This window comes from Balaenoptera musculus, chromosome 9 (assembly GCF_009873245.2).
Source record: "Balaenoptera musculus isolate JJ_BM4_2016_0621 chromosome 9, mBalMus1.pri.v3, whole genome shotgun sequence".
In the NCBI taxonomy this organism is placed as follows: Eukaryota; Metazoa; Chordata; class Mammalia; order Artiodactyla; family Balaenopteridae; genus Balaenoptera; species Balaenoptera musculus.
Window position 1 is genome coordinate 53,458,453 of NC_045793.1, and position 1,036,050 is coordinate 54,494,502.

Below are 1,036,050 nucleotides of genomic sequence, written 5' to 3' on the forward strand. Positions count from 1 at the left end.
ACTTAACCTTCTTACCCAGCTGAGATTTCATGTACTACTATGATCATTTTCTTGCAAAAGCACCCTGATTCCCTTGGCCATCTCTTTGTCCACTTTCCTTGCCTGGCAAACATCAGCCCTGGTTTCACCCAACTAACCGCCCACTGTGCACCTCCAAGCAGCTAAAACGTTGCTGGATAAAATCCAACAGTTTTTGCCGGCTAGAGTCATTTCAAAACCATGACCATACGTGGCAAGGGCACACTAACTTGAGTGCCATCCTACTATACCTGCCAAACATATTCAATTTCTAACTCTCTGAAATGACGCCTTAAACCTCAAAGTCCCTTCCTGCCCCCGTCACTCACGTGATATGATCTCACTCTAATTCCAAGAGTCCATCATATTCATACTTGACTCTGCCACATCTCTTTGCCCCTCTCTAAGGCCATTCCCTCCAGATATACTCTGGTTCCCACTTCATGCTACCTTGCTGAAGATTTCACTCCTCTAACTATCCTCTTCTTTCTCCCAGTCATCACTTTCTCTCTCTCCACTGGCTCATATCTGACAACATTCAGGTAATGACTTAATACACCGACCTTGAGCATTTGTTCTTTTCTCAGGATGTTTGCATGTTGTAGTTTCTATCACTTCTGCTTGGAAAGGTCTTTTCTCAGATCTACAAACGACGGGCTCATTATTCTGGTCTCAGCTCAGCTTCTTAACCTTTGAGGATGTTCTCAGCTCAAAGTAGCTCTCCCTTCCACCACCTTTCAGGCAGGCAGAGTATGTCACATTACACAATTTTATTTTCTTCATGGTACATACTATTTTATTTTTTAATCACTGTGTTTATGTATTTCTTTTCCCCCTGGGGTAAAGAGGGTGGGGACTGCCTCTTCTTCATTACTGTCTTACTGTGTTACTGGAGAACAGTGCCTGGCACAGAATAGATGCGAGATAAATACTGGCTGATGGATCGACTGACACACAAGACATTGTTCCCCAGCAACGCTCACTAAAAGATGTATTACTGTATTTATTCCTTCAAACAAACCTATTTCTGGAAGGCTAGTGAATAATAATAAGAATATAAACACCACTACTAATAAAAATGCTTATCTAGCACTCTCTATGTGCCAGATACTCTTCTGGATACTTTCCAAATATTAACTTATTTAAATCTCACAACTCCCCTCTGAAACAGGTACAACTATTAGCCCCATTTTACAAATGGGGAAACTGAGGTACCGAGTGCACCAGCACAATTAAGTGCTGTCCAAACTCAGGTTTTATTGTCGCTTCAGTGGGAAAAATATTGAGCAGTGTTTATCTAATATGAATCCCTTCAGATAATCACATCTGTAGGTGGCCATTTTCATAAGAAGGAACTGCCATTTAGTATAAAGTATTAGGAAATCTTGTAGCTACCACTGATCACTGATTACACACTAGGAACAGACTATGTTTTATGGGAGATACCAAAGAAGAATAAAACAAGGTCCTTTCTAGAAAGACTGGGGTAATCTATTTAGTAAGTCTAAGGACTGTACATCTACAAAGAACTGTATAATATCATTAAACAAAATGAACAAATTGATAAAATACACCTTTGCATGCATACTTCTAATTTTTAGATGATAACATGCTTTCTGTTTTGAAGACATGGAAAATATTTATTAAGTTAGATATGTGGATAAAGGCCACATCACCATACCTTGGCACCAACTTCCCAAATCTTAGGATATATAAAGAGTGTTGGATCTAAAAAAATTTTCATATTTGGACATCAGACAGTCTCCCCTCTTTGAACACTATGACTGCCAGTATTAGCTGGTTTACCTAGTTCAGATACTACTTTTCTTTGTACTACATTGAGTCTTTTTTCCCACTAATTTCGGACTTTATGTAAACATAAAAACTTTGGGTTAGTAAAGTTGGCTACGTACCACTAGATGAACTATGAACTTTTTTTTTTAAACTCACAGAGAGGTAATTTAAGGACCAATATAGACAGCATATCTTAAACAATCCAGTCATAACTCCTGCTTGGGTTGGGTGATACTCAGCCTATTTCACTGAAGAATTGAGAACATCCTTAGGCAACAGTGACTAAGGGGCCATGTCTCTTCATCCTGTTTTTATATCCTACACTGGCCCACACCCTCCAGGGCCAGCCTGTGTACAGCTCATTTCAGAGATGATTGCCAGGAGTTCCTGGTTTGTGTCTATAATTTCCCAAAGTTAAGTCCCTAAAATATCTTAACGTTCCGTCTAAACTACACAGTCTGCACTAACTCTATTTCAATTCTGTAGACCCATATCCTCCCTGTGTTTACTGCACACATCTGCAATCCTAGGAATTTATGATGTGTAGTTTTTTAAAAAAATATAGAAGTATCCACTAATACTTGCTGTAAGGAAAAAAATGCTTTATGTTTTGTATTGCCTCTGATCATCTTTTATCAAAAGCCTCTGTATCTAGAATGTGTGGAATTTTAGGCTTCTTCCGTGTAGTAGATTGAATTGTTCCTCCCACCCCAAGAGATATATCCCAGTCCTCACTCCCGGTATCTGTGAATGTGACCTTATTTGGAAATAGGGTCTTTGTGGATGTAGTTAGTTAAGGATCTTGAGAGGAGATCATTCTGGATTTAGGGTGGGCTCTAAATCTAATAACTGGTGTCCTTATAGGAGAAAGGAGAGATTAGAGACACAAAGACACAGAGAGGAGAAAGGCAGGTGAAGACAGAAGTAGATAGTAGTTATGCGGTCCCAAGCCAAGGAAAGCCAAAGGTTGCTGGCAGCCATGGAACGTGAGAGGGACACGGAACAGATTCTCCCTCAGAGCCTCCAGAGGGAGCGAACCCTGCCAACACCTTGATTTTGTTCTTCTGGCCTCTGGAAGTGTGAAGGAATAAATTTCTGTTGTTTTAAGCCACCAGTTTTGTGGTACTTTGTTACGGCAGCTCTAGGAAACTAATACATTTGGTTTTAGGTGGGCAAATAATAAATTCAGGCTTGGGTAATGCCATGAAGATCCTTGCCTGTTATTGATTATTGCTTCCTTTATGGTTCTTGTCTCATATGTCTCATATATCATCAAATGCCCACTTTGGCTCTAGTACCTGGGTTTAGGGGCTGTTTCTCCCAACCTTTACAGTAAAGACAACCCAATACTAGCAACAGTCAACCTACCAACTAAACAAAAAAATGCTGTACTTCTGTGGTTTTGCTTTTCATATGCTTTTATTAGAAAATTCCAATGATTATATTTTTATTAATATTTTAATGAACAATGCCTAACTTAGAATTTTGGTGAATTAAGTCTTTCTTCTGGTAGAATTTTAATCTAAATATTGCAGAGAGAAAGGTACTTTAGCAACGTGATCTTAGATACTTACGATTATCATTTGCACATTATGGATTTTCAGGATCCTTCTTCAGGGCCCTTCTGGGAGCCAGGCTAGTGGTAAAGTGGATTTCTTGGACCTTGCTTCTCAGAGTGTGTCAGCGATTCTCCACATCCATGTATGTACTTTAATCTTTCCCATGCATGCCGGCAGCCTTCACAGTTCTATGTCTGCCCTCTCTGATCGCTCAGCGAAGTCTTAGTAGTTGTAGGATTTAAAAACTTAATTTAGTTAATAATCACAGTTGGTGAATACCAATTGTATTTGTACTATTTTTTTTTAATTTTTGAATTTTATTTAATTTATTTTTTTATACAGCAGGTCCTTATTAGTCATCCATTTTATACACATCAGTGTATACATGTCAATCCCAATCTCCCAATTCATCACACCACCACCACCACCCCCCCGCTGCTTTCCCCGCTTGGTGTCCATACGTTTGTTCTCTACATCTGTGTCTCAACTTCTGCCCTGCAAACCGGTTCATCTGTACCATTTTTCTGGGTTCCACATATATGCGTTAATATACGATATTTGTTTTTCTCTTTCTGACTTACTTCATTCTGTATGACAGTCTCTAGATCCATCCACGTCTCAACAAATGACCCAGTTTCGTTCCTTTTTATGGCTGAGTAATAGTCCATTGTATTTATGTACCACATCTTCCTTATCCATTCGTCTGTCGATGGGCATTTAGGTTGCTTCCATGGCCTGGCTATTGTAAATAGTGCTGCAATGAACATTGGAGTGCATGTGTCTTTTTGAATTATGGTTTTCTCTGGGTATATGCCCAGTAGTGGGATTGCTGGATCATATGGTAATTCTATTTTTAGTTTTTTAAGGAACCTCCATACTGTCCTCCATAGTGGCTGTATCAATTTACATTCCCACCAACAGTGCAAGAGGGTTCCCTTTTCACCACACCCTCTCCAGCTTTTGTTGTTTGTAGATTTTCTGATGATGCCCATTCTGACTGGTGTGAGGTGATACCTCACGGTAGTTTTGATTTGCATGTCTCTAATAATTAGTGATGTTGAGCAGCTTTTCATGTGCTTCTTGGCCATCTGTATGTCTTCTTTGGAGAAATGTCTATTTAGGTCTTCTGCCCATTTTTGGATTGGGTTGTTTGTTTTTTTAATATTGACCTGCATGAGCTGTTTATATATTTTGGAGATTAATCCTTTGTCCGTTGTATTTGTACTATTTGTAAAAGGGACAGCCAGGGGTTCTTAACCCTGATTCTATAATTTTAGGTTCATAGCAAACCTGCTTTATTTATAGTAAGCTCAAACTGAAACTTAGAATTTCTTTCAATTATGAATTTAGGCTCCAAACCATGGAGCCAGGGAATGCTACATTGTGTTACTATATACCTGTGATTCTGTCACAGTAGAAATCATTAATATTTTTGCATTTCCTTACACATTATAGTATTTCTGAAATGTTGTTCATGCTAATTACTATATTGGAATTATAGTAGTTATTAGCTCCATCAACAATGCTGTTATTTAATATATTAATAAAGAAGTTGTATAGTACCATATCACATTTTCTTTTAATATTTTGATAGTTGTGTTTCAATTGCTTTTCAATTGTAATTCGATTTCTGTTGCTTTTGTAAACCTGCTTCGTTTTAAGCATTTACAAATTTTCTTCTGGGAGGAGTTCATAGGCTTCACCAGACTGTAAAAGAGACATCAATGGCACAGAAAATTTTAAGAACCCCTGCATTAGCTCTTAGAAAGAAAGACAACTGAGGTCTGAGGTCACTAAATCATTTGCTTCCTCAGAAAACTGGGTTATTTAGCATATTTCCTTTGAGGACATAGACATATAGCAGTAAGTAATATTCCAATTTTCCAAAAATGATCCAAGCACTTGTTCTCTTTAATTACTTTACATTTTATTTACATTTTGCGTAACAACATGTTTGTTTTGCTTGCTATAATATTTGGGCAAGTTTGATTAGGTTTTCTGCCCCGGGGGAGTAGGTTATAATCATCAGTCGTTGCCAGTGCTCAGTTTTGATCTGGAACATGTGAGAATCTTTACCCTGCCTTACTCATAGACCTTATTTGACGTGTCAGTGGAAATGGGAAGCGTGCTACCCTTGGAATGTTAGTGCTGGGGGCGCCAATTCATTTCACAGGAAAACAGTGACATTAGAGAAAGGTCGTGTGAAAACAAGGGTGATGGAATTTCCTTTATGAAGATGAAAATGCTCTCTGTTTATATTACTTTGCCTTTTTTTTTTCATTTACAAATCCAATATTTATTTTATTTTCTTATGTACAAAAAGTAAACTCCAAATGAACATAAAAAGCAATAAAATCCTTTCGGCTAAACTGACTTTAATTGCCCATTATCTTATTGTCACAATTAATCATATAAACACTATACGGACTATCACCACAGTGTCACATTTGTTATACAGAAGGAATGTGATATTTGGCTAGTTAAGAATGTTAAGTAGAGAGAAATAGATCATAAAGCAACTGGGGGAGTAGGGTGGTGGTCAAAGGATTCTGAGATCATCACTCTATTAAAAGAAGTGATCTAGGAACTTCCCTTGTTCTGCTGGTGATATAGCTTTGGGGTGTATAGGTGTGGCTGAATGACCTTGGATATGACATGTAATTACATTCCTCTTCTCTGATGTTCAAGACAAGCAAGCTTATTGTTGTTTTTGGTTCTCCTTAGGGTGAAGGACTACAGAATGCTCTCTCTTCTGAACCAATTAAAAAAAAAAAATCAGTAACAAAAATACGTATGCATATATTCACACATACGTTTTTTTCCACATCTTTATTGGAGTATAATTGCTTTACAATGTTGTGTTAGTTACAACAAAGTGAATCAGCTATATGTATACATATATCCCCATATCCCATTTGAGTAGCAGATTCATTAATTCATCTGATAGACATTTATTTGTTGAGTGCCAATTATCTGCTCAGCCTCTGCTACGGACCATGATGTCAGTGCTGGCATCATCTCTCTCCTGCGACGTTGCAGAGAGAGTGCAAGACATCGTGCTCACTTGGCTATATTTCTCTCTAAATCACATTTTCTTCTTCAAGAACACATCGGTGTTTTTTTTCCCTTCCGGGATCTTTTTTTTTAATTTTGATTTTTCTAGTTTTACTGAGATGTAATTGACACACATCACTGTATAAGTTTAAGGTGTACAGCATAATGATTTGAATTACATGCATCATGAAATGATGACCACAATAGGTTTAGTGAAAACCCATCATCTCATATAGATACAACATTAAAAAATAGAAAAAAAAGTTTTTTCCTTGTGATAAGAGCTCTTAAGATTTAGTCTCTTCACAGCTTTCTCTTTTCAACTTTCAGTGTTAATTATCTTTATCATATTGTACATTACATCCCTATTACATATTTACCTTATAACTGGAAACTGTACCTTTTGACTGCCTTCATCTAATTCCCCTCCCTACACCCCCTGCCTCTGGTAACCACAAATCTGATCTCTTTTTCTATGAGTTTGTTTGTTTGTTTGTTTTTGAAGTATAGTTAACCTACAGCACTGTAATTGACCTGGTACACAACATAGTGATTCGATATTCCTATACATTTCAAAATGATCACCATGGTAAGTCTAGTTACCATGTGTCATTATACAAAGATGTTACATAATTATTGACTATATTATCCACACTGTACATTTCATACCTGTGACATTTATTTTGTAACTGAAGGTGTGTACTTCTTAATCTCCCTCACCTGTTTCTCTCCTCCCCTCAACTCTGTACCCTCTGGCCACCACCTATTTATTCTCTGTATCTATGACTCTGCTTCTGTTTAGTTATGGTTGCTCATTCATTTTGTTTTGTAGATTCCATATATAAGTGAAGTCATATTTGTCTATCCCTGTCTGACTTATTTCACTTAGCATAATACCCTCTAGGTCTATCCATGCTGTTGCAAATGGCAAGATTTAATTATTTTTTATGGCTGATTAATATACTATTGTATATATATACCACATCTTCTTTATCCATTCATCTATTGATGGACGTTTAGGTTGCTTAGGTCTTAGCTGCTGTAAATAATATTGCAGTGAACTTAGGGGTGCATATATCCTTTCACATTAATGTTTTTGTTTTTTTCGGGTGAATACCCAGAAGTGAAGTTGCTGGATCATATGGTAGTTGTATTTTTAATTCTTTGATGAATCTCCACACTGTTTTCCATAGTGGCTGCACCAATTTACATTCCCATCAATGGTGCACAAGGGTTCCCTTTTCTCCACGTCCTCACCAACACTTGTTATTTGTTGTCTTTTTGATAATAGGCATCCTGACAGGTGTGAGGTGATATCTAATTGTGGCTTTGATTTACATTTCTGTGATGATTAGTGATGTTGAACATCTTTTTGTGTGCCTGTTGGCCATCTGTATGTCTTCTTTGAAAAAATGACTATTCAGGTCCTCTTCTCACTTTTATTTTATTTTATTTTTTTTTTGATGTTGAGTGGTATGAGTTCTTTGTATATTTTAGATATTAATCCCTTGTTGGATATATCATTTGCAAATATCTTCTCCCATTCAGTAGGCAACCTTTTCGTTTTGCTGATAGTTTCCTTCACTCTGCGAAAGGTTTTTAGTTTGATGTAGTCCCATTTGTTTGTTTTTGCTTTTGTTTCCCTGGCCTAAGGAGACGTATCCAAAAAAATATTGTTAAGACTGATGTCAAAGAGCATATGGCCTATGTTTTCTTCTAGAAGTTTAATGGTTTCAGGTTTTACATTTAAGTCTTTAATCCATTTTGAGTTTATTTTTGTATATGGTGTGAGAAAGTGGTTTTAAATAAGATGAAAGGACTAAGGGCTAAGAATACAGCTATGTCTCCCAGGCCTGAGATGGGGATGGCAAAGCCACTGGGTACTCTCTTTGTGTCTGTCCCTTGCTTCTCTTTGTGCTTCTCCTTCATCCTTCTCTCTGCCAACCCTTCTCCAACATTTGTTCTCAGGGAGGAATGTAGCCCTTCAGAGCTTCTAAATTTACATACTTTATTTCCTGGCATGTGGAGAGAAAAACTCTCCTTATCTTGGTGTCAATTTCCAAAGTCTTCCTTTAGAGAATCTGATTTTCTGGCTTGGTTCTATGTATACTTGAGGCCAATTAACTAGGGCTTGGGTGGGGGTGTTATATGGTACAACATGGCTGGGTACACCTATGAGGGTAATGGGGAGGACAGTTCTCAGAGAAAAGAGAGGGGGGTAATAATTCATGGGTTGAGAGGAGGTTCCAAAGTGGGTTCAGTCAGAACTGGGACTCCATTTTGGGATAACAAGCTGGCTTGTCCACTTACTAGGCATGTGGCCTGGGGCAAGTCACTAAACTTGACTAATATTTCACAGGGTTACTGGGGAATCAAATGAGACAATAATCTTAAAAAATGCTGTGTAAATAGTAAAGAACTATGCAATAGATATTTATTACTATTGTTGACATCCTTGGTCAGTACTATAAGATGCCTGTAAGAACCTGGGAATGAGGGAATTAAAATTTTTCTCTTTATAAATGAATTGTAAAATTAGACCTTGTAAAGGGCAGGATGTTTCCAAGGCCAATAAGACTAGACTCTCATATTCTGGAATATATTAATTTACCTAATGGGTGAATGTATCAATCATTTGGGGGTGAGTCAGACTGAAATCTTGATTGTTTGGTGGTAGATTCAATTAGTCATCCTTTCAATGTCATTTCCTCTGAGAACTCTTTCACTATTGAATCAGCAGTAGTCTCTTCTTCTAAACTCCTGTATAATTTGTTCAACTCCTTGCCCAACTATCGTCCTGGAAAATTTCTTTAGCAGGCTTGGTTTGACAGAAAGACAAAGCATAGATACCCTTTGAGCAAATCAAACACATTTTATCTATATTAGCAGTGCGGTACAAAGTGCAGTTAGGATAAATGGTGGCAAGATAAGCATCATCATCTGGTACAAAGATGCAGGTCTCTGAGCGCCCCCATCTAACCAGGGATTATATGATTGTGAGTGCAGACTGCACGTGTTTCTGGAAGTGTACCTTGTCCCTTTCCTTGCCCAGTGTTTATGCAGAAGGCTGGAGAAGGCCTACACACTGTCTAATCTGGATCTGTGCAGATCCTCCCTCACTTGGTCCAGGTACACCTCATCAGGCTCAGTGTTGTCTAATGCAGAATGGGATTGAAGCAGTGCATGCAGTCCTCATCCATTACCCTCAGGCTCTTCAGCTGATGCAACCACGTTCCTAAACTCAGGGTTATAGAAGCAGATTAGGCATCAGTTCCCCAGAATTCTTTGCATTCATTCTAGGAAGCTCTTAGATAATTTAAAGGGTGTAACGTAGAAGCCTTAGAACATTTAAAAAAACATGTAGCCTTGCAATATTCATTTGTGTGTTATCTCCTCTCCTAGATTATAAACTTATTGAAAAGAGACTATAATTTATTTTTATAAAAATTACATATTTTATATAAATTTTTATTTATAAAAACATAGCACAAACCCTTGTGTATACGTGCACCAAACATTTTTTTATTATCAAATGAATCTTCATTATCCAGAACATGGATACCTAGTTACTCTTTCTATCTTTCCTGTTTTCTGGAAATTCCTACTTGTCTTTTAAAAAACTTAGGCTGCATAAAAAGAAACGAAGTTGAGTTATTTGTAGTGAGGTGGATGGACCTAGAGACTGTCATACAGAGTGAAGTAAGTCAGAAAGAGAAAAACAAATACCGTTTGCTAACACATATATATGGAATCAAAAAATGGTTCTGAGGAACCTAGGGGCAGGACAGGAATAAAGACTCAGACGTAGAGAATGGACTTGAGGACACGGGGAGGGGGAAGGGTAAGCTGGGATGAAGTGACAGAGTGGCATGGACATATATACACTACCAAATGTAAAATAGCTAGTGGGAAGCAGCTGCATAGCACAGGGAGATCAGCTCAGTGCTTTGTGACCACCTAGAGGGGTGGGATAGGGAGGGTGAGAAGGAGACACAAGAGGGAGGGGTTATGGGGATATATGTATACATATAGCTGATTCACTTTGTTATAAAGCAGAAACTAACACACATTGTAAAGCAATTATACTCCAATAAAGATGTTAAAAAAAAAAAAAACTTAGGCTGTTTATCACCTTCTCTGGGGCATCTCCCTGAATTCTCCAAGAAGTTAGTGACTCCACTCCCATGTCCCCAATAACATTTTGATCATAGCTCTATAAGCACTGTTTCCACTGTGTTGTAATTACATATCCTCCACTAGAGTGTGAGTTTATCTAGGACTTGCACGATGATTCATTCATTTTTGTGTTCTTTTCAAGCAGCTAAAGCTAGAATCATTTCATCATAAAGGTTTATCGAAAGAACGAATCCCTAGGATCTCTCTCCCCTCTGAGTGCTTGGTATTGTAATGGAACCCACAGGTGGATGTGGTTAGCAGGTCCTCTAATACAGAAAAGCAACATAACATACTAGGCAAAAATGTGACCTCCAGAATTAGATTGCTTAGGTTGAATTCTGAATCTGGTACTTACTAGCTGTTTGACTTGGGTCAAGTTACTTACCTTCTTTGTACCTCAGCCTTTTTTCTGTAAAGAGGAATGTTAATAGTACCTACCCCATTAAGTTGTTGTATTAAATGGGATAATATTTGTAAGGTGCTTAGAGAAATACCTGGCTCATAATAGGTTCTCAGTAAACATTATCTATTGTTGTTAGAAAAATTTTCAATATATGGCCACTGAATTTGGTAAATTAGGGAATGGGAAAAGAATGGGATGAAGTATTTTGCCCTATTGTAATAATGATTTTACTTGTTTTTTTTCTTCCATTGATTTCCCATATTTTCCCCCCTTTTTCCTTTTTTTTCTATTCCCATTCCCTTTCTTCTTCTTACATGGTAGGAAGTGTTAGTAGTAATCAAAGTCATGATTGGGAGTTGAAAAAGCAACAGTTTTTGGAAGTCACTAGATTGAGCAGAGTAGACTGTGATAATAACAAGAGTGTGATATATATAAGTCATTTGGAAAGATTTCCTGGATGTGGGCCTAAAAGGTTTCAGGGGGACTATTGAAAGATGAAAGGAATGTGAATTGGCCAATGTATGAAATGCATTCGATATCCTCCACCCTTCTTAGCTATTTAACAGCTCTTTGTTTAATGCAAAAAAATGCCACTAACATTTTGGGTGAGCTATACTTCCTTGTTTATAGATTTAGGACTTCAAGGGTCCAAGATTGAGATTTCCTTATTTTTAAAGGGACTTATACTTGAAAGTGTGCATGTATAAATCTTCATCTTTTGTCCATTATATAAATTTCAAAATCTCTTTTGCCAAGTTTAAAAAAATCTTGCTGTTGATATAATTTGCTCGTTGGTAGTTGTATGAAATATGATCTGTTTGTATTGTTTGTCCTTGAAATTCTAGTTATGTTTGACTATCTCCCTTCAACTCCTTGTAGTGTAGTAGTTGTATACTACACAACATAACAGGACTACAGAATTTTTGCTTGGAAACTTTGACCTGTTGTTTTTGTCTAGAAATTCCTTTTAGTTGAGATGAGGATGGTGCCACAAAATATGCTTTACTTAAGGCCTTTAGCTTAAGCAGAACTGTTTATTGAAAAACAGGTATTTGTACAGTCAGCCTTAAATTTTAAGTGTGTTTCCTTCAATCCCTTCAATAATACTCTCTTTCCTATATAACCAATTATTTGGGGAAATCAGGAGGGGTGGGCTGGGGCACAGGAGTACTGTCAAGCCATTATGTTTGAATGAGGTAGATTTCAAGATAAGAATTAAGACTGAGATGTTAAATGCATTATTCAAGCACTGTGAAAAAAGCCTAAATGTAAAAGATTTTAAAAGTGAATCTTACATGAAGTGAATTTGTTCTTAGTAAGGAGAATGTTTGGTTTGGGTATTAACAGGAGTGTGAGAGAGAAGCCTATATACTACAGTAATTGGAAACTACAACAAAGCTATCCACAAATGACTAGAAATGGATCCTGATTACACATTAACCACAAAGGTGAAGCTTGAGTGGCTTATAAGGCCATCAAAATTCAACAGTAAGAGCATATGCTTATTCAAAGCATTCTTTTATTTAAGATGCTGGACAGATGCCGGACAGATGCCTCGCAAGGTCAATGAGAAGCACATATGTTTAATGAACGGCTCCCCTGGCTTTCTTCAAGCCCTCATTTAAAGGAGGCACCCAAATCAAATGTCCTTGTTGTCTTTTCAAGGTGTAGCCAAGCAGAAATTTTGAACAAGTCCTCTATTTTCATACTTTTTAGAACAGCATATTTATACAATTCTTTGAATATATTTTTATTACTTTTGACTGCTCAATTTGAGTAAGTCAGTGGGTTTCTGACCCAGAGCTTAAGTTACTATGTCAATTCTGGCATCAGGAAAAATATCAGGCTATTTGTGGATACATGTTTATTAGGGAGAACTTTTTCAGTCGGGTGGTGTATGTGTGGAAACTTTTAAGTAAATAAGAGATTAAGAGGGATATTTCCGTTTCCTCTGGTTATCCCCCACAACCACAGAAATTAGTAAGTGGTGATGGATGACATTTAGATTTAAAGATCTAAATAACTAGCTAAATTTTACTCGACTAACAACTATAAAATGTAACGCTTGCTTGTATTTTTTCTTTTTTTAGTAATGAGGGGGTGAGTTGGGAGGATTGTCTAAATGTGTAATCTGAATTTGAAAGAACTTCTATTTAATACTTTAAAAATTATTTTTTATTCGTGGTAAAATACACATCACATGAAATTTACTATCTTAACCATGTTTCAGTGCACAGGTTAGCAGCATTAAGTATATTTACATTGTGCAATCCCAGTCATCACCTTTTTAGAACTCTCATTTAATACTGTTTTGTGAAGTGAAAGTCTCACATCTCGAATTCAATCCACCAAGTATGGAAACCAAGGAGTAGAGCTACTTTATAAGAAATGTATCATGACTAAGGTAGAATGTAGTGATATACAATTGATATGAGTAGAAAAAGATGAGAGAGCAAGTGGACCATGGTTCAAGTGATTTTGTGGTGGGAGACAATGACCATTGATCTAAAAATATACTCCATCTGGCCTTGTTCCTGCAAAATTTCCATCCCTTAAACCTTGCTATGTGTTTAATTGTCCAGGATTCAACTAGATGCTGTATTGAGCGCTGCTCTGGCCACAAATTGGATGTAAGGGCAGGGACATCATTTCTATTCTGGGGCTGGGAAGAAGCTCTTTACAGCCCTCCAGGGGTTTGATGACCCCCTTCTTGCTGCAATCTCATGCCTCTCACATTCACAACTGGAGAACTTGGGGTCAGAGGGACCGTCCTTATTTTCCCAGGAAGGAGCAATCATTCCCCACGTCCTGCATGTTCAGAGAAGCACTGAGAAGGATGAATAGCTGATGTCAGGACTAGAGATCAGGGTATTCTGATCTAGTTGGGAATTTTTGAGAAGATCTAGAAAAAAGACTCCTGTTTCCCTTTGTACTAAAGGAGAGCTTAACCCTGGTACTACGGGGCAGGAGTGGGCCGAAGAGTGGCCAGAAATGGGAAGGGCACATATTTTTCCCATGAAATTATCTCATGGAAAGGATTGGTTATACAGTATTTTTTCAAACATTAGGTCATGAACCATTAATGATGGTGAAATCAGTAGAAGGTTTCTACCGATATTTTAATAAACTGAAATAAAAGACAGTAGAGAATATCACGAGTGCTGCTTCATGAAACAGTTTTTAGGTATATATGTGCAAATATGTTTATGTGTGGGTGTGGATGTGGGTATTATAAATGGATGTCTGTGTGCAATGGAGAAGTTATTTCTTACCAAGGAGTCAAAGAGAAAAGTTTGGATCTACTGAAGTCAGAACTGCTTGCTCCTAATTTTTACAGAGCTTAATCTCCTCAAGGTATTAACTAACATCTGGGTGCAATTAAATCGTATCTGTAAACTCTTTCCAGCTTACTTCTGTTTTCAAATAATTCTTGTGAACTGACGTTCATGGAGTACTAGTCAGGTGGAAATGGTAATTCACTACTAAAAATAGTTAATATTCATCATATTGCCCAGTATTGTTCTAAGAGTGTTATTTGTATTGATCCTTACTACAATTCTTTGGGATAGGAAACATTATCATCTTCATTTTACACATAAAAGAATGGAGGCACGGCGAGCTTTAGTGAATTGTCCAAGCTGCATGGCTGGTTTGTGGCAAGCCAGAATTCCAAGTATCTAATTTCAGAGTCCATGACCTTGGCCACTACACTATACTACATTTCACTATATCAAACAGAAATATATTATAAACCAAAAAAAAGTTATGTTTCTAACATCAGATTGTGGATTTGAGGTTTCAGTGACCCCTGATTCAAAGTGATTGAAATAATGTTATCACCACTCTTCTCTGATAACTCCATTTCAGAATCTATTTGCCAAGGACTTGCTCCTAACTCATTGGTGTGATGCAAAGATACCGTGTAACACTGTCTAAAACTAGGCTAGCTTAGAATTCTTCCTCTCTGTGTGAAGAACAGTATCTGTGAACACTGAGTAGTGATTGTTGAACAAGTTGCCTATTTGTTCAAATTCTATTAGACATTTCCAACTGGTAGATGGCTGCTTAAAGGAGCCCAAGGGCATCTATGCCATTGTTTTACCCATGAATCAAGTAAGGGCTATTGAATGCTACTTTTCAGGCATTTTATGGTCTCATGAATTTTTAAAAAAAAACAAAACTTTAGAATTAGAAATGAACTTCAATTATTAGGATAATTGAAGCTCTCCACTCTAGATGGTTTGAATCACTTTGAAGGATAAATATATACTGTTTGTATCATTCAGAGACAAGGTCTCTTTATTATTCTGAGGACTTACTATTTCCGGGTGTGCCAGAAAACTCCCATTTGGAAGCTATACTACTGCCACCAGTGACTAGTACCCTGGCAGAAAATGATAGTTTATGAACTTCTGATTCCTGGTATGTTGCTTCAGCTCCCTTTCTCACCAGAGAGTAGAAAATATACCAGGTAAAACTGCCGAGAAATACTGATTGTTTTTGATACCATGACAATAGGATGGGAGCATGTACGTGTGTGTGTGTGTGTGTGTGTGTGTGTGTGCATGTGTGTGTGTGTGTGTGTGTGTGTATTGGGGAGCCTGCAAGCTTGGTCAGGGTAGGGAGAAATTAAACAAAGGAAGTTACATTTGAAGGATAAATATATTCATAGATTTGTAGATATAGTGATTTTATAAGCCCTTTAATACAAATAAATTTTTAATGTGATTATGTAGACCAAAATTTTCAAATCGTTTTGTTTCACAAACTCTTTATGTGGTGATTGTATGAATCTAGCAACATAACTCTTTAAATACTTATCACCATACCTCAAAAATTAGAAGTGATTAATATCTTAAATGCTGTTAAAACTTATTCTGTTTATGCCACCTCACAAGGAGCACTGTTTACCAAAAGTACAGTCTTCTATTCTTGATTATTTATTCCACCAGCATCTTTTTCTAGAGAACTTTTGCATTTGCTTGACATACAACTTTGGGACTATTAATATTACTTTGGCTTCCCATTGTGGCACTCTGACACTGCTTCATTGTAAGAGTGGTTGTTATTTATTATCATTTCAGAGTGGCAAGATAGAACTATATCTCTAAGAGGTAGCACACAAATTATTCTCTGTCGTTGCAATGAACAAATGCTTTTGTTTCCAATCTTCTGCTGCACACAATGTGCATTTCCTTTATCATACAGTTTAAAAATACACAGCTAGCGGGAACCTGCTGTATAGCGCAGGGAGCTCAGCTCGGTGCTCTGTGATGACCTAGATGGGTGGGATGGGGCGGGGGAGGGAGGTCCAAGAGGGAGGGGATATATGTATACATATAGCTGATTCACTTCGTTGTACAGCAGAAACTAACACAACATTGTAAGGCTACTGTACCCCAATTAAAAAAAATACATAGCACTTTTTTTTTTTTTTTAAATGTGAAATTATTTTAATGTATTTATTTTATTTTTTTTTATTTTTGGCTGTGTTGGGTCTTCGTTTCTGTGCGAAGGCTTTCTCTAGTTGTGGCAAGCAGGGGTCACTCCTCATCGCGGTGCGCGGGCCTCTCACTATCGCGGCCTCTCTTGTTGCGGAGCACAGGCTCCAGACGCGCAGGCTCAGTAGCTGTGGCGCACGGGCCCAGTTGCTCCGTGGCATGTGGGATCTTCCCAGACCAGGGCTCGAACCCGTGTCCCCTGCATTAGCAGGCGGACTCTCAACCACTGCGCCACCAGGGAAGCCCCCATAGCACTTTTTAATAAAAGGCAATATACATTCATTGTAGCTGATTTTTGGAGTAAGGGTATAGAGGCAATAAATAAAAATTATGTGTAATTAAAATACTTAGGAACAACCACTAATAATGTTTGGTATATTTCCTTCCAGATTTTTTCTTTGAGTAAATGTTAGAGTAAAAATGTACATTTATTTTTCAAATAAGTTGACATTACAGTGTAAAATAGAATACATTTTAAAGCTTAAAACTATATTGTAGTTACTTTTCAAAACCTCTAAATATTTTAACATCTCATTAATGGCTTCATTATATCTCCTTGCATGGATGTTCATGGCTTATTTTTTTTTATTAATTTTTATTGGAGTATGGTTGCTTTATAATGTTGTGTTAGCCTCCACTGCACAACAAAACGAATCAGCCATACACATACAGATATCCCCTCCCTTTTGGACTTCCCTCCCATTTAGGTGACCACAGTGCACTAGGTAGAGTTCCCTGTGCTATACAACGTGTTTCCATCAGTTGTCCATTTTATACATAGTATCAATAATGTATATGTGTCAATCCCAGTCTCCCAATTCCTCCCACCCCACCCCTTTCCCCCTTGGTATCCATACATTTGTTCTCTACGTCTGTCTCTGTTTCTGCTTTGGAAATAAGATCATCTATACCAATTTTCTAGATTCCACATATATGCGTTATTGTACGATACTTGCTTTTCTCTTTCTGACTTATTTCACTCTGTGTGACACTCTCTAGGTCCATCCATGTCTCTACAAATGACCCAATTTCATTTCTTTTTATGGCTGAGTAATATTCCATTGTATATATGTGCCACATCTTCTTTATCCATTCGTCTGTTGATGAACACTTAGGTTGTTTCCATGTCCTGGCTATTGTAAGTAGAGCTGCTAGCTCACAGCTTATTTTACTCAGCCCCTTTCATTAGACATTTATGTTATTTCCAAATTTTCATGATTATGATTACACACAATGCCAACATCTTTGTAAGTGGACTTTTCTGCATATCTATGATTATTATCTTAGTCTACATTCCCAGAAATCAAAGATCAAAGAGAAGTATATTTTTGAGGCTTTTGATATATTTTTCTCTTGAAGAGATCATACCTATTTTCACTCTCTAAGAGCCCATTTTTATATTTTTGTTGCTTTTGGCAACATGAATTTTATATTCAATGGTCAACTAGTATGATACCCAACGACTAAGTAAGGATTGATCAATCTTTCTATCTATCTATCTATCTATCTATCATCTATCTATCTATCTATCTACCTACCTACCTACTTACCTAAGAAAGTAACATAAGGACACATATATGTCATCTATGTATCCTCACATATTGTACTTTATAAAAGAAAACTGATATTTAAATTCATCTCTCTGGGACACTTTCTCATCCAAGCCCCTTGTAACCTGGTCCTGCACCCATGCCCGGTGGGTTTGGTAAGAATGGCAGGGAAAGGACCTGTCATTCTGTGGCTGTATCCCAGCCATATTTGTTTAGGGTTCATTTGTAACGCAATTCATCATCGCTGTATAAGCCAGAATGACAGTTGTCCTACTTGCTTCGGCCCGCTTTAAAGAAGTTTAGGAAACTCCAACAAAATTTATTTTGTGAGACAATAAATTTAATCTATAAAAACTTGATTTTCCCTTTGAACCCAAGGGAAACTATTTTGCAGGTAGAGTGAGACTATGGAACAAACAGAGGTGAAGATGCACAATTTTGGCTAGATTTCAAAACTACAAGAGAATGTGCCTAGTTCATGTATGCAGAATTATTCGAAAAGCTGTTTAGCAAGAAGGAAAAGACCTGTAGGAGAAGCCTTGCAATTTTCAGAGCAGATGTTTCAACAGTTAGCTAGTCGGACATCCTTTTGCCTCTTTCCCAAGTCTTGTTTCTCCTCCTGCACCCCAACCTGGGATTGCCCTGGTCAGTACTCATTGCCACCTTGCTCTGGTTGCGGCCATTAAAGCCAGCCGGCTCTCTACCTCACAGAGGCCCTCCACCTTCCTCAAGCCTCAAGACACTCATCACCTGGTCCCATGGCAGGTATGTGCTGAAGTGACATCAGAAGGAGGGCTGCTCCCTTGTTGGGCCTCGGCCTACTGTCTCCTCCAGGGGTATATGTCTGCTGTCCTTGTCCAACACAGGACATGAGGGACTGAAGCAAGGTCATTTTTAACCCTGCACATACACTCTTGACACTCTGCCTCCAAATGGAAATATCTCGGTGCTTAGATTTTAACTGCTTATTTATTCATCCAACTAATAAATATAAACTGAGAACTTTCTATGGGTCAGATACTTCTAAGTGGTATGGACTCCACGTTGAACAAAAATAAACAAATTCATGACCATAATGGAGATTACAATCTAGTAGGGATGACAGATAATTAACAAATAGGCAGCGGTTTATCATGTGATGTTAGGCAGTGACAAGTGCTATGAAGAATAATTAAGTGGCATATGAGGCTAAAGGGAGAGAAAGGCTACCTTTCTGGATAGGAGGTCAGAGAAGGTCTTTCTGAAGAGATGGCATTTCAGCAGAGACCTGAAGGAAGAGTGAGAATAAGCCATGTAGATATCTGTAGGACATATAGGTGTCCTGCTAGGGGAAACTGCAAGTGCAAAGGCCCTGAGTGGGAGTGTGCTTGAGAAGCACAAAGCGGCCAGTGTGTATGGATGGAGTAAGTAAAGGGGTGGGTAGGAGGAGGTGAGGTCCGAGATAGCCAAGGGTCAGTTAAGGTAGGTAATGTAGGGTCCAGCCAGTGTACAGGCTGCATTTATTTGAAGTGTGATAGGAAGCTAGTGGAGGGTTTTGAGAAAGAAGTGATGTCACCTATTAACCTTCTGTTGCTCTTCCGGAGTTTTCTAATTCTGCTTGTATGGTCTTGTTCTACGGCGTTGCGACAGGAGGATATTTTTTCAAATTCCCTTTTGCTTTTGTCACCATCACCATGTGGGAGACAGTTTACACAGATAGATGCTGTCTCTCTGCCAAAGGCATAATTAAAATGTCTGGGGCTTTATGTAAAACGTTACAGAGGACCTGGAGTAGTGAAGTTTCTTTGGACTTCAAAGAACAGAATCCAACGCAGATTACTTCAGGAAACTTCATCAGACAGTGATGGTGTATCTTTCAGAATCCAAGGAAGAGGTCCATCTGTGCCTTGGGAAGCAGGGCTGTTCCAGGGGTCTTCGCAGCAGCCATCTGTGGCCCCTTTTCTGCAGTTTCACATAACTGAGGCCAGCAGTTTCTGGGTGCCTTTGTTTAAAAGTCCAAGTTATTGGGAGAGAGAATTTGATTGGTTCAGCCTGACTCAGCCATCCTCTTCCGAATCAATGAATTCTAGTCACGGGGACAATGGCAGCGGAAATAAAACAGCTCTGAGAAGACCCACGTGGGTGAGGGGCATGGTTCCCAAAGACAATGCTGGACAGACAGCTTTCCAGTGGTCTGTGACTGCTCGGTGGGGTGGGGGGGGGGAGCACTCAGACGCTTGGTTTATGCACTCTGACGGAGGCAGAGCCCTAAAGCAGGGGCTTCTGAGTAGTAGCCATGTGTCTGCTCTCTTCCTCTATGAGGAGCTGATATCCTGGGCAATTTGGTTGCCAAGTCCTTGATAGGAAGGGCCACTTTTATCCCCTTTTGTACCTCCTTGAACAAAATAAAGGGCAGAGGATATTTTTGGTGTTAAATTTTGCTTCGGGGCCCTGTTCTTTATGATCCTGAAGCTGCCCCACAGCTCTCTACGATTACACGTCCTGTTTTACATTCTTAAAAGATTTGCTGATAACTTGGCAGACAGGTATAGTTTTATTGTGAAGAAATTTTCGCCCACTCTCACATGAACTGCTGTGCCACGAACATGGAATTTGGAGTCAGGAAACTATATTAAGTCCGGTTCCTGGGAAACTCTGAGATGGAGATTTGTGAGCAGGAGGTTTATCGGGGAATGTTCTGGAAATCAGCACCTGTGAGGGGTGAGGGAAGCAAGACTGGGCAAAAGGAGAAGGTGAACTGTGATGGCATGACAACAGAGACTCCAGCCCTTCCTACAGGGATCTCTGGAGCTAGGGTGGACCTCCAGCATTATCTGCAAGGGAGACAAGGGAAGCAGGCCTCTGTACCTGGCAGTGACCAGGATGGGGAGGGGGCTTACCTTGTGGGAGACAGCTACCTTTGGTCCCGAGAGGAACGTGAGCTCCCAGCCACCGATCCTGGAAGCAGCTGGGAAACGAGTGCTTTGCTCAGAATGTGCAGGCTGGGGACGAAGGGCGTCTGGTTGGTCCATCATAGCATTTACTCCAAAGACTTAAATTTCAATTCTGCTCTACCATACTGGCCTGTGAGGCCTTGAGAAAAGCCCCTAATTTCTTTGAGTCATCATGTCCTCATTAAAAAAAAAAAATGGACCCAACCAAACCAAATAAACAAACCTCATTCTAAAAATGGCATGAAATAAAGAGTGTTGTGAGCACTTTGGAGGATGCTTTCACGTAGGTTGTATTGTTTAATTCTCTCTGCAAGTCCATGACATAATCTATTTTAGGACAACTATACTGATAAAGAGACAGATCCTGAGAGAGATGAAAGTAGTTTGCTTGAATTTGTACAGAAAAGGCGTACCGAAAATGCAGTCTCGTGTCTTCTGAACGTAAATCCTTATTTTGGCTAATTCACTCAGCAACAGAAATAACATTAATAATACTAATACTAGTAATGACAAATAACGCCTAACCTATATGGTTGTTATGAGGATTGAATGAAAGAAGCGTAAATCATAAGAGGGACATCCCTGGCGGTTCAGTGGTTGAGACTTCGCCTTCCAATGCAGGGTGTGAGGGTTCGATCCCTGGTTGGGGAGTTAAGATCCCACATGCCTCCGGCCAAAAAACCGAAACATAAAACAGAAGCAATATTGTAACAAATTCAATAAAGAGTTTAAAAATAGTTCACATCAAAAAAATCTTTTAAAAAATTGTAAGTTGCAGAAAAAAGTGAGTCAATATTACTGTCCTTCAAAATTGTTTTTCCCATCAGTAAGAGATGGGCATGGTCTAATACATCCTGAAAAGAGGAGGGAAGCCTTACACAGGATCCTAGAAAATCTCTCCTAGCCAACCTCTAAAAGGCACAGGGCATCATGTTGTTTCCAAGTTTCTTTAATTGATATTTTGACTCTGCTTGTTCACTCTTTGAGAGCTTAAAAAATTCAGCTCACATATTCTGAGCTGCAGTGTACTCTCTGAGGGTTATGCTGTAGGGTAAGGGAATGACAGAAATGTTGTCCTTCAGAGATAAAAATAAGACCAATCAGTGACAGTCATGGGAACCCCTGTTCTGGAGGGAGAAGGACATTAGAGGAGCTTAGAGGAGGCTAGGAGGTACTGGGAGTCGGGGCCAGATTGTCAAGGTGACTCACAGCACAGATGTCAGCTGAGGTTTTGAACTTTATCTGCTTTGACTTTCAGGACCCATTTTTAAAAAGTGAGGAAGTCATGGAAAAGAACCGGTCTGTGGTATCTCTACCAACATGAAAAAACAAATGCAACTCTATATGTAAGGCTTCTTTTCCCATTGACACATGAAGTGTTTTACATGACACACAAAAGCCAAAGGAAAATAAGTTGTTTTGAGCACACACATGGTCACAGATATATTTAAAATCCCTTTGTAAATGATTGATATTCATGAACCTTAATACAAACTCAACAGCCCATTTAAAGTGAAGTTGAAATAGAGTGTCTCCACATTATTGTGAAAGCCCACTTTACCCTCATCTCATAATTACCTTTCTAAAAAAATTGCATGTTTGGTTTGAATTTTTACATATTCTTCTTTCTTGGAAAATAATCAAAAGTTACTACTAACATGTACTATTTGAACAAAAGTATTACTCCTGAACCATAAGGTCTAAAGTTCTGGGTTTTCTCATGTTTATTTCCCCTCTCTGGCTTCATTTAGTAAATTCCAGTTTCCCCAATGTAGCAAGTTCAATAGAGGTCAATGGCTTCTCATGTCACTAGTTTGTTTACTTTTTATCTCCACTTGACCTAGATTAAAAAGTCAAGCCTTTCTGGCAGGAGAAGTAATTTGAAAAAGTACTGTAATGTTTCCAGGATGGTTAACATGAATAGGAAGATTCTATCTGTAATTATAGGCAGATCGAGTAAGTCCAAAATTGTTAGTTTGTTTAATCAGAGTTTCACGGCGTGGCTTCAATGGCGATATGAAAACATGTCTATTAGGGTTATGTTTCTTATCACTCTGTGAGCCATAGTCAATGTAAATGACTGATTTAATTATGCTTTAGTAGTATAGACTTGGCTAAAGTTTTGGGTGTGATCTGGCATCCTACATCAAATTGTAAAACAATACAGTTATATGTGTAACAGCTAAAGACAATTCTTGTGAATTGTAGCAGAGAAGAAAAAACAGTAAAATCTTGAACATGTTTATTTTCCCCTTTTGTTCCCAAGGCTATTACTGTCTTTTTTTTTTTTTCTTAACATCTTTATTGCAGTATAGTTGCTTTACCATGTTGTGTTAGTTTCTGCTTTATAACAAAGTGAATCAGCTATATGCATATGTATATCCCCATATCCCCTCCCTCTTGTGTCTCCCTCACACCCTCCCTATCCCACCCCTCTAGGTGGTCGCAAAGCACCAAGCTGATCTCCCTGTGCAGCTGCTTCCCACTAGCTATCTATTTTACATTTGGTAGTGTATATATGTCAATGCTACCCTCTCACTTTGTCCCAGTTTATCCTTACCCCTCCCCGTGTCAAGTCCATCCTCTATGTCTACATCTTTATTCCTGTCCTGGCCCTAAGTTCTTCAGAACCATTTATATTTTTAGATTCCATATATATGTGTTAGCATACAGCATTTGTTTTTCTCTTTCTGACTTACTTCACTCTGTATGACAGACTGAAGGTCCATCCACTTCACTACAAATAACTCAATTTCATTTCTTTTTATGGCTGAGTAATATTCCATTGTATAAATGTGCCACATCTTCTTTATCCATTCATCTGTCAATGGACACTTAGGTTGCTTCCATGTCCTGGCTATTGTAAATAGAGCTGCAATGAACATTGTGGTACATGACTCTTTGAATTATGGTTTTCTCAGGGTATATGCCCAACGGTGGGATTGCTGGGTCGTATGGTAGTTCTATTTTTAGTTTTTCAAGGAACCTCCATACTGTTCTCCATAGTGGCTGTATCACTTTACATTTCCACCAGCAGTGCAAGAGGGCTCCCTTTTCTCCACACCCTCTCCAGCATTTATTGTTTGTAGATTTTTTGATGATGTCCATTCTGACTGGTGTGAGGTGATACCTCATTGTAGTTTTGATTTTCATTTCTCTAATGATTAGTGATGTTGAGCATCCTTTCATGTGTTTGTGGGCAATCTGTATATCTACTTTGGAGAAATGTCTAGTTAGGTCTTCTGCCCATATTTGGATTGGGTTGTTAGTTTTTTTGATATTGAGCTGCATGAGCTGCTTGTATATTTTAGAAATTAATCCTTTGTCAGTTGCTTCATTTGCAAATGTTTTCTCCCATTCTGAGAGTTGTCTTTTCCTCTTGTTCATGGTTTCCTTTGCTGTGCAAAAGCTTTGAAGTTTCATTAGGTTCCATATGTTTATTTTTGTTTTTATTTCCATTTCTCTAGGAGGTGGGTCAGAAAGGATCTTGCTGTGATTTATGTCATAGAGTGTTCTGTCTTTGTTTTCCTCTAAGAGTTTTATAGTGTCTGGCCTTACATTTAAGTCTTTAGTCCATTTTGAGTTTATTTTTGTGTATGCTGTTAGGAAGTGTTCTAATTTTATTCTTTTACATGTAGCTGTCCAGTTTTCCCAGCACCACTTATTGAAGAGGCTGCCTTTTCTCCATTGTATATTCTTGCCTCCTTTATCGAAGATAAGGTGACCATATGTGCGTGGGTTAATCGCTGGGCTTTCTATCCTGTTCCATTGATCTATATTTCTGTGTTTGTGCCAGTACCATACTGTCTTGATTACTGTAGCTTTGTAGTATAGTCTGAAGTCAGGGAGCCTGATTCCTCCAACTCTGTTTTTCTTTCTAAAGATTGCTTTGGCTCTTCGGGGTCTTTTGTGTTTCCATACAAATTATAAAAGTTTTTGTTCTAGTTCTGTGAAAAATGACATTGGTAGTTTGACAGGGATTGCATTGAATCTATAGATTGCTTTGGGCAGTGTTGTCATTTTCACAATGTTGATTCTTCCAATCCAAGAACATGGTATATCTCTCCATCTGATCGTATCATTTTAATTTCTTTCATCAGTGTCTTATAGTTTTCTGCATACAGGCCTTTTGTCTCCTTAGGTAGGTTTATTCCTAGGTATTTTATTCTTTTTATTGCAATGGTAAATGGGAGTGTTTCCTTAATTTCCCTTTCAGATTTTTCATCATTAGTGTATAGGAATTCAAGAGATTTCTGTGCATTAATTTTGTATCCTGCTACTTTACCAAATTCATTGATTAGCTCCAGTAGTTTTCTGGTAGCATCTTTAGTATTCTCTATGTATAGCATCATGTCATCTGCAAACAGTGACAGTTTTATTTCTTCTTTTCTGATTTGGATTCCTTTTATTTCTTTTTCTTCTCTGATTGCTGTGGCTAAAACTTCCAAAACTATGTTGAATAATAGTGGTGAGAGTGGGCTTCCTTGTCTTCTTCCTGATTTCAGAGGAAATGGTTTCAGTTTTTCACCACTGAAAACGATTTTGGCTGTGGGTTTGTCATATATGGCCTTTATTATGTTGAAGTAGGTTCCCTCTATGCCTACTTTCTGGAGAGTTTTTATCATAAATGGGTGTTGAATTTTGTCAAAAGCTTTTTCTGCACCTATTGAGATGATCATATGGTTTTTATCCTTCAGTTTGTTAATATGGTGTATCACATTGATTGATATGTGTATATTGCGTTCCTGGGATAAATCCCACTTGATCATGGTGTATGATCCTTTTAATGTGCTGTTGGATTCTGTTTGCTAGTATTTTGTTGAGGATTTTTGTATATATGTTCATCAGAGATGTTGGCCTGTAGTTTTCTATTTTGTGACATCTTTGTCTGGTTTTTGTATCAGGGTGATGGTGGCCTCATGAATGAGTTTGGGAGTGTTCCTCCCTCTGCTTTATTTTGGAAGAGTTTGAGAAGGATAGGTGTTAGCTGTTCTCGAAATGTTTGGTAGAATTCACCTGTGAAGCCATCTGGTCCTGGACTTCTGTTTGTTGGAAGATTTTTAATCACACTTTTAACTTCAGTGCTTGTGATTGGTTTGTTTATATTTTCTATTTCTTCCTGATTCAGTCTCAGAAGGTTGTGCTTTTCTAAGAATTTGTCTGTTTCTTACAGGTTGCCCATTTTATTGGCATATAGTTGCTTATATTAATCCCTAATGGTTCTTTGTATTTCTGCAATGTCAGTTGTTACTTCTCCTCTTTCATTTCTAATTCTGTTGATTTGAGTCTTCTCCCTTTTTTTCTTGATGAGTCTGGCTAGTGGTTTATCAATTTTGCTTATCTTCTCAAAGAACCAGCTTTTAGATTTATTGATCTTTGCTATTGTTTCCTTCATTTCTTTTTCATTTATTTCTGATCGGATTTATGATTTCTTTCCTTCTGCTAACTTTGAGGTTTTTTTGTTCTTCTTTCTCAAATGGCTTTAGGTGTAAGTTTAGGTTGTTTATTTGAGATTTTTCTTGTTTCTTGAGGTAGGATTGTATTGTTATAAACTTCCCTCTTAGAACTGCTTTTGCTGCATCCCATAGGTTTTGGGGTGTTGTGTTTTCATTGTCAATTGTTTCTAGGTATTTTTTGATTTCCTGTTTGATTCCTTCAGTGATCTCTTGGTTTTTTAGTAGTGTATAGTTTAGCATCCATGTGTTTGAATTTTTTACAGTTTGTTTCCTGTAATTGATATCTAGTCTCATAACGTTGTGGTTGGAAAAGATACTTGATATGATTTCAATCTTCTTAAATTTAGGAAGGCTTGATTTTTGACCCAAGATATGGTCTATCCTGGAGAATGTTTCATGGACACTTGAGAAGAAAGTGTATTCTGTTGTTTTTGCATGGAATGTCCTATAAATATCAATTAAGTCCATCTTGTCTAATGTGTCATTTAAAACTTGTGTTTCCTTATATATTTTCATTTTGGATGAACTGGCCATTGGTGAAAGTGGGGTGTTAAAGTCCCCTACTATGATTGTGTTACTGTCGATTTCCCCTTTTATGGCTGTTAGCACTTGCTTTATGTATTGAGGTGCTCCTATGTTGGGTGCATAAATATTTACAATTGTTACATCTTCTTCTTGGATTGATCCCTTGATCATTATGTAGTGTCCTTCTTTGTCTCTTGTAATAGTCTTTATTTTAAAGTATGTTTTGTCTGATATGAGAATTGCTTCTACAGCTTTCTTTTGATTTCCATTTGCCTGGAATATCTTTTTCCATCCCCTCACTTTCAGTCTGTATGTGTCCCTAGGTCTGAAGTGGGTCTCTTTTAGACAGCATATATATGGGTCTTGTTTTTGTATCCATTCAGCCAGTCTATGTCTTTTTGTTGGAGCATTTAATCCATTTACCCTCTGGAGTGTGGGGTTTGTTTTTGTAGGTCTTTTCCTTCTCTTGTGTTTCCTGCCTAGAGAAGTTCCTTTAGCATTTGTTGTAAAGCTGGTTTGGTAGTGCTGAATTCTCTTAACTTTTGCTTTTCTGTAAAGGTTTTAGTTTCTCCATTAAATCTGAATGAGATCCTTGCTGGGTAGAGTAATCTTGGTTGTAGTTTTTTTCCGTTTCATCACTTTAAATATGTTCTGCCTCTCCATTCTGGCTTGCAGAGTTTCTGCTGAAAGATCAGCTGTTAACCTTATGGGGATTCCCTTGTATGTTATTTGTTGCCCTTCCCTTGCTGCTTTTAATATTTTTTCTTTGTATTTAATTTTTGATAGTTTGATTAAATGTGTCTTGGCATGTTTCTCTTTTGGGTTTATCCTGTATGGTACTCTCTGTGCTTCCTGGACTTGATTGACTATTTCCCTTCCCATGTTAGGGAAGCTTTTGACTATAATCTCTTCTAATATTTTCTCAGACCTTTTCTTTTTCTCTTCTTCTTCTGGGACCCCTATAATTCGAATGTTGGTGCATTTAATGTTGTCCAGAGGTCTCTGAGACTGTCCTCAATTCTTTTCATTCCTTTTTCTTTTTTCTGCTCCCTGGCAGTTATTTCCACTATTTTATCTTCCAGCTCACTTCTCCGTTCTTCTGCCTCAGTTATTCTGCTATTGATTCCTTCTAGAGTATTTTTAATTTCAGTAATTGTGTTGTTCATCACTGTTTGTTTGCTCTTTACTTCTTCCAGATCCTTGTTAAATGTTTCTTGTATTTTCTCCTTTCTTCTTCTGAGATTTTGGATCATCTTTATTATCGTAACTCTTCTTTATCAGGTAGGTTGCCTATCTCGTCTTCATTTATTTGGTCTTGTAGGTTTTTACCTTGCTCCTTCATCTCTAACTTATATTTTTGTCATTTCATTTTTTTCTTTTCTTTTTTTTTTTTTGATGTGTGGTGCTGTATTCCTGTTTTACCGGTTGTTTGGCTTGAGGTGTCCAGCACTGGAGTTTGCAGACAGTTGGATAGAGCCTGGTCTTGGTGCTGAGATGAGGACCTGCGGGAGGCCTCACTCCGATTGATATTCCCTGGCATCTGAGGTTCTCTGTTAGTCCAGTGGTTTGGACTCAGAGCTCCCACAACAGGAGTTTGGGCCTGACCTCCAGCCTGGGAACCAAGATCCTGCAAGCTTCATGGCATGGCTTAAAAAAAAAAAGGAAAGAAAGAAAGAGAAAAAGGAGCAGTACAATATCAAAGAAAAAAAACAAAATAAAATTAGAAAGATTAAAAATATATTAGGAAAAATAAAACTGTAATTGAAACAACTGCAACAAGGTAAAGTAAAAAAAACAGAAAAAACCAAAAAACAGAAAAAGTTTGAAAAAAAGGGGCTGGGGAACAAGCCAAAAGGAGAGAACAATAACAAAGTAAAAAGAATAAAATAAAATTAGAAAAATAAAAGATTTACTAAGAAAAATAAAAATATAAAAGGGTCAACAACAATGAATCAATAAAGTAAAACAGCCCCAATCTAAAAGAGGGAAAAAAAAAAGGAAATAAAAAAAGCCTTGGCAATGGGGGCAGAGTTTAGGCAGGGAGTGGAACTTAGGCAGGGGCGGGGTTTAGGGTAGGGTGGGACCTAGGCGGGTGAGGGGGTGACGTTTGAGCGTAGGTCGGGGCCTCTGCTTAGGACCTGTGCAGAAGGGGAGAGGCAGCACTTGGAACGGTGGGCCTCTGGAGTGTGGGGTTCCAGAGTTTGGAGGTAGGGCCCTGAGTGAGGGTGTGTGAGCAGGGTTTAGGCCCAGCCCATTGGAGGAGGTCAGGCCCTGGTGGGGGTGTAGGGGAGGGCCTTGTGCTCTGCGCAGCAGGAAGGAGGCTCCGAGGGCAGAGGATTAGGCCCGGGAGACCAACAGGCTCCCCGGTGCCTAAGTGGACAGGGAAAGCACTGGCTGCATTCCCTTCTGTTCTTTCGTGCCCCTACCCCCCTTCTCCCCCAGGGTCTCCTCCATCCCCACTGGACCCCTAACTGTGCGTGGGTCCCACTGGGTGTAGGAATTCCTTCCCTCTTCCAGCCAACCCTCAGGGGTGCCCTCCCAGATGTCTGGCCTTTACTTTTGCTCCCACCTTCCCTCCCTCCCACTCCCTCAGGACCTGCGCAGCTGGAGGGAGGCCTCGGTGGGCAGAGGATCAGGCCTGGGATCTCAGCATGTTCCTGGGGGCCCAAGTGGGCAGGGGAAACCTGGCCATGCTCCCTTTTGATCCTCTGCCCTCCCATTGGTTCCCCAATTTCCCCCTTTGGACATGGGATCCCTTCCCCTCCCCCAGCTGCCCCTCAGGGGTGCCAGTCCCATCCCACCTCCACTTCTCTTCCCCCTTCACTCCCCCCACACCCCATGTCCTACCTGGTTGCTGGCATTTCCTCCCGTCCCCTTAGGTGTCTTTGGTCCCCCACCGAGCCTGGTTAGGTGCCCTAGTTGTGAGGAGACGCGAATTCCGAATTCTCCTAGTACGCCATCTTGACTCGGCCCCCCCCTATTATTGACTTAAAAAAATTTGTTTTATTGGATTATAGTTGATTTACAATGTTGTGTTAATTTCAGATTTACAGCAAAGTGAATCACTTATACATATACATATATCCACTGTTTTTTTTTTTTTTTGATTCTTTTCCTGTATAGGCCATTACAGTGTGTTGAGTAGAGTTCCCTGTGCTACACAGCAGGTTCTTATTAGTTATCTATTTTATATATAATAGTTTGTATATGTCAGTCCCAATCTCGCAATTTATCCCTCCCCCCCTTCTCCCCTGCTAACCATAAGTTTGTTTTCTACATCTGTGACTCTACTTCTGTTTTGTAAATAAGTTCATTTGTACCCTTTTTTTTTAATATTCCGTATATAAGTGTTATCATATGACATTTGTCTTTCTGTGTCTGACTTACTTCATTCAGTATGACAATCTCTAGGTCCATCCATGCTGCTGCAAATGGCATTATTTTATTCTTTTTTATGACTGAGTAATATTCCATTGTATACATGTAACACATCTTCTTTATCCATTCCTCTGTTGATGGACATTTAGGTTGTTTCCATGTCCTGCCTATTGTAAATAGTGCTGCAGTGAACATTGGGGTACATGTGTCTTTTTGAATTATGGGTATATGCCCAGAAGTGGGATTGCTGGGTCATATGGTAGTTCTATTTTTAGTTTTTTAAGGAACCTCCATACTGTTCTCCATAGTGGCTGTATCAATCTACATTCCCACCAACAGTGCAAGAGGGTTCCCTTTTCTCCACACCCTCTCCAGCACTTATTGTTTGTAGATTTTTTTTAACATCTTTTTTGAAGTATAATTGCTTTACAATGGTGTGTTAGTTTCTGCTTTATAACAAAGTGAATCAGTTATACATATACATATGTTCCCATATCTCTTCCCTCTTGCATCTCCCTCCCTCCCACCCTCCCCATCCCACCCTTCTAGGTGGTCACAAAGCATCAAGCTGATCTCCCTGTGCTATGCGGTTGCTTCCCACTAGCTATCTATTTTACCTTTGGTAGTGTATATATGTCTATGACACTCTCTCACCCTGTCACATCTCACGCCTCCCCCTCCCCATATCCTCAAGTCCATTCTCTAGTAGGTCTGTGTATTTATTCCCGTCTTGCCACTAGGTTCTTCATGACCTTTATTTTCCCTTAGATTCCATATATATGTGTTAGTATACTGTATTTGTTTTTCTCTTTCTGACTTACTTCACTCTGTATGACAGACTCTAACTCCATCCACCTCACTACAAATACCTCCATTTCATTTCTTTTTATGGCTGAGTAATATTCCATTGTATATATGTGCCACATCTTCTTTATCCATTCATGGACACTTTGGTTGCTTCCATGTCCTGGCTATTGTAAATAGAGCTGCAATGAACATTTTGGTACATGACTCTTTTTGAATTATGGATTTCTCAGGGTATATGCCCAGTAGTGGGATTGCTGGGTCGTATGGTAGTTCTATTTTTAGTTTTTTAAGGAACCTCCATACTGTTCTCCATAGTGGCTGTATCAATTTACATTCCCACCAACAGTGCAAGAGGGTTCCCTTTTCTCCACACCCTCTCCAGCACTTACTGTTTGTAGATTTTTTGATAGTGGACATTCTGACTGGTGTGAGGTGATACCTCACTGTAGTTTTGATTTGCATTTCTCTAATAATTAGAAATGTTGAACATCTTTTCATTTGCTTTTTGGCCATCTGTATATATTCTTTGGAGAAATATCTATTTAGATCTTCCATCCATTTTTTGATTGGGTTATTTGGTTTTATTGATGTTGAGCTGTATGAGTTGTTTGTATATATTGGAGATTAATCCCTTGTCTGTTGTTTTGTTTGCAAATATTTTCTCCCATTCTGAGAAATATTTGCAAATATTTCTTCACATTGTTTTGTTTGTGGTTTCCTTTGCTGTGCAAAAACTTTTAAATTTAAGTAGATCCCATTTGTTTATTTTTGTTTTTATTTTCATTAATTTAGGAGGGGGATCAAAAAAGATCTTGCTGCAATTTATGCCAAAGAGTGTTCTGCCTATGTTTTCCTCTAAGAGTATTATAGTGTCCAGCCTTATGTTTAGGTCTTTAATCCATTTTGAGTTTGTTTTTGTGTATGGTGTTAGGGTGTGTTCTAATTTCATTCTTTTACATGTAGCTGTCCAGTTTTCCCAGCATCAACTATTGAAAAGACTGTTTTTTCTCCATTGTATGTTCTTGCCTTCTTTGTCATACATTAGATGACCATAGGTGCATGGATTTATCTCTGGGCTTTCTATCCTGTTCCACTGATTTATATTTCTGTTTTTGTGCCAGTACCACACTGTTTTGATTACTGTAACTTTGTAATATAGTCTGGAGTTAGGGAGCCTTATTCCACCACCTTCGTTTTTCTTTTTCAAGATTGCTTTGGCTATTTGGGGTCTTTTGTGTTTCCATACAAATTGTAACAATTTTTTTCTTCCAATTCTGTGGAAAATGCCCATGGTAATGTGATAGGGATTGCATTGAATCTGTAGATTGCTTTGGGTAGTTTAGTCATTTTTACAATATTGATTTTTCCAGTCGAAGACCATGGTATATCTCTCCAACTGTTTCTATCATCTTTGATTTCTTTCATCAGTGTCTTATAGTTTTCTGAGTACAGGTCTTTTGCCTCCTTAGGTAGGTTTATTCCTAGGTATTTTATTCTTTTTATTGCAATGGTGAATGAGTTTGTTTCCTTAATTTCTCTTTCTGATCTTTCATTGTTAATGTATAGGAATTCAAGAGATTTCTGTGTGTTAATTTTTTATCCTGCAACTTTATCAAACTCGTTGATGAGCTTCAGTAGTTTTCTGGTGACATCTTTAGGATTTTCTACTTATAGTATCATGTCATCTGCAAACAGTGACAGTTTTACTTCTTCTTTTTCAATTTGGATTCCTATTATTGTCTTCTGACTCAGAATTGTGAAGAAATGAAAGTGCCTCCTAGTGTACAATGCTAAGCCCATTAAACTCAACCCATTAACAAATGCAGTCACATTTTCACTTTCTAAAATATTGGAGTCAAGATATACTTAAAACAACAATTAACCTTAGGAATGGATATGATAGCAGCATCCTTCCTGTGTGTGCTCTAGCCAGAATTCCTAATTTAATCTGAGAAATGTAAATACAGTTATCCCTCTTATAACAGAGGATCAAGGTTATCTCAACCTCGGCACTATTGACATTTGGGGCCAGAGGTTCTTTGTGGGGGCTGCCCTGTACATTGTAGGATGTTTAGTAGCATCCTTGGCCTCTACCCAGTAGATGTTGATCACGCCACCAACCTACCTGCTTCCCCCGCTATGACAATTAAAAATGTCTCCAGACATAGCCAAGTGTCCCAGGGGTGGGGGAAGGGGCAAATTACCCTAGTGGAGAACCCATACACTAAAGACTTTCCTGGGTTTCATGGTTAAGTTTGGTATTACAATTTAAAGCAAATTTTACCTATGGAAAATACTTGAAAGATCCATAGTCTTTTCTAGGAAGATTAAAAAAAGGAACTATATCATACATCTGGCAGACATTGGCCAGTAAAAATGTCTACTTGTGAACTTTCCAGTGCTGTAATTTAGTCAGACATTTAGAGGAGTAGGGATTTCAAGGCATTTCTGTTTTCAAGCCCACAGAATTCAATGGCATGTTTTTAAAATTATGGTTAAAGTAACTGAAGTGTAAATTGTGTAATTCTCATATTGACTTCATTTCAAAAAAGAAAATAACATTTAGATTTAGAGAGAAACAAGCTGTCTACAGCTTTGGGAAATCTCTAGGTAGGTCTAACTATGCCAAAGTCCATGGGAATAAAATTAGGCCTTTTCTCAGTGATGTTGCCATGGAGAATCGTGTTTTCATCCTTCTGTCCACATGATTTTCTAATTTATAGTGTGCACATATAGGATTGAGAGTACCAGTATTGTTAATATTCTCCTGTCAACAACTCTTCCTGTACACTCTTTTGTTTTTCCTTTTATGTTTTTTAAGCTTATTTATATTTCTATAGAGTTAAATAAAAATTGATTCACAATACATTGGCTTTAGGATTTATAACAATTGGCCTTACCATTAGACTTTTATGCATATATGAGAGTGTGTATACATGGGTTCCCGGGAGGACCCCCATTTTGCCTGCCTTTTTATGTCCATTTATAAGCCTCTCCCTTACCATGTCTTCTACCTACAGCAGGTATGTTGTCCATAGGAAAAGGTATTTTCAAGATCTTTCAGTTTAAACTCAGCCAGATCCAGATTCTGCATCAAAATGCATTGTAGAAGTCAGAATACCCCTAAATTACAAAAGCTCAGTCATCCTCCTCTCTTCTGTCAATCTCAGGTAAGATGTGCATGCAGTGGTCTGGCTTTTGGGGACTGACTGCTCTGGCCCTTCAGGGTGCCCATTTAGTGCCACAGCTGCTTGCCTGCCCAAGACTCCCTGTAGGGCTGCCCCACAGCAAGTCTGAGACCCTGACAAATTCTCTACTAAGTATGTTAGGCTGTGCAGTTTATTTTCTCCCATCACCTTCAACACCACCACCCCCTTTCTTAAAGTTGAAGACAATTCAAATTTTTCAAAGCTTAAAGGAAACAGTGTAAATCTTACATTTGACTCTTGTCCCTCATCTGCCCATTTCCTATCTTCCTCCAGCCACAGGTAACCACTGTTGTCAGTTACTTATGTGTCCTTCCAGAATTAATAAAAACAAAACAATTTTATTCAAGCACATACCAGTATCGCCTTTCTTCTCTTTCTTACACAAAAGAGAAGATGCCATACATTAAAGTTTACTGAGATTAAAGTTTTACTGAGCTCTGCCCACCAGAGCAATGCCCAGCTCTACCCAGCACCAGTCCCTTCCATCAGGAAGCTTGCACAAGCCTCTTAGATAGCCTCATCCACCAGAGGGCAGACAACAGAAGCAAGAAGAACCATAATTCTGCAGCCCGTGGAATGAAAACCACATTCACAGAAAGAAAGACAAAATGAAAAGGTAGAGGACTATATACCAGATGAAGGAAGAAGATAAAACCCCAGAAAAACAACTAAATGAAGTGGAGATAGGCAACCTTCCAGAAAAAAGAATTCGGAATAATGATAGTGATGACCCAGGACCTTGGAAAAAGAATGGAGTCAAAGATTGAGAAGATGCAAGAAATGTTTAACAAAGATTTGGAAGAATTAACGATGAGACACCTAGAGGAACTGGAGAACAAACAAACAGAAATGAACAATACAATAACTGAAATGAAAAATACACTAGAAGGAATCAATAGCAGAATAACTGAGGCAGAAGAACGGATAAATGACCTGGAAGACAGAATGGTGGAATTCACTACCGTGGAGCAGAATGAAGAAAAAAGAATGAAAAGAAATGAAGACAGATTAAGAGAACTCTGGGACAACGTTAAACGCACCAACATTCGCATTATTTGGGTCCCAGAAGGAGAAGAGAGAGAGAAAGGACCCGAAAAAATCTTTGAAGAGATTATAGTCGAAAACTTCCCTAACATGAGAAAGGAAATAGCCACCCAAGTCCAGGAAGCTCAGAGAGTACCAGGCAGGATAAACCCAAGGAGAAACTTGCCAAGACACATAGTAATCAAATTCACAAAAATAAAAGACAAAGAAAAATGATTGAAAGCAACAAGGGAAAAATGACAACATACAAGGAAACTCCCATAAGGTTAACAGCTGATTTATCAGCAGAAACTCTACAAGCCAGAAGGGAGTGGCACGATATATTTAAAGTGATGAATGGGAAGAAGCTACAACCAAGTACACTCTAGCCAGCAAGGATCTCATTCAGATTTGACGGAGAAATTAAAACCTTTACAGACAAGCAAAAGCTAAGAGAATTCAGCACCTCCAAACCAGCTTTACAACAAATGCCAAAAAACTTCTCTAAGTGGGAAACACAGAGAAGAAAAAACAAACCCGAAACAACTAAGAAAATAGTAATAGGAACATACATATCAATAATTACCTTAAATATGAATGGATTAAATGCTCCAACCAAAACACACAGACTGGCTGAATTGATACAAAAAAAAGACCCATATATGTGCTGTCTACAAGAGACCCACTTCAGACCTAGGGACACATACAGACTGAAAGTGAGGGGATGGAAAAAGATATTCCATGCAAATGGAAATCAAAAGAAAGCTGGAGTAGCAATACTCATATCAGATAAAATAGACTTTAAAATAAAGAGTGTTACAAGAGACAAGGAAGGACACTACATAATGATCAAGGGATCAATCCAAGAAGAAGATATAACAATTATAAATATATATGCACCCAACATAGGAACACCTCAACACATAAGGCAAATGCTAACAGCTAAAAAAGAGGAAATCGACAGTAACACAGTAATAGTGGGGGTATTTAACACCTCACTTACACCAATGGACAGATCATCCAGACAGAAAATTAATAAGGAAACACAAGCTTTAAGTGACACAATAGACCAGGTGGATTTAATTGATATTTATAGGACATTCCATCTGAAAACAGCAGAGTACACTTTCTTCTCAAGTGCACACGGAACATTCTCCAGGATAGATCACATCTTGGGTCACAGATCAAGCAAGCCTCAGTAAATTTGAGAAAATTGAAATCATATCAAGCAACTGTTCTGACCACAATGCTATGAGACTAGGAATCAATTACAGGGAAAAAAACGTAAAAAACACAAACACATGGAGGCTAAACAATATGTTACTAAAAAGCAAGAGATCACAGAAAAAAAGAGGAAATCAAAAAATAACTAGAGAAAAATGAAAATGAAAACACGACGATCCAAAACCTATGGGATGCAACAAAAGCAGTTCTAAGAGGGAAGTTTATAGCAATACAAGCCTACCCCAAGAAACGAGAAAAATCTCAAATACACAATCTAACCTTACACCTAAGGGAACTAGAGAAAGAAGAAGAAAGAAAACCCAAAGTTAGAAGAAGGAAAGAAATCATAAAGATCAGAGCAGAAATAAATGAAATAGAAACAAAGAAAAGAATAGGAAAGATCAGTAAAACTAAAAGCTGGTTCTTTGAGAAGATAAAGAAAATTGATAAACCATTAGCCAGACTCATCAAGAAAAAGAGAGAGGACTCAATTCAATAAAATTAGAAATGAAAAAGGAGAAGTAACAACTGACACCACAGAAATACATAGCATCATAAGAGACTACTAGAAGCACCTCTTTGCCAATAAAATGGACAACCTGGAAGAAACGGACAAATTATTAGAAAGGTATAACCTTCCAAGACTGAACCAGGAAGAAATAGAAAGTGAACAGACCAATCACAAGTAATGAAATTGAAACTGTGATTAAAAATCTTCCAAGAAACAAAATTCCAGGCCAGATGGCTTCAGAGGTGAATTCTATCAAACATTTAGAGAAGAGCTAACACCCATTCTTCTCAAACTATTCCAAAAAAATTGCAGAGGAAGGAACACTCCCAAACTCATTCTACGAGGCCACCATTACCCTGATGCCAGAACCAGACAGAGATACTATATAAAAAGAAAATTACAGATCAATATCACTGATGAATATAGATGCGAAAGTCCTCAACAAACTACTAGCAAACAGTATCCAACAACACCTTAAAAGGATCATACACCATGATCAAGTGGGATTTATCCCAGGGATTCAAGGATTCTTCAATATACACAAATCAATTAATGTGATAACACCATATTAATAAATTGAAGAATAAAAACCATATGATCATCTCAATAGATGCAGAAAAAGCTTTTGACAAAATTCAACACCAATTTATGTTAAAAACTCTCCAGAAAGTGGGCATAGAGGGAACCTACCTCAACATCATAAAGGCCATATTTGACAAACCCACAGCAAACATCATTCTCAGTGGTGTAAACTTAAAGCATTTCCTCTAAGATCAGGAACAAAACAAGGATGTCCACTGTCACCACTATTATTCAACATAGTTTTGGAAGTCCTAGCCACAGCAATCAGGGAAGCAAAAGAAATAAAAGGCATACAAATTGGAAAAGAAGATGTGAAAACTGTCACTGTTTGCAGATGACATGATACTATACATAGAGAATCCTAAAGATGCCACCAGAAAACTTCTAGAGCTAATCAATGAATTTGGTAAAGTAGCAGGATACAAAATTAATGCACAGAAATCTCTTGCATTCCTGTACACTAACAACAAAAGATCAGAAAGAGAAATTAAGGAAACAGTCCCTTTCAGCATTGCAACCAAAAGAATAAAATACCTAGGAATAAACCTACCTAAGGAGGTAAAAGACCTGTACCCAGAAAACTTTCAGACACTGATGAAAGAAGTCAAAGGTGACACAAACAGTTGGAGAGATATACCATGTTCTTGGATTGGAAGAATCAATATTGTGAAAATGACTATACTACCCAAAGCAATCTACAGATTCAATGCAATCCCTATCAAGTTACAAATGGCATTTTTTACAGAACTGGAACAAAAAATCTTAAAATTTACATGGAGACACAAAAGACGCTGAATAGCCAAAGCAATCTTGAGGGAAAAAAATGGAGCTGGAGGAATCAGACTCCCTGACTTCAGACTATACTACAAAGCTTCAGTAATCAAGACAGTATGGTACTGGCGCAGAAACAGAAATATAGATCAATGGAACAGGATAGAAAGCCCAGAGATAAACCCACACATCTATGGTCAACTAATCTATGACAAGGAGGCAAGGATATACAATGGAGAAAAGACAGTCTCTTCAATAAGTGGTGCTGGGAAAACTGGACAGCTACATGTAAAAGAATGAAATTAGAACACTCCCTAACACCATACACAAAAATTAACTCAAAATGGATTAAAGACCTAAACATAAGCCTGGACACTCTAAAAACTCTTAGAGGAAAACATAGGAAGAACACTCTTTGACATAAATCACAGAAAGATCCTTTTTGACCCACCTCCTAGAGTAATGGAAATAAAAACAAAAATAAATGGGACCTAATGAAACTTAAAAGCTTTTGCACAGCAAAGGAAACTATAAACAAGATGAAAAGGCAACCCTCAGAATGGGAGAAAATATTTGCAAGCGAAGCAATGGACAAAGGATTAATCTCCAAAATATATAAACAGCTCATGTAGCTCAATATTAAAAAAAAAAAACCCAATCAAAAAATGGGCAGAAGACCTAAATAGACATCTCTCCAAAGAAGACATACAGATGGCCAAGATGCACATGAAAAGCTGCTCAACATCACTAATTATTAGAGAAATGCAAATCAAAACTACAATGAGGTATCACCTCACACCAGTTAGAATGGGCATCATCAGAAAATCTACAAACCACAAATGCTGGAGAGGGTGTGGAGAAAGGGAACCCTCTTGCACTGTTGGTGGGAATGTAAATTGATACAGCCACTATGGAGAACAGTATGGAGGTTCCTTAAAAAACTAAAAATAGAATTACCATATGACCCAGCAATCCCACTACTGGGCATATACCCAGAGAAAACCATAATTCAAAAAGACACATGCACTCCAATGTTCATTGCAGCACTATTTACAATAGCCAGGTCATGGAAGCAACCTAAATGTCCATCAACAGACGAATGGATAAAGAAGATGTGGCACATATATACAATGGAGTATTACTCAGCCATAAGAAGGAATGACATTGGTTCATTTGTAGAGATGTGGATGGACCTAGAGACTGTCATACAGAGTGAAATAAGTCAGAAAGAGAAAAACAAATATGGTATATTAACGCATATATGTGGAATCTAGAAAAATGGTACAGATGAACCAGTTTGCAAGGCTGAAATAGAGGCACAGATACAGAGAACAATCGTATGGACACCAAGGGGGTGGGGGGGGAAGTGGAGGAAGGGTGGTGGTGGTGCGATGAATTAGGAGATTGCGATTGACATATATATACTAATATGTATATAATAGATAACTAATAAGAACGTGCTGGATAAAAAATAAATAAAATTCAAAAAAATTTTAATTATTATTTATTTATTTATTTGACTGTGTCGGGTCTTAGTTTTGGCACACAGGATCTTCATCGCAGCATGTGGGATCTTTTGTTGTGGCGTACGGGCTACTCACTTGTTGTGGTGTGCAGGTTTTCTCTTCTCTAGTGGTGGTGCAAAGGCTCCAGAGCACATAGGCTCTGTAGTTTGCGGCATGCAGGCTCTCTAGTTGAACCGTGCGAACTCAGTAGTTGTGGCATGTCGGCTTGTCCCCTGCATTGGAGGGTGGATTCTTTACTCCTGGATCACCAGGGAAGTCCTTTACTCTTTGTTTTAGCTGCAAATATTATTCATTATATGAATGTTCAATAATTTATTTAATTATTCCCTTATAGATGGACACTTGCATTGGTTCCATTCTTTCACTATCACATTGGTAGTTAAGAACATTTAACCATTATTTTTTGCACAAATGCAAGTATATATGTAGGATAAATTCACAAAGTGAAATTGCAGCCTCCAGGAGTATGTGCAGTTCTTATTTTGATAGATATTGGGAAACAGTCTTCCATAGGGATAATCTTAGCAGCAACGTATGAGAGTGCCTATTTCCTCACAGCCTGGGCAACAGAGTATTAACACAATTTTAAATTCTACCAATGTGATAGATAAAATTGGGATAGTTTAAATTCACATTTCTGTTTTTATGAATGAGGCTGAGATCTATGGCATAGTCTTGATTGGGTGGACCTTTTGAATTCCTGTTGGACTGTGCCCCTTGAACTCTCATAATTTTATGCAATGTGAAGTCATATGGGGGCTGCTCAGAAGGTAGGACCCTCCAGCTCTGTGTCTGGATGTCAAGGTTGACACAACTCAGAGAATGTGCTTAAGTGTGTTTCACTATTTCTCTTAGAATGAGCCCATTATTTATCTGTCAAATTACTGAATTTCATAACTACTAATTTGTATTTTCTTCTGATAGTTTATATATTCTAAGACTAGCAGTTTTATTAAATCACTTGTCTTTATCTGTGATGACAAACACTGTCAATTTCCTGTGTAGGTGCTCTGGAATTATGACAAAAGGTTAATGATTTTTCATTATGGCAAATCTGACATTCTCCCTCCATTTCCATCACGTGAAGGGCAAAATAATGGAGGGGTTTCTTTTCAAAAATTGTCCTCTGGGTATCATCTTTTCCATTTCATTCTCTTCTATACAGGTGGATGTAGAAGATGCCACCAGGTGAGTGCCTTCATATAGGCATTCAACATTCAGCCAGTATTTATTGAGTACCTAGTATATGCCAGGCACTGTTATAGGCACTTACTATGATCTGTTACAGCCCAGCAAAGACAGACATTGTGTATTCATCAAGTTTACTGCATTGTGTGTGAGTAGGAAGGACTATGCATGGACAGCACATATTGCACTGTCTATCAAAAGATCAAGACTAGCAATCGGGACACCAAGTTCTATTCTTGGATTTGCCCTTATCTTCCTGTGAGTATTGGGCAAGTTCTTTCGTCTCTATGGGCCCCAGATTTCTCATCTGTGAAAAATGTAATGTTGACTAGAATAGATGATATTTACATCCCTTCTAGTTTTAACATTCTAAGATCATATTGCCCATATGCTACTTTTACAATTTAAAAAATACCGAAGAATCCACATTTATATACTAAGAAGAATAATTGTGCCCCCACTCTCATTGGTGGATACCCCTCCAAGTATTCATAATTATTCCTTTTCCATCTGGAAAATATCTGGAGGTAGCAGGACATATATTTTCCACAGGAATATATTAGAGCTTGTATGTAAACATTTGCATTAAAAAATCTCTCAGGACATTAACTATTCAACATTTATGACATATTTTTTGTTGAAGTATTTCTGAGTGAATAAAATGTCACGAAATATAAATCTCAGCAAAAATCTTTAACAGTAGACAGACTCTGGAGAAGCCAGAAGTACTCAGAACATGGATATCAGAAACAGACATTGTGATGTTGGCCTGTGCTCTGTAGGACCATCTCACCCCTCACTCTGGAAGGATCTGGCTCCACTGGAACGGAAGATATTGTAGTCTAACTCTTCATCTAGAACCACGCTACTTGCCTATGAACCTGGAAGCAGTGGATTCATTTTTGAAAGATGCTTGAAAACATCCCACAATATCATTTCATCGTCACCCTTACCTCTGCTTTTTCCATACCCACCTCTCTTCTCTCTTATATTCACCCTGGGATATTCCTCAGGTTAAACAATTTCATCTGACATGGCAGCAGGTTAAACTGTACACTCAGTTTTAAAATGTATCCTATTTCAATGATTTTCAATCCAATTTTAAACAAGTTAAAGAATTTCATTGTTTATCTTTAATGCAAAATACTTAATGATATTAACTTATCACTTGTCACTTTGGATAAACAATTAGTATCTCTTTATTATCTTCAAGTTAACATGATTTAGTGGAAAAACAATGGATTTTTGGAGTCTTGTTTTAAATGCCAGTTTCATCAATTACTGGTTGTAATTTACCAGCTTTATAATTTATATGAACTTAAGATTTTTTTTTCTCAGATGATGATACTAATAACTTTCAAATTATTATGAGCTTAGAAATAATATATAAACATACAAAACTATCTAAACACAGTAGAACTCAAATAAATGTTAGTTGTTTTATCATTATCATTATCAGCATTATTACGGCTTATCAGATAAGATATCCGCTAGCAATTTTTCCTCTAAATTTTTCACATAAGACAAAGATTAGGAAATTAGGTCTTGCTGTTTTTATTTCTTATTGGTATTTGAGAAAAATTTATTTCTTATTGCTATTTGAAAACATCTAGCAACTTATATGATGAACATTCAAATATCAGATATTCAAAGAGAGATGAATCACTGCTCACGTAATTGGTAATTGATCACTGTGTATAGAAAGCAGTGTGTTTACTCCTAAAATGCCAACAATAGAGCTCTTTAATGAGCTATTTTTCTCATGATTGCTGTTCGCAAATTCATTATCATGAAAATATCAACATCATATTTTATTTAATGCAATTGGCCTTTCTTAAGTTTGGAGACTTAACGAAGAAAGCAACTCTGTATTTAGAGGAGAAAAGAAGACTGAAATGCCGTAAAGGAGTGATCCAAACAGGGGCACAAGGATGCATTTCAGAATTCAGCCTGGCCTTCCAGGGACACAGCAGCACTGCAGAGCCGAGCCTCTAGATGGCGAAGGAACACCGCGGAGTCGGCGTGGGCTTTGCACCGCCCAGCGGCGGTAGAGCTCAGGGCCCGGTGATTTAACAGCCGGCACGCTGACCGGTCACGATAGCAATACCAATTCACCAAGTTATTAATTATGCTCTCAACATAAAGGCCCAACTCATATTTTCAGGCCACTGTGTACCTCCGCCTTAAAAAAAAAAATTGCTGAAATATAAGAGCGCGCGATGTGTGATACAGCAACGCATCTTTTTTCTAAAAGGAAAGCGTTTTTAGGAGGTTGGCCTTTCATTGTTTTAGGTGCAGTGACCTTTTTGGAGGGGAAGTGCGAGACCCTCAGAGAGCCGCCTGAGAACGGAGTGGTTTTGGTCCAGACCGAGAACTCCACACGGTGGGTGTGGGTTTGATTCCCCGCTCCTCCACTTGCTGTGTGTACTTGTCTAAGGCATGGACTCTCTCTGAGCTTTGGTTTGTGGTCTGGAGATAGATAACAAGGGCACCTACAGCATCAGGTGGTTGTAAAGAGTAAAAAGCTTGGCACAGAGCTTGGCACGTGGTAAGTGCCCCATAAATGGCAGAATTGGAGCCTGATGAGGTACTCGTACGAGTTGGATTGGTTTAATCAAGTTGATCAATCCACATCATGGGAAAGTGAGACATCACTAGAATCTGAAGCAGTGATCAGGCATCCTATCAGCTTTTTATACCTTGCTATTTAAATGAAAGAATGTGCCGACTTCTCTATTTCTGGCTGACAGAATGTCTTGGAGGGAGGAGGGGTGGCCACAAAGTTCTGACAGGAAGTTCAGGGTACGCTTAAGCACACCACCCCGACGTAGCTTTTCACTAGAATTCTGGTGCTTCTTAAAAATCAGCGTAAACAATCATGTCAAGAGCTGATTTTCAGAAAGGAGAGGGAAGAGGAAGTGTGTTTTTCCTGATGCCTGGAACACAGAGCCTTATGCTACCAGATTCTGGTTAAAGTTGGTGCCCTCAAGAAGCATCTACCAAATGAATCATAGAGAAGTCACAGAAAGTGATATTTTGAATGGTTTTCCTGTAACAATTGAAAGACAGTGTATTACAGCTATGTAAATGTAGGAGGTTAGGAAAAAATATGACACGTTAAACAAGTAAAATTGCAGCAAGGGGTGAGAAGCAATCTTTTTTTAAATCCCACTGTCCTCATCTTTTTATATTTTGGCCTAATCTTTTCATTCTCAATGAACTTTCAGCCGTAAATTACCAGTGATGGTAATTTAAAAATAAAAATCACTAAAAAATAGTGATGCCAGAAGTTAAAGGAGGTAGAGCTTTAAATACTTTCCTAGGTACCCACAGATCCATTTACCTGAAAATAAGTGGAAAAAATAGGCACTTCTGGTTTTTATGCAGAAACAACAGCAGATCTAAATGCCAATATTTAACTTACACCCTCTTCACCGTGCCCCAGAGAATCATGAAACAGGGAAATGTGTTCTGCAGGCCTCCCAGAGCCCGCATCCCTGGGCAGCGGTGTGTGGCCGCAAGCCAGTCCTGCTCCTGTCCTCACTGCTCTGCTAAACTGGCCGCTACCCTGCCCTTTCCCTCCTCACCTCCCGAGGCCAGTGGACCTGAAGCAGGGGCCCCTCCTTGCAAAGCAGAAGTTCCAATTCATGCCTAAGCCAATGAGGTCTTCTCAGTGCTCTTTGGAAAGTTACACATAATGGAAACAATCCCTGTGTACTTAGGTTTTGCTACATAAAACCTAACTACATAGGCTTCCATAGATTCTGCTCTAATCATGGTTTAAATTTGTTCTTTCCGCTTGCACTTATTTTGTGCCTATTACATGCCAGGTCCTGTGCTATATGCTGTACAGACACGTGATAGAGTAGGACGTGGTCCCTGCTCTCAGGTGTTAATGGGAGAAACAAGCAGGGAAAGACAAAGAAGGCATTACACTGCCGGCACACCTGGTATGTGATTAGCCTACTGCTTTTCTGGAGTCGTTGTCTTTGGGAACTGGGGTGGTGGGTGATGAATTAATTGTGCAGGTGGTGAGCTGGTGTGAGGGCAGAAAAGGGAAGAGATCTCGACCTTACACATTATGTCAGGATTATCTCAGCATTACGTATCACAGAGCAACCGTTCCATCACAAAATGTGGCGAGTTGGGCCCTGTATATTATAATCTACTTTATTAGGGAATTACTTTCACAGATGTAGGGGCAATCTGTAGTATTCAGGATGACTCAGAATGATGATTTTTTTTCTTTGCCAAACGGTGTCTCTCTCTGTTGGAAACACCCATCGCTCTATGCACAGTGAGCTTCCTGAAATCTGAGACAAGGCCGTAAGGAAAGAGATAAAATTATAATTATTTTATTCAACTGAAAGGAGGAAGAGGGGAATTGGTTAGGATTTGGAGATGTTAGGTCTCTTGATTTCTTGTATGAATACCTAGTGTATGAGATTATGGAACAAACTCTGGGATAACTCGAATTGACAGCCTTGAAATAACAGATATATACATAGGTTTAATTGTCCTTTATTTTTTTAATTTAATTTTTATTTTATATTATAGTTGATTTACAATGTTGTGTTAGTTTCAGGTATACAGCAAAGTGATGGTTTAATTGTCTTTTAATGGCACAATCTTAAGATAAAAGCCAATATTGGTACAATGTTTGGAAGTAGGCTTTTGGTATAAGGTCATTTTCAAATGTGAGGGTTTTTTTGCCATTCCTTTTCTCATAGGTAATCATAATTTTACTGTACACATCAATACTACTGCACTGTGTCATTCAGGTTTCTTTGAATGAAATAGTAACACTAACAAGATGCAAGCTACCATCTAGAACATAAGCGAGAACTGGAATCATTAGGTTACCATAGGCACATGAATAAATGGGGACCATCCGTCTTTCTTACAGAAACCCAGAGGTTGACTGTTTGGATGTTGAGAGCAATTGAATATGATTAATATGTGTGTATGTGTATGTGTGTGTTTGTGTATTCCAAAATTTATAATGTATTTCTGCCATCTTTATTAAAAGTCTTTAAAATGTAAAAATATGAAGAAACACATATTCGTCTGAAACATGAAGCAATCCCCCAGGAAAACCTTTCAAAACTTCATCTTAACACCCAGGAAGTGTCAAGTCATTCGTCATGTATAATTAATACATCCCTTCTTCCCTTTCCTCCCTGAGCACAGACTAGTAAATAACACCGTTTTCAACAATTTGTTTCCATGTGTGGACAGATGTATCGCTTAATTTGTCAATTCTGAAAATTTATTTATTCTCCATTTTTGTTCTAGGATGCAAACATATACATACCTGCTACTTCAAATATGGAATAAAAATCTTAATTTTGTTATGTTAAAAAACAGCATTGTTTGTGTACTGCCTTTGCATTTGATTTATCAAAGCATCACAGTATTTGAGTAAGGTGAGATAGTTTTATGAAATGCAGAAAAGTCTAGTTGCAGAAAGTCATGGGACTAATATAAGCATAGTCTATTCAACTATATATATGTGCAGAGGCTACTGGTCAATGATTTCCCTCCTCCAGGATGGTTTTTGAATTAGAAATAAATTTTAACATTTAGTATGTTAAAAGATCATGCAGAGTATATGCTCAATTAATACATAGTTATTTAAAGTTTATTTTGGGTTATCTTCCTTTAGGGGAAGTAGGTTTTGCATAGCTAATCCGCAAATATTTGTTTTAGCGTCTTACTGTGTGGTTAGAAGTTTAATTATCAGTGGTTTTATTGAAATGTATGAGAATTCAAACCTTTATATCCAATGATCTAGTCGTATAACCTAAAACTAACTCAGCTGGGTTTTCTCAATCCATGTGGAAATTTGATACTGTCATTTCTTAGAGAAATAAAAATCACCAGACTAAGGAAAACTCTATCTTTTACCCCTTTCACCAGGTAGGATGGTGATAAAATATTTTAGTTTCAAACAATAAGCAAAAGAACACAAATACAAATACAGCAGAAGAGTAATTGGCAAATGATTGTAATAATTTATTTATTTAATCATGGCAATGAAAGTAAAACATTCTCACATTGTTAACCATTTTTCCATGAATAATTAAAAGGTAGCTATATTATTATTATTTTTTAAACATCTTTATTGGAGTATAATTGCTTTACAATGGTGTGTTAGTTTCTGCTTTATAACAAAGTGAATCAGTTACACATATACATATGTTCCCATATCTCTTCCCTCTTGCATCTCCCTCCCTCCCACCCTCCCTATCCCACCCCTCTAGGTGGTCACAAAGCACCGAGCTGATCTCCCTGTGCTATGCGGTTGCTTCCCACTAGCTATCTATTTTACCTTTGGTAGTGTATATATGTCTATGCCACTCTCTCACCCTGTCACATCTTACCCCTCCCCCTCCCCATATCCTCAAGTCCATTCTCTAGTAGGTCTGTGTCTTTATTCCCGTCTTGCCACTAGGTTCTTCATGACCTTTATTTTCCCTTAGATTCCATATATATGTGTTAGCATACTGTATTTGTTTTTCTCTTTCTCACTTACTTCACTCTGTATGACAGACTCCAGGTCCATCCACCTCACTACAAATACCTCCATTTCATTTCTTTTTATGGCTGAGTAATATTCCATTTTATATATGTGCCACATCTTCTTTATCCATTCATCCAATGATGGACACTTAGGTTGCTTCCATGTCCTGGCTATTGTAAATAGAGCTGCAATGAACATTTTGGTACATGACTCTTTTTGAATTATGGTTTTCTCAGGGTATATGCCCAGTAGTGGGATTGCTGGGTCATATGGTAGTTCTATCTTTAGTTTTTTAAGGAACCTCCATACTGTTCTCCATAGTGGCTGTATCAATTTACATTCCCACCAACAGTGCAAGAGGGTTCCCTTTTCTCCACACCCTCTCCAGCATTTATTGTTTCTAGATTTTTTGATGATGGCCATTCTGACCAGTGTGAGATGATATCTCATTGTAGTTTTGATTTGCATTTCTCTAATGATTAATGATGTTGAGCATTCTTTCATGTGTCTGTTGGCAATCTGTATATCTTCTTTGGAGAAATGTCTATTTAGGTCTTCTGCCCATTTTTGGATTGGGTTGTTTGTTTTTTTGTTATTGAGCTGCATGAGCTGCTTGTAAATCTTGGAGATTAATCCTTTGTCAGTTGCTTCATTTGCAAATATTTTCTCCCATTCTGAGGGTTGTCTTTTGGTCTTGTTTATGGTTTCCTTTGCTCTGCAAAAGCTTTTAAGTTTCATTAGGTCCCATTTGTTTATTTGTGTTTTTATTTCCATTTCTCTAGGAGCTGGGTCTAAAAGGATCTTGCTGTGATTTATGTCATAGAGTGTTCTGCCTATGTTTTCCTCTAAGAGTTTGAAAGTGACTGGCCTTACACTTAGGTCTTTAATCCATTTTGAGTTTATTTTTGTGTATGGTGTCAGGGAGTGTTCTAATTTCATACTTTTACATGTATCTTTCCAATTTTCCCAGCACCACTTATTGAAGAGCATGTCTTTTCTCCACTGTATATGCTTGCCTCCTTTATCGAAGATAAGGTGACCATATGTGCATGGGTTTATCTCTGGGCTTTCTATCCTGTTCCATTGATCTATATTTCTGTTTTTGTGCCAGTACCAAACTGTCTTGATTATTGTAGCTTTGTAATATAGTCTGAAGTCAGGGAGCCTGATTCCTCCAGCTCCATTTTTCATTCTCAATATTGCTTTGGCTATTCGGGGTCTTTTGTGTTTCCATACAAATTGTGAAATTTTTTGTTCTAGTTCTGTGAAAAATGCCAGTGGTAGTTTGATAGGGATTGCATTGAATCTGTAGATTGCTTTGGGTAGTAGAGTCATTTTCACAATATTGATTCTTCCAATCCAAGAACATGGTATATCTCTCCATCTATTTGTATCATCTTTGATTTCTTTCATCAGTGTCTTATAATTTTCTGCATACAGGTCTTTTGTCTCCTTAGGTAGGTTTATTCCTAGATATTTTATTCTTTTTGTTGCAATGGTAAATGGGAGTGTTTTCTTAATTTCACTTTCAAATTTTTCATCATTAGTGTATAGAAATGCAAGAGATTTCTGTGCATTAATTTTGTATCCTGCTACTTTACCAAATTCATTGATTAGCTCTAGGAGTTTTCTGGTAGCATCTTTAGGATTCTCTATGTATAGTATCATGTCATCTGCAAACAGTGACAGCTTTACTTCTCTTTTCTGATTTGGATTCCTTTTATTTCTTTTTATTCTCTGATTGCTGTGGCTAACACTTCCAAAACAATGTTGAATAATAGTGGTGAGAGTGGGCAACCTTGTCTTGTTCCTGATCTTAGTGGAAATGGTTTCAGTTTTTCACCATTGAGGACAATGTGGGCTCTGGGTTTGTCATATATGGCCTTTATTATGTTGAGGAAAGTTCCCTCTATGCCTACTTTCTGCAGGGCTCTTATCATAAATGGGTGTTGAATTTTGTTGAAAGCTTTCTCTGCATCTATTGAGATGATCCTATGGTTTTTCTCCTTCAATTTGTTAATATGATGTATCACGTTGATTGATTTGCGTATATTCAAGAATCCTTGCATTCCTGGGATAAACCCCACTTGATCATGGTGTATGATCCTTTTAATGTGCTGTTGGATTCTGTTTGCTAGTATGTTGTTGAGGATTTTTGCATCTATGTTCATCAGTGATATTGGCCTGTAGTTTTCTTTCTTTGTGACATCTTTGCCTGGTTTTGGTATCAGGGTGATGGTGGCCTCGTAGAATGAGTTTGGGACTGTTCCTCCCTCTGCAATATTTTGGAAGAGTTTGAGAAGGATAGGTGTTAGCTCTTCTCTAAATGTTTGATGGAATTCGCCTGTGAAGCCATCTGGTCCTGGGCTTTTGTTTGTTGGAAGATTTTTAATCACAGTTTCAATTTCAGTGTTTGTGATTGGTCTGTTCATATTTTCTATTTCTTCCTGGTTCAGTCTCGGCAGGTTGTGCATTTCTAAGAATCTGTCCATTTCTTCCAGGTTGTCCATTTTATTGGCATAGAGTTGCTTGTAGTAATCTCTCATGATCGTTTGTATTTCTGCAGTGTCAGTGGTTACTTCTCCTTTTTCATTGCTAATTCTATTGATTTGAGTCTTCTCCCTTTTTCTCTTGATGAGTCTGGCTAATGGTTTATCAATTTTGTTTATCTTCTCAAAGAACCAGCTTTTAGTTTCATTGATTTTTGCTATTGGTTCCTTCATTTCTTTTTCATTTATTTCTGATCTGATCTTTATGATTTCTTTCCTTCTGCTAGCTTTGGGGTTTTTTTGTTCTTCTTTCTCTAATTGCTTTAGGTGCAAGGTTAGGTTGTTTATTCGAGATGTTTCCTGTTTCTTGATGTAGGCTTGTATTGCTATAAACTTCCCTCTTAGCACTGCTTTTGCTGCATCCCATAGGTTTTGGGTCGTCGTGTCTCCACTGTCATTTGTTTCTAGGTATTTTTTGATTTCCCCTTTGATTTCTTCAGTGATCACTTCGTTATTAAGTATTGTATTGTGTAGCCTCCATGTGTTTGTATTTTTTACAGATCTTTTCCTGTAATTGATATCTAGTCTCATAGCGTTGTTGTCAGAAAAGACACTTGATACGATTTCAATTTTCTTAAATTTACCAAGGCTTGATTTGTGACCCAAGATATGATCTATCCTGGAGAATGCTCCATGAGCACTTGAGAAAAATGTGTATTCTGTTGTTTTTGGGTGGAATGTCCTATAAATATCAATTAAGTCCATCTTGTTTAATATATCATTTAAAGCTTGTGTTTCCTTATTTATTTTCATTTTGGATGATCTGTCCATTGGTGAAAGTGGGGTGTTAAAGTCCCCTACTATGATTGTGTTGCTGTCGATTTCCCCTTTTATGGCTGTTAGTATTTGCCTTATGTATTGAGGTGCTCCTATGTTGGGTGCATAAATATTTACAATTGTTATACCTTCCTCTTGGATCGATCCCTTGATCATTATATAGTATCCTTCTTTGTCTCTTGTAATAGTCTTTATTTTAAAGTCTATTTTGTCTGATATGAGAATTGCTACTCCAGCTTTCTTTTGATTTCCATTTGCATGGAATATCTTTTTCCATCCCCTCACTTTCAGTCTGTATGTGTCTCTAGGTCTGAAGTGGGTCTCTTGTAGACAGCATATATATGGGTCTTGCTTTTGTATCCATTCAGCCAGTCTGTGTATTTTGGTGGGAGCATTTAATCCATTTACATTCAAGGTAATTATCGATATGTATGTTGCTATTCCCATTTTCTTAAATGTTTTGGGTTTGTTATTGTAGGTGTTTTCCTTCTCTTGTGTTTCTTGCCTAGAGAAGTTCCCTTAGCATTTGTTGTAAAGCTGGTTTGGTGGTGCTGAACTCTCTCAGCTTTTGCTTGTCTGTAAAGGTTTTAATTTCTCCATCACATCTGAATGAGATCCTTGCTGGGTAGTGTAATCTTGGTTGTAGGTTTTTCTCCTTCATCACTTAAAGTATATCCTGCCACTCCCTTCTGGCTTGCAGAGTTTCTGCTGAAAGATCAGATGTTAACCTTATGGGGATTCCCTTGTGTGTTATATGTTGTTTTTCCCTTGCTGCTTTTAATATGTTTTCTTTATATTTAATTTTTGACAGTTTGATTAATATGTGTCTTGGCGTGTTTCTCCTTGGGTTTATCCTGTATGGGACTCTCTGTGCTTCCAGGACTTGATTAACTATTTCCTTTCCCATATTAGGGAAGTTTTCAACTATAATCTCTTCAAATATTTTCTCAGTCCCTTTCCTTTTCCTCTTCTTCTTCTGGGACCCCTATAATTCGAATGTTGGTGCGTTTAATGTTGTCCCAGAGGTGTCTGAGACTGTCCTCAGTTCTTTTCATTCTTTTTTCTTTATTCTGCTCTGCAGTAGTTATTTCCACTATTTCATCTTCCAGGTCACTTATCCGTTCTTCTGCCTCAGTTATTCTGCTATTGATCCCATCTAGAGTATTTTTAATTTCATTTATTGTGTTTTGCATCGTTGCTTGGTTCCTCTTTAGTTCTTGTACATCCTTGTTAAATGTTTCTTGCATTTTGTCTATTCTATTTCCAAGATTTTGGATCATCTTTACTATCATTATTCTGAATTCTTTTTCAGGTAGACTGCCTAATTCCTCTTCATTTGTTAGGTCTGGTGTGTTTTGACCCTGCTCCTTCAACTGCTGTGTGGTTTTTTGTCTTCTCATTTTGCTTATCTTACTGTGTTTGGGGTCTCCTTTTCACAGGCTGCAGGTTCGTAGTTCCCATTGTTTTGGGTATCTGTCCCCAGTGGCTAAGGTTGGTTCAGTGGGTTGTGTAGGCTTCCTGGTGGAGGGGACTAGTGCCTGTGTTCTGGTGGATGAGGTTGGATCTTGTCTTTCTGGTGGGCATGTCCACGTCTGGTGGTGTGTTTTGGGGTGTCTGTGGCCTTATTATGATTTTAGGCAGCCTCTCTGCTAATGGATGGGGCTGTGTTCCTGTCTTGCTAGTTGTTTGGCATAGGGTGTCCAGCACTGTAGCTTGCTGGTCGTTGAGTGAAGCTGGGTCTTGATGTTGAGATGGACATCTCTGAGAGATTTTCGCCATTTGGTATTACGTGGAGCTGGGAGGTCTCTTGTGGACCAGTGTCCTGAAGTTGGCTCTCCCACCTCAGAGGCACAGCCCTGATGCCTGGCTGGAGCACCAAGAGCCTTTCATCCACACGGCTCAGAGTAAAAGGGAGAAAAAATAGAAAGAAAGAAAGAAAGAGGATAAAATAAAATGAAATAAAATAAAGCTATTATAAAGCAAAGCTATACAGACAAAATCTCACCCAGAAGCATACACATATACACTCACAAAAAAAGGAAAAGGGGAAAAATTAATATATCCTGCTCCCAAAGTCCACCTCCTGAATTTGGGAGGATTCGTTGTCTATTCAGGTATTCAACAGATGCGGGCACATCAAGTTGTTTGTGGAGTTTTAATCCGCTGCTCCTGAGGCTGCTGGGAGAGATTTCCCTTTCTCTTCTTTGTTCGCACAGCTCCCGGGGTTCAGCTTTGGATTTCGACCCGCCTCTGCGTGTAGGTCGCCTGAGGGCGTCTGTTCCCTGCTCAGACAGAACGGGGTTAAAGGAGCAGCTGCTTCGGGGGCTGTGGCTCACTCAGGCCGGGGGGAGGGAGCGGTACGGAGGAGGCGGGGCAAGCCTGCGGCGGCAGAGGCGTCATGACGTTGCAGCAGCCCGAGGCGCGCTGTGCGTTCTCCTGGGGAAGTTGTCCCCGGATCACGGGAGCCTGGCCGTGGCGGACTGCACCGGCTCCCGGGAGGGGCGGTGTGGAGAGTGACCTGTGCTTGCACACAGGCTTTCTGGTGGCGGCAGCAGCAGCCTTAGTGGCTCGCGCCTGTCTCTGGAGTTCGTTTAGGCGGCGCTCTGAATCCCCTCTCCTCGCACACCAGGAAACAAAGAGGGAAGAAAAAGTCTCTTGTCTCTTTGGCAGCTCCAGACTTTTTCCCGGACTCCCTCCCGGACAGCTGTGGCGCACTAGCCCCTTCAGGCTGTGTTCACGCCGCCAACCCCAGTCCTCTCCCTGCGATCCGACTGAAGCCCGAGCCTCAGCTCCCAGCCCCGCCCGCCCCGGCGGGTGAGCAGACAAGCCTCTCGGGCTGGTGAGTGCTGGTCGGCGCCGAGCCTCCGTGCGGGAATCTCTCCGCTTTGCCCTCCGCACCCCTGTGGCTGCGCTCTCCCCCGTGGCTCCGAAGCTTCCCCCCTCCACCACCTGCAGTCTCCGTCCGCGAAGGGGCTTCCTAGTGTGTGGAAACCTTTCCTCCTTCACGGCTCCCTCCCACTGGTGCAGGTCCCGTCCCTATTCTTTTGTCTCTGTTATTTCTTTTTTCTTTTGCCCTACCCAAGTACGTGGGGAGTTTCTTGCCTTTTGGGAGGTCTGACGTCTTCTGCCAGCGTTCAGTGGGTGTTCTGTAGGAGCAGTTCCCCGTGTAGATGTATTTCTACTGTATCTGTGGGAAGGAAGGTGATCTCCGCGTCTTACTCCTCCGCCATCTTGCCCTATCCCAGCTATATTATTTTTAAAGTTCTTCTCAGTCTTCAGGACAAATGAACAATAAAAGATAGTAGGGAACTAAAGCAGTTATTTGAGTTACTCTCTCAAAAATTCTAACTAGTTACATATGTGCTACATAATTGAAGCCAAGACAGATATTTTAATTGAAATAGATAAATAATTCCTTTGGATTACTAATATGATTAACATTTATCTGTATCTGAAAAAGCATACTAATTTTCAATGTTATGTTTTCTATTAACTTCAGAAAAGCTCTCTTCTTTTTAGAGAAGGTTGTAAATTAAATTCAGTGTCTTTTTTATCCTTAAAACACATCTGCAGGCCATCCAGGTGACAAGCATTATCAGCTACACGTTGCTGAGAGATGAAATTGGATTTTATAAGCTGCCTTGAAAATTATGACATGTTGAGCTCCTTGCTTTAGTGGAAGCTCGGCTCACACACTACTGAGTTGAATGGATCTTTATCTTGTCTGTTGGGTGAGTAACTCCTTTTCCTTGAAACTCTCCTTGATATCCTCAGAATCACAAAATACAAGAGAGTTCTACTTGTGGGAGGTGAGAAGCTCTTTGGTGTTAGGGGCTAAAGGAAGTTCATCCGTACACTTCTCTGTTCTTTAGACCCACGTAGAGGGATTGTGCTCACTCCTGGGGTTCTACTCAAACTGACACTTCCAACCAAAAGGTTAGTTAAGGACAAAGATAGAAATGCTGAAGTCTCATAAAATATAAAGAAATTACGTTGGTATGCATTGGTTTTATAGCTCCAGGAACTATAGGAACACAGATAATACATAATTACTCAAAGGATGACATTTTTGGAAAAAAACTTGGTCTCTGACCTGCATAGTCCTGTCCAGTACTATAATCCTTGATTCAGAAGACCCCCTTGTCTTCCTTTCCAAATGGCCATCTTTGATTTTTCTGCAAGTGGGAAAATTCCAGTTGTGTTCTCATTGGATGTCTCAATGAATTTATGAGACCCCGATTTTCTGGCAGGGAGTAAAAGAATGCATGCAGTTTGGTTTTTCTCTTTTGAGTCATTCCCTTTGGAGGTCTTGCTTAGAAGTTGCTCACTATTAATTTCAGCTGTGGCCCCGTGTGAGCTTCTGGCCTCCAGTATCCATTAGGATACTTGCCCTTTATTCACAAAGAACCCTAGTTCTGAAATGATGTGAACTCTTCTTTTTCCCCTTCTTTTGAATATATATATCTTTAAATGTACAAGTGTCAGCTCCTACATTTTCATAACTTCTGAATGGATTTCATAGAGGATACATGCCCAGCAAGTCTGTGACCCCAATTTATTCCTCATTCTCTGTTCTGTACTCATACTTTACTGATGAAAAAGAAAATAATGCTATGACTTGATAGCTCGCTGCATTTAGGAATCTCAGATATATGGATGAGGTAAGGTCCTAAGGAAAAGTTGCATAAACTGGAGTCATAAAAAAAGCACACTGCCGAGACTGTCTTTGAAAATGTGTACCATGGAATAAAGGGGCTGATTTTGCCATGGCAGTAAAATTGCAGTAGGTCAGCTCCTGCAGCTTTGATTGCTGCTTAGAAGTTCAGAATTCAGATGTTATGAAAATGCAGGAGCTATCACGTGTGCATTTAAAAGACATATTTTAAAGGAAAAAAAGAGTTCAGATCACTATTGAATCCCTACTTGCACAAAATGTAACATTCTCTTATTTATATTTCAAATTGGGCTTTCTGTAACATTGGCACACAAGAAATTGAAAACCATGGAAATTGCATAATTTAATATTAGGGCTTTTTTACTTGCCAAGAATAGGACCAATTCTTATTAAATACAACAGCTAAATGTTACATTATATAATGCCATACCTCACACAATAAACCAATTTCAACTTAAGAAATTAGTTTTGCATAAGCCTGGCTATTAGTATCAGCTGCCAGGGGACTGACGTGTTCATTATTTGTATTCTCCCTTGTTGAGGTTTTACTGTAGTGGGATTTCTGTACATGAGTTCTTGAGAGAGTACGTAAAATAGTGAAAGGCTGAACATTTCTCTGAGAGGCTTGAGGACTGCAGAATTCCACCCTGACCTCAGTGGAGTGCTCACAGAGGTCAGCAACGATATTTTGGGGAAGCAGACACGATTGCTTCCTCACCTAGGCTAACTACTGAAAAACCAGGAACTTTCCCCACTAAAGAAATACTTTGAGAGGTAAGTAAGAAACAAACAAGCAGACTATTTATCTTTAATGTTCCCCCTGGAGAATGGCTGCTTTTTAAAAAAATATTGCGTGCCCAGGAGAGAATTACTCAGTAGCAATCTGCCTCTTGACTGAATTCTACCTATTTTGCTCACTGTTTCATTTAAAACAAGCTTTTAATTTGCTGTTTTCTTTTTAAAATATTGCTATCTGTTGATGTTACCATGGTAGCCATGCTTTGGCAACCAAGCATGAGTGCTGCCCAAAGAGTAGTCAAAAACCAGAGAGTAAAACAGTAATAACATAGTGAAACTGCCCGCATTCTCACCTGTGGAACCTCCGTACAACTAGCTGGTAATGAAAAGATGGAGAAATGGAGGGTGTAACCTTGAGTGGAGACAAGTGAAAGGAAAAGGGTTTAAAAAAATGGTGCCCACTGAAAGCTCATGTCTTTGAAGTAATCATGGCATTTTTTTAAAGTTTAACTGGAAGTAATCAGAAAATCTATGCTTGGTGTGGTGGGCACAGGCAATTTAGAAAGCAATTCCAGTAGACCACCTAAAGAACTGGCTAGGTTGGGAATGGGGGTGGCTGAGGAGGAGAGAGAATCGCCCAGACCATGGTGTGGATAAGGTAGTTTGGACAGACGCCTTTCCCAACTCAATTGTAAGGCCATCATCTAATGGTAGAATGTGCGCGCGCACACACGCGCAAGTTTGTGTGTGTGTGTGTGTGTGTGCATGTACACGCACATGGGTGCCTGTAGGGAGTGTTTCTCTAGTTGAGTCTAAACTGGGCTTCAAAATCTGGCTGTGTTTGACAGAGAGTTGGTGTCCCCTTTCCTCTCCAGCAAATATTTGTATGTGAGCGTGATTCAGAAGTGATTTAACTAAAAAGTTTGTAAGCCATTTTTTTTTAGTGCAAGGACTCTTGAGAGAAGGCTAGAGGCTCATGGTTGTTATTTCTTAAGTAGAGCTCTCTAGTAGAAGGTCTGTTTACCTCCTGTGTATCCCTTGAATCCGTTTTCTTCTCTCTGTTCCCGCTGATAGTGCTTTTAGTTTTGATTCTTATCACCTTTGTCCTGATGGCAGTTGCTCTTCAGCATTTTCTCCCTAGAATCCATCCTTCTATCGTTTGTTGGCAAAGGGATTGTACTATAATTCTGGATTGATCACAACACTGTCTTACTTAAAATCTTGTAATGAATTCTGGCCACCTTTAGGAGCAAATCCTCACCTTGTGCTTCATGATAAGTACCTGCCTACTTCTGGCCTCGTTCGTCAGTTGACCTCCTCTCCTCATCACTTGCCCTACACCGTTAACGAATCTCCTTCTAGTTCCTGAATCCAGCTGATTTCATGCCTTGCCTTGCCTTCTCTGTGTGCCTGGAACCCTGCCTTTTCCCCCCCCTTTCCAACCCACCCTTCCCTCCAACTAACAAGAAGGGAGCAGTTAAGAAAGGAAACTGATTAGCCAGTTGGCTTTATAACTCTGTTTTGAAATGGTAAGTGGTCAGAAAATATTTTCTGACTCATTTTCCAGATCAGTTTATACAAAGAACTTTATGCTCTCTCTCAATTTTGTTAGGAAATTCAGTTCCATTTATTAAAGTACATTGAGATTTATTGATAAGGCTTTGTTCTTCTAATAATGACTATTATTTGCATGAAGCAGTGTAAAATACTAATATTTCTGAGAACAGTCCACATTTGGTTTTGCAATATTTTAAAAATCTGGTCAAACTAGGAAACTCTGGTCAAATTTCACTAATTGGCAACAACAGCAGCAACACTAATCTTCATCTTGTGGTTCTAGCAGAGGCATCCACAGTGAGCTAGTTGGGGGCAATATAGCTGTGAGGAGAATGACCAGATTCTCTCAGTTATTTGGGGGCTATTCATATCATAAGAGTGTATACTGGACAGTATCTGGGTATCCCTTCCTTATGAATTTAGAGAAAACTAGATGATTGACCATTCATTGATAACAGGTCAGTGCTGATGTTTCAAAAAGTCTAAATTAGTGACTTAGTCTGGAGAAATGGGATGTTGAAAATGGAGAGAACCTGTCTTGAAGTAGCTCCTAACCTTGGGTAAGTCCCCTTACCCTTCAGCCTAAAGCATTGCTTCTCAAACTTTCGTGTACATCAGAATCACCTGGAGGGCTTGGTCAACCATGGCTGGGTCCCATCCTCAGAGTTTCTGAATTAGTAGGTTTGGGGTGGGGCCTGAGAATGTGCATTTCTAACAAAGTCCCAGGTGGTACTGATGCTGCTGGTCTGGGGCTAGACTTTGAGAATCGTTGGGCTATAGAGTATAAAAGTGCCTGCATTCTACTCCATTAATTAAGGGCATAATTATAAACATGCCACTGCTCTTTGAGGTATAGTCACTTTTGTAAAATGTAGGTAGGAAATGGTTACAACACACAATTTGAAAAGAGAACTAACATAGTTTGTTAGTCTCAACAAAATTATTTAATACCTTTTCCCTAGAGAGAAACAAATACTCAGAAGAGTAAAAGCAAGAGAGAGTTGTATCAAAAGCTCCCAGCAAGACTTGAGTTTAGGCAGCACACGGGAGGTAGTTTAAAAAACACATGCACACATACTCGTACCGCTTTTTAATCCAGTATATTGCTGCCTCTTAATTGGCTGATAAATAAGCAACAGTAGACTTAAGCAGTATCAAATTATAGTAGACACCGCTGTGTGAGTCTCAAAATAGCTGAGAATTACATTTAATTATAGTAATAGAAAAGGAAGACTATTTTTGCTTGTTGGGGGAAATAAAAATATCACGTGTACTAATATCCAGCACATTCTTTTTTATCCGTCTCAGTTATTCCTCGTGCAATAACACTAACAAGAATCAAACCCATTTTCTTTTGCAGTTCACTTTTTCATAATGGGACAAGTGATAATAGAATGAAGCAACATTAGTATTTTTTTTCAAAAGCAATGGTTAGGCTCTGAGATGAGTACATATTCAACACAATCTCATGCTCGTTCTGTCACTTCCATTTGCAATACTGTAAAATTATTTTTAATTTCCATATGATCATCCTTTGTATTATCTGTCCTCACACAAAGATTAAAATATGATTTGATATGGCAAGAACATCTACCAGTATATTTTCAACTCTAGGGGTGGGATACTAAACCTTTTCTAGATAAGTCTCAGTTATCCAGAAAATGCAATTAATCACAGCAACTCATTCCTTGAGATTTTGGTATCCATAAGATGCTTCATAGATGAAAATGAAATTAGTGGTCCCCAGTGCTTTTGAGTTATTTTCTAAATCTGGTAGTAGATTATGCTGAGATGCCCAAAGCAGCTATGTCCACAGAGCAATTTGACATATAGATCAAATACATAAATATAGTTTTATTAGCTTAGTATTCTAACCAACAGATAATTATATATATTCTAAATTCTGAAAAGAAGTATCATTCATATAGGAAGTGAATTAAGAAACAAAATAGTTACTTTTATTATTCCCTTTTATAATATTTACAATTTATATATAATGCGGTCATATAGAAATTAAACCAACAGTATCTCAAATAATAAAAGCAATAAAAGGAGCATATTCAGTAGTATTGAAATCCGTATTATCATAGTGAATGTTCTGAGATTTATAAGATTAACTGTGTCATCACCAGATTTAGGGAGTGATTTAGATCATTGAAGTTTTTGGAAATCATTTTAGTGAGGAGAGTTCCCATTATCTTATTGCAACCACACAACTTACAGGAGCATCGTGAGAGCATTCACTTCAGCTCAAAACATATGAGTTTATTAGCCTAGAAATTCAGACCTCCTGACTCATCTACAATATGTATTTGAGTGAGTTGCTGTTATGAATTCAACCTTTTGGAACTTGCCACCTCTCTTCTCAGTTTCAGTGTTAGACTCTTCTGTTGCTTACTTCTCATCATAATTAATTAATTTATAAATAATGTATACCTCATCTTCTCCCAAGAAAGGATTTAAGGAGGCTGCACTTCACTAGGAAACTACCATAGGTGTATAATGAGGTGGAGTTCAGTATCCTCTGCGTTCTCTCTTGGTGGCTGGAAGGTCACGCCTCCTTGTCTGGGAAAGTAGTGCACCACAGCCTCCTTTGCCAGAGCCCCTCTTCCTCCCACTCTGCCTGGCTCGCTTTGGGGGGGGGGTGGGTGGGCTGATTGTCCTTGTCCTAGCCATCAGGGACACAGACCAGGTTCAGATTCTGTTTCTTCCACATACTAGCCTTGTGGTCTGGGGCAAGGTACTTCATCTCTGAACCCATATTCTATCCTTACAACAGGGATAATAATTGCAGTTATCTTACAGGGTTGTTCAGAGGATTGATGAGTTATTATGCATAGAATCTTAGAAAAATGCCTGGCAGGTAGCAAGCACCACTGGAGTGCTAGCCATTGGTATTCCACACCCTTCTGTTCTCAGCTAAGATGCTGTTTCTTCAAAGAGGCTTCCCCGAGACAACACCTCAAGCCAATGCTGTATGACCGCAGGAGCCTGCACTTTTCCTTATGATTCTCATCATCATTTGCTGTTGGTGTTGAAGGCACCATGAAGCTGTAAGCTCCAGACAGGCTAGAATCTGTCTGGCTCAACACTCTCTCTCTGACGTCTGGGACAGTGCCCAGCACAAAGCAGTCACGCGGTTACCGTGGAGCATGTAAACATGCTAACGGAGATGAGATTACAAGTAATTATTTTGTTAGTTCTGCAAATTTTTATTTTCTAATTTTTAACAATTAATATTTGTTTTCTTTATGTAATAGTAAAAGAAAGTAAAATTCTGTTATACCACCCTTATTGTGCTACTGTCAGTCACTTCAGTAAGGCAGCAAAGGGGCTGTAGGACGGAATTCATGTTACTGACCTCAGGTTCAGCTGCTCACCACTCAGAAGCCGATACTCAGGAGACGGGTGTTGATTGGAAAAGGGAAGGTTGCTTTATTCAGGAGGCCAGCAACCTGGGGAGAAGGCAGACTCATGTCCCAGAATCAACTTTGAAGATTCTGCTTGGTCATGAAAGTTCTTAAAGGGAAAAAGGTGAAGTATTTCAGTTAATCATTGAGGAAGGGGGTCGGACTCGTGTCATCTCGCACAGTGTGCAGGCTTGTTTACTCCTTGTGATCTTTCTTTAAGTGGTATCCTGTTGACACCGCCTGCTCGTGAGATTACTAAAGGGGAAGCTGGCCAAAAGATCTAGGCATCTGTTAATTACGTATTCTTCATTTCTACTTCTTTAATCTAAGGAAAGAATCAATAGTTTAGGCAAGGCATTGTGTGATCAAAAGATTTGAAAGGTGTGCTTGGGATGGAGGTTAGTTAAGCATGGGGGCACCTGGTGTAAAGATTAGTTAAAATATAGCTTTACTAAAGTGACAAGACAAAAGGCCTCCTGCAGAGAGCTGCTTATATTCACTTTTTTTTTTTTTTTTTTTTGTGGAACTTTGAAGTAGATTAGCGGTTCTCAATTGGGGGTGATTTTGTCTGCTAGGAGACATTTGGAAATGTTTGGAGACATTTTTTGGTTGTCTCAACTGAGAAGGTGCTATTGGTATCTAGTGTGTAGAGGCCGAGAATGCTTCTAAACATCCTGCGATGCACAGGACAGCTTCTTCCCTTAATGAAAACCATCCAGTCTGAAATGTTAATAGTGCCAAGTTTAAGAAACCTTCACGTAGATGGATGGCGACGTCTACAAAAAGTGAGCTTGTGTAACTTTCAAAATTGGTTGAGCTGCTAAGTAATAGAACATCAGAATTTTGAAAATTAATAAAATTGATTGTAATTTTTTTTTTAAATTGGCAGTTTGTATTTGCTTTGTGGTATGATTTGCTGGTAATTAAGTAGCAATGAGTATTTAATGTAGTATATTCACCAATATCGTCTGTGTCAGTAGAGAACTTTATAGTGTGCTATATGGGTTTTTCCCTTTACATCCAATTGAAGTGGTTTGAAAAGAAAAGTGTCAACTGACTGCTTGTTTACACACTTCTAAATGCCCAATTTGACAGAGTGTTTTTTAAGAGAGCAGTTTATGAGTCACTTTAGCTAAAACTGTTGGGCATTGCATACAAATAACCATATTGCTTACAGATTGTTGTTTTATAGCTCTGGACTAATAAAACAGAAGTAAGGTAGGGCTCTTTAATGTTTATGGAGCTTGGTCTATTTGAATTTGAGTTTAACATCTGGGAGCGTATCAGCCAGGACGGGCTAGGTTATGCTGCAGTAAGAACATCTCAGTGGCTTAACCCAACAAAGGTTTATTTCTTCTTTGGAGTCCACTGTGCATCTGCATGAATCTCCCAGACAATTGTCCCTGTTTGACAACTCATGCTTCCAGGCTGAGGAAGGTGCCATCATCTTGGAACATACGGCCTTATTAGTCATGTGGCAGGGAAGATAGAACATAGGAAATTGCAGGTTAAATCTTTAGAGTTTTCACCTGGAATGGACATAGGTGACTTCCAGTCACATTTTCTTGACCCAGCAAATTACATGGGCAGATTTAGGCAGTTGGGGCAGTTTAATCCTCCCATGTGGCATTGGAGAAGGAGAAATTCCTGACTGTGAGCTGTCCTAACTAGCTTTCGTATTTGTTTACCTTTATATGTGGTTATTCAGGATGGTTATTAAGAAGGTATTTGCTAAGTGCACAGATGCCATATCTCACACCAAATTATTCTAATTTCATTACGCTCATTTGGGGTCTGTATTTATATTTCACTTAATGTATTTGTAATTTGCTTCTAAATGTTTGGGCTTCTAAATGAGAGTCTGTACCAGATGCTACAGTCTCTGGTTTCTCAAATGGGCTAACACATTCCATAGGGTATTGAATGCTAAAGGATAAAGATGGTGGCCTTTGCATTTTACATAATGGTAAGTAATCACAACATAATTTTTGTGGTGAAACAAAAACAAACACACCTCAGAATACCAAAAAAATGATGAATTTTTAAGAGAAAATGTAAGACCTCAGTGAAATTTTATGCTGAAGCAGGTTGCTTATAGCTATGTCTCAGAGGAACGTATGTACTTTCCTCTGCAACAAAGATTACTTCACTGGGCAGGGTTAAGAAACACTGCTTGTGCACCTACTTTGTTATTCAACTTTGATTTGGATATTTCCTTAGTCGTCTTCATTTTGGTAGAAATGATCATATCATGTTTTTGACAGTGGAGCTCCTTCAGGAGCCCATTGTTTTATTCATCATGAAAATGAGGTTTTCTTTTGCAAAGAGGAATTCAGAATTTCTATTCTGTGTCCTACTAGTAGTTAGGTAGGAGAAACTGGATAATAAAATCGACCATTGTGTTTGTTATTCTAGACCACCTCATGGAACTGTGGGAAGATACTGAACTATACCCACTTTTCCTCATTTTACCAAGTGATTCTGTCTGTTTATGGTCCATACTACCTATAGCTATTTGAGTCTGTATTCATTCATTCATCAGACAACTTGAGAGCATCTACTGTGTGTGACTGGCATTGCGCTAGGTGCTGAGGATTAGGACAAGATGAGTAAGACAGTTCTTACCCTCAGAGACATTGTGTCTGGGACATAATGGCTGCAGGGGTTGTGAAAATCTCTCATTCAGTTCACGTATATTTATTGAGCACTGGTATGTGACAGGCACCCAATACTACAGCGAATAAGAAGCAGTAGAGTGTAGTGTGTAAGAGCCAGACAGCCTGGAATCAGATTACATTGTGGGGCTTCATGGAAGCTCTTTAACCACCTTATGCCCCAGTTTCCTCATATGTAAAATTGGGGTGATGCAAAATTTACTGATGTTATAGAATTCTTAGGAAGATCCTATGAGTTGGTATATATAAATCACTATGTAACTTTTAGCTCCTACTATTATTCGTCACATTTTTTCCCTCATGCTTTACTCCCTCCTCAAATCTATATTCTTTCCCATCTCTCCTTTTCATTCCCTTAGACCAAGCAGTCCCAGTAATGAATCATTAATTTGAATATTGTAGTTTATCAGTAACCTGTTAAAAATACTGCCTGTTAAAAAAACAGTGAAAAAAATATAGCTCTAGCATTTTCTATAACCCTTTCTTTTGTTTGTTTCTTTGTAGTCATGAAAAAAGCCATTGCAAATCACATTCTTCAACGGACTTAACCAGGTAAGATGTTTGATCCAAGGGCAAGACGACCCCAATCAGAAGTTGTGTTTTGCAGGAGCCTCTTCCACTTTGCCAGATGCTGAAAGTCTGGAATGTCTCCTGTCTGCCCCCATTACCAGGGCCGTATGCTTGTTCCACGAGCATAGGTGGGCCTTCATCAGGGGGGCACACAGTTGTCAACAACCTGCGGGGCTACCTTGGCAGCAGGGCAGCCAGTACCGGCTACTTAAGAATTTTATACTGCCTTATGAAGTGCTCCACCAGTGTGGTTTAACTTTGCAAAGAAATAGGTGTGGAGAGAACTCAGTGGAGACCCATTCTTTGTCAGCATTTGCATTTTATAGGAAGCATACATATACGTTTCCCATTTCTATAGTAATATGGCTTTAATCTTAACGAATGCCATTTTGGTGGTTCTCTTCAGAGAGTGGAATTAACATTCACATGTGAACAGAAAATGTTAAAGTATTATTAGTCTTCGGAGGGTTTTGCTTCTGGCTATGCAGTTTTAGAGATTTCATCTTGGTTAAGGGGAAGCAAAATACCACCATTTCTGCTTGTTAGAAGGAAACTCTCCAAGGTTTCTGTCTATTTCAGGCCAGGGTTTTGATTTTTCAAAGCAGAAAAAATGTTTTTTCCTGGACCCTGAATATAACCTGAAGTCAAAAATCAATTGAAAAGCCAGCAAAAAAATTGGCCATGAGTGCTGTTAGAATCCTTTATTGGTAACAGTTTTCTGGTTATTACTGACACATTTCTTAATTAACTGCCTAGGTCGTTAATATAGTTCTGTGTAATTTAAGAAACTCTAATTTTTTGGTGCTTATATCTTGCCTCGCTCCACAAAGAGTGTAAGTTGACAAACCCCATTTTGTGCTGATGAGAACTTGGCTTTAAGAGTCATATAAAAGAATGGGTTTGAGAATACTGTTTAATTTCATGCCTTTGCTGCCGGTCTTTTCTCTAAAATATGGAGCCCTTCTTGCTCAGCTACTCTCCAAGCCGTGATCGTTTTACCTTACATAGAGATTCTTGCTTATCAGATAAACATGTGCATAGTAGCCCAGATTTTGGTTATATAGTAGTCAGTATGGGGGTGTGAAACTTAACTCTTGTTAGTGTAACTTCACTTACACACATAGACACACACCTGCCTTTCAAGTGTAAAATTTATCTTATAGAATCTAGGTTTTCATCTTGCATACTTTTGTACTTAAAAACAAAGTATAACATTCCAAATCCTAAGGTGGTGTTCTGTCATAATAAAGACAGCCTTCTCACTAAAAGAATATTTATCAAGGGCCTTATTGAACGATGCGGTTATCTTTTTAAATCCTCCCAAGGGCTCTACAAGGTAGATATTGTTATCCCCATGCAACGGATAAGCTAACTGAAGGTCTGAGATGTTAAAGGACTTGGCTAATGTCACGGCTTTTAAGTGGTAAAGCTGGGATGGATTCAGTCACGGCAAGCTCTAAAGGCAGCATTGAATTTCAGAGTGGTCCTTGGACCAGCTGCCTCAGTGTCTCCTGGGAGTGTATTAAAATGCAGAATCCTGGGCCCCAATATCATGGGATCTGAATCTGTATTTTAAGATAATCAGGTGACTTATATTCATATGAAAATTTGAGAAGGGGTGTATGTTTCTTAAAAAATAACTTCCGGGCAGTTAACTATCAGACATTGAAAGCATTCTATTTAAGACCCTTTTCATCTTTGGGCCTTTGTGATTTTTACCTAGTTAAAGATTAGATTACAGTTCATTATCCTTCAGCTGTTTTGCTTCTGTATCTGGCTTTGAGCTAGTCTGACAAGGGTGATGTGTCATGCTGGCTTCTGTGACATTTCTTAGTGATCTGTTTTGGTGGTATTATTGTTAGTTAAAATGACCTTGTGACTATAAAACAAGAAAAATTGATTCTGTCCTAACTGCTTGATCTTTCCATGTATTCAGGTAATCTTCTTGTCACATTCCTCGCCAGACTTACCTTTGCTTATTTAATTCTTGAAAAAGGTTGACTTTTTCCTTGTCTAGTAGTTCAAATCATTAGAAGTGACTTGCAATGATAAAACCTACTTAAAACAGGCAAGATAAAAGGAAACATTATAGAAACAAGTTTAAGAAGCTAAAACATACTTATATTAAATGAATATGAAATGAATTAGTTGCTGCCGTTGAAAACTGAATTTAATTCTCCTCTTTCGGGCAGTGAAGTCAAACAGGGAAGTGTAAGAGGCTGCCAAGCTCTCAAAGTAGGATGAATAGAATCATTCATGTTCATCTGGAGAGAAACACATTTTCCTGCAACTGAGTACTAAGAGGAATATATTAGGTGTCTCTTTGTATAAAAGGTCATAATGTAACATGACGTATAATGTCATATTTTTTGAAAAAGAAAATGAAAAGAATTTTAAAAATATACCTTTCTTATGTTAGTCTTCAATAAATGCTAAGGTCATGAAATTTAGATTTTGTGAAGTGATTTTGGGGAGGGAATGAAAACAGTATGATGATAGTATATTGTTTCTTGATGATTAAACAGTTGAATACAGTGACAAGAGCTTGAGAACTTTATCTAAATGTGTAATTTAACATGACCTTTGGACTGAGCCTTCCTCTTGCATTAGATATATCTGAAGTGGGCTTTTTTGGCAATCAATTCTGGATTTTCAGATGAGTGTGTAAAGTAATAAAATGTTCTGCTATTGGCTCAAGGAGGCTTAGAATACGAGGCATGTCGGCGGGAATGTTGACATCCCGTTGTGAAAAGCATTTTTCTTTTCTTTGTGGGAACTCTCACTGTTGCAAACCTCTTCTGATTAGATAATGGAGGAGACCAGTTTTTTGAGAGCATGTAGGTTAGTCGGCAACCCTGTAACGAAAGAAGCAAATCTCAAGTATCTTTCCCAGAATTGTTACGGATGATTATTAAAGACTATGGCTACATGAATATATATATTGGGTTGACCAAAAAGTTTGTTCAGGTTTGTCCATAAGATATGTTATGTAAGATGTTATATATTTTGCTGAAAGCAGATTTTTTTTTAAATGAAAAATCCAGTGAACCATGTTTGGATCATTCAACATTAAACCATTTTGAGGCTCAGTTTTGTTCCAGTTTCTCTCTAAACAGTGGAATAATTATTGAACAAAGCATGACTCAAATCTCAAGGTGTTCTCAAACTGGTAAGGGAATAAAATGCTCTTAACCTTTATATAAGTAGAAATAATATTTTATACGTTTATATTACGAATAAGGATACAGCCCTAAAAAAACTGGTTGATATTTTACCCCAGAATCATTGGAAATACTTGCTAAAAGTGCAGAAAGATAATTCATGTGAGTACCAAAATCTCCATTTTAAACAAAACCCCGAGGTGATTCAGATGCAGGAGTCTTTGGTGGACACTTTGAGAAATAATGGATGAGAATGGTAACCTTATGTTTAATGGAATGACTGGGCATTTTGGGTACTTGGAGACCCAGTTAAAGTGTAATGACTAAGGTCATCTGTAAAGACTGATCTTAATAATCACCTTACAATTTTATTTGAAGCAGGTTATCCATGTTAATCTCCAGGCATGAAATGTAATGATCTGTTTTATTATTGTTAATTTATGCTCAAGCTTCCTTTTACTCTTCTTTTTAACCAACATAACAATTATATAGGCTAACTATTTGCCTCAGGGAGATGCTGTAATAGGACTAATTAAATATTTAATATTTTAAAGGACTTAAACAACCTTGTAAGTAATACGTTAAGAGGAGATAAAATCATGATGTTCCCTTTAGTTGGAGGAAAGTTAATGAAGCCCTGGGATCAGGCATCCCTTTAATGCCCATGTCTTGTATCTGTCCGGAGGCAGGAGAGCATAATGGTTAAATTAATGGCTTTGTAACTCATGGCAGATTTTCTACTTCCTATCTGTGAGGCCTAAAGCAAATTTCTTAGCCTTTGTAAGCCAATTTCTTTTTTGTCACCTATAGCGTGGTAATATGAATACCGTCTACCTTTCTGGATTGTTGTGATGGCATATAATATATGTGTCCAATAAAAGAAAGTGGTTTTTATTAATATGAATTAATCTCATAGACTACAGATTTACCAAATTTGAGACTTATAGATTTCTCTTTTTAAACTAGAAATGTGGCTAGGATTTTGGAAATGGATATGCATTTTTAGAACTGATCTCAAATCTGGAATGGAGAAAGAGTAACAGGAGAGAGATAAGTAGGAGGAGGAGTAGGAGAAAATACCCCTAAATGCAACCTCAAACATGGGCTAAAAACAAAGAGCAATTTCTGTGCAGAGGATGGAGACTTATTGTAGATATGTATAGTCGGTACAAAAATGCCCTCACTGGGGCTTCCCTGGTGGCATAGTGGTTGAGAATCTGCCTGCCAACGCAAGGGACACGGGTTCGATCCCTGGTCTGGGAAGATCCCACATGCCGCGGAGCAACTAAGCCAGTGTGCCACAACTGCTGAGCCTGTCCTCTAGAGCCCACGAGCCACAACTACTGAGCCTGCGTGCTGCAACTACTGAAGCCCGCGCGCCCATGCTCCACAACAGGAGAGGCCACCACAATGAGAAGCCCACGCACCACAACGAAGAGTAGTCCCACTTGCCACAACTAGAGAGAGCCCGCGTGCAGCAACAAAGACGCAATGCAGCCAAAAATAAATAAATACAATAAATAAATTTTTAAAAAAATGCCCTCACTGATGTGGACAAATCACAGAATCATCAAATGTCAGTGTATAGAGATCATATAGGATATGATTCATTTTCTAGGTCACAGGTTAGTAAATGAATCTAAATTCATAGAATGTTTTCATCATGATTTTTTTTTAATGGCATCTTATTTTTTCAAAGTTCACACAGAAAAAGGAACTAGACAAACCAAGATCTAGAAAAGTTTTCCTTTTGACAACTAAATCAGAATTAATTGAATAAGCGTTTAAAATACATAAACAGGTACATATAACGTTTTCTGAAAGCTTGTTCTCTGATTTATTAGATCTTTTTTTGAAGGTTTTTCCTTTACAACTAAAGATGTTCTGTGAACTCCTTTCTAAAGGAAAGTCTGAATGTAAAATTTGCCCATGTGGTTTTTCCTGATGATATGAATTGCAAAATTTGGGGAGGCCCAAATAATGAGATTTCATTGTACATTCCAAGTCCCCCAGCCTTGTAATTAGCTTCATATTCTATAGACAAAGGAAGCCATGTTCCCAACTCTGTTCATTCATTCAACAAATATGATTGCTGCTGTGTGCTAGGTCATTAGAAAAGAGAATGGCGCTTAAATTGTCTCAACAATTATGTATTTTTTCTGGTCTTCTTAATGTACCATCACTAAGAATTCTTGATTAATTCTTAAAAATTTATTAGCTACATATAGGTTTCATGAGAACTTACTGCAAAATCAGGGTGAGGTTCCACTTACCTTTCATCCAGGACAGGTACAGTTGATCCATATTGTTCATGGGTTCCATTTTTGTGACTTCTCCTATTCACTAGAATTTCTCTGTAACCCTAAAATCAGCTCATGGCAGTTTTTTTCTTTTTCTCTGATGGAACTGTCCTGTATCTTTTTTTTAATACTTTTATTTTATATTTTTATTTTTTTATTAAATTTTATTGAAGTATAGTTGATTTACAATGTTGTGTTAGTTTCAGGTGTACAGCAAAGTGATTCAATCATTGAGTAGAGTTCCCCATGCTATACAGTAGGTCCTTGTTGGTTATCTATTTAATATATAGTAGTGTGTGTATTTTAATCCCAAGCTCCTAATTTAACTCTCCCCCATGTTTCCACTCTGGTAACCATAAGTTTGTTTTCAAAATCTGTGAGTCTGTTTCTGTTTTGTAAATAAGTTCATTTATGTCTTTTTTTAAAATTAGAGTCCACATATGAGTGATATCATATGCTATTTGTCTTTCTCCCTCTGACTTACTTCACTTAGTATGATAATCTCTAGGTCCATTCATGCTGCTGCAAATGGCATTATTTCATTCTTTTTTTAATGGCTGAGTAATATTCCATTGTATATATGTACCACATCTTTATCCATTCCTCTGTCATGGCAGTTTTGAGGTCATCATGGACATGTGGGTGAAGAATTTGAGTTGACCCATGTACACGGTCCCAGCTGGGGTTAAACAAGGCTGATGCTCTGCTCTCTTGATTCAGCTCTCCTAAGGTAAACACACGTCCTTGACTTGGTCTGTTTAGTGCCATGGTTATTGCATTCTCCAACTTTTTGTTGGTGATTTAAAATGGACTCTAAGCTTAGTGCTGAATGGCTGTCAGGTGTTTCTGTGCAGAAGAAGCCTTTAATGTGCCTTATGGAGAGAATATGTGGGGTAAAATTCATGCAGCTATGTTGGCCATGATTTCTACATTAATGAGTCAACAGTATACATTTAAAAAGGCATCTTTAAAACTGAAACAGACATAAAACAGAGTTTTGTATTGGTTGGTTGATGAAAATACTGTGATCAGAGGCTTGCAGGAATCTAACCCTCTATTTCTCCTGGGAGCATCCAGTGTTTCAGGGTTTTCAGTGACTTGATAGAATATAGTTACCATGAACAAAGAGAACCAATTGTATTTGCCTTTTTTGAGGAGTTTGAGGAATGCTTGTTCACCAATTATCCCTTTTAATGGAAGCCGAGACCATGATTCTTTCTGACCCGTAAGCAACTAGTAAGTAAATACAGAGGGATGGAAAAATGAAAATTATACATAAGGCTCAACCATAATTTTTGTTTCTTTCCTTATAAACTGAAAACATAGACAAGCCTGCTGCTCATGAACAACAAAATGAACCTAGAGGGTTTTGAAGCCTAGAAAAAAGTTTGTAACTTGATGGAAATCTCTTAGTGGGTAGAGATTTATCTGTCCTGTTGGTTACTTTATCACCTGTGCCCAGCACAGTTGCTAACACACAAGGAGTGCTCAAGGTGTGTTTTAGAAAATAAGTTAGACATAAATTGACACTACAAGTAGTTTTGACAGTGATTTGATAGGGCAAAAATTTAGTGATAAAAATAAAAGTTGGAGTAATACAAGAAGCATTTATCTGATGGAGACTAGAAGTCAGGAGACAAAGCCTTTTAGGGTTGGCTGGGAGAACCATCTCTGTCACTGGGCCGGGGCAATGACAGCATGTATGTCCCCAGATCTACCTTACTGGGCTTTGTCATTAATTCTCTGTGTGATCTGGGTTAAGTGGTTCTGCTTCTTTGGGTCTTGGTTTCTAATTATTACCTCGATAATCAACTTGATTGTAAGACCACAGAAAAAGTCACTTACAAACTTTTGCAAATATATGTAAGAGCTGAGAATATAGTTAGATGTGAATTCTGAGGGTCTATACTGGAGAGAAAAAGGAGAAACTCAATTTAAATTGAACTGAATTTGTTTCTATGAATTAAGTGTACTATCTTGAGCAGCTTGGGGTGATCTAACCTGTTTGCTTGTTCGCTGATGGAAACCTGTGTGGCCTACCCTGAATGTAGCTGATGGACAAAATTCCTTTGCAAAATATAAAGAAAAGAATCCAAAATCTTGGGAATATAGGAACACGGAAGTGGATTTATCACTAGCAACTGCTCAGCTTCCATACTATGACCTTCAAGTAGCCTCAATTTGATATTGATTTAATAACAACTTTTGGAATAAGAAAAAAAAAAGGAAGAAAAAAGGAGGAAATGAACTCTAGAATGATAGACCTAATATTTCTTCTTGTATTGTATTACAACCAGAATTTGAATCTAGACCAGGTAAACAACCATCAATCTAAATAAAAAAATTTTAAAAATCATTTTGGCCAGCCACAGTCATACCCAGCACTCCAATAAGCTACTACTCTCTGATGTCAGTATTTGGGATTATGATCTTTTTAAAGCACTTCTAGGATTACAATAAAGCATATCAAAAAGTACCTGGTATTTCTTGGTGTTTGTATTTAGATAACTTATGGTTTCACTTTTTTAATGGAACTATGTCTTCTTGGACATCAAATATCACTTGAAAGTCAACTGGAAGCTTTTGCTAAATAAATGATCAGTGCTTTGTGACAGGCTTTCACCACACATAAACTAGACAGACATTCCAACAACTCCTAGCTTAGAATAACTTTTCTACAATTACCTTTTTTCCTCAAAGATTTATACTAGAGTAATTTTTAGAAAGCATTTTAAGGAACAGCAAAAGATGCAATGCCATAAAAAATTCAATCATACGCTACCCCCCTCCCAAATAAAACCAACAACAACGTCAATTGAAGTGACAGTTGGATAAACAGATACTGTAGGTGCCTGGCAGTGACAATTATTCTTCTGCATGGATACAATCAAGTTTTTTTAATAATAAAAATATAAAAATTCCAGATTTCAGAAATCATAAAATGTGCATCTTATAAATGGCAAGCATAAGGTATATCATTGTCTTACTTAACCCTCATAACAAACCTATAATATGGTATTACCATATCCTCTCCTTTTAAAATTAGATTAGGAAGTGAGTCTAAGGCTAAAAGATGTGAAATAACTTTACCAAGGTCACAAAGCTAATACATTATGGGGCTGAGTTTCCAATGACCTAATGCCCAAGCTTGCAACCACTTTTGTATACTTTCTCTCAACTACAAGCTAAGGAAGCAGACTTGGTGATCTTTTCCTGCTCAGAAATACTATGCTTTTCATTTATATTCACTTTTGTTATTTATCAATATATGTACAAACATTGTAACATTTCTATAACCACTCTGCAATTCTCTTTTGTATTCTGCTCTTTTTTTACTTAACCTTATTAAGAAACAAAACTCCCAAATAAGTTGTCTTATTTTTCCTAATTTTTTTGAAAAAATACATATCTAGAAATAAGTCCAACTGAATTTGAAAATAATATTCTTTCAATATGTCCTGGTATGATCTTTATTTTCCTGTAAATGGTTAAACATGGAAGAAAGAATCATCAAATGTTAAAGGGCTTCAGCATGGTAGTGGAACTGCCTACCTGTGGCAGATATGGTGCTTGACTCTCTCAATGTCTGTTTTGGTTTACCTGCTGTGCACTTTCCTGTCCTGCAGAGGCTGGTAGGCTAAATACTTCATTTCCCAGATGCCCTTGCAGCTGGAAGTCCCCATGTGGTTTAGGTTCTGCCAATCAGGAGCGCCTGCAGGAGACTGGAATTTGGAAATGCAACACCACAGTCTTGGTGACAGCTTATTATTTCTCAGATTATGGCTAATTATGGTGTGATCCTGGGCACAGCTTCCTGGTTACATCAGTGGTAATAGACTCTTTGGCAGGGCAATTTTTTGGCAGTGTTTTGGGCGTCACTCCTCCTCCTTAAACCCTTCTAAAAATGTTGTAAGGCCCTAATATGCAGCATTAAATCCATTCTTAGATGTAAAGGTGCTAGAATGGCTTTGTTCTATGCAGTTGAGTCCTGATTAAGATGACTTCTCTCACTTCTGACTTTTAGATTTTTTTTCTCCATCCTTATAAACTGTAAGATTTGGGATAATTTTGGAGTAATAGTTTTTTGGGTTTTTTTTAAAAAATCAAATAGGAGTCATATACTAAAATAATGGAAATTTCCCTTTCTTTCTGGATCTACTCAAGATAGGAATAAACTGCTCTCCTTAGGAAACAAACTTAAGATGAATAAAAATCCAGGATACTGAAGGCCCTGAAGTTTAATTTCATAAATGTTTTTACTTTTCCTAATTTTTTTACCTTAAACCTCTGATTTGTGTACTTATAGCTGGGCTCAACTAATTTCATAAGACTTGCTGTAGGTTAGTAAAGCTAAACAGAAGACTTCCATTCATTATTAAGTTATCTACATGAACTTACTGAAGAAATAGAGTAAATTTTTCTAGTTCTTTAGTAGACTCAGGAATTGTTGTCTGGACACTAGAAGTGATTTAAAAAATTATTATTTAGCATACTATTGTGGAATATTGACAGGTTAGTACCTGTCAAACATTGTAAAGAAATGGTTATATTGTTAATCCCAACATGTCATATACAAAATGATTTTAATCTATTCCTTTATTTTTTTACTGTTCGAATGACAGAACTAAAATATACAGGGTAACCACGAGAGACCTAATTGTTTTGATGACATTTAGGGTCCTATTATTGTTAGACTCAAACATTTTTATTATCTTAGTATCAAAAATTCTATCTAAATTTACATATGTATTGGCAATTATAATGATATTAAATCAATTGAAAATTGGCCTTCAGCTCCATTGTTATACTTCAACACATCCATTGATTGAAAAAAGTCAGCGTCCCTTTAAATATGTCACTGTTAACATTTAGCAATGAGCATTTGCAGCCTTATTGTGTTTTCTCTATAAATGCCTTCCTTGTAGCACCTAAGACATGGCTTTATACAGACTCAAAGTCAAGTTGTCTTAAAAGAGATATTCAGTAATGGGTTGATTATGGGTCAGAGCTTCTGAGCAGTTCAATTTTAGTTTTCAGTTGGAAATTTCCTTTTCAAATCTCTAAAACTGCTTCGTCTATAGACGTAGGTAATCAAAGGTAAGGAAGTCTTTATAATCTGTGGAGTACTGTGAGCCATGGGGGTGCTCTGCGTCTTCCTTCTATTCTGTCCTCAATGGTCAGGACTTTTCTATTTCTTACATCAATGTTTCTATACTGTCTGTCCTAGACTTCCTGGAATGGTTTTGGTCAGTTTCAAATTCTTTTCATTCGGTAATTGACACTTCTTATCAGGACACCCGAACAGAACCTACCTAGGCTCCCTCCTTTGCTCTGTCCAGTTTGCTCCCTCAGTCCCCACAAAGAGACCTAATATTAACTCAGGCACACATTTTGTTGTTGTTTAAACATGATCTATATACCATGCTACAGGTAACATTTAATCAAGCTTGTATACTCCCCTTTTGTTGGGCATGTGAAATGTGTCCAGCTTTTCACTACTATGAATAGTTGTAAAAAGTCTTAACTTTTTCTTTTAGGTTAATTCTTTTGTCCATATTCCCCAAGTGGAATTAACAAGTTAATGGGCAGGAAGCATTTCATTCACTCATTCCTTCATCAAATATTTATTCATTTCCCAATATATACCAGAAATTGTGCCTGCTGCTGGGCATATGATGGTGATTATTAAAAGATAATAAAGATATCGTTTCTGCTCCTAATTTTACAGGTCTTGTCACAGATGCCTGATTGCTCTCCAGAAAGAGTGAGCAATTTGCAGAACCCCCAACCTTTCTCATTCCCTCCAATCTTTCTAATGTTAGTTTTTAAATTTTATTTCCTTTTTTATTTTTGCTAGTTTAATAATTGTGTCATGACACCTTAAAATTATTTTGATTTGCATTTGTTTGATTATTTTCAGGTGAAGATGTGCTTTTCTTTAAAAATCATCAATTCATCTTTTCTCTTTGTTTTAATAGGATAATTGATTAATTAATTTCCCTTTTATTAAAGAGGAATTTCTATTTTTCTCTGTTCTCCTGGGCTACTATTCTGAATTTTATATAGACAGTAACCAGACACAGTAGAAGAGTGAAGTTTCACAATTCTAATAAATACTCTTCTTGGAATAGAACATAGAATGAATTTAAAGATCATTAAAGTAATCATAATACAGTTGGCTTAAATGATTAAAAAAACCCATGAGATCAAATAACATTTTTGCTTATCCATAAATATATTCACTCTAATTTTATGACAATATAGCTAGAAGAAGAAGAGCATAATGAGATAATTAATGAGTCCTTTAGGAAACAAAGCTAAATTAAACCCATTTTTATTTACTTCAAGAAATCTTAAAGCAAAAATTATCTTTATCAAATCATCATTGAATAGGTTTCTTCTTCAGGAGCCTACAGACACTGTGAATTAAAAAACCTCTTAGTCTGATAGTAACATAAACAGGTTTCCCGACCTATTAATAACAATTTCACAGCCACAGCACTCACATAACTACTAAGCAACTTTAAATTGTGGGGTCAGCAGAGACAGCCCAGCATTAGAGCATGTCTACCCTGCCTGGCTTTAGTGAGTCAGTGCCTTTCTTTCCTACAGCTTCCAAGTCTTCCCTAGGCTTCCTCCCTGTTGGAGTTCTGGACCCCTAGACCTCCTCTTTCATGAGTTCTCCTCCAGTAGGTTTTGACTTGCATTCTAAGGGAAAAGATCGAATACGAAAATCCTTTGGGGGAGCAAAACAACATACACAAACAAGCAACAAAAACAAAACTCACAAAACTCAGATCAGAGTAGAAGCTCATCCGTTTTTGATTTTGTTTTTTTTAGTTTTAGAAACAGGCAACATAGTGTTTCAGCAGATTACTTCATTTCTCCCTCTGAGTTTCTCTCTCTGCCAATTTTCAGATTTCCTCATCCAATCTCCTGCTCTCCAGTACCCAAACACAGACACACACATCACAGTTGATGATGTGATGGGCTGACATTGATGAAATCTTCAAAAAGAAGTTCTTAGGTTGAGCCACATGGGATTACTGATATTATCTCATTGTTTAACCCAATACCAAGGCCAACTGTGTATCTTTCTTTAGTAGGAATCCTCCTGAGTATATAAATGCTAATGGGGAGCAGGAAAGCAATGTGATAGAATCAAACAGAAACCATTGCCTGTCACCACCCAGGTTGATAGTGTGAAATACACAAAAAGTCAAACAAATCAAAATATATTATAAAGCAGACTTTTTCATTTGTACCTTGGGCATGAATAGAAGCAATTATTTTCCCTTCTGGTTACTAGAATGCTGGTGCTTCAGAGTAATGAATAGGTCCTTTTATTCTGTTTACTCATTCATTACTTTAGAAGCATTTATTGAGTGATGACTGCTGGACCCAGATTATGCTAGGCTCCCTGAGGAATACAAAAGGTGTCACGATTTCTTTCTGCCAGTGAAGTTCTAGTTGAGAAGCCCAAGACAGAAATCATGGAATAGTTTGAGAAAGATTCCAAGGCAAGCATATGATAGTAAAGAGCCGGATGAATTCCCAGGTGTGGTAGGAATTCAAAGTAAGAGAAAGCATAGGTGATCAGGCCCGGGAAGACTTCCAGGGAAAGAAGAGTTTTAAGCAAGGAAGCTATGCCAGGTACCCTGCTCAGCGTTAAGCACATGTTAGGAACTGGTTTAGAAAAGAGAGTGTGTGTTTAGGCTTGTGCAGAAGGCTAGTCTGCCCTTTCGTTAGTACACTGATGTTTCCATTTGCTGTACAGTCCCCTAGATACTTTGATTCCATGATGCTTCTCTGGATGGTTGATCATTGAACGCTTTCTGATTCCATAATTGATCTGCCTAGCATTGTCAGTAAGTTTTCTGGTGGGTAAAGTTAAAGACAAAAAAATGTTAATCGTATTTTTCAGGACTTTGTGCCAGATTTTTCAGAATGTGTAGAAAAAAAATACTGAAATTTAGCCAAGAAACTACTAAAATTTTCCCTACACACCCAATATTCATGATTCCCACCAAAAAGAGATTGTTTTTTCGAATCCCTACTATCTGGGAGAGAAATTACAAGGCCTAGTCATTTAGCTACTGGGTAAGAGATCAACTCACAAAACATAGTAAAATCATGCAGTAAATCAAGGAGATATTTAGGGCAGTGCTTTGCACTGAAGAGTGAAAACAAATAAGGTTAAGCAAGGGTCTCCTCCCCTAGATTTTTTTTTTTTTTCTTTTACATAATTGCTTTGGATTTAAGAGAAAAATAAGAGAAAAACTGAAAACAGTGAAGATACACCATGGCATGGGAAATTGCTGGAAGGGGAGCAGGGAAAGGTTGAAAACTAGTGGAAAACTGGGATTAAAGAATGTGTCTTTTTTTCCCCAAAAAAACAACATCTATCAATCTATTAAATATCTTCTTTGTGCCCAATGCTATAATAAGCACTTTTTTTTTTCTTTTTAATTTTTGAATTTTATTTTATTTATTTTTTTATACAGCAGGTTGTTATTAGTCATCCATTTTATACACATCAGTGTATACACGTCAACCCCAATCGCCCAATTCATCACACCACCACCCCCACCCCCCGCCGCTTTCCCCCCTTGGTGTCCATACGTTTCTTCTCTACATCTGTGTCTCAGTTTCTGCCCTGCAGACCGGTTAATCTGTACCATTTTTCTAGGTTCCACATATATGCGTTAATATACGATATTTGTTTTTCTCTTTCTGACTTACTTCACTCTGTATGACAGTCTCTAGGTCCATCCACGTATCTACAAATGACCCAATTTCATTCTTTTTATGGCTGAGTAATAGTCCATTGTATATATGTGCCACATCTTCTTTATCCATTCATCTGTCGATGGGCATTTAGGTTGCTTCCATGGCCTGGCTATTGTAAATAGTGCTGAAATGAACATTGGGGTGCATGTGTCTTTTTGAATTATGGTTTTCTCTGGGTATATGCCCAGTAGTGGGATTGCTGGATCATATGGTAATTCTATTTTTAGTTTTTAAGGAACCTCCATACTGTTCTCCATAGTGGCTGTATCAATTTACATTCCCACCAGCAGTGCAAGAGGGTTCCCTTTTCTCCACGCCCTCTCCAGCATTTGTTGTTTGTAGATTTTCTGATGATGCCCATTCTAACTGGTGTGAGGTGATACCTCATTGTAGTTTTGATTTGCATTTCTCTAATAATTAGTGATGTTGAGCATCTTTTCATGTGCTTCTTGGCCATCTGTATGTCTTCTCTGGAGAAGTGTCTATTTAGGTCTTCGGCCCATTTTTGGATTGGGTTGTTTGTTTCTTTTAACATTGAGCTGCATGAGCTGTTTATATATATTGGAGATTAATCCTTTGCCCGTTGATTCATTTGCAAATATTTTCTCCCATTCTGAGGGTTGTCTTTTCGTCTTGTTTATGGCTTCCTTTGCTATGCAAAAGCTTTGAAGTTTCATTAGGTCCCATTTGTTTATTTTTGTATTTATTTCCATTACTCTAGGAGGTGTATCAAAACAGATCTTGCTGTGACTTTTGTCAAAAAGTGTTCTTCCTATGTTTTCCTCTAAGAGTTTTATAGTGTCCGGTCTTACATTTAGGTCTCGAATCCATTTTGAGTTTATTTTTGTGTATGGTGTTAAGGAGTGTTCTAATTTCATTCTTTTACATGTAGCTCTCCAGTTTTCCCAGCACCACTTAGTGAAGAGACTGTCTTTTCTCCATTGTATATCCTTGCCTCCTTTGTCATAGATTAGTTGACCATAGGTGCGTGGGTTTATCTCTGGGCTTTCTATCTTGTTCCATTGATCTATGTTTCTGTTTTTGTGCCAGTACCATATTGTCTTGATTACTGAAGCTTTGTAGTATAGTCTGAAGTCAGGGAGTCTGATTCCTCCAGCTCCATTTTTCTCCCTCAAGACTGCTTTGGCTATTCGTGGTCTTTTGTGTCTCCATACAAATTTTAAGATGATTTGTTTTAGTTCCGTAAAAAATGCCATTGGTAATTTGATAAGGATTGCATTGAATCTGTAGATTGCTTTGGGTAGTATAGTCATTTTCACAATATTGATTCTTCCAATCCAAGAACATGGTATATCTCTCCACTTGTTTGTATCATCTTTAACTTCTTTCATCAGTGTCTTATAGTTTTCTGCATACAGTCTTTTGTCTTCCTAGGTAGGTTTATTCCTAGGTATTTTATTCCTTTTGTTGCAATGGTAAATGGGAGTGTTTCCTTAATTTCTCTTTCAGATTTTTCATCATTAGTGTATAGGAATGCAACAGATTTCTGTGCATTAAATTTGTATCCTGCAACTTTACCAAATTCATTGCTTAGCTCTAGTAGCTTTCTGGTGGCATCTTTAGGATTCTCTATGTATAGTCTCATGTCATCTGCAAACAGTGACAGTTTCACTTCTTCTTTTCCAATTTTATTGCTTTTATTTCTTTTTCTTCTCTGATTGCCGTGGCTAGGACCTCCAAAACTATGTTGAATAATAGTGGTGAGAGTGGACATCCTTCTCTTGTTCCTGATCTTAGAGGAAATGCTTTCAGTTTTTCACCATTGAGAATGATGTTTCCTGTGGGTTTGTCATATATGGCCTTTATGATGTTGAGGTAGGTTCCCTCTATGCCCACTTTCTGGGGAGTTTTTATCATAAATGCGTGTTGAATTTTGTCAAAAGCTTTTTCTGCATCTATTGAGATGATCATATGGTTTTTCTTCTTCAACTTGTTAACATGGTGTATCATATTGACTGATTTTCGTATATTGAAGAATCCTTGCATCCCTGGGATAAATCCCACTTGATCATGGTGTATGAGCCTTTTAATGTGTTGTTGGATTCTGTTGGCTAGTATTTTGTTGAGGATTTTTTTTCATCTATATTCATCAGTGATATTGGTCTGTAACTTTCTTCTTTTGTAGTATCTTTGTCTGGTTTTGGTATCAGGGTGATGGTGGCCTCATAGAATGAGTTTGGGAGTGTTCCTTCCTCTGCAATTTTTTGGAAGAGTTTGAGAAGGATGGTTGTTAGCTCTTCTCTAAATGTTTGATAGAATTCACCTGTGAAGCCATCTGGTCCTGGACTTTTGTTTGTTGGAAGATTTTTAATCACAGTTTCAATTTCATTACTTGTGATTGGTCTGTTCATATTTTCTGTTTCTTCCTGGTTCAGTCTTGGAAGGTTATACCTTTCTAAGAATTTGTCCATTTCTTCCAGGTTGTCCATTTTATTGGCAAAGAGGTGCTTGTAGTAGTCTCTTAGGATGCTTTGTATTTCTGCAGTGTCTGTTATTTCTTCTCCTTTTTCATTTCTAATTTTATTGATCTGAGTCCTCTCCCTCTTTTTCTTGATGAGTCTGGCTAATGGTTTATCAATTTTGTTTATCTTCTCAAAGAACCAGCTTTTAGTTTTATTAATCTTTCCTATTGTTTTCTTTGTTTCTATTTGATTTATTTCTGCTCTGATCTTTATGAATTCTTTCCTTCTTCTAACTTTGGGTTTTGTTTGTTCTTCTTTCTCTAGTTCCTTTAGGTGTAAGGTTAGATTGTGTATTTGAGATTTTTCTCGTTTCTTGGGGTAGGCTTGTATAGCTATAAACTTCCCTCTTAGAACTGCTTTTGCTGCATCCCATAGGTTTTGGAGCATCGTATTTTTATTGTCATTTGTCTCTAGGTATTTTTTGATTACCTCTTTGATTTCTTCAGTGATCTCTTGGTTATTTAGTAACGTTTTGTTTAGCCTCCATGTGTTTGTGTTTTTTACGTTATTTCCCCTGTAATTCATTTCTAATCTCATAGCATTGTGGTCAGAAAAGATGCTTGATATGATTTCAGTTTTCTTCAATTTACTGAGGCTTGATATGTGACCCAAGATGTGATCTATCCTGGAGAATGTTCCGTGCGCACTTGAGAAGAGAGTGTAATCTGCTGTTTTTGGATGGAATGTCCTATAAATATCAATTAAATCTATCTGGTCTATTGTGTCATTTAAAGCTTCTGTTTCCTTATTTATTTGCATTTTGGATGATCTGTCCATTGGTGTAAGTGAGGTGTTAAAGTTCCCCACTATTATTGTGTTACTGTTGATTTTCTCTTTTATAGCTGTTAGCAGTTGCCTTATGTATTGAGGTGCTCCTATGTTGGGTGCATATATATTTATAATTGTTATATCTTCTTCTTGGATTGATCCCTTGATCATTATGTAGTGTCCTTCCTTGTCTCTTGTAACACTGTTTATTTTAAAGTCTATTTTATCTGATATGATATTGCTAATCCAGCTTTCTTTTGATTTCCATTTGCATGGAATATCTTTTTCCATCCCCTCACTTTCAGTCTGTATGTGTCCCTAGGTCTGAAGTGGGTCTCCTGTAGACAGCATACATATGAGTCTTGTTTTTGTATCCATTCAGCCAGTCTGTGTCTTTTGGTTGAAACATTTAATCCATTCACGTTTAAGGTAATTATCGATATGTATGTTCCTATGGCCATGTTCTTAATTGTTTTGGGTTTGTTTGTGTAGGTCCTTTTCTTTTGTGTTTCCCACTTAGAGAAGTTCCTTTAGCATTTGTTGTAGAGCTGGTTTGGTGGTGCTGAATTCTCTTAGCTTTTGCTTGTCTGTAAAGCTTTTGATGTCTCCATCGAATCTGAATGAGATTCTTGCTGGGTAGAGTAATCTTGGTTGTAGGTTCTTCTCTTTCATCACTTTAAGTATATCATGCCACTCCTTTCTGGCTTGTAGAGTTTCTGCTGAGAAATCAGCTGTTTACCTTATGGGAGTTCCCTTGTATGTTATTTGTCTTTTTTCCCTTGCTGCTTTCAATAATTTTTCTTTGTCTTTAATATTTGCCAATTTGATTGCTATGTGTCTCGGTGTGTTTCTCCTTGGGTTTATCCTGTATGGGACTCGCTGTGCTTCCTGGACTTGGGTGGCTATTTCCTTTCCCATGTTAGGGAAGTTTTCGACTATAATCTCTTCAAATATTTTCTCTGGTCCTTTCTCACTCTGTTCTCCTTCTGGGACCCCTATAATGCGAGTGTTGTTGCATTTAATGTTGTCCCATATGTGTCTTAGGCTGTCTTCATTTCTTTTCATTCTTTTTTCTTTATTCTGTTCCGCAGCAGTGAATTCCACCATTCTGTCTTCCAGGTCACTTATCCGTTCTTCTGCCTCAGTTATTCTGCTATTGATTCCTTGAAGTGTAGTTTTCATTTCAGTTATTGTATTGTTCGTCTCTTTTTTTTTTATTCTTTAATTTTTATAGGTCTTTGTTAAACATTTCTTGCATCTTCTCGATCTTTGCCTTTATTCTTTTTCCGAGGTCCTGGATCATCTTCACTATCATTATTCTGAATTCTTTTTCTGGAAGGTTGCCTATCTCCACTTCAGTTAGTTGTTTTTTTTGAGGTTTTATCTTGTTCCTTCATCTGGTACATAGCCCTCTGCCTTTTCATCTTGTCCTTATTTCTCTGAACGTGGTTTTTGTTCCACAGGCTGCAGGATTGTAGTTCTTCTTGCTTCTCTGTCCTCCCCTAGATTTTTAAAAAATGAATCATTGGACCTCATTATAGTTTGTGATGAACACAAATTTTATACAAATTTTGGAAGAGGGGAAAAACAAGTATGACCTTCAAATTTTTATATCATCTTTTAAAGTATATGACTTGTCAAGATCGGACAGACCAAACTACTTAATTGACAGTTCCATAAAATGGGCATACTGTTGTATTCTGATGTACAGAACATCTCTAAATATTTATAGAGAGCGGAAAAAGATAACGATACTTATAGGTTTTAAAAACATGAAATGGACTCAGTTACCATGATGATTAGAAGCAGTCAGATAGGAAGAAAACGTTTATCATTTGCTATTCATTTTCCATATAATTTAATCTCTAAGGTGTTTATTCTTAGCCCATATACAAAAATACATTTTCATTTACGGTCTCCAACAGGGTAGAGATGGAAATTATTTAATTCAAGATCTCTGGATTACTTGTAAATCATTGGTATGCTGATCAATGGTTTGCTCTCAGCTGAGAATGAAAGTTCCTAGAATTGAAATCTGGGCATCACCCCTCCTGTCTTTCCATTTTCGGGTTTGTGTCAGCTTCAATTCTTCCTAACTGTAGCAGAGAACACCTGAAACCTTGAAGCATCTAATAGTTTGGTGAGACTTATTAAAATGTCTAAACCCACCTAAAAAAGCCAAAGTATTACATAAGTTGGCACTTTATATGCTCTCTTATGTCTTCTCAAAGTGTTTCATGCATATAAATGTGCCCTTCCAAACTGCCAGGCTCCTGGGGGGCAGAGATTTTTGTCTTATGTTTCTTTTTCCTTACCTTCCTCCTTCAACCCATCAATGTGGCCTTTGCTTGTCCTACCCTTTTCCATAACCTCTCCTTAATTCAGAAAATAGAGATCATTCTTAATATTTACTGTTAAATTCCTGGTGAATTTAATTCAAAATTACACTGACTAGGGAGAGAAAAAACTTATGGCAACCAATTCAGTACATCTGTACTTTGTGGTTTATTCATTGTGCATTTGCATTTTATGGACCTCTTTACCTCATGGGGAAGAAGAGCTACCAACAGAAGGATAGAGCTGAGGAATATTAGGACTTGTAGCTGGAGGCTGCCCCTAAACCTTTGTGCCAAGGATTTTGCAGACAAGTGAGACAGGATCCTGAGGGAGCAATTTCAGGGCAGAGAGAGGCAAAACGAATCCCATTCAGGTGAACAGAGAAATGCTTATTCTTTAAGACATAAGTCGAAGGGAGAGGAGGTATAAGGGGCTACAGACCTCTGAAGGAAAGAAATAGTTATAGACTCCTGGGAAGAGATATTGTTGGAAATTTTGAAGTCTAAAGTACTAATCGAGGGCATTGTATTTCTTCCTCTGGGGAAAAAGAGTCCTCGGGGTTCAATTCATTTGTTTTGGACTAATAACAACAAAAAAAAAAGCTTCTGGCTCTACCCAGTGATTTTAAATATGAACAAAACATATCCAAGGAGGGAAAAGCAGGCTACAGTATGTGACCACCATTGTACTAAAGAACATTAAATTACAAATCAATGAGTGACTTGAAAGAAGATTAAAATTTGTGTTTGTTAGTCTATTTTTAAGCCTTTCTTTTATAAGGCTAGGAAAGAAGGTTATATAAAGTTTAGCCAGCTTTTGGTAAGATAATCTAAATGCACCTTTTCCACCTTCTGTTCTCAGATTTGGCAGCAAAAAATTGTTCCGATCACTGTTTCTGGAAGTATAATTACTTTGTCAAAAGAAAATATAATTAGAACTGATATTTTAAAATGTACCATAGTTGTATTTAAAGATTTAATAATTTGCTAACGTATGAAATGTTCTGTTAATTTAGCAACAACCAACAGTACTGGAGTCAGGAAATGATCAGACAGTTTTTCTCTTTCCTGTGTTAAAAATACCATCTCTTCTACTCTTTTGTCTATTCAAAGAGATATAGTCAGCCGGTGGATTGAATTAAATGCTTGACACAGCTTTGTGGGCATCAGGACCATTTATTTCCTCTGTTCTACTGTACTTTTTCACACGTCTCATACCATTTACTGCAGCAGCATGACAACAAAAGTACCTCTAGATTCCAACACATCCTTTCTGGTCACTTCATTTGTAACCCCAATCAGCATAAGTCTGTTTCTTGTTCTTGTTCCTCATCCCTGCCCTGGAAACTGTGGAAATCCCCTCCTTCTTTCTACTATTCTCATTTATCACTTAAAAAAAAGATTTCTTCTATTTGGCAACAATTTGATCATTTGAATTCCCCCCGAATGGTGAGTTCTTGTCGTGTTGCCCACATGCTGATTTGGATCAATAAATCAAAGCTCTTGGAATACAATATTTCTTATGAATAAAGGGACTCCTTTTCCACCAACTATAAAACTGCCCACAGGCGTACCTCAGAGATATTGCAGGTTTGCTTCTGGAGCACTGCAGTAAAACAAATATCAAAATGAGTCACATGAATTTTTTTCATTTCCTCGTGCATATGAAAGTTATGTTTACACTATACTGTAGCCTAGTAAGTGTGCAATACCATTATGTCTAAAAAAAAACCAATGTACATACTTCAATTAAAAAATACTTTATTGCTAAAAAATGCTAACCATCCTCTGAGTTTTCAGTGAGTCATAATAGTTACATCTGATCACAGATCACCATAACAAATATAATAATAATGAAAAGGTTTGAAACATTGCCACAAACGTTCAATTTGTAAAAAACAAAATATTGAAGTGCAAAAAAACAAAGGGCAATAAAATGAAGTATGCCTGTAAAATATTGAGTTTCAGAAAGACACAGAGATACCAAGTATTAGAGTGGGTAGAAAAATTAAGTGAATCTATTATTTTTCATTCCCATCAGCTAAAGTTAGAATTGTCAAAGCCAAACGAAATAGATGACTTGTTCCTTTTTTTCTACTGAGGGCACTCTTCCTACTACGTACTTTCCTACTTTCTGGGACCTTGGTATTGAGATGTGGGTCTAGGTCTGAGAACGTGTGCTGTTTGGACATAATTTAGAAGACTGTAAAGAGTGGAGGTCCTGGAGTCAGATGCCCTGACCTTGGGTCCCAACTCCCCCGTAGAACCTTTGGTGAGTTATTTACCCTCTCTGAACTTCAGTTTCCTTACCTGGAAAGCAAGAGTAATGGTAGTACCTGCCTTTTTCAGTTGTTGTGAGGCATTTAGAGTGGTTAGCTAATACTATTATCATGCTGGATTAAATACTATCTAGCCAAATATTTTATTTTTTATTTAAAAAAATTTTTTTAAAAAAAGTCTGTATTGAATTTGTTACAATGTTGCTTCTGTTTTATCTAGCCAAATATTTTAAACAAATTATGAGCTAAGATGGCTCCTCTGGGACTGGAATATTTTCTCCTGGTATTTAACTTCTAATTAACTGACAGTGACCCTTAGTTAAAATCACATACATTTCTAGTTAATTTTTTTTCTCTCCTCTCCCTTCAACCAATTTCTAATTGAAGTGAATCCTGCAATGATCATTTTCCAGTTTTACATTTGAAGTAAAAATCTGTATATAAATTTTATGAATTGTGGAAATTAATAAACAGAAACCTCAATTAAAATAAAGTTAGAATGCCAGAGGGGGAGCTCTCATACCCTTCGATGATAGCAGAGCCCAAAAGGAAGAAGAAAGACTTCCTCTCATTGTCTAGTAAGAGCTCAGCCAATGAGAGACTGTCACAACTCAGCCAAACAAAAACAAAAACAAAAACAGGCCACTGTACTTCAAACTCTCAATTCCTCCAATGGACACTTTGTTTACGACAGCCGTCCCAAATTCCTTTCCCCTCTTTAAAGAGTTCTCCTCTCCTTGTGGCATGGGGATTTGAATGTGACTCGACATGGTTGCAGACCCCAAACTGCAATTTTTTGCTGATCCTGAGTAAACCATTTTTGCAGCAGAAGTAACTGGCAGTCTATTTGTTTAAGGTCAATGGGATAAAATATAATTTTCTCATTACTGAGTTTTGTCGTGTGGTCTGAATTTCTAGTTGAAGAGAGAATAACTGGAAGAGCACAAAAATACATTTGAGAAATATAAATTTCAATATCTCACTCTGACTAGGCCTTTCTTTCACATGATCTGATATTGATTTGCAGAAAGGAAATGGATGGAAAAAAGAACTGTAATCAATTTAGATAATTAAAATAGTTGAGCAGAAGAAGGAAATTTAATATTGCTCCATTTGCAATGCAGTAATAAATTCTCATTTGTGACATACACTGTTTAGCATGAAATTGATAAAGAATAGGGCTTTCTTCTTATAATAGCATTTAAGCCATTTATTGACTATACTGCTCATGTCTTTCAGGTTAAAAATAGTTTTAATTGCCAAAAAGTTTGTTTTCTATCAAATTATAACGACATAGGTAAATTTATGAATAACTAATTTTTAAGTATTATCGGATGATACTAGGTCTTTGAGAGTCTGAATTATTTTCATTTGATACTCTAAATACAAATATTCTAACCAGGTAAAACTGTAGAAACTGGACTTTTACTTTTTAAGTGAGGAGTTCAAAGACTAGGGCTTCAAAAATGAATGAAAATGCTTTCCTATAAAACTGTTAGTTTCCAAATAATGCAGGCCATTGAATTGGCTATGTAGATGGCCTTGAAACATAACAGCATGAAGATGAGTGTTTGGATGTAATCTTTTTCTGAAAAGTTAAAAAATGTTCTTTTAGAATGTTCTTAAAGAGTTACTTTTTGGAAAGGTTAAAGAATGTTTATAGAAGTGGGTTTGGCCTAGCACCTTTAATTTTGGCTAAATATACAGTGATTTTAGTCATAGAGTATACAAGCTAGAATCATAAAGTGTTAAAAAAAAAAAAAAGAAAAAGAAAAAGCCAAAGAAGCAAAGGATGGCTTTATGTTTGACCATTCTGACCGTTGACAGAACTGCATGGACTCTGTCATTTTTATGGGACTAACTAAATACTCATTGTTGACTAAAGGGAAGTGGCACATTGGTAAACATTCCAGGACCAAAGGGTTATTAATAATATTGTCTGGTTTGAATTCCCAGAGGAAACATGAAACTGATTTTCTTTATTTGAATCTGCAGCCTTAAGCTGAAGAGATGTGGCCTGCTACAGTGTATAATGCTATGTTTGCCTTAGAGCACAATGTGACTGTCATTAAAAACTGTATGCTACATCTCCTTGGGAAAATGAGTTGTATAATTCCTTAAGGAGTCTCTGAAAGCAGTGGGCTGTGGTGTCTGAGATGGTGGGGTAGGAAGACCCTGAGCTTACCTCCTTTCATGGGCACACCAAAATTACAGCTATTTACAGAGCAACTGTCCCTGAGAATGACCTGAAGACTAGCAGAAAAGACTTTCTGCCAGTAAAGATATATAAAGGAGGAATCACAATGAAATAGGTAGGAGGGATGGAGACGCAGGATAGTTAAGACCCATGCCCCCAGGAAGGTTACCCACAAATGGGAGGATAATCACAATTATAGAGGTTCTCCCCACGGAGCGAGGAGTTCAAGGACCCCAGTGCGGGGTCCTGCAACAGGAAGACATGCCCCCAGAATGTCTGGCTTTTAAAACTAGCAGAACTTGTGTATGGGAGAGCTGGAGGGCTGTAGAAAACAGACTCCACTCTTAAGGGCTCACACAAAATCTCACATGCTCTGAGACCAAGTGCAGAGGAAATAATTTGGAAGGAGCTTGGTTCAGACCCACCTGCTGATCTTGGAGAGCCTCCTAGAGAGGCAGGAGGCGAGTGGGATTCTCCTGGGGACCTAGATGCTGGTAGCAGCCATGTGGGGGCGCTTGTTCTACCAGGAAGACGCTGGTGCTGGCAAGCGTCATCTTGGAGTCCTCATCTAGTGAATTAGTGCCAGGGTCTTAGCTACCCACCGTCTGGTCAGCACCAGTCCCAAGGTCCCTCAGGTGATGCAGCCAGCCACCCTAGAATGTGGTCTCACCCACCAGAGAGGTGGTACCAGCCCTGGGACCACCTGGGTCTCACAGCCACCTGTGCTGGGACCCGGCCTCACCAACCAGCGGGCCCACAGAATTTGCCTACCACCAGGCATCACCACTGGCCATGCTGGATGCTGCCTTACCTACGAGCACACCTAAGCCACCATTTGAGGCAGGGCCTGGCAGCCAACTGGGCTGGGGCCCAGCATGCCTACTGGTGCACTGATAGTAACTGGTCCTGCCATAACAAAAGGGCCCACACAGCCCACGTGGGGGCACCCCTAGATCATATAGCGCTGGTGACCAGAGAAGAGTGTGCTGCTGGGCCTATAGGACATCTCCTACATAAGGCCGCTTCTCCAAGATTGGGAAACATAACTGATACAGCTAATACACAGAAATGAAAACAGAATTAGGCAAAATGAGACAGAGGAATGTGTTCCAGCTGAAGGAGCAAGACGAAGAACTAAGTGAACTGGAGTTTCAAAATCCTAGAAGAACTAAGTGAAGTGGAGATAAGCAATCTACCTGCCAAAGAGTTCAAGGTGATAATTACAAAGATGCTTAATAAACTTGGGAGAAGAATGGTTGAATACAGTGAGAAGTTTAACAAGGAGTTAGAAAATATAAAGAAGAACCAAATGGAGCTGAAGAATACAATAACTGAAATAAAAAATACACTAGAAGGACTCAACAGTAGATTATATGATACAGAGGAACTTGAAGACAGCATAGTGCAAATTACCCAAGCTGAAGAGAAAAAGAAAAAAAAATTTTTTTTAAATGAAGATAGCTTAAGAGACCTCTGGGACAATATCAAGCATACTAATATTTCTCCCAGAAGGAGAAAAGAGAAAAAAGAAGCAGAGAACTTATTTGAAGTGATAATAGCCAAAAACTTCCCTCACCTGGAAAATAGACATCCAGGTCCAGGAAGCACAGAGAGTCCCAAACAAGATGAACTCAAGGAGATCCACATGAAGACACATGGCAAAAATTAAAGATAAAGAAGGAATGTTAAATGCACCAAGGGACAAGCAAGAGGTTACTTATGAAGGAAGTCCCGTAGATTATGAGCTAACTTTCATCAGAAACTTTGCAGGCCAGAAGGGAGTGGCATGATATATTTAAAGTGATGAAAGGAAAAACCTATAACCAAGAATTGTCTAGCCAGCAAGTCTTATCATTCAGATTTGAAGGACAGATAAACAGTGTAGCAGACAAGCAAAAGCTAAAAGAGTTCTGCACCACTAAACTGGCTTTACAAAAAATGTTAAAGGGACCTCTCTAAGTGGAAAAGAAAAGACCACACTAGAAATATGAAAATTATAAAAGGAAAAATCTCATTGGTAAATGCAAACATACAGTAAAGGTAGTAGATCAACCACTTATAAAGCTAGTAGGAAGATTAAAAGACAAAAGTAGTAAAATCATCTACATCCACAATAAGTAGGTAAGGGATACACAAAACCAAAAGATGTAAAATATGAAGTCAAAGATATTAAACATGCGTGGGGGGAGTAAAAATTCAGAGTTGCTAGAATGCATTTGAACTTAAGATGTCATCAACTTAAAATAATCATCTATCTATATCTATTTATCTATCTATCTATCTATCTATCTATCTATCTATCTATCTATCTATCTATCTAGCATTTTATATAAACTTCCTGGTAACTATAAACCAGAAGTATATAATCGACACACACAAAAAAGGAAAATGGAATTCAAACATAATACTAAAGATCGTTATCAAATCACAAGGGAAGAGAGCAAAAGAAGAAGCGAACAAACAAGAACTACAAAACCAACCAGAAAACAATGAACAAAATGGGGAATCTAAAAAAAATGATACAAATGAACTTAATTACAAAAGAGAAACAGACTCACAGACTTAGAGAACAAATTCATGGTTATGAGGGGGAAGAGTGAGGGGGAGGGATAGTTAGGGGGTTTGGGATTGACTTGTACATACTGCTATATTTGAAATGGATAACCAACAAGGACCTACTATATAGCACAGAGAACTCTGCTCAATATTATGTAACAACCTAAATGGGAAAAGAATTTGAAAAAGAATAGATACATGTATAACTGAATCACTTTGCTGTACACCTGAAATCAATGCAACATTATTAATCAACTGTACTCCAATATAAAATAAAAAGTTAAAAAAAATAGTGTTGGGAAAACTGAAAAGCTGCATGCAAAAGAATTAACCTGGACCACTTTCTCACACTATACACAAAAATAAAGTAAAAATGGATTAAAAACTCAAATGTAAGATGTCAAACCACAAAACTCCTAGAAGAAAACATAGGATGTATACTTTTTGACATTAGTCTTAGCAGATATTTCTTTTGGATCTGTCCTCTCAGTCAAGGGGGAAACAAAAGCAAAAATAAACAAACCCCTTCCCTCTGGCAACCATCTGTTTGTTCTCTATATCTGTGGTCAGTGAAATAGGTGAGGCAGATCAAGAGGTACAAACTTTTAGTTACGGAAAAAATGAGTCTTAGGGATGAAATGTACAGCATGGAGAATATAGTCAATAATACTGTAATAACTTTGTATGGTAACAGGTGGTATCTAGACTGATTGTGATGATCATTTTGTCGTGTATAGAAATACTGAATCACTATGTTATGCACCTGGAAATGACATAGTGTTGTAGTTCATTTATACTTCAATAAAAAAGTATTTGTTTACTAAAAATTAATAAATTTAAACTAATAAAAGCAGTGGGTTGTATATCATAGTAATTCAGAATGATAGTATTCCTTTCAGTTTTGTTCAAGTTTGGTTAATATATTTTGGGGCCATACACTGTGCCAAGCACTTTGCTAGGCAGTTGGGGCTATAAAAATTAATATAACTCAGTCCAGTCCTGAAGGAATTAATAATACATGGGTGGCATGGACTCCTAAAAAACAAAACCAAACAATCAAATTAAAATCACAAACTAAAAACACCAAATATAATGCGAGTTACTAGATTGAAGTGCAACTTAAATAAAAAGGCTTCACTTCATTTAGGATGGATTTTTTTTTTTTTCAGGAGGAGGAAGGAAAAGGTTTTCCCAGTTGAGAAATATGATGTGTCAAGGCATAGAGTTATGACAGTTCATACTGCAATTAGGTAACTGTGTGTGGTCCAGCTTGTGGTAAATTATAACATAGTTTGTTCAACACTTCTGATAAACTCCAAGAGCTTGGTTCTCTTCTTTAACTGTCTTTCTACTTTATTTCTTATGAGTAGTGCAGTACCACTTGTACCGCTCTCTGAATATCTATTTAAAAGATACAGAATTATAATCACTGAATACTGAATTAAAAACTGATCCATGGTGTCACCCACTTTTTTTTGCTGGAATGCACCATTTGACTTTATAAATGTTGCAACATTTATTAAAGATCTTGGAGTTGGATGGAAGTGCTGTTTATTGTCTAGTCAAAGAACCTCTCTTGAGGATTGATTATACTGTTGAATTAGAGATTACGTCAGAGCTTTACTTTGAAGCATTGAGTAAAAAGTAGATCTAACTGTACTCACAGATGGCTTCACCTTGGAGGTTGAACTTTTAATCTGTGTAATTTTTAAATACCATGGTTCTCAGATTACAGAAATACCTGTATTGTATTTTTCAGAGTAGGTTTTTGACAAACATTTGTGGAAAGAAGGAAGAGATGTATGAGGACACCACATTTCCCTTGGGTCAGATAAAGTCATAAATATCTGCTTAGACTGTTTACATTTTACACTGGAGATAAATGTCATGATCCTTGGAGTCTCTATTCCAGAATAATAAAATAACCTCCCTGGCAGAACGCAAAATCCAACACTAAACTCCAGTCTAGAGTGTGGGATAGAGAGAGTTAACTGTTTAGATAGGAAAGTTTTTAAAAGAGCTGTTAGAAGTAGTTTGTGGTGTAGTCCAATAATTGTTGATTATAAAAGTCACTAGCTTTTAGTTTCTGCTTGTGGTTTTAATTAGTTTTAATGAATGTGAATCGTGCAGTCCTCTACTGCCCTGCTCAAGTTCATTACTCACTAGGTTGTCTGCAGTTGGTTGTTTCGGGATTATCTATCATGCTTAGGAAGAAGGGGTCTTGTTACACAGCTTCAAGGAAGGAGAGTTTTCTTCCCCGGGGAAAGAAATTCAGTCTACACAGAGCATTTGACTTCAGTGTTTAGCTTGTATGTGTGACCCCACAGAAGGCGTGGGAAGACTCACAGATGCCAGGTGGGCATAGACCCTGGATTTCATGTATAAAGTGAACCCCAGAAATGCCTTTTGTGATATTTGCCTTATTGGTATAGTATATCAATATTTATTATTGATTATACTGATGAAATTGGATCTCATTAAAAAAGCTGGGGGGAAGATTTAAGGCTTAAACTCAATGTACCATATCGTGGAAACATTTTACAGGTGAAAGTAAGTTCCTTTAGTTTCATGATTTTCAAGTCTGGTTGTACTTTTGAATCATTGGGAGAGTTTTAAAAAATCCTAAATCCAGGTTTCACCCCGAATCAATTAAGTAAGAACTTCTAGGTTTACTGATTCTATAGTTCTGGGATTGGGAACTTTCCTTCTCTTTCTCTAATTTTTGTTTGGAAATAATTTAAATCTTACAGAAAGGTGATAGAACTCAATTATACTCTTTGTCTACATTTAACAATTTTTAACATTTTGCCACATTTGCTTTATTGTTTCCTCTCTCTATGTATCTTGATATTTTTTCTGAACTATTTGAAAGTATGTTTTTTTTGATAATTTTATTTTTTTTAACTTTTTAAAAATTATAGATTTTCCCCAGGATTATTGAGATATTATTGATATGTAACATAGGTAAGTTTAAGGTGTACAACCTGATGATTTGACATATGTATATACTGTGAAATGATTCCAACAATAAAGTTTACTGACACCTCTATCCCGTCACATCATTACCATTTTTTCTTTTTTGTGGTACTCACATTTAAGACTAACCTTCTTAACAACTTTCATGTATATAATACAGTATTGTTAATTATAGTCACCATGCTGTATATTAGCTCATTAGAACTTATTGATATTAATCTTACAGCTGGAAGTTTGTGCACTTTAACCAACATCTCCCATTTTTCCCACCACCCAGCCTCTGCCAACCACTGTTCTACTCTCTAATTCTATGAGTTTGGCTTTTTTATAGATTCCACTTATATGAGAACATACAGTATTTGTCCTTCTCTGACTTATTTCACTTAGCATAATGCCCTCGAGCTCCATCCATGTTGCTGCAAAAGGCAGGATTTCCTTCTTCTTTATGGCTGAATAATATTCCATTGTGTATATACATACATATATCTTTTTTTCATTATAAATTTATTTATTTACTTATTTTTGGCTGCGTTGGGTCTTCGTTGCTGCGCGTGGGCTTTCTCTAGTTGCGGCGAGCAGGGGCTACTCTTCGTTGCGGTGTGCGGGCTTCTCATTGCGGTGGCTTCTCTTGTTGTGGAGCACGGGCTCTAGGCGCGCACGCTTCAGTAGTTGTGGCCTGTGGGCTCAGTAGTTGTGGCTCACGGGCTCTAGAGCACAGGCTCAGTAGCTGTGGCACACGGGCTTAGTTGCTCCGCAGCATGTGGGATCTTCCCAGACCAGGGCTCGAACCCGTGTCCCCTGCACTGGCAGGCGGATTCTTAACCACTGCACCCCCAGGGAAGCCCGACGCATTTATATCTTTATCCATTCATCCACTGGTGGACACCTGGTGCAATTCATGCATTGTATCCATGTCTTGGCTATTGTGAATAATGCTGCAATGCACATGGGGGTGCAGATATCTTTTCAAGATATTGATTCCATTTTTTTCATCATATACCCAGAAGTGGGATTGATGGATCATATGGTAGTATTTTTAATTTTTTGAGGCTCCTCCATATTGTTTTCCATAGTGGCAGCACCAATTTATATCTCCATCAGCAGTGCATGAAGATTTCCTTTTCTCCACATTCTCACCAACACTTGTTATTTCTTGTCTTTTTGATAATAGCTATTCTGACAGGTGTGAGGTGATATATTGTCATTTGATTTGCATCTTCCTGATGATTGGTGATGTTGAGCATCTTTTCATATGCCTGTTAGCCATCTGTATATCTTCTTTGGAACTATGTCTATTCAAATCTTCTGCCCATTTTTGAGTTGGATTATTTGTTTTTTGCTATCAATTTGTATGAGTTCTTTATATATTTTGGATATTAATCCCTTATACGATATATGGTTTATAAATATTTTCTCCAGTTTGGTAGGTTGCCTTTTTATTTTGTTGATGGTTTCCTTTGCTGTACAGAAGCTTTTTAGTTTCATGTGTCCCACTGTTTTATTTTTGCTTTTGTTGCCTTTGCTTTTGGTGTCAAATCTAAAACATTATCACAAACCCCAGTGTCTAGGAGCTTATCCCTTAAGTATTCTTCTAGGAGTTTTATGTTTTCAGGTCTTACATTCAAGTTTTTAATCCATTTTAAGTTGATTTTTGTGTATGGTGTAAGATAGTGGTCTAATTTTATTCTTTTGCATGTGGCTGTCCAATTTCCCAGCACCGTTTATTGAAGAGACTGTCCTTTTGCCATTGTATATTCTTGGCTCCTTTGTCATAATTTAATTGACCATGTATGTGTGGTTGATTTCTGGGCTGTCTGTTTTGCTCCATTGATCTATGTGTCTGTTTTTATGCCAATACCATACTATTCTGATTACTATAGCTTTGAAGTCAGGGAGTGAGCCGCCTCCACCTTTGTTCTTCACTCTCAAGATCGCTTGGCTATTTGGGGTCTTTTGTCATTCTGTAAAAATGTTATGATTGTTTGTTTTATTTCTGTTGTAAATATCTTTGTAATTTTGATAGGGATTGCATTTAATCTGTAAATAGCTTTTGGGTAATACAGACAATTTATCAACATGCTTATTTCTTCTTAGTCCTGAGTAGTATTACATTTTCTGGGTGTTCTACAGTTTATTTATCCATTTACTTACTGAAGGACATCTTGGTTGCTTCCAAGTTTTGGCAGTTATGAATAAAGCTGCTATAAACATCTGTGTGCAGGTTTTTGTTGTATTTATTTTGATGATAAAATTATCCTAGATTTGACTGGAGTCCCATCAAGCTGGCTGTAACTTCTGGTAAATATCATAATTTTTTCAGTACTTTTTTTTTCCTGGCATAAGAAGGTGTTCCAGATGCATTTTGGATTCCAGCCTTGGGATTCAGCCATTTTTCCAAGGACTCATGGTTCTTTTTAGTGGGAGAAGTTATTTGGAAACCAAGACATGGGTGATATTACATCCTTTTAACAAAGTCAAGAATTAGAACAAGCGTGGTGATGTGTGATTATGGGAGCACATATTCTGAAAACTAGATTGTTTATTTTGAAGTAAAGTTTGCTCACCGATTGCTGAAACCAAGAAGAATACATTTCATTAAGGAAATAAATAGTTAGATCTTACAGTTGATTTTTAGTTTTAAAAGAAAGCATTATTAGAGTCAAGAAAAGGAAACTGAAATTTTATAATCTGTGATTTTCTTACCAGTAAGCAGTGTTATTTTTGTTACAAGAAACTGTCATAGCCACATGGGAACACCCACATTTCTCCCTGTTGGGGATTGATATGTGTGGAAGCCCTGACCCCCAATATGATGGTATTGGAGAAGGGACATTAGGGAAGTAATTAGCATTAGATGAGGTCACAAAAGGTGAAGCCCTCATGATGGGATTAGGGGCTTTAAAAAAAGAGGAAGAGAGAGATTACTTTCTCTCCAACATGGGAGGACACAGAGGAGAGGCTGGAAGCCAGAAAGAGAGCTCTCGTCAGGAACTGAATTGGTTGGTACCTTGATCTTGGGCTTCCCAGCCTCCAGAACTGTGAGAAATAAATGTCTGTTGCTTGAGCCAACCAGACTATGATATTTTGTTATAGCAACCTAAGCAGGCTAATACACCCCTGTAGTCACATATGGGATGCAAACTCGTATTCAGAAACTGCTTTATTAATTTATCATAAGATATCTTAACAGAGGGCTAGAAATACTTGAAGTCCTGTTCTTGATGAATTCTCCCTCTACCAGCAGAGTTACATGGAAAATCAGTTCTTAATCAGACAGTGATCGGATGACCATGGAATTAGAACAGGAGGCATTAGATGAATTGAATGTTAAATAGATGGCTTGATGATGGTGTTAAAAAATCCAAGGGGAAGTTTTCTCTCCTCAGCCGTTTTCAGCTCAGTTGATCATCTCCTTTATTTTTTGAGCCATACCTCTCTTTGCTCCTAAAACATCACACATTCCCTGTTTTCCTCCCATCTCTCTGTACCTTCCCAGTCTCCTTGGATAGCGATCTTTCATTGGCCTCAATATATTGTTGTAAGCAAAACATGTGTTTTCACCTGAACATGTCTTGAATGTTCCTGCCTTTGTACTTTTCTCATGGTCCTCTTCTTTTCCTCAAATGTTCACCTTCCTCCTTTCCATTCCAGCAAACCAACTACCTTTAAGAATCAGCTCAAGTTATCCCTCCATTGTCAAATCTCTCTAAAGGAGTAAATTTGTTTTTAAATCTCCTGTAACTTAACTTTTAGACTGGGGAACAGTTATGGGAAATCAGTGAACTGAATGTATTACAAATACGTGTAACAACATGGATGAAACTTGGAAATAAGTTTGGAAAAATAAGTACATGTGATGCAATACTGTTTTCATGGAGCTCAGAAACATGTATATTTACATAAATTTGATAAATACATTTACATATATATGGTAAAACCATAATAAGAAAGATAGGAACTCTAAGCATACAGTTTAGCACAGTGATTTCTTCACTATGGATCTGAGGATAGGATCTAGATGTAGCAAGCAGGTGGAGGCAGTGGTGAAGGTTATGGTGTCGTTAAGTTGGTGTGGGAATTCACAGATACTCATTTGATGATTATGCTTATAACTTACAATGCTACATATATTCTTGAATAAGCATCAAATATTACCAAGTGAAACGTGAAAAAGTTTTATTTGCTACTTATCAGTTACAATATTCATTCAAAACTTAATAAATTGCACTTTATTTAAAAATTCTGCTGCCTAAGTTAATGAGGCATCACCTGGGTAGACTGGCTAGAGGTCCAGACAAGGGCTACTGGGGCACAGACCACTTTAAAAGGGAGCATCGTATAGGGCTTAAAGACACAGGATGGGGAGCCAGACTCTGCCACTCACCAGCTGTGTGATCATAAGCAAGTTCCTCATTTTCCTCATCTGTAAAATGGGGCTAATAATAATTCCTACTGTATAGGGCTGTTGTGAGGGTAAAATATATTGATGTATATAAATTGCTTAGAGAATGTCTGGCATATGGTAAGAATGAGTTAAATGATAGCTATTTTTATTTGTTGGGGAAGTTATAGGTGTGTGGTGCTCAGCTGTGAACGAGGTGAACACAGTCAGAGTATCATGGTGATAGGTGTAAATCAACCCAGCTTGCATGGGAAGATGTATAAACCCTATGGCTAACTTACTAGTACTCAAGGAGTGATAACTTTTTCCAATGATAGAATGCCTGTGTCTCTTAATCCAGATCATCTATTTTCCTGGTATTGAGGGACCTAGAAAATTCAATTTTATTATCAAATGAATACTTGAGGTCATGGCTTCAGAGAAAAAGGGAAGTATTTATTCCAGGCCAGTGTAAGGCTTGATAAATCAATTCCCACCACCCAGCTAGCTGGATATGCTCCTCTTGGTCACATGCAGAGTATTCCACACCTGGAAAGTGCTGGGAAACGGTGTTCGCTTGGGGTCTTAGAGTTTCTTCAAGTCTCATTTTTCCTTCCACGTTTGTGTTGACTATCTGTCTTCTATTTAGTCTTTTTCCTGAAAGGTTAGAATGCAGTTGGTTAGTTTCAGTTCAGCAAAATGTAATCACAGAGTTCTTTTTCCCTGAGGGGGTTAACTGTTTCTCTGTGTTTGAGTTTGGGGTGTTTCTAATCTCTTTAATTACACATTTACGGACATTCTTTTCAGCATTCTTCTAACCACAGGCAAAGCAAGGCCCACCTGTTTTGTGGAAGGGGCACGTGTGCTGGGGCCTTGGGCCTGAGCAAACATTCTGTAAAGGGTACGCTTGTTGCTCCTGGTCCCAGAACTCCATTTTCCATCCGACCTTTTCAGGAAGTTCTAAAAGATGACATGGAGAAAGCAGACGCAGTTGGAGAGAAAGAGAAAAGAAGGTAGATTTTAAATAGATGCAAAGAACAGGACCAGAGAGGTGAGTGAGCTACAACTTCTCAGTTATAGGATTTCATTGATTTCAGGGAGGAAAAAAAGGGATAATCCCTCCTCCCCCCCAAAAAAGGGATAATCCCTCCTCCCAAATTTCTTTCTGCTTTTTGGATAACCTTTTCTAAATAGTTCTATTTTCAAGGAAATAAATTCCCTTTTTTCCCTCTGGGAAAATGAGGGAGTCTGTATCCCTTGTCCCCAAATCATTCCTGATGCTACTTTACGAAAATAACAGCAACAACAACAACAAACTATTACATGTGAATTTTACTGGCAGACTCATGGCAGTAACTTATTAACAAGTTTTCAGGAGCTATTTCACTATTTCCTCATGAATGGTTTACAAGGACCATGGGAGGAAAGTAATAAGGAGACTCTTAGGACAAGGAAATGGGGTCAATGTTATAGGAGCCCCCAAAGTGCTCCTGGAAAGTCATCAAGACCTGGGAACCTTCATCCTGCTGTTGGCTGATCAAGAGGTCCTCCCCTGGGAGAAGGGAGAGGGACGGACTGTTTATGGTGTGACCCAGGAGATGCTAAAAGGACTGTCGGAAAATAACTTCGTCACAGGCTCGACATGGAGCTGTCAGTTTCCACCATTGGAATGACTCATCATGGTCTCCAGAAAAACCTCTGTTAGACATAAATATTATCTTTGAGGCAGTAGCACATTAGTAAATGCCAGCTTGAGAATAGCGTGCCCAGTAGCTGTACGTTGGAAGGGACCGGGGTGTGAGCAAGGTTGGCAGATTGTGTAGGAAGGTTTGGAAGATGGAGTGAAGTGAGCAGGGAGCAGTAGCTTTCCACTGACCCCACCTCAGCAGAGGACCTTGGATTCTGAGCAGCTGATGAAGGTGGGGAGGTGGGGGTCCCAACTCTGTGTCAGGTGAGACAACTCTTTGCTCTGTAGCCCTTGACTTTGCTTGTATTTAAACGATATTGCATGAGCTAGCCAAATCCTAGATATTTGTGCAGAGCAGACCATCACTGAACTTCAAAAGGACATTTTTTTTTTAAGTTTTCTAAATTCTACTTGGCAGTTGTTTTCATCTCCTGGGAAGAAAGCATAATCTTTAGCCTGGTTACATTAAACTAGCTACACTTGGATGGCGTTCTAAGTCAATTAGGCTGCTTCATTTCAACAAGGCCTTTCTCCCGTTTAGAGGTGTTATCGCACAGTCAAGATTACATATTTTTCTGATCCATGGCTTGACAGATCCTGAGTGTTTCTCTTTAGTTTCAGAAAAATAGGAAAGGCTCTCACTGAAGACATCCCAAGTGGTCTTCTGGTCTACAATCTTTTAAATTGGAATGGAGCCTACTGATTTCCAAACGAGCCATATGGTTTTCTCTTTTTTGGGAAGAGATGTCTTTCATTATCTTAAAATTGATCATTTTATGAGTATGTGCATTATCTAAGTATCTACAAGTTTGTAGGAGTTTCTGTTTTTGTTGTTGTTTTGTTGTTAATTGTATAAGACCCAGCCATTACCAGGTGAATTGTTAGTATTTCACTTTCTATGACTCCAGGATTTAGTTCCTGCAGGATTGATAGTATTGTATTTACAGTGATGTACTGTGTCCAAAAAGTAATATATCTCCACATGACTTAAGGGACTTGATATTTGACCTAAAATTATGATCACGTACAGCTCTGAAGCTATTTACAAAAAAGCTGAAACAATAATTTCATTGAATACAGTACATTTTCTTCTCAAAGAAATTGATTTTACATGAATTCCCTTCATCTATTCCACCCTGCTGGGCCCGGCTGCTTGCTGTGAGACACAGCTAAATAGGAAGGAGGCTGTTGTTATTTGATGGCAAATTAATTCAACAATTTCAACAAACATTTATCGAATGCATACTATATGCCAAATATAATGCTACATGCTAGGCATACAAAGAGGAATCAGATATAGTCCTTGCTTCCAAGAAGTTCACTGTTGAGTGAGGCCAGAGAAATGTTTATAATGAAGCACAGCGTAATGTGGTATGTGCTGTCTTAGTGACGATCCACAGGGCACACAGGGAAGGAAACGATCTGTTTTCTTGGGTGACATCTCCACGGGACTGTGGCTCCTAGCAGGTGGAAATCACAGAATGGATGTTTCAGGCAGAGGCAAAAAATAAGAACAGCATTCTGTAAACTCTAGGACACCTGCTGGGTATCTGGCTACAGTGGGCCTTTGAATCTGGGCTAGGAAGAGAGATGAGGCTTTAAACCCTCCCTAAAATTTGTATAAAACTAACATTTATATAATGTCTTATAAGAGACAAAGTAATTTCCCATGAATTAGGTTATTTATGCCTCACAAAAAAGCCTGTGCGGGGCTTCCCTGGTGGCGCAGTGGTTGAGAATCTGCCTGCTAATGCAGGGGACACGGGTTCGAGCCCTGGTCTGGGAAGATCCCACATGCCGCGGAGCAACTAGACCCGTGAGCCACAACTACTGAGCCTGCGCGTCTGGAGCCTGTGCTCCGCAACGAGAGAGGCCACGATAGTGAGAGGCCCGCGCACCGCGATGAAGAGTGGCCCCCGCTTGCCACAACTAGAGAAAGCCCTAGCACAGAAACGAAGACCCAACATAGCAATCAAGCAATAAATCAATCAATAAAACTTAAAAAAAAAAAAAAAAAAGCCTGTGCGATAAGAATTACAGAAGTTCCTCTGCTTACAAACTTCCATTTATGAACTTTTCCTAATCCAAATGGAGCTACTCTGCAGAGTAAAGGCACAGCAATTTGATTTCTACCAACAGATGGTGATGGCAGTTGTTCACTATCTTTGTAGCTGCTCTGGGTCTCTGTAGTCGCTCATGGTCAATTGTAGGTGTTGTCTTTGTGCTTAGTTTTGAGTATTTCGCAAGTATTATTAACCACAGTATGTGGATTAAGTGCAAAGGCAGAGATAATATGGTCAATGTCTGTTAAGGTAAGTGTAGCAGATGCCTCTGGTGACCCTGTCATGTTCCCTTGGTCCACTTAATTTTTTTTAATTGAGGTATAGTCAATTTACAATATTATATTAGTTTCAGGTGAACAATACAGTGACTCAAAATTTTTATAGATTATGCTCCCTTTAAAGTTATTATACAATATTGGCTATATTCCATGTGCTGTACAATATATCCTTGTAGCTTATTTATTTTATACATAGTAGTTTGTACCTCCCAATCTCCTACCCCTATCTTGCCCCTCCCTCCTTCCCTCTCCCCACAGGTAACAAGTAGTTTGTTCTCTATATCTAGTAGTCTGTTTCTGTTTCATTATATTTATTCGTTTGTTTTATTTTTTTAGATTCCACATATAAATGATAACAGAGTATTTGTCTTTCTCTGTCTGACTGTTTCACTTAGCATAATACCCTCCAGGTCCATCTGTGTTGTTGTAAATGACAGAATTTCCTTCTTTTTATGGCTCATATATACTATATCTTCTTTTGTGTAGTGGAGAAGCTCTGTGGTCTTTGCAGTAAGTCATGCTTTCCAGTGACCATCTCAGAAGGGAGTCAGGGGTGGTCATCCAGGGACCACCATGTTAGAACTTGGTGCATATCAAGCTTTGCTTCTGGCCCACAGTCATCCACTGCTGCTCTCCTGAACCACCATTAGTAAAACTTTAAAATGAAAAAAGACTTCTTAGTTTATATAAGCAAATCAGTGTTTGGAGAATTTCCCAAGAAGCCTAATGTGGGGGAGAAACTCCAAAGTTAGAGTAATTAGAAATAGTCCTTCCTCTCCTTCACTCTCCCTCTAGCTTATACATGACCAAAGACACCGCATGTCAGAATCCACACAAAAAAACACCCCCCCACACACACACCATCACAACACACACACACACCATTATAACACACATGCATGCATTTGCACACAGCCGTGGTGAGAACAATGACAGAACGCCACTAAAAATATCTTTCTGCAATGTCTATCAACAGGTGAATGGATAAACAAATTGTGGCACAGCATATACTGGAATACCACTAGGCAACAAAAAGGAATAAACTGTGGATACAAACTATGGACAAAAACATGGATGAATCTCAACAATATTATGCTGAGTAAAAGTAGCCACACTTAAGCATATGTGCTACCCGAGTCCCTTTATAGTAGTCCCCTGTTATCCATGGGGGATGCATTCCAAGACCCCCAGTGGATGCCTGAAACTGTGGATAGTTCTGAACCCCATATATTCTATGTTTTTCCCTATATTAGTTGGCATGTATTATAGCAGTGGTCCCCAGTCTTTTTGGCACCAGGGACCAGTTTCGTGGAAGACAGTTTTTCCACGGATGGGTGGTGGTGGGGGGATGGTTCAGGCGGCCGTGCGAGCGATGGCGAGCGGCAGATGAAGCTTCGCTCGCTTGCCACTCGCCTTTTGCTATGAGGCCCGGTTTCTAACCGCGGTAGTGGTCCGCGGTCCGGGAGTTGGGGACCCCTGTATTATAGCATATACAGCGTGGATATGCTACACAGAGGGTTGATTCACGTCCTGGGCGAGAAAGAGCAGGATGGCGTGAGATTTCATTACTACTCAGGATGGTGCACAATTTAAAATTTATGAATTGTGTATTTCTGGAATTTTCCATGTATTATTTTTGGACCCCCAGTTGACCACCGATAACTGAAACTACAGAAGGCGAAACTTTGGATAAGGAGGAACTACTGTGTATGAAATTCTAGAACAGGGGAAACTAATTTACAGCAATAGTGGATTAGTCGTGGTTTGGGGCTGGGGATTGGGGGATTGAATGCAAAGAAGTATGAGGGAACTTTTGGTGGGGTGGAAATGTTCCATATCCGGGTTGGGGTGTTGATTAGTTGATCACATGGTTGTACACATTTATCAAAACTTAGAGAACTCGTACACATAAAATAGATGCATGTTATTGAATGTAAGTTATACCTTAATAAAGTTAATCTAAGTAAGAAAACAGAAAAGATCTTTTGTGCCCCTTTTGACTTGGATGTTCTGGCTAAATGATATTGTGTGCAGCTCAAATATTTAATGTTCTGAAGTACTATTGCCCTATATATTGTAAGTTATTGGTATAATAACGTAAAATGTTAGAATACAGTAACAATAGGTTTAATCATGCTCCCAAATTAGAAAACTTCATACATGTAAATTCTAAGTTTGAATTGTCGAAAAATTTTGAATATAGTAGCTTCTAAAACTTTCTCAAAATATAGTTTGTCATAGGCTTAAAAACACCCATGATTTGGGGAATGTAAATAGTGGCCCACTCGTGACATTTTAAAGGCACTTCTAGTCATTTTGCCTGCAGGAGAGATGGGTATACACACATTTTCAAATGTTTTTTCATGTGTCTCAACTCCTAATGTTGTTTGTTGTAATAAGGGAAAAGAATGTGGCTGTCAAGCCATTCATCTCTCTGGGTACCAATGTGTTCTTAATAGCAGGTTGAGTGCAGACCATTCCAAAACAAAGGAGGTCCACAAATTAGGTATAGGATGTATCTCCTGTTACATATAAAACTGTCAGCTCAATTCAAGTAACCATGAGGCATAAAATGTGATCTGGTATAAAAACTATCAAAACCCAGGCACTCAGTAGACATTTCTGTTTCAGGTAGAACTTCAGGATCTTGAAATAAATGTAAAACTAGATGAGTTCAAGCCTTGTCTCAACTCAGCCCAATAAAAAAAATGTAATTAGTTAAGTGTGTCATATCCCATTGTGCCTGGGGGAACTGAATGGAATAGCTTGGAAAGTTATAAAAGAAGTTGAAGACTCAGTTCCTTCTTGGGCTGTGGTTTAAAGATAAAATTAAAAAGAAGAGATGTTTGACATCTACTATTAAGCGTTATGTTTGACATTGGAAATCCAGGGTGGGTAAAGGTACTGCTGAAGTTCATTTTCACTGAGTGCTAGAGATCTGACCTGGCAACTGAGTGGATCCAAAGGGTGGAGGCTGCTTCATATGTTCTACCACTGCCTGATTTTCCCCAGCACCTTAGCTTTGAGCCTGGGGTTCTGGTTCCACTCATCACTTCCCCTGTCTTCTTCCCTTCCTACCCAGCCCCACTGCCGTGACATCTGGTAGAATGGTGACATTTGTAAGTGTCATTAGAACAAGTCAGACGTTTCTTGTTTACATAGATGTTCCCAGTGACAAGAAAAGTATCTGACACATAACAGTCATGAAATACATATATGTTGAATGAGTGATTGGTGAGAACTACAAGCGAACAAGTGTGTTTCCTAGCTCCAAAGTAACTCACACCATAGGAAACAGTCCAGACATGCAGGAGGGTGGGCAGTGGCAGAGGTGAGGGCGATGTGGAGAAGCTGGGGAGACTAAACTAGATACAAGACCAGACTAGGTAAGAGCAGAAAGCAGGTACTAGAGAGGCTGAAGTTACATTTTAAATTCCTAAACTTCTGTCATAGAGGAATGCTACCATGAGAGAAGTTTTTTTTTTTTTTCTTCTTTCTTTTCTGAATGGACGACTTGCCAGAGAGAATAAACAATAACTATGTGCATCTATTGTCTCCCCATATGCACACCCCACTTATAGAAGAGTTCACTTTATTTTCAAGGAAGGTAAATGTTAGAGTTTTCAAAGAGTGGTCAATCAGAGTGTCCTGCTGTCCATTGCCATGAAGTACATAAAATATGAATATTTACTTCATGATTTATCGCTAAAATTTGTCAGTAAGTACAAGCCTACATTTCAGTGATGTTACTTACACTGACAACCTAATGTGAAGAAAGCAATTGTACTACAATTCTTTAGATGCCTTCAACTCTAATAGGATCGTTATTGAATACACAATATTGTGTAGAAATTGATGACATATTCTGTCTGTTCTGTGAATCTTTGTTCTAATAGAGCTTCCATGTAGCAGACTCTGGTCAGTGACCTTGGTGGAAAGCTCTGGTTCTATATGTACACATACTGAGTATGTAGATATGGCCCATTTGTTTCATGCCAGATCAGTTCTCTGTCCAATTTAGGTTGGCCTGCCATTATGGAGTTTCAGGTGCATAGATTTGATATACCCATTTTAACATGCATACATTATTTTTTTCAGTATAGAAATAGACATTACATATATTTCCAGTAGTGTTGTACACAGTTGGTACCTAGTATCTTATTTTGAAATTGTGTGATGAGAACCATACATTTATGGAAATATGGCTGTGTTTTTAAACTGAACAATTAGGTAACACAAATTGCAGATGATGTGTAAGAAATAACTCACTGTAACTGAATATGTCAATATGTCATTATGCAATTATATGGTACCTTATGTACCAATCAATTAACAATACAGCCAACTAGTACATCATATAGGACATAAATACTACATTTGGACCAGACAATAACCAGGTAGGAGCCTTGTGAAACATGGCATGCGTTCATTAATGTTTAAAATGAAACAACCTTTCTATTATGCTATCTCTCACTGAAATCAACATGAAAGAGGTAGTTTGTTTTCATTTTTTATCTAGCTAGTATATTTAAGGATATTTAGTATTTGAAATTTTAATATTTCTTAAAAATCCAGCTGTATTAACCAGTGGGATAGATCTGATGATCAATTGCACAACTATTAAGCAGACTGAGATAATTGATCAGTGGCTTCAAAATATTTTATTTTCTTCCAAAATACTCCTTTTGTCTAGTAGTGTTACCCTTTCTTCTCACCATGTGCTATTACAAGTTCCCTTTACTCAGCTGACATTGTCACATTCTCATTCTGGTAAAATGACCAGCTTCTCTTTAAGGCAGAATATAACAATTCAGACTTGCTCATTTCCCTGTCTTTAAATTCTCTGATTTTCCTCAGCATTTTCTTTGCTATTTATGAAGTGTCTTCAGCAATCTATTCTTTGTATGGAATTTCTCCAAGTATGAGGATCTTTTCAGAATGAGATATTTGCATTTGAAACCCTAGATTATTCCTTTAGAATATATTTAATTAATACAGCACACACACACACACACACACACACACACACATACACACATTTTCTTGCTCAAGGTCCAGTGTAGGAATTAAATGTGTATGAATGTTAGAAAGTTCAACAGAATGCAGTGGTAGAACGATACATGTGTTAAAAAGGGAGCAAACTAAGAGGCACTGGTCTGAAAATAAACTTGGGATCTATTCTTAACTCACTTCAGTACTTTCGCCCATTAAAGAAAGCCCATTGGACTGCGGGTAGTGCAGACAAGAGGAGCATCAGGACCTTTCAGAGCCCGGATAAATCAAAATCTGCAAAGAACAGAGGCAATAGCATTTTATAGGTGCTAGGATCAAAAGCTTTCTCCTTCAGGGAAAAATTGCTCTATTATTTTCCATTTCTAGCCTTGGGGTTAGAATTCAGATTGATTCTCCCATGAGTGTAGTCTGGCTAGAGCCTTCTGCAAAAAAGGATTTCACTTACCTGATTCCTTTATGTAACTTTGGGTCTCTAGTGGTGGCTTAAAAATTTAGGACCTCAGTGGAGCAATTGCAGAAACATCCCTGGGATGTACAATTGTCTATTAGAGTATTTTATTTTTCAGCCCCCTGAACATATAGATTTATGGGCTATTATGGAAAATTCTTGAAATGAAAAGTGTGTCTGTGTGTGAGAGAGAGACGGAGAGAGAGAGAGAGAACAGTAAATAATCACCTATGAAAATATAAGTACTTGGCGTTTAATTCCACATGTGTCCGTATCTCTGTTTACACTGAGTCAATGATCAAAATCATGACTAATACAACTGCTGTAAACTCCATATATTTACTCATTAGCGACAAAGTTCCTTTGCAGCCTATATCATACCTTTGTGTGTGTGACTTCAAATATGTTTCCTTAAAGTTAGCAAAATATGAACACAGTTACTGTCTCCTCGCTAAGATCATACATTCAAATATTAGGCTTCTACGTTAAGAACTTCCATAGTACGTTTTCTCCTTTTCTTAATTACAAGGTATCAGACTACCAGGGAAGGAATCTCTTCCTTTTAGAATCTCCTGGATGTAAATGCAAGGGATGCTCGTGCAGAGCACACAGTGCATTTTTCATCTGAGTGTTTAGAAGAGGATCCTGTAATCAACAAGATTCGAACCAAGCCCTTATAATTGAAAAGGAACTTAAAAATGACTATAACTCAATTCAAGGTCCAAAAGTAGCAGCACAGTCTATAGCTCAGAAATGGAGGAATTGACCAAGTAAGATGTTCCAATTATACCCTCTCTAGATGAGGTCAAAATATATCTGGTGGGTATGTATGGATGTGCCATTTAGTTAGTTTTTTCCAAGTGACAGGCACTGTGTTATATTCTGTGAAGTGTATCGTGACCTCCATTTTATAGTGAAGGAAATAATCCTAGAGGTCTGAAGTGATTTGTCCAATAACCAATAGCTTATAAGTGACAAAGAAGTAGGTTTCAATCTTGATCTGCATAGTTCCAGACTTGTGCTCATAACTGCTTTACTTCTACAGACCATAGTAGTTTAAAGTTTGTTAGTAGCTTGCTGATGCAGAAATATCCTCACCTGTCTGCGGAATAACAGACTGGGTCTGTTATTCTGAAGGCAATAATGGGCGTGAAAAATCTGTGTGGTTATTTTTACAGGCTCTATAATAACTTTAGATTGACCATATTATAGTTGATTTAATCAATATATTCTCTCAAGTAAAGTAAAAATAGCTTCTCAGCTAGGTTTCTTGGAAAGTTGCAAAATTTAAACCTAAAAAGAAGACCTTAAAGATTATCTGGCCAGATCCTCTCATTTTATAGAGGAAAAGATTTCAGAGTTTTTGTTTGGTCATAACATATGTGAGATTGCCTGAGAGTCTGCTGCTGTGGGTTTGTATGTCTCTGTTGGAGGTGAGAAGGAGGTTGTCATATTCATTGGGAGAAAATATAATTGTGTTGCATCTGAGAGCCTCCCATCCAAAGGAAATGGAAATCTATAGTCTGTCAGAGGAATTAACATGAGTCTGCTTCTTCATTTATGTTGAGGCAGTCAAAATCATGACTGAATTAATTTTCTGTAAACTTCATATGCTTACTTAATAGAGCCAGTATATTTGCAGCCTGTATTACACCTTTTTGTATGTGAATTTAATTTCATCATCTTATTCTAGCTCACTATTTTCCAATTTCTTCAAGTATGAGAATCACTTTTTTAAAAAAATCAAAACACTATTGGAATTTCCATACGATAGTAATAGTATTTTTAGCATTCACTAATTGAGAAAATATACAATTTCAAAAAGTTACTTTTAATTCAATAACCCTTTTAAATACATGTATATTTCATGAATGTCAAAAGCATCTCCATACATGTGAATGATAGTAGTACATATATGTAAGGGAACTATTTATTCAGTATATAGACATTATCTGATGTGCACATGGATTTTTTTAGATTGCCAGAATACCACTTCATTCATTCGTTTATTCATTCATCACATTAACTTTTCATTTAAAATGTATTGACAGAGCACGCACTACATGCTAAGCACTGTATAAAGCAGTAGGTATACAGAGGCAGCCAAACAGGCTGGTTCCTGACTTCTTAGAGTTCTGAGTATGACATGTGCAATGGAGGAAGTTTACATGGTACCAGAAGGGCATTAGTCATGGCGCTCTGCCTAGTTTGGGGGTCAGGGAGTACTTCTTGAATCAGTGACTCACCTGGTCCTTGAAGGATCTGCAGGTTTAGGGAGGTTGTAGGAGCGTAGCCACAGTGCGAAGAGAGCCATTGGCTGCAGACTTGGCTGCAGTCCAGAGCTGTTTCCTATGGAGTAATAGAAGCACATATTACAATCTCATTATTCTCCATGGAATGAATCATGTGGAATAATTGAGACCGGGTTAAAATGTCTAGCAAGGCCCTAGTGAAGGCATGGGGTTATCAGCGTAGAGGACTTACATGGGAAATTCTTACAATGGGGGCCTCAATATGGATTCTTTCAGAGTCTCTGAGCCCAAGGCCCATCATGTGGCTGAGTCTGTCCCGCAGGTAAAGGCTAGCCTTCCCTCCAGACACCTGGTAGGATTCCCATGTAGTCATCTATTTAATAAACAAATCTTTATTAAGTGCCTCCTATGTGCTAAGCACTCTTCTGGGCACTGGGCATATATAAAAACCCCTGTCCTAAAAGTTTCTATTTTAGTGGGTAGGAAGAAAGAGATAAATATGAGGCATATAAGATGGTGATAAGTATTATGAAGATAAAGCATATTAAGCAGAAGGGAAAACTCCAGGTGGGGGTGGAGAGGGATACTATTAAGTAGAAAGTGTGCAGGTTAGGAATCTCTGACCAAATGACGTTTCAACTGGAGAGAGTAAGCAAGTCCCTTTGCTGCCTGGGGGCAGAGTCCGCACTTCCCTCTCCCTATCAAGTCAGGGAGAATAATATGACCCCTCTATTTCTATTCTAAAGGCCTACCCTCTAAGGTCACATTTTCTGCCCATGATTTGCTGCATCTTAGGATGACTGACAGTGTTAATATTTACTGCATTCAAGAGAAATCTGAAGGGAGGAACTAGTATGTGAAGGTCTTTTGACCCTGTCTAGCTTCTAACAAATCTCTCAGTTTGGTCCACTGGTTTCAAATGGTTGCTGACGCCTATAATAAATTATTATAACCTTTGCTACTTTAAGGACAATTTTTGGACCTCACAGTGTGGTTTTATTTTATCTTTTTCAATGTTACAGTCCCCTAAGAATAAGGTGGAACAAATAGAGCATACATGTTAGTCATTAGGGTCTGCTCAAAAACGAAATTTCTCTCACTCTGGGATATAGTAGGATTGTTTTTCTCTGCCAGTTTGAACTTAGCCTTGGCCATGTGACTTCATTTGGACAGTAAAATGTGAGCTGAAGTGATTGATGTGTGTAACTTCCATGAAGAAGCTTCAAGAGCCGTTGTATAATTCACCATGTTTTTTCCCTGCCTCTGAGATCATGGAAACGATGTGTTGAGAGAACAGTCTTCTGTTAGCTGGCTTCCTGAGTGATAGTGTTGAGTAGAGATCCCTGGCTTATATATGATAGAGTGGGCAATTAATAAACCTTGTTGCTTTAAAGCCTCTAGATTTTGGTGTGCTTTTCTTGTTTTTGTTGCCCTAGTTTGCCTTAGCTTATCCTGACTGATTCAATAGGGCAAGGAGGGAGTGTTTTTAGTCCCACGCACAAGGCTAAGAGTAGTCAGTTTGGCATTTACCTGTAAAAGGTTCCATCTGAGCTAGGAGCAGTATTATCCGTGGAAAAACGAGAGATGAAAGTGTAGCTAGGAAAGAACTGGAGGTGAAGTCCAGGAGCAATTGGATCTTACATCAAGCTGAAGACCCTGAAATAGTATCAATGATCTTTACTGCAAAGACAGGGAAACAAATGGAGTGACTCTTAGGATGCTAATAAGGTCAGGCATTTAAGAAACAATAGGCCTCTGGCAGAAGATTTCTTTTTACAGTATCTGCAGTATCCTGCTAGAATTGGGTGGCAGCTAAAACCACCGTTGAGCAATGGACAAGTGCATTCCTTTCTAATAGAACCCATGCCTTGATATGGGATGGTTTGTTGAGTACTTTACATTTGCTCTTCCAGAAGCACTCTATATCCTTCTCTATGCTACTCTCTTGGCAGGGAATATGACCTCTATGAGTTGCCTTGATCTTTGGCTTTTAATTAAGTTTGGGCAATGGGAGGCCCCATCAGATGATCAAGGATGAAAGGAGAATGAAGCAGCTGTCCTTGGTCTGCTGGCTCTATCCCTGCAAAGTTTCTGTGGGTTGGTTGTAACCCTCTACCCAAAGTCACAGCTCCTGACTGTGACCCTCTCCAGACAGACATTGTCTCAGCGTGCTGGAACTCCTCCCTCTTGTCATTGCTCTGGTTGAAGTGTAATAGCAGCAGCCTGCTGTTTCTGGCTTGGGACACTGCACCTTTCCTTGCTGGTTGCCCTAAGCCTTGCCCACACTTTTGTAAATGGCTGCTTTAATGAACTGCCCTTCATGACTCCATTTGAGAGTGTCATCTGTTACCTACCAGCGATCTGACTAGTAGAGGCACCTGTTTTCTTATTCTCCTCTACTTTTTTCTGTTTCTCTACCTTCTCCAGTGCCATCATCAGGGCAGTCCTTGACTTCATGTTTGAGACACTTACGATTCTCAGAGTCATCATTTATTCTGTGGACTGTCATGGTCTTCATAGGACTCCCTGGGTTCTGTCTGGATATCATAAAATTTGTGAGGTTGGAATGCCAATTACGCCCTTACTGGGATCCTTACCATTTTTAAAATTTTCATTTATAGTTTTAAACACCTAAGTAAAAAGTAGTCATTGTAGAAAAAATTTCAAATTTTTCTACAGGTAATGATAGCTAGTAATTGCCAACATTTATGGGTAGTGCATATTATATGTTGGGTACTATTTTAGGTGTTGTGCATGTATTAACTAAAAAAACCCTGAAATACTGTGTACAGAGGCACAAAGAATTTTGTTGTACATCCTTTGATTTTTCTTATGTAATACTGCATAATTGTTTTTAACAAAAAAGAGATCCCATTATGTATGTTATTTTGTAATCTAGTTTTTCACGTAGAATACGTGTGAACATTTCTCTAGGCCAATATAATCCACATCATCACTTTTAATAGAAGTGAAATTTTGCATTTTATATTGTATTTATATATTCTGCTATTGTTGGACATATGAAGTTATTTCCAGTTTTTCGCTATTATGAACAAAGTGGTGATGACCATCCTTGTAGATAAATCTTTGCCACATTTCTTATTATATCTTTAGGATAAATTCCAGTGCCTGGAATTACTGGGTGAAAGAATATGAACATTCTAAGACTTTTGTAAATATTACTAAAGAACCCTATCGAGAGCTGTATCAATTTCTCCTTACATAAATACTCTAATAGTGTTTCTACATAACCTACCCAAAAAGGTTCTCATTGTTAATGTTGATCTTTCTCAATACAAGTTTGAAAAGTATCTCATAGCATTTCTTTAATTGCTAGTGAGACTGAGAATATTTTAAAATGTTAATTGTTATTTATATGTTATTTCTCATTTTGTGAAATGTCTCAATGCCCTTTACCTGATTTCTACTAGAGTGTTTGGCTTCTTATTATTGAATTTTAATGTATTTATTTTTATTATTATTTTTTTTAATTAATTTATTTATTTATGGCTGCATTGGGTCTTCGTTTCTGTGCGAGGGCTTTCTCTTGTTGCGGCAAGTGGGGGCCACTCTTCATCGCGGTGCGCGGGCCTCTCACTATCGCGGCCTCTCTTGTTGCGGAGCACAGGCTCCAGACGCGCAGGCTCAGTAGTTGTGGCTCACGGGCCTAGTTGCTCCGCGGCATGTGGGATCTTCCCAGACCAGGGCTCGAACCCGTGTCCCCTGCATTGGCAGGCAGATTCTCAACCACTGCGCCACCAGGGAAGCCCCTAATGTATTTATTTTAATCAAAGTTACATATGCACGTAGTTTAAGGAATCACTAAATGCATAGTTTAAGAAGACAGTAGTCCTGGGAATTTTCTGATGATCCAATGGTTGGGCTTGGAGCTTTCACTGCCATAGCCCAGGTTAAATCCCTGGTCTATCCTGCAGGCTTCACGGCCAAAAAAATTAATAATAATAAAATAAAAAAGACAGTAGTCCCATTTCTCCTGCCCTCCATTCATTTCCTCTTCCCCAGAGGCAACCCCTTTCCATACTTTGAGTTGATTCTTCTGGCATTTATCTCTATATCTCTAAAACACTCTAGCTAATTGATCTTCCACTATGGAATATGAACATGAAGCTCTTTTTCCCCATTATTTCCCCAGCATGCATGTGCTCATCTCTCCATTCTCATACTATATTTACACCATCATTTTGGTTAACTCAGTATTCATTGTTTGTATTATTATGAGTATGTATTTTTAGAGATAAGCCATGTTAAACTATGATTAATTTCCTTTCTGGCACAATTTTTTGTTTCTCCTGGGTTAAAACCTTTTTTTTTTGAAAACCAACTTGTCTTTTTTCTTTGTTTGCTTAGTTTCAATAGCTGAACTTCAAATTGTCTTCCAAGTTCCTAATCTCATTTCTATTAGGTTTTCTGTCAAATTCACCCTCCTTTCTTTGCCAGAGTTGTAACTACTCCGGTACGGACTGGTGGTCTTCTATACCTGGAACACAGATGGTGTCCCGGGATCTCCCTTTATTCTCAGCTATATGATTTCTTTCCTGTTTCTTTGGTAATGCATTTCCTGTGTCCTGTACCTCAGACGTTCCTCTTTTTGTGTTGACTCCCTCTCATTCTTTGTACCTTCCAGGTTCATGGGGTTAAAATTTTAGATTTTAAAGTCTGATAATGTCTTTATTTCTACATACACACCCAACTGGATTTTGGGCTGGATAGAGAATTCTAGGTTGTAAATAACTTTTCCTCAAGAATTTTGAAGCATTGCTTCCATTTTCAAATCTGAAGGTATTTTCTTTCCTGATCATTTGACTGTGATCTGCTTTTCCTCTCTGGACACTTGGGAGATCTCCTTTTAGTGTCCAGTGTTTTGAAATTTTACAATGATATGCCTTGGTGAAAATCTATTTTCATGCAGTGCTGAAAACTTGATGGGTCCTTCTAATTTGGACACACATTCTTCAGTTCTGAGTACTCTGAACAGCTTCTTTAATAGTTTTTCCCTATGTGTTTTTAGATCTCTTCCAGTTGAACTCTTCAAATTTATCTTCCAATTATTCTAATGAGTTTTTTTAAAAACATGTTATTACATTTTAAATGTAAACCTTTTTCTCTTTTGTTATTCACCAAATTTTTCTATGTGTATGGCATCCTGTTCTCATTTATAGTCCTGGGGATTGATTATCTAGGAGTAATACAGTTACTGGCCATTGCCAGTGAGACTTGGGTTTTCTTTGGCAGTTTGGTTCCCTCAGAAACCTAGTAGGCTTCTAGTCTAGTTGCTTCCAGTAGATTTAAGTGTGAGGAACTACAACAAATCTGTTTAAGTTTGAAGCTTGAGAACTTTTGGCTTCTGTGTTTTGAACACCCTCATTAGCTTAATGGCTGCTGCTTTGCAGAAATCTGAAATAACCTCTTGGGTAGAATGACTGACCTTACTGTGGGCTGAGACCTTTTTTTTCCTGCCAAAGAACTTTTAATGGAATGTGCTTAAGAAAGCCCAGGGTCACCAACTTCATTTTTTGTCAAGGTTGCTACCTTACAACTTGTAAGAATTTCAATATGGGGTACAGAAGTAATTGACTTTTTTACCCTTAAAGAATCCTTACTGGGGACTCTCAGTCAATATAGATTGCTTGCTGAAGGCAGAGTGTATCTCAGTAATGTTGTATTACTTTCCACTTGTGCAAGCAGAACGGCTTTCTCTAGTCTGAGTTTATCCTTTTTGCTGTTGTTGTTGTTTTTGTAGGAATTGGCTGAAAATTGCAAGAACTAACCATCATTTCCCACATTCTGAAAAGTCCCATTTTAAAACCACATCCTGTGTTGAACTCCTGGTTTGTGTTCCAGAATGGGTCACACATGTTCTGCCTCCACCTGACAAATGTCTCTACATTGCAGCCCGGAATGTCTGGGTATTTGATATTTGGTTGTTATCACCACCTCTCAGGCAACTCTATGTTTTAGGTTCTGTTGCGTGCAGTACTCTGCTTTTGGGCTCCAAATTCTATCTGAATCAGCTATTAATTTCTTTACCTGTTAGTAACAGAAAGCAAAATTAAGGGTGGTTTAAGCAGGTAAGGGTTTTTTTGTTTTCTGTTTTCACATAATGTGTCTGGGTATTGATAGTGCAGTTGCTCAAAGACATCCTCAGCATTCCAGGCTCCTTCTGTCTTCTGGACTTGCCATCCTTAATGTGTGTTTTTCACTCTTGTGGTTGTGAGTTGGCTGCTGTGCCTTTAACCTTTTAGGGAGAAGGGGAAAGACAAATACAGGCCACCTGCTTTTTTACCTATGAGAAAGCTTTCCTGAAAGCCCTACTCAGCAACTTCTGCTTATAGCTTACTGGCTTGCCGTAGGTCACATGATCCCCACTTGCCCAATCCCTGGATGGGACAGGTGTGCTGTGGATGGAAGCTAGGTTAGTCAACCCATAGTGTCAGCACAGATGTTGTGCCTGAGTTATTGGGACATTTGTCTTAGCCCTCGGCCTGTCTGTGCTGACCTTTTATTTCAACTCTCTTGGATGTGATCTCTCTCCTGACCAAGATCCAGTCTGAGTCTACACAGACTAGTGAGCTTTTCAGACTTCTAGTTCAATTGTGCAGAGCTGTCTGGCCTTCTTCCTTCTGTAGGTGGACTTCCCTTCTGCCCTGAATCAGCCTCATTTTCTCTCTATCCATATTCTCCTGTCTCTGCTTTGTTCAGTCAGACCCTATTTATAGAAAGTTTCTTATTCAGTGCTTTAAACTATAATGCATTCATTCATTTAAATGAACTCTAAAGATTTTACAGTGTGGTAAAGTTTTCCAACCTTAAGCAAAATATTCAATGCAAATTTTAAAAGCAGTTAAAAATACTTCAAGGCATGTAAATAGATCTATATTTAATTTCTGGTTCTATTAGAGGGAAGATTGACAGTAAGAAAATCCCTTATCAACTTACCTGATCATATATAAATTTGGCTTTAATGAGAATGCAGGGGTCTCTATTTTCACATTATCATTGTCATTCTCATGTTGATCTTTCCTTGTCCTCTAATTTCTGTCTCTATTAGCGCCCAAAGTCACCTGGACACAGAATTCAGAACCTCTTCAAGTTTCTCTCAGTCATAAGAAAGCATGAATAAGCATAGTAGATTTTACTGAAGGAGACAAGAGGAAGGAGGGGATTTATATCTTGCACCTCACAGAAAACAACTTAATATCCATTTTAAACAAAGTCCTTTCTTAGTGGTTCTGCCATGGGAAGTCTCTCTTTGACCATTTCCCAGTAAGTGCTCCACTTTTATGCAACCTCTTCTTTCCTGCTGGATTCTAACCTCTGCCCTCCTTCACCTCACACCTTTTGCCTTCTGTTATATGGAGCAATTCAGTTCTGACCTGACTCCCACATGGAAAGTTGTACACACAAGCTCAGAAAGGGGCTTATTAAAGCAAAGCTCTGTTCTCTCCTTAGAAGACAGATAAAGTTGCTTTAAGGGAAAAAAAAATGTTTTTTGTTACAATATAATCCAGTAATTCTCACACTAGACTTCAATCAGGAGAACTAGAAATGTATTTTGTGGAATTTGATTATTTCAAATGAGTTGTTATATTTTTGAGAGACCTGCTGGTCCATAGACCATTTTGGCTAGATAGTCTTTGAAATTTTTATTCCAGATAGACCACAAAGGTAGAGTAAGAAGTTGGTACTAAAAGGGTAGAACTCCTCTGTTTCTCTAGATATTTATCAATACATCTTTATGCATTATGACTGAGAGTCTTGACTGTCCGCTTTTATAATAGAATCCCTGATTCTTTCTTGCAGCTAGGTGTAGACTTTTGAGTAATTTCTCTCCAGTGGGATGTTATCAGAGTGCTGTGTGAAATTTACAAGAAGTATCTTTCTTTGTCCATTTCTATTTATTGCTGGTTGGGATATGGATATGATGTCTGGAGCCCAAGAATTCATCTTGGATGATGAAGGGGAAGCATGTGTGTGGATGGCAGAGGAGTAAGACAGAAGGAGCCTGATATCCTGGAACGCCAAGTTAGCTCTTGGATGCTTATCTCCAAAAATTTGTTTATGTGAAAAAGAAACAAACTCCGTCTTGTTTAGGCCACTCTATTTTGTGCATTCTGTAACATGCAACAAAACCCATTTCTAATTACATATGTATATTTGATTGCAAGGATTTGATATATAATCAAAGAGTTGTCACTTTGTAGCTAGACTGACCTCTAAAGACATGCTTTCCAAAAGGAGTAACTATATACTGCAATATGTGCGAGATACATTGGGATATAGGAGGTAAATATTACAGCATTTCGGTTTAAAAAAATCTAACAATAATGTAATAATAAAGAAGTTAAGGGTTACTCACATTTAATTAATGAATTGACTGCAGTATCTTGACTCCCTCTGGATGTTGGACAATCATGTAGCCCAAGGGAAATTCTACAACTTGGAAGGTTTGGTGGTCACAGTCTCCATTCTTGGTTTCTTTTTAGCATATTGCAACATTCAGCATTTTACTTGCACTAATTAAGAAGAGTTACAAATCATATTCTCTAGTTTTAACTAAACTAACCCTAACAAGATGGCTAAATGACTGAATAATATTTCAGGAAAGAAACTATAGATTGAAGATAATGCTAACACAAATGAACACCAAGAAGATGACAGTTTCCCTGTTCTATGATTTGAGGTCTCTTTTTGACTACATTACGGGATGATTGCATCACCCCTATTTTACTTCACTAAGACATTATTATTATTTTTTAGTATGAGGAAAATAGTACTGTTAATAAACACAGTAAACCTCTCAAAAATATTGTTTATTCATATTAATTTTTCATTTATAATTTCTATTTTTGTATCTGTTTATAGTATACATAGTATGAGTAAAGTAACATGTAATTTTATACATAAATATATATATATGGGGTGAGGTATTCTTTTTCCTGATGGGGTGAATTTTTCAAAAGTTCATTTTTTTAAGTTTGAAGAAACTGAAAAGCTAAAAATCTGTATTTCCAAATCCTCTGTGACTGAGATTTCAAAAGACGAAGTGAAGGATGGACCGCCTTCCTGCAGTTAAGTCAGGCTGTTTCTGAGCTAAAATTGTGATAACTCCATGACTAGCTTGAAAGAAGATTATGATAAACAAATTTTGTTTCTTCTCTCTTCTAGTGTCCCAGCAGGTCTGGCCTGAGGCCCTGAATGAAAGGAAATATGGAACTAGGGATAATAGTAGAAATAACCAATGTCTACCAGTGAAACTTATCATAATTCTTGAACCATCTTTCCTGGATCAGGCTCACATACTGACACTGTGCAGTGAAGTCAGCTCATTTCAGCTCATTGGATATGTGGGATCACTGTTTGTAGGGAAAATATTTCCTGATATTAAAATTGAGAAATTCTCAAAGTGTTGAAAAAATACAGCTACTCTTTTCACCAAGAGCTGAGGTTGTAGGCAATACGTCCTTTGTTTTTGCTACCATGACAATAATTTCTTGGTATAAATTTCTTTCAGTCTAAGGCTAAGAATACTCATCAACAGAATTTCAGAAGATTTGGATCTGACTAGGGTAAATGCCAGAAATGTCTGCTGTTACACTGAAATGCAGAAAAATATCATTTTCCAGAAAGGCTGAGCACTCGTTTCTTTGCCCCCAAGAATGAGATTCAAAGTAGAATCCAAGGTATAAGATATTTAGAGTGATGCACAGTGAAACCCTTGTGGATGAATTTTTCGTCAACCTTTCTGTCTGTCCTTTGTCACTCTGATATTGACTAAATGGTATGAGTGACTGGTACTTGATCCTTGCTGGGATTTTCTGAGGAGCTTTATAAAATATGTTTCTGAGCTGTTCATCTGTGGGACAAAGAGGGGAGTATTTATCTATCAGTTCCCATTCACCCATTTGTCAAGGGTGGTCCCTAGGGTCTTAACTTCCGAGATGTGCATGATGTGTGCCAGGCTGGTTACTGATGGCATCTCATGCTGCATTGGAGAAGCCATGGGGTAGGAAGCAATACAGGTATACCCCACAGACACCAGGTGAAGGGCTGTCAGGTGGTACCTGCACTCAGCTGGTTGAACCTCCATTGAACTCATTATTGCAGGAGGGGCTGGAGTAAGAGGTGGACCAAGAGGATATGAAGTGGTGCACAAGTGACGTCTATTCTAATAGAATAGAATAGAATTCTATTCTAATAGGTAACAGAAATACTATAGATTTATGGAAAAGCCAGCAGTCACAGGGTGAAGAAAATATTCCTAAAGATCCCTGATGATTAAGATGAGGTAAACTAGTATTGTGGGTGATTTCTGGTAATAATATGGTTCATTTGAATAGTAATTAGCAGTTCATGGTTTTTGAAAACATCTCATTTAATCCTTAAAACTCTGAGGGGTGTGCATTTTTAATTAATAGGAGGAAATGGAGGCTCAGAGATGATTAAATCACTTGCTCAAGGCTCCACAGTGAATTTTGTTGCTGCTCAGTACTTAGTGGAAGCTTGGTGAGGGAAATATTGATGCTGTACTGCCTGAGGTAAATATACTCTACCTGTCCCTCCAGGTGAGGCGTTTCAAACTAGTGTGAGTTACAGGGACCAGGCAGGCAGAGTTGATGACTGAGGTGGCAGAGAGGGGACAATGGCTAACAGGATAGCTGCTCTTCAGTTTCCAGTGACCCCCTCAAGTTGGAATGGGCTGCCAGTGGGGCTAGACCTACTAAATAAAATCAAACACACACTGGAATTGGATCTTATTTGAAACTCCCAATTTAAATGTGGGAAAAATAATAATAACAATAACAACAACAACAATAATAATAATACAACCCCAATGAAAATACATCTATGGGCTGGATGTAGCCTATTTTCTGCCCATTTGTGACCTCCTCTCCAGAAACTTTAAGCCCCCATCATGGGACTGGTCGTAACACGTCATTTATTCTTTTTTGTAGAATTGGTTTTACAGCATTGTGCTTTTGGGACATTGTACTTTCGCCTTACGTTGAGGTCCATGAGGTCCATGATAAGAAACTCATTCTTGCATTTATTCTAAGGCTATTTGGAGGACATTATTCACTGCGTTGGTCCTTGTTATAAAAGCCCAGTGGGAAAAATTTCTCTCTGGACTCAGTGCTAGTAATAGTTGCACTTCTCATGAATAACTTTGTTTAAGTCTTATGGACTCTGTAAATTATGTAACTGAGCATGCTTTTTCACTTGTCTTGCTTGCCAGAAGGTTTGGAACCAAATTTGTGGCCCATAATAACAAAAGATTAAGGTAATAGTGACACATTATTTGCATGCTGATCTGACAGTGAATTTTATTTCATTTCCTACTTTTATTTTATCTTTGCTCCACTTTACTTATTCTTGAAAATAACCTTGTATTGAATGCATTTTAAAGGGGCTACACACACACCACAGGGTATAAATGGTATATATCTAGTAAAGGTTAGAATCCGAATTTAAACTCAGAGCTGCAATTCTAAGTCCAGCCTTCTCTCCTTTATGACACAATTTACTCTTGCTTTCGGACTCCGAAACTAAAAGTAGTTGGGTTGGAAGGGATGTGTAGTTGGTTATTTCAGTACAGTGCAATGCTTTTCTTTTTAAAAAAAACATGCTTCTTGGTGTATAAATATGTGTGCATGTGTGTGTGCATGCGGACATGTGGGATGCTGTGAGGTTTGAAGGGGTGAAGGGGTTGCTTGAAATTGATAACCCTTCTATACATTCACAGCAGGGCTGCAAAAAATTTGACTCTGAGCTTAATGAAAATTAACATCTTCCTTCTGTCAATTTCAGGCCATTTAGATTTATTTGGATAGAAATTGTGTTCATGAGAAAGCTCTGAATGTGTGTGTGTGTGTGTGTGTGTGTGTGTGTGTGTGTGTTACATCTGGCTGTGTATACTCTGTTTGCCTGGAACCAGAGGTAATGCTTAGGGGACGGCAAGATGACAATGGCAAAATCAGCTCAGGCCAGGGAGATTGTACAGCTGAAATAAAGAAAAGCATGTATTCTGCTCACCTACTATCCCTTAGGGGTCACTAAAGAAGGTTAAGACACCACATTTCGTCTCACACACTCCTTCAGTCCTAAAGTTTCTGAAAACTCATTGCGAAGCTTCAAAGGAACACCAAAATTGTCCCTGCCTAGCCCATTATTGTATTATTAACTCATCATCCAAAAACCTATTCGATTTCTTACTCTCCTTTACCTTTGGGCATTTAATTTATCTAAAACTGTATAGAGCTATGCAAGCTTTCCAGAGGTCATTAGTTTAGCCTTCTGCTACCAAGCAAGACTGCGTTTTTCAGCATTTCCACAGTAGTAGATTTTATAACCTCCTTTGGAAACACCTTTGGGCATTTAATCAGTTCTTGCCTTCTACTTAGCCTTCATCCCTCCAGCTGTATCTTGAACACAGTTCTTTCTAAGTGACAAAGACAAAAAAATCAATGATCTAGTCCAGTGTTTCTAAAACTTTGTATCAGAATAACCCAAGTTGCTTGCTAAAATGCATATTCCCAGGGCACCAGCGTCAGAGGGATAGATTAAAAGAGTCTTGGGTAGCATCAAGGAATCTGTAATGTTCTAAAGCACTGGAGGCAGGCTGCTGTTCCATGCTTTAGGAAGCATTATTTTATGCCTTCAACCAGTGAGCCTCAGACTTTGGAATAGGGTTTGTTAATTTTAAATTTATTGCCTAGCCATCTTCCTGGAGAACCAGATTTTATGGATCAGATATTGGACCTGGGAATTCAGAGAAACTCTTGATGATGTTCACCAGTGTTTGAGATGTATATCATTAGGTCACCTCTAATTGTCTCCATAAATTTAAAGTTATTTAGTTTCTCTTCGCTTAAAGTCAAAACTTCAGTGTGTTACATATTATATTTAATATTTCAGAGATATTCACACAATATTAAGTAAGGTATAAGTATGCATATGTCATAGGTGTTGTCATCCTGGAGCAAAATTTCTTTTTATAGATACTAAGAAAGTCATATTGTTCACTTACAGGGGTAATTTTGTGTAATAGGTTAAAAACAAACCCAAAACCATACAGGAAAGTAGGGAGAATTACATAACAAATACCTAGATACCTAGTACCTGGATTTAACAAGTGTTGCCATGTTACTGTACTTAATTCATATTTCTTTTACTTTTAATAAAATGTTATAGATAAAATTGAAGCATCCTTTGGATCCTAACCTCTTCAATTTCCATTCCCCCTGTCATGTTCTTGTAAGTAAATCTTAATCCATATGTATATTATTCTTCCTTAGGCTACATTTCCAGAAATCTAACTGATGAGCCAGACATACAAAGATTTAAGATCTTGACAAAATTGCTCCAAAGAAAGAATGTACCAGTTTGTATGATTGCTGTTTTATATATATATATAGGGTTGCTCTTTTCTGTTAGGCCATTGCCAAACTGGGGATTTGTCATTAACAATAATTCCTAATTTTATAGGTGTAGGTAGTATATTATTGTTTGACTTTGAATTTTTATTATTATTATTGAGTTTACACATTTATGATACATTTTTAAATTTAGTTTTTTTGAATATAGTAATACATTCACATTGTTCAAAACCCAGAAAGTATTAACAGGGATATAGTGAAAAGTCTCTCTTCCATCCTCAATAGCCAATCCCCTCAAAAGTAACTATTACTTTTGGTAAATTTGTCTGCTTCCAGAGTTTCTGTATGCATATTTGAATATAACATGGATATTTCACTAGACTTCCATCCCTTTTTCCCCTTGACACACCAAAGTTAGCATATTTATTCACTGTTCTGTATATTGATTTTTTCCCCACATAACAGTATAGCTTGCAGATGTTTCTACAATGGTATACAGAAAAGTCGCATTTATTTTTTCCTGCTGCATACTATTCCATTATACACCTGTACCATACTTTATTTAACCAGCCCCTATTGGTAGATATTTGGATTGTTTCCTTACTTTTCCTATTACACATGGCTTTTACATGAGTTACTTCAAATATGTGGCAGTGAATTTGTCAGGTCAAAGGGTAAATTCATTTGTAATTTGATAGATATTGTCTTATTGTCCTCCTTAGGTGTTGTACCAATTTACTTCACTCAAGAAATGCATGGAGTTCCTATTTCTTCACAGTCTTACTGAGGTGTGATCAAACTTTTGAAATTTTGCCAAACTGATAAGTGAAAAAGTTTTCTAAGTGTATTTCTATCCTAATTTTCTATTATTTTAAGTGAACTGAGAATCTTTTTTTATATGTTTGAGAGCCATTATTTTTATGTGAACTCTCTGTTCATATCTTTTGGCAATTATTATATTGAGTTTTTCTTTTCCTTACCAATTCTAAGACTCTTTTATGTATTAGGGAGGTTATTCTCTGTCTCTAATATGACTTGAAAATTATTTTTCTGGTTTTTCAGTTGTCTTTTGATTTTACTTATAATTTTTATCTCCAAAAGTATTAAAAAATTTTTTTGAGTAATTAAATTTATCTATGACTCAAAATCCAAAATGTACATGAAAATCTACCTTATCGCATGTAGGTTCTGGATTTTGAGTCATAGATGAAATGACCTTACAACATAATTCTCCCATGTCTTCTCTTGCTACTTTTATCACTTCATTGAAAAAATATTTAAATCTTTGTTCCATGTGCAATTTACCCTAGTGTGAGGTAGGAATTACATATTGAACTTTATTTTTCCACATGGCTACTGAATTGTCCCAACACTTTCTTGATTAATCTCTTTTCTCCACTGGCATGAGACTCCATCTTTATCATATAGTGAATTACCATAGGTATTTGGGTCTATTCTGGATTTCCTTTTCTATATCACTGGTCTATTCATGTCTCACTACAATACTGATTTGATTATTGGTATTTAATAAAATGTTTTAATATCTGATAATACTAATCCCCCTTTGATCTTTTTTTTTCAGTTTTTTCCTGACTATTTTATTTGATTATTTTTCTATATGAACTTAAAGATCTACCCATCTAGTTAAAAAAAACTAACTTTTAGGGATTGTTAAATTTATATATTTCTTTAAGGAGAATTAAGATTATGAGTCTTCCTTCTCAAGAACATAGTATATTTTTCCATTTGTTCCTGTCTTCTTTTGTGTCTTTTTGTAGCATTTTAAGGTTTTTTTCATAATAGTCTTGTTCATTTCTTACATTTATTCATTGGTATTTTATCTTTTTCAATGCTATTCCATATGGAATCACTTATTCCATTTTGTTTTCCACCTGGTTGTTATTTTCACTTATGAAAATATATATTTCCTTATCTGCTGTGAAGATTATAGTTATCTATTGAATTTTAAATTATAATAACAATTTTTATATTCACAGAATTTCTATTTAGTTATTAAAGCTCAGCTGGAGCTTTTTTCATAGTTTCTAGTTATTGTTTTAGTTTCTTAATACTTCTAAATAGTTTATTTTATGGTCTTTTTCAGCTCTCAGGGGCCAACTTCTCAGGGGAATCTGTTTTGTCCCTCAGGGCACTACCTTTTCTTAGGAGATTTAAAATTTTTGCTCTGAGTTCCTCTTCAACTGAGCGACTTTTCCCCACAGGAGTCCCTTGAGATCTTGGTTGTGAAAATATTCCTAGAGTACTTTTGTGGCTGCTTCCTCCAGAGCCTTAACATTTTCAGTGGTTGTGGAGAGGTCTGTATCTTAATTTCTTGTCGTCAGGATGCCTTACCTTGTGATTACTGTAGATTGAGACCCTGCCTGCTTGGGGTTTGATGTCTCATGAGTTGACTTTGATCCCCCCTTAGAGCCCTGGACATATGGCAAACTTACGTGCTTTTTCCCCAGGCTTTTCAGGTTTTTTTGTTTTTGTTTTTAATGGAAGCAACAGCTCTTCAACACTCTGTAATTTGCAGAGGGCTCCATTTCAGCCTTTCTGCTGACTGCAGGCAGAGGCCAAGCCAGTCTTCTGTTCCAGAGGGACTGTTAACACTCCATGCTCTCAGGTGCCGTGGGCCTATGTCTTCTTTAAAGAATCTTAGGACTGATAAGGCAAGGCTGTCCAAACAAATTTAAATGAATAAGAATGTAACACTGGGAAATATTGGAAAAGAATAGTAGTGTGAACGTGGAGAAATTTCTTCCCTTTCTTATAGGGAAGCATTGGAGAGAAAGGCTGTAGTGCTTTTTTCCCAAATGAATGCCTCAGGGTTAATGTCAATTTGTGTCCTTGCCTTAAGTAAAGGTTGATAAGGTCTGCATTTTCTTTTCTCACCTTCATTCCTTTTTATGTCAGAAGTTAATTATCCAGTCTCTGTAATTATTAGCAGCACACAGAGTCTCAGGGCCTGCAAGAGGTTCAGAATTACATATGGGCTTTTATTTAGCAGTTTACACAGTATGGGCTTTGAGCCAATTTGAGAAACACTGGAAGCCATTATCATCTATCTGTAAAATGCTTTGCCCGTGTGTTTGCTGCCCTCAGAACAGTGGGTTACAAGAAAGCCACAAAGTACTGGTGAAATAATTGGGCATGCAGTTCTGGGCATTTTGTAGACAGCCATTCGCTAGCTGCACATCCATTGTGTGCTTTTTGGCTTTTTTCTTTTGAGAAGTCAGGCAAGTTTTTCTTTTGTTCTGGAGAATCACTATCCTATTCCAGCTAATCATTCCCTTCAGAAGATTTCTTTGCCATAATCCAATCTTCCCAGAAGACAATTTGATTTTATTCCAAGTCTATGAGTGCCACATCCTTGTTGGCTGGGTCAGTCATTTCAGAGTGATATAGAGGGTTTTTCTTTCTTTCTTTTCATTGAGTCTAGGGATTGAGGAACTGGATTTCATCCAACAGTTGACTTTCTTCACTGTTCTTTCTCTTCTTTCTATCTCAGCATTTTCCCCCGCCCCCAACCCTGTAGATATTCATACTAGAAGTTATCCAAGCCTTTGGAAATACTGTTTTTTTGCCTTTTATAGTCTTTGGTAGACTGTTTCTATCTTTTTTGTGAACTGCTGTTTGGCTATGAAGAAAATTCTTTTAAATTATTTCAGTCTCTTCACAGTGATATAAGATTATATCATATTTCACTAGGTAAAAGACAACAACACTATGCCTTCTTAGAAAATAAACAGTATCACACACCAATCAACAAGGCACCACTGGAAACCTCCAATTCATGAGTGAGTGGAATAATGAGGGGAGGCTGGAGTTTTGTTGCATTCCCAGACCTCACATACCCTACTGGACTCAACTGCACATTTGGCTGCAGATTCTAAGAGTAAACCATACTGTTGTGTTGTTATATGGAAAGAAACACATAAGTTACAAAGGAAACACATAAGCCTCAGGGATGCTTTGCCCAGAGCATGTGAGCCAATTTTGTGGCCAGACTTAGCATAAATTGAGATTTGCCACCAGACCCAGAAATCTGCCTTTGGTGTTCCTAAGTTAATACCATTTTCCCTCAAGACAAAAGACATGCCACCTAGAATGGGGCCTCGGATGCAGAACTGGTTAGAAATGAGAAAGTCCTTCTTTCTAATGACAGAGATTCCATTTGCACTGCACGCTGATTGCAAGAGCAGTTTTGTGGGGCTCTCAGGCGTCACTAGGGATATATTTGCAGGAGAATGTGATGAGGATGGCAAAGCGGTACCTCATGTCTCCCTGGGCTTCTTGCACAGATGTGCTGATTTAACTCAAGGATACGCTGAAAAGACATTTCTCTGCTTGGAGTACAGCTTACAGAGAGAAGCACTCTTGCGGTCCATAAGAATGAGGAGATGACTATTTGAACCCAGAGCATTTATTCCCCACTGGAATAAATTATCTCAAGATTTGATAATTATAATTGTTGTGGTTGGGCTGAAAGTAGGCCTCTCTCTTCCCAGGCTGACTGGGTAAAATGGTCTCTTGGTTGATGTGAGCATTACAGGTGTGAATTTGCTGACACGGTTGGTCCACGTGGTATTTCAGGAGAGGTGGGCACTGTGTCCGGCCTGTGGGATGGCAGATAATTGGCTACGTGTAGGGGCAGATAAGCAATGACGTACTTTAAACACCCACTTGCCTCGTCCCCTCCCTCTTGCAGAGAATTGTGGGATAACTTGCTCTAAAGTAACTCCTATCGTAAAAGAAAACATATTCTCTCGGCATGGGCAGGGCCTATAGTAACATGATGATTTTATATACTACTTTTCCTAAGCAAATTCTGGTTTTATCAAATGAACAAACTGGCAGTACAAAACTCTTCTAATTTTTCTCTTACCTTAATCTCCCATAAAAGGCATTCAAACAGCTTGAATGAACAGGTTCCATTTTATGGCAGGTTTTCTGCTTCATTCAAATAGAGTCCACTTTCAGTGCACTTTGTTATGAACATACAATGCTGTTATTTCTAGGGCGCATTGTTTAGGAATTGACAGGTATATGAAAGATATATGAATCCTTCCACTAGGGGAAGTTTGTTGCTTCAGGAAAGGAGTTTTGGTTTTCAAGAATTAGACACACTATTAAAATACCTGTAAATTACGGTGAAATATTACACTTGGCTGGCTACCTTCTCACCAGTCTAGCTTCATTCAGCCAGCTTTTCAGCACCTCAAAACACTTCACAATTTGGCTACAGCTGTTTGAGAAACTTGCCGGCCCTGAGTGTGACATTATTTTCTCCTTATTTACTATTTTGTCTCTGATGCAGAGCCCTTAAATTTAAGGGCCCTAAAGCATCTTTTAGAAACAACAATGAAAACAAAATCAAAATAGAATTCAGTTTATGAAAGCATTCCAACTCACTCGTACAGGTTGAATCCATGTTTCCACTTATCTTTTCACCAACGTGACCAGTCCCTCTGGTCATTGAACAGAGCTTTACTAAGCACTCAGTGCTAAGCACTGGCAAGAATGCAGACTTTTACCAAAATCTGTATTTCCTCCCCTGAGTGTGGCCCTCCCACCAAATAATCCTATTGTTTCCCATACTACTGGTTGTGAGAACTTCTTTGAATTTATTTCGTAAGTACTTCCTTTTTCTCCCATCTGTAGGTGACCCTTTTCCTCCGTGGTGGGAACATAGGTGCATGGGTGGTACCGGGGGAGGGGAGTAGGGAAAGAAGCTGTCAGTTCATTCTGTGTGGGAAAAGAACAGTTTAAGCTTCCTTGAGTAGTGTAGCACGGGTTCTCTGTAATTCTCAGTTTTTCCATTTTGGAAACATCTTTTCTAAAGTGGAACCACACTGGCTTTAATCCATTTCATACATTTAGAGTTTTACTGAAATAGAACGGCAAGTAAGGGTATGTAGTTTGGATTCGTGTATAACAGTGCTCAAGTCTGGGCTCACCAGTTACAATCTATGTATCTTTGAACAAATTCCATTATCTCTCTGAGCTCAGTTTTTTCATTGTAAAATAAGGCTGATAATCGTAGCAAACCTATTACATTGTTTTGAAGATTAAATTGAATACTAAATGTGTACTGTCTGTTACAGAGTAGTTCCCTTTCTTTTTTTTTTTTAAATATAATAAATCTGCCAGGAGACTAGTATCTCTATTCTAAATTCTGCATTCAATTCTTGACATCACAACATCAGATGTTAAATTGGCAAAAGTGAAGGAAATTTAAAAGAAAGGGAGTGGAAGCAATTGATGTCATAAGATTTATTTACACAAGTAATAAGGATAGATGTATTTTTGTATAAACCATGTGGAGAACACACTTCTGCAAAGAATTCAAATATAAAAGCATTTTAAATTTAATCTTTAAGTTAATTTATCAAAATGCTTATGCTTTTACTCAAGGATTTTGAAGTCTTTACCCACGTTTTCAGTAAGTTTTCAGAATCCCATGAGGAAGGTATTATCTCTAAATTGTGGATGGGAGAAAAAAAGATACACAGAGATAATGTCATGGGAGCAAAGTCACACAATGGATGAGGAGCAGAGACTAGTGCTGGCTCTGTCCAGGCCTTCACTGTTTTGGTCCAGGAGCCTGAATGTACAAGGTCACCAGTAACTATTCAGGAATGTAACACATGCCACCTTGGGTCTCCTTCGCAGAATCTGTTCAAATAGGAGGGATTAATCAACCAGTGACCTGCCACTTTCACTGACCTATGTCCAGCATAACCTCCATGCTTGGTGGCTCTAATCCTTCTTTTGTCCCATTCCCTTCATTGTACTCACTTGTACTCTCCAAACCACAACTCTGGTTTAATCCAACTCTCTAATTTCTCCAGGCCACCGCCCTTATGACTTCAGAAAAATACATAATGAGGCTGACTAGTCTCCTTAAATTCTTGACCTTGAACCTCATCTGGGCTCTGAGTGCCCACCGACAATCATTCCAAACTTTCCCTATTCTGCTCTGCTTGACAGCTAGTTTACTCTTTCCTCCTCCCCAAGCTTCAACACTTTCATTGCCTTCATTTTCACAGAGAAAATTTGGGCATTGGAAGAGCATTTCCACAGCTTCTCATGACATTTACTTTCAAAGGCCTCTAGGGTCTGCACCCACATACTCTGCTGTCCTAGCTGTGACCATGGGTGGGTGTCTGTACCCCTATCTCAGCCACTGGGTCCCATCTTCTCTCAGCTACTCAAGGATGTTCTCCAGAAATTCTCCCCTCCCTCTCTGACGTCATTAGGGTTTTGTTTGTTTGTTTGTTTTACTGGTCTACTGGGTCATTACCATCAGCATTCAAACATGTGGCTGTTTTTATCTTACTAAAAACAAAAAACCAAAACAAAACCAAAAACAAGCAAGAAAACAACTCTTCTTTGACTTCACTTCTTCCATCTCTTGTTGCCCAGTTTCTTTGCAGCAAAACTCTTTGAAGCAGAGTGGTCTAAACTCAGTTTCCAATTTCTCTCCTCCCATCTCTTTTCAATTTGGCTTTTATCCCCCTACTGTCCTCAAACTGCTCTTGTCTGGGTCACTGATGTCTTCCTTATTGCTAAATATAGTGGTCACTTCTCAGTGCTTATCTTAGTTCTGCAGCAATGGACACATTGCTCTCTCTTCTAAGAGACTTTCTTCCACTGGCTTCTAGGGTACCATGCCCTCTGTTTTCTTTCTACATCATTGGCTACTCCTTCTCAGGTGCCTTTGCTCGTTCCTTCTCATCTCCCAGACCTCTTAACATTGGCGCGCCCAGGGCAGACTCCTTGGATGCTCTATTTGTGATCTCATACAATCTTGTGGCTTAAATGAACAAACAAATAAAAAATAACTCCCAAATTCACATCATCCCATCAGATCTCTCTTACTGCCTCCAAAGTGATATTTTTGATTATTTTCTGCTTAGATGTCTAATAGATATTTCAAATTTAATGTCTCTAAAACTGAGCTTCTGAATCCACCTCTTAAAAAACCCTGCTCTCCTCATTTTAGGTGACAGCAAATCCATCTTTCCAACTGCTCAGGCCCAGACCAGAGAAGTCATCTTTCACTCTTCTTTCTCTCATACCCCACATCCAGTTTATCAGAAAATACTGTTAGTTCTTTCTGCAGTGTACCTCCAGATATGCCAGAATTTGGCCACTTCTCACCACCTTGACTACTCTCACTGGTCCAGGGCTCTGTCACCTCCCCTCTTACTGGATAGCCTTGTCACATGGGCCTCCTGCTTCTGCCCATATCCCTCTGCCCATCCCCACTGCTTTACTGTTTACTCAAAATATAGCATCCAGAGTGAGCCTTTTTAATGTGTTAGTCATATTATGTCACTTTTCTACTCAAAATCTAGCAGTAGATGCCACTTGGGATAAAACCCCGTCCTTACACTGTTGTACAAAGCCTTTCATAGTCAGACCCCATGCCCCTCTCCATCCTATTACTGTGCCTCATGTCCACTCCACCCGGGCAGCACAGCCCTCCTTGCTTCTTCAAACTTGTCAAGCATGCTTCTGTCCTAGGACTTTTGTACATCTCTCAGGAACCTTCTTCCCCAGATGTGTACATGGCTCACCACTTAACTTCATTTAATCCTTTGCTCAAATATCAGCTTCTCCATGGAGTCCAACCTGACTGTCTGATTTAAAATTGCAGCACGTACCATCTGCACATTCCTGAGTCCCTTTGCAATACTGGATATTTTTCTATAGTCCTAGTCACCTCCTGATATCTGTTGTATGATTTGCTTATTTATTATGTCTATTGTTTCTTGTCTTTATCCTTCCAGAATTCAAGCTCCCCAAGGGCTAGAATCTCCGGCTTTTTCCACTGATATATCCCGAGTAAGTACAGTTGTATCAGGCAAAAAGTGGATGCTCGAAACACATTTGCTGAATGAATAAATGATTTTAGGAACCCTGCTGCCCTAGGGATGCAGTTATAGACAGGGTTGGCATTGGAATATTTTGGGGTTCGTGGTTTTCTATTCCTGGGCTGACATTATTCTTTGTTGGAAAGAGTCAGGATATTCTGTGGGGCACTATTGTGGAACCCTGACCCAGTATGGATTTCACTTGGAGGACTCCAAAATTCTTTTTTCCTAAGATTTTACAAAAGTATCCCACGTGTTTAGCACATTATCTGGTACATTGACGAATGAAGGAAAAAAGCTCCAGACTTTATCTAGACTTTGCATTCCTGTAAAATAATATGAGTTCTAGAAAATACTTCCTGGAGAGCAGGGAACCAGCTGGGTCCCCTTTGTGGCCAGCTCCTTGGACCTCGTGGCCACTTGGCATATACTGCGGCATTGGAAATCTATTGGATTATGCAATGATTGTTAAATAGTTCATGCTGAGGTGGAAACAACACAAGCTTGAAGTCAGACAGATGTAGGATCAGGTCGGATCCTAGACTTAACGCTCCAAGCCTCTTTTTCTTTACTATAAGGTCATTGCAAGGTTCAAATGAGATAGTGTAATGTTGCCAGCTCAGGGCAGGCACGGAGCAGGACCACTAAGGGTGAATTTTCTTTCCCTGGAAAAGAACTCTCTGCGTTAACTCCTGTTATTTTCTGGGCATCACAAAGGAATTTACCTTGCCTCAATATATGAACATACACCAAAGAGATTAATTTATGAACTGGAAGAAACAGAACAAAGGACTTCTTGCTTCTCTTTTATTAACTCTGAATGCCTCAGACTTACAATAGAAATTACAAGACTACAGCAGTTTTCCAGGGAATATCAATGAAAAGACCGCAAATCATCAATTCTGGAGATAAAAGAACTCAGTAGCCATTTAAATTTCCACTAAGAATATGTGATTGTGAACATTTATTGAGAACCTACTGTGAGCAGTATTAGGTGTCTTGTAGAACTGAACACAGAAGAGATGTTAACGTGCTTTAAATAGCACTCGGTGAAATATTTCTATCAAGACTACTGAAGTGCTTCTGAGGGACTTTCTCAGAGATTGTTAGGCACACTTTAGAGGATGCTGTTAGGAAGCTTTTAGGGGAATTGTGCAAATGCATAGTCAGCTTAAAGCTGTTAAACACATTAATTAAAGCCAATTATTCTCGTGTGGTGGCCATAGTTTCAACTGAAAATGACTCCACTACATCTGTTTCCTTCAGGCACAACTTTAGTCTTCATTTGAGAGAGTGGGTAGGAGATCAAGGATTTAAAAAAAAATCCTTAGGGATGGTAAGAAATTCAATTCCTATGTAGTCCTCTAAAAATCACCTACCCATTTAGTGCTACAATTAATTCACCTGTGAAATAGAAATAGTAACAATGCAAACAAGAATTATTTTCCTGGAACTTCTAATCGAAGTTCTCCAAAATTGAAGTGGGCTGAAAATGGCTATGGAAATTATAACACAATGTAATGACTGAGGAAGCTCCATTTCATTAGAAGGCTAAGTATAGATTGAACCAGTGCTTGTTCCTGTTTCCCTGAAGTTGTTGCTGCTTACACCAGGAAGATAACACTTTGGTAGCCAGTGTGAGTAATACCAGCTTTGAACTGAATTTGTCTAGTCTTCTATACTGAGTTATTTTCAGCCATTCAGAAAAATATACAAATGTCATACTTCTAATGATGCAAAACCAGTTTGGACTATTGGAACAATTTTAATTTATTTTCAAATAATTGCAACTAAACAACTGCTGCTTTCTAAGTATTAACTAGGTTGACATAAGCGATGACTTTAAGATACACTTTATTTTTTAAATTAAAAAAAACTTTTAACATCTTTATTGCTTTACAATGGTGTGTTAGTTTCTGCTTTATAACAAAGTGAATCAGCTATACGTATACATATATCCCCATATCTCCTCCCTCTTGTGTCTGCCTCCCACCCTCCCTATCCCACCCCTCTAGGTGGTCACAAAGCACCGAGCTGATCTCCCTGTGCTGTGTGGCTGCTTCCCACTAGCTATAAGATACACTTTAAATGTGCGGCAATAATTAAGTTACATATATAATTTGGTATGTCCTCATCAACAGCTAGGTGAAAAACCAGAACACAAAATTGAAAATAAAACATGATCTTAATTATGCAAAGATATTTACATACTTCACATTTTCTTTATGTGTGTATGCAATAGAAAAATATTGGAAGTAGACATGGCAAATGTTAACAGTGGTCATCTCTAGGTGATGAGATTACTGGTGTTCTTCTGTTTTCTTCTTTGTATTTTCAACGCTTTCTGGGTTCCAGTGAAAATCTATGAGTCTGATAGCAGTAGAAGAAAGCCATTAAAATTGTGCTTAGATGTACTTTGCACAGGGCCAGGGGCATAGAACAGTAAATGCTGAGTGAATGAATGGGTCGATCAGGAAAGCTGATGAGCTTTACCAATTCTTTGGCAGCTTTGTCCATCTTTCTTGTAGGATGAGAGTAAAATGTCACATCACGAAGGTTTCGTTACAAAATAAATGATGACGTGTTATAAATCACTACCATAAATAATAAGCATGGACTAATCAAGTCCCTTTTGTGATGAGACGGCCCTAATTGCTTTTAATTTCATGCTTTCCCTTACCATACTTGCTAATTCTTAAATTTGTATATCCAGTGTTCTCTCAGTCACTAGCATAAATTGGCGATGTTCTACTGTAGGCAAATCAGTTGGCTGAAAAAGTCAGTTATGTGGAAAATACTGTAAATAACCTTTTTCAACTCAATTAAACAATTTTGGCGTGATACCCCAGGCTTTAAGGAACAAGTAATTCACTACAGCAGTTAAAAACCTCTGGGTCCAATCCAGAAAACCTTATACAGACAAAATTCTCATTTTCGTCAGCACTAATCTTATACTCCCAAGAGTATCAGGATAAGGCCAGAGATGAAATCCTATGTGGACAAAAGAAGAGGATATGAGCTAACATTTACTGAATGCTACATTCACTATCATTATTCTTAGTTTCCAAAGTAAAAATGGCGTTGGATATACACACTACTATATATAAAATAGATAACCAACAAGGACCTACTGTATAGCACAGGGAACTATACTCAATATTTTTTAATAACCTATAAGGGAAAAGAATCTGAAAAGGTATACATGTGTGTGTGTTTGTGTGTGTGTGTGTGTGTGTGTGTATATCAGTGGTTTTCAGTGGGCAATGGTCCCCTCTGTGGGATATTTGACAATGTCTGGAGGCATTTTTGGTTGTCACGTGTGTGTGGGTTGCTACTGGCATCTAGTGGGTAAAGGCCAGGGTTGCTGCTAAACATCCTACAATGCACAGTACAGTTCCTCACAACAAGAATTATCTGGCCCCAAATGTCAGTCATGCTGAGAGTGAGAAAATCTGATGTGAATCAGTGGTTCTCAGAATGTGGTCCCCAGACCAGCACTATCAGCATCAGCTGGGAACTTGTCAGACACGTACACTCTCAAAGCCTCACCTTGGGCCTCCTATTCAGAGTGGGCCCAGCAGCTGTAATTTAACAAACACTCCGGGGGATTCTGATACATGCTAATGTTCAAGAGCCACTGACATGGATATTTCCATCTTCTTCTTTTTCAGCCACTTTAAAAAATGTGCTTTAAAAAATTCTTGCTTTCTGTTCAACCTTTGTCTTTGACCAGTAGCTAAAGTCTGAAATCAAGACCCTTCACAGACTCCAATTTCTTCTACCCTCAAGAACCTTCTTGTCTGGTGGCCTCTCTCTAGTTCTCTGTCCCAAAGAAACCCCCTTCCCAGGAACAAGCTTCTCTTCTCTTGCATTGTTCTAAAATACTGACAACAGCCAGTCCTGTGCTTTGGTCTCCCACAACTGGTCCGCCACACAGCTTGTCTAAAGCTAGAGCTTTGTCCTCCAGTGAGTCAGTGCTAGTAAGTGGAGGTTTCAAGCAGTTGCTCAACATGTGGCATCAAAGGGCTTTTGAGGTTAGCACTCTGGGTCTTCTTTAGTTTTGAACCTGTTACACCCATTTTTTCAGGAGTTTGGGGCGGTATCCCTGTTCTCAGTCTGTCTCCTCACACCCGCCAAATCATTTACACTTGGGGTTTCGCTCAAAACTAAAATCCACCCTGTGAAATGACTCACAGTGCACATCTCAGGTGATGGGGAGTTAACATGGGCTTCTTCATGTACGAACAAGTGCACCACCTTTTCTTCCTGCCTGTAGTACAAGAAATGGAACTTCCAAAATTGTGAGACCAAGAGCTGAATTTTATAACTTATACCTTTTGGTAACTTGAGAAGGACCTTTAGTCCTTAAGAAATACTAGTTAGGAAGGCGTTTGATTTGCCAATCTGTCCTTTCTCCGTCATGCATTTAAACTCTTATTTCAGTGAAGGAAAAAACCAGCTTTTGTATGAGCTTTTATGATGGAGTGGAGAAATGCAAATCTTATAATTAAGAACTCAGTCTTCATTATTAGCCTGCAAATCGTACAATAAAATAAATCTGGCAGACATGGCCAAATGTTCTTACTCGATTAATTTGGAAATATATTCATCTGTTGTGGGCTGCTATTGAAGCTGGCAGTTTTGCTTTTCTTCATCTCTATTAAGGTTTCTGGCAAGTGGTGCTGCCAAAGGCGGTGAGAACCTGAACAGGGCAATTGTCGCAAATGTGGAGGAGAGGTGGACCATGTCACCACCTGGAGTTTTCTTCCTGAATCACCCCCTTCATTTCCATGAGTGGTGGAGACTTCTACTGATCATAAGGCTTTTCGACCAGGTGATGGCCACAGAGCCACAATGAAGGAAGCATTAACATACATCCCACATTGAAGGTAAACTTGTGTTCCGACCTGCCACCTTGTCTCCTCACATCTCATTCAGTGTCATTCTTCCAGAATGGAGCGGTAGGCATGCTCTTCATGGCCCTAGACTCCTTTCTTTTTCTTGGTGTCAAAAAAGGAGGGGTTGGGATCCGAATTTATTCTGTCAGCTTTTATCTAGTTTATTGACATAAATTTGGATGGCCTCTCTCTCTCTCTCTCTCTCTCTCTTTTTAAGTAGGCAGGGGTTTTTTCCCCTTAAAAATAGCCCCAGTGTAGCTTCGTATGCTCTGAGATAGCAGAACCTGTTTCTGCTCTTTATAAAGTGGTGAGGTTGCTGGGTTTCTTAAAGATGATCAATAAAATACATGCAGACAGATTCCTTCAGAGCAGTGATCACCCATCGGAACAGACAATTTAGGGATGACATTAATCTAGCAGCCTTGTTTTGTGTGTGTGTTTGCAAGGAGAAAGCAGTTTTTAATTCCCTAAATCTGTGTTTTGGGGGGAGGGGTCAGTGTGGGTGGTGATAGTCCTTGTTGAGGGCATGTGTGTATCCCTGACTGCAGTAGACAGTCTGGGGGTGGCATGGACTCAAGGAAGGAATAGGTGTTTCAGAGTAAGAAACAGTGGGTTGCTGGGGTGAAATCCTTCAGGCATTTATCAAATGCTTTCTAGGTCAGGCTTCCCTTTTTGGAACCCCTACCTTAAACACTTTATGTCCTCAGCCATCAGTCATTTCTCAATGCCACTGCTAATTACTTTCCAAACAGGCCCTTTCCAGAAGAGCTGCCTATCTGTACTCTGCCACTGTCATGCTTATCAGAGAATTCAAGGTTCTGTTTCATGAGCACCGGTAAATATAAGATACATTAATGTACCAGCATAAAATTTAGTTTCCACTCCTAAAACCTCTAGAAAGAAATAGAAGGGATATGGGGCACATCTCTTGCTCTGTTAATATGATTTTACACCATGCCTGTCACATTGCTGGAATGCAATAGTTTGTATCTTGAATGAATGAGTATGCAAGCAAAGATGAATTTGGACTCCATTAGAAAAGCTAATATGGTTACCAAGAACCAAAAGAAACAAAAGGTGCTCTTACTGGTCACTTAAACCATTCCTTTCTCTTGAAATGAAATTGTACATAATTTACTTCAGGTACAATATGAAAGAGAACTTTACAGTTGCCTTGTTCAACTGAGTTATCCATCCCAAACAGGACAACTTGCCCAAACTAATGTAGTGACTCTGCTCCCCAACAATAGGCTCGAGCTTGTTCTACTTCTAGACTGTTGCTTAAGGATACAGAGGGGCAGTTACCCAGGTTAGATGAGAATACTGATGGTAGGCAGATTTCAACTCAGTATCTTGGGGGGAAAATAGAAGAGTAAGAGCCACATCTGACAGCCAAGAGAGCTGATATAGGTGGGGATAAATGTTACCCGACCTTCTAAATTCTGCATTGCTCCCTTCATATCTCTCTTCTGGAGAGTTTCTCTCCCCTTTGATGGGTCCCTTCATCATTGTTTTCAAAGCTAAACACCTTCCATTCTTTTCTAGTAGTTGGTAGATGTTTAGATTGTCTAACTTTCTAAACTGACTGACCTATTCCCTTATTAGCTGGATACCTCGAAGAGCTTGATAAATAGATGGCTTGGCAAAATACGAGATTTGGGGTTTTTAAAAGGTCCCTGCCAGATCAATTTATCAGGTCAATTTCAACTCCTTATCTTGCTGAACATCATGCTTATTGCCATCTCAGAGGGAGAGGTGCTAGCACATACTGCTTAAATTCACACTCAGTTTGCTTGAGTTTGGATCCTCCTTCCATCACTTTCTAGCTGTGTGACCTTAGGCAAGTTACTTAACTCTTCTGTGCATCAGTTTCTCCATTTGTAAAATGGGGTTAATAACACTATATTTAAATTGGATAACCAACAAGGACCTACTGTATAGCACAGGGAACTCTGCTCAATGTTATGTGGCAGCCTGGATGGGAGGGGAGTTTGGGGGAGAATGGATACATGTATATGTATGGCTGAGTCCCTTTGCTGTGCACCTGAAACTATGACAATATTGTTAATCAGCTGTACTCCAATGTAAAATAAAAAGTTAAAAAAAATAGCTCAATATCAAAAAAACAAACAACCCAATCCAAAAATGGGCAGAAGACCTAAACAGACATTTCTCCAAAGAAGATATACAGATTGCCAACAAACACATGAAAGAATGCTCAACATCATTCATCATTAGAGAAATGCAAATCAAAACTACAATGAGATATCATCTCACACCGGTCTGAATGGCCATCATCAAAAAATCTACAAACAATAAATGCTGGAGAGGGTGTGGAGAAAAGGGAACCCTCTTGCACTGTAGGTGGGAATGTAAGTTGATACAGCCACTATGGAGAACAGTATGGAGGTTCCTTAAAAAACTAAAAATAGAACTACCATACGACCCAGCAATCCCACTACTGGGCATATACCCTGAGAAAACCATAATTCAAAAAGAGTCATGTACCAAAATGTTCATTGCAGCTCTATTTACAATAACCAGGACATGGAAGCAGCCTAAGTGTCCATCAACAGATGAATGGATAAAGAAGATGTGGCACATATATGCAATGGAATATTACTCAGCCATAAAAAGAAACGAAATTGAGTTATTTGTAGTGAGGTGGATGGACCTCGAGTCTGTCATACAGAGTGAAGTAAGTCAGAAAGAGAAAAACAAATATGCTAACACATATATATGGAATCTAAGGAAAAAAAAAATGGTCATGAAGAACCTAGTGGCAGGACGGGAATAAAGACACAGACCTACTAGAGAATGGACTTGAGGATATGGGGAGTGGGAAGGGTAAGCTGTGACAAAGTGACAGAGTGGAATGGACATATATACACTACCAAACGTAAAATAGATAGCTATTGGGAAGCAGCCGCATAGCACAGGGAGATCAGATCGGTGCTTTGTGACCACCTAGAGGGGTGGGATAGGGAGGGTGGGAGGGAGGGAGATGCAAGAGGGAAGAGATATGGGAACATATGTATATGTATAACTGATTCACTTTGTTATAAAGCAGAAAGTAACACACCATTGTAAAGCAATTATACTCCAATAAAGATGTTAAAAAAAATAATATTAATTGGGGACTTCCCTGGTGGCGCAGTGATTGAGAATCTGCCTGCTAATGCAGGGGACATGGGTTTGAACCCTGGCCCGGGAGGATCCCACATGCCACAAAGCAACTGAGCCCGTGTGCCACAACTGCTGAGCTACAACTACTGTGCTCTAGAGCCTGCAAGCCACAACTACTGAGCCCACATGCCACAACTACTGAAGCCTGTGCGCCTAGAGCCCATGCTCCTCAACAAGAGAAGCCACCGCACCACAACAAAGAGTAGCCCCCGCTCGCTGCAACTAGAGAAAGCCCGTGTGCAGCAACGAAGAACCAACGCAGCCAAAAATAAATAAATAAAAAATAAATTAATTAAAAAAAAATAGTACCATTATCAGCATATAATTGTACTAAATGGGTCGATATGTGTAACACTCTTAGAACAGTCCCTGGCATATAGTAAGCACTTGGAAAATGTTTTTATTGTCCTTGTGTCCGTCTCCCTGTAGCATTAAGATGGTTCCCAAACAGAGAAAGACGTGGCTTCTTGTGGCAGCCATGACTGCCTCTGCATGGCATTATAGGTTCTAACAGGGAAGGAGAGAAGCAGGGCTTAAAGACACTCCCCTGGAGGGAACTGTGAGGGAAGGAAACTTTAGTTGACATAGTTTGCTTCTTTCTTTTCCCATTTTTATATTGATGGCTAGCATATTTCTAGGGAAATTAAACATTTTTTATCAGTGCAATTTGGGTACCTTTATTCTACCTAATCCATTTTTAGGAATGGGTGACAGTAAGATAATGCCTGACAGGTGCAGATTTATTTTTCTCATGACACGAGAAGTCTAGAGTATTGATTAATTGCTCAGTGGCTGAGGGTTTTTATGGTTGTGACTCTAATTCTTGTGGCCTTGTCTTCATATTTGTTACTTTACTGTCTGTCCCCTCCCATCTGAGAAAACCAAAGCTTTCCCAGAACTACCTCCATCCCCAGCCTACCTAATATCCAGGAACTTTCTACTAAGGTCTCATTGGCTAGAAACGGGGCACCCCACAAGCTCTAACTGCAAAGGAGGCTGGGAGAGTGGGGACAGGGTTGTCAGAATAGGTCTAAACAGATCGTGATTCACTGCTTGGAATTAGACACTGACTGTGCATTCTCAGAAATCTGTTTGCAAAGGAAGCGGGGGACAAAGATGGGCAGTGGCTGGGCCATTAGCAATGTCTTCTAAATCAGCATCCATTTTACTGTTCTTGCCTGTCTCAGTGGTAAGCACTTTTATTTGAAATATCTTAATTATTGATCAAGACAAATTTATAAGTAGGTATCTCATCTTGTAGTTGAGAAAAATGAGGAAGCTAATAGGTGATGGGGACATGATTCCAACTCAGGCCCTCTGATGTCATGCTGGTACTCTCACCTACTTTTCCATAGTGATTATATTAGAGCTAGAGACAAAGTGATTACCTGGCACCTCCTGAGAAAATGAAACATGATTTGTCAGACTTATTACTAGAGAGAAGACTCCGGAGTTTTCTACATGCGAGTCCTGAGCTGAGATTTACTTGTCACAACAAGTGACCCAGAATTTCCATGAAGCACAGCCTCTCTTCTGAGCCCCGAGACACTTTCATCTCTGTACCCATTTCAGGAATTCTATCTTGATCTTTTGTATCCTTCTGCCTGGGATCGCCCTTTTCTGTCAATTTACGGGCAAGTCCCAGGAAAGTGTAACTCCTATAGTGTGGGTGACCCTGGCCATTTCTTGACTGTGTCAATTACCCTTTTGTAATGAAATCTTTTCAAGAAACACACACAATAAGTGTGCCTCCCTTCAGTGTTGGGAGGAGTTCACAGCTCACCCAGGATGCTGTTGCATGTTTTGCACTCGGATGATGCTTACATTTGGCTTGAGGCCCATCAGCTCTGGCCTGTGTGTCTAGCTGTACAGCGGCAGAGAGTGTTGGTACTGTGCTCACGTGTAAAGGGAGTTTAGCAGGACTCTCACAGAGGAAATCTAGAAGCCTCTAGAGAAATGCTAGGGCATTCATTTTTTCACCTCTGCTTTTTGGCTCTGGCGCACCTGGGCACACTGCGGTTAGCACAGTAAAATGTGGCGCTCTCACACCTGTCTGTTGGTATTGGGGAAGAAGACATTCTTCCCCTTTAATCCCCCCAATATCAACACATACTCTTAGCAGTGGTCCTTCTCCTTTCCAACCTTCAACACAGAAATGAAAAGACATTCCGTGTACCTGACACATCATTGGCATTTCAGTGTAAGTGTTATCTGGTCTCCTCATAACCTTTCAGAATCTGAGACAGGTTTGGAGACCTTAGCACCACCCTCTAGAGCAGAGGTCAGCAAACTTTTTCTATAAAGGGCCAGATAGTCAATATTTTAGACTTTACGACCTGTCAAAAATACTCAACGCCATCTATAATATGTAAATAAATGAGCATGGCTATGTTCCAATAAAACTTTATTTGTGGACTCTGAAATTTGAATGCCACATAATTTTCACATCCTAGAATCTTCTTCTTTTATTTTTTCCAACTATTTAAAAATGAAAAAACCTCCTTATCTTATGGATTGTCAGAAAAAATTTGGACTATGGGCTGTAGTTTGTTGAGCCCCGCTTTAAAGCACCTCTGTCTAATAGAATATTCTGTGATGATGGAAATGCTGTATAATATCAAACACTTGAAATATGGCTAATGCAACTGAGGAGCTGAATTTTTAATTCTAATTCACTGAAATTGAAATCTGATTTTAAAGAGCCACCTGTGACTAGTAGCTATTGTATTGGACAGATCTAAAGCTCTGCTGTTTATCGGAACAAGATTCAAAATTCCCAGTTTTTGTATCTTTTAGATTAGAATTTTAACTTCCTGGAAGAAAAAGTCTGACTAGCCTAGTTAGGGAAAAATCACATAATGTAAAAGACACTTGGCTTCTAGGAGTTCCCCTATTGGTTGGGGTCAAGAGGGGGGTGGTTCCTGCAGAAGAGAGCCTGAATATACAACACAACAGGGGTTTGCTACAATTTCCTGAAGTCCTGCATTTCAAAAAGAGGTCTCTAATGGAAAGGAAAGGAATGACTTCAGAATGACACACTGTTGGTAGAATCAGTGCGGGAGAGAGATTTTCTGGCCGTACCTCATTTCAGCTCCCCTTATTTCATACTGCAGTGTTGACTTGTGTAACCCCAGGCCTGTTAGAAAATATAACTGTCATTTTAAAAGATGCTATTTGTGTAGTCGGTCAACAAGCATTATCAAGCATCTGCTATGTTCTAGGCACAGTGCTAGGTGCCTTCACAAACTGTTTCAGATTTATTCTTCATCTCATGAACGTTCTCACACAAAATGCTGTTTTATAAAGAAGTAAATGAAATTAAATGACCTTATCATGAAAATAGTATGGATTATTATTCTGTTACAGAGGGCATTTCAAAACTATATTATGAAAAAGTTAAGACTCGAGCCTTATGTCAACGTCTGAAACTCTGAAAAAGTTTATTAACATTCAGAGCTTTGTCTTTACAAATTAATGGCATGTTTACCAGCTTAAGCTGCTAGTCATTCTTACCTGCTATTGGGAACCCCTTACCATCTCTGGAACGTCCTTATTTGTGTATGATGGGTGTGTGGAGATGGGGATACTAATTCTGAATGAGAAATCGGGTAAGGCACCGCTGACATTTCATTTAAGACTTAAGTGGTAGCAAGGTGCAAGTTAGGAAGGTTTTGGAGTAGAGATTTCTAGGAACAGCAATTGTAGAAGCTCTAAAGCAGAAATGAGCTTTCTTTGTTAAAGGAAAAGAAGGTGGCCAGAGGGACTTGGAGTATAATGTAGCAGGAGGACACTGAGAGGTGAATTCTGAGGACGGGCAATGGTCAGATCATGACACAAGGCATGTTAAGCACAGACCCGGGAAGGTATCTCATATTAGCATACGGTAGACATAAGTGACATCACTGACTCTGAAGACTCAGGACTGTTAGTTTATGGCTGAGTTGAAGGTGAGGGATCAGCCTTCATGAATGGACATGCATCCAATTGAAATAGAAAATAGGTTTATAGAATCATGTCCCCAGTCTCCTTTAAGGTATCACAGACCAAGTAGTTCAGAATGAAATGTCTCTTACTGAATGCAGCAGAGGGATCTGATTGTCCAGAAACCTCTCACTATGTGTGAATAGGAATGCTGGTAAATTGAAGGACTCAGATGACCAAGAGAAACTAGCATATCAAATCACAGAAGATGTAGAGCTAGGATATCTGACACAATTTGCTCTGAACAGATATCAACAAAAATGCTAAAGAACTAGAAAGTAAAACAACAACAAACAAATCAAAACAAATGAACAAACCTATTAACTCCCTAGAGCCCCAAAGAAGCTGAATATGCCACTTGGTCTGTAGTCTGATTGCTGGAGCCTGGCACAGCAAACCAAAGGTTTGAATCAGAATTTGTAGAGGTGCCATAACAACAGTGTTTTAAATTTCTATGAATGAAAGAAAAAATAGGATTCCATGATAGAGATAATTCACTTATTTCATTATTAATGTTTGGAAATATACCTATGAACAAGGAATTTACAAGGTAGTGTTTTCCATGGAGGACATTGAAACCATTTTGAACACATTTATTTGTGGTGGTAAAGTGGGGATGACAATTATTACTGAAAATGCAGGCATCCGTGACTGTGGAGACAGAATGTGACTCTAAGGAACCTGTTCAAATCCATCAACCCAGTCATACAGGCCACTGGTTTGAGGTTTCTGCCCAGTTTTTGAACATTGGCACAAAGGTGGTGTGATGTCACCATCAAATGTAACTTAGTTCATTATAGCTATCAAAGTTATTAGAAATCACACTTTAGAGAATATAGACTTGGTGTTACAAAAAATGTTTTTTAATTTATGAAGACACAAAATTTTTATTGCTAACAGTAACAGTGGCTTAATAGTATATAATACAGAAAAGTACTATAATCCCCAGAAAATTTTATCAGGATTTTAAGGCCTTTTTATGGTTATTTGTGGAAAGATAAGGCAACAATGCATATTTTCTGAGAACTTTAAATATAAAGCTTAAGAATTCCCAAGTTTTAAGTTGTTAATGAGGTCAGTTAGATATTTTGTGTATCTGATTCATCCCAACCATTCTACTTTACTTTTAACCATTGAAGAAGCTTCTTGATGACATGAGATGAGCATAAAAGTGGTAAAGGAAGGGGTTGCAAAGGCAGTGAACGTGGGCTTGTAGTGTGGGTGTGGGGAGACGCGATCCATTTTCCAGACTCCGTTGTATCTTTCTATTTCAAAGATATAATTGGAAATTAAAAAATAAGCCACTATACTTAACTCAAGCACAAATGGTGACTGTGGCCCAGGGATAAGATGTGATTTTATTGTATAAATATTAACTATCATTCTCTTTCTAGCGAGGCTATTTCACTGTACCTGCTTAGCTGTATAATTTCTTGTAAGTTTCAAAATAAAACAAAAAATAAACCCCCCCAAAAACCCCACTTCAGTTCTGCTTCTCCTAATTAAATTATATCTTAAATTACATCTTTGCAGCTGAGTAGTCACCAGCCAGTGCCTTCGGCCCTAGACGGTGTAGCTTAAGAGGACCATTTCTACTGGCATTGCGATATTGATCAGCCTTGCTGCCTCCCATCAGATACACGTGGCCTTTTCTGGTAAGCCCAGTTCTCATATATCTCTGAGTCCCAAAGGCAAGCCAGGGATGAAAAGTCATTTTTCTGCAGTAAGGCAGAATGAAGCCCTACATAGAAATACCTACTCTAACTTCTTTTAAAAAGCTCTTACTTGACTATAAAATAACTCAGTTTTAGAAAATGCTCTTTTCCTATTCACACAATCTTAGGCGCTTTCTTTTAGCACCATGCACATAATAGTAGAAGTAAAGTATGAACGGTGAAAATACCACCCGAGAAATGAATTATGGTTAAAATAACTGTTGAAGGAGAGCGAAGGTGATTTGAAGCCCACGCAGTTCTAACCCTCTGCTTCCCGCTAAAGGAGGATTCTGCCAGGAACACCATATGATATAATCAGGGGGGAGGGAGGCTTTCCACAGACTGCTGAGCACTTATATTCTGGTAACCAGGTCATGTCCTATCCTATTCCTGTAATCTTTTTTGACAAACAAGAAGAAATTTTCTTCACCATTTGGACATCAGAGAAGTCTGATGCCCCCAATATTGACTTTTTAATGTAATTGCAATCTTATTTGATGGAATTTCGAACAAATGGGAGTAACAGTCCTGGATGTCAATTCGAATATATGCCCATTAAAAGACTTGGTGATGCAAATACACGTACACACGTACAAATACTCTTTTGGAATGGAATGAAGTGATTCTGATGGTTTTAGATTCTTCTTTAGAAAGATCATCAATTATTTAAGTTTTTTTTTTTTTTTTTTTTTTTTTATTATTTAAGTTTTGAATGCAGCCCTCCAGGGGAGAATGTAATCTATAAGTGGCTGAGATTTTCAATTATACCTAGTCATTTGTCAAATGTTTACTTCACTTAGCATGAATGTTTATTGATAATTTTTATAATCTCTAGGTTACGATGTCTGATCTTTTTGATCACTTTTTTCTTTTAATATTTATACCTTCAGATATAATTAGTGATTGCTCATCAATTAAAAAAGCTACTTAATAGCCTTTAAATATGCATTTGTAAATGTCCTTGGCTGGTTTGAATGTCTTTGTGTGTGTGTGTGTGTGTGTGTGTGTGTGTGTGTGTGAAGTTCTTCCTAAATAGCCACAATACAAGAATAAAGCATTTAAGACTGGCTTAAATATACAAACTGTTCAGTTCAAACCTATGTAAATTATCTTGGGTTCAATTATGTTTATTCCATCTGTTTTTATCATCTGTTGTTACAATACTTTATCATTTCTACATGGTATTAAAATGTAAATGAATCGAGAGGAAACACATCTGTGGACGGTTAGTTAATAAAACTACATTTGGCAAGTGAGCTGTCATAATAATTAATTAAATTTCACTGCCCATGTATGCTTGTAATTGTATATTTAGTGTTTATTTGCATAATCACATAATGGGATCTATATGATTCATGCTTTGTTGAGCATAATCTGTATACACAAATTACCACTTCGAAACTTGAGTTGCTTATAAAGATATCATGAAGACATTTGGCTTTTTTCAGGAAATGATGTATAGGAAATAAGAAAAAAACATTTTTTTTCTTTTTTTCTTGAATTTTATTTTATTTATTTTTATACAGCAGGTTCTTATTAGTTATTTATTTTATCCATATTAGTGTATACATGTCAATCCCAATCTCCCAGTTCATCCCACCACCCACCCCTCCCCCCTGCTTTCCTCCCTTGGTGTCCATACATTTGTTCTCTGCATCTGTGTCTCTATTTCTGCCTTGCAAACCGGTTCATCTGTACCATTTTTCTAGATTCCACATATATGTGTTAATATACAATATTTGTTTTTCTCTTTCTGACTTACTCTGTATGACAGTAAGTTACATATTCTTAAAGTTCAGCAAAGTAACAGATTGAAAAGACAATTCAGGTTACAGACAAGTCCTGGCTTTGTTCTTTGAAATCCTGCTTTTAAAAGTGCAGTGATATTGTATTTAGTAGTTTTTGATCAGGGAAAGATTTGCTCTTTTGAAGAGGTGGTGTGAGCAGGTTAGATTAGGTATTGTTCTGAGCCAGGTTATATGTTTAGGACCCCACATATAATAATTTTTGATTCAGTAATATTCCAGTTAGTCTAATCCCACAAATAATTGATTTAATTTTTCAAAATGGAGCCTAGATAGTTGTTTTAGGACCATATCCTGGGGCAAAATCGTGCATACTGGCCTTAAACTCTTAGATGTATACAATTTACAACATTTGCTGAAGGTGACAGGGGACACTTTTCAGGAGTGACATACTGTAGACAGCAGGCTCTACACACAATCTGTTTTGAGCAATGACCACCTCCACCTCCTCAAAACCCAGTCCTCTCCAGTTGCCCTGTGTTGAGCTGATCAAAATAACGCACAGCAAGTTTTGAGTGGCAAAGGCTTAACCTCTCAGGTTTATCTGTGTATTGAAAATGAAGCTTGTAATCCAATGAGATTTTAAAGATGTCAATCTGCTCTAACCACTCCCATGCCTGCTACCATTTCCTGCTCCCCTCAATGCATCAAGTTCAAGTTTAAAGTTCTCAGTGCATTTAGCATTGCCTGTCAGGTCCTTCATCATCTGATCGTCTTGGCTTTCCTCTTCCGCCTTCCTCATCTCTCACAGTTGTCCGTCTATGACTTAAGAACTGAATTGCCAAGAAACCTCAGGTGAGCACAGGTTGAGTATTATTTTTTAAAAATTGAGAAAATGGTGCCAGAGACTAGACTGTTTCAGTCTCACAATTATATTCTTCCCTCTGCTAACGCCAGATTAAGGAGTAGGTCAGTTGGGTGGCTGTTCCAGGTACCAGTCACTTGAAGATGCTAAAATGTGATTGGAACACATGAGAAATATGGAACCAGTTAACTCATGTATCTAAGGGCCATACCTTTAATAACTGGACAAAATTAAAAAGTCTCCCTTATTCTGCCAAAGGAGATTGTGCCCTTGATTGAAAATAAAAACACAGCACATCACAGGTGCTCCGCACTGGTTTATCCACTGAGCACTCTTCCAATGGGCAGAGCAGATTTAAGCTGCAAGTTGAAGAGCTAGGGCAGGCCGCCACCCCAGAGAACAACCGGATGCACAGTTAACTGAAATTCCAAAGGAATTCAAACGTTACTAATCATTAAGAATGAGCGGGTTTGTTTTGGTATTTACATTTTAAACTCTTTTTGGAAAATATATGCTCCCTCCTCAAAAAAAAATTCTTCTCAAAAATTTAAGAAAAACCTGCCCATAGAACAAAATCTATAGAAAAGATGGAAATACTTTGTTGCCCTGGAAATAAAAGAAAAAAACATAAACATTTTAAACATATTTTGAAAAAGCCTAATTGGGAAAAAACCCTCTGTAATTCATGACATTTTCAAATAAGTTAAAATGCTATATCACATCAGTGCATTTAACAATTACTTATTTTGAACATAAGGAAGAGACGTGATTTTGATTAAAATAACATGTTTCTCCCTGTCTCTGCGAAACACTGAACCCTCAGTTTCCTTCTGTGTCTCCTCGTCAGCAGGAACAGTTCCTCCTCTCCTACGTAGCCTTCTCTCTTTTTAAAACTTTTAATTCTGAATTAATTTCAGACTTACAAAAACTTGCAAAAATAGTACAAAGAGTTCCTCATACACTTCACCCAGCTTCTCTGTGAATAATGCTCCTGACGGTACACCATTGGTAGACGCATGGATGACTTACTCAGCCTAAAGTTATCCCACACAAGAGCATATCTGACCAAGGAAATCATTTCACAGCAGAAGTGAGCCTGTGGGCCACAGAATCCTCTAGTTATAATTTACCCTGTAACCCAGAAAAAGTTGGCTTCATAGAACAATGGAGTGGCCTACTGAAAACTCACTGTGGCTCCAGCTGGGATATGATGCCCTGCAAATTGGTGATTCTGTCCTACAAGATGCCATGCATGCTTTGAATTGGCAGCTAATATAGAATGTTCTTTCTCCCATAGCCGAATCCAAGGGGTAGGAGTAGGAGTGATTCCTCTCACTGTTATAGCTAATAATTCCTCCCTTCCCCACAACTCTGGTCTGTAATGACTTTTGATTTCATTCCCACAACCTTGATTTCAGATGTTTCAGAAGTTTTTGTTACTAGGGGAGAAGGCTTCAATAGGGGTATGGAGGGGTGGCATAAAGATGGTTTTCTTGTGTTGAATTGGAGTTGAAATTACCACTTGGCCACATTGGGCTCTTCATGTCACTGAACCAGTAGATCGAAAAAGAGGTTACTAGCCTGGCTGAGAAGACTGATTCCAGTTGACAAGCTAAAGTTGGATTGCTCTTACAATGGAGATGCCTGGGACCCAGAGTATTCACTGGGCACTTAGGACTTTCACATAGAATAAAAAAAGTTAATGTGAGACCAGAACAATCCAGTAAAGCCTGGACCACTAAAGGCTGAGCTTCTTCAGAGAAGAATGTGTAGGTCACTCCGCCAGGCAGAGAATCTCTACCGCCAAGGTGTTGGCTAAGGGCAAAGGGAACATGGAATGGATGGTAGAAGAAGGATGTGTTAAAATAGTAACAATCACTCATGATCAGTTACTAGAAGGAAGACCAGAGAAGATATGTGTATTTTGTATATATGTGTGTGTATTCATATGTATAATGAATACGAGTTCTGTGTATATTGAGAAAGAAGAAAAGCAGCCTCCCTCATATGGTAACTGGTCTGCTGCTCATAGCTAGCTCAAATTATTCTCCTGTTGGATATAAACAATTTCACAGAACATCAATATCAGACAAGGTCAGCCTGAGACCACAATGAAGTGAGACAAAAGCAAGGCCACTGAGCCAGCCACAAACAACCAAACATCCTCTTCTCCCAGATAGTAAGAGTGACTGCTGCTGCTTTTTCAGTTTCAGATTTGTTCTCGTTCTAGTTTACCCCCCATTATAGATAAGGTTTATTGAGTTACCCCATCATAGACGGCTTTCTGACAGCACTCAATCTAAGGGGAACCCCCACTTCCTCAGCGCATCCTCAAATCACCCAGCTAAAGCCAGAGTCCTACCCTGTAACAGGTTATTTTTCACACCATCTTACCAAGTCAGCTCTTGGTTCCCATGGCATGTGTTCTCCCTCGATGCAGTAGGTAATAAACCCAACTTGTTCAACTCGTTCAACTCGTTCAACTGATGGTCTTTGGCTGAAGGACACTAACAATATTAACTGCTCATTTCTCTTTTCTACTTTTCCCTTGCTCTACTATTTCATATAAGAAGTGTGCTCCTTAATTTCACAAGTAGTTTTTAGGTTACAGAATACCCTGGTAGGATTTTGAGTGAGTTAGATGAGAAATTCACACAGATGGGACATTCTCTCCCTTTTTGAAGGAGAAGGTGAGAGTATGTTAGTTTGTATGAAGGATCTTTGCATCACGATAGGCAGATACAAGTAGCTCCTGTTGCATGAAGGGTAGAGAGTGAAGATGGATGCTGAGGAGCAAACAGGATAAACTGTGTAAACATCTGGTGCTTTACTACCAGATGGCGCCCCCTTTCTTCCTCTACACTGCTCTGTTTCGGGGGGGCCTGATCGCTATAACCCACACTGCCCAGGCTTCCTTTCCCACTGGCTTCTGGTTGGGCTTGGCTGAAGGGAGGGCTGCCAGGACATTGGCAAGCAGGAGTTTAGAAGAAGCTGGTGGTGCTTCTAGTGATGTTCAAGACAGTGGCTACATCTTTGTGGTCCTGGATCCAGTTATACACACTACTATATATAAAATAGATAACCAACAAGGACCTACTGTATAGCATAGGGAACTATACTCAATATCTTGTAATAACCTATAATGTAAGAGAATGTAAAAAAAGAATACGTACATAAAATAATATATATATATATATATATATATAACTGAATCACTTTGCTGTACACTTGAAACTAACACAACATTGTACATCAAGTATATTTCAATAAAAATTCAAAAAAATGGTGTTAATACCTGTGGACATTCACATCCTAATAAGGCCACCAATGACATTGCTTAAAAAAAAAGAAAAAAAAGAAAGCCACTCCCTCCTAGTCACTTCTGCCTGGTTCCAGCTCACACATGGAGGCCTTCTCAACTTGGTTCTGATAACACCATCTACTCTTATCTGCTCACTTGCCCTTAAATGGTAACAATTTCCTACTGTTGTCATTTTCTGGTTACCTCATCTTTCCTTGTTTTCATCTCTTCTCACATCTCTGTACGTAGTTATCTGTACTAAATTTCCTCTCTTGGGATACCTGGATTGAATTATGTTTTCCTCATCTTACCCAAAATGGTACACTCTGTAAGCTTAATTTATAGATTCCTTTCAAACATCTGTATAGAAAATAGATGATGAGTCTTGGCACTGGTTATTTTGATAAAATTACATTTTCCGAAATGGGACAGCTTAATTCTAAGAAGCTCAAAGTGATTTTGATTTTTGATAACCAAATCCTGTGCAAACACAAACCACAAAAAGTAGACACAAACCCATCTGTTTCTCCACATTCTTGCTTTATTTTCCTTCGTTATATGCAGTTTCACTAACACTTGTAAATATATGAACCAATTAAGTGAAAACATTCTTAATAGTCATTTTCTAATTGTTTGAGATTATAAAATAGACATAACATGACAGGGGTAGGGAGGTTAAAATGAAGCATAAATCTTAATGATTCTTCTGTCCCCAGAAACTGGTAAAAGCATATGAACTTCTCTTTCTGATGCACATCTGCCCTGGCTTTAGCTAGAGTTATACACAGATCTAGCTGGAGAAGAGGATCTTAATTTTTTATTCTCTCAGTGGGTACCTGTCTGGATCTTCTCTCTCAAGGCTAAACGATACTCCAAGGTGCTTTCAAGATCAGAATTGAGTAAGTCTCAAACGCTCGATATGTCTGTAGGAGACTTCTGGGGTAGGTCATCATCTTTGCAAATTGCCTCATACCTAAGCAAGGGGAAATAAAATCTAAGTGTAAAACAATACAATTAACAAAACACTTGATGTCTCTAAACTTGGTACAATTTATCATTGGAGTTGTGTTGATTCATCTTTTTTGTTGATATTTTTTCTTGGCTGCTACAATTATAGTCATATCTGGAAGGTTTTTTTAAACAATATTTAAATTGTGAAGAAATAATTCATTTTAGAATAAGAGTGTCAGTCATTGGTGGGCATTCTGCTTGGCTTCGGTAAAACCAAAACGCAGAGTTCTGCTTCCTCTGTGCTAACTAACATGCTGCAGAGAGCTTGATGTTTCCCACTGGCTCAGGGAAGAGTCCTTACCCATCTTTGAGGCTCAGGGGAATTTTGTTTCTCTTTTGGTTTTTCACTATATATTCAGCAAATGGGCCCCTTGTGGCCTGAAAGAATTAATGCACTGCCTTAACTGTCCAAATTACCTTTGGGGAGTGACTTAGAACTGTGGCAAATCTGGCTCCATGTCTTTGAAGAGCTTTGAGCAAGTCGGATGAAAGCAATCGCCAAGAAGCAAGTAGAAATGTATGCTATTTATTGAAGTGTTGAATATGTTTATTAGATGAGCCTATTAGCCACAGGGGACATTTCAAAATTTTAGCAAGTAAACATCCAAACCAGATTAGGGTTGTTCATCCCTCTCTTCACATACTTGAGCACAGAAGTCATTTTATAGACTGACTCTTCTGTTGATTCAGGAAAGGTTTCTTCTCTCCCTTTTCTGTTGTTAAAGAGGCAGGAAAGCTCATAGAGCTCAGTAATGTCAAGGAATCAGCGTGAAGGAATGGAGATTTCCACTGTGTATACGGTACACACACAAGTCCAGGGCTTGAGGCGTCAAACCACAAGTCATTTTAGAATTTGGATAAAGATTAAAAATATAACCTGGTAATGTGTTTTGATTCATACCTATTTTGCTATGTCTGAGCCATTTCCCTTTTTTTCTGCCAATCTAAATATCACCTACTTCTGAATGCCCAGTTCAGATCTCCCCTTCCTCCAGTGGGAGTTTTTCACCAACAGTTTAATCTATAAAGATCTCCTTCCTTTGAAATCTTATAGTTCCTATCGACTGTATCACTCTGAGGCAAAGTATAAGGTATTTAAGCTCAATCGATATTAATGAAATGAATCAATCAGAAACTTAAAATCTTTTATTACCTTGCATTGTGTTGGAAAATCACATCACTTGCATGTTATTTGCATTTTCTCTTTGCATTTGCATTAAGATTTATTTCCCTTTCCAGACTATAAACTCACTGAAGACAGGGATTAGGTTTTATATCATTTGGGTATTATTCACAAAGCCTCCTGCAGTCCTCAGGTTATATATATACACCTATTTATTAGTTATTGATGACCCCTGTCATGACTTTTTATGGTTGGCCTAGGGCACTTTGAGATGATTCCGGTACTCTTCTCCAGGGGTGGTCCTCGATCAGGTGGCAAGTGATTCAGCACCTAGAAGCCTGGGTGATTACCTTGTTAATTTCCCATGAAAAAGGCTCATTTCTTAGCACTGATCTGATCTATATTTCTTCAGACATAATGTTGCTCCTCTGAGTTTGGTGGGTCATAATTTGCCATTATGTTGTCACTTTGAAGGATGTAGTATCTCAGACATTCCATTTTTGGTAAAAAATTTTGTTTTAATATGATTTTTTTGCCCCATAGAGCAGAGCTTCTAAGTGATTTAAAGCAGGTTCACAACCTTTATCTGAAGAAACATTTTGATTTCTCTCCTTACATCTGCCCTTAGAAATTATGAAAGTTCAGAATTGGAAATAGGCTGTGTAATTTGCTCAAAGGCTGCTGTGAGGCTTGCTACTGCAGGTTTCTGGAAATTTAAATAAATGAAGATGGTACTAATATTTTCAGAAAGAGCTTCTTTGTTAAATGGCTCAGTATTGATAAAAGCTTTTTCATATGGAACAACAGGGCCTGCTGAGATCTCAGAGTTCTATTGTGATTTTGAAGGGAACAAAAGCAAGAAAATAGTCTTTAAAGGTCTTCTTGAATCTAGCCAATAAAGCACAAACAGGACTCAGTGCCTTCTGTGTGCTCCTATGCTAGGTCCTGGGATAAATGACAGGCTCTGCTTACAAGAAACTCATAATCTAATGCAGGAGACAGAATATACTTAATAGCATGTGAAAAACTGCAGTAATGAATGCATGTAGAAGATACAGAGATTGCATAGATCAGGGGATGATTATTTCTCCTCTGAGTTACCAGAAGGCAGGTGACAGTAAAGCTTTTTGCAAGCAGGTTTTGAACTGGATTTTGAAGTTGGAATAAGAATTATCCAGACAGAACACAGGAGTGTGTATGTGGGTTGTTTGGGGCAGGACACGGGAAGGTGAGCATTCCAGGAGAGGCAACATCCTCTATAGATAACAGGAGATGCCAGATGACATGGGCATGTAAACGATGTGGTGCTCTTGAGATGCTGTAACTGTTCAGAATTGCTGGAGCAAGTGTGAGAAAGGAGTAGCAGAAGATAAGTCTGTAAAGTTAGTCCATCCATCTACAATCATGATGGGCTTGTGATGCTGAGGAATTTGGAATTTGGTCTTTAAGGGATTGGAATCCATGGAAATACTAGAACAGGAAAGAGACATGATCAGATTATCATTTTAGAAATTTCTCCTGTGTGTTCAGGAGGTTTGTGAAGGGACTCAAATAAAAGCAGGGAGCCGTAAAAGGGACTCTACAGAAGTTTATGCAGGAAAGGAACACCCACTATACGTCCATTTATAGAAAATTTAAAATTGTTTATTAGTTTTTGACACTGTTCTTTATGGTGGAAATTCATATTTGCTGGAAAGGAAGATTAATTTCATATTAGCAGAGATGTTTCTTTATTCTCAAATCTATCTTACCAATTATTACTTAGGTATCATCCTTTAACCTGTGTGTGGACTTAAGTTTTAAGGTCAGCTTTACAGATTCATATATGATAATAACAAATATATTTTTAGTTAATAAAATTTAAAATATTTTAATTAAATTGATTACTGAACATTTATTCTTGTGTATCTGACTATGGGAATCTCTAAAATCCCAGCACTATTTTATTTTCTTAGATTAAAATAACATTTAAAAATAACTAGACCAGGCCAAATTTAAAATTTTAGATTTTCAAACATTCAGAAAATGTTGAGAAGTAATTGCCTTCTGTCAATGGAAATATATTTAAAAACTAAGTCTGTGAATGGCATTTAAGGACTTTGGTAAATTATGAAAACTTTCATCTAGTACCAGAGATATTACACCCATTTAGGATACTCACAAGTGGTTCATATATACAGTAGTCCAGAGAAGACTTTATCTTTCTGGTGTAAGTTATTTAAAATTTGTATGAAACTAGACTCTTACTCCTCTTACACATTATTAGCACATTTTAGAAGCATAAGTAGCCTAGGTAATGATTTAAAAATCTTTTGTACTTATTTCAATACCCCTTATCAAATAATTCATGGAATGAAATTTTATTAAGTGGTACTGATGTATCAGAATATATATCACATTCAATTCCACTTATATCAGTGGTAAAAATATTCACCAACATATACAAAGTAGAGTATAATTGATAGGTTTCTAGACTTTCTATTTTAAAGCACATCAAAGACTTAAGCATTATGGGCAGTTTTCTTCCAACCCATAACGCATGAAAAAACAAATGTAGCAAATTATAGCAAACATTCATATAGGAGTTATGTGTCTGGCACATTTCAAGTGTTTACCAATATTGACTCATTTGAATCAGCTGGTATGTTAGTCTATAAATTATGCCATCATGTATAGGATTCGTGTCCCAATAGTTGTCAAAGGCAATAATTATTGTCAAGGAAAGTCTCAGTGGTGTCCAAGGAATAATACTGAAGACTCCTGAATAGTTCAAATTATGTTTATGACCAATATGGCCTACTTCTCAAACTTAGAGAGTACACATATAGTCACTCCTCTTATGGTCAAAAATACTTTGTTGACTCCCAGACTTCATGTTGGCAGGGACCACACTCTCCTTTGCCAAATTATCCAAGGAAACTGGGAACTTACTTAATCACGGTGTCACTGTTGATGCTGAGTTTGTACATCCCATGGACACTTGTCCATTATAGCCTAGGCCCAAACCTGCAGGCAGCTGTGGTTCCTCTAGGGAGGAAACTTGAACTCCACTCCTCCATCCCTCCACCCCTCCCCCACAAGTGATAAGCACCACCAAAGGGTGTATATACTAGGCTTCCCAGGGCACCAACTCTTTAGTTTACATGCTCAGCCATTTTTCCTCATTATTCCCAATCTCCCCACCAAGCTGGCTGAACCCTAAAGGTCTTCCAGCATTAGAAATGCACTGTTAAGAAAGCAACTCTCCCCCCTGTACTCTTAGTATGAATCCAGTGTCATCAGCCTTGATGGTCATGTTATTTTGGGGGTTCCATAACCATACCCTGATACCAGAGTGTGATCAGGATTATCTTACATATCCTGAAAAAATTTCCCTGGTTTCAAATTTCAGAGAGTAGAAATTAGGCTTTAAGCACTATTTATTTATTTATTTATTTATCATATGATTTTTTTTATTGAATGAAAGTTTCTCTAAATTCTGTAGCGCTCTACAATTTTCAGAAAGTTTCACATGCGTGATTTCATATAATCCTGTAATAACCCTTTTTTTTCCCCCTTCCCCTGTATTGCCCTTCCCCTCTTCCCTCTCCCCACTGGTAACACCTAGTTTGTTCTCTATATCTGTGAGTCTGCTTCTTTTTTGTTTTATTCACTAGTTTGTTGTATTTTTTAGATTCTACATATGAAGAATACGTACAGTTTTTGTCTTTCTATGTCTGACTTATTTCACTTAGCATAGTGTCCTCCAAGTCCATCCAAGTTGCTTCAAATGGCAAAGTTTAATCCATTTTTATGGCAGAGTAGAATTCCATAGTATATATATACCATATCTTCTTTATCCATTCATCTGTTGATGGACACTTAGGTTGCTTCCATACCTTGACAATTGTAAATAATGCTGTTATGTACATTGAGGTGCATGTATCTTTTCGAATTAGTGTTTTTGTTTTTTTGGATTATACTCAGGAGTGGAATTGCTGGTTTATATGGTAGTTCTATTTTTAGTGTTTTGAGAAACCTCCATAATGTTTTCCACAGTGGTTGCACCAATTTGGATTCTCACCAAAAGTGTAGGAGGGTTCCCTTTTCTCCACATTCTTGCCAACATTTGTTATTTGTGTTCTTTTTGATTATAGCCATTCTGACAGGTGTGAGGTGATATCTCATTGTGGCTTTTGATTTGCATTTTCCTGATGATTAGCAATGCTGAACATCTTTTCATGTGCCTGTTGGCCACCTGCATTTCCTCTTTGGAAGAAAAAGTTCTGCTCATTTTAAGTGGGTTATTTGTTTATTTGATGTTGAGTTGTATGAGCTGTTCAACAAATTATCAGAAAGAGAAATTAATTCCATTTAACATTGCATCAAAAAGAATGAAATACCTAGGAATAAACCTACCTAAGGAGGTAAAAGACCTGGGAAAACTATAAGACACTGATGAAAGAAGTTAAAGACAACACAAAGAGATGGGAAGATATACCATGTTCTTGGATTGGAAGAATCAACATTGTGAAAATGACCATACTACCCAAGGCAATCTACAGATTCAATGCAATCCCTATCAAATTACCAGTGGTATTTTTCACAGAACTAGAACAAATAATTCTAAAATTTGTGGAAACACAAAAGACCCTGAATAGCCAAAACAAGAACAGAGCTGGAGGAATCACCCTGACTTCAGACTATACTGCAAAGCAGTATGGTTCTGGCACAAAAACAGAAACAGAGATCAACGGAACAGAGTAGAGAGCCCAGAAATAAACCCATGCACTTATGGCCAATTAATATATGACAAAGGAGGCAAAAATATACAGTGAAGGAAAACCAGTCTCTTCAATAAATGGTGCTGGGGAAAATGGACAGCTAGCTGTAAAAGAATGAAATTAGAACGTTCTCTAACCCCATATACAAAAATAAACTTAAAATGGATTAAAGCCCTAAGTGTAAGACCGGATACTATAAAATTCCTAGAAGAAATCATAGGCAGAACACTCTTTGACTTAAATCACAGAAATATTTTTTTGTATTCATCTTCTAAAGCAAAGGAAATAAAAGGAAAAATAAACAAATGGGACCTAATTAAACTTAAAAGCTTTTGCACAACAAAGGAAACAACTGACAAAATGAAAATACAACCTACTGAATGGGAAAAAATATTTAAAAATGATTTGACCAGTAGGGGGTTTAAATATGCTTTTAATTCTAAAATATGCTTTTTTCCCACAAATTGACTTTATTTTGCCTTATCGATAAACTCTGAGTACAAGAGTTGCAAGTAGTAGCATCCCTCAACCACAGCTTAATTCAGAACAGTAGGTGTGTGTTTAACTCTAAATTTCTATAAGTATATACACTCCTTAAATGATAAAGAATACAACTTTTCTTATTAAATATAATCAAACCAAACCACATTGCACAATGTCACACCAAATCAAACTAAAACACAGACAAAAAACAAAACAGAACAAAATATCCCAAACTATATGAAGCTACATGCATATAAAAATGGTTGTATGAATTTCTTTGGTTGCTCATCTTATTTTGATTTAAATATATTCTGTGTCTTCCTGAGCTGGACTTGAATTCAAAATCCATAATCCAAGTAGGGCATACAATTTCCTTTGTAAATGACAGTTTGAGCCTATACTACTTAGGAATGAAGATTAAGCCTTCTGTAAAACATTTTAAGCCCTGCAATATCCTCCACTCTCATTCCTCTTCTTTTAGAGAAAGATAATAAAAATAGAGAGGGAGAGGGCAAGGGTGTGTGTGTGTGTGTGTGTGTATTTCTTAATTCTTGGGTCAAAGGATGGAGTAGCTACAAAAACTATAGAACAATTTTGAAGGTGAGGCGATTTTCAAGGTAAAAGTGGCTCACAAAGTGATCTTACTGAGTTGGTTTGTATAAAGTTTTTATATACCTGGATATTGAGATTTATAAAAGAAGAAATACATATTTGGTTTTTATCCTGTTTCTGACACAGAGTTCTTAAAACCCTTCGAGTTTCCTAAGTGATGAGAGCAACAAAGGTCTTTTATATGTGAATAAGGTAACTTTTAGGAAGCACCTAAGAATTGGGGCTGGTTGCCAGGAGAGCCAACCACGTGATTGTGATTGGAGGGCTGGAACTTTCAGTCCCACTCCCCAACTTCTGGGAAAGCAAGAGGTGCTGGAGGTTGAGTTCAGTCACCAATGGCCAATTATTTAGTCAATCAGGCTCCATAAAACCCCCAAAGGACAAGGTTCAGAGAGCTTTCAGGTAGGTGAACATGTAAAGATTTGAGGAGAGTGGTGTGCCTGGAGAGGGCTTAGAAGCTCCACACCTTTTCCCCATATCTTGTGCTATGCATTTCTTCCATCAGGCTCTTCCTGAGTTATATCTATTTATAATAAATTGGTGTTCTAGTAAGTAAAATGTTTCTCTGAGTTCTGTGAGCCACTTGAGCAAATTAATCCAACTTGAGGAAGGGGTCGTAGGAACCTTTGATTTATATTCAGTTGGTCAGAAGCACAGGTAACAACCTAGATTCATGACTGACGTCTGCAGTGGGAGGGGTGGCAGTCTTGTAGGACTGAACTCTTAACCTGTGGGATCTGATGCTACCTCTGGGTAGATAGTGTCAGAATTGAGTTGAGTTATAGGACACCCAACTGGTGTCCAGAGCATTGCTTATTGGTGTGGGGAACACTACCCCCCCCACTGGAAATTGAGTCTCAGAACACCCTAGTGTACCCTCAAAAGGCCATCATTTGACATATGAAATGAAAGCCAGGAGCCTAGATTTTGAGACTCAGCTGTTAGGCTTTATCCTAAATGCAATGGAGTGCTGATAGAGCTTTAAGGAGAGTGATATGATCAGATTTGCTTTTTATTTTATTTTTATTCTGGAGAATGGATTGGGCAAGAGGGAATATCAGATGATCGGTTAGGAGGCCATTTCAATTGTGCAGATAACAGATGGTGGTGGTCTTATGGTGGGTGATGAAGTCTAAAGGACAGTCTTTCTGATAGTTTTTCCTGATTTCATCCATTCAGAAGATTAGCTCATGGCACCAAACCTGAAATATCATGTGTAATTTTTAGTTCAGGGAGAAAGAACACATGGTTTTCATTGCTATTCTTCAAAGGGTTGAGGAAAGACAAGTTGAGGAGAAACGTATTTTGGGAGAGGTATATAGCTGTCACATCACTGCTGAAAGGTCTTCAGACAAGTAAATGAATGTACTCCTGTGACATGTTTCAAGTTTTAATTTACATGATTTCCTGATGGAAGGAGAGTTGATTAGAAATAGATTTCTATCAAAATCACATTTATTATATTGACATAACATTTTAGTCATTATCGTTTATTAATTACATAGCTGGGACTCAAAAGATGACTGTTGACTAAAAACAAATTATTATAATTTTGGTGTCTCACACATTAGTGCACAGATATTGTGGTCCTGTAGCTCAGTCAATTACTATGGAAAACTGGTTTGCTCTATGAATTAGTAAAAATCTGGGGAGGAAATGAACAGGCAGTTTTGAAGCTTAATGCACTGGGTAAAGGATTTTCAGATACTTTGAAGCTCAATACACTAAGTAAAGGATTGTTAGTTACTTAGACTTATAGCTGAAATTTTAGAATATCCTCTTCCCAAAAGATCAGAGAAACATAGGTATGTTACCATGATGAGGGTTTTTAAAAAGTAGAATCTGGCTCTTGAGGCTAGGAAATTCTAAAAATAGAATTGTGACTGGACAATCTTCATTCATTCAAATGAGAAAAAAAGGGGAGAGGATATATTCTTAAAAGTGTTTTCCGATGATAAAAGTTAGAAATTTTGAAATTTGGAGACTACAGAAAAGTGTATAGTGAAGTATTAAAAAATATTACTGATTATCCTACTAAACGAAGATGGATTACTTTCTAGCTATCTTTCTAGGGCTTTTTTTTTTCTACCTGAAATTACATGTTATACATATATGAGAACATACTAAAATTTTGTTTTCTTGCTTTTAAAAGACATATTATTATATAAAACACATTTTACCATATTATTAGAAAGTCAATAAAAATGCCTCTTTTGGATAGCATATGAAACTATCAAATTAATGTGTTCTTTTTAATTTTTTTAACCTTTAATGGTCATTTTCAAATACATAGAAATAGAGAAAATAGCATAATGGATTTCCAAGTTTTGGCAGTTTACCACATTTAGATAATCTTGCTTCACTGATCCCAATGATATTTTTTTAAGTGGAGTGTTTCCTTTTTAAATTGGAATACTTAAAATTCCAGATGTAATTTCACTTGTAATAGTTCCAAATGTATATCTGATAAATTTAAAAATATAACTAGAATGGCATTTTCACATCTAAAATAGGTAGCAGTAATTTCCTAATTTACCCAATACGCAGTTTATATTCAAATATTTCCAATTGACTCAATAAATATCTTTTTGATAGTTGACTTGTTTAAATAGAAGCCAAACACTGCATTTAGTTGTCATGTTTATTAAATCTCATTTAATTTCTAATAAGCTTCCAGCCCCCCACTTCTAATATCATGTATTTGTCCCCTAGTGTGTTCCACATTGTTGATTTGACTGACTGATTCTTCATGATTTGTTTTACTTCTTCTCACCCCTGTATTTCTTGTAAATGCATAGTTATATCTAGAGACTTGATTGGAGTCAGGCTCAATTTCTTTTTATCAAAAATATGTCATAGTTTGTGATGTTTACTCCTTATTGCATTGCATCAAAGGCCCATATCATCTGGTTGCCCACATTTAGTGATGTTGAGGTAGATCAGGTGTTGTCAGCCCACTAGAACTCCCCTCACCCTTATTTATAATCATTTAACATCCATTGATGAGGATTGACTAGATCCATAACTTCATTAGGGCTTTGCAAAATGGTAATTTTCGAATTCTACCTCCCCTTTTGCATTTAAGATCCACAAAGAACTTTCCCTCATTAACAATTTGGCTACTTCAAAAGATTGTACAGGTAAAACCTGATTCTTTCTCTTTATTTCTCACTTTTCCGGATAAAGAGTTGGTGCCTGAACAATCTCCAAGGGCGACCAAAGAGGTGTTTTGCTTTTTAAATTTCATGGTGAATGAATGCATTTTCATATGACAGTTTTTATTCTTTTTGATAATCCAATTGCCCATCTTTTGTCAGTGGGAATCCCTTTAGATTAGTTCCTGTGTCCCTTTGACATGACCCTGTTTATATTGGATGTCTTCCTTGCTTTCTGGCACAAAGAAAAATATTCCCAGCTCTTGTGAATTTCTTGTCCCAGAAGTGGGAGCAGTGGTTTCTCCTTATTACCCTGGTACCAATTAAGGGAAAATCATATCAAACTCTAGAACTTTTATAAGACATTGTCTTACTTTAAAACTTTTAATTTTATAAAGATTTCCAGGGTTAACATCTTTTGCAGAAAACTTTCTTAATTTCTGATAATTTTGTAAGAATAAATTTTAAGAATTACTGTCATAGAGCATCATTGTTTTAATGCTGTTGTTTCGTATTGCCAAATTGTCCCTGAAAAGGTTATACCAATTTGTATTTCTACCAGCAGTATTTAGAAGTTATTCTATACTCCTGTCAATTTGCTATTATCCTTAACAAAAAGCAGTAGAAGGAAATGGTTTTTTAAAAAATTTTCTTTGTCTTTAGTTATTAGTGAGGATGAACTTTTAATTTTTGAATTCAGGGGCAAGTTTTTGAGTTTATTGCACTCTGTGAATCGTGGCACATTCCTATTATGCATGCATGCAAGACTGCTATATATCCAGCTGTCTACCACCCGTCCATCTACCTCTTATCTATCGTTACCTATCCATTCACCCATCATTTATCTATATCTACTTATGTATTGATTCCTATGTATTTCATGCTTCATTCTCATTCTCTTGGTGTTGCATGTAAGTATTTTATTATATTTCATGTATAACTTTTGACTCAGAACTTTTCTTGTAAAATGTGTATTGTTTTGTTTATATGTATTTTAATTTATATTAATCATATTATGTTATATATATCATTCTTTTTCCTGTTTTTTCCTATTAACCATTAAGTTCTAGGATCTATTTTTGTTGTTATTTGTATAGCAAATCCTTTGCTCTGACAACTGCAAAATTCTCCATGGTGTGCCACATTTTGCCCATTTCTTATTTCCTATGGTGGACTTCCAGGGAGCCTTCAATATTTCACCATCAAAAATATTTCCATATGGACCTTTTTGAAAATTTCCCTGGAATTTCTGACTGTTTTATGCAGTAGTTAATTTGATTAAATAAGATCGTGGGATTTATTTCTATAAGCAGTAGAAAAATTTTTCTATATATGCACATCCTCATCAACATTTGGTGTTCTAATTTTGCAGACTAAAACACGTATTGTCTCATTGATTTAATTTGCATTTCTTCAAATATCAATGATTTTTGGCATCCTGTAATATGCTTGCTAAATTTATGTATGCATCTGTGCATTTCTAATTCCCTAATCATATCTATGGAGATTTTTGGAAGATGATCATTATTTTCCCAATTACTCTCCAGCCCTATCACAATCAATGTTGGGGTTATTATTCATATATTCTCTTTTCCTATTCTTTGATCTCAGCTTTAAAAAAAGCAATCACTTTATTAAGGCATTGATAAGCCCTGATTTCCACCTCTCTTGCAGCCTCTTCTGGATTGTTCTCTTTTATTTGAATACTTATTGCAAAAATATTTTCAGTGTCGGCTTTTGGTGGTACATTTTTTGAGGGAATATACCTGGACTTATTTTTATTTAGCTCTTATATATTTTTTTTCACTTTTACATTTAAATGATACTGTGCTAAATAGAAAATTGTAGGTTTCAACTTCTTATAGCATTTAAAAATATATTTCTCAGTTGTGTTTTTGCATAGAGAGAACTCTGATGGCAAGTTTGTTTCTCTGTAAAAGATTTGCTATTACTTTTTTTTTTTAACATCTTTATTGGAGTATAATTGCTTTACAATGGTGTGTTAGTTTCTGCTTTATAACAAAGTGAATCAGCTATACATAAACATATATCCCCATATCTCCTCCCTCTTGCATGTCCCTCCCAACATCCCTATCCCACCCCTCTAGGTGGTCACAAAGCACTGAGCTGATCTCCCTGTGCTATGTGGCTGCTTCCCACTAGCTATCTATTTTACATTTGGTAGTGTATATATGTCCGTGCCACTCTCTCACTTTGTCTCAGCTTACCCTTCCCCCCTCCCTGTGTCCTCAAGTCCATTCTCTAGTAGGTCTGCGTCTTTATTCCCGTCTTGCCCCTAGGTTCTTCATGACCTTTTTTTTTTTTTTTGGATTCCATATATATGTGTTAGCATACGATATTTGTTTTTCTCTTTCTGACTTACTTCACTCTGAATGACAGACTCTAGGTCCATCCACCTCACTACAAATAACTCAATTTCGTTTCTTTTTATGGCTGAGTAATATTCCATTGTATATATGTGCCACATCTTCTTTATCCATTCATCTGTTGATGGACACTTAGGCTGCTTCCATGTCCTGGCTATTGTAAATAGAGCTGCAATGAACATTTTGGTAGAGGTCTCTTTTTGAATTATGGTTTTCTCAGGGTATATGCCCAGTAGTGGGATTGCTGGGTCGTATGGTAGTTCTACTTTTAGTTTTTTAAGGAACCTCCATACTGTTCTCCATAGTGGCTGTATCAATTTACATTCCACCAACAGTGTAGGATGATTCCCTTTTCTCCACACCCTCTCCAGCATTTATTGTTTGTAATTTTTTGATGATGGCCATTCTGACTGGTGTGAGGTGATACCTCACTGTAGTTTTGATTTGCATTTCTCAAACGGTTAGTGATGTTGAGCATTCTTTCATGTGTTTGTTGGCAATCTGTATATCTTCTTTGGAGAAATGCCTATTTAGGTCTTCTGCCCATTTTTGGATTGGGTTGTTTGTTTTTTTGATATTGAGCTGCATGAGCTGCTTGTAAACTTTGGAGATTAATCCTTTGTCAGTTGCTTCGTTTGCAAATATTTTGTCCCATTCTGAGGGTTGTCTTTTCGTCTTGTTTATGGTTTCCTTTGCTGTGCAAAAGCTTTTAAGTTTCATTAGGTCCCATTTGTTTATTTTTGTTTTTATTTCCATTTCTCTAGGAGGTGGGTCAAAAAGGATCTTGCTGTGATTTATGTCATAGGGTGTTCTGCCTAAGTTTTCCTCTAAGGGTTTTATAGTGTCTGGCCTTACATTTAGGTCTTTAATCCATTTTGAGTTTATTTTTGTGTATGGTGTTAGGGAGTGTTCTAATTTCATTCTTTTACATGTAGCTGTCCAGTTTTCCCAGCACCACTTATTGAAGAGGCTGTCTTTTCTCCATTGTATATTCTTGCCTTCTTTGTCAAAGATAAGGTGACCATATGTGTGTGGGTTTAACTCTGGGCTTTCTATCCTGTTCCATTGATCTATATTTCTGTTTTTCTGCCAATATCATACTGTCTTAACTACTGTAGCTTTGTAGTATAGCCTGAAGTCAGGGAGCCTGATTCCTCCGGCTCCATTTTTGTTTCTCAAGATTGCTTTGGCTATTTGGGGTCTTTTGTGTTTCCGTACAAATTGTGAAAATTTTTGTTTTAGTTCTGTGAAAAATGCCATTTGTAGTTTGATAGGGATTGCACTGAATCTGTAGATTGCTTTGAGTAGTATAGTCATTTTTGCAATGTTGATTCTTCCAATCCAAGAACATGGTATGTCTCTCCATCTGTTTGTATCATCTTTAGTTTCTTTCATCAGGGTCTTATAGTTTTTTGCATAGAGGTCTTTTGTCTCCTTAGGTAGGTTTATTCCTTGGCATTTGATTCTTTTTGTTGCAGTGGTAAATGAGAGTGTTTCCTTAATTTCTCTTTCAGATTTTTCATCATTAGTGTATAAGAATGCAAGAGATTTCTGTGCATTAATTTTGTATCCTGCTACTTTACCAAATTCATTGATTAGCTCTAGTAGTTTTCTGGTAGCATCTTTAGGATTCTCTATGTAAAGTATCATGTCATCTGCAAACAGTGACAGCGTTACTTCTTTTAAGATTTGGATTCCTTTTATTTCTTTTTCTTCTCTGGCTGCTGTGGCTAAAACTTCCAAATCTATGTTGGATAATAGTGGTGAGAATGGACAACCTTGTCTTGTTCCTGATCTTAGAAGAAATGGTTTCAGTTTTTCACCATTGAGAACGATTTTGCCTACTTACTGGAGGGTTTTTATCATAAATGGCTGTTGATTTTTCTCAAAAGCTTTTTCTACATCTATTGAGATGATCATATCGTTTTTCTTCTTCAATTTGTTAATATAATTTAACGCATTGATTGATCTGTGTATATTGAAGAATCCTTGCATTCCTGGGATAAACCCCACTTGATCATGGTGTATGATCCTTTTAATGTGCTGTTGGAGTCTGTTTACTAGTATTTTGTCGAGGATTTTTGCATCTATGTTCATCAGTGATATTGGCCTGTAGTTTTCTTTCTTTGTGACATCTTTTTCTGGTTTTGGTATCAGGGTGATGGTGACCTCATAGAATGAGTTTGGGAGTCTTCCTCCCTCTGCTATGTTTTGGAAGAGTTTGAGAAGCATAGGTGTTAGCTCTTCTCTAAATGTTTGATAGCATTCGCCTGTGAAGCCATCTGGTCCTGGGCTTTTGTTTGTTGGAAGATTTTTCATCACAGTCTCAATTTCAGTGCTTGTGATTGGTTTGTTTATATTTTCTCTTTCTTCCTGCTTCAGTCTTGGAAGGTTGTGCTTTTCTAAGAATGTGTCCATTTCTTCCAGTTTGTCCATTTTATTGGCATGTAGTTGCTTGCAGTAATCTCTCATGATCCTTTGTATTTGTGCAGTGTCAGTTTTTACTTCTCCTTTTTAATTTCTAGTTCTGTTGATTTGAGTCTTCTCCCTTTTTTTCTTGATGAGTCTGGCTAATGGATTATCAATTTTGTTTATCTTCTCAAAGAACCGCTTTTAGTTTATTGAACTTTGCTATCATTTCCTTCATTTCTTTTTCATTTATTTCTGATCTGATCTTTATGACTTCTTTCCTTCTGCTACCTTTGGGTTTTTTTTTTTTTCTTTCTCTAATTGCTTTTGGTGTAAGGTTAAGTTGTTTATTTGAGATGTTTCTTGTTTCTTGAGATAGGATTGTATTGCTATAAACTTCTCTCTTAGAATGGCTTTTGCTGCATCCCATAGGTTTTGGGGCATCGTGTTTTCATTGTCATTTGTTTCTACATATTTTTTGATTTCCTCTTTGATTTCTTCACCGATCTCTTGGTTATTTAGTAGTGTATTCTTTAGCCTCCATGTGTTTGTATTTTTTACAGATTTTTTTCCTGTAATTGATATCTAGTCTCATAGCCTTGTGTTTGGAAAAGATACTTGATACGATTTCAATTTTCTTAAATTTACCAAGGCTTGATTTGTGAGCCAAGATATGATCTATCCTGGAGAATGTTCCATGAGCACTTGAGAAGAAAGTGTAGTCTGTTGTTTTTGGGTGGAATGTCCTATAAATATCAATTAAGTCCATTTTGTTTAATGTATCATTTAAAGCTTGTGTTTCCTTATTTATTTTCATTTTGAATGATCTGTCCATTGGTGAAAGTGGGGTGTTAAAGTCCCCTACTATGATTGTGTTACTGTCGATTTCCCCTTTTATGGCTGTTAGCATTTGCCTTATGTATTGAGGTGCTCCTATGTTGGATGCATAAATATTTAGAATTGTTATATTTTCTTCTAGGATTGACCCCTTGATCATTATGTAGTGTCCTTCTTTGTCTCTTGTAATAGTCTTTGTTTTAAAGTCTATTTTGTCTGATATGAGAAATGCTACTCCAGCTTTCTTTTGATTTCCCTTTGCATGGAATATCTTTTTCCATCCCCTCCCTTTCAGTCTGTATCCTTAAGTCTGAAGTGGGTCCCTTGTAGACAGCATATATACGAGTGTTGTTTTTGTACCCATTCAGCCAGTCTGTGTCTTTTGGTTGGAGCATTTAATCTATTTACATTTAAGGTAGTTATCAATATGTATGTTCCTATTACCATTTTCTTAGTTGTTTTGGGTTTTTTATTATAGGTGTTTTCCTTCTCTTGTGTTTTCTGGCTAGAGAAGTTCCTTTAGCATTTGTGGTAAAGCTGGTTTGGTGGTGCTGAATTCTCTTAGCTTTTGCTTGTCTGTAAAGTTTTCAATTTCTCTGTCGAATCTGAGTGAGATCCTTGCTGGGTAGAATAATCTTAGTTGTAGATTTTTCCCTTTCATCACTTTAACTATGTCCTGCCACTCCCTTCTGGCTTGCAGAGTTTCTGCTAAATGATCAGCTGTCAACCTTATGGGGATTCCCTTGTATGTTATTTATTGTTTTTCCCTTGCTGCTTTTAACATTTTTCTTTGCATTTAATTTTTGATAGTTTGATTAATATGTGTCTTGGCATGTTTCTCCTTAGATTCATCCTCTATGGTGGTCTCTGTGCTTCCTGGACTTGATTGACGATTTCCTTTCCCATATTAGGGAAGTTTTCAACTATAATCTCTTCAATATTTTCCCAGTCCCTCTCTTTTTCTCTTCTTCCTCTGGGACCCCTATAATTCGAATGTTGGTGCATTTAATGTTGTCCCAGAGGTCTGTGAGACTGTCCTCAATTCTTTTCATTCTTTTTTCCTTATTCTGCTCTGCAGTAGTTATTTCCACTATTTTATCTTTCAGGTCACTTATCTGTTCCTCTGCCTCAGGTATTCTGTTATTGATTCCTTCTAGAGAATTTTTAATTTCATTTATTGTGTTGTTCATCATGCTTTGTTTGGTCTTTAGTTCTTCTAGGTCCTTGCTAAACGTTTCTTGTATTTTCTGCATTCTATTTCCAGTATTTTGGATCATCTTTACTATCATTACTCTGAATTCTTTTTCAGGCACATTGCCTATTTCCTCTTCATATCTTTGGTCTGGTGTGTTTTTACCTTGCTCCTTCATCTGCTGTGTGTTTCTCTGTCTTCTCATTTTGCTTAACTTACTGTGTTTGGGGTCTCCTTTTCACAGGCTGCAGGTTCATAGTTCCTGTTGTTTTTGGTGTCTGCCCCCAGTGGCTAAGGTTGGTTCAGTGGGTTGTGTAGAATTCCTGGTGGAGGGGACTGGTGCCTGTGTTCTGGTGGATGATGGTGGATCTTGTCTTTCTGGTGGGCAGGACTGCATCCAATGGTGTTTTTTGGGGTGTCCGTGACCTTATTATGATTTTTAGGCAGCCTCTCTGCTAATGGGTGGGCTTGTGTTGCTGTCTTGCTAGTTGTTTGGCATAGGGTGTCCAGCTTGCAGCTTGTCATGTGGAGCTGGGTCTTAGCATTGAGATGGAGATGTCTGGGAGAGCTTTTGCCATTTGATATTACGTGAAGCCGTGAGGTCTCTGGTGGACCAATGTCCTGATCTCGGCTCTCCCATCTCAGAGTCACAGGCCTGACACCCGGCCCGAGCACCAAGACCCTGGCAGCCTCACAGCTCAGATGAAAAGAGAGAATAAAAGAAAGAAAGAAAAAAATAAATAAATAAAATAAAGTTATTAAAATAAAAAATAAAAAAATAAGTATTAAAAATAAAAAAAATTTAAAAGTAATTAAAAAACAAAGAAACAAAAAAATGGACAGACAGAATTGTAGGACAATTGGTAAAAGCAAAGCTATACAGACAAAATCACAAAAAAGCATACACATACACACTCACAAAAAGAGAAAAAGGAAAAAAATATATATATCTATACATTAAAAAAAAGAAAGAGAGCAACCAAATCAATAAAAAAATCTACCAATGATAATAAACTCTAAATACTTAACTAAGATAAACATAAAATCAGAAACAAATTAGATGCATAAAGCAAACTCCAAATCTACAGTTGCTCCCAAAGTCCACTGCCTCAATTTTGGGATGATTCATTGTCTATTCAGGTATTCCAGAGATGCAGGGTACATCAAGTTGATTGTGGAGATGTAATCCACTGCTCCTAAGGCAGCTGGGAGAAATTTCCCTTTCTCTTCTTTGTTTGCACAGGTTCAGCTTTGCAATTGGACCCGCCTCTGTGTGTAGGTCACCTGAGGACGTCTGTTCCCACTCAGACAGTATGGCGTTAAAGGAGCGGCTGATTAGGAGGCTCTGGCTCACTCCGACCAGGTGGAAGGAGGGGTATGGAATGCGGGGTGACCCCGTGGCGGCAGAGGCCGGCGTGACGTTGCACCAGCCTGAGGCGCGCTGTGTGTTCTCCCGGGGAAGTTGTCCCTGGATCAGGGGACCCTGGCGGTGGCGGGCTGCACAGGCTCCTGGGAGGGGAGGTGTGGATAGTGACCTGTGCTTGCACACAGGCTTCTTGGTGGCTGCAGCAGCAGACTTAGCATTTCATGCCCGTTACTGGTGTCCGCGCTGATAGCCGTGGCTCATGCCCATCTCTGGAACTTGTTTAGGCAGTGCTCTGAATCCCCTCTCCTCGCACACCACGAAACAATGGTCTCTTGCCTCTTAGGCAGTTCCAAGCTTTTTCCGGACTCCCTCCCGGCTAGCTGTGGTGCACTAGCCCCCTTCAGGCTGTGTTCATGCAGCCAACCCCAGTCCTCTCCCTGGGCTCTGCAGAGCCTCAGCTCCCAGCCCCCATCTGCCCCAGTGGGTGAGCAGATGAACCTTTCAAGCTGGTGAGTGTGGTTGGCACCGATCCTCTGTGTGGGAATCTCTCCGCTTTGCCCTCTGTACCCCTGTTGCTGTGCTCTCCTCCATGGCTCGAAAGCTTCTCCCCTGCCACCTACCATCTCAGCCAGTGAAGGGGCTTCCTAGTGTGTGGAAACTTTTCCTCCTTCACAGCTCCCTCCCAGAGTTGCAGGTCCCATCCCTATTCTTTTGTCTCTGTTTTTTCTTTTTTCTTTTGCCCTCCCCAGGTACGTGGGGATTTTCTTGCCTTTTGGGAAGTCTGAGGTCTTCTGCCGGTGTTCAGTAGGTGTTCTGTAGGAGTTGTTCCACATGTAGATGTATTTCTGATGTATTTGTGAGGAGGAAGGTGATCTCCACGTCTTACTCCTCCACCATCTTGAAGGTCTCTCCAGATCTGCTATTTCTATCTGGAAGCATTTAGAGTTGTATCATTGCCTTTGTTAGTCTTACATTCACTATATGTCTTTGTAGGATTTTTACTTGTCTCTCACTCTCTGAGCCTTTTCTGTCCACAGCCTTTTATTTAAATTTTTGTGACTCTTTGTTTAGCTCCTTAATACATTTTAAAGCTTATGTTATGTTTTTGATCTAATTTTTTGAATAAATTCAGTTGACACATTTTATCTAGTTTTTAAAAATTCCATTGGGATCCTTATTTTGTGAACCCATTGTCACTTGGGGGATGAGCTACTTTGTTTAGTAATGTGAGTTGAGAAAGGGCTGAATACAGGCTTCCAAGTGTTTGCCTATCTGGTGAACTTAAGGGGTGGAAGGAATGAACCCCAGTGCAGAGAGCCTCAGGTACAAAAGATCCAGTCTTGATTACTCCCGTTTTCCTCCTGTATATCGTCTCTCTTCTGCCTTTTCTAAAGCCTTAAGGAGAACGGCATAAGGAGGTTGCCTCCCTAAGTTGTAACTCGCCAGCCCTGGGTGATTGGACAGGGAGGGATGTAAAAGCAAATGTCTGGGGGCAGCTGCTTAATGGGCACCTGTTTATATAAGCCACATACCCCAATGGGGCTTTTGCTCCTTGGACCATCTGCACTGGCATCTGAAAAGTTGCCATTGATTTTTATGGTGAAGACATAGGAAATGATGATCCCAAACACATGGAGGAGAGGCCAGAGCAGTATTTACAAAGTTATTCTAACATATCCTGTCACTGGTCCTCCAACTGTCCTCTGTCCCAAGCTTCAGGCAACTACCTCCCCTCAACACATCTTTTAAATCAGCTTTAGTATCACTATGGAAAAGTTAGTTTCTGAAATACATTTTCCTTCTCACTTCTATAGTTATTCCAGGGTTAATTTTATAGAGGGAGCCAGAAGCCCCATGTTAAGTTGCCATATGGGCAGAAACCAGAAGTTCCTACTATGTTGAGTAAATATTTTTTTCACAGACTGATGTCCTATTTTACAAAGCATCTGTTCCTTTTTTTTGCCCACTTATCCTTTGGGGTCTTTATTTTTTAAAATTGATTTTATGAGCTATTTATGTATTATGGATATCATTATATTTCCTGCTATTTTAATACAATTTTTTTTAAATGGTACAACCACTTTATTTATTTATTTATGGCTGTTTTGGGTCTTCATTGCTGCATGTGAGCTTTCTCTAGTTGTGGTGAGTGGGGCCTACTCTTCGTTGCGGTGCACAGGCTTCTCATTGCAGTGGCTTCCCTCATTGCAGAGCACGGGCTCTAGGCGCTCAGGCTTCAGTAGTTGTGGCATGTGGGCTCTAGAGCACAGGTTCAGTAGTTGTGGCACATGGCCTTAGTTGCTCTGTGGCAAATGGGATCTTCCCAGACCAGGGATCGAACACGTGGCCCCTGCATTGGCAGGCAGATTCTTAATCACTGCGCCACCAGGGAAGTTCAATAGAAATATTTTTAATGTAGATATTGAAATAAGGATATTTTCTCATTTTTTTTTGCTTTCCTTTTATGTGCTGTTAGTGAATAAAATAAATTTTATATTTTCAATACAGGTAATTATATCTACCATGTCCATTGAGATGTCCTTCATTACTTTTAAGCTTAGAAAGTTCTAGGGATCAGAGGAGGTCAAGGATAGGAAAATTTTAAATCACTTAAATATATAGGATATATATGTGTGTGAACATCCTGATAAACATAAAGTAAAGAAAAAATCATGTCCAATAAATGTAAAAGGCATATGCATCAATGACTAGTAATATGGAGAAAAATGCTCAGACAAAATTGAGGCTTATATAAGTTGTTTAAAATATATATAAAACAAATCTTTTAAGACATTCTTTGGAATAAGGAAATCCCAGGATCCAGGAACCAGGATCCAAGAGTCTTGAGTTTTAAAGGCATTTGAAACTTTCTAAAGGATAAACTTACATGTTATTTAGCCTCTTTGAGTCTGAACTTAAAAAACCTTTTAAATGATGATGATAATATAATTGAAAATGCATAGTTTTAACATTTTAAGCATTTTAAATTTAATAAAAACTTTATATATTAATCAATGGTAATAATGTTAATAATAAAAGTAACAAGAAGGGAAATGACCAACTGTAAGAAAATAAGAGAGAGTTAGTGGGCTGTTAAATTTTGTGTTCACCTTCTAAGAAGGATTATATAATATCCAGAAAGAATATAACCCCCCTCCCCAGCCAAATGATCTCACTTCACTAATGTAAGAAAATGGTAGAATAATACTTAGGTGTTTTCTTTTTTTTAATTTATTTTTCTATTGAAGTATAGTTGATTTACAAACATTGGTTGATTTCTGCTGTACAGCAAAGTGATTCAGTTATACACATTATATACATTCTTTTTTGTATTCTTTTCCATTATGGTTTATCCTAGGATATTGAATATAGTTCCCTGTGCTATACAGTAGGACCTTGTTGTTTATTCATTCTATATGTAATAGTTTGCATCTACAACCCCAAACTCTCAGTCCATTCCTCTGAACCCCCCTCCCCCTTGGCAACCATAAGTCTGTTCTCTATGTCCGTGAGTCTGTTTCTGTTTCATAGACAGGTTCATTTGTACCATAGTTTAGATTCCACATATAAGTGATATCATATGATATTTGTCTTTCTCTTTCTGCCTTACTTCACTTGTTTGATAATCTCTAGCTGTATCCATGTTGCTGTAAATGGCATTATTTCATTCTTTTTTTTATGGCTAAGTAGCATGCTGTTGTATATATGTACCACATCTTCTTTATCCATTCATCTATCGATGGGCATTTAGGTTGTTTCCATGTCTTGGCAATTGTGAATAGTGCTGCAGTGAACATAAGGGTGCATGTATCTTTTTGGATTATAGTTTTGTCCAGATATATGCCCAGGAGTGGGATTGCAGGATCATATGATAATTCTAATTTTAGTTTTCTGAGGAACCTCTGTATTGTTTTCCATAGTGGCTGCACCAACTTACCTTCCCATCAACAGTGTAGGAGTGTTCCTTTTTCTCCACACCCTCTCCAACATTTGTTATTCGTAGACTTCTTAATGATGGCCATTCTGACAGGTGTGAGGTGGTACCTAGGTGTTTTCAATGATTCCAGGCTCAGACATCATATTTAAATCCTTCCACCTATTTTCCATTGCAACATCCAGGAGTGATGAAATGCACACACACAATATACCAGTGAACGTCTATGGACATTGATTAAACTCTTCAGTGGTTAATAAAGTAGATCAAAGGTCAACACTATTGTGTTGGTTAACCAAGACATAAGTTCAGCTGTAGGTAACAGAAACTAAAAAAACAGTGGCTAAATTGAGATAATTTCATTTTCTCAGACATGTAACTATTTTTAGGTAGGTGTTTACCAGCTGATATGGCGGCTATGTTCCGGAGACCTACACTCCTTCCGTCGTTTTTATTTTCTCTGAAATATAATTGACATATAACTTTGAGTAAGTTTAAGGTATACACTGTGATAATTTGATGCATTTATATTTTGCAGTGTGATTACCACCATAGCGTTTCCTAACAACTCCATCCCATCACATAATTATCATTTCTTTTTTCTGTTGAGAACATTTATCATCTGGTCTCTCAGCAACCTTGAAATATATAGTACAGTATTGTTGACTACAATCACAATGCTGTGCATTAGATCTCCAGAACTTGTTCATCTTCTATCTGTAAGTTTGTCCATTCTATCTGTCCATTCTACTCTCTGTTTCTGTCCATTCTACTGTCCATTCTACTCTCTTCTATGAGTTTGACCTTTCTTAGATTCCACATATTAGTGATATACAGTATTTGTCTTTCTCTGTCTGACTTATCTCACTTAACATAATGCCCTCAAGTTTCATCCATGTTGTCATATCTGTATCTGTATCTATATCATCTATATCTATATCTGTATCTGCCTCATGTCTTCTTTATCCATTCATTTGTTGACAATGCTTAGGTTGTTTCCATGTCTTGGCTATTGTGAATAATGGTGCAATAAACATTGGAGTGCAGATATATTTTCAGTATCCTGTTATCATTGACTCTTTCCATTTAAATGCTGTGCTAGAATGCTGCCATCATCTGTCCAATATGGCTCACCCCCATGATTATACTCTAAGCAGCAGGATGGAAGAAAGCAAAGAAAAAGAACATGCCCCTCCCTTTAAGAATATAATCCAGAAATTGCACACTTGCTTTCTCTTACCTCTCAGTGGCAGACCTTAGTCAAAGGTCTATTTTTGCTACAAATTTAATGGGGAATTTAGTCTTTATTCTGCACAAATATTGAGCTAAACATAATACTCTGAGAGTGAAGCAGAGGATGGATATTAAGGGGAGTATCAGCAACCTCAGCATATTGGTTCTTTGGGCATTAGACTGCTTTCCTACTCAAATCCAAATTTGTATATTTTCCTTTGATTTGGAATTGGTTGTCTATTATGTTGTCTTAAATTCTTAATAATTACAGATGTATAACCAGAACATGAATTCCTGGCAAGTTTTGAATTAACATTTAAAGAAATACAAAGTGATCACTCAGATTCTACTTTATAAACCCATCAAGATTGATTCACTATCAATAAAACCTTTGAGATTAATGAATAGTAAGAAAAGAATCATTGGATAGAAGGAGAAAAGTACAATCTAATAAAACATACTAATTCCATTATGCATTTTAAGAATGAATATTTATTAAGCACCTACTATATTTCAGATATTCAGACAGGTCTAGACACTGTCATTAAAATGGTGAGACCAAGCCACCTTGGTCCCTGCCAACAAGAAAGGGAGCATGGAGTTACTCAGATCATCACACAAATAAGTGTGATTGGAGCTGAGGTAATTGCTGTGAAGAAAGTTAAATGGTGCCAGGAGAACATACACTAGGGGCATGTACCCAGTGGAAGAGATCAAGGGAGTGATAATTTAGCTGTGAGCTGAAGGATGAATTGTCTCTGAAAAGAGATCTAGTTCTCATAGAAGCAAGAAGTCCAAAAGATCCCTCCTTCTCCCTTCTTCATTCTCTCCTTCCCTCTCCCTTCTTTCCCCTCCCCTTCTTCCTTGTCTGTCCACCTTATCCCCTTTCCCCCTCCATTTTCTTTTCCTTCCATCTTCCCATTTTCCTTCTTTCTCCTTCCCTCCTTTCTCCTTCCCTCCTTTCTTCTCTGTTTCCTCCCTCCCTTCCTCCTGCCCTTCCTACCTTCCTTCCTTCCTCCCTTCCTTCCCTCCTTCTCCTCTTTACATAGATTGTATCCATCTCTGCTTATTTCTCTAACTGGGTCATGCCACTGTTCTGAAGATAGCTTGGCTCCAAGTCCAGGTTTTGTAAATAGCCTATGTGCAAGTTAAGGTTCCATAGAGATTTTTAAGAAACTAGGGCAGGGGTACCAGTAAGAGATGGGGTGAAATTTACACATGATGAATCATTTGCCAAATAAGTCTACTTTCTTTCTTTCTTTTTTTTTTTTTTTCCACAGTCCAGGTCTTTTATTTTCTTTACACCCATCATGCCATGAATTCATAGGGAATGGGCTCCAACAGTTCAGGCTCCTTTCCATTGGTTCTCACGAAGTCTGCTTCTCTGGGTGGAGCAGGCTGGCGCTTCAGCTGAACCCAAGTACCTTTCTCTTTGGCTTCCTTCTTTTAGTGATCATTTTCCTTCACCCGTTTCAGGAAGCTATCTCGGCTCTTAGAGTGCTTAATATGCTCGATACGCACATTAATTCTCTTGGCAAGAATCTTGCCCGTAACTTGTTTGTTTACAATGATGCCAACAGCATGCTGGGTAACATTGTAGACTCTCCCAGTTTTGCCATGGTAACATTTGTGGGGCATTCCTTTTTGAACAGTGCCCATTCCCTTGATATCTACAATATCACCTTTCTTGTAGATTCGCATGTATGTGGCCAAAGGAACAACTCCATGTTTTCTAAAAGGCCTAGAGAACATGTAGCGGGTGCCCCTCCTCTTTCCCTTTGTGTTGGTCATTTTGGCGAATTACTGGAAGATGGCGGTTCCGGCCGAAAAGGAGTCTACTTTCTTTACTCTAGCTGAGTTTGACTGTGTTTTGGCCACTCTTACAGTAATGGAGAAAAATCCTTGATCTTGCCGTTGAACGCCTCTGGGTCTCTTAAAATTTAAAACTTAGTCCTTCTTTGATGAATTCAGTCTCTCTTGGGTCAATGATCAGTTTCTTAGCACCTCTGCCCTCTGTCGTTTTTACATCCCTCCCTCTGCTTCCTGGCCAGTATCTCCTCACTACCACTACTGTCACCACCATAGCCCTGCCTCCTGCCAACATTCAGGACCAGAAGGAAGCTTATAGAACATCATAGTGATGGGGAGTGTGGTTCACTGGCTCCTGCTGACCTCTGGTTGAGGCGTAGCTCCTCTTGACAGCTCTTTGGTTGTTGATTTATCTCCTTGCTGTCTTTGCTCCTGACTTATCTGTGGCTGCTGTAACTTGTAGTCTCCTTTCTCAGCATAGGCAGTCCCTGGTAATTGCTCCCATGGAGACTGGCCACCATCTCTCTATTATGTCTATCCCCTGCCCTCAACCTCTCACTAGTACCACAGAGTCCCAGAGATTCCTTTTTTGATTCCTGGTTTGGGAAGTTGATGCTGTGTCTTTCTGCTGGAAGATCACGATCTTGCATCTTCAGCTATCTTCTGAATCTACCAGTAAGACAAAAAGGAATTTCTGGATTCTCTAAATGCCAAACACAGACTGAGCAGAAACAGGGAGCTATTTCAAGTCCATTCACCTGGCCCCTCCCCTCAGTCATTTCTATTCTTATCACTCAGGCACCATGTTCAACATGGTACCATGACAACCTCAGAGCTCCTCTGAAAGGCATGCAGTCTTTGGAGATTGTGAACAAGCAGTAACTCATTTATTCTGGAAATCTACTGAACTATTTGCATGTTTTTACAGTCACAACTTCTCCCATCTCCCCCAGTCTCCCTGTTTGACTTTGGGGCTTCCTTGGAGGGTTATATAAAGAAGGCTTCCATCTTCCCCTCAGACTTCTTTTTTTTCCTTTTCTCTTTCTGTCAGGCAAGGGTAGTCCTAAGTCATTTCCTTCTGCTTCCCAAGATGGTATTTGCCCTCCACCTGCCTATGGAAATAAGTACTAAAGTCATATCTGTCTTAATAGCAGAAGAGCTGCAGAGAAAAATTCAAATTACACAGGGAAAAATACCATCAGGGAATATCTTAAAGTGTATCACCCTGCTGTAGGGTGGAGGGACAGATATTCCAGACAGAAGGAACAGTTTGTAGAGAGTCTCTGAGGTGGGAAGGAGCAAGGCCACTTTGGAGGGAATGGGGGGGGGCAGTGGGGGTCCTAGGAGATGGGGCTGGAGGCGTTGCTGACCAGATGATGAAGAGCCTCCTAGACCATGTGAAAGAGGTTTTGTCGAAAATGTTTATATCCAGGTAAGGAACCTGGCTGTGTTTTTTTCTGATTTCCCAAAAAGCACAAACAAACAGCAGCAAAAAAAAAAAAAAATCATTCCTCTTCTAGGCATCCTGTTGCATTTTATTTCAGCCTATGATCTGATACCTTTCATGCTTCCATGCAGTAAGTGCAGAATAGATGATGACACAGAAACCCATGGATAATCAGCCCAGGGTGAACATAAGGGGATTTATGGGGTGGGGGTTATTGTGCTAGAGATGTGTTACTCTTTTCTGTTCATTTCTGCTGTCACCATTGCTAGTTGTGGCAAAGAGAAAAGAGGAAACAAATTCCAGGTCTAGACTGCACCAGGGTCTTATAGGCCTGCTGGTCATCTTGGTGACAGTTTTAGAATCTGATTATGGTCTCTGTAGACAGCAGAAAGGAGAAGATTGAAAACGTCAAGGAAACATTTCAAAGCAGCATGTGCAGTCTGAGTTGTGGACCTTTCCTTCAGGTCAACGTGACCAAGAACTACACCGCCTGTCACATTACAGTTTACTGTTATCATCCAGGAAAGAGACAGGATGGAGGTTTGGGTAGAGCTATTTGTTCAGGTGTGTTTGCAACACTTGTTGTTTATCTTGCACTCTTTGGAATAACATGCCACCTCAGCCTAAACTCAGCATTTGTTATTTTCAGTGTTAGAATGCACTTAATCTTTTTTTAGTGAGAAGAGATTTTGGAGAGCAGCCTAATGAGATTTCTTGTCAACAGTTTTTGTTTCCTGAGTTTTATAAGGTGGTTAGTGTGACTTTGGAGAGCAGATTAAAATTGTTTGAAATTGCGAGAAGAGAAAGTAATCCTTCACTTAATCAGGACAAATCAAAATGAAAGAGAAAGAAAGAAAAGGAAAAAGGTCATACTTTCAAGTTTTCAAATATATGTCTTCTGAAAACTAGTAATTTCCACAGTTGAGTCGAGACATCTGATCTAATTCCAGCTTCAATACTAATGATCCTTATGGCTTTGGACAAATCCTTTGATATGCTGGTGGCTCAACTTTTGGAAATTAAAAAAAAAAATTTGCATAGATGAGATACTATCTTATTTTCCTCTTACGTCTTACTGTGCTGTAATAGTTCATTTTGACAGGACCATTGTGTGCCCAGACATGTCGTCAAACATTCTCCTTAGTATGTCTGTGAGGGTATTCTAGATGAGATTAACATTTGACTCAGTAGACTGAGTAAAGCAGATTGCCCTCCCTAACGTGGGTGGGCCTCATCCCATCACTTGAAGGCCTGAGTAGAACAAAAAAGACTGACTCTCCTGTGAATAAGAAGGAATTTCCTCCTGCCTGACCACCTTGAGCTGGAACATTGGATTTTTATTCCTGCCTTCTAACTCAGGTGGAAACATTGGCTCTTCCTGGGTTTCCAGTCTGCAGACCTATGGACTTGGGAACTACACCATCATCTCTCCTGGGTCTCCAGCTTCCCGTCTGCAGATCTTGGGACTTGTCAGCCTCCATAACTGCATGAGCCAATTCCTTATAATAAATGTTTATATATATATATATATATATATATAAATATATATATATATATATATTTATATATATATATATATACACACACACACACATATATACACATATATATATATTCACACACACACATATATATATATATATATATATATATATATATATATATATATATATATATATATTCTGTTTCTCTGGAGAACTCTAATACACATGCTGATGAGTTTTTTAGCAGCTATTCTGGAAAATGAAGACAAACTCCTCACTGGCACCATGGGCCTGCTCCTATAAACCAGTTTTATGTTTGCTTCTCAGAATGTATATCTTTTCATTCTGAGAGGAAAGGATGTTGAAGAAATGTATTGCTCATTGACTTTTGCTGTGTGGCACACATCTCTAATTCCCTTGAACCACTTCTGAACGTAAATGAAATAAACACAATCAAAGGATCAGATTTTTCATAATTAACAAGTCTTTGGTATAAAATTAGAGATCAAATATTTTGTCTTCCCTTAATCTTCTGTCATTTTACTTATTTGCCATTCACTTTTACTGCCTTGAGGCTATTCCTGGCTGACTCAGCCTCGTCTCAGGAAGGAACCACTCATCTGGAATCTGGCCAGGGGCACAGCTTGGCTTCCAAAGCCTCTTTCATCTTTCCAGGAAGCTGCCAACTCACGTCTTAGTTTGCATTTCTGGAGAACATCAGTAGGAACATGGGCCTAAGCACTCATGTAGAAGATGTTGGGGAGCATATAATACACTTCGGTGCTAAAATTATAATGAAAAATATACCAGCACTTTATTTAGATTCAGTTTCTTATGGAAATTCTCCCAGATTTAAAATTCTGTACTGATGGCTTAATGTCTAGTTGATAATTGAACATTTTTCTATAAACAAATAGGTAACTTGTTATTAAAATATAACAACAGAGAATAAACTTCTTGTTTAATTAGGAGACTTAGCTGATTTTCCCCTCCAAAATCCTAAAATTAAGGCTTTCCATGTCTACCTTTATGTCTTGAACATCTGAAAAATAAGCATAAATACTGAGAATTTTATCATTGATATTTCATGAAAAATCATGTGAAATGCTCTTAGAGATATGGGGCAGGTCTACACCAGAAAATAAAACAAAGATTTGTGGGAATTATCTAGACATTTTAAGCAAAACGTGCATTTTTATTTTAGTATTACTTTAAGACCCTTCTAGCACTTATATGCTATTCATTCCCTTGCTGTTTTTGAATTTTAGTAACTGATTTATATCTATACCTTATTTTGTTAGTATAGACAAGTATAGTCATGAATACAGAGGTAATTTCAAGTACTAAATGAAGATTTTTATAATATAATCAAAATGTTTTTACCATAGTCCCTATAACACACTGGTGTTTTTACAAATGAATTTACACGCTTATTTAGAAATGTGCTTCACCGGAAAAATAGTATAGTATTCATTGCTAGCAAAAAACTGAAAAATGGAACTAAAATCATGATAATTGAAAACCTAAATCTGAAGGTGAAAAGCTTCAAGGCTAAGCTGTGTTTTGCTGCAAATGTAGGCGAATTATAGGCTTGTTCTTATAATTCAGGTGTAAAAGCCAGAAGGTATTTGAAGCTGAGCAACATCAAGAATTAACATGCTTAGAATTAAATTGCAATAAGAGAAATTCAAAGGAAATTATTGTCATTGGTATACAAATTGTCTTTCTAGAATACTGTTTGTCATTTTTCTTACCCATATTTATTACTCATATTTATTCTTGTATAAGGTCACTTTTTTAACCCCTTAAAAAGTATAAAGTCCCTATGTAATATATATTTATTACATTTATATATTTATTACATATACATGTATACCTTTTTAAGGGGTTAAAAAGGTGATCTATCTATCTATCTATCTATCTATCTATCTATCTATCTATCTATCTATCTATCATCTATCTATTGAGAGAAAAGAGGGGAGGAGGAAGGAGGGAGGGAGAAAATTAGGAAAGACAGAGGGGAAAGGAGGATCACAGAACCTGGAGTAAATATCCTTGTGTTGGACTAAGCTGTTCTAGAAAAGTTTTTCACATAGACATGTCTTTCTGGTCAGAATAGGGTTATTATTCTGCTTGTCAGTTCAGTCATGATTATTTCTCCTCTTCTATGCCAATCAAATAAATTTCCTTTCATTTGCAGGTTATATCAGGAAATCAATATTGTTAGTAAACTGAGTCTGATAAGAGCCTTAGATTCATAATTAACTTTCTTCCAATGAACACATCATTGTCAAATTTCTCCTGGCTGGTGCATAGGAAAGACATGAATTATACTATGGAACTGTTATACTATGCAACTGTTATGTCACTTTGCTGGTCTCATGCATTCAATCAGCTCTTCTGCTCATTACACAATTAACAATTCACTGCAGTGCTGCCAAGATTGTAATGATATTTTCCAACAGTGCAAAACACACCAGGAAGTTAGATTTTTTTTTGTTTTAATTATTTTTTTTCCCACTGTAGATCAACAACGACTTAGTCTTTAAGACACAGACCAGGGCGTCCTTCTCTGGAAAGCCTCCTTTGGTGCCCTCAGCTGTTCTCTCATATCCCCTGTGCTTTCTTTTAACATAGCAAATATTGTATTATAATGATAATGTTAATTTTCTATATCCCCAACTAGATTTTCAGCAAGTCAAGATTTAGTGGTCCTTATCTCTAAATATTCAGTATCTGGTATATAAATAGGGACTCAAATATTTGCTGAATGAACAAATCACTAGGCAAATGTATAGAAATTTTCACTTCCTTGAGTCCATTTCATTCTAGGAATTCACCAGGTAGAAAAAGAGGAAGAGCCATATCCGGCAAATCGTACAGTATGGACAGAGAGGGGATAGGTGAAGAGCTTGGTGTATTTGGGGGACAGCACAGAGTTTAATAGGGGCCTAGCACTATGTGTACTGGTAGAGACGAGGGAACAACTGTTTGTTCTTCGAGACAGTGCTCAAATATTCTCTCTTTGGAAAGGACTCATCAGACCTTTTTCCTTTTCTTTCACCCCAACCAGAATTTACTACTCTTTTTTTTGCCATTACTTTATAATGTTCATATTTCCATTCTACTATTGTACTTTAAATATTTTATTGCAAGTGTTTACTTGCCCATCTTCCTTGCTTCAGCTCTTGGCGGAATAGTGGAGAGAACCCGGAATTTGCAGTTTGACATATTTTGGTTGAAATCCTGACTTTGCTACTTAACTGGGTAATTAATGATAAACAGTCACTTAGTTTCCTTGAACCCTAGTTTCTTTGTCAGTAAAATGTGGAAAATAGTACAAACTCCACAGCAGTGTCATGATCACGTATATTAGGTGCATGACAGATACTCGATCAATTATATTTCCCTTTCTCTTTCACCTTCCCTGAAGACAAGAATCATGTTTTATTAATTTACTCCTAGCAGGTAAATTCCCTGACACCTAGGGGATGTTTAATAGATGCTGTTGAATGAATAAAGTATGTGTTTATTTAAATGTTTAATATAAATGTGTGTGTGTGTGTGTAAGAGTAGATATTCAGGAACTTTATTTGTAACTTATAACTTCTAAATTTAGTATTTCAGGGCATATACTACTACAGTAGTTCCCATATCTATCTACTCTACCATCCTGGCCAAATTTCAGGCCAGCCTGAATTTATCTGTGGAAGATGGGAGGAACGTTCTAGGCATTCCACTTGCTCAGGGTACTCCTATAGGAAAAGCTGGGGAGATAATCATGCATGATTTAGCACAGCTACCAAGTACGAATCATTTATCAGCCTACCAAAATTTATGTCTTCCCTTCCCTGAGGAGGTGCACAGACAGTTAAATAAATCGAATCGGTGTTGTTTGTTACTGGTCTATTATAAATCATCGAGTGAGTGCATATTATTAGCTAGGTTGCTTTAACGTGCCATCCTCTTTGCATTCCCAAGCATAATTGCTGATTAAAGATTGCTTCCAGGGAGGCTCAGCTTTTCTTTTTGGCGACACGTGCACATGAACATCTTATGTCATTTCTATAAATATTAACCATCAGCAAGGTTGGATGAGGTGCAAGGCAAGGTCTATGGATGACTCAGTCTCTTTCAACTTTTCATTTCACTCTGGTATTTGGAGTTGGTTGGGCTTGCTTTTCCTCTCTTCCTTCTGCTTTTCTCCTCCTACTCTTTTCCTGCCCTTCTTCTCTTCTCCTCACCTCCCACTCTCCTCCGTTTTTTAATTGGCCCAAGAGCTGACCCAGTGACACAGACTGCAAGACTGCCTGCCTACATCAAGAATGTGATGAAGGCAGATAAACTTTTTACCCTGGAAATCCCATTTTGGCTGATTGCTGCCTGTTGGGAAAGGTGGCTCCTCCTGCTACTCATTTGGAGAGTCCAATTACTTTGAAAACTTCCGTGTTTTAGTGAAAGAAAGTGGAGAAATGAGATTAACGTGGTTACGAGGGGATGACTTCTGCTAAGTAATTTATCTGTTATCCTAACTGAGCTCTCAGTATTCAATTATTATTGGTGGGGGGTGTGTAACCTAGTTGAATTTTCTAACTTTTTACAGTTACATTAATAGGAGTAGGTTTTACTGCAGAAAACTGTTAATTCCCAGGTGAATTTTATCTTATGTCATTTGATGGTATTCTTAAGTTTTTTCAAATTAAATGTAGAATAATTTTACTCACACAGGACACTTTCTTACAGTTCCTTTCTCATATTTGCTTTGTGCCAAATTCTTTTTCCACATTAATGCACAGCCATCAAGAGGTACACGTTCTGTGATCTCTCCTCATCCTTCAGGGTGTCTCAGGATTTGTTTTTCGACGCTCTTCAGTGTGTGGTACTCAACAGAGTCAAGGTATAATCTAAAGAAAACTATGCATTAAAGTCTTAATTTTCATTAAATAATGGAAGAGTCTAAAGGTTGTATTGAAGAATTTTTTTCCCAGTACAGGTGAAAAGGATACTTCAGACTGACTTAATGCCTGGTATTTAATAAATAGCAAGCACATTTATAAGATTTACAGAAGCATATTCAGATATTAAAATAATTTCTCTAGGTGTGCTGCAAAGCTGATGCGTATTAAGGAAAAGTCAAGTGCTTAAAGTGTTTGTGTGTTACAGGAGTGAGGTATTTTTCTGGGTTTCTTGCCCCTCCCATTTTGGAAGGCAGGCTTTACTTCAGCTGAGCTTGTCAAAGCCGATAGCCTGGCACTCTGCCTCTGGCACTGAACTCAATTCAGCCTTTTAAGAGAAAAATGAAAAACATCAACATTCTGTGTTTACACTTTGCCAATTGTTGTACATTAAAAAATCCCTTTTTGATGTTTTATATTTAAGCAATGTATTTACACTGGCATTTTCTTTTCACTAGTCAACAAAGTGTAATTGAAATGCAGCTAACTATACTATGTGCTTAGGAATTCATCCCACTATCTTTGATATAGTTCTACATGTGCTAATGCCATTATTCTTTTTTCAAGTAAACACTAGGTTGAATTAAAGCATATTCTATAAAATGGATACTCCTTTACAGTAGAGAAATTATATTCCATTTCTTTATATGTTTTCTTATATTAGAAACAGTGACATTAACAAGGGGAAACAAATGATATACTTAATATTCAGTTATGTCTATGAACTGGCATTCTTTCCACTGTGTTAGTTTAAGTAATATACAGGCACAAAGAATGGAGAATATTATTATTCCTCCCTGCTATGGACTGAATTGTGTGCCCACTGCCCCCCCCCCCAATAATTCATATGTTGAACTCTGAACTCCGAGTACCTCTGAAGGTGAGTGTATTTAGAGATGGGGGTCTTCAAAGAGGTAATTAAGGTTATGTGGGGTCATATGAGTGGGCTCTAATTTGATTGGTGTCCTTATGAGAAATGGAAGACACATGGGATGCATGCAGAGAGGAAAGGCTTACATTGCCGTGAGGACACAGTTAGAAGGTGGCCACCTGCAAGCCAAGGAGAGAGGCCTCAAAAGGAACCAAACCTGCAACACCTTGCCCTTGGACTTCTAGTCTCCAGACCTGTGAGAAAATAAATTTCTGTTGTTCAAGCCATTCAATCTGTAGTATTTTGTTAGGGCAGCTGAGCAAACAAATGCACTGTCTGATATTCCTTTGAGGAAGCCTGATGGTACTTATTCTTCCTGAAGGAGAGACAGAGAGAGAGAGGGGGAGAGAGAGGAGAGGAAGTAGAAGAAGAAGAAGGGAGTGAGGAGGAAGAAGAAGCTGCAGCAACAAAGAGGAGGATAGAAGAAGAAAACATATGGGATGGTTTATAGAAGCAGTGTAGAGGATATGTCACAGTATTATTCTCTCAGAACAAAAGGGCAAAAAATAACAGTTAACGGTGAGAGAGTTTTAAATGCATCAGGATTTGTGCTAAACACTGTATGTGCATTAACTCATATAATCCCCCAAATCCTATCAAAAAGTATTATCATTATTTTTGTTCTAGTTCTGTGAAAAATGCCTCTGGTATTTTGATAGGGATTGCATTGAATCTGTAGATTGCCTTAGCTAGTATGGTCATTTTAACAATATTCATTCTTCCAATCCAAGAACATCAGTTTGTGTTGCCTTTAATTTCTTTCACCAGTGTCTTATAGTTTTCTGAGTACAGGTCTTTTGCCTCTTTAGGTAGGTTTATTCCTAGGTATTTTATTCTTTCTGATGCTATGGTAAATGGGATTGTTTCCTTAATTTCTCTGTCTGATATATATGATATATATATATCTGATATATATAAGATATGTATATACACAATAGAATACTACTCAACCATAGAAAAGAATGAAGTTTTGCCATTTGCAGCAACATGGATGGACTTGGAGGGTATTATGCTAAGTGAAATAAATCAGACAGAAAAAGACAAATACTGTATATATCACTTACATGTGGAAGCTAAAAAAATACAACAAACTAGTATATATAACAAAAAAGAAACAGACTCACAGATATAGAGAACAAACTAGTGTTTACCAGTGGCGGGCGGGCATATAGGGGTGGGGAAGTGGGAGATACAAACTATTGGGTGTCAGATAGGCTACAAGGATGTATTGTATAATATGGAGAATATAGCTACTATTTTGTAATAACTGTAAGTGGAGTGTAACCTTTAAAGATGGTATAAAAATTAAAAATTAAAAAAAGAAAGAAAAAAAGGTATTCTCATTAACCCTATTAGTCTTATTTTATAGATAGGGAAACTAGGGTTTATTGAAATTAAATAATTTTGCCAAGGTCACATATATAGGCAAAAGAGAGGTGGGATTTGAGCAGAGGTCTTTCTGATACCACAGCTGATGCTTCTAGACGCTATACACTGTATTCCCTTTTTTTGGAAATAAAAGCCCTCAGAACAGTGAAATTGTGTTTTTCACATTTTCTCTCCAAGCACCAAGCTGGCATTTTCAAGTCTATCATATTTGGCACAATCCAATTTAGTAAACATTCTTTAAGTATCTAAATGGGAAGGAAGAAGACACTCGAAGCAAAAATTCAATAGTAGTAGAACTGATGGTGAGTGCAGTAATCCAAGAATGTGGAAGGTAGAGAGGAAGAAATGACACAATTTCCCAGGGGTTTGTGGTAGTGCTGATGATGATAGTAAAATGATTTGCCATTTTAGTTTTTCTTCTTTAAATATTTTTATGGTCTCTTATATTTTTTAAATGTATTACGCCATATCCTTGTTATCATTTTGATGTGCAGAAACAATACTGATTGATCCAGAATTGAAATTCCTTCAGAGGCTTTGCATTTAAGCAATACATTAATATCACCATTATTTTCATTGGCTGTATTTTTGAACAATTATTTTATTTCCTAGATATTTGGCCCTCTCTGAACTCGTTCAGTAACTTGGCTACCTGTTTCAGAAATGATATTAATGTTGATATAAAAACATCACATGGCCAATATAGACATATTTTATTTACAGATATGATTGGCTCTCAGCAGTTTCAACAACCTCACATGCTTCTCTACTACTGTCAGGTGATCAGCCTATGCCTCTCCTTCCTTCAATCACCAGAGTATCCAACATCATGGTCTCCCCATCCCTTCTACATGGTTTCTGATCAGATTTCTGCCCCCACAGCTGTCCTATACCAGCCTCATCAGAAGTCACCAGTGACTCTTACCCACCAATCACCTCACCTTTTCTCATCCTCCTCTTCTTTGATTGGTCTCTGCTCAACATAAGACCTTTCTCAAAATGCTCTATTCCTGGATTCCATGACATGGCCTTTCTTGGTTTCCCCTGTTGTTCTCTGAAAGGCTCCCATAATCTTTCAGGAACTCCTCTTACCTTCACTCCTTAGTGACAAGGCTTTTCACATCTTTTTCCTTGAGGATTTCATTCATGCCTGGGACTTGAACTCTCATCTCTCTAAGGTTGACTTCCAATGTCATCTACTCTTCTAAGCTTAAAATCTCTCAATTAAACTTTACTCATATTTCTTAATACCTCCCTTTCTCTCTTGTTATATAACACCACATCTAAAACCAAACAGATCTCAAATACTCTTTTAAGGACATATCTATTTCCATTTTTAAAAAAGACCTCATTTTTCCAGTCATCCAAATTCAAACTTTTATCATGGCTCTAAATCTTCCTCTTTCAACTGCAATACCAGTTGCTAGTTCTGCCTGTAGACTCTATTCCACGAGGTTTCTCACATCCATTAGTTAGGAATTTAGACTTTAGAGCCAGAATGCCAAGTTTTAATCCTGGCTCTTCCAATGAAATTCTGTCATTTTGGCAATAACTTTATTTCTTGTGATTATATTCCTTCTTCTGTAAAATGGGATACTAATAAGGGAGTTGCAATCATGACTGAATGTGTTAACATATGTAAAGTATTTCAAGTAGTGCTAGTACAGTAATCACTATGTAACATAAATTTGCTCTTCCCCTTCTCCTCATGGTCACCATCATCACCATCACCATCATCTCCTTTCTATTTTTAGATCCATCCTGTTTCAGGTTCTCATTATGTCTTGTTTTGTCCCTGATAGATCTCTCTAACTGGTTTCTCCCATCCTCAATCCTTCCTTATTCTACTCCATTCCATAACATATTTTGAAACCACCATTGCAGAAGCAAGACCAGATCATTATGGCCCTGTCTGGAAAAACATTCAGTAGTTCTGCAGTTAATCATTTGTGTGATGTCAGCAAGTCACTGAACCTCTCTGGCTTTAGTTTTTTCATCTCTACCACGAGCGGTAGGGCTGAATGCTCGCCGCAAAAAGATTGATTCTATAACTTTGATTGCCCATCGCCTGTACAGTGCAACACATATCCCTAATCATGACATTCAAAGATTTTCCTGCTTTGGCTCCAAACCGCATTCCAGGCATTATCTCATTCTTTTTTTTGTGACTAACCAGCCAGAATGAAATATAGTATTTGTTATTTTCTAAAAACATCTGGTGCTGTCCCACCTCCATGAATATAATTGTGACTTTCTCTCTGCCTGGAATGTCCTTTCTTCTTTATTTACCTTACAAAATTCTGACCTTTTTCCCATGTTCAGTTCAATGCCACTGCTTTCATAAATCTGCCCCACAGATAAATCCCCACACATAATTACAATTCCTTTCTCCTTCATAATCGTATATGACTAGATAGTATTACATACTTGTTTATCTGTCTTTCCTCCCTTAATTGTAATTTCCTTGTGATTTAGGGACCCACTTTTGTTTGATTGCCTTCCCTGTCCTCACACCTGGCATATGCACTGTGCTTGCCTCATAGGCTCTCCGTGGATATTTATAAAACAAATATGTTGGACACCTAGTGTCAGCACTTTATGTGGCTCACCAGAAACTTACTGAAATGCAGGGGACACAGTATTGCTATATAAGGATCCTATGATGGAAGAAGAATCGTCACTGTAATATAGCCATGGAGAACCCCAAGTTGTATCACCCCGTAGATGGTCCTAGGCCATACAGAGAGACCTTTTTCTCAATGGCAGTGATTTGTGAGCCTGTTTTGATTTAGCTTTTTCAGATGACTTCATATTCTTCTGTGTTCAGCTATTGGATTATTCTCTTCTCTCCACTTCCGTGAGGACAAGTGCTGTGTCTTAAATAATATATGGGAAATTATTGAAATGTGAGCTTCTTATTCACAATGGCATCCGTAGGGCCTGGCAAAGGGTGGGTTCTTCATGTGTCTTTGGGCGGGGAGCCGTAAGATCACGCCTTGTGGGTGGTGCATGACAGGCCCGTCTGAAGCTTGCATTCAATAGCCAAATTCATCTATGCCAAGGCTTAGCACATGGAGGCAGTAGAATCAGGGTCAACCAGTAAGACAAACTGCATAGTCTCTGAATAAATAACGCTAAGCTGAGTGACGCTAATCTCTATTTTATTTAGAGGTTTCCTAAAATATATATATTTTAAACAGGTGTCTGGTGTTTTTTTCTGGTCACTGAATTTCCAGAGACTTTTTAAGTTATCGGGATTAAAATAGTGCTGTCCTTTGATTTAACATCCGTGCATTACTTAGATGAGTCTGGTGTTATCTGTAATCTATTGCCATCTGTCCTTTGAAAATTAATTGCTCTTCCCAATTCTAATGCAAAATCTCCATAAACACAGAGAGGGCCACTGGATTATCTAGAATTAAAATTCTACTTATTAACCCAAATTCTCTTGATGACCACATAGAGCTAGCCCACAGTGTAATTGCCAATTTTCTATATGGTGGAGAAAGAGTCATAGTAAAAGAAACTTAAATAACTTGGCCGAGTTTGTATAGCAAACTAAGAACAAGGATAGGAATAGATGTTGAACAATGATGCAATGTCTGCAAACCCCTATTTCCTCTGCTACTCTTGAACGTCTCTTTAGGGCCATGAGTAACTTTACCCCTGCTATTGTGTTTGGCAAAAATAGAATGATGCATAAAGGTTTTGGCTTGTGAAGTTATCATCTCAGTCACATTCAAAGTTCTACTGTGTCTTATTTAGTCTCATACCATGTTGGATTACTATATTTAAATTATAAAAAAATAACGAAGTGACCCTGCTATCACATTTAGTTAGTGTATGCATTTGGAGACAAGGGTTTCCTAATGAAATTTAAGAAATATAGTTGGTATAGAAATATGAGTAGTCCTCAAAGCCAAAAGCATTAACATGAAGGGAGGTTCAAAGTTCAGCTGACTTCTGAAGATCTTTGTTTCAATTCATTATGTAAGCATACTTTTCACTACTTTGCATGTGTTATTTTTGAGTTTTATGACCAGCTTAAAAAAAAAAAAATTTTATGCTACAACACCAATCTTTTAACAAGTGCCTTGAGATCTGGAATTTTTCCAAAGAATTTGGTTTGCATTTTTGCATCTACAAAAGCCCCATGCACAAAACTCATTTGTCATTTAAGTATATAGATCAACAATCCTCTCCTGAAATTTCCCTGGTAAACAGCTCCCAAACCAGTAAATTTGTGAGAGAGTGCAGCAGAGAATCATACCTATTAATAGAGTATACAGCAGAAGAACGGTGGTAAAGTCCAGATGGCAGCACCCATAAATCATACAGTGTCATCAATGCCACGTTACTCATGTAAAATGGATGGGTGTTTGTTCCAATTAGCCCAACATTCATTCAGTGTAATGCTGCTGCTGCTGAAAGAGTATAGTGCATGCTAAGTATTAAGTACTCTGGGTATCTGGTAAGTGTGTCTGATTATGCCACATCATCTTTCATGGCCCCTTATTATTTGTTCTATTAAATAATGGCCCCAGTTTTAACCCTTTCGGCCAACCACCTCATTCCAATACAATTTTTGACTTTTTCATGGCTATGTTGTCTTTCTTGTTACTTATTTAAATGGTTTCCTCCTACTTCTCCCACATAGTTGGCTATCAATTTCTTCTTCATACATTCAAAATACCACTGAAAGATCATTTCTTCCAGGAAACCAACCCCCAAGTCACCTTGTAAGTCAGAACTCAGATTGAGTGAAACTCCCTAACAGATTCAGCTGTATGGAATCTTTGGAGAGATAAATTCATTCACCAACTATGCATTGAACATTTAAAATATGCTACAGCTATGCTCATTTCTATGGGGAATATAAATACTCAAAGGTCTCTGCTTTTTTTTTTTTTTTTTAAGAAATTCACGTTCTTTTATTTATTTATTTATTTATTTATTTATTTATGACTGTGTTGAGTCTTCGTTTCTGTGCGAGGGCTTTCTCCAGTTGCGGCAAGTGGGGACCACTCTTCATCGCGGTGCGCGGGCCTCTCACCATCGCGGCCTCTCTTGTTGTGGAGCACAGGCTCCAGTCGCGCAGGCTCAGTAATTGTGGCTCACGGGCCCAGTTGCTCCGTGGCATGTGGGATCTTCCCAGACCAGGGCTCGAACCCGTGTCCCCTGCATTGGCAGGCAGATTCTCAACCAGTGCGCCACCAGGGAAGCCCGGTCTCTGCTTTTTAAACTTTGCCATAATGAGTTGTGATAAATATTAGGAATGAAGAAATGTGTATTTAGCTAGAAGGATGAAAAGGGAGAGTAGTAGTGTAATATTTTCTTTGGAGTTTACTCTCAAAGGCCTAAATATGGGTAATGACAACCAGCATTATCAGGAGCAAGGCATACAATGGAGTCCTTTTCCATTACATAAATACTGAATTTACTCTTCACAAAAGAATGGGGGATTCTTCAAAAACTTGGTCGTGTATTTCAGAATTTAAATTTATAATACACTTTACCCCATATCAACAAATGAAGGAAATGGGGGAAGGAATTAATGAAAATAACAAAATGAGATAAAGAAATATGGTAACAAAAAAAATAGAGTGAGCATAACCTCTTCTTGAGTTTTCAAAGATGCAAATGATCACCAAAGCCACATGAAAATTGCTTTCAGCTTTTAAGATTCTAAAGAAATAAGAAATTCAAAGCCCTGGAAGATGGAACAGAACATTAGTAAATTTTAAAAAATGAAGTATTATTTTAAGAGAAGGGCAGTTGAAATGAAGCAGTCTTTAAACTGCTTTTTAAACTGCTTTTATTTTTTCTACTTTATTTCTAAAAATTTGAGACAGATAAGGAAAATAAATTAAAATAATAATTTATATTTGATTTCCTTTCCTAGACTCGGAGCACTAAGGACTTTCCAATGGAAAGGTTATGCTTTCTCAATAATGTTTCAATTGCATTATTAGGGTTTACAGTACAGTATGGGCGGTAGCTTCCTTGCAAAGTCAGTATTCTTGCTGACAAGTACACTGAGTTAAAACAACAGGAGCCAAAGAGCTTATTCAGAGTTGTTAACATTTCAAAAGGATAATGTAGTATCATTACTTAATCTTCGTGCTTGACGCGCATTAGCTGTAGAAAACCTACTAATCAGAACAGCGCCATCATCTGGTGAGGTGTTCGAACAGGATTGTATTACATCGGAGAAACTTCCTTTTTGTTTTGTTCAAGTCCTGACTTTGCCAGTTTCCGTTCAGAGAAATGAAGCATTTTCATGAATATAACATCGTTTGGTTAAAGATACCACAGTAAGTCCATGTTTAACCCTGAAATGATAGCCAAATATGATTCTTTCAGATAATGGTGGGTTGAACCATAAGACACTGCTCATGTTTGGCCATTTTTGACTTAGAAATGGCATGTTCATATGGTTTAACCCATCAATAGGTAATATTTATTAAGTGCTTACCACTGCCACACTCTTTTCTAACCCATGTTACACGTATCAGTCATCTTCTTCGTAACATCCTTTCAAGTTGGGTACTATTGCTAGTCTCCATTTCATAGATGAGAAAATTGAGACACAGAGAGGTTAAGCTGCTTGCTCAGTGTTCCCAGTGACTAGGAAGGCAACCGTGAAATTCACTCACATTGTATCTGTGAAGAAAAAGTTTTGAACAAATTAATGACTGGAGAGACTGTTGATAGGATTTTAGAAAAGTCACTCTTGTTCCATTCTATCATGTGACAGTTGGACCTCTCCATACCTCAGTTTTCTTCTTTTTTTTTGTAAATTCAAAAAAATTTGTAAAACTTTTAACATCTTTATTGGACTTTAATTGCTTTACAGTGTTGTGTTAGTTTCTGCTGTATAACAAAGTGAATCAGCTATATGTATACATATATCCCCATATACCCTCCCTCTTGTATATCCCTCCCACCCTCCCTATCCCACCCCTCTGGGTGGTCACAAAGCACCGAGCTGATCTCCCTGTGCCATGAGGCTGCTTCCCACTAGCTATCTAGTTTACATTTGTTAGTGTATATATGTCAAGGCTACTCTCTCACTTCGTCCCAGCTTACCCCCCACAAACACTGTGTCCTCAAGTCCATTCTCTATGTCTACATCTTTATTCCTGTCCTACCCATAGGTTTGTCAGAACCATTTTTCTTTTTTTAGATTCCATATATATGTGTTAGCATATGGTATTTGTTTTTCTCTTTCTGACTTACTTCACTCTGTTTGACAGACTCTAGGTCCATTCACCTCACTACAAGTAACTCAATTTTGTTTCCTTTTATGGCTGAGTAATATTCCACTGTATATATATGCCACATCTTCTTTATCCATTCCTCTGTTGACGGGCGCTTACATTGCTTCCATGTCCTGGCTATTGTAAATAGAGTTGCAATGAACACTGTGGCACATGACTCTTTGAATTATGGTTCTCTCAGGGTATATGCCCAGTAGTGGGATTGCTGGGTCATGTGGTAGTTCTATTTGTAGTTTTTTTAAGGAACCTCCATACTGTTATCCATAGTGGATTTATAAATTTACATTCCCACCAACAGTGCAAGAGGGTTCCCTTTTCTCCACACCCTCTCCAGCATTTATTGTTTGTAGATTTTTGATGATGGCCATTCTGACCAGTGTGAGGTGATACCTCACTGTGGTTTTGATTTGCATTTCTCTAATGATTAGTGATGTTGAGCATCCTTTCATGTGTTTGTTGGCAATCTGTATATCTTCTTTGGAGAAATGTCTATTTAGGTCTTCTGCCCACATTTGGATTGGGTTGTTTGTTTTCTTGATATTGAGCTGCATGAGCTGCTTGTATATTTTGGAGATTAATCCTTTGTCAGTTGCTTCGTTTGCAAATATTTTCTCCCACTCTGAGGGCTGTCTTTTCATCTTGTTTATGGTTTCCTTTGCTGTGCAAAAGCTTTTAAGTTTCATTAGGTCCCATTTGTTAACTTTTGTTTTTATTTCCATTTCCCTAGGAAGTGGGTCAAAAAGGGTCCTGCTGTGATTTATGTCATAGAAATCAAGAAACATATGCCTATGTTTTCCTCTAAGAGTTTTATAGTGTCTGGCCTTACATTTAGATCTTTAATCCATTTTGAGTTTATTTTTGTGTTTGATGTTAGGAAGTGTTCTAATTTCATTCTTTTACATGTAGCTGTCCAGTTTTCCCAGCACCACTTATTGAAGAGGCTGTCTTTTCTCCATTGTATATTCTCGCCTCCTTTATCAAAGATAAAGTGACCATATGTGTGTGGCTTTATCCCTGGGCTTTCTATGCTGTTCCATTCATCTATATTTCTGTTTTTGTGCCGGTACCATACTGTCTTGATTACTGTAGCTTTGTAGTATAGCCTGAAGTCAGGGAGCCTGATTCCTCCAGCTCAGTTTTTGTTTCCCAAGATTGCTTTGGCTATTCGGGTTCTTTTGTGTTTCTGTACAAATTGTATAATTTTTTGTTCTAGTTCTGTGAAAAATGCCATTGGTAGTTTGATAGGGATTGCATTGAATCTGCAGATTGCTTTGGGTACTATAGTCATTTTCACAATGTTGATTCTTCCAATCCAAGAACATGATATATCTCTCCATCTATTTGTATCTTCTTTAATTTCTTTCATCAGTGTCTTATAGTTTTCTGCATACAGGTCTTTGGTCTCCTTAGGTAGGTTTATTCCTAGGTATTTTATTCTTTATGTTGCAGTGGTAAATGTGAGTGTTTCCTGAATTTCTCTTTCAGATTTTTCATCGTCAGTGTATAAGAATGCAAGAGATTTCTGTGCATTAATTTTGTATCCTGCTACTTTACCAAATTCATTGATTAGCTCTAGTAGTTTTCTGGTAGCATCTTTAGGATTCTCTATGTGTATTATCATGTCATCTGCAAACAGTGACAGTTTTACTACTTCTTTTCCGATTTGGATTCCTTTTATTTCTTTTTCTTCTCTGATTGCCGTGGCTAAAACTTCCAAAACTGTGTAGAATAATAGTGGTGAGAGGGGGCAACCTTGTCTTGTTCCTGATCTTACAGGAAATGGTTACAGTTTTTCACCATTGAGAACGATGTTGGCTGTGGGTTTGTCATATATGGTCTATGTTATGTTGAGGTAAGTTTCCTCTGTGCCCACTTTCTGGAGAGTTTTTATCATAAATGGATGTTGAATTTTCTCAAAAGCTTTTTCTGCATCTATTGAGATTATCATATGGTATTCTCCTTCAATTTGTTAATATGGTGTATCACATTGATTGATTTGTGTATGTTGAAGAATCCTTGCATTCCTGGGATAAACCCCACTTGATCATGGTGTGTGATCTTTTTAATGTGCTGTTGGATTCTCCTTGCTAATATTTGGTTGAGGATTTTTGCATCTATGTTCATCAGTGATATTGGCCTGTAGTTTTCTTTTTTTGTGATATCTTTGTCTGGTTTTGGTATCAGGGTGATGATGGCCTCGTAGAATGAGTTTGGGAGTGTTCCTCCCTCTGCCATATTTTGGAAGAATTTGAGAAAGATGGGCGTTAACTCTTCTCTAAATGTTTGATAGAATCCACCTGTGAAGTCATCTGGTCCTGGGCTTGTTTGTTGGAAGATTTTTAATCACAGTTTCAATTTCAGTGCTTGTGATTGGTCTGTTCATATTTTCTATTTCTTCCTGGTTCGGTCTTGGAAGTTTGTACTTTTCTAAGAATTTATCCATTACTTCCAGGTTGTCTATTTTATTGGCATATAGTTGCTTGTAGTAGTCTCTCATAATCCTTTGTATTTCTGCAGTGTCAGTTTTTACTTCTCCTTTTTCATTTCTAATTCTATTGATTTGAGTCTTCTCCCTTTTTTTCTTGGTGAGTCTGGCTAATGGTTTATCAATTTTGTTTATCTTCTCAAAGAACCAGCTTTTAGTTTTATTGATCTTTGCTGTTGTTTCCTTCATTTCTTTTTCATTTAGTTCTGATCTGATGATTATGATTTCTTTCCTTCTGCTAACTTTGGGTTTTGTTTATTCTTCTTTCTCTAATTGCTTTAGGTGTAAGGTTAGGTTGTTTATTTGAGATTTTTCCTGTTTCTTGAGGTAGGATTGTATTGCTATAAACTTCCCTCTTAGAACTGCTTTTGCTGCATCCCATAGGTTTTTGGTCGTCGTATTGTCATTGTCATTTGTTTCTAGGTAGTTTTCGATTTGCTCTTTGATTTCTTCAGTGATCTCATGGTTATTTAGTAGCATATTGTTTAACTTCCATGTGCTTGTATCTTTTACAGTTTTTTTCCTATAACTGATATCTAGTCTCATAGCACTGTGGTCGGAAAAGTTACTTGTTATGGTTTCAATTTTTGTAAATTTACCGAAGCTTGATATGTGACCCAAGATGTGATCTATCCTGGAGAATGTTCCATGTGCACTTAAGAAGAAAGTGTATTTGTTTTTTTTGGATGGAATGTCCTATAAATATCAATGAAGTCCATCTGGTCTAATGTATCATTTAAAGCTTCTGTTTCCTTATTTATTTTCATTTTGAATGATCTTTCTATTGGTGAAAGTGGGGTGTTAAAGGCCCTTACTATTATTGTATTACTGTCGATTTCCCCTTTTATGGCTGTTAGTATTCACCTTATGTATTGAGGTGCTCCTATGTTGGGTGCATAGATATGTACAATTGTTATATCTTCTTCTTGGATTGATCCCTGCATCATTATGTAGTGTCCTTCTTTGTCTCTTGTAATAGTCTTTATTTTAAAGTCTATTTTGTCTGTTATGAGAATTGTTACTCCAGCTTTCTTTTGATTTCCATTTGCATGGAATATCTTTTTCCATCCCCTCACTTTCAGTCTGTATGTGTCCCTAGGTCTGAAGTGCGTCTCTTGTAGACAGCATATGTACAAGTCTTGTTTTTGTATCCATTCAACCAGTCTTTGTCTTTTGGTTGGAGCATTTAATCCATTTACGTTTAAGGTAATTATTGATATGTATGTTTCTACTACCATTTTCTTAATTGTTTTGGTTTTGTTTTTGTATGTCTTTTCCTTTTCTTGTGTTTCCCACCTAGAGAAGTTCCTTTAGCATTTGTTGTAAAGCTGGTTTGGTGGTGCTGAATTCTCTTAGCTTTTGTTTGTCTCTAAAGGTTTTAATTTCTCCATCTAATCTGAATGAAATCCTTGCTTTGTAGAGTAATCTTAGTTGTAGTTTTTTCCCTTTCATCACTTTAAATATGTCCTGCCCCTCCCTTCTGGCTTGCAGAGTTTTTGCTGAAAAAGCAGCTGTTAACCTTATGGGGATTCCCTTGTATGTTATTTGTTGCTTTTCCCTTGCTGCTTTTAATATTTTTCTTTGCATTTAATTTTTGGTAGTTTGATTAATATGTGTCTTGGTATGTTTCTTCTTGGATTTATCCTGTATGGGACTCGCTGTGCTTCCTTGACTTGATTGACTATTTCCATTCCCATGATAGGGAAGTTTTTGACTACAGTCACTTCAAATATTTTCTCAGACCCTTTCTTTTTCTCTTCTTCTTCTGGGACCCCTATAAATCGAATGTTGGTACATTTAATTTTGTCCCAGAGATCTGTGAGACTGTCCTCAATTTTTTTCATTTTTCTTCTTTATTTTGCTCTGTGGCACTTATTTCCACTATTCTGTCTTCTAGGTCACTTATCCATTCTTCTTCCTCAAGTATTCTGCTACTGATTCCTTCTAGTGTATTTTTATTTTCATTTATTGTGTTGTTCATCCTTGTTTGTTTGTGCTTTAGTTGTTCTAGGTCCTTCTAAAATATTTCTTGTATTTTCTCCATTCTTTTCCGAGATTTTGGATCATCTTTTCTGTCGTTGCTCTGAATTGTTTTTCAGGTAGACTGCCTGTTTCCTGTTCATTTGTTTGGTCTGGTGTGTTTTTACCCTGCTCCTTCATCTGCTGCCTATTTCTCTGTCTTCTTATTTTGTTTAACTTAACTGTGTTTGCGGTCTCCGTTTTGCAGGCTGCAAGTTCATAGTTCCTCTTATTTTTGGTGTCTTCCCCCAGTGGGTGAAGTTGGTTCAGTGGCTTGTGTAGGCTTCCTGGTGGTGGGGGGGACTGGTGCCTGTGTTCTGGTGGGTGGGGCTGGATCTTGTCCTTCTGGTGGGCAGGGCCGCATCCAGTGGTGTGTTTTGGGGTGTCTCTGAACTTAGTATGACTTTAGGCAGCCTCTCTGCTAACGGGTGGGGTTGTGTTCCTGTCTTCCTAGTTGTTTGGCGTGAGGCATCCAGCATTGGAGCTTGCTGGCTATTGAGTGGAGCTGGGTCTTAGTGTTGAGACTGAGATCTCTGGGAGAGCTCTTGCCAATTAATATTATGTGGGGCCAGGAGGTCTCTGGTGGTCCAGTGTCCTGGACTTGGATCTCCCACATTGGAGGCTCAGGCCCAACCCCCGGCTGGAGCACCAAGACTCTGCCACCACACAGCTCAGAAGAAAAGGAAGAAAAGAAAAATGAACAGATAGAACCCAAAAACAAATGGTAAAAGCAAAACTAAACAGGCAAAATCACACAAAGTAACATACAAACCCACACACTGAGAAAAAGAAAACAAGCAAGGAAACAAAAACAAAACAAAACAAAAAGCTAAAAAAAAACCCAGAGAAAATGAACAGACAGAACCCTAGGACAAATGATAAACGGAAACATAAACAGACAAAATCACAGAAAGAAACATACACACACACTCACAAAAAGAGAAAAAAGGAAAAGAGAAAAGCAAGAGAGCAACCAAACCAATAAACAAATCCACCATTGACAACAAGCACTAAAAACTAAACTAAGATAAACATAAAACCAAAAACAAATCAGACAAAGAAAGCAAACCCCAAGTCTACAGTTGTTCCCAAAGTCCACTGCCTCAATTTTGCGAACATTCATTGTCTATTCAAGTATTCTACAGAGGCAGCGTTTATCAAGTTGACTGTGGGGATTTAATCCGCTGCTCCTGAGGCTGCACTGAGAAATTTCCCTTTCTCTTCTTTGTTCTCACAGCTCCTGGGGTTCAGCTTTGGTTTTAGCCCCGCCTCTGCATGTAGGTCACCCTCAGGCATCTGTTCCCTGCCCCAACAGGTGGGAGTTAAAGCAGCGGCTGAATAGGGGTCTCTTGCCCACTCAGGCTGGGGAGAGGGAGGAGTGCAGTAGTCATAATTGAAATGTAGGGTGAGCCTGCAGCAGCAGGGTCCAACATGACATTGCAACAGCCTGAGGTGCACTGTGTGTTCTCCTGGGGAAGTTGTCCCTGGATCACGGGACCCTGGCAGTGGCGTGCTGCACAGGCTCCTAGGGGGGTGCGGGTAGTGACCTGCGCTTGCACACAGGATTTGTGGTGGCAGCGGTGGTAGTGTTAGTGGTCCATGGCTGTCTCTGGTGTCTGAGCTGATAGCCGCAGCTTGCGCCCATCTCTGGAGCTCGCTTAGGCGGTGCTCTGCCATCTGTGGGCACATGGAGCAGGAAGCCCCACTCCTCACACACCCAGAAACAGTGGTCTCTTGCCACTTACGCAGTTCCAGACTTTTTCCTGGACTCCCTCCTGGCTAGCTGTGGCGCACTAGCCCCCTTCAGACTGTGTTCAAGCAGCCAACCCCAGTCCTCTCCCTGCGATGTGACCGAAGCCGGAGCCTCAGCTCCCAGCCCCCACCCGCCCCAGTGGGTGAGCAGACAAGTGTCTCAGGCTGGTGAGTGCTGGTCAGCTCTGATCCTCTTTGCGGGAATCTCTCCACTTTGCCCTCTGCACCCCTGTTGCTGCGCTCTCCTCCATGGCTCCGAAGCTTCCCCCCCAGCCAGCCCCTGTCTCCACTAGTGCAGGGGCTTCCTAGTGTGTGGAAACTTTTCCTCCTTCACAGCTCCCTCCCAGAGGTGCCAGTCCCATTCCTATTCTTTTGTCTCTCTTTTTTCTTTTTTCTTTTGCCCTACCCAGGTACGTGAGGATTTTCTTGCCTTTTGGGAAGTCTGAGGTCTTCTGCCAGCATTCAGTAGGTGTTCTGTAGGAGTTGTTCCACATGTAGATTTTTTTTGATGTATTTGTGGGAAGGAAGGTGATCTCCACATCTTACTCCTCCACCATCTTGAAAGTCTCCTCAGTTTTCTTCTTTATAATGGGAATAATATTATCCCTACCTCCTATGTGGTAGTAGGGAGCAAGTATTTTCACACCCTGTTGTTTCTTTCTGTATCATCCCTGTTATCTGCAGACAGGCCATATTCTCACACATCAGTCCTTTAAGTAACAAAGGTAGTGTTTGAATCTCCCATCTGTCATACCATTAGTTTGGTTTTCAATTGATTCATAACTTAGGCATGGAAAAGGTTTTTGTTCCCCTCAAATCCCTGACAAATAGGGTTGATAAGAGGGCTAAATAAGAAAAATGTATACAGAAAGTTTACAAAGTAGACTTTGGTAGTTATTAAGCCCTTATTACATTTACTGTTATTACTTAAATATAACCCCTGTAGCAAATTCATACTTTAAAATTCCTCTAAGGTCTTTAAGTTGCAAATTGCCCTTAAGACTAAAGTTAATAAAACTTTATTTTAAAAACATACTCTACAATTCAGATCTTTTGCTTTTACTAATTTGAAATATTTCACTAAAACATAGTGAGGTTTAAGTATATCATATTTCATCTAATCCAAAATGCCAACAATAGTAGCATATATGTTTATTTTATATGTCATTAAGAAAGAAAAATGCTTCTAATTAATTCTAAGATGAAATAGATTAAAGACACATCACAATAGTAGAGGTTTAAATATGCAAAAAAATGTCTTAGAGTTGATGAAATGTGGTAATAAAATCGATGAGTCTGATTTTTCCCTTCACCCATGAGTTGGGATAATTTGAGATTAAATCACAGAGGCAGCAGGCAAGGCCATCCATATTTCTGAGCTGTATTAATGATTTCCCAGATCTTCCTGGCAGTACCAATAGTCTTCTGTTTCAAATGGGCCAAATCTGGGAAATTAATATGGACTGTACATTCCACAAAAATGTCCCTTGATCATGGACATCAACTATGTCCTGAAACGAAAACAGTATTAAGTTGCTGAATTGCAATCCATATTCAAATTCTGCTGTTTTTCTAAGGCACTAGCAAGTCAAAACTGTTTTTTTTTGAACATTCAAAATGTACTCATGGATGTGTATGAGTGACAGTTTGCTGAACTGGCTTGAAACAGAACATTTAGTTTACAAAAACTACTTAATGCAAAGCTAAAACATTAAAATAAACTCTGCAAAGCACCTCACGTATGTCAGTATTTCTTTTGATTTGAATCAGTGTTTCTAAGAATGAGAGATTTAAAGAAACCAAAATGAATGTATACACTTTATGCAAAAATATCACCAGGAATATTTACAATTTTAGTAATGTATCGTATCTTTCTGCTTTCCATTTTCAAAGCCATTAAAAAGAGAAAGAGTGAATATAAAATTCCCCTCAGCAAAGCTTTTTTCTTCAACTACTGTTTCTTTTTCTTTTAACAGTATTCTACAGCCCCATGGGCATGTTTATTCATGTGTCTCATCGATTCATGTGTATACTATACTCATTTATATCTGGTGCACAGTTGGTAGTATAAAATACGGGTTTGTGGAATAAGACCCTTGATTTGAAATAGCTGGCCAATAAAACTAAGCTATTAGATTAACAAGTCATTGCCTTAAAGGGAGGAATCAACACAAGGTTGATTTTCAGTCTGTTTATCTCTTCCTCACCAGATGAGAGAAAAGAGTGACTTGGTGTTTACATAGTTCTTTGGTCTGTCTGGAAAGATTTGTGTTCTTTGCTAATGTGCTGGGAGCAGTTCAAGCTTATAGTCTTCTGACTATCCATTCTATGTCCTTTCAATATTTTGCGGGCTACTATATGATGAGGCTCACCCAGAACGGCAGTAAACAAATACATATTTTATAGCAATCCACTAGTACTCTAGTTTCCTGATAATTTCCATCCTTCAAGGCCAATGACCAAGATACAGGATATTTTCTGCTTCTATGTGCAAAATGTTTTCTGTCTGTGGGCCAGTTCCGGGTCATAGGTTTCTTGAGCAATACAGGTTACAGAATATTTCAGGATATTTAGGACAATACCTTATCAAGGAGCCATTTAAAAAGAGTGTGGCAGATTTTAAAAGGATGTTTTTTCAGTGGACTCTTTTAAATTTGAGGTTTAAAAAAATTGTTACTGATTGAGTGCTAATAGGGAGAGCTTGGACTTGGTCAATATTTTCCCACCTCTTGGGCAGTGGCAGGAAACAAGTAAAGATATGGAAGTTAATTCATTTCCTTATCTCTTTCGATCTTTCAGAAGCCTGGATCCCTGATGTACTTTGCCTATTGACAGAATGGTAACAATTGTATTGATTTTGATTTTGTTGTTTGCTTTACCTCCTATATTATAGAGACTTACTGCACTAACTATGGGCTGCCAGTGAGCCATCTGAAATGGGCTGAGACTCAAACTGTCCATGGGAATTGGAGGCTTAAACCCAGGCCCTCACGGGTTCTATTTGTAAGAGACAGGACTTATCAACCACACTACTACTTCTAGAGCCTATTTCTCACCTGCTCTCTGTGCGAAGGGTTGCAGAGAGTGTTTAGGGGGTGTTAGAGTGGATGGCAATCTTACTGGGCACCTGCTAAGGTCAGGTTACACCACAGTTCATCCATTACTCCTGATTCAGAGACCTCCGTTTTAATGTCCTCACTCAATTACTTACTCGCAGCTGAAAAGCACAGAGAGCACTGAGGCAGGGCCTCCAAAGTTTGATGCTTATTTCTTTGACTAGGCACTTTACTTCAGCATGGAAGAAGAACTGATTTGAACAAATGTTTTGCCCTGATTCCCTTGTTAAAGAAACAAATATCTAGAGCAAATACGTAAATTCCTTGTAACCACCCCCCTCTCCAAAAACCAAATGCCAAAAAACCCAGCATAGAAAAATGACTAAGCAATAGACAGGCTCACTTTAAATCTGAAGAAATGGTTATTTGAAGTAATAGTAAGGTGCTCTCAACCATGTTCTATGGAGTTTAGCACACTTCAGTTATCCCATGTCCTCTTAAAAGATATGACCTATCAGAGATATGGAATTGCTCCCTAGATGGGTTGTTTCAGAACTTATAGGAAGAATATCTGCTTTAGAATCATTCCAATGTGGATTTGAATCCCAGCTTTGCCACTTGTTAGCTGTGTGAACTTAGGTAAATTACGTCTTATCTCTGAGCTACGAGTCCCTCTTTTATCAAACTGGCATTGTAATATCACCCTGCACAGCTATTGTGAGGGAAAAGTAAGATTATATTAAATACTTACAGCTGTTCCTAGAACAGCATAGATATACTAGCAATGCTCTCCTGGCCTGACTCCCTCAGGATGAATTCAAGGTCCTGAGAATTTCCTTGCTGATGGTATGTTTATGTGAGGCAGATATTTCTTAACTATATTATACTGTTAGACTCCCAAACTTTTTCCCCCATTTTCTGTCTCTTTCTGGTTTTTTTGGTTCTCTTTTCTGGACAGCCTTATTCAGCCTCATGTCTTTGATGATCACACCTGTGCAGAAGACCAGTGATTATCTACCTTCAGCCCTGATCTTTCTTGACAGCCCTCGGCCCCCATTTCTAATTGCCTGTGGACACCTCACATTTGCTATCCTGTCAGCACTCCTAAGTAGGAGCGCCAAACTGAACCAATAACTTTTCCTTTCAGACCTGTGCCACTTTCTCCTTGGCTTTATGTCAGTTTAACCAACTAGCCTGGGAAGCTTGGGTTTATAGTTGATTCTTCTGTCTGCCCCTGTCCTTGACAGTCCAGCAGTCAGAAAGTCACATGGAACCCACTCCTGGAAATTTCTCACTTCCATCCTGTCCTGTCAATTTCCTCAGCTGTCACCATGCCTCAGGTCTTGTCACGTTCTACCATCATTGTGGGGGAGGACTTTTCACTGATTTCCCTGACCCTTCTCTTTTCCCTTTTTGATCCATCCTTCACTCAGCTCTGAGAGTTGTCACAGTCTCAAGACTGTCATTTCCTTCTTAGAAAGCTTCCCTATTACTTTTAGATTACAGTCTAAAACATCAGTGTGGTAGTCACGTTTATGTCCCAATTTGGCCCAGACCTACTTTTTATTTTAAATAAATATTTTTTAAATTTAATATAAAACATTTGAAACATGCAGGCAAGTACAAAGATTATATAACGGAAACTAATATACCAGTCACTTAGAATTAGCATTTGTTGATATTTTCCAAGTTTCCTTCATATTTTTGTTCTATTTACATATTTTAAAATAAAATCTAAAACCCTACCTCCTCATCTTCTTCCACTCTGTCCTTGTTATCTATCTACCTTATTTCCCCCTTCCTTTCTCATATTTCATGTTCTTGGTGGTTGTGATGAAAGAGGGCTGGTATTTGGGGTATGAGAGAAGATCTCTTAAAGTAGGGCTTCTAAGGAGGTGATCTGAGCAGACGTGACTTCTCTCAGGGTAATATCTCCATGTTACATCACTGACATGTGAGGAATAGGCAGCATAACAAAGTGATTTCTAATCATGGCTACGACGCTCGCAAGCAAGGTACTCAACTTCTGTAAAACCGAGTTTTCTCATATGTACAGTGAGTGTCACCATACCTACCTCAAGGATCATTGTGAAGGTTACCTGAGATAATGTACATGAAGTACCCAGATCAGAGCCTGGCATCGATATGTCAGGAATATGACAATATGTCCATTGAGGAATTGGAATGGACCATAATGGACTAAATGATACAGGCCTGTTCTTTCCTTGCAGGAGCAATGCAGCCTGAATGTACAAGAGCTGTAAAAGTGGCCCCAGGGATTTTTAGGGGGTTATCATGAAATATGGAATGTGTGCATTTGGTTTGAACTTGAAGCTGGCAAATACTAAAGTAACCAACTCCTCCTCCCTTTAGCCTGACCCTCTCCACCAGCCTCTGTGTCAGCCCGGGGTTAAAGTGCATAACCTTGTGTCAAGGTATTCATTGCTAAATGTCCCCAGGGAAACTACAATGTGGTTGTTTCATTAAAGGCCTTGCCTCCTGCTACGAAAACCATTTCATGTCCCCCATTTCATCCCATTTATGTTTGTATTTGGGCTAAGAAATAGTTAAATGGGTTTCTAACATATCTTTGACTTGAGTCATGTTTTTTTTTTTTTTTTTTTAAATTATTATTTATTTATTTACTTATGGCTATGTTGGGTCTTCGTTTCTGTGCGAGGGCTTTCTCTAGTTGTGGCAAGCGGGGGCCACTCTTCATCGCGGTGCGCGGGCTTCTCACTATCGCGGCCTCTCTTGTTGCGGAGCACAGGCCCCAGACGCGCAGGCTCAGTAATTGTGGCTCACGGGCCCAGTTGCTCCGCGGCATGTGGGATTTTCCCAGACCAGGGCTCGAACCCGTGTCCCCTGCATTGGCAGGCAGATTCTCAACCACTGTGCCACCAGGGAAGCCCTTGAGTCATGTTTAAGTGACTTCCTGAAATAAGAAATCAATGTTACATCTGTCACAGAAGCAAAAAAGAAATCCTACATATGTGAATGATTATATTCCTTGCCCAAGGCGTGAGTTCCCCAGTGCTTCAGAAAAGGCCATCAATCCCTGCAATATCCCTGACTACTGCATGTTACATCCAGGTCTTAGAGTTACAGAGAGATATGTAGACTTGGTGACAGACAGAAAGTGGGTTGGCTATAGATCTGGGGAAGTTCTTGTGCCTTGCTTATTCCTGCTGTTCATCTTGTGCTCCTGAAGCCTGGCACTGTAACACCGCTACCTGCTGACAGGAGCTGAGTAACTTGCGTATGGCTGAAACATATGTCCTGTTGAGAAACCTCTCATCTTTGACTATTGGTTAAAGCCCTTCATGGATAACATAATATCCCATTTAATATAGGAACTAGGAACAACACTTTCTTGTTCTGATATTGAAACTAAGTCTTATATGAAGTCTCATATGAACAAACATCAAAACATTGTTACATGAAAACCCAACATTTTGCATTTAAAGAAAGAATGATGTAAGTGTTTCTCATGCCTTAGGAAATTTTGAAAAATGTATTGACAAGGGCAATTCCCAAGTAACAGTTTACTAACTCTGAAAATTCAGAGGACAGAGAGCTTAGGAAAGGACAGAAATCATGGCTGGATTCTTCATATTTGCCTACCATTGAGAGTAATTTAGGTTGAGGAAATACATTTCCATAATTCACATACATTAGTGAATGAATGAATTCAATTTTTATTGAATAATTTTCATCAAGGATCTATACCCATGAAAGCTGGGTTGGAAAACATGGGTTGATGTAATCATTGCTTATACTGAAGGGAGGAAATGTGGTTGAGTAGGTTGAATGTAGGGAGTGTTGAAACAGTACTTATTTAAGCTTTCAAACTGGGAATAATGAATCAACTATTAAAATTTGAAGGTGGCACAGCATTATGGATTAGCTATACTTCCATAAAAAAATATAAATTTTTAAATAATTTATTAGTTGATTCTTTTGTTGTTAACTTCTATATCTCTAAATAATATGCTTATATTGCTATGTTATTGTTTTAAAAATTTTAGGCTTTATCTTTTGATTTTCCACTAAGGATTTAGCTCTCTGTTGCCAAATTCTCCCGTTTTGCCACTACTCACATACACATCTCCATTTCCTCCAGTGTCCCATTTTATTTTTATCATTGTTTTGGTTATATTAATATTCATGTTTATCTTCCTAAAATATGCAAATTATTTAGGATGGAGCCATGTAGTAAACTGTAAATATCCTATTTCTTGCTTAATTGAAGATTAGTTATATTGTTTTTGATGAATCTAAAAATATATTTGTTACTAATACAACCTCACCTATTCTCTGGTGTTAGTAATTCTATTGTTTTTGCTTGATTTTTGGAAAAGGTATTTATCAATAATTTTATCTCAAAATCTCTTCCAGATATCTAAATCTCTTTTCAAGGTGTTCATTCCCTTCAGTTATTATATCAGTTATATCTGTTTTTCTCAGAGCATTCTGACTTGCTTCTACCTAGACTGGTTGCCCTCTATAGATACAGTTGAATTTCTGAGATATTTCATGTCTGAAAATGACATCACTTTATCCTCACATTTGACTGATAGTTTGGATGGATATACAATTCTAGGTTGGACAACCTTTTCCCTCATGTTGTTGAAATCTTTTATTTTCAAGTATCTAGAGTTGCTGTTGAGAAATCTTAGGACATAATTTTTGACATTTTACAGCCCTTTTCCCCCCTTCCTGTAGGCTTGTAGTGTCTTTCCTTTATCACTAGTGTTCTAAATGTTCTTTGGTCTCTTTTTGAGTCAATGATCTGTTTACTCAGTTTGTTCCATTTAGTATGAAAACTCATGTCTTTCAGTTATAGAGAATTTTCTAAAATTATTTCTTTGATGATTTCTGCTTCATTTTTTCTGTTTTCTATAACTATTACTATTTCAGATATTAGACTTCCTTAATTGGTCCTCTATTTTTAAAATTTTTCCCCTGTCCTATTTTTAATTACTTTGTGCTTTGCTATATTTATCAACTTCATCTTCCAACATTCTCCAACTGGGTTTTCACTTTCTGCTATCATATTTTAAATGTCCAAGTGTTTTTTTTTTCCAGAATGTTTCTTTTTATAGCATTCTGTTCTTGTTCATGAATGCAAGATCTTTTCTTACCCACTGGAAAATATATTATTGAAGTTTTTTTGAAGTTTATCTCTACGCACAGTCTTTGCTATCTTTATGTTGTTTATTTCTGCAGGTTGTTTTAATCCTTGTCTTTCAGAGTAGAGATTTTATATCAGTATCTGGTGATGCTTGATTATATGTTCATATATAATTATGGGACATTTAAAAACATAATAGTTGCTCTATTCTCATGGACTAGGCTGGGCAATTGTGGAGTTCCCCATAGGATGATTCTACTCTTACCACTTGCTTAAGAAATTCCTGCTATCAGTGTCTTTGTGTCTCTTCTCTGGTCTTGTTGGATTCTCCAGGTGGCTTTCTAAATTCTTACCTGAAGAGTTCTGGGAGCCAAATTGGAGAGGAAAATTAGGAGCCTGATTATCCAGGATATTAATCTTTCCTTAATTTCCTTGTTTACCCTTATATACTGTAAAGTGCTACCAGCTTTATTTATTTATTTATTTATTTCACATCTTAAGTGAGACTCTATGATTTATGCAAACCCCTGATGCTCTGCCAGGGCTGGAGTGGGGCTGCCACCTGGTTGCATGGAGTGGGCAGATGGGATCTGGAAGTCCCAATGGTTCTCTAACAGATTTTTCAACATTTGTTCCTATTTCTGGCTATCATTACCTCTACTATCATACCCATTTCAAGTTTTGCTGTGTACGCCCATTTCTTTTATTTTAACATCTTTAGTGGAGTATAATTGCTTTACAATGGTGTGTTAGTTTCTGCTTTATAACAAAGTGAATCAGCTATACATATACATATATCCCCATATCTCCTCCCTCTTGCATCTCCCTCCCACCTCCCTACCCCACCCCTCTAGGTGGTCACAAAGCACCAAGCTGATCTCCAAATGTACACCCATTTCTTTATAGTTTACTCCACTGTCAGTTTAGGATTCAGTTTTCTCTGATTTGCTAAATCAATAAACATTTCTCCAGCAGATTTTTAATGTATACGTATATGTAATTATGTGTGTGTATATATATATATATATATATATATATATATACACACACATACACACATATCAATCTAATTGATATATATATCAATATATGCAGACATATATATACATATATAATTAGATTGATAACAGTGTCAGTCCTGGTTCCAGCAGGGATTAGATGGGATACTCAAATTAGAACATTTCGAGTAGAGTTTAATAAAGAGCTCTCATATTCCCAGACATGAGAAGAACATAGATATACCAAAAAGGATCAGGGAGCATGCTGGAGTTAGTAACAAGAAGATTTTACCAATCCTAGGCCTCAAGGTCTGAAGAGAGGGCATGATTACCTGTACCTGGAGGTAGAGACAGCTGTATAAGGAGAGGGCTGCTTGACAGGAATGGGTTTAGGTTGGATAGATACAGCCAGCTCATGGCAACCCTGCAGGAGGGAACCAGGGGAATAAGTACTGTGACCAATTCCATTTCCTCCTGCCATCTCTTGATGGTGCTCACGTTTGGTCAAGTCCACGAGAAAATGTTAATGCCCCTGATCCAGGTCAGTGAGTCCTCTCCCCCACTCCTACCTGCACAGAACAAAGTGAAAAAGAAGAGAGATGGATCTGGAGAGGGAAATGAAAGCTAATCCTAATTGACTCTGTGATTACATTGTCGACATCATTTATTTTAAGAAAAGGTGAAGTTGAAGGGATTTAAACTGTATACAATTGAGTGGTAAGGAATAACTAAAGAATGTTATTCAAGACATTAGGAAAAACATAAAATGAAGTAGGTATTAGGTTTAATTATATACTTTACCTCTTTGTGATCTCACAAAAATGATGAATTTGACTCACCAAGTTATATACATATATTTAATGTGATTTGATTCTTGCGGCTTCTGGACAAAATTGCTCCCAATTGGATTTCACCCCAGTATCTTTTGTGTTTACATTTCACAAAGATGACTTGCAATTACTGTTTCATGAATGGCACCTATAGAATAAATGCTATTCACGTGCTTTTGCATTTCAAAATGATATGGTGGAACTTTTTCCACTCAAAAACTCCAGTGAATATAGCAATTAATCTTGAAGTTCTATTTCAAAACTAATCAAAGTAGACTTCCTGATTTCAAATTCAGGTTCAAAGGCAAAGCAAGGATCTTTTCAAGTAACCTTGGTTTTAGTGAAAGTCTTTCTGAGGGACCTAATTATAAATAGAATATTTTCTTATTATGTTTCTCCCTTTTCTTCTAATCCTAAAAAGACCCCACAAATTTTGAACATGATGTTAATTACACACAAAAGAGTTCAAAAGTTTAAAAAATTGAAGGGAGAAGTTCTTCTAGAAGGTATTCAATGCATTAAAACAGAAATAGAAACTTTTTTCTCCCAATATGATTGGTCACTGAAGCCATTTCCGTGCATCCGGAATAAATTAAACAAGATAACTAGATATACCATCCTAATACAAGTGTAAAGACTCACATATTACAAAGTCAGAGATTATATGATTATATGTAAAAGAATCAAACAGCAAAATATGGACTTTTGAGAAATTTTCTCTACACCGAAGTCAATATCAATAAAACGGAAGTGTACTTATGTCTATGTGTGTGACATTTATAAGTAATGACCTGCTGTTTTCCAAAACAGTAACTCTAATAGTTGGTAGGCATATAACTTTTATGTCTCTGAACATCCATGGGAGATTAAGAAGTCTGTGACACAGTCAGCTATGACAAGGAAAACTGGGTGTTTCTCAGATGGCAGAAATGGCCTGCAGTTTTTCTCCCTGAATACGGGAATGAACAACGCAAGCCTGTGTAGTAGTGTGCCTGGGAAATTAAACATTTTTCAAATGTAAGAGGTCAGATCCCTCTCGGCCTCACCTAACCATTTGAATACTTTTCCCTGAGTCTAGTCCTTGCCCTTCTCTTTGCTTTTCACACGTGCAGCTAAGGGGTGCTAGTACATGCACACCAGCAAAGTGTTGTATGAGGGTAGCCAATGTGTAAAGTGGGAGTGCTAGAAAGAGCAAAATGTTAACACACAGCTAATGCCCAGTTAAGAATACAGGGTATAGGAAGCCACAGATCATCTGTGGTCAGAACAGGTTAGCTGCTACAAGTTGGATAACAAAAAACAAAATAACCTTTGGTACATCATGAGACCAGAATCTCGATGTTACGGGTTTAAGTGTGACTCCCCGAAATCCATATGTTGAAGTCCTAACTTCTGGTTTCTCAGAATGTGACCCTATTTGAAAATAAGATCACTGCCAGTTAGCTAAGGTGCTTCCTCAGCAAAGATCCCAAAGTTTACTACATAAACAGGTTCAGTGAAAAGGAAACCTCAATACTCATCATGTCTCTTTTTATTAACTTTTACAGAATCCAAAAGAAGGAATTTTAGGAGGCAGAGGTGCATGAAATTAAGCCTTCTTTGTATCTAAACCCTATCAGTTGTCCTGTCTTAATTTTTCAAAACTTTGTTGGTTTCTCAGAAGGATTAAGATGGGAGCCTAACAAAGCCCCAAGATCTCATTTTACAGATTTAGACCTTAAAACATCTGGACGTCTGATTTTCCAATGCTCAGCATCTATTCCCCCTTGCTTTGCTAACAGCATGCCAGTTGTACCCTGGAAAAGGATCCCTCCCTCATCCTGCTTGGTCTTAGTGGATGGTCAAGGGAAGGACCACATCTCCTTCCCTGGCTAGGGTTTATACATGTGATTGAGGCTAAAAGAATCAGATTCATTCTTCTGGGAATCTTAGCCTTGTCACAAGGACAGAAAACATTTGGAATCAGTCCATTTTGGTGGTGGTGCCCTGAAGAAACTCCTTTTGTTAATGGCTAGAAGAGGTCCCAAACTACCTGCCCCTGTTTTTCCCAACATCTTAACTTTTTCTTGGGATTCTGTGAGATACTCAGTATCCGTCTAGTGAATACAATTTTCTTAAGTTAATAAGGGTTGTTTTCAGTTGCATTTAGTCAGAGATCCTTAACTCATTCAGCCTACCATCCTTTTCTAGTGTTACAGTTTTCTAGTATTCTGACACTGGTATTTCCAGGGATGATAATAGTCATAGGGAATTTAAATTACTCATTTGATAATTACTGTTTTGGAGATTTTTTTTTTCTCTCTGAAGCATCTAAATAGGCATTTTATAAATTGATCCTGGATCATTAAGTGGTTAAATTTTGCAGGGGAGTACAATAATTGGGAAACCATCCAGGGTTTTAAGTTTTGTGTGGGGGGATTTTTTTTATTTTAAAGGGCTTCTCAGTAATGTATATTGTTTCCCAATTCCTTTGTATATTGTCCTTGAAGAGTAAGATTAAAACTAGAGGGAATGTTTTCAGTTCCCTGAAAATATAAATTGCTGGAGGAAAAGGGAAGGACATTCATGGTAGCATACATAGCACTATATAAATGATAATTAATGTTTTTGAAAATGCTTTTTATCATTCAAGTGGAAGATTAGTTTGTTTATGTATTATTTGTCACAATGAGAGTAAAGAAAAGCATCCTGAATTTCAGCAACAAAAATGCAAGTTCTAAGATTATATAACAAAAACAGAAAAGTCTATTTTAGTTCCTAATCCTTATAACACTCAGTTTAATAATTGTAAATATATAAAATATTTCTGATTATTCTGGTAATAATTCTAAAAATGCATGTAACTTTGACAAGAATGTATAATTATAAGGTTTCTACTTATTGGAAATTACCCAAAGATTAATTAGAAGTCAAGATTGTTTTCCAAATAAACAAAAAAGTCTGTATTTTTTCTAAATAAGGAGATAATTTAAAAAACTCAAGATAGTTGGTTTGTATAAACAATTCTAAAATTTCAGACTTTTCTTGTTAATTAAAACTATAAACAATTTTATGTTTACAGATAAATTTTAAAGTTTTCACTAAAGAAGACTAAAACAACAATATTTTAATATGACTACACTTGAATTTGTGATTTCGATTACTTCCAGTTTATCCTACATCTGCCCAAAAATTATATGTACGTGTGTATATATAACACACACACATACATACACATACAATTGTGTTCAATTAAATAAATACATTAAATATTTTTTCCTTTAAAATAGATGTAAAATGCTCTGCATTTACAGTCAAAAAATCTGATAATGATGTTCATTTCTGCTACTTACTACCCTTGTAGCTGTTGCCTAATACAGTCTTGAAAATGTCCCTTAGTTTCTCTGGACCTCGGTTTTATCTGTTAAATATGGTGTCCAAATGATTGTTTTGCTTGCTTATATCAGTCATATAGCGTAGGTTATGTTGCGCTAACAAATGACCTACAAATCTCAGTGGCTTTAATGAACATTTAAAATGTTTTTCTCACTTAAGCCAAACATCTAACAAAGATTGGCAGGAGATGGTGGGGTTGTTCTTGTCACTCGGGGACCCAAGCTTACAGAGCGTATTGAATGATGGCTGTCTCTATGCCAGAAGAAAAAGAGAGGGCTCAAGAAATTTACATTGCCAGCTAAGTGCTCTAGTCTGGAGATGACAAATGTCACTTGCATATTCAACTCATTGGCTGGTCACATGGTCCCATCAACCCCAGGGGGGCCAGAAAATGCCATTCTATTCGAATGAGAGAGACAGATATTTTGTCAACAGTACTAATGGCTACCATATCACTTCATAGCATTCTTGGGCTTTGTAAATAAAAGTTCCCTGTAAAATATGAAGTAATATTTATACTCACGTCTTTTGACTGCAAAGCCCCTCTTTTTTCCACCATACCAGATTGCTGTTAAACTTCATTGCCATCCTTTTGATCTTTCATTTAATTAGCACATATTTATTGAGTGCTTATAAAATGCTGATCACTGTGCTAGGGGTACAGATGTGAATAGGGCAGTCTTTGTCCTCAAGGCATCTGAAATTCAGTGGAGAAAAAGAAAACAGAACTCTGCTACCATGAGATTAGTTCTATGTTTGTCACAGAGAAGAGGATGAGCGCTTCTGCTGGGGTAGACTGAAAATAGCATATATGAAATGGGCTCTAGGTCATGATGAGGCTTGTGGGGTTCTAAAATCACCGAGTTTTCCTATCACATCATCTTTGCCCCAATCTACTTAAAAGGGTGACACCTAAGCCAGCCATTAAAAAAAAAAAAGAAACCAAAGAAGACCATGTGCTGGTTCTGTCAAATGAACAAGATAATTGTTTTGCTGCATGGCCACAGTTATTGGGCACCTTTAAAACCAAGTTTAGATAACTTATTTTTAAGCTGCTTTTCCCTAAAAACAGACGCTTGCTTCAAATAGAAAAGCAAGTCACAGTTCTGAGAAATCCATCTGTTTACCTTTAGCAGTACTTGATTTTAAAAAGGCACATTTAAAATTCTTTCACCTTTACGTATTTTAAAAAATTAGGCCTGAGTCCTTTAAAGAAGAAACCTCTTGCTTTTTTCTAAGTCATTTCAGCTGAAACAGGAAGGGCAAGTAGGTAATAAAACCCGAGAATGGTGTCTTTTAGAAAAATTAAGAGCGTGACAGAAACTGCTTTGGTCAGTGGCATTTAATTCAGTTCAACAAACATCTATTATAGGTAAGCCTTCAAGAGATTTACCAACTCGTGGGGGAGACAGACAAACAAAAATAATCTATATTATAAGTTAGAATGGAAGCGGGGCACATACGTGTAGTGAAAAAACATCAGGGCCACAGAAAAAGGAGTGATGATTCTGCTCACTCTGATAATGTTTCTGATAATGCTTTACAGAGCTCTAATCTACGCTGGGCCTGGAACAATGAATAGGATTTCAAAAGCAGGAAGGGAGGAAGAGAGTGGAGGTGGGACTGGGGTAAGAGCATGAGACTGTAGTCAAAATATGAGGGAAAAGCATAGTGACAAGAAAATGCATATGCCCTATTTGGGCAATGGCAAGCAGTCTACAATGATAGGGCATTTTGGGGTGTGTGTGTGTGTGTGTGTGTGTGTGTGTGTGTGTGTGTGTGTGTGTATGTAATAGGAAGTAAGTACAGCAGAGCAGATTGAGGCTAGCTCATGAAGAGCCCTGAACATCATGCTAAGGTGTTCAGAGTTCATTCTTTTTTGTTTTTTTTCAAGTCCTCTTTAATGGAATAGATTGTTCCAAAACAAATTTTGAAATATATTAATTTTAAAAGGTTTCACTCACATCTTTAATCTTGAATACTATATAAAATTTTAAAAAATCAGATAGAATTTAGTAAGAATATATTATAAACTGGTGATATATTAGAATTGAAATTTTATATTATGATATTTCTTTTTTTTAAACGATTTTTTAAAAAATTTATATTGGAGTATAGTTGATTTACAATATTGTATTAGTTTCAGGGGTACAGCAAAGTGAATCAGTTATTCATATACATATATCCACTCTTTTTTTTTAGATTCTTTTCCCATATAGGCCATTACAGAGTACTGAGTAGAGTTCCCTAGGCTATACAGCAGGTTCTTAATAGTTATCTATTTTATATATAGTAATGTGTATATGTCAGTGCTAATCTCCCAATTTATCCCTTTCCCCCATCCCCTGGTAGCCAAAAGTTTCTTTTCTACATCTGTGACTCTACTTCTGTTTTGTAAATAAGTTCATTTGTACCCTTTTTTTAGGATTCCACATATGTGATATCATATGATATTAGTCTTTCTGTGTCTGACTTACCTTACCTAGCATGACAATCTCTAGGTCCATCCATGTTGCTGCAAATGGCATTATTTTGTTTGTTTTTACGACTAATATTCCATTGTATATATGTACCACATCTTTATCCATTCCTCTGTTGATGGACATTTAGCTCGCTTCTATGTCCTAGCTATTGTAAATAGTGCTGCAGTGAACAGTGGGGTACATGTATCTTTTTGAATTCTGGATTTCTCCAGGTATATGACCAGGAGTGGGATTGTTGGGTCATATGGTAGTTCTATTTTTAGATTTTTAGGGAACCTCCATACTGTTCTCCATAGTGGCTGTACCAATTTACATTCCCACCAACAGTGCAGGACGGTTCCCTTTTCTCCACAACCTCTCCGGCATTTATTGTTTATAGATTTTTTGATGATGGCCATTTTGACCCGTGTGAGGTGATACCTCATTGTAGTTTTGATTTGCATTTCTCTAATAATTAGTGGTGTTGAGCATCTTTTCATGTGCTTCTTGGCCATCTGTATGTCTTCTTTGGAGAAATGTCTATTATATTTTGCCCATTTTTTTGATTTGATTGGGTTATTTGTTTTTTTGATATTGAGCTGCATGAGTTGTTTGTATATTTTGGAGGTTAATCCCTTGTCGGTTGCTTCATTTGCAAATATTTTCTCCCATTCTGAGGGTTGTCTTTTTGTTTTGTTTATGGTTTCCTTTGCTACTTTAAAGAATGAAATCTAGCTGCCCTAAGAGGGTGTCATGTTGGAGAATAGCATGTCCAAACTTGTGCTTTACAAATATAGTTCTTTTATTTTTAATTTTTTTAGTAAAAATTGTATATATTTGAGGTGTACATGATGTTTTGATCTACATATACATAGTGAAGTGATGTTACAGTCAAGGTAATTAGTATATCCATCTCAACATAATTATCTTTTGTGTGTGTGTGGTGATAGCACCTGAAATCTACTCTCTTAGCAAATTTCCAGAATATGATACAGTATTATTAACTATGGTCACCATGCTGTACATCAGATCTCTAGACTTATTCCTCCTGTGTAACTGCAACTTTGTACCCTTTGACCAGCCTCTCCCCATTTCCTCCATCTCCCTGCCATGCTAACCATGGTTCTATTCTCTTGAATCTGAGTGAAGAATGATGTGGTTAGACCATGTGGAAGACCAGCTAGGAGATCCAGGGATGAGAAGCTGAGAAGCAAAACCAGAGCAGAGGTAATGGAGAGGAATGACTGTAGAATACTGTGGAAGTGGCCTTGATTGGCCTTGGCGACTGACTGCATATGGAGAGTGAGGGAGAGGCCAGAGTTGGAGGGAGACCTGCTGCTCTAACTTGGGCCATGTCCAAATCTTCTTAGCTTTTTAAAGTTACATTCCCTTCTCTTAGGAGTTGCTCAATTACTCCCATAGATGCCGGGGATTTCCCTGGTCTCTTCTTTAGTTTTCCCCTTTTACATTCATTCATATTGTTGGACTGACTGGTGCCAGATCCATCAGTTTGAGTCTGGGTTTTGACTCACTGCCCCCACCTTTGGAAGTGATATACACACAGGAATAGAAAGCATAAAAGTAATTCTATTGCAAGGACAGTGTCCACTGATCTTTTCTTATTCCTCATTAGGGATAGTGTCACTGCATCCAAACTTAGGCAGTCTTTTCTCTTCATTCTTAGGTAAGAAGAAGAAATATAGTTGTTTTAAATAATTCAATAAAGAGAATGTATGGTCAAGTAATAACAAAACTCAGAAAGGGATTTAAAGTTAAAACCTACTCCTACCACTTCTTGCCAAGCTGGGGCCTGCTTTGCAATGGCTGCTGGCAGCTTCACTCCTAGCATTATTTCTCATTCTTTAATTTGGCAGACCTTAGAGGGGGGAGGAGAGATAAGGGAGATGCAAAAGTTGCTACTTCTTTGCTACCATTATAGCATGAATGTGCTCTCTCTGAGCCTGACAGATGGATTAAAGCTGATTCTCTTGTTAGCACATTTGTGGGGTCTTTGAAGACCCTGGCATATCCAGAGGGCCTCACCTATAGTGCCTTGATGCAGCTCAAAGTTTCCCTATTTCAGTGAGTCAGTTACTTCCTCTGCAGTTCTCAGCAATTCCTTGGTCCTTCTTGAGCATTTATCTGCTGAGGGCTTATCACAAGTGGTCCTTATATATAACTCACATATTGGCTGACCCTCATCTGATGCATGGAAAGCATGAGCATGTTTTTAGCCCAGACAGGCTCTAGGAAAGCACATTTATCCTAATTCGGCAGCGTGGTGCTTCTAAACCGGCTATCCAGCCCGTCTCAACATCCAATTGCCCAAGTTGGAGTCAAGCAGTAGGTACATCTCCACAAATACTGAGGACACATCGAAGTCTGAGTGACCCCTGGGAACTCCCTCTCACCAGTCTGAGATGAGGACCAGGCTTCTGCTGCTTACCCAACTGCCCCTCCAGAGATGGGACTCTGCTACAAGGGTAGAAATCCACTAAGGTACCTTCCACACCAAAATGCTCTCTACTCCTGCTCTTATGCCTATTTTTTTTTAAATTTATTTATTTTTTTTTATTTTTGGGTGTGTTGGGTCTTCGTTTCTGTGCGAGGGCTTTCTCTAGTTACGGCAAGCGGGGGCCACTCTTCATCGCGGTGCGCGGGCCTCTTACTGTCGCGGCCTCTTTTGTTGCGGAGCACAGGCTCCAGACACGCAGGCTCAGTAGTTGTGGCTCACGGGCCTAGTTGCTCCGCGGCATGTGGAATCTTCCCAGACCAGGGCTCGAACCCGTGTCCCCTGCATTGGCAGGCAGATTCTCAACCACTGCGCCACCAGGGAAGCCCTTATGCCTATTTTTTAACCTTCAAAACGGCTGAGATATTTGAGAGAATCATGGAATCAATGATTAACTCAATATTTTGAAACATTTCATATAGTATAGCGCCCCCTTTTTAATGCAGCATTTATTACATTTTGATATTTCGGTTGAAATTTCCAACTTAACGTAACTTTCAGTCACTATCCATTTGATTTTTGAGCCTGTTTTCACCTTGGAGCCCACCCTACTGTATTCAGTCCCCTGTTGCTCCATGACTTCCAGCTGCTTTAGTTTCAAATCCAGCTGTGAAGGCTTCTGGTATCCACATCTTCTCCAGAGTCATGGGTCGCTGGTTTGGCTGGTGGGGAGATGGGCAAGTGAAGGGATTAGAGCAGCGTGTCTCATTACTAGCAACATCTGGGGACAGATAATCCTTTTTTGTGGGCACCGTCCTGTGCACTGTAGGATACTTTGTAGCATCAGTGGCCCTACCCACTAGATGCCAGTAGAACCTGGCAACCAAAAATGTCTCCAGACATTGGCAAATGTAAAATTCCCTATAGTTGAGAACCAGTGAAATAGAGAGGAGCAAGTTTAAGTTTTGCTTTTTGTTGGGGAAAGTGATGAATTTGGTTTTTTATGTTATGAGAGGAGCTATTTAACAGTTATAGAACAGTTATTAAACATCTGGAGTTATTTAACAGTCTACTAGAAATTGAGTTCTTGCATTCATGAGCAAAGTCAAGGTTCGACTTGTGATTTGGGAATCATCTGTACACAGCTGATACCTGCACACTTGGGTGTGGAAGCACTCACCCTGTGGGATGAGGAGAGAGAAGGGCCAAAGAACAATCACTGAAAAACATCTCTGTTTAAGGCATGAACCACTGTCATTAGAGATAGGAGTAGGACCAGAAAGGCTCGGTGGGGCAATCAGAAAAGGAGAGAATGTTTTAAAAAGGAGAGGCTGGCAAGAGGTGTTCAGGGATGCTGCTCTGTTCTAAGCCACCCAGACTGGGGCCCACACGGGACACATAGATGTTCTGGGCTGGTCCTTAGTCCTGTTAAATGTGTGGAAGGCTCAGTATGGGGTCTGATATGCTGAGGGTCTAAATAATTTTAAGGTAATTCATCATACACAATAGCAACATGAAAACTCTCTGACATCAAGGAGTTCTTTTTTTTTTTTTTTTTTAACAATAAATGTCTTAGATGTCCATGATGGCACAATACGTGTTGTTCAGAACAGGATCCATGAGGTCCGTCTGTGGAATAGCATCATCTGATGTATCATTCCCTCAAATGGAATTATTGACAAACTAATTTGTCTGTTTCAAAAGTAAGGATAAGAAGACTTTAGACTATCTTAGATTTTGTAAGGTAACAGACAACTCAAAGTGGAACAATATACCACACAAAGACTATACACAATAAGAAAGGAGTAAGATAGGTTATGGTTGCTTTAGACCAATGGTTCTCAACCTTTTGGTGTTAAGACCGCCTTATACTCGTTTTTGTTTTGTTTGGTTTTTTGTTTGTTTTTTTGGCCACACTGCATGGCATGCGGGATCTTAGTTCACCCCACCAGGTATTGAACCCATTTCCCCTGCAGTGGAAGCACAGAGTCTTAACCACTGGACCTCCAGGGAAGTCCCGCTTTATACTATAATAATAGACCCATTGCTTATTAACATAAAGAACATATGTTTATTAAAAGGAACTGTAATTTTCAAAACATATGTGTAAAATCATACAGTACTTTTCTTTCTCTGACTTGTTTCACGTAGCATAATACCTTCAAGGTCTGTCCACATTGTTGCAAATGTAAGGTTACATCTTTTTCTATGAGTGAGTAGTGGAGTTAATAATCAATCATGCCTATTGATGAAGCCTCCATAAAAATCCCAAAAGAATAAGGTTAGGAGAGCTTCTGAGTTGGTGAACACATCTGCATATTGAGAGGGTGTTCTACAGCTTGAAAATTTTTCTAATTCAGGGCTTCAGGGGCATATAAATCATGAGTTCTCCAATCACATAGACAGGTTTGTGCACCAGTCAACTCCCATGATATCTTACCTGGCAATTCCCAACAACACTGAAAGCTCTGGGATAGATTCATAATATACAGTGAATTTATCCTTTGTACAGTGGTTGATCAAAGCAGGATATTTTGGCCCCAACGTTTTAACCACAAGAGCGTTTGACTACACTGACTTCTATTGAGATGACATTCAGTCAGCATCAGAGAAAATTAGAACTCAGCCTAAAGTAATAGGAAGTACACAGAAGCACTGGTTTAGAAGTTCCAGACCCATAGTCGGCGTTCAATGAATAGTCATTGTTGTGTATGTAATGTATATTGAGTAACAAGTCAAATGTACATAAGACATTTTTCAGTGAATGTTGGAGCACCTTTTTTTTTAAGGATATGGCATTTTAAATGATTCTTTTAATTCAATAATGGAAAACAGATTATTCTGGCAAAGTATATTGCTTCTCTAGAATGAAATGGCTACTCCTGAGGCAAAGAGGTGAAATTAGATATACACAACTATTATTTTACAGTCTTGACCAGATCCACTGTGTTTGGTGGCTGCAGTTTTCCTCTTTATACTGAAGACTTTCTTTATGCCTTAAACTTTTTATTCATACATAACATAGTTAACTTCTCTCTCATGAGTAAAAGAACTGTTGCTAATATTTTTTTAATCTTAAATTTTAAGGAAAATCACTTCACTATATATTTATGAATAAAATGGATTGTTTTAATGCTCAACTTACAGAATATATTTCATACTTGGTTCATAATTGGTGTTCTCTTGGCATATTGATACTGTCCATTTTGGGGAATGGACAATTCTATAAGCAATTCCCATTTGCAAATATTAACACTTTCTTTATCTTTCCCTTGGCACCATAAACATAAATATATTCAGTGTCCATGCTGGAGTATTAAGGTCCATGATGGAAGTGTACGTGTACAGACAATGTCATGAATTATTCAAATAGAATAGAAGGAATGATGAGCTAATGTATAACTTTGGAGAAATTTTACTCAGTAAGCATTGGTTGATCGCCAAGAACGTTGTAAAGACGGGTTTCTGTGGCTTTAAATACTCTGCATCCAAACCTCAGAGTGTTCAAAATTATGACATGAGATGAATACAAATATTCCATTTACCAGCAATTTAGCTACTCTTCTGGTAAAATAATAGTGAACAAGTTAGGACCAACCTAGGACTTATGTAGAACATTAGAATTATAGCTAGAACATGATAACCTACAATGCTGGATTTGTAAAGGAGTTATCTGTCTCTCTTCATTTCCACGTAGGCAGGTCTGGTAAAAAGAAGGATTGTATATTGAGTAATCTCTCAAGCTGAAAGAAAAGAGTGGGATCCCTTGTCTCTTACTGAGGATGGGGCATAAAGTAGGCACAAATCACATAGGACATAATAAAAACAGCAATATCAAATGCTAAGTCAGCGCTACCTTGTGGGAGAAGAAACAGTTGCTGAAGCTGCCATACTTGAATTCTGGCTGCACATTTACTAGCTGCGTAACTTTGGATGAGTTACTTAGACTATACAAATCCCTCAGCTTTTAATTTCCTAAGGCAGAGATGAGATTATTGTGAATATTAGATAAGACAATGCATATAAAATGATTAAAATGTATCTAAATCATTTAGATACTAGAGGCTTAACAAATAGTCTCCATTATGAGAAAGATGAGAAGACAAAGTATTCCTACATTTTTGCTAAAGATATAGCAATAACTCAGTTTCAGTTTTTTCGTTCAAGTGACTTATAATTCATTAGGTTCAGGTAAGCTTAAATTTTTTTTTTTTTTTTTTTTTTTAGGATAGAAGAAAACATTTATTTTCTAAATGTGTCCCTGTTGTTATACTTTTACATGTGCAAGATTTAGAAATAACCCAAGGGCACTAAGGGTTGAAAAAAATAAAAGCATATGGCATTTACGTCTACAACTTTTTAATCCTCTGTTTAATCATCTTAATTGTTTTAAAACATTTTATGTTAGGTTTATTGACTGACTAATGGGTGGCTAGCTCCACTAAATTTTTAAAAAATTAAAAATACAAGAGACTGCACAACAGGAACGATAAGATTTACCTAAGGGTTTAGGGGAAAGGAGGTCTTCATCAAAATGGTAATGCTTAAACTGAGTGTTGAAGACTGGATAAAATGTTTATTAAACAGGCTCTAGAGCTAAGGAAGGGAGGATGTGAGGGTGGCAATCCAGGTAGAAGGAGCAAATTCAAGGAACAGTAGTTTTGCTGGATCATGAAGTATGAAAGGATGGCTTAGTGAAAGGTAAGGATGACAAGTTACGCAGGGATCAGATCATGTAGGGTTTTACATTTTATGTTGAGAAGTATGAACTTCATCCTGTAGGCACAAGGAAGTCATTGGAGGACTTCAGTTAGATGAGTGACATGATCATATTTCACCCGAAAATATAATGTTAGTGGCAATATGACATGTATATTAGGGACAAGAATAGAGACAGAGAGACTAGTTAGAAGTTTAATCTAGCTGTCCAGCTGAGTTAAATGACTGCCTAAATTAATTTTTTAGAGTATGGTGTTTAAGGGAAATAGTCAAGTAGTAGCATTGGCAGATTTTGGTCACTGTTTGAAATATGGTGCTGAAGGAGAGAAGGAGTTTAAGTATTTAAGATCACTGTTATTGAATAAGAGAAGTAAGAGTTTTGAGGGGAAAGAGGGAATTAATTGTGTCAAATGTTAAGAAGATGTCAGGTAAAATGAGAACCAAAAAGAATTAATTAGAATTTTTAACTAGGTTTCACACATACATGTATGTTGTATATGGATGAAGGTCTGGGAGGATTAGTGGCAATTATTATAATAGCTGCTTTGGGGCTGTAAGAATATGGAAATAGCTTACTTCCTACGTTCCTAATGAATTATAATTATACTTGAAAAATGGACAAACACGAGGAATAAAAAAAGAGAGCAAATAAATTAATGTGTTTTTTTTCTTTGCTTTATTTGTTTGTGTTAAAAGCACTGCAGTTACGAGTGACTGACTATCTCACATGGTAAAACTAGTGTGTTTCAGATTTGGGTCAATTTAGGCCCCAAATTATCTCAGATAAATAGAAATTGACTTACTGCATGCTCACTGCATGACATTTTATCAGAGGTTTCATGAGGGCCACATCAAAACTTAATTTTTGAAATTATTTAATGAGAATTAAAAAATAGTATAACTAAACCTTTGAGGACTTAAAAATATAGGAGTATGTTTACAATTTTCCATTAATATGGCACTACAATTACACATTTAATGCAAGGGAGGAAAGGTTATTGGGGATATTTGCCTGAGATGTTTCAGGGCCATAGTGGGCCATTGGGGACCAGTACGAGCGAACAGGAGACAAGGCTGTGGGGAAAGAGAGGTGATTGTTCTGAGGAACAGAGTGTGGAGTCTCGGTGAGTAGAAGGTGATAGCTGGAGGGGGACACCAGATGGAGAGGGCTGGGGTTTGGATATGTTTTTAACCTGGTAAAGAGCCGAGTGTATTTCCAGGCTGTGTAGAAGGAGCAGGGAAAGAGGGGCATTTGAAAATACAGCAGAGATGGGGGTCGGGGGTCCAGGACGGAACAGAGTCCTTGTTCCAGAGGCAATGGGAGGGAGGGCAGATGAGATCGAGCTCACAGGTGCAGGGACTGGCCTCAAAGAAGACCAAAGGACACTTCAGCTTTTGAGACTTGAAAGAAGGAGCGAAGTGAGATCCTGATATTTGTCATCCAGAGGGCAGGAAGTGGAAGGCTATTCTTCCTGACAGCTTCAATTTCTCTGTGAAACAGAAACAAGGGCATCAGCAGAGGAGAGCTGGAGAGAGGGAGGGGTTGGGGTGGTGCTTGAGAAGGGGAAAACTCTGTGTATGGCTTTTGTGAGGACGGGGGAGGTCTGGCCAGGGAAGGATGAACGGTTTTGCATGGGTCCCACCTGCATGCTTGTGCGATTTTCTGCAGCCCCATTCAGCAGTCTCCCATCTTCCGGTATAGATGGAAAATAGAACGCCCAGATCTGTATTCTGTCTTCTTTTGTACACTTTAAGGTACATTTTAACGATTGAGCGTGAAGCATTTCAATCAGCTCATTTAAAAAGAATCATTTAATTGCCATCTTTGCTGAAGGAGATGCAGTTAGGCCTTAGGCGACTGATGTTATTTTTCTGACCTAGCTGTTTCTGAACACGTCTGGGGCTTAAAATAAGTGTCCTCTTGTCTCTCTCATTATCTTATAAATGACATAATTCCTGCTAGTTAACTGAATAACAGAATTTTTCCTCTCATTTTTACTACTTCACTGCTCTTTGCCTTGTTCATCTGCCACAACTCATGTTTAAATAGCTCTACTTCCTGTATGTGACTTCACACAGGAAAAAAACAGAACAAAACAAAAATACCAAACCCAGCATATTTGGGTGAATCTCATTCAGTTTGAAATCACATTCTTATTGTCTTTCAAACTCTCACTATCTGTAAGGAGACTGCAAAACAGGTTTAGAGTGGGGACCAGCAGACTATGGTCTGTGTGGCAGTTCCAGCCTGCTGCCTGGATTCTGTATACTTGGCCCATGAGCTGAGGATGAATTTTGCATTTTGAGTGGTTGAAAAAAAATCAAAAGTAGGGTAATATTTCGTGATCTGTGAAAATCATATGCAATTCAAATTTGAGTGTCCATGAATAAAGTTTTATTATGACATATCACGCTCATTAATTTATACATCATCTATGGCTGGCTTCTTTACAATGTCAGAATTGAGAGGTTGCTACAGAGATCTGTATTGCCTGAAAAACCTAAAATATTCACTATTTAGCCTTTTACAAAAGAGTTTGCTGACCCCTGGTTTAGAGGTGGTCTCTGCATATATTGTGTTACCATACGTTCAGCCTTTTTTTCTTCTTCCTCTTTAGTGGACTTAAATTATTTAAAGGGACAAAGTTTTGACACTATACATTTAATTCTTTTTGATAGACTAATATGTTTGATAAACTGTTTTATGGTACAGACATTGCCTCTGTCATTAATGTTTTCAGTTGATCTTTATTAAATCCCTACTAGCCTCTTATATTCACAGACACTATGAATATAATTCTGGGTAAGATGAATATGTATAGTATATTATTATATAGTATATTACTCGGCTCTGGAGTCAGACAGCCTCAGTTCAAATTTCTTGCTGTGTAAAATTAGATAAGCTATTTGGGTTTCTTTATCTGTAAGGTGGGATATTACCCATACTTACCTCAGAGTTCTCTTGTGTTGAAAGCAATTAAAGAAGACAATTTAGTATAACTGGGCCACTTTGCTGTACAGCAGAAACTAATACAACATTGTAAATCAACTATACTTCAGTTAAAGAAAAAGGCAATTCAGGTGATACAAACTTTATTCAGCACTTCATGAAGTGGGCAGTCTCTTTTTTCAAGGGTCCAGAGAACTGCAAAATGGAACAGAAGGCAGGAAAATTTTATAGAATAAAGAATAAGGAACAAGGAAGAGAAAAATAGAGAATGAATAAGAAACAAGGAAATAAGTATTGAGCTGAGTTGGCTCAGCGTTTGGGGATTGGCTGAGTGGATATGCTCTGTTTCGGATCAAGTAGAGCATTGGCAGCGACAGGAAAGTTACCTAAGTTTTAGTTTGCTGATGTGGCACCCTGGACAGGAGCATTCCATCTTGGCCCTAGAAATTTATTTCAACACTTGTGACTCTCTAATGAGATAATTCGTATAGTAAAGTATCTGGAACACAGTAAGCACTCAAGGTTGTTGTTGTTCTTATTAGGCTGTAATAATTTCTATGATGAGGGAGGAACCTCGTGCTATGGAAACCAGGAGGTCAGCTGAAACGTCTTGGGGTGCTTCAACTTGCGCTCAGAAACCTGGTGGGAGACACTCAACTTCTTTGAATGCTCAGAACACTGGATTCCTAGCCACTGCCAGGGGGTCCAGCACTTTTGGCCAGGTCACAGTGCTTTCTGCTTTGAAGTTGGCTTCCTGCTTTGAGGGCTCAGTAGTCTTCGTGATAAAATCTCCTAGAACTCAATGACAATCATATACCAGTTTCCGTGGTTGGTAGAAATCCTTTAGAAGGAGCATTTCTTTGCTGGTATAAATTCTTATTCTCACAAACCTGCATTGTTAATAAGAACTGTGCATTTAATTTATGGGCCCCCTTGCAGATGAGCTTTATAAGATGCCCACCTGCCTTATTCTAGTACTCTTCGTTGATAACCACACGACGGGGAAATAATTAGACCCACTGCAAATGTGCTCTAAAAACTCCCATTCTTGTTGCTACTGCAACTGACTCTGGTTTCATAAATTAGTTAAAATTAGAAAGAAACAGGTAAGGAAAGTACAAAGGAAGATACAACTAGGAAGTAGAATTAGTGGGAAATACAGGTAGAATTCTGTCTGTTAAAAATCATACCCAAGGTCTGAAAGCATCTTGACGAGGACACTGTCCCTACAAATGGAGAACCTCTGCCTTCTGCAAAATGTCTAAGTAGCTGATTTGAAATGGTGACCAAGTTCAAGGCTGATTTTACTTGGACTGTGGCAACCTCAATTATGCAGAGACTCAGAAAATATTTCCATGAGTGGGGTTTGGTCCAAATATTTCTGGTAACAACATAGTCATACATTTTACTTTGAATAAGCAAGTCTGTCCTTACCTCTTTTTGAATTATTTATTGTATTTTGACAACGGAATCAACACAGTGGAGTGCCTAAGGGGGATTAGTTTTGGAAAGAAAACTTGTTGGAATCTTGCTATCACATAAGTTGGGTGATCTTGGCAAGTCTTGTTTCGTTTTTGTTTTTGTTTTGTTTTTCTTATTATTATAAGGTGGGATAATAAGACCCATCTCACAGGATATTGTGTGGTGTATATGAGTAAATATGTGTGAAGTTCCTGGCATATCTTAAGCATTACCTAAATTGTAGCCATTATCATTATTAGAAATGATGCCTCTTTGCCTCAGATTCAAAGCGAAGATACAGTCATTCTGTCAACCTCTTTTATTCAGAACCATTTATCCTGGAATAATTTTCTCTAACATATCAATGCAAACTACCACTTAACTGTGTTTTAAAATGGATTTTTAGCAACAGCATTCTATCACAAAATTTGCTTTTCAGACAAAAAAGAAGCTTATGTCCTCATTAAACACTAATTTACAGAATGAGAAAATCCATTTAAATGAACAAGAAACAGATCCTCTTGGTACTTAGCTGATAGCTTGGTAGAAATTTAAAGAGGTAATTTTTAAAGATTATAACTAGAAAAGTAACAGTGGTTTTTAGGCGCTGGTTTAGTTACTTGGAGTACAACCACATTAGGTTGAGAAATGATGTTTCTGATGAGGAAAGAGCCCAGAAGGATCGATGGTGATTAATAATAAAGCATGTGGCTGTTACCGTTTTTCTTCACTGTACAAAAACATGTATTTCACAGGACAGGAATGGGAAGCTGGCCATAGTTAAACATTTATATAGATTTATTTTTATGCCTGACTCCATGGATGGCCCTAGCAATGTAATTTGTGGCAGAGGAATATAATATAGTACATCCGTGAAAATGAGACGTTCACGGGGTCTAAGGCCACAGCCTCAGGTGAAAGGCTTAATAAAAACTCATGAAGAATTCTAAGTAAAATATAAAATAGTTTCTCTCTAAATTATAAAGCACCTTTTCCCCTCTAAGGTTTATATAATTGCTGTTCTTTAGGAAAATGGTAAAACATGTATATCACAGATTTCTTCTGAAAACAATATTTACCACTAAAAATTCATATAGAAATCAGCAAATATTAGTGGAGTGCTTATTCTATGTCAAGCACTGTTCTTGTGAACAAAATTGATAATGAACAGAGCAGGCAGGAATCTCTTCCCTTGAGGAGCTTACCTTCTTGTGGTCAGAGGCAGACAGTTATATTAATGTGTACGTACGCGTGTGTGTATACATGTGTGTATGTATATGTATGTATGCTTAAATAGTGATAAGAACTATTAAGAGAAACTAAATAAGGAAGGAGTATGTGAAGGGAGGGGGTGCAGTTTAAAATAGGGTCTGGGAAAGCTTCACACTGAGAAGGTGACATTTGAGCAAAGGTTAGAAGACAATAAGGAAATGCACACAGGGATTTCTGCAGGACGAGCCTTGCAGGCCGTATGGTCATGTAGTGCAAAGGCCCTGAGGTGGCAGTGACGCCGGCACTTTGTTGCATGCCAGGTCGGCTGGTGAGGCTGGAGTGTGTAATAGAAGATGAAATCAGGGTGGTCATAGTTGGGAAAATTAGATTATGGGGACTCATAGTTCTCTAATGACTTTCATTTTTACCCTTGGTGAGAGTGGGAATCATTGATCTCGTGAGTGAAATACTCTATCATATTTTAAAAGAACTGCTCTGGTTGCTGGGTGAATCATGGACCGTAAGGAGCAAGAAAGGAAGCGTTTGGGGCAGTTAAGAGGCTTTTGTATATTTTAGGTGAGATATGATGGCAGCTTGGACCTGGATGGTAGTAGTGGAGGTGCAGGAGAAGGTTGAATTCTGGATATATTTTAAAATAGAACCAATGGGATTTGCTAATAGATGGCATATGAAGTATACAGTTTTTCCCCTTGGGTATTTGAAGGGTGGGGTTACCAACTACGGAGGGGAAGATAATGGAGGAACAAATTTTGGAGTGGAGTCAGTAGTTCAGTTTTACAATAATAATTTGAAATATCAATAGTATCCAGCTGAGTTGGTAGTTGGGTATAGGAGTCTAGATTTGAAGGGAGAAATCCGTGCTGGGCTTTTAGATATATAGAATGGAAGTTTCAGGCACCTAGATGGTATTGAAAGTCTCTGGTGAGATTACTAGAGGAATAATGTTTGATAGAAGAGAAGGTCCAAGAGCCATTCCCTGGGGCAGTCCTAAAATTCGAGTAGTGTTTCTCAACTTTAGCTGCACATTGGAATTACCTGGAGACCTTTAAAAATACCCCTAATGGGGGATCTCACCCCTAATGGTTCAGATTTAATTGTGCCAGTCAGGGAGCAGCCCGAGTGCCATGGAAGTTACATCCCATCACATTTGCTGTACTTATCCTCGTCATTAGAAGCAAGTCATGAGTTCCAGTCCGCACTTAAGGGGAGGGGATTACATAAAGGCATGAACATAAGGAGGTGGGGATCACTAGGGCCATCCTTCAAAGCTGTCTATCACAGTAGTTATAAGTTTATCTTAGTGCATATTTGAAAAAGACTCACTTTTCCCACTTAAACCATAGTGATAACATTTTCTTTATAAATAAATAAAATTATTTATTATTAATTGAATTAATAATAAACAATTAATAAATAATTATTACTGAATTGAATAACAGAAAAATTCAGGAAATAATAATAGAGGTAATGCAAAAATTCAAGACAGTAGTAGAAAATATATACAGTTGGGAAATGATGTATTTAAATAGGTGACATTCTGTGTGTTAACATTATCTGCTACTTTCTACTACTGATATTAATGTTCCCTTGGCTGTTATAGAAAAGAGAATCATAAGCCACTAGGCTCTGCCTGTCAGTAACTTCTAAAAAGTATAATTCAAAAATATTCTATAGGAACCATCAAAAATGACATTTGAAAACTAAGAGGCAATAATCTATGTATAGAATCTTTATTTTGCTGAAACTCAGGAATGGTGAACTGCTGTAGCAGCAATTATAGCAGTTGTAGAATTAAAGAGTGAAATCCTCCTTCCTTCTCAGGCAGCTGCAAAGTTTGAATATTAATTATCATCTTACGTCTGGCCCAAATAAAGCATTCAGTAACACAATGAAATTGAAGACATATGCTCATGGGAAATTTTATAGAGCAATTTCAAAATAGATACTCAGGGCTTTTGCCAGTATTATCATTATTATGAGATTTTTCCTGCTTTTGAGTGTCATAGAGGGCCAACCATCTTATTCCTCTTGCATATTCCTCAATAGAACATTATCCCATGAAAACAGATTTAAGATTATGAACTGAAATCTGAAACATTTAGGCTGAGCAGTGAGGAAGAAAAGGAAAGCACTGGTAAGTGCCTGTCATTAGTAAAAATTTTAGTCTTGTTTCTTTCACTACAGCCTGGAGTGAGGCTCTTATAAACCCACAGAGCATGCTCTGCACCGGAGGATGTCTGAGTCATGGAGAGAGTCTAGTCTGAGAGCCAGGAACCATGTGTGTAGGGTTCTGGTCCTGGATCTTTGAATAGAGATGACCATCTATGTAACTAGTTTATGGATTGAAGAGAAAGTTTATGGATCTAAGACACCTTTTCTTTCTTATTTCATGGATTCTCCTAACCCTCTTCTCCAGCAGATTGTGGCACAAGTGTGTTTTCAAATGAGACTTGTTCTCTAACTGTGAAAGACTAGCAGCCAGTCTTATATTGGACAAAATTTTTAAACTAGGAAATTGAAAATTACATCTGTACTAACTACCCTTGTCCTTTTACCAACAGTCTTAGCCAATTGTGAATCACACCACCATCACCCCTTTATAAAAGCCAGAAACTGAAGGGTCTCCAATCATTTCTCTCATGCTTTATATCAAATCTGTAACTGAATTCTGTAGGCTTTATTTCCTAAATATCTTTAAAATCTCTTCATTTTTCTCTGTCTTTACTATAAATAACCAATTTTGAGCTACCATCACTTATTTACTTGGATCGTTGCAATAAGGAAGTGAATGTTGTAATTTCTTAAGTCATGATTTTATGGGCATCAGAAAAGGCCTTGAAATTAGACCTGTTAGACTTTCACATGATTGCCATGGAATAAGAAATGGTTAGATTTTGGAAACCACCTTGTTGAGTCTGTCATTTAAAAATTAGGAAACTAGGGCCCCAGTGGAAAAGTCTCGTCAAAAGTTATATAGTTATTTAGTGTCAAAGCCACAGATAGCTGTTCTTCAGAGTCCCAACCCCACATGCCCAGGTGAAGCTTGGTAGGGGGTTGGGGTGTGGGGGAGGAGAGGCAGACTATCATATTGATTAGTAACATAGGGTTTGGAATAGGGAGGCCTGACCTTGACCCTTGGTGTTGCCACTTACTAACGCTATGGTCTTGGGTGATTTTCTAAATCTCTCTGGTCTGTTTCTTCTCTAGTATCTTCTCTTCAGGTATGCCATTCCTCCTCACCTTCTTCACAGGATTATTTTAAGTATCCAGTGCTACAACTAAGGAAAGTACCTGGCATGGTGTTTGATGCCCACTAAGCATTCAGTACGTCCTGAAGTCATACTTCTCTCTTGTTTAAAATTCAAAAAGTTTAAGATATTAAAATGAAGTTTTTTCAAATTGTGATCAAAATATTACACTGTTTTCTAAAGTTTCACAGCTGGAAGGATCTTAAACCAAGCATCTTAATTCTACAAATGAAGAAACTGAGATCTAGATAAGTGAGATCATGTGTCCAAGTTTACATAGTTAATTGATGATGTGATGTGAACAGGAGAGGCTCCAGGTCTACTGAGATCCCTTAGGAAGATACATGCCTACATTTCCCTCTTCCCTTGATCAATCTTATCAATGACTTGACATGCACAATCAGAATTTACTTTGAACTCTGCCAAGGAATCCTTTTGCATGATGCAGATAACAAGTATCTTTGTAGCAGTTTGACAAAGTATAAATGACTTCTTCTAAATGTGAGTAGCATTGGTAATCAGTAGGCCATATCCCCTTCCAGCTACTTTTCACCCATGCCTGGGAAAAAAAAAATATTTAAATTTCCCTTGGAGACATTCTTAAATTATATTTTATTAATTAGTGTCCACTTAAATTTGAATCCATACCCAGGAAAACTAGTTTTGCTCTTAAGTAACACCAATACGTAATGATAATAATAAAACAATAATATATAAAAAGTGCTTACATTTATTGGCTTATATATTGCCTTATATATACCTTCCAGAATACTTCATTAATCAATTTTTTTTTGATGACAACATGGAGCTCAGTCATTTTCATAATATTCTGAACTGATGATGAAAACATTCACATTCAAAAGTATGTACTGAGTACTAATTACTGATGATACCAACAAGACTGAAGTATAAATAAACTTTCACTGTGTACTATGTCAACAAACTTAGAAAGGTTATCTAGCTTCTGCAGGGAGTTAAATGAAATTTCCTTCAATCCATTTCATCTTTAAAATATTGTGAATATTTATTTTACCACCTGTATAAAATAAGACATAAACTCAAAGTAAATTGGGGACTAACATTTAACAACCAGAGATGATGATTTTGCATTCTTTAGACAGATTTCATTTCATATTTTAAAACATACATGAAAATTCATACTGTACATGAAATAGACATTTATATAATAATGTATGTGTGATAGAAGGGGAAAAATTACATGGGAATCTGGGCAATATGCCTAGACCAGAGATCACTTTCTGAAAGGAGAATAACAAAATTTCTATGAGCTCAAAGCTTTTCCATAAAATAGTCATAAAATAAAATTTGATTGATTCTCCAAGAAGTGGTTAGCAGATGAGTGAAAAGCAGGTTTACTAAAATGGTAACTGCACAAAATACTTTTGGCTGCCATTTAATTACAATTACATTCAACTTAAAAAGTATCCTCATAAAATACATTTTTTTCCTAATGAATATTTGTTAATATACATTTTTTCCTTTCTAAATAGGGTGACCATAAAATTTATAACCCACAGAGACAAGCATAAACCAGGACTGTCCTGGGCAAACCACAGTATACGATAATCCTGTCTCTGTTATGAATGTAACCAGTTAGAATAATGCATAGGGTTGACAAACATGGGTGAAGTTTATTTTTGGTGTCTTCCTCTTTCCCTTTCTTCACACTGTTCACCTATTCTGATGCTTTCTTTTTCACTTTGCTCCAGGCTCTTTTGACACTCCTCCCGTCCAGCCGTCTCTAGGTAGTGTTCCACATGCCACTGTTGTTCTCTTCAGGTGAAAGCCGCCATGGTCCCCCCATGCTCAGTTTTCAGCTATGTACTGGAATCTGATCCAGTCAACCAATTCATACTATGTATAAATCATAACTTGGTCCAGAGGAAAAGCACATTAAAAAAAAAAATTAAACAGCTCTGGGTTTGAATTGTGTTTCCCTACTCTGGCTGTGTGGCTCTGGACAAGTTTATAAGCTCTCCAAACTGTCTCTAGAAATTTCTGGACGGTACCTATTTATGGGATTAAAGCAGTGTGTCCAGTTAGAATGGGGTGAACTCTGCTAGATGCCCAACTGGGACAGCTAAAAACAGAACAACTCTCCTTTCCTACCTTTTGCTTCTTTGCTTGGAGACAGATGTAGTTCTCCAGGATCTGAGATACAGAGGAAGACATTGTCTGAGTGTAATTCTTACATTTTTAAATATTAATACTTGGCTTGACTATGGTCATCAGGTGCCAAGATGTTGAGTTAAATGTAGATTGTTGAAACTCACCAGAAGACAGAAAAGGATCTCCTAGGGAATTCCCGAGCCTAAGATACAGGATTGGATTATGACGGAAAGATAAAGCAGGTGTTTTTTTCCTTTTTTAAATGATTCTTCAGAATATTTATTCAGAGTTTTTTCCTTTTTTTGCTCCATTGCCCCAAAGATATCAAGACATTAATAAAATCTATAGTGTTGTATGGAACACTAATTTCTAAGTTATCATAGAACTTAAGGGGCTACTGTTACTAAAGTCATGACCTTGGCACCTAAAATAATACCTAATTAAAAAAAGTTTCTCAAGAATTACATTAGATAATGCCAGTACCAAGTACATAACTAGTTGCTTAAACATAGATTTTCTTCCTCTAGCAACTCCCTATTTTTTACATCCTGTCTGAGTTTGCATTTCAAAAGAAAGATACTGGAAAATAATCTAACAAGTCTTACAGTGTTTAATGAAGGACATTTCTGAGGGTCTGACAGGTTTTGGGGAGATACTTTTGGGCCTAGGGAGGAAAAACTGCCTTTTTGCTACCAAACCTTCTATTATGAAAAGTTTTTAAAATATACAGAAAAGATGAAAGGATTGTACAGTCTCTACCTAGATTCTACAATTAATATTTTGCTATGTTTGCTTAATCACATATCTCTCCATCTATCCTTATCTCTATCCGCCCATCAGTCTGTCTTGGTTTTTGAACGAATTTCAAGTGAGTTGCAGGCATCTGTACATTTCGCCCTGGACACTTCAGCATGCATGTAATTAACTGATTCTACACTTATGTTTCCATTTTTAAGGTAAATTTTACCCACAGGGAAATGCGTACATCTTAAGGGTAGCACTTGACGAGATTTAACAGATGCATAGACATGTGTAATCCAAACCCCTATCAAGATATTGAATATTACCGTGAATCCAGAACTTTTCTTTCTAAGTTAATACCTACTTCTACCCTTCATACTCAGTATGTAGCCATTATGATGATGTTTTTCAGCATTGATTAGTTTTTTTTTATAGAACTCCATATAAATGAATGTATATTATCTGTACTCTTTGGTGTCTGAAACTCATCCATGTTGTTGTGAGTATCAGCAGTTCAGTCTTTATTGCCAATAATAAAGAATTGCCTTTTAGGAGCCCCTTTAATTATAACTCAAAGACAATATATTTCTCTGTTCAAGGGTAAAGACAATCCACAGTATCTTTTAAACAAAATGGGAAAGATGTTATAGGCAGATTTTTATCTGAATTCCCCTATATTAAGATCTTCTATTTCAGGGTGTTTTTCTTAGTTGTTCCCTTAGGAATTCGACTTCTCCTTGTCCTTGTTACAATAAGAATTTGTTCCTGCGGTAAAGAACTTGATTATTTCATGGAGTTGAAAATGGATGGCCATCCTTACTTATTATTTTTCTTTGCCCCCTGAATATACTTATCACGTACAGACAGCTGTGGCAGTACACAGGGTGGAGAAGAGGAGAAAACTCAACATGTACGCCTGTTTGCTTCTGTCATTAAGTTGACGTGGTAGTGTTGGAAGTATCGTCTCTTGATTGCACAAATTTTTTCATTAGTTCCAGTTCTAAACCACGGAAAGCTTTATGTAAAGAAAGCTTGACAAAGACCATGTTTTGCAATTGACACTCATTGGGTATGGATAAATCTATGGCAGGAGTGGAAAAGAGAGATAAGCAACCAATTACCACTGTCATTCCAAGGATATGAAATTGGCTCTAGTTAAGGCCTAAAGCCACTATTAAAAATATGTGCATGTGTGAAAAATTAAAGGAACGTTGTTGAGATGATTAACAAATGAAATAAAATGAAAAGAAACTCTAAAATCTGTTTCATGAAAGCCCATAGAAGCAATATAAATATTTTACCCAATAATGTCAATGCTAGAGCAAATTGCCTACACTTCAAGGCAAAACTGGGGTGGAGGAGGGAAATAAAAAGGTAAAAAAAATGCTGCAAGAAATTGTCTTAATCTCTCTGGCATAATTTTTATCAAAACTTCTCCTTTACAAATAAAAGAAAACCAAACCAAACCTCCATATCCCTGCATCTACGTTTTTTGTTGTGTTTTTGTTTTTTCTGTTCCCTATCTTTGGGTGAAGTTATGTTCTTTTTAAAAATTTTCAGAATGTTTCAGAGAGATACTTTTAAAAATACAATAAAAATAAATTACTAGAAAAATGAAACATAAAAATTAAAAAATACAAGTCCAGAGGGTTGTTTTTTTAGATTAAAAAAATTTTTATCATGGTAATTAAAAAAAGTAGAAAACGAAAAGCATATAAAATGCCATGTATACATCACCCAGCTACAATTATCAACATTTTGCAATGTTATTTCCTCTATCCTTCCACTTCTTTTTCTAAATTATTTTAAAAACAAATACCAGGTACCATAAATTCTTCAGAGCATATTCTAATGGCTAGTGACTTTTTTCATAAATACATTGCCATTATCATAAATAATGATATCAACAATACCATCTAATGATCAGTCCATGTTCAATTTGCCACTTATCTAAAACATGTCTTTTTACAATTTGTTTAAATCAGAATCTAAACAAGGTCCAAATATTGCACTTGCTTAATGTTTATATAAATTTTTTTTTCCTCTCTGGCAGTTTCTGCATCCCTTTTTTCCCCTTGCCATTTATTTGTTGAAAAAGAAAGTAGGTCTGGAAGACTTTTTCACATTCCGGATTTGATTTTTATTAGATTAAACGGATATAAAAATCAGTCTATCAATAGCTGTGAAAGCTTACAAACACATCCTTTGAGTTCCTCTGCTTGTCATGCTGTGGACCAGTAACTGACCGTCACGGACAGTAGTGCTGACTTAATAAAGGCAAGCGTTACTGTGTTTTGAAGGTTAATACGCCAAAAGAAAGAGACGAACGTGAACAAATCTATTCTTATGTTTTAATTCATATTTTATTGAGGTAACCTTGGTTTATAACATTGTATGGGTTTCATGTGTACAACATTATATTTGCCCTTCCATATAGCCTGCATCCTGCTCACCACCAAAAATTTAGTTTCTCCCCATCACCATACAGTTGATCCCCTTTACCCACATCACCCTCCCCCCCACAGTTCATTCTTTTTTTCCCTTTTTTAAAGAAAATTTTTATTGGAGTATGGTTGATTTACAATGTTGTGTTAGTTTCAGGTGTACAGCACAGTGAACCAATAAGGACCCACAGTTCATTCTTTAGAAAAACATTTACCCTTCCATTTACAGCTCCTAGACAGTTTACTGGTTGTTAGTAGCTTCTGTATCATAAGTTGATAAAGTGTTTAATTTCATAGGATAAATTTACACTTAACATTTTAAAACAAGCCAATATTTTCAATAAAGCAGAGTTCTTAATACAGAGTTATAATCTGAAAAATGACTGCCCTTCATAATAGGACTATAAAAAGTACCATAATCAATGAATTTGTTAATAGACATTCTCTTACAGATACGGTTAGTTTGATTTTCCTAAATATGTAGTCTGTTAGGAAAAATATGGAGGGTGTATCCTCTCCCTTTTCATCCCCTCCCTGCCCTACTTCCTGTTGCTTGATACATTTTGTCCAGTTCCCCCTCTTTCAGGCTTCAATTGCCATAAATACACCATGGCTTTTATGTAACTCCAAAGCAGCAGAGGGCGCTCATAGTATTTTCACTATTACCTGACAAAAATAAATTCCTTTGTTGTTCGTAAGACACTTATCAAAAAGATAAAGTGCACATACTTCCAAAGCAGTGCTAACTTATCTGTAATTCTACAAAGACTTATCTTCACACCAGAAGTGTTAAAACAGACAGAAACTCTATCACTTCAAAAAGTGCCAAATTAGAAATTTAGCTTTTGGGTTCAGAGCACAGAGCATTTACGCCCACCAAATTCACAGTGCCGAACAGTTTCATAACTTTCATTTTTAATAAAGTTGTTTCAAAAATGCATGTTAATTTTTTACATCTTGAATGTATGATTTATTGTACTTAACTGGCTGTATAATGAGATTTTGCATGAAGATTGATTAGTATATTGCTAGGTCAATCAGTATCATAAAAGGTTAAGAGTGAAAATATTAAAACCTGAATTAGCAGTTAAAACAGTGGAGCAGTGAGATGATAGAGGAAACAGCTGCTGTGTTTATTATAGTTTTGTCAGTCTATGTTTATGATAGTATTGGATGACATCATAAACAGTTCATAAATTATGTACATTCCCAGCTTATTTCTTCTTGCAATATCATAAACAATGGCTCTTTTACAATCACTGCACCTCTGTGTGTTTAAGGGGCCTTGCTGGGGGTAGTACTGTTTTTAGCAGAAACTCATTACATTGCAGACATTTCTGGAATTGGATATAAAAGCAAAGAAAAACCCTGGAGCAGAGATACCCAGCAAGAAGGAAAAGTAGCAGAGAAAATTACTAGAAACAAGATCCCGACTAGCCAGAAGTCAATGGACACTGTACTCTTCCTGGCCTTGAGAAATGATGTGGTTGAAATAGACTGATATAGAGCCACAGAGAGTGGCTTATCTGTTTATTTTGTTTATGTCTGTCTCTCCCCACTGGAGTGTAAAAAAATCCATGGACATGGATTTTTGTCTTTTTTATTTGTCACCAAATCCTCAGTGTTTGGCATATAGTACTCATTCAATATAGTAAATATTTGTTGAACGAATGAATGAATGAATGAATGCCTTGTCCTTCTGAATGGATGGGTGGGAGGGACATCCCGTCCACCTCAGGGACTAGTAGACCACCACGAAACACTGCAAGGGGACTTGGCTATGGTAGCCTTTTACATTATATCCTCTCTTCAAACAATAGCAGTTTAAACATTTTTCGTTAACTCAAGAAATATCATTTTAGTCAAGAGAGACTACCAAAAAGTACTTTAAATAACCAGTGGGTCCACTGGGCCCTATCTGTATCTGAGGGGGAAACTTAGGTTAGTAACAATACAGTTTTGTTTTGTTTGTCTCTTTGTTTTATTTAGGTTTTCATTTTCATAAACAATCCACCCCTCACTTAACCAAGATAAAATGAATAATGAGAACATGTTGATGTGTTCTTGAGAGAACATCAGGACTGGGCACAGTGTGGTGCAGCACAGGGTTATTTAGCCTTCCCAAATGGCTCTACATCAGGCAGACAGTGAGTGAAGATTTGGAGTCAGCAAAAGCACTTGAGGACAGTAACAGTGATATTGGGCAGGACCTCAGTGTTTCATGTTGTTACCAAATGCAAGTGAGGCCAAACAAACCGAAACGTCTGAGTTTGGAGCAGAGAAATTTTTATTGCAGGGCCATGAAGGAGATTGGGTAGCTCATGCCCCCCCCCCAAAACCCTGAACTCCCCAAAGGGTTTCAGCAAAGCATTTTTAAAGGCAAGGTGAGGGAGAGGCGTGGTTGACTGTTGCAAACTTCTTGGTGTAGGAATCCTTTGTTCTTGCAGCTGTCCACGTAGCTCAGGTCACGATGTTCCTGTAAACTTTCAGCAAGACAAATGTTCTTCTCTGTTCTGCAACTTTTTATCTCTATATGAATGAAAAAGTGTTATACCCTTAAAGGTCAGAGCCTTGAGAATGGGCTATCCTGTATATATCATGCTATAGGCAACATTCTTAACTCGAAGCAGTAGCGATAGAATACAAAGGTTAAAGTAAAAGAAACAGATCTAATATGGAGTCAGATTTGTTCTTCCCTATTACAATATGGTTACACAGGTCTTTTGATATTCCGATATTCTTCAGTCACAGCAGTTGCTGAAGGAGAGCTGTTAAGCGCAGGGGAGTAATAAGCAAGTCTTGTTCTGGACATCCACCGCACAACAAGGTGGCACAAAACAACTAAGAATATCTAACTTTCTAATTTCTGAATGATATGGAAAATACGATGAAATCCGTCCAGGAATAAGTGACCGTATTACGTGATTGACAGAATGGAAAATAGGCTAAAAGTTAATGTGATTTCCTTAGTGGGATTTCAGATTTAAAATATGAATACCTCTTTGGGTAGAAATATGGAGGTCATGACTCTACCATGAACTTAGATATTTTTTCGTGTTTATTTCATGTTTAATATCGAGTATGTTAGTGTATAACCTGTAATTCTGTACATCTCTGTGTATACAGGTCAGTTTCAGATCATTTCCAGAACACACACACATATCACACACACACGCACACAAATAAAATGAATAGGTTCAATCAAATTAACAAAATTTAATTCACACACTAAATTCCTATTGTTCAGTAAGGAGCATGGTTACAAACAGTCCAAATTCATCCTGGATTATAGGTAAACAAAAGCTACTTTAAAATACTCCGTCTTTTCATTCAAAATAATGGATGTTTTTATTCACATCTTCTGTTACACATCTGAATTAGTGTTTGTAGTTTTCTTCATAATGGTCTATATTTTGTTTGTGTTGTTTGGTGATTGACATGTTTTTCATCATGGTTTCTCTTTGTTTTTATATAAGGAAGATATTGATTTTTGCATACAGATGTTGTGGCCAGTCACTTTTGTGGATAGCTCATATGAGTTCTAATTATTTTAATATATTCTCTTGGGATTTTTATATAAACAGTCATATTATGTGCCAAAAATAATAAATTTGACTAATTTCTAATGCTATGTCATTTCCCCTTGCCCCATGGTTTTTTAGTGGTGGCCGTGTGATTTAGCCATGGCTGTGTGTTTCTACCTGGGAATGTAAATCTTGTGGAAGGAAAGCAAAGGGAAAGACAGAGGAGAGGTTATTTCCTGTAGCTGCAGAGGGCTTGAGAGCCCAGTGGTATAATGATGACTGTCTGATGACACTGGGGGCCTCCTGAACAGATCATTTCTATAAAAGGATCTGAGCTTTCTCCCTTCCTTAATTTCCTTCCAAAGGATCCTGACTGGGGGGTGTGGGTGGGGACTGGAGTAGAGGATGGAGATGCAATAAAGGCAGAATTTAGAAAATGATGATTAAATTTGGAGCAGCAAAGGATGTTCGGATTAGCTCAGTAGTAGGGAATAGATTAGAATGACCGGTCAGAGAAGATTAGAGACAGCTTTAGATTATGAATCTTAGACTAAGAAAATAGCCTATGGGCTTTATGAGCATATGGTGATTTTTCATAGAAGTGTGAGTTAAAAATTACTTTTAACAGACTGTGAAAATAGAACTTACCTTAATTTCAGTGGAAGTTTAGAATAATTGAACAGGGGTCAAATACCTACTTTGGGTCCTGCAGGACTGCCTACTGCAGAACATGCTAACAGATCGGAAATGTGCTGCTACCAGTGTTGTGAATGCCCAGTTCCATTTTTTAAATGTGTGGGAGTGAAAATACTAGAGGAAGAGAGTTTCTTGGGACAGGGGTGTCTGTGCATTATATGTCCACCTGTCCCCTACCATGGGGGAGAGCTAGGGACTGTGTCCTGGGAACTGCAGTCAGCAGTCCTAGTAGAGGAACTTTGAAAAACCAATAAAAGTGCTTCCCAAGTGAGAAATGAATCAAAATGAAACAGTACTTGTGCATGCATTACATCCAGAAGAAGGAACACCTCTAATAGCATGTGATACTACACTGCTTATCTCTAATTACCTTTTATTCGTGGTCCTGGTTCTTGAGGTGTCAGACAACCAGGAATAGAGAAGGTGAAAGAGGAGTAGAGAAGAAGCAAAAATGTCCCCATCTGCCATTGCAGGCTTAAGTCTGATGCAGATGCTATCAGGGGCAGGGGGATGGGGGAAGGAGGGGGAAGGTTTTTAAATTGTATTGAACCAGATTGAGGCAGTTTGTCACTAAAGGGCCTTAGAAATTTGGGGGGATCTGCCTGCGACTTGTGGCGGACTCAGGGAAAGAATTAGTTCGTGAGCATATTTGAAGGTAGAGTGGGAGAAAAAATGAAGGTGTTCTCTGCTTATATCCTATTGAGTCCAGAGGATTCAATGAAATATTTACATATTGTTGTATGAGGGGAAAGTTTACTATGAGGAGACATGGGAAATAAGAAAATCAGGATATAATAACAACTAGCTAGGAATGAGTTTTTTAAATCCTAAAGCTGGCAGTGGCAACAGAAAGAACTGGACAGATGTGAGAGAGATTTAAAGGGTACATTATTGTATTTTTTTTTTTTTTGATGATGGCTAATTGAATTGAACAAGAAAATAGAAGATTAAAAGATTGCTTTGAAGTTTCAAGCCTGGAATAATGGTGGTACTATTTACAGAAAGAGAGTAATCAAAAGGGGCTCATTATTGAGCAAATAAGGAATAAAAGGGAAAAAAGGAATGTGTTTTGGAAAATGAAACTAAATAATAAAAAGGGGAATATTCGAAGGTCTTTGAAATCAGAACAATGTAGGAGCAGGTCAGTCTTCATAGAAGACTAGTGATAGAAGATAGTGATAAAGGGAAATCGTTTACCACAGAACTTGTAACATCTCTGACACTATCTACAAATCCCGAATAACAACAACAACTATAATAATAATTTATGTCATTGATGCTTGGGGGAATACTAATAGAATTATTGAGGGCTTAGTATGTGCCATGTACTATGGAAGTGCTTTAAATGCATCACCTTATTTAGTTCATATAACAGCATTCTTAGGTTTATAGCATTATTATACTTACTTTAAAGAGAAGGAATAGGAGAATTACTGAGTTTAAGGAACTTGCTGAAGTCTTTTATTTATCATTATTTAAATATCCTGGTACTGATGATATCCAAAAGGGATTATCAGATATAGAAATGATCCATTTCCCAAATAAATCAACAGATAAGGAAATAACCTCCCATGTATAGAATTTCAGTCACAATGATGACTAGTAATTGACTAACATTTTCTACCCTTATGCTCTGTTTGCTTCTATTGTTGGAAATTCGAAAATTTCCTTTTTATTACTTGCTTTTTAAAAATAGTATATTGTGATTTTGGTTCTCATGTTCTGATTTATTGTTTTTCATGCAGCTATTGTTTTCTCTAAACTTGTCGCCCCATTTCCTTTTTCTCAAATATAAGCTTTTTATTTTAGAACAGTTTTAAATATATAGAATTATTGGGAAGATAGTACAGAGAGCTCCAGTAGACCGCATATCTACCTTCCTCTACTGTGAATTTCACACATTTGTATGGTACATTTGTTACAATTAATGAACAAATATTGATACATTATTATTAACTAAAGTCCATACTTCATTCACATTTCCTTAGTTTTTCCCTAATGTCCTTTTTTTTTGTTCAGAAGGACCCAGTATATTATTTATATTGCATTTAGTTGTCATGTCTCCTTGGGGTCCTCTAGACTGTGACAATTTCTCAGGTGTTTCTTGTTTTGGATGACCTTGACAGTTCTGTATGGATAGGTATTTTTTTTGAATGTTTCTGAATTTAGGTAATTTAGGTAATACAATATCCTTCAGTGGCTAAGCTCACAAATGTTTGTGATATTTGTCTGATATTTATCTCATGACTAGACTGGTGTTATGGTTTCTCGGGGATAAGAACACAAAGGCAAAGTGCCATTTTCATCATATCATATCAAGGGGCTATCAGTTTGACATCACTTTGATGTTGCTCTTGATCCCCTGGTTGAGGTAGTGTTTGTCAAATTTCTCCACTGTAAAGTTACCCTTTTATTTACTGTTTTCCATATTTATTCTTTGGGAGAATGTCACTAGGTGCCGCCCATTAATGTAATGGGGAGTTATGCTCCTCCCTCCTTGAGAGCAGAGAATCTATATAAATTGTTTGGAATTCTTTTCCATGAAAGATTTGTCTCTTCTCCCCAGTTTTTAAAAAATAATTCCATCATTTATTTATATCACTGTGGACTGATGGATATTCATTACTGCACCTTATTCTCCCACTCCCTTCAGTGAGATTTCATACATTTGTAACGCATTTAGATTCTTTTGTCATACTAATATACTAGTCTGCATTCCATACTAACATCTACCAACATCTTAAGTGATTTTTAAAAAAATTTACATACATTAAGGTTTACTTTTTGTTTTGTAATGTTCTATGAGTTTTGTTTAATATCTTATATTGACCACTGCAGTATCATAAAGATACTGCCCTAAACTATACTGCTTCACTGACCTAAAAAATCCTTTGTGCTTCCCTTGTTCAACCCTTCCCAGCATGTTATTTTTCTATATCAGTTACCTCAGTTCTTTGAAAAAAATTCAGGACGTATAATTAATTTATCTTTATATGAGTGTGTGTGTGTGTAATACACATGCACACATATGTAGGTATATGTGTACACAGTTAACAAATTGGTTGCACCTTCTTAATAATGTAGGAATCACTGTAACTTCACCGCTAACTATGAACAGAAAGTGATATTCCCACTTACGAAGTTATCAAAGTGTCAAGAATATTGGTACCATCATCACATGATGAAGTATGTTTGTGAGCTTAACCACTGAAGGATATTGTATTACCTAATCTGTGTCACAAATCTGGTGAAAAACCTTCCGATTGGAAAAGTTTAATGATATCATTCTGTTTATTCCAAGGGATTGATGCTGAGTCATAGAAAAACAGACATCAAACACATATGTTTTTTTCATGTCCCCCCAAAGGCTTCATTCTCATGCCATTATTGTTTAGTATTTATTAACAATTATCTAATTGTCTTCAGGTGTTATAAATGAGACCCTAGGGCTAAAGATAGATAATTCAAGAACATGATCAATTTGCAACATGTAGGAAGAACTAAAGTGCAAATGGAAATTATTCAGGACCTATCAGTATATAACTAAAATGATGCTCAGTAATTGCCTGGTCAATTTGCCAAAATTGGTCTCTGGATCTTCTACACTGCTGCCCAGAATACAAATATGCTGCACTTCTTATTCTTTTAAAAAGCCAAGGATAACCTTAGTCATGTATTTAGTATCACCTTTTCATTATCTTTAAGAAGAAACTGATGAAGCGGGCTAAAGTTTCCTTGGGAGAAGTTCACATGGGATTTGTAAAAGTGCTCTGGGCTACTCCTTATTACTGGGCACCAGTGAGAAACAAGTTTTTCATTGAATGTTGAAAAACTGTGTACTTAAATCTGGTTCTGCCACTTTCTAGCTATGTTACTTGGGGCAAGTCATTTAATGCTCTAGTTTTATCAGTAACATTGAAATAATAATACCTAGCTCGTAGAACTATTTATCTATTTATTCATACAGTCAATAGATATTTGTTGCATGCCTCCTGTATGTCAGATGTGTTTTGATAGGCCCTGGAAATACAGAAAGGATCAAGAAACGTAGTTTCCTATCTTCATGAAGCTTTTATCCTGGTTAAGAAAATAGACATTGTACAAATAATCAATTGCCTTTGTGAAAAATATTACATAGAATAGATGTATAGCATATTATGAGTTTTATGTTGTGAGGAACACACAATTTAACATACAAAAATACATAATTTGTTGTACATATTTGGTGCTCAAAAGATGTGAATACCATCTACCATTACCATTTAGGTATTCATTTATTGAGCTTGCAGTTATTGGCATCTTCTACATGGTAGTGGAATGTGTATGAGCAGGCACCATGTGTGTTTGTTACAATTTATGAACCTACATTGATATATTATAATCACCCAATGTCCATAGCTTACCTTAGGCTTCACTCCTGGTGTTGTATGTGATGTGGGTTTAGATAAATGTATAATGACATATAGCCATCATTATAGTATCATACAGATTATTTTCATTACCCTAAAAATCCTCTGTGTTCCATTTATTCATCTCTACCCTCCAACTCAGCTCCTGGCAGTCTTTTTACTGTCTTCATATTTTTGCATTTCCAGAATGTCATTTTATTGAAATCATACAATATATAGACTTTTAAGATTGGCTTCTTTTACTCAGTAATATGCATTTACAATTCCACCATGTCTTTTCATGGCTGGATAGCTCACTTATTTTTAGTGCTAAATGATATTCCATTTTCTGGATGTAGCACAGTTTATGTTATAGTTTTCCCATAGATACTCTTGGGTTTTCTATGCAGACAATTTTATCTTCTGTGAAAAATGACAATTTTTGTTTCTTTCCAATTTTTATTACTTGATTTCATTTTTTTCTTACTTTATCACATTGATTAAAACTTTAAAAATCACATATCAAATTTTGTAATCATGATTATACCAGAAGAGTCAAAGGGTTTAGTATAATTGGTCTAATATTATCTGGTTTAATGTGTTTTAGAGGGAGAAATGATTTTTCAGTAGGTTTTTTCATCTTTTTATTATTTTATTTAATTATTCTTGAATCAGTTTTTATAATTTATATTTTTTTCCAGAAGTTGTTTATTTCATTTGTTTTCAATTCTTGACAAATCATTATCATATTACTTCTAATTTCTATATTATGTACCCATTTTCCTTTCTAACATTCTTTATTAATGCCTTTTTTTCTTGAACAGTACTTGTAGAGATTTGTTACTTTTTAAAATTTTCTCTAAGAAACTTCCTTTGGTTTTATCAATATTCTCTATTCCTTTGTTTTTATATCATTAATAATATCTTTTATATTTGATCATTTTTTTCTTCTATTTTATTTATATATGCAATATCTTTTAGATTCTTAAAATTAGCTCGGCTTCCAAAAATATATCCCTGTGCTATTGCAGAACTGATGATTTTATTCACCATCATCCCCAGGTAGAGTTCCGGCTCCTTATCCAGGTACGCAAACCTGATCTTTCCCATCTCTAGTCTCATGCTTTGCCCTTCCAAATTGTTTTAGTTCTCCACAGGCCTCATGCCCTTCCTTCTACCTGTAATTTTGGTCACCTTTTCCTTTCCCGACCAATCCTACAAACCCTTCAGGATTGATCTTAGGTATTCTCACTAAACCCTGGTTTGGACTAAGGGCTCCACCTGTCCTGTGCACCATTGCACCTTGTGAATCTTTTCATTAAACCATTTAGTGTTAGAATTGAGTTGGTCTCTTCATTTCTGTATCTTCCCAAGTATGCCCCAACTACTCCAGGATAAGAGTCTTGTCTTAATTCATTTTAAAATAGATGTTTTATTTTGAAATAATGCCAGATTTATAGAAAAGTTACAAAGATAGCACAGAGAATCCCTGTAAAATCCCCACCTGATTTCAGTTTCTGTAGTGCTATCGTCTGTGATTTAGTTTCTCTAGTGCTATCATCTGTATTCGTCAAATCTAAGAAACCAACATTGACACATTAACTAAACTTCAAACTTTATTTGGATTTCACCAGATTTTTCATTAATTTCCTTCTGTTCCAGGATCCAATCCAGGATATCACATTTCATTTAGTTGTCATATCTCCTTAGCCTTTGGGGATCTATGACAATTTATCAGTCTTGTTTTGTTTATTCAGTTTTATAACCCAGCAACTAAGTGATCTAAACTGATAACTTAGAAAATAGACAATGAATTATTCTGGTTTTGATAGTTCTGCTCTCTCATTTTGCTATTTGCTCAGTTCTGATTTTTCTAACTGCTGCTAAAAATTTGCTGCTTTATGCTGTGTACAGATTTCTGGCCACTAGTTCCAGCTAGCTTTACCTTTGGGCTTTATGCTAGTTACTTCTGGCTCATAGACCTTTCCCATTTCTTTTGGGCCCACAGAAATTTCTTGGATGGCTTGGATGAAAAGGTTGCATACATATGGTTAAAGGTTACAGAACTGAGAAGCTACAGTGTTTCGTATTCACTGACTGCTCAATATGACACCAAGGGGTAAGGTGAGATCCCACAATTCTTTGGAGCTCTAGCATTGTAAATGCAATACGCTTCACGTCCATAAGACCAGAGGATATCAGACCCTCCTCAGTATTTAGTACCATCGGCTCCTCGCTGGCTACAGAAGGGGATAGCGTGCTAGGGAGCATCTGTTACATACAACAAACCTCTCTTTGGAGTAAACCTCCGATGTATGTACTCTGACCTTAATCGGATCAAGCAGCAGTGAGAATGTGCCCCAGGGCTGTGTATATGGCACTGGCACCAATAATTCACTACTTGGAACAGCATAAAGTGGTAAGATGAAGAATTCTGGAAATATCTGTCTGCAGTTCTGTAGCTTTAGGCTTAAATTGTTCACTCACCTAAAGTCTCTCCTTGAGCCCCATGAATGATAACTTTGACCTAACAGACATGCTTTTTGACAAAGAATTTTTGTTTGGATGCTTAACTTGTATTCCCTTGAAGTCTTCAATGATACATAAGCCTGCCCTAAAAGCAACGAGTGAAAAAATTACTTGGTCTAACTGGATACAGAAAGTAATTTTATAAATTTACTAACAATATCCCAATAGACTTTTCATATTATCCCCTTTATAACCCTTGGACAAAAATACAATTTAGATAAATTACAGCTTTGGTAATACCTGCAGCTGAGAAATACAATAACGAAGATTATCGAGTTTTTCATGAATGTCATCCCCAAAGAGTTACAGCCAAATTATTTAGCACCTATGGGGAAAAATAAAACTCAGGATTGCATTTATATGTAATTTTATTTGTCCTGAGGCCAACCTGACTACAGAGGAGCAAAGGCTGATGTAGGGCACAAAGCTTTTGCTCAAGATACATGTTGGACTTTTGTACGATACCTGTCAACACAGTAATTGGTACATGCGTAATTCCCTAAAAATTATATAATTACATAGGATACAAATTTAAAGCCAAATCTGGAAACCTTGGCCATCAACATAAGACCGATAATTCACTACTGGCTCTGTCGGAAAAGCAATTGTTTAATTCTTTTGTTCATCTTGCTAAATGTGTACACAGCAGTCCTGATCTGCCAGCACCTGTTCACAGAACCCTCTATAGTTGGGTGACTAGTCTAGAGACTTGCACAAAGTAAGTGGGTGATCAAAAGACACTTGTTGATTGAATACATGATGGTGAATTTAATTAATATGATAAGTTTAATGGAGCAGTCCAATGCCTTCCTGGACTCCAAGAATTATCTTAAACTTGAGACTGACTTTGAGGGGAACAAAATGGTTACGCTTCATAAAAGTAGAGTAGACTTTAGGTGCCAAATGAGTTTTCAGCTTTTGTTTTTGGGATAGGGGAATATTAGGTGAGCCAGTAGTACTAAACAAGATAGGTCATTCTCCATTCCCACAGAATCTCTCCCAACCCAGTCTTTTATGAACTCTCACAGGACCCCTGTAAATCGCTTCTTCATGTCTTTCCTTTACCTTAGAGAATGTTGCCTCGTTAACTCTTTTTTAAGCACAACTCAGATCATTTCAGAGCTGCATGAGGAAAATTTTTAACAGCTTTGTTGAGGTGTAATTAATATGAAACATACTATACATATTTAAAGTGGGCAATTTGAGGAGTTTCGACATCTGGATACACCTGCAGATCCTTCACCAGGGTGTGGATATTGAGCATAACCACTACCTCCATCAGCTTCCTCGTTCCCCCTTATAATCCCTTCCTTCAGCCCTTCCCACCCACCCCTTCCACACCACCTCCATCCCCAGGCAACCACTGACCTTCTTTCTGTCACTGTAGATTAGTTTGCATTTCATAGAGTTTTATATAAATGGAATCACACAGTATATACTCTTTTTTGTCTGGCTATGTTCACTCACCATAATTATATCAAAGTGTAGCAGAGAAGAACAAACCTGACTCCATATTGGATCTATTCCTTTAGCTCTAACCCTTGTGCTTTGTTGCCTGTGTGTAGTCACGCTGGCTTTGTGCCTTGTAAAGGAATGTTGCCTCTATCCTGAAACACACATGCTAACGCATTCTCAAGGTTCTGACCTTTAAAGGTATAACACTTATTTGCAGAACAGAAAATAACACTTGTCTTGTTGGAGGTTTATAGGAACATTGTGTCCAGACCTACACTGACAGCTGCAAGAGCAAAGGATTCCTACACCAAAAAGTTTGCAACAGCCAGCCACATCCCATCACCTTTTAGTATAAAAGAAGCCTGAATTCTGACTTGAGTAAAATGGTTCTTTGGGACACTAGTCCACCATCTTCTCAGTCTGCTGGCTTTCCAGAGAAAGTCCCTATTTCTTTCCCCAACAAATCATAACTCCATTTATTGGCCCGTCCTGCAGTGAGCGGTATGAGCTTGGACTCTCTAACAAAGGTTCATCCAATAGCCTATTCCTTTGTATTGCTGAGTAGTATTCTATTCTATGAATAAACCTCAGTCTGTTTATCTGCTTACCTGTTGATGGATATTTGGGATATTTTGAGTTTTGGCTTATATTAATAAAGTTGTTCTGAATAAGTTACCAGACTTTGTATGGGCACGTTCTTTCATTTCTTCTAGTTACTTCACAGCCTCATCATCACTTTGTATGATAAAAATTTTTTAATTTAAGAAATTCGAGGACAACTGGCCTTGTAGTGAGTAGGATGCATCCAGTCCCCAGGGTGATGGCGGGGACTCATTGCTGGACCCCCAGGCCCATGGCTTCCTCCCCATCCACCTGCTGCCCATTTCTTGGCCCAGGCCTAGGGCGGGGACCCAGGACTTGGGCAACTTTTTCCCCCATAGTCCCTGGGCCAGGGATGACCACCGGGGAGGGGAAGCGTTCCTTTGCAACACTCCTCCTGACCCATGATGGACCAGCTCAGGCACTAGAATTCGCTTTGAAGTTTCACTGATGGCTGACCTCAGCAGGCAAGCATATTTAGAATTTTTCACCACCCGAAAGACGTCCCTCCTGCATCACTTTCTGTCAGTCCTTTTGTGCATGGAGAAATTTTACTTTTTTATTTCCACTGCTACAATGAAGAAACATCAGTAAATTAGAGGAATAAAAATAAAGTAATATTTTAAAAAAGAAATTCTAATCAGTATGTAGTAGCATCTGATTGTATTAATGACTAATGATATTGAATATATATTTATGTGCTTATGTCATGTATTTTCTTTGGTGTCCTGTCCATTCAAACCTTATATCTTGTATGGTAGACTATCTATTCAAAAATTTTGCCCATTTTTCTTTCATTTTAAGGGTTATTTATACATTCAAGGTACAAGTCTTTTATTAGATATATGATTTGCAAATATTTTCTCCCAGTTGGCAGCTCATCTTTTAACCACTTTAACAGTGTCTTTCAAATAGCAGAAGTACAGAATTTTGATGAAGTTCACAAAGATTTTCTCTTATGTTTCTTTCTAGAAGTTTTATAGTTTAATTTTTGTGTGTGTGTAGTAAAAAACACCTATCATGAGATCTACTCCCTTAACAAATTTTTAGGTGTTCAAGTACAGTATTGGTAACTGAAAGCACAGTGTTGTACAGCAGATCTCTGGACCTCTTTCTTCTTACATGACTGAAACTCTATACTATTCAACAATATTCTGTTTTCCCTTCTTCCAGACCCTGTCAAATGTTACCAAATGCCAGTTTGTGTGCCTGAGGCACAGGAAGACCAAACAACCCAAAACGTTGGAGTTTGGAGCAGAAAAAGGATTATTGCAGGGCCATACAAGGAGAACAGGTGGCTCGTGCTCAGAAAACCTGGAACTCCCCGAAGGGGTTCAGCAAAGCATTTTTAAAGGCAAGGTGAAGGAGGGGCATCCCAGGGTATGTGATCAGTTCGTGCACAATTCTGATTGGTTTTTGTTCAGGGTGGTGTCACAGGTGTTAACATTATCAGTCCTTAAGTGTCAGAGGTCTGGGGGCTATGTGCTCATGATCATCAAGTAGTTAATTTCTTCCATTTGGTGGTGGGCTTTAGCATCTGAAAAACTCAGGAAATATGCATGAGATACTATTATCTGCTTACTCCAGAGAGAAGCTACAACAGAGGATATAGGGGAAGGGGGTCTGTCTCAGGAAGGCCCCCTTGGGTCCTGCTCGGTTACACAACCACCATTCTACTTTCTGCTTCTCTGAGTCTGACGACTTCAGATGTCTCATGTAAGTGGAATCATGCAGTATTTGTCCTTTGACTGTATTATTTTACTTAGTATAATGTCCTGAAGGTTCTTTCATGTTGTAGCATGTGTCAGGATTTCCTTCTTTTCAAAATTCCATTGCATGTGTATACCACATTTGTGTCATCCATTGATGGACATTCAGGGTGTGCTGCAGTGAACATGGGAGTGAAAATATCTTTTAAAATCCTATTTTCAATTTTTCTGGGTATATACCCAGAAATGGGATTGCTGGATCATATAGTAGTTCTATTTTTAATTTTTGGAGGAACTTCCCTGCTGTTTTCCATAGTGGCTGCACCATTTTACATTCCCACCAACAGTGTATGTGTTTTAATTTATCCACATCCTCATCAACACTCGTTGTTTTCTTTTTTTTGGAATAATGGCTGTCATAACAGGTGTGAGGTGATAGCTCATTGTGGTTTTGATTTGCATTTTCCTGATGATTAGTAATGTTAAGCATCTTTTCATCTACCTGTTGGCTATTTGTATGTCTTCTGTGGAGAAATGTCTTTTCAGGTCCCTTCTCATTTTTTAACCAAGTTATTTGTTTTTTTGCTATTGAGTGGTAGGGGTTCCTCATATATTTTGGATATTAACCTCTTATCAAATAGATGGCTTGCAAAAAATTCTCCCACTCCATAAATTGTTTTCACTCTGCTGATTATTTCCTTCATGTGCAGAAGCCTTCTAGTTTGATGTAACCCCACTTGCCAATTTTTTGCTTTTGTTGCCTGTGCTTTTGATGTCATATCCAAGAAATCATTGCCAAGACCAGTGTTACGAAGATTTCCCCTTATGTTTCCTTCTAGGAGTTTTATAGTTTCAGGTTTTATATGTAAGTCTTCAATCCATTTTGAGTTGATTTTTGTGTATGACGTAAGATAAGGATCCAATTTCATTCTTTTGCATGAGGATATCCAGTTTTCTCACTGCCATTTATTGTAGAGACTGTCCTTTCTCCATTGTGTAGTGTGGCAGCCTTGTTTGATTGTATACATGCGTGTTTATTTCTGTGATCTCTAATCTATCTTTATTCCATTGGTCTATATGTCTGCCTTTATGCCAATACCATAGTATTTTGATTATTGAAGATTTATAATATGTTTTGAAGTCAGGAAGTGTGAGGCCTCTAGCTTTATTCTTCTTGATCAAGATTATTTTGGCTATTCTGGGCTCTTTGTGGTTCCATATGAATTTTAGGATTTTTTTTTCTATTGTGCAAAACATGCCATTGTAATTTTGATAAGCATTACATTAAATTTGTGGATTGCTTTGGGTAGTATGGACATTTAAACACTGTTAAGTCTTTCAATTCATAAACATGAGCTGTCTCTCCATTTTTTAATGTCCTTTAAAATTTCTTTCAGCAATGTTTTCTAGTTTTCAGTGTACAAGTCTTATACCTTCTTGGTTAACTCTCTTCATGAGCATTTTATTCTTTTTCATGCTATTTGAAATGGGAATGTTTTCTTTTTTTTTTTTCTTTTTTAAAATTGAAGTATAGTTAATTACAATGTTGTGTTATTTTCAAGTGTACAGCAAAGTGATGCAGATATATATATATATACACACACACATATATATATATTCTTTTTCAGATTCTTTTCCATTATAGATTATTATAAGACATTGAGTATAGTTCCCTGTGTTATACAGTAAGTCCTTATTGTTTACTTATTTTATATATAGTAGTGTGTATATGTTAATCCCCACCTCCTAATTTATCCCTCCCCCTCACCTTTCCCCTTCGGTAACCATAAGTTTGTTTCCTAAGTCTGTAGGTTTGTTTCTGTTTTGTACATAAGTTCATTTGTATTATTTTTTTCGATTTCACATATAAGTGATATCATATGATATGTTTCTTTCTCTGTCAAGGTTGAGAAACATAACCAACCTACCACATACATAAAAATACAAATAGCAATTTAGACAAAATGAGGTGACAGAGGAATATGTTTCAGAGGAAGCAACAAGCTAAAAACCCAGAAGAACTAAGTGACTTGGAGATAGGCAATCTCCCTGGGTATGTTTTCTTAATTTCCTTTTTGAATTGTTCATTGTTAAGTTTATAGAAACACAACTGATTTTTGTATATTGTTTTTGCATCCTGCAAATTTGCTGAATTTGTTTATTAGTTTATAACTCTTTTTAAACTATATGAAAGAGATCAGATAAAATCATCAAAAAGGTAAATCTCTTTCTTGCTTGGAACCTTGAGAAAAACATAAATTGGATAATTTTTATAGGGACATCGAACAATATAATGGGAGGTGTCTTCAGTAGCAGTTTTATCAAAAGTTTCTTCATAGAGCCCGTTATTATATCAGCCCTCAATAAAAGCTGAGGACATAATGCTAAATCATAGTACTGTAAAGACATTTCTGATTGCTTGATTTCCAATTATGACATGAACTGGAGGAAAACGTGACAGTGTGACTTCCTTGTGTCCAGGACTGATAGGCTTATTTCTGAAGTCCACATTGCAGGGATAGAAAAAAAAAAAAAGAACTTTATAATAAGTTGTGAAATTATAGTCAAATACTAAAAATAAGTGTATTTTCCACTTTCTATAGTATAATACTAAATATAATTACTACTATATTAGCCTAAAATAAATGTCTTATTGATTTATATGAATTTTTGAGGAACTTTGTGTAGAAGTCCATCTCAGTTAAAGGAGAAGCTCTTAGTCTTAAAAATCTTAATTATAACCACAAGGTAGCAAAAATCTTTAAACAACTTACCATTTTGGAAACTCTTGTAACTTAAATTGTGAAACTCTCAATTTCTACTTTATATCTTTTAAAAAGGAGACCTGATTAAGAATCTTTATATAAAGCACTTTAGACAAAACTTCTTAAATGAGGTGTAAACAGTAAAGTAAACAGGAAGGTAAGCTATCACTGCAATAAGGAAACAAAATGAAACGTGTGTAAAAGTGTTAATAAGAATACAACAGGCTTCTACAACACTCAGGAGAGAGATGGGGGCTTATATATAGTCTTTTTCTTTTTAAATAAATGAAGAGAGGAATAGAATGTAGGATAATCAAAATGGCTGGGACACAGCTCTTTAAAAATAGGTTTTCAATTTGCACAACTGAAGGAATAACATTATTTTCTCTAAAGGCTCATGAGGAAATACAAGTAATAAAGCAGCAGGCAAAATAAAATAGAAAATATGAATGAAACAGAATGGTTTGCGTTTGGGATACTGAAATCAACCAGCTTGATTTAATAAATTATTTGTGGGAAGCCAAACAGAACTTGGAAACAACAGTATTATTTTAAAAAAACCAATTCATTTTATAACAAAAAAAGCAAAGATTTACGTAGTGAATTCTACCTCAGTATTTATTACTGACTAAATCTGAGTAAAAGAAGAGGGAAGGGATGCTGATGCTTTTTATGGGAAAATTAAAAATGATAATGATTAGTGGTGATACTTTGTCCCACTTTTCAACATAACTCATAAGCATGATCGTTGTGATCACATGCTCCTATATGGTCTGCAAAATCTAAAATATTAACTACCTGGCCCTTTATGGAAAAAGTTTTCTAATGCTTAGACTGATAGCAGTTGAATTATCTTCCACCTGGTTGTTCCATTTGCAAGAGATATGGAATAAAAACCGTTAGTAGAAATGATTGTACGTACTTGACAATATTGGAGTCTCATACACATTTGTCATGACAATGAGCAACTTAGTAGTAGGAAAATGTCTTTTTAAGGGTTTGTTGCTGAAAGAGTATAAATTCCTCTTGTTTGATAGTTTGATTTCCAAAATTCAATGAAGAGAAATAGTATTTTTTTCTTCTTTCCCAGTGATCTCAAAATAATTTTCAACCATTAATTAAGCCCTATTGCAAATATTATCCCTATTTTACAAATACAAAAATTAGAGCAGTGAGAACTCAAATTACTTCTTTAGAATCATGTGGTAAAATGATAGAGGAATTGGGAACAAAACTGTTCTCCCAAGTCAGTATTTTATCCCTTTGATTAAAATTCTCCAGCTCCAGCACAGGGTTTAAATGCTTTTAGAAATGTTTCCATTTCTTTTTTTTTTTTTTCGCCTCTTGGGATAAGAGTAAGAAGAATACTCACCTGGGTCGTTGTGACTATTTCAGCCATTACAATCAAACAAACCTGCAAAAGAAAACTTGACCAACACCTCATTCACATTCTTAATCATCCCTAGAATGTGAGAGTCAGGTGAGGACCAAGTAAAACAAAACATACAGTTTCAGAGGAAATTGGAATTATTTGCCGTGGAATAAAGAAGGAATTTAATGAGGCTTAAAATGCGCTAAAACTGCTCTTTCATTCCTTTCGGAAGTGTCAGTACATTGGTTGAAGCCAAGAAAACATCAAAGTATACTGAGTTGTTGGGCAAGGAGACATGGTTTCATAATTTTCATTTCATTCTGCAAGAGTAGAATCACCAAATCACTAAGATGCGAGAAAGAAGAGCCTGAAGGATTATGCCTCTTCTTGAGACTGAAGCAATTACCTCTCAATATCTGAAATTCTGCTTCTTTGTCAAAGCACGGTTCAAAGGCTGAGTCCTCCATGAAGTTTGCTCCTGCTTTGGAAGGCTTATCACACCTTCCTCTATGCTCTCTTCCAATTCTGTTGAACCTCTATCACAGGGGTTCTGAGTGTGGCCCCGGGACCAAGCAACATGCGTATCACCTGGAAACTTGTTAGAAATGCAAATTCTCAGACTCCTCACAGGCTTTCTGAGTCAGAAACTCAAGGGGTGGGACTCAGCAGTCTATTTGTTAACAAGTCCTCCAGGTGCTCCCAATGCCCACTAAAATTTGAGAACCATGGCTTTCACAACTTGTATTTCATTTGTGTTTTGTTGTAGCTTGCAACAGTTCCTCCAAGGGCTCTCCAAGGCTGCAGGTATGTCCATTTATTTATTTTTTTAGTCTCGAATTCCTCGTATTGCTAAGACCATAGAGTTCACAGTATTTTGCATTCAGTATTCACTCAATGAATGTTTGCTGTTAAATTGATATCACACTTTGTTTGGTGTTTCAGTATATCACATTAGTTGTATTTATAAAATATATACTACTGGATCATTTTCCTGGGAAAATAGCATAGTACTTGAGGTAATAATATTGCATATTTTCTCTGATCAGATGAACCCTAAAAAAATAAAACGAATGTAGGTTTTCAAAGTTTGGTGTTCCTTGTACTATTCTCAGAGAAGGTTCCTTAGTGATTCTGCTATGTGCTTCTTATCCTCTTGGTGAAAGTGTAATGATTAATTGCAAGCTTTGAAATCAGATCAGATAGGACTTGTATCCCAGCTCTGCTACTTTTTCTCTGGGCTTATTCCAGTTACTTAACCTTTTTTATGCTTGAGTTTCTATCTGAAAAACAGGGTATCATGCTCATTTTGTTAAGTTGTTATGAGGTTTAAAAATACTGTCACATGTCAAGCAATCAATAAACATTTGCTGTTATTTAATTACTGGTTTTATTATTATCAACTTGAGGAAAGAACAAATATACATTTTCTACAGTGAATAGTCATAGCATGCTCAACTGATTATTCTGAAAGTACTGCATAATTGCTTTACTATGAAAGAACATAATATTTCTACACTAGGGAAAAAATGTCTGGACAGTGGTTTATTCTCTAAATTGTCCAATTGATGAAATTACTTTTTTCTAAAGAACTGAGTTGTTACAAATGCCCTTAAAAGAGACAACATGCTGTTTGAGAAAGAACAGTAGACTTGAAATCAGAAGGCCTGGGTTTGAGTGCTAGTTCACTTCTGGTTATGGTTAGGATTTGAATTCAGGAGGCAAATCAAGGTGCAAGTTACTTAGCAAATCTGAACTTCAATTTTCCACCTCCATAAAATAAAAGCAATAATAATTTGTAAACTAGTTAATTTCATAGAGTTGCTAAAAGAAATCATAAACATAAAAGTTGTTTATAAAATGTAAAGCAGTACATAAATACAAGGTACAAAAACACATTGCTATCGCTATTATTATAGTTATTATAAAATCGAGGTTCTCCACTGCTCATTATTTGCTAGTCTCCTGTATTATATGGACATGGTTTGCTGTTGGAGTGCCAACTGAGAGCAAATTGAGTAATATTCTTTCTTAAATTTATTTTTTTAATTTAATTATTTTATATTGGAGTATAGTTGATTTACAGTGTTGTGTTAGTTTCAGGTGTATAGCAAAGTGATTCAGTTATACATATACATATATCCACTCTTTTTCAGGTTCTTTTCCCATATAGGTTATTATAGAATATTGAGTAGAGTTCCCTGTGCTATACAGTAGGTCTGTATAGCAGACCTATTGTTGATTATCTATTTTATATATAGTAGTGTGTATATGTTCTATTGTCTAGAACTTATTGTTGATTATTTTATATATAGTAGTGTGTATATGTCCTATTGTCTAGAACATATTGTTGATTATCTATTTTGTATATGGTAGTGTGTATATGTTCATCCCAAACTCCTAATGTATCCCTTTCCACCACGTTCTTGTTGATGTAGTCATATCCCCTAAGAATGGGGTTCAGAACACTGAAACATTTCACATGTGCTAATAAAACACTATTGGACGCAAATGACTTCTGCTCTGACAGCTGACCCTGCTTGGATTTAAATTGGTGTCCGTGAGGCGTGTGGCATTGCACTGTATCATTCAGGGCTATCGGATTCTCTGCCTTTGAAGAGAAAACGTATTTTCTGGCTTACTGTCACTACAGTCCTAGTTAATCAGTTCCCTGGTGCTTCTCTTTTATGACTCCAGGCTGTGCAGTAGTTCTGCCGCAAAACTACATTCTCACAGGGCTTTTGATTTTATTTGAAGTTTTCGTGCTTATGCTTGAGTTTTCTATTTCTTAATATTCATGAGTGGCCCCACAAACTTGATGGCAGTTTTAGAATCAGCCAAGAAATCCCCCAGGATATCTGATCTGGCTGTTTTTATAAAAGAACAACCACCACCAACCCCTCTCCTTTGCTTACTCTGGAGATTCAATCAACAGAACCATAAGACGCATGCCTAAAGTTTGGAGCTTCTCTTGCTTTTTAGATTGAGGGTTAGAGATAGATCCAATGTAGCCACTGGATATACTTAGTGTGATATATACATCAAGGGAAGTTTCTCTAGAAAGGTAGACAGAAGGATTAGCTTGGCTCCCTAGGGTATAAGACCTTGATAAAGAGTGATCTCAGCCATTGAGAATCCAGCTCGGGGTTGAAGTAAATTCCAAAACCCAATTGGGATGGAGTGTCTTGACCTGGATACTAAGGAATGAAGAGAACATAGGCTATGCCCACAGGGATAATACAGTATGTGAAATACAGAAAGGCATGAGAGGACAAATGAAAGTAATATTAATATAACCATGTAGTATATTACGTTTCTTCTGTATACTTCTCTGTATCTTCCAAATTTTATGTGGTGGACGTGTATTATTTTTGTCAACAGGACAAATGTGCTGTGAGATATCTGAGGAAATAGTGTAACTTCTTACAAGCTTCTTTCCTTCTCCATTCTTGTATTTCCAGAGGCTAGTATAGTGCCTGGAATGTTGTAGGCACTCAATAAATATTTGCTGAATGGAAGAATTAATTCACCTTAAAAAAACGTTGCAGAGAACTATGTCTCATATGACCATGAATATATTAAAAAGAAAAATATAACGAAATGAATAACATTACAATATGTATGAAGTCATTGGATGGTTTTGGTCACATGAGTGATATAACGTGAATAATATTTTACAAAAAGATCACTTTGGATACTGTGTGTGCAGAAGTGACCTTTGGGGAAAAAAGCAGAAATGTTTGACCAGTTAGAAAGCTATTCTATATGATAAGAGTGAACCGAAGTGTTTGGTAAGGAATGGCTGCTGTTAATTGTATTTTGGCATAGCACTACAGTTCTTGTTAGCAGATTGGACATAGGCTGTGGGCAACAGAGTGGTAAAAAATGACTCCAGGTTTTTCAGCGTGAGCTGCAGGAGCAATGATGTATCGTTTCCTGAGAAGGAGAACAGTGGCGGGGAGGATGTCTGGGGGGAAGGGGAGAGTACATAATTCTCTTCTGGTCATAATACATGTGAATTTCCCGTTATATATAAAAAGATGCTCAGTTAATACGAATCTTATTTATTTATACAAATCTATATGGTTTAGGAGAGAAATCAGAGCTGAAGATATAATTTGTGTGTTGTACTGTCATTAAATATCTATACACTAACCATGGGACAAGGTGATTCTGCAGATATATATATGTGTATACACACACACACACACACACACACACACACACATACATACGTATATACATAAAGTGGGGGGAGAGAGGAGGAGGGAAGGAGGGAGGGGAGGGGAAGGGAGGGGAAGAGAGGGAGAATGATGCAGGTGGGTGAGAGGTTAAATGCAGGAGCAGTATCCTGAAAGAGCAAAAAAGGATAGGATCCAGGGGCTGAGAAAAATGTTTGGATTTACAAAAGATTCAAGACAGTACCTTTTATAAGCATGGGAGAGAAAGGAGAGTATTGACACACACATGTAGGGAGGCCAATAGGCAGATTAGGTGATTAGAAGATTGTCTAACCGAGAGGGAGTGAGGAGTGAAGGGAGTGTATCTGCAGTTTGGATAAAGAGAAGGTCTGAAATAATATCTTAGCATGTGGGAGGACCAACTGACTGTGACTAGACACATGCTGAGGGTCTACTTGAGATTTGTGCTTAAAAATATTAGGTGAAATCAGTCAGCAAGGTTCAGTGCTTTTCCTTAACAATTCTCAGATGCTCAGGTGCAGGTGTGGAATTAAATAGTTGGATTTAACCAGGGCTTACATTCTGTAAAATGAGTATGATGGAGTGAGTACAAGAGAATGGAGGGGATACGAAGAGGAGTGATTTACAATTATAGTGAACACCCTACTTTACTGTATAATGTGAAAATTTCTCATGTTGATCAATATTCTTATAATATTATAAGAATATATCCACATCAATTTATAAGATATCCAAAGCATCCCATCAATGCATAATCATTCTTTGATGTCTATCAATATCGACGACGTCTTCTTTTTGTAGTAGAGCTCTTTGCACCTTCAAACATGTAAACAATGCTATGAAAAAGTGGAGGTTGCTTTTTCCTGTGCTTATTTCAATAAAAGTGAATGAACTCTATTGCCGGGTACCAGGAACCTTTTCTCTACAATCAGTTTGACCAATGATTTTCAAAATTGCTTTGTTCTTGAGTCCGAACGTACCACTTTCTCTCCTTCAGTCCAGAATTTGGCCCTGCGAAAAATCCAGAAGGATGTGCTGAGAGGGAACACATTGAGAAAAATGCTGTTCTTGTCTCGGGAAGGAATCCTGGCCCCTCATGGGACCCAACAGCGTTCCCTTTGGGTTTGGGCTTGTGGCTGGGCCTACCTCTCAGCCTTCTCTTTTCAGCTGCAATGAATGCTCTGGTCCAGCTGCCACAGGAAAGCACATTTTACTAGAGAAAATCAAATCCTTGACAATCGACAAGAAGATTCACAACCCCGGCAACTGATGATAGGATAACGTGTGGCCGACTTCATAAAATGGCTGCAGTCAGACAAAAATGTGCCGACTGTTAGGAAATGAAATGTAATAAACCATCTACAAAAATAGATTTAGAACACCATAATGTAAGGAGAAACAGGAAGCCACGAAGGGAAAGTGGCAGGGCCGTTAGAAAGCTGAGTATTCAAGCTCTCAATTAGACTCGGCTGCGGTCGATGTTCTCCAGGTTAGTGGTACGAACTGTTTAAGGACTGTTCAAGTTGACTCAGTTTTATTTAGGGGCCTTTTTTTCCTTCTTATAGCAGTATACTGTTGTAAAGAAGGATTCTAACATTTCAGAAGTGCCCTTTTCCCTTTATAGCTAAACTTGAACTCCTCTTAGTGTCTGCTTGAAGCTTTGGGAGGTGTACTAACTCTTTTACGTCACTAAGCAAACATTTAATTAATTAGTATTGTTGAACCCAGGTGAAAGAGCCACGAATATGTGTTGATCAAATGGAGGTCGAGCTGTAGGGTTTCGGTTCTCTCTAAAGTGTCCAGGGATGTGGACAATCCCCATGTTTGTGTGACATTTGTCCTGGACAACAGAGATGGTCCTGTTGGGACAAGTCAGTCTTCTGTTTGCCTACTGCCACAGCGTGACATTTCACAGCGTGAAGGTGGGTATTTTTGCATAAAGAAGGCAATAAACAAGCAGAGGAACGAGGGAGCTCTTCTTAATCTCCCTCTGCAGCCCAAGTAAAGTGAATTGTAAAAGCCTGACTTGGAGCCACAGTGTTTTGAATGTAAAGACAAGGCCCAAATGTTCTGAATTTACTCCTAGGGAGCGCTCAATCCAGCTGACTGTAGCATAAGGAATTTAATAAAGTAAAAGCAAGTTATCTAGTCAGACCTCCTGCTGCTTATTTATTATCAAAATGAAAATAGGCTTAATTTGGTGTTATTGTAATCAAATTCATTACAATATCCAAACATGTTTTATGCTTTTCCCCCCTTGGATATTATATTGCCACTGATTGTATGGATGGGAAGGAGGTAAAATGCTCTCTTGTTGAACGCAGATTTACTAATTCTCGACACTGAGATATTGTTCAACAAACTTCACAGACGGCAATTTGTAAAAGGGTCTTTTCAAATGGAAATATGATGGTTAAACTGAGTTCTCTTATTTAATAAAGAGTTTACTAGATGATTTTATATACAAGCTTGTTATTAACCCAACATAAGGAGTTGTTTTTCATGAACTCATTGTAAGTGCGAAAGATTAAATTTGTAATTATCAAACAGTTGCTATGAGCCCTGGTCTGCTAGGAGCTATGTGGGCTTCCTCACATGATAGGAGTGTGCTCTCTGCCCATGAGGCTGGTCAACTAGACAAAGGAAGCACGTCAGAAACTGAGCCTTAAAGAATACAGAGGACAATAGAAGTGTCAGTCATGAGAGTTCAGAGAGTGAATTCAAGCTATTCCTTTGCTTGAATTCGTATTATATTACCCCTTAAATAGAGAATTTAAGTTTTCCAACTTCCTATATGGTGATTTCTCATATCTCTCATTTGCTTTTTTGAAGATTGTGATGCGCTGGGTTTCATTAAGAATAGGTGAAGAAAGATCATTAATTCAGGATAATCAGGCTGGCTCATCGGAATGTACTAAAGGTAACAAGCTGATGCTTGTAGAAAACTTGTGTTTAACATACAATATAGAAATAGGAAGTGATATGTATATGCTGTATTCTAAACTTCCCAAATGATGATAGAATAGGCTGTTGGCTAAAAATGTTAAGCATGAAAAGGGTGATGATATATTGCCAGATAGAAAATTGCTTGTAATGCATAATACAAACCATCAGTCAATACAGGGAAGACTTCCACAACTGAGAAAATGGGTGGGATATGCTTATAGACAAAGGGGCAAGGCACACCATCTGTCTACAGAATGACGTTGATTGCCTCGATTCCCGATTGTTAATTTATGTATCAAGTAATGACCAATTGAGGGAAGAGCAACTCCAAAGTGGAACAGAGACACAGACCACAGCCAGTTCAGAAGTCTGTGAGGAGGCGTCTTAACTTCTCTGGTCCTTGTCTAGGTGCCGTGGGTTGACAGTTGTTTGGACTTGCCATATTTTGTTTGTGTGTTGTGGGTTAGGATAGGACATTTCTCCTTTGAGTCAATAATTAGAATAAAAAGATCATATGACATCTTCCTCTCCTTCTTCTCAGCCCTTGATTTGTGTTGGGGAGTTGTTATTCTCCCAGTCAATAGTGTGTGGTACCCTCCTTCTAGAGGAGCCTGACTTTGCCTTTGTTCTTAGCTCTTAAGTAGTCTTGGGATATAAGTATTAGTTATTTACCCGAGATAGGACTTTGGAAATTCAAACCGAACACAGTATTTTAGGATTTATATTCATGGAGAAAGAAGTGACCACAGAGTAGAACTGATGAGGAGAATAGAATATTGTCTCTCAGTGAAGATAAAGCATGGTCAAGTTATCAGTAACCCATGGAGTATTTGAGTATGAAATAGGAATAATATCTCCTTCTAATTCACCCTCAGAGCACTGCTATCTAACTGCAAGCCCTAAGCATACTGATGGAAGGGACTGCTAGCAGAGTAGCTTCAAAAGCGAGATGGGAAAATGTTCTCAGTAGTTAGTAATAATAATTCCTTATATCTCAATGGAACTCTAAAATTTAAAGTAAGCTTCCACATATGCTATTTTATTTGATCATCAGTACAACCCCTGAACTGTGAAATAAATCCAAATGGTAGGAAAAGTGCACCCATCCACTATTCCCTCAAACAGCTCATGATCTGTATGAGACATATTATCAGTCCATATTATATTGGACATCAATAACTCATTCATTGCTTTTCTAAATCAATACCAATATCTGTGGCACTGTATTTTATTAGATTAGGATGGCCACATACAGACATACTCTTCTAGAAACCAAGGACTGAAGATAGAAATTAAATTACACAGGACCACAAAGCAATTAGAAAGTGAGCTGAAATTAGAACTCAAAATTCTTACTCTTATTCTAATGCTGACAAGGAAGATGGTCTCTGCTAATTATTTAATAAAGAGGAAGTCTGAGCTTCTATATATATACCTATATATATAGAGACATATATATATGTCTTTCTCTATATATGTTTGTGATGGTCACTGGCCACATACTTCTCAATTCAATATTTAACTACGCAGTAGCATATGATACTTAATTTAAAATTATCATTAACTTGCCAGTCAGCATGTGGCATTCTTCTTTTCTCACTTTAGATCACTTCATTCTGAAAGGATAAAAAAAGACCAGAGGCAGCAGTAAGACTTAACTGGACACATTTTCAAGTCAACGATGCATTGGATTTCAACATTTTTGTCTTGTAATCACAAGTTTGTACTAGCACTTTAAATGTAAGGATATTAGCTGAATGGCATAGGGAAGATAAATTGTCCTCAGGTGCCCTTGCTGGCATTACAAAGGAGTTATTTTAGAAAGAACTTTTTATATCAAAGCCTTTTCAAAGAGCTAGTTCAGGGAACCATTTGGTATTTACAAAAACTAGTATTTCTAAAACTGCAAGGCTCACATTCTATTAAAAAGAATTCTCACTTCTCAAAAATTTAAAGAACCCCTAGAATGCTAAATGCAAAGCTCTTTTAAATAGATGAAACGGACCAGCAGTGGAGAAAAAGCTGCAGCATGATCCAGTGGAAAGCAGTGGTCACAAGCTCTGGCTCTATCACTCTCTAGGTGTGTGACCTTGAGAAGGAAATAATGTTTCGACCTCAGTTTCCTCATCAGAGATCAAATGAGGTTGGACTGTACCACATGCAAACACCATTTCTGTTTTAATAACCTATGGTCATAAAACCTGTATTTTATAGTATTATGTATTTGGATTTGACTCCCTCACCAGCCTCACCAAATAAGGTTGTTTTAGCATTTCTACCCAGATTTCACTGAACATGTTTCTTCTCCTTTTTCCCAACAGACCTCAGCCTTTTGAAAAGTTCACCCGTGTATTTCTGGAGGTTCCTGGGGGCGTCTTGCATATACTTATGAATAAATCTCAGTCTGCCCAGCGGCCAGAGCTCCTCGCCGAGCCTCTGTCAGGGGCACTCAGCTCCACCACACCCACCAAAGCTTTGCTACTGCTCTGCTGGCCAATAGCCACCTTATCCAGACGCTGTCCCCTGGGACTCCCGAACTGTAGACCTTTGAGATGCAAACACTGTGCTGTATTTCCCACAGTCTCACTGCATCAGAACCAGTTTAGAAATGCATTTGCCTCCTGGCTTCAGCTCCAGTCATGGGACTGAACTGTGGATAAAGGCTGGAACGTCTTTATTTTCCTTAGTCACAGAACGCACACAGAAATCTCCTCCTCACCAATCCCTTTTCCTCTTAAGCAAATCATCAGCGTCTAGATTCCTGAGAGGTTGTGGACCCCACAAAAGCCATCTCAATTTCGGCCAAGTCAAGACTTCTCTTTTACTGTACATTCACAAATACTTGTTGGTGAGAATTAATATTTTAGAATGGTGCAGAACACCTCCTGCAACAATTAGCTGCAGTCTTTTTAATAAAAGGGGGGGGGCAGTTAGCACGAGGACACGTGCCTTCAGATTAGAAGTGTCTTCTTGGAGCACATTGATTTTCCTATTAAAAGGTCTTTCATCGAATGTTTACTCTTAGGACACTAAATTGTCTGAGTGATATGGGTTGCCACCATCAAGTAGATATTCATAATTGTGACTTTAAAAAGAGGAGGTAATACTGATATTGGTATTGATTTAGAAAGGCAATGAATATTATTAATGTCCAATATATTGATAATATGGACTGATACTGTCTCATACATACTAGGAGGTGTTTTAGGTAAGCAAGGAATAGTGGGTGCACTTTTCCTATCATTTATATTTATTTTACAGTTCAGAGGTTGTATTCACAGTCAAATAAAATAGTGTATGTGGGAGTTTACTTCAAATTTTAGAGTTCCGTTGAGATATAAGGAGTTATTATTATTTTTATTATTAACCACTGAGAAACTGTTCCCATCTAGCTTATGAGGCTACTCTATTAGCCATCCCTTCCATCAGTATGGCTTAGTGGAAAGAGTTTGGGATTTGCAGTCAGACATGTGGGATCAAATCTTGACTGCACCACTCACTGTATAGCAGAGCAAGTTATTTACAGTCTGGAGCAATTTTCTCAGCTATTAAATGGAGATAATAATGCATAACTTGTAGAGCTTCTCTGAAGATTAAATGAGCCAATATATGTAGAGTACTTGATACATTAAGCCTTAACATATGTCACATCTGAAGGAGCTCTTTTCCATAATGATTGGTTTCTTCTAGATTGTCACTACCTCTTAGGATACAGGGAGTGCAAAATGTTACTGTGTGACATTTATTGTGAAAGTAGATTTACTTCTCTGGTCTTTAGTTAGCTTAATGGAAAAATATGAAGTTTGGCTCCAAATGATTTCTAAAGTCCCCTGGAGCTCTAAAATTAGTGATTCCGTAATTTTTAAATGTTTCATTCATTAGTTAAATAATATTACCTTTTCTCTTTGATACCTGTCAAATTCACTTTAAAAACTATTATCACACTTCATTTATTTCCTAATAAATTTCTGACAGCATGAATTAGACATTCAAGGATTCTGCTGAGTTTTGTTAAATTAAGCCTACATAATGCTAAGTGGGATCTGAAGAAATAAAATCTTGTATTATGGTTATCACACATATTATTTAGTGAGGGATCATATGGAGTTTCCAGATGGTACTTATTTTTAGTGGGAGGTGATAATTAGCTTAATTCTATCTATCAGGCAATGCACTATATGTCCTTTCCTCACTTATTTTCATTGCTCTATGTATGCAAAAAACCAACTGACTAAAATCAATAATTTTCTTTTTTGTTGAATATAGTTGGTGTACATGTTATGTTAGTTTCAGGTGTACAACGTAGTGATGCAACATTTAAATGCATTAAAGATGATCACCACAATAAGTGTAGTAACCATCTGTCCCCATACAAAGTTATTACAGTTTAGTGACCGTATTTCTTATGGTGTATATTACATCCCTGTGACTTATTTATTTTATAACTGGAAGTTTATATCTCTTAATCCCCTTTACCTATTCTGCCTAATTCCCCAGCCCTCTGGGGAGTTCTCTGTATCTGTATGTTTTCATTTTGTTTTGTTTTGTTTTATTTTTTAGATTCCACATATAAGTGAAATTGTAGGGTATTTTTCTTTGTCTGACTTCTTTCACTTAGCATGATATACCCTCTAGATCCATCAATGTTGTCACAAATGACAAAATTTCATTGTTTATGGCTGAGTAATATTCCATCGTGTGTGTGTATATCTATATCTGTAGACACCAGTTCTATATCCATTCATCTATCAATGGATACCTAGGTTGCTTCCATATCTTGGCTATTATAAATAATGCTGCAATGAATATAGGGGTGCACATATCTTTTCGAATTAGTGTTTTTGTTTTCTTCAGAAAAATATCCAGAAGTTGAATTGCTGGATCATATGGTAGTTCTGTTTTTAATGTTTTGAGGAATCTCCATACTGTTTTCCATAGTGACTGTACCAATTTACATTCTGACAAATAGTGTATTAGGGTTCCTTTTTCTCCACATCCTCACCAGCACTTGTTATTTGTCCTTTATTTGATGATAGCCATTCTGACAGATATGAGGTTAAATCTCATTGTGGTTTTGATTTGCATTTCCCTGATGATTTATGATGTTGAGTATATTTTCACATATGTGTTGGCCATCTGTGTATCTTCTTTGGAAAAATGTCTTTTCAGGTCTTCTGCCCATTTTTAAATCAGATTGTTTCTTTTTTTGATATTGAGTTGTATGAATTCTTTATGTATTTTGGATATTAACCTTTGGATATTCACCTTATTAAATATACTGTTTACAAATGTATTCTCCCGCTTAGTTGGCTACCTTTTTGTTTTGCTGTACAAAATCTTTTTAATTTGTTGTACTCCCATGTGTATTTTTTTGCTTTTGTTTCCCTTACCTGAGGAGATATATCCAAAAAAATATTGCTAAGACTAATGTGAAAGAGCATATGTCTATGTTTTCTTTTGTCTATGTTTTCTTTTAGGAGTTTGATGGTTTTGAGTCTTACATTTAACTCTTTAATCTATTTTGAGTTTATTTTTGTATATGGTGGGAAAGAGTGGTCCAGATTCATTCTTTCTCATGTAGCTGTCCGGTTTTCCCAACACCATTTAATGAAAAGGTTTTCTTTTTCCCATTTTATGTTCTTGCCTCCTTTTTCATAGGTTAATTGACCATATAAGCATGGGTTTATTTCTGGCTCTCTACTCTGTTCCATTGATCTGTTTGTCTGTTTTGTGCCAGTATCATACTGTTTTGATTACTGTGGCTTTGTAGTATAATTTGAAATCAGGAGGTGTGATACCTCCAGCTTTGTTTTTCTTTCTCAACTTTGCTGTGGCGAATTGGGGTCATTTGTGTTTCCATAAAAATTTTATAATTATTTATTTTAGTTCTTTAAAATATACCATCGGTATTTTGATAGGGATTGCATTGAATCTGTAGATTGCCTTGGGTAATATGTATATTTTAATAATGTTAATTCTTCCAATCCATGAGCATGGTATAGCTTTCCAATCATTTGTGTCATCGTAAATTTATTTCATCAATGCCTTATAGGTTTCAGAGTATAGGTCTTTCACCTCTTAGGTTAGATTTATTCCTAGGTATTTTATTCTTTTTAATGCAACTATAAATGGGATTGTCTTCTAATTTCACTTTCCGGTAGTTTGTTATTAGTGTATAGAAATGCAACAGATTTCTGTTAATTTTTTTATCCTGTGATTTTGCTGAATTCATTGATTAGTTCTGAAAGGTTTTTTTTAATGGAATCATTACTGTTTTCTATATATAGTATTATGCAATCTGCAAAAAGTGACAATTTTACTTCTTCTTTGCCAATTTGGATTCCTTCTATTTCTTTTTCTTGTCTGATTGCTGTGGTTAGGACTTCCAGTACTATGATGAATAAAAGTGGTGAGAGTGGACATCCTTGTTTTGTCCTGACCTTAGAGGAAATGCTTTCAGCTTTTTACCATTGAGTATGATGTTGGCTGTGGATTTGTAATATATGACATTTGTTATGTTGAGGTATGTTCCCTTCATACCCATTTTGTTGAGAGGTTTTATTGTAAATGGATGGTAAATTTTGTCAAAAGCTTCTTCTGCACCTACTGAGATGATTATATGATTTTTATTCTTCATTTTGTTAATATGGTGTATCACACTAATTGATTTGCAAATATTGAACTGTACTTGCATCCTTGAGATAAATTCCGCTTCATCATATTGTATGATCCTGTTAATGTTTTGTTGAATTCATATTGCTAATATTTTGTTGAGGATGTTGTTGTTCATCAGTGATATTGGCCTGTAATTTTCTTTTTGTGTGTGTGTCATCTTTTTCTGGTTTTGGTGTCAGGGTGATGCTGGCCTCTTAGAGTTCAGAAACCTTCTGGAATAGTTTGAGAAGAATAGGTATTAACTCTTTTTTAAATGTTTGGTAGAATTTACCTGTGAAGCTGTCTGGTCCTGGACTTTTGTTTGTTGGGAGTGTTTTGTTTTGTATTGTTTTTAATTACTGATTCAGTTTCATTACTGGGAATATATCTGTTCATATTTTCTATTTCTTCCTGATTCAGTCTTGGAAGATTGTATGTTTCTAGGAATTTGTCAGTTTCTTCTAGGTTGTCCAGTTTGTTGGTGTATAATTATTCACAGCAATCTCTTATGGTCCTTTGTGTTTCTGTGGTGTCAGTGGTAAGTTCTCCTCTTTCATTTCTGATTTGTTTATTTGGGTTCTCTCTCTTTTTTTTCTTGATGAGTCTGGCTAAAGGTTTATCAATTTTGTTTATCTTTTCAAAGAACCAACACTTAGTTTCATTGATCTTTTATATTATCTTTTTAGTCTCTATTTTATTTATTCCCTCTCTGATCTTTATTATTTCCTTCCTTCTGCTTTGTTTTTCTATATATAGTTCCTGGAAAAATTTCTGGTCACACTGTGTCTTTTGATTGAAACATTTAGTCCAGTTACATTTAAAGTAATTATTGAAAGGTATGTACTATTGTCCTTTTGTTAATATCTTCTGGTTGTCTTCGTAGTTCTTCTATTTTCTTCTTCTTTTGCTCTTTTCCCTTGTCATTTGATGATTGTCTTTAGGTGTAAGGTAAGGTTTTTATCTGAGATTTTTCTAGTTTCCTGTGGTAGAGTTGTATCACTCTAAATGTCCTTCTTAGAACTGCCTCTGCTGCATGCCGTAGATTTTAAGTGTCATGTTTCCATTTTCATTTGTCTCCAGGTATTTTTTGATTTCCTCTTTGATTTCTTCAATGACCCACTGGTTGTTTAGTAGCATATTGTTTATCCTCCACGTGTTTGTGTTTTTTTCAGTTCTTTTCTTGTAGTTTACTCCTAGTTAATAGCATTGTGTGCAGAAAAGATGCTTTATTTGATTTCAGTCTTCTTAAGTTTATTGAGACTTGTTTTGTATCCTAGCATGTGATCTGTTCTGGAGAACATTCCATGTTCTTTTGAAAAGAATGTGTATTCTGCTGTTTTAGGATGGAATGTTCTGTCACTGTCTTTTAAGTACATCTATTCTAATGTGTCATTTAAGCCCTGTGTTTCCTCATTGATTTTCTGTCTGGATTATCTGTCCATTGATGTAAGTGGGATATTAAAGTCCCTACTATTATTGTATTACTGTCAGTCTCTCCCTTTATGTTTGTTAATATTTGCTTTATGTATTTAGGTGCTCCTGTGTTATGTGCATATATATATTTACAAGTGTTATATCTTCTTGTTGGATAAACCCCTTTATCATTATATAATGCCTTTCTTTGTTTCTTTTTAGTCTCTGTTTGGAAATCTATTTTGTTTGACATAAGTAATGCTACCTGGTTTTCGTTTCATCTCCATTTGCATGGAATACGTTATTCCATCCTTTCATTTTCAGTTTGTGTATGTCTTTAGATCTGAATTGCAGGCAGCATGTATATGGGTCTTGTTTTTGTATCCATTCAGCCACTCTGTGTGTTTTGGAGTATTTAGTTCATTTACATTTAAAGTAATTATTGATAGGTACATACTTATGGCCTTTTTTGTTATTGTTTTCTGTTTGTTTTTTGTAGTTCTTCTCTTACTCTCTTCCCTTGTGATTTTATCTATCTTTGGTGTTATGTTTGGATTCCTTTCTCTTTATTTTTTGTGCATATATTGTAGGTTTTTGATTTGTGGTTACCATGAAGTTCACATAAAACAGCCTGTACATATCAGTGTCTCTTTTAAGTTAATTATCTCTTAAGTTCGAATGCATTCTAACAGCCCTACATTTTTACTTCCCCCAACATTTTCTGGTTTTGACGTCATATTTTACATCCTTTTATTTTGTGTATCCCTTAACTACTTACTGTAGATATAGATGATTTTACTAGTTTTGTCTTTTAACCTTCCTACTAGCTTTATAAGTTGTTTATCTACTAGCTTTATTGTATGTTTGCCTTTACCAATGAGATATTTCCTTTCCTAATTTTTATATTTCTAATTGTGACCTTTTCTTTTTCTCTTAAAGACATCCCTTTAACATTTATTGTAAAGTTGGTTTACTGGTGCTGAATTATTTTAGCTTTTCTTGTTGGTAAAACTATCTCACCTTCAAATGAGAATGATAGTCTTACCAGGCAGAGTATTCTTGGGTTTTTCCTTTCAGCATTTTGAATGTATCTGGCCTGCAACGTTTCTGTTGAAAAGGCAGCTGACAGTCTTATGGGATTTCACTTGTTTGTAACTAGTTGCTTTTCCCTTGTTGATTTTAAGTTTCTCTCTTTATCTTTAATTTTTTACATTTTTATTATAATATGTCGTGGTGTGGATCTCTTTGATTTCACCTTGCTTGACACTCTCTGTGCTTTGTGGACCTGAATGTCTGTTTCCTTCCCCAGGTTAGGGAATTTTCAACCATTATTTCTTCAGATAAGTTCTCTGCCCTTTTCTCTCTCTCTTCTCTTCTGGTACCTCTATAATGCTAATGTTAGCGTGCTTGATATTGTCTCAGAGGTCCCATAAACTATCTTCAATTTTTAAAATTCTTTTTCTTTTTCCTGTTTAGCTTGGGTGATTTCCAGTACTCTATCTTCCAAATTGTTGATCCATTTTTCTGTATCATCTAATCTACTGTTGAGTCCTCCTAGTGCATTTTTCATTTTAGTTATTGTATTTTTCAGCTCTGATTGGCTTTTTAAATATTTTCTAACTCTTTATTGAAATTCTCACTGTGTTCATCATTCTTCTTCTGAGTTTGATGAGCACAGTAAAATGAGATCTCAAAAATGGCGGCCACCATTTTTTGTCCCCAGGGGGAATTCCCAGCTGCCTTCTGCCTCACTGGGAGGCTCTCCAAGATCAGCAAGTGAGTCTGACCCAGGTGCCTTTTAAACTACTGCATTTGTGTGGGATTTGGAGTATGTGAGGTTTTGTGTGTGCCCCTTAAGAGTGGAGTCTCTGTTTCCTTTACTCCTCTGGCTCTCCCAAATGTAAGCTCTGTTGGTTTTCAAAGATGACGGTTCTGGGTTCTCATCCTCCCTCTGTAGGATCCCTGGACTGGGGACCCCAATGTGGAGCTCAGACCCCTCACTCCTCAGGGAGGACCTTTGTGGTTGTGATATCCCCTCTATTTATAGATCACCAAACCAGGGGTGTGGGTCCTGACTAGATGGCATCTTGGCCCCTCCTACCCATCTTGTTGTGGCTCCTTAATAGCTTTAGCTGTGGAAAATCCTTTCTGCTAGGCTTCAGGTCCTTCTCACAGATAGTTGCTCTGTAAGTAGTTGTAATTTTGGTGTACCTGTGGGAGGAGGTGATTTCAGGATCTTCCTACTCCACCATCTTGATGCTGCTGCTCAATCATTTTCTGTGTGTCAGTTGAGTTTAGTTGTGCCAGAAGAGTTTAATTTTGGAAGAGTGAAAGGTGACAAAACAGCTTTGACAGCATAAGTTTAATAGATAGACATTTTTGTGGAATAGAGCCACAAATCAATCCCCTTACAAATCTGTACTACTGCAAAACTAGCTAATGCTATGATCTTCCACTCCATTTTAAAATGTTGAACACAGTTAATTCCATCACTGTAGTCCATTATTATGTGAGTATGCAATTTTTGGGTACCTGTTTTCCAAAGAAAATGTTTAAAATTTTTTGGACAATTTTTTCAACTTGCTTTTCTCTTTTGAAAACATAGTCATCATATGTTTCCTTTGTGTTCTTTCCAGAGTTGACCTTTTTCAATAACTTTTTTCCTTACTATTTCTTCAGAACTCAATGTTTGCTTTTTATTTTTCTATTCAAAATCAAGACCCATGGACTTTCCTTAAAAATAATACATTTCATTCTTAGTAATATCTTTACATATTTAGCTATATACATTTACATTAAAACACTAAAACCTAAGAGTGAGGAGTTAGTAGTTTGAATGATTTTTTAAAACTTATCATGATTACTGCATTGACTGTTTATATGCCATATGAATGAAAATGGAGCAGCAGCAATGAACCCAACATATCTCTGAACTGGTGAGATCTAGTATTTTGGCTGCAAAATTGTCACTTTATGCATTTGTAAAGGGCACTCACTTCTCACTTGAATATTCTTTTTTTATTGCTGTTTTTCTATCACTAGATGGTTACTTAGTGCAGGTATCTGGCACATGGTTTCTAGTATTTCAGTGTATATAGTATCAATAGATTCATTATAAACACCTGTGCCAGTATTCCTACTGCAAACTCCAAGTATCTCATATTCTTCATAAAATTTATACACTGATTCTGTATTTGCTTTTCACTATCTAAATGCAAGAGATCATTGATTAAAACACACATTTTCAAATTTTTTATTAAAGAATGAAATGAAATAATTTTATTAAAGAATAAGAATAATAAGAATTATATCATTTTCTTTACAGAAAATTAGAAAAATCAGAAAGTAGGTAAAAATAAAAGTCATTCATCTATACCCTTATGTCTCTAATGTAGCCACTATTAGTATTTACACTTGAGCAATGTGATTTGTTGGCTTTTAATTAGTAAGGTGCTTTCTTCTCTATTATTTTGAAAGTGAATTGTTTAAATGCATTATATATGCTCTTGGCATTTCTGAATGACAAGTATTTAGACAGGCAAGAATTAACCTTAGTCTAAATTTCATGTGAGAATCTGAGACTGAATACCATTCATTGGAATATAAAATAATTGACAAAAAAATAACATAATTTTATCTTGTAGAAATTAAGTAGAAGAAAAAGTATAATATATAGAGATTGAAACAGATGAAAATATTGTGACATTTGGGAAACATCCAAATCCAAGAATTTTATAACTCTTTCAAAGATACATGCTGACCTATTCAGAAGAGAAGATATCCTGATCCACAACCCAAATATCATGAATTCCCTTTTCATGTCCTCAAGCACTAAAGAGGAGCAATACTCATGTTAATATAAATTTTCTTTGCTGTCTTCCAAAACTTTATTACCTTTCCATCCTTGACCAAATTATATTAGACAAACAGTAATTATTTTGCCTGTACGTTTACTTATCTCCTAGTTTTGAGCAGAGAGAATGCGTAGTCATAAATGGAAGAATAGAGAACAAAAGGTATGAAAAGGAAACAAACAGAGAGTAGTTATTTGTGTCACAAAAGCATTCATTAAAAATCACTTTAAAAAGTCTTACCTTTTTTTTCTAAAAAAGCATGGTTTAATTTAATCACAAAACTTTAAAAACTAATAAAATGAGGGATATTGGATTAGAAATTATAGTACATTTCCTTTATAATCTATCTGGTGGGCTTATTCGAGAAATATTTATTGAGTACATCTTTTATAACACACTTTTTAAGCAAATATACTTGCCCTATTTGGGGAGGCATTGTTTAATACTAACCATATCAATATTACTGACAAGGAGCTATGGTGAGTTTTGCAGTAAGACTTGTTTTAACAATTGTTCCGGATTTTTTTTCTTATGGCATGGGATTTAGCACTGAGCCAAGAGCTAAATGGATTCTGAATTAATATTATTTTTTTAGAAGATATTATGATCCTACCCCACAGCTGAAGAAATTATCTAGGAAAGTAACAGTGTCTAATATGTGCTAGGAAAATATTACTTTATATTCTGTTTTTGGTTATCTTACTTTGGGGGGTTAGAAAGAAAAAATTGACAATGATCAGTCTGTGTAAGGGATTTCTTAAGTTTTCTATCCCTTGGACAAGATAGAAAAGACAGTATTAATATTTAAATAGCAAGCATATTTTGGAGAGAGACCTTCAAGGTGGCAGAGGATTAAGACGTGGAGATCACCTTCCTCCCCACAGATATGTCAAAAATACATCTATATGTGGAACAACTCCTAGAGAACACCTACTGAACGCTGGCAGAAGATGTCAGACTTGCCAAAAGGCAAGAAAATCCCCACGTACCTGGGGAGGGCAAAAGAAAAAAGAAAAAACAGAGACAAAAGAATAGGGACAAGACCTGCACCTCTGGGAGGGAGCTGTGAAGGAGGAAAAGTTTCCACACACTAGGGAGCCCCTTCACTGGCGGGGATGGGGGCGGTGGGCAGGGGGGAAGCTTTGAAGCCACGGAGGAGAGAGCAGCAACAGGGGTGCAGGGGCAAAGTGGAGAGATTCCTGCACAGAGGATCAGTGCCGACCAGCACTCACGAACCTGAGACACTTGTCTGCTCACCCGCTGGGGCGAGTGGGGGCTGGGAGCTGCGGCTCAGGCTTCGGAGGTCAGACCCCAGCGAGAGGACTGGGGTTGGCTGTGTGAAGACAGCCTGAAGGGGGCTAGTGTGCCACAGCTAGCCAGGAGGGAGTCCAGGAAAAAGTCTGGACCTGCATAAGAGGCAAAAGACCATGGTTTCAGGGTGTGCGAGGAGAGGGGATTCCTTCCGTGTGTGCCCATAGAAGGCAGAGCACTGCCTAAGTGAGCTCCAGAGATGGGCTCAAGCTGCAGCCATCAGCTTGGACCACAGAGACGGGCATGTACCAGTAATGCTTCCACCACTGCCACCAAGAATCCTGTATGCAAGCACAGGCCACTACCCACACCCCTCCAGGAGCCTGTGAAGCACACTACTGCCAGGGTCCCATGATCCAGGGACAAATTCCCCAGGAGAACACACGATGCACCTCAGGCTGTTGCAATGTTACACTGTTGCCGCAGGCTCACCCCGCATTCCAATTATGACTACCGTACCCCTCCCTCTCCCCAGTCTGAGTGAACAAGAGAACCCTAATCAGCTGCTGCTTTAACCCCCTCCTGTCTGGATGGGGAACAGATGCCTGAGGGCAGCCTACACACAGAGGCAGGCCCAAAACCAAAGCTGAAACCCAGGAGCTGTGTGAACAAAGAAGAGAAAGGGTAATTTCTCTGTGCAGCCTCAGGAGCAGCAGATTAAATCCCCACAATCAACTTGATAAAACCTCCATCTGTGGAATACCTGAATAGACAACAGATGTTCCCAAAATTCAGGGGGTGGACTGTGGGAGCAACTGTAGACTTGGGGTTTGCTTTCTGTGTCTGATTTGTTTCTGGCTTTATGTTTATCTTAGTTTAGTTTTTAGTGCTTGATATCATTGGTGGATTTGTTTATTGGTTTGGTTGCTCTCTTCCTTTTTTTTTATATTTTATTTTTTTAATTAAAAAATTTTTTTTCCTTTTTTCTCTTTTTGTGAGTGTGTATGTGTATGTTTCTTTGTGTGATTTTGTCTGTTTAGGTTTGCTTTTACCATTTGTCCTAGGGTTCTGTCTGTTTGGTGTTTTTCTTTTTTTTTTCTTCCTTTTCTTCTGAGCCAAGTGGCTGGCAGGGTCTTGGTGCTCCGGCCGGGCGTCAGACCTGAGCCTGCAAGGTAGGAGAGCCGAGTCCAGGATATTGGACCACCAGAGATCTCCCGGCCCCATGTAACATCAATCAGCAAGAGCTCTCCCAGAGATCTCCATCTCAACACTAAGACCCAGCTCCACCCAACGGCCAGCAAGCTCCACTGCTGAATGCCTCATGCCAACAACTAGCAAGACAGGAACACAAACACACCTATTAGCAGGGAGGCTGCCTAAGGTTATACTAACTTCAAAGAAAACCCAAGACACATCAATAGATGCAACCCTGCCCACTAGAAAGACAAGATCCAGCCCCACCCACCAAAACACAGGCACCAGTCCCCCCACCACCAGGAAGCCTACACAAGCCACTGAACCAACTTCACCCACTGGGGGCAGACACCAAAAATAAGAGGAACTGCAAATTTGCAGCCTGCAAAAAGGAGACCCCAAACACAGTAAGTTAAACAAATGAGAAGACAGAAAAATATGCAGCAGAAGAAGGAGCAAGGTAAAAACCCATCAGACCAAACAAATGAAGAGGAAATAGGCAGTCTACCTGAAAAAGAATTCAGAAGAATGATAGTAAAGATGATCCAAAATCTCAGAAAAGAATGGAGAAAATACAAGAAATGTTTAACAAGGACCTAGAAGAACTAAATAGCAAACAAACAATGATGAACAACACAATACATGAGATTAAAAATACTCTAGAAGGAATCAATAGCAGAATAACGAGACAGAAGAACGGATAAGTGACCTGGAAGATAAAATAGTGGAAATAACTGCCACAGAGCAGAATAAAGAAAAAAGAATGAAAAGAATTGAGGACAGTCTCAGAGACCTCTGAGAAAACATTAAACACACCAATATTCGAATTATAGGGCACCCAGAAGAAGAGAAAAAGAAAGGGACTGAGAAAATATTTGAAGAGATTATGGTTGAAAATTTCCCTAATATGGGAAAGTAAATAAGACCAGGAAGCGCAGAGAGTCCCATACAGGATAAATCCAAGGAGAAACACGCCAAGACACATATTAATCAAACAATCATAAATTAAATGCAAAGAAAAAATAGTAAAAGCAGCAAGGGAAAAAGAACAAATAACATACAGGGGAATCCCCATAAGGTTAACAGCTGACCTTTTGGTAGAAACTCTGCAAGCCAGAAGGGAGTGGCAGGACATATTTAAAGTGATGAAAAGGAAAAACCTACAACCAAGATTCCTCTACCCAGCAAAGATCTCATTCAGATTCAATGGAAAAATTAAAACCTTTACAGACAAGCAAAAGCTAAGAGAATTCAGCACCACCAAACCAGCTTTACAACAAATGCTAAAGGAACATCTCTAGGCAGAAAACACAAGAGAAGGAAAAGACCTACAATAACAAACCCAAAACAACTAAGAAAATGGTAATAGGAACATACATATCGATATTACCTTAAATGTAAATGGATTAAATGTTCCCACCAAAAGACATAGACTGGCTGAATGGATACAAAAACAAGACCCATATGTATGCTGTCTACACGTGACCCACTTCAGATCTAGAGACACATACAGACTGAAAGTGAGGGGATGGAAAAAGATATTCCATGCAAATGGAAATCAAAAGAAAGCTGGAGTAGCAATTCTCATATCAGACAAAATAGACTTTAAAATAAAGACTATTACAAGAGACAAAGAAGGACACTATATAATGATCAAGGGATCGATCCAAGAGGAAGGTATAACAATTGTAAATATTTATGCACCCAACATAGGAGCACTTCAATACATAAGGCAAATACTAACAGCCATAAAAGGGGAAATCAACAGTAACACAGTCATAGTAGGGGACTTTAACACCCCACTTTCACCAATGGACAGATCATCCAAAATGAAAATAAATAAGGAAACACAAGCTTTAAATGATACATTAGACCAGATGGACTTAATTGATAGTTATAGGACATTCCATCCAAAAACAACAGAATACACTTTCTTCTTAAGTGCACATGGAACATTCTCCAGGATAGATCATATCTTGGGTCACATATCAAGCTTCGGTAAGTGTACGAAAAGTGAAATCATAACAAGTGTCTTTTCTGACCACAGCACTATGAGACTAGATATCAGTTATAGGGAAAAAACTGTAAAAATTACAAGCACATGGAAGTTAAACAATATGCTACTAAAGAGCCATGAGATCACCGAAGATATCAAAGAGCAAATCGAAAAATACCTAGAAACAAACGACAATGAAAATGCGACGACCCAAAACCTATTGGATGCAGCAAAAGCAGTTCTAAGAGGGAAGTTTATAGCAATACAATCCTACCTCAAGAAACAGGAAAAATCTCAAATAAACAACCTAACCTTACACATAAAGCAATTAGAGGAAGAAGAAGAAACAAAACCCAAAGATAGCAGAAGGAAAGAAATCATAAAAACCAGATCAGAAATAAATGAAAAAGAAATGAAGGAAACAACAGCAATGATCAATAAAACTAAACACTGGTTGTTTGAGAAGATAAACAAAATTGATAAACCATTAGCCAGACTCACCAAGAAAAAAAAGGGAGAAGACTCAAATCAATAGAATTAGAAATGAAAAAGGAGATGTAAAAACTGACACTGCAGAAATACAAAGGATTATGAGAGACTACTACAGGCAACTATATGCCAATAAAATGGACAACCTGGAAGTAATGGACAAATTCTTAGAAAAGTACAAACTTCCAAGACTGAACCAGGAAGGAATAGAAAATATGAACAGACCAATCACAAGCACTGAAATTGAAACTGTGATTAAAAATCTGCCAACAAACAAAAGCCCAGGACCAGATGGCTTCACAGGTGAATTCTATCAAACATTTAGAGAAGAGCTAACACCTATCCTTCTCAAATTCTTCCAAAATATGGTAGAGGGAGGAACACTCCCAAACTCATTCTACGAGGCCATCATCACCCTGATACCAAAAACAGACAAAGATACCACACACACACACAAAAAACTACAGGCCAATATCACTGATGAACATAGATGCAAAAATCCTCAACAAAATATTAGCAAACAGAATCCAACAGCACATTAAAAGGATCATACACCATGATCAAGTGGGGTTTATCCCAGGAATGCAAGGATTCTTCAACATACACAAATCAATAACTGTGATACACCATATTAACAAATTGAAGGATAAAACCATATGATAATCTCAATAGATGCAGGAAAAGCTTCTGAGAAAATTCAACACCGATTTATGATAAAAACTCTACAGAAAGTGGGCTTAGAGGGAACTTACATCAACATAATATAGGCCATATATGACAAACCCGCAGCCAACATCGTTCTCAATGGTGAAAAACTGAAACCATTTCCTCCAAGATCAGGAACAAGACAAGGTTACTCCCTCTCACCACTGTTACTCAACATAGTTCTGGAAGTTTTAGCCACAACAATCAGTGAAGAAAAAGAAATAAAAGGAATCCAAATTGGAAATGAGGTAGTAAAACTGTCACTCTTTGCAGATGACATGATAATACACATAGAGGATCCTAAAGATGCTCCCAGAAAACTACTAGAGCTAATCAATGAAGTTGGTAAAGTAACAGGATACAAAATTAATGCATAGAAAATATTTTGCATTCCTATACAATAACGGTGAAAAATCTGAAAGAGAAATTAAGGAAATACTTCCATTTACCATTGCAACCAAAAGAATAAAATACCTAGGAAAACCTACCTAAGGAGACAAAAGACCTGCAGGCAGAAAACTATAAGACACAGATGAAAGAATTTAAAGATGATACAAACAGATGGAGAGATATACCATGTTCTTGGATTGGAAGAACCAACATTGTGAAAATGACTATAGTACCCAAAGCAATCTACAGATTCAATGAAATCCCTGTCAAACTACCAATGGCATTTTTTACAGTACTAGAACAAAAAGTTTCACAATTTGTATGGAAACACGAAAGACCCCGAATAGCCAATGCAATCTTGAGAAAGAAAAACGGAGCTGGAGGAATCAGGCTCCCTAACTTCAGACTTTACTACAAAGCTACAGTAATCAAGACAGTGTGTTACTGGTAGAAAAACAGAACTATAGATCAGTGGAACAGCATAGAAAGCCCGGAGATAAACCCACACACATATGGTCACCTTATCTTTGATAAAGGAGGCAAGAATATACAATGGAGAAAAGACAGCCTGTTCAGTAAGTGATGCTGTGAAAACTGGACAGCTACATGTAAAAGAATGAAATTAAAACAGTTCCTAACACCATATGCAAAAATAAACTCAAAATGGGTTAAAGACCTAAATGTAAGGCCAGACCCTATAAAACTCTTAGAGGAATACTTAGGCAAAACACTCTATGACATAAATCACAGCAAGATCCTTTTTGACTCACCTCCAGATAAATGGAAATAAAAACAAAAATAAACAAATGGGACCTAATGAAACTTCAAAGCTTTTGCAAAGCAAAGGAAACCATAAACAAGATGAAAAGAGAACCCTCAGAATGGGAGAAAATATTTGCAAAGGAAGCAATTGACAAAGGATTATTCTCCAAAATATTCAAACAGCTCATGCAGCTCAATATCAAAGAAACAAACATCCCAATCCAAAAATGGGCCGAAGACCTAAATAAACATTTCTCCAAGAAGATATACAGATTGCCAACAAACACATGAGAGGATGCTCAACATCACTAATCATTAGAGAATGCAAGTCAAAACCACAATGAGGTATCACCTCACACTGGTCAGAATGACCATCATCAAAAAATCTACAAACAATAAATGCTGGAGAGGGTGTGGAGAAAAGGGAACTCTCTTGCACTGTTGGTGGGAATATAAATTGATACAGCCACTATGGAGAACAGTATGGAGATTCCTTTAAAAACTAAAAATAGAACTACCATGTGACCCAACAATCCCGCTACTGGGTATATACCCTGAGAAAATCATAATTCCGAAAGAGACATGTACCACAATGTTCATTGCAGCAGTAGTTACAATAGCCAGGACGTGGAAGCAAGCTAAGTGTCCATGGACAGATGAATGGATAAAGAAGATGTAGCACATATATACAGTGGAATATTACTCAGTCAAAAAAAGAAATGAAATTGAGTTATTTGTAGTGAGGTAGATGGACCTAGAGTCTGTCATACAGAGTGAAAAGTCAGAAAGAGAAAAACAAATACCGCATGCTAACACATATATATGGAATCTAAGAAAAAAAATGGTTCTGATTAACTTAGGGGCAGGAAAGGAATCAAGGTGCAGAGGTAGAGAACGGAATTGTGGACATGAGGGGAAAGGGTAAGCTGGGATGAATTGAGAGAGTAACATTGACATATATACACTACCAAATGTCAAATAGATAGCGTGTGGGAAGCAGCCACATAGCACAGGGAGATCAGCTCGGTGCTTTGTGACCACCTAGAGGGGTGGGATAGGGAGCGTGGGAGGGAGACATAAGAGCGAGGAGATATGGGGATATATGTATATGTATAGCTGATTCACTTTGTTATACAGCAGAAACTAACACACCATTGTAAAGCAATTATACTCCAATAAAGATGTTAAAAATTTTTTTAAATAAAAAAATAAAGAAATAGTAAGCATATTTTGTATCAAAATGTGTTCAGGATATAAAGATAACTTTATGCTGGTTCTAATTATCCCAGCCAAAGAATGTTCTCATTTATTAAATCTGTCTCTTTAAGTCATCAAAAACGTTTTTGAACCAGTAGGTGTTAGAAGGAAATACATGAATGCGCAATAAGCACTTCATCTGCTGCTTCTGAGGTAGCAATATTGGATTGAGAGGCTGGTTGAGAAGCTAATTTTGCTTTTATATATGGAGTTTTGAGGGGTTGTTATAAAAGTCAGCTGTCTTCGGCATTACATTTATTCCATTAGGGTGATTTGTTATGAATGAACTTGACTCTTGCTTAAGGATTAGAAAAATTAATCTTTGTGCCAAGGATGAGCCATTGACATCACTTCCACTCAAAGTCACCACTTTCCCTCAGAGAGCATGCTCCGGCTCATTAGCTTTCCTTAGAATGTGACCAGGCATGAGAGAAGGTGAAAGGGAGTTGTGGTGGGGGAGCAAGGACTGAGAAATTGATGTGCTACCATTTCTCTCTTTCCCTTTCCATGCACAGACCCAGTAAATGGACATCTAAGCCTCCATTTAAAAAATGTGCTTAGATCACTTGATCCCTGTAGAAGGACTGTGAAAACTAAACCAGGCAATGAGTTGTTGAAATTGGTTAATAAGCCATTTTGTAACAGCCAGATGTATTGTTGTGATCATTTCACAATGTATAGAAATACCAAACCATTATACTGAATACCTGAAACGAATACAATGTTACATGTCAATTATATCTCAGAAAAATCTCTCTCCACTCTAAGTGAATTTAAATGGGATTTCATTTTGTTGTTGTTGCTTAATAACCCCAAATAACCTAAAACATTTGAAGTTGGTAAGCATTTTTGAAACATTCTGAAGCCACTTGACTATACCAATTTTTATACATCATTAGAGAGGTTTGTATATAAATTTGATAATTGCCACAGAACTTGTTCTCTGTTTAAACTGACATTTTAAAAACTTTTTATTATGGAAAAACTTAAACATACACAAAAGTATAGAGGTTAGCATAATTTTAACATATAAAATATAGACTTTATGTGCTCGCTTCGTTCTATAGGGCAGTCAAACAAGACATAATGGTTGTCCTTAAGTAGCTTAATTCTGCAAAGGAGACCAAAAAAAAAAAAAAAAAAAAAATCAATGACTATGGTGCCACACAGTACAAAGTGTTACGATCTATCTATCTATCTGTCTGTCTGTCTGTCTGTCTATCTATCTATCTATCTGTCAGTCATTTATCATCATCTATCTGTATCTCCTTAGAACTATAGACAGAATCCTACTGGATTGGTTTAGAAAAGGGCTTCTGGAAGAAGGAGACACTAGTAAGGGGATCTAGTGAGATCAGTAACAGGGAGACGGATGCACTTTTCCATGATGCCATGAGTGCATGTGCCAGGGCTCATGAACACTTGAAGCTACAAATATTACACAAAACAAGAATTCTAAGTGAGTTTGGGAGAATGTCAGGAGCTGAAACAGAGAGGTAGTTAGAAGACCAGATTCTGGAGGACTATTGGTTATAAAAATTCCAAATTTTGTCCTTAAAGCTATAGGAGACACTGAAATCCTTTTTTAATCCTTATTGGCTTTATACCAATAGACACTGAGTACAGAAATTTTCAGTCTTAGGTGGTTTTAGTTGTTGATTCATTACATCATAGAAACGATAATCATCTATTTGGTATGTGTTATTGGGTGTTTGGTGTTCTTCAAATATTTAAACCAAACTTTGGACTACTAATTATATTTCTCTCTGTGTTTCGATCACTTCTGAGCTCAGGAGCTTTGAATCTGTCAGTGGTGCGTGGGGTTCTAGTGAGTGAGAACTACCTTTTTAGGAAAAGGTAGAAAATAAGTATCTAGAAGGTTGCTGTGAATGGCAGTGTGCTGACAAAAATGCTTGAAACCTCCATATTCATTTCTTTAAGAAGTGAAGTTCAAGTGCTTCCGCAATGGTTTTCTAATAGCAGAAGCATGTAGTTCTCTGTAGAATCTCAGGTGTTGTAGCAGTCTGTGTCAATCTTACATTAAAATGAAGGAAAAGAAAAAAAACCGTCACCAATTAAAAAATTAACCTATATTCTGCTCTAACATAATTAACATGTAGGAAATTATTGTACACTTTGACTTAAATATGAAAAAGTATCCTAAATGAAGAGACAGTTTTTATCTTTGTTAGGAATAAAACTTAAAAGGTAAAAGAGCAAACTGCTGCTTTTGGAACCCTTCTGCAGACTGATTAAAATAACAGGGTATTCATGAATATTTTCTACATACTTTTATCTGATTAAGTTGTGTTGCTTTTTATTGATCCGCCTAGTTTATTTGGTTGAAAATAACAAAATAGCACTTTGGAAGCAAACACACAGAACACTGTATGTTATAATGAATTTAAAACATCAAAATTTACAGACAATCCATAATATGCATACAGATTACTGTGAATTTACACACACACACACACACACACACACACACACGTCCTATAAATATATGTACATAATATTGAATGTTTTCTTTTTTAAGCACTTGTTAATTTTTTCCTAACGTGTGTGTTTGAACTCTTAGTAATTTATTCAGCTGCATTTGATAAATGACTCATGAAGTTACTCACATTTTTTATCATTCTGATATAGCAGTACAATACTGCTCTAGGTTAATTTACTATATCCAGTAATCTTGAGTAGAACAAAGACTCCTGGCAAACAAATATTTTAGGCTGATTTCCATTTCTATGTAACCTACTCTGCTTTTGAATAGTCATTATATAAGAGATTATAATACACTAACCTCAGTGGAGGAAATGGGGAAATTTTGCAATAAAAATATGATGTTTGCAAAGCTTTTTCAATTTGAAAAGTTGTTTTATCCAGTATTTTATAGCACTTTTTAGTTCATTATTTTAAAATATTTTAAGTAAAAAGTAACTTCCATTTATTGAGTACCTGTGTTGAAATCCCTTCTGCACCACTTATTAGCTGTATGAACTTGGGCAAATTTTGTAACATCTGTATATATCAATTCCAGCATCTGTAAATAGGGGATAATCATACTAATGACTTCCTAGGTTTTGTGAAGATTATATAAATTAATACATGTAAAAAAATTTAAAGTAATCATTGATGGGTAACAAACAGTATTTATTATATTGTCGTTGTTATTTTACATGGAGGTTAAGTAACTAAGTTTCTGTATCTTGTAAGTGTTAGGACAAGTTAGTTGCATCTGATTCCAAATTCATGTAAGTTCAATATATAATATCTCTTTGAATTTTCTGCAAGCTGTAATGTTATCACCCTTTCCCCTTGCTTCCCTGGTTTTAAATATCCTACTGAACTTCCAAGGATTCACATCTCCTATTAAGGTTTGTCTAAACATCTCATCCTATAAAGCTCCTTCTTTGTAGGCATCTTATCTTTTTGACGTATCTTCTCAACAAGAATGTATTAATGTCAGAGAGATTTGTAACTTACCCAGTCCCTTGCAGAGTATGTGTTTGGTTGATAATTCTTTCTATTTCTTCCTCTTCATTATCATTCCATAAATGATACACTAGATTACCTGGATCATAGAAAGACTGAGTGAATCATTATCCAAATTATCTAACTCTTTCCAATATGTCACCTTTGTTAGCCATAACTCACCCATCCTTCCATAGGTCTTTATATTCAGCTTTTCTTTTTTAGAACCTTTCTGTACCTTAGCAGCTAAAGTTATATTGGAAGGATTACTGAAAAAAAAAAAAAAAGTGCTACAAATGATATGCATTGGTCTTTTCCTAAATCACCTATCTGTTCTAGAAAAATTCAAATTTGATTGGCACAATTTTCTCCTTTAAGAAAAAAGCAGCTTTCAAATAGGGAACGTGAAAGCTTCATCCTACTGAGTATCATTACAGAACTGTGGCCCAGAACTGAAGCTTCCTATAATTCTAAGAAAGCTTAATTAGATGTTCTAACCTACAGTGATAATGAGAGAGCTGAGTCTTTTGTGATACTCAAAGTGACAGTTTTTTGTTTTTGTTTTTAATTTAAGTATTTTGACAAAGCAAGATTTATGCATTCAGAGATTAATTTATACATTGAGATAGATTTTGATTCATAGATCAAAATATAGAAAGAAAATTCAACTTATTATTATTATAGTGTATTTTTAGTGAAATTTTAGTAGACTTTTAGCATTTCAAGGAATGACCTTCCTGAATGGAATCAGATGATTGTTTTATCTTTCCATTTTTGGGGTATAAAATTTTGGATTATTCATGATGAATGAAGATGATAACAAAGCACTTTGCCTTTCAGACAAATGTGTAGAGAATCTGCCTGCTTCTGTAAATAGTTTGTGACCCTCCAAACAGTGAAATACCAAAATAACAGTTTGGAGTGACCTCTCCACAGAATGTGTTGGAGGCCAAGTGGAGGGAAGTCATCTCTGTTTTGACCAAAAAAAAAGAAAAAAAATCTCCCTTGTGAATGTCAGCACCTTTGGAGACACTGGGACAGCCAGGAATCAGAAAGCTGAAAGCAAGAATCCAAGAGTTTTGGTGCATTTTACTTACTTTAATTCTAAAGAATGGCATGCTTTTTACACAGTTGTGATGTATTAAAAATCTATTCCCTTTTACTCCACGCTTCTCTGTACACCTCAGTATACCTCCATGGCAATTTTCCATCCTGTATCCAATTTTATAGTCTTTCCTAAAAGTAGACTGCCTTTTATAGAATCAGGATACCTATGACCTGTGTTCTGACTTGGCACTTATAGATGGGCTATCCATGGCAAGTATTTTGACCTCTTCCAGTGTTCCATTTCCTAATCTGTAGATGAGGCTTCTGAATTAGATAACATCAGGTACCTTCAAACTTCCAGATTCTATTTTTTTTTATCACATTTGATCAGTCTTTCAACATTTCCCCTTCCCTGTTTCCCTCCCTTCCTTACTTCCCTCCTTCCTTTTGATGTCAGAACAATTCCTGGAACCAAACATACAATGCCTCTGCCTTTATGGAGCTTATATTGATCATAAGTTGAAGCAGAATAGGTATATGGCTACCTAATGGGGGTGGCGGTAAGATCAGTGCAATACCCCAGAGTAGGTGTGTAGTCTGGCAAAAGACACACCAACTATGTCTCATTAACCATATGTTCTAAGGAAATAAAATTGACTGTTCCTACTTGATTTAATTAATTAAGCTCCACCTAATTTGGAGGAAAACTTAAAAATTCCAATCTGAATCAACCAGATACCCATTTTATTGCCACATACTCATTTTATTACCTTATTTTCTGAGCTGAGCATCTCCCTTCTTGAACACGGGGAAGCTTAAGAAAATGATGCTATTATAACACTAAATGTATGTGTTGTGAAAGTTGTTCCAATCTTTCTTCAAATAAGATGGGTTGATTTAGTAAATATATAAGAAAAGAGATATTTAAAAAATTGGGGGAGACTATTGGATCCTGGCTTAATGCTTGCACTAATTCCTGATGTTACAGAACATCACTGAATTCTACTGGTAAGGTGAGATATTGAGGGTAAGGGAATAAATGAAAATGAGCTAAATATGCCTAAGGAGACAATCAATAGGGCATAAAACTCCAGAATTTCCCCAGTTCCTGATTGTATAATTATATAGGTGTGCTGGAGCCAGCTTGTATTTACTTACAGAGCCGCTTGTGTACATCTCTTTCCAACTCCGCAGTTCAGTGACATCATATTGCTAGCTCGAACTTGGCCATGGTGAAAGTGTTTATGGAAATTAGCAAATGCTATAAATCAAGACATTTCCCCCCAGAATGCTGTTGTTAACAATTTACCAGTGCGCCAGTGCGTGGCAAATAGCAAATCCCTATACTGGTTCCCTTTAATTTTTAATACGAGTTATTATGTTGGGAAGGCAAAGTGGAAGTTCGGGGTATTGCTATAGGGGAAAGAATTCTGGTTAAGTTGCAGGATATAAACTGGAAATTGTGTGCTGATGGGGAGGAAGTACATGTGCATGGGAGAGTTTAGATCTTATTAGGCAGTGACATTTTTGGATTAAGGAAACAAAGGTGTATGTGTGTGTGGGGTGTGTGTGTGTGTGTACATGTGTTGAGAGCCAAGTAAAAAAGAACATAATGGATTTAAGTAGAGATGGGGACTTTCCTGGTGGTCCAGTGGTTAGGGCTCTGTGCTTCCAGTGCAGGGGGCACAGGTTTGATCCCTGGTTGGGGAACTAATATCCTGCAAGCCGTGGCACAGCCAAAAAAAAAAAAACAAAACTAGAGTGACTCTTCATGTGCACAGTGATGCCCCCTTGACTGTTACCAAGCCTTGTTTCTGGCCATGACTAATTAATTCTAGGACAGATACCAGGACCACATTTGAATTTATTGTCACTGGGATTGGAATTTGAGCCAAGATATCTGGAATATGGAGGTCATAAAACTCTGTAATCTATGGCAGGGTGACATTGTGTTCCAGGAGGGTGATAATGCAATCTTGGCCCCGCTGAGCTTGGCTTATTCCACCCCTAGTAAGAACATGGATGACATTTTTACCCCCCTCTCTGCCTTGTTCACTAGAATTATCAGCCTGGTAAAGTGTTTTTCAAAGAATCTAGGACTTTCATCACCATGTTGTTCTTTTTTTCTTTTCTTTTTTTTTTATTTTTTAAAATCTTTATTGGAGTATAATTGCTTTACAATGGTGTGTTAGTTTCTGCTTTATAACAAAGTAAATCAATTATACACATACATATGTCCCCATATCTCTTCCCTCTTGCGTCTCCCTCCCTCCCACCCTCCCTGTCCCACGCTTCTAGGTGGTCACAAAGCACCGAGCTGATCTCCCTGTGCTATGCGGCTGCTTCCCACTAGCTATCTATTTTACATTTGGTAGTGTATATATGTCCATGCCACTCTCTCACTTTGTTCCAGCTTACCCTTCCCCCTCTGCATATCCTCAAGTCCATTCACTACTAGGTCTGTGTCTTTATTCCCATCTTGCCCCTAGGTTCTTCATGACCTTTTTTTTTTTTTTTCCTTAGATTCCATATATATGTGTTAGCATATGGTATTTGTTTTTCTCTTTCTGACTTACTTCACTCTGTATAACAGACTCTAGATCCATCCACCTCACTACAAATAACTCAATTTCGTTTCCTTTTATGGCTGAGTAATATTCCATTGTATATATGTGCCACATCTTTATCCATTCATCTGTAGATGGACACTTAGGTTGCTTCCATGTCCTGGCTATTGTAAATAGAGCTGCAATGAACATTTTGGTACATGACTCTTTTTGAATTATGGTTTTCTCAGGGTATATGCCAAGTAGTGGGATTGCTGGGTCATATGGTAGTTCTATTTTTAGTTTTTTAAGGAACCTCCATACTGTTCTCCATAGTGGCTGTATCAATTTACATTCCCACCAACAGTGCAAGAGGGTTCCCTTTTCTCCACACCCTCTTCAGCATTTATTGTTTGTAGATTTTTTCATGATGGCCATTCTGACCGGTGTGAGACGATATCTTATTGTAGTTTTGATTTGCATTTCTCTAATGATTAATGATGTTGAGCATACTTTCATGTGTTTGTTGGCAATCTGTATATCTACTTTGGAGAAATGTCTAGTTAGGTCTTCTGCCCATTTTTGGATTGGGATGTTTGTTTTTTTGGTATTGAGTTGCATGAGCTGCTTGTAAATTTTAGAGATTAATCCTTTGTCAGTTGCTTCATTTGCAAATATTTTCTCCCATTCTGAGGGTTGTCTTTTCGTCTTGTTTATGGTTTCTTTTTCTGTGCAAAATCTTTTAAGTTTCATTAGGTCCCATTTGTTTATTTTTGCTTTTATTTCCATTTCTCTAGGAAGTGGGTCAAAGAGGATCTTGCTGTGATTTATGTCATAGAGTGTTCTGCCTATATTTTCCTCTAAGTGTTTGATAGTGTCTGGCCTTACATTTAGGTATTTAATCCATTTTGAGTTTAGTTTTGTGTATGGTGTTAGGGGGTGTTCTAATTTCATACTTTTACATGTACCTCTCCAGTTTTCCCAGCACCACTTATGGAAGAGGCTGTCTTTTCTCCATTGTATATTCATGCCTCCTTTATCAATGATAAGGTGACCATATGTGCATGGGTTAATCTCTGGGCTTTCTATCCTTCCATTGATCTATATTTCTGTTTTTGTGCCAGTACCCTACTGTCTTGATTACTGTAACTTTGTAGTATAGTCTGAAGTCAGGGAGCCTGATTCCTCCAGCTCTGGTTTTCTTTCTCAATATTGCTTTGGCTATTCAGGGTGTTTCGTGTTTCCATACAAATTGTGAAATTTTTTGTTCTAAGTCTGTGAAAAATGCCAGTGGTAGTTTGACAGGGATTGCATGGAATCTGTAGATTGCTTTGGGGAGTAGAGTCATTTTCACAATGTTGATTTTTCCAATCCAAGAACATGGTATATCTCTCCATCTATTTGTATCATCTTTAATTTCTTTCATCAGGGTCTTATAATTTTCTGCATACAAGTCTTTTGTCTCCTTAGGTAGGTTTATCCCTAGATATTTTATTCTTTTTGTTGCAATGGTAAATGGGAGTGTTTTCTTAATTTCACTCTCAGATTTTTCATCATTAGTGTATAGGAATGCTAGAGATTTCTGTGCATTAATTTTGTATCCTGCAACTTTACCGAATTCATTGATTAGCTCTAGTAGTTTTCTGGTAGCATCTTTAGGATTCTCTATGTATAGTATCATGTCATCTGCAAACAGTGACAGCTTTACTTCTTCTTTTCCGATTTGGATTCCTTTTATTTCTTTTTCTTCTCTGACTGCCATGGCTAAAGCTTCCAAAACTATGTTGAATAATAGTGGTGAGAGTGGGCAACCTTGTCTTGTTCCTGGTCTTAGCGGAAATGGTTTCAGTTTTTCACCATTGAGGACAACGTTTGCTGTGGGTTTGTCATATATGGCCTTTATTATGTTGAGGTAAGTTCCCTCTATGCCTACTTTCTGGAGGGTTTTTATCATAAATGTGTGTTGAATTTTGTCGAAAGCTTTCTCTGCATCTATTGAGATGATCATATGGTTTTTCTCCTTCAATTTGTTAATATGATGTATCACGTTGATTGATATGCGTATATTGAAGAATCCTTGCATTCCTGGGATAAACCCCACTTGATCGTGGTGTATGATCCTTTTAATGTGCTGTTGGATTCTGTCTGCTAGTATTTTATTGAGGATTTTTGCATCTATGTTCATCAGTGATATTGGCCTGGAGTTTTCTTTCTTTGTGACATCTTTGTCTGGTTTTGGTATCAGCGTGGTGGTGGCCTTGTAGAATGAGTTTGGGAGTGTCCTCCCTGTGCTCTATTTTGGAAGAGTTTGAGAAGGACAGGTGTTAGCTCTTCTGTAAATGTTTGATAGAATTCACCTGTGAAGCCATCTGGTCCTGGGCTTTTGTTTGTTGGAAGATTTTTAATCACAGTTTCAATTTCAGTGTTTGTGATTTGTCTGTTCATATTTTCTATTTCTTCCTGGTTCAGTCTCGGAACGTTGTGCCTTTCTAAGGATTTGTCCATTTCTTCCAGGTTGTCCATTTTATTGGCATAGAGTTGCTTGTAGTAATCTCTCATGATCCTTTGTATTTCTGCAGTGTCAGTTTTTACTTCTCCTTTTTCATTTCTAATTCTATTGATTTGAGTCTTCGCCCTTCTTTCCTTGATGAGTCTTCCTAAAGGTTTGTCAATTTTGTTTATCTTCTCAAAGAACCACCTTTTAGTTTTATAGATCTTTGGTGTTGTTTCCATCTTTTCTTTTTCATTTATTTCTGATCTGATCTTTATGATTTCTTTCCTTCTGCTAACTTTGGGGGTTTTTTTGTTCTTCTTTCTCTAATTGCTTTAGGTGTAAGGTTAGGTTGTTTATTTGAGATGTTTCTTTTTTCTTAAGGTAGGACTGTATTGCTATGAACTTCCCTCTTGGAACTGCTTTTGCTGCATCCCATAGGTTTTGGGTCATCGTGTTTTCATTGTCATTTGTTTCTAGGTATTTTGGATTTCCTCTTTGATTTCTTCAGTGATCTCTTGGGTATTTAGTAGTGTAATGTGTAGCATCCATGTGTTTATATTTTTCACAGGTTTTTTCCTATAATTGATATCTAATCTCATAGTGTTGTGGTTGGAAAAAATACTTGATGCGATTTCAATTTTCTTAAATTTACCCAGGCTTGATTTGTGACCCAAGATATGATCCATCCTGGAGAATGTTCCATGAGCACTTGAGAAGAATGTGTATTCTGTTGTTTTTGGATGGAATGTCCTATAACTATCAATTAAGTCCATCTTGTTTAATGTATCATTTAAAGCTTGTTTTTCCTTATTTATTTTCATTTTGGATGATCTGTCCATTGGTGAAAGTGGGGTGTTAAAGTCCCCTACTATGACTGTGTTACTGTTGATTTCCCCTTTTATTGCTGTTGGTATTTGCCTTATGTATTGAGGTGCTCCTATGTTGGGTGCATAAATATTTACAATTTTTATATCTTGTTTTTGTATTGATCCCTTGATCATTATGTAGTGTCCTTCTTTGTCTCTTGTAATAGTCTTTATTTTAAAGTCTATTTTGTCTGATATGAGAATTGCCACTCCAGATTTCTTTTGATTTCCATTTGCATGGAATATCTTTTTCCATCCCCTCACTTTCAGTCTGTATGTGTCCCTAGGTCTGAAGTGGGTCTCTTGTAGACAGCATATATACGGGTCTTTTTTCTGTATCCATTCAGCCAGTCTATGTCTTTCGGTGGGAGCATTTAATCCATTTACATTTAAGGTAATTATCGATATGTATGTTCCTATTACCATTTTCTTAATTGTTTTGGGTTTGTTATTATAGGTCTTTTCCTTCTCTTGTGTTTCCTGCCTAGAGAAGTTCCTGTAGCATTTGTTGTAAAGCTGGCTTCGTGGTGCTGAATTCTCTTAGATTTTGCTTGTCTGTAAAGGTTTTAATTTCTCCATCAAATCTGAATGAGATCCTTGCTGGGTAGATTAATCTTGGTTGTAGGTTTTTTCCCTTTCATCACTTTAAATATGTCCTGCCACTCCCTTCTGGCTTGCAGAGTTTCTGCTGAAAGATCAACTGTTAACCTTATGGGGATTCCCTTCTGTGTTATTTGTTGTTTTTCCCTTGGTGCTTTTAAAATTTTTTCTTTGTATTTAATTTTTGATAGTTTGATTAATATGTGTCTTGGCATGTTTCTCCTTGAATTTATCCTCTATAGGACTCTCTGTGCTTCCTCGACTTGATTAACTATTTCCTTTCCCATATTAGGGAAGTTTTCAACTATAATCTCTTCAAATATTTTCTCAGTCCCTTTCTTTTTCTCTTCTTCTTCTGTGATCCCTATAATTCGAAAGTTGGTGCATTTAATGTTTACCCAGAGGTCTCTGAGGCTGTCCTCAATTCTTTTCATTCTTTTTTCTTTATTCTGCTCTACAGTAGTTATTTCAACTATTTTATCTTCCAGGTCACTTATCCGTTCTTCTGCCTCAGTTATTCTGCTATTGATCCCTTCTAGAGAATTTTTAATTTCATTTATTGTGTTATTCATCACTGTTTGTTTGCTCTTTAGTTCTTCTAAGTCCTTGTTAAACGTTTCTTGTATTTTCTGTATTCTATTTCCAAGATTTTGTATCACCTTTACTATCATTATTCTGAATTCTTTTCATGTAGACTGCCTATTTCTTCGTCATTTGTTAGGTCTGGTGGGTTTTTACCTTGCTCCTTCATCTGCTGTGTGTTACTCTGTTTTCTCATTTTGCTTAACTTACTGTGTTTGGGGTCTCCTTTTCGCAGGCTTCAGGTTCGTAGTTCCCATTGTTTTTGGTGTCTGTCCCCAGTGGGTAAAGTTGGTTCAGTGGGTTGTGTAGGCTTCCTGGTGGAGGGGACTAGTGCCTATGTTCTGGTGGATGAGGCTGGATCTTGTCTTTCTGGTGGGCAGGTCCATGTCTGGTGGTGTGTTTTGGGGTGTCTGTGGACTTATTATGATTTTAGGCAGCTTCTCTGCTAATGGATGGGGTTGTCTTCCTGTCTTGCTAGATGTTTGGCATAGGGTGTCCAGCACTGTAGCTTGCTGGTCGTTGAGTGAAGCTGGGTCTTGGCGTTGAGATTGAGATCTCTGGGAGATTTTCGCCGTTTGATATTATGTGGAGCTGGGAGGTCTCTTGTGGACCAGTGTCCTGAAGTTGGCTCTCCCACCTCAGAGGCACAGCCCTGATGCCTGGCTGGAGCACCAAGAGCCTTTCATCCACATGGCTCAGAATAAAAGCAAGAAAAAATAGAAAGAAATAAAATAAAATAAAATAAAGTTATTAAAATAAAAAATAATTATTAAGAAAAAATTTTTAAAAATTAAAAAAAAAACAAAAAAATCCCAGACTGACAGAACCCTAGGACAAATGGTAAAAGCAAAGCTATACAGACAAAATCTCACACAGAAGCGTACACATACACACTCACAAAAAGAGAAAAAGGGAAAAAAATATATATATCTTTGCCCCCAAAGTCCACCTCCTCAATTTGGGGTGATTCGTTGTCTATTCAGGTATTCTAGAGATGCAGGGTACATCAAGTTGATTGTGGAGATTTAATCAGGTGCTCCTGAGGCTGCTGGGAGAGATTTCCCTTTCTCTTCTTTGTTCGCACAGCTCCTGGGGTTTAGCTTTGGATTTGGACCCGCCTCTGCGTGTAGGTTGCCTGAGGGCGACTGTTCTTCGCTCACACAGGACGGGGTTAAAGGAGCAGCTGCTTTGGGGGCTCTGGCTCACTCAGGCCGGGGGGAGGGAAGGGTACGGATGCGGGGCGAGCCTGCAGCGGCAGAGGCTGGTGTGACTTTGCACCAGCCTGAGGCGCGCCGTGCGTTCTCCCGGGGAAGTTGTCCCTGGATCGCGGGACCCTGGCAGTGGCGGGCTGCACAGGCTCCCAGGAGGAGAGGTGTGGATAGTGACCTGTTCTTGCACACAGGCTTCTTGGTGGCGGCAGCAGCAGCCTTAGCGTCCCATGCCCGTCTCTGGGGTCCGCGCTGATCGCCACGGCTTGCGCCCGTCTCTGGAGCTCCTTTAAGTGGCGCTGTTAATCTCCCTTCCTCGCACACCAGGAAGCAAAGAGGCAAGAAAAAGTCTCTTGCCTCTTCGGTAGTTCCAGACCTTTTCCTGGACTCCCTCCCGGCTAGCCGTGGTGCACTAGCCCCTTCAGGCTGTGTTCACGCCGCCAACCTCAGTCCTCTCCCTGGGGTCTGACCTCCGAAGCCCGAGCCTCAGCTCCCAGCCCCGCCCGCCCCGGCGGGTGAACAGACAAGCCTCTCGGGCTGGTGAGTGCTGCTCGGCGCCGAGCCTCTGTGCGGAAATCTCTCCGCTTTGCCCTCCGCACCCCTGTGGCTGCGCTCTCCTCCGTGGCTCCGAAGCTTCCCCCCTCCACTACCCGCAGTCTCCGCCTGCGAAGGGGCTTCCTAGTGTGTGGAAACCTTTCCTCCTTCACAGCTCCCTCCCACTGGTGCAGGTCCCGTCCCTATTCTTTTGTCTCTGTTTTTTCTTTTTTTCTTTTTCCCTACCCAGATATCTGGGGAGTTGCTTACCTTTTGGGAGGTCTGAGGTCTGGCAGCGTTCAGTAGGTGTTCTGTAGGAGTTGTTCCACGTGTAGATGTATTTCTGATGTGTTTGTGGAGAGGAAGGTGATCTCCGCGTCTTACTCTTCCGCCATCATGAAGCTCCTCTCCACCACTTTGTTCTTAATTGAAAAGTAGAGTGAACAGTTGTCTGAACCCTGGCAATGAACTCAGTGAGGGGATGTATGGGTGAAAAGTACAGGATGGATCCAATCTAACATTACTGTCTCCTGCGGTCTTTGAATTCTTTCTTTGACATCCAACTAAGGGGTTTCTGGCTTTTTAATATTCCATATCATGGGTCACCTTTTAATCTAGTTTTGCTTTGACTAAACAAACAACTTGTTGGAATCATAGTTAGCTGCCTGCAAGCTGTTGAATTCCAAATTGCTATGTGTTCACCAATAGCAAATAATTAAGCCTTATCCAAAATCATACTCCTCTGCTCCTTATGATTGAAAGCCCTCAAAAAACTCATCTCCAAATTCCCATTTTTTTATGATATAAAATTTTAAAGCCATGAAATCTTTTCTGGGTATAATTCTTTTATTCTCTACTCTGATATTTTAAATTAAGTTGTTGGGGAAGTTAAGATGCTACAAATGTTAGAATTGAGTAAGTTATTAGATCTGTACAGCAAGAAAGACACAATGGGAATATTTTAGAACAGTTTTACGGGATGGGGTTCTCCAAATCCTATGAATGCTCCTAGATGTCTTTATTTCATTGATCAGGATTCCCTAATTTTCTATCAATATCATATATTTTATAAAGACATTAGTGATACTATAAATTTAACTAATATTTTTAGTTAAGCTTCCCATGGAATCAATTTCTATATTTGACTTTTAGCAGCTTCAGCTCTATGGCTACAAGAGATATAATTTTGTTTTTGTTTTTAGTTGTTTTTTTTTTTTAGCATGGTAACATATAGGAACTAAGTATCAATCCCAGCCTTGAGGTAGGATTGTCAAGATTTGCTTTTAGGGTTCTCTCACTTTAAGTTACTCTATGCTATTAGTTGTAGTAAAGATCCTGTCATAACCCTGGGAGTTTTCATTCTTTGTTGTTTCTCTAGTAACCAGAGTTACCAACTTAATTGACTAATTCACCACTTTGTACATGGGCTGGCACTTTCCTATCCTGGAAAATGGGCAAGTATCTCAACGCTTTTGCTTTACAACAACCTGATGACAAATTCCCAAAAGATGAATTTCTCTGAGACTCTATGGACCTTTCCCTACTCCTAGTTTCCAATTCTGTATTTGTTGGAGTGTTTGTGGTTGTAAGCAGTAGACAAAATTGTGATAGTGCCTGCCACAGACCTGCCATCATTACATGGTTATGTTGCATAGAATGTTAACACAAAAATATACATTTTCATTACTTTACAATCTGCAGAGATGGCATTGGAGGCATAATACAAAATTATACATAAAACTTGGGTATTAGGATGTAGATGACCTGGCTTGCTGAATTATTTCTCAGTCACAAAAGATTATTATCTTATAATTTTAGGGCCATAAGGTTGATGGTATAAGAGGTCTGTAAGCCTGTAGTAAGCCTTCTTATGGCTTCCCATGACCTGTTAGGATCTAGGGCCTGAGTAGGAGAATACCATCTCCACCAACCTAAATATATTGTCCATGACAAACTGGAGAGTATCGAGAAGCAACACTCACCCTAAAGCGTCTTCCTTTGTGCTTCCTACATGTTCCCTTGAGAATGTACATTCTGTATTTTTTAAATTGTACCTTCTCTAAGAAAAATATGAGAATTCTTTTTCTCCAAGCCTCCAACCTAACCTTTTAGAAGATTGAGTCACAAACTTTGGTTAATATGAGGGAAAAAAAAAACGTTTCTTAGAAGGAAAGTGGTACAGTTTACAAAGCTAAATAGCTGGATAATTAAGTCTCAGGAAGGACAGAAAATCCAACTCAAATTGCCTTAAACAATGAAAAGATTCATTGGCTAATAGGGCTGCTATAGTGTTGGTTTGACCAAAACTTTCACCAAGAAATTAGCTTCTTTCTTTCTCTCCCCCTGACTTTTATATCCTTCTAAAGTTGACTCCTTTCGTAGTATCATAGGACTGAAACCATAGGCTCCTAAGGCTACATTCTTCCTTGTTTATATTGAGAGTGAGAGATTGAGTGTTTCTGTGTGTGTGAGGGAGAGAGAGAGAGAGAGAGAGAGAGAGAGAGAGGTTTCAGTCATTGCATAAAAGTCCCAATCTTTACTGTGATTGGACTAATTTAGCTCTTGTTCGTTCATGGAAAGCCATATACTAACTAGCTGGCTTAGGCATTGATTTCCCGGTAAATGATGAAAATCAGCTCTCTGAAAAAAAAAAATGTAACCATGTACATATGTACATAAGTTTATTATAAATTTTACTCGTGTAAAGGATGTTTAGCAAACAATTTGTGAATAATGAGTATACAGTACTTTTCAATGTAAATTCCATATGGCCAATTAATTTTCACATAATACTTGTGTTAACTTTTGCCAGACTCTTGTATCTCTAGCCAGCCTATGGTTGCAATCCAGTCATGATTTGAAAATGTTCTAGCTGTTGGGAAACCTCATTGATTCATTCATTGATGATGTTAATTGTTTGCTCATTTGGACAATACTTTTCAAATACTGTAGGAATATATATCATTTGGCTATCAATGTGATGTCACTGACTACACAGTTGGGAAAAGGTATGCAGTTGCACACCATTATATAGAATTTCCACCCTGCACAGTAAATGTGAATAATCTCAAGAACATGGATGCTAATAAAGTATAGTAAAATCATACAAAATAATTAGAAATTGATATATTTTGCATATTTATTATCTTTTCATATAATTTAAATGAGTTTATATAATTTTTAATAATGGCACTGTTAGTAAGTGACTTGCATATTTGCAAGAAATTTAGCAACTGGCTCTCAGGAGCTGGTATGAGCCAGCTCTAGCACACCCGAAGCTGAGGTCCAGGTTACACATCCCTAATCTAAAAGTGGTGGCATGGGGATGGATTATGCTGTTGGTTTCAACTGTTGGCTTCAGCAATTTAGGACAGATCTCGAACTAGGGATCAGATAGTACCATTCACACTACATGAATGGGGCCTTTGGTTACTGTTAGGGCTGGGGAAGGGACGGTGAATGTTAGAAAGGTAACTACAAATTTCTGCCACCAATAGGAACCTGAGCCTGCTGGGGTCTGCAGCAGCAGGAACTTGGGGTCTTTCGCTATAGTGCTGCCCTGGCATGACTCAGCTACTTCACTTTACAATTCTGTGTGTCTTTTCCCAACCTTCTAATTCTTGGGGAAAAGAATAGGTTTGGTCCAGCTTAGATCACCAGGAGTCAACATTTCCTCTGACTAAAATGGCTAGACACAATTGAAGTAGGCAAAATGACTCTAATGTATACTACATAAAATATAATTGTCTCATTTTAATTCTCACAGTTGATAATAGATTACAAATTTAAACAAATGAAATCTCAAAATATTACATTTTGGGGCATCGTATAACTGCATCATGAGTAAGAATTTCAGGGACTTTGTATAGCCCTTGCTCTTAGATTTACAAAGTTTAAAAAAAAAAAGAAGAAGAAATGAATAACAATCTGATTGCTTATGATTGTGTATTAATTGAATTAGGTTTGGTTGCAGGTAACAGAAAATCTCACACAGCAGTGGTTTTTAATAAAAATAAGAAGTTTCTTTCTTTCCTAAGAGTCTAGAAGTAGTTGAAAAATGCTGTGACACTGCAGAGTCTGAAAACCACATGATTTTCCTTTTTGCTCTGCAAAGACCTCAGTTCCCAAGATAACCTCATGGAATGAGATGACTGCTTCAGTTCTAATATTTATCCTCATTCCATCCTGTAGAAGAAAGAACATATTCTAGAAGTTTTATATTTGCCTCTGTTCACATTTCATTAGTCAGAATGTAGAGGGCTACTTTGTATTGCTGCAAGATATGCTGAGAAATGTAGCGTCTGTTCTAGGACACCATGGTCCATCAAACTATTGAGGAGAAACAGATATCAAAGACCAAGCAGATACTGAGAGAAAAATAGCCATTTCTGCCACAAAATTCTGCTAACCTCTTCTTTATAAACAACCTGTTTTTTTCCCATTGTTAAAACCAATCTTACTATCAAGCATCTGGCTCCTGAAAAATCTCTGTTGATACAATGTTTCCCTACTTAAGATATTTTTCATATTATCTTAATTTGCTGAAAGCACAATTAGGCCCCCAATACTATTACTTTAGAAAAATACACAGGGTTTTACATTTTTACATAAATATTATACATAAAAAGGAAATTTTATATTACAGTCATAAATGGAAAATCCATCATCACTTCCCATAACTAGAAAGTAACCATACACATACATTAAGTGTAAGTAATGTTAGGCCTCTGGCTTATCCAGATGCTAGTTTTACTCTATGAAGTGGAGTGAGTCTAAACAATTCCTTCTTTATTTTATGCAGATTTAATTCATTCAATTCTTTTTTTCTCCTATTCTTCCTTTTCTTTCCTTTTTTAATGTTACACAATGGTTTTAATTTTCTTTTAAAATATACTTAACATGTATTTAAATGTAAATAATATATATGTGTATTAAAAGGAGAAAATATTTATAAAGACCTCCCTGAACTGAACCCACCACACGATCTAAGTACTGCAACATCGCCAATAACTTTCAACTCCCATGTGCTCCTCCCCTCCCATTACTCTGCCACTCCCACAGGGGAACCACTTGCTGAATTTTATGTTTATCTTTCTATGAATTCTTGTGGTTCATCACATATTTATGTATTCCTAAATAATCAGTTATTTAATTTTCTTGTTTTTAGTTTTATTAAATGTAGTACTTTTCACTCAAGTTATTGTTCATTTTACTGGCTCACCCATTGTTTTTCCTTTGCAAACTTGAAAAAATAGTAATATACTTGCATGTTTGTGTCATGGGAAAAACATAGGGACTATAGTCAAAACAAAAGACAGATTTTTGAGCTGAATTTCTGTAGCAATATGCATTTGCTTAAAGATTTTTCAAAGATATCTGGCTGTGTTATATATAGGTATTTAAAAATAAACTATCAATGTGGGTTAGGTTTAGTGATTTTAAGCCAGTATTTACATCAGTCTTAATAAAATGAATGAAGCAAATAGGCATTGGGTCTTATTTCACTATTATCTATTTTTTCATATAATAATTTAACAAATTAAAGCCATATTTTTTTGGTATATTAATAGAATAATATTCTCTTTATATGTTTTATAAACACACTGGACATTATTGAAAAGAAGGGATATTTGGACCATCCTAAGGAAACTCCACGAGTGGAAGGGACTGTTTGTAGTATATATAAGATGAAAAGGAAATCTGTATTTGAGTAGTAGATATACATTCATTCATTCATTTACCCATCATGTAATTATGCATCATTGATATACTGATACTCTAATCTGTGTGTACAGGGTGAACAAAACACACACATGGATCTCTGGAAATTTAATGATAGACCCTAAACAGGTTAACCAACAAAGAAATAGTTGCTTATAAATTGTGATTTAGAGCTGTGAAGAAAATAAGTAGCTAGCTATACAAGGTGGAATATTATCAGTAAAATCAATGGTAGAAATTAATTTCCCTAAGAGGTAAAATAAATATATCTGGGAAAGCTTCCTGGAGAGGTTTTGTTGGGCTAATAGAATTTATAAAGATTAATAAACTGGAGATAAGCTTAGAAAGGGAATTTAAATATATAGAAAACATAAGAAAAATCAGATATCCAAAAATGTGGGATTTGTTCAGAGAGTATTATACAATCCTGTTGGTTGAAGTTAAGAGTGTGTGAGTAGTAATAGGAATAATCTAACACTTAAACAGCATGTACTCTGTTCCGAGCACTGTTCTAGGTAGTTATCTTCATTCATTTACTCTGCACAGCCACGATTTCAGGTAGATTCTTTTATTTTCCCCATTTTCAGATGAGGAAATTGAGGCATGCAGTGGATAACTAAGTTGCTTACATTCACAGAGCTCTGATTTTAGAAGGTCTGACTCTGGGGTCTAACCTTAACCCTTAGACTATATTACTTTAAAATTGGAAAGTTGACTCTCTGAGGGAGGGCCTTGATGGTTATACTCAATAATTTAGGCTTTATTCTGTAGGCAGTGGGGAGCTACTGAAGACTTTGAGTAGAGGTAGATGGACTTGTGTTTGGGGGATATTGGCCTTGTATTTCTGGGCAGGGCAGATAATTAAATAGACCAAGAATGAAGTATTATGTGGGGGGTTAGTAGAAATGATGCAAAGAAAGTCAGTGTGAACCTTGACTGAATAATGAATAAAGCCTTGGAGAGGTTCTCTGAGACTGTAGTTTTCTTATCTATAGTGCATATTCAGAGTAGAAGGAAATGTTGACTATTCTTTGGCCATGAGGTTTATGTATTGATTATTGATCCTCTCTGCAATAGGAGGGTGAATTCAGGAAGGAGACAGGAATGTTTATTAAGCATCTACTTTGTGCCTAGAATCAACTTTGGTTCATATTGTTTCTAATCCTAACAATAGAATCATATGAATTAGGATTTCTCATTGAATTTTGTGCATCCTGCAGGTGAGGAGAGCTTGACTAATTTTTGAATGGTTTTGTCAGCACATGGTAGAACTGGAATTTGGAGTCAAGTCCTTTCTTTCCTGTACACTACATAACACTGATGGTCGTGCTCCGCTCAGAAGGTAAATTTGCCAGTCACATAGCTTCCAAAGGCTTGGACATGTGCTCATCTTTAAAAATGTTCTGAAATAAATATTCCTTTGAAATAGTCTTCTCTGAGACTACCTTGGCTTTAGATCTAAAGAACAACAGATTGAAGCATGATTAAAGAAATCTTATTTCTGAGGTACTCACATAATTACCTTATATGCACAAATCCGAAGACCTCTTCATTGAGAAGAAGAAGATGCTAAATGTTTCCTGAGATTCCCAAGCCTTCTTGTTTCGTGGAGTTGTCAGTGTCTCAGTCATGTCATCACCATGTCCTAAGGCCAAAAGAAAGACTTAACAGTTCCACTTATTAAACGGTGAAGTCCAAATAATTCAATAAACATTCATGTCCTAATAATGTATTAGATGTTTGAAGAAAATAACACATATAAATTACAAAAAAATATATTTGATGTTTAGATAAGCACAGTTACTTACTAGTGGAGATATCTAAGCACAATTACTTACTAGTGGAGATATCTAAGCTTATCTCCAGTTTATTAATCTTTACAAATTCTTACTATTGGGGGAGCTTCAAGATGGCAGAAGAGTAAGACGTGGAGATCACCTTCCTCCCCACAGACACATCAGAAATACATCTACATGTGGAACAACTCCTACAGAACACCTACTGAACGCTGGCAGAAGACCTCAGACCTCCCAAAAGGCAAGAAACTCCCCATGTATCTGGGTGGGACAAAAGAAAAAAGATAAAACAGAGACAAAAGAATAGGGATGAGACCTGCGCAAATGGGAGGGAGCTGTGAAGGAGGAAAGGTTTCCACACACTAGGAAGCCCCTTCGCGGGCGGAGACTATGGGTGGCGGAGCGGGGACGCTTTGGAGCCACGGAGGAGAGCGCAGCAACAGGGGTGCGGAGGGCAAAGTGGAGAGATTCCCGCACAGAGGATCGGTACTGACCAGCACTCACCAGCCCAAGAGACTTGTCTGCTCACCTGCCGGGGCGGGCAGGGGCTGGGAGCTGAGGCTCGGACTTCGGAGCTTGGACCCCAGGGAGAGGACTGCGTTGGCTGCATGAACACAGCCTGAAGGGGGCTAGGGCACCACGGCTAGCTGGGAGGGAGTCAAGGAAAACGTCTGGAGCTTGTTATCATTAGTGGATTTGTTTTTTGGCTTGGTTGCTCTCTTCTTTCTTTCATTTTTTTTTTATTACTTAAAAAAATTTTTTTTAATAATTATTTTTTATTTTAATAACTTTATTTTATTTTATCTTTTTCATTTTTTCATTTTTTTCTCCTTTTTATTCTGAGCTGTGTGGATGAGAGGCTCTTGATGCTCCACCCAGGCATCAGGGCTGTGCCTCTGAGGTGGGAGAGCCAAGTTCAGCACATTGGTCCACCAGAGACCCCCCAGCTCCATGTAACATCAAACGGTGAAAATCTCCCAGAGATCTCCATCTCAATGCCACAATGAAGCACCTCTAAACGACCAGCAAGCTTCAGTGCTGGACACCCTATGCCAAACATCTAGCAAGACAGGAACACAGCCCCACCCATTAATAGAGAGGCTGCCTCAAATCATAATAAGGTCACAGACACCCCAAAACACACCACAAGATGTGGACCTGCCCACCAGAAAGACAAGATCCAGCCTCATCCACCAGAACATGGGCATGAGTCCCCTGCACCAGGAAGCCTACACAACCCACTGAACCAAACTTACCCACTGGGGGCAGACACCAAAAACAATGGGAACTATGAACCTGCAGCCTGCGAAAAGGAGACCCCAAACACAGTAAGTTAAGCAAAATGAGAAAACAGAGTAACACACAGCAAATGAAGGAGCAAGGTAAAAACCCACCAGACCTAACAAATGAAGAGGAAATAGGCAGTCTACCAGAAAAAGAATTCAGAATAATGGTAGTAAAGATGATCCAAAATCTTGGAAATACAATGGAGAAAATACAAGAAACGTTTAACAAGGACCCAGAAGAACTAAAGAGCAAACAAACAATGATGAACAAAGCAATAAATGAAATTAAAAATTCTCTAGAAGGGATCAATAGCAGAATAACTGAGGCAGAAGAAAGGATAAGTGACCTGGATGATAAAATAGTTGAAATAACTACTGCAGAGCAGAATAAAGAAAAAAGAATGAAAAGAATTGAGGACAATCTCAGAGACCTCTGTGACAACATTAAATGCACCAACATTCGAATTATAGGGGTCCCAGAAGAAGAAGAGTAAAAGAAAGGGACTGAGAAAATATTTGAAGAGATTATAGTTGAAAATTTCCCTAATATGGGAAAGGAAATAGTTAATCAAGTCGAGGAAGTACAGAGAGTCCTATAGAGGATAAATCCAAGGAGAAACACACCAAGACACATATTAATCAAATGATCAAAAATTAAATACAAAGAAAAAATATTAAGAAGCAAGGGAAAAACAACAAATAACATACAAGGGAATCCCCATAAGGTTGACAGCTGAACTTTCAGCAGAAACTCTGCAAGCCAGAAGGGAGTGGCAGGACATATTTAAAGTGATGAAAGGGAAAAACCTACAACCAAGATTACTCTACCCAGCAAGGGTCTCATTCAGATTCAATGGAGAAATTAAAACCTTTACACACAAGCAAAAGCTAAGGGAATTCAGCACCACTAAACCAGCTTTACAACACATGCTAAAGGAACTTCTCTAGGCAGGAAACACAAGAGAAAGAAAGACCTACAATAACAAACCCAAAACAAGAAAATGGTAATAGGAACATACATATCAATAATTACCTTAAATGTAAGTGGATTAAATGCTCCCACCAAAAGACATAGACTGGCTGAATGGATACAAAAGAAGACCCATATATATGCTGTCTACACGTGACGCACTTCAGACCTAGGGACACATACAGAATGAAAGTGAGGGGATGGAAAAAGATATTCCATGCAAATGGAAATCAAAAGAAAGCTAGAGTGGCAATTCTCATATCAGACAAAATAGACTTTAAAACAAAGACTATTACAAGACACAAAGAAGGAACTACATAATGATCAAGGGATCAATCCAAGAAGAAGATATAACAATTGTAACTATTTATGCACCCAACATAGGAGCACCTCAACACAAAATGCAAATACTAAGAGCCATAAAATGGGAAATAGACAGTAACACAATCATAGTAGGGAATTTAACACCCCACTTTCACCAATGGACAGATCATCCAAAATGAAAATAAATGAGGAAACTCAAGTTTTAAATGACACATTAAACGAGATGGACTTAATTGATATTTATAGGCCATTCCATCCAAAAACAACAGAATACACTTTTTTCTCAAGTGCTCATGAAATATTCTTCAGTATAGATCATATCTTGGGTCACAAGCCTTGGTAAATTTAAGAAAATTGAAATCGTATCAAGTATCTTTTCTGACCACAATGCTATGAGACTAGATATCAAGTACAGGAAAAAATCTGTAAAAAATACAAACACATGGAGGCTAAACAATACACTACTTAATAACCAAGAGATCACTGAAGAAATCAAAGAGGAAATCAAAAAATACCTGGAAACAAATGACAATGAAAACATGACGACCCAAAACCTATGGGATGCAGCAAAAGAAGTTCCAAGAGGGAAGTTTATAGCAATACAATCCTACCTTAAGAAACAAGAAACATCTCAAATAAACAACCTAATCTTACACCTAAAAAAGTTTGAGAAAGAAGAACAAAAAACCCCCAAAGTTAGCAGAAGGAAAGAGATCATAAAGCTCACATCAGAAATAAATGAAAAAGAAATGAAGGAAACGATAGCAAAGATCAATAACACTAAAAGTTTGAGAAGATAAACAAAATTGATAAACCATTATCCAGACTCATCAAGAAAAAAAGGGAGAAGACTCATATCAATAGAATTAGAAATGAAAAAGAAGTAACAACTGACACTGCAGAAATACAAAGGATCATGAGAGATTACTACAAGCAACTCTATGCCAATAAAATGGACAACCTGGAAGAAATGGAAAAGAAGAAGTGAAACTGTCACTGTTTGCAGATGACATGATACTATACATAGAGAATCCTAAAGATGCTACCAGAAAACTACTAGAGCTAATCAATGAATTTGGTAAAGTAGCAGGATACAAAATTAATGCACAGAAATCTCTTGCATTCCTATGTGCTATTGATGAAAAATCTGAAAGTGAAATTAGGAAAACACTCCAATTTACCATTGCAACAAAAGAATAAAATACCTAGGAATAAACCTACGAAAGGAAATGAAAGACCTGTATGCAGAAAACTATAAGACACACATGAAAGAAATTAAAACGATACGATCAGATGGAGAGATATACCATGTTCCTGGATTGGAAGAATCAACATTGTGAAAATGACTATATTACCCAAAGCAATCTACAGATTCCATGCAATCCCTATGAAACTACCACTGGCACTTTTCACAGAACTAGAACAAAAAATTTCACAATTTGTATGGAAACACAAAGACCCCGAATAGCCAAAGCAATCTTGAGAAAGCAAACCGGAGCTGGAGGAATCAGGCTCCCTGACTTCAGACTATTCCACAAAGCTACAGTAATCAATACAGTATGGTACTGGCACAAAAACAGAAGTATAGATCAATGGAACAGGATAGATAGCCCAGAGATAAACCCATGCACATATGGTCACCTTATCTTTAATAAAGGAGGCAAGAATATACAATAGAGAAAAGACAGCCTCTTCAATAAGTCATGCTGGGAAAGCTGGACAGCTTCATGTAAAAGAATGAAATTAGAACACTCCCTAACCCCATACACAAAAATAAACTCAAAATGGATTAAAGTCCTAAATGTAAGGCCAGACACTCTAAAACTCTTAGAGGAAAACATAAGCAGAACACTCTATGACATAAATCACAGCAAGATCCTTTTTGACCCACCTCCTAGAGAAATGGAAATAAAAACAAAAATAAACAAATGGGACCTAATGAAACTTAAAAGCTTCTGCAGAGCAAAGGAAAGCATAAACAAGATGAAAAGACAACCCTCAGAATGGGAGAAAATATTTGCAAAGGAAGCAACTGACAAAGCATTAATCTCCAAAATTTTCAAGCAGCTCATGCAGGTCAATATCAAAAAAACAACCCAATCCAAAAATGGGCTGAGACCTAAATCAACATTCCTCCAAAGAAGATATACAGATTGCCAACAAACACATGAAAGAATGCTCAACATCATTTATCATTAGAGAAATGCAAATCAAAACTACAATGCGACATCATCTCACACCAGTCAGAATGGCCATCATAAAAAAATCTACAAACAATAAATGCTGGAGAGGGTGTGGAGAAAAGGGAATCCTCTTGCACTGTTGGTGGGCATGTAAATTGATACAGGCACTATGGAGAACAGTATGGAGGTTCCTTAAAAAACTAAAACTAGAACTATCATACAACCCAGCAATCCCACTACTGGGCATATACCCTGAGAAAACCATAAATCAAAAAGAGTCATGTACCACAATGTTCATTGCAGCTCTCTTTACAGTAGCCAGGACATGGAAGCAACCTAAGTGTCCATCAACAGATGAATGGATAAAGAAGATGTGGCACATATATACAATGGAATATTACTCAGCCATAAAACGAAACGAAATTGAGTTATTTGTAGTGAGGTGGATGGACCTTGAGTCTGTCATTACAGAGTGAAGTAAGTCAGAAAGAGAACAAAAAATACTGTATGCTAACACATATATGGAATCTAAAAAAAAAAAAAGACATGAAGAACCTAGGGGCAAGATGGGAATAAGGATGCAGACCTACTAGAGAATGGACTTGAGGATGCAGGGAAGGGGAGGGGTAAGCTGGGACGAGGTGTGAGAGTGGCATGGACATGTATACACTACCAAATGTAAGATGGATAGGTAGTGGGAAGCAACCGCATAGCACAGGGAGATCAGCTCGGTGCTTTGTGACCACCTAGAGGGGTGGGATAGGGAGGGTGGGAGGGAGGGAGACACAAGAGGGAGGATATATGTGGATGTATGTATATGTATAACTAATTCACTTTGTTTTAAAGTAGAAACTAACACACCATTGTAAAGCAATTATACTCCAATAAAGATGTTAAAAAAAAAAATCTTACTGTGCATCAGTTGAGGACTGCACAACCCCTCAGATTTTGGAACCAAACTAGATACCACTAGGACCCTCATTTTACCTGTTCCACATTGATTTTTGCTTGTACTTACTTTTCCTCACAGCAATCACTGAAAATCCAGCTATGCAAAGATATGCCATTGAGAGGAATTTAGCACAATCTACTTCTAAAACAACTTCCTCAAGCTAGTTGTTTGCAGTTATCTGACAGATATCGAGTTTCACTTTGTTACCCTTAAAATTTAACATATTCCATAGTGCCTGGTGAATTTGCTGTGACATCCCAGGGCACAGTTGCAGTTTGGGAAACATGGGTACATATTATTTGACCCATATCAAGAATTTTGACCTGAACACATTACAATTTGCATTCAAGCATAATTCAAAACATGTTTTTCAAACCTCATGTTTCTATTCCAAATACAGATTATTTGATAGATGCATCCAGTTGCTGGAAAAAAAAAAGCATGGATTTGAAGTCATATTGTTTTATTATTAACCAGCAATTTGTCTCTGAGCAAGTTACTTAACATCTGTTAGCCTTTTTGTTTTTAAATCTTTTAAGTTGGAAATAATAATAATAAGTATTTCTTATGGTGGTTGTCAAAGTTTGTGTAAATATTGTTTCTGAAATACCTAGCACAATACTTGGCACCTTTTGGGCTTCAGTGAATGTCGCTTTCCTTCTTCCTTCCTCTACAAAGAGAGATTGTCTCATAAAATTGACCATGTTTCTTTCCTACATAACACATATTGAAAATGAGAAATCCTTCTGTAAAGGCTGTGAAGGGCAATGATTTTTAAATTAGCAAAAGGAGGCTAACGTAGATGAGATCAGATGTTTAATTCTGGAGAATTCGTGCTGCCAGAACCATTAACAATCTCCTTTCCAGGAACAATTATCTCAGCAGCAAAGTAACTACTGAGTGATACAGAAGCAAGAAGTAGTCAAGCAAAAGACAGATGAATCAAGAAAGGATGAACAGACAGGTGTTCTATAACAAAATATGTTTCATATGCTTCTAAAACATAAGTTCTATGGAATAGTATTCTTCCTGGATTTTTCCTTTATGTTAAGAGTGCCATTGATCAGCATTCTCATTGAGCTGAATAATTCCTAATACCTAATTTTCTGTGTTTATGTCATGGCTGATTGTGGCTGAGAGAGATTGAACCCCTGGATTCCCTTGCCCCTTCCACTAATCTTTCTCCTGGATCAGCCACGTGCAGTTGGGAAAACTATTTCTACTGGAGAAAAATCTCTCACTCATTCAGCATTCCTCAGAGCTACATCAGATCATTAACAAGGATTTTCTCAATTAACTACTAAATCAGCAATTAAGGCTTAAGAGATATCTACTTCAAATAAAAGGGTTATTGATTTTAATTCAGTCACATCTTATAATTATGGATATTAGTCCCACAATCTTTAACTGTAAAATACTACTCTTCTCACCTGTTAAACATGGCAAAAGGAGGAAAAGTTCAATGATTTCAAGCGGAAAAATGGTCACGAATTAGGAATGAGATTGTACAGTATAGCACTACATTAAAAAGAAAAGTCTGTATGCTTTACAACATAATTTTAAAATGACTTAGAATTTATATTTAGGCTTAGTTAAAACTCATCAGGCATGTAACACATGAGCACATTCATTGAAGGACCATATACAATTACAGTAATGAGAAGGCAACATGATACATGAACAGTTAAAGCTATATATACTCTCGCTTGTACAGATCAGTGCATATGCCAAATCATGTTTTCATTAACATATTACATGGAAATGTAATTTGTTAAAAATAATAATGGGAGAGTGGTAAGAGTAGAGTACAGTAACCTAATGAATTCTTTAACATTTAAATTTGTTAAAATAAAAATTTAGAATGTTTTCTATCAGGATATGCTCATTTTAGTCTATGAGAATATGTAAAGTCTCATAAAAAATAGAAAAAAATCCTGCAGCCCACCACCTTTCTCTCTTTTACCAGATGGCAAGATTTTCTTTAGCATTCTTTCATGTTTGTCAAAGCTCCAGCTATCAGCCATGTGTTAAGTTTTGGCAACCTGGAAAACACAGTACTGATTCTAGTGGACATTGTTACAATTATGCACAAAAATTTTCCTTGCCCAAGACCAATTCTATTTAGGCTTTGTTTAAATTAGTAATCCCAAACTTCATGCTAACTTATATGAGTGACAGCAGACTTTTCACAAAAGGATAGTTTCTGTTTATATCTTTATCAAATGCTACTCCTTCTAAACTACCTTTTCATGATTGCAAATTAGAAGTATTTTTTCCTGTCCTAAACAGGTTCACAAGTGTCAAAGCAAAAATTGTTAAATAATTAAGGAAGACTGTATTCAATATTTTATTTATTGCAATAGAGAAGGCCAGACTAAAGTCTGAACTCAATTCCACTGAAACAAAGGGTAGGAAGATTTTTAAGCACTGGTGTGAGAGGGAGAACACCGGCCATCTGTGTTGGCTAATTGGTTTTATTTGAAAGAAAACTAAACCTTCTCGTGTCTTTGTGATAGGAAGTAGTTTCACAACTTGGAGTAAGGCGTCCACTGAAGCTAGGCTCTTATCCCCCCACAGAGATTGGGAGATTGCACTACTATATCTTCCTTGATTGACTTATCAAAGAGATAGCTTCTAGGTCTGGAGAAAGACAGTCCTGGGTTGTAAAACTGACAAGCTTTTAAAAAAATTTACACCACAAAGGGACAGAGAAAGAATTTGCAGTTACAAGTTTTTTTAAAGTAAATGCTGCAAGAAAAGGGATATCAAGGGCCTGGAGTCAGGAGTAAGCTGTCTAAAGTTTAATCAAGCTGACAGGATCTTTAAGTCCATCTTGATCACAAGTATTACTGGGAGTTACTTGTGAGAACTGATGTGAATGATGAAAACCTCATAATAACGGCACATGGTTGGACGGATTTCAAAATTTAGTAGCTAACATATTCCAGTGTTTATTCCTCCCAGAGTCAATTATGGTTATGATGATGTACTCATTCAACACATTTTCGAAATCATTATGAAACCCATTCAGAAGGTGATAGTTTATTTTGTGTCCATTTGTATAAGTCATACTGCTCCTTGCTTCTCACTCTTTCATATAAATGTGTAAGATTGAAACTCCAGAACCTGTTGTTATTTCCCCTGAAGCCATGACCTTTCTATGGATTTAACTGATTTTCGCATTTGAAGAAGCAGGTTATATAGTAAGATTCTGATCATAGCCATGTGTCAAACACGTGATAGTGTTTATAGTTTCAAAAGTACTTTCTCATTCATTTTTCATTTGATCCACACGACAACATCTTGAAGCAGAGGGGGACAGATATTATGACCCAATTTTTATAAGAGACAAAATTGAGGTTCCCAGAAGTTAAGCAACTTGTCCAAGGTCACATAGACAGCAATTAGTAGAGCTAGCATCTACTTTTATATCCAGCTTTTGATATAAATTCTTCTCAAATGCTACTACTGCCCTAATCCTCTACTTGTAACTCAGCCAAAGTGAGATTTTTTTGAGGCACATGTATTGTTTTTTTTTTGGTCGGGTGGCCTTTGAACAAATCTGTCTTATTATTGAAGAGACATTGTCCAAATAAGTGAGCCAACATTGGATGAATAATGTTGTCATTCCTGTCTTTTGGGTGTTCCTCCTAATTTCTGTGTACTTGCTTTTTCAAATACTCATGAAATATTAAGATAATCAAAAAGGACATTTGATTTCTTTATTTATTCTTATTACTTGTAAATGGGTAGGCAGTCTTATATTTCTTGTACATCCATACATACACATTTATTTTTATCAGCAAAACTTTAGTTTTGTATGCTTCTCAAATTATTCCTTGATTTCTAATGTTTACAAAATATTATTTCATCATTAACACTTTCATAGTTTATGTTAGAGTTAATTTCCTTATTTGGGGGCCAAAGCTATGATTCTCAAAGTGTGCTCCATTATGTATCCTCTGGGAATAAAGTGCAGAATACAAATAGTGAATGAGAATCAATGGGAGTGGGTACAAAGAATCTCCATTTAAAGAAGGTTCCAGAGGATTCTGTGTACATTGTGGTTTAAGATACACTGGCTTTGATTTTTTAATACTCCCAACCATACATCTTGATCAATCTATTTTTTTATTCTTATGAAAATCCTCACGAAAAACAAGTCTATCAGTGCTACTACCACTATAACTTACTAAATAACAATAATGCCAGTGATTTCATAGTACCTATATTTCAAAATATTTTAATCTTCTTGTTAAATCCTTATGACCACATTGTATGAGGAAAGAAAATAACTTCCTCAGAAAACTTTCCAAATGAAAATCAAAGTCAAAACTAAAATTGTAGGCACAGAAGAGAGTTATTCCGTGGAAAGTGTTTTCTTCATCTTTACTGTGTTAATCTGCCCTGAAATGAATTATGTTTGTCTCCCAAATCCTTAGAGCCCATCATTTTCATGGTAGACACTTATGTCTTATAGTAGACCTTTGACACTCCATTTTGGGCTTTGGTTAATTATTTGAATTACTATTGGTACTTGATATAGCCCAACCAGAATTTTAAAGTAAGAAACATAAGGAAGAAATTATGGGTAGATTTATATCTTTTTCAAAAGGCTTTTATAACATTTAGAATGTTCCAAAGGTAGAATTTACTGGCATGGGAGGTAGAGAACTCCCTGGTAACTAAATAATGGAAACTGAAACTGTATAGAAAATATAATGGAAGGAATCAATGTACTGGTTGAAAAAAACAGATTATTTGATCTATAAGGCCCTTTTTAATTCTCCTCTTAATCTCAAAGTATTTAGATTTGCCATCTGTCCAGCCAGAGCTACTACTGCTTTCCCATTTACTTATTATTCCTTGAATGCTAGTTGTAAATTTACTTGTATTTCTCATTTTTGTGCGGCTAAATCTGTGAGATTATGTTAAATGAAGTATTATGCCTTGAATGTCTTTGTCCTGAACATATGCAAAACAAAAATTGAAATTCTTCTATTTTCCCAATTAATATACAGTTTAATCAGGTCTCATTATTGGTAGGTAATGTAAAACCATAGGAACTTTGAAGGTCTTTAGGTTCCTCACAGAAAATTTATACCTGAAAGTATCATTGATATATTTCTGTATACAAAGTTCTCTCCAATAATTTGCCAGTGATTAGTTTTTTTCAATCTGTCAGAAGGTTTTAAATTGAGTTTTTAATATATTATTTTGTCAAACATTTTTTGGACAATTTGGTTGAATATTAATGATGGTAAAAATATACTCAAAAAGTTAAAAATTCAGTCAATTGTCTGGTTACATTGTCCTTCTAATGAGAAGGACCCTGGAATTTCCAAACATTCACGTAAGCACACCCTTTATTTTCCCATACAGTTGTACTGCATGAAAAAGCTCTCAAAAGATTGGAAAGGAACAGGTCTTCCTTTCTCTCTCTCCTTCTGTCTCTCTCCTTCTCTTGTTAAGATTGTACTTTTCCTTTACTAGCCATTTTTGACAGATAAAAATCATTTGGCATATTTTCAAGATGTTTTGTATCATTTACTCTAGGCATAGCCTTTTCCCTTTGAGAAGTTTTCTGAAGAGAACATTTGACAGCTACTTTAAAAAATGATTGAATGATATTCTCAATATTTACCTATTGCTCATTTTATATTTTTGCCTAACAAAGAAATGCATTGAAGGCAGGCTAACTTACAGTTCAAAAGAAACTCTAAAAGAAACAATTGCTTTGGCACAAAAACTGGTTTTTACTTCCTGAATTAATTGATTTTGGAATCAGCAAATTGGAGCTGTAATTCTAAGTTCTAAGAAATAATGCACATACATTACACAGAGGATCTTGTCCTGAACCTTGCAGCTAATGAAATACAAAATTAAAAAGAATGCAGCTTTGGAAAATGTTTTAAAGGTGGTATTGTAGTCTAATTCTTTTTGCGATAATTTTTTTTTTTTTTTTTTTTTTTTTTTTTTACCTGTTAGGCTGAGGAGAATGTGTTTGATTTTGGAAGTGTCACTGTGATAGAATAAAACTGCCTTAGAAGAGAGGTGATTGTCAAGGGCAAGCAAGTACTAATGCACTAGCTAGTTCTAAACACAGAGTATTTGTATCATCTATGAAGTGGTGGAGAAATTTCCATGGTACTCTAGTAAATATTTTATATGAGTCACCATACTTTATAACTTGTAAGTGATTTTTATTGTTAAACTATATACCGTTTATTCCTAATTTGTCAGAAAATTTGTGGCAAGCTCTTTAAAAAAATTTTTATGGTAGTATAATTGCTTTACAATGTTGTGTTAGTTTCTGCTGTACAGTGAAGTGAATCAGCTATATGTATACATATATCCCCTCCCTCCCCCACAACCATCCAACCCATCTAGGTCATCAGAGAGTGCTGAGCTGAGCTCCCTGTGCTATACGGCAGGTTCCCACTAGCTATCTGTTTCACACATGGTAGTGTGTTTATGTCAAACCTAATCTCCCAATTCATCCCACCTTCCCCTTCCCCCCTGTGTCCACACGTCTGTTCTCTACATCTGTGTTTCTATTCCTGCTCTGAAAATATGTTCATCTGCACCATTTTTCTAGATTCCACATATATGCGTTAATATAGATATTTGTTTTTCTTTTTCTGACTTACTTCACTCTGTATGACAGACTCTAGGTCCATCCACATCTCTACAACTGACCCAGTTTCATTTCTTTTTATGGCTGAGTAATATTCCATTATATATATGTACCACATCTTCTTTATCTATTCATCTGTTGATGGACATTTAGGTTGTTTCCATTTCTGGCTACTGTAAATACTGCTGCAATAAACATTGGGGAACATGTGCCTTTTGAATTATGGTTTTCTCAGGGTATATGCCTAGTAGTGGGATTGCTGGGTCATATGGTAGTTCTATTTTTAGTTTTTGGGGGAACCTCCATACTGTTCTCCATAGTGGCTCTATCAATTTACATTCCCACCAACAGTGCAAGAGGGTTCCCTTCTCTCTGCAGCCTCTCCAGAATTTATTGTTTGTAGATTTTTTGATGATGGCCATTCTGACCTGCGTGAGGTGACACCTCACTGTAGTTTTGATTTGCATTTCTGTAATGATTAACGATGTTGAGCATCCTTTCATGTGTTTGTGGGCAATCTGTATGTCTTCTTTGGAGAAATGTCTATTTAGGTCTTCTGCCCATTTTTGGATTGGGTTGTTTGTTTTTTTGATATTGAGTTTCATGAGCTGCTTGTATATTTTGGAGATTAATCCTTTGTCAGTTGCTTCTTTTGCAAATATTTTCTCCCATTCTGAGGGCTGTCTTTTTGTCTTGTTTATGGTTTCCTTTGCTGTGCAAAAGCTTTTAAGTTAATATAGTGTATCACATTGATTTATTTGTATATATTGAAGAATCCTTGCATCCCTGGGGTAAATCCCACTTGATCATGGTGTATGATCTTTTTAATGTGTTGTTGGATTCTGTTTGCTAGTATTTTGTTGAGGATTTTTGCGTGTATGTTCATCAGTGATATTGGTCTGTAATTTTCTTTTTTTGTGATATGTTTGTCTGGTTTTGGTATCAGGGTGATGGTGGCCTTGTAGAATGAGTTTGGGAGTGTTCCTCCCTCTGCAATTTTTTGGAAGAGTTTGAAAAGGATAGGTATTTACTCTTCTCTCAATGTTTGATAGAATTCCCCTGTGAAGCCATCTGGTCCTGGGCCTTTGTTTGTTGGAAGATTTTTAATTACAGTTTCAGTTTCATTACCTGTGATTGGTCTGTTTATATTTTCTAATTCTTCCTGTTCAGTCTTGGAAAGTTGCACCTTTCCAAGAATTTGCCCATTTCTTCCAGGTTGTCCATTTTACTGGCATAGAATTGCTTGTAGTAGTCTCTTATGATGCTTTGTATTTCTGTGGTGTCCATTGTAACGTTTCCTTTTTCATTTCTAATTTTATTGATTTGAATCCTCTCCCTCTTTTTCTTGATGAGTCTGGCTAATGGTTTATTAATTTTGTTTATCTTCTCAAAGAACCAGCTTTCAGTTTTATTGATTTTGCTATTATTTTCTTCGTTTCTGTTTCATTTATTTCTGCTCTGATCTTTATGATTTATTTTCTTCTACTAACTTTGGTTTTCCTTTGTTCTTCTTTTTCTAGTTACTTTAGGTGTAAGGTAAGATTGCTCATTTGAGATTTTTCTTGTTTCCTTGAGGTGAACTTGAATTGCTATAAACTTCCCTCTTAGAAGTGCTTTTGCTGCGTCTCATAGGTTTTGGATCATTGTGTTTTCATTGTCATTTGTTTCTAGGTTTTTAAAATTTCTTCTTTGATTTCTTCAGTGTCTTGGTTATTTAGCAGCACACTGTTTAGCCTCCATGTGTTATCGTTTTTTACAGTTTTTTTCCTGTAATTGATTTCTCATTGCATAGCATTGTTGTCAGAAAAGATGCTGGATACAATTTAAATTTTCTTAAATTTTCCAAGATTTGATTTGTGACCCAAGATGTGATCTATCCTGGAGAACGTTCCGTGTGCACTGGAGAAGAAAGTGTATTCTGCCACTTTCGGGTGGAATGTCCTATAAGTATCAGTTAAGTCTGTCTGGTCTGTTGTGGCATTTAAAGCTTGTGTTTCCTTATTTATTTTCTGTCTGGATGATCTATTGGTGTAAGTGGGGTGTTCAAGTCCCCCACTATTATTGTGTTACTGTCAATTTCCCTTTTTATGGCTGTTAGCTTTTGCCTTTCGTGTTGTAGTGCTCCTGTGTTGCGTGCATAAATATTTATAATTGTTATGTTTTCTTCTTGGATTGATCCCTTGATCATTATGTAATGATCCTTATCTCTTGTAACTTATTTTGAAGTCCATTTTATCTGATATGAGTATTGCTGCTCTAGCTTTTTTGTGATTTCCAATTGCATGGAGTATCTTTTTCCATCCCCTCACTTTCAGTCTGTATGTGTCCCTAGGTCTGAAGTGGGTCTCCTGTAGACAGCATATATACAGATCTTGTTTTTGCATCCATTCAGCCAGTCTGTGTCTTTTGCATGGAGCATTTATTCCATTTACATTCAAGGTGATTATTGATATGTATGTTCCTATTACCATTTTGTTAATCGATTTGGGTTTGTTTTTGTGGGTCTTTTTCTTCTGTTGTGTTTCTTGACTAAAGAAGTTCCTTTTGCATTTGTTGTAGAGCTGGTTTGGTGGTGCTGAATTCTCTTAGCTTTTGCTTGTCCATATAGCTTTTGATTTCTCCATTGAATCTGAATGAGATCCTTGCTGGGTAGAGTAATCTTGGTTATAGATTTTCCCCTTTCATCACTTTAATTATATTCTGCCACTCCCTTCTGGCCTGCAGGATTTCTGCTGAAAAATAAGCTGATAACCTTATGGGGATTCCCTTGTATGTTATTTGTTGCCCTTCCCTTGCTGCTTTTAATATTTTTTTCTTTGAATTTAATTTTTGTTAGTTTGATTGATATATGTGTCTTGGTGTGTTTCTCCTAGGGTTTATCCTGTATGGTGCTCTCTGTGCTTCCTGGACTTGATTGACTATTTCCTTTCCCCTGTTAGGGAAGTTTGTGACTTTAATCTCTTCTAATATTTTCTCAGACCCTTTCTCGTTCTCTTCTTCTTCTGGGACCCCTATAATTCGAATGTTGGTGTGTTTAATGCTGTCCCAGAGGTCTCTGATACTATCTTCAATTATTTTCATTCTTTTTTCTTTATTCTGCTCCTTGGCAGTTATTTCCACCATTCTATCTTCCAGCTCACTTCTTCACTCTTCAGCCTCAGTTATTCTACTATTGATTCCTTCTAGTGTATTTTTCATTTCAGTTATTGTGTTGTTTATCACTGTTTGTTTGTTCTTTAGTTCTTCTAGGTCTTTGTTAAACATTTCTTGTATTTTCTTAATCCATGCCTCCATTCTGTTTCCGAGATTTTGGATCATCTTTTTACTATCATTACTCTGAATTCTTTTTCAGGTAGGTTGCCTATTTCCTCTTCATTTATTTGGTCTTGTAGGTTTTTACCTTGCTCCTTCTTCTGTAACATACTTCTTTTTCATCTCATTTTTTTTGATGGGTGGGGCTTTATTTCCATCTTCCTGGTTATTTGGCCTGAGGCATCTTGCATTGGAATTTGCAGGCAGTTGGGTAGAGCCGGGTCTTGGTGCCCAGATGAGGACCTCTGGGAGACCTCACTCTTATTAACATTCCCTTGGGTCTGAGGTTCTCTGTTAGTCCAGTGGTTTGGACTTGGTGCTCCCACCACAGGAGCTCAGGCCTGACCCCCGGCCTGGGAACCAAGATTCCGCAAGCCACATGCATGGCAAAAGAAAAGAGAAAAAAGAAAAGAAAAGAAAAAGAAAGAAGCAGTGTAATAACAAGGATAAAAAATAAAATAAAATTAGAAAAGTAAAAAATACATTAGGAAAAATAAAAATATAAGTGAAACAACTACAGCAAGGGAAAATAGAACCACAACAGAAAAAAGAAAAGAAAAAAAAGGAAGAAGCCAAAAGGAACAGAACAATAACAAAGTATAAAATAAAATTAGAAAAATAAAATGTTTATTAGAAAAAATAAAGATATAAATAAAATCAACACCAACAGGTAAAAAAGGTTGGAAAAGGCCTTGGCTGTGGGGGATGGCACTTAGGCTGGGGGTGGAACTTAGGTGGGGTGGGGCCTAGGCAGGGATGATGTTTAAGCATGGGGCAGGGCCTAGGCTCAGGACCTGTGTGATGGGGAAAGGCAGCACAGCGGAGGGAGGCCTTTGAGTGCCTTCGGAGATAAGTCGGTCTGGGAGTGTGGCATGTAGAGGTAAGGCTCTGGGTGAGGGTATGGGGGCAGGGCTTAGGCTCAGCACGGCCAGAGGGAATCTCCAAGGTCAAAGGATCAGACCCGGCATCTCAGCAGGCTCCCCAGGTCCCACGTTGGCAGGGGAAATGCTGGCCACATTCCCTTCTGATCCTCTGCCCTCAGGATGGTCTCTCCTGTTTCCCCTCTGGACGTGGGAACCCCTCCCCTCCCCCAGCTGCCCTTCAGGAACACTGGTTCCATCCCACCTCCACTTCTCCTCCCCCCTTGCTCCCCACCACATCCTACCCAGTCGCTGGGGGATTCCTCCCATTCTGTTAGATGTCCATGATCTCCTCCAGTGCCTGGTAGGTGCCCTAGTTGGGAAGAGATGTGAACTCCACATCCTCCTGGTCCACCATCTTCTCTGGCATGTTTTAAAGTCAGGTGTTCGGAATTCAGAATGAAATTTTCTGTAGAAATTACATTATACATGATGGTTAAATCTTTAGGCCGGTTCATAATATGTCAGAGAGATCTGTATAATTCAGCCAGTTATCAAAAAAAATCTAGCTTCTATCCACCAACTTCCCTTAAGGGCAATGGTTTAGATGTTTCACTTAGTCTTACAGAAATACATCTGCCTCCTGCAGTAGGGTCCTGAATTGTCTTTGTGTTCTGCCTTTCCACTTGAAAGACAAGAGAATAGGATAGCAAGGTGGCTGAAGATGTATTAAAAGGAAATGAGTGAGAGAGAATAATAGAGGATACAAAATGGAAGAGGAGGAAAATGTTCTTGGAGTTACATTACCCGAATAACTAAGTACTGATTAGGTAATGGCAGCTCGGCTTCTATTCCAACCATTGTTCATGGCATTTAAAGGTTCAGACTGTTGGAACAGGAGAAATTGTGCTAGGCTGTCCTGCGTGGTAGCTACCAGACAAATATGGCTATCTAAATTTGAATTAATTTAAATGCAGTTAAAATGCGTTTCCTCAGTTGTGCTAGCCACATTTCAAATACTCACTAGCTGCATGAGTTTTGTGACTACCATATTGGGACAAGAGAGATACAGAACGTTTCCATCATCATAGACATTTCTACTAGACAGAGCTGCTCTAAAGGAAGGGTTGGCAAACTTTTTCCATAGGGCCATAGAGAAAATATTCTAGGTTTAGTGGCCGTGCATGGTCTATGTCTCATATTTTTTATAACCTTTTAAAAATATAAAAACCATTCTTAGCTCATGGATTGTACAATAATTCGCTGCAGGCTGAACACAGTTGATTTCTGCCACTCTAGAGCATCTCATTCCTTTCTTCTGATAGACACAGGACAGGAGGTCAGAAGTAGATTCATGAATAAAAACTTTTGCTCCATCCTAAGATAGGTATTTATACCTCAGGTTGAAACTTCAGCAAGAACTTTTGCCTCTACTAAGGAACATGATTTAGTCTGTAGAGTTTCTCTGCTGTACTCTGGTGAGCAGGGTCATATCCTTTATTTCAATGATCCTAGATGATGGAACTTGAGAAAATGTGTTACAATATTATAATATGATTGCTCTGGAAGCATCAGTCTTTTCATACATGGCAATTTTATATCAATAAATTACTGAAAATATGTATTGATGAAATGTTTCTATGCTCTGATGCAATCTCATTGTAATTAGTCTAAAAAATTCCTCTAAATGTTTAAAAAAGTGGTACAGTAAAATCTCTTATACGGTATTTAGGTTCCTTTAAACAATCTTATTGATATTTACAGTGATGATTGAAGTTCATGTAAATTTTTTGCATCATGAAAATGTGATCATCTATTTTTTTATTATTACTTTTTAAAATATTTGATTTTATATTTCTCCTTTAGTCATCACCATTTGTAATAGTAACTTAGGGTTTTAAATTTTCACTTGCTTTAAAAACAGGAAAGTAAAATTTAGGAGTATTATTTAAAATATTTATGCCTGCAATTTAACAAGATTTGTTGAATATTAACTATGTGCCAAGCACTATGCCAAGCACTGTGGGTACAAAAATCAATTATATAATTCCTGATCTCAAGGAACTCGCATGTAGCAGGAAGGCAGGCACATAAATCTGTAAAACGGTATATGAAATGCTATATAATTTCAAGAAAAAGATGTGGAAACCTGGAGCAAAGAGCTATATTAGAGTAATGTCTCTAAAACCTTCAGAAGAGAAGAGGCATCTCTTTTGGGCTTTTATGGATTTATGGATGAATGAGATTTTTTGGAAGTGAGAGAGAGAGCCAAGGCATGCTGTATAAAACAAATAGCATGACTACATATATGCATCTCTCTCTCTCTCTCTCTCTCTCTCACACACACACACACACACACAGAGACACTTGGAATAAGTACTCAGAGAAAGGAGGGGAGTATAGTTTGGCTTGAGTAGAAGTTGTGAGTGTAGGATGGTAACATATGTGTCTAGATTTATGGTTAATCTGTGTAGCTTGCTAAAGGTATTGAATGCTATAATAAAATAGGCAATGAGGTGAATTTAAGCATAGTCTTAACCTTAGTCAGAAATATGATTCTGCCAGCAGGGTATAAAATGGATTGGATAAAATAATTAAAGTAGGGAGATGCCCTAGGAAGCTCTTTCTATAGTTAGGGGAAACAGTATTGAGAACATAAAGTTAAACAAATACTACCACAATAGAGGGGGTTAGTAGGATTCTCCAGTATTTAGGAATAAACTTGAGCAGAATTTGATCAGTTGGTTTGGGGTAAGGAAGAAATTTAAAAAATGACTCCACATTTTATAGCTTGCTGTCCAAGTCAGCTTTGTAACTGTTAAAGGAGACAGGAAACATGGAAAAGAATAGGTTTTAAGAGTGGAAATAGAGATTTTAGTTTGGTGAGGCTGATTTTGAAGAACCAATGGATCATATAGACAGAAATGTCTAATAGTAGTATAGTTATTGGTTCAGAACAAAAAAAACATTAAATTTCCATATGATTATCACCTCATCAACACATTGTTTGTGAAGTGTTAAGTACTGTATTAAGTGTTTATCATTCACTGTGTAGTTTATTCCTCACAAAAAGCTTGTAGGGGGCACTATTATTATACTCATTTTAGAAATGAGACAGATTTGCTTATTTCTGCCAGGATTATCTTTTCTCCTCTTATATGATTCAGAAAAATGAGACAATATGTTTGAAAACATCTAACAATGCTTGGTTCACAGTTGAAACTCAACCCATTCAGATAGTAGAATATAGTAGTTAAGAGCATGAGTTCTGGAATCAGACTATGGTTTCAAAATGCACTCCTGTACCAAAAGCAGACAAAGACATTATAAGAGAGGAAAACTACAGACCAATATCTCCTGTGAACTTACATGCAAACATCCCCAACAAAGTATTAGCAAATCAAATCCAACAATGTATAAACAGAATTATACATCACAACCGAGTGGATTTATCCTAGGTATGCAAGGCTGCTTCAAAATTCCAAAATCGATTAATATAACTCATCATATTAATAGGCTAATAGAGAAAAAACATAATTACATCAATAGATGTATAAAAAGTATTTAAAAGGAGTCTAACACCCATTCATGACAAAAAATTCTCAGCAAATGAGGAAGATAGGAAAACTTCTTCAACTTGATAACATCCACAAAAACCCTACACCTAACATCATATTTAAATGATGAGAAACTAAAAACCTTCTCCCTAAGATCAGGAACAAGGCAACGACGTCCCTTCTCACTACTCCTATTCAACATTGTAGTGGAAGTCCTAGCTAATGCAATAAGACAAGAAGAGGAACTAAAAATTATACAGAATGGGAAGGAAGCCATAATGTTGTCTCTGTTTATAGATGACATTTTTACATAAAAAAATCCCGAAGAACCAAGAAAACAACTCCTTGCACTAATAAGAAATTATAACAAAGTCACAGGATACAAGGTTAATATTAAAAAATTGTTTCCTGTATACCAGCAGTGAACAACTGTATTTGAAATTAAAAAGACAATACTGTTAATATGGAAATAAAAACACAGCACCATTTGTGTTTCAAAAAATGAAATACTTAGGTATAAATCTAACAAAATTCATACTACATCTATATGAGAAAAACTAGAAAACTCTGATGAAGGAAATCAAAGGAGATATAAATAAATGGAGAGATATTCCATGTTCATGCATAGGAAGATTCAATATTGTTAAGATGTCTGTTCTTCATAACTTTATCTATAGATCCAATGCAATGCCAGTTAAAATCCCAGCAAAATATTTTGTGAATAATGACAAACTGATTTGAAAGTTTATAATGAAGTGCAAAAGATCCAAAATAACCAAAACAGTATTGAAGAATAGAGTTGAAAGACTGACAGTCTCTGACTTACTTATCATACTTACTATAGAACTACAGTAAACAAGATTGTGTGGTAATGGTGAAACAATAGACAAATAGATCAGTGGAACAGAATAGAGAGCCCAGAAATAGACCCACAAAAATTGGTAAACTTATATTTGACAAAGAAACTAAGGCAATGAAAAAAATCTAACAGCCAGTCATGACAAAAACTCAGTGGAGATAGGATAATCTTTCCAAGAAATGGTGCTGGAACTACTGGACATCACATGCAAAAATAAGTAAATAAAAATAATCCTACACTTTTAACAAAAGTTTACTAAAAGTGGATCAGAGACCTAAATGTAAAACACAAAACTATAAAACTTCTAGAAGATAACAAAGGAGAAAATCTAGGTGACCTTGGGTTTAGTGATGACTTTTTATATATAAACCAAAATCATGATCTAAGAAAGAAAAGAATAAGTTGGACTTCATTAAAGATAAAAGCTTCTGCTCTGTGAAAGTCCCTGTTAAAACAATTAAAATACAAGCCATAGACTTGGAGAAAATCTTTGCAAAACACATATCTCATAAAGTATTGTCTCTAAAATATACAAGGAACACTTAAAAACTCAATAAGAAGAAAACAAACAACCCAATTTAAAAATGGGGAAACAATGTGAATAGACAACTCTGCAAAGAAGATATATAGATGGCAAATAAGCATATAAAAAGATGTTCAACATAATATCTCATCAGGGAATTGCAAATTTAAACAGCAAGATACCTCTGTACACCAATTAGAACGACTAAAATCCAAGACACTGACAACACCAAATGCTCGTGAGGATGTGGAGCAATAGGAACTCTCACTCATTGCTGGTGGGAATGCAAAATGGTACAGACATTTTGAAAGTCAGTTTGGCATTTATTTTTAAAATTAAGCATAGTCTTACATTATGATCCAGCAATTGCCCTTATTGTGTATTGATTTGCATTGCCCCAGAAAGATACGTTGAAATCCTAACTCTCAGTCCTTCACATTGTGATCTTGTTTGGAAACACAGTCTTTAGAAAGTTTATTAAGTTAAAATTAGGTCATTAAATTGGGCCCTAATCCAACATGATTGGTGTCCTTATAAAACAGGGAAATTTGAACACAGAGACAGATATCACAGCAAAGACGAAGTGATGACACAGAGGAAAACACCACATGAAGAAGGCAGAGATTGGAGTAAAGCATCTACAAGCCCAGGAACACCAACGATTGCCAGCACATCACCAGAACCTAGAGAGCAGCATGAAACAGATTCTTCCTTACAGCTCTCAGAAGGAACCCATACTGCTGACATCTTAATTTCAGACTTCTAGCCTCCAGAACTGTGAGACAATAAATTTCTGTTGTTTTTAAGCACCCAGTTTGTGGTACTTTTTTCAGCCACCCAGGAAACTAATACAGAGCTGCTGGGTAATTACTCAAATGAATCGAAAACTTAAGTCCATGCAAAAAACTGTGTATGAATGTTTATAGCAGCTTTACCCATAATCTCCAAAATTTGGGAAAATCCAAGATGTCCTTCATTTGTTGAATGAATAAATAAACTTTGATGTATCTAAGCAAAGGGATAAAAAATTAGCTATCAAGCCATGAAGAGACATGGAAGAACTTTAAATGCATAGTTGCTAAGTGAAAGAAACCAGTCTGAAAAGACTGCATTCTGTATGATTCCAATGATATGACACTCTGCAAAAGGCACAGCTATAGAGACAGTAAATGATCAGTGATTGCTAGGGATTCGGCAAGAGGGAAGAAAGGATGAAAAGTGGAGCACAGGTAATTTTTAGGGAAGTGAAACTATTGTCTGATACTATTATGGTGAATATATGACATGCATTTGTCAAAACCCATGAAACGCTGTAACACAAAGTGAACCCTAATGTAAGCTATGATTTTATTAATGACAGTGTGTCATCATGTAACAAATGTACCATAATAACAAAGTATTAATAATAGGGGAAACTGTGTGCAGGAGGGTGGGGAGGGGGAAAAGAGAGTATATGGGAATTCTCTATACTTTCTGCTCAATTTTCTGTAAACCTTAAACTGCTCTAAAAACTGGTCTGTTAATTAAGAAAAATACACTTTAACCTTTAGTAGTTGTGAGGCCTTGAAATGGTTTAACTTCTCTGTGCCTCAGTTTTCTCTTCTGAAAAAGGGCCAATAACAGAACTACTTTATAGAGTTGTTGTGAAAATTAAACGTGATAAGACATGTAAATCACTTAGTACAGTGCCTTGTACTTAGCAGGTAGTCAAGCGTGTTCTAATTAAAGAGAAGTCAGAGTTTCATAGATGTCACATACTTGTATTTGTTTTTGAAATAGAAGTTTTTGCCTTAGCTAGACACTAGCCTGTTAGAAATTTAATATATACATTTGCATAGAGTTTAATTGCATTACATTTCACATTGAGCTTGTGACTGGTACATAGTGTTGAGACAGTCATCTTAAATGAAAGAATCCTGTAATATGTGTTTTCCAACAAGGGCGAAGGACCTTATGCAGCTTCTTGGCCTTATGCAGCAGATGCAAACATTGCATGAAATTTACCAAGTGGAGTTTCTATGACAGATAACTGTGGACACATTTTAAATGCTTCATCCTTTGTGCTCTATTAAAACCATCCTGTTCAGACAAATAAGAATTTAGAGCCATATTAGTGCACATATGAGACCTTTAGGGACATTTAATAATGGCTTATCTCTTCTTATTTTATTAGAAATCTTGCCTTTATTAGCAGGTGAGGTTGAAAATCAGCTTCATGTTGTCTAACTCAATTTTCAAGCCCTAGCAACATAAACCTTATAGGCTGGCAGCGGTATTTGTAAATTAAAGATTGCTTTAATCTTCAGTGACAGAGATTCATGAAATATTGCTTTAAATTTGTGCTTCATGTGGTAAAGCAAATTGAATTTATTTTATAGACAAAAGCAACTTGAAGAAACCCATAGATTACTTTGGCCACTGAAGGGTATAAATTATGTCGAACTAAATTTTGTCAGTGCTGTGTTTGAGCTATTTAGATAAAACATGTTTGTGACATTTATTGCAAAATGATACCTTCTTCTAGACTCCTGCATTCTCTGGAGTTGAGTATAGAATGAATCATTATGGGAATTAGTAATCCTTCTCTTGACAGGAATTGCATTATCCAAGGATATGAAAATTTGAATGTATTTTTCTAAGTAAATTATTATGAAAAAGTATCCAAACCTATTATGATGAATTTGAGGCAAGCCAAAACATTATACAACCCACATGCATAATTTCTAGCCAAATTCACTGCCATTATTTAGGATTTTTAATGTACATTCATTCCCACAGGGTGTAATCCCACGTACAGGCAAGGTAAGTAAATCACTCTGATGGTGGTACTTGTTTGTTTGAAGTAAAGCAGTTCTTACAGAGCGTGAAGCTTTCTAGTGGACACCCCACCACCAGTGTTGGTGTTCTTGTTATTATTTCTCTCAAGAAAGAGCAAAAAGCCATCCATTATGAACAAAGCTTTGCACTAGAAAGAAAAATATATATATGTTTTAAGACTCCAAGGACCAAAACGTTTATTGGGCAGAAGAGGCTAATGTGTATATGTGTATAAACATTAAAACATAGACAACCAACCACAGGGCTCAACAACTGGGGAGGAGTGAAAGATGAAGCATGCGTAGATGGTTTAAAAAACTCTATAACTGTATCCAGAAAAATTATTATTTGGTAATATTTATAATCAAATTAGTGTAAGACTCAAATTTATTTATATAGCAAATGCCACTGAACAGCCTTTCAATTTAATAATTTAATTATGAATTATATTGGCTGCCATTAATTGGGAAGGAGATAATAAGTCTTTGATTAACAGTTGTTCATCTTTTTCTTGCCAAAAATGTTCCTCTAGACAAACGTATCCCAAAACATTGCAACTTATATTTATGTTACTTATATTGAACCATAGTGGCCATGACATGCATAACATGTAGCCCTCTCTCCTACCGTTATGTACTGCTCCACACAAAGGAAGAATCACAACAGTTGGTGGGCTTCTCTGAATATTAAAGTTAACATATTTCATATCTGAAGAGGCTCTTTCAACCCATTTACTGAGTAAACTTCAGATTTTGCAAGGAGCCCAGAACAAGAGAAGGATCTGCAATAGGTCGAGGTTTCAGGGCAACCTGCTTTGACCCAATAGATCCAACTGCACTTAAAGGATAGAAAGGGACAATGCATGGAGCCTCTGCTTCATCCCAAAGAGACCATAATGCAGACTCCTAGGGTTTTGGAGTAAGTTTCTCCTGTGTGCTATGTTCTGTGGCCAAAAAGAGGCATGATAATAGATTCCATACCAGAACAGGACTACCGTGTTTCCAGGTCAGTGAAGAGTGTTTTGTTGTTAGTTTGGATGATATCTCGATATTCCAATGGTAAATAGAACAATATCTCCAATTCTGGAACTGTATTGGGGTGTATCCACAGTTGGATAGGCAATGCTTCTGCAAATCAGAGGTCCCTGGCTACCCTTTTGGACCAGTCACTTAATGAGCTTAATCTTGTAGGGAGAGGCTATAGTTTTGTTTTGTTTTTTTTAGCATCTTTATTGGAGTGTAATTGCTTTACAATGGTGTGTAGTTTCTGCTTTACAACAAAGTGAATCAGGTATACCTATATCTCTCAACAAAGTGAATCAGGTATACCTATATCTCAGGTATACCTATATCTCTTCCCTCTTGCGTCTCCCTCGCACCCTCCCTATCCCACCCCTCTAGGTGGTCACAAACCGCTGAGCTGATCTCCCTGTGCTATGTAGCTGCTTCCCACTAGCTATCTATGTAAAAAAAAAAAAAAAAAAGTTATGAAGAACCTAGGGGCAGGACAGGAATAAAGATGCAGACATAGAGAATGGACTTCAGGACATGGGGAGGGAGAAGGGTAAGCTGGGACGAAGTGAGAGAGTGGCATGGACTTATATATACTACCAAATGTAGAATAGAGACTATAGTTTTGAAATCCCTTTTCTCTTCATTTCTGGGAAGTTCTGAGCCCTCTCCTTATATACCTTGTATCTTAGGTTTTAAGCAGTTGGTTCAATTCCACCCACTCTTTTGAAAGTTGAAGGAAGCCCCCATTCCCACCTCCCAGTACTTTATTTTATTAATCTATTTTATTTTATTTTTAATTTAACTTATTTATTTCACATAAATTAAGGTTGGGAACACCATCAATCTCATCATATTTGGCTTCTTTATCTACAAGCCATTATACAGCCTTGCAAGAGGGAGATTCCTTAGAAGGGTCTATTGAGTGATTCTGCCAGGTTACTTGGTACCCTTGGGTATTACCTGTCTTTCTGGGAGGAGGGATAGTCAACCAGGCCATGCATTTTAGGCCATTTCTATCTTTATTTCCTTTTACATAGAACACGTAGCACCCTAGCAACACAATCCTGTCTTGGACTACTGTACTTAGTTTCAGAGGAAGGTGAAAGATGAAAGATGAAAGAATAAGAGCATCGTTCCTCTCATATAGCTTAGCAAATTGTAACTTCATTGCCTACTCCTCTTCATGGAGCCTGCTTATTTCTGGGAAACTCCCTTCAAGACCATTAATAGCAACAAAAGAATGTTATCCTTGGTCTCTGGTTCAGGATGCAGTCAACACAGGAGATAAGTGACAAATTAGTGACCTGCAATTCGAATCATTATCATTGATGAACTCTACTACTCCCAGAAGAGTACTTTCTGAACCTCCCTTTGATATGTTTTTGATCTTTAGTCCCTAGGATCCCTTTGAAGGCTGTGATGGGTTTGGCTTTCTGCACCAAACTGTCAGACAAATGAGGACAAGTAACCCAAGAACACACACATCAGGCATGGAATGATGTTTATATTGAGAAACTTCTGATATAGGAGGACTAGTGGATTTGTAGTTCCTCCTGTAAAGGCAATGGAGAAGCACATAGGAATATAAGGCATCTAGATCATGATGAGAGCTAGTCCCCGGCTGAAGAAGCATCATCACGTGACCTGGACCATGAGCTGAGGATTGAAGTCACAGCTCTATAATGTGATAGAACTTTGTCCAGCAGCACTGCTCTGCCACAGTAGGAGAGCACAAGCCCCTCTCCTATGATCAGGGACTGGGATCTATGCTTTGCAATTGTAGATATATGACAGAACAAATCACTGGCTTCCAACCCTGATCCACCACTGCCTCAGCACTCTCACATAATTGAATTCCTTACTGCTTCTCTGTACCTCTTTTCTATGGAGCAGTTGGAGTTTCCAGCTAGTCTTGCTCTGCATTTACCCAACACTCTCAGGAAGACCAGCCTGCAGGGAATCAGCCTGGGAAATTTAATTCTTCTTACCTTTCATTTAGAATCTCTGAAGGGAAATGCTGAGAAAAATTATGTGATTTGAAAGTAACAACAGAACAAACTTTGGAGATGACATATTCACCTGGTAGATGAATCCTTTGTAAAAAATAACAGCATATTGAAATACTGCAAAGCTTTGTATGTTGATGGTGCAGCAGCGATGTGGAAGGTTTACACATTAAGTTCAATTCGAAAACTCTGAAATTGAAGTATTACATTTTTCTATTCACAGAGAATCTCCGATATGTAAAGATTTGCCTGGAGTTCTGAAATCCACATTAAATAATGCTGTCAAAATGATGAATCTATTAAAATTCAAGCCTCAACATTCCAATTCTATTTTCAGTTTTATTTAAAGAAATAGGATCAGAACACCACATTCTACTGCTTCATACTGAAATATGCCCATTATAAAAAGCAAGAAAATTGTGAAGAGTTTGTGAATTAAAAGAACTGGTGCGTATGTGTGTGTGTGTGGGTGATGAGTGCATCTGTGTGATTATCACTTAGGAGATATTATTGAAGGAGAGTTATTGGGTTTCAAGAATGACTTACCTAATGAAAATTTTGGAACATTCAAATACAGTTACAGAAAAGTACAAAGATTATATATATATTATTTGCATATGTATACTGAAAAGGTTTGTGGATTCACAGTCAAAATTCAGCTTCGGAAAAATGAAGTTTAAAATGCTTCCTAATAGGGAGAAAGCCCTTTGGGAGGCTGTGGCCAGGCTCCGCCACCCAGCACGTGCCCCTTTACCAGCTACTTCACCTTTGCCAATTTGACTTTCTACAAAGTGCGCACCGGACCGGTGGGTGAGCTGCACCTGTGCCAGTTCGGGCCCCACGTGGAGGCACTGGTGCCCCTTGCCTTCCGCACATTGGCGCTGCACCACCTGCGCAGCTACGTCTTCCAGCTGCATGTGGCCTGCGAGTTTCTGTGTGCGCTGCCACTGGGTGACTCCTGGCTGTCCCTTGAGACCCAGCATGGGCAGTTCATCAACTTCTACCCCTTGGACCACCACGGGCTGTTCCCGGCTTCTATGTGCTGGGCCTCAACACGTACTGGGTTTTGCAGCTGTCGCAGAAGCCGATATTCAAGACCCAGTGACCCTGGGCTCTGTTCAGAGCCTCCCCTTCTCACGCCTAGCAGTTTTCCAACCTAGTTCTGCAAGCCATGGGGCTGACAGGGTCTTGGTGCTCCGGCTGGGTGTCAGGCTTGAGCCTCTGAGATGGGAGAGTCGAGTTCAGGACATTGGATCAGCAGAGACTTCCTGGCCCCAATTAATATCAATCGGCGAGAGCTCTCCCAGAGATCTCCGTCTCAACGCTAAGACCCAGCGCCACTCAACGACCAGCAAGCTCCAGTGCTGGACACCCTATGCCAAACAACTAGCAACACAAGAACACAACCCCACCCATTAGCAGAGAGGCTGCCTAAAATCATAATAAGATCACAGAAACCCCATAACACACCACCAGATGTGGTCTTTCACACCAGAAAGACAAGATCCAGCCTCATCCACCAGAACACAGGCACCAACCCCTCCACCAGGAAGCCTACACAACCCACTGAACCAACCTTATGCACTGGGGGCAGACACCAAAAACAATGGGAACTACAAACCTGCAGCCTGTGCAAAGGAGAACCCAAGCACAGTAAGTTAAGCAAAATGAGAACACAGAGAAATATGCAGCAGATGAAGGAGCAAGGTAAAAATCCACCAAACCAAACAAATGAAGAGGAAATAGGCAGTCTACATGAAAAAGAATTCAGAGTAATGATAGTAAAGATGATCCAAAATCTTGGAAATAGAATGGAGAAAATAAATAGACATTTAAAAACGACCTAGAAGAACTAAACAGCAAACAAACAATGGTGAACAACAGAATAAATGAAATTAAAAATTCTCTAGAATGAATCAATAGCAGAATAATTGAGGCAGAAGAAGGGATAAGTGACCTGGAAGATAAAATAGTGGAAATAACTACCGCAGAGCAGAATAAAGAAAAAAGATTGAAAAGAATTGAGGACAGTCTCAGAGACCTCTGGGACAACATTAAATGCACCAACATTCGAATTATCGGATCCCAGAAGAAGAAGAGAAAAAGAAAGGAACTGAGAAAATATTTGAAGAGATTATAGTTGAAAACTTACCAAACATGGGAAAGGAAAGGGTCAATCAAGTCCAGGAAGTACAGAGAGTCCCATACGGGATAAATCCAAGGAGAAACAAGCCAAGAAACATATTAATCAAACTATCAAAAATTAAATACAAGAAAAAATACTGAAAGCAGCAAGGGAAGAGCAACAAATAATATACAGGGGAGTCCCCATAAGGTTAAAAGCTGATCTTTCAGCAGAAACTCTGCAAGCCAGAAGGGAGTGGCAGGACATAGTTAAAGTGATGAAAAGGAAAAACCTACAACCAAGATTACTCTACCCAGCAAGGATCTCATTCAGATTTGATGTGGGAAATTAAAACCTTTACAAACAAGCAAAAGCTAAGAGAATTCAGTACCACCAAACCAGCTTTACAACAAATGCTAAAGGAACTACTCTAGGCAGGAAACACAAGAGAAGGAAAAGACCTACAAAAACAAACCCAAAACAATTAAGAAAATGGTAATAGGAACATACATATCGATAATTACCTTAAATGTAAATGGATTAAATGCTCCAGCCAAAAGACATAGACTGGCTGCATAGATACAAAAACAAGACCCGTATATATGCTGTCTACAAGAGACCCACTTCAGACCTAGGGACACATACAGACTGAAAGTGAGGGGATGGAAAAAGATATTCCATGCAAATGGAAATCAAAAGAAAGCTGGAGTAACAATTCTCATAACAGACAAAATAGACTTTAAAATAAAGACTATTACAAGAGACAAAGAAGAACACTACATAATGATCAAGGGATCAATCCTAGAAGAAGATATAAGAATTGTAAATATTTATTCACCCAACATAGGAGCACCTCAATAAATCAGGCAAATGCTAACAGCCATAAAATGGGAAATTGACAGCAACACAATCATAGTAGGGAACTTTAACACCCCACTTTCACCAATGGACAGATTATCCAAAGTGAAAATAAATAAGGAAACACAAGTTTTAAATGACACATTAAACCAGATGGTCTTACTTGATATTTATAGGACATTCCATCCAATAACAACAGAATACACTTCCTTCTCAAGTGCTCATGGAACATTCTTCAGGATATATCATATCTTGGGTCACAAATCAAGCCTTGGTAAATTTAAGAAAATTGAAATCATATCAACTATCTTTTCTGACCACAGTGCTATGAGACTAGATATCAATTACAGGGAAGAAAACTGTAAAAAATGCAAACACATGGAGGCTAAATGACACACTACTAAATAACTAAGAGTGCACTGAAGAAATCAAAATGGAAATCAAAATATAGCTAGAAACAAATGACAATGAAAACACGACGACCGAAATCCTATGGGATGCAGAAAAAGCAGTTGTAAGAGGGAAGCTTATACCAATACAATCTTACCTCAAACATCTCAAATAAACAACCTAAACTTACACCTAAAGCAATTAGAGAAAGAAGAACAAAAAACCCCAGAGTTAGCAGAAGGAAAGCAATCATAAAGCTCAGATCAGAAATAAATGAAAAAAAAATGAAGGAAACAAGAGCAAAGATCAATAAAACTAAAAGCTGGTTGTTTGAGAAGATAAATGAAATTGATAAACCATTAGCCAGACTCATCAAGAAAAAAAGGGAGAAGACTCAGATCAATAGAATTAGAAATGAAGAAGGAGAAGTAACAACTGACACTGCAGAAATACAGAGGCTAATGAGAGATTACTACACGCAACTATATGCCAATAAAATGGACAACCTGGAAGGAATGGACAAATTCTTAGAAAAGCACAACCTTCTGAGACTGAACCAGGAAGAAATAGAAAATATAAACACACCAATCATAAGCACTGAAATTGAAACTGCGATTAAAAATCTACCAACAAAAAAAAGCCCAGGACCAGACAGCTTCACAGGCGAATTCTATCAAACATTTAGAGAGGAGCTAACACCTATCCTTCTCAAACTCTTCCAAAATGTAGCAGAGGGAGGAACACTCCCAAACTCATTCTATGAGGCCACCATCACCATGATACCGAAACCAGACAAAGATGTCACAAAGAAAGAAAACTCCAGACCAATATCACTGATGAACATAGATGTAAAAATCCTCAGCAAAATACTAGCAAACAGAATCCAACAGCACATTAAAAGGATCATACACCATGATCAAGTGGGGTTTATCCCAGGAATGCAAGGATTCTTCAAAATATGCAAATCAATCAATGTGATACACCATATTAACAAATTGAAGAATAAAAACCATATGATCATTTCAATAGATGCAGAGAAAGCTTTCGACAAAATTCAACACCCATTTATGATAACAAATCTCCAGAAAGTAGGCATAGAGGGAACTTACCTCAACATAATAAAGGCTATATATGACAAACCCACAGCCAACATTGTTCTCAATGGTGAAAACCTGGAACCATTTCCACTAAGATCAGGAACAAGATAAGGTTGCCCACTCTCACCACTATTATTCAACATAGTTTTGGAAGTTTTAGCCACAACAATCAGAGAAGAAAAAGAAATAAAAGAAATCCATATCAGAAAAGAAGAAGTAAAACTGTCACTGTTTGCAGATGACATGATAGTATACGTAGAGAATCCTGAAGATGCTGCCAGAAAACTTCTAGAGCTGATCAATGAATTTGGTAAAGTAGCAGGATACAAAATTAATGCACAGAAATCTCTTGCATTCCTATACACTAACAATGAAAGATCAGAAAGAGAAATCAAGGACACACTCCCATTTACCATAGCAACAAAAAGAATAAAATACATAGGAATAAACCTACCTAGGAGACAACAGACTGGAATGCAGAAAACTATAAAACACTGATGAAAGTAATTAAAGATGATACAAACAGATGGAGAGATAGAACCATGTTCTTGTATTGGAACAATCAACATTGTGTAAATGACTATGCTACCTAAAGTAATCTACAGATTCAATGCAATCCCTATCAAACTACCAATGGCATTTTTCACAGAACCAGAACAAAAATTTCACAATTTGTATGGAAACACAAAAGACCCCGAATAGCCAAAGCAATCTTGAGAACGAGAAATGGAGCTGGAGGAATCAGGCTCCCTAACTTCAGACTATACTACAAAGCTACAGTAGTCAAGACACTATGGTACTGGTACAAAAACAGAAATATAGATCAACGGAACAGGATAGTAAGCCCAGAGATTAACCCACGCACAGATGGTTACCTTATCTTTGATAAAGGAGGCAAAAATATACAATGGAGAAAAGACAGGCTGTTCAATAAGTTGTGCTGGAAAACTGGACAGCTACATGTAAAAGAATGATATTAGAACACTCCCTAAACCCATACACAAAAATAAACTCAAAATGGATTAAAGTCCTAAATGTAAGGCCAGACACTATAAAACTCTTAGAAGAAAACATACGCACAACACTCTATGACATAAATCACAGCAAGATTCTCTTTGACCCACCTCCTAGAGAAATGGAAATAAAAACAAAAATAAACAAATGGGACCTAATGAATCTTAAAAGCTTTTGCACAGCAAAGGAAACCATAAACAAGATGAAAAGACAATCCTCAGGATGGGAGAAAATATTTGCAAACAAAGCCACTGACAAAGAATTAGTATCCAAAATATACAAGCAGCTCATGCAGCACAATATCAAGAAAACAAACAACCCAATCCAAAAATGGACAGAAGACCTAAATAGACATTTCTCCAAAGAAGATATACACATTGCCAACAAACACATGACAGGATGCTCAACATCACTGACCATTAGAGAAATGCAATGAGGTATTACCTCACACCTGTCAGAATGGACTTCATCAAAAAGTCTGCAAACAATAAATGCTGGAGAGGGTGTGGAGAAAAGCGAACCCTCTTGTACTGTTGGTGGGAATATATATTGATACAGCCACTATGGAGAACAGTATGGAGGTTCCTTTTAAAACTAAAAATAGAACTACCATATGACCCAGCAATCCCACTACTGGGCATATACCCTGAGATAACCATATTTCAAAAAGAGTCATGTATCACGATGTTCATTGCAGCATTATTTACAATAGCCAGGACATGGAAGCAACCTAAGTATCCATCAAAGATGAATGGATAAAGAAGATGTGGCCCATATATACAATGGAATATTACTCAGCCATAAAAAGAAATGAAATTGAGTTATTTGTAGTGAGGTGGATGGACCTAGAGACTGTCATACAGAGTGAAGTAAGTCAGAAAGAGAAAAAAAATACTGTATGCTAACACATATATATGGAATCTAAAATAAGAAAAAAAAGGTTCTGAAGAACCTAGGCACAGGACAGGAGTAAAGACGCACACATAGAGAATGGACTTAAGGACACGGGGAGTGGCAAGGGTAAGCTGGGACGAAGTGAGAGAGTGGCATTGACATATATACACTACCACATGTAAAATAGCTAGCTAGTGGGAAGCATCCGCATAGCACAGGGAGATCAGCTCGATGCTTTGTGACCACCTAGAGGGGTGGGATAGGGAGGGGGGGAGGGAGACGCAAGAGGGAGGGGATATGGGGATATATGTGTATGTGTACCTGATTCACTTTGTTATACAGCAGAAACTTACACAACATTGTAAAGCAATTATACTCCACTAAAGATGTTAAAAAAAAAAATCTTCCTAATAATATTTAATTTGGGTTAGAATTTGAACCTTAAAGACAAAATATTAAAATTTATAGAGAAAGATCTATGTAAACTACAGGGAAAATTTCAATATTACATGTATTTTATTAATACCTATTTTTTGAGATATAATTGACATAAATGTATAAGTTTAAGGTGTGCGTATTGATTTGATACATTTATGTATTTGCAGTATGTTAACTACCATAACATTAGCTTACATCTCTTTTTTTAAATTAATTTATTTATTTATGGCTGTGTTGGGTCCTCACTTCTGTGCAAGGGCTTTCTCTAGTTGTGGCAAGTGGGGGCCACTCTTCATCACGGTGCGCGGGCCTCTCACTATCGCGGCCTCTCTTGTTGCGGAGCACAGGCTCCAGAGGCGCAGGCTCAGTAGTTGTGGCTCACGGGCCTAGTTGCTCCACGGCATGTGGGATCTTCCCAGACTAGGGCTCGAACCCGTGTCCCCTGCGTTGGCAGGCAGATTCTCAACCACTGCGCCACCAGGGAAGCCCTAGCTTACATCTCTTATTATGTCACATAATTAGCATTTATTTTTTGTGGTGAGAACCTTTAAGATCTAGTCTCTTAGCAACTTAGAAGTATATAATACCTTATTGTTGACTATAATCACTGTGTTGTGCTTTATCCCTCCAGAACTTACTCATCTTCTAGTTGCTAGTTTGTACTCTTTGACCAACATCTCCTCCATTTTCCCATCCCCCAGCCCTTGGTAATCACCATTCTACTTTTGGTTTCTAAGAGTTCAGCTTTTTTTCTTTTAGATTCCACCTGTCAGTGATATCATACAGTGTTTGTCTTTCCCTGTGTGACTACTTTCACTGAGCATAATGCCCTCAAGGCCCATCCATGTTGTTGCAAATGTTAGAATTTAACTTCTTTCTCATGGTTGAATAATATTACATATATATACACACACACACACACACACACACACACACACACACACACATAGATACAATGTATATATCTGTATCTGTATCTATATCCATTCCACATCTTTATCTGTTCATTTCTTGACAGATAATTAGGTTGTTTCCATATGTTAGCTATTGTGAATAATGATGCAATGAACATAGGCGTACAGATATCTTTTCAATAATCTTGTCTGCATTTCCTTTGGATATACCCAGAAGTAGGATTGATGAATCATATGGTAATTTTATTTTTAATTTTTTGAGAAACCCTATGCTGTTTTCCATAGTGGCTGCACCAATTTACACTCCTGCTAACAGTGTGTTGATACAAGGGTTCCCTTTTCTCCACATCCTCACCAACACTTATCTCTTGTTTTCTTGATGATAGCCATAAAGACGCAGATGTAGAGAATGGACTTGAGGACACGGAGAGGGGGAAGGGTAAGCTAGGATGAAGTGAGACAGTGGCATGGACTTATATATACTACCAAATGTAAAATAGATAGCTAGTGGGAAGCAGCCGCATAGCACAGGGAGATGAACTCAGTGGTTTGTGACCACCTAGAGGGGTGGGATAGGGAGGGAGGGAGGGAGGGAGATGCAAGAGGGAAGAGATATGGGGATATATGTATATGTATAGCTGATTCACTTTGTTATAAAGCAGAAACTAACACACCATTGTAAAGCAATTATACTCCAATAAAGATGTTAAAAAAAAAAGGTGTGAGGTGATACCTCATTGTGGTTTTGATGTGTATTTCCCTGATAATTAGTGATGTTGAGCATCTTTTCATGTATCCCGGCCATTTGGATATCTGCTCTGGAAAGTTGTCTATTTAGATCTTCTCCGCATTTTGTAATCAGATTGTTTGTTTTGTTGTTGTTGTTATTGAGTTGTATGTGTTATTTATATAACTAAAATAGAAGACCTTATACCTTAAAACTATGAGAAAGCATAGGGACGAAGCTCCTTGATGTTGGTTTTGGCAATGATTTTTTTAGATATGACAACAAAATCACAAGCAACAGAGACAAAAATCAAGCAGGACTACATCAAACTAAAAAACTTCTTCACAGCAAAGGAAACAGTTAGCAAAGTGAAAAGGCAACATACAGAATGGAAGAAAATATTTGCAAACTGTATCAAACAGAGGGTTAATATCCAAATTACATGAATACTTAAAAAATTTTAGAATAGTTTTAGATTTACAGAAAACTTATGGAATAGTACAAAGAATTTTTTTATACCTCACACCCAGTTTCCCCTATTTAATAACATCTCAAGTTAATATGCTATATTTGGCACAATTTATGAACCAGTATTATAATTATTATTAATTAAAGTCCATTCTTTGTTCAGACTTCCTTACTTTTTACCCCAAGTACTTTTTCTGTTCCAGGATCTCATCCAGGGTACCACATTGCATTTAGTCATCAAGTCTCCTTAGGTCCTCTTGGCTATGAAAGTTTCTTAGGCTTCCCTTATTTTTGAAGGTGTTGACAGTTTTGAGGATTACTATTCAGATATTTTGTAGAATCTTTCTTAATCAGTTTCATCGCATGTTTTTCTCATGATTAGACCAGGGTCGTGGGTTTTAGAAGGAAAACCATGGAGGTAAAGTGCTGTTCTCATCACATCAAGGGTACATATTATCAACATGACTTTTCATTGCTGATGTTAACTTTGATCCCCTGGTTGAGGTAGTGCTTGTCAAATTTCTTCAAGTTACTTTTACCCCCTCTTTCCATAATGTACTCTCCAGAAGGAAGTCACTGTGTAGTCCACACTTAAGGAGTAGGGGATTATGCTCCAGCTGCTTGAGCGGACAGTATCTGTGTCAGTTATTTGGATTTATCTACATAAACTATTCTCCCCCATTTATTTCTTTCTTCAATCATTTATTTTTATTATTATAGACTCATTGATACTTATTTAACACTTTGGCATATAATCCAACACTGGTAGTATTACTATTGGTAATAGTACTTTATTTATTTATAGCAAAAATTGTTCCATCTTCAGTTATGAAGAGCTCTTTCACTTGGCTCCCATGTTACTACTGGCATACCCTCATTATTATATTTTCCTTCCTAACCCATGGATTTACATATATCTATATCTATTTCTGTAGGTACCTATCTTTATATTAGGTTAAACAGGAGTTTATACTAATGTCTCCAACTCTAATCTAATATTACATGGACCATTCTAGCCTTCATCCTTGTTTATCTGTAACCTTGCATTCCAAAATTGAGAAACCTGGATCCCACCATCTGCCATTCATTTGCTTAATTGTTAAATATAATTTTTTAAAACATCTTTATTGGAGTATAATTGCTTTACAATGGTGCATTAGTTTCTGCTTTATAACAAAGTGAATCAGCTATGCATATACATATATCCCCATATCTCCTCCCTCTTGGGTCTCCCTCCCATCCTCCCTATCCCACCCCTCTAGGTGGTCACAAAGTACTGAGCTGATCTCCCTGTGCTATGCAGCTGCTTCCCACTAGCTATCTATTTTACATTTGGTAGTGTATATATGTCCCTGCCACCCTCACTTTATCCCAGCTTACCCTTTCCCCTCCCCGTATCCTCAAGTCCATTCTCTACATCTGCGTCTTTATTCCTGTCCTGCCCCTAGGTTCTTCAGAACCTTTTTTTTTTTTTTTTTAGATTCCATATATATGTGTTAGCATACGGTATTTATTTTTGTCTTTCTGACTTACTTCACTCCGTATGACAGACTCTAGGTCCATCCACCTCACTACAAATAACTCAATTTCGTTTCTTTTTATGGCTAGAGTTGATTTTTAAGTCTCACAAAAAAATCATGTAAGAGGCAGGCTCTTCTTACTCTGGCAACTTTGATCAGGAAGGATTGGCCATAATGAACCAAGAGGATAATATCATGTGGATGCAAGAGCTCTTAACTTTATTGCTTCTCTTACTGAGGTCTTTCCATCATATTCCAGAAACATTCTAGTCTTAGCTCTGCCATGTCTCCTCCTGGCTTCCCAGAGGGAGGCTGTGCTTCCATCCTCCTGGACGGGCCTTGAGCAGTTTACTTGCACTCATCTTGTCCAACAGTACAAGGCAGGCAATGGCCAGCCTTTTGATTGATTGATTGATTGAGTCATTCATTCATTTATTCATTCATTTATCCATTTCTAATAACTGAAGGACTGGAAATAAAATTTGCATACTCATTTTGAAATGAGTTCAAGACACTGCACTTAAAATTCATTTAGTTTCAAATATTCAGGTTCATTAAGAGTATGAGGGCAAGTGATCAGCAACAGGCCTTCCACACAACTCTTTGAAAACCTCTCTTCCTTTCAGTGCTAATAAGAGTGTGGGTTTTAGAAACAACAGCAGGCAAACAAGCCCAAATGGTTAGAAACAAAGATTAGAATCTCATAAATGCTTGGGTTGACCCCGTGACATTTCTAACTGTCTATTTATTGTGCTATACATTAGCCAGCTTAAGTGGACTTATTAGTAACAAGCTCATGCACGATCACATTGAGTGTATGAAGCTATTAGGGTTGCCGGATCATTTACATGCAGCAAATGCAGCAGGAGGTTCTCATACACCGCTTTCTACCTTTAATTGGAATTTTGTATTGAAAGTTCCTCTGTGAAGGAAATATTTAGCTTCAGTTGGACAGACAAAAGAAAATCATGCCAATGCCATTTTTATCCTTATGCTCTGTTCAACTCATTCATTTATTTATTCCACAAATATTGATATAAAATTTAAAATAATCTTCTGTATATATATATAATACACATAAACTTAATATATGTTTAAATTTATATGTATAGATAAACTTAACTATATATACATATGTATAAACTTAATATAAAGGAAGTATTGTAAAGGAGTGTCTATGGATGCATTTTTTAAATAAATGATATTGAGAAAGCTTGCTCCAGAGAAACTCAAGGTAAATTTTCACATCATACCATATGCTAATTTCCAGATAAATTAAAGACCTAAGTGTAAAATTTTAAATCATAGAATACTGGAGAAAATATAGAAGCATAAAGTAATGGATAAAATTTTAAAGCTAAATTGATAGGTTTGACAATATACATTTAAAAAAATTCTGTACATTACAAACATAATACAGAATAGTAATGAACAAATGATGTAACTAATTAGAGAAATAGTTTCAATAAATATGTGAAGAGTTAATCTCAATGTATATAAATAACACTTACAAATGAATAAGTAATGATCAAGGACTTAAATAGACTAATTACAAAAGGAATGAAAATGGTCAAGAAATTGAAAGCTATTCAATATCATTTATAATCAAAGAAATAAGTGGGATATTATCACTTTTCCCCCACATTGTTAAACATTTGAAATATACAATATTGAATTTTACTTTCTTCACATTCACAGCTAACATTTATATGTACTAAATATTTGCTAGGCACTGTTCTAAGCACTTTGTATATAGTTGCCCAATGTAATTCTCATGATACACCTGTGAGCTTGGTACCATTATTATCTCCTTTTTATAGATAGGAAAATCGAGGCTCTAAGATATTACATAAGTTTCCAAAAGTCACAAAGCTAGTAAGTGGTGACCAGGAACTAGAATGTGTGCGTTCTAGCTTTGGCTTTTTTTTTTTTTAAACATCTTTATTGGAGTATAATTGCTTTACAATGGTGTGTTAGTTTCTGCTGTATAACAAAGTGAATCAGCTATACATATACATATATCCCAATATCTCCTCCCTCTTGCGTCTCCTTCCCACCCTCCCTATCCCACCCCTCTAGGTGGTCACAAAGCACCAAGCTGATCTCCCTGTGCTATGTGGCTGCTTCCCACTAGCTATCTATTTTACATTTGGTGGTGTATATATGTCCATGCCACTCTCTCACTCCATCCCAGCTTACCCTTCTCCCTCCCTGTGTCCTCAAGTCCATTCTCTATGTCTGTCTGCGTCTTTATTCCTGACCCGCCCCTAGATTCTTCATAATCTTTTTTTTTTCTTTTAGATTCCATATATATGTGTTAGCATACGGTATTTGTTTTTCTCTTTCTGACTTTTGACTCTCAGCCCCTCCTACTCCCTTGCCTCTCAACTCTCAGTAAGGACAAAGTGAGTCAGACTCCACGTGTGCTCATCAAATTGTATATTGATGGATCAGTTCTGGAAAACAGTTGTATGGAAGCACACACACATATACACACGTATTAGTTTCCAGGAACTTTAGTTACATAACACAAAGAAAAACCTAATATTAGGCATTGAAATCAGAGCATAAAATTTTCTGTATAGTATGACACTCACATGGGGATGTTAGCCATGGATGACATGGGGAAATAAGTTTCTAAGTGATGTTTTTAAAGCATACTTTTCTATGTTTTAAAATTTTCCTAAAATGATTTGTATAACCTTTTAGTCCAAAATCTCTGTAAAATCCTATTCAAATGTTAAAATAAAAAATAGTAACACATGGGTCTCCTTAAACCTTAGAGAGGTTGCAGGTTAGACTCACTGACTACAAAACAGGGTGATCTCATCAATATTTATCCTTTGTTTACTTGCCCACTTAAGTAGGCTAAAAATAAGGAAAAGCCCTAAGCCCGTATCAGTTACATTTGACTCACTAATTCAAAAAATACTAACCATGGGCATTCTATGTGCTAGGCATTCTTCTCAGGATATTGTAGCAAACAAAAATATACCTAGTTTCTGCACTTGGTGGCATTTTCATTCCAGTAGGGAGAGAGAAACAATAAACAATCAAATATGTGGTAAACAAAGAAGAAGAAAGCAATAATCGGACTAGAGATTTACGGGGGATGCTATTTTTATAGGTTGGTTAGAAAAAGACATCTGCATTAAGTAATATTTATGCAAAGACAAAAAGAAATAAGAGAAGAAGGTATTTAGGGAAGAGCATTCCACGCAGAGGGAACAGTAAACATGAAACCCTGGGGTGGGATTGTGCTTAGTTTGCTGGGGGACAGCAAGGAGGTGATATGGAACATGTGAATTTGGAATGAGGAATGGGGAGGAGGTTGGAGACAAATGCAGTCTAAGTAGGGCTTTGTAGGGCATTGTTAGAACTTTGCATTACATTCTCAATGAGTGTAGGTTTTGACCAGTGGAGTGAAAAGTTCTAACTTAATTTCTCAAGGCTCATTCTGAATGTTGGGTGGCGAAGAGATGCTTGGAAGGCAAGGATGGAGGCAGGAAGGCCAGTGAGAAGACTGTTGCCATAACCCACATGTGAGATAACTGGAACTCGAGCTAGGTTCATACATAGCAGTGGAGAGTGTGAGACACAATCCAGTTTGGGATAGATTGTGAAGGTAGACCTGATAATATTCTCTAATGGAGTGGATGTTAGGTATAAAGAAAGAGGGAAGTAAAAAATGACTCTAGAGTAAGAGAAAAAAGAGCAAAGTCAATTTTACTTAAATGATACAATACTTCTTCTTGCTCTTCCACATCAGAATCCTGCCCCCTTTTAGTCCTGCCACTTTCTGGGCAACATGGGAAAGTGCCTCCCCTCTGTGATTCCCCAACATCCTAAGTTATCTTTTTGACCAATCCATGAGCCTCTTGGAGAGGGATATTGTGCTACTGTTATTTCTATCTTCAATACCTAGTACAATGCCTGGCATGTAGTAGGTAGTCCATGTAATATTTGTTGAATGAATATGCTACTTGCTTAAATGAGTGATTAATTAGATGAATAAATAATTATTGGATCTTCTGTATAATTCATTATGATGTTTTACTCTTTTTTCCAGGGTGGACTCAAATTAATAAAGTAATTGTATTTATGTGTTTATTAAGGTTTCTTTCATTCTAGGGAGTCTTGAGTTTAGTTTTTCAAGTTGTTTTCCTAAATTACATATACTAAGCAACATGTAATTATTAAACTGGTCTCCAGATCCCCTGGCAAAGGTCCCAGAACCACAAGCTGGGCCCAAATCAAAATACTAATTCACTTTAGAGAGGCAGGGAGCCTGTCCAGTGGGGATGACTAAGATGTTATATATCCTGAGTGCTGGGAGCTTCATAAATATTTCTGACAGCTTGATTTGAAAACTTGAGAGCTATTTTTAACTTTTATTTCTTTTTTTTTACCAGCCATAAAACCTACCAATTCTTCCTTTATAGAAAAATTTCCATTTCTTCATTCTCGTGTATCTAGGCAATTATAACTTCAAGCCCAGATTACTGTGATTTTCTTCTAACTGACATCAGCTGTGATATCAGCCCTTCTTCCTAATTCCTTCCTACATATCACTTTCTACTTATTTTTTCCAAACCTCAGGATTCATTGGATCATTCCTCTTCGAAAGAACTTAAGATCTCCCCTTCAGTCAGGGGATATTGACCAGGTTCCTCAGCCTGATTTTCTAGGTGTCTTCAATTCTGACCAGTATTTATGGAATGACTCCCTGTGCAAGACACTTCTCTATATCACCTTACCTCTCTTCTCCAACTGTATTGCTCACGCTCCCCTGTTCTAGGTAGAGAGACCTCTTTGCCGTTTCCCTTCTCTGCACTGCAACTATATGATTACCATTTCTGTCTTTGATCTGATATCTCTGCCTTTTGAGCAGACTTTCAAACTCCTTTATGTCAATCTGAAAGCTGAATAACCTTTCAGACTGTATCCCTGCACACCACCAGCCATCTCAGCCTATCCTCCCCAACCCAGCTCTCCTGAAGAAATTATGTACTGCATGCATTTCAAACCTTTAAAAATGGTATTGTATTGTAAAGTTCCTACAATTTTCATATGAGTTTTCTATTTCACTAGACTGTAAGTGCCTTGAAGGCAGAGGATACATATCTTCTTTCTATTCCCAATTTTTTCATCACCTCACATAGTTTAGTATACTGTGAATTGTTAATAAGTGTGTATTGCCTTGATTTGATTTAAGAAGTATCATAGTAGATGTTAAACATCTTTTATATCAAATTCTGTGTAACCTTATTTTACATACAATTGAAAACTAGCCTGGCTCTACAAAGGAATAAGGTATAAAAAAAGCTTTTTGATAGTTACTTTTTTGGAGGTCCATCATCCTCAACTTTTAGTCTCCTGGCTTATGTGTTGACAACTATTTTTAATATGATTAGTATTATTGTAATATAGTCTTTGACTAAATTCTGCTCTCAAGGAACAGGTTTGTGTATTACAGGATTCGGGATTGGCAGCCACTACTACCCAAGCCTTCACCTTGTGACCACAATATCTATTTTTATTGAGCTTCTTGTCAAAGATTTAATCTTAGTCTGTGACCTCAAGTATTAAGAACCAAGCTTTATAAATTATATAAAAATGCACTGATGATATCTTGTCCATTTATGACTTCTATTATGATTATTTGCAGAGTCAGTATAGCTTGGTAATGGCGAAACAGAGATTTTGGAGTCAGTCAGACTGGAAGTAAAATCCCAGATTCACTTTTATTTACTCTAGGAACAGGCGATATTGTTTCTCTAGTCCTCTGTTTTCTTTTCTGTACAATAGTACGGATAATAATACTAACTACTTTATAGAATTGTAATGAGACATGCATGTAAGGCATATAAAACAGTGCTTGACACTTGGGAATCCACAATAAATTTTAGGAATTTTTATCATCATCTTTATTATTGTTATTAAGGTACAACATGGTTTCATTTAGTCAAAGACTATATTACAATAATACTAATCATATTAAAAATAGTTGTCAACCCATAAGCCAGGAAAATAAAAATTGAGGATGATGAAGCTCCAAAAAAGTAACTATCAAAAAGCTTTTTTAATACTTTATTCCTTTGTAGAGCCAGCCTAGTTTTCAAAATTGTATGTAAAATAAGGTAGAATAGAAACCACAAGTTCATCCTGTCAGTAATAAGATACAAGAGTTGATTAAAAATAAACCAAAGAATTAGAGAATAGAAGTAACAAACAATAAAAATTAGAAAAATTGGGGGTCATTTTGTATACGTAACCTAGCATATTATGAAATAAAATCCTGAGGATATCATTTATTGTACCAAAATACTATAACTGATATATCAAATTACCATAAATTATCAAAAAAGGTAAAATTATTTACGATAAACACTGTTTAAGAAAATAAAGAAAAGAGAATAGATATTTCTGCCAAATAGAATAAGAATATTTTATTAACTTGGGCAACATATAGCACATCCAGCTAAAACTGTGACATTGAGCACAGAAAGTTATATCACCTCCTCCTGAAATACCACTAAAATAATAATAATGGCATTTTTAAATGGGTATAACACTCTTGGACAAAAAGTTGGGAAAGAAGAGAGGAGAAAGTAACAAAACCTTATTAAATGGAAAGCAGATAGATGAGTGGTAATGACCTAGCAAACCCAAGAAAGTTGAATTCTATGTCAGTTGTGGTGAAGATAACTGACTTGCAAATAAAATTTCTCCAAAGGCTCTGGTTTTAGTTACTTCTTGTTATCAACCTGCTACCTCTAGTTGTAGAGGTGAAGGAGGGACTAAAATCAAAATAATTAGTCAAAAGACTCTGATAAACAGATACACAAGAGCCCTTCTCCCATTCCGTCCAACTGGGTAACTAGTCGTCTCCCACTCTATGACAAGAGAGTAGTTTTATTCTCTTGAGATGGTAAAACTAAGGATGCTGCATCGTCCAAGTGAGACCTCCAAATATTTCCTCTACTCCAGTTCAGAGCATTGGCAAATGTGGCCAATTCTCCTATGCTGATGTGGGTCAGCCAAAAGGAAAGTACCCCTGTAAATGATCAGGTTGATTACCTCACAGAAAATTCCATGGGCAACAAACACAAGGACCCAATCAGCTTTCTAGTGCTTCAAAATTGAACATGAAAGAAAGAGATAATTAACAACAGCAGTAGCTTTGAAGAAGCAATTTCAGGGAGGAAAGGAACACTTCTGCCCCATTATTATTATGTGCAGAGAGATAAAAGTTGATAAGCGTCCATGAATAAGACCCTGGTGAAATTAAAAAAAAAAAAAGAAAGGAATTATCCAGAGAACAAAAAGTGCTCTTGGATATTAAAAATATGCAGTAAAAACTAAAACTTCAATAAAATAATTACAAGGTAAAGTTGAACAATTCTCCCAGACAGTAATTTTTTATATTAAAATAAGAGATGAAAAATAGAAAAGCATTATAAAGAGAACTATAAAGAAACCAGAAACTATTCCAGGAAGTCCAGCATGTATGAAATAGGAGTTCAAGAAAGGGTGGGGAAAAGAAATGGAGGAAAGGACATCATTTAAAAAATTGATTCAAGTAAATTTTCTAGAACAGGAATATAAGATTCCAGAATTTTCTATCAACTTCCTTACTGAATGGATGATGACCACAACTAAATGCATCACTGATATTCCTGAACAGTGAGGAAAAAAAGATCTTGCAACTTTCCAGAGAGAAAAATCAACTTAATACAAAGTATTAAGCATAAGGATGGCATTGGATGTCTTAGAAGCATAGTTGGAAACCAAAAAACATTGGAGAATGCCTTCAGAATCCTAAGGAAAAGAGTTTCTCAGGAGACTATTAAAGGATGTGCTCCACAAAAAAAGAGGGTAAAACCAAGAAAGAGAAAAAAAGGGGTCTGTAAAATAGGAACTGCAACCCAAGCAAAAAGAGGAGAAAATCTCCAGGTTGATGGTGAAGGGAGATTCTGTCTTAGATTGGATTCCCTCAAAGCAGAGCCTACAAGGACTTGGGTATGGTTTTTGTGGGGGACAACCTCAGGTATCAGGAGTAAGGGAAGGGGTAAGTGAGACAAAGAAAGAGGAAAAGCTAATATAAGAATGCCTTTATTAAGGTCACATTGTAAGCAACCATAGCTCAATTCCAGAGGACTTATCTGAGAAGCATCTATAATGGCCCTCAGAATTGTTCTCTTGCAGGAGAGGAGGCTGTAACAGTAATCCAGTGGCTATCATTCCAGTTGTTCAGTGTTAGCCATGGAAGGTTAACTCCTCAATTCTAGGCCACATTTGGGTGTAGGCTAAGGCACTGAGTTAGAGCGCAGAAAGACATTCAAAGAGAGCATGAGATGGGATGGTGCCAAGTAGAAGATAAGCCTTAGATCACAGGGCACAGTCTACCCCAGTTTAGCTGAAATCAGAGAAGTGGAGAGAATTTGAAGTGAGACAGCAGAGGTGGATGCTGTAGATCCCTAGGGTTCAGGGCTGCAGAGCTCTTATCTGAGATTGTAGCAAGTCATAATTCTTCAGAAGAGTTCTTCAAGAAGATTAACTGGGTAGATTATCTTGACTTTTTAACATAACTGAAGACACAACAGGTGAGAGAGGGTGGGCTTAGAATATTTACTTCTAGATTAGATCTGTAAGTAAATAGAAAACTAAGTAACAGGAAAAAAATTATTAATTCCAAGGAAGACTATTATTGGGCATTAAAGGATAACAGGCATAATCTGTTACATGCCTCAACAGTATCATTTACATGGTAGTAACAGTATACATACTGAATAGTGAGCTAACTAAAATGATCATATAACTACATGGAGAGTTGTGGGTACTGGGAGTATTCATTTAGGGGCGAATGAAAGAGTGAGGTGCCAATAGTAGTGACTAAAATCTTGTAAGTTAAAAGTAGCAATATTAGAACAGGCAGTCCTAGAATAACTCAGTGGTGGGGGCGGGGGGATGTTAGAGGTACTGATCCTCCACACAGTTGAAAATCACGTATAACTCATGGTCGGTCCCCCTGCATCCTTGATTTCCCTGCATCCTTTCCGGATTCAGCCAACTGTGGATCCCGTAAACCCCTGTTGTTTAAGAGTCAACTGTATATCATTTAGAAATATGAAATACATCAGGAAGTGATGTGAATATTTTCATGTTTCTGCATGGTCAAGGCTTTCTGAACAATGGAAATTAACATGCTATAAAGATAGAGAATGCTTTTTTCCCCAGACTGCTCTTCATGCCCTTAAGGGTGTAAACACTTGTCCTTCATCTTGGATCCGTCTTCTCCCATTAAAGGCCAATTAGGGTAACAAAACCTTTATTTCCCCCAGAGCCAAGAACCTACATTTGAGGGTAGATACCTTCCCCTGTTTTCCAAAGAGAGGTTCTTTGTCTCTGTCACTGTCTCTCTCTTGCTGGAGGGGAGGAGGAGTGAATGTGACAGCTCCTGTATCTCCCAATTTCATAATTTCTGGAATTAGAGATACAGACACCCACCCCACCTCCACATAAAGCAAAGTGATATCTTCCATCATCTTGTCGCCCTGTGGATGAAAATGGAATGTGGAGAACAGAGGCAAGATATTCTGTAGGAAAATAATAGATCTGCCTCTGATACAGAAACCTAATGTTTACTGTTAGGATAAAATAAATGCATATAGATATAAAAACTTATAAGAATCATCCAAAACAATTGGATGATTTCAAGATTGGTTAACAGAGGTGGAGTCCGGCAGCAACCTGCTGTTCTTACTACAAGCCTTGTGTATCTCTTTCACTCTTGAAAGTATGTGTGTAATTTTGATAATAGTGAACTTTGAGTTGAAATTTTAAATGATCACCTATAAACCTCATTATCACAAAAGAAGGGTAACTATTTAACATTATCTAATCAATTATATTGACCTTAAAATCTGCACTTGTACAATGTTTACATAGCAGTTTGATTTTTTTTTTTTACTGAATTGTTTGCTATGTCTTACTGAGAATGAATTAACCTGCATTACATACTTGTGGTTCAACACATGAATTCAAGAGCTTTATGGTTAAAGGAGCTAGCTTCATGCCATAATTATTTAAGTATGGACACAAATAGCCTTCAAAGAGCGCCTTGGGATTTTTTCATTTTCACTGGGTCAATACCTTTCCTCTCCAGGACCTTTTGCTGCAAATGTAATTGCAGTTTATCAAGGCAGTTAGTCATACACAAAGGATTTCTGAGATGCCAGTTTGAGAAGGTCTGCACAGTGTTTTCCTAGCTGCTATCAGCTATATAACTTGGTGACACAAAGGTTTTATTCTCGTTGCACATTTTTTTTTCTTAACTTTGAACAGTACTTCTTTGTGTATCACAGTTATCTGAATAGCTTTTGTTGAAAAATAGATGAAAATGGTCCAAAGAACTGTTAATACATTTTGATATTAACATGAAATCTGCCACTTCAAAGATGGAGATTGCTAAATAATGAGTAATGTGAATTTCCAAAATTTGCTGCAGGTCTAAAGTTATTACGTATACAGAACTTATTGCTTCTTGCATAAATGCTATTTTTTTCTGTAACTGAGATGTTTTATAGACTTTATTTGGGGGAGTCTTGAAGACTAAAGTTTTGGAAAGTTTCCTTCAGTGATATATCATTTTCTCTGCATAATTTAATATTACTTTTAAAATTGATATTCCTATTTAGTAGCTTAGTTGCCACTAAAATTATTCTGAGAAAAATTCATTTTAAAAAATAATATCATCATTACCATGATTTATTTGTCGGGTGGAGAGTAGAGATAATAGCTAGAGGGGATAGTGGAATAAAGTAACTTTCAAAAATAATTTTTTTTTTGTTTTGGGGGTAATTTAAGACTTACAGAAAAATTGCATAGAGAGCAGAGACTTGTGTTGACTGAAAAAAAGTGCACAGCATGAGACCTGTGATTTTCAGTTTTATTTGGGGAACCTACTGAGGACTATAGCCTGGGTGACAGCTTCTCAAATAGCTCTGAGAAACTGCTCCCAAAAGACAGGGGGAAAGGTCAGTACCTATGTGATTTTGGAGAAGGGGTACATGCAATCAAGCATACATCTCAGTAGAAGGTTCCTGCTAATCACGAGGAACTCAGTTAATGATTTTAGAGCTTTTCTTATATGGGAAGATGCAGGAATCCAGGTTCATAAAAAAATTTCTCCTGAAGTATTTCTAACTATCTAAGGGTATGTTTGTCTGTTTTCCCAGAGCACAGAGTGCCCCATCCTGATCTTTGCCCTGAATTCCTTTCCGGGTGTATTGTACGTCAGTGACTGCTGTGGCTAATGGCTTCATTCTTGTAGAACTGGATGGTGGGCCACATTCTTTGTTTTACAGTTGCTACATACCCCCTCATCCTGTTTCAGTTTCCCCTAATGTTAATAGCTTATATTGCCTTGTACTTTTGTCAAAACTAAGAAACTGGTATTGGTATTTTACTGTTAAGTAAATACTTCATTTTATTTGGATTTTGCCAGTTTTCCCGTTAATGCTTTTTTTTTTTTTCTCTTCCAGAATCCAATCTAGTCTAACACACACCGTTTAGTAATCTTGTCTCCTTAGTCTCCTCTGGACTTTAATAATTTCTCGGTCATTGCTATATTTGATGGCCCTGACAATTTTGAAGAGTGCTGGTCAAGTATTTTGTAGAGTTTCCTTCAATTTAGATTTGTCTGATATATTTCTCATGATTAGATGGGGGTTATGTACTTTCAGAAAGAATACTGTAGAAATGATGTGCCTTTTCATCACTTTGTATCGGGGTACATGATCTCCACATGACATCATTGGTCATGTTAACCTTGATTACTTGGTTAAGGTAGTGTTTGCTAGGTTTTTGCACTGTAAAGTTACTATTTTTCCCTTTCCAGATTCTATTCTTTGGGAATGAGTCACTAAGTCCAGTGCATACTCATTGGAATTGGGAGTGGGAGAATTAAACTCCACCTTTAATAAGACAAATTTTTCTCTTTTCCTCCTATTTATTTATTCAACCAGTTATGCATTTATTTATTTAATAAATACAGACTCATGTATATTTATTTTATAATTTAGATTATAATCCAATACTACATTTTCCCCCCACCTTTGGCTATTAAGAGCTCTTTCAAGATTTGCTCTTGTGTCTCCTTGACGTGGCCCTATGGAATTATTTTTGAGCACTTTCTTACTTTTTGATACTTCAAGATACCCCAGGCTCTTGTTGTGTTTTTACTGTTCAACCCTACACTCATCCAAGGAGCTCTGGTTTTTCGAAATGGAGGATGGGACTAGAAACCAAGATCTGGGCACTGATTTTTTATATATGGGAGACTTGTACATTTGGTTAAGGGAGAAAAGTTCTAGTGGAGGAGACTAAAATAATAAAAGAGAACGTTACAACTGAAGAGATAAATAGTTGGTAATAGGAATTAACAGACAGCACAAATAGGTAGACATTAAGTAAAAGGCACACCCATGTCTCTGATATTTAAGGGAAGAATGAGAGTGAGTCAGATATAGCTTGAAATGGAATTGATGGCAAGAAAAAAAGCACATATGAGGTTTCCTTTTATTTATGTTATTTTATCACTTCATTTCATTTCAGAAGTAAGGTTACCATCCAGAACCACTGGTGTTGAATATGGGGTTGAAGACTTGACTTGATTAGAAAGGATTTTGAACAGTTGATGGAATGAACAGCAGATGACCTCTTAGAGGTAAGTAAAATTATGCTAAATAGCAGGGGTAGTGTCCATCTGAAGTTAGAAGAGCTAGCAGTGAGTCAAATCAGTTTCTTGTTTCTCCAGTAATGCTCTGTAGAATGAAAGAAAAAGAAGGAAAAGGTGAAATTACTTGCCCAGTAATGGTGTGATTTTGGTAATGACAGATAATAAGTATGTGTAAGCACAGTGAAATGTTTCCCAAAACAGAATTTTAAAACATTGTCACTGTTACATTTTCAGGATTTTGCATGCTGGTTTACATCCCCTTGGTAGCTTGAAATCGGTCCTGATGGGAGTGTTTATATCATGCATTGGAAAACACAAACTATCAGGCCTTTTATTTCCCCAGAGATGGTTGTTAAATACATAGCAAAACACCACTGCTTCTTCTCTTGTCATCCTACTTTTAGAGAAGGTTATCTGTATCTTTTGCTCAGTTTTGCCAACCTAAAGAAAACACTAAGGCAGAGCCATGGTATTCCCATGGAACAAATGGGCAATTTAACTTAATATCCCTCTCAGGTGGAGGTGGATGGACTTGTTTGTAAATCAGTATGTGCTTAGAGGGCCAGATGGAATAAGCCTTGGGGGAAGAAGAAGGGAAAACTCAGGATCTGGGCAGATCACACTTCTATAGCCCCAAGTTCAGTGGTCATAGTCCTGAACTTTCGGCAGATATTTGGGGTGAAGATAAAAATTGAGGCTCAAGTGCCTTGCAGTGGGTCTAAGTGGCAAGTGGGAAGCAGTCCTGTGTGAACGTGACAAGACTCATGTGTTCCTTGTGTGAAAGGAGCACTTCCCTGGGAGTAAAAGTGATATCGTCTCATATGGTATCATACAATATGAGGGTGTTTGAAGAGGATGAAAGTATGAGGTTTTGAGGGCATGAGATTAGGATGGAGGGACAGCCAATTGGGAGGAGAGATGGTTTCCGTGGCAACGATTTAAGCAGCCCCACAATACTCTACAACCTGAAGGACCCCATGCTTGGTTTAATGATTTACTATTGCCATTTTGACATTCTTAATAATTTTATATGTGTATTTGTTATGACCAGGGTTCTTGGCCTCCTTAATCAATAGAAATTGATCAGAGGCCAGAGAAGAAATTCAGGCAAGGCTTTACTGGGGCCCCTGCTGCAGCAGGGGTGGGTGAGAACAAACAACAGGTTCTCTTGCTTGCTCCCTCCCCAAGGGGGGCTGAGCTTGTTCCTTATATGGAGTGAGGGTAGAGGTGTGTCCAGGGGTCTGGTCAGAGGTGTGGCTTAGGTGCTTTGCCCACCCCTTAGGCGGTGTTGTGTGCAGGGGGCATGCGCAGTACCCTGCTTTTGCTCCCGTTCCCTGCTTTAGCTCTAGGCTCTTCAATAGTGGCTTTTGCTCCAGGCTCTTCAAGAGTTGGGGTTTTTTGTCTCTTTGTATCTTTTGTCCAGAATTTGCCCTAACTGCATGCATGCATGCACGCAGTTATTTTTAGTCCCATATAGTTTCTTTGTATTTTGTTGCTTGAGGAGAAGTGTGTCCACGTGCAAGCATTGCAGCACTTCAGCAAAGGGTCCCAGCCTGTCTCATATTTATGATTTGTAAGAGAATGATGGGAGCATGCATGTGAGGAGAGGAGATATACACAATATAGCATATCTAATGTTCCTTGCATCTCCATTCACATGTAGAGTTCACTGTGCCCAATGAACACAGAATTCCATGGGTAAACAATGTTTGGGAGTTCAGCAAGACTCAAAGGGAGTACAAAAGCAATCATGTTACTTTTTTTTCTTAACACTTTATTGGAGTATAATTGCTTTACACTGTTGTGTTAGTTTCTGCTGTATAACAAAGTGGTTCAGCTATACGTAAATTCATATCCCAATGTCCCCTCCCTCTTGCCTCTCCCTCCCATCCTCCCTATCCCACCCCTCTAGGTGGTCACAAAGTACTGAGCTGCTCTCCCTGTGCTATGCAGCTGCTTCCCACTAGCTATCTATTTTACATTTGGTAGTGTATGTATGTCCATGCAAATCTCTCACTTCGTCCGGGCTTACCCTTCCCCTTCCCCGTGTCCTTAAGTCCACTCTCTACATCTGTATCTTTATTCCTGTCCTGCTCCTAGGTTCTTCAGAACCATTCATTTTTTAGATTCCATATATATGTGTTAGCATACGGTATGTGTTTTTGTCTTTCTGACTTACTTCACTCTGTTTGACAGACTCTAGGTCCATCCAACTCACTACAAATGAACCAATTTCGTTCCTTTTTATGGCTGAGTAATATTCCATTGTATATATGTGTCACATCTTCTTTATCCATTTATCTGTCAATGGACACTTAGGTTGCTTCCATGTCCTAGCTATTGCAAATAGTGCTACAATGAACATTGTGGTACATGAGTCTTTTTGAGTTATGTCTTTTTCAGGGTATATGCCCAGTATTGGGATTGCTGGGTCATATGGTAGTTCTATTTTTAGTTTTTTAAGGAACCTCCATACTGTTCTCCATAGTGGCTGTATCAATTGACATTCCCACCAACAGTGTAAGAGGGTTTCCTTTTCTCCACACCCTCTCCAGCATTTATTGTTTGTAGATTTTTGATGATGGCCATTCTGACTGGTGTGAGGTGATACCTCATTGTAGTTTAGATTTGCATTTCTCTAATGATTAGTGATGTTGAGTATCCTTTCATGTGTTTGTTGGCAATCTGTATATCTTCTTTGGAGAAATGTCTATTTAGGTCTTCTGCCCATTTTTGGATTGGGTTGTTTGTTTTCTTGATATTGAGCTGCATGAGCTGCCTGTATATTTTGGAGATTAATCCTTTGTCAGTTGCTTCAATTGCAAATATCTTCTCCCATTCTGAGGGTTATCTTTTCATCTTGTTTATGGTTTCCTTTGCTGTGCAAAAGCTTTTAAGTTTCATTAGGTCCCATTGGTTTATTTTTGTTTTTATTTCCATTTCTCTAGAAGGTGGGTCAAAAAGGATCTTGCTGTGATTTATGTCATAGAGTGTTCTGCCTAAGCTTTTCTCTAAGAGTTTCATAGTGTCTGGCCTTACATTTAGGTCTTTACTCCATTTTGAGTTTATTTTTAATCCATTTTGAGTTTATTTTTCTGTATGGGGTTAGGGAGTGTTCTAATTTCATTATTTTACATGTAGCTGTCCAGTTTTTCCAGCACAACTTATTGAAGAGGCTGTCTTTTCTCCATTGTATATTCTTGCCTCCTTTATTAAGGATAAAGTGGCCATATGTGCATGGGTTTATCTCTGGGCTTTCTATCCTGTTCCATTGATCTATATTTCTGTTTTTGTGCCAGTACCATACTGTCTTGATGACTGCAGCTTTGTAGTATAGTCTGAAGTCAGGGAGCCTGATTCCTCCAGTTCCATTTTTCTTTCTTAAGATTGATTTGGCTATTCGGGGTCTTTTGTGTTTCCATACAAATTGTGAAATTTTTTGTTCTAGTTCTGTGAAAAATGCCATTGGTAGTTTGATAGGGATTGCATTGAATCTGTAGATTGCTTTGGGTAGTATAGTTATTTACACAATGTTGATTCTTCCAATCCAAGAACATGGTATATCTCTCCATCTGTTTGTATCATCTTTAATTTCTTTTATCAGTGTCTTATAGTTTTCTACCTACAGGTCTTTTGTCTCCTTAGGTAAGTTTATTCCTAGATATTTTATTCTTTTTGTTGCAGTGGTAAACGGGAGTGTTTTCTTAATTTCACTTTCAGATTTTTCATCATTAGTGTATAGGATTGCTATAGATTTCTGTGCATTAATTTTATATCCTGCTCCTTTACCAAATTCATTGATTAGCTCTAGTAGTTTTCTGGTAGCATCTTCAGGATTCTCTACTTATAGTATCATGTCATCTGCAAACAGTGACAGTTTTACTTCTTCTTTTCTGATTTGGATTCCTTTTATTTCTTTGTCTTCTCTGATTTCTGTGGCTAAAACTTCCAAAACTATGTTGAATAATAGTCGTGAGAGTGGGTAACCTTCTCTTGTTCCTGATCTTGGTGGAAATGGTTTCAGTGTTTCACCATTGAGGACGATGTTGGCTGTTGGTTTGTCATATATAGCCTTTATTATGTTGAGGTGAGTTCCCTCTATGTCTACTTTCTGGAGAGTTTTTATCATGATGTGTTGAATTTTGTCAAAAGTTTTTTCTGCATCTATTGAGATGATCATATGTTTTTTATCCTTCAATTTATTAATATGGTGTATCACATTGATTGATTTGCATATATTGAAGAATCCTTGCATTCCTGGGATAAACCCCAGTTGATCATGGTGTATGATCCTTTTAATGCACTGTTGGATTCTGTTTGCTAGTATATTGTTGAGGATCTTTGCATCTATGTTCATCAGTGATATTGGCCTGGAGTTTTCTTTCTCTGTGACATCTTTGTCTGGTCTTGGCATCCGGGTGATGGTGGCCTCGTTGAATGAGTTTGGAGGTTTTCCTCCCTCTGCTATATTTTGGAAGAGTTTGAGAAGGATAGGTGTTAGCTCTTTTGTAAATGTTTGATAGAGATCGCCTCTGAAGCCATTTGGTCCTGGGCTTTTGTTTGTTGGAAGATTTTTAATCACAGTTTCAATTTCAGTGATTGTGTTTGGTCTGTTTATATTTTCTATTTCTTCCTGGTTCAGTCTCAGAAGGTTGTGCTTTTCTAAGAATTTGTCCATTTCTTCCAGATTGTCCATTTTATTGGCATATAGTTGCTTGTAGTAATCTCTTATGAGCTTCTGTATTTCTGCAGTGTCAGTTGTTACTCTCCTTTTTCATTGCTAACTCTGTTGATTTGAGTCTTCTCCCTTTTTTTCTAGATGAGTCTGCCTAATGGTTTATCAATTTTGTTTGTCTTCTCAAAAAACAAACAAAATTGATTTTGTTTTTGATTATTGATCTTTGCTCTTGTTTCCTTCATTTCTTTTTCATTTATTTCTGATCTGAGCTTTATGATTTCTTTCCTTCTGCTAACTTTGGGGGTTTTTTTGTTCTTCTTTCTCTAATTGCTTTAGGTGTAAGGTTAGGTTGTTTATTTGAGATGTTTCCTGTTTCTTCAGGTAGGATTTTATTGCTATAAACTTCCCTCTTAGAACTGCTTTTGCTGCATCCAATTTTTTTGCATCATCGTGTTTTCATTGTCATTTGTTTCTAGGTATTTTTTATTTCCTCTTTGATTTCTTCAGTGATTTCTTGGTTATTTAGTAGTGTATCATTTAGCCTTCATGTGTTTGTGTTTTTTATAGTTTTTTTTCCTGTAATTGATATCTAGTCTCATAGCATTGTGGTCAGAAAAGATACTTAATGCAATTTCAATTTTCTTAAATTTACCAAGGCTTGATTTGTGTCCCAAGATATGATCTATCCTAGAGAATGCTCCATGAGCACTTGAGAAGAAAGTGTATTCTGTTGTTTTTGGATGGAATGTCCTATAAATATCAATTAAGTCCATCTCGTTTAATGTGTCATTTAAAACTTGAGTTTCCTTATTTATTTTCATTTTGGATGATCTTTCCATTCGTGAAAGTGGAGTGATAAAGTCCCCTACTATTATTTTGTTACCGTCGATTTCCCCTTTTTTGACTGTTAGCATCTGCCTTATGTATTGAGGTACTCCTATGTTGGGTGAATAAATATTTACAATTGTTATATCTTTTTCTTGGATTGATCCCTTGATCATTACATACTGTCCTTCTTTGTCCCTTGTAATAGTCTTTATTTTAAAGTCTATTTTATCTGATATGAGAATTGCTACTCCAGCTTTGTTTTGATTTCCATTTTCATGGAATATCTTTTTCCATCCCCTCACTTTCAGGCTGTATGTGTCCCTAGGTCTGAAGTGGGTCTCCTGTAGATAGCATATATATGGGTCTTGTTTTTGTATCCATTCAGCCAGTCTGTGTCTTTTGGTTGGATCATTTAATCCATTTACATTGCAGGTAATTATCGATATGTATGTTCCTATTACCATTTTCTTAAATGTTTTGGCTTTGTTATTGTAGGTTTTTTCCTTCTCTTGTGTTTCCTGCCTAGAGAAGTTCCTTTAGCATTTGTTGTTAAGCTGGTTTGGTGGTGCTGAATTCTCTTAACTTTTGCTTCTCTGTAAAGGTTTTAATTTCTCCATCAAATCTCAATGAGATCCTTCCTGGGTAGAGTAATCTTGGTTGTAGTTTTTTTCCTTTCATCACTTTAAATATGTCCTGCCACTCCCTTCTGGCTTGCAGAGTTTCTGATGAAAGATCAGCTGTTAACTCTATGGGGATTCCCTTATATGTTATTTGTTGCTTTTCCCTTTCTGCTTTCAGTATTTTTTCTTTCTATTTAATTTTTAATAGTTTGATTAATATGTGTCTTGGCATGTTTGTCCTTGGATTTATCCTGTGTGGGACTCTGTGCTTCCTGTACTTGACTGGCTATTTCTTTTCCCATGTTAGGGAAGTTTTCAACTTTAATCTCTTCAAATATTTTTTCAGTACCTTTCTTTTTCTCTTCTTCTTCTGGGATCCCTATAATCCAAATGTTGGCACATTTAATGTTGTCCCAGAAGTCTCTGACACTGTCCTCAGTTCTTTTCATTCTTTTTTCTTTATTCTGCTCTGTGGTAATTATTTCCACTATTGTATCTTTCAGGTCACTTATCCATTCTTCTGCCTCAGTTAGTCTGCTATTGATTCCTTCAAGAGAATTTTTAATCTCATTTATTTTGTTGTTCATCATTGTTTGTTTGCTCTTTAGTTCTTCTAGGCCCTTGTTAAATGTTTCTGGTATTTTCTCCATTCTATTTCCAAAATTTTGGATCATCTTTACTATCATTACTCCGAATTGTTTTTCAGGTAGACTGCCTATTCGTAGTTGTTTTTGGTGTCTACCCCCAGTGGGTAAGTTGGTTCAGTGGGTTGTGTAGGCTTCCTGGTGGAGGGGACTGATGCCTGTGTTCTGTTGCATGAGGTTGGGTCTTGTGTTTCTGGTGGGCAGGACTGCGTCAGGTGGTGTGTTTTGGGGTTTCTGTGAACTTATTATGATTTTAGGCGGCCTCTCTGCTAATGGCTGAGGTTTTGTTCCTTTCTTGCTCGTTGTTTGACATGGGGTGTTCAGCACTGGAGCTTGCTGGTCGTTGAGTGGAGCTGGGTCTTAGCGTTGAGATGGAGATCTCTGGGAGAGCTCTCACCGATTGTTATTACTTGGGGCCGGGAGGTCTCTCGTGGTCCAATGTCCTGAACTCGGGTCTCCCATCCCAGAGGCTTAGGCCTGACACCTGGCCAGAGCACCAAGACCTTGTCAGCCACAGAGCTCAGAAGAAAAGGGAGAAAAAAAAAGAAAGACACAGAATATAATAGAACAGAATAGAATAGAGTAGAGTAGAATAGAATAGAATAGAAGTTATTAAAATAAAAAGTATATTATTAAAATAAAAAAATAAAAGAAGTAATAAAAAAAGAAGAGAGCAACCAAACCAATAAACAAATCCACCAATGATAACAAGTGCTAAAAAGTAAACTAAGGTAAACATAAAAATCAGAAACTAGTTAGTTGCCTACAGCAAACCCCAAGTAGGTGTTCAGTAGGTGTTCTGTAGAAGTTGTTCCACATGTAGATGTATTTTTGATGTATTTGTGGGGAGGAAGATGGTCTCCACGTTTTACTCCTCTGCCATCTTGAAGGTCCTCTACCTGATCTTTTTGATAATAGCCATTCTAATGCTGTTGAGGTGATATACCTTATGAGGTAATATACCTCATTGTGGTTTTGATTTGCTTTAATGAGGTAATTTACCTCATTGTCATTTTGATTTGCATTTTTGCATTAATCATCATTAATTTGATGATTAATGATGCAGGTCTTTTCATGTACCTGTTAGCCATCTGTATGTCTTCTTTGGAAAAACATCTATTCTGATCTTCTGCTCATTGTTTAATTGGATTGTTGTTGTTGTTGTTGTTTTTGCTATTGAGTTGTATTTTTTCTTTTCAATATTGTTTTGGCTATTTGAGGTCCCTTGAGACTTCATATGAATTTTATGATGGGTTTTGCAGTTTTTGCAAAATATATCATTGGTATTTTGATAGGGATTGCGTTGAATCTGTAGATTGCTTTGCATAATATTGCTATCTTAATATTAAGTATTCTAATCTATGAATACAGGATGTGTTTCCATTTATTTATATTTTTTAAAATTTCTTTTGGAAGTGTTTTGTAGTTTTCATTGCATAAGTCTTTCACCTCCTTGGTTAATTCCTAAACATTTAATTTTTTGATGCTACTATAAATGGAATTATTTTTGTATTTTCCTTTTCAGCTTGTTCATTGTTGGTGTATATAAATGCAACTGAGTTGCATTTGTTGTGTGTTGACTTTGTAATCCTGCTACTTTTCTGAATTTAATTTTTAGTACATATAAGATCATATTTTATGAATAGAGAAAATTTTATTTCTCCCTTTCCAATTCGTATACTTTTTATTTCTCTTTCTTGCATAGTTATTCTAGATAGACCTTCCAGTGCTCTGTTGAGTAGAAGTGATGCAAGTGAAAAGTTTCAGTCTTTCATCATTTAATTTGATGTTTTCTGTGAGTTTTTCATGTATGTTGTGAGCTTTTATTATGTTGAGGTAATTTCCTTTTATTCCTAGTTTGTTGAGTGATTTTATCATGAAAGGATATTGAATTTTGCCAAATGCTTTTCTGTATCAGTTGAGATAATCATGTTTTTTCCCCTTCATTCTGTTAGTATGGTGTATTACATTGATAGATTTGTTTGTCAAGCCATCCTTACATTCCAGATACAAACCCCAGTTGATCATGATGCACAATTCTTTTATTATGTTGCTGAATTTGGTTTGCTAGTACTTGATTAAGAATTTTTGTATCAGTGTTCAAAAGGAATATTGGTCTGTTGTTTTCTTTTTCTGTAGTGTCTTTGTATGGCTTTGGTATCAGGATAATGCTAGCCTTCATAAAATGAGTTTAGGAAGTGTTCTTTCCTATTCAATTTTGAAAAAGTTTGATAACAGTTGGTTTTAATTCTTCTATAAGTATTTGGTAGAATTTACCAGCAAAGTCATCTGGCCTAAGACATTTCTTTGTCAGAAGATTTTGATTACGTATTCAACCGCTTACTAGTTATACTAGTCTATTTAGATGTGTTATTTCTTCATGATTTAGTCTTGGTAGGTTTTCTATTTCCAGAAATCTGTCAGTTTCATCAAGTTTATCCAATATGTTGGCACACAGCTGTTCATAGTACTCAATTATAATCCTTTTTATTTCTATAGAATCAGTGAAAATGTTTCCACTTTCATTTCTGATTTTAGTAATTTGAGTCTTCTCTTTTTTTCTTAGCCCATCTTGCCAAAAGTTTTATTGATCTTTTCAAAGAACCAACTTTTGGTTCCATTGATTCTCTCTATTGTTTTTTATTCTCTGTTTTGTTTATCTGAATTCTAATCCTTATTATTTCCTTCTTTCATCTAGCTTTGGGTTTAGTTTGTTCTTTCTCTAGTTTCTCAAGTGGTAGAGTTAGGTTGTTAATTTGAGATATTTCTTGTTTTTTAATATCTGCATTTACAGGTTTACATTTCCCCGTTACCATCATTTTCACTGTTTCAAAGGTTTTGGTATGTTATGTTGTCATTTCCATTTTTTTCCAGTTTTACTTTTGGTACTGATTTCTAACTTCATTTGTTTGGTCAGAGAAGATACGTTCCCCGATATTTATCTTTTAAAATCTATTGAGATGTAATCTGTGGCTTAATATATGGTCTATCCTGGAAAATGTCCCTTGTTCCATTGAGATGAATGTGTATCCTGTCGTTGTTGGGTAGAGTATCCTGTATATGTCTTTTAGGTCTAACTGGTTTATTACATTATTTAAATCCTTATTTCCTTTCTTAATTTCTGTCTTCTGTTGTATCCATTTTTGAGAGTGATGTATTGAGGTCTCCAACTATTATTGTAGAGTTGTCTATTTCTTCCTTTAGTTCTATCAGTTTTTGCTTCATATATTTTGCTAGTCTATTATTAGTTGTGTAAGTAATTGTAATTTTTATATCTTCTTGCTGTGGTGGAACTAATAATATATACTATCCTTCTTTGTCTCGTCACTGCTTTTGATTTAAAGTATTTTATCTCCTATTAGTATAGCTACCCCTGCTCCCTTTTGATTTCTCTTTGCTTGGAATATAATTCTCCATCCTTTCACTTTCAATCTATTTGTGTCTTTAGGAGTAAAGTGAGTCTTGTAAACCTTATATAGTTGGATCATGTGTTTTTATTCATTCTGCCAGTTGCTGTCTTTTGATTGGAGAGTGTAATCCATTTTATTTAAAGTAATTACTGATAAGGAGGGTTTTACTTCTGTCAATTTTCTATTTGTTTTTCATACACCTTATAGATTTTTTTGTTTCTCATTTTGTGCATTACTGTCTTCTTTTTTGTTTAATTGAATTTTTTTTTTTGGTAGTGAAACATTTAAATTCTTATTTTCTTTTGTATATATTCTGTAGTTGTTTTCTTTGTGGCTACCATGAATATTACATTTAACATCCTAAAGTTATAACACCCTAAATTGAATTTATAGAACCTTAACTTAAATAAAATACAGAAACTCTGTTCCTTTACAGCTCCATGCCCATCCCTTTCAGTTGTCGATATCACAAAATTATATCTTTATAAATTGTGTACCCCAAAACATAAACTAATAATTATTTTAAAGGCATTAGTTTTTAAAATTATGTAGAAAACAACATGTGGAGTTACAAACTGAAGTTATAGTAATACTAGTTTTGGACTAATTTGAAAAATGTATATTAATCTCTTAAATCATGTAGAAAACAAAAAGTAGAGTTACAAATCATTGTTACAATATTAGTAGCTTTTGTAATTGCCTATTTTTTACCTTTATTGAGGTCTTTATTTTTTCATATGGCTTCAGTTATTGTCTAGCATCCTTTTATTTCACCTTGCTGGACTCTCTCAAACATTTCTTAAAAGGCAGGTCTAGTGGTAATGGATTCCTTCAGCTTTTGTTTATCTGGAAATGTCTTAATTTTACCTTCCCTCTCAAAGCGTAGTTTTTCAGGATATAGTATTCTTAGTTGAAAGGTTTTTATTTTTTTTGGTTTTTTTGTTTGTTTGTTTTGTTTCTCTTTTAGCATTTTGAACATATCAGCCATTGTCTTCCAAACGCCAAAGTTTCTGATGAGAAATCTGTTGACAGTCTAATTGAGGATAACTTATGTGTGCTCATCCTGGCTCCCATAAGCTGTGTGCTGGCTTATTTAGGAACATGTGCACAGCTACCTGACACTGGCATTGGGGCGGATTTGAGTAGATGCTACTGTGTTAAGAGCTGAAATTAACTGTAGTTTCCTATTCAAGCCTTCCCTTGAAAGTTGCAAGCCTTCAATAGACACTAGGGTTCCAAAATAGTTATATCAGACAGATTCTGCAAGTGCAATTTTGTTGTCTATTTGGGGAGACAGATTCCTGGTGCTTCCTACTTTACCATCTTTCCAGAATCCTCTCCCATTTGGTTCTCTTTGATAGCTTTTTATTTCTTCTCCAAGGTTTGATTTTCTTTTCTCATCGTGATCATGTTTTTATTGAGCATAGTTATAAGTTATTTTACACCTTCTTATAATTTCAGTACCTGATTCTTCTTGGGATGAGCCTCAGTTGACTTTTTTTCTAGGATCTTGTTTACACATTCCTGATTCTTCATGAGTCAAGTAATTTTTAATTGTGTCCTGTGCATCATGGATTTTATGTTGTGGAGTCTCTGGATTTTGTTATATTTCTCAGAACTGTGTTGGTGATTTGTTTTAGTAGGTCATTCATTTGGTTGGAGTCAAATTACAAACTCTGCCTCTTAGCTGGCAGCTTAAATATCAGTTCAGTTATTTTATCTTTAGCTGTAAATATTTGAGTTTTCCCAGTACATGTGTAGTTCAGGGGTCAGCCAAGTATATGAACAGGGTATATAAGCAGAATTTTGGGCTCACAACTATGACTTTCTTACTTCGTTGAATTCACCTTTACTTTTGAATGTCTGTGATTTCCCTGAAATTTTCTCTCATCTTCTGGTATAGAAAGGCTGTGGGTTTTCTATTGACATTTTAGCCACTTTTGTGGTGCCAACTTCAGTTTGCCATCAGTATAAAAGCTATAGTAACTGAAAACTTACTTTATCCTGGTTCATTCTGGTCCTGTGGAAACTTAGCTATTATGGAAGCCAGTTTTTGCAGTATTTTCTAAAATTTTATGGACTTTAAAAATATTTTAATATCGTAATTTAGAGCTTTATAATATTACTTCATTTTATATTCAAATGCTGAATATTTCATGATGATTAAATCTTTCCAAAGACTCCTTCAAACACTTTCCAAAATTGAATTTTTCCAAATTATATTCAGATACTGATAGAATGATTTTACAACTACCAAAATAGAATGTTTTTCACTTTAGGCATTTAAATTAACCAACTATATGATTAAACTCAATTAGGATGCTGAATATTGTGAAGCAAACTAAAAGTTTATGAAGAAGGTATTTCAGTATTCAAAAGGCTTCAGTGGGAATTTTATCTCTGTAAAGACCGATGATTTGTGATCTAGGTTGGTAGTGACCTTAGAAAAAAAACAAGGGAATAAATTATTGTGTCAAAATTACCTTTATAGGTAATGTTTTTGATGTCAGAGGGCAATCTCTGCTTCCCTTTCTTCTTATAATTGTATCAGTTTCTCACTGTTAAAGAATTCCTCATCCCAAGCTACTCTATTATGTCTGGAATTTGTAGAAAGGTCAGTGAGTCTCAGGAGTTGTGATTACTTTTTCTAGCTGACATTTATTGATCTCATTACCTTCATGCTCATATTTCAAAAACTTTTTTTCATTCTGTTACCATTTCAAAGATGACAGAAATGCTGCAGTACTCACTGTATTAGAACTGTATGTAATTAAAATCTGTACTGTGTTTCATCACAATTTCACTGTCAGAACCACAGCATGTATTATTTATAAATAAGATTGTAATAATTAGAATACACAATGTGCATAAAATCAAGGCTGAACATATAACATATATTTTATTTCTTTTCAAAGAAATGAATGTTGTAAAATCTTTGGGCATAAACCTTTTGCTAGTGCTGAATGGTTCACTTGATTCTCACCTCTGCCTATACTTAGTTTTAAATGACTACTTTCAGAAAAGTTTACACTTTTACATAAGCAGTTATGTCCTATAAAAATCCTAAAAACAAGGGGTAATAAAGAGATGTGAATAGAGGTGATTAAGTAAAATTAGACATAAACATCTTTCAAATCTCCTTACTAAGACTGATTCGTAAATAGATATATTTATCAAATAAATATATATCTATTTCTAAATAGTTAAGTCCACAGTTCTAGCCCAATTTAATTTGTTACATCAAAAAACATTTAAAGGGATTGTGAAAATTTTTGTAAGTTATACTTAGATAAGGAGTAATAGGAGTATATATGTAAGAATAGCCCTATCTTTTGTCTGTTTAAACCACAATTATAGTTAGGGAATCTGTCCTTCCTATTTGCCAAAGTCCATTCAACCAGAAAGATTTAAGGAGTCTCTCTATGAGAATCAAAAATAGACCCAGGGCATTCAGCTGTCATGATGAATCAGAAATCTAATTTATGAAGTATTTTCTAGAGGATGTTTTAGGTTGATTAATTAACAAATGGCTCTAACTTACAGATGCTAATAAATTGTAGTTGATTGTTATGACTGAAACCACTATTGAATAGGTCTGCCATTGTTTACTATGTAATCTTAGCTGTTTTTGCTACAGACTTGACTCCTATTAATTCATTTCTGAGAATCACTAATTTCTTTATTCTTCCTCCTAACTTGAGGGATAATGTTTGGAGAAGCATGGTCTGCCTCTCAGTGCCATGCATGGTTTTGAGGGATCTATTAAGACCCTTAATCTAGAATTTTATCCATGTTTTTTAAATTTGCAGTTTCTTGCTTTACTCGTATCTGTATGATGATCACTGACCCACTGTATTTGTCTGGCAAATGCCAACCTTAAAGTTTGCCAAAAACAAAGATATAGTAATTTTGACTTCAAGGCAAACGCCAACCTTAAAGTTTGCCCAAAACAAAGATATAGTAATTTTTGAGCCAATTAGGCTAAAAAAAAATTTCTGGATTGAAGACTCTGCTAGCCTTAATAGAATATGCTAAATCCGGGAAATAAGTGTTTTCATGGACCATTTTATAATATATGGATAATATATGTAGAGTTGAGAGGTTCTCTTTATAATAATTGAATTCATCTAGGTGGGCCATAAACTAGTTAAAAAAAGAAAAGTGGTCTATTTTAATGATACCCATGAATTCAGATGTTGGAGGCCACATCTCTTCTTGTCATCACCAAGAAGCTTTTTGTATGAGTATCGTTATGGTTAAAGCTGATTATATGAAATCAAATCAACATATTTACTGAATAGTACATTGGTTAGGTACCATGCTACCTTTAGTAGAAAATAGGAGAAAGGTTCTGGTACCAAGTACTGGGTTAGTCAGTTACGAGTGTTATTTTATTTGTTCCCAGCAGCATAGAAAAGTGTATTAGTTCCATTTTATAGCTGATGAAATAGGTTCTTGGTTAGTAAGTAGAACAGAAATGATTAGATCCCGGGAATGCCAAAATCTAAAGCCCCTTGCGCTATGGTAATACCTTCAAACTTCTTTGCTCACATAGCCTTTGAATGAATTGTGAAAAATATGCTACTCATGTAGGTTTAAGTAGGTAGCTAAAAATTTTAGTTGAAATTTTCAATAGTCATAAAAATACAATTTGACCTATTATAAACTTTCACATAAAAATTAATCTCCAGATCACTCTCTTAAAAATGTGTCTAATTAAACCTAAGTACCACAATGATTTGATGCTCTCAATCATTTATTTTTTAAAAGTACACAGAGATTATTTTTATGTTTGTAGTTTTACATAATACCTTTTTCTCCTAGATCTCTGAGTTTCATTCTACAACCTTCAAAAAATTTTATCTTGAAGTAGTATTTTTATGCTTGACATCTTTTATTGATCATCCTATTATACTTCTCTGTAATGAAAATATGTATAATTCAAACTTATTTTTTAAAATTTCCTATAATCATAAGGCTCTAACGTACTAAGAAATATCTTTATAATTAATCTGTCAATACAATTTTTATTAGTTCTAATGTGATCAGAACAATATACATACATTAAAAGACTGATAATTATTAAATATGAACATTAAGATTTATTGGTCATACATTTCTAAATGAGAAAGATGAAACTTTTTCAACTCTTCTATCTATGGATGAATATTAAGAATCGTTAGAATAAGGTAGAGTTCAATCAAGTATGTTGGTTTTAGTTTCTGCTTTTATGAATGTAATTGCTGAGAATCCATTTCACATAATTAAGTGGATGGGAGTAGAAGTATCAATGTTATTCAATTTTTTTGAAGTTTTTATAGACATATGCCAAAAGGCACTAAAATTGTTTTTAATAATATGTTACTGATTTGACTGGACATGCCTTCAATTTTGTTGAAAGAATTTAAATCCAACTGACTTGCAAAACAAGTTGTTAAAACAGGCATTAAAGTCATTCACTTGGTCAACATCAACACCAGTATTTCAATCAAACTGAACTTTCATTTGATGCCTGGGATAGTTTTATTGGCTAGGGTCAGACTTCACAGCAAGATTCTGGATAGTGAGAGAGAATCTTTTCTTGGGTAAAGTAGGATTATGAAAGGGTTATGAAAGGGGAGTTGGGAATAAAGAATCGGCAAAACCTATTCTTCCTCAGATCATTATTGGAAGAGTCCACATAGAAGCTAAAGATATGAAAAGCATCAATGTTTCTTTGGAAACTAACCACCCTTTGGAAAGTCTTTGTGTATCCTCTGGTATATTTATATCCAACCAGTATGAAAACCATAGCTCCATGCCACACTGTGGAAATTGCAGTCTAATTAAAAAGAGTGAACAGGTATTTAATTTCAATAAAACAATACAAATTTTAATAAAAGTAGTTCAAGTCCACAGTAAAACAAATGTCACAAGATTGTTTCAGATTAATTGCAGTCACACCGCATGTATTTTTTCATTCCATAATTTGTCAATAATGTTCATGCAAACACTGACATTATATATAAGCCAGCATGTAGTACAAAATTGAGTCAAAGAGATCTAACATTCTTTTTATAGTTTAAACACTCAAGTTTTTATATATCTTATCAAATAAAGGTAAAAGAGCAAGAAATTTGTGTCCCTTCAGGCTCTCACCCCAAGGTTGCCCTTGAACTAAGGGCAGAACTGAAATTAGGCAAAAGTTATCAGCAATAATCCCCATCCATACTGTTTCTCATCTGTTCTTGCTGCCACCAACCACCATGCTCCCTTAAACATATAAACTCTGTGAGCCCCATCTGAGCTTGACAAAGATGTATTACAAACTCTCACAAACATCTTTCTGTCAAATCCTTCATTCTCATGTTTGACTTTATGTGTTTTATGTAGCAGACACATAGAAGTGCATGGCTGTTATAGCTATAGGGTAGATAATAACCCTTCAGTCAGTGTAAACAATCCTTGTTGCCCCTGCAATTTTTAAAAATCTACTCTGTTAATGTTGACACTTCTGCTTTCTTCTTCTTCTTTTTACTTTGGCAAACTTTTATTTATTGTTATATTTTTAATATTTCTGCAGCATCTTGCTTTAGATATATTTCTTCTAGGCATAATATATTCCTTTAAACCAAATCAGATGAATCAGTTTCTTTTGCTGAGTGAATTTAAATGAATTATATTCATTGATATAACTGAGATGCCTGTTGTATTAGTTTTCTAGTGCTGAGTAAAGAATAACTACAAACATAGTGGCTTCAAATAATACCAATTTATGATCGTACAGAGCTGTAGGTCATAAATCCAGGCACAGAGAGACTAGGTTCTCAGCTGGTTGTGTTTTCCTCTGAAGCTCAGGTTCTTCCTCCAAACTGATTCAAGTTGTTGGCAGATTTCAGTTCCTTGATGCATGCCCGCTAGAGAGTCACTCTCATGCTCTCAAGTCCATGCCACGTGACCCCTCTATCTTCAAAGTCAGCAATGGAGAACTTCCTGCACATCAATTCTGTGTTCCAGAATTTGAATCTCTTTTCCAGGAAGAGGCTCACCTAACTTATCCTCACCTATGCTCAGGCCTACTAAGGATAATCTCCCTTTCTTAAGGTCAACTGTACAAGTAGCATAACCTAATCACAAGAGTGACTGTTCCATAATATTCACAAAGCCTGCCTACCCTTCACAGAGGGGATTATACAGAAGTGTGCAGGAAAGTGCAGAAATTTTGGGACCATTTTGGAATAGTGCCTACCATACTTGACTTTACTTTTATAATCTTACTTTATAATTTATTTGGGCCTTAAAATTTTTTTTCTAAAAATTTTTAAAAGACTATTTTTTAGAGCAGTTTTAGGTTTATAACAAAATTGATAGGTAGGTACAGAGATTGCTGGAAAAAAAATCCTGCACGCACACATTCATAGTCTCCCCTATTATCAACATCACTCATCAGAATAGTACTTTTTTTTTTTACCAAAAATAAACATAACGAATTTTTCTTTGTGAACAAACCTTAAATTATAGAAGTAGTTTGGGTAATGATTAAGATTATGGTGGTCAAGGGCATAGCTCTGAAGCCGTCACTTAGATTGAGATCACACTTCCTATTCTATGTAATTCGGGGCAAGTTACTTACCTTCTCTTTGCCTCAGTGTCTCATCTGTGTAATGGGAACAATATTACCTACTCCCCAGGGCAATTTTGATGATTAAGTGACTTAATTTGTACAAGGAACACAGGGTCCAGGAGAACAGCATTCAGTAAGTGTTAGCTATTAGTATTTCTCTTTCACAGTTACATGGAAGATACTTATCCTGTTATAAAACCTACTAGATTTCCACTATATGTTGAAACTATATTTCTCTAATCACATATAATATCTACTTCTATGTAATATCTAATGATGAGTTTAGGAAGTATTTGCTGTTATGCATGTCCTAGTCTTTATTAACATTCTATTTAATGTCAGGCCTCTATGATAAGTTAACAGAAAATTGAAGAAAGTGAAGAAGCCTGCAACGTTGGTTTATGTGGAAAGGAGATTCATAGGCAAAGTGAACACAGGCTCCTGGGATGAGCAAGGGTCAGATGTGTTCTAGAAAATAGAAAATATGCCAGTGTGACTAGAGGTAAACAAGATGGAGTGGTTAAGAGTTGAGATCAGAGAGAGATCTTTTTTGGGCTAGATGGTGAGGGCATGGACTTTGGCTTTTATTCTGAGGATGCTGGAAAGCCATGGGAGGTTTCTAAGCTGAGGCAGGACATGATCTGACTTTGTTTTAAAAGGATGGCTAAGGCTCCTTTGTGAAGAACAGACTGCACGGAGACAAAGGTGGAAGGAGAGAGTGCCCGTACTTGAAGTGGATGTTGATAGTGACTTGGACCAGGGTGGTAGCCATGGAAGTAATTAGAGTTAGATTACCTCAAATTATTAGATTATGGATATATTTTGAAGAAAGAGTTGAGAGTATTTATTGTTGGTTGCATGTAGTTATAAGGAAAAGAGAGAACTCAATTACGCCTCCAGTGTTTTGATCTGAACATCTGGAAAAAATGGAATTACCATTTACTGAGATGTGGAACCATGGGAAGAAATGCTATGGGGGAGATCAAGAATTCACTTTTAAATATGTTAAATTAAAGATGCTTCTTACTTATGTAGCTGGAGAGGTTAAGTAAGCTACTTGAATATATTAATTTAGAGTTCAGGAGTGAGGTTTAGCTTTGAGACACAAGTGAGGAATTTTCAGTAGATTGAGAGTATTTGAAGACGTGAGTTTGTGTAAGATGATTTAGGAAGTGGATGTAGATCAAGATGAGAAGATTGCAAGGACAGAGCCCTAGGGCATGCCAATCCTCTGCACAGTGATACAAAAGAGGAAGAAAGGGAACAACCACAGGAGTTATTTCTTTGGGTAGTCCACAAGGGATGGCATCCAGTGAGTGAGTAGAACAACTGAGTTTAGATAAGAACTTTGTCAGTTCACTCATTCCAACAAGGGAGAACGCAGGGTCTAGTGCTTGGCATAAGAATTTTGCCTGGGTCAGTATAACATGGAGAGAGAACATTTTTTTTTTCTAGTGTAAAATATTATCTTCTTAGGCATAGTAATTAGGACAATAATAGACCCCTATTCCTTTCACAGGAACTGGAAGGAAATCAAAAGAGAGATAAAGCTCCTTGCTTTGAGTGGAGAGGGCTCAGCAGTGGCTAGAAGCTAAGGGGAAGGGTCCCAGAGAAGGAAGACAGGGTAAGGGCTGTACCACTGTCAAAAAGCAGGAAGGCTGAGTGCACTTATCTTGTTTAATAGTACTTTAAAACTCAAATAAAGAACACCTCAAGGCTTCCCTCAGAAAAGTCAAATGTCCAACATGGTTTCAAGATTGTCATGCACTTGTCTGGGATTGTCATCTCATACCAGGGGCCAAACAGTGTACCTATGAAATTAGATTAGAAATATTTAATTTTATTATTAAATATGGGTGATCATGGATAGGTCCACCCACCCTTACTCCAAAGTAAAAGAAAAGAAGTATGGTTTCTTGGACAGGAGGCATGTATTTGGAAAATATTATACTCAAATTAGAGTAAAATTACTGGTACTAAACACCAAACAGAAATATTCATAACTATCTCTTATTGCAAAAATGCAAATAATTTATTGATGAGCTGTTAGAATTTTTTTAAGTGTAACAAGACAAAAATATCTAAACACATCCAACTAAAGAGGCTAAACAATCAATCTTAACAAGACAGATCCAACTTAACAAACTATACAATTTTGACAGACTCTACTGGAATATATTAAACTTTATTTATGTGTTTATAAGACTGCCTTTGTGGACATTTCCTCCACCTGACCCCAAATTACACATCATTACACATTGAAGAGAATTTTCAGAGGAAAAAAATGAAAAATGGTTGATAATTTATGAAAAGAAATACAATTTGAAATAAAATGAGACATCATATTTGAGTTAACAAATTAGCAAAAATTAACAATATTGATCTTATTATTTTTTGGAGAGAATATGGAGAAAAGATACTCTCATTTATTCTTGGCTAGAGTTTAAATTGACACAGCATTTTTGAAGAGCCATGTGGCAATATATGTTAAAGTTGTAAAGTGTCATCAATTCAATTTCTAGGAATTTATCCACACAGAACACTCCCACAAGTGTGCAAAGATTAGTGTTTAGGTAAATTCAGTGGAGCATTGTTTGTACCAGGGAACAATGGAAAGAGCTTAAATATTTATCAATATAGGATTTAATAAATAAGTCATGATGCATCCTATAACCTCTAGGCAACAGTTAAAGAATATTTATTAATTTAGAAAAAAGTCCAACATATGCAGTTATATTTTCCATTTAAAATATAGAAGAGTAGTGATTAAACTGGAGGGTGGGCATGGTGGAGACAATCTGTCTTGAGTGCAGGCAATGTGGGCAATAAAAATGATAGAGAATTTCAGCACAGTAATAAAACCAACTACAAGTGGTCTGCCTTTTATTGTTACCATGAACTGGTAGTTTACACAATATAAATAAAAAAATGCCCCTCCCTCTGGGGTAGGTCACTCCCATTGCACACTTGGACCCCTGCCCTTGATTGGCTACTGCTGAAGATGAGAAGATGGGTGAGTAAGAGATGAGGAGTGGAGGGGAGAGGGGAAAGAATGCTAATAAGTAGTAAATTTGGGCATGGCCCTGAGTGTTTCAAATGTGGAATCGTAATGTAAGTTTTTGCTGTATTATGAAGAATCTTATATGCTGTGACATGGGATTTAGCAAACAGAGTCTTTGTCAATAAAGTTTTATTGCAACACAGACACGTTTATTCTTTTATGCTTGTCTAGGTTGCTTTCCTCCTACAGTAACAGGGTTGAGTAGTTGCAACAGAAACTGTTTAAGACCTGAAAAGCCTAAAATATTAAGCATCTGACCATTTACAGAAAAAGCTTATGGACCCCTGCTATAAGTAATGGAATATTTTAATTCTATTCAAGAACAATTATTTCCTATTAGGTTTGAATTACTTTACTCAATTATTGAATTAGATGTTAATGGCTATTTTGGTCACCAGCAATTTCTTTCACATTTAATAAATGTTTCGTATGAATTTCTAGTTTACATATTTCAGCATTTTTGTGCGATTTATGAGCAATCTATGGAAAAGTTGTCAGCCTTTTAACTAAATAACTGAGACTTTTCTATTCAGTAAGTAGTCCTTATTTATAGAGCCATGTTTGAATGCTGGGGGTTTTGTGTCTCCTGACTCTTTAGAAGTAATATAATAAATATTTTATTTAATAAAATATGAAGGTAAAATAAAAAGTATTTTATTTCTGCCCCTTTCCATAAATATATATAGAAGGCATGATTACCAAGTTGCTACCTAGTTTTGGTGAATATGTCTTACCTGTCCCCGCAATTAAGTGCTCATTAAGTTCCAGGAACAGACCTACTGTGTTTATTCAAAACTACATGACCTACTTTAAATTATAGAATCATCCCCTGAAAGAAGTCCAAGTGATTTACACAGGGCCACATTTTAACATATAGTTTAGGTTGTGCTCTCACTTGAAAGTCCATTATTTTTTTATGAACCTGCCCCGTACCCTCAATGGTTTACAGGTATCCTCCATATCTTTCTTAACAGAATGTTTGCCAGTAGCAGCTGTTCTATAAACTTGAATCAGTTGAATTGTGTGTTTTCTTCTGATCTCACATTGAAGTGTTTGTTGAATAGAGTGATAGGAAACCAAAGCTCCCAGAATACAAGGAAAAAGAGATTGTTGTTATTCGGTAGCATGTTTTCAGAGAAGACCAGGTCTCTAGAGTTTTACCAAACCTGCCCTGGAGTTAGGCCTGTCCAGTCCTAATCAACTTTTCCCGCTGGAGATTCGTTTCATTATTCGATCTTATAAATGGCACATCACAATATTAGTCATTTTTTTTTCCTTTTAAAATCATTGCCTTCCTCTGATTTAGTCATTTTACCATTAACTACTGAGCACTTCGCATGCATGAGACGCTTTTCTAGCCACACGGGAGTATTAAACTAGACAAAATCTCTGTCCTCAGAGGAGCTTATGTTCTACATTCAAATGTAGATATTCTTGTTCATATTCGCTCTCCCTTTTCCACCCCCGCTCCTGCTCATGTCTTCAAATTTTATCACTACTAAACTAAACCTTTTGCCATGGGATTCTTAGTAAAATGGCAGGCTGAATGCTTATCAATTCTCCACTTCCCAATTGTTTCTTTGTTGAAGGAGGCAGCAAGAATACTCTGTCATTCCCAGAGAGGCTCGGCCTTTGCACACCTGTGATTTCCCTGGGGGAAAGTAATGCCCACCTGCCCATGCCGAGTCCTGGCAGGGTAGGCTCTGTCCTGCTGACCTTCAGGACCTGCAGGAAAGTTAAAAGCTGAGAGAGGGCTGCCTCTTAAACTTAAGAAGACTGGAAAGAGTCTCAGTAGTTGATATCTGGTCTGCAGTTTTGTTTTGCAATCATTTTGAGTGTTGTTTTTGTTGACCTGAAACAAATAGACTGCCAGATGTTTCTCTAGCATAGATGGGTTTAGTCAGGAGCAGCAGAGAATTGTACTTGGGAGTCTGCAAGCATGGCGAGCTATGTGCAAGTCCCAGCAGGGCTAGGGAAGGAGAAAGCTTTTATAGAGAGGAAAAGGAAGTTGTGAGAACAAAAAACAAAAAACAAAAGGTTTGTGGCTTTTCATTGGCTGAGTCCTTGCCAGGAAAGAAGAGATTTCTTCTTCCTGTTGGGCTCTGTTACTATGGCAGGGTGTGCGAGCGCCCCCTTCTGGTCTCCCAAGTCTATTTAATTGAGATTTCTGTTCACTTGTTTTTACATTTCTAAATTATATACCCCAGCAAAAGATGTATGGAAAAAAATGAGAGAAGAATAGCAACATCAGGCGATAAAGTGGATGGTTTATAAAGTAGCAAGCACATATATGTAAAATACAACCTCAAAGAGTACGTGTAAAGAAATAAACTAACAGATGCAGTGTAGTTGAAAGAAGCTATCTGTGGAGAAATCAAGCAATGACTTGAGCAGGCACATTGGAAAAATAACTGAATTTGAATGAGATTTAGAGGGATCAGTTTAATGAGGAATTATGTTTAGCTGAACAGAAACTAAGAAGATAATTTGAATGGAGCTGAACTAAATTTCATGACAGATGTTCGTGTGGTTTGTACACATACCTTGAACTTGTACAAAATTGTGGTGTTGGTATTTACCAAAAACTTTCCTACTTTGGGCTGAAATTTAAAATAATTTCAACAATTTGCTTCATTCTAAATATTTGATCCAAATTATGCTTTTCATACTTTTTAGAATACAAATCAACTAAAGCAGATTTTGCTCATATAAATCACACACACACATATATATGTAATGAGATTTTGCATAGTCTAAATAAAAATTGCCTTTTCTTATACACTCACAAATAAAAGAGATTTGATCACTGTTTTGGAAATGTCCACCAAATAATAAAATCTTCTCTGGGGACGTTATTAATAGGCCAATCTGATGAATAGGAAAAGACACATTGAAATGCAGAACATGTTCTTCTTGAAAAGATTGATGTATTAAATATTTATACAAGCACATTAAATTGGCAAGTGTATGAAAACATTATTACGTATTCATCACCTTCACATCTCACCTTTTTGAAAAGAACTTCTTTCCTATAAAACTAAAATGGATGACTATAAGTTTTCTAAAGTCACATTTTTCAAATTTCATAACATGGACTAGTTTGTTTTTCAGAGTTTATATTAATTCACGTAAGTAACAAAATGAATGTTGGGACTAGAAAAGACTCCTTGTATTTATTCAAAATACAAGGAGTCAAGTACCGTTTCATCCTCAGCCTTTCTCCGTAACCCTGCCCTGGAGCCTCTTCATATAAAAGTTGCTCCCCAAGAGTGAATATTCACTTTGAGGAATAAATGAGCTCTTTTAGGTCATGGAGTCATTTAGCAAACAACTGGTTCTGTGGCAAACCTAAATGTCAAAAGGGAATTTATGTATTTCCAAAGTACCTAACTTCTCCTAGAGTGTAATAAGTCCAAAATTTTATGGTCTTTGGAAAGTGTTACTTAAATTAAAATTTAAATTGACTACACTTCTCATTAAAAGCTAGAAAGTTGAAATGATTTTTATAGAGGCTCTAAAAATATTCATGTTTAATATAAACTGCCGTATTCTGCTGATATAGTGTTCTGTATTCTAAGCTTGCTTGCTTTCTTCTCCATTTCTACCTCTTTTTCCAGCTGACCCCAGTGCTTATTTGATTTTTACTCCACTTCTATTACTATTTTACTCCTATAGCATCCAACTTTTTCATCCCTCTGCCCATTTCCACAAGCTTCTCTTACTTTACTGTTCCCTTCTGCTTGCATCCCTTTCCTTTTTCACCTTTCTCCCCCTCTTTGATGTTTTAAAGACTGCCACTTTAATTTGTTATCTTTCCTCACTTTGAGTCCTCACCATCTCTGTGTTTTGATAGTTTATTCTTGGTAACAACCTAGGGTGGGGTAGTAAGTCATTGGTGTTGGCTCTATTTAATTTAACTTGCCTATTCCTACCATACATCATAGTAAAAAATAATCTATATTGTAACATGGAAGAGATGGAGGAGGAGGAGAAAGAAAAAGGTCAGAGTGTGGCTCTAGTTGGCTAATTTTAAAAGAAACTTGGAGTTTAAGGCTGGCTGAAATTGACCTCTTCTGTAATCCACACCTCTCTTCATCTGTGTGTGGCCATTCTGTAGCCATTTTTCCTTTACTATCCAAACACACTCACTGCAGCCCCATCCTATGTGCTGTATAAAATGTCCCCTGCCTCCTCCAAATCTCTGAACATTTTCAGGTTTTTGTTCACTGCTCATTACTATTCCCATGCTCCTGCTGAAGGCTGGATTCCTTCTCTGTTTTTCCCCTTTCCTGCACTGCTTTCTCTTCCCCGTCCTGTCTCTCCATAGGCATGAAATGCAAACCATGCTCACTCGATCCCTAAAGCACCATTTTTTAAGAAAATCAAAAACTCATGTACTGAAGAATGGGGGCTAAAGGATAGTGATTAAGCTCAGGACAGCACAGAACAGATAGTAGCATCAAAGTAAAACTAAGTTGTGTAGTTTGACAGCTGCCTCGTCATGCCCACCTCGGTCCTGCTTGCCATTTTGTGCCAGATTATTTTCTCCCAAGAGATTGTTTCCCACATCCTCCTCTTCCCCCCATTCAGGGACCTCCAACCATGTTCTCCTGTGGTCAGGAAAATATTCTATATTCTTGCTACTTTATTATGCAGAGTGATTTATTTCATTTTGTATAACCACTGTATTTATTTCCCATGGCTGCTGTACCAGTTTACCACAAGCTGTGTGGCTTAAAACAACAGAAATTGATTGTCTCACAGCTCTTGAGGTCAGAAGTCTGAAATCAAGGTGTCAGCAAGGCCATGCTCCCTCTGAGGCTCTAGAGGAGATTCCTTGCCTTGCCCCTTCCCAGCTTCTGGTGGTGCCAGGCATTCTTTGGTTTGTGGCTGCATCACCAATTTCTGTCTCCTTCTTCGCATGACCTCCTCTTCTCTGTCTCTTATAAGGATACTTGTCACTGGAGCCGCTAGAGTGGACTCACTAGAGTCCACTTGAGTAATCCAAAACGGTTTCATCTCAGGATCCTTAAGTGAATTACATCTGCAAAGACACTTTTTCCAAATAAGGTAACCTTCACAGGTTCCGGGAATTAGGGCAGGGGCATATCTTTCGGGGAGCCATCACTCAGCCCATTACACAGTCTATCTAAGCAGACTCTGGTTTTCTCAACCTTCACAGGTTCCAGGAATTAGGGTAGGGGCATATCTTTCGGGGAGCCATCACTCAGCCCATTACACAGTCTATCTAAGCAGACTCTGGTTTTCTCAACCTTCACAACAAGAGACAGACAAAATTTCCCCATTTAATTTAAAGAAGAAAAAGTAATTCTGTCCCTCAGCATAATTCTATAGTCCTTCTAGGGCTCTTAGAGTGAATTACTGTTAGATTTTAAGTGATGTTTGTCTTCTCATGAGAAGACTCCAACCTGTTAAAAATGGTTAAAATGACATAACAGTTTAAAATATGGGAAAATTATTTATAATATCAAAAACTTAAATAAAATTTGTATATATTTATACAAATGCCTTTATAATTTATGTTTGTGTATGTGTTTGTGTATATACATGTATTTGTAAAAGTACGTTTGTAATCATTATGTACTACAGCTGTGTATTGTGCTTAATCTTAACAAATGATAAATCTTTTCAATATTTTAACGTATTTTTTAATTTACTATTTTTATTTTTTAATTTTAGTTAATTAGGACATATATAATCATTATAGGAACTATAAATAAACAGAAAAATTAATCACTTGAAATTCTACCACAAAAAAATATAACCAATTTTGGGACACATACATCCTTATTTTTCTCAAGAAATTATGTCCACATAAATCCATACCTGTAATAGGTATATGAGTCTATACCTGTAACAACATCTACATTTATTTATAATTTTGATTCTAACAAACTTGAATCATACAATACTGTTCTATACCAGATTTTTTCATTTCTCCAGTTAATGTTATGTTACACTTTTAATTTTAAATTGTTTTATAATAGTATCATTATTCCATATATAACATATATGTATATATAGTACATCATTGTTTTGATGCTCCGTAAATTATTATCATTAGAGATTATTTTCACTATTAAAATGAACACTGTTAATAAATATACTTTGTTTATTACATCTTTATAAATGTGTATAATTATTCCTTTAGGATTGTGTATAATCTTTATAAATGTATATAATTATTTCTTTAGGATTAATTCTCATAGATGAATTTGTTGGGTCATAAAGTGTGTGGTATGTTGTGGCAGAGACCGCTAGTCAGTCACCTATCCAAATTTCTATTCTTCTTTGCCTCCTGAGTAGTACCAGGAATTTCATTTCCCAGCCTCACTTGCAGTTGGGTGTGACTGAGTTCTAGCCAATGGAATAGAAGAGTGTGTCTCTTTTATGCCATCTGTGGGTTAAGGTTATTAACAAGCAGATGTACTTCCTCCAGGTCCTCTTCCCCTAGGCTGCCTGTAAACAGCAGAGGAAGAGGTTTGAAGGACAGAAGAAAGCTGTGCCCCTTAGCCACTATGTGGAGGGAGCTATCCTTTCACTGGACCAGGAATATCTACCTCAGGGGTTAGTCGATGGAAAAATAAACTTCTGTCGTTTTTGAGCCGTTACATTCTTAGGGTCTTTTAACAATTACTGTTCTATGCTAAGTAATACACTTGGTTTTAGAAGTTTTGATACGTACTGTTAAGTTGCATTTCTCAGTCTAAGCAGTGGGGTTATCCCTGCTGCTTTTCAACCAAGATTACACTCAAATGTTTATGATTAATTTTAATATTTACTAGAAAAGGCCTGCCAACACTTTCTAGAGATTCTCCTACATTTATTCTTGCACATGACTATTATAATCATGTTGCCAATTTTCCTAAAAAGTCTTAGGGCAGATTGTTAAGGCTGCAGCTGATGCAAAACTATTAACTCTATCATTCTTTCATCATTAAACCTTATATAGTCTTCTAATTATTGATTGTTATGTTGCTGTGATAAAATGTTTTCTACATATAGATTTCCAGAGGTAGATTATTTCCTTGTATCAATTTCCAGAAATGCGGGAATTCGGAAAAATGGTAGGACTAAATCTACAATTTTTCATATGGGTTGTAGTTTGTCTTTTATAAGGAATATGTAAAGACAGTCTCATCAGAGTAAGACAATTTGGCCCCTAAGTCATTATCATTGTGTTTTGATATTAATATTAATTTTTTAAATATAAAGAAAAAATTTTACCTCAAGGTTAATTTAATTGCATTTCTTGAGTATCAAAATTGAACTTTAAATGAGGTTCAAATGGTTTAAATTCCTTTAATGTAAATTATTATCTTTGTCCACTTATTTTTTGGAGTCTTGATTTGAATAAAGTTTACATATTATTGATGGATTATCCTTCTGGTGATCTGTATTTAATTAAAGCTTCTTTGATTTGTTTCTACTTAATTCAACAATTCATCAGGAACTTAGATTCATATAAGGTGTGTGACCTGTGTATCTAAATTAATTTATCCACAAATTGCTAATTAATTATTGTCATTTATTAATTAACTAATATTCCCTTCTCTGTTACTTCCATGTGTTACCTATGTCAAATAAAATTTTTTGTTATAAAGTTTCTTTCAGACATTTTTACTATGTTCTATTCTCTTTATACTTATCTTTGTTCTAGAGCATAAAGTTCTGATTGTTGGTGTTTTAAAAAGTGACTTGATGCCTGATAGAATTGGCCTCAGTTATGCTACTAAAAATATTTTTGAGTATCTCTCTTATTATATTTTTGCATTTTAAAAAAGGTTTGTTTAATGGCAAGAAAACAATTGGGAACTATCTTAAAGGGCATCATACAAACTCCACAAAGCAACTTATGTAAAAGTATCTTTTAAAAACTGATAGAGGTGGACCTTCAAGATGGCGGAGGACTAAGACGTGGAGATCACCTTCCTCCCCACAAATACATCAGAAATACATCTACATGTGGAACAACTCCTACAGAACACCTACTGAACGCTGGCAGAAGACCTCAGACTTCCCCAAAGGCAAGAAAATCCCCACGTACCTGGGTAGGGCAAAAGCAAAAAGAAAAAACAGAGGCAAAAAATAGGGACAGGACCCGCACCTCTGGGAGGGAGCTGTGAAGGAGGAAAAGCTTCCACACACTAGGAAGCCCCTTCACTGGGGGAGATGGGGGGTAGGTGGGGGGGAACATTGGAGCCACGGAGGACAGCGCGGCAACAGGAGTGCAAAGGGCAAAGTGGAGAGATTCCTGCATAGAGGATCTGTGCCAACCAGCACTCACCAGCCTGAGAGGCTTGTCTGCTCACCCACTGGGGCAGGTGGGGGCTGGGAGCTGAGGCTTGGGCTTCGGAGGTCAGATCCCAGGGAGAGGACTGGGGTTGGCTGTGTGAACACAGCCTGAAGAGGGCTAGTGCACCACAGCTAGCTGGGAGGGAGTCCGGGGAAAACTCTGGACCTGCCTAAGAGGCAAGAGACCATTGTTTCAGGGTGCGCAAGGAGAGGGGATTCCTTCCCTGTCTGCCCACAGAAGTCAGAGCACCACCAAAATGAGCTCCAGAGATGGGCGTGAGCCACGGCTACCAACTTGGACACCAGAGACGGGCATGAAATGCTAACACTGCTGCTGCAGCCACCAAGAAGCCTGTGTGCAAGCACAGGTCACTATCCACAGCCCCCCAGGAGCCTGTGATCCAGGGACAACTTCCGCAGGAGAACACACAGCGCACCTCAGGCTGTTGCAAATTCATGCTGGCCTCTGCCGCCACAGGCTCGCCACACATTCCAATTATAACTACTGTACTCCTCGCTCCCCCCAGCATCAGTGAGCCAGAGCCCCCTAATCAGCCACTGCTTTAACCCCGTCCTGTCTGGGACAGAACAGAGGCCTAAGGGCAATGTACACGCAGAGGTGAGGCCAAAACCAAAGCTGAACCCCAGGAGCTGTGCGAATAAAGAAGAGAAAGGGAAATTTCTCCATGCAGCCTCAAGAGCAGCGGATTAAATCCCCAAAATCAACTTGATATACCCTGCATCTGTGGAATACTTGAATAGACAATGAGTCCACCCAAAATTGAGGTGGTGGACTTTGGGAGCAACTACTTGGGGTTTGCTGTCTGCGACTGATTTGTTTCTGATTTTTATGTTTATCTTAGTTTCCTTTTTTACGCTTGTCATCATTGGTGGATTTGTTTATTGGTTTAGTTGCTCTCTTCTTTTTTTAAAATTATTATTTTTCTTCTATTTTAATATATTTTTATTCTGCCTTTCTTTCAAACCTTTTGTCTGAGCCATGTGGCTAACAGGGTCTTGATGCTCAGGCCTGGTTTCAAGCCTGAGCCTCTGAGGTGGGAGAGATGAGTTCAGGACGTTTGACTTCCAGAGACCTCCCGGCCCCACGTAATATCAGTCGGTGAGAGCTCTGCCAGAGATCTCCATCTCAATGCTAAGACCCAGCTCCACCAAACGGCCAGCAACCTCCTGTGCTGGACACCCCATACCAAACAACTAGCAAAACAGGAACACAACCCCAACCAAGCAGAGAGGCTGCCTAAAATCATACTAAGTTCACAGACACCCCAAAACACACTACCAGACGCAGCCCTGCCCACTAGAAAGACAAGATCCATGCCAACCCACCAGAACACAGGCACCAGTCCCCTCCACAAGGAAGCCTACACAAGTCACTGAACCAACCTTACCCACTGGGGGGAGGCAAAAAAAACAATAGGAACTACAAACCTGCAGCCTGTGAAAAGGAGACCCCAACACAGTAAGTTAAGCAAAATGACAAGACAGAGAAATATGCAGCAGATGAAGCAGCAAGGTAAAAACCCACCAGACCAAACAAATGAAGAGGAAATAGGCAGTCTACCTGAAAAACAATTCAGAGTAATGCTAGTAAAGATGATCAAAAATCTTGGAAATAGAATGGAGAAAATACCAGAAACGTTTAACAGGGACCTAGAAGAACTAAAGAACAAACAAACAATGATGAAAAACATAATAAATGAAATTAAAAATTCTCTAGAAGGAATCAATAGCAGAATAATTGAGGCAGAAGAAGGGATAAGTCACCTGGAAGATAAAATAGTGGAAATAGCTACCGCAAAGCAGAATAAAGAAAAAAGAATGAAAAGAATTGAGGACAGTCTCAGAGACCAATGGGAAAACATTAAATGCAGCAACATTTGAATTATAGCGGTCCCAGAAGAAGAAGAGATAAAGGAAAGGGACTGAGAAAATATTTGAAGAGATGATAGTTGGGTAGTCACGGTACTGAGGCAACTGGAGAGTGAGCTGCATTGCCGTGTGGATGACAGGCTCTTGGTGCTCCACCCAGGCATCAGGGCTGTGCCTCTGAGGTGAGAGAGCCAAGTTCAGGACATTGGTCCACCAGAAACCTCCCAGCTCCACGTAATATCAAATGGCGAAAATCTCCCAGAGATCTCCATCTCAATGCCAAGTTCCAGCTCCACTCAATGACCAGCAAGCTACAGTGCTGGACACCCTATGCCAAACTAGCAAGACAGGAACACAACCCCACCCATTAGCAGAGAGGCTGCCTAAAATCATAATAAGGTCACAGACACCCCAAAACACACCACAAGACGTGGACCTGCCCACCAGAAAGACAAGATCCAGCCTCATCCACCAGAACACAGGCACTAGTCCCCTCCACCAGGAAGCCTACACAACCCACTGAACCAAACTTACCCAATGGGGGAAGACATCAAAAACAACGGGAACTACGAACCTGCAGCCTGCGAAAAGGAGACCCCAAACACAGTAAGTTAAGCAAAATGAGAAGACACAGAAACACACAGCAGATGAAGGAGCAAGGTAAAAACGCTAACAAATGAAGAGGAAATAGGCAGTCTACCTGAAAAAGAACTCAGAGTAATGATAGTAAAGATGATCCAAAATCTTGGAAACACAATTCAGAAAATACAAGAAATGTTTAACAAGGACCTAGAAGAACTAAAGCACAAACAATGATGAACAACACAATAAATGAGATTAATAATACTCTAGAAGGAATCAATAGCAGAATAACTGAGACAGAAGAACGGATAAGTGACCTGGAAGATAAAATAGTGGAAATAACTGCCACAGAGCAGAATAAAGAAAAAAGAATGAAAAGAATTGAGGACAGTTTCAGAGACATCTGGGACAACATTAAATGCACCAACATTCGAATTATAGGGGTCCCAGAAGAAGAAGAGAAAAAGAAAGGGACTGAGAAAATATTTGAAGAGATTATAGTTGAAAACTTCCATAATATGGGAAAGGAAATAGTTAATCAAGTTCAACAAACAAAGAGAGTCCCATACAGGATAAATCCAAGGAGAAACACACCAAGACACATATTAATCAAACTACCAAAAATTAAATACAAAGAAAAAATATTAAAAGCAGCAAGGGAAAAACAACAAATAACATACAAGGGAACCCCCATCAGGTTAAAAGCTGATCTTTCAGCAGAAACTCTGCAAGCCAGAAGGGAGTGGCAGGACATATTTAAAGTGATGAAAGGGAAAAACCTACGACCAAGATTACTCTACCCAGCAAGGATCTCATTCATATTTGACAGAAAAATTAAAACCTTTACACACAAGCAAAAGCTAAGAGAATTCAGCACCACCAAACCAGCTTTACAACAAATGCTAAAGGAAATTCTCTAGGCAGGAAACACAAGAGAAGGAAAAGACTTAAAATAACAAACCCAAAACAATTAAGAAAATAGTAAAAGGAACATACATATCGATAATTACCTTAAATGTAAATGGATTAAATGCTTCAACCAAAAGACATAGACTGACTGAATGGATACAAAAACAAGACCCATATATATGCTGTCTACAAGAGACCCACTTCAGACCTAGGGACACATACAGACTGAAAGTGAGGGGATGGAAAAAGATATTCCATGGAAAAGGCAATCAAAAGAAAGCTGGAGTAGCAATTCTCATATCCGACAAAATAGACTTTAAAATAAAGACTATTACAAGAGACGAAGAAGGACACTATATAATGATCAAGGGATCAATCCAAGAAGAAGATATAACAATTGTAAATATTTATGCACCCAACATAGGAGCACCTCAATACATAAGGCAAATACTAACAGCCATAAAAGGGGAAATCGACAGTAACACAATCATAGTAGGGGACTTTAACACCCCACTTTCACCAGTGGACAGATCATCCAAAATGAAAATAAATAAGGAAACACAAGCTTTAAATGATACTTTAAACAAGATGGACTTAATTGATATTTACAGGCCATTCCATCCAAAAACAACAGAATTCACATACTTCTCAAGTGCTCATGCAATATTCTCCTGGATAGATCATATCTTGGGTCACAAGTCAAGCCTTGGTAAATTTAAGAAAATTGAAATCGTATCAAGTACCTTTTCTGACCACAACGCTATCAGACTAGATATCAATTACAGAAAAAAAAATCTGTAAAAAATACAAACACTTGGAGGCTAAACAATACACTAGTTAATAACCAAGAGATCACTGAATAAATCAAAGAGGAAATCAAAAAATACCTAGAAACAAATGACAATGAAAACACGATGACCCAAAACCTATGGGATGCAGCAAAAGAAGTTCTAAGAAGGAAGTTTATAGCAATGCAATCCTACCTTAAGAAAGAAGAAACATCTCAAATAAACAACCTAACCTTACACCTAAAGCAATTAGAGAAAGAAGAACAAAAAAACCCCCAAAGTTAGCAGAAGGAAAGAAATCATGAAGCTCACATCAGAAATAAATGAGAAAGAAATGAAGGAAATGATAGCAAAGATCAATATAACTAAAAGCTGGTTCTTTGAGAAGATAAAATTGATAAACCATTTGCCAGACTCATCAAGAAAAAGTAGAAGACTCAAATCAATAGAGTTAGAAATGAAAAGGAGAAGTAACTATTGACAGTGCAGAAATACAAAGGATTATGAGAGATTGCTACAAGCAACTCTATGCCAATAAAATGGACAACGTGGAAGAAATGGACAAATTCTTAAAAATGCACAATCTTGGGCTTCCCTGGTGGCGCAGTGGTTAAGAATCCGCCTGCCAATGCAGGGGACACGGGTTCGTGCCCCGGTCTGGGAAGATCCCACATGCCGCGGAGCGGCTAGGCCCGTGAGCCACAACTACTGAGCCTGCACGTCTGGAGCCTGTGCTCCGCAACGGGAGAGGCCGCGACAGTGAGAGACCCGCGCACCGCGATGAAGAGTGGCCCCCGCTCTCCGCAACTAGAGAAAGCCCTCTCACAGAAACGAAGACCCAACACAGCCAAAAATAAATTAATTAATTAAAAAAAAAATGCACAATCTTCCAAGACTGAACCAGGAAGAAATAGAAACTATGAACAGACCAATCACAAGCACTGAAATTGAAACTGTGATTAAAAATCTTCCAACAAACAAAAGCCCAGTACCAGGTGGCTTCACAGGCGAATTCCATCAAACCTTTAGAGAAGAGCTAACACCTATCCTTCTCAAACTCTTCCAAAGTATAGCAGAGGGAAGAACACGCCCAAACTCATTTTACGAGGCCACCATCACCCTGATACCAAAACCAGACAAAGATGTCACAAAAAAAGAAACCTACAGAACACTATCACTGATGAACATAGATGCAAAAATCCTCAGCAAAATACTAGCAAACAGAATCCAACAGCACATTAAAAGGATCATACACCATGATCAAGTGGGTTTATCCCAGGAATGCAAGGATTCTTCAATATACGCAAATCAATCAAAGTGATACACCATATTAATAAATTGAAGGAGAAAAACCATATAATCATCTCAATAGATGCAGAGAAAGCTTTTGACAAAATTCAACACCCATTTATGATAAAAACCCTGCAGAAATTAGGCATAGAGGGAACTTACCTCAACATAATAAAGTCCATATATGACATACCCACAGCCAACATCATGTTCATTGGTGAAAAACTGAAACCATTACCACTAAGATCAGGCACAGGACAAGGTTGCCTACTCCCACCACTTTTATTCAACATAGTTTTGGAAGTTTTAGCCACAGCAATCAGAGAAGAAAAAGGAATAAAAGGAATCCAAATTGGAAAAGAAGAAGTAAAGCTGTCACTGTTTGCAGAGGACATGATACTATACATAGAGAATCCTAAAGATGCTACCAGAAAACTACTAGAGCTAATCAGTGAATTTGGTAAAGTTGCAGGATACAAAATTAATGCACAGAAATCTCTTGCATTCCTATACACTAATGATGAAAAATCTGAAAGTGAAATTAAGAAAACACTCCCATTTACCATTGCAACAAAAAGAATAAAATACCTGGGAATAAATCTACCTAAGGAGACAAAAGACCTGTATGCAGAAAATTATAAGACACTGATGAAAGAAATTAAAGATGATACAAATAGATGGAGAGATATACCACGTTCTTGGATTGGAAGAATCAACATTGTGAAAATGACTATACTACCCAAAGCAGTCTACAGATTTAATGCAATCCCTATTAAACTACCACTGGCATTTTTCACAGAACTAGAACAAAAAATTTCACAATTTGTGTGGAAACACAAAAGACCCTGAATGGCCAAAGTAATCTTGAGAAAGAAAAACGGAGCTGGAGGAATCAGGCTCTCAGACTTCAGACTATACTACAAAGCTACAGTAATCAAGACAGTATGGTACTGGCACAAAAACAGACAGATAGATCAATGGAACAGGATAGAAAGCCCAGAGATAAACCCACGCACATATGGTCACCTTATCTTTGACATAGGAGGCAAGAATATACAATGGATTAAAAACAGACTCTTCAATAACTGGTGCGGGGAAAACTGGACAGCTACATGTAAAAGAATGAAATTAGAACACTCCCTAACAGCATACACAAAAATAAACTCAAAATGATTAAAGACCTAAATATATGGCCAGACACTATCAAACTCTTAGAGGAAAACTTAGGTAGAACACTCTATGACATAAATCACAGCAAGATCCTTTCTGACCCATCTAGAGAAATGGAAATAAAAACAAAAATGAACAAATGGGACCTAATGAAACTTACAAGCTTTTGCACAGCAAAGGAAACCCTAAACAAGAGAATAAGGCAACCCTCAGGATGGGAGAAAATATTTGCAAACCAAGCAACTGACAAAGGATTAATCCCCAAAGTACACAAGCAGCTCATGCAGCTCAGTATCAAAAAAACCAACAACCCAATTCAAAAATGGGCAGAAGACCTAAATAGACATTTCTCCAAAGAAGATATACAGATTGCCAACAAACTCATGAAAGGATGCTCAACATCACCCATCATTAGAGAAATGCAAATCAAAACTACACTGAGGTATCACCTTAGAAAGGTCAGATGGCCATTATCAAAAAATCTAGAAACAATAAATGCTGGACAGGGTGTGGTGAAAAGGGAACCCTCCTGCACTGTTGGTGGGAATGTAAATTGATACAGCCACTATGGAGAACAGTATGGAGGTTCCTTAAAAAGCTAAAAATAGAACTACCATATGACCCAGCAATCCCACTACTGGGCATATACCCTGAGAAAACCATAATTCCAAAAAGAGTCATTTACCACAATGTTCATTGCAGCATTATTTACCATAGCCAGGAGATGGAAGCAACCTAAGTGTCCATCGACAGATGAATGGATAAAGAAGATATGGCAGATATATACAATGGAATATTACTCAGCCATAAAAAGGAACGAAATTGGGTCATTTGTAGAGACGTGGATGGACGTAGAGACTCATGCAGAGTGAAGTAAGTCAGAAAGAGATAAACAAATATTGTATGGTAACACATATACATGGAATCAAAAAAGAAATGATTCTGATGAACCTAGGGTCAGGACAGGAATAAAGATGCAGACGTAGAGAATAGAATTAAGGACACGGGGAAGGGGAAGTGTAAGCTGGGAAGAAGTGAGAGAATAGCATTGACATATATACACTACCAAATATAAAATAGCTAGTGGGAAGCAGGTGCATCGCACAGGGAGATCAGCAGGTGGGAGGGAGATGCAAGAGGGAAGAGATATGGGGATATATGTATACATATAGCTGAGTCACTTTGTTATACAGCAGTAACTAACACAACATTGTAAAGCACTTATACTCCAATAAAGATGTTAAAAAAAAACAAAACTGATAGTCAGTAGGTCACTCTTTCCATTATAGAGGTATCGTAAAATATTCAGGGAGTATTTTGTGTAAAAGCAAGTATATTGTTTATTGAGGTGTAATTGAGATAACATAATATTAGTTTCATGTATACAAGTAATGATTCAATATTTGTATATATTGCAAAATGATCCCAACAATAATTCTAGTTAACATCCGTCACCATATATAGTTACAAAATTTTTTTTCTTGTGATGAGAACTTTCAAGATCCACTTTCCTAGCTCCTTTCAAATATGCATTATAGTATCATTAAGTAGAGTCACTGTGCTGGACCTTACATCCCTATGAACTTATTCATTTATAACTAGAAATTTGTACCTTTGACCCTCTTCACCTCTTCTCCCCCCACCCCACCTCAGGCAACCACTAATCTGTTTTCTATATCCATGATGTCATCTTTGTTTTGTTTTGTTTTTTTACAAAAACATGATCTCATCTTTGTTTTGTTTTGTTTTAAAAGCAGTTTTTTAATGAGAACTGAGAAGTATGTTATTATTTGTTGCTTAAAATAATATTAAAATAATTAATACTATATGAAGGACTCTCTTTTATTTTAAAATTCAAATATACATGTAAGTTGCAGAGATTTTTGCCTTACTTGAAATGTCACTAGTTGCATGCCCATCATCCGTGATAACTGCATTGTTCTCACATTCTGCATTTCCTTTAATACGGTAGTCTAGAAACCTACAAAAAGATGAGATACAATGTCTTACAAAGTTCAAGCGTTAAAAATGAAATGTTCAGTATTGCAGGAAATCAGGAAATGAAGGTTTCTGTGTGGGGAATGGAACTCTATTTATATCTGGAGGTTAATTAGATATTATGCCTTATTTATAACCAATATAGTCTGATTTGTAATGAAAGTATTTTATGAAAAAATATTTAAATTTTCATTAAGACTTTTTGTGTTGGCAGTTTGCCTGTGCAGTTGATTTGCATGAAGTGTGATTAATGATAACTAAAGAAACAGGCTAAACAGGTAGAAGGAGATGAAAAATTACCCTAATAAAAGAACATTTTGTAGGATAACCATTTCAACAACAAAAAAACCTCGATTCTTTGAAATTTTGTGACATAAAACAACTATGTGAAATGTTAATAAAGATAAACTTATAAGCCAGTGTTTACTAGTTTGATTTGTTTACCCCAGGCATGAGTTTTCTAGGATAAAGTCTCAGAGTTCCACTTCTTTCTAGAAACTGCACAAGGTCACAAGGGAAATAACCAGTTCAACACAATTTGACAGCACAAATGGAAACATTACAAACCAATTCATCTATAAATAGTTGAAAATGTTAAAATAAGCATAGTAAAAACTGAAGTTTTCTGGTATATTATTATTTTACTGCTAGATTACATTCTCTGTTTCCTTTCCTTTGAAAGCAGGGACACCTTTGAGAAGGCCAGATCCATTTTACAGCTCATATGGGACTTTTTATGTTGCTAATGGCATAGATGTTTGTATATACCTTCCATAAAATATAAGATATAAGAGCCCTGGGTCACCTGATATGAATGACTAATATATAAATTTATATTTGAAACACAATATAATAACTAGTTAATATAAAATAGTATTAATAAAATTATGGAACTTATATATGGAATGAATGCATTGTAGGACTCATTTATTTCAACTATGGTTCTTGACAAAGGTGTAGTGGCTCAATACAATCTTTATTCTGGCTGAGTGACTATGGATTTTTTATAATTATGGGAAGAAAACTGTGCCATATTCTGCATTCTTACTTGTAATAAAGGTGGGCTTCATGGGCATGTGACCTATGTGGTTGCACAGGGTCCCCTGCTGTAAAGAAACTCACACTTGGTTTAATGTTCTGGTATTGCTTTTCTGAAATTCTTAATAATATTTGAACAAGAGGTCTCGCCTTTTCATTTTGCGCTGGGCCCTGCAAATTATGTAGCTCTTCTGCCTGTAACCAAATACTATAGCCAAGACTCCCTTGTATTAAATTATCAGTTACCTTTAATGCAAAACTTCAGTCCTCTGCAAAAATATATGGTTTTTTTTCTCCCATACTTTTGTGTCCTTAAGGTTCAAAAAGAGAAATTATCAAGGGTGAGACCAGCATGGTTTTCCTGCCAGTGACTTTTGATTTTCGACTACAACTCTTGCAGTTTTCTTCCTCTTAGAAAATATGTGAATGCTGTTGCAACTGCAAGCTATATTACATAACCTCAAATGTTCTCCCACCAACAAGAAAAATACAATAAATTCCCTTATATACTTCGCCTAGATTCAGTGATTATTAACTTTACAGACTCTTTGCTTTCTCTCTATATATATTCATACACACACATTTTTCTTCTGAATCAGTTGAAAGTAAGGTACAGACGTTTTGACATTTCACACCTAAATAATTAGCTTGCATCTCCGAAAAACATTCTCCTGCATAGCCTCGGTACCACCCAAGACATTTAAACTTGATACAATAATATTATCTAATATTATTCCGATTCAAATTTCTCTAATTATCTCTAAAAATCCTGTATAGATTTTCTTAAACCTAGCATCCAATCCAGAATCATACATTATGTTTGGTTCTCATGCCTCTAATTTAGTAAAAACATCCATATTTGCTAATGTTCCTCCAGAGGATTTTCCGCTTGATGAAAGTAGGAGCCCGTGGCTTATCCTTCTTTGATCATCCAAGGAGGCTGAATGATATAGGATGCTGTAAAGAGTCTAGGCTTTGATTCAGATGCACATGAATTCTAGCTCTACCACTTAGCTCTGTGACCTTAGATACAGTCTTTAAATTCTCTGAGCTTCAGTTATATTACCCACATTAAAGCAATTGGTGCGGAGATGAGATGGCATAATGAATATAAAGTACCTGGCATGTGGACGACACTCCATAAATATTTCCTCTTTCCATCCTTCCGTCAGTTTATGCTGATAGTGAGATTTTGGTATTGTTTCTTTTTTTCAATATGCAGTGGGGGATTGAGAAGAAGAAAAAAAGGAAATTTTCTGTCTGCTCGTCTTAAGAACCTACATGTCTTGTACCATCTCCAAAGTGATGAGAACAGATTTGATAACATTTCAAGTATACTAAGATTCATTTTAAATTTGAAGAGTATATACAATCAGGTTGTATTTTAGAAGTGTGGCACTGGGAAATCAGGAACAGTCAAGTCTGGAAAAGGCACTTTGTGTTTAAATGAATGGTTCCTGCCCTTGAGTGTGACAGGGCCATGTTCCAGGAAAAGCAGAAGAGGGTCTCAGCTACAGTGAATTACAGTGCCGTCCATCCTTCCAGACTCTACCGGGATTCTGAGCACCAGTAGATATGATGGTGGCAGTATTTCTTGGCATTTGCTGGCAGCAAGGCTCTCTTCTTTCTCCACAGTGTTGTCAAATTAGCGCCATAGCTTTGGGAAACAGTGAAATGAGAACAACAAAATGCTAGGTAAGCAGCAGGGACTCCTGTTTCCCTTTCTTTGATTCTGTCATCTGAAGTCTTTTTCCACCTCCCGTGCTTCAGGGACTCTTCTTTGAGGAGAGGGAGGAGTGTGGAATGGGATTGGGTGCTCTGCAGTTGGAGATTTTTGGATAGGTTGTGTTTGATTGGTTGTGTATCTCAATTATTGTGGGGAGGCTTTGTCTTTCTCTTGATGACTCAGGACAACATCAGTCAGTATCAGTAGTTTCTCTATGATGTAGTTTTCATTAATCCAGATTACTGAACTGAATTTTTTTGTTGTTTTTTTACTTGAAGGCATATCTTGGAAAATACTTTTTAACTAATTCCATGAGGTCAGATTCATTTCATATCCTTTGCCCTGTATTGTCATAGTTCACAGGATGAATTTAGCTGTATGACTTGCTGATGTCTTTTTGCAAAATTAGTTATTGTATCTAAGTCTGAGGGAACCTTATCCTAAATTGTTTTCTTGACTTTGATTAAATCATCATCACTGTCTTTGTTATTTGATCTACTAGGAGGCAATGCTCAAAATATTACACCTTGTGCTTTAAGGGAGACAGGGCCCTTTAGTCACTCTCAACCCAGTTTTAAACTCCCTTGGGTTCATTTCAGGGGGAAATATCACTATCTTAATGATTTTAACATGTTGCAGAAAAAGAATGCTTTCTCATCCTCCCTCCTCACCTTCCTTCCTCTCGTCTTTTCTTCCCCTCTTTTTTTTTTTTCTTTCTGGCTATCTCTCTTTCTTGGAATGCCTTAAGCATAAATGGAACTTCATCCCTGAAAGTTTGTATTTAGTCATACAATCATAATAATTAATTTTAATGAAAGAATCACAATATATCTGTGGTCTCTTTTACATATACTTCTTTTTTTTTTAAAGATATAATTTACTATATATGATATTTCCTTTTCCTCTATGATTCAGTGTTTTCTGTACAAATAAAATTTAAAACCATAAGCAATAATTGAGCTAAGCATAAAGTAGTTTACAATAGAAAGCTAGAAGAATGAAAACCAGTCAAGGTACTGTTCCTATACTTTTTTTAAAATTTAGTGTGAAATATATTGTATACTCAGAAATATATAAAATATATCTTTTACATATACTTCTGATAAAGTTAGCAAACTCATACCTGCTTCCCTCCCTGGCTCTGTGGTAGTCCAGGGCAGCAGGGTCCTAGATTTCTGGTCTTCTAGCTCTGTCCCGCCACAGGAAGATGGCCTATGTCGCCTATGTTAAGTGGAGCCCACATTAAGGAGGGCTCAGATTGAGGGTGAAGGCCTTCACCTGCTTCATGGTGGTTCCGAGTTGGGAGTGAGCATGATGCACACTTTCCTGAAGAGCGCACAATATCCGAGTTCATTGCCTAACCCCATCTCCACATCAGGTCCAACATGTTTCCTGGGAAAATGGTAACCATGCTCTGTTCATAAGCCTCATGTGAATCCACTTTCCACCAGCGATAAAGGTGAATAAAGAGAACCCAGAATGCTACCCAGTCACTGGGGACCACAGCACTGGTTTGGACTGTTAACTCTGCACATGGACCAGAAAAGTACATGGGATTTTAAGCTCACCTCCTTTACTGGTATCAAATGATGACCAGGGTACTGATCTTTCGTCCCTCTGCTTGTGCAGGAGATGGCATGAATGAATGAGTGAATGAATTAGCGAACTAACTTAGATTGGTCACAGGAAGAAAGCCCTAAGAAACAAAATAAACAAAAAAATTCACCAGCATGCCAGGCAGTGGGAGACCAGCTCTATCTCCAATTTGTGTGACTTGAATATTTTTAAGCTTCCTTGGGTTCTAGTTTCTTCATCTGTAAAATGAAAGACTTAACTTTTTAAAAATATACTTTAAAATTTGATTTTGTAACATATATTAAGGAATGTGCAGATCATATGATGAATATTATCTGCCCCCCAGAATCAACCTCTGCTCCGCCTCCTCTACTACTTTTAGTGGTTACTAACTACCTTTAGTGGTTACTAAAGGTAAACACTAACCTGACTTCCAACATCATAAATTAGTTTTTGAATTTCATATAAATAGAATTATACATTATATACTTCTTTGTTTCTGGCTGTTTTTGTTCAGCCGGATGTCCGTGAGATCCATCCATTTTCTTTTGTGTAGCAGTTTGCTTGATTTTATTGCTATATGATATTTCACTGTATGAGTGCACCACAATTTTTATCCATTCTACAGTTGATGAACATTTGACTTGTTTCCATTTGGGGGCTATTATGACTAATTCTTCAATAAACATCTTGTATGTGTATTTTGTTGATCACATACATATACATGTGGCATGGAATTGCTGGGTCATAGGTTAATGTGAATACTCAGTTCTAGGAGATGTTACCAGCACTTTTCTAGAATCGTTGTGCTAATTTCAGTACATAATATGTTGATGTTTCAATTATACCTTATCCTTGCTAATATTTGGTACTGTGAGTATCATTCATTTTAGCTATGTTGGTGGATGTGTATTAGTATCTCATTGAATCTTCAGTTTACAACTCAAATAATTTTTATACACAAATTCACATACACATAATACTTCCCAGATCAAGATATAGAGAACTGACAAGACTCAGGAAGGCTCTCATATTCATTGCCAGGCAGTGTACCCCACCTAGGACATAGCCACTGTTCTGACTTCCATCATCATAGATTAGTTCTGCCTGTTCTTGAGTTTTATATAAATAGAATCATGAAGTTTCTACTCATTTATCTCTCAATTCTTTTGCTCATTTTCAGGCCAGTTATATTAATCAATGTTATTACACATATCAGTCACTTTTCCTTTTCTATTGCTACGTAATACTCTGTTTAATATGTTACATTTTATTAACCACTCTTTTGCTAATGGACATTTGCTTTGTTCTAATTTTCTGCTAGGAATAAAGCACCTACAAATATTCCTGTATGTGTCTTCTGTAGACATAAGTACTCATTTCTCTTTGGTATTTACCTAGGAATAAGATTGCTGGGCCATAGTATAACTATAAATTTAGCTTTAGTACATATTGCCAAACAGTTTCCCAAATTGTTTTTTCCAATTTAAACTCCCACCAGTGATATAAGATAATGCCAGATCCTCACCACAATTTTACGCTTTGGCTTTCTAAATTTTAGACATTCTGGAGGGTGTGTAGTGCTGCTTCAATTTACATTTCTCTGATGAGTAATTAATTGAGCATCTTATGGTTATTGACTGTGTCAATATCTTCCTTGGTCGAGTTTCACGGAAGTCCCTCTCTTACTTTTTAATTCTTTATAGTGATTTGTAGTTCTTTATATATTCTAGATGTAAATTCTTTATTGTGTCTCTATGTTGTCTGTTTCTTCTCCCAGGGCAACTCGCCTTTTCACTCATAATATTGTGTTTTTGTTGAAAACTCCCACAGTATTAAAAATACACTCTGTTAGTTACCAGTATTTAAATACTAGGTTATTTTGTATAAAAATACTGATTTATTATTTTTCTTAAATTACTACAAGGATTCTGCAACATTCTTCTTGAAATCTCATTTACCTGAGACTCTCAGTAGCTGCCCACATGAGATGCCCACCATGGTCCCTGTTGTTTCCTACACCAGCATAATTCACAGGTTCACATTCCCAGCCCAGTGTGGCCCCCAGTATGGAACCCTGGTCTAAGATCTTCTCCATTTTAAAGTCTGAGTTCTGCTAACCAGACCTCTTTTGCCTTGATGGACTTAAACAGTTTAAGGGATAAGAAATGTCACTTTGGGGTGTCATGCACTTAAGAGTGCCAAATCTCTGGCCAACAAATAATAAAGACTTCAGTTCAGTGAGTACATAGTTTCTACAATAGTTAATTTTCCAAGAATCAGGCTATAAAGCATGCCATTTGGGAGGAGAAGTTAAGAGTTCAAATGGTGTTTAATAATAGTGGAATTATTTTAGTTTAAATAGAGGAAATAGTGGAATTTGACCAAATGTTTCTTAGGATGCAGACCTAAAAAACCTATGCAAACTAAAACTAATAAAAACCAAATTTCAGAGTTTCTTATATATGTATGTGTACACACAAATGCATGTGATAATACAGAAATAAATGAACTGTGCTATTAGCAGGTTAAAATAGAAAACACCTATTCATTCACTTCCCAAATGTCAAATAAGAACGTCTGCATTGGCAAGGTATTGTTTTAGGTGTTAGGACCAGAGAAGTGGACAAAATGGAGACATTCTCTGCTTTCATAGTTGTCATTCAAGAATGAGAAATAGTCAATACATAAATACACAAAAAATATTAAAATATCTAATAGTTTAAAGTGCTAGAAAATAGATTCTTGTAGTAATCAAAAAAAGGGTGGTATTGGTGAAAGAATAGACAATGAGATTAATGGCATAGAATAGAGAGCCCAGAAATAAATATACCCCCACCCCCAAATCCAGCCAATCAATTTTTGACAAAGGAGCAAAGCTAATTCAATAGAAAAAGAACAGTTTTTTCAACAAATGTTGCTGGAACAAATGGACATCAACTCACACACACACACACACACACACAAATCTAGACACAGACCTTATACTTTTCATAAAAATTAACTCAAGGTGGATCATGGGCCTAAATGTAAAATGTAAAACCATAAAACTCCTAGAAAATAGCATAGAAGAAAATCTAGGAGACCTTAGGTTTGGTGGTGACTTTTTAGGTGCAGCAAGGGAAGCACAAGCCATGAAAGAAAAAAATAATAAATTGGACTATATTAGAATTAAAAACTTCTGCTCTGCAAACGACATTGTTAATAAATAAAAAGACAAGCCACATATTGGGAGAAAATACTTGCAAAACACACATTTGATGATGAAGGACTGGTATATAAACTATACAAATAATTCTTAAAACTTAATGAGAAAATAAATAACCCAATTATAAAATGAACAATTGATATGAACATACACCTCACCAAAGAAGAAACACAGATGGCAAATAAACATATGAAAGATGCTCAACGGCATTTGTCATTAGGGAATTGCAAATTAAAACAGCAATGAAATACCACTACACACCTTTTAGAATGGCTAAAATCCAAAACACTGACAACACCAAATGCAGTGCTGTGGACCAACAGAAACTATCATTCATTGCTGGTGGGAGTGCTAGATGGTACAGCCACTCTGGAAGACAGTTTGATAGTTTCTTATAAAACTAAATATAAGATAGAGGTATTTATCCAAATGAGTTGAAAGCTAATGTCCACACAGAAATCTGCTCATGGATGTTTACAGCAAATTTATTCATAATTGCCAACACTTGGAAGCAACCATGACGCCTTTCAGCCGATGAATGGATAAACACACTGTGGTACATCTACACAATGTGTATTAGTTTCCTACAGCTGGCTGTAACAAAGTACCACAAATTGGATTGTTTCAACAACATAAATTAATTGTTACACAATTCTGGAGGCTAGAAGTTTGAAAACAAGGTGTTGGCAGGATTGGTTTCTTCTAAGGGCTGTGAGAATCTCTTCCATGTCTCTCCTAGCTGTGTGCTGTCAATCCTTTGCATTCCTTGGCTTGTGGCAGCATACTTCCAATCTTCACATGGTGTTCTCTGTGCCTCTGTCCCTGTGTCTAAATTTCCCCCCTTTATAAGAACACAGTCATACTGGATTAGGGCTCACTCTACTGACCACATCCTAACTTGATCATCTGCAGAGAACCTATTTCCAAATAAGGTCATATTCGAAAGGGGTTAGTACTTCAATATTTGGGGGGACATGTGGGGCATAATTCAACATAATGGTTAAACTATAACAATAGTTATTATTATTAGTTATTATATTAAAGTATATATAAGTATATATATTATATTATTATATAGTCCAACAATAAAAATGAATGAGGTATCGAGCCGCTGAGAGACATGAAGAACATTTAAAATGCATATTGCGAAATGAAAGAAGCCAATCTGAAAAAGTGGTATACTGTATAGTTCCAACTGTATGACATTCTTGAAAGGGCAAAAAAGGGAGACAGTAAAAAGATTGTTGCTTGCTAGGGATTCAGAGGGGTAAAAGGAGGGATGAATAGGTAGAGCACAGGTGATTTTTAGAGCAGTGAAACTATTCTGTATGAAACTGTAATGGTAGATATATGTCATTTTACATTTTTCAAAACTTGTAGAACATACAACACCAAGAGTGAACCCTTATGTAAACTATGGACTTTAGTTAATAATATGTATCAATATTAATTCATCAATTGTAACAAATGTACCACACAAAAGCAAGACATCAATAGTAGGGAAAATTGGGGGGAAGAGGGGGGAGGGAAAACATGGGAGCTCTATACTTTCTGCTCAGTTTTTTGGTAAACCTATGATATGAAACCATCAGATGGTTTAATAGGGACATATTAAGATATGTTTAAAAAATATCACTCTGGCTGTTAGATATAGAGAATAAATTGTATATGGAGGCAACATTGGAAGCAGGGAGATTAGCTAAGAGGATACAGCAATAGTTCAAGCAAGAGGTAATGCTGGTTTGGGCTAAGGTGGGACAGTGGATATGAGGATATGGGGATCAATTTGGGATGTGTTGATAAAGAGAGGGTTTCTCATGATATCAATCCTCTGGTACTCAGCCATGAATCTGGAATCATGTGGAAATGTCAGATTGGTTATAGGCTGAAATCCATGCCCTTTGCCACTCACATCCCCTTCTGTGGAATGAGAACTCATCAGATCAGATATTGCTTTAAATAAACAGGCCTTGTAAAATTGCACATGATTTTTGCTTTTCATATTTGTTGTAATAGGATTTGACTTGTATCTAAAACAAGATAGGCTTTAACATAGGCTTAAAGTGTTTAACTTTTCTTTCACTTTTTCTGAAAATTTTATATTACTGGAGTTTGGAAGAAAGTCTCTGCTTTAATAAAGAAGTTAATACAACTGATGAACTTTGTATTTATAGCAACTCTGCAAATAAAAACACACATTTCTGTTATTTAGATTGGGCAAACTAAATCTGAAATATAGGCCAGCAATGATGGAAAATTGTTACATACAATGACATCAGTCACAATCTGGCAAGGAAAAGAAGGGAATTGTTCTTCTTTTGTTTGTTTTAAAAACTATTCTTAAAATCAGCTGAGAGTAACAAACGTGCCATTTTTTTTTCTCAATATTTTAAGATGGGTGGCAAAAAAAAATTAGAAGGCAAAGAAGAGAACAACCATAATTGATTTTAAAACATGGCAAAGTAACAGAATTCGCATCATTGTTTTCTAATGAACAAGGACCTCAAAAATTAAATAATTTTTAGAAATTAGAAAAACTTTAAGAATTTAGGAAAATTACTCTAGCCTTTGAAACCTTACTGTAAAAGGGATTGCTGTGTTTCCTATGGGAAAACTCAAATCCACATGGGATAATAGTCAAATGAACAAGATCATCAAGATAGCTAACAGATAATTTGAATAACAAAATAATAATAGGATGGTATATTTGAATTGTATGATTTACTTAAGTCAGTCCTTTCTCTTTAGAAAAGCATACCTAATTCTTTAAAATAACCAAGCATTATTAGGAATCATATTCACTTGAAGAAGGCAGAGTGTCCTTGGAACTGTTATTCACAGCATGTGACATCATTCATTTTTCTAGTCCATTCAAGGATGTTTACACTTAGGTCCTCAATGCTGTTTGCTACTTACATTTATGAAGAGTGAGACAGTAATTATAGACTGAGCCACACTATCTCCTTTTAAAATTCCGCTTTTCTGGGGCAAGGATTTCACCTGATTTTGAAATTCATTCTTTGCAAATACATTGTTTCCTTTGCATAGAATATATCTAAATGTCTGTATATGAGTAATATTACTTACTCTCAGCTTCATGAAACATTTTGCAACTCTAAGCTGAATAAACACAGCATTGTTAAACACATCCAGCATCTTTGTAGAAAGGAAAAGGTGGGTATGTTGTATCTATTGTTTCTGCTCTTTTAATTTCAAAAGTTCTTACCAAGATAGTTACAAAGTAAACAATTCCTACGAAATTTACATCGCACTATCTCAGTCTCAGTGATTTTCAATTCAAAATTTGCAAGAAATTGGCACTTTCACCTTATATACTAAGACACTTTCTGGTATGTAAACACTTTAAAAAACACTTGAAAAGGACAATCTAAAACCTTTAAAATATTAAGGATATAAGCTATTGTAATAATGTAAACAAAGAGTCAAGCCTTTATTGGGTAGTTACAAAAGTTGTATTCATTGGACTATTTTTTGCTTAACAGTTTTATGAGTTGCCTGAATAGGAGAATTCTAATTACGTGCTTTCTATTACTGGTTTCTGTCATTTGTGAGAGGTCCTCAATGTCAACCAGGATGCAAATGGGGATTGTGTTAGAAGAGAAAACTGGGAAAAGGGCTGAAATTAATTCCAGTGCTAAAGCAAAAGAAGGGAGGTGACCTTTCATCTTCTCCCAGCACAGACCAGGTGAGGGGGGTGAGAGAGGTTACACCCAGCCCTGTTAAGGTCAGCTGTGGGGTGGAGGAGAGGGCGTACTGTCTCCTGACTCTGGAAGGGCTTCCTTCTCCTTTCAGAGCACATTTCTGCACGTCTTTAATTCTCAGTGCAGCTCACTCCCTGGTGGCTTTATTTGCAGTAAATGATATAAAGTCCATTTAAAGAAACACTTCTGAAGGGTGACTGTTGGGGGTTGTGAAGACACAAATGTCCTATATAGACCAAAAATATCTGCCTCTTGAAGGAAACAGAAAGACTTGTAAGCGAATGTTTATAACCCTGGAGATAGATGATAAAAGGATAGATAGATGATAGAAAAAAAGATAGGCACAAGCATACATGTTTCATTTTATTCCTTATACAAGTTTTCTATCTAAAACTTGCTTCCTCCTCCGTCCACTACCCACTCTAGCGCGTCTAATCTGTCTGCCCTATTTGGGGCTGCACAGCACACCTTTACAGCCCGCTGGGGAGCTGTTGCTTCCGCCTGCGGCGCCGTCAGCCGGAGGGCGGAAGAAATGCTGAAGGCGAGCCGGCAGTGACAGTAGAGAGAAGGCTCTCCTCCCGCTCACCTCCACCGCGCCCTCCAATCATCCCGCCCGCCGCAGCACAGTGCAAAGTTGGCCCAGAGACCGGGTGGAGGGACCAGGGGGCCGCCAGGGCGGCTGATGGCGGGATGCTGGGGCTTCGCGTCCCGCAGCCCTGAGAGCCTCCAGCCGCCGCCGCCGCCGCCGAAGCTGTCACCTCCACGCCGAGCCACGGGCGTACCCCTCACCTCCCGGGTGGCTCCGAGCCGTCGCGCTAACAGCTCCCACTCACAAGTCTCCGCGTCCCCAGTTCTCAGCTCTCAGCCCAGCCTGCCCCGTCGCCTCCCCCGCCCCCGCCCCCTCCCCCTCCCCCTCCCCGCCACTGCAGCGGGGGCAGCGATCTGGCGCTCCAAGGACCCCCAGCCACTCTCCCCGCACAGGCTGCTGCTGCTGATTCGCGGCGCCGCAGGGCCGGGGACGCCCGGGCCAGACGCTGGGCGCCTGAGCATCTCCTGCGCGCGCACTGGGTGAGGAGGCGGGGGCGGGAGGGAAAGAGAGGAGGAGTTGCCGATTCCCTAGCGGACCCAGGAAGTTGTCCTTAAAATTATATACATCGCCGTCCGCGGTTGAGCAGCCACCTGGCCAGAGCAGCATGTGGACTGGCTCGCCGGGTCCCCTAAGTGCTCTGTGGCCGCCGCTGCCGCCGCCGTCAGAGCAGCTGCTGCCGGCAGCGGGAGCCCGGCGCTGGGCGAGGAGCGGGGACGCGCGGCTGCAGCGTCGCCTGCTTACTGCCGGCCGCTTCTTCTCCGGAGCTGGCCGTCACTGTTGCTGCTGAAAAACCAGCCCGCATTTCCACGGCTGGTCGCCTGGTGAGGAGTTGAGACTCTACACCTCCCGCCCGGAACCCACATGGCTTGTTACCTGGTCATCAGTTCGAGACATCTCAGCAACGGGCACTACCGGGGCATTAAAGGAGTCTTCAGAGGGCCCCTCTGCAAGAACGGATCTCCCTCTCTGGTAACCTGCGCACACACGCACACAACACACACACACGTTCAAAATCAATATAAACAGAAAGAGATATTGTCCTGGCACAACGAGGGGGTGATGGATAAGCTACCTTGCCCATAGGTATATTGTGTCTGTTTAGACAGTTTATTGACAGACTGTTACACAGTGAGGGGTGTGTGTTTACATGTGTATTTTCAACACAGTCATTAGCATCTATAGTGCTAGGTGTGCGAATATTTACTGAATGCAGTTAAGTGCAGGCTTGTGAAGGTAGCTCCTGTGTGCTGTGTCAAGTTATGAATCTGCTGATTTGGTCAGTATAGAAAGTTTGAGTGGCACTTTATAACCATACTTCATGAAGTCATCAGTTGGGATTAGTTTAATAATGCTGCATATACTTTATAAGAAAATAAACTCTAAACATTTTGCATCAGGGTCCGGGCAAAAGGAAAAGTGTTGGATCTCGATATGATGAAATCTAATGCTTCACTATGTAGGTTCTTCAGGGAAAGCCAAAGAGTTCTTTGTGAAAATATGAATTAGGCAGTTTTTTGTACTATATACAGATGTATTGATGTGCAAATTTGAGTGACTGCTATTTAACTTAGTAAACTATTCAATTTAGTTTACTATTTGATTTAAGTATCTTTTGTTAAATGATTTTGACCGGAATCTATGACTTCAATATATTGTCAGTTCATCCCTTAGTACATACTATAAATCATTTTTTTAAAGAATTTAAATGTGTTTCAAGAAAAAAAAAGTCATGATTTAGTTTTTAAAGTTTTGGATTTTTAGTAAGTGACTAAGGGTCTAAACTTAAAGAACGATTTTTCTAGTGTAAGGTGAAAAACTAGTACTTTAAGTCTGTATGATATAAAGAGGGAAAATTGAAGTTGTCTGATTTTTATTTATTCATTTTTCGGTTCTTTCCATCATGGTTTAATGTTTCATTAGCATGAATTATTCAAAACTGCAATATATTATAAAAACCTGTGATTAAGGGCTATATGTGATTTGCATGAAAAATCTGAAATCAGAAAGTGCAGGTACCCAGAGATATCACTAGGACTCCTAATTGTGACAAACTATTGCTTCACATGCTTTCATGCACTGTACAAAGTAGGTCATTGCAGACCCCCTGCAACTATTTAGTATTGAATCAAAAGTGTAAGATGGAATATACTGTTTGTATTGGCATTTACAATTAAATTCACAGGGTTAGAAGCGTCTTGAAGGGTTTTAGATGCATAAAGCCCACATTCAATCTTTCTGAGCAGCTGGTCTGAATCTTTCCTATTTTTAAAGATTCTCAGGATCAGAATTCCACAGTCTCAGCAAACCACCTTAATGTTTAACAACCCATGCTGTCAGAATCTTCCTTAGAGCAGTCTTAAATTCTTCAAATTTTTCTGTAAGCTCATTTCATCTTGAAACCCTAGAATGTTCCATCTTTCTCATAGATATTTTGCCACCCTTTGATAAGCTCTGTGGCTGTCTTCTCAAACCCTCTCTGGTTGTGGAAATCTGAATTGGGTAGTGTGTTACAGGGTATGTGCCTTAATCATTCACAGTGTAAAGGGAGAATTACTTCATAGTTCTTACATTGTTTAGTTCCATTTAAGTTAGAATATGGTGTTAATCTTCCAAAATCTGTAGGGTTTGCGGAGGGAATTTCTGTCACAAGGTCAAAAAGTGTCCTGCCTCCCTCCCACCCCGCACCCCTGCCGCCCCATTATGTCCCTTCATCTCCCAGGAGCCTGAGTGACCCCATAGGGACTGGACATATGAATGTGGATGTAAGAAGACAGCCCGTAACCCACATGGCCCTGCTGGCTGACCAGAGGCTCACACCCACAGGACGCTATTCTTATTCATTATTGGGCTGGTTTTCACTAGAATACTGATTCGTTTACTTTTACCTAGGTTCCACACTTTGATTCACTGGGCTGTTCTCTCCAATGTTTACACATTTGACTGTACTTAAATTACATTTGCATCATTTAAAAATATCTGAATTAGTCTGTGTAGGTATTTCCTAAACCTGATTTATTTTGTCTTCTTTTACATTTTGCTATGGAATTCGAATGACTTTTTCAAGGTTTGAAAAGTTTCTCACATGAGATGAGCAGTATGTGAAAATTGATGTTCATTCATTCTCTGTCACGGGCAGGTTGTTAAGTCAGAAATGCATTCACATTGCATAACATTTAGTCTTTCACCCTAAATTGAAATAGGTCACTATCTTCTGGACCGTAGACCCTTGAGAATTTAGGTAATAGTTTCCTGGTCCAGATGAGTTTATATTTGCCTTCTTCATTAATGAGTTGCGAAGCATAAGACTGAAAGCTGGTTATACGTCATTTTTTTTTATATTCAGAAATACACGCCCCCCCAAGTTACTTTCAGGTTAACATAAGTTTATTGATTTTTTTTATCAGTACAAATATTAAACTCACAGATCCATAGTATACAGTCATTCATTTTTTATTAAAACATATAGCTACTCTGACAGTAATTTTTATCCAAACTTAGTTCCCAGAATGGTCTCAGATTGGCCTCTATGTCAATGACTTAGTTATTTCCAGTCACTGAAACTCAGTTTATCTGAGATTATGGATTGGGGTATGACTCATTGATTTAACTCATTTTCACTAAGTTCTACAATGATTTCAACTTTGGTTCTTACTTTTTCAATCTGAGTGTTCTGCCTATTTTAATCCATACTTTTCTGCTTTAGTAGAGCTGTTTAAAAGTAGCGCATAACACAATTATTGAATAAGACTATTCTGTAACTTTGTTATAGAATGGAGAAAAACCACACTTCCTGTTTCCTATAATGAGTTTCTTCTTTGGTAGTTCTGATATAAATACACCTGGGTAATATGAATTTAACATGTCAGTGTCTTATACATATAATTCTTCAGTTATATATTTAAAGCAGTTGTATAATTTGTCATGTTCAAATCACGTCTGTAGAATCTGAACACGTGATATTAAACTAACAGTAAAAAAGGGAATGATTATATTTATATACACTTTTATTTCAAAGGATTTCATTTAGAAAACATTGAATCATTATATGGAACTCTTGTAGTAAATACTCAATGGGATACTTGAGAAATAAATAAAACATTTTTTTCCCAAACAGTTTTCACGGATCAGTAAACTGAAAATCCTAGAGTGAAATGCAGTTCCTATCTTCAAAGTGAAAACATGCAAATGTCTTATCTATTGCATCTCTCTTCTTTTTGGTGACTTGGTATGAAGAAAATAGTTTATTGCTTTTCATCCTAATTAGGATGTGAATAATTGATTTGAGATAGTTTATGTTACTTTAAATCCAGGGATAGATTAAAGAAAAGTGACAGAGAGTATTGCATAGTGCTTATTGGTAAGTTTTCAATTTTAGAAAGTAAATTTACACCCTCCCACATTTTAGGATATTTATCCCCCACCATATTCCAAATCTATAATATGAATGAATGATGACTTTAAAAATCATACACACATGCGCACGTATTTACACATAGATAGAGATGTAGATACATTGTTACCAGTGCTCAAGTATAGGAAGTTACCTATATATTACGTTATAATCTTTACTGTCAGATATGTTAAAGGTAAAACTTTCTTACAATCCAGGAACTTAAAAGTTCTTCTACCACCATGTTTGAATTCAATTAAACAAGTAATATCCTCTTGTAGTGTCAAAAATATATTTGAATAGATTCTTAGTTATCTTGAGTAATGTAAAATATCGTCTCAAATTTAGAGACAAGTTTGGTTTGTTATAGTTTATTTAATCTGTGTGTGGTCAATATTAAGACTATCATTCAGGATATGTAGTGATTAAATGTTAATGATAATCATAGTTTTATATTTTATCTGTGGTACATGGTTAGCTTATTAGAGTGATACTTCTTAAGAAGTGCTTATTCCTGGGAACACTATAGATAGACACCAGGAATATCTGTTTCTGGGATTGTCTGTTGTCTTCCTCTGAAATATTTGATGTGAAGGAAATTCTTGGGATTTTCATCTCAGCAACAGATCAGGGTCCTTGGATGTTGTTGTTTACTTGTTATTTTGTTTTGTTTAGTGATCTTATTCTAAGTTATATATCTGACTAAATTACCTAATTGAAGGAGGTGGCATACAAACAAACAAGCATTTTAGATGGACTAAAAAATTCTATAAAGTTCTCTTTTAAAAATTATCAGTGTATATGTATAACTGCAAGAAGTTCTAGAAAAGATTAATTACCTTGAGGATGCATCTATTCAGAGAATCCCTTATGAGGAAATGAGTGCAGTTACAACCTTGCTCTTTTTTCTAATGCCTATAATAATTGCATGTATTTCCCTTATGCTTAATAAGTACATGTTAAACACATCCAAAAATGTTCTCAAACTGACGCACTTTTCATGTACCAAATATGATTATGAAGACATGCTCTCCCGTAGAGAAGTCACCTGCCTCCTCTTCTTTAATTCATGAATACATATACTGACTTTTATGTTTAAACTTCCAGATGTTTTCGTAAAGAAGACTCAGTTACAATTCTTACAATGCATGTTTTCTTTATGTCAAGTATTGTATTAAGCAGTCCCCTGTCCTCTAGTTGCCTTTTCAACCCATTTCTTCTCTCCCCCAACTAACTGATTTCAGAAACTTGTAGTTGGCATTATGCTTTCCAAAATAAGTCTCAACTTTCTAGGACTTAATTTATGTTTCTGTAACTTCAGAAGGTTTTCATGATAAGAAGAGTCCAGTAAGTATTTGAGTGCTATAATGTGTGACATTATTAGCTCATACTACATTTATTTCACAATTAAAATTTGACGGGTCAGTCTCTTGATTTGTTTCTTTTAGACTTAACAATTAAGAGAAACTCTATTTTAGGTTTCTGCCCTATATTTTGGAAACAAAATAAAACGTATTTTCATCATGTGTAGGCTAAACGGGGATGGTATTTAGCATAGAACTTAATCATTTGTAGTTTTTTAAAAAAACTTAGCCTTAGTTGTAACTGTGAAATCTTTGTTATATAATGTATATGCACTAAGATACATACTTTCCATGTGTTAAATATTAATAGGGTTTGAGATGTCAGTAGGATTAAGGCTGTACTGGGAGCAAAGATCAAGAAGAGTAATATATATTTTGAATAACTTTATGAAGTGCATTTCAGTATGAATTTGGTTTGTCAAAATACACATTGGCAGAATAATTCTTTAGTACATATGTACATATTTTGTAGAAAATAATTTGAATCAAAATTGAAATAAAAATGCTACTCTGTTTGAAAATGTCTTCTGGTTTTAACAAATATAGTGTTCCAGGTAATTCCTATAAAATGACGGGTGGCAGCCTTTTGTAGATAGATTTTGTAAATCAGGCTTACTTAGTGGATAAGGTCTAGAGAGAGAAATTAAATATTTGATATGTTCTCATGAAGTGTAGAGTTATGATGATAATAGGAATATATAAATCACTGAGTTCCAGAGTCACTCTTGCATTGGAAATACTTATTGGACATGAAAAGAAACTGTGGAAAGATGAATTACATCATAGTTAGACAGCATTCTCAGTTGTAACTAAGACATTGTTAGCTTATTGAAGACAAAAAATGCAAAGGAATATTATACAGTATTTAAAATGGAAAGGGATTTTAAAAATATTCACTAATGATCCTACTTTTCCTGAAATGGACCCCTGATAACATGCATTGAACTAAATGCTTCTTTCATTCAAATTTGATACCTAAAATTTAAATATTAACTTCTAAAAAACTGATAGTGTAATTTTCCTTCACATATAAAGAAAGCTATATAGCTAACTATATTTCCTTTCTTCTTTGGCTGTTGGGAAACCCAGAGACAAATGTGTGCTTCACAAGTGATGGGGATTGATGTTGGCCTTCAAAGCAGCATGATGTCCTCACCCCCACTCATTTCCTATTCCTGGTCTAGCTCTTATTTTAATTTTATTTTCCATGACTTTCATTCTTTTAAATTTATATTTATTGTTTTAATGTATAAAGTTTATTTTAGCTGACTTAGGTCTGTTGTGAAAGCAAGCAGGCTATAAATAAATAATAAAATGTAGACCCTCCAACTATAGGGAAGACCCTCAGGATTTTAGACTGGACAGTCTTGAGCGTGATTCCTGGAGAGTATTCATTTTGTTCATTTGTCGCAAGTATAATTAGGGCTGTCAATTTTTCATTTTGAGAATTGGCAAATTCCTTTTGGCAAGTTTGATTTCACTTTTGTGTGGGTGTAAGAGGCAGGATATAGTTTATTTTGAAACGCGTACTGCCGATTTATTTTGTTTTGTTTTTCTGAACAATCTTTTCCCTTCCCGTTATTCTTCTTGCCATTGATCCTTATTCCTTTCATTAGCATGGTTACCATTTTTTTCCAACATCTTTTTTGGTTCCTGTATAAATGCTGGCATATACTTCGAACTCCAGAGGCATAGGCCCCTGCAAATGGTGAGAACCACCCCATTCTGTCTGCTGCCCCACCCAAGCATGCAGGTTCCTTCTCTGTCCACCATCCACACATAACTTTCATTTCTAGCTCAGAATTTAGAGCTTCCCCCATATCTCCATTCAGAACCCACCTCCTACCATTGTTTTTCCCCTGCCCTCTTTTCCACAGCTATTACACAGCACTTCATTTGTCTCATGTTACCTCCCAGCGACAGAAAAATACCATCAACTTCCCCGCACATATGTCCTTTTCAGATCTCCATTTTGCTCTGAATAATTATATTCCCTAACATGTTCCTTGACAAGAACAGGTGATATGCATTTCCTCTTTGTGAATGATATAAATACCATATTCTAAAGAGAAAATAACTATTGAACCCCTTATTGAATGATGGAGGGGATGGAGGAGGCTCACTGAAATCTGACCCTCCCTGTTGATTTGCTTTATCTAAATGTGAAGTCAAGAGACAAAGAGGTGTACACATTACATATTTTCTTATTATCTGAACATGTTCATAGACCTTGGGTGGTATCTAAGAGTCTTCATGATCTAGCCCCTAATATTTTTAAAATACCTACGTCTTCAGCTTTAACTCTTTTCTTCCACCTGATCCTATGGTCCAGCCATACTGAGCTACTCAAAGCTCTTGACTATGATGGGTGTTTATAGACCTTTATGTCATTGCCCATGCTGTTCTGTCTGCTACAAATCTTCTTTTTGCCATCATTTTTTGGGACATGTCTTATATATTCTTTCAGACTTAATTAAAGAGTTGGGTCCTCATGTGAGTCTACACGAAGTTCCCTTATCTCGTGGGTCAAGTGCTTCTTTTTCAGGCTCTAGTCACATCCATTGCTTGCCTTGATAATCACTGAATTGTGTTTGTTTATTGGTCTCCATTTCGCCATGAGATCTGAGATCCTTGGGGTCATGTTTGCCATTGTCCTTATATCCCCAGAGCTAAGGACAGCTTCTGGTTTATTATTGATTTCAATAGAAAACAAAAGGATTTCAATAGAAATTTAACTGGTATAAACATGTTCCCTTTGGTCCTGCTGGTAGCTCCAAGAAGAAAACTTTTCCTTAGAGAATTTTTTTCCCAAGTAGTTAGTCAGAATCTTTTAGAATGCAAACTGTTCTACTGGATTGAGTGGCCACTGTTTTCATGGTGATCCTTCTTACTTTCAATTCTACCAAGATCCTTTGGTCAGTTGCCTCAAGTATGATTTAATACTTCCTATTATTCCCAATTGCAGAGTGCTTTATTCCATGTAACCGTTTCTGAACATCTTTTGTTAAAGGCCACAAGAGGCTGAAGATTGGCTATATATAAATGGATGAAATTCATACCTGAGTTAGTCGAGCCATATTTTTCATTGGCACATATTTAATAGCTTCTTTGAAACGAATTACAAGTTAGGAACTTGACCATTCCCTTCCTATTTAGGAGTGTGTCGTAAGGAAGAAAAATAGTGGTTCACACACCATTTCTCCCTTCCTCACTCTCATTTTTCTTTCTTTTGAAAAACAGACAGTAATTTCCTGGTCACTGGCCACTGTAGCCCTTGAGAAAGCACCATCCTGGAGCAGCTACAGGGTGGTTATTGCATAATTGCCAACCCTCTCCAACTTATCAGTCACACACTTTCCAGCAAGGCTTTGCTAGTACTTTTTTTGTCTTGGATTAGTCAGGATGTGGTCACTGTTCACAAAAGAAGCTTGGACTTCTTCTGAACAATGAATTTTAGCTAAAATACCCAGCCATCTCCAGTGGACATACAGAAAGATAGTAATAGCCTCCAGAGTGGAGAGAATCAGGTCTTTTGTATGGTCAGTTTCTTTTGCTACAGTTGTTAACAAATATTTGACTTCTTTGTCTTATTTAGTGGATATAAACATTGGAAGGAATCTTAGCAATCTGGTTTAGCCTCCGCCTGTATATATTTTAATATATCATTGTGATAGGAGAATAATGACTTCCCAAAGATGTCCACATTATAATCCTCAACACCCTTGACTCTGTTAACTTACATAGCAAGAGGGACTGTACAGATGTGTCTAAATTAGGGCGTTGAGAAGGTTTTCCTGGGTTATGCAGGTGAGCTCAGTGGAATCACAAGGGCCTTTGTAAGAGGGAGGCAGAAGTGTCAGAGCCAGAGAGAGAGCTTTGAGATGCTATGCTGCTGGCTTTTGAAGATAAAGGAAGGGGCCACAAGCCAAGGAATGCTTATGACCTCTTGAAGCTAGAAAAGGCAAGTAAATCAATTTTCCCATAGAGCCTCCAGAGAAATCACAGCCGTGCTAACACCTTGATTTTAGCTTAGTAAGACTTCTGACTTAACGGACTATAAGATAATAAATTTATTGTCTTTTAAGCCAGAAAGTTTGTGGTAATTTGTTAGAGAAGCCATAGGAAACGAACACAGCTACTCTTAACATGGGTGAACATTTCCAGTGGTAGGGGACCTCTCTGCTCACCAACGTGATTGATCCTCTAGTGAGACTAGTATAATTAACGCTATGTCTCCTCTGCCCTCCCCAAATGTCTCTGCCTCCTTCCATTTACTCACTGGTCCTCAGTGTGCCCTTTGGAAGCAAGAGGATAGATCTACAACCTCTTCAGTGTTAACATCCTTTCAACTATTCAGAGAGAGTTGGTGATTTTTCATTAAAGGACTGAAAAATTTGTGAGAACTAACTAACCTTCTTCCATGTACATCACTTGCTTTATTTTCTTATATATTAATTGAACTTTGTGCAACTCAAAATGCTTGATTACACTTTTTACTGTGATAGATGTTTTGAAATACAATATACTGATGTTTCTTATATTCTTGAAAGGTGGTAAACTCAATAAAATATTATCATATATTTAGACAAATATCATCCACACTTTCAAATCATGTCAACTTTTTCCAGATAGTTCCCTTTTACACTGTATACATCATTTATACAGAAGATAAACTTAAGAACACAAAACCAGATCATTTTAAAGGCACATTTTAATGCTATCTTTCTTAGTTTGTTTAGTCTTTGATTTAGATACCTGAAAATTTCCTAGGGGACAAAAAAAAAAATTAGTTATAAATAAAAAGTGATGGGATGAGTTGAAATAATAATTATAATTTCATGAAATCTTCACCATTTCCTATTCTAGACATAGTGGTATCTAAATGGAAAGTTATTTTTTAACTTTTGTACTGAAGAATAATATAATATATAAATTGTCACAAATAATAAGTGTACAGCTTTTTAATGCCTCAGATGTAGTATAGAATATTACAACTTCCTGGTAGCCCCAGGTGTGCCCCTTACCAAGCACCACCCAACCCAAAGGCAACTATTTTCCTAACGCCAGATTATAAACTGCCTTGTTTTTTAAAAAATGATATTAAAAAGAGATGTAGTAAAAAACATATATACTTGCAGCTCAACTGACAGCAAGGCCCTCTTTTCGGGTGGGGATAGGTAACTAGACAATGTTTCCTCTGCTTAGTGTCCTACTTCACTTTGACTGACCACAGCTAACTTAACTAGTTGAAACAAATGAACGAAAGAAGATAATTACATTTACGTCCCTTTTACTTTCCTGTTTATGATGATGATATACTTTTTCTTTATGATCTAGTGTTCTTGAACCAGGCTTCTTATTACTTGACTTCAATAAATCCATAGGCAGCTAAAATTGGATCATTTTTGTTTTTCACAGCATGTAATAAAATCTGAATTTCTTGTAATTATTTTCCCTGTTGTAAAATCACCATTTCTTTTGTAACTTTAAATAAGAGTGCTTTATAAATATATAATTATCTCCAAAAAAAAAAAAAAAAAGAATACTGATTCGGTAAGTATGAATGGATTTATGCTAATACAGCACAGGGATTATATCCAAGGTGACATTTGTGAAGTATTTCATTATCTTTCCCTTAATAGTACATGTTGAAATTCAAAGATCTGACCATCATGTAGATTTTGATATCTCTTGAGAGTCGTTAGGAATGGCTCTGTTGAGTTTTCGTTATTTGAGGGGAGATGTGAATTATGTATTTAGTGGCAAAATAGTAAATGATTAAAGGAAAGAAACCTCTAGCTTGGAATTCTCATAAAAAATGAAAGTTATGTGCAAATGATATGTAAACTTTATTGCAAAAGTTGTTATAATTTCACACACATGCACAAGGGTAAAATACAAGTTTGTGTTACTATGGAAACGGGATTATTGCCAAGGAGATTATAGATAAAACCCAAACAATGCTTTATTAATCAATCCTAAATTAAATGAATATAAATATGTTTAAAGAACTGATCGTGTATTTTCAATCAAATGCAATGCTCATCTTCCAATATCCATATGCTACATGGTATGAGTTCAAGAGTTCTGCATGATGTTGCTGGAAGAAGTTTTAGTGACGATCACTGATGATTTGCTTTCTTATCATTATAGAAGGAAGATTTGTGAAATTACGTTATAAAGGAAAAGTAATAAACTGCAATAAATTTTCCTTTATGTGTTCCTTCTAACAGTGTCACTTTGCTGTAAATTTTTAAAAAAATCACACTCAGTTCTGTCCTCTGTGATCATCAGAATAGACTCCACCCCTGAAAGTGATAGAGAAAATCAGTTTTCCACAAGGAATAGAATAGGTGAGAAAGCATAACTGGAGAAAAATTATAATTGGCATAAACATATTCATAGGGAGTGGTCTTACGTGGACTTATATAGTATATAAGCATCACTTAATCTGCAGATCCTAGAATTAGATCCAGTAGACGGTAACTGGAATACAACTTCTGATCTACTTGTGTGACGAAAATTTGGGAACATAAAGTTTTAAATTCTTCATTAAGTCATGAATATAAGGCTAGCTCTAAGATTCCGTTTCTGACTGTGATAAGCACTGGGTGTGATGAAATATGGGAGGAATCTTCAACCTCACAATTTCTTACCAGTCTGTTTGGAAACAAGTCACTAATGTTTGACCAGTGGTTTTCATGTTGTTGTTGTTGTTTTATTTTTTCATGTATTCTTTGTTCAAAGGAAATCTTAGGAGCCAGGCAAAATAGATGGAACCTTTGGCTAAAGGTGGGGGAGAGAAGCTCTTGGATAGTGAAAGCCTCCTCCTTTTCCTCTGTATCTGGGCAAGGATGCTGGGCAGGGAAGACATATCTGGGCATAAGCCCTGGAGCTTTATGATTTGAATACCACTTAGATGGACCATGAAGGGTAAGTATCCGCTGTTTCCAAAACATAATTAAAATGCATGCATCTTATGCAGAGTAACTCAATTAACTATTTGACACATTGCCAGTTAATTCCACCACTAGACATTGATTAAATATTACTTTCACTCTAAGTTTGCAATTTTTATAAGAAACATTAAGGTGACTTTGGGATTTCAGAACACCTTCATGAATAAGCTCGAGGAAGCTCAAGTTTTTTCCTGAGCTGAGTCCCTGAGGAGACTTTAAATAGAGTCGATGGGAAATAGCCAACGTGTGGGACAGAAATCTAGATAGAGGAGCCTGGTCTGGGAGAAGCCTAAGATTTCTAGAATTAAAAACAGAAGAACATTTCAATTGAGGAGTCAAAGTCATTCATTCACTTATTCATTCAATCATATTTAACAAGTATTGTAAGTGTCTGCTATTTGCCCAACCATTATTGGCCATGTAGCAAAACTGAAAGATAAATCACATTATGGGAAAAGAAGATATATTTTTCATGCACCAAATACTCCTGGGGAGTAGTTCTACCTACCAGCTTTGGTAAGTGACCAGACTCCTTTGGATAAAGCAGAAGAAAGAAGGTGAGGGGGGGCATCTGAAGTGGATGAACAGAGAATGTGGTTCAGTTGGCCCATGGCACTGAGCACTTAGGTCAGAGTTTAAAAGTAATTTTGACCTAGACAATCCTAAACTTTTATCTCTAGGTTTTATCATTTTGTCCTTTTGTTTTGTTTTCTTTTGGATCTTAGTAAATTTTCTTTTTTTGGAACTTCGGCTGACCAAGGAAATGACAGCAATTGAAGTCAGGGTTCCTGTAATCCTGCTGACGTTATTGTGGGATGTAGCCTACAAGGCTAGCACTGAAAGTCTAATCAGCTGAGGGATGAAGGGATGTGGTAGACGTAGTCCCTAGAAGAGAGAAAGCATCAGAGCACTAGACAGGGTTTCGTGTGGTGGTGTGAGGGCCTGAGTGCCTCCCTTTCCCTTGAGGATCTGTATGTGGGGGAGGCATGGTTGGCCACCCCCATAGAGAAGGGCTTGTCTCTATTCTTTGGAGAATCTTCTTTTTTTTTTTAAATTTATTTATTTGTTAATTTATTAATTTTTTGGCTGCGTTGGGTCTTTGTTGCTGTGTGCGGGCTTTCTCTAGTTGTGGCAAGCGGGCACTACTCTTCATTGCGGTGTGTGGGCTTCTCATTGTGGTGGCTTCTCTTGTTGCGGAGCACAGGCTCTAGGTGTGCAGGCTTCAGTAGTTGCAGCACGCGGGCTCAGTAGTTGTGGCTCATGGGCTCTAGAGCACAGGCTCAGTAGTTGTGGCACACGGGCTTAGTTGCTCCGCGGCATATGGGATCTTCCTGGACCAGGGCTTGAACCCGTGTCCCCTGCATTGGCAGGCGGATTCTTAACCACTGCGCCACCAGGGAAGTCCAGAATCTTCTCTTCTTAGTGGCCGATGCCAGACATTTCAATTTAGATGCTGCTAAATGCAAATATACATAAGAAATGTCTCTTCATCGTGCTACTGATTTACTCTTTGATGTGAATAAAGAACCTGGAAAAGATTCTTCTCATAACGTAATACCTCAGGTGTTAGGTCCCTAAAAGAAAAGGAAGGAGACCACTGAGGAAATGAAAGCCTAGGAAGGGAGCAGTGAAGATGAGTCTTACTTCGAAGTTCTGCTTTGGAAGGGCTTTAGGGGCTCCTAGAGAGTGGAGACTACCAAGAGGAAGTCCCCAAGAGAACGAGGAGGACCTATAGGGTCCTGGTTGGAAGGGCTCTATGCTATCCTGCTTGGAAGATATACACACCTGTCACCCTGGGTTCCCAGTGGAAAATTCTCAGGGCAATTATAACTCTGCCTTGAAGCTGATGGAGTTCAGATCCTAAGTTTTCACAAATCATTTGGGGCCCTTACTACATGTTGGGCACTGTCCAAGGTGCTGATGATAGTGAGGTAAACACAATCGACCTGGTATCTCTCCCAGTGGAGACTACAGACAGAGAATGAAGATAGGCAGTAAACAGATGTTTATTTCACAATACCCCTAGTTATAAATATACAAGTTCTTTTGAATAAAAAGTAACTGATTCTAAAGAGGGATAACCCTCCTAGTGCTAGGACCATGGCAAAATTCCCAGAGTAAGTGATGGCTAATTTGAGACATGAAGAATGAATGGGAGTTATCCTGACACAGAGCCCTAAGGCAGGACCCAGAGAAAGACTCCCAGCCTGGGATTTGCATGTGGGCTGAGGGGCTGAGAGGGTGCAAGACATGGCAGGACTGGCAGGTAAGGGTCAACCACGTCTGCTCCTGTAGGCTATGTAACAAGGAAATAAGGAAACCGTCTCAGGTAGAAATATGGCTTTCAATCTTAGTACAGAACTAAACAGTCTGTGGTCCTGGCATGAGTACTTCTAATTACTTCCTGTGGGTTGTGCCACATGAGATAGGAGGAAACCATGGCTTTTTCTGCTGTTGTTACAAAGAAAAATCAGACATGATTTATAAAAAAAAAAAAAAAAAGAAATGATTTATAAACAAGAAAATAAGAGTACTGGAGTTGAATCATCATTAATCTTAGTTTCCTGTGTAAGTCCATTAAAACTAGGCAGTATAAAGAGAGAAGAATTGAGAATTAACTTTATAGATCTACACACAAGAATGATATTATGATTTAAGTTTCACTCAAATACTCCTCTTTGATGTTTTAGGGTAATCTGGGGGTGGTCTGGCCGAATGAGGGTTTTCTTGCTTTAAGGGTAGATAACATTTGTATCCAGAAAGCAAAAGAAAATGGAGGGTTCTTACAATGTTTTGAATCAATTATAAAAACTCATTTTGTCTTTGTTAGGGAAATTTTATCAGAAGGTATTAGACACCATTAATATAATAACATTGAAGACCCAAGGTAATATTCACTTCTTTAGATGAGGTACCTCTCTGGATCTCTGAAATGCCACTAAAAATGTGTCCCTTCTAGTGTTGCATGGTGACAAAGGTTGCATGTTTTTATATCTAATTAAAAATTTAAAATAAAAATACCATGATGTGAGTAGGGTTTTACGGTGTTGTCTATGTACATATTTTGCCTTGTTTTATGCATTTACTCCTCCCACCCCTACACTTTTAAGGTGAGAGCATGGATATTTTCCCTTCATATGTTAAGTATAGAGAAGTGGTTAAGCATATAGATTTGAGTTGGACTGAACTGGTTTGACCTCTGACTGCAGCTCTAACTGGTTGTATGACTACTTCAGCACTAAGAGCCACAGCTTGTTCATTGGTGGTGCTACTCGCCTTATGGGGCCATTGGAAGATGTGAATGAGCAAATGGGTGCTCAGTGCTTAGAAAAGTTTCTGGTGCATAGTAAGCATGAAATGAAGACAGCCGATGGTTACTCCTGCAGCACGTGGATTGTTCTGTTACGAACAGGTTTCCTTGACCCCTTAAAGTGTTCTAAGCACCTACTGTGAACTTAGCACTCATATCAGATTGTTGAAACTGTTGCTGCTTTGGATGGTACTTTAAGATGGCTCTTTACCGTAGTTGTGTTTTCTTGGAAGACAAGTACAGGCGTGGGGGCCGGTTAGCTTTCTGTTTAACGCAGCACTTGCAAAGAGAAACCCCAGGTTTTCACAACTTTCACAATGAAAATGCTCAGTGTGCCCTACTTTCCTGATACAGCTTTAATTCAAGACAAGGATACATTTCAAGTGGCTTTTCCATTTGTCCTGTTTTTGTCAAAGCGAATTGAGTTAAGCAGATAAATTGTTTTTATGATCTTGCTGCCATGTGGAAGGAATTTTTCTCTTCCTTTCCATACAGATAGATATTTAATCTAAAACTACTAACTCTGTGATGATAAGCATTCACCCTACTGTTTTTAAATATCTTTATTTCACTGCCTTTGAAAATTCTAATGAACCAATCCTGTATTTTTCTCTCCCCAATAACAACCTGCTTTAATAGTAAAACATTTGAAGTGAGGACATATTAGGTAACTGAGGGTTGTATATGTTACACCTATGTTCACATTATGAGCAAATATGAAGGTCCACGTGTAGGTATAAGCTTTTGTGCACATACATTCTGCTCAGAAAATATTCAGTCATTTTGTTTCATTTGCCACTTCATGATGCAAAAAAGCATTTGTATCAGTGTCTAGTCAGTATAACAGAAACCATTCTCAGCTTTTCAAACAGAGGGAAGCAAGGCAAGGAATTGTTTACAAATGTGTTGAAAAGGCTGAGGGAGAGAAAAGGGGAAGATGCTATTACCCAGAGATTAGTAACTGCAGGAAATCACTGCGGCCTCTAGGGTTGGAGGAGCAAAGGAGAAAGTGGTACCTAAAGCCCACAAGCCTTACTCTGGTGGTGTTGCTGCTTCTGCCACCACCTTCCCGCTGCTCTGCAGTCATCCAACAGCTTGCAGCCCCACTGGGGCTGGTGGATTTGCTGCCCGAGTGGCTGGTGCCTACAACTGTAGGCTGCTGGCGCCGCTGTGCTGCTACTGCAGAGGCCAGCAGTTGTCTGGTGCTGCCGCCACGAGCACCAGAACCCGTGAGCGCTAAGTGCCAAGGTGGCTGGACAAGCCGAAGAAGGAAAATCATGGCTTTCTTTCTCTTTCCTAACTTCCACTCTGACACCAGTCTTCCCATTGGCAGACCTAACCAGAAACCAGCTGGCAAGGAGCTCTGGGATGCACAGTTGATGGGTTCCAGTCCCCAGGGAGAGAGGAAGGATGAGGATAGAACTGATTGCCAACAGAGAAATACCGAGCACTGCAGTTACACCGCTTTCTTCAAGATTGCAGAAAGTAAGAGGGAGAGGCATTAAATAATAGAGGAAATTATGTTTTACCTGTTATATAGAAATCCAAAGGATATTTATGTTCAACCCAGACCTTATGGATATTAGGTTCCTATTGCTGCTGTAACAAATTACCACAAACTTAGTGGCTTCAAACAACACACATTTATTCTTCTTCAGTTCTGTAGGTCAGAATTCCCACAGAGGTCTCGCTGGGCTAAAATCAAGGCATAGATAGGGCTGCTTCCTTTCAGGAGGATTTAAAGGAGAGCCCATTTCTTTGTCTCTTCCAGCTTCTAGAATTTGCCTGTGTTCGTTGGCTCATGGCTTCCCATCTCTATGTTCAAAGCCAGCAGGTTCTTCTCCTGCTGCCATCTCTCTGATTCTCTGTAGCTGGAAAAAAACTCTGTACTTTAAAGGACTTATGGGATTAGATTGGGCCCACCTGGATAATTCAGGCTCCTCTCCTCATCTCAAGGTCCTTAGTTTTAATCACATCTGCAAAGTCCCTTTTGACATGTAAGACAGTATTCACAGGTTCTGAGAATTAGATCGTGGGCATCTATGGGGACCATTATTCTGTTTACCACAACTCAGAATTTTGGATTCATAGACATCTGTGGTTATTCACTGGTTATTATCTCCCATAGACATCTCAAACACATAATATCCAAAACTAAATTAATCTTCCACCAAGTGCATGCTTTCTTAGTTAGCGACATCATCTTCATTTAACAGTCTAGGCTTGAATCTTGAGACTATTTTTCTTTAATTCCTCATCAGATTGGTAAATCTGCTCATTTTAACTCCTAAATATTTCTCCAATCTACCCCTTCCCTCTAACTTTCCTACCACTCCTACCTCCTGGAATGCAAGCATTTTCCATTTTCCTGAAAATAAAATAATCCTTGATTAACTGTATGGCATTTATACTAGCTGGTGGAGCTACCCCATGTTGTCTGCTCCAATGGAATTTACAGCCTAGAATGGAAAACACACATTAAACAAATAAACCTGTATGATATATGTTCTAGAAGAGGAGCTTTTTCATCTTTCTGATTATGATTCATTTTTCAAAAATTTTGTGAATATTCTAGAGAAAGGCCATCAAGTTGGCTGATTTAAATTCAATCAATAGTAAGTACTCTTGGTATATGTATGTTGCTTCCCCTGATTCTGGAGGATAGAGAGGGAAAATAAGACTGCTAAATTACATGTCATATATGGCAACTTAGTTACTTGTAGTAAAATCAAGCTAGAATGGCCTTAAGAGCTCACCTTCATCTGTTGTTGTTTAAATGGGGTTAAACTAATGATTTGAGGCCTCTACACTGGACTTAAAGAATCACAATGCCTTGGGTGGGGCCTGGATGTGCAGTTTAAACAAGCAGCCCACGAGTTTGTTGTACACATTAACATTGTAGAATTATTGAACCAATGTGAACTTACCAATACTCCTTGGATTTACTTGGATTTAGAACTTCAGAGCCCAGAGCTGAGGAAGGTTTTATGACTTGCTCACTCTCCTCTCCTTTCTTCACTGGTAATTCCTATGGGAATCCCCTGTGATGCTTGCTTGGAGTTCAGACACCTCTCAAATGCCCAGTTCACAATGGTAGTAACAGGTAGAGAGCACTCATTCTACATCAGATATACTGTGCCCAAACAAGCCTTTCACATATTGTCTCATTTAATTCTTAAAACAATCTTAAGATTCCATCTGCTACTGAGGGGCAGAGAGCTGTGGTTGGACCCAGGACCTTCAGAAGCCAAAGCTCAGGTGTGAAACCACTTGACTGAGAATTGATTATTCTCTCTCTATGCCCCCATGACAATTTTCACTTTCATTTATTACAACAGAATGACATTTTAATTGTTGACTCACATACTTGTTTCTCTTTCGTTGAGTCTCCTGGCAGTAGGACCTGTCTCTTCTTTATCCAGGTAAATGACAGCACCTGGATGCCACAGAGTCTGGGGCTTAGTAGGCATTCAGTAAAACTCTATCTCCTTGGTCATTCTTTTACACATTCATTCAACCTTAGTTGATTAGAATGGGTCAAAATGAAAATATTAACTGAAAAGTAAAATTCGAGTATCTACACATATGGCAAATTTAAATAAAAATTTGACAAAATATTCATTTGTACAGCGATGTGTAGGTATAATTAACAAATGTTCAGATTTTAGTAAGGAACTAATGGTGCAAACTCTTGTTATTGGCAGTTACACAAAACTATAAAGCACTTTCCAGGAACCCAAAGACACTAACAATGCATAATAATTAAAAAGTGAGGCACTTTTTTAAAATTTTATCTCACATAAATTGCAAATAACATTATAATTTTTCAAGATGAAAACCCCAAGTTATCTCTGTCCATAGGAGAAAATTAAAATGTGTATATTGCTTCCATTATTATTATGTACTTTTTCTTACTTTGTCATATACTAATTTTGCTCATAGGTGTGAATATTAAACATCAATTTATGTATGTCAGGTGACAAGGCACAGTGGGGTTATTACCTTTTTCCTTCGGGTACATATGATTAAGCAACCAATTTTTTGTTAGAAACGTATAATGGAAACAAAAACCCATAAAACCAACATAAGTCCATCTTCATCTTGTTAGAATTTGAGCTCTTTAAAATAATAATTTAAAAATTCCTTCATAAATATATTAAGCCACTTAATTACAATGGTGGGTGATTTTTTAAATGTTCACATTATTATTGAAGAATATAAATTGGGTATTCACAACACATATTAATAAAAGTTAATTAACTGATCAGGGTCCAATTGTCAGAGTTGGTATTTGAACATTTATCAAAGGGTAGCTCAGATTCTTTCCCCGGATATTAAGAACAGCAGCAAAAGCCTGCTGGAGCACTTACTCTGTGCTTACCCTGCTAGGAGATTGTCTAGAATATCTCTAGACTACTGGATCCTTGCTGTGGAAGCATTATGTATCAACAATTTGACTAATTGGCCCAACATTCCTGAGGTCTCCCAAGGCTGTTGGTCAGAATTCAAACCATCTCATGCCCTTGTCACAAAGCTTACTGTCCTAACTGCATTATGGAAACGGCAAACTTGCAGAGCACACTCTGAACTCTGATGAATTCAACAAACACTTACTGAGCTGCTGGTTATTTTCATGTGTATTTTATCTCATTGAATATTTGGGTGCTCATTCAATTTATAGGTGACCAAACAGAGGCCCAGAGAGGTTAAATAACTTTCTCAAGGTCACAGTCAGCCAGCAGAACATAGGAGATTTGAACATGAATCTTCTAATGTGAAACTGAGAACTCTTTGCACTGTGTGAGTAGGTTGCTCTGACAAATATTTGTCGGGCTGCTAAGGAATTATTTGCTTCAGGAGGGAAAAAGATACCTACCCCTGCCAAACCACTTTAACTGACTTAAGCAAAAGAGAAGAAATTATTGGAAGGATTCAGGTGTAGAAAATGCCACCAGGCCTCAGCCAGGGCTGGGAAATGGAATCAGGAGCTGAAGTGATTCTATCTCTCCACTATTCCCAGGCAACTCATGTCTGCTTCTTACTTCAGCTTCATCATTTGCTGTCTTATATATGGGCTTTCTCTGCTCCCGGTAGATAGTACTAATCCAGTCTGTATGCTGTGTGTGTGCGTGTAATAGAGCAGGAGAGAGATTAGGAGGAAGGGAGGGTGACAGGGTCACACAGTTGTGACCCACACCCGGAGCTTCTCAGATGGGAGTCAGAGTAGGGCTGAGGGAGGACATAATTGGTAGAGAAATGATCTGCATTATTTATACGAAGCCTTTCTTGTACTACACTGTTAAACTTTGATAGTTAAATCCCTGGTTCTCACACTTCATTGGGAGCAGTTTTACAAATCTTATTTGGTTTCTCTAGTTTGGGTTTATATATATATACATATATATATATATACACTGATCTCTCTTGTCATCTATCTACCTATCTATCTATCTATGTCTGTAATTATATTCCAAAAATGCACATAATTCTATTTATGCAAGCATTTTCTTCCTATTAATCAACTGAGAGTCAGCTTCATTAAAGAGATATTTTGGTGTCTTTTAAAAATGCAAAAGGGAAAACATTGTCTTACTGTCATTCATAAACTAATTACTTGTGCTTATACAACTGTCATTTGGTTAATATTAGCAAGAAGAACCAGGTAGTGCCAGAGATAAGAAATGGCACTTCTGTTAGTAGAACACGCCAACCTTAAGCTGTGGGTTTCCAGCTCCTCTGATGTAATAAAATACTCTGAGTAAACATCTTTAGCAACAGACATGGGTGAGTGGTCCTCCTAAGAATTATCCTCCAAAGCAGTTTTTATGGACAAGAGAACTCTTGAGGAAAACATCACACTCTTTTTAACTTAATATTATATGAAAGCCCTAAACTTTCACTTTCTAAAATCTTCTGCTACTTATACAAGAAGGTCAAAAGTGAAAACGTCAAACCTATAATTACCTTCCTCTGTATGTGGTGAAAGGAATACAGGAACTGCTGAAATTATCCCTTTATAAAAATCATCTTTCTAAAAAAAGTAAGTACTGAGTACATTCTTGGATGACGTCCTGGTTTTTAACCAGGACGTTGGATGTTTTTTAAACATCCAAGGTAAGAACTTTGTTTCTTACAAATCATCACTGAGCTGTTCACTCTTCAGAATTCAACTCAATAATCATGTGGCTAATATGTCAAACTTTAAAAACCTTCATGTTGTTTGTGCTTTGTAAGACCGTAGAAAGTAGTATTTAGTAGTTTGTGGATTTGGGGATATATTCTGTACCAAGAATAAGGCAGTAGAGCTGTAGTCTTGATTTCACCAGAATAAGATAGGTGTGGACAACGTCTAGTTCTTGCTTTATTATCAATCAGTGCTGTGCTTTGTTAAGTCCCTACTTGCTCATTTTCCTTACTGAGGGACTAGGCAGGAATAGACAATATCTAAACCTCCTTCTAGTTCTAGTATTCATGCGCTTTCTTTTTTTTATAATTTTTAAAAAATTTTTTGGGTTTTCTCTGATTTTTTTAAATTGAAGTATAGTTGATTTACAATGTTGTGTTAGTTTCAGGTGTACATCAAAGTAATTCAGTTATACATATATATATATATATTTTTTTTTCACATTCTTTTTCCTTATAGGTTATTACAAATTATTGAGTATAGTTCCCTGTGCTATACAGTAGGTCCTTGTTGGTTGTCTATTTTATATATAGTAGTCACGTGCTTTCTTAACCTATAGTATATTAAAGAGATAATTAATAGTCATGCTTCTTAACAAACAGTAAATTTTTTTGGCGGGGCGGGTAACGCCGTGTGGCTTGTGCGATCTCAGCTCCCAGACCAGGGATTGAACCCAGGCCACAGCAGTGAAAGCCCAGAATCCTAACCACTAGGCCACCAGGGAACTCTCAACAAACAGTAAATTTTTAAAAGAGGTGCTGATCATTGTTGAAGGTGGGTGATGGGTATATGGGTTTGTTTTACTACTCTCTTTACTTTTGTGAAGGAAACTTTTTAGAGAGACAGAGAAAGAGGGCCATAGCTGTAGAAATCAGTGTCAATAATGAGGAAGTGCTGCAAGGAGTAGATGAAACATCTGTATCCTAAAAATCATGGTATGTTAGTTTATTTTCATGAGTCACCTAAACATGAAAGGTGATAGAAGCAATAGGATGTAGTAGGAAGCAGAAATAGAGAAATTGGAAAACCTTGCAAGTCCCCTTGAGTCATTTCAGTTGAAATGATTTATCATTTTGTTGTGAATGCCATATGAGATGTACTTAGAGTCAAGTTTAATGAATATACATTACAGAGATAAATGGTTCATGAATTCACCATCATTTTGGATTATGCATTATTGCTCTTTAAAATCATTAGTTTGGAAAATTGAGATTCGATTGTAATTTGCAATTTCCTAGCATGCCCTGACTGGGCAAAAAAGGAAGCAATTTGGAGAAGGGCCAGATTTCAGAGCAAAATTTACAGATGCAAAGTGCTTGATCCATAAAGTAGATAAAACACATAATCTGCAATCAACTGTAAAATTTGACAATGGAAATTGTTGTTGAACCCAAGTTCATGTGCCCAACGCACAGTGAGGCCAAACAAGCTGTAATGTCTGAGTTTGGAGCAAAGTTTATTAGTCAAGGAGGTGCCAATCTGGAAGATGGGAGACCTAGACTCATCTCAAATCCATCTTGCTGGCTGCCCAGGGTGTAAGATTTTTAAAGGAAAAAGGGGAAGAGTGGTCTCTGTGATCCCAGATTTCAGGTAAGATCTCAGCTGTAGACTTTTTGGTGCAACCTTATGACTTCCTTTGTCCCCAGTGGTCATGATTATTCTATATGGTCCTAGTCTGGTCTGGTGATTCTTTAACTTTCCTCTAGGAGAGAGCAGAAACAGTAGATGAGGCATTTTATTATTAGTTTAGGGCCTATGTAATGGTTCAGGTTCAAGTTCTCAGTTGACCCTTCCTGTGTTATCAATTTTTACGTCCTCTTGGGGCCAGTTGGTTGAAGCCACAGGACGTTAATCTTAACAGTTTGGGGTCATAAATCAAGGTATTGGCTTAAGCTAACATCATGGAAAAGATTATGTTGGGCTTGCTTTTCTTTTGTTTCTGCATTCCCTCACATAACTGTTTGAATCTGCTCTTTGGAACTCAGGGAAGGTCTATGAGACTAAAGCCTTTTTCTATAAACAAAAAGCCATATGTACCTGGGAGGGTCTCTTAGGGTCCTGCTCGGTTTCAATCCCCCCTTTTCTTTGATACTCATCAATTTTGAGGGGAACAGGTGTGGGACAAGAAAGGGAATAGGGGTTAATCATAAACTCGGCAGGGGAATTCGATTTTAGGGGGGACTCAGTTTCAGAAATACGATAGAATAACCCAAAGTTTGAGCTGTAACATCAGAACACACACATATTCTAAAGTCACTTTCTGGGCTTCCCTGGTGGCGCAGTGGTTAAGAATCTGCCTACCAATGCAGGGGATACGGGTTTGAGCCCTGGTCCGGGAAGATCCCACCTGCCGCGGAGCAACTAAGCCCTGTGCCCCACAACTACTGAGCCTGCGCTCTAGAGCCCGTGGTGCACAACAAGAGACGCCACTGCAACGAGAAGCCTACACACCACAAACGAAGAGTAGCCCCTGCTCGCTGCATCTAGAGAAAGCCCGCATGCAATAACAAAGACCCAACGCAGCCAAAAATAAATAAAAATAAATAAGTAAATAAAAAAGTACTTTAGAAAAAAAAAAAAAAAAGTACTTTAGCAGTAGTTTAAAAAAAAATAGTCACTTTCTGTGCAACTAGGTTTCTTCTAGAGATTAATGCAATTATTTATGTAACCCAGATGTTTATTGAGCAAACTTTCTTTTCCAGAACTTTACAGTCACTTGAGGACCTTTACGGTACAAGACCATATCTTTGCCATTTGAAACTGGGTAGAGCTCTTTTCCCCTTGGGCCACATAAAAGGACAGATTCCTTCCTTGAAACCAGAATAAACCAGTGGTCTTCCTTTTTAATAAAAATTTTAGAGTCTTAAAAGGGAATTTTACATGCCCCAGTTGACCCTGCAAATTCACTAACGACTCAGCACCCAAGCTTTTAGAAATGTTGTGTGTACTTGGTCTATTTTCTCACCCAACACTCACTCTTCAGCCTGCTGCATCCTGCTTTTGCCTCCACTACACTATGTAACTCACTCCAAGTCACCAAAGACTTCCTTGTCATAAAATATACTTTTTAGTCCTTTTCTTACTTGACTTTGAGGCAGCAGTTGATGCTGATGAGTACTTTCTTCTTTAGGAAATGTTCTTTTCCATGACACTGCCCTCTTCTTTGGTCTGCTTCTGGGCAATTTAAATGATGACATCTTAGACTTCTTTGTGGGTCCATGTTCTTCTGCCCTTTGCATTCCTCGGGGTTTTGAAGTAGGCTCTCTTCCCTTCCACTCCATATACTCGTGCCAGGTGATAGCATTACTCCTGAAGGCTATCATTATCTAGGGTGATTTTCAAGTCACCATCTCTACGCCAGACCCATCTTCTGAGCTTCAGGACACTATATCTACTTCTCTTTTTGAGAGTTTAACATTGATGTTTCTCATAAACCTCAAATTCCGCATGTTCAAAATGGAAAACTTCATCTCACTCCCTGTGTAACTCCAGCTTGCTGCTCTTCCAGTATTGTTGTCTCAGGGCACAGCACCACCGCCTGCCAATTGTTCTGTCCTTGACCCTTTTCTCTTCTTCACACTTTCTGCTTTCAATCAAACACCAAGATATCTGAACTATCTCTTGATTTTTGCCATCCCTTCTATTCTTGTTGCCATGATTTTTGCACAGACTTCCTATCTTCTCTTTCCCTGATTACTGTAATAGCCTCCTAAATAGCGTACCTATCCTGTCTAGTTACCTAGTTCTCTTTCAGTCTCTTCTCTCAGTTCAAAATGGTCCTACAATGCATGTCTAGTCAGGGCACTTCTCTGATTAAAACACGTCTGTGTCCTGTTTCACTTGAGAAGTCATGGTACTTATGTAACTTGAAGTGTCTGCATAATCTGGTCCCAGGCCTAACTACTATCCAGTCTCATCTCTTATGATTTCCCTCTGTATTTCAGGTCCTGCCTTATTGAAATTCTTTCTGTTCTTCTAGCACAGTACGGCTCTTCTTGCCTTTAGGTTTTAGAACATCCCTCTGCTAGGGTGTATATATATATATATACACACACACATATATACATATATATATACTTATGTATATATATATGTATATATATATCTCCTCTGCCAGAAACACTCCCCTCCTACTCCTTGCCTTTTATTTGGCTCACCTCTATTTAACTTTCAGAAATCCTTGTGTCTTTCTCCCCTCAGAGACTTCCCCTAATCCTCTAAACTAGGTAAAGTTAGGAAACCATTGCAATTTGTATATCCACAATGATAACAATTATCATAATTGTTTCATTTTCTTTTATGTGTCTGGGGTAGAGGGAGACAGAGACTGCATACTCTCTAAGGTAGAAATGATGTTTATTTGCACCCCTGAGCCCCCATGCCTGACAAAGTGCCTGACACAGTTTTTCAGTTCACACTTGCTGAATGACAAAATGCAGAGAGAGAGAATAAAATTCGATGTATGAGAAAAGCAAGAGGCAAGTCATTTCAGTATAATGCCAAAGGACACATTTTCACCTAAATTTTTATTGCAAATGGAATGAATGATGTACCAATGGATTTGGAAGGGGGCCCTATGGAACCGTTTATATGTTTATGGCTTACCTGGCTTCTAACACATGACTGTACCTATAGAACTCAATCAATAATTATTGAATTAAATGTTTTGAATGACTTTTATTTGACTAAGGGAAGGAATTAAGCTTAATAAGTGCTGTTGATTTTATTTTTGGCTCCACTGAATACAGATGTAAGATTCAGGGGAGCTGTGGTGGTGAATATTAGACTCAGGGTAATGTTTGGGATAATTTCTCCTTCAGCTTATTTTTTTAAATTGATCAAACTGTTTTCTTTCACTTTTCTTTCCTAGAAGTTACTTACTTATATGGGAAAATATATATTAGTACTTAGCCATTTCAACAAAGTATGAGATTTAATATAATGCGTATGCTCTAAAGCTCATTCAAAGATACTGATAATGGAAATATCAAACAAAGATTGTTCCAATCTGATGTAGCTATAATATGTCAGTAATTAAAAGGACAATATTTTCCTACAAACTCCATACTCCTTGTATATTTTCTACCTCAGGAATGGTACCATCTTGTTGAAAAAGCTAGAAAACTAATATATTCGACACTTTTCTCTCTCTCATAACCCATTTTCCTTTACCTCCTGATTATGTCTCAAACTGGTCCCCTAGATCTATTTCTACCGTCGTTAATCTAGTTCAAGCTATTATCATCTCCTGCCAGAAGACTTGTGACAACTTACTAGGGAACCTATCTGCACCAGCGTGTCCCCTGCCAGCCCATTCTCCACTCAGCAACCAAACCAATCTGATTATGCTGTGCTTAAAATCTTCAGTGGCTTCTCATCAGCCTTATAGAAAAATGCCCCCCTCTTCACTGTTTCTTCTGACACAGTGCTACCAAACTCGATATTTAGATGTCATGATCTCGTATATCAATTCCTGGCTTTTCAGTTTCTCATCCATCTTTTCACTGAAATGGATGCAACCAAGATAGTTTTTTTTAAAGGAAAGTGTTGGTATTTCCTTACAAATACTCTCCAATAGGGTAGATTAGTCATCCATTCAGACATTAGGCTACACAATTTTAATAAAAAAATACCTAATCCTACCCTCTGACTGCCTGACTATGCGTTAACATAGTCTTTCCTTTTGGCCACGTTTTTGGTAAGTTCAAGGGCTCATGGGCTTCTTTTATGATGCTTGTAGATTCCACGACGTAGATGAGTAGAGACCCCCAAAGGAATACATCATTTGTTCAAGGGCACATAATGAGAGTACGTAACAAAGGTCAGTCATTTCGCTTCAATGTTCTTTTCACTTTATTCATTTAGATTTTGGCTGGAATAGGGTATGTGTTCAAGAATTGTCACTGTGTAGGATAGAAAGTGAAGAATCAAAGAATTAAAATGTTAAAAGGTGTGAAGTTTTTATCTGTGGTAAAATACACCTCTTGTTGAGTACTCTAATATTTTTGCTTTCCAAAGGCAAAGTAGCCTATAAACTGGGAAGAGAGGGAGGAGAAAGGTGAGACTTGAGTCAGAGAGATCCCTGAGAGGAGGAGATCATTACATTAGTGTGCATTTTGGTAAAATGTAAATATGTTCAATACTAAGACATTTGTTTCTTCCTTCATAAATCAAGGCTTTATATTTAATGCATTGTTTTAAAAATAGTGTCCTTAAAAATGGCTTAGTATTTTAAAAACAGATCAGAAATGTGAACTACGTAATTAAAATGGAATCAAATTTACACTTTTATAACCTAAGCAAATATAGAAAATAAATTTTAGTCTTATCAAGCATATATCTCAAAGAACAGATAACTATGGCTAGTGAAACAAGGACTTAAAGAACATAAAAAGAAAGCACCTTTAAATATGGAATAAAGGTTGTATACCTTATAAGTAGCTTATTCAGAAAGAGTATTTTTAATCCAGTGAATTGGGAATGAGCTCCTGTACTTGGTTCAGCGAGTAGTATTATATAAATGCAAAAGTTCGACTGAATCACTCCCAGAATATATTCCTGGTATCCTTCCAAATTCGGGTGGAAGAAATTATTACGTGGGTAGAACTGAAGATTTCAGAGAAGGTGCAACCATTATATTTTGACTTGCTATTTTAGAGAGCTTCAGAGACAATGGCCAAACCCTGATCAGTCAGATATGAATATTTTAATGCATTGAAATTTCACAACCATTTTGAAAAAGTAAAATTAACCTTATGGAGAAATTCTTGCAGCTATTTTAAATGACTCATTTTAAAAATGAGGCACTAAAGATACAAATACCAAAAAATTCCCATGGTAATTGCTTACAAGTTGCTGGGAAATAAGTATAAAAATAAACAGCACCAATAAGACAGAAGACTTGCTAGATTGTGGTTGAGGACCATGTACGATAAGGACAGAAAAGGGTGTCTTGAGTTTGCCAGGCTTCACAGAGGAAATAAGATTTGATCGATAAGGAGAATCTTTTTTTTTTTTTCCTATCACAATAGCTTTATTTATTTATTTATTTAAACATCTTTATTGGAGTATAATTGTTTTACACAATGGTGTGTTAGTTTCTGCTTTATAACAAAGTGAATCAGCTATAAATATGCATATATCCCCATATCTCCTCCCTCTTGCGTCTCCCTCCCACCCTCCCTATCCCACCCCTCTAGGTGGTCACAAAGCACCTAGCTGATCTCCCTGTGCTATGTGGCTGCTTTGAACTAGCTATCTATTTTATTTATGTATTTATTTATTTATTTATTTATTTTTATTTTTTAATTTACTGGAGTATAGTTGATTTACAATGTTGTGTTAGTTTCAGGTGTACAGCAAAGTGAATCAGTTATAGATATACATCTATCCAACATTTTTAGCAAATTAAAAAAAAATGATAATATTAGGAGAAATTGGGGGCTTCCTCCTTTTTCTTTTCTTTTTTTTTTTTACTTTTGAAGAAGAATATTCTTTTATTTTCTCTTCTTGTGCCAATGTTCTTCTCTTTTTTTTAATTTAATTTTTAAATTTTATTTATTAATTTATACAGCAGGTTCTTATTAGTCATCAACTTTATACACATCAGTGTATACATGTCAATCCCAATCTCCCAATTCATCACACCACCACCCCCACCCCCGCGGCTTTCCTGCTTGGTGTCCATACGTCTGTTCTCTACATCTGTGTCTCAGTTTCTGCCCTGCAAACCTGTTCATCTGTACCATTTTTCTAGGTTCCATATATATGCGTTAATATAGGATATTTGTTTTTCTCTTTCTAACTTACTTCACTCTGTATGAAGGTCTCTAGATCCATCCATGTCTCAACAAATGACCCAGTTTCGTTCCTTTTTATGGCTGAGTAATATTCCATTGTATATATGTACCACATCTTCTTTACCCATTCGTCTGTCGATGGGCATTTAGGTTGCTTCCATGACTTGACTATTATAAATAGTGCTGCAATGAACATTGGGGTGCATGTGTCCTTTTGAATTATGGTTTTCTCTAGGTATATGCCCAGTAGTGGGATTGCTGGATCATATGGTAATTCTATTTTTAGTTTTTTAAGGAACCTCCATACTGTTCTCCACAGTGGCTGTATCAATTTACATTCCCACCAACAGTGCAAGAGGGTTCCCTTTTCTCCACACCCTCTCCACCATTTCTTGTTTGTAGATTTTCTGATGATGCCCATTCTAACTGGTGTGAGGAGATACCTCACTGTAGTTTTGATTTGCATTTCTCTAATAATTAGCGATGTTGAGCATCTTTTCATGTGCTTCGTGGCCATCTGTATGTCTTCTTTGGAGAAATGTCTATTTAGGTCTTCTGCCCATTTTTGGATTGGGTTGTTTGTTTTTTTAATATTGAGCTGCATGAGCTGTTTATATATTTTGGAGATTAATCCCTTGTCCATTGATTCGTTTGCAAATATTTTCTCCCATTCTGAGGGTAGTCTTTTCATCTTGTTTATGGTTTCCTTTGCTGTGCAAGAGCTTTGAAGTTTCATTAGGTCCCATTTGTTTGTTTTTGTTTTTATTTCCATTACTCTAGGAGGTGGATCAAAACAGATCTTGCTGTGATTTATGTCAAAGAGTGTTCCTCCTATGTTTTCCTCTAAGAGTTTTATAGTGCCCGGTCTTACATTTAGGTCTTTAATCCATTTTGAGTTTATTTTTATGTATGGTGTTAGGGAGTGTTCTAATTTCATTCTTTTACATGTAGCTGTCCAGTTTTCCCAGCACCACTTATTGAAGAGACTGTCTTTTCTCCATTGTATATCCTTGCCTCCTTTGTCATAGATTAGTTGACCATAGGTGTGTGATTTTATCTCTGGGCTTTCTATCTTTTTCCATTGATCTATGTTTCTGTTTTTGTGCCAATACCATATTGTCCTGATTACTGTAGCTTTGTAGTATAGTCTGAAGTCAGGGAGTCTGATTCCTCCAGCTCCGTTTTTTTCCGTCAAGACTGCTTTGGCTATTTGGGGTCTTTTGTGTCTCCATACAAATTTTAAGATTTTTTGTTCTCGTTCCGTAAAAATGCCACTGATAATTTGATAGGGATTGCATTGAATCTGTAGATTGCTTTGGGTAGTATAGTCATCTGTTGGTATCATCTTTAATTTCTTTCATCAGTGTCTTATAGTTTTCTGCATACAGGTCTTTTGTCTCCCTAGGTAGGTTTATTCCTAGGTATGTTATTCTTTTTGTTGCAATGGTTAATTGGAGTGTTTCCTTAATTTCTCTTTCAGATTTTTCATCATTAGTGTATAGGAATGCAAGAGATTTCTGTGCATTAATTTTGTCTCCTGCAACTTTACCAAATTCATTGATTAGCTCTAGTAGCTTTCTGGTGGCTTTAGGATTCTCTATGTATAATATCATGTCATCTGCAAACAGTGACAGTTTTACTTCTTTTCCAATTTGTATTCCTTTTATATCTTTTTCACCTCTGATTGCCGTGGCTAAGGCTTCCAAAACCATGTTGAAAAATAGTGGTGAGAGTGGGCAACCTTGTCTTGTTCCTGATCTTAGTTGAAACGGTTTCAGTTTTTCACCAATGAACACGATGTTGGCTGTGGGTTTGTCATATATGGCCTTTATTATGTTGAGGAAAGTTCCCTCTATGCCTACTTTCTGCAGGGCTTTTATCATAAATGGGTGTTGAATTCTGTCAAAAGCTTTCTCTGCATCTATTGAGATGATCATATGGTTTTTCTCCTTCAATTTGTTAATATGGTGTATCACGTTGATTGATTTGCGTATATTGAAGAATCCTTGCATTCCTGGAATAAACCCCACTTGATCATGGTGTATGATCCTTTTAATGTGCTGTTGGATTCTGTTTGCTAGGATTTTGTTGAGAATTTTTGCATCTATGTTCATCAGTGATATTGGCCTGTAGTTTTCTTTCTTTGTGACATCTTTGTCTGGTTTTGGTATCAGGGTGATGGTGGCCTCGTAGAATGAGTTGGGGAGTGTTCCTCCCTCTGCAATGTTTTGGAAGAGTTTGAGAAGGATAGGTGTTAGCTCTTCTCTAAATGTTTGATAGAATTCGCCTGTGAAGCCATCTGGTCCTGGGCTTTTGTTTGTTGGAAGACTTTTAATCACAGTTTCAATCTCAGTGTTTGTGATTGGTCTGTTCATATTTTCTATTTCTTCCTGGTTCAGTCTCAGCAGGTTGTGCATTTCTAAGAATCTGTCCATTTCTTCCAGGTTGTCCATTTTATTGGCATAGAGTTGCTTGTAGTAATGTCTCATGATTGTTTGTATTTCTGCAGTGTCAGTTGTTATTTCTCCTTTTTCATTTCTAATTCTATTGATTTGAGTCTTCTCTCTTTTTTTCTTGATGAGTCTGCCTAAAAATTTATCAATTTTGTTTATCTTATCAAAGAACCAGCCTTTAGTTTTATTGATCTTTGCTATTGTTTTCTTTGTTTCTAATTCATTTATTTCTGCTCTGATCTTTATGGTTTCTTTCCTTCTGCTAAATTTTTGTTCTGTTTGTTCTTCTTTCTCAAGTTCCTTTAGGTGTAAGGTTTGATTGTTTATTTGAGATTTTTCTTGTTTCTTGAGGTAAGCTTGTATAGCTATAAACTTCCCTCTTAGAACTGCTTTTGCTGCATCCCATAGGTTTTGGATCATCGTGTTTTCATTGTCATTTGTCTCTAGGTATTTTTTTAATTTCCTCTTTGATTTCTTCAGTGATCTCTTGGTTATTTAATAACATATTGTTTAGCCTCCATGTGTTTGAGTTTTTATGCTTTTTTCTCTGTAATTCATTTCTAATCTCATAACATTGTTGTCAGAAAAGATACTTGATATGATTTCAATTTTCTTAAATTTACTGAGGCTTGATTTGTGAACCAAGATGTGATCTATCCTGGAGAATGTTCCGTGCACACTTGAGAAGTGTAATCTGCTGTTTTTGGATGGAATGTCCTGTAAATATCAATTAAATCTATGTGGTCTATTGTGTCATTTAAAGCTTGTGTTTCCTTATTAATTTTCTGTTTGGTTGATCTGTCCATTGGTGTAAGTGAGGTGTTAAAGTCCTCCACTGTTATTGCGTTACTGTCAGTTTCCTCTTTTATAGCTGTTAGCAGTTGCCTTATGTATTGAGGTGCTCCTATGTTGGGTGCATATATATTTATAATTGTTATATCTTCTTCTTGGATTGATCCCTTGATCATTATGTAGTGTCCTTCCTTGTCTCTTGTAACATTCTTTATTTTAAAGTCTCTTTTATCTGATATGAGTATTGCTACTCCAGCTTTCTTTTGATTTCCATTTGCATGGAATATCTTTTTCCATCCCCTCACTTTCAGTCTGTATGTGTCCCTAGGTCTGAAATGGGTCTCTTGTAGACAGCATATATATGGGTCTGTTTTTATATCCATTCAGCAAGCCTGTGTCTTTTGGTTGGAGCATTTAATCCATTCACGTTTAAGGTAATTATCGATATGTATGTTCCTATGACCATATTCTTAATTGTTTTGGGTTTGTTTTTGTAGGTCCTTTTCTTCTCTTGTGTGTCCCACTTAGAGAAGTTCCTTTAGCATTTGTTGTAGAGCTGGTTTGGTGGTGCTGAATTCTCTTAGCTTTTGCTTGTATGTAAAGCTTTTGATTTCTCCATCGAATCTGAATGAGATCCTTGCTGGGTAGAGTAATGTTGGTTGTAGGTTCTTCCCTTTCATCACTTTAAGTATATCATGCCACTCCCTTCTGGCTTGCAGAGTTTCTGCTGAGAAATCAGCTGTTCACCTTATGGGAGTTCCCTTGTCTGTTGTTTGTCGTTTTACCCTTGCTGCTGTCAATAATTTTTCTTTGTCTTTTATTTTTGCCAATTTGATTACTATGTGTCTCGGTGTGTTTCTCCTTGGGTTTATCCTGTATGGGGCTCGCTGTGCTTCCTGGACTTGGGTGGCTATTTCCTTTCCTATGTTAGGGAAGTTTTCGACTACAGTCTCTTCAAATATTTTCTCTGGTCCTTTCTCTCTCTCTTCTCCTTCTGGGACCCGTATAGTGTAAATGTTGTTGCATTTAATGTTGTCCCAGAGGTCTCTTAGACTGTCTTCATTTCTTTTCATTCTTTTTTCTTTATTCTGTTCCGCAGCAGTGAATTCCACCATTCTGTCTTCCAGGTCACTTATCCGTTCTTTTGCCTCAGTTATTCTGCTATTGATTCCTTCTACTGTAGTTTTCATTTCAGTTATTGTATTGTTCATCTCTGTTTGTTTGTTCTTTAATTCTTCTAGATGTTTGTTAAACATTTCTTGCATCTTCTCAATCTTTGCCTCCATTCTTTTTCTGAGGTCCTGGATCATCTTCACTATCATTATTCTGAATTCTTTTTCAAGAACGTTGCCTATCTCCACTCCATTTAGTTGTTTTTCTGGGGTTTTATCTTGTTCCTTCATCTGGTACATAGCCCTCTGCCTTTTCATCTTGTCTGTCTTTCTGTGAATGTGGTTTTTGTTCCACAGCCTGCACGATTGTATTTCTTCTTGCTTCTGCTGTCTGCCCTCTGGTGGATGAGGCTATCTAAGAGGGTTGTGCAAGTTTCCTGATGGGGAGGGACTGGTGGTGGGTAGAGCTGACTGTTGCTCTGGTGGGCAGAGCTCAGTAAAACTTTAATCTGCTTGAATGCTGATGGGTGGGGCTGGTTTCTCTCCCTGTTGGTTGTTTGGCCTGAGGCAACCCAACACTGGAGACTACCTGGGCTCTTTGGTGTGGCTAATGGCAGACTTTGGGAGGGCTCACACCAAAAACTTTCTGGGAAAGTGCTTCCCAGAAATTATGCTGCCAGTGTCCTTGTCCCCACGGTGAGCCACAGCCACCCCCCGCCTCTGCAGGAGACCCTCCAACGCTAGCAGGTAGGTCTGGTTCAGTCTCCCCTGGGGTCACTGCTCCTTCCCCTGGGTCCCGATGTGCACTACTACTTTGTGTGTGTCCTCCAAGAGTCGAGTCTCTGTTTCCTCCAGTCCTGTCGAAGTCCTGCAATCAATTCCCACTAGGCTTCAAAGTCTGATTCTCTCAGAATTCCTCCTCCCATTGCTGGACCCCCAGGTTGGGAAGCCTGACATGGGGCTCAGAACCTTCACTCCAGTTGGTGGATTTCTGTAGTATAAGTGTTCTCCAGTCTGTGAGTGACCCACCCAGCAGTTATGGGATTTGATTTTACTGTGCTTGCGCCCCTCCTACCATCTCATTGTGGTTTCTCCTTTGTCTTTGGATGTGGGGTATCTTTTTTGGTGAGTTCCAGTGTCTTCCTGTTGATGATTGTCCAGCAGCTAGTTGTGATTCTGGTGTTCTCACAAGAGGGAGTGAGAGCACATCCTTCTACTCTGCCGTCTTGGTTCAGGGCCCTTGGTAAGGAGAATCTTGCTAAGAGAAATGAGGAAGGAAGTTAAAAGCAAAACGCATGAAAATATTGGGAAACCATTAGAGAACAAAGTGTGAGAAAGGGAATGATGAGTACAGATGAGGGTGGGTAGCTTAGTAAGCAAGAATCAGAGAATCAAGGCTTTGCAGATCATGATAGAACTTCGCTTTTTATCCGGAAGATGAAATGAAAGCCACTGAAGAATTTTGATTAGAGGAATAACATTTATTAGTGTTTACTGTATGCTAGGATCTTGACACCATTATTTAATACAGTGTCCATAACCAGTCTTATAATGTAGATAATGTTAATCACACTCATTTCGTAGATGAGGAAACTGAGGTGCAGAAGGATACAGAAACAAATTACAGCTCTACAAACTTTCAGAACCAGGTTTCAATACAGCAGTTTGATACCATAGGTGGCTCTCTTACATCTTTTGCTATATTGCCTTTAACTTTGATAGAAATATTACATAGACTAGAAAGACAGAGAGGCGGAAGAGAAGGTTAGAGTGAGGGAGATCCCTAAGAATGGCACAAAAACAAGGCCAGACACTGGAAACACTTACTCTGGAAAATGGGTGGGGCTTGGATTGATTGGCTGTCAGTGAAATAAAAAGGAAGGGAGGAAATTAGGACATCGTTCAAGTTCTGACTTGGCAACTGTGTGGAGAGTGGTCCATTTTACAGCAATGGGGAGTGCAGTTGAGGGAGCAGGTTAAAGGAATAGTAGAGGCAAGGAATGATTTGTTCTATCCAGAACTCATGCAGATGGAGGTGCCTGTGAAAATCCAGTCGGATGTCTCGAAAAGGCATTATGTGAGGACTGGAGCACAGAATGTGTTTGGCGTAGTATTGAAGAGAGCACTTAGAGTTAAATCCAGACCCCAACCATGACTACAGTTAACTATTTAAAGTGATGAAGTGGAAATAGGGGACTAGTATTACCAACTCTTGCTTTTACTGTTGGCAAAGCACTTAATGTCTTTTTCTGCAAAACAGTGCGGCTGAGGGGGCAGGCAGGTAGAACAGACATTTGACAGGTACCTTTGGGGCTTCTCTTTATATTTTCTTAAAAACTATGCTCTGTATTTATTGTATAAGTCATATCAGCAGGTAATCTGGAAATTTACATAATTGACCACAAGGGGGAGAACTCTAATTCTACATTAAGTCACTTACTAACGACATGAAATATTCTAAAAGTACTTGCTATATTCAGTTGTTGTTAAGCTGTCCCATTTCCACTTCCTCATGGAAGCTGGGGGAATTCTGTGCTAGAGATAGGTTTCACTGAATTGAAATGCTGTTTTGTCATGCTAAAGTTATGATAAAGTCACTAAATGTAAGAATCTATTTGTACTAAGCATTGATTCTCCAGGAAGGAATCCAGATGCTTCTTTAATTAAAATGAAGACAGTACAAATTTTAAAATTCACCCCGGGAGGGTTTTTTCCCTCCAAATAACATTATTTCAGTTGTCTTCAAGAAAACTATAACCTTCCTGGAAGTCCTTGGTTACACTGAAACAGGAATAAGATTGTCAGCATGTCAGTCTATTGTAGAAGATATCGGTATCAAAACAAAAGGATGGGAATGGTGCTGGCCATGCCACTTAAATGTTGTATGTTCCTCAAATATATATGAGTATGTGTTATATGGTCATTGTTATATGAACAGTGAATGTTGTATGTTCAGTATTTAAATGCTCATTTTCTATTTGGTTTAACTTCTGTGCTCTGGTTTTATATAAAGTTTCATTGTAAGAAAACTATAACCCTCATTGGGGTGAGAATTACCTTTTGAGGCTTCCTAACGTTTGAGTCACATTTTTGGACTTGATCAAATTAAATTACATTTGTAAGGTATGAATATAGTATTTCTGCATTTTATCTATATACCAAAACAGACACAGCTAAATGAGTGTTGTCCCCTTTAAAGATGTGATATTGGTGAGCTCTGTAATGTAATAATGCAACTGTTACTGGAAACATATCTGTATTTCCCCTTAGAGGCAGTGCCACACTCTTTTAATATGTTCAGTGACAGCAGATCTTCCTTTGAGAGTGAGTACAATATATAAAAATAAACATTTCTATGAACGAAGTTTGAATATTACGGTCACCAATCAAATTGCAATATATATTATTTGGGGTTCAAAAAACTAGATGTAACTAAAATATTTTAACTCCCTTTGATTTATAAACCTCCTTAATTTATCTTCCATTAATGAGTCACAAAATGTTTTTAGCAATGATGCTGTCACTGAAATAAATATAAACTCTCCTAAGGTGACTACTTGCATTTGAATAAACTCATTCTAGAGTGTCATTTAAATAAATAAATAAATAAATAAGTAGTTTATTTATGCTCACTTTGTGCTTATTTTCCAATTATTTGCACAATTCATGCTTCAGGAATCTTTTAAATGTAAAGTAACAGTCTGCTAAGTAAATCAGTGTTTTCATTTAGATATTTTCTATAACTTCTTCCAAAAATGACTGAGGTTTTTTATGTTTTTCTTTGGCCAATGAATTAATTTTCTATCAGTATTTCTCACACCAGAAAGTATTATAGACCAATAGATGTTCTATGCTAGGCAGTGTGGAGGACACACCTCTTACTTCTGCTTGTATATCCAGTGACCACCACAGTGCTTGGTGCCCTGGTAAATATTTACTGGTAGATATTTAGAAAATACTAGTTGCATAGATGAATGAATAAATAAATGATATGTACATATATCAATAAAATGTACATACAAAATTATTCTTGTTATATATTAGTGTTCCAGACTGCTGCATAAACATTCACCCAAAACTTAGTAGCTTGAATCAACAACAGTAATTTTTGCTGTTCACAGATCTGCAATTTAGACAGGGCTCAGTGGGAACAGCTCGTATGTACTCTACTCCTCCTCCACATGGTGTCAGCTGGTCTGGCTTGAAATCCAGGGTTGGCTGGGAGGCTAGAGCCTGGAGTCACCTGAAGGTTCACTCAGTCACATGTCTAGTGGTGATACTGGCTGTTGCCTGGGACTTCGGCTGGGGGTGTCATCTGGAAACCTGCTTGGATTGCTCATAGCATATTGTCTAGGTTCCATTCAAGTGATCAAGGCAAAGTGCAAGGCATTTTTATGACCTTGGAGGTCACATTGGATCACTTCTGTTGTAGTGTTCATCTAGGCAGTCACAAAGAAAGGTCCGCCTGATTTCAAGGGGAGGGTATTTAGAACCCACCATGTGATGGGAGGTGTGTTGAGGTCACATTGTAAGAAGAGCATGTGGGATGGGATATATTGCAGTGGCCATTTTTGGAGAATATAATGTGCCATACTTTTATATACTCAAATATGTAGTTTTACTTGTAAACTACTTCTATTCATTTTAACGTTAGAAAATATTGTTCCTAAACAAAATTTACCCCGTTAAATGGAGTCCATCTGGTCCAATAAACATTTTTGGTTCATTTTCTCCTTCCTGCTTTTGCTCATCTCTGTTCTCTTAAATATGCTCATCTGCCCTCCCAAACCTCTTCCTCACATACATTCAAAGACTGACTGAGGCTTACACTCTTTCTCTTTCTTTTTTCCTTCCTTCCTTCCTTCCCTTCTTTCTATTTATTTCCTCTTCTTCTTCTTCTTTTTTTTTTTTTTGGTGGCCTGGAAAGCATTAACTCAACTCCACTCACTTTGTCACTAAACATTTACTATCAATGGGTGCCTTTTCACAGTTCAAAGAGTAAATAGCACATTGCTGAATATTAGGCGTTTGATATTTATCAAACTGATAAAATGTTTGTAAATTATATACTCTTTCTTAACTGGAAGAATTTTAATATTCTCTAAAATATCCTTAATGTTACTAAATTTAAATGAATGGAACTTCAAGTCAGCTTAAAGTGAAAAATGTCATTCTTTTTCTAAAACTATATTATTACTAAATTAAAAAATAGGAATGGTCTTTCCTGAAATTTGATTCTGATATGGAACAAATTATGATATTATCTACATATGACAAATTTGAGGTGCATACTGAGATGGCTTTTCCCCCCCAGAGAGACTGAAAATCAAATAAGCAATGAGAAATGAAGTTAAAATGATATAACAGTATTTCTTCTATTCAATCCAAAGTTTATTTCATGGCATATTGAAGCAATTTCGGATAAATATCACTGAAGTAGTAAAACATTAATGTTTCTTAATTGCTTGAACAAACTAGAAAAATTTAAATAGTGCGAAAAAAGCATTAATCTTGGATAAAGGAAGGGAGAGACCAACTTGAAATAGGTCATATAGAATTTGCATATAATTAATTGCTTTCTAGGAATTAAATTGAAAAAATAACCAATTTGTTTATCTTACATAGACTCATTTAGAAGTAGGTTTCCCAAGTGAGGAGGGATCATGTCTTCTCTGGACCCTGACATATCCCTGTCATTTGGCAAGTGTCTGTCCTGTGAAAGGTGCTCAATAAATGAATTTGCATGAAAGAATACAATTGCAATGCTTTCTGACAGTGTATTTTCTAGTCACTTCAAAAAGCTATTGTGTTCTTTAGCTTTATAATGGCCTCAGTATTCTTGATTATATCATCCAGAATATGTGAGCCTTGGTACTACTTTCAAAGTTTAGGTTTTGTTTTCTGATTTCAGGGACCATACATAGCGAGATTACTCCCTCACTTTGCTCTTACAGTCTTCCCTGCATATTGTGACTATAATAATGATCATATCATACATCATATCATGCATCATATTTACTTTTACACATATTTGCCTCCAAGCTTAGGCTGCAAGCAACTGAAGCATTGTATATTTCCCCGAAATTTTGCACTCTCAGAACATAATACTGCGTGGTGACAGCTGCTCATTGATGGTTGAAAGAATGAATGAGAATCTGAATCAAGTGTTTATCCTTTTTCATCTCTACTTTTCATTAAAAATTAAGTCATTTCATCAAAATGATGTTAACCTTAAGAACTTATTATGACCTTATTAAACCCCTTCATTATTGAAAATAATGTGTTGATCTTAATATCAGACCAGATACATTTTCAAGTTTAGCTCAACATACTCTGTAAAGATTAGTCTATTACCTTTGTGTAGATGGCTGTGTTGTTTCTTTCCTTTTTTAAAGAGAAAAGTAACTTTCGAAGTATTTTCCTTTTATTTAAGTAGCATACATTCCTTAAGAGATTTGACCACACTGACCACATCCTCTCTCTTCATCCTAGAAGTGGGAAGGAGTGGGCCATACCACCTCAGAATCCAAGGTGACGTGTATGGGTTTATTATACATGTTTATGAAAGTTTCTGGGTCCATTAATTCTGCAGCATTGCATACGTACTTTATTATTTGTTCTGGAAGGAGTAATTCGGGTGCAACTTGGTGCAAATTATCACCTGGTCCTTTAGTGCCCACTTTCACAGTCTTAAAAAGATGGAGTGCTAGTTTATGGGTTTGGATGAGAAATTCTGTCATGACCTCTTGTAGGGATAGCGACTGTGTCACATCATCAAGATACATAACTGGCGCTTTTATTACTGAAACATGCCATTGCATAAAGAGCCTTGTTTGTATATTGTGGGATGTGACTATAATTTTCATTCCTTGGATAAAAAATTCTGTTTCATCCTTTTCATGGCTAAGATAATCCAAAAGAATTTGGTAAAGAGTACTATTGGAGGACTCCAGGATATGCACAATGGAAGTCGGATATATGAGCAATAATCCTGTCACTGCTTCTCCTAGGTGACGTTTCAAAATTGACTGAAACAATTGTTCATAGTATTCAACAATATCTTTTTTTTCTATGTTTGCTGTTACCCTGGCCACTAGGAACATCCTATGAAGAAGGAATTTCTTTAGTTGTAGTTTTTGCTTTTCTTCCTGAAAATGCAAGTAATTACTACGTGGAACTTGTGGCATTAGAAGACAGTCCAGTGGAAAATTCTTTTTGTTGGTCTTTCGGGTATGGGCTGAGAAAGACATGATGAGTCCTATTTATTCTTCTAGATGATTCCAGTTTTTAGCTTATTACAATATTTACATCATCAGGCTACCTCTTCGGTGATGAACTCTTATTTTTGTTTCTTCAGGCAAAAAAAAAAAAAAAAAGTTTACTCAGTTGATCAAATGCTTTCCAGTGTTATCAATAAACAATGTCTTTGAAATTAAAGAGAATGTTGAAACAAGAATCAAATTATAGAGTTTTGTTTTAAAGTTTACAATGAAATAACACATCCTAGGGAAAAAAACTCTCCAATAAACTGGGGGGTAGGGAGAAGATAGAACTTACTCTAGAAGAAGTTCGCTATGTTGTTGTTTACATTATTATTTTCTTTTTTGATTTATAGGATTTTTTTTCTCACTGCCCATCCTTGAATCATACACACACCAACACACACACAAAGAGGAATGTATCTGCTGATACTCACTGACAGTAGCATTGATATTACATTAAAATGTCTTTTCATTTATGTAATGATGAATGCAGATTGTCCTTTTTTGGTCAAATTTTTTTTAAAAAGGTATTTTTATGATAATTCCCCAATTTCTTTTATAAATTTAACTGGTCAATAAATTTTTTAAAAATCTGGGGATCTCTTAACTACTAATTGACTTATTTTACCTTTACTCAGTACTCTAAAAGTTAATAGTATTGCTTGGATAATTACAGTAAACTTTTGAAGTAACTAGTTTTGGTTCTTTTTTATTTAACTCCTATCAGTAAACCTCAGAAATGGCTCTTTTTTCTTTCTTTCCTTTTTTTTTTTTTTTTTTTGGTTGTTGCTGTAGGGGTCAGATGAAAAATTCTGTTACTTTTACCTTAGTCTTCTCCTTCTTCTTCCCTGCAGGTCAACTTAACGTTTCTTTCTTTCTTCAAGTGCTTCTTCCTCTGTCCTCGAGGTCCTGCTTGTCCTCCATCACTCTTCCAACTGCCAGTGTCTTGGGTGCTCTCAGCTGTCCCGTATTCTATTCTGGTTTCCATAGTGCCCGGGGGGGAATCAGAATGTCCGTGCTGTTAAAGGGCCAGAGCGCAGTGGCAACTCTGATAACTGGTGGACCTGGATATCTTCCTAGACATATTCATTTCTTTTTTCTTTTGGTCCACAATTTATAGAAGAGGAAACCAAAGCATGGATTAGTACCTTGCACACAATTCAAATATGCTCTCGACAACCTCCTTAACTGTCTACTGAGGGTAAAGAGGTATTTTATGCACTAATTAAAGACTATAAGAACACATACCAGATTCTGTGTAATGGTGACTGTTATAAGAACATTCTTCTATAGGGTTTGGTTTTCTTAATTTAATGTAAATTTAAGTTACTTTTTATTTTATTTTAATTTTTATTTTTTAATTAATTTTTCTTTTTGGCCGCACCACCCGGAATGTGGGATCATAGTTCCCTGACCAGGGATGAACCTGCACCCCTTGCATTGGAAGCGCTAAGTATTAACCACTGGACCACCAGGGAAGTCCCTTAAGTTACTTTTTAGAATAAAAATTAACAATATATCTTAAAATTGCATTCACATGAGCTCTAAACCACAATTTTAAAACAAAGTTAGAAAACACACTTATTCAATTAAAAAAATTAAACCTTAGATTAGGTTTCCTCCTCCCCCCAAAGGTTTGTGTTATCCAAACTAATGATCTGGTTTTAATAAGATGCAGTGATAAATTGTCCCAGAAAGTGGAGGCTAAGAGGTGATTTAATATTCCTTAATTGTGTGGTACATAAAAATTGGCTATAATTCCTCACTGTGGTTCACTTCGTCACCCCCTGAAACAATACAGTCTTTCCCAAGGTGCACAGAAACTTGTCATTACCCAGTCTGGAGATAGTTCTCACCCTCATTCCTACTGCTTTGCAGAATGTAATTATGTTGACAGCTTCCTTTATAGCCATCTCCACTCCCTTGGTTTCTATGAGTCTGTACTTTTCTGAATTCCTCCCCAAATCTTGATTTGTGGTCAAGCCCAATTCCTTCTCACACCCACCTCTGGGCAACACTGAGGCTCTGTAATCATCACACAGCTCCTCTGAGTCACTTTATCTCCTTGGCCAATTTGCTTAGCACCATCTATGTTTCTGGTTTGTGAGTTCAGGTGGGTGGTCCGTGATACCATGCTTTTCTACAGATAGAATGATTGACATTGCTGATTGACCATGGAATCTTTCCTGCTGAGTCCAGCTGTAGACTTGGACTGCTTCTCAATCTAAGGCTCAAGACAGATACAACTGACTTGCTGGGGTTGACAAAGAAGAAAAAAAACTGAGTTGCCATTCCAGTATTTTTTTTCTGTACAGATGACTCCCAACTTGTAATCTTATTTACAACTCTTCTCCTTGGATGTACCTCTACCCTTTCAAATTAAAAAATGCCAACATTTTAACTATTGTTTTCTTTATATTTTCCTTTACAAATATCCCAATTTGTGACTCATTTCACATTTTTCTCTCATCTCCTAGGCCAACATTCTTGGTCTTGTCTTTTCATGTTTCCTAAAAGTTACCTCCCAACTTTATTCTGTTGCTAAGTCCTTTTACTCACTTTGAAATGTGTCTTGATTACCACTGCCTCCTTCATAATCCTAGCTCTTTATTTGGATTATAGTAGGAGTCTTCTACCCTCAATGTTTTCTAGTCTTTTCTACCTCACCTATCCAGCCAAGAGCATGAAACTGTAAGACCTTATGATATGTCTGCTTCATAAACTTCAGAAGATACTAATTTTATGAAGTCTTTCTTGTTTATTTCCCTTCCATAGAATTCTGGGAGAGGGAGCTTCTGCCTTTACCAGGTCCAGAGTGATTTCTGGCACTTACTTCCAATCCACAATTATGGATTATAACAGAGAAAATGGGGACATGCAACTGCAGGGTTTATTACTTAACACTGGCATTGATCAATGTCAGTGGGAGAATTTATAGGGCATTGCTACCCAGAAGCTCCTTTTGAACACACAAACTTAAATTAACCTTTTATACATAGTTAAGATTCTTCTTCTTCATGATACCATTCTTAACTAAAGCACAACTTTTCTACTTTTTTTGCCCCTATGAAAAGGAGCTCAATTGTGATTTTTCTCCCCATGTGTGCTTTGTGTTTTCCTTTTCTTTCATATATCTTGGTTCTTCCAATATAAACCTGATAGAAAAATGATAATCTTTCAACATTATAATTTCCCATGTAAACCACATTAAATATCACTAAACCATCCCTTCTTCAATAGAGTGATAATCTCGTTTTTGGTGTTGGTTTAAAACATATAAGAAGCTGATGTTGACAATTTCGTATGGTTCGACCTAAAACATTTAGATACAACGGTTTTTAGCACCATAGATAATAGTTTGGTCTACGTTTTCCCAGTGTACTTTTCCATTTCTTGATGCATTTTTAATTACTGGGTAGCTTCTTCCAAATTTTAGTTTCATTGTCACATGGCGATCTGAAACATTTAAAGGCAACTAACCTTGTTTCCTTGCCTTTCATCAGTCATATTTTTAAGTGTCAAGAGAAAAATTTTGAGCAGATAGGAATAGAAAAAACACAGTTTGGTCTGTTTTTGATTGATTGGTATATGTAATTATAATTGTAGACTCTCCTTTTAATGGACACTTAGCATTTGAGTTTCCAGGTGCCACAGTCCTTGTGTTTCATCTATTAAGGGTCAGCTATTTGCCCTCATGTGGTGACTCAAGTGGAAGAACTCTTCTATCTATCCAATGGGATGAAAAGACTTCAGTGTTTCTCCTCCCAGAGAGATCTGTTTAGAGTAGATATTCAAGTTCAAACAACTAACAAGTGGCAGAACCTGAACTGACATTCATTATGCTGAGGAGGCCTCTTCCAATTATTCTATCTATCCATTGTTGTTACCCAACTTATCTCACAGAAACACACAACATATATTTGTATTTCAGTTCAAGCAGTGCACCTTAATATTCGCTATATACTTTACGCTCTGGTTTTATTATCTGGAGCCAAATGTTTCTGAAAAAACAATCTCCCAGTGTCCTTTTGTCTTTGTAAGGCAGAAGGAACAGATTAAAAAGATTAAATACCACTAATTGATTATTTACCATGCATCTTCTACTAGATGTTTTTACACTTATTAATCTTTACAACAAGCCTATAAGGTAGATAGAAATTTTGCCAACAATTTATAATAGAGGAAACTAAAGTTATTGGGGTACATAGGTACCTTGCACACAATTCAAAAATGCTCTCAACAAACTCCCTACTCTGTCTACCTAGGGTAAGGAGAAGATGAATTGTTCCCTCTGTCTATTCATGATCACAGGGTCATTCTTTGCTCCTCTATGACATGACAATTCTTCTGGAAAGGGAGGATAGCATATGGTTTGGAGAAAGTAAATTGAAAGGAGAATTCCTACATTATACCTGTGATCCAATAAAATTGATGTACTGTCTTTAACTTCCCATTCATTTCAGATTTATCTACACTTTTGATATGCCAGGTGATATCATAGGCACTTTAAGAAACACAAACATGAAAAACACCTGGTCCCTAATTTTAGGAGTTTAGAGTCCAGTAGGAGTGTGAGACGTCCATGAAAAAACAATAAATACCACGCAAATGTTGTTCAGTGCTTTAGAAACACTGAGGTAGAAAGGGTGGCTGGGATTTCTTAGAAACTTTAACGAGAGAGTTCATATTTGGGCATGGCCTTCAGGGAAACAGATTTGGGGAGTGGCTTTGTGAATGTTTCTTGAATTCATTACTTTAGAATATCAGGACGTGCATTAACTGAACTTGATTTCTACCTGGAATATCAGATCACACTCTAACCTTTCACTTGTCCTCGTGTACTAGAAAAACAGAAAACTCTAAATCCCGTCCGCTATCTTTCTTTGTGTTTTGACATATCTAAATAATTAGTGTAAGAGAATTAATGGTCTAAATAAATGGCTAATAACTTGGGTAGAACCTTTCACTAAGCATATACATAAACTATTTTTTCTATTATTATTTTTAAATTGAAGTATAGTTGATTTATAATAGTTCAGTTACACATAAACTATTAAGTAGACAACATATACTTGATTTAGCAGAGCGAACCAGAGTGAGCTTCATTACCAGATCACTAGATATTTTAAGACTTATAAAAAAAGAAAACTAGATTACCTTCTCCAGCATTGTCTCTCTTTGCCAAAGCATTATGGAACAGTGTTTGGTAATTATTTATCAAGGAGAATGCAGGCTAGAAATGCTTTGTTATTTAGCATAAACATTTAACATATGTCTACTCTTTGTAGAAAAATATGCCAGACACTGTGGAGACATTCTTGTGAATCAGATATTGTATCTGCACATGAAAAATTCAATTCTCTTAGTGGAGCTTAAAGTCTCCACAACTATGTTTAATACAGGGCTGGAGAGAAGAAATACTATAATAAAGACATAAACAATGAACACTGAAAACATAAATGCCAGAACAATTAAATTGTGGCTGGAAGAATAAGCAAAGCTGGGCATAAAAAAAAGATGTGCTTTGTATGTCTGAGTGTGTGTAGGGAGTGGCAGTGGGGCAGAGAGGGGGATCAGGGAAGGTACAAACAAACTAAGCTTGAAGCATAAAGGGCAGAGGACATACATTCACTTCATTAAGAAAATGACAATAGTCTGGTTTGGCTAGAGTGTAGTTCTCATACCACAGAATCTGCAGGTTTGTTAAATTGCCAATTCCTGGTCTCTAGCCCTAAAAGGTGTGAGTTAGTACGCTTAAAGTGAGGTCCAAGAACGTGCCTTTTTGACATGTTCTCCCAGTGGCTTTCTCTATTTCGCTTTAAGGCAGAATGGGCTGGCTTGTGGTGATTTAAACCTTGGCTATTAGAATCATCTGGTGGAGAACTTTTTAAAAAGCCAGCTCCTGGTTCTTATTTAATTAGTGTGGAATGGAACTCTATATATTTGCGAAAGCCTCTCCAGGTGATTCTAAGTGTAGCCTGGAGGAGAACTGCTGGCTTAGACTCGAGGGTGAGCAAAGGAGAGAAGTGGAAGAGAAGAAAAAAGGAAGCTGCAGCCAGTGTTTGGAGGATCCGGACGCCATGCTCAGAGGTTAGAATTTTACTCTGTGTGTTGGAGGGAGTCACGGATTCTTTGAGCCCCTATAATCGTAACTGTGTTTTAGAAAGTTGCCTGTGAAGAACAGAGGAATTAGAGGTGAGGGATGCTGGGGGTAGCCAGAGCACTTTTAAGAATTCTGTAGTTGGTGAATGAGTGCCCTTACTCTCTGCCAGTCAAAAAGTAAGTTAGTTCAGCTTTTCTGGAAAGTAATTTGACGATACGGATCACAAGCTTAAAAATCTGATACTCTGAGTGTGTTTCGTGTTTGGTAATTGCAATCATTGTTGCTTTTGTTGTGGTCATCCTTTTACAATGCTTGGCGTCAGTTTATGTATCTCTCGTAAAAATAAAATACAGTGTGTGTGAAAAAAAAAAACATCTCATACTCTAAGTAATGTGTCTTCCAGGTACATGTCATAAAGAAATAAAATTATTGACAAAGATTTTAATGTAAAGATGGTTATTATAGGAATTAAAAGAGAACTTTGAAAAATTGAATAGATGTATTAATTATGGATTACTATGGTGCCTTGAAACCATTTCTGAAGAATATTTTAAATGCAGGGAAAAAGTAAATAATATAATACACAAAATTATATGTAGCATGTGATTCTAATTTTATTTTAAAAAGTATAGAAACCAGAGTAGAGAGAAATCTAGCCAAATGTTAAAACTGGTGGAATTTGGTGATGATATTTGTTTTGTATATTCCAAATATTCTAAGCCTGTCTACATTATTGTTTTGTTCCAAAGAAGAAATTAACAGTAAAAAACCCCAATAAGGCTGTGGTGATGGTTTGATAAAAGGTAATGCACATGTTGTTCTGTTTGTGAGTCTGGGACAGGCTAGCTTAACAGCCTCCTGATGGGTAGAATTTGTAAAATGGCAGATCCTGAATCAGGTTCAACAAGGGGTGTCTGGGCTTAATGACTGAGAGTCAAGATAAGAAGGCACAGAGATGAAAGATGGAGCGGTTATCAAGATGCAGTGCAGGAGCCTCAGTCCAGAAAAACCTTACGTGACATGAGATCTTTATATAACTAGCCTAAGGCATACTACCGAGAGAAGGGTTGGTCTTTAAAGATTTTAGCCCAGTTGGACAGTTAGAATCTGAACTAAAGCAGTTGCTGAGATTGAGGAAGATATGCAAGTCATCACCAAGCTATTCATGACTTAATCAACTGGATGTGGGAGGCGAGAGATGCAAGGATTTAAAGATGACTCTGTGGGCTTGAATGTCAGTAACTGAGAGGTCTACGTTTTTGGGTTCTTTTTTTTTTTTAAATACAGATGGAGGATAGAGGAGAAAGCCCAGATTTTGGAGGAAAAATAGTTTGTATGTATTATGTTGAAGTAGAGTTGCCATAGAAACATGCAGGTATAAATGCAATTAGAGTCTGGAGAACTGGAGAAATCTGGATTGTGATGCAAATTTGATAGTCATCTGCGTTGAGGGAAGAGTTGAAACCATGGGAACCAATGTGATTGTAAGACAATGAAAGGAAAGGAGACAGTGGAGGTGGAGAAGAGTACCGTGCAAACCTAATTCTAAGAAGTGGGCAAATGGGACCCAATGAAAGAGTTTCAAAACATCAGAGGTGGAGAACAAAGAAAACACAGGGCCTTGAAGGTCAATATTGGAGAGAGGTTTAAAAGTGGATGGTAGTGATAAAATTCTAAAGAGAGGTCAAAAAGCTTGAGGACTGAGGTGACCTTCTAATGTTGGCAATTATAAGTTTCCTGGAGGCTTAAAAAAATAGATTCAGTAAAATGGCTGAGAGAAACCAGTTTGCAGTTGATCAGTGAATCTATGTAGAATAAGTGGTCAAATAGTAGACCACTCTTCAAAACATTTGGTGATAAAGAATGAAAGTACTTTGATAGTAAATTACAGAGGAGGAAGATTATAGGGTAATTATGCTTCAATGATCCTAGGTTTTTCTCTGTTAAAAACTAGCATGCTGTGTTTTTCTAAATTGCTGTTGTGTCCAGGCATGAAGGTGGAGTCTGAGAATGGAATGCATTTATACACTTTGAAAATATCTTAAGATCATCGCTTCTATACAGATGTTGGAGACTGCTAATAACACTAAACTCTGAGTTATGTTTACTTTTCCTCCTTTATCAGATTTATTTTCTGGTTCTTTGGCAGATGGATGGGCTCTAAAGATGTATGGCTTACTAACACACTTGTTATGTGCTTTATGTCATGTGACATCAACACAACAAATCTTAGTTTTTCAAAAATCTCTCAGTAATGGAAAAGTTACTTTCTATACACAAAGATAATTATGATTGGAGTAATCTTTATATTTTCAGTACAAGTATCTACTCTGGTCCATATAATATACTAGAACATATCATCAGTAGACTAATATCTATTTTGGTGTTTGCTTTTGGTTTAACTTTGATCAGTGTGCTGTGGGGAGTGGAGAAAAGTGAACTAATAAAAGTTTGGAGTTGGGAGGGAACTTAGCACCACTGACAACAAATTCCTCTTACTGTTAAGGAAGACATGGCACAAAGAGGCTAATTAATAATATGGCGCTCCAGTTGCTTATCTTATAGCAAGTTTGACAAAAACACATATACGTGAAATACCAAAAGAGGGAGGTGATATTTCTTACTAGAGTACTTTTCAGGAAATATGATAGATGTTTCAATGAGTAAAGTGGTGCTAGAGCTATTCAAAAAATAGTTATAGGAATCTGAATTTTGCAATGTTCAATAGAGAACCTTTAAATGTTTTGACCCAGGGAAGTAATATGATGGGTGCCACATTTAATGGTATTAATAATTGTATTTGAGATGTTTGGAAAGGCATGATTTTAGAGTCAGAAATACCTGCTAAAATATCGTTGTATTCCATATATATAATGAGGATTTAGGCTAGAATGAAACTTTTAAAAGCATTTCTTTTTAAAGGAAGAGTATTATTAATCCAAGTCTAAGTAACCATGTAATTTTAATTTTATGTAACCAGAGAAGCAATGTAGTAAAAACAACATAGTGAAATATTTTAAAAAATTATCTGTGTCCTAGACATCCGAATAGATTTTCATTAATTTAGCCAGCAAGCCTTTAATCATCCTGCAACCTTTCCAACCTATGCTGAATTCAAAGCTCTTTTGCTCATTCTAATTCAGGAAAATTCCATATTTCTTCAGAAACTACACCCACTAACACTGGCAATTTGGGACATTTCAGAGCCTCATGGGATACTAAATATCATTGGTTTAATATATGTAATTATAAGGAGCAATCACTTTATTTTTGAAGTGAGTTACAGATAATGAAAGTATACTAGGGTGACTACTTTACTTGGGAGGACAAATTCCCAGGATCTTAAGTAACATGACAGTGGGGGCAGTGTAGGCATCTGGTCCTCTGTCATCATTTCTCAGTGCTAGCATCTGCTGGAGATGCATGAATGCCTCTCTGGTCCATGCCTCAGCTGTTACTCTAGTTCCTTGTTTCTATGACAGGGACCTCTCAGCATATATTGCCACTGTTGACCTCAAAGAAAAACCATTTCAATACGGATACTTATCCCAGGAGGGATCCTAGGCAAAACTACACTGGACTCGGTGTGTCTTTGTGTGCTGAAATATTGATAATTATTTTGTGCCTCTTTTAGCCTCGAGAAGTTCTAAGCATTACATTTTGAAAGATATTGGCTGAAATAACTAGAAGGTCTAAACTCCTAACCCAGTGATCTAGTTAATAGAAATAATTATGATTTCCATGTGAATATTTTGTATTCTTGTAAAACTTTTAAATTTTCAATTGCCTAAGCCACTTTTGTTCAGTTGTGATATACTCAGAAAAATCCAACCATCGATACAAGATGCCTAAAAGCATAACTATAAAGGCAAAATTCTCAGAATCATATAGTAAGTTTAAGGGTCAAATATTAAGGTCATTTGGATCTCCCACTCCTTAGGATTTTCAGCTCTTTTGGCCAAACAGCTTGAGTATTTGTTGCACTTGCTGTTGCACTAGTCTGGCCTAGTCATTGCCTGACAGGTTAAATCTCTATCTATTCCACAAAATATTGTACCTAATTACTATGGAGCCGTATTCAATGTCTATCTCGTGTGTGTGTGTGTAAATTTTCAGTAATAAGACAGCACTACAGTAAAAAGAAAGCATACTTTTAAACTTCAACTCTTGACTAAAGGCCTACTATGGATTCGGGCTCACAGGATTGTGGGAAGTGATATTTAATGAGTTTCCAGATGTGGAGGTGAATGGTGTGGCTTGTTTGCAGTATCTCATCCTTAGCTGTAGAATTTGCCTCCAATGATATATTTAAGAACCAGGCTAGTCTTATATTTTTTATAAAGTCATTCTCTAAGACCTATGCCTCATAAAAGGAAGAAAATTGTTCTATTGTATTGAAAAACAATACTGGCCTAGTGCATATCCTTTTTGCCTTTAAGAAACTGTGAATTAAAAAATAGTCAATAGCTTTTTTGACTGAAGACAACTTTACGCTTAGAACTTATACTTTTAAAAAGTGGATCTTTAGAAAAAATAAAATCTTTTCAGGGAAAACTAAAGCATACTCATGCTCTACAAAACTTTAAAAATATGTTATCAGGTTGTGATTGCTGTTTTCTATTTGACTTATTAATTTGCTTTAAGTGGCATAATTTTACTATCATCCTTTATAGTTAAGCCATTTTTATACGGTGAAATAAAAAGGTGGGCAATGAAAGGAGCAAAAGTAAGATTATGTTACGAAAAGTTAAATTAAAGAAGAAGAGATTTGTATTGGTAGGGTGATGGTAAAGTGAAATAAAGTTCAACCACAGCATACAGGGAGCTAGATTAAATCTCGAATGCTTTGTGTTACGTGAGTAGAAAAGAGCCATCCCTCTGAATACCTGATAACGTCTGAATGGAGAGAGTGTTGCCACAGCAGTATCTGGGAAATACAATACAATCAGGGTATCTGAAGCCAGAATCTATTTATCTTAAATTACTCATTTTTCTGAGTAGGCCTGTGATAATCCTGGTGCTGGATGCCAATGTCTTTTTATTCACGGCACAGATACAACTGGAGCTCTCCTAGACTGGTGAGAACCATACAATATGAAGGATTTCAGCTGTAACTCTTCTGTAAGTTTATGGACTGCTTTTTTGATTTTTTGGCATTCTTTTGGCATTGAGACTCAGTCAATAATTGTTTCTAAAATGAGCACATTTAGAGCACGAGTGAGCACAATTAAGTCTATTTTACCTTTCTGCCTTCGGGAGAGTATAAACAGGGTGTTCTATATAGGAGGCGGCAGCATTGTTTCTCCTTCGCTATTAAATTCTATAGTCAAGTTGGCGTTTCTATAACTGGAGTGAAAAAGACTCCATGAAGGTGCTGAGCTCTCTGGGTGTTGGGACTCTGCTGTCAGTGGGAGCTATAGGGCGAGGGGCACCATGTTGGCTATGATACAGCTAACTTCCTATGCCCACGTGACACCACACTGCAGGCCAAGCAATTGAGCTTGCACTTTAATTCACTCTCTCTTCCAGAAAGTAGACCGGAGAAGTGGTCTGATTCTTTTAAAATAAATAAATAATAAAATTTTAAGAAGTAGAACTTATTTCCTAAGCTTTGTCAGTTAAGTGTTAGATTATCAACTTGCCTGGGGTAGAAGGTAGGGTAGCAAAAAGACAGTGAAGTTTCTTTGCCCCCAAACTGAACGGTTTACCAGTGATCTAACAATCTTCTCACTCCTGCTTTCTCTCCAAAATACATGTGCAGATATACATGTTCATCCGGAGAAAGACTTTAGACATTGTGACTGCTAGCTGTAAGAGAGATCTAAAATTCAGTCAAATGTTGTGGAATATACGTATATGTAGGAATTGTGGTCCTAATGGAAAGAAAGAATCTAAAAATAATTCAGAACTGAATGAAGCAGTGTCTCAACATTGTTGGATTTAATTAAATGGCATAGTTAGGATGAAAGTTAATCTAACTTAAAAATTTGGGAAGGGTATGAGTAAATCTGGAATATGGGCTATGTCACTTTCAACGTTTTGAACTGAACCCTCACTAAGTTACAAAGTCTCTGTTATAGACTATGAATAGGTCTCAAGGTGACCCTTAATGGCACTGACCAAAATCCAGTCAGCAGCTTGGTTAAAATCTCCAACCAACATACAGCTTCAGTTGGCTGAGAAGGTAACCTCAAAACTATTTTTACTGATATCCATTCCTTCATGGATAAAGAGCTTTTAACCTTGGAAGATTTATAATTTACAGTAGAAATATTTAGCATAGTTAAATGTTTAGCAGCAATATTTTTGTGTTAAGAAGAGATCTGTGCGTACTTGATATTTAAGGATTTCTAGTGTGTAAGAGAATTTGCCCCACCAAGTAACAGCCTAGCCTTTTGATTCTATCTTAAAATGTGTAATAGAATAAATTATTTAGATTTTTTTGATTGATTCACTTTAAGTTGAAATCTTAACAAGTTACTGTAGTATTGGATCATTTAAGATTTTATATATGTATCTATAACCTATCCATCTATTTATCTACCTATCTATTCAGTTTGTCAGACAGACAATTTTTAAAGGGATAGCTTTTAAAACAAGAATTATTTTTAAAACTTGGACCAGTTATCACTCAAAATCTTCTTATAAGTTACTATTAAAATATTTTAGACTAATAATTTGTAAATTGATCTAAAAACTTAAGGGTGAGTTAGGCTTTTAAATTTGCACCTTGAATAACTTTAATATTAAGCTTTCAAACCAAAGGAAACCTCGGAATGGTCTCTTCTATGCATAAAATCTTCTCTCAAGGACACAGAAACACTATTGACAACATTGATTTGTCTTCTCCCTTATGAGAATGTGAAGAGATAGCAGTCAGTACTTTCAGTTAGTTCAGAGTGAATGCCTCCTGCCCAGGTGTCCTCAGCCTCTCAGCTGTGTTGCTTCTTCTAACAGTGGAAGGTTGCCATCACTAATAATGATGATTAGTGCCCCCTCTCAGAGACCAAGGTAAAGCAGTACAAACGAAACTGAGAAGCGGCTCAGATGCGTTCTGGCCGGGTTTCCACTCCTTTATTATTTTATATGACCAGGTCATATACATTTCTTATAGAAAATTTGGAAAACAAAGGAAAGGAACAAGAAGATCATATTTACCTGAACATCACAATTCAAGAAATTAACAATTATGCATATTCTGTGATTCTCTTTTGCAGTTGCAGCTGTGTGTAGTTATGTGTTTAGTTTCACATATAATGAGTTTTACTTAACATACATCACTGATGTTGTTACACACACACACACATACACATACATACATTTTTCACCCCGTGTTATTATGGCTTTCTACTTTGCTTTTACCACTTAGTAACATATTATGAATGCCTTTTAGTGTTAATAAAACATAAATAAATACAAAAGTACATTAAAAGTATATTTTAAAAAACCTGTGTAAAAGTATATAAAGGCATACACAATGTGTTAATAAAACATAAAGCAATAAAATTATGTTTAATGGCTACATAGATTCCAATGTACAGATGCTTTTATTAACAAATCCTCTACTCTTGAGCATTTTAAATTGTCTAATTCTTTGTTAAAATAACACTAAATGAACATCTTTGAATCTTCATTTTTGTTAATTCACTTCATAATTTCATTAAGATAATTCCAGATGTGAAATATCTGGAGGAATGATTATATATTTTGTAAGGGTTTAGAATCATACTGTCAAACTCCCCTCCAGAAATATGAACCAGTTACTGCCCAGCTATTTCTCTAAAGAGCCCTAGTTTCTTTTAGTTGAGAATGATGTTTAGAAATTAGTATCTGGGCCCTAGGTCTACTAGTTGCTGTTGAAATGAAACTGATCCCAAGTCCTCCTCAGTGGACAGCACACACACACACACACACACACACACACACACACACACACACCACAACACACACACACACACACACACACACACACACACACACACACACACACACACACACACACACACACACACACACACACACACACACACACACACACACACACACACACACACACACACACACACACACTCTCTCTCTCTCTCTCTCTCTCTCTCTCTCTCTCTCTCTCTCTCTCTCTCTCTCTCTGTCTCTCTCTCTCTCTCTCCCTCTCTCTCTCTCTCTCTCTCCCTCTCTCTCTCTCTCTCGCTCTCTCTCTCTCTCTCTCTCTCTCCCTCTCCCTTTCTCTCTCTCTCCCCCTCTCTCTCTCTCCCTCTCCCTCCCTCTCCTCCTCTCTCTCCCTCTCTCCCTCTCTCCCTCTCTCCCTCTCTCCCTCTCTCCCTCTCTCCCTCTCTCCCTCTCTCCCTCTCTCCCTCTCTCCCTCTCTCCCTCTCTCTCTCCCTCCCTCCCTCCCTCTCTCTCTCTCTCTTAAATTGATATTTCTATATATATATTGAAAATCATTTGTTCATGCTGATTGACACCTGCAATTCCAATTCATCACCACAGGATAGTGTTCTAGTTTTCTTTCCATATTTGTAACTCCTTTCTTTTTAACAGCAAGATGCCTGTTGCCTTCTCCTCATGTGATTGCTTATTCACCACACCTGAACTCCATCCTTCCTTAACAAGCTGCCCCACCCAGTGGCTTTGTGACTGAATTATCCATGAAGGGGAAGAAAGGAAAGGGAAAGGGTAAAGAGAAGATATTAGGGCCATTTTTTTCTGTTTAAAACCTTTTTTATTTGTAATTGTATTTGTAAAAATAAACTTTTATTTTAGAATAGTTTTAGGTTTACAAAAATATTGCAAATATAGTACAGAGAATTCTGGTTGACCCCACACCCATCTTACCTGTTGTTAAGATCTTACAATAGTATATTTGTCACAACTAATGAACTGACGTTGACAGATTTTTATCAGATATAGTCCATACATGATTAACATTTCTAGTAACATTTTTAAAGGGAAAAAATAATTTTATTCCCGTGTTTTCAATTTACCCTTTATTTTCACTGCAATTTTCCCCACTAGACTCAATTTTTATTCAGATAGAGAGCACTGAAATTGCTGGTGTGGTAGGAATTCCTAGGAGATCATCCTCCTTATTTATAGATTTTCTGGGGGTTTGCTGCAGCAACCTGTTATCTGTAACCCAGCGTGCTTTTTTTTTTTTTTTTTTACTAGACAGATAATCTTATGAGGTAAGGTCTGCAAAGTGCCTGGCACAGTGCCCAGGCCATGTTATTTATCAGGCACCAAGTACACAGCATTAGGGGGCTATGGGTTTTTCAGTGGCCTGCAAAAATAGGTTTGAGACCAAGAAAAAAAAACTATTCCCTGGAAATTATGAAAAAAGGCAAACTCTAAATGAATAGATGTTTTATTAAATGTCTGTGAAGTATAACATTATTGTCAACTTCATGAGTTGTTAAATGTAGTATTCACAAAAATGTCATATTTGAAAACAATTTGTAGGCTAGATTCTCCACAAAATGATTGCTGAGAAATCAGAGCTTATTCTAGTTAAATGAACAACTTGTAGTCAATAATTTCAAAAGCAAAGTGATAATAGTAATTATGTCTAATATTTTTCCCAGCTGAAATTATTTTAATATGGGATCAGAATGAATTTTAATATGCTTGTTAGAATACCTGCGATGATCATAAAAATTTCCCACCTAGCATGTAGTGAGTGACCAGCAAATGTTACTTCTCTTTCCTGGTCTTTCTCTATTTGAATGAATACTTTACACCATGGGAAATAATGACTTGATAATGTAGAAAATACACTCAGTGGCAAATTCCAACAGATTTGGCGGTTTTAATTCATTTTGAGGAATATAGTAGAAGTAGGATATAGTGAGAAGAAACCCAGACTTGTAGGCTGAAGTGTTGGCTGACTTTCTGCTCTGCCACTTACTTGCTCCTAAATATCAGGGTGCTGCATGCTGTCTGACTTTCGATTGCATCATCTGTAAAATACTAATTGCACCTGTGTATCTACACTGAAGTAATGCTTCCGAAATCACTTAGTGAATGGTCACGTCTATCAAAATGTTAAACGAAATTACCGACCATGATTCTTATTGTTGGTACCACTATGGTGTTTATTTAGATATATGTCAGAAACAATAAGGTTGACATAATCAGAATATTTTAGGCTCGTCCCATAGTTTTTAATGTCAGTTTTTACAAAGTACAGATTCTGTAAGTAAACAGCAGCAGGAGATATTAGAGTGCTTGACTGTATTCTCTCCATTGCCCATTGTAATTCCCTATGAAAGTACTTCCCCACTTTCTCTGTCTCCTTGATTTATTCTTGGTTCCAATGAAGAGTAGGATGCCTGACGCATTTTAGGACCATCACCCGATGATAGTTTTCATCAACTTCTACCTGCTGTATTAGATGATACACACTCACCTAGAATGCATTCTCCTTACTGATTTGTCCCAGAGACACAACAATGCTTTGGCTATACACTTTCTCATAGGTTTTAGAAATCTATGAGGATGGAAAAAATCTATTAAAATTTCCCCCCTGAACAATTATATGAAGAGCATGAATTTTTAGGTAGCAAGTCATTATAAAAATCTATAAATTAAAAAAGGCCTATTCACCAATAAGTTTAGCAAAATTGTTCTAAGACTAAAAGAAATTACGATTTTCCTGTTTAATTGACAGCCTGGCATTTATCGAAGATTCCTCAAAATGGTTGATACCTATGTTTTGGGATCAACCATTTCTAAGCTCAAGAAACTGCTCCTGGTTTTGCTCAGGAAGTACAGTTTGTCTTGTTACGCTTTTTAAAAGTAACTTTTGAAGATCCTCTAGACATTTTTCATCAGTTTTCTGAACTTAGTGTCATTTTAAATTGTAATGAAAGCTCTATCCCAAATGTTGTATGGAATAAATACTTTTATGCCACTTCTTTCTTTAGCAGTACAGGCATGACCTGAAATGAGAAAAGCTCTTCTTTTAGTTCCAAACTAACTTAAGAACTCTAAGGTGGACATACAGATTCATAATTGGTGATACCTGTCACAGGATAGAGGCAGTCCATACTTTATTATATAATACATTCTTAACAAATAGGTTTGAGAAATCAAATGTCTGAAAAACAAACAAAACACTTGATTTTTTTGTAATGGAGCGGGCGTGGTGTTCCATTTTTGGAAAGCTAAAAATTAGCACTGTTTTGTTCAATGCCATCCCTGCAGGCAATCCAGTGGGTGGGTGTGAACCTTCACAGGCACAAGGGGAAGCAACAGCAGAATGGAATCCTGTCGGCTCCCTCCTAAAAACCAGGGATATCAATCTGTGAACCTCCCTCTCACAGAACTCCTGCTTCTGTCTGATCTCTTCCAGGGGGCCTTGATCAGAATGTTGGGTGGCTTTCAGTCTTTAAAATCTCCTAGCCTGGTTGCTCACAGTGTTCTGGAGTGCCGCTAAGGCAGAAGGGAGCGGGGCATATAACCCACACTTGTGCATGGGGCCCCGGGGTGAGGAGACACCCCAGCTGCCCTCCACAGGAGCCTTCTCTTCTTAGTGCCCCTCTCATCGCCTGGAGTTGAATTAGGACTGAGGGGAAAGAAAGGGTTTGGAAGGAAAGGGGAGACTCAATGGCATAAGGGGGTAATTCTAGCTGTGGATGATGAAAATGCATTAACAGACAACTTGAGGTGTCCTCTAGTGCTAGGAATCTGCCTAGGACTCCTCAGCATGGAAGAGACAGCGGGATAGAAGAGAATGTGGCTCTTTTGTGGTGAACATGGACACAAAGCATTTGGAGTGTTTCGCTTGGCCGGTGCTGCTACAAATAATAGTCTACAAATGCCACCGTCACATCATGAAGGCTGACCTCCCTTCCCTTGCCCAAATCTCCATGGGTTTTCTCTAAATCACTCACAATCACTTCTAGTGGGAAATTCTGAATTTGGCCTCTGAAAGGTGGTTTAGGGCATGGATTTATAATACACAGAAGTATCTATTGTGTAAATGTCAAGAACGACCTTTGTAATGTGAGTTTACAAAGAAACTACAGTAAAACCATAATTCCCTGGTCACGATAAATCCTGGCCAACAAGTCCAGGTCCAGTGGGCATTGCTAAGTGTTCATACTAATCCCAAGACTGCAATTTGTATTTGTTGAAATCTTACTTCAAGTGAAAGAATTACTTTTAAATAATGACCAGATAAAAAGAATCTATTTGTGACTTAACTCAATACTCTTAGTTTTTCTGTGTTTTTGTTTTTGTTTTTTTTCTAATAGATCTTTATTGGAGTATAATTGCTTCACAATACTGTGTTAGTTTCTGTTGCACAACAAAGCGATTCAGCCATATGCATACACATGTCCCCATATCCCCTCCCTTTGAGCCTCCCTCCCATCCTCCCTATCCCACCCCTCTAGGTCATCGCAAAGCACCGAGCCGATCTCCCTGTGCTGTGCTGCTACTTCCCACCAGCCAACTATTTTACATTCGGTAGTGCGTATATGTTGATGCTACTCTCACTTCGCCCCAGCTTCGCTCTCCCACCCCATGTCCTCAAGTCCATTCTCTATGCTTAACCTCTTTATTCCTGCCCTACAACTAGGTTCATCAGTACCATTTTTTTTTTAGATTCAATATATATGCATTAGCATACGGTATTTGTTTTACTCTTTCTGACTTACTTCACTCTGTATGACAGACTCTAAGTCCATCCACCTCACTGCAAATAACTCAATTTCATTTCTTTTTATGGTTGAGTAATATTCCATTGTATATATGTGCCACATCTTCTTTATCCATTCATCTGTCGATGGACACTTAGGTTGCTTCCATGTCCTGGCTATTGTAAATAGAGCTGCAATGAACATTGTGGTGCATGTCTATTTTTGAATTATGGTTTTCTCAGGGTATATGCCCAGTAATGGGATTGCTGGGTCATATGGTTGTTCTATTATTAGTTTTTCAAGGAACCTCCATATTGTTTTCAATAGTGGTTGTATCAATTTACATTCCCACCAACAGTGCAGGAGGGTTCCCTTTTCACCACACCCTTTTCATCATTTATTGTTTCTAGCTTTTTTGATAATGGCCATTCTGAGTGGTGTGAGGTGGTACCTCATTGTAGTTTTGATTTACATTTCTCTAATAATTAGTGATGTTGAGCATCTTTTCACATACCTCTTGGCCATCTGTATGTCTTCCTTGGTAAAATGTCTGTTTAGGGCTTCCACCCATTTTTTAACTGGATTGTTTGTTTTTTTAATATTGAGCTCCATGAGCTGTTTGTATATTTTGGAGATGAATCCTTTGTCTGTTGTTTCATTTGCAAATATTTTCTCCTATTCTGAGGGTTGTCATTTTGTCATGTTTATGGTTTCCTTTGCTGTGCAAAAGCTTTTAAGTTTATTTAAGTCCCATTTGTTTATTTTTGTTTTTATTTCTGTTACTCTAGGAGGTGGGTCAAAAAAGATCTTGCTGTGTTTTATGTCAAAGAGTGTTTTTACTATGTTTTCATCTAACAGTTTTATAGTGTCTGGTCTTACATTTAAGTCTTTAATCCATTTGGAGTTTATTTTTGTGTATGGTGTTAGGTAGAGTTCTAATTTCTTTCTTTTACATGTAGCTGTCCAGTTTTCCCAGCACCAGTTATTGAAGAGGCTGTCTTTTCTCCATTGTATGTTCTTGCCTCCTTTGTCATAAATTAGGTGACCATATGTGGGTGGGTTTATCTCTGGGCATTCTATCCTGTACCACTGATCAATATTTCTGTTCTTGTGCCAGTACCATACTGTCTTGATTACTGTAGCATTGTGGTATAGTTTGAAGTCGGGGGGCCTGATTCCTCCAACTCCGTTTTTCTTTCTCAAGATTGTTTTGGCTATTCGGGGTCTTTTGTGTTACCATACGAATTGTAAAAATTTTTGTTCAAATTCTGTGAAGAATGCCATTGGTAGTTTGATAGGGATTTCATTGAATCTGTAGATTGCTTTGGGTACTATAGTCATTTTCACAATGTTGATTCTTCCAATCCAAGAACATGGTATATTTCTCCATCTGTTTATGTTATCTCTGATTTATTTCATCAGTGTTTTATAGTTTTCTGAGTACAAGTGTTTCGCCTCCTTAGGCAGGTTTATTCCTAGGTATTTTAACTTTTTGTTGCAATGGTAAATGGGAGTTTTTCCTTAATTTCTCTTTCTGGTTTTTCGTTGTTGGTGTATAGGAATGCCAGAGATTTCTGTGCATTAATTTTGTATGCTGCAACCTTACCAAATTCATTGATTAGTTCTAGTAGTTTTCTGGTGGCATCTTTCGGATTTTCTAGGTATAGTGTCATGTCATCTGCAAACAGTGACAGTTTTACTTCTTCTTTTCCAATTTGTATTCCTTTTACTTGTTTTTCTTCTCTGATTGCTGTAGCTAGGACTTCCAAAATTATGTTGAATAATAGTGGTGAGAGTGGACATCCTTTCCTTTTCCTGATCTTAGTGAAAGTGCTTTCAGTTTTTCACCATTGAGTGTGAAATCAATGCTTGGTGTGGGTTTGTCATATATGGCCTTTATTATGTTGAGGTAGATTCCCTCTATGCCCATTTTCTGGAGAGTTTTTATCATAAATCGGTGTTGAATTTTTTCAAAAGCTTTTTCTGCATCTATTGAGATGATCATATAATTTTTATTCCATAATTGGTTAATGTGGTGTATCACATTGATTGATTTGCATATATTGAAGAATCTTTGCTCCCTGACATAAATCCCACTTGATCATGGTGTATGATCCATTTGTGCTCTTGGATTCTGTTTGCTAGTATTTTGTTCAGGATTTTTGCATCTATGTTCATCAGTGATATTGATCTGTAATTTTCCTTTTTTGTGATATCTTTTTCTGGTTTTGGTATCAGGGTTATGGTGGCTTTGTAGAATGAATTTGTGGGTGTTTCTCCCTCTGCAGTTTTTTCGAAGAGTTTGAGAAGGATCAGTGTTAGCTCTCCTCTAAGTGTTTGATAGAATTCACCTGTGAAGCCATCTGGTCCTGGACTTTTGATTGTTGGAAGATTTTTAATTACAGTTTCAATTTCATTCCTTGTGATAGGTCTGTTTATATTTTCTAATTCTTCCTGTTAAGTCGTGGAAAATTGTACCTTTCCAAGAATTTGTCCATTTCTTCGTGGTTGTCCATTTTATTGGCATATAGTTGTTTGTAGTAATCTCTTATACTTCTTTGTATATCTGCAGTGTCAGTTGTGATTTCTCCTTTTTCATTTCTAATTTTATTGATTTGCATCCTCTCCCTTTTTTTCTTGGTGAGTCTAGCTAAGGGTTTATCAATTTTGTTTATCCTCTCAAAGAACCAGCTTTTAGTTTTATTGATTTTGGTATTGTTTTCTTCATTTCTATTTCATTTATTTCTGCTCTGATCTTTATGATTTCTTTCCTTCTGTTGACTTTGGGTTTTCTTTGTTCTTCTTTCTCTAGTTGTTTTAAGTGTAGGGTTAGATTGTTTATTTGAGATTTTTCTTGTGTCTTGAGGTGAGATTTTATTGCTATAAACTTCCTTCTTAGAACTGCTTTTGCTATGTCCCATAGGTTTTGGGAAGTTTTGTTTTCGTTGTCATTTGTTTCTATGTATTTTTTATTTTTTCTTTGATTTCTTCACTGATCTCTTGGTTATTTACTAGGGCACTGTTTAGACTCCATGTATTTGTGTTTTTTACAGTTTTTTTCCTGTAATTGATTTCCAGTCTCATAGCGTTTTGGTCAGAAAAGATGCTTGATACAATTTCAATTTTCTTAAATTTTCTGAGGCTTGATTTGTGACCCAAGATGTGATCTCTCCTGGAGAATGTTCCATGTGCACTTGAGAAGAAAGTATATTCTGCCACTTTTGGGTGGAATGTTCTATAAATATCAATTAGATCTATCTGGTCTATTGTGTCATTTAAAGCTTGTGTTTCCTTATTTATATTCTGTTTGGTTGATCTGTCCATTGGTGTAAGTGGGGTGTTAAAGTCCCCTACTATTGTGTTACTGTCGATTTCTCCTTTCATGGTTGTTAGCATTTGCCTTATGTATTGAGGTGCTCCTATGTTGGGTGCATAAACATTTATAATTGTTATGTCCTCTTCTTGGATTGATCCTTTGCTCATTATGTAGTGTCCTACCTTATCTCTTGTAACAGTCTTTATTTTAAAGTCTATTTTATCTGATGTGGGTATTGCTACCCAGCTTTCTTTTGATTTCCATTTGCATGGAATATCTTTTTCCATCCCTTCACTTTCAGTCTGTATGTATCCCTAGGCCTGAAGTGGGTCTCTTGTAGATAGCATATATATGGGTCTTGTTTTTATATCCATTCAGCCACCTGTGTCTTTTGGTTGGGGCATTTACTCCATTTACATTTAAGGTTATTATCAATATTTATGTTCTTATTACCATTTTCTTAATTGCTTTGGGTTTGTTTTTGTGGGTCTTTTTCTTCTCTTGTGTTTCCTGCTTAAAGAAGTTCCTTTAGCATTTGTTGTAAAGCTGGTTTGGTGGTGTTGAATTCTCTTAACTTTTGCTTGTCTGAAAAGCTTTTTACTTCTCCATCAAATTTGAATGAGATTCTTGCTGGGTAGAGTAATCTTGGTTGTAGGTTTTTCTCTTTCATCACTTTAAGTATATCCTGCCACTCCCTTCTGGCATGCAGAGTTTCCACTGAAATATCAGCTTATAACCTTATGGGGATTCCTTTGTATGTTATTTTTTGTTTTTCCCTTGCTGCTTTTAATATTTTTTCCTTGAATTTAATTTTTGTTATTTTGATTAATATGTGTCTTGGTGTGTTTATCCTAGGGTTTATCCTGTGTGGGACTCTCTGTGCTTCCTGGACTTGGGTGACTATTTCCTTTCCCATGTTAGGGAAGTTTTCCACTGTAATCTCTTCAAATATTTTCTCAGACCCTTTCTTTTCCTCTTCTTGTTCTGGGACCCCTATAATTCGAATGTTGGTGTGTTTAGTGTTGTCCAAGAGGTCTCTGAGATTGTCTTCAGTTCTTTTCATTCTATTTTTCTTTATTCTGCTCCTCGGCAGTTATTTCCACCATTTTATCTTCCAGCTCAATTATTCATTCTTCTGCCTCCGTTATTCGGTTATTGATTCTTTCTAGTGTATTTTTCATTTCAGTTATTGTATTGTTCATCTCTGTTTGTTCTTTAGTTCTTCTAGATCTTTGTTAAACATTTCTTATATTTTCTCAACCCGTGCTTCCATTCTATTTCCGAGATTCTGGATCATCTTTACTATCATTACTCTGAATTCTTTTTCGGGTAGAGTGCCTATTTCCTCTTCATTTATTTGGTCTTGTATGTTTTTACCTTGCTCCTTCATCTGTAACATATTTTTTTGCCATCTCTTTTTTTGTTGTTTTATAAGTGGGATTGTGTTCCTTTTTTACTGGTTGTTTGCCCTGAGGCTTCCAATACTGGAGTTTGTATGCTATTGGATAGAGCTGGGTCTTGGTGCTGAGGTGAGGACCTCTGTGAGACCTCACTCCGATGAATATTTCCTGGGGTCTGAGGTTCTCTGTTAGTTCAGTGGTTTGATCTCGGAGCTCCCACCACAGGAGCTTCCTCCCAACCCTGGGATCACGAACCAAGATCCTGCAAGCCGTGTGGGGTGAAAAAAAAAAAAAAAAAAGAGAACAGTAGCAAAGTAAAAAATAAAATTAGACTAGGAAAGTAACAGATATATTAGAAAGAATGTAAAAATAAAAATATAGATGAATCAACAACCGGAAGGTACATCAGTAACACAAAAGTGAAAAAAGAAGAGGAGGGGAAAGAAAAAAAAAAGGGGGAGGGGGGAAGGCCTTGGCTGTGGAGGGCAGGCCCTAAGCAAGGGCGAGGTTTGGGCATTGGGCAGGACCAATGCTTAGGACCCTCAGGACTGGAAAAGGCCCTGGGGGCTGTGGGGGGGTGGGGTGGGGTGGGGCTTAGGCTCAAGGAACAGAAGCAGCCCAGGCGTGCCCCCCACCCCTGGTCTCAGAAGGCAGGGGACCTCACCTGGGAGCCCAGCAGGCTTCCTGGGCTCGAGTGGGCAGGGCAAATGCCCTCCTCTCCTCTCCTGCTCCTCTGGTCTGGGGTCTGGGAGGGCCCCTCCCGCCTGCCTCTCCTCATCTCCCCTGCCTCCCTCCTATGCCCCCAGGACCAGTGTGGTCTGGGGAGGGGGGCCTTGGATGGCAGGGGACTGGCCTGGGAGCTCAGCAGGCTCCTCGTCATTTTCCTGTTTTTCTGTTGTCTGTTTTTTGTTTTGAACAACCATAAACAGCGTTCATAAATCTGCGTTTCCAACACAGATTTATTTTAAATTTTGAAATATGTCTCTTGTATATGAACATGGGAATGAGGAAAAGATAGTATTGCCAAAGCAATATTAGCAAGTATTGTGAAGGGGTAGGAGCTTCAAACACAGTGACAATTACTTAGTAGTGACTCTTATCTCTAAACAATATCCTTTAGTTATATACAAGGTTATCAGGTACTTGCAGAAATTTAGAATTGCAACCTCATAACCAACCCTCATGTGTAATTCTAAAAGAGAAATACCAAAGTCACACATTTTTTCTGGAAAATGTTGGTTTCTTTTCTTTAAAAATTTATTTCTAACTAATATTATTTTTATCAAAACCAAAGAAAATACCCCACAGTTCTTAAAGAAAACGTCTATTTTCTTGCCAGTTGGGAAAAATAAGTTATTATAGCACATGTATTGTAACATAATCCACCCTATTACATATACACAGCATTTAGATCACAGGTCTACTGCTGATTTTAGTATGCCACAATTTATACTATTGGTGCTTTATTTGAGGCGCTCATATCATGAGAAGGCTTACTGGAGCATCACTGGCTTTTGGAAACATTCTTTTCTATTATGGTAATGCAATAGTTTGCTACAGATGGAAAACCAAAATTTTCTCTATAGTATGGTGATAGTATGAACTATCCAATATTTGGATATTGATTGATATCCAAATCCAGCTGCAACACTATTTAGAAAGACTATGTGAATATAAGACCAACTAATGATATTACATTTATTCATTTTGTTTTACCATAGTGATATTCTAAGCAGAGTTCTCAAGGCAATGGAACTATGCAGAAAAAGTCTTTTATTGTTGTGAGTTGAGATTTTTGGTTGTTTTTTTGTTTTTGTTTTTCTAAAGCAGATTTTACAGATTTTTTAAAAAATTTTATTTTATATTGGAGTATAGTTGATTAACAATGTTGTGTTAGTTTCAGGCATACAGCAAAGTGATTCAGTTATATATATACATGTATCTATTCTTTTTCATGTTTTTTTTTTCCCATTTAGGTTATGACAGAGTATTGAGCAGAGTCCCCTGTGCTATGCAGTCGGTCCTTGTTGGTTATCTATTTTAAATGTAGCAGTGTGTACATGTCAATCCCAAACTCACAATCAAGTTGAGACTTTTGAAACAGCCTCAGTTTCATGAAAATTCTTTTTGCAAAAGTGAAACATCAAAAACAAGCTTATTTTTATGGGAACAACAACAAAAGAGGCACTAAACGTTGATCAGATAGCCTCATGATAGTCTATCCACAAGTAATCCTGATTTGTTTGTCTGGTCATTTTCTCTGCTTAAAGTTCATTAACATTATTGCCACCTCTGTTTATAGTTATCGCTAAATGCAGCCCACAGGCCAGCTGGTGATGAGGGGAAGCCCTTTTATCCTAGAATGTTTAATTATCTCTTTCAGCCTGGGAAAGTATGAGCAAAAAGATAGTGAGCTTTAGTGTGAGAACAATTGAACGAAGTTCTATTTAGTCTGATGCTTTTCCTCAGTTGTAAAATTGATCCTCTTAATCAATACTGTAGAGACAAAAAGAGGTAATCCCACAGAGGAGCGGGGTGGAAAATGATAAAATTCAATGAGGCTTAACAGTAGCACCACAATTTTTAAGTGACATAAATTCCAAGAATAGCTCTGTTCATGACTACTTTTAAATACAAGTAAAGGGCTTCCCTGGTGGCGTAGTGGTTGAGAATCTGCCTGCTAATGCAGGGGACACGGGTTCGAGCCCTGGTCTGGGAAGATCCCACATGCCACGGAGCAGCTGGGCCCGTGAGCCACAACTACTGGAGCCTGTGCCCCGCAACGGGAGGGGCCGCGATAGTGAAAGGCCCGCGCACCGCGATGAAGAGCGGTCCCCGCACCGCGATGAAGAGTGGCCCCCACTTGCCGCAACTAGAGAAAGCCCTTGCACGAACCAAAGACCCAGCACAGCCAAAAATAAATAAATAAAACCCTACTACCAATTAAAAAAAAAAAAAAATTCAGGCACTATATTAAAAAAAAAAAATACAAGTAAAATAAGCAAACAAAATATGAATGATTTTCCCTTTTAATTTAGTCACCTCCTTGGTTCTGTCTCTTAAGTAATCAAGGGTCATCTAAACAAGCATTCACTTGGTAGAAAGAATTGTGTAAGAGTTGACAAGGTACATTGTTAGAATTACCTGTATGAGTCTACGTATAAAAGTTCAATAAAAACACAGTACGTGTACACGTTAGGGCTGGCATCAAAGTGCAAAGCACTGAAAATGAAACCCTCAAAAGCCATCTCCATGATGGCTATTACACAGTTTCAGCCTGCCCGGGGCAGTGGGTCCTTCCAGGGGATGTAAGAATTTGAAGTCTATCCATATTGGAGGTTTGTAGATATACTGACATGTTTGGCAAATTCAGTATCCCCTGACTAAAGCCCCAAGGATGGGACAAAGAAGTTTCTAAGAGCCAGAGGTCACCATGAGAACGTTAGGAGTTGGCAGGGGTCACCAGACTTAGGATCAGGGCCTGAATGCTGGGTGTGAAGGGAATGGGGAGGAGAGTCTGATGAGGAACGGCATTGGTTTCCAGTGCAGTGAGCTGAATACACTTGGCCACAACCCTTCTCAGTCCCCAGACAGCATGAACTTCTGGCAAACTGGAAAGCGCTAGATGGATAGGATAGCGTCCGCTCTTGGGGCCGATCCACTTGCTGATGGCTGGACAGTGGAAGAGGAGGATGTTTCTTTACTGGTCTGAGATAATGATGAGATGAAAAGATGTGGAAACCAGAAAACTGAGAGAGGCATTAAGTCCCCAGGGGCAACAGAAGCCAAGGGTTCCCACAGTGGTGACCCCAGAAAGAATGGGCAGCAGCCTTAATGCCTGAAAGGGAGAGGGGAGTGAAGCAGCTGCAGCTGAGAGACCACTGTGCTGACTCTGATTCTGTGGTTTGGTTTATGCATGATAACCTTCTCCCCAAGCCCCGTTATTCTGAGAGAATTTGAACAGACAAAGAAAGAAGCTTGAGTGTCTTGGTAAATGAAGACTACCAATTCGGTAGAAAACTACTGGTAGGGACCAAATTTTGTCTAGCACCTTCAAATTAATTTTGTTTAAACACCACTTCTTGACCTGTTCCTGGCCCCTTGCTTTATCTTTTGCCTGCTTCTTTGCAGTCTCCTATAAGCCTGATGTTGAATACAGCCCCTTTTGCATTTTCATTGGCTTTCTGGCTCTGTTCTTAATTTTTAGATTACGTCTGAACCCTATCCCAGAATTCAATTTAAATTTGTCCTATCGTTTTGGTGGGTGGATTTGCCAAAATAATATGAGCCAGAGTTTTACAATCAGCAGTAATGATTAAATAGGTCTATGAAGGAAGCTTAGGACAAATGGCTCGTGGATTATAAGAGTTTTTAGTGAAGAAGGCAAGATTAATCAACTGTAACCGTATAACTGAAGGCAAATCCAACACTCAAGGTTTTTACAGAGGTCTTAGAAACTCGCAGGCCTAAAAGGCAATGAAAGATTAGAGTTTTCTGGTACCTCTTTGTCCTCGTCTAGTTCTATATTCAAAGGGTTACCATTTTAAAAAAGCAGTTGGAAGGATGGATTAGGGACAGTAGGATGAGCTGAGTGGGATCCTGTGAGAGATGCTCCTGGGCAGAAGTGAAGATACTGATCTCATTTTCCAGAAACACATTTCTCAGAATGTCAGGTACGTGATGGGCAGAGCTCCAGGCGCGACAGTGATAATACCACAGTTTATGTCCTATGGAATTTCTCTCAGTCATCTCCAACAATCAACAGAGGAAGAAAAGACTGCAAGAGAAAGAAATGACTTTAATTTATGGAAGCCAAAGACCACAGGGTACTAGCCTCTGAGCATCTGGTGTGTGGAGGGCCGGAGGTACCAACCAGATACACTGGGACGCCAGGGGAACTCTCAGATTACAACCCAGGTGCTCCCTGCCCTGTCACTCTATCCCTGACTTCTTTACACATGTGATGGCCTGCAGATGCCTGGTCTCCATGGGGTGATGAAGTCAAACGAAGTATTCTATTCTATAGTACAGAATAGCCTATTGCATCCCAGGAGACCTGACCGCTAACCTTGACTTATCCACTGACTTTAAGTCACTCTTTTCCTCTGGCCCTCAGTTTCCTCATATTTTTTAGAAGAATTTGAGTCTAGGTGATTTCTGACATTTCTTCCAAAACTGTGGATCTTTCACTTTATCTTTTGAGAAAAATCTTGCTGAGTGCCATTCTGTGCCTACATGATGATGCCTCTGTCTTAAGCCCTTCTTATGTCTCAACCAAGGTCCACCAGGTTCTGTTTGACTCAGTGTCCTCTTTGAATCAACACTGGCCTGGTCCATTCCTGCCTCATCTAAGACAGAACAACGTAGGATGAAGAGCATTTATTTTATATGTGTATGCCCATTTGGAGAATTCAGTTTCGAACTACAAAGTCAGCAAATATTTTGTTGTGGGCAAGTCAGCTTGTTTTTTAATAGAACAGGAAGGTTTCTCATAAAAGATGATTCAAAATTCCTGCAAGCCTTAATGATCTATGCACTTAAAGTCATCATAAATGAACTATGTGAAAAAATACTTGAAAATGAATGATACAGTATTATCAGGAAACACTAATCTCAGTGCTCATACTTAAATTCAATGAGTTTAATACTTCTATTTCTTTTTCTACAACTGATTTTATGTATTTGATTAGAGGAAGTAGTTTGTAACATTTCAAAACCTTTTAATTCACACAATATCCTCTCAATAACGGTAACAAATTTTGATTTTGCAAACTGCTTCTAAGCAAGTCACTTAACCTCACTGGACCTCCTTTTCCTCATCTGTAAATTGAAGAGGTTGAAATGGCTAATCTTGAAGGTACCTTGAAGTTTGCAAATGTTATGATCTGCTGTTGCTTCTCATTTATTGTACACAGTGAGAACAACTATTTTAGCAGCCAGGCACAAGAGAAAATCTAGTGATAATGGCTTCAACAGGGGTCTAATTAGGGCTTTTAGATATGAATTCAACTTATGCTTAGGTCTTTCCATGAGACTTGGTTGGATGGTGGCTTTAAGGAATATTACTAAGCTTGGGTGAATTCCAGTCCACCTTTATTTCATGGATCCAATATTTTTGCTTTACAATGGAGTCATACTAACTTATTGTTATAAGTTCACAGTGTAGAAAGACTTTGACAATGGGGAATATTTTTTCAAAGGGAGAATGCTGAATATATTTTGCATAGGGTTACATAATTTTAGAGACAGAAGGGATCCTGGAAAATTTATGCTGACTTACTTGTATAGGAGTAATGCTAAAAATAAGGCAATATATGGACCTGATTCATTAATTGGAAGATTTTATATGGAGAATTTTGTAGCAGAAAGGAGTATTTGAGGACTAAATAATAAAAGTGAATTTGTTTCCAAGATAAAACAATTGTCCCCATCATTCTTGACTGATGTCATGTAGAGAAATAAGCAGCAAAACTGAAAACAATTTTGAAAATTGTGTAGATTAATATTTTAAATATCATATGCTGTGAACATTAGGTCTGTAAAACCCCATTGCTCAAAAATGGGCATTGTATTCAAATAAATTGGGGAAACAAAATTAAGTCATATTTTAACTATAGAATTTTTAGGAGCCTTAGTATTCTAGTTTGTGTTATATACTGTTAGTCTCCAAGAGAGGGATACAGTACACAGTTCTGTTGAATAAATGTTTGAATCAGGGAACCTTTAAGAATTTAGATATAGATTAAAATATAACTTAATAATTATAAAGAGAGGGTATTAGTATAAAATTTTAAATTCTACTATGTGTTATAAAACATTCAGCTTAAAAATATTAGTGGTTTGAGTTACTTGTGCAAATGTGAGTGTCTGTTTGTTAACTAACAATCACTTGGGCAAATATTTAGAACAACTTTTGTGACAATGCCACTTGCCTTTGATGTTCTGATCTGTCTCCCAGAGTTACATTTTCAGTTTTCCCTCTCTTCTGAGCTTTAGGTACACTTTTTAACTTACACTCGGGCCCTCAACAGTGAAAGCGCGGAGTCCTAACCACTGGGCCACCAGGGAATTCCCTTAACTTCTTAGTATCTGAACTGAATATGACCCAACCTAGATTCTTCATCCATTGCCCACCTTCCTCTTCATGCACCTTCTTCTTCTTTTTTTTTAAATATTTATTTATTTATTTGGCTGTGCTGGGTCTTAGTTGTGGCACACGGGATCTTGATTGTAGCATGCAGACTCTTAGTTGTGGCATGCATGTGGGATCTAGTTCCCTGACCAGGGACGGAACCTGCGCCTCCTGCATTGGGAGCACGGAGTCTTAACCACTGGACCACCAGGAAAGTCCCCTTCATGAACCTTCTTCAGCATGGCACATCTCATTAAACATAATGCACTTTGTCCTGTATGTCAGAAATCTGGGGGCCATTCTTCCCACTGATTACTACCAAATAATTACTAAATCCTGTTAATTTGACCTTCTAAGGCTCTCTTGAATCCATCCCATTCTTTCTGTCTCTGCTGCCAACAAGTTTAGATTAAGGTACTGACCTCCTTCCTATGCACAAGTGTAATAGCCTCCTAATTATCTCTCCAGTATACTTTTCCAAGTTCTTTTTCTTATTGTCATATTGATAAACACTTGAAACACAAATGCCATCATACCTCTCCCTCGCTCAAAATAAGTTAGTTTGAAGAATAGGATTTTTCTATAATAAAATCATAGAAAAATGGGTAACAGTTCTGGCAGGTTTTCAAAAAAAAATAACACAAAGTGACACAGTCTTGAAGAGGATCCAGTGTTCATTTTGACAATTTCCTGAAACCTGAAGAACTCTAGTTTTTCTTTATTGTTGGTCAGTGAGTTTCCTAAGATATCATCAAATTTAGGGAAAAATTTTAGGCAGAATTTAGGGGGCAAAAATAACATTAAATTATCTAACATTAACTATTCTGTAGTAATAGGAGTGCCCTGTGTTCTCATTACTGCTCCACCAGATAATTCCGTCCTTCCTCAGCTACTGAACTGTTATGAGGATAGAGAGAGGAAGAAGAGGAGGTAATTGTTTTGCTGGGCTACTCTATTATCCTTTATCTATTATCACGTATCTATTGTGGAGATTAGCTGTCTTGTTTTGTTTTGTTTTTTTAAATCATCTATGAGGTCACTGTGAGGGCTCTGTTGACCAGACCATAGTGCTGAATCCCTTCGACCAAAGCCACATGGACCCAAGCCTGTTCTCTAGTTAAATATCAATCATTATTTTAGGAATGCCTCCTTGGTGAGACATCCCTTCCGGCGGCAATGAATCATAAAGCGCAAAGAAGACAGTTAAAGGAGTAACTAGTGAATCTGCATGGTCCTCTTAAAGGGCAATGAATCATAAAGCGCAAAGAAGACAGTTAAAGGAGTAACTAGTGAATATGCATGATCCTCTTAAAGGGAAAGTGAAAAACTCATTTTAACCAGATATGAGATTAAACTTCACAATTGATAATTTAAATGATTTCCCTTACTGAGGAAGCCAAGGAAGTTTCATATAACAAAATGAGCTAATCTCTCATAGTATGTTTTAACTAAAAAAAAATAAAGTGAGCAAGTTGGTAATGTGTTATTTTAATGGCTTATGTGACTTTTATTCATGAGTTCCCCGAAGACTTTTTGTAACCTGGAAGCAGTCATTTGTTTGTGAAAATGTTAAAGAGTTAAGATGTTTATTGTTTCATGTAATATCCTCTTTGAGATGAAAATTTAAAAGTTGTGTTATTTATTTAATCTTAAGTTGTGCTATAATATTTTTCTCTGAATATGTTATTGCACTAATGATTCTGATAGTATCATTAATTATGCTGTTGATTGTAATCATCTTGATTATCCTTACATCTTTTAAGGTTAATTTTTCACATGTTAAAGGCATTTCTTTCTTTTTTTTTTTTTTTTTCCTGGTTGCGCTGGGTCTGAGTTGTGGCTGGCGGGCTCCTTAGTTGTGGCATGCGAACTCTTAGTTGCGGTATGCATGTGGGATCTAGTTCCCTGACCAGGGACCAAACCTGGGCCCCTGAATTGGGAACCCGGAGTCTTAACCGCTGCACCACCACAGAAGTCCCTTAAAGGCATTTCTAAACCATGTATTTCTGTTGTTTGAAGAAAGTTAAGTTGCTATTTCATCTCTGATTTATGATTCTATAATCTCTCATGTGTCCACTGACATTTTGGCACAATGCTGCACTGGCATGATTTGCTTAATGAGTGTGATGTAATGGGGCTAAGAGGGAAAGAAAAAATACTGCAGGTACTTCTGGAGGATTTCTTAAAACCAGCTCAAGCCTGATTATTAAAAAGGAATTAGACTGAAGCTTGTATTGCCAAAGGGCATTAGGGAACTCACATTATGTAATTAATGTGTTTATGCTGATCAAATTAACCAGAGCACAGAGTAATCCGTAATAGGGATGAAAAGTTATATTTTTTAAAAAGCTTGTCAAATTGAATGAGGCATAACAGGTTTTCTCTGAAGTAGTGTTTTGGCCATCAAAGTCAGTTATATGTTATCTTATATGTAAATTTAATTTCCTTCTGGAAATTCTAACAAGAATTGCAAGCTCTGATTTGTCTAAAAATAATATGTATCAGTGGTTTATTATAGATTGTATAATATACTCTATAATATAAATTGTATAATTGTAGAAAAATAAGTAAAAAGCAGATGCAAATGTCTTGTCTAGCTTACTTACTGCTCTCAGGCAGGTAAAGTCATAGCCACAGCACTTACTGGATTTTTTCCTATTATTTTAATAAAAATTTCTTCCTATTACAGAAATGTTCAAGTTAGAAATTTTAGAAAATATAGAAATACCCACCCATGTACACACACACACACGTGCACACACACACACACAAATACAAATCATTTAAAATTCAGTTTCTTAAAGATAACAATTTTTTCTCCTATCCTTTTGTTTAGTTTGAAGTGTATGTTTCAACCTTTTGGGATCCTACATGCATGCCTTTTTATCTTTCCTTTTAAACTCAATATGTTAACATTTCTTTACATCTTTAAAAAAGTTTTATTTTGGAATGATTTTAGAGTTACATGAAAGTTGTAAAAATAGTACTTTTTCTATGTACTCTGTACCCAGCTTCCCCCAGTGATAACATTTTATATAACCAGAGTACAATGATCAAAAGCTGGAATTGACCTTGGTACAATACTGTTGACTAAAGATCTCATTCGGATTTTGCTAGTTTTTACACACACTCTTTGTGTATGTTTTGTGAAATTTTATCTTCAGTGTAGCTTCTATTTGCATTTCTTTTATGGTAAATGAAGTAAATATCTTTTCGTAAGGTTAAACATCATTTTTACAGTTTTTATGTGAATTGTCTGTTCATGTATTTTGCCCATATTTCTGATTTTCAGATGACTCACCTCAAATTTTAAGAGTTATTAAAATGGTAGGGAATTCGCTCTTTATTTTTGATATATGTTGCAAGTATTTTACCCAGTTTGTTGTTTGTGTTTTGACTAATAACAGCTTTATTGAAATGTAGTTTACATACCATATGGTTCACCCATTTAAAGTGCATAAATCAGTATTTTTTAGTGTATTCATGGAGTTGTGCAACCATCACCACAATTAATTTTAGAACATTTTTATCACCCCCCCCCCCAAAAAAAAACATGGCCATTAGCAGTCTCTCTCAATTTCCTCCCCAAAACTCCCAGCCTTACCCAACCACCAACTTTCCTTCTGGCATTAAAGATTTGCCTATTCTGGAAATTCCTCCTTGATTCTTTAATTAATCTTGTACAATACGGTGTTTTCAAATGGCTGCCTTGTATCCCATGGTAGTCTTGCTTCAATATTTATTTAAGGCATCAATGATTATTAAATATTTAGATCATATTCCAAATTTTCACATTAAAAATGATACATTAAATTAACATCCTAATGGATTTCTGTTCATGTCCTAAAGATAAATTTTAAGAAATCAAATTGTTTGGTTAAAGTGTAGGCACACTTTTAATGCTTTTGTCACATTTTGCCCCGTAATTTTGAAAGATATTTCCAGTTTAAACTCTTTTCAGTAGTGGATGATAGTCCTTTAACCTTTACCAAAAACTAGAATTAGAGATAAAAAAAAAAAAAGTATCTTATTTGAAAGGTGCTTCTAACTCTTTGATTAACAGGGATTCTAAACTTTTCTTCCCCACATTTATTGGATATTTGTATTTTTCTCATGATGGAATGCCTGTTCACGCTCTTTGCCCCTTTAAAATTGAAATGATTGCCTCTTATTGATCCCAAAGAGTTGTTCATATGTAAAATAACAGATTTTCTGTTATGTATGTTGCCAATTTCTCTCTGCACTAGTTGCCTCTCTTTTAATTTTGTTTTTGCTCTTTATGTTGTATAGATCGTAAAATATTTATAATTATCTTTATCAATCTTTCTATACCTGAAGAAGTGTTTTTCTAATTCTTTGATTCATTCTCTTTTACCCATTAATATATGTGGAACTTACTGACTTGCCATGAATATTAGGTGGAACTCTGTTTCTCCAATTAATTAACCAATTTTGCCATATGTGTTTTGTAGAAGGCAATGGTCATGCATTTCAGCCCAAATATGCACTATTCCTACTTGGAAAACACATCAGTGAAAATTGTTTCGGGTCTTCCCATCCCATAAACACTGAAATTTATCTTATACATTTGCTACTGCTTAAAGTTATTGAAATCATTACATCACTAAACATTTACTAATTTAGGATCTCATATATTTTTGTTTTTCCTTTTGGCTCCCAGTCTATAATTAGAACACAGATCATCTTGGTCCCACAAAAAATCAAGAGAAGGATTAGTACTAAAAATAGTGTTGATTGTCATTTTCTAAATCAGTCATCTTAAGTGTTACTGACTTTAGTCATTGCTGTTTGAAATTTACCCAGCACATCTCCCCACCTGCTTTTCACCTGTGGGGAAAGCAAAGCAAAACAATATGGACCAAAAAAAAAAAAAAAAATCAACCTTCTCCTACCATCTTGTCCTTAGGAGCAGATCTGATAGCCAAACTGAAGAAGCAGAGCTGTTCTACATCTGGTCTAGCCATTTATTTCTTTTCTTTTTTTAAAAAAAATTTATTTTATTGTAGTAAGAACACTTAACATGAGAGCTACACACTTAACAGAACTTTAAAGTGTATAGCCATGGACTCTGAGGGATTTAAGCTGGACTGTCAGTTTGAAAATATCTCAGTATCATTAGTATTGTGAGTCTTTTTAGTGCTAATCTCAATTCATATCCGATGCTTTTATTTAACCGGATATAAATTTAGACTCGGGTAATGCAAATTTTGAAATTTAAAATTCCTATCCTTTTTTCAGTGTTTCCTTTCTGCTTTCTTTTGCTCACCTATCTTCCTCTTCTTAAGAAAATATTTTATTGGTGATGTGAAATGAATCCTTTTCAAGGATTTCAAGGAAAAAAAATATTTACCTCTGTAATTAGAGTTAACCACCTTTTAAAAAAATAATTAATTATTTTATTTTTGGCTGCGTTGCGTCTTCGTTGCTGCACGCGGGCTTTCTCTAGTTGCAGTGATTGGGGGGCTACTGTTCATTGAGGTGCGCGGGCTTCTCATTGTGGTGGCTTGTTGTGGAGCACGGGCTCTAGGCGCACAGGCTTCAGTAGTTGTGGCGTGTGGGCTCAGTAGTTGTGGCTTGTGGGCTCTAGAGTGCAGGCTCAGTAGTTGTGGCGCTCGGGCTTAGTTGCTCTGTGCCATGTGGGATCTTCCTGGATCAGGGCTCGAACCTGTGACACCCTTGCATTGGCAGGCAGATTCTTAACCACTGCACCACCAGGGAAGTCCCGCCACCTGTTTTTTTTTTTTTTTAAGTATTATTATTATTATTATTATTATTACTATTATTTTTATTTTTATTTTTATGGCTGTGTTGGGTCTTCGTTTCTGTGCGAGGGCTTTCTCTAGTTGTGGCAAGCGGGGGCCACTCTTCATCGCGGTGCGCGGGCCTCTCACTGTCGCGGCCTCTCTTGTTGCGGAGCACAGGCTCCAGACGTGCAGGCTCAGTAATTGTGGCTCACGGGCCCAGTTGCTCCGCGGCATGTGGGATCTTCCCAGACCAGGGCTCGAACCCGTGTCCCCTGCATTGGCAGGCAGACTCCCAACCACTGCGCCACCAGGGAAGCCCGCGCCACCAGGGAAGCCTCCGCCACCTGTTTTTTAACATTAGAAGATTTGGCAATGCAATCTTACCTTTGTCATTTACAATCCCTGGGATTTCAAGGCAATTACTTAACCTTTCTGATCCTATTTTCCTAATCAATAAAATGGATTGAAAACAGCTAATCTTTTAAGGTGGCAGTGAGGATTAACTGAGGTACTTCAGTTAAATTATAAGAAAAATTAGGTGATTACTTGTGCCTGGGATGTTGCTAGGGTATTACGATATTAAAATGAGGAAGGTAAGAACTTAGCCCTTAAGAAATTTTAGGACAAATAAAGAATATAGAAAGATAGTCTGAGGGTTTGAAAAAGACTGGTTCTAAGAGGCCAATGTAGTTTCAATTTCATTATTTCTGCTAATAATATAATGAAAAAAGTCTCTTGCCATCCTATTTGAATGTCTGTTTTTTGAATGAAGAACTTTAATTCTCTTGATCTAATGTGGGAAGGCCAAGCTTCTCAAATAGCCTGTGCTGTTTATAAAATAACTCCCCCCCCAAAAAAGTTTAAGAATAGCTGATTCTGCACTTGTGAGTTTATCTCACTTGGGTAAGGAAACTGAGAACCAGAGATTTGAGGTGACTTTCTCAGGGTTTAGTGATAAGAACAGGGCTAGGTTCAGGTTCCCATTTGTTTTATATATTATAACACATTTCCAGTTACACCAAAATCGCTGAATTTTTTTTTTCTGTCAGAAACACTATTAAGATAATGAGGTCATACTTTTTCAGGTAAATAATACAATTTTTAAAAATTACAGAGAAAGGTCTTCTCCATGAATAGGGCTAATTTTCAGCATTTGTTTACTTTTTAATACATACCAGTGAACTCTAGTCATTTGAAGTATAGATTCAAATGGGAGGCTATAATCAGAAATAATTTGAACTCCACATATTAGAGATACCTTGAGAGTAAGTGGCAGTTCTGTGTAAAAAAACAGTCTTTGTTGTTAAGAAAAATTATGCACAAAAATTCTCTTTATAACTATTTTTTAACCAAATGCAATTGTAATAACATAAAAATGACAGAGGAATATAGCCTATATTGTGATCTAGTCTAAAGATTTATACTACCAAAGCAATATACAGATTCAATTAAATCCCTATCATTATTCCAATGGCATTTTTTCACAGAAATAGAATGAACATTCCTAAAATTTGTATGAAACCATGAAAGACCCCGAATAGCCAAAGCAGTGTTGGGAAAGAAGAGCAATGCTGGAGGCATGATGCTCTCTGATTTCAAACTATATAATTAAAACAATATGTTGTTGGCATAAAAACAGACACATAGATCAATAGACCACAGTAGATAGCCCAGAAGTAAATCCATGCATGTATATTAATTGATTTACAACAAAGGAGCCAAGAATATACAATGGGGAAATTATAGTCTCTTCAATAAATGGTGTTGGGAAAACTAGACAGCCATATGCAAAAGAATGAAACTGGATCACTATCTTACACCATACACAAAAATAAACTGAAGCCATAAAACTCTTAGGAAACACATAGGCTGTAAGTGCCTTAACATCAGTCCTGGACATGATTTTTTTTTGGATTTGACACCAAAAGCAAAAATAAATGAGACTATAACAAACTAAAAAGCTTCTGCATAGCAAAGGAAACCATCAACAAAATGAAAAGGCAACCTACGAATGAGAAAAGGTATTTGCAAATCATATATCTGATAAGAGGCTAATATCTAAAATATATGAAGAACTCATAGGACTCAAAGCAAAAAACCAAACAATTCAATTTAAAAATGGGTAAAAGACCTGAATGTATTTTTTTCCCAAGAAGATATGGAGATCGCAACCAGGCACGTAAAAAGATGCTCTACATCATTCATCATCAAGGAAATGCAAATCAAGACCACAATGAGGTATCATCTCACTCCTTTTAGAATGGCTATTATCAAAAAGACTAAAAATAAAAAAATATTTAAGAGAATGTGGAGAAAGGGCACCCTCCTGTACTGTTGATGGAATTGTAAATTGGTATAGCCACCATGAAAAAGAAGTCTGGAGGTTCCTCAAAAAAATGAAAATAGAACTACCATATGATCCAGCAATTCCTCTTCTGGGTATTTGTCTGAAGAAAACAAAAACACTAATTCGAAAAGATATATACAGCCCCATGTTCATTACATCATTATTTACAATAGCCAAGGTATGAAAACAAAGTATCATCAGTGGATGAATGGGTAAGGAAACTGTGATTGATATATACATATATAATATTATATATAATATTCCATTATATATGAAATATTATTCGGCCATAAAAAAGAATAAAATCTTGCCATTGTGACAACATGGATGGACCTCGAGAGCATTATACTAAGTGAAATAACTCAGAAAGAGAAAGACAAATACCATATAATCTCTCTTATATGTGGAATCTAAAGAAAAAAGGAAAATAAACTTATGGATACAGAGAACAGATTAGTGGTTGCCAGAGGCATGGGGTGAAGGTTGGGAGAAATGGGTGAACTGTTTTTGTTTTTTTTTAGTTTGAATAAATTGAAATAAAAATTATTAAATTGTACTGCAATAAAGTAGAATTAACAAAAGATTAAGTTGAAATTTGACATCAGATTCACTGTTTACCAAATAGTTTAGTTTTCCTTATTCAGTCTCTTAGCTCCTTATAATTTGGGTTACTAGAAATGTAGCCCTTGGGAATAAAAACAAATAATAATTCTTTGAAAAATGTATAATGACATATTTACTTGCAAAATAGAACAATATACGATGAAAGTTTTTATATCTATGGAAGGCACCTGCTTTCCACGGGGTTGAGCAGCAGCATTTTGTACACAGTGCTACCCAGATAGGAGTCCATATGGCGTTGTTCTGGGTTCCTGTCATGACTTAAGGGAAACTTTCATAATGTCCAGAGTCCTCGATGTCTTGAGAATGAAGGAGGAGGATGTCCTCAAATTCCTTGCAGCAGGAACCCACTGAGCTGGCACTGACCTTGACTTCCAAATAAAACAGTACATCTACAAAAGGAAAAGTGATGGCATCTTACATCACAAATCTGAAGAGAACCTGGAAGAAGCTTCTGCTGGCAACACATGCCGTGTTGCCAGGGAAAACCTGGCTATCCTCCAGGAATACTGACCAGAGAGCTGGGCCGATGTTTGCTGCTGCCACTAGAGGTACTCGTATTGCTGGCTGTTTCACTTCTGGAACCTTCACTCACCAGATCCAGGCAGCCTTCTGGGAGCTGCTACTTCAGGTGGTTACTGATCTCAGGGCAGATCACCAGCCTCTCACAGGAGCGTCTTATGCTAACCTGCCCACCACTGCTCTATGTAACACAGATTCTCCTCTGCAGTTTGTGGACATTGCCATCCCAGGCAGCAAAAAGGGAGCTCACTCAGTGGGTCTGAGGTGGTGGGTGCTGACCCAGGAAGTTCTGCACACACACCTGCGTTACCATCTCCAAAGTAACATCCGTGGGAGGTCACACCGCATCTCTAGTTCTACAGAGACCCTGGAGACATTGAAAAGGAAGAGCAAGCCGCTGCTGAAAAGGCTGTGACCAAGGAGGAATTGTTCAGGGTGAATGGACTGTTCCAGCTCCTGAGTTAACTGCTACTCAGCTGAGGTTGCAGAGGCGTCTGGAGATGCAGGTGTCCTGGGGCCTGGTCAGCAGTCTCTCTAGAAGATGGGGGCGCTCAGCCCACCACTGAAGACTGGTCTGCACTCCCACTGTTCAGGCCACTGAATGGGTGGGAACAAGCCTGAGTGGCCTGAAGCTGTTTGTCCACACGTTTAAACAGAAAATGCAGATAAGGTTGACAGAAAATGTTTCTTTAAAAAAAAGAAAAAGGAAGTCATGCACATGGAGAAAAAACACCCCTGGACTTTCCGTGTCCTCTCACTCCTGAACAGAACTACAGTGCTCATTTGTCTTAGTCAATTGATTTTTATATTCCTTTAAAATCGGAGGTGTTAACAGAAGCAGCTACATCTTCTCACATGTACCACCTCATGCCAAGATTTTGATTTTTAATCCCAATCACAAAAAAAGGGAACTGGAGTGTCTTAGAGAAGATTTTATTCTACTCTAGGACAGAGAGGGTTCTGAATGGGCAGAAAACTTTCTATTATTGCCAATAGTAGGAAAGTTTTAAAAAACATATCAGGACTATTAGAAAATAGACGAAGAATCAGCTGAAGGAGGCTGTCATCAGCTTAGAGAAGAAAATATAGGCTTGAAATCATAAATAACGGAAATAATTCAGGTCTATTAAAGGCCATGAGTTCACAATGGACTCAAAGAAAAAGTGAGAATAAAATATGCGATGGGGTAGTTGTAATGCCAAAAAAAAAAAAGATAATCTTTTTTTATCTAGATTGGTAGATGGTTGGTTTTTATTGATTTTAATAAGTTTTTATTGATTTTAATAGTTTTAATACATGTGTACATGTACTGTACATGTACATCTATCTGTTTCAACATTTAAGTATAAGTATATATAAGTATGTATGTATTATATTATGTATATATGTATAGTTATTACTGATAAGCAAGATAACAACGTATGCCTACAAGAGGAAGCCAATATAAATATATTGAGTTTACTTTTTCCTGCATATGCAGATAATATGTGTGTGTCTGTGTGTATGTGTGTCTGTATAATCAGAATCTATAAAAGAGAATGAAGAGAACTAATTTTGAGTAGACAAATATTCTCCATAACAGTAGGAATTCTGCCAAGAACTCTACAAGATAGGACGTTGTAGCAGATGCCTATTTACCAAATAATTCCAGCACATGATAACTAGGTAGAGAGATTGTCCATCAGTTGATCAACTCTGGTGGTCATACACATTAACTAGTTAACATCCTGTTTCAGGATGATAATTTAGCCAGATGTTCTAAAGGGAAGAATTACTGTGTCAGATTCTAACCTTCATTTTCTAATAGATAAAATGGCTGGATGGGGCTTCCCTGGTGGCGCAGTGGTTGAGAATCTGCCTGCCAATGCAGGGGACACGGGTTCGAGCCCTGGTCTGGGAAGATCCCACATGCCGCGGAGCAACTGGGCCCGTGAGCCACAACTACTGAGCCTGCGCGTCTGGAGCCTGTGCTCCGCAACAAGAGAGGCCGCGATAGTGAGAGGCCCGCGCACCGCGATGAAGAGTGGCCCCCGCTTGCCACAACTAGAGAAAGCCCTCGCACAGGAATTAAGACCCAACACAGCAAAAATAAATAAATAAATAATTAATTAATTAAAGGTGCTAATAAAAAAAAAATGGCTGGATGAGCATTCTTTTTTCAAAAAGTTTTTATTGAAGTATAGGTGATTTACAATGTGTTAGTTTCTGGCGTACAGCAAAGGGATTCAGTATAAACACACACACACACACACACATATATATATATACACACACACACATAAATATTCTTTTTCACTTTCTTTTCCATTATGGTTTCTTACAGGATATTGAATATAGTTCCCTGTGCTACACAGTAAGACCTTGTTGTTTATCTATTTTATATATAGCAGTTTGTATCTGCTAATCCCAAACTCCTAATTTATCCCTCCCTGACCCCCTTTCCCCTTTGGTAACCATAAGTTTGTTCTCTATGTCTGTGAGTCTGTTTCTGTTTTGTAAATAAGTTCATTTGTGTTATATTTTAGATTCCACATATGAGTGATATCATATGGTATGTGTTGTCTCTTTCTGACTTACTTCACTTAGTATGATAATCTTTAGGTCCATCCGTATTGCTGCAGTGGCATTATTTCATTCTGGAGGAGCATTCTAATGATTTTAAATTACAGATAAAGCCAACAGAAGTTTTTAATCTTAATGAAAGATTTGTATAGGTAACTATACAAAGATAATGACTTAGGTAATACTGACCATTTAAAAGTAAATAACAGTGCTTTCTGGAAATTATGGGAAGGGATTGGACTTGTCCTATGATGCAACAAATCAAATCATCTAAGGTATGCCAAGAATCACTCGATCCTTAAGCCAGAACCAGCAATGGCATTTAACCTGAGGTAGAATTCTTTCTATTTTGAAGTGGTCAAATTTATTGTTAATCTAGCAAGTTTCCAAAATAAATATCTAGTTAAAAAGCTAACCCTTAAGAGTAGGAATAATAATAATAATAATTAATAATAATATAATGACAACATGAATAAATGAATAAATACATAAACAAATTAAAAATAAATATATTGCTGATCCGGACCCTAATGAACTCTTGAGGGAGACCCTCTAAAGATTTCCAGGGCTCTCTCTTTGTGTAGTTCACTCTTCTTTCCTGTGAACACTTAGACACTTGTGTTCTCAGTCTCCTCAACTCAGAGAGTTCATCAGCGCTGCCTCATTCCCTCTCTTTGGGTCATGACCTGGACACTCTCTCAAAGGAATGAATTAGGACACTTGTAGGACTGGCTTCATTCGTTTCCCATCTGTCAAAGATCAATGCTTTTTTGGCTGACACCCAGTGTCTTTGAAAGCATTTGATTCATACATTTTGTCTGTATTTTTGGTTGTTGCAAGGGGGAGGATCAGTTCTGTCCCTGTCAGTACATCTTGTCCAGAAGCGAGAGAGCACGTCTGTTTAATATTTTGTGTGATGAATTGAGAAGTATACAAAAAGCATTTTGCTGCATATTGAACTATGATGGTTTTCTTAAGAAAAAGCACTTGTCCATTTGAGTTGAGAGCTGAACAACCTCCTTCTTTCCATGGAACACAATTTTTAGTTGAAAGATTAACTGACAGACAAAGTATGTTGTTTTTTTTTTATAGTTGAGTATTTGGCACAGATTTACTTAAAAATAAAAGAAGTCATCTTGTCACTTCAAAGGCAATCGACTGATAGTATTTGTTGCCAATGATGAAATTCAAGCTTTCAAGAGAAAATTAGAATTTGGGAAAAATTGTGTTAGCCACTGTGAGCTTGAGAGCTGCCCAATCCTTACAGAGTTTTCTGATAACGATGGTGGAGATATTAACAAATATATTTTTATAAAATATGTTAATATTTGAAAGAATGGCATAACTCAGTGAACCAATATTTTTCAAGTGATCAATGTAGAAAATCATTAGAAAGTAAAAGACCAATCAAAGTGCAAAATAGACCATTCAATGTAACAGAGTAACAATGTTCATTGATTTGGTTTCAGATTGCACATTGCAATGAAGTTTTAGTAGACAACCACTTATCAAATTTTGGTGTAAGTATCAAGAGGAATATCCAAAGTTTTCTGAAAAGTCTATTAAAATACTCCTCTTATTTCCAACTACATATCTGTGTGAGTCTGGATTTTCTTCAAATACTTCTATCAAAAGAACATGCTGCAACACACTGAATTCAGAAGCAAATATGAGAATCTAATGTCTGACTTCATAGAAGTCAGGTAAAGAGCTGTGCGAGGGTGTAAAATACCGCCACTCTTCTCATTATTTCTTGGGAGAAAATATAGTTATTTCCTACTAAAATATATTATTTACCTTAACCTATTTATTATTATTTTAAAATTAATGTTTTAATTTTCAACTTTAATTTCTTACGTGGTAAATCTTGATACACATAACCAACTTAAACAAAACATCTTGGGATTCTCAATAAAGGGATTCAGAGGCCAAAAAGTTTGAGAACTGCTTCTCTAATCATTGTGATATTTTTAGATGTAACTAATATTTTCAAACACTGACCGTATGCCTGGTGTTATCAAAGTTCTGCTAATATACTCTTGACTCACAATAGGACAATGAGATAAATATCATAGATAAATATTATGATAACCTTCTTTTTATAGATGTGGAAAATGAGGCACAATTTCCCCAAAGTCATACAGCTATTAAGTGGAAGAAATCAGAATTTGGATACAGGTGATATGGTTCCATAGTCTGTACTCTGAAACATCATGCTGTATTTCTATGCTATGTGCTGTCTAAATCTTACAGTGCTTTCAGTACTTAAAGGAATTTTTATTAGAAGTATTTTAAATCAAATATTTATAGTGTTTTATTAAGTTTATAGTCAATTTTTAAATGTTGGAGATAATTTGCCAAATTCATAACTTTTAATTTATTTTTGTGTCAGTAGTGAGTAAACGTTGAGGAATATTGATTGTTTAATGCCTAAAGAACGTTCATTGTTTATTGGAGTTTTAAGACTTATATGTTGAATGTTAAACCGAGTTAGAGGGAGTAGTAAGGGCTCCTCTCCATATACAAAAGCTGAAGTACTGAGAACAAGCACCATCTGGATACCAGACATAATTGTGAAAATGATGACAAATCACATAAGAGCCTTGAGCTGTACTTGAATTCAGCATGTAGCAACCCTGTGATTTGTACATCTTTTTTATTTGAGGATGATGATAGTACTTGACAGTGACAGGAGAATTTACTAAAGGCTCACAGATATTTTTGCTAGCAATTCCAGGCAAGGGTCATTCTATTCATATTCTAATTTTCTTAATTGGTTAAGATTTATAAGACTTGGGTATCTCTTGATTTACACTCACTTATAAAACTAAGATACAGAAAATCAAATTAAGAATATTCCCAATAAAGCACCAAATGAATTCTTTGTTCTTAAGGGATTCATGTGGAAGTATTAGGAAGTGAAATACCACAATGTCTACAACTTAGTTTCAAATGGTAGAGGAAATCAAACCAAATCGAAACAAAACACCAACCCATTGTGTGTGTGTGTGTACTTAGGAGGAAAACTTGTGCAGAGAGTTGAGTAATGTGCTCAAGGTTGCACACTAGTAAGTGGCAGATCAGAGATTTGAAGTCAGGCCAACCATCTCATTCCCTGAAAGCTATTAACATCTCTAGCCTTCTTAGCCTCAAGGAAAAACATTGAAATAATTAGATCCATTGATAAGCCTGTCCACAACACTAGATCCAGAGCAACTGGGCCATTCGGTGTCATCCTGCAACAGTTGAGACAAGAGTATGGGGAAAGAATATTCTTTGGAGTACTATAAAATGGGGATTGACTCTTTCACTGGCCACTTTAGCAGCTTCATATGGGGGAGGTTCTTCAACCCTTGTGCACCTCATTTCTTCATCTGAAAATAAAAATAGACATAATAATCTCCACCTTATATGATAGCAGGAGGATTGAATTAATAATCTATACACAGCACATGGCATATAATAAGCATTCATTATATGTCATCTTGCTCCTTATACTGGGGACTATTTTTACTTTGGCTACAAGTAGTCTTTTTCCACTAGAAGAGAGCTCTTAAAAAAGACAATTGTCCTTGAAATTTCTCTAAGTGCTGGTCATGTGTTGGCCGCTTTACGGTGAAAACCAAATCATTTTAGATGATCCTTAGAGAAGTGTAATACAAATTGATATCCACATAGGAGACATGCTTTAGAGAAAAATATTCCTACAGGCTAGTACTACATTCTGGCACAGAAACAGCATCCTTGCAGCCTTCTGTGGACACAGGGGTGATTTTTAGCCCCATTCATGGCAAAGCTATGTTTTGACCCCAGCTCTGCAATCAGTTGTTCCTATAACGTGTTTCCTTCCTGATGATCATTGTCATTAGGGTAATTTATTTGATTGGCAGCTTTTTCTTTTCTTATGGCCAAGTTCTCTGCTTATAAATATTCCCCATCTGGATAAATATATTCTGAATGGAACTCTTCATGGAAGAGTAATAATATACAGTTTTGTTTATACAACATGTATTTATAAAATAAAAATGCCTTGTATTTTATTTATTTTCAGAGTGGCACCAGATAATCTTGTTAGTTTTGAAAATGTTAATCCTTATGAATAATTCTCCTTAAACTGGGAATACTGTAATCATGTGTTAGAATTGATCAGACTCAGTAACTAGGATTCCTAAATTATTTAACTTGGTTCTATTTAATGGACATTAACTCATTCCCATCAAATTAAATTATCTTCCATGGGTTAGTTTTAAACTGAAATGAGACTGAACTGAAAAAATTAACTAAGAAGTCACTGGACTGGATGGAGGGAGAGCCAAAAGTTAGTATTTTTATAGTTGTGTTTAGGGAGGAGGGGACAAGTGTATGGGGTATGATGAAAGGCTTTCTTAGTGAGTCAGAAAACAGCTCAGGGTAGATATGGACCTATAAATATACTTGCTGATTAAAATAAAATTGTTTGAGATTAAAATGCTTTCATAAGTCCCAATAGTGGAAAGGTTATGCATCAAACTACATAAACTGAATAGTCATTGACTTCTAAGGAATAGAATATTTGAGTGGGCAATTATACTGTCCTAGTTAAGAAAGTTCACAAAGAGTAAAACTAGAGATTCACAATATACTTATCTACTATATATTTTTTTAACTCCACACCTAGGTGTGAAATGATCATTTAATATTCATTGTGTAGTAAAGAATTTGGCCTTGCCCAAAGAAATATCTGGTTTTTGCCCTAGGCTTCTCAGAGGTCATCTATTTAACACCTGGTAGGAGCATCTTGTTTAGAGTAGGGGCTGGCTACACTGGATCTTGTGGTGAGGTCATCCACACCCAATAGCTTTAGGGTGGGGGCTGGCCCCAGCATAAAGACCAACAGTGTGACCTAGGGTGGTGACTTTGGCTCATGTGGTATCAGTTGAGCTAGAGACTGGGTTCAGCCGTGTGAGCAATCAACCAATGTTGCCTATGTATTAAAGCCTCAATGAAAACTAAAGACACAGAAGCTTGGTTGAGCTTCCTTATTTTCAGTACTCTATGCCCATTGTTACATGTCAGTTCTAGGAAAGGAGAATGGAAGCTTCATGTTGGAATCCTCCTAGACTCTGCTCTATGTGTCTCTTCCTTTGACTGCTTGCAATTTTTATCTTTTCCCTATAATAAACAGTAACCATAAATATAAGTTTTCAGGGAGTCCTATGAAAATTATTGAATCTGAGGGTGGTTTTAGGAATCCCCCTGAACTTGCATTTGGTGTCAGAAATTGGGGCAGCATTGGAGACTGTACTCTCATACTTCACAGTTTGACTATTTCTAGGCATTCTTAATAAACATTATAAGCATTGTTAAATCCTGAATTGCCTTCTGAATTTTTTCAGCCTAAATTATATTTAGTGCAGTTATTTTGGGAATGTTCTATTTCTTAGGAAGAGATAAACACTCAAGTAATAGTATTTATTGATTACCTACTATCCATGTCTAGTTGATATGTATGATTGTTTTATTACTCCAGATATTTCTTTGATAGGGATATGTCATAGTTTCAGCCACGCTCCACATTCTGAATACACTAACCAATATAAACAGTACACTCTTTCATTTAGTGATACACCATAAATATTTGGGTAGAATAGTCACATCCTATTCCAAATCCATCTCAATTTTTGTATTTTTACCATGGGGCAAATCAAACGTGGGTTTGGCACTTTTTCCCAGTCTGATTTTCCCTAAGATTGTCTTAAGACCTAAGAATAGTAAGACTAATTATTTTGTTGTGTCCTCATCACTTGTACAAATTCATTGAACCAGCTGAGTGAGTTGGTTCCATTTGATTAGTTCCCGCTCGTTTGGCTTCAGCTACGGTCAGTTGTTGGGAAGTGAGCCTACAGAGACCAGCTGTGCCATGAAGTGGAGCACTGCCAACTCTGTTGAGGGAACACACATTCCATCACAGTTTTACCTTAAATCTATTATTAATAAAACCTTGCACTGCGGGCTTCAGCCTGCAGCAGACATTTATGAACAGGTCAGAAAATGAGGAATGGGAATTGAAACACGGAGCCTTTGACAACAGCTGCATAAATGGTAGCACTATAGTTACCGAATTGCTAAAAATCAGTTAAGAAAGGTGGCCACCTGATCTCCCTGTGCATAATCTATTTAAGTAGGTAGTCTGTTTCTGAAATCAAATGTTTCTGGACTCTGAGACTTTTTAACAGGATGCCGTTTTACTTAGAAAGTATAATCCAGAGATTTCATGGGCCCATCACAAGTTAAAAACATATATAAGAAATAATTGCACTGCTTTGCACCAATTATCCAATCTCTAATGCAAGTTTAATAGGGAAACTCATCTGGTACTCTTTCAAAATGTAATACAGTTTTTGCAAATTAGTCTTGAAACCTCTTGAGTATTTTATAATTTTTATTTTACATGCTCACTAACAGAAATAATCTGTATTGAATGATTCTGCAATACAGAAGAAAAATCTTCCATTGAAATGTGTCTGTACTTATAATTTTTATAATCCTTAAAACATTAGAATTAAGGATTTTGATTCTACATTTTAAGAAATAACTAATCTGGCATATGCAATAAATTTTGCTATGATTCTTCAATAGGAGAACTGTTTAAAAGTAGATGAAGAATGCTCTGAAGCAGAAAGAATCTTTTGAAAAATAGTCCAGTAAGGGACCTTTCATAATTATATTTTTAGTGTCATTGATACCACTATTTATAATAATGCCAACATTCACTTAGTTATCATTGAATTCTAGAACCTTATACTTAGTAACTCACTTATTCCTCATATAATATAATAAATTTATTAATATTCTCATTTTATAGCTGACAAAATTTAAACCCAGATGCTTTTAGTAACTTGAGCAAGTAGATCTATGGGGCATCAAAATTAAAAATTCACTGATTTCTGGAGAATGGTTTTTCTGTGATGTGACTATAAATCATTTGTTGAATGAGGAGAATAAATGAATAATGAGTGAGCAAATGAAGTCAATGTCAAACTCATTCTATCTTACATCTAAATCACAATAGTGATTTAAAAAATTTTTTGGCTGTTTTAGAAACATTTTTTATATAAAAAGAAGATTCCTATTGATGCCATTAATCCACTTAGGCATAAAAAAGCAAAGAAACTGTTTAACAACGCAAGTTAACATCACAAGTTAATATCACACTTACAATTGCATCAATTTTAAAAATCCAGTTTTTTATGAAAACTTTCAATTATATGGAAAAATGTAGATTATAAAATAACTTCCATATACCCATTACCTTGATTTAACAAATGTCAACATTTTGCCACATTCTCTTTTTTCATTTTCTTGCTGAATAATTTTAAGTTGCAGATATAACATCTCAAACCTAAACATTTTTGTATCAACTCTAAAAAGGGACATTTTCTACCATTAAAGCATCAGAGAGTATCATTAATGCACCTAACAAAGTTAAGGAAAGTTCCTTAAAGTAATTTAATATCCATTACATTTTAAAATTTGACCCATTAACCAAAAATGTTTTATAAAGTTCATTTGTTTAAACAAATTGGTTAAGGTAAAGCATTGTTTTTAGTTGTTGTGTTTCTTTGATCTCATTAGACTCAGCACCCTTTCTTCCCTACCCTCTGCCCATCGTTTTTTTGACATTGACTTACTGATGAACAGGTCCCACCTATTTGTCTAATTGCTTCCTCCACCTGATAGTGTCATCTAACTTGTTCCTCTACTCCTTTCATTATCTACCTGGAAGCAAGAAGTTAGATTTAGCAGCTTGGTTATAATCATGTTATTGGATCTTATGAAGAAGCCCTCATAGTTGATGCTGTAGACCCATTCCATTCTATCTGGATGCATACAAAGTCTGCTTGTCCCAGGATTCATTTTGCTGAGAGTGATCTGTGGGTTCAGGTGGTAACATTCTGGATCCTCTATGGTAGATTGTACTTTACCCTTCCTCATCTGGATCTTGCTGTGCAAAATACAGCTGGAGGCTATATGTTTTTAGTTTTGAGTTTCATGCTAATTGCTCTAAGTTATACACATATTCATTCTATTTTACATTTTCCTTTGCTTGACATATAATTCTGGTATTTATAATAGGAAACATGAGGAGTTCATCCTTGAATGTTTATGGCCATATTCTAATTTGATAAGACTTCAAAAAATATGAAACTGTTCATAATGTTTGTGGTTTGCAAGCTGGAAATTCCCTCAGTAAAGAAGAACCGTCAGAGAAATCCTATTCTGTAGGTTTATTTTTGAAGGGACCTCGTTTCCTCCATTTTTATCATTCCACAAGGCAAGCAGTGCAGGGTTTGCTTCTGGAAAACTTACGAGGCAAGTTGTTGATGCTTTAGTGAGGCAAGTGGTCATTCAGTGGAAAATTCTACTAGCAAATGGTTCTTTCTTCAGCCAGATCAGGTCACCTCCCTCATCATGTATTTTTTGTTGGACTTCTGATTCTATGTAAAATTTTACTTAAGGTTGAATGGTATAAACAGGACAAATAAAAGCATGCACATATGCATGTAACAACATGCATTACACAAAAAAGGACCACTTCCTGTCCATGTAGATCTTAGTACATGGTGTAGGGGCCCGAGAATCACTCAGATGGCATCACCCCCAAGGAAGAAGCTGGCAATCCTGATCACTGCAGCATTCTCAAGACGAGGGGCTATAGAAAGCCATGTACATTTTGCTAGTGTAACCCATAGGCATGGCCCATAAAATATTTTTCTCATTTTTCAAATGAGACTGTCTATTTCAAGTCATTGGCTTTTGCTCAGGCTTGTTTTTTTCTCTCGTGGGACTGTTCTTCCTCCTTTTTCTACCATGACAACTCTTAATTGTCTTTCAGATGCAGTATACAAGTCTTCTCATCTCTAAAGCCTTCTCTGAGCCTCTCTTCTAGCTTCTTAGTACAAAACTTAGCAATTTGCAAATGATCTGTTGGTGTTACTCTTTTCTCTGTAAACTGAGAGGCCTCAGAGTTAGGTACCATGTCCTTTTCATCTCTGCTAGTGCCTAGAGTCATGTAAATAATAAATACTATGTGTTTAATGAATGAATGAAAAAAATTGTAAGCCTCTGTAATACTGGAAAAGAGGTAAAGAGGAAAAAGGAGAGTAGTAATCAATATAGTGGTCTGAGATCTGATTTAAGTCTCTGGCTTTGGAATATCACCAACTTCCGGTGCAGAAAGGCACCAGTGGTCAAAGATACGCTGACACTGGCATAACATTGTACATTAAGCCGAACATTTGATTTAACTATTTATGACATTAACTTAATGTCCATAAGTCTTGATGTCCAGTAACCCCCTTATTGTTTTAAACTCTCAAATGAGCATCCTTTGGAGTATGATATACTGGAGCTGAGTCTAATGCATTTTGTATTCATAAAACCTCCCACAGAGTCACTAGTAAGTATTAGATATGCTTATTGAGCTGAGCAGAAATAACTGTCTGCCAAAAAATGATAATCACGAAAGAAGGATCCCAAGAAGAGACCAGAAAGTTTCCAGCTTTCTGAAAGTTTATGGATCCTCCACAAAGGAGAGGAACCAAGATTGTGGGATAAGAGGCTCCAAAAGACAAATGTCATCTGGTATTTCCTCAGTGTCTTCCGGGATGTGCTAGTCAGAATCTGTGAGCCGACATTTATCCACATACTCACTTTAGATTCCTTGGAGTTTGGGGCTGTCCAGTATTACCTGGGAGTAGCATAACCAGGGATTGGAGCTCACCTATTCACAACACTTCTTTCCCGAGGCACAAGGAGGAACAGGAAGGATGGAGGTTCATTTCCTCTTTAGTTTCACATTCTGTTCAGTGGGATGATGAAAAAGCAAATGGGGTGTGTGTGTGTGTGTGTGTGTGTGTGTGTGTGTATGTGTATATATATATTTCATATGTATGACATATGTAGACATATGTGAACTACACACACACACACACACACACACAATTATTTAAGGATATGCCACTAACAAATGTTGCCCAAGAAACTTAGAAGAAAATAGAAAATGATGGCAAAGAAACTGGAAACAATCCTTCAATTTTTGGCAAAGATTATAACAAAAGTAATATTTTAAATTTGAAAATGGATATAGAATGCTTGAAGATGCTTTTAGTCTATAGTAGAGTTTATTAAATTTAGCAAAATGACCTATATTTTAGAAAACACAAAATGGTATTTATATATATATAAGTGAAGTGAAAAAGTAAAGCAGAGAAAACTTCAGCAAAATTCTATCCATTGTAATATTATTCAGACTCATTCTTGTGAGTTAAGATTTTTCTGTTATGTTAATATCCAAACAAAAATATTTGTTTGCACAAAAACTGTGTTTTATTAAGAAATAAAATGTTTCTTTCCTTTAATAAAATTTTTCTATTTTATAAAAAGATATATAAGCTTTGAAGCTTAATTTTTAAACCATTTCTTTTTTTAGACACTTTTTTTAAGCTTTTTTAAAATTTATTTATTTTTTATTGAAGTATAGTCGTTGTACAACATTATGTAAGTTACAGTTGTACAAAATAGTGATTCACAATTTTTAAAGGTTATACTCCTGTTATAGTTATTATAAAATATTGGCTATATTCCCTGTGTTGTACAATATATCCTTGTACAACAAATAAAATAAAACAATTTTACATCTACCACTGTTATTAAAATCATAAAATAAATAGTAAGGGCTTTGAATACGGTTGAAATAATGTGTGTACAGTTTGTGTGATCAGGAGAATCAGAAAAGATAATATTGAATGTTTTCTTCAATAACTGGTACATACATGCCAGGCATGAGCCTACAGGAATGGTTTGGATTCACGTTATCTTCACATTCCTTTAAGTGAGGTGGATCTTAAGAAAATAAATTACGAGGAAGTGTAATGAGTGCAGCAGTGGGAAAATGCACATGATCTGCATGTGTAGTAGCAATGAGAAGAGAAAGATAAATTCTGCCTAGGGACCTGGTTATGCTTCATCAAGGCAGTGACACCTAAACTATTGTGGTGGTTGTTGTGGTAGTCATGGTAGTTTTTTGGTAGTTGCTTTATTTCTTTGTTGGTTTGTTTTCTAAGTGTGAATACAATTCTTCAAGTTTTCACTTATAGGAATATAAAGGAGAGAATAAATCACGCTGATAGAGGCATGGGCACATGAATCAGCATATAGTGTTTGGGGAATTATTACTAATTTGGTATGGCTGGAGCAGTGGTTCTCCATCAGGAGTCATTTTTGCCCGCACTAGAACGTTTGACAATGGCTGGAGACATTTTTGGCTCTAATGTGGTCAGGGGTAATGTAGCATTTAGTGGGAAGAGGACAGTGGTTCTACTAAACATCCTACAATATGGACAGGACATGCCCAACAACAAAGAATTACCTAGCCCAAAATGTCAGAGATGCCAACCTTGAGAAGGCCTTGGCTACAGCATGAAAACTGAGGTGATAAGAGAAGGAGAAATAGAAGGAGAAAAGGCAGATAGTGTCTATTTTATGGGGAAGGTGGGGTGGCTTTGAATATCAACCTCAGGAGTAAATGAATAGCATGAGTATTATCAGTGACAAAGAAACAAAAAGATAAGGAGAGATGCAGGTCCAAACATACAACTGCTCAGGTATGCATGGAACAGATCTAGGGAGAGCATTACCTAGGTTACAGTGCATATTGTTTCCCCTGGAGTTGTGCAAGGCACGACCTCCACAACCAGTTGTCGTGAAGAAACCTACTTACAGGTATAAATTAAGAAGAAACTGTGAAAGCTGAAATAATGGTACAGTAGATTTAGGTTTCTTCAATGTTTTATGTGAAAAGTTTTTTAAAAAACAAGTTGGTGTCTAATTTTAGAGATTATAGCATAATTAGTCAAAAGGATTGGGAACAGCATGTAGATGGGTACAAAATGGGGAGTCTTGGGAACGAGAGGTCAAGAATTACGTCATAGAAAAGTCTGGTTTAAATGGAGGGGGTGGGGACTCTCCTGACAGTCCAGTGGTTCAGACTGTGCTTCCACTGCAGTGGGCATGGGTTCGATCCTTGTTTGGGGAAACTAAGATCTCTCATGCTGCTCCGCGCAGCCAAAAAATAAAATTAAAAAAGTAAATAAAAATAAAGTTAGTTTCTAAATAAATAAATAAATAAATAAATGGAGGGGGTAGTATGGGAATTACTGAGCTATGAGATAGAAAAACAACATTATTTTATGGAGGGCTTTGGATGCTTGTTGTTGGAAGTTTAGGCTTGATGCAGAGAGTTAGCAAGAGTCCTTGTAAGTTCCTGAATATGAAAGAGATGAATGAAAATGGCCTTTGAGTAATATTGTTTTTCCAGCCCTGTGTTAGACAGATCATAGCATGAAAAAAATGAGGCATGTGACAGGGTGATCAGCTAGGAGACTATTGAAGTTCTGCCCTCAATTTACAAACAAAATACTGCTCACTGCCACCCGTAAAATATCCTTTCGTATACATGAAACGTGCTGTTAAGTTTCAATTTTCTTGGGTATGTACACTTACTTAGTCTTTTAGCCTTTCCTCTTCGGGCACATTTCCCAACATTTCAGTGATTTATTTTGCTCTTGCCTCTTTAGTCTCTCCAATTGTGTTTTTTCCACATCTCACTTCATTTATGATCACGATTCAGATGGAACAGTGTATTCTAATAAAGCTCAGATCTAAACTTATCAGAAGGAAATGATATTCAAAAGGGGACATTTGATATATATATATATTTTTTTTTTTTTAAGGAATTGAAGATTTAAAAAAGGAAGCATATATTCAATCTAACATTTTATATTTTTTCATAAATACTGATGAGGTAACAAGATGTGAATAACTGATTAACAAGTGTGAGAATAAAGAAAGGTAGTATGTTAAAGATTATTTCTTACAAATATAAGCTTTAGTCTTCACTCAGAGCCATTGCAATTAAAGTAAAACATTTTAAAAATAATAATTGAAGTTAAAGCAAGGTTATTTTAAACCTGTAGAGTTCTCTTCATATTCTTGACTAGTGAAAAGAATCTGACATCCTCTTGTCTTCCATTATAAATATAATAAAAATTCACCAGCAAAATACTTGAGTGTAAATCAATGCAGAGATTTTTCCCAAGCTCAAGACAGATTAAATGATGAAAAAGGAAGAGATTTCCACATCAGACAACAGACTGGATTTACCCATCTGAAACAAGTTAAAAAAGAAAAAAAACAGTCAAAATATTTTTAACAATGACTCTCAAAACATTTTACATCAGACAATGAAGACAGAGTTCCCTATGAGGTGGAAGAAAAAAAGAAAGGTGAGCTGTGTACCATATGAATGTCCTAGTTTACTGCCTGGAGAAATTTTCTAGGCACAACACAAGAATCCAAGAAGAGCTTGGCAGTTTTCCTGAGTTAAGAAGATAGAGCTGGGAGTCCAGTGAAGCCAAGATGGCTCAAGTATACAGGACAGAGATACACAGAAAACCCTGGAGATCTGCATAGGGTCCCTTGTGATTATTCAGTAGAGTTTTTGTCAGTTCAAATATATGTGAAAACTACATGAGACTTGGAAGACAATCACCTAAAATGATTAGAAAGAATATCTGGGAATAGTGCCTATTCCCATCAGCCAGAGTGGAAAAACTTGTAAGTCACAGGGAAGAGTACTCAGAATCGTCTTGCCTCTGTATAAAATTTATCACAACAAAATGCCTAAGAAGCTTAAAAACAAGACCCAAAAGAGTCAAACTATTTTTAAGGAAGTTAACCATGCCACAAACAAGGATCAAGAATATTTATAGGAATAAGAAATATTCAGTGCCCAGTAAATTAAAATCCACAATGAATGGTATCCAAACAAAAATTACAAGCCATGCAAAAAAGCAGAAATAATATGAGATAAATAAATTAATCAAAACTAACCCAGAAGTGACACAGATGATAGAATTAGTAAAATGTTATTGAGCATTTGTTATAACTATATTCCATATGTTCAAGAAGCTAGAGGAAAAGTTGAACATGCTAAATAGAGTTATTAAAGATACAAAGTGGACTTTTAAAGATGAAAAACTACAGTGTCTAAGAAAATATATCTAGATCTAGAGCTAGATATATATAGTGTTGGAATTAACAGCAGATTAGACATTGCAGAAAAGATTAATGAACCTGAAAATAGGAATAGAAAATATCCAATGGGAAACACAGAAAAAAAAATAAAGACTAAAAAAATAGAAGTAGAGCATTAATGTTGAACAACTTCAAGTATCCTAATATATGCATAATTGAAGTGCCTGAGGAGGGGTTAGGGGCATAAAAATCTCACAAGAGATAAGACCTGGATATTTTCTAAATTTGATGAAAATATAAACCCACATATACAAGAACCTCAATAAACACAAGAAACATGAAGAAAAATACACCAAATCATATTACAATCAAATTGCTTAAAACTAGTGATAAGAAAGAAAATCTTGAGTTGCTGACATAGAAAGATATGTTATGAAACAGAGGAACAAAGATAATGATGACAGCAGATTTCTTTGAAAACAATGCAAATTAAAAGACAATAGAGCAACATCTTTAAAATAGTGAAATAACAAAACCATAACCTAGAATTCTTTACCTGGTAAATATATCTTTTAAAAACTAAGGTGTAATAAGACTTTTTCAGACATACAAAAGTGAAAAGAATTCACTACCAGCAGACCCACACTACAAGAAAAAAAAATATTACCAGTTGGAAATCTGGATCTGCACAAAGGAATTAAGATCATTGAAATGATAACTCTGTGAGTAAATAGAAAGAGAATTTTTTCTCATTATTTAAATCCCTTTATAAATAACAGTTGAAAGCAACACTAATAATAATGCATCATGGAGTTTATAATACATGCAGAAGTGAAGTGTGTAAAAACGACAGTACAAAGTTTTGAAGGGGAGAAATGGACGCATATTGTACAGTTCTTATACGGTATGTGAAGTAGTATAAGGTCTCTTGATAGTAGGCTGTTAAATTAAGGATGCATACTATAAACCTCAAATAATCAGTAATATGCACAAAAAAAGAATTGTTGCTAAGGAGATAAAATAGAATTACAAAAAATTCTCAATCTGAAAGGCAGAAAAAGAGGAAAAAAGGAACAAAGAAGAGTTGGAATAAATAGAAAAAAATATATAGTAAGATGGTAGTTGAAAACCCAATCATATAAATAATACATTAAATACAAAGTTAAAAAAATGTAAGGCAAACATTGTCAGGTTGGATAAGAAAAAATCAACTTTATGCTGCCTATAAAAAGCCCACTTTAAAAGTAAAGACACACATAGGTTAAAAGTAAAAGAATGGATAATAAAGTAAAAGGATGATAATAAATGTACTTTACCCATACTAATCAGTGAAAGGCTCCATCGGGTGTGTGGACTGTGGGCAGGCATTGAGCTCCTATAGGTTGGCTTTGTCTGCATCTCGTAACTGACCTGTATTCCTATCACGGTGCATTTTTTAGCAGTTTCCTAAGTAACTTAGAGAATGTGCTAGGTTGTGGTACAAAGGCCACTAGGTAATTTCTGCATACATTTATCTCTTACCTGCCTATATACTGTGAGCACTGAAAAAAACCAGGGTTTAAAAGTCTTGTAAAAAAATATACTTTTTCATAATTTTCAGAGCATATTTGACTCTATGAAATGTGAAAGGAAAGAAGCAGAAGCCAATTAATAGATAATTAATAGATAACCACTTTACCCCATTGGTGTCCATACGTTTGTTCTCTACATCTGTGTCTCAATTTCTGCCCTGCAAACCAGATCATCTGTACCATTTTTCTAGGTTCCACATATATCCATTAACATACGATATTTGTTTTTCTCTTTCTGACTTATTTCACTCTGTATGACAGTCCCTAGATCCATCCACGTCTCTACAAATGACTCAATTTCATTCCTTTTAATGGCTGAGTAATATTCCATTGTATATATGTCCCACATCTTCTTTATCCATTCGTCTGTCGATGGGCATTTAGGTTGCTTCCGTGTCCTGGCTATTGTAAATAGTGCTGCAATGAACATTGGGGTGCATGTGTGTTTTTGAATTATGGTTTTCTCTGGGTATATGCCCAGTAGTGGGATTGCTGGATCATATGGTAATTCTATTTTTAGTTTTTTAAGGAACCTCCATACTGTTCTCCATAGTGGCTGTATCAATTTACATTCCCACCAACAGCGCAAGAGGGTTCCCTTTTCTCCACACCCTCTCCAGCATTTGTTGTTTGTAGATTTTCTGATGATACCCATTGTAACTGGTGTGAGGTGACACCTCGTAGTTTTGATTTGCATTTCTCTAATAATTAGTGCTGTTGAGCAGCTTTTCATGTGCTTCTTGGCCATCTGTATGTCTTCTTTGGAGAAATGTCTATTTAGGTCTTCTGCCCATTTTTTGATTAGGTGGTTTGTTTTTTTAAAAATTGAGCTGCATGAGCTGTTTATATATTTTGGAGATTAATCCTTTGTCCATTGATTCGTTTGCAAATATTTTCTCCCATTCTGAGGGCTGTCTTTTCATCTTGTTTGTAGTTTCCTTTGCAGTGCAAAAGCTTTTAAGTTTCATTAGGTCCCATTTGTTTATTTTTGTTTTTATTTCCATTTCTCTAGGAGGTGGATCAAAAAAGATCTTGCTGTGATTTATGTCAAAGAGTGTTCTTCCTATGTTTTCCTCTAAGAGTTTTATAGTGTCCAGTCTTATATTTAGGTCTCTAATCCATTTTGAGTTTATTTTTGTGTATGGTGTTAGGGAGTATTCTAATTTCATTCTTTTACACGTAGCTGTCCAGTTTTTCCAGCACCACTTATTGAAGAGACTGTCTTTTCTCCATTGTATATCCTTGCCTTCATTGTCATAGATTAGTTGACCATAGGTGTGTGGGTTTATCTCTGGGCTTTCTATCCTATTCCATTGATCTATATATCTGTTTTTGTGCCAGTACCATATTGTCTTGATTACTGTAGCTTTGTAGTATAGTTTGAAGTCAGGGAGTCTGACTCCTCTAGTTCCGTTTTTTTCCCTCAAGACCACTTTGGCTATTCGGGGTCTTTTTTGTCTCCATACACATTTTAAGATTTTTTGTTCTAGTTCTGTAAAAAATGCCATTGGTAATTTAATAGGGATTGCATTGAATCTGTAGATTGCTTTGGGTAGTATAGTCATTTTCCCATTTATGATAAAAACTCTCCAGAAGGTGGGCATAGAGGGAACCTACCTCAACATCATAAAGGCCATGTATGACAAACCCGCAGCAAGCGTCATTCTCAATGGTGAAAAACTGAAAGCATTTCCTCTAAGATCAGGAACAAGACAAGGATGTCCACTCTCACCACTATTATTCAACATAGTTTTGGAAGTCCTAACCATGGCAATCAGAGAAGAAAAAGAAATAAAAGGAATACAAATTGGAAAAGAAGAAGTAAAACTGTCACTTTTTGCAGATGACATGATACTATACATAGAGAATCCTAAAGATGCCACCAGAAAACTGCTAGAGGTAATCAATAATTTGGTAAAGTTGCAGGATACAAAATGCACAGAAATCTCTTGCATTCCTATACACTCATGATGAAAAATCTGAAAGAGAAATTAAGGAAACACTCCCATTTACCGTTGCAACAAAAAGAATAAAATACCTAGGAATAAACCTACCTAGGAAGACAAAAGACCTCTATGCAGAAAACTGTAAGACACTGATGAAAGGAATTAAAGATGATACAAACAGATGGAGAGATATACCATGTTCTTGGATTGGAAGAATCAGTATTGTGAAAATGACTATACCGCCTACTGTTCTTTTTTGATCTTCTACATGGGCAGCTAAAGTTGCAAGAGGAAAATCCTAAAATTGTGCAACAAATTTATGGTTTCCATAAATGGGTCCTCCAACCTAATAATAATAATAATTACATTTATTTATTTTTACTCTAAGCCAGGCAACGTGCTAGCCTCTTAACAGGAGTTACCTTGTTTAAACCTCAAATAACTCTGATTAATTAACTATTTTACTATTTGATGTATGCCAAACAAATGTTTAAGTAAAGTTTTCATTTATCCCAGTTTCACACTTAGGAAATACTGGGACCCACCCTTAAAATTGGGAAATTTGATTCCAGAAGCTGTGCTCTTAAGTAGTACATTTCTTTACCTATAATTATCTGTTCTTCCTGATCCATATTTTCTCTAATTCATAAATAGCAAAGGAGATCTAAATACTCCCCCCCTCCTCACATTAGAATGATCTCTGGCCTTTTCTAGATGGGTCTTCCCCACTTAAGTTCCCTTTTTCAAAGTTTTCTCTTGAGTATATAACCTCTTGTGGCAGTAAGAGTTAAATTTGATAAATTTTTGATCCTTTCTTGCAAAAGATAGAAAGTAAGTTTAGCAAAAACAAAAAAAGAATATAAATCAAAACTAAGAACTCACACAACTTGAAGTCAAGGAATAGAGATGGGGTTATAATTCCTTCGCTGGATTAAGGCTGACCATTTATTATACAGTTTTTAATAGTTAAGATGAGACAGAGAGAATAGGACATGTAACTGAATTTGATGAATATTTTATAGTAGATGAAAGATACAGAAAATATTCAATAAACGCTGCCAGATTGTATGGTCCCTGAAGTGCTAGGGCACGATGAATACAATGAAGGGCTTTGAGGCAAGTATAGACCTGGTAAGAAAATCATTGACAGGGACTTCCTTGGTGGTCCAGTGGTTAAGAATTCGCCTTCCAATGCAAGGGACACGGGTTTGATCCCTGGTCTGGGAACTGAGATCCCACATGCCGTGGGGCAACTAAGCCCATGAGCCACCACTAAATAGCGAGCCCATGTGTCACAACTAGAGAGCCCGTGTGCCACAACTAAGACCCGAGGCAGTCAAAAATAAAATAAATATTTTAAAAAAAAAGAAAATCATTGACTGTAATACCATAATGAATTATATTTATATTAAAATAGATTAACAATGTTATTATTAATGTTAATGTTTCATAAAGAGTTTTAGAAGTGTTATGGCATAGAAAAATGCAGTGATATTCCAAAGAATAATGACTTTGAAAAAGAACTATTAGCATTATGCATTTAGGAAAACACATCAGCAGCAACTGTGGACTTGGTGATGCCAGTATTTTCCAGCTTTATTCTGTTTTTCTGGTTCTACAGCTGTAAGGTGGACATATTTTCAATAGTGTTTTCAAGAAATAAAACAGCTTGGGATAGAGATTATTAGTGGGGAGACTTATAAACATTTCCTGACTGTCTAGGGATAGATATATAAATGAACAGTCTTATGAAAGCATTAAAAATAGTATTGTCATTTCAGTATATATTTTGCTTAGCAGTGGACCTCTTTGTCCAGTGAGCAGGTAGACTTCATTGGGTTTATTTTCAGGCAACACTCTTCATCAATAAGAGGAAGGAAAATGTAGGAATGTTATATCAAGAGCTCTGTGTGTGTGCGTGTGTGTGTGTGTATGTAGTATGTTTCTGTATAGGTCATATGGGGGGGGGGATGTTTTACCTGTAAGTATTTACAAAACAACTCAATTTAATGACTTACCAAAATCAATGAATTAAACACAAAAATTGGATCAGGCCATTTTTTCATGTGTTTTGCAAAAGTTAACATAAGCCATATGTTAATAAAAGGGCTCAACTTTTCTCTAACTGGTAATATTATCAGGCATTGTATAATTATAGTTAATTCAATCTATTTTATGAGTAGACATGATGTAGCAAAATTTTATTTGGGGAATAAGAATAAATGTCCTCTTCTCTTTGATGTTCTCTCCTACTAGTTTGAAAAACCTCTTGGCACCATAATTTACAGACACATAAATAATGTATTTTGGTTTAGACCTTATAATTTAGATCTGACGATTTGAAAAGTAGTTTGTCAGTCATCAGACCACTAAGGTTAAAATATTTTCCACAAGCAACTATATGCAACTAAGATCCTGAGGGAACATTGCATATGTATCCATACATGCCCATGTAAATATAGTTTTATTTAGATGTAAAATGATATCTAGTAAGTAAACTAAGATTATATGATGGATATTTGAATAATCAGATCAAGAAAATGTGCTTATAGTCGAGTATTTTCTAAAATTTATTACAATCATTTTGAAATAACCAAATGAATATAAATTTCATAGTCTACCTCAAAAAGAATAAAGTTATCACAGAACTAAGTGTGTAAATTTCTCTATTGAGAAAATCAGTAATTTATAAATATTTAAAATTATAGAAAAATGTGAGATTAATTTTTGATGTTTACAAACTCTCTGAATTATATCATCTTATGTCCATATTTCTTTTCAAATCTGGTTACGTGGACTTCTTTAGATATGATTAACTCTACTTTGTTACTATTCGGAAAATCAAAGTTTATCAGATCTGATCTGACAGAAAATTCTCTTGCTCAGTGAGATCTGGCTTTAGATTATTACAGTAGAAGATATTCTGGAGGATAATGCTGTATTTGACCACATTTGTTTGAGCAAATACAAAAAAGATATAGAATTAAGCTTACACTTATACATGTGGAATTTAACATATTTAATGTTTTAAATGTTTTTGCTTAACATTGGAATATACTTGCTACTTCCTCTAAAGTACTACAGGTGATGTATTTATTGTTGATATAAAAAGTGAATTAAAATGGGCTTTATTGAATATTTTTATACATACCCTGGTGGGTAGCAAAACCATGTTTAGATATCTTTGGCTTCAGTAAATTTTTTATTTTTCATGTTCAGAAATAAATAATCTCCTTAATTGGATCAAAGCAAGTTACCCAAATTTCATGTGAACTCTTTCTCAATAGGATATTGAGTTATGAGAATCTAAGGTTCGTATTTATAGGCCTGTGTCTGAAGTAATTGGATTGCTTTTGCAAAGAATTATGTTAACAAAAGAAAAATGAAAAGAGTGAGAAAAAAAAAACTCCATTCATGTAAGTAGGAAGACACAAATGAAAGAAGTGAGTTAGTCACTACATTAACTAATGAGATGTAAAGAAATCAGAATATTTAATTTGTTTAAAACAGTGGACCCTCAAGACTTTTTCTGGTCTTTAGCTGGCATCTTCAAATGCCAATTTAAAAAAATAGCAGCAGAACTTTGATTACATTATATTGTTTTGGGTAACACACTTTAATGTTTTTATTCCATATTCAAAATGAGCTATTCATTCCTGGCAAAAATAAAACTTGAGCAAAGTCTATCACAGAATCACACTAGTTAATCACACTAAATTCCTGTCCAGGTTGCTGACTGCTTTGTATTAAAGTATGAGTCTTTAACTTATTTCCTTATTTGGAGTTTTATTATTTTTTTTCAACAACTATATATTAATCTACCACAGTGTTGCAGACATTGCTTTAAGTGCCAGAGAACACAAAGATGAGTGAGATGTGATCTGTCCCCATGGGAATCTTAGTCTACTACAGCAGAAATCCTGTACATGAAAAACATGGACTTTTAACACAAATTGTTACTATTTAAAGCACTAGTTAAATACCAGACTACAACTAAATGATCTCATTAGCTCCGTTAACATTTCCATAGTGTGAGTGGATACAGAATGCCATGGAGTCAGAGAAAAAGTTGGGGCCAGGAGGCTTCAGAAAGGAGAGAGTAGTGCACTAGAGAGAGAACTTTTTCTGCTAAGGAAAGACATTTAAGTCAGATTATGGAAGGGCATGGAGGCTGGAAACTGAATGCTGCAAATACCAGTTAATATCGAATTGCAAGGTGTTTAGTATATGATACTCAGGATTTTGGGCTCTATGCTTAGCAGAAGTGGGAAGCAACTACATATTTTTCTTTGCATGGGTGTTACTGATCTATTAGGTCTACCTGTCAAGTTTTCTGCTGTGGTCCCCAAAATCTTTGATACCCACAGTCTTTAGCATATTTTCACTGCAATAACTATCGTTTTTATATCTTAAATCTGTACTCATTCTTTACATTATCAGCAGACTTTCAAATAAAAGATCTCATTTTATTCTCATCAGAATCTTAGGTAGGTAGAATACACTTTATATCCATTTCGGAAAAGGGAGAACAAAAACAGAGTGCCCCAGTAACCAGCATAATATGCCTTGGGTATTTATCAATAGAAAAAGTCTCGAATCAGGAGAACAAGAAAGAGATTCAGCAAAGTGTTTTGGGGGAGAGTCGGTGGTGTGTTAGGGAAGGATAGATGAGAGTAGAGACAACTTGTAATCACTGCTGCACCTCCCATCAGCCAGCCTCACTCAAAAACGTACAACATTGCTTCTATGACAAACTACTATCTGGCATCGTTGGGGAGTAGGATGTTTTACAAAATCGAATATTCTGTTTAATGTAACATTTAGATCGAATTATGTGCTTTCAAATAAGTGGATAAAAGACATGTAATATATAAAATTATGCAGCTCATATTTTAAGCATTCTTTGATCATTCAAAATTTACTTTAGGGTTACTCAGTCCTTCTAGATCTTCATAAACTAAAAAAAAAAAAAAAAATCTTCATAGATTCAAAGCACCATGTCTGGCACTGGGAATGCAAAGAAGACAAAGATGAAAGGCCCTTAGGGAGCTCACCATTGAGCCAATGACGCAGTCTTTCCATTGATTAGAGAACATCTAATTATTCACGACAAGGTGAACAACAGACCTAAGAATAGTGATGGAAAACACAAGAGGACAGAAGGGAACATTAAACCCAAGGAACGTAGAAAACAATGCCATGAATTGTAGCTATCACTATAGATATGCAGAAATTGAAAGTCATAGAATATTCTGGGTGATAATTTGTGCCATGGGTCTTAAAATCATCCCTTCATAGATTACTTGTTATATTACTTCTTCTTCTTCTTAGTAATTTGAAAATGAAAATTTCAATTTATGAAAGGTTAAAAGGCTTGTGTTATTTTTATGAAATACATAATCACCATGTCATGTTTGTGTGGCCCTGACTAGGACAAGAGAGTAATTTCCCAATCAGAAAAGATTTCATTATTTTATTTTTATCCTATTATCATTTTTATCCTTTTATCACGAGTTCATTTTTGTAAACTGACTTCTCCCCTTGTACTCAGCAGGTGCCAACTATAAAAGCAGATTGTGTTGTTCTTGATTCTTGGATGTTTATACTGTGATTTTATTTTTAACTCTGTCCTCCTTGACAGTTATATCATTCACTCCTGTGCACTGCTTTTCACTTTGCCCTCACCTTTGTCTCACTCTGAGAATCCACCATCTCACACTTGAATGAATGCAGTGGTTTCACCCATCACGCTACCTCTCACTGTGGTCAAAGGAATCTTTCTGAATGATAAATCTGATCATATCACCCCCCTTCATAACACACCTCATTGGCCTTGTAGGATCAGAACCTCTAATATGCTACAAGTCCCTTCAGTGACCTGATCCCTGCCGCTCTCTCCAGCTTCATCTCCTGCCACCTTTCCCTTGCTTACTGTGCCTCAGCCAGACTCACCTGCTTCAGGTCCAGGAATGCGTTCTGTGGCTCCCTGTCTCAGGGCTTTCACATGCTGTTTCCTCTCCTTGGAATGCTCTGATACTCTGCCCCTCTGCTCCCCACCTCTTGACTCCCTTAATGCTTATATATCCTGTTAGCAGCTCAAAAAGCCCTTCCTCAGGGAACCCCTTCCTTGTCTTTCAGAAAAGGCTGGATACCTTTCTGCCTTTGCCGTGCCCATTCACGGCCTGAATCTCAATTTGTAATTATTTGATCATTTTAAAATAATTTCATTCATCCATTAGCAAGTATTTACTAGACACTTACTATGTTCCAGACACTGGAATTATATTGAAGAGAAAGTGGGACAAGCTCTCTTTTTTCACTGGGCTTATATTTAATGCAATTTCACATTGTCCTGGTTGCTATACCTAAAATAAAACAAGGTGATTTGGTAGAAAGTGATGTGAGTAGATGTGGTAGGGTTAGGCTACAGAACTTCCGAGCAAAGGGAAAGGCCAATGCAAATGTCTGGCTTGGCAGTTGGAAGAAGAGGCAGGTTAGTGTGGCAGATTTAATTCAAACTGGCCAACGTGTGCCTGTCTCCTTCACTAGATTGCAGTGTCTGAAGCGTGGGCCCCGGCTCCTTTATCTCTGAGGCTTCTTGTACTGAATCACATTTTAAAACTTGGCTCAGCACTTACCTCCTTTGGGGGAATTTTGTGTCCCCCCCCCCCCATCCTGCTTCCTGGCCATCCCTGCCACATAGACACACACCTACAGTCACCCTGAATAGACTGCTCTCCATTTGTAATTCCATGCTACTGCATTCATACTTTTTCCTTAACAGGAAGAATACTTTCATGTACTCATTTGTTTTAATACCTCTCTCCCTTCTATCAGTGTCTTGAGGGTATGGATTCATTCTGATTCATTTAAATATTTCAAACGGCTGGCTTAAATGCTTGGCATAATAAGCTAATAAGCATTCAACACATTTTTATTTTGCAATGACTAAGACAATGAATGTGTACATGCCTATCTCTGCTATGGACTCTATTTTAGTCTTGCTTGAGGTTTCCTGGAAATCAGAATCTGAGGTAAGACTTAAATGGTAATGTGGTTATTGAGATATGCAGTCTCAGGGCCTGGGAAGCGGGCAGTGAGACAGGCAGAATGTGAGACAAATACGAGATGATGTTATACAGTTGGTTCCCAGGGAGACCAACTAGATGCTTGGCCATGTGAGATAGCTCCAGGTGCGCTGTACAGAAAATTCACCCCTGGGGGCCATTCAAAAGAGAGAGTGGGGAGGGAACTGATCTGTTGGCGTTGTCCTTCCTCTTGTTTCCCATTAGGCAATGTACTGATGTTAACACCCCTGGACCACCTGGCCTCTCCGGTGGCCTCTGGGGAAGCTAGATCCCATGCTTGTGTTTCATCTGAGATGCAATGGGAAGACCCAGAGCTCTGGTGTTGGTCTCAGGCAGTGGGCGCATGTGGGTGCACTCACAGTTCGTTGCTGCACTGACAGCTGTGATGGGGCAAATGGCCAAGGACCTGAGACGCAGGTGAAGCTGAGAGACTCGGAGAAGGTGCAAAATCAGTGATTAATGAAATCATCAAACTTTATTTCCTCCTAGGCTCCTTCTTTTCAGTCCGTAAGAACATTTAAATCAACCTAAAAAATCAACAACAGAAATAAAAAGAAACAAACTCCTGTGACCCTAAATTCTCCTTCATTTCTCTACCCCCTTTTTCTTTCTCTTTTCTGTCCAAACTTACGTCTAGCCTCTCTGTGTCTCACACTTGACACACCACATGGGGCCAGAACTCAGCTGCCTTTATAGCTCTATGTCCTCTCTGCTCTTACATGGCTTCACTCTCTTTGATCCTGCTGTCACATCTACCTTGAATGGCCTTTTCTGCTTCTTTCTCTCTTTGTGACTCAGTCTAGATGGCATTTTGCCAGGGACACTTTGCTGACCCTTTCCCCAGCTCAGAGCGTTGTGCTTCTCTTAATAATCGTGACATCCTGCCCTTACCCAAATCATAATACTTATCACATTGGTCTAATATGGTATATTTTATACATCCTCCTAAAATATTGTAAGATTGAACTCTCTCACTTTTTTCACTCATATTTATATACTAATTGTTTGATTCAATGTCTGGTTCATATTGGGCAGTAAATAAATGGTTAAACAAAGCTACACTAGTTGGACTAAATGGTCCAAAAATCTTGGTGAGCAATATAGATCTTATTATCTTACCTACTTTAACCTGGGAAAAAAAGGCCAGTAAATATTTCTGTTTTCACCTAAACACTAATAAAGTAAACTCAGACTTTAGTTGTTATAATAAAAAATAATATTCTAAAAATCTATTGAAGCAATATTTATCTGTGATAGAGTTTTAAAAAATGGGCCTGGTCAATTATTTCCCTTTCTGTGTATGTTGCTTTCCCATCAGGAGGTAGTGTCTATTCCCTCTCCCGTTAAATTTAGGCTGGGTTTATGACTTGTTTTGATCAACAAAATGTGGAAGAAGTGACTGTAAGAAGATTAATGGCTTTCATTTTCACCTTGGGGGCATTAGGCTGCGATATAAGTGGTATATCTACCCTGATACCATGATACTGTCAGGAAGACCAAACTAGTCATGTGGAGGAAATGATGCCATGTGAGGGAATACTGAGGCACCAGATATATAAGTGAAGCCCTTCTGTATTTCTTAGCCCAGCCCAGCAGCCAAGTAAAATGCATCCAAGAGTGTAATGCCAGCCACTGCCACCTGGAGCAGAATAACCACTCAGCTGAGCTCTTTGAACCAACAGAAATAACAAATCATTGCTTTAATCCATAAAAGTTGGGTGGTTTGTTGCACATCAATGGATTACTGAATTACCAGGTTGAGCTTTGCATTTCCTTTAAAAATGTATCTTGACTTGATAACTTAGTACCAAAAAGGTTGATTGTTGATAATGACCCTAGCTTTGAGGACAGTCAAACATGATCATTCGGTTTACAAGAGTCCATTGAATGTTTATGTGGGTAGAACCTTACAGAGTGCGCTATGAGATGGACCCAACAGAACTGTGCACCTTGCCCAGTGGTAATAAACACACAGTAGACCCTCATTAGTTGAATAATGAGTACAGAAGACATATGAGAAAAGAGCAACTGGTAAGGATACTCTAAATAAAGGAAAAGCATTGACGTAGTTAAGAATAAACTTACTAACTGGAAATCATATGACTCCCTAGCAATTTGTCCAATATAATGTAGTAATGACAATAACCATAAGGAAATGTATTTGTGTGGAGTCCTTATATGTGCCTAGCAAATAGCCTCTCATTTAATACTCAGAGCAATCATATAAGATAGTTACTATGATTAAATCAACTTTACAACTGATGAAACTGAAATATAGAGAAGTTAAGTAACTTGTGCCAAGCCATACAACAAGAGTTAAAGTCTGACTGAAAAGTTGTCTGACACCAGAGCCTTCACTGTTAACTAATAACTGTAGTAATATGTAATTTTTGGTTGTATAGTCATTTATATTATAGATATGTATATATATAATATAACATATAAAATGTATATAGAATCATAAACCTATGTATTCATATATAAGTATATATATATATAATTTATCTTAGTAAGTATACTGCCATTCTGAAATGTTTTGGAACGTTGAGGTAGTGATTAGCCTTGGTAAATGGCATCCCTTTACTGATAGCCTGACCACACCACCCCTCCCCTCCTTCCATCCCTTACCTGGAGGTTGTCATTAGAATAAACTTCTCAAGTCCCACCTACTGCTCATTGGTCAACCTATGAGCCAAATTGGCCATGTGTATCTATTATTAAAGAGTGAAAATCTGATGATAGGACAGAATAAAGACATTTTGAATATAGTGAAATCTGTTATTTGCTCATTGCTACTACCCCAATTAATTATTATCCTCTAGTTTTCCAAGTAGGAAAAATTCTTTTTACCTACGAAGTCGACTTTAACCCTTCAGGCAGATACCCATGTAAACATACCAAATGCTATTCCATCTGTCAGCTCTTTGCCATCAGCAGTTATTTGACTCACACCATGGCCAACCCCTGCCAGCTTCAAATTGCTGACTGCCTTTATTGATGTTTTCAGGACCCAAAACCTTTTATTCATGTTCCCCATTTATCTCAGATGCTTTACAGCATATCTAAAGAGAGGAAAACATATTGGGTCAAATTCAGAACTATCTTTGAACTCAGTGGTTGAATCTGCTAAGCCAAATCTAGATTTCAGCCAGCAAAGTAGCTTTGAAATGCTGGTTTGAAAAAACTCAAAAGCTTTCTTAGATGCCAGTTCCTTGTGAGAGAAAAAGAAGGAAATCTCATTTTAATGATTTAAGTCTAGTTATATCACAAGTACAACATATTTATTTTATTTTATTTTTCTTTTAGTAGTGTTAGAAGAATTACCTATTGAAGATGCTTTGCTGTATACACATATTTAGCCTGTTTTCCTTTTTTAAATACAACCCTATCACATATTAGAGAAGCAATGCATTTGTAAAAATCACATGCTTTCATCTTAGAGGATGTCTTGGTAATAAAATAATTCTTAAACAGAATTATGAGGCAAAAGCATATTAAGATGTTCATACTGGCTTTTAAGTATTTTTTAAAGCTTTTCATCATAATTCCTTGGAGAATAGGTCTGGCATCAGCCACAAAATGCGACATTTGTTTTTGAGGCACTTTCACCTTTCTTCCAGTTCCTTTTTTTCCCCCACCAGGAAAACCCATCCTGGGACCCGTCCCTCAGTGTTTGAGCTCACAGCAATAACCCATCACTGTTAAAGTCAATAGTTTTTACTGTGGGCAAAACTAAGAAGTTATTAATCAGCCCTTTTTTGGTCTGTATGACAGTTTTCAGCATTCCGCATTTCTCGTTACCTCATCTTCCTTCAGGGTTAGAAAACTTCCTCTTTCCTTCAACACCCCATAAGACAAGGAAAACAGATATTGAGGATCATTTATTTTTTCATTGTCTAATCATAAGCCAAAACAAATAGCCTTTAAACCAGATATGTACTTTACCAAAACTTGTTAAGTTCTAAGTTCTAATTGTGGCAATATAAGGTCTTAGCCTCTCTTAAACATATTTTTGGGTATTAGAAAATGCGTGGGGAAGTGTTTTGAGGATAAAGCACTCCTGGAATTGCATGTTTAACCTAAGGGTAGGTCTGAAGTTATTACTGATGTGGAGACTGGAAGTATGTTGTGGGGGAGGCAACGCCACCCCCCACCATGTCTTTCTTAAGAGAACAGGTAAGTCACAGGGTCACAAAGCTTTTCCTGTTACTTATTTGTCCCCTGGCTTTGAGGACTGCATCAAGCAGAGTTCAATCACATATAGATAATTGAAACCAGCCTAGCAATTTTAAGAAAAATGGTTTAAAAGTAGGGAAATACACAATTATAAAGTAGTTGGAAAGGCTGAATGACCAGGCACTAGGTTGGCCAACATAACGTCAGTATAGAACTGTCTCTCCATGGATGCTGATAATTGTCACCAACAGAAAGGTAGGCAACTGGAAAATGACCACTTCCTATTGGTCTTAACTGAGATTCAGAGATCAGGAAACTGCCTTGTCATCTTGTTAAAGCTACATCAGCTGAAAATAGATGTGTTAAAGCCATTGCCTCCAGCTGAAAATGGATGTGTCAAAACCATTGCCTCCATCCCCAAACTTAATTCAAATCCAAATAAAAATCTTACCAATGATTGTGAGAACCTGTCACTTTCAGAGATCTAGCTGCAAGGGAGTCTTGACAATGTAGATTTTTAGCTTTCTATACTCTGTAGTACAGAAAGATATTGGAAAAGATGCCAAAGGGAGTCAATCTTGATGTTTTGTTCAAAATTCAAGTGCTTAAGAACCATTTTTGTCTCCCCAGTTTAAACAGTTACACATGGCAAAAGAAAGCATTACATACATAAACAAAACATTCCTGATTCGTTTGTTGTAAACGAGGACATTTTGAGGAGGGCCTTTGTTTATTTTTAAGACTTCTTTTGTTTATATTTATTACTGATGTTAATTAGATATTAATATCTAATATGTTTTCTATAAGGAAGAATATTAACTGTTAATAAGATTCAGTAATGATATAGTAATTTAATATCATTTGCTTCTCACTGTCTAATTCCATATTAATTTCAAAAAATATCTTATGAAAGGACTGGTAATTCTAGATCACTTCTGCAAGGTCAGGCGAACAATATAAACTGATTTTTTTAATACACCCAGGAACCATTGAGGAATAAATAATTTATATATGGACTTGCCTCCTGCAGTGAGGTAAAGGTGCCTGGGAAATAAAACATGCTATTTTTCATTCTCACTGAGGTGATTAAAGAAGATCAAGTATGGTAATTTGAACCATCTCTGTGAACTTTAATGAACTATGCAAATACAAAGAAATCTTAACTGAGGCCTATGGTGGGCAGATGAGAAGCCTCCTAGGTCCAGTGCAACTTATGGGGGAAGAGGGAAAAACTTATTATAGTAGAGAAGTAAAAGTGCAATTTACTGTAGTAAATGAAAGCAATATAAAAATCCTAAAGATGGTAAAGGAAACAGTCATCCCTTGGTATCCGTGGCTTCCACATCTACAGATACAGAGGGAGGTCTGACTGTATTACACCATTTTTTATAAGGGAATTGAGCATCTGTGAATTTTGGTATCCCTGGGGGTTCCTGAAACCAATCCTCCACAGATACCAAGTGACAACTGTATGCTTTTTAAATTTTTTAATTCATCAATAGTAGTTAAAAGGTAATATAAAATGCATGAATGGTATATAAGAGAAAAATTATGCTATGCCATTGAACCTGAAGAAAATGCAAATATATAAAATAAGACATAAGTAAAATATATATTTAAACTTCATTAAACAATATGATTCTACTTTTAGGATTTTTTTCAGTTACAAATTTCAAAATTACCTTCTGAGAATACCCTGCCTAATTGAAAACTAAAAGTGAAAACGGAAGAAAAATAAATAGTATGTAAATAGTATGTAGAAGATTTTTTGGCTTACAAAATGTACATAATGGGTTTCCATGGTGAACAATCTCCACAGTCAAATATAATTAAGTTTTGTTGTTGTTGTTTGTTTGTTTAGGAAACAAAATGTAGCATTTCTTAAGTGTCTTATGGAAACTCAACTTGGAATTTTGCATGCCATCTTTATTGAAACACTAAAAAATAGGTAAACACATTGAATTAAGATCCAGAGAGTTTAAGTAGGCAGAGTCAAACACTGTATTATCTTGATAACAAGTAGTGGATCTAGGCAAAACTGAACTGATGCTTTAAAATCTATGATCTTTCCACCATGCTACCTGAAAATTCCTACTAGGAGGAATTGATCTTCATGTTGGCTGATGAAAATCATTTCCCCTTATCTTCCGCAAGTCCATCTCTTTTTCTTCTTTCCAGTTTACCATGACAGATCAAGCTTAGCTTATCTAACAACTTCTTTGACTCAAGGCTTTATCACTCTATCCAGTCTTTGCCGACCTGCCAGATAGATCCCTGCTTTCTCTGGAACAGGTCTCTTGACTGACTCTTTCCTGTCACATTATATCTAAACTTCTCTTTACAAACCCTCTACAATGTGGTGCATAAACTTAGCTGAATTTATGTCACTACTCCTTCTCAATGCACCCTCGCCCCTCAAATGAGTCTAGGCTTCTTGAATTCAAATGAACCAGTGATGCTTATCCCAGTGTCTATGCCTTTGATAATAATTATCATCCCCTAAACCGACATATCTGTCTCTCTGACATTTATCCAGTGACCAAATCCTAGGCATTTCTGGTGAGCCCAGGCCAAACCTTACCTTCTCTATCAATGAGTTCTCTGACCACTGGATCTATAATCCACTGACCTCCTCACTGCTCTACTCTCTTGTTGCACTTAGCAGAATTCTATCTTATATTATTTGCTATTAAATTCGTGTTTTTAATCATCTCTCCTACAAGAGGCTGTAAGCATCTTGAAAACATGGAGCATGGTTTCTTCTTTTTCTTAATTACTTGCTATGCCTAGCACATCAGCCAATTTCCAGGCGATATCAGTAAGGTACTTTAGCTCTAATGAAATCTTTAAAACAGAATATAAATAATCTAGAAATGATAGTAAAAGATACACCATTTAAAAAGTATTTAAAATGGAATGTGGAATAAATGTTGATTACAGTGGAATGTTGGAGATATGCATTAAAAAAAATAAATAGTTTAGACAGAAAATATCATGAGTTTCACCTTGAAAACATCATCTGAGGTAGTACAGGGAGTTCTAAAGAGGACATTTGGGAAAATATAATATTGAAACAAAACCAAATGACTAATGAAATTCTGTGTGGATATTGACCGATAAGAACTAGGAGGTACTTAAATGTTTCTGAATTTAGTGATTTAAATCACTCTCTTTTCCAATTAATCTTTTGCTTGTACCATCTTCTAAATATACCACTTAATTTCCTATTTCCATATCTTGACATATGCGAGTGTGCCATAATACTTTATCCTTCTCTACCGGTTCCAATAGTACTCATGCTTCAAGTCATCGAGACCAAAGGCTACTCTGTTGGCTCTATACAGGCAATGGTCTGCTAGGGTGGTGGAAAGGGGGATGGAAAAGTGTTGGCAGATTCCTAAGATGTTTGGGAAGTGGAATAGAAAGGATTAAGAGGTTAAGCACAGGGGTTTAGGGAGCAGGGGATAGCAAAGATGCCTTCCAAGTGTCTGGCTTTTATAGCAGATTGGATGTTAGTGCCATTTACTGATATAAAAGTCCTTGAAGGGATTATATTTGAAGAGAAACAATGGCATTTGTTCTGGACATGTACAATTTAAGGTGCCCATGGTCTGTCTTATCCATGTAGTCTCAACAAAGGTGATATCATCCCCAAAGGGGATGAAAATTGTTTCTTGAATGGTGAAAAATGTCTTACTTTTTTATGCACAAAACACAGAAAGGCACAGAGTACACAAACAGATAGTATATAATGGTATTAAAATTGCATAGGGGTTAAGTAGGAAAAAAAGTCTATAAGACTCTTTGGGAAAGGTGCATAATGGAAAAAAAGATTGAAGGTGTTGAGGTGGCATGGAGCTCTGATATTGGATCTGGGAGATCTATCTATCCATCTATCTATCTATCTATCTATCTATCTATCTATCTATCTATCTATCTGAGTCAGTGTACAAACCAGAATTGAAGGCATCTGTATAGATGAGCTCACCAGGTCCAGTGATTTCCAACCCTGACTTCACACTGAGATCATTTGGAGAGGTTTGTTTAAAAAACTTCCTGGGCCTCATCCTGTGGAAATACCACTTTTCATGTCTTCTGAGTTAAGTCTAAAACATAGTTAGGGTTAAAAGCTGCTGACCATGGGAGAGGTGTGTATAATGAATAAGCGTTCTGTGACTAAGCCTTGTGGAGTTAGCTCCCAAAGAGGGTAATTCAGAACACCAACGAATATGATATTTTCCTAGCAGAGGCATGAAAAAATTCTAATAAGAGACTGAATTTTACAGTTTCTGATTATGCAGAGAACTGTAGAATATCATAATAATGTTCATTGGATTTAATGCGTGGAGATCATTGGTTTTTGTAAAGCTGTTTTGGGGAAGCAAATGGGGAGTTGAAGAAGATTAGAGTGAGCTGAAGAGGGAATTGAGACTGGAGACAATGAATACAGACAACTCTTGCAAATTGAGATACTCTTTGTAACATAATAAATTATAGGGAATATCCTAATAGAAGATTAATATTTGCTTAGCTTGAGGCAGTACCATCAGGAAGGCGCTGTCCTTCCTTTCTTACACATTCTGGTTCTCAGCTTCTATACAGCAGGGGAAGTGAACGAATCAGGGAGAATGACTGACTGATATACCCTATAGTATGCTACAGATAGAACATAGGAAGAGGCAGGACTTTAGAAGAGGAGAGGCACTGTGGAGCAGAGGGGTTAACATGTCTTAGGAGTAGGGGACGAAAAGAAAGTGGAAATGAGGATGTGGATTCTGCAGCCGTGGTCTCTGCCCATGACCACGTGGCTATTCTTCAGCAGATGGTAATTGCCTATGAAGTTTCATTACATTTAATGACCAAATCTTAGTGATGGAGTACATGCTTAAGTCAAGGAAGTCACTCTCATATTTTCTCATAAAAAATAGGCTTTCCACAAATATTTTCACTTATCACAAGAATCTCCAAACCCCATGAGGGAGTAAAATCGTTTAAAAGTTGCTGAAATTCCACTGGGCTGATAAACTACATCTACTTAAGAACATAATCTCATCCTTGAGTGTATTGAGTGATACAATTTTTCCCTTGGAAGAACAAAACAAAGATGTTTTTAGACATGCTGGGAACTAAAAAACTAAGTAGCATTTTGAGAAAGCTACTTCAAAATATACCCCAGCAGAATAAGGAAAGAGAGAAAGAAAAGAAAACCAAGCAAACAAACCAAGGAAAATGAAGACAAGAACTAGTGAGGTTCTTTCCCTAAATGCAAAAGTATCTTCTAGAGTGAAATTATATATTGGAAGGTAGATTTAAACTTTTGATAGGTGTTAATTATCTCTCACGATTATTGTACACAATTTCACTCCCTCCAGTCGTTTATGAGATTGCATCACATTTTCACATGCTAGACAAACCTAACAACTAGAGATATTTAAGTGTGTGAAAATACATTAGATAACTATTTTGTTTGCTTGAAATTAATTTTAAGTGAGATTAAGCGTTTATTTCTATATAGGTTGTCTAGTTTGTATTTTTTCCCTGAAATGGCATATTTCATTATAATCCTTTGTCTAACTTCTGTTGGATTGTCCTTTGCTTATTGATATGTAAAAACATTTGTAAATAAAGAAAAATCACGTGGTAAAATATGTATTTCAAACTCTTTTTAAAAGGTTGCTTTGTTCTTTTCATTGTAGTTTTTTAAAATTTAATGTTAGGTTTGTTTTTGCCTTTTCAAAATTAAAATATTGTGCACCCTATTACAACAAGTGTGGTAGAGCAACATAAGAGCAGACACTAGGTAGAAGCAGCTTATATATATGGGCCAAATTAAGAAAGGACATTATAATTATATTTTGGTTAAATGTGATGAAGAACCTTGGTTGGAAATTTATCCATTTTTAATATGGTGATTAGAAATTTTGCTCCTTTTGTAATCCTTACATGTATTAATATTGTAGTGTTCTAATATTTACTACATTAATTTAATGGTCAGTGAGCATTATTTTAATTGAAATTTCCTTGAACATTAAAACATTTAGTTAGGGAGATTAATAGAAGCAAATTAACATTATTTGGTTAAAGACTTATATTACCATTATCTAACTGTTGAACAAAGGACATCTCATAACTGTTTTCTCTCATTGTAAAATGGGTATATTGAACTTGCCATTTTTAAAATAGTACTTTAAATATAAAAGAATATCTTTATAATGACTAGGGTATCATAGAGATATTTCAAATTATACCAGCAGGCACAAAATGATTCTTAATGGAGTATAGGCTATTTATAGAAAGGAATGAATGGATTATAAAGAGAATTTAGAATAAGCTATTTTTCATACAACAACCTTTTGCCATACAAATAATATTTTTTAAACAGTGAAAACCTATGTCTGAATAAGGATATCATTCTGTAATTATGAATGGACCATGAGAATATATTGCCTGTTTAGGCTTATGGGAACTGTGGTCCTGCATATTTTCTCTACCAGGTACCTGGCATATGGTAGCTTCTCCATCAGTATTTGTTAGAATCTAAATTTAGCCAATCTTACCACTTTCATAAAGAAAGTTGTTGAGTCCAAGGCATCTGAACATGTTTCAGAATATTTATTGATTATTGAGAGAACATATTAAAATGGTTTATGTTGAGATAGCTTCAAGATGGCGGAGGAGTAAGACGTGGAGATCACCTTCCTCCCCACAAATACACCAAAAATACATCTACATGAGGAACAGCTCCTACAGTACACCTACTGAACGCTGGCAGAAGACCTCAGACTTCCCAAAAGGCAAGAAACTCCCCATATACCTGGGTAGAGCAAAAGAAAAAACAGACACAAAAGAATAGGGATGGGACCTGCACCTCTGGGAGGGAGCTGGGAAGGAGGAAAATTTCCACACACTAGGAAACCTCTTCACTGGTGGAGACGGCAGCGGGGCGGCAGGGGGGAAGCTTTGAAGCTATGGAGGAAAGCACAGCAACAGGGTTGCAGAGGACAAAGCGCAGAGATTCCCACACAGAGGATTGCTGCCGACCAACACTCACCAGCCTGAGAGGCTTGTCTGCTCACCCGCCGGGGTGGGCAGGGGCTGGGAGCTGAGGCTTGGGCTTCAGAGGTCAGATCCCAGGGAGAGGACTGGGGTTGGCTTCATGAACACAGCCTGAAGGGGGCTAGTGCACCACAGCTACCCGGGAGGGAGTCCGGGAAAAAGTCTGGACCTGCCTAAGAGGCAAGAGACCATTGTTTCAGGGTGCGTGAAGAGAAGGAATGTAGAGCACTGCCTAAATGAGACCCAGAGATGGGCACGAGCCATGGCTATCAGTACAGACCCCAGAGATGGGCGTGAAATGCTCAGGCTGCTGCTGCAGCCACCAAGAAGCCTGTGTGCAAACACAGGTCACTATCCACACCTCCCCTTCCGGGAGCCTGTGCAGCCCACCACTGCCAGGGTCCTGTGATCCAGGGACAACTTCCTTGGGAGAACACACGTCGTGTCTCAGGCTGTTGCAAAATCATGGCGGCCTGTGCTGCCACAGGCTCGCCCCACATTCATACCCCTCCCTCCCCCTGGCCTGAGTGAGCCAGAGCCCCCTAATCAGCTGCAACTTTAACCCAGTCCTGTCTGGGTGGGGAGCAGACGCCCTCAGGGGACCTACACGCAGAGGCAGGGCCAAACCCAAAGCTGAACCCCAGGAGCTGTGGAAGAGAAACAGAAATCTCACCATGCAGCCTCAGGAACAGCAGATTAAATCTCCACAATCAAATTAATGTACCCTGCATCTGTGTAATACCTGAATAGACAACGAATCATCCCAAAATTGAGGCGGTGGGCTTTGGGAGCAACTGTAGACTTAGGGTTTGCTTTCTGCATCTAATTTGTTTCTGGTTTTATGTTTATCTTACTTTAGTATTTAGAGCTTATTATAATTGGTAGATTTGTTTATTGATTTGGTTGCTCTCTTCCTTTTATTTTTTGTTTTCTTTTATATATCTATTTTTCCTTTTTCTCCTTTTTTGAGTGTGTATGTGTATGCTTCTTTGTGTGATTTTGTCTGTATAGCTTTGCTTTTAGAATTTGTCCTAGGGTTCTGTCTGTCCGTTTTTTTGTTTTTTTTGTTTTTTTTTTTTTAGTATAGTTTTTAGCACTTGTTATCATTGGTGGATTTGTTTTCTGGGTTGGTTGCTCTCTTCCTTCTTTCTTTCTTGTTTTTTATTACTTTTTTATTTTTAATAATTTATTTTTTATTTTAATAACTTTATTTTATTTTATTGTTCTTTCTTTTTTTTTTTTCTCCCTTTTCATCTGAGCCGTGTAGCTGACAGGGTCTTGGTGCTCTGGCCGGGTGTCAGGCCTGAGCCTCTGAGGTGGGAGAGCCAAGATCAGGATATTGGTCCACCAGAGACCTCCTGGCCCCACACAATATCAAATGGCGAAAGCTCTCCCAGAGATTTCCATCTCAATGCTAAGACCCAGCTCCACTCAACGACGAGCAAGTTACAGTGCTGGACACCCCATGCCAAACAACTAGCAAGACAGGAACACAACCCCACCTGTTAGCAGAGAGGCTGCCTACAATAATAATAATTTGACAGACACCCCAAAACACATCACTGGACGTGGTCCTGCCCACCAGAAAGACAAGATCCAGCCTCATCCACCAGAACACAGGCATCAGTCCCCTCCACCAGGAAGCCTATGCAACCCACCAAACCAACCTTAGCCACTGGGGACAGACACCAAAAACAACAGGAACCTGCAGCCTGCATAAAGGAGACCCCAAACACAGTAAGTTAAGCAAAATGAGAAGACAGAGAAATACACAGCAGATGAAGGAGCAGGATAAACCCCACCAGACCAAACAAATGAAGAGGAAATAGGCAGTCTACCTGAAAAAGAATTCAGAGAAATGATAGTAAAGATGATCCAAAATTTTGGAAATAGAATGGAGCAAAAACCAGAAACCTTTAGCAAGGACCTAGAAGAACCAAAGAGCAAACAAACAATGATGAACAACACAATAAATGAGATTAAAAATTCTCTAGAAGGAATCAATAGCAAAATAACTGAGGCAGAAAAGCGGATAAATGACTTGGAAGATAAAATAGTGGAAATAACTACCACAGAGCAGAATAAACAAAAAAGAGTGAAAAGAATTGAGGACAGTCTCAGAGACCTCTGGGACAACATTAAATGCATGAACATTCAAAATATAGGGGTCCCAGAAGAAGAAGAGAAAAAGAAAGGGACTGAGAAATATTTGAAGTAATTATAGTTGAAAACTTCCCTAATATAGGACAGGAAATAGTCAATCAAGTCCAGGAAGCACAGAGGGTCCCATACAGGATAAATCCAAGGAGAAACATGCCAAGACACATATTAAACAAACTATCAAATATTAAATACAAAAAAAAAATTAAAAGCAGCAAGGGAAAAGCAGCAAATAACATAGACGGGAATCCCCATAAGGTTAACAGCTGATCTTTCAGCAGAAACTCTGCAAGCCAGAAGGGAGTGGCAGGACATATTTAAAGTGATGAAAGGGAGAAAACTACAACCAAGATTAATCTACCCAGCAAGGATCACATTCAGATTTGATGGAGAAATTAAAACCTTTACAGACAAGCAAAAGCTAAGAGAATTCAGCACCACGAAGCCAGCTTTACAACAAATGCTAAAGGAACTTCTCTAGGTGGGAAACACAAAAAAGGTAAACACCTGCAATAACAAACCCAAAACAACTAAGAAAATGATAATAGGAACACACATATCGATAACTACCTTAAATGTAAATGGATTAAATGCTCCCACCAAAAGACATAGACTGGCAGAATGGATACAAAAACAAGACCCGTATATATGCTGTCTACAAGAGACCCACTTCAGACCTAGGGACACATACAGACTGAAAGTGAGGGAATGAAAAGAGATATTCCATGGAAATGGAAATCAAAAGAAAGCTGGAGTAGCAGTTCTCATATCAGACAAAACAGACTTTAAAATAAAGACTATTACAAGAGAAAAAGAAGGACACTACATAATGATCAAGGGATCAATCCAAGAAGAAGATATAAGAATTGTAAATATTTATGCACCTAACGTAGGAGCACCTCAATACATAAGGCAACTGCTAACAGCCATAAAAGGGGAAACTGACAGTAACACAGTCATAGTAGGGGACTTTAACACCGCACTTTCACCAATGCACAGATCATCCAAAATGAAAATAAATAAGGAAACAGAAGCTTTAAATGATACATTAAACAAGATGGACTTAATTGATATTTATAGGACATTCCATCCAAAACAACGGAATACACTTTCTTCTCAAGTGCTCATGGAAAATTCTCCAGGATAGATCATATCATGGGTCACAAATCAAGCCTTAGTAAATTTAAGAAAACTGAAATCATATCAAGTATTTTTTCCGACCACAACACTATGAGATTAGATATCAATTATAGGAAAAAATCGGTGAAAAATACAAACACATGGATGCTACACAATACACTACTAAATACCCAAGAGCTCACTGAGGAAATCAAAGAGGAAATCCAAAAATACCTAGAAACAAATGACAATGAAAACACGATGACCCAAAACCACTGGGAGGCAGCAAAAGCAGTTTTAAGAAGGAAGTTTATAACAATACAATCCTACCTCAAAAAACAAGAAATATCTCAAATAAACAACCTAACCTTACACCTAAAGCAATTAGAGAAAGAAGAACAAAAAACCTCCAAAGTTAGTAGAACGAAATAAATCATAAAGATCAGATCAGAAACAAATGAAAAATAAATGAAACAATAGCAAAGATCAGTAAAACTAAAAGCTGCTTCTTTGAGAAGATAAACAAAATTGATAAACCACTAGCCAGAATCATCAAGAAAAAAAGGGAGAACACTCAAGTCAATAGAATTAGAAATGATAAAGTAGAAGTAACAACTGACACTGAACAAATACAAAGGATCATGAGAGATTACTGCAAACAACTATATGCTAATAAAGTGGACAACCTGGAAGAAATGGACAAATTCTTAGAATAGCACAACCTTCTGAGATTGAACCAGGAAGAAATAGAAAATATAAACAGACCAATCACAAGCACTGAAATTGAAACTGTGGTTAAAAATCCTCCAACAAACAAAAGCCCAGGACCAGATGGCTTTACAGGTGAATTCTCTCAAACATTTAGGGAGGAGCTAACACCTATCCTTCTCAAACTCTTCCAAAATATAGCAGAGGGAGGAACACTCCCAAACTCATTCTACGAGGCCACAATCACACTGATACCAAAACCAGACAAAGGTGTCACAAAGAAAGAAAACTACAGACCAATATCACTGATAAACATAGATGCAAAAATCCTCAACAAAATACTAGCAAACAGAATCCAATAGCACATTGAAAGGATCATACACCATGATCAAGTGGGGTTTATTCCAGGAATGCAAGGATTCTTCATTATACACAAATCAATCAATGTGATACACCATATTAACAAATTGAAGGAGAAAAACCATATTATCATCTCAATAGATGCAGGAAAAGCTTTTGACAAAATTCAACACCCATGTATGATAAAAACCCTCCAGAAAGTAGGCATAGAGGGAAATTACCTCAACATAATAAAGGCCATATATGACAAACCCACAGCCAACATCATTCTCGATGGTGAAAAACTGAAACCATTTCCTCTAAGATCAGGAACAAGAAAGGGTTATCCATTCTTACCACTATTATTCAACATAGTTTTGGAAGTTTTAGCCATAGCAATCAGAGAAGAAAAAGAAAGAAAAGGAATCCAAATCAGAAAAGAAGAAGTAAAGCTGTCACTGTTTGCAGAAGACATGATACTATACATAGAGAATCCTAAAGATGCTACCAGAAAACTACTAGAGCTAATCAATGAATTTGGTAAAGTAGCAGGATACAAAATTAATGCACAGAAATCTCTTGCATCCCTATACACTAATGATGAAAAATCTGAAAGAGAAATTAAGGAAACACTCCCATTTAGCATTGCAACAAAAGGAATCAAATGCCTGAGAATAAACCTACCTAAGGAGACAAAAGACCTGTATGCGGAAAACTATAAGACACTAATGAAGGAAGTTAAAGTTGATACAAACAGATGGAGAGATATACTATGTTCTTGGATTGGAAAAATCAACATTGTGAAAATGACTATACTACCCAAAGCAATCTACAGATTCAATGCAATCCCTATCAAACTACCCATGGCATTTTTCACAGAACTAGAACAAAAAATTTCACAATTTGTTTGGAAACACAAAAGACCCTGAATAGCCAATGCAATCTTGAGAAAGAAAAACGGAGCTGGAGGAATCAGGCTCCTGGACTTCAGACTGACCCAATTTCTAGTGAAATAGAAATAAAACCAAAAATAAACAAATGGCACCTAATGAAACTTAGAAGCTTTTCACAGCAAAGGAAACCATAAACCAGACGAAAACACAACCCTCAGATTGGGAGAAAATATTTGCAAATGAAGCAACTGGCAAAGGATTAATCTCCAAAATTTACAAGAAGCTCATTCAGCTCAATATCAAAAAAACAAACAACCCAATCCAAAAATGGGCAGAAGACCTAAATAGACATTTCTCCAAAGAAGATATACAGATTGCCAACAAACATATGAAAGGATGCTCACCATCATCAATCATTAGAGAAATGGAAATCAAAACTATATTGAGGTAGCTATCACCTCACACCAGTCAGAATGGCCATCATGAAAAAACCTACAAACAATAAATGCTGGAGAGGGTGTGGAGAAGAGGAAGCCCTCTTGTGCTGCTGGTGGGAAGATAAATTGATACAGCCACTATGGAGAACAGTATGGAGGTTCCTTAAAAAACTAAAAATAGAACTACCATACAACCCAGCAATCCCACTCCTGGGCATATACCCTGAGAAAACCATAATTCAAAAAGAGTCATGTACCACAATGTTCATTGCAGCTCTATTTACAATAGCCAGGACATGGAAGCAACCTAAGTGTCCATCGACAGATGAATGGATAAAGAAGATGTGGCACTTATATACAATGCAATATAACTCAGCCATAAAAAGAAACGAAATTGAGTTATTTGTAGTGAGGTGGATGGACCTAGAGACTCTCATACAGAGTGAAGTAAGTCAGAAAGAGTAAAACAAATACCGTATGCTAACACATATATATGGAATCTTAAAAAAAAAAAAAAAAGTGGTTCTGATGAACCTAGGGCCATGACAGGAATAAAGATTCAGACGTAGAGAATGGACTTGAGGACACGGGGAGGGGGAAGGGTACGCTGGGAGAAAGTGAGAGTGGCATGGACATATATACACTACCAAATGTAAAGTAGATAGCTAGTGGGAAGCAGCTGCATAGCACAGGGAGATCAGCTCAGTGCTTTGTGTCCACCTAGAGAGGTGGGATAGGGAGGGTGGGAGGGAGACGCAAGAGGGAGGAGATACGGGGATATATGTATACGTATAGCTGATTCACTTTGTTGTAAAGCAGAAACTAGCACACCCATGTAAAGCAATTATATTCCAATAAATATGTTAAAAAATATATATATATATACACACACATATATATATAGGGAATGAAGGAATGAAAAAAAAATCACAGAACAGTATTGTGTACTTTAGTTATAAACACACTGGAAAATATTTGGAAGGATACACACAAATGGATTTCAGTGATTAATTTTGCAATCAGAGAAAAAGTCAAGAATGAGTCATGTTTTACTTCATACACTTCTCTGTGATTCTACTCTTTTATAATGAGCATATTCATATGTTATTTGTGTATTTGCAAAATAATAATATGGGGGAAAACAGAACCTGGTGATTTGGGGAATAAGAGGGACAGATGAGTTCAAGATTATTTCAAGGTTTCATTTACAGGTGAATTGACCTGAAACTTCAGGGACGAGACAGAACCCATTGCTCTCATTGGTGTAGACCACCTATTTGAAGCAAGAAGACCCCTGGGCGTAGTGTGAGTTAAGTTTTTGTAGTCAAAGGGAACATAGTCCCCTAAAGTGTTTTGGGAGCTCTTAAGAAATATTGTTTTATTGTAGTCAGATTGAATATAACCTTACTGGCTATTATCAAAGAAGTATTAGTACATTGAAGAAAGGAAGATAAAATAGGTTGAAAATACAGTAAGCTCCAGCAGAAATAAGCAAGGCAGTGTCTATTAGGAAATTATCAGGAGGCTCTGTGCCAGCCTGTGAGATGGGTGAGAAAAAGCTTCCTTTCAGAGCTGCAGTGAGACAATTCTCTTTTGAAGCAGAAAATGGGCTAAACGACTTTCTTTGATCTAATGGCTTGTTGTAAAACGCTAAAGCATTATAGAAGTATGCAGCCTAGAAAGGAATCTTTCCCCTTATCCCTGTTTCTAACTCCACTCCCCTTCCCATGAATCACTACTGTTACAGTTCAGTATAAATGCATCTAGACAGTCTCCTGAGCATGCAGGCTCACATATTTGCGCACATACACATGCAGAAACAAACACACGCACGACATATTTGCAGGTGCTTTGTGATCACCTAGAGGGGTGGGATAGGGAGGGTGGGAGGGAGGGAGATGCAAGAGGGAAGAGATATGGGAACAAATGTATATGTATAACTGATTCACTTTGTTATATAGCAGAAACTAATACACCATTGTAAAGCAATTATACTCCAATAAAGATGTTAAAAAAAAAATGTATGTATAATGGGACTTCACTATCATATTGTCGTTGATAGGAAGTTGAAACACTTCCAGCCCATCCTAGCTCCCCTCTTTAGTGGAGCCTTTCTCTGCGTTTCTTAATGGGACTCTGCATGGTTTTTCTGTAGAGAAGGACTGAAATGTAAGTCTTCTATATTTTCACTGAAATAGTCTGGAGAGTGGTGTAGGGGCATCAGGAATGTCACTGAAGGGAAGAGATGATGCGAATTTAGCAGAAATGAAGTGCAAAGTTTTTGATTCTGGTAGTTTGTAGCATAGTAATTTTAAGAATTTGGATTCCACAAATTTGAGTTTGAATAAGGGTTTCACACTAATTATATGACCTTGGGAAAATTACTCAACCATTTAAAACCTCAGTTACCTCATTTGAAAAATAAGAATATAATGGTGCCTATCTTGTAAGATGGTTTGGAGGACTTAACTGGCTTGCAAAATGCTTATCACATTGAAGGCATGTGGTTGACTGCTCAGTTGAGTTACACTTTATCATATTCCCGTTACAGGGTCGCTTTTGAGCATCCATACTTCTAATCTATCTGATAACTGCTTTTTTTAAAGATTTGACTCGCTTTTATTTTTGATTCTGGGCTTATGCTCGTTATCTCTTTTCAATCTATCATCTCTGTTTAACAGGCCAAGTCTCCTACATGGCATTTTGGAAATGAACCAAGAAAAAACCCAAGTGTTTCACACACAGCTTCTTGGGCTTTCCTTAAATTGAGTTACGGCTGATCATTTCTTGCCTTTTTTAAAAAACCATCATCTTTCGGTTTCTTTAATGGCATAACTTTCCAAGTTGGCTTTTGGTGTCAAAGAGTTAAGAGTTCCCTTGTGTTTGGACCTGTGCAGATTTGGTTGCTTTTGTGCTTGTTGTCACTAGCTAACTCTTGACTCTATCAGCCCATGGAGGATTGCCATCTATTAATTTGGTATTAATTCAGATTATGCCTTAAAAAAAATGGTTTATGTTACAAATGCTTTCCTTTTTAATTCATCCTATTGCCTGGGGAGTGCAGTTGTAGGGCACTTCATGGTAAGGCAAAAAGAAAAAGAAAAAAAATTAGTAAACTTGGATATTTCTTTTTCCAAAATTATCATAATGGATTTGCAACTTTCCATGATATATTTATTCTGGTCATTTTTGAAGATATTGGTTTTGACAACAGGTAATTGAAATTACTACCTTACTGTGCACATCTTAGGTTGTAGGGACTATGCGTGATTAGTAGCTGCTTACCAAATGTATGTCGAATAGCCACGTAAATGAACTACTATAAAGTGCCTCATCTTAGAAAGAAGGATTCAAAAAAATCATCCATCAAAGAAAAACATTAACATTGTTTTAAAAGAGCATATATACACTACCAAATGTAAAATAGATAGCTAGTAGGAAGCAGTCACATAGCACAGGGAGATCAGCTCAGTGCTTTGTGACCAGCTAGAAGGATGGTATAGGGAAGGTGGGAGGGAGGGAGACGCAAGAGGGAAGAGATATGGGGACATATGTATATGTGTAACTGATTCACTTTGTTATAAAGCAGAAACTAACACACCATTGTAAAGCAATTATACTCCAATAAAAATGTTTAAAAAACTAAACAAAAAATAAAAGAGTTCTTTAGTAGAAAAAAATACCTGATGTAGAAATTAAAATATTTTTGTTTCGGTAAAACAGAAACAAAGCCATAACTCTTAATCCTTTCTCCCTTTCACACAGAACAAGCCTCTGTTCGAGGAAACAACAAAAGTTTCAGTGCTCGGCATCAGCTCAGGAGCGCTTCTTTCTTCCCTTGGCATTTAAGATTGTCTATAGGTGGACAGTCTTCATTTCAAAAATTAATACTGGTACAATTCTTCATTAAAATATGTCCTCAAAATAATTTTTCAAACGGCTGCTTTTTCTAGAAAAGCAGATGGGAATTTTAAAAAAATTACACTTGAAGGAAAACATGGTAGAGAAAGAGGGAGAAAAAATATTTAGCTAGGAACCATTCTCAAATTTCTATGTCTAGGACTATCATGAGGAAGTTGTTTAAAATGATTATTTCCAGACCCTATGGCCAGAGATTCTAATCTAGTCAGGGTTGGCTCTAGGAAACTACAGGGATTGCATCTATCCCACTTTGAGAAACATTGAAAAAGAATCTTCTTTCTCTCTCTTCCATGTAGTTGGAATTAGAGACTTCCTGTTTCCTCTTCATGTGTGTACAACTGGACCTGATTTCCAGGACACCCTTACATAAGGTTTGGCCATTTAACTGAATTGTAGCCAATAGAATGTGAGTAGAAGACAATTATCAGTCCTGGCTCATAAATGTTCAACACACTTGTCCAAACTCTTTTCCCTTTCCAGGCTAGCTTACATGGAGGTGGCCACCCCAGGGACCCTGAAAGTCAACTAAAAATGTTCAGAACCAAGAATTTTCTTCTAAGTCAGTGGTTCTCCAACTCCAGCACACTTACACATCATCTTGTGTGCTTATTACATCTTTAGATTCTCAAATCCCACCACCAAAGATTTTAGTTCAGTAGGTCACGAGGAGGTACTCGGGAATCTGCATTTTAAACAATCACCAGGTGACTTTGATATGTGTGATTCTGAGTCTATGCTTTGAGAAATACTGAATGTGTGTAGGTGTGTGTGTTTAAGGAATATTTAGTGTTAATGTTTGTTATCAATTATATATCACCTATTGAACTATACCTGTATCTACACTGATTTATGTTTACCTTAGAAGAAAGTAGCATTATGAGTTACAGAGAAAGGAAAGGGGATCTCAAGAAATCATGTAGTTCAGTTCAGATCCTAATGAAGACAGATGTCTAATCTTCCTCTTTCTTAGCCACTTTATCTCAAACTAAATAATATCAGCTATTTCAACCATTCCCTTAAGGTACTATTTTATATCTCCATAATCATTTCTTTTGATTTTTTTCTGAATCCTCTCCCTATCCTTTACCTCCTTTAAAACATAGAGCAAAATACAACATCCTGATAAACGTTAACATGCAGAATATTACAGAAATATAATTACTGGGTTTTACATAAATGTGCTTTATTTATATCATATATTTTAAACACAGAGAATATTATTCAGTTTCCTAAATATATGAGACTTTCAAATGTGACGTGCATGCACCTTATTTATTTACATGCCTGAGTTATTTCTGCATCTTTAAAAAAATAACTTTCAGTTTTTTCTCTTTAAATTTAAAAAACGAACTACGATTCTATATACATCTGTATGGCCTTGACTTCCCTCTAGTGGTTTCCTATCTGCATGTTGAGGAATTATTATACATTCAGGCAAACAGCTTGGCACTTTATAGAAATTTAATATTTGAAATAGCCATTTATGCTTCATACTATATGAAAGATGAAGAAACAAAGTTTAGATGTAATACCATACTTGCCCAATATCATTCATCTAGTAAATTGCATTGCAATTTAACATTCTTTCCTATTCGTCTACAAAATATTAAAGCTTGTGAGACAATCTTTTATAATTAACAGCTTTCTTTTTTATTGTTATTAATTAATTAATTTTTTAATGAGGATGCAACCTGTCAACAAGTAGCACCAAAAGGCATTCTTTTTTTTTTCCTTTTTTTCTTTGGCATCTCATTTTCTTTATTTTTATTTTTTTATGCAGCAGGTCCTTATTACTTATCTATTTTATACATATTAGTGTATACATGTCAATCCCAATCTCCCAGTTCATCCCCCCCCCCCACTGCTTTCCCCCCTTAGGGTCCATACGTTTGTTCTCTACATCTGTGTCTCTATTGCTGCCTTGCAAACTGGTTCATCTGTACCATTTTTTCTAGATTCCACATATATGTGTTAATATACAGTAGTTTTTTTTTTTTCTGACTTACTTCACTCCATATGACAGTCTCTAGGTCCATCCATGTCTCTACAAATGACCCAATTTCGTTCCTTTTTATGGCTGAGTAATATTCCATTGTATATATGTACCACATCTTCTTTATCCATTCATCTGTTGATGGGCCATTAGGTTGCTTCCATGACCTGGCTATTGTAAATAGTGTTGCAGTGAACACTGGGGTGCATGTGTCTTTTTGAATTATGGTTTTCTCTGGGTATATGCCCAGTAGTGGGATTGCTGGGTCATATGGTAATTCTATTTTTAGTTTTTTAAGGAACCTCCATACTGTTCACCATAGTGGCTGTATCAATTTACATTCCCACCAACTGTGCAAGAGTTTTCCCTTTTCTCCACACCCTCTCCAGCATTTGTGGTTTGTAGATTTTCTGATGTAATTAACAGCTTTCTATAGATACTTCTTATTTTACTGTGAAATGAATTTTCATCAGAATGCCGTTGCTGTTGAGTGGAAGTTGCCGAACCAGCAGTCTACAATTATGTATATTAGTCTTATCCATTGAATCACGGTGCACACATTTGCTTCTGAGAGGGATACTACTAATAATTTTCTCTTAATGCTTTTCCACTTTGAGCTCCAAGTTGTCCTGAATACATTACCACACTAAATCCTCCCATCAACCAATGCAAAAAAGAAAGCACTTCAAAGCATATATAATTTTATCTCTTCTTCAAATGCAGTGTTCGATTTCTAGTCACCCCATATTTAGTGATTCTTATTTTTGAGTGAAATCCAGAGTTTATGTTTGTGTACTCAGGATCCTACTGTCAACGTGAAAATAGCTGGAGATCATGTTACATTACCTGCCATCTTTCTCAGGATGGGAATTTTCTATTTTGGATGAAAATTGTCTTTTGTTTTTCTTCAGTAGGGTATTGAACTGTTCATGTTTTAAAATCTAAATCTCTAAATGAGATCGCTAGCTTGCATTTACTATGCTAATTCATCTTTTCTCATAAAACAATACAGGTTTTTTTCTCTGTGCTGGTGCTGTTTCAGTGAGGTATTGATCTAATTTTGGTTGAACAATACAATATTGCTAAAAATCTGGTTAAAAAGAAGACCACATCAAATATAATTCAGTACAACTTTGTACCATTTCCTATTAGAGAATTTGTGTTTCCCCTTTGAATAGTCTATCTTTCCTAAGTTGGACAGTATTCAAAATGCAGAAGTACAAAAAGCAACTATGGGCAATTTTATAGCATACTAAATATGGGCAATCTATTGAAAAGAATAAGTCTATTAGGAATTATATCTCTTGTCTGCCTCTTTCAGAAATTAGATTTTTAATTTTCATAAACTTTCTTTAGATTACTTACTAGAATATCTAAATTTTCATAGTTAAACCTGTAACATATAAAAGCCTGTTTACACCTGATGAAACATTGTAACGAAATTGGAAATTAATCCCCATATGTTGTGTGCAATAAAATGATGCATTATTAATTATATTAGCACTCAGGTCACTAAGAAAGTAAAATGTTCTTTATTGAATTTCCAAGTTAACCTTTCGCTCTGAAATTTATTACTGAAGAAAGTATTTAGATGGGAGTCTAAATGTAATGGTCTTGTAGCTGTCTTTTTTGTTTAGGAACTTCAGGCACTTTGTTAATTTTCCATTAACCACAAATACAGGCATATCTTAAATTTGAACATAAAGTATTAAAAATATTTAGAGGATGAGTTAATCCAGAACAACAGAAAATCTATTATAGGCTGTTAACACAAATAAAGCAGTTAAAACATGCATTTATTCCAAAATGACAGCTAAAATTTGGAAGGTTTTTTTGGGGCCGGTGGTAGGGTCAGCAGTGATATTTTCCTTGGAGTTTCCCTGTTGGGAGAGAAAGGAGATTTGTAAGTGTAGGTAGGTAGGTGTGGGTGTTAGAGACCCTGCTTGCCAACAGATATTTGGTGCTCTGGGCTGCTTGGTCAATTAACCCAGGTATTTGCCATTGTCTTTCCTATGAAAACCCAGGTGTTCATGGGAATTGCCCTCTCCTTTGATAGTTAAATGCATTTTGGTTTGAACTACACTCAGTGGAGGCCCCCCACTCCTTCTAATATCTCAGAGAACTCTTGAGAATCTTAAGGTCCTCCCAGTCTCTTCTGACTAGAGTTTTCTCCTTGTACTTGTCTCACTTACCTTGTCTCTTCTGTGACTCTTGTTTCTTGTCCAAGTAAATTCAGCAAAGGAGCATGACTCCTTCGTTTGAACTGCCCCTCACCTCCTCACACAAGACATGCTTTTTCATTATTAAACAGTCTTATGTTTAGAGTCTGAGGTCACCACAGTCTTTCCATTGACCCTTTTTTTTTTTTTAGTGTCAATTGCCCTCCTTCCCCCACTTGATGTCACATTCTTTCTCTTCCTCTTACCTTGCTGTGCTCTCCTCATCTGTCAATCCTCTCTGATTCTAATCAGAGATGTTTAGCTCTCTCTTTGTTTATTTTTCCCAAACTCTATCCGGCAAACCATAACTTTTAAACTCAGCAAAAGATAGTTTGCCCAATAAAAGTCAATCTGCTGCTCTGGAAAGAAATATTGCCTATCCCTTAGTAGAAGAATAAGTCACTTATATTAGTTGTGTTAACTGGCAGTAGTTAAATTACTTGGGTATGGCTCTCTGTTCTACTTTCAGGAAATTTAAACTAATCTATAAGATGGGTATTACATTTGCTCTCATGGGTTTGTAGCACAAGTCAAATGAACATATACTCACACAAAGCCTAGCACAGCCCCTGGCACAGAAGTATTGCTCAGTAAATGAGAGTTCCCTTCCCTTTCCCTTACGTAGGTGACTCCTCTCTACCTTCTGCTTCTCAGTCTTCTACCTCCTGGCTCCCCATTTTGCTGCTAAGTGTTCCCACATGATTCTCTGACCCATGAAGGCACAGATATCGTATATGATCCTGTTTTACCTCTTTGCTTATGAACCTCCACTGTTTACCTGTAAATACGGAGTCCAAATTTCTTATTATGGACTTGAAAATCTCTCATGCATAAATTCCATTTTATTTACATCTTTATTTATCTTTTCTCTTCCCCTGCACACAGCTTACTCTGTAGCCACAGTGTACTATCTGCTGATCCTGGAATGTGTTATACACACTGTTATGTCTCTGGGCTGCTGCTATTTATGCCATTTCTGTCTTTTCTCTCAGTCACTTACTCATCACCTTCAAAGGGCACCTCCCAACTGTAGCTTTCCTTAAGACCCGGGAGCATATTAACTGCTGCTCTATCTGAGTTTCCAGAAGAACTCGTTACTTACAGTGCTCACTATACTGGGTTTTATTTACTTAATTGTTTATCTCTTTATCTACAGTCCCTTCATGTGCCATCTCTATTAAGCTATGAAATATGTTTTAGTCATCCCTTTAGCTTGACACTGAACTTCATAGAATCATATTCTACTATCACTGTTATTATACTGACATTGTAACCTGGGACAAACAGTAAGCCATGATTTAATAAAGTTCCTTGCACCTGTTCCCGTGATGAGCCTTCTATTCTGCAGGACTGAGGAAAATTATAATCCTATTTCTAGTGTCTCTGCTTCCTTTTGTCATTGCCTTCCCATCCCAGGTAGTATTGGAAGCTCCTGCTCTTCTGGGCTCATTGGAGAATAAACTGCTTTAATTATGTTTCACAAAGTAGGAAGTATTCTCAAGTATAATGTAAGACACATACCATATAATTAAATGATCAAACTACTCATAGTACCCTATTTTTTACCAACCTTTAAATGTCTTTATCTCAAAATCATTTGAGTGTTTTGTAAACGATTATGCTCACGATATGTAAATATTATGGTACCAGACAAAATATTTGAACTCTCCTTACTATTGCCATTTCACATCCCACCTAGACACTGAAACTAAAAAAATCAAAGGTCAGCATATGCACCAGATCCTAAGTCTGTCTTATCCTAATATCTTTTCACCCACAGAGGAGCATGGTCTGTACCAGCTCCAGGCCCCACTTCTGAGGTTCCTTGGAACCTCATTCATTCCTTGGAATCCCCTGTTGTTTCTTGCCATTAGTAGATAGCACCATCATTATACCACCCCTTAAGAAACTCGAGTGTTCCATAAATCCCAGTTTGTGAATATTGATCATAATTATATCACACCAAGTTTATGTTTTAAAGAGCATTAAGATAAGCTCTATATGTATTCTTTATAAAAAAAAGTACAGATTTGTATTCACCTCACACACACCCTCTTCCCCTTTCTCCTCACTATAATCTTCCCAGAGCCACAAAAACACACATACAGCATTAATATTAAGTTCATATATACATATATATGCATATTCTTTTAAAAATACAGGAAAATATTAGATACAGATATATTTGAGATGATATTTTAATCAAAAATATGAAAAATTTCAGCACTGATGCATACATATTGTCACATTTTCTTTAACAGTTCTATAGTAGGCCTATTGAAGGACACCGTATTATCTAAATAATATTTAAAAATTCATTTTATGATATTCTATTAATGATAAAATGAATTAGCATTGCCAGTGATTTATATATTAGTGATAATTTTATTCTTTGTTTTCTATATTTATATATACTGTGTCCATAATTTAGCTCTGAAAGATGATCAATGCTAGAAACTGTAGCAGCAACTAACATTTGAAACATTTTATTTTAAATAGAAAAAATATTTAAAAATCAATGAAAAAACCAGTCATATATACCATATGGAAAAACTGACATATTTTTCTGTTGCTGCTGCTGTTTGAATGTTTTGTAATGAAAAAGATTTTGTTGTTTTGGCCACACTATACTATTTCACTTACAAATTATAGTATTATGGAGAGGTTGGTTATTGATCCCTGACCATGTCTTTAATTGAAGTGAGAAGGAGAATGCTACTAAAATATTATGAAAATTATTCATTGGAACTTATTATTATAAACTTTAAAAAAATTAAACTTTACAGTGACAGTAGGTTATTTGAATTAGGAGTAATTTCAGAAATTTCACAGTAACACTTTCACACAGGTACAAAAGTATTCTTCACAAATAATTACCATATTTTTGTCTCAATTTTTCTGTATTATTTTCTTAATTTTAACTTAGAATGTTAAAATTATTGGTATGTGTGATAGTATATAAATTTTGTTTTCATTATTTTTATAACTGATTAATTTAAATTACATATTTTTCAAATAATAACCTTTGCAGGTAAAATGCTAACCACATAATCACCTTTCATTTTTTTACATTATATTAACAATAAGTCCAATTAGTTGAGGGAATAAACTTTTATATTTTTGCTGCAATTCTTAGTCAAATAATAGACTTTAACTTATAATGGTATGGAAATGTGTTATATATTTCAATAATCTAGTACAAAATTGGTAATTTACCGTAGTTTTTTAGTTGACTTTTTCTTTGTGAAAACTATAAGTACAAAGAAGCTGTGGAGGATTTAAAGAACCTCATAGGAGCAAGTGTCTGATTTACAGAAGCCCATAATCTAGAAGGGGAGACAAAGAACCTTTACATGAAAAGTTACTAAAAAGTGCTACGTGGTGTTTTTCCCATAATGTTTTTCCAGTTAAAATAGTGACATTCATAACATCTGATTGCTAAAGAGTTTTCCATATAGCTCATTTAAATCCACAATTGAGAATTCACTGTAATATTCAATCTCAAATTGTTTTTCAGCATCTGTAAAAGGTCCATTTGTAGAATAGATAGATAGATAGATAGATAGATGTAGATACTGCTTATTTCAGGGACATGCTAACAATAAATTTATCTAATTTTCCATGCCATTTCACTATTTTAAAGCAAATCATCAGAATGTTCCATCCCCTGCCCACAGTGAGTTGAATTCTTATAAGAATGCTCGAAGTGAATGTTGATTTCAAATATTATGATGGACACTGACAATAAAAATTAGAAATAGCCATGTCATTACTGTTTCTGCCATTTTATAAGGCTATCAGAAGCTATAGTCTGTTAAGTTCTTCAAAGTGTCTCATCACATAAAGATTCATGTGACACATGACTTTTCAGGCTAAAGGCCAAGAAAAGGATGTGTCTGAGCATTTTTTCTTGTCATGTTTCTTTATGTCTATTGCCCTTTGGTGGCCACACTTTTAAGTTGGGTTATATCAAGTTGAACACACTATTTTAATAGGTATTCTTTGGGTCAGTTCCTAGTATGTTAATTTACTTTCTACTATGTGGCTTTTGATATTTTGGAGATATTTTAATGATTGTATAGTTTATATACTGTTTTTTTTTTAAACTGGAAGTAGCCAAGATATGTATTTAACAAATATATGTATCTCATTTTAGAATTAATATTAAAAAGGTTTATACAGTAATGGGTTCATCAATACAAAATTAAATCTAAGAAGTAGATAATCAGGTAATATGGATGACAAATGTTTAGATTAAACCACTTCAGACAAGCATACCCCAAAATGACTGATGACATTTTAAATACCCTTTAACATTCTTGGCTTAGGTGGTGAGAAAGCAGCTATATTCCTCAGAGGACAGAAACTATAATAAAATAGTAATTCATATGGTAAGCAACTACTGGAACTGACATTTACCCAGGAGGTATCTTTTGAGAGCTGCTGACCTAGATGCTAGAATGTAATGACCAAAGTTCTTGAGGGATATGAAGCAAAACCTGGAACCTAAGCAAATAGGTCAAATCTGAAACCAGCACTAAAACTCCATATAAACCCCACAAAGGGCAACCTCCTCTGCAAATAAACTAGTTAAAAGATTGCTTTGACAAGGAAAACAATGAGAGAAGTAGAAAAAAAAAGTTTTTCCTAAGAATTTCTGACCACAATTCTACATCTAAATAAGTTAGGGGCTAGAAGTAACAATACCTATATAGTTAAAGAAAAAAACCCCACTATTCTGTTTGATTAATCCCCAATTAGTGTTCCCACTAATGTGTGTTGCCAGGGACAAAGTGACAAAGAGATAGAAGATATGAAAGTTTAAGAGATTTATAGGGGAAAGAGTTAACATTTCAGAGGGAGACTAAAGAAAAAATTGAATTTTGAAAGAAATAATGACTCAATTTCCAGAATTAATGAATGATGATACTTTACCTGTATGAGAAGCCCAGTGAATCCCAAGGAGAATAAATTTTTTAAGTCTACAATAAAACAAATGCCAGTGAAGCTGTAGAACTTATAAAGGAATCAGAGGGAAAAGATGTTTCATAGAAAGGATTAACACTTAAAATGACAATGACTTTCCAACAAAAATAACAGGAGGCAGAAGACAAAGAATGAGAAAAATTTGCTATCAAGCTAGAGATATACTCCCAACAAAACTAGTTTTTCATGAATGAAAGTGATATTAAGATCTTTATACAGACACAAACTGCTTATGGATAAAGCTAAAAAATTGTCACTTCCTAAAGTACCACGTAATGTCTGCACTTCAGGAATAAAGAAAATTATCTGAGAAGCAAGACTTAAGATGCTAGAAAAAAATAGAGATCAAGGAAATTAGAAAAAATATGTAAATCTAAATAAACACTGATTGTATCAAACAATAATAAAATGAAAGCATTTAAGTTATTAGTAGGATAGTTGGGTATAACACATTATAGGGATTTTTGTTGGTAAGAAAGATGGTAAAGGCAAGATTAACTTTAGATTTCGGCGTGTTAAATTTGCACATTAAAATGTCTAGGGTAAATACTAAAAACAGAAAATGATTGAATAACTATAAAACCATTAGAGGGGAAGAAAATGGAATAGAAAGGAGTTTAAAACCTCAGCTAACCAAAAGAAGGCCAAAAGTTTAAAAAAAGAAATCACTTAGATAAATGAGGCCAAATATAAAGTTAAAAAAAATGCAGTTGTACTTAACTAAATCAATGATTTCAGTAAAGGTAAAAGGAACACATAATTCAGGTAAAAGTCAGAGATGATCAGATTGGATTAAAAACACATGTGGATGTTGTAATAGACACAAATAATGCATAAGGACAAAAAAGTCTGAATAAACGTGTAGAAATGATATAATAGTCAAATAATAAAACATGTGTAACTATTATTAATATAAGGCAAAATAGACTTTAAAGTCTTTGTTAGGAATAAATACATACTGATTAAAATTTCAGTTCACTGGGAAGGGAGAAGAATCATAAATGTGTACGTCCTACTAAAGCAGCCTCAAACATACTTAAAATAAAAATGGATATATCTATCATAAGTGGGGGAACAGAATTAATAAAAGTTATCAAAGTTATCACATATAAGGGTAACATGAAAAAGTCAATTATATTTCTATATCATTCAGTATTCAATATTAAATACTTATTGAAAAACTCTTACATGCCAGGCACTCCTGTGAGTGGTGAGGATATATTGACAAACAATAGAGAAAACAGTCCCTGACTTTGAGAACCCTATATCTTACTGGGGGATGGGGGAAGAAAAGTAAGTACATTAGTTGAGGAAAATTGAAAAAAGTAAAAAAGGCACTATTTACAATGACAGCAAAAAGTCACCATGTCTAGGAATAAATCTACATGTGCGTGACTTGTATATAAATATTATGTGTCTTAAATAAGTGGAAAACTGGAAATAACTCAAATGTCCTCAATAACAAAAGGGATAGATAAATGGTATTGTATTTTATGCATGGGAATTTTATACAGTGGGATAAATATGGGGTAATGAAAAGGAAGGACCTACGGTTATATGCACCAACCTATATGACTCTGCAAAGTATGTTTAAGCCAAAAAATAGTCATAGAAGATTATACACAATATGATCCCATTTACATTTTGAAAAGAAGCAACTACATAATATATTATGTATCGTTGTTGTAAAACTATGGAAATCTACTAGATTTTTATTAGAATTACTGAAATTCAAAGATCTGATAATACCAGTTGCTGGTGAGAATGCAAAGAGCATGAACTCTCATTCATGACTGGTGGGAATACAAAATAGTACAGCCAATTTGGAAGACAGTTTGACGTTTTCTTACAAAGCTAAACACAGTCTGACCATATGATCCAGCTGTCATGCTCCTAGAAATTTACCTAATAAATTTGAAAACTTATGTTCACACAGAAACCTTCAGGCAAATGTTTATAGAAGCTTTATTCATAATTGCCCCAAACTGGAGGGCATCAAGATGTCCTTCAATAGGTGAATGGATAAACTGTGGTACATCCATATAATAGAATATTATTCAATGATAAAAAGAAATGAGCTATCAAGCCACACAAAGACATGGAGAAACCTTAAATGCATATTGCTTAGTGAAAGTAACCCATCTGATGAGACTACATGCTTATGATTTCAACCAGGTGATATTTTGGAGAAGGCAAAATTTTAGAGATAGAAAACAGATCAATGGTTGTCAGGGATTTGGAGAGGGGGGAGATTGAATACGTGAAGCACAGGGATTTTTTTTTAGGACTGTGGAGCTATTCTTCATGATAATAAACTGGTAGATATGTGCTACTACTATATTTTTAAAAACTTCTAGAACTACATAGCACAAAGAGTGAACCTTACTGCATGCACATTTAAAATCAATTAAGAGATTACAGTATTCATGTCAGAATGCAGAATGATGAAAGGGTATAAGTGTATTAAAATGTGTATAAAACAACCTCATTGAAGTGGGGGATTAAGGTTTGTTTAGCTTCATTTTACTTTCTTTGAACTGTTGTAATTTAGGAAATTATGGGAGACAAGACTAAAGATAAAAGGAACTGTACATAAATACTATACTCTAGTTGATAAAGTTGTTTCCAAAGGAGTTTAATTCTGAAACCATTATACTTATATATGAAGGTTGAACAAATAACGTAAATGGATGGCAGATGGTGGAAGCCAGGTTTCTCAGTGTTGAAGTGGGAAGTTGCAGATAAAAAAGGGGGAAGGCTGGAATGAACCTTGTGAAAATGGATTAGAGTTGAAGGCATCAGTATGACTTTGTATTTAGCTTAATATAGACACAGATGTATACGTAGAGAAATATTTATAGATATGTGTTAATGTACACATGGGTTAGTGTACAGAATTAAGTCCCTAGCTCTGTCCTCTGAGAGGACCTAGAAGCTGAAGAGCACATCCAGCCCCGACATCTTGGTTTCTGATATCATTCTCCAATAAAAGAAACTAGAGCTCCTTGAAGAAATGCCTGATTCTAGGGCTGGAAATAATCAAGATGAGCCTAGAGCATCTTGTAGTGCTAGAAAATAAGGAAGTGCTCCATAAACAAAACGATGGGGTGTGTTGAAAGGATAAAGGAACCAACTGCAAAAGCTCCCTGTGGCCAAAGCTGAAACAATTTGAGCAACAAAATAAACTACATTGGATTATAATCAGAAGTATAGAATGACTATCTAGAGTCTGTACTGATATAAATAAATGAATAATTAAATGGGGGAGAATAGACAAGTTTTCCTTGTAGAATGCCAAATAATTTATGTAGAAACGATTCCATCAAAAAGGTGGATCATAACACCCCACTCCTTATGTGTGGGCTTCACATTGTAATTTCATTCCAGAGTAGGAGATTTATAGGGTAAAGGGTAGAGAGAGTAAGTACAATGGAGAAACTTGACAAACACTACCTCAGGGGATGAAGCTTAACATCATTAGTGATACGTCGTGTTGACAGAATGTACCCTTAACATGATGTGCTGAGAGAATGCTTTATCACTGTGGTCTTGCCGACCCCCTCCCCACAAACCCACTACCCTAGTCTAACCATGAGAAAGACAGCTGAGGAAATCCAAATAAAGTATGGAGTTTAGTTTATAATAATTATAAGATTGAGTCATTTGTTGTGTCAGATAGATGATGCTAATGTAAGATGCTAATAATATGGAAAATTGGGTGTGGGGTATATGGGAACTCTGTACTATCTCTGCACCTCTTCTGTACATTTAAACTATTCTAAAATAAAAAGCTTATTAAAACGGCACAGAAAATCAAAGGAATATTGAAAGCAAAATTCAGGATAGTGTTTGTCTCCGGCAGGGAAAAAGGAGAGGAGTGAGGCATGTGGGAGACTTCATGAAGATGGGTACTATTTTATTAAGTAGGTGATACTTATATTTTATTATTCTTAATATTCACGTATACTTCACAAACCCTTTTGTATGTATATTTTACAACTTTCAAAAAGGAACGTTTACCTGAAGACAAGTGGTACAGAGATGGAAGAAATTTTAAGGGTAGGCTACTCAGAGAGGTTTTTCTGAGAGGTGATACTTACTCAATTGGCCAATGAATTTAATTAGAATGCTATAGTTATAACTGATTTGGATTGGAAGTTGGAGTATGAAACAGCAATTATATGATGTGCCCAGTACTTTTATAAGAGGAAAATTAGAAAGGTCATCTTTCCAATGTGAGAAATTTATTTGGCAGGGCATTTGAAAGGGTATGCTCCGAGAATTATGCATATTAACTCTCTTTATAAAAGCAAATAATAATGCCCAAAGTGATAATAATAGCTATACTTTATTTATGCCTATTATGAGCTCAGTCACAAACTGACTGCTTTTCAATTCCTGTTGAAGGCTGTGCATAGAGAATTGATAATCTAGAGAGATGTTCAATAAACTTTTATTGCTATTGTTAGTACTAATTTTATGATTACTCATATTCTGCCAGCCACTGTACGTACATTGTGGTAGGCTGGATAATGAAAGATATCCATGCACTAATGCTCAGAACCTGTGAATATATTGTGTTACATGGCATAAGGGACTTTGCAGATGAGATCAAATGCAGGATCTTAAAATGGGGAGATCATCCCGGATTATATGGGTGGGTCCACTGTAATCACCTGGATGGTCATAAGGGGGATGCAGGATGAGTCAGAAAAAGGAGATGTGAGCATGGAATCAGAGGTTGAAGTGATGTGCTTTGAAGACTGAGGAAGGGTCCATGAATGCAGGCATACAAGCAACTTCTACAAGCTGGAAAAGACAAGATAACAGATTCTCTCCTTAAGCTTCCAGAAGGAGCACAGCCCTCCAAATCTGACACTGATTTTGGGCTTCTGTTGTCCAAAAATTTAAGAAACTATATTTTTGCTGTTTTATACCACTGAGTTTCTGGTAACTTGTCATAGTGACAATAGGGAACTAATACATTATGTTATGAAATCTGACAAGAAGTCTAAATTGGGACTCAGATTCCTCAGTTTATAGATGAAGATTTAGTTTCAGCAAAATTAAGGAATGTGTTCAGCTTCTCTTGCCACAGCTGAGATTTGAACCCAGGATCCTCCTCCTCTGAGTCTATATTCTTTCAGCCCTTCCACCAGCATAGTGCCAAGGCCCTGGAGCTAAGCTGCCTCAGCTGGAATCCTACTTTATTATTTCCAAGGCAGAGTTACTTAACATCTTCAGAAGGAATCATAACTCCATTTTGCCTAAGACTCTTCCTCAACAAAATGGTAGAATAACGGTACTTAACCTGCAGTTTTGTCATAGAAAGTAAAGGAAATAATCTAAGTATTTAGCAACACATCTTCATATCTACCTAAATAGTCTGGAGTCCTTTTTAACCAAATATGTCCACAATTTAATTTATTATCCAAACCTCTCAAACCTGCCCCACCTCCTATATAATCTCTGAATTCTTATAGCTTCATCACCCACCTTTTTTTTTTCCACCTTATCTTCTCTTCTGACCTCCAGCTAGAAACCTTGTCGTCTGTGACTTCCCCTTCTGCTGTACACACATTCTGGAAATCTAGTTGTTCACATGTAAAATACTTCACTTGGAATCCAAGTATGGACATCACATCTCATTTATACGGTCAACTGTCTTCCCCTCTCCCCTCCCCAACAATCAATTGTAGAAGCCTCTCCTGCTGTTATTACCACTATTTCTAGGATCTCCACCTTCAGGCCTTAACCTTCCCTTAGAAATTGTTAAAGAATTCCAAAAACTGATTCCATTCAAAGAAAGTCACTTTTTCTTCCAAGTGCTAGATGAAGCTTCACACTGCCCTTGATGTTGCTGCTAAAGAGAGGCCCGGGGGCTTGTTTACTCTGCAGTGATGTCACTGCTGGTCCAGGTCCAAGCACAGGCCACAGGTGCCCGTGGGCTACTGCTCCGTGGTTGTGGCTCCCTTGGTTCACGTCATCATGCTCAAATATTGTTTCCTAGAACCGTACACCCGGGCCAGGTTGGTGGTTCCTGAATGCATGCAATCTTTTTTTTGTAAATTACTATAGTTCTCTTTTTTTAAAAAAATTTATTGGAGTTTTTGATTTACAATGTAGTGTTAGTTTCAGGTGTGCAGCAAAGTGAATCAGTTATACATATAAATATATCCACTCCTTTTTAGATTCTTTTGCAATCTGAAGCATAGTCTTTTCCAGAACCAACCAAAACCCAACTTTTTAGTTCCAGTTCTGAGCCCAAGTCAACAACACAGACACACATCCCCGCTCAACAAAACTCACCAATTTACAGTAAGTTCCATTCTGGGGCCCTTTCTTTCCTTCAGACATCTTCCTGGTTCATATTGATATAGTTTCTAATATTTGAGCAGTGTGAGAAGAAAAGATTAATATTTTGTTCATAAAATATTGACAGTTTTATTCCAAAAAAGTCTGGGCTCTTCATATATGGTATTTAAGTTTTTTCTCACACTCTCATGTACACCAAGAGATACGGGAAAGGAACAGCTAAAATAACTCAAGGAAATGATCCTATCAGAACTTTCTGAGGACGATGAATACCTAGTCATCTTATGTAACCTCCCATAATAAGAAAAATCTGCTCCAAATTACAGACACCTCCATATATAGACATTCAGATGGCGTAATTTCCACAACTGTGTCTCACTAGTCATTCTATTTCACCTTGTCACTGGATTACATAGTTCTCACCTCTCTCAAAGCTGACCTCTCCTGTTCATATTCAATGTCTTAGTCTTCATTCAAGCCTACATCACTTTTCGATTGAGACATGGCCTCAGCTCCTAACTAGTCTTCTCATCTCCAGACTCTCCCCTTTTTAGTCTGTCCACTACTTTGACATTTCTCTTCAAGACAGAAATAATGGATTATTTTATCTTTTGCTTAAAAACCTTTTAAAAAAAATTTCTCATTACTTACGGGATCCATTTCAATGTAATTCAACAAATTTCAGTATAAAGTCTACTAGAAATGGGCTACAACCTACCTTTCCAGTCTGAACTCCCAGCACTACCACCCTTAGTTACCCAAATCTTCTATATACTATACATAAAAGCCATTGGTCCAAAGTATGTGCATTCTATAGACACCCATTTTTTAAAAGGAGAAAAAAAACTGTAAGTCCTTACTTTCTACATTGCTAGCTTACATATTTATATGATTTAGTTAACATATGGCTTTCATATGTAGATTAAAATGAATTCAGGTTGAAACACTGAGATTTATGTGACATAAAGTATTATGAATCTGGTGTTTCTCAAAATTTAAACTTCATGAATAGTACAATGAAATAATGAGCTTGTTTTCTAAGGCTATGTTTAACATTGTAGGTTGAGAATTCCAATTTCTTTTGAGGTTACAGCAAGATAATAGGTTTTAAAAATTGGTTTTAGGGCAACAAAGTTAGCTGGCACACGCACTTTACGTGTAATGATTTGGATTTCTTTTGATTCATGCAATAGAGCAGCAAGAGAGTCGGTGAGTAAACACAGATATAGACTGAACACACACTGAATAGATTTACTGTACTATAGAAAGTAGCCTAGGAAATAACTCAAAGTGCCTTCTCTGTGGAATTATTTATTCACCCAAGTAACACGGCAGGGATTTTAAAGAACTGATTGTGTTAGTCTTCAGAGAGAAGGAAATTACTTCAAATTCATTCATTAAAAATAAGTTAAAATAAAGAAAATAGATTCTCAGAGTAAATGTGGCACTAATTAATTGAGCTTTGTTCTCTTATGAAACATTTATGTCTCATTATAAACTCTGAATATCTCAGAGAGAAAACTTTGTTTTCCTATAAAATATAAGCTATTTAAATATTAGTGACTTGAATGAGAAAGATTGATAAAGTCACTCATGTTAAAATTAATGAATGTGTAGTAAAATTTTAAAAACAATATGTTATTCCATTTGAGGAGGCTTAGTTGGGACAATAAATGGCAAAATATAGGTATTAATATTTTCATTGCCCCCAGGAATCAGACCAGAAATTGTTATTCTTAAAGTGAAAAATGCAGATAAGCCAAACTCTGTTTTGACTATAAGCTTCTAGTAGTTCCCTCTCCACCAGAATTTTTAAGTGAGGAACAAATAAATAGAAAATTGAATAACTACAAATTAGAGTTTATCCATCTAGGTGCCTTGCTCATCTTTAGATGGTAGTATTCATTGACAGAAAAATGGCGAAATGGCTGGCTGCAGTAAGAAGGAAAACCAGAAGCTAGGAAGCTAGCTGGATAAGTCACATGCTGGATAATCAAACCTGAATTCAGGTCATGATAGATAGTCTAGAATGCCTAATAAATAATGCAAACAAAAATGTGAAGAATATGTAGTTTTGATATTTCAGTCTTATTTAAGGAATATGGCTAGAAAAGTCAGGGCAGCTATGAAAAACACTACAGTATTAGGTCAGTTCAAATAGTATGCCTGGAAAATAGAACCAATAGTGTGGACATTGTGGATTTTTATTTTATCAGGGCTTTTGTGCATCTTTTGTGCCTCTACTTCTCACTTTATCTGATCACTTTGTTTTGTTTTTTTTTAAATTAATTTTTATTGGAGTATAGTTGATTTACAATGTTGTGTTAGTTTCTGCTGTACCTCAAAGTGAATCAGTTATCCATATACATGTAACCACTCTTTTTTAGATTCTTTTCCCATATAGGTCATTACAGAGCACTGAGTAGAGTTCCCTGTGCTCTACAGTAGGTCCTTATTAGTTGTCTATTTTATATAATAGTATATATAGTGTATATCTGTCAATCCCAATCTCCCAACTTATCCCTCCTCCCCCTTCCCCCCTGGTAACCATAAGTTTGTTTTCTACATCTGTGACTCTATTTCTGTTTTGTAAATAAGTTCATTTGTACCATTGTTTTAGATTCCACATATAAGCAATATCATATGATTATCTGATCACTTTGGCTTAATCCTGCTCATTTCTTACCAAAATACTGGCCCTGCCTCCCACCCTGCACACCCCAGTGAAGCCTTGTTTGAATTTTCGAAGTGCAGTTGTTAGCTCACTGGTGTATGTCTTGACATATCATGTTGGCATTGTGAACTCATCTTTATGTCCCTTTTACACAGTCTGGACATTTTAGACTTGCAAGAAATGTGTAAGTATTTATTGAATCAGTGAATGCAGTTACGGATTAATATTCTTGGAGATAAATTAGTAGAGAAAATCTATGCTCTTAGTGGCACTCTGAGATGGACATGGAGAAGCTTATCAGGTGTAGAAAAAAAATGTTCACTCCCTGTACCATATCCTCTGGGCAGGCTGGCTACTCTCTAGTAGTAGCAGGAAGCAGGGAGAGTGACAGATTGTGGCCACAGTCACTAGTGACATAAACCAGCAGACAGAAAACACCTCGAGAGGGAGGCTTGCTGTTTCTCAGCCCAGGGGTTTCTTGACACAGGTGTCTGGACAAGGGCAGTGCTGTCGATGTGCATCTATGAGCACCTAGTTTATTCACTATAGTCACCACCTCGTCGCAGGAAAAATGACACACCAAGTAGTGCAGAAACTCAAGGCTCAATGCAGACCTTCTCTGCAGAATCCTAATTACTGTCCTTTCCAGAAATTCTTCCCAAACTCCACTTTCCCACTTTCTTGCAAACAAACACCTCTGAAAATGTCTAATTTTATTGGCTCAGTTCCATATCTTTCTGCCAACAAAACACAAAAATAAACATACTAGTAGCTAACATGGATGATCACAGGCACATCCTTACACGTGTTAGATTAACAACATATTTCAATCCTTTTTTTAAATCCTATCACTCTCTCCCATATGTTGGTTTAATCCTCAAAATTTAGTACTATCCATAATATGGTGATGTTTTGACAAACTATAAAAGAATCATTGAACGTAATTCTATAAGAAATTGTATAAAGTTTACTACATGTTTAGTGCATAAAGTATAAAACTGTTCAATTTTTTTTTGTCTGAGACTTCTAGTAAGAATACATTTTATTCTTTTCCATTATTGTTTATCACAAGATATTGACTATAGTTCCCTGTGCAATACAGTAGGACCTTGTTGTTTATCTATCCTATATATACTAGTTTGCATCTGCTAATCCTAAACTCCCAATCCTTCCCTCTCCCACCCTTGCCTTGGCAACCACAAGCCTGTGAAAAAGAACACATACATGTATAACTGAATCACTTTGCTGTGTAGCATAAATTAACACAGTATTGTAAATCTTCAATAAAATTTTAAAAAGAATACATTTTATATTTCAAATTATACATATTTCTACCTACATACATATTATATTTTTTATGTAATTAAAATTACTTCAGGTAATGTTTAACCTGAATGTACAATCAAATAAAGCCAAATTAACATAGAATCATTTTATTATAATTTAACTACAATCTAGAAAATATACCATTTTAAACAATTAAAAATATTTCCTATGAACCACTAAATTGATTTTGTGACCCTCTAGTAGGTGATGGACTATAGTTAAAAAAAAAAAAAAAAAAAAAGGAAGAAGAAAAACCACACACAGTGCATTATAATGCTTTATAATGGAAGTACTTCACCTTGTTATTCAGTTTTTGAAGAAACCAATTAAAAACCAGTTGTTTCCTCCCTCTTAGAATATGTATATTTAATACTAAGTAAATTGGAAAGAATCAAATGATATTTTACCTGTTTACTATGTAAATTGGAGTTTTGTGTTTCAGCTAAGACTAGGTTCTGTGAATACCAATATATTCAGTAAAAAAAAAAAAAATTAGTATGTGTACTAATCATTCTCAGAATTAATTTTATTATGAAACCATTCATTTCTGTTCAAATTGGTTGATATTACATGTTTCATTGTTACTATAAGTTTTATAGTCCAATAACTGAGCTCACTTAGATCGACAGATAAAAATTCTTCTCCATCAAGAAATCTGATAACTTTTCTTCCCATTTGTCGGTATTGGCTAGTAATGATTTTTATATCCCTATTTAGGAATTAGTATATTATGACTAATATGCACATCTACCTGAAGAATAAGAGGTATTTTATCAGTAAAGAACTGAAAAAAATATTTTTAAAAACAAAGATCAAAGGAGGGCAACATAGAGTTTGTGAGAAGACTGCCAAAGCAGAGGTGATTAAAGGTCGATGGAGTGGAAAGAAAAGAAATCAGAAGAGGTCTTCTAGTTTCCATGGACCTCCTAGAAATTCTTCCCTCCATTAGTTGAGCCAGCTCACACATTAAAAGGCATTTGGATGCTCTGCTAACTGAAACCTGGGCTATCTCACTCAAGGTCTTCCTTATCTGTAAAAAGAAAGGGAAAGGGAAAAGAGAATTTTTGGAGAAGGGAGAGAAAGAGAGAAGTATAGGAAGCATGGAGCAGAATATATGAAAACAAAAAGATAGAGGGTGAAAGTTGAGACATAGAAGGCGGAAAACAAAGGGCATTTGACTTAGAATTTCAAAGTAATTCAAAGTATCTGGGCAAAGCCTATTCACAATGTATATGGGATTCTAGAAGCTCTTGTGCAAATTGACTCCCGCTGGGGTGCAGAGGAAAGTACCCAGACATTAGTGATAGACACACCTGGAACTGGGTCTAGTTGTGTAACCTTAAGTAGGTTAACCAATTCTGAAGTACAGTGGTCTCGTGTAAAGGGAGGTTAAAAATACTCAGTGTGTACCTTTAATGCAGAGATTCCATACAGACATAAATCACTTGGCATGTCACGCCCTCACAAATGTGAGTCCCCCTTCCCTTGAGGGGATTTTGTTAGATCTTTGTTGGTATGTTGGAGTGGACCCATAAATTTCCATTTTTATAGTCTGATAATGGAACTCATTCAGATATGTGTGGGTAATAGAGTGTTCTAGTTAAGTGTTACTTAGATAACATGGATACACAGCAGTTGTCTCAATCATGTGCTCAACCTTGACTACTTATTTTTATCCCAATAGAGCGTCGTTTTGCAAGTTGCTTAGAACTTCATCAAAATTTAAAACTAAATAAAAGCAGACAGAGTAATTTTTCTAATTACTACTGGTTACCATTTTAACTGTTCCCCTTCTGTGCTGTAAAAATGTATTGCTGTTATGATGCATGAAGTAAAGTTTGCTCTCAGACAATCTGGCAATAATATAATTTTATAAAGTTTTAAAAAATGCAAAAATAGCTGCCTGCACAGGATTTGTGCTCCTGACGGTAGGGCCATACCGAGCCATGATACTTCTGTTCAATTTAATACTATATAATTCTGAGGATGTATATGGAGACGGCAGTGATATCCCAGGTGGGTAGAAGGATAACGATATAGAAAAAGTTGTATTTCTTCATAGAGTTTTGTCCTCATGTTTCCTTTATTCCTCCTACTCAACCAAAACATCCATTCCAATACGTCTGCTGAATCTGTTTTTTCTTATGTCACAAGTGGATTTTTTCCCTGGTTTAAATAAAATGGGAAAAAATGTCATTCTACATACATTAAGTCACATCAGTCACTTACTCCTCAGAGTAGCGAAATAAATCAAATTCCTTTGTGAGAGCCAAGCTCAAAGGTGAGTAAGTAGCGAGAACATAAGAAGGTAGAGCTCTCATGAGAAGCGGTACAACTAAAACAAGAAAATGATGCAGAACAGGGAGACTTGGTGGGAGATGGGGTATTGTGTCATTGAGACAAATTTAAATGAGTACAGTTAATCCATCAAAATATACTACTTCAATAACAAAATATATATTTCATACATATGAAATATGTATAATCTAAATTCTAAAATAGGACATATTAATATTATTACATAGCATCATATAGAGATTTGATAAAAGAAAAATTTCATGAGACAGATAATTACATGTGATGATAACATAGAAAAAAAAATTTCAAGGTGCTAACCACTTCAGTGTGCGAGCTCTTTTCTCTGCTGTTTGTTCCATGGCATAGTCTATTCACATAGAAGCAGATTATCCTTTACAAATGAATGTCAAATCCTATTGCTCCTCCTCACTGGTTTCCCATTTCAATGAGAGTAAAAGCGCACATTCTTATAATGTTGCCAGGTTTGATTCAGTCTGGCCCTTGCCTCTGACCTAATTTTCTATCTCCTTCCTTCATTCTGTTTCTGCCACTCTGGCCTTCTTGGAGTTTCTGGAACACACCAGACCTACTCCTGCCACTTTGCTGTGTCTTTTGTCTGAAATCCACTTCCCCCATGCATCCTCATGGCTGATGTTCTCATCTCCTTCCTGTCTTCACTCCATGAGGCCATTCCTGAGCAAGAAATGTAAATAGAAAACTCCTTTGCTTCATTTGTTTTCCATAGCATTTAACACCTTCTGACATGTTATGTGCCTTACTGTCTGATGTTTTGTCCAGTGCTATATGACTATCATCTAGAACAAGTCTGGCATACAGTAGGAATTCCATAAATAGTTGGTGAATAAATGGAATAAGTGAAAGAATGAGCATGGCATTCTACATTTCTTTATTGTCATGCTTTCTTTGAACACATAAGGATCACCTATATGTTTATAAACATTTATATCCACCTAATCACCATGAATGTGTCAACATACAACACATAGAACAATACTTTTAAATGCTTGACTATAAATAAAGGCCTCTTACTGACATTAAAACCAACGCATTTATAAATAACTGAAAAGCTTGCACAAAATGATCCATGGGGCTTCCCTGGTGGCGCAGTGGTTGAGAATCTGCCTGCTAATGCAGGGGACACGGGTTCGAGCCCTGGTCTGGGAAGATCCCACATGCCACGGAGCAACTAGGCCCGTGAGCCACAACTACTGAGCCTGCGTGTCTGGAGCCTGTGCTCTGCAACAAGAGAGGCCGAGGTAGTGAGAGGCCCACGCACCGCGATGAAGAGTGGCCCCCACTTGCCACAACTAGAGAAAGCCCTCGCACAGAAACAAAGACCCAACACAGCCATAAATAAATAAATAAATAAATAAATAAAATTAAAAAAAAAAAATGATCCATGATATCTATATATATATTTTTTTTGAAACTTACACGATAATAAATATTCAGGTATCTGGTCAACTTTCCTTACCTTTAGTTTTGAGTACATTTTTATTTAGATCATTTTATTTGATTCTTGGATTAGAAATCATTACACATGATGAACCATTCAGGTACCTTAAATATATATATTTAAATGGAAATGAATAAAGATGTGGGTATTGCATTTCTATTAGACTTTACTGACTTTAAAAAAGGATGTTGAACAAAATATATTCGAAGATTTATATAAGCCAGAATACTTAAGAAATAGTTTGAAATTAAAAGACTATTACAAATGGAGAAATTTTTTCATTTTCATCTATGAACTTCATGATAATAAATTTGAGTTAAATTTGGTGATTCCGAGAGCATTTGTTAAGCACCTGGCGTGCACCAGGCATTGTGTTAAATGTTGGGAAAAAAAGAAAAATCCCCTTGTTATTGAGACGTGAGTAATATACTCCCTTTCCAGCTTTAGACAGTTATATGAGCTAGTGATTACAATACTATATAAAAAGTATTGATACAATGTCTTTTGTACTTTAGATGGTCATCAAATATTTCTGTTCTCCTTATTAAATTAATGCTAATAATTTTAAGTGCAAAAGAGATTAGCTGTATTATCAGGTTGATCCATGGGGAAAAACTTCATATAAATTTGTCCCACTTTTTGTTTATATTCAAGGCAAACAAAGGAAAAATATATGTTTAAAATAATTATTCTATAAGATGGCTCAAAAAAGTAATTTAATGATAAATATTTCTAGAGGTTTGTGACCTATTTTCAATTTATCATATGTATATTCTGTTTTCCTTTCCTTTTTTCAAGTTGTTAGTGGCTTTTTTCTACCTTTATCCAGACTAATCTCTTGGTACTCAAAAGGTATAATCATATTGAATTGAGTTTTTTCTTCAACAGAAATAAAATGGAAATTTTATGAATGAGCTACCTTTTAATATAATTCATTAGAATCAGAGCTCAACATTTTATCCCTTTTCAATATTTTTTCAACATTAACATTTCAATATAAAATCAAAGAAATAATCATTTAGGACCAAGTACATTAATTCAATTTACTTGTCTGAAGGGAAGTTGTATAAACCCAAGGCTTAAAGAAATTATTTTCTATTCAGTGTATTGACAATTCATTTCTCATTTAATTACTGATATATTTCCAGGAGTTTTTAATAGTCACTTTCTATAGAATTCACCAAATCTTGGAATTAGTGTTTGCTTTTCATTCCATAAAATGTATAACATTACCAGCATAAATCAAGCCTGCAAATAAGAAATAGCAAAAGCAGCTTTAATATTTGCATTCCAGTCTCCTTAATCATGGCTTTAGGATTAACTAGGAGAAGATCTTTGCAATTATCTTGATAATTATTTTTCTCTTCTTCTTATCCATCTACATATTTATTGGTGTTAAAATGGTTATATAGACTTGTTGGGGTGGAGGCAGAGCTATTCTGGGTTAGATTTGGTTCAAAGATAAATTTTCAGGGGATAAAATTGGAAGCTACAAGCCTTAAATAAATTGGCCACTCAGTACATGTTTGTTGAATTGAGTTAGGTTGCAAAAATTCAGACTTTGAATTCACATAGTTTTTCTAGTATTGTTGGAGTAATCATAATGAATACATAGAGATATGTTTTATTCTGGTAGTTTAATATGTTTCTAAAGACTAAAGTACCTTATTTTTAAGCCTATGTTCTCATTGCAATTCTAGAGAAGCTTCATAAAATGTGATCAGAACACACAATCATTTAGTTAATGGGCCAAAGCCACCCAAAGCAGGGGATAATAAAAAATATATATATATATGCGTAACTGAGCTATTTTAACATTAATCGTAACTGGATGAATATTTCTACATTCATAATTAGATCTGAGGTCTTGCTCTTGAATTTGGGAGGTCCACAGAGAGTTTCATGGCTAAGCCACATGCTCATACATTATATAAAATATTCAATTTTGATTTCTTTAAACTAGAGTGGGATAAAGGTCTCTGAGAAGGCGTCTTAAGATATAATTCTAAGTTTTTATTATTTTCAAAAAGATATCATAATTGTTTAACCCAAATCTATTTTGACAAGTTTTTTAGTAACATACCTTTGTAGAACCCTCCCAAAGCATTCAAATTAATACCACAGCACTATAACTCCTTTTCTCAGTCTACTATATATTATTACTTTTTAATTTAATTTTATAAATACAATAAAAGAATAAATGGTAAATAATTTGGGGAAATAGAGACTACTGATTTTGGATGAAAACAACTTACATGATTAGAGCAGAAATAAGTGGGCATTAGTCAATAAAAATACCGTTTGTCTTCCTTCAGTAAATTGCATTAAATAGAGGCATTTTGATGTTGAGTAAAAGTTAATGTGGTCAGTCCATTAAGGGAAGGGTGATTAATGTTTTCCAAGAGCTTACGTAAAAAAATGTACTAGAGAAAAAATAATTTCCTGCCTCTTTTCTACTTTAAAAATCATCAGTTCTGAAAGTAAATTTATTTAAATACTCTGTCTTGTAAAAGAAAATATATTGTAATGCATGAGAGCACGGCTACGTTCTTTTAAAATATGGAGATGTATTTATGTCTGAGTTTCAGTCAAAGCAAGAAATAAAAGCAGTAAATCCCAAGGCGACATTTGCTATCTTTCAACACAAAACAATGTGAATTTTCTGTTCCAAAGGTGGAATACTAGTTTGTGATTTTAAAAGAATCATTTTTTTGTATATTAATAAACTACTACTATAAAAATAATAATAACAACAAAAGCCAACACTACTATAGCATTACTATGTACCAAGAATTAATTTAATCCTTCAAATAATTCTTGGAGTGAGGTGCAGTTATTAATGTCCATGTTATAGGTGATGAAGTTGAGGCACAGACAGATTAATTACTTAGCCCAAAGTTATAAGGCCTTGAACCTTGTAAGAGGTAGAGACGGCATGTAAAACCAGGCAGCCTTGGCTCCAGAGTCCACGCCTGTACCACTTTTTTTTACGAAACGTGAAACCAAATCCCATGTGCTTGAATTTTAGCCTTCAATTCTCCCCTGACAAACCCATGTATTCACTAACAAGGTCAGTTTTAATCACCTATTAAATAAATCCATGTTAACTGACTTCATTCAATCAGAAAAATCAGTCTGTTCAATCAAACAGCTGGTTTAAATATAATTTTTTTAACTGCATCGACCATATGACTAAATTGGCCGGGCCTACACGCAAAAACTGCCGAACTGTGAATTAGGAGCTTAGGAACAAAGAACCTTGGTGAGATTCCTAGTTAGTCAATTAATATTTACTGAATGCCCTCTTTGGGAGGGTAAGAAAAGATATATAAGATGTTTTGTTCTGGGTGCAAAAGTAATTGCAGTCTGGTGGGAATCTTATAGTCTTGAACTCCAAAACTTTGAAATTGATGCTTGACTGATGATACTATTCTGAAATCATTATGATAGTTTACAGGCCTTTTTTTTTTTTTTTTTTTTGCCGCGTCAGGTCTTCATTGCAGCGCGCGGGCTTTCTCTAGTTGTGGCGAGCAGGGGCTACTCTTCATTGTGGTGCGCAGGTTTCTCACTGCGGTGGCTTCTCATTGTGGAGCACGGGCTCTAGGCGTGCGGGCTTCAGTAGTTGTGGCTTGCGAGCTCTAGAGCGCAGGCTCAGTATTTGTGGCTCACGGGCTTAGTTGTTCCGCGGCATGTGGGATCTTCCCAGACCAGGGCTCCAACCCCTGTCCCCTGCATTGGCAGGTGTATTCTTAACCACTGCGCCACCAGGGAAGTCCCTGCAGACCATATTTTTAAAGATCTTTTCTGTAGTCTAAGTGTAGTGGATATATGTGTTATACTCTGGTTGGCTCTCTAGTGTTTTGGGTCCTGTTTTTCTTCTGAATTATACTTATTTCAAGAAAAATAATTAATGCCTGCATTTTATAATTTGAAAAAAAATCACAGCTTTTCTTTCACAGATGGCTAAAAACAATCATATTAAACTTTGGCAAGCACATCTTTTATTACCTGAATAAATGTTGCTGAAAATGTGTTTGAAACAGATTAAAAACACTTCTACCTTTGTTCATGTAGTCATCTATCATTTTCAGAAAATATCCGTTAGAACTCAAGAGAATCTTCAAGGCTTTCTAAAAATATTTTATTGGAGTATAGTTGGTTTACTTTGTGTTAGTTTCAGGAGAACAGCAAAGTGATTCAGTTATACATACCCATATAGTCATTCTTTTCTCATATAGGTTATCACAGAATATTGAGTAGACTTCCCTGTGCTAAGGCTTTTTTCAAAAATATATATGTTGGCCAAGTTTTTCTTTTTATGCTGACTTATACTTTGCCAATCCTCCCCCCTCTCAATTGACTTTATAGAAGACTTTTGAGAAGAGGGGGAACATTTCACCTACTATGAACATCATATGATTATTTATAAAGATGTGTTCACTATCCATTCAAAGGTGGCATGATGTGATGAGAATAATACCAGCTCAGGAGTGGGGAATCTGTCCCATCCTCCATCAGCCGCTCTCTTACAGTTCAATAAGGAGCAATTCTGCTTATCTCTGAACATTTGTATTTATTTATCTAAAAAATGATGGGATCAGGCCAGATAAAGTGTAAAATTTTATCATTTTTGAAGTATTTATTGAGACATATAACACTGCAGATAGGGGAAATTCAAAGATTTAATATGACAAGTATCCTGACCGCAAAAAGATTACCATTCAGTGAAAGTAGATGAGAAAAGAGAATCAATATTTATTTTTAAGAAGTTACGAATTGAAACAAATGGCAGATATTGGTTGCAAAATAAAGCCAAACATTCTCAGGACAGTTGGAGAACCGAAACCAAATTGTTCCCTCCCTGTATTTTCTTCAATTGTAGATTTTGCTCTTAGGAAGATGACCATGATTAAAAAGTCATTGGATGAAAAAGTATCTTTTCTTCTCTACATGAAAATAACAAGAGTGAAGAATACGCTTTCTTTGACTCGGGTGGATTATTATATTCAAATTGCTAAGTATTTTCCAAACCTGATAGAGAAGATAGCGATGTTAGAGCCAATTTACTAGAGTGCTTTTCATTTTGTATCAATAAGCACTGAAAAGGCAGAAAATGGCAGGGTAGGACATAAAGAAGGTGATTTTCTTTGCCTTCCTCTTCTTCCTCCTTCTCCTTAAATTACAGAGCAGACGTCATTTTATTTCCTAGTAAATATTCCAATACCACAGTTAGCTTATGTTTTATTATAAAGTCATTCACCAATTCTCTTGTTCAACTTTTCCTAATTCAGGAGATTTTACATTGCACAGGCTTGGAGTTTGCTTGATTGCCTTGTTAACGCTCTTATTCCCTAGCAATCAATTTAGTTTGATTGATATTTTTTATGCAGCCTAGTAAATTCCCTTCACTTGAATTTCATTTACAGTTTTTTCCCTACTTCCTAGCAATCAATTTGACTTGATTGCTATTTACTTCCTGACCTGTTGATATTGCAAAATTGCTTAAGTGCACTAATTACCTTCATGTCCACATGCAAATTGGGTTTTCTCCACATATTTTACATTTCTATTGTTAAATGGCTTTGTGTAAACAATTGCGTCTTTAATGCAGCTTTGTACGTTTGCTGTCAGGTGGACAATAGTTGGAATTTATAATTGCTTATTTCTAACTTGGAATGTAAAAAACATATTACATTATCATGAGATATATTATACCTATTATTTTACAAAAATCTCCACTAGATTAAAAAACATAACCAGGGGAAAGACTGAATTGGTAGATACAGAAAGACTGTGGAGACAGCCTCAGGCTATCTTAGAACACAGCAGGCATACCCTGCACATCAGGTCTCTCTCTAACCATTGTGAATTTTTAAAAAATAAAGTAGGTCACTAAAAATGGTCTCTGTTTCTGAAAGTAATTTCAGACAGCACTGATAAACTGAATAAGTTCTTCAGTATTCCAGAGAGTCTGAAACAAAGATCCCTCAATTTAAGTTGCATCAAGGTGAAGTAGAAGCTTCTTTGGAATATCATATTTCTAATAGTTCTCTGAGAAATGTGGTTTTATGTCTGCTATTAAAGCAATGCTTTGCTTAATTCCACGAACTGTCATACTCACTTAAATAAAGATTTTAACACTCAAATAACCCTAGAGTATCTTTAAAACATGGAAAATTAGTTCTCCAAACGGCCTATTCAGTGTCTGGTAAATAGTAGATGCTCATTCAAGGTAGAGAAACTGCTCTTGGATCTATTTTATAACCTAAGAATTTCAAACTGTGAATCTTTATGCCTTCCTTCTTTTTATTTAAGTAAGACTACGTTTCATCTGCTCTCTACCTTAAGCAGACTGTTGTATAATCCTACCATTGGCTCAGTATTTGTGGAGACTAGGTCCAGTGCAAGTGTGATTGAAGAATCAAAAGGAAAGATGTTCTGCAAAATGAGATCAGTGTCTCTCTACATCTGGTAGTCCTATCAGCTGTGAAAACTCACAATATTCCTTCAGCAGTGCTTTCTGCATGCCTGAGTCTTCCAGGTATCATTAGAGTTAAAAAGTTTCAAATCTAGAAGAGTAATAAACACTGTGTTGCTGAAATAACTTTGGAATAAAAGCAATAGTTTAATTGGCATTTATATAAAGTGCGAGAGTGGTTGCATGAAGGTCAGATAATCATGGAAAATTTAGAGGATGTAATTTATGGTCTTAATCCTGGCTTGAAGAAATTTATGGATACTTTAGTATAAAAGGAGAAAACAGCAAAATAATATCAGGATGACAGTTTATCTGGAGGCAGAGAGGTTAAAATGGGCACTCGAGCCTAAGTGAGAGGAAATTACATAGTATGAAAGGACACTTGCAGAAAAGTTCAAAATCATAGCCTAAGGAGAATTTTACCTTCATACACAATACAAAGATGCTATTGGGGAAAGAAAAATTTCCCCTTACCCTTTCTAGGTTCTTCTGGCTGGTCTAAGAATTAAATTGATGTGAGACAGATTAACAGAATAAAAAACAAATTTAATTATGCACGTGTGGGGCATCAGAACATGAGAGTGTTCAAAGACAGTCAGGTAAAATGAGGAATATATGTCATCCTAGACTAAGGAGAAGGAGGTGGGGGTTTGAGACTTCAGAGGGAAGGAAGGCAAGTCACAGGGAGATGAAAAAGAGCAAATGCTTAGTAAACACATGTTTGTAGGGCAATGATGGGGCACAGAAAGGAATTTTAAGAAACAGACCTTCCTAGATTCTTCCCTGTCTACCATATCCCGCCTATATTATACTATAGTTAACTATGGTGATAGCACCCTTCCTATAACAGGTCCTGTATCTAAATTGTTTTAGGCAGTTGGGAAGGTCAAAGGTTCTTTCTGAGTCTTTTGGGCCTTGATTGTTTTAAGCTTGAAATAATCCACATGCCAAAGAGATACATTTTAGGGTGGCAGATTTTGCTCTTCTAAAATGCCTTTGATTTTTCTGACACGATAAGCTTTTAGCATCTGAATATTTCTTACTTTGTTCACCCCTTTGAAGAAGGCCTTCTGCCTATATTTTACCATTCAAATTCTATTTCTTGTTTAAGGCACAATACAAATGTATCTGCCTCTCTGTGTGTGTGTGTGTGTGTGTGTATGTATATACATGCTTAATAATATATATATATACACACACACACTTAATAAATTATAAGGCTACACCACCCCAGAGTGTATATCTCTTATGGTCCACTCACTTAACAATTAATCTGTTACTGTTTCAAGGCAGACTTTTATTTTTGCTGTTATTTTTAATTGAGTATAGGTTATGTACAAAAGAAAACAAAAATCTTTGCTGTTGTGTTTCATAGTTTGTTCTTTTGTGTTACTAAGTAATATTTATTGTATGAATATAAAAAATTTACTTATCCATTTTTCTATCACACATCTGTGTTATTTCCAATTAGAAGATGATTGGTGTATGTTAACTTTGTAAGAAACCACGAAAAGAGTTCTCCAGGGGGTTGTACTATTTTGCAGTCCCACCAGAAACGTGTGAGAATTCCAGTTGCTCCACATCCTTGTCAACATTTATTGTTGCTGGTCTTTTTGATTTTAGCCATGTTAACAGTTGTGAAAGAGCATTGTTTTATTGTAGTTGCAATTTGCATCTCCCTGATGACTAATTATGTTGAATTCTCTCACATATGCTTTCTAATCATTGGTATATCTTCTCTTGTGAAGTGTGTATTCAAGTCTTCAGTCTGTTTTTCGTTGGGTTGCTTGTTTTTTCATTGTCGATTTTTAAGATATCTTCATACATTCTGGATACAATCTTATGTCAGATATATATATATATATATATACACCGAATATATTTTTCCCAATCTGTGGCATACCTCTTCGTTTTCTTAAGTTTCTTAATGTTGTTTTCTGGTGATCAGACATTTTAAATTTTGATCAAGTACAGTGTACCAGTGTTTTCCTTTTATGGTTACTACTTTGTGTGTATGGCTTAAAGCAGTGGTCCTCAACCTTTTTGGCACCAGGGACTGGTTTCGTGGAAGACAATTTTTCCACAGACCGGGGGTCGGGGGGTGGATATGATGGCTCAGGCAGTAATGCAAGCGATGGGGAGCGGCAGGTGAAGCTTCACTCACTCGCCTGCCGCTCACCTCTGCTGAGCGGCCTGGTTTCTAACAGGCCACAGACTGGTACCGGTCCATGGCCAGGGGGTTGGGGACCCCTGGCTTAAAGGACCTTTGCTGACACACAGGCCACAAATACATTCTCCTATGTATTCTTCTGGAAGTGTTATAGTTTTAAACTTCACATTTTGTCACATAGCCATCTCAGATTAATTTTTGTGTATGGAATGAGATAAAAATCAAAGTTCATTTATCTCCATTAAGACTTATGAGGTTTTTTTTTAGCAAAATTTGTTAATAAGCTCTTCATTCTTTGTATCAGTCAATTTTTTTTCACATGAAAGCCTTATCTTCTTAACTCAGTTGTAAGTCTATTGAGAACTGAGGTTGTTCTTTCATATTTCTTTTTTCTTCATGGTATAGATTTCCATTGGAGTTTTTTGCTTTTTTAAAAATAAAAGTTGTGTTTGATGTGATGATTCTAAATTATTACTATTATTATTATTATTATTAGGCTTAAAGTGCTTAGTTTTACTTACCTAGATCCATTTATTAAAATGAGTCACAACTTGTAATAGGAGTTGCAGATGAAACAAAAGGAGAAAACTATAAAAAAGGAAAGATCAGTATTTATTAGATGCTTTCTCTCGAAACTATTAGAATAACCTTTTGGAATTAGATTGGTCTTAATATTTTCAAAACATTAGATGAGGATTTTTGCACTATTAACAGCTTAGGTAGTTTTTTGTTCAATGAAGACAGCATTCTTTTTTTTACTTACACAAAATAAGTGGCTTCACAAGCACACAGCGGTATCTGATGGAGTTACCTCAGTGCTTTGCATGTATTTGCATTTATTTAACTTCCATTGTGCTGTATGATTCCTTGAGAGATGAGATTGGAATGTAAAGAGTAATGAAATCATTGAAATATTTAGAAAAATATTATACCTCTCTTTATGAAAAAGATGCAGGTGTAACATATTTAGGAAAATGTATTACTTAAATTCATTACTTCTGCCAGTTTCTGGAAATGGTACAAAAAGCAGTATCATTTCTATTCTTAAGAAGCTTAGAATCTGATGAATTTTTTAAGTATCATCTGTACTCTTAAGCAGTATATTGTCTTTTCGTCTACATGACACAAATGGACTTGCTGATGAAATCATTTAGTTAACTGTCAAAATGGTAATAATTTCTAGCAAAAATAGTAAAAGATAACCTGCTTTCCAAGAAGGCTGACTTTACTTTGTGAATGCCTGAGGATGGCTAAGAGGCTATGGCTGTTAAAGTGTCAGGCTGTAAATAGAGCGTACTGAGCAAAGTTGCCATGGGAAATTTTCAGACTTTTCCAAAAAGGGAAACTAAACCAAAAGCACTGATTGTAGTTGAGGTCTGGGCCTCTGTGGGAAAAAGTCTTATTTATTCCCATTGAATGTGCCTAAGGGGCTGCTAGATGCTAGGTGGGTTTGTGGGCAGATGTTCTGCCTGTTTCTCTACAACTTCCCTTACACTAGTTCCACTTTAAATTTAGGACTTCAGATAACTAAGGGTGACAAATTAAAGTTTGAAACTGAAAATGAAGCTCCTCTTATGCAAACTTTGGCTTCACTTTTATTCCAATCAAAAAAAATTGAAAATCTAAAATCCCTTAGACAGAGGACTTCATAGGACTTTTCATACTAGAAGGGTCCATGTCTGGCACAGCCTCCCAATTTTCCTTAGGTTTTTTTTCTTTTTCTTCACTCTTTTTCAATAATACCCCTGCTAATTCCTCTAATTACAAATGACGTAAGTGTGGCCTCAAAAGGTTTTCTTTCCTGGGGACAAATGACCAACACCAGACATGGAACACCAATCTTTTGACCCTAAGCAGGGCCTGATCTGTCTGCGAGATACATTAGAGACTGAACCACCAACACAGTAATTAGTAGAATCTCTCACACAAATAATGGCCAACCTTAAAAAAAAAAAAAAAAAGCCAGTTATTTTATTAGTAAAGTGAACTTATTCAGGAGTAGCAGAGAAATGCAACTCAAGACAAGTCAACTATGGAGAACCATAGGCAAGTCCTAAGAATACCGGAAAGGGTGTGGCTTTTGCAGAGGAAAGGAGGAAACTGGGGAGGACTGTCGAGCCTCTTCATTGGCTGCAGGTGGTGGGCAGGTTGTTGTTTCTGGGTCAGAAGGAAATCTTTCCTCCTGCTGGGGTCTGTAAGCTGCGGTGGGTGATACTTGCCTGAGAACTCTCCCTTGAGGGCTTCCCGACTCCATTTTAAATGCGGTTTCCTTTATTCCTTTTCACACCGAAAGTGTTCCATTTTGATTTCTTTGCACAATTCGCTAATACATGTTTTAATGGTTATGTTTCATTGTAATCATATAGAAATCACTGAGACTCATTAATAGATAAATAAAAAATGGAAACAGTCCACTGCAAATTGAATATGTGGAATATTTGAATTTGAATATTTTCAAATTGAATTGAAAACCCACCTAGCATCTAGCAGCCCCTTAGGTACATTCAATGGGAATCAATAAGACGTTAATTTGTCAAAAGATATTGTTGACAAATGGATTATATTTTAACTTAAATGTGATTTTTATTTTGGTATACATCTTTGGTTTGTTAACCAATTTAAGTTGCAGAAGAAAATATAAATATAGGGATTTATTAGCATACACAATATTACATTCTTATGATAAAAATTCTTTACTCTAAGTTAGAATTTAAAATGTTTCCAATCGGGAACCTTATTTCTAAGTTGTATATAGATTTAGATTTAACCCAATCCAGTATTTAAAAACTGGAATGACCTATAGCACATTCTCTCTCTTTACCTTCTTTTAGCAAGCAGTTATTATTTATTGATCTACTAAGAAGAGTTGGATTAGATATATATATACTGTATGTATACTTTTAGGTAGCTGGGCACCATTTTCATAATATTAATCAAGTATTACAAGAAAATAAGTTGCTTATCTTTAATGGGAATTTCTACTACCACTGATTTTTATTTTAATAGTACAATTACCTAACAATACAAACATTTTCCAGATACATGTCCTTACACGATACACTGCCAATAATTTTACCTGCTCTGATTGGCAGTGTTGGTTCGTGAATCCTCAATTCCCAAAGTGCATATTGTCACAAACAGAATCAACGACATATTAAAACTATCTCTGGTTATGCATGAAATGCTCTCGGACAAATGTTCCCAATAGAGATTCTGTTCCACCTTATCTAGAAAATTAAAAATGAGTACACATGATGAACAAATTACATAGCTGAATTTAGTTGCTGAGATAGCCTATGCTTTTATAAATGGAAGGAAGATTAATGGAAGAAAATTATATTAGGTATCTACTTATGAATTTTTTAATTTTCAGAAAGAGATTTTTCATTTCATATTTACCTTTTATGTTTTAGAGCCTTACAGAAATTGAACCATAAAGTGTAGGTTAGTGGACACTGAATTATTTTCAGTAGCTAGAACTTAATAATATGATCCCCCCAAAAGCTAGGAAATATTTAAATATAGTGTTATATTAGAAATAGAGAAGAATTGGAAGGATATGAATACAGTTATTTAATGGCAGTAGTTAAGATTCATTCCCCAAAATTAAATAGACACTTGCTGAAATTGTACATTCATCAGAAAAATATGAGTACTGTAATAATGCCTATAATGTAATGTTTAAAACTATATATTAAAAATGTTATGAAGGAATTTGTGCCCTATAGTATAAAAGGTTTAGTTAATCAGTGGTATCAAAAATACTTCAAATGGCTCCAATGACAATTATTTGGAATGTATACATTTAAGATTATAAATCATCTTATACATATTTTGTAAAGAAAGCAAAATATCTCAGTCGACTTAAAAACCATATTGGTCGTTTAAAATGAAAACTCTTTTGGGAGAAGTTCTTGAGCTGTATTGACTTCTAAGACCCTTTTGACTTTGTTAGGAAGAATACGGGAGGCCATGGAGTTTATGTGTTTCATTATTTATTTCAAAATTATGTATAGAACTGGATCCCAGGTTCTTTATGTGTAGGTTGTGTCACATGTGGAGTCAAGATATAGACAGCTCAGATTTGAACAGTTTGAACTCACCTAGTAAATGTGAATGAATGATAATCAGTAATTCTCATAAACACTTAAGGATTTCTTATGTAAAATAATGTTCATAAGGTGTTTTCTGAGAGTCTTGTACATTATAACCTGTCATAATGATATTGGTAATGAAAGCAATGCCTGTGGTTGTAATTGGCCATAATTGCCCCACTGTATTGTGTTGCTACTGAACTACTTTGGAGATTCCATGCACCTTGGAAGACTTAGTTTGACAAAGAAAACTTAAAGATTATGTCTTTGACTCAATAGAATAAGATATAAACATCATGTGCTGCTGACTTTTTTCCCACTATTTAGAAATCTGAAGGAATACCTACTTAATATATACAAGTTAGATTATATCATATTTCTCTGTGGGTTTTATTACTGTCACAATAGCATTGAAATGTTATAATTATAGAGTCCTTTATTTAGTAACATTTTAATCTGTTGCATTATAAAACAGAATACTCTATAGTTTCAGACAGATATTATATTATAAATCACCAACATCTACTCAAAATTTAAGAAAATTATGCAGTTTGGTTTTGGAAGGAACATAATATCACTCGTATTAAGGCTATGTGTACATTTATGAGTTTCAATAATATAGTTTTTAGTGTTTTTAGTAAAAGATAATTTGTTCAAATATGCAGGGCTAGGCTCTCCAACTGACAGAACTAGCTGAAATATAATGTGCTTTAAAAAATTAATATTTAAATGATCTGAATACACTGACTGCAGTAGTGGTAAAGCTGTTGTTGGAATCTGCTAAAATGTTGATATTTGTGCAAAGGCTGTGGTTGTACATGTTGAAAATAATAAAGAATATAAAGATTCTACAGAAAATACAGCTGAACATTTTTGTTCTGGATGTTTTACAGTTGTGTACAACATTTTGGTCTGACATATTATTTGATTTAAGTGGTAATAAGAGAGATTCCACAGCTTCCTCTTTTTAAAGTGTATCTTTGGAATCAAGAGACCAAGGTTCTGTTCTCAGAATAAAGTGACACCCATTATACAACCCTCATATAAACTCAACTATTTCTTTAGTAAAACAATGATTATAAGATATTTTCTGAGAATCTTGCAAATTGCATCAAGATTGCCAGGCTAACTATGATGACTAAGTACTAAATTTTGATGATATAATACAAAAAGATGTGTGGAGGCATGGGTAGTTTCTGGCCACGTGGTTCTGGAAGATTGCTCTGAAAACCCGTTGCCATTTCTTCCATTTTATTTTTTAATTGGAAGAAAGTTGTGAGCAAATTGAAGGAAATCCAGAGAAGTTGTGAAGATTTGAGTTATTCAGAATACATAGCTGAATCAGGAAATGTGGAGTCAATAACCGAAAGAGAGGAAAGTACCATTTAAAGAAAGAAATGATTAATTTGAGATTTATCTAGAAATAATAAAAATAAATTAAGGAATATGTGGACATTATTATCAGCAAAAGCTACCTTAGTAATGAAACTTGAGTAATAAAAGAGAGTGATTTCTTATGGAAAGATAATAGAATTTCTCTTCACTTCGAGCATTTTGAAACTCAGAAAGATAAACCATCAGCAGCGGTGCTAATGTCATCCAGAAAAAACAAGATAAGCAGCTAGGGAATCTCAGTTTTAGTTTCACAGATCAATAAATCCTATTAAAGTAACATGAGAATTCATTGCCCTGTGCTTGTAAGGAAGTATAAAATTTTCAAATTATTGCAATATTTGAATTACATAAGCTGTTGAATTAGCAGTTTTTTGGGGTTCAATTCAGTTATGATTAGGAGATTTTAGATTTCTTATTATCAAGTCAAAATTCAGGAGCAGCCCTGTCTGGTTCATTTAAGGGACATCTTTTGCATTAAATTTCATGATGATTCTTTGCATGAGTTATTGCTCTATCTGCTGAGCAGAGTTGAGAAATAAGTGTCTTATTTCTCTAGAATTTTACTTTAATTGTAAACATTTACAGAAAATGTATACATTACAATAAAATTGTACAATAAGATTTAAAATTTCACCATGGAAAATGATTTGTAGAGAAACATTCATGCCTCTTCATATTCAGAAATTAATGTAATTAATTGTACTGCTCTCAAACATTATGTAATAGTTTCTCAAATGGGACTAGACTGGTTGTATATATTCATAAATCGAGATGAATTTTTATTTTGGTAAAATGCTCTATGGCTTCAATGCCTAAGGCTAGTGAGAAAATATAGAGTCTTCCCAATTCTGTGGTAAAATGAGTGTTTCCCAGTGAGCTTGGATGTATGCACATCTATTTTTGTAGTGAATTCTCTGACTATATTTCTTATATACAGAGTGGAAAGCATTTGAAACCCTTCAAAGGAATATATGGGATTCAGCAAAAGGCAACAGAAAGGATGACAATTTTTAGTTGACTTGGGCTAGGAAAATCAAGTTAGTTAAGTAATGCTTTATTTTGGGGAGGGAATTTACATTGCTCAGCTTTCAATCCTGAATCATTTTATTTATTATTTCTGGATATGTTATGTTTCACTTTAGAGCTTCATGTTTAAATATAACTGTAGAAGTAGCATAAGCTGTATTTCTAGATCCTTCTTTTTGTGCTTGGAGAGTCTTGGATAGATCTTATTCTTATAAATTGTTGATGTTTTTAAGGCAAACTTGTTCACTAAGAAGTGTAGTGAAAATAAAAGAAAATCTTAAAATAATTGGGATTTAGTTATTGGGTAATATGAAACATTCATTCATTGGAATAGAGAAGAAAGGTAATTTTAATGATGCATGGGAAAATGGAAATCAGGCTCAATCGTTAACCAGAAAAAGATGTACTCTGGACCAAAGGAGTACTGATAGCCCATATATTGAGAAGGATGGTATTCTTTTTTATCAATATATTTTTAATTGAAGTATTGTTGATTTACAATGTTGCGTTAACTTCTGCTATACAGCAAAGTGATTCAGTTATACATATATATACATTTTTAATATTCTTTTCCATTATGGTTTATCATAGGATATTGAATATAGTTCTCTGTGCTATACAGTAGGACCTTGTTGTTTATTCATTCTATATATAAAAGCTTACATCTACTAACCCTAACCTCCCACTCCATCCCTCCCCCAACCCCTTCCCCCTTCCCCCTTGGCAACCACCAGTCTGTTCTCTATGTCTGTGATTGTGTTTTTATTTTGTAGATAGGTTCATTTGCGTCATATTTTAGATTCCACATGTAAGTGATATCATATGGTATTTGTCTTTCTCTTTCTAACTTACTTCACTTAGTATAATAATCTCTAGTTGCACCCATGTTGCTGCAAATGACATTATTTCATTCTTTTTTATGGCTGAGTAGTATTCCCTTGTATATATATACCACATCTTCTTTATGAGAAGGATAGTATTCTTAAAGCAAGACATTTTAACATCCATTGGGTCCCTTTCAAAGGAAGCACTCTCTAATGCAACATTAAAATTTTGCTAAGGAAAATGAGTTCTATTTTTTAAAGACTTGTTATATTGGCTCACAAGTAGCTATATTTTAATATCTGTGATCCCAGAATTTTCAAATTGAATGAAAGTAGTTTCAGTCTAGTTTATTTCCTGTGGTCACATAGATCTGATCCTAGATTGACTCAGAATCTATGATCCAGGTACACTTCATCATAGCACTACTAAAACTGCAAAAATAATAGATTTCCCTACTGTAATAATTCTGATTAACAGCCTAAATTCTGAGAAAAGCCTGATTCTGAATGTCAGTCATGACCTCCTATATCCTAATCATTACACAGATCAGTAGAGAAGAAAAATAGTTGAATTTGTACTCAGACATGTGTTAAGTACAGAACCCACCAGAGGTGAAGGTCTGTCCTTTAAAGCAGTTCAAAAGAGACAACAGCCAAGAGCTCTGAGCCTGCGTATTATGAGGTAGTCTTGGCAGATGTAGAAAGAAGAACTTTAGGTAAATACAATTCAAGCATAGTTAAGGATCACCAAAATACAACCAGATTAAGTACTGAAGTTAGTACAGAAGGTTTAAAAAAAACTCTTTAAAATGTAGAACTATTTTTAAAAATCAGCGTAAGTCAGGACCCTCCTTAATAATTGTCTGGTAATTTAGAAAGTGTTGTCTATAAAAGCATATTGTTATTCAAAAGGAAATTAACTCTTGGTTTTATATTCTTAATTTAACATAATTGGAATCATGTTAGAGATTTTTACTACTAATATAACATTACTACTAACATTCATCTGGTAACTTTCAAGGTAGAGGTGCCATCTCACTATTACCAAGTTTTGGTCTGGTGAGGGCAGGCAGTGTTCCATGGGGCTGAGTGACAAATGAGCTAGATTGCAGTTCATTGTGACAATTGAACCAAAAGTTTATTTTCAGATATAGTATTCAATAGACTCTAGCAATAAATGCATTTATATAACTGTAATTTTATTTACCTTGTACTATTCTAAAAAGTATTCAACGCAGTTTGCAAAACTGTGCCCTCTAAATGAGAAAAGTAAATCCATGAAAAAATCTAGGAGAGACAGGAATGTGGTTACAACAATTAAAACGAAGCAAGGAGTTTAAGTTAGCAAGCAAAATGCATGTTGTGACAGTGCTTACCCTTGCTGGAGATGAGAGTTTAATTTGACTCTTGGTTCTCCAGGGAACAATGGCAGTAAGAAACAGGATCGGTTGTTTTCCTCTACCCACTTGATAAAAACAAACAAGTTGTCTAGAAATACTGAAACATAGATATTTCTCTTATGAGCCTAGTAAAAAGGAAACTATAATTTTACCAAAGTTTAAGTAACATTTTTTAGGAAATATGGTACATGTGTTCAGATATGCAAAGATCAAATCACTCCCGATTCTACATATAAAGTAAAAGTAAAATAGTGTAACTCCACATTTTTTAGGAAATATTTTAATCCTTTCCCTCAATATAACATAATAAATATTTATATTGTGTTTCTTACTACAAATCTTAGCAAATTATATAAAGATGGTGTTTATAACCTATTTCCTATAGGACAGGCACAGTCAAGAGTTTAGTTGAAATCAAATTTGTTAATACCAATTTACCTGAAGATCTTCATGAGTAAAATATATTTTATAAACACATGTAGAGTAGAATAAACCCCCATGTTAGTAAATGATTTTTTCCATAAATGGATTATACAAATCTCAAATCTAGACTTAGAAGTAAGCTTATTGAATCCTCTAATTCATTTGCTCTTAGGCCTCATTCATCCTCAGAATATTATGGGGTATTAGAAAATTTCAGACTCTACCACAATCTATTGAGTCTGAATCTACTTGGGGAGAAGTGTGTGTAGGTGTTGTATCCAGGAGGTGGAAGGTGGAAAGAAAAAACTGGAAAATTGAACCTTAATAGGAATCACTAGGGGATTTTGATGATGATTTAAATATATAGGAAGCAATGTACTGAAAAACCATTTTATAGATACAGAAAATTATTAAACCATTCATCTATGTGCATATTATTGAACAATTCAATGTAGATATATAATCATCTAAGAATAATTAAAAATAGATATTGTCCTTATCTGCTAAGACTCTGTAACCTAAAGACATGGGATGTGTAAATATTTGCATGACAATTCAAGTCAACAGAGAATATATTGTCAAAGTCAGTGGTGTAATTAGCAAGATATATAGCAAGAGCTATAATATCATGAGAAAAGCCCTGCTTTGAAAATTGTTATCATAGCTCATAGAATTTTTCTGGAAATATGTGTCCTCCTGGATGAGAAAACTGAATTAGATTTTCTCCAAGATCCTTTTGGCTCTACAATGTTAAGAGTCATATCATTTCAGAGAAGGGTGGTGTGAGGTGGAAGGATGTGTAGGTGGCACTTGAGGCCTGGTAAATGGATAAAGTAAGGATAAACAGAGAGAGAAACAGAGCTGGTGGAAGAGGAAGAGTGAGTTAACACGAAGAATGGGGTGGTCAAGTTAAGTATTAAGATTTATGAATAAATTCTAAGATATAAGCAATTTAGAGACATGGGTGAATCCAGGAGGCCTCTGGGACTCCCAGCTTAGCTCTCAAGGTCCTGCCTTCTCACATCAAATGCACCTTCTGGCCCAGAATAATAGAAGAGGTGTCTATACGAGGCGTGTAGGTGACCTCACTCAGTAGGGAGTGTTTTAGATGATAAAACATCTCCATTTTACACACAAATAATTATATAGCTTATCTGACATTTTTAGGGAGCCATACTCCATAAATCCATAGATTCTAGGTTTGTTTCCTAGAAGATATCCAGAAATCCCAAACCACAGACCAGCTACTCAAAGAGTTTCATAGATTAGGACTCTCTTACTATCAAGAGCCTTTGTTTCATGGGAACCTGCCTTCTTTCATTCTCACAGGCGTCCCCAATAACAGGTAAAGAAACAGATCACACACTAGCTGCTAAAGCCTTTCTTCCCAGAGAACAAGATGTAAATTTAGGAATAAACATGATGTAGCAAGATGACAGTGAAAGTATAATTTGGAGATAAGGCTATATTTTAATATTAACAACATTTTAAAATTTGTTTGAGGTTCGTTTCCACTGATATATAATTAACTGATCTTCACTGAGTAAAGAAGGGTTTACGGTAAAGTTTTCAAAAATGCAAACCGTTCTGAAAAAATACATTTTATTCAAAGTTGACCCTTATGTTCAGAATCCATGCTTAGATGATGCCTTCTGGGAATAGTCTGTAGTGAGAAAGAAATGGCAGGAGATTATGATAGATCTTCCAGATCAACAGATTTCAGAATTTCCCCACCCTGTGCATTTTCCTCTCCTGCTTCTGTCTGTCTGTATGTTAAGATTAATACCCAAAGTAAAGCATGACATGCGCATTTAGAACTCATTTTATCACTATTATTCTTTACCACTGGTAAAGCTTATCAACACCTGTTACTGGGGGCTGTCATATTTCTCAGTTAGATGGAATGATTTAAAAATGTTTTTTTTATCAAATATAAACTAAGAGACATCCCCTGTCCCTTTAACTTTATGCAGTGGTCATCTGAACTCAAAATTTTTAAATAAATTTAGCACTTGAAGTTTTACTTTTTATGAATTACGGTCAGATTAATGTTTACTAGACTGCTGTAGACCTAACATTATTATGAAGAGATGGCCAGCAAGTTGATATCTGTATAATTCATATGTACACACATATTTTTATAAAATGACATTTATGTACCAAAGATTCTCAAATCTTACAAAAATTAGTACTTAGAACTAAAGGCTAATTATAGACACATTAATATTTTTATTTGCCTCATGGATAAATGTATTGTATAGTTGGTAAAGGGTGTACCATTTGATCTTTACAACCACCATTGTGACAGCAATCAATCTATGATATAATTTTTTTTAACATCTTTATTGGAGTATAATTGCTTTACAGTGGTGTGTTAGTTTCTGCTTTATAACAAAGTGATCAGCTATACATAAACATACGTCCCCATATCTCTTCCCTCTTGCGTCTCCCTCCCTTCCAGCCTCCCTATCCCACCCCTCTAGGTGGTCACAAAGCACCGAGCTGATCTCCCTGTGCTCTGCGGCTGCTTCCCACTAGCTATCTATTTTACATTTGGTAGTGTATATATGTCCATGCTGCTCTCTCACTTTGCCCCAGCTTACCCTTCCCCCTCCCCATGTCCTCAAGTCCATTCTCTAGTAGGTCTGCATCTTTATTCCTGTCCTGCCCCTAGGTCCTTCATGACCTTGTTTTTCTTTTTTTTTTTCAGATTCCATATATATGTATTAGCATACGGAATTTGTTTTCTCTTTCTGACTTACTTCACTCTCTATGACAAACTCTACCTCCATCCACCTCACTACAAATAACTCAATTTCATTTCTTTTATGGCTGAGTAATATTCCATTGTATATATGTACCACATCTTCTTTATCCATTCATCTGTTGATGGACACTTAGGTTGCTTCCATGTCCTGGCTATTGTAAATAGAGCTGCCGTGAATATTGTGGTACATGACTCTTTTTGAATTATGGTTTTCTCAGGGTATATGTCCAGTAGTGGGATTGCTGGGTCGTATGGTAGTTCTATTTTTAGTTTTTTAAGGAAACTGCATACTGTTCTCCATAGTGGCTGTATCAATTTACATTCCCACCAACAGTGCAAGACGGTTCCCTTTTCTCCACACCCTCTCCAGCATTTATTGTTTGAAGATTTTTTGATGATGGCCATTCTGACTGGTGTGAGATGATATCTCACTGTAGTTTTGATTTGCATTTCTCTAATGATTAATGACGTTGAGCATTCTTTCATGTGTTTGTTGGCAATCTGTATATCTTCTTTGGAGAAATGTCTATTTAAGTCTTCTGCCCATTTTAGGATTGGGTTGTTTGTTTTTTTGCTATTGAGCTGCATGGGTTGCTTGTAAATTCTGGAGATTAATCCTTTGTCAGTTGCTTCATTTGCAAATATTTTCTCCCATCCTTAGGGTTGTCTTATTGTCTTGTTTATGGTTTCCTTTGCTGTGCAAAAGCTTTTAAGTTTCTTTAGGTCCCATTTGTTTATTTTTGTTTTTATTTCCATTTCTCTAGGAGGTGTGTCAAAAAGGATCTTGCTGTGATTTATGTCATAGTGTTCTGCCTATGTTTTCCTCTAAGAGTTTTATAGTGTCTGGCCTTAACATTTAGGTCTTTAATCCATTTTGAGTTTATTCTTGTGTATGTTGTTAGAGGGTGTTTTAATTTCATTCTTTTACATGCAGCTGTCAAGTTTTCCCAGCACCACTTATGGAAGAGGTTGTCTTTTCTCCATTGTATATTCTTGCCTCCTTTATTAAAGATAAGGTGACCATATGTGTGTGGGTTTATCTCTGGGCTTTCTATCCTGTTCCATTGATCTATATTTCTGTTTTTGTGCCAGTACCATACTGTCTTGATTACTGTAGCTTTGTAGTATAGTCTGAAGTCAGGGAGCCTGATTCCTCCAGCTCCATTTTTCTTTCTCAAGATTGCTTTGGCTATTCGGGGTCTTCTGTGTTTCCATACAAATTGTGAAATTTTTTGTTCTAGTTCTGTGAAAAATGCCACTGGTAATTTGATAGGGATTGCATTGAATCTGTAGATTGCTTTGGGTAGTAGAGTCATTTTCACAATGTTGATTCTTCCAATCCAAGAACATGGTATATCTCTCCATCTATTTGTATCATCTTTAATTTCTTTCATCAGTGTCTTATAGTTTTCTGCATACAGGCCTTTTGTCTCCTTAGGTAGGTTTATTCCTAGGTATTTTATTCTTTTTCTTGCAAGGGTAAATGGGAGTGTTTCTTGTTAATTTCACTTTCAGATTTTCATCATTTGATTTTCATAATGGTAAGGGATTAGTTTAAAAAGGTCAAAACTAAATCTGCATTTAGTCTTTGTTTTGCAATTATACTTTAGCTTTGGAGGAAAAAATAATTCAATTTATGGCCTTCTAATAAATTAGACAGATACAAGTTATTCATCTTATGTTTCTATAATTGGAAAGAAAGAAGCAATTGGGTATCAATGAAGGACATATAAAGCTATATGATTTTAAACCACATCCAATTCTACTAATAGATTAAGTACTTATTGTGGACAAAATAACTCAGAGAGAAGCATTTTATATTCCATATCTTCCCTGTCTCTCATCATTTTATGTTCTTAATTATAAGGCTCGGCATATTAGATTCTCATCACTGATAGCTGAAAACAAAGATCAGATGGAGGCAGTCTTTCTGTTATGGTATCATGGGTGACAGGAGTTGGCTCTGATCATAAAGATATCTGAGAGAGAGTGTTCATTACTGAGTTTATTTGTACTTAAGAGCCAGTACAGAATTCTATAATGTTGTTTTGGGAGTCTGTGCCATAGGACTGCCTCATGATAATTTCCCGTCAGTGGATAAAGATTCCCATCAAGTCCCTTTCCATTTTAAAATCTGCTTATTGGTCAGTTTTATTTTTAAAATTAAATTCACACTGCTCACTTCTGGACAGTTGTCTTCCAATCTTTCTGCTGTTGGAATAAATGGAAAAGTCTGTAATGTCTCCCCCTCCTCTTTTTTATTTATATGATTAAGGTTGCATTTATCAAAGGCAAAGTAACTCATTTAACTTGTTCAAAGTAGTCAATTCACTGACATGTTCAACCTAGTTATGTGGTGCTGTGGAGACAAAAATATGGCTGAAAGATTTCCCTTCTCAAATCTCTTCAAAGGATATGATTTAGTGCAAAGGTCACTTGAATACATGTTTTTCTCTTAAAAAATAATAGTAATTAATTCTATCACCTTTCCTCATTTTCCTTCTGAGGTAATGATTATTATCAACACCATATATATCTTTTCACACCTTACTCTGTCCTTATACAAACTTATAGAAATAAGTATAGACACAGATAAAGGTAGGGTATCTTTATTTTACAAAAACAGGTAAGTTTGCTTTCTATGTTTAAGATATCATAGCTATTTCTCCAGGTCCACAGAAATAATTTAAAACTCATTTTAAATAGTTGTATAGTATTTGCTATGTTGAATGTACTATGATTTATGCAGTCATTCTCCTAGCGGTACACATTTATGTTGTTTCTAGTTGTTTTTTTTTTCTCTGCTACTACAAATAATATTTCAGTGTACCTTTCTAACCGGCACACTTTTCACTTTAGGGTAGATTTCTAAGAATTGAGTTGCTGAGCCAGAGGATGTATGTACTTTTAAAAGATAATGCTGGGTTGTCTTCAAAAATGGGTAGAGCAAGTTTGTACTTTTCTCATCAACTTATAGGTACTCTTGATGTATATAAACATCAACCATTTATGTGTTGCATGTTTGGCAATTATTTTTTCCTTGTAAGTTATTTCAAAATAAGGCACCACCTACCTCTGTCACATCGTGTCTTACCTCTTTACCTCCAACTTATATCTGCAGCCACCCTGATTTCCTGAGTATTCTCCAAGCAACCAAACATTTGCACCCTCTAAACCCTCTACCTACAAAGCTCTTCCATGAGAGGTTCACGTGGCTCCCTCATTTTCTTCAGGAGTGAAATAACACTACTCTAGCTCTGATTTCATGCTCAGCTTTATTTTTATTCATAGAAATAACATTTCTCGTTACTACATATTACATATCTACCATTTTGTTCATGATCTCCTCTGTGATACAACAGTCTCCATAAGAACAGGAATGTCTTTGTTTTGTCCACTCCTGTGCCCACAACAACTAAAACTGCCTTACATACAGTAAATACTTTAGATTTGATGAGTAAATTATTTACTTGTATTTTCACCTTAATTCATGGTGCCTAGAATGTTAACAAATCACTGAAATCTTTCAAGTAACTTGTAATAAAATTTTTGACCTAGGACTATGTCGTGGGTGTAAATTTGTGTAAAGGAAAAGGAAGGGTGTAAAGGAAGTGTAAAACACTTCCTTTTCCAAAACTTGTGTTTAGTAATATAGGCACTGCTTAGTATTCGTTCCCAATGATCTGCCAATGAATTATTATTTATTTACTACTCCTGAGTCTCACACCAGTAAAGTTTTTGACAATAATTATGTAGGTAAGCATATGTACCATTCTATTCTAGAGCCTCTGCCACCAGTGAGGAGATTGGTGCTTCCTACCTATTGTGGCCTGAATCATGTCCTTCCTAAGTCCGTATGGTCAAGTTCTAACTCTCAGCACCTCAGATTGTGACCCTATTTGAAGATAAGGTTTTTAAAGAGGTGATTAAGTTAAAGTTGGGCTCTAACCCATACTGACTGGTGTCCTTACAAGAAGAGGAAATTTGTATACACATAGCGACATCAGGAATGTGTGCTCTCAGAGGAAGGGCTATCTGAGGCCATAATGAGATGATGACCATCTGCAAGGCAAGGAGAGAGACCTCAGGAAAAACCAAAAGTGCTTGATTTTGAACTTCCAGCCTCCAGAACGATAAGCGCATGACTTTCTATTGTTTAAGTCACCCAGTCTGTGCCATTTTGTTGTGGCAGCCCTAGCAGACTGATACACTACCACATTCCTGCTCTTCCACTGGACATAAACCATATGTCTGGGGGAATATATGAGCCTCATCCTCAGTGACTCTGAGTTTTCTGTGATATCTATGTCCAAGGAGGCTTAGTCCTTCCTAAGTATGCCCTGTTGTGAGGGCAGCTGTAGCATCTGACGACAGCATAGCCTTCACGGGGTCATGAATAAAAGGAAAAGTGTATGGTTCATTTAGTCTCTAGTGATGCAGCCAGGGATCCTTACCTACAATTTGGTTTAATGTTTTGGTTAGTACATAATAAATGGAAGATATGGTATAATGCCTAATTAAAATGTTATTTCTGAGGGAGAAAAATGACCATTCTGGATGCAACACGTACTTGAGTACTGGATTGCCTCTATTTTATTGTAACTGGAGCTGGCCCATATATGAAGGATACTAGGAATTTAAAGAAACAAGGATAATAGAAAAGAGAAAAATGTCATTTCTGGATGCCCTTCTCAAAGAAGCTGAGGAAACCAATCTGGCTGCAGCAGCTGGCCCCTGCAGGAGCAGCTGGGCCATGGAATGCATAGAATAGAAAGGATGGGATAAGTTAGCTAAGAGCAGTCAGGGGTCAGTGGCAAGGGTTCTGATCCAGCAGACAAGGCAAGGCATGACAGAAGAGAGAGCCCTGGAAGTAGAAAAGACTGAAATCAGAGTAAGTGGCTAGGTTATGATTCTAAGTGATTTTTACAATTGTGGCATGTTCCCTATGAGGCACAGTCAAATCGGAGGCAGGAGATGGAAAATCTGGGCTGGATGCTAAGGGACCCACCTTGTAGACTAGAGTTGGGTCTCGGCAAGAAATGGGTTTTCTGGGCCAAAAACTTAAAACAGAAACCTCATTCTTTAGACCAGGTTATCACAGCAGGCAGCAAATAGGAAATAGATTATATCAGTATGTGGCAGTTTAGAATTCATGACTGCATTCCAGACAGCAAGCTGAAGCACCTGGTAAACCTTTTAATGCAGACATGGCTTGAGGAAAAAGGTGGCAACCATCTGTGGTTTCAATGAGAAGGTCTGGGGAAGCTGAGGCAGACATTTAATCTGCTTTCTTCTTTTTTATTCTTTAATTTAATTTAATTAATTTATTTATTTTTAAACATCTTTATTGGAGTATAATTGCTTTACAATGGTGTGTTACTTTCTGCTTTATAACAAAGTGAATCACCTATACATATACATATATCCCCATATCTCTTCCCTCTTGCATCTCCCTCCCTCCCACCCTCCCTATCCCACCCCTCTAGGTGGTCACAAAGCACCCAGCTGATCTCCCTCTGCTATGCAGCTGCTTCCCACTAGCTATCATTTTTACATTTGGTAGTGTATATATGTCCATGCCACTCTCTCACTTTGTCCCAGCTTACCCTTCCCCCCCCACCCCATGTCCTCAAGTCCATTCTCTAGTAGGTCTGCATCTTTATTCTCGTCCTGCCCCTAGGTCCTTCATGACCTTTTTTTTTTTTTTTTTTTAGATTCCATATATATGTGTTAGCATACGGTATTTGTTTTTCTCTTTCTGACTTACTTCACTCTGTATGACAGACTCTAGGTCCATCCACCTCACTACAAATAACTCAATTTTGTTTCTTTTTATGGCTGAGTAATATTCCACTGTATATATGTGCCACATCTTCTTTATCCATTCATCTGTTGATGGACACTTAGGTTGCTTCCATGTCCTGGCTATTGTAAATAGAGCTGCAATGAACATTGTGGTACATGACTCTTTTTGAATTATGGTTTTCTCAGGGTATATGCCCAGTAGTGGGATTGCTGGGTCATATGATAGTTCTATTTTTAGTTTTTTAAGGAACCTCCATACTGTTCTCCATAGTGACTGTATCAATTTACATTCCCACCAACAGTGCAAGAGTGTTCCCTTTTCTCCACACCCTCTCCAGCATTTATTGTTTGTAGATTTTTTTATGATGGCCATTCTGACTGGTGTGAGATGATATCTCACTGTAAGTTTTGATTTGCATTTCTGTAATGATTATGATGTTTGAGCATTCTTTCATGTGTTTGTTGGCAATCTGTATATCTTCTTTGGAGAAATGTCTTTTTAGGTCTTCTTTTGTCGAACATGAAAGGAATTGTCCAATCGTATGATTTCTTTACAAAGCCCCAAATGGAGGTGGAAGGAGTAATATCATATCCCACGGTTGTTAGCTAGCGTTTCCTAATCCATCTTTCCCCCATCTACATTGACACATACATGATATTAGCTACTGGGTTATTCTCTTAATTCCTGTTCAGAATAACCTGTGACACCAATCTAAGATAACACCAACTTGCATTTATATATTGAATAGAACTTGTGTTTTTTGCTAAATGTTTTGTATCTATGACTTCATTATTTTTAAACACGCTGCTTTATTCTGATGTCTTAGGGTCTGCTAAATTACAGATCAGGGCTAGATATTTGCCAGGAAAAAAAGAGAGAAACAGCGCTCTGCAGTTTGTTACACAAGTGCAGGTCTCCTCAAAATAATTAAAATGTGAGTGGCAGCTCATGCATTCTGGGGATTTAGTGAACAGGAACTAGGTCCTTCAAGATCTTGTTGGAAATGTTCCTCTACTCCCAGGTGTGCCCTGATCATAAAAGCAGTGCCAAAATGGACAGATTTGGGGTTTTTTTTAGAATTTTTAGAACCTATAATTCAGATATGGTAAGTCAGAGCCAATTTTCAAAACTGCCTCATTGAAGACAATCATTGGAGCAGCCGTGAGGGAGTGAATACTCATTCTGTAGCGTCAAATGCTGTTAAAGACTTTGATTAAATTAGATATAGAAATAACAACGTTTTTTAAAAAGAGTATCAGAAAATCAGATGCATTTTTGAGAAAAGCAGAGTCATCTTAGTAAGGAACAAATGGCTATTGCTTGTACTAGAAAACAATATTGTGATTTAAACTGAGGGATTTTTATTTCAATGCTTTCAACATGTGATGAGAGGCATCACTTTGTGGGGGGACAAGGACACCTTGCTCACTTGGAGTCATAGTTTAAGCATGCAGAGACAGCTGCTTGGATCCATGACCCTATGTATTTCTCATCTTATAGGCAGCCTGAAAATTGGCCTTATCTTATCCCAGTCCTTGAGACAAGTCTTGTCACAGGGGACAAGTTCATTGACTGCAGAATTTCTCTGACTCCTTTTCTCCTGTTCCCTCCCCCTTCTCCCCTCTCCCTTCTCCCTTCTCCCCGGGTCTCTTTCTGATCTAGACATCACAGTTTCCAGTAATTAGTTTCTAGCCTTTTCCCAAGTGATCACCACTTCACTTTCAAACATGCATATGTCCTGGTAACTTTTGCCCCTTTGTCAGTTTCACAATCATATCCTCATTACCTCCTCATTTACAGTAATAAGAAGTGTACCTTGTCTGAACCTTGCCCTTGAATTAACATACATTTAAATTTTTGCTCTACATGCTTGATTCTTCTCATGACTGAATTATTTTGTGAATCATTCTTCCACAAGCCAATATTTTCTCTTCCGGAACCTCAATTTATCCATGACTGTATCCCTAATACTGCCTGCGAAACCTCATCAGCGTTATCATTGCCCATCTTTACATTTCCAAGCTGCTAGGTCCACTCCGGCTGCAATACATGGTGCAGTCATTAGAATTCTTGTGGAAATTTAGCTAATGAGTCCTATCTGCCTCTTCATTGTTGTAGAGTGGTCTTAAATTTTGATACCTTCCTTTAGATTTACACAATCTATTGTCTGTCCCAGAATCACTGACCCTTGACTTTATGCCTATGTTTAGAGAATTTCTTGAGCTTCTTGCACTGATCTTCTCCATTCTGAGCCATCCTGCTTCCACCTGAGCTCTAATTATGAAAGCATATTCCGAATAAATGATACTAGGAAAAACAATCTTTGACTTATAAAGTAGCATTATACAGTGTAAGTATTTTTAGCTACCAGCTGTGCAGGCAATAAGTAAGAGACTTTTTGAAGTGCTAAAAATATTTGGGATGTGTCAAGTGGGAGTTGGCAAATACCCTGGGGTGAGAAAAGCCCTAGATAAGATACATCTGGCACACATTTTTAGGATGCCCTATTTTTAGTCTGTATTTTGATTTCTGAAGAGATCCATGGGTGTTTCCCTAAAAAAGAAGCAAAAATGACAGAACTGCCTTTAGTGAACAAGGTAATCTCTGAAGTTTTCTCTCTCCCTTCCCTCTGCCCTTCAAATTAAAATTGTCATGATGCCTGACTTTAGTCTTGAATCATAGATAATCAGAAGCTTTTGGATGAAAATTGATATACAATATCCAATTATGAGTGATAAAACACAGATTGTAACATTAAAGTTTTTTGGTTACAGCTCTGAATGTTATCAATGCCGTCATTGTTTTCCTAGTTATTTTTATTGACTAATTGTTACAAACCTTCCAGCAAATCCTTTTCGGTTCCGTTCACATCTGACACATATTTTGTACAATATATTCAATTGAATTCTTACCGTAAGTAGTTCAGCGAATAAAGAATGAAATCCAAGGAAAAATAAAATTTTGTGATAACTTAATTTTTTTGTTCTAGTCCTAATATTACCAGTTCTCAGCATATTTCCTGACTTCTATTCTCAACTTGAATATAGCATTGAGTCCCTAGGTAATGTCCTTTTATCATATTCAAAACTCAGGCTGAAAATTGTCTGTGGCCATCAGTAAAAATTCAACACCCCAAACCTCCTAATAGTTATGGAAATGGGGGAGGGTGAGAAGGAGGGTGTGAGTGTGCTCCTGTATAGAGGTGGGGTAGCCAGTGAAGATTTCTTAGTGAATTCTACTTTTTACTGTATACTTAGGGTCCTGGAAAAAGAAAAAAAATGATTAATTTGTGGGTTAAGAAGTGTCTCAAACTTACGCACTTACCATAAATTTTGTTAATTAACAGATTTTTAGCTAAAGGTGAGTATTGATCATCAACAGGTCTTTATCCACTTATCGCCTCTGACTTCCGTTCATGCTATGGATTATGGAACCATTGCTTTCTTGTCAGCTCTGTGTCACATCTTCTACAGTTTGTATAAAGGACACTTGATGTTCAGGACTTTCTTAAAAAATCTGCCACTTTCTCCATGTACATGAAATTCTCATTCTCTCTTTGTGATAGTGTTGGGTTGCTGTAAATATTTCCGGATTCTACTTGTCAAGAAAGTGTATTATTTGACAAAATAGCTCTATTTTGGAAACAATCTATTTGAGGGATTCTATTGCAATTCTCTCATAACTATAGTGGCGATTTTTAAGTATTTTCAAGATATAATAATTTTGTGATTTATCTTTTCTCAGTGATTTAAATTTATGAAAAAATCAACTTATTCACAGTTATCATAAATCTATCCTTAGTATATTTATGTCTGCAAAACCATTTCAAGCTTTTGATGATCCAAGATTTTTTTCTCCAATTTAAAAAAATGCATTTAATTTAAATTCTCTTTAAAGAAAGAAGGTTCAGGAAAATGTATGTTTGGGTTATAGTCAGTGTAGTTGTGGAGTACCCATGTAAAAATTTACAGAAATCTTAAATTTCTCATATTTATTATTCTCTACAGAACTTAAAATGTTCATAAAACCAAAATGTTAGGTTTCAGAACTCACTAGGAGATAAATTGTAGTTGTAGCAACATTTAATATTACTTATTTTTTTTAAAGTTTCTATTTTGGTATTTTGTCATAATGTCTCAAGTTTTAAATCACATTTAAAAATGCAGTGAGAAGAGAAATTTACTTGAGTGTCTGCTGGGACACAGCTGTCAGCAATATTGACATTTGATAAGTGTACTCTAACATCTTTGAGAAGAGAAGGAAAGTGTTTCTGTTTCAGATTTCATCACAAATAGCCAACTAACCTTGTGACAGTGTAAAAGGCAACCTGTTTGATCCTCTCTAAGACAGAGAGATTGCTGGCAAGAAAAGTATATCTTAAAAAAGTCATATTTTCTACTTGAACAAGTATCTAAATATAAATCTGAGACTTGCTCCAAAACAAGTCTCAGATTGTATTTGAAAAGTGCTTCAATTCATGTCCCTTGAATTAACTTTATGACTCATGTATTGAACTTTATTACCCTTAAAGAGAATTATTGCATGTGTATGCATGGGTGAATTAAGACACTATGTTTCGTGATAGTTGTTGAGAGAAAGAGTGTTAATGGCTTGGTGTGCTGACCTTTTCTGGACTGTTGAAGAGAGTATTCACCAGGAAAGGGAAAACTTTTGATGCTTCTGGCATTAATGATTCATCAAATAAATTAAGGGTTATACTATCTTCTTCTTACCACCACCCAGAATCAGAGAGGTGTTCCTCTATTTTATAACTATACCTATTAGATTATACTGCAAGTGCTGAAATAATATCGAGAGTTATCCAAGGCTTTTTCCCTACAAGAAAATGTCCTTCCTTCCATCAGTAGATAATACAGTCCAGCCATCACTGGCCATTATATTGGCTTTCTCTTCTTGATCAATAGATTAAGAATTGAACCATAACATTTATAAATCTATGGTTTCTACATACCTGTCTACTTTGTCACTGGCTCAGCGGAATTTGGTGTATGTGTTTTGCCTCAGTAAGTCAGTTTATTGGTGCTCTTGTTGTAAGAATTGCATTTACAGGATAAACTTCCCTCGGAAAAATGCTTCTTGCCGTTAAAAAAAGACTTAAAGTTACTCATAAAATAATTCTAATTTTAGCCTACAAGATCTAAATTTAGGCATGAAGGCCATAAAATCAAATCCATGGTTAATTCATGCATGATAATTCAGAGAAGTAAATAATTTGTATTTATATTTGAGACAAGTTCAGTGTTTCAGCACAAGATTTTATGTGTCTCTAAAAGTGGGATTGCTGTTACTGTTTCTTGAATTCACTAGAGTCTACGGTTTAACTGTTGTGCAAGGCTGCTTACTTTATCATTTAGATAATGATATAGGCAGAGCATAAAGGAATGCCATCCCACCATCATAGAAAGAAATTTTATGAATATTTAATACTATGTTAAATGTCAATACATATTTTCCTCTTGAAAACAAAGATGAGGAGAGGGCTCCCTCATGTAATCTGGCATAAGCTTCTTAATAGATGTGATTGCAGTTTTAATTTTATAAGTATTTATTATATGATTTTCTGTATTCTGTATCTGATTATAAGCTCCACATAATCAAGAGTTGAATTGAGTTTTGCTCATCATCATCCCTAAACTTTTTAACTTGTCTGGAATCTAGTTAATGCTCAGTAAATATCTGTTGAATGAATTAGTGAGTGAATAAAAGGAAGAGTAATCCAATATTTAAACAACTTCAAAACACTTTGCCATACTTGATCAATTGAACCATGTGAAAAAAAGATTAGACTCTGATTAATGTTAATTTATTTCCAGAACTATTGATGCTTCCCAGAAAGAAAAGGGAAAAAACAAATACGTATGCATTCACTCTAACACTCCATTTTTGTATTATTTTCATTGATTTTTATTAGAATATAGTTGATTTACAATGTTGTGTTTGTTTCTGCTGTACAACAAAGGGAATCAATTATCTATATCTATATCTATATCTAATCTCCACTCTTTTTTAGATTCTTTTCCCATATAGGTCATTACAGAGTATTGAGGTGAGTTCCCTGTGCTACACAGTAGGTTCTTATTAGTTATCTATTTTATATATGGTAGTGTGTATACGTCAATCCCAATCTCCCAATTTATCCCTCCCCTACCCCTTTCCCCCTTGGTAACCATGTTTGTTTTCTACATCTGTGATTCTATTTCTGTTTTGTAGGTAAGTTTATTTGTACCATTTTTTTAGATTTCCACATATAAGTGATATCATAGGATATTTGTCTTTCTCTATCTGACTTCATTCAGTATGACAATCTCTATGTTCCTCCATGTTGCTGCAAATGGCATTATTTCATTCATTTTTATGGCTGAGTAATATTCCATTGTATATATGTACCACATCTTCTTTATCCATTCATCCATTGATGGATATTTAGGTTGCTTCCATGTCCTGGCTATTATACAGTAAATAGTGCTGCACTGAACAGTGGGGTGCCTGTATCTTTTCAAATTATGGTTTTCTCCAGATATGTGCCCAAAAGCCTTTACACAGCAAAGGAAACCATAAACAAAATGAAATGGCAACCCATAGTATGGGAGAAAATATGTGTAAATGAAGCAACCAACAAGAGATTAATCTCCAAAATATGCAAACAGCTCATGTAGCTCAATATCAAAAAACAAACAACCCAATCAAAAAATGGGCAGAAGATCTGAATAGACATTTCTCTAAAGAAGACATGCAGATGGCCAAAAAGCACATGAAAAGATGCTCAACATCACTAATTATTAGAGGAATTCAAATCAAAACTACAATGAGGTATCACCTCACACTAGTCAGAATGGACATCATCAAAAAATCTACAAACAATAAATATTGGAGAAAGTGTGGAGAAAAGGAAACCCTCCTACACTGTTGGTGGGAATGTAAATTGGTACAGCCACTATGGAGAACAGTATGGAGATTCCTTTAAAAACTAAAAATAGAGCTACCATATGATTGTATGTTTTTATTATATATATTTTATGAAAATTATTTTAAAATTTGTTCTTTTCTATATGGAAGTTGATTCAACTAATTATGATTACAAGACTTTAATCCTCCTGAGAGTTTGAACTTTCTTCCTCCCTCCCTCCCTCCCTCTCTCTTTCTCTTTCTTTTTTTTTTTAATTTAAACATCTTTATTTAAGTATAATTGCCTTACAATGGTGTGTTAGCTTCTGCTTTATAACAAAGTGAATCAGTTATACATATACAATATGTTCCCATTTCTCTTCCCTCTTGCATCTCCCTCCCTCCCACCCTCCCCATCCCACCCCTCTAGGTGGTCACAAAGCACCGAGCTGATCTCCCTGTGCTATGCGGCTGCTTCCCACGAGTTATCTATTTTACATTTGGTAGTGTATATATGTCCATGACACTCTCTTACCCTGTCACATCTCACCCCACCCCCTCCCCATATCCTCAAGTCCATTCTCTAGTAGGTCTGTGTCTTTATTCCCGTCTTGCCACTAGGTTCTTCATTGCCTTTTTTTTTTTTTCCTTAGATTCCGTATATATGTGTTAGCATACTGTATTTGTTTTTCTCTTTCTGACTTACTTCACTCTGTATGACAGACTCTAACTCCATCCACCTCATTACAAATACCTCCATTTCATTTCTTTTTATGGCTGAGTAATATTCCATTGTATATATGTGCCACATCTCTTTATCCATTCATCTGTCGATGGACATTTAGGTTGCTTCCATGTCCTGGCTATTGTAAATAGAGCTGCAATGAACATTTTGGTACATGACTCTTTTTGACCTATGGTTTTCTCAGGGTATATGCCCAGTATTGGGATTGCTGGGTCGTATGGTAGTTCTATTTTTAGTTTTTTAAGGAACCTCCATACTGTTCTCCATAGTGGCTGTATCAATTTACATTCCCACCAACAGTGCAAGAGGGTTCCCTTTCCTCCACACCCTCTCCAGCATTTATTGTTTCTAGATTTTTTGATGATGGCCATTCTGACCGGTGTGAGATGATATCTCATTGTAGTTTTGATTTGCATTTCTCTAATGATTAATGATGTTGAGCATTCTTTCATGTGTCTGTAGGCCATCTGTATATCTTCTTTGGAGAAATGTCTATTTAGGTCTTCTGGCATTTTGGATTGGGTTGTTCGTTTTTTTGTTATTGAGCTGCATGAGCTGCTTGTAAATCTTGGAGATTAATCCTTTGTCAGTTGCTTCATTTGCAAATATTTTCTCTCATTCTGAGGGTTGTCTTTTGGTCTTGTTTATGGTTTCCTTTGCTGTGCAAAAGCTTTTAAGTTTCATTAGGTCCCATTTGTTTATTTGTGTTCTTATTTCCATTTCTCTGGGAGCTGGGTCAAAAGAATCTTGCTGTGATGTATGTCATAGAGTGTTCTGCCTATGTTTCCTCTAAGAGTTTGATAGTGTCTGCCCTTACACTTAGGTCTTTAATCCATTTTGAGTTTATTTTTGTGCATGGTGTCAGGGAGTGTTCTAATTTCATACTTTTACATGTACCTGTCCAATTTTCCCAGCACCACTTATTGAAGAGGCTGTCTTTTCTCCACTGTATATGCTTGCCTCCTTATCAAAGATAAGGTGACCATATGTGTGTGGGTTTATCTCTGGGCTTTCTATCCTGTTCCATTGATCTATATTTCTGTTTTTGTGCCAGTACCAAACTGTCTTGATTACTGAAGCTTTGTAATATAGTCTGAAGTCAGGGAGCCTGATTCCCCCAGCTCCATTTTTCGTTCTCAAGATTGCTTTGGCTATTCGGGGTCTTTTGTGTTTCCATACAAATTGTGAAATTTTTTGTTCTAGTTCTGTGAAAAATGCCAGTGGTAGTTTGATAGGGATTGCATTGAATCTGTAGATTGCTTTGGGTAGTAGAGTCATTTTCACAATGTTGATTCTTCCAATCCAGGAACATGGTATATCTCTCCATCTATTTGTATCATCTTTAATTTCTTTCATCAGTGTCTTATAATTTTCTGCATACAGGTCTTTTGTCTCCTTAGGTAGGTTTATTCCTAGATATTTTATTCTTTTTGTTGCAATGGTAAATGGGAGTGTTTTCTTAATTTCACTTTCAGATTTCTCGTCATTAGTGTATAGAAATGCAAGAGATTTCTGTGCATTAATTTTGTATCCTGCTACTTTACCAAATTCATTGATTAGCTCTAGGAGTTTTCTGGTAGCATCTTTAGGATTCTCTATGTATAGTATCATGTCATCTGCAAATAGTGACAGCTTTACTTCTTCTTTTCCGATTTGGATTCCTTTTATTTCTTTGTCTTCTCTGATTGCTGTGGCTAACACTTCCAAAACTATGTTGAATAATAGTGGTGAGAGTGGGCAACCTTGTCTTGTTCCTGATCTTAGTGGAAATGGTTCAGTTTTTCACCATTGAGGACAATGTTGGCTGTGGGTTTGTCATATATGGCCTTTATTATGTTGAGGAAAGTTCCCTCTATGCCTACTTTCTGCAGGGCTTTTATCATAAATGGGTGTTGAATTTTGTCGAAAGCTTTCTCTGCATCTATTGAGATGATCATATGGTTTTTCTCCTTCAATTTGTTAATATGGTGTATCACATTGATTGATTTGTGTATATTGAAGAATCCTTGCATTCCTGGGATAAACCCCACTTGATCATGGTGTATGATCCTTTTAATGTGCTGTTGGATTCTGTTTGCTAGTATTTTGTTGAGGATTTTTGCATCTATGTTCATCAGTGACATTGGCCTGTAGTTTTCTTTCTTTGTGACATCTTTGTCTGGTTTTGGTATCAGGGTGATGGTGGCCTCGTAGAATGAGTTTGGGAGTGTTCCTCCCTCTGCAATATTTTGGAAGAGTTTGAGAAGGATAGGTGTTAGCTCTTCTCTAAATGTTTGATAGAATTCACCTGTGAAGCCATCTGGTCCTGGGCTTTTGTTTGTTGGAAGGTTTTTAATCACAGTTTCAATTTCAGTGCTTGTGATTGGTCTGTTCATATTTTCTATTTCTTCCTGGTTCAGTCTCGGCAGTTTGTGCATTTCTAAGAATCTGTCCATTTCTTCCAGGTTGTCCATTTTATTGGCATAGGGTTGCTTGTAGTAATCTCTCATGATCGTTTGTATTTCTGCAGTGTCAGTGGTTACTTCTCCTTTTTCATTTCTAATTCTATTGATCTGAGTCTTCTCTCTTTTTCTCTTGATGAGTCTGGCTAATGGTTTATCAATTTTGTTTATCTTCTCAAAGAACCAGCTTTTAGTTTCATTGATTTTTGCTATTGTTTCCTTCATTTCTTTTTCATTCATTTCTGACCTGATCTTTATAATTTCTTTCCTTCTGCTGGCTTTGGGTTTTTTTTGTTCTTCTTTCTCTAATTGCTTTAGGTGCAAGGTTAGGTTGTTTATTCGAGATGTTTCCTGTTTCTTGAGGTAGGCTTGTATTGCTGTAAACTTCCCTCTTAGCACTGCTTTTGCTGCGTCCCATAGGCTTTGGGTCGTCGTATCTCCATTGTCATTTGTTTCTAGGTATTTTTTGATTTCCCCTTTGATTTCTTCAGTAATCACTTCGTTATTAAGTAATGTATTGTGTAGCCTCCATGTGTTTGTATTTTTTACAGATCTTTTCCTGTAATTGATATCTAGTCTCATAGCGTTGTGGTCGGAAAAGATACTTGATACGATTTCAATTTTCTTAAATTTACCAAGGCTTGATTTGTGACCCAAGATATGATCTATCCTGGAGAATGTTCCATGAGCACTTGAGAAAAATGTGTATTCTGTTGTTTTTGGGTGGAATGTCCTATAAATATCAATTAAGTCCATCTTGTTTAATGTATCATTTAAAGCTTGTGTTTCCTTATTTATTTTCATTTTGGATGATCTGTCTATTGGTGAAAGTGGGGTGTTAAAGTCCCCTAATATGATTGTGTTGCTGTCAATTTCCCCTTTTATGGCTGTTAGTATTTGCCTTATGTATTGAGGTGCTCCTATGTTGGGTGCATAAATATTTACAATTGTTATACCTTTCTCGTGGATCGATCCCTTGATCATTATATAGTGTCCTTCTTTGTCTCTTGTAATAGTCTTTATTTTAAAGTCTATTTTGTCTGATATGAGAATTGCTACTCCAGCTTTCTTTTGATTTCCATTTGCATGGAATATCTTTTTCCATCCCCTCACTTTCAGTCTGTATGTGTCTCTAGGTCTGAAGTGGGTCTCTTGTAGACAGCATATATATGGGTCTTGTTTTTGTATCCATTCAGCCAGCCTGTGTCTTTTGGTGGGAGCATTTAATCCATTTACATTCAAGGTAATTATCGATATGTATGTTGCTATTCCCATTTTCTTAAATGTTTTGGGTTTGTTATTGTAGGTGTTTTCCTTCTCTTGTGTTTCTTGCCTAGAGAAGTTCCTTTAGCATTTGTTGTAAAGCTGGTTTGGTGGTGCTGAACTCTCTCAGCTTTTGCTTGTCTGTAAAGGTTTTAATTTCTCCATCACATCTGAATGAGATCCTTGCTGGGTAGAGTAATCTTGGTTGTAGGTTTTTCTCCTTCATGACTTTAAGTATATCCTGCCACTCCCTTCTGGCTTGCAGAGTTTCTGCTGAAAGATCAGATGTTAACCTTATGGGGATTCCCTTGTGTGTTATTTGTTGTTTTTCCCTTGCTGCTTTAATATGTTTTCCTTATATTTAATTTTTGACAGTTTGATTAATATGTGTCTTGGCGTGTTTCTCCTTGGGTTTATCCTGTATGGGACTCTCTGTGCTTCCAGGACTTGATTAACTATTTCCTTTCCCATATTAGGGAAGTTTTCAACTATAATCTCTTCAAATATTTTCTCAGTCCCTTTCTTTTCCTCTTCTTCTTCTGGGACCCCTATAATTCGAATGTTGGTGCGTTTAATGTTATCCCAGAGGTCTCTGAGACTGTCCTCAGTTCTTTTCATTCTTTTTTCTTTATCCTGCTCTGCAGTAGTTATTTCCACCATTTTATCTTCCAGGTCACTTATCCTTTTTTCTGCCTCAGGTATTCTGGTATTGATCCCATCTAGAGTATTTTTAATTTCATTTATTGTGTTTTTCATCATTGCTTGGTTCCTCTTTAGTTCTTCTACGTCCTTGTTAAATGTTTCTTGCATTTTGTCTATTCTATTTCCAAGATTTTGGATCATCCTTACTATCATTATTCTGAATTCTTTTTCAGGTAGACTACCTATTTCCTCTTCATTTGTTAAGTCTGGTGTGTTTTGACCCTGCTCCTTCATCTGCTGTCTGTTTTTCTGTCATCTCATTTTGCTTATCTTACTGTGTTTGGGGTCTCCTTTTCACAGGCTGCAGGTTTGTAGTTCCTGTTGTTTTTGGTATCTGTCCCCAGTGGCTAAGGTTGGTTCAGTGGGTTGTGTAGGCTTCCTGGTGGAGGGAACTAGTGCCTGAGCTCTGATGGATGAGGCTGGATCTTGCCTTTCTGGTGGGCACGTCCACGTCTGGTGGTGTAATTTGGGGTGTCTGTGGCCTTATTATGATTTTAGGCAGCCTCTCTGCTAATGGATGGGGCTGTGTTCCTGTCTTGCTAGTTGTTTGGCATAGGGTGTCCAGCACTGTAGCTTGCTGGTCGTTGAGTGAAGCTGGGTCTTGATGTTGAGATGGAGATCTCTGAGAGATTTTTGCCGTTTGGTATTACGTGGAGCTGGGAGGTCTCTTGTGGACCAGTGTCCTGAAGTTGGCTCTCCCACCTCAGAGGCACAGCCCTGATGCCTGGCTGGAGCACCAAGAGCCTTTCGTCCACATGGCTCAGAGTAAAGGGAGAAAAAATAGAAAGAAAGAAAGAAAGAGGCTATAATATAGTGAAGTAAAATAAAGCTATTATAAAGCAAAGCTATACAGACAAAATCTCACCCAGAAGCATATACATATACACTCACAAAAAAAAGGAAAAGGGGAAAAATTAATATATCCTGCTCCCAAAGTCCACCTCCTGAATTTGGGATGATTCGTTGTCTATTCAGGTATTCAACAGATGCAGGCACATCAGGTTGTTTGTGGAGTTTTAATCTGCTGCTTCTGAGGCTGCTGGGAGAGATTTCCCCTTCTCTTCCCTGTTCGCACAGCTCCTGGGGTTCAGCTTTGGATTTGGACCCGCCTCTGCGTGTAGGTTGCCTGAGGGCGTCTATTCCCCGCCCAGACAGGACGGGGTTAAAGGAGCAGCTGCTTGGGCGGCTCTGGCTCACCCAGGCCGCGGGGAGGGAGGGGTACAGAGGAGGCGGGGCAAGCCTGCGGCGGCCGAGGCCAGCGTGACGTTGCACCAGCCTGAGGCGCGCAGTGCGTTCTCCCGGGGAAGTTGTCCCCAGATCACGGGACCCTGGCAGTGGCGGGCTGCACAGGCAACTGGGAGGGGCGGTGTGGAGAGTGACCTGTGCTCGCACACAGGCTTTTTGGAGGCGGCAGCAGCGGCCCCAGCGTCTCACGCCCGTCTCTGGGGTCCGCGCTGATCGCCGCGGCTCGCGCCAGTCTCTGGAGTTCGTTTAGGCGGCGCTCTGAATCCCCTCTCCTTGCGCGCAGCGAAACAAAGAGGCAAGAAAAAGTCTCTTGCCTCTTCGGCAGCTGCAGACTTTTTCCCGGTCTCCCTCCCAGCCAGCTGTGGTGCGCCAACCCCTTCAGGCTGTGTTCACGCCGCCAACCCCAGTCCTCTCCCTGCGATCCGACCAAAGCCTGAGCCTCAGCTCCCAGCCCCGCCCGCCCCGGCGGGGGAGCAGACAAGCCTCTCGGGCTGGTGAGTGCTGGTCGGCACCGCTCCTCCGTGTGGGAACCTCTCCGCTTTGCCCTCCGCACCCCTGTGGCTGCGCTCTCCTCCGTGGCTCCGAAGCTTCCCCCCTCTGCCCCCCGCAGTCTCTGCCCGCGAAGGGGCTTCCTAGTGCGTGGAAACCTTTCCTCCTTCACGGCTCCCTCCCACTGGTGCAGGTGCCGTCCCTATTCTTTTGTCTCTGTTATTTCTTTTTTCTTTTGCCCTACCCAAGTACTGGGGGAGTTTCTTGCCTTTTTGGAGGTCGGACGTTTTCTGCCAGCGTTCAGTGGGTGTTCTGTAGGAGCAGTTCCACGTGTAGATGTATTTCTACTGTATCTGTGGGAAGGAAGGTGATCTCCGCGTCTTACTCTTCCGCCATCTTCTCTCCTCCCCCCTCTCTTTCTCTTTCTTTTCTTCCTCCCTCCTTCCCTCCCTCCCTTCCTTCCTTCCTTCCTTTCTTCCTTTCATAACATCTACCTGTGGACCTAGAATTCTATCATTGAAATAATCTTGGAAAGTGACTGCCTCATTTTAAAGATGAAAATTTAAGAGCGGTCATATTCCCAGTATCACACTGTTATTTCAGTAGCAGAATAAAAGCTTCAAAAATAGCTAATGACTCCTAATTTATGTCCAATATATTTATGCTAGGCTGGGAAATATAGCCACAAAAATATTCATAAATGACATAGAAGTAATTAGATCTATGTATTTATAGACATGGATATATTGGAGTGATTAGGAGAATTCCCACAAACAGGAGACTAAGTTGATGCAAATAAGGCTGACTTCCTGCCACAAATACAGAGAAATAGTGGAAATATTATAAGAGCAGCAAAAAAAAATTTTTTTTATCCACACAGGTGAGTTTGAAAGGATGTAAGATTCCCCAAAGGCCAAAAATAAACGGAAAAATTAAAAAGAGAATGACATGCAGAGGCCCATTCTGTAATGATCCACTAGAATTCTGTGATATAGTCCACAGGGACTGTGGGCTAGAGGTCTAATGCCCATTTCTAGATAAAGAAATGCTTCATCTCAAACAGTGAACTAGAACTTAGATCTGCACATTTAAGAAAGAGTCTGAGATTGTTCTCTGTTCTCAAGGAGTAAGAAAACTCTACTCACTGACCTGTAAAACAGTAAGGAAGCTGTTTAATCCAGTGGTTTGAATCACTGTGGGGGAGTATCACTGATAGTCAGTCAAAATCCCAGTTGCCCTATGCCTGGATGAAGGGTTTGAAGTTATATTAACTACAGAGTGCAGGAATCTACAGGATAAGAAATGTAAAAATAGGGCCAGGATAACTGATACTATTTAAGCACTAGACAAAAACAAGTCTTAAACTTCCTTGTAATGGCATTTTCATAGTGTAGGGCACATGAAACTTCTATACATAAATAATGTAATATAACTAGTAAGATGTCTAAAAGAAAAAATAAAGAAAATGAGTAAGAACCAATGGTCAAAGAGATAGTGGTCAATAATGTTTTCAGAAACGAAAAGTCAATATGCATCTTCATATTGAAGAATCACAGTGAGTCTCAAACTGCATAATCCAAAGCCCCACTTAAATTTAACTACAGAATACTAAAACAAAGGGATAAAACCTAAATCTTTGAGGGGAAGAGAGAGAGAGAGAAAATAAAAACATAGCAAACCACACCTGGTTATCTAAAAAGGAATAATGCCAGTGGTAGTTTGATAGGGATTGCATTGAATCTGTAGATTGCTTTGGGTAGTATAGTCATTTTCACAATGTTGATTCTTCCAATCCAAGAACATGGTATACCTCTCCATCTATTTGTATCATTTTAAATTTCTTTTATCAGTGTCTTATAATTTTCTGCATACAGGTCTTTTGTCTCCTTAGGTAGGATTATTCCTAGATATTTTATTCTTTTTGTTGCTGTGGTAAATGGGAGTGTTTTCTTAATTTCACTTTCAGATTTTTCATCATTAGTGTATAGGAATGCAAGAGATTTCTGTGCATTAATTTTGTATCCTGCTACTTTACCAAATTCATTGATTAGCTCTAGTAGTTTTCTGGTAGCATCTTTAGGATTCTCTATGTATAGTATGTCATCTGCAACTTCTTCTTTTCCGATTTGGATTCTTTTTATTTCTTTTTCTTCTCTGATTGCTGTGGCTAAAACTTCCAAAACTATGTTGAATAATAGTGGTGAGAGTGGGCAACCTTGTCTTGTTCCTGATCTTAGTGGAAATGGAGGGAGGGAGACGCAAGAGGGAAGAGATATGGGGACGTATGTGTATGTATGACTGATTCACTTTGTTATACAGCAGAAACTAACACACCATTGTAAAGCAATTATACTCCAATAAAGATGTTAAAAAAATAAAAAATAAAAAAATTAAAATAAAGAGGAATAATGATTGGAGCAGAAGCAGAAGTCTCATCAGCAAAACAGTAGGAAAAAAAATACAAAGTGCTGAGAGAAAATAATTGACTCAGAGTTTATATCAGCATATTAACAAGCAACCCAATTAAAAAATGGGCAAAAACCCTGGACACTTCACCAAAGAAGCTACAGAGAGGACAAGGAAGCATATGAAAAAGAGCGCAACATCATATGTCAGTAGAAAGGTGCCAATTAAAGCAACGAGATATCACTATATTTCCGTTAGAATGGCCAAAATGCAGAACACTGACTACACCAAATATTGATGAGGAAGTGGAGCAAGAGGAACTCTGATTTATTGCTGGTGGGAATGCAAAATGGTACAGTCACTATGAAAGACAGCTTGGCAGTTTCTTACAAAACTTTACATATTCTTACCATACAATCCATCAATCATGCTACTTGGTATTTGTCAAAATGAATTGGAAACTTAGGTCCACATAAAAACTACACACAGGTTTTTTGCCCAGACTTGGAAGTATTCAAGACGTCCTTCAGTAGATGAATGGATAAATAAACTGTGGTACACCCAGATAACAGAATATTATTTGAAGTTAAAAAGAAATGAACTATCAAGCCATGAAAAACATGGAGGAAACTTCAATGTGTATTACTATGTAAAGGAAGCCAATCTGAAAAGGCTATACATACTGTATGATTCTAACTATATGACATTCTAGAAAAGGCAAAAATATGGAGACAGGTAAAAAGGTCAGTGGTTGCCAAGGATTAGGGGGGAGTGAGGGATGAATGGTTATAGCATAGAAAATGTTTAGGGCAGTGAAATTATTCTGTGTGATTCTGTAATGGTAGATACATGTCCTTATACATTTGTCAAAACCCAGAGATGATACAATACCAAGAATGAACTCTAATGTAAACACTGGACTTTTCATGATAATGATGTGTCAATGTAGATTCATCAGTTGTAACAAATATATCCTCTAGTACAGGATATTGATAATGATGGAGGCTGTGATTATGTGGGGGCTCAATTTTGCTGTGAACCTAAAACTCCTCTAAAAAAAATAAAATCTATTAAAAGATAGAGCATATCAACAAGCAAGTAAAATAGAAAATTTGGGAATAAGACCTGAAAAAAAAGACTTGAAATTTAAGTATAAAATAGGCAACATAACTGTAGATTTAATAGTAGTTTTCAAAAGTATGGAAAACTCATTCTGATAAGGTAAAAATTAGATGAAATACTCATGAAAACTGACTCATGAACAAATAAAGAACCTTCTATTTCTATAAGCATTAAGGAGAATACATCACTGCATAGATGTATAATACTTTTTTATCACAAAAAATGTTACAAGAAGAAAAAGAAAGGAAAATCCCTAACTATTTATGGTTACTTTAATCTTGATAGCAGAAGCAGATTAATAGCATTTTGAGAAAGAAAAAACAAATACCATTTGTGATAATAGACATAAAAATCCTAAATAAGTATAACCAGCTAAACCCAACAATTTATGTTAATATCCATACAACGGTGTTTAACAATAAAACATTATGACCAAGTAGAGTTGTTTTTTTTTTGTCCCCAAAATGCACGTGTAGAATGCCACTTTCAGACATTCTACTCCCTTCTTCCCTGAAACTCCCAATTTTGATTCTCCTGATACTAAATTATGTCAGTGAATTTCCTTTATTTCTCAAAGACTTTTACTCTTGGCCTCCTGTCATTCTCTCTGAAGATACTCTTTTCTGAATTCTTAGATACATGGACATGTAGATGGTGCTTTCAATACCCCTGACTGCTCAGATTCCCTTAACCTGCTCTCCTCAAGTGATCTTAACTTCTCTCCTGTATCATCCATTCACTTCTATGGTCACATCCAAAGTTTTTCATTATCAGTAACTTAACTCCACAACAATTTTGTGTTATGTAACTCAATTTCTGATCTAGTTTTTTTTTCCCCACCCCCACCCCCCCAGCATGCTTCCTCTATTACCATCTACAGATATGCTGGCAACAAATTCTCTTAGTTTCCCTTCATCTGAGAATGTATTTATTTCCCCTTCATCTTGAAGAACATTCTTGTGGGATAAACAACTCTGGGTGAAAATATTTTTCTTTCAGCATTTGAAAACTTTCATGCTACTTCCATGGTTTCTGCTGAGAAATCCATTGTTGTTTGACTGTTGTCTTTTTATATGTAATGAGTCATTTTTCTCTCACTGCTCCTAAGATTTTTCTTTGTTTTTAGTTTTCGGAGTTTGAATATGATACATTTTGGTATTTGGCCCCTTTGGTTCATTCAGCTTACTGAGTCTTTGGCTTATGTCTTTGTCAAAATTGAAAAGTTTTTATCCATTATTTTGAATACTTTTTCATCCCTCTTTCTCATCTCCTTCCAGGATTCTGGTGACATAAATTTAGATCTTTTGTTACAGTCCCTCAGCTCCTGAGGTTTTTTCCTTTCTTCTCTCTCTCTCTTTTTTAGTATGTTTTCTCTCTGTTCAAATTTGGTGATTTCTATTGTTCTACCTTCCAGTTGAGTGGTTCTTTCCTCTCTTCCCTCCATTCTGCTGTTGAGCCCCTACAATGACTTCTAAATTTTTGGTTATCATATTTTTGAGTTCTAAAATTTCTTTTTAATTCTTTTTCATATCTTCAGTTCCCTTGCTGAAACTTTCTATTTTTTGTTTGTTTTAAGCATGCTCATAATTGCTTTTTGAAGTATGTTTTGGGGGTTTTTTTTGATGACTGCTTTTAAATTTTGAAAATAATTCTAACATCTTTGTCATTTTAATGATGTCATCTGTTGATTGTCCATTTTCATTCAGTTTGAGATCTTCCTGGTTTTAGTAAAACAATTGATTTTCAAATGAAACCTGGACATTTTTGGTATTACATTATGAGACTCTGGATTTTGTTTAAACCTCATATTTTGGCTAGTTTTCTCTGCCACCACTCTGGCAGGGATGAAGTTGTTGCTACCTTATTACTACCCGGTGGGAATAGAAGCCCTGGTTCCTAAATTGGCCTCCAGTGACTCCTGGGATGGGGGTCCCTCATCACTGCTGGGCAGCGGTGAGAGTTCTGGCTCCCCACTTGGCCTCCTTGACATCACTCCAGAGGAAGCATAAGGAAAGGGCACCTCTTTGCCTCCTTATTACTTTGTGAGGGATGGAAGTCCAGGCTTCCCTCTGCACTGACACTGGGGTCGGGGGGGGGGCGATGGTGGAGCCTGGTTGAAAGTCCCAACTGTCTATTTGGCCTTTTCTGACACCACCTTAGTGGAGGGGTTGGGGTGCCCTCTTATAGGCTGAAGAGTGTCGAAGTTTAGGTTTTTCACTCTGCCTTTGCTGGTAGGGCATTTGTGTGACCAAAGGTTTTTCCTTAGATTTGGCTGAAGTAGAGAAATTATTGTATAAGATTTCCATCTTGGTACCCTGCCCCTGTCTCATTTTTACTTCTTTTGCTTGAAAGAACCAGCTTGTGTTGTGGCTTTTTGTTTGCACCCATTGGCGTTTCTGAGTCACCAGCTTCTTCAGCTCCAAGTCTGGAATATATGAGGCAAAACAAACAAACAAAAAACAGGTAACTCATCTTCACATCATTCCTTGGGTCCTGAGGTCATTTGTCAGTGTGTTTCTTATCTCTACCTTTCAGAGTCTCCTTATGTTTATTTTATATAGAGTGTCTTAGGTATTTACTTGTAATTAACTGGGAGATGCTCTTCTGTTTTCTTGGAAGTAGAAGTCTTCTTTCCCACTTACTGAGAAAATTGAAGTAATCCAAAGAGAACCTCTAAAAACTCCCACAAACTATTCATCCATCTATGATTATTTTTGCTTGCATACTCTTCTCCCTCATCCTAGACTTATTATGTGCTCTTGTCTAAAATAATCCCCCCAACTCTGCATTAGATCCCTTCTAATTTTGCCTACACCAAGTTATTGCTTCAGCAGTTCCTTATGTTTCTTTCATTATCAACTTTTCATTTTCTACTAGATCTTTTTTTTCCACTTTCCATTTTCTACTAGACCATTACCTTCAACCTTTTCTTGACTCAAGTTCCCTTGTCAGATAAACGTTTTGCAGCAAGTGGATAGTTGACAATAGTGTGTTGGAGATTTCATGCAATGAAATGCTGTAGAGCAGCTAAATACAATTGACTACATTTACATACAACAATTTAGAAATTTTAAGTGAAAAAAATTAATTCACAAAATACTTGTATGATTTACTCTGTTTCTCTGTACATTTAATATCCCCCAAAGGTGGCTATACATGTGTGCATGTATATGTATGTATATCTATATAAAATAGTTTACAGAAATATATATTTATATATTAAATATTATAATATATATTATATATATATACAGTAAAAGCAGAAATACATTTGAATAGTAGTTACTTTTACCTTTTTAGTGGGATGAGAAGAAATGGAGTGGAGATGGTCTGGAAAGCTATAAAAAATGGGCTTTTGCTGTCATCACAATACTTAATTTCTTTAAAAAATCTTGAGCAAAGTGTTAACATTTGTTAAATCTGTGTAGGGTAGATTTTGGAGTTTGGCATATATTTGAAAATTTCCATAATTAAACAATTAAAATGTGTTTACTCATGTGTATACAAATGTCTTCAAATCCATTGTGAAATAGTAATAAAGTAGTGTTAATATGGATATTAGCAACTTCTGTATGTTTTCATTTCTAGGTAAATAGTTCACATCAACAATCATGCATTCAGACCTCGTATTTAAGTAGATATTACTTTTATGTCTCTCACTCTGGACTTCCATAATATTCTATTTATTTCTGTACTGTCTTATCAACGTTTTGAAATGATCTTTGTGTTTCTGCCTCTGCATCGACTCTATTCATCTTATTCTTCATTGTACTATCATTGGCTAACACTTTGCCAGTTGCACAGATGGTGCTCAGTAGAACATGGCCCAAATTAGCCAATAGTGCTCTGATACTTTTCCTGACATGTTGAAGACCATGTAGGAGTTTTCTTTAAAAATAGTAACCTAATTTCACTGTGGGATGTGTTAGGGAAAAGGTAAGTAGAGATTGAAGTAGAGTGGAGTGGAGTGAGAGAGACTGTGTTTTGGGATAGTTGTTTGAATTTTATTTTCCTTTTTTTGTTACTGAATTATTGTGGGTCTTTGTCTATCTTACCCACTGATGTATCTTTTCATCCTGGAAAAAAAGCCTAGTGTAATCAAGGTGCTTAATTAAAACTTTGAATGAATGTATGAATAAACAGTGAATTACAGGAGACAAAAGACCAACGGTACTGAGACTAGACCAAGTGCTAATATTTAGTGAAAACGTAAAGAGGTCTTTTCTAGTCTTGAGTTCTTATATATGAATGTATATTGGTTCTTCTTGACATCTTTTTCTTAAACATTTCCCTTCTCCTTTAAGTGCTTTTTTCATTGTCTTTTTTATAATCAACACTGCATATCTTATGGCACCGCCTATAGCAGGCCTCATTTTTAGGGGCAATATTAAGGTGCATTGATTTGGAGTCATGTAACAACATTTAGATGCAATAAGTTTCATTAGTGGCACTCTTTCCCAAAGACCAGAATGACAGTTGTATGCATGAGTGTGTGGGTGTGACCTGTCATACATGCAGATGCATTTAACCATTATGTTTCCCAGCTGTAAACAATCATCATAGAAAATCCTTAATAATTTTAATAGAGCAAATTATAAAGAGGCAAAAGCTTCTCCCTGTCTGTTTTCACTTAGCTTTACTAAATACTGAATATCAAAAATAATTTATCAGGATTTAATAGATTTTTGTGGTTTCAGAAAGGATATTTCTCTATTTTAATTGAAGTTCAAAACAATTTCTCTATTTTAATTGAAGTTCAAAACAATCTCTATCGGAGCCCCTTACCCAACAGCAGTTCCCTCCACCCCTCTCTGGGCCCAGAAAATAGAGATGTATAAACTACAGGAGTGTGATTACCAGCATCGGTATTGAGAGAGCGAGAAAATATATTTTCTCCCTGAGACCATGCCTCTTCATCCTGAGTCAAGAGCATTAATGTCCATGTTTTCAAAGTCAAAAAGTGGGCTAAGAAATTGCACAGAGTGTTTATCTAATAGCAAACATATTTTAGGAAAGATAGCAAGAATATTCTAGAATATTCTAGACCACACAGTCTTTCAATACAACTTTGTTTCAGTGTTTGGTTTGTTTCTGTATCAATGGGACTTTTATTCATGCCCAAATCAGTCAGTATTTGCTGTGTTTCAGTGTATCATAAGGAACAGAGAAAAATAGGACATATTGTCCCTGTCACTCGGAATGCTGTGAGTCCTCGCTATTAAGAATTTATATTTCTGATGATTCTTTATTTATAAGCTACTGCCTAAGATCTTTGATACACTTTTTTTTTTTTTTTTAAAGAAGACTTAAAGAGTCTTGGCGTTTGAAGAGAGCCTTAAAGGACGTTTAATCTAACCATCATCTAGAACATGCCTTTTACACTACACGATTCTCTTATAGTCCCTTTTACGGATTCCATGTTGCACACACTAAAGGCTCTAACAGAAGCCGAAAAGAAAATGTCTATTTAATATTGCTTAAACCAAGAGTTCCCAATATTTTTTGACCACAAGATTTTTTTCTTTGCTACAGCTATTAAAATGTGGTTTAAGAAACACACCACAATGTCCTCTGTAGGCAATGCACTACACTTGGACTGTTAGCAAGTACTTCCTTATACTGAAATACTTTTCTTTGTAATTTCTGACTACATAGATCCATACAACAGTGAATTGACTATAAACTGAAAAGTTTTGAGCTTTAATTTCTCCTTTATAGGAAAACCAGTGCATAGCTTTTTGATTGCTTTCTTGGTCTGGTTTATTGAGTTATGATAAAATAAAATTTACCCTTTTTAGGGTACATTTCAATGCATTTTGGCAAATGTAAACAGTGTTACCACTGCTACAATCAAGATATAGATTATCCCCATGACTCCAAAGAGTTCCCTTTGGCTCCTGTGTTGTCAGTCTCCTCCCTACTCCCAGCCTTTGGGAAAAAGATCTAATTTCTGCCACTATAATTCTGAATTTTCTAGAATGTCATATAAATTGAATCATACAATTATATACCACTCTGTATCTGACTTCTTTCACTTAGCAAATACTTTTGAGATTTATCCATATCACTGTTTGTAGCAGTATTTTGTTTCTTTTTATGACAGAGTAGTATTCTGATATGTGATGTATCAGTATTTATCCATTCACCATTTGTTGGACATGTAGGTTGTTTCCAGTTTGGGGCCATTATGCACAAAGCAGCTATTAACATTTACAAATAAATTTATGTTGAAAATGTTTCATGTTACTTGAGTAAAAGCCTAGGAGAGATATTGCTGGATTTTGGTGGGTAAATGTTTAACTTTATACAAAATATCCCAAGTGTCTTCCAAAGTGGGCTGTATTATTTTGCAATCCCACCAGCAACATTTGAGAGTTCAGATTTCTCCAAATTCTTGCCTTGCAGGACTTCGAATTGTCATTAAACAAAAGAAAACAAAACAAAACAAAACAAAAACAGTGTTAGCCATTCTGTTAGTAGGTGTATAGAGGTATCACAATATAATTTTTGTTTGCATTTTCCTAGTGAATAATGATGTTGAGTGCCTTTTTATATGTTTATTGGGATATTATTATTTCTATGAGGTGTTCAAATATTCTGCCTATTTTTATCATTTTTTGTCTTGTAATTATTGTTACAAGATTAATTTATCTATTCTGCACACAAGTCTTTATAATATACATGTTTACATACACTTTGTTCCTGTCTGTAGGTGTCTTTTAATTTTTTAAGTGTGTCTTACAAACAGCAAACTTTTTTTTGTTTTGTTTTACTTGTTTTTAATTTTGATGAAGTCCTCTATACCAATTTTTATTTTATTTATTTATTTATGTTATTCTTTTTTTTTTAACATCTTTATTGGAGTATAATTACTTTACAATGGTGTGTTAGTCTCTGCTTCACAACAAAGTGAATCAGCTATACATATACATATGTTCCCATATCTCCTCCCTCTTGCGTCTCCCTCCCTCCCATCCTCCCCATCCCACCCCTCCAGGTGGTCACAAAGCACCGAGCTGATCTCCCTGTGCCATGCGGCTGCTTCCCACTAGCTATCTATTCCACGTTTGGTAGTGTATATATGTACATGCCACTCTCACACTTTGTCAGAGCTTACCCTTCCCCCTCCCCATATCCTCAAGTCCATTCTCTGGTAGGTCTGTGTCTTTATTCCCATCTTGCCCCAGGTTCTTCATGACCATTTTTTTTTCCTTAGATTCCATATATATGTGTTAGCATACAATATTTGTTTTACTCTTTCTGACTTACATCACTCTGTATGACAGACAGATGGATGATCTGTCCATTGGTGAAAGTGGGGTTTTAAAGTCCCCTACTATGATTGTGTTACTGTCGATTTCCCCTTTTATGGCTGTTAGTATTTGCCTTATGTATTGAGGTGCTCCTATGTTGGGTGCATAAATATTTACAATTGTTATATCTTCTTCTTGGATTGATCCCTTGATCATTATGTAGTGTCCTTCTTTGTCTCTTGTAATAGTCTTTATTTTAAAGTCTATTGTGTCTGATATGAGAATTGCTACTCCAGCTTTCTTTTGATTTCCATTTGCATGGAATATCTTTTTCCATCCCCTCACTTTCAGGCTGTATGTGTCCCTAGGTCTGACGTGGGTCTCTTGTAGACAGCATATATACGGGTCTTGTTTTTGTATCCATTCAGCCAATCTATGTCTTTTGGTGGGAGCATTTAATCCATTTACTTTTAAGGTAATTATCAATATGTATCTTCCTATTATTATTTTCTTAATTGTTTTGGGTTTGTTATTGTAGGTCTTTTCCTTCTCTTGTATTTCCTGCCTAGAGAAGTTCCTTTAGCATTTGTTGTAAAGTTGGTTTGGTGGTGCTGAATTCTCTTAGCTTTTGCTTGTCTGTAAAGGTTTTAATTTCTCTGTCAAATCTGAATGAGATCCTTGTTGGGTAGAGTAATCTTGCTTGTAGGTTTTTCTCCTTCATCACTTTAAATATGTCCTGCCACTCCCTTCTGGCTTGCAGAGTTTCTGCTGAAAAATCAGCTGTTAACCTTATGGGGATTCCCTTATGTGTTATTTGTTGTTTTTCCTTTGCTGCTTTTAATATTTTTTCTTTGTATTTAATTTTTGATAGTTTGATTAATATGTGTGTTAGTGTGTTTCTCCTTGGATTTATCCTGTATGGGACTCTCTGTGCTTCCTGGACTTGATTAACTATTTCCTTTCCCATATTAAGTAAGTTTTCAACTATAATCTCTTCAAATATTTTCTCAGTCCCTTTCTTTTTCTCTTCTTCTTCTGGGACCCCTATAATTCAAATGTTGGTGTCTTTAATGTTGTCCCAGAGGTCTCTGAGACTGTCCTCAATTCTTTTCATTCTTTTTTCTTTATTCTGCTCTGCAGTAGTTATTTCCACTATTTCATCTTCCAGGTCACTTATCCGTTCTTCTGCCTCAGTTATTCTGGTATTGATGCCTTCTAGAGAATTTTTAATCTCATTTATTGTGTTGTTCATCACTGTTTGTTTGCTCTTTAGTTCTTCTTGGTCCTTGTTAAACGTTTCTTGTATTTTCTCTATTCTATTTCCAAGATTTTGGAACATCTTTACTATCATTATTCTGAATTCTTTTAAAGGTAGACTGCCTATTTCCTCTTCATTTGTTAGGTCTGGTGGGTTTTTGCCTTGCTCCTTCATCTGCTGTGTGTTTTTCTGTCTTCTCATTTTGCTTAACTTACTGTGTTTGGGGTCTCTTTTTCGTAGGCTGCAGGTTTGTAGTTCCCGTTGCTTTTGGTGTCTCTCCCCAGTGGCTAAGGTTGGTTCAGTGGGTTGTGTAGGCTTCCTGGTAGAGGGGGCTAGTACCTGTGTTCTGGTGGATGAGGCTGGATCTTGTCTTTCTGGTGGGCAGGTCCAGGTCTGGTGGTGTGTTTTGGGGTGTCTGTGGCCTTATTATGATTTTAGGCAGCCTCTCTTCTAATGGGTGGTGTTGTGTTCCTGTGTTGCTAGTTGTTTGGCGTAGCGTGTCCAGCACTCTAGCTTGCTGGTCGGTGAGTGGAGCTGGGTTTTGGCCTTGAGATGGAGATGTCTGGGAGATTTTCACTGTTTGATATTATGTTGAGCTGGGAGGTCTCTTGTGGACCAGTGTCCTAAACTTGGCTCTCCCACCTCAGAGGCACAGCCCTGACACCTGGCTGGAGCACCAAGAGCCTTTCATTCACCTGGCTCAGAATAAAACGGAGAAAAAATAGAAAGAAAGAAGGTAAAATAAAACAAAATAAAGTAGAATAAAATAAAGTTATTAAAATAAAAAATAATTATTAAGAAAAAATTTAAAAGAAAAAAAACGGACAGACAGCACCCTAGGACAAATGGTAAAAGCAAAACTATACAGACAAAATCACACATAGAAGCATACACATACACACTCACAAAAAGAGGAAAAGGGGAAAATATATGTATATCTTTGCTCCCAAAGTCCACCCCCTCAATTTGGGATGATTCGTTGTCTATTCAGGTATTCCACAGATGCAGGTACATCAGGTTGATTGTGGAGATTTAATCCTCTGCTCCTGAGGCTGCTGGGAGAAATTTCCCTTTCTCTTCTTTGTTCGCACAGCCCCCGGGTTTCAGCTTTGGATTTGGCCCCACCTCTGCGTGTAGGTCACCTGAGGGCGTCTGTTCTTCGCTCAGACAGGACGGGGTTAAAGGAGCAGCTGCTTCGGGGGCTCTGGCTCACTCAGGCCGGGGGGAGGGAGCGGTACGGAGGAGGCGGGGCGAGCCTGCAGCGGCAGAGGCGTCGTGACGTTGCAGCAGCCTGAGGCGCGCCATGCGTTCTCCTGGGGAAGTTGTCCCCGGATCACGGGAGCCTGGCCGTGGCGGGCTGCACAGGCTCCCGGGAGGGGAGGTGTGGAGAGTGACCTGTGCTTGCACACAGGCTTCTTGGTGGCGGCAGCAGCAGCCTTAGCGTCTCATGCCCGTCTCTGGGGTCCGCGCTGATAGCTGCCTCTCGCGCCCGTCTCTGGAGCTCCTTTAAGTGGTGCTCTTAATCTCCTCTCCTCGCGCACCAGGAAACAAAGAGGCAAGAAAAAGTCTCTTGCCTCTTCGGCAGCTCCAGACCTTTTCCCAGACTCCCTCCCGGCTAGCTGTGGCACACTAGCCCCTTCAGGCTGTGTTCACGCCGCCAACCCCAGTCCTCTCCCTGGGATCCGACCTCCGAAGCCCGAGCCTCAGCTCCCAGCTCCCGCCCGCCCCGGCAGCTGAGCAGACAAGCCTCTCGGGCTGGTGAGTGCTGGTCGGCACCGATCCTCCATGCGGGAATCTCTCCCCTTTGCCCCCCGCACCCCTGTGGCTGCGCTCTCCTCTGTGGCTCCGAAGCTTCCCCCCTCCGCCCCCTGCAGTCTCCGCCCGCGAAGGGGCTTCCTAGTGTGTGGAAACCTTTCCTCCTTCATGGCTCCCTCCCACTGGCGCAGGTCCCAACCCTATTCTTTTGTCTCTGTTTTTTCTTTTTCTTTTGCCCTACCCAGGTATGTGGGGAGTTTGTTGCCTTTTGGGAGGTCTGAGGTCTTCTGCCAGCGTTCAGTAGGTGTTCTGTAGGAGCTGTTCCACATGTAGATGTATTTCTGATGTATCTGTGGGGAGGAAGGTGGTCTCCGCGTCTTTCTCTTCCGCCATCTTGAAGCTTCTCCCAATTTTTATTTTAGATTTGTACTTTCTGAATCCTGTATCACAAATCTTTACTTAACTGTAGATCAGATATGTTTTCTCCTATTTTTTTTCTCTAGAATTTCATAGATTTAAATTTTACATTTTGATCTCTGAATCATTTGAATTTTTTTTTTTAATTAATTTTGTATATTATGTGAAATATGAATCAAGAAGGCCTTGGTAACTTTTATTGAAAATTAATTAGTCATATAAATATGGATTTATTTTTAGATTTTGTATTCTGTTCTACTGATATCCCCATCCACCGTTACACTGATATCACACTGATATTAGGTAATGTGAGTCATCCGAAGTTGTTGTTCTTTTTTAAAATTGTTTGGCTATTCTTGTTCAGGGTTTCTCAATTGTGGAATTATTGGCATTTTGCACTAGATAATTCTTGGTTGTGCAGGTTGTCCTGGGCATTGTAGGATGTTTAGCAGCATTTCCTGCCCCTTTCCACCAGATGTTAGTAGCAGCTCCCCTAGCTGTGACTTCCAATGCAGGGTTGCATAGTAATTGTGAATGTACACAATTCTTGCTTTGTTTCTGACCTTAGGGGTAAAGAGTTTAGTTTCTGTTCATTATGTGACATTTAGCTGCAAGGTTTTTGTTGTTGTTTGTTTTAAGATAGATGATCGTTAGCAACTTGAAGAGGTTTTGAAGCCAGCTAAAACTCTAGCTTGCTGAAAGTTTTAGCTCAGAGGTGAATGTTGTGTTTTGTTAAATGTTTTTTCTGCATGTACTCTATTCTGCATCTGTTGAGACTATGGTGTTGCTGTTTTAGTCTCTTAGTAAGGTAAATAACATTCATTAATTTTGAATATCAATTCAATGTTACATTCTTTGGAAGATTCATTTGGTCATGGTATATTATTCCTTTTTATATATTGCTGGATTTTATTTGTTTATATTTTAAGGATCTTTTGAGTCTATATTCTTTATGGATTTTGACCTATAGTTTTCTTTTATAGTAATATCCTTGTCTGATTTTGTTATTTGAGTAATACTAGCATCATAGATTGAGTCAGTCTTTTCTCTTCACATTTCTGTAACAGATTGTGTAGAATTGGTACTATTTCTTCCTCAAGTTTTTCTTTAGAATTCACCAGTAAAGCCCTCTGGATTGGAGCTTTCTTTATAAAAGGCTTTCAACTATATTTTAAATTATCTACAGATATTTTCAGTTTATTTATTTGTTTCTGAGTGAGCTTTTGTCATTCAAATAATTTATCCATTTTACATAGCTGTCAAAATTATTGGTAGAAATTCACTCATAATATTTATTTATTATAATTTTCTGTATCATCAGTGACAACTACCTTTTATTCTTGGTATTGGTAATTTTTTGCTCAGTATAACTAGAAGTTTGTTAGTTTTATTGATTTTTCTTTAAAGATTCAGTTTTTGTTTCATTGATTTTTCTCTACTACAATTTTCATTGTTTTCTACCTTTATCTTTATTATTTTTTCCTTCTGTTTGCTTTGGATTTAATTTGTTCTTCTTCATCTAGTTTCTTAATGTGAAATCTTTGATTATTACTTTGACCCTTACTTATTTTTTCCAAGATAAAAACATTTAATGCTATAAATTTTCCTCTAAGAATTGCTTTGTAATGCATCTCAGAAATTTTGATAAGTTGTGTTTTAATTTTCATTCAATTAAATAAGTTCTAATGTTCCTTTTGATATCCATTTGACCAATGGCTATATAGCCATGTTATTGATTGCTAATGTAATTCATTTCCAATATGAGAAAACATTCTGTGTGATTATTTTCTATTTGTTTTGCAATCTCAACTTTCTTATGAGCTTAATAATAGTTATGATTTTGCAAATCACACTACTTTTTCTTACAGCTTTCTAAATCTTAAGCAGAAGCAGAACTCCTCAGTTTTAAAAATAATTACTAACAATGCATATTTCTATAAATAGAGACAATACATCTGCATATTACTAGTACAGTTTTTTTTACATTGTATCTGTGGTAGTAAAAATATTTCCATATTGTCTGTTTAATCCTTACCTATAAATTGTCTCCTCCATCAAATAATTTTCAAAAAGAAATTTTGAAAAACAAACCATTCAATAAAGTAGATAACCAGAGTTTCTTTTAAATTACAAAGCTTAAAATGTTTTCTATCCAACTGTTTATTATCTCATTTTGTATTGAAAGTCTAAATAGCAATCACATAACTTTGAGTGTATGGAAACACAGGTAGAATTCATTATTTCTCCCCAGTGGCTGACATGTACACTGTAGCCTTATAGAATATTTTGGACTCAATGCCCTCTCCTTCCATTCATAAATCTCTGTGCTATGGATAAGCCTCTGTAAACCAACAGAAGTTTAGTCAAAGTAGTAAGAAAATTATATTTTGTGTGTATGAAAAACACACATTTTTTTCTCTTAATGTCTTTGTAGGTTTTAAGAAATTGCTAGCCATATTTGAAGACATATTTGTTATAATGGTCAAATTAGATTATGTATATGAAATTATATTTTGAGCTATAAGATGAGAGTAATAAATGTAAATGAGAGAGTAAATAAATATTAGTAATATGGTTTATGGATGCAGTATATAATCCATAAATACTTTTTGAATTGGCAGTGCTTTTAGGGATGCATAAAATTTCCATAGAAACTTCAAAGCCTTAAGAAAAAAGGAAAGCAAGTTATGTTTTGCTGCTATAATTTTATTCTAGTTACTATTACATAAAATACTCTGGAAAAAATTACCAAGCAATTAGGAAAGTGTTGCTCTTGTGAGATTAGGAGTGTCATCTTTTAAATGCCATCCAACAAATGTACAAAGTGCCTAACAAATGTTTATGCTTTGCAGGAATTTGTGCAAGTTCTGTTGAATAATAAATATCTGAAGAACTCCAATATGGCAAAAAGATTTCAGTGTTTCTGAAGTGTCTAGTACCACATATAGCAAAGATGGTGCTTCTTTCCTGTGTTAGTGCTCAGTCTTTGCTGTGCCAGCATTAATCCTTCCTCTGTCTTCTTGCAAACATTTTCGAATAGAAAACTAAAGAAAAAACTTAGTTATACACTCATCATATGTTTCACTATTTAGTATTAAGATGAAACCTTTGGTCAGTAATCATGCTAATTTTGATTTGAACTAGGAAATGAATTTGAATCCTACCCTATTAAAAGGGCAACAGATTTTATAAACAAACACACACAATCTATATGTGTATATTAATACATATTATGTATAGCCTCTAGTATTATCTTTTGTCATCAATTCAGTCATGATAAAAATAATGTCTTTTGTTGATAGTCTTTCAAAAATATTTGAAAATTTTAAGATGCACTTACTTTCTGTGACAAATTATTTTTACATTCAAAAAATTCAGGATAGCTTTCTTATTACAAAAGGTTTCTTAGGAAATATAGAACTATATATACCTGGACACAGGAGATTGGCATTTGGGGATAGGCTAAATGACTGTCAGGTTGGCTAAATGACTCACCAACTGCACTCAACTCAAACATTTTTAAAAATACTAATTAATGCAAATGTAGGTAAGTCCTTCACTCTTTAACATATTTCTGAATAACTTCTAAAAAGACAAGTTAAAACAAATGATGAAGCTCCAAATTTAAAATATATAAACACTAAAAATAAAAAAAAAAAAGGATTCCTTATCCAAGGGTAAATTTCTCCTTATTTATATCTGTACCCAGCTGGCAGTGGGTGGTATCTCATTCCTGGAAATTCCTATCTTGAAAAGCAAATGCTTATGGGAATATTCAATTAGCTATGAGCAATGGCGTCTCCAGCTCTGAAATGTCATTTTGAGAAGTCCCTGAGTGCAGGGGAGAAAAAGGGGCTGTGCTTTGGCAGACTCTGTAGTGCTCAGTTCTCTCATTGATGGGTTTTTGTGAGTCCTAATGGCTTCGTTGCCCACGCTGTATACAGCAGCCTGATGTGACTGGGCTTATGCCATATCCGCACTGATAGAATTATTGTCATTAGTATCGTAAATATGCATGCATTCTCCGTTTTCTCTGGATCTGTTTGGAGTTTATAGAGGAGCCGACTCTTGGTGAAGCTTCAAACTGATGACCATGCCATTTTTATTTTTAAAGCCAGAGCAATGTATTAATAACCAGACTTGGGACCGAGTTGGAGAAATAGGAAGGACATATTAAAATGATGTGGTTCAGAACAAAATGAATTAGGTATTTGTATGTGCAGTTTTGGTTTGTGATATTCTTTATCTCATTTGTTACAATCTCTTCTTATGTTTTAGTATTTTGGTGTTGCTGATTTTAATGGCATCCCCAGGCTTTCATAGATCTAATAATAAACCAGGTTAAAGAAGGGGAAAGGCTTCCACTATTGATTGATTTTTAAACAGCTTTTATTCTTGATTACCAAAAGTAAAATATTGTCATACTAGGGATCTTGAAAAACACTGGAGTGAGAAACCCCAAACAAAACTACCTACAACCACTTGTTCCCGCAGACATTTTTGATATTCTGGATCTGTTTGTCTTTCCCAACTTAAGGAACACTGTGGCAACAAAGTTGGGTTTCTAAGTATAAGGACTTGAACTCTCTCCATAGGTTTGTGTCGGGCCATGTCCTCACACAGTGAGTAAATAAAGGAAAGCGTGGCAGATACATTAAGAATATACCATTTGTGGTTGATTTGCAGGTGATATCTCTGAACACAGGCAATGAGAGGCATCCTGTTAAGCTATGAAATAGGCTGTGTTGGTACATTGTCCCTGGACCTTAGTTCTTGGAGGTGTCTTCTTGCTTGTACATGCTTCTGATGCCCCTGGCAACATTTGTCTCCTGGTCCCCTGTTCCAAGCCTTCCCACTGCCACATGTTGACTCTGCACTGGTGTCAGGATTGAGTCACCTGTCCAACCTCCCAGGCTTATAACTTCTTCCCTGATTTTTCTTCATTCTTATCTTGGACCTTAGATTACCTACAAAGCCCTACATGATTTGGCTCCAGGCTTCCACTCCAAATTCCTCTCCTATCATCCTCCCTTTTGCTCAGTGAGAGTCAGTTGTATATTCCTTCTTTCTGTTTTGTCCCTTGAACATGTCAAGCGCATTCCTGACTCAGGGCTCTGGACTGAGTTAACACATCTGGAATGCTCATGTCCTTGGTCTTTACTGGTTCTGAGCCCAGATGTCACCTCTCAGATAGGTCTTCCTTGACCACCTTCTCCAAGTAACTGGTTCATCAACACCTTCACTTTTATTCATCCTGTTAAAAAAAAACTCCTTTAAATTGAAGAATAGTTGATTTACAATGTTGTGTTAGCTTCAGGTATTCAGTGATTCAGGTATATATATATTCTTTTTCAGATTCTTTTTCATTATAGGTTATTGTAAGATACTGAATATATTGATAGTTCCCAGTGCTATACAGTAAGCCCTTGTTCTTTATTTATTTTATATATAGTAGAGTGTATCTGTTAATCCCAAACTCCTAATTTATCCCTCCCTACCCCAAGCTCCTCTAAAAACAGAGTTACCATATGATCCAGCAAACCCACTCCTGGGCATATATCCAGAAAAGATAAAAACTCTAATTCAGAAAGATACGTGCACTCCAGTGTTCATATTGGCACTATTTACGATAGCCAAGACATGGAAGCAGCCTAAGTGTCCATTGACGGACGAATGGATAAAGAAGACGTGGCATATATATATATATATATATATATAACTCAGCCATTAAAAAGAATGAAATAATGCTGTTTGCCACAACATGAATGGAACTAGAGATTATTATATTAAATGAAGTCAGACAGAGAAAGACAAATATTATATATCACTTACGTGTGAAATCTAAGAAAATGATACAAATGAACTTATTTACAAAACAGAAATAGACTCACAGACATGGAAGACAAACTTATGGATCCCATTTTTTTAATAGCACACATTGTTTAAAATTGCCTTGTGACTTATGAATTTATTGCCTGTCTTGATTCTCGCCCAATGTCACCTGCTTGTTCTCACATTAGAATTTAAGCTCCATGTAAATAGGGAGTTTGTTTTACTCACCTCTGTGGTTCTCTTGTTTAGATGAGTCTAGCACAGAGGAAGTACCTGATAATTAAATGCTGAATGAATGTTTCTTATTAGAGCCTGGTTATCCCATAGGATGAGTGTGATTTTCAGACAAATTCCAGATCATGGAATCTCAAGAGTCTTTTTACACTCCCTTGGGATAGTGGGGGCCTCACCCTCAAAAACAAAAAGTCTGTCCACCTTCCCCAAAGAAAATGAGCAATAATTTTCATTCCGTCCTTATGTAAATATATGCTATACTACAGCATGATTTTTAATGACTGTGTTATATTTTCTCCTATGGATATAAAACATTTTAAATCACCAATCCCTTATTTTTGACCATTTGCTTTTTTTTTTTCATTCTTCTCCAATAAATTTTATTCAACCAACCCTCCTCAGTTTTCTCCTAATCACTAGTAAATGCTGACCTTCCCTTTGTCTCTTTGGAATTGCCTATGGTTCACCATAGTTTACATTTTTCTTTTTCTTTTTTTTTTTTTCTGATGACCTTGGGTGTTTGTTTGTTTTTTTTAACATCTTTATTGGAATACAATTGCCCCACAATGGTGCATTAGTTTCTGCTTTAAAACAAAGTGAATCAGCTATATGTATATGCATATCCCCATATCTCCTCCCTCTTACGTCCCCCTCCCACCCTCCCACCCTCCCTATACCACCCCTCTAGGTGATCACAAAGCACCGAGCTGATCTCCCTGTGCCATGAGGCTGCTTCCCACTAGCTGTCTACTTTATATTTCATAGTATATATCAGTCCATGCCACTTTCTCACTTCATCCAAGTTTACCCTACCCTCTCCCCGTGTACTCAAGTCCATTCTCTACATCTGTGTCCCTCCCTATTCCTGTCCTGCCCCTAAGTTCTTCAGAAACATTTTGGTTGTTTTTTTTTAAGATTCCATATATACGTGTTAGCATATGGTATTTCTTTTTCTCTTTCTGATTTACTTCACTCTGTATGACAGTCTCTAGGTCCATCCACCCCACTACAAATAATTCAATTTCGTTTCTTTTTATGGCTGAGTAATATTCCATTGTATATATGTGCCACATCTTCTTTATCCATTCATCTGTCAATGGACACTTAGGTTGCTCCCATGTCCTGGCTATTGTAAATAGAGCTGCAGTGAACATTGTGGTACATGACTCTTTTTGAATTATGGTTTTCTCAGTGTATATGCCCAGTAGTGGGATTGCTGGGTCGTATGGTAGTTCTATTTTTAGTTTTGTAAGGAACCTCCATACTCTTCTCCATAGTGGCTGTATCAACTTACATTCCCACCAACAGTGCAAGAAGTTTCCCTTTTCTCCACACCCTCTCCAGCATTTATTGTTTGTAGATAATGATGCTGGCCATTGATGATGGCCATTATGACTGGTGTGAGGTGATACCTCATTGTAGTTTTGAGTTGCATTTCTCTAATGATTAGTGATGTTGAGCATCCTTTCATGTGTTTGTGAGCAATCTGTATATCTTCTTTGGAGAAATGTCTATTTAAGTCTTCTGCCCATTTTTGGATTGGGTTGTTTGTTTTTTTGATATTGGGCTGCATGAGCTGCTTGTAAATTCTGGAGATTAATCCTTTGCAGTTGCTTCATTTGCAAATATTTTCTCCCATTCTGAGGGTTGTCTTTTCGTCTTCTTTATGGTTTCCTTTGCTGTGCAAAAGCTTTTAAGTTTCATTAGGTCCCATTTGTTTATTTTGGTTTTATTTCCATTTCTCTAGGAGGTGGGTCAAAAAGGATATTGCTGTGATTTTTGTCATAGAGTGTTCTGCCTAACTTTTCCTCTAAGAGTTTTATAGTGTCTGGCCTTACATTTAGTTCTTTAACCCATTTTGAGTTTATTTTTGTGTATGGTGTTAGGGAGTGTTCTAATTTCATTCTTTTACCTGTAGCTGTCCAGTTTTCCAAGCACCTCTTATTGAAGAGTCTGTCTTTTCTGCATTGTATATTCTTTCCTCCTTTTACAAAGATAAGGTGACCATATGTGCATGGGTTTATCTCTGAGCTTTCTATCCTGTTCCATTGATCTATATTTCTGTTTTTGTGCCAGTACCATACTGTCTTGATTACTGTAGCTTTGAAGTATAGTCTGAAGTCAGGGAGCCTGATTCATCCAGCTCCGTTTTTCTTTCTCAAGATTGTGTTGGCTATTCGGGATCTTTTTGTTTCCATACAAATTGTGAAATATTTTGTTTTAGTTCTGTGATACATGCCATTCATAGTTTGGTAGGGATTGCAATGAAGCTTTAGATTGCTTGGGTAATATAGTCATTTTCACAATGTTGATTCTTCCAATCCAAGAACATGGTATATCTCTCCATCTGTTTGAATCATCTTTAATTTCTTTCATCAGTGTCTTATAGTTTTCTGACTACAGGTCTTTTGTCCCCTTAGGTAGGTATATTCCTCGGTATTTTATTCTTTTGGTTGCAATGGTAAATGGGAGTGTTTCCCTAATTTCTCTTTCAGAGTTTTCATCATTAGTGTACCCGAATGCAAGAGATTTCTGTGCATTAATTTTGTATCCTGCTACCTTACCAGATTCATTGATTAGCTATAGTAGTTTTCTGGTAGCATCTTTACTATTCTCTATGTATAGTATCATGTCATCTACAAACAGTGACAGCCTTACTTCTTCTTTTCCAACTTGGATTCCTTTTGTTTCTTTTTCTTCTCTGATTGCTATGGCTAAAACTTCCAAAACTATGTTGAATAAGAGTGGTGAGAGTGGGAAACCTTGTCTTGTTCCTGATCTTAGTGGAAACGGTTTCACTTTTTCACAATTGAGAATGATGTTGGCCGTGGGTTTGTTATATATGGCCTTTATTAGGTTGAGGTAAGTTCCCTCTCTGCCTACTTTCTGGAGGGTTTTTATCATAAATTGGTGTTGAATTTTGTCAAAAGCTTTTTCTGCATCTTTTGGGATGATCATATGGTTTTTCTTCTTCAATTTGTTAATATGGTGTATCACATTGATTGATTTTCGTATATTGAAGAATCCTTGCATTCCTGGGATAAACCCCACTTGATCATGGTATATGATCTTTTTAATGTGCTGTTGGATTCTGTTTGCTGGTATTTTGTTGAGGATTTTTGCTTCTATGTTCATCAGTGATATTGGTCTGTAGTTTTCTTTCTTTGTGACATCTTTGTCTGGTTTTTGTATCAGGGTGATGGTGGCCTCGTAGAATGAGTTTGGGAGTGTTTCTCCCTCTGCTATATTTTGGAAGAGTTTTAGAAAGATAGGTCTTAGCTCTTCTCTAAATGTTTGGTAGAATTTGCCTGTGAAGCCATCTGGTCCTGGGCTTTTGTTTGTTGGACATTTTTCATCAAAGTCTCAATTTCAGAGCTTGTGATTGGTCTGTTTATATTTTCTATTTCTTCCTGGTTCAGTCTTGGAAGTTTGTGCTTTTCTAAGAATTTTTCCATTTCTTCCAGGTTGTCCATTTTATTGGCATAGAGTTGCTTGTAGTAATCTCTCATTATCCTTTTTATTTCTGCAGTGTCAGTTGTTACTTCTCCTTTTCATTTCTAATTCTGTTGATTTTAGTCTTTTCCCTTTTTTTCTTGATTAGTCTGGCTAATGGTTTATCAATTTTGTTTATCTTCTCAAACAACCAGCTTTTAGTTTTATTGATCTTTGTTATTGTTTTCTTCATTTCTTTTTCATTTATTTCTGATGTTATGTTTATGATTTCTTTCTTTCTGCTAACTTTTCGGTTATTTTTTTCTTCTTTCTCTAATTGCTTTAGTTGTAAGGTTAGGTTGTTTATTTGAGATGTTTCTTGTTTCTAGAGGTAGGATTGTATTGCTATAAACTTCCCTCTTAAAACTGCTTTTGCTTCATCCCATAGGTTTTGGGTCATCATGTTTTCATTGTCATTTGTTTTTAGGTATTTTTTTGATTTCCTCTTTGATTTCTTCAGTGATCTCTTGGTTATTTAGTAGCATATTCTTCAGCCTCCATGTGCTTGTTTTTTTTTGCAGATTTTTTTCCTGTGATTGATATCTAGTCTCATAGTGTTGTGGTCAGAAAAGATACTTGATACAATTTCAATTTGCTTAAATTTTCCAAGGCTTGATTTGTGAAGAAAGATATGATCTATCCTGGAGAATGTTCCATGAACACTTGAGAAGAAATTGTGTTCTGTTGTTTTTGGATGGAATGTCCTATAAATATCAATTAAGTCCATCTTGTTTAATGTATCATTGAAAGCTTATGTTTCCTTATTTGTTTTCATTTTAGATGATATGTCCATTGGTGAAAGTGGGGTGTTATAGTCCCCTACTATAATTGTGTTACTCTTGATTTCCCCTTTTATGGCTGTTAGCATTTTCCTTATGTATTGAGGTACTCCTGTGTTCGGTGCATAAATATTTACAATTGTTATTTCTTCTTCTTGGGTTGATCCCTTGATAATTATGCAGTGTCCTTCTTTGTCTCTTGTAATAGTCTTTATTTTAAAGTCTGTTTTGTGGGATATGAGAATTGCTACTCCAGCTTTCTTTTGATTTCCATTTGCATGGAATATCTTTTTCCATCCCCTCACTTTCAGGCTGTATGTGTCCCTAGGTCTGAAGTGGGTCTCTTGTAGACAGCATATATACAGGTTTTGTTTTTGTATCCATTCAGCCAATCTATGTCTTTTGGTTGGAGCATTTAATCCATTTACATTTAAGGTAGTTATCTATATGTATGTTCCTTTTACCATTTTCTTAATTGTGTTGGGTTTGTTATTGTAGGTGTTTTCCTTCTCTTGTGTTTCCTGCCTAGAGAAGTTCCTTTAACATTTGTTGTAAAGCTGGTTTGGTGGTGCTGTATTCTCTTAGCTTTTGCTTGTCTGTAAAGATTTTAATTTCTCCATTGAATCTGAATGAGATCCTTGCTGGGTAGAGTAATCTTGGTTGTAGTTTTTTCCCTTTCATCACTTTAAATATGTGCTGCCACTTCCTTCTGGGTTGCAGAGTTTCTTCCCTTGTATGTTATTCACTGTTTTTCCCTTGCTGCTTTTAATATTTTTTCTTTGTACTTAATTTTTGATAGTTTGATTAATATGTTTCTTGGCGTGTTTCTCCTTAGGTTTATCCAGTTTGGGACTCTCTGTGCTTCCTGGACTTCATTGACTGTTTCCTTTCCCATATTAGGGAAGTTTTCAACTATAATCTCTTCAAATATTTTCTCAGTCCCTTTCTTTTTATCTTCTTTTTCTAGGACCCCTATAATTTGAATGTTAGTGCATTTAATGTTGTCCCAGAGGTCTCTGAGACCGTCCTCAATTTTCTTCATTCTTATTTCTTTATTCTGCTCTGCAGTAGTTATTTCCACTATTTCATCTTCCAGGTCACTTATCCATTCTTCTGCCTCCGTTATTCTGCTATTGATTCCTTCCAGAGAATTTTTAATTTCATTTATTGTGTTGTTCATCAGTGTTTGTTTGCTCTTTAGTTCTTCTAGGTCTTTGTTAAACGTTTCAAGTATTTTCTCCATTGTATGTCCAAGATTTTGGATCATGTTTACTATCTTTCCTTTGAATTCTTTTTCAGGTAGACTGCCTATTTCCTCTTCATTTGTTTGGTCTGGTGTGTTTTTGCCTTGCTCCTCCATCTGCTGTGTGTTTCTCTGTCTTCTCATTTTGCTTAACTCACTGTGTTTGGGGTCTCCTTTTCGCAGGCTGCAGGTTCGTAGTTTCCGTTGTTTCTGGTGTCTGTCCCCTATCAGTAAGGTTGGTTCGGTTGGTTGTGTAGGCTTCCTGGTGGAGGGGACTAGTGCCTGTGTTCTGGTGGATGAGGCTGGATCTTGTCTTTCTGGTGAGCAGGTCCACGTCTGGTGGTGTGTTTTGTGGTGTCTGTGACCTTATTATGATTTTAGGCAGCTTCTCTGCTAATGGGTGAGCTTGTGCTCCTGTCTTGCTAGTTGTTTGGCATAGGGTTTCCAACACTGTAGCTTGCTGGTCATTGAGTGGAGTTGGGTGTTAGCGTTGAGATGGAGATCTCTGGGAGAGCTTTCAGCATTTGATATTATGTGGAGCCAGGAGGTCTCTATTGGACCAATGTCCTGAACTCGGCTCTCCCACCTCAGAGGCACAGACCTGACAGCTGGCCAGAGCACCAAGACCCTGTCAGCCACACGGCTCAGAAGAAAAGGGAGAAAAAAAGAAAGAAAGAAAAATAATAAAATCAAATAAAGTTATTAAAATAAAAAATAAAAAGATGATTGAAACCAAAAAATTTAAAATAATTGTAAAAAGAAAAATAAAGAAAGAAGAGAGCAACCAAACCAAATAACAAATCCACCAATGATAACAAGCGCTAAAAACTATATTAAAAGAAAGAAAGAAAAAACGGACAGATAGAGCCATAGGACAAATGGTAAAAGCAAAGCTATACAGACAAAATCACACAAAGAAGCATACACATACACACTCACAAAAAGAGAAAAAGGAAAAAAAATATATATATATATATATAAAGAAAAGAGGAAGAGAGCAACCAAATCAATAAAGAAATCTACCAATGATAATAAACTCTAAATATTAAACTATGATAAACATAAAACCAGAAATAAATTAGATGCAGAAAGCAAACCCCATGTCTGCAGTTGCTCCCAAAGTCCACCGCCTGAATTTTGGGATGATTTGTTGTCTATTCAGGTATTCCAGTGGTGCAGCCTACATCAAGTTGATTGTGGAGATTTAATCCACTGCTCCTGAGGCTGCTGGGAGAGATTTCCCTTTCTCTTCTTTGTTCGCACAGCTCCTGGGGTTCAGCTTTGGATTTAGCCCCGCCTCTGCATGTAGTTCATCTGAGGGCATCTGTTCTTTGCTCAGACAGGAAGGGGTTAAAGTAACAGCTAATTAGGGGGCTCTGGCTCACTCAGACAGGGGAGAGGGAGGGGTATGGAATGTGGGGCGACCCTTCCGCGGCAGAGGCCAGCGTGACGTTGCACCAGCCTGAGGCGTGCCGTGCGTTCTCCTGGGGAAGTTGTCCCTGGATCACGGGACCCTGGCAGTGGCGGGCTGCACAGGCTCCCAGGAGGGAAGGTGTGGATAGTGACCTGTGCTCGCACACAGGCTTCTTGGTGGCGGCAGCAACAGCCTTAGCATTTCATGCCCGTCTCTGAGGTCCACGCTGATAGCCGCGGCTGGCACCCATCTCTGGAGCTCATTTATGCGGCACTGTTAATCCCCTCTCCTCGTGCACCAGGAAACAAAGAGGCAAGAAAAAGTCTCTTGCCCTTTCGGCAGCTCCAGACTTTTTCCCGGACTCCCTCCCAGCTAGCTGTGGTGCACTAACCCCTTCAGGCTGTGTTCATGCCGCCAACCCCAGTCCTCTCCCTGGGATCCGACCAAAGCCCGAACCTCAGCTCCCAGCTCCCACCCGTCCCGGCGGGTGAGCAGACAAGCCTCTCGGGCTGGTGAGTGCTGGTCAGCACTGATCCTCTGTGGGGGAATCTCTCCACTTTGCCCTCCGCACTCCTGTGGCTGCGCTCTCCTCCATGGCTCTGAAGCTTCCCCCCCACCACCCGCAGTCTCCACCCACGAAGGGACTTCTAGTGTGTGGAAACTTTTCCTCCTTCACAGCTCCCTCCCAGAGGGGCAGGTCCCATCCCTATTCTTTTGTCTATGTTTTTTCTTTTTTCTTTTGCCCTACCCAGGTGCGTGGGGATTTTCTTGCCTTTTGGGAAGTCTTAGGTCTTCTGCCAGCATTCAGTAGGTGTTCTGTAGGAGTTGTTCCACGTGTTGATGTATTTCTGATGTATTTGTGGGGAGGAAGGTGATCTCCACATCTTACTCCTCCACCATCTTGAAGCTCCTGATCATTTGGTTTTTATCTTCTATCTTTTCTGTATTGTGAGTGTCACCTCCATAGATATCTTTGTAAATATATCTTGAGTACAATTCTGATTATTTCCTTGAGTACAATTCTGATTATTTCCTTCAGCTACATTCCTTGAAATTAAATTGCTGTATTAAAATGTATTCCCCTCCTTGAATATTTTCCATACTATTATATGAAAATGTAACTCTACATATTTGTGGTTGAGACATTTATAAGAAAAAAATAGATGTTTTCAGAAAAGTTTAGAATTCTTGAATCCACTCGTTTAACTTTCTAGTTTTAATTTCAGTTTAACTGCATTATTAAAGTGAATAAAGATTGATTTTTTTTTCCAGAAGAAGAGCCAGAGAAAAGTAATTTGTCTGTCTCACTCTAGGGCCAGTTCAGCCAAAATACGACTGTGAACGCTTTCAAGTTGTCACTCTTCCTTTATCTTATTTACTATGTTACTCTTTAAATAAATGAAGTTCAGAAGACACTAGGCTCAAAATATACCAGAAAGCACTAGTATCCATATTGCTCATAGTTTTAGTAAATAGAATCCTTTAAGCTTACTTAGAGAGATGTGACTCTCTTTCCTTAAAAGTTAAACTTTATATTTTCTCTCAAAGGATTACAGTTCCTTGTTATAAGAGCCCTTTCTAAAGCAGGTGGGGTTTTTTTGTGGTTTTTTACATTTGGCATGAACAAAGATATGTAATACACTTGCTGACCTGCGAAAAACACCATTCATATTGTACTCCAGAAATGTCTCACTTAAGAAGGAATGAAGACGTATAATATTTGGCATTTGTGGTCATACTCTTACCACACAATTTAGCAATCATACTCCTAGCTATTTATCAAATTTAGTTGAAAACTTCTGTCCACACAGAAACCTACACAAAAATTAATAGCAGTTCTATTCATAATTGTCAAAACATGGAAACAAGTAAGATTTACTTAAATAAGTGAACGGATAAAAAACTGTGTTGCATGCCTACAATGAAATACTACTCAGTGATAAAAACAACTGAGCTGTCAAGCCACCAAAAGACATAGAGGAACTATAAGTGCATATTACTAAGTGAAAGAAGCCTATCTGTAATGGCTCCTTACTGTGTAATACCAACTGTATGACCTTCGGGAAAAGGCAAAACTATGGAGACAATAGGAAGATCAGTGGTTGCCAGGGGCTTAGAGGGAGAGAGGGAGGGACGAATAGGTGGAACACAAGGGATTTTTAGTCTGGTGAAATTTTGAAGATACTCTAATTGTTGATACTTGACATTATACATTTGTGAAAATGCACAGACTTGTAAAACACAGATATCAAGCCTTTTGTAAACTATGGACTTTAGTTATAATAAGTGATTGATATTGCCTTGTTAATTGTAACAAACGTACCACTAAGGCAATATGTTCATCATGGGGGAAACTGTGTGCAGGGAAAGAGTGATAAATGGAAACATTCAGTGCTACCCTCAGTATTTTTCTGTAAATCTAAAACTGTTCTAAAAATGAAGTCTATTAATTAAAAAAAAAAATCAAAAGTGGCTTTTTCCTCCTATATCTATCTCTTCAATATGGTCTAGTGACAGGTTATACCTAATTTGTTTTTTAGTTTATGTTTTTGTTTTTTTGGATAGAACTATTTCATCAATTTGATATTACAAACTCTCTGACATAGGCTTTCTTAATTAGGTGATTGTATCAGTCAATCATTTTTTTCACTGTCGGGCTCTCTCTTGGTCTTCTGGAGCCCTGTATTAAAGCCTCAAAGTGATTATCCAAATCATTGTCTTTGTTTGCTTGTTAGTTTGGACTTATATTTCTGTGGCACAGCTGTATTAGTTACGGTTTTGTCTGAAAAATGGTAGAGAGAATGTTGAGTCTGTAAAACCTTTCATTCTAGGATGCAGCATAGTCTATATTATCTGATCTGATGTTAAAGGGAAATATAATGTCTATAAGTCTACGTTCTAGCTTTCTTTCAAATCAGTCAAAGTATGTCAATGACCTCGCTGTTATCATCTTGCCTATAAAGTTTAAATTAATAACATAACAGTAACAATTTTCATGATACTCTATTTCCATATTATAAAAAATTAGCTGTATATCTACAAGCAAAGAAAGGGACAATATCTTGAATTTTAGAGAAATTTCTTCCATCTAAATATTTAATTTTCTAAGCTAAATTAATCTGAAAGCAGAGTAAATGGCTCTCAAGTGGGCTACCTGTAACTTGGATATAGTTTTTTAATGTGATGGACAGAGGAAGAGAAGGAAAACTATTAAATGTAGTTGATTTCACTTCCCTCTGTAATTCATTATGAACATGTTCATATACAATTGATGCCACCCTGTACACGTTATTCCATACTATGGAAATCATATTGGTAAGACCCCATGCCATTCAGTGTTTCTCTAATATTATCTATAAATGCTAACACAGGCACTGTGTTCCCTCTGTTGCACCTGCTTTTCTCGTGTCATGAAAGTTCAATTTAGATACAGCAAACTGTGTGTCCTTATTCATGCTGCAATAATTCGAGCAGCTTCTTTTCTTCCTTAGTGGATGAATCGTGCCTGAGAGTTCTGATATTCTATCTCATGTTGATGAGCAAATTCCTTTAGAACACCGTGAATGGCAAGTGCGTGAAAGCTCAATAATAGGACTTCGAAACTGTCACCTTGCGTTTTCTCAGCTCTGACTCAGCACCAATGTTGTGTATTTACAGAAGGAAGTCTATTTGAAGTAGGAAGCTTCTAGTCCCTTTTGTGCTTTATGTATCCTTTCTCTTCAGTTAGATCAGTGTTTGTCCAGAAGACCAATTTTTGTGGTATAATAATTGAACACGCTCAAAGCTTTTGTTCATTGAGCTATCCTAAATCTTGCTTTCTTCCAATTTAATAATTAAGAAACCTTTGACTAACAACAACTACATCATAATTTGTTCGGAGAACAGTAGTTTTGGCATCAGTGTCTGCTTATTTATAGGCAGAATAAAGAAGCTAAAGTTAATTTATGTAGATTTCCTCAAGCACAATTATACACTGATAGAGCATTACTGTGTGAATAGTACCTGAAGAGTAGTATGTGTGTGTTTCTTTAATGTAGAAGTTATCAAACATATTAATTAAGTAAATAAGTATTCAACGTCTGTAGTAACTAGATAAAAATTAGTTTATGGTATTCTTATATAACATGTGAAAGACAATTGTGGTTATATTTTTTAAGATTTTTGGATCATTCTCACTCTTGGATGGAATTTGGCTTTTCATCAGATGGGATTTTGAGAAAAAAATCTATTATTTTGAACAAAAATTTTCTAGCATAATATTGATAGAGAAATTCAACTCCAAACTACAATTTCATTGAGTTATTAAATTTTTTTCTTCTCTAGATCTCTAAATTTTCTTCTTGGTCTTAACTGTTTAAAAAGAATTTCTCTAAGCACAGAAATATACCTAAAAGGAAATTATAATTGGTAACTTACTTGTAAAGTATTGAGCTAGTCTCTGCATTCATATAAATACATATATGAGTGTGTGCATATATATACACACATACATATATACACACACATATATAAATGTATATATACAGAGAGAGAGATAGAGAGAGGGAACTGCTTATATTCTGTATTTATAGATGTACTCAATTTGGAATGGAAAAACAGCTGACAACATTTTCTTAAAGGCAGATTATGTTCCACAACAGTGAACGATGACATCAGATCATGGCATCCTAGACTTCTTAGCCGCAAAAATAAGATACCAACCCAAAGGCAGGAACCATGAATATTTATCATGGATAACACTAGCTAAACATTTGAAGCCCATTGAATCCAGACTTTCCCTTAGAAATTCAGTTGACTATGACAGTTGGTAATTTGTCTTCATATGTCTTTATTTCTCTCGCATGAATATTTTATTTTGTAAATTGAATGGATCCAAACACCAGCAATAAGACTCCACCCTGCCCTCAGAATGCTCATGATCTACTGTGGTGGAGGGAGCAGGAAACAGACCTGCATGGTGTAGTGTGACTTCAGCTCTGCCTGAAGCTAATGTCCGAACACGGGCAGTATTGTCTAGCCTGGAAAGGAAGTGGAGGAGTCATGGGAAACTTCTTGGAGGGAGATAATCTGACATATTGAGGCATGAGCAGGGAGGAAAATAGGAGACTACAAGGAAGAAACGTAGAAATGGGGAGTGACGAGAAATGTCAGGGAACAGTCTCTTAGGTGACCCTAAGATAAGAGCAAGCTTAAAAAATACAGACTACTGTTAGCTTTCTTAGAGATCTTTTTGTTCAAAATACTACCTTTTTGATTTTTTAAAGTATCTTCTCTTACGGTCATGAAGTCAAGTTATCTTTTTCCTTTCTGAGATGTAGCACTGACTCCTATGAGCTTTGTGAAAATATATTCAGCTGAAAAACTACCTACATAATATAAGTTATATGCCTGAGTGAATTTCATCTCCTTCAGACAAACTGTAGTTTTTTTTAACAATAAATAGCTATTAAAAAAAGAAGAAAAATACATCATTTAACTGGCTGTCAGTTTTCTATTTGGATAAAAGCAAACCAAAATTTTGCTACTTCTTTCCTTTCTGAATTCACCAGTGATTTTGTCATTTACAAGTAGCCTTAGATAATTAAGATTTATTAAATATAATACCTCTGAATAGATAGTAACTACGGAGAGTTTTAGTGTGTGAAATATATTTTAGACATTAAAGAATTGAGTGTGAGTCAACCCCCCACCTGCATCCTATCACATGTGCTCTAAGGCACAAATAAGGAGAAAAGGCCCAGTTCTACTTCAAAGAGCTTTGTCCTGAAATTTAACTTGTCTATTACAGTGCAAAGGAAAGTTTTTTAAATGAAGACTAATAATATTTAAACATTTATAGATATATTAAAAAACACTGTCAGAGTAGTTAGTGCCTTATGATTTTAAATGGACAGTATATATCTTCTTTGGTTGTGTGGGACCATCCTTCACTGATTTTTAAAGTGGTCGTTTGCTGGTCTTCTCCAATTATGTCTCATAGGCTGTGTGGTTTGTAAATGTTCACATGCTGGATGAAGGTTTATTTTTGTCCTGAACTTGACTTTGAGGTAACCACAAGGGACAGCATCTTTGGTGATGTCTTTTTTTTCTACATGACTATTTCGTTTTTGAGTTTTCAACCGTGGGTAGCCCTGAATGCAGCAGTGACCACTTTATAGCTTTTAAAATGGAAAAAAAAAAAAAATCAATCACTGGTTTGTAAAGCACTGAGCTGAAATGAAATTCTTCAAGAGCTCGAGTATTCAGTTTATCCCATATCTTCTCACAGAATTTGCCCTCATGGACATGAGGTTAAAAAAAGTAGATCTCAGTGGTTCATAATTAATGTCAGGGAACTATGATCCTGGCATGACACAAACTATATCACCAATAGAAAAAGGTAAAGAAAAATGATGATTGCTCAGCAATGTACACCAGAGGATGAAAGGGAAAGGCATTTTAAATTAATGGTCCTAAAGCCTTGATGCTGCCCTGCCAGATTCCATCAATCTTTTCTGAGTTGTATCTTCTATGAAAAGGGGACCTCACAGTCACTTAGGGAACACCAGACAGCAAATTTTTCAAAAGAAGGTGGCTTTTAAATTTTACTTTAGAATTTTCTCTATAGTCCATAAGCTTTTAGTGTGGAATTTGATTAAAACACACTCTGCTTGGCATGGACTAATATATACTACAAAAGGTAAAATAGATAGCTAGTGGGAAGTAGCTGTATAGCACAGGGAGATCAGCTGGGTGCTTTGTGACCACCTAGAGGGGTGGGATAGGGAGGGTGGGAGGGAGACACAAGAGAGAGGAGATATGGGGATATATGTATATGCATAGCTGATTCACTTTGTTATAAAGCAGAAACTAATACACCATTGTAAAGCAATTATACTCCAATAAAGATGTTTTAAAAAAAACACATACTCTGCTGCCTGGAAAACCTTTTCCTTATAAAACGTTGTCTAGTTTTATTGTCAAAATGGTATCCAACTGCAATATCTTTAATTGCCTTGAAGAAACTTGTAGTTAAAATTCATTGTCCTGAGGCTTTTATAGACCTGAAATGCATTGTCTCTGTACTCACTTCCTTAAGGAACAGGAAGTTGGCCTTTGTAGCATTTGAATAGAGCATTTTTCGTACTGGTAAATTGTGATCTCTCTTCTTTACATAGCATCTGTAGGGCTCTTCTCTCCACTCAATATTACTATCTAATGCTTCAGTTTATGTAGCAAGCAGATGGCCAGAAGAGGATATGTAGCTGTATCAAAATGACGGTAGAACATCACTATTCAGGTACCTGGAAAGGAAGCGTAATGAGGGCTGTGATCTGATTTGAACTTTCTCCTCACTGAGCTCAGTATTGCTCCATTTTAGGTCATTTTTCTAAAGGCACAGAAGGAATAGTGCCTAGGAGAATGGCCGGGCATCAATACTTAAGAGGAAGCATAGTTCATGACTGTTCTATTTTACAAATTGTGTCTAAGTTTTGAGCTAATTATGAAAATATATACAATATTTTTTAAAAATTATTTCATTTATAGATGTGTGCAGTTAACAAAAGTGGCTCTGTGGCATTACCTGCTTTTCAGAGAAGAGTGTTGAATACACATATATATGAATATATATATATACACACCACATATACACATATATATAATTTCATACATACATGCACATATATATGCATATATTTGGATAGTTCACATATAGAGAGACCATGATTTGCCTAAGCATTCATTGCAGTTCAGAGAGAACTCTTGGGTGAAAGTGTTCTGTTTGAGACATTGATTTTATGGGATATGAAGATTTGTAACATGCAGGGTATCAATTCCAGGAAGGAATGTAAACACTTGAACTCTTAAATGTTAAAGGAGAGAAGCAATATAACAGGTAGATGTGTTTTTCTTGACAAGACCACATCTTCATTCTACCTTTATTTCATTGTGGTATAATCACAAATTTCACCTTGATTTAGCACTTGGTTTCCTTACAGGAATAACTTTTTTTTTTCTTATATCATGGGCTGAAATTATGTGTTCAGATGACTTGGAGACAGTATAGATCAAGGAGATTCCCTATTGCTTTTCTATCTGATTGGGATGCTGGAATCAATGGAATTTCCTAACACCGTTAAACAAAAATAGTTCTGCATGAATCTATATAAGTCCACACATAGAGTGGATGTATGAGTAGAAGCTATTTTCTGCTCTTAGAAGAAAACTGAATATTCTTGTTGAATATTCTTCTACAAGAAAGTTTAACCTTGAAAGGGAGAAATGAGAGACGGCAAACCACATATGAGGATTGCCATTTTCCCCTCAATGTTTGGCTATCACAAATATGTCTGAGCTATAAAGAGATGAGAAACTTGAAAACAGATGGCCCATCTGTTTCTGTCTATATGAATTGTAGAGCATTTGAAAGAAATGTCAATCACATTAATTGAAATCTAAGAGTACTCTACCATTCCATAAGTTTGTCCTTATAAGCAGTGTGTGAATCGCTGCCATATCTTTTCCTTATTCCATTGAATTGAGAGTATTTGCTGCTTATTAGGATAATTTTGATATTTAATAACGTGTCATTTATCTTTAAGTAATACAAAGCAAACAGGGATTGATCAGGCAATTAACTAGAATCATGTGACTTTTCTCAAATGATCATTATAAGTGAATAATCCCAAATGAAGCACAATTATGAAGTAGCAGAACTGGGTGGAAGATCACAAATTTGGAGGCAAAAATCCTGAGTTTAAATTATCTTAAGTTATTTTAATTTCTGTGTTACCTTCTGTTAAGTGGGAATTGAGGAATTCATATATATATATGTAATAAACCTCTTACAGGGAAGGAAGTCTTTCATAAATTATTTTGCATAGATTAAACCCTGATGACAACTTTGCAATAATCCAAATCTCTCCACCATCTTCTTTAGAGATTTCTTGTTAATATCATATATAACAATAGCTAGTATTATATGTATATGTACATATTTTACATATATATACTTATATATAATATAAATGGTGCTATGTATAATTTTATTGGATATATGTTTTTATAATTTTATGTATGTTCCATAAAACTTCCAGGTTTTTGGGGGGGGAGGGGGAGAGAACAGGCATAATGATTAACTAAAATAATTCTAACATTCTTCCATAACTACTATAAACATATAAACAATCAGAACTGTACACCAGCACCACAAGGGGAGCTGGCTGAAAGACCAAGATGCCCAGACCTCACTTTTTGAAATTATTTTGGAGGGTTTGGGATAAAGCTAAACATCATCTGTATTTTTAAAAGGACTCACCCTGGAAATTCTCACTTGCTTTCTCTAGTTAATATTTATATACAGGAGTGAAACCTCAGCATTTCTGTATTAGGAAATTACCCCCTGATATATGTTATTATTGTAACCCGTAAGTAGAATAAATGAGACAAGATGGGTTTATTTATTTCCCTTTCTGTCCTTCTAAACTCATGCCAAGGGGCTATCTTTTCCTAACTGTGTGTGAATTTTTGGTAGTTGGTCTCCATGACTTTTAGAGTCATTTTCAAATAACATAAGTCATCTGGTCACACCACACTACGAGTAACTCTCAGTTCAATATTAGTATTTCCAGACAGGTGTAATACGGTAAATATCTCTAAATGAGCTTCTGTCAGAGTTAAAAGTCTCTCCCCTTACTCCAGCACAGCTTTGGTGATTAAACTGCTGTTGTTGCAGATCAGAGAAGCCTGCCACCCACAGAATCCAGCATTCTGGATTTTTCAGGTGTAAGTCAGCCTTAGTCCACGGTGTCCTCCAAAGCTGAGGTAGGAGACACTTATCAAGCTTCTAAATGGTTAACTTGGAACGTCTTTCATTTGACTTACATATAATTTACAGAATAACATGTAAATTTTTCAGCTTCAGTAGTGTAAAAGGAAAGGTGTAGCTAATAGATTTGGAGGGGAGAATTGAGGAGAAGCAGGTAAGGGAAAGGCATCATTATGTATAAATGTCTAAGGTTGATGATATAAGAGGCAGAGATTTGAGAATACAGTTTAAATTTCAAAGGTAGCCAATAGTGTTACTAATAAAAATTTTTGAGGAGACAGGAGAGAGCAGTTGATGAGTGATATAAATGGACATGTTCTTATCTTTCAGGGTGGGGAGTCATAAATAATGACTAGAATCGATTATCCAAGAAAACCGCGTATAAAGAGGATAGATAGAAAAGTTAACAACAGAAATTTTAAAATATTCTACAAACACCCTCACCCTAAAGTGTAAGAGTGTGGCACAATATTGCGGCCCTTCTCTAATACTAACTTCACTGGAGTTAATAAAAGCATTTAAAAATAATAATATGAATTTATTATTCAGACATTTCTAAAATAAATTCATTGGGCAAGTCCTTTCTAGATATACTGGAAATTTAATAATAAAAATTGTCAACCTTAATTTTTTTACCAGTAATAATTATCAAAAAATGATGTTAGATACTTATCATGCTAATGATATTTAGTAAGGCAATAATTAAGTTGCTGGGGACCTTACCTTATGTTGAAATTTACTAATATCATTATGCTTTTTTAAGCAGTGTTTTGTTAAAACAGCAAGGAGGCTCTCAGTGGTCAAAAATCAGTGCACAAATTGTACCTTCCATGATGCAAAAAAATCCTGACTCCTCGTTTCCTTCTTTAAGTGAATCTTCTTTGCTCCTGTCACTAATTTGTATCCTTTTTTCTTTTCTGTAAATGTGAATGCTCTCCAATATTCTCAGTTCTTTGCTCTCCTATTATCTGGTTATTTCTCTCCATTTTCACAGTTTTATGCACTACGATGTTTTGCTGCTTCATATCTTCCCTTACCTGCAAGATTGTTTAGTTTTGACAGATATGCTAAGTATGAGGATAACACAGTGTCTGGAGCTTGGTGCCTACAGTGAATGGGGTTGCCTAGAATGGGCGAGGTTATGAACGAACAAATGAATGAATTTATAGAAAAGAAAGATGTATAAGTTGCTCTAAAATATAAGGAGATTCTTCAAACAGAATGTTGCTCCATAACATTTAATTACAACAGTAATTACTCCATAGCATTTAATTACTGATAAAGACTCAACTGTTCCTAATCAAGAGCGGTAACCAGAAGCACGGTGCTACCTTGGTAGTTGACTATATCCTGTTTACACCCTTAATCCATACAACGTGTGCTAGGTTTGATTTCTAAATATACACAATTTTCTTGGACATATAACTTTTTCACATATATATTTGTTATTAAATATACATTTTAGAACTTTACAATTCTATTGTCTTACATACAGAGTGTTTATGTTAACCCTTTATCAGATCAAGTATTTCCTTTTTCACTGTCAAGTAGAAATTGGGTTTTTGTTAAAGTAGCCGATCTTTCTCTAACTTCCTTCAGTTACGTTAAAAAGTGTCTATCTCTTGCTTTGATGGATCAAAGAACCTATCACCCCATCAAAATAAAACCTATTTGCTCCTGATTACATTTGGTTCACAGTGACACGAAATTCATTTTCCATGAGGACTCCGTTACTGAAGCTTCATTTAGTTACCAGTAATGAAGATTCTGACTGTCTTAGTCACCCTCTTATTATTATAGCAATGTGTAGCATTTAAAAGTGAGTGGCTTGATGTTAAATTCAATTTTATAAAACATCAAGGTACATTTACTTTGCCCTGTATAAGAAACTGATGAGTATGCAAGATGAGGTTAATGCAATGGGTAAAAGAAATCAATTCCATGTCTCAACTAATAGCCTTAATAGTTTAACAAACCACATAAAAGTTTGCTTTTAAATGGACACTTAGGCTAATTTGACAGCATGCTTGCCATTAGGCAACAATTACTGTCATTAGAGTGACATTTTTTCTTTTATCCCTAATCAAATCTAGGAAAAAACAAGAGGGAGGAAGAAAGGAGGACAAACTGTTTACTTCTAACATTAAATTCTGGTGCCTGTGAGTCAAACTCATTATGTTTATATAGCTGAAGCAACCAATAAATTTTCACAGCCAGTACTTTGCACCTGAAACACTTTGTGTGTGTGTGTTTTTTTAACATCTTTATTGGAGTATAACTGCTTTACAATGGTGTGTTAGTTTCTGTTGTACAACAAAGTGAATCAGCTATACGTATACATATTTCCCCATATCCCCTCCCTCTTGCGTCTCCCTCGCACCCTCCCTATCCCACCCCTCTAGGTGGTCACAAAGCACCGAGCTGATCTCCCTGTGCTATGCAGCTGCTTCCCACTAGCTATCTATTTTACATTTGGTAGTGTATATATGTCAGTGCTCTCTCTGTCTGTGTCTTTATTTCTGTCCTGCCCCTAGGTTCTTCAGACCCTTTTTTTTTTTTAGATTCCATATATATGTGTTAGCATATGGTATTTGTTTTTCTCTTTCTAACTTACCTCACTCTGTATGACATCGTTTCCAATTTCTCCAGGCAGTGTTAATTGTTCCAATCTCTGTGTTAAAATAGCCCATTATTCAACTCTTGGTTGCAATACCTCACATTTTTTTGTGGGAATTATGTATTTACTTGTCAGATTCTTTTCCTAATTGTCAGTCAGCTTCCAGAGGTCAGGAAATTGTGTTTCACTCATATTTCCCCCCAGGCTCCAACATAGTTCCTGCCTGGCGGAGCATCCGCGCTTAATAGTAATAGAGTATGATTGAAAAAAAATCCCCTCTTCATTATCATTTTTTCGTAAAGACACATTTAACCAGAAAATATAACATTCTTTTGAAAAATAGAAGAGGGTTCTTATCTAAGAGGATACTTTTAGATCAACATTTAATCATCTTTGGAACTCATTGTCACTTCAACAAATATTTTGTTAGAACTGATAATGTCAACAATATTTGGAGACTGCTGAGGCTGATAAAAAAAAAAAAAATCAGAACTCTAAGGTTTCTATAATTCTCCTTCCTAGTAGTATACCTGACTCTAAATCGAAAGGGGAAGCTGTGTTGGGGAAAGGTGACATATTTGAGTCAATATAGTATTATGAGTGATAATTAGACTTGCAGATTGAATTGCTACAGACTTCTAGGCTAACTAGGCCTTATTATGGATATTAAACTGTGTTACTATACTTACTTCATAATTTTTAAGAGGTAAATTCTCATATATTCCAAAGCCAATGCCTGGCATATAGATATCCCCCAGAGATTAATGAAACTATTGATTGAATATGGAACTAACTATTGGTATTTTAATGCTTTTCTCCTGAAGAAAATTCGGCCACTCTTTACTGCCACAATAGTTGCTTCTCACATATGTCACTTTCAAGCATTCATTGAAATAATGAAGAGGGGTTTTCTGTACATATTGTAATCCATCATGTCCTTTAAGCAATGTAAGTTTATCTTTAGGGAGGGACCCTGTATCCTTGTGAACAGTGTTTAGTGCATGATAGATAACGCCGGGTCAGCTCACTTCAGAGCTCATAAGTTCTGAAATAATAGGAAATATTTTGATTTGAAATAATAGGAATCAAAAACCACAAGAAATATGTTCAGAGAAAACAGGTCAATAATGGTATATTATATATCTTTTTTTAAACCTGCAGGTTGATATGTTTCCATCAAAACCCAACATGCATCAGTAAAACCTACAAACCTATTTAATTGTGCTTTTTAATTTCCTAACAGGCAATGTTCCCTTGTAGAGCACTTTAAAATGGATTTTTTTTTCTTTTGTAAGAAAAATGTTATTGACTCAAAGATACAAAATAAATGCAGATATGCTGTTAACAGGAGACTTCAAAGTTAATAATTTTAACAGACTTTCATGCTATTGTGACCTACTCTCTTGATCTTGGGAGAAAATGTGTATTTTATTGACTATTCATGATGCCATGATAAAGTTCAGTGTTACTTCTAGGATCCAGCTTTAGTTTGTAATTGACTAAATGATCAGTGGTTTCCCTTTTCATCTAGCCTTTGCTTATTTGAAGAAAAGAGGTGCAGATAATGCATATAGGACTTTATACAATGCTTAGTCTTTGTATTAAACAAACAGGACTCACAAGATGCCATTATGACATTGACACAACTATCCTTTTATCCCCCACAGCCCCTTCTCCTGTTCCTGTAAGAAAACAGTGCCAAATTCATGACTTTTCTGAACTTTCTTAGAAATTATAAAGCCCTGGATTTACTTTAGGTCACAATCGTAGTACACTTCTGAAGTATGAATATCTAATTTCTGACCGTAATCCAAAGGCAAATGATTAATATCAGAGTGTCTCCCCTCCTGACATGGGGCTTCCTGCAGTGGGAGTGGCTGCCTGGTCCTTCTCTCTCCTTCAGCTCCTCCCACCTGCTAACAGTCCTTACAGATGCTTCCCAGTTTGCAATGCAGGGGTTCAGGGCTATTTCTTAGTTGACCTCTCTGGGTGTGTAAAAATATTAAAAATACTAAGCACAAATATATAATAATGCATATTTTATACATATGGAAACATGTATCATATATACATAAAATATAAAATATTTTATATAAAAAAATTTTATAATATTTAAAATACTCAAGCTGATTCTTTCCCTCATGCGTGCTATCATAGACTTGTAAGAGCCTCCTGTGCAGTGCCCTTCCAGCTGCAGCTCCCAGACTGGCACTGGTGCTCTTTTTTGTTTGTTTCTGTTACTGAGTAGAGTTTCCTGTGCTATATACAGTAGGTCCTTGGTGGTATCTATTTTATATAAAGTAGTGTATATGTGTCAATCCCAAACTCCTAATTTATCCCTTCACCCACTTTCCTCTTTGGAAACCATAAGTTTATTTTCTGTGTCTGGGGATCTATCTTTGTTTTGTAATAAATAAGTTCATTTGTATCTTTTTTTTTTTAACATCTTTATTGGAGTATAATTGCTTTACAAGGGTGTGTTAGTTTCTGCTTTATAACAAAGTGAATCAGCTATACATATACATATATCCCCATATCTCCTCCCTCTTGCGTCTCCCTCCCTCCCACCCTCCCTATCCCACCCCTCTAGGTGGTCACAAAGATCACCGAGCTGATCTCCCTGTGCTATGCGGCTGCTTCCCACTAGCTATCTATTTTACGTTTGGTAGTGTATATATGTCCATGCCACTCTCTCACTTCGTCCCAGCTTACCCTTCCCCCTCCCCATATCCCCAAGTCCATTCTCTAGTAGGTCTGCCTCTTTATTCCCGTCCTGTCCCTAGGTTCTTCATGACCATTTTTTTACTTCATTTGTATCTTATTTTTTTTAGATTCCACATATAAGCAATGTCATATGATATTTGTCTTTCTCTGTCTGGCTGGGGCTCTTTGTTTACAGGCTATCCTCCACCAGCCCACAATTTTCTCCGCTGCATTAAACCCAGGCTGTGGCTGTGAAATCCTCTTGTACCTTTCACGTCATCCTCTTGGTCAGGACTAAAAAAGTTTTGAGGTTGGGTTTCTTTCCTGCAGCCTTCACATTTGGACCACAGGAAATCCACAGGCATCCATTTACCCATCTTAAAAGGGAATTTGCTCCCAGACACAGCACAACCCACTTTGGCTCCCCTGCCAGAGTAACTCACTGCCATCATTCCTACTACCCAGGTATCATGGGCGGGAACTTGATGACAGATCACTGAGTCCACCAAACTCTAGGAGAACTACCTCAAACTCTTCAAGTGGCCCTCTTAAAGTCCCTCTTGCTAAGCTTTAGGTGAAAGAAGTAACACTCTAGCATGCCTTGAGGGGGGATGGGACTTGCAGCTCTTTCTCCAATAATCTGTCTTATAAAACTCTCCCTACCCTCCTTCAGATTCTAGATCTGTGGTTCTCAACCCTGGAGGTTGAGCACCACTGCTCAGTCCTTTGTCACTTCAAGTGTCATTTGGACCAACTGCATCCACATTACTGGGAGATTGTAGAAATGAAACAGCTCAGGCCCCTATTGAATCAAAGTCCTCATGTAACAAGATCCCCAAGTGATGTGTATCCACCTCAGTATTTGAGAAATGTGCTCTTTTAAGACTAGTGGTGCTCAAACTTTAGTGGATATCCTAATCAACTGGAGAGCTTGTTAAAACACAGAATGCTAGGTCCCACCTCCAGAGTTTCTTATTCAGTAGATCTGGGATAGTTCTGAGAATTTGCACTTCTAGCCACGTTCCCAGGTGATGCTGATGTTGCTAGTCTAGGAATCACACTTTGAGAACCACTGTGTTTATACCTACGCTGTCTAATACTACAGCCTTAGTCACGTGGTGTTATCAAGCACTTGAATTGTGCATTGAGATGCGCTATAAATATAGAATACACACCTGATTTCAGATTTAGTATTTAAAAATGCAACATATCACATTTATTATTTTTATGTTGATTGCATGTTGAAATGCTATTATTTAATGAGTTAAATAAATTATATTATTAAATTATTTTCACCATTTTCTTTTTTTTAAATATACATATATATTTTTAAAATAAATCTATGCAGGTATTTATTTATTTATTTATTTATTTATTTATTTATGGCTGTGTTGGGTCTTCGTTTCTGTGCGAGGGCTTTCTCTAGTTGCGGCAAGCGGGGGCCACTCTTCATCGCGGTGCACGGGCCTCTCACTATCGCGGCCTCTCTTGTTGCGGAGCACAGGCTCCAGACGTGCAGGCTCAGTAGTTGTGGCTCACGGGCCCAGTTGCTCCACGGCATGTGGGATCTTCCCAGACCAGGGCTCGAACCCGTGTCCCCTGCATTGGCAGGCAGATTCTCAACCACTGCGCCACCAGGGAAGCCCTATTTTCACCATTTTTATGTTTACTATGCTTCGTGTGACTACTGGAAACTTTCAAATTACATATATGGCTCACCTTGTATTTCTATTGACCAGCGCTCTTTATTTTGATCTCCCTCTGACTAAGGGGTTTCTGAGCGATTTCTGAAACTGATTCTTTGTCACCTCGATTGCAAATTTATTATTTGGTGGTGCCTCTTCCTTTGGTATGCCATATCTAACAAATCTCAGCACCTCAGGGAAAATTACAGTTTTAACATTTTGGGTTCCACATATAATAGCTTGTTTAATTCTCATAAAAATCCATGAACAGGCTATTTTTATCTGCTTCTTTTCAAATGAGAAACCTAAGAAATAACTTACTGAAGTTCCTCTACCAGCAAGTGAAATCCAAGGATAGGCTTGTCTGACTTTCAAGCCCACACTTTTCCACTTTACTGTGCAGCCTCCACTCTGGGACAGCAATATGTGAAAATTTGTTCTTATGAATTATTTGGAAACTATCTGCTCAAGTTTCTACAAGTTGAAATCTGTAGGAGTTTTACATAAGAGTAAATATTGTCCTGTTTATTGAATAAGGCAATCATTTCTTCTTAATGAAGCAGTGTAATTCTTCATGTTGCAAACGTCGGTACTTTTAAATGCATTGTCACACTTTAATTGCTTTTTGCTGATAGGCCAATTCAGTTCTGGTCTTAGACTCAGACACCATTAGCTATGTTGTATCATTGTTTTTTTATAGTTAACATTTAATTATAACACATTCATTCTATACAACTGGACTCTACCTTTGGCAATTTCTTCTATATTTGTGCCAGACTTCTGAGAAGCCCTTTTTCTCTCTGACTTCATGAATGGTCCAAACAAATGTAATGATGCAAAGCGATAGGTTGGATCAATGGAAAAAATCCTCGACTATTACATTCCAAGTTAGCTCTCTGGAGCTAAATGACTCAAGCCATTTGATGTACCTCTGTGTGATGTTTCTATAATAAGTAGACTGTATCTTCCTCCTCTAAATTCTTATAACCTTTCTTTAATGCTTCTAATTACATCACTTAAAACACTTTATTGAAATTGTCTATTGCATGTTCATCTCTCTGATTAGAAGATGATTCTCTTGAGGACAGGGATTAAATATGTATGTGTGTGTATATATATATATATATATATATATATATATACACATACATATATTATATATATACATTATATATATGAACATGTATGCATGCAGTGAATGGTCTGCCTTGAACTTAACCCAATGTTGAAATGGTTTTTAAATCTATAAGAGAAATCCTTTACCTCCATTCATAGTTTTCACTTGACTGTGAAGATGAGTACCAAGAGTTAAAGTTTTATAATATTAAACTTTTCATTTGGGGGAGGTCAGAATATCTCTATTTTTAAAGTTCTATAGTCTGTAGTAGTGGTTTATAAGTATATGGATGAATGGACTAACATTTTTCAAAAAATATTGAAAATCAGATTTTTATATTGCTATGCAAAACCACTAAACATTTGTGTTTGTTTAACAACAACAAAAAAAATCCACTATCTCACTCATTTTCTGAAGAAGTTTATTTTTAAAGAATGTAATCTAAAATAAAAAACAATTTTTGAAAATATAAATTTATTTATTTAACATCTTTATTGGAGTATAATTGCTTTACAATGGTGTGTTAGTTTCTGCTGTATAACAAAGTGAATCGGCTATATGCATACATATATCCCCATATCCCCTCCCTCTTGCGTCTCCCTCCCAACCTCCCTATCCCACCCCTCTAGGTGGTCACAAAGCACCGAGCTGATCTCCCTGTGCTATGCAGCTGCTTCCCACTAGCTATCTGTTTTACATTTGGTAGTGTATATATGTCCATGCCACTCTCTCACTTCGTCCCAGCTTACTCTTCCCCTTCCCCGTGTCCTCAAGTCCATTCTCTACGTCTGCATCTTTATTCCTGTCCTGCCTCTATGTTCTTCAGAACGATTTTTAAAAAAAATTTCCATATATATGTGTTAGCATACCGTATTTGTTTTTCTCTTTCTGACTTACTTCATTCTGTATGACAGACTCTAGGTCCATCCACCTCACTACAAATAACTCAATTTCATTTCTTTTTATGGCTGAGTAATATTCCATTGTATATATGTGCCACATCTTCTTTATCCATTCATCTGTCGATGGGCACTTAGGTTGTTTCCATGTCCTGGCTATTGTAAATAGTGCTGCAATGAACATTATGGTACATGACTCTTTTTGAATTATGGTTTATTTTTATTTAAAAATTTAATACACTACTCTCATCATGCTCTATCTTCCATGCACTCTACTTGGCACTGGCCATGGACTAGGAGAGGGCAGCTTCTGTGAGATGCGCACCATAGTGTAGACGTATGAAGGGTGGTGAGGGGAATCTAGTGACACCCCCTTGTTTGCAGGGCCTTCTGTACACAACACACAGCAGAAGCTCCTCTGTGATCGGTTCATGTGTCTGAGTTAGTTAACCTTGCATCTTTGGCTTAGTAGGACTGTCATTACAGAAAAAGTAAGTAGCACAAAAATTCATGCTCTAAAAAAGTTATGTCCTGTTTTAATGGTAAGATGTGAATCAACATGCCTTACGTATAGGGCAAGGATCAGAAATACTAGAAGATTGTAACAGGCACAGGAACCACAGACCCTTTGGCATTATAAAAACATTCTGTGCCCACCATGGGTGATTTACTGATTCTTACTTGTTGACAAACTGATTGCATACATGCCAAAATGAATTGCAAGCAGACGTAAATTCATATGTAAACAAAACCATTATGGAGGATACATTTTCTGCTAACAGGAACCAATTAACCCAAGTATTCCTTCAACATAATGCATCCTGTGCCTCAAATATCCCCACATAACTGGAAATATATTTTCCAATAATTTATTTCTTTGGATGGGTCCTCCATTTATAAAATGCTAACAGGGCATATGCAAGTTCTGGCAAACAAAGACTCTGATAGTCATAAAATACATTAATGTAATATTAAAGCAGTAGAGCCAAGACAGACTGCCGAATTGTTTAAATTCCTTCTCCCTTTTCCTAGTCCCTATTCCAATAGTAACTATTTTCCAACATCCTCATTTATTTCTTCTCATATCTCCAATCTCTTTAAAGAAACATGGAGCTAATGACAACTAATGATTTGTGATTCACCTTATTTTTAGTAATTGTGGAATTTCCTTCCTGCCCCACAGCACAAATAATCTGTTTTTAGAAAATAATACCAGTCTGTTTTCTTGCTTTTGCTGTGTTTAGCTTCTTATCGGAAGGAATAAAACCAAATTCCAGCCCAAAGTGCTTAATGCTTACTGCCTACACAAATGATGAGCATTTCACTCTACCTAATATACTTAAGAACCATGTATCCAGTAGAAAGAAACTCCAAGGATCCCAGTACATAAACAAATTCCAGTCCTCTTTCACCTTGCCCTGCTCTGTAGCTTGCTTTGTTCCCTGTTGCTGACATCTTACATCCTATAATACTTTTCTTTGTTTGCTCCCTACCCTTTGTTTCCCTTTTACTTGATATATCTCCTCTGGCATTCACCTCTGACTCACCTTAGACACCAACCTGCATTTGCCCTCATCACAGTCTACCTCTGGAGCTGGATATCTATCTTTTCTTCTACCCCAAAACCTAATTCTAGACCTTGAGACCATATGTCAGGCCTATTTCATCCTACAAAAGAAAAGTGGGCTCAAAACTAAACAAAGATGAACTACTTACTAAATAGTTAAGCTTTTTTTTTAGTGGTACCTTATTTCCAAGTAAATCATTTTTTAAAATAATGGTGATAATTCCTTAACTTGAAACAATTTGAGTCATTCCTTTTCTTGGAGTCTGTTATGCTAAATCCTCTATCAAATAGCTCTATGTAGTACAGCTTGGGGTTTTTTTTTCCCATGCTTTTCCATAAGATTGGTTATTTACATGACCCTCAAATGTTTGACTGTTTCACTTGTATGTCATTTTCTTCCTTACAATAAGCGTCTGTAACTCTTTCAAAACATCCTTCAGCTCAAGCTCCTTCAATAAGCAATCAAGCATATCCTTATGACAGCAGCCATATGGCCTCACCTATTTCAGAGTGCACATGCAGGAGCTTGATTTGTATAGAATTTATATTGTTACGTTGTTCTAAGGAGAATTTTCAAATATAAGGTTTATCTCCCCAACTGGACTCCAAGCACAAGAAAGAAATCAACTGTGTCCATATATCTTTGTGTTGCTTGAAAACCTAACACATTTCTGATAGGAACATAATAAACATCAACAGCCTGGCTTTGTAAGGAATCATTAGTGTCCCTTTTCATACTTCAAGTTTATTATGAGAACACATTTCTTATTAGTGTATCAAACAAAACTTGTCTGTAGCCTAAAGAGTAAGAACACACTAAAATCTTTTTACCACCCATAAAAAAGAAAAAGAGAAAATCTCTCTATATCATGAGAGTATGGATGCAAATGACAAACAAATGAGATGGGGAATGAAAATAAAATATCACCAGAGAGAGATCAAAGCTTTATTTGTTCTTTTGAAAATGTAGAGATTTGGATGTTCTGCCTGAATTGCCTGAATCGTTTGTCAACAAGAGAGAGATTTGCTGCTTTCTTTTGCATCGAATGATACTTGACATGGGAGCATGTTTTTTAAATACCATTGTCAAATAGGCAATGAACATTATGCATTCACTGATGTGTGTATAGCATAAATGCTTAATTATAACAATAGTTATTGCAAAACTTTATATAATAAGAGAAGGAGCAGAGATCAAACAAGGGGAGTAGAGAGTCCACAACTAATATTTAAGAGGAATTATGTCAATTATAGGGAATTATTTTATTACCATTTCCAGTATTCTTGAAAAATAACAATAACAAGTTGATGTGGATCTTGATGTGGAAACTTTAGAAAGATTGATTGATTGATTGATTAAATCCTCTTAAATATGTGATTTTTGCAACCACAGAAAATAAGAATGACACAAAGGAGAATATCTCTGTAGGAAGAAGGAAAGTTGATATAAGAGCACAACTAAAGGAATTTAGGGAAGAGAGAGAAGAGACACTTTAACACTGATTCACACAACAAGGATTAATGTTGCTTTATCTCTATATACACATGAGTAGACCTTCCATTAAATCAGTGATTTCCACCTTTAACTGTACCTTAAAACATCCTGGGGAACTTTTACAAAATACTGATGCCTAGGTCCCACCCTCAGAGATTCTGACTCAACTATAAGTTTCCCAGGTATGACTGTGTCTTCATTGTATCCAACCATTGCAATGGGTAATTTTAAAGGAAACTTTACTTTGTTCATATCAAGAGTGAGTACACCTCAACCTACATTGCCCATGAATAAGATGACTAACCATTGGACCCATCTTGGCCTCTTTGCATTAGTGCCTCTTCATCAGGGACACAGAAAACCTGTGAAAATCATTCCCAACCTAAACTTTGATTTCTCTCAGGGGATAGTTTGAGCCATGGCTCTGGTTGCTCCACCCAAGGGCCACCATATGTTCAGGCTTGGAGTAGCCATGCAAGAATGGTAAAGCATGCAATTTGTCCTCTCCTCTGATGTTTTTAGAATATGTCCACAGCTGTAGTCAGATGCTTCCAGTGACCATTTGCTTAGTGATATCTATAGATAACCTATAACTTTGCTCTTTTGTGGGGAGAAATCAAAGCAGCATTGATATGAGCCATCTGAAAATTAAAAAAACAAAACAAAACATTAATTAGTGCTTGCTTCGAAAGCACATATACTAAAATTGGAATGGTACAGACAGAAAAGACTAGCATGGCCCCTGTACAAGGATGATATGCAAATTTGTGAAGCGTTCCCTATTTTTATCAACAGATGATTGGCTTAAGAAGATGTGGTATACATATACAATGGACTATTACTCAGCCATAGAAAAGAATGGAATATTGCCACTTGCAGCAACATGGATAGACCTGGAAAGTATTATATTTAGTGATGTAAGTCAGACAAAGACAAATATTATATGATATTACTTATATGTGGGATCTCAAAAATAATACAGATGAATCTATATACAAAACAGAAACACACAGACATAGAAAACAAACTTGTGGTTACCAAAGGGGAAAGGGAGGGGAGGGGTAAATGAGGAGTATGGGATTAATAAAGTACTATACATAAAATAGATAAGCAACAAGGACTTACTGTGTAGCACAGGGAACTGTATTAAATATCGTGTAATAACCTATAATGGAGAAGAATCTGAAAAAAAAATAACTGAATGTCTTTGTTGTACACCTGAAACTAACATAATATTGTAAATCAACTCCAATTAAAAAAACCCCACTAATTAATGAAGTAGCATCGTGAATATATGCAGCCTAGAGCCCTAGTCAAGACAATCACTGGAAAACCTAAAGCTGGTCACGTGACCCAAGAGTCGGTCAGGAGTGCTAAATATCAGGGCTTTTTGCTTCAGTATTCCACACTGGCAGGCTCACATATGATATGGCCACAGTCCACGAGTCACATTCCATGAGGGCCTCTCATTCAGTAGCCTGAAACATGGAGCTAAACATAGAAAATGCTTTAGATAATGTTTCCAAAGTGAGAGGGAAAAAATGAGAATACTGACATTTCTCTCTCTTTACCTTTATTTCCATCTTCTGCCTCACTCTCCCACAATCCTCAGGGATCATAAAGCTTTGGTTATTCTTTTACTTCCTCTGTGTCAGCTCCTCCTTCTTTCTATTCCAGTTTCAGGGTTAAATTTGAGGATGGACAGTATGGGAAAAAAGTCCATCATAAAATCTAGCCATTGATGTTGTAAGTGGTGCTAAAGAGTCCTTAATTTCTTTCTCTCTTCCAAAAGTTTGGTTTTAAGCAGAATATATTGCTTAAAAATTATATTTTGAATATTAGTGGTTAAATAATAACTCTCTTTTCCCCTCTCTTTACAATGCTTTGTAATAGCCCTAATCCTCTCTCTGTCACCTGTCTTTTCTTAGACTTTGGACTTATTTAAGGTCCCATCAAGGTTTAAACAATCTACAGTTCTATACTACTTCCCTATGCTCTCTTAGCAAATTGACACAATTTTGGTGACTTAAAACAACACGCAATTATTATCTCTTAGTTCTGTAGATCCCTAATCAGGGTGAGCTCAACTGGGTGCTCTGCTCAGGGTTTCACAAAGTGTCAGCACTGCTGGACCCTTACCTAGAGGCTCTGGGAAATAATCTGCTTCCAAGCTCATTCAAGTAGGTGGCAGAATTCACTTCCTTGTGGTTGTAGGACTTAAGCCTGTGTTCTTGCAGCCTGTTGGTCAGGAACTGCTCTCAGTATCTAGAGGCCGCTCTCAGGTCCTTATCTTGTGGCCCCATCTATCTCAGTAATCGATAAATTCTCTAACTCTGTCTTCTGCTACCAGTCGGAGAAAACCTCTCTGTCTTGTAATGGCACATGGGATTGTTTTAGACTCAGCTGGGTAATCTCCTTTTTCATTCACTCAAAGTCATCTGATTAGTAACTTTAATTACATCTCCAAATTCCCTTTTGCCACGTAAGGTAACATAATCAAATGTGTGGTATCTCATCGTATTCACAGTCCCAGGGATTAGGGAACAGAATCTTGGTGGGTTATCTTTAGAATTCTGCCCAAAACAGTTCCTTATTTTAAATCAGAAAACTGAACCTTGGGGCTTGTATAACTCTATTGTTTACAATAGCCTTAAGAATGCTTCTCAGAGGTCATAGAAGCTGTGAGAAGATTATTCCAGGGATGAAATAGTATTTATACTTTTTAAACTTCTATTGTGAAAATAATGATAATTTTTTTGTTGATGTTGTTGTAGAGGCCACATGATTTATTAAAAGAAGATGGCACAACATAAAGAGATGCCTGAACTACAGGCATACCTTGGAGATATTGTAGATTTGGTTCCAGACCACCACAGTAAAGAGAGTCACATGAATTTCTGGTTTCCTAGTGCCTATAAAAGTTACTTTTACACTATACTGTAATCTGTGAAGTGTGCAATAGCATTATGTCTTAAAAAAACAATGGACAAACCTTAATTAGAAATACTTTATTGCTAAAAAATACCATAATCCGAGCCTTCGGTTGGTCATAGTATTTTTGCAATAGTAACATCAAAAAATTGATCACAGATCATTATAACAAATATAATAATAATGAAAAATTTTGAAATATTACCGGAATTACCAAAACATGATACAAAGACATGAAGTAAGCAAATGCTGTTGGAAAAAATGGTGCAGATGGACTTGCTTGATGCAGGGTTGCCACAAACCTTCAATTTGTAAAAATCACAATATCTGCAAAGTGCAGTAAGGCAAAGCCTAATAAAACAAGGTATGCCTGTAAAATTTAGTTTATAAATATTTAGCTTTTTGGTATTCTTTACACATGTGCTTTTTTTCATCATGAAATCTGGTGTTTAATTCTGATGCTTTCAAAGTATAGAAAACATATTGCCTTCATTTTTACTAAATATTATTATTGCCATTAGCAAGAAGGTATGAAAGAAGTAACACTACTTTCTTTGCATACGGTTGTTATTTCATTATTCTACAAATCATTTGAATCACCTTCTCCTAAAAATGTTGAAATTCAGAAAATATGAGGCAGATTATGTTAGCCTTACCAAATCCTTGATGATCAGAGTAGTATTTTGCAAAGCGAGGATGAGACTAGGTTGATACTTGACAACAAAAAAAGTTAAGTGAAAGAAAAATAAAAATAAAAGTTGATTAAATTCAGAACAAGTAAAATGAAATATTACCTTTTTATTAGCTACTTGGCCTGTATAATTTAATGAACAAGAAAAGTCAGTGATTCAAAAAGAGTTGTTACTACTTGCATTAAAGATATGGCAGAATTGCTGTCCTCTCCCAAGTATTCCTCAAAGCTTATTGTTCAACTCCCCCCAAAAAGTGCCAACAAGGCCATCAGAAATAAGCATCTGCTCATTTCAAACATGTAAAACTCATTTACATGCTAGAATATCTATGTAATACATACATGGAGATATAGGGTCTCACTAGTGGGTTTTGAGAAAAGCAATACCATTATTGGAGCAAGGCTTCATTTCATTCATTTAAAAAATGTGTACTTGATTTTATTCTTATAAAGCTAATTAGTGTTTGTTCTGGGCAGTGGTGAAAAATAGAAAGTTTGAAAGGAAACAAGTGATCATCCAGGCTCACTCTCAAAAGCTTTCACTGTCAATATAATATTAGATGTGTTTGTTCCAGCTTTCTTTCTAAGATTTTTCATAGCTTTAATCATATATATATAGTGATTTATTCACTTAATATTACAATTTCTTCATAAAATCAGTTTTGTCTCATTGATTCATCTTACATAAATTTTGTCATAAATAATATTCTCTTATACTTGATTTTCGCTATGCTTGAGTTAATGTCTTTAAATTTGAGTGATTTAATCCTTTCATCATATGCTAACTCTTCCCCCATTAATTTCTTTTATTCAACTGATTTCTGCCTAATGCACTCAATTGTAGAAAATTTTGAAATAAAATTCAGTAGCAGTATTATTATAAGAAAGTATTTTTCCCTGTTTCTATAGCAGCTCTGTCATAACCATTAAGCATGCAGAAATGATAGTGATGCATTTATGTATTTTTGACACATTACAACATGTAAGTGAAATTGTTTTTTTAAGCTATTTCATGACATTTACCATTAATTTTACTCTAGATATCTAATTCCAAAAATTGACCAATTCGTAGAGAAAATTTAGGATATTGGTTTAGCCAAAGTCATCAAAAACCTAGAAAATTTTAAAAGGCCTAAAAGCTCATAAACCTTCTGTCTCCCCATCCAAAGTTACTGTTTCTAAATATTTATTTTATTGATGAAACAGAGTTTGAAATAGAATTGCAATGTAAACCAATCATGAGCAACAAGAGTGGGGAAAAAGTAGCAGTCATACTGTTGTTACAAGGTGGCCTGCTCTGCAAGGGTGTGTCTCCAAAGATTGCTAGCAGGAGTTCCAAAATCTTTAAAAATAAATTAAGTTTTTTAACCCAAGTGTCTGGAAGAGATGTGGAAGTGAGCATTTTACCACGTTGCACACAGCCACACTTTGTAAAAACTATTCAAATTTTGGCCCCAAATTTTCCTTCATCTTGGCCGCTGCCCAATTTCCTCTGTCTTTTAAAAATATATCTCCCTACTTTCCCAGACTTTCTAGGTTATTTTCTGTTTCCAGAAGTATCATCATGTCCCTTCTCATAGGAGTCCATCTCTCCCTTCTCTGTCCTACTTCATTCTCTAATTTTGATTCTAATCAGCTCAACAAAAGCCTGACTGGACAAAGAAGAAAAGAGCCTTTCTCCTTATAGGCAGTGGATCTGATTGGGCACATCTGCTTTTAGGTGCAGTGAAATGAGGTTCCCTCACACCCTGTCTCCTCCTTTGCGCACACACACACACACAGACACACACACACACACAACTAAACTCTCTCAGTAGCACTCAGACAATATAGATGGAATACCCCCATCTCTGGCACATACACACAGACATGCCTAAGTTTGTGATGGATGAGGACAGTAGCTATAGAAAGTAGAGCACAGATTCAGATATATCTTCGGGTCTACATACCCTGGAGAGGGCACCAAGCCTCATTCCTCATCTTGATCCTTGAGTCAGCTCTGTTTGTGATACAGGGATGGTCTTGTGGAATTATATTGGAAAAACTTCACTGGGCCCCCAAATTGCTATGGGAGAGTCTAAAAACTGTACCTGCCCTGAGCTCTAAGAAAATAAATAGGTTTTCTGTCTCCCTTGCTTACATTTGGTATTTTCGGAGTTGCCTTATGGCTCTGTAAATATCAAAATACCACATGAGGCATTGAAGGGATACTCGTATTAGTTCCACTTCACTGGTATAAAAATTTATTCATTCATTAACTCAACAAATACTTATTGAGTTCCTATTATTTTCCAGACACTCTTTTAATTTCTGGAAATACTGCAACAAACAAAATACATGAAACTGTCTACTCTCAATGACCATACATTACAGTATGGAGAAACAAACAATAAGCAAACTACTTGTTAGGTGGTATACTAGTCTGAGCAAATGCTGTTAAAGTCCATAAAAAAGAATGAAATAATGCCATTTGCAGCAACATGGATAGACCTAGATATAATCATACTAAGTGAAGTAAGCCAGACAGATAAAGACAAATACCATATGATATCGCTTATATGTGGAATCTAAAAAAGAGTGATGCAAATGAACTTATTTACAAAACAGAAACAGACCCACAGACATAGAAAACAAACTTATGGTTACCAAAGAGGGAAAAGGGGGGATAAACTAGGAGTTTGGGATTAATATATACACACTACTATATATAAAATAGATAACCACCAAACACCTACTGTATAGCACAGGGAACTATACTCAATATAAAGGAAAAGAACCTGACAAAAAATAGATACATATGTATGTATAACTGAATCACTTTACTGTACACCTGAAACTAACACAATATTGTAAATCAACTATACTTCAATAAAAATAAATTTTATGAAAACTAACCAAAAACAAAATCCAAAAGCTGGCTCAATTTCTTAGTAAGACCCAAGGCTTACCTAATGCCAATAGTAATAGCTGACAGTAATATAGCTTCTACCTCATAAAGGCACTGCTCCATATATTTTACACATATAAACTGATTTAATCTTCATGGTCACCCTAAATAGAAGATGCTAGGATTATTCACATTTTATAGCTAGAAGAACTGCAATAACACAGAGATTAATTAATTTACCCCCAAATTTTGCCAGGATAAAGGCAAAGCCAAGATTTAAACCCAAGAAGTCTATTTCCAGAAACCATTCCTGAAAGCATCTTGATATTGAGGGCAACATACTCCAAACTGTTGCGACATGCTGTAAATATACCACATTGGGGAGTGAAGTCTATATGTGTGGCTTATCTTAAAGCTAGCATTTCCAAAGGTCATTCATAAACCTGTTATGGTTCATGGAAAAATCTTCATGGCAAAAAGAGAAAGTTAATGACAATTCATAATTGTTTCATAAAGTTAATTTAGATAATAATAAATGAATCTCTTAGGATCAAGAATCCTTTGGGAATTAGATATAAAAAAACTATTATTTTTAATTTATTTTATTGAAGTATAGTTGATTTACAATGTTGTGTTAATTTCTGCTGTACAGCAAGTGATTCCGTTATACATATATATACATTCATTTCATATTCTTGTCTATCATGGTTTATCACAGGATGTTGAATATAGTTCCCTGTGCTATACAGTAAGACCTTATTTTTTATCTATTCTTTTTTGTTAATTTTTATTGGAGTATAGTTGCTTAACAATGTTGTGTTAGTTTCTAATGTACAGCAAAGTGAATCAGCTATACGTATACCTACATCCTCTCTTTTTTGGATTTCCTTCCCATTTAGGTCACCACAGAGTAGAGTTCCCTGAGCTATAGAGTAGGTTCTCATTAGTTATCTATTTTATACATAGTATCAGTAGTGTATATATGTCGATCCCAGTCTTCAAATTCATCCCACCCTCCTTTCCCCACTTGGTGTCCATTCGTTTGTTCTCTATATCTGTGTCTCTATTTCTGCTTTGCAAAAAAGATCATCTGTACCATTTTTCTAGATTCCACATATACACATTAATATATGATATTTGTTTTTCTCTTCCTGATTTACTTAACTCTACCAGAGAAAACCATAATTCAAAAAGAGTCATGTACCACAATGTTCACTGCAGCACTATTTACAATAGCCAGGACATGGAAACAACCTAAATGTCCATCAGCAGAGGAATGGATAAAGAAGATGCGGCACATATACACAATGGAATATTACTCAGCCATAAAAAGGAATGAAATTGGGTCATTTGTAGAGATGTGGATGGACCTAGATATAAAGGAAACTTTTTAAAAATCTGCTTTGGGAAATATTGGCCTTGTACACCATTGGTATTCAGTTTTGTTTTTTTAAATAATAGAAATATTTATTTAATAAAAATCTTAAACAGAAGCCCTATATGTAAAATTAAATAAAAATCAGCAGCTGAAGAGCTGCACTGACTGAAGCAAGGCCAGCAGAAGTGCACATCTCAGAGCTTACTCCGCGGCTCTCTGCCCCTGTTATTTTGGCAGCCCCTGAGGTGCTTCCTCTGTACTCCTAAGTCTTTGTATACCATAGTTTGTCAAAAGACCATTACAGTTTTCCAAAATAGGTAATGCTTTGTTCTACATTTAATTTCACTGGTCTAATATAAGCTTCAATGGCCAAGTGTGAGCAATGTCTAAACCTGATAGGATGGGGCCCTGCTAGTTTCTAGCACCACAGGGATGGTCTGATCTCTTCAGACCTCCCAGGTATCCCAGCCTCAGGGCAATAGGTCACTCGGTGGCTCTAGATGCATGGTTTCCAAGTTTTCTAAATCTTCTCTTCCCCACAGTTTTCTCCATATTTAGTATTTAGTGCATTTCTCATACTACTCACAGTTACCTACCAACAAAAATGAGCTTGTCAAAGAATTGTTACATATAAAATCATTTCTCAAATGTTTAAAGCTTGCATTCCCCCAAGACAAAAACCAATTTGTGTTTCAAGATCTTGCAGAATCCATCCCCAGCCCAGTCTCATTGCTGTTTTGTCTCTCCCATGTCTTCTGCGTGAGATTTATTACTTTTTTCATGATTCCCACTCATGTCCATCTCTGTCAGGCCTTCATGCCATCCATCCTGCTATCTCAATTCTTTCTAGAATCCATTGCCCATCTTTATTTCTCCAGACTCCTATTCATCCTTTGAGTTTTCTACTCAGAATGGTATTTATAATTTCCCAAGACAGTAATATAGGAATCTTTTCTTAACACTACTGATACCATAGAACATTGTATTCTACTTTATCAGTATTCCTGTCTGTCTCTTACGTTAGACTGCTCACATGTTCTTGCTTGTCTAGTATCTTTCTCAGTTCCCATAACAGATTAGAACTAATTAAAGTTTTAGTAAATTAATCAATGCATTTTTCATAACTTTTATTATGTTTGTTTCAATGTATCTACAAAGCCTCAAAAATATCTGAAAACATAGGTTTGATTTAAAAAGCATACAATATTTGTTGGCATGGAAGTTTTCAAATGATAAGCTAAATGTTGAAATTTTCTCTTGGATACTTTTAATTTTACTAGTGTAGACTTTGGCTGCTTTTTTGTTAGCTAAAAGCTTCAACTAAGATATTATTGTATTTATTCAGATGGTGTTTGACTCAAAGTGTACACTTCAGGAGTCTTCCGTAGAAATGTTCCTATCTTTAACACCATCCTTCAAGAATAATGATTCTATTTAGAGATCTTCCCCGCTTTATTGGTTCATCACATATTTATTTGTTGCTACAGTTTCTTAAAAACACTCAAATTGTTTTTGCTTTGTTTTAGTCACATTCATTTATTTTTATCACATTCATTAGTATAATAAAGTTTACATATGAGATGAATATAAAAACTTATCCTCTTCATCAGTTTCCTGCAGATCCATTTTGCATAGAGAAGAAACAAATTATAAAAATTAACTCCAGGCTATATGCCAGCTTCCAGATTGAAATCAATTAACATAGATGAAGAAACAACTGATGGTCTGGACTAGATTGTTTGATTTTGTTGTTGCTAATGTCATTTGTTTTGTTTTGTTTTCTGGAAGAAAAATGAATGCTAAGTGATGACTAGTCCTTCAAGAGCTTCAAATTTCCAGAGATCCTGGCATATCACCTGCTTTTCTATTGCTACGGTCCTATTCTCCCTGTACCCACAAGTGTGTAAACAACATGAGAAATAATGAGAGGGAGGATAGAGGGGTCATAGAAGGAAGGTCCTTGATTTGCACATGGGAAAATAGATGAGCAAAGATGAAATTAAGTGGTTAGAAAATTGAACCTTTGTTATAAAATATTATTATAAGTAGTTATGAAATTTAAGTCACACATGAAATACACTATAGTAATAGAGCATATACTACACATACTATCTAACTGGCAAGGAAGGTTTTAATTTTATCAAATTATATCCCAAGGAGATCCCTAGGAAAACTTTATGAGTAGAAATCACAACTAAAATAATCCATGATGTTGTTCCAATATCATAAAAACATGCATCTGACTGAAGATTGATTTTGTACAAAGAAACAGCCCATTGCACATTTCCTCCCTTAGACAATTCTCTCCCTAAATTACAAACACACCCACCTCCAGTTGGACTGATGGTGCCAACTCCAGGCTGGAGCCTGGTTTGGCGATTCCTTGGGCCTTTGTCCCACTTTCTTTCTTCCCTCTCAGGGAGATCCAGTATAGGCTGTCTTCACCTCATTTCTTCTGCTGGTACTTCTTATAGTTATGAAGGTACATCTTTGATAATCTTTTCTTATAAGTACACATAAATTCTTTGTAACAACTCTCTACCCTTTCTGTTTTCCATTTTCTGGCAGGTATCTTGGGAAATCACTTCCAGTATAAAATATTATAAAAACACCTGAATTATGAATGAAAGCTAAGACTACTTTTTGTGCAAATCATGTTACTAATGTACTCATTACATGTTCCTCCAGACTTTTCTTCTTACCATATACTCTGTCTTGATTAATGACACCATCAGATGCCCATTTTAACTTCCCCATCTCTCAAACCAGTAAAGGGGAAATCATAGAGGTTCATTCCTCCCTCACCCCAATGATAACAACTAGTAATTGAGACCAAGTGTCTATCTCTTTATCATCCCTCATATCTGAACACTCTTCCTGTTCCTCAAGAGTATTGGATTATTAACTTACTTCTCTTGTTTTCACCATTTCAATATTTTCCTAACTGATCCTGACTCTTTTGTTACCCCTTTCTTACCCATCCTTAAGATTGTCATCAGAGTAATGTTTTTAAGTCAAAAAGGAGATCATGCCATGCCTTTGCATACAATTCTTCATTAGCTTCCCATTCCCCTAAACTTAAATCCCATCTTCTTGGCATGGCACATGAAGCCTGCTATAATTAAGTTTCTGCTTGCCTGTCCAGGCTCATTAAAATCCACTCTACATCACACTCTGTGTATTCCAGCAATCTCAGAAGTCACCATGCTGGTTTCTCTGCAGCTGTTTTCTCTGCATTTAATGGACTTCTTACTCTCAACCCTTGCTTTCTTTGCCTAAGCAACTATATTCTAAGATTAATACAACACTACTTCTCATTTAATTGTTCTAATGTTGCCCTTTGTACTTACTAATGTTACTTTCTATTATTTTTTATTGCAAATATATACCCTTACATTTGTATTCTGAGTTAAATAGGCCTTTGTGAGCTAGCCTAGAAATCATACCATTATTTGTAAAGTGTTTCAAAACAAAAGCCACAAGTTCCAAATGACTGACTGGAAAGCAAACATTTGGAACATAACCTATTTGTAATTTTGGTCCCAGTGGTTATATCACCAAATGAGGTAACAAGATCAAACCTCAGAGGAAGATTTATTTGTTGTTAAAACATATGGTGCTGGTGATGTAGGCATGAGAGAATAAAGGAAGGTATATCTCTATTTAACTTCTTAAATTAAATGTTAAATGCTATTTACACACAATAAAAATTCTGGAAACAACAGAATTTGGCTCTAAATTTAAATGAAGTAGTAGGGAATTGAACCATTAAATAAATAATGGATGGCAAATGGTAGAGCCAGGTTTCTTACTGTTGGAGTGGGAGAATATAGATAAGTAAGGGGAGAAGTATGTTTAGGGGAGAATTATACACACACACACATGCACACACACACATATGTACATAGGTTAGTATACATATGTATATTATCTTGCTTTGTCATCTGAGAGGGCCTAGAAGGCAATGACACCCCAGTAGCACAGAGCACACTTAGCACCCATATCTTGGTTTCTAGCATCATTCTCCAATAAAAGAAATCAAGGATCATTAGAGAAATGCCTGATGGCCTGATTCTAGGGCTGGGCAGTGAATATACAAGATATCCTGGAGCATCTATAACAAGATAGATGCTAGAAAACAAGGAAGTGCTCAAAAACCAAAAAAAAACATTGATAGTTGTATGTCAAAGAGACACAGGAGTCAAGTGAAATAGGTACCAATATCCAAAGCTAGAATAATTTGAGCAAAAAAATATATAAAGAATATATAAAGTAGTATTGGATTATAACCCAAAGTATAAAATAAATATCCATGAGTCCATGATGATATAAATAAGTGATTGAATAAAGAAAGAAATGAGAGCATAGACAAATCTCTTGTGCAATAGAATCCCAAATAATTTATGTAGATATTCAGTCCTCTAGGAAGGGGAACATAACTGCCTACTCCTTAAGTCCAGGCTGTGCATCGTGACTTTTTCCAAAGAGTATAATATGGAAAGGAGGGAAAAAAGAGTAAATTTACAGTAGAGAAACCTGACAGACCCTTTAGCCAGGTGAGAAAGTTTAACCTTAGCAGTGATAAATTATGCTGATAATATATACCTTTGCTATGATGTAATAAGGATGGCTGTTAACCTCTGTGGTCTTCTTCCCCAAACCCCATAACACTAACCTGATCATGGGGAAACCAGACAATTCCCAACTGAGAGACATTCTGCAAAATACCTGGCCAATATGCAAAATTGTCAGGGTCATCTAAAACAAGGAAAAGTCTGAGAAACTGTTACAGCATAGAGGACCTAAGAAAATACGATGACTAAATGTAATGTGGTATCCTGGATGAGATCCTGGAACAGAAAAGGGCATTCAGTAAAAACTAAGAAAATACGAATAAGCTGTGAACTCCAGTAGATCATATGTATCAATATTGGTTTATTAATTTTTACAAATGTATCATACCAACATGATGTTGATAATAGAAGAGATAGGGAAAGTCTCTTGACTACAAATTGTGTGCATTTTCAAAGAAAATATCTTGTACCTCTCTCCTGTATTTTCTGCATAGAAATAGTGACCTTGTATAGTGTTTTTGCATAAAGGAACTTGTATCAGATGTAAACCTTTCATCCTTTGGGAAAAACGTTGCATTAATTTCAGCTGACCCATCCCACTGCTGGTGTTCACACCCAGAACGTTCTCTTATGTCGTTCTTGTTCACTGGCTATTGACTGCAATTCTCTCTCATATTTAATGCTCTTGGAGTATCCTTCTGACACATTTTAGTGAACAGACACCATTATCTATCTCCCTCAGTGTTTTTTTAATCGCCTATTAACATTACCTTTACCATGCCTATCTGAACCAATACATTGTGCTTTTGGATTATAGCTCTGAATGGGAGGTTCTGAATAATACAGTGTAAATATAACAATTTAAATTTAGTAGTGTTTGAACTTTTTCCAATATAGAGAGTCTGGTTATCACAGGCTATTTACTTTAAAGCAATAATATGGCTCTTTTTTTCTTATTATTTATATTATTTACAACATAGAATGACAAAGAACAAAATGAATCAATACTCTATTAAGTAGCAAAACTGTGTGAATGGCCTCAAGGGGAATTTGAAAATCTTGACATAATGAGATATAAAATAAAATTGATTGATAGAGAGCCAGGACTGAGGCCCTCACTACCATGACATTTAGGTTGGAAGATACCTGTAGAGTGCTTCCATCTGACTCAACAGATGGGCATGGTAAAAGGTGTGCGCACATGGTGTGTGCATGTGTGTTTATATAAGCTAGACCTGCTGTAGCATATTGAATGCAATTCTTTATTAGAAGTGTTCTGTATAACTTTTTATAAGCAATATATGTTTTATTGATACACATTTGGAATGCTTAAAGTGTGAGCTGGGGGTCACCATCCCAAACTAGATTTGGGAGATACACTGAGGACCAATTAATCCACCATTAAATTAACATCATTTTTTATTTCTATCATCACTTATTTATTTAAAGTAGTCACCTTATTCTGTGGTTATCATTACATCCAGTTAATAAGAGGTGTGATTGAATTTCACACATATGTTAATTTCACAAGTCTTATTTTCTTAGCTGTGGCTCAGCCTCATTAAGTCCTTCAAAGAAAATTATAACATTTCTTTGAAAGGCATGGAGTTTTATTTAAACTACAACACTACCTGATCTTTTTTTAATGAAAGAACAACAGAATCCTTATTAAGGAGGTTGCTGGAAGTTGTTTTTTGTTTTTAGATATTAACTAAAGTTCTATTTCTAAGCATAATGGTAATTCCAAATGTTTACATGTGACATACATCCCTAGAAACTTTGAGTAAAATATTTGTATGACATCAACATCTGTTTTATCTTCAGGAGTGTCATTTCTGTTGGCAGGAACAGCCACCCAGATGCTTGAAAGAATCACCTACGTAGAAAAAGTGTTAGGCTATATCTACATTACAGACTTTTGCTTTAATTCATTTAAATTGTTCACAGACTGATTCTTTCAGCCATTGCTTAATTAATTCCTCCTGCGAAAACACTTCCTATCCTACTGCATCTCTCAAAATTTGACCCATCCTTCAAGACTTAGAGTAAATGCTATTTGCCATTAAGTTGATCCTAATCCTCTCAAATATGTATGATGTCTCATCCTTCAGAATGCTGGTAACCTTTTAATATTATCTTTTTGAGATTTTTTTATATTCTGCCTTGAATGACAGTTGTTTCTGTACATGTCTTGGTACCAATACCCCCTTTTAGCCTGTCTCTCCTGGAGAGGACTGTCTGCCCCTTTATCGTCCTTAGCCTCACCTGGCACAGGCCACTACGTCCTCCAGGTAAGGTCACTGACCACCACCTTATATTTCCACCCTGTTCTGTAAACTTGTGCTCTTCCTACTCACATCCCTGCTCTGCCCCTCGGTCTGTCTTCTCTAGTCCTCCTGCTTTGAGCATCTATTATTTCTAGTATTCTCCCTGTCCAACTAAGCCTAGCTAGTCTTCTACTCATTTCCTATCCATAAACCTCAGAGCTTCTGGGGAGGATACGCTAATCCCACAGGGTTTTGAAGAAAATGGGGAAGTGGAATTTGCCCTTCAAAATGGAAGCATATGGGTGCCAGCTCCAAGTATGCATGCATGAAGAAAGATGGAAGACAGGCTGGATGCAAATATGCACAGAAAAGAATATTCCATAGACTGGAATCACAACGGGTGAGAGAGATCATCCTCAGGAGATAAGAAGAGCAGAGGAGGGCTTCCCTGGTGGTGCAGTGGTTGAGAGTCTGCCTGCCAATGCAAGGGACACGGGTTCGAGCCCTGGTCTGGGAAGATCCCACACGCCGCGGAGCAACTGGGCCCGTGAGCCACAACTACTGAGCCTGCATGTCTGGAGCCTGTGCTCCGCAAGAAGAGAGGCCGCGACAGTGAGAGGCCCGCGCACCGCGATGAAGAGTGGCCCCCGCTCGCCACAACTAGAGAAAGCCCTCGCACAGAAACGAAGACCCAACACAGCCAAAAAAAAAAAAAAATTAATTAATTAAAAAAAAAAAAAGAGTAGAGGAGTAGATGTTATTTCCAAATTTACGTAATCTTAAAAAGTACCTTGCCCACTTGTTAAAAATGTAGATTCAGGAGACCCACCCTAAGCCAAGCAAATCATAGTTCCTTGAGGAAGGGGTCTAGAAATCTGATTTTAAGAAGTTCCAGAGTGATCCTTAAGATTGGTTAATATTGAGAAACCCTGGATAAAGTGATGGTAAGGTCACAGAGACATAAAACGTCAAGAGAACCAGCAAGCAGGAACAATGGCCTTCCTCATCCCACAATATGGGGTAATTGGGCTAAAAGCAGGGGCGCAGAGCAGAGTCCTAATGCACAGAGTGCTGTGGCTTCCTGAATGAGCCTGCATTAACTCTGCTGGCTGCAAATACTTCTCAGTAAAGTATGAGTAAAAAGGCTTTTACAATAAGACTACCAAGATTTTGTTAAATATGTTTAACCATTAAGGAAAATGTGGGAAACTGACATGTTTTCTTCTTCTGAAGCAATCATTCACTATTAGTATTTAACCATAAATTTACTTTATTCTCTTTTCTGTTCTTAGTTTCTCAACCTATGGCAGGGGACTTGAAAACATTATTTGAACGACATATGGAGAAATCACAAGATTTCCATTAGTTTTAGAACAAAGCCAATAATTTATGTTTTAGAGACGATCAGTTTATTTTAAGAGAATCATCCTAGACTGTTCCTTACTGATAAAACTGAAACAAGCACAATTTAACTAAAAGTTTTTTATAAAAATAATATATATTTCATAATATTGGTACTAAAATGTCCCATACCAATGGCATGTAAAGTTGCTGTCCCTATTTTAACCTAAAGCCTAGCACTGGAGGAGAATAATAACATTCACTTATTCATCGTGTTTTATTGATTTTTTTCAATTGGATTTATAATCTGGACTACTGAAAGAGAAAAGTGTGGACAAGGGCAATTCATAATTAAAGAATTTTTCATAACTTGTTTTGTAGGATCTACTGATTTGATTATTACTTCTCCAATAAAGAATTCTATTTCTCATTCAGTGCACACAAAGTTAATTGTAATCAAATCACTTTTATTGCCTTATGCTTAATATAGTTGATATTTTTCTTAGTAAAAAATGAATAGCTGTTTGAAATTAAAAATAGCATTTTTTGGAGAATGGGGGATGAATGAATCAGTATATCAAAATGTTTTCCTTTTCATATAAAGCTTATTTAATTTTTAACACTTAATTCAAAAAGCTTACAAAGGGATAAGCAGAAGGGAAATTTGGCTGTGTATATTATGACAGTCACTTACTAAAAAACCATTTATTTCCAGATATTTTCTTTAGGCACATAATTAACATTCAACTTAGTCTAATCCCTTTGAAAGTTTGTTAACAGCTATATTCTTTGTTTCATCTCTCAGTGATATGTAACAATAAAATATCTTTTTTTAACTCAATGCATAAATGAGAAATCCCTTGATTATTCAATACTTTCATCATTTCCTTGAGTAAAAGTGAGAAATATGTTATTTGCTAAGAAAGAATTCAAGGTTCTAGAAGACTTTTGGAATGGCACTATCTTTTAACACAATCCTGTTGTCCCAAGAAGACTCAAAAGGGTATCAGGGTCTGCAAAAATTGTTATTAAATATCTTTTCACCTATTCTGTCCTAATTCAAGATATTTTCTTTTTTTCCATGAGACTTTTTAAAGCTTTTATTTTATATTGGAGTATAGTTGATTAACAATGTTGTGTTAGTTTCAGGTGTCCAGCAAAGTGATTCAGTATACATATACATGTATCTATTCTTTTTCAAATTCTTTTCCCATTTAGGTTATTACAGAATATTGAGCAGAGTTTCCTGTGCTATACAGTAGGTTTTTGTTGGTTATCTATTTTAACTACAGCATGTCAATCCCAAACTCCCAATCTGTTCCTCCCCTGCCACCCCACCTTTCCCCCCTGGTAACCATAAGTTCATTTTCTAAGTCAGTCAGTCTGTTTCTGTTTTGTAAATAAGTTCATTTGTATCTTTTTTTTTTTTTTTTTAGATTCCACATATAAGCAATATCATATGATATTTGTCTTTTTCTGTCTGACTTACTTCACTTAGTGTGATAATCTCCAGGTCCATCCATGTTGCTGCAAATGGCAATATTTCATTCTTTTTGATGGCTGAGTAATATTCCATTGTGTATATGTATGTACCACATCATCTTTATCTGTTCCTCTGTCAATGGAAATTTGGTTGCTTCCGTGTCTTGGCTATTGTCAACAGCACTGCACTGAACACTGGGGTGCATGTATCCTTTCGAACCATGTTATTTTCCAGATATATGCCCACGAGTGGGATTACTGGATCATATGGTAGTTCTATTTTTAGTTTTTTAAGGAACCTCAATACTATTCTCCATAGTGACTGTACCAATTTACATTCCCACCAACAGTGTAGGACGGTTCCCTTTTCTCCACACCCTCTCCAGCATGTATTGTTTGTAGACTTTTTGATATGGTCATTCTGACTGGTGTGAAGTGATATCTCATTGTAGTTTTGATTTGCATTTCTCTAATAATTTGCGATGTTGAACATCTTTTCATGTCCTTCTTGGCCATCTGTATGCCTTCTTTGGAGAAATATACATGACATGAACAAAAAAGGTACGTTTTCTGGATGGTGGTGAAGGTTATCTAAATTCAAAATATACTTGTCTTAAGTTGTAGTTTCAAGAAATATAGTTTTATATTCTATAATACATATAGGTATCTGACTAGAGGAAAGATGCATTATTAACATAGATTTTACCTTTAGGCAAGATAATTGTGATTATGATTGATTCATATTTCATGTAGAACAACTGTACATCATTAAGCAATGGATTGTAGAAGAATAATGTGAATTTGATTATTTCAGTAGATCAGTGTTTTGATCACATTGTTTTGTAAGGTGATCCCAAGATAGATCCCCAATTTCCTGATGAAATTCTAAATGAACCTTTAAATTCTGAAAAGAAAAACAGCATCAAAAGTTATCCACTCCAATAACTTTACTGGTTTCCCGTTCATCTTGTGGACAGACTTTTTGGGAAAGAATTTCATACTTCCTGCCTTCCCTTGCTCAAGTCTCATTCACACCTCAACCCACTAGTGTGCTAAACCAGGTTTTGGTGGTGACAAAAGTTAGCTCTTAATTTGCAAAATCCAGTAGATCCTTTGTGGTCTCAACCCCCCTTGTCTACTGTAGCATTACTGCTGCTGACTCAGGTCTTCTTGAAGCATTCTCTTCTTTTGTGTACATAATATTATTTCCCTTGATCCTATTTTGTCTGCTCAGTACTCTCCAGGGTTCTAGTCAAGATTCTCCTCTCTTCTTATTTTATAATCCTCTTTGTAAAAAAAAATTTTTTATTGTAGTATAGTTGATTTATACTTGTGTTAGTTTCAAGTGTACAGCAAATTGTATAATCCTCTTCTTATACAATCTCACATATGGCCATGGTCTGTATGCCAGTGACCCCTAAAACTCCACCACCAGGCTCCAAACTCTTTCCTACATTCTTGACATTTCATTTCCATCCACTTCCTGGATATAACATCCAGGTATTTCAAGTACCAGATGACCCAAATAAATGTGTTACATTTCCACACAGGCACACTCTTTCTACTCCTGAATAATCCGTGTCTCTTTAAGGGCATTACCATCCATCCGCGTCTTCAAGAATACCCATTATGTTCTTTCAGACTCCTCCTCCCTACCACCACATTAGATTTGTCATCAATTCCAGTTTATTCTTACTCCAAAATATCTCAGGGTATAAAGTCGGCTAAGAGTCGGGATAAAATAAAGGTCAGTGAGCATTTGCAGTAGTGGTGGAAAAGGAAAAGGAGGGGACAGATTAGACACAATTCTCTTCCTATCCCACCATCCCCCCCTTGATTAAAATTCAAGTATGTCTCCATATTTCTTACTGGATAATATTCAAAACTGCTAACAAGGCATGATCATATCCAATTCTTTTCCTAAATGCCCTACATTTTTTCCCCTGTTGAATGACCTTTTATCCATGAGTATATCTTTCACTTCCATACTGCTGTGCCTTTATTCATTCCGTTTTCTTCTCCTGCAATGTCTTTCTCTTTTATTTTCTTCTGGAAACTCCTTCATGTCTCCACCAATTCTTTCCCTGGAGCCTCCTGTGACAGCCCACAGTACCATTCCCTCCTCTGTGCTTCCAGGACTTTTGTATGTCTCCTGTGGCCCCTTCTTCACTAGACAAAGCTTACTTCCCCATATGTCTGTCTGCAAGTTTTGACCTCTTCAAGGATGGAGACTGTTAGACACTTAGCACATATTCACCCAGAAAACAGACACTGAAATGATAAGTAAGTGAATGATTTCTTTAAAGAATATTCACATTAGTTATCTGTAGGGGAAGTTAATTGATTCTTCAAATTCTTTTTATATCAATAATGGCCAAACCAAATTTTCTCATGTTTAGTCACAGTTACCTATTTTTCCTACTTCTTGTAGCATAAACTGAGTATAGCATTTGGTGTTCCCTTAGTCACATAGATCATAACAAATGGTAAAGGCTCAATAAAGAAAACTTCACTGGGAATCTGGTTGTTGTCATAAGGGGGACTACATGCTTCTATTCAGTGCAGGCTATTAGCTCTGTAATGCTAACAGTGTAAAAGCATTTGCTCGTTCAGTCAACACATGTTTACTGAAAACCTGAAACAGCTACAATATGCACAATATAAATTAAAGAAGGATGATTTATCTTGTAAAAGATCATTCCTAGTTTTTAGTCATTAAGTTCTATACAGGGAGCAATCTTCTATTGCTAACACAGTAACTGAATGAGTAAAGAGCAAGACTTCATAGTTACTGGCTCCTGGAGCACTTTACAGGACTCTGTGGGCAATTCTCTTCTCCTTTGGTCTTTTGAAGATCCTCTCTGTGAATCCAGTCATTTAAATCCAACTCTATAACACTCCTGGGAAGGGAGGGCAAATAGGAGAGAAATGCCCTTCAAACAGAAGCTCACACACTCTGGAGATACCTGAGAAAGAAAAGAAAGGAGATAAATGCCTACTTCTCTGCTCTACCTAAGCCCATTTAAATGAAATGGGAAGAGAGCATCATTATTACTTGACATTCTACAAGGATGAATCGTTTCCCACTTTCCTTTGTAAATGTGATGGAAGCAGCAAGGGGCTGATTGTGATGAGAAAGATGGATGGTCAACAACCCAGAGGATTTCAGTTCCAGAATCTCAGCAAGCCCAGGCCCAGCTTGCTGTGACCTTAGGCAAGTCACTTCTCTTCTCTAGGATCTGAAGGTACTCACAGTCTCTTTGCATAATGACGCAATGCATATGGTGTCCCAGAAAACACATCCCTACTCTTGTGAATTCCATTTGCCAGCTAATTCCAAGAAAGATTAGCAGGTGTACCATGAAACATCAGGGGACAATTTCTACACTGACGCAAAGAAGTGGTAGTTTAAAGCGGCCATTTCATTTGTAGACAAAGAGAAGATAAAAGCTTTTTACTCAAAAGTACTGTTACTAACTGTTGTTCTTTAGATAAAGGATTTGCTGTGTCACCAGGCACAATGGGCAACTTCTTTGGATGCAAACTAGGATTTTTAAATGTAAAAATTTTATAATATATGTAAATTTAAAGCACTTCTAAGCAACTATCGTATAAATGATTTTTGAGTGTAAGGTATAGATAGGGCCATACTATTTAAGTGCTTGATTTAGTTAAGCTAGAAAGTAAACATAGAAAGATTAAATGAGCTTCACAGTGAACAACAGTTTACAAATCTTATTTCAGAAATTCATATGCAAAATCTAATACCTTATAACTTGTATATTTTTTCCACAGTAATATGTTTGCATTTCTCTCGCTTTCCATATTATTGAGCACTTACTATGTTCAGGTCCGGTGTTAAGTACTTTACGTGCATTGTGCATTATCTCATTTAATTATAACATAAACCAATTGAGTAGGTACAATTTTTGTGAAAACACTTTGTAGATGACAAAAGTGATGATACAAAAGATGAAGTCCCTTGTTATAAATACTCGTGAAGGTACTGGAATCCAGAACTATTTCCCTCCAAGTGCCATGTTCTTAACGTTGTGTTGACCCTGCCTTTCATGGACCTGAAAGCCCTTGTGTGATATCCAGGGAGCCAAATCAACTGCAGCCTTCTCACCTCATGTTGGAGGATATCTTCAAGCTAGCTCTGTGAACAATAAACAATTGGCTGTGAAAAAAGGAAAATGAGCCAAATGTGTTGGGGACAATATAGTCATAAAAAAGGTAGAGGGGAATGAGGCCAACAACTGTTAAAAAATCAACTGATCACGCTGCTTTCTACATCAGCACAGCTGGAGTCCCTGCTGAGTTAGAAGTCAACTCAGTTCTTAAATGTGAATTCGGTCAAATTCTGAAGGAGCCTTCAGTAGTGATTTGAGGCATAGTTATTACACAAGGTCACCGATTACAATTGTTTTCACACTGCTATCCTGTACTTTTTCCACAATCCTTACCAATTTTCAGAGGCCAGGGTTGGAGTAAATAGATGTCCCACCAGATGCATTTCAATTTCACTTGCAGAGTAACAGTTAACTGTTTCTTATCTGGGAAAGTTCTTCTAGACTATAAAAGCACAGAAAGGGTATATATAATTTGTTCTCAGGTTCCTTAACTTCTTTAGGATGCAGCGATGTAGCAGAGTTCTCCAAAGGAGAAACAGCCATGGTTGAATATGGGAATAAGTCACTGCAGAGCAAGCCCAGACATTTGATTTTAAAAAGCCCATAATACCTTTAGTTGTTTTGCTGGACATCGTGCAGATATTTTGGAAGAGTACGCTTCACTTTGCCAGGTTCAAAATGCTCAGTGGCATAATTTGTGATCTGGAACTTGCTGAGATGCATGTTAGAGCTGAGATGAATTGGCAGAGAGAAGATACTGGCAACACTTTTAGATGCAATTCCGAGAAACTAAAGAGCTATGTGACCAGTATACAGAATGACTTTCGATCATAGTGTTTTAGTACCAGACTGAGTCATTTAGCATCAACTCCCTCAATTTATCAGTGAAGAAACTAAGGCTCAAAGAAGTGACTTGCCTGAAGTCAAATGAGTGTCAGGATCAGAATGGAATCTAAATTTTCAGATTCAAAGCCGAGTACTATATTGAGCTTCTTGTCTCATGCTGTCTCATATTAATCTACCTCTGTCTCACAAATTTAATGCAATTATTCAACTTATAAATAGTGTTCTGTTTTCATAGCCAGGATATAAACCATGTGGATGAAAACCCATTCATTAATGGTGCCAATTCAGTTATATCAATTATGTTTAAACATGTGGTAGAGTCCACTCTGACTACCCTGTGAATACCAGTCTCAGAAGGAACAATTTTGTGTGGCCATTCTGAAAACGGAGTTTCATGCATAAATTTGTATGTTCAGTTTATCAAATAACTAACAAGATGAGAGGGATTTTGCAACATCACGTGAAAATCAAATTCTGAATAATTTTTTAAAAAGGACATTAAAACAATTCAAAATGTGTTTTCATGGTAGGCAAGGATTGGTAGATTTGGCTTTGGTAATATCTGTTTAGAGATTTTTAAGTGTATCAGGGAAAGCAAATCAATGAAAATTAAGTGATCTATAAATAACACTTAACTGTCATTAATTGAAACAGTTGATATAAAACCGACCTATTTAGGAAAGGGTGATTTTTTTGTTTGTTTCTCTTATGAATTTCATTATATATTTTCAGAAGAATACTTTTTAAACTTTGAGCTCCCATGAATAATTTAGTCATTTTAATATGAAGTGTGATCATAAAATTAAGGAAATGCATATAGAACAGTTGAATTACACAAGGAATGCAAGTTTATATTATGAAGCTGTGGGCCTTGTTGATTTAAATAGTTTCTGGTTTTTTTTTTGTATCATTGTTGCAAGATTATTTTGTATCATGTTAGGCTATAATTGTGTTATTCATAGGAATGAATTGTATAATCATAGTGCGGTGATGGCATTCAGGTAACCATGACTACTACTATTGTTCCATCAATTTTTGCTTTATGCAGCAGTGAATATTTTTAGTTGTTCTATTATTTGTTCTTGTAAAATTTGGAACCTAAATTATAAGTCACTTCTATTTTTTAAAAATCTTGCATAATTTTATATAGTGTTTCCTCCTTTTAGATACTTAGGTATGGAATACCAAAAAGGAAGCTTGGGCAAGAGTCTTCTAATTTAAACAATAAATGTCTGTCAGGGAGGCCACTGTCTTCCTCATTTCCCAGGGTATAATATTTACATTTCTTAAAATTTCTTTCTAGCCTTTCTCTTGCTATAATCATTAGTTTCCTGCTATTCTTTATTATGAGAGTCCTAAAAACCTTCCCTTATAGCCCATTCACAAACACCAGGCCTGCACCACTCATACCTGGGTTATTGAAATACCCTTCTGACTGGGCTTCACACCATTCTCAACATTATTTGTGACTTCATGTCTTCCCACTAACCCCTTCTGCCTGATTGCATTCCTCCTGATTCCATTCCAAAGCAGCATCTTTTCTATTACAAAAAGTTTTCCAAAACTGGGCATTTCTCCTAATGTCAGAGATTGTGGAGCTTGATGTGAATATAAAATGAATTATTCTTTAAGTAGGGGGCATTATTGGTTTTATGGGGTCTCCCACTGGCTGGGTACAAAGCTCTGAGTGGCAGGGTACTTGGAGGCTTTGTAGTGTACATCACAGATTTTTTTGTTGTCTTTCTTTTGATAGTTATGAATTTGTTGTAAGCAAAATTACAAGGTCAAGGGTGATCATACAGTTGAAATACTTCTGAGTGTGTAGACTGAAGTGCAAATAAACTATTGCTGTTAATTTAGATGAGCCAATTTATTTTTCTCAGTTAACAACAAAATACTCAAGAAGATAAATAAAACCCTTCATTAGTGAGATTTTCTACTGAGGAAAACTTAGTTATTGCAGATGTAAAATACTCTATGCCTGATATGAAAACTCCTCATAAATTCTAGAGCCACTAGTGCAATCTGAAAGCAGTGTTATGATCAAAGGAATAGAGTCCAATAATCAAAAGTTATATCAAATAGTTCAAAGTCTTTACTTGCAGGTCTTAAAAAGTGTGAAGTGTTTCAAAACATAACACTAATAAAATTCTCCTTTTTCCCCACAATCTCTTACGTTGCAGACCTGCAGCACTCCTCAGAAACCCACCCCTCCAACCAGCTTTTTTTTTCGTTTTCTGCCCCAGATTTTTTAATATGTAAATACACCCGACAGTTCTCCACAAGGCAGAATTCTTCTTCTTTAATTTAGGGAACAAAGAGAAAACTGGACTAGATATTCTCTTTGGCAGGATGAAAGCAGACAATTCTGAGCAATTTCGAGTTGATTGTTTTCAGTCACGAAAGTAAATGTTTTTGTAACTAGATTTTTGAAAGACAATTTTATAAGAACATATACATGATGGTATAGTAGAACAGACTGTGCTGGAATTTGGCGACAAATCCTTTGGATTTCAAGGGGGTTCAAGGCAAGAGAACTTGGTGCTACATAAAATAATGATTTTTTTTTTTATCACTACACAGTCTTTTCCTCATCTCCCAGATTACAACCCAGAGAGGTTTCATTGTTTTTTTTTTTTTCTTTTTTCCTTTATTCATCATTAGACCAATATTTCTTCTCTGCTTAATTCCCTGTATCTGAGATGCCTTTTCTCATGGATAGGAGTCTCATACAATTCATTCTTAAGACACTTTATATTTTATCTGGTCACACATATAAACGTATCCAGCAGAATGTACAAAAATTTTATATAAATCAAGTTTGAAACCTATTCATTTTGGTCATTGTGAAGGACCAATATTTTGCTTATCTGATTTTCACTCTTATGTGGAATAATACTTGGGAAAATACAACAAAACTTTATTAAAATAATTAGTAATTCTTTTATTTATAATAATAATATAACAAAAATTACATGCGGTTGGGTGCCATGACCATATCAAAATTTTCTGTTACATTCAATGTCTGTACTTATCTCATGTAAGATAAGAGTGAGATAAGAGGGAACAAAAAGTTCTAAAAACACTTCTCTGACCCGCAAGCTCCACAAGGGGGCGCCTTTGTCAGGAGAGGCTTCTCAGCTTTTTGACTCACCTGAGCTCCTCTGTAAATGTAGATCTTCGGACCTTTTTTTTTTTTTTTTGCTTGACCACATATATTATTTCTTATGCACTAACAGTGTCACCACAGGCTATTAAACACTTTTTTGCAACTGATAGAATGTGCCCTTCTTAATAACCGGGGCAGCCCTCCCCAGGGCCGGTGGCTTGGCCGGCAGCGTAAGCAGGTGTCTACCTCCACTGCCTTCTGGCTGAGGGCCTCTGTGCCAAACGCGATTTTCACCATTAGATGCAACAGCTCTCATCTGGTTGCTCCTTTTGATTTCATTCCAAGTCCCTTTAATTCCTTCTCAGTCTTCGCAAAAGGGAGCGGGGAGCTTGGCAGTCTTCCGAGGAAGAAGTGGCTCATAGTGGATGGAGCATGATTTTTTTAAAGTAGGATTTTATACAGATCTGAAAGAGGCATCCCATAATCTACTATCTATGCTAAGTGAGCCTCCATCTCTTAATTACACTTTACAAAATGTAAAAGGCATTTTACAAAATATCTCTTGCTGTTAACCTAATTTATGTTTATATTTAGTCAAGTTCACAAGGTTGGGGTGGGTATTGGGTTAGGTTTACCAGGTTCAGGAAATTCTTAAGAGGAAGTCAGTCTTTGAATGTGTTATATAAAGCTATCCATGATACAATTTAAAAAATATATGTATGTATATATATATATATATGTTTTTTTAAAATAAAAATATTGTAATGCTTTTAAAAATTTCAGGGACAGATGAATATTTAAAAGCTTTAAAATATTTAGAAAGAGCAGTTGTATAGAAGCAAATATATTAAAAAGAGACTCAGATATTACGACCTGCTAAAAAGAGAAATTTAAAGAATATAGGCAGTCAGGGATGTTGAATTAAGTTTGCTAATACATGTAAAACTAGTTAATTACCTGCAGAGCAATAAAATGTCATGTTTTCTAGAGAAGGGAAATCAGTTGTATCTTAAATGAAATTCATTTGCATTGCTATGGACAGTAATCTTTGCATGACAATCAGTTCCGTACAGATTAACTTCAACTTCTACTAGTCTAGTTAATAGAAAATTAATTAAATGTACCTATCTCTATTGAATAAGAATTTCTCATTAGTTTCCCATCTCTCCTGCTCTCCACATTCTCACCTGTACCACATGACCTTACCCTCTACTTAAGAAGAAATATTGAGAACACCTGGCATACTTTCCCTCCTGTATTTCTACCTCCTACTTACAACGGGCCTCGCAGAATTCCACTCAGCCTAAGAGGAAAAGTTTTCTCCCTCTTTCAAGGAAATCCTTTTACTCTTTTCATTCCCATCTCTTTGAGTCTATCCCAGGTGTAGCCTCTCATTTATAAGTATTTTCAACTTTCCTCTTCCAATGACTCTTTCCTTTTTACCTATGTTGAGGTTTCTCTCATATTACACATTTTTACCGAGCTCAGCTACCTTTCTTACTGTGAAGACTTTCATATGCCTGATGAACTCCTGGTGATGAGTCCCCATCATCTCTGCTTCCACAAGGTAATCGTTTATTTCATTATTAAACTTTGGGAGTTTGCGGTTCGCCTTTGCTTGCCATGTTACCAAAAAATCCTTTCTCAAACCTTATCTTCTAGTGTCGGCATTCTTTCACAATCCTGTAGTATCGGCATCTTGATTTTCAGCTTTCTTTCTTACACCTGCGATTCATCATTCTCCTGAACCTCTGCCTTTTCCTTGCCACTCTCTTTGCCTGGCTATTACAGCATTTATTGTAAAGACTCTACCCTTGATTCTTGATCCCTCTCTAAATATGAGCCACACTCATAATTTCATTGTTTTAACTCTTGAGCCAAAAATATAACTCCAGGTTGAACCTCTCAAATTCCAGTCACATAATTCCAATTGCTTACAAAAGATAAATATTTCTCATGGCAAGCTTAATATATCTGAAACTGAAAACACTTTCTGTCTTCACAAATGGAGTTCCTTTTGGACCAAACTAGTTTCAAAGAGTATTAACACATTTTTCCAAATCTCATGGGAAGACTTTCATTTAATTCCGTATACACAATGTTACTGAATCTTATCAGTGTTCTTGAATGTTATTTCCCAAATTTGTCCTCAGCTTCAAATCCATCACCAAATCCTTATATTAGTATTATATTTATTGTTTTTGTGTATACACTTATTTTACTTCCCTACTAGATTATAAGCCACCTAAACAAAAGGATTGTATCTCTTTTTCTTGAACAGGTCAAGTAATTAATGAATAATTAAACATATTAATACATTGCATAACTTTATAATTTGCAAAACACGTTATTTATTTTCTAATGTACTCTAATGGCTGAGGCTCAGAGAGGTCAAGGGGTATTGCTCAAGGTTTCAAAGCCTGTAAGAGAGAGAACAGGAAATTGTGTTGCTGAATTTGCATTCAGTGCTTCTTCATAACAATATTCATCAACTTCTTAGTCATCTAGAATGATATAACTTAGAAAAAAATTAAACCCATATTTAACTGTTAATCTAAAACTGTCGTTACTAATTCTTTCTTAGTGTAGAAATTCTCTCTTTCTCTTTTTCTCTCAGCATTTAGGTAACATGAGAATTCCTGGGGTGGCACGGAGGGTTCTTGGAGTAGAAAAAGATTTGAAAATTGAGAAGCTTCTCTACTAAATGGGCAACATTTGCTTACTGAAAATAGTCTCCACAGAAGCATTTAATAGGATCTTTTCACTCCACTCTGGAAAAGCAAAGTTTCGTGAAGTGTTATTTGCTTCGTTTTCCCACCCAGAACAGTGATATCCTTGCTGTAAAGAATTATTTTTACATCTTATAAAACTCTCTCTTTTAAGGGCTGCAATTCTCATCCACCATTAGGGAACTAAAGTTATTGTGCGTTTCAAACCAGAGTCTACAGCTGTTGAAAGGTCATGTAAAATTTACAGCTTTTTAAATCCCACTTTGGAACATGTTTCTTCTATAAAATGTTAGATTTTGATTGCTAAGCTTCTTCACAGGATAAGTCCAGGATGTTCTGTTGTACAGAGATAATTTATTATTGGGCAAAAGGTTTTGATAGAGCAAAAATGTAGTTACCTCAGTATTGTGTCCTGATAGTAATAAGATTTTATCAGAGAAAGGTGATTTTAAATTAGTCATGCTCCTGAGAGCAATTAAGAGAGAAGAAACAGGTGGGAATTAGAAAGCTCGTACTCACTATTAAAAAAGCTCTAGCTGGTGAATTGTTTACTTAAAAATGAAGCATTGAATCTACCAGCGTGATCTCTCATTTTCTCATGATGGTGGACAGCTGTCATCTGTGCCCTGCGAGGGCTGTATTTATGTGGAACATACCTTCCTTTCTGCACTTAAATCTAAGAGTCTTAATTGTCAGGCTGTATCTTAGGTTTTTGTTGTTGTTCTGTTTTAAATTTATTTTTTCTTAAAATTCCAAGTTTTTGATGAAACTCTAATTTAAATATCTTTGCTTGTCTGTGCTGTCAGTGATTACTGAAGGGCCTATAGGGACGTGGGACAGTGTTTTCTATAACTTCCTAAAGGGAAGATTTCTTGATCAGGAGTGCCTCCTTTGGAAAGAAGCTTGAGGGTTGCTTCCCTAATTCTTAGATAAGGGCACGATATCACAGAAATACTCAACTATTCTTAACATCCACTTTTTGCTCATCAGTGAAAGAGAAGAACATGGGATACCACATGTGAGTAAAGCAAGGCAAAATTAAATAGAAGAAAACAGAGGCTAGATGGAGAAAGAAACTAGAAGGGGAATCTAGTGTTTTAAATAAAAATAACCCACTTTCATCCACATTAATCCATGAAACAGATCTCACATACTCTAAGAAAAAAATTGAACTGGATGGATAAATAAACATAGCAAAAGAACTGACTTCCACAAATTTTTGTCATCAAGGCAAATGAGAGAAGTTAGCCATATCCACACATCAGACTTCCAAATCCGTAAATATCAAATGTCTATCACAAAAAGAATCATACAAGAATTTGATAAGAACATTTGCTCCTTCATTTACTGGTGTTCCTTTGCCAGTTCTACCACTTTCTTTAATAGTTGAATAGGTGGGTGGTAGCTACCTTAGGTGTTTTTTCAAATGCAATTTCCAACAGTGAACAGCATAGTATGAACTTCCCCTGTGATTCTGTCTTTCTCACTAGTGAACTTGATTGGCTCAGTTTGTTCAAACACCCAACTGAGGAAACTAAAGCCCTGTGTTAATAAGTCCCTAGTGGGAAAATATGTTGGGATGATAGACATCTTTCCTCACTGAACATAGTGGTCAGTATGTCTTGACACAAACAGATTATCATTCCTCTGCTTCAAGGAAAATAACCTCAAGAATTCTGCTTTGTTGATGATGCAGAAATGAAATAAGATCATACATGAAGTTCAGTTAAACTAATACTTAAGAAGGTGATATTGATTAATTGATTTACAATGATTAATTGATATACATTGATTAATTCATCTCTACTAAGCATTTCAAGGGACTTGGACATTTCACCAAATTGAGTAATTTCCCATTTGGCATGCAGTTTTGTGCAAGTCTCAATGTCTTCTCAAAGTAGTAGGTAAAGAAAAATCCGTTTGTTCACACCAACAGCATTCAAGATTAACATAGATTTGCATGAAAATGCATGGAAAATCAGTCCATGGAGAAGTAGTGTCCTGTACAGTGCTTTTTCATTAATTCTCTTGTCTGACCATTCTTGACTCCCACTTTAGCTGCTCCTTCCTTTTAGGCCTCAGCTCATGTACCTAGAATTTTCTTGACTATAGCACAGCATCACTCTTGCCTCAATGTTCATCTCACTTTTTCCCATGGAATAGGAAGTTCTAAATGGAGAATGAAGTATAATGAAACTAAGCTGATGTAGGATTCTTAACTTTGCCAAATTGTAGGCAAGACTCTGACAAGTGGAAGGTGTCTGGGGCTGCACTTTGACCCTCACTATATGTCTTCTTTCACCCCATGACATGTCTTTAGCTGCTTCATATTTTACATTAAAATAAGGAAGACTTCTTTGCCAAGCAGGTGTGATTTTGCAGAGTTCTCGAGTCTAATAATATCCCATTGAGTAGATGAGATGTAACTTAGCCCTCATGAAACTAGACTATGAATAACCATTCATTTGTAGTTGAGAGAAAGCAGGCATAATTTCTTCTTCTGATAGAGCCTATCCCATACTTTCCTTTGCAATGTTAGATAGTCATTTATTTTGGGTGACAATATGTAGGGTGGGGAGGTATATTTCATTGCTTAACTCTTGCTCATTGATTATTATGGCATCTTAGCCTCTCCCTCCTGAATAAACAATTTAGCCCACTAACTTATGGATACCCTTCCTTTTACATATCATAACACCTGCAGATGATAATATTTGTTTAACACATTGGGGTAAAAATGTGACTGTCCCTAGGGCTCTGTCCACTCCAAAGTCTGGACAAACACTACCTTCACACATGCTTAGCTGTTCGTTTATAACCAGTGGCATAGTTATTAGGTGGTTCTGTAACTATCTCTGTTCTGGGACTTGCTGAGAAAGCTATTACTTTCTTTATAAACAGTTTCCAGGATCCTCTCAGAGAAGGGTCTCACTCTTTTTTCTGATGAGTAACTAGGACAGTGTTCATTCCTTTGGGTGGTCCTGATTAGTATCACTTCCCCTGTGCCTGCATCATCTACACAGCCATCAGCTCTCATTCTTCCAGTCAGATATCCTGGTATTAAAGATTCTCACATGTTAATACTAATGGAGAATCATCCTGGGGCTAGTCTTCTGCCTCAATTATAATTACCTCAGAATAGAAGAAATAAAACAAATGAAAAACCAAACAAAACAAAATACCCAAACAGCAGGTAGAATAGGAAAATGTTCACCCCATTCTGCAACTCTTCTTCTTTTCCTTTTAAACCCAATCTTCCTATCAAGTTCATAGCAGGAGTTCAGAGATAGTTTTGAGGTTGTAAGAGCACGTGTAAGGAGCACAGTACACTCTCTTTGACAGTAGTATAGAGGATGACAACATAGCTGGAATTGGGTAAAATACACAACATTTATTCCCAGAAACCTTGACTTGTGCTGCCTCAAGTTTCTCCCCGGTTTGTTTCAAAATACATGCAATGTTGGTACCTTCCCAAGTCGGTTGTTGCATAGCCTTTTATGCATTCCAGCTCTTATCAACCCTGGGCTCAGAGACAGACATACTGAGTTATACCTGAAGTTGTTACTATTTCCTGCAATGTAAATAAAAAACAATCACAAAGAAATGTCTGAGAGAACTGGGATTTCCTTGAAAGCACTAATAACCAGAAGCATTGCCTTAGCCAGGATTTGAAAAAAAACTGATTTGCTTTAGCTTGAATCTCAAAATATCCACTAATCGCAGGTTTCTTTGGCCTCTGCATTGCAGGATCCATTTACAGTTGTCTTTCAAAGGAACCCCTAAAGGCTTGATGGCAGGAGAAGTTAGGACATAATCTGAGCTTTGGGGTTTTTTCTTGGGAAAAAAATTTTTTTTCTCTCAGGTCTTTGCACCATGCCCAGGAATGGCTATCCAGCACCAAAATGCATTGGTGATTAATGCTAACAGGCCTTAAGGTATATACATATATGAACCCTACCAATTAAGAAGTGTATCTTAACAGAAACATATGGTGCCCATTTCAGGCCTGTAGGGAAGGGGAAGGGATGAAATCTTTCAAGTAGCTGGTTATGCCTATTCCTATAGGGATAGTCACACAACCCACTATAATGGTATATGATTTGCCCACTTTTACTACTTCTCAAGTCTTCTTTACTTTCCTTCTCAGTGCTTACTATACAATTTAAAGTAGTGATCTAACGATTAGCCTTAAACATTTTCTTGATTTTCAAGTACTCATAAACTGAGTTTGAACTAATAGAACTCAGAGATGTTTTAAACTTGCAGAGTCAACTCAGTCATGGCAATAGAGATAGACTTTTTGCTTTTAAATGAAATTTAAGTGGGTGGATGTTGTGCTTGGTGAGTGATATAGGTCTTGTTATTTGTAATTAGTTAAAATCTAAATATAAAATTAATCGTTACAGTTTCAGTCCTTGGCTTGTCATTTGTCATGAAACCAACGGGCTACAAAGTAATTCAGGCAACCTCTCTACTAATTAAAGTATGTACTAAAAGTGCATGTGATATTATTTGCATATTCAAGATGCCATGTCTGGAGACCATTCCAGAATTAAATATAATTTTATTTAATGCATTATATAGAATATCAACCTGCTTTGAGATTATTCACATGTTTAATAAGACAAATTGTACTCTTTCTTGGGGCAGTTTCAAACTACTGCTATAAGGTGGGAATCATATTCATTGCTCTGTTTCCTCATAGTTTATTAAAATGAAATTTCCTTATTTTTTACCTTTCAAAAGCAATTATACATATATACATATACATATATATGTACCACATTTTCTTTACCCATTCATTTGTTGATCGACATATAGGTCGTTTCCATATCTTGGCTATTGTGAATAATGCTGCAATGAATGTGGGTGTGCAGCTGTCTCTTTGAGGTCCTGATTTCAACTCTTTTTGGATATATATCTAGAAGTGGGATTACTTGATCATACAGTAGTTCTATTTTTAATTTTTTGAGGATCCTTCACACTGTTTTCCATAGAGGCTGCACCATTTAGTAATCCCACCAACAGTGCATGAGGGTTCCAGTCTCTCCATATCCTGGCTGACACTTGTTATTTTCTGGTTTTTTTGCTTTTGAATAATGGCCATCCTAACATATAAAATGATGTCTCATTGTGGTTGTGATTTGCATTTCCCAGATGATTAGTGATGTTGAGTATCTTTTCATGTACCTGTTGTTCATTTGTATATCTTCTGAGTCCTTTTTCCATTTATAAATCAGGTTATTTGTTTGTTTATTGTTTTGCTATTGAGCTGTAGGAGTTCCTTGATATTGATACATGGTTTACAAATATTCCTCCCATTCTTTAGTTTGCCTTTTCACTCTGTTGATTGAGCTTTTTGGTTTGATGTATTCCCACTTGTCTAATTTTGCTTTTGTAGATTGTGCTTTTAGTGTTATATCCAAGAAATCGTTGCCAAGCCCAATGTTATAAAAATTTTCACGTATATTTTCTTCTAGGAGTTTTATAATTCCAGGTCTTACATTTAAATCTTTAGTACACTTTGAGTTTATTTTTGTGCATAGTTTAAGATAAGGGTCAGTTTCATTCTTTTGCCTGTGGGTGTCTAGTTTTCCCAACCCTACTTCTTGAAGAAACTGCCCTTTCCCCATTGTGTACTCTTGGTACCCTTCTGTTCCATTCATCTATATGTCTGGTTTTATGCCAATACTGTACTATTTTAATTACTATAACTTTGTAATATCTTTCAAAATCAGGGAGCATGATGCCTCCAGCTTTGTTCTTCCTTCTTTAAGGTTGCTTTGGCTATTCAGGGTCTTTTGTGGTTCCATATGACTTTTACAATTGTTTTTTCTATTTTTGTAAAAATGCCATTGGTCTTTTTATAAGGATTGCACTGAGCCTGTAGATCACTTCCGGTAGTGTAGTCGTCTTAACAATATTAAGTATTCCAATCCGTGAACATGAAATGTCTTCCCATTTGTTTGTGACTTCTCTAATTTCTTTCATCAATAATTTGCAATTTTCACCTCCTTGATTAAGTTTATTCCTAAGTATTTTAATATTTTAAATGGGTTTGTGTTCTTAATTTCCTTTTCAGGTAGTTCATCATTAGTATATAGAAATGCAACTGATTTTTGTATGTTAATTTTATATCTTGCAACTTTACTATATTCATGTATTCTAATAGGTGTGTGTGTGTGTGTGTGTGTGTGTGTGTGTGGAGTCTTTAGGATTTTCCACTTCTAAGATCATGTCATCTGATATATCAATATTTGAAGCATCAATAAGGAAGAAAGAGTTCACAAGTGAAATAAAGAAAAGATGACTAGAAAGGCAGGAAGAAAATAATGATAAATTAAGAGAATTCATGGGATACAAAGTTTCAAAGAGTTGACAGATCAAATAACATAAAGTGTTGACTGAGAAGTGTCCATTGGTTTGTGTAAAAAGCAAATCGCTGTTGGCTTATATGTTAGTGATAGAGATTAACATGTTTAAATGCCAGAGGAAAGGAGCCAGAAAAGAGAAATATTTGAAGATACAGAGAATAGAAAGAAGAATCTTTACAGCTAGCTCTCTGAGGATATTGGATGGGATAACATTCTGCACAAAGGTGGATGGATTGACCTTAACATAGGAGAGGGATTTCTTCTGTTGCAGTAAAGTAAAATATAAGCAAAAATGTAGTTAGGGTTGTAAGTTTAGAGCCTATAAATGAAAAAAGGAACCAACCTTAGATTTCTCAGTACTTCTTCCTGCCTTGCAGCAGGCTAAGTAAAATTTTGTAATTTTGGCATTCAGTCGCTAAAACTACAAATTCATTTATGAGGGTACAATAGCCAAAGTAAGGAATATTAAGCGTATTGCTCTCTTTTTTCCTTTTCTTTTTTTCTTTTTGGTTAGATATAGGAAGAGAGGACCTCTTCTAGATGATTCTGCATTGGTGTGTGTGAAACTTAAATGCAGAAACAGAGACTGTTGTCTAAGAAGCTGTTCTTAGAACATGTCACTTTTTCGCATGGCAAGATCATTTCCCTAGGGATTGGTTTATGGCAGATGCAAATGTTAATCTCATCTCTGAGAGAGTCAGATATCTCTCTAGCCTAATGGCCCTACCTGTCTCACTTGACACCCTCAGTGTTCTGCTTCTTGTTATAGGAAAGATTCAGCAGTTAGTCAGCTCCTTATTTGGCCTGTCTGAAAATATGGAAGGCTTATCAGACTTGTCAATTGGTTAATCCTCTGACTTTTTACCTCTGGAATTTGTTTATTCTCATTTGTCTAACAGAGATCTTTCTTTACATATTTACTGAACCCATGATTCCTGGGCTCATCGTGTTTATCCAGCATGGGAACTTTGTCATATTTAGTTTAACACATGATTAATTATATAATGGTTTGTTATATGCTACTTTAAAAAATACCAATATATAACATAAATCACACAGAGGGGGTGAGTATTTTCTACAATAATCTTAACCCAAACATTTTCAGGAATTTGAGGTGATTACAAACAGTAACTTGATTAACTCCCATGAAGTAGAAAGCAGAGCCATGTACTAAGAGTGAGCAGGAAGTAGGGTATTTGTTGGTTTCAGTATGATGGGAAAGCATGAAATGACATTGGAGAGAACACTCTAGCAAGAAAAATAGGATTGCTGGAAAACTTCAGAAGCCATTTGAGTTTGGACACCATGGAGATATAGTGACCTGATTGACTGCATGCAGTTGTCAAATGTGCAGTGTTGTTGGTGCATTTATGGTGCTATCTCTGTGGCTTTGAATGCCCTTGCTACTATTAATTTATTAAGAGAAACCTGATCCTTTAAGAATCAACTCATATGCTTCATTCTCTGTGAGGCCTTTCCTAATTTTCAAGCAAGAAATGCCACACAATAAGCATTTCATAAATCTTTGTTAGAAAGATTAAAATTATGCTTCCTTTGTGCTTACTCTTCTATGGTGATTTTCTTAAGTTCTTTGTGCTTCAGTTTCTCTACCCGTCAAACATGGATAATAACAATGCCTATTTATTAGGGCTGTTTTCTGGGTTAAATGAGTTCACACATATAAAGAACCTGAAGCAGTGCCTGGCACAATTTAACTGCTCAATTGAAATTACTCATATATATATTACTATTTATCAATGCTATTGTTATTAGTATACTTAATTGTATTTCCATCATTTATGTACATGAATTGATCTTATATTGGACTGTATATCACCCATCAAAGTTGTCTTTATGTTTTCAAGAGCTAAGTATGGGCTTAACAAGTGTAACAGCTCTATGTCAAGTGCTTGTTGAACAAATGAATGACAGTGGATGAGATAATAAATACATTTTTTTGGAAAAGCTGATATTAACAGAGGAAGGATATCCTGAGATGAAATATGCAGTACAAGGAAAGAAATATACAGGCTTTGGAATCATACTGAGTTTCTAGCTGGCTGATCTTGAGCAGGTTGCTGAATTTCCCTGAGCTTCCAGTTGTTCATTTGCAAAATGAATATAATGGTACTCAACTTGTGGAGTTGTGGTGATGATTATACATACTTTCACTAAAGACGTAAATGTTTGGTTATTACTCTTATCACTACCACAGGTTTCATCACTGAGGTCACTGTTTTCATCCTCATGTCCCTTTTAACTTTCAATTGTTAGACTTAAACTATTATGACAAAACACCTTAGTAATAGTAATTTTTCAACTTCCTAAAACGTAACTTTCATTTTCATTACCTTCTCCAACCAGTAACATAAATATCTTGAGTGGTGGAAGTTGGAGTGATGGGTGCTGCCTAAGAATTTCAGGTGGTGCGATGTTAGTAATATTCTGATGTTTGCCTAAATAACAGGAGCAGCAATTCTGTACGAAAAGACAAGGCTCAATTTTGACACAAAATCTGATATACGAAGAGACTTATTTTGGGAACAAAACAACTAAAAACACCAGGGTTGTGCTTAAGTTACCAGCTGCAGGCATTAGTCATGACTGAGTTACAAAAGAGTTAATTAAGTTCTTTGGATGAAGGAGGTGCAGGAGGAAGTCAAACACAGTTTTCTGATGAGATGAGTCACTGTGATCATATCAGGAAATAGCACAGGGATTGAAAAAAGCTCTGACTCCTAGTTGGATGCTATATTGCAAGATCAGCCTCTCTAAAAAGCCACACACCAATAGGAAGCTCAGAGAAAAATAGTTTAGTACTGTGTAAAACCTCATTAATACATAAGCAGTTTGAATTTTCCGATTACATTTTTAAATTGTATTTTCAAGGGCCAGAGGAAAGTGAACCAGTTCTTAGATTCTTAACATTGGTGGAAGTGAGTGAGGGTTGGGTATCGGGAGTCGTGTTCCCCATCTTGAATCAAGGTGTTAGAGAGTATATTTATTTAGTAATTAACATGTATGTCTGTTTATGACAAAACAAGCTTAAAAATAAGTAAAACCATTAATACTTCTTTCAGCCTCATGGTTTACTACCTTGTTCTTATTTTTCTCCTTATCCCTCACTCACTGGTCTTATGTTCTATGATTCTAACCTTAAATATCCACCCCTTTTGGTCCAGCTTCATTTCTCAATTAAATTTTTTAAAAAGTGGTTTCCATTTCCCTGTGTTTGTCCTGAATTATTTTCCACAATATATGAAAAATATCATTCTCAAACCCAAATCAGTCACATCACTTCTATTCAGTTTCTCCCCTGGGTTCCCACATTCACTTAACATTAATGGCCCTTAATAAGGAGATGTAACCTTGACCACCACTCCGGTCTTACTGACTTGTGGTTTCTTCCTCTGACATTATGCTTCATTTACAGTTGTCGCTGTTTAATATATGTACCTTTTGTATATATTCTTGCTGATGTTCCTTTGTATATACTGTGAGCCTTTCCTGGAATGTCCTTCCTTTGGCCTTTATCACTTGTCAAATGCTGGTTCTTCCTTCAAAACCCTGCTGAATTATTTCTTCCACTGTTAAACTCTCCCTGACTGTGTCTCACATAGGCTGGGATATTCACTCTTGCCCCTGTGCCACCATGCACAAAGTTCTCCTATGGTTGTCTCACTGTCTCTTCCCATCATAGGTTTATATATCTACCTTCACCACTGGACACTGACTACTTAAGAGCACAGCACATTCAAATTCTTCTCTTTAATTTTTAAAAGGCTTGACACAGGGTAGAAGATAAACAAAATTTTGTTGAACTTAATTCACAAATTATATAATCTAGATAATGAAAAACTTCATCAACAACATAGTATAAATGGGAGCATAAACAGTGCATCCAATTTTGCCCTGGAGTCCTAATGTTTTCACAGCTTTCGTGAAGGGACAGTCTCCTTCAAAGATATTAGTAACATTGTTTTTTAAACTGGAAGAAAGTCAAGGAGAGGTAGGAGATAAATGCAGTAATCCTGCATACTGATATGCTGATACTCTTAATGGAACTGAAGTCTAACAAGGAAGGGAATAAAAAAGAAAGTCGTTTTAGGACAAGGCAGTTGAAACACCTACTGAATGCTGGCAGAAGACCTCAGACTTCCCAAAAGATGCCTGAGGGTGACCAACATGCAGAGGTGGGGCCAAAACCAAAGCTGAACCACAGGAGATGTGCAAACAAAGAAGAGAAAGGGAAATCTCTCTCAGCAGCCTCGGGAGCAGTGGATTAAATCCCCAAAATCAACTTGATGTACCCTGCGTCTGAGGAATACCTGAATAGACAACGAATCATCCCAAAATAGAGGTGGTGGAATTTGGGAGCAACTGTAGACTTGGGGTTTGCTGTCTCAGACTGATTTGTTTCTGAGTTTTATATTTATCTTAGTATAGTTTATAGCACTTGTTATCATTCGGGGATTTGATTATTGGTTTGGTTGCTCTCTTATTATTATTTTTATTTTCATCATATTTTAAAATTTTATTTTAATAATTTTTTAAATTTTTTAAAATTTATTTATTTATTTTTATTTTTCCTTCTTTTTTTTCTCCCCTTTCTTCTCAGCCATGTGGCTGACAGAATCCTAGTGCTCCGGCCTGGTGTCAGGCCTGAGCCTCTGAGGTGGGAGAGCCGAGTTCAGGACATGGGACCGCCAGAGACCTCCCAGCCCCATGTAATATCAATCAGTGAAAACTCTCCCAGAGATCTGTATCTCAACACTAAGACCCAGCTCCACGCAATGCCCAGCAAGCTCCAGTGCTGGACACCCTATGCCAAACAACTAGCAAGACAGGAACACATCCCACCCATTAGCAGAGAGGCAGCCTAAAATCATACTAAGTTCACAGACACCCCAAAACACACCACCAGATGCAGTCCTGCCAACCAGAAAGACAAGATGCAGGCCTACCCACCAGAACAGAGGCACCAGTGCCCTCCACCGGGAAGCCTACACAAGCCACTGAACTGACCTTACCACTGGGGGCAGACACCAAAAAAAGGGAACTATGAACCTGCAGCCTGTGAAAAGGAGACCCCCAAAACAGTAAGTTAAACAAAATGAGAAGACAGAGAAATATGCAGCAGATGAAGGAGCAAGGCAAAAAGCCACCAAACCAAACAAATGAAGAGGAGATGGGCAGTCTACCTGAAAAAGAATTCAGAGTAATTATAGTAAAGACGATCCAAAATCTTGAAAATAGAATGAAGAAAATACAAGAAAAGATTAACAAGGACCTAGAAGAACTAAAGAGCAAAACAAACAATGATGAGCAACACAATAAATGAAATTAAAAATTATCTAGAAGGCATCAATACCAGAAAAACTGAGGCAGAAGAACAGATAAGTGACCTGGAAGATAAAATCGTGGAAATAACTACCACAGAGCAGAATAAAGAAAAAAGAATGAAAGGAATTGAGGACAGTCTCAGAGACCTCTAGGACAACATTAAATGCAACAACATTCAAATTATAGGGGCCCAAGAAGAAGAAGAGAAAAAGAAAGGGACTGAGAAAATACTGGAAGAGATTTTAGATGAAAACTTCCCTAACATGGGAAAGGAAATAGTCAATCAAGTCCAGGAAGCACAGAGAGTCCCATGCAGGATAAATCCAAGGAGAAACACACTGACACATATTAATCAAACTATCAAAAATTAAATACAAAGAAAAAATATTAAAAGCAGAAAGGGAAAAGCAATAAATAACATACATGGGAATCCCCATAAGGTTAACAGCAGATATTTCAACAGAAACTCTGCAAGCCAGAAGGGAGTGGCAGGACATATTTAAAGTGATGAAAGGGAAAAAACTACAAACAAGATTACTCTACCCAGCAAGGATCTCATTCAGATTTGATGGAGAAATTAAAATCTTTACAGAAAGCAAAAGTTAAGAGAATTCAGCAACACCAAAACAGCTTTACAACAAATGCTATAGGAACTTCTCTAGGCAGGAAACACAAGAGAAGGAAAAGACCTACAAAAACAAACCCAAAACAGTTAAGAAAATAGTAATAGGAACATACATATTGATAACTACCTTAAATGTAAATGGATTAATGCTCCAACCAAAAGACATAGGCTGGCTGAATGGATACAAAAACAAGACCTATATATATGCTGTCTACAGGAGACCCACTTCGGACCTAGGGACACATACAGACTGAAAGTGAGGGGATGGAAAAAGATATTCCATGCAAATGGAAATCAAAAGAAAGCTGGGGTAGCAATTCTCGTATCAGACAAAATAGACTTTAAAATAAAGACTATTACAAGAGACAAGGACACTAAATAATGATCAAGGGATCAATCCAAGAAGAAGATATAACAATTGTAAATATTTATGCACCCTATATAGGAGCACCTCAATACATAAGGCAAATGCTAACAGCCATAAAAAGGGAAATCAACAGTAACACAATCATAGTAGGGGACTTTAACACCCCACTTTCACCAATGGACAGATCATCCAAAATGAAAATAAATAAGGAAACACAAGCTTTAAATGACACATTAAACAAGATGGACTAAATTGATATTTATAGGACATTCCATCTGAAAACGGCAGATTATACTTTCTTCTCAAGTGCTCATGGAACATTCTCCAGGATAGATCATATCTTGGGTCATAAAGCAAGCCTTGATAAATTTAAGAAAATTGAAATTATATCAAATATCTTTTCCGGCAACAACACTATGAGACTAGATATCAATTACAGGAAAAAACTGTAAAAAATACAAACACATGGAGGCTAAACAATACACTACTAAATAACCAAGAGATCATTGAAGAAATCAAAGAGGAAATCCAAAAATACCTAGAAACAAATGACAATGGAAATACGACAAGCCAACACCCCTGGGATGCAGCAAAAGCAGTTCTAAGAGGGAAGTTTATAGCAAAACAATCGTACCTCAAGAAACAAGAAAAATCTCACATAAACAACCTAAACTTACACCTAAACCAATTAGAGAAAGAAGAACAAAAAAAAACCCAAAGTTAGCAGAAGGAAAGAAATCATAAAGATCAGATCAGAAATAAATGAAAAAGAAAAGAAGGAAATGATAACAATGATTAATAAAACTAAAAGCTGGTTCTTTGAGAAGATAAACAAAATTAATAAACCATTAGCCAGACTCATCAAGAAAAAAAGGGAGAAGACTCCAATCAACAGAATTAGAAATGAAAAAGAAGTAACAACTGACACTGCAGAAATACAAAGAATCATGAGAGATTACTACAAGTAACTATATGCCAATAAAATGGACAACCTGGAAGAAATGGACAAATACTTAGAAATGCACAACATTCTGAGACTGAACCAGGAAGAAATAGAAAATATGAACAGACCAATCACAAGCACTGAAATTGAACTGTCATTAAAAATCTTTCAACAAAAGCCCAGGACCAGATGGCTTCACAGGCAAATTCTATCAAATATTTAAAGAGCTAACACCTATCCTTCTCAAACTCTTCCAAAATATAGCAGAGGGAGGAACACTCCCAAACACATTCTACGAGGCCACCATCACCCTGAAACCAAAACCAGAAAAAGATGTCACAAAGAAAGAAAACTACAGGCCAATATCACTGATGAACATAGAAGCAAAAATCCTCAACAAAATACTAGCAAACAGAATCCAATAGCACATTAAAAGGATCATACACCATGATCAAGTGGGGTTTATCCCAGGAATGCAAGGATTCTTCAGTATATGCAAGTCAATCAATGTGATACACCATATTAACAAATTGAAGAAGAAAAACCATATGATCATCTCATTAGATGCAGAAATAGCTTTTGACAAAATTCAACACCCATTTTTGAAAAAAAAATCTCCAGAAAGTAAGCATAGAGGGAACCTACCTCAACATAATAAAGGCCATATATGACAAACCCACAGCCAACATCATTCTCAATGGTGAAAAAGTGAAACCATTTCCTCTAAGATCAGAAACAAGAAAGGTTGCCCACTCTCACCACTATTATTCAACATAGTTTTGGAAGTTTTAGCCACAGCAATCAGAGAAGAAAAAGAAATAAAAGAAATCCAAATAGGAAAAGAGGAAGTAGAACTGTCACTGTTTGCAGATGACATGATACTGTACATAGAGAATCCTAAAGACGCTACCAGAAAACTACTAGAGTTAATCAGTGAATTTGGTAAAGTAGCAGAATACAAAATTAATGCACAGAAATCTCTTGCATTCCTATACACTAATGATGAAAAATCTGAAAGAAAAATTAAGGAAACACTCCCATTTACCACTGCAGCAAAAAGAATAAAATACTTAGGAATAAACCTACCTAAGGAGACAAAAGATCTGTATGCAGAAAACTATAAGACACTGCTGAAAGAAATTAAGGACGATACAAACAGATGGAGAGATATAACATGTTCTTGGATTGGAAGAATCAACATTGTGAAAATGACTATACTACCCAAAGCAATCTACAGACTCAGTGCAATCCCTATCAAACTACTAATGGCATTTTTCACAGAACTAGAACAAAAAATTTCACAATTTGTATGGAAACACAAAAGACCCCGAATAGCCAAAGGAATCTTGAGAAAGAAAAACAGAGTTGGAAGAATCAGGCTCCCGGACTTCAGACTATACTACATAGCTGCAGTCATCAAGAAAGTATGGTACTGCTACAAAAGCAGAAACATAGATCAATGGAATGGGATAGAAAGCCCAGAGATAAACCCACGCATATATGGTCACCTTACCTTTGATAAAGGAGGCAAGAACATACAATGGAGAAAAGACAGCCTGTTCAGTAAGTGGTGCTGGGAAAACTGGACAGCTACATGTAAAAGAATGAAATTAGAACACTTCCTAACTGCATACACAAAAATAAACTCAAAATGGGTTAAAGACCTAAATATAAGGCCAGACACTATAAAACTCTAGAGGAAAACATAGGCAGAACACTCTATGACATAAATCACAGCAAGATCCTTTTTGACCCACCTCCTAGAGAAATGGAAATAAAAACAAAAATAAACAAATGGGACCTATGAAACCTAAAACCTTTGCCCAGCAAAGGACACCATAAACAACATGAAAAGACAACCCTCAGAATGGGAGAAAATATTTGCAAATGAAGCAACTGAAAAAGGATTAATCTCCAACATATACAAACAGCTCATGCAGCTCAATATCAAAAAAACAAACAGCTCAATCCACAAATGTGCTTCCATGGTTGCACAGTGGTTAAGAATCAGCCTGCCAATGCAGGGGACACAGGTTCGAGCCCTGGTCCGGGAAGATGCCACATGCTGCAGAGCAGCTAAGCCCGTGCACCACAACTACTGAGCCTGCACTCTAGAGCCCATGCACCTAGAGCCTGTGCTCTGCAACAAGAGAAGCCACCGCAATGAGAAGCCCGCGCACTGCAACGAAGAGTAGCCCCTGCTCACCGCTGCTAGAGAAAACCTGCACGCAGCAATGAAGACCAAACGCAGCCAAAAATAAATAAATAAATTTTTAAAAAAATAAACATTTCTCCAAAGAAGACATGCAGATGGCTAAGAGGCACATGAAAAGCTGGTCAACATCACTAATTATTAGAGAAATGCAAATCAAAACTACAGTGAGGTATCACCTCACACCAGTAAGAATGGGCATCATCAGAAAATCTACAAACAACAAATGCTGGAGAGGGTGTGGAGAAAAGGGAACCCTTTTGCACTGTTTGTGGGAATGTAAATTGATACAGCCACTATGGAGAACAGTAGGGAGGTTCCTTAAAAAACTAAAAATAGTACTACCATATGACCCAGCAATCCCACTACTGGGCTTACACCCTAAGAAAACCATAATTCAAAAATAGTCATGTAGCACAATATTCATTGCAGCACTATTTGTAATAGCCAGGACATGGTAGCAACCTAAGTGTCCATCGACAGATGAATGGATAAAGAAGATGTGGCACATATATACAATGGAATATTACTCAGCCATAAAAAGAAACGAAATTGAGTTATTTGTAGTGAGGTGGATGGACCTAGAGTCTGTCATACAGAGTGAAGTAAAAACAAATACTGTATGCTAACACATATATATGAAAAAAAAAAAAAAAAAAAAGGTTCTGATGAACCTAGGGGCAGGACAGGAATAAAGTCACAGACGTAGAGAATGGACTTGAGGACACGGGGAGGGGGAAGGGTAAGCTGGGATGAAGTGAGAGAGTGGCATGGACATATATACACTACCAAATGTAAAATAGATAGCTAGTGGGAAATACCTGTTTAGCACAGGGAGATCACCTCGGTGCTTTGTGACTACCTAGAGGAGTGCGATAGGGAATGTGAGAGGGAGATGCAAGAGGGAGGGGATATGGGGATATGTGTATACATATAGCTGATTCACTTTGTTATACAGCAGAAACTAACAAAACATTGTAAAGCAATTATACTCCAGTAAAGATGTTAAAAAACAAACCAAAAAAGAGTGCATCCTATATGTTTTTGTTGCTTTGCCATTAAAATTTATAGGATTTAGAAAAGGCAGATGTTCTCTATGGACTTTTGTTTTCCCCATATTTACAGAAACAGTTGAATAGATAATAGGCAAGTCCCTTTTCAGCAAAATTATATTTTAAGCCTATATTGAGACCACTGTAATTAACTGAATAAACTCTTTTGATGTCTCTTAAAATATCTGCATGACCTTATTTTTCAGACAATTTATATCATATCATGCAAGTTTCATATTCCAGAGGCTAGTCAGTTACTTCCTAGAAAGGACTGTTGAAGGTGAGTTTATATCTTTAAGTGAAAGGTAACCTTTTCAAAAGTCAATGTGGTTCCAAAGCTGAGAATTCATTTCATATTGGCCAGTGTTTTAATATTTCTACACTAGTATATATTTTTTTCCTGATACAACCTGTTCAGTGACTTGGAGGCAAATACTCTGTGGTCTCCTTTGTTTGCAAGCTTTGATTTTTGGTGTATGGATAATATATTAGCTACGTTTCAGGCCAAGTTCACACAAGCCATTTTACTTTGAGTTGAAATAAACCTCAAGCTATTAAATATGATAGGACTAGCTAATCTTGCAACATTTTCAGGAGGCTGATTCTTTTTCCTCAATTTTTATGTCATAGTGATATGAGTATTTCAAAGAAAGCCAGAAATGATATCAAATTTTTGTGGTTTCAGTTGTGGGAAATGTATGCCCTGAAAGTTTTTTATTATACATTCCAGGGACCTGAAGAGAGTGTGTTGGGGGGTTGGGGTGTGTGAGAGAGAGAAGGAGGGAGAGAGAAGGAGGGAGAGAGAGGGTGAAAGGGAGGCGATAAAGAGAATGTATTAAGGGGAAAAACTTAGACTCAATAAATATTTAAGTATTTCTGGGGAAAATTTGACTAGGTTTTAAAGTAAATGTTAAATGTTAGGAACTAATACATAGGAAATAAGAGTAATGAGGTTTTCATTTTAAGTGAGGCAGACAGTATACTTACCTTTCTTTATCTTAGCTTCAGAATATTTTTAAAATTTTGAGATCAGCCTTACTTTAATAAGGCCGTTTACATTTAAAGAGATGTCATATTCAGAAACATGATAATATACATAAAGCTGGGTGTTAGAAGCACTGCAAATACATACGTGGTCAGCGAGGCTTGGGACTTTACAAGTTGAGCAGCCTGGAGTATGAATGTCAGTCTGAAAATAGGAGGGGCATCAATGAGTAGAAGGTAGATGTGAAACTGTTAGAATTCCCAAACAAGACCTACCTGGGAATGCAGAACCCTTTACCTTAGTGGAAAACAAATATATTTCCTTTTAAGTTCAAGGTGAAGTTGAAAACATGAATTTATAAAACTTCTATTTGTGTGTTTTTTCCATAAAGAAAAAAAATGCCATCTTAGATAAATGACATAATTAAAAAGACTGAAAAAGAAATATCAATCCAAAGACTGGTTATGGTTAGCCTTTAGAATATAACTAGGAAATAATGAGAAGTTTATTAATTGGCAGATGAGAGGTACTTGGTTTTGAGCCTTCAAATTTTCCAACCATAACATTTACGAGATTCACCACTAGCTAGTTAAGGAATTAATTATGAACATCATTCACGACATAATTTTTAATTTTATTTATCACTAGTATAGCATCAGCATTTACAAGTATGTGTTTCATTATTTTTTTAAACACAAAACATATTAAAATATGTTGTAATAAATAAATTTTGAAGTATAATCTCTTCCTACATATTCAGATTTATGGTATTATTTGGCATTGAATAGCAGCTAAATAAGTTCAAAATCATTTTATGTCTAATCCACTCAGAAAATATCTATGGAGTACTGCATGTATTAGTTCTTGTGGAGGTTGGAGATAATAGATTAATAAAATGCAGTCTCTGCCCTATAATCAAATAGAAAAGGTTTTAAGAAAACTATTGTTAATTATATCAAATCACATCCACTAAGCCCAATGTAGTATGCTTGAATATGATTTTTCCTCTCTGTTCAATATAATTTATTATAAAAATGAAATTTAAATGTTCCTGCATAATTTATGCATTATTTGCTGTTCTCATTCTATAAGAAATTCTGAGCTGATAGTTTATCACTCTCTAACTTTTCTATTGAGGAAATGGTAGAGACTGAATTTCTACAATTGTACATTGTGCATTCACATATCACCATAAACAGTTACATTTGGAGATGAGATTTTATGTGCATAAACATTTTGGAGAAATACAATGGTGAAAGCAGTATTTCAAAAGACAGGATTTTTTTTAAATGCTTTAAACCAGATATCACTTATTTTTTTGTTACACAGTCTATTTGGAAAAGACCCACCTGCTCAAAAAGAAAGAGCAAACATGATTACTGTTGTAATTATTCAGAGGGGATGCTATGTGAGCAGGAATATCACAGGCAATTCAATAAAAAAAAACAAGTCTTGGTGGTTTCTATCACTAGCAATGAATAGGGTTTAATTTCATTTCATTATAGTTCAAAAGCCTCCCGAGGGTGTAATTCTGACTTCTTGCCATGGGAGCCAGTTGTGTTATTAGAATAACAAGATGGTGTGCTTTTTAATCACCTACGTTGGCTTTTTATTTTGAAGATAGTGGAGCATTTGTGTGCGTATGTTTCACACTTGATGGAAGAGATGAGTTGAGTGAGACATAAATGTTTAGAATTAAAGCCTGGGAGCAAAGTATGCGTTCTGGGCAAAGCTCTAAGTGACAAGCTTTTTTAAATTATTTACTTATTTATTTATTTATTTATGGCTGTGTTGGGTCTTCGTTTCTGTGCGAGGGCTTTCTCTAGTTGTGGCAAGCGGGGGCCACTCTTCATCGCGGTGCGCGGGCCTCTCACTATCGCGGCCTCTCCTGTTGCGGAGCACAGGCTCCAGATGCGCAGGCTCAGTAGTTGTGGCTCACGGGCCTAGTTGCTCCGCAGCATGTGGGATCTTCCCAGACCAGGGCTCGAACCCGTGTCTCCTGCATTGGCAGGCAGATTCTCAACCACTGCGCCACCAGGGAAGCCCAAAGTGGCAGGCTTTTGATGAATGTTTCTTACCCTCAGGCAATTTCTTGATCAATTAACAATAAATTAGGCTTCCAGACATTACTTAGCTGGCATGGTCCTATTTCAAAAATGTAATGAACAAAAGAAAAGGTTTAGCAGATGCTAAAATCTATGAAGACACTGATTCAAGCATAATGGACACATTCAACTGTGGTATTTGTGTTAGTACATTGGACCTACAACATATGGGAAAAACAACACACTGGGAAATTTGCAGTCATTCAAATATATATGATTTACTTGTTATTTATGGTTTGCAACTCTTTTCCTCTCTACATTTGTTTGATGTGGATTATAAAAGTAAACACAGGATTCTAGTTAAAAGGAACAGAACAAAACACAGTATGAGGCACCTACAATGCTCACAGCAGTTAAGCACTCAGTGTTAACTCTGAATTTCCTGGAAACCAAAGCAGAAAGTGACCTATATTGGGATATATAGTTCTTAGATTTCCTGGGTTGATATTTTGACTCATCCACTTAATAGCTATAAGTAAACTATTTACTTTCTCTCTCCGTCTCTAATCCTCAAGTATAAGAGGGGATAATAATAGTACCTACATCATGGGGCTTTTGTGAGAATTGCAGCTATTGTTACATGTCAGACACTTAAAAGAGTGCTGTGTACATACCGAATGCTCAGTATAGTTCAATAAATATTAGCAATGAATATTAATAGTGTTAGTATTATCTGATCAATGAGAGTATGTTCATTTATATAGGGAGTTTCTTCCTCCTTTTCCCTCCCCCAATAATTACATTCAAAAAAGCACACAGGGCCAGGATAAACTAAGAGGAAATTGGTTAATATAATACACCCCTTATTTAAGTGTGACATTCAAAAAGACACATGAATATATTCTACAAAAGTACATTTCTTTTATCAACTCTCCCCAGAAACCGAGACCTTAACATTAATGCATAATGCAGAAAAAGCTTTGTTATGGCAAAGTGCCGAAACAGTATGGTGTGGACACCTGATTTCCTGGTAATCTACTACAGGAGTAAAGCTTTGAGAACTTGGGGTGCTGAACACATGATGCCGCCCCTTCCAATCACTACGAGTCTGAAGTAGCCTATGCTTGGCTGGAGTCACTTCCAAGCTGAATTCTGTTAAGTGAAGAGGCACTATTCTGTCTAATGACTAATGTGAGGTCTACATGCTTAAGTTATCAGACATTGAAGAGCCAGACTTGGCATGCTGCTGTGAAGATGTGGAAACCAAAATTGTTTTCTTGCTACAAGGTTTATCTACTTTCTCACATCAGTGAGTCTTTGGAATGCCTGTAGGTATAACTGATATTTTCCTGCAAAATGAGCTTTAAATCTCTTTAATTACTTGCCACATTACATGGATGAGAAAATTTTAACCTAAAGAAAATTTAAGGACAGGTGTTATCAATAAATCACCCTAACCCCCTCCCAAAAACAGAAAAAAAGAAATTTGCATGAGTCCTATGAACAAAGTCCATATTACTGTAGAACTATTTTCAAATTGGCCTGCCAGAATGAATTGGCTCTTAAAAACACCAGGAGGAAGTCAAACTGACCAGTTAAGTCAGTTAGGTACAGGCCACCTAAAAGGTTGAGAAAGTTCTCTGAATAGTATAATTTTAGTGTTGACATTGTTCTATGATGCCAGATTGTTGATTTGAGTTGTATTTTACCAGCATATAATAAATGCCATCATACTAGAAAAAGCTGTTGATTGTGCTGTTTTTGGTAACTGAACTGAATCAATTTAACACATGTATCAAAATATAAATTTAAAGTTAAATATAAATTTAAAGTTATGGTGTGTGCATCTAGAACATAGAAGTGATATTAAGTTTTAAAGTTAAGATTCAGAGTTATTTTTTAAGTAAACTATTCCTGCCAGTGGAGTCAAAGCATGATAAAAGATCAAAGAAGGCTGAGAAATTAGTTACACTTTTTCTAGTTCAGCTCAACTATAGACAGTAGCAAGTACTGGTAAAGAACACACATTCTGGCTATGGATTCAGAGAAGGAGTTGGACTTTAGTCTCAGTTTTAATATTTGCTTGCCATGTACTTGCTGTATATAGAAATGAGAATATTTCTGAAAGTTCTGCTTGAAGTTCTTTAACTTTGGAAGATGAAAAAAGCCTGTTTGAGGAGTTTCATGAGGATTTTTCTAGAGAGTATTGTTAAAGTTGTCTCACTTTGGGTAAGATGTAGGACATGCCTACTTGGTATTGATTGAGATAGTGAGAATGATTTGCCTTAAAATGTTTACAAAATGAGATTTTTCACTACTGACACTGAGCCATATTAAAGGATTTGGATTCCTAATGATTTCTAAACTTTGTTTTCTTATATAATTAGGTTACAATCTCTCTAAGTCTTAGGGAAAAAAGTTCCAATGTGAAATGAGCTCTAATTTCAGCTATAATAATTGACACCAGTGTAGAGCTGGTCCCACTCAGAAGGATAGGATAGAAATGTGTTCTACTTATCAAGTACTCCATCCCCTCTAAGATAATCAAGGGAATCACTGATGACATTGAAATCTAGAGGAGTTTGTGAATGAGTTTTATCCTCTTCTGCTTCTTAGGCAAAATTAGCTCAAAACACTTTTTTTTTTTCATAGACCAGAATATATGATATTTGTATTGTGGAAATATGAGGTGGAAGCAGATTTTTAAAATCTGGATGAGAGGTAACAAAATACTGTATGTAATATGTACACAATACAATTTTAATTAGCAATTCAATCTTTGCTAATAAAATATGAGAGTATATTCATTTCTGTGCTTCATTACATAAAATATGCCTGTTTTACTGACTTCTTGCGCAGGAATTGTATGTGTAAAACTAATATGAAAATCAAGGATAGCTGTGAAGTAAATCAAAGTCAAAATACTGAAAGAAGACACTTGAGATACTCCTTTAAGAAAAACAAAATGATTTCTAAATCAACTCATGGTTGTCTGACGTTCCTCCTGATTAATGCCAGGGTGCTCTGAGGCATGCTAATAGCATAAACAAGGAAACATTTAATTTCTTGACATAAAATGAGGGTCATTTTAAAGATATGCATGCCCCACGGGACTTCCCTGGTGGTTCAGTGGTTAAGACTTCACCTTCCAATGCAGGCAGTGCCAATTTGATCCCTGGTCGGGGAGCTAAGATCCCACATGCCTTGCAGCCAAAAAACCAAAACTTAACAACAGAAGCAGTACTGTAACCAATTCAATAAAGACTTTAAAAATGGTCCACATCAAAAAACTCTTTAAAAAATAAAAAATAAAGATATGCATGCCCCAGACTTATCTTTTAATTACAAATATTTGCAGCCTAAGGCAGAAATTGCTTCCATGTGAATATTATAGAGTTAAACACAATAGTGTTAATATCATTTTACATCATCAACCTTCATTGCTTCAAATATGGCAAAATAAAACTAACTCCTACTTTTAATTGCAAACATCTAAATGAAATGTTGAATTAAATGAAATATTTTCTGAATGGGTTATAGCATACATTTAGTTATGGAAGTGCCTGAAACGATGTCATTGAGAAACATAATATAGTATCAGCCTTAAAATGTCATGGTTGATGAGAAACTCACTGAAAGCCATTCAAAGGGTTTCTCTGTTAACTTTTGCAAATGCACGCTTTGAATCTATAATTCTTTATGGGAAAACATTTTAACAGATGTACTGTGGTTTACATTTAAAAGCACTATTTTGTTTATAGTTAAAAGCAATTATGATTCACTCTGCTGATCTAGCTAAGGGCAAGGTGCTCACAGAACACAAAAACTACAGCATTCAAGAACAGTAAGGATTGTTGTTTAAATTCAGAGCATCAGACACCCTCCCAAAGGGGTCAGCAATATCCTTGTAATAAGACCAGCTTCACTGAATACATATTAAGGGATATTAGGAGCTAAAATAAGTTAATAGAAAAGGAAACATGGAAAGATGGTGGTAGAACTGCCTGTTGCCTGTATCTACCAGTGTATTCCCAGATGCCCTCAGACTTAGGAAAAAACTCATGACCTCACCCTCTCCCCACTCCTTGGCAGGTTATTTCTTCTTTTCCTTATGCTTTTTTAGTTGGTGGTGTCATCTTGTATCCAATTGTTCAGTTAGAAACCTCAGAGTCATCCTGAAGTCCTTTCTCTTCTAGCTTCTCCCATATCCACACAAATCCAGATCTTAAATTTCTCTTTTTATTTATTGTCATTATCTCTTCTCTTGTGGTTTTCTTGCCTCCATCTCTGTGACTCTCTTCAGTCCATCCTCCACTCTGTGGCCAGAGAGAACTTTAGAACCGCAGCCTCAGATATGTGTCCTTGAACATTTGACTGTTTTCCCCTTTCACAGAATTAAGTCCAAGTTTTCTAGCATGGTGCTTAAGGGTCTTGAAAAGCATTCTCTATGTTCTAGCCCTGTCTCCTGTCTCATTCAGCCCTTTCTGACCTTCTTGTTATATTTCAGTTACTTGTTGCTTTTCTTGCTTCCAGATCTTGGGTTACTCCTGAATACCTCCCTCTTTTGCTGTGTGGTAATACATCCGCTATTTAAATTACTTCAAATTATACTTCTTATCTATAGCTCCTTAAAAAACTCACTTGATCTCTTCCTTGTGTATTTTGTGACTCCCTTTTCACAAGAGTTTTGTACTAATTGCCCCACTGTATTGTGACATTGATTTGCCTTTCTGACTCTCCTGTACTCAAACAAAAAAAGTTTCTTATTCAACTTTGTATTTCATAGTCTAACTTAGATTTTGCCCTGTTTATTACTTATTTATTGATTGAGAAACTAACTGACAATTAGAAGGCCTAGCCTGTAATTCTGACTTTACGCTAATTTACTACCGGGATCTTAACAGGGCACTAAATTTTGCTAGGTATCTGTGGAATGAATGGTGGGACAAGACAAGTGGTTCTCAAACTTTACTAGTTCTTTAATACATTGTAAAACCAGTGCACATAGAGAACAGAACCTGTATTGTGTTGGCTCACATTGCGGGAAGTGGCAAACAATTTTTCTGCAAAGTTTACACGTCCAATTGGTTTTTTTCACACTTTATTTTATTTTTTATTTTTTTTCAAGATTTAAAAAATATATATATTTTTAACATCTTTATTGGAATATAATTGCTTTACAATGGTGTGTTAGTTTCTGCTGTATAACAAAGTGAATTAGCTATACATATACATATATCCCCATATCTCCTCCCTCCTGCGTCTCCCTCCCACCCTCCCTATCCCACCCCCCCATCCCACCCCTCTAGGTGGGCACAAAGCACCGAGCTGATCTCCCTGTGCTATGCGGCTGCTTCCCACTAGCTATCTATTTTATGTTTGGTAGTGTATATATGTCACTGCCACTCTCTCACTTTGTCCCAGCTTACCCTTCCCCCTCCCCGTGTTCTCAAGTCCATTCTCTACCTCTGCATCTTTATTCCTGTCCTGCCCCTAGGTTCTTCAGAACCTTTTTTTTTTTCTTTTTTTTCAGATTTCATATATATGTGTTGGCATGCAGTAGTTGTTTTTCTCTTTCTGGCTTACTTCACTCTGTATAACAGACTCTCCCATTTCATTGCAAGGGACGGAGCATGGTTAAGATCAAGTCTGACTGGGATGCCAACATATAGCCCACAGCTAACATCATAGTAAATGGTGAATGTAGAGCGACAGGGTTCTGATGGGCTGAATAAAGGCTTCTCTCCTATGATTGTTTGAAAAAATGTCTAGATAGGTGGATAGTTTGGTTAGTAGCTAGTTCAATGAATCCCCCTAAAGCATTCAGGCTTGTTAGAATCATAAAGTTATTGCTGTTGCAAATGATCTGGAAGGTATGTTTCCGATCTTGGAAATTTCAGTTTTGATTTTCTATTTTGACCAATTTTGAAAAAAGAAACTGGGAAGTTTGAGTTAGTTTGAGCTACTTGCTGTTTTACAGCCTCCAGAGAGAGTGATTCTAATGCAAATATATCCACAAGATAGAATATAATTCATTAGATCACTGATCTAGTATGGTTATTATAGCCAGCTGAAATTTATTTCTTACAACCATTATTCCTCCTCATTTGCTTTAATAGCGTCATATATTTGGACATAGTCATATATTCTTGAGACTATACCCTGAATAACTTAATGAACTTACATTTTTTCATATGCCTGAAGTTATCTGTTTTCTGACTATTCCTTAGGGCAGGTAATTTTTAAAGATGGTTGAACTTATCCTTTATTTCTGAGTTTAAAATTACGTTAAATTCCTGTGGTTAACTTCAAGTTTTGGATTGTACCTCACATTACTCTCCTCACTTCTTTGTGCAGACAAGCATCAGCAGACACAGATAATTCCTTAACACCAGTACCATCATTGCTGTAGGATTTCATGTCTTGGAGTTTATGGTGTATTGGAAGTGATGTTGACTATTGGGAGATTTAGACGATCAAATACCATTAAACAAAGGCAAATCTCAGAAATCCAGAAAACAAGAGTTCTCTTATTTAAAAAATATGGAAAATATAGTGTAGACTATCAAAATAGACAGACCTGAATTCAGATCCTGGCAGTGATATATTTACTGGTTGTGTGATTTTAAATGTTAGTTAATTTCTCCAAACTCAGATTTCCTCCACTTACTCATAGGGAAAAATAACAGTTTTCTGGCATTTTTACCAAAAATATTAGAGATAATGTATATTAAAAGATCAAGAATAGTGATTGGCACTTTTTACATATTACTATGATAAGTATTTTAATAAGTGATAATACATTGCAATTAAAAATAAGTCCTTAATTCAATTGTGTTAAGAAGGTAACTTAATTAGAATATAAGCCTGCTACTAGATTGAAAGATGGTCTTGAAATAAGAGAAGAAATTGTGCAATGCAAAGATGATAGAGATAGAAAATGCTATGTTTTTATTACAAAAGTTTCCTCTGTTTAACTGGTTATAGTACCTGTCTCACCATTCCCCAAGTACTGCTCTTAATTGTTTCCTTTCTTTGGATTAGTTAATGGCTTTGCTTGACCTCTTCTTGTAGATTTTATGAGATAAATCAAAGCCAAGTTCAAGATAGAATAAGGATTCCTTTTAGGTAAAGCAAAGTAGGATCTTAAATATGGAATCTGTATGACAAATTGTCTTGCCCTTTGCTTCAGTTTCAGGGTTATGCTTTTGTATAAGACACTTGCTGACAAAGTAAAAACATATTTTTAGTTTCTCAGTAAATAGCAAACATATTTGTAGTCACATTTCCCAAGTGCTTCCTCTTTGGATTGTGAAAACTAGCTATTGCCATCATTATTATATCATTAATAATCATGTCTTGTGAGCATTTAATAATTATCTGTGTTCTGGGACTCCTTGAGGTACCATATATACAATAAGAATGGGAAATCACCTTGGTTAGTACAGGGTCATTGAGCAGGCTATGTGGGAGATGATAGGAAGAATCACGTTTTCTCACCAAGCCAAATGCTCCACCAGATGGAGGCTGCCATTTGCTTCTTATCAGCATGATCATCACTGTTGGACGGTTGGGATGACCTTATAGTACACTTGGATGATGTGTTGGAGCTGGCTCGTATTGGTTTGCAAGAGCTGACTATTAAAATTTTAGGAAATTTGCCACCTGGTTTTTAAATATTTGGTAGCTTGAATTTGGCCATAGTGTAAGTATTTATACCACATACATTGAAAAATGCTTCTGCCCTTCTATCTCTCAAAGATCCTATTGTTCAACATTCATTAGCATATCTGGTTCATTTCCACAGCTTCAGCACTCAGTCAAAGTGAATGTCACATAACCATAAATTTAAGCACTATGAGGTGGAGATGCAGATATCAAGAATTGACTGAGAAAATCTGACTTCTGTTTAATTTAGCTATTACCAAAAGCAACAGGATCCTGATGGATATATTTATTCTTTATCATCAAGTTTCAAGTGAAAATGTTTTTAAAATATATGACAGAATCTATACTGCTCTGGATATAACTCCTTTGAGCAGTTGAAAATTTCCCTCTAAATCCAGAAATAAATATATGGAGAAATAAATATCATTTTCCGTTAATGAACAGGGTACCACAACTTGGCTGTTCTAGGTTCAAAGTGCTGATGCTTTCAATTTAAATGCATATTTTAGAACATAGATTAAAATTTTAGAACATTTTTAATGGAGATGACAAAAAAAGGATTATTACCAAGTGACTTACATATGGCATTTTTTCCATCAATGCAGCATCATGAACTTTCTGTAAGACATCCTTTCCAGTCCCAGGTGAAATGGGATTATAGTTTATTGCCACAGAATCAGAATCTTAAAATAAATTAGTATTCAAGTGGTCTACAATAATTGCTCCTGTAAAACAAAGTCACGCCATTTTCAATCTATAATATAATTTAAATGGAAAATTGGCAAAATTCCAATGCTTGCTCTATGGTTATGGTTTTACAACTCATTCCTTATATCATAAGTGCATGAGCCTTGGAGTCATGTCCTGGATGATCAGAGAGTCACTTTATTAATTCATGTGTCCATCAGGACTCACTTATGGTACTCTTTTCTTCCCAGAGACCGTTTAAAGTTTAATAGAGAATACAATACTGATGTTTTAAAGGTACATTAAATATCTTATTAAAAGACCTTTCAATAAAATATCTAGGAAATTTTCTTCCTTTTTCAAAACAGGGTTCATTATTCATTTAACAAAACTTGCTTTTTAAACAGTAGAGAAAAAGTTAATCACTACAGTTCCTCTTAATTCTTACCTTCCTGTGCTAACAATTTTTGACAATGTGTATGTCATTTCACATCATTCTCAAAATATATACAAATACATACACAAATTCATATATTCATTATTATTTTGTTTGAGATTTTATTAAGATGAAAGAACAGCATAAACTTTGTCCTCCAACTTTAGATTTTTAGTTAAAAGTATATTATAGGTATCACTTTTGGTCAATAGGTACAGATTATACTCATTATTTTTACTAGCTACATAATGTTCCTTGACATAGATATGTCAGTTTTTTCAACCATTCACCTACTCACAGACCTGTGTGTGCATGGGTGTGTGCGCTTTTACTGCAGTAAAAAAAAATCTCAGGAGAGTTATTGCTATCTGAATTTTAATTTTAATAGATATTGCCAGGTTTCTCTTCAATTATATTGTTTAGTTAAAGTCAACTGGGCTTAAAATCATTCATTTCTTCCATAGCGTTAAAACATTTTAAACATTATCAAAATTTCTGTTGATACAAATCAACAGAATACAAATTTAGATATAAATATAAGAGCTTCATAATATATTATTTTACAAAATTGGATAGAATCTGTTTCTTGTGGGAGAATTTTGTAAAAGACATTTTGGTTGCGACTTCTATAATACTAGCTGTCAGAAGGATATTCTGTCAAATGAATGAATAAGTGACATTACTTTAGTCAAAACCATGCCCTTATTGCATTTACCTTCTCATTGTCTTTATAGCAGAAAGTCATAAATTCTATCGTACAGACACCTGGAATCTTGTTGCTGAACTCAGCCATGTTTCTTGTCACTTTTCCTTTACCTCAGGTGCTCTCATTTCTGTGTTAACTCCAGCATCTAGAAAACTATATATATATATATATATATATAGCAACTTAAGCTGAATAGTAAAGTTGATTTGGGTGAATTCTCTCTTCAGCTAATTTTGAACATCTACTGAAGTAATATTAAGACTAATATTAATATTAAAAGTAAAGTAATTTGTATTTGAACTTTCCAATGGGATAAAAGAAGAGTATGGTATAAATATTATTTTTGACAGAGGCTTACACCTTGATTTTTTGGTTTTTTGTGTTTTGCTATAGTCATTGTTTTTTCAGTTCTAACAATCATTGTTTGTAATTTCCTTCTTCCCTTCCTCACATTGTTTTCTTCTCTCTCTCTCTCTCTCTCTTTTTCTTTCTGTCTTTTGTGGAATAAAACAGATTGGATGTCTCTTATTGATTCTGAAAAAAATCCCAAGACCTGTAAAGGAACCCTCTTGTATTGACAGTAATAAATGAGAGTAATACGAGAATTGAAGGTAGAAACTGAAGTTCTAGCATAATGCTGATTACTGGTCTTCTCTTGATAACACTGTTATAGACGGGAGAACATAGGGAATAGGTTCTATGTTGAAGTGTTATTGCCACTTACTGTCCAATTTCAGCACTCACATGTGACTTTAATCTCTTCTTACCCTGTACAGTTACATTTTCACAACTGTAGCCATGCTGCTACTTAATATATAGTGTTTATCCTTAAAACTCTTCTTTTTTTGTATATAACAGTGTGTATATGTTAATCCCAATATCCCAATTTATCCGTCCCCCTTCTTGCCCCCTGATAACCATAAGTTTGTTTTCTACATCTGTAACTCTATTTCTGTTTTGTAGATAAGTTCATTTGTACCCCCCATTTTTTAGATTCCACATATAAGCAATATCATTCGATATCTGTCTTTCTCTGTCTAACTTAGTTCACTCAGTATGACTTATATACACTACTATATATAAAATAGATAACTAATAAGGACCTACTGAATAGCACAGGGAATTCTACTCAATACTCTGTGATGGCCTATATGGGAAAAGAATCTAAAAATGAGTGGATATATGTATAGGTATAACTGAATCACTTTGCTGTACACCTGAAACTAACACAACATTGTAAATCAACTCTACTCCAATAAAAATTAAAAACAACAACAACAACAAAACTCTTCTTTACCCACCAAGTTTCATGCAGAGTTCAGAACCCTATCTCTGTCTCCTAGAGTATGTGACTTACCTGGCAGGCGGAGGCTTTCATTGGAGTAAGTGTCCTTATTAGCCTGGTCCTCTTCCTCAGTGTCCTTCTTCCTGGCATTCACGCTGTCTTTCAGAAAACTAATTCCTACCTTGTGTATGTTCACTATGTAGTAATAAAACCATGCAGACCTTCAGGTGTGGAAAAACATCGCACACCAGTATAGTGCCTAGCACATAGTACAAGTTTGATAAATATTTGATGAATTGGTTGTGAATATATGAATCACAGCAGAATAGATTTTCTTCTAAAGACTAGTTTTTTGGAGAAATTCCTGAAGCATACCACCGATTAGGAAAGGGTTGTGGCATAGAAATGAAGGAAACCGAGAAATGAGAACCAAGAAGGGACAACCAGGCACTGAGTAAATCTGTTTTCATTTTTGTTATTTCTCAGCTGACACAGGGCACTAGGGATGTCTGTCTATTTTATGTATCCATCTTCCAATAGACAAATGCCCTGCCTATTTTAAGAGACACGTCTGAATCGTTCATTTATTCATTCATTCATTTTTACAGTGTGGAATGAGGAGGCATCAGATATTTTCTGGGAGGCTGATCTCTGCTTCTGTCTGATCCTAGACCCTCCCTACTGGCATCTGTCTTTTTCCTCTCCCTACCTTTTATCTTTTCTTTCTTCCTTGTCTCCCTCCTTCCTTCAACAAGTGTTTATTGAATGTCTACCATGCTTTAGGCTCTGTTCATGGCAATGAGATAGATCCATAAACACAATGGGCAAGACTCTTGCTACTGTGCAGCCTTACATTTTACAGCTGGGAGACAAATAATGAAAACAAATTCTTAAATGCAAAATTTTAAGATCATTATTGTTGCTATAAAAATTAGTGTGATGAGTTATAGAACAACGGGGATATTGTTGAGTATTGTTAGATTGGGTGGCCATGGAAGACCTACCTGAGAAGGTGTATTCTGGGACAGAGCTTGAATAAGAGAGAAGGGCCATTTTTGTGAAGATCTGGGACAGAGGGAGGAACACATTCTGAGGAAGGACTGAGCTGGTAGAGGATGTCCTTGTGGATGGAACATGGGGAGTAAAGGACAGATGGTGGAAGATGAGATCTTGGAGGCCACTGTAAGTTCAAGGGAAGGCAAATGGATTGTTATAAGTAGGAAAATGCTAAGATCTCATTTGCAGTTGGCTGCTGTGTTGAGAAAGCATTGTTGCAGAGCAGCTGAGAGATAATTTGGGGCGGGGGGAGGATAAATGAATGAGCATCATACTTAGGCTGATCAGGTCCACCTCTAAGATTTGTGGTCCTCGGGCAAGAGGGCAAATCAAATGGAGGATCCTGGCTGAACAACCTCCTTCCCCTCCTGTTGGGACCCTCTTTCCCTCTGTGCATAGCCTCACACATACAAGTGAATACTCCAGCCACTTGGGCAGAAAATTCCATGTCCCCTTGTATTTGGAAATAGATATAGAAATGGGATTGTGGAGTGCTGAGAGGTATGAATGCTTGGCCCCAATGATTCCTTGCCCTGCAGGGAAGGGTGAAGCTGGAGGTGGGCAAGAGTGGGCCTAGTAAAGCTGGGAGCCCAGGGACAGGCACCCTGGTTGCTTGGCTATAAGGGAAGTGCTGATGCCAACTTAAATAAGGAGAGAAGTAGAGATGCCATGCATGATTGGAAGTTAAGTCAAAAGAGTGGTCAAGGGGGGTGTTGAGGAAAATAGACAGCATGTGTCTTCTTTGTTGCAGGGAAAGTAGGCGTAAGGTCAGGGGGTAGCCCACTAATATGACAAAGAAAACCCCTCCCACTTGCAAACCCATGTGTCTTTTGTGTGGAACATCTTTGTGGTCATAACACTCAAATAGACAGGACTGAACCAATGCAGGAAAACATAACACCATTCAAATTTTAGAGAAGCAATCAATGAAATACTTTTCTTTAAATGGGATGAGATGGAAGGTTAATTATCTGTCAAAATGAGTTTGGATCTGACCAGATAGGCCTAATTTCCTGAAACCAGCTAAACCTCTAAGCAGAGGGCAAGAGGGGGAAGATTCAAAAGAAAGGGAAGCCCAGAAGCAGATTGTACAGTCCTAGCCAATGACAGGGGTTCAGAGTGAGGACCACAGCTCCTTCAAGGACAGCAGAAACAAGACAGAACCCTCTTCATGTAATTTTTTTAAATGGTTAATTAATAAAAAATATTTACTTCTGGGCATGGAGAAGCATAAATAGAATTACGCCTGCCTTCATGAATGTCGAGGTATTGAGGGCATTGAGACAGGTGTGGGGAATGGAGAGAGATGGGCCTGGTCAGAGCAGGGAGATGTCAGATGATAAACGGCCACTGAGAGAAGCAGTGGGAGTGCATCTGTGCAGTGGACTTGGGATGGGGTCAAGTGGGGATTTTTTGTTTCAAATGAATGAAAGAAATACTGATTCTGTAGTTTGATCCTGTGCTATTAGATTATCAGTCTAAAGCTTCTTGATTCCCTCCCCAGATTGAGGAGTTTAGTGCCTGATCTGAGAGAAAATGCTACTTGGATGATTAGGCTAAGACATCCTCATGTCCAACATAAAGAAATGCAGGGATGGGTAGTAAAGTACATCATTACAAAACCTAATGTCAATGATGACCTAATCTAAGTGTGGAATTGAAGGGGGAAACTGAGGCCTTTATCAGTACTCTGTCCCAGGAAAGGAGAGAAGTGTTGCAGAGTTTCTGGGGGGAGGTCAATTTTCAGGCTTAATAACATCAAAACAACATTAATGTAGCATCCTGTATCACTGAATTGATTAGGTTTTTCAGGATGCTTACTTGCCCTTATAACTGGTAGTAAGGTGGTTTCCTTATATGTATTAGAAAAGCAACCTTTATATTAAAGATCTGCAAACAAAATGTGTTGAAATATGGGGACATTTTGAAACTGCTTAGGTATGGTAGAGGTTAATGATTTCAGTTATATCTTAATAATTACTGTCACTGGGTTTTTTACCCTTATGGCTTTTTAATTGTTTAAAAATTATGAACCAGATAATTTAACACAAGCTTGAGAAAGATCTTTTACGATATAACATTATTTTATAGTTGATATTATCACTATAAAATGATTCACCAAAAAAGTATCTTAATGGACTTTACTTTCCTCACTTCTGATTAGTAGTTTTACTACAATATACTGTGCACTCTGTAGCATGCTACAACATTCCTGCTAAACAAACATTATGCTTTTATTTAAAGCAAGCATTTTAAAGTTTTACCTTTTACCAGGCTTACCATGAGGTTGCAAAATGAGGAACAGGGAGGTCTGATAAGATCAAAGGACAAAGGAAGGTTGTACTATACCGAGAGATGTCAAATGTATCCCTCAAAACTCTCACAGAGAATGGTTGTTTTCAGGCCAAGTAATCCTCTTTTGGCCAAATTCATTTGCCTCATTCAAATATGTTGAGACTACTCATGAACCTCCGTGTGTGTGTGTGTGTGTGTGTGTGTGTGTGTGTGTTAGTATCAGGGGAAAGAATACATCAGAGAGTGTGAATTTCATCTATGTTCAAAGATTTAACTGCCGCCTGTGTATTTGATAATTCTGAAATGTGCATATCCAAAACTGTTCATCCTCTCTCCAGAGACCCACACTTATTTCTGAGAGGCAGTGCTATATTGTGAATGATGCAGGGACTTTATTATTTTTTTTATTAAGACGAGAAATGAAGGAAAATAGAAATGAGTGGGGAGAGACTAAGATGTATGATATGTAGACTTTGTGCCAGGGTCTGTGTTTGGCTCCATCTCAAATTCTTCTTGCCCTGTTGTAACAAATGGTACAACACCCATCACAAACAAGCCCTGCCAGTTTGCAATTGTGTTAACCTTTTGGATGAAGGAACTCATCTCCTCCTTCCAGTATTGCCCAAGTAGCCATTTTTTCACACAGCGGACAGAATAGTCTTCCTTAAAAGAAATCTGAATATAACACCTCCTACACAAAAAAGTTCAATAATCTCCAAAAGTCCTTGATAAAATGTAAGCTTTGGAACAAGATGGTTTTAGTCAAGCCTTATAACAGCTGTGCGAGCACATAAGTTACTTACCTCTTTGCGATTCAGTTCCTTCTCATTAGGTTGCATAATGATCGGAAGGGTTAATATATATGAAATGCTGAGAAGAGTGCCACATAAATGATTATATTTATCATTAATATCATTTCTTCTGCCTCTTGTACATCTCTCTGGGGATGTCTCACAAACACCTAAGCTCAGTAGGCATCATTATCTCTCTCCCCTCCGCTCAATCCCCTCCTCCTGTCTTATAACAAATGTTGGCTATTACCCAAGTCAGGAACCTTGGTTTTCTCCAGTCATCCATCTCATCTAGTTAGTTCCACAATCCAGTAGTTATGCCTCCTATACTTATCAAAAATGCCATCCTCTTCATCCCAGCTGCCAATGCCTGGCTGGACTTACACCATGTCCAGGCTGGACCCCCATAATAACCTCCTGATGAACTCTGCTTCCAACCTGAGGGCCCTTCGAGTCCATCCTTAACACTGTTGCCAGAGGGATCTTTCTGAAATACTGATCAGAAAACACAATCCTATCAATCACTTGCTTGGCAATCCTTCCATAGGTCTTTATTCTTCACGGAAGAGCATCTGAACTTCTTGACAAGAAGTGCTCGGCACTCATGGTTACTTTCCCAGCAGCCTCTTGCCTTTTGGCCCCCACCTCCTGCTGGACCCTGTCATCTCCCCATTTTTATCCCTCCCAAACACTTGCTTTAAGCAATATTGAAATGTATACTCATATTATTAAATATACTGTTAGATCAGGCTTCTATGCCTTCGTCTGTGTTGACCCCCTGCCTGAATGTACTTTCTAGGTACTCCCTCACCCACCTATTTCCTATTTATCCCTCAGACAGTTAAAGGGGAACCTTATTTGTGAAGGATTCCTTGTTTCAACCCACCTTGCACCCCCCAAAAGTTAGTCGTTCCTCTCTGTGCTTCAATCAGAGAGGAATAATCAGTCCCTCAAATCTGGCATTTGTCATATTATCTTAGGACTTCTTGTTTATGTGTTGATTTTTGTCTTAACATGACCATAAACTCCTTGAGGGCAAGGTTATACCTTATGATTTTTGTTTCCTGGTACCTAGAGTAGAGCCTAGAACACATTAGACATTCAAATAATATCTGTTGAATTAGTGAATAAAATAGTCTAAGTCAGAGAAAATGATAAGATAATTACGATGGTGGAAAAATATTTTCACCTATTATTTCCCGTAGAGTGGACATAATCAAACCAACTCTTAATTTCATAGATTAACTAAGGTGAGTAGAATTAATAATAATTCAAATATATATGTATACTTTATATATATTCAAAATTTTATGGTCTTTTTCTACTTTCTGATATTCTAAGGGTTCACTTACGAAACAGTACATTTACATCATCTGAAGAAACTTGTTATATTAGAAGTTAAGAATGGACTAATGATAGACTTGTTTTGAATCTTTACTTTGCTCTTACTAGTTATTTGATCTTAGGTTATATACTTTAACTTCCTCAGATACATTCTCACATTTAATATAATAATAAAACTTTATTTCACATGGTTTTTGTGAGAAAATAATCCAGTTACAGTATTTGGTACAGTGTTGGACATTCAAGTAAGTGCTTTGTAACTACTAGCAATGAATATTATTTAACCACAGCAGGCATGCTCCTCCCCACTGGAAAGAAGTGCTAGTCAAACTAAGCAAATTTCTCCACTCTTTACCATCATAAGAGGGGTTAACTTTGGGACATTTGGGGGACCTTCTCTGTGTCAGATGCTGTGCTAGACTCTGAGAGTATAAAGCTATGTAAGACTGAATCCTCAATCCAGGATCTCATTGTCTATGTTTCATCCTCTTCAAAATGTTCATCCTGGAATGTGGGATGGAAGCAAAAGAAAAGTAGAGACCTATCTTAAATGTAAATTGAACTGGAATGTCAGCAGAACAAATGATCAGTCAACATGTACCTGTTAGGTTTCATGCCATGTGGGACTCACAGGAGGAAGTTTAACACTATTCAGATAATTATTATGGAGGAAGATTGGTAGTGAATAAGGTGGGCAATCAGGGAAGTATATGCAGACTACCCTATACACCCTGATTTATAGAAAGTGAAAAGAATGGAGAATAGCTTCATGTGGAGAAAGAAGAGGACCATGAAAAAGTTTAAAATACTGCCCTTGCTTTCAAATGATTTAACTAAATTTGTTTGCATCTGTGGAGGAAGAGCTTAATATTTCACTCAATCATCCATTTCTTTGTTTTTTCACTAACTGTGTTCTAAATATCAAGGCATATAGAAGACAGTGAATCGCAATTTGTTGGATAAATGTGTGAGTAGCTAGGCACTGTTCTTGGTGCTGATTATAGCTAATCAATAAAAAAAATCTCTGCCCTCAGCAAGATTCTGTTTTAGGACTACTAACATTGTGTATTACTCTTAATAAACTGTCCGCTAATGTTTATTGGACAGTTGAGTGTTGGTGGTTTATCAGCGATACAGTTTATGTCCTTCGGGAAGCAGACTCTGAGAGAGAGTTTAGTGTTCAGGATGTTTATTAGGGAAGGAGATGAAACAGGATTTGGAAGGAGGAGAGGTACAGCTGCACTGCAGGCCTGAACAACAGCCACTGCTGACCCCACAGGGAGCTCTGGACCTTAAATGACCACTCAGAGTTGTCCAGAGTTAGGTCCAAATGGCTGCACCTCAGCAAGTCACCAGATATTGTCTGCTCCAGAAGAACTTGACTTTGGGTGAGGCAGTTCTCTACTTTGGAAACAATCCTTGAAGGGCTGACAGCTGACTCTTCACCAACAACACTCCCTGCATCGGGGGCAACAAGTCCTTCCTTGAAAGGGAAGTAGCCCTGTCCAACTCCATGTCTACCATGATTGGTTAGGGAGCTTTCAGTTGTAATAACTTGAAAACAATCAAACTGGCTTAAATAATATTGGCTCACCTAAGTGAACACCTAAGAGCTGGGTAAACTGTAAATGTGGCTTGGATTAGAGCTCACATCTAGCTGTTTATTATTTGTTTAGAGAAGTCTCTTCATAAAACTATGGAACAAAAGTCCTGAACTTTGCTCGATGATAAGGAACAGTGGGGTTCCTTTCTGGTGGGGTACACTGTAGGTTGTTTGGCAGTCAGCCCGTCCTCTAGCCTCTAGGTGCCTATAGCAAACTAGAGATGTCCTTGTGATTAACGCTAATCCTCATTACATGTTGGTGATAAATATTACTAGTCTCAGTTGAAGGTGGTTCTGCTGAGGCTCAGGGTAGTTAAGCAGACACACTGTAAGTGAGAAGCAGATTTGGACTCTCTGGTTTACTCCCAAGATATTGCTCTCTTCTCTAAACCACACTCATTTCCCCTAAGAGTCATCCAAAATGGCAAGAATTGAGGTGGGCACGGGCTTCTATGATGGCCTCCAGAACAGAGTTAAGTAGACGGCCAGCAGGGCAACTGCTTGGGAAGTCAGACCACAAAAGTCACTAAAATATAACTGGAAATATAATGAGTTTGGGGAAAAAAATCACCATCATTTCTCCCAGGGAAATGTATCTGGTTAAAAGAAATACTTCAGTGAGCCACCTGACAAGGGGAAGAATCCTCTGAGGGGAGCTTGCTGGAGCAGCTGCCTTCTAAGGCATGCCAGTAAATTAACTGCAGAGCATGTGTTTAGAGGAATGAGGCAGGCACACTGAATTAGAACTAAATTGTTCAGAGTAGTATTGCCCCTGGCTGCCTTTCTTCTCAGCCTTAAAGGCAGCCTGCTGGGACCAGCACTGAGTTTTGTTCTTATATCTATACCAAACAAAATGTATTGCTTGAAGGGGCACCATGTTACTAGCTGGCACAGGGCACTTCTCCACCGTGACTATCTCCCAGGGCTTAGGGCTTCTTCATGGAAGCATCTACTTTTTTTTTTTTTTTTTTTTTGGTGTATGGGTGCTGCAATGAAGCTTATGCTTCAGAACCCCTCACCAGCCTGGGCTCCCTTTAAAGCCCTGGAAGGGACCCAGCAAGGCATACACATGTGTATTAGTTTCTTATTGCTGCTATAACAAATGACCGTATAATGGGTTAGAACACACATTTATTCTCTTACAATTCTAGAGGTCAGAAGTCTAAAACCAAAGGGTTGGCAGAGCTGTGTTCCTTCTAGAGGCTTCTTGGTTGGAAATCTGTTTCTTTGCTTTTTCTAACTTCTGGAGGCTGCCTTTGTTCCTTGGTTCTTGGCCCCTTCCTCTCATCGTTCTAATCTTCAGCTTTCATCCTTATGTTGCATTCTGTTTTTCTGATTTTCTGCCTCCCTTTTATGAGAACACTTAGGACTCATTGTGCCCACTTCCTGATAATCCAAGATAATCTCCCCATCTCAAAATGCTTAATTGAATCACATAGGCAAAGTCTCCTTTTCCATAAAGTTGGATTTGCACAGGCCTGGGGATTAGGATATAGCCATGCTGAGCAGCTGTTATTCAGCTTACCACAATATGATCATATGTTTGTATGCAGTTTGTACAAGTAATATATTTCATGCACAATCAGTTAAGATGGCCATCTCTTTTAACTTCTTTTAATTCAAGTCTGGTAGTGTTGGAGTACTTGCCAGCATTTGGGGTTCTAATGGGAATTTGGGTTGAGAATACACTTAGTTTGGCTTCAATAGGATGTCTTTATAAGGTGTAGCTGGCTGTCAGGTGTGGGAGTGGCTTCCAGGAGTCCTACTGCCTGTTGTGCCAACTCACTAAACATTGTGCCTTGAAGGTTCTGTGCCAAAGGTCCTATTGCAATACGAATACATCCTAGAGTACCCCAGCCTCTGGGTATATAGGTAGTGAGGGAGAATAGAGCTCAAAATACATGGAGGCTGGAGCCAGTCTGTGGAAAAGGATTGCAACCATCAAACGTGTTACAATTATAAGTGAAGAACTGGTTTTTCATCTGACATCTGGTCAAAATTATTATTAATAAAAAACAAGTTTCAGTCAACTGTGCTGCAGAACAGACTGTATTTTTTAATTCTCTTTATAGAAAATGGTACTACCAAATTTTCATTAAATGGAGAGACAATCAAGTAGTAAAATGTTAAAAATTTTAGAGAAAAAAGTATTTTAAAGCTGTGCCAGAGAGTTCACGATAAAAATATTAGACCATTTTTCTGGGTTATGTGATCTTGTGATATTTGTCAGATGTTAAAAATTTATTTCTTGTGAGTCATTTATCAACCTAAATACTTATTTTGATACCAAAATATCCATATACACTCCAAACTGTGTAAGCTTCAGGCCCCACAGAATCAGAATCTGTCACTGATAGTGCTTGTATCAGTCATGGTTTAATCAGAAAAGCAGATTATCTATCTATCTATCTATCTATCTATCTATCTATCTATCTATCTATCTATTTTCCATCTATCTACCTGTCTACCTACTTACCCACATACCTATCTATAGGAAGATGTGTAGTACAAGAAACTAGTTTATGTGATTATGTGTGAGGGCTGGTTAAGCAAGTCCGAAATCTATAGGTCAGGTAGTGAGAAAGGGAAAAATCTAGGGAAGGGGCAGCAATTGTAGTCTAAACTGCTGTTAGGGGTCTCTTTCACCAGGAAGAGTTTAGGTCCTTTTAAGGGCTCACCTGGTTAGGTCAGGCCCATCCAAGATAATCTCTTCTCTTTACAATCAGCTACTCAGGGCTTTAATTGTACATTTGACCCTTGAACAACATGGTTTGAAGTGTGTGGGTCCACTTACACGTGGATTTTTTTTCACTATGTACTATAGTACTACACAATCCACCGTTGGCTGAATCCATGGATTTGAAACTGTGACTATGGAGGAACCATGGATACTGAGGGCCTATTACAAGTTATGCATGGATTTTCAACTTTGTGGAGGGTCGGTGCCCCTAACACCTGCGTTGTTCAAGAGTCAACTGTATTTGCAGAAATCCCTTCACAGCAGCACTGAGATTAGTGTTTGTTTGAATAACTGGGAAAAGGTGTGTGTCTGGTACAAAATGACTGCTACCCTCCCCTCCTTTCCCATAGCTAAGTCTAGTCAAGTTGACACATCAAAACTCCATGACAACACTCTTAGTGTTATTGGGTAAAATAACAGTGAGCATTGGAAGACTGTCATCCTCTTAAAATTCTCTTAGTGCCTTATTAGCTTCACATGTATTCCAGGCAGTAAATTCTTAGGAATTGAAGCAGGTTAATATCAGTAACTAACCATAGGCGCTCTGAAGTCACATGATCTAGGTTTAAGTGCAGTCTTCATTATATTCCATCTGTGTGACTTTAAGTAACTTACTGAACCATGATAACTTCTTAGAGAGCTAATGTTTACAAATTTAAAAAGCTTTAATGAGATAATACATGCAAAATGCTGAACACAGTGAGGATAACACAGTACTTAAAATATTGGTAATTAAGAGCATTTTAAATATCCCTTCTTTTCTACCAGATAACATACTTAATTATTTTATTTACACCTTTTCATTTAATCTTTATAATTATTGTTGGAAAGTTATAAAGACAGGGTTGGGTGATTGGGAAAATACTGTGAGCTCTGTCTTTTTAGAGTTGTGGCAACATGCCCCATTTTGTGACTTTTTATATATTACATAAGTATGACATTTAGAATGGTATTGTATATATTACCGCAACCTGATACTATTTTTATTATATTCTACCTAATTAAGTACCCTGTTGTGTTATATGAATATTTTACAAAGTTGAAACAATGTTCCTAAAACCCAAGTGTTTGCTTGCGGTCATTACCAATTTATAAATAACTTCTATTCACTGATCTCTCTCCACGGGGAGTGAATGTGATCAGAAGTGTGAGTACATTACTAAAAAGAAACACTTGATTAAAAATAAAGTTATCCTTACATTTTTCTAAATGCCGTCTTATGCCAGGTTTAGTTGCCCTGAATTGGGAATAGAGGGCAAAGTATTAGAAAGAGAAATAAAGCTACAGACTAGATATGTTATAGTCATAGAGTATAAGAGGTCTATCTGGGATCTTTTAAAATTTGTGATTTGCCATTTAAAAATCTGCATTGTGACTGAGAAGCTCACCATTAACCTCTGTGTGAACAGACTAATTCCAAAGTCATCCAAGGATGTGTAATTGAGAAAAGAGCCAATATTGTGCCCAACTAGTCTAGAGAATTTTCCACTGTGAAGAACAAGACACTTAGAGACACTTAGAAGACTGCAGACAGTTGTGGAAGCTGAGCTGAGTTTGTGCCCAGGAGAAAAGGCCTCTGAAATAACTAACTAAAGTCCAGTGCTCAAGGCTGGTAACTGGGATTCACTGAGCGTGACTTCTGATTGGACAACAGAGAGGATGGGCAGGCACTTTCCTACATCAACAAAACCAGCAGAGACTTACCAATAACCAGTAGGCAGAGGACAAGAGAGGGAGAATTTCCAGGGTTGGCCTGTTTATTTACCATGTGGCTGCATTTATGAAAGAAGGAAACATATATGTGCAAGGCCTGTTTGCCATAATGACCTTGGGCAAGGTAGCAAGAGAAATTCTTTAAACCTCTTTATCCAGAATGATTCAGTTAAATAGCGTGTGAAGGGGTACAAAAGGCTTGAAGGGCAAGGCCTTCCCCCCAGGAGGACTCGTGTCATTAGAGTCTAAATGTCTCCGATGAGACTATGTATATGAAATTAAAAGTCCACGCCATTACAGAAGTTTATTACAAGCTCATTAAGGATTAGTAGGACATTTTTTAAAGTTAAGAATGTTTGTATAGAGTGATTTCATGGGATGAAGGGGTCAGGGGACTCAGACAAAGGCATGATTATCCAAGAAATATATAAATGAAACTGTGGTATCAGAAAGGAGTACTTCCCATAGAACATTACTCACAGCAATAATCAGTAAATGGCCAATTTAGGCACTAGCTTGTAGCCTGTTCTTCTGTCTCATTAGAGCACAATTTTCTTATTCTCAAATTCAGGTCCATTTTGCTATATTTCCAATTTAAAATGTATGACAGGACCACATTTTAACAACGGAAATATGCTTCTCTGTGAGTATAAATATTTGCAAGTATTTCTTTAAATAAAAATTTTCTAGTATGCAGAAGAGCTTTGTGTGTATGTACACACACACACACACAACACACACACACATAAACATTTACCTTCCAAGAACATCCTTCTGAGAAATGCTTCTTTCTCCCTCCCTAATCATGAAGTCCTTCTTGTTATTCCTGTAATTTTCTTACAAACTCTATTTACTCTCTGTCTAATTTGTCAGAGTTGGGACCTGTCCCAACCTGGGTCTAGCAAAGACCAATATGCCCTGGTGGCAGGTGATTAGAATGGGGAAGAGAGGTTGACCTAAGCTAGGCATGTCAGAGACCTTTCTCCAGAGTTTCAAACTTGGAAAGAGAAGGGTTAAGTTTTAGCTCCTCTGCAGGTGGAAATATGAGGCTTTATTTAGAGGAGTGCTTTCCATGACCCAGTCCTTAAAATGATTTAGTCTGAAATAGGAAGAAATAAGGTCACTCAGCAAAGGAGAGAAACCTGCGTAAATGTTAGAAGGATAACACTCTTGTTTTCCATATTCTTGAGTCCAATTTTCTCTGAGGCCCTAGTAACATTTCCTTTCCACAGTTAGAATGACTTGGGCAGGCACCTCTGGAAACTTTAGGAGTCCAGGCTTGTAGAAAGTCCTTCTTTTCCTTTTTAGTTCCTACTGCCCAGCAGATTGTATAACTACACAACCAATGCTTTTCAATAAAAGACTGAGCACTGGACTATACTTGAAATATTCTTTCAACAATTCTTAAACATGTGGGTATCTGATAGAGTACGAACTTTCTTTAATTCACCCAAACTGACCTTCTCTTCTAAACTATTACCTGAAATCTGGGGCACTGCAGCAGAGGGGGCTAAATCATCTACTCTCCCTTCAGGTATCTGGGTAAGTGACTTAATATATCAGTGTGAATAAAAACTCTACACAAACTGAATAAGGAGCTCCCAATAAAGATGAATTCAGTAGAGTGGCATGAGGATATATAAATATAATCAGAAAGGCAACACAGAATAACCTATTGTTTAAGAAGAACTCTAAGGATTCTTTTTGTTATATTTTTTCTTGTTTCAACTATATTCAGAAAATGAAAATACACAAAGAGGGAATAAGGCTCTTGCTTGGGAATCGCAGGTGTGAGCTTTTTAATTTTTACCTTCTCCTACTATATATCATAAAGAGGGAACTCAAGCCTCAGAAATGCACTTGGGTAATAAACCATTAGATTTTTGAAATGCATTCAGGTCAGGGTATCTAAGAGCTTGTTCAAGAAATTAGGAAGCAGTTAAAAGTCTTCAGTCAAAGATTATGGAGAACCAAAGTCTGAAATGATGACCCATTATAAAAATTGATAAAATAATAAATTCCGGAAACTTTTATAATAGTTTCTGTCAAAACATGTTAAGTGAATTTTTAAAAGATTAGTTGTTATTGACTAAAATAAGACAGTGGCCACTGGAAAAGAGCAAGAAAAAAAGTAACCCAGGGACGCTTTTGATTCAGTCCCTTATAGCTTTGTAGAAATTATGTATATACTTTGCAAAATAGCCCTTTGTAAGTACAGCTTGGAAAGTATTTAGCTTGTACCTTGAGGAGGTATGAACTCATGAGATGAGGCATTCCCTACGTAGGGGGAGGGCGTTCAAATGTGCTGAGTGAACAAAACGATGCCCACTAAAATAGATTGTTAGTAGAAAAAACAATTCTTCTATTGCTATTCTACTTAAAGTTTTTATTATAAAAGGCTACTTATTTTTACTAAATGGGTTTTCTGAGTATACTGACATATGATGTGATCATTCCCTTAATTTTGATAGATTTCCTACATCAGACCACTCTTGCATTTCTGCATTTGAAATGCTGCTAGATTCTTAATGGTTTCTGGAAGTTTTTCTATATTCATAAATGAAATTCATCTATTTTGTTTTTACCCCATCTTCTTCAGTTTTGTTGTATTGGTTTTGTTGGATTCATGATAAAATTTGGTATTTAAATAATATCAGAATGACTTCTTTTTTAGAAGTTACATAAAAGTCAGCTGTAAAATAACTGTTGCCTGTAGGTCTTTAAATACTTTTAATCTATCGACTGTGTTTAACCACTGGTCAGCTGTAAAATAACTGTTGCCTGTAGGTCTTTAAATAAAAGTCAGCTGTAAAATAACTGTTGCCTGTAGGTCTTTAAATACTTTTAATCTATCGACTGTGTTTAACCACTGGTCCCTGAATTATTATTATAAAGTTATCCTTTGCTTCTAAATTTTAACTTTGTTGTCAGAGTTTCACATAATATTCAAGATGGTGCAAATCTTAAATTCCCTCTGTCAGGTTACGGAGATTGATTCTGAGATGATCACATAATCCCAGTCAGGAATTTAGCATCTGCCCAAGTCTTTTGCTGCTATTAATAGGATTATTCACCTGTGGTGCCAGGGGACACCACAAGGAAAATATCAGTCTGTAGGAAACAACACAACACAACACAAAACACCAGGGAAAGTAAAGATGAGAAACAGAGACAGGTAAAGTACTGATGATATTATTTAAGTATCTGGATACAGCCATGTCTGAAACAAAAACTATCTCCTAGAGTGTTCATTTATGTGAGCCAATAAATTCCAATTATGTTATGCCAGTTGGAGTTGGGTATCTTGTATAGTCAAAAGAGTTTGATTAAAATAATCTGTACTCCCTTTTCAGGAGAAAAAAAAAATACAGACATACATATTCAGGTAAAGGAAAAAATCAGTTATAAAGAACCTCCTTATACACATAAGAACATTGGTGAGCAGTGCAACTACTTATGTACAAATAATTTTTGATAATATGGTTGTGATATTTAATGTAATTGTTACTGAAAGATTCTTAGAAGAAATTTTTGTATAAAATGAAATGTAGTAGCTAAGCAGCGTGATGTGAATGAGAATCTTTAAAAATGCTAGAGGCTTAAGCATGTTTGCAAACTGACAGGAAGGATAGAATTGTGAGTGGGTGAATGTATGAGAAGAAGAGGTGATGCTAGGATGTTTTTCTGAGAACAGGAGGGGTTGGGAATGTCCGCTAAAAAATATACACAGCCTAAAAGTTGAGAGTTATGTTTTATTCCGTGGGAATTTTTAGGACTTCAAGCCCAGGAGGCAGCATCTCAAGTGACCCTGAGAGAACTGCTCCAAGGAGGTGAGGGAGGACCCAGTATATACAGAAGTTTTGCAACAAAGGGCGGTAGTAGGAACAAAAGATTACCATTAATTAAAGAGAACTAGAAGTCTCAAGTTAAGGAATTGAGTGCTTTTCTCTGTATGGGAACATGCAAGAGTCTGGGCTCACTGAAATCATTCCTTTGATATGCACCTCAGCTATCGGGGCCAGCATCCTGTGTTTTCAAATCCTGAGTTTCCACAGGGTTTTCACATCCTGTGTTTCCTCAGGGCTCAGCTTCAGGAGTGGCTGCAGTCTGAAGGCTGCTAGATGGCAGGTATTCTTTTCCTTCCTGGGTTTCCTCAAGGCTCACCAGCTTACCATTGGCTGTGGCTGCAATCGCTGATGACTGTGACATCCTTTGTTTACTGATATGGCAGGCAATATTCCATTTATCAGGAATTAAAGCACTGCTGGAAGAATGAGGTGAAGGCAATGGGAAGAAGAGCCTAGGGGTGGCCCACAAGGGACCGTGTGGAGTGTATTAGGTTAGTGAGAATGGTCCTGTCTAATGACTTCAGTTTTCTACAGAATATTAGGTGAGATAATCTAGCGTCAGAGGATATGTGCGTGCGGGGACTGTAGTTAGGAGGACAGTGAGGATATTTGATGTTAGTGACAGTGAAGAGCTACCTACACAGTGTAGAATGCTCCTTTGATGTTTCTTTCTCTGTAAATTCAGACTCAGTAATCAGCTCTATTGTGTCACTTTCTTCAAAAGGCTTGGCTGCTCCAGGGAAGTTACAGGGAAGCAGTTTCATGGGATCCTTAAGAGCCGCATAAGAGTTTAGATGGGGAGGGAGGATGGGAGTAAAGGCGGAGAGGTAGGAAGTTGTAGAATTTTGGCAGGAAGGTTATTGATCGAAATAATGGACCACAGAATCGTAGTAAATCAGTGAAGAAAGAAGTTTGACCATGTTTTTTCAGTTTTATTGATGTATAATTGACAAATAAAATTGGAATATGTTTAAAGTATACAGTGTGTGATTTGATACACATATACACGGTTAAAGGATACCCAAATCGAATTAACACAGCCAGCACCTACATATTTACCTTTTAAAAATTGTGAATGCTTAAGATCTTAGCAAATTTCAATGATGCAGTACAGTATAGTCAAACTGTAGTCACCACATTATACGTTAAATCCTCAGAATTTATTCGTCTTATAACTGAAAGTTTGTACTCTTTATCCAACCTCTCATCATTTCTCCTACCCCCAAGCCATTCTACCCTCTGTTTCTATGAGTTTGATTTTCTTTTCTTTTTGTGGGGGGGCGGGGACGAGGGGTGGTTTCCACATGTAAGTAATGCCGAGCAGTATTTGTCTTTCTCTCTCTGGCTTATTTCCTTTAGCATAATGCCCTCCAGTTTCATTCATGCTATAACAAAGGACAGGATTATTTCCTTCTTTTTTAAGGTGGAATAATAATATTCCACCTTAAAAATGAAGGTATATTTATGCCACATTTTCTTGATCAATTTACCTGTCAATGGAAACTTAGGTTGTTATTATGAATATGATGAATAATGCTGCAATGAACATGGGAGTACTGTTATCTCTTTGAGATAATGATTCCATTTCCTTTGGATATGTACCCAGAAATTGGTTTTCTAAATCATGACAGTTCTATCTTTAACTTCTTGAAGAACCTCCATACTGCTTTCCATAATGGCTGTATCAGATTACTTTCCTACCAGCTCTGTACAAGGAAGCGTTCTCTTTCCTCCACACCCTTGCCAGCACTTGTGATCAGTGCCTCTTTTGATAATAGCCATCCCAACAGGTGCAAAGTGATATCTCACTGTGGTTTTGATTTGCAGTTCCTGACAATTTTTAGAGTAGAAGTTCCTAACTTCTATAACGTATAAAATTGCTTACAAAAGTTACGCATTTAAAAATTAGAACTGTTTTAACTGGATGTTGCTTTGAGGGAGATGATTTAATGAAATGGATTATTCTTCACTAAGGTTTTGAAATAACAGAAAGAAAGAGGAAAAGAGAAAACCTCATGGCCCTTGGTGCTATAGCAGTTTATGTTCTGCTCAAGTTAAAAAAATAACTTTTTAAAAGTCATGAATTTGAAAATATGATTGTGTGGTATTTTAAAATGTCTTATTTTTTCTTTTATGAAAAATATTATATTAGATTCCCCAAGGTTCTCCCTTTCTTAAGCTAATCAAGGGGATTCAATGGAAATTAGGTGAATTAACAATGAAAGATATTTAACTATATCAGTATAAATAAAAGCACCTAGAGTGTTCTCCAACTTAAAAATATTTCCAGAAAGGCCATCAGGGAAACTTTAATATATGACATCTGGTTGAACTATTGTTCTCACGTTTACTATTAATTGCACCGTCTATTAGAACCACTTTCATATTAAAATAGTTTCTGTAATAAATAAACAAGGCTAATAAGAGCTATATTCAGAAAGCATTACTCTTTAATAGATGCTTTCTATGGCTGTTGAGAGTAAAGAGGACATGATTTTATTAGTTAACATTAAATGTTTACAAACCTACTAATGGGAGAATGAGTTAGAATGTCTCAAGTGTCTAAATTGTTTCCCATTAGTAAGGTGGGTTGTACCATGAAGACAAACTAATTTTTCAGACTTCCACAGTATCTCAAAGTATATTATTGCTTCAATGACTTGAGCACTGAGGGGAATAAAGTGTAATCAGTACATTCTGTGCTAGGAAAATAAATCCCAAATTTTACCTCCCTTTAACATAACATGAACTCACTGGAAGTACTCAATTAAGAATTTTAGAAATGGTTGGTCTCGCTTCTAAAGTGTTATATCCTCTAAAGACCAGTATGCAACAGTGTTTGGCATTAATAGATTGTTGAGAAAATAGAATCTATTAATTCCAAAGACTGTTGCTTACCAGTCTTTAGAGGATATAACACGTTAGAAGCAAGATGAACCATTTCTAAAATTCTTAATGGTAAGAAAACACACAACACATTTTCTAGCTAAAATAGCTAGAAAATGTGTTGTGTGTTTTCTTACCATTCTCTACCAATACACAAGAGTTCATGACATTTTATTCCCATCAATGAGGGATATTTACTATGACAGGAAAGCCTGCCATAGGAAGGGTTTTCTTTCTCCTACAATATTATCTAAATATTTTCTACTTTGGTGAATGAGATAAGGTGTTAAGGCAATATAAAACAAAAGAATTTCAATTTGTCTAAAGCTGTGTTTTAAGAGTTTGTTATCTGTCTTAGATATTTACTTTCTACCTAAAACTTTTTCAGTTGTTTCCAAAAGTGTTTCCAGTTTTACCTGCTCCTCTATAAGGGGGTAAAATGAAAATTGAAGAAGAAATTAAAGAGTCTGAGAAATAGAATTTTTACATTTTTTCTTAACTTCCTTTTCTTACCATCATTACTCTTTTGAAAAAATATTTTACATTTTCAAAAATTTCCATTGGGTTTAAACCATGATATTATAAGATAAAACGAGGCCAACTTTATTCATTCAGGAGATAGAAGGAGATGGAGTATGGGACTCACTGTTTATTATGACAGTTCTGAAGTAGCAGTTGTGGCTCTTGTTCTTTTCCTCCATTTTATTTTTTTTTAAATTTTAATTTCTTTTTAATCATAACTCTTTCAGCTTTGAAAGGCTCAAAATGGAACTGCCACTTCTCATGTTCAATTGTAGCAAATCTCGTTTAATTTTCCAAAATATACATACCCATTTAACAAAGAACACATTTCTGTAAAGGCCGAGAGATACAGAGATTCCATTTTTGAATGGCAGATAAGGGTATAGAAGTGCAGTCCTGGCAGTGGTTCTTGAATATAGATATTAGATGTTCTAACTGGAGCTGGAAAATTAAATGTTACTTGGTCATTTCTCCGCCCAGAGTCAGGTTCTAGGGTACATGTTTTATATCTGGGCATTCTCTTTACAGTTCTATGTTTAGAAGGTAGGAAATGCAGCTTAAGAAAGTTAGGTAGGTGTCACAGATTAGTAAGTAAAACATCATGAAATAAGAAAAAGACCAAATTTGATGACAGGGTCCTTTACTCTTAGCCATATGACCTTCAATTAATTATTCAACTTCTGGGAGCATCACTTATTTAGTCAACAAATACTGATTAAGCACTGTCCCTCTTCCAAACACTCTTGGGGGTATTGCAGATACTGCAGTGAATAAAGCTGTCCTTATGAAACTTACATTCTAATTGGAGCAGACAGGCAACTCCAAAAGATGAGAAAGTAAAATGTATAGAATTTAGATATTAAGTGGAAGTGAAAAAAAGGCACACATAGAATGGGGACAAGACCTGATATAGGAGAACTGATGTTTTAGATAATGTGGCCCAGAGAATGCGCCTCTCATAAGTGACTTCTGAATGAACTAACTATGCAGACATCTGGTGGAAAAGCTTTCCAAAAAGAGGAAATACTTTGTTAACAGCTTTGAGATGAGATTCATCCTGACATGTTCAAGGAGCAGCAAGAGGCCAGTGTGGCTGGTATATAGTGAACAAGTTTGGTAGTAGTAGGAGATGAGAAGATGAAAACAGAGTTACTTAGGAGCTAGATTATGGAGCACTGTACGGGTCGTGGGAAACCAGTGAAGACTTTCGACATAGGCGTGACATGGTTTGACTTATGATTTTACAGAATCACTCTGGCTGCTGGGTTGAGAAATAGACTGAAGATAGGCAAGTCCAGACACAGGGAAGGCAATTAGGAGATATTGCAATAATTGAGGAGAAATATGGTGGCTTGGATCAGCGTGGTGATAGTGGCAGTGGCAAGAAGTAGTCAAATTCTAGATATATTTTGAAGATATTTCAATCAAATCCTATTGAAATTAATTAAATTTGCAGAAAGACTTATTGTGCGTGTGAGAGAATGAGAAGACTCTTGCAGTTTCAGTCTATTCACCTGAAAAAAATGAGCATAATTTTTGCTCTTTTGCATGTGGGATTGCTGTGAAATACATGTTGTAAGAATTAAATAAATGACAGTTATTGTTATTTGGTGCATTTGCACTAACTAAAATCAGAGTTTTCCAAAGACTGAATGTGCAGGATTACATCATTTTCAGGAGGTAAAACTTCCTTTGTGAATATAGGAAACTCTATAGTAAGCTCTTTATGTCCAAAGAACATTTCTTTCATTTGCATTTGTTAGGATTTTGATTAATAAGGATACTGATCTATAACGATCCAAGCAACTCTTCATAATTCATCGATGGCAGCCATGTCATCTGGCCTCAGTCCAGTTGGTTGTGTGTCCTGAGGAAGATTCCCTTTTGATGAGTGGACCAATTCAGTTCTTCTTCAGCTTGCTCAATCTAGAAATCCCCAGGAATGTGAGAGGCGATCTATTATAAAGAGCGGTCTTCCTATAAATTTTAAGTACATTTTGTAGCAAGTCTAAAACATGATATTATGTTTTTTATTTTTATTTTTGTTTTTTGTAATAAAGAATCCCCACATACACACCTTAAACTTATTGGGGAAAAATAACTAGATCTTTACTACATATTCAAATCCATCCACAGTTAGAAATCTATCAAAAATTAATGAACTGATGATTTTCTTTACACTGAAATGTGAAAAGCGTGATGTTTCCTGAGTGTTTTGGTTTGATACATACAATTTGATGAGGGACTCTACAAATGCTATAACAAAGCTAGACTTTCGGAGACGGGACAGTTAGCCAAGGGATGTTGGAGCAACAGAGATGAGCTGGCTTTTGCTATTGTGTACCTAATAGAGCTCAGGTTGCTCTTCATGTTTGGAGAAAAAAAAAAAACAGCCTTCATCAGGGACCAGAAATTTGAAACTTAGTGTCGAAAAGAAAAAAATAAATAGACAAAATTGAAGGTAGGATTGAATCAGATTAGCAACTAGCCAGGGAAGGAACTGAGCGGGATCACCTGTTCTTCAGAAACACCTTCCTAACCTTTCCAACTTGATATACTTCCTTCTATTGGATGTTCTCATAACTTGTTGAATGCTTCCTTATGAGTCATACATTTACATGTCTTTAGTTATTGGATCAATACTGCTCACTTCCAATCCACTGTAAGCTTATAAATTCCTCCAGGGCTGGTTTTGTTCACCACTATGAACATGATGCATAAGCTCAGCCTATGGTAAATAAATGAACACAATCAGTTGTTAAAGGACATAAGGGAGAAATGAAGGAAAATAGGTCATCAGAGGATCAAGATTTTAGCAAATTAATTTTAAATTACATGAAGACCATTCTGAGGTATAGCTGCAGATTTACATGATCTCTAAAATGAACATCTTTGGAAAATGGATTTTTCTTATATTCCTTCACTATTTAAAAAATCTGTGTTCATTCTTCTCACTTTCCTGTCTCTACTGAGCAAGTTTTTCATCTTGCTGTATTTTAGTCTTATGGATTATTCTGTCACTGACCTATGAAAAGCAAATCACTCTATATTCTATTTTCTATACTTTAGTTTTTTCTTTGAAACATCCCTTATATCTGAAACAACTTATTCCTTTCTTCAAATCTAAAAAGCCCTCTTCTCTTCCTTCAAACTCCATGAATTTAACAAAATGATTTCTAAGCTTCAGAAAGCTCTAACATTATCAAATTCTAAGAATTATTTCTTGGTGGAATACCAAGTGGAGCCTTTCAATCTTTCTGCTTGTACGTTTTGGGACATATATTGTATCAGTTGTTCAAGATCTATATGGCACTTATCTCTCCATGAGCAATCAGAATACCCCAAATACACACGAAGGGACATTGGTAAATAGCCCCTGCAGATTATTTGTAAATGTCGATAATAAGATTGAGCTGGTGAAATAGAATAAGTACAAAGAGACAACTTATGAGCCATCCTAAATTATTTTAAGACTTGAATATAAGTGTATGTTCAAATGCAAAATAGATCATTTAAATAATCAAAAATAAGATCCAGAGTGTCTCTCTGTTTTATCCACATATGTGTCCCAGTTAGGCTTTCTTGAACTCAGAATTGTATATTGGGAAAAATGGGTCTTAATCATTCCTTACCATTTCTTTTTCTCATAAGTGCCTACTATCTTAATATTCTCATTATATTTTTCCATTCAAATCCAAAATTCAAAACAAAATAAAATACTTTAAATCTTTTTCACATGAAGGAGTAGAAGACTATATTATACAGTTTGTTGTATGACCCACATGAAGTAAAAAAAAAAAAAAAAAGCAAAAATAATTCTCTCTTTGAGTGAAAGGCCATTGATAATCAAGTTGAAGATAGGGTTTGGAGTAGGAGTGGGCTTGAGATTTGTAGATCTGAAATTGTACCCTTACTTTCCTTCTAACTAAGCTAACCTGTAGGGCTAATCTAAGTAGTTAAAAATAAAATAAAATCACCAACTCATATGAACCGCTTATTTGGAAAAACGTGATGCCCAGGGATCTCACAGTTTTCAATGAAAAATATTCATGGTGATCTATATAAGTGCAAAAATCTTCTGGATTGTAAAGGAAATTAACTCTCTGAAGATAATTTCAGTTCTTCAACTAAATTAGCAGCAGTTGACAATTCCCTAGATATTCAATTTTTAGGTAACCACGTTTATTGGCACTTTGATGATTGATATCTACTATTAACATAAAAAGTGTTTTAATAACAGCCTGTGTTTTCTTTGATGCTCTTTTGTTCAATGCTCTTTGGAGTTAAGAGTTTTCAAAGGGATCTTATTTTTGTAAACTCTTGACATAAAGATCCTCTTTATAAAGAAAGAGAATTTTAAACAGAAAATTTTTTAGTGTACCATATAATTTGAAATTCTGCTAATTGGCCTAGCAAGGGTAAATATACTACATTTATCATAAGTAAATATAGTATGGAGCATATTTCACACACACACACACACACACACACACACACACACAAAGTTTAATATTACAAAGTTTTCCTGAGTGAATATGTGCAATTATTTTGACTTTCTGAAATATTGTGAGTGCTGTAAGAAACAGTAGGTGTTTATAATCAAATTTGTTAGTAATTTCAGTTCATTGACTGAATCCTTTCCAAATGAACTCTCCTAGTTCTGAATTCCTAATCATCTGGGGGCAAACCAGGGTTATAAAAAAAAATAAAAGACCAAGCCCAGAAGGAATGACCCTGTTTGTTATTGTAAGCTTCAGATACTCTTATTTTCCACTTCTTCCCAAATTGGTTATTATAATACATATTCAGAAACCCATGTATTTGAGGATGTGTGTCTAACTTTATATGGTTGAATAAGACCTGTTCACACATTCCAAGCATAGAAAAACCCATATACTTTGAAAAGAATTGCAACCAGTATAAATACTAAGTTTCCTCTAACTTAATCTAAGTATAAGAATAAAAACAACACATATTGAGACATTTTACCTTTGAAGATATTTTTGTTTCCAGAAATTAAAAGCTGCAACCTATGGGGCACGTTCATACCTGGAGAGAAACTTATTTCTCCTGTTTGTCTTTGTATTGAACCCCAGAGGATGGGAAGATGTGGTGGCTAAATGTCTCCAAAGGTACTTCAGATGTGGGTAGGGCCCATGTGATCATGCCTGAGGCCCAGTGTCAGCATAGGACCATGATTCCAGCCATGTTGTTGTATCTTCAATGGTTTTTATAAAGCCTCGTGAGAACAGTTGGGGAAATGAAAGAAGCTGGGCACAGAAGAGACAGGACAAAGATAACTAAACAGCCTGTAGGCCAGCTGGTCTTGGGGAGTGGTCCAGGTGTTCAAGTCACTGGTCAAAATGGCACATGAAGAAACTGGTTCTACAGGTAGAGCCCAGAAGATGGAGAAACTCAACTGTCACAATCCCATAAGTTAAAAGAGGAACATTATTCCAGGAGATATTCACAGACCGTGAGTACCTATTGCCAGTCTCAGAGAGTGGGAGTGGTTGGGTAGAAGAGGGTTGGGGAGTGGGAGACAGAATGATAGCACCCTAGCAAGCTGATTGGATTTCAAGAGAGGGCTCAAATCTCAGGAGGATCAACTATTGTCAAATTGAATCACTGAAAGAGAGGTTGGAGGATACAGAATAAACTGTGCTGTGCTGTTAGCAGAAGTCTGTAGATCACAGATCTTCATCTCTGGCACAGTGGATACCAGGCTATGCCCGCCCTACTTGGCAGTGGCTGCTAATAATATTTCCCACCATGGCAAGGGCTTAGCATTGCTATGCATGAGAAGTCAGTCTCAATGACACCAGAAATAGGCTTATTCACATAAGTATTGGGGCTCTAACCATTTAGTTTAGTACTGCTGGATCTGACATAGATTTTTTTTTTAATCCATTTCTTTATTTCTTTATTTATTTATGGCTGTGTTGGGTCTTCGTTTCTGCACGAGGGCTTTCTCTAGTTATGGCAAGCGGGACCACTCCTCATCGCAGTGCGCCGGCCTCTCACTGTCGCGGCCTCTCTTGTTGCGGAGCACAAGCTCCAGATGCGCAGGCTCAGTAATTGTGGCCCACGGGCCCAGTTGCTCCGTGGCATGTGGGATCCTCCCAGACCAGGGCCCGAACCCGTGTCCCCTGCACCGGCAGGCAGACTCTCAACCACTGCGCCACCAGGGAAGCCCCTGACATAGATTTTTGTTAACAAAAAGGTCAAGTAAGTGGAACGCATTACTGAGACTGATTTTAGAATGTCTCCATAAATGCCTTGAAATGTTTAGATAATAGCAAGTAGTTTTATTTAACAAAATAGTTTCCCTAAATTATTCTCTAAAATAACTACTAATTATTTATTATCTGATTTCCTTTTTACATATTTTTCTGTTTCAAATCAGATTTTTAGAACTTATGCAATAAAATATTTTTTAGTAATGTTTTCTCATAAATAAAATTATCATGGTGAAACCTGGAGTATGGTAATTTCTGTAAATAATCATTTAGACTACCATTTTATTGTAATAAAAAGATGAACATGGGCTTTGAAAAACATGCACTGTAGCTTTTTTCATTTCAAGGGGATGAATTGATTCTGTATACAATGTCATTTTCCTGGAACTCTCCTTAGGTTAATGTTCCCAAATCAAGTAACCCTGTTCAGCGTTCATCCTGTAAGTTTAGAATATGCTTGTTCATATCAAAGCTGTCTTCAAAAATCAATGCTGCCTTTGTTGGTGAGCATTTATAAATTGAGATGTTTTCTCTGTTTGAGAAGTTCTACCTTCTTCCCTTTCTTCTCTACATTTTAAGGTTTACAATAGTTTGCCAGAGGAAATGATTGAATCTTTAGTTTTTATATAATACCAAATAGGGAATCATCTATTGTTTTTCTTGGATACCTATAGTTTCTGAAGAGTTTTGAGCAGGAACTTTTATTTCCCCACCTAAGGAGAGCTTTTCTAGTTGTTGAGAAACATGCTTGGAGTTGGTGAATCGAAGTGTAATTATTTTCTGGCTTTTAATTGCTTCCCAAATCTGCTATGTTCATTCTGCAAGAGTGAGTGTTAACCCATTGAAGCATAGTTAATTGTGGGCTTGTAGATTCAATGATGTTTGGATGTTTCACTTGGAAGCATGAACACTCTGTGTACCACTCAAATGACCGCATTCTGTTTGCCTTACAAGTGTCTCTGTGACACTTTGTAGGATCTTTTGTCTCTGTGCAAAGGAGGCACACAGCTGTTAATTGACAAGGTAAGTAATCTTCTGATTACAGTAGTTAAAAGCTGTTCTCTAATGAATTTTACTTGTCACTTTGAATTCTTTTTAATCTTTGTCTGCATTTCATTAGGATGGCTTTATCATTCAGATTGCTCTCCTGTTGGTTATTTTGATAGACTTAATGGTTTATCTTCAAACTGTGGCAATCCCTTAAAAATATGATAGAGTGATATTTAGATTCTTCAGGGGCTTTTTACACTTGATTGCTTTTCCAACCCGTTTTTCCTCTCTTACACTTTACATTTTTGCAAATCAAGTATTTTGCATTTTCTACATGCCCTGAGCAAGCTTCTGCTTTAATCTTTCATGACTTAATCTACTGACTAAATATGAGATAGTTGGTGAGGCAGCGAGGAAAGACTATTATTTCCTCTTCTGCTTGCCTGCTGTGATTTGATTTTTTTTTTTTTTTTTTTTTTTTAATTTACAAGCAATAGGCTTTCACTGTGCAGTTTCCTAAGAGATGATTCAGGTACTGACAAAAATATTTGTAAGCCTTTTTAGGGTCTAGTGATAGCACGAAAGTGAATTTGTAAGAATGGTTTATTATGCATTTCATGATGCAAAAGTGTAACATTCAGCCATTATTTATTCTATAAGAGAGCAATTTTAGATCTTGCATATGATCTCCTGTATATGAAAATGACAATTCACATACAAATATGTATCTTGAGATCATATCTCATTTCTCTATAGCTAATGCGTTTACCGAATAGCTCTTTTATAAGGTATACTCTAATTAGTAAATTATGCCAACCTAGGTGTTTGGTTGGTGGGAACAATTAATTGATGTAAGAGCAATATGGAAGATACGAAAATACAAAAAATTTGGTAGTAGATAGAGATAAGATTGAGTATCTGGATCTTTTTATACTTAATAAATTGGGATAATATTGTCCTTAGCTGCAAGTACAATTGAATCATTTAATAATCCTACCTGGCAAAGGTTATATGATGTCGAACCATGCAGCAGATGGTAGAATTACAGGATGCAACATTTCATGGGTCCTTTTTCAAAGTTCGCTAAAGTGAGATCTAGTACATGGCTTTTATTACAAGTTAATTCTGCCTGGAAGCTTGTATATAAGTATTTTGTCAATTTAATTATAATGGAAATCTGTCTTTGTATAAAATGGAATCCATGCCAAATTATTCTTTTTAGTGTTCAGAGCATAGATTCTCAAAATGAAAGGAAGCACTATTTTCAAAAAAACTCAGTTGTATGTATTGATTTTTAGAATGCATCAGTGAAGTAGAAAGACAAAATTGACGCATGCTCAGAGGTTTAAATGGATTTCATTTTTTGGTAATGTAACCAAGAGTTTTAAAGCGTAAGTATGAAAATGGATAAGACAAACAGTGATCATTTTCAATTTTTGATTTTCCCTTATTTAAAATGCAGTTGTGCCTAAATGATATTCATCTCAATTATTGTATGTCTGCTGATTATAAAAAAGGGTTCACATTTTAAGTAGTAAATGTGACTATTAAGTTTGAAAATCCTAGAAGTCATCTCAAATCCTTTAAGTGACTGGGTAGAGAAGAAACAAACAAAGATCAACATTAATTAAAAAAACAAAACCCACAGCATCAATGTAAAATGAATAAATATTAAAATTAGTTGAATGTACAAGCACAGTTGCTCACTTAAATAGTTGTAATATCTACTTAAATATTTTTTATTCACATATTTCAACGCAAATCGTATATTTGACTCGATCTCTTAGTGTCTGCTGATCTTTAAATGTTAAAATATACTTCACTAAAAATTTTTAACTTGTGGAACCCATTGGCATGGAACCCAAGTGTTCCATTTATGTTTGTCTTCTGTGTAATACAGACAACTGTGTGGTTGGTTCTGTTTTTCATTTTTTTCCTTTTCCCAAATCTTTTATTGTTTTCTTCTTACTACCTACTACAAGAAATATATATTGTATGCTGGGTAGAGTCCTCTCTTCTTGGCCAGACCCAAAGTTAAAGAGATTGTAGAGGAGATGGCCATGTTCAATTAGAAAATCTTTCGCAATGAAGATCTCTCGACAAACATATGGCTGTGATTCATATAGCACTTATATTGTGCCAGGCACTTTTCTAAGTGTTTTTATATATTAACTTATTTAATTCCCAGCACGATTCTTCAAGATAGGCATGTTTGATATTATAGACAAGAGAATAAGTTTTCCCTGGGATCACACAGTTTCTAAGAAGTAGAGCCAACATTCCAACTCAGTCAGGTTAACTTGAGAATTTGCATTCCTATCAGTGTTGTGGGGCTTATGTGTTTTACGGTTTGGTAATTGTTAATGTTAAAGCATGAGAAATAAGGTCAAACAAACAGGGGAAAAGATCTGAAAACTAGATCAATCAGATAGATACTGAAAGGAAATGACAAGTAAAAAAATCCCCATCCATGAAAATCTGAAAAAAGTGGCAATAGGAGACAGTAATGGATCTTGAACCATTAAAAAGTCTAGAATATATGATAGTCCCTTAAAGTCCATTACAAGCTATTGCTTACCTATGACATGTTCTTGTTGGCTTTTAAAAATGATTTGTAGTTGATTCTCAAATAGAGTAAAGAGATGTATTGTGAGTTAGACCCATAGGTAAAGGCCCCAGGTAACGTGGACTGGATTCAGTTGATACTTCACCCTAGGTCCTTACACTTGCCTTGCTTTCTGGCCAGAATGGCCGTGGTAATACTTGCACCACTCCTGCATCCTGGAGACAGGTTGGCTGCTGTCTCTGATGTTGCTTTTGTTGTTTGGAAGCAAAACAGTACAATGGCCCATGCCTCCAATTTCTGGGCTTCCTTGTTGCCTTGGACCAGCTCCACCCCACCTGAACAAACTGGGAGTTAGCACCTTGTGGAGGCGAACTTGAACAGTGGAAGATCGGAGCTAGCAGCTATTTTTCTCTCTTCTTCCCCTAGCTAGATTTTTCAAAGACACAGTAGCTCCATAATGCTTCTCTGAAGATGTCTGGTGAGACTGAGCCATCAGCCTCTTACAGAGCTGTGGCCAGCTCAGCCATGCTCTTCTTCGTACTCACCGTCCCTCCTCCTCTGCCTCACTCCGCTTTATTCTTACTCCTCCTTCCCTGTGCTCCTGGATAAAGTGTTGTCACATAAGCTTTTGCCTCATATTCTCTTTTCTCTTTTCTCTAACCCTAACCCTAAAGAACACTAAAGCATAGCATAATAACTCAATGCACTCTGATTCCTATGAAGATTACACGTAGTGGCCTTCAGGAATTGTCCTTAACTGATGTTTATTGATATTTTATATAGTAAACTGTATTTCTCAGCTCAGTGCTAATCCTTGAGCAAGGAATTCTACAATGTTGAAATACTATCCTCTTGATGTAACAAGACATAATGTTTTATTGTGTTGTATTAGTTGCCTGAAAATATGCTGTGCTTAGATACAGATCACTGTGTCTTGGGAAACATTTTCACATTTCTCTGGATAGGTATCTATAGAATCACACACCTAAGTATGTAGTGTTTTTATTTGTATTCTGCTATGACAGCAAATAATGTCTCGAAAATTTCCTAATAGCTCCCTTTGTAAAGTAAAAGTGAGTGGTGCTTTAAATCAAATATTTTTATTTTAAAATGCTTCATAAGAGGTAGGGAAAACTCTTCTTATTTATTGTACCTACACACACACACACACACATACACACACACTCACACTCACCCAAGCACACTTGCCTATCACAAAGGCAGAAACACCTTCAAACAAAACATCTAAATATGTTGGAATATAAATATTCAAACATAATTAAAATGAAATTCATTTCATTCTCAGGTCACTGTAATTTTAATTTGATACTATGTACTTGCAAATGTGCAGGTGGCAAGTGCATATTCAAAATGCACATGTATTTTCTGCTAACTTTACTTTCTAAAGACATTTCATGTACTGGTTCTTATGGAAAACTATACTAAATAATCCTCAGCTAGACAGTATTTACCTAGAATGGATTCTAGGCTGAGCTATCTGAAATATATGAGGGAGAACCTTCCAGAGATCTGTATATTTGGATTATTTAGAAAAAAAAAATGCAGGGCCTGAGTTCTTTCTCAGATTTTAAAAGTAGTTGTTAAATTTAGAGAAAGTAAAACAAATATATCTGGTCATTACAACTGTGAAACACAAAAAGAAATTAAACACAAAGCATATTCTGAGATTTAAATATCTAGTGGGCAATTGGGCTTTCTCATCTTATTATCATTAATTAGTAATGGATGAGTGACTACATTCATGCCTCATATACTAAACTTTTCTCATCAAAATCTCAGTATTTATGTAGGAAGAGAATAAAAGGTCCACATGAACAGAATTTCTGTCTGTTTTGTTCATTGCTATAGCTCTAGCTCATAGAAGGCTTCCTGGCATATAGTAGGTGCTCAATAAATATTTGTGGCCTGAATAAATATGAAAATAAAACAATGTTAGAAAAAATATAAGAAGAGACGAAAAGTGTCAGGGAGAATGGTAGGTACTCAGGATGTGTTTTCAGGATGTGATTACTTTGTTTCTCTTTATCTCCTAAATGAATAGTACGAATGTTTAGCACAAAGGAAAGCAGCGTTATCAAAAAAAAGTTGATAAGGTAAATTTAAACCAAATCATTGTGTACAGGTATAGTTTTAGTTTCTTGACTACTTCTGGATGATCGGTTGACTCATGATGAGTATTAGACTGTAAAGGTGGGAAAAATAGAACATTCAGCATTACTGTCTACTTTATCAAGAAAACCTATCTGGTAATTTGGGTACTTTGGGCTGCCCAGTTCCCCATAATATAAAGACCCTCCATAATACAGCCCCCTATAATATGAAGGCTTTTCCATACCCCATTTACCATTTAAAAAATTCAAAAATACTACTTTGATCTTTAAGAGTTTTGTGATTTATTTTGGTAGACTGAATACAAACACATGCATACACGTATAAACACACACACACAAATGCACACTTCTATACACAGAATATAAAGGCACCAAAAACATTTAAAAAGCAATTAATAAGCACAGGTTGATACACACTAAGTCAAATGCAAAAATGCTGAGGGATCACATATGTCATTTAAAATAAAGGGCAGCAAGTAACGCATTTTGAGAAAAGTTTGGACATGCATTGAGCAGAGAAGAGCAGATTTTACTTATTTGTCTAATTTTCACTATCCCCTTCATTTTACCTTCTTATGAATTCTACTTCAGTTTTATTAAAAAATTTAATTATAGTTTTATAATTAGATTATATAAAAGATTGGCTTTAACAATTTGGAGCAAGGCTAAAATTTCATGGGTTTAGGGATGCCAATCACGTTAGGTAATGCCAGTTAGGGAAAAAAATAGCAGTTAGTCTTTCAAATTAGCTAACTTAGATGTAAATTAGATGTAAATTACACATCATTTTAAAGAGTGACAAACAATTTTCTTTCAAACACGGTAAGACCTAGCTAAAACAGTAACAGAAATAACTGGGTAGTAACAGGTGTCACATTTACTGCAAGGCAAATGGTTTATTCTTTTACAACACTCTTCCACCAGATTTGCCTCAGTTTTTGGGGGGTGAGTATTCTCACAGCTTTGAGTGAATATGTCTAACTAAAAAGAGAGCACAGATAAGTCGCCTCAGTCAAACTAAAAGTATGTACAAAAAAAAAAAGAAGAAGAAGAAAACATGGTACAATCTTGGTAATAATCAAAAGAGAATAAATAAGCATTTGATTCCTGGGAATTTTGAATGTATTTCACCAAGAGCAATAATACATAGCAGTAATGGGCTGGCTTTTGTCTTGACTTCCCATCTCTGTCCCATTCTCCTTTTCGTTGAAACAATCTACCAGGATTCTGTGCCTTCCTGTGGCACACTGCACAGGGTTTCCCACCTAAGGTTTTAGTAAATGAGTGAAACTATGAGTTCCAGGCATTTTTTTCTTTCCTTTTCCTCATCAACATGTGCCTGTTCAGAGTCTTATGCTTTACTTGCTTGGGTGGGCAGTCTCTACTTAGAGTATGTGGAATTCTTAGGGACAGAGAAAATTTCTATTCTCCCTATTTGTTCGCGTGTATATGGACTTACAATATTTATTTTATACTTTGGGTTATATTCCTATATTTACTTTACTTATTTTTTTGCTCAAGTTGTTCAGCTTTGGCCATTGGGAGCTCTTTCAGTTGGCTTTTTGGCCTCTTTACATAGTTCCATCACTGTCACTATTTTTATTATTTTTTAGAACTTCCTTACTTGCTTGCACCTTAAGATGTATCAGCTCATCTTGCATGTTTCCAAGGATTCCTGGTCCCTTTTATTGGAGAATGATATTGGAAACCAAGATATGAGTGTTAGGTATACTCACTGCTACTGATGTGTCATTGCTTCTAGGCCCTTTTGGCTGAAACAGCAAGGGAATTATATGTGTATACTAACCCATGCATACCCATAGATCTATAAGTCTTTCTATATGTAACTATAGGTATCAATATTAGACTGAAAAAGGGTTAATTCTGTTCTCTCCAACTTTAAGCGTTTAGCACATGGATTTTTCTAGCCTTCTCCTTTCACTTGTCTGTGATCTCCCACTCCGACTGCGAGAAAACTAACTCACTAAGTTCATTTACTGAACTTTCCACTTCTAGTATACATGAAAAGTGGTTTCAGAAGTGTTATCTGTACCTCTGTAGGGAATAAATTCTTCAACTAGAGTACAGTGCTATGTACAGTTCCTTTTGCCTTTAGTCTTGAGGACTCCTCTCATTTCCAAAGTTAGTTAGGCCAGCACACTTTCTCCCTACTCTTTAAGTGAGATCGTTTCATAATTTGTAAAATAGTGAGATTCTTTTGTCACATTCTGCACTCCATTCTAGGAATCCCTCAAACTTCGAAATGATTTGTTTAAATTTTATACATCAAAGTTTACTTATTGTGCTTTAAACGTCTATGAGTGTTGACAAATATATAGCTTCATGTATTGACCCCTACAGAATTGTTGTGACTGCCCTAAAAATTCCCTGTGTATATTCACATTGCCCTGTTTTTAAGGCTCTCTTAGGGACTGGTGTTTGTTAATTTGACTCTATCATTGGTCAAGAACATGTTCTTTCTTGGGAGATAGAGAATTTAACCTATACACTTGTATGCATAGGCGTAGCATGTGTCTGAAGGTGCCACTCAGTTGTTTTGGTCTCCTGGTGAGGTTGCTCACCAGTGGGCATAGAAAGAGCCACACTGTCCAAGGTTGGTCTTTTAGTAGTTCAGGTATTGAAATACCTTTTATCTCAGGACCTGGGCTCTCAACCAAAATGACCTCATTTGTCTGGAACTGAGTTAACTCTTTGAAAAACCACTCAGATTTTTGAGGGTCAGCTCCTTTCATTATTGGTTGGTAGCTAATTCCAGTTCACAGGGCTCAGAAGCCCACCAGGGTAAGGGACTTACTCTTTACTCATTGATTCCATAAATATACTGGTATATTTTGGTCAGGGACATTACAAGCACTCTGTGGTACTGTCAAGCATTTGGAAGAGCAGAAGAAGGAAAAAGAAAACAAGGCTAATATTTATTGACAGCTATTGAAATGCAGGTATCATTCTAGGGCCTTTAGATCACATATATAAAAGTTCTGAAAATCTCAACTAACAAAGATTTTACTCTGTTAAACCAACATCATGATGCCTATACAAATTGTCAGTTCCCATATGCCCTTCTTGTCTTCCAAAGCAAGACTGTGACTTCCACTGTTTTCACATGTTTATTTTACCTCTTTTCAAAAATGTATATGGTAACGTTGGCAAAATGGCCGAATCAGTGTTCCTCACAAGTGTTCCCCTTCAACAACAATAATCTGACATCCATCACAGTGCCTTTGTGGGAGCTTTGGGATGCAGGTAGGAGACTGTGAAACCATAATGCAGTTCCAAATCAAAGAGTACCATTTTGAGAAGGCAGGCTTTACCTAGGCTCATGCACCAACCATGGTGGATACAGAAATAGAAACAGTTTCGCACTCTTGAGAATTCAGCTAAAGCTCCATCTGGCTTTGGATCTGTCAGCAGCATCATAAGCCAAGGAACCCAGGAGGACTACATAGGTAATAGACATACAGACCTCGGTCCAGCTGTGCACCCTGAAGTTGTCTGTGAGCCCCTGAAGATGAGCCTGACAAGCTTGGTCTGAATGTAGATTCTTAAAAGGCCCTGTAACTGAGCTCCAGCTAATCCCAGCCATAGTCTGCAGAGCCCTGTTGGCACACGGACCCAGTAGGAGACACTCCTGTCTGCACTCCTGAAGATGCTGAAAGGTCCCTGTATGTAGAAGCAGCTTCCTTATAGCCATAGTCTGCCAGTCGGCCAACAGTCCTGAGGGTCCAGGGGCCCACAGGAGATACTACCATGTACACCCCCCAGAGATGGTGAAAGGGCGCTATATTTGGCTCCAAACTCTCTCAGCCACTGCCCTGGGCCAGTCCTGCCCACCCAGGGACCCATCCAGTGACCAGGCAGCAGCCTTCTCACGGACCTAGCAGGAGCCACCTCTGCACATCTGGTAATAGGCCCTCTGTCTGAGGCTCCAACAGTGGACCTTGATGTCGATACTTGTACCAGTGCCATCTTACCCACTGAATACAACACTGGAGGCAGTCCCATCTACCCAGGAAGCCAACAGGATCAATGCCCACCTGAGCCCCTGGTAACAAGCCCTCCAGGTGCAGACTCCACTGCCCAAGGACCCTTATAACCAGCTGCAACCCAGGAAGACTGTGATTCCCTGCCATCCTTTGTACACTGTTGGTGGGAATATATTGACAAATTGGTGCAGTCACTATGGAGAACAGTATGGAGGCTCCTTAAAAATATTAAAAATAGAGCTACCATATGATCCAGCTATCTCACTTCTGGGTATGTATCCAAAGGAAATTAAATCACTATCTTGAAGAGATAGCTGTACTGCCATGTTCATTGCAACATTATTTATAATAGCCAAGACATGGAAATAACTAAAGTGTCCATCAACAGATGAATGGATAAAGAAAATGTGGTATAAACATATGTGTGTGTGTATATATATATATACACACAAGTATATACATATATAGAGAGAGAGAAAGAGAGAGACAGACATAAGCACAATGGACTGTTATTCAACTATAAAAAGGAAGGAAATCCTGTCATTTGCAACAACACGGATGGACCTTGAGGACATTGTGATAAGTGAAATAAGTTAGAGAAAGGCAAACAATGTATGATCTCACTTATATGTAGAATCCAAAAAAATCCAAACTCACAGAAACGGAGAGTAGAAAAATGGTGGCTGCCAGGGGCTGGAGGGTGGGGAAAACGGGGAGATATTTTTCAAAGGGTACAAACTTCCAGATGAATAAGATGGGTAAGTTCTGGTGATCTAATACTCAGCATGGTGACAATATTTACCAATATTCTATTACATGCTTGAAAGTTGCTAAGAGAATAGATCTTTCATGTTCTCACCACACACTCATAAAAAATGCAATTATGTGAAGTGATGGATGTGTTAACTAATTTTATATAGTAACCAGTTCACAATGTATATGTGAATAAAATCATGTTGTACACCTTCAACTTATACAACATTATGTGTCAATTATATCTCAATAAAGCTGGGGAAAAAACCCAAATATATGTCTGACCTCATTTAAAATGTTGTACTTCAATGTCTTGTAATGACCTATAATGGAAAAGAATCTGAAGAAGTATATATATATATATATATATATATATATATATATATATAAACTGAATCACTTTACTGTACACTTTAACACAACATTGCAAATTAACTATTTCAGTAAAAAAAAAAAATATGTCATAGCAGTACCTCTTTCCAATTGCCTCTTTCAAGTTTCCTAAATGATAAGGTCCACACTTCTCATCCTTTCTAAGCATTGCAGGGTTTTCTTTTCCCTATGTTAGTGTCCCAAGAGACCACCTCCACCTTGGTTCTGCTGTTCATAAAATAATTGTTGGAGGATAATGTGGGTATATTTTTAAAACAAGCAAAAAACCTGGAATTTTGATGCATTTGTACCTGAAGTGCCATCCTTTTCAGACTCTGACTATGGACACTTTCCTCCATTCCTACAATGTAGTTCTTATTAATAGCAAAACCTTGTTTATACATTTTGAGTCTGTCTCTTTTTTCTAAAACATAAATGGTGATTGCACTTTTATATCAATTTCAGTATGAGCTGAAGTCTTTATTTTGCTTATATAAGAATTGATGATGTTAATATTCACATTAAAAAGTCAGTGCATATGACAATAGACCTAAAAAGATAGTTTGCCTTGTAGTCTCAGGATATGATTCAATTTAATCTGATTGAGAAACTTTAAAGGGGAGCACAGCAAATATTATTTGTTTCAAAGTTAAGTCTGTAGAAATATCTATCATAGACTGTATTTTTTTCATAAATATAAAAGCTAAAAAGTAAGTATTCCAAAAAAATTAAACATGAAAATTATTTTAATATGCTATTGTCACAATACAGTATGTTCTATTACACATAATTGTACAAGAGACAATTGTGCCAAAATGAGAGCATGTGAGTCTTGGCATATCTGAGTCTTGCCTGATGTTAGACCATTGATTACACAGACACGCACAAGTATGAAATAAAACAAAGATCAGTGTAAATCATCATTCTTCCTAATCAGTGATAAATTTACAAAATTTAAGTATATGCTATGGGAAAGCAAGAAAACTGTTACAGGATTTGTACAAAAGTGAATTATCAGGTAACTACAAAAGTTAGCAAATGAGATTTCTAACATGTTAAAATTTGATACACAAGACATTTACATTTGTTTCAAGTTTTTAAACTCTTTAAAAATATATACAAAAGTATTTTTGGTTAAACTTCTGCAGCTCTCCTAGAACTTCCTGTAGGACTCATTAAAAATTCATCCACACAGAACTGAGTTTGAAAAGTCAATATTCCCACAAATAAGAAATGTATTAATTTCTGGTGATATAGGCAAGGATGAGACAAGTTTGATAGGCAGAAAGGAACCATGGAAGTGACAGTTGTCCAAAGATTGAAGGGGCACTTGGTGGGAGAATTGATCCTGAGGCAGGTGTTGACCAATAGTTCTTCTCAAATGCTCCTTTTTTTGGCCTTGCCTAGAGCCTTCTTTGGTTATCTTTTATGGTCCTTTTTGACCCAAGGTGACCTATGCACTGTAGTATGAGAAGTCATATGTTTGCTGTTATTACTACCCAAATTGTTGCTTGGGTGGGTGTTTTTTTTGGTTTTTTTTTTTTTCCAGGTTCTGATTTTAAGATAATCTAGTTTGAAAGATAAGTAAGGAATTTCAGAAAGATGCCTTAATTTTTTTCTGTATCCCTTAAAAATGAGATGATCTGTTCCATTTATATTTTTGAATGCAGGTTTCCTATTGCACTCCTCTTCAAAGAAATTTTTATTATATGTGTACTTTTTCTAAGTTGATTAATTAGTTAGTTTTAATCTAGATGGCTGACAAACAGATCCTTTATATAGGGCACCACATCTGTGTAAAAGGAAATCAAGTTGAAATGATGCCATAAAACTGGGTATTTTAGTCAGCTCTGGACCTTCCCAGCAGACACTGTTCTCAGATCCTCAGATCGTCCTCACAGTGCAATGTTGAATTATTCCCACCTTACGTTTCATCCCTAGCATTGTTGATCTTTAATCTTTGCTTATCATGAAAGTCATTCTGGTTGCAAAGACCACCTTTCTCAAAGCCTCACAGATTGCTTCAGGCTAAATCCTGTATTCAGGTTCATGCTGAGTCCCCAGCCAAAATAAATGAGAAACGTGCAACTGCATTTCCGGATAGACCTTCTCTTCCCTCGCCTCCTTCAGTCCTCCTCACTTGCCTGTTAAGCACTTAGAGGGCTGTTGTGACTGCTTCAGATCAAAGCACACACTCTGGGTGACTTTCTTGCTGGCTCATTTCACTTGAAGGCTGAATTTTCTTGTACTTGGGCCGCAGATCAATTTTAGCAAAGTGGATGCTTGTAATATACATAAATGACTTGGATGGAGGCAATGAAACAAAATTTCTGAGTCTGCAAATGAAGCTAGAATTGGAACCAGAGAAAATAATGAAGCGCAATGAAACCTGATTCAAGGAGAAGAGGGTTTGAGTAGGAGTGCCAACAGGTACCCTATCAACTTAAATGAAGACAAATATTAAATAATTTACGAGCAAAGAACCAAGCTGGAGACTATCTGTTAATTAGACTAATGAATCAGTCATCCAATCAGTATATGGTTTGAAAGTTATTATAGAAAATCACAAAAGCTTTCAACTCAAATAAAACCTAACAAGGAATTAATAGAAACACAATAATGGTTTATATTTTGAAAGTGATAGGATGCCTATCACAACAGTGAAAAAATTACAGTACAGAACCTTGATTATATCACTGTAGAAATATTCTCATTTACTTAAATTCGTAAAGGACTTTGTTGAGTTGGAAGTCCCACGAAGATGCAAACTCTGATTTATTTTATGATGAAGCTTCTTGTAGGAAATTTTGTTTTACTACAAATGCACTGCCCCCTTTTTGTATAAACTGTTTATAAAACATTCCAGTAAAATTATCTACTTGGATAAGATTGTGCCCACTTCATCATATCATGGAGCTGCCATATACTTAGCATTTAAAAAACACATTGAGAAGTTCTATAATAATGTAATAATTTAATTTGATAGTGTTCTAGCTTGGGCACTGACCCAAACACTTTACATTTTACATATATTATCAAGTTTAATCCTTTACAAAAATCCTTTAAGGTAGGAACAGGGAATAATTTACATTTCAATTTTAAAGCCAGGGTGGGGGGCAGTGGGAGCTGAGAAGTTAAAAAACTTGTTTGAGGTCATGCACAGTAAGAAAGGGAGCCTAGGTTCAAGCCCTGGTTTGCCTTCAGAATCCATGTTCTTAATCACCGTGTAATCCTCACAAATTCTGTGCCAAGCAAAAAGCTTGTAGCAACTTTTACTAATGAAGAAGCTGAGGTACAGAGTAGTTAAATAACGTCATAATGTTACATAGCTATTAAATGGCTTCACATTTAAATTTCCAATTGTCTTAACTTTGAACTGCATTCTCTTCCTATATGACATATGCTTCCTACTCTCCCAAAACTCTTACCTTTCCACCTTTGGGTACACAATGGGATAAAGGAGAAAAACCCATGACTCTAGAATGTAAACTGCCAGGATGAATCACTTCAATAAATAATTGTTTACTTGCTCAGATACCTGTCCAAAGTCCACTGAACTTTGTATTTTTACGCCTGGTCATAATGAGCATTGATAAATCAATCCCTCCGAAAGTTTTAATCATAAATAGCTTAATCAACTTTTCCTTATAGTAAAACCTGAATGTAGCTGAGACACTCTCTTAAGTGAGATGCCTTGATTCTATCCACGCATTAAGGAATATGTGAGGAAATATAGTGGCTGAGATAGTTATTAATAAACACCTTGTGTTTTATCAAATTTTTTTTCTAAACTGAGTACTTTGTTCAGAAATATACTAAGAACAAAGCAATAGACTGTGGCTAGATACTGTGATGAGAACTTCATATTGGAAATCCTTGAGGACACCCCTGGAAGTTGAGATCATCGAGCTAAGACCTGTGAAGTGCCTGCTCTTCTGCTGTATCACAGCTTGACATCCTTTCTTTGAAATGATGATCTAAAGATGGCTCTGCAAAAAAATGGTGAAAGAGAGAAGAGAATGCAAAGCAACATATTTTCCCCAAAATGTTAAATTACATGGCAAACATGTCTTATATGTGTGGAGACATGTTTTGAAATCTACCTGCTCACTGGGAAGCAGCAGCCTCTAGGAAATAGACCCAGTCATAGTGGCTGGGAAAAGGTACAGTTCAGTGAAAGGAAAATGGTATTCAGATGTGACAAACAAGAGGAGCTGGAGGTTTAGGCAGACAATGAGCATCATGGGTATCAAGCCATTATAATGGAAGTGCTGTGGTTGGGTTGGTGGATGGACGTGGTGATCACGGGTTCAGGCCTGAATCATGTCCATGATTTTCTCGTTGAGAGATCTCTGCATGGGGAAAAAGCTCAGTAGCGTTTGTACTGGGATTTTGAAGTAAGACATCATCTCACCCAAGGGAACTGCCAAGAATAAGGCAGACCTCTAGTTTTAGAAGTGTTAGACAAGTTATAAAGACAAGGGTCAGACTCAGAGATGCAAAGCAGAAGCAGCTTGGGTACAGTAACTGGGTGGCAGGATACCTGAACTGACCTAACTGCAGATCCCCAGACAGTTGCACAAAAGCATCTTTTTTTTTCTTTTATCTGGAAGAGGCTTCAACCTTTGAGTGTTGGGTCATATAGCTCATTGGAAAGAAGAGGTAAATTTTGAAACCTGGAATCCAGGTGGAGGCTAAAAGTGTGCATTTAAATCACCTCAGTTTAATTAAACCAGTGTTTCAAGCGCATGTATTTTACCAACACATTTTCCCTCAGGAAAATGACAACAAGAAACCATATTATCAAGGTGGTTTCAAGGTTATATACCGTACATATGGTTTATCTATATCAGGTTTATATTGATATTAGATACATATTTTACCTCTGTTTCATCAGAAACTTTCAGGTGTGATTCATATCAAACTACTGCCAGAAATAAATTAACACATTCTTTCTATTTTAATCATTTTTCTTGAAACCAGAATTCATTAATGGAACACAAAAAGCAATGCAATTTCAGAATGAAATCCTTTAATGTGGCAGTTTTAGTGCACACAAACTGATTCGAAAGTGTCTCATTTTCTCACAGTCACTACAACAAAACTCAATAATCTGTATTCATTGTATATAACAGCTCCGCCAGCAGGCAAGCTTAGCTTTGAGCTATTTGCATGGTGTGCAGATCGTCAATTTGGCAGGGTTGGCATTCAAACAGGTCAGAAGTGAATATTTTGCATTATTAATCAGATATATTTCATTTATGACAATATTGCTATACTTCTAAAACTCTCTTCACAATACTCTCCATTCGATAAACTTAGTATTGTTTTAAAGGTGAACATAAATAGCTACCCTCCCTTTAAAAATGTAAAATTAGATCTATTTACAGTAGTCAAGTATCTTAATTATTTTTCACTTTTCAGATTATAAAGCAGTTTAACTCATAAAAGGAGTAAAAAGTCCATTACTTCTAGCAAGATGGGCTGGAAGGTGGGAAGACCAGGTAGAAGGTTACTGTAGCAATACTGGCATGAGGCTTAAAAAAAAGGCTGAACTGAGATGTGGTAGGAAAAATCTGTGAGTGAAAAGGTAATTCAGTGCTATGTTTTATAAGATGAAAACAGGACCAATTGAATATAGAGGAAGGACTAGAGTAGGAGGAAGAAAAGATGGGTCAGGTTTCCAAGCAGGAAGCAGGTGATATGGTTGAATATACTGGGGACACCAGGATTTTGATTTTGGAGATGATAACTTTGGTTTGGAGCTGAAGGGATTTGACGACTGTGACTCCTACTGGAAATGTTCAACAGGAGTTGTAAATATAGTTCTGGAACTCAGATAAAAGAACACATATGGAGATGGAGCTATAGTTGTTAAAGACAGAGTTATTAAAAGAAAAGGAAAAGGAAGAAAGTGGGTGAGCTTTTCAAGAATGCAGTCCAAATGGAAATTAGCCTACTAGTTTTAAATATTAGTTAATAAGTAAACCACTTTTATTTATAATTAATGTCATAAGTTTATACATTTCACTAGTGTAGTAATTTTTAATTCTTTTGATATGGAGATTCACTTTTTAACATCATGCATGATGCGGGTTATTCTCTTAATGTGTGTTGACTTGAGAATGTACTGATCAACTATAAATTCAGTGATTCTTATACAAGAAAATTTATATTAATCACTGCCACTAAATACATTTGGAATATTTTGCATATTATGAGGTATCTATGATGGAGTAGTATGTGAAGTACAAGTTGATGAGCTTTTCCCAGACTTCCTGTTTCAGCCACTGACACTCTTGTTAGCAGTTCTGTGAAAGGAATCCTAGTGCCTTAGACATATCCATAGCTGAGAACGAAGTTTTACATGTTTAAGATTCTAAGTTTTAAAGGCAGGAGTTATAAATTGATTAAGGGATGCATGTGAATAGATAAACCCAGAATTTTTTTTGCTGTCAGACAAGATATTTGACCCTGTCGGCTGGAGAGAATTGGGGGATGGGGGTGGATAATTTGGGGGAAGAAGAAAGATTCGGTGTGGTCATGCACTCTGTTCCCTCCCCCCACGAATCTGGGTGGTTGGATTCAGATTCCTTGGAAGTGTGAGAGCATGGCAGAGTTGTGTCCTACATCTCAGACTTGATCTACACAGAAGGGAAAAGTGGAGAGGGCCAGTGACAACTTACAGAAGCTCTCAACAATTACTAAGCCGCACGGGAGGTAGTCTGTAAATTTCCTGTGGGTTCTGTGTAGGGTGGCAAATTGAGATGACAGCAAGAGTGGGTGCTCCCCAGGAAGTCTCCTGATTTGGGTGAAGAGCTAAGCATCACAAAGTTGTGGTGTGGGTCACATGTCTGGGGCTAGAGAAGGAAATATCTCAGTCTCCTAGGACTGTCACAGCCAGGAAGTCAAAGAGTCATCAGAGGGAAGAAAAGGCAATCATGAAACATCTGAACAATATAAATAATTAATAATAGAATATAATTTTGCTATACGAAAAAGAGGAAATATAGGCATAAACAACTTGAGATTAAAAGAGCTTAACCATTTCCTCTCTTTCACATATTAGTGGGCATTAGTTATGATATAATGAAATTAATTAGTTGTTTTATTTTCTTCTCTTGCCATCTACAGAGAGCTGGGTTGGGGGCCTCAGGCAAAAAGTGCATTGAGAGAAAAGCATAGACTTGAATGCTAATCCTTCAGGGGTTTCTCAGTTAGGGAGGGGAGGAATAAAACCTGTCATGGTGTCAATGGTTTCTAAAGAAAGATGAGGCATGAAGTAAGAGAAAGATGGCAGGCCATCTCCACACACAATAAGGAAGTAAAACATTTCAAGAAAGAAGTACCAAATACTTTTTTTATTATAGAATAGTTTCCAGACCTTGGCTCAAAACGACATCACTTTTAAAAACTTTTCCCTATTCTAGAATGATTTCACTCTCTTGAAGTAATCTTACAGGTCATCTCTGGAAGGATGATCATACTTATTTGGAAATGCAGGAACAATGCAGCAGAAAGGTCACAGAAGTTGAATGAGGATGATTCTATTAGACGTGGCAAGATCTAAGACAATAGTGACCTTTTAGGGAACCATTTCTGTAGAAGGGCAGGCAGAAGACAAATTGTGAGGGGTTAAGTAAGAAGTGCATGAGGGAGGAAAGAAAGAAAGAAATGGCTGAAAGTCAAGATACGTGCCCACAATAAAGTGGTTGGTAAACAGGCAACTGTTAGAAAGAATAACTTATGTAAAACGTAGGCTAGAAAGGAAGACTCCAATGGAGAGATATTGCTTGAAAATCCTGGAGGGAGAGAAGAGAGAGAAGAAAAATAGCCCATGATTTGCTGTTACATTTAAACCGTAGACCTATTTAATATATAAATGCTTTCCTGCAGAGTTGTGTCATTAGCGTAGGAGAAAAAATGTCCAACTAATAGTTTTCATCTATTCATAAGCATGAAGTAAATCATGTTGGGGTATAATTAGTAAGAGAGCATCAATAAAGGAAAAAAATATTTTTAATCACAATAGACCTGGAATAAATCATGCATTAGGTATAATAACTGAGAGAATACTTGGATCATTGCAAATAATTTGACATCTTTCTATTTAGTTTACCTACCTGTTTTAAATGAAAACATGAGGCTCGTGATGTATTTTATTGTCTATTTGTTATACCAGCACACTGAAGTGAGAATAAGATTACTGTGAAATAGTAAAGAATCGCCTGTACTCCTAAAGAGTTGTGAGAATAGCCAAAATATCCTAACTTAAATTTTCTAACATTAGAAATCAGAAAAAGAGCACAGACATGAGAAGACAAGTTAATGTTTCAGAAAAATAAGTTGGTGGTTGGGGTGCTAAGTATGGGTGATAGTTGAGTCAGGGGTGCCCCAAGCACATAAAGTAGCACAACAAAAATGTCATACAGTTTAGTACATTCACAAAATTGTAATTAGTTCACTATTGCCAGATGATGAAAGATAATATGGGTTAAATAGCCAGTGGGGAGGACCTAAATGATTTGAAAGAGTGAGGTACCATAATACATTTTTCATTGTAGAAACAAATATATTGGAAGCAGTGTGGAGGATCGATTTGAGTTGAATGAACTAAAGGCAAGTTAACTAGATAGAGGGCTATGACAGCAAGATAGGTGAGCTATAAAGTGGGTCTGGATGAAGAGAATGCCAGCATGGATGGAATTCAAGTAACAGATTTGAGTGACAGCTCAGTGCTCTTCTTTCTAATTGATAGACTTGAGGCTTTAGAGTAGTTTTAGGTTTGCAGAAAAATTGAGCAGAAAGTACTGAGACGTCCATATACTTGCTCCACTGACACCCCAGTTTCCCCAATGATATACATCTTGTATTAGTGTGGTTTATTTGTTACCATTAGTGAATAATGCACTGATGCATTATTATTAACTAGAGTCCATAGTATACATTAAGGTCCACTCTTTGTGTTGTACAGTTTTATAGGATGTGAATCAACAGGAATGCACAATATCATGTCCACCATTACACTATGATAACAGAATAGTTTCTCTGCCTTAAATATACCCCGTGTTTACATATTCATCCCCTACCTCACTAAATACAAGGAAACCACTGATCTTTTTATTATATCTATAGTTTTACCTTTTGTCATATAGTTTGAATCATACAGTATGTAATCTTTTTAGACTGCCTTCTTTAACTTAGCAATATGCTTTTTTTTTTCTAACAACTTTACTGGAGTATAATTGCTTTACAATGGTGTGTTAGTTTCTGCTTTATAACAAAGTGAATCAGCTATACATATACATATATCCGATATCTCCTCCCTCTTGGGTCTCCATCCCAACTTCCCTATCCCACCCCTCTAGGTGGTCACAAAGCACCAAGCTGATCTCCCTGTGCTATGCGGCTGCTTCCCACAAACTATCTATTTTACGTTTGGTAGTGTATATATGTCCATGCCAATCTCTCACTTCATCCCAGCTTACCCTTCCCAATCCCCGTGTCCTCAAGTCCATTCTCTACATCTGTGTCTTTATTCCTGTCTTGCCCCTAGGTTCTTCAGAACCTTTTATTTTTTTAGATTCCATATATATGTGTTAGCATATGTATTTGTTTTTCTCTTTCTGACTTAATTCACTCTGCATGACAGACTCTAGGTCCTCCACCTCATTACAAATAACTCAATTTCGTTTCTTTTTACGGCTGAGTAATATTCCATTGTGTATATGTGCCGCATCTTCTTCATCCATTCATTTGTTGATGGACACTTAGGTTGCTTCCATGTCCTGGCTATTGTAAATAGAGCTGAATGAACAGTGTGGTACGTGATTCCTTTTGAATTATGGCTTTCTCAGGGTATATGCCCAGTGGTGGGATTGCTGGGTCCTATGGTAGTTCTATTACTATAAGGAACCTCCATACTGTTCTCCATAATGGCTGTATCAATTTACATTCCCACCAACAGTGCAAGAGGTTTCCCTTTTCTCCACACCCTCTCCAGCATTTATTGTTTGTAGATTTTTTGATGATGGCCATTCTGACTGGTGTGAGGGGATACCTCATTGTAGTTTTGATTTGCATTTCTCTAATGATTAATAATGTTGAGCATCCTTTCATGTGTTTGTTAGAAATCTGTATATCTTTTTGGAGAAATGTCTATTTAGGTCTTCTGCCCATTTTGGACTGGGTTGTTTGTTTTCTTGATACTGAGCTGCATGAGCTGCTTGTGTATTTTGGAGATTAATCCTTTGTATGTTGATTCGTTTGCAAATATTTTCTCCCATTCTGAGGGTTGTCTTTTCGTCTTGTTTATGGTTTCCTTTGCTGTGCAAAAGCTTTGAAGTTTCATTAGGTCCCATTTGTTTATTTTTGTTTTTATTTCCCTTTCTCTATGAGGTGGATATTGCGTGATTTATGTCATAAATCACAAAAGGATATTGCTGTGATTTATGTCATAGAGTGTTCTGCCTATGTTTTCCTCTAAGAGTTTTAGAGTGTCTGGCCTTACATTTAGGTCTTTAATCCATTTTGAGTTTATTTTTGTGTATGGTGTTAGGGACTGTTCTATTTTCATTCTTTTACAAGTAGCTGTCCAGTTTTCCCAGCACCACTTATTGAAGAGGCTGACTTTGCTCCATTGTACATTCTTTCCTCCTTTGTCAAAGATAACGTGACCGTATGTGTGTGAATTTATCTCTGGGCTTTCTATCCTGTTCCATTGATCTATATTTCCAGTTTTGTGCCATTACCATAGTGTCTTGATTACTGTAACTTTGTAGTATAGTCTGAAATCTGGGAGCCTGATTCTCCCAGCTCTGTTTTTCTTTCTCAAGATTGCTTTGGCTATTCGGGGTCTTTTGTGTTTCCATACAAATTGTGAAATTTTTTATTCTAGTTCTGTGAAAGATGCCATTGGCAGTTTGATAGGGATTGCATTGAATCTGTTGATTGCTGTGGGCAGTATAGTCATTTTCACAATGTTGATTCTTCCAATCCAGGAACATGGTATATCTCTCCATCTGTTTGTATCGTCTTTAATTTCTTTCATCAGTGTCTTACAGATTTCTGCATGCAGGTCTTTTGTCTCCTTAGGTAGGTTTATTCCTAGGTATTTTATTCTTTTTGCTGCAGTGGTAAATGGGAGTGTTTCCTTAATTTCTCTTTCAGATTTTTGATTGTTAGTGTATAGGAATGCAAGAGGTTTCTGTGCATTAATTTTGTATCCTGCTACTTTACCAAATCCATTGATTAGCTCTAGTAGTTTTCTGATAGCATCATTAGGAATCTCTGTGTATAGTAAGTATCATGTCATCTGCAAACAGTGACAGTTTTACTCCCTCTTTTCCTATTTGGATTCTTTTTATTTCTTTTTCTTCTTTGATTGCTGTAGCTAAAACTTCCAAAACTATGTTGAATAATAGTGGTGAGAGTGGACCTTGTCTTGCTCCTGATCTTAGAGGAAATGGTTTCAGTTTTTCACCATTGAGATGATGTTGGCTGTGGGTTTGTCATATATGGCCTTTATTATGTTGAGGTAAGTTCACTCTATGCCTACTTTCTGGACGGTTTTCATCACAACTGGGTGTTGAATTTTGTCAGCAGCTTTTTCTGCATCTATTGAGATGATCATATGTTTTTTCTCCTTCAATTTGTTAATATGGTGTATCACATTGATTGATTTGCATATATTGAAGAATCCTTGCATTCCTGGGATGAACCCCATGTGATCATGGTGTATGATCCTTTTAATGTGCTGTTGGATTCTGTTTGCTAGTATTTTGTTGAGGATTTCTGCATCTATGTTCATCAGTGATATTGGCCTGGAGTTTTCTTTCTTTGTGATATCTTTGTCTGGTTTTGGCATCAGGGTGATGGTGGCTTCATAGAATGAGTTTGGGCGTGTTCCTCCATCTGCTATATTTTGGAAGATTTTGAGAAGGATATGTGTTAGCTCGTCTCTAAAAGTTTGATAGAATTCACCTGTAAAGCCATCTGGTCCTGGGCTTTTGTTTGTTGGAAGATTTTAAATCACAGTCTCAATTTCAGTGCTTGTGATTGGTCTGTTTATATTTCCTATTTCTTCCTGGTTCAGTCTCAAAAGGTTGTACTTTTCTAAGAATTTGTCCATTTCTTCCAGGTTGTCCATTTTATTGGCATATAGTTGCTTGTAGTAATCTCTCATGATCCTTTGTATTTCTGCAGTGTCAGTTGTTACTTCTCCTTTTTCATTTCTAATTCTATTGATGGGAGTGTTCTCCCTTTTTTTCTTGATGAGTCTGGCTAAAGGTTTATCAATTTTGTTTATCTTCTCAAAGAACCAGCTTATGGTTTCATTGATCTTTGCTCTTGTTTCCTTCATTTCTTTTTCATTTATTTCTGATCTGATCTGATCTTTATGATTTCTTTCCTTCTGCTAGCTTTGGAGGGGGGGTTTGTTCTTCTTTCTCTATTTGCTTTAGGTGCAAAGTTAGGTTGTTTATTTGAGATGTTTCTTGAGGTAGGATTATATTGCTATAAACTTCCCTCTTAGCACTGCTTTTGCTGCATCCCATAGGTTTTGGGTCCTCATGTTTTCATTGTCATTTGTTTCTAGGTATTTTTGGATTTCCTCTTTGATTTCTTCCATGATCTCTTGGTTATTTAGTAGTGTATTGTTTAGCCTCCATGTGTTTGTATTTTTTACAGATTTTTTTTCCTGTAATTGATATCTAGTCTCATAGCATTGTGGCCGGAAAAGATACTTGATACAATTTCAGTTTTCTCAAATTTAACAAGGCTTGATATGTGACCCAAGATATGACCTATCCTGGAGAATGTTCCATGAGCACTTGAGAAGAAAGTGTATTCTGTTGTTTTTGGATGGAATGTCCTATAAATATCAGTTAAGTCCATTTTGTTCAATGTATCATTTAAAGCTTGTGTTTCCTTATTTATTTTCATTTTGGATGATCTGTCCATTGGTGAAAGTGGGGTGTTAAAGTCCCTTACTATGATTGTGTTACTGTCGATTTCCCCTTTTATGGCTGTTAGCATTTGCCTTATATATTGAGGTGCTCCTATGTTGGGTGCATAAATATTTATAATTGTTATATCTTCTTCTTGGATTGATCCCTTGATCATTATGTAGTGTCCTTCTTTGTCTCTTGTAATAGTCTTTCTTTTAAAGTCTATTTCGTCTGATATGAGAATTGCTACTCCAGCTTTTCTTGATTTCCCTTTGAATGGAATAACTTTTTCCATCCCCTCACTTTCAGTCTGTATGTGTCCCTAGGTCTGAAGTGGGTGTTTTGTAGACAGCATAAATACGGTTCTTGTTTTTGTATCCATTAAGCCAGTCTACATCTTGGTTGGAGAGCAGTATGCTTTGAAGTTTTCTCCATGTCTTTCTGTGGCTTGATAGCTCATTTTTTAAAGTTGTGGAATACTCTTCTATTGTATGAATGTACCAGTTTTTTATCTATTCACTTACTGAAAGACAGCTTGGTTCCTTCCAAATTTTGGCAATTATGGATAAAGCTCCTATAAACATGAATGTGCAGATTTTTCTGTGGACATAAGTTTTTAGCTCATTTTGATAAATATCAAGAAGTGTGATTGGTGGATCATTTAGTAAGAGTATGCTTAACTTGCAAGAAACTAACAACTGTCTTCTGAAGTGGCTGTACCATTTTTCATTCACGTCAGCAATAAACGAGAGTTCCTGTTGCTCCATAAACTTGACAGCATTTGGTGTGTTAGTGTTTGGTTAGTGTTTCGGATTCCAGCCTTTCTAATAGATATGTAGAGGTGTCTCATTGTTGTTTAAATTTGCAATTCCCTAAAGACATATGACGTTGAGCATCTCTTCATATGCTTACTTGCCATCTATATATCTTTTTTCTTTAGCATCTTTATTGGAGTATAATTGCTTTACAATTGTGGGCTAGTTTCTGCTTTATAACAAAGTGAATCACCTATACATATACATATATCCCCATATCCCCTCCCTCCTGCATCTCCCTCCCACCCTCCCTATCCCACCCCTCTAGGAGGTCACAAAGCACAGAGCTGATCTCCCTGTGCTCTGCGGCTGCTTCCCACTAGCTATCTGTTTTATATTTGGTAGTGTACATATGTCCATGCCACTCTCTCACTTCGTCCCAGCTTACCCTTCCACCTCCCGTGTCCTCAAGTTCATTCTCTACGTCTGCGTCTTTATTCCTGTCCTGCCCCTAGATTCTTCAGAGTCTTTTTTTTTTAATTCTATATATATGTGTTAGCATACGGTATTTATTTTTCTCTTTCTTACTTACTTCACTCTGTATTACAGGCTCTAGGTCCATCCACCTCACTACAAATAACTCAGTTTTGTTCCTTTTTATGGTTGAGTAATATTCCATTGTATATATGTGCCACATCTTCTTTATCCATTCATTTGTTGATGGACACTTAGGTGGCTTTCATGTCCTGGCTATTGTAAATAGTGCTGCAGTGAACATTGTGGTACATGTCTCTTTTTGAATTACGGTTTTCTCAGGGTATATGCCCAGTAGTGGGATTGCTGGGTCATATGGTAGTTCTATTTTTAGTTTTTTAAGAAACCTTCATAATGTTCTCCATGGTGGCTGTATCAATTTACATTCCCACCAACAGTGCAAGAGGGTTCCCTTTTCTCCACATCCTCTCCATGCTACCAGAAAACTACTAGAGCTAATCAATGAATTTGGTAAAGTAGCAGGATACAATATTAATGCACAGAAATCTCTTGCCTTCCTATACACTAATGACAAAAAATCTGAAAGAGAAATTAAGGAAACACTCCCATTTACCATTGCAACCAAAAGAATAAAATACCTAGGAATAAACCTACATATGGAGACAAAAGTCCTGTATGCAGAAAACTATAAGACACTGATGAAAGAAATTAAAGACAATACAAACAGATGGAGAGATATACCATGTTCTTGGATTGGAAAAATCAACATTGTAGAAATGACTATACTACCCAAAGCAATCTACAGATTCAATGCAATCCCTAGCAAACTGCTACTGGCATTTTTCACAGAACAAGAACAACAAATTTCACAATTTGTATGGAAACACAACAGACCCCGAATAACCAAATCAATCTTGAGAAAGAAAAACAGGGCTGGAGGAATCAGGCTCCCTGACTTCAGACTATACTACAAAGCTACAGTAATCAAGACACTACGGTACTTTCAGAAAACCAGAAATATAGATCAATGGAACAGGATAGAAAGCCCAGGGATAAACCCACGCACATATGGTCAACCTTATCTTTGATAAAGGAGGCAAGAATATACAATGGAGAAATGACAGCCTCTTCAATAAGTGGTGCTGGGTAAACTGGACAGCTGCATGTAAAAGAATGAAATTAAAACACTCCCTAACAACGTACACAAAAATAAACTCAAAATGGATTAAAGACCTAAATGGAAGGCCAGACACTCTAAAGCTCTTAGAGGAAAACGTAGACAGAACACTCTATGGCATAATTCACAGCAATATCCTTTTTGACCCACCTCCTAGAGAAAGGGAAATAAAAACAAAAATAAACAAATGGGACCTAATGAAACTTAAAAGCTTTTGCACAGCAAAGGAAACCATAAACAAGGCAAAAAGACAACACTCAGAATGGGAGAAAATATTTGCAAATGAAGGAAGAGACAAAGGATTAATCTCCAAAATATACAAGCAGCTCATGCAGCTCAATATCAAAACAACAAACAACCCAATCCAAAAATGGCCAGAAGACCTAAATAGACATTTCTCCAAAGAAGATATACAAATTGCTAACAAACACATTAAAGGATGCTGAACATAACTAGTCATTAGAGAAATGCAGATGAAAACCACAATAAAGTATCCCCTCACACCAGTCAGAATGGCAGTCATCAAAAAAGCTGCAAATGATGAATGCTGGAGAGGATATTAAGAACAGGGAATCCTCTTGCACTGTTGGTGGGAATGTAAATTGATACAGCCACTATGGACAACAGTATGGAGGTTCCTTATAGTAATAGAACTACCATAGGACCCAGCAATCCCACCACTGGGCATATACCCTGAGAAAACCATAATTCAGAAAGAGTCATGTACCACAATGTTCATTGCAGCGCTATTTACAATAGCCAGGACATGGAAGCAACCAAAGTGTCCATCAACAAATGAATGGATAAAGAAGATGTGGCACATATATACAATGGAATATTACTCAGCCATAAAAATAAGCGAAATTGAGTTATTTGTAGTGAGGTGGATGGACCTAGGGTCTGTCATACAGAGTGAAGTAAGAAAGAGTAAAACCAATACTGTCTGCTAACACATATATGGATTCTGAAAAAAAAAAAAAAAAAGGTTCTGAAAAATGTAGGGGCAGGGCAGGAATAAAGACGCAGACATAGAGAATGGACTTGAGGGCACGGAGAGGGGGAAGGGTAGTCTAGGACAAAGTGAGAGAGTGGCATGGACATATATACACTACCAAATATGAAATAGAAAACTAGTGGGAAGCAGCCGCATAGCACAGGGAGATCAGCTTGGTGCTTTGTGACCACCTAGAGGGGTGGGATAGGGTGGGAAGGAGACGCAAGAGAGAGGGGATATGAGGATATATGTATACTTAAAGCTGACTCACTTTGTTATACAGCAGAAACTAACACACCATTGTAAAGCAATTATACTCCAGTAAAGATGTTAAAAAAAGAAATTATGCATATTTAAATAATGATAAAGTTCTAAGAAAATTTCATTGTGGCCTTAAATGAGAAGTAAAAATTCTTCACAGGGTATTGCCTATTGTGAACATGTCTAATTTCTTAAGAGAAGATCAGGCTTTTCGCTAATTACAGTTATCGTTATTAGTGAATATTAATTCGTCAGTTATTTAAAAGTCAATGAAAGGGAGTTTTTTAAAGATTGAGGACAGAAAGAGTAGACCATGTCTCCTGAATAAGGTATTTGTATTGTCTGTGGTTCTATATGTATACGATTTATGACAGGCATGGTTATTAAAAACCTTATGTTACTATCTTAATTAAAAGACCTGGAAAACACAAGGTAGCTTCGTTATTACTGTGTAATCTGCATCTCCTGCTCCATATGAAAAGTTCTCAAAAGAGTGAGTCTCCATTTCCGTATTTGGCCCTTAAATCCCCAAATGGGGTATTTTGAGTCTTCATAATCTATGATTAAAATAAAATTACCAACAACTGTGTCTTGTATAACTTTGAAGAAAAATGAAATAAATTATACCTAAAATTTATTTTAAGGGTTCAAATATTAAGCTTCAGTTCTAGAGATATAAGGCCTTCTCACCAGTTATGCTGGTAAATAGTGCAGAGACTTCATTTTCCTAAAAGTTAGTGACATACTCCTAGGCTTCATTTTTAATTGATTTACCAGCATATTTCCTTATATCTCCTTCTTCCAACAACAAAATTTGGAGGTAATAATTGGAAAAAAAATTTTTTTTCCAAGAGTAGACTCTTAAGTAAAATGGATTCCATTAGAGCACTGTGGTAGACTGAGTAATGGTCCCCGCAATACTGGATCCTGATACCTGGAACTTGTAAATGTTACCATATATGGCCAAGACTTTTCAGATATGATTAACTTAAGAATATTGAGATGGAGATATTATGCTTGATTACTATGGTGGGCCCTAAATGCAATCACATGTATTTTTATAAGAGGGAGGCAGAAGGAGATTGGACTACACAGAGAGGAGAAGGAGATGTGAAGACGTAGCTCTGAGAGAGTTAAAGATGCTGGCCTTGAAGACTGGAGTAATGTGCCATAAACCAAGTAATTCTGTTAGTCATCAGAAAGTGGAAGAGCCAAGGGGTGGATTCTCCCCTAGAGCCTCCGGAGGGAGTGTGCCCCAGTTGACGACCTGATTTTGGCCCAGTGATACTGATTTCAGACTTCTAGCTTCCCAAAGTATGACAGAATAAGTTTCTGTTGTTTTAAGCCAACAAGCTTGTAGTTATATGTTACAGCAGCCATAGAAATCAAATCAGGCACCATGCATTACCTATAGATAATAATATTTTATGACAACAGTTTGGTTATGTTAGGCCAATATGATTCTTATATGTTTCTTTCAAATTGAATATTACCCAAATAATGGAATTTTCCAAACATCCTTTTAAAAAAAAAAAGAAAAAAACTACATTCTTTGTTGTTATGGCTTATTCACTGCAATTGATTAACTCCCTGGTTACAATTTAAAATAATATTGTACTTTGTGAAGACTTTCTCCAATCATGAATCAAAAGAGCCATTACCCAGTTTGATACCCAGGTGGATAAGTTCAAGTAATTTGCTCAGTGAGGTGAAGTCTGAAAAGGTTCAAATAGTGATGCTTATCAGCCATAGTGTTGATGCTGTCTTGACTGAATTGTAGGTATATTAAACTTAGGGTATTTTTGGCGGTGAGAAAATTTCTTATTCAAATTCCCATATTCATAAACCATGTGACTGTTGAAAAACAAGCTTTAAAAGCTTGTAATCATGATGCTTTCTTTTAGAGTTTGCACATAAATATAAAATCATACTTTGAAGTTTTAAAAATATTCCAGTAAAGTTTTTAGAGCTTGAGTTTTGTGACATTTTCTCAAGGTTGTTCATGAATACTTTTTCTTCATTTCAACTACCTTTAAAAAAAGATGGAAAATGTACCATTTGCCAGCAGACGTTTGATTGTGTTGTGGGCTTGATGTACAATAGGAAAAATTCTTTTGTGCCCAGAGGAAGGTTTCTGCATTTGAGAAAAGAAAATTGCAGTCAAGGGGCAACCAAGCTCAACCTAGACCGGAAAGAAAATGGATACACCTCCTTTCACCTGTGGAATGAAAAAAAATTGTTTTGCAAATTGACACGCATATTTGCATGCTACCACATGCTGTGCTCTTAATCTTACAATTATTTTATGAAATATTTATTTTTATTCCCATTTTACAGCTAAAATAGCTAAGGCTCAGAGCAATTAAACATCTTCCCTTTGGAGTACTGAGTCAGGCCTGGGAGCCAGGTCCAGCTGGCTCTTCCGTGTCTCCATTTAGCATTACCTTAATAATACAATCATTTAATTAATTATTATAATAATCCCATAGTTCCTAGACCATTTAACTTTATTTGTATATAGGAAATGGAATCTTGACTGCACATTTTGTAAACTCCATCTTCTCTCAGAAATTACAGAAAAAATGTCATTCAGCAAATAATGAAATGGGGCTTAGTTTGATTAAATAAAAACAAAATGTTACCTCTTGAGTTTTACAGTGCAGTGTAATGAGTTTTTCAGAAGAAAGCGGGGGTGGGGGAGAGTTATAACATAAAGTGCCCCTGGATCTCATACTTTTAATGTCATGAAATTAAGTTCCACCCCAAAGTTCACTGACTAGTTATCACTTTTGGATTATTTCAGTTGTTAACTAAAAGGTAAGCAGACCCAAACTTGTTTTGGCAGGAAGTTATAGAACTCTAAGTCCTCATTACAAATTGCAAAATTTGTCCTTATCATACTTCTGTCCGACATCCCCATTCATCACTCCAGAGTTCCCTGCAGGAAGGGCTGTATAGAGATTAGATGAGGTCAGTGATGATGATGATGATGATGGCAGATGTGACATGAAAGAAAGTTCAACCGTGGAGAATTCTGTGATCCATTCCCAGTTATGTCCATGTCAACATTAGATTTTTTTCAATATATACACCCTTTTTAAATTTTATAAGCCAATTTCTTCCATTAATGCATCATCTTTAGACTCAGTTCAATGAAAGAGTAAAGGAGTATGACATCTGAGTACTTACTATGTTCCAGGCACTAGACTGAACCCTTGGCATACATGACCTCACATGACCACAATGGTCCTTATTATCACTAACAGTGATTTCCCACCCCTGGCTATATGTCAGCATTGTCTAGAGACATTGAAAATTATTGATGCCTGGCCTAGACACCATTCCAGAAAAATCAGAATCTTTCAAAAGATCTGAGACAAGTTTTTTTTTTTTTTTTCCTAAGTCTCCCATGTGAATTAAAATATGAAACCTGGGTTACGGAAGGATCATCAACTTCAAGGTAAAAATATTATTCCATCTTACCTCTATTTGGTCAGTTTATAAATTTCAGGAGGTCTTTCTTCATTGGACAACCTTTCTGGCAAAAAATACCTCTATAAAGTATGAGGTATTAAAGTATTAATTCAGTTTGCTTTCCTTCATTCTTCCTCATAATCAAAATAAATCAACAATCATAAAATAGCTTACCCAAAGGACTCTCACCTCTGACTCTGATACACTTTATCTTCTTTGTACTCAACTTACTCTTTCATTCTATAAGTCAAAAACATGTATCTGGTCTGGGGAATTCCAGTGAAGAGAATTAGAAATTAGAATAGGGAACATGAAACATAGCACCTGGCTGTGCCCAGTTACTTCAGTATAGCAAGCTAATTACTCAGGCAGGACCAGCCTTACTTGATAATCCTAACATGGGAAACTACTAAGGCATAAAAATCAATTAAAATTACATAATTTTTAAAAATATGAGTTTTTATTGATTTTCCCTCTACATTTTTGTTTGTTTACCCAACACGTTCGATATCTCCAGCAAAGTTTATTTCCAAGTGGGTTGGCTTCCTTTGACCTGTCTAGCATCTTTTTTCATCTCATGGGCTGAAAAAGAGATGGAACAAGGTATAGAGTTACTAGTAAAATTCAACTAATGGCCCTCATGAGGCACAGAAGAGTTATCACAAACAAAATTCTTTCTTAAAATAATACTATTTCAGGTGCAGCTTTTTTTGATCCTTTTAAAAACAATAAAAAAAAAAAAAAACCCACCACTCTTCTCCAAGTTAAAAAAAACCCAGAAAACAAACCCCGAAACTACTGTTAATCATCAACACCTAAAGTTTAATGACTTGGATTTTAATTTAGGTGTTTTTTTATTTGTTAATTTGTTTGTTTGTTTGTTTTTACTTCCATTTTGTTGATGTGGCAGAAGACACCATTTTTTGTCAACTCTTCAAATATTTTGCAAGGGAAAACAATAATAATAGTAGTAATTATTATTATTTAAAAGTAGGCTTCTCAATAGAGGAAGATGTTTGACTATGTTAATGACTACCATGTTGAGTGAGGTACTTTGGGAAACTGCATTGCTTTTGACAATAAAAGTAGAGCTACCATTGATGTGGCATGTACAGTCCAAGACATTCTGCCTATATTATCTGACTTAGTCATCACAAAGTATTCTTTTACTTCCTCATCTTGTAAGGGTAGCAGCTGAGAACCAGGCAGATTAATGAACTTGCCTAAGAGGTGGCAGAACCAAGATGTGAAGCCACAGCTCTTGTTGCATCTCATACCAGCAAGCCCTCTACTCCTCAAGACTTTGTGGCACATCAGTAGAGAGCTAACTGCTCTGTGGTTAGAGCAACGACTTGCCATTTGGCTGAAAAGTCTTGAAAGCCTCTTGGTTTCCTCTAGGGGTTGGGTTGATGTCTAAGACACATATGAATTCCACCTATAATTTTACCTGGGAACACATATTCTATGAAATCTCTATGTGAATTGTTAAGATGTCTTCAGTATGGTGGTGTACCTAGCATACTTGACAGCTCATTTTTAACATTTTCCTCTCTAGTACAGAAGTATTTTTAGTAATAATCATGGAATGAAATAAATGATGAAAATGACCAGAAAAGTAATGCAGTTAAAGTGTTTATTGAAATTTTACATAAACATACTTAATTCAGGAAAACAAATAAATGTTATACTACAAAAAAGTAATATGTAATACTTCTAAATTACATAAATTTATTTTTTAAAAACACAAAATATCTACATATTGGTCTATCATAATAATGGATAATAACATTACAAGTTCTGTTTCTAGTCTTCTGTCAATTTCTAAATTTTTAATACAGAGACTAAGAGTTATACAGAAGGATAGATAAAGTAAGTCAACTTCTCTTTCTCCATTTTTATAATCATTATGTTATTAATGTTATGAATGGAGATCTAGGTAGTGCCACAGAGACATGAACTGCACAGGAACAAACTTTAATGATTCCAAACTGCTTTGAACTTATTCTCAGAATGAATTGTGTGTAACTGGGTCTATGTATGTAGGAGGGCAACTGTATAACTAAAAAGTATCTGAAATAACACCCACGTACAATATAGTGTTTATTAAAAAATAGGTAACCGAATGTGCTAATGAAAAATGTATATATCTATACATGCATGTGTATAAATTAATTTATTATATATTAAACTGTATAAAACTAATATATATTAAATATTTATATAATTAGGCCAGTAACCACAGTAGTTCTTTAGAACTGTGCTGTCCAATATGGTAGCCACTGGCTCCTGTGGCTACTTAACATTAAATTTAAATTTATTAAAATTAAAGAAACTAAGATTTCAGTTTCTCAGTCACATTAGCCACATTTCATATACTGAATAGCCACAGGTGGCTGTGACTACAGTAAGGGACAGCATAACATTTTATTGAGTAGCATTGATTTGAATCTTAGATCAGTCAAGACTTTTATTGATGAAAACTACTTTATTACTAACATTGTTTAGAATTGCCAGTGCAAGAGAATGATAAAAAGCAGACTGACTTTTAGTAGGTGTTGTTATTATATAAAAATTCTCTAAAGACAATGCACTCCTCATTGCCTTTTCTGGGGGCCTCATTACCACTGTTCTGTGGATCCTTGAATGCTTCTATGTCTCTCCCCTAAACTCTCACAGATATGCAGTGGAAAGTAAACTCTCCTCACCCCCTAATCAAGCTTTATGCAGGGCATGATTCGTGTGGTTTGGATGCCAACTTACCCACCCCCTCAGGGAACACACACCATCAACCATTCTCCAACTTTACTTACTGGCAATTCATCCTCAATCTAAGCAAGCGTGTCTCACCCTTATAAAAATTCACATTCTTGTACCTTGGTTTTGTCTTGTATCTCTAGACAATTTTGAACAATTACCTTTCTTTACACATTCTGATTTCCTGAAATAGTATTCCATGGTTCTGTCTTCCATTCATTCTTTGCTCCGTTGCACTCTATATTCCACAAAACCTTTTCTGGTCATAGCCACCCCGAGGTCTATAGGAACTCAACCCTGGCCCACTTCTGTGCTCCTACAGCATCTACGCATATTGTTTTCATACTACTTTTTGCAGTGTACTTGACAGGGGAATTTGCTTGTCTCTTATGCTTGAGAAAATATGAACTCCTAGAAGATATCAGAAATGTCTTATTCAATTCTGAGTCACCAGGACTCAGTTCAGTGCTCGTTTGTAGGGGTCACTAAGTAAACATTTACGGAAGAAAGAAGGAAAGGAAGAAGGAAAGAAGGGAGGGAGTTTTACTATTATTTTGAACAACTTAACTTGTGAGTTAGGGGTAGGGGCTAGAGGACCAGCAATTAAAATGAAGTGCATGCATGTCAGCTACATGGTCAAGACTATAGAGCACTTATGATGTATGTATTAATATGGCAAAGAAATTATTTTGCATGTATCAAGATTCTCCCTAATGTTCAAATTATTACAGGTGTATTGATGATCTATTATAAATCAGTATTCTGAAACTCTTCATGGCTCTATTCAATTCAGTGTAAAACATATAATAAAGGGCTTGCTTTGTGTTGAGCACTCTGCTAGATAATGAGGATACTAAGATGACAAAGATATTTTATCTGCCCTTAAGAGGTAAATTTATTTGTTAGGAACAAGACACAAAATATTAAAGATAATTGTGATGACAGTGATAGATAATGTTCATGTAGCACTCACCATTCTTCAGCATGAAGGGCTTCTCATGTATTTCCTAACAGCTTATGAGGTCGGTAGTAACATTATTGCCATTTTACATATGAGGAAACTGAGACAAAGAGAGTATGAGTAAATTGCCAAAGGTCACAGAGAGAGTAATTGGCGGAGTTGAGATTCTATCTAGGTATAGTGTGACAATTTTGGATATTTTTAAGGCTTTGTAAGACTGCCCAGGGCATAATTACCTATGACCTTCATTTTAACCCAAAAGATGTGATGTGGTAAGAGAGAAAACACACAATCATTGGGGGTCTAAGACACAACTAAGTGCAGACTCCCCTCAGGTCCTTATTCACACCAGATGGGCTTTGCCCCCCCCCCCACCACCACCACATTGTACCACCAAGAGCTTAGCAATAAAACTCTCTTGGCTTTGGGAGAGCTTCAGGTAGAAGTTGCTGGCAGGGTATGTTATGCCCTTGTAGTCACTAGTCAAGCCTGGCTGTCTAACAGGTTATGAGCCATGAAAAGCATCAGTAAACAAATGATTCTGAAGGTAGATGAGGGAGCTCTGGACTTAAACAGCACATCATAAACCCCACTGTTCTTATCTTGAAAGAGTCAAAGCCAGGTGTCCTGGCATCCTCAGGAATAAAATACACTTCCCCAGTCTAGATGTAAATTAACCCTGTCCTACACAGGAGGGCTAGACGTGGTAATGGGGATGCAAGGGAGAAAGCTGGGGAGAGAAAAGTTTAAGGGAAGCATACAGATGACCCACGGGTTAAAGCACAGAGCTTTCTAATAATAGGAGTGAAGGATGTTTGCCCAGTGCTCTGCCTGGGCCACGGATAGACTTGAATGTCAATAATAAAATAACATTAGCTGACATGAAGTACTTACTGTAATTGTGTGAAACCCTTCATATATACAAACTTTAACCACATAATAACCCTGTGAAATGATAGTGATCGCTCATTTACAGATAAGAAGGCTGAAGCTTAGTGAGAATAAGCAACTTGTCAAAGTTTAGTTGAAGAGAAAATATGTTAAAGCTCTATCAGCCCGTTGCAAAAGTCAATGATTATACTTTTACAATGTGGTCTGTAGGTGAAGGCCAAAAGAGATTTGTGGTTCATTCAGGACCAAATGCACAAAAGGATCGCGTTGGTAATTCCAATGTACAGTTTTCTGGTCCTTGCTAACTTCAAGGTCCTTGAAGAAAGTGTTAGGAGCAATCTCATCCCAGAAATATTTACTCTCTTTCAAGCATCCTCTTCTGGTCCACATTTGTAGGACATTCTAGGGTCAGCTGGGTAGGGTTATGTTCTTTATTGTTCCCAAGACCAAGGCTTGGTCTGCTGATCAACCGTCACTCTTCTCAAGAGAAAAACTCTAGAGACATTGTTTCCTAGTTCCTTCCAACTGTACTTAATTTTGGTGTGTCAATATGGCATATGTCAGGGAAAGTTCTTGGTTTTCTTCTTAATCTCTTAAGCTTAAGTGGGTGTCTAACAGCAGCCCTGATTCTGGTGACGAGCTGGCTGTCACATCTGTAAGTAGCACCGAGGAGAAGAGCTAAATAGATTTTTAGAACTTAATGGTATACTAGTAAAATTATTGTAGACAGAAGTAGTCCATTTCTGAAGTGGTCTTATGAATATGTATTATATTAGATATTGATATGAAAATATATGCATGATATATTTATACAAGCTAATTAATCACATATATATTTGATTCATGGGTGAATATATGTGTATAATATGTGTGATTAATTAGTTTGTCAGAAATATAAATTTTCAAAATAAGTTATGCTTGTACTGACTTCTAAACTTCCTGCTTTTATTCTTCTTCTTAATTCTTTAGTTCAAAGTAACTAATTTCTACCAAGGTTAATCTCTACTTTTTTCATTTCAATTTAAAAATCCTAATACTCTTAGTAACCAATATAGGTTACTGTCAAACCTTCACAAGTATTCAATTAAGGAGAAAGGAAATATGGGTATGGATTTTAACATAAATTTTTTTTAATCAAAAAAAAAAATTTAAAAGTTGAGCATACTATTTTTAAATGCTTAAAGACTGAAATTTTATTATTTCCAGTGTAATGGATGTACCTCTTTCTCCTTCAGTGCATGCCTCTAGGTCTTGACATTTTGTTACAGAACAGGGTGAGTAAATTATAACCATCAGTAGTTTGTGTATGTGTCCTTTGCTCTCAGGTGCCTGCAACTGCTAATTTTAGAGCACTATGTTAAAACTCCAATAATCTAAAATAATTTAAAATGAGTATCACATATGTTTATGATAGACCAAAATGTATTTTATACCAGATATTTTTCATCAATCATTTCAAGAGTGGTTTGAGCTTCTGGGCAAAAAATTGACTCAAGTAACATATTGATATTCTGGTTCCATGACTTGTTAGTAGGTATTATTTAAGAAAATGGATTTTAGGGGAGGGAACTGAAAAATTCTGGGCAATCCATATTACATAAAGTTTTTTTTTATATTAGTCTGTAGTATACTGATTTTCCTTACAAGTGTCTAAAAGGTTAGTGCCATATACTGGATTTTCCAAAAATTTTCACCTCCAAATCGTTTTTAAAGAGGAGCTTCTTGATGATTCCATGGTCATGGAATGCCCTTTGGGAAATACTGGATTAGAAAGTCTTAAGCCTTCTGGGAAATGGAGCTAAAGCCAGTCTTGAATTAACACCAATCTGTAGTCTGAACACAAAGTAATCCACACAGATTGCTGAGTTTGTTTTATTCATGATGCCTACTTATCTTACAAATACCAAGTTTTAGAATTTATTCATGTCAAAAAATCAGAATACAAGTTAGGAGAGTATCATTAGTTATGAAAAAACTAAGTATCAGAATTTTATATCGTATTGTTGGAATTTAAAGATTCTTTCCTTCTGCTTCTTGCAAATTTTAAAATTAGGTTTGGTTTTCTTTTGGTGACCCTATGGTTTCTGAAATACACAAAAGACCCAAGTGTTCATATTCTTCTACAGATTCAGGGATCAGGGATTCTTTACTTATCAAGATCCTTTGAGAGTAAGATATTCTGTTCCTTCTGTAAATTTTACATGATGTGGTCCCACATGAAGACCTGTAGGCTGTTAAAGCACCATTAGTATCCTGAGATAGTAACATGATAAATAAATCTTACACAAATAGTTTTACCTTTTGGAATGCAGATTTCTCCTAGGAAAATGATACCTAAGCTACCTACTTCACAGGGTTGTCAGAAAATAATTATGAAAATAATATACTGTATGTGAAATTCTTTTGTAAATTGCAAAGCAGTCTACAAAAGACAAGGAAATTCGATAATGATAATGATCATGATTCCTAACTGTACCTGATGGTTTCTGGAAGATAGAACAGCTCATAAGTTAACCAAAGCAAAATATTCTCTGGCTCAAATACAAATTTGTCAAGGCAAATGTTTACTTCAAAACATAATTCATTTTGGAAAAACACTAGAAAAGTAAATATTGATACTGATTTTCAGGAGTTTTCAAAAAATTCAGAAATCAGCTCTTCAAGAAACTATGAAAGTAAAAATAATTGAGTGGTAATTTTTTGGTTTTGCAGTGGTTTGTTTTTGACTATTTTTCTTCTTACAACATTAGAAGAACACACATACAAAAATAGGGGGTTTTTTGTTTGTTTTTTAAAGTTACTGTGCTGTTCAAGGTAGAGTTATTTTAAGTGCAAATCTCTGAGGCAGTGAAGAAAAGATACTGAAAGTGCCTCAATGAACAGAATGTTTTCTTCTTGGGAAAGTTGTACACTTATTTTAAAACTACAAGTCAGAATGTGTCTTTGCTCTCAATTTTGATTTTTATATAACTCCCAGATGTTTCTACAGCAGCTGGATCTCTATGGATATAGTTAAGGGAAGGAAATGTAAACCCAGCTAACATGTAGTCCTTTTTGGTCCCATAGGAAGGCCATACTGTTACATTACTGAATAATATATGTTTAGGTTAACCCAAGTCACATATAAATCTGTTTTAAATATAATTAATACATTTTTTAATTTTAAAAGGGAAAGATGTAATTGTACTTTCTGATGAAACATACAAGCAATAACAAAGCGAAAGGCAAAGAAAAATCATCTAAAATCCATTTCTTTTGAACTTTATTTAATTTATTTTTTTATACAGCAGGTTCTTATTAGTTATCCATTTTATACATATTAGTGTGTATATGTCAATCCCAATCTCCCAATTCATTACACCACACCCTCCCCGCCACTTCCCCCCTTGGCATCCATACGTTTGTTTTCTACATCTGTGTCTCAATTTCTGCCCTGCACACCGGTTCATCTGTACCATTTTCCCAGGTTCCACATATATGCATTAATATACGATACTTGTTTTTCTCTTTCTGACTTACTTCACTCTGTATGACAATCTCTGGATCCATCCACGTCTCAACAAATGACCCAATGTCGTTCCTTTTTATGGCTGAGTCATATTCCATTGTATATATGTACCACATCTTCTTTATCCATTCATCTGTCGATGGGCATTTAGTTTGTTTACATGACCCAGCTATTGTAAATAGTGCTGCAATGAACATTGGGGTGCACGTGTCTTTTTGAATTATGGTTTTCTCAGGGTATATGCCCAGTAGTGGGATTGCTGGGTCATATGGTAATTCTATTTTTAGTTTTTTAAGGAACCTCCATACTGTTCTCCATAGTGACTGTATCAATTTACACTCCCACCAACAGTGAAAGAGGGTTCCCTTTTCTCCACACCCTCTCCAGCATTTGTTGTTTGTAGATTTTCTGATGATGCCCATTCTAACTGGTGTGAGGTGATACCTCATTGTAGTTTTGATTTGCATTTCTCTAATAATTAGTGATGTTGAGCAGCTTTTCATGTGCTTCTTGGCCATCTGTATGTCTTCTTTGGAGAAATGTCTATTTAAGTCTTCTGCCCATTTTTGGATTGGGTTGTTTGTCTTTTTAATATTTAACTGCATGAGCTGTTTATATATTTTGGAGATTAATGCTTTGTCTGGTGATTCGTTTGCAAATATTTTCTCCCATTCTGAGGGTTGTCTTTTCATCTTGTTTGTAGTTTTCTTTGCTTTGCAAAAGCTTTTAAGTTTCATTAGATCCCTTTTTTTTTTTTTTTTTTTCTGTTACTCTAGGAGGTAGATCAAAACACATCTTGCTGTGATTTATGTCAAAGACTGTTCTTCCTAAGTTTTCCTCTAAGAGTTTTATACTATCCGGGCTTACATTTAAGCCTCTAATCCATTTTGAGTTTATTTTTGTGTATGGTGTTAGGGAGTGTCCTAATTTCATTCTTTTACATGTAGCTGTCCAGTTTTCCCAGCACCACTTATTGAAGAGGCTGTCTTCTCCATTGTATATCCTTGCCTCCTTTGTCAGAGATTAGTTCACCATAGGTGCATGGGTTTATCTCTGGGCTTTCTATCCTGTTCCATTGATCTATATTTCTGGTTTTGTGCCAGTACCATATTGTCTTGATTACTGTAGCTTTGTGGTATAGTCTGATGTCAGGGAGTCTGATTCCTCCCCCTCCGTTTTCTTCCCTCAAGACTGCTTTGGCTATTCGAGATCTTTTGTGTTGCCATACAAATGTTAAGATTTTTTGTTCTAGTTCTGTAAAAAATGCCAGTGGTAATTTGATAGGGATTGCATTGAATCTGTAGATTGCTTTGGGTAGTATAGTCATTTTCACAATATTGATTCTTCCAATCCAAGAGCATGGTATACCTCTCCACCTGTTTGTATCGTCTTTAATTTCTTTCATCAGTGACTTATAGTTTTCTGCATACAGGTCTTTTGTCTCCCTAGGTAGATTTATTCCTAGGTATTTTATTCTTTTGGTTGCAATGGTAAACGGGAGCATTTCCTTAATTTCTCATTCAGAGTTTTCATCATTAGTGTATAGGAATGCAAGAGATTTCTGTGCACTAATTTTGTATCCTGCAACTTTACCAAATTCATTGATTAGCTCTAGTAGTTTCCTGGTGGCATCTTTAGGATGCTCTCTGTATAGTATCATGTCATCTGCAAACAGTGACAGTTTTACTTCTTCTTTTCCAATTTGTATTCCTTTTATTTCTTTTTCTTCTCTGATTGCCATGGCTAGGACTTCCAAAACTGTGTTGAATAATAGTGGTGAGAGTGGACATCCTTGTCTTGCTCCTGATCTTAGAGGAAATGCTTTCAGTTTTTCACCATTGAGAATGATGTTTGCTGTGGGTTTGTCATATATGGCCTTTATTATGTTGAGGTAGGTTCCCTCTATGCCCACTTTCTGGAGAGGTTTTATCATAAATGGGTGTTGAATTTTCTCAAAAGCTTCCTCTGCCTTTATTGAAATGATCATATGGTTTTCATTCTTCAATTTGTTAATATGGTGTATCACATTGATTGACTTGCATATATTGAAGAATCCTTGCATCCCTGGGATAAATCCCACTTGATCGTGGTGTATGATCCTTTTAATGTGTTGTTGGATTCTGTTTGCTAGTATTTTGTTGAGGATTTTTGCGTCTATATTCATCAGTGATATTGGTCTGTAATTGTTTTTTTTTTTTTTTTGTAGTATCTTTGTCTGCTTTTGGTATCAGGGTGATGGGGGCCTCATGGAGTGAGTTTGGGAGTGTTCCTTCTTCTGCAATTTTTTGGAAGAGTTTGAGAAGGATAGGTGTTAGCTCTTCTCTAAATATTTGATAGAATTCACCTGTGAAGCCATCTGGTCCTGGACTTTTGTTTGTTGGAAGATTTTAATCACAGTTTCAATTTCATTACTTGTGATTGGTCTGTTCATATTTTCTATTTCTTCCTAGTTCAGTCTTGGAAGGTTATACCTTTCTATGAATTTGTCCATTTCTTCCAGGTTGCCCATTTTATTGGCATAGAGTTGTGTGTAGTAGTCTCAGGAGCTTTGTTTTTCTGCAGTGTCTGTTGTAACTTCTCCTTTTTCATTTCTAATTTTATTGATTTGAGTCCTCTCCCTCTTTTTCTTGATGAGTCTGGCTAATGGTTTATCAATTTTGTTTATCTTCTCAAAGAACCAGCTTTTAGTTTTATTGATCTTTGCTATTGTTTTCTTTGTTTCTATTTCATTTATTTCTGCTCTGATCCTTATGATTTCTTTCCTTCTGCTAACCTTGGGTTTTGTTTGTTCTTCTTTCTCTAGTTCCTTTAGGTGTAAGGTTAGATTGTTTATCTGAGATTTTTCTTGTTTCTTGAGGTAGGCTAGTATTGCTATAAACTTCGCTCTTAGAACTGCTTTTGCTGCATGCCATAGGTTTTGGATCGTCATGTTTTCATTGTCATTTGTCTCTAGGTATTTTTTGATTTCCTCTTTGATTTCTTCAGTGATCTCTTGGTTATTTAGTAACGTTTTGTTTAGCCTCCATGTGTTTGTGTTTTTTACGCTTTTATCCCTGTAATTCATTTCTAATCTCATAGCGTTGTGGTCAGAAAAGCTGCTTGATATGATTTCAGTTTTCTTAAATTTACTGAGGCTTGATTTATGACTCAAGATGTGATCTGTCCTGGGGAATGTTCCGTGAGCACTTGAGAAGAATGTGTAATCTGCTGTTTTTGGATGGAATGTCCTATAAATATCAGTTAAATCTATCTGGTCTGTTGTGCCATATAAAGCTTGTGTTTCCTTATTAATTTTCTGTTTGGATGATCTGTCCATTGCTGTAAGTGAGGTTTTAAAGTCCCCCACTATTACTGTGTTACTGTCAACTTCCTCTTTTAGAGCTGTTAGCAGTTGCCTTATGTATTGAGGTGCTCCTATGTTGGGTGCATATATATTTATAATTGTTATATCTTCTTATTGGATTCATCCCTTGATCATTATGTAGTGTCCTTCCTTGTCTCTTGTAAAATTCTTTATTTTAAAGTCTATTTTATCTGATATGAGTATTGCTACTCCAGCTTTCTTTTGATTTCCTTTTGCATGGAATATCTTTTTCCATCCCCTCACTTTCAATCTGTATGTGTCCCTAGTTCTGAAGTGGGTCACTTTTAGACTGCATAAATATGGGTCTTGTTTTTGTATCCATTCAGCGAGGCTGAGTCTTTTGGTTGGAGCATTTAATCTATTCACGTTTAAGGTAATTATCGATATGCATGTTCCTATGACCATATCCTTAATTGTTTTGGGTTTGTTTTTGTAGGTCCTTTTCTTCTCTTGTGTTTTGCACTTAGAGAAGTTCCTTTAGCATTTGTTGTAGAGCTGGTTTGGTGGTGCTGAATTCTCTTAGCTTTTGCTTGTCTGTAAAGCTTTTGATTTCTCCATCAAATCTGAATGAGATCCTTGCTGGGTAGAGTAATCTTGGTTGTAGGTTCTTCCCTTTCATCACTTTAAATATGTCATGCCACTCCCTTCTGGCTTGTAGAGTTTCTGCTGAGGTATCAGCTATTAACCTTATGGGAGTTCCCTTGTATGTTATTTGTCTTTTTTCCCTTCCTGCTTTCAATAATTTTTCTTTGTCTTTAATTTTTGCCAATTTGATTAGTATGTGTCTCAGCGCATTTCTCCTTGGGTTTATCCTGTATGGGTCTCTCTGCGCTTCCTGGACTTGGGTGGCTATTTCCTTTCCCATGTTAGGGAAATTTTCGACTATAATCTCTTCAAATATTTTCTCTGGTCCTCTCTCTCTCTCTGATCCTTCTGGGACTCCTATAATGCGAATGTTGTTGCGTTTAATGTTGTCCCAGTGGTCTTCTAGGCTGTCTTCATTTGTTTTCATTCTCTTTTCTTTATTCTGTTCCGCAGCAGTGAATTCCACCATTTTGTCTTCCAGGTCACTTATCAGCTCTTCTGCCTCAGTTATTCTGGTATTGATTCCTTCTAGTGTAGTTTTCATTTCAGTTATTGTATTGTTCATCTCTGTTTGTTTGTTCTTTAATTCTTCTAGGTCTTTGTTAATCATTTCTTGCATCTTCTCGATCTTTGCCTCCATTCTTTTTCCGAGGTCCTGGATCATCTTCACTATCATTATTCTGAATTCTTTTCCTGGAAGGTTGCCTATCTACACTTCATTTAGTTGTTTTTCTGTGTTTTTTCTTGTTCCTTCATCTGGTACATAGCCCTCTGCCTTTTCATCTTGTCTATCTTTCTCTGATTGTGGTTTTTGTTCCACAGGCTGTAGGACTGTAGTTCTTCTTGCTTCTGCTGTCTGCCTTCTAGTGGATGAGGCTATCTAAGAGGCTTGTGCAAGTTTCCTGATGGGAGGAACTGGTGGTGGGTAGAGGTGGCTGTCGCTCTGGTGGGCAGAGCTCAGTAAAACTTTAATCCGCTTGTCTGCTGATGGGTGGGGCTGGGTTCCCTCCCTGTTGGTTGTTTGTCCTGAGGCGACCCAATACTTGAGCCTACCGGGGCTCTTTGATGGGCCTAATGACAGACTCTGGGACGGCTCACACCAAGGAGTACTTCCGAGAACTAATGCTGCCATTGTCCTTGTCCTCATGGTGAGCTACACAGCAACCCCCTGCCTCTGCAGGAGACCCCCCAACACCAGCAGGTAGGTCTGGTTCAGTCTCCTATGGAGTCACTGCTTCTTCCCCTGGGTCCCTATGCACACACTACTTTGTGTGTGCTCTCGAAGAGTGGAATCTCTGTTTCCCCCAGTCCTGTCGAAGTCCTGCAATCAAATCCTGCTAGCCTTCAAAGTCTGATTCTCTGGGAATTCCTCCTCCCATTGCCAGACCCCCAGGTTGGGAAGCCTGATGTGGGGCTCAGAACCTTCACTCCAGTGAGTGGACTTCTGTGGTATAAGTGTTCTCTGGTTTGTGAGTCACCCACCCAGCAGTTATGGGATTTGATTTTATTGTGATTGCACCCCTCCTACCATCTCACTGTAGCTTCTCCTTTGTCTTTGGATGTGGGGTATCTTTTTTTGTGAATTCCAGTGTCTTCCTGTTGATGATTGTTCAGCAGTTAATTGTGATTGTGGTGCTCTTGCAAGAGGGAATACAAATCCATTTTTATTTTATATAAAAATATTTGTAATTACCACTTTGATCTAAATCCCTGAGGATTTTTTTCTACCATGTGTGAACAGACTTTCTTTAGAAAAATGGGATCATGCTGTGTATAAACTTTTATAATTTTTTGGCACTTAAATATTTTTGTGGACGTAATAATTACACATCATAGTATTTAGTACTTTCATAGTATTCCATTGTAATGTATATTATAATTTTTAACCAATTTCAATTATTGGGCGTTTAAGTTGTTTAATTTTTTTCCTATTATAAAATCTACTATGATAAACATTTTTAAACTAATGTGTTTGCACGTGAGATGATTAGTTCTTAAGGTTCAAGCCTTAGATGTGTAATTGTTAAGCTTAGTCAAAATTTAGCTCTCCTAACATTTTATATTGAATACATATTGCTAGATCACCTTTAGAAAAATGTAACAATTTTCTCTTCAACTAAAGTATATGAAAATACCCTTTTTCCCATCTTATGATGATGAAAGTGTTAACAAACATGTTTTTTCCTTACCCAATCTGATGGATTAAAAGTGATGTCACATTATTTCAGTCTGCATTTATGTTATTAATAATGAGGTCAGACGTTTTTCCATATGTATATTGGTCATTCCTTTTCTCTTGTGTGGAATTTGCTAATTTCTCTTTCTCCCTTTTACATATAATTTGCTCTTATTTTCTTAATTAATATTAACACTTTGTTTTAAAGATACTTTCTCATTTATCTGTATTTTTCTATTTTGTAAATAACTAACTGTCTTTGCATTTGATGCATCATTACAAAGTAAATACCTATTTTTTCTAATTTATTTTATTGAAATATAGTTGATTTACAATGTTGTGTTAATTTCTACTGTACAGAAAAGTGATTCAGTTATACATATATATACATTCTTTTTCATATTCTTTTCCATTATGGTTTATCACAGGATATTGAATATAGTTTCCTGTGCTATACAGTAGGACCTTGTTGTTTATCCATTCTGTATATAATAGTTTGCATCTGCTAATCCAAACTCCCTAATCCATCCCTCCCCCACCCCCCACCCTTTTGGCAACCACAAGTTTGTTCTGTATGTCTGTGAGTCTGTTTTGTAGATTGGTTTATTTGTGTCATATTTTAGATTCCACATATAAGTGATATCGTATGGTATTTGTCTTTCTCTTTCTGACTTCACTTAGTATGATAACCTCTCTACGTCCATCCATGTTGTTGAAAACAGCATTATTTCATTCTTTTTTATGGCTGAGTAGTATTCCATTGTATATATGTACCACAACTTCTTTATCCATTCATCTGTCAGGGGACACTTAGGTTGTATCCATGTCTTGGCTATTGTAAATACCTATTTTACTCTGAAAATAACAGGGGAGCCTATGGGAGTGGGATCTGGGCCTTCCAAAGAGAAACTGACCCACTGAAATGAGATCTTCATAACTGTGCCTTATCTGTGGCTCTTAAGTGGTTGGTCTCAGATGAGTTCAGTCATGCCCATACTTGGCTGAGGGTTTCTTCATGTGGTCTGAGCCCTCCTTGCAGTAGAGTTCATTGTGATGCTTGCTCCACAGCCGATTCTTGGTCCCTCTGCTATCCTGTTATTTCCAGGGCAGCCTAGAAACCTGCATTTAGTCACTAGGTGTTTCTTATAGATGGTCAATTTTGAGACCCCTGATTTTATTAATACTTGACTATTAATCCCTGTATATAGTCAAGACATCAATATCAAAAAAAGACTATTTGAAAGATATTTTTTACCTTTCATGCCCCCTTTTCTATACTTGAAACACTATAGAACAAAAAGTCCTCTTACATATTCAATACTTTACGAAGCTCAAGTAAGTCAGTAAGTGATATCATTTTGTTAGATGAGAACTACATAGCATCTTATTTCCTTTGGTCACTCTGGCTTCCATTAAGTCCAAAGTTAAAATTAATGCTCAATTTTAGGAAATTACATTTATTTACATTTCTGATATAATTTTCTATCTTAATCAGTTACATGACATTATAGCATTTAACCCTATCTTAATTTTGTTATTGTATTTCTATCATTTATTATAAACTACCACAAATCATTTGGGGAACAGGAAGGAAAAATAATAAACGTGTATATCCAAGTAAGCTAATGTAACAGAATATTAGAATGGGATCTTCTCTTCCTAGCTGGACTTGAGGCCTCCAAGGCTGAGAATAATATAGTAGGTGGCAGATTATTATGTAAATAATAACTAAAAATTTTGAGTCCTTATTACATTCAAGGAACTGTACTAAGGCCTTTATGTTTATTGATCCTCCATATTATCTGTTGAGGTAAAATGCTAGTACCTATTGATATCTCCCTTCACAGATTAGGATATCAGGCAAGGGGAGTTTAAGTAACTTCATCAAAGTTATTTAGCATATTGGTGACAGAGGCAGGGTTTGAACCCAGGTCACCTGGCTTCAGAACATGTGCTCTTAACTACCAAACCATACTAGCTACCTTATATCCTGAGAGATAATGAAATCAGTCCTAGTGGCATTAGCCCACAAAGAAAAAATATGTATTTGGGAAGGTACAAAATTTCACAAGACTAACAATGAGGATTTATTTGGAGAAAAATCATTATTCCCTTCAGCACCTCATGGAGAAATTGTTTATTCTTCCCTCTCCCCTCCCTTAAACAAGAAAGAGTTTTCACGGGAACCTCTTGAGACCTTAATATTACAGAGATGAGTGTTTGATTCTCACCAAGTAAAGTTGAGAAACAAAAGACCAGCTAGAATGGTTTGCCTAGCCACAGAGTAAAGAGAGAGGAGTTGCACCTCAAAGGAAAAGTAGATGAGAGGGCCTTTATCCTGGGGGCAACATGAGGAACTCATGTTGGGAAGATGTAGGTGGCCCATCTGCCATTCTGAAGGAACATGTCCCAGGAGGTTGACCAAAACAGAAGTGACCCAGGAGAGTAGCAGGCTGCCCAGGTGGAACAAAGCAGCTTTCTGGGGAAGGCATTGACCACATCAAGGAAATTGCAGATGATGACCTACAGGAAGTATCTCTGAGAAAACCACAAATACACCCAAGAAGGAAACAGAGACATGAGGTATATGCCATAGAGAAAGCTCCAATGCAACTTACAACTGTACCAGCCATTTAAGGCTTTGCTCGTTTTTGTGAATCTTTTCTCTTCCCTGGTTCTGACCTTGAGGGTCAAAAATAGCATCAGAAGGAAAGAAGGAGGTGAAATAAATAACAGAGAAGAAGCGTCCCCAACTACAGGTTTACCAGACCGGGATGGGCCCAAGCTAGAAAGAGGGAAAAACATAACTTTAAAGAGTATATTGAATATTTTTAATAACAAAGAACTGGATTCCTTCTTTTTTAAACTCAAAAACAAAAGGGCTATTTATTTATTTCCACTGAGTGACAGGAAAAACCAAGAAGCATGAGGTGATTTTCATCCCAGCATGGAGATCTTCACCTACAGAACAGGTAGAACAGGACAAGGAGGGAACAGGTCCCTTTCTGCATTCCCCTGACCTAGTTCAACACCTATAGCAAAGTAGTGACATTAATTTGTCACAGTTAAAATGTATATATCTTCTGAAGACCCTTTAAAAACATGACATTAAAAATTGAAATTCTAATGTCACTGGGAGAGATGGCCACCTATTTCACTAATCCACAGAGTAGGCTTAAAAGTCCTCCAAAATATCTAAGATAAAATTAGATAATGCCTATGAAAACTGTGCAGCCCACTGCTTGGCACAGAGTAGCATTCATAAACTTTTGTCTTTTCCCTGAGGAAATAGGGTATTTTCTTATTAAAGAAACAAAAATGAGAGAAGTTACATCAAGTTACCTGTATTTTAGGAGCTGAGGGACTGAGTTTTATGAAATCCTTTCATGAACCCAAGTGTAAAACTCAGATATAGCCTTAGTTTTGAAGAACTGTTCCATCAATTACTTTTATCCTGACTCATTTCTATTTTCTATATAGAAGCATGGGACCACATCTCATCAGTTTCTCCTTTGGATTGTGATAATCCTGATATCGAAGCCAGAAGTGGTATGGCTTTGGATTCATGTCTGCCCCTTCTTACAAAGGTTAAAGACAAGTTCACATATCTTCGAAGAGCTTTGATTGCAGGGAACATAGAACTGAAATTGACTTTACATAGCACTTTTTATAGAGAATTAGGTAAAAAAAAAAAAAAAAGCCTAATATCTAAGTCTGCTTTGTTCTAATTTAAAAGATAATCAAAATGTCTTCCCTGTAGGAGGTCTCTCAGTAAACAGGGATTTATATTTAGCAGAATTTATTTGAAAAACAGAGAGGCTGCCAAAATGATCCAAACATTAAATTATTTCACTTTTAGAGGGCAGATATTAGTGAGAAGTAATAAAATATTTCCAGCCTGCATAAGTAGCTCATCATCACTACTGAGAACTAGACAAGATGAAAAGACCGATTATGCCTAACATGGGCAAATGTTGATTAAAGGGTAGACCGCATAACTGCCGAGCCATGTCCGAAGGCTGTAATCACAGACGAGGTAGGGAAAAAGTGCTCAAAACAACAGCAAAAGCTGCAAGGAGGAGTCATCTGATGAAGGGAGAAAGATGGGAAATTTTAAAGGAAAATGTCAGAGAAAATTGCTTGGTAAGAGCTCTACTCATGCATGACTCTTAAGGAAATTGTCTTCTTAGGAAACTGTAAGTTCCCAAAATGTCTTAAATAAAAACAATGGACATAACTAAGCATTCTATAGATCAAGTTTAGTATTTTCAGACTGTAGAGAAATTGTTTCCACATGTCATAGTTCCTCATTCTTCTGAGGAAGACTCAGGATCTGCCTGATCTTGGGCTAATAAAGGGGTTCCAGAGAGACACTTGCTTTCCATTCGAGTCTGGTAACACAAAGATTTAAGCTAAGATCCCATCAAAACCTAATTGGGTAATTTTGTATGTGAATAATTACACACAATTTCAAATGAGATAGCATATATAAGATGCATAGTACAGCACTATACAGACAAGGTGGTATTATGCATAAGATATGTATTGAGTACTTATTAAAATGAACTCAATGCTGTGCTCTGAATGGAAAGGATAAAGAAGTCCTAGTTTTCAAGGTACCAGGAGGCTATTAGGGAGAAAAGACATGCATGAGAAAATTTTTAAAAACAGTATGATGCAATGTGTAATTAAGTACTATCTATATTATAGAACACAGGATGATGAGAGTTCAGAAAAAAATAAATGTAATGAGACTGGAAGGATCTTCTGGAAAAGGAAGAACTTAAAGTGGGGCTTGGACAATGTATAAGATATGGAAACTCAGAGGTTGAAAGGGAGGATATTTCATGAAAGAGAAATAGCAGCCCAAATATTCAAGGGAGAGAGAGGCAAGGAGATTGGACTAGGGAACCAGTGTAGCATCGTAACTAGGAACGCAGGCTCTGGAGCCAGATTTATCTGGATTTGAGTCCCAGCAGGTGTAATCTTAGGCATTATGTGATCATTCTGTGCCATACTTCCCTTGTCAGTAAAATAGCACATCCATTTTAAGGGAATATTTTGAGCATTAATGGGTTCATATACATAAAGCACTTATACTAGGACCCAGTACCAAGAAAAAATTCAACAAATGTTAGTTATTATTACTATTATTATTGTTGTTGGGCACTATTAGAAGATGTGATTTTCATGGCTAGAATGAAACCAAATTATGTAACAACAGCAACTACCCCTTATAACAGTCAGTGATGGACCCTGTGCTCGACACTTTGCCTGCTTTTTCTCTTGTGTTCCCAGCAACCACCCCCTGGAGAGGGAAATATCATTTCACTCACTTTGCAGATGAAGGAGCTGAGACTAAGAGAAGCAATTTTCTCAAGAATTCTATAGCTGGTAAAGAACAGTCAAAAGTTTGAAGTCAGGTCTTTTGGACTTCACCCCAGTGTTTTAAACTGCAGTGTTACCTTGCTTTAACTTAAGCCTTAGGGGGTCCTGAGATTTCGGCAGGGGTCAGACACAAGTGCACAAGATGAGTTCAAAGTAGAAGAGGTGAGATTCCGGAACACGAGCCAAGTAGACGTTGGTGGCAGGGGCAGTACTCTAGGTAAGGTGAGGTGAAAAAACGAAGATGGCGGCACTGAGCCCAAGAAGGCAGAACCAGGGTACTAGACTCCTTCAGCAGAAAAGAAATGGGTAAGATGTTATTCTGGGCCCTGACCGTAAGAGATAGTGACTCTTGGTTATGGAGTCCAAAGGACTAGGAGAATGGTGGCTTCTGAAGGGCTGACATGGAGAGAGGTGCGACTCCTTTCACATAAGCCCAGAGCTAAGGGGGCCTGTCATTCATCTCCTTATTTTTTATGATGCTAGCTGGGCCGGTCTTTCATTGCCTTCATGAGATTGGGAATTAGCTTTCCTGTTAGCCTGCATTGCATTTCACTTGCCCCTTGGGGGCTCTTGCCGACATTCTCTGAGCTGCTTGCTGTACAAAAGTCACTTAAGGAAGGACAAAGTAGTTCTGGAAGACAATAGTTGCTCCTAATGCAGTTGAGAGTTGTCTGTTTTGTAGCCTCAGACACTTTATGAGCAAGAAGTAGAAACAGACATCAGGGCTAATGCACTTCAGCAATATAAAAGGTTTCTACAAAGAAAATGCTGCTAACAGTAAATGGTTTATATAAAACAAAGATAAATCATAATGGAGTGGTAATATGAGTTTCGATTGTACCTCTCCTTGGGGAACTTCAAGTGCTCAAAAGACACTATCTCATTACTATCTTGAGTACCTCTCAGAAATATGTAAAAAGCATCATTTTCTCCAATTTTTGTATAAGGACCTAAGTCACAGGGAATTTAAGTGACTTGTTAGTGCATAGAAGTGGATTATTTATTTTCATGAAAAGGATTGTTTCACTGAACTGGCTGATTGTCTCATGAAATTAGTCACTCAATTTAAGGGAAAAAAAAAACCAACCGAAGTTCCCCATTAGAAACAAATAAGCCGGGGCTTCCCTGGTGGCACAGTGGTTAAGAATCTGCCTGCCAATGCAGGGGACATGGGGTTGAGCCCTGGTCCGGGAAGATCCCACGTGCCGCGGAGCAACTAAGCCCATGCGCCACAACTACTGAGCCTGCACTGTAGAGCCTGCGAGCCACAACTACTGAAGTCTGCGCACCTAGAGCCCATGCTCCACAACGAGAAACCCCCATGATGAGAAGCCTGCGCACCACAATGAAGGGTAGCCTCCTCTTGCCATAACTAGAGAAAGCCTGAGCACAGCAACAAAGACCGAATGCAGCCAAAAATAAAAATAAATAAAATAAATAAATTTTTTAAAAAAACAAATAAGCCAAAAAAATACCTCTTAACCTATTTCAATACGTATTTTGGCAACACTTTGTAGGCTTGTTTGAACTTAATAAATAAAACTAGGTACAGAATATATTCTACTGACTTTGTCCATTAGAGTAACTCATCACATCATTATTTGAAAGTTACTGGTGAGGAAGATGAAATTTTTCAGAAAAAAGGTAGGAAACCTGAAGCTTCTGGGCAAATGCGTGGCATAGCAGGAATGGAGCTGCCCTTTTCTGGCCTCCACTGTCTCAAGTAGGCCAACTCTACTATTAACATCCTCACCAGAGCGTGATCTCTGCACCCAGAAATGACAGTAAAGAATGATACATCGCTTTCTTAGGGTTTCTAAGGAAATTGCAGTGACGTCCATTAACTCACTTAGGCGTGCTGCTCGCTGGAGTACCTACCACTCACTGCCCAACCAGAGAGTACTATGCTACTTATCTGCACACCGTTCCCACAACCCTCCCCGTTGCCCCCAGCTCGCCTCAGGTGTATAGATTCAGGAATCCCTCAAGTCAGAGCATAGTTCTGGAAGATTCTAATGCTTGTCATCTTTGGTGATCTTTATGGGCAAGTTGTATGTAGAGAAATTTAGCTTATTATGTTTGATCTTTCTTCCTAGAGATAATATCCCATATTTCCATTGCTGTTAATTGTATCTATTGCTAAACATCCTATTCTCCCATTAACCCACTTTCAAAGGGAAACTTTTTTAACTACTGAGTATAGCCTTCTTTATGGATGCAGATCTCTAACCAGTAATTACAATTTGTTACTTTTAAATAGTTTTATTACCTTGACCATATATAGATGTGTATGTGTGTGTGTGTGTGTGTGTGTGTGTGTGTGTATATATATATATATATATATATATATATACACACACATACACATATATATATGTTTCAGTGGTGGAGAAGGGATACTTGGATAGTAAACCCTACAATGATGGTCTGTTAAATCATTCTACATGAACCCTTATTCTCAGTTACAAAGTGATTAGAAAACACTAATTGTATTTGGTAATTATAGAGTTGATGAGGACTGAATTTAAATATTCATCACAATTCTTTTTCATGCCTGACCTCCAATAGAAATCTACGAATGTTAATCCCCAAGGTACTTTTTCTGATTTGGAAAACCTGAGAAAGTTGGACATTCTTTGGTGCATATTTATGTGAGGTGTGGAGCCATATACAAACCAAGAAAGTAGCTTAAGTATTCACTATCCTTGGATAGTTCCATAAAGGTGTCTTTTCTCTAAGTGAGCACCTGATGGGTCTGTTCCTTCTTTACTCGTCCTCAGCAGCTCTTGATGGTCATATTTTCTTCTGTCTGTATCGGAGTTTAATTTGATTAACCACATTTTGACTTTGAAAACTTATGACTGAATAACATTTGCTTTATCTCATGTAGCTATTTCACATCAGGACTCATATCACGAAAGTCTTCATTGGTTGTAAATTTCTTTAACTGTACAAGCCATTAGCTATGTTGCTCTTCTTATATCTTTCTTGTATTTTCTATAAAACACATACCCCATCTGAGGCACAGAGATGGTATTCAGGTGAAGGCTTTTTCTTAGCTCATTGTCATCTTATCCTACTATCAGACTTGATTTTAATATATTTTCATCATGAAAAGAGATATTACATATCTCTTATCTACTTTTGACATCTTTCCACATATTCTTGTCTGACAGGAAACGTGAATGTGCCTCTCACCAACTTAGATGTGTTAACCCCAAGAGAGAAGACAAGATTACTGATCTATATGTTCTAAAACACGTTTGAACCTGTTGTAAATTAACAGAATGCAAAGCTCTCATTTGGGTTCATATTCTTTATTGATAGATTATATCACAGTAAAGAGAAAACTGAGAAATCTCAACTGCATTTTTGTATTGGAATTATTTTTTAACTTTGAAAAATAGTTCAAAATTTATGACCTTGGCACTTACTTGTGGCATGCTGATGTCATGTCCTGAAATGATAACACCATAACCAGCAGATTTTATGTAGAGCATTAGAATTCATGAGATGATTTTTTTAATATAACCACAAGGATTCTAAACACTCTTCATTTTTTCAATTGAAGAAGAAACAAGCCCAGACATTTTGACGTTTCCTTTAGATAAAGGTTCTTTGCCCTTTTTGTATTTTGTGTGGCCTGATTAATATTTTGTTAAAAAGAATACTTACCACATTTATTTCATCGGGTAGGAATATTATTTGTACTATTTTTTACTGTGGTAAAATACACACAAAATAATATTTACCTTTTTAATACTTTTAAATATTTTGTATAGTTTTTAATCACTCTGTGCCCATATTATACATTTGTAACCTATTCTTTTTTTACTTTATTGTGATCACAACATGAGATCTAGCCTCTTAACAATTTTTAAGTGTACAATACAGTGTTGTTGATTATAGGCACAATGGTTATACAACAGATCTCTAGAATTTACTCATCTTGCATAACTGAAATTTTATGCCCAGTGATTACTAACTCCCCATTTCCACCTTCCCTTAGCCTCTTGAAATCACCATTTTACTCTGATTCTATGAAGTTGACTATTTTAGATACCCCATATAAGGGGAATCATACCTTTAAATAAAAGTATTTTCCTTTCTGCAACTGGCTTATTTCACTTAGCATAATGTCCTTAAGGTTCATTCATGTTGTTGCATGTTGCAGAATTCCCTTCTTTTTTAAGACTTAATAGTATTTACAACTGTATGTACATACCATATTTTCTTTATCCATTTATCTGTTGATGGGTATTTAAGTTGTTTCTACATCTTGGCTATTATGAATAATGATGTAATGAACATGGCAATGCTAATATCTCTTCAAGATCCTGATTTCAATTCTTTTGGATAAACACCCAGAAGTAGGATTGCTGGATCATATAATAAATCTACTTTTAATTTTTTGAGGAACTTTCATGCTGTTTTCCAGAGTGAATGCACATTTTGCATTCCCACCAACATTGTTCAAGGGTTCCAATTTCTGCACATCCTCACCAGCACTACCTGTCTTTTTTTTTTTTTTTTTAAACATCTTTATTGAAGTATAATTGCTTCACAGTGGTGTGTTATTTCCTGCTTTATAACAACATGAATCAGCTACACATATACACACGTTCCCATATCTCCTCCCTCCCACATCTCCCTCCCTCCCATCCTCCCTATCCCACCCCCCCAGGCAGTCACAAAGCACCGAGCTGATCTCCCTGTGCTATGCGGCTGCTTCCCACTAGCTATCTATTTTACATTTGGTAGTGTGTATATGTCCATGACACTCTCTCACCCTGTCACATCTCACCCCTCCCCCTCCCCATATCCTCAAGTCCATTCTTTAGTAGGTCTGTGTCTTTATTCCCATCTTGCCACTAGGTTCTTCATGATATTTTTTTTTTCCTTAGATTCCATATATCTGTGTTAGCATACTGTATTTGTTTTTCTCTTTCTGACTTACTTCGCTCTGTATGACAGACTCTAACTCCATCCACCTCATTACAAATACCTCCATTTCATTTCTTTTTATGGCTGAGTAATATTCCATTGTATATATGTGCCACATCTTCTTTATCCATTCATCCGATGATGGACACTTAGGTTGCTTCAATGTCCTGGCTATTGTAAATAGAGCTGCAATGAGCATTTTGGTACATGACTCTTTTTGAATTATGGTTTTCTCAGGGTATATGCCCAGTAGTGGGATTGCTGAGTCGTATGGTAGTTCTATTTGTAGTTTTTTAAGGAACCTCCATACTGTTCTCCATAGTGGCTGTATCAATTTACATTCCCACCAACAGTGCAAGAGGGTTCCCTTTTCTCCACACCCTCTCCAGCATTTATTGTTTGTATATTTTTTGATGATGGCCATTCTGACCGGTGTGAGATGATACCTCATTGTAGTTTTGATTTGCATTTCTCTAATGATTAATGATGTTGAGCATTCTTTCATGTGTCTGTTGGCCATCTGTATCTCTTCTTTGGAGAAATGTCTATTTAGGTCTTCTGCCCATTTTTGGATTGGGTTGTTTGTTTTTTTGTTATTGAGCTGCATGGGCTGCTTGTAAATCTTGGAGATTAATCCTTTGTCAGTTGCTTCATTTGCAAATATTTTCTCCCATTCTGAGGGTTGTCTTTTGGTCCTGTTTATGGTTTCCTTTGCTGTGCAAAAGCTTTTAAGTTTCATTAGGTCCCATTTGTTTATTTGTGTTTTTATTTCCATTTCTCTAGGAGCTGGGTCAAAAAGGATCTTGCTGCGATTTATGTCATAGAGTGTTCTGCCTATGTTTTCCTCTAGGAGTTTGATAGTGTCTGGGTTTACACTTAGGTCTTTAATCCATTTTGAGTTTATTTTTGTGCATGGTGTCAGGGAGTGTTCTAATTTCATACTTTTACATGTACCTGTCCAATTTTCCCAGCACCACTTATTGAAGAGGCTGTCTTTTCTCCACTGTATATGCTTGCCTCCTTTATCAAAGATAAGGTGACCATATGTGTGTGGGTTTATCTCTGGGTTTTCTATCCTGTTCCATTGATCTATATTTCTGTTTTTGTGCCAGTACCAAACTGTCTTGATTACTGTAGCTTTGTAATATAGTCTGAAGTCAGGGAGCCTGATTCCTCCAGCTCCATTTTTCGTTCTCAAGATTGCTTTGGCTATTCGGGGTCTTTTGTGTCTCCATACAAATTGTGAAATTTTTTGTTCTAGTTCTGTGAAAAATGCCAGTGGTAGTTTGATAGGGATTGCATTGAATCTGTAGATTGCTTTGGGTAGTAGAGTCATTTTCACAATGTTGATTCTTCCAATCCAAGAACATGGTATCTCTCTCCATTTATTTGTATCATCTTTAATTTCTTTCATCAGTGTCTTATAATTTTCTGCATACAGGTCTTTTGTCTCCTTAGGTAGGTTTATTCCTAGATATTTTATTCTTTTTGTTGCAATGGTAAACGGGAGTGTTTTCTTAATTTCACTTTCAGATTTTTCGTCATTAGTGTATAGAAATGCAAGAGATTTCTGTGCATTAATTTTGTATCCTGCTACTTTACCAAATTCATTGATTAGCTCTAGGAGTTTTCTGGTAGCATCTTTAGGATTCTCTATATATAGTATCATGTCATCTGCAAACAGTGACAGCTTTACTTCTTCTTTTCCAATTTGGATTCCTTTTATTTCTTTTTCTTCTCTGATTGCTGTGGCTAACACTTTCAAAACTATGTTGAATAATAGTGGTGAAAGTGGGCAACCTTGTCTTGTTCCTGATCTTAGTGGAAATGGTTTCAGTTTTTCACCATTGAGGACAATGTTGGCTGTGGGTTTGTCATATATGGCCTTTATTATGTTGAGGAAAGTTCCCTCTATGCCTACTTTCTGCAGGGCTTTTATCATAAATGGGTGTTGAATTTTGTCGAAAGCTTTCTCTGCATCTATTGAGATGATCATATGGTTTTTCTCCTTCAATTTGTTAATATGATGTATCACGTTGATTGATTTGCGTATATTGAAGAATCCTCGCATTCCTGGAATAAACCCCACTTGATCATGGTGTACAATCCTTTTAATGTGCTGTTGGATTCTGTTTGCTAGTATTTTGTTGAGGATTTTTGCATCTATGTTCATCAGTGATATTGGCCTGTAGTTTTCTTTCTTTTTGACATCTTTGTCTGGTTTTGGTATCAGGGTGATGGTGGCCTCGTAGAATGAGTTGGGGAGTGTTCCTCCCTCTTCAATATTTTGGAAGAGTTTGAGAAGGATAGGTGTTAGCTCTTCTCTAAATGTTTGATAGAATTCGCCTGTGAAGCCATCTGGTCCTGGGCTTTTGTTTGTTGGAAGGTTTTTAATCACAGTTTCAATTTCAGTGCTTGTGATTGGTCTGTTTTAAAAACCTACATGACTACAATATGGGTCTGCAAGCAGTCATAAACGAAATTTATCATGTTACAGGGATGCCATGTGTATGCTTCCAACGTCTGACCAATCATCATCTGAATCTCTAACCCAGATATTGGAGAGCAAAGACCAGGTTCATTGGTTCCATTATCAATTAAAGAATGATAATGATTCCATTTCTCATCTTGCACCTGTTTATTTTCCTATTAGCAAGTACTAGCAGATGATATAAAAAGTGATCTAATATTAATGGGGAAAATGTCAAAATCATTGTCATGTTGAATTAAATAGCCTTATTTTTTTAGTTCTTGAATACAGTAACTAACAATCATTACATGATTTGCATACATATAACGTGAGGAAACGTAGTGCAGAAAGGAGGTGCTCAGGAGTCTGGCTGATATGGATTCATATTCCAGTTCTGCTACCTCTGATGCCTGTAATCTTGGACAAATCACTTAACCTCTGTCAATTTTTATTTTCCAAGCTGCACAAGTAGGATAGAATATCTATATCAGAGGGTTGTTATAAAAGGTTAATTAAGCTACTTCTTGTGAAATATTTAGCAGGGCACCTCACACATAGTACTTTTCCAACATTTGTTAGCTATTTTATGGATTGATTATAATTCAATTATATTAGTTGCTAGTAAAATATTCCCAGTGCGTATAGTATAAGTAAGAACAGTATGGTTTCCAGATACTTCTAGCATACAGCAAATAAGAGTATATGAGCAAGAAAGAGAAGAGAAATAGGTAAGATGCTCATTTTCCTGTAAAATTAAATATCTTATTTGTATTTTACTTTTAACTCTGTCTACTATGAACAAAAGAAAAATGTGGGTTATATTACCGAAGCAATTCCAAAATAATGTTATCTATTTTAAAATATTACTATCAGTATCCTGCTCTGTAAAATAAAAACTAATTTGGAAATTAAATCAATATTTTCTCTAAAGAAATCAGAAGAACCTGATTCACACACACCGCCACCCCCACTTGAAATGCAGGCACTTAAGAGGCTTGTGAATAGAACTTTTAATAATCACATACCACAGGCCATCTTGTCAGATAGACAATACCTAGAAGAATCTGATAAATTATGTGGTATTGATTGCATCTGTTGAATAGTCCCTTATGTGAACTCAAGTTTTTTTCTATTCTCTGATGAATACTTTTTTTAATTTCAATTTCACTCCCTTTCTCTCTGTTGCTGCCTTAAAAAAAGGAACAAGCTAGCCATAAACAATCAAGTTGATGGATGCCTATGAGAATTATGTTACTCTTTCTGAGTCACTCCCAGGGCTTCTTTGGAAACTCTCTAAGTTTCTGCCCTGGAGACTTAGGCTGATTTTCTGCTTCTGACTCCTCATCCTGTAACTTTATAGAAGAAGGCATTAGAATGTTACCACTGAGCTGAAATTGAAGTCAGAGCCACTGACCCTACTGTATGAACCTTTCATTTTGTTCCCTAAGATGGGTCATTTCTTACTTGTCCATTGTAAAATTTCAGTGTCTACTCACTGAATTCCCATTCAGTATTTTAAATCAATTTCCCAAGGGCTTCCTAGGAAAACAAGCCCAAAAGAACAGAATTTGAGCTGCCAGTCACGAACTTACCTGTCTTATCTTTGCAAGTGGGATTCATTCTAAATAAAGCTATAAAAGCTTGGTCAAGAATTTGAATTTAAAAAAATATGTAGAGTCACAAAGTTGTCATTCCATTCAAAGTAATTATAGTTACCCTATGTTAGCTAGTATTGGTAATAAATTAACAATGGAATTATTATTTTGCTTCTTCATAAATAATTAATATGTAGTGAGTGAATATACAAAGGCAGTAATTTATGCCTTCTCAGCTATTGTAAAAATGGTAAGGCACTTTTGAAATCTTAATGTCAAAATAGTCATTATCTAAAACCTGAGATAAGAGTTTTATCACTTAACTTGTAGTGAGAAAAATCCTCAATTCTATTTTCATTGTAAGTGCTTAATCTCAGAGATTCCATCCTTCCAAAAATTCATGCAGTCCTGGCACAAGGAAGCAAATAGTAGACCCCTTCTTGAAACACAAGCTGGCAGGAGCAAAGGGGCTTATATAGGCGTCTTCAACATTATATGAACTGATGTTCATCTGCAAAATACCACTTCAAAACATCCATTGCTGACAGCTGGTATCTTTTTGGACTAGATTTGACTCCATTCTTAATGGTCCATATCTGTCATAATGGTTATTAAATATTTTGAATACTGTAGGTTGCTGTGCCACTGGAAAACCTGATTCTATGATTATGTGGTAGGGCCCAGGAAGCTACAGATGTATAAGAAAATGCATTCTCATTGAGGTGATCTAGGGAACACACTTAGAGAAACATCTTGTCTTGTTAAGAGAAGCGTGGCTAGGAATCTGTTGGCCTGATCTCCAGTCCCACTTTTTGTACTAGTTAAATCTCTGCTCTTAGCTAGGTCACTTAACTGTCTCTGCATCTCAGTTTACCTGGAAAGTGTGAGTTTTAAGAGGGTTTAAAAGACGTAAGCGCTATAGAGTTCAGCTGGGACCGAGCTGTGTCCGGAAGCTTCGTCACTCCCCTGAGAAGCCTCCAAAATCTGAGCTCAGATCAGGAAGGACCGGGTTGGCATTGACTGGCCTGAGTCGGTGCCTCAGTTCTCCTTTGGGTCTAGTTTTGCAATTGTTGGCTGAAATCCCAACTAAAATTCTAAATTAGAAAGTATGAAGATTTAAAGCCCAGAACATTCAAAATACCACGCACATACTTCTTATCCTTTGGGGCTGCATGGAGTAAATTAAGAATTCACTTCCATTTCCCCAAATATCAGCATCTACTCCCATCATCAAGATGACAATCCCAGATATTTTGCGAGTTGGAGCTTTCCCATATATTTTTAAGTGAGATAAGGGAGATAATTGATCTTTCATAGCAAGGAGTCAACTAATATGCTTTCAAACTACAGCACATTTTTCTTTAAACTACCAATTTGGTTTTCAACTTGTCCTTACTTTAGGGAGATATTTTAGGAACTCATAGATCTTATTAAGAAAACATTTGTCTAAAGTTCAGCAATTTCTTCAGCTTCAATATATTTCCTTTTCTTCTGCTAAATTCAAATAAAATAAAACATTTTTAGGTAAAAATTTTGTATGATCCTATTTTTCAGTCCATTGAACATTCTGGACACATGCAGAAAGAGGTGTCCAAAATAATGGTCTTACATTTTAAAATGATCACTATTTCTCAGTTTTAGTTCATTTAAAATTTTATTCTCTCAGTCTTTTCTGTTGCTAAAGTTTTTCATACACATGCCTTAATCTTTTAAGAAAAAAAAAGCTGTATTCTTTATAGAAAATACAAGATATAGTTACTTATTTTCTTGCTGTTAATATCGACTAAACTTAATACACCTCAATATTTTCTTTTTCCAAAATGTAGTCTAAATTACTATTGCTGCTGATTGACATCTTTGTGTATATCCTGAGCTTATGCCAGCTAATGTTCAAATGACAAGCACCTGTAGGGTGTGAAGGCTGGAGTGTGTTCCAGATCATTGGCCATTTGTTCTGATTGGCCTTTCCCATGTCCCTTAGTCCTTAAGCATTTTGGATATCATCCATGGGTGTATGCATAGGTATTAGCAACAAAAACTAAAATGTCATGTCTTTTTTTAAATGAAGATTATAAACTATTTTAATATTATTAGATATCCATCATTTTACTCTGTTGTTATGAGTCTGGCTTTATATCTATATCTATCTATCTATCTATCTCACATATAAGTGAGATCACACAATATTTGTCTTTCTGTATCTGGCCTATTTCACTTAGTATAATGTCCTTTAGGTTTAATGGTGGTTACCAGAGGCTGGGGTATGGAGGAAAATGGGAGAGGAAGGATGGAAGGAAGGAAGAAAGGAAGGAAGGAAGGAAGGAAGGAAGGAAGGAAGGAAGGAAGGAAGGGAGGGAGGGAGGGGGAGGGAGGGAGATAGGGAAGGAAGAGGGAAAGAAAGAAAGAGGGAAAGAGGGAGGGAGGGAGAGAGGAAAGGAAGGAAGAAAGAGAAAGGAGGGAGGGGGCAAGGAGGGAGGAAAGAAGAATGAAAGAAAGAAAGAAAAGAAACAAAGAAAGAAAAGAAAAGAAGGAGGGAGAGAAAGAGAGCAAAAGAGAAAAAGAAAAGGAAGGGAGGGAGGAAGGAAGGAAAAGAGATAGAGAAAGAGGAAGGAAAGAAGGGAGGGAGGAAGGAAAAATGAATAGTGCTTGCCAGGGGCTGGGAGAGGAGTGTCACGGGGATTATTATTTAGTGGATACAGAGTCTTAGCTTTGCAAGATGAAAGAGTTCCAGAGATGGCTGGTTGTGAGGGTTGAACAAAAATATGAATGTATTTAATACCACTGAACCGTACACTTAAAAATGATTGATAGCAAATTTTATGTATATTTTACCACAATTAAAAAAAAAGTCATGATGGCAAAACATTTATTAGAAGCTAAGACTAAAAAGCATACTATTTTGTAAATACCTTATGTTCTTTACACAAGCATGAAAATTACATGTGCTCTATAAGTTCATGTATCATATGGTTGTTTGAAACTTTGGGAGGACTCCAATCAGATGATGGGACAACAGCCTGAGTAGAATGAGGGATGGAGGAGAAGTGAGGAAAGCACAGAGAGGACAGGAGACTGAACTTCCAGGAGGTTTTAAACCAACAGGGGCCCCACAAAGGAAAGAGGGCAGAGTTGTTCAGCTTCTGGTTTGACGTCTCTAACTGGCTGTTCCGTGGTGCTTCACACTGGAGGAATCTGACACATCCATGTGATCATCCAGCCTGAAACGCAAGAGTCAGCCCAGATTCCTCCCTTTGCCAAAGGCCCCGTGTTACTGTCTTCGCTGAATAGCTCACCATCTCTCCCTCGGATAATTGCAAAAGGCTCCTCCTACCTGGCCTCCCATTCTCTGATCTGCCTTCCAATCTGCTGTCAGCAAGTCTTCTAAAATGCACACCTGATTGTTTTGTTCTCTGCCGCTGCTTTTCTCCATTTTCTATGAAATCACTCTGTGTCGTGGCATGGGGACCCTTCATCACCTGGCTTTTTTTTGCTCTCGCCAGCCTTCCCCTCCCTGTGCTCCCTCCACCTTGCAGTCTTGCCATTAATACTCCAGCCACCCTGAACGCCTTGCACTTTTCTAAACATAACAGTCTCTCTTGCGTCGTTATGTCATTTCTCATTCTATGATCTTTGCCTAGAATGCCTTCTTTGATTATGAACACTTGCTTTCTTTTTCTTTTTTTTCCCCCAACGTTTTCTATAAACATTGTCCTTTCTAAGAAGTTTCCTGACCTCCTCTTTCACAGGGGGAATTTATTTCCCTGGCATGTGTTCCCTTGTGTGCTTTAACGTTACTTCCTTTATAGCGTTTACATTGGTATCACACCTGTTTTTTCATTTGTCTCATCCTCTCTCCTAGATTATATCCCCTTCCAGATACGAATCATGTTTTCAGTTTTATAAATTCTTATTTGCCTGTATATTAGAGATACTTAATATAAAATTTACAATGAGTGAATACAAGTGAAAAATGACATTTCTTTGAAAAGATGTGGTATGGTATCGACGGGAGAACCAGGCTTTGAAGTCTTGGCAGGCATTTTCTGATGGTTTGAACTTGTCATATTACAATCCTCTCTGATAATCCATTTCACGGCTATACAATGGAAGTAATAACACACACTTCTGAACATGGTTGTGAGAGTAAAATGAGATAAGGTACCTGAAAATGCCAGGAATGCATAGTAGGTATTCAAAAAAGTATTGACACTTTTTCTTTATCTCTGTGTCTTGGTAGAAGCTTGCCTCCTCTGGAGAGAGTTTTATTATTATTATTATTAATTTATGTAATTAAATGGTTGCTTTTGTACCACTTCCCTTAGACAGACAATGTTAAAATAGATTTCCTTTTGAAATTATCTCTAAGTTTGGAAAAAAATGAGAGTTGTAAGTATATATCAGTATACATCAAGACTGAAGTTCTACACCTGTTGAGGACAAAATGGCTCAAGGGATTGTGCCTTACTTTTCTTCTCCAAAGAGGACAATTACCGGGCTTTTCATTGCTGCAGTGAGAGTGATTCAGAACCTGATAACCAGGGAGAGAGGAGGAAGGAGGAAAAGCCAGTGGTGGGATTTACCCTTCTTCCTTTTCCCTTTTTCTCTCACACATGAGCCTAATCAGACTCATGTCCTTGAGACCAGCACAGAGGTAGAAGGAGAGGCATAACAAAACCGATGCGGGACAGGCCCTCTGCTAGGGTTGCTGTTTATATTTAAGCCAAGGACACACACACAAAAGATAGGACTTGCTGATAACCTGGGCCTGGGGTAGCTCCTTACATATATGGGATACAATTAGGTTGGACATAGTTTAATGCAAGATTTCTCTTATTCTTTCAAATCATTTTAAACCCAAATAGTGTTATCTGAAATACAAATTAATTAACACATCCTATGTAATAAAAAGGAAATGTCAAGATCTCCTAAGCTAATTAGTGATTCATCTTTCTCAACTATCACTTATCCACCCCAATTAGCGAGAAAGCTTTTGATTGTTGTAGCTGTCATTTTCTCTTTTCATAAGCTGTAAAACATGTACTCAAAAGCTTCTTTGATGAACATATTGTCACCTGCTAAAATGTAATGGGACATGAGTTTTTTTCAACAAAATGATAAAGAATAAAAGTCTTTGATAATAGTATTCTTTGATGTTATAAAAGTTATCAGACTTCCAATCTGGTGCTTGCAATTTTGAAGAGATCCATTAATCACAGTGGAGTAATTATCTTTGGCAGTCATCTTTCTCTGAGTCATGAAAAGCCCGTCTGAAGGGGAATGTTATTATAGAGTTAAGGGGAATAGAATATTCATGGTGTTTGGTGAAGAAAGAGTTCCAAGTACAAAAAGCTGTATTTAAAAGACAGTGTGTAGTGAAATAAGCACAGGCCCATAATCATGTAATGACCTCCAGAGCTTAGTCCTGTGTCTACTGAATTGACATTGACCCTTCATCATGAACAGGGGACTGGTCATTGCACAGTAGATTGTGTGCAGATGAACATCAAGATTTCCTAGATGTAACCATATTGGGCTTCACTCAACTCCCCAGGTGTGACTCACTTTAAAAATAAACTCAAAATAAACTCATATAAATAGTTGGAGGGCACATCAGGCCAAATGTTTCTCTAGTGCCTGGTTCAAACATTTTTCATCTTCTCTTTTGTATCTGCTCACTTATATAGAGAAGGTAAAAGACAGGTCAGGTGAGAACTTGACTCTGAGCCAGGAAAGCAGGTGTAATTTGAAAAATTACTTTCAAAAAAGGCTGAGAATAGATAATTGAGGCTAAAGTAGAAAATATACTGTAAAGTTGATACTGTCAATTAGATGAACTTGCCAAATATACTTAGCTTAATGACTAACAGCATAAAATGCAATTGATGGAAATTAATAGCCTATTCTTTCAATATTTTGGAATTTATTTGTTAATTTCTGAAAACATCATAGGGATGTTCTTCTTATGACAACAGGCCTAATTTAACCCTAACCCCTGTTTGGGGCTTAACAAAGGAATATATCTCAACAGACTCACAGGATGAATATACTTTGAATTATTTTCTTTGCTCTAGCGTCGAACTCGTTTATGAGATCCAGACTCTGGTTCAGACAGCTGCTAAATGATCCAGAGTTGTTCAATTCAAAAATGTTTGTCACTGGATTTCTTATCTCCCTAAAGCAGGGGTCCCCAACCCCCAGGCCGCAGGCTGGTACCGTCCTTGGCCTTTTAGAAACCGGGCTGCACAGCAGGAGGTGAGCCGCGGGCGAGTGAGCGGATTTGCTGCTCTCCATCGCTCCCCATCGCTCCCCATTGCTCGCATGACAGCCTGAACCACTCCCCCTCCAGCCCCCGTCCGTGGAAAAATTGTCTGCCGCGAAACCGTTCCCTGGTGCCCAAAAGGTTGGGGACCACTGCTCTAAAGTAAATCATCATATAGTATTTTGTTTAAATTAAAGGTGCTGCCCTCCATAAAATCTCCTCAGCTCAAAATCGCATAGTCACCTTTATCTCCTGAATCCCCTCTTTAATCCTCCATTCTCATCCAGTTGCCAAGTTCTGTCAGCTTCATCTCTGAAACACCTCTCGGATCCTTTTCTCGTTTCTATGCTCAGGAATCAGATCCTGCTCTCATCTTTTCTAACATTGATAATTACTGTGACCTTCTAACTGATGTCTTGGTCCTATTCTCACCCACTCTAATTCTGCTTCTAACTGCTGCCAAAATAATCGTACAGAATATAAATCTTCTCCCCTTGCTTAAAATGCCTACTTATTTTTCAATGAATTACAGTTTATATTTATTGAAGCGTATGTTATCTTCTAACATGACCCCAAACTGTTTTCCTAAGTTCCTCTCCTACACTTCCTTCTTCCCTTCTCCAATCCACCTTTTCATCCTCCATGTGTTTGAAAAAGATTTTCCTCTACTAAAAGTTCACGTTCACAACCTTACATATGTCTTTCTCCACCTGGCAAATGAATAGTCATTCTTCAGGACTCTGTTCAAATGTCCCTCGTCTGTGACAAATTTTCCTAAAACCCCAAGAAAGATCAACCACTTCCTGCTATGGACTTCATCAGTACTTTTAGAAAATACTTATCTATCATGTAATACATAGCTTGTTCCTAAACTTGCTGATTGCCGGGATCACTTGAGTAACTTTTAAACAAAAGAACTACACATTCCAGGACTCTTCCATTCATTTCTGAGTTATTTCTGGGGATGGAGTCCCAGAAGCTTCCAGTACTGGAATGCAATGGATTTGCTTAGGCATCTCCTTATTCCCAACCTCAAGGGTGTTGCCTTGTACGCGAAAGGACATTAGTGAGTGTTGGCCAAAGAAAAGGTGAACTCCATTAGTCAGTCAGTCCTCCAGTCACATCTACAAGTTCACTCTGCCCTCATCTTCAACCTTAATCTGGAGATAACTTGGGCTAGTACCTACTGAAGCCCAGAGTGGATGAGCAACTGGAAATCCCATGGGCCACAGAACTTTGTAGTGTCAAAGAGCTCATTACAGAGTGAATTGAACAAGGGCTTTGGAGATGGATAGAGCCTGGATTTACCGTTTTCTAGTTCTGTGATCTTGGGCATGTTACCCAATTAATCTGAACGCCAGTTTTTTCACATGTAAAATTGTTATAAGATTACATTGCTATAGAGAGTTGGGAGAATTAAAGGAGTTGGTGAAGTAAAGCATAGAACAGAATAGGCGTATGTTAAATGGTGGCTCCTATTATTACAAACCTTTAATGATCTTCACTAACTTCATAAGTCAATACCTGATAATATTTCATAAATGAGTACTTTCTTCCAATACTTAACTCTGAAATCTTTAACTATGAGCATAGAATTATGCTCACTGACTTGAAATAAAGTACTCACATAGCTTCTGCTCAATAATCCTTTAACAGGAAAATATTCAAGGTAAAGTAAAAACTCTCCTTCCATGGTTTAAAATCCTTCATCAGTTAGGGAAAGTTTAAGAATGAGAATCCACTTAAAGAATTTAAATTATTTGGAAAGTTCCTCAGACAGCCATCCTTTCTACAGGGTCATGGGAACACTTTAGGAGCACTCAAAGCAAAGTAAAGTCCAAATCAAGCTAATATCTGGTATAAAGATAGCTACCTAGCTGAGTGATGACATAAGAGCATTTGTGTGGCCAAATGATGCTGTGACATTCATATCTACTCATCATTTTCTCTTCATCTTGATACCTTTAAACGATGGTAATTCCAGGGCAGACACTATCCTTTAGAATATCCCATTCTTCAACATATTTCTGAAAGAGTTCTTAATTGATCATTGATAGTGAATTATTTTGGTTTAATTTGGCTTGGACAATCTAAAATTTTGGCAACTGCACTTTGGGACAGCATTTCCTGTGTTATCTTGGTTTACACTTTGTATGTGTGCATGTGTGCAATAAATCAGGCTCAATAGTGTCTCTCCTGTCACATTCCATCATGTCACACTAATAAAATTTGACATGCTCTGGGATGTGGTGATAAATAACCGTATGTGGTGACAACTTGGAGAATGCTTAAAAATTATGCTCTGCAGTGGTTTCAGAACCTTACGTGTACTTCCAGGTTGTTGAAGTAACCCTTACAAGATAAAATTCTCCAGCCATGAAAAGATCAATTTAGGACTTTAGTACAAAAATCACCGAGAGAAATTCACATTAAGCGTATCAATAACCATTAAATAATACAGGGTGATAAAATGGAGCATACCTAATATTGCAAAATAGACATACTGTATTTTATATGAATGAGGATACCAGAGCTATAAGGCACTGATCAGAAAAAATAAAGACATTTATCAAAGATTAAAGTAACTTAATCTGTATGTTTTTTTCTTTTGGTTGGCTTTTGGATGAGTCTGTCTCTTGAAATAGTCATTATTTATATACTGTGGAACTACCTTCTGAACTGAATGCCCTGTCCATGCTAAGTACTTTATAGCACCTAGTTTTGCTGCCATCCTGTATCGTTATTCCCATCTGCTAGTTGAAAAAACTGAGGCTGAGACAGTGGAATTAATGGGTCCAAAAGTCACACAGCTAATAAGTAGTGGAGAGAAGATTAGAATCTGAATATTTTGTGCTCTTTGCAAACACTGAAATTTCCTGGTTCTGCTACTCACTTGTCCCCATTAGACCAAGCTGAACATCCTGCCAGGACACCATATCCTTGTGGCACTCAAATCCTTTTTCCTGGAGAGCTTTCCTCATGGCTAGGATTCCATTCACCAGGAGTGAAGGGCTGGTGACTTCTGCCTGAGAGCTGAGGACTGACTCTCACAGCTGTGCGGAGAGACCTTTGTCACCTGGGAAAGCATACTGTGCAACTCTGCTCTGATTAGCAGCGCAGCATGACTTCTGAAACCAAGCAATTTCTAAAACCCAACAGGATTCATCTAGAGAAAGCCCTGTCAACACTCTTCTTGAATCTACACATACTAAATTTGGTGCTAAGCTTTGAAACTGAAGCCCACAGAACATTCCCTAGGTGGAATGAACTCAACATGCTACAATTTTATATTAAAAACAATTCTCCTGTTGGAATAAACTGATGTTCATGAAAAAATGGCTAAGGCAATATAGAGTATTCATGATTTTATTAGTATTTAACTTGAAGGTGGTAAAAGTGGAATTAAAATGATTAAAGAAACAAAAGTTTTATTGCTTTCATTTAGAAGTTGTTTTCTTTTTTTCTGAACAGGAAATTTTTAATAAAGAATTTCTTGCCTTTGTACGGAGAGTTGGCAAAATGTCCCCAAATTTGGGTAAAAGTGAATGAACATCATTAATTCCAGTTTGAACAGATATTAAATTATGAAAGCATTCACTCATACTTTCTGACCTAGGAAATATATTATCATAGTGATTTATAAATGGTTAATTTCTATACCAATACAGGATAGTGAATTTTATCCCACATTTATTACATGTAACATGATTTCTCATAAGTAACATGTTGATAATGGCTTACATAGAGAGTGACTGGACAATGTGATGGTTAAGAAGAACTTATTTAGGATTCAACATATGATGTATTATTTTGACATTCTAATAATATCAATTATTCTGGAATCAGCTTAATGTCTGTACTTTAGTCTGTAGCATGTGGACAACATCACTACTAGGGGAAAAGAGAAAAGTTTTATTGAATGTGCATATAACTTGCTACAACTGATCACTATTTTGAAAAAGAAATATAGATATGTATCTTCCTAGCCCTCTTCCTTCTCCTTTTACTTTTTTTCAAAGATTCAATTCCCCAGTTAGTTCTGCAGCTTTATTAGAAATTCATCTTATGACCGTATGCAGGACTTTAAAGTTGGGATTGGAAGTGACTATACCATCTAACCCTGTTGTTTTTCAAATGCATTTTAGCTATAGGACCAAAATCAAACTCCTAAGTAGCTTTTGAGCCAAAAATAGAATCTAGGAAAATACAGTGCAGTTGTTGATTCAATGCAGGGTAATGTAGATATCAAATAAATTTTCCCTCCAGTTTAGGAAAAAAAAATGCTCCTTAATTCATTTCATTTACAAACACCTTTTATTTTTTCCAATAGTGAAACCACAGCTGCCAACAGAGGCCGCCAGCAGCCTTAAAAACTTTCACACTTGTAGCCAAAGATAGGAGCTCAGTATTCCTTAACTTAAAAGCTTTGTTTAGTGTATGTCACTTTTTAAATTGAGAAACTCTTCTTTTTCTTTTCCCTTTTTTCCTTTTTTTTGGGGGGAGGGGCGGGAAGTGGGGCCTTAATGTATCAATTTGTTGTCTCTGTGACAGAGAAAATGTTAAAAAATCAGCCAATGCAATGACGGTATACACTTTTGCGAAAGATGGGAAAAGTGAGTTAACTCTAATGCTCCCATGTCATTTAGTGTTATTCTTCTTTCCTTTGCTTATTTGTCTTATTTCCATCACTCCTGGGTTATCAGTAGAAAATCTAGCCAACAAAAGGCAGTTATAACTGAAAGTGTTATCTAGATATAAGAATAAAGATATCTTTATGAATCATTTATGAATTTTCAATGTATTATCTAGAGTTTGAGTAGACAGTAGAGCAGTGGCTTGAATCCATAACTTCTTTTTTTTTTTTTTTAACATCTTTATTGGAGTATAATTGCTTTACAATGGTGTGTTAGTTTCTGTTTTATAACAAAGTGAATCAGCTATACATATACATATGTTCCCATGTCTCTTCCCTCTTGCGTCTCCCTCCCTCCCACCCTCCCTATCCCACCCCTCTAGGTGGTCACAAAGCACTGAGCTGATCTCCCTGTGCTATGCAGTTGCTTCCCACTAGCTATCTATTTTACATTTGGTAGTGTATATATGTCCATGCCACTCTCTCACTTTGTCACAGCTTACCCTTCCCCCTCCCCATATCCTCAAGTCCATTCTCTAGTAGGTCTGTGTCTTTATTCCCGTCTTACCACTAGGTTCTTCATGACCTTTTTTTTTTTTTTTCCTTAGATTCCATATATATGTGTTAGCAGACGGTATTTGTTTTTCTCTTTCTGACTTACTTCACTCTGTATGACAGACTCTAGGTCCATCCACCTCACTACAAATAACTCAATTTCATTTCTTTTTATGGCTGAGTAATATTCCATTGTATATATGTGCCACATCTTCTTTATCCATTCATCCGATGATGGACATTTAGGTTGCTATCCATAACTTCTTCATAAATCTTTTCCACATAGAGCTTCAAGTGAAAAAAAAAAAACAGAGATTATCCTAAATGCAGACCTTGTCTTTTTAATCAGTTAGGACTATTTTCTTCTTTCATTTTTCCTTTATTCTTTCATTGTCCTTTTCTTCCTTCTTCTCTTCTTCTCTGCTTTCCTTCCTTCTTTTCTCCCTTCCTTCTTTTCTCTATTCTTTCCTTCCATCCCTCTTTCCTTCCTTCATTCCTTCTGCATAGATATCTTAGCAAATATTACCTGATATTTTCACACAAGGGAATGACCATTTTGCATTTTCTTAGTTTGAAAGGATTTTTTTTAGCAGCTAAACCAGTATCTGTCAAACAGTGCTTCCTGAAGCATCCTTTAAGAGCAAAAAAAATATATCACTCAACATTAACAACATTGCATCATACATTTGAAAGTTGCTGAGAGAGTAAATCTTGAAAGTCCTCACCATAAGAAAAAAGAATTTGTAACTGTATGAGGTGATGGATATTAACCAAACTTATTGTAATCATTTCACTTTACATGCATATAGCAAATCATTATGTAGTACACCTAAAATGAATACAATGTTGTATGTCAATTTTATCAAATCAGCCTGAAAAGAATAAATAAAATGTGCCACCCAGAATACTCATTTTGTAATCAAATGAGTTTTTATAATATTGCATTGTCTACTATAAAACAATCTAGAAGAGTCTTATTGACATTAGCATATAAAGGGTCCTGAGAATAACTGCAAAAATATCTTTCTCTCACCCATTAACATCATGTGGCACTGTTTTCCCAGGCACAGCAATTTAAGAAACACTGAACTGAGCCAATTATAGTTGTATGTCACCATTCATGTGATCTCACAAGTGTCCCATTTCTTTACATTTCTGAGGAAAGTATCATGGGGAATTGGGTAAAATTATGAGTCAATTAATTTTGTGAAGCAAGCAGAATGCTTAACAACCTTGGTTCTGTTGCCATAGACTGAGGGAAGCTCCCAGGGAGACTTCAGGAACTTACATGATTCTCTTGGTGTTGTGTGTGGCAAAAGGGCACAGCATAGTTTTTGTTCTTGATGTTGACATTCCCAGTAACTCTCTCCATCATGCCTTGAAACAATATTGAAAAAAATGGTCTCTTTATGTGTTTATTTCAATTCCAGACTTATCTTTATCTTTACTATTTTGATGATGAACTTTCTAACATTTATAACAGGCTTCTCTATTTTCTTAAAGACTATAATAATATAATTTTGATGGTTTAGATGCATGGCAAACCCTCTTTTACTGTACTGAACATTAATACTAAGGTCTATAACCTGTAGGTATTAAGGACCATTTGTTTCTATGCTAAATAATGAGAATGATAATTTAATAGTGACAATTTACCAAGTGTTTTCTATGTGACTGGCTGTGTACCACATATTTCACTTGGTATGCCATTTAATGCTCACAGTAACTATATATGTCATTATTTCTACCTTATTTTTAAATATGAGTAAACTGTGTTTCATTAAGATCAAATATACCCAGTATTACACAGCTAATGGGTAGAATAGTCGGGATTCAAACCCAGATCTACCAGATTCAAAGCTTGTGTTCTAAACTGATTATTCTGCCTCATACTCCAACTAGAAATCTACAAAAGGAATTAGTTTGGTTGTTTATAGTATTTTCTGCCTTTCCTCCAGTGTGGAAATGTATGTATAACTGAGGCACTCCATCCACCACTGAGCTATCTCTAAATTTTAGGTATTCTGCTAGTGAGACATGGACTCTACAGATAGTGAAGTGTCTGGGGACTCTACAAGGTATGGAGGATACACAGAGTAATTACAGAAGGTGAGAAACACGAGAGAATTAGATTGAATTGATGAGGATAATGATAAAATTTTATTTCACAAAAACATAAAAAATGGCAAAGTAAAATGAGGGAAATAAAAGAAATGAGAAAGCTTGGAGGGGTGGGGACACATTTGTCCAATGATAGAGTTTTTAATAATTTTTTTGGAAGTCACAGACCTCTCTGACGTAGCTCAGAAGTAATCCAAGACGGGAGTTTTATCATGGAACTTGCAGGAAGATTTTGTGTACAGATTTCTTAAAGAAAACAAAGAAAAGGTAATCTAACAAGAACTGAATAAAGGCACCAAAAAGCAACATCTGGAATCACCTGTAGAGACATGTTTAAATGCCTGTCTTATGGGTTAGCCTATATCCAGCTGAAATTAATACAAAGACTGCAAGTGTAATTAATTTTTTTCTATTTACAGTCTGTAAAGAAAATTTGCACTCCAAACAGCAGATTCTGTTTAGAGAGTGTGATTGTGAAGTACTGTGCCAGGCTTAGATTCTAGAAACTCAGACTTTAAAAAATACATAAATTTGACTTACCTTCTCTGAGGAACTATGAAGTTAAACAACCCAAGTATACAATAATGTTGTTAGATGATTTTAGAGGAGAAATAAGAGAGTTCCTAAATAGAATCATTGCAAGTCAGTGTGGACCTACTGCGTAGCATATCATGTGTTTGTTATCAGAATGTGTTTTAGGTAGTTTTATAAAACATTTTAATTTATGCCTTGAAAATTACATTGTGTTTGTTTATAAAATGACTTTTATATTGCTAGACACTCTTTTGGGCATAGAAATGATTTCAGAATGCCATCATAGTTTGCATAATTCTTAAAAAAGAGTTTCTGGACTGGCATTCTGGCCTCCCGTCCCTACACATGCAATGCTTGCAGGTTATACTGCTTAGTAGGCCATGATTTTCTTGAATATTCATTTTTGTACATCAGGATTCCAACATGAAATGAATTTCCATGCATCAGAAAAGCATGGGACTTAATCACCAAGCTGGATTTTAAACAAAGCAACTCATTCTTGACAAAGGAAGTTAGAACATATGCAGAGTATACTTGCTTCTACAGTGCTTTTAAAAGATTATGAACAGTTGGGATAAGAGTTGCCAAAATTAAAGAATGACTTTTATGAGGAGAATAAAAGAAAAGTCCTGCTATAAAAATGCTTTAGAGTTCATTGAACTCTGCATATTCCAGCTCAGGTAGAACTGCAAATTATGACATTCATTATGAAACTAGGCTTGAATCTCTGCCAGAAAAATGAGAAGCCCAAGTGATGACCATTAAATTATACAACTTGTCATAAACTCTCTTATTATTCTATTATTCTACGTAGCCTCATCTTTTATTACATCTTAAATACAGACTAAAGAAACCACCAAAAAAGACCTTTTCTAGCAAGAACAGTAAAGTAAAATAGTCATTAAAGCACAGATACAAAGATTTAATAATAACATACAGTATATATTCAAACAAAATCAGTACATTATGCTTAACTTTGAGTACCAATAATCTATATTTAAACATGATGTTCAATAAAATGATTAGGGAAATTAATCATCTTATTAACAGAGACAGCCTTATCCACCGAGAAAATAACTATCCCATTACTTTCTCTCAAGGTGGGCATTTTTTCTTTTATTTCTCCCTCTTGTAGTTTTCATTGTATTTATATACTGATTATCATATGCTTTTTTCAGTGAAGTAAATCCTGTTAAGAAAACACAAACCAATGGCATGAAAATAAGTATTTATTCACAGACCTTCTGAAGCTAAATGAAATCCCCATATGGTCATTTTTAGATTTGTGGGCAAACTGTTCCCCTACATTTTTTTAACACATCTCAGAGCTAAATTGAGGGAGAGAAAAAGTTAATAAAAGATTGAGCTCTAGTTGTGCTAAGACCTCTTAATTTTTTTAATGCATTTAAAAGGGAATTTGATATTCTTTCCTTTGTGCCTCTTAAGTCCTAATAGGCAGTTGAAGCCTTCTTAGCTAATGCTATTGGGACTTGTGGTTGGTGGTTGGTCAATAAAAACTGATCCATCAAAGGCAGAGATTATGAGACATAATACATACAGAGTTTACAAATTTTAATTTAGAATATTTCTTTTTTTTTAACATCTTTATTGGAGTATAATTGCTTTACAATGGTGTGTTAGTTTCTGCTTTATAACAAAGTGAATCAGCTATACATATACATATATCCCCATATCTCCTCCCTCTTGCGTCTCCCTCCCACGCTCCCTATCCCACCCCTCTAGGTGGTCACAAAGCACCGAGATGATCTCCCTGTGCTATGTGGCTGCTTCCCACTAGCTATCTATTTTACACTTGGTAGTGTATATATGTCCATGCCACTCTCTCACTTCGTACCAGCCTACCCTTCTTTTTGTAGTAGAGCTAAATACTTTCCTCTGAGCATGGAACTGCTTATTGGAGTGGAGTTGCATTTTGTCTCTTTTTATATAAAACATATTCTAATTCATCATTCACAATTTATATGCTTTATTCAAAGTAGAATGAGAACTTAATTGATAATTGTGAAGCAATATGAATGCCAAATCTTTCTAGACTGTGCTCTTTCTCTCCATATTTTAATGTCATTTTTCTCACATGTAATTCAGTAACATCAATTCTTGAGTCTTTCCAAAGCATTGAACCTGTTTTTTATAGAAATGCTCTTTCATTTCAAACGTTTATTTTATCAATATAAATATTCAATTAAAAATAAAATTATAGTTACAAAAATAAGTGACATGAATAGGTTGGGGAAGAAATAGGAATAATTTATGAAAGCATACAGCTTGGGTGTTGGGAAGTCAAGTGCTCAAATTCTGAAGCATGGTATATAGGACAAGCCTTCACCTAGGATTCAGACAGTGTGGTTTAGAAAGGACAAGAAATTACTGGTAAGCCTTCAAGTCAGTTCTTTAGAGATCAGTTCACAGTGCTTTTACTGAAAAATTTCAAAGGCCTCTGGATAAAATGAGAAACCAACTTTCAGTGCACCTCAAATCTACTTCAACTTTCTGTTTGTACACTTAGAACTCAGAACAGATCTAGGAAATAATTATTTGGAAGGCATTGTAGCTACTGACTTTAAAATGAAGTCACTAAACATTTTATTTTTTTGCAAAGTTTTGTGTGAAAACACATATTGAGTTGAATTAGGTATGACCAGAATTATCAAATTTTACTCTTTATATCAAAATGGGGGAAAATAGATATTTTATCTTTTCATACTATCGTAATACCTCAAGTTTGCTGTCATGACCCAGAATGATTTGCCTAATAAATGAATGTGTTCATCATTTTTTTTTTATTTAGTAATGGACATGCAGATTTAGAGACTATAGCTACACCAATGTCTTTGCCCTTGTTCTTTACCGTAGTGAAATTAGAGATGACTTCACCTCTAGACCTCCCTAAGCATGGGTTGATCGTTTTTATTAAGCCTACGAATTGAGAAGGAATGGAGGTTTATTTCTTCCAGTTTATACCTGGGTGAGCTAGGAATGGAGAGGTTGGGGCACTGGAGGAAGAAAGTGCTGAACAACGTGCCTCCTTTAATAAAAGGACTCTTGAGTCCCCTATAGAATCTAACTTTGTAATTCAAGGTTGTGGGCTTGTAAAGGAAAAATCACAGGAGCCACATTCTATTGTTTAAAGCAAAGCAGAATGCTCTTCTCTACCTTTCTTACTTTTCCCCCTGCAGGTACCACTTCCAGGGTGGTACTGAAGGCATTCAGCCAGCTGGGCTTTCCTGAGTCGGCTCTGTCTGTCTTTACATCTCTGTACATGTGTTTCCTCTGCCTCAGAAACCCTTCCCTCATTAAGAGCCAAGCAATTGTTAACTCATCTTTCAACAGTCAGTCCAAAGGCCAGAGCCTCTAGGGTAACTCCTTTGATTTACTCCTTTGGCATGATCATATCCTGGGCCTATTTAAGAGTAACACTATAGGACAAAATAAACCAGGAAATATGTTTATGTGAATGATCAGTAAGGTTAGTCTGATCTAGCCTGAATGAAACTCTGGGTTTTGGTCATTTGAAACATGTGCTTATGCTGTTCATTTCTACTTAAATAAACAGTAAAAATAACAATAATGATTGATTATTTGCAGTTTAAAGAGTATAAATACTCTCAGGGTATTTAAATTCATCATCTTATACTGATCCTTTCAGAACTGGACTTGTGTAATTGACCTACAGTATAGGATGGCTGTCAAAAGGCTTCATGGTCTCGTCAAATCCTGCACTGGAGGGGCACGTTGAGATCTTGGTCCCATATTTTATTTTATTCTATTTTATTGAAGTATAGTTGATTTACAATGTTGTGTTAGTTTCAGGTGTACAGCACAGTGATTCATATATATATATATATATTTATATATATATATACATCCTTTTTGTCTTCAGTTAAGCAAAGAATCTGAAAAAGGATGTATATATATATATTTATATATATATGTACATCCTTTTTCAGATTCTTTTCCCTTACAGGTTATTACAAAATATTAAATATAGTTCCTTGTTCTATACAGTAGGTTCTTGTTGGTTATCTATTTTATATACAGTAGTGTGTGTATGTTAATCCCAACCTCCTAATTTATCCCTCCCCCCACCCTTGCCCCTTTGGTAACCATAAGTTTGTTTTCTATGTCTGTGGTCCTATTTCTGTTTTGTAAATAGGTTCATTTGTATCTTTTTTTTTTTTTTTTTTTAGATTCCACATATAAGTGATATCATATGGTATTTGTCATTCTCTTTCTGACTTACTTCGCTTAGTACGATAATCCCTAGGTCCATCCACGTTGCTGCAAGTGGCATTATTTCATTCTTTTTTGTGGCTGAGTAATATTCCATTGTATAAATGTACCACATCTTCTTTATCCATTCATCTGTTGATGGACATTTAGGTTGCTTCCATGTCTTGCCTATTGTAAATAGTGCTGCAGTCACAAGACCCATATTTTAAATAAAGCTAATCAAATAAAAGGAAGCATGGTAGATTAAGGACTGGTAACCAAGACACTCATAGAACAAATGAAGAGACAGAGGAAGCTAGAATATCCAAATGAGGATTTAGAAGATGCATTTGATTTGGAAAATATAAGTTTTTGATGACCTTTGAGAGAATAGTTTCAGCAGGAGATGGAGGAGAGCACAAGTTTGCATTAAGAGTAAATGGGTAGTAAGGAAGTGATAGCAGTTAGTACAGTCTGACTTTCAAAATGTTTAGCTAGATATCGCAGTCAAAGTCTTCAGTTAAGCAAAAAATCACGTCTAGGGTGCTTGTGACTATGGCAGTCAACTATCTATAAATAGAAGGTCACCTGGCAACAAGGGTTGACTTTATTCCCAACAGTGTATTTTTTTTTGCCTTGTCAGCTGTTTTACTGACTGTAGAGTCACTTTTTTTCCCACCTAAATAGAATAAACTTAAGATATCCTACCAGGTATGTTTTATAGCAATGTAACAAATTGAATGTGCTTAATTTACATTTGTAGAACTTGGTATTTGAAATATAGGTGTTTATAAATAACCAGAATTTATTCTGGTTAGGCACAACTCAGAGAATTGTACCTCACTCATAACTTAAAATTTAAAGCAGGCTTATTCTCCTCTGCCACTCCACTCCATTTTGAAGTAATAAAACATGATCTTAGCTTCAGAATTGGCCTTTGAATGGAATAAAAGTTCCAACAAATATTTTGATGTGTATATTTCATCCTCATCTGTACTCAAAATGAATGAACTTTGAAAAGCAGAGCTAATTCTGTCACAGTATTTGGTGAAAATGCTTAAAACACAAGGGAAAGAGTGATTCTAGTGGTGCCATAGAGACCCAGGGGTTCTAGAAATAATTCAAGGCACTGATTGCAATTTGAAGTTGCTGCATGAGCCCTCCTGGGGCATCAGTTAATCCCTTGAACTCTTCCTGATCTACATTATTTAACAAGGGACCTAAAATTAATGGTATTACTTCTTTGACTCAATAAGTTAATGCCTGACTGTGTGAAACATGTGTCTGGCTCTCTCTGTAAATTGTGATGCAAAGTTATAGAATTTTACATTATATCCCACCCTCAACCAATCAACAGTAATCTCCTCTTTTCCCTGTATTTTTGAATTATTATAGCGGTACCTGTATTTTCCATGTTTACGCAAATTTTAACATTTGAGTAATTTGACGCAAAGTATTATAGACTACTGAATATCATGTAAGTATGCAAATGTTTACATTAAATCTGTATATAAAATATTTAGCAAAGCTGAACATTTGTGTATGCTATGACCCAGCAATTTCACTTCAGAAGATACGTTAAAATATTTATAACAGTTCTGTTCATTATAATCCCAAACTGAAATCCACTCAAATTGAGAATGGAATGGATAAATTAATGATAATATATTCCTATAATGGGATACCACATAGCAATGAAAATGAACAAGATATCATTACACGTAATTATATAAATTGATCTGATAACTACAATTTTGAGTAAAAGAAGGAAGACACAAAAGCACATATGTTGATGCGTCTAATTATCTATCTATCTATCTATCTACCTACCTACCTTTCTGTTATGAACTGAACGTTTATGTTCCCCCAAATTCATATCTTAAGATCTTAATCCCCAATGTGATGTTATTTGGAGGTGGGGCCTGTGGGAGTTACTTAGGTCTAGAAGGTGCAGCCCTCGTGAATGGGATTAGTCCCCTCCCTATGAAAGGGACCTCAGGGAGCTCCCTTGCTCGTCTTCCCATGTTAAGACAAAACAAGAACTGTTCACAGAACTGTTATAAATAACACATCTTCTGAAGTGGAATTACCTTTTATGAACCAAGAAGTGGGCTCTCACCAGACGCTGAGTCTGCTGATTCCTTGATACTGGACTCCCTACCCTTCAGCACTGCAAGAAATTAATGTTGTTTAAGCTACCCAGTTTATGGTATTTTTGTTATAACATTCCAAATGGACTAAGACATGATGTATCACAGGCAACACTGGACTGTACTAGAGCTAAAAGTCAGGATAATGAATATCTCTGGGGAGTTTGCTGTGAGAGGGTTGATGATATTATGCAGCACTGATGGTTTTCTGTTTCTTGATCTGGGCGCTGGCTAAAAGGATGTGTTTACTCTATAAAAACTCATTGAGCTTATGATTTGTTCCCTTACTGTATGTAGGTTATGTTTTAACAAAAGTTGGACTTTAAAAAACATACTTGCTAAGAGAAACTTCCTAAGATGCCTGTTATGTGCCAGTTTATTCTCTATTAGCAAACAAATCAATAGAATGCAATCTTAATATTTCAGCCTGTGAGCTTTCTGAATTCAGAATTAATTGCAATGGAAACTGCAACAAATTAACTTGAGCAGATGACATTTAATTCAAATAAGATCAAATAGGAAATTGCCCTTTCTCAAAGATACTATTAGAGTGGTGTGCTACCTAATTAAAAATACTAAATCACTTGCTTTTTCTCATTCTATTTTTAAGAAGCATGGTATGGTAGGTAGCATTCATGAATCAAAAATTTAAATAACATGTGAAAAGACACCTAGAGGTACCATTAAAACACATTCTCCAAAGTCAAACAAAGCTAATTTGAGCTTAACCTTATCAGCAATCCAAATTCAGCAAATACAGCATACTGTGATGTTCATGAGAACTATATGTGGCAGTAGAAGACTTTAGATTTCAAAATATGGTAAGAGAGGAGAGGACAAGTATAGTTGTAGCTACTGCCCATAATAAGCATGTACTAGGTAAAAACCCAGGGAATAATTTCTTCTTATTGTTGAACAACACTCCTGGGGAAATATGCTTTAAAATTGGTTATCAGAAACACAATTTTGAAGTGACATAAAAGAGGGAATATTAAATTTAGTTTTTCTTGATTACTTAGTAAAAGACAAGTTTACCCCTCCCTCCAGAAAACTAAGGAAGACAGGGTAACTGCTTCTCTGCCTCTGTTTCCATAATGGTGGGCACTAGAGAAAATATGCAATGATTATGGAAAGTTATTGCTTAGTGGAAATTATCAGAATTGAACTGAATACTATTATCACTGATCTGTATTCTCTGATTTGATCTAGCAATTATCAGATTCTGCTCATGATTGTATTTTGGCTACAACTAGAGTTTCTCTGTCCACATGTGAGGGGAAGACATTTCCATTTATTTGTTCAAAAACATATACTTCGAATGTCTATTTTATACCAGGAAATGTGTTAAAAATACGGAAATACGTGCGTGATCTGTGTTTTCAAGAAACAGACACTAAAGACAAGGTATATAGGAAGGAAGAAATTGATACAGGGCATATAAAAAGAATAGAGGGCAATGGGAGCTCATGGCAAAAGATTTCCTTTGACCAGCGTGACAAAGAAGACTTCATGGCATAGACAGAGTAAATGAGTTGAGTTGGCTGAAGTATAAACGTGAGGAGGCAAGAGAATGACATTCCAGGGAGAAGAGTTAGAGCAAAGGAACAGAGGAGGAAAAATAAAGGACACAGATAATAATAGTGAATCATTTACTGTGATGAGAACATAAGATATGATAGGAAACCATGAGAAGACTGAAAAGTGTACTGGAACCAGATCACAGAGGAATTAAGCACTGGCATTTTGTTCATTAGGCAAGTAACCCAAAGGACATTATTTATTGGGCAGCTGTATGTAAGATGTATTACTGCATACAAAGAACCCCTGAAAACCCCGAAGGAATATTGTAACTTGGTCTGCTCATCTATACAGGAGAAAAGTCAGGGTAAAGGCTGGCAGAAAAAAAAAATCTACAAGACTCATCTGCTTTTAAAAAATATTTCTTTTTTTTCTTTAAGGAAGGAATGATGTAGCAAGCTTTCCTCATGCTAAATATATATTTTGTTTGTTCCTTTATCTCCAAATCCTGCATTCCTAAGTACCTTTGCAAGCTCAGGTAGGGCAAATCTCAGATGTGAATAGAAAATGGAATGCTTTTAATTTTTAAATAATGCCTTCCTTATTGGAAAAATGGCTGTGACAAGATTAACCAGAATCATAGCACCCATTTTAGGGAGAAAAATAAGAAGTCATTGACAGTCATTTTACTTATACAGCCATCTGCACATTCATATCTAAATCCTTCTGGCATTTAAATATGCAGCTTCCAAATTCAGGATCTTGTTGAGAGGCCTGAGTTATTCAGAAGCCAGCAGGAATGACAGGCACCAACAAATCTTTTTGTGGGCCCTTCATTCTAATCTTTTATACGGTTAGCCTTTTTATGAGCTGCTGTCACTGTGGAATCAAGCAAATTCCAGTAAATAAGCACACAGTTTCTTGGCTCTCCATCATGCAAAGGCTGGTCTGGTCGAAGATGAGATGTATGGAAGGTGGTTGAGAATAAGATCAGAATAGAATGATGGAATCATTGAGTCTGTGAGGTGAAAGGCCCTTAGAGATGGCCTAGCTGAGCATTACATTGTGCAGAGATACTGTAGAGAACTCTGGACAAGCCCTAGGGTTGCAGGGAGTCCAACCTACATACACAGACACATGAGCACACAGACACACACACGTGCACACACACTTCAATCAAAGCAGCTCCCCTTTGGTCTGCTTTAAATATAGTACTGAATTTTCCTCTGATAAATAACAGTAGAAACTGCATGCCTAGTAGAGCAGCTTATGGAATCCCAGTTTATGGATTCATTTCATGGATGCTATAACAGTTTAGAAAAGGATAAATGACCTGTCTTTTTCCTCTTCTTCCCCTAGCCTTCTCTTAGAGATGAATGGTTAATAATATAATATAGTCTTTATAAGGTATTTAACATAGGGTATGTTAACTTTAAATGCCATTTCTTTCTCCTGTTAAATTCCTTTTGAGTTCTGTGTTCATGATATTGTATTTCATGATTTCAATATTTATAAATAATGCTTCTTTGATGCTTTTTTTTCTGGTATTTAAAGAACACTCCTAACTTTCTTCCTTGCTACAGACACAGATTTCATCACCGAGTTCTATAGTTTCTATGAGTTTGTGTTATCGTACTTTACATAAGCTACTCTCCCCACCTATTACCATGTTTAGAAGCTAAGACCCAAGTTGTTCTAGAGTTTCTAGAGAACCATATTTGAGACAACCCACAACTTATGTATTAACCTAGATGCCTATTTGATATCAATATTATAATTAACGTATTTTCCAAACCTAAAATTGGTTGTCCTAGGGACAACCAAACAGGATATATTTTTTTTAATAAATTTATTTATTTATTTATTTATTTATTTATTTATTTATTTATTTATTTATTTATTTTTGGCTGTGTTGGGTCTTCATTTCTGTGCGAGGGCTTTCTCTAGTTGCGGCGAGCGGGGGCCGCTCTTCATCGCGGTGCGCGGGCCTCTCACTGTCGTGGCCTCTCTTGTTGCGGAGCACAGGCTCCAGACGCGCAGGCTCAGTAGTTGTGGCTCACGGGCCCAGTTGCCCACGGCATGTGGGATCTTCCCAGACCAGGGCTCGAACCTGGGTCCCCTGCCCTGGCAGGCAGATTCTCGACCACTGCGCCACCGGGGAAGCCCCCCAAACAAGATATTTGACATTAGGGCTCTACCAGAAAATCCGGGAACATTTTTGAGTTTTGATTTTGATTAGAGTTAGTGCCTTAAAAGCCTTACTGCATTAAAAAATATGGAAGGCATGAGAAATGATTCTATCACTGCGTTACAATTTATTGTGCCTCCACACAAATTGATATATTAAACTGACTATTTGAACCTGTACGTGTACAATGAAAAGTTAGCCATTAAAAAGAAACCATGAAAATTTAACAATCAATAAAAACATGCATATGTTGACAATGTGAATAGTGATAAAATAATTTTATAAATAAAAAATGTAAAACACCCCTTGCACATATATAAGGAAGGTGAAAGTATTTATAAAACAAATTACCACTGCCACAAATGGGGATATCTTAAAAATATTATTATACACAGTATAATGCTAATTCCTGTTTTAGAAAATTTGATGAACTTTTAAAAAGTTTACTTTGTGCCACCTAACGTTAGTCTTTGAGTGAATAAGAAGGTACCACACTATAAATAACAACATTTTTTTTCTTATATAGAAAAAGTCTTTGCTTGTCTGATATAGTAATATTTATTTGATATTATTTTATAAGAACTACCCCCAAAATTAGGGGCAAAAAAAGTGAAAACTGAAAGAAAGTGATTCCTGTCATGTAGCCAAATGCATAAAACCAAACATTTAAATATAAATACTTTCAGAGTTCATTTTCCCCTGTATTTGTATTTAAAGGTTACATTCCCCACCCCAACTCTTCATTTGTGCAGAGAAAGGCAAAGTACTTTGTCCATATCTGAGGGACAGTTCCTGGTATGCCTTATTCCAACCATCTGATTTTGAAATAAGTAATCCCCCCCCATAGTAATCTTTTCTTGATTAAAAATGACGTTTATAAAAAGGAAACAATATATTTGTTCACCTACAGGAGCCATGAGTGATATGGCTTAGCAGTTGTGTTGCATTTATAAATACATCTTTTGGCAACTGAGAAAATCACTTTTATTCTGCTCACTTAGAAAATGATAAGAGCCCTTCGCAGTATAATCTCCAAGGAAACAATCATTCTGAGGACCTCGATAGACAAGACTCTGCCTTTCTAATCTAAATCCTTCTGTCAAGATATGATAGATTCTTTCAACCATGATGACTGTCTTAGAATGTAATTCCAAAGGTACTCTCAGAATTTTGTTTGCAAAAACACAAATATCAGAGTCCTTTGATTTTTTTGGAGATTGGCTTCATCCTTAGCTCTGCACTTGGAATGTTGCCTTGTGGGGCTCCATATTCGAAATGCAATGGCATATTTCCTCTAATCACTGCATTCACCACCATCAGCAGAGAATTAACCTTGGCTCTTAGTGGTTGGGATTGATCCTCTCAATTTTCAATGTTTTTCTTTTGTTTTCTGACATAGAAACTCATTTAACCGAAAGAGAATATTTTCTACCTTCCAAATTTCAATCCGTCATATCTATCTTGTTAGTGAACTGCAAATATGACAGTTCAGCAGTAAAAACATTACATTAATTTCTTTGAGTCATTTATCTTGGCTGAGTAGAAACTAAGGGAGCACCAAACAAACAAACTGAAAACAAATAAAAACAAAGTAAAAAACAGGCTCAATAAGTGGGTGTCACACATCTAGATGGTAATTGTATAATCAGATGTCTTTTGTTTTTTAAAAAATTATTTTAAATTGGAGCATAGTTGATTAACAATGTTGTGTTAGTTTCAGGTGTACAGCAAAGTGATTCAGTATACATATACATGTATCTATTGTTTTTCAAATTCTTTTCTCATTTAGGTTATTATAGAATATTGAGCAGAGGTCCCTGTGCTATGCAGTAGGTCCCTGTTGGTTATCTATTGATATTTTAAATATAGTAGTGTGTACATGTCAATCCCAAACTCCCAATCTATCCCTCCCCCTCACCATCCTTCCCCCTTTGTAACCATAAGTTCATTCTCTAAGTCTATGAGTGTCTTTCTGTTTTGTAAATAAGTTCATTTGTATCATTTTTTTAATTCAGCATATATGCAATATCATGTATTTGTCTTTCTCGGTCTGACTTACTTCACTTAGTATGATAATCTCCATGTCCATCCAGGTTGCTGCAAATGGCAATATTTCATTCTTTTTGATGGCTGAGTAATATTCCATTGTATATGTGTACCACATCTTCTTTATCTAGTCATCTGTTGATGGACATTTAGGTTGCTTTCATGTCTTGGCTATTGTAAACAGCACTGCAGTGAACATTGCAGCGCATGTATCCTTTCAAACCATGTTTTTCTCCAGACATATGCCCAGGAGTGGGATTGCTGGATTATATGGTAGCTCTATTTTTAGTTTTTTAAGGAACCTCCATACTATTCTCCATAGTGACTGTACCAATGTACATTCCCACCAACAGTGTAGGAGGGTTCCCTTTTCTCTGCACCCTCTCTGGCATTTATTGTTTATAGATTTTTTGATGATGGCCCTTCTGACTGGTGTGAGGTGATATCTCATTGTAGTTTTGATTTGTATTTCTCTAGTAATTAGTGATGTTGAGCATCTTTTCATGTGCCTCTTGGCCATCTGTATATCTTCTTTGGAGAAATATCTATTTAGGTCTTCTGCCCATTTTTTGACCAGATTGTTTGTTTTTTTGATAATTGAGCCACATGATCTGTTTGTAAATTTTGGAGACTAATCCCTTGTCAGTCACATTGTTTGTAAATATTTTCTTTCATTCTGTGAGTTGTCTTTTCGTTTTGTGTATGGTTTCCTTTGCTGTGCAAAAGTTTTTGAATTTAGTTAGGTCCCATTTGTTTATTTTTGTTTTTATTTCCATTACTTTTTCATTTTGGCACAAATAAGTTGAGTCAAGATATTTGGAAGATTTTGATATGCTATTAAATCCTAGGGATGTGTGACAGGTGACATTTAGTATAATGTCTTCTTGTGCCCTGGGCTGTGTCTACAGTGGAAAAAGGTTGGAGAAGCAAGTGAGTATCCATCCGTTCTAGATGAGTGAATCCCTGTGGAAACCAGGGAGCCTGAAAAATTCAGCTTCCTCTCCCCAAAACACTTTCCTCACTTTCGCATTTTATCGTCAGAAAGATTCTATTAACCAACTCTTTTTCTCTTGAAAGAAACACATCGGTATTTAAGAAAACTGTCCCCAAAAGACAAAAATTAATGGCATAGTCTTAGAGTTCAAAAGATACTTGTCAATTAACCAAACCCCTATTTTAGAGATAGGAAAACTAGAGATAAGAAACTAGAGATAAGAAGTCACACATATCAAGCTGGTTGTAAAGCTAGGTATAAACTTACCTAGTTTCCCTGTCTCCTACCTCAAAAGAAGAGTCACACACCATTTATTGCATTTTCTTCGTAAGAATGACTTTTTTAAATTATATGTCCAATTTAGGTAAGATAAATGTTTGCTGACACAGAAGTTTTAAAAAATCAACCTAAATTGAACCAAGTTTTCAAGAATAACATAAATTTAAAAATACATAAAATGTGTAAAGTGTTCCTTTTAAATACCAAATTATCATATGTATTTCACAAAAGTATTTTAATATAAATATGTATCAATGTTTTAATTTTCAATATTTATTATGAACCTACAAAATATTCAAGTGAGCAGTTAATTTCAATATATAATTCACTGTTGATTAGCCATCATGTGCAGCAACAACTGTCAAGTAGCCATAAGGTACAAAAAAAATCTTTTATGACACAAAATTGTCACCTAAATGCTGTTAATGCCTCATAAACATGGATAGAGTGCAAAGAAGAGTCCACCAAATTATTGAATTTGCTTTCAACTCAATGCTGAATAACTTAGCAGCTGTTACGATTATGCCTACAGAGTATGAATTAACTATCTCATCAACTGAACCACTTGTTATCACTTCAGTAATGTTTTAACCTCTTTATAATGAATCATGAAATCTATGTTAAAAAAATATTTGAATGACATTCAATTGTATTCTCATCCTGCACTCAAGCATTCTCTATCACCTTCATAAGACAAAGGTAAAATATACCACCAGGCTAAACAGAATACATGAAAAAAGAGAAAAATACTTGCCTGAGGATATTATGTAGGGAGCAGAATAAAAAAGCTGTAGCCAAGTGGTAGGGGAAAATTCTGAACTGGATTTTTTAGAAGTGCATCTACCAAGCGTTATTTTTCATATAAGTTGTACCTCACTCATGGAAAGGTAAATGTGTGAATGAAACTTTATCAGGCAACAAAATGATTCTTGACATTTATGCAAAATTGTGAAAATAGCTTACATTTTTAGGATGAGATAAAGAAATAGCTATATACTGAAAAAAAAAATATTGATGTTGCTCAGTTTGGGATAGAATCTGCTGGGATCTTTTCTGAACAGTGGGAGAATAAAGAATTCTTATTAGGAGTATGGAAAATAAATTAGAAGGACTAATCATTAATATTTTCACATTGTACATATTTAAAGGGTACAGTTTAAAGAGTTATGACATACGTATATGCCCACAAAGTCATCACTACAATCAAGATAGTTTCAAACATATGTCACCACCAAACGTTTCCTAGTGCCCCTTTATAGTTCCTTCCTTCTCCCCCTCCACCTGTCCCCCAGTTCCGAGTACCACTGGAAAGAAACCAAGTGCCTATTAACAGGGGGATGGATAAATAGTCGTGATATATCCATACCATAGAATGCCATCCTACAATTAAAATGAACAAGTAATATACACAACATGGATTAAACTCAAAATAATTATGCTGAGTGAAAAATCAGACAAAAAAGAATACATTTTTATAAAATCTTAAGAAATACAAACCCACTGGATTCTATATTCTATAGACAAAAAATAAAACATTAATATTTAATTAGTTTTTTTGGTAAGGTGTATATGTTATTTAATTAAGAATTCAGTTTCACGTGCTTCAGTTCCTAGGGCCCAAACAAAACAGTACAAAACAAAAAGTCCTCAGTGCCTGACTGTAGCAAGTTCAAGAATTCCTTTAGAGCTAATACAGGTTTCCACAAAAGTCTGAAAGAAAGAGAGTAAAAAGCAGATGCAAAATATGTAAAAGTTTTAGTCACAAAACCAGCTCTCCATTTGTTGGTGGCTTCGTTTTGCAAATTTGTCTTCTACCAAAGAACGTATCTGCATAATAGCTCTTCCATTTTTTTCCCTTTTCCTTCCATTGGCTGATTACAATCATATTTTATATGTATTATAAGTTTTCACATCTTATCTCCATTTTGTAACTTCTGAATTAATACAAAAAGGGGCGAAATGTTTTTGAAAGTTTACTTATGAGGAAACAGGAAACTTAGCTATTAATTTAATATCTTTGTCACTTGGTTACTCATTGGAATTCATATTTAGCTCAAAAGAACCACTTAGGGTCTTGATTTTTTCCCTTATTATAATAGATGGTTTATGCATAGGTTGCTGCAGTTTAATTTAGTTAAATGGAGACACCAGAAAGTGGAAATTTTTCTGCATTTTTAGTTTTGAATATTGAAGAAACTTGATCTCATTTTTATCTGAATAAATTATTCTTCAATCAGTTAGCAAATTGAATGCTTAGATGTTACTAAATATCTTTTAAAGTAATGACATATTATTGGTTTATTTTGACATACAGATCTGGTCATTAAAGATTGATGAATAGAACACTGACCTTAGGTTATCCAAGTTTTCATGAAAATATTAACTAAATGGACAACAAAAGAAGAACTGACAAACATCAGCAGATAATTAAAACTTTACAAACTTATGTTTGATTATAATACTAGCTTGATCAACTCATGAGTTGATTTAAGGCACATAGGTTAAATGGGAATATTTTTTGGAAATGCTACCACACAAACACATATACACACATAAGTCATTTTTAAAGCTTTTACTTGCTAAACAGACAAAATAATTGGTGTGGGTCTTGACAGCCTTTTTAGTTAAAGCCCATAAAATTTATCCTTGCCATTTCGTTATTAATAATAAAATGCCTAATGTTTAAATCACCTTCCAAATTTGTGGTCACACTGAGTGAGTGCCTATTTCTGTACAATAATAGTAGCATTTGTAAGAATACACTTTTTTCTTCTTTTAGTGAAAACATTATAGAACCAATTAGATCATAATGCAGTTAGTGAAAGACACTAAGTTGGCAAATGTTTTATACTAAATAAAAACTAAACCTTGAGACCTTGATATTATTTGTCATGTTACCTAAGGAATATTGTCACATAAATGTAATGAAAATTAATACACATCCTTGCAGAAAGAGTATATATTTATTGTTAATCTCCAATGTAGATTCCTGTATGTTATACATTAATAAACTTTCAAATCATGATTTTTGTATAGGGTAGTAAAAATATAACAGAAAATATCCAAAGCTTTTTTTTTTTTTCAGTAACAAAAAACATCCTTAAAAAAATTAGTCTCTCTGTACTCCTGCCAAAGGCAGAAATCCAAAAGATACAGTAGCAAAAGGCCAGGTCAGGAAGTCAGCTCAGCTCACCATCTATAGTAGAAAGCAGAGCCTGTTTACAGAAAGAAAAATGTATGTTTAATGCAAAGAGCATTATTTCTAACAAGTAACTTATCCAGAATACGGCACCGTGGGGCGTTTAGAAATAAAAGAGTCAGCAATAACGGGCACTCGTGTCCTCACAGGGGCATGATTAAGGGTCTGGCTGAGGTTTCAGCTTGTTTTTGCATTGGATTTTTTTCCCCTTTAGTTTGCAACACAAAGACAGGTCCCATAGAAAGAAGAACTTGTCATCCACATAGTACATCACTCAGTCGGGTACAGATAACTAAATCTCTCCCCTGTGGGAAGAAATGCTTTTTATTGGACTTTGTGGGCCCATTCTCTGTACATTGTTGGATGTCAGTTACGGGAAGCTCGGCTCCCCCTCCCTAGTGGAGCCAGAATCTTTTGGTGCAGTCCTCAGGGACCACCCCCGCCCCCATCAAGTCTCCATTCCCAGCCCAGACACTTCTGCTCTCAACCAGCCAGATATCTGTCTTCAGTTGTCACTGTGTATCGCATTCAAATCTAATGCCGTGTTTTTCTATTTGCTGTTAAACTCTGTAAAAACAAAATGAAACAAAACAAAACCTAGAAAATGTAAACAAATAGCAATATTAGGCTGGTACTGTGCCAAGTATTTCATTTGATTTGTTTCCACAATCAGTACCACGGTCCTATGAGTTAGTTACTGTTATCACGTGCTCCTGTTTTGGGATGAAGACACAGATAAAGATGGAATTGCTGGGTCCTCCCGCCCCCCCGTCATGAGGAACAGACCTTTGATTTAAACTCAGTGTGTCTGATCCAGAACTACACTCCTAACCACAAGGACATATTGCCTCGTCTATTTTTAATAACTAATTTCAAAACTTAGAACTTCCTAGACACCCTTCCTCCTGGCATATTTCCACTTTGGCCACTACTTCAGCATTTTAATTAAGACTATATAGTTTTTTATCTATAGCTATCGATGATAGGTAGGTAGGTAGTAGGTAGGTAGATAGATAATGTGACTGCTGAGTGGTACCTGGAATGGTATTAGGTGCCTTTTATGTTTGAACTTACTTAATCATTATAATCATCATGTGAAGGTGACATTACTATCCATGTTTTACAGAATTTAAGTGATGCATTGAAGGCCATGGAGTTTGCAAGCAGTTGAGCTAGGATTCATACTCTTACCTTGATCTCTGTTCCTCCCTAGATGGACATCCAAAGTGCAGCTATTGTGGTATTTGGGCACACAGTAAACCAAGAGGGATACTCCTTTGTGAGTGTTTGCTGCTACTCTTAGGGAGTGCCTAATGGTATTTATTTACAAGTTTAAGGGCATTGTCATTTCTTATCAATGAAGGTTCTCTTTTCTTTTTATACTATAATAACTCTTTTTTTTCCTACTTGTCCCTGCTATCATTGCAGCTAGTACAAAATAGAGATTTGCTGACAAATTCATCCATTAGTGAGAACACAGATTCCAGCCCAGAGTTGTAACAGAATATTCATACAGACAGCAGCCAGTCAAGATGGCATAATTGATGGAGGCAAAAAATTCTATAGGAGTTAATTTTTAAAATCACTTAATTGTGCTTTGGTGATCAAAGTGAACTCAGACTTTGTGTAAAGACTCTGAAGCAAGAAGCAGTGAGTCCAAGAGAGATGTCCTGGGAAAATAATCACAAGAAGGACACTAAGGAACAACATGGGCAGAACCATAATTCTTATGTTAGTTACTGGTCAGAAATAACACCAGCTGTAATAGAAGAGGAGACAGGGAATAGGGTTCCATCCTCTCTAAAGTCTGTATGGCTTTTTGTTTATCAGTACATAGAGTGAAATCTATATTATTCTCATTACAAAATGTAGGTTGAGTCATTCTCAGAAATACTTTATGCCACCTTCTTAAACTCCAGAATTAAAGACTCATCAAGTGACATTCTTTTTTTTATATCTAAGAGTCAAATACAAGACCATTAACTTAAGCTCTTTATAAAATTCCATCTTAATACGTTTACTCTTCTTAGGTATGTAGGCACATTACAAAGCAACATGGTTTTTTCCCTTCTCTGAATACATACAGCACTTTAAATCCCCACCATATGACTGTATATTCCTTTCTGTTTTCACTTGCAATTTGTGAATTAATTCTGTCCCTTCAGGTGGTCTGAGAGTCTCTTGAAGACAGGAATTATGTGCTATTATTATCTTGCACAGTAGAATAACACAGTAACTAATCCAAACCTTTATAATACAGCCAAATCCCCACCATACATTAAATTCCTTCAAGGGCAGCATAGAAATTTTAAAAAAATCATTTTAGGTATGAATTCTTTTATCTTCTGCTTTTTCTTCTCTTTCATCTAAGATATCCCTCCAGTATCAGAAAAGAAGATAGCTTCCTCCTTTCTAAAGCCAGTTTTAGCACTAGCTCAGCTCAGTGCTCAATCCACTGTAACTATAACTAACCATCTATGGACTAGACTAGCAAAGCTCTTAATATATTTTTTTAAAGTTTAGGAGAATAAAGGGAAGAGGAAGTCCTCTACTGAGAGTGATTCTGTCTCCTTCTGTAGGAAATGGTTTAAAATGGAAAATTTTCTATTTCTGGCATTCCAAGAGTCAGAACATACTTTCTAAATATGATGTTAAATAGATTTTGACTGTGTTGTTTAAGAAAAGAAAGAGAATATCTGTATACCTTTATCAGCTTAAAGACTGCAGATACTCATTTATCCATTTCGAGCTTCAGAGATGCAAAATTTGGTCGTTTAGCTCAATCTCCTCTTCCAAGTAAGGAAATAGGCATCGTAGAATTTGTGGCCCTGCTATTGTTCTCCAAGGTTGGAGTCAAGGACTTGAATTAGCCCAGATCTGCTACTTATCATTCTGCATCAAGCTGGGCAAACCAAAGAACTTCTGGATTAAATTTCTTTAACTAGAAAAGATTTTCTAAAGTCCCTTCCATGTCTGTGTGACGATTCTGTCTTTTTTATTCCACTTCTTTTACAGTGGACCCACAGCTTGTCTTCTGTTGTAGCTGGCTCTCTTTCCAGACTAGCTCTATGCACGGTGCACACACACACACACACACACACACACACACACAATCACACACAGTAGATTGCGGCACGCTATATAGCTTATTGAGTGGGTGCTGGTGTTAACAATAAGTATGGATCCTCCAACTGTTCAAGCAGCTGTGAAAATCTGTTTCAACTCTTCACCACAGTCTGGGTGGGCTGTACTATCAGTTCTGCCTTTATGACACATACTAACTTTTGCCCCAGTTTCCAGCTCATCGGCCTTTCTGACTTCAATTGACAATTGTTTTTATTTTCAATAAAGCAAGAGTGTATCCATAAAACTGGTATACACCCTTTCTTTTTGAGGATTTTTGAAGTCAGTGACCCAAGTTTTACAAAAGTTCTATGAGAATAATCATTAATAGGTAAAATATGTGACAAGTATTTTTTCCAAAATATATGACAACAGAGCCAAGTTCTGTACATCATTTCATGATCTTGAAAGTAGTGTAATGTAGTTTATAGCATTTCCTTTAGCCCATGTGAATGCCTTCCTCTCAAAGAAAACTAGCATTTTAATAGATTTCCTTTACTTTGACACAATTTCCCAGCTTGAAGTTAATATTTCAAGATTTGAGACACAGAGCTTCTGTATAGCATACTTCTTTCACAACTGCTAGTTTTCTCTAAGTTTGAAAGTAAATTACCTATTAGAATTTCAATAGATAGAAGGCCGGAGCAGCCAGTTTGAAATAATGAAGTGCCTTTGTGAGCACAGTCACTTTTTAAACATCTCTGGTTATAGAACAAGTAAACCAAATGTAGCAGACTTTTTAATCAAACAAGATAGCAAATGTTCAGAAAACACAGAAAGAATGTCCTTGGAGTTTTGGCATTTACCTGGTTTGTGTGTCCTTTTTTAAAAGCAAAAACTTTGGCTTTATACTATTTTAACACATCATTTTAGGAGTTTCCAGGCCTGTTTTAGCACATGTAGAACAGAAACACAGCTTTTTAGAATTGTACAGATGAATTCCAGAGCAACCTGAGAAGGGCTTAGAACAGGAAGTGACTTGACAATCACCTGAATCTTTTTGAAGGGAACCTATTTGCCGTTAATTCCCATGCAAAAGTGAAGCAGCGTCTAGGTCAGCATCTCTTAATGACAATTTCTCCCCTAGATAGCTGTTACAGATGTTGAATTTTTAAAACATGGTTTGTAATTGAGCAGGTGTCACTAGCAACTTTCCAGAAAACTTAGTTACCTGACATTTTTCATTGATTTCTCCTATATTAGAAAATGAAATGTCAGACACTATTAATTGCATTTTTAAAATAAGTAGTTACAGCAGGAGTAATGGGTAAATGAAAGTACTTCCTGTCTAATGCACAATAGATGTATTCATTTAAATGTATTCAACTTAGATCAATGCAATATGTCTATATTCATTACAGTTATACATGTCTGTGGGCTGAATTGATGGAGTGGTAATTACTACCTTTATAAATGGGACACTATTGTCAGTCTGGGGGAAGAAAACTCATTTTCTTATCATATTTTACACACCCACACAATAGACACATTCTAAAATCTTTCTTTCAAATATAGAAATTTTACCCATGAATTTCCAGTGGATCTAATGATTATAAGTATGGTCTGTCAGTAGTCCTGCTTTTCGCAAGGGGTGCTGAGGGTTGCTCTCTCTCATGGAAAATGACAGAGCGGAATTGGGGATCTCAAGATCTCTCCATACAAAGGAGCCCTCCTTGTCATCTGGCCCCACCCCTGGAGCTCAGCCATGTACATTACATAACATGGATTAGATTATTTTTACATCATGCATTGTTTTTCTTTGAGTTCAATGAAGGTAGGACTATCAAAATGTGATTTCGTTGTACACTTTTATTTTCTAAATACTAGACTATTTTTTAAGAGCCTTTTTAGGTTCATAGCAATATAGATCAGGAAATACAGAGAGTTCCTGTATACTCTCCCCTAATTTTATATACAGTTTCCCTTATTATTAACATTTTATATTAGTGTGGTGGGTGAGTGTGTTACAATTGATGAACTGATATTGATGTGTTATTATTAGCTAAAGTCTATATTCCACATTAGGGTTCACTCTTTGAAGTGTACAAGTATATGGGTTTTAACATCACCATACTCATTTCAGGTTTTCCAGTTCTCTCCCCTTTAGCACAATAACTAAACAGGAAAAAGGTCAGAAAGAAATTAAATGTATTCATTCCTTCACTCACTACATTTATTCATTCATGAATTCATTAATGGACGTTTGTTGGGCATGAACTCTAGGCCAAGGACTGCTATTTAATGGATTCGACCTTGTCCTTGACCATGGGTAAACTTACATATATTTTCATGTACTCTCTTTTTCTCTCCCAGCCAAAAATATTGCCTGTTTTTACTGGTGAGGGCTGGGATGTTCTCTGTAAGAGACTGGTAGTCCTTGCATCTTGATGGGCTCATACTACACGGTGTCCAGTAAATCTCATTGGTTTACATGTATTTTACTGTTTCATTGGTTGTTAAAAATACTCTGAAAACCAATCCATAACCTTTATGAACTTGTGCAGTGCAGCATCTGTATCCCATCGGTAAGCAATATGGAAATTATATGTGCGCCTTTTTTCCTTTAAGGCAGACATGCATAGTTAGGTAATAAAGCAATAGCTACTGTTATGATTATTTTAGGGTACACCTGGGACTGCATTATATACTTATGTGTTTTTCTGGTAGAGGAACTGTATATTAATTTATGCTGAGGAAGATGAAGTTGGTGGTGTAGAATACTGATGAACAATGGGTCTAACAGATATGCATGTGTTTTTCAAAAATAACCTCTGTTCAAATGCAGCCAATTAGGAATCTTCTCCAAAATAAGCAGTTATACAAGCAAACTTTAAATATTTAATTGTTGCTTCATGAACAGAAATGCAATCATCACTCTGGCATCTTGCCAGTAAGTCAGAAATTCATCATTCTTTCCAAATTAGAAACGATGCTGAGATGTTCCCAAAACATGCCACCCAGTGATAAGTTCACATATTTAATGTGGTTGTATTCATCTTCTCATCTGGGCAGCTTGAATGAATCACTAATAAGAGGGGAAAAGCTCTTTTTCAAATCCAGGAAGTGGCTGACATTATACTTACCTGGGCATTGCTGGAAAGGTCTAACTTTGGTTGTGTCCAGTTCAAGTCTGGGAAACCAACACTTGATTCTCAACAAATCGTAAGGAGAACTATTGATTATGGTAAGACAGGAGGAGCACTGGAAACATACTCATCTGTTTATTCTGACGTTATTTCAACAGTTTAATTCCCCATGATATAACTTAACATTGCCACAGTAAGCCAAGCTATCTATTACGTAGTGGGAAAAGCATTCTCTGGTTTTTATTCATTAATTTAACTTATTAAATTTAAACTTACTGAGTTTCTTCTAAATAACAAGTAACATGCTAGATGCTATAGAATGCAAAGACCATATAAAAGAAGCCCGTCACATCTTTAGGGAAATCAATATTAGTAATATTAATGTTAATTAAGGACATCCAGTGCTCTCTTGACTGTGTGTGGGATTTCTAAACAGCCCAAACGTTAAAAACAAATTGTGAGTTAAAAACATCTGAAAATCCTATTTATGGAAACCAAATTTGATTTTACTCTCAGGGATTGTGCTTTCATATGAGATGGTGGGTTGAAGAGGATAAGGATTCCTATCACTTGCTCAAATTTTCATCAGAAAATGAAAGTTGCTTTATAGACTCATAGGAGAATGGTATTATTTTTTTAAAAAATTTTAGCATCACATGGATACACCTATACCCATACATATAACACAAAGACACATACACACAAAATATCCAAACATCAAGTACCTACTTTTAGCATACACTGTACTAAGTGCTTCCATGAAACTGATCTCATTTTATACTCACAACAGTCCTTCAAGCTACTCACTATTCCCTTTAATTTATCCTGAGAAAAATGAAAATTTAAAGTTTAAACTGCTGTAAGAAAGAGGCTGAGATTCAAATCAGTCAGTCTTCAAACACTATTTTTTTTCTCTAGCACAAAAATAAAATAAATACATGAAGAAACCCATCTAAATCAAGTTTCCCATTACCCAATCTATTACAGAGATGCAAGGGGACAATGGGCGCCAAAAGCGATTTTTTGAATCAGCGACAGCCACTTGATCAAAGGGGGAGGAGAATTCACTATCTTTGAAACAGGATTTTATATGGGGCCAGTGTAACAGAACAGGTTAGAGAATATTAGAATTCTTAAAGCAATCTCTTACACATAACAGTGAAAGGTCAAATGTGAACTTTCATGCAAAGAATATGAATTCAGTTCTCAAAGCTCCAAGCTGGTATTGCCATCAAGGAGATACGAAGAACAGCAGTTGATTTCTTCTCTTCCTTTTCAATAATCAAGGCACATATTCACAACCAGCGAACAGGACTACCACCTTGTATTTTCCTAGTGCCCATCTCTCAGCTTCAAGAGCTTTATAGATTTTTAAAATTATAATTAGTCCTCTTACTCTCTCTGGGAGCTAGGGGCTCTGTATCATTCCAAATCTACCAAAATAGTTGGCAGAGACAGCTTAGAATTATGCGGCGTCTGGATAAAGGCTAATTAGGGCAGCCATGAGCATGGTGATTAATAGCTCTGAAGACAGGCAGATCTGAGTCTGAATCCGGTCTCTGCTCTTCAGCATTGAGTGAGTTTCTAGATGTGTTTGTGCCTTGTCTTCCATGTCTTTATATGGGATAATAAGAGATGATACTTCGTAAAGTCATTGTGAAGATTGAGTTAACAAACGTGAAGTGCTTGGCAGATTTCTATTTTACAAAGGGAGAGCAATGGATTTTAGTGTGTAAGCATCATTACAATAATAAAAATAATTTGGTAGCAAACATACATATTTCTAACTAAACACATTACTCTAGTCAGAATACTTGCCACTTTACAGACACACTTGTTATATGCATGAATGTAAAATTCTTGGTGTGAAAAAGTATATTTTCTCTCTTTGCACCCAAAATATTAATTATGAAAAGTAATTAATTACTATGGAATTCTTACTGAACTGCAACATAATTGCCCACTGGCAATGCCTAATGTTTTAAAAATGACTTATTAAGATAACTGTCATATTCAATTTATAATTCATTTTCAACATTTAATGGATCACTGAGAATGCTTAACAAGAAGTTTTCTTTTATTTCATAAATGTTATTTTTTCTATTAAATAAGCTTCCAAAGTCTCCTCTTCTAGGCAAACTGTGAGAAGGGAAATTTTTTTTTTTTTTAAACATCTTTATTGAAGTATAATTGCCTTACAATTGTGTGTTAGCTTCTGCTTTATAACAAAGTTAATCAGTTATACATATACAATATGTTCCCATATCTCTTCCCTCTTGCATCTCCCTCCCTCCCACCCTCCCCATCCCACCCCTCTAGGTGGTGAGAAGGGAAATTTGTATAACTAGCAAATCAATGATACAGTTATACATCAAATGTTATATGTCTAATGTATTATTATGAATTTTATTCACTTTTAATTTTAAAAATTTACTGATACTGAGAATAGGTGGTTATTTACTCCTTTCATGTTTACTCCATATCTCAATATATTTAAAGACTGTAATTATTTCAGAGAGTAAATCTCACCTTGATTTGCCTTCAAAGCTATTTGACCAGTAAAAGTATCTTGTCATTAAACAAAAAGGCAAGAAATGCTGAGAACTTTCAGTGTATCTAATGCTACGTGTGAAAAAGAGAGAGAGAAAAAGAATCTGACTTTTTCTTCAAATTATTCTTAACTAGTATGAACTAGGTAAATTCTATAACAACTTATGATTATCACTGTATTGCAATTTATAGTGTTTACCTGTTCATATGTAATTATTCCATGCTAGACTGTAAAACTCTGAGGTAGAGACCGAGTAAGAAACTGATGATTACAAGTTGCTTAACAAGAGGTTCTTGACTGTTTAAGTGCTTGATAATAGGGCGATGAATGTGTAGTTAAATGAATGCATGAATGATTGAGTGGATGGGGCAGCGTGATACAATGGAAGTGCGCCCCTGCTTTACTGTTAGCTGATTTTATTCTAATCACGAAATTGCTAAACATCAGTTGCCTCTTCTGCTAAATGGTAGGATTAGATAGACTACATGATACCTCCCCTACTAGTCTGAGACCTTACCCTCCAGCCTTCTGGCACATAGATATGGACCAACTCATCTCCATCTCCATAGGTAGTCCACTTTGACACTTCCAAGCAGGTCTACCTTATGCTGAGTAATACCATGGACCACTAAGTTATAGTTCTTTTACTAAAAGTCAGCTCCAGCTCTAATCTCAGTTTTCAAGTTTTGCCAAAAATTCTTAAGGATTTTGGTTTTTTTTCTTTTCCTCTATGATTCCTCTATCCCTACCCAACTCTTGGCTTGTAGTCTCCTCTGCCTGATATTTCTACTCTCAGGCCTCAGTTTCCCCATTTCTATTCCCTAGTCACTGCTGTTGGGTTTATGCTTTTACTTCTGGCTTTGAGGGACACACGGATTGTGAACTCTGAATGTTTTGCTCATGGCATTTATATCCCACAGGTGGGATATATTCCTCTCTTAATAAGGGGCCTAGGATATGCTGTGGGAATATCATTAGTCCCTTGTAGGGAAGAGAAACGGGTATATCAGCACCACTTCCCGGCAAGAAAAATGAAGCAAGAAACAGGGCATGTAATTTAGTCTGATGGTTTTGTAAAATGTAAACACTTGTAGGAGATGGTATATGACTAAAATGTTGGTAGAACTCTCATAACATTTTTCATTGAGAGTCATATATTATAATATCATAATTAAAGGGTGTTTTAGAAATAAAAAATGTTTAGATATAGATGCCAAGAGTAAGTGGAAAAGCTCTACTCCTGGCCATTGAGCTATTGTCACAAAATCCTCTCCAAAATCTGGAATAATAAGAATACACATTTTTAACTACAGATTCACCCTGAATTCTCAGTCGCCACCCCTACTCCACTCCCAGTTAACATAGCTGAGGCAGAGTTGCTCAATATCCAAGGCACATGGCCAGTTTTCTGAGGCTGTTGTTCCTGGCTCATCATAAAGTACGAAGAACTATGGGTAAACCAAAGTAGTCCCTGTTCCAATCCAATCCCTGCAATTATACTGAGAAAGGGCATAACAAATTTCTAGTGAGAAAGACTGGATGAAAAATAATGGTTTCCCCTGATTCTAAGTGTAGTGCATCAAAAGATATGCTCTACCTCAATGCTATACTGCTCCCTCAATTATCCAGTGACTAAATCTCCATTCTTTGAGTAACTGGGTTTTTGTCTTGAAATCAGTATCCACATTCTCATTACTGGATACATCCTGTCAAGTACCTTTTATTTGCCTCATTAGCCTAGAATGTAACCACATTTCTACGTCAACTCTCTTAGACAGGCAATCCAGATATTTTGTCTAGTTTGATCTTTGTTAATGTTACTCATGTCCTTCCTGCTTCTTGCCATGTGTTTTAGACACATATTTGGGCTTGAATCATTATGTTCCATGTCTGAATTAATTGCCCCATGACTTCTCCCAACCCTGTAGAATCTGCCTAAATTCCCTGTGTTTGCTTCCTTGTCTGGGTAGTGATATCCCTATGATTTAGGTTTATGGCCTAAGTTCTTTGTATAGAAGGTTAGTCATTTTGGAGAAACAAAGCTGAAATCCATTATTTTGTTCACCCATTCTTTATGCATATTTATTTGGTATCCTCTACGTGCCAGTCATTCTTTTATTTAGGCCTTGGGATAATAGAGAAGAACTTGCAGAATGGTAGGAGGCATGAATATGTAAGCCAGCATTATCTATTAATTTATGTAATGCATATTAAATAAGCACCTATTCTGGGCTAGACAATACGTTTGGCACCGTGGACACAAAAATGAATAAAACAGTTCCTGCCTTCAAAAGATTTATGGGAGCCATAGACATGAAAACAAATCTTTTAATATCATGTGGCATGTCTGCTAATAGAATTAAAGAGGGTAACATGGGAGCATGGATTGATATAAATGCCACTGATGAGGTAGGAAGGAGCTTGTATGGTATATTAAGGGGATTGGCCTTAAAGGGAGATGGTAAAGCACAGCTGTTTACTAACAAAGGAGGTAGGCATTGGTTATTTGAATTCAAATCCTTTCTGCACTTGCTAACTCAGTGACCACAAGTGTGTGATCTCTCCGAGTGCTGGTTGATGCATCTGTAAAATGTAGATTAAAATAGAATTTATTTTTATAGGGCTGTTGTGAGGAACAAATGAGATAATTCACATACTTAACCTAATACCTGGCACATTGTTTATGCTCAATAAGCATTTGTCACTATTATTCTATAGGCAATGAGAGAATTCAGGAGGATTTTAAGCAGGAGGGTGATATGGCCAAAATTCTGTTTGAGATAGAGCATAGTCAAAATTGTAAGTGTAATCATTTTGAAAACTGTGCAGTACACTCATTGGCAATGTCTAGCAGGAGCTGATGCTTGTGGGAGAAGCTTAGGCTGGAGTTAGACATTATGGATACATAAGGCTCTAACTATAGTATGAATGGGGTCACCCAGGGAGAGTGTGTAGAGTGGATAATTCAGTTGGCCGCAGATGGAATTGTGTGGAATACAAAAAATGTAAGGGGTAATATCAAAGAAAGAAATGTCTATGAAAAAGACAAAGTAGGAATGATCATAGATGTGTTTAGTAATAAGCAACATAATGGAGGCTTTCTCCTCCTTGAAATGTCATGGAAAATGATTCCCAGAGGGGGCAAAGAGCTGGGTATTGGGAAAGGAGTAGAAGCTCACCAATTTAACAAGGTGGGAAAGGCACTGTGTGAAGAGAAAATAGTAAGTCCCAACACATGATCTCAGGGAGACTAAACACGAGCCGTTGGTGAACAATATAAAACAATGCAATCAGTGCCCCAATAAAATATTGTAGTGGAGAGGTCTTACAGTGTTTCAGATAGGTCACTGGATAGGCAGAGGAAGTGGGGGTGAGTATTCCAGTTAGATGAGTCAGCAGAACCACACCTGGAAATGGGTGGCAAGAAGAAGATTGAGTAATGACCGTACTGCAGCTGAGGGCTCCTTTAGGATAAGTCATTATGTGTTTATTGACAACTTAGGGATAAGGCTAAGCTGAAAGTTGCTTCCACAGTGCCATGAATGTCTGAAATGTAATGTGACTAACCATATCCTTTTAGTCCCAGTAAAATTAAATACCAACTTGATTAATATGAGATCTGATTATGCTATTAGAGAGAAATGTAACCAACATTTTTGCCTTTTTTTTTTTTTAAGGATTTTCCAGAAAAGGAGAAGTCCACAGCAAAGGCCCTGGAAGATGTAAAGGCAAACTTTTACTGTGAATTATGTGACAAGCAGTACCACAAACACCAGGAGTTTGACAATCATATTAATTCTTATGATCATGCTCATAAGCAGGTAAGTCAAAGTGGGAAATAGCCTTCATATTCCTGGATTTATACCTTCAGAACACAACATAGGCAACTGGCCTTATTTATCCTTGTCTAAGATGCTGAGGTAAAGCCATTTTATACCTTTTTTTTCTTGAAGGTTGTGTTTTCTGTTTAAATATTGGGTGAAATACTTTTTCCTAGAAGGAATGTAAAACTGTAGGTTAACTTACAGATGATCCAAGAGTAGATTGGCATTTATTTTAGAGTTATATATGTGGGGAAACCAGGACCCATTAAAAATAGTGCCAGATTCAAAACCACCTAGCTACTTAGTGGCAGAACTAGAACACTGGACCAGTACTAGGACAGAATCTATCAAAGAGTTCTTTCAAGAGTTCCAAGGTATAGGGAATATTAAGTCTTTGGGGGAAAAATTCTCAATATAAGGTTACATTTTCCCAAGAATACCCTCTTAGGAGGGTCAAAGTGATTACTTAATAAATGAACCGTTGCAAACAAAGAAAATCTTGACAAAGGCAAAGTTGAGGGGTAATGGCAGGTATAAACACTTCACATTTCATTTTCTTTTTCTACACATGGAAGCTAAGATTCTCTATTTCTATCTGTCTGTGAAAGAGGAGGTTATTATTCTCATCTGTTAAATTTTATCCTTGCTGCATGAGGTATGAGAATACTAGCCCTTTAGGAATTAGGAGTGTTAAATACCACTAAGAAAGAAATTCCACATGGCCAGAGGATTATTGCTAAGAGCTGAGAAGGTGCACACTCCTAATATCTTTGAATATATGGGTAAGTCTTGTATATTCCAGACCTAGAATGTTTATTCAGAGTGAACAGCAATAAAGGTTTTGACTAACATCACTAATATTTATTGAGCACATATAAAATATATGGCTTTGGGAGATGCAAGACACAATTTCTAACTTTAAAGATACAGCATGCATATATAATTGACTGGATGTCTCTGACAAGAGCAAGAACAATGGGATAAATTGTTTAGGACTATGATTCCCAAATCTTAGTGTGCATAATCATCACTTTGGAACCTGTTAATAATACAGATTTCCAGATTCTCCTTTAGATATTCTAATTCAGTAGTTCTAAGATGGAGCACAGGAGCTTGTATTTTGAAAGGACACAAAATAGAATTTTTCAATCATACATAAAAATGAACTATGTGGCTACTATCCAACTCCAACAGCAATCAGTCTTGTTTCATTTATAGCACCACCACTCACTTCCCCACCCCTGCCACCACCGTGCGTTATTTTGAAGCAAATTCCAAACATTGTATCATTTCATCTGAAAGTATTTCAGGATGAATAATGATGCTTAAACAACCTAGCCATCATCGTATCTAAAAATTAACAGTATCTTGGTATCAGTGGGTGGTCTTGTTTTCTCATTTGTCTATTAAATGATTTATAAATTTGGGTTTGTTGAAATCAGGATCCAAACCTATCACACTTTTGGTTGACACATCTTTAAGTTTCTTTTAATATATATTTAAACTATGGGTTTTTCACTCCCTCTTTAAATTTTACTCCTTGCAATTTATTTGTCGAAAAACTGTATTGTTTCACAAATTTGAGATTTTGCTGAATACAACCCAGTGTTGTCTTTGCACGTTTTCTCTGTCTTCTGTATTTCCTTTAAACTTGTTGTTACAGATAAAATCTGATCAAATGCAGGTTAACATTTTTTTCTTGGTAAAAATATATTAGAGGATGTGTTGTGTCTTTCCATAAGGAGGTGTATGATGTCTAGTTTTCTTTCTTTTTATGACTTGAAGTTTGACCAGTGGGTTCAGATACTATTGCCTTGATCCACCCATCATTAAGTACCTCACCAACCTTTTTCCACTAATAGTTCTTGTATCCATAGATGATCATTTGCTTAAACCTATTACTTCATTTGGAGCTGTAAAATGATGATTCTAATTCTATCATCCTTTTGTCATTTATTAGATAGAATATGTCTATAAAGGCAAACTTCCCAAAAGTATCACCTAACCTGAATTTTATGTAGGAGTGCTTCAGGCTGCATATTAAGAAAAAAGTCACTCTGGAGATTTAGAGAAATAAATGACCACGGAAGGTCTCAGGGGATAGTGACATTTGACCTGTGCTTTAAGTGTACATGTGTAAATGTTGAAAAAGAGGCTCAAGATGGGGTGGAATTCTTGAAAGTGGAAACACAAGGAACTAAGGTGAGGAAATGGAGGGGTATGAGGCCTCTTTTGAAAACAGTAGGAAGTATTGGACTACCAGAGGGTGAATTCTCCACACTAGATCTGCATTCTACAGCCTGCCTTTCACTCTGCAATTCTGCCTCATCAATTTCCCTTTTTATCACTTTCCTCAATCTTATTTCCGTTGGCTTTCCAACATGTTGATAAAACTACCTTTCCTCAATCCTTATATTCCATCTATTTGCCCATTTCTGTCTTTCTTTAGGCTTACTAGCATTCTAAGATTCCTAGGCACACTCCTTGTTCAAACAGTGATTGAGTTTCCACTATGTGCTACTGTGCTGGCTGTTGAAAGTGGACAAATTTAATCCCTAATTTCAGGGAGCCTATAATCTGACTGGGGAACCTGGAACCTACCTAATCAATCTTTAAAATACATTGATTTAAATATTGTAGAATTTGTATATCTAGGATACTAAGAGAACGTATAAAAATTATTTAAGAATGAAAAGATGACAAGTGAGCTAGAAGTCCTAAAGAATGAATTATAAGTTAGCCATGTTAACCAACCAAGAATGGAAAGTCCTTTATGGTAGAAAACCTATATCAAGGCATGGGAACCTGTATCAAGCATAACCCAGAGATGCTGCAAAAGATTCACTGTGATCACTAAAGTCACCATCAGTCTCTTGGAGAGCTCTTTAAAAATCTTTGAAACTGTCCCTCATTCCTTCCATTCTTCTCTTGCAATAGACCTTGTTCTCATTCTTCCTTTTGCATTCTCTTTTCACCATTCATGTTTAATCTCACTCCTGATTTTTTGCTAGGACCTTCTAACTGGACTCCCTGCCTCAGTATTTTCCCTTCTCCACAGCAAGCTATCCATTTTCAGCCAGATTGATTCTCCCAAACTACCACACTTATTCTGTCACTCCCCTCCTTGGAAACTGTCAGTGGCTGCTGGCTGACTTCTTAAAAAGTCTGAATTACTTAGTCTGTCATTCAAAATGTCCACAGTTTGGCTCTGGCATCCATTTCCAGATTTATCTCCTGCAACCCCAGACTTTCCTTATACTTTCTTAAAAGATTCATTATGCTTTCCCACCTGCTCTTATTGGCTCATAATCTTCCCTCTGTCTGGGATGCCTGGGGGCTGTATTTCAACCTATACTTCAGTAGATTTAATACATAGACTGACAACTTATATCCAGATATAAAAAAAGCTGAGATCTCATGCTAAGCTGAGTAACAGCATTTTCCAAATTCCTTTTGATCAACACATTCATATTGTACAGAATTTTGTACATGCTGCCCACTTTGGGAAACATTGGAATAATTAAATTTGCCATAGACCTCATAAAACTGCTTTCTTAGATAAATGTTGAAATACTTCCATCTAAAGATTTATTTTGGCCCAAAATATTTTGAAAATTACCTGAATTCTAAATGAAGCTGAGTTTACAATTTGCCTTTTAAATGAAACTGAATTTTATGTACAAGAAATAGGAAATATGCACTAAAGTAAAATATGCAAAATCTTTTTTCTTTTTTTTTCCAAATCCCAAAGCTAAATATGTCTATTTGGTTCTTGCTTCAGTAAGGGCTCTTCTTGACTGTGATGCTGATTATAATGATGGTAGTGGGGATTTGGATGAGAGTATTTTCTGGCCTAAGTAATATGAACAGTTGCCTTAATTTTATTTTCCATGTGGATTCAGAGTAAATGTCTGGCCTCTTGTGCTGAACTTCCAACAATATGGTCTTTTGGTACACTTAGAAGTGAATCCAAATTCACATGGAATTAATTCTATTACTCATTAATAGAATAGTTTAGAACTAGAAACAGGGTAATCTGAATTACCTCTCTACCTCCTTCTCTCACTTATAATTACTCAGGATCCTTCATTTTAATAAGTGATTTCTAAAGCTTTTGTGTTACCTTGTATCTAAATTGCAGTCCTATGTGTTTATTTTATTGCAAAGCTTATATTATTTACAGATTTATTGTAATTCTAGAGTAGTAAGCTAATATATAACTTTAAAGAATAAAGTAAAATAATCTGAGATTCATAGCTTTAAACTAATTCCATTGGACATTTAATAATGTTTTCTATAATTTAATAAAAAGTGAGATATGTTTCTTGTAGAAAAAGTTTATCGGTAACAAAGCTGATTTTTTTCTATTTCTTCAACAAGGAAAAATTGAATTTCCAGTTTTGACAACCACATTCTATACCTAACTCATGTTTTTGGAAATAACTCGATTGTTTTAGCTATTGCCTTGAACTTTTTAAAATTCTGTGTAAATGTTGAGCATTATTACTAAAGCAATTTGAACGTGTATAGAAATTACAATCGCTTGGATAAAGAGAGTATTGTAACTATTAATATAGCTAACATGTCAGTAACAATTCATTCCTTCTGAGACTACCAAGTCATAATCCCTTTCTCGGGACTGTTAGCTGCTAATGCATAATACTGAAACAAATAATACACATTCTCACAAGCAGCACAAGTCTCTCCTGCCCCAGAGACATACTGGCTCATCTCAGCTTAGAAAAAACAAATGAACCGGATCCCCATACAATTAACCCATAAAAATACCTTCCATAATAAACAACAAATCCACTTTCAGATCCTCCACATGTGACACTTAATCCTCCTAATCTTCCTTTGCTTCACAATAGGATTTATTTTCACTCAGGAGGAGCTGTTCACTTCTCAAGCCTGGATTTGAACTCCAACTGAGTCATTCTTAAAATGTTGTTTTGGATTCTCCCCATCTCTACCTGCTCAAGACAGAATAAACAAAACAGAATTATCTTTTGTCATCTTGACTCCAAAGGGAAAAGATTCCCAAAGCTGATAAATGAATTTCATCCAATTTTTCTTGCTTTGTTCCTACAATTTGATTTATATTTTATCCAAAGACTGCCCAATGATACATTTCAGCCTAGTATATTTAAGCTACTAGTCATCTTAATATGGCAACAGGATTTAAAAATATAGTTAATTTGTAGGGTTGGCAAGATTGAAGAAGAAATATAGACTAGAGTGTCTAGAATGAACACTCTGAGAACTATAAATGTTGGTAAAATAGAATAATACTTATTTCCTGCTGTATTTTGTATTCTATAAACCCTGGTTTCTGGTAGATTTTATATTTCTATATCTGTGCCACCACCCTCCCCCAAGAATTACCCAGCAGTAATTGGAAACTCTATTAGCAAAGAAGTACAAAAGAACCAAAACTGATCTTAGATTCTGAATCATAATTCACCTCTTCTAAAATACTGCTTTCACCCTGGCTAAGAGAACTTTTGATCTCAAGGTGAGCTCCCAGCTGAAAAATAAATTAAAAATCTATGTTCTTGTTCTTTCTGTCTTTCAGATGTGCTACGTGATTTCCTGCCTTATTGTGTTTGCCATATCTCTTTCTTCCAGAGCTGTTTTTTCAGATGACTTTCAACTTTCTGATTCCTCTCTTCATTTGTGTCTTAGCTCAATGTCATCTCTTCTGTAGGATCTTTCCTTTGCATTCTAACTCAAGTTAGAATGTTTCCACTTCTCCAAATAATGCCCTGTTGGCACTGTCAATGGTGGTTGGAGTCAACCTACACTGGCTCTCCAGAGCCAACTGTTTAATATTCAAGAAATTTGTGAGCTGGTTCTTAAACCACTGCTAGATTGAAATCAGCCATGGTGGGAGATCCACACACACTACAAATAGGACTTTATATGTTTCATTTGATTTTTCCATAGAGTTGATATACCAGCACACGATTGGTTTTTGTTTGTTTGTTTTGTTTTTTATTTATTTATTTTATTTATGGCTGTGTTAGGTCTTCGTTTCTGTGCGAGGGCTTTCTCTAGTTGTGGCAAGTGGGGGCCACTCTTCATCATGGTGCACGGGCCTCTCATTATCGCAGCCTCTCTTGTTGCGGAGCACAGGCTCCAGACGTGCAGGCTCAGTAATTGTGGCTCACGGGCCTAGTTGCTCTGCGGCATGTGGTATCTTCCCAGACCAGGTATCGAACCCATGTCACCTGCATTGGCAGGCAGATTCTCAACCACTGCACCACCAGGGAAGCCCACACGCCATTGTTTAATACTCTGTTAAAAAAAGAAAAAAAAGTTATTTACTTTTTGAAATTTTTGCCCCTTCCCCCTTTCCCTGCCATTAACTCCACAAAGACAAGAGCGGGGCATTGTTGGCCCTATTGGCCATGTATACCTGTGTTTCTAGAACTTAGAGCAGTGTCTAGTACATAGTAATGACTCAATAAATATTTTTTAAATGAATGAGTAGCTGAATAAGTGAGTTTCTAGAACTGACCCTGCTACTCTGTCCTTTGTCAATATATTCTACCATCATTGATTAATCACTTCTTTTCTCCTCTAGTTTTATTGAGATATAATTGACATATATCACCATGTAGGTTTCAGGTTACAGCATGATTTTTTTAATTTACCATTTTAATCGTTTAGAAATGTACAATTCAGTGATTTTTGGCATATTCCGTTTATTTACATATATCATGAAGTGATAACTATGGTAGGTGTTGAGTTATTTGTTTTTGTACTGAGTTGTATGAGTTCTTTATATATTTTGGATATTAACCCCTTATCAGATATATAACTTGATAATATTTTTCCCCTTTCATAGGTTATCTTTTCACTTTGTTGCTGGTTGGGATTACTACTTGGGCACTGTAGGTATGAACTCAGTCTGCCAAGATCCAAGTGTTATTAAGACCCCTCACCCCAATTCTTTGTCCCAGTGGATGAGCCCTGAAGATTCCCTTGCAATCTGGGGCAAGATCAGAGTAGGAGCTCCCACAAAGTGACCCACAATGCTGGGGGTAGGGATTGGTTGTCCCCCCCTGGGTTTTCTTTGCTCATTGGAGAAACTGGAGGCTGAAGGGAGACCTCTCCATGTGGTGCTGCACTGGCCTGGGGGAGGGACAATGCAATCAATGTGTAACTGCTTCTCTCACCTTCTAATTTAGTGTCTTGGTCTCTGTGGTGCAAGGGGTGCTTTAGCCTCACCCCTGTGTTGTAGGATTTTCTCAGTGATGTCTTATTCTTGAATAGTTATTAGTTGTTCTTCTCCCGAGGGGGAACAAAGTCAGCAATCACCTATGTCGCCATCTTGGTGATGTCACTCCTTAATCACTTCTTAGGTAGTTAGAGTGAATACTATAATGAGCAAAATTAGCTCTCTAATCCCAAGTTCTTTATAATTATTGAGCAAAGGCTGTCATGAAAACACATTTTTATAATTTAAGAAAATACTTGAGCCCGTATTAATGTTGAAGTAGTGTTCCACTTGAAGAATTTTAGACTTTACTCTATGGGAAATTGCTAGTCTTCATGGGTTTTTAAGCAAGCAAATGATATTATCAGATTTGTGACTTAAAAGAAAAAACCTAGAAGCAGTTTAAGGGTTGGAACACAAGGAAGAGAGCTTGTCTCTGCCATCAGATGGGAGCCTAAGAGCCCAAGAGATATGACTGAAATATTTACAGGAGTGACAAGGAGAGGAAAGGAGAGGGGTACATTCAGAAGACTGTCAATGGCTTACAACATATGAACACGTGGTCTATCTCACTTGTAATCATATAAATACAAACTTGGAGAGTTCTTCAAAGAAAAGGTGTCAAATATGAAAAAAGAATACTCCCCAGTGTTGACAAGATGTGAGATAATAGATACGGTTAAACATTGCTTGTGGGGATATAAATTGTCTCAATTTTTTGATGTTCAGCTTTGGATTACTTATCAAAGACTTAAAATGTGAATTTTTCCTATGAACAATTCCATCTGGCATGTATTCTAGAAAAATAATCACATTAATTCCAAAGATTTATACATGAAGATATTTAAAATAGAAAAATACCAGAGGCAATCTAAACATACAATGAAAATAAAGTGGCTAAATTATGATGCACATAAACTGAAATACTGTGTAAAAGTTAAATTACATTTTGGATCTATATTTTATACAAAATTAATTCTTAAAAGGAATGCTTAGATACTTGTTTATATTAAAAATTAAGGAATATATAAGTATGGAACATTAAGTAATAGTATTTAATTACAATTTGGTCCATATCTTTTTAGATAAGTTTCTAAATACTTATTACCAAGTCATAAACTCTTGTATAAAACATAAACATAAAATGTGATTATATTATACACATTATTCTGCCTTCATATGTTTTCACTTATATCTTGTCAATCCATAGGGTTTTGTATTTTATTGTGTTGTTAAGTCAATGATCAGAATTTATGTCACTGTGACTTGTAGATTTTTTTTTTATGTGACCCTCATAAGGTACTGTGATTACTTTATAATTATATTTTCTTTCTTGTATACCTATTTTTTCCTGGAGTTAGAAACTGCCTTATTTTTATATTTGCTCAATTTTTTAAAACCACTGCCTATTTCTAATTCATCTCTGAACTATTTACCATACATAAGAAAAAAGTCTGATTACAAAAAATCAGGTAAATGAAATAATAGGTCAGTCTTTGTCCAGCCCCTCCCTCTTCCGGTGAATTCCTCAGTCTCTCTGCTCCAGTGTTACCCTGTTGCCTTCCAGACCTGCTGCACAGCTGTTCTTTTGGGACTTCTCTTTATCATCATCCTATGAATGCTTTTCTTTCTCGCTTAGATTATAGTCCTTGTTTCCTTGATCTCATGATTTCCTATATCTTATTTTATTCCTCCTTTTGGTGGAACCTATTCTCCCAAAGCTTCCTAAGGAAGAATACACACAAGGTAAAATTTGGGGGCCCTTGTCTGTCAGTAAATATAAATGTGTTTATTCTATGCTCACATTTTATTTATTTTTCAACTGGGTTTTAGCCTTTAGTGTTGCTGTTGAAAAGTAACACTTTATGTCATTTTGGTTCTTAATCCTTCTTTTCAGAAACGTTTAGACTTTCCTCTTCATCATTTCATTTTATAACAAACATTTCCTTAGTGCCTGCTATGTACCAGACACTATTCCAAATACTGGGAATACTTTTAGAAACTAACCAATCATATCCATCCTCTGGAGCTATCATGGTAAGTGTGGGAAAACAGAAAATGAAGTTATAAAATACATAGGACATTGGATGGCTCTACCTGCTATGGAGGAAAATAAAAGAGTACAGTGTATAGGGAGTGCTATGGCGCAAATAGAATTTTAATTAAGGGTTTCAGTGAAAACCTTAATGAGAAGACAAAAATAAACAAAAACCTAAAAGATATAAGGGAACAATCAATGATAGCCATCTATCTGAGAGAGAGTATTCCAGGCAGAGGGAATGCCCAATGCAAAGGCTGGGAGATAAGACGATGTACAGTGCTCCAAAGACTCCTAATAGGTTAACATCCTACAATGATTTGCATTGAGGTGAGTTGCTTTTCAGTTACTGTGCAGGGAACCCCATGGGGTAGTTCAATTTGGAAAGTCATATCATTTGTTTTGGGAGGTTTTTAAAAATCATTTATTGGATAATTTCCTCCTCTACTCTTTCTTCTCTTTCAAAGTCCTTTTATTTGGATATTAGAATTCCAACATACATCTTCCAAATCTTACTATTTTCTGTATATTAGTCTTTATGTCAACATAAAGATTTTCACAGTTTTATCTTCCAATATTTCTACTGAACATTTTTTTACATTGTATGAGTGTCTATGTGTGTGGGGAGAGAAAAAGAGAAAGACAGAGAAGAGAGCAAAAGAACGAGCAAGGGCACATTTGGTTTTACCTATGGTTTACATGCTAGAGGCCTTCCTCAAATATCTTGTAGTACTTGGCTGTTTATCTGACATTCTTGTTTATAACTGAGGGAACAAAAATTTGACTGGAAGGTTTGTATGTGTGGGTTGAGTTTGGTAGGTGTGATAGGGCAGTAATTCATTTTTTTCATTGGGTTACCTCCAAGTGTCAACATCTATGGATTTTTGAAAGACATAAGCAGAAAGAAAACTTGGAGCCTCACCAGTATGAAATTTCCATTTAATCTCATTTTAAATGGTCTTATAGCTTAGCCCTAAGATGAATCAGATGTTCCTAAGACTAGATCCTATGCTGGTTCACTTTCTCTAGAGAGCAAGCCTCCATCTTCTGCCAGAATAGGCTAGGGACCTGATGGCTCATTTGTTCCTTTGTATACTTAAGCCAATTTTCCTATTTCTAGTCCCAGGCTCTACTTTTTCAGTTCTACTTCTGTAACAGGGGTTTACTGGATTAATGTCAGCTTATCCTCACCTCAGCAGTCTGGTCTGCCTTGTCTGTTATGGTGCATATCTTCCTTCCCCTCTCTCCCTCCTCCCTCCTTCCTTCCTTCCCTTCTTCTCTCCCTCCTTCCTTCCTTCCTTCCTTCTTTCCTTCCTTTCTCTCTTTCTTTCTTTCCCTGTACCCCACTACCTCCTTTATTTCTTAGTAAAATAGGACCAATGCTACCTTCCTCAGAGAGGTATTGTGACAGTTAATTTTTAAAATGCATGACAACCCCTAACACAGTGCCTAGCATAAGTACTCAACAGAGCTGATGGAGGCATATTTTATAAGATATGCTTTCCAAGGGAAGCTAGAGGGCCATTTCACAAGAATATTGTGTGAGGAATTCTTTCATCAAATGAGAGACTAAACAGAAAAACCTCTAATGTATCTTTTATCTCTGAAATTATGATTGTATAAATTTGTAGTTAAATACAGCTTTCTCTCATTTAATTTAAACTTAGGCCTGGACTAGGCAGTGAGAAAAAAAATAATTTGCTACTGCTATTAGGTCGCTGGAGCCATGACATCTAGCTGGCCTTTTATTTCCTGAATGTAGTTTAGCAACTTCACTTTGATGTACGTCAGATCTCAGACAGCATGAAAAACTATACAGAAGAGCCTTGGTTCTGTACCATGTATTTGCTTCTTGTGTTGGCAGATCTATAGGTTTCCTTTTCCTATCCTGTTTTTTAGTTTTTTCAATTTATATTGTAGGGTCTTGACACAATATTTCGGCATATTATGATAGTTCCATACCAAATGAATTTTGCATGAAATTAATTCTGCAATATTTAGTGATAGCATCTATTATCCCATTGTTCGAGATTTACAAATGACAATATTATTCTCTTTACCTATTAGGTATTATTATCTCTTGAGTATCTAGTACTAGATGAGCTCCTCCATATAACAATATAAATTAACCGTTGGTAATTTAAGTAATAAAATAATACCCAGTATAATAAAATAGCCAAAATATTCCAGAGCTGTAGGTCAGACCTGAGCTCACTGCCCACACATGCTAATGATAAGACCAGAGGGTAGAAAGGGAAGCAATACTTTACATGTATATCAGTTTTAATTCATTGTTCCTCTTCTATAGTTATGTAATTCTGCCAATCATGTATGGCATTCATTCAGTAATTCACTCTTTCATGCATTTGTTCAAACATCATTTGTGCTAGAACTGTGTATTCTGTAAATATAAAAATAAATAAGCACTTCCAGTTTCTGACCCATCATATATGGAACTTGGAACCTGTCACTCCCGTCCACATAACCAGAAAAAAAATGAACAACCTGAAAAGCAGCAACTTTTCTTTGATCCAACAGAGCAGTAAGGTTACAGGGAAAATTGCTCCTCTCAAAACTGGAGAGACAGACAGGTGGATACAGGAATCACAACTTACTGAAGTGTAGGAATTCTGAAGGAATCAGTTCCATTTACCCAGTAAAGCATGTCTGGCTTTCAAGAAAATAATTGCAAGACATACTAAAAGACAAAGAATACAGTTTCGCGAAAAAGATCAAGAATCAGCATGATACTCAAACATGGCAAAGTTGTTGGAGTTATCAGACTGGGAATTTAAAACAACTATGATTACTTTGCTAATGATTCTAATAGAAAAAGTGGATAACATACAAAGACAGGTGGGTATTGAAAGCAGAGATACAGAAACTTGAATAAGAAATCAAAGGAAATGTTAGAAATTTAAGCACTGTAGCAGAAATGAAGAATGTCTTTGAGGGGCTCATCAATAGATTAGATATAGCTAAGGAAATAATCAGTGATCTTGAAAAAAACAATGTTAATAGAAACTCCCAAAACTGAAAGGAAAAGACAAAAATGAAAAGGAGAGAACAGATTATCCAAGAATCATGGGAAAATTACAAAAGGCATAATTATAGGAGAAGAAAGGAAAAAAAAACCCAGGATATTTGAAGTAATCATGAGGAGAATTTTCCAAAATTAATTATACACAATAAACTAAAGATCCAGGTAGCTCAGAGACACCAATCAGATGCTCAAAGACAAAATACAAACATACACACACACACACACACACACCCCTAGGTATATCATATTCAAACTGCAGAAAATCAGGAACAAAGAGAGAACCTTGAAAGAAGCCAGGGGAAGTGGGAAACACCTTAGATAAAGCAGAGCAAGGGTAAGAATTAGACTGGACTTCTCCTTAGAAACCATACAAGCAAGAAGAATAGAGTGAAAGATTGCAGTGTTGAAAGAAAAAATTACCAATTTAGAATCGTGTGTTCAGTAAAATTGTCCTTCAAAAGTTGTGGCTAAATAAACACTCTCTCAGACGATCAAAATTGTGGGATTTGTTGCCAGTAGGCCTACCTTAAAAGAAGTGGTAAAATAAATGGTTCAGAAAGAAGGAAAATATATATGTCAGAAACTCCATCTATATAACAAAAGGAAGAGCATTAGAGAAGAAATAATGAGGGTAAAATAAATCTTATATTTTCTTATTCTTAATTGATCTAACAAAAATTTATTCAAAATAATAACAGTATCAATAATGTATTCAGTAATTATAGCTTATGGATAAGAGCCATGAATAACAGCAATATTATAAGTGACAGGAGGGAGGAACTGGAAATACTGTGTTATAAGATAATTGCACTACCCAGGAAGTAGCTAGAGTGCTATTTGAAAGACTTGGATTAGTTGTAAGTGATTTTAACAAACTCAAGGGAAACTGCTAAAAGAAGTTAAAAAAGTATTACTGATATGCTAAGAAAGGAGAAAAAAATAGAATCATATAAAAAGCCTAACTAAAACTAGAGAAGGCAGAAAAAGAGTGAAAGACAAAAAAAAAAAAAAGAACAAGAGCGGAGACGTTCAAGGTGGTGGAGGAGTAAGACATGGAGATCACTTTCCTCCCCATAAATACATCAAAAATACATCTACATGTGGAACAACTCTTACAGAACACCTACTGAACACTGGCGGAAGACCTCAGACTTCCCAAAAAGCAAGAAAATTTCCATGTACCTGGGTAGGGCAAAAGAAAAAAGAAAAAACAGAGACTAAAGAATAGAGATGGGACCCATACCTCTGGGAGGGAGCTGTGAAGGAAGAAAAGTTTCCACACACTAGGGAGCCCCTTCACTGGTGGGGACTGGGGATGGGCAGGGAGGAAACTTCAGAGCCATGAAGGAGAGCACAGCAACAGGGGTGCAGAGGGCAAAGCGCAGAGATTCCCACACAAAGGATCGGTGCCGACCAGCGCTCACCAGCATGAGAGGCTTGTCTGCTCACCCGCTGGGGTGGGTGGGCGCTGGGAGCTGAGGCTCGGACATCGGAGGTCAGACCCCAGGGAGAGGACCGAGGTTGGCTGCGTGAACACAGCCTGAAGGGGGCTAGTGCGCCACAGCTAGCCGGGAGGGAGTCCAGGAAACAGTCTGGAGCTGCCAGAGAGGCAAGAGACCTTTGTTTTGGGGTGTGCGAGGAGGGGGGATTCCTTCCCTGTGTGCCCACAGAAGGCAGAGCACCGCCTAAGCAAGCTCTAGAGATGGGTGCGAGACACAGCTATCGGCTCAGGCCCCAGAGACAGGCATGAACTGTTAACGCTGCCACAGCCACCAAAAGTCCTGTGTGCAAGCTCAGGTCACTGTCAACATCCCTCGAGGAGCCTGTGCAGCACGCCACTGCCAGAGTCCCGAGATCCAGGGACAACTTCCCGGGAGAACAAATGGTGCCTCTCAGGCTGTTGCAACATCACACCAGCCTCTGCTGCCTCTGGCTCACACCACGTTCCAATTATGACTACCATACACCTACCTACCCCCAGCCTGAATGAGCAAGAGAGCCCTAGTCAGCTGCTGCATTAACCCCCTCCTGTCTGGGCGGGGAACAGACTCCTGAGGGCAGCCTACACGCAGAGGCAGGGCCAAAACCAAAGGTGAACACCAGGAGCTGTGCAAACAAAGAAGAGAAAGGGAAATTTCTCCATGCAGTCTAAGGAGCACCAGATTAAATCCCCACAATTAACTTGATAAACCCTGGATCTGAAGAATACCTCAATAGACAATGGATGTTCCCAAAATTGAGGCAGTGGACTTTGGGAGCAACTGTAGACTTCGGCTTTGCTTTCTGCATCTAATTTGTTTCTGGTTTTATGTTTATCTTAATATAGTATTTAGTGCTTATTATCATTGCTGGATTTGTTTATTGGTTTGGTTGCTCTCTTCCTTTTTTTCTTAAATATATATATATTTCCTTTTTCTCTTTTTGTGAGTGTGTATGTGTATGCTTCTTTGTGTGATTTTGTCTGTATAGGTTTGCTTTTACCATTTGTCCTAGGGTTCTGTCTGTTCTTTTTATGTGTTTTTGTTCTTTTGTTTTGTTTTGTTTTCTCTGTTCCTTTTCTTCTGAGCTGTTTAGCTGGCAGGGTCTTGGTGCTCTGGCTGGGTGTTGGGCCTGAGCCTCCAAGGTGGGAGGGCCGAGTCCAGGACATTGGACCACCAGAGACCTCCCAGCCCCACGTAATATCAATCACTGAGAGCTCTCCCAGAGATATTCGTCTCAACACTAAGACCCAGCTCCACCCAACGGCCAGCAAGCTCCAGGGCTGGGCGCCCCATGCCAAACAACTACCAAGACAGGAACACAACCCCACCCATTAGCCATGAGGCTGCCTAAAGTCATACAAAGTTCACAGACACTCTAAAACACACCACTCGTTACAGCCTTGCCCACCAAAGGACAAGATACAGCCCACCCAGCAGAACACAGGCACAAGTCCCCTCCACCAGGAAGCCTACACAAGCCACTGAACCAGCCTCACCCACTGGGGACAGACACCAAAAATAAAGGAAATTACGACCCTGCAGCCTGCAAAAAGGAGATCCCAAACACAGTAAGTTAAACAAAATGAGAATACAGAGAAATATGCAGTAGATGAAGGATCAAGGTAAAAACCCACCAGACCAAACAAATGAAGAGGAAACAGGCAGTCTACCTGAAAAAGAAATCAGAGCGATGGTAGTAAAGATGATCCAAAATCTCGGAAAAAGAATAGAGAAAATACAAGAAACATTTAACAAGGACCTAGCAAACAAACGATGATGAACTACACAATAAATGAAATTAAAAATACTCTAGAAGGCATCAATAGCAAAATAACTGAGGCAGAAGAATGGATAAGTGACCTGGAAAATAAAATAGTGGAAATAACTGCCACAGAGCAGAACAAAGAAAAAAGAATGAAAAGAATTAAGGACAGTCTCAGAGACCTCTGGGACAAAATTAAATGCACCAACGTTTGAACTATAGGGGTCCCAGAAGAAGAGAAAAACAAAGGGTCTGAGAAAATATTTGAAGATATTATAATTGAAAACTTCCCTAATATGGGAAAGGAAATAGTCAGTCAAGTCCAGGAAGCACAGAGAGTCCCATACAGGATAAATCCAAGTAGAAACACACCAAGACACATATTAATCAAACTATCAAAAATTAAATACAAAGAAAAAATATTAAAAGCAACAAAGGAAAAGAACAAAACATGTACAAGGGACTCCCCATAATGTTAACAGCTGATCTTTCAGCAGAAATTCTGAAAGAGAGAAGCAAGTGGCATGACATTTAAAGTGATGAAAGGGAAAAATCTACAACCAAGATTACTCTACTCAACAAGGGTCTCATTCAGATTCGATGGAGAAATTAAAATCTTCACAGACAAGCAAAAGCTAAGATTTTTGCTTAGCTTTACAACAAATGCTAAAGGAACTTCTCTAGACAGAAAACACAAGAGAAGGAAAAGACCTACAATAACAAACCCAAAATAACTAAGAAAATGGTAATAGGAACATACATATTGATAATTACCTTAAATGTAAATGGATTAAATGCTCTAACCAAAAGATACAGACTGGCTGAATGGATACAACAACAAGACCCATATATATGCTGTGTACAAGAGACCCACTTCATACCTAGGGACACATATAGACTGAAAGTGAGGGGATGGAAAAAGATATTCCATGCAAATGGAAATCAACAGAAAGCTGGAGTAGCAATACTCATATCAGACAAAATAGACTTTAAAATAAAGACTATTACAAGGGACAAAGAAGAACACTACATAATGATCAAGGGATCAATCCAAGAAGAAGATATAACAATTGTAAATATTTATGCACCCAACATAGGAGCACCTCAATACATAAGGCAAATGCTAACAGCCATAAAAGGGGAAATCAACAGTAACACAATAATAGTAGGAGACTTTAACACGCCACTTTCACCAATGGACAAATCATCCAAAATGAAAACAAATGAGGAAACTAAGCTATAAATGACACATTATACCAGATAGATTTAATTGATGTTTATAGGACATTCCATCCAAAAAACACAGAATACACTTTCTTCTCAAGTGCTCATGGAACATTTTCCAGGATAGATCATATCTTGGGTCACAAATCAAGCCTCGGTAAATTTAAGAAAATTGAAATCCTATCAAGCATCTTTTCTGATCACAATGCTGAGACTAAATATCAATTATGGGGAAAAAAGTGTAAAAAGTACAAACACATGGAGGCTAAACAATATGCTACTAAATACCCAAGAGATCACTGAAGAAATCAAAGAGGAAATCCAAAAATACCTAGAAACAAATGACAATGAAAACATGATGACCCAAAATCTTTGGGATGCAACAAAAGCAGTTCTAAGTGGGAAGTTTATACAATACAATCATAGCTCAAGAAACAAGAAAAATCTCAAATAAATTAACCATACACCTAAAGAAATTAGAGAAAAAAGAAGAAAAAAACCCCAAAGTTAGCAGAAGGAAGGAAATCATAAAGATCAGATCAGAAATAGATGAAAAAGAAATGAAGGAAACAATAGCAAAGATCAATAAAATTAAAAGCTGGTTCTTTGAAAAGATAAACAAAATTGAAAAACCATTAGCCAGATTCATCGAGAAAAAAAGGAAGAAGACTCAAATCAACAGAATTAGAAATGAAAAAGCAGAGGTAACAACTGACACTGCAGAAATACAAAGTATCATGAGAGATTACTGCAATCAACTATATGCTAATAAAATCGGCAACCTGGAAGAAATGGACAAATTCTTAGAAAAGTACAGTCTTCGAAGACTGAACCAGGAAGAAATAGAAAATATGAACAGACAAATCACAAGCAATGAAATTGAAACCGTCTTTAAAAAATCTTCCAGCAAACTAAAGCCCAGGACCAGATGCCTTCACAGGTGAATTCTATCAAACATTTAGAGAAGAGCTAACACCTATCCTTCTCAAACTCTTCCAAAATATAACAGAGGGAGGAACACTCCCAAACTCTTTCTACAAGGCCACCATCACCCTGTTACCAAAACCAGTCAAAGATGTCACAAAAAAAAGAAAACTACAGGCCAATATCACTGATGAACATAGATGCAAAAATCCTCAACCAAATATGAGCAAACAGAATCCAACAGCACTTTAAAAGGATCATACACCATGATCAAGTGGGGTTTATCCCAGGAATACAATGATTCTTCAATATATGCAAATCAATCAATGTGATACACCATATTTACAAACTGAAGGAGAAAAACCATATGATCATCTCAGTAGATGCAGAAAAACTTTTGACAAAATTCAACACCCATTTATGGTAAAAACCCTCCAGAAAGTTGACATAGAGGGAACTTACCTCAACATAATAAAGGACTTATATGACAAACCCACAGCCAGCATCGTTCTCAATGGTGAAACACTGAAACCATTTCCACTAAGATCAGGAACAAGACAAGGTTGCCTACTCTCACCACTATTATTCAACATAGTTTTACAAGTTTTAGCCACAGCAGTCAGAGAAGAAAAAGAAATAAAAGGAATACAAATCGGAAAAGAAAAAGTAAAACTGTCACTGTTTGCAGATGACATGATAGTATACATAGAGAATCCTAAAGATGGTACCAGAAAACTACTAGAGCTAATCAATGAATTTGTTAAAGTAGCAGGATACAAAATTAATGCACAGAAATCTCTTGCATTCCTATACACTAATGATGAAAAATCTGAAAGAGAAATTAAGGAAACACTCCCATTTACCACTGCAACAAAAAGAATAAAATACCTAGGAATATACCTTCCTAAGGAGACAAAAGACCTGTATGGAGAAAACTATAAGACACTGGTGAAAGTAATTAAAGATGATACAAACAGATGGAGAGATATACCATGTTCTTGGATTGGAAGAATCAACATTGTGAAAATGACTATACTACCCAAAGCAATCTACAGATTCAATGCAATCTCTGTCAGACTACCAATGGAATTGTTCACAGAACTAAAACAAAAAATTTCACAATTTTTATGGAAACACAAAAGACCCCGAAGGGCCAAAGCAATTTTAAGAATGCAAAACGGAACTGGAGGAATCAGGCTCCCTGACTTCAGACTATACTATAAAGCTACAGTAATCAAGACAGTATGGTACTGGCACAAAAACAGAAATATAGATCAATGGAACAGGATAGAAAGCCCAGAGATAAACCACACACATATGGTCATCTTATCTTTGATAAAGGAAGCAAGAATATACAATGGAGAAAAGACAGCCTCTTCAATAAGTGGTGCTGGGAAAACTGGACAGCTGCATGTAAAAGAATGAAATTAAAACACTCCCGAACAACATACACAAAAATAAACTCAAAATGGATTAAAGATCTAAATGTAAGGCCAGACACTCTAAAACTCTTAGAGGAAAACATAGACAGAACACTCTATGGCATAAATCACAGCAAGATCCTTTTTGACCCACCTCCTAGAGAAAGGGAAATAAAAACAAAAATAAACAAATGGGACCTATGAAACTTAAAACCTTTGCCCAGCAAAGGAAACCATAAACAACATGAAAAGACAACCCTCTGAATGGGAGAAAATATTTGCAAACGAAGGAAGAGACAAAGGATTAATCTCCAAGATATACAAGCAGCTCAGTATCAAAAAAACAAACAACTGAATCCAAAAGTGGATGGAAGACCTATATTGACATTTCTCCAAAGAAGATATACAGATTGCCAGCAAACACATGAAAGGGTGCTCAACATCACTAATCATTAGAGAAATGCAAATCAAAACTACAATGAGGTATCATCTCACACTGGTCAGAATGGCCATCATCAAAAAATCTAGAAACAATAAATGCTGGAGAGGGTGTGGAGAAAAGGGAACACTCTTGCACTGTTGGTGGGAATGTAAATTGATACAGCCACTATGGAGAACAGTATGGAGGTTCCTTAAAAAACTAAAAATAGAACTACCATACGACCCAGCAATCCCACTACTCAGCATATACCCTGAGAAAACCATAATTCAAAAAGTGACATGTACCACAATGTTCATTGCAGCACTATTTACAATAGGCAGGACATGGAAACAACCTAAGTGTCCATTGACAGATGAAATGGATAAAGAAGATGTGACACATATATACAATGGAATATTACTCAGCCATAAAGAAAAATGAAATTGAGTTATTTGTTGTGAAGTGGATGGACCTAGAGTCTGTCATACAGTGTGAAGTAAGTCGGAAAGAGAAAAACAAATACCGTATGCTCACACATATATGTGGAATCTAAAGAAAAGAAAAAGGTTCTGATGAACCTAGGGGCAGGACAGGGATAAAGACACAGAGGTAGAGCATGGACTTGAGGACACAGGGAGGGGGAAGGGTAAGCTGGGATGAAATGAAAGAGTAGCATTGACATATGTACACTACCAAATGTATAACAGATAGCTAGTGAGAAGCAGCTGCATAGCCCAGAGAGATCAGCTCGGTATTTTGTGACCACCTAGAGGAGTGGGATAGGGAGCATGGGAGTGAAGCACAAGAGGGAGGGGATATGGGGATATATGTATACATATAGTTGATTCACTTTGTTATACAGCAGAAACTAACACAAAATTGTAAAGCAATTATACTCTAATAAAGATGTTAAGAAAAAAAACAAGAGCAGTGAATAGAAAAGACTCACAAGTATGGTAGATATTAATCCAACTATATCGATAATCACTTTAAATGTTAATGTCCTGAATTCATCAATTAAAAGACAGAGACTGTCAGAGTTCATTAAGTAAAAGAGAGAGCGGCCCAAATGTATTTTGTTTGGAAGAAACCCACTTCAAATATAAAGACACTTTAAAGTAAGGTGATGGAGAAATAGATGCCATGCTAACACTAATCAAAAGAAAGCTGGAGTAACTATATTAATTTTAGACAAAGCTGCCAGTGAATCTAGGAAATTTATCAGGGATAAAGACAGGCATTACATAATGATAAAGAGATCAAAGCACCAAGGGACATAACAAAACTTCATGTGTATGTGCCTAACAACAGAGCATCAAAATACATGAGACAAAATCTGATAGAACTGCAAGGAGAAATAGATAACCCCCTATTATACTTGGAGATACTAACATTTCTCTATCAGTAATTGATATATTGAACAGGAAGAAAATCCGTAAGAACATGGTTGAACTTAATACTGTCAGGTTCAACTGCCGTCTATAGAATACTTCATCAAACAGTATCAGAATACATACTCTTTTCAAGCTCGCATGGAAATTCACCAAGATAGACCATATTCTAGTCATAAAACACAACTTAACAAACTATAAAATATTAGAAATCACCCATAATATGCTCTCAGATCAAAATGAAATTAAACTAGAGATCAATAATGGGAAGATACTGGAACCCCCCCCCCCCAAATAACTGGAGATTAAACAAGATATTTCTAAATAGTATGAATCAAAGAAGAAAGTCTCAAAGAAAAAATTTAAAATATTTGACCTAAGTTAAAATAAGATTTATCAAAATTTGTGGGCTGCAACCAAAACAGAGCTTAGAAAAATATTAAAGCATTGAATGTTATATTAGAAGAAAGATCTAAAACCAATAATGTAAGCTTCCACCTTAGAAAACTACAGAAAAAAGAGCAAAGTAAATCCAAAGTAAACAAAAGAAAATACATTTAAAAATTAGAGCAGAAACCAATGAAATTAAAAACAGGAAAGCGATAAAGTCAGTAAAACCTAATTCTGGTTCTTGAAAAAGATTGATAAAATTGATACAACTCTAACCAAGCTAAGTTAAAAAAAGAGAGAGACAGAAGACACAAATTACTAATATTAAAAATGAAAGAGGAGCCATCTCTACTGATCTCATGGACATTAAAAGGATAATAAAGGAATATTATGAACAACCTTATGCCTACAAATTTGATAACTTTTTTTTTCTAAAAGATTTTTCACCAAGCCTGAATCTTTAGAGCAACTGTAGCAATGGCTTTCATAAAGGTAATTCTATGGGAGGACCAAAGAAATTATGCCAGGGTACAAATATATGTGGTTTTATGCATTACTTAGAAAGTAATTCTGGGCAGAACAATCAGTGCATAGTGAAGTCTTCTTTTGATAAACATAAATTTGAGGTGTTCTTGGTAAGTATGAATATAGTCATTTCATTTACAGTTTAAAGACATACCCCTGTGTTTGGTCCTGTGAAAGAAACAAAATTAAGTTCATCTCAGTGTGGAGATGGGCTTCTGTTTAAGGAGTAGGTTGGAGGAACACTGAAAAACACAGCCAAGATTTTTCTTAACAAGTAGTTTTATATCTATTCCAGTGCAGAGAGTAAAGTCCTCAATATTTTTAAAGGGAGTTTAACTCAATTTTAGACAGAAAACTCTTAGAAATGAGGTCTGATCTGTTTGTAAAAAGTGAACTATATCTTCAGCTTAGCCATAAAGTCATCTCAGTCAATAACCATTAGAATTTTTAGCTCAATAATACAGCTCTCTGACTTATACCCCAAAAAGAACTGTAAAACACATACCTTGCTAATATAATGAGCTTGTTCTCAAAGTAGAATTATTAAATACAAGCCAAATAATGGTTGAAGTATGTAAACTTACATTTATTCCTTTTGTTTGGAATTATTATTCTGTGCTAGATTTTTCCCCTTTTCTTTCTTTTTTTTTTTGTGGTAAAATCTCTTTTGTTTTGTAATAATCAGCCCAGTGGGAAGAAGTATATTGAATTGACTATGAGTAAAAGAAATCTTGTAATCAGACTAGGTTCTAACCCTAGATCTAAAAATCTACTCAACCTCTTTAAGCAGTAAGTGATACCTACTTCATAGGATTTCCAAAAAATTAAATATCATAATAAAATTGTTCAATGCAGGGTTTGATCCAAATAAATACTACTTCTATAATAAAGCTTTTTAAAAAAATCTATGTATAATAGAATCTTAATCTTGTTCTTTTCTATTGGGAGTGTCAGTTTTCTAGCTCATCAAATACCATCAAACGACAAACCTAAAAATTAAAAAGATAATCAAAATTTTCTTTACTCTACTGGAAATTGTTATCCGATAAGTCCAAAATAAATCAAAGAGTCTGAATTTTGAAGTATAAAAATCTTATTAGCATTAGCAGACAGTAGTGTATTGAGCATTCATTTCTTATACTGCAGCCAGATCTTCTTCATAGAGTCAAAAGCTAAAGGGAAATAAACAAAATGAGATTTTTCCACAAAATAATGGTGGAAAATTATGGGCTAGATCTATAAGAAAGTCTGAATGATCTTCAGACTTTATGGAAGTCCATATGTTCAATGCATCATTAAAGAAACTGAAATACATTTGAGATTCAATTTTGAATATGCTAATGTGCATAAAATTTGAACAGTGTAAAAGCTGCCCTTTACAAAAAAATTCTGGATCCAGACATATAACTGAAAAAAATAACTTAATTGGCCATAATACTAACAGTCATGGTCACCTATTCTTCAGAACAGTTTTTTTGTTTGTTTGTTTGTTTTTAATGATTATGGATAACAAAGATATTTTTCTTACACAGGAAAAACCTGATGACCATCTTAATTTGGGCCAACATAATTATTTTGAAGAATTAAACAATTGGCAAAACTGAAATAAAATGGTTTTCTTTTTTTAAATTTTTTTTCTGAAGTTATTACAAAATATTGGCTTTATTAGCTATATATAATATTGGCTATATAAAATGGTTTTCTTAACACTTTCCACAATGTATACTCAGAACAAATGTTTAGTAATAGGTCCTAAATTAATATTTATTAAAAAATAAAAAAATTTAAATATTTTGAATCAAAACTACCCTTTAAAACCACTTTCATTCTGAATAGTTAATTGGGAACCACATATGTATTTTTAAAGCTGAGTCCCAGGTTTGTGTAGCTTCTTAAATACAATCTAATTATCAAATTACACTTCCTTTCCTTTCTTACTTCGGTTCCTGGACTTCCTTCCAGCTATTAGCTGAAGCCAGAGCTGAAGTCCCATTGAGAATTTTGTGCACTGCTAGAAATCCTATGATTCACTCAGTGGGCAGTTCTGAATTGTTTTTTGGGTTTTTTTATAATATCTTTATTGGAGTATAATTGCTTTACAATGTTGTGTTAGTTTCTGCTGTATAACAAAGTGAATCAGCTATATGCATACATATATCCCCATATCCCCTCCCTCTTGTGTCTCCCTCCCACCCTCCCTATCCCACCCCTCTAGGTGGTCACAAAGCACCGAGCTGATCTCCCTGTGCTATGCGGCTGCTTCCTACTATCTATTTTACATTTGGTAGTGTTTATATGTCAATGCTACTCTTTCACTTTGTCCCAGCTTCCCCTTCCCCTTCCCTGTGTTCTCAAGTCCATTCTCTACTTCTGCGTCTTTATTCCTGTCCTGCCCCTAGGTTCATCACAACCATTTTTAAAAAATTTTTTTTAGATTCCATATATATTTGTTAGCATACGGTATTAGGGAAGTAAGCAGAAAGAGAAATTCTGAAGTATTTTTAGAAGGAATATGTCTGTAACTCACCACATGATTATGTGAGCTTTGCCTGGGATTGTTTATACAAAGCCCATGGTGGGGTGAAAGGCCTTTCCCCTCTCTTCTTTTTTCTATAAAAAGTGTGTTTTGTGCCACTGGCATTGTCTTATGGTTACTTTTTTTTAAGTGAAAAATCAGTATATAGTTGGCCATGTATCTCATGTCTCCCTAAATAACTTCTGCTATTTATAACTTAGCAATGAATTTTCCCCTCACTGACCTCTTGTTTGATTTATAATTGTCATAGCTCTTATATTTTCTGCTTGTACCCTTATTTCATATCTGGTACATCTCAACTGCTTTTATTTTATTTTTTTCTTTATCTTAGATTTTTTTTTCTACTTTCATATTCATCTTCTTCAACTCTCTACTCCAAGTTTTATTACTAAAACATAGTCTCAAACCTTGGGGGGCAGAGCATAATTTCTTACTCAGCACTTAAATTTTTCCTATTAAACAGTAATCTATTATTGCTTTATCCACTGGTTATTAAGAAGATAAGCCTTCAGTATTTCAAAATGTGCTTGGTATATTGTTTTAAAGACATGATAGGCTCATTTCAGCCCATTCATAGTTGTGCTTTAGTCTTTATTTAGATTTTAATTACAATTCCAAACTGTACAGTATCTGTAGCAGACACCCGCAGTGCCCCATCCTCACCATTCAGAACTTCCACTGTTCCCTGGATTTATCTCAGCTGTCAGTACCTACACCGCTATGCCTGAATTGTTTGTTTTTGTTTCTCTACCTGAAACCACAGAAGCCCACTCTTATGTATAAAGGAGGCTGTACTAACACCGCCCCATCCGCAGGAATCCCAAACAAATGACTCTATTGACTATAAATATCCCGGTCCCTTTCTCCGTAGACAGGAGTATTCCCAGGCGTGGGTTTCATCTCTTTCCCCATACAGATATCCCCCGCTTTTTGAAAGTCTGTATTACATCACTTGGCTTTTCGGAAACACTTACATTGGTACCTGTTTTCTGCTAACTGAAAGAAATCCAAGGAGGATTTTCGCTTTTACAAAAAAAAGCGAAAAGGGAAAATAGTGTTCAGCGTTGTTTGTTTTGCTGTGAGTCCTTGTAGAGTCAGTGCACAGCCTGAGCAGCAGAGCGGTGCCACCAACCTCCTTCCCTGGGAACTACTCTCCGCATCGCAGCGTCAAGCCTGCGCAGCTTTGGACTGTGTCTGTGACCATCTGTGCTTTATCTCCGTGTTTTGCATCCATTAGCAAGATTCTCCTAAGGTAACGCTTTACACCATTTCAGCTTACGAAAGTTTTCACAGGAACATTCTACTTTCAGATGACAGGGGAAACATGTACTTTCCCTGAGATGAAGCCTCAGTTGCTCACTTGATAAATAGTTAAATAGTATACCTTTTACTGGCCTTCTTCCCTACTTTCTACCACCACCCCTACTCCCTGCCGGTTTTTCCTTGCCCTCCTAAATACACTTCTTGCCCTCCAATCCTTGTCTCAGCATCTGCTTCAGCATTATTCTTGCAGTTATAATCCCCTCATCTATAAAGGAGTAAGGACACCTTAATTTTGGGAGAATTAATGTACAGATCCTAACTCATAGTACATGCTCTAATATCATTGTATCTAGTTAAAATAAGTATTATCTTTTGCAGCTGAGTACTCTCTCCAAGATATAATTTTGTTTCTTCTGTATCTCAGTAGGATGAGTTATTTCACACTGGGTGGAGAGGGCCATCCCAGTGGTCACCAATGTGACAAAATTCAAGGGTTGCCTATGAGGAGTTCACACATTTCTCTGTCATTGATATGGGTGATTCCATCAGCAGTCATACATTTCCATGCGGTGAGAATAATATTTTTCTTGCAGTCCTGTTTGAATCACTGCAAACACTAAAGAGAAAGGTAAAGTTCAATGAAAGGCTATGGAAGAGCCTATCTTTTAATTTTTCCTTTTCTCCCCCATAGAAGAACAATCTACTGTAATCTTTTACACTTTCCACCAACTTCTCTTCACCAGACTATTTACTACTCACCTTGTAAAACTCAATTTATACGTCTTCTACAAAGCTTGTCCTGCTCCTTCAAAGCTTTTGGGTTACCTTTTTTGTAACCTGCCCTAGCTCCCAGTATTTATTCCTATCAGAGCATATGATCTACTGAACTATTAACTCCCTGTTTATCCCATTAGCAAGATCCTAAATCAGTTGGACTGGATTATTTATTATTGCAACTCCAACACCTAGAACAGTATTTAGCATATACAGACACTAAACTGTTAGATAATAAATTACACTTATCAATAGTGTTGGAAATAAATGTTCTTGCAAGGTATTGAAGTGGTTTTAATGAAATCTATACAGTTATGGAATATTTGCTATCGCACTGCCTCAAATGAGCACAGTTGATTGCTGGCCTTCTCATTTATCATCCCTACTTTTATGATAATATGCAATTAACCATATTCCTTTGTTTCCAATTTGTGACCAACATTAAACTTGCTGGTGGTTAATCTCTGAATACTTTTGACTCTAGATACAAAGAAGGCATTAAGTCATCTCTTGCAGCATAAAAAAAGTAAAAACAACTTAAAGTAATACAATGTTTGAATTTTATTTAATTTCTGCTTAAGTGAAAGCAGGGAAAACTAGATGTCAAAATGCATACTGTTTCCAAAGCATGTGGAACAGAAAAATAACATTTAATTATTTCATTTTTTATGTTTATAATAATCTATCACTTAATTTTTTATGTATTGATCTTCTAAATGTTGGGACATAGAGTTTATTAGTTTGATAAAGGGTTAAATAATGTGCTTTACTTACTTATTAAATAACTATGTATTACAGCAATGCTGCGGGAGAAAAACTTAAATTATCAAATGCCACTGAGCACAGGCCGGTGACTGCTTTTGCCTTAAGGCAACAAATTCCAGTTTTAAATGTCAGCTTACACAATTTGTTTTTAATTTTAAATATATGCATTTGTGAAGACAGCTGAGCTGTATTAAGAAATGCTGTACCTGCCACACTGGGAACATTTTATTTTATGGCAAAGAAAGCAAATAAGTCAGCAAATTTAATATTTGGAAACAGTATGTTTGAAATAATTTTATTTTAATCATTACTATCTAAAAAGTATCTAGCAAACAGAACAGTGATCCCTTTACATTTAATGGCTAGGTAAGCTATTTGTTATTAAATGTTGGTTACAGAGGAATTACATTTGCCACATTTTAAAGTGAATGCTAATCAACATGGAAATGAGCAATTTAACCCTCTTTAAATTAGAAAAAACCCTTGGGACAGTTATTTCATTATTGTTATCGATGGTCAAATCATTTAAGATGATTCTTTACAGAAGCACATTGCTTTTGTATTTAGAACAGAATGAATGACATTCCTGACTGGCAGAGAATATTTTATTATTTTGTTTGTGTACTGATGTTTTAATTCTTCCAGAAGAGTTGAAACAAAAACATCCAGGTGGAAACTGTGGATATGTTAGGTGGGGTGATACAAGAGGAAGGGTTGTCGCAATAATGTTCTGCATCATATAGTGAAGTACTTAAGATTTGAGTAAAGTCAGGTAACAGAGTTACCTAAAGCACTGAGATTTTTACCCAAAAGCTTTTCTATCCCAGACCCCAAAAGCAGGGCTACCCTGCTCCTTACTGCTCCTTAGCTCTTTGGGTTCTTGCAGCTATGTCTCTTGCTGACAAAGTCTCTTCAGATTCTGATGTTGGCCAGCATCAGATTTTTAGGACTGAGAAGAGCAAGAAAATCTGAGAAGTCCATGAGGTCTGCCTTGTCCATCTGTCTCCCAGGTCTTGATCTCTACTTATGTGTGGGTTCAAGAACACCAGCCTGCTCATTTCCTAAATATTTCTTTCAACACATACTTATTATGCACTTATAGTATGGCAGTGACTTTTGGTCCACCCAGTAAGTCCCAGTGAGAAAAGCTAACTCCAACTGATAACTGAAGGAAACTTACATTCGGAGCAATCACAGTACCTTGAGACCAGAAGGTTCTTCCTTGAATACTGAGTAAAGCAGAAGATGGCTGTAACTTATTAAGGTAAATGGTGGAGCATGGAGGAGGGTGTATGAATAGGGAGTTGTAGTTGGTTAAATCTAACCAAGTCATAACTCTCACCCTAAGATAATTCCAAAGATCTAAGTGCTAATCAGGTGCCTATGAGCCATTCCAAGTGGGTCTGCTAAATTAGTGCTTAGATAGGGAGATCCAGATCTCAGGAGAGCACTTCCATGTGTAGTTGTGCTGGTCATGCATCACAGACCAAAAGGCAACCATCTGCAGGTCACTGTCTTTGTGGACATACTCCTATAGAATGAGGTCAGATTCCTGGAAGTCACCAGCTTATAACTATGAATTAAGCCAAAAGACTGGATAAGATCACTTGGAAGATACTGTTGAGTCAAAAGAGGACCTAGGACCCAGCCTTGAGGAACTCCAACATTTTAAGTTTAGGTAAAGCAGGAGAGGTCAGCAGTAATCTTTATATGGAGTGACCAGAGTGGATGAAGGAATCCAGCAGTGTGTTAAAGCAGAGAGTTATTCCATGCAAAGGGAAAGGTCAACAGTGCTAACTACTGGAGTGAGGGAGAGTTGGGATTCAAACCCACTTCTGTCCACCCAAAGCTCTACGTGTTCTTGAGAAAAACCACACTATCCCTCACTAAATGCATATTAAAAAATCCAGTATCTTTGAATCTGGCACTCAGGGATGTCATATATGGTTGGCTAATATTTTAAAGCTTTCTAGGCAGTCTCTGATTACAATGGTATTAAATTAGAAATCAATTATGTTTCAAATAGAAAACTTCACATATTTGGAAATTTTAAAAATTACATCTACATTTTTGTGAAACCAAGGAAACATCAACTTAATAAATAAAATATTTATTTATAATTGAATAAATATAAAGTAAATGCATTTCCAAACTTCCAGCATGTACTAAGGTAATACTTAAAGGAAAATTTTAGTTTAAGATCTTAATTTAGAGCAGAAATAAGGCTAAAAGATAATAAGCTAGATATCTAACTTAAGAAATTGAATTTTTAAAAAAGAGGATAATTTAAAGAAAGGAAAAACAAGGAAATATAAAAAGTAAAAATTAATAAAAAGTTCATTAGAGAAGATCAACAGAGCCCAAAGAGGGTTATTTGAATAAACGAATAAAATATATAACTTCCTGGATGATTAATAAAAAAAGGCACCCAAAAACACACTAATTTGAAAGGCAAAATAGTTATGTCTAGAGATGCTATTGGTATTACATAGCTAATAAAAGAATATTATGAAAACTCTATACATGTAAAACTTAGATACAATGAATAAATTCTTATAAGAATTCAACTCATCCAAACTGATTCCAGAAGAAATAGTAAATCTGAATGGTTTTATCACCATCAAAAAAAATCCAAAAAACACTTTCTTTTTAATCTTCTCGTTGTAGTAATACCAGGTCCACGTAGTTTCAAAGGCAAGTTTTTTTATTTAGATAATTTCAATTTACACCAGTACTTCCAGACCATATGAAAAAAAGAAAGACTGACAGCAAAAACAAAAGAGTATAAAAAATTAAAAGGGAAATTACAGGCCAAAATTATTCATGAGCAGAAATGCTAACTACATCATTTGCATCTAAATCCATTTATGAAATAAAAACATATAATCTAAGCTAGATTTTTCCCAAGAATGCAAAGTCCCTTTTTTACTAGAAAAAGAATCAATGTAATTCACCTCTTTATTCCTACAGTAGATGTAGGGGGAAATTTTAACATTCAATATCATGTCAGGTTAAAAATTCTTAGTAAACTAAAAATAGAAGGGAACTTCCTTAGAATGGTAAATGATTCTTACTAAAATATAATAGATAATATATAACATCATGTTAATGGTATATGTTGAAAGCTCTCAGTTAAAATTAAGAATAAGGAAAAAGTAAATTGTTCCTGATATCACAATTTCTATTTAACATTGCATTGATCCAAGCTAATGCAGTGAGATAAGACAAAATATAAAGATAAATTAGAAAGGAAGAAACAATGCTGTAATTTTATCTAGATAACATAATTGAACACACTGATTAATAGAATTAATAAAATAATTAGTCTTGTGGTTGGATAGATATCAGTATTCAAAAAGAAACTACATGTTATACAACAGTAAAAATAATTTGGAGAATGAAATTGTATTAAAAGATAGTAATTGCAATAACATCAAAAATATAAAATACCTAATAATTAAACTAACAAAAAATGAGCAAGCTCTTTGGGAAGAAAAATACATATGATTTTACTGAAGAATATTAAAAAACACCTAAATAAAAGGAAAGAAGCAACATGATCTTAGATATAAAATTTCAGTATTTTATATGGGCCAATACTCTGTTAACTTATGATATCCTTTCTCAAAACAATGACAAAAACAACTCAACAGTATTTCCTGTGGAATGTGGTGAAGAGATTCTATATAAAAGAGTGAAAGACCAGAAAAAACCAGGGAACCATTAAAAAAGAAAAATAAGGTGAGAGAATTTCCTTTTAAGCATCCAGTTTTATTAAAAAACTATAGTGATTAAGACAGAATGATGCTGATGAAGAGATAGGCAAGTAAACAAATGGAATAAAATAACAAGTCCAGAAACCATCTCATTCATGAATGCAAATTTTGTTTATAGCAGAGTGGGCATTGAAAATCAGTGCAAAAAGGAGAGCCTATTAAATAAATATTGGGAAACTTGGTCATCTATTTGAATAATAAAATGAAATTAGATTTCTATACACATAAATATTAGATGGATTAAAGATTGACATGCATAACTATAGGAAAATATTTTATAATTGTGATAGAGGGAATTTTTAAATCAAATTATAAAAAGTACATAGCCTAAAGGAAGAAATTGATCATTTTAACAGTATAAGACAATTTAAAACAAATTAAAATAAAGACACTTTACAGATAAGCAAAATGCAAGTAGTAATCTAAAAGATATTTCTGGTATTTACAACTGGCAGAAAACTGTTTTTTTTTTTAATATAGTACTTTTGTATTTTTTGTTGTTGTTTTGTTTTTGTTTTTTTGTTTAACCTCTTTATTGTAGTATAATTGCTTTACAATGGTGTGTTAGTTTCTGCTTTATAACAAAGTGAATCAGCTATACATATACATATATCCCCATATCCCCTCCCTCTTGCATCTCCCTCCTCCCCTCCCTACCCCACCCCTCTAGGTGGTCACAAAGCACCCAGCTGATCTCCCTGTGCTATGTGGCTGTTTCCCACTAAAATTAATATTCAGGATACAAACAATAAGAACAGGTGGTTCATGGAAAATGGGTGAAAAACATGAATAGGCATCATGCAAAAGAGGAAATATAAATTTTCCATAAACTTATTTTTAAAATGCCTAAACTTTAATAGTAGTCAGGGAACTTGACATTAAAACCACACCCAATTCCCAAATATAGCCACCAGATTGCAAAAATTAATAATTTGTTCAATATTAATGTTGGGATGAGTATAAACGATAAAAACAACTTTGGTGATTTTAACTAAAAATAATTTAGCATGAGTGTGCTTTGTGACCAAGCTAATCTATTCCCATACATATAGACTAGAGTAATGCTTTCACGTTGGCTTCAAGGGATATCTATAAGGGTAAATTCTTAACAAAATTGTTTGTAATGGCAAGAAATTGGAAACAACCCAAATAAGCTATCAAAAATGGCTGGCAAAAAGTACTGAGGAGGAGTTATACAGTGAAATGCTATAAAGTGTGGAAAATAAACATTCTATCACTAGTATATCCAGATGGATGACCCTCAAATGCATAATATTGACCAAACAAAGCCAACTCATAGGAGAAGGCATACAGTGTAACTCCATTCACATAAATCTGCCAACGATATGAAGCAATAAAATATTGTCTAGTCTTACATGCCTTGGTGGTAAAATTATAATGAAAGTTAAGTGAATGATTCACCATCTTGATGAGAGTAGTTACCTCTAGTGGGGTTAGGGGAGCAGTTTTGCTACAGCAGATGCCTTTATAGTGCTGACAGCTGATGATACTTTCTTAAATCTGGTAGTGATTACATAGGTGTTTTTAAAATTATTATTCTCTAAACTGTATATGTTTAATTTTAGTTTACTTTTAATTTATGATAGATATCAGAATTATTATTTTTTAATATAGCATATGCTTATGGAATGTAAAATGCCATTGTGGGCCAGGTGATTGAGTTAGACAAGTTGCTGCTTTTCCTATTGTGTTAGTACTCTATAAAATGGCTCATTAAAGAACAAATTTTTGGACGTTTTCTTCTCATCAACTGTGCTGAGTTTAATTAAAAACGCACATAATAACCTGAGCTAAGAGACTGGATTCTCTCCTGTAGCAGAAGAAATTTCCCTCCATTACACAGTGACATTAAATACTAATTAATTCCTAAAGGAAATTATCAAATATCCTTCTATGAATCCTTTTAAAATTTGCTTTGAAATCAGCATATTATATACTTAAAGTTCTGCATAGTTGGTGGTAAATAAAATGCTATATTTCACAGTGTAGCGGGAAGAATACTAAAAGAGGAATCACAATTTCAGTTCATGTTGGTTTTGTCTCTTATAAACCTAATCTCTGAATCCTAATTTCATCATGCAATGTCCATTACTTGTGTTGTATAAAGAGTTACATGAAATTAAGCTAACAGTAATGCCCTTTACATATGAAGGAGGTCACTACTCTTTGGCTTTAATCACTGTTTGTTTCAATGAAAAGCTCTACCTGTCTTTCAGGTACATTATATAGACTTCGATATCTCATAGTCACCCCATCCAAATTTGCCAACCTTGAATGATACCACATGAAAATACATCTTTATTCCTCTTAGTTGCTCAGGATCCTGCTCTCCTGAGCTAATGAGTAATGAACATTTAACCATGTCAGAGAAGCTACGAGTAGTAATGTCAGGGTATGATTATTAATTTTGGCTGCATAGTTACATTTTAACAAAATAATTTAGGAAAAATCAGAGAGGCTGAATAAATAGGCAAGGCAACACACTTGTAATTGGAGAATGAAATACAGGTGGAGATAATAAGAAAATTTATAGATATACTTATAATGAGGTATAGTATCCCGTAGCTTATTCATTTGGATCTTCTTTCCATCCGAGTCACTCTCTCTGGGTCAGTTATAATGCTTGTATTTATGTTTTCATGTTGATTATCTAGAAGTATTTTTGGAAAATACAACTGTAGGATTTAAGGATCTTTCCCTAATTAATCTGAATTTGAAAGAAGAAAGAAGTTTTAGTACATCTTTTAAAGGAATGAAAACACCTTATGAATTACAGAAACACACATTCTTCCATTGTCAACTTTGTTGATTATCCAGGACTCTACAAAAGAAAATAAAATGAGTAGAGATGGGGCATTTGTCATCTTGGTTTCTTTTATATTTTTAATCATTTTTGCTCTCAGAGAAGTTCTGGTCTTTCTTCAGTTATGGGAGTTTCTCTACTATGATTTATTTAATTATGCCTCCTGTCCAAGCTTATTATTTTCATGCTCTGGCAGTTTAGCATAATGATTAAGAACTGCTGTGGGTATGATATCCTCCTCTATCTCTCTGTTAATATATATTAAGCGTACATTTTAAAAACTCTATTTGGATTGCTATTAACTCTTTGGACACACGTACATTTTCCATGGATTAGATTTTCCGTCTCTCTTTCAGGGTTGTTTAATATTTGTGGCTTATTTGTGCACTTATCTCTGTAGCCGAGGTGCCCTATATGACTGTCTCCTCTTTTTTTGTTCAGAGAGATGTACGCGAGCTGATTTGTGGCTGTTCTCTTTTTTAGTGACTGTGAGAGTGGCATCCCTTGACAGTTGGTTTTCTGAGACTGGGTACTCACAAACAAGCGCTGTTAGCCATTTGGGATTCATTTGTGCCTCCCTTTTTCTAAACTGCTTCACTTACCATTTCTACCTGGAGAACATCCCTTCCTTGTTGCCAAGGGTGACCTAGCTGACTGCTCCTCTGATACCATAATTAATAACTCTGTTTGTTCCTTCCCAGGCCCCTCCTCTTCATGGGCTCCACACCCTCCCGGTATAGACTATCATGATGTTGCTTCTATATTTACCACTGTGGTTTGCCCTGTGGCTCTTTTTCTTTTTGCTTTCTGTTTCTCAGGGATTCTCTAGAGTCTCTGGTTTATGTAGAATGACTCCTTTTTTTTTGAGTGGGGTTATGTATTTCTTTATTTTTGTATAAGACAAAATCATGTCATGTCCTCCCATATCCTACCTTTGTATCTGATTTAAGCAATTATCTTATTCTGGTGTATGAGATGTTAAAATTGGATCTAGAATGATAACTCATTTTTATCTCAAGCACTATGTCCTATTGATTTGTAGGGGCTGCCTAAAGTGAGGGTTGAGAAGGATAGTGAGGTCACCTCCAGAGTCAGAAGAAAGACTGCTACAATTGATGACAGATAGACAAAATGGTAAGGCCGGGGGACACTAGCAGCATCTGACCCTGAACTTATTTTCCAGGATCATAGATTATAAAAGTCACAGGACAAGTGTATATTTGTGATTTGTGATAAATTATTACAGCAAATAAATGGATGAGTCCAAAAAGGATGTGTTAAGCAGTGGGAACAAAACCAGCAAGAACTAGAGGGGGAAAAGGAAATACTAAAGAGAAGCTCGAAACTTAATTTGTGTAGAGCCGAAGCTCCCGTACGAATATAGGTGATGGGAGAAAGTTAGGTTGGGCCCTAACTGATTAAGGCCATCCATGCCAAGTTAAAGATTTGGTATTTAAAATAATATGAAAAGATAGAATCCTGTCCTTTCTTGTATTGCTGGAATTTTTTGTTTTATTCTATTTGAGCTTATTTTTAAATTCCTCTATAGGGTAATTTGAAAGAATAAAATGATACAGTGACGATAATAATTATTCTAAGATAATAGAAACATTTTGTGAAAATTCAGGTTATTTTTCCACTTTAATTAAGAAATAGGAGTAACAGGAGTAAGGCATCTTCTGTCTGCAGTGTCACCCACCATCTGTTTGTTCCTTGATCCCTGGCAATAGTTCCAGGCAAAGATGAAAACCAGCCCTGGGGTGGATGCAGTCACACTAATTTGCACTAGGGCCTCAGAGTAAGTTCTCATATTGCAGTCCTTTTAGGGTGAGACCTCTGGTCACTTCACTTTACGACAGACATCTCAGCTAATGGAAGAAGTGATAGTTTTACAGATTCTCTACAGCCATGAGCGCAAGTAATTGATGCAAGTATTCTACTATTGTCTGCATTTAGATTTTTTTTTTCCTCCCACTATTTGTCAGAGGATTTGAGGTTTACAAATAGATTCTTGAAGATGTCATTCAGGGCTTTCACTGACCTCTGAAATGGCCATTTCTATTCCTCTTCTGAGCCACTTGTCTATTTGTCTTTTACAAGCCACCAGAATAGCTGCCCTAACACCCCTGCTGTTGCTATTTCTGATATTACCAGTCTTGCACCAAGGTTGAGTTATTTTTACTCTTTTTCCATCTTCAGCTAGGAAAAAAAGAACTGTTCTTCATGATAAAGGTCATATTTACATTTCAAAATTTTGAGTGACTGCACTGCCAGATGTTAATGCATATTATAAATAATATGGACTCCCAAATTTCTGAGTAGCATTGATTATAAATAAATATACCTCAGTAAGAACTATAAGAGGGCTACACATCAATGATCCTATCCAGTTACAAAAATGTAGATTTAACCTAGAACATACTTTTCTCTGACATACAATTCTACATATGCAATCAAAATGACAAGTACAATCCAAATAATTCCACAGTTCTTCTTGCATGAATCACCTTCCTACAGATGTTATCCTAACATTGATCTCTCTTTTAACTTCAAAGAGAACTAACTTTTCAATCTGAAGAATCAGACTTTGTACTTCATTTGCCACTTTAGCCACACATTCTTTCTCGTTACGTTTCCTTATTTAATTCTAAAATTATTGCTGTTATGATAAGTAGAGTATATTATAAAAAATAATTTTTATAATATATATTATATTATAAAAAATATTATAAAAAATATTTAGTTCTCCTTTTCAGGAAATAAAAAAAGGTGGAAAATGGCTCCATAAACTTAGTAATACGATTGCAGATTGTGTGTGTGTGTCTGTGTGTGTGTGTGTGTGTGTTTGGGGGATGTAGACAATGCAGAAAATTTTACTGAAGTTGCACGTACTGAGTTGTATCAGTATCTTGTAGATCAGTTGGAATAGATATATGCTACTAAATTGGGCAAATTGCCTATTTGAAAGGGAGTTTTCTCATAATTGAGAAGTTGATTGCTTGGAGTGATTTGGCCAACTGGTTATTTTATCATTCTTCAGATCTTGATTTAAGCCCTATTTTATATCCTTGCATTACCTCCCTTGATTTTGTTGATATAGATACTTTGTTTCCTCTTATTGTTCCCTCTAGACTATGGAATGCCCCTACTTCTTTTCAAAGATATACTTCCCATTCTGGTGATTGGATTCCCCCTCCTCCTCCTCTATGAACTTACTCCATCCATTGTAATTTTTCTGTTTTGTGTATTTTACCTTCTTTATAGTAGCTATTTGACATTAGCCTATACTGTCAGGATTCTGGTGGTTGCAAATGACAGATCAAACTAGTGTAATTATCTATGGAAATTTATTGGTTTACAAACTTGAGAAGCCAAAGAAAGACCTAGTCTTACACATGACTGCATCCAGGGACTCAAGTGATAATATCTTTCTTCCATCTCCTCACTCTACTTCTCTCTGTGTTTTCGTTAAACTTGCTTCCACCAAATATGGTCTAGTTTCACATGGGTCCCTGCTATAGACATAGACACTTTATTTCTCCAAGCTAGTACCTTCAGAAAAAGAGAGGACTTCTTTTTTTTTTTTCTTCTTTTCCAATTTTAATTTAATTTTAAAAAGTTTTTTATTATTGTACTGGCTAGCTCCTTCAGAAGAATGTTGAATAGAATTAGTGACAGTGGGCACTTTTGTCTGCTTATGGATTTTAAAGCTTATGCTTCTAACTTTTGACAATTAAGGGTGATGTTTATTGTAGTTTTTTCTAGAAAGGAAGTTTATTTTACTCATAGTTTGCTAAAATTTTTGTTTAAATTTTAAATCATGAATGAGAACTGGATTTTATCAAATGCTTTTACTGCATCTATTGAAAAAATTCATAGTGAGTTTTCTCCTTTACTCTATTACTGAAGTAATTATATTGATCAAGCTTCGAAATCTTAAGCTTTCCTTGCATTCTTAGGAGAAGCTAAACTTATCATGCTGACTTATTCTTTCTCATACACTACTGTATATAGTTTTCTCATAATTTGTTCAGGTTTGTCAAACTCATAACTATAGTGGAATTGGACTCTAGTGTACCTTCATTCTTCTACTCTTGTCTTTTTTTTTTTAATTAAGGAATTCTAGCTTTATATGATAATAATTGGAGAGTATTCCCTTTTTTTCTCTTTTCTAGAAAAATTTAAAGTTGGAAGAATTTGTCCTTGAATATTTTACAGAACTTGTCTGTAATTCACCTGTTCCTAGTATTTTCTAGGTGAAATTTTTAACAAGAGAGGACTTCTAATTGTCCAACGTACTCTAGGTTAGAACTACTGCTAGAATCAAACAGAATGGATAGTGGGGAAAGAGTTCTTTTCTAACAGAAGAGTTTTTCTTATTGGAAGAAGGGAGGAAGAAATATACAAGCAACAGAAATCCTCTAAATATGTTTGTTTCTCAACCCTCCTCTATGACTCCGCATTTAATTATTCCTTTATTTGCAGATGACTCTCTCTTTCTCTCACCATATAAATGCTGACTACATTTCACATTACTCTTGCTACTCATCTTGCTGAGATGGACCCTTGGACACAAAAGTCTACTGAAAGTTTTCCTCCTATCTTTATTAAGGAGATCATCCTTCCTAAAATTACTGACTGCTTTTCTTTTTTCATAGTACTTGATCACATCAACTTTGGCATTGTTCAAGACTGCTTCTTAACCAATATAATACATCTCTATCCTGCATAATTTTCTAACTTGCACCTCCTTTTGAATTTATTTCTTTTCCTCCTCTTCTATCTATTCATTAAATAAATCTTCCCCAGGGTGCTCTTATTTTATTCCAACATGCAATCTTCTTTCATGTTTGATTTACTTGTTTGTAGCTTCGATTATCCCTAAATGACAATAAGCACAAATTCATTATCTTTTGCCCAGAACATTATCCTGAAGTACAGGCCAGTCTTTCCACTGCCTGTCAATAGGTACAAGCAAAAAACACAATCTATAAATAAATCAGACTTTCTGTAATCACCCCAAATCTTTCCCTTTTCTTCTGTTTCTATATGATCGAATGACTTTACCAAATTCTCAATTAAAGCATCTATGAAGACGAGTTAATATTGGCTTCTCTCTTTTTCATCTACACATGCAAAATGTCAGCAAATCTCATCTGGAGTCTATTTCCTACTTTCCAGTGAAACAGTCTTATCAACAAAACTTCCTTAAACTGTTTTGATAGCTTCCTATTGTGTCAATAGTCTCCAGTCTTCCCCCATTCTAGGCAGTAAGCATAATGCTACCTGATTTATTTTTCTACCAGATAAGTCTGTCTTGTAGGAAACTGAAGATTGTTAAAAACTTTCAATGTGTCTCTTGCTTATAGGGTAAGGTTCAACCTCCTTAACACCAAAATTTTCAATTATTGTCCTTCCTCATTACAGCCCCACAACTGCCTTTCCGTATTTCAGCCACCTTAAAATATTTGCCATTTTCCCCACATGTCGTGCTTCTTAACACCTCCATCTCTTTGCTCATTCTGTTCCTTCTGCCAGGAAACCCTTCCCCACTGAACTCATACTCATAGGACCAGAAAGTGCTTGGCACATAGTAGATGCTCTCAAAAAGTATGCATTGAATGTATGAATAAATGAATTAGATAGTACTTAATTTATCTTCATTTTCATATTTTCTAAGTTGGGATAAAAATTTATGCCATGAGTACCCCACAGGCAAAATGAAGAAGGTTTTTTTTAAAATCGATTAAAATTTATTAATTAAGATGCATGTTTTAATCATGTGGTGATGTGATACCTAATGTGGTAAACCTGTTCCTTAAACACAAATAATACAGGAGCCAAAAAAACCAGTATACACATCTATGCTTTAATTATTGGAGAAATGTTCTTAATAATTCTAAATAAAGGTAGTTGAAGTTAAAGACAAGGTTCAGAATACGACATGCCTTCTCAGAGTATGATTTTTTTTGCTGCATTCCACAAAATGACTATTGAGGTTTTGTTACCAAACTCAGGTTCAGCCGCTCACTGCTCAGAAGCCAATAATCAAGAGGTAAGTGTCAACAGAAAGGAAAGATGCTTTAATCAGAAAAATCAGCAATCTGAGGGGAAGGTAGACTCACGTCCCAAGGAGACCAACTCCAAAGATTCTGCTCAGCCATGACGGTTTTTAAAGGAGAAAAAGGGGGATGAATCTCAGTGAATCATTGAGGCAGGAGGTTGGATTCTGCATCATTCTCCATTGCATGAAGACTGCTTGACTCTCTCTTCAGATGTTATATTGCCCTCGTGATCTGCCTGCAGGATTGCTAAGGGGGCTGTGGGGCAGAGAGCTAGTCATTCTTTAACTACTTCATTCCTTTAATCTAGGAAAAGAATCAATAGGTTAGGCAAGGCATGGTGTACATTCAGGAGAGCAAAAGTCAGGAGTCAGCTTAAATCGCCTAGTGGTCTCATTCCTATAATTAGGTCTTTCAAGTTTAGAGGGGAACAGAAATGGGCAAACAGGAAAGGGGCAAAAGAGCTGCTTTCGTTTTGTGACTATCCCTTTATTTTCCTGTCACTTCTTAAAATGATCATTTGAAATTTATTTGTAGCACAGCAACTCTCTGAGAGTTGTAGAAGAAAAATATATATTCTTCTCTCTTTTTCTCTCTTAGATTTATAGGTAAAATATTTTTTGATTTTTTAAGAAACAGTATACACACCACCCACCATCAGAAAACCAAACAAGCATTTAATTAACTCTCTCAGAACATTGGAAAGGCCAACTCCAATTCTGTTTACCTATTCCTCAGCTTTTGAAAAACATTGCATTTATACTGCCTTCATGTTTTCTGGCAGCGTTTGTGAAGGAGAGAAAAACAAATACTATTAAATTGATTTTCAAATGCTTGTGTAGCTTCAGGTTTAAAAAATAAAACAGTTCTTTCTTTTGATTCTAGAAAATGTTTTAACTGATTAAAAGACTATCTCTCAATTTTTATAACAACCCTAAGCACTGTGTCCCTATAAGTAGTTTTGAGGATATTTTACTAAAATCAGAGTTTAAAAGAAAAAGTCAGCTTCAAACAACAGACTAAAGCAGTAACCTCATGCTAGTCACTACAAAGAGGCAACTTTAGACAATAGGGCCGTCAAAATGGAAACCATGCCAAGTCTAATGAAAGGAAGGCACTAAATTTCTTTTCACTCTTTCAAAGAATACTTTCATCAGGATTTCATAAGATCTCCTGGGTTACAGATAAAAGGCAAATGCAAGTGGCTAGGTGGGGTTATTGGTTAAATGTTTCATTTTATTACAATTAATTTCCAACTTAAAATTATTTACGGTGTTCAGGTTCTAACTCAATATTAGAAATTCATCCACTTTTAGCCGGTTTATAAATATTTACCACCAGAAGCTCTCAAACAATTTGCTCAGTTTGGTATTTTTCATTTGCAAGGTATAATGTGATTAGGAAATTGACAACTTAAAAAGATAAATGGAATTTAATCTATTATTTCTGGAATATTTTTCATATTCATGAAGCTTCCCTTGTAAATCTCACCTTGATACCAAGCACATATTATAGGCTCAAGTACTTAATGTTTTATCGACATGCAGATACATGGTGGGTGTTTTGGGTGGTAGATTTAAATTTTCCCCAGAACTCCCATTTAGTTCTCATTTCTTAGGTCATCAGAATTTCCTACAAGTAAAACATTGAAGAAGAAACAAAACAAAATATGGACATCTTTCTGAAGAATGATAAAAATGACAACACATTTGGGGCAGTTATCTTCTGTATCAATAAGATTACAAGTTAATTTCAATAAAAGATCTTCCCTTTTTTCTCAAGTCAGTCACTGCATTCTGCACCTAATAGTCCAAATAGGGGTCTTCCAAATCTGCATCTTGGTTATAAAGAGCAGTCATACTAAAAGTCCAGTCTTTATGTAACCACCCACTCTGATAGATGGCTATTTCACATCCTCTTCTCTGCACTAAAATCTCCAACACTACCTCTCCAATCACTACTCTTAGCTTATAACATCTTTCCTATTTAAGTGAGAAAATAGACAGACTAAGAAGAGAAATTTCCCAAACTCCCAGCCACATAACCCACTGCCTGCTTCTGTGATCATTTCTTCTGCCTTCCCTCCAGTTATGAAAAGTCTGTACATCCATCTAAAGCCTTCTATCAACTCCTCTATTTGTATTTATTTCCTTCTCAACTACTTATTCAGGTTTTCCTTCCAGGACACTACTCTACCTGGCTTCTCCTTCACTCTCACTGACCACTCTTTTTCAGTCTGACTTGTGTATTTCTTATCTCCCAGCTTCTAAATGTTGGAATATCATGGGGCTCAAGCCATGGACGCCTCTCTCTTCCACCTTTATGTAGTCCCTTGGTGATTTCTTCTGGTCTCATTGAGATGGAGAATAGAAAACTTCAGAATTTACAGCTATAGAATGAACCTCTCTCCTGATTCCAGATTTTTATGTGGATTAACCGACTAACATCAGCTTTTGGACTTCTAATAGACATCTCAAAATTAAAATGTCCTTAAAAGAGACAAAAAAACTTACTCTTGATCCTTCTCCTCAAAAACCCACTTTTCTTCAAGGCTTTCCCTTCTCAGAAAGCGGAAAGTCCAGCCTTTCAGTTTCTCAATCCAAAAACATTGACTTCTCTTTTTCTCTCTTACTGCATGTAAAATCAGGAAAACATGTTGTCACTATAAAAATGTAGCAACTACTTACCACCTTCTTGGCTATTACCCTGGCTTAGCCTTTCAACTAGTTCACCTGCTTCTGCTCTTGCCCATTCCTCACTTAGTCTACTCTCAGAAGAATAATCAAATCATTCTTATCATTGGATCAAAACCTTCAATCTCTTTTGCACCTCTCCCAAAGTAGAAGCCAAAGATGACAAAGATTCACCCCCTCGTACCCCTTTCTTCTAATTCATTGCTCTCTAAGCACTAGCTACTCTGTCCTTGGTGCTCTGGCACTTGTAGTTTTCTCTGCCTGGAATGTTCTTTCCCCAGTGTCTACACAGCTAATTCCCTGATTTATTTCAGATCTTCGATCCAATTCCATTTATCTCAGTAGGGCCTTTTCTGACTGTCTATTACATTTGCAACCTGTCCCTTTGTTATTTCACATCTCTCATTTCCTGCTTTGTTATTTTTTACAATTTTCATCATCTCTTATGCTATATATACATTTTTACGAATTTATTTTTTGTCTTCCTCCTACAAGAAAGTAACTGCCATGAGAACAAAGATTATTCTTTGTTCCTGTCGCTAATGTTTCCCCAGCATCTAGAAAGTTTACCTGTACCTATTAGACATTCTAAAAGTGACCTGTTCGCTTTGGGTAAATTATCCAATGTGTAGTTACATAGGTAATCTGTCTACATAAAATACTTTCTGGATATATGCATATCTAGTATATATCAGTTGAGTGTTATATTTGTATAGAATGCAAATTCCCAGAAGCTGTATTGTGTTTTTATGGGGGAGATTTACTAAAACATAAACAATCTTAAATTTACCAAAAATATGCTTTTTTGAGAGTACAATGGAATTGAAAATTCTGAGATAAAGATATATTTAAAAAGCTATATTATGCATGTTTTAAGAGGGAAATTTTAAATACATTGTGGCAATCAAAACAAAATCATAAAAATTTAATCCAGGACTTGTATTAGAGTTTGAGGCTCTTTGAAAAGACAGTTGACTATAATCATAATACCTCTATAACTGGACATTTGACCAAATTTAGATTAATTTTGAAATTTGCTGGTATTAAAATATTTGGAGAACTTATCATTTTAAAACTTTACTGTGTAAGATGGCAGTGTAGGAAGATGCCAAGTTAGCATCTCCCCACATCTAGGGCACCTGCCAGCTGCTGGTGGGGGATCCTGACATCCAAGGAGATGGGAGGAACCCCCAAGTGAACCGGTAGGTTGTGGGGGGACTGAGGGGAGAGGAGAAGTGGAAGCCAGACAGGATGCGTGCCCCTGAGGCTGGGGAGATCAGGAGAGGCAGGTGGGAGGGACCCTCCGGGAAGAGTGGGAGAGGAGCGGAGGGTGATTGACCCACCCACTCGAGCCTGGGGAACCTGCTGAGCTCCCAGGCAGGTTCCCTGCCATCCAAGGCCCCCTCTCCCACAGGAAGCCTGCTGGGCTCCCAGGTGATGTCCCCCACCCTCTGAGACCATGGGTGGGGGGCACACCTGGGTCCCTTCTGTTCCTTGAACTTAAGCCACACCCCCGCAACCCCCAGGGCTTTTCCAGCCCTGTGGGTCCTAAGCATAAGCCCTGACCACCACCCAAACCCCTCCCTGGCTTAGGCCCCGCCCTCCACAGCCAAGGCCTTCCTCCCCCCCTTTCTTTTGTTTTCCCTCCTCCTCTTTTTTACTATTGTGGTACTGATGTACATCCCAGTTGTTGATTCATCTATATTTTTATTTTTATATTCTTTCTAACGTATCTGTTAGTTTCCTAGTCTAATTTTATTTACTTTGTTATTGTTCTCTCTTTTTTTTTTTTTTTTGCCACCCCACATGGCTTGTGGGATCCTGATTCATGAACTGGGGGTCAGGCTGAAAATCCTGTAGTGGGAGCTCCAATTAATTACCACTGGACTAACAGAGAACCTCAGACAGCAGGGAATATTCATCAGAGTGAGGTCTCACAGAGGTCCTCATCTCAGCACCAAGACCCAGTTCTTCCCAACAGCCTACAAACTCCAGTGTTGGAAGCCTCAGGCCAAACAACCAGTAAGACAGGAACACAATTCCACTCATAAAAAAAAAAAGAGACAGCAAAAAAATATGTCACAGATGAAAAAGCAAGGTAAAAACCTACAAGGCCAAATATATGAAGAGGAAATAGGCAATCTACCTGAAAAAGAATTCAGAGTAATGATAGCAAAGATTATCCAGAATCTCAGAAATAGAATGGAAACACGGATTGAGAAAATACAAGAAATGTTTAACAAAGATCTAGAAGAACTAAAGAACAAACAAACAGAGATGAACAACACAATAACTGAAATGAGCAATACACCAGAAGGAATCAATAACAGAATAACTGAGGCAGAAGAATGAATAAGTGAGCTGGAAGACAAAATGGTGGAAATAACTGCCGAGGAGCAGAATAAAGAAAAAAAGAATGAAAAGAATTGAAGACAATATCAGAGACCTCTGGGACAATAATAAACACACCAACATTCGAATTATAGGGGTCCCAGAAGAAGAAGAGAAAAAGAAAGAGACTGAGAAAATATTTGAAGAGATTATAGTCAAAAACTTCCCTAACATGGGAAAGGAAATAGTCACCCAAGTCCAGGAAGCACATAGAGTCCCATACAGGATAAACCCTAGGGAAAACACACCAATACATATTAATCAAACTAACAAATATTAAATTCAAAGAAAAAAATATTAAAAGCAGCAAGGGAAAAACAAAAAATAGCATACAAAGGAATTCCCATAAGGTTATGAGCTGATTTTTCACCAGAAACTCTGCAGGCCAGAAGGGAATGGCACGATATGCTTAAAGTGATGAAAGAGAAAAACCTACAACCAAGATTACTCTACCCAGCAAGGATCTCATTCAGATTTGATGGAGAATTCAAAAGCTTTTCAGATAAGCAAAAGCTAAGAGAACTCAGCACCACCAAACCAGCTTTACAACAAATGCTAAAGAAACTTCTCTAAGCGGGAAACACAAGAGAAGAAAAAGACCCACAAAAACAAACCCAAAACAATTAACAAAATGGTAATAGGAACATACATATCGATAATAACCTTGAATGAAAACGGATTAAATGCCCAAACCAAAAGAAACAGACTGGCTGAATGGATACAAAAACAAGACCCATATTATATGCTGTCTACAGGAGACCCACTTCACACCTAGGGACACATACAGACTGAAAGTGAGGGGATGGAAAAAGATATTCCATGCAAATGGAAATCAGAAGAAAGCTGGAGTAGCAATACTCATATCAGATAAAATAAACTTTAAAATAAAGACTGTTTCAAGATATAAGGAGGGACACTACATAATGGTCAAAGGATCAATCCAAGAAGAAGATATAACAATTATAAATGTTTATGCACCCAACATAGGAGCACTTCAGTACATAAGGCAAATGCTAACAACCATGAAAGGAGAAATCAACAGTAACACAATAATGGTAGGGGACTTTAACACCCCACTTACACCAATCGACAGATCATCCAAACAGAAAATAAATAAGGAAACACAAGCTTTAAATGACACAATAGACCAGATAGATTTAATTGTTACTTATAGAACATTCCACCCAGAAGTGGCAGAATACACTTTCTTCTCAAGTGCACACAGAACATTCTCCAGGATAGATTACATCTTGGGTCACAAATCAAACCTTGTAAAATTTAAGAAAATTGAAATCATATCAAGCATCTTTTCTGACCACAATGCTATAAGACTGGAAATCAATTACAGGAAAAAAACTGTAAAAAACACAAACACATGGAGGCTAAACAGTATGCTACAAAATAAGCAAGAGATCACTGAATAAATGAAAGAAGAAATTAAAAAATACCTAGAAACAAATGACAATGAAAACACAACAACCCAAAGCCTATGGGACTCAGCAAAAGCAGTTCTAAGAAGGAAGTTTATAGCAATAAAATCTCACCTCAAGAAACAAGAAAACTCTCAAACAAACAATCTAACCCTACACTTAAAACAAGTAGAGAAAGAAGAACAAAGAAAACCCAAAGTCAGTAGAAGGAAAGAAATCATAAAGATAAGAGCAGAAATAAATGCAATAGAAACGAAGAAAACAATAGCAAAGAGCAATAAAACTAAAAGCTGGTTCTTTGAGATGATAAACAAAATTGATAAACCTTTAGCCAGACTCATCAAGAAAAAATAGGGAGAGGACACAAATTAATAAAATTATAAATGAAAAAAGGGAAAATCACAACTGACACTGCAGAAATACAAAGGATTATAAGAGACTACTACAAAAAACTATATGCCAGTAAAATGGACAACCATGAAGAAATGGACAAATTCTTAGAAAGGTATAACCTTCCAAGACTGAACCAGGAAGAAATAGAAAATATGAACAGATGAATCACAAGTAATGAAACTGAAACTGTGATTAAAAGTCTTCCAACAAACAAAAGTCCAGAACCAGATTGCTTCATAGGCGAATTCTATCAACATTTAGAGAAGAGCTAACACCCATCCTTCTCAAACTCTTCCAAAAAATTGCAGAGGGAGAAACACTCCCAAACTCATTCTACGAAGCCACCGTCACCCTAATGCCAAAACCCGAAAAAGATATCACAAAAAAAAGAAAATTATAGGCCAGTATCACTGATGAACATGGATGCAAAAATCCTGAACCAAATACTGGCAAACAGATTCCAACAGCACATTAAAGGATCATACACCATGATCAAGTGGCATTTATCCCAGGGATGCAAGGATTCTTCAATATACGCAAATCAATTAATGTGATACAACATATTAACAAATTAAGGAATTAAAACCATATGATCATCTCAATAGATGCAGAAAAATCTTTTGACAAAATTCAACACCCATTTATGATAAAAACTCTTCAGAAAATGGGCATAAAGGGAACCTACCTAAACATAATAAAGCCCATATATGACAAACCCACAGCAAGCATCATACTCAAGGGTGAAAAACTGAAAGCATTTCCACTAATATCAGTAACAAGACAAGGATGTCCACTCTTGCCACTCTTATTCAACATAGTCTTGAAAGTTCTAGCCACGGCAACCAGGGAAGAAAAAGAAATAAAAGGAATACAAATTGGAAAAGAAGAAGTAAAACTTCAGTGACAGTAAAACTGTCACTGTTTGCAGATGACATGATACTATACATAAAAAATCCTAAAGATGCCACCAAAAAACTACTAGAACTAATCAATGAATTTGGTAAGGTTAGAGGATACAAAATTAATGCACAGAAATCTCTGGCATTCCTATACACCAACAACAAAAAATCAGAAAGAGAAATTAACACTTCCATTTACGATTGCAACAAAAAGAATAAAATACCTAGGAATAAACCTGCCTAAGGAAGCAAAAGACTTGTTCTCAGAAAACTATAAAACACTGATGAAAGAAATCAAAGATGACATAAACAGATGGAGAAATATACCATGTTCTTGGATTGGAAGAATCAATATTGTGAAAATGACTATACTACCCAAAGCATTCTACAGATTCAGTGCAATCCCTATTGAAATACCAATGGCATTCTTCACAGAATTAGAACAAAAAAGATTACAATTTGTATGGAAACACAAAAGACCCCGAATAGCCAAAAGAATCTTGAGAAAGAAAAACGGAGTTGAAGGGATCAGGCTCCCTAACTTCAAACTATACCACAAAGCTACAGTAATCAAGACAGTATTGTACTGGTGCAAAAACAGAAATATAGATCAGTGGAACAGGATAGAATGCCCAGAGATAAACCCATGCACATATGGGCACCTAATTTATGACAAAGGAGGCAAGAACATACAATGGAGAAAAGACAGCCTGGGAAAACTGGACAGCTTCATGTAAAAGAATGAAATTAGAACACTTCCTAACACCATACACAAAAACAAACTACAAATGGATTAAAGACCTAAATGTAAGGCCAGACACTAAAACTCCTAGAGGAAAACATGGGAAAAGCACTCTTTGACATAAACCACAAGATTTTTTGACCCACCTCCTAGAGTAATGGAAATAAAAATAAACAAATGGGACTTAATTAAACTTAAAAGATTTTGCAGAGCAAAGGAAACCTTAAACAAGACAAAAAGACAACCCTCAGAATGGGAGAAAATATTTGCAAATGAAATAACAGACAAAGGATTAATCTCCAAAATATAAAAACAGCTCATGGAACTCAGTATCAAAAAGAAAAATAATCCAGTTAAAAAATGGACATTCCACCAAGGAAGACATACTGATGGTCAAGAGGCACATGAAAAGATGCTCAACATCACTAATTATTAGAGAAATGCAGATGAAAGCCAGAATGAGGTATCACCTCACACCGGTCAGCATGGCCATTATAAAAAAGTCTAGAAACAATAAATGCTGGAAAGGGTGTGGTGAAAATGGAACTCTCCTGCCCTGTCAGTGGGAATGTAAATTGATACAACCAGTATGGAAAACAGTATGGAGCTTCCTAAAAAAACTAAAAATAGAATTACCATATGACCCAGCAATCCCACTACTGGGCATATACACTGAGAAAACCATAATTCAAAAGGATACATGTACCCCAATGTTCATTGCAGCACTATTTACAATAGCCAGGATATGGAAACAACCTAAATGTCCATCGATAGATGAATGGATAAAGAAGATGTGGCACATATTTACAATGGAATATTACTCAGCCATGAAAAGAAATGAAATTGAGTTATCTGTAGTCAGGTGGATGCACCTAGAGTCTGTCATACAGAGTGAAGTAAGTCAGAAAGAGAAAAACAAATACCATATGCTAACGTATATATATGGAATCTAAAAAATAAATGGTACTGATGTACCTAGTTGCAGGGCAGGAATAAAGATGTAGACATAGAGGCTGGACTTGAGGACATGGGGTGGGAGGGGGAAGCGGGGGCAAAGTGAAAGTAGCACCAACATATACACACTACTGAATGTCAAATAGATAGCTAGTGGGAAGCAGCAGCATAGCACAGGGAGATCAGCTCTGTGCTTTGTGATGACCTAGAGGGGTGGCATAGGGAGGGTGCTAGGGAGGCTTAAGAGGGAGGGGATATGGGGACATATGTATGCATATGGCTGATTGACTTTGTTGTACAACAGAAACACAGTATTGTGAAGCAATTATACTCCAATAAAGATCTATTAAAAAATAATAATAAGCTGTTAAAAACAACTCTGGAAAAATATTGTATGGTATACTGTTTGCAAATTGTTTAAAAAAATCAAGGAAATTTGCTGTAAAAATTTCAATTCTTTCCATAGTTCATATATAATCTCTATTTTTTCTATTCATAAACTAATTTTAAAAATAAACTGCTGATTTTCTTAAAAAAAACTTTATTGTGTATTTGTACTTAATATGAATCTAGGGGTGTTGCAATACCCCTCAGAGTCTTTTTTATCACATCAATCTGTTTAACAATGTAGATAGCATTGTCTAAATCATAAAAGTGGTGTTTATAAGTTGCTTTTTCCCTTTTCCTGAAAACTATTATGTCCGTGTTTTAGTGTATATGTTTTTATTTTGGGGTTGTTTATACATCCAAAATTTGCTTGCATAGGCGATAGAAATGTACACTCAAATAATTGAATGTAATTTTGGTTGGTTTTCAAATTTAATTGACTTTTTTCAGTTTAGTACTAGTGTGTGTGTGTGTGTGTGTGTGTGTATGTGTGTGTGTTATTATTCATATCTGATGCTAAGATCCACCAACAAAAACATATAAAAGAATTTTTTCAAGATGCTTACATTTTAATATCTGTGATATAATAGCTAATCTTTGTTTAATCATTAGTGTCTTGTAGTAAACTTCAAAAATATCGTGACCATCTGCACCTTTCACTTCATGATTGATGTTGAGAATTTAGTAGCATAATTATGTCCTGTGGACCTACTCGTATATCCTGGTGCTCATGGATTTGTATTGTAGAATATTTTTCTTTAAGGGATACTTCCTTAAGGTCTGCATACCATTATGATAGCTATAAATGATAGTTTGGCATGGTGTTGAATTTATTATCTAACTTGGTCTGCAAACATTAGTAATCTTTTATTTAGCTCCCAGGGGATGAAGAGAGAAACAGCTCTACATTAATTATTTTGTGTGGGAGTCTTACCAACTTCTGCTGAACTGGATTTTCACCAGTATTCTCTCAAATGCTATGGTAACATTTTAAATGTCCATAACTAATGCTAAATTACAGTGGATCATCTAAGGAAATATATATATCTTACATTAACATGGATGTATTTCAACCAGGATAATTTGTGATAATTCATAATACTAGTTTTTTTTCAAGTTAACACCAGTAAAGGGCACAAGATAATAAAAACAACTAAAATTTCTGGTCCAGATGACATGACAAGCCTAGGTTATGACACAGCTCTCTGCTTCAAACACGTGGCAGAGCCAAGTACAATATGAACATAGACAGCAACAACAAATGATAGAGCTGGGTTCCAAATGAAGTAAATATCTCAATAGATTACAAATAGATCAGAAACACAAAGCATGACAAAGTCCTGGTAGATTCTGAATCCAAAAGCAAGAAAAAATATTCCCACAATTGCAAAGTAAAGAGCAATAAACATAATGCACTAAGACAGAGTCTAAAACTCTGCTGGAAATATGGCCTTGAGTTAGGCTTCCCCACACTGGAAAGAAAGGAGACACAACATATAACTTCAACAGTGACAAACCACCAACTGTGGCTACTGCTTTTAACAAGTTGCCAGCCAGGGAGGGTACCAACCTTATGACTAGGAACTGTGCACATGCCTGTGATACTGGAAATATCATAATGGGATGGAAAGTCCAGTTGCAACCAGGAGACCTGATTAGCATAGAGAACCCAGGGACAGGTAACTTAAAAAGTGATGAAAGGAAGAGTTGACAAAAATAAAGAAACCAACAACAACAAAAATAAAGACTTTGCATTCAAAGTAAGCCTCAAGGTAAAAAGCCAAAACAATGAAGAAATCAAATGATAAGTGTAGTAGGCAGAATAATGGTCCCCCAAAATATCAGGTTCTAATCCCTGCAACCTATACTTGCTACATCATTTGGATAAAGGGCCATTACAGATGTGATTAAACTAAGTATCTTGACATTGGAACTTTATCCTGGACTCTCAGAGTTGGCCTTAACTGCAATCATATGTAACTTTATAAGGGGAGACAGAGAGAAATTTGACCTCACAGAGAAGAGTTTCCTCTCCCGTGTCATTATGGAGGCAGAGACTGGAGTAATGCAGCCACAAGCCAAGGAAGGCTGGCAACCACCAGAAGCTGGAAGAAACAAGGAACACATTCTCCCCTAGGCCCCATGGAGGAAGTTTGGGCCTCTCCACACCTTTATTTCAACCCAGTGAAACTGATTTCAGACTTCTGGTTGCCAGAATTGTGAGATAACATATTTCTGTTGTTTTTAAGCCACCAAGTTTGTGGAAATTGGTTACAGCAGTCATAGGACAGCTAACAAAACCAATCAGAGCATGAAATTAAGGGGAACTTATTTCACTGAGATTTTCTATCCCTTTTCTCATGACTGATGGGAACAATGACCTTGCCAGATTTATACATTCTAAGCAGAAGCCAGAAGTCTATTTTAGATTTTAACTCCAATGTCTTTGAAAATATTTGTAGTTTGCCCTCACATAAGAATGCTGATTTAATAAAGTACAAAATTTGAGATTCAAAATCATTTTCCCTCAGACTATTTATGATACTGCTCCGTTGTAGCCTAGTAACCAATACTGATAATGATAATTGTGTTTCTTCAAGTTCTGTGTGAAGAGTTTCATGGCACTAGTTTTCCTCAATTATGATGATTCTTGGCAGTGTATAATTTTTGTGTTTGCAAATTCCTGCTGACTGGTCTGAGGATGGTAGTTCAATGGGTCTTATTCTATCTCTGGTAATTATGTAGGAGATCAAGATGTGTCATTGTCTGAGAATTCTGATAGTTTTTATTTTGAAGGTGAGGGCTTATGTAAACATAGAAGAGTTAACAAGGTCAGGAAATTGAAGATTAAGATAATGCTGTTTTCTAATGCCCATATTCAAATTTCACCAATTGTATCAATAATGTCCTTTAGAGCTATTGTTACCTGGGAGTAGGATCCAATCCAGGATGAGGCATTACATTTATTTATATCTTTCTTGTCTCCTCTAACCTGATATACTGCTAATCCATGCTCTATTTGTTTATAGTCCTTATTTTGGGGGGGGGGGGTGGGTAAAATTTCTATATAGTGAGCTGCACATATTTAATGTTTTGACAAATGAATGTACTCAGCACTACTATCAATATACAGGATATTTCCAACATCTCAGTTCTCCTTATAGGTGGAAACATACAGTATGTGATATTTTGTGTTTGGCTTCTTGAGCTCAGCATAATGACTTTGTAATGTGCTCATGTTTTTGCAGAAAGCAGTTGTTCATACTTTGTATTACTATCTCATTATTTGCATATATCATGTGTTTATTCATTTAGCAGTTTGAATTGATGGGAAATTGTTGCTTTTTTTTTTGGATGTTATGATAAAATGGCTTTGAAACATTTTGTACAAGCTCTTTTCAATTTAATTTTGTGTACATATATTTTAATTTCTTTTCAGTAAATACTTAGGGATGAATTGCTATATCATAGGATAAATATAAGTTTACTTTTACAAAAAGCTGGCAAAACTCTTTCCAAATTGGTTGGTTCATTTTATATTCCTACCAGCTGTATGTGAGTGTTGCCAGTTCCAGAACAGGTAAAATTAATCGATGGTAAAAAAAAAAAATTGTTTTAGAATTGGGATAATTCCAGAGCAACTACTTGGGTACCCTATGGCCCATTTTCACAGAAAATACCCCTGTACTTCGATAAGATTACTAGTCGAATTTCTCGAATTTCCTAATAAATATTCAGCCCTTGTTTTCACCTCTCTCTTTTCCAAACCTTATGATCTATCAATTATATAGATTTCCAACATTGTGAATTCTTGTCCAAGATTGTAAGAGTTGTCTGCTTTTAAACTTTTATCATAGGTTTAACTGAGGGAATTGATATTCAAGGAAGATGGTCTATTCGACCAAGTATTCATGCATTATTGTAGGAATTCTATGTTATGTTCTATTATCAGGTTAGACAGCCTACATACCAGTTATCTGGAATATGTTATTTTGTCAGTCATAGAATTCATTTGTTTTCCTTTGAAATTTAAAATAACCCCCTTATTTTTTTCTTTAATGTTGTTATTTTGAAGTTGAAACTTGATTATTTTTCAGTTTTTGACATATAACTGACATAAAACATTGTGTAATTTTAAGGCGTACAATGTGAATTTGATACACATATATATTGTGGAATGTTTACCACAATAAGGTTAGTTACATCCTTCACTTCATGTAATTATCATTTTGTTGTTGTTATGGTAGAAACATAAAAGCTTGACTCATAACAACTTTCAAGTATGTAATAATATAACTATAATACAACTATAATTACCATGCTGTACATTAGAAGCCTGGAACTTATAACTGAAAGTTTTTATACTTTGGCCAATATTTCCTCATTTCCTCCAACCTTCAACAATTACATTCTACTCTCTGTTTCTATGAGTCTGATGTTTTTAGATTCTATGTATAAGTAGGATCATACAGTATTTGTCTTTCCTTTTCTGACTTATTTCACTTAGCATAATGCCCTTAAGGTCCATTCATGTTGTCACAAATGGGAGGGTTTCCTTCTTTTTTATGGTGGAATAACATTCCATTGTATATACCACAATTCTTTTCTTTCCATTCATCCATCCATGGACACTTAGGTTGTTGCCATGTTTTGGCTATTGTGGATAATGCTGCAATGAATATGAGAGTGCAGATATAACTTTGAGATAATGATTGCATGTTCTTTGGATAATTACTAAGAAATAATATTGCTGGATCATATTGCACTTCTATTTTTAATTTTCTGAGGAATCATTATACTGTTTTCCAGAGAGGCTATCCCAATTTACAGTCCCACCAGTGGTGCATCAGGGTTCCCTTCTCTCTTCATCCTCATCAGCATTTATCTCTTTCTTTTTGATAATAGCTATTCTAACAGGTTTGAAGTGATATCTCATTACAGTTTTGATTTGCATGTCCCTGATATTAACAATTGTAAGTATATTTTCATACTTTTGGACATTTTTATTTACTCTTTGGAAAACTGTCTATTCAGGTCCTCGGTTCATTTTTATCAGATTATTCATTTTTTATTGATGCTTGTGAGTTTCCTATGTATTTTGGATATTAACTCTTTATCGGATGTATAACTTGTAAATATTTTCTCTCATTCCATACATTGCCTTTTAATTTTGTTGACTGTTTCTTTTGCTGTGTAGAAGCTTTTTCATTTGATATAACCTCACTTATTGATGTTTGCATTTGTTGCTTATGTTTTAGATGACGTATCCAAAAAAATAATTGCCAAGACTGATACCAAGGAGCTTACCCTCTGTGTTTTCTTTTGGGAGTTATGCATTTAAGTCTTCAATCCATTTTGAGTTAATTTTTGTATGTGGTATAGAATAGGAGTCCAATTTCATTATTTTGCTTGTGAATATCCACTTTCCCTAAAACCATTTATCAAAGAGACACTTCTTTCCTGATTGAGTATTCTTGGCTTCCTTATCAAATATAAGTTGACCATATGTGAGTGAGTTTATTTCTGAGGTCTTGAATCTGTTCCATTGATCTACATGTCTGTTTTTATGCCAGTGTCCATTGGTCTATGTGTCTGTTGGTATGCCACTGTTTTGATTACTATAATTTTGTAATATAGCTTGAAATCAGAAAGTGTGATGCCTCCAACTTTCTTCTATCTCAAGAATACTTTTGCTATTTGGGGTTTTGTAGTTACATATACATTTTAGGATTGTTTTTCTATTTCTGTGAAAAATGCCATTGGAATTTTTATAGGAATTGCATTGAATCTATAGATGGCTTTTGGTAGTATGGACATTTTAATGATATTCTTCTGAACATGAACACAGGGTATCTTTCCATTCACTTGTGCCTTCTTCATTTCTTTCTTCAATGTCCTGTAGCTTTTGGTACATAAATCTTTTGCTTCCTTGTTTAAATTTATTTGTAAGAATTTTGTGGTTTTTAATGCTACTATAAACTGGATTGTTTTCTTTACTTTTTTTTTAGAGAGCTCATTATTAGTGTATAATAATGCAACTGATTTTCATATGTTTATTTTGTATCCTGAAACTTTACTTAATTCATTTATCCTGTCTGACAGTTTTTTGGTGAAATCTTTAGTATCTTCTATATACAGGAATATGTCTTCAACAAACAGAGACAACTTTATTTCTCCCTTTCTGATTTGGATGCCTTTTATTTCCTTTTCTTGCCTAATTACTCTATCTAGGACTTCTAATACTATGTCTTATAAGAATAATGAGCGTTATGCTCTTGTCTTGTTTCTGATTTTAGAAGGAAAGTTTTCAACCTTTCAACATTGACTATGATGTTAGTTGTGGGTTTATCATATATGGTCTTTATTATGTTGAAGTATGGTCCTTCTATACCCAACTTGTTGAGAATTTTTATAATGAAAGGATTTTGAATTTTGTCAGATGCTTTTTCTGCATCTATTGAGATGATCATATGATTTTCTGTCTTTCACTCAATTAATGGGCTGTATAACATTTATTGATTTGTGTATATTGAATCATCCTTGCATTCAGGGATGAATCCCACATGATCATGGTGTAAGATCCTTTAACATGCTATTGAATTCACTTTGCTAGTATTTTGTTGAGAATTTTTACATCTATATTTGTCAGAAATATTAGCCTGTAGTTTTCATTTCTTGTAGTATTCATATCTGGCTTTGGTATCAGGGTAATACTGGTCTTAAAAAAAGACTTTAGGAGTGTTTCCTCCTCTTCGATTTTTGCGGAAAAGTTTGAGAATATTCTATGTATTTCTTGTTTAAATGTTTGGTAGAATATATCCCTGAAGCCATCTGGTCCAGGGCTTTTCTTTGTTGGCAGATTTTTTTTATTACTGATTCAGTTTCCTTATTTGTTATTGATCTGTTAAGATTTTCTATTTCTTCATGATTTGGAATTGGTAAGTTGAATGTTTCTAGAAACTTATTTATTTCTTCTGAGTTGTCCAAGTTTTTGGTGTATAATTTTTCATAATAGCCTAGTTTGGTTTTCTGTGGTATCATTTGTAATGTCTCCTCTTTCATTTCTGATTTTATTTCTCTTATCTTTTTTTCTTGGTAATTCTAACTAAATATTTGTCAATTTTGTTTATCTTTTTAAAATTACCAACTCAGTCTGTTGATCTTTGCTGTTGTTTTTCTATTCTATATCTCATTTACTTCTAATCTGAGGTTTATCCTCCCTTTTGCTAACTTTGTGCTTAGCTTGTTCTCTGTCTTCTAGTTCCTTGAGGTAAAAAATTCAGTTGTTTATCTGAGATCTTTCTTTTTTCATAATGTATTTCTTTATCACTGTAAATTTTCCTCAACACTGCTTTTGCTGCATCCCATAAGTTTTAGCATGTTTTCTTTCCATTTTTATTTATTTCAAGATATTTTTATTTCCCTTTTGATTTCACCTTCATGGGTCACATTGGTTGTTCAGGAGTGTGTTTTTTAATTTCCACATACTTAAAAATTTTCTCCCTTTCCTCCTGTTATTAATTTCTAGTTTCATAACATTTTGATAGAAAAGATATGGTATAAGTTCAATCTTTAAAAATTTACTGAGACCTGTTTTGTGACGTAACATATGATTTATCCTGGAGAATGTTCTGTGTGCACTTGAGATGGACATGTGTTCTGCTGCTTTCAGATGGAATGTTCTGTGTATGTCTGTTAGGTCCATTTTGTGTAAAGTATAGCTGAAATCCAGAGTCTCCTTATTGATTTTCTGTCTGGATAATCTACCCATTTTTGTGAGTAGGTATTGAGGTCCTTTACTATTATTGTATTGCTGTCTGTTAGTCCCTTCACATCTGTTAGTATTTGCTTAATATATTTAGGTGATCTGCCGTGTGCATATATATATTTACAGTTCTTATATCATCTTGATATATTGACCCCTTTATCATTATACAATGACCTTCTTTGTCTCTTGTTATAGTTTTTGACTTAAATTCTATTATTTCTGATATTATTGTTGCTACCTTAGCTCTCTTTTGGTTTCCATTTGCATGAACATCTTTTTCCTTTCTTCCATTCCTTCACTTTGAGCCTAAATGTTTCTTTCAAGCTGAAGTACATGTCTCATAGGCAGCATATAGTTGGTTCTTTTTTAAAAAAATCTATTCAGTCACTTTATGCCTTTTGATTAAAGCATTTAATGATTTTACATTTAAAGTAATTATTTATGGGTAAGGGCTTACTATTTCCATCCTGTTAACTGTTTTCTGGCTGCTTTTTAGTTTCATTGCTCCTTTCTTCCTCTCTTGCTGCTTTCGATTGTGAATTGATTATTTCCCATAATGGTATACTTTGATTCCCTTCTCTTTATCTTGTTTGTGTCTAGTACAGGTTTTGTTTTGTGGTTACCCTGAGGCTTACTTGAAATATCTTATAGATACAGCAGTCTATTTTAAGCCAGTGACAACTTAATTTTGATTGCTTACAAAATCTTTACCCTTTTATTCCCCTATCACCATTTTATATGTTTGATGTCTGATTTTATAACTTTTTATATTTTCTATTCATTAACAAATGACTGTAGCTATAGCTATTTTTTAATACTTTTGTCTTTCAATGTTTATACTTCAATCTTTATACACATCAACATATTACAATATTAAAGTATTCTGAATCTGACTATACACTTGTCTTTACCAAGGTATTATTTATTTTTATGTTTTCATGTCTCTAGTTAGTATCCTTCAATTTCACCTTGAAGAATTCCACTCAGCATTTTTTTGTAAGGCAGGTTTAGTGGTGATGAGCTCCCTCAGTTTTTGCTAGTTTGGAAAAGTCTTTTTACTGCCTTTAGTTTTGAAGGACAACTTTGCTGGGTAATGTATTCTTATTTGGCACTTTCTTTTTTTCAGTTGAAAAAATAAATTATCCCATTCTCTCCTAGCCTACAAGGTCTCTGCTTAGAAATCTGCTTCGAGTCATATGGAATTTCCCTTGTTTAAGAGAATTTTTTTTTCTCTTCCTGCTTTCAAAATTATCTCCTTGACTTTATTTTAGGTAGTTTTAGTATAATGTCTTTGAAGATCATTTTGGATTGAAATTTGGGGATGACATATTAGCTTCAGGAACTTGGGTGTTTAAATCTCTCCCAGGTTTGTGAAGTTCTCAGCTATTATTTTTAAAATAAGCTTTCTATCCCTATGTCCCTCTCTTCTCCTTCTGAAACTCCAAAAATGCATATATTGTCTCTTAATATCATCCCATAACATGCATAGGCTTTCTTCATTCCTTTTCATTCTTTTTTCTTTTTGTTCTTCTGACTAAATAATTTCAAAAGATCTGTCTTCAAGCTCATTGATTCTTCTTCTTGGTATAGTTTGTTATTAAAAATAATTATTCAATTTAGTCATTGTATTCTTCAGATTCAAAATTTGTTTTTTCTTTTTTATGTTTTCTATATCTTTGTTGAACTTCTCACTTTGTTCTTCTATTATTTTCCTGATCTGTATTCTCTTGTACCTTTCTGAGCATCTTTAGAACAATTATTTTGAATTCTTTGTTGGTCAATTTCTGTGTCTCCATTTCTTTGGGGCCAGTTACTGGAAGTTTACTGTATTCCTTTGGTGGAGTCATGTTTCCTGATTCTTCATGATCCCAGTAGCCTTGTGTATGTGTCTGAACATTTGAAGAATCAGTCACTCTTCCAGACCTTATGGACTGAATTGGTAAGGGAAGACTTTCACCTGCAGGTAGGGCCATGCAGGAGCATGGTGTGACCCCAGTTCTAGTGGTGCAGGGCACCAAATATGGGGGCATGTGGTAGCACCAGGTCCAGGGTGGGAAAGGGTGCTGTGGCTCATTGGCTTAGGCCACTGTTGTGGTGTACACACACTTGGCTTTGGGAGCAAGCTGCAAGTCTCTGTGTAGTGGCTGGGTATGGTTGCAAGCACACAAGTAGCGGTGCGGTTCTGGGCAGGCAGCAAGCACCAGAGCCAACTCTAGACATACTGGCAACTGTGGGAGCCCTGTCTGTCAGCATTCACTACCATGGCTTGGGTCTTGCCATGAGCACAAAGCAGGGAGGGTTGTTGATGGGGACTGGGCTGAGGGCTTGCAAGCCCACCGCTGGAGAGGCTAGCTTCAGGTAAGCTCAGTAGTGCAGGCCAGTGACAGAAGACAGGCCTAATGCTGGCCCATAAGCAATTCTGGGGACCCTGGCTGCTGGCAGTCATGCTATCCCTTGGTTATAAGTCATCTCTAGGGCAGTGGAGGCCAGTGACAGGTGTCAGGCTGGTAGCATGCAAGTGCATAGCTGGAGGGCCTAGCTTCAAGCATGTGCATTCAGTGAGGGTCAGTTTCAGCGGTTTAGGCTGGTGGTGTGCCCTCACACAGCCACAGAGACCTGAGCTGAATGCTAGTGCAATGCCTGGTCTCTGTTGGGGTTGGGGAGAGGGAGGAGGGAGGGACTCAGGGTGTTGGTGTCCAAGAATAGCTGTCTTGGCTATTGTTTTCTTCAGTGGAGAAAGCTTCTGGGTTTGTCTGCAGAGCAAGTTACTGGGAACTGCAATTGCTTCCACTCTGCAGCTGCTATTGGTAACCCCTGGTTTTCATCCTTGTTTCTAGCTAGTTCTGTACATCAGCTTTGCCAGTCTGGGTGGGATAAAATTGAAGCTCAACCTTTGTGCTGTGATGGGGAAGCTGGTTACTCACCCCACTCTTTCCTTCCCAGTGATGGAAATTTTCTAGCAGGGAGTTCCCTCTTCATGCCGAGAAGTGACAGCTTGGGGAATAGGATGTTGCAGGCAAAATGAAGCCATCTTCATTCCCTGTTTGTGCAAGTTTTTCTCAAGTTTTTCATTTTGTCATGTTGCTGAAGTTTCTTAGGTGGACTCCAAAGTTCTCCCAGAGCTGTTTTTGTTCTTGGATAGCTGTCTAGTTGTTGAACTTTGTAAGGGAGACAGAGGCTGAAGTTTCCTATGTCTCCATCTTGGTGATGTCACTCTTGAAATCTGTATTGATCCTTAAAATGGGAATACTTGTTTCTTTCTTCTTTCTGGGATTCTGAATTCTGATTCTGCCTTAAGTTTTATTCATGTATGACAACAAAAAAAAGTTTTTGGAAGGAGTTAAAAGTTAAAATTAAAAGTTAAAGTTTAAAAACATACCATGGGACTTCCCTGGTGGCACAGTGGTTAAGAATCTGCCTGCCAATGCAGGGGACACGGGTTCAATCCCTGGTCCAGGAAAATCCCACATGCCGTGGAGCAACTAAGCCCCTGAGCCACAACTACTGAGCCTGCGTGCTGCAACTACTGAAGCCCATGTGCCTAGAGCCCATGCTCTGCAACAAGAGAAGCCACCTCAATGAGCAGCCCACGCACCACAACGAAGCGTAGCCCCAGCTCGCTGCAACTAGAGAAAGTCCATGTGCAGCAATGAAGACCCAACGCAGCCAAAAAAAAAAAAAAAAAATTAAAAACATATCATGTTTTTAAACCTTCAAAAATGCAAACAAAAATTCCAACAACAACAATAACAACAAAACTCAGCTGCTTCATTTTGAGTGCCTTCAGCAATGTACTCACTTTGGGAGTATCTAATTTTCATTGTGGATTAAACACCTCTGACCTGACTCATTGCTCTAAAATCTCCAGTGCCTGATAATAAGGTTTAGTTTTATTTTCCCTATGGGTCTGAGGTTTTACTGCTTCCTCCCATTTAGCTCTTAAAAATAAAATGTATGAGTCTATTTACAATATCTCCTTCTCATTATAAGAACTAAGCTACTTGTTTAATTATACCACTAATGGCCTTAACCAAAGGAAAATATCTTACTGAAACAAGTTATTTATTTTGGAAATAGTAGTGTCAAGAGTGCAAATAGATCTTTAATTGATGAGTAATATCCCAGCAATTAATTCTGCTAAGTATTCCCCTCTGCTAGCCCCTCCTCACACTGCTCCTCATTTTAGGTCAGGACCCCATCATCTCCTGCTTGGTTAGTTTTCTTGGCTCCCATTTTGCCCTCTCCCCTCTGCTACCAACCTCATCTTTCTAAAATGCAGTTATAGCCATATCACACTCCTCTGCTTAGAACATTTCATTACCTTCCTTCTCGTATACCACTGTATAGTTCAAAATAATGCTTAACCTCCTTATGTTGACTTAAAAAGCTCTGCAGATCCCAACCTACCTCTCCTATCTCATCTCTTACCTTTCTGTACTTTTCACCCCTACTCTGCTTGCAACTATATTCTAGCCTTATAGGTGCACTTCTGTGTATGGAACTTTGTGCATGCTCTTTCTTTGATCTGGAAAACTCCACAGTGGTTTTGCCCTTTACCAGTTAATTAATATTCTTCCATGGTGTACTAGTGACTAAGGGAAGGAGATGGCAACTATTTTTAATTGGTAATGTACGGGTCTCTGACTGCATGATCCTAGATTCTGAAGATGAAAATATATTGGCATCTAAGGAGAAATGAGTATAGTCCAGAAAGGACATGATTCCTGAGTTGGGAAAGATTATGGAGTATTAAAGTAATAGAAAGAAGTCAGCATAGATGAAGAGCCATAGAATGGGACAACGAGGGTAGGGAAAATGATAAAATATAAAGCTGGAGAGGGACAGAGTGTTTAAATCATTTGTAGTATCACAGACTATTCAAAGGATTTGGATTTTAGTCTTAGATCATTTCTAAACCACTAATAAGTTTTAATCAGGCAAGAGGCTTAATCTAAAGATATTTTAAATGATTTCTCTGTTTGCTTTATGAACAGTGGATAGATGTGAGGGAGATTGAAATTGGCAGGTGAGAGCACAGCTAGAAAATTACTGTGATATTTGGAAAGGATATGATGATGGCTTGGGTTGGAGTGGAAGCATTGGATAAAAAAGCTATTAATATAAGCTATAATTTAGAGGTAGAGCCAAATAGACTTGCTGATGGATACGGAGTTGAGGAAAACTATCTTGCATTAAGGTAGAGAATTCAGAGAATCGTATTTCTCAAGTTTTTTCTTTTCTGTTTTCTTTTCTGAAGTGATAACAGCTGATAGACAAGAAACAGTAATAGATGCCTTAAGCTTAACACTTACTTTTTTTGACAGCTTTCCACCTTATTAGACTTTAGCTGATCTCTTGGTCATCCAAGTTCATTCATATAAGGCTGCAAGATGCTTATTATTTATATCATCTAATAAAGTGTACTGCAATAGATGATCTTGTCAGGACAATGCAGTAGTCTCCTTGCCGGATTCTTACGGCATCTTATTCCCCCTCCCAACCCAACCTGTAAACCCTTTTCACTACCATCACACTGACTTTCGTCAATAACAATTTCTATTAATTTTCTCTCCTGCTAAACATGGTTTTCATGACCCACAGTGCTCAGGCACAGATTTATCTTTCAGGATTGGTATCTCTTATATATCCCATGTTTCAGCTAAAAATAGCTGTTCAGTGTTCCTTAAACACTCCAGAATTCTACCATCCTCTTGCCTTTACTCTTGTAATCTTCTACAAGACATATTAGAATCCTATCTCTCTAATAAAAGTCTACCATCATCAGGGCTTGGAATGACAGTAATGCACAGTGGGTAAGAGAATTAGCAAAGAAACATGGGTTAGAATCTGCCTCTGTAAATTATTAGATACATGGCCTCCAGTGAACTCTTAGCTTCTCCTAAGGGCGAATTTCTGTTTCTCTCAGATGGGGAAAATAATAGTATCTATCTTATAGTCTTGCTCTAAAAATTAAATGGCATAATACATGAATAGATTTTATAACAGTTTGACATAAATTAAGCATTAAATTAATGATTGGTATCAATATCTTTATGAAGGCTCACTTTAAATGCTATAACTGTATACAAAAAAAGCTCATGACCCTGGTTAGAACTATCAACTTAAATGTGGCGTTATATATTACAGTTCTTTATACACACACATGCATGCACACACACATGGTCACATATACATGACCAAAAATAACCTCTTACATTTTCACTATCATAATAATTTGTCCTCCTCTCTTGCATACTTTTTATCACATTCTGCTGTACATTAGGATTATGTATGTACCACTCAATTTCCTGTGCTGAACATTTTCTCCTTTGCCCCGCACCCAATTCTTACAGGGCTTATTTCCTTTTTTCAAACTTTTACCTGCAACTCCTGCTAAATGAGAGTTAAGCCACAGCTCTCACGCCCTCTGTCAAAGGTAATTGGGACTGGATGGACCCCTGGCCCTTGTTTTGCAGGGTATATTCTTTCCCTTCTTGACATAGAAATCAGAGTTAGAGAATCTGTCTCTTTCGGCACAGTAAAGCCGGAGCCTGGAGTGGCCATGTTCGGGTCTAATACATTCCAAAATAGAGAAAGGCATGCTGGGAAGAGATAGAAGAACGGCATTTGAGTGTCCAGAGAAGAAGAGATGGAGATCACTCAATCCTCTGTTGACAGATAAAATCATCTCAGTTCAAAGCTTTCTTGTTCCTGGCGTCAGTCCCTTTTGTAGCCTAACCACACTTCCTGCCAGGTCTCTGAATTGAGATACCTGGTGCCCTTCCATGAAATCATCTCTAGTTTTAGTAGATTTCTGTTACTAACAAGAAAATCATCCTTGTTGGAGACCACGTCCTTATTTCCTTTCCCTTTGCATGCCTGTAGCTGTGTGAGCATCTTTTTCTCTCATCCATAACTCCTAGATCAGTGCCTCACACAGGTCGGCATTAACAACCTGGATAACTCTCAATTGTTTTTACCATTTCTAGATAATCTTGAATTTAATACCATACTGCTCAGAGTACTGAATCAGACTTATTTAAAAGTAAATTTAAATTGATTTTCTTTGAGCACTTTGGCAGCGTTTTATAAAAGTCCTTGAGATTTTCTTTAAGACCCTGGATTGTGGCAAACCTGTATTGGGAATTACTAAATTGGGCTGAAGTATATTAAGGAGCATAATTGGCTTTTCTTATTAGTAATTCACATGCATTTGGAAAAAGCAAAGCTATTTCCTGAGTTGAACCCTTACTCCAGTAAATAATAATTTTTCTGAAGTTGAATTGTATCCCAGAAGTTTCACTTGTTAATCAAGGAGAATACAGATGTTTTCATGTTGTTGGCCCAGAGACATTCTAAGTTTCAGATGCTGAATCCCAAGTGAACATTTCAAAGCTGTCATAGGTGCATGTTTTTAAAACTACAGTTTAAATGGAATAGAAAATATAACTTGTGAAATGTAATTTAAAAGTCTTGGTCCCGTGAGGATGGTAATGTCATGATTCTAAGGGCGAGTAATGATGGGTTGCAAAGTACATAAAGAATCTATCAGAGAAAATAGAGTGTAGAGGTTACCAACCAGGGCTTAGGGGTCAAGCAGTATGGACTTCAAATACATTTTATAAAACCGATTTTTAGTTGTAGAATTCTGAGCAAGTTACTCAGCAACTCTTAGCCTCGATTTTCTCATATTAAAAAAAAGTGAGATGTGGGTACAAATAGCAGTTACAGGGTTTGGGGGGAAATTAAATCAGGTTATTTAAGTAAAGGGCTTAGAGTAATGCCTGACATGTGAAAATCTCATAATTCATGAGAGTGGATGCTGTTCTTGTTTTGTTGTAGTCATTATAGACAGATTTTCATCTGATTTTAATTGTTTCATGGCTCTGTTATGAATTGGTTGGAAAAGACTATAAAACTTCATGAAGGACAAAATTTATATTTATAAAGAAATGACGCATGAACCTTGAAAGGGCAAACACCAAAATGTTAACAGGGATCTTTGCCAATAAATCAGGTTAATGAAGATTTTTAATTCTTTCTCCGTGGTGCAAATGCATTTTCCGAACTCTCTACTGATCAAAATGGCCTTAATGCGCCCCTCAGTTTTATTAACTTTAGACAGGTTTCTTCCTCACTATAGGCCCCTGACCTCCCTTTTCTCAGAGCATTTCCTTTGGAAAACTTGCAATTGTCCATTTTTTTCTCTGTCAGTTTGAGATGTAAAGGTTCTATAATCCAGAAATGTCTTTCTTAAGACCTGGGAGTCAGACCTTTGAAATGTAATCATGGGAGGAGAGAGAGCCCCAGTCTCTGTGGGAGGAAGAAAGCCTAATTTCAATAAGGGACAACTGATAAACACAGATGGCCAACTCACACTGACGGACCTCCCCGAAGCATCCTCTCATACTTTTCCATTAGCACATCCCAGCCTTTGAAAAGCCTCCTGCTTTTTGTTTCAGTGGAGTTACATTCAGGGTCTCTTCCCTATTGCAACAGCCCCTCTCCTTTATTGCAATCCTCTTGAATAACATCTTCCTTGCCTGTTCAGCTTGTCCAGTGCAATCGTTTATATTACAAGCATATTTATGGTAAAAATGAAAACACAAAGGGTGTGTATGTGCATATGTGTGTGCGTCTGTGTGTCCATAAGAGAATGTTTGCTAGCTAAAATATCTAAAGAGGAACTGATGTTCAGTCTCTTTAAAGTGTTTTCCTTCAGACAGAGTTGTTTCTTAACAGATTACAGTGATTGTATTTCAGCAGAACCTTCCAACACTCAGCTATAGGGATGAGTTGGAGTGTCAGCCCCGAAGACCTGGCAGCTGATAGATTTTTTTTCTAAAGCACAGACTTCCAGCCTAAGTCCAAGACCCCGTTGACTGTTGAGTTACAGAGGGACATTTGGCAAAAAGACATGGTCTTCATAATTTATTTAACCAATTTTCTATAGTTGGACTTCTGGGTTATTTTCAATATTTCATTATAATAAATATGATAAACATAAATATTATATATTCCCAAGGAGAATAAGGGCTTTGCTAATAAGGCTTCAAACTTCAGCAAATTATTTTATATATTCATATTTTCCTATTTCTGGTATTAATTTTTAAGATGAGATTTTTTTCAGCCCACTTCTATTTGAGCTTCATAAGAAATTGATTCACTCATGGTTTCATACCTATTTATACCTGAATACTGATGTGTGCTTTTTTATGATCATATTTATTCTAATAATTTGTAAATCAACTAACAGTTAGATGACTTTGTTTAGGAAAAATGAAATGTGTGGCCTTCTGAACTTATCACTCCTAATAGACTTAATAATTTTTTTGTCCAAGTTTTGAATTACCATAGTTAATAAGGTTTAGGAAATTTGATTAAAAATAGTCTAAATGAAATAAGGGCTAAATAAAGAGCACCATTAAATAGCTGTTGATAGCTGAGATATCTAAACAGATTTCATTTCCAGGCGTAATTTATCTCCAATCAGCAACCAATTCAGATGTCAAAGAAAATGTTTTTTACTTGAATTGCAAATTTCAGTTAATTGCATAATCACATTAACTAAATATCTTATCCCATTATAGTTGTATTTTCATGGTATTTTTTGATTGAAATGTGAAAACAGGTCAAATACTTCATAAGGAAGGAAACAGAAAAAAAGAAAAAAAACATGATAATTTTGCCAAGGCCAAGAGTCCCACCTTGCCTGTATTTCTATCTTCTCTTATTCCACCCAAGTCTTGCAATCTTTATTTCCACTGTACTTTGACTCACAATTGTGAATTTTAATTTTTAGTTGCTTAAAACATCCTCATCTCAACTGATATTCTATTCTATTTTATTTTATAGAAGTATTAAAAGCTGTGATAATATGTGGCTCTGACACTGAGAAGGTAAAATTTGGAGGCTATAGATTCTTTAGGCACTGAGTTTGATGAATTCGTTAGACTCAAATATTTCTTAAGGCAACAAAAACAGCAGAAGTGATGTGAAAGACTTTCTCTTTTTTAATTTTAATTCAGCTAATTTCAGAACTAAGGGTAAAGAAGATACTTACATACCAAGGAATAAAAACTATACAGCTTATAGACCATCGTTATAACGTGCATATCATTCCCAGAAAGAAGCTGTTACAAGCAATTTGAGTAGTGGTTAAGAACAAGGACTCAGGGCTTCCCTGGTAGCGCAGTGGTTGAGAATCTGCCTGCCAATGCAGGGGACGCGGGTTCGAGCCCTGGTCTGGGAAGATCCCACATGCCATGGAGCAGCTAGGCCCGTGAGCCACAATTACTGAGCCTGCGCTTCTGGAGCCTGTGCTCCGCAACAAGAGAGGCCGCGATAGTGAGAGGCCCGCGCACCGCAATGAAGAGTGGCCCCCACTTGCCGCAACTGGAGAAAGCCCTCGCACAGAAACGAAGACCCAACACAGCCAAAAATAAATAAAGAAATAAAATTAAAAAAAAAAAAAAACCACAAAGTAAAAGAACAAGGACTCACGAATTAGACAATTTTTTTTTCCTAAACTTAATTCCATCAACATTATTACAAGAAACAGCCTTTGTTCAGTTGTGCAAATTTATCTGAGGGATGCATTCTAGACAAGGAATTACTGAGCCAGTGGGATAGTACCTATAGAAATATAATTGCTGTTGCCAAATTCCCTTCTGAAGGGATTGCATCACTTTATACTCACACCAAGAGTGAATGAATGTGCTGTTTCCTCATGTATCTAATACTACTGGGTATTATAAAACACAATGACTTTGTTAGTTTGAAAGGTGAGAAAAATGGAGTCTCTTTGATGGTCGTATTATGTTTCTTTATGAATGAGATTATTTTATTTTTAAAAGTCAAAATGAATATAAGTAGCCTTTCTTAGTGCTTCTGCATTTCATCCTAGAAGTTTTATGTAATAAACATATTTGGAGATACAAAACACACAATGAATAATACAGTTTTAGAAAAAGTATAGACATAACTAATCCTTCGTTTTAATAATATTTAAAAAATAGTGAATAGGATTCCTCAAAATTTTAAGTCATTTAAACCCTGGCCAAATTTTATACAAATGTTATACATTTGTCTAAAAGTACACTTATGTTTATATTCTACTTACATATCAAAATTTACTGAAAAACCTGAGAAAGCTAATTTTGAAACAAACTCAGTGTTTCAGAAGTTTAAGGTTTATGAAGTATCTTGCCATTTCGAACTAAAGGGTAAGTTTGATCTTAGCAGTAATACACTCATTTGGAATACTTTTCTAAGAAGCTTTTGCAATCACTAAAAGAAAGAACATGTGAAGTGCTATTTTTGAGTAGTAGTAGCTATGAATGTTGATAAAATTTTGTTCAGATGATTTCAATTTCACAAAGAATACACTGCCAATCAAATTATTTGCTTGTCAAAGAAGCACTAACTATTGTGAAAATAACTGAAGTGAACTTAAAGAAAAATTTGTTTTTATTCTCTAGGAAGTGAAAATTTTGAAAAAAAAATTCTTCTCTAAAAATAAATAAAATCCAGTTTATTTCAGGAGGTAAAGAAATCAAGAGTTAAATTAAAAGAGAAGATGCTCTCACAGCCTTTGCCTAAAATCCACTTTTACTCAAGTACATACTCAGCTACAGCCTTGGTTTCCCACACTCTTGCAATTAGCAATGAGTCATGAGATATAATTTCCCACAATGCACTTAATAAATGGGGCTGTACTTTTGAAAAACAAAAGCAGAATAAAAATATTTTAAAAGACGACTTATCATTTTCACTGCATAAAACAAACAAAAATACCCAAAAATCGGTGAGTCTTTTTTAGTGTTACTCAGAAACGATGCTCCTTGTTTTTGGAACGTCCAAACACTCTTGACTTAACTCTCTATATTTTTCTTATTTCTTTTCTTTGCCTCCAGGCAAAGATAGGCAAAGTATAGAAAAGACCATGAGTCTCATATCTGCCTAATGTTGTTTTCTGTTAACAATGCCAGAGAAACACTTGAAATAAGTGGTGATTCAATCTGCTGCGTTCTGAATATTAATTGTGCATTTAAGTAGTTCTGGGGGATTCTATTCAGTGAGAATATTCAAGGCTTGATTTGTTAACAAAGTCAGGCTTGATTCAGTTAGACTTCCTGTAAGAAAGTTGGGAAAGTTAAAGCTAAGTCAACATCTTAATAAGAATACAGGCATATCTTGTTTTATTGCGCTTCGCAGATATTGTATATTTTTACAAACTGAAGGTTTGTAGCAACCCTAAACTGTTAGATAACGTTTACCCTTTTTTTAGCAACAAAGTATTTTTAATTAAGGTCTGTGCATTTTTTAAGACATAGTGCTATTGCACACTTAATAGAGTACAGTAGAGTGTAAACATAACTTTTATATGGACTGGGAAACCAAAAAAAATTATTGTGACTTGCTTTATTTTGATATTCACTTTATTGTGATGGTCTGGAACTGAACCTGCAGTATCTCCGAGGAATGCCTGTACTAAAAGTTATCCCATAAACACTGGAGGTCCTGCATTCTGGAGTTTCTATTACTATCAGTTAAATAAGACTGGATATTCCTCCAAATACCATTGTGTCTTTCTCCCACCACTATCTGCTTCTCTACTGCTTTCCTTGACCTGGCTATTTCTCACTGGGAAAATATCTCATGTGGTGTGGAAATATGGAATTAACACCTCCCTCATCCTGAACTAAAAAGAACAGGACTGTTTCTCTCACTGGGGTTGGCAAACTTTCTGGAAAGGGTCACATAGTAAATATTTTTGAATTTGTGGAGAACAGGGTCTGTTGCAAGGACTTACCTCTACCATTAAAGTAACCAGAGATGAGATGTAAAGAAATGGGTGTGGCTGTGTTCCAATAATACTTTATTGACAAAAATGAGCTGAAGGCCAAATCTGACCCATGGGCCTTAATTTACTGACTCCTAATTCTAACACTGCTTAATACCTAAATAGAAAATCAATTCCAAATCTTTTTGAGAGAATTCGTAATTTTAATTTAAGGCCTCTGTAAGGATGTGGAATAAAATGATCTGGAAATTTCTCCCTATCCTGTTTTGCAGCCCAGTGGCTTAGAGCTTGTAGAGGGGAATTTTATACCTGAAAGAAGCAGTGTGCTTGAATGAACACTAACTGCACCCATTCCTTTTGGCCATATTTAGCAACTTCAGTAGGACAGATGCTGCTGGTTACCTACTCACTGGTCCATTCCACCCTCTCTCCTTACTGACAAAATCCAGATTTATCTGAGGCATGGCCACATGCCTAGCTAAAAACCTGAATTTCCCAAACCCCTTACTTAAATGTCAATGGCATGTGACATCCCCCTAGCAAATCGTATTCCAGTGAAGTCTACTTGGTACAGCTTCCACAAAACTGTTGTCTCTAAGGTAAAAATTGTAGAGTCAGCTTTTGCCTTTATCTCTCCCTTCCTCCTACTTGGAATGCAGTTTTGATACCTGATATTTCTCAGGTATATTGCAACCAGGAGGATAAAGTTGCAAGAAACTGAGAGCTGAAAGAAGGTTGGGCTGTGGACTTCCTTAAGAAGGTATAAGTACCATGGTATGCTTGAATATAGATTCTTGGTTAAGAGTAAAATAAACCTCATTCGATTATGTCACTGTAGCCAAGTTCCCGATACATATAGCTCAACTCATTACTAACTGATATCTTTAGCTTTAAAACATCATCTCTATTTATTGTATGAGTCACGTGATCCAAAAGTCAATTTTATACCAGAGTCTAATTCCACTGATTTCTCATGTCTGTTCCTGTCTCTATTTTAATAGCTTCTTCTCAAAGACAGTTCTATTTCAGAACGACATTTAGGTAAGGAATTGAGAAAATCTCAAGAACACTTCCTCTGCACTAAGACCGTCTTAGTTTGCAGGTATGTTCGGATTAACTACTTCTGCCTGCAATATTCTCAGCAGGCATTGCTGACCCTAAACTAGGGTATGAAAGAGTGGGAGGATGAAGTGGAAACTGAAAGAGCTTTTAAAAATCAATATAATGTTAGGTTGTACAAGGTGCTGAAATACAAGAAATTGCTCTTAAAGAAACAGCTGGAGAGCTGGGTCAGAGTGCATTAGGTCAAGATTTCTTTATGAATTGAACGAGGAGGAGGTGACCATAAAGGCATCACACAGCTGGGAAAGAAAGCTGCAGAGCAGATAATAACCTGCCAAATACAGATGGCATCATGACAGCAACGAAGCAATCTTCCAGGAGGGCAGAGGCTGGCCATGGGATTCTCTTAAGATTTCTTTTTTGTACTCCTAGGACCTACTGCAAAAACATTTACTTCCTAGAACATCCCCACAAGGAATGTGATTAATTCTCTTGATCTTTAAAAATAAATAAATGAAAGATTCACTTAAGGCCTTAGTCTTTTCCACATGTAACTGGGAGTGTTAGAAATTAGCGTCATGCACAAAAATCTCCGTAACAGTTTGTTTTGATACCCATTCTAACTCTATATTTTGATATTTGGAAGTATTTCTGAAAGAAAGAGATTTGTAAAAGTTATTTGAGCATTTTTTGGCATGAAAAATACTTTTTAAGAAAAATTATAAGTAATTTACATACTCGCCTATGAAGAATGTATGAAACATTCTGGCACTTTCCACTTTTTCTCTAAGGAAGAAATTCTGAAACTTTGTTGCATGAGCAAAAGTGTCTGGATTTTCCTGGTCTTTCTTTTGCTTCTCACATTGAACTTATTCTCCATGGTCTAGACTGTGATAGAATGCAAAATTATTTTTTCAGAAGCCTTGTTAACTAAGTATTAGTCTAATCAAATATTGACTCAAGACATAATCTTTAATTAATGAATTTTCATTTGCTCATTCCAGAAATGGTGGACTTCTCCAAACCTGAATATAGTCTCTGCAGACACTTCATGGGAATTAATATTTTTCTAATGTGGCAGGTGTGTTCTTATCACGCTATGAACATGGAGAAGGGTGGAGATTAAAAGCCCTTTGACTTCTACTACTAAACCAGTCTAAAAAGCAATTCCCATTTCTAATCACCAAAGCAAAGTGCTTCCTTTGTAATGCTGTTAATCATTTCACAACAATAATCACTAGAGATAATCAATATTGACATAGTATTGGCTATATTCTTGCCTGATTTAATATGGCTTACAAAGGCACTACCAACTTTAGCTTTGGTTATGCCATGGTGCAGAAAATAATAAACCTTGCAGTTAAAACCAAAAAAAAAATCTGTGCTTTGCATCACTGCTGACTTGGATCCTGACCATAATAGCTAGAGGAAGGAAGGATCTGGGTAACTTCTCAGAAATAATGGGAACACTAGAGCCATCCATTTGCCCTTTGAGGACTTCTCAGGGAATCCTGGGCCTTGCAAGGGGATGGTCTGGTGACTTGCTTGGGGCATATACCTTAATCACCTATGTATATGCTCCCCCCTAAGCCATGGAGGTATCCCAGGCTACTTTGAATTAGTAAGAAATTTTTTTTTACATGAACCATATTTGCAGGTTGTCCTAGAATCCAGAAACATCCCCAAACTAGCACTTAGACAGTGGTGTCTTCAGGCTTGGCTATATCTCTCCTGAGCATCAAGCTCAGCCTGTCCAAGAGTCCAAAAATGAGCCCAATAAGGCATCTCCGGTCCTGATTGTCAAAGCACAGTTGGTTGACCACCAGCAATTAGATTTAGAGACTAGGAATTCATATTCCAGCATGTATAGGAAGAATCCTTCAGATCCTGTTGTGAAGTATTTAACTTAGCACTTGTAAAGAAGAGGATGGGGACAGAGTATCAGCCCCAGGTTCATTTCTTCTCAGCCATTCTTAGCTTGCTTGTGGCACGATTGGTCCTTGGAGCAGGGAATCCCATCTAGAGATTATACTCAGATGCATTTATTCTAGGCACCTCCTCCTGGTCAGTAGCCTGAACTGCAGATTCTACAATGGGAGACTTAAAAAAATATCTTAGGTTATTTCACTCTCTGTGTTTGTACAGCTACCAGATCGCAGAAAAGATAATGGCATGCAGAAAAGCAGGAAATAAGGAAAGCCCCATTTCAACATGGAGAATTCTTTTGACACATAATACTTTTTATGTAATTTAATTCTTATATCTTGATCATATTGTTGTTCAAATTATATCAACTCCTGTTCTCAATTATTGTTTAATGATCTGTAAATGTCTTCGAAATCATTTTGGTACAAAACATTTCGAAACAATGAACAATACTTCAGAACTGGATAGACTTTTAATTTCACAAAATGGAACTATTGTCAATTTCTAGACTTTTACATAAACTCTTCTGAGTTTTCCATACTCTAATGAAGATTAGACATCCTGTTTTCAAGTCACAGTTCTTTTCTTGGCCTCTTCTTTGATGTGGATCAAGTCATTCAACCTTCTATATGTTTGTTTCTTCATCTCTAAAATGAGGGTAATCATTTTGACCTTTTGCACTGGGGTTTTGCTCTGCTGTGAAGAAAAGACATTAATGCCTGCAAAGTGCCCTGGGATCTATGGATGAAAGTCCAGCGATGGAAGGAGTTATTCTATTTCAGAGAGGAAAAAGCAGATAGATACACTTGCGTAAATTCATCTCACATGTGTGTTCTGCTTCAGTGAAGGTGAACGAGAGTGGTTACTGGAGTGGGATGCTGTTTGCAGGCTTGTTCTGACCTGGAAGCAATAACATTGGGAGTATTGCTATTCAGAACACATGGAGACTCACTGCCCTGATCAATTTCCCTTTTTATTCATAGCTGAATTCCACTTGCAATGCATGTGCCAAGCATTCTTGTTGGCAGGTAGGGAAATAAAGATTGCTTAATTTGTGCTTTTAAAATGAACCTGAGAAAAAAATTAAGTCCTACATATTTCATAAATGTATTTAAGCCAGTATATTTCCATAAGCCTTATTTCACTTGTTGCTGAGAGACAATAAGAAGCATTGTGAAAGCTGCAGAAGGTACGTGAGAACTACTTTTCCTTCTTTACCTTGACCTCTGCAACAGTCCTTTATCGCATTGCTTCTGATCTGGGCAAAGACCATGTCAGGTACCCTGCATTCAGGACCATGAAGACCATCTGCTTTGCCATTTCCCCTAAATTCCTTTTACAGATACAAGGACATGAACTAGATGTCCCTATTTCCCTCTAGAAAATACTAGATGTCTAGTCTTTTACCCTATTTCCTGATTGAGTTCTGTTTTGGATAATATTAATACCCAACAGCAAGCTTCAAATAAACTTTATCAAAGAAAAGTTTGACAACAAATCGTACTTTAATCCAAAATTTATTATTTTCTTCAGTAGTGACATATGATCTTGGATTCCCAAAAATTACAAATATTTCCATTAAACATTATAAATTATTCAAGACAAGGGTGAGGAATATACCCAACATGCTTCCTTTTTCTGTCATTTCCTTTAGAGAAGGCTCCACCCACAGATCTTGTAAAACCGTCCAGATGAAAACTAATCAAACATTCTGTTTTCAAGAAGAATATGAGTCAAATGCTCTTAATGGCTCCTCATTGCCAATTAAATCACGGGCTTCTCGTTCATCCTGTTCCTTGTTCAGTTCCATAAAATGTAACTGTTAATCTTAACCTGTAAATTGATAATAGCTCATACTCATTGAGCATTTGCTGTATATCAGGTGCTGTATATCAGGTGTTTTACCTTTCCCAACTCAAATAATAATCCCAAGAACTCTACAAGGTAAATCCTGATAGTTTTCCAAATTACAAATGTAAATGAACTTAGGGAAGACTGAGTAACTTTCTTAAAGTATCAGAGCTAGTGTTACCGAATCCAAGCTTGTACTGCTCGCCCAATGACAGGTCAATAAATCGAGAATTGTTGGGACAAGGAATAGTGACTTTATTTGAAAGCCAGCAGACCAGAAGATAGTGGTCTAGTGTCCCAAAGAACAATCTTGCCCTGGTTTGGGTGCTAGTTTTTTTACAGAACAAAGAGGGGGAGGTGAGGAGGTAAAGTTAAAAAGGCGATAAATTGTTGCAAATATCTCCTGGCTCCTGCCAGACTCTGGAAGGGATGTATTAATTTCTTCTTTCCTGCAGCCATTCACAGGTGGGCCTGGTCAGGATGTTTCCTGTGAGCTTAAACAAAGGTATTTTAGCTTGACACTGAAGCATGGGAGGCAGGATTCCTGGACATGAGTCATTTGATATTTTAAGCTATAGGCAATGTCCCTTTAGTGATTAACTTGTAGCGAACACAATAGAATACAAAGGTTAAAGTAAAAGAAATGGGAGGAGTTCCCTGGTGGTCCAGTGGTTAAGACTTGGGCTTTCACTGCTGTGGGCTGGGGATCAATCCCTGGTCAGGGAACTAAGATGCCACATGCTGCAGTGTGGCCAAAAAAATAAGTAAAAGAAATGGATCCAATATGGAGTCAAATTTGTTTTTCCCTATTACACTAGTGACATAGACAAGATACAAATGCAGGTCTGATTTCAGAATCCTAGTCTTAACCCCTACAGGGTGTTGTCTACCATCCAAACACCTCTGGAAACCAGACACTGTTTTAGTCCCTGTATTGATAGGTGCTACTTTCTGTCTTCCTTACTTCCCCTCACAGTCAGTTTCAAACTCTCACCTGCTCTAACACATTCACTCTGAGTTCCTACAGCTATGCAACTTATTACTGAGCTTCTGTATTTCTTTGTAAATGTGTGAGGTAACAGTTTTTCCTTGTCTGGATCTGATCTCATTAAGAACTGACCTACAATATACCCACAAAAAACTTTTGTTTTTGTCCAAATGTTTTTTATCTTTAAATTGAGTAATATTACTGATAATTATAATGTGCCATTGCTTAAATAAATGAATTTTTATCAGAAAAGGGGAAGAAAAATAGAAACTTGGGAAAATCCAAACTAAATGATCTGGCTGGCAAAATTTAACCTCTGGATTCTTGGAAATCCTCCTTAACTGTCCAGTATCAAACAATCCTCTTTTCATTAGACAAATCAGCTCCTGGAAGGGTCTTTTATAACAGGCATGGTCCCCTTGAAGTAACCTGTTACAGAAATATTGTATTTGCAATTAACATTTTGCTGTGGTTTTGTGGAGGGGCATTGAAAACTCCTATTATAATTGTGGATTTAACTTTTCTCCTTGTAGTTTTATCCATTTTTTCTTTGTGTATTTTGAAGCTATGTTATTAGGTGCATAAACATTTAGGCTTATTTGTTAACCTGATTAATTTACTTTATCGTATGATGAAATACACTTTCTTATTCCTAGCAATATATCTTTGCTCTAAAATTTATTCTGTTTCATAGTGATAGAGCCCCTCCATCTTTGTGTTTTTTTTTTTGACATCTTTATTGGAGTAAAATTGCTTTACAACGGTGTGTTAGTTTCTGCTGTATAACAAAGTGAATCAGCTATACATATATATGTCCATGCCGCTCTCTCACATCGTCCCAGCTTACCCTCCCCCCTCCCCGTGTCCTCAAATCCATTCTCTACATCTGCCTCTTTATTCTTGTCCTTCCCCTAGGTTCTTCAGAACAATTTCTTTTTGTTTTTTTAGATTCCATATATATGTGTTAGCATACGGTATTTGTTTTTCTCTTTCTGACTTACTTCACTCTGTATGACAGACTCTAGGTCCATCCACCTCACTACAAATAATTCATTTTCGTTTCCTTTTATGGCTGAGTAATATTCCATTGTATATATGTGCCACATCTTCTTTATCCATTCATCTGTCGATGGACACTTAGGTTGTTTCCATGTCCTGGCTATTGTAAATAGAGCTGCAATGAACATTGTGGTACATGACTCTTTTTGAATTATAGTTTTCTCACGGTATATGCCCACTACTGGGATTGCTGGGTCATATGGTAGTTCTATTTTTAGTTTTTTAAGGCACCTCCATGCTGTTCTCCATAGTGGCTGTATGAATTTACATTCCTACCAAAAGTGCAAGAGAGTTCCATTTTCTCCACACCCTCTCCAACATTTATTGTTTGTAGATTTTTTGATGATGGCCATTATGACCAGTGTGAGGTGATACCTCATTGTAGTTTTGATTTGCATTTCTCTAATGATTAGTGATGTTGAGCATCCTTTCATGTGTATGTTGCCAATCTGTATATCTTCTATGGAGAAATGTCTGTTTAGGTCTTCCGCACATTTTTGGATTAGTTGTTTGTTTTTTTGATATTAGGCTGACTACATGAACTGCTTGTATATTTTGGAGATTAATGCTTTGTCAGTTGCTTCGTTAGCAAATATTTTCTCCCGTTCTGATGGTTGTCTTTTCATCTTGTTTATGGTTTCCTTTGCTGTGCAAAAGGTTTTAAGTTTCATTAAGTCCCCTTTGTTTATTTTTGTTTTTATTTCTATTTCTCTAGGACTTGGGTCAAAAAGCATCTTGCTGTGATTTATGTCATAGAGTGTTCTGCCTATGTTTTCCTCTAAGAGTTTTAGAGTGTCTGGCCTTACATTTAGGTCTTTAATCCATTTTGAGTTTACTTTTGTGTATGGTATTAGGAAGTGTTCTAATTTCATTCTTTTACATATAGCTGTCCAGTATTCCCAGCACCACTTATTGAAGAGGCTGTCTTTTCTCCATTGTATATTCTTGCCTCCTTTATCAAAGATAAGGTGACCATATGTGTATGGGTTTATCTCTGGGCTTTCTATCCTGTTCCATTGATCTATATTTCTGTTTTTGTGCCAGTACCATAGTGTCTTGATTACTGTAGCTTTGTAGTATAGTCTGAAGTCAGGGAGCCTGATTCCTCCAGCTCCATTTTTCTTTCTCAAGATTGATTTGGCTATTCGGGATCTTTTGTGTTTTCATACAAATTGTGAAATTTTTTGTTCTAGTTCTGTGAAAAATACCATTGGTAGTTTGACAGGGATTGCATTGAATCTGTAAGTTGCTTTGGGTAGTAGAGTCATTTTCACAATGTTGATTCTTCCAGCCCAAGAACATGATATATCTCTCCATCTGTTTGTATCATCTCTAAGTTTTTTTTTCAGTGTCTTACAGTTTTCTGCACACAGGTCTTTTGTCTCCTTATATAGGTTTATTCCTAAGTATTTTATTCTTTTTGTTGCAGTGGTAAATTGGAGTATTTCCTTAATTTCTCTTTCAGATTTTTCATCATTAGTGTGTATAAATGCAAGAGATTTCTGTGCATTAATTTTGTATCCTGCTACTTTACCAAATTCATTGATTAGCTCTAGTAGTTTTATGGTAGCATCATTAGGATTCTCTAAGTATACTATCATGTGATCTGCAAACAGTGACAGTTTTACTTCCTCTTTTCCTATTTGGATTCCTTTTATTTCTTTTTCTTCTCTAATTGCTGTGACTAAAACTTCCAAAACTATGTTGAATAATAGTGGTGAGATTGAGCAACCTTGTCTTGTTCCTGATCTTAGTGGAAATGGTTTCAGTGTTTCACCATTGAGAACGACGTTGGCTGTGGGTTTGTCATTTATGGCCTTTATTATGTTGAGGTAAGTTCCCTCTATGCCTACATTCTGGAGGGTTTTTATCATAACTGGGTGTTGAATTTTGTCGAAAGCTTTTTCTGCATCTATTGAGATGATCATATGGTTTTTCTCCTTCAGTTTTTTAATATGGTGTAGCACATTGATTGATTTGCGTATATTGAAGAATCCTTGAATTCCTGGGATAAACCCCACTTGATATAGTGTATGATCCTTTTTATGTGCTGTTGGATTCTGTTTGCTAGTATTTTGGTGAGGATTTTCACATCTATGTTCAGCATTGATATTGGCCTGTCGTTTTCTTGTGACATCATTGTCTGGTTTTTGTATCAGGGTGATGGTGGCCTCATAGAATGAGTTTGGAAGTGTTCCTCCCTCTCCTATATTTTGGAAGAGTTTGAGGATATGTGTTCACTCTTCTTTAAATGTTTGATAGAATTTGCCTGTGAAGCTATCTGGTCCTGGGCTTTTGTTTGTCGGATGATTTTTAATCACAGTCTCAATTTCAGTGATTGTGATTTGTCAGTTTATATTTTCTATTTCTTCCTGGTTCAGTCTCGGAAGGTTGTGCTTTTCTAAGAATTTGTTCATTTCTTCCAGCTTGTCGATTTTATTGGCATACGGTTGCTTGTAGTAATCTCTCATGATCCATTGCATTTCTGCAGTGTCAGTTGTTACTTCTCCTTTTTCATTTCTAGTTCTATTATTTTGAGTCTTCTCCCTTTTTTGCTTGATGAGTCTGGCTAATGGTTTATCAATTTTGTTTATCTTCTCAAAGAACTAGCATTTAGTTTTATTGATCTTTTCTCTTGTTTCCTTTATTTCTTTTTCATTTATTTCTGATCTGATCATTATGATTTCTTTCCTTCTGCTAACTTTGGGGTTTTTTTGTTATTCTTTCTCTAAATGCTTTAGGTGTAAGTTTAGGCTGTTTATTTCAGACTTTCCTTGTTTCTTGAGGTAGGATTCTATTGCTATAAACTTCCCTCTAAGAACTGCTTTCGCTGCATCCCATAGGTTTTGGGTCGTCGTTTTTTCATTGTCATTTGTTTCTAGGTGTTTTTTTATTTCCTCTTTGATTTCTTCAGTGATCTCTTGGTTATTTAGTAGTGTATTGTTTAGCGTCCATGTGTTTGTATTTTTACAGATTTTTTTCCTGTAATTGATATGTAGTCTCATAGCGTTGTGGTCAGAAAAGATTCTTGATAAGACTTCAATTTTCTTAAATTTCCCAAGGCTTGATTTGTGATTCAAGATATGATCTATCCTGGAGAATATTCCATGAGACTTGAAAAGAATGTGTATTCTATTGTTTTTGGATAGAATGTCCTGTAAATATCAATTAAGTCCATTTTATTTAATGTATCATTTAAAGCTTGTGTTTCTTTCTTTATTTTCGTTTTGGATGATCTGTCCATTGGTGAAATTGGGGTGTTAAAGTCCCTTACTATGATTGTGTTACTGTCAATTTCCCCTTTTATGGCTGTTAGCATTTGCCTTATGTATTGAGGTGCTCCTATGTTGGGTGCATAAATATTTCAATTGTTATATCTTCTTCTTTGATTGATCCCTTGATCATTATGTAGTGTCCTTCTTTGTGACTAAAATAGTCTTTACTTTAGTCTATTTTGTCTGATATGAGAATTGCTACTCCAGCTTTGTTTTGATTTCCATTTTCATGTAATATCTTTTTCCATCCCCTCACTTTCAGTCTGTATGTGTCCCTAGGTCTGAAGTGGGTCTCTTGTAGACCGCATATATACAGGTCTTGTTTTTGTATCCATTCAGCCAGTCTATGTCTTTTGCTTGGAGCATTTAATCCATTTACATTTAAGGTAGTTATTGATACGTATGTTCCTATTACCATTTTCTTAATTGTTTTGGGTTTGTTACTGTAGGTCTTTTCCTTCTCTTGTGTTTCTTGCCTATAGCAGTTCCTTTAGCATTTGTTGTAAAGTTGGTTTGATGGTGCTGAATTCTCTGAGCTTTTGCTTGTCTATAAAGATTTTGTTTCTCCATGGAATCTGAATGAGATCCTTGCTGGGTTGAGTAATCTTGGTTGTAATTTTTTCCCTTTCATCACTTTAAATATGTCCTGCCACTCCCTTCTGGCTTGCAGAGTTTCTGCTGAAAGGTCAGCTGTTAACCTTATGGGAATTCTCTTGTATGTTATTTGTTTCTTTTCCCTTGCTGCTTTTAATATTTTTTCTTTGTATTTAATTTTTGATAGTTTGATTAATATGTGTGTTGGCCTGTTTCTCTTTGGATTTATCCTGTATGGGACTCTCTGTGCTTCCTGGATTTGATTGACTATTTCCTTTCCCATATTAAGGAAGTTTTCAACTGTAGTCTCTTCAAATATTTTCTCTGTCCCTTTCTTTCCCTCTTCTTCTTCTGGGACACCTATAATTCGAATGTTGGTGCATTTAGTGTTGTCCCAGACATCTGTGAGCCTGTCCTCAATTCTTTTCATTCTTTTTTCTTTATTCTGATCCATGGTAGTTATTTCCACTATTTTATCTTCCAGGTCACTTATCCGTTCTTCTGCCTCAGTTATTCTGCTATTGTTTCCTTCCAGAGAATTTTAAATTTCATTTATTTTGTTGTTCATCATTGTTTGTTTGCTCTTTAGTTCTTCTAGGTCCTTGTTAAACGTTTCTTGTATTTTCTCCATTCTATTTCCAAGATTTTGGATCATCTTTAGTATCATTACTGTGAATTCTTTTTCAGGTCGACTGACTGTTTTCATTTATTTGGTCTGGTAGGTTTTTACCTTGCTCTTTCATGTGCTGTGTATTTCTCTGTCTTCTCATTTTGCATAACTTACTGTGTTTGGGGTCTCCTTTTTGCAGGCTACAGGTTCGTAGTTCCCATTGTTTTTGGTGTCTGCTCCCAGTGGGTAAGGTTTTTCAGTGGGTTGTGTAGGCTTCCTGGTGGAGCAGACTCGTACCTGTGTTCTGGTAGATGAGTCTGGACCTTGTCTTTCTGGTGGGGAGGACTGTGTCCGGTGGTGTGTTTTGGCGTGTCTGTGAACTTATTTTGATTTTAGGCAGCCTTTCTGCTAATGGGTAGGGTTGTGTTCCTATCTTGCTAGTTTTTTGGCATAGGGTGTCCAGCACTGGAGCTTGCTGGCCATTGAGTGGAGCTAGGTCTTAGCGTCGAGATGGCGATCACTGGGAGCACTGTCACTGATTGATATTACGTGTAGCCGGGAGGTCTCTGGTGGTCCAATGTCCTGAACTGGGCTGTCCCACCTCACACCCGGCCTCACACCCGGCCAGAGCACCAAGACCCTGTCATTCACACAGGTCAGAAGAAAAGCGGGGGAAAAAAAAATGAAAGAAAGAAAAAAATAAAATATTTTAAGTTATTAAAATAAAAAATAAGAAAATATTATTAAAACTAAAAAAGTAATAAAGAAAAAAGAGAGAAAGAAGAGAGTTACCAAATCAATAAACAAATCCACCAAGGGTAACAAGCACTAAAATGTATAGTAAAAAAAAAAACAAAAAAAAAACACATTGTTTTGGTATTTAAATGGTTGCTGTAGTATATATAGTATATTTCTTTAACTTATCACAGTCTACCTTCAATTGTTATTATATTATTTCATGCATAGAATAAGACCTATCAATATTATATGTCATTTCTCCTCTCTTGGGCTTTAAGCTATCATTGTCAAATATTATATTTATAAACTTTTTATAAACACCAAAAAACATAGCTTTTGTCTTTTTGTAAAACAGTCCAGATACGTTCAAATAATAAAGAATATGTCTTATTCATCATTATAGTTACTATTTCTGGTGTTCATTCTATTTTGTAGACACATATATCTACCTGTTAATATTTTCCTTTTCTTCTGTGATATTCTTTATTTCTTATCATGTGGGTGTGCTGCTGTTAAGTTCTTTCAGCTTTTAATATTTGAAATCATCTCTATTTCACCTTTTTTTTTAAAAGGATATTTTCACTGGGTATAGAATTTTATTTTGAAAAGTTTTAAATTTTCTTTCAGAAATTTCAAGTCGTTGCTCCATTGTATTCTCAATTGCTTATTTCGAATGAGAATTCTTCTGCCATCCTAGTATTCATTCTTCTGTACAGAAATATGTCTTTTCTCTCTGGATGCTTTTAACATTTTTCACTTTTTTCCTGGTTTTGAAAAATGTGATTATGTTGAGCCTTGGTGTAGTTGTCTTCATGTTACTTGTGCTTGAGGTTTTGGAGTGTGAGGGTGGGAATCTGTGGATTTATAGTTTTCAGGAAATTTGGAATATTTTCACCCATTATATTTTCAAATATTCCCTCCCCTTTCTTCAGAGACTCCAATCACACAATTGTCCACTGTGTCTTTTCTACTTTTTGAATATCTGGTATACAGTTATAACTGTCTTAATGCACTGTTCTGCCAATTCTATCATCTGTGTCAATTCTGTATTGGTTTTAGTTGGTTGACTTCCTCATTTTTGGCTGTGTTTTGTCACTTCTTTGCATGTCTAAAAATCTTTGATTGTATGTTGGATGTCATTAATTTTCCCTTGTTTGTGGATTTTTGTATTTTTATAAATATTCTTGAATTTGGTTCTGAAATGCAGTTATGTTAGTTGTAATCAGATTTATACTTTTATTTCTTGATAAAATGATGAAAATCATTTGTTAGGCAAATGTAAAATAGTGCTCAATCTATGGCTAATTATTCTCTAGTGAAGCAAGGCTCCCTGAATTCTCTACTCAGTGTCCCAAGAGCTTTTCTAATTTTGTTGGTAAGAACAGGCACTATTCCTGTTCTATATGAATGCTAGGCATTGTTTCCTTTAGTTATTGCAGGTGGTTCTTTCTTGGCCTGGAATAGTTGCCTCACACACATGCACTACCCATCAGTATGCTGAAATTTTGAAGGGCTCCCTCTGCAGATCTCTGGGGGGATTCCTTTGCATAGTCTTGAGCACTCAGCATGGGCCAAGCCAAGACTGTGGCTAGAGGTCTTCCAGTTTTCTGTGTTCCTTAAAAGTATTTTAACTTTGCTGACTTCCTCAACACAGCAGTTCTCCATCCCACTCCCCAATCTATCTTAACTTTTCCTGTGTGCTTCCAAAGCATCCATCTTGTGTCCACTCCTGTTAAGAAGCTCAATACTATCTTATAAAAGTATCTGTTCATTTGTCTGTCTCCCTTGAGGGAAAAATAGTTGATTTGTACATTTCTATATCCCTAGTACATAGTAGGAGTTAACAGTATTTGCTGTTGGATGAATGAGACCAAATTCTCAATCATTTCTGTAACTCAGATATAGGAGTACAGTATTGGAATCTGAAAGGCTAATGAAAGAAACAGGTATACCTGGAAGTTTCAAACAAGATTCCAATAATGAGATTCAAGTATCAGATATTGTGAGTAAATGAATCAGCTTCCTCTCCTAGGTGGTTCAGGTTTTATATACTAGTAATATCAAATATTAAATAAATATATTGTATTTTATGTTCAGAAGTAACTGAGAGTTAAAAAAAAAAATCCCTCTCCTCTTTACCAAAGTAACCATGGTCTTTCTTTGATGCAGTTGAACTGTATTCTCTGTGGGCTCCTAAATTATGTTGTATGATTTCCAAAAGGTCTTTGCTCATAAGATAAGCCTTAACCCCAAGAACTAGATTATTCTGCACATGGGGGCTGAGGAAATGTGAGTAGAAGAGTAGTAGAAATACGAATTTTTTATAAGCCTTTCTGTCTTCTGACCAAGGCTATCCTTTAAGGTTTAGACCTTGTGCTGTTATCAGCTCTAGAGAATTGTTGATCCTTTTTTTTTTTTTTTTCTGATAACACATGGGCCATAATTTTATTTTTTGAAATCTCCTGGTTTTTAAAAGGCTCTGAAGCTTTTGTCAAAAACCGAGTTCAGGTTGACTCTACTCTTCTCCCTGTGGCTGTTTCTAGTTCTGTGAAACGCTTGTTCTTTGTGCTCAGAATATTCTCTCTTTGAAAGAATACTCTGCCTCCTTCCTTAAATACTTAGCCTGGAAGCAGTTATTTGGCTATCATCTCCCCTGAGTATGTTCCCTTTCAAGAAGGAATCTAATGATTGTTAAAGGTCTTGGCACTTGTTCTATGGGGTGTGGGGGGTGGGAAATAGTCTACTACAACGTTATTATCTCACTTGATAGCTATGTAGTTTTTGCCATTCCTGGAAAACATGTTTTTATACTTGATTTGGGAAATAAAAGCAGATTAAATGGACACACATTTCAGGTAGTTTCAAGTCACTTTATATGGGTTAAGAAAGGATAATCTTCAAACATACTCTTAAATCAGGATTAAGACCCAAACTTCAAGATGCTCATTTGATTGTGGCTGTTTCTCAATTTGTTCAATATCATTAGGTGAGCTTAGTGACAGATTCTGAAGTAGAAATCTGAACAGGTAATGAGTAACATCCAATCATGTAAGCCAATTGTTTTAGAGAAAAGATTAATTAAAAGAAGTAGTAACTAAATTTAAATCAAGCAAGGCCAAGCCTCTATCCTGAGTTTAAACCCCTGACCCATTTTTTTCCGCCTGGATACAATATAGAAATTTGAATTGGATAAATATCTCCACCAGAAAAAAAATGAGTTAAGAATTGCATTTAGAGCTTTGAACTAAATCTTTTCACAATAACAGATGTTCTTTACTGAAACAAGCTCATTTCACCCAGTGTATTTAATCACACCAATTTTCAGGAATGAGAGTAAATATGTTTTATAAGTGAGAGGGCTGGGGACAGTGCATGGAGGAAAGTGCATCCCATAACTTCCTCTCCCTTTATACACATTTATATATTGCACATTTTCCCCATTTATGTTTTCACAGGCACACAGATGATTGCAAATACATACCCAGGGTGGTCCTTGTCAGGACTGGGGTCCAACTTTGCAACACATTTCTGCAGTGACTGTGACAAGCTTTGATAAATAACCCAGTTGACAACTAAATTTATCTTGGAGCAGAGAATAGAATTGATGGAGAAGGTGCTTTTTGTCTCCCTATCCAAAAATTCACCTTTATACCCAGGACAAAGTTTAAAAAGTAAACTTTTGGATGGAAAAAGATATATTACTTATTCATAGTGTCCTTTCTGTTTGTCTTCTTTTGTCCACAGAGACTGAAAGAATTAAAGCAACGTGAATTTGCTAGAAATGTAGCTTCCAAGTCATGGAAAGATGAAAAGAAACAAGAAAAAGCACTTAAGCGACTTCATCAGCTGGCTGAGTTAAGGCAACAGTCTGAATGGTAAGAATTAAAGGTGCCTAAGATAGTTCAAAACTCTCTTCAACTTCTGGGGAAATTTCAGTGATAAATTTACCTGGTTCACTATAACAACGTAAACAAATTATAATAAATCAACAGATATATCTGAAGGCAAGTGTTCCTAATAGTTAAAAGTCTATAAATTAATGACTTTGACATCTGGGTTTTTTCTTTCCCAATATTGTTAATGTATTCTTTAATGAAATGATCCAAGAATGATTCTAATATACTAGCATTTATTCTATCCAAGTGATTTATATGGATCTATATATCTCTTTCTAATTATTTTGAGTTTTGTAATATTAATTTTGAAAACGATAAATAGCAATGCATCTTTTTGGGGAGGAACTAAATCTTCTGTTCATTCTTCTGCACACACCTGAAACTAGAATAAATGGCACTATCATTGTCTGGATGACAAACAAGATGTAATTAATGCAGTTAAATTTACCACATAGTGCCATTTAAGTTGATAATTATAACAAGCATTATACTAATACATTCTTGTAGCTGAAAAATAGAAGTTTTACATGAGCTTAGAACTGCTGAATGTTTTGAAGTGAGGAGATTGTTACCTGGAACTCAATTACATTTGCAGATTGTGATTTGTGTTCATATGAATCATAATTTAGAACACTAATGTAGCTAATTAATGTAGTTGACAGCATCCTGGTGAATTGTAACACTTATAGCTCTGTGCCAGAATTTAAACTCCTATTGTTTAAATGAAAAACAATATACAGGTCTTCCCTGGTGGTGCAGTGGTTAAGAATCCGCCTGCCAATGCAGGGGACACGGATTCGAGCCCTGGTCCAGGAAGATCCCACATGCCGCAAAGTAACTAAGCCCGTGTGCCACAACTACTGAGCCTGTGCTCTAGAGCCCATGAGCCACAACTACTGAGACTGCGTGCCACAACTACTGAAGCCCATTCACCTAGAGCCCATGCTCTGCAACAAGAGAGCCACCGCAATGAGAAGCCTGCACACCACAACGAAGAGTAGTCCCTGCTCACCACAACTAGAGAAAGCCCACATGCAGCAACGAAGGCCCAATGTAGCCATAAATAAATAAATAAATAAATTTATTAATAAAGAAAAAGAAAAACGATATACAATAAGCTTGGGAGTGAACAACTCAATTATATTAGCATAAAATATTAGACCTCATATTTACTTTTAAGAAAATATTTATTTTTTAGGATCAATTATGAGTAAAGACACAGTATTCAGCCTTCAAATATTCATGTATTTGCACCACTGTCTTAGAGTAATTGAATTTGCTTATAAAAATACAAGAAAAGATAATCATATTAAAAATAAGTGAGAAATTTGGTATAAAGAAAAAATAAAGGTTGGAAGACCATGTGTCCAGAGGTGAGGTTAATACAAAAATGCATGCTCTTAGGGAGCATACGATCATAGAAACAGGACACATACCTGGTACCAAACTTTTTACTTGCCAACACAATGAGGATCTTAAAATATGTTATTCAAACACATTGTCAATAAGATCTCAGACAGCCCTTGTCAAAACAGGACTTAGAAGGAAAAGTCTAATGGTTATTAGGTGGCATGCAGGAGAAAACTGAGGGAAGATGTTAATTTCCAGCTGATTAATTATGAGGTACAAAAAAACTGAAAAACTAAGACAAGCCTCACTATAGAGATACACCCTTTAGATAGGTTCTTTAAGGCCACACAACAGAAAATCTGAGTAGCCTTAATGTAATTTTGGTTCTTCTGTTACTCTGCAAGTTGTCACACTTTGACATTTCTCCTTACTCATTCTGTATTTTCCTTTGGAAGAAACAGACAAAAGATCAGAGGAGCCTTTATGGTGATGATGCTTTCATTTAGAAGTTCTAAGTTTGTAGATCTACCCATGAAGTGTCTTCCAAAGTAAAAGAAATTAAAAGATATACTCTACTGGGGTTGAGCTGCCCTTTAAAAATCTTATCAATTAAACAGACACAAACCTAGCCATATCCTCTATAGAGTAGGTAGGCTCTCTAGGACCCAATCTGATCATATTGTTAGGGAAATGATGGGTATTCAGCTTTCCAGATACATAACTTGGAACTAGGCAAATTATTTCGTTCATTTTCTATTACCCTCCATCTGCCCTCCAGGCAATTGTTCTCTCTGATTAAGTAAACTCATGGCCTAAGGGAAGTCACTTAATAGCATTATTAAATATTTTCACTTTGGCAGCTGAATTGACAAGTGAAAAAAAAATCACCCGGGTTACTTCTCCCTTGGAAAACCTTTGTCCTTTATTCTCATAATGAGGGCTTCTGAGTAAGATGCTACAGATAACAAGAAGGTTCTTCCATGGCCCTCTGGAGAAGAGAGGTGAATTTGCTGGTAGTAAGAATATTTGAATCAGACTGATGAAAAAAATGGTGGCAGAAAACTGTTAATGGATCTTGAAAAGGGCAGTCAACCTTGGTCAGCTCTTGGGTAGATCAACCCAACATGGTTCCTCAGCAAAACTAGTTCTTTTATTGGGGGAGGAGAGAGATTCACTCTGTTTGTAAACTTCTACTATGTGTAAGTCTAAGTATAGTGCACTTTGATATGGACATTTTTTCAAATTTTAAAAATTGTAGGACCATTGATTCTGAGAATATAAAGTTCTTTACATAAGAGCTGGATAATGTGGGACATTAGGAAATTACATCACTTAAAGAAATCTTGTTATTTTGATGTGCTTTGTTTCCTGTTTAGAAAGTGTACTTCTTGAACAGGAGAGAATTAAATTGTGCATATGCTGAGTTACCAAGAACTGAAAGTTGAGGGGAACTATTGGAGTGGACAATCCATTAATAAGAACTAAAGGGCTAACTAATGTCATTTTAAAATTATAAATAAAAATAATTATGTAAAAAAATGCAGAAATAAACTAAATGTTCTAGAGGAGACAGTGAAATCATAAATGAGGGTATGACTATGAAGATTAAACCTTTAACTTTATGATGTCATAAGGCATAAACTTGAATTAAAATAATAGAATTTTAAATACCACAAAGATAGAAAACTAGGATTTTAAAAAATAATAAAAGTAAATTAGATTTAAAATAGGGGTAGGGCCTTCCCTGGCAGTCCAGTGGTTAAGACTTTTCACTTCCAATGCAGGGGGCTCGGGTTTGATCCCTGGTCAGGGAACTAAGATCCCACATGCCTTGCGGTGTGGCAAAAAAAAAAAAAAATTAAGATAGGGGAAATTAAAGTTTACAAAGCAATGAGATAAAAGTTTAAAACATAAAAAGAGGTATAAAATATTAATAATGAGGATAAAATGTTAAACTTGTGAAAAAATATAATCATAAGTGTATATTGAACTGTAAGGTGAGAACAAGAATAAGGACAAAGAGAGCAAAATGTAATACAAAAACAATAAGAGCAAAGAGGTTTAAAAATATTTGAAAGAATATAAAAGGAAGAAGCTTACACATATTAGAAAGATAAATGGTAAAGGAAACAACAATACAGGAAAGAATGTTTAGACTAACATAAATCAAAGCAAGAAAATGCACAAAACAGTGCCAGAATAATACGCAAAAATATTATATTATTAAGGGAAAAAATGGAATATAAAAATAGTCAAATATCTGCATCATAATGGAATCAGAAAGGGTAGAGTGATGATATACATACACCAGACTTTTGAAATAATTTTTGCTAAGTGTAGTGCAGATAATATCAGATTGAAGTTCCTAGAGAAGGTAACTTAATACAGATGTATTACTCCTACTTACTCCAAAGTCATGGAAAATATGGAAAAGAATCTTTTTGGCACTGAGGCAAAATTCAGTGCTGCAGATGTTTCTAAACCTCATCCTTCTATCCCCAGGCTACAGGCACCTTTTCAGAAGACCAATAACTATAGTAAACCTCTATGCTTCCTATTTCTCTTTATGTTTGAAAGAAATATCCAGTAACCTGTATACCATCTTAGAGTATTTCCATTTCTCATATTAGATATGCCTAAACACCCTCTCTAAAGAATGTAAAAAATGATTCAAAAAAGAAGATTAATGCGATGATTAAGAGAAAAGCTTTCATTATGAAATAGTTACTGTAAGGAGCAGACACTTTAAAATTTTTTCTGAAATTAGTTTTCCACAAGATTCAAAGGAACACTACAGCTCTAATGCTACAGGCATTATTAGTTCATGGAGAGAGGACAATCTGAAATTATTAAGGACTGGTGGCTAAAATTATTGTTTGTAAATTAAAATTTGTATGGGTATAGTGAACAACAGATTGGACACTGTAAAATATTGAATCCATAAAACAGAAATTAAAAACAAAATTTTTTTTTCTGAACTAGAACAAAAGACTAAACATACTAGACTACTAATATAAGTAGTAAGACCAAAAGATATATTCATGAGAGCAAATAAACTTAACTTATAAAGTCCAGGATAAGAAACTAAGAGAGGGAAGAAGAAATAATCAGAGACATCAGAGAAGAAAATGTATCTGAACTGAAGAAAATTGAATTGAAAGTGCCCAGAAATACTGGCAAAAATTAACCAAAAGAAATCAATTTGTAACTATGGCCTGGTATATTATGTGTATATATATATATACATAATTTGTTGTATGTAATAAATATAACAAAATACATTATATATAAATAAAAAGGAAAATTTACAAAACCATATAAATACATGAGCAGATCTGTTTCAGTATGAATAAAAGGAGGCTAGTTAAATATGTCTCTGTAATAGTAAACATACAAAGACAGTGAAGCAATGTACATGAAATTTGGTGGACAAAAGGAATGTGACACCAGAGTTCTACGACAGTTGGCTGAATAGTTAAGTAAAGGCAATAAGAAAGAATTTCTCAGATGGAGGGCTAGGAAAGGACTCCTGCCCATTAGAATTTAAGCTACATATGGAAAAGATATCAGTTGTTTTAGTACTGTTTACTCAAGCAATAAATGACTGCATAAAAGTGAAGTAAACTTTGAAAATAGAAAAAGGCCAACAAAACACATCCAAGAATGTGAAAAAAAAAGGAAAAGAAAGCCAACTCAAAGCAAACAAGCAAAGCAGCTCAAAGCAAGCCAGCTCAAAGCAAGAAAAAGGAAAAGAAAGCCAACTCAAAATGATGTGATTTGTATTGCTTTCCCTCCAATAAGATTTGTTTTGTCGTAGGGGTTTCACAGATAGAACATTAGAGGCAATTTTAATCTGAAGAGTTTCATCTCTTGTATGCATGGGTCTTTCCAGTTTTCTGACTGAATTAAGCTCAATAGAATGAATAATCTTTAAAAATCTGTTAAAAGATAAAACATATATGCAAAAAAAAGATAGAAGAAAAATATTTTGGTGAGTAAGAAGCTAAAAAAAGGGTTTCAGACTAATTGAAGATATTGAGATGGCATGTAAATGTGTATTACTTTCTTATAATTGATCAAATTAATGGCAAATCATAAAGAAAGAACTAAGCATCCTGTTTCAAAAGGAAACAAACATGAAAGAATTTTAAGACTGAGGAAACAAAAATTATAGAATGCTAGAACTTTAAACAAAAAAAGCAAATAAAAGAGATAAGTTTATGCTTTGGAAGTGACTTTTAATTCCATTTTATTTTCTATTTAGGTGAAGGCACTGATTGGAGAACTCTTTGCAAAATAATGTTAAATCTGCATTCCAAAGAATTAGTAGGTTCTGGAGGACATAATGTGATGTAAATGCGATAGTTTATTTTCTTTTGCAGCACTAGCATAAGATATTCATCTGCTATTGCTTTTTGCTAATTTCAAAAGAATCCACTTAAGAGATGCATTTTAGAAATTGCCACTATAAAACATAGATATACTGAGTTATATAAGCATAGTGAAATTGTTACATTACAATAGACATAGTTCATAAATAGTATCAGAACCCATCATCAAACACTATAAAATGTTCACATATAGGTAAGATTTCAAATCTGATGTCTTAATCATTTAAATATTTATTCTATTTACAGTGTTTCTGGAAATGGACCAGCATACAAAGCCCCCAGGGTAGCTATAGAAAAGCAACTCCAGCAAGGAATTTTCCCAGTTAAGAGTGGCAGAAAGGTATCGTGCATGAAGAATGCTCTTCTCCTTAAAGGAAAGAATCTCTCCAGAAGCATTTCCGATAAACAGCGGTCCACCACACCAAATCAACACCAGTTACAAACGGACAGACGTTTGTTTGGAAATCAGGTACCACAAACATCCTCAAATCTTAGCAATGCAAATCACAGGACAGGAGTGTCATTTTCTTTTTCCAAAAAAGTGCATCTAAAATTAGAATCTTCAGCATCAGTTTTCAGTGAGAACACAGAAGAAACCCACGATTGTAACAAGTCACCCATCTATAAAACAAAACAAACCGCAGAGAAATGCATGTGCTGCAGGTTTGCAAATGAAGATACACACCTCACTAAGGAAAAAGATAGAAACATCTTATCAAGCCATCTGGAAAGTATTTTACACAATACCTTCTCCATAAGTTCTGAAATTTTGCAAGACAAAAATGACTCTGTTGATGAAACACTAGAAGATTCGATTGGCATTCATGCTTCATTCAGTAAATCTAACATTCATCTTTCAGATGTGGATTTTACTCCTTCCAGCAGAGCAAAGGAAACTAGAGATACACTGAAGAACACTTCAGAAAACCTCAATAATCACTCATGCCAAGCAAATGTTTCCTCCAGCCCACCAAACATTTACAAGCACAGTGATGCCAGGATATTTGAATGTTTGGCTGAGCTTCCATCAATAGAGCCAAGTGAACAAAGCAGTACAGTTCATCTGAATCCCAACTCCAGAAAGGAGGAGAAAGAAAAATCATTAGATAAAATAGAAAGAGTTAACAGAAATGTACAAAGTCTTGTAAGAGAGGCATATCCCCGTGATGTGAAGTCCAAACCACTGCCTTATCTCCACGTACAAAGCAAGGACGGCCGTACCACTCTCCAATGGCCTACGGAACTGCTTCTCTTTACAAAAACAGAGCCCTGTATCTCTTATGGATGCAACCCATTATATTTTGATTTTAAGCTTTCTCGAAACACAAAGGATAGCCATGATCCAGAGGACTTAAAAACAGAATTGCTGAAAGGGCCCTCAGAAATGAAGACTACAATGGAAAACCAAGTCTCAGGTTTAATTAAAGACCAACAAAAACTGATCCAAGAAGATAATCAGTCTCTGAAACCAAAGATGATGATAGCTAATCCAGATTGGGAAAATTTCCAGAGAAAATATAATTTGGGCTACAACAATTCTGAGCCCAGCGCGAGTGAACATAATTTTAGTGCAAGCGATTTGGAAATGAAAAATCCTGAAGTGCCTGCTTACCTTGATATCTCTCTAAAGAACTGTGTAAGAAAGAATAATAATAGTGATAATGAACTTAAAGAACCTTCAAGGGCCCATTGGCAAAGCTGCCAGAGGGTAATTCTAAGTGATGCAAATGAGGGCCTATCTTTCTCTCCTTATATCTCTAGGACTAAAAAACATAAACTGATTTCCTGTGATCCTCATTTGGATTTTGAAGATGGGAATAAATTCACCTGGAATTCTAGTCCTTACACAGTAAGGGGCCGCAGTGACCATGGGAAGGACTTCAGTGTAATTTTGAATAGTAACCACATCAGGATGACCAGCAGGGTTTCTGGATGTGGAAAAGCAAGTTACAAGAGAAGTTCTCCAAAGGTGTCTCTGAATACATGTTCTAGCCCTTCAAACACATCCCCTGGCAGTACATCCAGCTTGAGAAGTACTTGTTCAAAGCATAAGTCCAGTGGTCATGGTAGAGGTAATTTGCTCTACTTTTGTAAAAGAGAACACAACTCAGTCGAAAGGCACAAACGGAAACGCCGCAAGCACAGCTGTCTCTTCTTATCTGATGAGCTAGCAAAGAGTGATTGCCCACAGTCTGCAAGCCAGAGTGACAGGGGCTGCAAGTTGTGGGAATCAGTTAAAAATGAAAAATATTCAAAGCATGGTTATGGCCACTGCAGAGAAAAATATAAACTGGGCAAAAATCAACAATTTTCAGGGCCAAAATCCAAGAGAATCACCCATTGTGATTCTAGCTCACGGTTTTCTTGTGCTGGAAACAGTGAAAACCCACCTAATTGCCAGGGACCTCAGCACAGCAGATTGGGCTCTTACTCAAGAGAGAAAATGTATTACTTAAATCAAAGTGAAAGAAGTCAACAGTCTTTGGACAGCCCTCATATTTGTGATCTGGAAAAAGTAAAACCCATGCAATGTAACTCTGGGAATATCAGCTGTCCTCTAAAGAACTGTTCAAGTAGCCCTTCAGAAACCACAGAGTTGAACACTGTAGAAGGAGAGAGGACTCCCCTGACAGCCAAAAGTCTTTTAGAAAGAGTACAAGCCAAGAAATGTCAGGAACAATCAACTCATTTTGAGGTCTCTTCAAACAGCTGTAAAAATGAAGCAGAGGCTCCTTCACAAATCCAATGCACAGTGCAATTTACACCACCAGGCTGTAACAGACCTGCATTGCCTTTGTCTGAAAAAATACAGAACACAAGTAGAAGAAGAAAGGATAAAGGCAGTGCAATGCAAAGAACTATTGACAAAGACAAAGTCAAAAATTCCCAGACAAATGATTTTACTGTTTTAGTAGACACTGATTGTGACGATCATCTTTCTAAAGGTATAATTCACGTAGTAGCAGAGTCTCAGTTACCAAACATGAAAAAGTATCCAACAACAAAAGAACAATCAAAATCATTAATTAGTGAAGTCCAACCTTTTATTCAAAGCTGTGACCCAGTACCAAAAGATTTCCCTGGTGCTTTCTCATCTAATAGATATATTGGTGTTACTGATTCAACAGAGACCAAAGAGGACCAAATAAATCTAGACTTACAGGATGTAAGCATGCATATGAATCAGGTAGAGGGGAATATAAACTCTTACTATGACAGAACTATGCAGAAGCATGACAAAGTAGCAGATGACTTAGAAGTGTGTCATAAATCTCTCTCTCCCCCATTAATTCAACAGCCCATAACATTTTCTCCTGATGAAATAGATAAATATAAGCTCCTACAGCTACAAGCCCAGCAGCATATGCAGAAACAGCTCCTATCAAAGCATCTTCGAGTTGTGCCTGCTGCAGGGCCCACTGCCTTCTCTCCAGCCTCCGCTGTACAGACAGTTCCAGGTCACCAGCAGGCTTCTATCACCACCATCCACCACACGTTCCTGCAGCATTTTGTTTCTGCTTCCATAAATGCCCATAGCAGTCACCTCCCTATAGCTCATCTGCATCCTCTTTCCCAGCCACATTTTAATACATTCACATTTTCACCTCTGACTCCAACCATCATCCCTGCACACCCCACTTTCTTAGCGGGTCATCCCCTGCACCTGGTCACTGCTACTCCCTGCCACCCATCTCACATAACACTTCAGCCCCTGCCCCCTGCAGCATTTATCCCCACATTGTTTGGCCCTCACTTCAACCCAGCCACAGCTTCTATCATCCACTTGAATCCTTTAATTCAACCACTGTTTCAAGGTCAAGATCTTTGCCATCATTCTTGCTCCAGTCAGATGCAACCATTAAATGGAGTGAAAGAGGCCTTAAATATGTCAGCTCACTTGAACTAACAGGTGTTAAAGCCCCTCTTCTGGATAAATAAAACAAATTGTCACTACCTACAAAATGATGTATTTAAAGTGGTCTGATTATTATAAGATTTAAAATAGTGGTACCAATGCAAAATGTGACCAATATAGAAATATGAACTGAATTGCCAATATTGAAATACAAGCATTTTAAGGATTTATTTTAATTTGCAAAAATAATTGGACAAATTTAAAGTAGTTTGATAGAAAGGTAGAGGGAAACGTGTTAAAGATATTTTTGAATGAGTTCTCACATAATGTTATAAAAAATAGAAAAAAGTTAGGCAGATCATTAATATTGCAAAGAAAATTAAATGAAACATAATACTCTATCTTCTAGGTGTTCGTTGGACGAGTGAACGAATGAATGAATGAATGCATATTTGGTTTTATTTATCAGGTAATAATAAAAGGTCAGTGAAAGAAAATTATGTGTTAAAAATTGTTCGTATGGTTCACTGTCGACTAGCCTTTCAATCAATATAATGTTTCAACCAATATAAACTATATTTTCATAGGAAATAAGAGATGGCAAGAAATTTTCTGACTAATTCAGATTGAAAACTACTCCTCAATGCAAAATAGTCTTATGCAGATTGTATGGCTGGGTTTCTGTGGAAGATTGAATTAACTTCATTTCACACACTTCTATGTCAAGAGAATTTTGTAATTGTAAGAATCACCAACATCTAAAATTAACAATGTTTAATTTTTGTATAAGAAAACATATATAAACTATCATTAGTATTTGATAATGCAAAATAAAAAAAATAAAGTATACTCAGAGTAATATTTTGTATATATTGGTCAAACTTTCAAATATTATTGGGGTTAAAATATTAAGTTTTCTTTATTCTCCTACTCAGAAACCTGTGTTCAGCCAACATATGTATAACTGGAGACGTAAAGCTTTGGAAATGTCAAAAATTTTACATGATATTTATTGAGAAAAATCTTAAAAGTATTCAGTGTATTTTGTTCAATTTTACTAGGTATTTATAAAATACCATGAATGATGATGAATATAATCACCATTCCTATAATTTTGCAAATGATTTTAAACATTCATCCAAAATGTTTTCTGACCCACAGAATTTGCATTTCTTATATCTATATTTCTCAATGACCCTCCAGTTAAGTTTATTATTTTATATTCTTAAAAGAAAGAAAATTTGTGTGGCTGCACATTCCCCATAAGCATGGGTTTCAGAGAAAGTCAAATTAAACAAAAATAGAGGTAATCAGTCATCACCACTGTGTGTATGATGATGCAAACTCCTTTACCACTAGAAGATGAGAAGGATGGCTTATACAGCCTTGGCTTCACAGGAATGAGAGCTGTACTTACTGAAGGCCTACTGTGCACCAAGATAGGTTGAGCACTAGGCCCTCATTATCTCATTTAATCTTCACAAATGTATTGATATTTTGAGATCAGTATTATCATTCCTCTGTACAGATGAGGAAAATGAAGTTGAAAGGTTAAGTTCCTAACACTTGCAAACAGTAGGAAAGGACATCTTTGATGCTGGTGAGGGAGAGATGAAGAGAGAAGAGAGAGAGAGAGAATAAAGTGAATTGAAAACTTTAACATAAAGAAACAACATAATTTCCTAGATATCACCAGAAACTTGTGGGATGGAAATTTTGACGGGAGTATGGCAGTGAAAAAGCCTAGCTTATCTAAAAGGAATAGAAAAATGGAAGCAAGACATCAAATTGCAAGAAATTCTATACTTGTGTGGAACTCCATAAAAGTGATTATAAAAGAACATTGGTAAACATTGAGTGAATTCAAAAAAAGTGAAATAAATGGAATATTTCTTATAAAAATAGATGATAAATGGCCTGGCACATAAAAGGAAAAGTAATGTGGATGACTGTTTCCTAAAACAGATTACAAAGTTGATGTAGCGCCAAGACAGAGTAATTATGGGAATTCACTAGAAGTCTTATTATGAAAAAGACAGCACCTGGTTAATATTTATAATTCTCTTGGTGATAGTTTAATCTCTCAGAAGGTTAAAATAGAGAACCTCTACTGGGCACTTAATTTTGACTAACAAGGATAGATTGATATGAATTGATGGCATGGAAATGACTATCTTGTATTATCAGCAATGGAAATGTTCACAGGATATACTTACTGTCTTGAACTAAGGGAAAGCAGACTTCACCATTTAAATAAAAAATAACTTGTACTTCAGGGTAGGAAATTATAAAAGTTGTAGCATCACATGAGTAAAGCTACCATTATAAAAGATTCCAATGAGGCAGAAAAATGTAGTCCTTTAGACAATCCAATATAAACTGAATGAGGAAAACATTCAGAGTAATTGTTCAAGTACCATACATACATAAAGAGTAAGACAATAGCTATGGATCAAAAATGAACAGAGATTAAGTTAATGCCTTTTAAATATCCCATTTATTGGGAAAATCAAAAGATTTTTTTTTGCTTCTGCATACTGCTAGGCAGATGATCTAATAACAACAACAACAATAATAATAAAGTAGTGTTACTTAAATCTGATTTTGTTTTGTTTTCCCTATTAAGGAGAAAGTTCTTCAAAGTGGAAATTATAGAACCAACATGGATAAGAATTTTGGAACATACAGAGAAAATTATTTCCTTGCCACTTCAAATAAGTTTAAATCTTCACATTTACAAGAATCTTACCATAGAATATTAAAATTTCCTAAAGAAGACCTCATGACATCAATCGTCCTTGAGAAATTAGGCAGACTGGAAGAGAAGTTAAAACAAGCATCTCTACTTTTATAAAAGGAGCAATATTTAATATAGGTATTACTGATTTAAAAGCATATTTATAGACAAAATTTTAAGCAGAGTGTTTAATGAAGATGAAAAGACAATCATTAGTAACTCTAACAGGTATACTAAAAACAAATAGTACAAAAACAAAAGTATTTTATTTTTCCTTTATTCACTTTATTTTCTTTCTCATTTAACAAGTATATATTAAGAGCCATGTGCTAGGCAGTAATCTAACTGTTGTTGATATAATAATAATCAAAACTAGAAATAATGCCATAATATAATTTAATTCTAATTGAGTCATGCAGACAAAAACCAAAATAGACAAGTGATATAATGCTATGCCAGATAATGATAAACACTACTGAGGAAAATAAATAGGGAAAAGCAGATAAAGGTGCTTGGGCAGGAGTAGCGGCTAAAGTACAATTTTAAATAGGGTAGTCAGAGGAAGCTTCACTGTGAAAGTGATATTTCAGCAAAGACCTGAAGGAAGTGAGCATTCTAGGCTAAGGGAAGACCAGGTTTCAACAACTCGTTGGGTATGCTTGTCATACTTAAAAGATAGTATGAGAACACTGTGCCTGGGAAAGAAGGTTTCAGAGACAGAATTACGGGAGATAAGGTCAGAGAAATAATTTTGGAGCAAAATCATGTGGGATCATGCCAACCGTTATAATGACTGGCTTCTACTGTGAGATGGAAACTATTGGATAACTTTAGCAGATGAGCAACATGATTCTTCTTAGATTTTACCAGGGTCATTCAGCTATTGCATTGTGAATAATCACTAGGGGAGTGAAGATTGGAGTACGAAGGCCAATTAGTAGATGGAAATGTTTCAGGCAAGAGAATGCAGTGACTTGCTCAGTGATAGTCTAATGGAGATGTTGAGAAGTGGTGAGACTCTGGATTTATTTTGAAGGTAGGGCTGAGAAAATGTGCTTCATGTTGGGCATAAGGTATAAGACAAAGAAAGGAATCAGAGGTGATATATCAGTACTTCTTGCACAAGCAACTAGGAGGATGGATTTACTGTTAACTGAAATACAGAATACTGTGGGAGGAACAGGAGAGGAGAGGAGGATTGGTTTAAATATTCTATTTGAGATGCCTGTTAAATATTGAAGTGGAGATATTGAGTTGGTAGTTGGAAATATGAATCTGAAGTTTGAGTAGAGGTGTGAAAAGAACAAATACTTTCTGGAATTATTAATGTATAGAAAGAATCTGAAGCCATTAGCCTGGGTAATACCAACAGGGGTAGGTAGGGTGGATAAAATGTTCAGAGACTGAGCCCTAGTTCACTCTGATTTTAAGAGTGGAAGTAGAAGGAACCATATATCCATTCTTTTTCAGATTTTTTTCCCATAAAAACGAGACCATGATGAACTTCCAAGTTTCATAGGAAAAAATCAGAACAATGTGTGCCTATAAGGCAAGTAAAGAAAGTGAATCAAAGAAGTGAGAGTGATCAACCCTGTCACATGTTGCTGAGTCAGGTAAGAAGAGGACAGAAAATTAAGTATTCTTTTAGCTACGTAGAGCTTGGTTGTTACCTTGACCAGAGACATTGTGGTGAAGTGGGTGGTTGGGGGCAAAAGATAGTAAAATGTGTGGGTATTTTATAGAGAGACATTTTATGATTCTTATAAATATCCTTATGGACAATAGTCAGTGCTATATGACAAACGTGCTTTTATTGCTAGTTAAACAACTATACCCCAAGAGTATTGAGACCTGGACTAATTTCAATTTCGAGGGAGGGTTGTAGATACTGGTTACAAGTCTTTGTGTTGTAGTCTGTTATATTCAGCATTTCATAAAACGTGGGCAAAATCATGGAAGACATGTCTAACAGATAGGAGGAAAACACAAATCCAAGAGGACCAGGAATGGAGTGAATGGCACAATACCATGTGAAAAAATTTCAAAAATCATAAAAATGGGACAAAATTTGAAAGGTGAAATTTAGCACGAATAAATAACAGAGTCTTGTACACACAGATTGTTGAGGAGACAGAGCCTAATTCTAGTTCATCAATAAGATGAAGGGTATAGTAGATTACAAGCGCCATGGGACCCAGTGATGTTAAGAAGCTGGCGAAAAGTTATGAAATATTACGTTATTATAAAGGAATTACACAGAATTAGAAAAATGGCATTCTTTTAAGTTTTTAAAATTACTTTTATTGATATATAATTTATATAACATTAATTTAAGGTGTAAACCATAATGATTTGATATTTGCATATATTGCAAAATGATCATCACAGTAAGTCCATTTAACATTCATCACCATATGTAGGTACAAATTTTTTTCTCATGATGAGTACTTTTATTATTTTTTAACATCTTTATTGGAGTATAATTGCTTTACATTGTTGAATTAGTTGCTGCTGTATTAACAAAGTGAATCAGCTATATGCATACGTATATCCCCATATCCCCTCCCTCTTGTGTCTCCCTCCCACCCTCCCTATGCCACCCCTCTAGGTGGACACAAAGCACCGAGCTGATCTCTCTGTGCTATGCGGTTGCTTCCCACTGGCTATCTGTTTGACATTTGGTAGTGTATTTATGTCCATGCCACTCTCTCACTTCATCCCAGCTTACCCTTCCCCCTCCCCATATCCTCAAGTCCATTCTCTATGTCTATGTCTATGTCTTTATTCCTGTCCTGCCCCTAGGTTCCTCAGAACCATTTTCTTTTCTTTTTTTTTAGATTCCATATATATGTGTTAGCATACAGTATTTGCTTTCTCTTTCTGACATACTTCACTCTGTATGACAGACTCTAGGTCCATCCACCTCACTACAAATAACTCAATTTCATTTCTTTTTATGGCTGAGTAATATTCCATTGTATATATCTGCCACATCTTCTTTATCCATTCATCTGTCGTTGGACACTTAGGTTACTTCCATGCCCTGGCTATTGTAAATACAGCTGTAATGAACATTGTGGTGCATGACTCTTTTTGAATTATGGTTATCTCAGGGTATACACCCAGTAGTGGGATTGCTGTGTCATATGGTAGTTCTATTTTTACTTTTTTAAGGCACCTCCATACTGTTCTCCATAGTGGCTATATCAATTTACCCTCCCACCCACACTGCAAGAGGGTTCCCTCTTCTACACACCCTCTCCAGCATTTATTGTTTGTAGATTTTTTGATGATGGCCATTCTGACCAGTATGAGGTGATACATAATTGTAGTTTGGATTTGCATTTCTCTAATTATTAGTGATGTTGAGCATCCTTTCATGTGTTTGTTGGCAATCTGTATATCTTCTTTGGAGAAATGTCTATTTAGATCTTCTGCCCATTTTTTGGATTGGGTTGTTTGCTTTTTGATATTGAGCTGCATGAGCTGCTTGTATATTTTGGAGATTAATCCTTTGTCAGTTCTTCGTTTGCAAATATTTTCTCCCATTCTGAGGGTTGTCTTTTTGTCTTGTTTATGGTTTCCTTTGCTGTGCAAAAGCTTTTAAGTTTCATTAGGTCCCATTTGTTTCTTTTTGTTTTTATTTCCATTTCTCTAGGAGGTGGGTCAAAAAGGATCTTGTTGTGATTTATGTGACAGAGTTTTCTGCCTATGTTTTCCTCTAAGAGTTTTATAGTGTCTGGCCTTACATTTAGGTATTTAATCCATTTTAAGTTTATTTTTCTGTATGGTGTTAGGGAGTGTCCTAATTTCATTCTTTTACATATAGCTGTCCAGCACCACTTACTGTAGAGGCTGTCTTTTCTGCATTGTATACTCTTGCCTCCTTTATCAAAGATAAGGTGACCATATATGTGTGGGTTTATCTCTGGGCTTTCTATCCTGTTTCCATTGATCTATATTTCTGTTTTTGTGCCAGTACCATACTGTCTTGATTACTGTAGTTTTATAGTATAGTCTGAAGTCTGGGCACCTGATTCCTCCAGCTCTGTTTTTCTCTCTCAAGATTGCTCTGGCTATTCAGGGTCTTTTGTGTTTCCATACAAATTGTGACATTTTCTGTTCTAGTTCTGTGAAAAATGCCATTGGTAGTTTGATAGGGATCGCACTGAATCTGTAGATTGCTTTGGGTGGTATAGTCATTTTCACAATGTTGATTCATCCAATCCAAGAACATGGTATATATTTCCATCTGTTTGTATCATCTTTAATTTATTTCATCAGTGTCATAGATTTCTGCATACAGGTCTTTTGTCTCCTTAGGTAAGTTTATTCCTAGCTATTTTATTCTTTTTGTTGCAATGGTAAATTGGAGTGTTTCCTTAATTTCTCTTTCAGATTTTTCATCATTCGTGTATAGGAATGCAAGAGAATTCTGTGCATTAATTTTGTATCCTTCTACTTTACCAAATTCATTGATTAGTTCTAGTAGTTTTCTGGTAGTGTCTTTAGGATTCTCTATGTATACTATCATGTGATCTGGAAACAGTGACAGTTTCACTTCTTCTTTTCCAATTTGTATTCCTTTTATTTCTTTTTCTTCTCTGATTACTGTGGCTAAAACTTCCAAAACTATGTTGAATAATAATGGTGAGAGGGGGCAACCTTGTCTTGTTCCAGATCTTAGTGGAAATGGTTTCAGTGTTTCACCATTCAGAATGATGTTGGCTGTGGGTTTGTCATATATGGTCTTTATTATGTTGAGGTAAGTTCCCTCTATGCCTACTTTCTGGAGGGTTTTTATCATAAATGGGTGTTGAATGTTGTCACAGGCTTTTTCTGCATCTATTGAGATGATCATATGGTTTTTCTCCTTCAGTTTGTTAATATGGTTTATCACGTTGATTGATTTGCATATATTGAAGAATCCTTGCATTCCTGGGATAAACCCCACTTGATCCTAGTGTATGATTGTTTTAATGTGCTGTTGGATCCTGTTTGCTAGTATTTTGTTGAGGATTTTTGCATCTTTGTTCATCAGTGGTATTGGCCTGTAGTTTTTTTTCTTTGTGACATCTTTGTCTGCTTTTCGTATCAGGGTGATGCTGGCTTTGTAAAATGAGTTTGGTAGTGTTCCTCCCTCTGCTCTACTTTGGAAGAGTTTGATAAGGATAGGTGTTAGATCTTCTCTAAATGTTTGATAGAATTTGCCTGTGAAGCCATCTGGTCCTGGGCTTTTGTTTGTTGGAAGATTTTAAATCACAGTCTCAATTTCAGAGCTTGTGATTGGTCTGTTTATATTTTCTATTTCTTCCTGGTTCAGTCTTGGAAGTGTGTGCTTTTCTAAGAATTTGTCCATTTCTTCCAGGTTGTCGATTTTATTAGCATACAGTTGCTTGTAGTAATCTCTCATGATCCTTTTTATTTCTGCAGTGTCAGTTGTTACTTCTCCTTTTTCATTTCTAATTCTATTGATTTGCGTCTTCTCCCTTTTTTTCTTGATGAGTCTGGGTAGTAGTTTATCAATTTTGTTTCTCTTCTAAAAAAAACCAGCTTTTAGTTTTATTGATCTTTGCTATTGTTTCCTTCATTTCTTTTGCATTTATTTCTGATCTGATCTTTATGATTTCTTTCCTTCTGCTAACTTAGGTTTGTTTAATTCTTCTTTCTCTAATTGCTTTAGGTGTAAGTTTAGGTTGTTTATTTGAGACGTTTCTTGTTTCTTGAGGTAGCATTGTATTGTTATAAACTTCCCTCTTAGAACTGCTATTGGTGAATCCCATAGGTTTTGGATCGTCGTGTTTTCATTGTCATTTGTTTCTAGGTATTTTTGGATTTCCTTTTTGATTTCTTCAGTGATCTCTTGGGTATTTAGTAGTGTAATGTGTAGCATCCATGTGTTTGTATTTTTTACAGATTTTTTTCCTGTAATTGATATCTAGTCTCATAGCATTGTGGTCAGAAAAGATACTTGATACAATTTCAATTTCCATAAATTTACCAAGGCTTGATTTGTGACCCAAGATATGATCTATCCTGGAGAATGTTGCATGAGCACTTGAGAAGAAAGTGGATTCTGTAGTTTTTGGATAGAATGTCCTATAAATATCAATTAAGTCCATCTTGTTTAATGTATCATTTAAAGCTTGTGTTTCCTTATTTATTTTCATTTTGGATGATCTGTCCATTGGTGAAAGTGGGGTGTTGAGGTCCCCTACTATGATTGTGTTACTGTCGATTTCCTCTTTTATGGCTTTTAGCATTTGCCTTATGTATTGAGGTGCTCCTATGTTGGGTGCAGAAATATTTACAATTGTTGTATCTTCTTGGATTGATCCCTTGATCATTATGTACTGTCCTTCTTTGTCTCTTGTAATAGTCTTTATTTTAAAGTTTATTTTGTCTGATATGAGAATTGCTACTCCAGCTTTCTTTTGATTTCCATTTGCCTGGAATATCTTTTTCCATCCCCTCACTTTCAGTCTGTATGTGTCCCTAGGTCTGAAGTGGGTCTCTTGTAGACAGCATATATACAGGTCTTGTTTTTGTATAGATTCAGCCAGTCTGTGTCTGTTGGTTGGAGCATTTAATTCATTTACATTAATGGTAATTATTGATATGTATGCTCCTATTACCATTTTCTTAATGGTTTTGTGTTTGTTATTGTAGGTCTTTTCCTTCTCTTGTTTTTCCTTCCTAGAAGATTTCCTTTAGCATTTGTTGTAAAGCTGTTTTGGTGGTGCTGAATTCTCTTAGCTTTTTCTTGTCTGTAAAGGTTTTGATTTCTCTGTCGAATCTGAATGAGATCCTTGGTGGGTAGAGTAATCTTGGTTGTAGGTTTTTCCCTTTCATCACTTTAAATATGTCCTGCCACTCCCTTCTGGCTTGCAGAACTTCAGCTGAATGATCAGCTGTTAACCTTGTAAGGATTCCCTTGTATGTTATTTGTTGCTTTTCCCTCACTGCTTTTAATATTTTTTCTTTGTATATAATTTTCGGTAGTTTGGTTAATATGTGTCTTGGCATGTTTCTCCTTGGATTTATCCTGTATGGGACTCTCTGCACTTCCTGAACTTGACTATTTCCTTTCCCATGTTAGGGAATTTTCAATTGTAATCTCTTCAAATATTTTCTCAGACCCTTTCTTTTTCTCTTCTTTTTCTGGGACCCCTATAATTCGAATGTTTGTGCATTTAATGTTGTCCCAGATGTCTCTGAGACTGTCCGCAATTCTTTTCATTCCTTTTTCTTTATTCTGCTTTGCGGTAGTTATTTCCACTATTTTATCTTCCAGGTCACTTATCCATTCTTCTGCCTCAGTTAGTCTGCTATTGATTCATTCTAGAGAATTTTTATTTCATTTATTGTGTTGTTGATCATTGTGTGTTTGCTCTTTAGTTCTTCTAGATCCTTGTTAAACTTTTGTTGTATTTTCTCTGTTTTATTTCCAAGATTTTGGATCATCTTTACTATCATTACTCTGAATTCTTTTTCAAGTAGACTGCCAGTTTCCTCTTCATTTGTTTTGTCTGGTGGGTTTTTACCTTGCTCCTTCATCTACTGTGTGTTTCTCTGTCTTCTCATTTTCCTTAACTTACTATGTTTGTGGTCTCCTTTTCACAGGCTGCCAGTTCATAGTTCCCGTTGTTTTTGGTGTCTGCCCCCAGTGGATAAGGTTTTTTCAGTGGGTTGTGTAGGCTTCCTGGTGGAGGGGACTAGTGCCTGTGTTTTGGTGGATGAGGCTGGACCTTGTCTTTCTGGTGGGCAGGACTGTGTCCAGTCATGTGTTTTGGGTTTTCTGTGAACTTATTATGATTTTAGACAGCCTCTCTGCTAATGGGTGTGGTTGTGTTCCTGTTTTGCTAGTTGTTTGGCATAGGGTGTCCAGCACTGTAGCTTGCTGGTTGTTTAGTGGAGCTGGGTCTTAACATTGAGGTGAAGATCTCTGGGAGAGCTTTCGGCATTTGATATTACATGGAGCCAGGAGGTCTCTGGTGGACCAAAGTCCTGAACTCAGCTCTCCCACCTCAGAGGCACAGACCTGACCCCTGCCTGGAGCACCAAGACCCTGTCAGCCACACAGCTTTGTAAAACATTCAGGTTCAGCTATTTTGCATTACGTTTGACCCATCCATTCATTGCTGGTTTCTCATTAAATTCTGGGTGACAACCTTAGGCTTCTAAAAATGCATCAAGCATCCTCTGCATAGAAGTCTGATTTTCTCCTGTTATAATTCACTTTCTAGTCCTTGCTCGTTGGCTCTATTAGGTCACTTTTCTGATGCTCAGCAAGGCTGCTCACCACTCCAGTCAACAGCTCATTTGTTGCCTTAGCGGGAAGATTGGACCGAGAGGAAAGTTCTCTCACTGTGGTTTTGTTTTTTATTTCCCTGATGATTAGTGATGTTGCAGATCTTTCACACACATGTTGGCTATCTGTATGACTTCTTTGCAAAAATGTCTATTCAGGAACTCTGCCCATTTGTTAATCAGAATTTTCTTTTGCTATTGAGTTGTGTGAATTCTTTATATATTTTGAATGTTAACACTTTATCAGATGTATGACTTGCAAATATTTTCTCCTATTCAGTAGGTTGCCTTTTCATTTCATTGACGATTTCCTTTGTTGTGCAGGAGCTTATTAGTTTGATGTAGTGCTGCTTGTTTATTTTTGCTTTTATTGCCTTAGCTTTTGGTGTCAAATCCAAAATATCATTGCTGAGACCTAAGTCAAGGAGATTACCACCTATGTTTTCTTCTAGGAGTTTTATGGTTTCAGATCTTACATTCAAGTCTAATCCATTTTGAGTTAATTTTTTTGTGTGGTGTAAGATAGCACTTCAGTTTATTCTTTAAGGGTATTTTTTTGAACTTGGGGGAAAAAAGACCACTTGTGGAAAACTATATATTGTTCTGGGACACAATTTTTTAAAAAATATTTTTATTTATTTATTTATTTATTTATTTGGTTGTGCCAGGTCTTAGTTGTGGCAGGCGGGATCCTTAGTTGCAGTTTGCTGTCTCCTTAGTTGTGGTGTGTGAGCTCTTAGTTGTGGCATGCATGTGGGATCTAGTTCTTTGACCAGGGATCAATCCTGGGCCCCCTGCATTGGGAGTGTCGAGTCTTAACCACTGCACCACCAGGGATGTCCCTGTTCTGGGACACAATTTAAGAGAGTTATTGGTGAACTGAAGTGGATCCATAAGTGGCAGACCTGACCAATTAAGAGACCAGATTAATTTTATGTTTTTACACTGATGAATCATGAGTTCTGTGAATTAACAAAAATTATTAACTGAATACAAGTTCAATTTTCAAATATTTTAGAGAAATATTAGGTTAAATAGTTTTATTTCTTTACTTTGGCATATCTCAGAATATTTGACAAGCAGTATCCACTAGACATTTCCAGAAGAAGAATAGAATATATTGAATTTCCAAAAGTAATGATAACAGAAATATATATATTTTTTTGCCTGTGCACCATCTCATGGAATTAATGTTTTGTAGAACAGACTCTGGGAATTGCCACGTGAAAAATGAAACCAATGTGTGCATTCCAAAGAAAAGAACACTTACTGAGGAAAGAAATAGATGGAAATAACTTTCTAACTTTAAATATCTTAAAGGTAACACAGAGCTGTGTACTGTGGAAGATCATATTCATTCTCTTTAGGGCAGAAAAAGTAAATACTACAAAAAGGTAGGTGTTGACTCAACATGAAGAATAACTTGACAATTTGAGTTTTTTGTATTAAGTTGTAAAATCTGCATCCTGAAACATTTAAGAACTTTTTCACATTTGGATGAGCAAAAAGCTTAGCGATTTTCAGAATACTTTTCCTGGAATTTTGCTTGTGATCAATGACATATCCAGTTATTCTCTAGGGTAATTTCCAAATTTCAGATGGTTGATTCATAGGGCTTAGTTTTGGATTAACATTTTTCTTCTGATCATTATTTTTCTTCTGATATATTACTGCTACAGAGAACATTCTGAGCCATCCTCTTACTTTCCCCAAATTAGTCAGTGTGGGCTCAAACATTTTATTTTTTATTTCACTTAAGCAAAGCATACTTTGAAAGAAAATGAAATAGAAAGAAGTCTAGTTATATATTGAATTCTAAAATAGATTATTTTTTTTAATTGCCACTGTGATGAATTATATTTTCAGCTCTGTTTCTTTCCACTTACACAATTATTTATTTAACAGTTGATTTTCAGTGTTAAACCTCTTTTATGCCTATTGCTTGGTATTTATGGGATAATTCTCTTTATGGGATTACTCTTTCACACTTGGCTCATAGAGGCAAGTTTTTGTATGTGTCTTAAATTATAAATGCTTAATTAAAAACTGAAAATGTTTTAAGAAAGACTGTAAAATCTTTACACACACACACACACACACACACACACACACACACACACACACACTCCTATCTATATATTTTTCTTAGAGGTTAAGAACGAGCCTAGCCTCCCTGGATTCAAGGGATAGTTAGACAAAATAAATGCTTTGTATGAAGAACTGTAAATTTGAAAAACTTCATCTACTTTTTCATTCCCTGCCATATTCAGCAAGAAAAATTAGAGTGAGTTATAAAAAAAACTGTATTTCAATATTTCCTTTGAGTTCACTTTTATATATGATATAAAATATAGAAAAGAATTAGAATATGGGGAATAGTTTGGAAAGTTGAAAGTTCCCAGTTCCCAGGATTTTTTCCTTAGGCAGACATTTCACAAAATGATCCCCTGAAATTTTATTTCATTCACAGAAAGTGGATTTGACAGTGACTCCTTTTCTTCAGTTTTTGCCAGGACTTAATGGAATCTCCCTGTTTTCTCTGAAGAGAAATATTTTCAAAGAAACTAGTCCTATACAGCTTTCCCATTAAATGGACTATTTAATCAGTAACATTACTCAGGATCATATTTCCAGCTCTGGCCATCTCCTTAGTGCATGAAATTTTTGGTTACTTACAAAGTTCCCAATGATGGCAGCAACACAGCTTCTAAATTTTACCATAATACTTTCAAGCTGATCTAAAAACTTGATGTATTTCAAGCATTTGGAACAATATTTGGAGATATTGGAGATGGCTCTCCCCCTTAGAGTACCACTTGGTATCCCAGTGTTCTAAATGTCAGTGAATGAAATGTCCAGTGCCCTCCCCAGGCTGTATGGAGAGTTCACTGCCTTCTTATTAGTGAAATGACATTGCTGATCATCTCAAACCAGTAGCATATTTTTCTGTTTTCCTTAAAAATTTCCTCATGTGTTTTCAGAAAGGTGGTTGAACATTCTGAAGAATAATATATAAATATCAGATCCAAAGAATCCAAATCTCACACGTCAGTGTATGTAGCTAATGGACCTAGGAACAAAATTGAGCTAGTGCTTATCTCTGGCCCAGCAGGGCTCAGGAGGAATTTTAATTTTGATTCTTTAAATGAATGAACTCCTGAAAAGAAATGTGCTCTCATTGGGAAATAGAGTATTAAAAAGAAAGCACATGACCACTTCCATACAGTCGTCAGGCAAACAGTTGACTACCCTTTGTGTCTCAGACTGAAACTACTTCAGTAAGATGGAAGTTTCCTCCTAAAATATGTTTTCCTGCCAATAAACCTGGGTCTAGAGGATTTTCAAAGGTTATCATTTCATTCCAGCAAAAACATTATCCACTTCTATTAGGCAGACATTTGAAGGTGATTGCTGTATTGCTTTGGATTAAGCTATGTTAAAATGGATGCCTTGGCTGAATCAGTGGGTTTAGAATAAGCCAATATTAGAGAGTTAAGCCAAAGGGTCTTTTTTCATTTTATGCAGCCATGTATCAGAGGGAGACCTCCCAATCCTTTTCTTAAATCCTTTCCCAAAGTCATTCCTTCCTTTTGCACCTCACCCCCTTTCTTAAATAGTGAGAGCAAGACCATCTTGACAAAAAGATAAATCAGGCAAATTGGAAATCTACAAAATACGTGTGTGTACATATGAGTGTATATGTGTGTGTGTTCTTAAAAATATACTCTTTAGTCTTTAGTTATAGATCTTGATCTTTGTTCAAAATAATGTTTTTCAAAACATATCCACATATTGAAACAATCAACTTCAAGAAAGGTTTCTTTTCCACCATGCGAAATTGTCTATTCCTCCTATTTGTGAGAGATTATAAAATAGTTGATAATGTAAAATGGTTATGTAGCTATTTAAAACAAATTCTCACTTTAATTCTATTTAAAGTATTTACTTTGTAATTAAAGAAGATGATAATCCGGCAATATCATACACAATCCAATAATTTTATTTTGTATCCTCTGTACAAAACTTTTTTTATTATACTGTGGCTAAGTAAATTGCACTATTGTACATGCAAAGCAGCTTTTTTAGTTTTTCAATAAATTACTTGGACTGTAGTTCAATGCAATAATATTATTTTCAATAAAAAGCTTAATGGTATAAGAGTGTTAGTCATGCATTTCTAACAAAAAGCATACCAAAATATAAGAACAAAATCAAAAGCAAAATGGTATGGAAATATGCTGTATTTTACACTGCTGAATTTAACATTTTATTTATTATTGTATATATTTATATTATATATTTAAAAGCTTGGATTTCTTAGACTATTTCTTAAAATTTTAGTGTTGTTATAAGATAAAGCTGTTTCCTCAAGCTGAAAATAAATATGACTTTAAAAGTTCTATAGGTGTATTCTTTGTTGAAACCTATTATTTGTATACTATGTGAAGCCCTGTTTCTGTTTGTTTACTTAAAAAAAAACTGTGATCTAGTAGTTTGTAATGCTCTAACAAAGCTCTATAAATACTGTCTGGAATATATTCTCTAACTGATACTATAATATAGACATGGTGGCATTCTGCCTATTATAATAATTTTAATGTAAACTTGGAAAAATACCTTAATTAATAACCCCAATAAGCTGTTATTCTCAGAAGGACTCAACTCATTAGGAAATCTCTTTAATGAAGCATGACCAATGGTGTGGGAATATGACTTGAGACTCCACTTAACTGTCACTCCTCACTTTATTTGGTCTCTGCCTTTCCCAAGACAACAATACAGAGCCCTTATCTGCTAGATGTTAGTATGATTTATTCTGTGCAAAAACTCAGACCAGGTGTTCCTAGAAATGACCGCAAGATGCTCTCTCTTTCTTGAATCACGCTGATCCTTACTCTTCCCTCTACCCTCTAACAAGCTTTAACCAAGTCCAAAAGCTCCTTGCTTCTGCACTTTAATTGGATGCCCTGTCGCTACCTGTGTGTTAAAGGAACGGGACTCTGCTTTGCTCTCTAACCCAGTGGTCGAGCCCAAGCTTTCAATGGAGAAATGTTTCAGCTGCCAATCATCTGCCTCCCCAGACTTCTACCCTAGATTCTCTCTTACTATGTTGGATTCTTCTTCAGAATCCTCCTAAGGAATCAAGAAGTACCTTGCACACAACACACACAAATGCATATGCACACATCCATTGACTGCTGACAAGAGTCATGACAGAGACTGTCATTTCTTAATTAACTTGTCACCCTTTATTGATTACCTATATGAACGAGGCCCTGTTCAGCTATCCTCCCCACTAGCTGTATTCCTGGATTCCTTTTGAGCAGGAAAATCAATTTTGCTTGAAAATGAAAGGAGATGATATTCCTAATTGCACAGAGTTGCAGAAGCAAATGTGATGTATGGTCTGCGTATTCAGTGTCTGCCCCTCCCTCATGTGTGAAGCTTCTGCCAGTCAGAGCTTTGTTCACCTTCTGTGTAATTTTCGGTTCATGATGGAAATATTCGACACTTGAGGTTGTGTTCTCTTACTGTATCTGGTAGAATTGAGTCAATTCCCAAATGGCATTTGTTAATGCTTTGAATCATAGAGGTAAAATTAGCAGAACTTTGTTAATTTGCTCAGCAATAAATAAATGAGAGCTACTTAGCAGCCTGGCACACTCATGAGAGTGCCATGATACTTTAAAAAATCTTCGGGTGAACAGTTTACAGATTAAATATTTTCTTCACCATTTTATCAAAGAGATAGCTCGAAGACATGGTATTTCAATTATTTGGCTTTGTTATAGCATATAACATCTTCAGAGGAGGGATTAAACCCCAATTCTCTTCACGAGACTGTTTCATTCATTAACAAAATATTTTAATAGATACTTGTCCTTTGTCATTAGTTATTCATAGTTTGTGGGCAAAAAGATTTATTACACATTTCTGAGATTTTCAGAGAGTAAAGATAATTTATTATAGAAATAGTTCATTAGGACACAGCAGTGATATAATTTTCCCTCTTTAAATTACCCATTCCTTAAATAGTTGTTAGGAGGGTTATTCAACATTGACTAAAACAAAGGCCAAATTAATGAGTGGAAAAAAGTATGTGATGGGTCTAGTCATTTTGGATTATTTTTTCATCTGGACATGTATCCTTATCTGTATATTGCTAACATTGACTATCAAACTCTCAATTTACGACAATGAAATTACATTATCCAGTCAGAGCTCAAAAATTTCCTTTAACTTGACTTAATTATAATCTTAATACAAGTATACAGATAATTTTTAGGATTGTACAAATTGCAAAAAGCCTACTACTATTATTCTAATCCATAGCCAATAATGTTTACAGAAGAGTCAATGTGCTCAATAAATGAAGTGTGCAGTATTGGAAAGTCTGGCATAATTGAATTTCAGAAATGAATTCAAATACATTGTATTTAAAGCACTCAGGACATGAGATGAATGCAAATATCACATCCTAATCAGCCAGAACATTCCTGAGAAAGGTCCCTTTCAAACCCCATGATAATCTATTCTCAACAACATTTATTACTCTTCTTATTTGAAACAATTTCTTCATTTTTGACTCTTGAACACAATGTACTTTGATTGTCCTTAAGTCTGACTGGTTTCTTCTTTGTAGTTTTTTTTTTCTTCCAGAGCTTCTTTGTGTTCCCAATCTTTAAATGTTGTAGTAACCCAGGGCTTATAGTCTTCAGTTATCACCTTGTCTCTGTTATACAAATTATGTGATCTTATCCAGTATCAGGCCTTAAAGCATCTTTTATACACTGATGGTTCTTAACATTTTACCTTCAGGTATGACTTTCCCTTAACCTCTGCACTTGTGCATTCAACAGCTCACTCAAAAGCACCACTGAATGTCTACTAGTAATCAGAAACTTAACGTCCAAAAAGAACTCTTGGTTTGCTTTCACAAATCCATTCCTTCCCCAGGGCTCCACATCTCAGGAAAGAGCTCCATCAGCTCCCCAGGTTCTCATATTTAACTCTTAAGCATCCTCCTGGATCTCCTTCTCACATCACACATCCTTATCACCAACTGATTATCATGTACTTCTAGTCCTACCTTCACAATGTATCCCACACTGACCTCTTCTCCTCATCTCCATTTCTACTTTCATCATCTTCTCCCACCTATAAGATAGTAATAACCTCCTACTTAGTCTCTCTGCATCTCATGGTCCTAGAGCCTAATTTGCAGAGAGGAGAGACTACTATCCTAAAAATAAAAATCTTTTAAATTGTTTCACATTATTTTTGGAATAAAATCCAATGTTCTTACAACAGTCTTTAAGATTCAATTTCGTCTGACAATCTCTACAACTTCATCTTCTTCCATTGTCTTTTGATCACTCTGACCTTGCAGTTTCTCAGACAGACCAAGCATATCCCATGCAGAGTATTTGCATTTGCTGTTTTCTCTGACCAGAAAGCTCTTTCCTCAGGTACTCTCATGATTCCTTTCTCTTTTCACTCAGGTGTTTTTATAAATATCTCCTCCTCTGAGAGACCTTTTTTAACCACCCAATCTAACAGAATATTTACTTTATTATTCATACCATTAGCCTTGAATTATTTCTTCCAGCAATTAATAATCTACTAGTCTACTATACATTTACTTTTATACCTATGTTTATATATTTTTTAACTCCATCTTCCTAGAGTCAAAAAATAAACTTTTTGAGAGGAGAAATTTTATGGGAGCAGGAATTTTTCCTCTGTTGTTCAGGACTATTTTTTAATTTCTTAGACTCATACTGGGAACATATGCGAGACCCTATAAACATTTGTTGAATAATATAATGAGATGAAGAAGATTCTCAGATTGTCAGTTGATTTGGGGTAATATTAATTTACTGAGCACCAGTGTGCAAAGTTTCATGCAATTTATTAAATAAATTATAATTTAAATATTAAAGCCTATATTTTCAACCAGAGAGTAGATGTGGAAAAAAAAAAAACCTTCTTGATTCATTGATAAAATATTTGGTGAACATGAGTCGTTATTTAGTTTATTTTCAAATTATCCATAGGTCATGATGTATTTTCTTGAAAATGTAAAATTTACAGGCCTACATAAAGTGTTAATACATACTTGAAAGTTTACATTGATTTGTAAAAGTATTTATCATATAATCTCTATAAATTCAGGGATTGTGTTTGATCCTGTGGGTCAGAGACAGTATAACCATTATCATCTGGGTGCATATTTCTACTCCTCCATACATAATGTTCCTACTACTCTCTACAACTGGTGAGACAAGCTGGAAATTCTCTGGGGAGTGGTTTTCTCAATGATTCAATGAATATAGCTACTATATTCAAGACAGATATAGTGGTACATAAACATTCAAAAATATTTGTTCTTATGGAGCTTACCTTTTACTGGAGGAGAAAAAAACAAACAAAATAAATAAGCAAACTGTGTTAGGATAAATGATAGCAAGCGCTAAAGAAGTTAATGGCAGTCTGTGCATAATGGAAGAGGCTGTATGTGTACCCAGATCTCTGTTTTGTTCCCAAATCCTTGTTTCTTCTATTACACGAAATGGTGTAAGATAGAAATTACTGTCTGGTGAATAATTAATAATGCTTCCTTCTGTTTGGTTGCTTCCTTCAAAGAAGGATGATGAATTGAGGAAAATCCGTTTCTTTTGAATGGCCTGCAGAGAATCTTTATAGAATTTACCCTAATGTCACCTACATCTTGACTTTGAGACTGTAATTACACTACTGCAAAATCTGTTGCTATTGAATAATTTAAAATGTGATGGATATGCTTGGGAGAGATAATAATGACATATGGACTCATGACATATTTACATAGATATGAGAATGTGCTGTGGTTAGAGTCTACTGCTGTCATCGGCAACTAATGCATGTCCAGAAAGGGGAAAATCTGATTTCAGAAAATGACAGGTGAAGTTGTCTTTTGAGATCTCTGTTTCAGGAAAGCAGTTTTGTATGAGGTAAACTTAAAGCTTTTGGCAAACTTTCCAGAGAAGTTTCATTTTATTAAGAGGCTAGGTACTCCAGGATTTGTTGCTACTCAGTTTAACTAGTTCCTGTGTTTATTAACGTGTGACTGTTTCTTATATCTCTGATATGCAGCCATTTTCTTACGTATTTTATAGCCAGCAGCCCTTCACTATACTTTTTTGTTGTCTGTTATCCCAATCATTTCATTTTTCTCACCAGCTTGAGTAATAGCCAGATTCCTTTTTATCCTAAGTCTAGGAGCCAAATGAAAATAGTAAAAAATGCCATATGAAAACCTGAATTCCCCAGGAGAGGTCTCTTCCTGATTTCTGACTGGTTGTCTTTGCCAATGATAAAGAAATGTACTATCAATAAAGTCTGGCTGATAAATGAGACTTTTTGCCAACACTGTTATACAGGCAATGGTGTCTTTTGGTCCATATCCGGTATTTCTCCTTGGAAGGTCATACTTTGAATTGCAGCACCAGCCTTGGCTTCTTGTTTCCAGTTGAGCCTATTTCACCTTGATGGCAGGATCAAGAGATTGACAGAGATCGGTTCTGTCACTACTTATAGAGATGTTTCAATGCTTCTGGCTGATTTCTGGCACGTCCTTGAAGCATTACCCTGCCCATCCTGGATGTTTCTTCTGTTTCTTAGATGTTCTGCCCTCATCAATTTTCCTCACATGCCCATCCTGTCAGAGTTGAGTTTTCACAATCACTGTGTCAAATTTGAAGAAGCATATGCGTCCTGAACCCAGACCAGGGGGGATTTTATTCTGCCTGCTGAGGTTGCGTGGGTGGTATTTGCATTAGAATTCAGAAACCCGCTGTTTCTTGTAAAAATTGCCATTGGAATCTCTATAGGGATTGCAACGAATCTATAGAGGCTTTGGGTAGTATGGATATGTTAACAATATTAATTCTTCTAATTCATGAACACAGGATACTGTTCCATTTATTTGTGTCTCCTTCAATTTATTTCATCAGCGTCTTGTAGTTTTCAGTAAAGAAATCTTTCACCTCCTTGGTTAAATTTAATTGTCAGCATTTTGTTGTTTTTATTCTATTATAAATGGGATTATTTTCTTTATTTCTTTTTAAGATAATTCATTGTTATTGCATAGAAACACTACTAATTTTCGGATGTTAATTTTGTATTTGCAACTTCACTGAATTTGTTTATTAGGTCTAACAGTTTTCTGGTGAAGTCAGGCCTGGAAGACCAGTTAAAAACAATCTCCCAGGCGTTCCCAATTAGTCTTTCTGATTGATAAGGGCCAGGAGCTACACTCAGCAGTGGGTGGGGCCTATGATTTATCTCTTCAGCCCGGTGAAGCAAGGGAAACCTCCAAGCCTGGCAAGCCTTTTAGTCTGTGGTCTTGACTTGAGCTGAGCTGCTCTCCAAGTTCCCTGGCCAAATGGTGCCACTGGCTTTGCTCTGTGGACCCTCAGCTCTGCCTGCTATACCCTTGGCGCAAGCGTTGCGGGGCTATGCAGCTTCCAGGTGTTCCTCATCAGGCTCTTCTGTCTGGGAGGAAGCCTGGAAGCTACACTTAGCCGTGAGCCACGCCATGACTCAGCAACCTTGCCTGATGACCCAGATCAGGCACACCTGCACCCCGCCGCCTTTCCTCGGCAGACGGGGCCCATCTTGGCTCTGCGGAGGAGCGAAGTTGCTGGTCGGGACTACGACCTGGGCGCTGCAGGTAGGAGCTCCCGTCTGCCAAGATTCTCGTGCTGGTTGTTGCGAACCCCTTCCCCGCTGTCTGTCACAGATTCCCAGCGGTCAGGGCCCACAGATTCCCCACGGGGGAAGACCAGAATGGGTACTCCCAAGAAGTGACCCTAGGCTCTCTTTTCGCACTGGAGGAAATGTAGACTTGGAGAGATCTGAGCATGGCGCTGCGCGGGCCTGGGGGAGAGAGAATGCGGTCAGCATGCAGCTGCTTCTCTTACGCGCCTAATGCAGTCTGTCTTGGTTTTTGCGGTGCGGGAGGGCCTTCAGCCCTTGTGTTCTGGGATTCTCTCAGTGTTGTCTTGTCCATAAATAGTTCTTGCGAAGGGAAGCGAAGTCAGGAATGACCTATGTTGCCATCTCAGTGACGTCACTCCCTTTCTTATAAATGTAAAAATTTCTAGCTATAGTTCCTACTTAATAGATGTGTGTATATATATATATATATATATGTATATAGAGTTATACGTTTTGGAATTTACGTAAAATGAGAATATTTGTGAGAGCTTATACTGCCTGTTCTTTAACGGACTACAAATAATACCATGCCTTAATCATCATGCTGCATGTTTTTATTCCTTGACTTGCATGCGTATACTTTATACACCATCCAAATATGTAATTGTCTGACTAGGAATCAAATATTCTCCTCTAGGATCTTGTTTCTTGGCATTGCATTTCCCATATTTCCTTTAAGAAGAGAAAATTGCACTAAAAATAAATGTCAGCTAGCCATTTCAGAGCTATCCATAATGGAAAACTGCTATTCCCACGTAACGTAGTATCACAGATTCTTACAGTTAAGAGGCTTTAGAGCTTGTTTAGGGCCCAGAACGATGGCTACAACCTTGCTGACGCTAAGTAAAAATTTTTTGAATTAATGACTAAATCAAGTACCAGGCTTCATTTTATACACACTGTTTTTAAAAGGTGTGTTCCAGAAATACAAATGACTTTGCCAAGGTAACCTGGTGTTCAGTACAAATAATTAGCTCTTCATTATAATACTCTGCCATCTAGATTTGAATGAATGGCTAGATTTAAGAGTATTAGTAACGATTACTTGAAGTCTGGACTTTAGAATCAGACTGTCCAATTTCAAAACTTAGTTCTTCTGCTTGCCAGCTGTGTGACCTGAGGCAAGTCCCTCAACGACTTTGAGCCTCAGTTTCTTCATTTAAAAATGTAGATAATGATAGCACATACCTCATACCTGTGTAATAAGAAATTTGGCTGGGAGGTAGGCTCTGAACCCTTGGAAAAAGAATTTGGTTGGTCTATGACCTGGGTTCCTGGGAAGCAGCCTCTAAATTCATGGAATTTCCTGAGTAAGGAGTGTCTTTGCTATTCATGGTGGGCTCTGATAGTTTATCCTAATGAGGTGACTCAGGGTCTGACCCTAGAAAGTTTAAGCTAATGACTCAGGATAGAAACTAGCTGTGCCAGAAAAACCAATCATGTGTTTACAGGGTTGGGGCTTTAAGCCACATGATATCAGCCCAACCTCTAGGGAGAAGTAGACTGGAGACTGAGTCTAATGGCTAGCAACTCAATCAATTATGCTTATGTAATGAAGCCCCAATATAAACCGTGAACAACTGAGCTAAGGTACCTTCCCTGTTTAGTAACAATCCATGTCCTGACTTCACAAAAGAACAATGGAAGCTTCACATTTGGAGCCCTCCCTGACCTTGCTCTATATGCTTCTTCTTTTGGATGGTTTTGATTTATTTACTTTTGGCTGTAATAAAACTATACTCACAAGTATAGTGTTTTCCTAAGTTCTGTGAGTCATTGAACCTGAGGGGGTAGTAAGAATCTCTGAATTCATAGCCAGTTGGTCAGAAGTGAGGGTGGCCTGAGGACTCTTGAACTTGAAGCTGGTGTCTGAAGTGAGGACAGTATTGGGGAGGACTGTGCATTTCGTCTGTGGTGTCTGTCGTAACTGTGGGTAGTTGATGTCAAAAGTTACTGGAATATCTCAAAGTTATTGCGAGAATGAAATGGTGTTCACTTATTATAATTAATGGTTCAGGTTCTTCATGACTGATAAATATGGCAATAATAATAAGTGTTAGTCATTGTTTACTGAATATGTTTTATTTAACCCTTAGAATCATTCTATAAGATGTTTCTATAAAGCCACTTTTCAAATTGTTTGTTTAAGGAAATATATTTAGTAAGTGATAAACAGACATTAAATAAAAAGTCTGTGCTCCTTAGTACAATGTAATACAGCCTTTCCCACTTATTCTAGCCTAAGGCTGGCACCTCATTTTCCAGAAGAAATTATTATGGGTATAATCACTTAAAATTTTGGCCTGATTTTTTGTTGGTAAAAGAAGAGGAATGGAAAATTTACCTCTATATTTCCTTATAATTGAACTACTCATTACTGTATAGAATGTTTGGCTGTCTATCATAACAACTAGACCCCAGAAATTAAAATAATGCAAACTCAATATGCTTATTTTTTAATAAACTTTATTAAGGTTTATTTTTAATAGAAGTACTGGGTTTATAAATACATCCATGGGGCTGCTTCTTGTGGTATTCAAAAAAAACCCAAACTGATAGAGAATCTTCCATCTTCAAGTAATGGCTCCCAAAGCTTCCTTGGATGTCATCTCCAATTCAGCTGAACAGAAGAGGTGGGAAAAAATGGGGATAAAATAGGAAATGTTTATATGGTTTAAGCCTAGAAGTAATTTCAGCTTACATTCTGTTGACTAGATCTCAGTCATATGGGCACATCTAACTGCAGAGGAGGCTGGGAAGTACAGCATAGCTGTGGAAGAAGAGGAAAAATGCAATACCAGCAGTTTAGTATTTCACTGTTAATTTTTCATATACTTTCTTTGCAGCCCCATTAAATCCTGGCAGAAAGTAGTCAATAACAATTAAGTGACCATTGATTATCTCGTTAAAGTCCTCCCCTTCCATAAAATAACCTCTTGCCTGCCACAGCTGAAAAATGTTATTCTGTTTTAACTGGCTGGTTCCTTTTGCCTAAAATTCCACTGTAGACATTTCAAGCTTTTGGTATTCACTGTAGAAATTTACCATAGGCATTTCTGGCTTAATTCCTTATTAAAATGCAAATTACATCATCAGGGATAAATGTTATCAGCCATTTATACCTTGGAAAGCACGTATTTATCAGACGCTTTGCTACTGGCTCTAGTTCGTTGAAAGAGTCTTTTCACTGGTGGGAGTGGGGAGAAACATAGGCAGGCAGGTCACCAAGTGAAACGGGCAAATGCAAAAGCTCCATCGCATCTATTCTCACCATGCTGTCTGGAGAAAGCTGGGATTCATTTATACATACTCCAACACGTGTGCTGGGTGTCTTACTTTACTTCTTCAAGGAGAGTGAAATAATAGATCTGATTCTGGCAATCTTAAATATTCATTTCTTCTGAGTAAATGAAAAATAATATGTTTAAGATTCTTCCTGCCTTTTTTTCTTCTCTTTTCTGCTTTTTATCATAAAGCTGAATGTTTGCTTCTCTTCCTCCTTCTCTTGGCCTAAATCCTGTGGCAAAAAAAAGAGTGGAGAGATCATGTTTGCTAGTCCCATGGATATGGAAATATATAATTGCAGAACCCTGGGGTTTAGGAATGGAAAACTGTGCTGTTGTGATTGTGTAATGTGAGCCAGACCTCTATTTTATAGCAGGTCAGTTATGCACCCTCTGACTCACACCACCCTTTCTCCTGATATTTGCTGTCTTTTAGTTCCAAAATATTATTTTTTAAAAAAATTGAACAGAAGAACTAGCATTGCTCTGTTGCAAGTAGAGTTTCTTAAACCTTGCACCTATGACAGAATTTCCCATACCACACCTTCCAATTCATTGAGGAACAGCGTATTTCACTGCATAACTCCTAATCTTGCAGGTCTATTTCAAAAGCCTATGCAATAGACAACCACAGGCTTTATTAAAGTTCTTACCTGTAGGTGCTTGGTGATATCCAATTGACCTATGTAATTACATATTTAAAACTGACAAACATTGCTTATGGTTGTAACACTTCTTTTTACTTGATAAAGTCCTGGCAAGTGAGCAGACATAGTCAGGCTGCATTCCCTTTCAAGAAAAACTTCATCTCTCTTGCATTGAGGTAGGAAAGAATCACCAAAATGAGCACTTAGGATGTCACAGCAACCCTAGATCCTCGCAGAATGTGACCTATCCTGAGGGTAAGCGTAGCCTAGGTAGAATGTTCCTCAGAATCATCATTTCAGATCTCTTATACCTGGAAACAATGCTGCAGACATACAGTAAAGGGAGGACCAGGAAGGAAGGGAAGGAGGAGGAGGGAGAATTATTTCCCATCAGTGGTTTCCAGAAAGGTGGATGAAATTAGACATTGCCACCGCTTGTTTTCAGAGTAGACTTTAAGTGGTGGCTTAAAATGATCAATTAAAAACTAATAGAAGGGAGATAGATCAAAAATTCAGGTGGTGAGAATTTAAGGCAATGACATTTCATATTGATATTTTTCTCAAAGAAAAAGTATGCATTTGAAGTGTCTTGATTTGTCATAGATAATCCCCCAATATTTCTTCCATTCTTTATGCATTTATTTTGCTTTCTCATTTAGGATTCTGTATCTACATAGACATTTATACACATACACAGATATACTGTAAAATGTATTTTCTTTCATAAGTCTTGTTTTCAACCAGAAATAAAGGTGGAAGGAAAGTTAAGGACCAATGGGAGAAAAACTGAGACTTTTTTTTTTTTTCAAAAGAATTTGAACTGAACAAATTCAGATCAGCTCAGAGAATATTTTGATGTTATGTCTGGTTTTCAATCCAGCACTTTTATATAACATACAGCTTTGTTTCCTCTTCATTGTGGTTCATTTGAGCATTATTTTAAAAAACAAAACGAAGCAAAAAAATGAATTTGGGCCACATATCAGGGAAAAAAAACCTATTCAAAACCATGCAAATTAGCATAATATGCTAATAGCATATAACAAGTTAAAATGAATACATTCAGGTCAAGTCATGGCTGATTTCAAGACTGAGTAACCTGTGCCAGGCAGGTATTTATCCTCACGAATGTGTCTCTGTAGTATTTCTAGGGACCAGTGTGACTGCAAGTACTACAGGAAGCTCCAGATAACAATGAATTGTCTGGAATATTCTATACACAATGTGACTAAAATAAACTAGTATGTGATAGTTGAAAATTCTAATTTTTGCCCCAAAATTTGTATCTTAAAAAAATATAACGTCTGAGAGGCATGCTACAGAGGATTGAGAATGAAACGTTTGGCCTCCTACTGCCTAAGTTCAGATTCTAGCTCCATCTTTTTTTTTTTTTTTAATTTTTATTTATTTATTATTTATTTATGGCTGTGTTGGGTCTTCGTTTCCGTGCGAGGGCTTTCTCTAGTTGCGGCAAGTGGGGGCCACTCTTCATCACGGTGCGCGGGCCTCTCACTATCGCGGCCTCTCTTGTTGCGGAGCACAGGCTCCAGACGCGCAGGCTCAGTAGTTTGTGGCTCACGGGCCCAGCTGCTCCGCGGCATGTGGGATCTTCCCAGACCAGGGCTCGAACCCGTGTCCCCTGCATTGGCAGGCAGATTCTCACTGCGCCACCAGGGAAGCCCTAACTCCATCTTTTTATAGCTACGGAAATGGGAAATGACTTATTTTTCTGAACCTCAGTTTCCTCCTCTATCAGAGAACAGTAATGTGGATGATTTGTACCTCATGAGGTTGTAGTTTAAGGCATTTAGAGTCTGGCACAAATAAGGGTTTAGTTAGTATTGACCATCGGTAGGATTGCTTACCTTCCATTTAACAGCAAAATATTTTACCAAGGTAATGAGAATGGGGGGAAAAACCCTCAGTTTGGGTTTGGCATAAAGAAAAAAGACCGTAAGCCTCACTCCCCCTTAGATGGACTCAGCCACTCATGCCCTTTTATTTCTGGTCTCTTTGCTTATCTATGGACTTCAGGGTAAGGTAAGAATGGAACCCCTGCTTTCCTCAATTGTCTTGATTGACCAGGCCCTAAACACACCTGCTTCTTTGGACCATATATCACACTGGTATTAATATATAAAAGAGCATCCTGACGTACCCTGGAGACTCAGCCTTGATTATCTTGGAGAAAATTCCAAAATAGGAAAACTTGCTATCCAAAGTATTGATATCAGCAAGGATCACATAATCTTATCATTAAAAATTACTTTATTCATCTCCAACTTTCCACCTGTGTGAGGTAGTGTCTTCTGAGAAGCAGATGCCAAATTGGGATTAGCTGTGCAAGAAATTTATCGGCAAAAATGCCTGTGAGGAAAACTCAGGAAGAAGTCAGAAAAGATTCGGAGAATTGTCAGACCAAGATGCAGGTCTAATTCCTATGAAGGAGAGAAGGAAGCAAGGAAGCTTGAGTAGAAAAAGCTTTTGACTGTAGAGCAGTTCAAAGGAAGTTTTAGCAAAGCCAACGAGGAGCTCTCGAGCCAGAGTCGCCAATCATAGGAGTCTCGTATCTCCCAGGAAATGGCCTGGCTTCGTATCCTTGTTGCATTCAGTCATTGGCTGTGAGCAATCTGGTAGAAAGCAGGGCCGCTGAGCAGACACATGAGTGGATTTCAGTGGACATCACTTGGGTCCACCGGTCAGTTATGCTGCCTGTCGTGAGATACATGAGAGGATACTTCATGGCCGCCAAACCATCTGATGCTCGAACCTCTTCTTCTATGCTATCTCCTCTCTGTAATGATGAGATTTCACCACCTCCTCTACACAGGCACTAACTTGGCTCCCCATCCCCTTCGCTCTCTGCCTTTTCTTTTATCTCAACTGATTTTCAGAACACTCCTTATGCCTTTGACTGTATCACAGTAAACTCCAAACACAACTGTGATGTTTAAATTTTTTGTTTAGGGTTAACTATTAGCCAAACTCTAGATATATAAAGTGTAAATAATAATTCCCAGAGCAAGCACGATCTCCAGTTGTTATTGCTCTTTGCCAAGACTGATAAATTGTGGTAGAGAACCAATGACATGAAACCTTACAGACTCAGAAAGGCAGATCAGAGTGTTAAAATGGTGTAGGCAACCGTCTGCATTAATATTGTGCTTTGTTCATCGATGATACTTATGATCTGATTGTAAGAACAAATGAATATTCAAATATCCTGAAATCTTTCCAAATCTGTAAACAATAACCTTTCCCTTTAGTTTTGTTTTGCTTTCATCAGTGTTTACTAATTTAAACAATGATGGAAAATGATAACCAACGATAATAATAAAGTCAATTACAAAACGGACTTTACAGAAAAGAGCATTAAACTTCAAACCAGTGACAATAATCAGTTTACCAAGCTTCCAAATGTACATAGGCCAAACAGTTCTCATTAATGTTTTCAAAACGTTCAGATGTGGTAGAATTTTAGAGCAAATTGTAAATGATTTATGAAAAGAAAAATCTGTAGTCAGTCTCTGGCTAGAGAAACAGAGAAAGAGAGAAACTCAGAGCTAATTCCACAGTGCTTTGCAGTTAGCTTTATTAATTCCAAATGCCCAAATAAGGTAAAAAAATCACATTTTTTTTCTCTAGTGTTTTAGCGCAGATTTCCACAACAAAATACCACAGGTAAGGTAGCTTAAGCAACAGAAATTTGTTTCTTACAGTTCTGGAGGCTGGGAGGTCTACCACCGAAGTGCCAGAAAGGTAGATTTCATGCTGAGGCCTCTTCTTTTTTTTTTAAATTTTATTTATTTATTTATTTACTTATGGCTGTGTTGGATCTTAGTTTCTGTGCGAGGGCTTTCTCCAGTTGCGGCAAGCGGGGGCCACTCTTGAGGCCTCTTCTTTTGAGCTTGTAGGTGGCCATCGTCTTGCTGGGTGCTCACTTGACCTCTTTTTGTGTGAATATGGGGAGACAGAGCAAGCTCTTTGGTGTCTGTTTTGTAAGGACGCTCATCCTGTCATGAGCAACACCCTACACTCATAAGTAAATTCAACCCTAATTACCTCCCCAAAGTCCCATCTCCAAATATTATTGCATTGGGGGTTAGGACTTTAGTCTGTAAGTTTTTGGGGTGGGAGCAAAAATATTCAGTCCATAATATAAAGTAATTGCTGTAGCTTCAGAGCTCACATCTGTAACACAGCATGAATCACAGCGTGATCAAATTACAATACCTCCCAGCTTAGCTGGAGGTCCGTTCTTTTTCATCTCCAGTCTCTTTGCAAATTCTCTCGTGGATCCCCAGGGTTCTTGACAAAGATCAGTATTTTATTCCTTCTTTGTACGGAAAGTTATCTGCTGTGAAATTGGGGTTTCAGGATTGTTCCTCAAAGCCAGCTGCCGTTAACAGTGACGACCTCCTGGTCTGCTGTTTTTGGCTACTTGCAGGCTACTCAGCATAGCCAAACTGAGATCTTAGAGTTACTGATTAAACCATTACAACATGAAGCAATGCCCCATATGTAGTATGGCATCACTGCCATCCCAGTGCCATCTTGCTGCCTCTGTGGTGCTGATGTAAGTCTCTGCTGATTCTTCCAGGACTCTGTGAATGGCCCAGGTGTCCTACAGCAAAACCCACCAAGTATTACAGCTCTTTGTCATCCAGATTGTCACACACATGCAACATGCATGCATATACACAAATACACAAACACAGAATTGTTTTCCCAACAAGCCACCTAGAGTGATATCAGTGGGTACTTATGATACAGAGACCAAACTCTCTCTGCCTCAATACTCGGATGGTGCAGAGTATTAAGCACAAGTCCAGATTCTTCTTCCCTTATGGTTAAGTTTATCTCAGAGGCCTCATTGGCCTTTTATCTCCATATTGCTCCGCCAGGCTTCTTCTGTTTCATTCTATAGATTTCAGTACACATAAAATTTCAGAGAGAAAGGTCAGAATCTATTGACAAAGCTGGTTTGATGCTGTGTTCAGCCAGAAGTTTCTGTTGTAACCTTCTTCACAATGAAATGGGTACATGCCTTATATTGAGATATATAGATAAATAGATAGGTAGATAGGTAGGTAGGTAGATAGGTATGTAGGTAGGTAGATAGATAAATCATGGGTTTTTATTCTGAAAATCTAATCTGATAAGAAAAGCATTATAATTGACTGTATAGCACAGGGAACTGTATTCAATATCCTGTAGTAACCTACAATGGAAAAGAATCTGGAAAAGAATATATATATATATATCCATATATATTCTTATATATATGTATAAGAATACATATATATATAAAATATCTATATCAATTCTGTATACCTGAAACGTAAATCACCTATACTTCTAGGAAAAAAAAAAGAAAAGCACTGTATCTTATCAACCAAAATAAACAATGACAGGGCCTCATTGTGGACGTCAGTGCCGCGGGGAAATAATCTTGATACTCTGGACTGCTTTTCCTCTGACTCTAACTTTCATGCTATATTATGAGGTTGAAGAACAATAGAATAAAAATCATGACAGTTGTAATATGTACTTCCTCAATATGCTTTGAATACCTCATTCTTGGGGTGAAATTCTACAACTTTCTAAGTGTTAGTATCAATAGGTCTGACTTTTAAAGGAAGCTCCACAGGTGAAAGATACATGTGCAGGTACCTGAGCGCCAGAGGAATACACTCGCCTGGTTCAAATCTTGCCCTGTGGTGCCCTCCCAGTGTTTGAGGTTGTGCCACATCCTTGCTCAGTGCCAGACACTGAAGATCCTTCATGGCCCAAAGCTCAACAAGGAGCTGGGAGGTATGGAGTCGAGACCAAACTGAGGTCTGGTGATGGGGGGGATGAGGCAGTGCACCACCAGAGGCCACTCAACCTTTGGTCCCTGACCAGGGAAGCATGGTGGTCAGAAAGATGTGTCTAGTTGGAGAACTGCTCTTTAGTACTTATCACTTAAAATAAAATGTGGCTGGTATCCCCAGGCTCTTGTTATAAAGCCGAATGTTGCAGTTTCCATCTTCAGCTTGTGAACTTTCCCTGTCTGAACTCAGTCGATGCTGAATTTATTTTCTAGGTGTCTAATTTTATCATAAAAACTGAGCTCTGAAATTAAAGCTGGGTTACAGCAAGTGTCTTGGGAATCTGAAATTTGTGTCTTACTGGCTTCCTCAAGTTTCATTTCTTAACATGAAAAAAAAATTCTCCCATTCACGTCTTAGGAAAGAGAGAATACGCAGACTTTGGGAATTTAACAGCATCTAATCACAGCAGCAATACCCACAGTAGCAGATCTGTAGACACAACAGCATGGAAGTTTAACTGCTTGTTACTCTCATAAATCTGCATGCTGTCACTCTAGCTGTCCCTCTGTCTCTTACTGTCTCTCTGTCATGCCATGCTAGGAACTGATTTCATAGCTGACATGTTGGTCTCATTTCCTAAACTGTAGCTTCCTCCAGGCCAAAGACCACATCCTCTTACCTAGAGCATCTGGCAAGTCCTGGGACATGGTCAGTGCTCCATCAGCATTTGATTTTCAAAGAAGAATTAAAAAGGGCCTGTTAAACCTGCATCCAGACTGCTTCTGGGACGCAACTTGATGTAGAATTGCTAGTCCAGAATGTCAGTATTCACCTGGGGCTGCTCTGGTGATGGCACGCTGGCTGGTTCTGTGCCTCTTTCCCCATGGGGAAGACCCAATGTCCTCCTGCATCCCTCATGACAGTGCTCAAGGGTGATTCATGGATGTAGGTCCAGATGGAAGACGTATACTGCTTGTTATAGTGTAATTAGCAATCTGATGGGGCTCTACCCATATTAGGAAGAAAGTATAGCATGGGTAAATGGGGAGACTTCAGTCTTTTAGCCTGAATTTGAGTCCTTTTCAATTACTAGATGGATTACTGTGAACTAACACTCCTGAACGTTAGCTTTTTATTTTCAAAATGGAGAAAATAGTATCTTCTTTTCTGTGGGTTTTCATATGTATGGTCTGAAATAGTACAAGTAAAAAAGCCTTGTAGATCATAAAATATCAGTGGAATAAAAATATATCATTATTGCTATCTTATCGATAATAAATTTACTGATGGTAAGGCACTGAAATCTTCTATCAGATACTCTAGCAAAGTCTGGTCACTCAGTGTAAATTATGCAAGAATTGGATAATTTTATAGTAAGTTCTGAAATAAATGCAAACCCCTCCAGTTGCTGTTTGCATTGGGTTACATATTGAGATATAGGTGCAATAGGTACTCCTAGCAAATGAGGCAGCAAGTAAGACCAGTCTCCAAACTACCTGATCCCAGTTAAGAATATCAATGACTTAAAAGAAAATTCCTACCAGCAAAACCATAATAACTTACCGCAGGAAGACATGGCTTACAAGACCATAAAATGAAAGCTATATTTTGTCTTTACGTGTAATGAGAAACAAGAGTCGCAGTGGAGGCGGCCCCGGGAATCATACCCCATAGAAGCATGCAGGAGCCCCAAATAATCACTGGTGCCCTAAGACCTGAAGAAGGGGACGTGTCCTGATATAAAAGATGCAGCAGCCCCTGTGGCAGCCCCAGACTTGCTGATGCCCAGGAGACTCCTCCCCTCATCCAGGGTCAGGCTTGGAGCAACTGCCGCTGCCCTTGTCACTGCAGTCAAGGTTTCTGGAAGCTCTCCCCCACTTCCCTTTACTCCAAGCCTTCAGTAACCATGTTCAACCTGCCCCCAATCATGTACATTTTTTTTTTTTTCATGAAGAATTGCCTGTACTTAGAGATGGGGGATTACTCTTTGTAGCAAAGCATTCTCTGTATTTTCAAGTTGACATAGTTAGTAGAAAATAGTACTAATATATACATGCCATGTGGAATATCTCAGTTGTGTTGACAGAGTGATACCACAAACTGCTTAGTCATAATGCGTCTTAGCTTTTTAGTTTAAGAGCTGTATAATTTTTTTGGGAGGGTGGTGGGTTCTACTTAAAGTGACAGTGGAACTACATTAAGTCCCTAGGACCAGAAACCTAAAAGTAAAAACAAGGTTCCATAATTTTGTTGGAAGGCATCTTTCTGTAAATTAAACAAATTGCCCAAATGCCTCTTTCTCTGATTGCAAAGACATTCTTCATGAGTAAATTCCCTCTGGGAGTCAAAATGTACATCCAGTAAGAGTTTCAGTAAAGCATCTAGGAATCTAGGCTTTTGATGTGTGATTAGCTTTCCTTCCTCATGTGTCCTTCCTATGCATCGAGTTTAGAGAGTTGTTTTTGTCCTGCCCCCAAGTCTCACTGCATCTGGCAAAGAACAGCCCAGCCCAGCCCACAGCAGATTCCAAGGCTGCAGCTTTCCTTAGGCTTTCTATCCCATAGCATTTGGGTCCAAGTACACATTCGTTCTTGTTTCTTTTTTTTTTTTAATTCAGCCATTCTCAAAGTATTTATTAGTATCTTGCCAGATGAATGTGTGAACCGGTAATATAGAGGATTACAGTGAGGTATACAATTGTATTCTGAAAGTTAAGAGCTTTGTCATTCAGAAATAAAGACAGGAGGCCACTGTTTGTTTTGCTTGCCATCTTATCTCCAGAAAATATTATAGATTCTGGCACATAGTAAACCCTCAATGTTTATCAGATGAATGAATGAATTAATAAATGAATGAGTCATGATACTACAAAGGGTCATGTAAAGTGTCTTAAGAGAAAAAGAAAACACTCCACCTTTTGGGATCTTTGACTACCCTTATTATGGGACCAGAGATGACACTTTGGGTGAACTCTCTTCAATTAATAACCCCCAAACACAGCTGGGAAAATCCACAACCCTACATTTACAACTCTTTTATTTTGTTTTATTTTGTTGTGAGATGACCACCACAGTAAGTAAGTCTAGTTAACGTCTGTCACCACACAGAGTTACAATTTTTTTTTCTTGTGATGAGAACTTTTAAGATCTACTCTCTTAGCAACTTCCAAATATGCAATACAATATTAACTATAGTCACCATGCTGTACCTTACATCCCATGACTTGTTTATTCTATAACTGGAAGTTTATACCTTTTGGACCCCCTTTATCCATTTCATCCATGCACACCCCCTGTCTCTGGTAACCACCAGTCTGTTCTCTGTATCTATGAGTTTGCAGGGTATTTTTTTGATTCCACATATAAGTGAGATCATATGATATTTGTCTTTCTCTGTCTGACTTATTTCTTAGCATAATGCCCACAAGGTCCCTTATTTACTGGACTCTCTTGAGTGGATAGGGCACAGCTTTAGTTGGAAAAACTTGGAAGAGTTCACCTTATTTCTACACTGCTACACTTTTTGTTTTTGATCCAAGTTCAGTATTTGATATCCAGACACCAAATTAAGTCCAAATGTTCCCTAAAGGCACTTTGAATAATTGTTACTGATGCCAGGTCACAGTGGATTCTGAAAACAGGGAGGGCTTTCCCGTGCAGAGATAGGGATCATTGTACCATATGGAAAGATGCTCACAAGTAAACTCCCGAGGGGAACAAATACACAACACATTTAGAGAAAGAGGAGAAACGTATTTCAGTGTGGTGTTTGGGTTTTCACTGAAGGAGGAACTGATGTCTAGAAGGACAGGTTTGGGCAAAGCAATCTTCTTTCTGTCCCTTATTTTGTGTCCCATGTCAAGGTCCTTGTTGTTTCGTCTATTGGGAAGGTCATTTACCTATATATCATTTTGTGAATTTTTCCTTCACAACATTCAGACACAACTCAAATTTCCTCTCCTCAGAGATCCTTCCTTGACTACCTAACTGAAGCACTTCCCTGTCATTCTATAATATTAGCCTATTTTATATTCTTCAGAGCACTGAACAATATTTTATGTTTCTTCATGTTCACCATGTTTATGCCACTTATACTCTCTTTCCAGTCACCCCTCTCCATTGCTATGTCCAAGTGCCTGGCCAAGGATAGCTTGGTGGAGACTCACTGAGGGGTAGTAAAGGGCTTTGAATTCTAGATTTTTTTGAGCGGACAAAAGGGATTCATTGGAATTTCTTTAGCTATGGGAGGGCACATGTCCGGAATTGTGCCTCAGAGAAATTACACTGGTGGCAACATGCAGTCTGGATTAAAGAAGAGAAATCCTGACACAGAGAGTTCAGGAAAGATAAGGATGTTAGATTGTTTTTTTCCCTATTTGAGGTGGAAAATATTGCTCTAAGTTATATTTCTTTGTACAATATAGTAGCTGTTTAGACTAGAAACAGGTTTTAAACTAAAGGAAATCTATTATTTAAGACCTGTTAAATATCATGCATTATACATATTTCCCAAAGCAGCTATTAGTTGTGTGTGTGTGTGTGTTTAATAAAGTCTCATTTGGTTGCTAAAAGCTATCAACATGGCTCTATAAAGATGAAGACAACTGTTAACCAAAGGACCTAAGCATTTTAACCCAGACAATGCAGAGTCTTGGAATTCAGAATCTACTGTAATTATTGCAGTTAAAAAATAGTGACAGCTATTTAAAAAGCTTCCTGTCTTGAGATGGTATGTCCTTGTATTCCAGGAACTTAATGAGGGATAATAATAATGATTATGATAATGATAATCTCATCAAAATCATGCAAGTATCTTTAAAAAGCCTAAAATGAGTTTCCTGCTGAGATGATGAAAGGATTTTTTTCAGGCCAAGTAGAGAATTGAATTTCTACATAGTCCAATTAACTTCACACAGAGGAAAAAAAGACCACAACTATTACATGGTTCCATGCTTTACTCTCAACCATGTGCGGCAACCACAACAAATCAACAGTATAGTTATTGAGCAACTAATGTGTTAGGTACTGATGTTTGAAAACTATTTACAAGTATATGTCACTGGCCAATTAGGAAACTGTATAAAGTGTGGATGAGTCAGTACAAACATCGCAACTGCTGGCAAATGTTAGGAAAAAAAGGCATTCAAACCAAAATAATCTTTTGGGGCATTCAAGAGCTTTCTGTTGTGTTCTCTTGATCTCTTATGACTTCTCTATATTAGATTGTTATAATTTTTCAGGAAAAAAGAAATTAATTTATTCCCATATTCTGTTTTTATCACATGGTTTTCAAACCTCCACTCCACTTCAATTCTGTGGTGTCTATTTAAAAGACATGATGTATATGAGTCAAATCATTATGTTGTACACCTTAAACTGATACAGAGCTGTGTTAATTATATCGCAATAAAACTGGAAGGAAAAATACAAATAGGTAAATTTGTTTTTAATTAATTAACCAATTAATTAAAAACAGATCTGATCATGACTCTTTTCTACTTATAACCTGTTAATAGCTACCCAGAATCAATAGAAAAAGGCCAGCCCTCTAAACGTGACACATAAGGTCCTCCATTGCTGGTGCTTTGCCTAATTCTCCAGCCATGTTTCCCAAAACCCTCTGCTTTACACTTAGTATATTAATACCAAGCTGATTTTTGTATCTATGCAGTTTCTCAACTGCTTGCTTCTATTCATGCTGCCTGGAATGCCCACCTTTCCTACCCCACCTTCTTATTTCCTCTCCTAACTCTTACTTAACCTTCAATACTAAGTTTAAACATCATCTTCTCAAAGATGCTTTCTCTATATCTTCACTTAAGGCTTAGTTAAGTGCCTTTACTCTAGACTTCCATTGCACTCAGGATATTTCTATCATATACTTATCATTAACCTTATTGGTACCGATTTACATCACTCTACCTAATTCTTCAATAACATCTGTACTCATTTCATTACAAAAGTGCTTCATTCTCACTACTTCTTTCAAATGGCTCATGAAAGAGTCACCAAGGCCATCCTTTCTATGAAATATAAATCATTTAACTGTTACTGTATTGTTTGACTAGTTGCAATATTTATGTAGTTGAACATTCCAAATTTTAACAAATTATTTCACAAAGTATATATAAATTCCATAAATTATACAGGTACAGGTTAATCAAATTTTTCATAAATTGAACATACCCATGTAATTACCACACAGGTCAAGATATCAAGATATAGAATATTGCCAGCACCACAGAAGCCCCATCTACGACCTCCCTGTCATGATCACTAATTCCTATTAAGAGTTAATTATCGAAGATTAATTTTGCCTGATTTTGAACTTTATATAAATACAATAACATTATTTGTACTTTTTTGTGTTTGGAATATTTCCCTCTAGACTGGGTTTGTGAGATTCACCGTGGCCGCTCATGCAGAAATAGTTCATTGCTTTACAGAGCCGGGTAGAATTCCCTTGTATGAATATATCATGAATTGCTTACATATTCTTTGCTTGATGATTGTTTGGTTTCTTTCCAGCCTGTAGCTATTGAGAACGACTCTGCTCTGAACGTTGTGTACTTGTCTTTTGCTGTAAATATTTATGTGTTGTGCCTAGGAGTAGAAAGTCAAGTCACATGGTATGCACGTGTTAATCTTTAGTAGATACTGACAAACAGTTTTTCAGACTGGTTATATCAATTTAAATTCCCACAAATAGTGTATGATAGTTCCTCTTGTTCTGTATCATCTCCAACAGTTCTAATTTCAGCGATTTATTTATATATGCAGTTAATTTACTTGTGGTTTTAATTTGCAATTCCCTCATCACAACGATGGGTTTTGTTTTTCCTCACCTGTATTTATATATAATTGGTATATAATGTTGTGTAAGCTTAAGGCATACAATGTGACGATTTGATACATATCTATGTAGATATTACAAAATGATTAACACAGTAAGGTTAGTTAATACATCCATCACCTCACATGTTTACAATTTTATTTTTTTATGGTGAGAACATTTAAGATTTATTTTTAGCAACTTTCAAGAATATAATACATTATTGTTAATTATAGTCACCATGCTGGATATTAGATCCCCAGAATTTATTCATTTTCTAACTGGAAGTGCATACACTCATTTCCCCCACACCCCAATCCCTAGCAACCGCCTTTCTCCTCTGTTTCTATGGGCTGGATTTCTTTTTAGATATCACATTTAAGTGAGATTATACAGTATTTTGTCTTTCTATGTCTGATTTATTTAGCTTAGCATAATGCCCTCAGGTTCCATCCATGTTATTCCAAATAGCAGGATATCCTTCTTTGCCGTGACTGAATAATATTAAATTGTATGTATACAACCACGTCATCTTTATCCTTTTATCCACTGACAAATAGGTTGTTTCCATATCTTGGCAATTGTAAATAATGCTGCAATGAACGTGGGAGTGCAGATATCTTTTCAGTATCCTGTTTTCGTTTCCTTTGCATATATACCGAGAAGTGGAATTGCTGGATCATATGGTAGTTCTTTTTTTTTTATTTTTTGAAGAACCTCCATAATATATTCCATAGTGGCTGTGCTAGTTTACATTCCCACCAACAGTGCCCAAGGGTTCCCTTTTCTTCACATCCTCACCAAAACTTGCTATATTTTGTTCTTTTGATGATAGCCATTCTAACAAGTGTGAGGTGATATCTCACTGAGATTTTGATTTACATATCTCTGATGATTAGTGATATTGAGCATCTTTTCAGATACCTGTTGACCATTTGTATGTCTTCTTTGGAAAAATGTCTATTTAGGCCCTCTGCCTAATTTTTAATCAGATTGAGTTTTTCTGCCAAAGGATACATGAATTCCTTATGTATTTTAAATAGTAACTCCATATCTGATATACGGTTTGCAAATATTTTCTCCCATTCTGTATTTTAAGCTAATAACAATTTACCTTCAATTGCACACGAAAAATCTGTACTTCTTCCCCCACATTTTATGCTACAGGGGTCACACTTTATCTCTTTATATTGTGCATCTGTTAACAAATTATGGAGTGGCTAGAGCCGAGTTTAGGGACCTTTTAAGAGTTTTCTCAGGTACAGACATGACTGTCTCCCATCTGGTCTCTTTGCCACCAGGACTGCTCATGGGACTGTGGCTGGAAAGGGTTAGAATCAAATATAGAGTGCTTTCAGGTTCTCCCAGAATGCAAACGGAAGTATCTCCCACTGTTTCCCTGGCCAGCAGTATCGCTCATACTGTGCAGTGATAATCAAATTTTGGAAATAGACCCTGTTGCTTCTCTGTGTTTTGATTCTACCAGGAGAAGAATAAGGCAGTCAGTACCCTCATGAACTATTATTTGATGAGGTAGGCTCTGACAAAATAAATAAATAAATAACTACAAGCCGTGTAATAATTACCAGAAATATCCGGAAGCTACAAGTGAAGGAGAATGAGTAGAGTATCAGTAGCAGGACAGTGATTACCTAAAGTTAACAAACGGAGGTGAGGAAAAGTTTGAGCTGCAAAGCTGATCTGGCCCCAGGGCCTAGAGCAGGGCCAAGCCACCTTGCAATTTGCTGCAACTCTCACCAGCACAGCTTGCTCCATATATAATATGTAGAGCCCTACTTTCTTCTTCACTCTGCATCCCAAACACAAGTGCCAAATATTATAATCGATACCCTCACACAGGAAGAACAAGTTCTTTGGCTTTCTGCCCACTGTTTAGTTAAATACCAGAAGTTGTCAGAATACTCTTTAGTACAATGGTTCTTATTGCTATATTGAGTCCCTGAAGTGGAAACAAAGTTTTTCTCTTAAAAAATAAATTAAGAAGATAAAAATTAAGTTTAAAGTGGAGTTAAAATTGAGACATCTAAGAGATGTTTTTGTTATTTCAGCTATGTGAAACACAAAAGCAGAAGAAACATCAATAAAATTTAAAGGAACTATGAAATTGATTTGACTCAATACAATCCTAAGTGGCAGCTTTAAGTAAGCCTTCCTCTTTCTTGTAAATTACCTTAACAGAGCTCTTTTTGAAATAACTTGCCATTTACCAAAATCCTGTCTTGGTGTTTTACTCTATTAGTGAATATCTTCCATTAAGCTTGGGCCAATTACAGAGCACAAATGCGGTCTGAAGTTGTTTTTATTTATTTTTTTCTTCCTGCCAACACAAAGGTCAAATGTCTTTGTTTGGGTGGATTGAGTTTTCTTCTTAGGATGCTCCCAATTCTTGGAGAAGGCTTTGAAGCTCCTGACATTCATCCTTACATCCCTCTTCAGGCTACAGTGAAGCAAGTGGTGAATTAGCTGCAAGGACTTTTGCATGATGTAGCAATTTTTCTAACTAGTGGCACAGTCGGTAGTAACAAGGGGTTTCCCAAGCACACATTGTTGGTTTTGCTTCAATTTGCAAAATTAATTTAGGAGAAACAGTAACTAGTTAAGGTCAATCTCTTTGCTTACTACAGAGGTGACAATTTAATTTTTATTAATAGGTTTTCATACAGTTTTATACTTAATTGCATAAAATTCTGTTGCCTTTGACATCTGTTTGGCTAGAGTCTTTCTGACCAGAATATTTTATTGTATTCTGACCATAATTTTACGTGGTGATTCATTCCAGTGAATCCAGATTTCCATTTCCTATCTGGATACTAACTTCAACATCTTGAAATGATTTACCTGTTATAAATCCTATCTGAGGGGAGACGAAATAAAAGAATCAATACATTTTTTATTCTTGATTAGAGATTAACATTTCTATTGGGATATGATCCCAAATAGATTAACATTTCCATTTCCATAAATATGAACTAGAACAGCAAGGGAAGGGACACAAACTCCTGCAGTTGGTGATTTCCCATGATTGGTCTATTTTCTTACTCATTGGTGTACAGACAATCTCAATGTTCCCGTCAGCACTGGATAGTTAGATTCTTAATTATTCAATTCAGCTTCACATTTAAGTGTAAATGAACATGCCTATCAATTTCTAAAGATAACTTAGTGAAGGCCCTTGAGAAATATGATTTCAAATACTGTCTACGTATAAGATGTGATTTCAGGCCACTCTCCCTTTCCCTTGCTAATGGCATCCAGTGATAGCAGAGATCATCCAGAAGAGCAGGGATAATACTATGTCATATAGATTTGACTTGAGAACATTGTGTTTTTAAAGCAGATTTACCTTTCTGGTTTAGCTTAGTTGAGGTGAACCATCAAATGTGTTGGTTTCTCCTTGGAGAGTGGAACCTGAACTCTGTTGGATGCCAGGATAAATGAACCTGTCATTGCTATATCTGTGGGTCACTATCCACAGGGGGCTGATAGGCTGTATTTGTTCTTAAGTGATAGCAAGCTATGTAGTGTGGCTGCTCTAAATATATTAGATGGTAAGAACTTTTATTAATCCCATTGTTCTTAATATGTTTGAAAGCACTTCCAAAATGATTTCAATAAATTGGTGAGGCCTTAAACTTGACCGTTAAAAAAGAAACAATTTGAGAGAAAATATAACATATATTAGTGACCATAAAAGCATCACCATTTTTGTATATAATAATGTCACTTTTTTTCCTCTAAAGTGTTATTCCCAGAATGATACTAGTAATGATCACCAAATTACATGGCTTTTGACATTTCATGCATTCTGAGAGTTTGGAATCTTCATATATAACTTGCGTATAATCTTCTGTTAGGCATGAAAGTTATTTTTAAATAAAGAAATATAATTACTTTACATGTGGTCCACCAATTTGTGAGCCTATACATTTTCAGTTCCTTGACTTGAGAATTGATGGTGATTTTCTCGAGCCCCACATTAATACCTAGGAGCCAAAAAATGAAAAAAAAAATAAGCCTGGTGTTAAATATATACTATTTTAGACACAGCTGGTGGGATGATAAACACAACTTTCTACAAAGGAAAAGTAACGCTCTCCTACATAACTTAAAATTTGTATGTCCTTTGTTTCTAAAGTTCCACTCAGTGGAATCTTCCTCATTCATATCCTAGTATTAGGTGGAAAAGTTATGGACAAAATTGCTCACTGAAAATAAAATTATAAATATGAAATTATTTAATGTAAAATTGCATCCATGAAATTGAATATTATACTGTCATCAAAAGGAGTAAAATAGAACTATGGTTACAGACAAGAGAGTGCTGAAATATGTTTTTACAGGAGTGAAATAAGGCAAATTGTTAGAGTATGTGATAGATATAGATATGCATATAGATTGCAAATATGCCCACTTGTGATTGTTCGTGAATATGCATACAGTATATACTCCATATTGATAGTAATAGCAATTTCAGCAGAGTTTCCATTATTGTACTCTTGCTCTAACACTGTTGTTTAATTACTATAGCTTCATATCTTGATTTTTATAGTCAATGATTTTATGTGAACCCAACCTTGTACTTTTTTAAAAATTGCCTTTTCTTTTTAACACAATTACCCTTTTAATTAATTTTTTAACTCACTTGTGAGGGTTCATAAAACTCTTGTGGGATTTTGAAAGGTATTAATTTGGATTTATAGAGTGATAAAAAAAGAATCTATATCTACATAAAACTGACACCATCATTCCCAAAATAGCATGACTCTGGAATTTAAGACCCTTTTTGTTTTTCTATAAACCTCCTTGGATTTTCTCCATAAAATTCTTGCACCACTTTTTATAAATTAAAAAATTTTCTATTTACATTTTGTAAATGTAAAATACATTAATTTTGTTGCTGTAATGCATCATTTTTCTATTATAAGTTTTAATTGGTTGTTGCTTTTGTAGAGAAGCACAATTGAATATTTATGTTGATCTTGTATGCAGCAAGCTTGTTGAAATTTTTTACATAAGTGCATTTTAAATTTGTTGATTCATTTTGTTTGTAGGAAAAAAAACCCCTATATTTTCTTTTATCCTTAAGTAACGCCTTGTAAAATCAATTGGTCTGTAACCCATCTGGTTCTTTGCTCTAAAACAGTTTGTATAAAATGATAATTATTTTTCCTTGAGGAGTATATAAAGATATTTGAGCTTATGGTAATTTTGTGTATTTCTGTGTATGATTTAATTATATTTTAAATTTGTTTTTAATAATATTTGGCAGTACATCCCTAGAAACTTGTCCATTTTATCATTTTATCTAGATTTTCAATTTTACTGGTATAAATTTACTAACATTACTCTCTTATAATTTTTAGTTCTTTTTTTCCACCAAAAAATTTTAATTTTTTAAAATTAATAGTAAACAAATAGTAAATTAAACTATTTAAATTAAAATTAAACAGTTTAACTATTTGTTTAATTACTGTTTGTTTTTCTCTGTAATTACTCCCAGTGTCTTCTCTCTCTCATTGATTAAGTTGCAGTTTTTTGGTGTTTTTTTTTTTTTTAGTGATTTTTCTTTGCAAGTAACAATCTTTAATTTTCCCCATAATTTTGTGCTCTTTTGTTTTTTATTTTATGTTTAGCTTATTTGTTTGAGGGTGGTTTTATTATTTTTATATTTTTTGCTTGATTCTGAAAGGATCTTTTGGTTCACTATATATTTTTCAACTATGTATAATCTGCTCTTTACCCATATATTTTGTTTCAGATCAACAATTCTTTATTTATTAGATCTCTAATTTGTTTTCTTGTATTGTCATCTTTTTTGTTTTATACCATCCTGTTTTAATTTCAGTAATAATTCCTTTCATTGTCTCATAGACTCATTTTAAAACTCTTTTCTGATTTTTTAGTAACTAATTTCTTTTAACATAAGATCTTATTGTTGTATCTCTATCAAAATACTGGCCTTTTTCAGATTTTTTTTTCCCCCCTCAATCTCTGTGAATCTTTACCAGCCTGGTAGCTACAGCTCTTTCCTCTGTAGCTACACTGAGTTGACCTCCTGGGATGGTGGACCTCTAAGTGTTTGCAGGTGGGACTGTGCCACCTTTTGGAATGGCCTTGTCTATGGCAAGGACTGGGTTTACCCTGAAACATCACTTGTTAGGCATGCCCTATAGCTCCTGCCTGCTGTGAATCCCTCTTGCTCTTCAGGAGTTTGCATTTGTATTACTAAGTTTAATGTTCATATATTGTCTGTCATTTTTCAGTTTGCTTGTAGGTGGGGAGACTTGAACATGAGTTCATTATCTGGATGTACAAAGTACTATGTTACTTTTATAATGAAAACTTTTTTTAAAGTTAAAGTCTACAGACTTGGACTGTATTAATTTCCTTGTAAAAGTCTGTTGAACTGAATTGAATTTTATAGTTTCTTACAGTTAAAATTTAATAAGCATAGATCTTAATACTTAATCAAATTTATCTTTTTCAGAATCAAACAAGTCTTTATTGCTATTCATTTCCAGATAATGTACACTCTTATAACACAAAGCCATTTATTTACTTTACTGAATCACAGAATATGCCACAGTATAACTTCTAGGCACAGAATCTAGACCCACTACATGCCTGCCTTTTATGTGGAAATTCTAACTAACCTTCATTCATTATCACTTTCACAAGTCATCTATCCTTTACAGTGAAAAATGCATATCTTTATAGGATGTCTTTTTTCATTGACTTCCTCAAGAATCATAATTAGCTGTTATAAATTAAAAACTGGCATTTACCTGAAATGGGTGGGGAATTTTCTCTTCTAATTTTATTTATGGTATAACCTGAAATGTTACGGATACTCATGCTAAGAAACTTACTTTAACTTGGCAACTTTTTCTGATGATTGCACCTTACTTGCCTCTTGCTCCCTAAGTTCTGTAATAGACTTTGCCCAAAAGCAATAGAATTGACCTAAAGATAAATGAAAGAAGTTTGCTTTTGAGATGAACTCTGAAGTTAAACTTATTTAAAAGTAATCATTTCTTAAAGTAACTGAGCAATTTAATATTATTATATATATGTATTGGGCTTTCTCAAAGAAAGGCAGATATTAATGTATCTCTCATACATAGAATGGTGTTTCCTCTAGTTTTGAACAACAGAGCGATCATATGATAAGAAAATGTTAATGTAGAATGAGAACCTTAAAATAATGCTTTACAGACCTGGTCAATACTTTTTCCAGCGTTCAAGCTAGTTGCATTCTTAAATTTCAGGACTCACTCTTCCTCTAAATACTGTGCATTCTCCAACATACTAGCAGCAGGCTCATGGACATTATGTCCACAGAATGATTTTAGATGATATGATAACCTTCTCAAAAGTATATCTTACTTAAATATGATATAGGACAGCTTGGAGAAAGTGAGTAACATTGCAGTTAAGTATTAGAATAGTGTGTCATTTTAATTCCATTTTATACCAGATAAACCACATTACAGTGATACTGGTGCAATTTTAGATTTACATCTCTTTTCCTTTCTTCCACTTTCATGATTTCTGTGGGGAATTTATTGATTACAGAAGACTTTACTACTGAGAAGATTTATTTATTTATTGTTTGGTTGGTTTCATTTTGAAATAACTGAGAACATTTTATTGGAATGAAAATTGATGAGCCTAGTGTTACAATACATGATAAAGTCTCCACTGTTCATTACAATGGGGGATTTGCTCCCCCCCCCCATTGTAAATCCCCACTGTCAGTAAGGGAGGTGATTTGGGAACCAGGACAGATTCTTTTGCAGGGAGAATGGTCTCTTACTGAAAGGTAGCTTATTTCTAGTTGAGTTTTGGTCGGATTTATGAAAAAATATTCAGATGGGATTATCTTATGCTAGTTTGTGTTCTAATTACACAACGTTAAACAGTTTTGAAATCCATTTGAGGAAAAGGGGAATCTTTTTCCTGTCCTAATCTCTGTTCAAGTTCAGTGTTGCTTTCATGTGATGAGTATCCAACATGGAGAAAACCATCCACATGACTTTCTTCAAAGGCAAGATCTGAAAGGCAGGATCCAAAAGAGTGGGATTGCCAGGGTGGTGGAGTTGAACTCATACTTACACCTTACACTAGGCTACAGTTTATTTCAGTTGATCAAATATTTAAATGTAGAAAATTAAACCATAAAATTATTGAAGAAAGCAATTATATTCCAGTAATCTTAGAATATAAAAGATCTTTCTAAGAATGTTAAAAATTGATGAAAGTTGCATAAGGTGAGATATTTAGATAACATACAGAAAATTAAAAGGTAATGGACAAACAGGAAAAAATAGTTGTAACACAAACAATGTCTAATCATATACATATATGAGGTATATTTGTGTGTGTGTATATATATGTGTGTGTGTGTTTATATTTTTATATATATATATATATATATTTCTAATAGAAAAAGGAGCAAAGATTACCAGACTACCCATGGAAAGTTCATTAAAAGATGCAAATAATCCTTTTTAAAAATAAGAAAAAAAAATTCAACCTCATTTAAATAGAAATTCATTCTGAAACTTTAAAAACAAAATTAAAAAGAGATGTGATATATTCAACCAATAAAATTCTACACACAACATGAAAAAATGAATTACCAACATTTGAAGGGACATTGTGTTGCGTTAAAAAATCAGAAATGAAAATGCGTTAAAAAAAATCAGAACTGAAAATATTCATAGTATATAATTTATATTCAAGAACAAGCAGGGCTATTCTGTTGTGATAAAAGTCTGAATGCTGTTTGTCCCTTGGGAGGTTGGATATTGACTTGAAAATGAGCAAAGAGAGATTCTGGGATACTGGTTATAAGTCTTGATTTGGATAATGGTTGCACAGGTGTATACATATACAAATTTTCATTAAACTGAACACTTTTATTATAAACAAAATAAATATCAATAAAAAACAAAACTTCAATGAGATATAATATTTTATCTCTCAGATTAGCAAAGATAAAGCAATCTAATATTGATGTATATATCCAATAATTATATAATCTAGTAATATATCTATGATGGTTGATTGATACATAGCTACATAGAGAGAAAGATAATGTGGATAGTAAGTTGGTATAGCCTCTGTAGAGTACAATTTAGTAGTATCCATTAATATTACAAATAGATATAGAATAGGTGTAACTGAATATATGAAGCACTGTTTGTAATTCCCAAAGAAGAAAAGAAGGCTGTTGTCAGTCAGTAGGTTGTGTAAGTAATCCATAGACGGGAACACCTAACAGCAACCATAAAAACAAATGAGGAAGCTCTTTGCCATCATGGAATAACTTCTAAGATATACTAATTAGAAAAAGCAAAGTACAGGGCAAAATACAGCACTCTTTCATGTTAACAATGGATTGAGCTAAGAGACCTTTGCTTGTATGTGCATAAATTATTTCCAAAAGGGTACACAAAAAATGGTAAGATGAATTTCCCCATGAAGAGGAACTTACGTGACTGAGGTTAAAGGTGGGAGCAAATAAATGTTTGTATATTTTTTGTAACTTTACATGATTGAACCACATGAGTACAATATGTACTCAAAATAGTAAAATAAAAAAACTGAAGACATTGTTAGTTTGTGGATAGACAAGTGTCAGAGAGTGGTAGTTGCCTCTGGGGTAAGGCATAATAGTGGTGATAGAATAGGCTTGAGAAGGAGACTATTTTTACAATACAGTTTTCCCCTGGTATCTACAGTGGATTAGTTCCAAGAGCCCACCCCCACCCCCCAGGATCCACAGATGCTCAGGCGCCTTATATTAAATAATGTAGTGTTTGCATATAACCTACGCACATTCTCTTGCATACTTTAAATCATTTCTAGATTACTTATGATACCTAATACAATGTAAATGTTATGTAAATTGTTGTAAATACATGTAAATGTTATTTAAATAGTTGCCCAGAGTATGGCAAATTCAAGTTTTGGTTTTGGAACTTCCTGGAATTCTTTCCCCCCCAATATTTTCAGTCTGTGGTTGGTTGAATCCACTGATGCAGAACCTACAAATATAGAGGGTTGACTGTATACACGTTGATATATTTTGAGATTTGTCTCTCTGTATATTGTACTATTATATTTCCTGTGAATAATCAATGACAGACATTTTGCAGAACACTGGAAGAAGTAAAATGATTTGGGAAAGATAGATAATTAGGATGATCGCTAAATGTGTTTAAAGCAAGTTCCTATGGAGAAATAGGTAAAGACCCTGGCATAAGAATGTTACTTCTCGTGAGAGACAAGAATGACACAAGAATCACATATAGGTCACCTAAAAGAAAGTGAAGGCAATTGAACAAGAAGATGAGGAACTGATACTTTTCCTGACTCTTGTCTGGTGCAAATAAACTTAAATTGTTTCACGGTAAACAGATACTGGGAAATACCAGCCAGTACTCCCGACAGCAAGTTAGTTTGTCCATTTTTTAAAGAATTTTTTTTAAAAGGGACAAACCTTGACTCTTAGTCAAGTATGACTAATTCTTGGTCAAGCAAATAAAAGGAATAAAAAGTTTAATGTAGGGATCCTTGAGTTAGGGTTTATAAAGTTTTATAAAATTAGGGTTGGGGCTGGCATTATGTTCCCCTCTCACTGAATCTGAAAGAGTTTGTTTCTCAGCTTCTCTGATTTTTCTCCCCTGTTCTTTTCTGTCCAGGTCTGCCTTTTCCCACATAGAGCACACTGTGCCTCCTCATGGTCAGTACAATACCATTGCCAGGCTTTGGGTCTATACGATCCTAGTTTCTTAGTTTAGCTGCTCATTGAAAACTGACTGAATTTATCAGCGGTCTAATTTATGGACCTTTGAGAGGGAAGAATCATACTAATTCAGTCCACATGATGCTTGCCCTTGAATTCAGGGTGTCTGTTCAAGTCCTGATAGCCGTGACCAACATGTGTGGGATGTGAAGGGTACTTTGTTCAATTACATCAGAAAGGGCAAAGGAAGATTACTTTGTCATGGCTATGGCTTGTATCCTAAAAGCATTGTATATTTTGTGATCAAGCAGACTGTATGTTTACATGGAAATAATTCTCATACCCATAGGTAATTTATTTATTTTGTAACTTATCATTTTGTTCTCTCCATAAAAATATGAATTTTGAAAACAGCAGCAGTAAAGCAAACCCTTCTAAATACACTTATAGAAATATTTGTCTGGGTGGACTCTACCTCTCTTATAGTCAAGATATCTGTGCTTCAGATAAGTCATAAAATACCTCTAACACCACACAAAATGATGCTTTCATTAGGTCTTGTTCTAGGGGAAGTGACATGCAGTCAATGTACATGTAGCTTTGAGAACAGAGAATACGGATTTGTAAGGATTCTTCCTAACACTGTACCACTTAAAATACACTAAAATGGACACTAGGAGAATGAAATCTGTCTGTTCTTTTAGCAGTTCACATCAGTTTGAATCAGTTAATCTTGAGGAATAATATGAGAGTGAAACTTAAGAGCCCTGTTATAGTCAGAAGGTCTAATGTAAAATGTTTCAGGAAACTACAATATTTACAGTAGTCTTTCTACAGGGCCATGAGTACTAGGTGAGAGTTACCACAGTGAGTGGTATTTCAAAGATTAATAAAGATTTTAATATTCTTAGGTCTTTTGTGTTACTGAGCTCATGTTTATGATAGCTCAGATTATGATAACCACACATATGTGTGGCAACGCAGTGAACATGTTGTCAGTATCCAGTACAGGACCCACAAAAGGACCCATGGCTAAGTAGGAATGCCCCTAGACTATTCTTGCTTAGGAAATGTTTAATGATGCTACATCTAAAGGTGTTTAGTCCTGGGCAATGGACCATCTGCAGTTAATCAGAACAGAGACCAAAAATGGTTCTTCCTGCCAAAGGGAACAGAATACATTGCCCCAACAGTAGAGAGAAAGCATCCAGCAGTGAAAACACTGATAGCAGCAGACAACAAAAGTGAAAAGGATAAAATATAGAAAAGCAATTCCAGGTTAACAAGAAAAGTGTATAACAAATATTTTGTGGATATTACTGGAAGTAGCATACTTTTATATAAATTGATGAAGAACTGTAGACCTTTATAAAACTTTACAAAAGAACCTTACAAAAAGGACCCTGGGACTTAACCTTTCAGTGGACCAGTAACACTACCTGGGACACACAAGAGACCATCATCAGATCTGTGATAACACCAGGAGTCTTAACTAGGCTATCCATTTGGAAACATGAACCAAGCATTGATTGGGATTTTTGAGAAGACTGTAAATGCTTATACCACTTGATAGTTTCATTAATATAATTGGCAATGCACTCCCACTTTTCCATGAAACAGAACTATGAAATTGGCTAAATATTCGTATTGATTTTTCTAAAAAGAATGAAAATTGCTAATTTTTCTCTAAATTTTCAAATGTCCTTCTGGCATTATTGCAAGATACTGATGTAACTAACAGTCATCACTAAGTATTATATTTAGCTTTGATATTGAGAATAGAGTTTATTTGTTGAGCAAGGATCATAAGTGAGATGTCTAATAAATTGTTGAACTGAAAGGACTGTGTAGATTAGCCAACGAAATTTTTCATAGTTAATACATTACATCAACTCCTCTGTAAGCTAATGATAATAATAATAGAAATATCTCACAATTATGACACAATTGCCAGGCTCTATGCTAAATGTTGATATCTTTTTACTAACCCTTGGACAATCCTATAAAGTAAGTACTATTGTTATCATCATTTGACAGATGAGAAAACTGGCTTAGAGGGGTTATCAGTCAAGACCCTGTCAGGAAACAAATAATACTATTGAAAGAACAGCTAAAGGGACTATTTACAGCAGTGTAAGAAAGGTTAAGGAAACCAACCAGGTATGAGATATTGAAAACAGACAGTGAAAAGCTGCTATACCTCTAGGCTTGAGTGGTAAGAAGAACAAGAGAGGGAACAATGTTATTGGAAATGAGTAAGAGCTGAAGTGGTATAAAAAGGGGCAGTATGGAGGTTCCTTAAAAAATTAAAAATAGAGTTATCATATGATCCAGCAATCCCACTCCTGAGCATACATCCAGAAATGACAAAAACTCTAATTTGAAAAGATAATACACCCCAGTGTTCATAGCAGCACTATTTACAATAGCCAAGACATGGAAGCAACCTAAGTATTCATCAACCGATGAATAGATAAAGATGTATATATACAGTGGAATATTACTTAGCCATAAAAAAGAATGAAATAATGCCATTTACAGCAACATGGATGGACGTAGAGATTATCATACTAAGTGAAGTAAGTCAGACAAAGACATATCACATGATATCACTTATATGTGGAATCTAAAAAATAATACAAATGAACTTATTTACAAAACAGAAATAGACTCACAGACATAGAAAACAAACTTATGGTTACCAAAGAGGAAAGGGTAGGGGAAGGGAGGGATAAATTAGGAGTTTGGGATTAACAGATACGCACTACTAAATAGAAAATTGATAAATGACAAGGACCTGTATAGCACAGGGAACTATATTCAGTATCTTATAATAACATATAATATAGAAGAATCTGAAGAAATATATATATATATATATTTTTTAAAAAAGGCCACACTCTATCAAACAGAACTCTGGGTACTTGCTTCTCAGTCTAGTTACCTTTTCACTATAGCATGCAATTAAGCAGATGGCTATCTTAAGATGTGCCCAGTGCCATAGCTTCAACTGACAGGTGAAAGATAGTATCTAGTTTAGATTTGGTTAGTTTTCTATGGGTTCAGCATCTCATCCCTCCTGCAGAAAAGTGGGATCTGGAGCATTAAATGCATCTGGGATATAGTAACTAAGTACTATGTGGGCATGAGTGTCATTTGCTCATGGAAATCAGATAAACCATCCCAGTGACCTTTCATCAATAGGGGTGGAGGGAGAGGCAATGGGAATGCAAATCAAGGAAAAGTATAAGGTAGTTTGAAATGGGGAATAGAGACAGAGCCTGGTAAATATTCCAAGATAATCTTATAATAATCATTTAATGAATCTTTTAATTTAAATTTTTTGAAAGCCCATCATACTTTGTATAATGTGGATCCTTTCGGAGTATTTCCTAGAGGCTATATTTTTAAAGGACGGTTGGCCAACACGTGTGTGTACAGAGACAGCCAGGGAGAAAATGGGAGATTCTGGAAAGCCTGTGTACCAGTGCTGAAAGAAATAGAGAGGTTTATCCAGGAAGAGGAAAAAAATCTCAGTGGAGTCTAGTGTTAGAATAAAACTTATCCTGTCTAGTTACAATGGGCAGAACTGGGACCAGTAAAAAAAAAAATGATCAGAAAGCAACTTGATTTTGATATAGGAAGACAAGGTTCTATTTATAGTTCTAATTGCTCAATTCTGTCTAAGATGGGTTGCCTTGCAAGGTGGTGAGTTCCTTGTCACATGAGCTATTCCAGCAGGATGTCATAAAAGAAATTTCTAATGTGAGATTGAACGAGATGTTATCAAAGATACTTTTGAAGTTTAAGATTCTGTGAAACGTCATTAAACTAAAATATCAAATTTAGTAATATTTCTGGCCTCTCTGTGGTTTCTTATCTTACAGAGAGATATTTGCCCTGACAGTTCAGCTGGCTGAAAGTGAGTTCCCAAAAGTTTGCAAGAAAGCAATTTTAAAATTATACTTTTTTCTTCTAAATTACTTTTTTAATGAATTCTAAGTAAATTTTAAAACTCAATAGGATATTGCCAAAATATAGAGAGCTTTTATTGTTCTATTTTCATTTGATTAGATCTTTGCATTATACATCAACTCTTTAGCCAGAATTCAGAGAATGAGCAGTTTAACTTATTTCTCCCATTAGCATTCTACCATTAGTAGGCTAAGCAAGTTAAATTTCTGCTGGTGCAATGTACTCTGCCTAAGACAATGGACATTTTTTTTCATTAAGGAAATTCTTCAAGGTGCAGGGTATCATATCACTAGCTCAGTACCTTGTGACTGGACTCTTCATATTAGAGTATAATGAGAGAATCAACAATTTTGTGAGCTTGGAGTGGATGACATATGAGGCTTTGCTGGAACAAAAGGAATCAAAAAATGGATGGCAGATTCTAAAATCAACAGATCTGATATGTCTTTTTTAAAGATGAAATTGCCATGTACAGATAGCCTTTTATAGCTCGGTACATTTCAGCCAGTCATAAGACACTGTCATTTTCCTTGAAGGAATTAGTGGCTCCCACTCTTATGACTCTGACGGAAGCCTTGCTCACCAAGACCCTGCTTCCTCAGCAGAGAAATTCACAACTTGAACTGTGGGTCATTGTGGGTCAAGAGCAGCAGCCCTACAGCCAGAGGCAAGAAACACATTTGGCTAAGGAGTGGCACCTCCTGAAATCTCCAGGAAGACCCTGACACATATCTGATGGGGAAAACGTTATTTCCTTTTTTCTTGGTTAGCTCTTATTCCCACTTCTTTCCCATATGATCCTTAATTGTCCAGACACTCCTCCTACAAAAACCTTTCTGAAGAAGAAAGCTAAGATATTCATACACACTAATGATGTTCTCAGGGATATTTATATTTTCAAAGCACTCACATACCTAATCCCAAGAATACAAACAAATGGACTGTCAAAAGACCACTTCAGGCACTTGTCAGGGGGCCTTCCAGCACCCGGGCTCTGTACCCAGAGTGTTCCTAAGATCTGAGTGTGTGTGTGTGTGTGTGTGTGTGTGTGTGTATGTTGGTAGGGGCAGAAAATTAATGTCTGAGGGTAAAGATGTATATTTTTTATGCTCTTAAGTAAAACTCTATTTAAAAATTTGTATTTATCTTACTGTACATCATTGAACTAAGTGGCCACCCTTGTGTTACTGAGCTATTCCTAAGGTAATAAATTGGCTACAGTAAGGTAAATACAAGTTATCATGGAACTTGCTGTAGTCTAGCGTACCTGCATGCAGGTAACACACACATATACACATTCAGCAAGAGAATCCAGCAAGCAACTGTGTAACCATAAACTAAATCAGAATATAAAAACATGGTAAAAATTAGAGAAGTGTTTCCAATATTTCAACTGCATTTAACACATTTGTAAAATATTGGAAACATTAACCATCTTGGTTTAGTAGATAAAACTTTGTCCCATCAGTTCTGTGTATTCAACAAATTCAACATTGTCATTCCCCTAAATTCTGTAGGTACTTCTATAAAAAAAAAAAATTAGTAAGCATTTGTCTTTTAAATCTATTTTAAATAAACTCTCGAAAGCTTAAAATAGAGCTATTAACTGATGTAAAATTAGTTTTATTTCTGCCAAAGATTCCAATTCAAATCATTCTTGATAACTCAACTGTAAGCAGAGAAGACATATTCATTGTTTCTCCAAATCAGGAGCTGCCAAATGATGCTTTCATTTTGGTCTCACTTGAGAATTATATTGAGATAATTAGACAGCCTCTCAGATATTTGTTTATGATTTCTCTTCATGGGGAAAATAATCACCAGGTTTGAGTATTAAAATGAAAAATTGCCAAGAAAGTAAAAATTTTCATAGAGGAAGGCATTAAAGCAGCCTCTTATGATCAATTTCTTTCCCATTACTGGAGATAAGCTCTCTGGGGGAGAAAAAGGGCAGGTGAATAGTTGCCCAGAATAGTTGTCTTTAAAATTTGATGTTAACTGGATCTACTGTCATATAGACTGGTTTAGTTTACTAAAAGGAGAGTCCCTATCTGTGGAATGCTTTCAGTAAGATGCTCCTAGTGTAGGATTCCTATGGTAAACAAATCTAGAATCTATGGATTCAGGAGGCATGGCACCATGGAAAATGTTTTAACTGCAACCTGGTTTCCTTGTGAGAATAATGCCTCATAAGAGTTCTGTCACATGGAAATTATTTTATCCTTCACAGCTCTTGTCTCACCTTGCCCTTGTCTTTGCCTTTCACCTCCATTGTTTATCATTCCTTCACTCTCACACTGACTACACAACTTGTTTCAGGCTTCCGACACCTGTGATGATTCATTCCTTGTTGATTTTGGTTCTTGGTTCACTATAATGTGATTCATTAAGTTTAACTGTTGCCCACAGACACACATTGCTATGAAAATTCCTATATATGCATCTGGCAAATTTTTAAATGGTCTGAGGTCCAAAGAATGCCCTCTTGTTTAGAATCTGAACCCCTGTCATCAAAGATATGTGTATCCTCTTGTCCAATTCTTTATTTAGAAGATATTTCTAATAACCTGGCCTCTCAGTTCCTTGACCTCCTCTTCTCCAGTGACCTTGACTTTCAGTCCATCTCAGGCACTCCTTCCTGTTTATAACTTAGACATTTTATTCCTAATAATTGTTCTAAACTCTGAAGTCTCAATCCTTATTTTTAAAACATTTATACAGATATAGATACAGATAAAAACCCAGATACAGATACAGACATAGACAGGTGGAAAGAGATTTAGAAGGAACATTTTGAGGACTTCCTTCCTGACCCACCATCAAAGAAACTGGGCATTTCTAGAGGACGTTTGGTTGTGTTTATTTAGCTTTTTGTAGATACCAAACGAGTCTTCCATCTTTCCTATATAATTATTATATAGAGATTTTCCCTCTGATTTTTACTTCCATATGTAGTGATACTCATGTGGTATTATAAGATGAATTTTGAACATTCAATATTAAAATTTCGTCCGTTGTTTTAGACATTTGGTCTCTGACAATTACATTTAAATTATCTACTTATTATTTCTTATATTTGCCACATGTTAAGTGTGTAACCGGAGGAAGTAGAGAGCAGAAATGTGTTTAAAACAGCAGAGGCAACTGAAGAAGGGATTGTGTTAGCTAAATAGGGGTGGATAGGCAGAAGAATAAACAGGGAAAATAATAATTAAAATTTATTTTATTAAGGTGTAATTTACCTACATTAAAGCAGGCAGATATTAACTATTCAGCTCAGTTAGTTTTACAATCATATACACCCATGTGGCCGCCACCCAAAACAAGATATAGAACATTTCCATCATTTCAGAAAGGATTCCATTCTCCTTTCCAGTTCGGACTCCCCACTTCCCTCCAGAGGAACTTGCCGACAGGTTCATTTTTCCTTTGTTTGGACCGCATAGAAATGGGATTTATATTATTTTACTCATGAGAGTGAGAGAAAAATCTAATATTATACGAAAAAAAGGTGTTTATTTATTTAAAAAATAAACAAGAAATTTTAAGCCAATAAAGATTAGTTTTTAAATGGAGAGAAACTTTGCATGACTGGTTCCACATAAAGCATATATAATAGAATGGCCTTCTCTCTCTCTCTCTCTCCCACACACACACACACACACACACACACACACACACACATTCACTTGCAAAATATTATAAATACAGTGACGATGAATAGATCCTTAATCTACGGTAGAAAATGGATGCGGTAGGGCTGAAGAAAGTAAGGAAATTCAGGCAGCAATCCAGGAATTTCAGGGAAGTGGAGCCATCAGCTATTTGTAAAAATTAGGCTCCACCGGGTACAGAAGGCCTGAAAAGCTAAAATTCTTTTAATGAGCCACACAACAGCACTAATCAGCTGTGATGACTTGGTAAAACGTCGCTGGCAAAATACCAACCGGCTGCACTCCCAGTATGGTTCCATGCCTAAATATTGATTTCACATTTATTCAAAAGGTTTTATTTTTATAAAAGAAAATATTACAGCACCCCACTCTGATGCAGTTGACTTGTTGTAGATGGATCGGGGGGAAAAACTGCTTACAGTAAAATACTTAGCCTCTAACAATTGATCCACATTATCTCATTTCTCCTTGATTCTAATCCTTTTTTCCCCTGAAGCATACACATTAGAGACAAAATAGACTGTCCTAAACACAAATTGCCCTCTTCACTGTGGGTTCATGCCCTATATTGGTCTTCATGTTTTGGCATAAACATGACAGCACAATGCCTAATGAGATGAGGAACTTTCTAGAGTACATGTAGTTTCTCTTCTAATTATAATAGTCACCATGCTGGGTCTTGTCTGCATTCTCTAGATTTTTTTGAAAAGAATGAAGAAAGTCACTGTTGCCTGTCAGCTAAAACCAGCAATTCCCAACTATTGGTCCTCCTCTTTCAATAAAAGAACTCATTTTTAAAAGGAGATCTCAAAGCAAAGCCTAACAGGACGTTTTTCTTCTTCCTCCCTAACTCTGCTTGATAAACCCTCAAAATTAGAAAAGGTTTATCAGCAAATTTAGCAGTGGATATCTACAGTTCCACATATAGTATTCTCATATATCTAGAGAAATTTTAAAATTTAATTACCAGTGTTATTAAAGTGAACATTAAAATGATCTACTGATCTCTGTGTTCCTGAATAAACACAGGGAGATGGGTTCTCACCAGCCTAGGAGACAATACAGAAGAAAATGCTAAAGGAAAATGTATGGTTGGCATTATGCAGCCAATTTTTACTTTATTATCTGCCAGTTGTCCAAGCTAAAAACCTTGGAGTCACTCTTAACCCTTACACACCAGATCTGGTTTTTCAGAATTGGATCACTTCTCACTGTGTGCATTGGCTACAACATTAGTGTCAGCACCTCCCAAATAACGGCACTACTTCTGCCCTGACCTTCCTAGAGCGCATGCTCAGAAGAGCAGCCGCCAGCCTATGCTTGGAAAGCACGTGTCAGATTACACCACGCCTCGTTTATACCTTTCAGCGGGTAAAGCCCAAGTCTTCCTGATGTCTTAGAAGCCCTATCTAATCTGCCCAACAACACCCTATTACATCTTGTCTTCTACATCCCCCACTTCATTCTGCACGAGCTACACTGATCATTTTGCTCTTCCTGGAAATAGACCCACCACTGCTTCAATGTCTTTGCATTGGCTGTTTGCTTGGTCTTCCTCCCAGCTTCCGTCATGTCTTGACTCAAATGCCACCTACTTGGAAAGGCCTTACCTACACACTCTATCTACCGAACTCTCAGACTCCACACTACGGAGACTTCTTTCCTTCTTATTTTTCCCAGCTCACTCATGGTTTGCCTTATATTTAGAATGGAGGCACCTGATGACACTGAATTGTTGCAAAGATTAAGGAAGATAATATATGAACACATGTGGCTCATTATACAGGCCCAGTGAATGATGATCTTTTATTTACAATTAGGAAAAATATATCTAAGAGACTATAAGTATTATATAGGTCTCTAAAGCAATTATACCAATATTCACTTCTGCCAGTAGTATACTGAGTTCTCAGTATTCCATATTCTGACCACAACTTTGTATAGATAGTTTTATGTTTTCCAGTTTAGTAGGTATAAAAGGGTATCTCATTATGAAATTAATTTCCCTGATTACTAATGAGCTTGTGCATCTTTTCATGTTTTGATTAATCATTCATACTTCCTGTCTTGTGAAATACCTCTTCATGGTTTTTGTTTTTTTCTCCTTTCCTTTGTCTACACTGAGTGGTCTAACTTTTTCTAATTAAATTGTCTCTTTTTAATGCTGGTTTCTTATTAATTTATAAGACTTTTAACACATTTTGGATATGAATTCTTTTTTGATTAAAAATGTTTTAAAATATCTTCTCCAAGTTTGTGGCTTAGAGTATCTTTGAGTCATTTTAATGTAGTCAAATATGTAAATCTTTTATGATTTGACCTTTTTTGGGTCTTATTTTAAAAATCCTCCCTATTCCAATGTCCAAATACATATTTTAATTTTTTTATACTTTTGAGGTTTTGTCACTCACACTTGTAAATTTTTTTTGAAGTATAGTTGACTTACAATATTATATCTGTACAACATAATAATTCAGTATTTTTATAGATTATACTACATACAAAGTTACTATAAAATAATGACTATATTCCCTATGCTGTACATTACATCCTAGTAACTTATTTATTTTATATCTAGTAGTCTGTACCTCTTAATCCCCTTCACCTATTTTCCCCTCTCCCCACCTGTCTCCCCTCTGGAAACCACTAGTTTGTTCTCTGTATCTGTGTCTGTTTCTGTTTTGTTATATTTGTTTTGTTTGTTTTATTTTTTAGATTCTACATACAAGTGAAACATACAGCATTTGTTTTTTTCTGTCTGCCTTGTTTCACTAAGCATAACCCTATCCAGGTCCATCCACGTTGTTGCAAATGGCAAAATTTCATTATAATATTCCGTTGTATATATATATATATATATATATATATATACCACATCTTTAATTTAATTGGATTTTCAACAATATTGTGAGATAGAAGACATATTTTACTTTCATATGTGTTGTTAACTAATTTTCTCAGAATCATTTATTAAGTAACCATTTCTCTATTGATGTCCATTGTAATACATCAAATTTCTCTCTGTCATTTACCATTTCTATTGATTTTTTGACCCCAGTGTAACCTTCCCAGTGAGGAATTCTTTGGTTTCCCTAGCTAAAATTGAATCTCATCTGCCCCTTCACAAACACACATGTACTTTCTACTGCCTTCCTCGCTTAATATTTCTTCACAGGACCTATCACCATCTAATATACTATATTTTACTTATTCATCTCATTTATTGCTTTCCCCTCCACTATACCTAAGCTCCACAGAGTTTTAGTTTTGTTTGCTCTATCATTGCTGTATCACCAAACCTTAAAACAAAATCAGAATATAATAGGTATTGAAAAAAATACTTTAAATTGTACTGAATTAGATCGTCTACATGCCTATTGCCATTCTGATGCAAACTGTACTTTATAATAAATTGGTATTTAGCATCTTGATCCCTTCACCTGGTCTTCATTAAGAGTATCTCAGACTGAGTCTTTGATCTTCCAGGCACATCTGAGAATTAGCTTTCAAAACTACAAAATAAAATCCTGTTTGGGGGTGTTGGTATTAAATCAGCACACCAACTTGGAAGGAACTGAAATTTTTATTACACAGAGCCTTCCTCTCCACAAATATTATTTATCTTTACCTATGTAAAATTTAGGTCTTAATTGCCTTCAAAAACATTTTATACTTTTATACATAAAATTCTTGCATACATTTTGCTAGTTTAAGTTCATTATATATTCATTGCTACTGTGAATAATAATTTTTAAGATTAGAAGTTGCCATGATGGGAAATAAAATGGAAACATGCACGCACTTTAAGACAGTAGTTTTCAACATTCCTGCACATTAGAAACATCTAATTTATTTTTTTTTAAAAACTGGGCCCTATTCAACACCAATTAATTCAAAATCTCTGGGTGTAGGGTTCAGGTATTTGTAACTGTAATGTTTTTGTAATCCACTAAGCAATTCCAATAAACAGCCAGTGTTGAAATATACTGCTCTAGGAAAGTACATCTCAGGAAAGCAACCATAAAGATATTTAAAAAGAACATATTAATAGGCAACACTATTAGATGATAATTAATATGTTGAATTCCCAGACTTTAATTTTTATATCTTCTTTGACTTAGACTCTCCACATCCCATGGCTAGTTAAAAGATCAAACATTGTATTTTAATATTAATGTCCCATAACAGGTCTTTAAATGTATATAAAATAACAAAATATCATTTTAGTTTTCAACTGTTTAAAAGTATTTTGAGATCAAGGGATGTACAAGCAGAATCACCAGATAGTAAACAATGGCAAACAAAACTAAGTGTAACAGACATCTCAATATCGATCAAAAGGAAAAATGAACTTTTTCATGGATTTGATAATTTTTTAAATGGCCAAATTCTTAGAAAATTTATTAAAATAATCCACATAAAACAAAATTTGTATTATTCCAAATACAGCAATATGGGAAGATTCTCTGGATAATAGGGTCTGCAGCATTTCAGCTACAAAACAAAGACATGAAGACATCTGAGAGGGAAAAGAAAGAAAAAATAGGCAGACCGATATTGAGCATAAGATTTAAACAGAAAGTGCTTATGTAAGAATTTGTCTTAGGAAAACAACGCTGTTTATTTAGGAAAATTGGTGGGGGAACTTTTTGAGTGTTAAATGTGACATGTGTCCCTCTCCATAGGCAGAATGGGAATAAAGAAATAATTAGTATCAATAAAGTTGGGAATTTTTTAATTTCTTGATACAACCTAAGAGAATCAGGGAGAGAAAACACTCAGCAACATAGCAGAATGCCAGAAGAAGCCTGAGGAAGGAGGCTGACAAGCGTTTATTTGCCCTAGAAGAGAAATCATGGCTACATAGAGTAGAAAGAGGATATCACACCAAGAAGGAACCTACAATTTGGAGTCCTTATCCATTTCATTTCATTTCATTTCATTTTAAATTTTAAAAAGAATGTGACTCTGTGTGGCTGGAGGACTTGAGGCTTTCTAGGCAAAAAACACCTGGGTTACGCACACATGACAAGCCCTGCTAGGTAGCCTGGAAATAAAGTTCACTAATGTCAAAAATCTAAATCCAGGACTCTCAAATCAGGGCACTTCAGAGCTGGCTTTTGTGTAGGAGAGGAGAGATTAAGATGTAGGATAAAGGTCATCCTAGAGTTTGGTCCTTAAATTAGGATATGCATACTGTGGGTTACACAAAAACTTTACAAGGGGGCAGCATAGGTGTAAATATTAAGATAATTAATATTCAAATTTCGATTTTCCGTATTTACTCCTTAAAAGTATTGGATTGGCCAAAAAGTTCGTTTGGGCTTTTCCATAAGACGTTATGGAAAAATATGAACGAACTTTTTGGCCAACCCAATACAACTGCAGTCTAGGTCTCTTGTTAGCTCTCTATTCCCACTTTTTCTTTCAAAATGTCTCATCTCAGTCTACAAAAGCAAAGCACTTTTCCCCAGCCTGTCAACCTTTCCAAGCTGCATTGTGATGGAGTGCAAAAACTTCTAGAGAACAAAGTGACAATTTTAATTATTAGTATTGAGAGGCTTCCTTTTAATCAAGACATCAAAAACCTGTAGTAGGCTTTGCATCTCTCCATGCTTTTTACATATTAATGTCCAGGACAATGGGTGGTATTAGAAATAGGATATGTTGGCCTGTGTTGAGATATTCTGAATTCAAGTGTATTGTAGAGCATGGTGGTGACATTGATGACAATTTTCGCTTAACTACTTTCCTTTTCCTTTCCAATAACCGTTGTCAAAGAATTCATTATTCTTGAGGGAGAATTCTTTGAGATTTTTGGTCAAAAATTATACATATAAAAGGTTTGAATTTATCTCTCTTCTAAAACTATAACTTACAAGATTTCCAGAACCTATTAATTTTTAACTAGAAAAGATGAGTATTAGTAAAATGTAAATAAAACTAAAAGTATTTTGCAGTCAATATTATCATGGAAGCCTCCTCCAAATTAGCTTTGCTCCATGTGAAAACTAGAAATTATACATGATTGTAGAATACATTGTAATATCTGCGGCACTTATTCACAGTTTAAAAATATTAGATGCCAAACCTATTGGTACAATTAAATTGGTTTCTCCTATTCAAACAACACTATACTTTGTAGAGATCAGATAATAGGGAAGATTGTTCAATACATTTTGACAGAAATTGTTGTAAATAAAACATATGTACCTTGGGTACCGAAGATCCAGAGATATTTCTAGTCATTGTCAGTTAATAATGTATGTTCACATGTACAGGGAAGAAAATCAGCATTAGTAATTATGGTATGGAGTGTAATTCTTGCCAAATAATCACTTGGTAAAGAGATTTTCTGAACATTAGACAGTGTTGAGTTGATTCTGGCTGGATGGGCAATGATCAGATACAAGAATGGTTTATTGCTCATCCCTGCACTTGAAACCTTAACTTATTTTGAGAATGCTGTTTTTTTTAACAGTCTGTTTAAGTTATGTGTCAGCTGGGAACTTTAGTAAGTATTGAAAAAGAATAAGTTCAAATATAATCTTAAAATCACAAATAGAGTAAGGTAATATGAGATTTTAAGTACATAGATCTGAAAAAATCAAGTTGTTGATTTGATGTTGATGTCAAAGAAACATGTACCAGGGCTGGTGAAGTAGACAGAACTACTTAATCTGAAAATGGTAGAATGTAGTTAGATGCTTTAGTAAAACATGAGTTTTATATTTATGGAGAGGGAAATTAGTGTAGGAAATAAACATAAATTTACCTATTTTTTCTAGGCTGAATATTCTTAATCAAAAGGCAAAACAATGTGTTTAATTTCCATGTCAAGATCAGAGCACTAAAAATAAATTGAACAGTTGAATGAAGAATGTTGACCACAGCAACAGTAAACATGCTAATGTCTTCATTCATTGATACTTGATACATTTACAGGTCTATAATCTCTTATTCTCAATTCCAAAATCCAAAGTCTTCTGAAAACCAAAATAGTTGTATAACTTATTTGGGAACAAAAACTACATTTCAATGCAGAGGCAGTAATAGGTTTGATTATAGGGTGCTGTCCTAGACTCAGCTGAGAATGTTTTGTAGTGTATGACGTATGTACTCAAAAACATTACGATATCTGAAAATTCTGAATATCAAAACATACCTACCCTAAATGATTTAGAAAAGAAATTGTTGACCTGCTCAGATTATTAATGTAAAATAAATTACAGGAATCACTAGTCATCCTTCTATGCTGAAAGGACCTTTGGCCTGGGTTCCCCTGAGATGATAAAAGAGCCTGACTGACCTATGTGGGACCAGGTCAGCCATTCATTTGAACTCAGCAAGAAGATGACACATAAGATTGTGTTCACCAACAAGAACCCTAAAAACATCACTTTTCAATATCTTTAGCAGTACTTTCGATCGCCAAAACACTGAAAAAAAGCTGTAACTGCGCGTTTGCATGTATTTGTGTAAATTCAGCTTTCAAAATATTGTAACACCAAACTGAGAAAAATGTTACCTGGAACATGAACGTAATATGTCACTCATTCACTTAGCAACTATTATGGAATGCTCCAAGTGTGCCTGGCAGTGTTCTAGGTGCTGGCAATGCAGTGGTCATGCACATTTGCTTTGGTTTTTTTTGGCCATGGAGCAGATTTTGAACAGTTTTCTTATATCTAGGGGACTTTCTATGTTAAGAAAAAAACTTCTCAAATGAGAAGTGAAGTGAAACTTCACTTCTCAAAAGTGAAACTCACTTTTCTTGCTCTTGATCTAGAGCTCAGCTCTGTGACCTGGAATTCACTAATCAGATGCATGTACTCAAGACTTTGGTCCTGAAAAAAAGAACTATAGGAAGCAAATACTAAAGGGGGTACTTTTCTCAGTGCTTTTCCTGATAGGTCAGAGTCCATAGCCAAGATTTTGGGGTTCCAAAGATAGCCTATCATCAGCATGTGGACGATGGTATCTGACTCTGGTGGCAGTCGTGATGGAGTGGGTTGAACCATCCCCACTGTGAGGTTTCCGCACTTTTCCTGGTGGCTTAACCTCCAAGCCTGGATAATCTTGCGCTCTGGAGAGTCCATGAGCAACCTACTAGCTTTTAATAAATTGATTACTTTTTATGATAACTATGGGTTTGGTTCTTTTGCAATTAACAACCATGATTCATATAAGCAATGAAAAAAGTCCCTGACCTCATAGGGCTAGCATTCCAGGAGGGGAAACAGGTAATCTAATATGCTGATCAGCATAAAATAGAGTATAAGGCTATTTTTTAAAAAAGAACATGGGTGGAGGAAGAGGAAATACTATTTTAGAGACATGGTAAGGGAAGAACTACCAGAGAAGAAGGCATTGAAACCTAAGTAAAATCTAACTGAAGAGAGGAAATAAACTATGTGAATATCAGGCGGAGAAGCCATGAATGCATGCTGCTGTGGAAGCTTGCTTTACATATTTGACGAACAGCAAGAAAGGATTGTGAGTCGAGAGAAATTTAGAGGAGATGAGGTCTGAGAGGTAGTCAGGGGCAAGCATGTGTAAATCTTCGTAGACTGTGTTACTGTGTTAAGGACTGGGAGGTATATCTATCTGTCTGTCTATCTATAATGGAGAAATATTATTTGAGTCTTTAATCAGCCCATTTTACAAAATACTTAGTATAAATCTAATAATATAATGCCCACTAGTCAATGTGACAAGTCAGAAAATTTAGTCTTTGTGTTTTTTTTACGAGTTAATAACATTTAAAATAGTTTTTGTAGTAAAATAAAGAGCTACAGTACATAGTAGGATGCAAATTTTGAATGAGTTTTAAAGTTGTAACAGGAGAGCCCTAAAGATAGTTTAACTTTGTGGACAATTTAGAGTAAATCTCTTTTGGGTATGGGTTTCATGTTAATATCTTGCGCATTTAGGTATCCTTAGTAGGAAAAGTTGGAGAAGAACTACATTGATAAGCAATGTACAATGAGAAAAGTGAGTCAAATGTGAATAAAATGGGTATTAACAAAGTTTTACTCATCTGTGTAAAACAATGTGATTTAGTGAAAGAGCATGGAATTTCAAGTATTTGAATCCAATACTGGATTCAATCCAATACTGTTCTGTGCTGGCGTTTACTACCCAGATGACCATGGGAAAGTTACTTTAATGCTCAGCACTTGAATTTCCTTATCTGTAAAATTAGGGAACATGAAACATATTATACAAATTTTTATAAATATTAAATTAATTAGGCAGCATCTCTAAGGAACAAACTGAGATGCTTCCCATAAATGACAAAATTATATATGTTAGTTTTCTTTTTAAAAGTTTTATGCTTTTATTTGTTTTCTAATTTGTTTCACAGCACAGCTCAAGAGCTGAAAGGGAAGCAGAAGGAAAAAAATATGCTTAGAGTAATATTTTATGCTCACAACGGCAATAAAAACAAACGTTGTTTAACAAGAAACCTTTCTATGAGTTTCCATATCATAATATAGCTTGGGAGCTTCACTCCTATTGATGAAATCCATAGGTTTTCTGTCAAAATTACCATAGTTTTCTTTACTGCTCCCTATCTCTTCAAAGCACCTGGAGATATAAAAGCTGATAGGAATAAATCAGCACGCTTCCCACACCTGAACGTAGAATAGGAATAAACTCAAGATATTGACTTTAAAGGCAACTGGTAGATAAGTTTAGTAAACATTGTAAATCTTAAGAAATATACCAGTGAAGGAAAAGCTCAGAAGCTAACACTGAAGACATGTAACACTCCAGAATATACTAGGACGTATATATATTTGGATATATGTTGGCCATCCAGAACTGGAGCCAACAAGAAACCAATATAAAGATACAACCATTAGGAATCTAAGAAATTCTAAAAGATATGTGCAGAGAAGAGGCCACACTCAGAAATGTAAAAAATTAAAATTTAATAACATAATAAAGCAATTAACGAGTATGTAAAATATCTCAGCACTGTAGGGAAACTGAGGGACTATGAATAAAGGGGCATTGGGTAAAATAGTGGGATCAGTAGATTTTCCACAGTTATTGTACATCAAATGGAGAACGTTACTAGCAGAAGGAAGACTTGGGGAAAGACATGGAATTCGTTAAGGGACCAAAAGGGCTCAAATTGTAAATAGCAATTCCTTAGCACAACACAGCACTAGGGAGTTATTGGTGGTGGGTTTGGGGGCATGAGTATATGAGCATCCAACGGGTATGGCAAATTTGTGTTGCATTCAGTTAATAAAGTGCAAATAGTGACCTTATGTTGCAATGCAGGATTTACAATTTATTGGTATCATTACACGTATGGCTTCAAATCTGCCTCTTTTATGTAACTGTTAGTGTAGCCTTGGGCAAAGACTCCTCATCTGTAAAGCAGAAATAGTAACTCCTATCTCATAGCATATATAAAACAACTGATACATATCTAGTAGGTACTTGAAGTAACATTGTTATTATTATTTTGTTATTGATATTATTATTAAAAGTCAACATGAACTTCCCTTTTCATAAATCTATTTACAATCAAATTTAGATATCTTTGCATCTTTCTGAAACTTTAAAATAATATACATTGTTATATGATACTGTATTCTTATACCCACTATTCAAGAATAAGGGAGACTGTTCAAGATCAAGATATCATATTAACATATTATTAGCTCTTGTTATTTCTAAGTAAAACATGAAGCATCAAGAACATCAAACTATAAGGCCTAAGGGAAGGACGTGGTCTTTTTAGTCAAAAGAAACAAGATACGGCTAATGCTTCTGCATGATATGACTGAGACCTTGATATATTGTTTCAAATTCTTTCCATTTAAGTTTAAAGATAAATATTATTTATTTTATTTTCCATAAGCAGATATAAGCTATCTGGTGCTTTAATTCCCTACCAGTGCCCAGACATTCCAGTAGCTACTCTGGGCATTAAAGATCCTACCAGAGGTTTAACTGGTTTCAGTTAAAAGAATTATTTCAAAAGCATCAAGTTCAGGGGAGAGTTTTCCTCTGGAGAATTTAAAGGATGGTGGTGCGAAAATATGCAGCGTCTAGAAGGTTTCAGACCCACACATTTTTCATCGACTTTCTTACAGCACGGTAGGATTTTATCATTTTATATCTCTAGCTCAGGCTGTCTCTCTAATAAGTACTGTGGGTCCCATTCTTGATCAACCTCCCTATCAGTTTGTGCCTGGGTACTGAGAATAGTTACTAGATTAACAAATCTTGGGATTTAAACTTGGCGAGTACTTCCTCTCTGACAGAGAACACAGGCACTAGAACAAGCTCCCATTCCCTGCTCTTTATTAAAATGCTAGGAAATAATTTTTAGCTTCTGAATTTATATCGTGAATTAAATATTTTTCCACCAAGTTGACTGACGTTCTAGGGAAATGCATATTTGGAGTTTGATTTTCGGCTAACCTGTGAGCCTGGGTGTAAAATAGGAGCCATCCTCCACATCAGTTCGTTGAATATGCAGCAAGGGTGGCAGCCCATGTGGAAACTGATGGGCAAACAGTGCAGTTGGTCAGCTTGATACCCCTAGTCATGACCATTTAAGTCAGTGAAAGAAGAGAAATTAATTTCGCCAAGACTTCAGGAACAGTGGTAACTTCCAGATATTCTACTATGTGAAAGTAGAGTCAGTATTCCGGCATTTGAAAACTTATTGGCATTTAGACATGTGTTGAACACCATTTCACTTTTTCATCAACAGAAATTTCTCTGTAGAACTACAAATCGCCCAAAACTAGACAAAGTCTTTTGTCCTAAAGAGTTATTACCCCAAAGTAGAGAAATAACTGTCATTTCGAGGATTGGTGCCATAGGAGTAGAGTTTTCTTGCTGGGGGAAGAAATTGAGAACAGCCTCAGGTGAAGAAAAATAGCCAAGGCAGCATTATTTGACTTTGTCGACCCAGCCAGCACAAAGCAATCGTTGTAAAGGTGTTTTCTAAACATACTCAGGTAATCATCTCAATTCGTCCATTTTGCAGATTGGATAGATTTAATAACAAATTGCTGTTTAGATAGCACTGCTCATAGGAAGAGCACAGTCTAGGTGCCAAGGAATGGGTGGAAAGCCAATTGTCAAAATTATTTCTTTGCCTACCTTTCTCAGGTGTGTGTTATGATGCCCTCTGCCCTTTGAAAGCTTTCATGCTGGGCAATAGTCCCAGTGTATGCTGCATGGATTTTACATTAGGATAAAATGTTAGATGCTCCCTCAACTTCAGGACCAGGGAAGAATGAACTTGCCCATGGCAGAGGGAGATGGCATCGTTTGAATAAGCAGCTTTAAAAAGTTAGGCGAAATATCCAAAATTCACAGATCACTGAACTCAGGGGAATTACATAGCAGTGCTCATGAAAAGAAAGAATATAGTGTGAAACACTTTGCAAAGCTTTTCGCTGTGCTTTGATATTATCATTCACTCTCTAATCTACTTCAAGAAACAAACTCTAGGGGGAAAAAAATGAGTGAGGATACTTGAAAAAACAGCCTAAAACATATTGTCAATAACTGCCTAAATAGTCTACACACTTTGAAAACTCAAAAGATTCTTGGTTCTGGCATTGGGCAATGCTCTTGTCTGATGAACAGACACATATCGATATGCCTAATGGCTGAACACTGTGTTACTCAATTATCAAACAATCATTAGTGCATAGTAGCTGTAAGGACTATTTTTGTGTTAGCCAGAAGCACTGTTTACTTTTCCACATGTTCCCAAGAATTCCCCATGAACTTGCCTCTTTAAATTTGCCTTTTATTTAAATATTCTGAAGAAGTGCTACCATACAAGAAAAGCTGTTCATTTCAGTTTTACCCTAGTGGTGGCTGTTCTACCAAAAACAGATCAGAGCAATTTCTCAGTCTCAGACTTCTATGAAATAAGGTTCTGGCTTTTTCCCATCTTATTTTTAAATAAAGAAGAGCCACAAACATTTATGGGTGTAAGCTGGACCAAGGCAATAAGTGGGAAAAGTGAAATAGCAGTGCTGGGCTCTAGTCCTGACTCTTAGTCATATTTCTGGGCTTCACTGTCCTTTTATATAAAATAAAATAATCTCGATTAAAATGGCATCTAGAGTCCTTTTCAACTGTAAAATATCATGAGTCTTTTATTATACTTTCATGACCTGTGTATGCACAAGAAACAATAGTGTCTTGCATTTTGGAAGTTCTGTATTTTTTTTTTTTAATCAATTGTTTATTTATTTATTTATGGCTGTGTTGGGTCTTCATTTCTGTGCGAGGGCTTTCTCTAGTTGTGGCAAGTGGGGGCCACTCTTCATCGCGGTGCGCGGGCCTCTCACTATCGCGGCCTCTCTTGTTGCAGAGCACAGGCTCCAGACGCACAGGCTCAGTAGTTGTGGCTCACGGGCTTATTTGCTCCGCGGCATGTGGGATCCTCCCAGACCAGGGCGCGAACCCGTGTCCCCTGCATTGGCAGGCAGATTCTCAACCACTGCGCCACCAGGGAAGCCCGGAAGTTCTATAGTTTTCAAAATTTTATTAATAATTATCCAATCCACCTTTATCTTTAAAATAATCCATTTTTAAATTTATTTTTTTATTTTGTACACAATTTTTAAAGGTTACTTTCTATTCACAGTTATTACAAAATATTGGCTATATTCCCCTTGGTGTACGATACATCCTTAAGTCTATCTTACACCCACTAGTTTGCACCTCTCGCTCCCCCACCCCTATATTGCCGCTCCCCCTGACTGGTAACCACTGGTTTTTCTCTATATCTGTGAGTCTGCTACATTTTTGTTATATACACTAGTTTGTTGTATTTTTTAGATTCATGTATAAGTGATATCATAAAGTATTTTTCTTTCTCTGACTTATTTCGTATAGCATAATGCCCTCCAAGTCCATCCGTGTTGCTGCAAATGGCAGTTTCATTCTTTTTTTTTTTTTTTTTTGGCTGAGTAGTATTCCCTTGTGTGTGTGTGTGTGTGTGTGTGTGTGTGCCACATCTTCTTTACCCATTCATCTGTTGGTGGACACTTAAGTTGCTGCCATATCTTTGCAATTGTAAATAATGCTGCTCTGAACACTGGGTGCATGTATCTTTTCAAATTAGTGTTTTGGGGGGTTTTTTTGGATATATATCCAGGAATGGAATTTCTAGGTCATATGGTAGTTCTATTTTTAGTTTTTTGAGAAACTTCCATAGTGTTTTCCAAAGTGGCTGCACCACTTTACATCCCCACCAACAGTGAACAAGGGTTCCCTTTTCTCCACATCCTCACCAACATTTGTTATTTATGTTCTTTTTGATGATAGCCATTCTGACAGGTGTGAGGTGATACTTCATTGTAGTTTTGATTTGCATTTCCCTGATCATTAGTGATGCTTAAGGTGCCTAAAAAACAGCCATTTTTAAATTACACTAACATGGATTAAAATCTCTATATCATACTCCAGTGACAGAAAAAAATCATTAAAAATAGTTTAAAAGGAAAAATTTAAGAGAAATGCCTAGGTAGATATGTATATAGCAATAAATATATATAGCTAAGATATCTACATCTATAGAGATAGCTAAATCAGGATATACGGCTGACCAGAAAACAGTATGAAAATACTGTTTACAAATACTATAAAACTTAAAATGTACTAAACTGTATAAGATGAAGAACTACTGACTGTTAAGAAGTAAATAAAATAGTATTACGAGTGAATTGGCATTGTTCTAGCTGTATTGAAAACCTGACACTAATTTAATATTGCTCAGGCCAAGGCTGGAAGGGAAATGTATTGGCCTGAGTTCCCTAGAAAACAGAACCTGAGGCAAAAAGTTATACCCTGATATGTTACTAGGGTAGCTAAGGGGACAGTCCCTGGAAGCAAAAGTGAATGACAAAAGGGAGACCATACGGAAGGAGAACAAACCACAAGTTGGTTTGTTACCATATAGGCCACAGCTTCAAGAGCTGCATAGTGGATAGCTCTATTATGTGAGTTGTTTAAAGAGAAGCTGTAAAGAATTCTGTGCTTGGATCAGTAGATCTATTGGGGATTGAAGGAGGGAGGAAAGGCTAGTGAATTATCTCCTTGTTCCTTTTTTCACTTGTTTCCTACTGGTCAAAGCCCTACTTGGACTTAACTCTGCTGTACTCTTCTAGATTGTAGCACCTGGACTCTCTGGGCAACTTTGGAGGAAATTAGGGCTTCCAGAGGTCCAGCCCAGTCTATGCTTTGCACATCGACCTCCAAGGTTTTGTATGTGTGTGTGTGTGGAGGAGGGGGAGACTTGGTTGGCGATGGTTGTGACTGCTTGATGGCATTGGCAATGAGCTAGGCTTTATGATTGGGATGATGGCATGAGGCATCTCTAAGGCTGTTCCAGCCAGGAAATAGAGTAAACTGCTGAGACCTGGGGGATGAGGTAAAGTCAAGTAGGTTCAGAAGGCAACAACTCATATTCACTCACAGCCTATAACAATCTTCAGGTCTCACAGGAGAATACTTTGCATCCATTTCTTCCCTGGGAAGGGAGATGTAGATCTAATCCTTTAGGTGATGGTCAGTGCAATCTCCTAAACTTAAAGAGGTTTAGAAAAAAAAAAAGCTATATTCATACTGTTGCAGGTGGTACAGAATTGATACTTCTCATCCTACACCCAAACTTTCTGGCTTTTCCTTACCCTCTCCCATCACTTCAACTGTTGCTTGTTTCAGGAGGTGACACAGCATTCATTCTTAATGGGGTTGAGATCTTAACTTGCCTTTGTTGGGTCCTGGCTGTTGAAATTTTCATTCACAATTATCAATGGGTATAGTAGCATCAAAAGATGTACCAGTGAGTCTCCTAGGACACAGACATACCCCACTCTGCCTCCGTTGTGTAATGGTAAATGTATCCAGCCTTACATTCCTGGTTCGTAACCATTAACATTAGGCTCCACTCCCACATTGGTTCCCTGGTTCCTGCTGGTGTATATTGACCAGGGCTTTAATTTCTTTGCGATTTAGGCCATTTCTTCCCAGAGTAGAGCCTATTTTTCCCTTCTTGAACTGTGATGAGACTTGATTGGCCTGGAGCCAGTGGGGCATATTAAGGGCAGACCTCGTGGAGAGCAAACATTATCTCTTGAGACCCCTGCTTTAGGTCAAGTCAGTTCACAGTACCAAGGAAAAAGCAGGTTGTTCTCTTCTGACAAGGTCTTTTAGGGTTGTCTCTATTGGACAAGAAAATTCAGGAAATTGACATTCACAGGTTGATTCATCCAAATATAACCATCTCAGGTCTTAGGGTCCCCCTCTTTCCCTATCAAGATCCTAGTTTAGCATATGAGACTTGTTAAGATGACACATTGAGTCTTCTTTCCAGGTTTACCATCCTATATTCAGACCTTAGACTTGCTTTTCAGCACAATCTACCAGAGGAACAATACGTGAAAGACTTTTGAAAGCTTTCACAAAAGTCCTTTGGTTTACATGGGAAATAGCTGTTGTAAGCCTTATCCTTTGATTTTTCGCAATGTTCCAGTGTTACCAAAAGCTCAGTTATTACTGTCCCCATAATGATTAATGCAACAGCCACGTGATCTTCCAATGCCTTGCCTTCCACTTGCACTCAATTCTAATTAACCACAGGTCAAAACATTAGCAATTATGATATCTCTGAAGATACCCTCCTCCACTTACCATGAGCTACATGGTCACTTTTGCCTTTAAACAGGTAGAGAATCCAACTCCATATCCCATCCTAAAGGGTATATGCTGTCTGAGGCCACTGCCTAGGATTTCCTCAAAAACAGAGCCTGACAGAAAAAGCAAAAGGAAAAAGGGAACTCAAACAAAGAATACCTTGCTCATATTTTACAATTATTTATCTTCCTCCCCCACCTCCAGAGTCTGGAGGGAATCTTTGCTCAACACCCTCTAAGACTGGAACCTCAGGAGTTTCCCATTCTCAGGCTAGTCCACATTCAGGCTCCAGAAATTTCTGAAAATTACCACTTAAGTGTTGCTAGCAGTTTATAGCTCCAGGGATTTCTACTTCAGGTAAACATTTCTCTCCTGTGACTCTAAACTTGCCTATCTTTCCAGATTTTGAGGTGATAGTTTGCCCTACAACATCAATTCTCTGATGAGTCCAAGAAAAGTCAATGATTTTAAGTTTCTTCGACTATTTCTTACTGTAAAAAGAGGAGTGGCAGATTCTAAGCTCTTTACATTTTGGCTTAAACTTGCAAGTAGAGTTCATTTTCTGTTTCTATTCCATTCACTGTTGAAAATATAATTTTCCCTTGATACTTAGACAAAATAGAAACAATAGTCAGTGACGTGTCACTCATTTTTTGATACTTGGGTCAACTTGAAGAAAAGCAGTATCAATGCTTCCATTTGCTTTTCCTGATTTTGCCCTACTTGGTGGAGCAAGGAAATTAGTGATGACAGGTCAGGTCGTGTCTGGAGTTAGGACTTCAGGTGACTCACAGCTTGCCTTTTACTCACTCCCAGCACAGACTTTTTCCTCTATAAGAAGTAGTATTAATACTTACAGATAAAGCAAACTCAAATATGGTCACAGAATCAGCACTTTTCAATTATCCTCAGGACTAAAATATGGAAAAAATATACTACTATTAAAAAGATAATTACAGCTGCTGCTTTTCCTTTTTTATCATTTTTGTCTCCCTCTTCCTTTTCCTCCCCATTTTCTTTACAGAAAGCATTTTTTTATAACCTAGGATAATTAGAGATAAACTTAATAGTAATATATTTCATCAAGAGTACAGTTCTTTCTACTTTAAAGTATAAAGCTGGTCAAACAAAATGGATAATATTAATCTCAGTTAAATTGGTTATTTTACTATAGACAGGTGGAAAAAGGAGTCATTATTCACCAGTTTAGTAAGTTTCACACACCAACTGTTACAACCAGAAAGGATAGTCTCTAGAGGGAAACATTTTCTCATTACTTCAAAAACCCAGAGTTCTTCATTTGTAACGCTTTGGTACCCTCCTTTCCCTCTCTTTGGGTTACACAATCCATTGACATTCAAACACAGTAAAAGAAAACACTAAAATGTGATCATGAATATTAAAGCACAAGGATTCCTGTGAATGGTGAGAGATTTCCTGGAGAGGGATACTTGTCAATGCTAAGCCCAACATATTGATAGAACGAAAATAACACCTAACCCCCTGGTAAAATATGTACTTTCAATAGATGAAAAATAATCTTGTCTTTTATTTATTGAGAAAAAGTAGTTTAAATTCTAAAGTGTAAAAAGTATAGTTTTTAGACACAAAGATACCTGAATTTTAATCCTGCACTAGCTAGGTAGCTTCAGTGAGTCACACGATCTGTTTCCTTACTCTTAAAATGTATGTACTAATACTTAATTGGCAGGGTTGTTGAAATAGTTAATTTGTTTCATCAATATAAAGAATGTAGAATGGTAGTCAATAAATGATAACTATAATTATTTTTAATATTTTAAAATAGTCACACCAGCATATATTTATTTAAAAATAATAATTGCAACTTGCAATTTGAAATGGATAGAGAGAGATCTTTTACTCTATTTATAATCTTATACATCTAGATAACATGATCTTTTTGCCTGGAATAAAAATAAGAAAAGGCAGAAAATCAGGAGGAGGAGGAAGAAGAGAAAGAAGAAGAGAGAATAAGATGAAGATGGCTGCACTCCAGAATATTTTTATATGGTTTGGTACTTAAGCACTTCATCCAACCCCTTTGAGAGACAGTAGGAAGCCTCTACTACTTTTATTCATGCCTAGGGAAGTCTGTATCTTGACCAAATTTGATAACAATTAAAGTTTGTTTTCAGCTTCCTCAGGACTCTCTTTTCGTGTTATTTCCCACTCCAGGTTAGACCCTCCCACCTACTCTCAGAATTTTTAGGTCTTCTTCACTTGATTCTGTTCTCTCAGAAGGACTGATAGCCTTTATATATTACCTTTCTCAGATACGTTGATATTTGAGGTCTTATTTCTAATTAAGGAATTGTGGGTTAGGGATATTGTAAGGAATAGGATAAGGATATTGCAGCAGGGGTAGCATAAAGGATTCCTAGGTAAGGTGTCTCAGGCATCAGTCAGAAGGGAAGAATGATGTGTATGTGTGTGTGTGTCCCAGCTTATGGCCCTGTGGACCTTTGTGTAGAACATGGATGGTAAGGATGCCAAGTAGAGTGATAATGTAGATATTGTTACACTTGGCCATGCAAAGGTGTGTCTTTTTTTGAATACTTGTTTTCAGAAATCCTTAAAAAATTAAAGAAAGTTCAACAGAGAAAGAAATCACTTTCCCAGTTTATTTCATACATTGGAAACAATTTGTGAATGTTTAAAATGTGTTATTTATTCCAAAGAAACTCATAAAACATTGAGAGCATGAACAAAACTGTGCTTAAAATATCTTCATAAAAACAAACCACAAGTATTGAATAAGCAAATTCATTTCAGCTTTCAAAACCTGAGGTTTTTGGTTTGTTGTTTGAGATGGTGCTGGTGGTGGCAACGTATGTGTTTGTGTGTACATGTGCGTATTTTAAATTATAAACGGCTCTGAAATCTTTGCATCTTTAATACTGGAACTTTCAGCTTTCAAGTGGAGTTTCACCAACCTATGTGTGAAAGACTAATGAGAGGGTAAAAAACTTCACAGGTTCCCAAGAAAAGGAAATCATGAAATAAATCCACCATTTAATTCTAAGTGGTACTACAGCCTCATTGAAATAACAAGGAAATTATAACTTTTCCAAACAATAAAAAAAATTAAAGCAGTTTAAAAATTAAAGCAGCTAAGTGAACACATGACAACCAAAAACAAAGGTGAAGAATAGAAATTCAGCTCCTACCTTACGGCTGAAGAAATTTAAGTCATTGGTACCCATATATTGGGTTGGCCAAAAAGTTTTTGGCCAACCCAATACTTTGTTTCTCTAGTGGTACCATGAAATTTAAAGATACTTCTAAAGTGCCTTCAGTTTTCACATACAATCAAGGCTCCATCTGAAAGAAACAATCATTTTCTTTTCTTAGCAAAATCATAAGGGGACTTATGAACATAAGCAATCATTTGAGGAGGACAAGAATGGTTGTCACTTTGCCATGGATGAGTCGAACTAGAAGTTGCCGGAATTCCAAGTCCATTAAGCTGATGTCTATAGACTAAGTAGCAGGCTGAAAAGCAAACAAATGAAACCCTACCCATAAACAAACAAACAAAAAATTTTTAATTAACTTGAATTGTAAAGTGCCAGTTGAGAGAAATTTTCAAGGGAAATGATATCTTTTTCTTGGTCCTGTGGGAGAAGCAGAAAAGGAAACCAACATTTGAAAAGAATATTCCGCATCAGATAGTAGGGAGAATTGTATAACATCTAGTTAATGGTAAAATTTGGGATAAAAAAAAAGCAAGTAGATAGTTTTCAATCTCCTCGTACCCACAAACACATACCCACATTCTCTCTCTCTCTCTCTCTTTCTCTCTCTCTCTCTTTCTCTCTCTCTCTCCCTCTCTCCCTCTCTCCCTCCCTCTCTCCCTCTCTCCCTCCCTCTCTCCCTCCCTCTCTCCCTCTCTCCCTCTCTCCCTCTCTCTCTCTCTCTCCCTCTCTCCCTCTCTCCCTCTCTCCCTCTCTCCCTCTCTCCCTCTCTCCCTCTCTCCCTCTCTCCCTCTCTCCCTCTCTCCCTCTCTCCCTCTCTCCCTCTCTCCCTCTCTCCCTCTCTCCCTCTCTCTCTCTCTCTCTCTCTCTCTCTCCCTCCTTTTCTCTCTCTCTCTCTCTCTGTCTCCTTTTCTCTCTCTTTAGTGTTATTGCTTTGGAATTCACCAAGTGATATTTAAAGGCATAATTACCTTCCCCATTGTAATTGTTATTCATGTAAGTATCAGAATATACTCCCTGACCGCATACTGGTTCTGTGATCCTAATGTGAGATAAAGGGCATCTATCCTAAGAGATTTTTTACTGGTGATTCTTTCTTAATTTTGTTGCCAATTTGATACAACTTCAGATTTATTTCTGTTATAAAGACCTCTTTACATATCCATATATTCTAAAAGTCTACATGAAAATATTTTAATAAAGCCAATTTTAATTTCTAGTTAATCCATATTGTAGTTTTAGAGATGCTATAACTTCATTCTTTAAATCTTTCTTTGAATCAGCTTTATTGAGGTACAGTTTATGAGTAATTAAATGCACACATTTTTGGCATAAGTTTCAATAAATCTTGACAAATTTATATACCCATGTAGCTACCAACACAGTCAAGATACAGAACATTTCCATAACCACAAAAAGTTCCCTGATGCTTCATTCTAGTAACCCCTGCTCCAATCCAGTCCCAGAGAATATCTGATCTACTCTCTAAAATAATATATTAGCATTGCCTTTTCTAGAATTTCATATAGGTGGAATCATACAGTATGTACTTTCTTGTATCTGGCTACTTTGATTTCACACGATGATTTTGAGATTCATCCATGTTGTTAAATATATTAAGACTTCATTTCTTCTCATTGCTAAGTAATATTTCCACTGTACTGCTTATATATTTGCCAGCTAATGGGCATTGTTTCTTCTCAGTTTTTGCTATATGAACAAAGCTGCTATGAATCTATGAACATATAAATACACATCTTTGCAAGGACATATACTTTCATTTATTTAGGGTAAGTAATTTCCCTGATGACTTACATTGTGACCTTGACAAACATTTTAAGATTTTCCAGGTATGTTTTTGCTTTTGATTTATAGTTGAATTCTTTTGTATTAATAGCACATACCTTGCACTTTGTAACATTTTTGACGCTTATTTTATGGCACAGAATATGATATATTTTGAAAGCTCCTTGTATACTTGGAAAGAGTATATATTCTGCTTTTGAAAATAGATTTCTATAAATCTCAGTTTGAACAATTTGTTTTATTTTGTTGTTTAAGTCTTCCATACTCTTAGAAATTTTGTGTTTGCTCTTCCTGTCCTATCAATTATAGTAAGAGGAGTGTTGAATTCTTCATATATAACTATAGATTTATCAGATTCTCCTTTTTTTCAGATTTTTAATGTACTTTGAAGCTCTGTTATTAGTTTCATATATATTTGATATTTTAACATTTTATTGAGGTAACATTGGTTTATAACATTAAGTAATTTTCATATGTAGAGCATTCTATTTCTATTTCTCTCTACACTACAGTGTTCTCACCACCAAAAATTTAGTATTTGATATTTTTATGTATTCTTCAAACAGACCTCTTATTATTATGAAATTTCTCTTTATTCCTTATAATACTCTATATTGAAGTATGCATTGTCTGATATTAATATAGTCCTCTAGCTCTCTTTTATTTAGTGTATGCAAGATATATCATTTTCTATTATTTTACTTTTAATCTTTCTAAACCTTTAACACCTTTAGAAATCTTTCTAAAGCATGTATTTCTTATAGACAACATATTTTTGGTCTTACTTTTTTTTAATCCAATATGACCATCTCTACCATTTAATTGGATATTTAGACCATGTAAATTTAAGGTAAAATGATAATGTGTGTAGTAGGCAAAATAATGGCCCCCTAAAGATGTCCATATCCTAATCCAGAGGACCTGTGACCATGTTAGGTTACATGGCAAAGGAGATTAAAGTTGCAGATGGAATTGAGGTTACTAATCAACCAATCTTAAAATAAGGAGAATAATGTAGTTTATCTGAGTGCGCTCTATATAATCCGAGTCCTTAAAACTGGAAGAGGGAGGCAGAAAAGAGAGATGGTAGCATGAGGACTTGGCCCAATGTTGATGAAGAAAAGGGACCATAAGCCAAGAAATGTGGGTAGCCTCTACAAGCTGATAAAGGGAAGGATATGAATTCTCCTCCAGAGTATGTAGAAGGAGTATGGCCCTACTGACCTCCTTGTTTTAGCTCATTGAAACTCATTTCAGAGTTTTGTTGTCTGGAATTGTAAGATATGAATTTATATTGTTTAAACCACTAAGTTTATGATAATTTATTACAAAGGTCATAAGAAAATAATTCAGGTGTCATAGAGAGAGCTTACCAAATAAAACTTGTTGGGGCCACACTACTTTGTCAAAACCAGAGGTATGTGGGAGGAGGTAATGTAAACTACTTCCAAGTCTGGCCATCTAAAACATCCCATGGCATATTCCACCTCTCTTTCTCAGTTGCTGTGACTTTCATGGCCCTGTGTTCCAGGTAGCGTAGCCTAGATGGGAGAGGCTTTACTTCATGAACCACCACTTGTAGGAGAACCATTTACATTATGAGAGATGCTGGATCCACATTAAATGTAACAAGAGCAAGAAATAAACCTATATCTATTAAGCCACTGACATTTTAAGGCTTAATTGTTGCTGTATCATATCCCACCCTATTTACAGATATTGAAATAGGTTTTTGATAGTACCTTATTTATGGAAATGCTGATAATGTATTGTGTAGTAATAAATCACCCTTAGATTGGTAACCAGAGAAACTAGATTCTTCACTGTTGATGCATTGTGACCCCTTACAAATACACCCTTAGTTCCTCTTCTGAATATCTGATTGAACAAATAAAGCTGTCTTTATTTGATATAACCTAGGAGAAATGCTACCTATGACAAGGTGGAAACATCAGGTCGTTTCAGTCTTAAAGAAAAAAATATCACTTAAATGTCAGATTTTCATTGGCTTTAGTCTTCTGTCAAATAATTAATCAAATCTGACATTAAGTCATTAGACCTTTATGTTATTAAGCCCTAGAAGTATATATTCTTATTTTTTAATCTAAACTATCAACAATTACAACTTTTAATTATCTGTATTTGGATAATTTTGAGTCCAAATGTGTCTGTAAGTAAGAATTTTTAACTACTTTTTAAAAATTATGCAATACCTACTTTATTTGTCTAGGGCAGTTAAACTCCAAAAGAATTTGCAGTTCATTTTGGAAAACCAGGCTAAAATGACACAAAAGAATTAGATATCAAGTTTAAAAGAGGGGTACAAAATGCGAAGCAGTTAGATACAGGCTTTGTAGTCAGACAGACAAGAAATAGTGTCTGTTGGTGTCCTGAGCACTTACAAAATCACCCTAAGCCTCAGTTTTCTGACCTGTAAACTGAGAGAATATTCGTGTCATTCTTAAAGCTCTAAGAAAGAAATAAGATATAATGGATATAAAGTTCTTAGCACACAGTAAGCACTCAACAAATAATGTGAAAGTGTAGCAGCCACCATTTTCATCATTGTTTGTACTATGAAAATCAGGGGAAGCTTCTGAAGAAGATGGGTCTTAATCAGGGACTTAGCTACTAGGAATGGAATTCAAAGTGGTGACAATAGAGTGGGAAAAGGTGGGGAATTGAAAATAAGCATGATGTGTGTCAAGGGGAGGAGGAAAGTGGAAGAAGTAGCAGAAATAATTTATGAAAAAGCATGTGTACAAGGTAGAAAGCATAAGCTTTGAAAACAGAGAAATGGAGGTTCAAATTCCACTTCTGTGACTTAGGACGGTTATTTATCCTCTCCAAACTTTAATTTCATTATCTAAAAATGGGAATAATATCTTTTGGGGGATTTTTAGAATAATTAAGGTAGAATATATATAATGTAATACATTTAAAGCAAAATATTATACGTATAATCTAATATCCCTGGTACATGTGGATGCTCTGTACTTAAAATGGATTATTAGACATTAATAACAAATAGCATGCAGGGCCTTAAAACCTACAGAGAGAAATTAAATCCTATAATTTTGGTAGGTAATTCTTACTTGTACAAATTGATTGTAACATCACAATGGGGAGCAACCTCATCCTAAATGATAAAGAGACTTTTAGGCAATTATTGTCTAAACAAAACTGAACATTTATGATTTATAAATGAATCTACTTCTGGGAAATAATATAGAAAAGTGAAAATTGGATGAAACTTTTCATCTCATCAGTTGGGATACACATACTCCCCTTTCACACACACAATTTAATCATATTTTAGTGCCTTCATTATGTAATTTGGTAGATTCAGAAGTCTCTGTCCCTAAATAGGCTGTATCTAGTGGGCATGGTATATAATAACTGGAGAAGTCATAATACAAAGCGTTCTATGATATTTAACAAAAGTAAAGCACAAATTGAATAAAAATGCTAACTAAGGGATAAAATTACTAATCTATTATACCAAATGGGGACTGCACAAGTCTCTATGGAAAAGTTTGCATGTGAAATAGATATTGCAGAGAGCTCTTAAATGCCTTTACTAAGAAGTATGGACTTTAGTCAACAGCTAATGGGGAAGATGAAAAAGAGTTTATCTTTTCCTTTTTAAGTCAGAAGTCATCAGACATCTATTTTAGAAAGATTATGTTGATGGTGTTGAAGGAAGAGATGAGAGTGGTAAGAATATGGAGGAGGGATGTCTAGTCAAGAAGCTAACTGCAGTAATTCATTGCTGAGAGATAAAGGAATGAGCTCTGTAGTGTTAGAACTACAGAGGGGAGACAGATATGAACATAACAGGGGTAAAATAAATCGAGTTTGAGGGCAGAAGAATCATGGGATGATGGGTGCAGGTCCTTTGGAAAGAGAATGAAATTTATCAGAGAAGAAAACATGATTCCAAGGATCTTCCCAGGCTGTCCTGTCCCCGCAGAATACCTGTGTCTTTGGGGAAGAATAAAATCGAGGTTTACCATGTATTTGTCTCTGTTAGGAGACAGCTAGAGATATTGTATAAAGGAGAGCTAAAAAAACACATAATTCATACAGTGGATCTCCTGAGTTTCACTTTTAATGATTAAATTCCTTATCAGTTTTGTTTATGTGTTATTATTTTCATGTATTTATCCTCTGCTGCCAGTGTCTTAATAATTTGATTAATCATTATCATGCCCACCAGATGGAAAGAGAAAGGGTGGTAAAATGGAACTCAAATTAGTTCCCTTTGCTACTTGCCAGCAATATTCTGAAAAAAAGTTAATAAGATGTAGGTTTATAAATGGGTTTAATCTATATTTTCCATTAATATACAATTGAGAGATGAATATAGGTAGGAAGCCTACTGTATTTGATCTTTGGAAACCTTCATAACCAAGACTTCTGTTCACCTAACTTAAGATTTCAAAATTAACAAGCATGAGAACTGAGAAAATGCTCGATTGCTCACTCCATGGACTTGTAACAATAGATTCTTATTTATGCAGAAGCGTGAAATTATTCTTTAACGTCTGTCCCTTTGTGATGTCTCACCTGGAAATTATGTCCCAACCTCAGGAGAAATATTAGAATATTCACAGGCATATATATATTTTTAAAGACTATACTAATTATCACAACATAATTCTACTTCACAAAGCAACTAAACATTGCCTATTTTAATATGTATTATGGAAAGAGCCTGTAATTTTTTATTTTCCCTAATGGATTATCTGTAATAAAATAATATAATTTTGTTTGAAAACCACTGTTATTTATAGGTATAATATAAGGAAGCCATTGGAAGTTAAGCAATTATTTGCCACCAAACTTCTTAGAGATCACTCTACCTAACTTATAGAATTCTTGGTCCTTGTGGATGAATAGCACAAAGACCTTCATAGAGGATGATTCTATTAGCTCTCTGGGTTATGACAATGTTAATGGGGTAGGGGATATAGTACTGAGTTCATAAGCTTTTCCTCCATGGATTTTTGACATTGCCTTGCAAACCACCCCCTACTGAATTAAGTCTTTATTACTTCAGAAAGCGTGTATTTGCCCTCGAGATAGGGAGATATTAAATAATCAAGTAAAAATAAGAAAGGTAACTGAGAATCTAAATGGATTTCTTATAACTCATAGCAAGATACCATGCTTAAAATCTTTTTTGATTTTTCAATTGTGTATGTTTTTGAGGAGGAAAAAAAGGAATCTTATGAGTTCAAAGAGCTTGGCTTAAAATATTAAAAGATGTGGGCTAGTAGGTAATGCTTAGATGACAAAATAAAGATGTTAAATGATACAAAATTTGGCTTTCCTTCCCCAAAAGCAAAAAAGTAGAGTGGTTGGCAGAATGAGGGACAGCTGGGAGACGAAGAGTAAGAGTGAGAGGTTATATTTTTAAATTTGAGAAATGACCTCATCACTACTTGCTCTCACCACTTCTATCTGTGACAAACTGTTTATAACATCTTGTTCCAGGAACATGTAGGAAAGAGTTACCTGCGTTGCACACTATGAGAGATCATAAATTTTGGAAAATTCATTTCTAATAACCCATAGAAACAAGACTTTAAAGTGCAGCTATGTTTAGACTTTATGCCGATAGACCAATATCTCTTAAATTTATTAAGTTATTAGCAAATTTTAAAAATAAGAAAACGACTTATAGCTGATGACTGCCATGGGCAGAAGGACTCCAAGTTTAGGAGAAAACAGAAAATCACTTCTCAATTATTTCTGTAATTTATGTCAGCAGTAAACCACAAAGTTCTCAATCCCCAACCTTCCAAAGGGGAGCCTAAAGGAAGAGATACATGCTGTGCATTTGTTAACAAGGGGACTAGCAAGAAGCAGTTACAATGCAAAGATGATGTTTCCTCCTATTGAAATTTATTTCTGGATGTTGTTTCCAAATGTGGGTTTTTGGCTGCAGCGAAACAGTAAACACTTTTAGAACAAATATATAGCTGTTTTTAAAATCACTACCAACAATGACCCAGGACTTCAAGTCAGGGTGAAAAAAAGAGCAATAATTATTGCCTCCCCCCCTCTCCCACCAATCTCCAAATAACGTGCAGTTTTGTGTTTGAGGAATAAGGAAGGAGGAATAAGTGGAAGTTAATTGCAGAAAGAGGAAAACTAAAAGGGAAAAAGGGAAAAGAAATGTGCAAAAACCAGGAAATGGGAGTGTGAGGCCACGTTTTATGCTGCTCTGGTTACACACACCCATCTCTTTTCCTGGTCTCAAGAGTTCTAAAGGTGCTATGTACAAGCAGCAATGCAATAGTGCCAGAGAATAATTTCTGTAATTTATTAGGTCTATAACAACTCTCATTCTCATTATCATCATATTACCTTTTACATTCCCTGTTCCCAACTCAGAGAGCAAAATGCAGATGGCAAGTTCCTTTGAGAAGGAACACTGTTTTGTTGCTTAGTGTTTCCAAATGAAGATGTGTAATGAATTGTGCATAGCACATAATTACAGCTTATTTACTGTATTTAGAATTGAACAATTCAGAACCAGATGCAAACGTCTGAAGAAAACCAGGAGGGTCTCTTACTAGGCACATTCCACAACATGTGTAGACCTAAATTTATAAACCATAAGCATATGCACTTTTGAATGGAAATACTAATAGATATTTGACTACAGTGACAAAAAAAAAAAATCATGGCTCTAATGAAAATTTTCAAAAGTCCCATCAGGCTGAAGCTAGACAAAAATAAGGGACACAGAATTTTGCAGCCCCTGCTGTTATTTGTTTGTTTGTTTATCATTAGGAAAAGAAGGAGAAGCTGTAGTATCTAGCCTCAGGTAACACATTTCTGGGAGCTGTTTATAAAGAATACATCAGCAAGAGAACTGACAAATTCTAGTTACGTTGTAAAACATCAGAGGTTTATATTTATTCAACTATTCAATGTAAAACATTATTCATAGTCAAAAGAAAAATCCTTAAGCCTTTTATCAGAATTTCTCATAATGTTATTTAGACACACTGCCAGCATGCCTTTATAAGACTGCCTTACAAAGCCGATGTAAAGTTCTAGGCTGTCTTTGAAACAGGGTTAAAAGTGATTTACGTTTTATTCCAGTAATACATACCTCATGGAAATGGACTCCTGAGTTTTGCTTATATGTTTGAAACTAAATGAACATGAGAATAATCCCATCACTTTCATCCCCCTCATGTTCATAAGAAAAAGAATAAATATTTCTAATTATTTGATGTTTGGTAAGAGTGTACAATGGACTCTTTCATTTTGTGGTTATGACATTTGAGTCATTTTGTAGATATAGCATTTGAGCAAGTTTGCTATACATAAAGAAATTCTTTAAATGAGATTCATAGTATTTGCACTGTGATATATCTACTTTTTAATTAAGGTATTAACCATGCTTAATTTTATTTTTTATTTTATTTCTTTTTTATTGATGTATAATTGACTTGCAATATTATGTTAGTGATTTGATATTTTTATACATTATGAAATGGTAACCTTGCTAAGTCTAGTTACCATTTGTCACCATACAAAGTCATTACAATATTATTGACTATATTCCCTATGCTGGACATCACAGCTCTGTGACTTATTTATTTTGTAACTGCAAGTTAGTTCCTCTTAATCCCTTTTCCCAATTTCCCCCATCTCCCCACTGACCTCCCCTCTGGAAATCACTAGTTTGTTCTCTTGTATCTATGAGTCTGTTTCTGTTTTGTACTGTTGGTTAATTTGTTTTGTTTTTTAGGTTTCACATATAAATGAAAACATACAGTATTTGTCTTTCTCTGTCTGACTCATTTCACTTAGCGTAATACCCTCTAGGTCTACCCTTGTTGTTGCAAATGGCAAGATTTCATTCTTTTTAGTGGCTGAGTAATATACCACTGTGTATACATGTACATGTGTGTATGCATGTATATATATATGTGTGTGTGTGTGTGTGTATGTGTAATATATATATATATATTACATTTTCTTTGTACAATCATCTATCAATGGACACTTTGATGATTTCCATATCTTAGCTATTGTAAATAATGCTGCAATGAACATAGGGATACATGTATCTTTTCAAATGAGTGTTTCTGTTTTCTATAGATAAATACCCAGAAGTGGAATTGCTGGATCATATGGTAGTTGTATTTTTAATTTTTGAGGAACCTCCACACTTTTTTCCATAGTGGCTACACCAATTTATATTCCCAACAATAGTGGGTTCTCTTTCCTCCACAACCTTGCCAATTTATTTGTTGTCTTTATAGCCATTCTGACAGGTGTGAGGTGATATCTCACTGTGGTTTTGATTTATATTCTCCTGATGATTAGTGATGTTGAGCATCTTTTCATGTTCCTGTTGGCCATCTGTATGTCTTCTTTGGAAAAATATTTATGTCCTCTACTCATTTTTTAATCAGATTGTTTGTTTTGCTGCTATTGAGTTGTATTAGTTCTTTGTATATTTTGGATATCAACTGCTTATCAGATATATCATGTAAATATCTTCTCCCATTCAATAGTTTGCCTTTTTGTTTTGTCAGTGGTTGCCTTCATTATGCAAACCTTTTTATTTTGATGTAGTCACATTTGTTTATTTTTACTTTTGTTGCCCTTGCCTGAGAATACAGATTCAAAAAAATAATGCTAAGACCAATGTTAAAGAGTGTACTGCCTATGTTGTCTTCTAGAATTTTGATGGTTTTAGTCTTACATTTAAATCTTTAATCCATTTTGAGTTTATTTTTGTATATTGTGTAAGAAAGTGGTAAGTTTCATTCTTTTGCATTTATCTGTCCAGTTTTCCCAGCACCATTTATTGATGAGAATTTCTTTTCCCCATTGTATATTATTACCTCCTTAGTCAGAGATTGATTGACCATATAAGCATGAGTTTATTTCTGGACTCTTCATTCTGTTCCATTGATCTACGTGTTTGTTTTTGTGCCAGCACCATACTGTCTTGATTACTGTAGATTTGTAGTGTAGTTTGAAATCAAGGCACATGATACCTCTAGTTTTGTTCTTTTTTCTCAGTATTGCTTTGGCTATTTGGAGCTTGTGATTCCATACAAATTTTAGAATTATTGGTTCTAGTTCTGTGAAAAATACCATGGATATTTGCAATACTTCAACTTAAAAAAACCATTTTATATCCTTATTAAAAATTTTGTTTCCATTCCCCCTAATGCATGCACACACATACACACACACACACACACACACACACACACACACCCTTAACTCTTGATAGTGTTCGTGATGGAAGACAAAGTCATAAAATATCTAATCCTTTATTTCATTTTATTGAAAGAACTATATGGATATATAAAAAACATTCATGAAAACTTCCTTGTTGTCAAAGGTCAATTGAATAATTTGAACTGTTTGTGATCTTAAATTACATTTCCCCTGAGTTCCAACCTTGTATAATTCCTACTCAGCATACCTACTGGGGTGTTGTTAATTGGTATATCAAACTTTAACATGCCCCAGACAGAAATCCTGATATCTACCTTCTTCCTCTCCAAATTTGCTTTTCTTTGAGCCCCCTTCACTTTTTCAGTTCATGTGTTCCTCTTTCCCTTTCTTCTTCCTTCCTTTTTATTTCTTTTCTTTCTTTTCTTTACTTTTCTTTCATGACTTTCTTTCATGTCCTCCTCCTCCTCCTCCTCCTTCTTCCTCCCTCTCTCTCTGTGTCTCTCTCTCTCTCTCTCATTTTTTGGGTGTAATTACAACCAGAGACACAATACAAAACATTATATATCTGTATCTCCCTATACACATATACTAGAGTTTCTTCAGGGTCTAAATCAGGGCTGTCCAATAAGAACTTCCTGTGATAATGGAACTATTCTGTAATCTGTGCTGTCAAATAAGGTAGCCACTAGCACTTAAAATATATCTAGTGAGATCGAGGAACTAAATTTTCGATTTTATTGATTTTGAATAAGTTTAAATAATTTAAATTTACATGTGGCTAGTACTGGAGAATTCCAGTCTATTTCAAGGAATGGAGTTGCTAGGTAATCATTTATGCATATTTAAACAAGAGCTAATGTCAACTTGCTCTCCAGAACAGACTTCAGTGTCTGTATGCAATTATATATGTGATATATATGCAATTATCTATTTCTTTACCTCCTTGACTATATTTAATATTATTAGGCTTTTACACTTTCTGTGTAATTCAGTGGGTGTGAAATAGTATCTTGTTAATGATTTAATGTGTATTTCCCTGCATGGTCTTATATTACTCATACTTTTATAGGCCTGTCTTATTTCTTCTTCTTTTAATTACCTGCTTATTTTTCTATTGAAATATTTACCAGTTTCTTTTTAAAAGGTACGCTCATATTATGGTCTTCCAAAGAGGAAGTAGGGCTCTTTTAGTTTAAGTCTTTAAGTCATTAAGTCTTTAATGATATTTGAACTTGAATTCTCTAAATGAATTTGAAAATAATTTTTTCATGTCCATGAAAAACTGAAGGTTTGATCCTAGTTTCATAAAATATAAATAATTTGAGGCTAAGTCTTATCTACAAAAATGACATATGTTCCAGATTATAGATTTTTCATGTTCATAAATAGCATTTTGTACATTTCTCCATGTTTTATTTCCCAGTTAGTATATACATTTATTATTGTGGATCATACCTTTTTTTTTTTTTTTTTTTAATAAAATTTATTTATTTATTTATTTTTTGGCTGTGTTGGGTCTTCGTTTCTGTGCGAGGGCTTTCTCTAGTTGTGGCAAGCGGGGGCCACTCTTCATCGCGGTGCGCAGGCCTCTCACTATCGCGGCCTCTCTTGTTGCAGAGCACAGGCTCCAGACGCGCAGGCTCAGTAATAGTGGCTCACGGGCCCAGTTGCTCCGCGGCATATGGGATCTTCCCAGACCAGGGCCCGAACCCGTGTCTCCTGCATTGGCAGGCAGATTCTCAACCACTGCGCCACCAGGGAAGCCCCCCATACCTTTTTCACTTACTATATTTTTAATTAATTATTAAGAATAATAATAGAATGATGTTCACTTTTGAAATGTAGATCTTCAATTCAATAAACATGGTAAGTTACAGAACTATGAGCTAATACAGGATTATTGTTTTAAGCCACTGAGTTTATGACAATTTGTTATGTAGCAATACAAAACTAATACAATTCACTTGTCTTTAGTTTTAATGTAAATATTTCTAAAGTTTTACAGTTATATAAGCTGTTTTCTTTATGGTCTTAATAAATGTATTTTATCAAATTAAAGAATTTCCTTTCTGTTTCTCATTTATAATTGTTTAAATTAAAAATCAATGTAAGAATATGTTTAATGATTTTTCTGCAACTGTAATATAATAATATGGTGTTTCTCTATTAATAGTAAAATTAATATGTAACATTGGATGTTAGTATTGTTATATTTCTTCCTTGCATTTCTGAATTATGATCACTTGTTTTATTATTATTTTATGCTAAGATAACAATTTGTACTTGTCGCTAATCTCTGGAATCTATCTATGGTGCATATTTTCTCTTATTTTTATATTCTACTGGACATGTTTTGAATCATCTTAGGGCGATGGACAGAGGTGCTTAGACAAGCATGCTTAGGTTGATTTCCTATCCAGAAGCTGTAACTAATTGCTATTGAAAGTACATCCTAGCCCAAGGACCTTGAGATAAATTAAAAGATGGTGAGATATAGTCACAGGCAGGTCTTCCCAGGAAATAGATTTGGAGAGAGCTGAGCATGCAGCTAAGGATTCACTAACACCTCTGGAAGGAAAGGGAAGAAGGCAGGAGTGGGCCATGGGCAAAGTGAAGCTACAGTACAGTGTCAGCCTGGGGAGTCCTGGACTTGGAATGTTCCTTCGGAGATGTCCTGAGTTGGCCTGAGATGACCAAGCTTTTATATACCCACGTTGTTTAGTCGTTACTCATGGGTCACCCCAGGAAGGGGTGTGAGCTTGAATAGGGCAGCTCTCTGCAGCTGAGACAGTCCCTGAAGGCGCTGACAGCACAAAGCTGTCTACTGTCAGTGCTCCCACCAGCTGCAGCAGCAAGTTCTTCCTTGAAGCGAGAGTTGGTTGCACCTTCAGCCTCTACCACAAATGTGTATGAAGAGATAATGAGAAAACTTCTTTAGGCCTGAATGACCTGTTTAGACAGGGGCAACACTGGTTTTAGCTGACTTATATGGGATGGTCAGGTACTCCAGACTAATCTCAGGTACATTGAAAGGGACCTTGTGTATGATTGTAGATATAAAAATAGTATGTGTTGCTTTGTAGCCCACACGTCTAAATTAGTGGAGGTACGTGCAGAATGACTGTTAGACATTTTCAGTGTTTGTAGTTTCTCTCTTCTCTAAAGCCTATGGGGACTATCACCGGTCAAAATAGCCTTCTAGCTAGTGAGGAGTAGGAAATTAGCAGCTATCCTGAACCAGAATTGCTTAAACTGCAATTTTGTGAAAGAAGAGTAAACATCTGGTGTTTGAGGTTTTAGTTGCAACAGTGCCTGCCCTCCTCCAGAGTTGTGCCGCAAGGGTGGTATAGACAGGACAATGTCAAGTTTAGTCCCCTTACTTCTCTCCTAACCTTTACTTTCTCTTTGGTCCAGCCTCCCTCAAATGCCTAGTTGATTAAGAGGTTGTTTTATTCTGCTCAGCCTAAGAATTTCATTTCCAAAGAAGAGCAGAAACCAGGGAATATTTGATTTACTCTAGTGCTACCTCCAAGGACTCTATGGAAGAATAATGTACTTTTTTATGAGATAGCAGTGATGTAAGTGGGTGTACAAAATGGGAATGGTTTATGGTTTGGCCACAAGCTCATAGTCCGGAAACTAAAGCCTTAAGTTTCTGCTCATTTGTTAGCAGACATCAGACCAACTCGATTCACCTGTATGGGATTTATTTTTCCAGTCTCCCCAAATGGAAATGATAAACTATATTGTTGACATTTATATTGCAATTTCACACTGTTTCTTCCGTTTATTCAATTCAAAGAACATTCAATTCAAAGAACTTTCCATATGCTATTTTACTTACTTGTATCTCTATAGAAGTGGCATGTCTTTCATTAAAACCCTCTGTTGATGAATATACCTGAGGGATAAGGAAGTAAATGAATTACCTCCGGTCATTGTTTTAATGGTCATTGTTTTAAAACAATGTTTTATTGTTTCAATAGCCTAGATTGAAAACCTAAATATTTGGAAGTAAGATACACAAGCGTTTGCCACACTGCTAACATTTATGTTATGTTGTGGCTGGCAAATGATTATATCCTTAATAGGTGGTCCAATTCCAAGAAAAAAGTCTGGCTCAGAAACCTTATTTAATCTCTTTTGCTTTTATAGTTTTCTTATCAGTGTAAAATATTTTTGATTTGGTGACTGATAATTTATCCCTTCCAGGAAACTTTAATCCTTGTTTAGCTCTCAAATTTCAATATTAAACACATTGAATGCAAATCTTAAGTAAAGTTCATCTTGCTGAAAAGTAAGGACATTCTCTTTCCTCATGTAAAATCACTCCTGTAAACATCCAAAACTGTCAAGAGTCCCATAAATTTTATATTTCAAATAGAAAGACTTATTATGAATTAGATTGCTAAATGTGTAAATAGGCAGTAAGTTAAAACAGGCTAAGTTGTTATTGATATGCATAGTTTCATACAGAATATGACAACAATGATTTCTCTTGTTTTTTTTTTTTTTTTTTTTTTTTTTTTAAGAAATTCACGTTCTTTTTTATTTATTTATTTATTTATTTATTTATTTATGACTGTGTTGAGTCTTCGTTTCTGTGCGAGGGCTTTCTCTAGTTGCGGCAAGTGGGGACCACTCTTCATCGCGGTGCGCGGGCCTCTCACCATCGCGGCCTCTCTTGTTGCGGAGCACGGGCTCCAGACGCGCAGGCTCAGTAATTGTGGCTCACGTGCCCAGTTGCTCCGTGGCATGTGGGATCTTCCCAGACCAGGGCTCGAACCCGTGTCCCCTGCATTGGCAGGCAGATTCTCAACCACTGCACCACCAGGGAAGCCCCTGTATTTCTTTTTTGAAGAGAAATGAGATATAGAGGAGATTCAATATTTTTAGCAATCAGAACAGCCTTGGGTAAGATTTTTTTAAAAGATAAAAGTAAGACTGTAAGAAGACTACTGATCTGAGAGTCTGAAGACTCAGAATAAGCAGGACTTTAAGTCATGATAGTTCCCCTTAGGTTAGTACACTGATGTACTGTGTATTGCGTTATGTTGTGATCTAATGTGGATTAGAGTTGAAATACTCTCAGTCCCAGGTGTTTGGAAGAGATTAAATTCTTAGTTTCTATTTAACCAAATTTAAGGAATCGAATCACTCTGAATGTTATTTGGCTTTAACGCTAAGGTATACACACCTCTTTCTAGTGTCACTTCTTTAAACAGTGACCTCAACCATTAGACTCAAATGAGAGAATGTATGTGAAAATACATAAATCCACCATGCCAATGAAAGAATTATTATTTTTATTGTCTTCACATATGATGCAACCCTGGTAAACCCCTTCAGAAGGGAACATTCATTAATAATTCTAGAGATAAAGATATAAACCTTATTCCTGCCTTGGAGAATTTCTTTGATGGTCAGCTGCTCACCTAGTTTTGCCTCCCTAGAAGTTAAAATCCTGAACTTCAGAGAGAGAAAAACAGTACTATTATTTCTTAATGAGTACTCACTGGGCATTAAATTAAGGGCAATAACTACAGCAACAACAACAACAAAAAAATAAGAAAATATGACAATACCTGCTTGAATTCTAAGACAGTATGTCACCTTTATTCTCTTTTTTTTTTTTTGTTACCTCTATGTTAATTACCTATTTCCCCCTTGACACTTGGCACTTTCCCATACTTTACTGTAGGATATATTTTGATTTGTGGGATTTTCTAAATGACATGGAGGAAGTCTCTTTCTGGGGTTTTGTCAGAATCCTTCCCTAACCTATCAGAATGGATTAAAATTAGAGCTTGGAATATCTACTGGTGGCAACTGGCTATCCATTTTTCTTAGTGTAATCTAATAGTAATGAAATTAATTGCTAAGCTGGAGTACCCACAAGCCTACATGAAAAACCTCCAGCCTACCATTCCAAGCATAAACTTTTTCAGCATGGTTTTCCAGTCTGTAGTATCTAGATATTAACCAAGTCCTGTGCCCATTTCCCTCTCTAATAATAACTGATTTCTAGTAACAGTTGCTGTTTTGGTTAGTTTGTTTTTTATTTTCCTATGTTTATTCTTCACACCTCTCACCTCTGATTCCAATTTACTAATTATTATAATTTAACAGTTCTGTTTTAAATATTTAAAGCTAAAATGTTTAATATTTAAATATTTAAAAGAGAAATTAAACAACATTTTTTATTCCAAATATATAAGCCTACACTTAAGAAGCTAAAAACATGGCTCGGCTCCCAGTTCAAACCATCTGACTTTGGGGACATAATTACAGGCAGAAACTGTGACTTAGGTCCAATTACATGCTGGGCCCAAGTTGGGTGCCTCCTGTTTTTCAAAGAAGAGTAGCCAGAATTAGAATTTAAATTGTCAGCTCAAAGAAGCCCAGAGTATATTTGCTTTCTGCTAGTTAAAGTGTCATATGGGAACCCAGAGGGGCAGACTCCCATGTCATTCACTTCCTTCCCCGACTTGACCCAAGCCTAGGTTTCTCAGAAACTGATAATTAAACACAGCTCTTCTCAATTACTTATCTTTGCTCTTTATGAAAATACTTTATTGCCAGAATGTGTTTCTATTCAGTATAAATGAACAAGACTCTATTCTCCCATCCTGCATATATGGGATGGGAGTGGAGGGGGAAGGGAAATGGAGGGGAAAATGAAAACCTCTTGAAATTATATAGTAATTAGTTTCTCTATTTGAAAGCTCTAAGTTTCATTAAACAACAATGATAGCCAGCAGTAAACTGCTACCCCTGGGAGAGGGGAAAAATGTCAAATTTCATTTTGAAAAGACTTTTGCAAAAACACAGACACAGTCGATTCAGTTTTATTCTGAAGATTTATTTCATACCAGTCAAGCTACTCAAGATTAATTCAAACCTGTCTCCCAGATGCAATAAGCGTGAAGAACTAGAACTTACTGTCGGATGATTTTGTAACATCTCGCCGTCTCTAAATACCGTATAATGATGGCAGAAATAATACTACCAAAAATCTGTGTTAAGGAAGTTTTAGCTCAAACAATATATATGCTGGTATAACATTGTATGGGCATAGTGTGTGTGTGTGTGTGTGTGATGGAGAGAGAGAGAGAGATTTTTCTTTAGGGTGATCCATTTGTGTATATGCAAATTTCCCTTTCTTATCACGTAAGTGTAACACAATGGGAAAAAATTATTTTAGCCTTCTTAAAAGGAAGGTCTTACTGCCAAATGCTATGTTAAATGATTTCATTCACCACTAGAGGAGAAGCGACGTGTTCAAAAACAATACAGCAATTCCTTTGAAACTATACTAATGAATCCCAGAATTAATTCAGGGGATAATTAACTGGTTATAAGGCCAAATCACAACATATGTGTTGCAATTAAAATAGTAAACAATCATTTCATTCACTGTATGACTTGTAAACTGACAAAGATCCGTTGTAGAATATGGTATCAGGGAACCCAGTCCATGCATACTTAAAAATATTTGTAGTACCTCTAATTCCTTTCAAGGTGGATTTGAATCAAAATAGTTTAAACAAAAGGCAGTACATCTCAAAGAAGATATACAGATGACAAATACATAAAAAGATGCTCCACATCACACGTCATTAGGGAATTGCAAATTAAAACAACAGTGAGATATCACTGTACACTTATTAGATGACCAAAATTCAGAAGACCAACAGCCCCAAATACTCGTGAGGATGTGGAGCAAGAGGAACGCTCATTCACTGCTGGTAGGAATGCAAAATGGTGCAGCCACTTTGGAAGACAGTTTGGCATTTTCTTACAAAGTTAAACATACTCTTACCATATGATCCAGCCATCTCTCTCCTTGGTATTTGCCCAAAGGAGTTGAAAACTGTCATCCACACAAAAACCTGCACACAGATGTTTATACAAGCTTTATTCATAACTGCTAAAACTTATAAGCCACCAAGATGTCCTTCAGTAGCTGAATGGATAACTAAACTATGATACAGTCCAGACAGTGGAATATTGTTCAACAGTAAATATAAATGAGCTACCAAGCCATGAAAAGACGTAGAGGAATATTAAATGCATATTACTATGTGAAAAAAGCCAATCTGAAAATGCTACATGCTGGAGGATTCCATCTATATGATATTCAGGAAATGGCAAAATTATGAAGACAGTAAAAAGGTCAGTGGCTGCCAGAGGTTGTATGTGGGGAGGCAGAGGTGGAGGGGGCAGGGTGGTAAGGGATGAATAGGCAGAGCACAGAGGATTTTTAGGGCATGAAGATACTCTGTATGATATTATAATGATGGATAAAGATAATTATACATTTGTCCAAATCCATAGAATGTACAACACCAAGATTGATTCATAATGTAAACTGTAAACTTTGGCTGATTATCATATATCAGTGTAGGTTCATCCTTACTAATCTGGTGAGTGATTTCGACGATGGGGGAAGCTATGCATGTGTGAGGGCCTGGAATATATGGGAAATCTCTGTACTTCCCCCTCAATTTTGCTGTGAACCTAAAACTGCTCTAAAAAATTAGTGTTTTAACAAAAAGTCAATATTCTTCCTTTGGTAAGGCAGGTACCTCTAACTCTGCTGCCTGAAGTTGTTATAATATAAAATAGGAGCAAACACCAAAATCACGGAATGATATGATTCACATCATATTATAATAGACAATAATGTTAATGATAGCAAAAAATATGCCTAATAATCATTTGAATTGATTTCCTTCTTTTGTCTCCCACTCACCCAATAACAACATCCAAAATTAATAAACTTTTTCTAGTGTTATGCATTGTACTAAATGAGTATTTGGTAGACACACAAAGAGAAGTGCTTTCAAGTAAGTAAGAACTACCCTTGTTTGAGGCCCCAGAACATCCAAACTAACAGGTTGGCAACATTCGACCTTTAAGAATGTATTAGAATGTTAGTTAATTTTTTCTTACCCATTTATATGGCAACTACTTCTTTCTACCCTGCTCTGCCAAAGGTGAGACACGTTGCATGTCCTGTCTGTCCTTGGGAAGGCTTGTCTATCTTTGGAATCAGTAAATGCAGGTTTGCCAGCCTCAGCTCTCTCATGCAGTCAAAGAAGTTATGATTCTACAGATTATCTGGATTTTTCTTGCTGCGAGTGAAGAAGAGACAGTCCTTTCAGTTTTCTACATCTTATGCAGCAGTGGAAGTGGCTTCAAAAACATTTGTCCACGTTTATAGTTGTAAATATTGTCTTCAATAGGTGTGTAATATTCATTGCATATATTTACCATAATTTACTATTCCATTGCTGTTGAATATTTTGTTTTTCCCATTAAGAAGGAATGCTGCAATAAGCACATTTATGTACACAGCTTATTTTTTTATTCAGGATTATTTCCTGAACAAAATTACTCCGTTAAAAGAGAATAGGATCCAACTGCAGACTGATGGGTTTGAATTATGTTCTGCCATTGATTGTTTGCATTATTTTCATGTAGTTATTAAACCCACAAAGCAATTTTTATAAACTATTTTCATTTTTTGCAAAACAGGAATAATAATATCTATATTATAAAGTTTTTCTGATAGGTAAATGAGTTAATCCATATGCAGTGTCTGGGAGTAGATCATCATAGGCTAAGCATGAAATTATTGTTAATTATGTTATTATAAACTATGAATCTTTTTGCAGATTCTGCAAATGACTTTCCAAAATGATCGTAGCAATTCACATTGCACTAACAGTGCGTAACAATAAACTCCTGCCCTTTTAAACAGTTGATTTTTTATTTTATCCAGGAAATGTAGTTTTCATATCTGTAGTATGATATAGTCAAAACACCAGAGCTTTGTATGAGGACCAATATACTTGGGTTCAAATCCTGGTTCTGTATTTGCTACCAATGTGGACCTGGAAATTTTTCTTAACTTCACTGATTTTCAGGTTCCTCACTCTTAAAATGAGAATAATATTTACTTCTAGTCATAGTGGGCATTAGAAATAATATAGGCAAATTACTTAGCCCATATTACACACTCAAAATGAGGTTCTCACCCTTAAGTGTGCATAAGAATTACCTGGAAATCTGATGATGTTCAGCTGCATCCCAAACTAATCTCATCAGGATCTCTGGAGGTGGGCCCCAAGTATCAATATTTTTCACAGCTCCCCAGGGGATGTAAATAGCCAAGGTTGCTGACCATTGGGTATTACGTCCTTACCCATGTCATATCAACTAAAATATAAAAATGACTTTAAAAATCGTTTTCATTAGCATAATTTGATTTTATTAATACAAAAGCTTTATTTGTATTGAAAATTCCTACATATTTAAAAACGTAAGTGGATTCTGAGCTATAATAACTAGCAATGTTGACACAAAGTCCATTGCTCTGCCTCAGACTTAGTGTGTTGCATATGCTGGCTCATATGATGGTCCTTGAATCTGTTTACAAATCTCTTGCTACATTTATATTGTGTACAACAGAACCTGTAGCACAAATTCTTCATACCAAAGCCAGCAGTCAAATCCTTTTACAAAATCTTTGAAGATAATGCTTAGGATTTTCTTTCCTTCCTAGTCAGTGACCTGATCTTATATACACAGAATACCAGCACGTTGCACATAATCCTGTTTTGTCTGGAAAACCCTCCCTTTCCTTGCTTATGAACACCAGGAACCTAGGTTCATAGACATTGAAAACAGTTTCACCTCTTGCCAAGAGGAAAATAATTGGATGGGATTTTGAAAAGGGAGACCTTCACACAGAATCCAAGAGAATAGGCCCTGCTGATAAGTGAAGAGATGGCTTTCTAGATTCTTCCTTAATGCAGGGGCCAGACCTACACGCACTTCGACATAATTCCAAAACCAAAGAAATATTTTTTCTGCACAAGTGAATAAGCTAAATTTCTTTTTTCCCCTAAGCTCCTATGTGCTAGTATATGTACCATTAAGGTAGCCAAAAGGAAAGATTTTTGTCAAACTGTGTCTTATGCCACTCCCCTGCACTACCTAAAAAGCTATAGTGTACTTTTCCTGGCCCTTCCATATATCCTTGATTTAAACTTGCTCGTATGGTCCGGTAAGTTTTTTTTTTTTAATAGGGTTATAGTTGCTTTATAATGTTGTATTAGTTTCTGCTGTACAGTGATGTGAATCAGCTGTATGTATACATGTATCACCTCTTTTTTTTTTTTTTGATGATGTGTTTATTTACCCCAATTCTACCACACAGCAGTCTGAGCAGGTGCTGAGCTTTCTTTCTATGACAATCCTAACTGAAACACCTCGACGATGGGAAGGCAGGGATGAAGCGTGAGTCACTGTCACACATTTCTTAGAACTCTCCACAGCCCGGCTCTGTCCCCAGGGCTGAGCACTTCCACTGAGGTGCAGAGAATTTTCCTTTTATCCTACCCCTTTTGCTTTCTAAGCTATATTTTAGGTATCCATATTTATCCCCTGTTTTTTGGATTTCCTTTCTATTTAGATTACCACAAGAGCATTGAGTAGAGTTCCTTGTGCTATACAGCAAGTTCTCATTAGTTATCTATTTTATACATAGTAGTGTATATATGTCAATCCCAATCTCCCAATTCATCCCACCCCCGCCCCCTTTCCCCCTTGGTATCCATATGTTTGTTCTCTAAGTCTGTGCCTCTATTTCTGCTTTGTAAATAGGTTCATCTGTGCCACTTTTCTAGATTCCACATATACGGGTTAATATACGATATTTGTTGTTCTCTTTCTGACTTACTTCACCCTCTATGACAGTCTCTAGGTCCATGCATGTCTCTACGAATGACTCAATTTCATTCCTTTTAATGGCTGAGTAATATTCCATTGTGTAAGTGTACCACATCTTCTTTATCAATTCATCTGTTGATGGACATTTAGGTTGCTTCCATGTCCTGGCTATTGTAAATAGTGCTGCAATGAACATTTGGGTGTATGTGTCTTTTTGAATTATGGTTTTCTCAGCGTATGTGCCTAGTAGTGGGATCGCTGGGTCATATGGTAGTTCTATTTTTAGTTTTTTAAGGAACCTCCATACTGTTCTCCTTAGGGGCTGTATCAATTTGCATTCCCACCAACAGTGCAAGAGGGTTCCCATTTCTCTCCACATCCTCTCCAGCATTTAGTGTTTGTAGATTTTTTGATGATGGCCGTTCTGACCGGTATGAGGTGATAACTTCATTGCAGTTTCGATTTGCATTTCTCTAAGTAATTAGTGACGTTGAGCATCTTTTCATGTGTCTTTAGCTATCTGTATGTCTTCCTTGGAGAAATATCTATTTAGGTCTTCTGCCCATTTTTTGTTTGGGTTGTTTGTTTTTTTTTTGATATTGAGCTGCATGAGCTGCTTGTATATTTTGGAGATTAATCCTTTGTCAGTTGCTTCGTTTGCAAATATTTTCTCCCATTCTGAGTGTTGTCTTTTCGTCTTGTTTATGGTTTCCTTTGCTGTGTGGTCCTGTAAGTTTTTACAGCTCAGTTCTGAAATGGATTTTGTGTCATAACCTTTCTTAAATTAAAAAAGGTCTTTTTCTGCACCGCTGAAAGACTATGTTTGGGGCTCTACCGAAGAGATGTGGGGTCCAATATACTTGTTAAAATAAGAGTATTGGTGATATGATATAGCTTGAAAGGCAAATAATATACCTTTAAAAGAAATAATATATCTTTAATAGAAAGTAATACATCAAGACCAGTAGCCAGTTTTTTGCATATGTAATGTAAAAGCTCTAACTGCATTTTGCCAATAGGTATGACTATTTTAATAGGTCCCTAGCACTCCTACCCCTAAGTGTCCTTGTATTCTTTTTATAGGTATGACAATATTGTGAAACATACCCCAAGGCACATGCAGAATAAAATTCTGCTGCTGATTCAGTTTCTTTTACATCTTAATAGTGGTACATTGACAATGAAGACTCTGTACTCTACAGTATATTTTTTAATTACACTTGTATAAACCTGAGTGAAATATAATTAAAATGCACTTATTATAGAACTACAGTATGAAAGGTCTATTATGTTCAGGGACACATTATAGGAAATATAATTATTTCTTAACAAAACTAAGAACTCTTCTGCAAAACCAAGAAAATTAATTTATTTGCTGGGTAGATTTGTTAGCAGTTATTCTTATCCTAGGCTAAAGAGTTGGAAGAAGTAAATGTTTTATAAGATGGCAGTATTAATAAATGCACAGTGATTCCACTTCCTACCCTCAGGATTGTTTCTACCCACAGTTCAATTAAGGAAAAGCAGGCCGATTGTTCTATTTATTTTAAAAGTTCTCACTCAATCTGTATCTCAAATGTACCTTGTAGGTATTGGCTCTAGTGTTCCATGTTGGCACATTGTAGTAGGATTATTGCTATAGACAGAGTACAAGATGGTGCTCCATGACATGTCACTTCCAAAACCATAAATTTCCTTTAGCAGTAACACAATATACTTCCTGTTATTGTGGCTAAATTCTCATCAAATAAAACAACAACTTAGCCTGCATTCAATACCATCTGCAATTAGTTATTTAATATGTACCTATATAAGACAATTATTTGTTTAACACTAGTACAAACAGAAAGACCACTATATTTCTCTTTCTCTTTCATGCTATCATTGAGAATCCAGAGAAAGATTAATAGTCCTTCAGCAAAATTGTCCTTAGTAAGTCAGACACTCTTCATTAAACAAACATTTTGATGAAATGTTTAAGTATAATTCAAAATAATAATAAAAGCTAGAGTGTATATACAGTTGTACTTTTCTTCCATAAAAAGGATACCAATTATTTGATATAAAAATCTGATTAAGTATTTTCAATTTGGGAATAAAGTGAGATGAAGATAATTCTATGCTCAAAATAGGTTAAATTATGAGGTTAGGTTTCTTCGGAGAGATAGTTGGTTATCAGGATTATTACTTCTAAATCTATAATCTTAGCTACATAAGTATGTTAATCAAATAGGTAAGCTGCCTGTATTTTTTTTTTTAACATAGTTGTGATAGTTTACACTTGACATTTTCCAGTTAGTATCAAGTAAAACATTGCTGGACAGAAGTCTCTAGGAATAATTGAGTTCAAGCTTTTATTTTCCTTTCTAATATTTTCCTTTCTAATATTTCCTTTCCTGACAATTTATGATATGGGTTTTCCCCTGGAAATTTCCTCATTAGCTCTGGAATGTCTGCCTCAAGGATCATGGAGTGGCTAACTCAATTTGCCTTCAGTAAATTTCCATGATCTTGTTGTTTTCAGAAGAGCAATGTTATGTGTGTGATTTAGTCAGTGATAATAAGAGCGTGCTAATTGGTCACTTTGTGGTCAGAATACTACAAACGTGGTCAGGTTCCAAAATAGATATTACAATCTCAGTGAAAACTTGCTATATTCGTAAAATCTGGTCATCTCTGAAAAGCTAAAAGCCAGCGAGGGGATGGCTACGATCTCAGAGGTGAGTTGATAATTCCCAGGGATCCCACAGGACATTTTCTCTTCCCTCCAGAGATTCGTAGGCAAAGGAAGAATATTATTTGCAAAAACTATCAGTTTGTCCTTGGTCAGGGTCATGAGCAGTTCAGCAATAAAGCATAAAAGGAATGTACTGCATTCTTAACATTTTCAAGTGCTAGAGACACAGACATAATTTACTTGACAATAATAGCAAACTATCACAGACAGGGCAGAAGTACTTTCAAGGAGATTGAATCCATGCTCTGCACAATTAAGCAGTGCTACCCACCCAGTGAGGATGCTTTATAGTGTCTCATATTTTTATAACAGCCAGACAGTTTGGTAAATTTAAATGAAAGGTTTAGTGGGTATAACAGTGACTGACCTGGCTAATGAGATGTTAAAGAAAGAAAAAGAAAGAAGGAAAGAAAGGAAGGAGGGAAGGAATGAAGGGTTGGAGGGAGGGAGGAAGGAAGAAAAGATAGATAACTTATTTAAACACAAATCACAATTACAATAAGACATAGAGGCTAAATACATAGCAGTTTAGACTAATCTAAAGCTGCGCTTTGACATATAAAAAAGGGATAAATCTGTAAGATAAGCACAATAAATAGGTCCTATGGCTATTGGGATATAACGTTACAGTAGCTTTGCTATAGCTTCAAACTAAAAATGCACAGTATTAAGTTTTAAATTTATTGTTCCCATAGAATTTTAGCCACAAACAAGTTGAAAATATTCAGTAGCAATGGCTGGAATTGCCATCATGAACCCAAGTTTGAAAACCATGTTACAATATTAATAGAACCTAGCATTTCAATATTATGATTAAAGTCTTTTGCCAAAAAAAATTGTACTTTCTCTCGTAGATATATTTTTCAGATTAGAGGGCAGAAGGAAGGGAGTAAAGGCAATAATATATTTTTGAGTGCCTACTATGTGTCTTGGTGCATTCTGTTCTATATCTCCATTTAATATCACAGTGATTTTGCAAAATAGGCCAGTTGATAAAAACTGAGATTCAGAGAAGTTGTCTAACTTTGCTACTAGGTGAGATCAGTGGGGTTTACCTCTAATCTTGTTTTTCCCAGGTATGCTGAATTATTAGGAATGGAACTGCCATTCATCTGGTCACCAAACCAAGATTAAACAAAAATATTTTAATTCATGCAAAGTGCTTAGTGTAATAGCTAACACAAAATAAGCTCTCTGTAATGTTTTAATGACGATAATGATCATCATATCAGAATTCTCCTTTGTATCTAAGTAGTCCCGCACATCTCTCCATATTATCTGCTTAATATTCTCTTAGCAGTCCCTTTCTTCAGCTCTCCATTCTAAGCCTTCATTCAAGCTCCTGTCATCTCTTGGTTTGACTATCATGACAATTTCCAAATGACTTCTTACCTCTAGTTTTGCTGCCTCTTCCCAAAGCTATGTCCATTCTTCATATTATTGTCACTGTGGTTTTTCTAAAATGAAATTTATGTTATTACCCATTGCTTAGGACCTCTCAGTGGTTCCCATTAGGAGGTATGTATCCTTCTTTTCATGGTATATAAGTTGTCTTATCATATATCTAAAATATAAAATCTAATATTTATTTATTTATTTATCCCATTATATATTATCTCTCACCATTTTTATTTCCCAATAGCAAAATTAAAATTCTTACACGGTGTAAATGATCCTGCGCTATCTGACAGTTTGCCCTGTGATTACCTATTAAACATTAGCTCTCACCACTCCCATTTAGCATATATTCTAGGACCCTAAAGTCCAACTTTCAGTTCCTTAAATCTCCCAGAATGTATCATGGATTCATGCCTCACACTGATCCCTCTGACA

The 1,036,050-nt window shown here is 36.6% G+C and overlaps 2 protein-coding genes, 1 non-coding gene and 1 pseudogene across 3 annotated transcripts; 2 read left to right on the plus strand and 2 right to left on the minus strand.

The window, feature by feature from the left end:
- Positions 1-178,377: 178,377 nt before the first annotated feature.
- LOC118900799 lies at positions 178,378-178,930 on the minus strand (annotated as a pseudogene).
- Positions 178,931-407,894: 228,964 nt separating this feature from the next.
- Positions 407,895-932,042, plus strand: ZNF804B (zinc finger protein 804B). The gene is made up of 4 exons (XM_036863687.1): positions 407,895-408,002; positions 835,945-836,088; positions 922,243-922,373; positions 928,382-932,042. The coding sequence occupies exons 1-4, from the start codon at positions 407,895-407,897 to the stop codon at positions 932,040-932,042; spliced, it is 4,044 nt and encodes a 1,347-aa protein (XP_036719582.1).
- On the minus strand, positions 447,885-448,743 carry TEX47 (testis expressed 47). Its single transcript, XM_036863688.1, has one exon. The coding sequence runs from the start codon at positions 448,644-448,646 to the stop codon at positions 447,885-447,887; it is 762 nt and encodes a 253-aa protein (XP_036719583.1). The 5' UTR covers positions 448,647-448,743.
- Positions 649,789-649,899, plus strand: LOC118901418. The gene has a single exon (XR_005021390.1). It is a non-coding gene; the product is annotated as a U6 spliceosomal RNA (small nuclear RNA).
- Positions 932,043-1,036,050: the final 104,008 nt, after the last annotated feature.

Excerpts from the sequence above, each read along its gene's own strand:
- ZNF804B (XM_036863687.1), top strand. The coding sequence starts at position 407,895 with ATGGCTTGTTACCTGGTCATCAGTTCGAGACATCTCAGCAACGGGCAC. Across the intron at positions 408,003-835,944 it reads AGAACGGATCTCCCTCTCTG|GATTTTCCAGAAAAGGAGAA; the intron begins GTAACCTGCGCA and ends TTTTTTTTTAAG. Across the intron at positions 922,374-928,381 it reads TTAAGGCAACAGTCTGAATG|TGTTTCTGGAAATGGACCAG; the intron begins GTAAGAATTAAA and ends TTCTATTTACAG.
- TEX47 (XM_036863688.1), bottom strand. The coding sequence starts at position 448,646 with ATGTCTTTCTCAGCCCATACCCGAAAGACCAACAAAAAGAATTTTCCA.